This window comes from Brachycentrus maculatus, unplaced genomic scaffold, assembly GCF_059751285.1.
Source record: "Brachycentrus maculatus isolate JH-2025_06_01 unplaced genomic scaffold, ASM5975128v1 h1tg000285l, whole genome shotgun sequence".
Taxonomy (NCBI): Eukaryota; Metazoa; Arthropoda; class Insecta; order Trichoptera; family Brachycentridae; genus Brachycentrus; species Brachycentrus maculatus.
In genome coordinates this window covers 7,501-1,050,000 of record NW_028281036.1, presented here as the reverse complement: position 1 = coordinate 1,050,000, position 1,042,500 = coordinate 7,501, and the positions used below count along the sequence as shown (strand labels likewise).

General features: G+C 33.5%; 29 protein-coding genes, 3 non-coding genes and 1 pseudogene across 52 annotated transcripts in view; 20 read left to right on the top strand and 13 right to left on the bottom strand.

The window, feature by feature from the left end:
- Window positions 1-30,564: 30,564 nt before the first annotated feature.
- On the bottom strand, window positions 30,565-141,114 carry Lim1 (LIM homeobox 1). Of its 3 annotated transcripts, none has more exons than XM_088267169.1 (7): window positions 140,582-141,114; window positions 120,963-121,161; window positions 119,432-119,646; window positions 77,051-77,214; window positions 75,668-75,886; window positions 35,136-35,421; window positions 30,565-32,651 (listed from the first exon to the last, which is right to left on the bottom strand). In XM_088267169.1, exons 2-7 carry the CDS (start codon window positions 121,127-121,129, stop codon window positions 32,410-32,412), a joined length of 1,293 nt encoding a protein of 430 aa, XP_088123295.1. In that variant the 5' UTR covers window positions 121,130-121,161; window positions 140,582-141,114; the 3' UTR covers window positions 30,565-32,409. The 3 variants fall into 3 exon arrangements, with proteins under 3 accessions (XP_088123295.1, XP_088123296.1, XP_088123297.1); XM_088267170.1 differs by having other exon boundaries at window positions 77,051-77,211; XM_088267171.1 differs by having other exon boundaries at window positions 30,565-32,636; window positions 140,582-140,714.
- A 21,573-nt stretch (window positions 141,115-162,687) lies between these two features.
- On the bottom strand, window positions 162,688-200,617 carry Kdm2 (Lysine demethylase 2). The gene is made up of 19 exons (XM_088267165.1): window positions 200,462-200,617; window positions 192,591-192,820; window positions 191,077-191,188; window positions 190,139-190,303; window positions 187,135-187,270; window positions 185,336-185,463; window positions 183,266-183,415; window positions 182,106-182,324; window positions 180,956-181,115; window positions 179,947-180,106; window positions 178,720-178,843; window positions 174,434-174,682; window positions 173,273-173,387; window positions 171,550-171,737; window positions 170,790-170,960; window positions 169,697-169,833; window positions 167,652-167,915; window positions 166,562-166,744; window positions 162,688-164,048 (listed from the first exon to the last, which is right to left on the bottom strand). Exons 1-19 carry the CDS (start codon window positions 200,507-200,509, stop codon window positions 163,928-163,930), a joined length of 3,060 nt encoding a protein of 1,019 aa, XP_088123291.1. The 5' UTR covers window positions 200,510-200,617; the 3' UTR covers window positions 162,688-163,927.
- Window positions 200,618-200,821: 204 nt separating this feature from the next.
- On the top strand, window positions 200,822-270,936 carry LOC148305121 (calcium release-activated calcium channel protein 1-like). 8 transcript variants are annotated; one of them, XM_088267215.1, is made up of 7 exons: window positions 247,342-247,434; window positions 249,666-249,860; window positions 251,710-252,060; window positions 254,309-254,510; window positions 258,454-258,708; window positions 259,977-260,078; window positions 268,796-270,936. In XM_088267215.1, exons 2-7 carry the CDS (start codon window positions 249,774-249,776, stop codon window positions 268,948-268,950), a joined length of 1,152 nt encoding a protein of 383 aa, XP_088123341.1. In that variant the 5' UTR covers window positions 247,342-247,434; window positions 249,666-249,773; the 3' UTR covers window positions 268,951-270,936. The 8 variants fall into 8 exon arrangements, with proteins under 8 accessions (XP_088123344.1, XP_088123341.1, XP_088123336.1 ...); XM_088267210.1 differs by having other exon boundaries at window positions 247,342-247,450; XM_088267214.1 differs by having other exon boundaries at window positions 247,342-247,752.
- On the bottom strand, window positions 210,908-272,927 carry LOC148305120 (uncharacterized). Of its 6 annotated transcripts, none has more exons than XM_088267224.1 (3): window positions 272,777-272,917; window positions 223,680-223,777; window positions 210,908-213,020 (listed from the first exon to the last, which is right to left on the bottom strand). In XM_088267224.1, the coding sequence occupies exon 3, from the start codon at window positions 213,006-213,008 to the stop codon at window positions 211,887-211,889; it is 1,122 nt and encodes a 373-aa protein (XP_088123350.1). In that variant the 5' UTR covers window positions 213,009-213,020; window positions 223,680-223,777; window positions 272,777-272,917; the 3' UTR covers window positions 210,908-211,886. The 6 variants fall into 6 exon arrangements, 5 of the variants coding, with proteins under 5 accessions (XP_088123350.1, XP_088123345.1, XP_088123349.1 ...); XM_088267219.1 differs by having other exon boundaries at window positions 223,731-223,777; window positions 272,777-272,905; XM_088267223.1 differs by lacking the exon at window positions 223,680-223,777 and having other exon boundaries at window positions 272,777-272,927.
- Window positions 272,928-273,007: 80 nt separating this feature from the next.
- LOC148305119 (NADH dehydrogenase [ubiquinone] 1 alpha subcomplex subunit 7-like) lies at window positions 273,008-277,060 on the top strand. The gene is made up of 4 exons (XM_088267209.1): window positions 273,008-273,172; window positions 273,268-273,356; window positions 275,420-275,524; window positions 276,877-277,060. Exons 1-4 carry the CDS (start codon window positions 273,107-273,109, stop codon window positions 276,947-276,949), a joined length of 333 nt encoding a protein of 110 aa, XP_088123335.1. The 5' UTR covers window positions 273,008-273,106; the 3' UTR covers window positions 276,950-277,060.
- Window positions 277,061-279,738: 2,678 nt separating this feature from the next.
- LOC148305118 (cytosolic 10-formyltetrahydrofolate dehydrogenase) lies at window positions 279,739-310,110 on the bottom strand. Its single transcript, XM_088267208.1, has 15 exons — window positions 309,970-310,110; window positions 309,704-309,845; window positions 306,628-306,725; window positions 297,354-297,490; window positions 296,640-296,791; window positions 295,053-295,171; window positions 294,426-294,704; window positions 292,688-293,292; window positions 290,869-291,196; window positions 289,198-289,360; window positions 288,818-288,936; window positions 288,275-288,472; window positions 284,281-284,453; window positions 281,513-281,712; window positions 279,739-280,233 (listed from the first exon to the last, which is right to left on the bottom strand). The coding sequence occupies exons 1-15, from the start codon at window positions 310,039-310,041 to the stop codon at window positions 280,178-280,180; spliced, it is 2,841 nt and encodes a 946-aa protein (XP_088123334.1). The 5' UTR covers window positions 310,042-310,110; the 3' UTR covers window positions 279,739-280,177.
- A 7,712-nt stretch (window positions 310,111-317,822) lies between these two features.
- LOC148305117 (vanin-like protein 1) lies at window positions 317,823-337,359 on the bottom strand. The gene is made up of 10 exons (XM_088267164.1): window positions 337,202-337,359; window positions 331,803-331,931; window positions 328,098-328,217; window positions 327,055-327,224; window positions 325,306-325,520; window positions 323,537-323,623; window positions 322,830-323,158; window positions 322,533-322,666; window positions 321,448-321,616; window positions 317,823-318,121 (listed from the first exon to the last, which is right to left on the bottom strand). Exons 1-10 carry the CDS (start codon window positions 337,265-337,267, stop codon window positions 317,903-317,905), a joined length of 1,638 nt encoding a protein of 545 aa, XP_088123290.1. The 5' UTR covers window positions 337,268-337,359; the 3' UTR covers window positions 317,823-317,902.
- Window positions 337,360-352,197: 14,838 nt separating this feature from the next.
- On the bottom strand, window positions 352,198-899,700 carry Flo2 (flotillin-2). 2 transcript variants are annotated; one of them, XM_088267202.1, is made up of 8 exons: window positions 899,499-899,700; window positions 445,790-445,884; window positions 444,964-445,165; window positions 361,158-361,390; window positions 358,870-358,989; window positions 357,739-357,953; window positions 356,610-356,793; window positions 352,198-353,577 (listed from the first exon to the last, which is right to left on the bottom strand). In XM_088267202.1, the coding sequence occupies exons 1-8, from the start codon at window positions 899,545-899,547 to the stop codon at window positions 353,353-353,355; spliced, it is 1,323 nt and encodes a 440-aa protein (XP_088123328.1). In that variant the 5' UTR covers window positions 899,548-899,700; the 3' UTR covers window positions 352,198-353,352. The 2 variants fall into 2 exon arrangements, with proteins under 2 accessions (XP_088123328.1, XP_088123330.1); XM_088267204.1 differs by lacking the exon at window positions 899,499-899,700 and adding an exon at window positions 513,232-513,306.
- LOC148305116 (glucose dehydrogenase [FAD, quinone]-like) lies at window positions 448,056-460,830 on the top strand. Of its 2 annotated transcripts, none has more exons than XM_088267200.1 (4): window positions 448,056-448,856; window positions 457,949-458,538; window positions 458,851-459,021; window positions 459,116-460,830. In XM_088267200.1, the coding sequence occupies exons 2-4, from the start codon at window positions 458,331-458,333 to the stop codon at window positions 460,627-460,629; spliced, it is 1,893 nt and encodes a 630-aa protein (XP_088123326.1). In that variant the 5' UTR covers window positions 448,056-448,856; window positions 457,949-458,330; the 3' UTR covers window positions 460,630-460,830. The 2 variants fall into 2 exon arrangements, with proteins under 2 accessions (XP_088123326.1, XP_088123327.1); XM_088267201.1 differs by lacking the exon at window positions 448,056-448,856 and adding an exon at window positions 456,847-457,173.
- Window positions 461,919-475,944, top strand: LOC148305115 (glucose dehydrogenase [FAD, quinone]-like). The gene is made up of 5 exons (XM_088267183.1): window positions 461,919-463,379; window positions 464,259-464,357; window positions 464,460-464,600; window positions 464,684-464,823; window positions 475,836-475,944. Exons 1-5 carry the CDS (start codon window positions 462,177-462,179, stop codon window positions 475,942-475,944), a joined length of 1,692 nt encoding a protein of 563 aa, XP_088123309.1. The 5' UTR covers window positions 461,919-462,176.
- On the top strand, window positions 475,162-480,884 carry LOC148305114 (glucose dehydrogenase [FAD, quinone]-like). 2 transcript variants are annotated; one of them, XM_088267178.1, is made up of 4 exons: window positions 475,162-475,446; window positions 476,367-476,517; window positions 477,395-477,528; window positions 479,228-480,884. In XM_088267178.1, the coding sequence occupies exons 2-4, from the start codon at window positions 476,367-476,369 to the stop codon at window positions 480,830-480,832; spliced, it is 1,890 nt and encodes a 629-aa protein (XP_088123304.1). In that variant the 5' UTR covers window positions 475,162-475,446; the 3' UTR covers window positions 480,833-480,884. The 2 variants fall into 2 exon arrangements, with proteins under 2 accessions (XP_088123304.1, XP_088123303.1); XM_088267177.1 differs by having other exon boundaries at window positions 475,198-475,446; window positions 477,365-477,528; window positions 479,228-480,882.
- On the top strand, window positions 483,450-486,484 carry LOC148305113 (glucose dehydrogenase [FAD, quinone]-like). The gene is made up of 3 exons (XM_088267182.1): window positions 483,450-483,606; window positions 484,342-484,475; window positions 484,886-486,484. The coding sequence occupies exons 1-3, from the start codon at window positions 483,450-483,452 to the stop codon at window positions 486,482-486,484; spliced, it is 1,890 nt and encodes a 629-aa protein (XP_088123308.1).
- On the top strand, window positions 488,911-497,270 carry LOC148305112 (glucose dehydrogenase [FAD, quinone]). Its single transcript, XM_088267199.1, has 4 exons — window positions 488,911-488,984; window positions 489,921-490,091; window positions 492,588-492,721; window positions 494,266-497,270. Exons 2-4 carry the CDS (start codon window positions 489,935-489,937, stop codon window positions 495,865-495,867), a joined length of 1,893 nt encoding a protein of 630 aa, XP_088123325.1. The 5' UTR covers window positions 488,911-488,984; window positions 489,921-489,934; the 3' UTR covers window positions 495,868-497,270.
- Window positions 498,164-498,380, top strand: LOC148305111 (small nucleolar RNA U3). The gene has a single exon (XR_015838242.1). It is a non-coding gene; the product is annotated as a small nucleolar RNA U3 (small nucleolar RNA).
- LOC148305110 (glucose dehydrogenase [FAD, quinone]) lies at window positions 558,250-568,311 on the top strand. Its single transcript, XM_088267198.1, has 3 exons — window positions 558,250-558,809; window positions 566,046-566,293; window positions 566,830-568,311. Exons 1-3 carry the CDS (start codon window positions 558,463-558,465, stop codon window positions 568,224-568,226), a joined length of 1,992 nt encoding a protein of 663 aa, XP_088123324.1. The 5' UTR covers window positions 558,250-558,462; the 3' UTR covers window positions 568,227-568,311.
- LOC148305109 (uncharacterized) lies at window positions 636,876-681,709 on the top strand. The gene is made up of 3 exons (XM_088267190.1): window positions 636,876-637,520; window positions 679,638-679,968; window positions 681,398-681,709. Exons 2-3 carry the CDS (start codon window positions 679,676-679,678, stop codon window positions 681,666-681,668), a joined length of 564 nt encoding a protein of 187 aa, XP_088123316.1. The 5' UTR covers window positions 636,876-637,520; window positions 679,638-679,675; the 3' UTR covers window positions 681,669-681,709.
- LOC148305108 (glucose dehydrogenase [FAD, quinone]-like) lies at window positions 681,694-685,223 on the top strand. The gene is made up of 2 exons (XM_088267189.1): window positions 681,694-682,248; window positions 682,944-685,223. Exons 1-2 carry the CDS (start codon window positions 682,099-682,101, stop codon window positions 684,642-684,644), a joined length of 1,851 nt encoding a protein of 616 aa, XP_088123315.1. The 5' UTR covers window positions 681,694-682,098; the 3' UTR covers window positions 684,645-685,223.
- Window positions 748,762-751,629, top strand: LOC148305107 (glucose dehydrogenase [FAD, quinone]). Its single transcript, XM_088267155.1, has 2 exons — window positions 748,762-749,093; window positions 749,675-751,629. Exons 1-2 carry the CDS (start codon window positions 748,841-748,843, stop codon window positions 751,294-751,296), a joined length of 1,875 nt encoding a protein of 624 aa, XP_088123281.1. The 5' UTR covers window positions 748,762-748,840; the 3' UTR covers window positions 751,297-751,629.
- On the top strand, window positions 787,521-817,692 carry LOC148305106 (glucose dehydrogenase [FAD, quinone] pseudogene; annotated as a pseudogene). 2 transcript variants are annotated; one of them, XR_015838238.1, is made up of 3 exons: window positions 787,521-787,646; window positions 789,490-789,844; window positions 815,429-817,692. The product of XR_015838238.1 is annotated as a glucose dehydrogenase [FAD, quinone] pseudogene, transcript variant X1 (transcript). The 2 variants fall into 2 exon arrangements; XR_015838239.1 differs by having other exon boundaries at window positions 787,541-787,646; window positions 789,605-789,844.
- Window positions 830,537-838,165, top strand: LOC148305105 (glucose dehydrogenase [FAD, quinone]-like). Its single transcript, XM_088267207.1, has 5 exons — window positions 830,537-831,470; window positions 835,039-835,266; window positions 836,486-836,618; window positions 836,690-836,812; window positions 836,893-838,165. Exons 1-5 carry the CDS (start codon window positions 831,221-831,223, stop codon window positions 838,136-838,138), a joined length of 1,980 nt encoding a protein of 659 aa, XP_088123333.1. The 5' UTR covers window positions 830,537-831,220; the 3' UTR covers window positions 838,139-838,165.
- On the top strand, window positions 841,007-850,799 carry LOC148305104 (glucose dehydrogenase [FAD, quinone]-like). Its single transcript, XM_088267181.1, has 5 exons — window positions 841,007-841,058; window positions 847,562-847,789; window positions 848,706-848,838; window positions 848,909-849,031; window positions 849,113-850,799. The coding sequence occupies exons 1-5, from the start codon at window positions 841,007-841,009 to the stop codon at window positions 850,356-850,358; spliced, it is 1,782 nt and encodes a 593-aa protein (XP_088123307.1). The 3' UTR covers window positions 850,359-850,799.
- LOC148305103 (glucose dehydrogenase [FAD, quinone]-like) lies at window positions 851,406-859,590 on the top strand. Its single transcript, XM_088267179.1, has 5 exons — window positions 851,406-851,997; window positions 855,844-856,071; window positions 857,310-857,442; window positions 857,527-857,649; window positions 857,735-859,590. Exons 1-5 carry the CDS (start codon window positions 851,655-851,657, stop codon window positions 858,978-858,980), a joined length of 2,073 nt encoding a protein of 690 aa, XP_088123305.1. The 5' UTR covers window positions 851,406-851,654; the 3' UTR covers window positions 858,981-859,590.
- LOC148305102 (glucose dehydrogenase [FAD, quinone]-like) lies at window positions 865,425-869,958 on the top strand. The gene is made up of 5 exons (XM_088267139.1): window positions 865,425-865,596; window positions 867,498-867,716; window positions 868,295-868,427; window positions 868,920-869,164; window positions 869,666-869,958. The coding sequence occupies exons 1-5, from the start codon at window positions 865,425-865,427 to the stop codon at window positions 869,956-869,958; spliced, it is 1,062 nt and encodes a 353-aa protein (XP_088123265.1).
- Window positions 878,700-886,994, top strand: LOC148305101 (glucose dehydrogenase [FAD, quinone]-like). Of its 2 annotated transcripts, XM_088267187.1 has the most exons (6): window positions 878,700-878,837; window positions 879,382-879,687; window positions 882,413-882,631; window positions 883,837-883,969; window positions 885,298-885,417; window positions 885,488-886,994. In XM_088267187.1, exons 2-6 carry the CDS (start codon window positions 879,453-879,455, stop codon window positions 886,713-886,715), a joined length of 1,935 nt encoding a protein of 644 aa, XP_088123313.1. In that variant the 5' UTR covers window positions 878,700-878,837; window positions 879,382-879,452; the 3' UTR covers window positions 886,716-886,994. The 2 variants fall into 2 exon arrangements, with proteins under 2 accessions (XP_088123313.1, XP_088123314.1); XM_088267188.1 differs by lacking the exon at window positions 878,700-878,837 and having other exon boundaries at window positions 879,333-879,687.
- A 1,148-nt stretch (window positions 899,701-900,848) lies between the features above and the next one.
- Window positions 900,849-907,155, top strand: Pp4-19C (protein phosphatase 19C). Its single transcript, XM_088267197.1, has 7 exons — window positions 900,849-900,991; window positions 901,132-901,374; window positions 902,569-902,721; window positions 903,345-903,463; window positions 904,788-904,969; window positions 905,807-905,996; window positions 906,533-907,155. Exons 2-7 carry the CDS (start codon window positions 901,225-901,227, stop codon window positions 906,660-906,662), a joined length of 924 nt encoding a protein of 307 aa, XP_088123323.1. The 5' UTR covers window positions 900,849-900,991; window positions 901,132-901,224; the 3' UTR covers window positions 906,663-907,155.
- An 830-nt stretch (window positions 907,156-907,985) lies between these two features.
- Sirt4 (NAD-dependent protein deacylase sirtuin-4) lies at window positions 907,986-912,891 on the bottom strand. Its single transcript, XM_088267196.1, has 4 exons — window positions 912,595-912,891; window positions 911,348-911,538; window positions 909,371-909,601; window positions 907,986-908,749 (listed from the first exon to the last, which is right to left on the bottom strand). Exons 1-4 carry the CDS (start codon window positions 912,797-912,799, stop codon window positions 908,429-908,431), a joined length of 948 nt encoding a protein of 315 aa, XP_088123322.1. The 5' UTR covers window positions 912,800-912,891; the 3' UTR covers window positions 907,986-908,428.
- Window positions 912,892-914,087: 1,196 nt separating this feature from the next.
- Window positions 914,088-933,628, bottom strand: LOC148305097 (apyrase). The gene is made up of 11 exons (XM_088267156.1): window positions 933,378-933,628; window positions 926,340-926,559; window positions 924,596-924,793; window positions 923,218-923,348; window positions 922,001-922,151; window positions 919,919-920,045; window positions 919,641-919,798; window positions 918,845-918,935; window positions 917,592-917,750; window positions 916,272-916,438; window positions 914,088-914,339 (listed from the first exon to the last, which is right to left on the bottom strand). The coding sequence occupies exons 1-11, from the start codon at window positions 933,500-933,502 to the stop codon at window positions 914,214-914,216; spliced, it is 1,653 nt and encodes a 550-aa protein (XP_088123282.1). The 5' UTR covers window positions 933,503-933,628; the 3' UTR covers window positions 914,088-914,213.
- A 3,320-nt stretch (window positions 933,629-936,948) lies between these two features.
- Window positions 936,949-958,806, top strand: LOC148305095 (uncharacterized). Its single transcript, XM_088267163.1, has 11 exons — window positions 936,949-937,320; window positions 941,906-942,281; window positions 947,452-947,655; window positions 948,793-949,000; window positions 949,084-949,170; window positions 950,138-950,284; window positions 951,505-951,653; window positions 952,375-952,564; window positions 953,305-953,388; window positions 955,023-955,169; window positions 955,582-958,806. The coding sequence occupies exons 1-11, from the start codon at window positions 937,180-937,182 to the stop codon at window positions 955,742-955,744; spliced, it is 1,896 nt and encodes a 631-aa protein (XP_088123289.1). The 5' UTR covers window positions 936,949-937,179; the 3' UTR covers window positions 955,745-958,806.
- TRNAD-AUC (transfer RNA aspartic acid (anticodon AUC)) lies at window positions 951,965-952,041 on the bottom strand. The gene has a single exon. It is a non-coding gene; the product is annotated as a tRNA-Asp (tRNA).
- A 3,767-nt stretch (window positions 958,807-962,573) lies between the features above and the next one.
- On the bottom strand, window positions 962,574-969,313 carry LOC148305094 (uncharacterized). The gene is made up of 5 exons (XM_088267191.1): window positions 968,955-969,313; window positions 967,159-967,431; window positions 966,003-966,359; window positions 964,231-964,449; window positions 962,574-963,360 (listed from the first exon to the last, which is right to left on the bottom strand). Exons 1-5 carry the CDS (start codon window positions 969,072-969,074, stop codon window positions 962,647-962,649), a joined length of 1,683 nt encoding a protein of 560 aa, XP_088123317.1. The 5' UTR covers window positions 969,075-969,313; the 3' UTR covers window positions 962,574-962,646.
- Window positions 969,314-969,745: 432 nt separating this feature from the next.
- On the bottom strand, window positions 969,746-973,440 carry LOC148305092 (uncharacterized). The gene is made up of 4 exons (XM_088267175.1): window positions 973,364-973,440; window positions 972,858-973,030; window positions 971,286-971,378; window positions 969,746-969,924 (listed from the first exon to the last, which is right to left on the bottom strand). Exons 2-4 carry the CDS (start codon window positions 973,027-973,029, stop codon window positions 969,854-969,856), a joined length of 336 nt encoding a protein of 111 aa, XP_088123301.1. The 5' UTR covers window position 973,030; window positions 973,364-973,440; the 3' UTR covers window positions 969,746-969,853.
- On the bottom strand, window positions 969,989-970,061 carry LOC148305093 (small nucleolar RNA Me28S-Am982). The gene has a single exon (XR_015838243.1). It is a non-coding gene; the product is annotated as a small nucleolar RNA Me28S-Am982 (small nucleolar RNA).
- Window positions 973,441-979,669: 6,229 nt separating the features above from the next.
- LOC148305091 (serine/threonine-protein phosphatase alpha-2 isoform) overlaps window positions 979,670-1,042,500 on the bottom strand; it is a 67,786-nt gene continuing 4,955 nt past the window's right edge. Inside the window, exons 4-7 of the mRNA XM_088267231.1 lie at window positions 998,282-998,370; window positions 982,431-982,627; window positions 981,409-981,701; window positions 979,670-980,449 (exon numbers count right to left, since the gene is read on the bottom strand). Coding sequence (XP_088123357.1) covers window positions 980,446-980,449; window positions 981,409-981,701; window positions 982,431-982,627; window positions 998,282-998,370 — 583 coding nt within the window. The 3' untranslated portion in view covers window positions 979,670-980,445. The remainder of the gene's footprint in view (window positions 980,450-981,408; window positions 981,702-982,430; window positions 982,628-998,281; window positions 998,371-1,042,500) is intronic.

The following is a 1,042,500-nucleotide window of genomic DNA, read 5'->3' as shown; positions in this document are numbered from 1 at the left end:
CAGTGCCCTATGCACCATTGGGGTGCGGATAAGGGTTTTATTTATTATATTAATGTTACAAAACGTTTGAAAATACATAATGTTATATGAATGTTGTTTATATTATGTTGAAACTTTGACAGTACGTCAGTAACATTTTTTATTTGAATTTTTTTATAAATTTACGATGGCAGAAATATTTGACAAAATTCAGAAGTTATAATGCTTATTAGTTTCTTTAAAAAAAGAGATTTATTAAATTCTGTGAATATATTGTCAATGTTGGTTCTAGTATGTACACATATGAAATTAAGATAAATGTTACAAAAAATGTTATACATAAACATAAAATAAATATTACAAATAGACAAATAAATAAGTTTTGGTATCACTCAACCTCTTTTAATATTTAAAATATATTTTTATTTTTTAACAAAACGAATTTGAACGTATTGAAGTATTTGTGATAAAAAAAACTTCTTTTAACCCGTATCCCCACCCATTGGTGCATAGGGCACTGCATCGTATGGAAAAAGTGTTATTTTGATCGTTAAATACACAAAGTAAAGGCGATCAGCCTTCCGCTTCACGTACCAGACCAGGGTCATATTAAATAAATATTTTACGGGAAAAACACCAATATTTATTTTTGACCCTCTTGGGAATCAAACCCGGGACCTACTACTTCACTATGGAGGCAAACATAATGCGGACGCGATAACACAAACATTGACATTTTTTAAATTATTTATTTATTAGTTTAATTAGTTATTTACTTATTTCATCGTCCCTGAGAGTCACATAGTAGTATCTGACTCTTGTTCGCACCTAATGGTGCATAGGGCACTGCGTCAAATTCGTCTAACGTCAATTTGATAGTGAATTATATAAATACAGTGTGATCCAGTATTAACATTCATGGAAATATTGAAAAAATCGATAAAAAAAATACTTATATTTATATAGTCCCCCTTGGTAATCGAACCTAGAACCTTCATCATGGTGGTCGAATGTTCAATAAACTACATATTATTAAATTCTTCTCATCTTTGTCAAAATCAAAAAAATCTTAATCTTGAATCTTGAATTCCAATGATTTGAAGAAAATCAAAATATTTACAACATTTTTAATGTGTCCAAATATTTGTTCACAAATCTGGATTATCTCCAATTATAGGAATATTTTTTATATTATTTTTTGACATCTCGTCAAAGATGAAGAAGAATATGGAAGTCTAGGCATTTACATGATAAAAATTATAGTTATTTGTGTGTTTCTCATGTGTGTGATTATAATCCAGGATTCGGACCTCACATACCAATAAAAGAGTTTATGCTCAATAAAAAGCTTATTTTCATCTCACCAATAGATGTCGCTAGTGAAGTTCTAGTGGTTCAAGAAAAATGTTTCAAAAATTGGTTCATATATATATATATATAGAACTTCCAAGAATTTGAGTAGTTTGGTTGTCAATAATGGGTGGAATTGGTGAATGTTACACGTGTGTAAAGTGTCACTTCTTCTTCCATATTCCATACTCTTCCATAATCTTCTTCATCTTTGATGAGATGTCAAAAAATAATAATCTTAATATTGTTGAAATGTTTTCTGATGTAAACGTTTTTTGATAATCCGACCCCAACACGTAAGACTGTATAATTTATGACTGAGTAAGGTATTTTAGGTGTAGAACGCTATCGTATTGTTTCCATCCTTTTTTAAGCAGACATTTGAGGTTATATTTATTGGAGGTCTGAATTTACGACTACCGATAAAATTTTGCACTTTTTTTTTCGTAGATATTGTTTGTGATGCCTTACATAATGACAAAATATTGTCATGTTTGGTCAGTACTTCTATAAGCAGTTGAATCGTGGACCCTTAGGGTGAAGACTGACCGGAGCATTTCGTCATGATGTAACACGTTACGATGCGAGCATTCAGGCAGTCAGTACAGCGAGCCGAGCGCTCCATCTATAGTTTCCGATGCTCGCTGATGCTCGCCGCGAGCGATGTTACGACGTTATGTTACGACCAAATGCTCCGATCAGTCTCCCCTTTTAAGATCAGCACTTTGAACAGGTTAGAGGCATTAAAATATGGTTACATCGTAGAATGCTACTCATTCCATTGAATGATATCGCTCACTCCTTTCAACAACGTCATATATCTAAAAACTTGTATTTTCAGGAAATCGTTTTTAAAATTTAAAAATATAATAAAATGTATTAAAAATAAATATCAAGCCATTTATTGAACTGTTTACTGTGCAACAGATATTTTTAGGTAAAACCTGAAGGTTTTTTCTCCATTTGAAAAATATTAAGTTTATTAAAAAAAATATTTAAACAATACCTTTTCTTCAAAATGCAAAAACAACACTGTCTGCCCTGTAGCGGGTAAATATTAAGTTAAAATTATGCCGCTTTTGCTGGGATATAGTTCATTTTCTGGGCATTCCGAAAACAAGCACAACTAAAAATTGACGATTTTTGATATACGAAAATCGTACTCACTTAAAAAACCTTTGAAAATTAAAACTACAATAAAACTAGTTTATTTATTTGAATCATAAATATAAATAAAAGTTAAGGATTTCTTTAACATCTCAACATAGATGAAGAAGAATATGGAAGTCTGGGCGTTTGCGGAGCTTACAACCGTCATACTTACGCATATTCACCAATTCTACCCATGATTGACAACCACACTACTCAAATTCTTGAACTCCCATATATATGATCCAATTTCGAAATGTTGTTCTTGAATTTCACTAGAGAGATCTATTGACGAGATGAAAAGAAGCTATTTTTTTTATATTGATCAAACTAGAAACATTGTTTACATTTTGAATGTGTCCAAATACTAGTTCACAAAATCTGGATTATCTCCAATGATTATTTTCATATTATTTTTTGACATCTCATCAAAGATGAAGAAGAATATGAAATAAATAAATAAAGAAATAAATAAACGCATAAAAATTAATATTGTGACAATTGTTTCGCCTAGTTATGGCATTTTCAAACTAATGCAAACATTTGTGTGTTTTTGTAAATAAAATACAACTTAGTACTCAAAAAAAAAAATAGAAACATAGTGTTTGAATTCACTAGAATTTCACTAGAGACATCTATGGTGGGATGAGAGAACAGTTGTAACACTTATTATTATATGGGAGTCAGGTTAGCAATTGACTCGCGGACACGTTATGGGAGTATCTCTCGTTCGTCACACTTCGCCCGAGAGCCGAGATTAACCGAAGTCATTTATTACCGAATAGCTCCGGGGCGAACTCGTCATGACGTTGCGTTGTTGTCGATGAAAAAAATCTAACAAGACGCCGTATGAACGTGCCCGAACCAAGTATGTAAATCAAGCTATGGAATAAATGAATTCTGCATTTGGGAAACGATGCAAGTCACATATGTTTACAAAATGAGTTAAGTACGCAGAATTTTATTTTCTCGTCCAAATTGCCTGTGCCACTCAATGTTGTTAACTTAACAGCTTGACGTGTCTTATGTCTGGTTAGGGACCTACCCGAATCACCATAGTGTTGTGGTGACTCGGGTAAGTCCCCAAACAAACAACTGACCTTTCAAGCTTTCATGTTGGCAACAGTGAGAACAGTGACCAAGCAGAGGCTTTAAAAGCTCTTACACACTTGCAATCGCTCTCTTATCGAGTGTTTTTGCCTGAAATTTTCACTCATGAATAACATGAAATTATAGTAACTTTAAACATAAAAAGTAAATCCACTCACGAGTAGGCACGGGCTATGAAACTCAAAAAGTTGAAGCCTAAGTAGGGTCATGATAAACGGTGTTGCATAAGCCGTAGCTAGATTTCAGAGTCACTTGGACGTAAGGTAAAAAAAAACAATCGCTCTCTTTTCACCTGCCCACTCGACCAACTGCATCTAGAGCCAAGGCCTTCGCTTTAGATCCGTTAATATTTTCCATATTATTTTTTGACATTTCGACAATGGCGAAGAAGAATAAAGTCTGGGCATTAACAGGGCTTACGACCGTCAGGCTGGTTTAAGTGATCACTTTACACACCTGTAATATTCACCAATTCTTCCCATTATTGGCAATAACGCTACTCAAAGTTCTATCCAATTTCGAAATATTGTACTTGAATCACTAGAATTTCACTAGAAACATCTATGGGTGAGATGAAAGAAGCTTTGTACTTAGCAGAAACTCTTTTATTTGTATGTGAGGTCCGAATCCTAGATTATAAATAATAAAATAACTCCTAATTGGAGATAATCCAGATTTGTGAACAAGTACTTGGAAAAACTCAAAATACTGTGAATATGTATATTTTATTAATATGGATAGATACATTAGTGCTTTTTTTAAAGTCAGTGTTTTAAGATTGCCTGAGCTACAGGCAGTTAACCCACTGCTGCCCGGCTGTCATTTATCATAGAAAGTCATTTTTCACAGTCGGGCGTTCCGCAAGGGAGCTGTCTTGGCGGGCGGAGTTCGAAAGAGTTTTTTCTTCCTTTTTTTCATTTTAATTCTTCCCATTTTCCCTTCAGAAGAATGGGTTCATTGTTTTTTCTGATCGAACAATATCGATGGTCACTTTGGAGTCGAGCGTGGGATCGCAGGGGTATTATACACGGCATATTATCCACTGCACCACGGAGTCTGGCATTAGCGCCATGAAAATATTAAAATACCAAAAAAAAATAGTTTTGTACTGACATTTCTTGGTGGAACTGCTTTTCATAGAATAAAATAACAACTATATAGTTTTATATAGGTAAGATAAGCATTATCGATAAAATTAAGAAAGGTGTGTTGAGATGGTTTGGACATGTAGAACGAATGAGTGAGGAAAGAACGGTAAAACAAATTTATGAGGCGAATTTAATTGGGAAAAGAAGCAGAGGAAGACCGAGAAAAACATGGCACGATCAGGTATGCCAAATACTTCGACCAAATAGTCGGAATAATCGACGGGTATGTATGAGGAGATGCATGAACGCGGAAGAGGCGAAGAATGTTTGCAAGGACAGAGTGGTGTGGCGTTCTATTCTCTCTGCCTACCCCTGCGGGGAAGCGGGGTGATGGTTAGTTAGTTAGTTACCAGATGGTTAGTTAGTTACATTTGACCAGCTACCGGGTTTCGTCGTAACCGACATCATCAGATTGATGTCGGTTTTTTTTAAACAGCCTGATGATGTTTCGTTTCACAAGTAATTAAATCAAAAATTAAATTTCATTAATTCAAACCCTTATCCGCATCCCAAAGGTGATCAGCCGTCCGCTTCAGGTACCATTCCAGGGTAATATTGAATAAATATTATAGTGAAAAAATCACTTATATTTATTTGACCCCCCCTGGGAATCGAACCCGGGACCTCCAGAACGGTAGCCGAGCGTGCTGACCATTACATTACAGAGGCGGACAAAAATATTAAATTTACTTTGAAGTTATAGTATTTTTCCATTATTCTATACCTAAAAAAATATTTCTATTTTATATTGAATTTTAAACTTACTAACTCACCATCACGTCGCTTCCCGCACGGGTAGGAAGAGAGAATAGAACGCCACACCAATCTGTCATTGCTAACAATATTTACCTCATCTACATTCATGCAACTCCTCATACATACCCGCCGATTATTCCAATTCCTGACCTGACCACTACTAGTATTTGAAATACTCGATCATGCCAGTTTTCCTCGGTCTTCCTCTGCTCCTATTTCCAGTTCCATTACCTCATAAATTTGTTTTACTGTTCTTTTTTTTACTCATTCATTCCACATACCCAGACCATCTCAACACACCTTTTTTTACATTTTTTTAAACAAAAATGTTAATAATATTAGTATATAACCACTCACCGAGATTTCTATGTCTACCGGTTTCGAGACCTACCCGTCTCTTCGTCAGGACAATCACTACCACAGCATGCAAACTATACCACCATTCACCACCATAGCACCATTTACACATTCAAAACTACGCAAAATGTCTTACACATGCGATTTTTGGTCGACCCGAAGACCAACATGCACCCAAGGGTTCAGCACTGACATGCGCTACGAGCCGAGGTTAAACATGCCTAGTGCATGTTTAACCTCGGCTCGTAACGCATGTGACAGTGATTGTCCTGACGAAGAGACGGGTACGTCTCGAAACTGGTAGACATAAAAATCTTGGTGAGTGGTTATATACTAATATTATTAACATTTTTGTAAAAAAAAAGAAATAATTAAAAATGACTAACCACAAAGTAAATGCTTTACATATTAATAACACTGAGGATACACCTTTTTTTACTATCGATCATGCATATCTCGGACTTGCATTCATATATTTTATTATTAAGTTTTCCTCGGTCTTCTTCTGATGCAATTGCCATCTAAAAAAATCAAAGCTAATCGCGTTGACCACTGTATTATAATACAAACGCGAACGTGGTATCAACCCTTAAATTCTCGGTTAAGAAATTCCTTCCTGTGAATTCATCCCCCAGTCACGATAGTATCGAACTTCCCTCACTCTTGACAGGATAATAGCGCCCCTGCAAGGTGGTCTAGTGGTACGCGTGATTGTTTGCCGACTCGCGTGTCGCCGGCTCGAGTCCTGACGTGTTGACATTCGCGTGCAGGGCTTTCTTAGGGGCTGTTCGGTGGCTATACCACGATGATACAATAGAAATGAAATAAAAAATAAATGTATGGGGTGAAGAAACTAACCGGTTGAGGCGACATATTATTCTATACCAATCTGTTTAAAAAAAATTATTGTATAAAAAACAAAAATTCAGTTTATGAAAATGAACTTGATATCTTAACATAGATGAAGAGAAATAAGGAAGGCTGGGTATTTACGGGACTTACGACCGTCATAGGCTGTTTAAGTGATCACTCTACACATGTATACCATTCACAAATTCTACCCATGATTACACACTACACACTACTCAAATTCTTGGAAGTTTTATATATGTGATCCAATTTCGAAATATTGTTCTTGAATCACTAAAATTTCATTAGAGACATCTATTGGTGAGATGAAAAGAAGCTTTTTATTGAGCAGAAACTGTTTTATTTGTATGTGAGGTCCGAATCCTGGATTATAATCACAAACATGAGAAACACTAGAAAATATATTTTTATTATTTTAGCTTATAATTTTACCAGTTAATTTATTTACAACATTTTGAGTGTGTCTAAATACTTGTCATAAATCTGGATTATCTCCAACTATAGGAGTTATTTTTCGTATTATTTTTTGACATCTCATCAAAGATGAAGAATCTTTTTATTGAAGGAACTCTTATATTAGTATGTGAGGTCCGAATCCTGGATTATAATCACACACATGAGAAACGCCAGAAAATATCATTTTGGTTGGTCATTTACCCTGTAAGACATTTAACTACTAAAAAAGTATTTTATTTATTGTTTCGGCATTAACTTTGTGGTAAGACATGTTACAATGATTAATGAAAACACTTTGTTTAAAAACATCATAGCGGTCTTGTTATTATTTTTCGGAATTTGCAAATCATATTATAGATACTAATCACTCATTTCACTCTCATAAATTAAAATTATTACACCTTGTTCCATATAAAGGCCAAATTATGAATTATCTTGAAAATTTAGAAATACAAAAAAACCTGAATTCTAATAATAATTTATTAAATAATATATTGTTTCAAAATTCCTCGCCATTGCTCTCCATTTTTCCTTTGTTTTCAAACTCCGTTCCTTGACTAACCCCTTCCCCTTACTTTCCCCTCTCCTTATTTATAGAACAATTTTATATTTTATATTTTAGTTATTATACAGACCTGAATGATGGAAGTTTAACTTCTGAAACATGTAGTCTATAATAAAACTCTAGTGGTAAAAAACAAAGTGTTTTCTTTAATCATTACTAAAAAAGTAATTAAAAAAAATTGTAATATTTACTTGAATTGTTGCATAGATAAATGAGTTTATAGTTAGTTGCAGGTAGATGTACAGATAGGAAGACAAGACTTGCTTGGTCGGAATGTTACATGAGTTGGGAGGAGCTGTTTTTGATTTATTAATTATTTATTTACCAATTTATTACAATTCTAGCATCTGGCAACTGGAAACGCAGTCTCCATCTTTGATTAATTACAACCTGCCGTTTTTGTATTAATTTTCTTGCTTTTTACTCATAATTTAAACTGGTATAATTTAAATTTTACCTGGTAAACACCACTATTGCTTAAAATCTAATGTGACACATATTTCGATGCATTCTGCATCAATTCAAGTTGTACAAAATAGAGCTATTAGAAATATAAATCACTCATGTAAAAGACATTTATTTGAGCACCAACATATTCCCTTTTGATATTTTACCAACATATCGCTCACTCCTTTCAAGAACGTCATAAATAAAAAATCGACAATTTTCAGTTGTGCATGTTTTCGGAAAGCCCAGAAAATGTACAATATCCCAGCAAAAGCGGCAAAATTTTAACTTAATATTTACCCGCTACAGGGCAGAAATGGTTGTTTTTGTATTTTGAAGAAAATGTATTGTTTGATTATTTTATTAAATGTACTAAATATTTTTCAAATGGAGAAAAAACCTTCAAGTTTTACCTTAAAAGATCTGTTACACAGTAAAAAGATCAATAAGTGGCTTGATATTCATTTTTAATACATTTCATTTTATTTTCAAACTTAAAAACGATCTGGAACGACCTGGAAAATCAAGTTTTTTGATTTATGACGTTCTTGAAAGGAGTGTGCGATATGAGGTTACAAATACAATGCTTCAAATATGTTTAAAACGACTCACAGTAACACCAAATCGATTTTTCATGTTTTTTTTAAAATCTCAATATATATAAAGAAGAATATGCAAGTCTGCGTATTTACGGGGCTTACGACCGTCATAGGCTTGTTTAAGTGATCACTTACACACGTGTAACATGCACCAATTCTACCCACGATTGACATCCACAGTACTCAAATCCTTGGAAATTCTATATATACGAGTATGATGCAATTTCGAAACATTGTATTTAGATCACTAGAATTTCACTAGATACATCTATTGGTGATATGAAAGAAGCTTTTTATTGAGCAGAATATTTCATAATATTATTTATTTATTTATTTTATTTTATTTATTCGGGAATTGTACAGCTTACATATAAAAAAATATATAGTAAACGATAGTTACATTAACAATTATAAACATTACATTACATTAACAAAACATAGTTACGTTTAAAAAAATCCAATTAAACAATTCCACATTTATGTTATAAAACTATTAAAAAACATTCAGAGATTAAACAAAAAAACAAAAAAGGGTATTTTATAAAATAATAGATTTAGCAGCAAGGAGAAGGAAAGGAGAGGAATTAATAAGGGTGGTTAAAGGATTTTTTTTTTAGGTAAGAAGTTTAAAAATACATTTATACATATACGTACATACATTTACATACGCATACATACACACATACATACATATATGTATATATCCTTACATATACACATATACATACATATACATGTACATTATATATATATATACAGAAAAAATTGTCATGCACCGTTCACCCCCCCCCCCCATAACATAACTAGGTTATTTATTGGTAAAGAGTAAACCGAGTATGAGAACTTTCTACTAACCTCTTTTTTATTATAGCTATGCTATTTTTAAAATATTGTAGTCAATCGGTTGCATGTATTTTTTTACGTAATATCCTTATGATTACGTAAAAAAATAAAAAAAAGCTACTGTAGACATCTTACAGGGTGGTTTATAAGGGTGCATTATTTTGTTAGTTTAAACACGCGACGTTAATTAGACATCCCTTATCATGTCTGTCAAAATAGTACAATCGTGTTTAAGTCAAAAACTTTATAAAATAAAAGAAATGCAGAATAATATCTCTGCTGACGTTTTTTTTTAATTTTTCTTTTATTTAAATATTTTTTTTACAAAATACATTTTAAAATATACAAAATAGTTGATAATAGTTTCTACCTCTCTTATAAAGTTTATAGATACTTGTGTTTAGAAAGGGATTTCGTTTTACAATTATAATTTTTTTATAAACAAATTAAATTAAAAATAAATAAAAATATTTCTCGGTTGGGGTAAATTTATCTGTTTTTTTTTAAAATTTAGTTTTAATTGTTTGAGAATTTTTTATAGATTTATATTTTCAGGAAGTTTATTAAAAGCTTTTTTTCTCACGTACGTATAATGATTTAACGCTGCTGTTAAATATTTTAAGGTCTCAACATAGATGAAGAATAATATGCATGTTTGCGCATTTACAGGGCTTACTACTTATCATAAGCTGGTTAACATTCCAAATTCTATACATGATATTGAAAACCGCATTACTCAAATTTCGGATATTGAATTTAGCACACCAGCCTATATTTGCAAACATTTCTCGCCTCTTTCACATTCATACGTCTCCTCGTACATACCCGCCGATAATTATGATTCCTGACCCGGCCGCTTTTAAGTACTTGATATACCTGGTGGTGCCCAGTTTTTTTCGGACTTCCGCTGCTTCTTTACGTTTTTCTCATATTTTGACACATAGTTCAAACTACGTTTGACTCATATTTTTTTAACCTTTCTTTCCTCACTCATACATTCCACATGTCCAAACGTTCAAAATGACTAAAAGTTTTTTTTTAAACTTATCATAGACCTCATTAAACGTATGTGAGATTCTTCCCTAATTATTATGCATGAAAATATGATTATCAAATGAGTGAATGTGGAAGAGGCGAAGATACTCGTACACTAAAAACATTCCTGTTATTTTTTTAACATCTCCACATATATGAAGAAGAATATGGAAGTCTGGGCATTTACGGGGCTTACGACCGTCATAGTTTATCTATATTGAGATGTTAACAGAATATATGAAAAATAAATCCTATAATTAGACATGATCCAGATTTGTGAACAAGTATTTGGACATGGTAATGTAATGGTCAGCGTGTTTAGCTACCGTGCTGGAGGTCCCGGGTTCGATTCCCAGGGGGGGTGAAAATAAATATTAGTGATTTTACATTGTAATATTTTTTTAATATTACTCTGGACTGGTTCCTGATGCGCAAGAGTGATCACCTTGCCTTCATGTAAGTAATGATCAAGATAACACTGCGTCAATTCGATGCAGTGCCCTATGCACCATTGGGTGTGGATAAGGGTTATAAGTAAGTAAGTATTTGGACACACTCAAAATGTTGAAAAAACATTCCCTATCAGAGATAACTAGATTTAATATATATATTATTAGATTAAAACCAATATTTTTAGCTTTTCCACTTTTTTATTTGACCAGTGACCGGGTTTCGTCGTTACCGACATCATCAGACTGGTGTCTGACTGGTGTCTGACTTACCGACATCATCAGACTGGTGTCATCAGACTGATGTCGGTAACGACGAAACCCGGTCGCTGGTCAAATAAAAATAAAGTAGAAAAGCTAAAAGTATTGGTTTTAATCTAATAGTATATTAAAAATGCAATTAAATCACGAAGTGTCAGTGGATAATATAAATCTATAACAAGATTTTTTTAATCATTATTTTTGACATCTCAACATAGATGAAGAAGAATATGGAATTCTGGGCATTCACGGGGATTACGACCGTCATATGAGAACAATTATTTGGACACACTCAAAATGTTGTAAAATAATATTATTTTTAGTTCAGATGTCCGCCTCCGTAGTGTAATGGTCAGCACGCTCGGCTACCGTTCTGGAGGTCCCGGGTTCGATTCCCAAGCGGGGTAAAAATAAATATAAGTAATTTTTCACTGTAATATTTATTCAATATTACCATGGACTGGTACCTGAAGTGGAGGGCTGATCACCTTTCCTTCATGTGTAAAACGATCATGATAACACTGCGTTTATAAGACACAGTGCCCTATGCACCATTGGGGTGCGGATAAGGGTTTTATTATTATATTAGTTCAGATGTCAAAAGTAGATAAGTATCTACAACATTTTGAGTGTGTCCAAATACTTGTTCATAAAATCTGGATTATCTCCAATTACAGGAGTTATTTTCATATTATTTTTTGACATCTCATCAAAGATGAAGAAGAATATGGAAGTCTGGGCATTGACGGTCGTCAGCCCCGTAAATGCCCAGACTTCCATATTATTCTTCATCTTTGAAGAGATGTCAAAAAATAATAGATAAGTATCATTAATATCGTCTAAATGAAATAATAGATAAGTATCATTAATATCGTCTAAATGAAATAATAGATAAGTATCATTAATATCGTCTAAATGAAATAATAGATAAGTATCATTAATATCGTCTAAATGAAATGATGGATAAGTATCATTAATATCGTCTAAATGAAATAATAGATAAGTATCATTAATATCGTCTAAATGAAATAATAGATAAGTATCATTAATATCGTCTAAATGAAATGATGGATAAGTATCATTAATATCGTCTAAATGAAATAATAGATAAGTATCATTAATATCGTCTAAATGAAATAATAGATAAGTATCATTAATATCGTCTAAATGAAATAATAGATAAGTATCATTAATATCGTCTAAATGAAATAATAGATAAGTATCATTAATATCGTCTAAATGAAATGATGGATAAGTATCATTAATATCGTCTAAATGAAATAATAGATAAGTATCATTAATATCGTCTAAATGAAATAATAGATAAGTATCATTAATATCGTCTAAATGAAATAATAGATAAGTATCATTAATATCGTCTAAATGAAATAATAGATAAGTATCATTAATATCGTCTAAATGAAATGATGGATAAGTATCATTAATATCGTCTAAATGAAATAATAGATAAGTATCATTAATATCGTCTAAATGAAATAATAGATAAGTATCATTAATATCGTCTAAATGAAATAATAGATAAGTATCATTAATATCGTCTAAATGAAATAATAGATAAGTATCATTAATATCGTCTAAATGAAATAATAGATAAGTATCATTAATATCGTCTAAATGAAATAATAGATAAGTATCATTAATATCGTCTAAATGAAATAATAGATAAGTATCATTAATATCGTCTAAATGAAATAATAGATAAGTATCATTAATATCGTCTAAATGAAATAATAGATAAGTATCATTAATATCGTCTAAATGAAATAATAGATAAGTATCATTAATATCGTCTAAATGAAATGATCCCAAAATGTGTTACAATTCCCACCCTTTGTGTGATGACCACGAAACCTCCATTTAACGACCCCCCATTTTCTTTAATTTAATTTGGGGTGTTGTGCCGTGCTTCGCGTCCACCAAACAGGAATCACTCAACAGGGGATGAATGATCATAGATAAACGTGATGACCCATTATGTCCATTTGTTATCTACACAATGTACGAGACATTCCTCGGACAGTGAATTCTTAATGAGAAAAAAAACCTTTTTTACTTTGAAATTCATTTTAAATTGACATATCGCTCACTCCTTTCAAGATCAAGAACGTCATGAATCGAAAATCGTCAATTTTCAGTTGTGCATGTTTTCAAAATGCCCAGAAAATGTACTATATCCCAGAAATAGAGGCATATTTTTAACTTAATATTTACCCGCTACAGTGTAGAAAATGTTGTTTTTACATTTTGAAGAAAGGGTATTGTTTAATTCTTTTTTTAAATATACTAAATATTTTTAAAATGGGGAAAAAACATTCAGGTTTTACCTAAAAAGATCTGTTGCACAGTAAAAAATTCAATAAGTGGCTTGATATTTATTTTTAATACATTGTATTATATTTTTAAACTTTAAAAACGTTCTCCTGAAAAATCAAGTTTTTATTTTATTTATGACGTTCTTGAAAGGAGTGAGCGATATTTTTACAACGCTTTCTCTATGCGATATACAAAGATGGTCTTGTAAACGCAAATATTTATATATTTTTAATTACCTAACGTCCAAGTGACTCCGAAATTTAGCTACGGCTTATGCAACACCACTTATCATGACATACTGATAATTTAGATATTTGGTTTGTCGGATTATTTTGATACGATTATTTTGCGTATAAATATCAAACAATTCGACAAAACTACTGACAATATAAAAATCATTCAACTTCCAAAATTTGAGAAGTGATTGATTGATTTGTCAATGGTGAATGTTACACGTATATAAAGTAATTACTTAAACTAGCCAATGATAAGTCATAAACTATGTAAATGCCCAGACTTCCATACTCTCCTTCATCTTAGTTGAAATGTTAAAATTTAATATTATTATTATTTAATTATTTTGTCCGGGTCCGTAGTGTAATCATAGTCAGCACGCTCTGCTACCGTTCTGGAGGTACCGGGATCGATTCCTAGGGGGGGTCAAAAAAATAAAAGTGATTTTTTCACTCGATTATTTATTCAATACTACCCTGGACTGGTACCTGAAGCGGAGGGCTGATCACATTTTCTACATGTGTTAACTATCAAGATAACACTGATTTTGTATGATGCAGTGCCCTATGCACCATTTTGGTGTGGATAAGGGTTAGAGAGAGAGATTATTTAATTTTTTTATTTATTTAGAAATTCAACAGAACATTAACATAAATATGTATACAATAATGAGTAACAAATAAAACAGGTAATTGTAACATTCCAATTACAAAGTTTCACAAACGTTAAATGAGTTTTTTTTTTTGTAAAGCCTCAATGCGGTCCTGTGGGCGTTTAGACAAGGGTCCTGTCGATAGGTAGGAGTGGCTAGAACACCTGCAGTCTCCCAAGATCTGTCAACATGACACGACACGTGGGATATGACACGTGCGAATTACTGCGCAGAGCCATACTACTCCATGTCCCATGTTACATGACCCCAAATCGTTCACACGTCTTGTCAACTGCAAATTCATATGTACTTTCCGTATATCGCTCACTCTCAAAAACGTCATATTTCAAAAATCGACAATTTTTAGTTGTGCATGTTTTTGGAATGCCCAGAAAATGTGCTTTTTAACCATATCCGCACACAATGGTGCATCGGGCACTGGATCGTATTGACGCGATATTATCTTGTTCGAAACTTACATGAACGCAGAGTAAAAATAAATAAATAATATTAGGTGCAAAAATGTTGAAATTTAATTTGAAAATTTCACTGAGAGAATTAATTTGTAAACATTATTTCATCCTTAAGAATGTTGTAATTTTAATTATTCTGAATGAATAGATTGAAATTAGGTACCTACTTTCGTTTCTACTCTTTCTTTCTACTCCATATATGAAACGTCACCGCTCTTATCACTTATAGTGTGTATAGCCATTGACACCCTCCCAACTATGAGTACAACCTTTAACCTTCATCCTAGACACCTTGACACCCATGGTGTAAAGTGATTGATAGAGAAAACTCAGCCATATCGATATATGTAGATAGACATACATAGATGTTTTAAAAGTCCTGGTAAAACCCTAATTTATGGAAGCAATGCATGGAGTTGACAAATCGCTCACTCCTTTCAACAACGTCATAAATCAAAAATCGTAAATTTTTTAGTTGTGCATGTTTTCGGAATGCCCAAAAAATGTACTATTTCCCAGCAAAAGCGGCATATTTTAAACTTAATATTTACCCGCTACAGGGCAGAAAGTGTTGTAATTGCATTTTGAAGAAAAGGTATTGTTTAATATTTTTATTAAATACACTAAATATTTTTTCAAATGGAGAACAAACATTCAGGTTTTATCTTAAAGGTATGTTGCATAGTAAAAAGTTCAATAAGTGGCTTGATATTTATTTTTAATACATTTTATTATATTCTTAAACTTTAAAAACAATCTCCCGCAAATCAAGTTTTTTTTATTTATATATGACGTTGTTGAAAGGAGTGAGCGATATGTACGAGTGTAAAATTTTCAAAACATGGTGTAATGTGGATGTTTGATAATGAATAGTAACACAATTATATTAATGTATGTATTATTAGATTAAAACCAATATTTTTAGCTTTTCCACTTTTTTATTTGACCAGCGACCGGGTTTCGTCGTTACCGACATCATCAGACTGGTGGGAGGCTATACATATTGTTATGTTATATATAAAACAAGGCAGGAGTTGATAACCATGATGATGATGATGATGTCGGTAACGACGAAACCCGGTCGCTGGTCAAATAAAAAAGTGGAAAAGCTAAAAATATTGGTTTTAATCTAATGATATATTAAAAATGCAATTCCATCACGAAGTGTCAGTGGATGATATGAATCTACAATTATATTATTTATTGATTTGGCATTAACTTTGTGGAATTGGAATTAATTATTCTGTTACAAATAAAGGTCAAGCCATGAATAATTTAGAAAATTAAGAAATACATAATAATTTAAATTCAGAAAAAACAATAATTAATAATATACTGTTTCAAAATACGTCACCATTATTATCAATGTTTCGTTTTACAAAAAATGTTGTTCCTTAACCCCCCTCCCTGCATTTATTAACCTATATATACACCTAAATATATTTTTATTCGTTAGTTTTAATTTGTACCAGAAGATGAAAACAACTGTCGTTTTCGAAGCTAGTCGTAAATAAAAATAAAACTCGATAAAGTGGTTTATTCAAGTGTTTAATTTTAATAAAATAATTGTAACACAAGTGAAAGTTTTTTGATATATGACGTTGTTGAAAGGAGTGAGCGAAATGAGGGATGACAATATACTGAGTGCAGTCGAAATACGTTGTCTCCGACGAATTTAGTAGTAGGATTTGAGATCATTGAGTAAATACAAATTTCAAGAATAAGTGGATGCTTAGTAATGCGCAGAGTGGTGAACGTTAAACATGTGTATAAAGTGATCGCTTGAGCCAGCCAAATACCAAATTGTTAGCCCTAGGATGCTCAGTCTTCCATACACAGGTTTCATATCAAGTTGAGGCACTTTAAAAAATATAATCTGAGCCCGCCATCCACCCGCAGCAGTTATAGAGTCCTGAGGGACTCTCTGTCAGCCGCACATAGAGGAAAATCTTCAAAATATTTCTGAAGAAATAAATAATGGTCTATTCAATTAATGAGGGGGGAGGAGGATGTACGGACAGAGGCCGACACTTCGTCCCCACCCCTCGGGATCCCCTCATTACCTCTTATACTTATAACAAAATAAAACAATAAGAAAAAAACAAAAAATAACAACGTTTGCAAAAAAAATACAATTTAAGACGAACGCAAACAATACTTTAAGACTAAAGTAATAGAGAACTAGTAACTAATATAAAAAAAAACACTGTTATTTAAATAAAGAAGGACTTCCTGGGTGAACAAAGGCAGAGGATCCAAATACCACCCCCGTAAGGGGAGGACAAAAAACAAAAGAACTTTTAAAAAGTTAAATAAATATATTTTCATCTCATTATATCGTTCTTTCGTGGTAGAGGAAATAAAAACACATTTAACGACGTTTTGCGATCTCGCCAAATAAATAAGAGGGTGTGAGATTGAATTCCGTTTTATTTAGTTTTTATGTGAATACAAAACACCATCAACGGAATCGAGGCTGTCCATCTATCATGTTATTTCTTTTCTCTGCGGTGTAATGACCTATTTTACTATCGGACGTCAGTTTAGTGGGAAAATGCTCCCAGGAGGGCAGAACGTGTGACGAGGTCACAATAAATCATTCATGGAGGAGAAAGATTATTTTTGTACGTAGAAAAATAGTTGATTACTTAAAAATGGTTGTTACTTTTAAATATATTCTTTTTCCAAACCTAATCCATGCCCAATGGTGCATAGGGCACTGAATCGCATCGTGTTATCTTGGTCGTTAATTATTTGTGAGAGTGGAAAATCAATTTTGACCTTCGGGTAGAAAATAGGGAAGTATGTATCTCCTTTATATTCTGCCCTCCTGGTAACTATAAAATCTTAGATTTCAGTTCTAACTCAATTTCTTACGAAAATGAATATATTTATTGAATTTTTATACCATCTCAACATAGATGAAGAAGAATATAGACGTCTGAGTATACACAGGGCTTACGACCTGTCGTAAGCTGGTTAGGTGATCTCTTTACACACGTGCAACTTTCATCATTCTACTCATGATTGATACTCATGTTCATTCTTTCATATTCTTCTTCAACTACGTTAAATGTCATAAAATGGAAAAATAACTCTCAAATGGAGATAACTTGTAAAAAAAATATTTCTGATTATAGCTTGAATTAAATATTTATCATTAAAATATAACATGATTTTAAAAATAAATAAGTAATAAAATAAACCTCAAACTTTGATTTTCAGCCACATTTATTTTTGGAACTTTCTTCCAACCGGTTTCGACAAGAATATTGCCATCTTCAGGAATGGATACGTACTTTATATGTATGTAATCACACTTTCAGGGATGGTCATATCTCCCTGAAGATGACAAGGTGCTTGTCGAAACCGCTTGGAGAAAAGTACCAAAAATAAAGCTTTAAAAAAAAGTTTGAGATTTACGTATTTTTTTAAGTTTTAATTTGTAGAACTCCATAATTATATGTTAAATGTTAAAATCAATCACAGTTTTTTTTGTCTAGTAAATTGTATTTTATTGTTCAGAATACTAAAAATTATATTTGTGACAAATATTTTATAACGAATTTTATTGACATTCGTTTGAAAATGCCATAATAAGGCGAAACAATCGTAATAAATATAATTTTTATATGTTTTGAACAATAAAATCAGTGTTTCATTTTAACAATTATAATAAAACCCTTATCCGCACCCCAATGGTGCATAGGGCACTGCTTCATATAAACGCAGTGTTATCTTGATCGTTTACACATGAAGGAAAGGTGATCAGCCCTCCGCTTCAGGTACCAGTCCAGGGTAATATTGAATAAATATTATAGTGAAAAAAAACACTTATATTTATTTGACCCCCCCCCGGGAATCGAACCCGGGACCTCCAGAATGGTAGCCGAGCGTGCTGACCATTACACTACGGAGGCGGACATTTTAACATTTAATATTTAAAAATGTTCAATCAATGTGATAATAAAATCATAGTATGGAAGTCAATCTTTGCTAGATTGGTGAATTTCACAAATTGGATAATGTGGTCAATCAAATCAGCCATTTATATTCACTAGCTATGTAAGTAGTCTAACTTTCATATACCCATCTCGATGATTTCTTCATACGAGTATACTATATGTTGAAGATATCAATAAAATAATAAATTTACTGCATTCTTTTGGGAAAATCGAATAGTTTTTTAGTATTATTTTCATACCGCAAATGTCAGCATATTTCCACAGCCCCTTGTAGAGAGTACACAATGAAACTCCCACCCCAACTGCGCTCCCCAACGAATTAGAAATACTACAATTAAGGCCGGAATCATCAATTTCCATAATTTATTAGTTTTATTGGCCGCAATTGTCGGCGGAAAAAAATTGGTGAACGAGTAGGACACAATGGAAGGCCAATTTTACACTTGCTACAGTGTATTGAATCGCTGAATCCATTCATCGCGAAGGGTGTTTTTAACAGACTTGAAATAAGGGTTGCCATGCTAAAAAGGATTTAGCTTGTTTTGAATTCTCGGAGCGTGAATAATTTTTAATATTTGCTGTATAAACATAACAACCCTTTGTAGATATCTTTTTTTTTTAAACCCTTATCCGCACCCCAATGGTGCATAGGGCACTGTGTCATATTAACGCAGTGTTATCTTGATCGTTTACACATGAAGGAAAGGTGATCAGCCCTCCGCTTCAGGTACCAGTCCAGGGTAGTATTGAATAAATATTACAGTGAAAAATCACTTATATTTATTTTACCCCCCTTGGGAATCGAACCCGGGACCTCTAGAACGGTAGCCGAGCGTGCTGACCATTACACTACGGAGGCGGACTAGATATCTTTGGTAGTTTTAATTTGATATATAACACTGTTCAGATTTCATGAGTTTTTTCTAACAATATTTTGAGTGTGTCTATATACGTACTGATTATTTTTAATAAAATTAAACACTTGTTATAAACCACTTTATGAGATTTTTATTTTATTATACATAACTAGTTTAGTCCGCCTCCGTAGTGTAATGGTCAGCACGCTCGGCTACCGTTCTGGAGGTCCTGGGTTCGATTCCCAGGGGGGGTAAAATAAATATAAGTGATTTTTTCACTATAATATTTATTATTTTTTGACATTTCATCAAAGATGAAGAAGAATATGGAAGTCTGGGCATTTACGGGGCTTACGACCGTCATAGGCTGGTTTAAGTGATCACTTTACACACGTGTAACATTCACCAATTCTACCCATTATTGACAACCACACTACTCAAATTCTTGGAAGTTCTATATATATGAACCAATTTAGAAACTTTGTTCTTGAATCACTTGAATCTTCTTCATCTTTGATGAAATGTCAAAAAATAATATGAAAATAACTCCTGTAATTGGAGATAATCCAGATTTTGTGAACAAGTATTTGGACACACTCAAAATGTTGTAAATAATATTTATTTAATATTACCCTGGACTGGTTGGTACCTGAAGCGGAGGGCTGATCACCTTTCCCTCATGTGTAAGCGATCAAGATAACACTGCATTTATATGAAGCAGTGCCCTATGCACCATTTGGTGCGGATAAGGGTTTTTATTATTTATTTTATTAACTAGTTTAAAAAACAACAGATTTTTTTCACCTACAGGTGAAAAGTAAAGATACAAGGTTTATCTAAAGGTAAGTACAGGTGAAGTTATTATAAGTGCTTAGTTTAAAAAAAATCGACATGCCATTTCACAAAGTGAATGCCGAATAAATAAATAATATGTCCAAATAATTGTTCACAAATCTGGATTTTATCCATTTAGGAGTAATTTTTACATCATAGATGAAGAAGAATATGGAAGTATGGGTATTTAAAGGGCGTAGTCAATCATGATTTTAATGGTGAATGTTGAACGTGTGTAAAGTGATCACTTAACTAGCTTACGCCAGGTCGTAAGCCCTGTGTATACCAAGACGTCTATATTCTTCTTTATCTATGTTGAGATGTAAAAATGATGAAATAAACATTTTCATATTCAAAAGACCTTGAGTTGGAACTGAAATCTAAGACTTTATAGTTACCAGGAGGGCAAAATATAAAGGAGATACATACTTACCTATTTTCTACCCGAAGGTCAAAATTGATTTTCCACTCTTACAAATAATTAACGACCGAGATAACACGATGCGATTCAGTACCCTATGCACCATAGGGGATGGATTAGGTTTGGAAAAAGAATATATTTGAAACACAAAATAAACTGAAATATACCCCTACATTCAACCCTTAACACTTTCGACACTTTTGTCGGATGTAAGTGGTTCTTCAACTTATAAGTTGATAAAATATCAAACTTCATCATTCATTTACAAACGGAAGTATCCCCTTTTTGTGGTTGACTGTGCTAGGATTGTGAAACGCAAGTCATTTTTAATTTAAATTTTACTTGGTAAATACCACTATGTATTTCTTAAAATCCATTGGGAGATGTATTTCGATGCATTGCACATCAATCAAACACCGTATTTGTAGATTAGCATAAATTTTATATTGTTCTTATTGGGACGTTCAAGGATGAAGAGAAGGAGGAAGCTGTTTCTTAATTTTAAAAGTAGGAAAAGGAGAGACTTTAGTTACTCATGCAAGGCTGAGATAAGCATTATCCATAGAATAAGGACAGGAGTTGTTGAGATAGTTTGGACATGTCGCTTACAACTTTCAACAACGTCAAATATCAAAAATCATAATTTTTCAGTAGTGCATGTTTTCGGATTGCCCAGAAAATGTACTATATCCCAGCAAAAGCGGCATATTTTTAACGTAATATTTACCCGCCACAGGGCAGGAAGTGTTGTTTTTGCATTTTGAAGAAAAGGTATTGTTTAATTTTTTTTAAATATCCTAAATATTTTTCAAATGAAGAAAAAACATTCAGGTTGTATCTAAAAAGATCTGTTGCGCAATAAAAAGTAAATAAATGGCTTGATATTTATTTTTAATACATTTTATTATATTTTTAAACTTTAAAAACGATCTCCCGAAAACTCAAGTTTTTTGATATGTGACGTTGTTGACAGGAGTGAGCGATGTGGAACGAATGGATAAGGAAAGAACGGTTAAACAAATGAGGTTAATGTATTTGGAAATAGGGCTTTCCTAATGTTCCTTTAATTTGTTCATTATTACGTGACCTATTAATATTAAACCCACAGAATCTTACTCTTACTGTACTAAGATAGGCGCCGTGGCACATTTGGGTAGACGCTTGAATGCAAAAACTGGCGTCGCGGGCTCGATTCCCACCAATTTTTAAAGTAAATCGAAGAAAGATTTGTTTTCAATTGGTCTGGGTATTTGTGATGTATTTTCACATATACCTTCCCTGTCGTTACTATCCTACCTGCAGACAAGACTCGAACAGAGACTTTAAATAAGCTAAAATTTAAAAAAAATAAAAACATTTAACATATTATGTTTAATGCGAAATGTGAGCTTACTGAACTGAGCACAAGCAATCAAAATTTGGAGCAATTGTGTTATTTTCATAAAACTAGACATAATAAATAAATAAAAAAAAATTAAAAAATAAAAAAAATATATAAAACTAGACATGATTCCGGTCAATATATATCGGGCACACATGACATGACGAGTTTAAATTACCATTTATAACACCCGCAAACGTGTTGAAAATTGGCTGTGTAACGAATAATGGAAACAAAGAGTCGCTTTTGTCACCTATGGCGGACACAATGGCGTTTCGAGGGTGCGCGACCCTCTTCAGGCCCCACTTTCCGCTCTGCAGAATACCATATTTATGATCTCAGTCAGAATATAATACAGGAAGGCCACCTGTCACTAACGCCACACAATACTACATGTTTTCCTATTAGTGTCGTGACATTGATTATGTGCTACTATTAGCATTCATAGTCCACCTCCGTAGTGTAATGGTTGTGGTCCTCTGGTTAGTGTAGCGGACTCTCAAGTCGGAGTTTCTCGGTTCGAACCCTTCTACCGCAATTTGATACATATTTCTAATAATGAGCTGCTTTGACTCACAGAAATAGTATGAAATTGAAATATTTGTAAATAAACAATGGTTAACATGCGCAGCTACCGTACTGGTCCCAGATTCGATTCCTAGACGGAGTTCAAATAAATATGTGAATTTTCACCATAATATTTATTTAATATTCCCCTGGGCTGGTCCCTGAAGAGCAGGGGCGATCACCTTTCCTTTGTGTGTTTACGATCAAGATAACACTGCTTTTATATGACGCAGTGCCCTATGCACCATTGGGGTGCGGATAAGGGTTTGATGATGATGATGGTAATATAACATTCTCCTTATCATTCATCGTTCACTTTGTGTAATACCATGTATTACACAAAGTGGTATTACACAAAGTAACCATGAATGATAAAGACAGTGTTATTATTATATTACTTTGGATAACTTTATATAATTACCCACCATTAAAAAAAGAAAGGAGATGTCATTTAGTAATGCGAGGAATTAAATAATGAAATAAAACAGCAATATAATATATGGAAATATGTTTTTTTAATACTTCATATCAATTCATGTACAGTATGTAATAATGAATGCTATATCGATCTAACAGATACTTAATTTTTACCAATCACAATTCTGACATATGATACCCAGGATGATTAAATAATTACAATACACTGTGAAGCTATATTTTTTTCCAATGAAACTCGGCAAGGGACATCGTAGAGTGTTATTTTCATAGATATTAGTTTCACCATAAAATCTTTACATAATAATGATGAAATTAGAATTTTAATCACCATTAACCCTAGATAACCCAACTATATTTGTACATACAATGCCATTTGTGGATCGTACAATATTGACATATCGTAGTCGAACAGGAGAAAGTGACCAACTGACAAAACGTAAAATTTACAACCTTTTTGAGTGTGTCCAAATACTTGTTCATTTTTTTTCTTTTTCATGTGTGTGATTATAATCCAGGATTCGGACCTCACATACTAATTTAAGAGTTTCTGCTTAATAAAAAGCTTCTTTACATCTCACCAATAGATGTCTCTAGTGAAGTTCTAGTGATTCAAGAACAAGGTTTCTAAATTGGTTCATATATATATAGAATTTCCAAGAATTTGAGTAGTGTGGTTGTCAATAATGGGTAGAAAATTGGTGAATGTTACACGTGTGTAAAGTGATCACTTAAACCAGACTATGACGGCCGTCAGCCCCGTAAATGCCCAGACTTCCATATTCTTCTTCATCTTTGACGAGATGTCAAAAAATAATATGAAAACGTAAGATGTTCAGGAGGGCCATTCAAATCACTTTTGCTTGGCAATAAAATAAACATCGATGCAGTTAGTCATTTTTAACAGGTCAATATATTATACTTCCAAGTTTAAAATCCTTTGGGATTTTTCAGGGCAATATTAAGCTAGTAAGATATTAAATAGTAAATGATTACGTTTTTGTCAAAAATGCACTTGGTCACTTTCTCCCGTATGACTGCGATATATGTAATAGCTGTGCGGAATAGGGATACATTTTTTAATGTCTCTTGATTCCTAATAAATCAGACTTAAGTGCCATGTAACCGGTTCCTATTTTTAATAAATACTTTCGATTAAGTTTCACGTTTTAATTGCGTAGTCCGCCAGACGAATGTTTAGTTATTAAGGGTTAATGTGCGAAATAATAAATTGAATTTCCATCAAATGTTCACCTTTTCCAAGTAAGTAGGTACTGCAAATATTAATTTCAAATATTTTTTTATTGCATATTATAGCCGTATCTAAGTGAGGCGATGCATCTATTGTTTATATACGAAAGAAGATGTATGTCTGAGCATTCCAGGGCTTACGACCTGGCATTTGGCTGGCTAAAATTATTACTTTATACACTAGTATGTAACGTTCGCCATTCTGCCTATTATATAACATCCATATTGCAATTTTTTTTAAAGATGTTTATTTGCACTGTTGTTTGATTTCTTTCGTAAGTTAGTTAGTATTTTGGCTACCAGTGCTGCAGTGGGAATTCGTGAAGTTATGAGAATTGGTGAGATTGATTCAGAATTAGTTCACATATGTTTTTTAGGAATGAGAGTCTGAAATATATACATATACCTACAAATATTTGTATTTTTGTACGAAAGAAGATGGAGTCTGAGTTTGAGCATTCCAGATTTTAGTTCTTTGTACGACACAGTACATAATTATTAGTATAATCATGAATATATTAAGATCTTATGGTAAAAGAAATATGTATGAAAATTCTACACGAAGAAATTTCTACCACCTCAGTCCGTCTGCGACCCGGGTAAGATATATTATAGTACAATGGGAAATTACGATTTTTACATGATTTTTAGAAAAATCTATTTGGTACATACATATGTATACAACGGATATTAAAATAAATATATAAAGCGCTGCGTCCAAAAAAATCGTATAATGTACTTATATATTTCAATATTCTGATCGTATAAACATAAGATCAATGTTAAAACATTTGTTTACAGTTGACCTGATGATGGAACGATTATTCTGAAACCGGTAGTCATGAAGCAATATTTTTAAGTGGTGATTTACACAAAATGAAAAACAAAACATTTTGAGGATTTTGGAGGACCAGTAGTAATCCAACAAAAAACAGAATTATAGAATTTCAGAATTTTTGAAAACCACTTTTTTAAACAAGTGACCATTAACACAATGTGAAAAAATACTCAATCACTGTTTAGTAAAGAATAAAACACTTGTATAAGACCACTTTTGAGTTCATTAATGTAAACACGACTAGTTTCGAGAACTAGAGATACTTTCACCAACATACTGTACCACCAACATCAAAATAACGTTACATAATGTGACTAATTAAAATCAGTTTTTTTTTCATTTAATTTTTTTTTTTAATATTTTTTGTAAGTTTAGTTATATGGAAGCAGCGCTTTTTTAATTATTGCAAAAAAGTATTATTTTAGTATTAATGTAAATGTATATACCATATATATATATATATATATATATATATATATATATATATATATATATATATATATATATATATATATATATATATATATATATATATATATATATATATATATATATATATATGTATATGTATATGTATATGTATATGTATATATATATATATATATATATATATATATATATATATATATATATATATATATATATATATATATATATATATATGTTTTTATATATATATATATATATATATATATATATATATATATATATATATATGTTTTTATATATATATATATACATATATATATATATTAAATTATGTGAATAATTTTTTACTATTATTATTTTTAGTTATAAAGAGATTTTGATAAAAATGAATAGCGGATACGAGTTATGATGATAAATTTCTTAAAATCATGTATAAATATATAAAACATTAATTTATGTTAGAATTTTTCAAATATCCCGACGAAAGCTATGTACTTAGATGTAATATTTTTACTTATACGATGAATCAATTGAAAAGATACTTACCATTTATTTTTGTTATCATTTAAATATATTTCTTTTATAATTTATCTCTAATAGGACACATTTCAATGTTAATTTGTTAAGATTTCGCATAGTTTAAATATATTTTACAATTATTTATTTATAAATAACACCTTAAAACTAAACAATGATTTGAAGGAAGAAAGAAAAAAAAGATATTTAAAAAAACGTGATAAATTATAATGATACTACGTACAATACAGGTTTTTTATTTATTTAATAAAAATTCAAGTTTACTCGAATACCCACTACGACCCTGGATAACAGAGGCGAATTTATTCTATTAGAATTGTTATCTTTTAAAATATGTTTTTTAAAAAAAAGGAGACATTTTAGTTTTCAATTCATATATTGTTTACAATAACGAAAAATAGTTTTTATAGCGATTATTTTAAAAACATTTACACATTAATGATAAAAACAGGAAGTAAAGTAGACGCCTATAATTAAAAGTATTATTTACATTTTTTATGCTACAACATATAATTCTAGATTATTCACAAATACACTATTGATAAAAAAATAATACAATGTAAAGAAATTAGTTTTTCAAAACGTAAAAAAAATTGCACCAATAAAATTGATAATAAAAATCAAAGTCCAAAATATTAACAAAAAGTCGATTGAATTACGATGAGCACTAAAAAAATCACTGATTTTCACGAAAAAAGTCACGAAATCACGTCATAAAATAAATGTCCAAGCATTAAGCGCATACACAAAATGATTTTCACGGCAAAAAATCGTAAATAATGCAAAAAAATCTCAAAATAATGTTTGTTAACACAAAAAAAAACAAAATGTCACTTTTTCATTAAATATGGCGGCAAGCACTTAATTAAAGTAGTGTTTTTAAATTTCGAACATCGTTCATTTTTTTAAACTTTTTTTTCAATACGAATGAAAAACAAAAGAAATCAAAATCTATACATGAATCACAATATCTAACATACATAAATAATTTATATCTTTTTTACACTTTCTTAACCATAGATTGTTTTGAGATTATATAACACATAACACACATAACACCATTTTAAAAATTTATAAATATATATATATATATATATATATATATATATATATATATATATATATATATATATATATATATATATATATATATATATATATATATATATATATATATATATATATATATATATATATATATATATATATATATATATATATATTCACGATAAATACATATTTTACTTCTTATATCACATGCCTCTGTTTGGAATTTAATATCATAATCTGAGTTAGAACATTTTTTTAAAAATTCGCATTTTTTTGCATTTTCACTTCGATAAGTAACCAGCGTTCATGTAACAATTAATTTTTAGTTAAAATGTGATTTTTCCACTGTTGTATTTTCCAAACAAAATAATACCAAAATAAATTAACAAAATATGTGAAATAGCGGTATTACGCAAGTAATTTTTTAATAGTATTACGTTATTTTGGCATGTTTTATGATATAAGTAAAAACCACATGAAATAGTGGTATTTGCCAATTAAAAATTAAGTTAAATGAAGTCATTTTGGTATTTTTGACGTGATAAATAAAAACCACTAGAAAAAGTAATATTTACCAAACAAAATTTAAATAAAAACGAATATTACAATAAAGCGACTGCCAAATCAATGAATGAAATTGTAAGGATAGAGACCATTTATATTAAATTAAGAAAAATAAACAAAATTTTCCGAACATCAATTAAAAATATCGTTTTGCGAAGATTTTTTTTTGTTTCTGAATTTATCAACAGTCGAATCATTCACCAATCACTCAATGGCTTACCCTTTATGTTATAAACGGGACACACGTGACGTCACATGTTTATAAAGTCATTTTTAAAATGAATATTGGGTAGCACCGTGCTTTCTCTTTGTAGACTGCCTTCAGGCAAGAGACTGTCGTAGATAAACTAAAGGATTTTTTTCACCTGAAGCTAGGTACTGCGTAAAATATGATATATTGTCATTCATAAAACTCTACCAACGTGAGAAAGTATTAAAATTTTATGATTAGCCACAAAGTATTTAATGTCGGCATAGTACCAAGAGGAACATTCCCAGGTAGCAATTTTATATTCACGTGATTTTTATCATGTTAGAAAAAATTGGCATCATTCAGTATTTGAAAAACTAGATTTTTTTTTTATATTACCTAACGTCCAAGTGACTCTGAAATCTAGCTATGGCTTATGCAACACCGCTTATCATGACCCTACTCAGGCTTCAACTTTTTATGTTTCATAGCCTATTCCCACTCGTGAGTGGATTTACTCTTTATGTTTAAAGTTACTATAATTTCATGTAATTCATGAGTGAAAATTCTAGGCAAAAACAATTTTTAAATATTTTATTGTAACTTAATTATAATGTCTACCGGTTTCGAAGCTAATCGCTTCTTGATCAAGACTGACTGTCACAGATACACTGACTGTCAGTCTTGATAAAGAAGCTGTTAGCTTTGAAACCGGTAGACATTATAATTAAGTTATAATAAATTGTTTATAGTGATTTTAAAACAAAGTTACAATTCAATTATAAAATGTAGAATCACAAAGTTAGTGCTTCAAATATAAATTATAGATTTTCTTAGCTCAGATTTAAAGTAGAGGAGTTTCATTAATATCGTCTAAATGAAATGATCTCGAAATGTGTTACGATTCCCACCATTTGTTGAAAAACATGTTTCATTAGTTTTACTTCAAATTTGGCATGATTTAGTGTTTTAAATATGTAACTGAAAGTGGTGAAGTTTTTTTTAATTTTAATTTTTACTTGGTTAATGTCACTATTTCTTAAAATCTAATTTGACACGTGTTTTGATGTATACCGCATGATTTTCAAATACTGTATGTGCAGCTAGGTCTAAATTTTAGAGTTTGTATCTTTGGGACGTTAAAGAATGATTTTTTCTCATGTTAGATATTTTGTATTGATATCGCAACATAGATGTTCTTCTTTTTCTTTATATACGTGTGGCATTCACCATTCTACCGATAAATGACAACCACACTTCTCAAATTTTTAGGCTATATTTATTCTTAAGTTGAAAAGATATTCCATATGCTACTTCTTCGATAACATCTATGATTGAAATTCTGGTAGCTTTTTTTATTTTATTCTACCCAAGCATGGATCTTTCCATGGATCGGTGTGCGCACTTGAGCTTTTCCGCATATCTCTTTGTCAGAGCCATAGTATATTATTAGAATTAAAAAATATATTTTGAATTTCATTATATTAAATGATTGTAATAATTCGGTCAGGTACTGTTCACAGTACAGATAATTTACTAGTACATACGTACTTAGATTGCAAAAAGTCGTTAAATATTATAACTTGTACTCATTATATACGATTTTAATTTATAACTTATCGCAAAACAGCCTGTCGCTTGAAGAACGGTATGCTCAAGATGTACTATCTACAAAATATTCAGCGAATTTTTTTTTATTATATTGTATACATGTTTCAACAGAAACAGTCATTTTTATGAAAAAGGAATGGGAAATCAGGGTTTATTGTTTAATTTTTATATTATTTTATTTAAGTATTATAAACTAACTGTACATGACCATGTGTTTCTGTGGCTTAGTCTGGTTAAATGGAAAATAAATATGGTTTTAAAAAAATATATTTTTTCACTAAATATTCTAAAAAAATGTGCACGGACAACACGGCTGTCCAATTTTAAAACACAGTAAGGTACATTTTTTTGTAGTACGTTTTTTTTGCATTTTTGGACTAAGTAGAATCTACTTAGTCCAAAAATGCAAAAAAAAACATACTACAAAAAATTGTCCCTTACTGTGTTTTGAGTTTGGACAGCAAAACACGTGTGGCCATATGTTTTCCGTATTTTCTTTAATATAAGTTGATTATTATTGTTGTTTTTTTTGTTTCTCTCTCTATCTTTTATTCATTGTTTGTGCAATGTATTTTGTTTGTTAGAGCTAAAATCACTAGAAAACGTGGAAGCTAGTAAAATCAAATTTAAAAAAAAAATAGCGCTTACTGAATTGCATGTTTGCGAACACCCCCTTAATGTTTATGTTTGAGATTTCCTTATTCAATTGATAAATATTTCTGTGACAGACATCTAAGATAAAATATATCATTTTTCGTCGAGAAATTTCTTCAAGTTTATAATTTGTCGACGTTTTCACCGCAGTAATTGCATTATTTAATATTGAAATGAAAACTTTCTTCGTTACGCGAGCAGTTTACGTTTCACTAGTCATCACCAAAATTACATTCTAATTTTTGACATATTTTTTAGTCTATTCATTGAAGACGAGCAATCGTTATAAAAAATCACAAATATTTGTCACAGGTACCTTACCACGGGCCTACTTGAACTATGATGTGTTACTTCAGCCCAGTACAAAAAAGAAATGTCAGAAGGTACAAAATTTAAGTAAAATTTCATCAATTGATTTGGCAGTCATTTTGTGGTAATATCTATTCTGATCATGTCAAAAGTCTTCATAACCGGGAAACAAGTATATGTAACCAGTTTTATATGAATTTAAGGCGAGCTAGGAGTGTATGTCAGTATGCATGACAGACGAGTGTGGCGTTCTATCGTGTCTGTCTACCCCTCAAGAAAAACTTAGCGATGGTGTTAGTAATAACTTTTTTGTAATACAAAAATTAGAAAAACCTTTTATTTTCAGTTTCTATTCATTTTTAATTTAAGTTTTACTAACAACATTTTGAGTGTGTCTAAATACTAATAATATAAGAGTTTCTGCTTAGTAAAAAAGCTTCTTTACATCTCACCAATAGATGTCTCTAGTGAAGTTCTAGTGATTCAAGAACAAGGTTTCTAAATTGGTGCATATATATAGAACTTCCAAGAATTTGAGATTGTCAAAAAATAATAAGTTTTACTTTGTAAATACCACTATTTTTTAAAGTCAGTCTTCAATTTTTCATTCGGCTATTAAAAAAGTACGAATCATGTATTAAAATGTTCAAACGTCAGATTTGTAAGAAATAGTTTTATCGAATTAACGATGGTGAATTTACGTTTTTTTAAAACAGAGGCACGTTTATTAAAACAACACATTTAGTTAAACTCCGTAAGAATATATATTCAATCATCTTGAAATCTACCAATGATCTTGTCAAAATATCTTGTTTTCGTTTTTAAGTATCTTTTTCCATACTTAATTAATACAGACATCAAATCGAATCATGACCTCCGTATTGGGCCATCTGTAAAACAGACCAAATTTATTTAAAGCTTTGATTATTTTGCTTTTTAGAGACTGTGAAGAATGTTAAAAGTATTGCTGTTTGATATCCTACATTTCTTTATGGTATTGTATTTTAGCTGCTTTCATATTCGTCATATCTCTTCCTCACAATCCCATGTTGAGATGTTAGAAAGTGTATTCTATTTTGACCACTTTTATCTTCTTCATATTCCTATGTTGAGATGTCAAAAATGTATTGTATTTTGGCTGATTTCATTTTTTTCATATCTCTTCTTCATATTCCTATGTTGAGATGTCAAAAATGGATAATATTTTGACTGCTTTCATCTTCTTCACAATCCTATGTTGAGATGTCAAAAAAATTATTGTATTTTGGATGTTTGCATCAAGGCAGATTCGATCTGATCAAGGTCTGTCGTAATAGGTCATAGCGTTGCATTCAGTGATCCAAGCACAGCTGTTCTTGCATGAGGTGTAGCGCGGGGGGCCCTCCGAGGCTCCGCCCGCAGCCGGGGGCGGCATCATCACTCGACGCAGTCCCGCGGCTCGGCCTTCAGCTACCAGACCAGCCCCTCGTTCCCGTGCATGCCCGGGGGGCCCTCCGGGAAGCCGCCCTGCTGCTGCTGCTGCGGCAGGAAGTCGGGGGAGGGCCCGCCGCGGCCGAGGGGGCCGCCCAGCAGGTGGTGGTGGTCGGGCTGCGGGCCCTGCCCGAGGAACCCGCCCTCCAGGGGGCCCGGCTCGAAGGGGCCCATCGGACCCATGCCTCCGCCGTGGCCGTCCATTCCTGGAACAAACAAAACTGTCCAAGAACGTGGTACAATTCGGGAATTAGTTTCAATCAGTTCTAACACGTTATCAGTGGCTTTTTCTTTATTTATCCCGATAAAAACGAATTAATAGTATTGATGAACTCAATTTAATAAGTCGGGTTGTGGTCCCGTGGTTAGTGTCGTGAACTCTGAGTTAAGAGTTTCTGGGTTCAAGTCCACTCTACCACAACTTAATATCTATATTTAATTACTAGTCGCTTAGACCTATAAAAATAGTATGAAATTGAAATATTTGCGTATACAATGAGAACACATATATATTTTTTTCAATTTTAAAAAGAAAAGTGAATTTGTGTATCATTAAAAAATAAAAGTAATCCTGAGCTTTTTAGCTCTCATCTTAAAATTGTCAACATGTACATAGAACGTAGGGAACCTGATCACATTATGAACCAGGCAATCGTCATGAATGTGAGAATCATTGAAAAAGATCTCGAGGAAGACGCCAAAGAATTCATGGATATTGCAGAAAAAAAAACATGATTCGTTTTAAAAAAAAACACTTCAAAAGAAGAAAAAAGTACATTTGAGAGTACAAAAGAAACACCCATATTTTTTTTTGTGGCAGGCACTCAATGGGAATTGAACTGACAACATTTTGAGTGTGTCCAAATACTTGTTCACAAAATCTGGATTTTCTCCAATTACAGAAGTTATTTTTTATATTATTTTCTTTTCATCTCACCGACCTCTGTCTCTAGTGAAGTTCTAGTGATTCAAGAATAATGTTTAAAAATTAGTTCATATATATAGAACTTCCAAGAATTTGAGTAGAGTGGTTGTCAATAATGGGTAGAATTGGTGAATATTACACGTGTATAAAGTGATCACTTAAGCCAGCCTATGACAGTCGTCAGCCCCGTAAATGTTCAGACTTCCATATTCTTCTTCATCTTTGATGAGATGTCAAAAAATAATATGGAATTGAACTGAACTGAGAATGAAGATGCAGAAGAAATATTTGCATTTGAGAAAATATCAAGTGGGTACAAGAGAATCAACCCACATTTCTCGTTGCAGCATCAGTGCTCAGACATATTCATGATCTGTCAGGCCATCAATGTCGAGATAAGAAATGTGAATGACGCAGTGCAAAAGGCCACACTGAAGGGAGACGGGCGGAAAGGAATGGAACCAACATCTGTTGCAAAATGCCAACATGCGGATTTAGCACACAGAATGAAATTTCACGATTTATTTACAGAATCAAGAAATTATATAAATACAGTGTCTTTTTCAGCTCTGCATGTTATTTTGCATATGATAATATAATATTTTTTTAAATAAACGAAAAATAATTCATTATGTAGTCAAAACCACTGAAGCGTGTTAGAACAGATAGATAATTTGGATTTTTTTTTAATACTAAAAAGAGGCGTTTCAATTAGATAATTGAATGAGGTTAAAGTTAGATTGTACATTTTTATCTCAACATAGATGAAGAAAAATATAGAAGTCTGGGTATTTACAGGGATCAGGAGCCATCATAGGCTGGTTTACGTTTTGTTTCATGAATTGGAGTATTGGTGAATGTTACATGTGTATAAAGTTATCACTCAAACCAGTCTATGATAGGTTCTTTAGGCTCGTAAATATCAGACTTCCGTATTCTTTGTCATCTCTGTTGAGATGTTAAAGTGGAGAAACCCAATTAATAAGAATTTGGACACAACTAAAATGTTGTGAGATTGAAATTACTATCCATTTGAAGAGGTCATCTCCAAATTAATTATTAGGATAACAGGAGTGCAGTAGGTCTATATTTTTTTAATTTCATCTCTTTATGTCTCAGTCCATGCAAGTTCCCACTTGTGTAAGTCAAGTCTAGTCAAATTTCCAAATCAGCAAATCTCAGTTACAAGAGTTTCTGTCTCTATAATTTATATGAAACTCAGTTTATAAAAAGTCTTCATCTTTATAAGTTTCCACTTCAACAAGTATCAGTCTAAACAAGTTTCCATATCTGCAAGTCTTAGTCTTCAAAGTTCCTGTCTCAGAAGTTTATACGAGTCTCAGTCTAAACAGAGTGTTCGTCTTTATTAGTTTTCACCTTAACAAGTCTCAGTCTATTCAAGTTTTCACATAAGTTTCTGTCTCTACAGACTATACGAGTCTCATTCCATATAGAGTGTTCGTCTTTATTAGTTCTCACCCCAACAAGTCTCAGTCTATTCAAGTTTCTACGTAAGTTTCTGTCTCTGCAGACTATACGAGTCTCAGTCTATATTAAGTCTTCGTCTTTATAAGTTCTCACCCAACAAGTCTCAGTCTATTCAAGTTTCCATATCTGCAAGTCTCAGTCTTACTTAAGTTTCCGTCTCTGCAGTCTCTACGAGTCTCTGTCTGTGCAAATTTCTATCTCTACAAATGTCTTTACAGTCTGTATCCATCAACCCAAATCTTGTCTTTCTGATTTTTTCTTCAGTCGGTTTTAGATAATTTACTTCAATTACCTTGTTGGCCAAAGGGCATAGGTCCAGGTCCATGGTGGGGGAAGAATGGTCCGTCATGAGCGTGGAAAGGTGGTCCTCCATAGCCGAACTCAAACTTCCCATCAGCAGTGGCGAAGTACGGGAATCCTGCTGCTGCAGCGGCGGCTGCCGCTTCGTCCAGGCCTCCTGGAGACAGGTTCATGGGGAAACCTCGCATCTTGCGAGAAGAACCGAAGAATGGACCTCGCCCCATTGAAGTGAGCTGCTTCAGCCGACGCTCTTTGGAGCGCTTGTTCTGGAACCAGACCTGGTGACAAAGAAAAGAAAGAAATTGAATTACATTTGTAATCAATAATTTCATAAGTTAGTCTTCTTCTTCTTCTCTTCTTCTCTTCTTCATCTTGTTGTAGGCCTTGTGGCCTGTTTTTAAGAGATTCCCAGCTATCGACCCATCTCTTTGGTGGTCTGCCCCTCTACCATGGGGTTGGCCGTATAGTGCGATGTGGGGGAGTCTGCATGGTTCCATTCTCCGCACATGCGCATACCATTGTCTCCTTCGTTGCCTTCCCCACCTAACGACATCATCGATCTCGCATATTTCCCTGATCCTGGCATTTCTTATTCTCTCTCGAAGACTCTTGCCTGATATGCTTCTTAGAGTCTTCATTTCTTGTGGCAACGGTGTCCGCTCTACTTTCGATTCCATACGTCATGATGGGTCGGACACAAGTTTAGTAATTTGTCATAACTTAGGTCATAGTAAAGGATACAATGGCAAGAATACAATAGATATTATAAGTAGAACTAGAATAAAAGTGTCAATACAAAAAATAATTAACACTTGACTATCAGAAAACAACAACAAAAAAATTTAAATAAAATAAATTAAAATTAAATTAAAAACTTAAAAAAGATGAAAAAGATAAAAAAGATGAAAAAATAAAAATGAAAAAGTTAGCAAGCATGTACTACATGAGTGATACGTCTACCAGAAAAAGGAGCTTAAATCTGTCTCTTCAATAAACAATCGAAGTGACGATAAGCTTAAAATAAATAAGGGGTAAGGATACAGCTTTATACGCGAGAAGGTATAAAAAATCGTGAAGTACTAATAATTTCACCAGATGGTCAAATTATAAGCCGCACTGAAAATTGTATTTTTAGGCGTTTTCCGATATGTAAAAAAATCCTTTTAGAATCTTGAAAACCTCCAAATAAAAAGGTCTCTGCTAAAGAAATGCTAAATAAATTAAATAAATCGGGGGTTTGCAAATTAACTTGCCATGATTGCAATGCATTTTATATTGGAAAAACATCGCGTTCATTTAACATTAGAATTAAGGAACACATGAGATGTCTTAATAATAACAATTTTTCGGAATTCGCGGACCACATCTTATCTAATAATCATTCGTTCAATTTTGAAGATGGGATAAAAATTTTGCATTGTAATAACAGAACTAGCCAAATTAATAATTTAGAGGTGTTAGAAAAAAAAAGCGGTTGAACAAAAATTAAATATAATTAATAACCAAATAAACGGTAGTCAAAGTCCCATTTTTAATATTTTTCCCATAAAATCAGACCCAACCTAAACAGAGTTATCCCCTTCCTTGCTCTTACCCCTCCTTAAAACACCATTACCCCCACCCCTACCCTTTTGAAACCCAACAACTTGTACACTGTTTCTTTTTATATATATGTTTAGTCATAAATTAAACCCTGAAGAGGGCAACAGGTTGTTGCCGAAACTAGTTGGTTAATAAAAATGTGAGTGGATCAGAACACAAAGTATTTTTATTTCTCGAAATAATATAAAAAGAAATGCTTTCCCAATTGATGAAATGTATGATAGGTGTGTTGAGGTGGTTTACACATGTGAATTTTAATATTTAAAAATATTCCATTTATATTAGCACTAATGGATAACTGTTTTATTTTCGGTTCCCTTATATGGGATACTATTCTTAAATTTATTTATTTTCAGCTTAAGTGTCAAAATATGTCAAAATGTCAAACATATTAGGAGTTTGCGAACTGATTTGCATGATAAGCCTTAAATAATTGAATCCCAAAACCAAATTAAGTAACAACATCTTATAAGGAAGTCGTTTCATAATTCGATAGCCCATGTCTATACAGCAGAAAACGACTCAGAATATAAAACAAATAAAGAAAACAACAGAAATGGCAAGGAAAAATGAATATCCAAAACTTTAATGGCTATCATAAAAGATAATTTGTTTCACTCGGGCCAAACCTTCCGGAGACTAATTATAAACGAGAAATGTTTGAAATTTAAAATCTGACATAGACGAGCGCCTTAGAAATTGAAACAAATGGTCCAAATTAATCTAGAGATTGCGTGGAGGCGAGCGACGTCGACCAAACAAGACGAAATCACCTCTTCTCCCGGAATTCTACCTGATGTTTGACGAGACAAAGCGTCGAGCCGAGATGAGTAATTAGTGGGATCCACGTCACGGATCCGACGAATCGCGAAATCAAAGATCCGACATCTCATCGTGCATTTTGCGCAAGAAGTGTCATAACAGGTGAAATGGATAACCTAAGAGATGCCGATAGATAAGAAGACTTGCAGGAGCACCAGCCAAAGGTGCATAATGTGTGCAAGGAAAGTAATTGGTTGATGCACGTTAACAAATCAAAAGTCATGGTTTTTGAAAGAGATAAATGTTGTAGATCTGGATGTAAAATGAAGTAAATGGGGACATTTTAGAACAGGTAGATGATTTTGTATAATTGAGATGTATGTTTTCTACGGATAGAAAGATTAATAACATATAGAAAGGAGAGAATGCTAGGAACAGAGCAGAAATGTCATGACAATCCACGTCAAAGGTTCGACGCACACATTGTCCATTTTGCGCAAGAAGTGTCATAACAGGTGAAATGGATAACCTAAGAGATGCTGATAGTAGAAAATACCTGCAAGAGCTGGTGCCAAAGGTGTAAAATGTGTGCAAGGAAAATGATTAGCTGATGAATACTTTTTTAACGTTATTTTTAGCGTATTTACTTTTTTTCTTTGCTCAATCTGTACCGCTATTTATCAGACTTTTTGCGAGGCTGATGTCTCAATTATTTCTAAGTTTTTTGGTCATCTACTCTTGACAGTAATGACATCAAATTTGCAACTTTATCAAGCTTTTTTTACCATAAAATAATTACGCTATAAAATATTTTTTTACGTGTTCAGACCTTCTTTTTTACATGTAATCTCACGATTCACCTTGCCTTATTATAAGTAGACATCAAATTAACATCGTGTCGATTGGGTGCAGTGCCCTATACACCATTAAATGTGGATATGAGAGAATGTTTTGCCTTTGTGCTTAAAACGGCAGTATCACATATACTTTAATAACTCAAATTAAATCAAATTAATATCTCAACATAGATGAAGAGGAATACAAAAGTAGGGATAATTACAAGGCTTACGACTTGTCATGGGCTAGCTTGGTTTAAGGTGATCATTTTACCCATGATTGACAACCACACCACTCAATTTTCGGAGGTTATATTTATGCTTTATTTGATACCCTTTTTCACATCCTTGGCACCGTTTATGGTTGAGTTTAGCTTTTTTTTTTAAATTAACATGGATTTTTTAAAAATTTATATGAGATTCTTCTCGTATTATTTTATCTACTAAAAGACTCTTAAAAAGCATAATTTTTAACGGTTATTATTCTTATATTTTCACCTCATTTAAATTTTTGACAGACAAATTTACGAGTACCATATATGACATTTTATGTTGGATTCAATTTACAATATTTTGAGTTTATTCACAGATTCTTGGTTTGCCTACACTTAGGAGTTATAATATATATAATATATAATATACCATATAAATAACTAAATGGAGATAAACCCTGAGAATCTGAACGAAGGAACACACTCAAAAGATCATAAATTGAATCAAATTTAAAATGTCATATGTACATATTTAATGGCTGAAAAAAATTTAAAAAAATTGTTCCAAAGCACTCGTAAACGAATGGAGGCTTGAAAAAAGTTTGTAAAAGGCTAAGTAAGACAAATAAAATATATAAAAAAAATTGATAAAAAAAAACGAAATATGAAAATACCAAATAAATTATTCAATTTCAGCAGCTAGTAATAAAATTTTAAAAAAATATTTAAATGCATGGTAAGACTCGTTAGATAATTGATCGCACAATCTTTTAAACCTTTGAAAAAGATCTTCTTAACTTTTAGTTAGTTTAAAAGATCTTTGAAGAGTTGAAAGCGAAAGGCATCATGTGTAATGCACCATATTGCAAACGACCCAGTTGAAAACTTGTGTCAAGACGCCATTAATAACAAAACGATGAATAATAATACAAAAATCATCTCCTAGACCTTATACCTTCCTGGAAGCTTTGTCTCCCCCGAATACACCTTTGTTCTCCCGGCTTGTGGGTACGGGAGGCCGCGTATTTTTTTAGCCCGCAATTTTCGCAGTTAGCTTCAGATTACTATGAGCGATTCGATATGGTCTGCCGGCGCGATCTGAAGACATGTAAAACATCCTTCACAGACGGCGACCAGGGTAGTTCAACCAAAGATCTCTTTTATTTTAAAATACGACAAGAAGTGACAAATTCTTTATTTTAGTGCTTTCACACAAACATCGTGGCTAGATTTTTTTTTAGATGGGAATTGCATTTATTATTTTCCTCTCTTATTATGCACAAGGTTTATACATCATTAAGTGGATTTTTGTTTCGTCTAGGTAATTAAATATGTTTTATTTGAATCTTTGTTGGGAACAAGAGGGATAATCTAGTGATCGTGGTTAAATTAACGCAGAGAACATCAAAGTCTAAACACACCTCCACCGACAAGACACATAAGGTGGCTTGGTGGGTCTCTGCAAAAAAAAAGTTCTAAACATGTATAAATTTGATTTAAATAAATGTATATAAATAAAAAAAAATAAAAAAATAAAACAGTTTAAGCATGCGGTATGCCAATATTGAAAGTAAATTATTTTAAATACAAATTCACAGTTAAATCGCGGTAGAATTTTGTTTCACATTTTCTATAAATTTCGCACTTAGTTAATTAAAAAAATGCTTTCCAAGAGAAGGTCTGTCAGGAAGCCTAGATGCTTCTGTATCAGATTTGGGAATGCGGTGGGACAGCTTTCAATAAGAGGTGATAAATTATCCGTATTTTTTTTCTCTGATAACAATCTGTGAAATGATTGGTTTGCATCTTTCATGGTCAGTCTCCATCCATCTCTGTAACTTAGCGTACCCGTTACAGTACATATAGGTGATAATTTGGTCTATGCAGTTCATCCGCTGTAGTTTGTGGCTTCGCACATTCCCTTATATTAGACCACTTACTTACTTCAAGCCTTCTTCTTGTATCTAGTATTGAACAAAGTTCTCCCCCTTGGACTTCCACAGTTCTCTCTTCCAGTGCAGGCCCGACTATTAACTGAGTTTCATTACACACGACTAGTTTCGCAAACTACTGATGTTTTCATCGACAGTTAATAACAAAAACTGGCAAAGTTAATGCCAAATCGATAAATAATATAATAAGTTGGTCGACCCCAGAGTTAGCGTGATTGACTTGTGGGTTGAGAAGGCCTGCGTTCGGTGAACAGGTAGGGACAGCGGTGCCCGCGGAGCGGTGGCGGCCAGACAGACGCACGGACATGGAACCCCACTGCGTCGGCTCTGAGGTGTGTTCGCACTCCACTCCACAACTGGATGGCTCGTTATTCACTACTCAGTCATTCAAACAGCGCAAGGCTGCAACCGCTTCAAAAAGTGGACGGTTGTAAGACTGCAACCGCTTCAAAATGTGGACGGTTGTAATGCTGCAACCGCTTCAAAATGTGACGGTTGTAATGCTGCAACCGCTTCAAAATGTGAACGGTTGTAAGGCTGCAACCGCTTCAAAAAGTGTAATGCTGCAACCGGTTCAAAATGTGGACGGTTGTAAGGCTGCAACCGCTTCAAAATATGGACGGTTGTAAGGCTGCAACCGCTTTAAAGAGTATATGATCAATATCACACGCTGTTTTTCAGTATCATGACATGTGCAATGCACTACTTGTTCTCTTCACGTGTCATATAAGGTTATCCAAACTACCACATGAGAGTAATTGTCCTTTTCTTGGACAGCTGTTAACACTGTCTCTGTCTTTTGCTCACACCTCATGGACCCTCTATTCGGTGTAATAGGTCGTACTTCTCTCATATATGCACATGCCCCAGATAGGACACCTTTTGGACCTTGATATCAGTCACCAACTGTATTTCTACTCTTGAACTTTGGAGCACATTTGCATTGCTGACCATATCACACAATTAAATTTACCAATATCTGTGATTGAGATTTGACATGAAGTATGTTTTGTATAATGAAAGGTTCTAGAAATTTTAATTGCCAAACTCTTTTGCATACCTCCGCGTATGCGCAAATGAATCACCGTGCATAGTTTAGTTTGCACACAGTTCCGTAGGCGTCTCCTAGTATGTAAAATAAATCGAAAAGAAACTTACATACGTTTCATGAAGGTCTCTGCTAATTAATAAAAAAAAAGCTAAATTCAACCATAGATGGCATTGTAGAAGTAGCAAACGCAATATTTTTTCAATCGAAGCATAAATATAACTTTCGAAAATTGAGCAGTATGGATGTCTATCATGGGTAGAATGGTGAATGATATACGTGTATAAAGTAATCACTAAAACCAGCTTACGATAGATTGTAAGCCCTGTAAATAAATGCTTAGACTTTCATATTATTCTTTATCGATGTTTAGATTTTTTTAAACATATAATTCATGCAAACAAACTATACAAATTTATACACTTCCTCTAAAAAAAATATTTCAGATTTCAGGATAAAATAAAGTACATATCGCTCACTCCTTTCAAGAACGTCATAAATCAAAAAACTTGTTTTTTCAGGAGAACGTTTTTAAAGTTCAAAAATATAATACAATGAATTAAAATTAATTTCAAGCCACTTACTGAACTTTTTACTGTGCAACAGATATTTTTAGGTAAAACCTGAAGGTTTTTTCTCCATTTGAAAAATATTTAGAATATTTAAAAAAATAATTAAACAATACCTTTTCTTCAAAGTGCATAAATAACACTTTCTGCCCTGTAGTGGGTAAATATTATGTTAAAAATATGCCTCTTTTGCTGGGATATAGTACATTTTCTGGGCATTCCGAAAACATGCACAACTGAAAATTGACGATTTTTGATTTATGACGTTCTTGAAAGGAGTGAGCGATATTTATAAATTCTTCATTAAATACACATTTTGGTAAGCAAAATGACAAAACGTAAAAACTTTTATTTTCGATGTACCTACGTATGTGCGCAAAGATATGATAATTTGAATTTTTGTTAGTCTATTTTCTAGCCTCTAGGATTTCGGGGTCTAATGCCCGCTGTCGATGCAAAGACCCTCAAATACGTTGACTTGTTATTTACTGCTTTTACAAGCGCGGCACAAAGACCCAAAAACAATGATAAATCGTACTGCGCACAGTGGGTCATCTCGTATAGAATAAAAAAAACCGACGATGAGAATTAATAATTTGACGGTTCATAACTATAACAGGGCAAGGAAAAAACTTTGTATTTTTTACGAAGACGCATATATGTATGTGGATGTACGTATGCATGTATTTATTTGCATATCTTTAAAATCACTTCATTTTAAGTATGCAATTTTTCCTTTTTATGGTTTTTATTTATTGAAATAATGTACACGCTATATGAACCACACTATGCGGCTTCCATACTACAGAAGTCCCATTTTTTTTTTAACAAACAAAACAATTTTTTGTCGATAACATAGGATCTTGAAATTGAACAATTTGTAAGCGTTGTTGCGGTGTAAGTCTTTCCATGATGAAATGTCAAACAATATTGCACAAAAATACCATGACACAACACGACTCAACAAAAATACCATGACAGTTCAACACGACTCAACAAAAATACCATGATAGTCAACGAAAGTCTATTTAAAAATTATTTGGTAATAAACAAAAATCGTTGTTTATAAATTATCCAAAATTATCATTATCATAGCTAATAATAGATTCTTAGCACTGTAAATGGCTAGACTTTTATGTTATCCTAGTATAAAAAGATAATTCGTCTCTATTTGTACATTATTTTGGAATAACTATATTAAATCAAGGTTTACAATAAAAAGTTGATGGATTAAGTTTTATTCACATTTTCTTTGTGATTTCAACCTAATTTTTAACTGTGAAGTTTTGTCTCAAATGACCCATATTTCTCCAGCATCACACTCGAACACATTAATGTTCTTTCTTCTTCTTAGTTCTCCACAGATTCTTTACAGGTGCTCGCTGCATAAAAACCATTCGGATTTATTAGACTTACACCCATTGTACCCTGAGTCCGCCATAAAAGGAAACCTTCATGCGTTCAGTCCGTTTTCAAAAAAATGGTCTAATGTTGATCAATTGCATAAGGCGGACTGACGGTGTACATATATCATATTTTGGGACAAGGAATTCATAAATCAAAAGTTTCTGACTTAGCCCACTCGAGATACGATACTATTCCTGACTTTATTGAGAATATCATAAAAGGTTTTATTTATGGCAAATTTTGGCACTCTTTAAATATTGCAGTAATTTTTTAAAAACGAATAATACACCGTTTGACATCTCATGACAAAGAATATGAAAGTCTAAGTACTTACAGGGTTTGTGACCTATTATAGGCTGGTTTAGTGATCACTTTACACATGTAAAATTCGTGTTATGAATATTATTCTACCCGAAACTAAGAGAGGGATTTAAAATGGCCCTAAAACAATAACCGTTCAAGCAATCTGATTCAAATCTTTAAAGTAATACTTAGAAATACTTCAGCATTTTTCGTTTTAAAATATTCAAAACGTGTGATCTTCATTTTATTGTTTTCATCAATATTCTAGCGATCTACGATCCAATTCATCGATGCCTGATCCAATGTTCGAACGGTCCACGTTGTCGTGTGTTATTTATGTTTGCCCGAGACATTTTATTTTATTCACTCTAACTACTGCGCGCCACAGCTGTATTTTTTTAAATCATTCGCGCAGTCGATCTTTGAACATGATAGTGACTACACGTCGTTTGTCGTAAATATCTCCGTAAGCTCCATATTATTATTACATACGATATTTCTATGAATAGGCCTGGGATCTTTCAAATACTTTCACATACTTCGTGAGATGAAGGTTAAGTAAGGAGTTGATATTTGACCCTGATTTCAAAAATCGCTACTATGTTCTTTGATTTTTACTGCTTTAAAAACAGCAGTAAAGTTTTGTCAATTTTATGACAACCTTTGTCGGATACCGTCTCCGTTCGAAAAAACCCTTCGTCGAGCTGCAAACCACCGCAGCAAAAGTTGCGAACCAACGATATCTCATTGAACTAGTCACTAAGTTGATACAGAGACATTTTGGAGAGGTGGATTAAAGTCACGGAACAGATTTGAGCTAAGAGGATCAGGTAGATTCGATTTCTTGAAACGACCACAGAAAGAACCGCATCGAATTTCAAAAGGAGGGGTTCATAAAGTTTGTGTTGAGAAAGAATGAAAAAAAAACAGAAGTCAAGAACTAAAAAGAAAAGATGTAAGAAATGGATGATCATGAGTAGAAAAACTATTTACAACATTTTGAGTGTGTCCAAATACTTGTTCACAAAATCTGGATTATCTCCGATTACAGGAGTTCCATATTTTCTTATTATTTTTTGACATCTCATCAAAGATGAAGAAGTATATGAACGAATTTTTGAAACATTATTCTTGAATCACTAGAACTTCACTAGAGACATCTATCTATTGGTGAGATGAAAAGAAGCTTTTTATTAAGCAGCAACTCTTTTATTATTTTATTCTATGACGGTCGTCAGCCCCGTAAATGCCCAGACTTCCATATTCTTCTTCGTCTTTGATGACATGTCAAAAAATAATATGAAAAACTATTTAGTTTGACTAACCACACATGGATTCAACATATGATTTTGATTTGATTTCAATAGGAGTACAAAAAGTAGAAAATGAAAAAAGCTACGAATATCAACGAGTAAGAGATGTGTATTTTATGTATGTGATAAATGAATTAATACATACGTTTTATAACCACAATATAAGAGATAGGACATGATGCCCTGATAAAAGGACAATGAAGTGAATTATGTAGTTTCTTTGTATGAAGTATGATAATGTTATGTTTTGTAAAATATTGCAACAGAATGACACTTTTTTTGGTTTTAAGTAAACCCGCTTTCCACATGGTGGGCAGAATGGATAGAATGCCACGCTATCTTTTCAAATATTTTTGACTTCATCCAAATTTATGCATTTTCTTTCACATACCCTTACATTATTCCGAAATACTTTGCAGTTTTGCATTGTAGTATCATTTAATTTTACTGGATCAGAGTTTGAGTAAAAATATAGAAAAATTATAAAATATATAGAAAACTTGGTATGAATGAACAATGTTAAAAATATCAGTAAAATGAATAAATAAAAAAGTTATTTAAAAAGAAAAAAAAATTGTTTTTTTTATCTTTTTTACCCTCTATAAAAGGTATGAACAATTCGAGAGAGACAGTTTTTTTTAATACTCTACATAAGTATGAATCGTTTTAGATAGATTCAAAGAACGAAATACGTACAAAATCCCGAATATTTTTGGACGATAGGTCCATATAGGCTTTTATGCGAATTAATGTAAGCCCTCAGAAACTAAAAGACAGCAAAATATTGATTTCTTAACATAAAGAATATTCGAGAAATATATTTTGAACATTTAAATAAATCTCTTTGGACCCCTGTACATCTTCATATCACTGTCTTTTGATCTAACCATCTTCCACCTTTTTTTTATTTATTTTCTTAGCGTGAGATCACACCTTTCGAAATTCGTGTTCTTTAAATGCATCTGGTGATTTTATTGGTGTTGACGTCACACTCGTGTCACCGCAACTGGTCATTATTGGTCAATTTATTGGTACGAAATACAACTTTACTGTCGGCACTCGTGATTCGATCGAACATCCGGTGGCACAGTGCTCGGACGTACTATACCCATATTTTTATTATTTTTATTATGAGGTCAAGGGATTTGCATCCCTTATGTCACTGCAACCATATTAGATATATTGTGACCTCCCTCTGTATCATAGCTTACTCTCAAGATCTACGTGTGTCATGTAGATCACAATCTGTCTCGGTGGTAGGGGTTTCTATACCCATGGCACTAAGTTGACTTTTTTCACGTGAATTTATAAATGATAATTTAAGTTAAAAAACTAGAAAAACCTTAGTTAAAACTCTAGTCTGGAGTATACTGTTGTTTGGAAGCGAAACGTGGACTATCGGGCAGGCAGAACGGGGGCGGTTGGAGACGTTTGAGATGTGGTGCTACAGGCGCATGTTAGGGATTCATTGGTCGGAACATGTCGGGAACAATGAGTTACTAAGCAGGGCTGGGGAGTCTAGATGCTTACCTACTAGATAAAGTAATACAACAGTAAAAGATTATTTGGGGTTTTACAATTTATGTATTACAGAAGAGTTATTACTATTATAATCACGTCGTTTCTCTGGAGGGCTAGGCAGATACGATAGAACGCCATACTCATCTGTCCTGACATACACTCCTCTTAAATTAGCATATCTCATTTCATTAATTGATTCGACAGTCACTTTGTGGTAAAATGTATCCATTTTTAATTCATGTTTTATTGTCTATGTTCCCACTAATAAGAAATTAAAATAAAATTAAAATTAAAATTAAATAATTAAATAAAATAAGAAACAGCTCCTACCCCCTCTTCAACCTTCAACGTCCCAAGGACCCAACTCTAAAATTTAGAATTAGCTTCTCATACGGTGTTTGAAAATGATGCGGAATGCATCGAAACACGTGTCACAGTAGATTTTAAGAAATAGTGGTATTTACTAAGTAAAACATCAATTAAAAAATAATATATCTAGTTATATATATAAAGACTTTGGACACGACCAGAGAAGTCTTTCTTTGTCACCCTGTTTTGTATTTCGATTATGCAATACTTATATACTCAATTCCTCTATGAAGTTTGGTGTTGTCCATGGACTGTGAAAAAATCACTGTGGATTTTGTTGGATATATAATACAATATTTCATCTAAAGAGACGATGTATTATCCCTTATTTAGGCTAATGTAAAAATGAAGTAGCCATAGTCATATTCTTTTCTTCTTCTTCTCTAGCCCTCTTTCCTCCACTGCATATAGGTCTCTTCTGTATCCTTCATTTTTGTCGGTCAATAACTGCTTGCAGTCATTTTTTACCCCTCACAGCGGCTATGTCATCGAAACATCTTTTTTGAGATCTTTCAACGCTTTTTTATTCTTCCAAGGCCTTTATCTTAAAAAATTAGGGGTCCATCTTGTGAGGTCTTGGCTTGCAATATATCCTGCCCATTGCCACTTCAGTCTTGCTACGCGACCTATGATATCCGCCATTTTGGTTCTACTTCCAATTTCTTCATTCCTTATTTTATCTTTTTTTATCATATTCTCACGCTTTCAAAATGCAAATGTATCTAAGAGGTGCCAAAAACTACATAAAAACATCTTTCAATCCACAATTTTCATAATCTGTTTCTAATAAACTTCTTTTTCCGCTATTTCACCATTTTTCACCACAGAGGTATCGATAAAAAAACCGTATAAAATTGTAAAAGGCCATAAATTCATCTAAGTGTCATGATGTCGACATTAAAACAAAAATAATATCCTCCTCGGTCGAAAGAGAGTTCAAAGCGGCCGAATTATAGACAGCGCCTAATAAATTGATATTATTGTTATGCGCGTGTTTTTTCTTCGTTTTGTTACAGCTCAGCTTTTATTTGTAAATTAACGCGTTTGGGGCTACGCACGATGGGGACAGGGCTGCGGCCCTTTTGGTCTGGGGCCCACCGCTGTTTTATGTTATAATAATGGTGGGATATCCAGAGACGATTTGAATAAGCAATCGTTGAAAATGGATGGCACTACGTAAAAAAGAAAAAAAGCAGAATTGCTGACGGGAATGGATGTAAAACACGACTGGTTTCGAGAACTGTGGAATTAGCGAGTGTTTTTACGTAGAATTTTCACTCATAAATAACATGAAATTATTGTAACTTTTAACATAAAGAGTAAAGCCACTCACGAGTAAGAAAAGGCTATAAGCCTTATGAAGTTAAGTTACAACATGGCCCTACTTAGAAAGTAGGGCCATGTTGGATAAGCCGTTGCTAGATCTCAGAGACAGAGTAATTAAAAAAAATGAAAACTGCACCTCATCAACAGGTGAAAAGATAAACTGTTATAACTAAATCAAATAAAATTATATGTATTATCAAACACTGGATCGTTTACTATATTATGATATTTCAACATTATACTTGTCAGAAGTTGAGATGAAATATCTATCGTATCGCCACTATTAGTCATACTTCCAAATCTATGAAATAAGAACTAGCATATCAAAGGAATCCAACAGCATTGCACATATAAGATGGAAGTCTGAGCTAATCATTACAATACGGAGGCGAACTAACGAGACAATGTCGATGAATACTTCAAAGCGTCATAGTTCATTATGGTAATTGCAAATGTTTAAATGATAGAAGTTTCACCAAAAATTTAGGCACCTTCAATAAATTGACAAAGATTATTGCAATAATTAGTCACTTTCCACACGTTCTCCATTTGCCTGTTCGTGTTGCACACTTTGGGGGATGCCTAAACGGGGGTTCCGCAGGGCACTGAAGGGCGCCCCGTAGAGCCACGGGGTGCCCAACTGCCCAAGCGCCCCTATTCACCACTCACCCACTGTGCAAAGCAAAAAACTACCCTACTTTACAAACTGTTATTGCAGCAAGAAACACATTTCGGGGAGAAGCAGACGTTTGTATTGTTTTGGGATGATTCGCAGAGGAAATAAACGGTGGATAAAAAGGATATTTTTTTGGATATCCCTTGTTTCATTACTTCATTTTGAAGTTGACCCCTTAAATACTGACATTTCATACAACTAATTAACTAATTAACTAACAAACCATCTCACCGCTTCTCCGCAAAGGTAGTCAGAGAGAATAGGAAGCCACACCACTCTTGTCTTTGCGAACATTCTTTGCCTCTTCCATATTCATGCATCTTCTCATACACATCAAGTATTTGAAATACTTTACCGTGCCAAGTTTCGATCTTACTTTGCTTCCATTTAATTTATTTGCCTCATATATTTGTTTAACGTTTTTTCCTTATTCATTCGTTCCACATGTCCAAACCATCTCAACACCCCTTCCGTAATTTTATTGATAATGCTTCTCTTCTTTCTGCATTCTTTATTTCATTATTTTCACCATTCGAACATCTATCATACATCGTTTTGATACACGTTCGTCTGAGAGATTGCATTCAGTCTAATCGCCAATTTTGAAAAAAACCTAAAACCCCTGTTATTGATATGATTCTAGTGGAATTGAATTTGTGACCATCAGCATTGTAGCCAAATGCGGTAACCACTATGCTATAGAAGCAGATAACTAAAGTCACCTTTAGTACGTATATATATATATATATATATATATATATATATATATATATATATATATATATATATATATATATATATATATATATATATATATATATATATATATATATATATATATATATATATATATATATATATATATATATATATATATATTTTAAAGATATTAAGAGAATGGAAGGTGGCGAATGGTAGCTACCAGAAAAACATCCCATTTTGATGGTCCAAAATTTCGGTCAACATGGATTTCACGACGCATAAAAGCGCCATTAAAAGAACGGCATTGATGGAAAAGCTCGCGGCACCAGGAAAGCAGAAAGATAAAGTAAAATCCATCTCAATTTCTCCGCAACCACAGTCGAAAACGCCATTATCCACGTTTGAGCAAGACAGCCAACACCCGGCCGGCTCAAAGAGCGCCGCGCTGGTAGTGTGGACTGTTTATTGCCAGCGGATGGCGGATGAGTCGCGCCGACCACAGACAACATTGCGCGGTGTTCGCGCCCATGCAGAGATAAATTCTGCGGTTTCAGGGCGATACCCGCGAACTGGGAATCGGCTGGGAATTGTACAGCCGGCCTTACCGCCAGCCTGAGGCAATTTGAACTCTAGCTGCAGCGAGACGTTGCTGGACAAGCTCTTAGATCCTGATCTCTCCCTTGAGACTCAAATCAGCAAAGCAACACGGCTGTCCAAACTCAAAACACAGTAAGGGACTTTTTTTGTAGTACGTTTTTTTTGCGTTTTTGGGCTAAGTATATTCGACTTAGTCCAAAAATCCAAAAAAAACCTACTACAAAAAAATGTCCCTTACTGTGTTTAAGTTTGGACAGCCGAACAGGTGCACGCTTTTATCAGCTAAGGCAGAATTAAAAGCATTCACAGGAATCTTTTTTCACCTTTTTTATTTATATTTATTACTTGCCTTACCTTGTCTATCATGTACAAGGATTTATAGCACATTTAGTTTATATGTCTTAAAAATTATAGTGCATGTGTATAGTTCTTGATCAATTAATAAAGTTGATCCCTAAACACAATACAAAAGATACAACAATACAATAGACACAATGGATTCAATATCTTCTTTCAATCAAGATTTGTCACATAGCTCATTTATTTGTCTTATCCGTCTTGTCATGTTTTCTAAATAAGATATCGCTAAATCCAAAATGTCCTCTTCCCTCATCAATTTTTGTCAACTGAATACCTTCTTTTGCACATTCTGTTTCCAATCCAATCTTTCTTATTAAAGTTTACCTTGCTTATAAATTTTATAGATCGTTAAGTGGATTTTTGTTTCTTCTTGAGATAATGTAATGCTCGACACGCTCGGCTACCGTTCTTGAAGTTCCAGGTTCAATTCCCAGGGGGGATCAAATAAATACATGTAATTTTTCCCTCTTTTATTTTTTCAATATCACCCTGGACTGGTTCCTAGAGCGGAGGGCTGATCACCTTTCCTTCATTTGATAACGATCAAGATAACACTGCGTTTATGTGATGCAGTGCTTTCTGCACTACTGGGGTACGGATAAGGGTTTGAGAGAAGATTTTGAGTGTCAATATAAAAAAAAAACCTGGAGCGGAGGGCTGATCACCTTTCGTTCATTTGCTAACGATCAAGATAACACTGCGTTTATGTGAAGCAGTGCTTTCTGCACTATTGGGGTACGGATAAGGGTTTGAGAGAAGATTTTGAGTGTCAATATAAAAAAAAGCTTGACATAAATAAACAAATTTGGAAGCAATAAAAATGCTAAATCGTATAACATGATATAGAGAAGTCATCGTATGTGACCCATTCATATGATTGGTCATCATCACAAGGCGTGAAGGTGTTAATAGCAGGTCTCAGCAATGATTATTGCAGGCGCCATAAAGTATGGTCTCAACATAATAAAGGTGACACGATATTACAGCGAATTAAGGAGACTTTTATAACGACAATTATTGGACAAAATACCGGAAAAACCATTGATAAATGTTTCTTGTATGAGAAAATAAACCATCAAAATACTCGTAGATCAAATACCATAGACTTAAATGTACTTAAATTTCTTTTCTTTATGGCTTTTCATCCTTCTAGAGCAGTGGTTCGTAGCTGGTGCTCCGCGAGCTGGTTGCAAGTGCTTCGCGAAATGATGAAAACCAAAATTTCATGTTGGATCACTTACTGTGCGATTTGAGTTGCAAATATAATGACTAGATGGTAGCACCCTTGCAAAGTGAAGTTGTGTGCGCTCACATCACAACAGCGGTCAAGATATATTTGATTCTATATCATCATACTTAGAACAATTGAAATTTATGGAAGTAACAATTTGTACAGGCGGTGATGGTAGGTCCATTAAAAGGATTTGTGAACCTTGGCTTAGCAATTTGGATGAAGAAATGAGAGTAGCTATATCAAATATCGATGAAATTTGTAAAAGCCGACACGATTTTCAAACGAATGTTAGCATTCGTTTGAAAATGCCATAACTAGATGAAACAATTGTCACAATATTAATTTTTTATGTGTTTTTGTTAATAAAATACAACTTAGTAGACTCAAAAAATCTGTGTTTGATTTAAAAATTAATACTTGAATTAAAATGGAGTTAATAAATAATAAAAATAAATAAATAAATAAAAAAAATGGTATTATAGTGTTAAATTTTCAAAAAAAATATGTTTCTGAAATAAGAAAATAAAACCAGCAAACGATAATACACGGAGTTAGAGCCGTTTAGTGTCCGTGGAAAAGGTAATCCTACGATTAATATTATAATATAGCCATCAATAAAGAGCGAACGCATCTTTGTTGTCAGTGTCCACAATAAGAAAGGACAAATAACGACCGCCCGCCCCATAAAAATACCGTAAACTATACTCAAAAACCATGTTAATAAATATTTACATACACGCATAAAATAGCTCTTCATGCCAACGTATGCTGTGATTTCTGAAACTTTCACGACTCTCGAGTTGAGAAAGTATAATGTACATTATGGTTTCTAGTTGAATACCAATTTAATTTAACTGAAGGGAAGCAAGATGAAAGCGGATTACTTTTATCACAAATTTATTAAGTTCTATAAAATTACAATTATGAAATATTTAGCAATAATCGCGTGATTCTAATATGAGAACAGTTGAAATACGTGTCGATCGGAGGACGGACGGTGACGAAGTGTGACGGGCTAGTTTCCGCTCGTTGCGGGCTCCGTAGGGTGTTCGGTTATTCACTCGAGTTGCCATAATAGATGTGTGGGTTGCCACAACATATAAATATATATATATATAATAATAAATCCCTCACCGCACCCCAATGGTGCATAGGGCACTGCTTCATATAAACGCAATGTTATCTCGATCGTTTACACATGAAGGAAAGGTGATCAGCCCTCCGCTTCAGGTACCAGTCCAGTGTAATATTGAATAAATATTAGAGCGAAAAAATCACTTATATTTATTAAACCCCCCTGGAAATCGAACCCGGGACCTCCAGAACGGTAGCCGAGCATGCTGACCATTACACTACGGAGGCGGACATATACTTGTGTATATATTTTTTTTAATGAACCAACCTTAATAGGGAGCTCGCAATCAGTATGCGATCGGCAGCGCTAGAAGACGGTTTTGTCTCCGCTCACATTATTTTTTTTGAATATATATTTTATTAGACTTTTTTTTAAGAATAAACAAGAATAAACATGTTGAGTGTGTCCAAATACTTGATCACAAAATCTGGATTATCTCCGATTACAGGAGTTATTTTCGTATTATTTTTTGACATATCATCAAAGATGAAAAAGAATATGGAAGTCTGGGCATTTACGGGGCTGGCTGACGACCGTCATAGAATTTGAATTTGAATTCCAAGAATTAGAGTAGTGTGGTTTTGAATATTGGGTAGAATTGGTGATGTTACACGTGTGTAAAGTGATCACTTAAACTAGCCTATGACGGTCGTCAGCCCCGTAAATGCCCAGACTTTCATATTCTTCTTCATCTTTGATGAGATGTCAAAAAATAATAATACACATTGAATATTTGTATGGTTTTATCATTCTTATTTAATTCCTAACCTTTCAATAAATGTTTTCTTTTCAAAACCACATATTCGGAAGAAAAACGTATTATTTCAATTGAAAAAACGTTGTTGTAAAAAAAAAGTTATCGACTGCGAAGCTGGCATCGCAGGTTCGATTTCTGACAATTGCTTAATGAATTCGAAATGTATTTATTTTCAATAGATTTATATTATCCACTGACACTTCGTGATGGAATTGCATTTTTAATTTATTATTAGATTAAAACCAATATTTTTAGCTTTTCCACTTTTTTATTTGACCAGCGACCGGGTTTCGTCGTTACCGACATCATCAGACTGGTCATCCAGTCTGATGATGTCGGTAACGACGAAACCCGGTCGCTGGTCAAATAAAAAAGTGGAAAAGCTAAAAATATTGGTTTTAATCTAATAATAAATTATTTATTTTCAATTGGTCTGGGTGTTTGTGATGTATTTTTCACATTTACCTTCCTTATCCTTACTTTCCTACCTGCAGACAAGCCTCTAAAATAGAAGCATTGCGGGTTACTCCCATTATTTTTTTAAGTTTTTTTTTCCGATAAGACAATAATAAAAAAATTAAATAAAACATACAGAAAAGTCACGTGAGTGCGACACCGAAACAGATTTTATTTTGTCGCCCGCCTACCTGAGAGTGGCGACAAAGGACGCCGACTTGTCGGACATAAGTCGGCAATAATCGGCGACAATAATTATTGTTTATTGTCACTTAGAAGGTCGAGGCAGGATCGAGATGATGGGAGATGAAAAGGTGCAGCGTTTTGAGTATGTTTCATCAAAAAAGCTGACTGGATATATCACTTATTGAATTTATTTAAAAAAAATCGTATTGGCGTACCTAAGGCCCAGTATTCGTTAAGTTGCAACTAATTTTTCTCTAAATCCAGGTAACATTTTCCGTATATTATTTTGAGAAATAGAAAGATTTTGTTTTTTAATCCACTCACATTTTTATTAACAACCAACTAGTTTCGGCAACAGCCTGTTGCCCTCTTCAGGGTTTAATTCAATTTAATTTAATTCAATTAAACCCTGAAGAGGGCAACAGGTTGTTGCCGAAACTAGTTGGTTATTACAATGATTAAAGAAAACACTTCATTTTTTACCACTTGAGTTTTATTATGGACTTCATGTTTCAGAAGTTAAACTTCCATCATTCAGGTCTGTATAATAAGTTATTATACAGACCTGAATGATGGAAGTTTAACTTCTGAAACATGTAGTCTATAATAAAACTCGAGTGGTAAAAAACGAAGTGTTTTCTTTAATCATTGTAACCTGTCTTACCACAAAGTTAATGCCGAAACAATAAATAAAATAGTTGGTTGTTAGTAAAAATGTGAGTGGATCAAAAATCAAAGTCTTTTTATTTCTCAAAATAATATATCACTATGATCCACAAAGTTAATGCTTTCAATATTCAAAACATAACATTTTCCGTGACTGTTTTTTTTTAAAACACCGTTTTTGCATTGAAAAAATATTTTTTTCTTCGAAATAATCATATGGTTTTGAAAAGAAAACTGTTATTAAAAGGTGAGGAGTTTAAAAATATATACACGCTCTAAATGAGGAAGCTTATTTCTAGCAAAGTACGCACACACATGCTTCTAATTAACAGTTGCTAAATAAAAGCACGCTTTTATGCTAATAATGAGCGTGTGTATCTATACCCTACAGCTTTGCCTCACAGCACGGCTGTCCAAACTTAAAACACAGTAAGGGACATTTTTTTATAGTACGTTTATTTTGCATTTTTGGGCTAAGTAGAATCTACTTAGTGCACATATCGCTCACTCCTTTCAAGAACGTCATAAATCAAAAATCGTCAATTTTCAGTTGTGCATGTTTTCGGAATGCCAAGAAAATTTACTATATCCCAGAAAAAGCGGCATTTTTAAAACTTAATATTTACCCGTTACAGGGCAGAAAGTGTTGTTTTTGCATTTTGTCTGAAAAGGTATTGTTTAATTATTTTTTTAAATATACAAAATATTTTTCAAATGGAGAAAAAACCTACAGGTTTTACCTAAAAATACCTGTTGCAAAGTAAAAAGTTCGATAAGTGGCTTGATATTTATTTTTAATACATTGTATTATATTTTTAAACTTTAAAAGCGGTCTCCTGAAAAATCAAGTTTTTTAATGTATGACGTTCTTGAAAGGAGTGCGCGATATGAAAAAACAACGTACTACGAAAAAATGTCCCTTACTGTGTTTTGAATTTGGACAGCCGAGAAATCTATGTGTCGGGTTGTGGTCCTGTGGTTGGCGACGCGGACTCTTAAGTCAGAGTTTCTCGGTTCGAACCCACTCTAAAACAATTGGACACCTATTTCTAATAACGAGCCGCTTAGGCTCACAGAAATAGTATGAAATTGAAATAATCGTGTAAACAATAAAAACACAAATATTTTTCTTTTAATATCTTTAAATAATTCGTGAATAAACATGGCAAAAGTCACACAGGACTAATCGAAACAGGATTAAACAAGGTACCCCGGTATTTGCCATAGTAAAACGTCTTACACACTTATGTCAGTCGGGGGTCTTTATTCAAGTTGAATAACGAATCTCCTTTCGAAAAATCGTCGACGAGAAATCCCGGGCAAATCGCGAAGGCCGCCGTTTCTCGGGATTTCTTCGCCCGGCAACATTACGGACCGCTCCGTTCGTCCAATTGGCGCATTCAACGATATTAACGCGGCCATACCGTTGTCACACTGATCGTATATCGCAACCTAATGACTTCATTCTTGCAAAGGTTTTTTCCAGCGTATTTTTTGCATGCGATAAAACCGTACAAATTTGTAGTAAATTATAGGCATACTTGGCGGTGGGAACGAATTTATATTTGCATAAATAAAAATGCAAAATGAAAGTATTTACATCGAAATGCGATCTCTCAGACGAATGTGCGGCAAAACGATGTATAATATGCTTATTTCCTATTGTTTTTTCCCCCATTTGTTTATTTTAAACACCCTTCTTACCTTTTTTATATGCGTTTCTTTTATACCTGTTTATTGTTTTATATTTTGCCGTATATTCCTTTTTTTTAAATTTTTTATCTTTTTTGCAATCTTCTTTCATTTGTATTTCAGTCTTAACCTTAATCCCATGTCCCAAAATGAGAAATAAAAACTACTCATCGGGAATATTATATATCTAGTAATCGTACAGGAGAAAGTGACCAACTAACAAAACGTAAAATGTTCAGGAGGGCCATTTAAGTCACTTTTCCTTGGCAAGAAAATAAACATCATTGCAGTTAGTCATTTTTAACAAGTCAACATATTATTCTTTCAAGTTTAAAATCACTTTGGGACTTTTTCAGGGCAATATTAAGCTAGTAAGATATCAAATAGTCAATGATCACGTTTTTGTAAAAAAATGCACTTGGTCACTTTCTCCTGTATGACTGCGATATATGACTTATGTGTGTAAAAAGCTTTGAAATAAAAAAATAGATGTTTGATTGGTCAATCTTGTGATCATACCTGAGACGAGCATGCTCTTTTACTGTATATATTATGTACAAATAAGCATGCTTATCTGTAGCAAAGTACGTATACACATGCTACTAACTAGCAATTGCTCAATAACAGCATGCTTTTTTGCTAATAACGAGAACGAGAAGAATGAACGTAGACTGAACAAATTTGAAATACGATTTCTCCGACGCATGTGCGGCAAAACGATGTGTGATAGATGATCGAATGAAGAAATGAGGAAAGAATGCAAAAAGTACGCAACGGAATCCTGGTACAAGACCGGATGTATGGATGCAATGCTTGGAGTTGACAAATCGCTCACTCCTTTCAAGGACGTCATAAATCAAAAATCGACAATTTTCAGTCGTGCATGTTTTCGGAATACCCAGAAAATGTACTATATCCCAGCAAAAGCCAAATATTTTTAACTTACTATTTACCCGCTACAGGGCAGAAAGTGTTATTTTTGCATTTTGAAGAAAAGGCATTGTTAAATTATTTTTTTTAAATATACTAAATATTTTTCAAATGAAGAAAAACCTTCAGATTTTACCTAAAAAGATCTGTTGCACAGTAAAAAAGTTCAATAAGTGGCTTGATATTTATTTTTAATACATTGTATTATATTTTTAAACATTAAAAACGTTCTCCTGAAAAATCAAGTTTTTTGATTTATGACGTTCTTGAAAGGAGTGAGCGAAATGAAGGATGAAAGGAAACTGAGTGCAGTCGCAATGCGATTTCTCCGATGAATGTGCGGCAAAACAATGAATGAAGAAGAAGAAGAATTGGTACAATGTAGTCCTCCCTGTATGGTATATTCAAGCATTTTTTTAATGTATAAAATTATTGGAACGACACGTTTTAATGGCATTAACGGTACCTATAATATTTATAAATTATAATAAAAATTTATATGAAATTGCTCGATAAAACTATTTGCAAACTTTACTGTATTGTTTATGTACGATTGTCACGATTTTGATAATGGTAGCGCGAAATTATATGTGGTTATAGAAAAAAATAACTATTTTATACGTGTAATGTGTACCAAGTATTTCGAATTTAATAGTATAATACTATAATATGAATAAAAATAAATTTAAATAAATTAAAATAAATTTTAGTGATTTTTCATTGTAATATTTATTTAATATGACCCTGGACTGGTACCTGAAGCGGAAGGCTGATCACCTTTTCTTCATGTATTTAACGATCCAGATAACACTGCTTCTATACGATGCAGTGCCCTATGCACCATTGGGTGCGGATAAGGGTTAGAATAATATGAATACCAAGTATTTATATAATATACGTTCTTTCCTCGCTCATGCGTTCCACATGTCCAAACCATCTCAACACACCTTCCTTAATTTTATCTATAATTACTTATTTATTTTTTTACAAAAATGTTAATAATATTAGTATATAACCACTCACCGAGATTTTACGTCTACCGGTTTCGAGATGTACCCGTCTCTTCGTCAGGACAATCACTAACACAGCATGCAAACAATACTACCCTTCACCATTATAGCACCATTTACACACTCAAAACTACACAAAATGTCTAACACATGCGATTTTTGGTATGTAAATGGTGCTATGGTGGTGAAGGGTAGTATTGTTTGCATGCTGTGTTAGTGATTGTCCTGACGAAGAGACGGGTACGTCTCGAAACCGGTAGACGTAAAAATCTCGGTGAGTGGTTATATACTAATTTTATTAACATTTTTGTAAAAAACTAAATAAGGAAAAAATGACTAACCACAAAGTAAATGCTTTAAATATTAATAATACTGAGAATATTTATCTATAATGCTTATCTCAGCCTTATGTATATTTTTTTTCGAAGAAATTTCACGCTGAATAAAAATCAATGGCAGTTGACCTGAAAAAAACTTACCTAATAAATGTAGTTGATATATAAGTGTGTACAATGTACCAACAATGAAGCAATCGTATAGAGCTATAGAGTGAAGAAATTGTTATTTTTTTCAATAGGCGCCTATGTTACAAATATTCATTTAAGGCTACCTACGTGAGAATGTGAGACATTGGTAGGTAGGCAGGTAGCAGTGGCGGTACTTCCCTAGAAGCCCAAAAGCCCGGCTTGCCTAACAACTTCAAATAAAAATGACTAAATCTAGACCAAATGATTAAAAATACATAATCAATGTATGACTATTTTTAAATTATCGCGCACTTATATGATTATTAAACACTATGCATGCCATTATATGGTGATGATATATGAGGAAGATATTTTGTTAAAGTGAACATTTTTTTATTGAAAAGTGAGGGCTATACCTGTCCGCCTCCGTAGTGTAATGGTCAGTACGCTCGGCTACCGTTCTGGAGGTCCCGGGTTCGATTCCCAAAGGGGGTAAAATAAATATAAGTGATTTTTTCACTGTAATATTTATTCAATATTACCATGGACTGGTACCTGAAGCGGAGGGCTGATCACCTTTCCTTCATGTGTAAACGATCAAGATAACACTGCGTTTATATGACACAGTACCCTATGCACCATTGGGGTGCGGATAAGGGTTTTATATACCTTACAAAAGTTACATGTATGCATATTTTTATAATGATTACATTTCATTGTTTATATTTATAATACTTTCTGGGTGCTTACTATACTGGGAATGATATGAGGTGAAGAAATTATAGGTACATCATGTATTCAAGAATGTGAAAAATAATGGGCTTGCCTTACTGGTAAACCCTAGGCACGCCACTGGCAGGTAGGTACCTACGTTGTAACAATTTCGTAAAAAAATCTCAAATGTTACAAATTTAATATAAAAGAACCACGTTAGATGTTGGAATGGTGATAATAAGGAAAAAATACAATTTAGAAATTGTATTTTTTTAATGTAATTGGAAACAGGAGCAGAGGAAGACCGATAAAAACTTGGCACGATCAAGTATGCCAAATACTTGAAAGTGGTCAGGTTAGGAGTCGAAACAGTCGGCGGGTATGTATGAGGAGATGCATGAGCGTGGAAGAGGCGAATAATGTTTGCAAGGACAGAGTGGTGTGGCGTTCTATTCTCTCTGCCTAACACTGCGGGGAAACGGCGTGATGGTTAGTTAGTTTAAATGGAATTTATAGGTGTCTCAAGTTGGTATGAAACTTCTATCGTCACTTTTTATATGGAAGAAGATGGAAGTCTGAACATCCAAGTGATGTAATTTTATGAATGGGAATATAGCCTTAAGGCCCTACTCGCAATGACAAAATTCAGTTAGCTTCCGGTGATGCATAGAACCTGACGTCTGGTCATTTTTTTTTAGAATACGGCAATGGTCAGCACGCTCGGCTACCGTACTGGAGGTGCCGGGTTCGATTTCCAGGGGGGGGTCAAATAAATAAAAGTGATTTTTCACTGTAATATTTATTCATGGATAAATAAATTATCATAACCCTGAACTGGTACCTGAAGCGGAGGGCTGATCACCTTTCCTTCATGTTTAAACGATCAAGATAACACTGCGTTTATATGATGTAGTACCCTATGCACCATTGGGGAGCGGAGAAGGGTTTTATTATTATTACTATCGGATTTTTTGTTTGTCTTTTAGAATATGTAGTGAAAAAAATATTTTATAAAATATTTCTTTTACCTCCTTATCTCTCAATGTCTTTTTTTTAATTCCACATATTTATTTTGACAAAAAAAATATTTTTTTCAATACAAAAACAGTTAAAAAAAACAATTACATATGTACGTCAAATTTTACCTACGTTTAAAGAAAATCAGTTTTGCTATTTATCGAATACTAGGCCTTAAGAGCTATGTATCCTCTTGTCTAAGGAACACAGAATTCTATGAAGTGTATGAACAAGTAGTTGATATGTCAATATAAATAATTTCTTCTTCTTTTTTAATGGCTTTTCAACTATCTTAGGTGTTATAGCCAGTGTCGAGTTATTTATATATAATTTGTGAACGAATTTATGGACATGCTCATAATATCGTTCATTTGTTTAATAAAAATCATTAGGGTTGTCACTTTAGTACTAAGAAAGGCAGTAAGTGGAAATGGATCATTCTCATGATGTGTTATTATTGGCTATTAAAATAATTTGAAAAATCACAAGACTATCGGTACCATTCTTATTGAAATCTGTTGAGAAGTAAGTGAGATATGAAGGTTTAAACTTTAGATATTTTAATAAAACGAAAAACGGACACCGCGTCATCAAATTTTACGTCATCGGATGTCTTATGGGGCGTATCCCTTTATGTATCTGCTTTATAGAGCTGTAATAGTAATAGTATGGATTCGTTTCTGTGACGTCATTCGTTACCAACTTACGAAAACAACGTTTTTACGAAGGCGAATTTTGCAATAGAAAATTATTAATGAAAATATTGATTATATCGGCTGTTATAAACACAAAATCAGTCTAACATAATCCTTTATAGATTGTGTATGTTAAATGTTAAATTAGATATTCCTTCCGAGTAATAATACCCTATTGCCGTATTGCGGTAACCACAAAAAGAAAACTTAGGGTATGTGCTTGCTAAATGACCACTGGTCCAATTTAGGGTACCGGCCATAGATTACGATACGGGAATATAAAACATAAATCCCTCTCTATATCCGTAACTTCAACATCAAGTCGTGCGTACCATTTTACAGTCTTGTAATGAAATAGCCGTTTCGCGCGATTGTCTTCTTGTCGTCTCCGATTCTCCATTGTTTTTTTTACACTTTTTTTCTGCGCACGCGCCGATTCAGAAGAGTCAATCGAAAAAAAAAACATATAAAAATGACAACGAGAGAAAGAAGGGGCTCGTACAGGATTTTTTATTTAGTTACTTTATTTTAATGATTCAAAATTCAATCAAAAACCCTTATCTTTCTAAAAAGAGTCTAAAATTTAAAAAAAAAAAAATTTTGCGTACTGAAATATATATGATTTAAATTAAGTTTTAGTTAAATAAAGTTTTTTTTTATATTTTGAATGTTGAAAGCATTAACTTTGTGGATCATATTGATGTATTATTTTGAGAAATAAAAAGACTTTGTTTTTTTATCCACTATTTTTTTTTAAAACCAACTAGTTTCGGCACCAACCTGTTGCCCTCTTCAAGGTTTATTTTATGACTCTCATAAAATAAACCCTGAAGAGGGCAACAGGTTGTTGCCGAAACTAGTTGGTTCTTAATAAAAATGTGAGTGGATCAAAAAACAAAGTCTTTTTATTTCTCAAAATAATATATGTTTTATTTGTTCTTCATTTTGATATTTATTATTGGTACCTGAAGCGGAAGGCTGCTCACCTTTTCTTCCTGTTTTAGAGATCAAGATAACACTGCGTTTATATGATGCAGTGCCCTATGCACCATCGAGCGCGAATTATGGTTTTATTCATTCAATAGTTTGTATAAGCTGACTGAAGAAATTGAAAAAAATGAGAAATAAATTAGTTTTAAATCAAAAAGTATAATATTTTTTTTTTAATTGAACACAACATAACGACATTCGAAACATCTCAAATACATATCACAATTTAAACTTGTCATTTTTTTTAAATTGGACGGAATTAATTTATAGTTTAATAATAAGTCTATCATATTTCATAATTAAGATATATTATTTAATTAACTTGACACTGGCAAAAGCAATATGTTTTATATGCAGCGCCATTATATGTTTAAAAAAAACTATGTAATTTACAAGGGTTCCTTTTAAAAATTCAATTAATCTCAATGAGAAATACCAACATCTTCCTTGAATATCTGAATTCAGCATCTGCTGGCATTTTCAGAGCGTTCTTCTCGAATAAGAAAAAATAAAATAGCGAGCCCGTGACAAATGGCGGCCACCGAAGCGGGAGCCGCGTCATTTGCGTGTAACGGTCAAGTTGGCGCTGATTGGCGTCACGGCCGGGAATGCCTTGCCTCGCGTAGGTACCTACCTACCTAGGCTAGGTACCTACCCGGATTATCCAAATTATTATTTTATTAAAATTAAACTTGGACTTGTCTTTGCGCTGTTCCTTGTCTGTCTGCTGCGCTGGTCGGGGCTGTGGAGTCGTCTGTGTACCGGCCAACGTCGGGTCGGAATCGGATCTAGCTGGCTAACTGCACTGAAGGAGTATACACATTGAAAGCTCCTTACCATATTCTCTGATCAGATACAGAAGCATCTAAACTTGCTGATAGACCTCTCTTCTTCTTCTTCTTCTTCTTGGTAGGCCTTGTGACCTGTTTTCAAGAGGGATTAGCCTCCTACGATGTCGATTCCCAGCTATCGATCCATCTCTTTGGTGGTCTGCCCGGGAGTCGTATACCTTGGGGTTAGCCGTACAGTGCCATAGATAGACCTCTCTTGCAAAACGATTTTGATTTATGAACCGAATTGAGAAAATGGTTTAAAAAATGTGAAATAAAACAACATCTAATGATATGTCTATATAACAAAGAAATTAATACTTGGAACAGGGTTTGCAAGGTTTTCTTCCTTGCAAACCCTATTTTATATATTAAATTTATTGTTCTATTTTATAATTAAATTTATTTATAATTGAATTTATCCGTTTTATAATTAAATTTATTTAAAGTTTAAGCTACTCTCTCAAAGACGTTTGAGAACGGGTTGGCTTGTGATTACGTCACCACGATTAGTCTGTTTTGCCTCTATTTAAAATACATATTAATATAATTTATATTTGAAGTACTAACTTTGTGATTTTTCATTTTATAATTAAAATGTAACTTTGATTTAAAATCACTATGAATATTTTACCATAACTTAATTATAATGTCTACCGGTTTCGAAGCTAACCGCATCTTTATCAAGACTGATTAATACTAAAACACTATCTACTTAACAAAATTCAAAATATTTTGACGGTTAGGCAAAGGAGCTTGGGTAGATCTCAAGTGGCTTTATTTTTATGTGTAAATAAAGATCTTTTTTAATTAGATAGTGTTTTAGTATTAATCAGTCTTGATGAAGAAGCTTGTCCGCCTCCGTAGTGTAATGGTCAGCACGCTAGGCTACCGTTCTGGAGGTCCCGGGATCGATTCCCAGGGGGGGTAAAATAAATATAAGTGATTTATTCACTGTAATATTTATTCAAAACTACCATGGACTGGTACCTGAAGCGGAGGCTTGATGACCTTTTCTTCATGTGTAAACGATCAAGATAACACTGCGTTTATAAGACACAGTGCCCTTTGCATCGTTGGGGTGCGGATAAGGGTTTAATTATTATTTTTAAAAATAAAATATTTATAGTGATTTTAAAACAAAGTTACATTTTAGTATTTTAATCACGTGTATCTCCCTTATATCATTCTCGAACTAACGGAAAATAGTACCGATTGACTTGCGATTGAAAGACAATAATGATATTCATATAAAATAATATAAATAATAATAAAATCCAAATATCGTGACTACAATGGCAGAAACCTGTCGTGACAATGTGCAATTATATGTACGAGTTTATTTTTAATTCCACAAAAACGTCGGAATGCGTTATCAAGATATCAAAGGTTGCCATCACACATTTTTAAAAATGTAATTTACTCGACAATGAGGTACAACACTATTAAACCCTCTTACTGCTATTTGGGTATTTTAAAAATAATATAACACACGCAACTCATTATTTCATTGAACAATTAGCCCCAGTTTTTAAAATAACCCCGACGAATCATTGCATCTTGCCATCGTGTAAATTTGACCAACATAGAGCTAATTATCTGATGCATTGGACTTTGATCTACTGAATAATAAAGGAGAGAAAATATTTAACCATTCCGGAAGTACAAAAATTGATGTCCGACTTTCTCAGGGGAGTGGTTTCTTTTTACACGAAAAAAAAATATTTTCATTGCAAATTTCTGCAGTTCAGGATTGATCACCTTGCCTTAATTTATATGCTGATCAAATTACCGCGTTTATCACATCCGGTGCCCTATGCACCAATCTGATGCATGTAGGGCTGAAATAATAAAATAATAACGATTTAAGCAGCCACGAAAAGGTTTTACAACAAAATTATAAAAATAATTTCAAATTAGAAACCTTGCGAAGTAATTATCAAATTCCCGTGTTGATCAGATCCGGTGCTCTATGCACCATTATGATGCGGGTAGGGCTCAAATAATATAATAATGACATTCAAGCTGCGACGAAAGGGTTGAACAACGGATTATAAAAATAATCGCAAAGTAGGTAGGTACCTCGCGAAATATGTATATGGCCGCATAAAAACTTATTCGACGCACTGTCCGCCGTCCGAAAAGAGCGGCAAATTTGACACTTGAGATTGCTTCCCGCGGCAGAGCTGTCAAACGAAGCGCGCCGTTCCGCCGAAACATAATTTCCAATCTTTTCACCCTCGCATACCTGCAGTCACATTCGAGTCCTCGAGCGTGATGTCTTCATTTGTCCGTCGCAAGTTTGTGACATTGAAATTTCCCGCCATATTGTGAGCGCGGCGTAAATCAATGCGAGGAATGCGAGAAATATCCAGAAACGCAAGCCGAAATGGGTTTTGAGATCCAAGATGGCTACGCCCGGCAGATTCCGGTTTAACATAACTTGTCACTTGAAAACAATTCGAGATATTGCGATATTTATGACATTTCTCTTCATCCTTCCGACAGGGTTTATTTATTTTATTTTATTTATTTTTATTTGGGGATATTTTACAGGATAGTTTCATCAATAAAGTCATTCGCACAAATAAGTCAATAATAATAAAAAATAAAAAATGGGTAATTTATATAGTATTGGAGATTCTGGGGATCGATCCCCAGAGGGGGGGGGGGTTAAATAAAAAAATTCGATGTATAATATCTTTTTTTTACCCTTTGCCCATCATTATCGTCAATCTATGTCCAAATTTCTAAGTATATAATAATATCATAGTAAATCTTCGAGTCCGCCTCCGTAGTGTAATTAATAGTCAGCACGCTCGGCTACTGTACTGGATGTCCCGGGCTCGATTCTCAGGGGATGGTCAAATAAATATGTGACTTTTTCACTCCAAAATTAATTAAATGTTACCCTGGACTTGTACCTGAAGCGGAAAGCTGATCACCTTTCATTCATGTATTAACGATCGAGAAAACACTGCGTTTATATGATGCAGTGCCTTATGCACCATCGGGTCCGGATAAGAATTTTTAGAATAAATTATATAGCGCCATTTTCGGAAAATACTATCTAAAGGGCGTTTACATAAAATAGGTAGGTACTTGTACTAGTCCAGTTGGAAAATTTCTCATTTGTAAATTTGTGAAAATACTTGAAGAGGGATGGAAGGGAGAAAAAGGGGAAAAGGGAAAGATCAAAGATCAAGTCAAAGACAAATTGTATGAAACTAGGGACACGCCACGATATAAATGTCGAGCATTTACACATAGTATCAGTCAAAGCCATAAAAATGCTATTTTGATATAGACATTTTCTTCTGTGAACGTTTTTTTTAAAAAAGATGTTTAAAAACGCCATGCTTCGATGCCCTTACGTCAGTCAAATACGCAAGTAGGTACCTACTGAGGATTATTTTTTTTAAATATCCGCAGCACCAACTGGCAACCCTAAAATGACATTTGTAAATTACGAGAATGGAAGTTAAATTTGTTAGGAACACAGATGCCGCCCTAACACCTAATCGAACAAATATTTTGAATTTCAAACGACAAATATTTTACAAAAGTCAATTAGGGAGACATGCAACAAAAATTCGTAGTTTAAAACCAGACTCAGAATGATATTGGAGTAGGTACTGAGTACCTACTTAAAATTACTTAATATGTCACAAAATGTATCGATAATCATTTGTACAGGAGTATTTATTTATTTCTTTAAATTTATTGCACAAAATGTATGTACATTGGCGGGCTCAATGCTAAGAAGCAATATCTTACAAACAATTAAAAACAGACTAGTGAAACTGGTCAAAAAATTTTATCTTATACAACCGTTTATGATTAAAGGACAGATATAGCTTGTAAATAAATTAATATCAAAGAAGAAGAAAAAAAACAAAATTTACCATATAATGTATTGCAATACGAAAAAAACTAATTATTGTTATTTTTTTAATGTTTTTCGCAAATACTTATACGTTTTATAAAACTTTATAAAATAAAATCAGAACTTTGTTTACAACATTTTGAGCGTGTCCAAATACTTGTTCACAAAACCTGGATTATCTCCAATTACAGGAGTTATTTTCATACTATTTTTTGACATCCCATCAAAGATGAAGAAGAATACGGAAGTCAGGGCATTTACGGGGTTATTTGATCACTTAAACCAGCCTATGACGGTCGTCGGTGCCGTAAATGCCCAGACTTCCATATTCGTCTTCATCTTTGATGAGATATCACAAAATAATTTGAACTTTGTTTTTAACCACTTTTTATTGGTACTTTTCTTAAACTGGTTTTGACAAGAACCTTGTCATCTTCAGGGGAAAATATGTACAATGTACAATTAAAAATAACTATATTGCACATTAAATGAACTCTTAATTATGAAAATAAAGAAGGCAAGGGAAGTAGGATCAGATAAAAACAGATAAAGGAATCTTACGTATGATATTATAGTAGGTAGGAACGTCAAAAAATTCATAACATTTGGAGGATCGAATTACAAAATCGTTCTTCGCATAGGTACATCAGATTGTGTAGAAAAAATGACGGATATCCTTCAAAATTTTAGATAGTAATTGGAAATTCCTGTCAACACGTGTAAATACGTAGGTAGGTACTTCATCTCCGGCCAAATGTCCCGTGACGCCACTGCGCATTGTGGCGATGGGCCGCACTAACCGCTAATATTCGTTTTCTGATTTAAGTGTGGGGACCCATTTATATTCTGGGAGCTAATTTATTTAATTCCCGTTCAGACAGCGACAACCTAAATACGGGGGGCTAGTTAATTAGATTAGTGCAGTGGCGGGCCGAAAAAAGAAAGGCATCAAGTGACGTTTCTATTCATTTGAAAATAATTTTAAAATATTACATAAAAGCACATGATACATGGACGTAACTGTACAGAGTGACCGGTCATTTATTTTTATTTTTTTAGAAATATTGCTTTGTTTATATATGTAAGTTCACTTGCTCGTATCGTCGTTACTTTTAAATTATATATATAAATACTCTTTATGCCCACCTGTGCATGTATGTATATTTATTATTAGCAAATGTGTTATTAAAAAAATCTCTTTTTTTATAAAAAAATGTTTTTAGATAACAAACATGACTTACACAGAAAAAATGTTTTTTAAACAGTTTTTATCGCAATGGCAGCGCCATCTATTGAACGTAATAGCAACTCACGCGATACTAAACATTATTAATGGCAGACAGTGTGCGTCTTAACAGCTGCAGTAATTTAGCACTTTCAATGTTTTCGATTGCATTGTTGTTTCCAATTTTTTTTATTGGTTTACAACAATTTTGAAATGAAACATCAATACGTCAGAATGTTATATTAGAAATGCGTACTTATTTCATTATATTTCTTTTCCATTTAACCAGACTGAGACACTGCAATGCGTGGCCGGGCACAGATAGTAAAAAATATAAATTAAATAATCTTTTTTTTTAAACCCCGCCACTGACGCGGTTCCAAATTTGACTTCCGCGCAACCATAGATACGAGCATCATACGCGACGAACGGCTACATTCACAACGAGTTTGACAGCAAATATGTCTGTTGAAATATTTGTCAACACTCTGGCCGCGAGAAGATTAATGTCCCTCGAGTCGGTACGCGACAAACGACGGATGGATCCAATTTCCCATAGACACGAATACCACAGACAATATTTAATAACATTGTCACGCATGGCAGGGAGCATTTTTTTCGAGAGATATTTTAATATTTATGTCGGCGATTGAACGCTTTTTTATCGCTACTGTGTAGGCGAAAGTCCATTTAAATTACAAAGAAATTAGAATTTTACATGACTATATCTATGATTTATTTTTAAAATGTTAGCATTACCGATAAAAATATACAATAGTTTATTTTCTTATTTAATATTCGTCATCCACATATTTTAAATTAACAATAATGTACCCGCATTGGGTTTTCCCATGCCGAGTGCACTTTTTACAATACCTGCTTATTTTTACAAGACTATTTTATTAGTAATTTATCTTTCATGAGTCATTACATGTATGTATGATATGGTTAAATGATGCGATCTATTTCAAATCTACCCGCCTCTGTTATTCAATTCAGAATAACACTTTTATACATAGTTTTACATACAATTGTGTATTAACACACTGATATACTATGTGTTATGCATGATATCATTCACACTATGACAAACAAACCTAAAATTTGTATCCTGAACAGGGGCACAGTACATGTAAGAGATATCAGACCAATTAACGCACAAGCATGTACCAATACACCGATTAACTATGTGTATGCATGGTATCATTCACACTATGCCAAACGAATCTACAATTTGTATGCAGTATACTTAATCTTACCAGGAGCACAGTACCTGTAGAAGATGTTAGACCAATTAACACACAATTATGTACCAATAAACTGATAGGACTTTGTGTTATACTTGATATTATTCACACCATCCCAAACAAATCTACAATTTGTACCTAGTATACTTCATCTCATGATCAAGAGTACAGCACCTATAAGAGATATCGGACCAATAATAACAGAATCATGTTCCAATACATTAACAGAATGCAAGGCAACTATAACAATAGAAGGCAAAAACGTGTTACCTAAAACATCCCTGTACATAATCAACAGCTCATTATACCGCAAAATGCATACGATCTTCTCCAATTCTGAATCTAGTATACTTAATCTCCTGACTAGGAGTACAGTAGATGTAAGAGATATCATACCATTTAACACTCAAGTATGCAGGTACTAATACACTGAAATGACCATGTGTTTTGCAGGTATCATTCACGCTATACCAAACGAATTTACTTTGCTCAGGACCACAGTACCTTTAGAAGATGTTAAACCAATAAACACACAATGATGTACCAATACAATGATAAAAAAATGCGTTTATACATTGTGTCATTAACACTTTGCCAAACAAATCTGCAACTTGTACCTAGTTTACTTTATTTCCTGATCAGGATTACAGTAGCTGTAAGAGATATCAGACTTATCAAAATACAAGTATGTTCCAACACAATGATAAAATATGTGTTATGCATGATACCAGGAGCACAGTGCCTGTAAGAGGTGTCAGATTGATTAACACACAATTCCGTACCCATCAACTGATAGGACTTTGTGTTACACTTCATATTATTCACACTTCACACCATCCCAAACAAAACTACAATTTGTACCTGGTACACTTCATCTCCTGATCAGATCACAGTAGCTGTAAGAGATAACACACCAACAATCACAAAATCATGTTCTAATACACTGACAAAATGCATGGCAACCATAACAATACAAGGTAAATACATGCTACCTAAAACATCCCTGTACTTACAATTTGTACCTGGTACATTTCATCTCCTGATCAGATCACAGTAGCTGTAAGAGATAACACACCAACAATCACAAAATCATGTTCCAATACACTGACAAAATGCATGGCAACCATAACAATACAAGGTAAATACATGCTACCTAAAACATCCCTGTACTTAATCAACAGCTAATTACACCGTAAAATGCATACGATCTTCTACCGTATCTGAATCGGCTCACGCAATAGCGCCGGGCGAAATTCTTAAAATATTCCCTTCCCGCTGGTTTCGGTAACGAGAAATGCCACGAAACGAAAACACACGTACGTAATTAGACGAATGCGCCACGGTTTGGTGGATACCACGCTCGCCTCGGAGACGGTCCTCAATCATGCGCCCTCGACTTCCGACGTATCTGCTAATTTGTTTCTGCTCGCGAGGGAAATCCGTCATGTTTATGGGGCGTGGCGATCACCATGTGAACAGCAACTTGCCATGTTAGCGACTGCAGGTGGGAATGGTTAAACCAAAGAAGAAGAAGAAGAAGAAGGAGGAAAAGTAGCATAAGAAGAAGAAGAAGATGAATAACGTAAAAAATGGAACACAACAATATACGATCTTATAGACGACAAAGTATGTATATGGTATACATGTGTAGATATGTAATACATAAAATATTTAATTTCACATTGCTTGTACATGTAAACCAATGAAAATACTAAAAATCTATGAAACAACAATACAATCGAAAACAGCTTTCAAAAAGCGCGCTGTCTATCATGAAAAATGTTAAGTATTGCGTGTGATGGCGCTGCTATTGAAATAAAAATCTTATATTAAAAAAATATGTTTTTACCTGTCGCAGGTAAAAAAAAACACCTATGAGAAGTATTTAAAAACAAGCGCGTATTCGAAAGCAGCATTGTGTCAAAAACTTCAAAAAAAGCAATTGGGGAATCACTTTCCGATTTAAGATTTTGAACTAATGAACATTTACATTAGAATTTATGTAGATCTGCATATCAATATGTTTTTACACAATACAGTCCACAGTGTTTTAAGTCTGTCAGTGTTTGAAGAATGAGTAACCCGAATTCGCATTGAAATACTCGCAAATCAGCAGGAAGTTGGGATGCATTTTTTATGCATCCAACGTCCCGTTGCATTGGATTTTTTGCATGCCGCAATCATCAAATGGCAGCAGACGCCGCGTCATGGGCAATCTACCAGCAGAGCCATAAATCAGGCTGGATTTTACAAATTATCCCCTATAAGGAACGGGGCCCAGAGTTGATCCCTGTGGCACTCCTTTGAACATTACAAGAAATGTACAGAATTCGAGCGATGGTCATAACCCGTGACCGCATTCTCATTGGACTGATATCAGCATTGTTAAAAACCAGAAGCACGTAGTAATGGAAGTCAATCAAATGAATGAAGAATGAAAATCATTGTAAGGTTTTAAACCAAAGGTTTTCAATTTTTCGGTATGGAACCCCCTGATAAAATATTTCGTTGATTCAAAAATCAAAATTGCCAGAATTTCATCTTATAGACAGTGAAATAGAATACGAATATGTATGCTATTCACTTCCCAGTCGTCCATGCTATTTTTTAATACCTTTAGTATCTTCACAAAAGCCAAATGATTTAAACTATGTACTTCCGCCTCCGTAGTGTAATGGTCAGCACGCTCTGCTACCGTTCTGTAGGTCCCGGGTTCGTTTCCCAAGGGGGGTGAAATAAATCAAAGTGATTTTTTCACTGTTATATTTATTCAATATTACCCTGGACTGGTACCTGAAGCGGAGGGCTGATCACCTTTCCTTCATGCGTAAACGATCAAGATAACACTGCGTTTATATGACGCAGTGCCCTATGCACCATTGGGGTGCGGAAAAGGGTTTTATTATTATTATTAACCAAAATTTATCGGGAGCACAACAATCGTTTCAAAATATATATTTTTTTAAATATCGTATTACTTATCCGTTTATTTAGCCGCCTCTATAGTGAAGTAATTAGCGCTTTAACCTACTGTGCTGGAAGTCCTGTGTTCGATTTCCAAAGGGGTCAAAATAAATATAAGTGATTTTTTACTCTAATATTTGATTAATATTATCTAGACTGGTGCCTGAAGCGTAGGGCTGATCGCCTTTCTCTCGTATATTTAACGATCAAGATAAGACTGCTTATTTACGTTGCAGTGCCCTGTACACCATTGGAAGCATATTATAAAAGAATAAGAAAATAATTACGCATTTTCTTTTTTGGATTGATGAAAAAAATAGATAATATTGCATTTTCATTTCTTGAGGTGTATTTTTAGAACATCCAGTATAAATAAATCGTTAGTATTCATTGAACCTACCCTGATTTTTATATTCTTTCTTTCCCTACATCCACACCTAATGGTGCATAGGGCACTGCATGGTATTGACTCAGTGTTATGTTTATCGTTACTTATATAAAGATAAGGTAACCAATCTTGCGCTTAAGGGTTCAGTGTAATATTAGCAATAAATTAATCGAGTGAAAATCATGATTTTTATCATGACCTCCGGGAAATCGAGCCCGGGATCTTCAGCAACGTAACTAAATGCGCTATAGAGAAAAACCCTTATTTTGAAAGTTGGTATAAAATACAAATACGAGCACAAAGTGAGGTAGGTAGATGAAGTTTTCCACTGTTCACTGCTTGTTTAGTTACGATTGGATAAATGGAGGCCAATTTCACGACGAAATCGAGAATTTGTACGCCATTTGTGTTATTAATCCACCGTTAATGTTGCGTTCCGACTTTTTTGGCAGATGCTGGAAATAAATATGTCGAACTCACGTGGTCTTTGACGTCTCTCCGCGCATGCGCGACAAATCGCCGAACTTCCAATGCACACAGAAGGCGGCGAATCGAAGAAATTCGTCAGACATTCGACACCGTGTAAAAAAATCGGCTGTGTCAATGCCGCCTGTAATCCGGTGGGATTAGGAGCTCTAGCGGGTTTTCTGACACCACGTTTGGCTGAAAGGGTAACCCTGATTTCGGATCAGATGCAGCCATCAAATTATGATTTATCGCGGTCAACATAAAAATACTTATTCTGAGAAACTAGTGGTTTGGTGACAACCCGACAATGAACTACTAACTAACTAACAATCAGGTAGACAGAAAGAATACAACGCCACACCACTCTTGTCTTTGCAAACAATTTTCGCCTCTTCCATATCTCCTAATTCTACGTCCAAGTAATTGAAATAATTGATCATATCAAGATTTCCTCGGTCTTTCCCAGTTTCAATTTCAAACTACATACGCCTAATATATTTGTTTTACTTTTCTTTCTTAACTCATTCGATTCACATGTCCAAAACATCTCAACACACCTTTCTATATTTTATTGATAATGCCTATCTCAGTCTATTATTTTTTTCTTATTTCACCATTTGAACATCCATCATACATCGCTCTGCCGCACATTCGTCTGAGGGATCGCATTTCGATTGCATTCAGTCCTCTTTCATCCTTCTCCGTGCTTCACTTCCATACATTAGAGTTGGAACTTGGATTCCGCTGTGTGGATTCCCAGACTTCCATATTCTTCTTCATCTATGTATGTTGGAATATCAAAAATGACGTTTTGTTTGCGTTTACATAAGCTTGTTTTCACTAGGTGTGATCGTAGTAATTATTGACACATTGATGCCCGTGCTAATGAGTACGTTCACGTATATTTTAAATCATACATAGCGAAACCCCTTTCCCGAGAGACTTAATTAGTTGTGCTTGTGTAAATTGCACGCTAAGTTACCTCTAGAACAACACGCTTGTCAATATTTACGAGATAGTAATAAAAGTGTTGTTAATGTAAATATCTAATTATGGGGGAATCCAATTATATGGCGGAATTCGTTGGGAACGTGTTGTAATATGGTTCTGTCACCTTGCTAGATTTATTATATTAAGCTGCCCATACACGCACATCGCGTTATGTGTTTACGTCCGCAAAAATATGAATCATGACTAAAAACTATCGAAAAGCGAACTGGAAAACAATCATCACGACGTGCGAATACATCTGTTTCGCACCGGATATTTTTTCATGTATACGACGTACTAATCGTCGTGCTATCTTCTTTGTACAAGTACCTGACGGGCATCTATCTCTTTTTTATGCAGTGTTTTACGTACTTGGAAATAGGAGCAAAGGAAGACAGAGGATAACTAATTGATTTAATTTCAGTTTTACTTGATAAATATATATTAAAACGTGTTATTTACCAAGTAAAACTTAAATTAAAAATGGAAAGATATTACCATAAAGTCACGCCGAATCAATTTATGATATTAAATAATTTCTTAAATTGATTCGGCAGTCACTTTGTGGTAAATCTAATTTAAATTTTACTCGGTTAATTTAACTATTTAAAGTAGTATTTACCAAGTAAAACTGAAAAAAAAAAATGGATACGTATTGAATACGTAAAGGTGATCAGGAGTTAGAATAATCGGTGGGTATGTATGAGGAGATGCATGAATATGAAAGAAGCGAAGATTGTTTGCAAATATAGATTGGTGTAGCGTTTCCTCCCTTCCTACCATGGTTAATTAGTTAGTCAGTTTTTACGTTGTTCATCCCTCTAGCAGACGAATTAAGAAAAAAAGACTACGAAAATTGATCGAAATTAGTTGGTCCTAAAGAAAGGTCGATTAATGTTTTTAAGCTTTTGCGTCAGTTCGTTTAGTTTCGCACAGACTATTTATTATATACAGACGTTTGACTTCTCCTAAAACCCGTGGCCAAGATATGACGTAACAAGATTCAAGTACAAGATTCCTACCTGTATGACTCTCATTGGCAGTCCCGTTTCTTTCGCCAGCTGTTCCCTTATGTGTCTCGTTGGCTTAGGGGTCTGTGAGAACGCCGTCTTGAGGATCTCGAGCTGTTTCGCCTTGATGGTGGTACGAGGCCCCCGTCTCTTGGACCCCCCGTTTCCATCGTCCGGCGACTTGTTCTCGGCTTGGGAGTCTCGCGTCTCTGGATCGCCGTCTAGCGAGCCCTGAAATCATATAACGAAATAAAACATACATATTTATTTACAACATTTTGAGTGTGTCCAAATACTTGTTCACAAAATCTGGATTATCTCCAATTACAGGAGTTATTTTCATATTATCTTTTGACATCTCATCAAAGATGAAGAAGAATATGGAAGTCTGGGCATTTACGGGGCTTACGACCGTCATAGGCTGGTTTGAGTGATCACTTTACACACGTGTAACATTCACCAATTCTACCCATTATTGACAACCACACTACTCAAATTCTTGGAAGTTCTATATATATATGGAACTTCCAAGAATTTGAGTAGTGTGGTTGTCAATAATGGGTAGAATTGGTGAATGTTACACGTGTGTAAAGTGATCACTCAAACCAGCCTATGACGGTCGTAAGCCCCGTAAATGCCCAGACTTCCATATTCTTCTTCATCTTTGATGAGATGTCAAAAAATAATACATATTTATTTATTTAAATTTCATGGTTTGATGGACAGTTAGGATTCTAATAATAGAAAGTAATGTCTCAGACGTTATTAGAGAAGGTACATTTTTTACAAGAAGAGGTAATTCATTCCATAGTCTGGCCGCTTGGACAGATAAGGAATTACTGAAGAATGATGTGTTATACCATGATTTGAGAGGAATATAAAGTTTTCTCTAGCCATACATCATACCATGATCAAGAAGACGAATATTTGATGGGATGACGTAAATAACACAGCTTACAGACATGACATGGAAAAGGAAATATAAAAGGAACAGTAAATATGAAGGAAGAAAAAAACACCCGTTGTCGTAATAACCGATCCAAATGTGTTCCAAAGAACAAGAGCAGGGAGGCAGTTGCTGACTGATATCAAGGTCCGGAAGGTGTCCTATCTGCGGCATGTGCTAGTGCTGGGGGGCCTAGAAACTGAGAGTATCTAGAAGGATGAGTACTTAAAAAAATACAATGCTTCAACTTGATAACCTCCAGAATTATTGGAGTTATTTTTTACTGTTGGCAAGTATCAAAACTCTGAAACGCTGTAACTTGAGCATCAGAAATACTTTAAAATTTCTGATCCCCGAAGTTGAATGTAACGATTTTCGCGTGTTTACATTTCTTGAAACATTATTGGTTCATGAGATTATTGAATCTCATTTTTGGTTCTTCAACTAACCTGATCTTCCGAGTCATCTTGCCCCGTTTTGGAGTCGCTGTTGAGGGAGAGGTCTGCAGCGTGATGGGGCAGAGCTCCGGGACTGTGCCCCGCTCCTGGGCCCTTGGGGGCCCCACTGTCGTCATCGTCTTCGTCCTCGTCATCGGTGCCCAGAACTGAATCTGCTGAGAAAATTGAAAAAAATGTTTAAAATTAGTATTTTATATGAAAGGTAAATTTGTATGACAACAAACCAAACCTTGGTAAGCGTACCTATATGGATTCGAATAAATAAATAAAATACATGTGGCTATAAAAGCTAATATTTTTTTAATTAACTAACTATCCACGCCACTTCACCGCAGGGGTAGGCAGAGGGAATAGAACGCCCCATCTGTCTTTGCAAACAATCTTCGTCCCTTCCACATTCTAATACATACACGCCGATTACTCCTGACCTGACCCCTTTATTTCAAATATTTGAAATACTTAATCATGCCAAGTTTTCCTCGGTATTCCCCTGCTTCTATTGCCAACCACATTCACCTAATTAATTTGGTTTATTTTCCTTTCTTCACTCACTCGATTCACATGCCCAAACCATCACAACACACTTTTCTTAATTTTATCGATAATGCTTATCTCAGCCTTGCATTCTTTCCTTATTTCATTATGTGAACATCTATCATATATCGTTGCGGCACATTCATTTAAGAGAACGCATTTCGACTGGATTCAGTCGTACTCCGTGCTTCACTTCCATACAACTATTTTTGAATTATCGTTATAAAAATGGTTTAAAAAAATCGAGATGTGCATTCAAGTGTGTTTTCCGAACCGAAAAGGGCATACAATTTTGATACCCAGCTTCTGAAAAAAAAGTTTGTTACAACGTACCCCGCCGCGGGCAGAACCAATCAGCGACGCGCACGAACCGCGGCCTATCTGCGCACGCACCGGAGACGTCACCTGTCACTACTCCATTGTCTATGGCTGACGCTTCGAATTCGAATATTCAAACATCGAACATTTCTTAAAAAAACAAAAGATGGCGGTGACGAAACCATCATATAGGCTCGCTTTGTAATGATGTGTGCACCTCACCGTCTACAATTGTACCTTGGTAGGTACTCATTGAAATTATAATATTAAAAAACAGAAAATATTTTACTACTTGGAGATCAATGACGTATAAGACTAGTGATCACTGCGATCTGCATGAATCTATTGTGACGATATTTTAATTATATATAGAAAATACATAAGTTACAATTATTTCAATTATTTCTAAATTAATAAATATGACAATCAAGATATAAAATTACAAATTCAAAAAATGTGCATGGTCGAATCATTAGTTCTGTATTCACAATTGAAAGTTTTTCAATATAAATTCACAGTAAAATCGGGATACAATTTTGTTTTGCAACTTAAAAACAAAACAAAAAAGCTTTGCAAAAGAAGGTCTGTCAAAAGCCTAGATGCTTCTGTATTAGATTTGGAAATGCGATGGGACAGCTCTCAATATATATATGTAGTATACCAATACACTAGAGAGAAGACACCCGTGATTCTAGAAATGTCCATTTCTAACGCTAGAATCATGGGTTTTTTTTTCGAATATGAAAATATTGACAATTTAGATACCTACCATTTTTGGCCTGAAGAGTTTAATTTTTTTGCGTTGTGGCTCTTTGGCATTGAACCAGCAATGTGTCAGGCTATGTAATTGAAAAATGTAACAGTTGGTTAGTTGCATCACATACTCTTATTGAACGTCAAGACGATCAGATGGATGTTTACGAACGCTTTCCTCTTTGCATATTATTTCAAGACCATCGTGGGAGCACACCACATTGCAATCGATATTTCTAGGTTTGAACAACTACTTTATGTTTTACATTATACGCCAATCGGGGCGCACAGCGCGAATGTCAAAAACACTGCCGCATTGTGCATTGTGTCGAATAATTCCTACAAAACGAAGCAATTACCCGGCCCTACGAGTGTTTCTACAACGCTCGATGGTAGCTTGGTAGGTGCGTGCCTAGTATCTACCCATAGTGCGGTTCCTATCCGATTTTTCACAATCGACATTTTATAGAAAAGTTTTCTACGTGATTTAACAACAATATTTTTATGGGCAAAACGATTTTCTTATTATTATTCTTAATATTTTATTTATTGTTTCGGCATTAACTTTGTGGTAAGACATGTTACATTTTTCCTTTGTTTTCAAACTCCGTTCCTTGACTAACCCCTTTCCCTTACTTTCCCCTCTCCTTATTTATAGAACAATTTTATATTTTATATTTTAGTTATTATACAGACCTGAATGATGGAAGTTTAACTTCTGAAACATGTAGTCTATAATAAAACTCAAGTGGTAAAAAACGAAGTGTTTTCTTTAATCATTATTCTTAATATTATTAATATTTAAAGCATTTACTTTGAGGTTAGTCATTTTTACTTTTTTTTTACAAACCTAACCCAACCACCCACCGAGATTTTTATGTTTACCGGTTTCGGTTATATACTAATATTACTGACATTTTTGTAAAAAAAAACTTCTTATTATTGTTTGATATTTAAAAAAAATACAAAATAGAATATGAAAAACCATAGATAATACAACATTTACAAAACTGACAAGTCTACTTAGGTACTGATATCAATCTACGTAAGTACAGGTTTTAATCTATCTCAACGTTGGTGAAGAAGAGCATGTTACAGGGCTTATGACCTGTCATAAGCTAGTTTAAGTGACAACTTAATTCACATTCCCCATTCTACCCATGATTTACAACCATACTACTCAAATTTTGTAACCTGCATACAACCAAAAATATTTTTTTTGTATTTGTCTATTTCTATCTCTCAACATTTTATTTTTGTATAAATATCAGACCGTATTTTTTTATTATTCTGATGATGGAATGATTATTCCGAAACCGGTAGTCATGAATTAGTCTTTATTAAAGTGGTATTATACAAAGTAAAATATGAATGATAAGGAGAGTGTTATTTATGTATTTTTCAATTAAGATAACATTGAATGTACATATACAAGAGTTATATTTGGATGTGACATATCGCTCACTCCTTTCAAGAACGTCATAAATCAAAAATCGTCAATTTTCAGTTGTGCATGTTTTCGGAATGCCCAGAAAATGTACTATATCCCAGCAAAAGAATCATATTTTTAACTTAATATTTACCCGCTACAGGGCAGAAAGTGTTGTTTTTGCATTTTGAAGAAAAGGTATTGTTTAATTATTTTTTTTAAATGTACTTAATATTTTTCAAATGGAGAAAAAACCTTCAGGTTTTACCTAAAAATATCTGTTGCACAGTAAAAAGTTCGATAAGTGGCTTGATATTTATTTGTAATACATTGTATTATATTTTTTTACTTTAAAAACGTTCTACTGAAAAATCAAGTTTTTCGATTTACGACGTTCTTGAAAGGAGTGAGCGATATACCCACATCATTTAAACACGTAATATTATGTAAATTGAAAATAACATCCCTTAAAAATTCCGCTGAAATTATGCAATCCGTTCCAATGAATAAATTATTACATGAATAAATGATTACACAAGTCGATTTCGGAAAATGTCCAAAAACAAATTGACGTGCATGTCAGAAAATAAATAAACGATTTTCTTACACCCTCGCAGTAGGAAAAGGAATGCTCGCCGGGGTGTAAAATGGAAAATAAAAACCCATTACAATTTGCTCGAAGAACCCGATCTGTTGTACGAACACCCTCTCTCTTCCTCCCTTCCATAATAGTTTAATCCCGCCGGCAAACACTCGTCGAGTGTATTTGACAAACACTTCAAAACCAGAAGCCTTTCCTGTGTAGAGATGTAGGTACTAGGCGTGTAGGGGGTATATGCATCCCGGCCGATACGAATGAATGAGTAATCTAAATTAAAATAAATTATATGTTGACATCTCAATATGGATAAAAAGTATTTGAAAGTCTGGGTATTTACAGGGCTGTCATAGGCTGGTTATGTGATCATTTTACACACGCGTTACATTCACCATTCTACCCATAATTGAAAACCACACTGCTTATTTTTTTGGAACTCCTACATATATCGTAAATCACAAGAGCCATCTATATTGAGATTGAGAAAGCTTTCATTTAGCAGAGACTCTTTTAAATTTATCTTTATATTCTTCTTTACCTATGTTGAGATGTCATAATGTAAAAATAACTCCTTTGTAGAGAAACCCTAAGTGTAAACAAGGATTTAGAAACACTCAAAATGTTGTGTAATTCATTTTATTCTTGATAAAAAATGCTACAGTAAGCTGGATGGAATGAGTGAAAAAGAGGTTTGAAGAGTGATAGATTGTCAAAAATTAGAATCAATAAGAAACAGAAGAATGAAAGTAATGTGACATACACAGTAGCAGGATGATCATAATAGAGGTTGAGATAGAAGAAGAAAAAGGAAGGAGGAAGAGAAAGACCAAGATCTATGTAGAGAAGTAGAGATATGTCAGATGTCACGTTGTATAATGGTCTGAAAACTGTCGGTGAAAGATGCTAGATAATCAAGAGCCTAGCTTAATTTAATGTATTTAGTAAGTATTAATTTAAAATTAGATGTCACGTTGTATAAAGGTCTGAAAACTGTCGGTGAAAGATGCTAGATGTGAAAGATGCTAGATAATCAAGAGCCTAGCTTAATTTAATGTATTTAGTAAGTTTTAATTCAAAATCCCTGAATTTGATAGTTTTAATCTACGTAAAAGTCATACTTTTCATTACAAAAATATAAAATCAGTATTGATAAAGTAGCGGATAGCTTCGAAACCGGCAGAAATTATAATTAAGTTATAATAAAACAATTATAGTTATTTTTAAAAAAAGTTTCATTTTAATTATAAAATGGAAATTCACAAAGTTAGAGCTTCAAATATAAATTATATATTATTTCGTTATGGTTCCTTGCTGATATTTTGTAGAATTCAGGTAAATCTATCGAAATATGCAAATATCTATAATCCTTAGTTACCCCTTCCGCGTTTAGTGTACTGGTAACCAGTGGGACGCAGCATTGGACAATTTGAACGTCTAGCAATGCGTAATATCGATCATTGTAGGTACCTACGCGCTTTACTAAATGTCCTCCCATCCCTAGCGGCGAAAAAGCTCGCTATCCTTCCTGTTATTCCACTCTGAGGGAGTTTCTTTGTTGTTGAATGTCCACAAATGAGAGCAGTTATTCATTGAGGGTAATATTTATATTTGCGATTGTGTTCAAGGAATGAATAACAATCGATTAATAATTGATCGATTTAGAGATGGGCAGAAGATTTTAGCATTGAGGGTAGGTACCTACCACCAACTTTGATACATTTTACCGAATATTTGAGGTTAATTTACAATAACAATTTATTATGGCATTTTATTAGTAAATAATTTGAAACTTTAATCGCAAATCAACGCTTAAAGGATAACAAACAATTATTCAACGTGATTTAGACATTCGATATTTGTACAAAAGCGTATGGAAGAATACCATACATTTGTAAAAACAATTAAATTGCTCAATGCAAAATTGGTACGTTATATTTAGACGTATCAAATACCAATTTTTTTTCATTTTATGTATACATATACTATATTTTAGTCGTCAATATTTAAAAAAAAATAACTATACGCACCTCATTAAATTTTGTAAAATATAGAAGTCTAGAAAATGAAACATACCATCGCAGTAGGTAGGAAAGAGTATTGACGTGAATTTAATAACAAAAAATATATTATGTTATTTATTTTGTTTCATTTCAATAAATTTACTTAATCTGTTTAATTTTGAAAATACAAAAAATATATCATGAATATTTTTCACATCAATACAATTTAAACAAATATTTTCTCAAATTGGGTTCCTGAATATTCTCAGTAGATTTATTACAACTGTTATTAACAAAATATTGGATTAATTTATTTAAAATGGTTATCGTAAAAAAAATATTTGCAAAACAATCAAGATTGTTTTTAAATAAGCAGTGCGTACGTTATATTGTATAATAAATACATACAAGGCGTAATAAATAATTGAATGATAACTATACCTTACTTACTTGAGATTATTAAATGGATATTTTGTAATGAGTTATGATTCGCAAAACTGATAATAATAGTTGATAAGAAATACAAAATCATTGTTATCATTTTTTATAAAAAAAGATACATGGTACAACTTTTGGATGGCGGATCGAAAACATGTGTGCAAGACAGTAGAAACACTGTTACAAGTTACCAGAAAAGGCAGTAGAAAGTATAAAATAACAACAGGAAACAGTAGAAGAGTTGAGGAACATACATACGTTCTTCAAGTAGCAGTGGATGATTCAAAATAAAGATGAGGATTGATAAGATGGTTGCAACTGTCACTGTAACAAGTCGCTGTACAGTATAGTATTACAAATACTGTTACAAGTGACTAGAAAAGGCAGTAGAAAGTATAAAATAACAACAGAAAATACTAGAAAAGTTCAGGGACATAATATGTATATCATAGGATATAGGATATGTTGTCCTTCAAGTGGCAGTGGATGATTTTAAGATCATGAAGAAGAATATTGATAAGACTGTTGTGACTATGAAGAAAATCAACCATTGATACTTCATTTAATACTTGGATTCATGACCATTAAGATAATGGAATGCGGAAAACATCTAAAACTGGCATCATTGGATAATTTCAAGAGCTAAATGCATCTCGTGCAAAAGACGTTTGTTCCACTAGTTAGTATTCGATACTTTCTAGGATTGCGAAAGCGCAGCTATAAAATTCAAGAAGTTTATATTCCAATAAGCATAAATCCTTTATGGTCGCGTTCCTGGTCGGAGTTTGGCCATTTTATGGGCGAATTAAACACTACGGCCACCGGTGGATGGTAATATCGAGAATTTTAAACGTTGCCTCTAGCATCAAGATACTGTTTTAACGCGCGTTTCCATGCACTTTTAGATATTGAATAACAAGCTACTTCGTTCAAAAATGAAGCTAGACGACCACTATAATCATTTTACTTGCGTTCTATTGTTCTATTGCGTCTACAGTTTTGTACTTCATCTATGAGAAAGTATAATAGATTCGTGGTTTTGAATTATGTGAATTAGTTTATTTGAAATTACTGTACGTATAATTTATCTGCCGTTTTTGAAGCAGTGTAATTTTTCAAGGCTTAACATAAATACTGTAAGGCTCTAATATTTTGAAATAAATGAGTACACTATGATTTAGAGTAAAGAATTAGTGTATGTATTATTATTTAGAATATGAGCAGAAATTAATTAAATCCATTAAAAATATGTATTGGTTTATATGATTTCAAACCAAATCCAACGAATTTTGTCTGTTATAATGAGATTTTATTACTTTGTTTAGACATAAATCCAATACAAGAGGTGTCACGAACTCTGAAGTCAGAGTTTCTCGGTTCGAACTGACTCTACCACAATTTGATACCTTTTTCTAATAATGAGCCGCTTAGGCTCACAGAAAAAGTATGAAATGGAAATATTTGTGTAAATAATAAAAACACAAATATTTCTCTTCGAAAAAAATAGTAAAAAAAGAAAAGCATAAGATATATTTCTCCCACAGTATCGGAAATTAAGTGATAAAAAAATATTATGTACGTAGGTACGAGAGAATGTGTAGAACAAAGGTAGTTAAAAATGACTGGGCCTGATCAAATCAGTTAAAACCTTAAATCTGGTTGCATCAAAAATATTTATAATCGGAGGGCATTTATGACTAGATGTATGGATGTATAGGAAGCAAAGAGTGCATGTGAGGACAGACGAGTGTGGCGTTCCATCCTCTCTACAGTAATACTACTACTTGTAGCATAATATTTAATCGATACGTTAAAAATATTCGAATTTCCTCTTCATCTACCTGTTTCCATGAATACGAAATATTATCATAAAATTTTAATGAAGTGTTTGATAGATATACATAAATGAAGCGAATAATGGCATACACCGCGGTTTTAATCTTTTGCCATCAATGTAAATTAAATAACATATTATGGAGAGTATATTTTAAAGTAAAATTGTATGTATTCTTGTTTTTAACAAGTTTTTTTAGAATAATTATAAATAAAATCTCAACATACATAGACGTAGAAGAGTATGCAAGTCTGGGTATTTGCAGGGCTTGCAACTCGTCACTTTATACACATGTAACATTCACCATTCTACCCATGATTGAAAACTCAATACTCAAACTCGTATATGTATCATATAATTCACACGTCGCGTCATGTGTGAGTTCGCGGCAGCATCTAATGTTGATTTGAGTAACCATTTTATTTAGAAGAGACTCCTATTTTTAAATGTATGCAAGATCTTTCCCGATTATTTTTACATAGGTACTAAGAGACGCCTGATTTTTTTATGAAACTTATATTTTGACCACTTATATTATTGAACCGAACCCACGACGCCAGTTTCGTAGTCGAGCGTCTACCCAACTACGCCACGGCGCCTGTCCTAATTATGTAAAGTAAAGAATATAAATTGTATACAGTTGTATTTTTTCAAATGATTGATCGTTAGAAGCGCCACCGCCTGCCCCATCCCTATAACTGTCAACGATCAAGAAATAGGCGTGGGCAATTCGAATCGCATTATTTGAATAAGTTTGTACTACAACTACAAAGATAAAATTAATTTTCCTTGGCACGACGATAAGTCACATCCGAAGTTTACAAAATGCTTGATTAATGACCTTTTTTCTAAGTGGGCGACAATATTGATCGATTTTTTCGAAAAACCAATACGAATAATTAATTTTCCCCGCTAACTGTCTTGTTTGGTTAGTACGTCAGACCACGCTGTTTAAAATATTCGTGACATCGTATCAAATGGACAGATGATTGACGGATATATAATCGAAAAGTCCCCAATATTCGTGATCACAATTTTTACATGTAAATACTATCAACATGACAGTGGCGAGCAAAATCTTTGGTAATCGGGCCAAATTTAGCGTGATTAGCAATTTTTACATCTTTTTCAGCAAAAGTTAAATCCGAATCAAAAAGCCAAGTTTGGCAAACTGGCAACATTGTTTCTACAGACTGTCAATTTGACAATTGGCAGTTGATTTGAAGTCAGTACGTTTTGCCATTTCACCATAAACAGACCGAATGACCATTATGCGTGCCGTAGGTTCGTTGAATGAGTCGAAAAACATATTCAGCTTGATCTTCTTTTTCAACGCAAAATTTTGTTTACCGATAAGGCACATTTTTGGTTAGTCAATAAGCAGAATTGCCGAATTTGGATTAGAGAAAACACAGAAGCCTTTGTCGAGACGTCCTTACATCCATTAAAACTCACAGTTTGGGGTGCTTTATGGGCAGGTGAAATGATTGGCCCATATTCATTTAAAGACGATGCCGGCCACAATGTTACGATCAATAGAGAGTGCTACAGAACTATGATTGTCTTCTTCGTACCTTCGTTGAATGGCATTGATGAGACAGAGCTGTGGTTTCAACAAGATGGTGCAACATGCCACACGTCGGGTGTCACCATCAATTCGTTTTGAGAAATTTGATATCAAATTTATATGTATATTAATTCGTTTTCCAAAAGTTGCCGATCCCCGCTCTGTCCCACTCGCGTGGGCGAACGCTTAAAACATTTTGACAAACCGCGATTATTATTTTAACAAATACGTTTTTAATATTTTTCGTGACGATGTTTTATTTTTCGACAGCGTTTAATTGAAACGTTAATTGAGATATCTACATGCAAACAAAATTTCTGATTAAGTTATTAATTTTAACTGTTTTGTGGGATATATAATTAAATGCGAGATAAAAAAAAACTTAGATACGTTTTTTTTACACAGAATTATAAGCGATAAAAATAAATTAATATTTTGTTTTGAAAGTTAAAGAATGGGGTATTATCACTAATAAATTATATCACATTACTTAAAAATATTGAGGCAAAATGATATATGACACAGATGTTCGAATGGTGACACAAGGAAAGTATGCAAGGCTGAGATAAGCAATGTCGATAAAATTAAGAAAGGTATGTTGAGATGGTTTGGACCTGTGGAACGAATGAGCAAGGAAAGAACGGTAAAAAATATGAGGCGAATGTAAAAAAAACACCGTGAACAACTACTTGCGAAACCTCTATTTTAAATACTTATTTGCAGTCAAGATAATAAGGTTTGGGTGAAGATTTGATTTGGCGAATGTATGTGGTAATAGAAGCAGAAGAAGACAAAAGAAAACTTGACGTGATCAACTATTTAAAATTTTTTTAAATAGTCAGGAGTCAGAATTATCGCCGAGAGAATATGAGGAGATGCATGAATTTGGAAGAGGAACTTTTTTTTACATTATTAAAATATAATGTAAAAATAACTCCTGATAGGGTTCCTATTATCACTCAGGAGGAATATCTAATTTAACATACTCAACCTACAAAGGATTGTGTAAGACTCATTGTGTGTTTATAACAGCCGATATAATCAATATTTTCATTCGTCATTTTCTTATGCAAAAATACGCCCTCGTAAAAACGTTGTTTTCGTAAGTTGGTAACGCATGACGTCACAGAAACGAATCCACACACTACTTTTACACCTCTATAAAGCATATACATAAAGGGATACGCCCCATAACACACACGATGACGTAAAATTTGATGACGGATAGCGGTGTCCGTTTTTCGTTTAATCAAAATATCTAATGTTTAAACCTTCATATCTCCCTTACTTTTCTACAGATTTCAATTAGAATGTTACCGATAGTCTTGTGATTTTTCATATTAATTTATTAGCTTATAAACCAACATCAGGAGAAAAACCCGTTGGAGATAATCCAGATTTGTGAACAAGTATTTGGACACTCAAAATGTTATTAGTTTTCGTTGTGATCTAGTCACATTTGGTACTACAATACAATAAGTCAACAATAGACACTATCTCGACTAATCTCGCCGGGCAATCTATGGTATTCCAATTCGTGGTAGGTACCTACCGACTACCAACCTACCGGCAGTGACAAAAGGTGGTTATTTAATTTTTTATCCAAACGAATATCGTTCCAAAGAAACACGTGAGTGTCGAAATGCCCGCATCTCCGCGCTCCCATTGGCCCAAAAGCGACGAATCATCGCCAGCTCTTGCCTACGTATCAAATATAAACCGCCACCGGGTACCACACACAAAAAGCAATAATGGACTCTAAAATAAGGTACCTAGGTACCTACCTTCCTACGTATTTTATTCATATGTAATTATATACTCGTAGGTACATAATGTACAAAAGGATTTTTTTATATATACAGGTAGGTAGTAAAAATCATTTAATATTACTCTGAATTTCATTGTGAGAAATTCGTTTGTCATGGGTAGGTACCTACCTATATTTAATTTTATTTAATGATTAGTTTTAACTTCTATCCCCGGTAATTTTCTCTAAATTCTATTTGAAATTCCATTTTTTTTTAAATATGGGTAGGTACTGAAAAATCATGGAATAAAATTTTTAAATTTCATTCGTTCGTCATTCGTAGGTAGATACCTATATTTCATTTTATTTTATAATTATTTATTTCTGTCTTCGTGTTTAACATCTAACCCCGGTCATTTTCTTAAAATTCTATTAAAATTCCATTTATTAATTTTTAAATATGTATAGGTAGGTAGGTGGAAAACATAACAATACTTTGAATTTCATATTATTTTTTGACATCTCATCAAAGATGAAGAAGAATATTAAGTGATCACTTTACACACGTGTAACATTCACCAATTCTACCCACTATTGACAACCACACTACTCAAATTCTCGGAAGTTCTATATATATATATATGAACCAATTTAGAAACCTTGTTCTTGAATCACTAGAACTTCACTAGAGACATCTATTGGTGAAATGTAAAGAAGCTTTTTATAAAGCAGAAACTCTTATATAAGTATGTGAGGTCCGAATCCTGGATTATAATCACTCACACTTATACTACTTTGAATTTCATTGCAATAAACTCAATCATCATGTCACAAAATATTACACAAAAAAAATATTTAAATGCAAATCTGTTATTTTTACTGTATTCTATCGAAATCTTTATTAAAGTTTCGAAAAAACGCGACCAGTCCTGTGTTAAACCAATATGAAATCACTAAATCGCACCAAAACGTAACAATTTTACAAGCTAAAATTCCAGATTACCTAAAATCATTTATAATGGAAATGTTACCTTTTGGCGAGGACCTCCACAATTATACAAATTTATAATTGTTATTTTGCAGGTCTAGACTGCAAAAGTGACTCTTGTAATTATTTTATTATACTACCTACTTATTTACACAAATACTTGTTAAAAAATCTGGATTATCTCCAATTGTCTCCAATTATCTCCAATTATCTCCAATGTCCGCCTCCGTAGTGTAATGGTCAGCACGCTCGGCTACCGTTCTGGAGGTCCCGGGTTCGATTCCCAAGGGGGGTAAAAATAAACATAAGTGATTTTTTCACTATAATATTTATTCAATATTACCATGGACTGGTACCTGAAGCGGAGGGTTGATCACCTTTCCTTCATAAGTAAAACGATCATAATAACACTGCGTTTATAAGACACAGTGCCCTATGCACCATTGGGGTGCGGATATGGGTTTTATTATTATTTTATTATTATTATCTCCAATTATAGTAGTTTATTTTTTCACACAATTTTTTGACATCTCATCAAAGAATATGGAAGTTTGGGCATTTACGGGGCTGACGACCTTCATATTCTGGTTTAAGTGATCACTTTACACACGTGTAACATTCACCAATTCCACCCATCATTGACAACCACACCACTCAAATTCTTGGAAGTTCTATATATACGAACCGATTTTGAAAAATTGCTCTTGAATCACTAGAACTTCACTAGCGACATCACATTTTCATCTCATCAATACATCTTTGATGAGATGTCAATAAATAGTACCTACTTATTTGATTGTGGCCATGTGAAGTTGAACAAACGCATAATTTCACGTTGACCCGACCGAATATTAAATTTGAACCCTAACATCTGTGCGAAATGGCGTAACTACTGACCACTGCACAACAGAGGCGGAAAAACAGCTACTACCATATAATTAAGATTGGAAGCAGTTTAAGTTGTAATTCCAACCAACCAAAAAAGGTTTTTAATGATAGACTGGTTGGAAACCTACCATATAATTATATCCTACAGTTAATATTCCCACATAGATATGTATATACTTATGTGTATATGTATGTATGTGAATATGCAGATACCTGTATATAGGAACGAATACCGGCTTCAATTTCGCTTCTCTTCTTCTATAATAATAATTATTATATACATGTGTACCTACAAAGCAGAGAAGCCCACATCTTAGCTAAGCTGCAGGACCGAACTGAGGAATATGTCCGAAAATGAGAAAAGAAATTACTCATCGGGAATATTATATCCCTCACTCCTTTCAAGAACGTTATAAATCAAAAAACTTGATTTTTCAGGAGAACGTTTTCAAAGTTTAAAAATATGACACAATGTATTAAAAATTAATATCAAGCCACTTATTGAACTTTTTACTGTACAACAGATCTTTTTAGGTAAAACCTGAAGGTTTTTTCTCCATTTGAAAAATATTTAGTATATTTAAAAAAAAATTAAATAATACCTTTTCTTCAAAATGCGAAAACAACACTTTCTGCCCTGTAGCGGGTAAATATTATGTTAAAAATATGCCGCTTTTGCTGGGATATAGTACATTTTCTGGGCATTCCGAAAACATGCACAACTGAAAATTGACGATTTTTGATTTATGACGTTCTTGAAAGGAGTGAGCGATATGTATAAATGACTTTTGTATGTAATATGTTTTGAAAAAATAAAAAAAATCTTTCAAAATTGATTAATATATATGGAACTTCCAAGAATTTGAGTAGTGTAGTTGTCAATAATGGGTAGAGTTGGTGAGTGTTACACGTGTGTAAAGTGATCATTTAAACCAGCCTATGACGGTTGTAAGCCCCGTAAATGCCCAGGCTTCCATATTCTTCTTCATCTTTGATGAGATGTCAAAAAATAATGTGAAAATAACTCCTGTAATTCGAGATAATCCAGATTTTGTGAACAAGTATTTGGACACACTCTAAATGTTTTTAATACAATTACATGAAATTTTTTTTTATACATTGCTTTAAGGGATTCGTTTTTAAAAGACTTTTTAAATGTTTGAATTACTGTTTTAATTAATTAATTTGTAATTGTAAGGCACCCTTGAGGTGATTTCTGACAAAAACAGCGCTTTATAAATTATCCAATAAGTATTTTATTTATTGTTTCGGCATTAACTTTGTGGTAAGACATGTTACAATGATTAAAGAAAACACTTGTTTTATACCACTTGAGTTTTCTTAGAGACTACTAGTTTCGGAAGCTAAACTTCCATCATTCAGGTCTAAACAATAACTCAAGTGGTATAAAACAAGTGTTTTCTTTAATCATCCAATAAGTAAATAAATGGAATCTAAGCCCTGAGCACTGCGACTCGATACACAAACCATCACAAGAAAGAAGACGAAGAAAATGACAGTGGCAAATTTCATAAAAAAACTTAAAAATACGGCTCTGTTTCAGCAGACATCGGTACTTGCAAGACCACAGTAAAAATATTTAAAAAGAAAAGAAAAAAAACATCAACAACAAGACACAGCGATCTTTCATCGGCCGGGCCAGTTGGAAGGCCGCCGCAGAGGCGTCGCTCGGTCCCGCAAACTGTCGAGTCATGAACATCAGCGTGATGGACTATATATATAAATATATATACATATATACATACTATGTAGACCGGCACAACATCCCGACAATAGATCCTGTTGCTACTCCATTTTTTTCTTCTTCTATTTTCACCGTTTTTTGTTGTTGTTCATGTTCCCGCTCAAATGAGCCCGACGGACGTACTTTTAATATGTGTAGGTAGGTAGGTAGGTACCTACCTAAACGTAAGCGAACGTCTATAACAAAATATCTACCGTTCCATGTTTAAATATGTATTAACCTGCAAGAATTTTAAATGTGTAGATAGGTACCTACCTAAGCGTAAGCGAATGTCTATAACAATATAATAAAATATTTCCCGTTCCATTTTTAAATATTAACTTACAAGAATTTCGAATCTGTAGGTAGGTACCTACCTAAGTGTAAGTGAATGCTTGTAACAAAATATCTCTTGTTCCATTTTCAAATATTCACCTACAATAATTGTTCATACTTGTAGGTAGGTACCTACCTAAGCGTAAGCGAGTGTCTATAACAAACATCTCCCGTTCCATTTTTAAATATAAATCTTCAAGAATTTTTAATGTGTAGGTAGGTACCTACCTAAACGCAAGCTAATGTCTATAACAAAATACCTCCCGTTCTATTTATTTTTTGATATTTACATACAATAAATTCTATTGTACCCAAGTAAGAAGGTACCACCTAATCGCTATGCATATTTACGATATAATTAAAAATAAAAATCCGCATTTTATTTTTTAAACATGAAACTACTAGAATTTTCCTTAACTTATTTTGCACCTTACCTTATTCTAAGTCACAGGTTGCCAAACTTTTTTAATTTGGCGCCCCCTATCAAAATTTCTCGCCAAATAGGGAAAATAAAATCGCCTGAATGCCCCATCATAGAAAGAGGGAAGGAATGAAAATATATAAATCTTACTTTTTAGCACATATCTGTCTCTTTGAGCTTCTTATGCCCTGTAAAAGTCTTTTAGAACGCCCACAAGGGGGGCGTTATAAACATGCACTTAGAAATACTGTTCTAAGTGCATGTTTATCACAAATTAACTATTATTTTTAACATCTCATCAAAGATGAAGAATGTGGAAGTCTGGGCATTTACGGGGCTGACGACCGTCATAGGCTGGTTTAAGTGATCACTTTACACACGTGTAACATTCACCGGTTCTACCCATTATTGACAACCACACTCACTACTCAAATTCTTGGAAGCTCTATATATATGAACCAATTTCGAAACATTGTTCTTTGAATCACTAGAACGTCACTAGAGACATTTATTTACTCTTTAGTGATTATATCTGTCTCTTTGAGCTTCTTATGCCCTTTAAAAGTCTTCTAGAATGCCCACAAGGGGGGCGTGATAAACATGCACTTAGAAATACTGTTCTAAGTGCATGTTTATCACACATTAACTTATATTCCAAGTTTTTTGTTTGTTAATTAAAAACCTACAATAACTTGAGGTGCATGTAGTACACAGAATATCGTATGATCTACTTTAAAGATTGCATGGTGTAGGCCGACCATGTAATATTACTTTTTTAATGTAATAGCTATACACACTAAACACGTCTACGAAAATCTGCATTACCCGTAATTATGATAAAACACTCGCTGTTTTGTTTAACATATTATTATGATTAGCTGGATTTTTGTTATATTAATTAATTAATTATACATGTAGACCCTTTTTAATTATCCTGTAGTATACGACAAGTAGGTACCTAGTACCTACATAGGTAGGCGTAACACAAGACTGATTTAAATTTAATTATTTAAACATACGCTAATAATAATAAATGGTAATTATATAACATGTTTTAATATTTCCAAAAAAAATGGTAACCATAGTTTATATTTCAGTAGTATTTTTTTATAAGGCTATATAAATTAGAACAGGCGCCGTGGCTTGGTTGGGTAGACGCTAGTCTTCAAAACTGGGGTCGCGGGTTCGATTACAACCTGTTGAAAAATAAATTCAGGAAAGGAGTTTTTTTTTAAATACTTATAAATATTTTTTCTATATAAGTACATATTATATATTCTATAAAACGAAAAATTTTCCAGTAAACATTCATTAAAAAAAAATAATAATAATAATAAAACCCTTATCCGCACCCCAATGGTGCATAAGGCACTGCGTCATATAAACGCAGTGTTATCTTGATCGTTTACACATGAAGGAAAGGTGATCAGCCCTCCGCTTCAGGCACCAGTCCAGGGTAATATTGAATAAATATGACAGTGAAAAAATCACTTATATTTATTTTACCCCCCTTGGGAATCGAACCCGGGACCTCCAGAACGGTAGCCGAGCGTGCTGACCATTACACTACGAAGGCGGACAAAAAAATTGGACGTGGAAAAACGTGTTACTTCTCCGAAGGTTGGCCGCTGATTAAATTCTGTGTTTCGTTTTATCCCCTTATGATGACTTCATTTAACGCTGGACTTAGTAGAAAGTATCCGTAGCGCTAAGCGGAGTCGTACTGTTGTGCAGGCAGATAGCTAGGCCTACATACTACGTGTCTATACACCAAAATGTTCCATTTTCATACGGGGTCGTAGCGTTGTGCAAGCAGATAGCTAGGTACCTACGCGACTACACTAATAATAATAATAATAAAATTGGATAACTTATATAGCGCCATTTTCGTAAAAAAATACCTCAAGGGCGCTTCACGGTGAATGAATTGGGGAAAATATTATGGTGGAAATGATTTAGAAAACAAATGTGTTTTTAGTCTTTTTCTAAAGATCATCTCACTCTCACTATTTCTAACCATTGGTGGAAGAGCATTCCACGCCGTCGGTCCTGCAACAGCAAAGGCACGCTCGCCAAATTTAGTGCGTTGCTTGCGAGCTGGTAAGATAACTTTGCCCATTGCAGATGTTGTAGCCGATCGAAGCGTGAGACGTCTATCAACCAATTCATCTGGAATACACAGCTCCTTAAGATACTCTGGAGCCATATTGTGTATTGATTTATACATGAGTAGGCAGAGTTTATACTCAACCCTTTCTGGAAAGCGTAACCAGTGGAGTTTGTGAAGTAGTGGGGTGATGTGACTGAATTTAGAAATTCCAAAAATTAGTCTCGCTGCTGCGTTTAACACTGATTGCAGTCGAGTCATTTTATTGTTTGGTAGACCCGTGTATATACCGTTACACTACATCTTATTTATTGTAACTGCAGACAGTTGGTAGAATTCCATATTGAATTGTTGGATAATATATCCAAAATTAAACAAGGTTTATTGGATTGAATTCTACATTTATTTACGTATATGTTTACCTGACGTTTTGTCTTATAAAGACATTATCAATTATGGCTTGATAATGTCTTCCTAAGACGAAACGCGTCATGTATTAACATTAACACAAATAAATATATGTAGAATTCAATCCAATAAACCTTGTTTTATTTTGGATATATTACCCAACAACACACTACATCTTCCCATGTTCAAACGGGATCGTAGCATTGTGCAGGCAAGTACATACGTAGGTACCTACACATCTACACTACATCGTCCCATTTCCACACGATCCGAAGACGAAGCGCCGCTCAAATTATGCCGAATCCTAAACAATTGAAGGTCGAATCACGATAGTCCAACCGCCGCGCCGAGGCCTGTAGACAATGCGGTGATGAAAAAACCAAGTGGACTTTGTGTCGTGTCACGCTGGTCTGGCCGCCTATCAGTTTGGATATCCCATGAGATGCGTTGATCATTAAATCAAGACTATGATGGCGTTGTTTTGCGGCCGACTTGTGACGCCTTCGGAGCATGGGAGGTACTAGTTAAGGATGATTCGACGTTTCGAGGGACCAACAGTGGTCGGCACAGCCTCAAAGTGTGGGACGCGCAAACTCCAGATATTCTACACCAGAAATGCGAATGAGGGACAAACGCCATCTTTTGAGAGGATGCAAAATGATTTTAAAGTGCCAGCTCTCTAATCCGAATGTAAATCATATTATTTTTTTGACATCTCAACATAGATGAAGAAGAATATGGAAGTCTGGGCATTTACAGGGTTTACGACCGCCATAGGCTGATTTACAGTTACAACTTTCACCAATTCTACCCATGATTGACAACCACACTACTCAAATTCTGGGAACTTCGGTGTATAATGTTCAAATTTGAAACATAGTGCTTGGATCACTTACAGTTTACTAGTATTATTATTCATGTATGTTGAGATGTCAAAAAATGATATAAAAAATAACCCCTATAATTGGAGATAATTCAGTTTTCTGAACAAGTATCTGGACATACTCAAAATGTAGAACATTTATAGTTCTCAAAACTAGTCTTGTTTACATTAAACAAACTAAAAAAAACTATTATTTTTTGACATCTCATCAAAGATGAAGAAGGATATGGAAGTCTGGGCATTTACGGGGCTGACGACCGTCAAACCAGCCTATGACGGTCGTCAGCCCCGTAAATGCCCAGACCTCCATATTCTTCTTCATCTTTGATGAGATGTCAAAAAATGATATGAAAATAACTCCTGTAATTGGAGATAATCCAGATTTTGTGAACAAGTATTTGGACACACTCAAAATGTTGTAAAAAAAACTAGTTAAGTATATACTAATGTTTTGTTTTGTTTTATTTTTATATTTATATATAGATGAGTTATAAAACTACTTTTTTTCCAGATCCAACGCCATGAGATTTTGAGAATCTGCGTGGACCTTACATGTAAGCAAATGATCTGTATATTTGTACATTGTAAAGATAGGTTAGGTTAGGTCGGTTAGATATAAGATTTTGGTAAGGTTAGGTAGGTAGGTACCTGCAAACCTTCTCTACGGGGAGCTCAGTCGGTGTGGAAAATTCACCTGTAGCCTTAGATAACATGATAACTTCAAATTTACCGAAAGGGAAACTAATTAATATTTTTTAACCGAAAAGAAGTAATATTGACGATCATTTCGCTCACTCCTTTCAAGAACGTCAAAAATAAAAAAACTTGATTTTTCAGTAGAATGTTTTTAAAGTTTAAAAATATAATACAATGTAATAAAAATAAATATGAAGCCACTTATTGAACTTTTTACTGTACAACAGATCTTTTTAGGTAAAACCTGAATGTTTTTTCTCCATTTGAAAAATATTTAGTATATTTAAAAAAATTATAAAACAGTACCTTTTCTTCTGCCCTGTAGCGGGTAAATATTAAGTTAATGCCTCTTGCTGGGATGTAGTACATTTTCTAGGCATTCCAAAAACATGCACAACTGAAAATTGACGATTTTTAATTTATGACGTTCTTCAAAGGAGTGAGCGATTTGATAAAAATTTTAAATGCCAAAATGGTATTACATCAATTGATTTTAAATTTTGATACCATGTTTCATTTAAATATGTCTTTATATAATTTCTGTAAAGAAAAATGTCAGTATTCGTTAAATCTCCTTAAGCGAATCGCCGATTGCTTTGAAATTTTGACACAACATCAAATTAGAATATACGCAAGTCTTTATGTATCTGAGCAAATAAAAATGTCAATATTCATTTGTTCAAATCTTAAATCTTCTGAAGTTATTAAACTATTGCCTTGAAATTTTGTCACAACGTTGTATTCAAATACGAGCGTGTTTTATATAATCTTGATATTTGTGTTTTTGAATGTGATAGGTAAAAACAGACTTTTTATAAACATACTTTTAGACCGCAATGGCAGCACCATCTGTTGAACGTTACAATAACACACGCATTACTTAACATTGATTTCGTCAGACAGTTTGCTTCTCGATACTCATAACTCCTATCAATTACATTTTTTCAATATTTTAAATAGTTATTTTACATATTTGAAAAAAATAATTATTGCCTCAAAAAACACAATTGTTTGCTAAATTATTTCCATTATCTCATTTTCCTGAATTCAATCACAGTGAAGCGCCCTTGAGGTATTTTTTTTTATGAAAATGTCGCTATTTAAACCATCCAAATTTATTTAATTTTTAATTTTAATTTGGTATTATAACTAAATAAAAGAAAAAAGGGATTTTTATTTTCTTTCTTTTCCATATAACCAGACCGAGCCACAGAAACGCATAGCCGAGTACGGCCAGTTTATAATACATATATAAATATATATAAAACCCTTATCCGCACCCCAATGGTGCATAGGGCACTGCGTAATACAAACGCAGTGTTATCTTGATCGTTTACACATGAAGGAAAGGTGATCAGCCCTCCGCTTCAGGTATCAGTCCAGGGTAATATTGAATAAATAGTACAGTGAAAAAATCACTTATATTTTTATTTTACCCCCCCCCCCTCGGGAATCGAACCCGGGACCTCCAGAACGGCAGCCGAGCGTGCTGACCATTACACTACGGAGGCGAACAACAATAAAATACATACAAACGTTAAAATGTAGACGTAAAATATTTGATAAAAATGTGTTTTCAAATATGCTATATTCGGAAACCTCGAATGTTATTGATGCGGTCATAAAAATAAAAATCGTCGTAAACAGTAATTTGGTATTATGTACACAGGAAAATATATCAAAATAATTTAAACAGGAATACATTTTTTACGCATGGGCCCATGACCCCTTGAACCGAGAGCCATTACTTAACCTGAAGTGTTGCCAACCGAAAATTATTAACGTCTAAACTCTAAACTGTAAAATAGAAGTCGAGATGAATGGATTTCTAGAACGGGTGATCTTACCTCGAATTTGAAATAGAACTATTCACAAGTTTTTAAATAGAAGACTTCACTGGAGAAATCTATTGGTAAGATGTAAAGAAGCTTTTTATCAAGCAGAAACTCTTATATTAGCATGTGAGGTCCAAATCCTGGATTTCAATCACACACATGAGAAACGCCAGAAAATACCATTTTCATTTTTATTATTAAGCTTATAATTTGACCAGATAATTTATTTACAACATTTTGAGTGTGTCCAAATACTTATGCACAAAATCTGGATTATCTCGAATTACAGGGGTTATTTACATATTATTTTTTTGACGATTGGAGATAATCCAGATTTTGTGAACAAGTATTTGGCAACACTCAAAATGTTGTAAATAAATTATCTGGTCAAATTATAAGCTTAACAATAAAAATGAAAATGGTATTTTCTGGCGTTTCTCATGTGTGAGATTATAATCCAGGATTCGGACCTCATATACTAATATAAGAGTTTCTGCTTGATAAAAAGCTTTTTTACATCTCACCAATAGATGTCTCTAGTGAAGTTCTAGTGATTCAAGAACAAGGTTTCTAAATTGGTTCATATATATAGAACTTCCAAGAATTTGAGTAGTGTGGTTGTCAATAATGGGTAGAATTGGTGAATGTTACACGTGTGTAAAGTGATCACTTAAACCAGCCTATGACGGTCGTCAGCCCCGTAAATGCCCAGACTTCCATATTCTTCTTCATCTTTGATGAGATGTCAAAAAAAAAATTATCATATTATAAATATCAAAGTGTTTTTTAGTTTTTTTTATGGACGATGGAATTAAAAAAAAATAATAAAGGCCTTTTTACTTACCGTAGAACGGGGCTACTTGACCTTCGATGTGTTACTTGAGCCCAGTACAAAAAAGAGATTTAAATCTGTATTTGGTCTACAATAATGAACCTATCGTGACAATAAGTGTCATCTGTCAGGGAAACAATGAATCATGTCGTTACGTTCATTATTGTAGACCAAATACAGATCTAATTTTTTTTTCGTACTGGGCTCAAGTAACACACAAAAGTTCAAGTAGCCCCGTTCTACGGTACTCAATTCGTTTTAAAGATTCGATTTTTTAAAGCTTGATAGAATATGTATATCAATATTTTAATGAAAAACATTAAAAGAAACGTTTAAAAAACACGCTAAAGATTATTACTTCGATGATTAATTACTTACTTACAAAACCCTCATGCGCAGCCTATGGTGCATAGGGCACTGCATCATATAAACGCAGTATTATCTTGATCTTTAACACATGAAGGAAAAGTGATCAGCCCTCTGCTTCAGATACCAGTCCAGGGTGATATTAAATAAATATTAGGGTGAAAAAATCACTTATATTTATTTGACCCCCACTCCTGGGAATCGAACCCTGGACCTCCAGAACGGTAGCCGAGCGTGCTGAACATTACGCTGCGAAGTCAGAGGTTATATGTACACACATTTTAATTTTAGGAATAGAAGTATACTTATATAAAACATAAAAATTACAGTAATATGTTCATTAAAGTATCAGTGTTGATAAATATAAAATAATAACATAAACACGTCAAACAGACCTGTAAATCTTTAGATTTCCACATACCCATCTCAATAACTTCTTCGTCGGTGTTAAGATATCAAAAATGAATTGTATCAATTATTTAAAGCCGTGGATGATATTGAAATAACAAGTTTCATCGTATTTATTGTAACTGCAGACAATTGGTAGAATTCCATTTAAAAGAATTGGGTAATATAACCTAAATTCAACAAGGTTAAATTGGATTAAATTCTACTTTTTTTAAATGTAAGTAGAATTTAATCCAATAACCTTGTTAGTTCTGGATAAATTACCCAAAAGTTACATATTTATTTATTGATTTGGCGTTTAATTTGTTGAACTCCATTTTAATTTATGTATTAATTTTAAATCAAACACAGATTTTTTGAGTCTACTAAGTTGTATTTTATTAACAAAAACACATAAAAAATTATACTGTGACAATTGTTTCGCCTTGTTAGGGCATTATCAAACGAATGTGAAGATCAAATGGACTACGGTCCTTATGTAGCTATACAATTCTAAGTGACAGTTTTAACACGTGCAGCAATAATTTATGGGAGACAACAGTAGCTAATGGGGGATGTAGGTATGTACCTACATCCCCCATTGAAATCTGTGTTTGATTTAAAATTAATACATAAATCAAAAGTTACATCATATCTGTACATTTTACAGCAAGCAAACAAGCGGATTCTTCGGTACTAAGTTACGGTAATCCGTGCAATTGCATAGTTAGCTACGTTCGAAGGTGACACTTTTTGTCCACATCCGGAACAGATGTTTTGACAAAAAGCCAGGGATAAAAACGCCGTAAAAGGGGCAAAAAACCAGGAAACAAAGCGACATGACGCCAATCAGGCATGTAAAGCGATTCGTTCTCGCATTGCATCCTAATTTAAATTACATCATGTTTATTATACACTGTAATGTGTTACGTATTAAAAAAATACCATGTATTTAAAATTGTTCATCAATTTATTAAGGCTGAGATCATATATCGTCGTCGTACAGGAGAAAGTGACCAACTGACAAAACGTAAAATGTTCAGGAGGGCCATTCAAATCACTTTTGCTTGGCAAGAAAATAAACATCAATGCAGTTAGTCATTTTTAACAAGTCAATATGTTATACTTCCAAGTTTCAAATCCTTTGGGATTTTTTCAGGGCAATATAAAGCTAGTAAGATATCAAATAGTCAATGATCACGTTTTTTTTAAAGCACTTGGTCACTTTCTCCTGTATGACTACGATATTTGTCTTGCCCGGAAGGTGTCCTATCTGGGGCATGTGCTAAGAAAAGAGAAATACGAGCTATTGCACCTAATCATAAAAGGCAGAATATGATAGAAGGACGGCGAGGTGTGGGCAGAAGACAGATCTCCTGGCTCCGGAATATATGAGATTGGACGGGGATCAGGACCGTCGAGGTGCTGTTTAGAGCTGCCCAAGACAAGGACAATTACTCTCAAGAGATAGTCGACATCAGAAGGATCTGACTCGAAGGGTGATTAAACATTGGCTGATAATTTTGTTTTACCGCTCTCTACTGGTTTCGTTGGAATAGCCTATTATTGAAAGCTGTCCCACAGCATGCCCAAATCTGATATAGAAGCATCTAGGCTTCCTGACAGATCTGCTCTTGCTAAGCAATTTTTTTTAACTAAGTTAGCGAAATTTATTGAAAATATAAAACAATATAAAAATATAAATAAAGGTATAGCCTATCTCGGTTACAGTTTCTGGTAGGTATATAGTGTAACAAGACTTGGTAGCCGAGTTGAGGATATCGCAACCTTTGTAGCTTTTGGCGCGGGTGACAGCACGGTCCAGTGGCTGTCGGTCGAGTCCCGTCTCGCTTGGGAAACCGCGACCCGGCTGATAAACGCTCTCCGTGACTTCGAAAAAACTCACTCGAGTGCTACTCAGCTTTTCTGTGGTCGTTCACGCGAAAAGGGCTCTTGTCTACAAAAACGATTAAGGACCAATTTCGAAAATATTGAAAAACAGTGACATAATGCATCCCTGTTTAACCACGCATCTACGATTATCAACTTTTTTAACTATAGTTTAACAAAATAAAACGACTCTTTTTTTAAATTAAAATTTAACTTGGTTTAAAATCTTTATGCATTCTAATGGTTAGCGTGTTTAGCTATCGTGCTGGAGGTCCCGGGTTTAATTCTCATGCGGGAGGGGTTGAATATAAATGTCAATGTTGTTACACTCTAATGTTTATTTTATATAACCTTGAACTGTTCCCTAAAATGCAGGAGTGATCACCTCGCCTTCGTGTAAGTGACGATCATGATAACTCTGCGTCAATACGATGCAGTGCCCTATGCACCATTGGGTGCGGATAAGGGTTAGAAGAACATATATAAAGATTTGCATAAAACCACACAGCATTTGCGTTCAAAGGTCGGACACCTGTGTGATAATAACCCGGCGATTGACACATTCTGAATGGACCATTATTTCTCATCCTCCATTGATATTTACATCCCAAACGCACGGCATCTACATCCATCAATGCGCAATTAACACACATTTGAGCCGGATAACAAATGACCCGCGGTTCCAGCCGCGAGTCGAGCCCAAACACCTCCACCGCCACTACATCGTGTTACCACGGGACCACCAGGGGTCCCGTCTCCCAATCCCGCCAACCTTTTATTGCCTATTATTATTCGTATCGAAACAAAATACTCCCCGCCCGAGGAGACTTGTGGGAACCGAAAAGAAAAAAGTTGGACAAGGAGTCATGCGGCGTAGTTTTGCTGCGCTGCCTTAGAACAAATTCATTCCCGATGCTGATTTACCACTGTTGGGAACAGCGCTTCCCAAACGGTTCGATTGCAAGTACCACTTACAAAAAATTGCTTTAAGAATAACATTTTGAGTGTGACCAAATACTTGTTCACAAATCTGGATTGTCTAAGGAGTTATTTTATATTATTAAAAAAATCCTATAATTGGAGATGATCCAGATTTGTGAACAAGTACTTGGACATATAATTTTTTTTTAATAAGTTATCTTTTCAAATTAAGAGCTAATAAATAATAATATAATAAAATGAAAAGGACATTTTCTGGCTCTCTCTGTCTCTCATGTATGAGATTATAATTCAGGATTTGGATTTATATATATATATATATATATATATATGTATAAATGTATATATATATATATATATGTATATATATATGTATATATATGTACATATATATATATATATATATATATATATATATATATATATATATATATATATATATATATATATATATATATATGTGTATATATATATGTATATATATATGTATATATATATATATATATATATATATATATATATATATATATGTATATATATATGTATATATATATGTATATATATATATATATATATATGTATATATATATATAAATATATATATATATATATATATATATATATATATATATATATATATATATATATATATATATATATATATATATATTTATGTATATATAAACCCTGATGATTACGAGGTTCTAGTTGAAACCGGTAGGTTAAATTGTATTAATAAAAAAAAGTGGTTATAAAAAAGTTATTTCATTTTATAAAGTGTTATTATTAAGCATTTTTCTTTAATTTATTTCGTAATCAACTAAAATAAAAAGTGTTGTTTTTACGCTATTATCCAAATATTTATCATCTCTCGTAAACTTGTCACCACGCGACTGAGTGGATCTCTAGTACCAAAATGAGAAACTCGATGGCCGGTCAAAAAAGATAAAAGTTAACACGTCCATTTTACAAGCGCGCTTCGCAGGGACCGGTATGGCCTGTTGGTTCGCCGGGATGACTTATGGACGTAGCGGTCGCGGGTTCGGTCCGTACGACGGGGGTCTAGCAAATGATGAATACATTAAAGAATAAAATATCGGTGTGAGTGTGGATGGTGAAAAATGAGCGGAGATCGGTGGGTTAACGAGACTACCCGATGCGAGTGCATTGTCTATGGAGAGCGAGTTGTTGGTCCCTTGTTCTTTGTGTTGTGTCTGGTCTATGACCCTACAGAAGGATCTAGAATTCTAAACTATACGTTAAGGCTTCGTTAAATCGCAACTATATTTTATCTAAATCCAGGTAACATTTTACATAAATGATTTTTATTTTATTTTATTTTATTTGTTCGGGAATTGTACAGCTTCACATTTGAAAAAGTATATAATAAAAAATTGAAAAAATAATTATAAACATTACATTATATATATATATATATATATATATATATATATATATATATATATATATATATATATATATATATATATATATATATATATATATATATATATATATATATATATATATAAAACCCTTATCCGCACCCCAATGGTGCATAGGGCACTGTGTCATATAAACGCAGTGTTATTTCGATCGTTGATACATGAAGGAAAGGTGATCAGCCCTCCGCTTCAGGTACCAGTCCATGGTAATTTTGAATAAATATTACAGTGAAAAAATCACTTATATTTATTTTACCCCCCTTGGGAATCGGACCTCCAGAACGGTAGCCGAGCGTGCTGACCATTACACTACGGAGGCGGACAAACATTTCATTACATGAACAAAAATAGTTTACAAATACAGTTTATAAATACATTAATAAAAAAAATAAAGCCAATTAAACAATTCCACAATTATGTTATAATAACTATTAAAACATTAAGAGATAAAAAAAAAGAGTGTGTGTGTGTGTGTGTGTGAGGAAGAGAGTAAAGGGGTAAGGGTATGGTATTAAAACATTGTTTTTAAATTGAAAAAAATAAATTTTCTTCAAAATAATTATATGGTTTTGAAAAGAAAAGAGTTATTAAAAAGTTAAGAATTTAAATTTTTATTAAATTTTCTCAATGGAAACATAGCCAATAGAGAGGAGGCGATAGTTATTGTCACATTTTTACTTTTGGTTTTATTATTATTTATATTTTTATGAATTTCTATTGTTTCAAAATATTGCTGTTCATGACTTTTCGTATTGATAATTATTAGGATTTCGACGTTAGTAAATAAATATAAACAAAAAGTAGCTACCTACCCCGTCTTCATTCTTCAACGTCCCAAGGATACAACTTTAAAATTTAGACGTAGTTTCACATACAGTGGTTGAAAATGATGCGGAATGCATCGAAACATATGTCAAAACAGATTTTAAGAAATATTGGTATTAACCAAGTAAAAAAAAAATGTAATTTGTTTAATTTGGACTCGATACTAGGTGAGGTTAGAATTATAATCATGATTATGTACATTATAGTACTGGGATTCAAATAGTAGTGCATCGCTACAATTAATTAACAATTAAGATAACACTGCATTGTCTTTATACCGCATCACATACACCATTAGGTGCAGATAAGAAAAAAGAGATAAAAACAGAAGATAATACTCTAAAAACTTAAATAATTAATATACAAGTAAACTCCAATTAATCATATTTTATCGAAATGTCCGTCAAGTCAAGAATGATAGGTGAACTTTGTTTTTACTCTGCCACATTTTTTCTGACGTGTGCCTCGGATGATTAAGTACATATCAAAGCGCCATATGAGCACAGCATTCAGTATTACGATGATTTATTGTCTAGTAGATGGACAGTAGAAAATTTTTGGTGATTGAGGCTCGGATACTTGATACAAAAAACCATGTTTTCGGGGGCATTGAATGGATCAACAATTTGCAAATCTAACGGCACTCGATGTAGTTAAGCTTGTTTCAATTGCACAAAAGGTTTTGTTCGCCAATTGATAAACCAGAATAACGCATCTTCTTCTTTATTGATTGATTAATGTATTCTTGTTCTTCTGTTCGTATCATGTCAGATCCTCCTGACGTCGACAATTTATTGCGAGTAATTGTCCTTGTCTTGGGCAGATCTAAACAGAGCTTCGACGGTCCTGATTCCCGTCCAATCTCATATACTCCGGAGCCAGGACTTCTGTCGACCTTCTATTTTTCGTTTTATCTGTATTTATTATTAGTTATTTAATATCTCTTATGTCTTTCCTTCTTCATCCATTACTACATTCATCAGTTGGAAGCCATAAGAGTAGACCTGTAATATCTTTTATCTGGTCATGCAATTTGATGGGGATATTCATTATTTCATTCAAACTTGTTGTACAGTATATTCACAGACTAATTGATCTGAAACAGTATTTTCTGACCATCTACAAATAGACCAGTATGAAAGGTTCTGACTCCCGTTCAATCTTGTTTATTCTGGAGCCAGAAGATCCAACTTCTGCCCACACCTCGTCAACCTTCTATTTATCTTTTTATGATTAGGTGCAATAACTGTTACTTCTCACCTCTAACCACATGCATGCATATCAGCTAGAACACCTTCCGAACATTGATATCAGTCAGCAACTGTCTCCCTGCTCTTGCTTTTTAAGTCTTACCACTCTGTAGGCCAGACATTCTGGCCCGTATGATTCTAGCAGGCAGCTCCGTAGGCCACAATGTCTGCCCCGGCGCAGGTATAACTTTTATCACTGATTTCTCTATCACCCTAGTATATTATACCAAAAAATAGTTCAGATAAATACAGTAATCTTAATTAACTGGTCATACGAATTGCCAGACAGAGTGTCTCAAAATTAGGGAACCAAAATATTTATTTTAATGGTAGAAAAATGTCGCATTTTTCGATCAGAGTAGCTGATCAGTTAAGAGTAAAAATGGTCAGAGTGGAAAGGGTTAAAGCACATTTGAGTTGCTTACTATATCGGTCCATGGATTGCGTAGCATTCTACGATGTACCAAAAATTCACAAGACTCTTCGGCTTCTTTATTTATCCTTTCCATGTTATTGGTAACCGTCTTCTAATTCCCTTTTTAATAAAGAAATAACTCCTTCAAACCCATGCAGTGCTCTACACACCACTGGCTTGTAAACGAGAGACAAATATGACTTATTGCGGTTTTTTTTCTGTTTCGATTCAAATTCTTGCACGTGTGTTGGTAGCAGTGCGCGGTCACACGAGAGCTCTGCAGGGGTGCCAACTAATTGGCGGGCTATGTTGTATCGGGTATATTAATAGCAGTACCTACCCGCTTACATATAAAGTGTGTAGCGGCCCATCCACCGAGGTCGTGACGCGCGCGCACGCTATCTCTCGACACATGGCGATACCATGAGGTCCATGGGAAACTACAATCCTCGTCGGAGGAGGTAGGCAAACAAAATAAAGAGAAAAGTTTAATTATTAATATACCGGAAGCGACGACTCTCAGGTGCCGATAGATCTCATGATAAAAGTACCTATGCACATTATAACATAACTACATATTCTTATTCTTCTAACCAATAATGCTAAATTGTTCAATAGCATCTAATGGTGCAAACAGCGGTGGACTGTAGGGAGCCCCATTGATATAATTATTTTTTGTTTTGAATATTGAAAGCATTAACTTTGTGGATCATATTGATATATTATTTCGAGAAATAAAAATACGTTGTGTTCTGATCCACTCACATTTTTATTAACCAACTAGTTTCGGCAACAACCTGTTGCCCTCTTCAGGGTTATAATAAATGTAACCCTGAAGAGGGCAACAGGTTGTTGCCGAAACTAGTTGGTCAATAAAAATGTGAGTGGATCAGAACACAAAGTATTTTTATTTCTCGAAATAATATATAATTATTAATAAAGTTAAGATATAATAAGTTAGAATCAATTTTATTGAATTATATTATAAGTCAAGAAAGCCTATCCACCATATTTTAAAGGAAAAGTATTTATTTTAATAATATACACCTAAGAAATGAAACTTTATAACTTACAAAAAATTATTTTACGACTTGAAGAAAGAGTGTATTTAGATTTTCTTAGCGTGCATGTGTTAGAATAGCAACATAGTGTAAAGTATTGTGAGTACATAATATTTTCAAAAGTATTTTTTTAGGAGTTGGCAAAAGAAGGATGAAAGCAGACTGAATGCAGTCAAAATGTGATCCCTTAGACGAATGTGTGGTAAAACGATGTATGATAGATGTTCGAATGACGAAATAAGGAAAGAATGCAAGGCTGAGATTAAGCATTGTCGATAAAAATTAAGAAAGGTGTGTTGAGATGGTTTGGACATGTGGAACGTACGAGTGATGAAATAACGGTTAAACAAATTTGTGAGGCGAATGTAGTTGGAAATAGAAGCAGAGGAAGATCGAAGAAAACTTGGCACCATGTCAAATACTTGGAAGCGGCCGGGTCAGGAGTCGTAATAATCGTCGGGTATGCATGAGGAGATGCGCGAATGTGGAGAGGCGAAGAATGTTTGCAAAGACAGAGTGGTGTGGTATTCTATCCTCTCTGCTCACCCTGGCGGATAAGTGGCGTGAAGTTTAATTAGTTTAATGTTCAAAAAGAACAAAGGAATGTTATATATATAATCGATTACGTGCTTATTTGTAAGGATTAATGGAGAGATCCCTCGAGTTACTTCATAGAATAATTTAAAGAATTTCCATTATTTTTTGTGTTAAATTTCGTCGATATCGGAAGATGTAATCACAGAAAGAAATATTAAAGTTTTCGGCTCATTAGGCGGAATACGTCCGTTAGTTGTGACGATCATAGATAAACCACAAAAACGTTACATTTGAATAAAAAGGTAAGGTAAGGTAAGGTTAGGTTAGTGGTCGGAAAACTTTTTAGACAAAGAGCAAACTATGCACATTACAACAATTGAAAAAAAAATATGTGAGAATTAAATATTGTAAAAAAATGTAGGGACAACTCGACTGTCCAAACTTAAAAAATCTGGAGAATCTACTTCCGAAAATGTAAAAAAAACGTACTACAAAAAAATGTCCCTTACCGTGTTTTGAGTTTGGACAGCCGAACTAGCGTGTTTTTGAAAAAACCAACAGTTTTTGTCCGATTTTTATGTTCATATTTTATGAAAAATTCTCAAATAATTGTGTCGGGTTGTGGTCCCGTGGTTAGTGTCGCGGACTCTTGAGTCAGCGTTTCTCGGTTCGAACCCACTCCACCACAATTTGATAGCTATTTCTAATAATGAGCTGCTATGGCTCACAAAAATAGCATGAAATTAAAGTATTTTTGTAAAGAATAAAAAGACAAATACTTCTGTTTTATTTTTTTTTTTAATACATATTTAAATGTTTTTAGTTAACGTTTTTGGTAAAATGTGAGTTTTTCTTATCGTCGTACGTTTTACGATAGTCCTGTATTGAGGTACATCGAAACAAGTGCTGAAAAATTTTGCAAAAATTTTCGTGTGTCCAAATATTTGTTAACAAACCTGGATCACCTCCAATTAGGAGTTATTTTTTAATTTTTTTTTACATCTCAACATAGATAAAGTAGAATATGGAAGCCTGGATATTTACAGGGCATACGACCGTCATAGGCTTGGTTAAGTGATCACTTTACTCACGTGTAACATTCACCAATTCTACCCATGATTGACAATAAAACCACTCAATGTATTGAAACTAGAATGTAGTAGGTATATCTAGAAGTTTCAAAAATTTCAGAAGTGTCAATCATGGGTAGAATTGGTAAATATTACACGTGTGTAAAGTGATCACTCAACCATGCCTATGACGGTCGTATGCCCTGTAAATGCCTAGACATCTATATTCTTCTTCATCTACGTAGAGATGTCAAAAAATAATGTCAACTGAAAAATATGAAATACTGAATATTTGATATAATTTATATTTGAAGCACTAACTTTGTGATTTTCCATTTTATACTAAAAATGTAACTTTGTTTTTAAAATATTTCATTATAAATAAATAGTGATTTTAAAGTGATTTTAAAACAAAGTTACATTTTGAGTATATGAATATTTGATGTTTCAGTAATCGATTCAGCAGTCACTGTGGTAAAATATATCCATTTACCTAGTAAATACCACTATTTCTATAAATACCACTTAAAATAGTGGTATATATTGAGTAAAACTTAAATTAAAAATACTGAATAGTTGTTGTAAATAATTTCTCGTTTTGAAATGCCGTCGAAAAATCCCATTATGAGTATGATTTCGATAAAACCACCAGTTTTGGGGAGGATGGCTGCCGGCGAATGGATTGCTACACCCCTGGCCTCTGCGGGGTGGGTAGTCGAGTTATGGGGATGAAGGGGGACTGAGGAAAGGGTGCGGGGGGAGGAGAGCGAAATTAGTTTTTATCAGCGATTCCTCCATTCCACGGGAATTCGCTCAGGGGTGTACCGGGATCATAGAAACACACAGATATATACAAACCTACATACATTTTATACTTGGAGGTAAATATTTATTTTAATTTGCGCAAAAGCCTAATAGATGGCGCTCGAGGCGGGCCAGAGTATAGAGTCTAGGGTGTTGTTAGCGTTCGGCATCTTAATTTCTCTCCAAGGAGAAAAATTATAAAGAAAATGTATAGTATACGAGCGTCTCGGGTAGGTAGGTACTTTCGATGTATTTTTTTTTTTGTATTTTGAGCGAAATGTAATGAAATGAAAGTTATTTTAATAGAAATTCTGATCTGCGTAGGTACTTTCTTTTTTTTCTTATTAATTTACACATGTGGTGTATAGGGCATCGCGTCGAATCGACGCGGTGTTGTGATTATATGATGGAAGAATGATTCAAGACAGTTTTGAGGTCAAGAATAATGGACATAGGAGTGGAATATTGAAAGATTGAAAGAATGCAGACGATGTTTGTGAAGGAGCTTAGGTTGAAGGAAATTACTAATATGCGGGAAAGGAAATGGAGCATATATAATATGTATAATCGGTATCTAATGTAAGAGAGAGAAAGAAAAATAGCGGAAATGGCTAGAGCACTTGGGATGCATTTTTTAGCGTGTTTTTTTTTACATATTTCACGCAAATAATACACCAACTTACCATCAAGCCGATTTCCGCAGGGGTAGACAGAGAGAATAGAACGCCACACCAATCCGTCTTGCAAAAAATCTTCGCGTCTTTAAAATTCATGCATCTCCTCATACATAACCGCCGATTATTCCGGCTCCTGACCTAACCATTTCCAAACATTTGAAATACTCAATCATGCGAAGTTTTTCTCAGACTTCATCTGCTTCAATTTACAACTCATTCGCCTTAAACATTCGTTTTACTGTTCATTCTTCACTCATTCGATTCACACGTCCAAACCATCTAAACACGCTTTCTTAATTATATCGATAATGTTTATCTCAGCCTTGCATTCCTTCCTTATCATTCAAACATCTAACATACATCGTTTTGACTCACATTTGTCTGAGAGATTGCAATTAGACTACATTCAATATACATATTTTTCACCATCTTCTTTTAACTCCATGCTTGACTTCTATACGTAGGTACATTGCAAAAGAAATTCATGAATATACTTGAAAAATGTTTGGTCTTGAATATATTGTGTGGGTTAGTAATTATACAAAGAAATTTGAGACAATTTCTGGATCGCTGTGTTCCTGAACGGGATATTTCTCGTATTACTTATGGAAAAGCAAAACGATTCGAAAACGTCGTAAATCTGCATCGCCATTACCTGTCACAGAATCGACTGCGCATGCGCTGGCCGCCATGTTCCCACTCCGGTGTTGCCGCGCGAGAAATAATAATATTATATTCATTCTCGTCTTTCCCGGGTAGGTACCTACCGCGGATTTCGCCGTATAAAGTGTACGAATTTGCATCCGCGATTGATTTACGGCCATGTTTACGATTGTGAAAAAATCAAAGCACACTCAAAATGGTCCACGCTTTGCGGATCGGCGAACCCGAGAGCCTAAAAAGGTGCACTGAAGGAGTTTATGGCGTTTCGTGACACTAAATGTACCCGAAAAGGCACGTTTGGTTTTATATGGTATGTAATCGATTTCCAACAGTCCCAGTCTAAATTATACCGTACTAGCTTATGCTACTATTTTCTATGCTGATCTTATCGAGAATCAAACAGGGATTTTTAAATTTCAATCTAATCTTATAAAACACCCGAAATTTATCCAAATTGTATCAAAATCTATCTTCCGGCTTTCAAGGTTAAATCGCTTATTATTTTTATTAATCCAGTTTCATACATGGACGCTAATTCTACTCTCGTCGGTAACTCCGCATTCAAGCTTATATTATATTATACGCGCGGGTGAATATGTAGCATTTTCATACTCTATTAAAAAAATCCGTAAACAATGGAATTAACTAACTTTTTTTAGATGTACATACACTCCCTCGACAAAATTTAAGAATAAAAAACAAAAAGTATGCACGCGAGCTATTTTTTAGAGATCCTACGACCTGCATGTCGTAGTCGTACAGGGAAAAGTGACCAACTAACGAAACGAAATGTTCAGGAGGGCCATTTAAGTCACTTTTGCTTGGCAAGAAAATAAACATCAATGCAGTAAGTCATTTTTTACAAGTCAATATATTAAGCTTCCAGGTTTAAAATCGCTTTGGGATTGTTTCAGGGCAATATTAAGCTAGTAAGATATCAAATTGTCAATGATCACGTTTTTGTAAACAAATGCACTTGGTCACTTTTTACTGTATGACTACGATATGTGTATTAAAATATAATTAATCACTTGCATAGACCACTTTTGGGTTTATACAAAGTGCCGCAAAATTGATCACCCTATCGGAAGATGTTATAATTTTTGTAAATGGCGACGTACGTCAATCATATTTGACATTTCGCTCACTCCTTTCAAGAACGTCATAAATCAAAAATTGTCAAATTTCAGTTGTGCATGTTTTCAGAATGCCCAGAAAATGTTCTATATCCCAGCAAAAGAAGCATATTTTTAACTTAATATTTACCCGCTACAGGGTAGAAAGTGTTATTTTTGCATTTTAAAGAAAAGGTATTGTTTACTTATTTTTTTAAATATACTAAATATTTTTCAAGTGGAGAAAAAAAACTTCAGGTTTTACCTAACAAGATCTGTTGCACAGTAAAAAGTTCAATAAGTGGCTTGATATTTATTTTTAATATATTGTATTATATTTTTAAACTTTAAAAACGTTCTCCTGAAAAATCTAGTTTTTTATTTATGACGTTCTTGAAAGGAGTGAGCGATTTGTGAACTAGATAGCTGTAGTTTACAAACCAATTGACATAACGGACACAAATGTGTACAAACACTGGCGGCAGCCACTTGACAGTTGTGATCTTTTTCACTTAAATTAGAAATAAATTGTAAAGGTCCAAATGAAGATTTCCATCACACTAAATCTTTTTTTAAATTTATAATAAATATATATAAAACCCTTATACGCACCCCAATGGTGCATAGGGCACTGCGTCATATAAACGCAGTCTTTTCTTGATCGTTTACGCATGAAGGAAAGGTGATCAGCCCTCCGCTTCAGGTACCAGTCCAGGGTAATATTGAATAAATACAACAGTGTAAAAATCACTTATATTTATTTTACCCCCCTTGGGTATCGAACCCGGGACCTACAGAACGGTAGCAGAGCGTGCTGACCATTACACTACGGAGGCGGACAATTTTTTTTATTTTTTTTATTTAGTAAAAAAAATATTTAAAATCAAAATTAGGTGATTAATTTTACGCCACCCTAAATCTGGTTGTATACCGCTGCTGTCTAGTTCGCAAATGTGAAATATTAACGACGTACTACGCCATTTTCAAAAATTATAACATCTTCTGATAGAGGTTCATTTTGTGTCACCCTTTACATGTTGCGAATGTAGTTGGAAATAGGAGCAGAGCAGACACTCAAAATATTGCGTTTAAATAAGTTTCACTCCAACAATGAGTAAAAAATAACGTCAAGTTTACGATAGTCATAATAAATTGGCCGGGATTGTATGACGCAAGGCATCGCGCGAATCCGGTGGCGCTGGTTTCTTTTCTCATGTAAAAATATTCAAAACAAAATTATTATCATTATGGACACGAATGATAATGATGATAAAACAACTCGAGTCTTCGTAATTGCTTGCGGTTTAAAGCATCTATCATTAGAGCGGGTAGAATATACCATACAGTGGAACCTCTCATAACGAGTTATTCGCATAGCGAGCAAAAAAAACCGTGAAAAAGTTTTTTCCTTTTCGAAAAGGTTCTTGTCGAAACCGGTATGTTGACAGACAAACCCTTATCCGCACCTCAGTGGTGCATAGGGCACTGCATATAAACGCAGTGTTATCTTGATCGTTAACACATGAAGGAAAGGTGATCAGCCCTCCGCTTCAGGTACCAGTCCAGGGTGATATTGAATAAATATTAGAGTGAAAAAATCACTTATATTTATTTTACTCCCCTTGGGTATCGAACCCGGGACCTACAGAACGGTAGCAGAGCGTGCTGACCATTACGCTATGGAGGCGAACAAGAAGTTGAACAAGAATGTTGAAGTGTACTAATAATAAAAAGGAGTTTAAAACAAAGTTGTTTAATTTTATAAAGTTTATAAAATGTGCCATAAAGTATATGCGAAAAAACATTCAAGAAATTAATAAGTAATTTTATTTGTATAAACGTAAAAAAAACATTTAAAAAAGCTTTTTCCTTCGGCCTAGAACTCATCATCGTATTTTACATTGATTTGTATGGGAAAAAATGTTTCGCTTAGCGAGTAAGATGTTGGAACGAATTAAACTCGTTATGAGAGGTTCTACTGTACTACAGAAATGCGGCGTTTCTGCATCCGAGAGAAAAGCAATTACCTACAACTGCAGTCGTTCGCAGACTTGCGAAACTCTGAACTAGTGTGTCAAATCGGCGTTAGGGGCCGGGCGGACTTGCGGTTTCGGAGAGAACGGAAACCGCAACGCGATTTTTCGAGACGCCCGAGGCGCAGAAAGGACGTTGCGAATTTTCTAATAGTGGTCCAATCTAAAGACACGTTGCGTGATGGATTATTTAGTATAAAGTAAAACAAAAAATACTATTTTTGACATTGGATTATTATAATATTAATATTATTGGTGTCTCAAGTGAAAATTAAACATTTAAGCTAGCCAAAATTTCACATCAAATCTATCAAATAACATCTAATATACGAAAGGAATCTAATAGCAGTGCATTTATGTACATATCAACGAGTGCATACTTAAAGAATGAATGCCATAAATTTACATATTAATTAATAATGTCGAGAACTCGCGTGTGAAAGAAAATGTCAATTAAAGGATATGTATACAAATTCCGAAATTTTAGTTGTGTAATTGTCAATCATGGGTAGAATAATGAATGTTATACGTGTGTAAAGTGATCACATTATAGTTCGTAAGCCCTGTAAATACCTAGACTTCTATATTCTTCCTTATCTTATTTGAGATGTGAATAATAATACAAAAGTAATAATATTTATACAACTTTGAAATCGGGAAAGAAGATCTATAGTTAATGTAGAATTGAAATTGTTTGCTTTGTATGTAGTCTATATTTTTATTTGGACTTTTGATTAATTAACCTTGTATTTCTATAAATAAATAGTAGTAATGAAAAACGGCGTGCTTTTATTGAAATTCACGAATACAGTATTTCAATCGGAATTAATTGGGTCTTCAGCCTAGTAGAGATCCGGTCGTTGTTTGCTTTGTATGTGGGTTACATATCTGTTTATTTTTTTGATAATGTTTGTTTAATTCCGCCCCATAAAGTTCAGGGCACGCTTTCTTGGCGGGTTCATCCCCGAGCGCAGTTTGTGCTTCCCTCGCCGCCTCGCGGCCAGCACAGCCGCGGGCCGAGAGCCCTCCCCTGCGGTACCCCTCTCTCAGTATAAACAGTCGTCATAAACGGATCCGGAGTGCCCGTGTTATGATAGCGGGGCACGCACCGGAGGGAAAACACATAGGGGATGCATCGATTGTTGGAGACTGTTATACCGATATGTTTGCAGAACAAACACTAGAGCTTGTTGGCACAATAGCGGTATAAGTACAGGCACGAATTGGATGAGGAAACATCGGAAACCAAGAATTATTCTCAAGTATGAAAAGATGTACAATGATTTTAAATAAAAAAAAACATTTGTAAATTATAACAGCATTACATTATTTTTTGACATCTAGACATAGATGCCGCCTTCGTAGTGTAATGGTCAGCACGCTGGGCTACCGTACTAGAGATCCCGGGTTCGATTCCCAGGGGGGGGTCAAATAAATATAAGTGATTTTTTCACTCTTATATTTATTCAATATTACCTTGGACTCGTACCGGAAGCGGAGGGCTGATCACCTTTCCTTCATATGTTAACGATCAAGATAACACTGCGTTTATATGATGCAGTGCCTTATGCACCGTTGGGGTGTGGATAAAGGTTTTAATGAATGAATGAAACATAGATGAAGAAGAATATGGAAGTCTGGGAATTTGCGGGTCTTACGACCATCATAGCCTGGTTTAAGTGATCACTTTACACACATAACTATGACAGCATCAATTGATTCGGCAGTCACATTTTGGTAATATCTATCCATTTATAATTTAAGTTTGACTCGAGAAATACCACTTTTTCTTAAATATTTGTTTTTTCATTGTTGCTAACTACCATTGTTTATTAAAATAGATTTGAAGAAGTAATGGTATTTACTAAGTACAACTTACATGTACAAATTACAAATAAATTATAACATGCTAGCTGTATGCGGCTGCGCGTTTCTATAGCTTAGTCTGATATTATTCTTCACTTTTATCGAGATATCAATATAAATAACTCCAAAGAGGAGACAAACCCAGAATAAGGATACTCAAAATATTGTCAATTAACTTGAAAATTTTAATTGATTGCGTAGACGTTTCAAAAACTTTAGAGAGGTTTAGATGAAACTATTTAAACATGAAATAAAAATGCTTTCGTTATACCTATTTCGAGTTTATTATTGTAAACACGACTAGTTTCGAGAACATCAATAGTTTTCGAAAGTACTCGTGATCATTCGTGATCGTGATAATAGGTGAAACCTATTTAAAAAAATAAAAGATGCAAATAAGATAGGAAATATACGTATTAGTTTTAAAATATGATATAATTATTATTGTTCCGACCAATGCGGTACTGCCAAAAATAAATTAATGCAACAGAATCGAATTGAGGGTCTTTCCCAAGGAACTCGGAAACAAGATCAAGCCTACTGTGAAATGTGGTTTGGTACTCACACCATAAATATAACTCAAAATGGACGCCAGGTGTCAGTGCGTGAACTGAGAAACCGCTTTGTAACAGAGCAATGTTTATTTTATATCTACTACAAACCTTCGAGGTGGTTCGCTGATCGCCGTCAAAGGGCCCAAAGGGCGGGACGCAGAAAGAAAGGAATCAAATTTCAAATGTAAACAACCAATGAATGACAAGAAGGTTTGCCTCGGAAAAAGTCGAAGACGGAGATGACAAAAGAAAGAGCGTAGATAAACAGATTTTGGACACAGAATCTGATAGAAAGAAACCTATAACAATTTTGTATTCAAATCTTTACCAATGGACGAATAAACACCATACGCAATGTTATTTTTGGGGTTTAAATATAACAGTGTCTATCTATTTTTAAACTAATAAATTTAGAAAAGAGAGATTAATACGTAAAAAAGGGTAAATGCGTGCGGTGATCATTTCGACAAAGGATGCTGACAAAAAATAAGTCTTAAATGTATTATTTTGAACATAACTGATGGCACAGTTCCATCAGATACACCTTTCTATATAAAATATTGTGTCTACTTTCCTGGCCAAATAATAAAAATTGATGGACATTGTTGCACAAACAAAAACAATTTAAATATAAAACCACTTGTATAGGACCACTTTTGAATTTATTAATGTAAACCCACTAGTTTCGAGAACATCAAAAGTTCTCGAAACTAATCGTGTTTACATTAATAATCTCAAAAGTGGTTACAAGTGTTTTTATTTTATGTATATGATTCATCGTGTTATTCCTTCAACCCAAAGCCAAATCAGTAAATAATATAAGGCTAAAGAATTGTGTTTTGAATATTGAAAGCATTTACTTTGTGGATCATATTGATATATTATTTTGAGAAATAAAAAGACTTTGTTTTTTGATCCATTCACATCCATATGTGAGTGGATCAAAAAACAAAGTCTTTTTATTTCTCAAAATAATATACTAAAGAATTGTCCCCGTGATAATAAAATTAGTATGAATTTTGATTTAATACCAGGAAACTTGTGTTTTTAATATATGGTAATCTTATTTTATATGTTGTATTCTAGTCGTAATCGTAAAGGTTGGATTATGTGCGTATTTCTTGGTGATTGAGCAATTAAAACATTGCAACACTGTTATTTTCCGTTGTCATAATTATGTCAATTTTATCATCAATTTGCTATAAACAGTGGCCGTTAAAAAGCGTAATTAAACTGTTTTTGTATAAATGAATAATCATCAAACAATCTATCATTGAACCGACGTGATTCTCGTAGTTTGTATTGACGCCGTAGCGTGATTGGGCAGACGTTCGACTGCGAAACTAGCGTCGCGGTTTCATCCCAAGTGAATTTAATAAATATTTATTTTGAATTGGCCTGGGTAATATTTTGTCAAGGCCGTATGAAATTGGCTCGTCCTCGAAGTTTTCACTATTTTTTTTTCAAAACATATTATATACATATAATATTCCCGATGAGTAATATCTATTTCTCATTTTGGGATTTGGGATTAAGGTTAACAAGACTGGAACACAAATAATAAAGTAACAAAAAAGATTTTTTTTAAATAACCAAAAATCATACATGGCAAAATAAAGAAAAAAACATTAAACAGGTATCGATGCGTATCTTCCGATTAGTAAACATTATAATTTCGTCGTCACTATCACTACTTTGAATATAACAAACATGTGATGTTTTATAATCGCTTTAACCCTATAATGAAAACAATTAGTTTCTATTTTTTCCTAAAAAATAGTTAAATTTGTTTTTTTTGTGAATATTACTGACGGCTTGGAACTTTAGAAACACACACGTTGTTTACATAACCTCCAAAATATACTGGCGTCATCTTCAAAATACAGCGCTTTTGTTTAAAGTATACCAGAGTCAATAAATATTCTCAGCGCTATTAACTATTCAAAGATGGAAAAATCAATAATTTTTACAATCACAGTTATTACAACTGATAAATTGGACGCAAATATACGTTTTCTAACACAATTTTTCATCAAAAACCCGAAGGATGTTCCGATAAAAACTATCAATAACTAAGAAACATCGACGAAACGATTCCGACAAAAAATCAAAGACTCACCGTGATGGAGAGCCGGCGCTTTTCCTTCGAGGAAATCCTTTTTGCATATGAACTTGTTGTCTGCCAGCACGTAGAGCTCCTCTCCGGTGCTGAGCTGTTTGCGGCAGACGAGGCAGGTGAAGCAGTTGAGGTGGAAGACGATCTCTCTGGCTTTGCGGACCAGCTCCGATGGAGATATTCCATCTCCGCAGCCGCCGCATTTCGTGCCATATCGCCTGATAATGAAAAATTAATTTTATTATTTATTGGTTATAAAACATCGTGGAATAAAATAATTATTTAAATATAAAAATAAAATACTTGTATATATGGTATATCGCTCACTTCTTTCAAGAACGTCAGTAATCAAAAATCGTCAATTTTCAGTTGTGCATGTTTTCGGAATGCCCAGAAAATGTACTATATCCCAGCAAAAGAGGCATATTTTTAACCGCTACAGGGCAGAAGGTGTTGTTTTTGCATTTTGAAGAAAAGGTATTGTTTTTTTTTTTTAAATATACCAAATATTTTTCAAGTGGAGAAAAAACCTTCAGGTTTTACCTAAAAAGATCTGTTGCACAGTAAAAAGTTAAATAAGTGGCTTGATATTTTTTTTTGATACATTGCATTATATTTTTAAACTTTAAAAACTATCTCCTGAAAAATCGAGTTTTTTGATTTATGACGTTCTTGAAAGGAGTGAGCGATATGTGCTATTATTTCATAAACCATTCACCTCGTAAATTTGTTTTACAAGTTTTAAAACAAGTTTTTATCATAAATGACATTGTTGAAAAAGCTGGACGATATTTTAGACCAATTTTGAGTTTATTAATGTAAACATGACTAGTTCGAGAACTACAGATATATTCATCAGCGGGTGATAATACAAACTTTGATACGGTTTTTATGTTCACCCGTTGAAGAAAACTCGTGACTCGTCTATAGTTCTTGAAACTAACCTTGTTTACATTGAACTCAAAAGAAGTTTTATACAAAGGTTTTATAAAAATGTTTTGTTTTATTAAAAAAAAATCAGTAATAAAAATTACATAGTATATTTACACCAACAAATTGATCAACCGCTCAAAATATGCTGTATCTGACCTTTGCGTCCATCCTTCATAGAAGTAGTATAGTAGTAGCATATTGTAGGTGTCTCGAATTGAGACGAAGCATCTATCGTTTTTTAAACGAAAGAAGACCTGGTATTTATATATCTGGCAATTATGTACCCTTGTACTGGATTTGTACTCTTGAACATCTCTACCGAAGACTAAGTATCGGCCAAATAGTTACCTGAAGAAGTGCCAGAAAAAGAGCTTGGCATGACGGACTTGAATGTTCACTCTATATACTTGTACCAAATTCTACCGGAGACCAAGTGTAGCCAGCTAGTAACCTGAAGAAGTCGTTTCAGCAGAATAGCTTGTCTGACTTAGGTGATCACTTTATATACGCTCCAGCACCTTGGGCAGGAACTTGTCGAGGATGGGCTTGTCGCGTGTATACTTGCACCAGGTTTGAAGATGGAGTGTGGCCAGCTAGTTACCTGAAGAAGTCGTTCCGGCAGAAGAGCTTGGCCTCCCTGGAGAAGCACTTGTCGGTGAGCGGCTCGCGGCAGTCCACGCAGCGCACGCAGCCCGCGTGCCACGCGCGCTCCAGCACCTTGAGCAGGAACTTGTCGAGGATGGGCTTGTCGCAGCCCGCGCACGCCATCACCGTGCCGCCCGCCACCGCCTCGCCTCGCCCTGAAAAACATTTTTTTTATTCAACCACATGGGGCAGAAACTTAGACCCTAAGAGATGCCGAACGTCAAAAACTAGATGCTTTTGAGATGTAGTTCTGAGGGAAGATGTAGGCAATCCTGTGGACAGCAAAGAGAACAAACCTTTAGGAAACATCTGAGACATTACTATCTATTATAAGTCTCCTAACTGTCCATCAAACCTCCTTCCTTAGTTTTTCCCTCTACCTCATTCCCTAAACTCCCTTTTTCCTTTGCCTTCCTTATTATCATCAATTTGTAATTTGTGTATGTGTTTTTTTAAATATTCAAGTACTTTCTCGAATTCTTAAGTGTTGCATTTTGTTATTTTAAAATTATTTTGTAATCTCAGAAATCAACCTTTTTTCATAATATATTGAATCTAATATATCGTAGTCATACAGGAAAAGTGACCAAGTGCATTTTTTTTTACAAAAACATGATCATTGACTATTTGATGTCTTACTAGCTTAATATTGCCCTAAAAATCCCATACGATTTTAAACTTGGATGTATAATATATTGACTTGTTAAAAATGATTAACTGCATTGATATTTATTTTCATGCCAAGCAAAAGTGACTTAAATGGTCCTCCTGAACATTTAACGTTATGTTAGTTGGCCACTTTCTCCTGTATGACTACGATATGTTTAATATACCGGTACTTGAAGCGTGTTCAACGATCAAGATATAACTGCTTACATACGTTGAAGTGCCCTGTACACCACTGGGTACTGATAAAGGTTAAAAGAAAAGGAATTTCAACATGCAGGATATCGTAATTTTCAAAGCGAGGCTTAAGTTATCCCTAAATACCTTGGAGATTAGGCTTAACATTAGCTTCTTTCCGACTGCAGTTATAATCTCCTGGTAGGGTTGTTTCATTCTCTTTGTGAATTGTGAGAAAAACAAAACCCACCCTAAGCACATCAAACCGACGCTCTTCTGTTCCTCACACCTATTTAAATTTGTCATAATAAAGTACCTAGAAGGAAGGACGAAGAGAAGATAGAAGGCCAGGTATTTAAAAAATGTAAGGTAAAATGATCTACCTGTATTTAAGCGATCGAAAAAGTCAAAAAAGCGTATTTTATGGTAAAAACAATATAATGTGTCAAATTTGGAAGTCATGATCTCAAGTGCTCGCTTACATATTAATTCAATTATTTTTCCAATAAAGGAAGAATGCATCCATTTTTTAAAAGAATATGTAGTAAAGGATCTTCTTCAAACCCTTATCCGCACCCCAATGGTGCATAGGGCACTGCATCATATAAACGCATTGTTATCTTGATCGTTAAGACATGAAGGAAAGGTGATCAGCCCTCCGCTTCAGGTATGAACCAGTCCAGGGTAATATTGAATAAATATTAGAGTGAAAAAATCACTTATATTTATTTATACAGAACGGTAGCTGAGCGTGCTGACCATTACACTACGGAGGCAGACAAAATCAAGACATTTTAAGAGATATAAACTAAAAATCATCATTTTTAAGACATAAAAACTAAAGATTGTATAAATCCTTGTATATAATAGGCAGTTACATTTTTTTTTTAAATAACCGAAACTAATACGACAAAATTTAAAAACAATAAACAGGTAAAATATATAGGCATAAGAAACATATTTTAATGAAATAAATGAGAAAAACATAAGGTAAGATGCATATTTAAAATAAACAAATGAGAAAATATAAAAAATGAGAAAATAATAAATGAATAAAGGATTTTTCAATTTTGTTTAAACAAGCCAATTTTATACAAAACGGCAATTTTCTGTTAATATATAGACGATATACAACTATGTGTATGTATATAATATACATATATTTATATATATATATATATATATATATATATATATATATATATATATATTCATTCCTTTCAAGAACGTCATAAATAAAAAATCGTCAATTTACAGTTGTGCATGTTTTCGGAATGCCCTGAAAATGTACTATATCCCAGCAAAAGAGGCATATTTTTAACTTAATATTTACCCGCTACAGGGCCGAAAATGATGTTTTTGCATTTTGAAGAAAAGGCATTGTTTAACTATTTTTTTAAATATACTAAATATTTTTCAAATGGAGAAAAAACCTTCAGGTTTTACCTAAAAAAATCTGTTGCACAGTAAAAAGTTCAATTAGTAGCTTGATATTTATTTTTAATACATTGTGTTATATTTTTAAACTTTAAAAACGTTCTTGAAAGGAGTGAGCGATATGTGAACAAGTATTTAGACAAACTCAAAATGATGTGAGTGAATTTTAAAACGTTTTGAAACGGAATAAAAATGGACTTCTATACATTTCCTACCTAAACAATTATGACGGACATGATCTTGTGTTTTTTTTTAATCCTTGGGTTAGGTTAGGTAGGTTACAAATGGATTTAGTGACGGTAAGTTCCACTTCCTTAAATTACAGGGATAAGCGTGACCAGACTCCAGGTATAAGAGAACGAAAAAAAGGATATTATGTTTTTTTCTGTTTCAAAATAGGTTTAGTAGAATGATACTCGTATTTCTATTTTCACCTCATATATACATCTACGTATAACTAACTAACTAACCATCATGCCGCTTCCCCGCAGGGGTAAGCAGATAGGATAGAACGCCACTCCAATTTGTCCTTGCAAACAATCTTCGCCTCTTACACATTCATGCATCTCTTCATACGTGCCCACTAATCATTCCGACTCCTGACCTGACCACATTCAAGTATTTGAAATACTTGATCTTGCCAAATATTCTTCGACTTCCTCTCCTTTTATTACCAACTACATTCATCTCACAAATTTGTTTTCCATTCTTTCTTCACTCATTCGATTCGCTAATTATTTATATTTTATTAATTTCAAAGTCCAGTAATTCAACATATTTCCAGTATAAAAATAGAAATATTTTTTGCATCTCAACATAGATGAAGAAGAACATGGAAGACTGGGTATTTCAGGGCTTATGACCTATCATACGCAGGTTTATATTATTCTTCATCTATGTTGAAATGTCGAAAATATAAAAATAACTATAAATAATAAAAAATATAAAATAAAGTGGAAAAAATGCGGATTTGTGAACAAGTATTTGGACACACTCAAAATGTTTTGAAAAATATCAAGTTTAACGCTGCTCATTTTAGACTAATCAACATAGATGAAGAAGAATATAAATGTTTGGGTTAGATTTATATTATCCACTGACACTTCGTGATGGAATTGCATTTTTAATATATTATTAGATTAAAACCAATATTTTTAGCTTTTCCACTTTATTTTAATTAGACCAGCGACCGGGTTTCGTCGTTACCGTCATCATCAGACTGGTGGGAGGCTATACAAATAGTTATGTTATATATAAAACAAGGCAGGAGTTGATAACCATGATTTGATATACTTAATTTTATTGAGAAATTAATTTAATTTGAGTGAATTTAAGTATTGTATGATATAAAAAGTGATGTCTGATGATGTCGGTAACGACGAAACCCGGTCGCTGGTCAAATTAAAATAAAGTGGAAAAGCTAAAAATATTGGTTTTAATCTAATAATATATGTTTGGGTTAGGTTAGGTCATAATCTGTACAAGGCTTATAATCTGTAATTGGCTTATTTATATTTTTCTACGTCTATGTTGAGATGTCGAAAATGTAAATATTACTGTTAAATGATAAGAATCCAGATTTGTGAACAAGTATTTGGACACACTCAAAATGTTGTAAAAATATAAAGTTTTACGCGGAGCGCATGAAAATAAGTAGGTATCTATTGTAGATAAATATTTTGCTTCGGGCAAAACGCAACGTATCCAAGTACGATTCAACTCGCTTATACGTATAAAATCAATAAGATATTTTTAGATTGATAACATTATAAGTTGATTACATGCTTAGTGTAACATTTTAACACTGAAAGTAAATATCGCTCACTCCTTTCAAGAACGTCATAAATCAAAAATCGACAATTTTAAGTTGTGCATATTTTCAGAATGCTCATAAAATGTACTACAGTATCTACTCAATGAATTAGGGCCACCCATTATTTTTTTGAATACTCTGAAATCTTTTGGATTATTACATTTATTTTACATAAATACTTTAAGTTTTTTATTGACATCTAATATCATGTATATTACCTTCAATAATATGTAAAATATACCTGGATTATTTAAGCGTTTACAAAATTTTAAACCCTTTTTCTGAGAAAGGTCCCTAATTAGCACAGGTAGACAGATAGTTGAAAGTTCAAAAAAAAGCCCTATCTCATTTATTAGTGAAGTTTCTTGAGTTCTGATTGTTGTTTTGTTCAGAGAGGTTATATAGTTATCGTGTCTTGTGAAAAAAACTTAATATTTAATTTTAGTTCATAAAGTATAATTTTTTTTTGTAAACACAAGTGTTTTTTTTGAAAAGGACAAAATGGGAAAAAGTAAAGACATTTCTGAGGAAAAAAAGTCTAGTGTTATAGTGCTACTGAAATTAGGAATACTATCTAATAGAGAAATTTCAAAAAAAGAAAACGTTTCTCGTCAAACAGTGGACAAAATTTCAAAATCAATAAAAAATCAGTCACCCGCCACCAGCAATCAGCGAAAGAACTGTCGTAAGATTAGAAAAACAACACCGAGGACTGATCAAAAAATCGTTCAAAGTGCCTTAGAAAACCGAAGTGCATCAGCAAAAACATTAAAAATAAAATTGGAAGAAGAGGGTATAAATATATCGGTATCAACACTGAGGCGACGTATTTACGAAGTAAATCTGAAATGCAGGCGCCCTGTAAAAGTACCAAAATTGACACCACGAATGAAAGCGGATCGATTAAAATGGGCCAGGCTACATCGAAATTACTCGGTAGATGATTGGAAAAAGGTATTTATTTAAATTGAATTTTCAACATATCATTTTAGTCAATAAACTTATATATTTGAATTAAACTTAAATTTTCATTATTTTTCAGGTCATCTTTAGTGATGAGTGCCGGTTAGAAGCCGTGACAGAGAGCCGTCGATTCGTCAGGAGAACACCAATGGAACGTTACAATGAGGCCTGTGTGGTTAAAGTTATCAAACACCCCCCTGCAACAATGATATGGTCATGTATTATTAACAATTTACCTGGGCCGTTGTTTTTCGTGGAAGGAACAATGAACCAAAATTCCTATAAGCAGGTCCTCGAACGAATTTTATTGCCCTTCTACCATACACTCGACCCAACAGAAGGTCCATACACCTTCATGCAGGATGGGGCACCTTGCCACCGGGCTAAATCAATAATAAAAATTTTGTCTAACAAAAATCTGCCTTTGCTCCCCTGGCCTGGAAATTCTCCGGACCTTAATCCTATAGAAAACGTATGGAGCATGTTAAAAAATAAGGTATACTCATTCCCAAATCTGACAGTAGACTGTCTAAAAAAAAAAATTCAAAAAATTAGGTCAGAAGACGAAGAAATAAAAAACACGATAAAACAGTGCATTTTAAGTATGCCAAAAAGAATTGAGGCAGTTATTTCTGCCAAAGGTGGAAATAATAAATACTAACTATATTTATATGAAAATATATGCATAATTTAAGCGTAATAAAGTGTTCTTGTGTAAATAAAATTCAATGTTGTTTTATTCAAGGTTTTCTCTGAGTTATTCCTGTTTGAATTGAGAAATTGCGCGAAATTCTGCGTGGCCCTAATTCATTGAGTAGATACTGTATATCCCAGCAAAAGAGGCATATTTTTAACTTAATATTTACTCGCTACAAAGTGTTGTTTTTGCATTTTGAAGAAAAGGTATTTTTTAATTATTTTTTTTTTAATATGCTAAATATTTTTCAAATGCAGGAAAACCTTCAGGTTTTACATAAAATGATCTGTTGCACAGTAAAAAGTTCAATAAGCGGCTTGATATTTATTTTTAATACTTTGTATTATATTTTAAAACTTTAAAAACGTTCTCCTGAAAAATCAAGTTTTTTTATTTATGACGTTCTTGAAAGGAGTGAGCGATGTGTACTTTGATTAAAATGTATTGAAGTCTGTAAATGTAATTACTGTATTGGAATACAGGTGTTTGTGTATGAAATAGGTAGGGTAAGAAATGTAGGGTAATAGGTTTTAATTCGGTGTTCGGCCTCAATTTTTACGACCTTATACTGAGAGCATATTCACTTGCTACTTTTGCCATCATTTTATTCTATTTTATTTTATTTTATTTGTCCGGGAATTGTACAGCTTTACATTTAAAAAGTATATTATAAAAAATAGTTACATTAATAAAAATAAAGTCAATTAAACAATTTCACATTTATGTGATAATAACTATTAAAATATTAGAGATAAAAATAAATTAAAAAAAAGAGTAGGGGTGTGTGTGTGAGGAAGGGAGTAAAAGGGTAGGGGTGTGGTATAAAAAATAGATATGCAGGAAGGAAAAGGAAAGGAGAGGAATTAATGAGAGTGGTTAAAAGATTTTTTTATTATTTTTCTACGTAAAAAGATCATCATCAAATATATGCTATTCTTCTTCGTGGGTTAAAATGTGTGTGATGATTTTTTCTTCATTTTCATATTTTCGAACCCAGAAACTCTGATTCAAGAGTCCGCGCACTAGCCACGGGACTACAACCCGACAGTTTTAAACATAAATAATTCAAAAGTAAAATGCGTTTGATAATTTAGAAATACTTCGTGTTTATAAATTATCATTATTAGGAAAAATAAAGTAATGGGTAAATGATCAAGAGTTAATTCTATGAAAATTGTAAAATAGTTTATATTCTTAAATTTATCTCTCTTTTTTGTGTATATATTAGGTTAAAATGGATAAAAACAATAAAAAATGTATGTAAAAAGAACTCCACCGACAAGACACACAAGGTGGCTTGGTGGGTCTCTGCAAAAAATATTTTTTAATATGTTTAAAATTGTTCTTTAAATAAATTTACCATATACCATTTATGTAAATAATTTTTTTTTAAATAAAAAATCGTACGTTTATCAGTCGCCGTATTTCTGGCTTAGTTACCCCAAAAGTCCTGGTGACCAAAGTGTTAATTTTAAAATAAAAAGTCATAATTTAATTCGGTCACCCATCTCTATAAAAAAAAAGAAACTAAATATCATTTTTATTGACGCCTCGTAGAACCAAAAGTTACAGTTCTCCAAAAAACGTTATAAATCTTTGAAAATAGCCTGTTATTTTCGTGAAATGTGTGTATGAATAATACACACTGATAATAATATTCTCAGGCAATCGGCGCTGTTCTTGATAAATCAACGTTAGCTTTTTTTTTATATTTCTGTTTTAAACCCGTTTTGTTTTTCAAGTCGATATTCCCAGGACGTCTTGTTGTACACCTAATAAAATTAGCATATTATCGATTGTATAATATTAAAATATATTTCAAGACTAATACTGGTTTATGAATTGGCATTCGGGCGTTGGAAAGAAATTTTGCCATCATTTACATGACGTCACATCTCGGTTGTCCAAATTTAAAACACAGTAAGGGACATTTTTTTGTAGTAGGTTTTTTTGCATTTATGGACTAAGTAGACTCTACAAAAATGTCCCTTACTGTGTTTGAAATTTGGACAGCCGATCTCTATATATATGAAAAAAATAACTAACCATCCGGCTGCTTTCCCACAGGGGTAGGCAGAGAGAATTTAACGCCACAGCACTCTGTCTTTGGAAACATTTTTGCCTCTTCGACATTCATACATCTCTTCGTACATACCCGCTGATTATTCCGACTCCCTGACCTGACCACTTTCAAGTGTTTGACATATTATACTTGACCACGCCAAGTTTTCCTCGGTCTTCGTCTGCTTCTATTTCCAAATAAATTAGACTCGTTCTTTCCTCACTCATTCGTTCCACACGTCCAAACCATCTAATTCTCCTAATAAGGTATTCTAAAACTACCATATTTTCATATTGAAAAACAATTTAACAAATTTAGAAATTTCAGTTATGCGGGTGTCTGTCATCAGTAGAATGGTGAATGTTACACACAGCGTATGTGATCATTTAAACTAGACAATGACAGGTCGTAAGCCCTGTAAATACCCAAACTTCCATATTTTCATCTTAATACAAACAAATGATACGCAGCACAAACGAGATGCAGATATACATTATTCTAACTCTTATCCGCACCCAATGGTGCATAGGGCACTGCATCGTATTGACGCAGTGTTATCTTGTTCGTTAGTTATATGAAGGCAAGATGATCACACCTGCGGTTCACGGACCAGTCCAGGGTAATATAAGATAAATATTTGAGTGTAAAATCACAAATATTTATTTTAACCCCCCTTCCTCTGGGAGTCGAACCCGGGACCTCCAGTACGGTAGCTAAACATACGAACTATTAGTTAAGGTAGTATTTTACGAGAATAACGCTTTATAAATTATCCAAAAATAATTATTTTATTATTTATTACACCACGGAGGCAAACAAACTTTAGCAAATTTATAATGTGGCTTTTTATTTTCTTTCTTTTCACTTTACCGGACTGTACCGTCCGCCTCCGTAGTGTAATGGTCAGCACGCTCGGCTACCGTTCTGGACGTCCCGGGTTCGATTCCCAAGGGGGGTAAAATAAATATAAGTGATTTTTTCACTGTCATATTAATTCAATATTACCCTGGACAGGTACCTGAAGCGGAGGGCTGATCACCTTTCCTTCATGTGTAAATGATCAAGATAACACTGCGTTTATATGATGCAGTGCCCTATGCACCATTGGGGTGCGGATAAGGGTTTTATTATTATTATTACCGGACTGAGCCGCAACAAAGCTTGACCGGGGACAATTAGTCTATTAATTAAAAAATCCAAAATGCGTTTTGTAAAACGACTTTTGAAAGGAAAGGTGTCGAATCTAAATTAGTAAGCTATCAAACGTTTTATCTTTTTTACACGTACACATATTAAAGGTGGTTATTTTTATTATTATTTAATTCTTTGAGGGTATAAAATTTAAATATTTACTGTTTTGTGGACAAGTACTTATTAATTTAAACGCCAGCAAGTTCAGTCGCTATAAGTAGAGCTTCCAGAAGTAGGGTGTAACAGAAATCGTAGTATTCTCAATATTATTAATTTTTATAAAATAAAACAACTTTGTTTTAACCACTTTTTATTGGTACACTTTATCCAACCGGTTTCGATAAAAACCTTGTTATCATCAGGGTTTATGTACTAAATTCTAAAACATTTAGGTGTTTTTCAAATCATTTTTTTAAATCGTATTTTCGTATGTAGCGTACTTTCTGCTCCGTAGCGGGTAAATATTAAGTTTAAAATATGCCGCTTTTGCTGGGATATAGCACATTTTCTGGGCATTCCGAAAACACGCACAACTGAAAATTGACGATTTTTGAAATATGACGTTGTTGAAAGTAGTGAGCGATATACGTGTCGATACTTATAGTTGCCTTTAAAACAAAGTGATATAAAATTATCACAACAAATGTGTTAAAGAATTAAAAATATTAACAATATTTTGAATGTACCCAAATACTTGTTCACAAACCTGGGTGTCTCCACTTAGGCGTTATTTTAGATTTTTAATAAAAATGTAAAATCCTTACTTTCTTGATCATTATTTTCTATTCTCAACGTTATAATATTTAAATCAATTATTTTGTGATTAGTCATTTTTACTTATTATTTTTTTTACAAAAATGTTGATAATATTAGTATATAGCCGCTCACCGTCTCTTCGTCAGGACAATCACTACCACAGCATGCAAACAATACTGCCCTTCACTAGCATAGCACTATTTACACGTATACGAATACATTTTATTTTTGTGTAGTTTTAAGTGCGTAAATAGTGCTATGGTAGTGAAGGGTTGTATTGTTTGCATGCTGTGGTAGTGATTTCCACTTTAAAATTTATGCTTCTCTGCATTGTATGTATGTCCCAACTATAATTAACATCACACACACACACACACACACACACACACATTCATTCATTTGCTAGATCTACACTAAATATTTTGTACTAATCTTTATGTTTCTGTGGTTAACTTTAATTGGCTTGTTTAATGTATTTCTTTTAATTGTTTTGTTTTACATATGTTGCTGTTGTTAACCCAAAAAATATAAATATATAGCTAATAAAATTTTTAAAAACTCAAAAAAATAAAAAAGATGAAAAAGTAAAAAGTTAGCATGTACTAAATCGCTCACTCCTTTCAAGAAAGTCATAAATCAAAAATCGATAATTTTCAGTTATGCATGTTTTCGGAATGCCCTAAAAATGTATTATATCCCAGCAAAAGAGGCATATTTTTAACTTAATATTTACCCGCTACAGGGCAGAAAGTGTTGTTTTTGCATTTTGAAGAAAGGGTATTGTTTAATTAATTTTTTTAACTATATTAAATATTTTTCAAATGGAGAAAGAACCTTCAGGTTTTACCTAAAAACATCTGTTGCACAGTAAAAAGTTCAGTAAGTGGCTTGATATGTATTTTCAATACATTGTATTATATTTTTAAACTAAAAAAGTCTTCCTGAAAAATCAAGTTTTTTGATTTATGACGTTCTTGAAAGGAGTGATACGTCTACAAGAAAAAGGAGCTTAAATCTGTCTCTTCAATAAACAATCCAAGCAAAATTTTAAAACAAAACAAACTTAGGTGGGTATTAATGTGAGTCAATTCTAAAAATTTAAAATAAAATCTGAAAATACAGTTAATTCCAAAATCATAATAAAATCTGGATTCGAGGGGCTACATGTTCATGGTCACCCAGTTCCAGCATTCATTCCCACATCATTTGGTAGAATTAGGGTACCTACCCAAGAGATGAATATGTAATTATTTGTACCGCGACTAGATTCTAATTCAAGCATTTAGAATTAATTTTAAATCCAGGAAGCTATAAAATTTACAAAATTAAATTTCACAAATTATGTTCATTATATCGTATAATTATATAAAGGGTCTCTGGGTTTAAACGGTTGAAATTTCCTTTGGTATCATTTAAAACCTAGACATGTTATAAAACAACTTTGTTTTTGACCATTTCAATTCAACCCTCATCAGCACCCGATGGTGCATAGGGCACTGCATCATATAAACGCAGTGTTATCTTGATCGTTTACACATGAAGGAAAGGTGATCAGCCCTCCGAAGGGCGCTTGTCCACTACCCGGAATCACACGGAGTTTTGCCGTCCGGCACGTCAGTTAGCGTTTTAAAACGATGATTGGCTTGGATTGGCTCGTACTTTTGTCCATATTTCTTCAGATCGGTGCTCTTGATCGGTGCGTGAACACGTTGCGCGTAAATTCGGTCACGCTAAACTGTCGTAGTCGTTTTCATTTTTCAAAACCGGACTACCGGACGGTGAAATCCCGTGTAGTGGACAAACGCCCGAAAGATTATCACTTTTCAGGTAAAATATAGGGTCAAAATATCGGAAGTGTATAATAATAATAATAATAAAAACCCTTATCCGTACCCCAATGGTGCATAGGGCACTACGTCATATAAACGCAGTGATATCTTGATCGTTTACTTATGAAGGAAAGGTGATCAGCCTTCCGCTTCAGGTACCAGTCCAGGGTAATATTGAATAAATATTACAGTGAAAAAATCACTCATATTTATTTTACCCCCCCCCTGGGAATCGAACCCGGGACCTCCAAAACGGTAGCCGAGCGTGCTGACCATTGCACTACGGAGGCGGACAGGCGGAAGTGTATAGGGTCAAAATATCCCAACTGGTTGACATATAAGTCGACAACTTTTTTTTCGGAAATCGAGGTATAATGTCTTTTGTATCTACCCTTTGCCCATCATTATTGTCAAACTTCGACGAAACGTCGAAGTATATAATAATATCACAGTGAATCATTGAGTCCGCTTCCGTAGTGTAATCGGCTGTCCAAATTTAAAACACAGTAAGGGACATATTTTTTATAGCAGGTTTTTTTTTGCATTTAGTCCAAAAATGCAAAAAAACCTACTACAAAAAAATGTCGCTTAGTGTGTTTTAAATTTGGACAGCCGTAATGGTCAGAATACTTCAAAGATGTATGTATGCAATGTTATGTGATTCCTTTTGAATGTTAGTTGTTATTTTGATCAATTTTTGGCTTAGTTTAGTCTCCGTCTCAAATTAATGCATCTGTGATATGTATATTGATATATTATCCGTATGTCCGCCTCCGTAGTGTAATGGTCAGCACGCTCTGGAGGTCCCGGGTTCGATTCCCAAGGGGGGTAAAAAAAATATAAGTGATTTTTTCACTGTCATATTTATTCAATATTACCCTGGACTGGTACCCGAAGCGGAGGGCTGATCACCTTTCCTTCATGTGTAAACGATCAAGATAACACTGCGTTTATATGACGCAGTGCCCTATGCACCATTGGGGTGCGGATAAGGGTTTTATTATTTTTATTATATCCGTATGTTGAATAATCCGGTGTCTGATATCAATAAATTGTTAGTATTTTTTTTTATTCATTTAATATATTTACATTTTTATTTATAGCATAATACATTTGAATCATTTATACGTATGGAGAACTTTTATATTTCGATTCGCTGTGCCTCTCCATAAAAGAGACTGTGCTCTTGTGCTTGGAGAGGGACTTACACTCGTGGTTTAATTTTATATAATAAAAGATATAATGGTTTTTTTGTATATTTTTTCAAGATTTAAATGTATGGAACTTTAATTTTTTTCTTAAGTATTTTTATATCATCTATTTTTTTATTTCTTTAGGGAGTTTATTGAAATGTTTGATTGCCAAATATTTGAAGTTTTGCTGAAATTGCTTGGTGTTGCATTTTGGAGTAGAAAAATCGTTTGAGAATCTTGTATGTTATAAAATGGAAAATCACAAAGTCAGTGCTCAAAAATTTATTATAAAACGGTTTTTACTGAAATTTTCTAAAAATATCAGTTAGGGTAGCTTGAACACAGTCGATAAAGACTCTTCAAGGTCGAAAAGGTGGTGTTTTCATTTTGGATAAAATATATTCTTGCTATGTTTAAAAATGATATTCACTTTAATCCTTATTAATATTGGTTTTTACCACTGAAGGAATTAAAATTATTCCCGTTTGATTCCATATCATAAGTGGGCCTACACACGCACTCATAAATCATACAAAACACACATGGCTTTATCGTGTGATCCACATAAGATCGAGCGGAAACGCATTAATATCGCCATAAAATGCAATTAATAAAGGCGAGATCGAGAATGCGATGTTTTCCATCGCCTAAACGCAATATTATCATCCTTTGAGGCCATTGCAAAAAAATATATATTCAAAGAATCTAAATAGATATTATAATGTACTAAAGTCATAGAAGATCGTCAGTAATAAGTCGCTAGTATACTAGTATACTAGTCAATTAGTCCGTTATATCGAGGTTTTACTATAGTAAAACCTCGATATAACGGACTAATTGAGGGAAAGGGGTGTCTGTTAAAGCCGAAAGTCCATTATATTAGCAAGTGTTTTTGCCCAGAATTTTCACTCATGAATTAAATGAAATTATAGTAACTTTAAACATAAACAGTAATTCCGCTCACAAGTAGGCATAGGCTTTGAAACTTATAAAGTTGAAGCCTGAGTAGGGACATGATAAACGTTGTTGCATAAGCCGTAGCTAGATTTCAGAGTCACTTGGACGTTAGGTAATTAAAAAAAAATCCATTACATTAAAATAGGTTTAACTACTACTACTACCATCACGCCGCTTACGCAGACTTTTGAAACCGCCAGATTTTAGGTTCTGATCGTGCTAAGTGTTTTTCTGCCGTCCTCGTTCAGTTTTTCCGCTCACATTGGCCACATATGTTTTCTTAGTCATCGTCTCGGTATCCATTCGCTCCACATGTCCATACCACCTTAAAGAACTCTTCGAAATATTTTCAATCATTCCTTGTTCAGCTTTTTTTTTGAATTACCTAACGTCCAAGTGACTCTGAAATCTAGCTACGGCTTATGCAACACCGTTTATCATGTCCCTACTCAGGCTTCAACTTTATAAGTTTCAAAGCCTATGCCTACTTGTGAGCGGAATTACTGTTTATGTTTTAAGTTACTATAATTTCATTTAATTCATGAGTGAAAATTCTAGGCAAAAACACTCGCTTCAGCCTAACATTCCTTACTTATTTATATCTTTTTTTTAATTCTGTCATTCGATGATTTTCCATACATTTTAAATACATTTTATTATTTTTAAAATATGAAAACCGTATTTAGCTATAAATAGACAAAACAAAACACAAACAAAATTCTATTATTTTCTTCGTACGACGCGCTTGCTTTCAGTAATCCTCCTTTGAAAAAATAATCTATTTTGTTCGCACTTTTGAAGTTTTAGACACATAATTTGTGATTATCATGGCCTCTAAAAATTGTTTACACGCGGCGACACTTGAATTTAAGCACGTGTAATAATATTAACAGGACCTATTGTTTTTTTTAAGGATTTCTACGTTATTGTTGTTTTAAGAAATAGTGATATTTTTGGAATTTAAATTAAAAATTAATAGATATTACTGCAAAGTGACTGCCGAATCAATGAATTAAAATATAAATCTATTTTTAATTGATGTTTTACTTAGTATAAACCACTATTTCATAAAAGCCATTGCGATATGTCGATCACTCCTTTCAAGAACGTCATAAATCAAAAAACTTGATTTTTCAGGAGAACGTTTTTAAAATTTAAAAATATAATACAAAGCATTAAAAATAAATATCAAGCCACTTATTGAACTTTTTACTGTGCAACAGATCTTTTTAGGTAAAACCTTAATGTGTTTTCTACATTTGAAAAATATTTAGTATATTTAAAAAAATTATGAAACAATACGTTTTCTTCAAAATGGAAAAACAACACTTTATGCCTTGTAGCGGGTAAATATTAAGTTAAAAATATGCCTCTTTTGCTGGGATGTATTACATTTTCTGGGCATTCCGAAAACATGCACAACTGAAAATTGACGATTTTTGATTTATGACGTTCTTGAAAGGAGTGAGCGATGTGTTTCGATTCATTCCACATCATTTTCAAATACCGTAAGCATCAAAACACGTGTCGTAATACATTTTTAAAAATAGTGGCATTTAGGTAGGTACTAAGTAAAATTTAAAATAAAAATAGTTAGATATTAACAATTAATGAAAATAAATAAAATAAATATACCTATACCTACCTAAAAAATGTTATTTCTTACTAATATCTCTCTATCATTTTTTTTAAATATAATATTAACATATTTTTAAATTACCGCTTTCAAGCGCGTAATTTATAATAAATTGAAATTAACGGTAATAACCGCAAATATAAAAAAAAACACTTGTATTTTTTTGCAAACGCTGATACGATAGTCAGAGAGCGGTGATACTTACATATTTATAATACTTAATAAAAATAAATTATCCAAATTATTATTATTATTACTTATATATTTTAAGCATTCTCGTGAACTGACCAAATATTTAAACAAAAAGTACCTAAATATTTTTTGAATTACTATGGCACGCTTTGCTGTGGTTCGGTCTGGTCAAATAGAAAAGAAAAAAAAATTAAATCACACATTTCTTGTGTGTATTTTTACAATGCTTGTGAAGCAGTAGAAATAAAAATAAAAAATTTGAAACAACAATACAATCGAAAACATAGAATATTTTAAGTGACAGTAGCTGTCAAGAAGCCCGCTGTCTGCCACGTGTAATTTTTAATATGTCGTTTATTGCTATTACGTTCAACAGATGGCGCTGCCATTGCGGTAAAAAAGCTCTTAAAAACATGTTTTTACCTATCACGGGTACATAAAAACACGCGTAGATATTTGAATGCGACGTTCGGTTTAAATTTCAAATAAATCGGTGAATGGCATTAGAAAATTTAAGATTTTGAACAAACGAACATTTGTATTTTTTTATATATTTTAGATAAAATCATTGAACTAGAATATTATAAAAACATAATAACTTATTATTCAATTCATGACTTACGGAACATACAATACCACACATGTAGGTATCTCAAAATGGTATTTATTTGACCAGTGTTTCTAATGACTTTAGTAGCTAGCGTCTTTGAATAGCGTATGAGGTCACGGGTTCGAAATAAATATACCTACATAGGTTCAGAGGAATTAGAATAAACATTTTTGACGCAAGTATTTATAATATTATTACACTTTCGCTGGTACCTAAGGCGCAAAACTGATCACCTTACATTCATGACATTCATGATCAGGTTAATAATGCATATTTTCGGTGCAGTGCTCTAAACACCATCGGATAGGACGAAGGTCAGACGAAATGGGTCAAATTTAAAACTGTTTTCCCAATTGAAATTGAATTAAGATTCTAGGTATCTCAACATATCGCTCACTCCTTTCAACAACACGTCATATATCAAAAAACTAGATTTTTCAGGAGATCGTTTTTAAAGTTTAAAAATATTATTAAATGTATTAAAAATAAATATCAAACCACTTATTGAACTTTTTACTGTGCAACAGATCTTTTTAGGTAAAACCTGAATGTTTTTTCCCCATTTTAAAATATTTAGTATATTTAAAAAAATAATTCAACAATACCTTTTCTTCAAAATACAAAAACAACACTTTCTGCCCTGTAGCGGGTAAATATTAAGTTACAAATATGCCGCTTTTGCTGGGATATAGAACATTTTCTGGGAATTCCGAAAACATACAAAATAAAGGGGTGAATGATCAAGAGCGTATTTTATGAAAATTGTAAAACGGTTGTATTTATTTATTGATTTGGCGTTTAATTTGTAGAACTCCATTTCAATTTATGTATTAATTTTAAATCAATTCATAAATTAAATTTGTTATTGTTAATAAAATACCACTTAGTAGACTCAAAAAATCTGTGTTTGATTTAAAATCAATATATAAACGTTTATATTCTTAATTTTTCTCTCTTTTTTGTGTGTATATCAGGTTAAAATGGTTAAAAATAATAATAAATGTATGCAAAAAGAACCCCACCGACAAGACACACAAGGTGGCTTGGTGGGTATCTGCAATTTTTTTAAATGTTTTTAAAACTGTAATTTAACTAAATGTATACAATTTGTGTTAATTTTTATTTTATTTAAAAAAATAAACAGAGGACGACCGAGGAAAACTTGGCACAATCAGGTATGTCAAATACTTGAAAGCGGCCGGGTCAAGAGTCGTAATAATCGTCGGGTATGTATGAGGAGATGCATGAATGTAGAAGAGGCAAAGAATGTTTGCAAAGACAGAGTGGTGTGGCGTTCGATTCTCTCTGCCTACCCCTGCGGGGAAGCGGTGTGATGGTTAGCTAGTTAGTTAGTTTTAAAATAAACAACTGAATTAAGTTTAAAATATGCCGCTTTTGTTAGATATAGCACATTTTCAGGGCATTCCAAAAACATGCACACCTGAAAATTGACGATTTTTTATATATGACGTTTTCGAAAGGAGTGAGCTATATGTACCTTTATATGGCAAGCAAAAGAGACAGGCTCTTGTGCTTGGAGAGGGAGTTATCATCTTGTTCAGTATTTTTTATTCTCATTATTATAATTGTCAAAAAACATGTGTTTGATAATATTTTAGATGTTTTTTTTCTCATGAAAATTTATAAATTAGGTACGCAGTACTCTGTATTCACTTTTATTATTTTATTAATTTCACGTATTACAAAATTATTAGCTACAATATTCACTGTTTTCCCAGCATTCACTTTCCTTTCAATGACTTTATCAATCTTTACATCCTTAGAAGACACACTTCCCAAATATACGAAATTATATGTATCTGTAATGGCCCTGTTTGCTCATTTTACATGTAATATTTTACACTCAGATCTACATATATCTCTTGCAAAAACGATGACATTGGATTTGTCAACATTCATTAGCAAATCACTTTCCTTGGACACATTTTGGTCTTCTCTACTATCGGCAAGACGCACAGCATCATCAGCATACAAAAGGCAGTAGACAGTCAAATTGATCACATTAATGCCAATATTTAAACCTTTCAATTATTTCTTGCAACTAACCAATAAAGTACAGTATAGTTTACTTTAATATTAGATTAAAACCAATATTTTTAGCTTTTCCACTTTTTTATTTGACCAGCGACCGGGTTTCGTCGTTACCGACATCATCAGACTGGTAAGAGGCTATACAAATTGTTATGTTATATATAAAAGAAGGCAGGAGTTGATAACCATGATTTGATATAATTTTATTGAGAAATTAATTTAATTTGAGTGAATTTAAGTATTGTATGATATTAAATATATATATATATATATATATATATATATATATATATATATATATATATATATATATATATATATATATATATATATATATATATATATATATATATATATATATATTTTCAACAGTCATATAGTCAATATAGTCAACATTTATTAGCAAATCACTTTCCTTGCACACATTATACACTCTTGAGACCAGCTCCTGCAAGTCTTCTCTACTATCAGCAAGAATTCAGCATACAAAAGGCAAGATAACAACAGATAGTCGAATCGATCACATTTGACGCACATTCGCATGAGACATCGCAATTCGTCTGCATTCGGCATACTTTCAACCTTCTGTTACCAACTCCATGCTTCACTTCCATATCAGGACCTAGTCATGCACTGCCAGTTTGGCTTTCGCTGTTTTTTAGATGAGAGTTGCGTTTATTATTTACCTTGCTAATTATGCACAAGGTTTATAGATCATTAAGTGGATTTTTGTTTCGGAGGGCTGATCATCTTTCCTTCATATGTTAACGATCAGGATGGCACTGCGTTTATATGATGCAGTGCCCTATGCACCATTGGGGTGCGGATAATGGTATGAATGAATGAAAATTAATGTATTATGTACAAGATTTATAGATCATTAAGTGGATTTTTCTCTTCCAGCTAAGAGCATATTTGATTTTAATCTGTGTTGGAAACAGGTAGGGTAAACTAGTGTGGGCCAATCATGAACTTCTTAGCATTTGCTCATTGCTGGTAGAAAACTACTTGAAACTCCTCAGGAGAAGCCGGACTGTTGATTGTCGTTAGCAGACCTTCCGTTCCACTAGAAGAGGGTTCGGCATTTTGTGTCCTAGCTTGGTATATGGCACCAATGTCCTTCACTAATTTTATCATGTATGATACCATCTCTCGTGACAGTTCCTTATGAACTATCACGGATCCGATGTCGGATAGGTCCTCATTTCACTCATTGTTGGAATAAAACTTATTTAAACTTAATATTTTAAGTGTGTCCAAATTTTTGTCCTTCGCTGTTAGGCTACCATCAACTTATGATTAATTGTTAATGAATCAACTATGTAAATAATTTGTTTTTCTAACCGATATGATAAGGGTGAAACGGGGCATGGGCCCCTAACGCCAGGAAGCCCGCCACGGCGCTCTGTAAAATAATTCTGGCGCTTTCGTCGAAACTTTGGGTCAAAAAATGTATCACTCGTTGCCAGGAATACTTGTTGCACTTGTCACCGTATCACATCTCAGCCGCGGGATGACAGGCCATCCAATTGCAAACCATATCACTCAAAGAATACTAAAAAAAACACAATAATACGTCAAAATACGCGGTTCTTGTTCACTAGCACAGCACTAAATCCGACTGCGTGTTCGCAAATGCAATTCTAAATTGTGTTTATTCCGCGAACGTCACAACAAGTGACAGTTGACAGACGTCAAAATTCGAATATGGAACGAAATTCAAAATTCACTCGTTTTCTCGATTATCTATGGTTATTCCAACACGCGATTGGCTATTTCTCTTTGATGCGATGTTATTTTACGATTTTTTTTAAATTTTATTCTTCACGGACCCGAACCGACACGACGACCGCCGCTGACTCGAGCGAGACTGAACTGAGGTCGGGCGGTATATCCGCACTGCTCACTCTCACGGGGGCGGATACGAGAGGAGGTAGGGGCATTTTATCACCACATGCACTTCGGCAATAGGGCGACAGAGGCAAACACAATAAACCCGAACGAGAGAGACAGAAGATGCAATATTCAAGGAGTGTAAAAGAGATAGACCATGATTGTATTATTTTTTTGAATGATAGGAGAGCGTTCGATGGGCGGGATTATGGGGCGCTGTTCGCATGCGCGCCGGTCACGTGGGTCTTTCTCAACCAATCGGCGACGAAGGGACGTTCTGAAAAAACATTTGAGCATCTTCATATTTTCGAAACGTTCACCAGTGTTTGTGTTTTTTTATCTATCTCTGCTTCGCGCTGTTTTTCTTGTTGTTTATTTTCTTTTTCTTTTTTTCTTGTCTTTTACTTATAGCTGCCGCTTTCGGAGCGGGCCATGGGTGCTGATGGGCCATTGTTTCGTCATGTTTTTTTACTTGTTGGTAAATAGAAGTTTGGTTAGAATCGTCAGTTGTTCACCGCTTCTCGGAACGGTCGCTCGCATTGTTTTATTAGCTATAAAGATGACTGGAAGAAATCAATAAATTGTACGGATGCTAAACATCCACACGGGAACATACCGCTCACTCCTTTCAACAACACGTCATATTTCAAAAAACTTGATTTTTCAGGATATCGTTTTTAAACTTTAAAAATATAATAAAATGTATTAAAAATAAATATCAAGCCACTTGTTGAACTTTTTACTGTGCAACAGATCTTTTTAGGTAAAACCTGAATGTTTTTCCTCCATTTGAAAAATGTTTATTATATTTAAAAAATAATAAAACAAAACCTTTTTTTTAATGCAAAACAACACTTTCTGCCCTGTAGCGGGTAAATATTAAGTTAATAATATGCCGCTTTTGCTGGGATATAGCACATTTTCTGGGCATTCCGAAAACATGCACAACTGAAATGATTTAGATAAGTACATATATTGACAACATTTTGAGTTTGTCCAAATGCTTGTTCACAAACCTGGGTATCTCCACTTAAGTAAAAAATAATAATAAAAATGTAAAATCCTTACTTTCTTAAACAGATCTAAAATAGAAATGAAAGTAGACTGAATGTATCGAAATACGGTCTCTTAAAAGAATGTGCCACAAAACGATGCATGAATGTAGAAGAGGCGAATAATGTTTGCAAAGACAGAGTGATATGGCGTTCTATTCTCTGTGCCTACCCCTGCGGGGAAGCGGCGTGATGGTTAATTAGTTACTTAGTTAGTTATTTAAATTCACATGTACCTACATGACAGCAAAGCCATAATGAAGGTACGTAGGTACACACCTTCATATCTATACTTATAATTTTTTTTAAACAAAAGGAAATAAAATAATATTTTACAGAAAACACACAAAAAATAATAATCCGTATCGAAAAAAAATAAAAAGAGGAATTGCCTAAATTTAAATCCTAAATAATCTGGGTTCCGATCTCAAATGCAAATAAAAGTGTCTCTGCTAAATATAAGCTTTCTGGATTCAATCATAGATGGCAGCATAGATGAACTCACTCATGGAACGTCTTGAAATTAACCATATATGTGTGACCCTAAAATTTTAGTAGCGTGGTTGTCAATCATGGGTAGAATGGTGAATTTTATACGTGTGTAAAGTGATCACTTAAACCAGCCTATGACGGTCGTCGGCCCCGTAAATGCCCAGACTTCCAAATTCTTTTTCATCTTTGATGAGATGTCAAAAAATTATATGAAAAATATAATTGAAAAATATAATCCTATAATTGGCGAAAATCCAGATTTGTGAACAAGTATTTGGACACACTCAAAATATTATAAATAAATTATCTGGTCAAATTATAAGCCAAAATAAATTTAAAAAAAAGCGTTTCTCATGTATGGTACATATGTGAATATAATCCAGGATTCGGACCTCATATACTAATAAAAAGAGTTTCTGCTCAATAAAAAGCTTTTTTTCATCTCACCAATAGATGTCTCTAGATGATTTATTTTAAGATGTCAAAAAAGGCTATATTCTTGATCATTGGTGTACCCGCGCGAATGATATAAGTTAGTTAGTTCAGTATCTCCAGTAAATAATGATCAAGATTCTAGAAGTACTGCCTTTCCAGTTGCATTGGGTGTGCAGGTGGCACATCGGTAGGTACTTACCCATAGGTGTGTGTAGGTACCTTCTCGAGCAGTCGGGTAGGTACTCGCAGCACTCCCCATCCCTAACGCATTCGACCCGTTTTCGCGCCACTTCACCGAAAGTCAATCTGGAATAATGACTCGAGAATAGCGCGCTGCTGGGGGAGAATGAACGGAATGCGCTAGACATTTTTAGACTTAATAATAAAATCGAAGGTAGGTACCTACCCATCTAGGTACCTACTTTCCCACATAAGTAGGTACTTACACACCTATCTATGAAAAATTCGAAATGGGTCGCAATTCAGTTAGTCAAATTGTTGAGTCGGGGTGCTTATTGATATTTGTATCAATATCTATAAGATTTATAAAGTTGGAGCCATGATAAGCAGTGTTGCATAGGCCGCTGCTAGATACACCTGGTATAACCAATAACATGTCGGGTTGTGGTCCCGTGGTTAGTGTCGCGGTCTCCTAAGGCAGAGTTTCTCGGTTCGAACCCACTCTATCACAATTCGATACCTATTTCTAACAATGAGCCGCTTAGGCTCACAGTAACAGTATAAAATTGAAATATTTGTGTAAATAAAAATAACACAAAAATTTCCTTTTTTTAAGTAAATAAATAATATAATACAATAGATAAATCCTTCTGTGCGATCCCCCTGTCAGATCATGTCAGATCCCCTTGACTTCGACTATCACTTGAGAGTAATTGTCCTTGTCTTGGGCAAATCTAAACAGCGCCTCGACGGTCCTGATCCCCACCCAATCTCTTATATTCTGGAGCCAGGAGATCTGTCTTCTGCCCACACCTCGTCGACTCTCTATTTTGCCTATTATGATTAGGTGCAATAGTTTGTACTTCTCTCCTCTCAGCACATGCCCCAGATAAAACATCTTCCGGACCCTGATATCAGTCAGCAACTGTCTCCCTGCTCTTGCTCTTTGGAACACATTTGCGTTGTTGACCATATCGGCCCATGGGATGCATAGCATTCTACGATGTGGTCACATTTCGAATGCCTCTTAATGGTTCATAATGCTGATATTGAAGGTGTGATCCAAGGGCTGATCCGTGTTATATATAAACCATAGATCTAGCTATATCTTGATATCTTCAAGTCTCTTCTCTTCTCTTAGCACATGCTCCAGATAGCACTCACACCTTCCGGACCTTGATACCAGTCAGCAACTGTCTCTTGCTCTTTATATATATATAAATAATAGATAAATTACGTTCTCCAATTCTTAGCTACCGGTTTGACAGTGGATAGTGATGTTTGGGGTCCAGTTTTTTAAAACAAACTTCTCAGCCAATTAAAATAGGTCTCCTTGATATGCAGTGTCTGGGATTGGAGTCTCGCCGCGGGCATTTGGATATCGAGCGTTGGGGATCTAGCATCTAGGCAGGTCGTTGTTTAGGTCCAGGTTGACGTTATATATGGCCTGATTTACATGACGCCGCGGGCCAGCCTTGATTGGGACTGTTCAGGGCAACTGGTACTAGCATCGTGCCAACTATGGTGAAAATACAAATTATTTTTTGACATCTCAACATTATCCATTTATGAAAAGCTTTTTTTTTATTTTTATTTGAAACATTATTCTTGAATCACTAGAGTTTCACTAGAGACATCTTTTTTTTTAAAATGAATATGATATTTTCTGGCGTTTCTCATGTGTGTGATTATAATCCAGAATTCGGACCTCACATACTAATAAAAGAGTTTCTGCTTAGTAAAAAGCTTGTCTTCATCTCACCAACAGATGTCTCTAGTGAAGTTCTAGTCATTCAAGAATAATGTTTCAAAATTGGTTAATATATATAGAACTTCCAAGAATTTGAGTAGTGTGGTTGTCAATCATGGGTAGAATTGGTGAATGTTACACGTCACTTAAACCAGCCTATGACGGTCGTCAGCCCCGTAAATGCCCAGATTTCCATATTCTTCTTAATCTTTGATGAGATGTCAAAAAAAACAAACAAAAAAATAGCTCTTTTATATTTAGTTATTTTAATGACTTTATGGAATACGGAAGCAGGTTGTACAATTTTATTGTATGGTAATCCAAGTTATTTTGACCAAAAGATGCATGTGTTAGGGTTTGTTTGATGTGTTTTTGTGTTTTTAGTTCTATATGATTTTTTAAATTTCCCATTAAAGATGAAGAAGAATTGGAAAGTCTGGGTATTTACGGGGCTCATAGGCTGGTTTAAGTGATCACTTTACACGCATTTAATATTCAACTAATGAAAGAATATTGAAATTTGGTATTTACAGGTCTTCACGACCTGTTATAGGCTGGTTACGTGATCACTCAATTTTATTAATATGTAAAATTAATATGTTAAATTTTTAATCGTGTTTTCAGGCGTTTCCCAGTGAGTGAAAAAAATCATACTTCCACATTAATGGTTCTGTGCTAAATCACAGTTTTCTCAATCCATCAAAGATTGCCTTTGTAAACTCATATGACTGTTATGAGATTAATGTTGTATGAAGGGAGTTCCAACATTTAATAATAATAATAATAATAAAACCCTTATCCGCACCCCTATGGTGCATAGGGCACTGCGTCATATAAACGCAGTGTTATCTTGATCGTTTACACATGAAGGAAAGGTGATCAGCCCTCCGCTTTAAGTACCAGTCCAGGGTAATATTGAATAAATATTACAGTGAAAAAATCACTCATATTTATTCATACCCCCCCTGGGAATCGAACCCGGGTCCTCCAGAACGGTAGCCGAGCGTGCTGACCATTACACTACGGAGGCGGACAATGTATGAAGGGAGTTCTAACATTTAAATAGTATAATTGTCAATCATAGGTAGAATATTTTTTTAATCATTATTATTTCTTTAATTACCTTATATTACACTAATATAAACTATTATTTACACTTAATTTAAGTACATCATTTATATATTTACATCTTCCTACAGTACACAAAACACTTATTTCAAATTCTTTCAGACTCTTTTCATTCTTCATACATTCAGGCATCTCCTCATACATTTTCAAACCCTCATACATTAAACAATTTTGTGACTCGTTTTTTTTTCAACAATGGCAGTCTTATTTTATCCTTATTTCTAGTAATATGTTCATGAAAAAAAAATTTAACACTATTTTATCCTTAAAATATTTGGGTAATATATCGTTTTAAAATTTATATATAATATAAAGATCAGCATATTTAATGAGGAATGGTGAATGTTGCACGTGTGTGAAGTGACCACTTAACCAACTTATGACATGAATACCCAGACTCGGTCATTAATGAATTATCTGTGCACGCCACTGTATATATGACGTTCCATGCATTCACAACAGCCATATATGATAGAATTTAGAAATGAATTACAATATTGGCCCGATGGGGCGATATTAGGCGCCCACACGATCAACGGTGGATGTTTTATTGTTTTACGGAAGCCTAATTGAAGTGAAAAAAACATAATAATCTTCATTAAATTCTCTATGGTCGTGTACTTTCCTCTTTGCCTGCAGGGATTAGCAACCTACGTGTCGATGGCAGCCCAATTTGTTTATTACCATTCAAACCTTTCCTTTACGGTGCTAAAAAAAACCTATAAATTAAACAATACATTTTTTTCAAAATGCGAAAATAACACTTTCTGCCCTGTAGCGGGTAAATATTAAGTTAAAAATATGCCGATTGTGCTGGGATATAGTACATTTTCTGTGCATTCTGAAAACATGCACAACTGAAAATTGACGATTATATGACGCTGTTGAAAGGAGTGAGCGATATATGTAAATAAAAGTAAAATTCAATCCAAGAACCGCGTTTAATTTTGAATTTGTTACCCAAGAATTCAAAACGGAATTCTACCAACTGTCTGCAGTTACAATAAATAAGCCGCTAATCAAATTGGATGTTTGACCTTTCCGTTACGGTGCTTAAAACTTCGGTATTTGATACACCATTATTATTACCAATATTCCTAAATGTTGCTTTTATTGACCACAGTTGAAGTTGAAATGTAGCAATTTTGCAATGTTAGCTCTGGTAAGAATCTAAAAAAGGGAAAAAATACATCGCAAGTAGCTGTCATAGCTAACGTAGCAGCACGACTACCCTGAACGACGACTTGTGCGCAACAAAAATGAGATCGTTGGAAACAGTAAGAAGCCGCGTGCGCGTGTACGTAAGTGCGGCACACACGCATACACTGAGAAACGTTTGTGTATTGGTGATTTTAACCTTGATATTTTCACAAATTATTTATTTCCGTCGCTACAAATGAATATCTTTATATTATAACACTTTTGTGTAATACATAATTATATTACGGAGGATTACAAAAATTCTGAGCCCGTATCTATTATATTTTATATTGATATTTTCATTTTTAAAGTTGAGTTGTAGTAAATACATATCACCGGCAGGGTAAGGTTAACGCACATATCGTAATACCCACGTGATGTCATCAAATACCTTTTAATTGAGTTTGAAAACAAACGCGACAGAGGTCATTATGTCGCGAGAGAAGGCGTCAACCCTTGACAGCGCACGAGCCCATATATAGCGTCACAAATCTGCCTTCTGCTTCAATCAATTATAAAACGGAGACTTTCATCTTTTTTTCGTATAAAAATGATATGTAGATGGTCATTTCAAGTTGAGACACCTTATAAGGTGTATAAGGTGCATATTATAATAAATCACTCACTCCTTTCAAGAATGTCATAAATCAAAAAACTTGATTTTTCAGGAGAACTTTTTTAAAGTTTAAAAATATAACATAATGTATTAAAAATAAAAATCAAGCCACTTATTGAACTTTTTATTGTGCAACAGATTCTTTTTGAGTAGAGCCTGAAGGTTTTTTCTCCACTTGAAAAATATTTAATATACAATATTTAAAAAAAAAAATTAAACAATACGTTTTCCTCAAAATACAAAAACAGCATTTTCTGCCCTGTAGCGGGTAAATATTAAGTTAAAAATATGCCCCTTTTGCTGGGATAAAGTACATTTTCTGGACATTCCGAAAACATGCACAACTCGAGTGAGCGATATGTGTCTGATAGAATATGTAATATAGAATATTATAAAACATACCTATTTATAGGTAAATTTGATAATTTGGCGTTTTTAAACGTGTAGGTGACCAGTTCATTGTAATATGAACTGGTCGGAACTTACGGAATCAAAGAATACATTATAATAATATTTTCATTATTTGATTCCTTCATTTTGAGGTGGAATTTGTATCCATTTTTAATTTGAATTCCACTTAATTATCAAATAGTACTATTTCTTAAAAGCTATTGCGACACGAGTTTCGATGGCATACCGCATCATTTTCAAGCACCAGTGTTTGTAAATTTTATATTTGTTTAAACTTCGAATCAAATGTTTCTGACGACACTGATTAAATGTTGCAATTCACCCCAGACGTGTTGCATTTTGCCCCCAAAATGGGGCAAATTGCAACAATTCTCCATCTGTTTGTACTTTATTCCTTAATGTTTACTTATTATTTGTGTATTGAAAAATGTCTTTTATCTTTAGAAATAAAAATTACATTTATTTAAATGTTGAAAGTGTTGCATATAGCCCCGTCTTCCCCTACTACTCATGAGTATGATTCAAAGTAGTATTGAAAATCTTGTCCGAAAACTTGAGTATCTACACATCGCGCGCACAGACTATGACAGCGCGCCGCGCAGGCTTGCCAACTTGACGACTAACGCACTTGCTAGTGTTGAGAATAAAAAATGCGGGCAGGTGTTTAAACTAGCGGTATATGTAGTAAGTACTATTTTTATTTTTTTTGTTGTTATAAAATACAATATAACGTCCAATTCGTATTCATTCGTATAAATATGATAGACGCTTCATCTCAAGTTGAGTCACATATAAAACACATATCGCTCACTCCTTTCAACAACGTCATATATCAAAAATCGTCAATTTTCAGGTGTGCATGTTTTCGGAATGCCCAGAAAATGTACTATATCCCAGCAAAAGCGGCATATTTTAAACTTAATATTTACCCGCTACAGGGCAGAACGTGTTGTGTTTGCATTATGAAGAAAAGGTATTGATCAATTATTTTTTTTAATTTATAAAATATTTTTCAAATGGAGAAAAAACATTCAGGTTTTACCTAAAAAAGATCTGTTGCACAGTAAAAAGTTCAATAATTGGCTTGACATTTATTTTTGATACATTTTATTATATTTTTAAACTTTAAAAACGATCTCCTGAAAAATCAAGTTGTTTGATATATGACGTTGTTGAAAGGAGTGCGATTATAAAAGTTTCATTGTAATAACAGTTTAATACTTTTGTGTAAATAATTCCAGTATTATTTTTAAACAAATATTTCGACACACTCTAAATATTAATAACTTAAATTAAATTTATGACCTACATTCACACTTTGGTGAGTTGGTAATTAAAATTCCCCTTTTTCGATATGTTTTATGCGGAGCGGTGTCTAGATTCGCCACAGACATCTTTATTCGTAAATCTCCCCCCGAAAAATTCGACCCGAATGTAGATTTACTAGTCCGTGTAGCGTCAAGGCTGGTGGAATGTTGACGCAGTATTGGCTTTCACAACGCTCCCCGGTATTCAGTATTAATCTGAGCGCATATTGGATGCCAGTGACAGCCCTAATCAATATAATATTGCGCCTAATGTTTCAGAAATAATTAGATACATAATTTTGGCACCCCTGTTTCTCGCTACGCGTGAAGAGGCAAGGAGATAAAATGCGCATTTTACGCATTTCATGAAATTACAAAGATCATTTTTCCGTTCCTACGCACAAGAATTTGTTAATAACTTTTAATTATGCGAGTCATTGTCACAAGCTACATTGTCATTCGCAATAAACAAAAAAGTACGGTACATACAATATATAGGGTAGAGTAAGGCTACATGGTTCAGATGTCATTTAAAAAAAATGACACTTATGACTGCCAAACAACTGATGCTAAAACTATTTTTACATATGCATTTAAGAATTACTCTCACATAACACAAGAAAGCACCTCCCAGCAAACACAAATCGCAATTAATACACTTTATGGTTTATTGTAACTGCAGACTTGTGAATTGTTGGGTGATATATCCAAAACTAATCACGGTAATTGGATTAAATTCTACTTTTATTTACATGTATATATATATATATATATATATATATATATATATATATATATATATATATATATATATATATATATATATATATATATATATATATATATATGTAAATAAAAGTAGAATTTAATCCAATTACCGTGATTAGTTTTGGATATATCACCCAACAATTCAATATGGAATTCTACCAACTGTCTGCAGTTACAATAAACCATAAAGTGTATTGATTGCGATTTGTGTTTGCTGGGAGGTGCTTTCTTGTGTTATGTGTATATGTATATATATATTCAATGTTTGATAATGTCTTCATAAGACAAATTTTATTAAAAACCTACCAAAATGATTAACGAAAAAATGACCACTATTTCTGTGAAATTTCAAAGACTTGGTGAGTGTTTATTTTTTATGAACTTAATGTAACTACTTTTTTTATCATTATCTACGATTTCCAACAGAACGAAGGAGGTTTTGAAATTTTTAAGTCTAATAAGAATTTTTCGGTGTCTACATAGTACATCTACTAAAACATAGATGGCTAGTATGTAGTATTTCAATAATTTATCAAATAATGAAACCAATCAACCAATTATATTTTCTACTTGTACATAGATGACAGTAGTCTAATTTAGTGAGTATTTGAACCACTTTAATCAGCAATTAGTCTCTTGATTCAAAGATGGCAGTATTTCACCAATTTTACAAGTTTACTCTGATGGCTTGTTACAACAGTTTTTGAAAACTTTAGTAAATGAACAGAAGTTTTTTTTTAAACTTTATAAAATTATCTACCAGTGTGGTCTCAGATTTATAATTTTAACTAAAGACAAAATCGCCTTTGAGGTAGTATTTTACGAAAATATCGCTGTATAAATTATCCAAGGGTTTAATTTTGAAGTAATCATGCCATTTACTTCAAAATTAAACATTTGACATGTCAACAAATGAACATATCGCTCACTCCTTTCAAGAATGTCATAAATCAAAAAACTTGATTTTTCAGGAGAATGTTTTTGAAGTTTAAAAATATAACACAATATATTAAAAATAAATATCAAGCCACTTATTGAACTTTTTACTGTGCAACGGATCTTTTTAGGTAAAACCTGAGGGTTTTTTCTCCATTTGAAAAATATTAAGTATATTTAAAAAAATAATTAAACAATACCTTTTCTTCAAAATTCAAAAACAACATTTTCTGTCCTGTAGCGGGTAAATATTAAGTTAAAAATATGCCTCTTTTGCTGGGATATAGTAAATTTTCTGGGCATTCTGAAAACATGCACAACTGAAAATTGTCGATTTTTGATTTATGACGTTCTTGAAAGGAGTGAGCGATATGTGAAATTGAAATGTGCAACAGATATTTTAGGTAAAACCTCAAGGTTTTTTCTCCATTTGAAAAATATTTAGTAAAAATATTTAAAATATTTAGTAAATATTTAAAAAAATAATTAAACAATACATTTTCTTCAAAATGCAAAAAGAACACTTTCTGCCCTGTAGCGGGTAAATATTAAGTTAAAAATATGCCTCTTGCTGGGATATAGTACATTTTCTGGGCATTCCGAAAACATGCACAACTTAAAATTGTCGATTTTTGATATATAACGTTCTTGAAAGGAGTGAGCAATATGTTCTGGTTCTCTGCGTCCTAAGTGCCCATACCATCTCAATTGCCTTTCCTCTACCTTACTATAGATGTCAGTTACACCCAGGCTTCCACGAATGCGTGAACTCTTTATTCTGTCTGTGCAATGGAAAAAATTCAGCCCGGTGTCAGATTGACACTGCACAACTAATTTACATTAGTTAACCGTGTTTCAGTTGTAACATTACACCATGCGTGATGCGCAATCATGACATCTTTTATTTATTGTTTCAAATACTTTTCATGAGAACTATTATTCTCTTATTATAACTTATACTTCTTCATCTTTTTACAGATCCTGGGGATCTGTCTGCGCCGCCATCCGTTCCTCTTGAAATATCGACTGCCAGCTATCTCTCCACCTCTTCGGGGGTCTGCCGGGGAGTCTACGTCCTTCGGAGGTTCCTTGGAGGGCGATACGTGGAAATCTACTGACATTAAAAGCCAGGTATTTACCAAGTAAAACTTAAATTAAAAATGAATAGATATTGTTACAAAGTGACTGCTGAATCAATTTGTGAAATTCTGAGATTCTGTTAACGTGCTCGTTCCGCTATCGCCTCCATTGTAGGCCCCATGTTACGATATCATCCGCCATAGACGCGCTCCATGTATCCATGTTTCTTACGCGGTCTCCCAATGTGTTTCCGGCTATTATTAAAAGATGAAAAATTGCCCATTTCACCTTTGAAATACAACAAAAGCTATGTAATATGTAATTACTCTAAACCAAATGTGTTCGTGGATATCTCTCTCTCTCAAATGCAAGCGCTTAGGTTACTAGTGTGATATAACAGTGCAAGTGAGATGGATATCTTTTATTGTACCGCAATTACTGAGATCAACATACCTTAATTTCATTGTGAAACTGTTTGAAATCGTAGTTTCCTTTGGAATTATTTCCACAGATGTCAATAGCATGAAGAATAAGCTATGATTTAAGCTAAAAATCATTACGTTGTCGATGTTAATAATAATAAAACCCTTATCTGCACCCCAATGGTGCATAGGGCATTGCGTCTTATAAACGCAGTGTTATCTTGATTGTTTACGCATTAAGGAAAAGTGATCAGCCCTCTGCTTCAGGTACCAGTCCAGGGTAATATTGAATAAATATTAGTGAAAAAATCACTTATATTCATTTTACTCCCCTTGGGAATCGAACCCGGGACCTCCAGAATGGTAGCCGAGCGTGCTGACCATTACACTACGGAGGGGGACGTTGTCGATGTTAGGACGGGAGAAATATAAGGTTGATTAGTACCTACCCAAGACGTCAGACTGCGCGCAAACAGGAATGAGAAAATAGTAATTTGAAATAAAAGGAAATTTTCACTTCTAAATATTTATTCATCACCTATTTACATTGACTTACAAATGATAAATTTAGAACATAAACATACAAACTTCTATAAATAGTTTTTCTATTACAAAGGGTGATTTTAAGACATTGTATATTTTAAATTAATTTCCCATTAGGTTATAATAATAGAAGGATACAAATATGTACCACTAGCCTAGATATATCCAAAGTTACGTTAAGTTAAATTATTCTAATTTTAAAGCTAATTTTGGATACCACTATATATATATATATTGTATATATGGGTGGGATGGTATTTAAATATGCAAGGAAAAATACTGAAAAAAAAGGGCACACATAATCTCTTGAGTATAAACTTTAAAAACATTATCAACAAATTATAAATAACTATTATTTTTAAGGAAGTACAATGTAGGGGTGCGTTAATAAAAACTGTCATTAATTTTAAAGAAAAAAATATCATACCTTAGCATTGTAGAAGAAATGAGTAGTCAGTCTACTTGCAAACAAGTTCACATTGAAAAATTAAGTTTTTTAACCAATGGCGGCAATCGGTAGAATATTAAATCTTCTACCGATTTGAGAGATTTTAGAAAGTGAACTGTCGATCGGCATATCAAGTATTGCAAACAAGAGTATTGATTTTTCTATTCTATTTTATTCCTAACTAAACGAGTTTTGGCAGATAATGTTAAATATCGCTCACTCTTTTCAACAACGTCATGTATCAAAAAACTTGATTTTTCAGGAGATTGTTCTTAAAGTCGAAAAATGTAATAAAATGTATTAAAAATAAATATCAAGCCACTTATTGAACTTTTTACTGTGCAACAGATCTTTTTAGGTAAAACTTGAATATTTTTTCTCCATTTGAAAAATATTAAGTATATTTAAAAAAAAAATAATTAAACAATACCATTTCTCCAAAATGCAAAACAACACTTTCTGCCCTGTAGCGGGTAAATATTAAGTTAAAATATGCTGCTTTTGCTGGGATATAGTACATTTTCTGGGCATTCCGAAAACATACACAACGGAAAATTGACGATTTTTGATATATGACGTTGTTGAAAAGAGTGAGCAATATGTCCATATTATGTTAATATTTTTAATTTTCTACCGATTGGCTCCATTGGCTAAACAACTTAATTTTTAAACATACCGTGGTTTGCGAGTGGACTACTCAAATTTGAGCTCCAAATTCAATCTTTTGCAAATCAAATTTGATATTTTGAATATTTAATTTAAGCTAAACTGGCAGTGCACAATAGAGTTCTGATTCCAACTCTAATATATAGAAGTGAAGCATGGAGTTGGCAAAAGAATGAAAGTAGACTGAATGCAGTCGCATTACTTTCTCAGACGAATTTGCGTTTAAACACTGTATGAAAGATGTTCGAATGGTGATATAAGGGAAGAATGCAAGGCTGAGATAAGCATTATCGATAAAATTAAGAAAGGCGTGTCGAGATGGTTTGGGCATGTGGATCGAACGAGTGAAGGAAGAACAGTAAAACAAATTTACGAAGCGAATGTGATCGATAATAAAAGCAGAGGAAGACCGAGGAAAACTTGACACGATCAAGTATTTCAAAAACTTTAGCATGGTCAGGTCCAGGAGTCATAATAATCGGCGGGTATGTATGAGGAGATCCATAAATGCAGAAGAGGTGAATATTGTTTGCAAAGACAGATTGGTGTGGCATTCTATTGTTCCTGCCTACCACTGTGTTGAAGTGGCGCAAAGCTAGTTATTTGTTTTAGCTTTTTAAAAATATAATGCAATCTTCAATTTTAGAAATTTCAATTTGATTATTATTTCTGATTTACAAAAGGTTGAATTTGGATTTCCTAGCTTTATAATAAAAGATTTGTATCAATTGCGAGTATTCAAGTTGCAATCTTAAAAATTTGGCATTCTTGGATGCCAACTAGACAAGGTGGTGACGTCTATAGACGCCATTTTCTATTAAGCCATGTTTTTATCACAAAAAAATAATAATAATAATAAAAGGTAATAAAATCAGTACAAAGAGTGTGCGTGTCAGAATTTTGAAATCCTTTCTTTTCTTCAATCTTGTTTGATAATACAACTTTGATTATTTTTTTTAAAACTTATTTTACGTTACATACAAGATTGTTCAGAAAACCCTGATAATGGTTTTTAAATTTAAAAAAAAAATGCAAATTAACACGATATAAATTTACTGAAAAAAAGCGTACATAGAAAAAATCTATAATATTTCTCACATAATCTTACGAAATTTATCAGCATTTTGCGAAAAATAATAGTAGAAAAATAATAAAACCCTTATCCGCACCCCAATGGTGCATAGGGCACTGCGTCATATAAACGCAGTGTTATCTTGATCGTTTACACACGAAGGAAAGGTGATCAGCTCTCCGCTTCAGGTACCAGTCCAGGGTAATATTGAATAAATATGACAGTGAAAAAATCACTTATATTTATTTTACCCCCCTTGGGAATCGAACCCGGGACCTCCAGAACGGTAGCCAAGCTTGCTGACCATTACACTACGGAGGCAGACAAAATACAATGATTTAATTTATTTAAAAAAAAAAACAAAATTTCAGCATTTATACAATTTTAAATTACTTAAATAGATAACTATTTTGGCCAGCTATGAAACAAATGCCCTCAGAGTATTTTAAATGATTTTTGGAATGTGTACTAAACGTAGCATCATCTTTTCTATATACCACTTTTCAAGGGATGAGTTTTTTTCTCTCACCCTCTCGCAATTAGTTAAACGCCAATATTTATCACAGTCTTGTTTAATAAATATATTTATTTAAAACTATATCTTTTCACTAGACTAATATATTTAGAAAACAAGCTATCACAAGCGGTATTCTTAAATTACAAAATGTACACGAAGGCAAAGTGCTTTTTTTAATTGACCACCAAAAGCATATTCGTACGAAATACACTTAATAGATACCATTTTCTGAAAGACACGTCCTTTGCGCTTATATTATCTTACGTAAGGGGAATACTTTGGTTTCGGGGCACTCGGCGTATTGACCGTCAAAATGACAATTATTCCAAAACAATATATCGCCCATTCGGTTCAACGATGACGTAATTACACTTTTTTTTTAAAACCAAGTCAAATATTTCAAAATGTGCGGAAAGACTATATCGACGTGCCCTACGTAAAGTGCTCTAACTACATTTTTGTCAATTTTGAGATATTTGTGTATGTTATCAACTAGAGATGGTAGATTGATAAAGACATAGAAAGGAGAGTGAATGCTGGGAACAAAGTGAATGGTGCACTGAAATCAGTTATAGCAAATAAAAACCTATCAGCGAAAGCTAAACTGGCAGTGCACAATGGAGTCCTGGTTCCGACCCTAATGTATGTGAAACATGGAGTGGCACATGGAGTTGGCAAAAGAAGGATGAAAGTAGACTGAATGCATTCGAAATGCGATCTCTCAGAAGAATGAGCGACAAAACGATATATGATAAATTGCAAAGCTGAGACAAGCATTATCGATAAAATTAAGAAAAGTGTGTTGAGATGGTTTGAACATGTGGAACGAATGAGTGAGGAAAGAACGGTAAAACAAGTTTATGGGGCGAATGTAATTGGAAAGAGGAGCAGAGGAAGACCGAGAAAAACTTGGCACGATCAGGTATGCCAAATACTTGAAAGCGGTCAGGTTAGGAGTCTAAACAATCGGCGGGTGTATATGAGGAGATGCATGAACGTGGAAGAGGCGAGGAATGTTTGCAAAGACAGAGTGGTGTGGCGTTCTATTCTTTCTGCCTACCCCTGCGGAGAAGCGGCGTGATGGTTAGTTACTTAGTTATCAACTGACCGTTATCTACAAATATAAACAGACAAAAAAATATATAAAATAAATTACGCCTAGTTTTCAGGCGTATAAGACGCTATCTACATCGAATTTTCAAAATGAACTGTACTCCTAAAACGCTTACGACTTAATTTTGACAAAGCACAAAGTTTTAAAACGATTTAACACATTATTTTATCGTGTTTTTAATGTATAATACTAGTTTAGAATTTCAGATAAAACCGTTAATTAATAAAAAATAAAAATACGTTGAAAAAATCTTCTAAACTCTCTCCTGTAAAGTAACAGATTTGCAGATAGAGTACTTTACAAAGGCGCCGTCGATATGTATTTCAATTGGGAGAAACATGGACAGAATTCATTTTGTGATGAAATGCTGCGAGATGGCGCATGTCATTGTGGAATTGAGTAAAATACACCATTTCTGTTCCTATAACGTCCGAATGGCATCTATTGTAATATTTCTAAAAGTGTAATTACGCCTAAATCAAGAACAAAAAAAATAATTGTTATTTTTCTTGTAAGACTGCATTAAAAACGTTAGTTTATCCATAGTACCACCCTACCAACCGTCAATACCCTTTGCGGCACCCCTAACTTGTTTATAGAGATCATTGCATGCGTCTCCCAAATACCTATTACTGCGTTTTGGTGAAAATTTGATCTTTAACGACCGGAAATAGACTAGCGGTTTACATCAAATATACCCATCATCAATATAGAGGGATCTATATAGCCACATGTCAATTTCAAACATTTATGGTTTCAAACCAAAAAAAGACTTTAATAAAACCTTTTAAATAATGCAAATGACAAAGATTTTGACCATTGCTATCGTACTATCAAAGTGTTTGTCCACTCATTGCGATATAATTGATGTTTTCATATTCTTCTGAATATTTGTTCCCAAAGGTGTAAATTTTCCATATACAGTAACGAAACTCAAACGTTTTGGGTAAAAAGCTAGTCCATACATCGCTCACTCCTTTCAAGAACGTCATAAATCAAAAATTGTAAATTTTCAGTTGTGCATGTTTTTGGAATGCCCAGAAAATGTACTATATCCCAGCAAAAGCGGCATATTTTTAACTTAATATTTACCCACTACAGGGCAGAAAGTGTTATTTTTACATTTTGAAGAAAAAGTATTGTTTTTTTTTTTTTTTTAAATATACTAAACATTTTTCAAATGGAGAAAAAACCTTCAGGTTTCACCTAAAAAGATCTGTTGCACAGTAAAAAGTTCAATAAGTGGCTTGATATTTATTTTTAATATATTGCATTTTATTTTTAAACTTTAAAAACGTTCTCCTGAAAAATCAAATTTTTTGATTTATGACGTTCTTGAAAGGAGTGAGCGACATGTCGCGTCGTATTCATTCATTCGAACCCTTATCCGCACCCCGATGGTGCATAGGGCACTGCATCATATAAACGCAGTGTTATCTTGACCGCTAACACACGGAGGAAAGGTGATCAGCCCTTCTCTTCAGGTACCAGTCCAGGGTAATATTGAATATATATTGGAGTGAAAAAATCACCCCCCCTCAGGGAATCGTGTCGTATTACTTGTATACAAATAAGACCGAAGATAAACATAGTTCAACGACGCGCCTATATACCTATTGTTATTTTGACAGTCAATACGCAGTGCTGTAATACCACACTCGATAATGTAGGTATTTTAAAAAAAAGAAAAAAAAATACAACTTAATCTTAGTTGAAAAATTAAAAAATATATAATTATATACAACAAGACGAAGCATTAACGTGAGAAAGGATTTTTTAAAATCTCAAACGCAAAAATTAAAATATGACTTTACGATATGTAGATAGGTATTAAGGACTATAAAAATGATTAAAATCATAGTTGGGTTGTGGTCCCGTGGTTAGGGTCAGAGTTTCCCGGTTCGAACCCACTCTACCACAATTTGATACCTGTTTCTAATAATGAGCCGCTTAGGCTCACAGAAATAGTATGAAATTGGAGTATTTTTGTAAATAATAAAAAACACAAATATTTAACCATCATATTTTTTTAAAATTAAATAAAAAATATAGTATATCTATATATTTTTAAAAGGCACTTATCAATTGGTGTAAATTTTTAATTAAAAAATTAATGAAAAAAACAAGTATAAATTATACTGTCTCTTGATATTTAATTTACTTGGGTAAAACTCAGGCTGAGCAAAAATCGTTTTGTATACGGAAGATCTGGGGAAAAAATATATAATCCAGAGTGATCAAGGTCACTCGTAATGATCACTGTTAAGTATACATTTTTTCCAGGTGATCACTCAAATAAAACATTAATCACCCGTAACTGGCCTGGCTATTTACATTTTTTTTTATATAATAAAATAACAACTAGGTAATTTTTTCCACATAAATTTTATTTGACCAGCAACTGGGTTTCGTCGTAACCGACATCATCAGACTGGTGATGTCTGATGATGTCGGTTACGACGAAACCCGGTTGCTGGTCAAATAAAATTCATGTGGAAAAAATTACATAGTTAATATATTATTAGATTAAAACCAATATTTTTAGCTTTTCCACTTTATTCAATATTTGATGATTTGATGATTTGAATGATTTTCCATTTTATGCAATAATAATAATAATAATAAATTTGGATAACTTATATAGCGCCATTTTCGTAAAAAAATTCCTCAAGGGCGCTTCACGGTGAATGAATTGGGGAAAATATTATGGTAGAAATGATTTAGCAAACAAATGTGTTTTTAGTCTTTTTCTAAAGATCACCTCACTCTCACTATTTCTAACCATTGGTGGAAGAGCATTCCACGCCGTCGGTCCTGCAACAGCAAAGGCACGCTCGCCAAATTTAGTGCGTTGGTTGCGAGCTGGTAAGATAACTTTGCCCATTGCAGATGTTGTAGCCGATCGAAGCGTGAGACGTCTATCAACCAATTCATCTGGAATACACAGCTCCTTAAGATACTCTGGAGCCATATTGTAATAAAGTGGAAAAGCTAAAAATATTGGTTTCAATCTAATAATATATTAAAAATGCAATTCCATCACGAAGTGTCAGTGGATAATATAAATCTATTAATTACATAGTTGTTATTTTATTATATAAAATGCAGTTCCACCAAGAAATGTCAGTACAAACTTTTTTTTTGTTTTAGAGAATATGTATCGTATGTACTTATCTACTTATTTTATAATATCGATTATAATACAAACGAAAAGTTCAACAAATTCGAAATCGAATCGTTATAATTGAAAAAAATATTTAAAAAAATCGAGAAAAATTCTATGATGACTCTCAAGAGATTAGATATGATAGCATTTAAAAATAATAATAGAATACAAATAAAAAAAAAAAATTTAATTTTGGCACTTGGATCGTTTCTCACGTCAATGTTTCGTGATGTTGCAATGAGGAAATGAGGTACATTGCGGATTCATCTCGTTTAAATGCTTGTTTTCCTACAGATATATATATGTATACTGCGATAGTATTCAATAAAGGTCACACCAAACGCTTAAAATCAAATATGACACATTCACATGTTAAATAAATTCACGCACAGTTAACCTTACGAATATTTTAACTCAAATTTAAGGCCCTACTTGAAAATGAAACCTCAGGAGTGTGTACACTTATATACAAAATGTGCCTAACTCCATCACCAATAAATAGCTCTACAATCTATAATTAAAATGTAACTTTCTTATAAAATCACTATAAATATTTTACTATAACTTAATTATAATGTCTACCGAAGAGGCGGTTAGCTTCGAAACCCGTAGACATTATAATTAAGTTATAATAAAATATTTACAGTGATTTTGAAACAAACTTTTATTTTAATTATAAAATGGAAAATCACAAAGTTAGTGCTTCAAACATAAATTATATGCTACAAAATTATTTAGAACTTTTTAAAAATTGGATATAAATAAATACGTTAAAAATGATAAAATTGATATTATTTTTAATTCAAGTTTTACTTATTAAATATCACTATTTCTTAAAATCTATTATGGCACGTGTTTCGATGCACACTGCACCATTTTAAAAATTATGAGAAATGCATTGAAACACAACAGATTTTAAGAAAAAGCGGTGTTTACCAAGTAAAACCAGTATCATATCAAACCCTTACCCGCACCCCAATGGTGCATAGGGCACTGCATCATATAAATGCTATAAATGATATAAATCTTGATCGTTAACACATGAAGGAAAGGTGATCAGCCTTCCGCTTCAGGTACCAGTCCAGGGTAATATTGAATAAATATTTAAGTGAAAAAAATCACCTATAATTATTTGATTATATCCCCTGGGAATCGAACCCCGGGCCTCCAGAACGGTAGCCGAGCGTGCTGACCATTACGCTACGGAGACGGATAGGAAGTAAAACCAAGTAAATTAAAAATGGATTATACGAAGCACAAAGCAAAATAATTCAAATGACATGTTATTGACTGAAAATATTAAATTATTTTTGATGGAGTTGGCGAGTTTTTAAAATACACACATATACTAAACGCGTTTGATATTGGATCAATAAGTAAAAATATTATATATATTTTATTGCACACATATACACAGGATATTGACCCTTTTTTAACAAAATGATCCTTATTTGACTGTAGTCAACCATTACCCGGGTCTGGTATCAGTAAAATCAGTAAAAGTAGGGCCTTATTTATAGTACTTTTGATTAAAAATTTCAAAATAAGTGGCGGCGAAAAATTTGCCAAAAATCATATCGCCCAATTATTTACTTGAATAAATGCGACAAAAATTATACCTAATAATAATGATAAATATATATATATCTAGAATATAAAGCGGTTTAGTATAATACTATTTTTCAATCTGCGCAATACACACCTCACATTCATAAATAAAAATATTTGTCAAAATAATGTCTGTTGAAAGTGCTTCATTAGTTTCATATTGAATAATTGAATTAACTGAAAAATTAATGTAAGAATTTTTTTTTTCTATCCCATGTAATAATAATAAAACCCTTATCCGCACCCCAATGGTGCATAGGGCACTGCGTCATATAAACGCAGTGTTATCTTGATCGTTTACACATGAAGGAAAGGTGATCAGCCCTCCGCTTTAGGTACCAGTCCAGGGTAGTATTGAATAAATATGACAGTGAAAAAATCACTTATTATATTTATTTTACCCCCCTTGGGAATCGAACCCGGGACCTCCAGAACGGTAGCCGAGCGTGCTGACCATTACACTACGGAGGCGGACAAAACCTATCTATCTATCCCATGTGTTTTGGTAATTTTTCCCCGCACAATCCTTCCGCGTACCGATTGAATTGTTGAATTTTCAACTCACAAGTTGAATGTAGCAATCAATTTGTTTACTACATTCAACTCGTGAGTCAGTAATTCAAATAAATACAATGATTTATTTGAATTTTTGTTGAGATATTTAAATTGCTGTTCGTAAGGATCGGTGCGCGGAAGATTGGAGCGTCCTCTTACCTCCTCACAGATGATATAAACTACATTGACTTTTCCCATAAATTATTCTTATTCAATCTTTTCAATTCACAAACTATACAGTAGACTAAAAATTAAATTGAGAACAAAAATTATTTAAAAAAAAGCGATATACAGTATGATGCATTTTATGTACATCTCTGATAGAAACCTACACACTTCACAGTTATATTCATAGATTTGTGAGTAATAGAAACATCACCAAGGGTCGGGGAGTTATAGAGAGGGGCAATACTGAAGCGTTGAGAATGAGAGAGAAAAAAATATGCGCCGGAAAGAGAGTTCACACGGTCACAAGGAAAAGAATACTAAAGGGTACAAAGTGTGTTGTGTCTAGTAGACAATCAAAGGAACATCACAAGGAAAAGGATAGGATACTAAAGGGTACAAGGTGTGTTGTAGTATCTAGTAGACACATTGCACCGGAAAGAGAGTTCACACGGTCACAAGGAAAAGATTACTAAAAGACACAAGGTGTGTTGTATCTAGTAGACAATCAAAGGAACATCACAAGGAAGAGAATACTAAAGGGTAGAAGGTGTATTGTGTCTAGTAGACACATTGCACCAGAGAGAGAGTTCACACGGTCACAAGGAAAGGAATACCAAACAAAGGGCACAAAATGTGTTGTGTCTAGTAGACACATTGCTCCGGAAAGAGTTCACACAATCATAGAGAAGAAGAGAAGAGAAAACCCCTTATACGCACCCAATGGTGCATAGGGCACTGCGTCATATAAACGCAAAAATCTTGATCGTTTACACACAAAGGAAAGGTGATCAGCTCTCCGCTTCAGGTACCAGCCCGGGGTAATATTGAATAAATATTAGAGATAAAAAAATCACTTGTATTTATTTGACCCCCCCTGGGAATCGAACCCGGGACCTCCAGAACGGTAGCCGAGCGTGCTGACCATTACACTACGGAGGCGGACAAATCATAAGGGAAGGGATAATACTAAAGGGCACACGACTATGATTAACATCCCGCGCAATTCTCTTTATCACACAAGTAAATAAAAAATATAAAATTAATCTGCTTTACATTAATTACATTACAACCTATAGTATTGTACGCGGGTTTCACGTACTGATGAAGCCCAAGAGGCTCGTGGTAACGTAGTCTTCGTCTCGTCGGGTCTGCAGACGCGGTGCTCATTTTGTTTTTCTCCGGTCGACGAGTTTCACGTCCTTGACGTGCAGGTTGTGCTTGGACTTGGCCGCGAACTTGATCACGGCCTGCGTGGACACGAGCGGCACGTGCCTGAGATCCAACCTGTAATGAACATTGGAGCGATGCGTAATTTTAAATGCGCTTTTAACCTTTTCCACTCTGACCATTTTTTCTCATAACTGATCAGCTACTCTGATCAAAAAAATGCGACGTTTTTCTACCATTAAAATAAATATCTTGGTTCCCTAATTTTGGGACACTCTGTCTGGCAATTCGTATGACCATGTGAAGTATTTTTTGGTATAATATACTTGGGTGATAGAGAAATCAGTGATTAAAGTTATAGCTGCGCCGGGCCAGACATTGTGGCCCACGGAGCTGCCTACTAGAATCATACGGGCCAGAATGTCTGGCCTACAGAGTGGTAAGAGTTAATGAGTGATGCAGTATAGGAAAAATAACCCATAATTTGATTACAGTAGGAGTCTACTACTTTGAATATATTTTTTCAAATAAAACTTTTTTATAGAAATACAACGTCCAATTTGATTTGTAAGGCATTCAATTTGAATTGTTTAACATCCAATTGGATATGAGACGTCTAACTAATTTGGTTGGTAAAACATTTAATTTGATTTGTAAGGTGTCATTTCATTTGTAAGGTGTCATTTGAATTGTAAGGGTCATTTGATTTGTAAGGTGTCATTTGATTTGTAAGGTGTCATTTCATTTGTAAGGTGTCATTTGATTTGTAAGGTGACATTTCATTTGTAAGGTGTCATTTGAATTGTAAGGGTCATTTGATTTGTAAGGTGTCATTTGATTTGTAAGGTATCATTTGATTTGTAAGGTGCCATTTGATTTGTAAGGTGTCATTTGGTGTGTACAGTGTCCTTGATATGTAAAACGTCTCATTTGATTTGTTAACCTTCCCCTCCCGGTGATATGTATTTACTACAACTTAAAAGTGAGAATATCAATATAAAATATTGCAGATACGGGCTCAGAATTTTTGTATTCTTCTGCAATACAATTAAGTGTTACATAAAAGTATTATAATATAAAGCTATTAATTTACAGCGACGGAAATAAATAAATTGTAAGGGGATAGAACCACCAATACACAAACGTTTCTCAGTGTATGCGTGTGTTGCATTTACGTACACGCGCACGCGGCTTCATACTGTTTCCAACGATCTCATTTTAGTTGCGCACAAGTAGTCGTTCAGGGTGGTCGTGCTGCTACGCTAGCTATGGCAGCTACTTGTGATGTATTTTTTTTCTATTTTTTAGATTCTTACCAGAGCTAACATTACAAAATTGATACCTCAACTATGGTCAATTTCATTTTTCCCATTTTTAAATCACATTTTCATATATGGTGTACAAAATATATATCACCGGTGCACGCGGAAGTCTTAAGCACCGTAACAGAAAGGTCAGACATCCAATTTGATTGCCGGCTTATTTATTGTAACTGCAGACAGTTGGTAGAATTCCATTTTGAATTGTTGGGTGATATATCCAAAATTAAACGCGGTTCTTGGATTGAATTCTACTTTATTTACATTTATCGCTCACTCCTTTCAACAACGTCATATATCAAAAATCGTCAATATTTAGTTGTGCATGTTTTCGGAATGCCCAGAAAATGTACTATATCCCAGCACAAGCGGCATATTTTTAACTTAATATTTACCCACTACAGTGCAGGAAGTGCTGTTTTTGCATTTTGAAGAAAAGGTATTGTTTAATATTTTTTTTAAATAAATTAAATATTTTTCAAATGGAGAAAAAACATTCAGGTTTACCTAAAAAGATCTATTGCACAGTAAAAAGTTATAAGTGGCTTGATATTTATTTTTAATACATTTCATCATATCTTTAAACTTTAAAAACCATCTCCTGAAAAAACAAGTTTTTTTATATTTGACGGTGTTGAAAGGAGCGAGCGATATATGATAATATGTGACGCGTTTCCTCTTATTAAGACATCATCAAACTCTGACCAAAGTCAGTGTTTGATAATGTCTTAATAAGAGAAAACGCATCACATATTATCATATATCGTAGTCATACAGGAGAAAGTGACCAAGTGCATTTCATACAAAAACGTGATCATTGACTATTTGATATCTTACTTACATGCTTACTTATAACCCTTTATCCGCACCCAATGATGCATAGGGCACTGCATTAAATTGACACAGTGTTATCTTGATCATTACTTACATGAAGGCAAGGTGATCACTCTTGCGCTTATTTTGTTTGATATCTTACTAGCTTAATATTTAGCCCTGAAAAAAATCCCAAACGATTTTAAACTTGGAAGTATAATATATTGACTTGTTAAAAATGACTAACTGCATTGATATTTATTTTCTTGCCAAGCAAAAGTGACTTAAATGGCCCTCCTGAACATTTTACATTTTGTTAGTGAGTCACTTTCTCCTGTACGATTACGATATATGTAAATAAAAGTAGCATTCAATCCAAGAACCGTGTTCAATTTTGGATGGATATAATACCCAACAATTGATTAGTGGCGTCCAACTTGGAGTGAATAACCGGGGTATATTTGGGGGTAATTAATGTTTGGGGTGTGCGGGTCTCACCGGACGATCTTCTCGCAGGCGGCGAGGTGGTCCAGCGCGGCCTCGGTGAGCAGGCGGCAGCCCGCGAGGCTGAGGCGCTCCAGGTCGCGGGCGGCGCCCAGCTGCGCGATGCCCGCGTCTGTCACGCGCGCGCACGACGACAGGTCCAGCTCCACCAGCGCCGGCAGCGCCTGCGTCACGTACCTGACACAACAAGCACTCACACTCACATTCACGTCGTATTTCAGGGAAATAACAGTTTATTTTGACTCTTCTCATGAGACTTCTTGTTCTTCTTCTTTTTCTAGATCCTAAGGATCTGTTTGTGCCTGCGCTTGTAGCTCTTGGGATGTTGACTACCAGCTGTCTTAGTCTATGCAGAATGACACGGCATGCAGTTACCTCATGGAGACGTTGGCGACGTCGGTGCCGGCCAGCTTGAGCAGCGTGAGGTGGCGCCGTACATTGTCTATGCAGAATGACGCGGCATGCAGTTACCTCATGGAGACGTTGGTGCCGTCCAGCTTGAGCAGCGCGAGGTGGCGCCGTACTGCAGTGAGGTAATGCAGCTAGTTACCTCATGGAGACGTCGGTGACGTCGGTGCCGGCCAGCTTGAGCAGCGTGAGGTGGCGCCGTACATTGTCTATGCTGAATGACGCGGCATGCAGTTACCTCATGGAGACGTTGGTGCCGTCCAGCTTGAGCAGCGCGAGGTGGCGCCGTACTGCAGTGAGGTAATGCAGCTAGTTACCTCATGGAGACGTCGGTGACGTCCGTGCCGGCCAGCTTGAGCAGCGTGAGGTGGCGCCGTACTGCAGTGAGGTAATTAATGCAGCTAGTTACCTCATGGAGACGTCGGTGACGTCGGTGCCGGCCAGCTTGAGCAGCGTGAGGTGGCGCCGTACATTGTCTATGCAGAATGACGCGGCATGCAGTTACCTCATGGAGACGTTGGTGCCGTCCAGCTGGAGCAGCGCGAGGTGGCGCCGTACTGCAGTGAGGTAATGCAGCTAGTTACCTCATGGAGACGTCGGTGACGTCCGTGCCGGCCAGCTTGAGCAGCGTGAGGTGGCGCCGTACTGCAGTGAGGTAATTAATGCAGCTAGTTACCTCATGGAGACGTCGGTGACGTCGGTGCCGGCCAGCTTGAGCAGCGTGAGATGGCGCAGGCGCGACTGCGCGGAGGAGAGGCCCGGGCGGGAGTCCTGCGGGGGCGCCAGCAGCTCGCGCAGGCCGGCGTCGCCCAGCGCGGGGCAGAAGGACAGGTCCAGCGCGCGCAGCGGCGGGCACAGGCACGTGCGCAGCCCCACGGCCGCCGCGCCCGGGCTGCCCGCCAGCGACAGCGAGCGCAGCGCCGGCAGCCGGCTGATCAGCCTGGGGAGGAGGGTCGTCCGTCATAAAGTCGTCACGAGTACAAAAGGGAGATGTCTCAAGTAAGGTGACCTCTTTAATATTCTCAATATTATTAATATTTAAAGCTTTTTACTTATTTATTTTTTTACATTATCCGCCTCTGTAGTGTGATGGTCAGCACGCTCGGCTACCGTTCTGGAGGTCCCGGGTTCGATTCCCAGAGGGGTCAAATAAATACAAGTGATTTTTTTCACTATAATATTTATTCAATATTACCCCGGACTGGTTGGTACCTGAAGTGGCGGGCAGATCACCTTCCTTCGTGTGTAAACGATCAAGATAAAACACTGCGTTTATATGCCGCAGTGCCCTATGCACCATTGGGTGCGGATAAGGGTTTTATTTATTTTTTTTACATAAATGTTAATAATATAAGTATATTATATACTCACCGAGATTTTTATATCTACCGGTTTCGAGACATACCCGTCTCTTCGTCAGGACAATCACTACTACAGCATGCAAACTATACTACCCTTCACTACCATAGCACTACTTACACACTTAAAACTACACAAAATGTAACTACACATGGGATTTTGAGTCGATCCAAAGACCAACATGCACTATGATAGTGAAGGGTAGTTTGTATGCTGTGGTAGTGATTGTCCTGACGAAGAGACAGGTACGTCTCGAAACCGGTAGACATAAAAATCTCGGTGAGTGGTTTTATACAAATATTATTAACATTTTTGTAAAAAAATAAATAAGTAACCTCTTTAAGATGGGGACTGACCGAAGTCATTTGGTCGTAACGTAGCACATTACGATGCGAGCATTCCTAAAGTCATTACAGCGTTCTGAGTGCTTGCTCCATCCGAAGTCAGATGCTCGCCGCAAATGTTATGTTACGACGACGAAATGTGGAAGTCAGTCCCCACCTTTACACATGTTGACTTAAATACGAGCCCGTGGTTGTATACAAGCAACATTTTCTATAAATAAACGTCTTTGCTCTGTTTCATGTCTGCTGTGCTGGTCGGTGTTGTGGAGGCGTCTGTGTACTGGCCAACGTCGGGCCAAAATCGGATCTAGCTGACTAACTGAACTGACTAACTACTAATCCCTTTCACTGCCTACACCGGGGTACTTCTAGAAAATTTGGTGGTGGATTTACAATCTTGAGTTTATTTTGATTGGCAGCGACAGGAATATTGAAAGCTTTTAAATGTAAATTCACAGTAAAATCGGGATATGATTTTGTTTCACATTTTCAAAAAATTTCGCAACTTAGTTCAACAGAAAAAAAAATGCTTTGCAAGAGAAGGTCTGTCAGGAAGCCTAGATGCTTCTATATCAGATCTGAAAATGGATGGGGTGAGACAGCTTTCTCTTGTAAACCAATTTTCTGTTTTTGTTTTGAGAGCAAAGTTGTGAAAAATAGAAAATGTGACAAAATTGTATCCCGATTTTACTGTGAATTTACATTTAAAAGCTTTCAATATCCCTGTCACTGCTAATCTAAATAAATACAAGTTTGTAAAACCACCACCAAATTTTATAGAAATGTCCCAGTATTTTCAATAAAAGGGTTAAAAAAAAAAGTAAAAGTTAGTTAGTTCAGTTTGTCAGCTAGATCCGATTCCGACCCGACGTTGGCCGGTAAACAGACGCCTCCGCAACTCTGACTGGCACAGCAGACAGACACGGAACGGTGCAAAGACAAAAAGGAGCAACCCCAACTCACGACCTAAACAAACATCATCATTTAGAAATAACAAAGAAGAAGAAGCAAGTGTTACCATGTGAGCTGTCTCCGAGACAGGTTGCTCCACTCGAGGTCCAGCGACTGGGGCTGCCGGCGGGCGATGCCGGCCAGGTGGGCGGCCGTCAGGCGGCACTGCACGAAGCACATGTTGCGCCACAGCACCGGCTCCACCTGCAACATTCCTCAGATGTGAGGGATCTATCTTTTATGCACTGAAAAATGCCTCATTATTAAATGCAGTAAATAAAACCTTGGACTATGTGATCTTGCCTTCATATAATAAACAATCGTATTAGCATCGCTCCATGCGCCATTGTGCGTGGATAAGGGCCAGTGAGTAGTGCGGCTGTCCAAACTCAAAACACAGTAAGGGACATTTTTTTGTAGTACTTTTTTTTTGCATTTTTGGACTAAGTAGAATCTACTTAGTCCAAAAATGCAAAAAAAAACGTACTACAAAAAAATATCCCTTACTATGTTTTGAGTTTGGACAGCCGAGTAGCAATATTTCACTCAAACAATGCTTAAACTATTTTTTTTTAATTGTTATATTTTTACGTAAAAATGTCAATCACTGATGCGGCACTGCTTATCCCAAAAGAATTTAGCAGTACAGAAATGGTTTTTTTTTTATTTGATTTAATTTAATTTTATATACAACTTAATACAATTTCTATACATTTCTACTTGATACAATCGTAAGATGGAGACTGACCGGAGCATTTTGTCGTAACATAACGTTGTAACATCGCTCGCGGCGAGCATCAGCGAGCATCCGAAACTATGGATGGAGTGCTCGGCTCGCTGTACTGACTGCCTGAATGCTCACATCGTAACGTGTAACGTTACGACAAAATGCTCCGGTCAGTCTCCACCTTTATAATTTTAATTGCGCTGAGCCCCTCCAAAAAAAGAGACTGAGCTCTTGTGCTTGGAGAGGGAAGATCCTTTTGGGATAAGCAGAATCGCATCAGCGAGTGACGTTTTTATGAAAAAATATTAAAATATCAAAAAAAAAAGTTTGGCTTTGTTTAAGTAAAAAAATATTACTACTCCTGACCCTTATCCACGCACAGTGGTGCATAGGGCAAAGCGTCAAAAAAATGTGAAATGTGCAAATTACTCACGGTGTACTGGGCCCAGGTCTTGCAGACCAGGGCGCAGGTGGCCAGCTCCGAGGGGGACAGGAAGCGGAACACGGAGATGACGCAGGTGCGCTCCAGGCAGAGGGCCCCCGACCCGCCCGTGGCCAGGGGGGGCTGCGCCGGCCGCACGGGGTACATCGGCTTCTTGAGGACCTGCCCGACGTTGCAAATATGTCAAACAATCAATTATTTGTGAAAATAAACTTTTTAATTTTTGTGTAATACGAGTATATCCAAAATTAAACAGGTTATTGGATTGAATTCTACTTTTATTTTCATACTATATATATATGATAATATGTGACGTGTTTCATCTTATTAAGACATTATCAAACACTCCAACGTGTTTCGTCTTATTAAGACATTACACACCACAAAAAAAGTGTTTGATAATGTCTTAATAAGCCGAAACGCGTCACATATTATCATATATATGTAAATAAAAGTAGAATTCAATCCAATAACCTTGTTTAACCCTGTGAACACGCAAAAAATAAAGGTTGATTTGACAAATGCAAATTTTCCATAAACTAGTCTATAAAATTCCTTTTTTGTGTTGCCATGTACTATCGTTGATTTACGCGTCCTAAGGGTTAATTTTGGACCGAAAAATTTCAAATGGAATTCTACCAACTGTCTGCAGTTACAATAGATATGACTGGAATTGACTCCTTTCTAGGTTTACAATGACTGGATTTGACTCCTTTCTAGGTTCACGACAACCGGGAAAGTCTGCCGTTACCTTTGTGGAGTTGGAGCAGAGCTGCTGCGCGAGCTGCGTCCTGTGCGCCAGCTTCCTGGGCGGGTCCCCGTCGCCGCCGGCCCCTGGCGGGGTCAGCAGGTCCCCCTCCTCGCTGCGGCGCCGCTTGGGCTCCGTCGGGGAGGCCCCGTTCTCCGTCTTGATCCCCTCCTCGGGCTCCTGCTTTATGTCTGCAAGTTGGGACATTGTTAAATCAACCAATGGAAACTGCGCAGATGCGGCTGATGTAACGTTTTGACTGATATAACTTTAATGACTGATGTAACTTTTATGACTGATGTAACTTTTATGACTGATGTAACGTTTTTACTGCTGTAACTTTTATTATGACTGATGTAACATTTTTACTGATGTAACTTTCATGAGTGATGTAACGTTTTTACTGATGTCACTTTTATCACAGATGTAACGTTTTGACAAATAAATGAAAGTGATTTTTTTACACTCTAATATTTATTTAATATTACCCTGGTTCCTGAAGCGCAGGAGTGATCACCTTGCCTTCATGTAAGTAACGATCAAGATAGCACTGCGTCAATACAACGCAGTGCCCTATGCACCATTGGGTGCAGATGAGGGTTAGAAGGAAGAAGAACGTCCGGAAGAACACCCAGACCAATTGAAAATAAATCTTTCTTGAATTTATTTAACACTTGGCGGGAATCGAACCCGCAACGTCAGTTTCCGAGACGAGTGAAACCCAACTACGCCACGGCACCTGTGACGTTGCCTGATGTAACTTTCTGACTGATGTAATGTTTTGACTGATGTATGTAATGGTCTGACTGACGTAATGGTCTGACTGACGTTATGGTCTGACTGACGTAATGGTCTGACTGACGTAATGGTCTAAATCATGTAATGGTCTAAATGACGTTATGGTCTAAATGACGTAATGGTCTGACTGACGTAATGATCTGACTGACGTAATGGTCTAAATCATGTAATGGTCTAAATGACGTTATGGTCTAAATGACGTTATGGTCTAAATGACGTAATGGTCTGACTGACGTAATGATCTGACTGACGTAATGGTCTGATTGACGTTATGGTCTGGCTGATGTAATGTTCTGACTGACGTAATGGTCTGAATGACGTAATGGACTGATTGACGTAATGGTCTGACTGACGTAATGGTCTGACTGACGTAATGGTCTGACTGACGTAATGGTCTGACTGACGTAATGTTCTGACTGACGTAATGGTCTGATTGACGTAATGGTCTGACTGATGTAAAGGTCTGACTGATGTAAGGGTCTGAATGATGTAATGGTCTGACTGACGTAATGGTCTGACTGACGCAATGGTATGATTGACGCAATGGTATGATTGACGTAATGGTCTGACCGATGTAATAGTCTGATTGATGTAGTGGTCTGACTGATGTAATGGTCCGACCGATGTAATGGTTCGACTGATGTAGTGGTTCGACTGATGTAATGGTTCGACTGATGTAATGGTTTGACTGATGTAAAGTTTTGACTGATGTAATGGTCTGACTGATGTAATGGTCTGACTGATGTAACGGTTTGACTGATGTAATGGTCTGACTGATGTAATGGTCTGACTGACGTTAAGGTTTGACTGACGTAATGGTTTGACCGATATAATAACGGTTGACTGATGTAATGGTTTGACTGACGTAATGGTTTGACTGACGTAAAGGTTTGACTGATGTAATGGTTTGACTGATGTAATGACTCACCTCTCAGGGATACGTCGGTGCTGTGGGTCCTCTGCGGCTGTATGGAGCTGGCGTCCGATGACACGGACATCCGGCGGAGGTCTGAGGATTTCTGGCGTGCTCGAAAGTGCCGTGGCTAAACAACGGAAAAGAAAAATGAAAACAATTTAGTAAAAACTATTTCAAACATTTAAACGGAATGATAAATAATTCTGGAATCATTTTGTCCTGCATTCTGGTACATAGTATGTTTGAGTGGAAATGCCAAGAAATGATACACTATTTGCGTAATCCCTTTACCAGTTGTCATAAGTTTTGGGGATAGGTTTATCTACAAACAAAAAACATCAATTCGTTTAAAGAATTTACATTTTTTTATACCACTTTTGTCTGGTAATATTTCGTGCAGATGCAAAATAATGGCATCCCACTTCGGCTGTCCAAATTCAAAACACAGTAAGGGACATTTTTTTTGTAGTATGCTTTTTTTACATTTTTGGACTAAGTAGATTCTAGATAGTCCAAAAATGCAACAAAAAAAAACGCACTACAAAAAAAATGTCCCTTACTCTGGTTTAAGTTTGGACAGCCGACTTGCCCCATCGTTTTTTTGTGCAAAAAAAAATTAGCCCCTGGAAAAAAAACAATCTACGGATAGTTATTAAAAAAATTAAGAAAGATTCTATGCAGTGGTTTGTCATGTGGAGCGGATGAATGAGAGAGAATGATTAACCTTTCCAGGAGTACAATAATTGATGCCTGACTTTCTCTGGGGAGTTGATGCTTTTTACATGATTTCTTTTTCACGAAATATATTTATTATAAAGATAGAAATAATTTACTGTAGAACGGGGCTACTTGAACTTTGATGTGTTGAACTTGAGCCCAGTACAAAAAAAAATTTAATCTGTATTTGGTCTACAATAATGGACGTATCGTGACAATAAGTGTCATTTGTCAGGGAAACAATGAATCATGTCGTTACGTTCATTATTGTAGACCAAATAGAGATCTAAATATTTTTTGTACTGGGCTCAAGTAACACATTAAAGTTCAAGAAGCCCCGTTCTACGGTGCAGAATAACCCCTAATGGGAGATAATCCAAATTTGTGAACAAGTTTTTGGACCTAGAGTATGTATAATTGTGCAGAGAAAGCACACTATAATGTGGTGTGGTGTACCTTGTAGTCGTGATTGAGGCCGAGGTTGGTGCACTGCGGGCACTCCCAGGAGTTGGGCAGGTCCTCGCTGGGCGCGCTGCCGCCGGGCCCCGTGCAGGCGGGGTGCGCGATGCTGTAGCACACGGCGCACTCCATGAGCGCCGAGGGGCCCGCGCGGCCCCCGTTGCCCTTGGCCTGCGGAGCCACCGGCGCCTGCAGCCACCCGTCCAGGTGGCACACCGCGCACGACGCCGTCACCGGCAGCATCGGCTACCAAACAACGACAGCCATCGTCAATTGGGACTTTTGCAAAGTGAGCGATAAAACAGTCCCCGTCAAGATAATAATTATCTTCAAATCCTTATCCGCACCCCAATCGTTCATAGGGCACTGCATCATATAAACGCAGTATTATCTTGATCGGTAACAAATGAAGGAAAGGTAGCTCTATCTGTTCAGTCGATTGATGCTTAAGGACAAGAAGGGTATTTTTACGTGTCATTTCAAAGTCAGAAAAGAAGGAATTATTTAAATGTTTTTACATTAATATTATGTATATACCAATCTCTTTGTTAAGGTCTAAACTATATGTACATAATTATCAAATCCCGTCGCCAGCGGTCCGCAGGCTTAAAAAACACCCGTCCCAAATGTGTTTATTGTTAACACATGAAGGAAAGGTGATCAGCCCTCCGCTTCAGGTACCAGTCCAGGGTAATATTGATTGATTGGACATTGAGCTTTGAGCTCCTCACGCCTACACAGTGCATGTGTGCAAGAGTGAGATGCGAATATAGTGTCGCGGTTCCCGCATACTCTTCACGCACTGTTTACATATCGCTCACTCCTTTCAAGAACGTCATAAATCAAAAATCGTCAATTTTGAGTTGTGCATGTTTTCGTAATGCCCAGAAAATGTACTTTATCCCAGCAAAAGAGGCATATTTTCAACTTAATATTTACCCGCTACAGGGCAGAAAGTGTTGTTTTTGCATTTTGAAGAAAAATATTATTAAAAAAAAATTTTTAAATATACTAAATATTTTTTGAATGTACAAAAAACCTTCAGGTTTTACCTTAAAAGATCTGTTGCATATGAAAAAGTTTAATAAGTGGCTTGATATTTATTTTTAACATATTGTATTATATTTTTAAATTTAAAAAACGTTCTCCTGAAAAATCAAGTTTTTTGATTTATGACGTTCTTGAAAGGAGTGAGCGATATATAATACCTCGGATGTACCCGATAAATTGTGATTATTATTTTTTTTTTTTAAATCAATGCATAAATATGATATGGAGGAATACCTAAAATCTAAGCCTTGTATTTACTATATTTGTACTATTACAAGTTATTAGAAGCAATGTGTACTAGGTACACAAAACCGGGAAGGGAAGGTTAACGTAGATATTGGTACATAATATTCATATCTTCTTCTTTTTCTTCTTCTAACCCTTATCCGCACCCCAATGGTGCATAGGGCACTGCATCGTATAGAAGCAGTGTTATCTCGCTCGTTAAATACACGAAGGAAAGGTGATCAGCCTTCCGCTTCAGCTACCAGTCCAGGGTAATATTAACCGTTTTAGTGCTAAGCAATTTTGGCAAAAATAAATGAAAATTGCTATACACATATTGATTAATTTAGAGGAAAAAATAATGGTGTCAAATAAAACACTCTAACTTAGACAAATATCAATCAATTTTATTAATTATTTTTGCATTATAAAGATAAAATGTTTATTGTTTATTAATGTTTATTAAACATAAAGTGATATCAATATTATTGTATTTTATTTCATTTAGAAAATAAAAAAAAATAAAAAAAATAGCTCAACAATTATGTTTTGCCGCACAAATAGCGTGTAGGCCTTTCCTACAGCGTACGCAAATAAGGCGGGATCGCTTTATCCCACTCCCTCTGTTGCTACACACCTCGCACTGGCGTAAGTTACGTCCCGGTAATTTTTCCAGCGCAAATTTTTTCTTTGATGAAGATGGTTGTGTTGACACGCTATTTTTATGATTCATCCACTCCTTTTCGAGATCCTCAATAATTTTCGATGTGAATTGGAGCCGGGTCATTTTTTTTCGGTAGTGTTGGAAACATACAAAATATAAGAGTTGAGTACCATTCTTCCAAAAATGTTGAATACTACTTTTTTCCAATATTTTAGGGTTCTTCGCTCGTCCAAATACACGTACAACATTTTGTCAGATTCGTCCACACCTCCCATGTATTTGTTGTAGTCATCAATCATGCTTGGTTTCACTTTTTCGTTTTCAAATTTCCCTTTCTTTTTCTTGATCGTCACACTATTAGTATCTGCATTGGATGAAATCAATATGACTGGCTTTGGTTTGGACTTTTTGTCTCTGAATGAACACATCAAAACATTTTCATGTGCTAGGTTTTTGGCTTCTCCTACGATTGCTTTCTTAGCTTCTGGAGGAATCTCTTTTCTGTTACGTCTTATTGTTCCAGTTATATATGTATTTTGTTCCAAAAGGGCTTTGGCTAATCGTAAGCTTGTGTAAAAATTATCTGTAAACAAATTATAACCTTTGTTCAGGTAATTTCCAATTGAAAGCAATTTTTGCACTACCGTAAATCCAAGACCATATTTTTCTACCGAATCTCTGTCATCTGTATTTTTAGCTCCTTTGTAGCAGAAAAAACCCAAGCAATATTTGGAAACCGAGTCGCACAGCATCCAAAATTTGATTCCCCATTTATGGTGTTTTTTGTTTGGAATATATTGTTTTATCGAAGAATGGCAGTGAGTACCAACTAACGACTCGTCGATGGATAGTTGTTGATTTGGTACATAATGCTGATGAAATACGGTATTTGCATGTTTGACAAGCACATCAAACCTGCCACATGGGTCATAATTCGGATGGCCTGGTTCAAATAATAATCTGTTATCAACCAAGTGAAAAAACTTCAAAATCAGTTGGAACCTATCCCTTGAAAACATTGTCCCAAACCATGGTATGTGTCGGGAATTTTTTATCCAATAACTACTAATTGTTGGCCTTCTCGCTATTCCCATTTCAAGTATGACAGCAAGAAAGGCTTTCATTTCGTATATTGTTGTCGGCGTCCACTTTTTTGCTCGAGAATTATCCGATACAGTGTGCGAGGCCAAAAACTGTGCAGCATATCGATTTGTTTCCCTTACGATGGTTTCGAGCAGTGATATGGTAAAGAATATGTTGAAATAGGTTATGGGTGTGCCATCGGGAGGAGGCGCCCGCCTAGGTCCAGGAGTCTCGAAAAAATCATTTGTTGATTTAGAAAACACTTTTGTCGGAGGAATTTTGGCAAAAGTTGGTGTTTCTTCTGTTTCTGTAGATGAAGAGGAGGTAGAAGACTCACTTTCAATCCTCAATCTTTTTCTTCGATGCGTTATAATACTGCTATCATCACTATTTGTATCTGTCGTTTCACTCCCCGTAGAATCACTAGGAATCGAATCAACGTTCGAAATAATAGCACGTGACATGGTTATTTTTTTAAAATAATACAAAAAAACGATAAAAGTTATTTTTAAATGTATAAGAATGCACTCTCATCACAAATTACGCGCGAGGTTAGCGTACGTGCACTCCCGCGGAGCACCGAAAACACACTGAAACTCGCAGCGCTTTTGCGCTGCGCCGCAATTTTCAATACAAACGATCGCAGCGCTTTTGCGCCGCGTAGCATTCTAACGGTTAAACAAATACTAGACTTAAAAATCACTTAATATTTATTTTGATCCCATTGGGAATCGAACCCGGGACCTCCAACATGGTGGCCAAGCGCACTAACCACTACACTATGGAGGCGGACAGATTATTTACAATGCAATATTAACGTGGTAATATTTTTCTTTGTAAATTGGGTGTAAATAATATGTAAAGTGGGTGTATAATAATAAAATAAACAATGTGTTGCTTTGTAATTAAAGTTTATAATTAAAGTTTATTCTTAATTTATCTTTATAATATTTTTTCTATCTATCTATCTGATTCTGACAGTTCAGAATATTATATTTTTTCTATCGGAATTCTTTTGTTTTATTCTGTGCGACGCATGCGACATCTGGTGGTAGAACTGTTTTATGTAGGTACTATTTGTAAGTACTTAATAAAATGTATAGGTAGGTACCTAGGTATTTTATTACATATGTACTTAATGTTTTTTGGTTTTGTTCAGCTATGTATTTTTTTTTTATATTATAAATACATTTATTTACATCTAAAACTTGTGATCTTCTTAGAATTTTAACTTATCAATATTCATATAAAAACATCATACCTGCAGGCACTGTCGCATGTTGCAAGTCTGCTTGGCCCGCCCGGGCCCGCCGAACTTGACCATGTCCTGGCAGAAGACGCACTCCCCGCAGTCGGTGCGCTGGCAGGCTTCACACTTCTTGCACCTGTCGCAAATATTCACACAATATTAACCTTTTCGGCACTGAGTATTTTCTTCTTATACGTATGGTATAATTGCTGAAACTAGCTAAGTTTTGAAAATAGGTGCCCGAGTTGAATACTGGGTATAAAGTGGTATGACTTGGTCAGGAATGACAATGTGAAGAAGAACTCAACAGCCCCTCATAGTGGAAGTCCTGAAGAGGAGAAGGTGGACATGGTTGGGACATGTCCTTAGAATGCCACCTGAGAGCATCAACCCCTCATGTCTCTTGATGTGACTAAAATCTAGCTAGGGCCTATCAGCTGTCCAAACTCAAAACACAGTAAGGGACATTTTTTTGTGGTAGGTTTTTTTTGCATTTCTGGAGTAGATTCTACTTAGTCCAAAAATGCAAAAAAAAATGTCCCTTACTGTGTTTTGAGTTTGGACAGCCGCTATGCAACACCGCTTATCATATCTCTACTTGGCTAGTTTTATAGCCTACTTTTCCGCCTGCGTAGTGTAATGGTCAGCACGCCCGGCTAACGTTCTGGAGGTCCCGGGTTCAATTCCCAGGAGGAAGGGGGCTAAATAAATATAAGTGATTTTTTCACTATAATACTTATTCAATATTACCCTGGGCTGGTACCTGAAGCAGAGGGCTGATCACCTTTCATTCATGTGTTAGCGATCAAGATAACACTGCGTTTATATTGTGCAGTGCCTTATGCACCATCAGGTGCAGACAAGGGTTTGAAGTTTGAAGAAGAATACAATATGTTCCATTTGCAACAGCGAAAGGGGTATTTCATACGCAAAATTAAAATTATAAGCAAACATATCGCTCACTCCTTTCAAGAATGTCATAAATCAAAATACTTGATTTTTCAGGAGAACGTTTTTAAAGTTTAAAAATATAATATAATGTATTAAAAAAATGCAAAAAATGCAAAAACAACACTTTCTGCCCTGTAGCGGGTAAATATTAAGTTTAAAATATGTCTCTTTTGCTGGGATATAGAACATTTTCTGGGCATTCCGAAAACATGCACAACTGAAAATTGACGATTTTTTTATTTATGACGTTCTTGAAAGGAGTGAGCGATATCAGACACGGGTCATTACCTAGTCCTTCTGCGTCTCGGGGGCCCTGTTTTCTCCACCCTCTCGGTGGCCAGGTTGGGCGGCGTGTTGTGCTTCTTGTAGGACCCCCGCGGGCCCCGGGAGCCACCGGAGCCCTTGCCCAGAGAGGCGCGTTTGCGCTCGTTCAGCACGTCTTCGGGGCCTGGAAATTATAAACGATTACTCATTGACACCCACCCGATGCAGTGATGATGAGACACCTCAAGATGGCCATCACCTGTTGATGCTGTGCCCCTTTTCCAGCTTTCAAAAACAGAAACTTCTTTTGGACTTTCTATTATTATTATTTGGAGATGTGGATTAAATGATAAATGAGGTTAAAATACATCATATTTTTTTTAAGTTAGAAGAAATTAAAATCCATTTAATGATCTATAAACCTTGTACATAATACTCAAGGTAAATAGTAAATACAATTACCGTCTTAGAAAAGAAAAATTAAAAAACCCACCCAGTGCGTGGTCTGGCTGACAGATGGTTTAGGGAGGAATACTAATTTGCCAGGGAGGAATGCTAATTTGCCAGGAAGGATTACTAATTTGACAGGAAGGAATACTAATTTGCCAGGCAGGAATACTAATTTGCCAGGGAGGAATACAAAATTGCCAGGGAGGAATACTAATTTGCCAGGAAGGAATACAAAATTGCTAGGGAGAAATACTAATTTGCCAGGAAGGAATACTAATTTGCCAGGAAGGAATACAAAATTGCTAGGGAGAAATACTAATTTGCCAGGAAGGAATACTAATTTGCCAGGAAGGAATACAAAATTGCTAGGGAGAAATACTAATTTGCCAGGAAGGAATACTAATTTGCCAGGAAGGAATACAAAATTGCTAGGGAGAAATACTAATTTGCCAGGAAGGAATACTAATTTGCCAGGAAGGAATACAAAATTGCTAGGGAGAAATACTAATTTACCAGGGTGGAATACAAATTTGCTAGGGAGGAATACCTCGGAAGGTTGTCTTAAGTTACTGATAGTCCTTACTCTGCAGCACGGCGTGGCCGGTGATGGCGAGCTCGCGCGAGTCGTGACGGTGCTTCTCCACGAGGGTCCGCACGTCCCGGATGAGGGCGATGGGGTCCCCCAACAGCTCCGGGACGCTCTTCCTGTTGGCGGGCAGCTGGTGGAGGTACATCACGATGGCCTGGAAGAAGAAATTTAACTAATTTATTAAAATTAAACACTTGAATATACCACTTTAATGAGTTTTATTTGTACATACGACTAGTTTCGAAAACGATAGATGTTTTCAAAACTAATTAACATTCAATTAATATTTTTCACATCATAAAAGTATAGAAAGGGAAGATGTATATGAATACATTGTAGCACACAGGCATGATGAAAGAAAAATTTTTTTTTAAGAGGAATAACAAATAATTATTAGCACATAAATTAATATAAAACATCACAAATATTTATCTACTTTAAAGACCTTTATTGGAAAGGATTTCGTACAATGCTGTCAATTTAGAAAAGAGCTTTTATTTATACTTTTTTTTACAATTTTTTAATTCAAAAATATATAACATTTTTCAAATTTATTTCAAATGCTTTTATCAAATTAGACATTTCGCTCACTCCTTTCAAGAACGTCATAAATCAAAAAAATTGATTTTTCAGGAGAAAGTTTTTAAAGTTTAAAAATATAATATAATGTATTAAAAATAAATATCAAGCCTCTTATTAAACTTTTTATTGTGCTACAGATCTTTATAAGTAAAACCTGATGGTTTTTTCTCCATTTTAAAAATATTTAGTATTTTTAAAAAAATAATTAAACAATACCTTTTCTTCAAAATGCAAAAACAACACTTTCTGCCCTGTAGCGGGTAAGTATTAAGTTAAAAATATGCCTCTTTTGCTGGGATATAGTACATTTTCTGGGCATTCCGAAAACATGCACAACTGAAAATTGTCAATTTTTTATTTATCACGTTCTTGAAAGGAGTGAGCGATTTGACTCTTTTTGAAAATAACCATTTGCTTTGAAACCGGTTGGCAAGTGATTTTACAGCATTTTTCAAAGCGATTTTAAACCAAAGCTATTTATAAAATATAAACTATACTCTTTACATTACTACGGGCACTATGACGCGTAATTTTTGCCGAACGGCAGAAACAATCCCCCCACCTTGAGGCCGTGCAGCTCCTGCTGCGTGAGGTGCACGTGCGCCGGCTTGGCGTCGCCCTCGGCGGGCGCGGGCGGCGGGGGCGCCGGGGGCCCCTCTCCGTCGGGCCCCTCCCCGCCCGCCGGCAGCAGGTGGCTGCGCCCCAGCAGGATGCTCACGTAGCGCTCCAGCACGTACCACAGCATCTCCGTGAAGAACGGGTAGCGGAACTTCTGCGGGACCTGGAGAGGGAGAGGAATGAGTTGGGGCTGATCGTCCTGTCATGAGGGACTAGAGAAAAGAAGGATTGGCACTTGTTTCTAATATCGAGTTTAAATCTAAGAACCATCTTGTAACTGAACACTTACTAAACTGATCAGTTGCAAACCCTTTCTTATATTTGTGTCGCCTACTTTCAAAATCTGCCAGATCCATGAAGCCGATTTTCCAAAAAATGCATAGTTCTCCGGGTGACATTTATGTTTAACCGGATCCACGCAGCTCAAATAACCGTATGTGTTTTCACAAAACATGCCCCATACGCGGCTGACATAAGCGTATGTGTTTTTACTATGCTCCAAGTTTCGAACCTCAGTTCAACTTGGAGGGATTTTTTCATGGTGTGGAACTTTGGATAAAATAATATGTCAAATCCTTGGCCTTAAGACATCTGTTGAAATATCTGACTAATAATTTGTAACATTAATAATAAAAATAATAAAACCCTTATCCGCACCCCAATGATGCATAGGGCACTGCTTCATATTAACACAGTGTTATCTTGATCGTTTACACACGAAGGAAAGGTAATCAGCCCTCCGCTTCAGGTACCAGTCCAAGGTAATATTGAATAAATATTACAGTGAAAAAATCACTTATATTTATTTGACCCCCCTGGGAATCGAACCCGGGACCTACAGAACGGTAGCCGAGCGTGCTGACCATTATACTACAGAGGCGGACAACATTACAAGGATAAATAAAACATTACAAAACATTGTAACATTACAAGGATAAATAAAAGAACAGATCCCTGATTTTTCTTGAGGTCGATAATTAGTCCGCACCATATTCATGCCCTATATCTGTCTCACTCTCGACGCTACGCATCTAATTTCATATAAGTACGACGCGCAGGGTCTTTCCCTAAACCCTGATGAAACAAACTGGTGCATGCACTTACCTTGGTGCTGTCTTCAACTTGCGCAATCTTCAGTTGCTTCTCGATGCCAAACTGATGCAGGAAGTTGCCCCCGAAGACCAGAGAATCACTCGGAGTGTACACGGCGTGAATCCAACCGGTCGGGATGAAGAATGTGTTGGCGGCATACAGCTGAAATTCACCAAACAATATTTAAAATACAGATTGTTAACTATTTTTTTTATTTTTTGTTTTTTAAAGAATAACTCTAACAAAATGCGATCCCTCTGGCAAATATGCGGCAAAACGATGTACGATAGATGTTCGAATGGTAAAAGAAGGAGAAAATTGGTATTTTTTTATGATTTTATGTTATAAGACTATTTGTTATAAGACTTTTTGTTTCTCTATTAGTGTATTCATTAGTGTATTTTTAATTTTTTTTTAGATACTGTGTATATGTATTATTTTAAAGGCTTCAGCCATTCAATAAATAAATAAATAAATAAAATGCAAGGCTGAGATAAGGATTATCGATGAAATTAAGAGAGGTGTGTTGAGATGGTTTGGACATGTGGAACAAATGAGTGAGGAAAGAACGGTATAAAAAATTATGAGGCGAATGTAGCTGGAAACAGCAGTAGAGGAAGACCAAGGAAAACTTGGCATGATCAAGTATGTCAAATGTTTGGGCGGATCAAGTCAGCAATCGGAATGACCAATGGGTATATATGAGGAAATGCATGAATGCGGAAAAGGTAAAGAATGTTTGCAAAGACAGTGAGTGGTGTGGTGTTCTATTCTTGCAGTGTGAAAATTAGCATAGTTAATTAAAACGTAAATCATTTTTAATATTTTACTTGGTAAATATCACTATATCATATTTTTACCATAGTGGTATTTATCAAGTAAAATTTTAATGTCCGCCTCTGTAGTGTAATGGTCAGCACGCTCAGCTACCGTTCTGGAGGTCCCGGGTTCGATTCCCATGGGGGGTAAAATAAATATAAGTGATTTTTTCACTCTAATATTTATTTAGTATTACTCTGGACTGGTACCTGAAGCGGAGGGCTGATCACCTTTCCTTCGTGTGTTAACAATCAAGATTACATTGTTTTTATATAATGCAGTGCCCTATGCACCATTGGGTGCGAACAAGGGTTTGAATTGAATTGAATTGAAAAAAAAAGTCAACAAAAAAATTGATAGATGGGGCAAGTGAACAAAGCTGCAGCCATCTCAGGATGCCTGAAAAATGCTATATGGAAAAACCCTGAGATGAAGATCAGCAGCAAAATCAAGATCTACAAAACTGTGTCCGACCCATCATGACGTATGGAATTGAAAGTAGAGCAGACACCGCTGCCACAAAAAATGCGCTTAGAGTGTCGGAAATGAAGACTCTGAGAAGCATAACAGGCAAGAGTCTTCGAGGTAGAATAAGAAACGCTAGGATCAGGGAAATATCCGAGATCCAAGATGTCGTCAGGTAGGGAAGGCAATGAAGGAGAGAATGGTATGCGCATGTGAGGAGAATGGAACCATCCAGACTCCCCCACATGGCACTATACGGCCAACCCCATGGTAGACGACTCCCGGGCAGACCACCAAAGAGATGGGCCGATAGCTGGGAATCGACGCCGCAGGAGGCTAATCCCTCTTAAAAACAGGCCACAAGGCCTATAATAATAAGAAGAAGAAGAAGATTGATATTGTGGCAACCCACACATCGACTATGGCAACTCAAATCGAGTGAAATAGCGAGCAACCTACACGAAGCCCGCAACGAACGGAAGCGAGCCCGTTACACTTCGTCGCCGCTCCTCCTCAGATCGACACGTATTTCAACTGTTCTCATATTAGAATCACGCGATTATTCTTAAGTATTTTCTTGATTGTAATTCGATAGAACTGAATAAATTTGTGTTAAAAGTAATCCGCTTTCATCTTGCTTCCCTTCTGATAAATTAAAGTGGTATTCAACTAGAAACCACAATATTACCACAAACTGACAGCCGAATCAATTGATAAAAATATACAACTCATTGGCGTTTAGGCAGCTCCGCTTTATTAGTTCAAGGCGGAAGTATTTAATTGCATCACAATACTTACGTTGACCCGAATACACTTCTCGACAGTGTCGCCGAAGAACACGTCGGATTGCTTTCCGGACAGCACCCACTTCTCATACAGCTGCAGGTTGCGTTCGGTGGGCGGAATTAACCAAAACACCTTGGCACCTAAAAAGTCAGGAGAGAATTTTATTTAGACATTAATCAACTGCTTAACCCTTTGACTCAAACAAAACACTTTACAAGTTATCAATGTTGTGATGAAATTTAATGATGATTTTATTTAAAAAGGGCCAGGTTGTTTTTTTCTTCTGATAATGAAATAATTACAAGGCATTATGGCAACAATATTTTTTCAGTTTTAATGATTTTTTAACCCTTTCCGGTCCCCCAAAATTAAAAAATAAATCTAGGTAGACAGTTACATTCCAATTGGAAAAATCTGTTATCCTTTTCTCCACATACTGTTGATGAGATACGAGTGACAAAAATGTAAGCTTGGAATTTAAATAAATAATACTCATGATGAAAAAAATGTCGAATAACATCCGACATGGGACCTAAGAGGAAAAAATCGATGTCGGATGAGATTCGACATTGGACCAGTAAGGGTTAAAAATGTTTTTATTGAATGTTTAAATAAAGAGAATTTTAAAACCAATCTTATAAACGCAAAAGTTTTTTTCATCTAATATTTCTAGCCCATAACTCCATTATTATCTACTACTACTGTCGTTACTAGGGAAAAATCAATTTGATTTATTTCTTCACCGGGGCGCCCATATCACGTACGGGCAAATCTGCAAAGGGCTACCTTTTTGTGCCCTTACCAGTCACGGGCAAATCCGCAAAGGCCCATTTTTTGCCCATATGTGGTACGGGCAAAAGGTTAAGACCGGGTATTTCCGTATTTAGCGTTAGACTGCATGCCGCACACAGTCAGCATTACATTTGGCATAAGACCAGGGGCTCTATATTTATTGCGACCCCCCTGGGAGTCGAACCCAGGACCTCCAGCGCGGCAACCAAACACAATAACCACTACACTACGGACAAATCTGTCACGAGCACTATCTGCCCAATAAATTGAAATAGCTACATATTGTATGCACCTCAACCTGTATTTGGTTTGTTGGAATATATCGCTTCTTAACAATAACATTTATTCTGTACCAGAAGTTAAACAGCAGCAGTTAGTCTGCCTCCGTAGAGTAATGTTCAGCACGCTCAGCTACCATTCTGGAGGTCCCGGGTTCGATTCCCAGGGGGAGGGGGTCAAATAAATATGAGTGATTTTTCACTATAATATTTATTCAATATTACCCTGGACTGGCACCTGAAGCGGAGCGGATGATCACCTTTCCTTCATGTGTCAACCATCAAGATAACACTGCGTTTATATTATATGATGCAATGCCCTATAGTGCCGTAACGTAGTACGGTGTTTGTTAGTTAAACAGCAGCAGTTAGTCTGCCTCTGTAGTGTAATGTTCAGCACGCTCAGCTACCATTCTGGAGGTCTCGGGTTCGATTCCCAGGGGGAGGGGGTCAAATAAATATGAGTGATTTTTTCACTATAATATTTATTCAATATTACCCTGGACTGGCACCTGAAGCGGAGCGGATGATCACCTTTCCTTCATGTGTCAACCATCAAGATAACACTGCGTTTATATTATATGATGCAATGCCCTATAGTGCCGTAACGTAGTACGGTGTTTGAAAATGATGCGGAATGCATCGAGAAACACGTGTCACAATAGATTATATGATGCAGTGCCCTATGCACCATTGGGGTGCGAATAAGGGTTTGAAGGGAGACGAAGAAGTTAAACATACCTTTGAGAATGTGGTACCACACGGAGGTGCCACCAAAGTCCACGTGGAAGTCTGTGTAGCACCCTTTGACGGACATGAGACAGTACTTCTGCACTTTGGGGTACATCATCTCTTCAATCAAGTTTGTGGACTCCACCTACAACAAAATTGGATCGGTGAAAATATAAATATATTGTGGCTATTTCGATTCATTCCATCATTCAGCGACGTGAACTGTTTGTTGCATTGAATTTCATAATATTTCAGAATATTGTGAATTAAAGAAAAAAAATGGTGAAAATATAATTTTAATAAATGTTAAAAATGATATTTTCAGGCGTCGCCTAGTATATAAAATGATTCAGAAAGAATCTTACTTGAATTTCAGAAGGTTTCAGTTTAAAAAAAAAAAACTAATTTCAAGCATAGATGTTACCAAATAAAAAGTAGAAGAAGATGTTTTCAATTGAAACATAAAAATATGAGTTTCGAAATTTGAGTAGTGTGGTTGTCCGATCATGGGCAGAAAATTACACCTTTATAAAGTGATCACATAAATTAGCCTATGACAGATCGTAAGCCTTAAGGGCAGAGCGTAAGGGTTTTCTACATCAGGCATGTCAAACTAGCGGCCCGCGGGCCTGAGAATATTTTTTTTTTGCGGTCCGCGGATACCCTCGGTTATATTTTTAATTTATTTTAATTCTTAATTCATTTCAATTTTTCATTTATTCAAATCATTTTTTGTACGGGAACATATCGACGGCCCCTACGTAAAGTACTCTATCTGCAAATCTGTTACTTTACAGGAGAGAGCTCAGAAGATTTAGTCAACATTTTTTTTTTTTATTAATTAGCGGTTTTATCTGAAATTCTAAACTAGTATTGTACGTTAAAAAAACACGACAAAATAATGTATTAAATCTTTTTAAAACTTTATGCTTTATCAAAATTAAGTAGTTAGTGTTTTAGGAGTTCAGTTCATTTCGAAAATTCGATTTAGATAGCGTCTTATATGCCTGAAAACGAGGCGTAATTTATATTATATTTATAACTTTGTTTATTTATATTTGTAGATAATGGTCAGTTGATAACATACACCAAATATCTCAAAATTGACAAAAATGTAGTTAGAGCACTTTACGTAGGGCACGTCGATTTAATATTCTTTTACAAAATCATTAAGTTGGATCTACTGTACCTTATTTGATAATAAATTATTCACTTAAAATAGATCGATAAAATTAAGAAAGGTGTGTTGAGATGGTTTGGACATGTGGAGCGTATGAGTGAAGAAAGAACGGTTAAAAAAAATTTATGGGGCGAATGTAGTCGGAAAAAGAAGCAGAGGACGACCGAGGAAAACTTGGCACAATCAGGTATGTCAAATACTTGAAAGCGGCCGGGTCAGGAGTCGTAATAATCGTCGGGTATGTATGAGGAGATGCATGAATGTAGAAGAGGCAAAGAATTTTTGCAAAGACAGAGTGGTGTGGCGTTTGATTCTCTCTGCCTACCCCTGCGGGGAAGCGGCGTGATGGTTAGTTAGTTAGTTAGTTAGTTCTTAAAATAGATAAAAATGAAAATGAGATTTTAGAGTTTTTTGATGTGGCCCGCCGGCGTACCCAAAATACCTTATGGGACCCTTGGTGCCTTTTGAATCTGACACCTCTGTTCTACATCTGCGTTGAGATATTGATAAAAATCTTGAAAATTAGTTTTTTTTTTAAGAAAAGAAGTTATAGGGCGTTTGTCCACTACACTGGATTGCAGTCCGGTTTTGAAAAATGAAAACGACGACAGTTTAGCGTAATTGAATTTACGCGCAACGTGTACACGCACCGATCAAGAGCACCGATCCGAAGAAAGATGGACAAAGGCACAAGCCAATCCAAGCCAATCATCGTTTTAAAACGCTAACTGACGTGCCGGATGGTAAAATTCCGTGTAATTCTGGGTAGTGGACAAGCACCCATACACAGCAAATTATCTTTGCATTGGGTAAGGTATTTGTTTTCTAGAATAAAAATTATGAATAGAACAATTATGTACGCCCTACCAAAAGTATGCAAATAGAAAGAACGCTTATAAGCGTCTTCCACTTTCTGCCAATAGTATGTAAAAGACACCTTTTAGCGTTTCCCGCAAACAATGAGTTAAATTGTAATGGTAACTAACTAACTAGCTAACCATCACGCCGCTTCCCCGTAGAGGTAGGCAGAGAGAATCGAACGCCACACCACTCCGTCTTTGCAAACATTCTTCACCTTTTCTACATTCATGCATCTCTTCATACATACTCGACGATTATTGATTATATGACTCCTGACCCGGCCGCTTTCAAGTATTTGACATACCTGATTGTGCCAAGTTTTCCTCAGTTTTCCTCGGTCTTCCTCTGCTTCTTTTTCCAACTACATTCGCTTCATAAATTTGTTTAACCGTTCTTTCCTCACTTATACGTTCCACGTGTCCAAACCATCTCGTAACGGTATATTCTTACACTGTAACGGTATCTTACACCAAAATTAGTTTCTATATTTTTGTTTTACACATTGTAACGGTATCTTACACTAAAATTAGTTTCTATATTTTTGTTTTACATATTGTAACGGTATCTTACACAAAAATTAGTTTCTATATTTTTGTTTTACACATTGTAACGGTATCTTACACTAAAATTAGTTTCTATATTTTTGTTTTACATATTTTAACGGTATCTTACACTAAAATTAGTTTCTATATTTTTGTTTTACATATTGTAACGGTATCTTACACTAAAATTAGTTTCTATATTTTTGTTTTACACATTGTAACGGTATCTTACACTAAAATTAGTTTCTATATTTTTGTTTCACATACTGTAACGGTATCTTACACTAAAATTAGTTTCTATATTTTTGTTTTACACATTGTAACGGTATCTTACTTTAAAATTAGTGTCTATATTTTTGTTTTTCACATTGTAACAGTATCTTACACTAAAATTAGTTTGTATATTTTGGTTTTGAAATATGTCGCATACCTGTTGCTCTTTGAGGTGCCTCGGCCATACAGAGTCCACCCAGTCTACCTGGCGCACGATCGTTGGGGACTGGATGTAGTTGTCCAGCCTGGTGTGGGAGAACTCCAGGGATATGACGTTCAGCAGGCGCTCCTTGTTGGGGTCATCGTAGTAGCGCTGCCATTCCTGGAAACCAGACGGAAATCACAATTACATTTTTTCATCATTTCATTTATTTGTTATTTTTTCAACCCTTTTCCAGTCCATAATTTTTTTTTTTAAATTCCATCAGGTCCACAATAGATTTACGGCATTACAGGGTAAAACAATACATCCAAGTTATTTTTTAATAAAACTATTTTGATAAAAATAATATTTTGAATGCATAAAATCTTGTCTCTTATTATTACATTTTATAGACATCTAATGTATGATATCGGTGAAAACAGTCGCCGATGCAAAGGCCAGGCTTTCTCTCGTAAGTGACACAAATGTATCAGGTTTCTTTCCTACCTCCAGGAATTTTTCGTTGAGCGTAACATTTTTCCATACAACGTGGGCTATTGTGGATGGAATCGTCATCACTGCTGCTCACATGCACACGGGTCGAGTGTAACTGATGCCGGTAGCCGGACATCCGAGTGACGGGTACCGAGCCAGCCCCCGAAACAAACCTTTTGTATCATTCTCAGGTAGAAAGTTACACATTCTAGTGTTTATAAAAATCATTGAATCCTCGTCCCAGTATACCGCACACTGGGACGAAGACGCACGCCATATTATATGATATTGAATTAGATAGTGGTAGAGATTGTTTACCTTTATAATCATCTCTACGTCATTTTGTGTGTTGTAGTGGACTAAATGCTGAAGTTAGTAAATTGATTGACAAAATTAGAGAAATTAACGCTGAAATTAGTGAAAGGAACTGATATCACATAGTGTTGAAGATCGTTTACCTTCATAGTCATCTCTACATTCTTCTGTGTGTTGACATCCATGACGTCGAGAATGCGGCGAGACCCCACGCACATCCTCACATCGTTGATGGTGAAATTGTGAGTCGGGACTCTGAAACAAATTCATCATATAATATAAAAATTGGTACATATAATATATCATATAATATAAAAATGCAAAGAAGGAATATCTTCCGACCAGCCTTAAACAGCCTAGTGAGAATGATAGAGGCGTGTACCGTAATTTACTGTTTTGATTGGTGGATAGACGTTGCCTATAAAGTATAAAATAAGGTAAAGAACTTATTTTATTTTATTTTATTTATTTATGGTTCAGAAACAATGAAAAACATTTTACAATAAATGAAATACAGTGCAAAACAAATTGTTTGAATGTTTTTCATCAATTAGATGAGAACACAACAAGCTTACAGAAACAATGAAGGTGCAGGTTAAACACATATATACAGAATAGAAATTTGGATGTATAAAAAAAGGGTAATAACAATTAAAAGTAATGAAATAAGAAAAACTCAAAAAAAAAATTAGAAGTAAAAATTAAAAGTGAAATTAAACTATGCTACATAAGGTACAAAATTTAAGACTCCACCAGATTGGTGAAATCAATTTGAAATTGATTTCACCAATCTGGTAATAGACCTCTTGTATTTCTCCGTGCCATCATTAAATCTGTCGATGGTGACATTATCAGTATTTTCTAAATTATTATACAACCTTAGCATCCTAGAAATGGAGTTAAAGTGTGCCATATTATTGTTATATACTGGGAGAGAAAATGTGTTGTGCCTCCTTAACCACCGAGAGGGAACATTCATTGCTATCTTCTCGACACAAAATGTATCTTTTGACTTAAACTGTATTTAGAGACTTAATGTATCTTTATAATATAATCCATGGTAACATTGATTCAGCATTTTGTGTCAAGAAGACAGCAATGAATGTTCTCTCTCGGCGATTAAGGAGGCACAACACATTTTCTGTCCCAGTATATAACAATAATATAGCATACTTTAACTCCATTTCTAGGATGCTAAGGTTGTATAAAAATACTGATAATGTCACCATCGACATATTTAATGATGGAACGGAGAAATACGAGAAGTCTATTACCAGATTGGTGAAATCAATTTCAAATTGATTTCACCAATCTGGTGGAGGTCTTGAATTTTGTACCTTATGTACCATAGTTAAATTTCACTTTTAATTTTTACTTCTAATTTTTATTTTTATTTTTCTTATTTCATTACTTTTAATTGTTATTACCTTTTTTTTTACAACCAAATTTCTATTCTGTATATATGTGTTTAACCTGCACCTTAATTGTTTCTGTAAGCTTGTTGTGTTCTCATCTAATTGATGAAAAACATTCAAACAATTTGTATTGCACTGTATTTCATTTATTGTTATATGTTTTTCATAGTTTGTGAACCATAAATAAATAAAATTAAATTTGAAAAAATCTTTTTTTTTTTTTTTAAATAAAGAGGGCTCACCTGATGCCGAGCCCGACCTTCTCCCGAAAGATGAGGGGCGTGCTGAAGCCGTGGCGCTGCAGGTACTCCACGGTGAGGTCGGCGCCATGCATCTCGCGCACGGCGCCCGGGTGCTCGAAGCGTGAGCTCTCCAGCTTGTCGGCCAGCGAGAAGCCGCGCCCGCCCTCGGCAGCCTCGTCGTCGCCCAGCGCCCACTCGTCCGAGTACAGCGTGCGCTGCTTCCGCTCGCGCTAGGGGGCACAACACAACACCGTTACAATAGGCAGGGAAGACAAGGAGGACAAAACATGCGGGGGACAAAAGATTGCTGAAATTTTAAACATTCGGGCAAATGAAATGGGTTTACCTGACCGTACGATGTGTGTATAAATAGATAAAAATTAAGAAAAAGATTGTAAAATTTTTTTTAAAAAAACCCCACCGACAAAGCACATAAGATAGCTTGGCGGGTCTCCACAAAAAAAAAATATTTAAAAAAAATTATAAAAATGTCCGTATTTATTTTTTTATTAGCATATAAATATCTAATGACAAAAATATTACCAATGATACCTACCAATGAAATATGTTGCGAAATTAGGTATTATATACACATCTACCTATTGTGATACCTAGCGATGAAATATTTCGCGAAATTAGGTATTTTATATGTACACATCTACCTATTATATACACATCTACCTACCTATTGTAATATTTCGCGGAATTGGGTATTTTATATACATCTACCTATTACAATACCTACCGATGAAATATCTCGCGAAAATAGGTCATATTATACACACCTACTGATGAAATATATCGCGAAAATAGGTAATATTATACACACCTACCGATGAAATATCTCGCGAAAATAAGTCATATTATACACACCTAGCGATGAAATATCTTGCGAAAATAGGTAATATTATACACACCTACCGATGAAATATCTCGCGAAAATAGGTTATATTGTGCTCACCTACCGATGAAATATCTTGCGAAAATAGGTAATATTATACACACCTAGCGATGAAATATATCGCTAAAATAGGTAATATTATACACACCTACCGATGAAATATCTTGCGAAAATATGTAATATTATACACACCTACCGATGAAATATCTTGCGAAAATAGGTAATATTATACACACCTACCGATGAAATATCTCGCGAAAATAGGTTATATTGTGCTCACCTACCGATGAAATATCTTGCGAAAATAGGTAATATTATACACACCTAGCGATGAAATATATCGCTAAAATAGGTAATATTATACACACCTACCGATGAAATATCTTGCGAAAATATGTAATATTATACACACCTACCGATGAAATATCTCCCGAAAATAGGTAATATTATACACATCTACTGATGAAATATATCGCGAAAATAGGTAATATTATACACACCTAGCGATGAAATATCTTGCGAAAATATGTAATATTATACACACCTACCGATGAAATATCTCCCGAAAATAGGTAATATTATACACATCTACTGATGAAATATATCGCTAAAATAGGTAATATTATACACACCTACCGATGAAATATCTTGCGAAAATAGGTAATATTATACAAACCTACCGATGAAATATCTCGCGAAAATAGGTCATATTATACACACACCTACTGATGAAATATATCGCGAAAATAGGTAATATTATACACACCTACCGATGAAATATCTCGCGAAAATAGGTCATATATTGCACACCTACCAATAAATTTAATAATAAATCGCGGATTATGATACCGAATATTTCACGAAAGTAAAATGATATTTTCAACATGTGCCGATTATAATAATTATCGGCGGTTTACACGGTACCTTTCGAAGAATCCTTTAATGGCTACCGATAAGGGCCAGTAATCTAAATATAAACCGTCGATAATACTTTAGTAACAATGTTTGTTTTCATATTTAATCTCCGCGCTACTTACTCACTCGTGAGCCAAAAGGTGGGCACAGATAATTCAATCCAGCGTTGATATATTTATTACAGTAGTCCAGATGCAATGAAGAATATAACTAACCAACCATCACACCGCTTCCCGCAGGGGTAGGCAGAGAGAAGGCAGCAGTCACCGTTTGGTAATATCTCAATTTTTAATTTAATTTTTACTTGGTAAATAACACTATGGTATAAATATGAAATGGTGGTATTTACCAAAAATGAGTTATATTTTAACCATCATGCCGCTTCAGGCAGAAAGAATAGAACGCCACACCACTCTGTCTTTGCAAACATTTTTCGCCTCTTTCACATACACGCCGATTATTTCGGCTCCTGACCTGACTGGTTTCAAGGATTTGACATACCTGATAATGCCAAGTTTTTCTCGGTCTTCCTCTGCTCCTTTTCTAACTACGTTCGCTTCATAAATTTGTTTTATCGTTCTTTCCTCACTCATTCGTTTCACATGTAGAATATGTGTGTCCGAAATTACATTCAAGTCAAAGTTATCAATTTAAAAAAAAAACGTGGCTATGTCGAAAAAAAACAAAATGATTTTCGAGTACCACATGTGTTTCCACGAATATTTTTGTAAATAACGCACATATTACTAAAGTTTTTGAAAAAATCTTATTTTAGTAAAAAAGAAATAATAAAAGTAATCTTATCTTGCCAATGTATTAATGTGGCGAAAAAAGACAAAAACCGTTGAAACAAAACAATTTATTATGTATAAAATTTAGAGCCAATAGAGTATTTTAATATTTATTTTTACAAATCGCTCACTCCTTTCAAACTCGTCATATATAAAAAATCGTAAAATTTCGGTTGTGCAATGTTTTCGGTATGCCCAGAAAATGTACTATATCCCAGCAAAAGCGACAAATTTTTAACTTAACATTTACCCGCTACAGGAGAATGTGCTGTTTTTACATTATGAAGAAAAGGTATTGTTTAATTATTTTTTTTTAAATATACTTAATATTTTTCAAATTGAGAAAAAACCTTCAGGTTTTACATAAAAAGATCTGTTGCACAGTTAAAAGTTCAATAAGTGGCTTGATATTTATTTTTAATAAATTTTATTATATTCTTAAACATTAAAAACGATCTCCTGAAAAATCAAGGTTTTTTCTATATATGACGTTGTTGAAAGGAGTCAGCAATATGTGGCACCTTAACATAGATGAAGAATATGGGAGTATAGAGGGCTTACGACCTGTCATATATGCTGATTCGAGCGATCACTTCATACACGTGTAACATTCACCATTCTACCCAAGATTGACAATCACACTACTCAAAAAAATTTATACAAAGAGACCCTTTTATGCATTATTTCACAATTTACATAAAAATTACATCTTGTTTTGAAAGACTATTGTACAGTAAAACTTCGATATAACGGGCTAATAGATTTTTGTCACAATGTTGGTTTACTGGCTAATAAATTAATATGAAAAATCACAAGACTATCGATAAAAATTTCATTGAAATCTGTAGAGAACTGAGGGTGATATTAAGGTTTAAACTTTAGATATTTGAATAAAACGAAAAACGTGCGTTCCCATACGTTATCAAATTTCCGTCATCCAACGTTTTATTGTCTACGGTTTATAGAGGTGTAATAGTAGTAGTGTGGGGGGGTGGACCATAGACATCAACAAATAGAGTCGTCAATAATTTAGCAATGTTACCAATATTAAATAAGTCATCGTTTCTGTGACGTCATTCATTACCAACTTACGAAAACAACGTATTTACGAAGGCGAATTTTTCAAAAGAAAATGATGAATGAAAATATTGATTATATCGGCTGTTATAAACACAAAACGAGTCTAATACAATCCTTTACAGGCTGAGTATGTTAAATTAGATATTCCTCCTGTCTGACAATGATCCATTGGGGGGAGGGGGTGATTACATAAAAATTGGTTAAAAATAACTTTTTTTAAACTTTTTTTACTATGATCACTGTATTTAGATATAAATAAATAATGCAAGCACAAACAAATTTCGATATATTGTTTTTGGACACTCGTCGTGAAGTGACGTTGCTGTTTGCTATCGACGTGCTTTTTTTTCGGTAATCCTCGAAATTTCAGAGAACTGATTATAAAAATAAAATACAAAAAAGCAAACTTCAAAAGTGCAAACAAAACTTGATTCCTTTTTAAAAGCAAGATTACCGAAAGTAAGCGCGTCGATGTAAAAAATCAAGATTTTTCAAAAAAAAAAGTTTTTTAACGAAATGGCAGCGCCATCTGTTGAACGTAATTGCAACACGCGCAAAACTAAACGTTGCTCATGGCGGACAATGTGTTGATATATTGGCAGCTGTTAAAATACTGTATACTCGGAAACGTGTGCTATGTCTTTTTTTCTTTTCCGTTTAAAGATACTGAGCCACAGCATCGTGCGGCTGGTTACAGCTAGTCAATTATATAAATATCTGACATTACGGTGTTTCTCAAGTTTTTCGTAAAAAAAAATACAGCAATTTCATTAATTTATTCGGCAGTCACTGTGTAGTAAAATCTATCCATTTTTAATTAAAGTTTTACTTGGTAAATACCGGTATTTATTAGAATTAAATTAATTTTTCTTAATTTTTTTTTATTTAAAAAATACAGTATTTCAATAAACGCATGCCATGTCTTTGTGGGATCTTTATTTGAATAAATATATTTTTTAATTGAACTAACTAACTAATCATCACGCCGCTTCCCCGCAGGGATAGGCAGAGAGAATAGAGCGCCACACCACTCTGTCCTTGCAAACATTCTTCGCCTCTTCCACGTTCATGCATCTCCTCATACATACCCGCCGATTGTTACGACTCCTAACCTGACCACTTTCAAGTATTTGGCATACCTGATCGTGCCATGGTTTTCTCGGTCTTCCTCTGCTTCTTTTCCCACTAACATTCGCCTCATAAATTTGTTTTACCGTTTCCTCACTCATTCGTTCTACATGTCCAAACCATCTCAACACACCTTTCTTATTTGTTATTTTTTTATTGTACTTGTTATTATAACATATTGTGAAATGCAAAAAATAAAATAATAAATCAGAAAAAATTAAAAAATTAAAACATAAAAAAATATTACTTTCAGATTAGTAAAAAAAATTAAATATTTTTTTATGGAAACGACTTAACAATGGCATCGATATTTTATGTTAAGAACAGCCAGAGAAAGGCTGGTATTGACTTTGAACATTCATACATGTATATATATTTATTTTTAAACACGGATTTTAAATTTAAAGTAAACGAATTGATTTGGGATAAAAAAGCGGGTAGTTTTTTTTTTAATTACCTAACGTCCAAGTGACTCTGAAATCTAGCTACGGCTTTTGCAACACCGCTTATCATGACCCTACTCAGGCTTCAACTTTTTAAGTTTCATAGCCTATGCCTACTCGTGAGTGGATTTACTATTTATGTTTAAAGTTACTATAATTTCATGTAATTCATGAGTGAAAATTTGCAATCGCCCGAATATATACCTACGCAGCCGGCAAAATGGTACACAATGAAAATATTTACGTGTAGTAGGTGTAAATATACCTTGCCTCTCGGACGGCGCTCCTATATCAAACCCAAGGCGGCGGCGTTATTTCGCCAACGCCGCATCGGCCGTTATCAGTAAACCTGCGAACGACCGTGCGAGCGGCGATTTAAATTCCGTTTTTATCAAGTTAAAATCATTTGCGAATTGTAAAAACGATTGACTGTCAACATGGCGAATACTTTTAAATGTAACCTCGTTATGTCATTCGTGTTAGAGATGGTTTGTTAGCCTACAAATGTTGATATCGACATTAAATATTTTTTACTGAACAATGCTCTCCCATTAAATATTTTATGCGTAAGTACCTTTCAAAACGAGCATAATTCGATCCAGAATCTTACTCGTTAAGCGAACATGTTTTGTTTTGACTGACGCGGAAGCTCCGGCTCACAAGTGAATGTCGTGAAAAAAGGACTTGCCCTTTCTCTGTAACTCGTTATGCGAAATATCACTCGTTAAGGGAGCAACTTTTGCAGATTTTTTTTGCTCGTTATGAGAGTTATATGTTTTGTAAACGTTATTAATTATACCTTACTATTTTTATTATATTTCAGCCTTCTTCTTGTGTCCAGTACTGAACAAAGGCCCCTCTTTTGGACTTCCACATTTCTCTGTTGGACGCGACTATTTTCCAGTGCAGGCCCGCCTAATCCTAATGTCATCGGACGATCTTGTCCAGGGCCTACCCACGCTTTTGCGTCCTGTTCTAGGCCTCCAGTCAAGCCCCTTTTCGTCCGTCTATCTTCAGACATACGTGCCACATGACCTGCCCAATTTCACATTAGTTCCGCAGAACTGTGATAAAATAACTTGATAATATTCTATATCATTATGATTTTTATTATTTCTAGTTTTGTTATTTTCGACATTGTTTTATCGGTAAAAGTAAAATATCTTTCGAATTGATACTGCTGTAAAGGATAAATCGTTTACAAGTTTACAACGTTGTATTAATTTTGATTTTTAAAGTTTTGTTATTTTTCTCTAACATAACGGATGCCGGATATAATAAATCCAAATATACACGATATCAACCGAATAACATTTGCAAAAACGATTTTATGACTAAATATACCAAAAATATTTTGCAAGGTAACCGAGGAAAACCCGCCCTTTAAAATATTTAAATTGATGTTATTAAGTTGCAAGTAATTATTTATTTAAATACATTGAAGTGAATAATTGACTAGCGATTGTTTTGTTTTGGAAAGTTATGTTCAAAGTTTCTGATTTTATATAGACACCAATAACACAATGGTAATCCTTTTTTTTAATACGTATGCAGAAACGACGAATTGATTTCGAGTATTTTTTTTTGTATTTCAATTCTTATATCGCTAACTCCTTTCAAGAACGTCATAAATAAAAATAAAAACTTGATTTTTCAGGAGAACGTTTTTAAAGTTTAAAAATATATTACAATGTATTAAAAATAAATATCAAGCCACTTACTGAACTTTTTACTGTGCAACAGATCTTTTTAGGTAAAACTTGAAGGGTTTTTCTCCATTTGAAAAATATTTAGTACATTAAAAAAAAATTATTAAACAATATCTTTTCTTCAAAATGCAAAAACAACACTTTCTGCCCTGTAGCGGGTAAATATTAAGTAAAAAAAAAATATGCCGCTTTTGCTGAGATATAGTACATTTTCTGGGCATTCCGAAAACATGCACAACTGAAAATTGACGAATTTTGGTTTATGACGTTCTTGAAAGGAGTGAGCGATTTATCAAATACTTCATTTATAAGCAAAATATTTTTTTCTAATCAAAAATATGTTGTTTTCCTAAATGCTTAAAACTTCCGACATTTCAAAATATGGTTCACTGAAATGTCGCATTACAATTTTTATCTAGGAGGCACTGGCTTCGGTACTTGTCGCTCGCGGATCAAAACATACGTGTGCAAATTGCACCGAGATCAATAAAAACTTTTCTGCAGCATTACATCCTGAGAGATTAGCTCGCGACCGATGGGAGTCGCTTTTTCGGGTCAGGACCCCGACTCGCAAAATGAAGGGATTGAGATAATCCAAATCGCACACATATGGCAGCTTATTGCAATTTGACGTTTCTTGGCATGCGCTAATCTGTAGGGGCGGCCGCATTTGAAAAGAAAATTAAAAAAAACTCGCACAAAGAAATGCCGCGATGACCGTGCAGACAGGACGAAGAGAAGAGAAAATATCCCACAAAACAAAGAATTCACGATGATAATTACAATGAAAAACTGCAATCTTGCGCACAACAAAACGTTCGGCCGCCAATGTTTACGTGATCCCGAATAAAGCCACCATGGCGTCACTCCTATTTCACTATAAAAGTGTATAAATAACACTTACCAGCTGTCTCGTCAGGTGTCTCTTCGTCGGAGGCAAGCTGTCCGACATTTTGCAGCCTTTGAGATCGCCTTCCGCACGAATTTGCACCGATTTACGTAAATAATTCACTGACCATAAAACGACGTGAAACGCCACCCACCATTTGCAATTCACAATGCTAGTACCAACTTGACGGCACCGCCGTTTTTCGAGAGAAGCTACTTTTTTTAATGAAAATTCGATGCGCCATGTTGGAGACTTTGGAGCAATACCGCGTTCCGATTGGATAATGCGTTGCGCATGCGCAGATTGTAGCGCGCAAAATTTGATATAACGACTTTGTTTATCCGGTTACTCCATGATTAATTAATTTGAGTTTTTAGTTCCAATCTTGAATCATAACAGCGCGCAGCGTTAGTAATATAAAAATAGTGAGGTCCGTCTATACAATTTAATAGTGTACCTTGTACGTTGTACGTTATTATTAAAATATCTGTTCGATAAAATGCGTAACATTTATGATTTTTACATGAAACATTTTAAGAAATAAATACTTTATAAGTGCTTTTGTTATATTTACATTTAAAAGAATTAGTGCTCTCGCGTTTAAATATTGCTAGTAAAAATAAAATATTGTGAAATATGTGTTGTGAAACAATTTTAAAGTTCAATAAACTACAAGGCACTTAAAGATTTATGAAAATAAATTGAGGTATGATATTGCATTTATTTTTATGTATTAATATATTAATTTAATTCATTCACTTAGAGAAAATTATTTGCAGAAGTTTATTGTGATTTAAAAATATAAATTAAATGGTGGTATGACAGTATCGACTTGTCCTTTGATAAATACATTTTTTATGTAAATAAAAAATATGTAATAAAAAAATAAGGTACCTACGTACATTACAAACAAAATGGGCACTTAGTCAAAATAATATATACATAAAAAGAGAAATATAATCTCATTTTAACTAACTAACTAACCAACTAAGCATCACGCTACTTCCCGCAGAGGTAGGCAGAGAGAATATTACGCCACACCACTCTGTCTTTGCAAACATTCTTCGCCTCTTCTCATACTTACCCGCCGATTATTTCGATTCATTTGTCTTCTTTCTTACTTTCAATTTTTTTTGTATAAATGTCAGACCGTAACTATTTCATTTTAATCTACATTTGACCTGATGATTATTCCGAATTTCCGGTAGTCACGAAAAAGTAGTCACGTTTTTTTAAAAGTGGTATTACATAAAGTGAACGATGAATGATAAGGAGAGTGTTATGTGTTATATTACCAAACCACAAAGTTAACAATGCTTTTTATGTACAAAATAATGTTTTCTTTGTTTTAATTTTACAACAATTATTATTATTTCATTAATAGTGCTTACATAATTTTTTTACAAGTAATTCGCCTTTTATCACAATACAAATAAAATTTTAAATGTAGTAAATGAGTGTCGGGTTGTGGTCCCGTGGTTAGTGTCGCGGACTCATAAGTCAGAGTTTCTCGGTTCGAAACCACTCTACCACAATTTGATACCTATTTCTAATAATATTCTGTGAGCAGCTTAGGCTCACAGAAATAGTATAAAATTGAAATATTTGTGTAAATAATAAAACACAAATATTTCTCTCTTTAAAAAAATGTCCTATTTGTGTCTGAAAAATAAATTTAGTGGTCTGTGGGGTTCTCTAGTTTAATGACGGTCATCATAAGGTATGTGAGTATGCATAAGAGTGGCTACTTCTACTTAAGTACCTACAGTCCATCTTTGTTTTTGTTTGGATGTATTTTAACATTTAAAGATATGACGTCATGCGTTAATGGGAAAACCATATAAAAACATTTTAACACTTCACTCATTCCACGTTTCTATTGTAAATACAACCATGTATTGTAATGGGGACTTTTTAAAGCAAAGGTTTATCTATTCTGTTTTCAGAATTTATTTTAAAACGAGAAAAATTTACTTCATTGTATTTCGTATTTTATTCTATTGTATTTTGAGAGCATACTGGAAACTTTACTTTATTTTGAAAAATACAGCATTTTCAGAAAATATTACTTTATTATTATTATGAGAAAAACACATGTTTTACTGCATTTTGAGAGCACACTGCATACTTTACTTCATTTTGAGAACATATTACTTTGTGGTTACTTTGAGAAAAACACACGTTTTACTGCATTTTGAGAGCATACTGCATACTTAACTTTATTTTGAGAATATGCATATTACTTTATTATAATTTTGAGTTAAATATACATAAGTATTTAACTTTATTTTGAGAGCATACTACGTATCGTATTGAATATTGAAGGCAGTTTTCTTCAATATTATGACTAAATTTACACTTACCATAAATATGACAATTTTATAATAAATTAAACACAATATAATAAAATAACGACTTAATAGTTTTTTTCTACATAACTGGTGATTTATTAATAGATTTGGCGTTTAATTTGTAGAACTTCATTTTAATTTATAAATTAAATATTAAAACCAAACACTGATTTTTTTTTGAGTCTACTAAATTGTATTTTATTGTAAAAACAACACAATAACAATAACCATATCCGCTCCCTAGGTGGAGCATATGGAGTCCACAAACTGTCTCCAGGCTTTTCTGTCGGCTGCCAGCTCCCTTGCATCCTCCCAAGTCAGATCCGCGTCCCGAAGTTCTGACGAGAACTGCCGACGAATTGTCAGCAGTGGTCATAAAAATAAATTTTGTGATATTGTTTCGCCTTGTCGTGGCATTTTCAAATGTCAAAAACATTAGTTTGAAAATGCCATAACAAGGCGAAACAATTGTCACAAAAATTAAGTTAGATAAAAGTATTTTTTTAACCATAATTTATAAGACTTAAAAAATCAATATTTGATTTTAATTAACATTTAATATATAAAATAACTGGTGATGTCCGGTCTGATGACGTCGGTTACGAGGAAACCCAATCACTGGTCAAATAAAATTTATGTGGATAAAACTATATAAGTAGTTCTTAATTTATCACTATCTTCGCAGAATGCAGTTAGTCTCTATATGTATGGTATAGATACGTTCTACATTAGGTACGAATCCTATCCGGAAAAAAATGATATGCTTGTATAACGCATAATGATATCAGGCTACTAATAGCCAATAGCCTTGATATTGAACTGTTTGTACATACGGTTATAATTTTTCAATGCATTATTCTCTTTTGAGAGAGCAAAACTTGTTCAAAAGCGCCGCCTTGCTTCGCTTAATTTTGATTGATAACCCTAGTATTACTTGACTGATTAAAAACAAAGTTATAGTATTTTATTTTGTATTTTAAAAGCATTGTTAACATTGTGGTATGGTAATATAATACTCTCCTTATCATTGATCGTTCATGGTGAATGATAAGGAGAGTGTTATAATAATTTGACGATTTTAATTCGGAAAAATACGGACATTCGTAGCTAATCCCCTTAATTAATTATAATTGAAGTAAAAATATAATAATTTAGATTTATTTGCTGAAATATTTAAAAAAAAACAAACAAACTTCTGGCAACGCTTAAGGAACAAGCATAGGTCCACTCTTGTTGGAAGCCCAAAAGCTACTGCTGCTAAGCCAGAGATCATTGAGCTTTGTGCTCCTCGCCCTTGCACAGTGCAAGTATGCAAAAGTGAGATGCGAATATAGTGTCGCGGTTCCTGTACACTCTTCACGCGCTGTTTATACGCGAATTTGTTTCCGATATTCACAAAATACCTCCCATGTGCCCGATTAATTCTGATTATTTTTAATATTATCTTTAAAATCAATGCTATTTTTTAAATCTTAATATATATTATGGTTATTAGAAGCAATGTGTACTAGGTACACAACACCGGGAAGGGAGGGTTAGCGTAATAAATTCACTTCAGGGCGCTTTAAAATATTACAGTAATTTCAAAAACGTTTCAGTCAAGTCTACTAAGCAGAATTGCCTTTTCAAATATGCCGCTCTACGGTTTTGCTTTGCTAAACCATTTTGGACAGCCCTGGTAATACCAACCCAATCGGCTGCAGGGCATTGAGGTATCACTGCTGCCGGGTAATATTTTCGCGGTCAGATGAGGTGAGGTCAATTGGACCCATTCGATACCTGCTAATCGTATGTACATACCTAATGTCGATGGTGACATTATCTTCTCTACCTATTAAATACCTTGACAGCGAAAACAGTAGTCGCCAACTGATTATATTAATGTATAATTTATTTTTTTAAAGTACCCAACTATATAACCGCTTCCCCGCAGGGGTATTCAATTATTTCCATTTTATTCAATTTTATTAAACAAAAAAATTAATATATACATAACAAACAATATTTTAAAAAAACTGACTAACTAACTAAGAGTGAATAGAACGCCACACCACTCTGTCCTTGCAAACATTCTTCGCCTCTTCCACGTTCATGCATCTCCTCATACATACACGCCGATTGTTTCAACTCCTAACCACCACTTAATGACCACTTTCAAGTATTTGGCATACTTGATCGTGCCAAGTTTTTCTCGGTCTTCCTCTGCAAAACAAACAATATTCAAGCCGTATATATTAAAAGTAAGCAAGAAGACTTATAGGTGTAAAAGAATCCCGCTTCGGAAATATTTTTCAGACACATGGAACAGATCAATATCCGATGAGATATTGTTCAACATAGCGGTAGCTCTTCCTACAGGCATAACCATCGGCAGGTTGGTCCTGTGTATAGGAATGTGAAACAATCTATGCCGACGCTGTCTCAGGTAACTATCGGGAACATACAGACCAATGCTCCGGATAATTTCAGGATTATCGATCATACTGCTCAACAATCGATAAAAATGCGTAATCAAATACACAAAGACAGCAGAGAGAATAGAATTAAAACAAACCATACTTGCAAACAATCTTTGCACTGTTCCCACGGGTGCATAGGGCACTGCATCGTATTGACACGGTGTTATCTTGATCGTTATTTACATGAAGACAAGGTAATCACTCCTGCACTTCAGGGACGAGTCCAGGGTAATGCTAAATAAATATTAGAGTGTAAAATCACCAATATTTATTTTCATCCTCCCTCCCTGGGAATCGAACCCGGGCCTCCAGCACGGTAGCTAAAGGCGCTAACCATTACACAACGGAGGCGGACAGATAATAAATATTACATAATATATTAATTGAATTCTTTTCTATCTTATTACAAAACATATATCATAAATATACAAGCACTAATAAGTAACTAAAACCAGTATTTCTATTGCATGAATATTTTTAATTTTAATTTTCAAACTGTCATAAGCTCTTTTTAATGTCTTCTAATTTCTTTTCATACACGTAGCCTCAACTTCACACAAAATATTTGATAATGATATATAGAAGAAGTAGATTTAGTGGTTATAAGAAATAGTGGGATAAATATAATTGGTAACTTCACAAAGTTAAATTTACTTATCAAAAAAATGAAGAGTAATGAATTAGATTTGTAAATAAGTTAAATTTGATCTGAAAATAATTTAAAACGCTATAAGTATTTAAACTAAAACGTGATAACCACTTCACTACGTAGGCGGACAAAAATAGATGTAACCTGTACATTACTGTTTTTTTTCTGGTTTATGGACTAATTACCAAGATATTTAATAACCGGTTATCAGTGCTCGAACATCGTACCATTAATCGGTTATTCGTGCCACTTATTATTAATTATTAATAACGTATTTTTTCGTTCTCTCAGTCAAAATGTTATTGACCTCTGATCAGGTCTCATGTTCCGCCCATATGTGGTCAGAATCTTGTAGTGAAAAGCCATATCTAGGTAGTTTGAAGGCAAAGACAAAAAAAACCGTTATTAATATACATACATATGTATATATATATATATATATATATATATATATATATATATATATATATATATATATATATATATATATATATATATATATATATATATATATATATATATATATATATATATATATATATAATCCAAAAGTGCTCGCGTTCAGATGTGGTGCGAGTAGAAAAGTCTGGAGTGCCGGCCATCGGCAATTCGCTAGAGAATATAATGATTTTAATTGGATAATTCGTTGCTGATTAGGCAAACTAAAGGACGTTAAAATGAATAAAACAATAATTCAATCACGCGGACATATTTCAGGAAATTACAGGTGATTAGCCATCCAACGACAATTTATTAAAAAACAAGACAAGTATTTAAAAAAACATCTGAGTAGAGGTGTGACTGTTGCTAATTGGTAACTGGTACTATTTTTTATTTTTTTATTTTATTTATTTATTGTAAAACCAATAGATTTTTTTTTTATTTTTTTTTACAAAATACATATTTAAATAATACAAAATAGTTGGTAAATATACAATAAATTTCAAATATAACGTTTCTACCTCTCTAATAAAGTAGATTCTTGTGTTAAGAGAGGGAGTTCGTTTTAATTTATTTTTAAATAAACAAAGTAAATTAAAAATTAAAAAAATATTCCTTGGTTTGGAGTCTAGGTAGAGATGAGTCTTATATGTTTTTATTTTGGTTTTAAATGTTTGATAATTTTTTTTATAGATTTTAAGTTTTACAGAAGTTTATCAAAAAAAATTACCTGCATACGTATAATGGTTTAACGCTGCTGTTGTTTTACATATCGCTCACTCCTTTCAAGAACGTCATAAATCAAAAAACTTTATTTTTCAGGAGCACGTTTTTAAAGTTTAAAAAATATAATACAATGTACTAAAAATAAATATCAAGCAACTCACTAAACTTTTTACTGTGCAACAGATCTTTTTAAGTAAACTTTTTTCTCCAAAGTTTTTTCTCAATTTGAAAAATATTTTACTTTATTTAAAAAAATAATTAAACAATACCTTTTCATCAAAATGCAAAAACAACACTTTCTGCCCAGTAGCGGGTAAATATTAAGTTAAAATTATGCCGCTTTTGCTGGGATATAGTACATTTTCTTGGCATTCCGAAAATATGCAAAACTGAAAATTTACGATTTTTGATTTATGACGTTCTTGAAAGGAGTGAGCGGTATGTGCAATATTAAATTTTTAAAATATTTAAATAAAATAACATAATATACTAAAATTTAAAAAATAACATTTCAATTACAGGTTTTCTCTTAAGTAATCTAAAAATAAAAATAAACTGTTGTGTACATAAAAGTATAACTATGTATATAATTAACTTACATACATTACATGTTTTTTTTATCAAATAATAGCTCTTGTCGGTTCATTGATTACGATTATTCATTACACGCCGTGGCATAGTTGGGTAGACGCTCAACTGCAAAATTGGCGTCGCGGGTTCGATTCTCGCCACTTAAACTCGGGTAAACGTGGGTACTTGATACATCAAAGTCTTTTTAAAATGTACATTGCTTCCAAGATTTATTTTATAGTTCAACATAGATGCAGACGAATGTGGATTTTTAGTTTTGCTGAAAATCCATATTTTAGCATGGCGTAGTTGGGTAGATGTTCGACAGCAAAATTGACGTCTCGGGTTCCATTCCCAAGTTCAAATAAATTCAAGAAAGATTTATTTTCAATTGGTCTGGGTGTTTGTGATGTTTTTTTCACATTTACCTTCCCTATCCTTACGTAGAGGCTTTGCAAGTTATTCTTTTAAAAAAAAACTTTGTTCGGTTAAAATTTCTTTCCAGCTAATGTTTATGATACAACATTTTGAGTGTGTCCAAATACTTGTTCACAAATCTGGATTATCTGTTATCAGGAGTTACTTTTACATTACTCTTTTTACTTTCAACATCCCACCATAGATGTCTCTAGTGAACAATATATAGTTTGATCAACATATCTAGAAATTTCAAGAATTTGAGTAGTGTGGTTGTCAATCATGGGTAGAATTGGTGAATGTTATACGTGAGTAAAGTGATCACTTAATGATTACGCCTATAACGGTCGTTAGTAGATTTCATTATTCATTTTAGTGATCGAATGCAAAAACCGAATTATGTAACGACTTATTTTAAAGAAGTCATTATTTAATTCGGTTTCTTTAGTTCGATTGCTAATGCCTACTTCTGAGTAATACAGTAAGCGTGTTGTTTACTCATCAGTCAAAACCAACAAAGACGTCTGAGCACAAAAAACCTGATATCTTATATATGAGCGATGTCTGCTGTACCGTTTAGCTACTTGAAGTGAGTGAAATGGCATAAATTATATTTATATCATTATTATATTTTTTTGACATCTCATCAAAGATGAAGAAGAATATGGAAGTCTGGGCATTTACGGGGCTGACGACCGTCATAGGCTGGTTTAAGTGATCACTTTACACAGGTGTAATATTCACCAATTCTACCCATTATTGACAACCACACTACTCAAATTCTTGGAAGTTCTATATATATATATGAACCAATTTAGAAACCTTGTTCTTGAATCACTAGAACTTCATTAGAGACATCTATTGGTGAGATGTAAAATGTGATGGTCGTCAGCCCCATAAAAGCCCAGACTTCCATATTCTTCTTCATCTTTGATGAGATGTCAAAAAATAATATGAAAATAACTCCTGTAATTGGAGATAATCCAGATTTTGTGAACAAGTATTTGGACACACTCAAAATGTTGAAAATAAATTATATTTTATTGTTATGGTATCGTATTTAGCGGTTCACAACGGCGTGCTAGTACCGACACTAATGCATGGAAGCGAAACATGGAACTGGCAAAGGAAGGATGAAAGCAGAGTGAACGCTGTTGAAATGCGCTCCCTCAGACGAATCTGTGGAAAAACCATTGAATGACAGAATTAAAAACGAAGATATAAGAAAGCAATGTAAGGCTGAACGAGGAATAATTGAAAAGATTAGGAGTTCTTTGCGGTGGTATGGACATGTGGAGCGAATGGATAACGAGAGAATGACTAAGAAAATATATGTGGCGAATGTGAGAGGGAAAACAGAACGACGACGACCGAAAAAGACTTGGTACGATCAGATCAATCAGAACCTAAAATTTAACGGTGTCAAAAGTCTGCGTAATCGGAGGGCATGTATGACTAGATGTATGGATGTGAAGGAGGCAAGGAGTGTATGTCAGGACAGAAGAGTGTGGCGTTCCATCCTCTCTGCCTACCCCTGCGGGGAAACGGCGTGATGGGAGTAGTAGTAGTAGTAGTAGTAGTAGTATCGTATTTAATATAATAAAATAACAACTATGTAATTTTTTCCACATTAATTTTATTTGACCAGCACCCGGGTTTCGTTGTAACCGACATCATCAGACCAGTCTGATGATGTCGGTTACGACGAAACCCGGTTGCTGGTCATTATATAAAATGGAGTTCCACCAAGAAATGTCAGTACAAAACTTAAATCGGCTGTCCAAACTCAAAACACAGTAAGGGACTTTTTTTGTAGTAGTTATTTTTGCATTTTTGGACTAAGTAGATTCTACTTAGTCCAAAAATGCAAAAAATACGTACTACAAAAAATTTCCCTTACTGTGTTTTAAGTTTGGACAGCCGAAATGATACCGTATTATTTTTATGTATTAATTGTAAAATCAAACACAGATTTTTTGAGTCTACTAAGTTGTACAATATTTTATTGTTAAAAACAAAAATTAATATTGTGACAATTGTTTCGCCTAGTTATAGCATTTTCAAACGAATGACATTCGTTTGAAAATGCCAAATAAAATACGTATGTTTTTACCCAGTACGATACAACACACATCGCTCACTTCTTTCAACAACGTCAAATATCAAAAATCGTCAATTTTCAGTTGTGCATGTTTTCAGAATGTCCAGAAAATGTACTATATCACAGCAAAAGCGGCATATTTTTAACATAACATTTACCCGCTACAGGGCAGAAAGTGTTGTTATTGCACTTTAAAAAAAAAACTATTGTTTATTTTTTTTTTTTATACTAAATATTTTTCAAATGGAGACAAAACATTCAGGTTTTACCTAAAAAGATCTGTTGCACAGTAAAGTTCAAATAAAGCACAAAGTTCAATAAGTGGCTTTATATTTATTTACTTATAACTTTAAACACGATCTCCTGAAAAATTCTGTTTTTTATATATCGCTCACTCCTTTCAAGAACGTCATAAATCAAAAATCGTCAATTTTACCTAAAAAGATCTCGGCTGTCCAAATTTAAAACACAGTAAGGGACATTTTTTTTTGTAGTACGTTTTTTTTAGTACAAAAAAAACGTACTGCAAAAAAATGTCGCTTACTGTGTTTTAAATTTGGACAGCCGATCTGTTGCACAGTAAAAAGTTCAATAAGTGGCTTGATAATTATATTTTTAAACTTTAAAAACGTTCTCCTGATAAATCAAGTTTTTTTTTATTTATGACGTTCTTGAAAGGAGTGAGCGACATGTTTTATTGACTTGTTTGAAAGGTACAATCATTGTTAATTGTAAATAATTAAAAAATGACATGGAAAAACAAGATTTATTAAGGATGAATGCAATATAACAATATACAATACAATACAATACAATAATGAATCAATAAAGAGTTGCATATATCGTACACCACAAACAACATGGCCACACAATAGACGGTATATTAAATGTTTGATTTAAATGCATAACTAATAAACTGTTTGGAGACTTAATTTATAATGTAATAAAAATAAATGCTAGGAAGAAAAGATGGTTCGTACACATCAGTGGTTGTCAACATACGGCCCGAGATATTTTCATCCTTCTTCTTCTTCTTCAAACCCTTATTCGCACACCAACTCTTCGTCTACATTTAGATGTCAATATAAATAGTTCCTTAGTGGAGAAACCCAGATTAAAAAAAAAATATTGTGATACTAAAGTACTATATTCTTCTTTTAACCCTTATTCGCACCCAAAAGGTGCATAGGACACTGCATCATATAAGGCATTGTTATCTTGATCGTTCATACATGAAGGAAAGGTGAACAGCCCTCCGCTTCAGGTACCAGTTCAGGATAATATTGAATAAATATTAGAGTGAAAAAAACGCTTATATTTATTTGACCCTCCCCTGGGAATCGAACCAGGGAACTCCAGAACGGCAGTCGAGCGTGCTGATCAGCACGATTTTCATCCACCCCTCTGAAAATTCCCGATTTCTTCACATGACAGATGGTGGTATAAGGAAAGAAATCATGGCTAAGATAAGCACTATCGATAAAATTAAGAAATGTGTGTCGATATGGTTCGGGCATGCAAATCGAATGAGTGAAGAAAAATAGTAAAAAAAGAAGAAAAAAAATTTGAAGAAAATTTACGAATGTAGTTGGTTGAATGTTAATAGAAGCAGAGAAAGACGGAGAAAGACTTGGCATGATCAAGTATTTCAAATACTTGGGCGTGCTCAGGTCAGGAGTCGGAAGACAGATTGGTTTGGCGTTCTATTCTCTCTGTTAGATTTTATTTATCTTAGAGTAATGGCGTAGTATTTGGAGACAGGGTCACAGATAATGCCTTCACAGTCCGATATACCCCATTCTTTCTGGTGATCAGTCTGTGTCATCAGCCAATCCACGTAGAGTTTCAAATATCTATCCGTTGGATCAACATCAGTATGTCCCAAGCAAAACAGTCTGTAAGCATCTTCGCCGTACTTTCCGATACCAAATAAATCGCTCGCTCTCCTCCACTTGGCTGACACAAATTGGTATGACATCTTCCAAATCATTGCAGCTCGCTTCCTCATACCCAAAGTCTCGAAGTAAACCTCTAGAAGCGAAGGGTTTGTGTCGATCACTGCGTATGGATCCGGGAAATCCTTGAAAAACTTCTTCATCAGCGGTTTCGCGGCTAGCCCAGTCGTTTTGGTGAGGAATATCGTCGCGATGAGCATCACCCAAGGATTGTTCTTGAACTGTTCTTCCATGATCCTGTGAGGGGAGTCTGGCATCGCACGAGGCGACATGTTGAAGAAATTATCTACTAGTATTTCGCATTGAGAACAATCCATTTGAGAAAGACGAAATTCTCTATCGCCGTCTTCTTCGGCTGATAATTCAGAGTCCTCTAATTTAATTCTATGGGAATCATCATAGTCTCGTTCAGCTTTCGATGTCTTGTTTTCTTGTTCATCATCAGAAACTTCTACAGGGTTTTTGAATGCATCATTTGATTTGAAGACACCATCAAAATATTTACTAACACACTGTATTTTGATATCAGTATTTTTTTCTTTATTTTCAGTCGGAACGCTAAAATCCTCTCCTGAATTTCGTTCACAACAGTTATTACATAGCACTTTCGTATTATCTTTAAAGCTTTCTAAGGCAGTTTCACACTTGACAATTGTGTTAACTCTTAGCACACGTTGACAACAGTTGTTAGCGGTTATGTAAACGTCTCCTTCGTTTATCGTTACGTAATTTTCGACACGATTCGCCAACGTTTCCGCCGATTTGGGCCCGGCATTGGCTGGCACATTTTCGCGGCTCGCTCGAAGGTCAAGTTCGGAAGCTTCGGTCGACTGGAAGAATGGGCTGCATATCTCGCCGTCGGATTCAGCCATCGGTGCATTACGTCGACGCATTCACGTGCATATCTGCAACAAAGGACACGTATCACAACTGTGCTACCGTAATGCGGGTAATTTACTTTTTAAAAGCATGTTTTGACATTTTCACGAGACGTATCATTTGCGATTTATCTCTACGTCACATGGGACAATTATTCATCTGATTTATATTCACGATAAAAAATGATAATATCGGTTCTACTTCATTAGAATGAGATCGTCTAATTTATGAAATATCAAACTCAGTAGGTTACAAAAATATGTACATATATTAATAAATTAAAAATAATATTTGTACGTAAATAAATGCAAAACATCATCAAGAAAGATTTCATTTCATTAATTGATTCGGCAGTCAGTTTGTGGTAAAATCTATCCATTTTAAATTAATGTTTTACTTAGTAAATACCACTATTTCTTTAAATCTACTGTGACACGTGTTTCGATGCATTCCGAATCATTTTCTAACTCATACGGTGTTTGAAGGTGTCACAGTGGATTTTAAGAAATAGTTGTATTTACTAAGTAAAACATTAACTAAAAACATATATATATATATATATATATATATATATATATATATATATATATATATATATATATATATATATATATATATATATATATATATATATATATATATATATATATATATATATATATATATATATATATATATATATATATATATATATATATATATATATATATATATATATATATATATATATATATATATATATATATATATATATATATATATATATATATATATATATATATATATATATATATATATATATATATATATATATATATATATCTTTACCTAGAATATGTAAGCTACATGAATTATAACCGTTGCTAATATTACATAAAAATATAAAACAACAAAGTTATCGCTAATCTCTAAAGTGTTTGTAAAACGATAAAAAAAAAAACAAAATGTTTACAAATAATGGATAATAAAAGAGAAAAAATACTTGGATAATAAAAGAGAAAAAAATCAGTGAAATGTTTAACCGTATCGCGGAACCATGTAATATAATCGACGGTTATTACCTACGAGTATTTCATGCCAATCACCAACATACTCGTACAACAACATAAAATTAGTTTTCTTGGAAATATCACAGCACATAAATTACCCGAATAGGCGTACAAAACCTGGCACCGATGCAAAAAACATGGGGTAACTGCTCCATTGTTTGACAGTCACCCAATTATGGACATTTAAAAAAGTACGTCATTAAAAAAATATATATTCCCAGTATTATTCAGATATTGTTAGTAAGTAAAAAGTTATTATGTAACGCAAGTAAACGTTGCAACATTTTGAGTGTGTCCAAATATTAATGGTATTATAATGGTATTTTCTGGCGTTTCTCATGTGTGTGATTATAATCCAGGATTCGGACCTCACATACTAATAAAAGAGTTTCTGCTTAGTAAAAAGCTTCTTTACTCACCAATAGATGTCTCTGGTGAAGTTCTAGTGATTCAAGAACAAGGTTTCTAAATTGGTTAATATATATAGCACTTCCAAGAATTTGAGTAGTGTGGTTGTCAATAATGGGTAGAATTGGTGAATGTTACACGTGTGTAAAATGATCACTTCAACCAGCCTATGACGGTCGTCAGCCCCGTAAATGCCCAGACTTCCATTTTCTCCTTCATCTTTGATGAGATGTCAAAAAATAATTTTAAAATAATTCCTGTAATTGGAGATAATCCAGATTTTGTGAACAAGTATTTGGATACACTCAAAATGTTGTATTTAAAGAAACATTTCGCTCACTCCTTTCAAGAACGTCATAAATAAATAAAAAACTAGATTTTTCAGGAGAATGTTTTTAAAGTTTAAAAATATAATACAATGTGTTAAAAATAAATATCAAGCCACTTATTGAACTTTTTACTGTGCAACAGATCTTTTTAAAGGTTTTTTCTCCATTTAAAAAATATTTAGTATAGTTAAAAAAAATAGTTGAACAATACGTTTTCTTCAAATTGCGAAAACAACATTTTCTGCCCTGTAGCAGGTAAATCTTAAGTTAAAAATATGCCTCTTTTGCTGGGGATATAGTACATTTTCTGGGCATTCCGAAAACATGCACGACTGAAAATTGACGATTTTTGATTTATGACGTTCTTGAAAGGAGTGAGCGATTATTGATGTCTATTTCGTTAAGCATTTCATTGCACATACCACGCGGGGCCATATTACACGTGCTCAAAACATATAATTTCACCCGTACATGACCAGCAGTAACCAACACGTCTCATTATTGTGCTTCAATTAAATAAAACCGGATAATTACTTGAAATTAAAAGTTAATTATTGAAAATCTTCCGTAAATATGTGTATGACAATGGTGTGCCATCAATTATGTTAGGTACCTAACTAATAAGGTCTCTTTATCTCTTTTACAATAGGTATTGACCGTTTGGTTTTGTTAAATTATAGTCTTCAAAATTAGTACACATAGTAGACCTTAGAATGGATAATTCTCACGATGTCCCCCTCCGTAGTGTAATGGTCAGCACGCTCGGCTACCGTTCTGGAGGTCCCGGGTTCGATATTTCCGTGTCACAGGTAAAAAAACACGGCAAATTTATATTTGTCTTGTTTTTATAAACACGCGCGTATTCGAGTGCCCTATGCACCATTGAGTGCAAATGAGTGCAAGAGAAAGAGAAGAAGAAAGACTTTGAACAAACGAACGTTTACATTTTTATTTATATAAAAGATAGACACATAATTTCTACATAATTGACAATAAAAATTTCTTACGTTTGAGAATATTCTATTTTGGAACAGAACCCCAACTCTTTACATAAGTAGGTACCTACACGAACCATTTTAGCAGTTATTATTATTATTATTTTTACAAGATAGGAACTATTAAAATCATAATAGATAATGCCTAATAACTATACACAAACGTTATCAAAGCCGCGTGATGATGTAATTCATGTACCCACATCCAAAATATCTAATAAGCCTTGTGCGACCTTCACTAAGTGACAAAATTTCCTATTATCATTTAGTTTGCACTTCCGGTAACATTATATCAGATATGTTTGATAATAGAAATCGTGTCTGATTAAAAAATCAATAATTACATAAAAATATCCATATGGACGAACCCTGATATGAACATCGGCAGCAAAATTAAAATACATATATAAAACTTGTGTGCGACCCATCGTTACATATCGCTCACTCCTTTGACAACGTCATGTATCAAAAAACTTATTTTCTCAGGAGATCATTTTTAAAGTTTAAAAATATAATAAAATGTATTAAAAATAAATATCAAGCCACATATTGAACTTTTTACTGTGCAACAGATCTTTTTAGGAAATACCTGAATGTTTTTTTTCTCCATTTGAAAAATATTTAAAAATATTTAGTATAAGTATTTAAAAAAATAATTGAACAATACCTTTTCTTCAAAATGCAAAAACAACACTTTCTGCCCTGTAGCGGGTAAATATTTATAAATTGATTCGGCAGTCACTTTGTGGTAAAATCTATCCATTTTTAATTAATGTTTTACTTAGTAAATACCACTATTTCTTGAAATCTACTGTGACACGTGTTTCGATGCATTCCGCATCATTTTCAAACACCGTATGTGAAGCTAATTCTAAATTTTAGAGTTGGGTCCTTGGGACGTTGAAGGTTGAAGAGGGGGTAGGAGCTGTTTCTTATTTTTATTTATTAATTTAATTTTAATTTTTTTTATTTCTTATCAGAAGGAACATAGACAAAAGGGGGGAGGCTTTAGTCATTGTCATATTGTTAATGTCACAGTAGATTTTAAGAAATAGTGGTATTTACTTAGTAAAACATTAATTAAAAATGGTAAATATTTAGTTAAAAATATGCCGCTGTTGCTGGGATATAGTACATTTTCTGGGCATTCCGAAAACATATACAACTGAAAATCGAAGATTTTTGATATATGACGTTGTTGGAAGGAGAGAGCGATATGTAAAACGTGTGTGTTACCCATCAACACATATGGGATCGAATATGTCATGATACGAAGTTTTTTCGATATGTGACGTTGTTGAAAGGAGTGAGAGATATTGTAATTTTGCTGTCGATATTCATATCAGGGTTTTTCCGCATAGAATTTTCAAGCATCCTGAGATGACTGCAGCCTTGTTTACTTGTAAGAAGTGTTAGTTAATAAATAAAAGAAAAAAAAAACGATAATCCAATTTAAACTTACATAACTGTAAACTTAAATATACCTACGTACCCTGCAGCTTTGGCATTGGTGTTGATTTAATTGTATTTAAAAAAAAAGGTTGAAAATTCCTTCGTAAGAATTCAACTTTTGCATCGATCAACTTTGAAAATTCCTAGTATATGACGTACATTCGTCGTGCAAAAAATATAATTGATTATCATTAATAGTTACCGCTTATAGAGTCTTTTTTTAGAGGTTTGGTTTTTAATCTGGCAACATTATTTCTACAGACTGTCAATTTGACAGTTGACATCGGATTTGTAGTCAGTACGTTTTGCCATTTCACCATGAATAGACTGAATGAACATTCTGCGCTTCGTAGTTTCGGTGAATGAGTCGAAAACAATATTCAGCTTAATCCTCTTTTTCAAAGCAAAAATTTGTTCACGGATGAGGCAGATTTTTTATTGAATGGCTATTTCAGTAAGCAGAATTGCCGAATTCGGAGTGTCGAAAACCCGAAAGCCTTTGTCGAGACGCCTTAACATACATTAAAAGTCACTGTTTGGTGTGCTTTATGGGCAGGTGGAATCATTGGCCCATATTTTTTTAAAGACCAGAAGGCCAGAAGGCCGGCATCGTCTTTAAAAAAATATGGGCCAATGATTCTGTAGCGCTCTTCTTTGACCGTAACATTCTTGTTACGGTCAAAGAAGAGCGCTACAGAAACATGATTACTGACTTCTTCGTACCTCAGTTGAATGGCACTGATGTCACAGAGCTGTGGTTTCAATACAATTCAATTCAATTTATTCAATAATTAGTATATACATTACAAACTAACATTTAAGGCGTATGCATTAAAAAAAAAATAAAAAGTAAGGAAGAAGACTCTTGTTAAATTTGTAGAAGAATCCCGCTACGCAAAACTCCTTCGGACACATGGAACAGATCAATATCCAATGTGATATTGTTCAACATAGCGGTAGCTCTTCCTACAGGCATAACCATCGGCAAGTTGGTCCTGTGTATAGGAATGCGAAACAATCTATGCCGACGCTGTCTTAGGTAACTATCGGGAACATACAGACACATGCTCCGGATGATTTCAGGATTATCGATAATACCGCGCAACAATCGGTTTCAACAAGATGGCGCAACATGCCATACGGCAGGCGCCACCATCAATTTATTACGGGAAATTTGGATTTGTATACCTCTAAAAAAACATCTTTTATGTTTTGTTTTGGGTCAGACTGCGGGCCGGGCACACTTTTTATAGTTTCGTGGTTCTGCGTATACACTAAAGGGTTTTTTTTCTTTCAGTATTGGCAGTGCATTGTATATTTTTATCCATGAGAACCTGTTCCTACGGGGAGCAACGGCATTCTAATGCGCCGACTACAAAAGTGGTTTACGATTATTTTATTAATTATTAAAAATAGTAAAAAAATGCATTCATCTCATTGAAGTCTTGAAATAATTTAATAAAAATTTGCATCACCTTAAAAAAAATACGGTTTCATAAAAGTATAAATAGCAGTTATCACCATTAAAACATATCGCTCACTCCTTTCAAGAACGTCATAAATCAAAAAACTTGATTTTTCAGGATAACGTTTTTAAAGTTTAAAAATATGATACAATGTATTGAAAATAAATATCATGCCACTATTGAACTTTTTACTGTGTGACAGATATTTTTAGGTAAAACCTGAAGGTTTTTTCTACATTTGAAAAATATTAAGTATATTTAAAATATAATTAAGATAATACCTTTTCTTCAAAATGCAAAAAAACACTTTCTGCCCTGTAGCGGGTAAATATTAAGTTAAAAATATGCCTCTTTTGCTGGGCATTCTGAAAACATGCACAATTGAAAATTGTCGATTTTTGATTTATGACGTTTTTGAAAGGAGTAAGCGATATATCCCCTTTTTATCTCATTCGATAATTGCAGTGCACAGATAAGCGATTGAAAATCTAGATTCTCTGCTTAGAAAACTGAAGCCTAAACCACGTGACCCGAGATGAGAGCACATCTGTTTATTTCTTTTTTATTTGGGAATTCCCGAACCCATAACACAAATATCAAACGACTTTTTTTGACCATTAATATTGAGTGCGGCTATGAATATTATAGTAAACGTTGACAACTATGGTAAGAGATCCTATTATCGGCGTATTTTAGGAAAAATAATGGTTTTACAAATTCAAAATATATATTTTATTAAAATTAAACACTTGAATAATCCACTTTATCGAGTTTTATTTTTATTTACGACTAGTTTCGAAAACGACAGTTGTTTTCATTTTCTGGTACAAATTAAAACAATTAGTTTTAATTTGTACCAGAAGATGAAAACAATCGTCGTTTTCGAAACTAGTCGTAAATAAAAATAAAACTCGATAAAGTGGATTATTCAAGTGTTTAATTTTAATAAAAATAATCATGTCATTCCACAAAGTTAATGCCGAATCAATAAATAATACAAAATATGTAAGTGTTTATATAAATATATATAAATTATATATATATATATATATATATATATATATATATATATATATATATATATATATATATATATAAATATATATATATATATATATATATATATATATATATATATATATATATATATATATATATATATATATATATATATATATGTATATTTATATACATGTGTATATATATATATATATATATATATACACCATATACGTGATTACAAATTACAATAATGTGCCATCACTGAGTTTTCCCTTACCGAGGTCACATTTTACTTAAACTGTAAAAATATATTTTTTATGACCCATAATCAAATACGATATGGCCGAACGATGCAATGTATTTTTGAGTCACCCACTTCCACTATCCATTATGTATACGTATTAAATTAATAGTTTTTTTTTCGAAGAGAAATATTTGTGTTTTTATTATTTACAAAAATACTTCAATTTTATAGTATTTCTGTGAACCCAAGCGGCTCATTATTAGAAATACGTATCAAATTGTGGTGAAGTGGGTTCGAACCCAGAAACTCTGACTCACGAGTCGGCGACACTAAACACGGGACCACAACTCGACACCTTTTCATCTACTATCTATTTGATCATTAAATACACGAAGGAAAGTTGATTAACCCTGCGTTTCAGGTACCAGTACAGTGCAATATTGAATAAAAATAATAGTGAAAAATTACATATAATTTTTTTTCATGAATGGTTTTCGCAGATGTTTTAAAAATTACAAATTAACATATAAAAAAACAATTACAAAAGATGATAATAAGGAGGGCAAAGGAAAAAGGGAGTTCAAGGAAGAAGGTAGAGGGAAAAACTAAGGGAGGAGGTTTTTAGAAACTTTGTAGCACATTTTACAAACTTTGTAAAATAAAACAACTTTGTTTTTAACAACTTTTTATTGGTACTTTTTTCTCCTACCGGTTTCGACAAGAACCTTGTCATCATCAGGGTTTTACATGTACTGTTAAACACTGATGATGACAAGGTTCTTGTCGAAACCGGTTGGAGAAAAAATGTACCAATAAAAAAGTGGTTAAAAGCAAAGCAGTTTTATATTATAAAGTTTACTTATATTTATTTTGACAGCCAAACGCACTGACCATTACACTACGGAGGCGGACAGTAAAGCATAAATCATAATATTTATGGCAATATAAACATAATTCGATAGCAGGTTCTTTTTTTAATAGATTTAACCAGAACCAGTTTGTTCATCTTTGAGAGAGCTCTCATAAGAGGTGTGATCAAATATTTGCATAGAAAAAAATAAACAAAAAAACTAATATTTTGCATTTTAATGCAATGAAACTTTTAAACTTATATCGCCCACTCCTTTCAAGAACGTCATAAATCAAAATACTTGATTTTTCAGGAGAACGTTTTTAAAGTTCAAAAATATAATACAATGTATTAAAAATAAATATCAAGCCACTTATTGAACTTTTTACTGTGCAACAGATCTTTTTAGGTAAAACCTGAAGGTTTTTTCTCCATTTGAAAAATATTTAGTATATTTAAAAAAATAATTAAACAATACCTTTTCTTCAAAATGCAAAAACAACACTTTCTGCCCTGTAGCGGATAAACATTAAGTTAAAAATATGCCGCTTTTGCTGGGATAAAGTTCATTTTCTGGGCATTCTGAAAACATGTACAACTGAAAATTGATGATTTTTGATTTATGACGTTCTTGAAAGGAGTGAGCGATATGTTCTCTGTTTCGATTCATAGTGTTGTACCACGATTTTATTTATTGGTTTTGCGTTTAATTGAAGATCATATCATACTCGTATCTTAAATATTAAAATATTAAAACACTGATTTGAGCGTACTACTGAATATATTCTTCAAACCCTTATCCGCACCCCAATGGTGTATAAGGCACTGCATCATCATAAACGCAGTGTTATCTTGATCGTTAATACACGAATTATTATTTGAATTTTAATTTTATTTTTTGTGTATATATTATGTTTTTCTTCAAATCCTTATCCGCAACCGATGGTGTATAGGGCACTGCATCATAAAAACGCAGAGTTATCTTGATCGTCAATACACGAAAGAAAGGCGATCAACCCTCCGCTCTAGGTACCAGTCCAGGGTAATATTGAATAAATATTAGAGTGAAAAAATCACTTATATTTATTTGACCCCCCTGAGAATCGAACCCAGGACTTCCAGTACGGCAGCCGAGCGTGCTGACCATTACACTACGGAGGCGGGCAAGAATAATAAATAATAAAGTATTTTAAAACAAAAGAAAACTAAACCAACAAAAACAATATTTCTAAAATTTTTAATAATAATTTTGATAATTTAAATAGCGCCATTTTCGTAAAATACTACCTCAAGGGCGCTTATAAAATGCTTATAAAGACTTCAAGTCCCCTATGTGGAAACTATTTTATAAATTCTTCTTCTTCTTCCTTTTAATAGATCCTTGGATGTGTTTTTCCGTTATCCGTCTCTTATTATTAAAAGATAAGTGTATGTACGATACTTATACATATTAATTACTATTTTTCTCTGATATTTATTCAATACTACCCTGGACAGGTACCTAAAGCGGAGGGCTGATCACCTTTCTTTCATGTGTTAACGATCAAGATAACACTGCGTTTATATGATGCAGTGCCGTATGCACCATCGGGGTGCGGATAAGGGTTTGAAGAATATATGGAACTTAGTACATTCAAATCAGTGTTTTGATTTTAATATTTAAAATACTAGTATAATATGAACTTCTACAAATTAAACGAGAAAAACTAACTAACTAACTAACTAACCATCACGCCGCTTCCCCGCAGGGGTAGGCAGAGAGAATAGAGCGCCACACCACTCTGTCCTTGAAAACATTCTTCGCCTCTTCCTCGTTCATGCATCTCCTCATACATACCCGCTGGCTAAAACCAATGACTAAAATCGTGGTACAGCACTATGAATCGAAGCAGAGAACTTCTCCTCTGCCCATCACATCCATATGAAGGCGAATCGACCGTTTCCAGATTGCGATCGAATCGACCGATTCCAGATTGCGATCGAATCGACTACGCGCAAACATTTGAAGGTTAATAAAAACTAAGTCACATACTTATATGTGATTTCCGATGTGTTCTTGCTAGCGGTCTATGAACCGTGTGTTAGTGCGGAGGCCTTCCTCGAGGTAATGACGGCTTTAAAACCAAAAATAATATATCATTATTCATTATTATTCACAGCGCCATGTTTAGTTTATTGTTCTCTAAAATTACATATCGCTCACTGCTTTCAAGAACGTTATAAATCAAAAATCGTCAATTTTCAGCTGTGCATGTTTTCGGAATGCCCAGGAAATGTACTATATCCCAGCAAAAGCGGCATATTTAAAACTTAATATTTATCCGCTACAGGGCAGAAAGTGTTGTTTTTGCATTTATAAGAAAAGGTATTGTTTAATTATTTTTTTAACTATACTAAATATTTTTTAAACGGAGAAAAAACCTTCAGGTTTTACCGAAAAATATCTGCTGCACAGTAAAAAGTTCAATAAGTGGCTTGATATTTATTGTTAATACATTGTATTATATTTTTAAACCTTAAAAACGTCCTCTTGAAAAATCGAGTTTTTTTTAATTTATGACGTTCTTGAAAGGAGTGAGCGATATTTCTACTTAACCCTTTTACGGCCGAGTGTATGATTTTTTTTGATAATGATGAACCCGCTAAAAAGACGTCTTAAAAATATCTCCCATATAATATACAGGGACCTGTGTATTTTATATATATTTTTAAGAAATTATATGAAACGAAGATAGAAAAAAGGAATGTAAGGCTGGACAAGGGATAATAACTAACTAACTAACCATCACCGCTTCCCGCAGGGGTAGGCAGAGAGAATCGAACGCCACACCACTCTATCTCTGCAAACATTCTTCGCCTCTTCTACATTCGTGCATCTCCTCATACATACCCGACGATTATTGCGACTCCTGACCCGGCCGCTTTCAAGTATTTGACGTACCTGATTATGCCAGGTTTTCCCAGAAGCAGAGGAAGACCGAGGAAAACCTGGAAAACAAGGGATAATTGAAAAGATTAAAAGAGTTCTTTAAGGTGGTATGGACATGTGGAGTGAACGGATAACGAGAGAATGACTAAGAAAATATAAGTGGCGGGAGAACAGAACGAGGACGGCCGAAAGAGACTTGGCACGATCGGATCAATCAGAACCTAAAATCTGGTGGTGTCAAAAGTCTGCGTAATCTGAGGACATGTATGACTAGATGTATGGATGTGAAGGAAGCGAGGAGTGTATGTCGGGACAGAAGAGTGTGGCGTTTCATCCTATCTGCCTACCCCAGTGCATGTTCCCATCATTCACTCTCCATTATATATATATATGTATTAAAAATATTAATAATGAAAAAGTTTTAAAACACTTTATCGTTATTTACATACCTAGACTGTCATGAAGTGGTTTGTGTATTGTGTACATTATAAGTGTCGCCTACTTTCAAAATCCGCCAGATCCATGTAAGTAGATTTTTACAAAAAAATAAAAATTCTCCGGGTAACATTTATGTTTAAAAGATTTGTCTATGTTTAGATAAAATATAATGAAATAGAGAAGTTTCCTATTTGTAAAGAAAGTTATTCAGTATTTAAAAAAAACACAAGACACAAACCGATAATGACATCATCTTAATTTTTGACCTACCCGCTCTCTGATTGGCCGATATGGGTCAGAAGGCAAGTTCCATAAATATAGCGGAATTTGAAATACAACGCTGTTTTTAAGTATTTTTAGCAGGGTTTTCAAGTACATAATGATTTTAAACAATAAAACCCCCAATCGGCATTCCGATACAGTATTTATTATAAAATCTAAAATCTAATAAAATTGGATCTGGTGGACTTTGAAAGTAGGCGACACATATGTAATTCTATTCAAAATAACGCAATTAATCTGGGGATATGTTTATTCAAGTTTATTTTTCGTTTTTAAATCATTAAAGTAATAATTATTACTGCTGTGTTTTAAACAAATTAAAGTAGGTATTTCAATTTTGTTCACTATTGCATTAACGCCTTTAGTAGTACATATATATAATACGCGAATCATTTCACTGTAAAAATTAGTATAATTAAAATTTTCCTTATCATTCATCATTCACACTGTGTAATACCACTCAAAAACACTACTTCGTGACTACCGGTTTCGGATTAACCATTCCATCATCAGGTCAACCGAAAACGTAGAAGTATCCATGAACATAGCGGAATTTGAAATAAAACGCTGTTTTTAAATATTTTTTAGCAGGGTTTTCAAGTACGATCAGGTATGCCAAATACTTGAAAGTGGTCAGGTTAGGAGTCGTAATAATCGGGGGGTATGTATGAGGAGATGCATGAACGTGGAAGAGGCGAAGAATGTTTGCAAGGACAGAGTGGTGTGGCGCTCTATTCTCTCTGCCTACCCCTGCGGGGAAGCGGCGTGATGGTTAGTTAGTTAGTTAGTTAGTTTTCAAGTATATAATTATTTTAAACAATAAAACCCACAATTGGCATTCCGATAGATACATATTTGAAAATCTTATGAAATTGGATCTGGCGGATTTTGAAAGTAGGCGACACATATCGCTCACTCCTTTCAAGAACGTCATAAATATCGTCAATTTTCAGTTGTGCATGTTTTTGGAATGCCCAGAAAATGTACTATATCCCAGCAAAGGAGGCATATTTTTAACTTTGTATTTATCCGCTACAGGGCAGAAAGTGTTGTTTTTGCATTTTGAAGAAAAGGTATTGTTTAATATTTTTTTTAAATATACTAAATATTTTTCAAATGGAGAAAAAACCTTCAGGTTTTATCTAAAAAGATCTGTTGCACAGTAAAAAGTTCAATAAGTGGCTTGATATTTATTTTTAATACATTGTATTATATTTTTAAACATTAAAAACTTTCTCCTGAAAAATCAAGTTTTTTGATTTATGACGTTCTTGAAAGGAGTGAGCGATATATAAGTGAACATACTCGTAAAATCTTTTCAGTTCAGTTGCATGTGGGATTTTGAGCGGCGGGCTGTGTGGAAATAATTATTAAACAAACGCAATTATTTATCAAATTGTCGCTAAGACCGTTTAATCGTTGTGCGTCTTCGTCAAGAGTTATGTAATTTTGAAAAACTAGGCCAAGAAAATGATAAGTGTCTGTGTCAACTGAAAACTGAAAAATAAATACAAGTGATGCGCGCAATTTGAAGGACATACAATAAAATATTAAACTATTGATAAATAATTGTATTATCATATGATTTTTTTTAAATAATCTGGTATTAGTGCTATTGTGACGATGTCAAAGATGTAAGCTATTTTTTTTCTTCCTTTATTTATTTATTTATTTTATTTATTCGATAATTGTACAGCTTACATATAAAAAAAGATAAAATAAACAATAGTTACATTTACAATAATAAATATTACATTACATTAACAAAAAATAGTTACGTTAAAAAAAAGCCAATTAAACGATTCCACATTTATGTTATAAAACTATTAAAAACATTCAGAGATTTAAAAAAAGGGTATGGTATAAAATAATAGATTTAGCAGGAAGGAGAAGGAAAGGAGAGGAATTAATGAGGGTGGTTAAAGGATTTTTTGTCCGCCTCCGTAGTGTAATGGTCAGCACGCTCGGCTACCATTCTGGAGGTCCCGGGTTCGATTCCCAAGGGGGGTAAAATAAATATAAGTAATTTTTTCACTGTCATATTTATTTAATACTACCCTGGACCCATTTATTCAATATTACCTGAAGCGGAGGGCTGATCACCTTTCCTTCATGTGTAAACGATCAAGATAACACTGCGTTTATATGACGCAGTGCCCTATGCACCATTGGGGTGCGGTAAGGGATTTAAAAAAATATATATATATATGTATATATATATATATATATATATATATATATATATATATATATATATATATATATATATATATATATATATATATACACACACATACATATACATATACATTACATATACAGAAAAAAAATTGTCATGCACCGTTCACCCATGACAAAACTAGGTTATTGGTTATTAACGGCTGTAGCAAATTTTGTACATGATATTTTACTAATGTGCAAAGGCAAATAGCCGCAAGTTAAAACAGTAATTATTTTCTATTTTTTTTGCGTTGTGACCTTTAACCTGTCCGGGAATGAGTTTCTGCGGACAAAACTGGGAAGAGAGTTGTTTTGCTTTTTTTCTAACTTTTTATAATTTTATATCATAGTCGATGCTAGATATTTTCTTGAATAAAAAAATGTTTACAATAAAAAATATATTTTTATTCAAGAAAATATTGTTTAAATACAACCACAGATGGCAGTACAAGTGCCATTTTAGATATAAAAGTCACCGGGCTTTAATTGCAAGCGCGGCCGTACATGTACGGCAATAAGAATTGAGGAAAGTTTGGTATAGCCGTACATGTAAGGTCATACTCCCGGACTGGTCAAATATTCAACCAGCGATATGTCGCTCAATCCTTTCAACAATGTTATATATAAAAAATCGTCAATTTTCAGTTGTGCATGTTTTCTGAATGCCCAGAAAATGTACTTCATCCCAGCAAAAGCGGCATATTTTTAACTCAATATTTACCCCCTACAGGACAAAAAGTGTTGTTTTTGCATTTTGAAGAAAATGTATTGTTTAATTATTTTTTTAAATTGACTAAATATTTTTCAAATGGAGAAAAAACATTCAGATTTTACCTAAAAATATCCGTTGCACAGTAAAAAGTTTAATAAGTGGCTTGATATTTATTTTTCTTACATTACATTATATTTTCAAACTTTAAAAACGATCTCCTGAAAAATCAAGTTTTTTTTATATATGACGTTGTTGAAAGGAGTGAGCGATGTATTTAATTCGTGCGCAGAAACGACGACCGGCTTCTAGCGATGCAGCACGCTTACTGAATCGGTTGTACTCGCAAACAACCGAATACTCCCTCTTAAGTATTATTTTGAATCGATTTTGAGCAGCCTCGCCTCGTCAACGTCAGACCTAAAGATAAATCGATGGATATATGTATTTTGGCGTTGTATCAATTTGATAAAGGGTACATAGCCCGATTGACGAGACATATCCAAGATTAAACTGAGACAAGTTAGTGTCTTTAATATATTTAGATGGCATTGCCCTTCGGACAGAAAATAAACATTGCCAGTAACACACCTGTTCTAATCAAGCACCGCCAAAATATGTCGTATATGGATAATTGTAACACTTAATAGCCGATACGGTAACTCATAATAACTTTTATAGATAATCGTGACACTTAATAGCCGATACGTTAACACATAATATCGTTTATAGATAATTGTAACACTTAATAGCCGATATGGTTACTCATAATATCGTTTATAGGTAATTGTAACACTTAATAGCCGATACGGTAACACATCGCTCACTCCTTTCAAGAACGTCATAAATCAAAAATCGTAAATTTTCAGTTGTGCATGGTTTTCGGAATGATATGTACTATATCCCAGCAAAAGTGGCATATTTTTAACACAATATTTACTCGCTACAGAACAGAAGGTGTTGTTTTTGCATTTTGAAGAAAAGGTATGTTTTAATTATTTTTTAAATATACTAAATATTTTTCAAATGGAGAAAAAACCTTCAGGTTTTACCTAAAAAGATCCGTTGCGCAGTAAAAAGTTCAATAAGTGGCTTGATATTTATTTTTAATACATTGTATTATATTTTAAACTTTAAAAACGTTCTCCTGAAAAATCAAGTTTTTTGATTTATGACGTTCTTGAAAGGAGTAGGCGACATAATATCGTTTATAGATAATTGTAACACTTAATAAACGATACTGTGATAAATATCATCGCACATATATGGATAATTGTAACACTTAATAACCGATACTGGGACAAATAATATCGTATATAGATAATTGTAACACTTAATAACCGATACTGGGATAAGTAATATCTTTATAAAATTAAACAACTTTGTTTTAACCGCTTTTTTATTGTTTTTGTTTTTGGTAAGGGAATGTAATTATTATGAGTATTTTAATGTTTTAGAATTTAACAAACCCTGGTGATGACAAGGTTCTTGTTGAAACCGGTAGGTTAAAGTGTACTAATAATGAAAAAAGTGGTTAAAACAAAGTTGTTTAATTTTATCAAGTTTATAAAATGGGCCAGAAAGTGTTTGCGAAAAATATTCAAGAAATAAGTAATATCGTTTAAATAAACGATAGTATCGTTTAAATAAACGCACAGTGAACGCTGCTGAAATGCGCTCCCTCAGACGAATGTGTGGAAAATCATTGTATGACAGAATTAAAAACGATGATATAAGAAAGGAATGTAAGGCTGAGCGAGGAATAATTGAAAAGATTAGGAAGAGCTCTTTGCGGTGGTATGGACATGTGGCGAATGTGAGAGGGAAAACAGAACGTGGACGACCGATAAAGACTTGGCACGATCAGATCAATCAGAACCTAAAATCTGGCGGTGTCAAAAGTCTGCGTAATCGGAAGGCATGTATGACTAGATGTATGGATGTGAAGGAGGCGAGGAGTGTATGTCAGGACAGAAGAGTGTGGCGTTCCATCCTCTCTGCCTACCCCTGCGGGGAAACGGCGTGATGGTAGTTGTAGTAGTAGTAGTTTAAATAAACGATGATGTAATAATTAATAATAATATCGTATATGGATAATTGTAACACGTAATAAACGATACGATATAAAATAATACCGTTTATGGATAATTGTAACGCTTAATAACCCATACAGTATCAAAAAATATCGTATAATAGGAATTGCAAACAATGTCGTAATAAATAATATAGTATATTCATAATTGTAACATTTTAACAAATAATACCGTATATGGATAATTATTAAACACTATGAATTTAACAAATAATACCGTATATGGATAATTATTAAACACTATGAATTTAACAAATAATACCGTATATGGATAATTATTAAACACTATGAATTTAACAAATAATACCGTATATGGATAATTATTAAACACTATGAATTTAACAAATAATACCGTATATGGATAATTATTAAACACTATGAATTTAACAAATAATACCGTATATGGATAATTATTAAACACTATGAATTTAACAAATAATACCGTATATGGATAATTATTAAACACTATGAATTTAACAAATAATACCGTATATGGATAATTATTAAACACTATGAATTTAACAAATAATACCGTATATGGATAATTATTAAACACTATGAATTTAACAAATAATACCGTATATGGATAATTATTAAACACTATGAATTTAACAAATAATACCGTATATGGATAATTATTAAACACTATGAATTTAACAAATAATACCGTATATGGATAATTATTAAACACTATGAATTTAACAAATAATACCGTATATGGATAATTATTAAACACTATGAATTTAACAAATAATACCGTATATGGATAATTATTAAACACTATGAATTTAACAAATAATACCGTATATGGATAATTATTAAACACTATGAATTTAACAAATAATACCGTATATGGATAATTATTAAACACTATGAATTTAACAAATAATACCGTATATGGATAATTATTAAACACTATGAATTTAACAAATAATACCGTATATGGATAATTATTAAACACTATGAATTTAACAAATAATACCGTATATGGATAATTATTAAACACTATGAATTTAACAAATAATACCGTATATGGATAATTATTAAACACTATGAATTTAACAAATAATACCGTATATGGATAATTATTAAACACTATGAATTTAACAAATAATACCGTATATGGATAATTATTAAACACTATGAATTTAACAAATAATACCGTATATGGATAATTATTAAACACTATGAATTTAACAAATAATACCGTATATGGATAATTATTAAACACTATGAATTTAACAAATAATACCGTATATGGATAATTATTAAACACTATGAATTTAACAAATAATACCGTATATGGATAATTATTAAACACTATGAATTTAACAAATAATACCGTATATGGATAATTATTAAACACTATGAATTTAACAAATAATACCGTATATGGATAATTATTAAACACTATGAATTTAACAAATAATACCGTATATGGATAATTATTAAACACTATGAATTTAACAAATAATACCGTATATGGATAATTATTAAACACTATGAATTTAACAAATAATACCGTATATGGATAATTATTAAACACTATGAATTTAACAAATAATACCGTATATGGATAATTATTAAACACTATGAATTTAACAAATAATACCGTATATGGATAATTATTAAACACTATGAATTTAACAAATAATACCGTATATGGATAATTATTAAACACTATGAATTTAACAAATAATTTCATCAATGATAAGTGTAATAATAATAACCATATCCGCTCCCTAGGTGGAGCATATGGAGTCCACAAACTGTCTCCAGGCTTTTCTGTCGGCTGCCAGCTCCCTTGCATCCTCCCAAGTCAGATCCGCGTCGCGAAGTTCTGACGAGAACTGCCGACGAATTAATTGCCGACGTCTCTACCGGAGTCAGACAAGGCTGCGTCCTTGCACCGTTTCTCTTCATCATCCTCATGATAAGTGTAGCATGTAAAAATGTTAAAAATAAAGAGTGAAGAAATCTGAAGGAGCTCAAGTTACAAAGTCAGCATTAGCGATGAAGTAAACATCGCATTTATCCGATGTGGTGCCCTATGCAGCAACTGTGTTCAGATAAGGTTTTAAAAAGAGGAATAAAAACGTAATAAACAATATCGTTAATAGATAATAATTGTAATTAATTGATAAAAATAATTTTTGATTAATGTTTTACTTAGTAAATACCACTATTTGGTAGATAGTGGTATTTACTAAATATTTGGTAAAAAGTGGTAAGTAAAACATTAATTAAAAATGGATAGATTTTACCACAAAGTGACTGCCGAATCAATTAATGATAAAAATAATAATGAGTGAAGAAAGAACAATAAACAAATTTATGAGGTGAATGTAGCTGGAAAAACATGACAAAAAGCAGAGGAATACCGAGGAAAACATGACACGATCCGGTGTTTCAAATACTTGAAAGTAGTGAGGTCAGGAGTCGGAATAATCAGCGGATAAGTATGAGGAGATGCATGAATGTGGAAGAGGCGAAGATTGTTTGCAAAGATAGAGTGGTGTGGCGTTCTATTCTCTCTGCTAACCCCTGTGGAAAGCGGCGTGATGTTTTTTCAAAAGAATATGACACGCTCAATATTATCAATATTTAAAGCATTTACTTTGCAAAACTACATAAAATGTTTAACACATTGTAAATGGTGCTATGGTGGTGAAGGGTGGTATTGTTTGCATGCTGTAGTAGTGATTGTCCTGACGAAGAGACGGGTACGTCTCGAAACCTGTAGACATAAAAATCTCGGTGAGTGGTTATATACTAATATTATTAACACTTTTGTTAAAAAAAATCATAAGTGAATATGACATCAATCAGAATGACTTCGAACGAAAAGCATGGTGTAATAACTGTATGAAATTACTTGTAATTTTAAGTTGTTTGTCCGTCTTACTGTGTCGTTTCAATTTATGAAGTTGGTATTGAAACAAAACCACGTACCACAGATTACGGAGTCAATTGTCTTCTATAGAATTCTGAAGAATTGAATAGGTATCCATGCTGGAAACCATTATTATTCTAATATATATCGCTCACTCCTTTCAAGAACGTCATAAATCAAAAATCGTCATTTTTTAGTTGTGCATGTTTTCGGAATGCCCAGAAAATGTAGTATATCCCAGCAAAAGAGGCATATTTTTAACTTAATATTTACCCACTACAGGGCAGAAAGTGTTGTTTTTGCATTTTGAAGAAAATGTATTGTTTAATTATTTTTTTAAATATACTAAATATTTTTCAAATGGGGAAAAAAACCTTCAGATTGTACCTAAAAAGATTTGTTGCACAGTAAAAAGTTACATAAGTGGCTTGATATTTATTTTTAATGCATTGTGTTATATTTTTAAACTCTAAAAACGTTCTCCTGAAATATCACGTTTTTTTTATTTATGACGTTTTTGAAAGGAATGAGCGATATGTATACTTATTGCACGCGGTGTCCAAAAATCATGCAATCGTAAATGAAACACTTATATATATATATATATATATATATATATATATATATATATATATATATATATATATATATATATATATATATATATATATATATATATATATATATATATATATATATATATATATATATATATATATATATATATATATATATATATATATATATATATATATATATATATATATATATATATATATATATATATATATATATATATATATATATATATATATATATATATATATATATATATATATATATATGTATATATATATATATATACATATATATATATATATATATATATATATATATATATATATATATATATATATATATATATATATATATATATATAATAGTGAAACTTGTATCACACAACATACCACACGTTACATCACACCGTATTTTTTTAGTGATTTTTTTTTAAAATTCTGTTCACGAAACTCATCAGGTGATTTTCTGTGCATATGGTAATGTATATTGCGTTTTCGCAAGTAAAAAATACCGGACTGTAAACAAAACTTAGTATCGAATTTGCTAATTTATTCGATAAACTTATTAGCTTAGCCTATCGGCAATGATATTTACAGAAATGGGGCCTGACGATTCCATACAGAAGTTAATGATTTAACTACGAAGTGAAGATGGCTTAGACTTTGCTTCAAGACTTTTATTTTTTCAACCAATTGACATGTGACTAATGAGTAACTGTTTTTTTTTCAAAGAAAATGTGACAAGACAAATATAATATAAATGAGCTATGTGACTAATCTTGATTGATATTATATAAGATATTAAATCCATTGCATCTATTGTATTGTTGTATCTGTTATATTGTTTTTAGGGATTAATTTTATTCATTTATTATTAACTGAAAAATTTATACACCTCTCAGATCATGTTCTATCACTTAGTTCTTCCCAAGAAAGAACAGTTTCCATTCCTCTCCAATAAAAGTAGAATTCAATCCTATAACCGTGTTCAATTTTGGATATATTACTTAACAATTCGATATGGAATTCTACCAACTATCTGCAGTTACAATAAATAGCGTAACAATATATTACGAAGAAAAAAAGACACTCATAGCCATCGCACGAATATTACATTCACATGTCGCTCAAATTCAGGGACATCAAACACTGGTTTTGATGTCCCTGAATATATATAATTACGATGGAGTTAATTAAATTCCGTGTGTGGCGTCCATAGTAATAATGATAATACATGTACAATAATAATTGTTCAGTGAGGGGCACTCTTTATGGTCAAGGTTTGTCAATAATTGAATAAAGTATGTTTAAACTTGTCATAGTATGTAATTAACCCTTATCACTCAAGAAAAAAATCATATAGGTCTCCAGCAACTCGAGGATTTTTTAGCAAAAATATGAGAAAAAAACTTAGATATTCTTAGAAAATCAGTTTTTTTGGAAAGGTAGCAAATATGTATGCGTATCTATCTTTACAAATATAAGCATACATACATATTTGCTGGACAGCTAGACGCACCAATGAGTCCATTCGCCAGGAACTACGCTTGGATGGCTTGACTCTGGCCAATATCTGTACCCGACGGATTCTCCAGTTCTTTGGACACGTTGCGCGTGGCAACGAGGATAGCCTGGAACGACTCGTTGTGATCGGTAGCCTGGAGGGAAAGAGAGGGAGAGGAAGATCCCCACACGATGGACCGATCAAATTAAGGCAGCAGCAGGCACCTCAGTGGTTGGAGCGCTACGTGCAGCGCAGTCAAGGGATAACTGGAGAGGTGTCGTTCCTTCTGCAAGGGTCACAACCCTCAGCAATGAGGAATAAGACGGAGAAGAACAAATATATGAAGGAAAAAGTAAACATGAAACCTGTCCATGCACCCTTGGATTTTGTAAACAATAAAATGTATGACTATTGTTCATGGCGCCCCTGGGGCGCCTAACGAGTGGCATTAATATTTTATGTGGCGCTGTAGCGGCACCTCTCGAGTGATAAGGGTTAATCTTTTTCTGCATTATTTTGACGGTAAGCCAATCTATATTAAACTTTATGTATTAATTTTAAATCAAACACACATTTTTGAGTCTACTAAGTTGTAGTTTATTAACAAAAACACATAAAAAAATTATATTGTGACAATTGTTTCGCCTTGTTAGGGCATTATCAAACGAATGTATATTATGTATGTATATTATAATAATAATAATAAAACCCTTATCCGCACCCCAATGGTGCATAGGGCACTGCGTCATATAAACGCAGTGTTATCTTGATCGTTTACACATGAAGGAAAGGTGATCAGCCCTCCGCTTAAAGGAACCAGTCCAGGGTAATATTGAATAAATATGACAGTGAAAAAATCACTAATATTTATTTTAGACCCCTTGGGAATCGAACCCAGGACCTCCGGAACGGTAGCCGAGCGTGCTGACCATTACACTACGGAGGCGGACATGTATATTATACTGCTAGAAATGCCCGTCTCAAGTACATACGTTTTTTTTTTAATTTTATATGGGAATTGCAATTATTATTTACCTTGCTTATAAATGTACAAGGTTTATAGATCATTAAGGAGGATTTGTTTTTCTTCTAACAAAAAAATTATTTATTTAAGTTGTGGTTTTGGAGAACAGATGGGGGCTGGACATGTGGCGGCACTGGAGCACAGTGCTGCGTTTGCCAGCGAGCTAATGTTCATCTACATCTCTCCAAATTTATTATTATTATATGTATATAACGTGGTAATAATTTTCTTTGGTAAATTGTGTGTAAATAATATGTAAAGTGGGTGTATAATAATAAAATGAACAATGTGTTGCTTTGTAATTAAAGTTTATAATTTAAGTTTATTCTTAATTTATCTTTATAATATTTTTCTGTCTATCTATCTGATTCTGACAGTTCAGAATATTTTATTTTTTCTATCTGATGTCTTTTGTTTTATTCAGTGCGACGCATGCGACATCTGGTGGTAGTTCTGTTTTATGTAGGTACTATATGTATGTACTTAATATATGTATGTATAGGTATGTAGGTACCTAGGTATTTTATTACATATATATTTTTTTTCTTTCACATTCTTATTTGTTTATTATTTTTAATTTCATTGTATAAAAAAATGTTGTAAAACATATATGGCTGACTAAGTATTGCACCCACCACTTAGTCAAGCTGGAATAAAGAGTTATTATTGTTATTATATTAGTCGAAATGCGATCTCTCAGAAGAATGTGCGACAAAACGATGTATGATAGATGTGCGAATAGTGAAATAAGGAAGGAATGCAAAGCTGAGATAAGCATTATCGATAAAATTAAGAAAGGTGTGTCGAGATGGTTTGAACACGTAGAACGAATGAGTGAGGAAAGAACGGTAAAACAAATTTATGAGGCGAATGTTAATGGGAAAAGAAGCAGAGGAAGACCGAGAAAAACATGGCACGATCAGGTTTGCCAAATACTTGAAAGTGATCAGGTTAGGAGTCGTAACAATCGGCGGGTATGTATGAGGAGATGCATGAACGTGGAAGAGGCGAAGAATGTTTGCAAGGACAGAGTGGTGTGGCGCTATATTCTCTTTGCCTACCCCTGCGGGGAAGCGGCGTGATGGTTAGTTAGTTAGTTATTATTATTATTATTATTATTATTATTAAATCTGTGATGGGACCACGAGGGATAATCTAGTGTAGGCCCCAATCAGGAACTTCTCAACATTTGCTCATTGCTGGGAGGAAACCGCGTAAAACTCCACAGGAGAAGCCGGACTGCTGACTGTCGTCAACAGGCCTTCCTGAGATTTAAAAAAATAGGATTTTTAGCGAAAACATATTTTTATCATTTTTTTAACTGCACTTATATATTTTTCATACATCGCTCACTCCTTTCAAGAACGTCATAAATCAAAAAACTTGATTTTTCAGTAGAACGTTTTTAAAGTTTAAAAATATAATACAATGTATTAAAAATAAATATCAATCCACTTATTGAACTTTTTACTGTGCAACAGATCTTTTTAGGTAAAACCTGAAGGTTTTTTCTCCATTTAAAAAATAACTAGTATATTTGAAAAAATAATTAAACAATACCTTTTCTTCAAAATGCAAAAACAACACTTTCTGCCCTGTAGCGGGTATATATTAAGTTAAAAATATGCCTCTTTTGCTGGGATATAGTACGTTTTCTGGGCATTCCGAAAACATGCACAACTGAAAATTGTCGATTTTTGATTTATGACGTTCTTGAGAGGAGTGAGCGACATGTTTTTTTAAAATCATGTATTTATTTCAAATAAAAAAATATTTTTTCAATACAAAAACGGTGTTTTAAGCCTAAAATGCATTTAAATTAAATGTTACCTGGGTTCAAAGATAATTAATTTTCGGGCTATTGATTTTCCTGCCTTGAGCATGTGAATTTCAAAGCGAGAGGGTGATTTTAGTATTGCTGCAATTTCCAAAGCACACGTTGCATTCCATGTATGCATACCAGAGATTATAATTGAATAATGGACAATGTCATTACACAGGAACACGACATTATGCGACAAAGATAACGACCATCCGTAAATAATGATCGCAGCACTTATTAACTATTTGCAAGTAGGAAACTAAACACACGTAAACACGTACATACTTGAGGCCCAGTATTCGTTAAGTCGCAACTGAATATTCTCTAAATCCCAGTAAAATTATACGTAATTGTTTTTCTTTTCTTAAAACACAGTTTTAAGTTTATTATAATATGTCATCACTAGCTAGCGGTTCACAACGGCGTGCTAGTACCGACACTAATGTATGGAAGCGAAACATGGAACTGGCAAAGGAAGGATGAAAGCAGAGTGAACGCTGTTGAAATGCGCTCCCTCAGACGAATGTGTGGAAAATCATTGTATGACAGAATTTAAAACGACGATATAAGAAAGGAATGTAAGGCTGAACGAGAAATAATTGAAAAGATTAGGAAGAGTTCTTTGCGGTGGTATGGACATGTGGAGCGAATGAATAACGGGAGAATGACTAATAAAATATATGTGGCGAATGTGAGAGGGAAAACAGAACGTGGACGACCGTTGGCACGATCAGATCAATCAGAAACTAAAATCTGGCGGTGTCAAAAGTCTGCGTAATCGGAGGGCATGTATGACTAGATGTATGGATGTGAAGGAGGCGAGGAGTGTATGTCAGGACAGAAGAGTGTGGCGTTCCATCCTCCCTGCCTACCTGTAAATACCCAGACTTCTATATTCTTCATATTATTTTTTGACATCTCAACATATGTATGTAGATAAAGAAGAATATGGAAGTCTGAGCATTTACGAGGCTTATACTCAAATTCTTGGAAGTTCTATATATATATATATAATCCAATTTCGAAATATTGTACAAGAATCACTAGAATTTTCACTAGAGACATCCATTGGTGAAATGGAGAAGCTTTTTCATTGAGCAGAAACTCAATAAAAAAGCTTCTATTTGTATGTGATATTTTATTAAAATGTGAGGTCCGAATCCTGGAGTATAATTACATACATGAGAAACGCCAGAAAATGTCCTTTTCATTTTATTATTTTAGCTTATAATTTGACCAGATAATCTTTTAACAACATTTTGAGTGTATTACACAGTATACCATATTCTTCTTCATCTATGTTGAGATTTCAAAAAATACACACACGCATACCCAGATGTACACATATATATATATATATATATATATATATATATATATATATATATATATATATATATATATATATATATATATATATATATATATATATGTATATGTAATAAAATACCTAGGTACCTACCTATACATTTTATTAAGTACTTACAAATAGTAGGTACCTACATAAAACAGTTCTACCACCAGATGTCGCATGCGTCGCACAGAATAAAACAAAAGACATCCGATAGAAAAAATATAATATTCTGAACTGTCAGAATCAGATAGATAGATAGAAACATATTATAAAGATAAATTAAGAATAAACTTCAATTATAAACTTTGATTACAAAGCAACACATTGTTTATTTTATTATTATACACCCACTTTACATATTATTTACACCCAATTTATAAAGAAAAATATTACCACGTTATTATTTATATATATATATATATATATATATATATATATATATATATATATATATATATATATATATATATATATATATATACATCCAAATACATATAAACCATTTGGACAACGTAATAAAATAATAATCTTGAGGAAAACGTAATAAAATACGTAAATAACATGATATTAAAATTTAAAAAAAAAACACTCATACGAGCGAAAATTTGTATTAAAGTTAAATTATACACAAAAAAACATAGAATCTACTACTGTCATTGAGTGTGGGACTCGCCGGAATAGTGATCACTAATCACGTACTCTGAACGATTTCGGAAGTTCGAGTGACGTCACGAGTAACGTCGTGCACTGACCCATGACAACACACGAATGGTACGAACCAAAAGCGGCTAACTCCGGTTTTGACGTAGGCCATGAAAACATGGAATGGATCATTTGCAGACGGGAGGAATATCTAATTTAACATACTCAACCTATAAAGGATTGTATAAGATTCGTTTTGTATTTATAAGAGCCGATATAATCAATATTTTCATTCATAATTTTCTTTTGGATAATTCGCCTTCGTAAAAACATTGTTTTCGTAACTTGGTAATGAATGACGTCACAGAAACGATGGACTTATTTCAATATTGGTGACATTGCAAAATTATTGAAGGCTCTATTTGTTGATGTCTATGGTCCACCCTCCCACCCCCCCTCCCGTTCAAATTATAGCACAAATGGTAGTGTAATGCTAAAAAAAAACTATACTACTACTATTATAGCTCTTTAAAGCAGATACATTATAGGATACTCCTCATAACATACCCGATGACGTATAGCGGTGTCAGTTTTTCGTTTTATTATAATATCTAAAGTTTAAAGTTTAAAGTTTAAACCTCAATAGTCTTGTGTTTTTTCATATTCATTTTTATAAATTTATGCTAATGCTAATGATAACATATCATAAAATTGATTATGCTTCGAAACCTGTTTTTTACGAGTTTTAATTTTATGGTACTGAAAGAGTTCAACGTCAGCAAATTTTGTCTAGCCTCCCACCAGTCTTATGATGTCGGTAACGACGAAACCCAATCACTGGTCAAATAAAATATGGAAAAGACTACATAGTTGTTATTTTATTATAAAAATGCAGTTCTACCAAGAAATGTTATAACAAAACTTTAAAAAGATGATCTACAACATTTTGAGTGTGTCCAAATACTTGTTCACAAATCTGGATTTTCTCCAGTCATAGGAGTTATCTACATATTATTTTTTGACATCTCATCAAAGATGAAGAAGAATATGGAAGTCTGGGCATTTGGGTAGAATTGGTGAATGTATCACTTAAACCAACCTATGACGGTCGTCCGCCTCCGTAGTGTAGTGGTCAGCACGCTCGGCTACCATTCTGGAGGTCCCGAGTTCGATTCCCAGGGGGGGTCAAATAAATATAAGTTATTTTTTCACTGTAATATTTATTCAATATTACCCTGGACTGGTACATAAAGCGGAGGGCTGATCACCATTCCTTCATGTGTAAACGATCAAGATAACACTGCGTTTATATGAAGCAGTGCCCTATGCACCATTGGGGTGTGGAAAAGGGTTTATTATGACGGTCGTCAGCCCCGTAAATGGCCAGAATTCCAAGTTCTTCTACATCTTTGATGAGATGTTACAAAATAATATTAAAAAGATGAATCATAAAAGAAAAATCAGTATAAAGTTCAATTTTCGTTGATAATGGAGCTGGCCATGTTTGATTCGAACCGACTCGCATATTTGTGGTTATTAGGGTAAAAAATAAGGATCATTTAAATATATTTAGGAGTTATTTCACATTTTCGGAAACGGCAATTTCGTTATGGGCCATCGATAATGACATTTCATTTCCCATAGGCAAACATTTTTAACAATGGATAGAGATTTTTTTTTGCCATATGACGCAGATTTTTATCTCTTACCCTTGGATTGAAATCGTCAAATGATGTGACGCAAATAATTTAATTTAGCACATTAATAATCGAACCACATGTCGCTCACTCCTTTCAAGAACGTCATAAATCAAAAAACTTGATTTTTCAGTAGAACGTTTTTAAAGTTTAAAAATATAATACAATGTATTAAAAATAAATATCAATCCACTTATTGAACTTTTTACTGTGCAACAGATCTTTTTAGGTAAAACCTGAAGGTATTTTCTCCATTTGAAAAATATTTTGTATATTCAAAAAAAATAATAAAATAATACCTTTTCTTCAAAATGTAAAAAAACACTTTCTGCCCTGTAGCGGGTAAATATTAAGTTAAAAATATGCCTCTTTTGCTGGGATATAGTACATTTTCTGGGCATTCCGAAAAAATGCTCAACTGAAAATTGACGATTTTTTATTTATGACGTTCTTGAAAGGAGTGAGCGATGTGTAAAATAAAATTAAGTAGGGTAAATACCTCGGTTAATGTCACATGGATTCGTTCACTAAATATTGATTTACAACTAAATCACTCGTTTTATCAGTGTTATTTATTTTTTGTGTATTTTTTTTGACATCTTAACAAAGATGAAGAAGTACATAGAATTCTGGGTATTTACAGGGCTTGTGACGTGTCATAGGCTTGTTACGTAATCACTTTACACACGTGCACTGTTTACCATTCAACGCATGATTGACAACCACACCATTCAAAATTTTGGAACTCCTACATATATGATCAACTAGACATATGACTGTCGTAAACTAATATATACTGTGTCATGAGATTCTTCTTCATCTATGTTGAGATGTAAAAAAATGGTTAAAATTTCTCCTAAGTGAAAGAACCTAGATTCGTAAACAAATATTTGGACACATTCAAAATGTATATATTCATATATCGTAGTCGTACAAGAGAAAGTGACCAACTAATAAAACGTAAAATGTCCAGGAGGGCCATTTAAGTCTTTTGCTTGGCAAGAAAATAAACATCAATGTAGTTAGTCATTTTTAATAAGTCACTATATTATACTTTCAAGTTTAAAATCGCCTTGGGATTTTTTCAGGGCAATATTAAGCTAGTAAGATATCAAATAGTCAATAATCACGTTTATGTTAAAAAAACGCACTTGGTCACTTTCTCCTGTACGACTACGATATGTTTTCTAGGGATGGGAAGATTCGATAGTGATATAGAAAAGAGAGTGAATGCTGGGAACATGATTAATGGTGCACTAAAATCAGTTATAGCAAATAAAAACCTAGCAGCGGAAGCTAAACTGGCAGTGCACAACGAAGCCCTGGTACTGCCAATCGCAATGTATGGAAGTGAAACATAGATTTGGCCAAAGAAGAAAGAAAGTAGATGGAATGCAATCGAAATGCGATCTCTCAGACGAATGTGCGGTGAAACGATGCATGATAGATGTTCAAATAGTGATATAAGGAAAGAAAGCATTATCGATAAAATTACGAAAAGTGTGTTGAGATGGTTGGGAATGTGAATTGAATGAGTGAAGAAAGAACAGTTAAACAAATTTATGAGGTGAATGTTGTTGGAAATAGAAGCAGAGATATTAAACAAATTAATGACGCGAATGTAGCTGGAAATAAGGCAGAGGAAGATCGAGAAAAACTTGGCATGATCAAGTACTCGTATTTCAAATACATACTTGAAAGTGGTCAGGTTAGGAGTCGGAATAATCGACGGGTATGCAAAAACAATTAATTAATTAAGTATTTCGGCTCAACACGGTGTTTATATAAGGACTCGAAGCACAAATTATTTAAATGAATTTAAAAAAAAAAAACAAAAAAATAACGAGAGTTTTCAAAAAAGTAATAAGAAAAAAATAATGATAGTAAGAGTGTCACAGATGAAGACTCTAAGGAGCATATCTGGCAAAAGTCTACGAGATAGATTAAGGAACACCAGGATGAGAGAAATATGCGAGATCCAAGACGTCGTTAGGTGGGGAAGACAACGAAGAAGACAATGGTATGCGAAAGTGAGGAGTATGGAAACTTCCATAGTGTACGCATGTGCGGAGAATGCAACCATCCAGACTCCCCCACATAACACGGCAAGGCCAACCAAAAGGTAGACGACATCCAGGCAGAACACCAAAGAGATGGATTGACAGCTGCGAATCAACATCGCAGGAAGCTAATCCTTCTTTAAAAAGGCCACAAGGCCACCAAAGACACCAAGCAGAAGATGAAGAAGAATAATGATAACCTAATTCTCAGAATCTCTATTTCAAATAGAATATTCCGATTGACGTCACATTATTTATGACGGTCTGCCGAGAAATGAAGTGACTTTATTTGGATAATATACATTTTTAAACATACGAGACGAATAACAACAAAAACAAAGAAGGCTTACATCTGTTCTGCCGAGAATTATTATGTTTTGAATAATACAAATCCGAGAATACACAATGCGATCCGCTCGGGAAAAATTGAGACAAATTGGCGAGACAATTGCCTCGTATTAATTATCCCATTTTGTCATCAAGTACACGATGCTGCAAAACGTGCGACATATCTTCTTATTCTCTTCTTCTTCTTCTTCTTTTTGTAGATCATAGGGATCATTTTGTGCCTCCGCATGTCGCTCTTGGGATGTTGACTCCCAGCTGTCTTTCCATCTTTTCGGAGGTCTGCCTGGGGGTCTGCATCCTTCAGGGTTACCTTGAAGGGCGATACGTGGAAGTCTGTCTTCTGACTTTCTGTTTATATGTTCATCCCAGTATCGCCTTCGTTGTCGACCCCATCTCACGATATCCTCCGTCTTACATATGTTCCGGATGTTGGTATACTCTACTTATTGAAGAAAAAAAATGGTAAAGAATTATTGATTCCTAATGAACGTTTTTTGGGGATGTACATACTGATCATTATTATCTGTGACCTTTTATAATTTTTCTGGTAGTTTCTTAGTTCCATCGGTGTAGAAATTCTGTGGTTTATTGTCGAAATTATTGGCTTGGCCATGTACTCCGCATGCCTCCTGAGAGCCTTTATCAAGCTTGCCTCTTTTACAAGGCATCAGGTTCGCGCCGCCCAGGACGACCACTGCTGACAATTCGTCGGCAGTTCTCGTCAGAACTTCGGGACGCGGATCTGACTTGGGAGGATGCAAGGGAGCTGGCAGCCGACAGAAAAGCCTGGAGACAGTTTGTGGACTCCATATGCTCCACCTAGGGAGCGGATATGGTTGATATATATTGTCAAAAAACTTGGCCAGGTGATTTTCAGCGGCGCTTTGGTCGGCCAATTTTTTACCATCGAGTTTGCAAAGATCGAAACAAATTGAAAAAAACTGCGGATACTTTTCATATGACCTATTATAGGGTCATTCAATAAGAGATTCCGAACTTTAAAAGTTGATGCCATATTGTTGATGCTACATCTGTCAAATTGACCGTCATTTTAACAGTCTGTTATGGCAAATTACCATGGATGGATATAATGTTCAACAACACGCGCAAATGATAAAATTGTTCTATCAAAATAAGTTTTCTGTTTGGGCAACGTGCCGCGCGCTTCGCCAATTTTAGTTTGGTGATGGAGATTGGATATAGTCAATAATGGGCCTTTCAAATTAATAAAAAAATTCAATGGTATCTCACTCACACTTTGTTTGCGCTTGAAAGACCCTATATATATTTATATATACACTAAATAACTAACTAACTGACCATCACGCCGCTTCCCTGCAGGGGTAGGCAGAGAGAATAGAGCGCCACACCACTCTGTCCTTGCAAAGATTCTTCGCCTCTTCCACGTTCATGCATCTCCTCATACATACCCGCCGATTGTTACGACTCCCTAACCTGACCACTTTCAAGTATTTGGCATACCTGATCGTGCCATGTTTTTATCGGTCTTCCTCTGCTTCTTTTCCCACTAACATTCGCCTCATAAATTTGTTTTACCGTTCTTTCCTCACTCATTCGTTCTACATGTCCAGACCATCTCAACACACCTTTCTTAATTTTATCGATAATGCTTATCTCAGCTTTGCATTTCTTCCTTATTTCACTATTGGCACATCTATCATACATCGTTTTGTCGCACATTCTTCTGAGAGATCGCATTTCGACTGCATTCAGTCTACTTTCATCCTTCGTTTGCCAACTTCATGTTTCACTTCCATACATTAGAGTTGAAACCAGGACTCCGTTGTGCACTGCCAGTTTAGCTTCCGCTGATAGGTTTTTATTTGCTGATTTCAGTGCACCATTCACTTTGTTCCCAGCATTCATGTCTTTATCTATATACATACAATATATCTTTATATATATGCAATATATATATATATATATATATATATATATATATATATATATATATATATATATATATATGTATATATATATATATATATATATATATATATATATATATATATATATATATATATATATATATATATATATATATATATATATATGTATGTATGTATATATATATATATATATATATATATATATATATATATATATATATATATATATATATATATATATATATATATATATATATATATATTTATATATATGTATATCGCTTACTCCTTTCAAGAATGTCATAAATCAAAAAACTTGATTTATCAGGAGAACGTTTAAAGTTTAAAAATATAATACAATGTATTAAAAATAAATATGCAGCCACTTTTTGAACTTTTTACTGTGCAACAGATCTTTTTAAGTAAAACCTGAAGGTTTTTTCTCCATTTGAAAAGTATTTAGTATGTTTAAAAAAATAATTAAAAAATATATTTTCTTCAAAATGCAAAAACAACACTTTTTGCCCTGTAGCGGGTTGATATCAAGTTTAAAATATGCCTCTTTAGCTGGGATATAGTACATTTTCTGGGCATTCCGAAAACATGCACAACTGAAAATTGACGATTTTTTATTTATGACGTTCTTGAAAGGAGTGAGCGATATATTACCCACGATTTGTGTAACACCTTGCACACAAAGCGCGGCATTTCGTACGTTTGCGTACACGAGGTGTAAAATTGTAACGCGACAGCGGAGTCGATGTGCCAGGCCCGTCTGGGTCAATTCTGCCATTACTTTTTGGGGTCTGGGATTCCCAGAAACGAGTCCGTCTCAAATGCATCGTTAAGAATTTCAATTTAAAATGTAATCGTTTCAAAGTCCCGAAGGGGTGTGAGATTGAGGCATTATTAATAAGTAATACTAATGAAACTGTTAGTATGAACGGTGTGTATTAGGATCGTTCTTGGTAGTATTATCAGTTCTGCGATCCTGTTCAAAGTTTGACCTTGTAACGAAAAATCCATACAAAAATAAATTGATTTTTCGGTTGTTTACGAGTTGATCCAATTCAGTAAGCGACCGGGCGTGCAAGGAGCCGCACATGTGGACTGCGTGCAATTAAAAAAATATATTTATAATAGAATTTGTCTTTTTTTAGAATGTATATTGAAAAAATATATATAATTTTTTGCTAACTCCTTACCTTTCAATAACTCTTTTATTTAAAAAATATTTATTTCGAAGAAAAACTTATATTTTTCAATGCAAAAACGGCGTTTTAAGCAAAAAAGTCAATGACGTCAAATGTTACCCCGCGGGGTAAACAGGGCCCCAGTTTAAAGAAAATTCACTAGGGATTTATCGTATATTGTGGGCCTTAAGGCGGCATACTCAATAGCCCGTAACATAATTTTCTTTAAACCCAGGTAACATTTAACGTAATTTTATTTATTGCTAAAAACACCGTTTTCGTATTAAAAAAATTAGTTTTTATTCTAAATAAATATATGGTTTGAAAAGAAGTAAGGAGTTTAGAAAAATGATATATTTTTTTCAATATTATATTATTGAGTATGTGTATTCTAAAAAAAACTCATTCCAAAAAAAAATTTAAATATGCGAGTTAACACGTGTGGCTCCTCACTAGGATGTGTTGTTGAAAACGCAGTTGCATATATTTGGTAAAAATCAACTTATTTCTTTATTTATACTTATTTTTATTTTATTTATTTATTTTCATAGATAGGTACATGCATTTTTTAAACTATATGTATTACGGCTCTTGAGGCGTGGCCTGTGCCGAAATACTTACATGTCAATACAATTTTTTATATCTATTTTTTTTTATTATTATTAGATTATATACATTACATACAACCATCGAATTTCTTTATTTATATAATTTTTATTATCCATTTGATAATTTATCGGAAATTTAACAGAACACCCATTTTATTCGAGATATTTATTTCCAAATCCGGCCCTATGGCGAATAATCTGACAATCGCAAGAACATCTGCGAGAAGCAATACATGCTGAAAACTGTCCAGTGTCGGTTTGTCACCTGTGTATAGCTGGTGTCATCCTGCGTTCCGTAACTAAATCGCTCCAAAAGTTTTCAGTGAAAAGTGCATTTCGCGAGTACTGTACATACATCGTAATATTGCTTCAATACTTGTGAATTTTTCGAAGTTTAAGACTATAGTGTTAGATCCTTATATTCAATTAAAAAAAACAGATTTACTTATTTATTCAATGGATAATTTAAATAGCGCCGTTTTCGTGAAAAATCGGCTGAAGGGCGCTTTATAATTTACGGTTATTTCAGCATTTAAAACTGCATGGCTGAATAATTAGGGGCTAGAAAATTTAAAACAATTTAATACACTTAGGACGGGAAAGGTATTTCTACCCGTTCGATTGATTGACGCTCGTCTCCTTGAGATATCCGTTATATATGTATGTATGTACCTATATTCTTAGTTACAAACCCTCTAAGTTAAACCTTGTATGTATTTGTTTGTGTACATATATTTCGACACACATACACTAAACTCCCCTTTTATACGATTTCAAAATAGGCAAAATAAGTCTAACATTTATTAAACATATATATAAATATATATAATAATTAAAGAAAACACTTCGTTTTTTACCACTTGAGTTTAATTATAGACTACATGTTTCAGAAGCTAAACTTCCATCATTCAGGTCTGTATAATAACTAAAATATAAAATATAAAATTGTTCTATAAATAAGGATAGGGGGAAAGTAAGGGGAAGGGGTTAGTCAAGGAACGGAGTTTGAAAACAAAGGAAAAATTGAAAGCAATGGCGAAGAATTTTGAAACAATATATTATTTAATAAATTATTATTAGAATTCAGGTTTTTTTGTATTTCTAAATTTTCAAGATAATTCATAATTTGGCCTTTATATGGAACAAGGTGTAATAATTTTAATTTATGGGAGTGAAATGAGTGATTAGTATCTATTATATGATTTGCAAATTCCGAAAAATAATTACTAACAAGACCGCTTTGATGTTCTTTGATTCTAATCTTTAAATTTCTCGCAGTTTGGCCAATATATTACACCTTGTTCCATATAAAGGCCAAATTATGAATTATCTTGAAAATTTAGAAATACAAAAAAACCTGAAATCTAATAATAATTTATTAAATAATATATTGTTTCAAAATTCTTCGCCATTGCTTTCAATTTTTCCTTTGTTTTCAAACTCCGTTCCTTGACTAACCCCTTCCCCTTACTTTCCCCCTATCCTTATTTATAGAACAATTTTATATTTTATATTTTAGTTATTATACAGACCTGAATGATGGAAGTTTAGCTTCTGAAACATGTAGTCTATAATTAAACTCAAGTGGTAAAAAACGAAGTGTTTTCTTTAATTATTGTAACATGTCTTACCACAAAGTTAATGCCGAAACAATAAATTAAATATATATATATATATATATATATATATATATATATATATATATATATATATATATATATATATATATATATATATATATATATATATATATATATATATATATATATATATATATATATATATATATATATATATATATATATATATATATATATATATATATATATATATATATATATATATATATATATATATATACATATATATATATATATATATATATATATATATATATATATATATATATATATACATATATACATATATACATATATACATCCAATCCTAATCCGCACCCAATGGTGCACAGGGCACTGCATCGTATTGACGCAGTGTTATCTTTATCATTACTTACATGAAAGCATGGTGATCACTCCTGCGATTCAGGCACCAGTCCAGGGTAATATTTAATAAATATTAGTAAGTAAAATCACAAATATTTACCATCACCACCCTGGGAATCGAACCAGGGACCTCAAGCACGGTAGCTTAACACGCTAACCATTACACCATGGTGGCGGATAAATATGTATATGTATATGTATATATATATATATATATATATATATATGTATATGTATATATATATATATATATATATATATATATATACATATATATATATATATATATATATATATATATATATATATATATATATATATATATTTATATATATATATATATATATTTATATATATATATATATATATATATATATATATATATATATATATATATATATACATATATATATATATATATATATATATATATATATATATATATATATATATATATATATATATATATATATATATATATATATATATATATCGTGCAAATGGGGAGACGAGTGTATTATTCGTGAAAATTGTCTCCAAAGTAATAAATATTAATTACTTATGCAGAATATGGTAAACAGCTGAGCGTGTGGATAGTATAGCGTACACGACGAGCCAAAAATGTGCCATTTGTGTTGAATTATAATATTATACGAGTATTAGAAGCAGATTATAATGAAAAACAATGACGAATTCGAAACTCTGGACTTTAGAAATGGTTTCGGATACATGTGCCACATAGATTTGAATCACAATACGAAGGTAATTTACTTATTTTAATTATTATATTATATTATAATAATATGTGCAAATAACACACAAGTGTATTTTAAAAAAATAAGAACACATCCGTTTAAAAATTAACCTTCAATTCATCGTTATGATTCATAATTTTCAAGCGAAAATTTTTATTTAAAAAAATAAAGATTTTTTTACATATATTTTTTTACAACATTTTGAGTGTGTTATTTTTTGACATCTCATTAAAGATGAAGAAGAATATGGATGTTATAAGCTAAAATAATAAAAACGAAAACGATATTTTCTGGCGTTTCGCATGTATGTGATTATAATTCAGGATTCGGACCTCACATACTAATATAAGAGTTTCTGCTCAATAAAAAGCTTCTTTTCATCTCACGTATAGATGTCTCTAGTGAAGTTCTAGTGATTCAAGAACAATGTTTCGAAATTGGTTCATATATATAGAACTTCCAAGAATTTGAGTAGTGTGGTTGTCAATAATGGGTAGAATCGATGAATGTTGCACGTGTGAAAAGTGATCACTTAAACCAGCCTATGACAGTCATCAGCCCCGTAAATGCCCAGACTATCATGCATTGTTTTGCCGCACATTCGTCTGAGAGATTGCATTTCTACTGTATAATCAGTCTACTCTCATCTTTTTTTTGCCAGCTCTATGTTTCACTTGCATTCAATTTATTATTCGTTTAAAAAACTCTTTCTTTTCAAAACCATATATTTATTACGATGTTAACCTTATTTTTTCAATACATTAACAGTGTTTTAAGCAAAATGTTTAAACGTCAAAACGCTCACTCCTTTTAACAACGTCATATATCAAAAATCGTCAAATTTCAGTTGTGCGTGTTTTCGAAATGCCCAGAAAATGTACTATATCCCAGCAAAAGCGGCATATTTTAAACGTAATATTTACCCGCTACAGGGCAGAAAGTGTTGTTTTTGCATTTTGAAGAAAAGGTATTGTTTAATTATTTTTTAAATATACTAAATATTTTTTAAATGGAGAAAAAACATTCAGATTTTACCTAAAAAGATCCGTTCCACAGTAAAAAGTTCAATAAGTGGCTTGATATTTATTTTGGATACGTTTTATTATATTTTTAACTTAAAAACGATCTCCTGAAAAATCTTTTTTTTTTAATACATATATATGATGTTGTTGAAAGGAGTGAGCGAAATGTTACCTGGATTTTGAGAAAATTCAATAACACACATTCTTGAAATAATTAGGTATATACGTTAGAATTTATCGCTTTGCCGGTGCATACGAGTACGTGTATGCAAATGCGCTCACATTGCGCGCATGCCGAAGATTAAGGCAATTATCTGCGATACACGAGGAATTACTAAATTGTCTACAATTACTTCAATCGAGGAAACTAGAGGCCATTTCCATGAAAATTTTCAAGAACATCACTAATTAGCCTACCCAAGCCTAAGAGGAGATTTTTTTCCTTTACTACTTCTTTGATGGCTTTTCACCCTTCTAGAGTGTTCTAGTCTGTTTCGGGCTATTTTTTATTTGAGTGGGGTAAGTTTTATTAGTGATGTTAGTTTAGATTTAAAATAGGTAGGTACATAAAAACAAATTCATACACAACATTTTGAGTGTGTCCAAATACTTTAAAAAAAAACTTTTATTTATTTGACATCCAGTACGGTAGCCGGGCATGCTGACCATTACACTACGGAGGCGGACATTTACATTTACCCAACATATGTATTTTATTTATTTCACTCTAACTACTGCGCGCCACAACTGCCAGTTTCGCCAGGCCGAGACAGTATGCCAGGGTCGACATATCGAATTTCAGCACTTAAAAGTTTGTTTTTTGTCAATTCGCAGATGTTAGAGAGCGGGGTTGCCCCGGAGGCCGAGCCCCCCGGGCCGCCGGAGGCCGCGCGGCCGGCGCGCGTGTCGCAGGGCACGCAGGCGGGCCCGCCGGCGCGCCGCCCGCGCCCGCTGCTGCACCGCTCCTCGGAGCTGCTGCTGGCGCGCGCCCCGCCGCGCCCCTTCTACACGGGCCGCGGCGGCCAGCCGTGGGCGGAGCCGCCGCCGCACACGGGCTACCTGACCTCGGCGGCGCGCGCGCGCCGGCGGCCCTACGTCGGCTTCCCGGACAGCCCCACCAGCAGCCTGGACTGCCTCATGCTCAAGGACACCGTGAGCACGGAGACTGTGTACCCCGGCTCGAAGGTCAGTCGATGCTGGACAAGTTTTCTAATTTCTATTTTATTTTACGCTTTTTACTGTGCAATAGATCCTTTTAGGCAAAACCAGAATGTTTTTTCTCCATTTGAAAAATATTTAGTCAATTAAAAAAAATAATTAAACAATACCTTTTCTTCAAAATGCAAAAACAACAGTTTCTGCCCTGTAGCGGGTAAATATTAAGTGAAAAATATGCCTCTTTTGCTGGGATATAGTACATTTTCTGGGCATTCCGAAAACATGCACAACTGAAAATTGACGATTTTTGATTTATGACGTTCTGGAAAGGAGTGAGCGACATCCCCAGGAGAAACTATAAAAACCTTAAAATGTTGATGGTCATGGGAGGGGTCGAAGGTAGTAGATAAATAATGTCAAATGCAAGTTAACTTAACGAAGCGTTTTCATAATATCATTCCAAGTAGGTACTATGTTTTCAAAAATCGCAAAAATATTAATGAAAATATGGTTTATGAGCCTTTTTTTCTGTATATGTAATGAATATGTATATGTATGTATATGTATATATATATATATATATATATATATATATATATATATATATATATATATATATATATATATATATATATACATATATATGTGTGTGTATGTATGCGTATGTATATGTTTGTATGTATATTTATAAATATATTTTTAAACTTCTTACCGAGAAAAAAAAATCCTTTAACCACCCTTATTAATTCCTCTCCTTTCCTTCTCCTTCCTGCTAAATATATTTTTTTATACAATACCCTTTTTTTGTTTTTTGTTTAATCTCTGAATGATTTTTAATAGTTTTATAACATAAATGTGGAATTGTTTAATTGGCTTTTTTTTAACGTAACTATTTTTTATTAATGTAATGTAATGTTTATTATTGGTAATGTAACTATTGTTTTATATCTTTTTCTATATGTAAGCTGTACAGTTTCCGAGTAATAAAATTAAAATAAACTAAAGTGTATACTGATTTAAATAAAAAATGAAATATAATATACGATATAAGCATGTAACTGATAAATGAAGGACAACACATTGTTGTAGGTTTTGGGTAAGTATATGACAATTTTGTTTTCGGTGCGTAATCGCGAATAACAAACTATTTAGGGAAATCGTTATAACATTTGTTATTATATAAATTGAGGATGTGATCAACAGTTTAAAGCATCAATTTATTCGGCAGAATTACGATTAGGATCATTTTAATACAACAAACATTTTAATCGTGAAGCCGAACATTTAGAGCAGCGATTCCTAAAGCAGGCGATATTGTCCCCTGCTAAGTGAAAGCTTTCTAAATCCAATCATAGATGGCTGTTGTGAAATCAATCATGGAACGTCTTGAGATTAATCATACATGTATGACTTCCAAAATTTAAGTAATGTGGTTGTCAATCATGGGTTAGTTACAAATGTGGAATTTTGTAATTGAAACAGTGCAAGTACAGTAAGCACCCTATGACGTTGAGATAAGTAGGTACCGCGTTATTAAAACAATACCTTTTCTTCTGCCTTGTAGTGGGTGAATATTATGTTAAAAATTTGTCGCTTTTGCTGGGATATAGTACATTTTCTGAGCATTCCGAAAACACGCACAACTGAAAATCGACGAATTTTGATATATGACGTTGTTGAAAGGAGTGAGCGATATGTATTTTATTATTTGAAGCTAGCATTATCACAATCCAAATATTTAAAAAAAATCACAAATATTTTGTTTCGATATACACGAAAACCTTTGGAACGAATTAATCGCGTAAGTAGGGGACTACTGAACTTGTTTTAATACTCGTATGTGTGCATAACTTGATGCAGCTGTTCTGTTAAATTCCCAAAAAAAACGTATGCTTCGAAGGAAGGTATTGTACATTGTATTTCTTTCACTTTTTGTCCGCCTCCGTAGTGTAATGGTCAGCACGCTCGGCTACCGTTCTGGAGGTACCGGATTCGATTCCCAGGGGGGTCAAATAAGTATAAGTGATTTTTTCACTTTAATATTTATTTAATATTAATCTGGACGCGTTGGTACCTGAAGCGGAGGGCTGATCACCTTTCCTTCGTGTGCTAACGATCAAGATAACACTGTGTTTATATAATGAAGTGCCCTATGCACCATTGGGGTGCGGATAAGGGTTTGAATGAATTTTAATTTCTTTCACTCTAACTACTGCGCGCCACAACTGTGCGGAAGAGAGACAGCATTCTTTAATACTGATTATTCCTCCACCAGATGAACGGAGAGGACCGCCGTCTCGGCACGCCGTCGGGGGCGTCGTCTCGCTCGTGCCACTGCAGCTGTCGGTGCGGGGGCGCGGGCAGCGGGGAGCCCGAGCCCCCGGGGCCCCAGTCGGCCGAGGGGCTGTCCTGGCGCCGCCTGCACATGTCCAGGGCCAAGCTCAAGGCGACGGCCACCACGAGCGAACTCCTATCAGGTAATACTCATCGAAACGCGAGACATAAGAGACCTATCTTTATTACTGACTTTTCAGGTAATAGTCATCGAAATATTCCATAAAAATACCTATCTATATTATTATCATTCTTCTTCACTTCTCCACTGCTGGATGTAGACCTCTGCTAACGACTTCATAACCCTTCTATTTTGGGAATAAACAAAGTCAATAATTTCAACTTTTATACTATCACTAAATCAGCCATGACAGGTCGTAAGCTCTGTAAATTCCCCAGACTTCCATAAAGTATAGATGAAGAAGAATAAGTAAGACCTGTAAAAACCTGGACTTCCATATAGTCTAGATGAAGAAGAATATTGACTTACATATATGTAGTATGGATGAAGAAGAATATGGTATGAGTCTGGGTATTCACAGGGCTTATGACCTGTCATAGGCTGGTTAAGTGATCACTACCCATTGACAACCACACTACTCAACTCCTAAATAAATTTATCAATCTCATGACGCAGTACATATCACTAACTCCTTTCAACAACGTCATATATCAAAAATCGTAATTTTTCAGTTGTGCATGTTTTCGGAATGCCCAGAAAATGTACCATATCCCAGAAAAAGAGGCATATTTTTAACTTAATATTTACCCACTTTAGGGCAGAAAGTGTTGTTTTTGCATTTTGAAGAAAAGGTATTGTTTAATTATTTTTTTAAATATCCTAAATATTTTTCAAATGGAGAAAATACATTCAGGTTATACCTAAAAAGATCTGTTGCACAGTAAAAAGTTTAATAAGTGGCTTGATATTTATTTTTAATACATTGTATTATATTTTTAAACTTTAAAAACGATGTTTTCAATATTGAAAGCATTTGCTTTGTGGATCATATTGATATATTATTTTGAGAAATAAAAAGACTTTGTTTTTTTATCCACTCAGATTTTTATTAACAACCAACTAGTTTCGACAACAACCTGTTGCCCTCAGGCATAAATTAAACCCTGAAGAGGGCAACAGGTTGTTGCCGAAACCAGTTAGTTGTTAATAAAAATGTGAGTGGATCAAAAAACAAAGTCTTTTTATTTCTCAAAATAATATTTAATAACGATCTCCTAAGAAATCAAGTTTTTTTTATATATGACGTTGTTGAAAGGAGTGAGCGATTTGAGTTCACAACAGTCATCATGCTGAAATAAGTTTTAATTGTTTCTTGCTTCACATGCATCTAAAATACTTTCCGGACTTACATATTCGTCTTCATCTATGTTGAGATGTCAAAAATGTATTATTGTCTCTAGACAAGTCGCTCACTCCTTTCAAGAACGTCATAAATCAAAAAACTTGATTTTTCAGGAGAACGTTTTTAAAGTTGTAAAATATAATACAATCTATCAAAAATAAATATCAAGCCACTTATTGAACTTTTTACTGTGTATCTGATCTTTTTAGGTAAAACCTGAAGGTTTTTTCTCCATTTGAAAAACATTTAGTTTTTGTAAATAAAAAATTAAACAATGCATTTTCTTCAAAATGCAAAAACAACTTTTTCTGCCCTGTAGCAGGTAAATATTAAGTTAAAAATATGCCGGTTTTGCTGCGATATATTACATTTTCTAGGTATTCTGAAAACATGCGCAACTGAAAATTTACGATTTTTGATTTATGACGTTCTTGAAAGGAGTGAGCGAAGTGCTCTCCAACTGTTCCTATGTTACGAGTACCATTCTCCAGCTTTCTCTGAGAGTTCATTGTCATACAGGTGTTCTGGAAGTCACTGATTTTATTGGCAAAGCCAGCGATATTGACTTCTTGGAAGATCTGCTTAAATTTAGAAGGGGCCCGAGGAAGCTAATACCGAATAATCACTTCAACGATTTTAAAAATGCTCGTTACATGTAAATTGTACTTAAATTCCAGCAAATCATTCAAATTGTTTGAATTGTCTCAAGCTGACGAAAATTAAACAAAAATATTAACAAAAATAGCCACTTAAAATTGCATTCCATAATAAGACACACCTGACCAAATATTACAAATTATAAAACATAATATATGTACAGCGTTTGGAGCTAATAAGTGTTCAAAGGTAACAGAATTATTGGCAAATTCGTGAATTTAATTTTTAACTCTTACCACTCTGTAGGCCAGACATTCTGGCCCGTATGATTCTAGTAGGCAGCTCCGTGGGCCACAATGTCTGGCCCGGCGCAGGTATAACTTTAATAACTGATTTCTATAACACCCAAGTATATTCTACCACAAAATATTTCAGATAAATACAGTTAATCTTAATTAACATGGTCAGAATTGCCAGACAACCAAAAATTAGGGAACCAAAATATTTAATTTAATGGTAGAAAAACGTCGCATTTTTTTGATCAGAGTAGCTGATCAGTTATGAGAAAAAATGGCCAGAGTAGAAAGGGTTAACCTATAAAATGCATGTAAGATTCTTGCTGAATTATTTTTCATACTAGGAGATGCAACATTTCCAATTTTTATAAAAAAAAATACTTGACTAGTTATTTTATTCCTGATATTTTAAGTATGAAAGTAAAAAAACAATATGAATCTTCATTCTAAAACGGAACCCAAAATAGCCACAAGCACTAAACCCGGACTCCAATCAAATCTGATTCCACCTTGTCCCTATCAAAGCGGAGCAGCCATCGATGGACACTATTCTTAAAGACATGAGGACTCGTGAAATTTTTAATGGTTTAAATATTATTTTTTAACATCTCATCAAAGATGAAGAAGAATATGGAAGTCTGGGCATTTATGGGGCTGACGACCGTCATAGGCTGGTTTAAGTGATCACTTTACACACGTGTAACATTCACCAATTCTACCCATTATTGACAACCACACTACTCAAATTCTTGGAAGTTCTATATACATATATATAAACCAATTTTGAAACATTGCTCTTGAATCACTAGAACTTCACTAGAGACATCTATTGGTGAGATGAAAAGAAGCTTTTTATTGAGCAGAAACTCTTTTATAAGTATGTGAGGTCCGAATCCTGTATTATAATCACACACATGAGAAACGCCAGAAAATATCATTTTCATTTTTATTATTTAAGCTTATAATTTGGCCAAATAAAAATAAAATAGATTTGAAAATAAATCCTGTAATTGGAGATAATCCAGATTTTGTGAACAAGTATTTGGACACACTCAAAATGTTGTAAGTTAAATATTTTTGGGCCAGGAATATAAAGTTTTTCTCCGCAAAACTCGTATTGTGGATGGGCTAACATAGTTGATATTTAAAGCTGTATGCGTTTGAATATTTTGTTGGCTTCTGACCTTATCCATTCCATTCCAAAAGTGCATCAATGCTTCTTTAATGAACAGTTATCGCACGTCTATGACCATGTAACTTCAAAATAGTTCATAAGACGAGTGTATCGGCGTATAATTATTTGAAAATTGAAGATTTGAAAGTTTTTGAACTTTAAATATTGGGTCTAATGCGGATTTAGTACCTCCGCCCCAGCTAACAATTTGCTCACTCCTTTCAAGAACGTCATAAATCAAAAAACTAGATTTTTCAGTAGAACGTTTTTAAAGTTTAAAAATATAATAAAATGTATTAAAAATAAATATCAAGCCACCTATTGAACTTTTTACTGTGCAACAAATCTTTTTAGGTAAAACCAGAATGTTTTTTCTCCATTTGAAAAATATTTAGTATATTTAAAAAAATAATTAAACAATACCTTTTCTTCAAAATGCAAAAACAACACTTTCTGCCCTGTGGCGGGTAAATATTAAGTTTAAAATATGCCTCTTTTCCTGGGATATAGTACATTTTCTGGGCGTTCCGAAAACATGCACAACTGAAAATTGACGATTTTTGATTTATGACGTTCTTGAAAGGAGTGAGCGAATTGTTTATCCAACAGGTTGAGTAGTGTAAGCTATTTCAACTTTATTTTGTTGTTGTTTTAGGTTTCGCCATGATAGCGATGGTGGAGCTGCAGATCAACGAGCCCACGAACGTGCCCGAGTGGCTGTTTGTGATGTTCGCCGTGTGCACAACCGTGCTGGTGGCTGTGCACATATTCGCGCTGATGATCTCCACGTACCTGCTGCCCACCATCGACGCGGTCAGCAAGATGAGCGCAGGCGACGTGCTGAGGGAGTCGCCGCACGAGAGGATGAGGGGCTTCATAGAGCTGGCGTGGGCGTTCAGCACAGTGCTAGGTGAGTGGGGAAGGTGTGGGACTGGTGCACGACGCGGTAAGCAAGATGACGTGCCGAGTGAGTCGCCGCTTAGGGGGTGAGGTGCTTCATAGAGCTGGCGTGGGCGTTCAGCACCGTGCTGGGTGAGTGGGGAGGGTGTGGGACTGGTGTACGACGCGGCAATGAGTGGTAAGAGAGTGATTGACAACCACATTACTTGTATCTTTGTACTAAATTTGAGTAGTTTTCAACTATGGTTCAATGTAACACAGTGTATAAAGTAAGCACTTCACAACATTGGTTAAATTCATGTATTAATTTTGAATCAAACACAGATTTTTTGAGTCTACTAAGTTGTATTTTATCAACAAAAACACATAAAAAATTAATATTGTGACAATTGTTTCGCCTTGTTAGGGAATAATCAAATGAATGTGAAGATCAAATGGACTACGGTCCATATGGTATACATTGGTTAAACATGGGTTGGCTTATAAAAATAAAATTAAATAAATTTATTAAATTGTGTATTCATACATCTCAAATGCGGATGAAAAAATCGTTTAAAAAAAGAAGTGCGTTATGTTCCACTGTAGGTATGTGTGACAACATTTTTTAAAATTATTATTTATTCAGGAATTGTACAGGTTTACATTTGGTAAAAGTATATAATAAAAAATAGTTACATTAATAATTTTGTCCGCCTCCATAGTGTAATGGTCAGCACGCTCGGCTACCGTTCTGGAGGTCCCGGGTTCGATTCCCAAGGGGGGTAAAAATAAATATAAGTAATTTTTCCACTGTAATATTAATTCAATATTACCATGGACTGGTACCTGAAGCGGAGGGCTGATCACCTTTCCTTCATGTGTAAAACGATCATGATAACACTGCGTTTATAAGACACAGTGCCCTATGCACCATTGGGGTGCGGATAAGGGTTTTATTATTATTATTATTATTACATTAATAAAAAAAAAGCCAATTACACAATTCCACAATTATGAATAAAAAAATCTTCTATACTTATTCTTCATCTATAATAATTAAGGAAAACACTTCGTTTTTTACCACTTGAGTTTTATTATAGACTACATGTTTCAGAAGTTAAACTTCCATCATTCAGGTCTGTATAATAACATGTTCTTCATCTATGTTGAGATATTAATAAATAAACATAACCATGCATAAAACCTTCCAAAGAAAAAAATGATCTTCCAAAAATAAACTGAAAAATCCTCTATGACATTGATGGGCAAAAATACTAATTCTGACAATTTACATTTCAGGTCTGTTTCTGTTCTTGATCGAGATTGCCATCTTGTGTTGGGTGAAGTTCTGGGACTATTCCTTTGTGGCAGCAACAGCGGCTACTGTCATTGTCATACCAGGTAAATAGTTCCATCATCAAGCTTATATGAAAGGGGTCATTTTGTAATATCTATCCATTTTATATGACTTCAACTAACTTTAAAAAAAAAGTCATTCTTAATTAACTATTTTACTTAAATAGTTAATTAATAGTAAAAAATGGCATTTGTGTCCGCCTCCGTGGTGTAATGGTCAGCGTGTTTAGCTACCGTGCAGGAGGTCCCGGGTTCGATTCCCAGGGGGGGTGAAAGTAAATATTAGTGATTTTACACTGTGATATTTATTTAATATTACCCTGGACTGGTTCCTGAAGCGCAAGAGTGATCACCTGGCCTTCATGTAAGTAATGATCAAGAAAACACTGCGTCAATTCGATGCAGTGCCCTATGCACCATTGGGTGCGGATAAGGGTTATAAGTAAAAATAATGGTATTTACCAAGTTGAATGGTTATTGAAATAGTGGTTTTTTACCAAGTTAATTACTTATTTAAATCGTGATATTTATAAAATTAAATAGTTACTAAATAGTTTTATTTATCAAGTTATTTATGTAAATAGTGGATTCATTTAGCTTGATAGTCATTGAAATAGTAATATTTACCAAGTAAAAGAGATATTTAAATAGCGGTATTTATCAAGTTAAATAGTTACTTAAATAGTGGTATCAACCAAGTAAAAAAGTTATTTGAATAGTGGTATTTACTACTACCGACAATGGTCGGTAGAAGTAAATACCACTATTCAAATACTGATACGGATAACGATCCCCACCCAATGGTGCAATGGCCACAGCATCAAATTGATGTAATATTAACATGATCGCGTTTTATTAAATGAAGGTGGGGTGATCAGTCCTGCGCTTCGGGTACCAGTAGAGGATAATATTAATATTAAAGTGAAAAACACTTAGGGAGACATGAATATTTTTTTGTAAAAAATAACTTTTAAAAAGGGTGAAAGTCCCTGATATGAATTTGAAAGCCTTTTCAAATAAGCTAAATAAGTATATATACATAAATTTTATAAAACATGAGTACATTTTTTTTTTAAGCATGTTATTTGAATGTGCAATGAACCGTTTATTTTTATTCTAATCAAATATTTGGCAAAACTGAATAAATCTTTAAACGACCCGTCTTACACATTGTTCAATCAGAATTAGCATAATTGATTTACAGTAAAATATTGATATATCCATCATTTAAATTTATTTATTTTTTAAACTTCTACTATTACCACCGGGTTCACTGCAGGGGTGGGCAGAGAGGATGGAACACCACACTCTTCTGTATTGAAATACACTTCTAGCTTCCTTCACATTCATACATAGCCTCTTATAACGTAGACTTTTGACATATCGCTCACTCCTTTCAACAACGTCATATATCAAAAAACTTGATTTTTCAGGAGATCGTTTTTAAAGTTTAAGAATATAATAAAATATTTTGAAAATAAATATGAAGCTACTTATTGAACTTTTTACTGTGCAACCGATATTTTTAGGTAAAACCTGAAGGTTTTTTCTCCATTTGAAAAATATTTTGTATATTTAAAAAAGAATTAAACAATACCTTTTCTTCAAAATGCAAAAACAACACTTTCTGCCCTGTAGCGGGTAAATATTAAGTTAAAAATATGCCGCTTTTGCTGGGATATACATTTTCTGGGCATTCCGAAAACGTGCACAACTGAAAATTGACAATTTTTTATATATGACATTGTTGAAAGGAGTGAGCGACATGTCAATAAATACTTAATTAAATAATTCATTTAAACATTTTGAGATCACAACATAGACGTAGAAGAATATGGAAGTCTGGGCATTTACAGGGCTTACAATCTGTCATAGGTGTGATGTACACACACGGGTAACATAAATCTCAATATATCAATATATCATAAATCTCATGATTGTGTGAGATTTCATTGGAGCTATCTATGGTTGGTTTGAGAAAGCATTCATTCAACAGAGAATTTTTTATTTACATACCAACCGTAGATGCTGCCGTGAACTCAAATATGAAGCGACATGAGATTTTTGATATTTTTATGTATGAATTCCAAAAAATTGAGTAGTATGATCGTTATCATAGGTAGAATGGTGAATGTTACACAGTGTGTAAAGTGATCACTTACACTACTTATGACAGGTTGTAAGCCCTGTATCCCTGTACTCAGACTTCCATATCCTTCTTTATATATGTTGAAATGTATGGTTGGATTAGGAGAGCTTTTTTTTTTTAAAAAGAGAAATATTTGTGTTTTTATTATTTACACTAATATTTCAATTTCATACTATTTCTGTGAACCTAAGCGGCTCATTATTAGAAATAGGTATCAAATTGTGGTAGAGTGACTAAACTCTGACTTGAGAATCCGCGACACTAACCACGGGACCACAACCCGACACTTTTACTTAGCAGAGACCCTTATATTAAGATGTATGCAAGATCCTAAACAGATTATTTCACATACTGGGATCATTCTTCTTTTGCCAACTCCATGCTTTACTTTCATACGTTATATTAGGTGCAAAATAAACACAAGAAAGATTTATTTTCAACGATGTATGATAGATGTTCGAATAGTGAAATAAGAAAGGAATGCAAAGCTGAGACAAGCATTATCGATAAAATTAAGAAAGGTGTGTTGAGATGGTTTGGACATGTAGAACGAATGAGTGAGGAAAGAACGGTAAAAACAAATTTATGAGGCGAATGTAATTGGAAAAAGGAGCAGAGGAAGACTGAGAAAAACTTGGCACGATCAGGTGTGCCAAATACTTGAAAGCGGTCAGGTTAGGAGTCGTAACAATCGGCGGGTGTGTATGAGGAGATGCATGAACGTGAAAGAGGCGAGGAATGTTTGCAAAGACAGAGTGGTGTGGCGTTCTATTCTCTCTGCCTACCCCTGCGGGAAGCGGCATGATGGTTAGTTAGTTAGTTAGTTTTATTTTCAATTGGTCGGGGTGTTGGTGATGTATTTTTCACATTCACCTTCCCTATCCTTACTATCCTACCTGCAAACAAGCCTCTAGTAGAGGCTTTGCGGGTTATTCCTTTAAAAATATAGTAATAATAAATAATAATAAAACCCTTATCCGCACCCCAATGGTGCATAGGGCACTGCTTCATATAAACGCAGTGTTATCTTGATCGTTTATACATGAAGGAAAGGTGATCAGCCCTCCGCTTCAGGTACCAGTCCAGGGTAATATTGAATAAATATTACAGTGAAAAAATCACTTGTATTTATTTGACCCCCCTGGGAATCGAACCCGGGACCTCCGGAACGGTAGCCGAGCGTGCTGACCATTACACTACGGAGGCAGACACTTAAAAATATACATATTTAAAAAGGTAAACTTGCTAGAGTAAAAGATTGGTGAATAAAAAACATCATGGGTGATCTGAAAATATGAAAATGACTATCTGAAAATCACGCAAGAAAATAAGTCATAAACTTTCCCATGAGTGATCGCTACTCGGAATATTGAATGAGTGTGTTGGACCAATTGGTCCATATTTACAATTCCAAATTGGAGCCGTCTGTGCAATATTGACTCAGGTGGTGAACAACGCTGGAAATGCTGGGATAAACTTATTCAAGTCATTCATAGACAAGAATACAATGCTAATTATCCAGTTTGTAGAATTTCAAATGATTAAGGCCCAATGTATGATAAATTGCAACTTAATTTTCTTTAAGCCCGGGTAAAATTTAATACAATTATTTTTTTGTTGCTAAAATACCGTTTTTGTATTGAAAAAATAATTTTTTCTTCTTTTCAAATATTACCTTTTAAAATAAAGTTGCGTTTTATCGTATAGGGGGTATGGGGATATGGGGTTTTAAGGCCAAATTCGTATTAATAAAACTCAGTTGGTTTCTGGCAAGGCATAGAACCAGTCGTCGGGTCACGCTTAATTTTGTTTTAGAATACATATTAGATTTATTTTTTTAGAATATATATTGAAATAATTTTTTTATATTTTTTTTAACATCTTACCTTTCAATAACTCTTTTCTTTTCAAAACCATATATTTGTTTCGAAGAAAAACAAATTTTTTCAATGCAAAAACTGTGTTTTAAGAAGAAAAAAAAACAATTTCGTAAAATATTACCTGGATTTAGGGAAAATTAAGTTGCGACTTAACGAATAAGGCGGAATATTTGATTGCCCGTAACATTATTTTTTTTAAACCCAGGTAACATTTGACATATTTTTTGTGCTTAAAACACCGTTTTGCATTGAAAAAAAATCTAAATAAATATAATCGGATTTGAAAAGAAAAGAGTTATTCTTCAATAAGTAAGGAGTTAAAAAAAAAATAATAACTATTTTTTTCAATATATATATATATATATATCGCTCACTCCTTTCAAGAACGTCATAAATCAAAAATCGTCAATTTTCAGTTGTGCATGTTTTCGGAATGCCCAGAAAATTTACTATATCCCAGCAAAAGAGGCATATTTTTTACTTAATATTTACCCGCTACAGGTCAGAGAGTGTTGTTTTGCATTTTGAAGAAAATGTATTGTTTAAGTATATTTTTTTAAATAAACTGAATAATTTTCAAATGGAGAAAAAACAGTTAGGTTTTACCTAAAAAGATCTGTTGCTCAGTAAAAAGTTCAATAAGTGGCTTGATATTTATTTTTAATACATTGTATTATATTTTTTAACTTTTAAAACGTTCTCCTGAAAAATCAAGTTTTTTGATTTATGACGTTCTTGAAAGGAGTGAGCGATATGTTCTTAAAAAAAATTCCAATAAATGTTTTCTGTTTTATGTGTTTACTGTTTTTTTACTTATTACTTAGCACTTATTTTTACTTTATTGCTCCTCTCAACTTGTACATCTTATAACTGTTTGTTTTTTTCTTTTTTTATTATTATTTTTTACTCAGGCTCTAAATTAAGTCTGCTTATTAATCTTCTAAACTTTTGCTATATTTTATTCTTGCTGTTTACTTTTAACTCATTTAACATTTGTCTTCTTCTCTTCTTCTCCGTCTTAATCCTCATTGCTGAGGGCTGTGACCCTTGCAGAAGCAATGACTCTTCTCCAGTTATCCCTTGACAGCGCTGCACGTAGCGCTCCAACCACTGAGGCGCCTGCTGCTGCCTTAATTTGATCGGTCCATCGTGTGGGGGATCTTCCTCTCCCTCTCTTTCCCTTCAGGCTACCGATCACAACTAGTCGTTCCAGGCTATCCTCGTTGCCACGCGCAACGTGTCCAAAGAACTGGAGAATCCGTCGGGTACAGATATTGGCCAGAGTCAAGCCATCCAGGCGTAGTTCCTGGCGAATGGCGAATTAACATTTGTGTAATTTTGTAATTGGAATGTTACAATTACCTATTTTATTTGTTATTTATTATTGTAAATGTATTTATGTTAATGTTCTGTTAAATTTATAAATAAATATATATTCTTTTAAAAAAATGTGTGTGGAGAAACATGTGGCTCCTCGCGTATGTTTGCGAGTACCCCCTTAATTTGTGTATACTCTTGGCTGAAATTTACCACAGTCAGACAATTCCTAGACAAGTTTCTAGAATAGCTACGGTATGCCGTGTGAAGGTCGTGAATTAGTATAATAAAAGACAGTGTGTAATATTTCTTCAATAATTCATGTGACTTCACATGTTTAAATGGTTTTACATCACAATACTGATTGATAGAGACAAAATGAATGACTTATATTCTCATTCATTGATTCGGCAGTCACTTTGTGGTAATATCTATCCATTTTTGATTTAGTAAATACCACTACTTCTCAAAATCTATTGTGACACGTACTTCGATGCATTCTTAAGAATTTGCATTCTTGAAAATGATGCGGAATGCATCGAAACATATCGGCTGTCCAAATTTAAAACACAGTAAGGGACATTTTTTTGTAGTACGTTTTTTTTGCATTTTCGGACTAAGTAGAGTCTACTTAGTCCATAAATGCAAAAAAACGTACTATAAAAAAATCTCCCTTACTGTGTTTTAAATTTGGACAGCCGATATGTGTCACATTAGATTTTAAGAAATAGGGGTAACTACCAAGTAAAACTTAATAAAAAATATCTAATATTCTATATTGACACCTCAATCTATATGAAGAAGAATATGGAAGTCTGGAGTCCAAATATGGAAGCTTACAACCTGTTATAGGCCGGTTTAAGTAATCACTTTTATATATGTGTAACATTGACCATTCTACCCATGATTGACAAACCCACTACTCAAATTTTATTACTCATATATATTGTATTATTGACACGTTGTCAGCACCATCTTTAGTTGAGTTGAGTAAGCTGTTTTTTGTAGCAGAGACCCTTATTTTAAATACCCTATGCACCATTAGATGCGGATATGAGTTAGAAAAAGAAGATAATTAAATGCTGAGAAACTGCAGTTTTTGTATTGAAATTCCTGTAATACAACAATAATATCCAAGTAATATTTAGCAGTCACCCAATGATAGGATATTTTACAACATTTTGAGTGTGTCCAAATACCTGTTCACAAAATCTGGATTATCTCCAATTACAGGAGTTATTTTCATATTATTTTTTGACATCTCATCAAAGCTGAAGAAGAATATGGAAGTCTGGGCATTTACGGGGCTTACGACCGTCATAGGCTGGTTTAAGTGATCACTTTACACACGTGTAACATTCACCAATTCTACCCATTATTGACAACCAGCCGTAAATGCCCAGACTTCCATATTCTTCTTCAGCTTTGATGAGATGTCAAAAAATAATATGAAAATAACTCCTGTAATTGGAGATAATCCAGATTTTGTGAACAAGTATTTGGACACACTCAAAATGTTGTAAATAAATTATCTGGTCAAATTATAAGCTTAATAATAAAAATGAAAATGGTATTTTCAGGCGTTTCTCATGTGTGTGATTATAATCCAGGATTCGGATCTCACATACTAATATAAGAGTTTCTGCTTAGTAAAAAGCTTCTTTACATCTCACCAATAGATGTCTCTAGTGAAGTTCTAGTGATTCAAGAACAAAGTTTCTAAATTGGTTCATATATATAGAACTTCCAAGAATTTGAGTAGTGTGGTTGTCAATAATGGGTAGAATTGGTGAATGTTACACGTGTGTAAAGTGATCACTTAAACCAGCCTATGACGGTCGTAAGCCCCGTAAATGCCCAGACTTCCATATTCTTCTTCAGCTTTGATGAGATGTCAAAAAATAATATAGGATATTTTGACCAGTCTTATTTTTATTTTTTGACATCTCATCAAAGATGAAGAAGAATATGGAAGTACGGGCATTTACGGGGCTGACGACCGTCATAGGCTGGTTTACACACGTGTAACATTCACCAATTCTACCCATTATTGACAACCACACTACTCAAATTCTTGGAAGTTCTATATATATGAACCAATTTAGAAACCTTGTTCTTGAATCACTAGAACTTCACTAGAGACGTCTATTGGTGAGATGTAAAGAAGCTTTTTACTAAGCACAAACTCTTATATTAGTATGTGAGGTCCGAATCCTAGATTATAATCACACGCATGAGAAACAAAATAATATGAAAATAACTCCTGTAATTGGAGATAATCCAGATTTTGTGAACAAGTATTTGGACACGCTCAAAATGTTGTAGTCTTATTTTTATTTACAAACAAAATAATGGTAACAATGAATGAAAATTTCATAATTTAAATGTTTAGCTTTATCATTTTAGAAATTATGCCCGCAATTCTAGAATTAGGTTCAGAAAGCAGGGTGGATACTTGGGTGGGGAGTTGGATTCCTGCCCGTGTTAATAGTTTTAATAGTTTGTATTGTACATAATTTATCATTTGATATATTGTTGACTATAAGAGATAAGGCGTAGGACGCAGCAAATCTTGGTCACAACTGTCGTCAAGAAAAGGCGATTCAGTTGGCTTGGCCATGTACTCCGCATGCCTCCTGAGAGCCGCCATCAAGCTTGCCTCTTTTACAAGGCATCAGGTTCGCGCCGCCCGGGACGACCACTGCTGACTATTCATCGGCAGTTCTCGTCAGAACTTCGGGACGCGGATCTGACTTGGGAGGATGCAAGGGAGCTGGCAGCCGACAGAAAAGCCTGGAGACAGTTTGTGGACTCCATATGCTCCATCTAGGGAGCGGATATGGTTTAATAATGATATATTGTGGGTATACTGGCAAAACACATGAACTCTTAAATCCCTGTTTGAGTAATCCCCGTTCTTTAAAGGTTTTAGCCTGAAGAAAATACCCGATATGAAACGTAAAGTTGAATTTACTTTAAAAACCACATAAATATGACATTTCAAACTACTTAGTGTATTCTGGCAGCTTATAGAATGTTGAAAACTTTATAATATGCACCATTTAATAAATTTACATAGTAAATACCACTATTTCTTAAAATCTACTGTGACACGTTTTTCTATGCATTCCACATCATTTAAAATGAAGCGGAATGCATCGAAACACGTGTCATAGTAGATTTTAAGAAAAAGTGGTATTTACTTTGTAAAACTTTAATTAAAAATGGATAGAATTTACCACAAAGTAACTTTAATTAAAAATGGATAGAATAATAATAAATAAAACTTTAATTAAATAAATAAATTAAATAAATTAAATAAATTAATTAAATAAATAAAACTTTAATTAAAAATGGATAGAATTTACCACAAAGTGACTGCCGAATCAATTAATAAAAATATTATATTTTTTCAGTTCTCATTGTGTTTGTGGCATTCGCTGTCCACTTCTACCACTCCCTGGTGGTCCACAAGTGCGACTCCTCAACCGAAGACATGGAGAAGTTGGAAGACATGAAGAGGAACCTCGACTCGGCTACCAGCACTACAAACGGACACTCCCCAGTCTGACCAAAGCCCAGCCTCACCAGTTACCTCAGGCAGATTCGCTTCTCAAATCCATTCCTCCTCAATGTCATGATGGACATTTGACAAGTCATGTTGGATATTTGATAAGTCATGTTGGATATTTGACAAATCATGCTGGGTATTTAACAAGTCATGCTGGATATTCGACAAATCATGCTCAACATTTTGCAAGTCACGCTGGATATTTGATAAGTCAAGCTTTTTTTTGCAAAGCCATGCATCAGATGTTAACAGGTTAACTAGTCAGGTTGGATATTTGACAAGTCATACTGGATATTTGACAAGCCATGCTAGAAATATTGCAAGTTACACTGGATATTTGACAAGTGCTGGTTTTGCAAAGCCATGCATAATGCTTGATACTAGATATTGACAAGTCATGTTGAATGCTCCAAAAGTCATGCTGGATATTTGAACAGCCATGGTGAGCATTTCATAAGCTGTGCTCGATATCAACAAGCTATCACTAAGGACATTTACCAAGGCATGTTGGACATTTGTCAAGCCATACTGGATGATTGACAAGTCACGCTGAGCATTTGATATATTGTGTTAGACATTGAGTGTTCTATATTAAGATGACTTGATGGTTTAATTTATACCCTAATTATTCATCAGTCAGTTATTTGTCTGCTAAAATACAAAATATATAATGACGGCTTGTAAAAAGCATTTCATGGCTCGTGGTTAAATGCTAGTCGAAGTCATGAATAAAAATCTATTAAGTAGATAATACATACGTAAATAAATAAAAATTCAGTACAAAAAAAAAATTGTGATGAATTTGAGCATTAATAAATTTAAATAATATGCCCAATTAATATTTAAGAAAAATATATTTTTTTAATGCAATATTTTATAAACAATACTGCAATATTGTGAGTGAGATTTTTTTTCGTTAAATAAATTTTTTAATGATTGATTATTCGATAGCTATAAAGTTAACAGAAAGATTCCCAGCATAGGTTTAAGTAGGTAATTAAATATATATTATTATTTATTTTTCCATGCTGATTGATTGAATTAGTTGTCTGTTAAAACGTTGATTGCTCTGGCAATTTTCAGATTTTCGGTCTAAAAAGCCAATTTCATTTAATCTTATTCACAGGAGGAACAAACACATGAGAATAGAAAGTAAAATGAAAATATACAAAACATGTGTTCGACCAATAGCCACTTACGGGATTGAGACAAGAGCAGATACTTCCAGAACAAAATCTCGACTTCGAACCTCCGAGATGGAGACTTTCCGATCCATAACCGGAAACACATTGCGAGACCGAGTAAGAAATACCGACATCCGGAGCATGTGTAAGACGGAAGATATCAAGAGGTGGGGACGACAACGAAGGCGATACTGGAATGAACATATAAACAGAATGTCAGAAGACAGACTTCCACGTATCGCCCTTCAAGGTAACCCTGAAGGACGCAGACCCCCAGGCAGACCTCCGAAAAGATGGAAAGACAGCTGGGAGTCAACATCCCAAGAGCGACATGCGGAGGCACGAACAGATCCCTAGGATCTACAAAAAGAAGAAGAAGAAGATATTCAATAAAAATATTATTTTACTTCTTGATTTTGAATAATTGTTTTACAATTACATTTTCTGTTCATGTAAGCCAGCATTGATTTTCGGTTCTCTTCCCATGCGCCATCTATCCATATTAGCACTGATATACTAGGAATTGTATCGTAGCTGCGCGAATATGGCGAGTGAACACAGTACGAGCTAACTCGTGGTCAGCATCCTAGCAAAGTACCCAATCTATGAGTTATTTCATCGTTGGCAGTCAACGTGTTAACAATTTAAAAGTCTGTTTGAAATATTGTACATGATTCACTAGAATTTTCACTAGAGACACCTATTGGCGAGATGAAGAAGCTTTTTTATTGAGCAGAAACTCAAGAGGAAACGCAAAAGGATATTTTCTGGCGTTTCTCATGTATGTGATTATAATCCAGGATTCGGACCTCACATACAAATAAGAATTTGTATGTGAGGTCCGAATCCTGGATTATAATCACATACATGAGAAACGCCAGAAAATATCCTTTTCATTTTATTATTTTAGCTTATAATTTGACCAGATAATTTATTTATAACATTTTGTTGTAAATAACAAAATTATTCAGATATTTCAAAATTTGAATGTTTAAAAAAATATATATCTTTCGGTTGTTTGGAAGATTTGCTATATAGCAATCAGCTCAATGTACATACAAGAACTTAATAAATATTACCCTGTTTATTTTGTATTTTTTGAGAGAACTGTTGTGAACATCTGTGATCAAATAAATTATATATATTAATAGTATTATTGTTGTTTTAATAAATATGAATTGTTATAAATAAATAATTAATATAAATATATTAAATTCACTAGTATTAAAATATATTTGATAAATAAAAAGAGGCATGTTTCTAGAAGAAAAAGGAACCCTTCTGGAATACAAGATTATATATTCAAAAATTTAAATTAGTTTGGAACTTCCAAAATAAATGTTGCCAGTTAAATAAAATAAAAATATGTAAGCACCTGATTCAAGTTTTTTTAAAGTACCTTACTATTTTTGCAAATTAATGGTCTCTATTACCCAATAAAAAATAATAAAATAAACCAGTGAACACATAGTACCGTGGAGTAATTCACACTTTATGGAGTACTTAATTCTTTTTGAAAAATGTTGTAATAAATAATGTTAAAATATTATATTTATAGCCTATGATAAATTTTTTAAATCATCTAAAACTACTGAAATTTGATAAATATATCACAATAAACTCAAATCATGTTAAAATGAAGGTAAGCTGTGTAAAATATTTTCAATATAGTTAACATTGTTTTTAATTTTTTACAAAAGCAGCCTTTATTAATATTAAAACTAGTCGATTTTTATTACTATCCATTAATAAAAATTATGTTTTATTTTAATAAATAAAAATTATGGACAAAACATTTTTTTTTCATTTTGATTAAAGATAAAATCACAAAAGGACCAAAGGAAGACCAAGAAAAACTTACTTGATCAGGTATGTCAAATACATGAAAGCAGTCAGGTTAGGAGTCGAAATAATGAGTATGAGGAGATGCATGAATGCGGAAGAGGCGAAGTATGTTTGCAAAGACAGAGTGGTGTGGCGTTCTATTCTCTCCGCCTACCCCTTCGGAGAAGCGACGTGATGGTTAGTTAGTTTTGTAAAATCACAAGGTTTTTGTAAAATTTACATGGATATTTTTCATTTGTGATAATAATGCAATCTTATAAAAATAATAATCATAAAATCCTTATCCGCAACACAATGGTGCATAGGGGACTGCGTTATAAATGCAGTGTTATCTTGATCGTTTTTACACATGAAGGAAAGGTGCTTCCCTCCGCTTCAGGTAACACAATCTTCGTATTAGTATATGTATATATATTTTTTCCTTTCAAACAATCGACAGACAACCTAAATTCAGGATCCATAGCTCAGTCGTTTCCACATTTTTTGGATTTCAGTTTTACAAATCATGTAGTGTTATTGCTTTCTTCTTTTAAAATGCGTTTTGAATAATTCTATATTAGTGGATATATTTTGACAAATTTTTCACATAGAAATACTGAATCACGCGAATCTTTATTTTTAAGCAAATTGGGCCCTTGTGAGGCTAGGAACAACAAAAATTAAAAAACAAATGAGAAAATGCCGACAATAGGTGCAAATGCAGAATAATCGCCGATTTTTGTGATGGTACTTGATCAATGTAGTAAATTAATTAAGAAATAATTATATTAAAAGATTTTTAATACAAAATTACATACCTTTATTTTCCATCCGAGAAAACTATTTATTTAAACCATTTATCTCAACACAAAATAACATAAACAGAAACATCAGAGTTGAATGAAATATAAACAAAAACACCGCAAATTCAAAACACCGGAAATTTGACACTTGACAATGACATTAGGAAACTAGTCCTGCCAGTAAAGAAAACAAATCTACGTAGGTACCTACATGCAATATTTTCTTCACTCTTCAGCTGATTGTCTGTATTTAATTTAATTGGCAACACTAACAGGACGTTTTTGACTTTTGTAAAGTGTTTTGGGTTTCAGAAAAGACTTGAAAATAAATTTCTCGTGTTAACGATGCCAAAAGTACAGCCGAGGGATATTAATCCTATTTTGCAGGCGATGAGAAATTTCCTTCTCGGGGTAAGCAAACGACCAATACTTGTATACGCTTCTGTAATTACGTAATTTTAGGTTATTATTTTTTGACGTTTCTGACAATCGATGCCTTTTTTCAGAGAAAACACACTAGGGCATTAAGATTTGAGCAGGATATTGCACCAAGAACACAACCACCTCCCGATTTACCCGACGGTCCATGTCACAAGTAAATATTTTGCATTAAATTTGCTACTTATAAGGATATTTTGTTGGATATTGGATATATCCAACAAAATTTCAAGCTGTCTTTATTACTGGATTAGATATAAGGCTGATTTTTGATATTTTTTTTTTTCTAAATACAGCGGGGTTCATATGCCATCCTGTAGGACATATAAGAGTTCCGTAAAAAAGTGTTACTATCAAAATTACAATGATATTGAACAAAATATTGATGCCTTTCAAGTCAGACATAGACCCTGTCATTCAGCGTTTGGCATAGTGTGAGTGCTACTATGCATTATACACATATTCTTCTTCTAAGCCTTATCCGCACCCCATTGGTGCATAGGGCACTGCATCATATAAACGCAGTGTTATCTTGATCGTTAACACATGAAGAAAAGGTCATCAGCTCTCCGCTTCAGGTACAAGTCCAATGTAATTGAATGAATATTAGAGTGAAAAAATTACTTATATTTATTTGATCCCTCCCCTGGGAATCGAACCCGGGACGTCCAGAACGGTAACCGTGCTGACCATCGCACTACAGAGGCGGACAAATACACTTACACATATAGTATCAATGTATTAGTGTTTTCAAATGCTTTATTTGGTTGGTACTGTTGATGGGCTGTAACAACCATAGCAGTGCACCAACATACTGGTGATACTTTCAAGAAACATCCAGAATATTGCTGTCTATTATTAGAGCATCCTTTTTTTATCTGCTGATCGAGTAAAGACACCATCCTCCGAATCTGCGTAACCATTGGTAGATTAAAATTCTAAGAAGAATACATAATAAGCTTTTGATATAAATAAATGTATTATTTTAAGTTCCTTTTTCATTTAGAACATGATCGCTAGCTTTTTACTTTTTTACTTTGTCATCTTTTTTATGTTTAAGTTTTAATTAAAAAAAATAAAATAAAAAATTGCTCACTGAGAGTCAAGTATTTTTATTTTTATTTTTTTTTGTATTTAATTTAAGTTTTTTGTATTTTGTATTAACTAATTATACTTAGAAACCTATACCCTGTACTATGACTATTTATTTTGTATACCCACACACAGGCCATGCCTTCGTGGGATCTTTTTTTGTATTTATTTTTATTTTTTATAAATATTTTTAGTTTTTGAATTTATTTCATGCAAAAGAATTTTAAATAAAGAAAATAAAAATATTAAAAAGTCTATTGCATTGTACTCGTGAGTAATCTGTGATCGATATTTGCTTTTTACTCTTTTATTTCTGTAAGTCATCAGTATATTTTCGGCTTTGCAACTTTTTTTTCGGCATCACTTATTGAATGTGCATAATTTGAAAGTTTTCAATCTTTCAAAGAGTGTGCATGCTTCCAAAAATAAAGGTAGAGACAGCGGCTCCTCTTCATCAATATCGACCTCTTCTGCTGTATCTGTCAACCTTGCTCCATACAAGCTTTCAATAGTTTCTATCCTACACTTTGGAATATTGTCGTTGAATGTAAAAAAATAGACAAAATGTATCAAATATATATATATATATATATATATATATATATATATATATATATATATATATATATATATATATATATATATATAATATATATATATATATATATATATGTATAAAACCCTTATCCGTACCCCAATGGTGCATAGGGCACTGCTTTACATAAACGCAGTGTTATTTTGATCGTCTACACATGAAGGAAAGGTGATCAGCCCCCCGCTTCAGGACCAGTCCAGGGTAATATTGAATAAATATTACAGTGAAAAAAATCACTTATATTTATTTGACCCCCTGGGAATCGAACCCGGGACCTCCAGAACGGTAGCCGAGCGTGCTGACCATTACACTACGGAGGCGAACAAGATGTATCAAATGTATCAAATATGCAACGTAATTCAACGCAGTAAAATGGTGATAGAGAAACGATCAATGTGATCTATTTTTGTATGAAATAAATTCGGGGTTGATGAAATAAACTACACATCTGGGAAAATGATTATTAGAGGAATGATAGATAGAGATTTCACTGTTTATTTAAGTATATAATAAAAATATCTCTTTCTTTGTAGGCTGTCGGATAATTACTACTATGCGCGTGACGCCAGGAGAGAAGTAACTCCGCCTATGAATGTCCTGGGACCTGCACTCCTTCAGAGCGCTGATGCTAAATCTGGGTAACTTATTCTTATTTTATCTTATTATTATTGCGATCTTTTAAATTTTAATTATGTAACATACAGCACTGTCAATAAAGGGTCACCTGATTCTGTAATTTATTTTATTTACCAACATTTTCAAGAAAAGAATTCGGTTGGATTTGCTAAGTGTCTTCTGATAATTAAGATTTTTAATGAACTTAAAACAATGATGATATTCTTTTTATTATACAAATTATACAAAGCAGGCAAATCGCCGACTAAGGTCAATTTGTCACTGTTCGCCAGTTTGTATTTGAATTGATTTTTTTTACATTAAAACAGAATGTCAATAACTTTATTCATAAAAATTACATAAATAAGTATATTTAGGTTAAATAAGCATGTCTAGCTATACAAACAGAAAAATTATGCTTTTACATTTTTATTTTGTGGGTAATAATATTTTTGTAATTTTAAAAATGTGTCAAAATTTAATAGTGTTGTATGAACAAATTATGTCATCTTTATTAGTGGTGCAATGGGTTAAACACTAACTTTTCATAATTAAAATATAAAATTGTTTTAAAACAAAGTTACATTTTAATTATAAAATGGAAAATCACAAAGTTAGTGCTTCAAATATAAATTAAATACTAATATTTCAAATCAAATTAGAAAAAATAATTTCATTAATTGATTCGGCAGTCAGTTTGTGGTAAAATCTATCCATTTTTAATTAATGTTTTACTTAGTAAATACCACTATTTCTTAAAATCTACTGTGACACGTGTTTCGATGCATTCCGCATCATTTTCAAACACCGTATGGTATGATACGGTGTTTGAAAATGATGCGGAATGCATCGAAACACGTGTCACAGTAGATTTTAAGAAATAGTGGTATTTACTAAGTAAAACATTAATTAAAAATAGAAAAAATAAGGCATAAAAAAGGCTAGCTTACGAGGCGAATGGTAATAAAAACAGAGCAAGACCAAGAAAAACTTGGCATTATAAAATATCTCAAATAGCATTGTCAGCTCAGAGTCGGAATGATCGGCAGGTATGTATGGAAAGATGCATGAATATGGGAAGATGCGAAGATTGTTTGCAAAGGCAGGTTGACATTGCAAATTGCTAGTCATTACTCTTTATATTATCCATTACTCATTACATTATCGAGAAATGATCGACAGTAGAAATTTTGGAGTAAAAGTAAATGTGAACTATGAATAAACAAAATCTCATATGATTTTATGTCAAATTTTAATAATTGGTTTTAACAGTTACACTATTCATACACGGTGTGTACATTATAATAATATTTTAATTTTAAAAATAAATAATCGACTGCAAAGTACTGCCAATAAAAATGTTTTATTTTTTCAGAGAGACAACTCAAATCAGCGCTAAACACCCGACGCCTGGAAATGTCTATAAATGGGATGAACATCACTATTGAAGAAGAAAATGGCTGTTCAACCCTAGCCTAATACTAGTAGACTTTAAACTATAATTTTTTGTTTAACTACGCAAAGCATAGGAAATGTAAATAAATTTATTCAATTCAAAATATTATTTATTTTAGTTTGTTAAGTATCACAAAATAAATTATGGTTAAATACCAATTCAAATGATAAAAGAATTGATATGTATATATTATGTAACAATCTTCTTCTTCTGAGCATGTTAGACAATATGGCTCCAGAGTATCTTAAGGAGCTGTGTATTCTAGATGAATTGGTTGATAGACGTCTCACGCTTCGATCGGCTACAACATCTGCAATGGGCAAAGTGATCTTACCAGCTCGCAACCAACGCACTAAATTTGGCGAGCGTGCCTTTGCTGTTGCAGGGCGGCGGCGTGGAATGCTCTTCCACCAATGGTTAGAAATAGTGAGAGTGAGATGATCTTTAGAAAAAGACTAAAAACGCATTTGTTTGCTAAATCATTTCCACCCTAATATTTTCCCCAATTCATTCACAGTGAAGCGCCCTTGAGGTATTTTTTTACGAAAATGGCGCTATATAAGTTATCCAAATTTATTATTATTATTATTATTTATAATAACCTGACAGAGGTCCCCCTGGCGTCGACTATCACTTGAGAGTAATTGTCCTTGTCTTGGGCAGCTCTAAACAGCGCCTCGACGGTCCTAATCCTCGTCCAATCTCGTATATTCCGGAGACAGGAGATCTGTCTTCTGCCCACACCTCGTTGACCCTCTACTTTGCATTGTGTGTTTGTACTGATATATAATAAATATGCAAACACAAAATGCGGGGACATTACTGTAAATTTTAAATCGTAATTTTGTGTATGACGGAACATGTTTGATGGGATACATATGACATGCGAAGGATATCCCTGCTTTGTAGTAAAGAAAATGGAATGTATAGGAGTACTAGAGGAGAAATGCCCTATGCACCATCGATGATAAAGCTAACACTGCATCAGTAGAACGCAGTGCCTTATTACAATTAGACTGGATGGCGGATTTGGGTATTAAAAAGTTTTATACAATAGAATCGCGATATAACGAAACGCGATATAGCAAAAAATGACGTACATATTGGTTTGTTAACCTTTTAACCGCGTTAGTATTTCGCCGTTTTTTTAAATGATTACTTTTATCATGTATTTAGTTAAGAAACGATTTATTTCCCTAAACAAAAACGTTCAATGGGATTCTATAATACACGTGTGTCACTTTATTCTTGAAATATATCGTAGTACAAACAAATAAGATCGTAACATAAATAAATCAAAGCACGCATCGTGTGTCACTCTTACCCACTGGCGATACGTAGCGTCGAGAGTGAGACAGATATCGGACATGATTATGGTGCGGACTAATTACCGACCTCAAGAAAAATCAGGGATCTGTTTTTTTATTTATCCTTGTGATGTTACAAATTATTAGTCAGATATTTCAACAGATGTCATAAGGCCAAGGATTGACGTATTATTTTATCCAAAGTTCCACACTGTGAAAAAATCCCTCCAAGCTGAACTGAGGTTCGAAACTTGGAACAAAGTAAAAACACATACGGTTATGTCAGCCGCGTATGGGGCATGTTTTGTTAAAACACATACGGTTATGCGAGCCGCGTGGATCCGGTTAAAATAATAACATACGTAAAATAAGAAAATCAATACATATTTACATAGTAAAAACTCAGCAAAATAAAAGTTATTTATATTTTTTTTAATAAATTTGTTGGTGTATAAAAATATAATTTTATTTTTTAACAAGCAATAACAGCACAGAAAAGCAGGTAAGTAAAACGTAAAACAAAATATACATCGGGATAAAAATATTACATATTGTGTGTATTATATTTTGGTATTAGAAGAATCATGTACAATTTTTAAACAAAAATACATGAAAAATTGTCAGTTTTTTTTTAATCAACTTATTTGATAAATTTTTTAACTAGTTTCGTAATTACATAAAATTTTATTTGCACGCAATAATAAGATATATAAAAATGTACTTTTTGAATTATCAGAATGATGTTTTTTCAAATATACATACATACAGAAAATGGTAGGTACAATTTTTCAAAATTGCATTTATATATATATATATATATATATATATATATATATATATATATATATATATATATATAATAATGGGGTGCTATGAATCGGTAACGTATCCAATTTTTTTACAGTGTATATAAAAAAATATTATTCCTAAAAACTTTTAAGATTATTTCACTGGATTTCACTCTTTTAAAAAGAGCTAAATAAAATATTATTTTTAAAAAAATGAGTGGTATATAAAAATAATCAACAATGTCACAGGATTAAATTGGTAATCATAATTATCATACATATTTTTTTTTCAAAGAGAAATACTTGTGCATATTAGACAAGTATTACATATTTACACAAATATTTCAATTTTATACTATTTTTATAGCCCTAAATGGCCCGTTATTAAAAATAGATACCAAGTTGTGGTAGAGTGGGTCGAAGCCAAAGACTCTGACCCAAAAGTCCGCGACACTAACCATGGGACCACAACTCGACTTTTTAGATGAATAATAAATATACAATATATATATTAATGTCAACATTATGGTAAAATTTATTACATAGTACGGAGATTTGTAATTACAGTCAAACCTGGATATAAGAGACCAGGATTTTTTTCTGCCATAAAGGTCTTTTTTATGTCCATGTTTTTTTTACAGAGGGGTAAAATGATGGAATCTTAGCCAGCTCTTTTTTTAAAGAGGTTTTTCTTTTGTCGAGGTGTCTTATATCCAAGTTTGACTAAACATTAATGGTATAAATTAGATATATATGTATATCTGTCAATAAATTATAAAAATATGTGTATATATATATTTGCTGAGATTTGTACACTCTTTTAGAGTCGGTTTTGAACCGCATTTGTTGTTTTCAGAGGTAGATTATTTACGGTAACTTTATTTCGTCATCGACATCTCATTTTTGAATTTTAACGGAAATCAGAAATTGAACCGGTGAGTTTAAAATTTATAATTTTATTACACTGCACGATCGATTGTTTAACAAACAGTTGTCAGTTTTTTTCAAATATTTTTAAAATGCATGGCATTTTATTGATTCTTCGTGATGCATCTAATTACTTTTACCCAAGAGATATTGTTTTGGTGACAGTTTGAAAGATACTGTATTTATTTTTTACGTTCTTCAGTACTCCATTGTGACACATTTCGTTTTGAGATATTCGTTCAAAGCCTCTTGACCTAAAAAAAATAAAATTGTTTAATATTTTACGGAACATCTTGAGAAATAAAGCTAAACTACCCCCCAACAGCACCAGTTAAATCTGACTTGACCATCTACCAACGCGATCAGTAAAAAAAACTAAGAGAGGAATTGGCAGAAAGAATGGGAAATGGGGAGGCAGATATAGCTACAAAATGTTTAAGTAACTGCCCTCAAATAGTCAAAATTGAAAAAAAATCTGATAATTCCTAAATTCACTGAATTGACTGTCTTCTATACATTTTTTCCTCATCTTTTCTTTGTATGTTTAAAAACCATGTACATCAACATTAGATATACACGTATCAGCTTAGCAGCTGATAGTGTAATTATGATAATAATTATAAGGATTATTGGTTCATTACAAAGTCATACAATAGATCAGTGGTCATTGATATATGGCCTCTCGCTTAAGTCTGCGCTCGGCTGCGTGCTAGAAAGGACATGGAATCTATGACTCTATGACTCTGAGTTACTATGATTTCCACACAAATATAAGCTGAGGTCTTTTGGTACCCCGCTTCGGATCAGGTGTAATTTTTGGATGATACTGATCATTCCGGAAAAGGTCACTTTGACCTACAATTTCTCTCTTTTTGCATTCATCTCATAACTCCCTCAGCCCAGGATATTTTGAACACCTTCTACTTTAATTTCAATTGACACATTAGTTCTTGGCACCATGTATGGTTAGGTTGAGTAAGTTTTAGCAACGTCTCTGCTAATTAAAAAATAAGAAATGGCGCCGAGAACTACACATATCGCTCACTCCTTTCAAGAATGTCATAAATCAAAAATCGTCAATGATCAGTTGTGCATGTTTTCAGAATGCCCAGAAAATGTACTATATCCCAGAAAAGGCGACATATTTTTAACTTAATATTTACCCGCTAAAGGGCAGAAAGTGTTGTTTTTGCATTTTAAAGAAAAGATATTGTTTAATTATTTCTTTAAATATACTAAATATGTTTCAAATGGAGAAAAAACCTGTTTTACCTAAAAAGATCTGTTGCACAGTGAAAAGTTCAATAAGTGGCTTGATATTTATTTTTAATAGATTGTATTATACTTTTAAACTTTAAAAACGTTCTCCTGAAAAATCAAGTTTTATTGATTTATGACGTTCTTGAAAGGAGTGAGCGATATAAATTTACTAATTTTAATAGATTACTATTAGATAGATTATAGCAACTGCAGACAAAGTGAAAATTGCTAATTTTTAGCTTGGAGCGGCATAGTGAGAAGAAGAAGGATTACCTAAGTCCTTTCCAAAGCCAGATTGCTTGAAGCCGCCGAAGGGGGCGGCCACGTCAGTCTTGTTGTAGGTGTTGATGAACACTGTCCCCGCGTCGATCTTCTCTGCAAAGTTCATGGCCTTGGATATGTCCTTGGTGAACACGCCGCTGGCCAGACCGAACTCGGTGTTGTTGGCTCTCTTCACCACACCGTCAAGATCGCTGAAATGGAGACGATTCAATATTTTCATTAATAGATTCAGCTGTCCGCCTCCGTAGTGTAATGGTCAGCACGCTCGGCTACCGTTCTGGAGGTCCCGGGTTCGATTCCCAGGGGGGGTCAAATAAATATAAGTGAGTTTTCACTCTAATATTTATTCAATATTACCCTGAAGCGGAAGGCTGATCACCTTTCCTTCGTGTGTTAACGATCAAGATAACACTGTGTTTATAATGCAGTGCCCTACGCACCATTGGGATGCGGAAAAGGGTTTGAATGAATTAATGATTCAGCAGTCACTTTGTATATATCTATCAATATCTATCCATTTGCACAACATTTTGAGTGTGTCCAAATACTTGTTCACAGAATCTGGATTATCTCCAATTACAGGAGTTATTTTCATATTATTTTTTGACATCTCATCAAACCTATGACGGTCGTCAGCCCTGTAAATGCCCAGACTTCCATATTCTTCTTCATCTTTGATGAGATGTCAAAAAATAATTTGAAAATAACTCCTGTAATTGGAGATAATCCAGATTTTGTAAACAAGTATTTGGACACACTCAAAATGTTGTAAATAAATTATCTGGTCAAAATAAAAATGGTATTTTCTGGCGTTTCTCATGTGTGTGATTATAATCTAGGATTCGGACCTCACATACTAATGAAAGAGTTTCTGCTTAACAGCTTCTTTACATCTCACCAATAGATGTCTCTAGTGAAGTTCTAGTGATTCAAGAACAAGGTTTCTAAATTGGTTCATATATATAGAACTTCCAAGAATTTGAGTAGTGTGGTTGTCAATAATGGGTACAATTGGTGAATGTTACACGTGTGTAAAGTGATCACTTAAACCAGCCTATGACGGTCGTCAGCCCTGCAAATGCCCAGACTTCCATATTCTTCTTCATCTTTGATGAGATGTCAAAAAATAATATTTCCATTTTCAATATTAGGTTTTACTTGGCAAATATCATTATTTTTTCAGATTTTAAGTAAAACTTGAATTTAAAATAAAAAAACAATTCAATAAACTAAATATAATACCGTATTTCAAGGACTATAAGACATTTTTATCTTTAAAAAATTGGCTCAAAAGTTCAGGTGGGTCTTATACTCAAAATCAATATAAAAATGTCCAATGTTTGATTTAAAATTCCCACCAGTCTTAAAAATGGCCATGTATTAGATGCTGTGAGAAATCTGGCAAAATTGGTAATGAGAAATCGATGACAGATGATAGATAGATGAAAAATCTAGTGATGAGAATCTTACAAAAAATGTAGTCCACCACGCAACACCACATGTGTATTTGTAGTACTCAAAACACACTACAATTCGGCTGTCCAAACTTAAAACACAGTAAGGGACATTTTTTATGGTACATTTTTTTATCATTTTTGGACTGAGTAGCATCTACTTAGTCCAAAAATGCAAAAAAAACCTACTACAAAAAAATGTCCCTCACTGTGTTTTGAGTTTGGACAGCCGAATTGTGTAATGATAGCCCCAAAATTCTGTGGTAACAACATTTTGGTATAAAAAATATTTTTTTTAAATACATTTATATAGATATATTTATTTATTTATTTTTATTTATTTATTTTATTTATTTATTTATTTAATTTCATAATACATAGATACATTCAATATACATATTCATTTCATATACACATTTATTATACGTATTACGGCTCTTTAGGCATGGCCTGTGTTGAGCCGAATACTAACATGGTAATACAAGTTTATATATATTTTTTTAAAATTTTTAATATACATATATTTTTTTTAATGATATATATATATAGAGTACATATCGCTCACTCCTTTCAAGAACGTCATATATCAAAAATCGTCAATTTTCAGCTGTGCATGTTTTCGGAATGCCCAGAAAATTTTCTATATCTCAGCAAAAGCGGCATATTTTTAACTTAATATTTACCTGCTACAGGGCAGAAAGTGTTGTTTTTGCATTTTGAAGAAAAAGTATAATTTAATTATTGTTTTAAATAAACTAAATATTTTTCAAATGGAGAAAAAACATTCAGGTTTTACCTAAAAAGATCTGTTGCACAGTAAAAAGTTCAGTGGCTTGATATTTATTTTTAATACATACATTGTATTATATTTTTAAACTTTAAAAACGTTCTCCTGAAAAATCAAGTTTTTTTATTTATGACGTTCTTGAAAGGAGTGAGCGATATATCACTTAAGTCAGCCAAATGCCAGGTCATAAGTCCTGGGATGCTCAGACTACCATCTTCTTTCGTATATAATCGTTGAGACACATATGATGTTATATCGTAGTCGTACAGGAGAAAGTGACCAACTACCAAAACGTAAAATGTTCAGGAGAGCCATTTAAGTCACTTTTGCTTGGCAAGAAAATAAACATCCATGCAGTTAGTAATTTTTACCAAGTCAATATATTATACTAACAAATTTAAAATCCATTGGGATGTTTTCAGGGCAATATTAAGCTAGTAAGATATCAAATAGTCAAAAATGCACTTGGTCACTTTCTCCTGTATGACCACGATATGTTTGGTATTCTTCGGACTTACTTGTCGTCGAATTTGGAGATGATCATGATAGGTCCAAAGGACTCCTCCTTGGCGATGTACATGTGGTCCTCCACTCCTGAGAAGATGGCCGGCTCCAGGAAGTAACCCGGACGCTCCAGCCTCTTGCCTCCCATCTCCAACTTGGCTCCCTCCTTCACTCCAATTTCGCAGAACTGAAAAAAACACAAGTATTGAAAAAAAATTTATTTAATATTGTTAAAATAATTTTTTTTCATAACTTTATTCATTTTCTACACATTTTTACTTTTGATATTTTTGAAATTACGTTTTTTGACGCTGTTCACTCCAATAAGGAGACTAAGCTCTTTTTTTTTATGGTTCACAAACAAAAAAAAGAAAAACATTTTACAATAAATGAAATACAGTGCAATACAAATTGTTTGAATGTTTTTCATCAATTAGATGAGAACACAACAAGCTTATAGAAACAATAAAGGTGCAGTCTTGTGAGGGATTTACACTTATTATTTATTGTTTACGTTTGTGAGTGATAGGATTGATTTTTTATTGTGTTTTTTTTTCCTCAACATATTATAAGGCATTTAATTTATTTTTTGGCATTTTAATGCCTTCAATATTTTTATATATCTGTAGGAAGGTTATTGAAGTATTTGGTTCCTAAATATTTAAAATTCTTTTGGAATTGTTTGGTAAGTATTTTTTTGGTATCTCCAAGATTAACTTTTCTTTAGATTCAAGTCTTTTTCGCCCTTAACCTTTTAAACGCGTTAACTTTGTTCCTAAGAGACGCTCGTATGGCTGTATTTCGCCGTTTTTTAAATGATTACTTTTATCATGTACTTAGTTATGAAACGATTTATTTTCCTAAACAAAAACGTTCAATGGGACTCATTGTGCCTTTTTGGTACTCTATAATACACGTGTGTCACATTATTCTTGAAATATATCGTAATATAAACAAATTAGATCGTAACATAAATAAATCAAAGTGTGTCATCTTACCCACTGGCGATGCGTAGCGTCGAGAGTGAGAAAGATATAGGGCATGATTATGGCACGGACTAATTACCGACCGCAAGAAAAATCAGGGATCTGTTGTTTTATTTATCCTTGTGATGTTACAAATTATTAGTCAGATATTTCAACAGATGTCATAAGGCCGAGGATTGACATATTATTTTATCCAAAGTTCCACACCATGAAAAAATCCCTCCATGTTGAACTGAGGTTCGAAACTTGGAGCAAAGTGAAAACACAAACGCTTATGTCAGCCGCGTATGGGGCATGTCTTGTTAAAACACATACGGTTATGCAAGCCGCGTGGATCCGGTTAAATAGTTGAAGAATTGCTATTCTTTTGAAAATAGTTTCCACTTTTGGGATTCATTACTTAAACAATATTTTTTCAAAAGAATATATGGACCCGTGAAAGAGGGGAACAGTGGTGCATCCGGCACAACAAGAAACTGCATGATATATACCAGGTCCCTAGCATCTCAGTCCATATGAAACTTCTCAGGTTGAGATGGGCTGGACATGTACAGACAATGCTAAACACATGCGTCCCTATGTCTACACAATGCCCTGATCTAAATACTTCTACTATAACACCGTTTCTCTGCAGGGGAAGACAGAGAGGCTGAAACGCCACACTCGTCTATCCTGACATACAATCCTAGCTTCCTTCACAACCATACATGCCCTCCGATTACGTAGACTTTTGACACCACCAGATTTTAGGTTCTGACCGATCTGATTGTGCTGTTTTTCTGTTCACATTTGCCACATATACTTTCTTAGTCATTCGCTTGTTATCCATTTGCTCCACATGTCCATACCACCTTAAAGAACTTTTATTAATCTTTTCAATCCTCCCTATCCCTAGTTCAGCCTTAACACATCTTTCTAATATCTTAATTTTTAATTCTGTCATACAATAATTTTCCACAGAATCATTGCATTTAATTGATACAATCCTGTGTGTATTCATAAAATAATTGTGCTTCATTATATGTATTATCAAATTAAAGTAAACAAAAACAATTATCACGAGATTTTTTTCCTTAATTACAGTTGGACGCTTGTGATAAGATTCATTGGAATGAATTTAAGAATAACAATTCTAAAGAAAAATAAATTTGTTATGTAACGTGTCATAAGTTTCCCAATACATATAACAAAAACAATACTAGATAATGTAAAACATCCAGTTCAAACTGGACACAGTTAGTAATATTATGATATTGACCAAGAATTTCTACATGAATGTAATAAACCTTTAGCTACCAGGACTTTTGGGGTTACTATGGTACGATAGAAAATCCCACACACTCAAGTGGCAATGGGCAGGACATATCTGTCGAAGAGACGATGGTCGATGGGGAAGAAAAGTATAGGAATGGCGCCCAAGAACTGGCAAACAAAGCATCGACCGACCCCCTACAAGATGGACTGACGATATAAGAAGAATAGCGGGAGTGACCTGGATGCGGAAGGCGGAGAATCGAAGAGGATGGAGACTCATGCGGAAGGCCTACGTTCAACAGTGGATGGACACAGGCTGATGATGATGATGATAATAGAAAATCCACGATTTAAACATAAATAATTCAAAAGTAAAATGTGTTTGATAATTTATAAACACTCTGTGCCATTGTTGAAACTAATCAGTTTTTAAATTTGATCTTCAGCGTGAAATAAATATCTCTCGGGGTTTGGGTAACTAAATGTATGCTACGTTATAAAAATATTGACTAATAAATAAATGCTGTTCGCTTAATGTTCACCTCCTTTTAACATCAGACTAGACAAATCCGGTATTTCTCATTAGAGTACCGAAAGCTGATATATCGAATTTTGGTAGTCAAAGGGTTAATTAACCTTTAGATGCTCACGGACTGCGTGCAATAAGGGTAGCGCCCTGTCCAAGCATTTTTGTGAAATATTCGCGCGACTTGCTACCTACGTGTAGCTTTTATAAAAATTATTATATCTCTAAATTTGGTAAAAAGAAAAGCATAATTAAAATATTTTTTTTTTTTATAATTTATCATTATAAAGCAGCTTTGTTTTATTACGGTCCGTCTAATAAAACGCAATTCACCTCCCAAGAGTCTTGTAATGCAGGTATAAACACTAATATTACGCACCATGACTAGAATACTTATCAGAAAATAAACTGTTATTTTTTGACATCTCATCAAAGATGAAGAAGAATATGGAAGTCTGGGCATTTACGGGGCTTACGACCGTCATAGGCTGGTTTAAGTAATCACTTTACACACGTGTAACATTCACCAATTCTACCCATTATTGACAACCACACTACTCAAATTCTTGGAAGTTCTATATATATGAACCAATTTAGAAACCTTGTTCATGAATCACTAGAACTTCACTAGAGACATCTATTGGTGAGATGTAAAGAAGCTTTTTATTAAGCAGAAACTCTTATATTAGTATGTGAGATCCGAATCCTGGATTATAATCACACACATGAGAAACGCCAGAAAATACCATTTTCATTTTTATTATTAAGCTTATAATTTGACCAGATAATTTATTTACAACATTTTGAGTGTGTCCAAATACTTGTTCACAAAATCTGGATTATCTCCAATTACAGGAGTTATTTTCATATTATTTTTTGACATCTCATCAAAGATGAAGAAGAATATAAATGCCCAGACTTCCATATTCTTCTTCATCTTTGATGAGATGTCAAAAAATAATATGAAAATAACTCCTGTAATTGGAGATAATCCAGATTTTGTGAACAAGTATTTGGACACACTCAAAATGTTGTAAAAATAAACTGATCGATCGATATCTCAAAGACATTATTTACGTAAGCTAATATTCATATTATGAATACTATTGTCATTAATCAGTGTAATCCAATAGCGAAATGCATCACAATCACCGGTCATATATGGGACCATTGGGCATTGAACGACGCAAATCCGCGGTCCCGTAAAGGACCACTGGGCGGCTAAAGGTTAAACATACTGACCTCAAGTAGTTTCACCAAGTGCGCCTTGTGATTCTGAGGTCCGTGGGCCGTACTTCTGTTGAGAGGGTCTCCGATCACCATCTTCTTGGTCTCCTCCTTGACCCTTCGGATGAACTCATCGTGAATGGAGGACGCTACGAATAACCGACCGGCGGCGATGCAATTCTCTCCTTTGTTGAAAAAGACGGAAGCCATACCCTGGAGAAACACCGTAATAAAGTAGATACAACATATGTATTTGGTTAATTCAATGAAATATATTATGATTCTACATATTTTATTTATTTATTGTAATCAATGATTTAATTTGTCAAATGTTTTTTTTTTAAAAGACCACTTATTGATCGCAATGGCAGCCCTATTTTTTTTAACGTAACAACAACACATGCAATACATTTCTCATGGCATCAGCGTGCTTCTTGACAGCTGCTGTCACTTAAATATTTTCAAAGAATTTACATTTTACCACACTGAGCCACAGCAACACGTGCCCGGATAAAGCTAGTAAATAATCAAAGATATTAAAATCAAAATTTGACTTACAATTCTGACAGCCTTGTCTAAGTCACAGTCCCCAAATATAACCAGAGGAGATTTTCCACCCAACTCCAGGGACACCTTCTTCATGTTGGATTCTGCGCACGTCTTCATTATCACTTGACCTGATACAAAACCATTTATGGTTTAATTTATGGGTTTGACATAAATGAAACAGTATGAAAAAAATCATTTCCGAAATCCTATAAGGAATCAAACCAAATTATTTTTAAATGTATGTAATATACTTTACTACCCTTATCCGCACCCAATGGTGCATAGGGCACTGCATCGAATTGATGTAGTGTTATCTTGATCATTACTTACATGAAGGCAAGGTGATCAAAAATGTTATTTATCTGAAATTTGAAATACAAACAGCTCACCGATCTCTGTGCTGCCTGTGAATCCTAGTTTCCTGACCAACGGATGTTCCGCCATGGCCTGTCCGCACACCGACCCGCTGCCCGGGAGGATGTTGATCACTCCGGGAGGGAAACCGGCCTTTATCGTCAACTCCGCAAACTTTAGGGCCGTCAGGGGCGACACCTTTGACAAAAATAATTATCATTTAGAGCCTCTTATATCCATATTCACAATATCCTTTTAAAATTTGACCTTCTAACATAAAAGTACATAAATAAAGAGAAAATGCCGAACCTGACCTACTCAAAATCATAATTTCTCTTATATTACTATTGCTCTGTATGTCATGTCATTAAAATTTATGTAAATGCGACCCATTTGTTACTTTTAGTTATTGGTGCAAAAAACTAATATTTGTTACAAATATTCAATTCCAGACCAATATTAGATTTTTTTAAAAATTCACGTTTTACATCTAAATGAATATGAATATCGAGGCATTCATTTATATGATTTAAATTATATTTTTGGCGGGATGACCATCCTAATACAGTTATTGGGACCCAAGTCAAGTGCCATTTGCTTTTACAAATAATTATTTTTTTATAGCAAATGGTATGATGTTATATATTCTTGAAGCAAGGTATAGATAGCTTGACTTCTCCGAAAATGGTTTTACTATTGAAGATGTCAAACACATGCGATACCTATGCTAAAGACCGAGGAGAAGACAGATTTGGTTGTTTGGAAAGAGTGCCTGCTTTAGTTCTGATGACAACCAATCTCCGATACAAGACGGCATCCAGGAAACTAAAAGGAAATAAAACTGGCATTTTTAATTTAAGTTTTACTTAGTAAATACCACTATTTCTTAAAATCCATTGTAAACAGAATGTCAGATGACAGACTTCCGTATTCACGTATTGCCCTTCAAGGAATGAAGGACGCAGACCCTCAGGCAGACCTCCAAAAAGGTGGAAAGACAGCTGGGAGTCAACATCCCAAGAGCTACAAGCGGAGGCACAAACAGATCCTTGGGATCTAGAAAAAGAAGAATCTCGGATCCCAGTGGGATGATGCGTGACTGTGGATGGCGTCTTGGTAGAGCAGGTGGAAAAGTTTAAATACCTGGGTGTGGACCTGTGTGGTCAAACGGATCTGCGATGCCAAGTGATGGGGCAAGTGAACAAAGCTGCAGCCATCTCAGGATGCCTGAAAAATGCTATATGGAAAAACCCCGAGATGAAGATCGGCAACAAAATCAAGATCTACAAAACTTGTGTCCGACCCATCATGACGTATGGAATCCAAAGTAGAGCAGACACTGCTACCACAAAAAACCCGCTTAGAGTGTCAGACATGAAGACTCTAAGAAGCATAACAGGCAAGAGTCTTCGAGATAGAATCAGAAATGCCAAGATCAGGGAAATATGCGAGATCGAAGATGTCGTTAGGTGGGGAAGACAACGAAGGAGACAATGGTATGCGCATGTGAGGAGAATGGAACCATCCAAACTCTCCCACATCGCACTGTATAGCCAACCCCATGGTAGACGACTCCCGGGCAGACCACCAAAGAGATGGGTCGATAGCTGGGAATCGACGTCGCAGGAGGCTAATCGCTCTTAAAAACAGGCCGCAAGGCCTATAATAAGAAGAAAAAAAAGAAGGCAAAATTAAAACCAACATACCTGCGCCGGTTTCATGACTACAGTATTTCCCGCCGCGAGGCAAGCGGCCATCTTCCAGCTGAGCATCATGAGCGGGTAGTTCCAGGGCGTGATGATGGCGCAGACGCCTATCGGCTCCTTCCTCGTGAAGGTCAGGTTCCTGTTGGGGCGCGCGTGATTCACCGGGATAGTGGACCCGTGCACCTTGTCGGCCCAGCCCGCAAAGTAGCGCCACGTGTCCACGGACATGCCCACGTGCGTCTTGAGAGCCAGCGTGTACACCGCGCCGGAGTCTATGGACTCAATTGTGGCCAGTTCTTCCTTGTGCTGATCCATCAGGTCGGCCAATCTGGAGGGAAGAATGGCACCATTGGATATTAGATCAGTCAATTAGTTAGTGCCATTAGGTACAAGGTATACAAGATGTAGTAGCTTAGGCCAGTGTTCCGCAAACATTTTCTATTCAAGGTATACCTACCAAATTAAGAAATTCAGAGGGGTATATTTACTATACGTATTATGGTAACATATTTAACATATCGCTCACTCCTTTCAAGAACGTCATAAATCAAAAATCGTCAATTTTCAGCTGTGCATGTTTTCGGAATGCCCAGAAAATGTACTATATCACAGCAAAAGAGGCATATTTTTAACTTCATATTTACCCGCTACAGGGCAGAAAGTGTTCTTTTTGCATTTTGAAGAAAAGGTATTATTTAATTTTTATTAAAATAAACTAGTTATTTTTCAAATGGAGAAAAAACCTTCAGGTTTAACCTAAAAAGATCTGATGCACAGTAAAAAGTTCAATAAGTGGCTTTATATTTATTTTTAAAAAATTGTATTATATTTTTAAACTTTGAAAACGTTCTACTGAAAAATCAAGTTTTTTTATTCATGACGTTCTTGAAAGGAGTGAGCGACATATCACTTAAGTATGTTTTATTATTATTATTGTATGTAATCCTGAAATTATCCGGAGCATTGGTCTGTATGTTCCCGATAGTTACCTAAGACAGCGTTGACATAGATTGTTTCACATTTCTATACACAGGACCAACCTGCCGATGGTTATGCCTGTAGGAAGAGCTACCGCTATGTTGAACAATATCACATTGGATATTGATCTGTTCCATGTGTCCGAAGGAGTTTTCCGAAGCGGGATTCTTCTACACCTTGAATATTGTTTGTTATGTATTTATTATTTTTTTATTGTTGAATAAATTGAATAAATTGAAATTGAAATTGAAATTATGTTTAATGCAAAATGTGAGCCTACTTAACAGAGCAAAGACAAAAAAAAATTGGAGGAATTGTGTTATTTTCACAAAAGTAAACTAATTTCCGCGGCACACCAACTAATCACCTCGGTACACCAGCGTGCCGCTGCATACACTTTGCGGAACAATGACTTAGGTCACAAAATTGGTAGCCGTGATATTTTTTATATTCTTAGTATGATTTTTTCCATAAAATTTTCCTGTCTCAATCAAAACAGACTATCTATTGTAAGTTATTTCTATAGTAATCTTCTTCTTCTTCAAACCCTTATCCGCACCCGATGGTGCATAGGGCACTGCATCATATAAATGCAGTGTTATCTTGATCGTTAACACATGAAGGAAAGGTAATACATAATAAATAATAGGTAATGAAGATACTATTGAATAAATATTAGAGTGAAAAATCACTAATATATTTATTTGACCCCCTCCTGGTTATTAAACCTGGGACCTCCAGTACGGTAGCGGTAGCTGACCATTACGCTACGGAGGCAGACTAGTATAAATCTAATATATATTAAATATCTCAAAAGAAAAGAAGATAAAAAGAGGATTACTTGTAAATTATTTGTCCCCTCTCCCTGGCGCTGATCTTTGACCACTCGCCTTCTTCAAACGCCTTCTTGGCCGCTTTCACCGCGCGGTCGACATCGTTAATCGACGCCGACTGCACTTTGCAGATCTCTGTTTCATCGGTCGGGTTGACAATGAGTAAGGTCTTGCCATTGTCGGAGTTCACAAACTCCCCATCAATCAAGAGCTGCGTGGGGAATTTGACCTTCATTTTGTTGACAAACATCTCGCAGCCGTCGTAGGAGATTTCCTTTTTGCTGTCTCCGCCCCTGGACTTGAGTGTGGCGGCGACTATGAATTCCTCGAACGACGTGTTCATGAACACATCTTCGTTTTGAAGTTCAAAGTTGAAAGCGTCTTTGATCTCTTCGATTAACCTCACGACGTCCATCGATCCGCCCCCGGAAGCGAAGAAGTCGGTGTCATCTTCGATATCTATTCTCAGAATGGAGTTCCAAATGGTTCTGATGCTCTCTTTCATCTCTAACTCTTCGCTCGTGAGCTCCAAGCTTGATTTGGACCCCTGACCCTTGAAATAATTATTCGCGGCGACCATTTTTCCATTGACTTTCATTCTTTGAATGTTGATCTGAAATAAATTTGATTTTTTAGTAATTGCGACTAGAGGCATTCGAAATGTGGCTACATCGTAGAATGTTACACATTCCATGGACCGATATGGTTCAATAAAAATGTGCACCAAAGAGCAAGAGCAGGGAGACAGTTGCTGACTGATATCAAGGTCCGGAAGGTGTCCTAACTGGGGCATGTGCTGAGAGGAGAGAAGTACGATCTATTGCACCTAATCATAAAAGGCAAAATAGAGGGTGGAAGAGGTGTGGGCAGAAGACAAATCTCCTGGCTCCGGAATATACGAGATTGGACGGGGATCGGGACCGTCGGGGCGTTGTTGTGTTGTTGTGACAAGGACAATTACTCTCAGGTGATAGTCAACATCGGGGAAGGCCTGACATGACACGAACAGAAGAAGAAGTTATCGCAGTGTTGGATTAACAGTTAGCCAAAACAAAGATAAATAATAATACTCTTAAACATTGATCTCTTGTGACTTTGTGGTCAAATGTCCTTGTTTGTAATACCAGACTATTATGTCCCTAAAAGAATATCACTGGACACCCAGGCGGAAGGAGAAAAGTAGGAAGACCCAGACGGAGGTGGGAAGACCAAGTGAGAAAGGATATGGTGCAGCTTCTTCAGGTGGCAAGCTGGAAGTTGGCCGCTGAGTAGAGGAGGGGTTAGAGGCGAATGTTGCCGAAAGCCAAGGCTCAAGATGGACCCCAAGAATTTTACGATAGAGACCTTGGGAGAACAAAGGAGGTGTCAGAAGACCCCAAAAGAGATGGTCCGACAACACAGTCGCCGTGGGAGGTAAAAACTGTCTGAAAGCAGCGACTGTTCAGAAGAAATGGAAAGAAAAGGAAGAGGCATATATCCAGCAGTGGAGGTCAGGGGGCACATGAAGAAGAAGAAGATAAGTCCAGAGTCCTCGATTGACACAGTATCAACAAATAATCAGTATAATCAAATTAGTGACCAGTCTTGCGCTCCAGATTCTGGAATATAAGAGTGGAATATATTTGACATTTGATATATTTTGACAAGGACGAAATAAGTGAATGAGCTCAACAATGGAGGAAGAATAATAAGTTGGAATATCTGGTGGACTTGAGGTTGGATCCCCTATTTGCTTGTGCAACTTACGGAGACTCCATCGTTGGCGGTGATCAGTAATCCAGCATCATGCACGATGGCGGGTTTCTTCAGCCCGACCAGTTGAAGAGGCTCTCCTTCGGGTAACTCCTTGTTCCACACGCTGGACCCGTACAGTCTGACTTCCACCAGCTTCTGATCTCCCGACTGCGAGGATTCAAGGTCGGCGCCGTTGCTCATCTCCGGGCGAATGAAGGAACAGGCTCCCGGGGCGGAGTCCATCCCGCGGATGAAGTTGTGAAGGTCTTGACCACTCTTGGACCAGTCGATCTAAAACAAAATAAATTTTGAACAAAATGAGCAATCACCTACAAGAAAAGTTTGTATTTTTTCAATTTATTCTACTTGTGGGGTGTAAAAGCAAGTTATTTGTCCACGAGATGCATGAATGCGGAAGAGGCAAAGATTGTTTACCAAGACAGATTGGAGTGGTGTTTTATTTTTTCTGCCTACCTCTGCGGAAAGTTGCGTGGCGATTAGTTAGTTTGTTATATTTTAATATTTAATAATATACATAGTTAATATAGTTGCGCGGAGCCACTCTAAAAAAGAGACAGTTCTTGTGTTTCGAGAGGGACTTTTTTCTTTTTTTTTTTAGAAAAAAAAAGTTTAACAAACCATATGCGTCTCGGGTTTGAAGAGTGCCGGATCATATGAAGCGCCTTCTGTAGGTTGCACTATACGAGGCGCAGTTCCATTGGCTATCATGTTGACAGACTGGGATAGTGCTTTGATACCTAGAAACAAAATAACATTCATAAAATATCCAATGAATCACATACAGTATCTAGTTTACTAATTTTGTCATTCAGTTCACTAACTTCATTATCTAGTTCACTTACTTCAACATCTATTTTACTAACTTCAACATGTAGTTTACTAACTTCAACATGCAGTTTACTAACTTCAACATGTAGTTTACTAATTTCAACATGTAGTTCACTAACTTCAACGTTTATTTTACTAATAGATTTATATTATCCACTGACACTTCGTGATGGAATTGCATTTTTAATATATTATTAGATTAAAAACCAATATTTTTAGCTTTTCCACTTTATTTGTCAATAAAATAAAGTGTAAATAAAGTGGAAAAGCTAAAAATATTGGTTTTAATCTAATAATATATTTATTTTACTAACTTCAAAATCTAGTTGACTAACTTCAACATCTAGTTCACTAACTTCAATAACTCATTTAATTACTTCAGCATCTAGTTACTAACTCGGTATCTAGTTGACTAACTCAGTGTCTAGTTGACTAATTTTAACATCTACTTTACCAACTCGGTATCTAATTGAATAACTTTAGCTTCTAGTTTAACTAACTCAGTATCTAGTTGACTAACTTTTTCAATTCAATTCAATTCAATTTATTCAATAAAAAAATAATATATACATAACAAACAATATTCAAGGCGTATATATTAAAAGTAAAAGTAAGCAAGAAGACTTAAAGGTGTAGAAGAATCCCGCTTCGGAAAACTCCTTCGGACACATGGAACAGATCAATATCCAATGTGATATTGTTCAACATAGCGGTAGCTCTTCCTACAGGCATAACCATCGGCAGGTTGGTCCTGTGTATAGAAATGTGAAACAATCTATGTCGACGCTGTCTTAGGTAACTATCGGGAACATACAGACCAATGCTCCGGATAATTTCAGGATTACCGATCATGCCGCGCAACAATCGATAAAAATGCGTAATTAAATACACATTCCTTCTAGTCTCTAAACTATTGTAGCCAAGCATACCCTGGAGAAACTGGGTCGGGTAGAGCCAAGGATAATATCCGTACTCTCTCATGTGGAGATACCTCAAAAACTTCTTTTGGACTTTCTCTACCATAAGAGAGTACTTAAGCTCGTGTGGCCCCCAGATCATCGAGCCACTCTCGAGTCTACTTCGCACCAAGGAGTTATAAAGAGTTCTCAGCACGCGGGTATTTTCGAAAACCCTGGCAGTACCCAGAACAAATCCTAGCATTTTCAATGCATTACCACTGACTGCCTCTATGTGATCGTGAAATGAAACTTCAGCATCTAGTTAACTAATGTCAGCAATTAGTCCACATCACATGAGAAAAAGTACTGCATTCTGATGTATATCAAACTGGTAGATATTGCCATCAGTAAGATTACTAGATTATGAATAAAATCAGAGTTTAGGATTTTCAAAAAAAATCTAAGTAAATGAAAGTACCTTCAGGATATAAGAATCTGTTGTAGAGGGTGTCCACAGTTTCATCCGGTGTGATGGAACAAGACTTTTGTAGAAGGATTGGTCCCGTATCTAGTCCATCGTCGGCCCAAAAGATCGACAACCCGCCGACTGTATCGCCCTCAATAAGCGTCCTTCAAAAATAAATGTATAAATATAAATTTTAAACAACCTTTTAAGAATTGTAAATAATAAAGTTTTTGGGACTCTAAGGAGCACATCTGGCAAGAGTCTACAAAATAGAATAAGGAACACCAATATAAGAGAAATATGCGTGATCCAAGACATCGTTAGGTGGGGAAGACAACGAAGTAGACAATGGTATGTGGCGCATAATATATAATGGTGTATGTGAGGAGGATGGAACCATCCAGACTCCCACACATTGCGCTGCGCGGCCAACCCTAAGGTAGATGACTCCCGGGCAGACCACCAAAGATATAGATTAACATCAACACTGGGAATCAACACTGCAGGAGGCTAATCCATCTTAAAAACAGGCCACAAGGCCTACACCAAGCAGAAGAGAGTTAATTTGATCAAATTGTTCACAAAAGATTATACAGGGGGTCCTAATATATACCTGTATGAGAATGGGATGATACGATTCAGTGCCCTATGCACCATTGGCTGCAGATAAGGTTTAGAAGAGGAAGAAAAAGAATTTCAAAGAGGACGAAAGTGACTTTGTCCTACCATGAGATGGATGAAGCCCCCCTGTGCCTTGGGAGTAGTGAAGGATGGTAGATGATGCTCTGGTAGATTGGGAGGTTGATGACTTCCATGGGGATAAACTGGCTGCAAAATGGTAGCACGTTGAGCTCTGCCCCAACCTAGAATGACAGTTATTTTTTATTTTTTAAATTTTAATTTCACTTCGTAAATATCACTGTTTCTAAAAATCTATTGTGACACATGTTTCTATGCTTTCCGTATCATTTTCAAATATACGGATATAATATTTCATATATAATAATATTTAATAGCCAACAATCTCACATGTAACAACATAATGCAGAAATCCTAAAAATTATCAACACATTTCGGACAGGTATTTTTACAGACTGTTTTTGACGGACGGGATTTGATAATTATGTACACATAGTTAAGACATTAACAAAGAGAATGGTGCCTATATAATATTCATATAAAAACATTGGACATCTTTTGTGCCTATGGAATGAGGCCGGCGCAGAAGGTAAGAATACCCTTCCTGTCTATAAGCATCAATCGACCAAACGGGTAGAAATAACTTTGCCGTCCGAAGTGTGTTAGTTAGAAAAGTCATTAGCAATATGAAAATGACTGAAGCTTCTCCCCTATTGTCTATGTTCCCACTTATAAAAAGAGCTTCTACTCTCTCTACACCCTTCAACGTCCCAAGGACGTTCATGATCATTCATAATTATCTGATTATTCACATTGCAATTAATTTTAATTTATGTTTTTATGTCTGTTTATACTTATGCACAAACACTATCTCCTGGCTAATTTCAAACCACTGTATAGGCTTCAAACTTTGACCAGTATTACTGTCGGTTTTTTTATGGTTGCAAGATATTGCTTCTTGGCAATAAGCCTGCAGATGTGCATATTTTCTGTACAAGAAATATTGAAAAGTTTTTATTTATTATATTTTTCATATAAGTTAATTATCAAATATTATAATAATTATAAATATAAAAACTAACTAACTAACCATCACGCCGCTTCCCCGCAGGGGTAGGCAGAGAGAATCGAACGCCACACCACTCTGTCTTTGCAAACATTCTTTGCCTCTTCTACATTCATGCATCTCCTCATACATACCCGACGATTATTACGACTCCTGACCCGGCCGCTTTCAAGTATTTGACATACCTGATTGTGCCAAGTTTTCCTCGGTCGTCCTCTGCTTCTTTTTCCAACTACATTCGCTCCATAAATTTGTTTAACCGTTCTTTCTTCACTCATACGCTCCACATGTCCAAACCATCTCAACACACCTTTCTTAATTTTATCGATAATGCTTATCTCAGCCTTACATTCTTTCCTTATTTCATCATTCGAACATCTATCAAACATCGTTTTGCCACACATTCGTCTGAGGGATCGCATTTCGACTGCATTCAGTCTGCTTTCATCCTTCTTTTGCCAACTCCATGCTTCGCTTCCATACATAAGTTAATAGTTAATATAGTTAATATACATTATAATAGTTAATATAGTTAATATACAAATAATAGTTAATAGTTAATAGTTAATAGTTAATAGTTAATATACAAATATTATAATAGTTAATTATCAAATATTATAATAAAGATGGCCGCAAAGCATAGCAACAAATAATTACATTGAATGATAATTTTTAAATAAATAGGTGTCATAATAAAGAGATATTATAAACAAATCTAAATTTTCCGTAGATAAAAAGTGACACATCACAATTGAGAGCTAAAAATACAATTTAAAAAACAGAGTAATAAAATTAAAAAGATAATGTCAACCTTGTTGACCTGAGCTTTCATAATCATACTATCACGCCAGTGACGAAACAACATCTCAAAATTACCAAATACTTTTGAATACATTGATAATAACACTTATCTTGTTTTGTACATATATAGGGTGAATTATTATGACCTTTTTTTAAATAAAAAATATGCATTTTAAATGTGGTGAGAATCGTTAAAACATGGTGTATTGAGAGAGTTCGAAACAAGGATATTTTAAGATGGAATAAAGTGAGAATGGAGATAAGATGAGAAAAGATAGTGAGAGAGATGTTATAGATACTATAAAGAAAATAAATCTAGTTGATTTGCTTTTAATTTAATTTTAGTTGGCCATTGAACTTTAGCCATTCAATAAGTGAGAGAAATACGAAAGAATACATATTTTACAAGATAAAGTAGAATGTAAAAGCTAAATTATAAATAAACTACTGTTCCTTATTCGCACCCAATGGTGCATAGGGTACTACATCAGATTGATATATTGTTGAGTTGAACGATAATTATATGAAGGTGATCGGTCCTGCGCTTCAAGTACCAGTAGAAGGTAAGGTTAAATAAATATTAGAGAGAAAAATCTCCATGAAATTTTTATGTCCTTGGGAATTGAATCTGGAACCTTCAGCATGGTAGCCAAAGCGATAATCACTTAACACACTAAGAACTGGAAAGGTGTTTCTTACAGTTTGTTCGATTGATGCTTAAGGATGGGAAGGGTATTTTTACCTTCTGCGACGGCCTCATTTCAAAGTCAGAAAAGAAGGAATCATTTTATGTTTTTATATGAATATTATGTACCAATATCTTTGTTAAGGTCTTAACTATATGTACACAATTCGCTCACTCCTTTCAAGAACGTCATAAATCAAAAAACTTGATTTTTCAGGAGAACGTTTTTAAAGTTTAAAAATATAATATAATGTATGAAAAATAAATATCAAGCCACTTATTAAACTTTTTACTGTGAAACAGGTATTTTTAGGTAAAACCTGAAGGTTCTTTCTCCATTTGAAAAATATTTAATATATTTAAAAAAATTAATAAACAATACCTTTTCTTCAAAATGCAAAAACAACACTTTCTGCCCTATAGCGGGTAAATATTAATTAAAAAATATGCCTCTTTTGCTGGGATAAAGTACATTTTCTGGGCATTCCGAAAACGTGCATAACTGAAAATTGAGGATTTTTGATTTATGAAGTTCTTGAAAGGAGTGAGCGAATTATAAAACCCCGTCGCCAGCGGTCCTCAGGCGTAAAAAACACCCATAATAATAATCAAATAAGTGGCTTTGAACACGGGACAGTTACAATGTCTCCATAGTGGAGTGGTTAGCGCATTTAAATACCACATGGTGAAAATACTACTACATATATGATATCCAAGAAAAGGTCAGCATAATTATCATTAATTTTTTTACTTAGTAAATACCACTATTTCTTACAATCTACTGTGACACGTGTTTCGATGCATTCCGAATCATTTTCAAACACCGTATGATGCGGAATGCATCGAAACACCAAATGATGCGGAATGCATCGAAACACGTGTCACAGCAGATTTTAAGAAATAGTGGTATTTACTAAGTAAAACATTAATTAAAAATGGATAAATATTACCACATATTAATTTTTTATGAATCGTAAAATTAATCATAACTAACTAACTTACGAACCATTACGCCGCTTCTCCGCAGGGGTAGGCAGAGAGAATAGAGCGCCACACCACTCTGTCTTTGCAAACATTCTTCGCCTCTTCCACGTTCATGTATCTCCTCATACATACCCGCCGATTGTTACGACTAACCTGACCACTTTCAAGTATTTGGCATACCTGATCGTGCCATGTTTTTCTCGGTCTTCCTCTGCTTCTTTTCCCACTAACATTCGCCGCATAAATTTGTTTTACCGTTCTTTCCTCACTCATTCGTTCTACATGTCCAAACCATCTCAACACACCTTTCTTAATTTTATCGATAATGCTTATCTCAGCTTTGCATTCCTTCCTTATTTCACTATTCGCACATCTATCATACATCGTTTTGTCGCACATTCTTCTGAGAGATCGCATTTCGACTGCATTCAGTCTACTTTCATCCTTCGTTTGCCAACTCCATGTTTCACTTTCATACATTAGAGTTGGAACCAGGACTCCTTTGTGCACTGCTAGTTTAGCTTCCGCTGATAGGTTTTTATTTGCTATTACTGATTTCAGTGCACCATTCACTTTGTTCCCAGCACTCAAAATTAATCATACTTCTGTGTAATTCACAATCAAGAAAGCACCGATCATTCTAATGCAGCTCCCCATTTTACATCACTGGTGCAGATAAAAGAAGAAAAAAAAACAAAATTATAATTATTACATACTATCAAATAACCTTCATTAAAATATCGTATATTTTTAACCTTTTTAATATCCATTTGAACTTTTAATCTCGTCAATTCATTATTTTTCATTTCAAAACAATATTATCTGTTTTATTTTGATTTATTGATTACTTAGGAAAAACATTTACGTAATTTTTTCATTTAACATATAAACATTTTCTAAAACTGACAATGCATAAGGAAATAATACACTAATGTAATGTATGCCATTATGCCCATTATTGAACATCCATATTGCATTAATTTTTGGAACTTTTATATATCGCTCACTCCTTTCAAGAACGTCATAAATAAAAAATCGTCAATTTTCAGTTGTGCATGTTTTCAGAATGCCCTGAAAATGTACTATATCCCAGCAAAAGTGGCATATTTTTAACTTAATATTTACCCGCTACAGGGCAGAAAGTGTTGTTTTTGCATTTTGAAGAAAAGGTATTGTTTTATTATTTTTTTAAATAAACTAAATATTTTACAAGTGGAGAAAAAACCTTCTGGTTTTACCTAAAAAGATCTGTTGCACAGTAAATAGTTCAGTAAGTGGCTTGATATTTATTTTTAATTCATTGTATTATATTTTTAAACTTTAAAAACGTTCTCCTGAAAAATCGAGTTTTTTGATTTCTGACGTTCTTGAAAGGAGTGAGCGATATGCAATGCTCTTGGATCCCTTTCACAATTGGCAATTCAATAGATCTAGAAGCATGGCTGATATTGGCGCCATCAATTAAAAAAATTATATAATCCGTAGGATAAATAATCCTGTATAACCCTTATCTGCACTCAATGGTGCATAGAGCACTGCATTGTATAGAAGCTGTGTCATCTTGTTTGTTAAATACATGAAGGTAAGGTGATCAGCCCTCCGGTTCAGGTCCCAGTCCAGGGTAATATTAAATAATATTTGAGTGAAAAATTATTCACATTTGTTTTGACCCCTCTGGGAATCGAACCCGGGGCCTCCAACACAGTAGTCAAACGTGTTGACCACTACCCTACAGAGGCGGACAAAAAAAGTCATAAATAAATATTAATTTAAAAAAAATCTGTACAGAATTTGTGGAAATTTCCATTGTATACATCAAGGGTGGCCAACCCGCGGCCCGCGGGCCGTATGCGGCCTGCGACGCCCTTACGTGCGGCCTGCGGCCATGTATGAAGAATATATTTTTATATCAGAGATATATTTGTGATACACGGTTTGATGCATCAACAAAATTTATGCCCTCAAGTATTCTATGAGCCAAGTCATGCATGTTGTTATAAAAACAGTGAACAATATCCATTTGCACGAGCTTCAGCATCGCCAATTTAACGCAATCTCAAAAAATCTCGAAAACCAGTCTAAGTGTGCAACTTCAACTGTTGAAATAGATTTAGAAAAATTAAGTAAGCGAAGAGAAACTCAAATCTCAAACTGAGTTGTCATTTATAAATTGGTTTTTATTAAAACAAAAATGTTATTAATTTATTATTAGATTAAAACCAATATTTTTAGCTTTTCCACTTTTTTATTTGACCAGCGACCGGGTTTCGTCGTTACCGACATCATCAGACTGGTGAGAGGCTATACAAATTGTTATGTTATATATAAAAGAAGGCAGGAGTTGATAACCATGATTTGATATAATTTTTTAAAAATTATATCAAATCATGGTTATCAACTCCTGCCTTCTTTTATATATAACATAACAATTTGTATAGCCTCTCACCAGTCTGATGATGTCGGTAACGACGAAACCCGGTCGCTGGTCAAATAAAAAAGTGGAAAAGCTAAAAATATTGGTTTTAATCTAATAATAAATTAAAAATGCAATTCCATCACGAAGTGTCAGTGGATAATATAAATCTATTAAAAATATTATTATTGTTTGATTCATATGTCCTAATTAATAATATTGATTGTTAAAATTTTCTTAATGTTTATTACTAAACCAGTTTGTCCGCCTCCGTAGTGTAATGGTCTGCACGCTCGGCTACCGTTCTGGAGGTCCCGGGTTGGATTCCCAAGGGGGGTAAAATAAATAGAAGTGATTTTTTCACTGTCATATTTATTCAATATTATCCTGGACTGGTACCTGAAGCGGTGGGCTGATCACCTTTCCTTCATGTGTAAACGATCAAGATAACACTGCGTTTATATGACGCATTGCCCTATTTTTAAATACCACTATTTCTTAAAATCTACTGTGACACGTGTTTCGATGCATTCCGAATCATTTTCAAACACCGTATGATGCGGAATGCATCGAAACACCAAATGATGCGGAATGCATCGAAACACGTGTCACAGCAGATTTGAAGAAATAGTGGTATTTACTAAGTAAAACATTAATTAAAAATGGATAGATTTTACCACATATTAATTTTTTTATGAATCGTAAAATGAATCATACTTCTGTGTAATTCACAATGCACCTATGCACCATTGGGGTGCGGATAAGGGTTTTATTATTATTATTATTATTAAAATTTTCTTAATGTTTATTACTATACCAATACATTTTTTGTTGGTTCATTGTATGTTTTCCACTCTCTTCTGGTCGTAGTAATGTTTTCTTTCTTCATAATTGCCATGATTTTACTTTCTGATTACCTCCGCATTCAAATTATTATTATTTTTTATTTTTATTTATTTCTTAAGTTAGCTTATATTAAAACTAATATAAACTATTATGTATATACATTTACATCATCTTTATATATTTACATTTCCTTACAGTAACTTAGACATTTATTTTTAAATTCTTTCAGACACTTTTCATTCTTCATACATTCAGGCATCTCATCATACATTTTTAAACCCTTATACATCAAGCAATTTTGCGACTCAGCTCTTTTCAATAATGGTAGTCTTATTTTATCCTTTTGTCTAGTAGCATATTCGTGACAATTTTTGTTTAAGACAACTTTATCCTTAAAATATTTTGGCAACTTATCGTGAAAAAATTTATGTACAAATATCAACATATTAAATTTAAGTCTTCTTCTTACAGATAACCATTTTAGTTCATCTCTCATTCCTTTTACATTGCTATATTTATTCTTCCCAAGAACTATTCTCATCGCCCTATTTTGTGCAATTTCTAGTTTATTTAGATTTCCTTCGTTTGCTAAAAATAACACTGTTGAGCAGTAATCTATGTGTGGAAGAATGATTGTTTTGTAAATTAGTTCTGCAGTATCTTTATTTAATTTATTCCTTAATCTACTAAGGAAAAATATTTTTTTTGATATTTTTTTATTAACGTGTTCAAAATTTGCATTTAATGTCAATTTTGAATCTAGTATTATGCCCAAATATTTCATTTCATCAACATTATATATAATATGTACTTATAAAAAATTAATAAGTATGATATTATATTCTTTACTATAAAAAAATTCTAATGTCAGTATGTAGCCCTTGGGGAAATTTTATGTCATCGATGCGGCCCGGGATGCTATTTGGGTTGGCCAGGCCTGCTCTAAATGATTGGTCAACGTTTTCAGCTGTCTTTCATCTGTCGTTTCAAATGCCTTGGCAACAAAATTACATCACAAGATAAATTTTCACTGTCATGTGTAAATTGTAAATCTAAATAATATTCTAAAACACCTGCTTTAGTGAAATATTTTTGAATACAGCACTGACGCAAACAACTTTATTCGAAAATGTGCAGTACTTGTTAGAGGTATGTTGATATAATAAAGTCAGGATTTTTCAACATCTAAATTTCGACTATTTAACATGATAATTACTAAGTTAAAGCGATGTGTCGGCAATGTTGCCAGCAGTGAAAATAAGAAAATGATAAATATTTCAAAGTGCAATGGATCATTCTCATGATGTGTTATTATTGGCTAGTAAAATAATATGAAAAATCACAAGACTATCGGTAACATTCTTAATGAAATCTATAGAGAAGTAAGGGAGATATGAAGGTTTAAACTTTAGATATTTGAATAAAACGAAAAACGGACACCGCTATATGTCATAAAATTTTACATCATCGGGTGTGTTATGGGGCGTATCCCTTTATTTATCTGCATTATAGAGATGTAATAGTAGTAGTGTGGATTCGCTTCTGTGACGTCATTCGTTACCAACTTACGAAAACAACATTTTTACCAATGCGAATTTCGCCAAAGAAAATGATGAATGAAAATATTGATTATATCGGCTGTTTTAAACACAAAACGAGTCTTACACAATCCTATAAAGGTTGAGTATGTTAAATTAGATATTCCTCCCGAGTGATAATACCCTAATGTCCATTATGAAGATCAAATAATTCAAATAAAAGTGAACTGCGGGGTTCTTTGCGAAAACTGACTATTTCCATATAACATGTTTTCAGAAGACTATAATTACTGAAAAATTTATCAAAATAAAACAATACATCAAATATGGAATGAAAATAAATCTTTAAAGTTGTAATTATAAATAAACAATGAACCTTGTCTGCGCTGAATGCAGGGGCGTGCATTCCATATAGCAGAAATCAGTGCCTTTCCTAACTTACCTACGTGACATATAAAAAGGCAACCAGTACCTACACTACCTTACTAAGTAGTAGTACCTAAATTATCTTACTACTTACCTGGACTGCCTACACTAATTCATTTAATTTGAGGTAGTAAGGTAAGCTAGGTACTACTTAGTTAGGGTAGGTACTGGTTGTTTTTTTTTTCACATATTTAGAACATTTTTTTTGCAGAGATCCACCAAGCCACCTTGTGTGTCTTGTCGGTGGAGTTCTTTTTAAATACATTTTTTATTGTTTTTAACGATTTTAACCTAATATACACACAAAAAAAAGAGAGAAAAATTAAGAATATAAACATTTTACAATTTTCATAAAATTAACACTTAATCAATTTTACCCATTCCTTTATTTTGCCTTTGTTCCTTATTTTATTTTGACCTCTAACATCCGTCGGCAACAAATTAAAAATGTTTTTAAATGTCACGCGGGTAAGTTAGGATAGGCACTGCTTTTCTGCCTATGTGGAATATATACACCCCTATATATTATGTACTATTGGCGTCTGACAAATTCTCAATTTGGAAAAGAACCCAACAGCAGAAAGTTGGAATTTAAAACTCACAGATTTGTAGTCCGCTACTATTTCTGGTATGGCGACTCCCTTCGATCGCCATGCTTTCACTTTGAACACGGGCGTTTCATTCACTCTTGCAATTGTGGCTAAAAAAATAATTATACATACTTTTAAAATTATCGGTACTTACAATGTATATCCATTGCTGTTAATGGCTAAAAGAGAAAGGTAAATCACATTTGACTGCAGAAACGTATGATTAGAAAGGAATGCATTCGCAAAAGTGAATAATAATGAGTTTTAAGTTAACATTATTTTGAGTGTGTCCAAATACTTGTTCACAAATCTGGATTATCTCCAATCGTAGGAGTATTTTTCATATTATTTTTTGACATCTCATCAAAGATAAAGAAGAATATGGAAGTCTGGGCATTTACGAGGTTGACAACCGTCATAGGCTAGTTTAAGTGATCACCAATAGATGTCTCTAGTGAAGTTGTAGTGATTCAAGAACAATGAATGTTTAAAAAAATTGGTTCATATATATATATATATATATATATATATATATGTAGAACTTCCAAGAATTTGAGTAGTGTGGTTGTCAATAATGGGTAGAATTGGTGAATTTTACGCATGTGTAAAGTGAAAGTCTTCATCTTTGATGAGATGTCAAAAAATATTTTTTTAAAGTTTATTTTACTTCATTTTATTTTTTGACATCTCAACAAAGATAATGAAGAATATGGAAGTCTGGGCATTTACGGGGCTTATGACCGTCATATAGGCTGGTTTAAGTGATCACTTTACACACGTTTAACATTTACCAATTCTACTCATGATTGACAACCACACTACTCAAATTCTTGGAAGTTCTATATATCGCTCACTCCTTTCAACAACGTGAAATATCAAAAAACTTGACTTTTCAGGAGATCGTTTTTAAAGTTTAAAAATATAATGAAATGTATTAAAAATAAATATGAAGCCACTTATTGAACTTTTTACTGTGCAAATCTTTTTAGGTAAAACCTGAATGTTTTTTCAATTGTGCAATTAAAAAAATAATTAAACAATACCTTTTCTTCAAAATGAAAAAACAACACTTTCTGCCCTGTATCGGGAAAATATTAAGTTTAAAATATGCCACTTTTCCTGGGATATAGTACATTTTTTGGGCATTCCCAAAACATGCACAACTGAAAATTGTTGATTTTTTATATATGACGTTATTGAAAGGAGTGAGCGATATATTGTATAATCCAATTTCGAAACTGTACTTGAATCACTAGAATTTTCACTACAGACTATTGGTGAGATGAAGAAGCTTTTTCATTGAGCAGAAACTCTTTTATTTGTATGTGAAGTCCGAATCCTGAATTATAATCACATACATGAGAAAACGCCAGAAAATATCCTTTCCATTTTATTATTTTAGCTTATAATTTGACCAGATAATTTATTTACAACATTTTGAGTGTGTACAAATACTTGTTTGCAAATCTGGATAATTTTTAATTACAGATTTTTTTTCATATTATTTTTTGACATCTCAACATAGATGAAGAAGAATATGGAAGTTTGGGCATTTATGGGGCTTACTTAGCCTAGTTGTTGATTAAAAACTACAAATATTCATTTTTTAAATAAAATTCAATCATTCTTTGTCAACATTTCTTTGGTTTTATAAGGTTTTTTTTCTAAGTATACCTTTTTTTAGTAACAAATAATTTCTAAATAAACAGGATGTAGTAATCATTCATCTGTCTAGCACAATAATCATGTCGCTCACTCCTTTCAAGAACGTCATAAATCAAAAAACTTGATTTTTCAGGAGAACGTTTTTAAAGTTCAAACATAAAATACAATGTATTAAAAATAAATATCGAGCCACTTATTTAACTTTTTACTGTGTAATAGATCTTTTTAAGTAAAACCTGAATATTTTTTTTCCATTTGAAAAATATTTAGTATATTTAAAAAAATAATTAAACAATACCTTTTCTTCAAAATGCAAAATTAACACAAAAATAACGCCCTGTAGCGGGTAAATGTTAAGTTTAAAATATGCCGCTTTTGCTGGGATGTAGTACATTTTCTGGGCATTACGAAAACATGCACAACTCAAAATTGACGATTTTTGATTTATGACGTTCTTGAAAGGAGTGAGCGATGTGTCCATACCTTTTTAATCAAAACAAACTAGCGGCACAAATATCCATTTTTATTTCAATTATTTATCCATTTCCATAGCTAAATTAGTGAAATATCAATTTGAACTCTATTTTTTTATATAATAAAAATTAAATAAAAATAGTTCAAAATACATATTAAGCCATTAAAATAGTATTTTTTTTAAACCTTAGATTTATGGCAAATATTAAATACCCTTTTCAATAATGGTCAGCATGCTCGGCTGCCATACTGAAGGTACGGGTTCGATTACCAGAGGGGAGGGGGTGAAAAAAATATTAGTGATTTTACACACTTTATATTACCCTGGACTGTTCCCTGAAGCGCAGGAGTGGTCACCTTGCCTTCATGTAAGTGACGATCAAGATAACACTACGTCAATGCGATGCAGTGCCCTATGGACCGTTGGGTGCGGATAATGGTTAGAATGAAATGAATTTCAATAAAAAATAAATCTTCTTTGACCTTTATCTGCACTCAGGTGGTGCATAGGGCACTGCATCACGTCAATACGCGGTGTTAACTTGAAAATTAATTATATTAAAGCAAAGTTTGGGAATTTGGGAGTGAAATATATTTTTTGGGATGCAGATGACGAAAATGAAGAAGCACAGGATGAATAACATTATTGCTATATGTACACACGGGGTTGCATACCTGTAATCGTACTAGCTTGCGTAATATGTACTTATTTAAATTAGTGAATCTAAATAATTTGATTTATTTCCAGAAATATTTTTTGAAAAGTACCTACGTTAAAAAAAACCGGTAGGTACTAGATTAAAAAAAAAAACAACTACAAAACATTTAAAAGCTACGAAAAAAGAATAAATAATATATACGCAGACCCACGTACCAAATAATGATGCTTATTTTTTTTATTAAATAATTTTATATAATTTTAATAAATACTACATAAATATTAACTCACCTAGTGGATCTTCTCTATTTCCTTTGTCCAAAACTGTAAAAACACCGACAATTTTATGCCCATCTTTTTGCAATAATTTGAAAACTTCCGCCGCAAATGTGCTCTGACCAATCAGCGCGATCCTCAGCGAGCGTTTTGGCGCCTAAAATGACAACTGTCAGTGAAACAAGGACTGCATAATAATAATAAACGTGAATTAAAACGACATCGTAAGGGACTTTTGAACGTCCACGCGATAGAGTTAAATGTAAATCTAGTGATTTCACCTCTTCGGAGATAGATATCGGCGGCATTTTCAAAAGATATGTCCCGATTTGTCTGAAGATGTTTTTTGACATGCACGCATGTAAATCGGTTCCGAGTTATAGACGCGAGTCGACCGTCGCCGGGGAGAGGTTATTTACAAATGATTGACCGAATACGGAATCGCTGGATATTTTTTACAGTTCAACTAGTGTTGTTAGGCAATAATTTGTTTGTACTGATTGTACATTATACAGGTTTTATCAAAAGCTAACACACTCGCGCCGGGCGGTGTTGCCCAGTTTGTGTACACAAATTCCATTATCTATCAGCTGTGGAGGAAACCGGGCGAATCTGGCAACGCAATCCCTATTTTAATTTTAAGTTACATAATAACCAGGGATTTTCTTTAATGTAACGCGGTGGAACGGCGTTCCGGATTTTTTCACGGATATTTTTTTATTTATTTTTATTTTCAAAATTAATTAGACGAAAAAATGTTTGCAATTACATTATTACAATCTGTATTTATATAATTCATCAAAATGTTTAAATATGGTATTGTAATGAATATTCAAATGATCTTTGGACATATATTTTTTTAGTAAAAAGCTTCACATGTTTAATTTATTATATTTTATGTTTTTACTTATGCACAAACACTATTTATTTAAAACAGATGTGTAAGCTACACTACCTACACATTCACTATTTGGTTTTTGTGTGGTTGGAAGGCATTGCTTCTTAGCAATAAGCCCGTCCAATGTAATGTATATTCTGTACAAGAATTTCAATAAATAATTAGGACACCGCTTATTTGAATGGGTCTATTGCGGTATTTTATTTTATTTGGGAATTTAACAAAACAGTACCATCAAGTTATACACATATCGTAGTCATACAGGAGAAAGTGCATTTTTTACAAAAATGTGATCATTGACTATTCGATATCTTACTAGCATTAATATTGCCCTGAAAAAAATCCCAAAAGATTTTAAACTTGGAAGTATTATATATTGACTTGTTGAAAATGACTAACTGCATTGATGTTTATTTTCTTGCCAAGCAAAAGTGACTTAAATGGCTATCCTGAACATTTTACGTTTTGTTAGTTGGTCACTTTCTCCTGTACGACTACGATATACAAGTATTACAAAGCAATTACTGTTCCAATCACAAAATTCCACATTTGTAAAAATACCTGGAAGAGCGACGGGAGGGAGGAAAAGTGGAAAGGTGAATGATCAAAGCTCAAGCCAAAGACAAATTGTAAGAAACGAGGGACACACCAGGATATCAATGTTGACTGATATAGTTGAATGATCTCACCGCTATTATACAAAGATAAGTATTGGGTTGTAATCCCGTTCTTAGTGTCACAGATTCTAAGTCAGAATTTCTGGGTTCAATCCCAATCTACCAAAACTTGATATCTATTTTTAACAACGGGTCACTCAGGCCTAGAAAAATAGTATGAAATAAAAATAAGAAGATAAATACAGCAGGACCTCTACAATCCGAACGCTGAAAATTTACCCCCTGTTCGGACTAGTGGAGCGTTCGGATTACAGTACAAAGAATCTGTGGGGTATTTTTATCAAATAAAACAATTATGTATTTTGAAATTTTAAATGTATTTTTTTTAAAGAAATCAAATATTTAGGTGTTCGAGATTTATTTAATGACAAATAAAAGCTTTGTCTTGCAATTTACGTAAAAGCATCATCTCTGGCACAGGAATATCCACTTGGTCAGCCCATTATAGGCATGTATTTAAGGCAGACACTGTGCTTGAATGGTGAATACTTGCTACAGCTTCCGTGTCAAACATTTCTTCACTTTTTCTTGTGTAACTTGCCTTATTATCTCCCTCCCGTTGCTCTTCCTTGTCATAGTTTAAGAAGTGCGGTATGGATGAGTGCTGTAATTCCCTTTTTTGTTAAAAATTTTTTTTTAAGTTACAAGTTTTAAAGATATTTCTAAATATTTATATAAGACTATAATATATTTGATTGGTGGTCCATATCATTCACATTACTCTTTTACCAGATCAAGAAGCTAACAGCTGCCCAAGAAACTAGTTTTTACCAGAAACTGGAGTAATAATTATACGCCATTTATTCAGCTTGATGTAAAACAGTTAACTTTCTTTTCAGTATGCACATGCTACCAACAATTTTGCCTCATTTTAACCACTGAATGCTTTTCTGACGCTCCTCAAACATTTCCAGCTGAATAAATACTTAAATTTTTTATTTATTCTGACTAAGGCAAAAATAAATAAAGAAGGTGTTTGTAAGACTTTTATTTTATTTTTTTATTTACATTAATACTATACATTTATTTTAAGAAATATTTTAAACATATTAAAAATATTTTTTTGCAGAGACCCACCAAGCCACCTTGTGCGTCTTGTTGGCGGAGTTCTTTTTACATACATTTTTTATTGTTTTTATTTATTTTAACCTAATATACACACAAAAAAGAGAGAGATAATTAAGAATATGTACTATTTTACAATTTTCATAGAATTAATTCTTGATCATTTACCCATTCCTTTATTTTGCCTTTGTTCCATATTTTATTTTAACCCCTAACCTCCGTCGGCAACAAATTAAAAATGTTTGGAACGATATATTGCAGTGTTCGACTCCCATACTTACTGTTAATTCTTGGGACTATCAAACCTTCATTACAATCAATCAGAACCTAAAATCTTGTGGTGTCAAAAGTCTGCATAATCGGAGGGCATCTATGACTAGATGTATGGATGTGAAGGAAGCGAAGAATGTATGTCAAGACAGAAGAGTGTGGCATTCCATGCTCTCTACCTACCTCTGCGACGAAACAGGTTAATGGAAACAGTATTCGACTCCCATACTTACTGTTAATTCTTGGGACTATCAAACCTTCATTACAATCAATCAGAACCTAAAATCTTGTGGTGTCAAAAGTCTGCATAATCGGAGGGCATGTATGACTAGATGTATGGATGTGAAGGAAGCGAAGAATGTATGTCAAGACAGAAGAGTGTGGCATTCCATGCTCTCTACCTAACTCTGCGACGAAACGGCGTGATGGTAGTAGTAGTAGATAAATTAATATTTCTTACAGGTATAGATTGAACAGCCCAAGAATTACGCTGGCATGCCTATAAAATAATATGAATTCATTAATATTGACAGAGTACCAATAAAGATTTGATTGAATGTTTCACCTTGCAAACTGGTTCAAACCGGATCAGTAAAACATTGAAACTAGTTTCACGTCCTGTTATTTGTTGTTTATGTTTTGTCATTATCTTGGGTAATTGAAAACCAGTTTGTAACTAACATTTTGCTTTTTATAGAAGCATAAATGTATCATCCATTTTCTTGGAGTATAGGAAATTGGGCAAATCAAGACCTAGACTTGAATCATCTTGGAATATTGTTGGAAAGCAAAATGTTAGGACAATGTTTCAAAATGATATTAGGCTAGTATCATTTTTAAGCATTGGTGGAGAATAAAATGTTATACAATGTTTCAAAGTGATATTCTAATATCATTTTGAAACATTGTTGTAAAACATAATGCTCTGTGCCGTTTTTTAAGATTTTTTTGTTTGTATTATCATCTTTTTTAACCCTAATATGCACCCAATTATGCATAGGGCACTGTTTGTATTGTCGCAATGTTATTTTGATTGTTAATTGCATCAAGGCTACCTTGCTTGATCAGCTCTTCTTGTACCAGTCCAGGATGAGATATTAAATAAGTACTAGAATGAAAAATCAGCTATATTTATTTTAACCTCCATAGGAATCGAACCAAACGTGCCTACCACTACACTACAGAGGCAGACGCCTTCATTTTATCATTTCTTCATTCATTTTTGACATAACACAATTCATTAAAACACATGACCGTGACATATCTGCTGTTAACCTTTCCCTCTTGGTGATATGTATTTACTACAGCTCAAGACCCTTCCCTTACGATGCTTAAACTTCCGCCCGCTCCGGTGATATGTATTTTGTGCATCATATGAAAATGTGATTAAAAAACGGGAAAAATGTGAATGTTCCTAAATGTTGCTTTTATTGACCATAGTTGAAATGTATTAATTTTGTAATGTTAGCTCTGATAAGTACCTAAAAAATAAAAATAAAATACATCGTAAGTATCTGCCACAGCTAGTGTACCGATACAACCATCCTGAATGATGTCTTGTCTAAAATGAGATTAACCGAAACATTATGAAGCCGCATGCGCATGTACGTAAAGTGTGGCCCGCACGCATACTCTGAGAAACGTCTGTGTATTGGTGATTCTATCCCCGATTTATTGTACAATTTATTTATTTCCGTCGCTGCAAATGAATAACTTTATATTATAATGCTTTTATGTAACATGTTATCACGGAGGAATACAAAAAATTCTGATATTTTTCTCTATGTATTATATTTTATACTGATATTCTCATTTTTAATGTCCAATATATTAAGATAATAAAAATGATTTCATAAATATATTGGCTAGGAATCAAAATAGGGCAAATAAATCAAATTAATATATAAATATGTATGGGCTATATATAATATATTTATGGGCTTTGTTAGCTTACCATTTTTGCTGAGTTATTACTGGATATTATTATATTTTGTTTTTATTAAAATTTTATTATTTGATTATTCATTTATAAGATAAACCAAGGTCAGGTGAATGTTAAATGGTAAGCATATTGAAAATAATAAAAAATAGCCGCCATATCAGTAAGTGTTCACCAAAGTCAAGGTTTATTAAAATATTATTTAAAATTTATGTTACATAACAACGCGGTATACCCTCAATTTATTAAGATGGAATAAAGAAGTAATATTTCCTAAATATTTTAAAGTAAAATAGTGGAATTCTTGAATCCAACTGTTTAATGTTTTCATTAAACAAAGACAAAGAACATTGATCAGACAATTTTCATTTATATTTAAATAATAATGGTAGTGGACCGATATAGTATTTTTTTAAAAAAATAAGGGATGACTAGCAGAGCCTCTACTTTTAGAGGCCTGTCTGCAGGTAGCATAGTAGGAAAAGGGAAGATAGATGTGAAAAATACATCACAAACACCTAGACCAATTGAAAAATAATCTTTTTAAAATTTATTTTGCAATTGGCGGGTATCGAATGTGCCTCTTTTGAAAAAATACAGTCTTATTGTGTATTTATTTGAGAACATTCTTCTTCTAACCCTTAACTTCACCCAATGGTGCATAGGGCACTGCGTCATACAAACGCAGTGGTATCTCGATCGTTAAATACACGAAGGAGAGGTGAACAGCCTGTGCTTCAGGTACCAGTCCAGGGTACTGTTTAATAAATATTAGACTGACAAATCACTAATATTTATTTTGGGACTCTCTTGGGAATCAAACTTCAGCATGGTAGCCTAGTGCGCTAATCACTTCACTATGGAGGTGGACAAAGATCATTCATCAGACAATTTTCATTTATATTTAAATAATAATGGTAGTGGACCGATATGGTATTTAAAAAAAAAATAAGGGATGACTAGCAAAGCCTTCTACTTTTAGAGGCTTGTCTGCAGGTAGCATAGTAGGGAAAGAGAAAAGAGATGTGAAAAATACATCACAAACACTCAGACCAATTGAAAATAAATCTTTCTTGAATTTATTTTGCAATTGGCGGGTATCGAATGTGCGTCTCCAGTTTCGTAGTCGAGCGTCTACCCAACGCCATGGCGCCTGTCAAATTAGAGAAAGACTTATTTGTCTGACACAACAAAAAAAATATATTAGTTTGTAATGTCCGCCTCCGTAGTGTAATGGTCAGCACGCTCGGCTACCGTTCTGGAGGTCCCGGGTTCGATTCCCAAGGGGGGTAAAATAAGTATAAGTGATTTTTTCACTGTAATATTTATTCCAAATTACCATGGACTGGTACCTGAAGAGGAGGGCTGATCACCTTTCCTTCATGTATCAACGATCAAGATAACACTGCATTTATATGACACAGTGCCCTATGCACCATTGGGGTGCTGATAAGGGTTTATTATTATTATTATTATTTATTTATCACCTTTTGGTAAACCATCACACTAAAATAAACAAAATGGATACTCCCGTCCTTAAAAACTGTTATATTACTAAACATAATATTTATAGAGTCTGCTACAAGGTAAAACATTTTGATGTTTGTGGATTGCAACGTATGCACCAACAGAAAATAAAGGGAGAAAAATGTAATTATAAAATATTGTTATTAATAACAACACATTATTTTGTTATGAAATTTATTGAAAAAAATAATAAATAGTAGTTAAAAATAGTATTTAAAACCGCAACATTTATTCATCAAAATTGTATTTCATATACCATATATTTATTTTAACTGTCCCAAGCAACAGAAGTAAGTAACTCAAAGTTATCAATTCCTTGAAACAATTTTGTTTTAGACTGACATATTGCATATTTTTGGTAAGTTGGTACCAATGCCATTGAAATTAGTGCAGAAAAGGTGCCACTCCTGTCAGTTCCTGCTTTGGACATTCCCTTAAGTATTGAAATTTAATGATAAATTCTTGATATAAGCTTTATCAGGAACCAATGGTGCGTAGGGCATTGCTAAAGTATTTTCTTGTTTGTTAATTACACGAAAGCAAGACCGAAGAAAGCAGGTTGATGAGTCCGAAGCTCTAGGTATTAAATAAATAATAGATTATATTAAATAAATATTACAGTAAAAAATCACATATGGATATATTTATTTTTACTACCCTAGGAATTTAACCCACAACCTCTAAAATTGTAGACCAACGCGCTAACTTCTACACTATGGAGGTGGACTACCGACGTACTACCTTGTTACTTGGGTCAGTCAATATGTAATTTAAACTAAATACAACAAATATGTAACATGACAGTCAAATTATCTTGTGAATACAATTTGTTACATGAATGCAGGATTATCCTAAGTCTCATACTCAATTTAGTTTTTATTCATGTATTGTGTTATTTATGCTACTGATTTTGCTGTGCAGAAAGTTTTTAACTATAATAAATAGCTTGAAAATGATGCGGAGTGCACCGAAACACGTGTCACCATGGATTTTAAGAAAAAGTGGTATTTACGAAGTGAAACTTAAATTAAAAATGGATACATATTACCACAAAGTGACTGCCGAATCAGCTAATGAAATAATTATTAATCATTCTTGAAAAAGAAGCAGTTAGTTTCGTAACCAGTAGACATTATAATTAAGTTATAATTAAATATTTATAGTGATTTTAAAACAAAGTTATATTTATTTATTTATATAAATACATATCTATGATTACAAATTAAAATATTTAAATGAAAATACTTGTACATGAAATAAAGAATTTACTTTCAAAAGTTTAATTGGCTTCTCTGTAAAATTTCCTCATATGCAGTTAGGATAGTTCTCCGTTCAGGTAACAAATTCCATTTTTTTATTTATTTATAGATTTGGCATTTTATATGTAGAACTCCATTTCGATTAATATATTAAATATTAAAATCAAACACTGAGTCTACTAAATTGTAATATTCTCAATATTATTAATATTTAAAGCATTTACTTTGTGGTTAGTCATTTTTACAAAAATGTTAATAATAATAGTATATAACCACTCACCGAAAGAAGTGGTTATATACTATTATTATGAACATTTTTGTAAAAAAAAAGTACTAAATTGTATTTTATTATTAAAATATAATACAGTAGTTTGAAAATGCCATAACAAGGCTTGTCACAAATTTTATTTTCATGTGTTTTTTATGAATAAAATACAATTTATTAGACTATAAAAACCAGTGTTTGATTTTAATATTTAAAATATAAAATAAAAACAAATTTGATCTGTAAATTACTTTCATTCCACAGTTAAAATATACAATATAATATTTGAATTTTTATTTTTATTTTTCAATGGACTATTTCTGGAAAAGGTAGGTTAAAATAATGCACATTGCTGGCAGTGTCAGGAACCAAGGTCGGTGGAGCGAGGTGGCTACTCCCGTGACTGGCTGTCCATCCTTCTCAAACACTCTTCCCATGAAGCCGAAGGTCAGAAGATCGGAATAGTGTCCGGTGTTTAGTTTCATTGTATAGCTCATCTTCCTGTCATCCCCTTCGATCTCATCCATCTGTACCTGAAAATTAGGGACATTGAAATTAGGAAGTTCTCTTTTACGGTCAAAACTGTAGTTCAGACATTTACGAATTGATGTCCCTCTTTAAACTATGGGTAACACAAAGAGCAATGGAGAGAAAGATGCTAAAAATATCCCTTGGGTTATTGACAACCACACTACTCAAATTCTTGGCTAAAAAGTTCTAAATATATATGAACTACTTTAGAACAAGGTTTCTAAATTGGTTCATATATATATAGAACTTCCAAGAATTTGAGTAGTGTAACCACAACCGTCAATAATGGGTAAAATTGGTGAATGTTACACGTGTGTAAAGTGATCACTTAAACTAGCCTATGACGGTCGTCAGCCCCGTAAATGCCCAGACTTTTCTTTGCCATATTTTTCATCATCTTTGATGAGATGTCAAAAAATAATATATCCCTTAGGGTTCGAAAAACGAATATTTGGATAATGGAAAAGACCAAGGTATCAAATGTGGCTCAAACAATCATGGAACTAGACAGGTCATGTAGTACGTATGTCTGAAGATAGATGGATGAAAAAGTGCTTGACTGTAGGCCTATAACAGGACGCAGAAGCGTGGGTAGGCCCCAGACAAGATGGTCCGATGACATTAAGAAAGTGGCAGGCCTGCACTGGAAGAGAGTCGCATCCAACAGAGAACTGTGGAAGTCCAAGAAGGCTGAAGTAAGTTAGTAGTTCCTCTTTTAGGAAATCATGGCTATAGACATCAGCTGAACAAATAAAATACATTGATTGATTAGGCAGTCACTTTTTAATAATAGGTATCCATTTTTAATTTAAATTTCACTTGGTAAATACTACCATTTCTTTAATTCTATTGTGAAATGTATTTCTTTTAATTCTGCATTATTTTCAAATACCGTATGTGAACTAAGTCTAAATTTTTAGGGTTGTGTCTTTGGGACGTTCAAGGATGAAGAGGGGGAGAAGCTGTTTCTTATTTTTATTTATTTTTTATCAGCGGGAACATGAACAATAGGGGGGGGGGGTTTAAGTCAATTATGAGTTTATTTGAGGAACTATCCGACATTGGATTTGTGATAGTTCATAAGGAACTGTCACGAGAGATGGTATCATACATGCAGTGGCGGACCTACCCTAGAACCCAGAAGCCCGGCATGCCTAACAACTCCAACAATGATTAAAAATACATAATTAATGTATGCCTATTTTTAAATTATCGCGCGCTTTTTCGTACTACCCGAGATAGCCGAGCGTAAACATTCGGCTTTCGCCCTGTCTGTTGCAGGTGCAGGCGATACATGATTAGCCATCTCGCTCGCTCTCATTGGCTTCAATTTGGGCTTCTGCTTCCAGCAAAACGCATAGTTGATTTGGTTTAAAAACATAACTTTAAACCGTACAATGTAGGTACCTATATGGCATTTTGTATCGAGTTTGGAAGCCAGCTTCGGTAGCGTGAACATAGCCACAAGAAATTAGCTACAATTCGCAATATTTGTAACGAACGTATTTCATTATTGTTATCTGTTTACTTATCTGTCAGATGCTTATCAACTAGTTTTATGCCTTTGTAGAGTTCATAAATATAAAATATAATTGATAATCCATAATTAAATACGGTAATTGTAGGAATTATTAAGATTTGAATAAGTTTTCGCATTTTTTTCGTTCTTCGCTACGTTTTTCGTAAGCACATTTTGTTTGAACGTCATAATGAATTCGGATACGGCCGATGTCGTTTGTGCTGTTCTATTTATTTATTTGTTTTATTTATAAAAGTGGTTGAAGGAATTAATTTATAATGGAAAGGTAAGCGCATTGAATTTTATTAAAAAAAAGAAATGATTACATCTCAAGGTCTCAAAGACCTTCTCCTGATTTAAAAATATCACAACTGTTAAATTACAAAAAAGGAAGTTTAATCAGTCGATATACAAAACTCGTTGGATTAGAAACGTATTGAAATATATTATTAGATTAAAACCAATATTTTTAGCTTTTCCACTTTACTTTTATTTGACCAGCGACCGGGTTACCGACATTTTATTACCGTTACCGACATCATTAGACTGGTACTGTCGATGTCGATGTACTGATGATGTCGGTAACGACGAAACCCGGTCGCTGGTCAAATAAAAATAAAGTGGAAAAGCTAAAAATATTGGTTTTAATCTAATAATATATTAAAATGCAATTCCATCACGAAGTGCCAGTGGATAATAAAAATCTATTACAAACGTATTTTACTGCACTCAACATTTTCTTTATTTCAATGTGATGGCTATTGCGTACAAAAATTACATCTTTGCATTTTTTACACTCATTACAATACATTGTTTATCTTTATATTGTTTTTTTAAATAAAGTTTTGTCCTGACATTTCTTGGTTGAACTGCATTTTATAGAATAAAATAACAACTATGAAATTTTTTCCACTTGAATTTTATTTGACCAGCAACCGGGTTTCGTCATAACTGACACCACCAGTCCGATGATGTCGGTTACGACGAAACCCGGTTGCTGGTCAAATAAAATTCACGTGGAAAAAATTACATAGTCGCTATTTTATTCTGGCTACGCTTGGATGGCTTGACTCTGGCCAATATCTGTACCCGACGGATTCTCCAGTTCTTTAGACACGTTGTGCGTGGCAACGAGGATAGCCTGGAACGACTAGTTGTGATCGGTAGCCTGGAGGGAAAGAGAGGGTGAGGAAGATCCCCACACGATGGACCGATCAAATGAAGGCAGCAGCAGGCACTTCAATGGTTGATGCGCTACGTGCAGCGCAGTCAAGGGATAACTGGAGAAGAGTCATTGCTTCTGCAAGGGTCACAACCCTCAGCAATGAGGAATAAGATGGAGAAGAAGATTTTATTATGAAAAATAATGGGCTTGCCTTACTGGTAAGCCCTGGGCACGCCACTGCATACATGATAAAAATAGTGGAAGGACATTGGTACCATAAACCAAGCTAGGACACAAAATGCCGAACCCTCTTCTAGCAGAACGGAAGCTCTGCTGACGACAATCAACAGTCCGGCTTCTCCTGAGAAGTTTTACGTGGTTTCCTCCCAGCAATGAGCAAATGCCGAAAAGTTGGACCTGGACCAATGCCCATACTAGTTTATCCCTCTTTTTACCAACACAGATTAAAATACGATGTTTTTTAACTAGAAGTAACAAAAATCCACTTAATGATCTATAAACCTTGTATATAATAAGCAAGGTAAATAATAAATGCACCTCTCATCTAAAAAAAAATTCTAACCTAACCTTACCTCACCTAACCTAATCTAACCACGGAGGCTGATGTATCGTCATATATTTACCTGGTAGCTATTGATGTTAATGGGCATGATACTGGTGTCCAATGTCACAGGATGGTAGACAATATTATCAGCTTTCAAAGATTTGTTGAATACGGGTTTTGGAACGAGAGCCGTTATTTCTATATCAGTTATTTCACTTGTCGGGTTTACTGTAGAATGATCTGGGAATCTGAAATGATAAGAAAAATACAATATTTTGAGTGTGTCCAAATCTTTATACCCAAAAAGAGTGATTTTATAGTCGAATAAACCAAAGCTTTATGGAAAAACAAATGCTAAGATGCACTGCCCCATCTGGCAGCGAGGGTGATTCTTCTCTTGGTGATTCAGAGAATGCCAATGTGTCAGGGCCAGCTTGCGGGATTCTAGGAGCGAGCAAAGCAAAGAAGAGGAAACAAATTTTTCTAAGAAAAGGGTCCGAAATCGGCATGGCTTAGGTGACGTCCATGATAGAAGGACCTAAAACCTGAGGGTGAGGAGAGCTGATCCCAAACAGTCTACAAAGATAAGTTGGGATAGAGCCAGGAAGAATAAGAAAGAGTGATTTTATTGATATCTCAATGCGGATTCTAAAGTAATTAAGATCGGAATATGGAGGTCTGGATGTTTATATTAGATATGAGAGATTATAATTATTATTTTAATCTGAATTAAGTAAAAATTTATTTTAAAGAAATCATTTTTCAATCCAGTTTTTGGATTCAATCACAATAAACACAGTGAGTAATAATAACCAAATGAAAACCAAAAGTAAATAATAAAAATTACAAAATAGAATAAGTTTTTTGGATGCATCTTCATCACCAGAAAAAAATAACAACAGCCTTCAAAAATTAATGATCATGGATGGTAGGGGAAAATAGTAGAAAAAGAGGAAGATCCTCTACAGGAATGACTAACCAAATCAAACCCGATGCAGATTCATCAATGGTCGGAGCGATGTAGACGGCGATCTGTTGCGAGAGGTGGAAGACAACAATACAGTGTTTTGAAGACAAGGAGAGAGGATGGTCAGAACCCTTAGCGGTCGTGTGCTTTTTGGTAAAATTGGGACCATCTTGTTAGATAATGATTGGAGTATGTACCTCTTTGCACAGGAAATAATAGAATTGCTGGTACAAGCCACAATGGCGCAGTTAGCAACGCCTCCAGTCTTGTATGTATAGGACCTCACTCCATCAAAGACAACAGCTCGGTACAAGTACTGGTCATCTCCTCCCTAAAATTAACAAGCTCATTACAAGATTGATACTTTAATAATGATGATACTGATAATAATTTCATATAATAATGTGTTTTTCAGTTTTTGCATATTTTTTAAATGTTTTTCTTCAAAATCTTGTTCAGATTTCCGGGGTTTCACTATAAATATGAAAACTCACTTCTTGCAATTTTGGTATATCCAATTTCATCTTGACTTGAAATCGGCACACTAGATCTCCGTAAGTGATGTTGAAGTCCTGTTCTTCCTGGATTTGAAGCATCCGCGTCTCGTACACCGTGAGATTGTCCTGTTTCAAGTAGAGCTTGTCCATCACCGAAACCGGGTTGTTGAGCTTGAGGTGTTCCCGCACGCTGTTGGAACGCTGCGTCACCGCTAGGAATGTGTCGGAGGGGTCCTTGGGGAGGCTGGAGACCAGCAGCTTGTTCTCAGCCTCGCCGTTCATGATGGCAGTCAGCATTCCTCGCTTGCCGGAGTAGATTCCAGTACCTAATCATACAAATCTAAGTGTAAAAATGCCAAACATATTAAATAATTACTTCATATATATAACATCCAAGAATTGATGCAAATTGCATGGTATATTAAATGTTTGATTTAAATGCATAATTGATAAACCGTTCGGTGACTTAATTTATAATGTAATAAAAATAAATGTCAGGAAGAAAAGATGGTTCGTACACATCAGTGGTCGTCAACATACGGCCCGCAAGATTTTCATCCTTCTTCTTCTTCTTCAAACACTTATTCGCACCCCAACTCATTGTCTACATTAAGATGTCAATATAAATAATTCCTTAGTGGAGAAACCCAGATTTTTGTTTTCCCCACTGAGGAATTATTTATATTGTTTGTATCCAGGATTACCTGTACTTCCTACGAGAGGATTGTTAGCTCCAGCAGCCAGGAGGTTGACGTTGTGAGTTCTGGCCCAGCTCTCTTGAATCTGAACAGCTATAAAAAAAATATAACACTTTAATGATAATATATGTTTTTAACCGGATCCACGCGGCTCGCATAACCGTATGTGTTTTAACAAAACATTCCCTGTACGCGGCTGACATAACCGTTTGTGTTTTTACTTTACTCCAAGTTTCGAACCTCAGTTCAACTTGGAGGGATTTTTTCATGGTGTGGAACTTTGGATAAAATAATACGTCAATCCTTGGCCTTATGACATCTGTTGAAATATCTGACTAATAATTTGTAACATCACAAGGATAAATAAAAGAACAGATCCCTGATTTTTCTTGCGGTCGGTAATTAGTCCGCGCCATAATCATGCCCTATATCTGTCTCACTCTCGACGCTACGCATCGCCAGTGGGTAAGAGTGACACACGATGCGTGCTTTGATTTATTTATCTTACGATCTTATTTGTTTATATTACGATATATTTCAAGAATAATGTGACACGAGTGTATTATAGAATACCAAAAAGGCACAATGAATCCCATTGAACGTTTTTGTTTACGAAAATAAATCGTTTATTAATTAAATACATGATAAAAGTAATCATTTAAAAAACGGCAAAATACCGCCGCGCACGGGCGTCTCTCAGAAACAAAGTGAATGCGGTTAAAAGGTTAAAAAAAAGACTCTTGAAATCTTTTTCCATCCTACTACCCCATCTATTATGGAGCCTTTATAGGAGGAAAGAATAGTTGAGGGTAAGGCCAAGTGTTCAATAGGTAATGAGCTATGTAGGTACTTGGGGAAAGGAAGAATCTATGTACATTGCATTTGTCAATAATAACACTAGCCAACAATGATTTTGATGACTGATTTGGACTAAGTTAATCCTTCTTATTCAAAGTCTATATGGTGACAAGCTTGTATCACGTCAAGTTTTGATGTTACAGTCATATTATTGTTTGTATGGCCCCATACGTTGAAACCATTATAGTGGTTGGTATCTAGACATGTTTTAGACTAAGGTATAAGGGATTTGAAAAAAGTATTGATAATCATGGAGTGGAAATATATTAACTTATCAATATTGAATACGACAGCATTATATGTTTATATATAATAATAATAATAATAAAACCCTTATCCGCACCCCAATGGTGCATAGGGCACTGCATTATATAAACACAGTGTTATCTTGATCGTTTACACATGAAGGAAAGGTGATCAGCCCTCCGCTTCAGGTACCAGTCCAGTGTAATATTGAATAAATATGACAGTGAAAAAATCACTTATATTTATTTGACCCCTCTGGGAATCGAACCCGGGACCTCCAGAACGGTAGCCGAGCGTGCTGACCATTACACTGCGGAGGCGGAGAAACCATTATAGTGGTTGGTATCTAGAGATGTTTTAGTCTAAGGTCTAAGGGATTTTTAAAAAGTATTGATAATCATGGAGTGGAAATATATTGACTTATTAATATTGAATACGACAGCATTATATGTTTATATATATTTATACAAAATAATAAGATAAGCTTTAGTCAATATCAGAATTAAAAATAACATAACTAAAAAATCTGACGTGCTACATTTTTAATTCAGCTATGCAAAGTGCAAAAAGATCAGGTATTTTCATGCCAGTTACAAAATAAAAGTTGTAAATTGTTGGCCAGTGTAGTTATAAAAAAAATAAACAACATGGACTATGGAATATCCACTTACCAGTCAAAAATGGCATCTCCGAAAACCACATGGTGGGGAATATGATGTTGGAAACATTTTCATTGGCAATAATATCCACGGACGGGTTTTGGAACATCAGATCAAAGCAGATGAAGTGACCAAACTTGACACCAAAATCCGTCTCGAATACTCCGTAGGTCTTGTCGAGAGATCCTGTAAATCCGGGCTCACCAAACAGGTTTATTTTGCGATATCTGGAAAGGATGTTGAATTAACACGTTGACTGCCATGGGAATTTTCAAAATTCTGGTCTTAAAAGTCAATTTAATTTAATCATATATTATTAAAAACTTTAATTGAAAACTATCAATTAAAGAACTCTTCAGAACTCAAAGGTTAATTTATTATTTATTGATTTGGCGTTTAATTTGTAGAACTCCATTTTAATTTATGTATTAATTTTAAATCAAACACAGATTTATTGAGTCTACTAAGTTGTATTTTATTAACAAAAACACATAAAAAATTATATTGTGACAATTGTTTCGCCTTGTTAGGGCATTATCAAACGAATGTGAAGATCAAATGGACTACGGTCCTTATGTAGCTATACAATTCTAAGTGACAGTTTTAACACGTGCAGCAATAAAAAGCTGTTGTCTCCCATAAATTGTTGCTGCACGTGTTAAAACTGTCACTTAGAATTGTATAGCTACATAAGGACCGTAGTCCATTTGATCTTCACATTCGTTTGATAATGCCCTAACAAGGCGAAACAATTGTCACAATATAATTTTTTATGTGTTTTTGTTAATAAAATACAACTTAGTAGACGCAATAAATCTGTGTTTGATTTCAAATTAATAAGGTAAATTTATTAATATCAAAAGACATCAAATACACAAATAACACTGTAACCAAAGCATTTCAAGACATAATTATAATTTCTTTTCATTTATTTTTAAAAATTCTGGTCATGTAAGCCAGCATTGATTATTTTGTTCTCTTCCCATGCGCCATCTATCCATATTAGCACTGGAATACAAGGAATTTTATCATAGCTGCAGGAATATGGTAAGTAAACACAGTACGAGATAACTCGTAGTTGGCGTCCTAGCAAAGAACGCAATCTATGAGTTATCTCGTAGTTGGCAGTCAACGTGTTATGTAATTTTTTTGATGTTGGATTAATGTTTGATTTTTTTTTATTCACTAGCTGTGCTTGGCCACGCATTGTTGTGCCTCAGTCTCATTAAATAGAAAAAAAAGAGAAAGCACATTTGTAAAATGTTTAATTTCACAAAGCATGGCTACACAATATTTTAGCAACTGTCATGAGCCATGTTTAGTATTATGCATTTTGCTATACCGTTCAACAGATGACGCTGCCATTATGGTAAAAAAAAACTGATTTTCAAAAAAAGACCTTCACCTTTGACTGTCAAAACAATCGGTGAATAACTTTATTCGGGATTTAAGGTTTGAGCAAATGAACATTCACATTTTTTATTTAAATAATATAAAAATATATACATATTCAAATGCAATTACATTTGATTATGTTTTATTTTACGCAGTTTTCTTATGCCACTGTCTCTCGGCTTAAAACGAGGTTTACCTGTAATATTTTTTTACAAAACAATTATTTATACATATTTAAATTGCCACCTTGGAAAGCAATCACTGGACCTCCGGCATGGTAGCCAACCCGCTGCCACTACACTCTCTAGGCAGATAAAAGTTAATTCAATTTTGAGTACAGAAATATTTAAAAATATAAATAGTTACTTGGATATGATGTCCCCGTTTCGGTCAAAGACTACGTTGGTATTGAACAAGTAGAATCCTTTTGTTGGACACCCTGCATCGGTTGTTGCGTTGCAATAGAACTTTTCAGCAACGTTGACGACTACATATATCTTTTCAAACCTAGCCGCGCATGACAGATCACTCAGAATCTGGAAAATTATATCAAATTAATGGTGTTACTATTGAATAAAAAAAGGTTAACAATTTTAATATCTGTTATGGCAAGCAAAAGCCTAACACCATAAGCTAAACTAGCAACGCACGACCTCCGTTGTACACTTTTAGTTTAATGTATGGAAGAGAAGCATGGAGTTGTTAGAAAAAAGGACGAATGTAGTCAAAATGCTGTCTTTCAGGTGAAAGTATGGCAAAGTGATGTATGATAGATATTCAAATTAAGATAGGTATTGGTGATAAAATTAAGAAAAGTGTATGTGGTTTGGACTTATCGCTCACTCGTTTCAAGAACGTCATAAATCAAAAAACTTGATTTTTTAGGAAAATGTTTTTTAAGTTTAAAAATAAAACACAGTGTATTAAAAATAAATATTAAGCCACATATTGAACTTTTTACTGTGCAACAGATATTTTTAGGTAAAACCTGAAGGTTTTTTCTCCATTTGAAAAATATTTAGTATATTTTTAAAAAATAATTAAACAATACCTTTTCTTCAAAATGCAAAAACAACATTTTGTGCCCTGTAGCGGCTAAATATTAAGTTAAAAATATGCCTCTTTTGCTAGGATATAGTACATTTTCTAGGCATTCTGAAAACATGCATAACTGAAAATTGACGATTTTTGATTTATGACGTTCTTGAAAGGAGTGAGCGATATGGAAGAAATGAGTAATGAAAGAACGGTAAAATAAATGCATAAGGCTTATGTAAATTATGTAAATTATAAATAAAACACTTGTTTTTTTACCACTTGAGTATTATACTTACACTGTTACGACTAGTAATGTAATATGTTTTAAAATAGATAAATAAAAAATTGGTATAAAGGATAAGATATTTTACCTTGGAGTAGTTATCTGATTTGACACAAGGATTAGCTCTTTCATCTTGGTGTGGAATTTCAATCTCAGTCCCTTCATTTCGATTGAGTGTTGATTCCGGAAATACGATAATGTCTGCTTTCTGAAAACATAATAAACTCGTAAAAAAATATATATTTTGAGTATGTATTTTCCTCTTTAGTTTATATTTTAGTCAAGCATATATTTCTAGAATGAATTTGATTAATCTGTAATGTGTTGAAATAAGATATGGAACATATAAAGATAGATGTATATTAGGATAATTTATTTATTTATTTTTCAAAACATATTACATACATAAGTCATATATCACTCACTCCTTTCAAGAACGTCATAAATAAAAAAAACTTGATTTTTCAGGAGAATGTTTTTAAAGTTCAAACATAAAATACAATGTGTTAAAAATAAATATCAAGCCACTTATTTAACTTTTTACTGTGCAATAGATCTATTTAGGTAAAACCTGAATATTTTTTGTCCATTTGAAAAACATTTAGTATATTTAAAAAAATAATTAAACAATACCTTTTCTTCAAAATGCAAAAATAACACTTTATGCCCTGTAGCGGGTAAATATTAAGTTCAAAATATGCCGCTTTTGCTGGGATATAGTAAATTTTCTGGGCATTACGAAAACATGCACAACTCAAAATTGACAATTTTTGATTTATGACGTTCTTGAAAGGAGTGAGCGATATGTAATATTCCCGATGAGCAATTTCTATTTCTCATTTTGGGACATGAATATAGGTTAACAAGACTGGAACACAAATAATAAAGTAACAAAAAAGATTTTTTTTAAATAACCGAAACTAATACTAATACATGGCAAAATATAAAAACGATAAACAGGTATAATAAATAGGCATAAGAAACATATTTAAAAGAAATAAATGAGAAAAACATAAGGTAAGAAGCATATTTAAAATAAGCAAATGAGAAAATATAAAAAAAAGAGAAAATTTAACAAATGATAAAATATAAAAAACGTAAGGTAAAATAAAATAAGAAAATGTGACTAAACACTACATGTATATTTTTCCATAAAGTACTTTTTCAGATAATTTATTTTAGATCCCCGAACGGGTTCTATTTTATATATGTCAGGTAGCTGGTTAATTTGATAAACACTTTGATATTTATAGTCAATTGATATTATTAATTCTACAGAAATTTACTCAAAAGCTCCACATGACAACTGACATGTCGCTGGTTAAATCCCAAAGGGCCACAACGCAAAAAAATCTTTATTCCAAAAACGGTATCTAAATCGTCAACATTTTCATATTCGAAAGACACCCATGATTGTAGCGTTAGAAATGTCCATTTTTCCGGGTGTCTTTTTCGAATTTGAAAATGTTGACGACTTAGATACCATTTTTGGAATAAAAAGTATAATTTTTTTGTGTTGTGGCCCTTTGGCATTTAAGGAGGGATGTGTCATTAATACAGGGTTGTGAGCTTTATCATATTATGTGACAGCTGTTTCACCCAGAGCGCTTTTATCAAAACTGCGGTGAACAAAACCCAATAGACATACATACTTGAGAACAAGTTAAACTGAAAATAAGTCTAGATTCTGATATTACAATTCTTCTTTTAACCCTTATGTGTAGGACATTTCATGGCATTGATCATCTTAGTCATTATTATGTGAAGGCTGGACTGTCAATGAGTGAGGCATATAATATTTAAGGTGAGGTATTTAAGGCCAGAGCAACAGCGGCAGCGGAGGTAGTAACCCTACTAGGAGGTTCTAGCTCTGACAGGAGACTCCCTGCTATAACAGTCCTATCTCCAAAACGTCCCAAACCTATCGAAAGAAGGAAAATCAGGCTGACTTTTCTTAATAACACATGGTTGGCCAACCTTTTCAGCAGCTGGGCCAAATTTTAGAAATGATATTTCCTACCGGGCCGTAAAACAAAATTTCTTCAATTATTCAAAGCAAACATGAAATATATTTTTTAAAGACTATATAAAAAATGACAACCAAACAAATTTATTAAATTAGAGGCAATTATCAAAAAGATTTATTAAATAAGGAACAAGCTTATTTTTGAGAAATCAGTTTTCTTTTTTGGACACAGAATTTTAACGACACTCTCCAAACATTCCTTAACCATTTCACAATCTGAGTAATGGTTCGGTTTTTTGGCTAGTTTCATGGCTATTGCGTAATTAGCTTTTACGAAGTATTTTGACTATTGAATCACACTAGTCAGTCGGTTATAGCAGCATCAATGTGTGTTTAAAAGTCTGTCGCAAAATATTGTGATATTATTTTTTGACATCTCATCAAAGATGAAGAAGAATATGGAAGTCTGGGCATTTACGGGGCTGACGACCGTCATCGGCTGGTTTAAGTGATCACTTTACACACGTGTAACATTCACCAATTCTACCCATTATAGACAACCACACTACTCAAATTCTTGGAAGTTCTTTATATATGAACCAATTTAGAAACCTTGTTCTTGAATCACTAGAACTTCACTAGAGACATCTATTGGTGAGATGTAAAGAAGCTTTTTACTAAGCAGAAACTCTTATATTAGTATGTGAGGTCCAAATCCTGGATTATAATCACACACATGAGAAACGCCAGAAAATACCATTTTCATTTTTATTATTTAAGCTTATAATTTGACCAGATAATTTATTTACAACATTTTGAGTGTGTCCAAATACTTGTTCACAAAATCTGGATTATCTCTAATTACAGGAGTTATTTTCATATTATTTTTTGACATCTCATCAAATCTCATGGATCTCACATACTAATATAAGAGTTTCTGCTTAATAAAAAGCTTCTTTACATCTCACCAATAGATGTCTCTAGTGAAGTTCTAGTGATTCAAGAACAAGGTTTCTAAATTGGTTCATATATAAAGAACTTCCAAGAATTTGAGTAGTGTGGTTGTCAATAATAGGTAGAATTGGTGAATGTTACACGTGTGTAAAGTGATCACTTAAACCAGCCGATGACGGTCGTCAGCCCCGTAAATGCCCAGACTTCCATATTCTTCTTCATCTTTGATGAGATGTCAAAAAATAATATGAAAATAACTCCTGTAATTGGAGATAATCCAGATTTTGTGAACAAGTATTTGGACACACTCAAAATGTTGTAAATATTGTGATTGTTTGTTAAAACGAACATACCAAAGAAGGAATTGTCATGATAATGAGATACTTCTAAATATGGACATGATACGAACTACGCACGATGGAATGTTCTTTTGGTGGTTTTATGTACACTTAAAAAAAAGTGTGATATGCTCTGCAGGCCACAAGAAGACACCCGTGGGCCGCGGGTTGGACACCCTTGTACTAACACATAATGGGTACCTGCATATTATATATTTATGTATTAATTTTAAATCAAACACAGATTTTTTGAGTCTACTAAGTTGTATTTTATTAACAAAAACACATAAAAAATTATATTGTGACAATTGTTTCGCCTTGTTAGGGCATTATCAAACGAATGTCATAACAAACATTTGTTTGATAATGCCCTAACAAGGCGAAACAATTGTCACAACATAATTTTTCATGTGTTTTTGTTAATAAAATACAACTTAGTAGACTCTAAAAATCTGTGTTTGATTTAAAATTAATACATAAATTAAAATGGAGTTCTACAAATTAAACGCCAAATCAATAAATGTTATATATTTACCTGTTCCTTGGCATCTTTGATAAACTGACCATATGCTTCTAGAGAATTTTGTGTAGCATCGTAGGAATTATTTGATGTAGGATGAAATTCAACTACGGCCGCAATGTATGTCTTCGAGTCATCTTTGACCTAAAAAAATGAAAGATTAGATTAACTCCTGTGGATAAAACTCGATTTGTTGACAAAGATTTGGACACTCAAAATATTGTCCTTAGACTCTAAAAACTGTCAATTTCTATTTTCTAATTTGTTCCAGGATGATAAAAATAATGGAAAGGTTAATTTGATTTATTAACAAAAATATTTTCATATCGCGTTTTAGATAAAAGAGAGGTCTCCACAGGGGTTAACTTTGTGGCATTTCTATAATAAATAAATAAATATATCAACAATTAAATTTCTTGAATTTTCAGGGTCATAATGCTGATAGCATTTTTCTATGTGAAAAACTTTTATTTTATTATTTAATATAGTTACATATTTTTACAATTTAATACAATTTCTATACATTTGTACTTCATACAATCTTATAATTTTAGTTGCGCTGAGCTTCTCCAAAAAAGAGACTAAACTCTTGTGCTTGGAGAGGGACTTTTTTTATAGTATCATGTAATACTTTTTTTATATAATAGGGGAAAATATTTTTTGGGATGTACGAGGGAGTTATCTTGTTTAGTTTTCTATTGAATAGTCTGTATATGTATGTTTACATTTCGCTATGTGAAAAAAAAACCTGGTCTTTTTCTACAAATACATTAATAATTCTATTGCGAATGTGTTTGCATTTCGTACGGGGCGACTGGAGGCGTTTGAGATGTGGTGCTACAGGCGCATGTTGGGGATTCATTGAGTGAGTGACAAATGGTTATCTTTCGGCGCTATACTTTTGAAAGGTAGTCAGAAAAGAAGTGATTTGTCACTCACGCCCTTTTGGCTAGCGACAGTCGATATGTACGTTAAAAATGCAAATTACAATAAAGTTCACCCGTGTGCCAAAGTACAATACATGACGCCTTAGAGATGAGAAGTACTACAATAAAAATGTAGCATTCACAAAACGTATGTAGGTATGAATGCGGCGCTACAACAGTACCCTACAACTGTAGTGTTTGCACGATGTACATACTAACATATCGCTCACTCCTTTCAAGAACGTCATAAATCAAAAATCGTCAATTTTCAGTTGTGGATGTTTTCGGAATGCCCAGAAAATGTACTATATCCCAGCAAAAGATGCATATTTTTAACTTAATATTTACCCGCTACAGGGCAGAAAATGTTGTTTTTGCATTTTGAAGAAAATGTACTGTTTAATTATTCTTATAAATAAATTAAATATTTTTCAAATGTAGAAAAAACCTTTAGGTTTTACCTAAAAAGATCTGTTGCATAGTAAAAAGTTCAATAAGTGGCTTGATATTTATTTTTAAAACATTGTGTTTTATTTTAAAACTTTAAAATCGTTCTCCTGAAAAATCAAGTATTTTGATTTATGACGTTCTTGAAAGGAGTGAGCGATATGTACTAAAACGTTGAATTGTAAATTGTAGTTTGAAAATAGAAATAAGAAGTAATTTTTAAATAGTTAGTCACGAATAAATGGATTTACACAAAGTGAACGCTGAATGAAAATAGAAATATTCATAGCGAAACAAATCCTCACAAATGGCGATGGGTTAAGGCTCAGTATTCGTTAAGTGGCTACATAATTTTCTCTAAATCTAAGTAACCTTTTACGTAATTGATTTTTTTATTAAAACACCGTTTTTGAATTGCAAAATAAGTTTTTCTTCGAAATAATCATATGATTTTAAAGAAAAATGAGTTATTGAATGGTTTGAAGTTAAAAAAATATATATACAAATATTTTTCTATTTACTTATATTCTAAAAAAATTAAAAAGTATCCAATATTCATTCCTTCAAAAAATCGGGCGTGAAAAGAAGTGTCACCTCTACGGCGGTCGGCCAGTGAGTGAATTCTCTATTACGTTGTATCCTCTTAATATTACTAATAAAACTAACCCCACTAACAGGAATACTAACACTTATAAGTCAAATGTAAAAAGTGTAAATAAAGAATAACTCGACACTGGCTATAACACCCAAGAAGGGTGAAAAGCCATAAAAAAGAAGAAGAAGTATCCTCTTAATATTTAATTTTAAATAATAAATTAATTTGATGGTTTATTCATTCTAAGTTGCAATGCAGGGATACCAACATTACATTCCTGTCATCTGCCTTATTTTATGAAGTATTGTGGTATTACATTCGAACATAATATCACCTTTTTACGGAATTGTGGAATATCGATAAATTAACATGGAATAATGTGAAAAATATCGTGTTTTGTTTTACCAGACATTGTGCGATTACATTCGTATCACCATAATGTATTACGATATATTGTGCAATTAAATCCGTACCACCATGCAGTGTGAAATATTGTGTATTGCATTTGTATTTACTATCGTGCAGTGTGAAATATTGTGTAATTATATTCGAAACACCACAATGTTGCATGGAATACTTGGTAAGTACATTTATGTCACCAAAATATTACATGAATATTTATTACGTATTGGATTCATATCACTATAAAGATTTATGAGGTATTACGTAGTTACATTCCTATCACCATATTGTTGAATTGTATAGAAAATTGTTTGCATTAGTTATTACACTTGCATTAAGCAAGTGTAAAGATGAAAAAAAAACAATTTGTCAACTAAAATCTTTAAAATGAATGACATTTTCTTAGGGGCCTAGCTTTTTTAGCCACCGAACTAGTGTTCGGTTGTCGATTACATCTTTGCCAACGAACACAAAACACCGAATACAAAACCTGGGCAATGATTTCGCGGACCGATCGATATCTGGAATATGTCACTTCCTAACTACAAAGCAATAATAATTACAATATTTCAGGCTAATGTTTCCTTGATTTATATGTTCATCCTTGTTTAGATTTTAGTACTTTTCGAACCAATAATATACTTAAAAACAGAAAACATTATTTTATCATAAAGTATACATGTAATATATTATGTACGAATTGGCTACGGCTGTTGATAAAACAAGAAGAAGAAAAAAACGCTACAATTATAATGAACCCTCGTAGCAGTGCAATTTTCCACGCCATCAAACGCTACAATCGTAGTATTCGATCGTACAAAAAACGTGTGTAGCGTATCTTGTAAATTGTAGAGCTACATTGTAGCACCACTACTCATTGTGTACTCATCACTATTACGCATCGCATATATCGCTCATTTGGTGCAACAATGACGTAATTATCCTAGGCGCAATGTAAGTATGTACATAGATATAAGAATAAACAAGTAAATTCATTACCTGAGTAAAATCAAAAATTAAAATCATACACCTAAGTAACTTCACTGCTAACTTAGAATCAATGAAATGTATAAACTCATGCCTCTAGCGATATAGCGAGTGTTTTTGCCTAGAATTTTCACTCATGAATTACATGAAATTATAGTAACTTTAAACATAAAGAGTAAATCCACTCACAAGTAGGCATAGGCTATGGAACTTATAAAGTTGAAGCCTGAGTAGGGACATGATAAACGGTGTTGCATAAGCCGTAGCTAGATTTCAGAGTCACTTGGACGTTAGGTAGGTAATTAAAAAAAATGACGTAATTACACTTTTTCTTAAAAACAAGTTTAATTTCGTTCAACAACGTCATTTATCAAAAAACTCGTTTTTCAGGAGATTGTTTTTTAAGTTTAAAAATATAACACAATGTATTAAAAATAAAGATCAACCCACTTATTGAAGTTTTTTCTGTGCAACAGATCTTTTTGGGTAAAACCTGAAGGTTTTTTCTCCATTTGAAAAATATTTAATGTGTCTAAAAAAATAATTAAACAATACCTTTTCTTCAAAATGCAAAAACAGCACTTTCTGCCCTGTAGCGGGTAAATATTAAGTTAAAAATATGCCGCTTTTGCTGGGATATAGTACATTTTCTGGGCATACCGAAAACATGCACAACTGAAAATTGATTTTTAATATATGACGTTGTTGAAAGGAGTGAGCGATATTTCAAAATGTGCGGAAAGACTATACACTGGGAGAAACATCGACCGAATTGATTTTGTAGTGAAATGCTGCGAGATGGCGCGAGTGTCATTGTAAAATAGAGTAAAACGGCGCCATTTCTGTTGCTACAAGTCTGAATGGCATCTCCTGTAATATTTCTAAAAGCGTAATTACGCCATTGTTGCACCGAATGAGCGATAAATGTATGAGCGTCGTCATGTAGCGATTATTGGCGTTTATTTCGACTTTCGATTCAATCTTCAAGCGAATCATTTTTTTTTTTTAATTTTGCAATATCCAGAAATATTCTTGAATCGGTTCAAAGCTTTATAGTTTTCCTATTATCCTGGTTTATTAAAATAATTAATGACGAGCTGAAATCAGTTGTAGCAAACAAAAGCCTAAGAGCAGAAGCTAATCGTTCAGTCCACCACAGAGTCCTGGTACCGACCTTATTGTTTGAAAGTTAATCACGGCGTTGGCAATAGAAGGATGAAAGTAGACTGAATGCAGTCGAAATGCGACCACTCAAGACGAGTGTGCGGCAAAACGGTGTATGACAGATATTCAAATAGTAAAATAAGGAAAAAAATGCAAGGCTGAGGATAATGAGCATTATCGATCAAATTGAGAGTGATGTGTTGAGATGGTTTGGACGTGTGGAACGAACGAATGAGGAAAGAACTGTAAAACAAATATATGAGACGAACGTAGATAGAAATAGAAGCAGACCGAGATAAAATTGGCATCATCAAATATTTCAAATATGTACTTGAAAGTGGACTGGTCAGAAGTCGTAATAATCGACGGGTTATGTATGAGGATATGCATGAATGTGGAAGAGGCGAATCATGTTTGCAAAGACAGAGAGCTGTGGCGTTCTATCCTCTCTGCCTACCCCTGTAGGGAAGCGGCGTGATAGTTGGATTTACAAAGAAAGAGTGTTACGATAATTTGCCTGGGAAATCATAGTTATTTGTTATTTAGGATCAACATAAAACTGTATAGATCCTATGTAAGATTTTATAAAAGAAAAAAGAATAATAACTGCTTGTAAATATAAATAAATTGTTTAAAAAAAACATCGTCAGAAGTAAGCAGTAGTAAGTAGGTAATAATTACTAAAAATAACGCGACAATAATTTTTCCTTATGTTTTACTACTGACAGAAAAAACGAAAGACAAATTAAATATGAAATCCCAATTTGACGACAAACTCCGACTTTTGACAATAACGCGACCGCAGGTGGAATGCTAAAGAAAAAGCGCGGACAACCGGTCGAATGATGTCCAGGTTTATTTATTTAACTGTCAAAATGGCTAATTCCACTCACCTGTCTGTGATTCGCTTCCCCTGAGATGACAAATAACAAGCAAGCAAGAAATATTTTTATATTCATCGTTTAATTATTGAAATAAAACATTTATATTATAAATTGTCGCGATATTTCGAGTGACACCCGACCTGCGCGGCGACCTAACACATAATGACAACACTCACAAAGACCAACTAATTTGTATAAACGCTTATTCATATATTATTTCTTGATAACAATACATTTCGCTAAGTAGGTACACATTTTATTCGACATAAAATGATTGCAACTAAATATTACGTAGGTATCTAATAAATTTAATTATTTTTCAATCTTCTCAAGGTACAGATCGTGGCTGTCTCATCTAACCCTTATACGCACCCAATGGTGCATAGGGCACTGCATCGTATTAACCCTTTGAACGCGTTAAGCAAAAAATAAAAGTATTCTATAAAAATCCTTTTATTACCTATATTTGATTACTGTAGTCCATGGCTTTTATAAGCCATAGACTATAGTCGATTTAAGCGTCCAGAGGAGAAAACAATTTGTGCGATTTTAGTCGATTTACGTGTCCAAAGGGTTAACGCGGTGTTATCTTGATCGTTACTTACATGAAGGCAAGGTGATCACTCCTGTGCTTCAGTGACCAGTCCAGGGTAATATTAAATAAATATTAGAGTGTAAAATCACCAATATTTATTTTCACCCCTCCCTGCCTGGGAATCGAACCCGAGACCTCCAACACGGTAGCTAAACACGCTAAACTACGGAGGCGGACAAAAAATTGTGGGTGTACTGGCAAAAAACCGTTTACTTAATAATATGCAGTTTGACATAATGATGCAGTATTATAAAATTTTCAACGGTCTATAAACTGGCAAAATACACTAAGTAGTTTGAAATGTCATATTTATGTGGTTTTAAAAGTAAATTCAACTTTGAGTTTTATTCAATTCAATCAATTCAAACCCTTATCCGCACCCCAATGGTCCATAGGGCACTGCATTATATAAAAACAGTGTTATCTTGATCGTTAACACACAAAGGAAAGGTGACCCTCCGCTTCAGTGACCAGTCCAGGGTAATATTGAATAAATATTACAGTGAAAAAATCACATATATTTGTTTGACTCCCCCTGGGAATTGAACGTAACGAATAAAAAATTAAATTAAATAAAGAAGTGAGGAAACAGCATGTTTAGTTTTTGCCGCAGACAATACTATTAGTTTTTCTCTGCACGAATCCGTTAACAAAGTGTTGATAAATTGATATATACATTATCATTTTGATAAAAACCATTATTATAATCAATATATCATAAATGGATTTGTATCATTATCACACGATTGTCACATCATTCCAAACAATGTCTAGCCTGAGATGATATGATAACGCGGAATGACAAATGAGAAATGCTTTTATTTGAAAGCCACCGATGTCAAGTGACAGCTATTGTGACAGATGGTTATTCTGTGAATCTAATAATCTAATCCAATTTCCAATCTGATCATGTTCAATTTGCACTTTGATTGATGAGTCAATATTGCACAGTGCTTTGCAAATATGTCAGAATAGGTAATTAACCATGTCATCATGACCACTGTCAGATTTAGAGTAGTTGCGGCTCTAAGCTATAATATAAATGTGGGCTATTAGTGTTTTTAAGCAAAATCAAAATAATTTCACTAATTGATTCCGCAGTAACTTTGTATAAATCTATCCATTTTTAATTTATACTTCGTAATTTTAAGTTATACTTATTAAATTACCAGTATTTCTTAAAATCTATTAAGTCTAAATTTTAGATTTTTGTCCTTGGGACATTGAAGGTTGAAGACACAATTGATATAATTTTTTTTTTACAAAAATATTAATAATATTAGTATATAACCACTCCATATATTATATAATAATATATCCATATGTTAATAATATTAGTATATAACCAGAGTGGTTATATGGTATACTAATATTATTAACATTTTTGTAAAAAAATAAATAAGTAAAAATGACTAACCACAAAGTAAATGCTTTAAATATTAATAATATTGAGAATACACAATTGATATTAAATTGAAATAAAAAATATATAAAACTTGTGTGCGACCCATCACGACATATCGCTCACTCCTTTCAAGAACGTCATAAATAAAAAAACTTGATTTTTCAGGAGAACGTTTTTAATGTTTAGAAATATAACACAATGTATTAAAAATAAATATCAAGCCACTTATTGAACTTTTTACTGTACAATACATATTTTTAGGTAAAACCTGAAGGTTTTTTCTCCATTTGAAAAATATTTAGTATATTTTAAAAAATAATTAAACAATACCTTTTCTTCAAAATGCAAAAACAACATTTTCTGCCCTGTAGCGGGTTAATATTGAGTTAAAAATATGCCTCTTTTGCTGGGATGTAGTTCATTTTCTGGGCATTCCGAAAACATGCACAACTGAAAATTGTCAATTTTTGATTTGTGACATTCTTGAAAGCGATATGGGATCGAATGCAGAGTGAACACTACAAAAATCACGCTAAGAGTGTCAGTAATGATGTCTATAAAGCGTATATTTGGCAAGAGAAATATGCGAGATCCAAGACATCGGTAGGTGGGAAAGATAACGAAGAAGAGAAGTTTATGCGCCAGGAATGGAGAATGGAACCTTCCAAACTCACCCCACATCACACTGCATATCCAACCCCAAGATAGAAAACTCCCGAACAGACCACCAAAGAGATGGATTGACAGCTGGGGACCAACATCCCAGGAGGCCAATCCCTCTTAAAAACAGACCACAAGGCCTAGACCAAGAAGAAGAAAAAGAAAAAGATAAAAATGTAATGAATATCCAAATACAAATCATCTAAAATGTATAAATATTAGTACATTTACAAACATACATAATTATACAAAAGTAACAAAATGAAATCTGAACTTTTATTGCTTTCAAAATTGAGAAATCCTCAATTACGTCTTTTAAGGACTGTCTCATTTTGTCAGCTTCAATACACAGCTAAGTCTATAAGCTTCTATTGCCTTAATGTGAATCCACATTCATTTTTTACTCTCTTAAGCTGGCCGGCCTGGGCAATTTGTTATCAAACTTCTTTTTTAAAAGTACTTTTTACATAATTTCAAAATTACACGGTGCCCCAAAAAAAGAGGACATTCATTCAACAATGCGTAAAAAAAGTTAAGAATTTCCTACACCCCTTACAATAAGCAATAATGAATTTAATTTTTAGATTTTTTAATTGATTTTTTTTACAAGGAAACCTTATCCAACATAATTTGTCTATTTATTTTAGTATTATTTTTTAATCGTATTGTGTAGAACGTATCTTCCGTGTAAATAAGGAGTTCAGTGTAATTATTGTCACGTGATAATATTATCAAATAAAAACAATGCTAGAATCTAAAATCACATTTGTACATCGAATTTTTAGATTTATCTATTATGACTGATTTATCTATTATACTGGTATGCAGACATGCATATTTTATGTATAAATATCAGACTGCAATCAAAATATATGTTTTTCAAAATATAATAAATAATTTATTTTTATTAACTATTCTTGGCAATGATTAAGACAATCCAATAAATTCATTCATTATCTTGTTATTTATACATACATTATTGCAAGGTCAGATTAATATTTAACCTCTACCAATCTGTCGACAGACATCTAACCCCAAAGGTTTCCATTGATAGGCAGTAATTTTTTTTCCAAGAGATGAGTAAATATATGACAACACTTTCCTTTTAATTCATCGTTCACTTTGTGTAATATCAATTTTAAAAATACTACTTCATGAACGAAACCAATGTTTCGGATTAATCATTACATCATAAAGTCAAATGTGGTTCGTTTGACCTGATTGTGGAATGACTATTCTGAAATTGGTAGTCATGAAGTAGTGTTTTTTTAATAGTATGTCATTATTCCTTGGTTTTCTATGCCTCTCAACTCATTACATGAACATTTCGATCGGTATTGCGTGAATGACTGGAGTAATGTCAACTTCCAATGCCTCGATTGAAGCTAGCTTATCCGCAAAGATTTTAAACCTTACGTATCTCCAAAGAAAAATGTCTAAAGGTGTGATGTCACACAATCTAGGCGGCCAATTCACTGGTCCAGAACGTGAAATTAGCTTCTCACTGAATCAATCTCTCAATAGGGCCATTGTTTCACACGCTGTGTGGCAAGTAGAGCCAAATGTCGTTGAGATATCGGGCTTCAATTTTAAGCAGAAAATAGTCTGTTATCATAGCGTGATAGCGGGCACCATTTACAGTAACGTTGTTGCCTTTTTGGAATAAAACGGACCGATGATTCCACCATAAACAACGCCAAAATGTCGTTTTATTATGGATAAAATGTGAGTTTGTGAGTCTCTCCAGGCTGTTCATCCTAAATGTGGTATTGATGTCAGATCATTGACAGAATAGTGAATGTTACACTGTCTATAAAGTGACCAGGCAGCAACAACAATAAAACAAACATTAATTTATAACTCCAAATTTATTAGTATTAGATGGCTACAATAAAAAAATACAATAAAGGGTTTAATTTTGAACATATTTTATGACCAACTGTGAATAGTAGTTATATAAATTTATACCAACTTTTCTCAAACTTCTAATTTACTTAGCAAATACACCAAAAATAATTTTTCACAAATATTTAAGTACATAATTATTATATAGAGTATGCTTAACAATAATGGGTACGGAGGATTTTAGTTTAATATAATACAAACTGAACACATTGAAATTGTTCCATTTTGATATAAGCTATTCGTAAATTTTGCTACATTTATGACTTTTATATAAATAAAGAATATGCAAAAAGGGAATCAGTGCAAACCGTAGCATTTCAACCAAAGAAGCTACAAATATGCTACAAAAATAATTATGTAGCTGTGAAAATCTACACCTATATTGTCCTGTTATCCATCATTAGACATGAACTATTCATTATTTTGGAGTATTATCCATCTCTTTGTATATAAGTATAAGTATATTAATTTACTATATAGAGACACACAAATGCCTGCAATAGAAAAAATCCACAATCTCCCACATATGTGCATACAAACTTTAGTTTTTTGCATGCAATCTTGAAGCTAAAACTTCATACGAAAACAAGCTTACATATATTATTTGTATATGTCAAACATTCAAATAACATTAAATGCGTATAAAGCGCCTATAATTAGTTATAAATTTTATCACCAGGGGTATAAAAATTAGGTGAATATTCTGAAGCATTTCAATGATACATATGATGTTTGTTATTTAATAATTATGATTTAAATATATTTTTAAATAATACAGTTAACTGTCAGTTAAAGAATTATATGTTTAATTCGCTGCCAATTCTTATTATATATTTTTTATTTTTATATAAAGTTAGATTCTCAATGTAATTTATTAATCTTGATACATACTACCAATACTAGAAATTATTTTGAGCCCATGTTTACAGAATTTTTTCAATTGTTTGGTCTGGATTTGTCAAAAATGCAATGCTTTGAAATGACACAATTATATATAATTCATAATATCTACTCTTATCAGCTGAAAGGAAAAGTACAAAAACATTCAGAAGCCTTATTTGGAACGCTAGGTAGTTATTCTAGTATAATATCTTTGGTAGTCATGCAAAATAAGGTATTGCCATAACTTCATCCCATCAAATTATTACAAAATAGTGAGGCAATATGACTACTTAACAACTTATCCTCTGAAAAGAAGTCATTTGTCACTCACCCTCTTTTGACTAGCAAAGATCTATATTGAAAATAATACTTAGAGTTTCGAGACGGACTCCCAAGGAGGAACAATTCAAAAAATTACAACTTATGACAGTCAAAGGGCGTTGCATGGAATTTTACCGTCCGGCACGTAAGCTAGCGTATAAAACAGATGATTGGCTTGGATTGACTTGTGCTTTTGTCCATCTTTTTTTGGATCGGTGCTCTTGATCGGTGAACCGTAGTCATTTTTATTATTCAAAACCAGATTGCCGGACAGTAAAATTCCCTGTAGTGCACAAGCGGCTAAACAGCCACATGCTAAAACAATCCTTCTAACATTTAAGAATTACTCTCACATAACACAAGAAAGCACCTCGAAGCAAAACACACAAATCAAATTAACACACTTTATGGCAACGTACATAGAAGTACAAAATCCAAAACACACAACACATCAAACAAAATCTAACACATACTAAAACCTTATGACCTCATAAGAACTTTGATTAGTATGCAATAGTTGTACAACCTGCTTTCATTATCCATAAAGTCATTAAAAATATAAACTAAATATAAAAGAGCTAAATGGATAATGGAAGTGTGTAGATCTGGTCGCATCTTTCGGCCGTGCCTATTTGATTGCATGTCATAAACAATTTTCTTACATAAAATCTTATAAATTAATGTTGCAAATTGTGCCCTCGGCACGAGAAAAATCAGTGAGTTGACATTATTGTTATTTGTAATTAATCATTAAAATAAAAATAAATGAAATAAAATAAATAAAAGTCCGTACATATTCAGTAATAACGATTATTACAAACCATACGAGGAAAACTTGGCATGATCAAGAATTTCAAATACTTAAAATTGGTATGGTCAGAAATCGGAATAATCGGCGTGTATGTATTATGACCCTGCGGAAAGCGGTGTGTTGGTTAGTTAGTTAGTTAGTTAGTTAATTAGTTTCAAACTATGTTATAATTTGGAAACTAAATAATACAGAAATTTTAATGTATGCATTTCAATACGTATTCATATTTTTAAGTCAACCAAAGCTGCATGTGTTTGAAAATAGGAATCAAATGGTGGTTGAGTGTGGATATAATGACTACTGTGGGACCTTGACTGACTCATAAAAAATATCCCATTTGTTTTGAATTTGAATGGTAGGGACTGACCGGAGCCATTTCGTCGTAAAGTAACATGTAAAGTAACGATGCGAGCATTCATATAGTAAGTACAGCGAGCCTAGCGCTCCATCCATAGTTTCGGATGTTCGTTGATGCTCGCCGCGAGCAATGTTACGACGTTACGTTACGACAAAATGCTCAGGTCACTTCTTACCTTATGGTATTTATGTAGTCCTTTTATAAGGACTAAATAAATTATGACTTGCCTGAACGAGATCAATACAAAGACTCATGACACCCATCTAGGATTTAAATCCTTGACTTAAATTGTTCTTTTTTAATTATTAGGAGCTATTTTTTAATTCATATGTAAATATTGTTTCAGGATATAGTGGTTGACTGTCATGAGTTGTAATTGATTAATTATTTCCACTGGGGAAACATGTCTCGGAACTGTAAGTAATATTTTCATGGTTGGTTTTTTATTAATACTATTTGATAGTGAGTCGTTCGTACCACCCCAAACAATATTGTGTCGGGTTGTGGTACCGTGGTTAGTGTCGCGGACTCTTAAGTCAGAGTTTCTCGGTTCGAACCCACTCTACCACAATTTAATACCTATTTCCAATGAGCCGCTTAGGCTCACAGAAATAGTATGAAATTGAAATTTTTGTGTGAATAATAAAAACACAAATATTTCTCTTCATTAAAAAAATATATATATCCCATACTGTGCAATAAACTGATATAAAGCATGGTAGAGTTTAATTAATCCTTTTATATTTAATAGGATGTTCCAGTGATGGGATTCAGTCGGTCCCTTAGTTGTCACACAATATTTCGATTGAGATCATGTATCGGAGCATTCCCAGTCGAAGTAATCTCATCACTGGATTTTACACATTGTTTTAAGACGGAAGTAAGTTTTTGAGTTTTGTTGTGCATTCAGTTTAGTATCCGTTGTAAATTCTATTTTCAGTTTTTATTTATTTATTGGTACATATGTATGGAAGTGAAACATGGAATTGGCAAAAGAAGACTGAATGCAGTCGAAATGCGATCTGTCAGAAGAAGGAGCGACAAAACGATGTATGAAAGATGTTTGAATAGTGAAATAAGGAAGGAATGCAAAGCTGAGACAAGCATTATCGATAAAATTAAGAAAGGTGTGTTGAGATGGTTTGGACATGTAGAACGAATGAGTGAGGAAAGAACGGTAAAACAAATTTATGAAGTGAATGTAATTAGAAAAAGGAGCAGAGGAAGATCGAGAAAAACTTGGCACGATCGGGTATGCCAAATACTTGGTGGTCAGGTTTAGAAGTCGAAACAATCGGCGAGTATGTATGAGGAGATGCATGAACGTGGAAGAAGTGAATAATGTTTGCAAAGACAGAGTGGTGTGGCGTTCTATTTTCTCTGCCTACCCCTGCGGAGAAGCGGCGTTAGTTAGTTATTTGTGTACCCATGTTTAGTGTTGACACCATTTGTGAATTCTTGACATTATTACTATGAATTTTTTGTTTCAACAATTTAAAACAAGCATTCATGCTTCAGGAAAAAAATAAACAAATTTAATGAAATTATCCCATATTTTTCTCTTTAAATATTCCAAAATATTTAATTGCCAAAAAAGTTTCATATCGACGGCCCCTACGTAAAGTACTCAAATCTGCAAATACATACACCAAATATCTCAAAATTGACAAAAATGGAGTTAGAGCACTTTGCGTAAGGCATGCAGATATGATTAAATATTTTGTGATTGTCAAAAACCGCTGTGCAGGTAAAATAAAGAACAGAAAAATATAAATAAAATATACCACTGATTAAATTGTAAAAATGTACAAGCAAAGGCGTCATTTTTTTTTCAAATAATAAAACCAAAAATATAGGAAAAACATATTTTATTGAGTCACATGATTATATAATGTTTTAAAAAAGAAAGACAGAAAAAAATACATAAAAACTTAAAATAATACACTAATATGGCCAATTATTACAAAAATAATTCATATTTAATAAAAGAAAACATGGATAAAGTTGGTATAATTTCGAAAGGCTGGTATTTGAAGGATAACATTTTTATTTGATTTTATTTTTCCAGAGATCTAAATGAGTCGTCTGCCTTCGTACTACAATGGTCAGCGCGTTTGACTACCATGCTGGAGGTCCCGGGTTCGATTCGCAGGAGGTTCTAAATAAATACAGGTGATTACCCTAATATTTTTTTATATTACCCTGGACTACCACTTGAAATGCAGGGCTAATCAGTTGCTATTTAATGATCAAGATAACACTGCTTCCATATGATGCAGTGGCCTATGTTCTGTTAGGTATCCTATGTCTATACATCCTCTTCTATAAGAGGAGTCAAAACAAATAATGAATGTAGTTAGAATAGAAACAGATTGTGTAATTCGACCACATCATCCACAATTGTAAAAGTGACAAAAAAATCAAATAAGTATGATAAATCATTTTAAAAGATTTTATAGGTGAATGGATGAAAATCAATTAAATAATTTCCGGCCGAACAAAATATACAAACCATTATTAAAGCCTAGTATTCGTTAAATGGAATCTTAATTTTCTTTAAACCCAGGATAAATTTGACGCAACTGTTTTTTTTTTAAACACTGTTTTTGTATTGAAAAAACTAGTTTTCCTTTGAATTAAGAATGTAGTTTTGAAAAGAAAACAGTTATTGAAAGGTCAGGAGAGTCATAAAAAACAAAATTAAATTTTTTTTTCCATACATATTCTAAAAAACAAAAATTCCAACATGTATTCTAAAAGAAATTGGGGGTTCTATGCAACTATATACCGGACGCCAACTGAATTTATCAATGGGAGTTTGGCCTTACAAATTATACCAACTTTAAAATGGAAAAGAGACATAATTATTACAATAAGAAATAGAAAAAAGCCAAGGCGTACTTTCGAAAATGTTCTTAAACATATATGTAGTATTAAAAGGTACAATAATGTAAAGACAGACAGACAAAAATGAAGATATTAAGATTACAAGACGAAGAAATATAGAATAAAACACACGGAATAATACACATCAAAACGGTACTTGCTTATTAGTAATATACCTCAAATCTTATTAAAAGTGGGAATCATACAACACGTGGCTGCTTTGGTAACTAAAATAGTCAATATACAATATAGAATATTATTTTATACATCACCAAATGGGGCTACGTTTGTCTATGCGATCATTCAGACTCCTTCCAGTTTCGACTTTGTAATGAAAAAAGATCCTTTATTAATTACGGCTTGTAAAACATTGCGGTTTTAACCTTCGTTTGGTACATAGCCATCTTTGGCTCTAAAGTTTCTTTGATTTTCACTGCCATTGATATTCCAACTCCATTCTTCTAGGATATTATGCCATTGTGTGTCAAAAATCTTATTTTATTAAGATTTTTGATATCTTATATTGTTACAAGTAAGCTAGTATATTCTTGTCCGCCTCCTTAGTGTAGTGGTTAGCGCTCTAGGTTACCATGCTGGAGGTCTCGGGTCCGACTCCCAAAAGTTTCAAAATAAATATTAGTGATTTTTCAGTCTAATATTTACTTATTATGACCCTGGACTGGTACCTGAAGCGGAAGGCTGATCACCTTTCCTTCGTGTATGTAACGATTGAGATAACACTGCTTCTATACGATGCAGTGTCCTATGCATCATTGGGTGCGGATAAGGGTTATAAGAAGAAAACATTGTTACATCTTAGAAAGTTTCAATGCCAATGCATAATAACCCCGAAAAATGTCATGAGAATCTTCAATGTTGTTCGATGTGATCGCCCCATAAATAATGCAAATTGTTCATTAGCAGCAATACAAATACAATTATGTTGCCTTTACCACGAAAAAGTTGAATATTACAATATAAAAAAATGTATCAAGTTATTATTTCTCAAAAACTCTCACATTAATAAAAGGCTAAATATACCTTAGTTGATACAATATTCCCAGTATAACATAATTTTGACCATCCAAATTCTATCATAGATATTGCTACATATTTTAGACATACCCATAATATCTACTCTGATTACGAGTCATTTAAGGTCACAAAAAAATAAAGAAGTAGATACCTATATTAATCATAGGACAACTGTTAAGAATATAATGGAATATCAAACTTTTTACGCATCATGTCTTTTGGACAATGTGCGACCAAACGAAGGTTAAGGGTATTTAAAAAGATCTAATCCGATTGCTAGTTGCACATTTTATAAAAAGCTTCCTGATCGATATTAAAAAATATAGATTTAAAAAAGATTATATAGACCTTAAGTGAGATTATGGACAGCCGACGGCCGTAATTATTAAATCGTTATTTTATAAATTTAGTATTTCTTATACAACTCTAGTGAACACGACAAATGCAGGTATAATCATTATGGTACCACAGTCAAGCTAATATAAATGGATCTATCAAAAAGGTGAAATGTTGCTTCTTGTATTTACAAAGATCGGTAAAGAAAGTCAATTAGGGGGACACACACGCTAGATTGTGAAACTGAAGAAAGGTGATTCTGAAAGGCCTCAATGGGGTAATCTATACAGTGACAAAATAACCCTTTTTACATTACACACTCGATCGCTTGATCAAATATATATTTCCTATAATCTCCATCGTCTCAAAAATATCATATTACTTCTAATTATAAATAAATTAAAACTCATCGCAAATTACAAGTATTTGTGAACTGTTATAAAAATGGTGGCTGTTGGTAGATCAACTGACGACAACATGCTTTGTAAGAGTCATTTCAATATAATTTTTACCATGAAACACATCACACCAAAACAGAGCTCTGAAATTATGAAATTTTATTCCTTAAATAAGTCTTCAGTCGTGTTAACGCAACGTGCATATGGATAACTATTGTGATGGGAATGTGCTCACACGGAAAAAGACAACACACACGTCTAAAAATCCAACATGTATCATCACTTTGTCAGAAAGGCAAAGAATTTTGACTGCTAAAACCTTTTAAGAGGTTATTTTACTCATAAATCCATATTGATTCATCAGGGTTTGATGCTTATATAATGAAAAACGGGAGTTTTCATTCCCTTCCATTCATAGCTTCCAATTCCCTTTATCAAACTTCGGAAAATTAGGAATCCCACAGTTATATTACATTGTCACTCAAAAGTACACATAATAAATTAATTCCTTCGATATCCAAGGACAAATTAATATTAGATAAGAATTTAATTAATTATCGTAAAGAGTGATGAGTTTTAACTTATTTAATTTCTAACTTCACTCGAAAAGAAAAATTAAAAGAAAGAAATCGTAAACACAAGATTTCTATCATCGAAATGGATTTATGAATATGATCTATATCAGTTACATATCGCTCACTCCTTTCAAGAACGTCATAAATCAAAAATCGTCAATTTTCAGCTGTGCATGTTTTCGGAATGCCCAGAAAATGTACTGTATCCCAGCAAAAGAGGCATATTTTTAACTTATTATTTACCCGCTACAGGGTAGAAAATGTTGTTTTTGCATTTTGAAGAAAAGGTATTGTTCAATTATTTTTTTAAAATATATTAAATATTTTTCAAATGGAGAAAAAACCTTCAGGTTTTACCTAAAGGATCTGTTGCACAGTAAAAAGTTCAATAAGTGGCTTGATATTTATTTTTAATACATTGTGTTATATTTTTAAACTTTAAAAACGTTCTCCTGAAAAATTAAGTTTTTTGATTTATGACGTTCTTGAAAGGAGTGAGCGATATATGATTTCCATGACAAAATCACAAAGAAATATTGAGTATTTAATAATGGAGATACAAAATGATGCATAAAATATAATATGAAATACAAAATGGCTAACATGTTTCATAAAACCCAGTAGAACATACAAAAATAGGGGTTGGATAATATATAAACACAGTATAAATGCGTTGAAAAATGATATTGTCACCATATGACCAAAAACAAATGATTGAATAATGAATATTTTTATAACATACTAGCTGTACCCGGCCACGCGTTGCTGTGGATAAATGGAAAAGAGAAAATACAATGAAAAATTTAAATATTTAATAAAACTAAATTGAAGCAATAAAAACTTCTATGAAACATCAATGCAATCGGTAAAGTGTCAGCAGCTGTCAAGATGTACGCTGCCCACCATGAGCAATGTTTGTTATTGCGTGTGTTGTTTAACAACAACGTTCAACAGATGGCGCTGCCAAAGAAAGCATATTTTACCTGGCTATCGGTGCTGAACATACCGGGTTTGATTCCCAATACGGTTACAATAAATAAGAGATTTTTTTTCTGTGATATTTATTTAATATCACCTGGTTCTTGAAGCCGTCATTGGTTCTTGAAAATATAATTTTGAATAATGTAATATTTTTTAAACTTGTACAGTTACAACTATTTTAATTCAGAATAAAGAAAACTTAAACATTACCGTTTTACATAATAATTTTCGGATTAAATAACAGATTAATGTCCGCCTCCGTGGTGTAATGGTTAGCGTGTACAGCTACCGTGCTGGAGGTCCCGGGTTCGATTCCCAGGGGGGGGTGAAAATAAATATTAGTGTAAATCATTACTTACATGAAGGCAAGGTGATCACTCTTGCGCTTCAGGAACCAGTCCAGGGTAATATTAAATAAATATGACAGTGTTAAATACACTGTCGTATTTATTTAATACTACCCTGGACTGGTTCCTGAAGCGCAAGAGTGATCACCTTGCCTTCATGTAAGTAATGATCAAGATAACACTGCGTCAAGTCGATGCAGTGCCCTATGCACCATTGGGTGCGGATAAGGGTTATAAGTGAAGTAAGTAAGTAAATTACGAGAAATCAGAGCAGAAAATATAAATTTTAAGACTAAGTACTTTCCCAATTAAAGATATTATCGTAAGGGATGCAGTTTGTATGGTAAGAGTTGAAGAGATCATTGAATCCATCCCAGTAAAATTTGACAAGTTTTTGGAAGCACAGTGACAATATCAGAATTCAAAAACGATGGACAACTACAATGTTTAATGTCCACACAGATAAAAATACAGCAAATTTTAAAGATAAAATTCTAACAATAATTCCGGCATAGTAATTAGAAAAATAGCAAACGTTTTATAATCAGCAGAGTAGAAACGCAAACAGTTTCGGAACGTAACACGAAGATAAACAGTTTTTGTTCAGGGATCCAAAACATCTTTGGTCCGAGGCGTAAAAGCACGGCACATAGCAAACTTAAGTGTTGAGCTGAGCACAATAATTAATGGATGAAGATGATAGAAATCTTTGGAGAACTGTCGAACGTCGATCAAATCAAAGTTAAAAATTACCATTGGTAAAGGCACTAGTAAACAGTTGGCTGCAAAATGAGTTGCTTGATCGTTTAAAACGTTTAAAGTACCGTAGAGGGGGGCTACTTGAACTTTGATATGTTACTTGTGCCCAGTACAAAAAAAATACACTAGAAAATTTGGTGATGGACTTACAGTCTTGTACTTATTTAGATTGGCAGTGACAGGTATATTGAAAGCTTTTAAATGTTAATCCACAGTCAAATCGGGATACAATTTTATATTACAATGATTAATGAAAACACTTCGTTTTTTACCACTTGAGTTTTATTATAGACTACATGTTTCAGAAGTTAAACTTCCATCATTCAGGTCTGTATAATAACTCAATAATAATATAATGTTATTATACAGACCTGAATGATGGAAGTTTAACTTCTGAAACATGTAGTCTATAATAAAACTCAAGTGGTAAAAAACGAAGTGTTTTCTTTAATCATTGAACATGTCTTACCACAAAGTTAATGCCGAAACAATAAATAAAATACAATTTTATATTGTTTCACATTTTCAATAAATTTCGCAACTTAGTTAAAAAAAAATTGCTTAGCAAGATCAGATCTGTCAGGAAGCCTAGATGCTTCTGTATCAGATCTGGGCATGCGGTGGGACAGCTTTCAATTACAAAAAAATATTTAGATCGTGGTATCGATCAAAGTATCGTGACAATAAGTGTCACCTGTCAGGGAAACAATGAATCATGTCGATACGTTCATTATTGTAGACCAAATACAGATTTATTTGTATTTTTTACTGGGCTCAAGTAACACATCAAAGTTCAAGTAGCCCCGTTCTACGGTATCAAAAAAACATATTTAAATTATACATAATTTACACAATTTGACCAATTTTCTTTGGTTATTCGTCAAAAAAAGGTTAAATGCATCAATTTGTGCGTATTTTTTGCCTAAAATTAAATGACAATTGATTGATAAATAATTTACATCATAAGATTTGATTTTAAAATTATATACAGAGTAAAAGTCGAACGTCTTACATTTTGTTTTATGACGAGTATTTTCTGATTTGGAGTAAGTGGAAAAATGAACTGATTCACTGAAATTCAGTTATTAACCTTAGATTACGGGATATTCGTAAAATTTACGATAGACGTCCAATCTGTGGGGAGCACTGAGGCAACATATACAAAGAATGAAGTGAGAACTACCATGTATCTTTGTTTTTACTGATATTTTAGCAAAAAACGTTAACTCGAAAATATGCAATTTTGACTTCAAGATGCATATTATGTATAAAGTTTTCAACGTTCTATAGAACTGGTAAAATACACTAAATAGTTTAAAATGTCATATTAATGTGGTTTTAAAAGTACATACATAAATTCAGCTTGAAGTTTAATAGCGACTATTTTATTCCGCCTACTATTATACTATTTATGTCCGCCTCCGTGGTGTAATGGTCAGCGTGTTTAGCTACCGTGCTGCAGGTCCCGAGATCGATTCCCAGGGGGGGGTGAAAATAAATATTAGTGATTTTGCACTGTAATATTTATTTGATATAACCCTGGACTGGTTCCTGAAGTGCAAGAGTGATCGCTTGCCTTCATGTAAATAATGATCAAGATAACACTGCGTCAATTCGATGCAGTGCCCTATGCACCATTGGTTGCGGATAAGGGTTATAAGTAAGTAAAAGTAATTTTATTCAGACTAAAAACTTATAATAACAGGGATTTTAGAGTTAACGTTTTTTGCCAGTATACCCACGGTATAAAGTTCTCAACAAAACATGTTGCGCTTATTTTTATCAAAAGATGAAAAGCCATCAAAGAAAGATTAGATTTTTCAATCTATCAAACGACCCATTTTGCCTTTGACCATTACCAAGTGATTTCTAACCCTCGCTGACCGACTGTTGGTGAGCCGAGGTCCTAGGTGGCTCCGACGGAGGCGGCGGGCTGGTGGCTGGGCGTGACCTTGGCCCCCGGGATCTTGGACAGGATCTTGGTGATGTCCACGCCGGTGAGGGCGCTGATGGCGGGCGGCAGCTGCCCGACCAGCTTGGTGATCTCGCCGGTGGCGCCGCTGGTCTGGTCGGAGCCGATCAACACTATCTCGTCAACCTTGGCGAGAGGGGCCGACACTTCGGCAGCAATCTGGAAGTGAGAAGACATGAATACGTCAACGAATGGAAAAGATTTTTTAATTTATTAAAATTAAACACTTAAATATACCACTTTAACGAGTTTTTTTTTTTTTTTAAATTAATGTTTTACTTAGTAAATACCACTATTTCTTAAAATCTACTGCGACACATGTTTCGATGCATTCCGCATCATTTTCAAACACCGTATGTGAAGCTAATTCTAAATTTTATAGTTGGGTCCTTGGGACGTTGAAGGTTGAAGAGTGGGTAGTAGCTGTTTCCTATTTTATTTATTAATTTTATTTTTATTCTTTATTTTATTTCTTATCAGAGGGAACATAGACAAAAGGGGGGAGGCTTTAGTCATTGTCATATTGTTAATTATGGGTTTATTGTTATTTATATTCTTATGAATTTCTATTGTTTCAAAATGCTGCAGTACTAAGTATAACATTAATTAAAAATGGATAGATTTTACCACAAAGTGACTGCCGATTCAATTAATGAAAAGGGTTTTATTTTATTTACGACTAGTTTCGAAAACGACAGATGTATTCATCTTCTGGTACAAATTAAAACTAACGAACAAAAATATATTTAGGTGTATATATTGGTTAGTAAATATAGGTAGGGGGGTTAAGGAACAAGATTTTTTGTAAAAGGAAACATTGATAATAATGGTGACGTATTTTGAAACAATATATTATTAATTCATGTTTTATCTGAATTTAAATTTTTATGTATTTCTAAATTTTCTAAATTATTCATGACTTGACCTTTATTTGTAACAGAGTGTATGACAGTCGAATGAGTGGTTAGTTTCGATGATATGATTTGCAAATTCCGAAAAATAATTACTGGTTAGTCCACGGCGATGTTCTCTTATTCTAATTCTTAGACTTCTCGCAGTTTGGCCAGTATATTTTTATCGCAGTCACGGCAAGAAATTTCATAAATACCGCTTCTATCTTCTAATATGTTTACTTTTGATTTTGAGTTTCCAAGAATTTGACCCAAGTTGTTACTCGTACAATACGCAGGTTGGATATGAGATATTTTTAATATTATTTTTTGACATCTCATCAAAGATAAAACTCCTCGGGAGAAACCGGACTGTGTACTATTGTCAACAGGCCATCCGTTCCACTGGAAGAGGGTTCGGCATTTTGTGTCCCAGCTTGGTTAATGGTACCAATGTCTGTGTTACACTTTTATCATGTATGATACACCAAACGAGGAACTAACTGACTTGGGAGAATGCAAAAGAGCTGGCAGTCGATAGAAGAGCCTAGACACAGTTTGTGGAATCGGATATGGATGAATTGTTCGTTGATAAATATCCAACCTGTTTTTTCTTTCTTAAACTCATACTAGTCGCATTATTTATGACATCTCATCAAAGATGAAGAAGAATATGGAAGTCTGGGCATTTACGGGGCCGATGACCGTCATAGGCTGGTTTAAGTGATCACTTTACACACGTGTAACATTAACCAATTCTACCCATTGTTGACAATCACACTACTCAAATTCTTGGAAGTTCTATATATATGAACCAATTTTGAAACATTGTTCTTGAATCACTAGAACTTCACTAGAGACATCTATTGGTGAGACAAAAGAAGCTTTTGAATTAGCAGAAACTTTTTTTTTTTGATGAGATGTCAAAAAATAATATGAAAATAACTCCTGTAATTGGAGATAATCCAGATTTTGTGAACAGGTATTTGGACACACTCAAAATGTTGTAAGTTTTTTTTTTATATTAATTGATTTCATAAAATTATTTGAGCAATTTTTACAATAGCAACACTAAAAAAAAACAAAGTAGAGTAGGCAGGACATATTGCAAGACAGGACCCCACAAGATGGACTTCAAAAACTTTGTGTTGGAGACCTTGGGAGAGCAAAAGAGGTGTCGGAAGACCTCAAAAGAGATGGTCTGACGATATTGTCGCTGTGGGGGGTAGAAACTGGCTGCAAGCAGCAACCAACTGGAGGAAATGGGAAGAAAGGGTAGAGGCCTATATAAGTCCAACAGTGGAGGCCAGAGGGCTCATAAAGAAGAAGAAGAAGAACACTAAATTATTGCCAATATTGGTATTTGGGTTGGTTGACTATATTGTGCGATAAGTCTGTGTTGGGACTACTGATTTGTGGTAATATCTATCCATTTCTAATTTAAGCTTTACTTGGTAAATACCACAATTTCTTAAAATCTATTGTGACACGTGTTTCGATGCATTCCGCATCATTTTCAAACAACGTCTATTAACAATATTAATATTTTCTTTTGCCTGTATAATTTATTCCTAGAAAACGGGTAAAAGGCAAGAACAATGTTAACAAAATATTTTTAAAAATCTCAAAAGAACAAATATTATGCGCTAATGCAAATATTAACAATATGTACAGTGCCAAGTTAATTTCTTTTGAAATACAACCGTTATTCAGGCATGAACATGCTGTATTTATTGACTTGGCGTTTAATTTGTAGAACTCCATTTTAATTTATGTATTAATTTTAAATCAAACAGAGATTTTTTGAGTCTACTAAGTTGTATTTTATTAACAAAAAACACATAAAAAATTATACTGTGACAATTGTTTCGCCTTGTTAGGGCATTATCAAACGAATGTGAAGATCAAATGGACTACGGTCCTTATGTAGCTATACAATTCTATGTGACAGTTTTAACACGTGCAGCGATAATTTATGGGAGATATCTCCCATAAATTAGTAGTCCATTTGATCTTCACATAATAAAATACAACTAAGTAGACTCAAAAAATCTGTGTTTGATTTAAAATTAATACATAAATGAACATGCTGCCTGTTTCTTGGGCACAAAGTGGATGGCACATACGGACACACTAGGCGTGTTCTCAGCACGGTATGTATCTTCGTAACTATATTTTTTCAAATGTGACAAAAGAGCATAGAAATACAATATCAGCAGCATCAAATAGTTACAAATAAAACATCCTTGTAACTATAGGGATTGTCTTAAAGAAGGGGTTGGCAAGAAGCGAGCGGATTACCTTTGGTAGTGCTTCCACCACCATGGACAAGATGGCCGCATCTCCGTACTGCTTGAACACGGAGGCCTTCATCACCATCCTCTTGGCTTCGGCGTTGCCCACCGCGGCGATAGCGTCGGCTTCCGCAATACCCATGAGCTTGATCTTCTCGGCGTCAGCCTTGGCAGCTTCGATCGTCTGGGTTCTGTAAGCAATTTGATTATTAATCTTCATTCATATGTAATATATTTAAGTTTTGTACTGACATTTCTTGGTGGAACTGCATTTTATAGAATAAAATAACAACTATGTAATTTTTTCCACAATAATTTTATTTGACCAGCAAACGGGGTTTCGTCGTAACCGACATCGTCAGACTGGTCTGATTTGCTATTGGTTATTTTATTCTACATATTACATATATTGTAATGACGTCTTTCATTTTTTGACGGGTTTCTCCATAGTTATGTTAAAAATTTATGAAAAAATCAGAATTTAGGTTATTCGCAGCTTCACAAATTTGTTCTCAAATATGTCTATTGGGTTTTTCCAACAGAGAACAAATTATTGTTAGTTTTTAGTTTAAATCCTTAGATAGTAACTAATATACTATAAAATCAATTGCAAGATAGGACCCCATAAGATGGACCCCAAAATTTTTGAAATGGAGACCTTGGGAGAATAAAAGAGGCGTCGGAAGACCTCAAAAAAGATGCTCTGACAACATAGCTGCTGTGAGGGGGTAGAAACTGGATGCACACAGCAACAGACCAAAAAAATGGAAGGACAGGCCTATATCCAGCAGTGGAGGACAGAAGGCTTCTTTGAGAAAAAAAAGTATGTAAGGAATGTCTATAATCATGCTATTATGAGGAAATTATTTTAATTAATTTCCTATCCTTTCCTTCTCCTTCCTGCAAAATCTATTTTTTATTCCATACCCTTACCCTTTTACTCCCTTCCTGTAAAGCTGTACAATTCCCGAATAAATAAATAAATAAATTTGAAGCACTGTGAGCAGTTGAAAGACTTCCAAGTTTCCGGGGCAGGTGTGGGGAATGAGGAAGAAAAGGATATGGATGAGATCTATATCCAGCAGTGGAGGGCAGAAGGCCAAAGAGAAGAGGAAGAATTGTGATTGTGTACTGACTTCTTGCCGTCGGCGAGGCAGTGCATCTTGTAGGCCTCGGCCTCGGCGGGCAGGCGGACCATGGCGGTGAGCTCGGCGGCCTTGCGCTGCACCTCCTGCTGCTCCACCTCGATGCGCTTGCGCCGCTCCACCACCTCGATCTGGATCTCCTCGTTCCTGATGCGCTGCCGCACCTTGGCCGCCTGCAGCTCGTACGCCAGCTGGGCCTCCGCTTTCTGGATACAGAACAACGTGTCTTATTATTTATTTATTTGAACTTCATGTACAGCAAAGAAATAAGAACTTCATGTACAGCGGGCTTAAAAGCATAATATCTTCCAACCAACCAAAAAGAGACAAGTGATATTCAAAACATTTGTTACCATATATATAGCTGTTTGCAATCAGAGGGTAGATAGTACTTGAACATTAAAAAAAACATAAATATGATAATAAGGAGAGCAAAGGAAAAGGGGAGATTAGGGAAGGAGGTAGAGGGAAAAACTAAGGGAGGAGGTTTGATGGACAGTTAGGATAAATAGCAATGTCTCAGACGATTCGTAAAAATTATTAGAGAAGGTGCATTTTTTTACAAGGTGAGGTAATTTCCATAGTCTGGCCGCTTGGACAGAGAAGGAATTACTGAAGAATGATGTGTTATGCCGTGAAATGGAAGGTGTTCTTTCTTGGAAAGAACGAAGTGATAGACCATGATCTGAAAGGTATATAAAATTTTCAGCAAGATATTTAGGTGCATGTGAGTTGTGAAGAATAATATAAAGTAGCGTGAGAGATTGAAGATTTATGCGCTGGTTGAAGTGAAGCCATTTTAGTTCCTTGCGAGAAGGTTATGGTCATATTTTTTTAATTGAAAATTAAACGGATGCTTTGATTTTGTAGACGATCTAGACGATTTATAAGATCGATGTTCGCACCAATATAGCAAACATTAGCATAGCATATGGAAGAAGGAATAATAGATTGGGACAATTTTATTTTCGCTGTGGTCGGGAGAAAGTTGTGAAGTCTTTGTGATTTGCTCAACCCAGGATAAATGTTGATTAACAATGATCCCAAGGTTATATCTTATTAATACAAACAAACAAAGTTAATAATGTTTTTAATACACAAAATAGTGTTGAGGGAACCTACCGCAGTGTTGACTTCTTGGTCGAAGTGCGCTTTCTGCAGCTTGAACATTCTGGAATTATCTTCGATCTTCGTGTCGGTCGAGTACTTTACGTCCATGGCTGACTTCTCACACTCTGCTTCCTATAAACACACCAAACATGTCATCATTAGTAAAACGATATTATGTTTATTTTACGCGCTTACACTACATCATGGAGGCGGACAGTTTTATACAAAACTCATTCTAGAAAAATCGATCAATTTCCACTGTCTAAAAAATTACATGAAAAATCACAAGACTATCAGTACCTGTAGAGAAGTAAGGGAGATAATTAGGTTTGAACTTTAGATGTTTTAATAAAACCAAAAACACAAGACACCCCTATACGTCATCTACGTCATCTACGTCATCGGGTGTGTTATGCGGCGTATCCCAAAATGTCTCTGCTTTATAGAGCTATAATAGTAATAGTGTGGATTGTTTGTTTACTACTACACTACCATTTCTGTTATAAAATGAACGGGGGTAGGGTGGACCATAGACATCAACAAATAGAGCCGCCAATAACTAAGCAATGTCACCAATATTAAAATAAGTACATCGTTTCTGTGACGTCATTCATTACCAACTTACGAAAACAACGTTTTTACGAAGGCGAATTTCGCAAAAGAAATGAGAAAGTCTATAAATATTGTACGTTATTATGTATATATTTGAGGGCATATTGACCCGTCGAAAGACTAGAAGTTTCCGGCGCAGGTGTTGGGAACGAGCTACAATAAAAGTTCCGGATTATGAAATCCCGCGTGCACTATTGCGGAAATGAAATATAGGCACAAGAGGAACTCTGGGAAACTTTGATAATCTAGTCCTGGCGGTACCCAAAGGGTTAAATCGACTGAGGAAATTTAAAAAAACTTTATAGTAATGAACAAAAATTAAAATCCTAAAATATGAAAAATTGAAAAAGTGGCACTCAAAAAACTGATCTAAGGCGTAGATGTTCGGAAAATTCATAAAAGTGAAAATATCTGGAAAGCACTTTTACTGGGGTCATATTTTAATTTTTTGGTGAGTCATAAGCTGGCCTAACACCCCTTAAAAGGAATACGTCGGATTATGGGACACCCTGTATATACATATATATATTTGGGATGATGAGATATGTCGAATACAGTAAATCCTCGATATAACGGGCAAAAAATCTGGTCAAATGTAAAAAAAAATAAACGTCCTGTTGATATTGTATTATACATCCTTAAATTCAAGTGTCACCGCATGGAAACAATTTTTAGCGGCCGTGATAATCACGTCATACGTCTAGCATTAGAATTTGAGGCATAATGCCGTCCTGCTAGTAGACTGCACCTAGCCGGGGCAACAATAACACTGCAAAAAAATTAAGTTATCGAAGGTACTCGACGATCAAATAACATTTGTTGACTATTCCTCAGATAACGAAGTTTAACTATATTATACGCATTTTCCTCATTTTAGAGAGTTAATTATGAAAATAAAATAAAGCGAATTTAAAATGTTCAAACAAAATTAATTCCTTTTTCTAGGACCACATTTCTGAAGGTGCCAGAAGTGTGGTCCTAGCAAAGGCGTCTTCGCAAGAATGTACCAGCTTGTTGCGAAGTGTGGTCCTAGCGTAGGCGTCTTCGCAAGAATGGACCACCTTGTTGCGAAGTGTGACTTATATATCGCTCACTCCTTTCAAAAACGTCATAAATCAAAAAACTTGATTTTTCGGGGGATCGTTTTTAAAGTTGAAAAATATAAAACAATGTATTAAAAATTAATATCAAGCCACTTATTGAACTTTTTACTGTGCAATAGATCTTTTTAGGTAAAACCTGAATGTTTTTTCTCCATTTGAAAAATATTTAGTGTATTTAAAATAATAATTAAACAATACCTTTTCTTTAAAATGCAAAAATAACACTTTCTGCCCTGTAGCGGGTAAATATTAAGTTAAAATATACCGCTTTTGCTGGGATATAGTACACTTTCTGGGCATTCCGAAAACATACACAACTGAAAATTGTCGATTTTTGATATATGACGTTCTTGAAAGAAGTGAGCGATATGTAATATGTTTAAATAAATAAATAACATGGGAATTATGCCAGAAGTCTGGTCCTAGCGAAGGCGCCTTCGCAAGAATGGACCAGCTTGTTGCGAAGTGTGGTCCTAGCGAAGGTGCCCTCGCAAGAATGTACCAGCTTGTTGCGAAGTGTGGTCCTAGCGAAGGCGCCCTCGCAAGAATGGACTAGCTTGTTGAGAATGTCGGAGAGCCACTCACCCTGATGCCGGCGTCCCTGTTGGCCTCGGCGACGCCCGCGTCCGCGTCCCGCTTGACGACCGCCGTCTGGGCCTTGCCCAGCGAGGCGAGGTACTGCACCTCATCGTAGACGTCCTTTATGGTGAAAGACAGGATCTCGATGCCCATTCGGCCCACATCCGGGGCAGCCACCTCGCGGACAAGCGCCGCGAATTGATCTCTGTCTTTGTACACCTCTTCTACTGTAAGAGTTCCTGCGGACAAAACAAAACACACTCTTAATTCTTGTTCTTGGTAGAACTTCAATGTTAGTTAATACACTCAGAGATGCCCCAAGACGGTTGGTTGGTTAATAAAAGAAAATTATTGTTATTGGTAGAAATTGATTGTTATTGGTAGAAATTCATTGTTAGTTAATAGTCTGACATCCGCCAAGAACGGTTGGTCAATAATAGATGTTCGTTGTTCTTGGTAGAACTACAATGTTAGTTAATACAGTCTGGCATGCACCAAGAAGGTTTGGTAAACAATAGAAATTCGTTGTTATTGGTAGAACTTCATTGTTACTTAATATAGTCTGAGATGCCCCAAGACGGTTGGTTGGTTAATAAAAGAAAATTATTGTTATTGGTAGAAATTCATTGTTATTGGTAGAACTTCGTTGTTAGTTAATACATTCTGGCATGCACCAAGAACGTTTGGTAAACAATAGAAATTCGTTGTTCTTGGTAGAACTTCATTTTTAGTTAATACAGTCTGATATGCACCAAGAACGGTTGGTCAATAATATAAATCGTTGTTCTTGGCAGAACTTCATTTTTAATTAATACAGTCTGATATGCACCAAGAACGGTTGGTCAATAATATAAATCGTTGTTCTTGATAGAAATTCATTGTTAGTTAATACATTCTGGCATGCACCAAGAAGGTTTGGTAAACAATAGAAATTCGTTGTTATTGGTAGAAATTCATTGTTAGTTAATACAGTCAGATATACGCCAAGAACGGTTGGTCAATAATAGAAATTTGTTGTTTTTGGTAGAACTTCATTGATAGTTAATACATTCTGATATGCACCAAGAAAGGTTGGTCAATAATATAAATTCGTTGTTCTTGGTAGAACTTCATTGTTAGTTAATACAGTCTGAGATGCGCCAAGACGGTTGGTTGGTTAATAATAGAAATTCGTTGTTCTTGGTAGAACTTCATTGTTACTTAATATAGTCTGAGATGCCCCAAGACGGTTGGTTGGTTAATAAAAGAAAATTATTGTTATTGGTAGAAATTCATTGTTATTGGTAGAACTTCGTTGTTAGTTAATACATTCTGGCATGCACCAAGAACGTTTGGTAAACAATAGAAATTCGTTGTTCTTGGTAGAACTTCATTTTTAGTTAATACAGTCTGATATGCACCAAGAACGGTTGGTCAATAATATAAATCGTTGTTCTTGGCAGAACTTCATTTTTAGTTAATACAGTCTGATATGCACCAAGAACGGTTGGTCAATAATATAAATCGTTGTTCTTGATAGAAATTCATTGTTAGTTAATACATTCTGGCATGCACCAAGAAGGTTTGGTAAACAATAGAAATTCGTTGTTATTGGTAGAAATTCACTGTTAGTTAATACAGTCAGATATACGCCAAGAACGGTTGGTCAATAATAGATGTTCGTTGTTCTTGGTAGAACTTCATTGTTAGTTAATACATTCTGATATGCACCAAGAACGGTTGGTCAATAATAGAAATTCGTTGTTCTTGGTAGAACCTCAATGTTAGTTAATAGTCTGAAAACACCAAGAACGGTTGATCAATAATAGATGTTCGTTGTTTTTGGTAGAACTTCATTGTTAGTTAATACATTCTGTGACATGCACCAAGAACGGTTGATCAATAATAGATGTTCGTTTTTCTTGGTAAAACGTCAACATTATTTAATACAGTTTGAGAATGTTATTAATATAAATGATTTGTTTTTGGTAGAACTTTATGTTTTGTCACTGTTTCTATTACTAACCATAAATATATTATACTATTATTTCTTCAATCATTCAATTCATATGCCCAAACCATCTCCAACACGCCTTTTATAATTTTATTGATAATGCTCTAAAAATAATGTAATTCTCTTTGATAGATTTAGCAGTGAAAATGCAAAGCATTTTTGCTAGATGGAAAACGAGTATACATAACTTGACAGAACAGAAGTCAAATTGTCACCAAAAATACCACGGAAATAAACCTAAGACCTAGTTTAAGAAATAACTGCGACAAAAAGGTACTTATCATAATAGAGCTGCTTTTGGATTGCATGCCAGAATCCATTTATTTAAAATAATAACTACTGTTTCGCGAAAACTTATTTCGACTGTAATGATATACGCGTTTTCAAATTAAATATAATGGCATGAATTCCAGTGGCCGCCAAACCGCGGCTCGAGTGTGGCTCAGCCACAAATGTGGGCGACCCTGCGCTGATATGGAAATATTTCATGTATTTACTAAGCTTCCACACACTATTAAAGGTATCTCAACTTGATAAGAAAAATCTATCATTGATATGAAAAAAAATTAAGTGTGTAAATAGTGCTATGGTAGTGACGGGTAGTATTGTTTGCATGCTGTGGTAGTGATTGTCCTGACGAAGAGACTGGTACGTCTCGAAACCGGTAGACATAAAAATCTCGGTGAGTGGTTATATAAACTAATATTACTAACATTTTTCTAAAAAAATATAAAAGTAAAAATCTATCGTTCCTTTATATATGAAAGAAGATGGAAGTCTGAGCATCCCAATTCTTACGGTCTGGTATTTGGCTGGCTTAAGTGATCACTTTGCTAAAGTGATCGCTAAAGCCAAATGCCAGGTCGTAAGCCCTGGGAAGCTCAGACTGAACGGCCCATTACGACCTATGGGATCGAATGCAGAGCGGACACCGCAGTAACAAAAAACGCGCTGAGTGTCAGAAATGAAGACTCTAAGGAACACATCTAGCAAGAGTCTACGAGATAGAAAAATCACACCAGGATAAGAGAAATATGTGAGATCGAAGATGTCGTTAGGTGGGGAAGGCGACTAAGAAGACAATGGTAAGAGCGTGTGAGGAGTATGGAACCATCCAGACTCCCCCACATTGCATTGCACGGCCAAATTGCAATGTAGGTGACTTCCGGACAGACCACCAAAGAGATGGATTGACAGCTGGGAATCGACGCAGAAAGCTAATCTCTCTTAAAAACAGGCTACAAGGCCTACACCAAAAGTATATTTGTTAAATTTTTTATTTAAAGTTAATAAATAGCGTACCTACCTTCATAGATTTGTTTAGGAAATTTAGCTTAACAAAAACCTCTATTGTTGGACTGTGGATATTTCGCTCACTCCTTTCAAGAACGTCTCAAATAAAAAATTGTCAATTTTCAGTTGTGCATGTTTTCGGAGTGCCCAGAAAATGTACTATATCCCAGCAAAAGAGGCATATTTTTATCTTAATATTTACCCGCTACAGGGCAGAAAGTGTTGTTTTTGCATTTTGAAGAAAAGGTATTGTTTGATTTTTTTTAAATATACTAAACAATTTTCAAATGGAGAAAAAAACTTAAGGTTTTACCTTAAAAGATCTGTTGCACAGTAAAATTTCAATAAGTGGCTTGATATTTATTTTTAATACATCGTATTATATTTTTAAACTTTAAAAACGTTCTCCTGAAAAATCAAGTTTTTTGATTTACGACGTTCTTGAAAGGAGTGAGCGATTTGTCTCTGTTGACTAATGAGTTTGCGACCAAACTAATATGACATACAAGCAAGGATTTGTAGAAATCGTACTTATTTAAATACATAAATGAATGATTTACGTCAGAAAAGGAACTATAGACTTGGCAAAAATATATTTTTGAAAGTACATACATGTATATATTGTAAGTACATGTATAATAATTATGTACATAATTTAAAGACAATCTTTTTAAAATGGCAGGTAATAATTCACGCATAGTTAGATCCAGAACAGGAAAAACTGTGTCTTAAAATATATATTTAAATAAAATCAGAAAAATACTTTTGATGAGAGAAATATTTACGTAACAAAAGTGTATTGTAACGTATATTTTTTCGTAAATATACATGTATTATTTTTTGACATCTCATCAAAGATGAAGAAGAATATGGAAGTCTGGGCATTTACGGGGCTGACGACCGTCATCGGCTGGTTTAAGTGATCACTTTACACAGTATTTGGACACACTCAAAATGTTGTAAATATACATGTAGATATAATTTATCTGTATTTTGGCTCTTTAGGCATTGAATACGACAGCATTATATGTTTATATATAATAATAATAATAATAAAACCCTTATCCGCACCCCAATGGTGCATAGGGCACTGCATTATATAAACACAGTGTTATCTTGATCGTTTACACGTGAAGGAAAGGTGATCAGCCCTCCGCTTCAGGTACCAGTCCAGGGTAATAATATTGAATAAATATTACAGTGAACAATTGAACAAACATAATTTAAATTATAATATCGTTTTATTTTTTATTTTTAATGTTACCGAGTTGTAGTGTTTTTTTTTTTAAGTTACTACTAAGTTAAAAGTTTTTTGCGTGTGAAATCCCATGCCGGATGTTTTACCTACATACAAAAAACAAGTGGCATAAAAAATACAAAACGCATGTTGGCTCTAGAATCTAAAAAAAAGCAGGTAAAAGATGGACCAATATGGGCGGACGCCAAATTCATACGCACACCATTTTAGGGGATTTGAAACTCACCTTAATATGTATTTACAAAATTTTACTAATGTATTTCTCAAAAATGAAGCGTTTCGAAATATGTATGTTCTAAAAGCCACACAATATATTCTTTAAAAAAATGACACCACAACATATCGCTCACTCCTTTCAAGAACGTCATAAATAAAAATACTTGATTTTTCAGGAGAACGTTTTTAAAGTTTAAAAATATAACACAATGTATTAAAAATAATTATCAAGCCACTTATTGAACTTTTTACCGTGTAACAGATCTTTTTAGGAAAACCTGAAGGTTTTTTCTCCGTTTGAAAAATATTTAGTACATTTAAAAAAATAATTAAACAACGCCTTTTCTTAAAAATGCAAAAACAACATTTTCTGCCCTATATTGGGTAAATGTTATGTTAAAAATATGCCTCTTTTGCTGGGATATAGTACATTTTCTGGGCATTCCGAAAACATATACAACTGAAAATTGACGATTTTTTATTTATGACGTTCTTGAAAGGAGTGAGCGATATATGAAAAAGAATATGGAATATTAATATTATTTACAACATATTGAGTCTGACCAAATACTTGTCCACAAATCTGGCTCCAATTAGGAGTTATTTTAAAATAATAAAAAATTGACATCTCAACATAGATGAAGAAGAATATGGAAGTATGGGCATTTACGGAACACGCGTGTAACATTCACCATTCTTAGCACAGAAGCAGTGTTATCTTGATCGGTAAACACATGAAAGAAAGATGATCAGCCCTGCGCTTCAGGTACCGGACCCGGGTAATATTAGTAGTGGTAATATCAGATTGAAAAATCACTTATATTTATTTTGACCAAAATTAAATATTTACAGCTGAATAACTGCTTCATTTCTGTTGAGATAACAATAAAATCTTGATAAAAACACGCTGTGCTAATCAATCTAGTACTTATGTACAAAGATTTGAACACAATTAATATATATCTTTTTACAAGATTCAGATTGTATATCTCAAAAAGTGTTTAACAAGTGATAAGAAAAAAATGAGAATCGAATGAGTAAAGAAAGGATAGTTAAATACGAATGTGGTTGGTAATAGAAGCAGAGGAAGATCGAGGAAAACGAGACCCACCACTGCGGGGAAACGGCGTGATGTTAGTAGTAGTAGTAGTAGTAAAATAATTTTTAAGGGACAGTAAATTTATTTACAACATTTTGAGCGTGTCCAAATACTTGTTCACAAAATCTGGATTATCTCAGATTACAGGAGTTATTTTCATATTATTATTTTTTTTTTTTTGTGTGATTATAATCCAGGATTCGGATATATAAGAGTTTCCGCTTAATAAAAAGCTTCTTTACATCTCACCAATAGATGTCTCTAGTGAAGTTCTAGTGATTCAAGAACAAGGTTTCTAAATTGGTTCATATATATAGAACTTCCAAGAATTTGAGTAGTGTGGTTGTCAATAATGGGTAGAATTGGTGAATGTTACACGTGTGTAAAGTGATCACTTAAACCAGCCTATGACGGTCGTCAGCCCCGTAAATGCCCAGACTTCCATATTCTTCTTCATCTTTGATGAGATGTCAAAAAATAATATGACAGTAAATTTAAAAAGATAATATCTTAAAATGACAATAATTTTAAAGTGACATTTATTTAAATGGTACGTACAACAATTTCAAAATTACAAAAATTTCAAGTGACAATAATGAAAGCAGGTATTTATTATTATTCATATAAAACAATGGAACAGTAAAAAAATCAAATAAAATATCATATGAAAAAAAGGAATTAAAATTAAAACTGTTACCTTTTTACGTGAAAATAAGTCAATCCAAGAACCAAGACGATTGGAAACGTGTACATAGCTAAGAGTGGCATAACTGACATAACGATTACCACTTATTAACCGAAACACTTTTTAACCATAACACTTTTTAACCGAAACTGTTTGGAAAAACCGCAATGAAACTGCGTAAAACATGAAAATAAACAGTTGGATCTTGTAAGAACACCAACTAAAAGAATATCCAAAACAAATATGTCGTAAAAATCACTTTTAAACCGAAACTGTTTGAAAAAACTGTAATAAAACTGCGTAAAACATGAAAATAAACACTTAAATCTTGTAACAATACCGACTAAAAGAATAGTCGGTAGTATAAATCACTTTTTAACTAAACCGAAACTGTTAAAAAAAAAAAAACAGTTATAAAATACGATAAAAATAAAACACTTATTTTTGTAATGAAATTAATTTAAATAATATAACCGCTTTTTAAGCGAAACGGTTCGTAAAATCCATAAAAAAAAAACTAGAAAAAAACTGAGCACTTTGTTTTTAACAGCAACTAATTTAAATGATATACGAATGAACTTTTTATGGTAAAAAAAAATTAAAAATACTTCAAAGTATTATTAATTTTAACAATTTTTCGATGTTCCGTTTAGGTAGGTAGTTTGCAGATGCCTTTAGGGTACGTCCGCTCGTGACAACTTCTGTCAGATAAGTGATTTGTCGCGATGTGTGTTTCCCTTTATAAGCTGTTTGCTTTTGTTATCGTACGCATTGCAGTTCCTGGTAACACGAAGAGGTAAATAATGCCTAATACTTGTGGCAAGGTCGCTGTCACTGAGCTATAACAAACACAGTTCCTATACAATACAATGGAATTGTTTAACTGACGAACCATCCACTACGCCGCTTCTCCGCTGGGCTAGGCAGAGAAAACAGAACGCCACAACAATCCGTATTTGCGAACATTCTTCGCTTCTTCCACATTCGTGCACCGCCGATCATTTCGACTCCTGTCCCGAACGCTTTCAAGTATTTGGCATACCTGATCGTGCCAAGTTTTCCTCGGTCTTCTTCTCCTCCTTTTTCAACTTCATTCGGTTCATATTTTTTTCCGTTCTTTCCACACTCATTCGTTCCACATGTCCAAACCATCTCAACACATCTTTCTTAATTTTATCGACAATGCTTATCTCAACTTTGCATTATTATTTTTTTATTTCACGTGATCATGAAACCAGCCTACGACGGTCGTAAGCCCCGTAGACTCCCATATTCTTATAATTTATATTTGAAGCACTAACTTTGTCATTTTCCATTTTATAATACAAATTTATTTTTATTTTATTTTTATTATAATTTATTAATTAGCATCATTATTTTTTGTCCGTCACCGTAGTGTAATGGTCAGCGCGCTTGCCCACCATTCTGGAGGTCCCGGGTTCGATTCCCAGAGGGGGGTCTAATAAATATGTGATTTTTTCACTCTAATATTTATTTAATATTACCCTGGACCGGTACCTGAAGCGGAGGGCTGATCACCTTTACCTCGTGTGTTAACGATCAAGACAACACTGCGTTTATATGATGCAGTGCCCTATGCACAATTGGGGTGTGGATAAGGGATCGAATATTCATTCGAAAATAACAAAGTTCATTGTTATTTTCCATTTTATAATGAAAATGTAACATTGATTTAAATCACTATAAATATTATTTATTATTTAAATACTAAATATATTATTATTTTGAGAAATAAAAAGACTTTGTGTTTTGATCCACTCACATTTTTACTAACCAACTAGTTTCGGCAACAACCTGTTGCCCTCTTCAGGGTTTAATTTACATTTATCAAAACACAAAGTCTTTTTATTTCTCAAAATAATACATCAATATGATCCACAAAGTTAATGCTTTCAATATTCAAAACATTAAATATATTATTATAATTATCCCATATTCTTCTTCATCTATGATGGGATGTCAAAAATAATATGAAATTGTTCAATTCTTAATGTTTTTAATATATTTTTAAAATGACTTTACACCCATTTTGGTTTCGGATACCGTCGATAAGAGGTTGGAATATTCTAGAGCAGCCATACTCAACCAACGGCCCGCGGGCCGCATGCAGCCTGCCAAGCGTTTTTGTGCGGCCCCCAACACATTTATTATCAGGAACATGATTTACGAAATCTGGCATTCTCTAAATATAGAATCGTATATCTTGAGATTTATTTTGACTTTGACGTACAGACATGGGAACCCGAAGAGGATGGTCGTTGTCGTGTCAACATCAGATCTGGTATAAGAGTGTAGCTACTGCACACGCTAGATTTATTCCCAAAAAACAAACATTTGACAGACAAATATGCGCGCTATTATTATTCTGTTTTGGTCATATTTTTATAAATCTCAAATGGTTTTCCAAAAAAACGGGGGTGGTGGGTTTCATGATATTTTTTGTCATACCAGTATAGTGTTGCGGCCTGCGTAGCTTTATAAATATATGTATGCGGCCCGAAGAAAAAAAGGTTGAGTATCATTGTTCTAGAGACTAACAATTATAAACAAGGGTCGAGAAGATTTATGGGTTTGTTCTGTGAAAAATTCGCAAAGGAAGTATACAGAAATGGCTCGGTCAGGTAAACAATACATCCGAATTGTAATTGTCGTCCAAAGTCCAAGGAACAATAGATGGGCTTACAGGCGTACGTGAGGAGAAACACGAAATAAAGGGATGTTCGAAATAGCCCTAGAATACCTAATTAGCCCTTTTTTGACATCTCAACATAGATGAAGAAGAATATGGATATAAGAACATTCATGATTGCTACTGCATACACGAATGTATGACTGACTAACCGGTATATTCAGAATTTCAACCAGGCAACCATGGATATACTGAGAATAGTGAATTTTCTAATGAAAACATTCGCTTGTGTCTAGAAACTATAAAAATGCCCTTAAATATTTTCTGATATCTCAACATAGATGAGGAAGAATGGAAGATATGGAAGTCTGGGCATTTACGGGGCTTACGACCGTCGTAGACTGGTTAAGTGATCACTTTAAACACGTCTAACAATCACTAACAATCTACCCATGATTGACAACCACACTACTCAAATTCTTGGAAGTTCTATATACATATATGATCCAATTTTGAAACACTGTACAAGAATCACTAGAATTTTCACTAGTAACATCGATTGGTGAGATGAAAAAGCTTTTTTTGTATGTCAGTGTATGTTTGTATTGAGCAGAAACTCTTTTATTTGTATATCAAAAAAGAATATGAAACTCCTGTAATTGGAGGTGATCCAGATTTGTGAATAAGTATCACACACACTCAAAATCTTGTAATTAAATCAACTGGTCAATTTATAAGCTAAAATAATAAAATGAAAATGATATTTTCTGGCGTTTCTCATGTATGTTATTATAATCTAGGATTCGGACCCCACATATAAAAGAAAGAGTTTCTGCTCAATAAAAAGCTTCCTTCATCTCACTATAGATGTCTCTAGTGAAATTCTAGTGAATTCAAACATTACGTTTCGGATTTGAACAATATAAACAGAAGTTCCAAGAAATTGAGTAGTGTGGATGTCAATCATGGGTAGAATCAGTGAATGTTACACGTGTGTAAAGTGATCACTTAAACCAGCCTATGATCGTTGTAAGCTCCGTAAATACCTAGACTTCCATATTCTTCTTCATCTTCGTTGAGATGTCAAAAAAATAATATGATAAATAACTCCTATTATAATTGTAGAAAATCCAGATTTGTGAACGAGTATTTGGACACACTCAAAATTTTGTCAATAGCCCTTAAACGGATAACACACACACACACACATACACATACACACACACACATCCAAAGTGATCGAATTCAAAAACAGATTTAAGGAACGACATCGTTTTTATTTAAATAGTCCATCTCTACCATATTTATCTATTTATTTTTTGATTTGGCGTTTAATTTGTAGAACTCCATTTTAATTTATGTATTGATTTTTAAATCAAACACAGATTTTTTGAGACTACTAAGTTGTATTTTATTAACAAAAACTCATCAAAAATAAATTTTGTGACAATTGTTTCGCCTAATTATGGCATTCGTTTGAAAATGCCATAACTAGGCGACACAATTCGGCTGTCCAAACTTAAAACACAGTAAAAGACATTTATTTGTAATACGTTTTTTTTTGTAGTAAGTAGATTCTACTTAGTCCAAAAATGCAAAAAAAAACGTACCACAAAAAAATGTCCCTTACTGTGTTTTGAGTTTGGACAGCCGAATTGTCACAATATTAATTTTTTATGTGTTTTTGTTAATAAAATACAACTTAGTATACCCAAAATATCTGTGTTTGATTTAAAAATACACATAAATCTATCATATTTAATTATATTTTAATATCGAAGTAAAGATAAATTAATTAATTTCTCATTCCATATCATTAGTTACTCATTGATAAGCGAACCAATCAAAGACTAAATATTGTAATATTGATTGATTTGTGAGGTATAACAATGTTATCGAAAATAAATATTACTGATAAGCAATATTTGCGATATTAATAATTTTGATTACACAAGGTTCATCTTGACTGAAGTCTATTGTCGTCAGACGTCAATTTATTTTTCATATCATTTTTTGATATCTCATCAAAGATGAAGAAGAATATGGAGGCATGGGCATTTACGGGGCTGACGACCGTCATAGGCTGGTTTAAGTGATCACTTTACACACGTGTAACATTCACCAATTATACCCATTATTGACAACCACACTACTCAAATTCTCGGAAGTTCTATATATATATGAACCAATTTAGAAACCTTGTTCTTGAATAACTAGAACTTCACGAGGGACGTGTATTGGTGAGATGTAAAGAAGCTTTTTATTAAACAGAAACTCTTATATTAGAATGTGAGGTCCGAATCCTGGAGTATAAAAACACATATCGCTCACTCCTTTCAAGAACGTCATGAATCAAAAATCATCAATTTTCACTTGTGCATGTTTTCGGAATGCCCAGAAAATGTACTAAATCCCAGCAAATGAGGCATATTTTTAACTTAATATTTACCCGCTACAGGTCACAAAATGTTGTTTTTGCATTTTGGAGAAAATGTATTGTTTAATTACTTTTTTTTTCATAAACTGAATATTTTCAAATGGAGAAAAAACCGTCAGGTCTTACTTAAAAAGATCTGTTGCAAAATAAAAATTTCAGTAAGTGGCTTGATAATTATTTTAATACATTGTATTATATATTTTAACTTTAAAAACGTTCTACTGAAAAATCAAGTTTTTTGATTTATGACGTTCTTGAAAGGAGTGAGCGATATGAGAAACGCCAGAAAATATCATTTTCACTTTTATTATTTTAGCTTATAATTTGATCAGTTAATTTATTTACAACATTTTGAGTGTGTCCAAATACTTAAAAAAATAATATGAAAAAAAACTCCTATAATTGGAGATAATCCATATATAAGTCAATTTATTTAATAAATTAATTGATGAATATTGGACACACCTAAAATATTACTATCTATCCTTGGAACCCATCTGAAATCAGTTAAAGCAAATAAAAACCTATCAGCGAAAGCTAAACTGGCAGTACCCAACGCAGTCCTGAATCCAACCCTGAAGCGATGCATGGTGTTGGCAAAAGAAGGACGAAAGTAGACTTAATGCAGTCGAAATGCGATCCCTCAGTTGAATGTGCGGCAAAACGATGTATGACAGATGTTCGAATGGTGAAATAATGCAAGGCTGAGATAAGTATTATCGATAAAATTAAAAAAGGTGTTTTGAGATGGTTTTGACATGTGGAAAAAATGAGTGAGGAAAGACCGATAAAACAAATTTATGAGGCGAGTGTACTTAAAAAAAGAAGCAGAGTAAGACCGAGGAAAACTCGGCATCAGATAATCGAAATAATCGGCAGGTATCGATGAGGAGATGGAGAAAAGTGCAAGATACAAAAAATGTTTGCAAAGACAGAGTAATGTTAGGTTTTATTTTTTCTGCCTACCCCAGCGGAGATGCGGCGTATTGAATAGTTAGTTAGTTAGTTAAACCATTCCATTATATTGTATTTGAATTGCGTTTGTTATAGCTCAATGTACGTATCGCTCACTCTTTTCAAGAACGTCATAAATAAAAAAACTTGATTTTTCAGGAGAACGTTTTTTAAGTTTAAAAATATAATACAATTCATTAAAAATAAATATCAAGCAACTTACTGAACTTTTTGCTGTACAACAGATCTTTTTAAGTAAAACCTGAAGGTTTCTTCTCCATTTGAAAAATATTTAGTTTATTTAAAAAAATAATTTAAAAATTCCTTTTCTTTAAAATGCAAAAACAACACTTTCTGCCCTGTAGCGGGTAAATATTAAGTTAAAATTATGCCGCTTTTGCTGGGATATAGTACATTTTCTGGGCATTCCGAAAATATGCACAACTGAAAATTGTCGATTTTTGATTTATGACGTTCTTGAAAGGAGTGAGCGGTATGAGGAGATGCATGAATCTGGAAGAGGCGAGAATGTTTGCAAAGACAGAGTGGCATGGCGTTCTATTATATCTGCACACTTCTGCGGAGAAGAGACGTGATGCTTAGTCAGTAAGTTAGCTATTTTAACGGGTAACCGAGAAACAGTATCCATAACTATTTATATTAAAATGACCTTCCAATCCCACGTGTTGTGAACTTATTACTGTACACTAAATGAGGAGTCCACTTGCGAACCACGCTATGTTAAAAAAAATAGCCGCTCCAATCGGTAGAAAATTAAAATTGTCGACGTCTATATTTAACATAATTTGCTAAAACTCGTTAAGTTAGGATAAATAAAATGGAATAGAAAATATAATTTATATTTGAAGCACTAACTTTGTGAGGCTCTATCCGCCTCCGTAGGGTAATGGTCAGCACGCTCGGCTACCGTTCTGGAGGTCCCGGGTTCGATTCCCAGGGGGGGGTAAAATAAAAATAAGTGATTTTTTCACTGTAATATTTATTCAATATTACCCTGGACTGGTACCAAAAGCGGAGGGCTGATCACCTTTCCTTCATGTGTAAACGATAAAAAAACACTGCGTTTATATGCAGTGCCCTATGCACCATTGGGGTGCGGATAAGGGTTTTATTATTAACTTTGTGATTTTCCATTTTATGATTAAAATGCAACTTTGTTTTAAAATCACTATTAATATTTTATTAAAACTTAATTATAATGTCTACCGGTTTCGAAGCTAACCGCTTCTTTATCAAGAGTGATTAATACTAAGCTTCGAAACCGGTAGACATTATAATTAAGTTATAATAAAATATTTTTAGTGATTTTAAAGCAAAGTTACATTTTAATTATATTATGGAATAGAAAAATTAGTACTCTTGCAAAACTCGCTATGCCGATGGACAGTTCACTTTAAATCTCTCAAAAAAGCTGAAATCGGTAGAATATTTTTTATTTTAATTTTAATTATTGATTTGGCGTTTAATTTGTAGAACTCCATTTTAATTTATGTATTGATTGTTAAATCAAAATAGTTTGAGTTTACTGAGTTATATTTTATTGTTAAAAAACACATAAAAAATAATATTGTGACAATTGCTTCGCCTAGTTATGCCATTTTCAAACAATTGTCATAATTTTAATTTTTGTGTTTTTTTTTTTAATTAAATACAATTTTTAATAAATGTTTTATTTAGTAAATTCCAGTATTTCTTAAAATCTACTGTGACATGTCGCTCACTCCTTTCAAGAACGTCATAAATAAAAAATCGTCAATTTTCAGGTGTGTATGTTTTCGGTATGCCCAGAAAATGAACTATATCCCAGCAAAAGAGGCATATGTTTAACTTAATATTTATCCGCTACAGGGCAGAAAATGTTGTTTTTGCATTTTGAAGAAAAGGTATTGTTGAATTATTTTTTTAGACATATTAAATATTTTTCAAATGGAGAAAAAACCTTCAGGTTTTACCAAAAAAGATCTGTTGCACAGAAAAAACTTCAATAAGTGGCTTGATCTTTATTTTTAATACATTGTGTTATATTTTTAAACTTTAAAAACGTTCTCCTGAAAAATCAAGTTTTTTGATTTATGACGTTCTTGAAAGGAGTGAGCGATGTGTTTCAATGCGTTCCGCATCATTTTCATACGGTGTTTGAGAATCAATTAATGAAATAATAAAAACAACTTAGAAGACTCCAAAAATCTTTGTTTGATTAAACAATTAACCTTAGATAAGTAAACTTTATTTGTAGATACAATGCCATTTGTGGTACAAAGCTGTGCGGATAAGTGATTTATTGTTAAATGTCTCTTACATTCATTCCTAATAAACCGAACTTAAGTGCTTTGTAACCGGTTCCTATTTTTAATAAATAGTTTTGATTAAGTCCGCCAGATGAATATTTAGTTATTAAGGGTTAATACGTTAAAAAAATATTTAAAAATATTTTGTACCGGTTGCCGCCATTGGCAAAAAACTTTTTTTTTTTAACATAACGTGGTTTGCAAGTGGACTGCTCAAATAAGGTAATTGCACTAATTCTAAGCGATCCATTTCAACAATTGGTTTAAATTTTACGCCCATCCAAACGCTGTGATGACGATTGAAGTTTTCAATAGTTTACAAAACAAAGCGATTGTCAAGCTAATCACTACTAATTACCGATAATCTATGACTGCATTTAAAATGCGATAAAACAAAACGTGTTTTCATAGAGGCAACTAAATGCGTGTATGGAAAATACCAACATACGTATCGTAGTCATACAGGAGAAAGTGACCAACTGCAGTTTTTACTTTGACATTTAACTTAGTTTTTACTTTTTAGTACGCTCGGCTACCGTTCTGGAGGTCCCGGGTTCGATTCCCAGGGGAGTCAAATAAATTTCAATGTAATATTTACTCCATTTACACTCTAATATTTATTCCATATTACCCTGGACTGATACCTAAAGTGGAGGGCTGATCACCTTTCCTTCACGTGTTAACGATCAAGATAACACTGCGTTTGTATGATGCAGTGCCCTATGCACCATTGGGGTGCGGACAAGGGTTTGAATGAATTTATTTTTTTTACATTTGATCAGATTCTTTGTTCGTTATATCCGAAGTCCGTTAAATAGAGGTCCGTTATATCGATGTTTTACTGTACTTCACCTTCACAGTGAGTCACATTGGTGGACGTGCCGAATACCATAGCGAAATGAAGAAACTCAAAAGCATTAGGTTTTCAGTTGTGGAGCATTTTTGGAAAGTTTCTAAAGGTAATCACACTTAAATAGTAATTTGTCACCGTGTCGACATGTCACAGCCTGGAGGGTTGACATATTGCTCACTCCTTTCAACAACGTCGTATATCAAAAATCGAAAATTTTCAGTTGTGCATGTTTTCGGAATGCCCAGAAAATGTACTATATCCCAGCAAAAGCGGCATATTTTTAACTCAATATTTACCCGCTACAGGGCCAGAAAGTGTTGTTCTTGCATTTTGAAGAAAGGGTATTGTTTATTTTTTTTAAAAATAAAACTAAATATTTTTCAAATGGAGAAAACACCTTCAGGTTTTACCTAAAAAGATCTGTTGCACAGTAAAAAGTTCAATAAGTGGCTTGATATTTATTTTTAATACATTTCATTATATTCTTAAACTTTAAAAACGATCGCCTGAAAAATCAAGTTTTTTGATATATGACGTTGTTGAAAGGAGTGAGCGATATTACCAATTCTTCCGTCCATTTGTGACTCATTTTGGACGAATTTATGAATAATTAGTCATTTTGTTTATCGAGAGCCATTGCAACAGGGTATTTTCATCAAAAAAATTTTGAGTGTGTCCAAATAATTTTCTGTGTCCATTTTCTGGCGTTTCTCTTGTATGTAATTATAATCCAGATTTCGCCAGACCTCGCTTACAAATAAAAGAGTTTCTGCTCAGTAAAAAAAAGCTTCTTCATCTCACCAATAGATGTCAATAATGAAAATTCTAGTGATTCTTGTACAATGTTTCGAAATTAGATCATATATATATATATAGAACTTCCAAGAATTTGAGTATAGTGGTTGTCAATCATGGGTATAATTGGTGAATGTTCCACGTGTTACGCGTGATCACAGCACCCTCGGCTACTGTACTGGAGGTCCCGGGTTCGACTCCCAGGGGGGGTCAAATAAATGTATTTATTCAATATTACCAGAAGCAGACGGCTGATCACCTTTAATTCATGTGCTAACGATCAAGATATCACTGCGTTTATATGACGCAGTGCCCTATGTACCATCAAGTGCGGATAAGGGCTTAAAAAGTTTAAACAGGGTCGTCCTCTGTAGTTTGTACCTGCCTTCCGTAGTCGTAAGAATCAGGTCTGGGTGTCTTATATTATGGCCCATCCATTTGACTGTGTGCCCTGTGCACCATCGGGTGCGGATGAGGGTTTGAAGAAGAAGAATAACATAGTTTTATACTATAACATCGTCAAATATACTTTACGCGGTACATAAAAGTCACACAGTCAATAAGAAAGGATTATATTTTTCGTATCTCATATCCACATTTCCATCCGTTTTTTTTTTAATTTTCCCAGAGGCAAGTGTAGCCATCAAAAACTAATATCGCAGAAGGTACTTTGTCACTGCCAAACATTGTATGATATGACTTTTTTTACGTCGAGCGAATCGCTTGGATTTATATCAGTGTGCTCATATGAACCACGTATGTAATATTCAAATAATCCGTGTACATATAACAATTTTTAACTTAGTTTTGTAGGCAGGAATAATTTTTAAAGTCCCAGCGGTTATACCAAAAGTCGTTTTATACAAACACACGCCACAAATATAAAATTATTATATTTTTATTATAAAAGATAATATAAAAATAAAACCCTTATCCGCACCCTAATGGTGCATAGGGCACTGCGTCATATAAACGCAGTGTTATCTTGATCGTTTAACACATGAAGGAAAGGTGATCAGCCCTCCGCTTCAGGTACCAGTCCAGGGTAATATTGAATAAATATGACAGTGAAAAAATCACTTTTATTTATTTTACCCCCCTTGGGAATCGAACCCGGGACCTCCAGAACGGTAGCCGAGCGTGCTGACCATTACACTACGGAGGCGGACAAGTTTTGTATAGCAGCAATAATTTTTAAAGTCCCAGCGGGTATACCAAAAGTCGTTTTATACAAACACACGCCACAAATATAAAATTATTATATTTTTATTATAAAAGATAATATAAAAATAAAACCCTTATCCGCACCCCAATGGTGCATAGGGCACTGTGTCATATAAATGCAGTGTTACCTTGATCGTTTACACATGAAGGAAAGGTGATTAGCCCTCCGCTCCGCTATTGAATAAATATGACAGTGAAAAAATCACTTATATTTATTTTACCCCCCTTGGGAATCGAACCCGGGACCTCCGGAACGGTAGCCGAGCGTGCTGACCATTACACTACGGAGGCGGACAAAAAGATATAAGTACCGAAATAAAGAGTCGAAATAATCGGCGGGTATTTATGACGAGATGCGTGAATGTGAAGAGGCGAGGAATGTTTGCTAAGATACAGTGGTACGTATGGAGTTCTATTATCCCTGCCTACCCCTTCAGAGAAGCGACTTGATGGTTATATTTATTACCATATTTTACTATCGACACATTAACAGTTTATATTTTATTATCGACACATTAAAGAGTTGGGTCGATAGCTGAGAATCGACATCGCAGGAGGCTAAGCCCTCTTAAAAACAGGCAACAAGGCCTACAACAAGATGAAGAAGAAGAAGACATTAACAGTTTAAAGAATTTTTAAAAGATTTTTTGCTCATTATAACCGTGAATAAATGTATGGAGAAAATCATAAACTAAAATAAAGAATAACTCATCGTTATATCTGAGATCTCGCTATATCCGCGCTCGTTATAACCGAGTTCGACTTTGAAAGGTCCCACGTGTGATAAGATAAATAGAAAATAAACAGGATATTGTTTGACATACAGAATGTTTGACAGTTTTCCAATAGCGTTGACACGAAATGTGGTATTATTCCGTTATTCGCAGTAATTTTGAAGGGCAAAAAGATAAGTAGAATCGGCCATTTGTGTGGAGAGAATATAACCACAGAATATTTATGTTAGGGGATCGAGGATGGACAATATATTCCCTCTTTTAAATCAGTATGGCGCGTTTAACTCTGTACGTATATAAGTATGCCCAGAATATGTTTTTAATTTTAAATTACTTAACCATTTTGTCCGCCTCCGTAGTGTAATGGTCAGCACGCTCGGCTACCGTTCTGGAGGTCCCGGGTTCGATTCCCAAGGGGGGTAAAATAAATATAAGTGATTTTTTCACTGTAATATTTATTCAATATTACCATGGACTGGTACCTGAAGCGGAGGGCTGATCACCTTTCCTTCATGTGTTAACGATCAAGATAACACTGCGTTTATGTGACACAGTGCCCTATGCACCATTGGGGTGCGGATAAGGGTTTTATTATTATTTATTATTATTATTAACCATAGAATACTCAACTATCGTAAAAATTACGACGGTAAACTAACGACTCCTGGAAAAAAAGATATTCGCGTCGTTCCTGCGCCCCTTGCTTCACAGTACCTTCCTAATGTACCTTTTTTTTCATTCTGACGTGATCACTTAAACCCAAAGAATGTAACTATTACTTATAAATTAATTCAAGTTTTTAATCATCTTATTTATTCCATTTCTATGCCATATTTACATTTGTATTTACATTTGAGTTCAAAACAGCCATCTATGTTGGAATCGAGAAAGCTTTTTAGTAAGCAAAGACACTTGGCTTTCTGGAAACCCGCCTGAAAACATGATTTTGAATTGTTTATGTAGCTTATAATAACATATTATTTATATTTTATTTAACAAATTATTTTTTGATATTTTGACGAAGAATATGGAGGTCTGGGCATTTACGGGGCTGACGACCGTCTTAGGCTGGTTTAAGGGGTCACTTTACACACGTGTAACATTCACCAATTCTACCCATTTTTGACAACCACACTACTAAAATTTTTGGTAAGTTCTTTTATACACATATGAACCTATTTATTCTTCATCTTTGATGAGATGTCAAAAAATAATATGAATATAATTCCTGTAATTGGAGATAATCCAGCTTTTGTGAACACGTATTTGGACACACAAAAAAGTTGTATATAATTTTAACGGTTATTTTATTTACACCATTTTGAGTGTGTCCAAATCCTTGTTCACAAATCGTGATTTTCTCCACTAAGAGATATTTTTACATTATGACATCTCAATACAGATGAAGAGAATATGGATCCATATTCATCTTCGTCTACGTTAAGATTTTAAAACGTAAAATTAACATAACTGTTTATTACTTATAGTTAGCATAATGTAGCAGTAGTTGTGATAAGTTTTTGGAAACAAAACCTATTAATTATATTAAATATTACAGCTTAGATTGCCATTATGAGAAACTTAGTTTTCGGGTTGTTATCCCGTGTAAATAATGTCCGTTCTGCCCCAGAAAGGGCGACCAACGATCACGCCAGCTGACGAGATATACCATATAATAATACTGTGAATTTTAGACATGTGCCATCGAATTAAAAAATCGATTTTAATTTTTATTATTTTTATTTTCAAAGCCTCTTCTTTCTCGCAAAACCTCTACGTTTAGAGGCCTGTCTGCATGTAGGATAGTAATGACAGGGAAGGTAAATGTGAAAAATACATCGCAAACACCCAGATCGTTTGAAAATAAATCTTTCTTGAATTCATAAGTGGAAATCGAACCTGCAACGCCAGTTTTGCAATCGACCGTCTACCCAACTACGCCATGGCGCCAATCAAATGACGATCTAAAAAAAAACTTTTACTACTGACTCCTATAAGCATCCAATGAAACATAGGGCACTGCATTAAATTCACGTTGAGATGGACATGTGGAACGAATGAGCGAGGAAAGAGTGGTGAAACCAACTTATAAGGCGAAAAGGAACAGAGGCAGACCGAGGAAAACTCGGCATGATCAGTTATGTCAAATACTTGAAAGCGGCCGGGTCAGGAGTCAAAACAATTGTCAGGTATGTAACAAGGCGAAATAATTGTCACAAATTTAATTTTTGTGTTTTTTATAATAAAATACAATTCATTGTTTGATTTTAATACTTAATATATACTTATTTTACAGTGGAGTTCTGCAAATTAAACGCCAAATCTATAAACAACGGTTACCATCCCTATCGGGTAACCGAAAAAGTAACCGTCACCGATTAGTCCCATCTCTAGCTGTATTTCCGAGGTACAAATCCGTTTAAAGTGAGAATAATAGCGGGACAGCTGTCTCAATATTGGATTTAGATAATAAACACACTATATTATATCGCACATGTGCGAGATACTGTAAAACTAGCTAGTTATTTGATATATTATTTCTTCTACCCCCTCTTCATCCTTCAACATCCCAAGGACACAGCTTGTATAGATCATATACCGGTTAAATGAAATTAAAATCATTAATTCATCTCCCCACCCAAGCACCCACCCATCTTTCTGAAACTAATTCTAGAATTGCGGGCACAATTTCTAAAATGATAAAACTAAACGCATTTAAACTATAAATTTTGCATTAATTGTTATTATTATTTTCTATTATTTTTTTGTTTGTAAAAAAAAAATACTTGACACTGGCAGAAACATCCTTTCACTGGGTGACTGCCAAACAAATAAATAAAAATAAAATAAATCATAAGTTGGTCCCCCCACAGCGAGTGTTTTTGCCTAGAATTTTCACTCATGAATTACATGAAATTATAGTAACTTTAAACATAAAGAGTAAATCCACTCACGAGTAGGCAAAGGCTATAAAACTTTAAAAGCTTACGCCTGAGTAGGGTCATGATAAGCGGTGTTTCATAAGCCGTAGCTAAATTTCAGAGTCACTTGGACGTAAGATAAAAAAATGGTCCCCCCACCTAAATAGAGTCAGCTTACCATTATTATTACATACATGTTAATTTCTCACTGTACTAAACTGTATTTTTTTTGCTAACATAAATTTATTTTATTTTTTATGTTGTTATATTTGTAAGTTTAAAAATAAATTTTTTAATAATGTAAATGAACCTCTCGTCACGGATTCTGCCTAGTGAAAACACAGAAACACGTGTCACAATAGATATAAAGAAATATTAGTATTTACCAAGTAAAACGCACTCAAAATGTTATAAATACACATACGGTTTTGAAAATTATGCGGCATGCATCGAAACACGTCTCACAATAGATTTTAAGAAATAGTGCTATTTACGAAAAAAAACTTAAATTAAAATTATATGGATTTCACCATAAAGTGACTGCAGAATCAATTCATGAAAGAAATAAATAAAATAACTGGTCAAATTATAAGCTACATAAAAAAAATTAAGTATTTCAATTTAATCTAAGATTCGGACCTTGCATACAAGTAGAAAGAGTCTGTTTAATAAAAATCTTTCCCTATTTCAACATAGATAACGGTTATGAACTCACATGTACTACGTCACGAGTTTGATCAATATATCTTTCTTCAAACCCTTATCGCACCCGATGGTGCATAGGGTAATGCATCATATCAACGCAAGTATTTTCTTGATCGTTAACACACGAAGACAAGGTGATCAGTCTTGCGCTTCAAGAACCAGTCTAGAGTTAATATTTAAAAAATATTACAGTGCTAAATCATTCATATTTATTTTCATCCCCCCCCTGGGAATCGAACCCGGGACCCCAGCACGGTAGCCTAACACGCTAACCATTGCACCACGGAGGCAGACTTGTTTTCTATTTAAACTTAGTCAAGTATAAAAAACAGACGACATTTTTATTGCTATTTAAAAATAAACGACGAACTTAATAAAAATAAATAACTTGTGATACATATAATAAATAATTAATAATAAAAACATAAAATAAAAAACATAATTATAATAAAAATTAAAAAATTAAATTAAAATATCGTAAAAAATATATATATGGATATATTATATAAAGCGCGTAAACTAAATACGTCACAATATTTTTATATATGATACATACTCATTATTATTTCACTGAATTATAAAAATGCGATATGAAAAATAAAATCGTAAAGAAAAACGTCTTAGATTTGCGTACATCGTGAGTCGCGAAATATCGAGTGTACCACGGTCTAGCGCCGGTATGAGCTGTGGCAGACATGCACCCGGCGAGCGATAGGGCACGACTGAGCGCCGCGAGCCGATACGGTGCGAACTGTCAAAGCGGTCGGCGGATGCGCGAACGCCACAGCTCAAAAAATCAATTATCGCATATTGGATTATTCACGGTAGTCATTTTCAAAAAGGGGGCACTAATTCGTCGCGAAGGGCGAACGTAGACTTCAGCTCGGATCAATGAGTTAATTTGATGATGTGCTGTGACGTATGTTACGTGTATCATATCGCTCACTCCTTTCAACAACGTCATATACCAAAAATTGACAATTTTCAGTTGTGCATGTTTTCGGAATGCCCAGAAAATGTACTATATCCCAGAAAAGGCGACATATTTTTAACTTAATATTTACCCGCTACAGGGCAGAAAGTGTTGTTTTTACATTTTGAAGAAAATTATTTAACAATATATTCAACAAAAATTATTTTAAAAAAAATAAGTATCCTAAATATTTTTCAAATGGAGAAAAAACATTCAGGTTTTACCTAAAAAAATCTGTTGTACAGTAAAAAGTTCAATAAGTGGCTTGATATTTATTTTTAATACATTTCATTATATTTTTAAACATTAAAAACGATCTCCTGAAAAACAAAGTTTTTTTAAAGGAGTGAGCAATATGTAAGAGAGGGTTAGACAAAGGAATACAGTAAACCCCCCTATAACATTGAGATAGGTACCGCGTTATCGGAGGGAACGTTATAAGGGGGTCAATGTTTTAAGTTATATTTTTACATTTTCACCAGCGGAAATGAAATGACTGAAATGAGTCAATATTTAATTTTAATTCTTCTTCTTCAAACCCTCATCCGCACCCGATAGCCCGAGGCCCGGCGTATAGGGCACTGCATCATATAAACGCAGTGTTATCTTGATTGTTTCACACGAAGGAAAGGTGATTAGCCCTCCGCTTCAGGCACCAGTCCAGGGTAATATTGAATGAATATTATAGTGAAAAATCACATTTATTTATTTGACCCCCTGGGAATCGAACCCAGGACCTCCAGTACCCGACCGAGCGGCTGACCATTACACTACGGAGGCAGACAATTAAAATACAACATTTTGAGTGTGTCAAAATACTTGTTCACAAAATCTGGATTATCTCCAATTACAGGAGTTTTTTTATATTATTTCTTGACATCTCATCAAAGATGAAGAAGAATATGGAAGTCTGAGCATTTACGGGGCTGACGTTGTCAATAATGGGTAGAATTGGTGAATGTTACACGTGTGTAAAGTGATCACTTAAACCAGCCTATGACGGTCGTCAGCCCTGTAAATGCCCAGACTTCCAAATTCTTCTTCATCTTTGATGAGATGTCAAAAAATAATATGAATTTAAAAACAATTTAAAACATCTACCCTCCATAACGTTCTCTCCGATAACGCGGTAGGTACTTATCTCAACGTTGTAAAGGGGTTTACTGTATTCGCACTTACATTGTGCGACACAGAAATTTATTGTTTGATTTGGAGCATCTCGACAACTCGTATCGTGCCGCGAACGCCATTTAAAATGTTTAATAATACGCTTCCAGCGTTTAATATCGCCGTTTCTTATTGATATTCAATATAAAATCTGGGTTACAGAACACATAAAAGTAATGGTTTTCGCGTCGTTCCTCCAATGTCCGACAGCAAAAAGGAAAGCGAAACCCTTCTCATTTAATTTTCGTGGTGTAATGGTTACCTTGTTTAGCTACTAACTGTGCTGGAGGTCCCGGTTCGATTCCCACGGAGGGGGGGGGGGGGTAAATTAAATAAAGGTGATTTTTCACTCAAATATTTATTCAATTTTACCCTGGACGGGTACCTGAAGCGGAGGGCTGATCACCTTTCTTTCATGTGTTAACGATCAAGATAACACTGCGTTTATATGATGCAGTGCCCTATGCACCATTGGGTGCTGATAACAGTTAGAAGAAGTAGTATAAAACGTTGCTCCTCTTCATATACGTATCCCTTGTTTTTTTAAAGATTTTTTAAAAATAATTTTAAGTCTAATGAGTCAATTTCATTTTTATAATGCATTGTATTGTTTATGCTACTAATTTTGCTTTTAAGTATTTGAAGTACTTGATCGTGACAAGATTTCCTCGGTATTCCTAAGCTTCTATTGCCAGCAACATAAGCCTCATTTTTTTATTCTTCACACATTAAATTCACACGCCAGAATCATTTCAACACACTTTTCTTAATTCCAACAAAGGGTTGAAATCGCAATAATTTTTAAATGATAAGTCGATATTCCATAGACAAAAATAAACTTCTTGTAAAAAAAAACATTTTTTACGCTATGCAGAATTCTCTATGCCTCTTTGGCGTATAAACGCCGGGTAGGTACTGAGGCTGGAATAACCAATTAAAATACAGGACAATAGATGGCGTTATGTGACACAGTCGCGCTAATTGGGAGAATGGAAATGACTTTTTTTAAATCCTTCAAAAGCTACGGAGGCCGGCCGCTGTAGGGGTAGAACAAAGCGATGGAGAAGTTACGGCAAATGAGAAGGTGAGATAAGAAATATAGCCGAATAAAGATTTTAAAAAAAAAGAAAAAAAAAATATCGTCGGATATTAAATATTTTACAAATAGAATTAACAAGGCAAATAGTTTAATAAAATTACAGTAGGTATACAGATTGTTCATTTCAAATTGAACGTTTCACAAATCAAATTGTACGTTTTATAAAACAAATTGGACGTTTATCTTACCAAATTGGACGCCTTGAAATCCAAATTATACATTTCACAAAAGTAAATTGGATGTTAACAAATCAAATGGGACGTTTTACGAACCAAATGTGACGTTTTACGACCCGAATATGACAGTTTAAAATCAAATTGGACTCTTTACTAACCAAATTGGAGAATTTACAAATCAAATTGGACGTTTTACGACCCGAATTTAATGTTTTACTACTCAAATTGGACGATTAACACATCAAATTGGTCGTTCTACGACCCGAATTTGACGTTTTACTACCCAAATTGGACGATTTACACATCAAATTGGACTTTTTACGACTCGAATTTGACGTTTACTACCCAAATTGGACGTTTTACAAATACAAAATTTATTTTACGAGTAAATGTATTTTTTAAATATTTTTTTAAAAGTACATACATATATTTTTTAACATTTAGTAACTCGTTTTGATGGTTCACCTGGAATGTAGATACCCCATTTGTGCTTAGAACAGCAGTGTACTAAGTGCTCTCAAATCTCCCGAGGCATTGAATTACAGCCTCCGCTAAGGACCTTTCTTGGCGGGTGAAATATTATTTAATTTATCAAACTGGGGGAAGAAAAAAATATCACAGCTCGCCTTATTTTTCAGCCATTACGCTTGTGTATTGTGAGTCTACCTGAGCAAGGTCTAATTTTAAACGCACTATTTTATTTTCATATAAATATAGGTACCCAGCCGCGCGTTTCTGTGGCTCAATCTGGTAAAATTGAAAAGAAATAAAAGAGACAGCATACATTTTTATTATATTTCATTTCACAATGCCTTGTGAAGCGATGTAAATATTTTTGTAAATCTATGAAAAAAACAATGCAATCGAAAACATTGGTTACAGCAGCTGTCAAGAGGCATCCTGCCAGCCACAAGCGTAGTTTAGTTTTGCGCATGTTGCTGTTGCGTTTAACAGATGGCGCTGCCATCGCAATCAATAAAGCTTTAAAACAAACCTGTTTTTATATGTCACGGCTGTAAAAACACGCGCATACTCGAATGCAACGTTTTGCCAATTTATTAAAGCAATCGAAAATATCATACAATTAAATAAATAAATAATGTGTGCTTTTAAAAAGAAATAAATAATAAAAAAGTGTATTATATTTATTTATTTTTTGACATCTCATCAAAGATGAAGAAGAATATGGAAGTCTTGGCATTTACGGGGCTGACGACCGTCATAGGCTGGTTTAAAAAATTATATGAAAATAACTCCTGTAATTGGAGATAATCCAGATTTTGTGAACAAGTATTTGGACACACTGAAAATGTTGTACATAAAAGTGGTTTAAAAAATATATATCTTATCACAAACATGAAAAATAATATTTCTCATAAAGATATTGCCCCATACTTCAACCCTTTCAGGCCCTTGACCTCGTTCTGGGATGTTTCCACGAGAGAGAGTTTAAGAAAATTGTCTATTCCCTTAGAGAAGGAGGGTAGGTATTATATGTAGGTACAGGAGCGGGGAAGAAGTGATTCTCGGGTCGGCCACTGGAGGGTGAAGATAGGAATACGTGAGGAAAAAGTTGATGGAAGAAAAACATTTTTGTTAGAGGAAAAATTTCATAAAAACGGCATATTACGGCCCGCGCTCGTCCGATATCAAACCAACGAGAATTGATGTCGCAAAAAATTAACTCACGAAAATGACGAATTAATGGTTATATAAGTACATATTTCTTAAGGCCTTACTCGCAATAATACAATTAATTTTTAATTATGATTTTACTTAGTAAATACCACTATTTCATAAAATTGTTACACAAGTTTCGATGCATGCCGCATCATTTGCAAACAACAAAATGAATAGGTTTTACCACAAAGTGACTGCCGAATCAATTTATGAAATTAATATCGTTCAGTTAGCGTTCGGTAGCGCTGAGAACCGGACGTTAGTTTACGCCCATTTGTTTTTTTAGAATAAAATGTATATTTTTAAATATATACAATTTTTAGGTATTTTAGATTTTTTCGTTTTTTAGAATATATGTATATACTTATATTGATTTTTTTTATCCTCTTACTGTTCAAATAACACTTTTCTTTTGAAAATCATATATATATTTCAGAGAAACGCTGATTTTTTCAATACAAAAACGGTATTTTAGAAAAAAAAATTACGTCAAATTACCTGGGTTTTAAGAAAATTGAGTTGCGATTAATCGAATACTGAGCCTTAATAAAATTTCATTACAATATATCTTTTTTGTGTTTCTTCAAACCCCATTTGCAAAATGGTGCATAGAGCACTTCATCATGTCGATGTTATCTTGATCATCTTGTAGTTTTTACCAAGTAAAACTAAAATTATAAATGGATAGATATTACCACAAACTGACTGCCGAATCAATTGATGATGGTAAATGTTACGCGCGTATAAAATGATCACTTAGACCAGCCTATGACAGGCCGTAAGCCCTGTAAATACTCAGACTTCTATAGACTTCGTCATGTATTTTGAGATATCAATATTTCTCTCTCCAAGCACAAGAGCTTAGTCTCCGTATTGGAAAGAACATCGTAACTAATTTTAAAATTGTCAAAAAGCAGAAATGTATAGCAAATGAATTAAATTTAATTTTTCTTGTAACCATATTAAATAAATAAATAAATTTTAAATAAAAAAATATTATTTTGCATTATTAGTTTTTATAACTATATGGTACATAGCCGGATATAAGAAGTGTCTAAGCCCATTGTATGGTACTCGTATACAGGGTACAGAACGGAACAGCTGACTGCAGCGCAGCACTTCCGTAAAGCCATATCCGCACACGTCGACCTCGTTAAGATGTATCCAATACGGAGCTCGGCGAATCATTGATTTTCTGCCATATATCATTTCTATATCACGTTATAAATAGCGTCTAATAGCATTAAAAATGTATTTATAGCAAGCCAATGTAATGTTGCAAAGTGTCCGCCTCCGTAGTGTCATGGTCAGCATGCTCGGCTACCGTTCTGGAGATCCCAGGTTCGATTCCCAGGGGGGGGTCAAATAAATATGAGATAAATATGATTTTTTCACAATATTTATTAAATATTACCCTTGGACTGATTGGTACCTAAAGCTGAGTGCTGATCACCTTTCTTTCATATGGTAACGATCAAGATAACACTGCGTTTATACTAAGCAGTGCCCTATGCACCATTGGGGAGTAGATAAGGATTTAAATAAGAAAAAATAAATGTAATGAGATTATTATTACGACCAAGTTGTACTAAAATTTGGATTCTTTTACAAATCTATGCACACGTAATTCAGTAATTCATTAAAAGTAGAAGCATCATCGATAATGTTTAAAACGACCCACAGCAACACCAAGTCGATTTTCAACAGAGAAATTCATCATTATAATACACGAGGACAGAATAAAATACACGTGGAGCCGATAAACACAACTAAGTTTGGGGTAAGGTGCTTGGAATATATTGCCTATACCCAAATTAACCAGCTTCCTGACACATACAAAATAGAACCCAGTCAGGGATCCAAAATGAATGAACTAAACAAAATACTTTATGGAAAGATATTTGTGTTAGTTATCAGTTATATTTTCTCTGTTTTTCCTTTAAACATGCTTCTTACCTTATGTTTTTATATGCATATTTACTTTACCTTTTATTGCTTTATATTTTACATTTTGCCCTGTGTTTTTTTTTTTCAGTCTTGTTAACCTTATGGCCAAGTATTCGTTAAATCGCAACTTTGTTTTTGCCTTTAAAAAATAAGTTTTTATTCGAAATACTTATTTGGGGTTAAAAAGAAAAGAGTAATTAAAAAGAAAGGAGTTTAAAAAAATATATTTTTTTATATATATATTCTTAAAAACCAAAAAAAGTATCCAATATAAATTCGTTAAAATAATCGAGCGTAGGGACACGTCGAGCCCCGAGCGCGGCTTTGTACATTCTGATTTGAACGCTTGAGATCTGGCCTTAATCCCATGTTCCAAAATAAGCGATGGAAATTACTCATCGGGAATATTATACATGTGACTTATAAGTTTAAAATAAAATAAATAATTAAAATTTAGAAAGGAGTGTTATAACATTGAAAGCGGTATAGCCACAGCGGTCGATGGATGTGGTATTGTTACAAATTTATGTCTTGCTGAACGAATCAATTCATCCATAAAGAGGTGGGTCTGTCGCCAATTTCCGTACAATATTCCTATGGGAATTGTAAAGAAATTACTTTTATGTAATACCATCTCAATTAGGTAACTCAAACGTAACAGTTACCGATCTCTAGTTAAAAATGATATTCTTGGTTACCGAGAATAATGCAGATACATTTTATAGTATACCATATTTTGTACAGAATAAATACAAGAAATAGAAAGGAGAGTGAATGCTGGGAACAAAGTGAATGGTGCACTGAAATCAGTTATAGCAAATAAAAACCTATCAGCGGAAGCTAAACTGGCAGTGCACAAAGGAGTCCTGGTTCCAACTCTAATGTATGGAAGAGAAACATGGAGTTGGCAAAAGAAGGATGAAAGTAGACTGAATGCAGTCGAAATGCGATCTCTCAGAAGAATGTGCGACAAAACGATGTATGATAGATGTGCGAATAGTGAAATAAGGAAGGAATGCAAAGCTGAGATAAGCATTATCGATCAAATTAAGAATGGTGTGTTGAGATGGTTTGGACATGTAGAACGAATGAGTGAGGAAAGAACGGTAAAACAAATTTATGAGGCGAATGTTAGTGGGAAAAGAAGCAGAGGAAAACCGAGAAAAACATGGCACGATCAGGTATGCCAAATACTTGAAAGTGGTCATGTTAGGAGTCGTAACAATCGGCGGGTATGTATGAGGAGATGCATGAACGTGGAAGAGGCGAAGAATATTTGCAAGGACAGAGTGGTGTGGCGCTCTATTCTCTCTGCCTACCCCTGCGGGGAAGCGGCGTGATGGTTAGTTAGTTAGTTAGTTAGTTAGTTTTTAAATACAGTATTCCTCATCAACAAAGCCAAAATGAGAAAATTTAGAATAACGTTTTGCGCGGTTGAAGCTGCCAGAAGCAAATGTCAACCGCGAATAATTATTACACCTGTCGTAAACTTCGCAATTGTGAACGTTAATTATAAACAACAATTAATTTCCTAATGAGCATCTCATATTATTTCCGCATAATGGCTGACTAGAGATAGCAAGACAGCTAAGTGACAAAAAAAACTTACTTGGTAAATACCAATATTTCTTAAAATCTATGGTGACACGATCATTTTCGGTGTTTGAAAATGTGTGCGGAATGCATCGAAAAATGCAATAATAATTATAAATTTTTAATTAATGTTTTACTAAGTAAATACCACTATTTCTTAAAATCTACTGTGACACGTGTTTCGATGCATTATGCATCATTTTCAAATACCGTATAAGAAATAGTGGTATTTACTAAAACATTAATTAAAAATGGATAGATTTTACCAAGTACAAATTTACAAAGTAATTGCCGAATCAATTAATGAAATAATTATATATTTATTTCTAAGAAAAACTAATTTTTTCAATGCACGAAAAAAGAAGTTTATCGTGGAAATAAATATATGGTTTTGAAAAGAGTTATTGAAAAGTAAGGTGTTTGAAAATGATGCTGAATGCATCGAAATACGTGTCACAATGGATTTTATGAAATAGTTGTATTTACTAAGTAAAACTTAAATTTAAAATAAATAGATTTTACCACAAGGTGACTGCCGAATTAATTAATAAAATGTAATGAGTTTAAAAAGTGATAAAAATATATTTTCAATGCATATATTTTTAAAGTCAAATTCCAATATATGTACATATGTATATTCTTTAAAAAAATGAGATGTGTAGCATCTAGCGTTGCCGATAGCGTTCTGATTTGAACGTTTGAGATCTCAGCCTTAAAAATTGAATTTTCTTACAAATGTAAAAACATCTGTCATTTTCGAAACTAGTCGCATATTAATAAAACTCATTAAAGTGGTATATTCAAGTGTTTAATTTTAATAAAATAAAAATAAATAATTTCATAAGGTATTTTCTTTTACGGAAGCTTCTGCAAAATTAATTAAAATTCTAAAAAGATATTTTACGTAACACTGTATTGCATGTTGGGGTATATTAAATATTGTAAACACGTAAGGACAGTAAAACCTCGATATAACGGACCTCTATTTAACGATCTTCGAATATAACGGATAAATCCGGTAAATAAATATTATACATATTTCCGTTAATTTAGAGAGTTGATTATAAAAAAAGCAAACATTAAAAGTACAAACAAAACGTGATTCCTTTTTCAAAGCAAGATTACCGAAAGCAAACGCGTCGATATCAAACAGCAACGTCACTTCACGACGTGTGTCCGAAGACAAAAAATATAATTTTCCTTGTGTTTCGTATTGTTTATTTACATCTTATAATGCAATATTACATATATAAGTTTTTTTTATTTATTTTAAGCCTTTTTTATATAACGGAGTTTCGGCTTCAACAGAATCCCCCTCCCCCCAACAGGGTATTATCACTCGGGAAGAATATCTAATTCAACATACTAAACCTATAAAGGATTGTGTAAGACTTGTTTTGTGTTTATAACAGCCGATATAATCAATATTTTCATTTATCATTTTTTTTGCAAAATTCACCTTCGTAAAAACGTTGTTTTCGTATGTTGGTAACGAATAACGTCACATAAACGAATCCACACTACTACTATTACAGCTCTTTAAAGCAGAAACAAAGGGATACGCCCCATACACACCCGATGATGAAAGTTTTGATGACGTATAGCGGTGTCCATTTTTCGTTTCATTAAAATATATTTTTCAAGTTTAATCCTTCATATCTCCATTACTTCTCTACATATTTTAATAAGAATGCTACCGACAGTCTTATGATTTTTTATATTAATTTATTTATTATTATTTTTAACCCTTATCCGCACCCCAATGGTGCATAGGGCACTGTGTCATATAAACGCAGTGTTATCTTGATCGTTTACACATGAAGGAAAGGTGATCAGCCCTCCGCTAATTATTAGCCAATAATATCACATTTTGAGAATGATCCATTAATCCGTTATATCGAGGTTTTACTGTACGTAGATAAGTTAGTGCTTGCCACCTCAGTTTCTAGCAAATACGATGTGGAGAATCATTAATCACAAGTTTGCAGTTGACACCATTGAAGATGATTTATTTACGAAGTCACCCCAAGTATTTTTCATTTAATAGGTAGAATGGGCACCAAAAGTAAGGACACACGAAAATAAAATCTAACATACAATCTCGCAGGGGTAGGCGGAGGAAATAGAACGCCAGCCTACTCTATCTTTGCAAATATTCTTCGCCTCTTCGACATTCGTGCATCTCCTTATGTGTGTCATACTCGCAGATCAATCCGACTCCTGACCTGACTGACTGTCAAGTATTTGAAATACTTAATCATGAGTTTTCCTAGGTCTTTCTCTGCTTCTATCCTGACCTGACTGAAAACTTTCAAGTATTAGAAATACTTAATCATGAGTTTTCCTAGGTCTTTCTCTGCTTCTATTCTAACTACATTAGCCTCCCATATATTTGATATAAAATAACTCCTAAGTGGACAAACCCAGATTTGGACAGACAATCAAAATATTTAATTTAGTTTTTTTTTTAAATAACTAACTAATGGGAGGTATTAAATCGATATTTGTTTTTCACAAAAATTCAGTTGTAGTTATTATTGTTGTAATTCATTCCTTTTGGAAATATTTACATCATTAGTAGAAGTATGACAAAGATTATTTATTAAATTTAAATAAAAAATGCGGTAAACTTACGATTTCACCACTGCCAACGTAGCGCCAAGAGTTAATCCAAGATTCAGTGCTGCCATCCACACGAACGTCATTGTAGATAATCCAAGATTTCAACGAAAATATCCAAGGTATCAAAAATATATATGTTTGATAAAAAACGCACTATACAATCACTGCAGGTATAAATTCTAACCCTTAAACACCGACGACTCTAGAAGGTTCGAAACCCTTCGAGAAGACACTAACACATTCCTTAAAAGGACCAACAGAAAGGGTTTCAACTTGATTAAGGGTTAAATATGTTCAGGTACTTTTTTTATATTTGAAAAAAAGTAGGAACCTAAGGTGATTTAACAATAAACAGTTTGAGAATCTTTGGATGATTTCAAATAAATTCTAGAACGATCTGTCAAAATTCAAATAAGTTCTAGAACGATCTGTCAAAATTCAAATAAGTTCTAGAATTGCGATCTGTCAAAATTCAAATATTCGAAATGAAAGTTCCGCGACGTTTCGACTCGATTGATTCGTTGGCATCCGTTCTTTAGCCGTTCAGTTCGACACTGGTATCGCGGCGAGCCGGCTTCGCCGTTTTATCTGGCCTCCCACTTGCTTGTATGAAAGTCCAAGGCTTCGGGCGCAGCTAAACTGTATAATGTATATAAAAAAGCAACCTATGTATGCTTGCTGTCAGCCGGGGAAGCCGCGTGACGTAGTGACTACGTCAGAGGCATTAACATCGCAACGTGGTGTGGAGAGATAAGTGGCTGGTTATCTGGTTTTAGCGGAATGTGGCAAAACGTCTGCTGTTTTAAATAAACATTGAAGAGAAGTAAATGAAGAAGGAAAAAAATATCTCTTTACTGGAGATATTCCAGATTTGCGAACAAGTATTTGGACACACTAAAAACGTTGTAAACAAAATAACTTATTTTTATTCAAACCCTCATCTGCACGGCATAGGTCACTGCATCATATAAACCCAGTGTTATCTTGATCGTTAATACATGAAGGAAAGGTGATCAACCCTCCGCTTCAGTTGCCAACTAGTCCAGGGTAATATTGAATAAATATTAGAGGGAAAAAATCACATATATTTATTTGACCCTCCCTGTGAATCGAATCCGGGACCTCCAGTACGGTAGCCGAGCATGTTGACCATTACACTATGGAAGTGGAGATAATCCAGATTTGTAGCAAGTATTTAGACACTCAAAATGTTGTTATTAAAATAACTGGTCAAATTATAAGCTATTGTACATGAAAAAAAGAAAATCATGTTTTCAGGCGGGTCTGAGTATGTGAATATAATCCAGGATTCGGACCTTGCATACGAATAAAAAGAGTCTCTGCTTAATCAAAGTTTTTTTTGTGTTTGTTGAAGGAATAAAACCGCAAAGCCTCTACTTTTAGAGGTTTGTCTGCAAGTAGGACAGTAAGGATAGGTAAGGTAAATGTGAAAAATACATCACAAACACCCAGACCAATTGAACATAAATCTTTCGTGAATTCATTTTGCAATTGGCGGGAATCGAACCGCGGTTTCGCAGTCAAGCGTCGACCCAACTACGCCACGGCGCCTGTCATTCCTCATTCCAAATAGACGGTTGTTGATTTTAACCTTAGATTACTAAACTATCCTACGAGCAGTGGCGTGCCTAGAGTTTACCAGTAAGGCAAACGAATTATTTTTCACATTCGCGAATATATGATGTACCTATAATTTCTTCACCTCATATCATTCCCAGTATAGTAAGCACCCAGAAAGTATTATAAATATAAACAATGTATTGTAATCATTGTAAAAATAAGTACGTATTATTATGTGTATGTATTACATGTAACTTTTGTAAGGTATATGTAACTTTGAATAAAGAAAATGTTCACTATAATAAAATATCTTCCCCAAATATCAACCATCACCAATAAGTACCATCGCCATATAATGGCATGCATAGTGTTTAATAATCATATAAGCGAGCGATAATTTAAAAACAGTCATACATTAATCATGTATTTTTAATCGTTTGGTCTAGATTTAGTCATTTTTATTTGGAGTTGTTTGGCAAGCCGGGCTTTTGGGCTTCTAGAGAAGTACCGCCACTGCCTACGAGTGACGTTGTTACTCTAAAATCGTAAAAAAATACGATACAGAAATAAAACGGGAATAAATAAGATTAAAAAAATATTATTATTTCAGAAGTAATAAATAGTAACATTATGTGGGTTTAAGAGATCGCGTTATAATGAAAAAATAATACAGGTACATTAGGAAGGGCATATGAAGCAGGGGGCGCTGAACGACGCGTACATTATTTTTCAGGAATCGTCATATTGCCGTCGTAATTATTACGATAGCTTAGTATTCTAGGGTTAAGTGCGTCAGACAGACTGCGATTGTTGTTGAATAGATTAACTAATGTGCGAGATAACAAGATAAGAATAATGGTAGTAAGTAATTATGTAATTAAGATCCGAATTATTTAAAATGGTACATTTTTGCAAATATTTATACAGCTGAAGAGCCATTGCGTATACAAAAAGCGTAGAACAAAGATCAAGATCATACATCATTGTGAATTGTATGTAATTAGCAATTAGTAAAATTTACGAACCCAAAGGAATTTCATTTTCACAGTCATACTAAGAAATATTAAATTATTGTAAGGATTAAGGCCCAGCATTTGTTATGTCGCAACTTATTATTTCTCTAAATCCAGGTAACATTTTACGTAATATTTTTTTTTCTTAAAACGCCGTTTTCGCATTGAAAAAATAAGTTTTTCTTCGGAATATTTATATTGTTTTGAAAAGAAGAGTGATTAAAAGTTAAGGAATTAAAAGAATATATATATTAAATAATTTTTTTTATAAATATTCCTAAAAAATATATCCAAAACACATTCTTAAAAAAAATCGGGCGTCAAGAGACATGCAACTCTCCGATGGAACGAATATGACTTAACGAATTCTAGGCCTTAAGAGAAAAAGGAAATTTTATTTTTGTAAAAAAAAAATAGCACTGGATTCAGCAAAATTGTGTCCTAATATTTTATCACATTTTTGGATTTCACTCCACACATAAAATGTAAATTTTTTAAAAAACTTCACTTCATTTTTCTGTTTTTTACGTTACATTTAAAATATGTATTTTTTCAGGGGGGCCTAGTGCAATTTTGTTTGTGAAAGAGGGGCCATGGCTCAAAAAGTTTGGAAACCTATGCTTTAAACGAGCATTTGAGGCGTATAAATATTATATGTTCAACTCCAGGGGTCAATATATTCGCAAATCTGATAATTTCAATGTAGAGTATTTAAAATACGTATCAAACCCTTCATAGACAGAAAATACCAAAAATTCCATCATTTTTCCAATTCGTTTCCAAAAGTGAGACGTCAAAACCATTTGATAACTACGATTAGTTCGATCCCAATGTTAGCGGTTTCGAGTTGAGTTATCTTAATTATACGTTGACTGGATCTAGACCAGCGTTTCCCAAACTTATTTGCACCATGCCCCACTTCGACGAATCAAAAATATCCACACCCCCCTACCAATTTTTAATTACATTAAAAATTCTATCAAAAAGTGAAATATTTCAAATAAAAAATGTACACATGCATCAAATACTATTTTTACTAAATTTTCATAAATAAATAAAACGTATATTAAGTTATGACTAGACTGAATGCAGTCGAAATGCGATCTCTCAGAAGAATGTGCGACAAAACGATGTATGATAGATGTGCGAATAGTGAAATAAGGAAGGAATGCAAAGCTGAGATAAGCATTATCGATAAAATTAAGAAAGGTGTGTTGAGATGGTTTGGACATGTAGAACGAATGAGTGAGGAAAGAACGGTAAAACAAATTTATGAGGCGAATGTTAGTGGGAAAAGAAGCAGAGGAAGACCGATAAAAACATGGCACGATTAGGTATGCCAAATACTTGAAAGTGGTCAGGTTAGGAGTCGTAACAATCGGTGGGTATGTATGAGGAGATGCATGAACGTGGAAGAGGCGAAGAATGTTTGCAAGGACAGAGTGGTGTGGCGCTCTATTCTCTCTGCCTACCCCTGCGGGGAAGCGGCGTGATGGTTAGTTAGTTAGTTAGTTAGTTAGTTAGTTATATTATGTTACATTACAAATTAAAAGAAAATTAGTGCGATCCTTGGACGTGGCTTAAGAAACTGAAATGCGAATAATCTTCTGAATACTAACGAACTTTTTTCATACTATTCATTTTTGCATGGAGTTAGGAACTACAATTAAAATAGGTTTATAAACTTTACAAAATGTAAACGAACCAACAAGTCAATCACACACATGCGAAGTTTGCGACAATAATCTCAACATTTTTATGTTGGGCTAGTATTTCCATCTATCATTAAAAATAATAAGGAAAAGTGAAAATAAAACTTACATAAATGTGCTGCCATCATATACATATATACTCCAAAAGTAAGAGTTGAATTTTCTTGTTGGGTAATATATCCAAAATTAAACATGGTTATTGGATTGAATTCTACTTTTATTTACTTATCTAATATATTACTAACGCGTCACATGATGACATGTAACGCGTTTCGTCTTATTAAGACATTATCAAACACTTAATAAGACGAAACGCGTCACATATTATCATAAACATGTAAATAAAAGTAGAATTCAATCCAATAACCGTGTTTAATTTTGGATATATTACCCAACAATTCAACACGGAATTCTACCAACTGTCTGCAGTTACAATAAATTGAATTTTCTTTTCGAAAATATATTTTTCGACAGAATTGTAACAAATATGAACGATTTGAGCATTACCTCCCAAGACACTTAAATTACCCCCGGTGGGGCGTGCGCCCCATGTTGGCAACCGCTGATCTAGACCAACAATAGCAATCAGTATCGAGTAGTTTGTTGATATTAATCAATCAGCGAGTGTCTCTGACGTCAAGAGCTGCTGCTGATACAGGCTGAACCCAGATGTGTGACGAACGGCAAAGCAAAATACACACTTGGTTCATGAGATTTTAAACACACTACACGCGATTAGCGTCAATAATTAAACTCATGTTTGAACTACAACAACTTAGATGCTGGGCACACATAGGCTAGCCGTTATGTACCGTCAATAATACTTGTAATTAATAATAAAAAATGTATATGCTCTGGCAAGAGTCTATGAGATAGAATAAGGAACTCCAGGATATGAGAAATATGCGAGATCGAAGATGTCGTTAGGTGGGGAAGACAACAAAGAAGACAATGGTATGCGCATGTGAGGATAATGGAAACATCCAGACTCTCCCACGTTGCACTGCACGGCCAACGTCAAGGTAGGCGACTCCCGGACAGACCACCAAAGAGATGGATTGACAGTTGGGCATCGATATCGCAGGAGGCGAATCCCTCTTAAAAACAGGCCACAAGACCTACACCAAGAAGGTGTATATAGAGATGGGACTTATGGGTAACGGTTATGGTAATCGTTAATTTTTCCCGGTTTGTGTTTCATTCCAGCAATTTTTTTATGTCAAATAGTCAGGTATACAGAGATTGGTGTGATCAATATTGAATATTCGAAAACTTACACAGGAGATCAATGCAATTTTTGATTAGGGCAAGGATGAACAGTTATTTTTAAATATAGGTAAGTGCATAATGATGTGACACAATAAATCGCTATAATCGACATCGAACCGAATTTAAAAATAAAAACTATTATAACAATGAAGTAGCGACTTATTTTAAAGAATTCGTTATTTAATGCTGTTTGGAAATTCGATCGCCCATGTCAAAAGTGAGGAAATATACATGTTTAAAAACTCTAAATGTTTAAAGACAACTAGCCGTAACTCAAGTTGCGGCTGTTTGGCTTAACACGGCTCAAAGCATTCTTATAACTGGCCTCTATCATATACTATCACAGATTTTGCTCTATCTCTTTCCTTTACCGAGATATTCATTATCCAAATAGCCGCAAAATTTTATTTATTTACATTTTCATGTGTTGGCAAAAAAACATAATTTTAAGTTAGCTATAAACTCGATTATCTCAAAACTACTGTTTTTAACTTGCGGCTGTTTACCTTTGCACATTAGTACCTACTAGCTTCTATTTAGAATCGCCACTGATTTATTATCCAATAGACAAATCGCATCGATAAATATAAGGAAAAGTGGTTAAAGAATCCACATTTTCGCGGTAAAAGCATCCGCCATTTTGGGTGAGGTACAGAAGTAAATTACTGCGATAAATTAATTGAGTAAATTTCGTAAAAGCCAATCTATAACGTGATGAAAGGGAAATTCTAGCCAGATGCCGAATAATTAATTAAGTGTTCCGCTACACTTGAATAAGACCAAACAATGCGAAGTATTTACATTAAAAAAGTGTATTTTTCTTGTTAAAGAAATAAACATTGATCGAAAAAGATCATTTGACTTTTTACAGATTGCTTGCTGGTCGAAATGCCGAAAAAATCATTGAACTTGGTTGTAATAACGCGTGTCATTTTCAATTTACAGTGGAAATAATTATTACTGCAATATTGACTATCTTTGTTAATATATTTTTTTAAATTGTTAAAAGTGTCCGCTTTGGTTGTGTTGAGCTACCGTTCTGGAGGTCCCAGGTCCGATTCCCAGGGGGGAGGGGTAAAAATAAATATTTGCTTTTTATATATCGCTCACTCCTTTCAAGAACGTCATAAATCAAAAATCGTCAATTTTCAGTTGTACGTGTTTTCAGAATGCCCAGAAAATGTACTATATCCCAGCAAAAGAGGCATTTTTTAAACTTTACATATATTTACCCGCTACAGGGCAGAAAGTGTTGTTTTTGCATTTCGAAGAAAATGTATTGTTTAATTATTTTTTTAAATATACTAAATATTTTTCACCTGGAGAAGAAAACCTTCAGGTTTTACCTTAAAAGATCTGTTGCACAGTAAAAAGTTCAATAAGAGGCTTGATATTTATTTTAAATATATTGTGTTATATTTTTAAACTTTAAAAACGTTCTCCTGAAAAATCAAGTTTTTTGATTTATGACGTTCTTGAAAGGAGTGAGCGATATGTGATTTTTCACTCTAATATTTATTTAATATTACCCTGGACAAACATGCCCTGGGCCCTGAAGTGCAGGAGTGATCAACTTGCCTTCATGTACGTAACGATTAAGATAACACTGCATCAATACGATGCAGTGCTCTAAGCACTATGTTTAAAAATGAACAATATTTTTCATAGCGATTAGCTTTTGAGGTAGTATATTACGAAAATAGCCCTTTATAAATTACCCAAAATTATTATTAATAAAATTTAATTTAAAAAAATGCTTAGTCGCATTGGCTGTTACATCTCATCACGTAGATCATATTAAAATTCCTCACGAGGGTTGACAACAGCTGCACGTGACCAAAAATGGTAAACAACGTTTAATAGATTTCTGCTTTAGGCTCAAAATAAACGCAATAAATCGTCAAGAACCTCATTTTCTTTTAAATTTTGCATCATATTTTACAACATGGAAAGCTTCTTGCCGAGGAAAATTAACAAAATACGTTTTAAAGAGATTTTGGGACAGGAATGTGTAATATATATTTTTCTTCTGCGTCGTCGTCCTTATTGCTGAGCTTGAATCAACTTGTGGCAGCCTTGATTTGTTCAGTGCATGTAGTGGGGGATCATTCTCTTCTTCTTCTTATACCTTCGACCCCTCCCACGTCACTACTTTTCAAGGATTTTACCGTTTTTCTGGGGATGTGTACGAAAAAATAATGAACTCGTCTTTGTCATCTCGCTCACTCCTTTAAATTAAATAGTCCTTTAATTTAAATTAAAGTAAATTTTCAGTTGTGCATGTTTTCGGAATGCCTAGAAAATATACTTTATCCCAACAAAAGAGGCATATTTTAAATTTAATATTGACCTACTACACGGCAGAAAGTGTTGTTTTTACATTTTTAAGAGAAGGTACTGTTTAATTATTTTTTTAAACATACTAATTATTTTTCAAATGGAGAAAAAACCTTCAGGTTTTACCTAAAAAGATCAAAAAAAGCACAGTAAAAAGTTCAAAAAGTGGCTTGATATTTATTTTTAATACATTGTACTATATTTTTAAACTTTATTTATGACGTCGTTGAAAGGAGTGAGCGACCTGTATTTAGCTCTTTTAAAATGGTAACGATAGTCTTTCTCGTGATCCAGGGAATTCGGAGCATATTATTTGGAGAAATTAAATGACATTGTTTTTCTATCCACTCACATTTTTATTAAAAACCAACTAGTTTCGGCAACAACCTGTTGCCCTCTTCAGGGTTTGTTTTATGCCTGAGTATTATGTTTTATGATGAAATGTGAATGGAATGAAAAAAAAAGTAATTTTATTTATCCAAATAATATACTACAAAGATCCACAAAGTTAATGCTTTCAATTTCAACCCGTTATCCGCATCCCAATGGTGCATAGGGCACTGCATTATATAAACACAGTGTTATCTTGATCATTAACACACGAAGGAAAGGTGATAAACCCTCCGCTTCAGGTACCAGTCCAGGGTAATATGGAATAAATATTAAAGTGAAAAAATCACTTATATTTATTTGACCCTCCTGGGAATCGAACCCGGGACCTCCAAAACGGTAGCTGAGCGTACTGACCATTACACTACGGAGGCGGACAAAATTAAATGAGAAATTCATGTCTATGTGTTTATAAGTGGTATTTTATGAAGAGATGGATTGATAGCTGGGAATCGACATCGCAGGAGCTAGTCCCTCTTAAAAACAGGCCACAAGGTCTACATCAAGCGGAAGAAGAAAAGAGATTTTATGATTGACGCAGTTCGGCTGTCCAAACTCAAAACACAGTAAGGGACAATTTTTTTGTAGTATGTTTTTTTTGCATTTTAGTCCAAAAATGCAAAAAAACGTACTACAAAAAAATGTCCCTTACTGTGTTTTAAAATTAGACAGCCGAGTTGATGAACTAATGAAAAACATCCTTGCGGTTTTTATGAACTTAGTTTAGTGCAGTTTTACGGGCCAATAACAATAAGGTAATAAATAAGTCTAAAAGGTGAACGTAACGCAATATTTAATTAATTTGACCTTTTTGTACTAAGGACACTGACAAAGTACAATGAAACTTAAAAGGACTATTGAAGGTTTGAAAAGATAATGTTTACTGATCAATTCAAGCAATAGTTTGATTTATTTTTTGACTTTGCTATGCTGAGCGTCGTAGTCTCTTGGCATGCTTGAAACTTGGATGATTGTTGTAGTGTAAGTCTTTCTATAATGAAATGTCAAACAGTACTGAACAAAATTGCCATAACAGTTCAACACGATTCAAGCGTGATCTGTCAATGAAAGTCTATTGAAAAAGGGCCATAGTGATTCACACGTTACAAAAAATAAATAAAATGAGTATTTCCATAAGTACTCTATAATTAATCATATTAACTTGTTTGATATTTTGAACCGCCTTTGCATCAATAGTCGTGAGTCTTGCAAACGGTTAAGTCATTTCGCTCACTCCTTTCAAGAACGTCATAAATCAAAAAACTTGATTTTTCAGGAGAACGTTTTTAATGTTTAAAAAGTATAAAACAATGTATTAAAAATAAATATCAAGCCACTTATTGAACTTTTTACTGTGCAACAGATTTTTTTAGGTAAAGCCTGAAGGTTTTTTCTCCATTTGAAAAATATTTAGTTTATTAAAAAAAATATTAAACAAAACCTTTTCTTCAAAATGCAAAAACAACACTTTCTGCCCTATAGCGGGTAAATATTAAGTTAAAAATATGCCTCTTTTGCTAGGATATAGTACATTTTCTTGGGCATTCCGAAAACACGCACAACTGAAAATTGACGATTTTTGATTTATGACGTTCTTGAAAGGAGTGAGCGAATTATGAGTGTTTCCATAAGTACCGACTCTATATTTGTCTGCCTCCGTGGTGTAATAGTTAGCGTGTTTAGCAACCGTGCTGGAGGTCCCGGTTTCCATTCCCAGGGGGGGGAGGGGGTTGAAAATAAAATAAATACTAGTAATTTTACACTCTAATATTTATTTGATATTACCCTGGACTGGTTCCTGAACCGCAGGAGTGATCACCTTGACTCCATGTAAGGAACGATCAAGATAACACTTCATCAATACGATGCAGTGCCCTATGCACCATTGGGTGCGGATAAGGGTTAGAATGAGAGAATGAACTTTATATTTGATTAAAACAACTGGTTAAATGTTTTGAACCGCCTTTGTTCCAATAGTCCTGAGCATTGCAAATGGTAAAAGACTTTTAAACTCGATTCTAAAAAAAAACATTCGTCTCTGTTGAGATATTTATATTATCTCGATGACTTTCCCTGGAGCAGTGATATATTTTATTTATCTAAAAAGGTTTGGATTTCAAAGTCAAAAAAACTGATAAGCAAGAGAAAAACTGAATAGATAATATCAACAGAATGGTTGAAAAGTCGTCTTAATATCGTCATAGATTTTCTCGGTCGTTTAATTACATAGGAAATTCCACAAAGCGCGGCTTTGAAATTATTATTATTCGTTGGGATGAATAAACGAAGCCCCAAAGTTTTGTTTTGAAATCAAATGAAAAGAGTCAGCCATTGAATAAAATACTGAATCAAACGAGAATCTAACGCCTCAGCGATTTTGAAATAATCAACCGTGAATGAATTAAGTGCAAAGTTACTCGGAAGTTATTCAGCTGGAATGTAATTATATTATCATTAACCGAATTGAGATGTGCGAACAAAATCTAAATATGAGTTAAAACTAAAGATTTGGATGGGCCAAGTGCATTTAGACGCAAATCACGGTCATAACTGTCGACAGGAAAATGAGATTCTGTTGGCTAGGCCATGTGCTCCGCATGCCTCCCGAGAGCCGCCATCAAGCTTGCCTCTTTTACAAGGGATCAGGTTCCCAGGGCCCAGGACGTCCACTGCTGACAATTCGTCAGCAGTTTTCCTTTGAACTTCGGGATTTGATGGACCTGATTTTTTCAGGTGGGAGTTACATTTATTAGTGGATTTTTTTATTCTAGCTAAAAATATATTTATTATGATCTGTGTTGGGAACAGGAGGGATAATCTAGTGTGGGCCAATCAGAAACATCTAAGCATTAGCTCACTGCTGGGAGAAAACCACGTAAAACTCTTCAGGAGAAACCGGACTGTTGACTGTCGTCAAAAGGCCTTCCGTCCCACAGGAAGAGGGGTCGGCAATTTGTGTCCCAGCTTGGTTAATGGTACCAATGTCTGTTACACTTTTATCATGTCGCTCACTCCTTTCAACGTCATATTTAAAAAAAAGATTTTTCAGGAGATATATAAAATATAAAATAAATATATAAAATATAATGAAATGTATTAAAATAAATATCAAGCCACTTATTGAACTTTTTACTGTGCAACAGATATTTTTCAGTAAAACTTGAAGGTTTTTTCTCCATTTCAAAAATATTAAATATATTTTAAAAAATTATTAAACAATACATTTCTTCAAAATGCAAAAACAACACTTTCTGCCCTGTAGCGGGTAAATATTAAGTTAAAAATATGCCACTTTTGCTGGGATATAGCACATTTTCAGGGCGTTCTGAAAACATGCAAAACTGAAAATTGTCGATTTTTGATATATGACGTTGTTAAAAGGAGTGAGCGATGTATGATACCAAACGCGAACCTGACTTAGGAGAATGCAAAAGAGGTGGCTGCCGATAGAAGAGGCTGGAGGCAGATTGTAGACTCTATTAGCTGTATATTGCCCACATAGGAATCGGCTATGGATGAATTGTTTGTAGATAAATATCCAACCTGTTTTTTTTTTCTTAAACTCATACTAATTGCACTGCATCTCCTCCCCTCCCCTTAACCATCCTGCAGCAGTTACAAAATGTATTAACCCCTTTGTAAAACATCCAACCCTATCCACTTAGCAAAACATCCAAATAAAATTACTTTTTAAGCCGATGAAGGAGCAGAGGGTCATTCTGACCCGGTATTCTATGAGCCATTAGATTCATGTCGCTTACAGGTTGCCTGCCAGCGACTGACGCTTTTGCAGGCAAAAAAAATATTCCACACGCTTTATTTTAGGTATTGAATTGTATTAAATTGAAGATTTTAGAGGTGATAAAAATAATTGGAAAAAATACGTCAAGTCACTCTTAAAACGGCAATTCTTACTGATGATAAATATACAAAAAATAATTAGCAAACCGCGAACCTCAAGGTCTAATATACGATAGACCGCAAGTCAATTTTATTTAAACCCAGGTAACATTTAACGTAATTAATTTTTTTGCTTAAAACACCGTTTGTATTGTTTTTGTATTGAAAAAATACGTTTTTATTCGAAATAAATGTATGGTTTTGAAAAAAAAATAATTATTGAAAGGTTAGTATTTAAAAAACTTTTTTTTTTCAATATGTATTCTAAAAAAAGTCAAATTCCAATAAACATATATACATATATATATATTTTTTAATGTGCGCTGAGACACGTCTGGTCTATTGCGCAGCTGTCGCTTTCTGAATTGGATTTTTACGAGTACAGCCTTAAGGCAAATTGTCAATAGATCAGTGAATGGTATCTGACATAATATACTCCTAGCTTCCTCTACATACATACACCCATCTAGGCATGCCCTTCGGTTAAGTAGACTTTTGACATCATCAGATTTGAGGTTCTGATTAGTTTCTTCCTTGAACCCTTTCTCGACCGTCCTCATTTTGTTCTCCTATTCACATTTGCCAAATTTACTTTCTTATTCATTCTAGATATCTCCCCAAAAAACCTTTACTAATCTTTTCAATCATCCCTTACACAGCCTTACATTTCATTCTAATATCTTAATATATTTTTAAAATCTTCTAAAAAGTGAATAAAAATCATTTTAACGTATTTCAAAAGCTCGGCTTTCGAACAAAGGACGAAAGAGAAGGATTTGATATAAAATGAATGGGTACAAAAGTATCTCGAGAATCCTTTCATTGTTGGAATGAAAAATGGTTTGTTCGGCCGTGTTAATAAATCTTAACGTGAATATTTCAGGAAAGATTTAAGACCTCCTAACAGGAATAAACCGTGTAGCTTTCAATCCATGAAAAAAGCCTTTCCCTCAGTGTGAAGCAACATAAGAGATTGAATATGATTTATTCAATGAATTGGAACCCATCTTGATACAGTAACGGCTGAATTTCATGGTTCATGTCGTAAAATTATATCGCAACGTATCTACGGATCTAATGTCTATAGATTTATATAATTAGGTCATGAATGTTGCATGTATTCACTTGATCCCAGAATATCAGATGACGTAGGGTTGGTGGTTCTTGAAATACCAGTAGATATAAATCGATTGTCAAATCATAGTAAGAATAAACTGTATTTAAAAAAAACTTTATAAAATAAATTCAAGAAATGTATTTTTAAATGTTATATGCAGTGAAAAATTTGACAAAATTTATTTATATCACCAAAAAATAGGTATGTAATTATAAAAATATAAGAAAACCATATTTTTTTCTACATGTAGTTACTAAGTGATATTCTTTTAAATAATTTTATTGCAATGATCGAACGACAATGCAATGTCTGCCAATACTTTTCATCTAGGTGTCACTACATATGAAAGTTGAACCAATAACATTTATAATATAATCAGCAATGGTACGATAAATTTATTCCAAAACATATGTGATTATTAATGGTTTACAGCCGATAACACATGGAATCAAAAATGGTACGTTTATTAATTGCAATAACACATCTAACCATCAACAATATGCTAAACTTATTCCAATCAACATATCTAATCAACAATGGTACGTTAAATTTATTCCAACAATACATATATGTTATCAATAATGTTACGTTAAATTTATACCAGTAACATAAGTTATCAATAATGGTACGTTTGTTTATTTCAATAACATATGTAATCAATAATGGTACGTTTATTACAATAAAATATGTAATCAATAATGGTACGTTTGTTTATTTCAATAACATATGTAATCAATAATGGTACGTTTGTTTATTTCAATAACATATGTTATCAATAATGGTACGTTTATTTCAATAAAATATGTAATCAATAATGGTACGCTTGTTTATTTCAATAACATATGTAATCAATAATGGTACGTTTGTTTATTTCAATAATATATGTAATCAATAATGGTACGTTTGTTTATTTTAATAACATATGTAATCAACAATGGTATATTAAATTTATATGTACATTAAAATAAACTCAAGTGGTAAAAAACGAGTGTTGTTCTTTTACAATTTGCGCATGTCTTACCTCAAAGTGAATGCCGAAACAATAAATAAAATATATACAAATTACATATGCTATCTCGATAACGATACGATTATATTTTCCAATAACATATTTAGCCAACAATTGTACGTCACAGATAAAGAAATAACTTAATATACAATTACTTTGGAAAAAGAAATATCAAGGAAAATGTTTTCATTTGTATTTGCCAGAGTGATAAGGGGACAGCCGCACGCGATGTGTCCTTTTAGTGACGATAAAGGAAATCCTCTTTACGAGACAAGGGAATAGAATTCGGGATTATCCAAGGACCAGTAAATAAAAACCCTTGATGTCCCAACAATACACTCCTTTTTACTGCGGAGTTGTTAAGAACAGACGAAATAACAGGTTTGTGAAGAAGGAATGAGGGATGGACAGAGTTTATCGTGGAGAATTTTCTGGAAGCTCGGTCAGAACTCGAGATGGGCTCTTCAACATGTCATAATTGTTTTCTCCTGGCCGTACTTATGACGTCAATATAACATCGATCAATTATTACTTTTACTTTTGACTCACAAGAGAGAACGCCTTATATTCAGGGCTGTGAAATTCAAAATACGAGTATTTTATACAAGTTTTTTTACTTCGAATGGGTCGTTTTACAAATCAAACTGAAATGAAAAATCAAACCCTCATCCGCACCCAATGGTGCATAGGGCACTGCATCATACAAACGCAGTGTTATCTGGATCGTAAACACATTAAGTAAAGGCGATCAGCCCTCCGCTTCAGGTACCAGTCCAGGGTAATTTTGAATAAATATAAGATTGAAAAAATCACTTATATTTATTTACTCCATCCTCCTCCAGTGCGGTACCTCCAGTACGGTAGCCGAGCGTGCTGACCATTGCACTACGGAGGCGAACCAAACTGGACGTTTTACAAACCCAATTGGACGTTATATTGTATTTTATACAAAAGTGGGATTTGAATTTTTTTAATAAGAGTTTAACTATCAAACTCGTAAGATACTCAGTTGAAATCAACTATACTAAAAAAAATATCTGTACATTTTTAACATCTCAACATAAATTAAGAAGAATTTGGAAGTCTGGGTATTTACAGGGTTTATGACCTGTCATAAGCCGGGAGAATAATAGAGGCGTCGGAAGAGGTAAAAAAAAGATAGACAAAAAAACATGATATTCACAACACTTTTGGATGTGACCAAATCCTTGTTCACAAATATGGGTTTTTCCACTTAGGAGCAACATAGCGACTGCTAAATAAAAATCTTTACAAATCAACCATAGTTAGTACCGCAAACTCACACATAAAGTGACGTGAGAATAATATGATAAATGTATGAGTCCCAAAAATTCGAGTAGTGGGCTTGTCAATGTTGGGTAGAATGGTTAATGTTGCACGTGTATAAAGTGATCACTTGAATAGCATATGACAGGCCATTACCATAATGATGTCAATAATTTAAAAAAAAATATTTTTCTATCATAAATTAAAATTTTTAGATATTTTTCCCTACGATAAAAATCGTTTGCGGTCAACTAAACTTTTAAACCCACTGGTTTCAATAGCTTCCTAAAAACACCAAAGTTTCAGCAAAATGCCCAAGTCTTTAAAATATTTTTGACTCGGAAGAACTTTCGACTCAAAGAGTTTTAAAAGCAAGTCCTAGTATAGAAACCTTTTTATTTCCTTAAGGAAATGCCTTTCGATATGTGAGCGTAAAAGACCAATAAAAAACATACTTGATACCCTAAAAGTTTTTAAATATATTTTTAAAAGATGCGTTACAAAGGTTATATTGAAAGTTGAAAAATCCTTGATCTAAAATATGAAAATATTACAAAAAACGTACAAACGAATATGAACAAATAATCATATAAATGCCACATTATTGTGGATCTAAAATATGAAAATATTACAAAAAACGTACAAACGAATATGAACAAATAATCATATAAATGCCACTTTATTGTGGAAGAGGCGAATATGAACAAATAATCATATAAATGCCACATTATTGTGGAAGAGGCGAAGATTTAAGCACTTTATTTATTTATTTAAACAAATTACACACATAAGTCACACATATAATATTCCCACACTCACACAGACATCTTTCAAGTATTTTTTCATTTCATTCATTTTGGATCCCGGAAGATTGTTTGTATATGAGATGAAATAAGAGAACTGTACATAAAAGAAATATTAAAAATGCACGCGAAAATTGCCATAGCAGAAAATCCAAATAAAAACAAAAAATACGGCATACGAGTACGTGCAATAAAAACTGATTAACTTTTTTATATGCAATTTTTTTTATATATTACCTCAATGCATTCACAGTAACAAAAAATATTATTTATATCAGAGAGAGAGTTTTTACAGAGAGTAAAATGATTGCGTAATACTCACACACCTGTTACAAACTCCACCATGCAACGAAAAGTCAATACAAAAAAAGCTTAGTTCGAACATCACCCCCACCCCACCCGCATCTAGTTGAAATCTAATTAATTAATTTTCTTTAAAAAAGTAACGGCGCTCAGGACCCATATGGCAAAAAAAGCAAATGCAAACGCAACCCCAATCGTTATGCATAACGAAATTAGAAAAAAAACATTATTTAAGTGCCTATCTACTAATACATCTCTAAGAAAATTGTACATGGTCCATTTACATATTCATATCATTTTTTGACATCTCATCAAAGATGAAGAAGAATATGGAAGTCTGGGCATTTACGGGGCTGATAAACGTCATAGGCTGGTTTAAGTGATCACTTTACACACGTGTAACATTCACCAATTCTACCCATTATTGACAACCACACTACTCAAATTCTTGGAAGTTAATGTTCATATATATATGACTTCCAACTATATTATAATATAGTTGGAAGTCATATATATATATGAACTAAATATAAACCAAATTTGAAACATTATTCTTGAATCACTAGAACTTCACTAGAGACATCTATTGGTGAGATGAACAAGCTTTTTATTAAGCAGAACATCTTTTATTAGTATGTGAGGTCCGAATCCTGGATTATAATAACACACATGAGAAACGCCAGAAAATATAATTTTCATTTTTATTATTTAAGCTTGTAATTTGACCAGAAAACTTATTAACAACATTTTGAGTGTGTCCAAATATTTCGACACACTCAAAATGTTGTATTTACATACTGTCACAAATCTGTCAAAAAGTCACATATACACACACATACACATGTATTTACGAGAATATGCATAGTGTAGTGGTTAGTACTTTTGACTACCATATTGAAGTTCCCTGGTTCGATTCCAAGTGTTTTTTCAATCTCAGTATTTATTTAATATTACCCTGGGCTGGTATCTGAAAAGCAGGACTCATCACCCATAAGGATGATGATGAGTTACTAAAACCGCATGTGATCAATATTTTATGTAGCTGTAAGTTTGTGAATAGAGCTCGGTAGTGACGTGAAGTATTGTTTGCGTGATAATTGATTCGAACACTGCAATATATCGTTCCAAACATTTTTTATTTGTTGCCTACGGAGGTTAGAGGTCAAAATAAAATATGGAACAAAGGCATAATAAAGGAATGGGTAAATGATCAAGAATTAATTCTATGAAAATTGTAAAATACTTTCCATTTTAAATTTTTTCTCTCTTTTTGTGTGTATATTATGTTAAAATGGATAAAAACAATATAAAATGTATGTAAAAAGAACTCCACCTATAAGACACACAAGGTAGCTTGGTAAGTCTCTGCAAAAAATATTTTTAATATGTTTAAAATTGTTCTTTAAATAAATGTATACTATTTATGTAAATAAAAAAATATCCATAAAAAAAATGCTGTGCAGTGATTGTCCTGACGAAGAGACGGGTACGTCTCGAAACCGGTAGACAAAAATCTCGGTGATATACCAACATTACTAACATTTTTGTAAAAAAAAAGTATGAAATAATTAAATAAATATAATATTTGTCGTTAGACGGTATGTCTGCTGGAATCTTTAGTTTTTCGTACGTTAAATTTTACGTTAAAATTAATCTTTGAACGAAATTGGAGAACTCTAATCGTGATGCAAGAACGAAGGTTCTTGAATATTCATTACCAGGCCACGGCTGCACACAGCTCCTACTTACTGTTCTACTTGTAGGGTGGTATTTGTGTCAATGTAACAATATTCGTGCCATACTGAAGTGCAATCGAGGTAGGTAGCGACTTAGAAGATATCGTCCCAGTCCAAGTAAAAGATGGCAAGTAATAAAAACAAAATCTTTTTCACATTTGTCGTCTTATCCGTGACTCGCGTCGAAGCTAACCCACAATGCACTAGGTGATATGTACATTACAAAGATTTTTTTTATTATTATTTGAAATAGAGACTTGAATTTTGTAGCTTATGTAGCTTAAGTCAATTTCACTTCAAATGTTTTTATTTTTTTATTTCATTACTTTTAAATGTTATTACTCTTTTTTTAAAACCAAATTTCAATTCTTTATATATGTATTAACCTGCACCTTTATTTGTTTCTGTAAGTTTGTTGTGTTCTCATCTAATTGATGAAAAACATTCAAACCGTTTGTATTGCACTGTATTTCATTTCGTGTAATGTGTTTTTCATTGTTTGTGAAAAATAATTAAATAAATATTTATTAGTTGCCTTAGAAAATTTCTCCTTGCCTATTATGTACAAGGATTTATAGCATATTTAGTTTGTCTTAAAAATGATAGTTGGATTAGTTAATAATAAATTAATAAGGTCGATTCCAAAAACATATACATACATGTCATATTTTCTACATTAGACACCACTTTATGATCTATAAACCTCGTACATATGTTAATAAGCAAGGTAAATAATAAATGAAACTCTCATCTAAAAAAATGAGGACAAAGCGGCGGCACAGACAGAACCCCAGGATCTATAGGAAGATGAACTAGAGAAATGTGTGCCATTTTTTTCATTTAACCAAACAGCTAGGGAGAGGAAGATTCCCACACGATGGACCGATCGAGTTAAGGCAGCAGCAGGCATCTCGGTGATTGGAGTGCTACGTGCAGCGCAGTCAAGGGAAAACTGGAGAAGAGTCATTGCTTCCACAAGGGTCACCACCCTCAGTAATGAGGACTAAGACGGAGAAGAAGAAGACAGCTACAGCAACACGTAGCTGGGTATAGCTAGTCTTCGATAAACTTTGACAAAATAATACGGTTTTCAAAATTTAATCAATTCTGTTCAAAAATAATTTATGCCAATTCACAAAAAAATCGGGATACAACTTTATGTTGTTTCACATTTTCAATAAATTTCGCAAATTAGTTCAACAAAAAAAAATGCTTTGCAAGAGCAGATCTGTCAGGAAGCCTATATGCTTCTGTATCAGATCTGGGCATGCGGTGGGACAGCTTTCAATATGCCAATAGAACATTTTCTACTGGATTATATCATTATATCAGCAATAGACCTTTTAAGATTCCTATAACACCTTAATAGGCCAATTTTGAACGGCCACTTTCTTCCGTTTGATAAGCCAATCTGATCATCGAAAGTGGCCATGAATAATTCCGGCGTAAAGTCACATTAAACGACACGTTGATTTACGAAATGGGCCCTTAATGGATAAACACGTTTCATTACTTTTCAATCACTCGCTGGTTTAGAGCTAGGGCACGATATTGGGCTGTATACCTAGTTATACGACCAAAATCTGATGCGAGCATCGAATGTTAGGGATCTGGGCGTTAGATTTGTGAGCACCCTGACATTTCACGATCATATAGAGGCAGTCAGTAGTAATGCATTGAAAATGCTAGGATTTGTTCTGCGTACTGCCAGGGTTTTCGAAAATACCCGCGTGCTGAGAACTCTTTATAACTCCTTGGTGCGAAGTAGACTCGAGAGTGGCTCGATGATCTGGGGGCCACACGAGCTTAAGTACTCTCTTATGGTAGAGAAAGTCCAAAATAAGTTTTTGAGGTATCTCTACATGAGAGAGTACGGCTATTATCCTTGGCTCTACCCGACCCAGTTTCTCCAGGGTATGCTTGGCTACAATAGTTTAGAGACTAGAAGGAATGTGTATTTGATTACGCATTTTTATCGATTGTTGCGCGGTATGATCGATAATCCTGAAATTATCCAGAGCATTGGTCTGTATGTTCCCAATAGTTACCTAAGACAGCGTCGGCATAGATTGTTTCACATTCCTATACACAGGACCAACCTGCCGATGGTTATGCCTGTAGGAAGAGCTACCGCTATGTTGAACAATATCACATTGGATATTGATCTGTTCCATGTGTCCGAAGGAGTTTTCCGAAGCGAGATTCTTCTACACATTTAACAAAAGTCTTCTTGTGTAATTTTTAATTTGTTTTTTTAATGTATACGCCTTAAATGTTTGTTTGTAATGTATATATTAATTATTGAATAAATTGAATTGAATTGAGTTATTAGGAATCAAATTGGCTCGTCAAACAAGACGAACGATGTGGGATTACCATTGAATTCAATTATAGATATTTTCGTCACGGAGGTATTGAAGAATAACAACCAAAGAAAAAAAGAAAATAATTGAACTACGAAATTACAAAACGTGCTTGTGATTTTTTTAAACATAAATATAATACATATGCTGAATCTGAAAACTTATATAGTATTTTTTTGTTAATTTCATCAATAATATGTAAAATAAAATAACAACTGTGTAGTTGTGTCGGGTTGTGGTCCCGTGGTTAGTGTCAATTTCATACATATTTCTAATAATGAGCCGCTTAGGCTCACAGAAATAGTATGAAATTGAAATATTTGTGTAAATAATAAAAACACAAATATTTCTCATTATCTTTTTTTCCATATTAATTTTATTTTACCAGCAACCGGGTTTCGTCGTAACCGAAATCGTCAGACTGGTTATGTCGGTTACGATGAAACCCGGTGGCTGGTCAAATAAAATGCACGAGGAAAAAACTAGTCATTATTTTATTCTATAAAATGCAGTTTTACCAAGAAAATTTTCAGCGCAAAACCTAAATCTAATCAATAATATATTAATAAGTCGGTTAAAATAAAACAATGTTAGAAGAAAAGCGAACATATTTACGTTTTCATTAATCGATTCGGCAGTCACTTTATGATAATATCCATCCATTTTTTATTTAAGTTTTACTTGGTAAATACCACTATTTCTTAAAATCTATTGTGACACGTGTTTCGATGCTTTTTTTTATTATTTAAAAAAAAAATGCAAAACACTACATTAACCTCATAAATTTATATTTCTGTTTATTTTTCACTCATTCGTTCCCCATGTCCATACCATCTCAACACACCTTGTTTAATTTTATCGAAAATGCTAATCTCAGGCTTCCATTCTTTCCTTATTTCACCATTTCATCATACATCGTTTTTCCGCAAATTCGTCTCAGAGATCGCATTTCAACTGCATTTAGTCTATTCTTATATTTCTTTTGCCAACACCATGCACAACTTCCATATATTAGAGTTGATACCAGGAATCCGTTGTGTACTCCTATTTTTTTTTCAATTGTAAAAGAGAAATACTTGTGTTTTTATGATTTACACAAATATTTCAATTTCATACTATTTCTGTGAGCCTGAGTGGCTCATTATTAGAAATAAGTATCAAATTGTGGTAGAGTGGATTCGAACCGAGAAACTCTTACTTAAAAGTCCGCGACACTAACCACGGGACCACAACCCGACACTATACTTTCAATAGATGTTAAGAAATAGTGGTATTTACCAAGTAAAACTTAAATAAAAATGGATAGATATTACAACAAAAAGATCGAGTCAATTAATGAAACAATAGAAAATATATTGATGTTCTATTTAAAATCATTTGATAACTATTATTCACAATCGTTGTCATTAAAAATTCATCTGTACTTTTAAAACATGTTTAGGCCTGTATTTTTGTTGTATTACGACACGTGTTTTGATGCATACCGCACCATTTTCAAATACCGTCAATTTATTTTATTATTTTTTCTTTTGCCTGAATAATCGATTCCCAGAAAACGGCAAGAACAAATTGCAAAACCGAAAGAGGAAAAACCCAGGTAATTGTAGGAACAGATAATGACTTAAGAATAAGCGCTGCGAAAACGGGTTAATCCAATCACGTGGAAAGTTAAGTATACTTAGATTTGTAAATAACATACTCGTATACAGTATTTACATACTTGAGATGTATAAAAAGTAAAGTCGTATAAAAGTGGACTAGTGCAGGGGTTCCCAATCTTTTTCAGCCCGCGACGCAATTACAAGTATAGTATTTAGTCACGACGCCCTACTTTAGTAAGCTATTTGCGTATATATAAATATATATATATATTTGACATTTGAAAGGTGTTTTATTATAATTTAAAGATTGAAAGACCCTGTATATATTACCATGATATAAGACCCTGTGGAAATAGATACCTACAAGAATAGTAGTTGGCGAGGTAGGCACAGAAATTAAAATATCCACAATATGAAATTGAGTTTTATTATATTTATAAGAATTGAGAATTGAAACAGAGAACAGCAAAATAGAGAATATTTGTGGTTTCGGATAACGTTAGAAAATTGATTCACGGCGCCCCTCATTACTTTTTACGGCGCACCAGGGCGCCGCGGCGCACACTTTGGGAAACCCTGGACTTGTGGAAGATTCCTTGAAGATGTGTGACGCAAGAAACTTGTTTTTTTTTTGAGGATACATCATATTGGAATAAAAACATTCCGAGTGTGTTCAAATAGTTGTTCACAAATCTGGGCTTCTCCAGTTAGGAGTTATTTTTATATGAACAAGAATTGCCATATAAAAAATAAATAAATAAAAAATATGCCAAATAAAAGCTTTTCCAATCCAACCGAAGATGACTAGCGAACTCACACGGATAGCGTAATGAGGTTAATGATATATGTAGGAGTTTAAAAAAATTAAATACTGTCGTTGTCAATCATGGGTAGAATAGTGAAAGTATCACGAGTGTAAAGTGATCACTTAACCAGCCTTTCAGACTTCCATGTTATTCTATATTTTTGTTGAAAAGTAAAAAAAAAGGAATAATAAGATATATTAGATAGATCCAATAGATCTGCTGTGTAATGGAGTCGTGTTGCCAACCCCTTATGTATGGAAGTGAGGCATGGTGTTGGCAAAAGAAGGATTAAAGTAGACTGAATGCAGTCGAAATGCGATCTCTCAGACGAATGTGTTTATGCGCCAACATTTATTTCCTAAAAATAATAATAGATCTAGCCAAAGAATTAATAATTTATTAGAAATCCCTTTTTGTAAATCCAGGCTTGCGCAAAGACACTCATTTTTCATAGCTCCAAAACTGTTCAACTTATTCCACAAAGACTATTTGTTAGATGTTAATTCCCTAAGTTTGTGTAAATTAAAAAAATTGCTTAGATTATTTATAAAAGAGACAGATTTAAGCTCCTTTTTCTTGTAGCACATGCTCGCTAGCTTTTTTACTTTTTACTTTTTCATCTCTTTTTTATGAATTTTATGTTTTTATGTTATTAAGTTTTTTATTTTATTTAAAAAAAAACTATTTTCTGAGTCAAGTATTTTTTGTATTTTATATTAACACTATTATTCTAGTTCTACCTCTAAAACCGATACACCCTTTACTATGACTAAATTATATTGTATACCCACACACAGGCCATGCCTTTGTGGGATCGTTTTTTGTATTTATTTTTATATTTGATTAATATTTTTTGTATTTGAATTTATGTTATGTAATGCAAAAGAATTTAAAATAAAGAAAAAAAATGTGTGGCAAAATGATGCGAGATAGACGTTCGTACGGTGAAATAAGGAAACAATGCGAGGATGAGTTAAGCATTATCGATAAAGCGTAAAAGAGGCGAAAAATGTTTACAAAGACAGTGTGGTGTAGCGTTCTATTCTCTCTGCCTACCCCTGCGTGGAAGCGGCATGATGGTCAGTTAGTTAGTTAACATAATAAATAAAATAAAACAACCCGAAAAGTAATAACACCTTCATGTTACATCCTAAACTAAGCAATTAACATTGACGATATCGCGGAATGTAGGAAAAAAACTTCGAAAAAAGCAACAACCAATAATTTTCAATACAAAAATGCAGTAACGGGGAAAAAATAACCTTCATTAACGCGGAAAAATCGCCAAATAATCGAGCAACGGAAATATTACAAATTTACAGCAAATTAATTCGAATCACATAAAACAATCATTTTTAGACGTTTGTTCAATATGTATCACGCTAGAAATATCTTAGTATAAACTACCATACCGTAGTAAATGAAGCAGAGGAAGACCGAGAAAACTTGGCAATGATCAAGTTTTTCAAATACTCGAAAGTGGTCAGGACAAGAGTCGGAATAATCGGCGAGTATGTATGTGCATGAAGATTGAGTGTGCAATGAGGAGATGCATGAATGTGGAAGAGGCGAAGATTGTTAAATGAGACAGATTGCTGTGGCTTTCTATTCTATAGTGGGATAATGAAATATTGATGAATGTTACACGTGTGTAAAGTAACCACTTAAAACAGCCTATGACGGTCGTAAACCCTGTAAATACCCAGACTTCCATATTCTTCTTCATCTATGGTAAGATATCAAAAATAATGTTGAAAAATAACTCCTCATTGGAGATAATCCAGATTTGTGGACAAGTATTTGGACACACTGAAAATTTTGTGGATATTTTTGTGTAAAAAATTGGTAATTGATTCGGTTTACCGATTGCTGTTTAAATGTGTCTCGGTTATCCACTACTGATGGATGTTCCGACAAACTTAGACTAGCCTCCATTCCTGACTACCTTAGTAAGCTCAAAGCTGGTGCAAGCGAGGAATGGAATAAAATATTCTCTATAACATCCACTGGATCCTATTATAAGTCAATCCAACCCGTGATACCCAAATCCCCTTGGTTCCGCAAAATCAAGATTCCCAAGCTGAATGTGTCCCTTCTGTGCAGGCTGAGGATCGGACACACAGTACTTGCATCCCACCTCAAAAAGATTAACATTCTAACTTGTTCGTTGTGCGCGTGTGGAGAGGAGGATGAGACTGCTGACCACATATTTTTCAACTGCCCCTTACTACCTAACCTCGAGTTCATTCAGGACATTCGGTCGGAGGGTTTATCCTTCCCGCTGAATGTCCAACACCTATTGTCAATCAACTCCAAAAATGTTAACGGTGCGATCATTAAACATATAAAAAAAGTATGGCAAAAGCGTGTGACCCCAAAAAAAAAAAATATATATATATTGTTTAAGTAAAATCACTAGTATGGCAGGTATCACCCAAAATTGGGTGCTTTGCCAATAAATTAAAAAAAAAAAACTTAGACTAGAAGAATTGGAGAAAGTCCAGATTTGTGAACAAGTATTTGGACACACTCAAAATGTTGTATATACACATGCTACTGATTAATCATGCTAATAAGCATGCTTAGGCCCAGTATTCGTTAAGTCGCAACTTAATTTGCTCTAAATCCAAGTAAAATCCAAGTTAAACACAATTGATGTTTTTCTTAAATCATCCCTTTTTTGCATTGAACTAATAAATTTATCATAGAAATAATTCTATGGTTTTCAAAAGCAAAGAGTTATTGAAAAGTAAGGAGTTATTTTTTTTCTATGTACTTATATTCTAAAAAAAACACAACAAAAAAATCCAATATGCATTTTTTTTTCAAATCGGACTTGGACAGGCATGTGACCTCTCCGGTGGTCTCGGGTAGAATGAATTCTGTGTGTGCGAATATCCTAAGTTTTAACGTTATACGATAATACGGATAATTTTTTCCGAATACTTCATATCGCCCACTCAAAAACGTTTTTAAAGTTTAAAAATATAATACAATGTATAAAAAATAAAAATCAAGCCACTTATTAAACTTTTTAATATGCAACAATTTTTAGGTAAAACCTGAAGGTCTTTTCTACATTCGAAAAATATTTAGTATATTTAAAAAAATAATTAAATAATACCTTTTCATCAAAATGCAAAAACAACACTTTCTGCCCTGTATCGGGTAAATATTAAGTTAAAAATATGCCTCTTTTGCTGGGATATACTACATTTTCTGGGCAATCCGAAAACATAAACAACTGAAAATTGACGATTTTTTTTTATTTATGACGTTCTTGAACAGAGTGAGTGATATGTTTTATACACACAGATATTTTATTATGACAGCTGGACAGAAGGCGCGACTGAAGCGAGGCTCCCGATTGGCCAATACATTCACTGACGTCATCGAAGCACGTGGTTAAACGATTGCGGAATGTCGAGCACCAACTTCTGAATGACCTATGGCCGCATTTATCATTTAGTCTAATTAATTTAATTTAATTAAATATTTTTTATTCTTCATCTTCTTTCTGGTTCATACCAAATTATCGTCTTTGTAGACTGTTGGTGTCAGCTCTCCTCGTCCTCAGGTTGTAGGTCCTTCTAGCATATATGTACTATGTCACCTAGGTCATGCCTTCGAATCATGATGTATTATTTATTAATAATTAATATATTCATTTTGTCCGCCTCCGTAGTGTAATGGTCAGCACGCTCGGCTACCGTTCTGGAGGTCCCGGGTTCGATTCCCAAGGGGGTTAAATAAATATAAGTGATTTTTTAACTTTAATATTTATTCAATATTACCATGGACTGGTACCTGAAGCGGAGGGCTGATCACCTTTCCTTCATAAGTAAACGTTCAAGATAACACTTCGTTAATATGACACGGTGCCCTATGCACCATTGGGGTGCGGATAAGGGTTTTATTTATTATTTATTAATATATTCATTTATTTTTTTACGTTATGAATAATGAGAATAAACGAGCATGCTCGTCTTAAGGGGATATTCGCAAATATAGAATTCATTCACCGGCCGACCGCTGTAGAGGTAACACGTTTGAACACGCCTAAAAGAATGTATATTGAATATTTTTGAGAATATATAGATAGAAATAAAAATTTAACTTTTAACTTCTTAACGACTCTTTTCTATTCAATGCAAAAAGGGTGTTTCAAGAAAAAAATCAGTAACGTAAAATGTTACCTAGATTTGGAAAAAAAATAGTTGGACTTAACGAATACTAGGCCTTAAGCATGATTATTCGGTAGCATGTGCATATACAACATTTTGAGTGTGTCCAAATACTTGTTCACAAATGTGGATTATCTCCAATAAGAAGTTATTTATTTAATTTCTTTTGACATCTCAACACAGCTGAAGAAGAATATGGAAGTCTGGGCATTTACAGGGCTCAAACCAGTCTATGACGGTCATAAGCCATGTGAATGCCAAGACTTCGCGTCTCTGTGGTGTAATGGTTAGCGTGTGCTGGACATCCCATGATCCCACGGGAGGGTAAAATAAATATTGAAATAACTATCCATATTCTTCTACATCATGTTGATATGTCAAAAAATAAAGTAGCGTTTGTATTTGTACTGTCATTTGTACTGTGTATGTGTAAGTGCGCAAACGATCTGTCAGAATGTACAGCTTGTTAGCATAATTATTGCTGTAATTTGCCAATGCTATGCATAAGGCAGTTGAACGAAATTACTGTGATTATCTATTGCAAGCATAATAATGATACATCGATATTCTTTACGGTCTGTGGAAACATATCGCTCACTCCTTTCAAGAACGTCATAAATAAAAAATAGTCAATTTTCAGCTGTGCATGTCTTCAGAATGCCCAGAAAATGTAATATATCCCAGCAAAAGAGGCATATTTTCAACTTAATATCTACCCGCTACAGGGCAGAAAGTGTTGTTTCTGTATTTTGAAGAGAATGTATTTTTTAATTCTTTTTTAAATAAACTAGTTATTTTTCGAATGGAGAAAAAACATTCAGGTTTTACCTAAAAGGATATGTTGCACAGTAAAAAGTTCAATAAGTGGTTTGATATTTATTTTTAATAAATTGTATATTTTTCAACATAAAAAACGTTCTCCTGAAAAATAAAGTTTTTTGATTTTTGACGTTCTTGAAAGGAGTGAGCGATATGTAGCCTCATAGTGAAAGTTGATCACCTCGATTCGAAAATTGAGTGCAAAAAAAATACGTATGACGAGATGCATGGTTGTGGAAGAAGCGAAGATTGTTTGCAAAGACAGACTGGTGTGGCATTTTATTCTCTCTGCCTACCCCAGACAAGCGGCGTAATGGTTAGTTCTTCTTCATTCCTCTTCTTCAAACCCATTCCAAACCACTTGGTGTATTTTGCCTGTTTATAGAACGTTCAAAACTTTATAATACTGCATCATTAAAACAAAATTGCATATTATCGAATTAACGTTTTTTGCCAGTACACCCACGATATGATTGAACTTGATATTTAATAATATTACGGGAAATTTCAATTTCATAAATTTCCATTATCCATTCAATCAATCACCCGCAAATATTTGCGTAAAATATCGTTTAATTCGAAGCCTGACGAAAACCTCAATTTCGGATTATTGAAAAAAGATTACCAAACTAAATATTGGAACGGAATGGAAAAACGAATCATTGACGCGAAGGAAAATAATAAAATGGATTACGTTTAATATGAGAAAAAAAAGTTGTATGCCAAAGATTAATTACGGTTTCTTGTTAGGGGAAAATCAATTATATTAACCGACATTACAAAGCATTTGTGAAAGTTTGGTTGGTAATAAATCTCACTGTGATGTGAGTCGTGTGGATAAGAAGATACATTTTACTGATATTCACACATGATAAAGAATTAAGTCCAATACTGATATTAATTTAATGATTGTTTATTGTAAATACAGTACATCCTCGATATAACGACTAATTGAGGGAAGGTTGTGTTCGTTAAACCCGAAAGCCTCTTGTATAAAAATAGGTTTAAAATATTATTTTTTGACATTTCATCAAAGATGAAGAAGAATATGGAAGTCAGGGATTTTACCCAAACGGTCAAGTGATCACTTTACACACGTATAACATTCAGAGATTTAAAACATAATTTTTTGACATCTCATCAAAGATGAAGAAGAATATGGAAGTCAGGGATTTTACCCAAACGGTCAAGTGATCACTTTACACACGTATAACATTCACCAATTCTACCCATTACTGACAACCACACTACACAAATTCTTGGAAGTTCTATATATATGAACCAATTTCGAAACATTGTTCTTGAATCACTAGAATTTCACTAGAGATATCTTTTAGTGCGATGAAAAGAAGCTTTTTACTGAGCAGAAACTCTTATATTAGTATGCGAGGTCCGAATCCTGGATTATAATGACATACATAAGAAACGCCGTAAAACATCATTTTCATTTTTTATTATTTCTGCTTATAATTTGACCAGTTAATTTATTTTCAACATTTTGAGTGTGTCTAAATACTTGTTCACAGATCTGGATTATCTCTAATTATAGGAGTTATTTTTCATATAAAAAATAACTCCTATAATTGGAGATAATCCAGATTTGTGTACAAGTATTTGGACACACTCAAAATGTTGTAAATAAAACTTAAATTAAAAATGGATAGATTTTACCACAAAGTGACTGCCGAATCAATTGATGAAATAAAATATGTTAAATATACAAATTAAAATAAATGAAAATTGCAGCATAATAAATTCAGAGTCGAGGTGAAAACCTTCCTTATTTATTACCTACGTTCTACGTTGCATGGAGTTGTACGCGAGCCAAGTTTTCTTGTATTTATTCAAGTTACGTTATACTTCCACGTAGTTTGTTCCACAATGTGCAATCCGACGTTATGCATAACAAGGTCAACGTGCAACTATGCCCATCAGTTGACTCGCTTTGAAAAACACAGTTTTCTGCCAATTTACTGTGAAATTTGCCAAATTATGACAGTGAAGATTGTATGCGAACACAAAATATATTAGTAAAACATAAATTATAATAAAATTATATTATAATATTATCATGGGTTTTGTCAGACCATAACAATTTCATTTTACATAATTTATATTTGAAGCACTAACTTTGTGATTTTCCATTTTATAATTAAAATGTAACTTTGTTTTAAAATCACTATAAGTATTTTATTATAACTTAATTACAATATCTACCGGTTTCGAAGCTAACTGCTTCTTTATTAAGTATAAATATCTTGATATATAAGCGGGTAGCTTCGAAACCGGTAGACATTATAATTAAGTATTTATAGTGATTTAAAAACATTGTTACATTTTAATTATAATTTCATTTTAATGACCTGATAATGGAATAATTACTCCGAAACCGGTAGTCACGAATTAGTGTTTTTTTTCAAGTTGCATTACACAAAGTGAACGATGAATGATAAGTAGAGTGTTATATTACCATACCACAATGTTAAAAATGATTTTAATATAAGAAAATACTTAAAAAAATATTTGTTCATATTTTTAAATAAGCTAATATAATTTCTTGTGTTCATCCCTACAATCAATCCCTACAAATCTTGTTTTATTCCGAATTTTCCTTCATGGTTTTATATAAGTTTTATTAGGGACATTAGTGATTTCGTTCAAAGTATGTATGTTATGGCATCGTACGGCTGTAATATCGAATAGAAAAAAAAACATTGAATAGTGACTGAATTGCTTCACATATTAGCAATAAATCACTGTATATGATTTTTATCACACTGATAATTACATAACCTTAATCAAAACATGTACACATAAGAATTATACTACTGCTACAGTGTATTTAAAAAACTTACAAGTCCAAAAAATAGATTTTGCAATAGAGAGAAAAATGTAACTACCGAAAAATAAAATTCGTTTGCTTTGTAGGTCAATTTATTTATGAAACTTTGAACGTTTTATTGTATTTTATAAAAAAAATACACATATTCATAACACTCTCATTATCATTCATCGTTCACTTTGTGTAATACCACTTTAATAAACACCAATTCGTGACTACCGGTTTCGGAATAATACAAAAAAGATCTTACAAGGGCATGGCCTGTATGTGGGTATAAATTTTATTTTAGGTTATAATAAAGGGCACTGGAAAGAATACAATAGATATCAGAAATATAAATAGGTTAAAAGTGCTAATATAAACTACTTTGGCCGCCTCTGTAGTGCAATGGTCACCACGCTCGACTACCACTCTGCAGGTCCCGGGTTCGATTCCCAAGGGGTGGTTAAATTTATAAAAGTGATTTTATCACTCTAATTTTTATTCAATACCCTGGACTGGTACCTGAAGCGGAGGGCTGATCACCTTTCTTTCACGTGTGAACGATCAAGATAACACTGCGTTTTTAAGGTGCAGTGCCCTATGCACCATTGGGATGCGGAGAAGAGTTTGAAGAATATAAACAACAAAAATTAGATTTTTTTTCTTGAATGTTTTCCGCAGATACTTTGTGGCACATTTATAAACTTTATAAAATTAATTAACTGTGTTTTCACCACTTTTTTTTTATTAATACAATTAAACCTACCGGTTTCGACAAAAACTTAAAATAAAGTTTAGTAAAAATACCTTTCAGGATTTTTATGGAGTGTGTGGAAGTTTTTGGTGAGAGTATTTTAATGTTTTTAATGTTTTTGATTTAAAATAAACCCTGATGATGACAAGGTATTGTCAAAACCGGTAGGTTAAATTGTATTAAGAAAAAAGTGGTGAAAAAAAAGTTAATTAATTTTATAAAGTTTATTAGATATTTTATTTTGATTTTATGTTAAAATGTTACTTGCTACGTTTTCAAAGTACAGGGTCCAATCAAACATAGATACATAAATCATAGTTAAACTTTATAATTCTTGATACGTTCCGTATGACATCTGAATGCAAGGTTTTGTTCCTTCGGTCATAATAGGTACATCGAACTACGACTAGTCCCTTTCGCAACCTGAAATCCTCAACGAGGGTCAAATATCAAATGAGTTTTTGAGTTCTTGTGAACCCTACTTTCAATTTACTTTGATTTGGGTTCAGGGCTAAAATTACAGAAAAAAATAACACGTTGACTAAGTACTGAAAATACCCTAAAATATTTTTGAAAAATCATAAATATTATAAGAATAAAAGTGGTTTAAAACAATGTTTAGGTTTTATTTCAAAGATAGTCCCTTATAATTTATATGAAAGACTAGCGACCAAATAATGGAAGATCGTATGGATTTGTGGAAAGGTTTGGAAAAATTACAAAATGTATATATCGCTCACTCCTCACGATTTTTGATATATGACGTTGTTGACCACGTCATATATCAATAATCGTCAATTTTCAGTTGAAATATCACGAAAATACAGACTTTAAAAATTGAGAAAATAACAACCATAAATGTGTATAAGAGAGGCTCGATGAAGTTCTCATTCGCATGAATGGACCGCGCATATCGCTCACTTCTTTCAACAACGTCATATTTCAAAAATCGTTAATTTTTAAGTGTGCGTGTTTTCGGAATGCCCAGAAAATTTACTATATCCCAGCAAAAGCAGCATATTTTTACTTGATATTTACCCGCTACAGGGCAGAAAGTGTTGTTCTTGCATTTTGAAGAAAAGGTGTTTTGATTATTTTTTTTAATAAACTAAATATTTTTCAAATGAGAAAAAACATTCAGGTTTTACCCAAAAGATCTGTTGCACAGTAAAAAGTTCAATAAGTGGCTTGATATTTATTTTTGATACATTTTATTATATTTTTAAACTTTAAAAACGATCTCCTGAAAAATCAAGTTTTTTGATATTTGACGTTGTTGAAAGGAGTTACCGATATGTGATGAAATTTAAATTAAGACATTTGTTTTTTTACCACTCGAGTCATATTTATTTTTATTTATGTTTAAATAAAAATAAATATCCCTCAAGTGGTAAGAAACGAGTGTTTTCATTTAAATGTCATCATGTCTTACCACAAAGCGAATGCCGAAACAATAAATAAAATGTATGTAAACTAGAAAAGACTTTTGACTTATACAACTCACTCTAAGTGTATGTTATCTGCATATAAATGGCATGTTTGTCTGATAACTGTTTTGTATTTTTTTTTGTTATTTGTATATACAGTTTTGTGAACTATGAGATAAGAATTCAAATTCAAATTTATCTTCTTCATTCGAACAATCGATTCTTAAATGACAATAATAAAATTTTAAAAAATGAGATTTATTCTATTGCAAGTATGCTCACATTTTAAATACTATATAAAATAAAATTACCTTTGTTAAAGGTTGGATTTGTTACTATTAACACTGCTATTATTTTAAGCAGTGTGAAAGAGCGCCACACCGCTCTGTCTTTGCATGATCGCCACATTTTATCGACAATGCTTAGTTTGCCTCCATAGTGTTATAAGTCAGCACGCTCGGCTACCTCACTGGAGGTCCTGAGTTCGATTCCCAGGGGCTCAAATAAATATAAGTATTTTTTTCACTCTAATATTTATTCAATATCACCCTGGACTGGTACCAGAAGCGGAGACTTGATCGCCTTTCCTTCATGTGTCAAAAAGATAACACTGCGTTTATACGATGCAGTGCCCTATGCACCATCGGTTGCGGATGAGTGTTTGAATGAATTAATATTTTATATATATATATATATATATATATATATATATATATATATATATATATATATATATATATATATATATATATATATATATATATATATATATATATATATATATATATATATATATACATATATATATATATATATATATATATATATATATATATATATATATATATATATATATATATATATAAAATATATATATATATATATATATATATATATATATATATATATATATATATATATTGTATATTGTGATGTCTCTAATAGTTTTTATTTCTTTAGAGAAACAATGTTCATTTGCCGCATAATAAATTAAACACTCACTTGCTTTTGTTTCAGGAATAATTTCGGTGGATATAATGTTTCCGTGTCTTATTATTTCGGGTTATAATGCCTTGTAATTTATTTGGCTCCACCTGTCTCGTTACTCGGCACGATACCCCCAGGACCGTGAAAATTTCTGGGTCAAAACGTACTTTGGAAGCAATTTGCCCGTTCTTGAAAAATACTTACTAAGTACTTATATATATATATATATATATATATATATATATATATATATATATATATATATATATATATATATGTGTATATATATATATATATATATATATATATATATATATATATATATATATATATATATATATATATATATATATATATATATATATATATATATATATATATATATATATATATATATAATAAAATACCTAGGTACCTATACATTTTATTAAGTTCTTACATATAGTACCTACATAAAACAGATCTACCACCAGATGTCGCATGCGTCGCGCTGAATAAAACAAAAGACATCAGATAGAAAAAATATAATATTCTGAACTGTCAGAATCAGATAGATACATAGAAAAATATTATTAAGATAAATTAAGAATAAACTTTAATTAATAACTTTAATTACAAAGCAACACATTGTTTATTTTATTATTATACACCCACTTTACATATTATTTACACCCAATTTACGAAGGAAAAAATTACCACGTTATATATATATATATATATATATATATATATATATATATATATATATATATATATATATATATATATATATATATATATATATAACATTATATATATCCGACCGAAAAAGACTTGGCACGATCAGATCAATCAGAACCTAAAATTTGGTGGTGTAAAAAGTCTGCGTAATCGGAGGGCATGAATGCCTGGATGTGAAGGACTCGAGCAGTGTATATCAGGACAGAAGAGCGTGGCATTTCATCCACTCTGCCTACCCCTGCGGGGAAACGGCGTGATGGTAGTAGTAGTTAATAATCCACTTTCGAAAGAATTCTGCCATCACCCATATTAAACCTGACCTAGTTGGAAACTCATATCAGTGTTGGAACATTTATACGATAAACATTAAGCATATGTTATGATAACAAGTCGTAAATGTAACGAATGGAACTTTATATGCACGTGATTGGGTTGGATGCATCGTGTTGAACTTGACATTGAAACGCAGTACCTATCTATGCGACGAATCATTTCCATGACGTCACAAATTAATGCGTCTCAGTAATCTGCCATTATCTGCAAGACGTTAAGGATGTACAGGGTGTTCAGTATTTGTACAAACTCTTCTTCCTTCTTCAAACCCTCATTGACACCCTATGGTGTAAAGGGCACTGCATCATGTAAACGCAGCGTTATCTCGAAAGAAAGGTGATAAGCCTTCCGCTTCAGCTACCAGTCCAGTGTAATATTGAATAAATATTAGAGTGATAAAATCACATTTTTATTTTATCCCTGCCCTGGGAATCGAACCCGGGACCTCCATAACGGTAACCGAGCGTACTGACCATTGCACTACGGAGGCTGACAGAGAATAATAATATAATAAAGTCAGCTTATCATGTTATTATTGTTGCATACTTGGCAATTTCTCACTGTCCTAAACTGAGCTTATTATTTTAACATAATATTTTTTTATGTTGATATATTTGTAATTTCAAAATGAAATTTATTATTATGTAAATGAACGTCTCACCACGCCACCCCCCTTGGGAATCGAACCCTTACAAAGTATCAAATATTATTCTAGGGAAATATTAAATAAATATTTGAGTGTAAAATCACTTATTTTTACTTCCTCTCTGAGATTCATACCCGGGAACTCCAGCATGGTAGCATAACATATAACCATTACACCACGGAGGCGGATGAAAAAATCAACATTCAGTATACACAAAAAAGGGTATTTTTGCGGTATTTTTCGTTTTCAGTTTACTGTTGATACCCAATATTTAGATTTATATAAGTAATCATTGGAAAGTCATCAAATATTTGAAAACACCAAAAAAAGTATAAAAACCTTATCTTATTTTAAACAACATAGGGTTGAAACATTGAACAATTTTTTTTAAAACTTTTTTGTAAATACCATAAATTCTTGTAATATATTGTGACACGTATTTGTATGCATTCCACATTATTTTAAAACACTGTATGTTAACCTAAGTTTAACTTTTTACTAATGAACAATTCGCTCACTCCTTTCAACAACGTCATATTGAATAAATTGTCAATTTTCAGTTGTGCATGTTTTCGGAATGCCCATAAAATGTACTATATCCCAACAAAAACGGCATATTTTTAGCTTAATATTTACCCGCTACAGGGCAGAAAGTGTTGTTTTTGCATTTTGAAAAAAAGGTATTGTTTAAATTTTTTTTTAATATTTAAAAAAATTTTCAAATGGAGAAAAAACCTTCAAGTTTTACCTAAAAAGATCTGTTGCACAGTGAAAAGTTCAATGAGTGGCTTGATATTTATTTTTAATACATTTCATTGTATTCTTAAACTTTGAAAACGATCTCCTGAAAAATCAGGTTTTTTTATATACTTATGATGTTGTTGAAAGGAGTGAGCGAATTGTAAAATTTCGTGCATTTTTTAGTTATTTTTACAGATATTAATCGACCGAAACACGTTTTTCTTCTGATTCATCTTTTAAAAAAAAGAGTAGTTCAGTTTTTCAATTCGATCGCAATTCAGGTTTTCAACACCTTGTATTTTGTTTCTGTGGAGAAAAGACGTCTTGTGGAAAAGTACGGGATGATTGACTATGCATATTATTTAATAACTTGTAAAGACATAGTATATAATATTACTAGAAACAAAATAATGGAATCAATAATATCGACCACACGTGCTAGTTCAAGAATCATAGCTTGATAAACGTCATATAATATTCAGATGCGTCATCAGTCATCAAATATAATTAACTAACGTCATATATGTAACTAGGGAGATATATTACAAGTAAAATAATAATTCCTAGTGAGATACCTAGCAACAATACTTACATGCTGCCATCTACCGGTTTTTTTTTTCAAAACATATTACATACATAAGTCATATATATAATATTCCCGATGAATAATTTCTATTTCTCATTTTGGGACATGGGATTAAGGTTAACAAGACTGGAATACAAATAATAAAGTAACAAAAAGATTTTTAAAAAGTGACCAAAACGAATAAGTACATGGCAAAATATAAAAACAATTAACAGGTATAATAAATAGGCATAAGAAGCATATTTAAAAGAAATAAATGAGAAAAACATAAGGTAAGAAGCATATTTAAAATAAACAAATGAGAAAATATAAAAAGTTAAAAAATGTAACAAACGAGAAAATATAAAAAACAAAATAAGAAAATATGACTAATCACTACATATATATCTTTCCATTAGGTATTTTTTCGGATCATTTATTTTGGATCCCCGAATGGGTTTTATTTTATATAAATATTTCAGGCAGCTGGTTAATTTGAGTATTTTACCCACCTATGCATAACCAACACCATACATCGTTTTGCGAGAGACTGTGAGACATCAGACTTCAACTGAACGCCATCAATTGGAATTGAAACAATTGGAACACCTATACATAACCAACACCATACATTACATTGGGAGAGACTATGAATTAAAGCCTTCAACTGGAATTGGAACGCCGTCAATTGGAATTGAAACAGTTGGAACACCTATACATAACCAACACCATAGATAGCTTTGGGAGAGACTATGAATCAGACTTCAACTGAACGCCGTCAATTGGAATTGAAACAATTGGAACACCTATACATAACCAACACCATACATGGTTTTGCGAGATACTATAGCTTTAAAAAACTACATAATAGCAAGTAGGTAGGTATGCGAGATTGGGTCGTTGACTCTAACCTGTCTGTGGCAAGGTCAACACAGTCATAAAATTCAAAAGTAGTAAAAAAATATAACACAGAGCTCGGTTAGCGAAAAACAAATTTAGTGCTAATTTAATAACAGTTCTTTCAAATTTCAACAGAAGACGCATTGTACTCGCATGTCGTCCGATCCTTGTCACATGGAGCGTACAGAAAGTCATAACTAAAACATTGTATGGTTGTCAATCATGGGTAGATAACACGTCATTTACGGCAGGGGTAGGCAGAGAGAATAGAAAGCCACACATAATATTTACCCGCTACAGGGCAGAAAGTGTTGTTTTTGCATTTTGAAGAAAAGGTATTGTTTAATTATTATTTTTTAATAAACTAAATAATTTTCAAATAGAGAAAAAATATCCAGGTTTAACCTAAATAGATCTGTTGCACAATTAGTTCAATAAGTGGCTTGATATTTATTTTTAATATATTTTATTATATCTTCAAACTTTAAAAACGATTTCCTGAAAAATCTAGTTTTTTTTATATTTGACGTTGTTGAAAGAAGTGAGCGATGTGTAACAATGCACTCTACATAGTCATGAAACAACGTAAATAATTTATAACGGTGTTTGATAACGATGTTTAATGCATCGAAACACGTGTCACAATAAATTATGATTAATAGTGATATTTACCTAGTAAAACTTCAACTTAAAAATGAATAGATATTACTACAAACTGACTGGCAAATTAATAGATGAAATTTATATTAATAATGTCTCTGCGGTAAAATCTTTACATTTTTATTTTAAGTTTGTTTAAATTATTGAATTATTTTATATTTAAGTCTGGACAACACAGCTCGAGAGATAGCTAGTAAAGTAGTTCATAAGAAGAAATGTATACTAAATAAAACATTTCCAAAAACTTATTGATCAATAGATATAGTGGTATTTAATAAATTAAATATGTAATTTATGATACTAAAAAAACTTCTAAAATATTTTTTGTTACCTGGGTTATACGAATTATAGATAAAATCCAGGTAACACAAAGAACAATAGAAAGATGGATGCTAAACATATCACTTAGGGACCAAAAAACGAATGTTTGGTTAAAGGAAAAGACCAAGCTAACAGAAGTGGCTCAAAGAATCGTGGAACAACAGTGAACTGGGTAGGTCATGTAACACATATGTCTGATGATAGATGGACGAAGCAGGTGCTTGAATGAAGGCATAGAACAGGACGTAGAAGCGTGGGTAGGCCCCAGACAAGATGGTCCGATGACATTAGGAATTAGCGGGCCTGTACTGAAAGAGAGTCGCGTCCAACAGAGAACTGTGGAAGTCCAAGAGGGAGGCCTTTGTTCAATATTGGATACAAGAAGAAGGCTGAAGTAAGTATTTTAAGGGGCAGATCATGTGCACATATGTCTGATGATAGATGGATGAAAACAGACAACTGTGGAAGTCCAAGAGGGAGGCCTTTGTTCAATACTGGATACAAGAAGAAGGCTGAAGTAAGTATTTTAAGGGGCAGATCATGTGCACATATATCTGATGATAGATGGATGAAAACAGACAACCGCGGAAGTCCAAGAGGGAGGTCTTTGTTCAATATTGGATACAAGAAGAAGGCTGAAGTAAGTATTTTAAGGGGCAGATCATGTGCACATATGTCTGATGATAGATGGATGAAAACAGACGACTGCGGAAGTCCAAGAGGGAGGCCTTTGTTCAATATTGGATACAAGAAGAAGGCTGAAGTAAGTATTTTAAGGGGCAGATCATGTGCAAATATGGCTGATGATAGATGGATGAAAACAGACAACTGTGGAAGTCCAAGAGGGAGGCCTTTGTTCAATACTGGATACAAGAAGAAGGTCAAGGTAAGTAAGTTACTTGGATCGAATTAGAATATTCCTATTATTTAATTTTCAAGTAACATTCAAACGTTTAGTTTATTTAGTTGAATTTTCAACTTTTTGCATTATTTTAGTTGACACTTATCTTTTTTTACTTAGTAAGTGGTCATGTAAAATAACTACCTTATGTGACATGTCATGATAGACATAAAAGGAAGAACCTCGGAAATAACAGGAGTCAGGACCCGAGGTGATCAGTAATCAGTGATCAGTGATCAATCACGATCACGCAGCACGACTTGTCAATGCCAAGCCATTGTGATCTGCCGTTTAGGATCCATTAGGTCATAAACCTTTCATATAGGTTAATAATAAATGCACAGTCAAAAACTAATAAACACTTTCATTTTTCCAACTAATAAGCTATCTAACCATCAAACCGCTTCTCCGCAGGGATAGGCAGAGATATTAAAACGCCACATCATTCTGTGTTTGCAAACAATCTTCGCCAATTTCAAATTAATGCGTTTCCTCATACATACCCGCCGATTATTATGACTTCTGACCTGTCCACTTTCAAGTATTTTAAATACTTGATCATGCAAAAAAAATCCAAGTTTCCTCGGTCTTCGTCTGCTCCTATTTTCAATTACATTCGCCTCATATATTTGTTTTACCGTTCTTTCCTCATACATGAGTTTCCTCATACATACCCGCCGATTATTCCGACTCCTCACCTGACCACATTCAAGTATTTGAAATACTTGATCATGCCAAGTTTTCCCCGGTCTTCTTCTGCTTCTATTACCAACTACATTCGCTTTATAAATTTGTTTTTACTGTTCTTTCCTCGTTCATCGGTTTTACATGGTCAAACCATATTTCACACACCTTTCTTAATTTTATCGATAATACTTATCACAGCCTTGCGTTCTTTCCTTATATCACTATTCGAACTTCTATAATACATCGTTTTGCCGCACATTCATCTGAGATGGAATTCCGACTTCCATTTAACATCTAGAGCGTGGAACTGATTAAACACCTTATCTTTGTACAATTGAATTGTACTAAACTTTAGCCTGTAAGTATTTCAGCTCAACACAGGCTATGCCTAAAGAGCCAATATACAGATAAATTATATGTACACGTACACTCGAGAAATAAATAAAATAAAAACTAAAAATAATGCATGCTCGCGTTGATGCAATGCGATGCCTTGTGCACCATCTAGGTTTGGATAAGGATCAATGAAGAAAATTAACAACATTTTGAGTGTCTCCAATTTGGACACACTCAAAATGTTGAAATAAATTAACTGGTCAAATTATAAGCTTAAATAATAAAAATCATATTTTCAGGCGTTTTTCATGGATGTGATTTTTATCCAGGATTCGGACCTCACATACTAATATAAGAGTTTCTGCTCAATAAAGGGCTTCTTTTCATCTCACCAATAGATGTCTCTAGTTAAGTTCTACCTATTCAAGAACAATGTTTCGAAATTGTTTCATATATATAGAACTTCCAAGAATTTGAGTAGTGTGGTTGTCAGTAATGGGTAGAATTGGTGAATGTTTTACATGTGTAAAGTGATCACTTAAACCAGCCTGTGACGGTCGTCAGCCCCGTAAATGTCCAGACTTCCATATTCTTCTTCATCTTTGACGAGATGTCAATTTTTTTTTAACAATAATTTATTTTCGAAATTTCTGTGGTTGCGACTTTTTGTCGATTCGCTATCAGGAGTGTGAAGGGATTTATTACTGTGATTGTAACTGCATAAGGCTATATCGAAACGTGCTAAATGCAGTTATTAGCAACACTCGAAGGTGAACTAGCCTTGTGGGTAAGAATTACAACAAAAAAACGTTAAAAAATACTGTCACGGAACATTTACGTCGAACAACAAAGGTTTTAAAATAACGTTATTATCTCGAAATATTCCTTAATTGCTTCTAATCATCTCCAGTTATATCTGGTTAAAAGGTAAAAACGCATTAGGGTTGCCGTGCCATTGATGGACACTGTCCCAATTATGGGCATCAAAATCAACTGCATGTTTCACTTCCATACATTAGGGTCGGAACCAGGACTACGTTTATTTGTTGATGTTAACTAACTAACTAACTAACTAACTAACCATCACGCCGCTTCCCAGCAGGGGTAGGCAGAGAGAATAGAGCGCCACACCACTCTGTCCATGCAAACATTCTTCGCCTCTTCCACGTTCATGCATCTCCTCATACATACCCGCCGATTGTTACGACTCCTAACCTGACCACTTTCAAGTATTTGGCATACCTGATCGTACCATGTTTTTCTCGGTCTTCCTCTGCTTCTTTTCCCACTAACATTCGCCTCATAAATTTGTTTTACGTTCTTTCGTCACTCATTCGTTCCACATGTCCAAACCATCTCAACACACCTTTCTTAATTTTATCGATAATGCTTATCTCAGCTTTGCATTCCTTCCTTATTTCACTATTTGCACATCTCTCATACATCGTTTTGTCGCACATTCTTCTGAGAGATCGCATTTCGTTTTGAGAGATCGCGTTTCGTTTGATGTTAACTAAGATTAGAAAAGGATTATGTATATCGTTCCTATATTTATTATTAAATTAATATCTGCTTCCTCATAGTTCCATTTGTATCCTGTAACGGCAGGGTCAATCAGTTCAACAATGGACCACCTACCGTACATTTTGGGAGCTCGCTACACTCCTGTTGTCATGGTCACGGACTTGCGCCGATTCCGACCTTTAGTAATGAATCACGACATGTCAAACACTCGCGAAGGATCAATGCACTGATAAGAAACGGTGTGACAAGGTCCCCATACAATGTACTACACTCTACCGGTCTACTGGTGGCCGAGTTCAAATACCCGAAACAAGGTCAGAGATATACTAAATACATACTAAACGAATTCAGGTAATGAATGAATAATGATGATATTTGCTCCCAATTGTGTCCAAACTCAACGGACAAATGAGAGGCCGCTGCCAATAACTAGGCAGTGACAGTAACTACATCGCTCACTCCTTTCAAGAACGTCATAAATAAAAAAACTTGATTTTTCAGGAGAACGTTTTTAAAGTTTAAAAATAAAATACAATTTATTAAAAATTAATATCAAGCCACTTATTGAACTTTTTACTGTGCAAAAGATCTTTTTAGGTAAAACCTGAAGGTTTTTTCTCCATTTGAAAAATATTTAGTTTATTTCAATAAATAATTCAACAATACCTTTTCTTCAAAATGCAAAAACAACACTTTCTGCCCTGTAACGGGTAAATATTAAGTTAAAAATATGTCTCTTTTGCTAGGATATAGTACATTTTCTGGGCATTCCGAAAAAATGCACAACTGACAATTGACGATTTTTGATTTATGACGTTCTTGAAAGGAGTGAGCGACATAACAAATTGTGGATTCTACATTATTTTAAACATTGTAACATGGCCATTGTAACAAAATAAAGGAATGGGTAAATAATCAAGAGTTAATTCTATGAAAATTAAAAAAAGAAAATTAAGAAAATTATGAAGGTTAAAATGGTTAAAAACAATAAAAATGTATTAAAAAAGAACTCCACCGACAAAACACATAAGGTGACTTGGCGGGTCTCTGCAAAAAAAAATGTTTTACAATTGTTCTTTTAAATATGTTTTTTTATTTGCAATTTAGTTTGTAAATAAAAATAATAAATTAGGCAGAGACAATAACTGACTTATTCATGACAATTCCAAAGGTTCCGGATTTGTTATTATTATTATTAAAAAAAAACTGTACGTACGAGTATAACTATGTGTGTAATACGAAAACTAAAACACCACACTTGCGATTGTAATAAATTGAACGACGGAGTTCTAAAGGAAAGTAAATAAAACAACAAAAAATGGACATTGATAAATTTGAATGTCACTGGAAAATACTTAATCTTATACAAAAATTAACGCCTGGAATTTAAAACGAATTTTAAAAAAATGAACACATCCTGCTACTATGTATGTTATGTAGGGCGTTCCAAAAGTTTTCGCGAAAATGGTTTGGGTAGAAATAACATACATTCTTCTTCTTCAAACCCTTATCCGCACCCCAATGGTGCATAGGGCACTGCATCATATGAACGCAGTGTTATCTTGATCGTTAACACATGAAGGAAAGGTGATTAGCCCTCCGCTTCAGGTACCAGTCCAGGGTGATATTGAATAAATATTAGAGTGAAAAAATCACTTACAATAAATTTAATTTATTGTAAGTGATTTATTAATTTGACCCCCCTGGGAATCGAACCCGTGACATAACATACATAGTTATATGTGTATATATATATATATATATATATATATATATATATATATATATATATATATATATATATATATATATATATATATATATATATATATATATATATATATATATATAAATATATACTTATTCCACTGGAATAATACATTTAAAAGTTACAAAAACCCTTTTTTTATTTTTTCATGCAAAATATATTCTTCCACAATTACAATTTTTTCGACCGTCATGATTTTAATTAATTGATCGTTTCACCGCTTCTATTTCTTGTGAAAATGTTTTGTTAAGGACGAATATTACGATGTGAACGTTAATTTTTAGAATTTTAAAATATAACAGAAATCCAGACCTTGAAATTTGAGAATAACATTCATAAAAGTGTCTCCGTGGTGTAGTGGTTAGCGTGTGCTGGACATCCCGAGTTCAATTCCCAAGGGGGGTTAAAATAAATATTGAAATATATATCCATATTCTTCTTCATCTATGTTGAGATGTCAAAAAATAATATGAAAAATAACTCCTATAGTTGGAGATAATCCAGATTTGTGAACAAGTATTTGGACACACTTAAAATGTTGTAAATAAAAATTGATGAATTTACACTAATATTTATTCAATATTACCCTGGACTGGTCTCAGAAGAGCAGGAGTGGTCACCTTGCCATCATGTAAGTAACGATCAAGATAACACTGCGTTAATACGATGTAGTGCCCAATGCACCATTGGATGCGGATAAGGGTTAGAAAGAAGATAATAGTAAGATAAGCGTTACAGAGAGATGGTTTTTTTTATCATTATAGCTTATATAAAAGGGAGACGTAAAATTGCGAAAAAAGCGAGTGTCTTTGCCTAGAATTTTCACTCATGAATTACATGAAATTATAGTAACTTTAAACATAAAGAGTAAATCCACTCACGAGTAGGCATAGGCTATGAAACTTATAAAGTTGAAGCCTGAGTAGGGACATGATAAACGGTGTTGCATAAGCCGTAGCTAGATTTCAGAGTCACTTGGACGTTAGGTAAATCAAAAAAAAAAAGTTACAAAAAATCAGATGAAAACTTTTTTTTTGTTTGTAACTACAATAGACCGGAAATTTAAAGTAACGATCAAGATAACACTGCGTACATACGATGTAGTGCCCTATGCACCATTGGATGCGGATAAAGGTTAGAATAAGAAGATAATAGTATCACTGAAACGGTGAGAAACGAGAGATGGATTTTTTTAAATCATTATAGCTTATATAAAAGGGAGACGTAAATTGTTTAAAATTCGGATTATTACGTTTTTTTGTTGTTTCTAACCACAATAGACTGGAAACTTTTTATACTTACTATAATATATAGGAACTACGCTCAATCCTCTATTGTTCCGTTTTTTCGTTATCTCCTGAAACTTCCATTATTTTAAGATAAAATCCCGGGTATAGCAGATAGCTATACATTGTTTAGTCAGCTAATGCAGTCGCTCGGTTCACAGCTGAAGTTGTATGTCAACAAGCCAACTGATCAGATGGGATATAATGCAGCATAATTTAGTTTGCAGTGTTTGTAAGGCTGTCGAATGGCGAGGCATTGAACGTTTTTTGGCATATTTTAAAATACAGTTATGGTGAAGATGGCAACCTACTAAATTTTAATGATTTGTTTTAGTAGCAAAAGTGCTTTCATATTATACATAATACAGTACAGTAAAACTCCGATATAACGGACCTCTATTCAATGCATGTATCAAGGGTCATTTATATATGTATATATATATATATATATATATATATATATGTATATATATGTCCGCCTCCGTAGAGTAATGTTCAGCACGCTCGGCTACCGTTTTGGAGGTCCCGGGTTCGATTCCCAAAGGGGGTAAAATAAATATTAGTGATTTTTTCACTGTCATATTTATTCAATATTACCCTGGACTGGTACCTGAAGCGGAGGGCTGATCACCTTTCCTTCATGTGTAAACGATCAAGATAACACTGCGTTTATATGCCGCAGTGCCCTATGCACCATTGGGGTGCGGATAAGGGTTTTATTATTATTATATATATATATATATATATATATATATATATATATATATATATATATATATATATATATATATATATATATATATATATATATATATATATAATAACCATATCCGCTCCCTAGGTGGAGCATATGGAGTCCACAAACTGTCTCCAGGCTTTTCTGTCGGCTGCCAGCTCCCTTGCATCCTCCCAAGTCAGATCCGCGTCGCGAAGTTCTGACGAGAACTGCCGACGAATTGTCAGCAATGGTCGTCCTGGGCGGCGCGAACCTGATGCCTTGTAAAAGAGACAAGCTTGATTAAGGCTCTCAGGAGGCATGCGGAGTACATGGCCAAGCCAACTGAATCGCCTTTTTTTGACGACAGTTGTGACCAAGATTTGCTATATATATAAATATATAGAAAATAATAATAAATGATAAATGATATATAAAATAATAAATGATATATGCTCGCTGCGTTTGCCAGCGAGCTAATGTTCATCTACATCTCTCCAAATTTATTTATTTATTTTTTCTTTTTTTCTTTCATATTCTTATTTGTTTATTATTTTTAATTTCATTATATAAAAAAATGTTGTAAAACATATATGGCTGGCTAAGTATAGCACCCACCACTTAGTCAAGCTGGAATAAAGAGTTATTATTATTATTATATTATAAAAAAAAAAAAAAAAACAATGAAAAAAGAGAACGAAAAATAAGTACAAGTGAAAAAATAAAATTTAAAAAAAATATTACAAAATAGGGAAGCTAATAATCACCTTAAAATTCATAGCAAGAGATCCAAATAGTGCTGTATAAATTTATGAAATTAAAGATATTACAACGGTTTACAATAAGTTCAATTTAATTCAGTAAATCTTGTTAGTATCTGAAAATCGTACTACTTAAAAAAAACATCGATTTGTAGGTGTTTGGGTTGTAGGCTGAAACATGTTTTTTTCCAAGTTTCTAAAATAAACATATTAATTTTAAGTTGCGTTATCGACAGCGTTCAAATTTAAATCGGAAGTAGATTTCCTCGTGACCGGATATTGGGAGCGATTGAGAATTGATTGGTCAGAAAACGAATTTTTATAGTGGACTATATATTCAATAAAATTATATTGGAGCATAAATATTCTAAAACTGTCATAAATATAAACTTAATAATTTTTTTTTCATTTAATATATTTACATTTTTATTTATAACATAATACATTTGAATCATTTATACGTATGGAGAACTTATATATTTCGATTCGCTGTGCCTCTCCATAAAAGAGACTGTGCTCTTGTGCTTGGAGAGGGACTTACACTCGTGGTTTAATGATATATAATAAAAGATATAATAGTTTTTTTTTGTATATTTTTCAAGATTTAAATCTATAGAGCTTTAATTTTTTTCTTTAGTATTTTTATATCATCTATTTTTTTTATTTCTTTAGGGAGTTTATTGAAATGTTTGATTGCCAAATATTTGAAGTTTTGCTGAAATTACTTGGTGTTGCATTTTGGAGTAGAAAAATCGTTTGAGAATCTCGATGATAATTTTTTTGTTAAATTTAAATAGTTGTCACCCCTTAGTATTTGAAAAATTGCGTTTTTTTTATAAATGGATTCTATATTTGGGACTTGAAATTTTTTAAATAATAATTTTGTTGGATATATGTTTTTATTTTCAAAATAACTTTAAACTAATTGACTATTATACGCACAGTATTTATTGGTTGAGTTTATTTTGCGAGGTTATTAATAAAATAATATATCAATAAGCCAGAAGAAAAACACTCTAAATACATTTTGCTTACCTATGTTTTTAAATATATTTTTATTATTTTTTCTAAACTTATTAATCTTTCTCATTTTTCTATTAACGTGTTTAAAATTATTAGTGTTGGATTCAAACCATGGTGCATATTTTATTAATATAAACAAATATTAAGCAATTAACACAAGCTAGTACAGGTATGCAACTCCGAGTGTCCAAAGTCATTAGTGCTATTCAGCCTGTCTTGCCTTCCTTCCAACATTCCTCCTCCATAACGTTACCAAATATTTTTTCTTCTTCATTTAAAAAGACAGATATTTGTGTTCTTATTATATACACATATTTTAATTTCATACTATTTTTGTAAGCCGTTATGAAAAAATAGGCATCAAGGTGTGATAAAGCAAGTTTGAACCCAGAAAATCTATCTCAGAGTCCACGGCATTAACCACGGGACCATAATCCGACTTTCTGTAACATCCTTCAACGTTGAGCTCCTTCACTTAAGTCATCTGTGTCCCATCAATATAATTCCACTCCGATATCCAAGGACCTAAAGTGTACGACTGATCACCATCCGATACGACGCCCTATGCACCATCTGGGTGCGGATTAGGTCAAAGAAAAGAAGAAAAAAAACGCATCTAATACTGAATATTTCTTAAACATGAGCTTGTCCGCGACACTAACGCCATCTATCGATATAAAAGTTAATATTTACATTAGGCGATGCTTACATGACGATACTACAAAACGAGGAACGCAAACGATAGTTGTTAAATTTTTCCAAAGATGTCGCTTATTAATAATTCGTTAATAAAATGAAAAAATAAAAAAGGTCGTGTAAATTATAATTGACGTTAAAATAAGTCTCCCATAAATATTACGATTCATATTGACTGAGTTTTAAACAGAAATGGTGCCAAGAACTCGATTCCATTAAAAAAATTATGTATTCTGTTTTTTTTATTTTTTATTTAAATATAAAATGTATATGTCACATTAACTATAGAGACTTCCACACTTCATTAAGTTTGGAATAAAGATAAAATAATAATAATATTATTCTCAATATAATTAATATTTAAGCATTTACTTTGTGGTTAGTCATTTTTACTTATTTATTTTTTTACAAAAATGTTATTAAAATTAGTATATAACCACTCACCGAGATTTTTATGTCTACCGGTTTCGAGACGTACCCGTCTATTCGTCAGGACAATCACTAACACAGCAAAGTGATTGTCCTGACGAAGAGACGGGTACGTCTCGAAACCGGTAGACATAAAAATCTCGGTGAGTGGTTACTTATATACTAATTTTATTGACATTTTAGTAAATAAATAAATAAGTAATAATAATAGTTTGGACATATAATGCAAGGTTCGAAGTACTGCGTCGTCCAGGAAAAAGAAGAAGGTAGTCAGTTTAGAAGTGGATAGAAGAAGAATGTCATGATTTAGCGGTTGTTCCAAGATGTCAGGGAAAGGACCGGTGTAAGACCATGAAGGATAACAGACACATCAGTATAAGAGCAAGAGGAACATGCCCAGTATCGTTCTGAGGTGGGAAGAGAGTCGAGGAGTGGGAGGAAAAAGGATGTCATGATTGGGAAACAACAGACCTGGAAGGTGTAAGGGTGTAGAGACTGCTCCATAACATCAGGAAAGAGAATCAATGTAAGACCATGAGGTATAGCTAGCAAGGGAGTATAGAAGCAAGATGAACGTACCCATTATCGCCCTGAGGTAGGAAGAGAGACGAGGAATTGGAAGAAGGATGTGATGGCTGGGGAACAACGGACCTGGAAGGTGTAAGGGTTTAGCGACTGCTCTATGACGTTAGGGAAAAGGACGAGTGTAAGTAAGGTCATGAGGGATAACAGGTACAGTAGTATAAGAGGAAGAGGGACTTAGGGCATAGATTGTTTCACATTCCTATACACAGGACCAACCTGCCGATGGTTATGCCTGTAGGAAGAGCTACCGCTATGTTGAACAATATCACATTGGATATTGATCTGTTCCATGTGTCCGAAGGAGTTTTCCGAAGCAGGATTTTTTTACACATTTAACAAGAGTCTTTTTGCTTACTTTTTAATTTTTTTAATGTATACTTTTTTAATGTATGCCTTAAATGTTAGTTTGTAATGTATATATTAATTATTGAATGAATTGAATTGAATTGAATTACCCAGTATCGCCCTGAAGTTGGAAGGGAGTCAAGCAGTGGGAAGAAGGATGTTATGACTAAGAAACAATGGCTAGCGGCTGCTCCATGACGTCAGAGAAAAAAACAGTATAAGGCCACGAGGGATAACAGGCAGTATAAAAGCAAGAAGAACTTACCCAGTATCGCCCTGAGGTGTCCCTCGAGGGTCTGCAGCACCGTCATCTTGATCTCCTTGACAGTCTTGCCGAGGAACTGCTCGGAAGCAGTCCCCAACAACTCGTCCGCTTTCATTATCTTGCACTGCGCCACGCCCGTCACCGTCAGCGGGACTCCCTGCGCGGTTTCCACACTCTCGCACATCGGGTTCAGCGTCATCACCTGGATAAAAAATAGCATGGTAATATGTTGATTGGTTTGACCTATCAGCCTTCTTCTTCTATGCGTGTCATGTCAGGTCCTCCCGTGGATGGTGAGGATCTTACATACCTACATCGGATCCGTGTTAGTTTGTAAGGAACTCTGACGAGAAATGATATCCAAATATGATAAAAATACTGAAGAACATTGGTACCATAAACCAAGCTAGAACACAAAATGCCGAACCCTCTTCTAGTGGAACGGAAAGCCTTTTGAATACAGTCAACAGTGCGGCTTCTCCTGAGGAGTTTTACGTGGTTTTCTCCTAGCAATGAGTAAATGCTGAGAAGTTCCTGATTAGTCCACACTAGTTTTTACTTCCTGTTCCCAACAAACATTAAAATAAATCATGTTTTTAGCTAGAAGAAACAAAAATTTACTAATTGATCTTTAAACCTTGTACATAATAAGCAAGGTAAATAAAAATGCAACTTCTATCTAAAAAATAGGCCCCCCGACGTCACTTGAGGGTGATTGTATTTGAGTTGACAGCTGGGAATCGACATCACAGGAGGAAAATCAAGGCCACAAGGCCAGCTTACTACAAAGAAAAAAAGATGATTTCAAAGTAAAGTCAACACAAACCTCAAGTGATAGTCTCTGAACATCGGTGACGAGCCACCAAGCCCACGCCCATCCTCCAACAATGGTCTCCTTCTTTGTGGACCCGCAGCATCCACCTGAAAAAATATTCCGTTGAATATTGACAAACAATACATTAAAAAAAAATCTGTGTCACAGTAACCTCTCTTTGCCCATAGCACACGGCACCTAATATTATTCTTCTTGGCTCCATCGCAACTTATCGTCTTTGTAGGTTGTTGGGGTCAGCTCTCCTCGTCCTCGGGTTGTAGGTCCTTCTATCATGGACAACGTCACCTAGGCCATGCTTTCAAATCATAATTTCTTTCTTCAGCCTCCTTGCCATTTAAAAATTTGAACAAACGAACAGAGAAAGACCGAGGAAAACTTAGCATGATCAAGTATTTCAAATACTCGAAAGTGGTCGGGTCGGGAGTCGGAACAATCGGCGGGTGTGTATGAGGAGAAGCATAAATATGGAAAAGGTGAATATTATTAACAAAGACAAATTGATGTGGCGTTTGATTCTCTCTGCCTACCCCTGCGGGGAAGCGGCGTGATGCTTAGTTAGTTTCTAGTTTAAAAATTTAGATTTTTATTTATAATAGATAGATTTTAAAGTTTTAGAAACTGTAATACAAAAGAGAACCGATCCCAAAGTAATTAAGGCAGCTAACCAATTGGTTAAAGTGCTTCGGATACCGTTTGATTGGGTATAATGTTCCCCATAAACCGGTTTTCGTTTCCGTTACGAATAACGCCAGGGCTACATTTGTGTGCATACAAAGTGTCAGAAAAAATACAAAAAAGGAATACCTAGAGGAAAAAAATAATGAGAGAACGTTCAAACTCAGCTCTCAAAAGAGCGGTACAGTTAAGAGGTTTATTTATTGATATATTTAATAATTCTTCATACATGGCACCTTAAAGCGATAACCAATATAATATAGAGGCGGACAGTACCAAAACTTTGAATGTCACTTAGTAAATACGACTGATTATTTAAATCTACTGTGACATGTGTGTGTCTCGATGCATTCTACATCATTATCAAACACCCATGTTTAAAAATGATGCGGAATACATAGAAATACGTGTCACAATACATTTTGAGAAATAGTGGTATTTACCAAGTGAAATTAAAATAGAAAATGTATAGATATTACCAAAAAGTGATTGCCAAATCAATTAAACAAGAAAAATGCATACTATATCTGCAAACTTTCGATTAAATTAAAAATTAGCTACATTGATGACATTTTGCAGCAGTTTTTCGAGATTTGGCATCCGAAGCGAATTTCTCGTTATTAGAGATCTGCTTCAATGCAGTAGGATGAAAAGAAATCTATTGACTGGTTATATATTAGCCTGAAGACAAGAAATGCTAACATAACAACTACAAGATAATAATAGAACAATCCATTCACGATACAATACGGCTGTCCAAACTTAAAACACAGTAAGGGACATATTTTTTGCAGTACGTTTTTTTTTTGCATTTTTGGACTAAGTAGATTCTACTTAGGCCAAAAATGCAAAAAAACTGCAAAAAATGTCCCTCACTGTGTTTTAAGTTTGGACAGCCGTATTGTTATTACGGGATTTAAATTAATTCCGCTGAGAGGTCTCATTAAATAAAACAAAAACCTAATTGTGAAAAATATATCTTTGAAAAAAAATGTTGGGATTCGGTTTATCTCTAAGCTTTATTATCAAAGCTTCATCCTAACTTATCGTCTTTGTACACTGTTGGGAGTCAGCTTTCCTCGTTCTCGGGTTGTAGGTCCTTCTGTCATAGGTAAAGGCACCTAGAACATGACTTCATGTTTTCTTTCTGCAGCATACATGAATTCTTTGGTCTTCCTCTAGATGTCTTTCGAAGAAGATCCATGGCGATAACCTGATAGTCTTCCTCTGCTTTTATTGCCAATTACATTCGCCTAATAAATTTGTTTTAATATTCTTTCTCGAAATTGCACACCATACCCGATGATTCATCAGGTTGACGCTAAGCCGAATTTCTTCATTACCAACGGTGAGGTAACCTTTTCGGAAGCTGCGCTCTCGGAAGTGGCGAAGACGGGCGATCGTCATCGAAAGTGAATGACGAGATGCTCGAAACGCGGCGAGTTTCTGTCAGGGGGAGAGTGCGAAGGCTGAGGATATGCCGAGAAAGGGGACGAGCCGTCACGGCGCGGAGTGAAAACGGTTCTTACGACGGTCAAGGCCCAAGATGTGGGTCAACTAGCAACCAGTGGAGCCGCGAAGCGCGAGACTGACACACGAGAGCGAACACCCGAGCCGGTTTACTGCTACCTGTCAAAACTATAAAGCAAACAAAAAACCAAGCTCATTCGACGTTCCGACCGCCAAATCGATGGTTTTAGATACCAAAAATTTAAAAAAAGTTCTCTTTTGTACGTGGCTACCAAAACAATAAAACAAAACAAAAAAACCAAGCTTAATTCGACGTCAAATCAATTTTAGATGCCGGAAATCTAAACGAAGTTATCGGTTTACCCTTAGCTATCGAAACCATAAAACAAAAAATAAAAAACCAAGCATCATTCGACTTTTTGTCCGTCGAATCGATGATTTTGGATACCGGAAATCTAAACAAAGTTTAAAAAACACAAAACATCCCTTGTGGTCGTGATGGCAAAGTGAAAGAAAATAATGTTAAAATAAATTAAATTAGTGTTAAATATGCTAAAAAAACGAATTGTGCATCTGATTTGAATGAAAACAATACTAATTTGATGATACCATAAAACAAACAAAAAAACAAACTTTATTCGACGTTTTTGTCCGTCAAATTGATAATTTTAGTCGCCGGGATCATATCAACGTTTTTAACATCAATTTTCATAAAACACCCTTTGTGGTCGTGACGGCATAGTGAAACAAAATAACAATAAAATATATAAAATCAGTGTTAAATATGCTAAAAAAAGGAACTGTGCATCTAATTTAAATAAAAACAATGTAAAAAAAAAACATAAACAATTTAATGATACAGTTCATTCGAGGATTTTAGTGAAATTTCAAATTTAAGGATACTTGAAAAATTGTAAGTATAGATGTTTGAATATCTCAAGTGTTATATCTGAGGTATCGCATTTTAATGGAATGCAGTCGAAATGCGATCCCTCAGATGAACGTGCGGCAAATCGATGTATAATAAAATAGATGTTCGAATGGTGAAATAAGGAATGACTGCGAGGCTGAGATAAGCATTATCGATAAAATCAATCATGGGTAGTATTTTAATGGGTTTTTTAATCAGCCTATGATATGTACAAGCCCTGTGAATGCCCAGATTTCTAAACTCTTCTTCATCTATGTTGAGACGATAATGATGTATTTTCGGCTGTAAAATTATGTGGCATGATTCAAATATCACTTTTATTATTTTGGTAGACGCTAATACAATCCACATATACTGGTAACATTCCTCTTTCACTGTTATTGGTAATTGAATATATTACTTTCAATATCATCTCCCTATTGTCTCGACGCTGGAGAAATTTCTAGAATGGCCATTCGGATAGGTATGGCGAAGATATTTGAATAAATTATTGGATAGGCATTCTCGGGAGAGAGTGTTGATACAATTCAATTGCAGATAAAACGCGTTATAATTACAGATTTGGTGAAATGGTTTGTCCACATCCGTTGCGCAGTGGTCACTACTTTGGGCTTACAAGCCAACGCTAATAGTCTCAATAGACTCAGGTTCGATTCCCAAAGGGTATAACCCTAATATTATGCAATATACTATTTATTTATTTTTATTTTAAAAATGAGGCGATTCAGTTGGCTTGGCCATGTACTCCGCATGCCTCCCGAGAGTCCTAATCAAGCTTGCCTCTTTTACAAGGCATCAGGTTCGGGCAGCCCAAGACGACCACCACTGACAATTCGTCGGCAGTTCTCGTCAGAACTTCGGGACGCGGAACGCTCCATATGCTCCATATAGGGTAGCATATGGTTGAAATAAAAATATTTGGATATTTAACAGAACAGTTACATAAAATTAATTTACATTAACGAGGAACACAAAACAGGTATTTGTACCATTCCAGTTACAAAAGTGCACATTTGTAATTTAACATAAATATCTGGAAGAGGAACGGTAGGGAGGAAAAGGGGAAAAGGGAAAGATCAAAGCTCTAGTCAAAGAAAAATTATTTGAAAATAGGGACACACCACGATATGAATATCGACTTACTATTATATGTAAGCGATATCAGTGCTGACGATATCGAGTAGAACATCCCCATATTACAAATTTCCCATATTCGTCGTTGACTATTTTTGATGAACGATAAATATAAGACTTTGTTTAGAGTAGATTATTATGATTATTATGCAATAAAGTTGTACAAACTGCTTCCATTATCTATAAAATATATATTTTAAAAATAAATACAAAAAAATAATATGAAAATAAATCCTGTAATTGGAGATAATCCAGATTTTGTGAACAAGTATTTGGACACACTCAAAATGTTGTAAATAAATTATCTGGTCAAATTATAAGCTTAATAATAAAAATGAAAATGGTATTTTCTGGCGTTTCTCATGTGTGTGAATATAATCCAGGATTCGGATCTCACATACTAATATAAGAGTTTCTGCTTAGTAAAAAAGCTTCTTTACATCTCACCAATAGATGTCTCTAGTGAAGTTCTAGTGATTCAAGAACAAAGAGGTTTCTAAATTGGTTCATGTATATAGAACTTCCAAGAATTTGAGTAGTGTGGTTGTCAATAAATGAGTAGAATTGGTGAATGTTACACGTGTGTAAAGTGATCACTTAAACCAGCCTATGACGGTCGTCAGCCCCGTAAATGCCCAGACTTCCATATTCTTCTTCATCTTTGATGAGATGTCAAAAAATAATATGAAAATACATAAGAAGTTTTCTAAATATATAAGAGCTAATCAAAATGACAAATTAATAATATTTTATACTGCTTCGGCCGGGATTTGAACTAGGAGCTTCGAGGAACCCGGGATCTCCATCACGGTAGCCAAACGTGTTAACTACTAAATTGCGGAGTAAGATTTGGCGCTAAATACATTTAAAAAACAAGAACGCAACAATAACAAAGAATACCGTAAAGCACAACGATAAAGAAAAACAGTAAATGCGAATCTATCAATATAAATATAGGTAATCGTCGTTTTACGCCGGAATTCCGTTAAGAGAGACACTGGCGTAAAATGATATAATGAACATATATAATGGACGATATGAGATATCCAAATTTTAAGAAAAATCTAATATGTTTATTTATTACATAGCCCATATGTTAAATAAATTGTAAATTTATTTAACAAATAAAGTTTAAATTTGTTTAAAAAATAAATAGTCTCCTAATGTAATTAATTTTTTTTTAAAATAAATACTTTTTACCAGTTTGTCGGTACGGAATAGCATTCTCACACCTTTTTGAAGAAAAATACATCCCTTTTTTAAAAGAATAACCCGCAAATTTTCTTCGCTTTGATGTTTCTTCCTTTCTTGCAAAATCACAGAGTAGAGCTGTTAAGACCCAACATTTGTTGAGTCGCATTCATTCAACCGAAGAAGTCATATATCTCTTCACGACCGATTTTTTTTTTTAAATGTATAAGTATTGTTTTTTTTTTGTTTTTTGGAATACTTATATATGGAAAAAAATTATTTCCTTACTTATCAATAACTCTTTTATTTTCAAAACCACATAATTATTTCGAAGAAAAACTTATTTTTTCAATGCAAAAAACGGTATTTTAAGAAAAAAATAAATGACGTAAAATGTTACAAGGATTTAGAGAAAATTAAGTTGCGACCTAACGAATACTGAGTCTTAAACTTTCTATAGAAGAAAGATACGAGTTAGATCGGCCGTTTTAAGGGTTTTTCCGACATTTTTTTCTCATCCTCTTCTTCTTTGGAAAGATGTTTCGGTTACAAAACTTGGTGTCGATGGAACCAGGGAATTCCACGGCCGCAACCAACCGGCGTTATTGTGAAACGGCGTAAATCGAACCAGCGCAATACGACGATCACCCGTATGGATATAGCACTCAATAATTTATTCACAGTTGTATAATATTTTGTATTCATTGTCATATGGTACCATATTGCGCTCCAAACTACGACCGTAACAGGCACAACCAACGGTAAATATTATGGAATACATTTATCGAAATAAAATTCCGAATAAATTTCGAAAATTTTCGACATCGATATTCGCAATCAATTTCGACAATATGCGTATCGCGTGCCATCTTCAATACGGCCTTCGATGCACACAAAGTGTAACAAATGAGTATTCCGTACCATCTTCAATTGATACCGTTTCGATTTATTCGTGAAAAAAAAACTGATTTCACCCTTGCATTTCGTATTATTATTATTATTGTTGACTCCCAGCAAAAGCGGCATGTTTTTAACTTAATATTTACCTACTACAGGGCAGAAAGTGTTGTTTTTGCATTTTGAAAAAAAAATGTTGTTTAATTATTGTTTTAAAAATACTAAATATTTTTCCAACGAAGAAAAAATAATAAAGTTTTACCTAAAAATATTTGTTGCACAGAAAAAAGTTCAATAAGTGGCTTGATATTTATTTTGAATACATTTTATTATATTTTTAAACTTTAAAAACGATCTCCTGAAAAATCAATTTTTCGATATATGACGTTGTTGAAAGGAGTAAGCGATTTGTAACACGGGTATACCATCTTCGATAGGGCTTGATTATTATTTGTAACAGCCGATGGACCAGATCGCGGCCTGCGTGGAATGTGAGTCATGTGTGACACTTTTCCTACCAGATGCGAGTGTATGTAAGACGATACGACAGTCACGTAGGCATGGTGATAGGAGAGAATTTCTAAAAACGAATAAAAAAAACCATCACCTTGAATACACTATAAAAACTATGGTTATCGCTAGGTACCAAAAAACATCAATTCACGTATGAAACGCAACTTGCTTTCTTTTTAAAATACTCAACAATCTGATTGATAGTCCCGAGTTACACTCATCAATTTCAAAATACCGACCCGGCACACACGACAACATATTATTTTTCAGTGTAGCCATTCAAAAACTAACTACCATATCACTCACTCCTTTCAACAACGTCATAAACATAAAAAAATGATTTTACAGGAGATCGTTTTTAAAGTTTAAGAATAAAATGAAATGTATTCAAAATAAATATCAAGCTACTTATCGAGCTTTTTACCGTGCAACAGATCATTTGAGGTAAAACCTGAATGTTTTTTCTCCATTTGAAAAATATATAGTACTTATATTAAAAAAAATTAACAACACCTTTTCTTCAAAATGCAAAAACAACACTTTCTGCCTTGTAGCAGATAAATATTAAGTTTAAAATATGCCACCTTTGCTGGCATATAGTACATTTTCTGGACATTCCGAAAACACGCACAACTGAAAATTGACGATTTTTCATATATGACGTTGTTGAAAAGAGTGAGCTATATGTTCTCTCCTATTCCGAGAATTCTAAGATATGGCAATGAATACGGGCCATTGGTTGATATTTTCAGTACATCAATAAACATCTTTAAGTCAAAATTTATACAGCACTTTTTGGATCTCTTGGTATGAATTTTATTTCGATTATTAGCTTCCCTAATTAGTACCATGTTTTGAATTTGTTTTATTATTTATCTTTTCGTTTTTCATTAAAGTTATTTTTATTTTACTTAATTTATTAATATTTTTTATGTAATCTATCTTAGTTTCTAATTTCTATGTAATTTTTTGTAAAAGGCATACTGCCGTAAAAAATACATAAATAAATTAGATTATAAACGCGTTGGTATTTTCGACATCTCAACAAAAATGGATTCTGGGTATTACATGGGTGACGGTCTCTCAAAGTAATACTCATCATTATTGAAAACAAACAAAAAAATTGAAAACAACAGATCATTTGAGGTAAAACCTGAATGTTTTTTTCCCATTTGAAAAATATATAGTATACTTAAAAAAAAAACTAAACAATACCTTTTCTTCAAAATGCAAAAGCAACACTTTCTGCCCTATAGCGGGTAAATATTAAGTTAAAAATATGCCACCTTTGCTGGGATTTAGTACATTTTCTGGGCATTCCGAAAACATACACAACTGAAAATTGACAATTTTTGATTTATGACGTTCTTCAAAGGAGTGAGCGAAATGTTAAATGAGTTAAAAGTAAACAGCAAGAATAAAATATATTAAAAGTTAAGAAGATTAATAGGCAGACTTAATTTAGAGCTAAAGTAAAAATAATAATAAAATAAAAAAACAAACAGTTATAAGATGTACAAGTTGAGAAGAGCAATAAAGTAAAAATAAATGCTATAAGGCAACAGCAAAAAAACAGTAAACACATAAAACAGAAAACATACGCAACAGATACGTAGCTATTCATATATTCATACGTAGCATCAATATACAAATAAGATGAGTAAAGTAAAATACACGATGAAAAAATGATAAATAAATTGAGATGTTAAAATGTAGATACAACTAGTTTTGTATGATATGTACCTGAAAAACAAGTGTAACCCATTTCGTAACATGACAATATAATATGAGCTAAGTGCACCGAAGCAGGTAGAAGAGTCACGCTTTAAGAATTGTCATAACAAACAAAATTGAATTAAGACTTACTGCTCCAGTGATTACCATATACTCCTCTTATTAGAATAACGAGGAACTATCTTTTATACTAAGATACATAGTTATGGTTTATAAGCAAGTATCTACTTGTGAATCTGATGAGACGTCATCACAAGATGTCCCTCATTTAGTGTGGGTATGTCCAATTTTTTTAAAAGAAAGATTAAAATTGGAAACAGAATGTGCAAAAGAAGGTATGCAATCGACGAAAATCGATGAGGCAATACGACATAAAGATCTATCAGATTTAGTAGTCAAACGAAGCCGATTCTGTAGTTAAAACACCGTTTTCGCATTGAACAAAATAAGTTTGTTTTTCGAAATAATTATATAAATTTGAAAAGAAAAGAGTTATTGAAAGGTTAATTACCTAATTAGTATTTTTTAAACCAAGTTTTGCATTTATTTTATTATTTATCTTTTCGTTTTTCATTATAGTTATTTTTATTTTACTTAATTTATTATTATTTTCTATGTAATCTATCTTAATTTCTAATTTCTATGTTATTTTTTGTAAAAGGCAGTAATGCAGTAAATAAATAAATAATCAATTAAATAATTTTGTCCGCCTCCGTAGTGTAATGGTCAGCACGCTCGGCTGCCGTTCTGGAGGTCCCGGGTTCGATTCCCAAGGGGGGGTAAAATAAATATAAGTGATTTTTTCACTGTAATATTTATTCAATATTAACATGGACTGGTACCTGAAGCGGAGGGCTGACCACCTTTCCTTCATGTGTAAACGATCAAGATAACACTGCGTTTATATGACACAGTGCCCTATGCACCATTGGGGTGCGGATAAGGGTTTTATTTATTTTATTATTGAAAGGTAAAGAGTTAAAAAAATAGATTAGAAAAAAATAGAAAAATCGATGAGGCAATAAGACAAAGATTTATCAGATTTAGTGGTCAAACGAAGCCGATTCTGTAGAAGAAAAATTGAGAAACCCGAAAGTAATCAAGCCAAGTTCACAATCCGAATTATTTTAAAATACCGAAGAGGATGTGTGTCAATCGGAATGATAATTAGCGACGCGGTTGGAGTTCGGGTGAAAAGGACAAATGACATTACAAAACTGTAGTAGCGCGTGATAACCGCCACGGCGAGCGTACAACAGTAGAAAGTGTGCGGCAAACTACGGACCCTGCATAACAATGATCTATGTACGCCGGCACAGAAGGTTGTTGCTGCTTCTGTCTAAGGTGCATTTTCAGTGACGGCGCATGAAAAGCAAAATCAAAAAGTGTAGTAGGGTATTATAGAGACCTACTCTAGGCAACTAAAATTTTATAATTTCTGTTTTACTTAGTATATACCACTATTTTTTAAAATCTATCGTAACACGTGTTTTGATGCATTCTGCATCATTTTCAAACACCGTGTGTGAAGCTTATTCTAAATTTTTGAATTGTGTCCTTAGGACGTCGAAGGTTAAAGAGGGGTACTAAGTAAAACATAAATAAAAAATGGATACATTTTGCCACAAAGTGACTGCCGAATCTATTGATGAAACTAAAATTAATAAGTGATAAACACGAAGATTTGCAATATGGTCTGGAAAGGTGGAGAAAGATTTTGGAGGACAATAGACTAAGAATGAGCAGAAACAAGACCGAGTATATATACCTACCATTCGAGACTACAAATGCTACCATCCTCCCAATACAGTTAAATGCAGAAACAATACCGAACTGCGACTCCTTTAAATATCTAGGGCCTACAATACATAAGGATGGAGGGTGTGCAGATGTATTGCATATAATTAGTATGGGATGGGTGAAGTTCCAATCCGTGACGGGAGTCGTTTGTGATCCAAAAGTACTAGCCAAGCTTGAGGGAAAAATCTACCAAACAATTGTCAGACCCGCACTCCTCTATGACTCCGAATGCTGGACGATGTATAACACCTGCTCTAGGCAACTAGAGACTGCTGAAATGCGAATGCTTAGATGGTCAGCTGGATTGTTTCTAAGAGACAAAATAAAGAGATCACGCATTCGTGGAAGCCTGGGTGTAACAGATATCAAAAGTAAGGAAGAGGGAAGACAATTGGGATGGTATGGCCATATTTAACGCAGAGAGCCTGAACATATTGTGAACCAAGCGATCGCCATGGATCTTCTTCGAAAGACATCTAGAGGAAGACTGAAAAATTCTGCTAACTGTGATTTAGTGCTTTGATGGGAGGTGCTTTTTCATGTTATATTAACTATCATCAATTAAATAAAAGCTCGGTTCTTAACTGGTGTATAATTTAGTCCGCCGCCACTGGGTAAGGCCGCGGAGGGATTGCGTCGCTCATTAACGAAATACTAAGGTATATCGAAGTCAAAAACTTACTACACCCCAAATCATAGGACCAGAGTGAATAGTTTAGTCTTGAAACTGGTCAGAACTGGGCGGTGATCGGATATTAGATTACAAGGTACCTAAGACTGACGTCAAACTTACGATATCTTTTTTGTGGTTTTAAAAGTGAAAATACAAACTCGAAACTAGTCGTGTTTACATTAATAAACTTAAAAAGTGGTCCAATACAAGCGTTAGTGTGTATTTAAAGTACTTTATAATGATAATAATTTTTGATAATTTATACAGCGTCATTTTCGTAAAAGGGCCTACAAAAGTTATAGTACCTAAAACGTGCGGCAAAACGTTGAGTGATAGACGTTCGAATGGAGGTATAAGGTAAGATTGCAAGCCTGAGATAAGCATTATTGATAAAATTAAGAAAAGTGTGTTGAGATTGTTTGGGCATGTGAAGCGAATAAGGGAAGAAAGAACATTAAAATAAATTTACGAGGTGAATGTGGTCGGTAGTAGAAACAGAGGAAGACCAAGGAAAACTTGGCATGATCAAGTATTTCAAATACTTAAAAATGATAAAAGTAGGAGTCGGAATAATCGGCGGGCATGCATGACGAGATGCATTAATGCGAAAGCGGCTAAGATTATTTGCAGATTGGTGTGGCGTTCTATTCTCTCCGCCTACCCCTGTGGGAAAGTGGGGTGATGGTTAGTTACTTTAATCAAAATTGGTCGTATACAAGCGATTTATATTTAGGTATATTTAAAGTACTTTATAGTACGTAATTTTGTTTTTATAAATGTTAGATCATTGTTATGATCTATTGTTATGATACAGACATTTATTTTTCTCAATAAATTTTAAATCCATTATGAACTTGTGACATGTGTTTCGATGCATTCCGCATCATTATCAAACACGTAATATACGGTGTTTGGAAATGACGCGTAATGCATCGAAACACATGTCACAATACACTTTAAGAAATAGTGGTTTTAACCAAGTAAAAATAAATAAAAAATGGATTGATATTACCACAAAGTGACTGCCGAATCAATTAATCAAATTTTATATCAATAAGCCCGTCAATGTTTGGTATATACATAGTGCAGAAGAAGCTTAAAAATCAAATAAGTATTTTTCATATTTTTGCAGATATTGGCCGGATAAAGAACGAAAATCGACCGGAAGAAAACGATAACTGACCGGAAGAAAAAAGAAAACTGAATCGCACTCGTGAACGGTGAAAATGATACGATATAATTAGGTTGACACTAAGAAAAACGAATATTGAAAAACAGAAACAAAAATCTGTCTCTATGCTACTAATAATAAAGAAAATCGAGAGAGATAAAACAATGCGTAAAATGAGATCTTTAAAAACAGAAATAAGAGATTTTTAAGATACGCAGAAAAATTGTGAATAAGATAAATTTAAGAAATCATCAAATAAAAAATCTAACAGTCCAAGAAGAGATCAAAGCTAAAAGAACAATTGTAATTCAAGAGCTCAGAAGAGTTTTGGAAGAGCCGAAACATGAGTGAGTTGATTGGTGCAGCGACTGCGCTGGGAGGTGCTGCTGTGACGGCCACTTCCCAGGTGGCTTGGTTTATCCCTATGCTGGTTGGAGCCATCGCGTTCTTCCAGTACGAGATGATGGACCCAGAGTCGAGAGCCAGTGATACGGAAGCTGAAGAGCTGTTGCCGGAGTACGATTTTATCATCGTTGGAGCTGGATCAGCTGGTAAGAAACCGTCTTTTTTTTATTCACCAAATGAGGAGATGCATAAATTCGGTAGAGACGTAGATCGTTTGTAAAGACAGAGTGGTGTGGCGTTCTATACTCTCTGCCCACCCCTGCAAGGAAGCGGCGTGATGGTTAGTTAGCTATGAATTAGCTATGAATTTCCTTATTAAACTCTCTTCATTCAAAATCGAATAAATTTTATAAATCCTATAAGTTAATTTTTCAATTTCATAAGTTTTTTTTCCAATTTTGTTTTTTTGTGTGATGAATAAATTTTTAATTAGCATACGATGTAACATTTATTTTCAGGAGCTGTCCTGGCAAATCGTCTCTCGGAGATTGAGGGATGGAAAGTTCTACTATTGGAAGCTGGTGGAGACGAAACGGAGATTAGTGATGTACCACTTCTGGCTGCCTACCTCCAGCTCAGTCAACTTGATTGGAAATACAAAACTGAACCTCAAGGAACGGCATGTTTAGGTATGCGGAGTACAATTATACATAAGGTATATGAAAAAAATCTTTAAAGCATTGAAAAAAATGTGTTTAAAAAAACCTATGTTCGTTGTTTCAGCTATGGAGGGAGGGCGCTGCAACTGGCCTAGAGGCAAGGTACTGGGGGGATCATCGGTGCTTAACTACATGCTGTACTTGAGAGGCAATCACAAGGACTACGACATGTGGGAAGAGTTCGGTAATCCAGGATGGGGCTCCAAAGAAGCGTTGTATTATTTCAAGAAGTCCGAAGATAATCAAAATCCCTATCTCTCGGAAACTCCGTACCATTCAGAAGACGGGCTGTTGACAGTTGGAGAAGCACCTTACCACACCCCTCTGGCTGCTGCTTTTGTTCAAGCGGGAGTGGAAATGGGTTACGAAAACAGGGATATCAACGGAGAGAAACAAACCGGATTCATGATTGCTCAAGGAACAATCAGAAGAGGAAGTCGCTGCTCAACCGCCAAAGCCTTCATCAGACCAGCGAGGTTAAGAAAAAATCTACATATATCTATGAATGCTATCGTAACGAAGATAATGATCGATCCAGTAAGCAAAACAGCTTTTGGCGTAGAGTTTGTCAAAGACAAAATGATTCACAGAATACGAGCGGTGAAAGAAGTAATCGTATCCGGTGGTTCAGTCAACTCTCCGCAGCTTTTGATGCTATCTGGAATAGGACCGAAAGCCGAGTTAGCCAAATTCAGAATACCTCTCATCCAAGACCTCCAAGTCGGAGAAAATCTCCAAGACCACATTGCTCTAGGAGGATTGAGTTTCATGATAAACCAGCCAGTGTCAATAGTCGAATCCCGTCTGCACACCGTTTCGAATCTGATGCAGTATGCCGTCTTCGGAGAAGGTCCTCTCACTATCATGGGAGGAGTGGAAGGCTTAGCTTTTGTGAACACTAAATTTGCTAACGTATCGGACGACTTCCCCGATATAGAATTCCATTTCATATCTGGGTCGACAAGTTCGGACGGAGGGAACCAGTTGAAGAAAGCTCACGGTTTAACAGACAATTTCTACAATTCGGTATTCGCACCGATCAATAATCTCGATACTTGGAGTATACTTCCCATGTTGCTGAGGCCTTACAGCAAGGGGTCCATAAAGCTGCGAAGCAGCAGTCCGTTCGACTACCCGTACATTTATCCGAATTATTTCAAAGATAATAGAGATTTGGAAACGTTAAGAGAAGGGGCAAAGATAGCGGTGGCGCTGTCGAGAACGAAGGCTTTACAGAGATTCGGATCTCAGATGTCACAAATCAAATTCCCCGCGTGTTCACATCTTTCATTGTATACTGATGAATACTTTGAATGCATGATAAGGCAATACTCCGCCACAGTCTACCATCCTGTCGGTACTTGCAAGATGGGACCTTATTGGGACAAAGAGGCGGTTGTTGACTCCCAGTTGAGGGTGTATGGAGTCCGAGGACTAAGAGTGGTGGACGCGAGTATCATGCCAAAACTTGTGAGTGGAAACACCAACGCACCTGTTATAATGATCGCGGAAAAGGCGAGTGATATGATCAAAGAATACTGGCTGAGACAAAGCAGAATGTACAGATATCGTAGTTGAATCTCAACAAACATTCATCGAAATGACATAAAGTGAAAAAAATCCATTGTAGTGGATTTTTGGTAATTCAGTGTTCCTGAAAAAAATTATAATACCATTGATATTAAATTAATATTCTTCAATAGTTTAAAAAAACTCTTACAGATGACTCATTTTGTGACATATTATACTTAGTTTATTTGCTAATTATGTAAATGTATAGTATAAAGAAATAGGGAATATTATTATAAGTTCTACCAAGAAAAATAGTGACTAATTTTATGTTAAGTTTGAATAGTAGAAATAAAAAATATTAAACCAATAATCAATCTCTTTATCTCTCTAACAATCTCAATACCGAAATTTTTCATCTGCTCCTTATTTTTATTGTGACATTCCACGCTAAAGGTTGGCAACCATCATGGCAAGTTTCTCGATATGTATATAAAGAAAAATGTAAAAACCAGGATAACAATAATAACACATATCGCACACTCCTTTCTGCAAGGTCATATATAAAAAAACTTGATTTTTAAGGAAATCGTTTTTAAAGTTGAAGAATATATTGAAATGTATTAAAAATAAATATCAAGCCACTTATTTAACTTTTTACTGTGCTACAGATCTTTTTAGGTAAAACCAGAAGGTTTTTTCTCCATTTGAAAAATATTTAGTATATTTAAAAAATAATTAAACAATACCTTTTCTTCAAAATGCAAAAACAACACGTTCTGCCCTGTAGCGGGTAAATATTAAGTTAAAAATGTGCCGCTTTTGCTGGGATGTAGTACATTTTCTGGGCATTCCGAAAACATGCACAACTGAAAATTGACGATTTTTGATAAATGACGTTGTTGAAAGGAGCGAGCGATATGCATACAAATGAATATCAGAATATTTGGGTATGATATTGTAATTAATTCCGGGAAAGAATGCACAATTTCACCGTAAATATATTTTTAATATGTCGGTGAAAGCAAAAATTGCAGCAACGCTAAAATCAATGATGTAAAAATGCTAAAATTGCAATAACGGTACTATTTTACACTCAACCATTTACGCAGAATATGAATGAAATAGCTGATTATTTCAAATAAAACAAAAATTAAAGTATTGAATAGGTTGGACGCAGCAGTTTGGTTTTATATTTCTAACATGACAGTACGTTACACGATTTTTATTGGATCAGTCTTAAAAAATGTTTGAGTGATAAATAGGGAGTGTGGAGTGTTGTGAAATAAAAGCTAAATTTAACATTCAAGATGGTGGAATTAGTCAATTTACCAACGTATCTGTCGACGGCTAGAATTCTGTTTTCATTGCTTCCAGGATTCGGGTTTCTCTTAAGTGTACAAAGATCTATACTAGAACATAGACAAGATATAGTGGACATCGATCATAGGGTGAAGAGTGTGGACTATTTGCAACCAGCGTATGACTTCATAATAATAGGAGGAGGCAGTGCCGGAGCGGTTATAGCCAATAGACTATCGGAAAATCCAAAATGGAGTGTTTTACTTTTAGAAGCGGGCAAAGACGAACATATCCTTTCAGATCCCCCGTTCCTGATGCCGGCGCTCTTCTTGTCAGAGATGGACTGGGGATTTAAAACGGAACCCAGTGACAAATATTGCGTAGGAATGACCGACAACTCGTGCAACTGGCCAAGAGGAAAAAGCTTAGGCGGATCAAGTTCTATTAACGCCATGTTGTATGTGAGAGGAAACAAACGTGACTACGATCATTGGGAAAAAATGGGAAACCAAAGATGGTCTTACGACGACGTTCTACCTTACTTCAAAAAATCAGAGGATATGAGGGTCGAAGAGTACCAAGACGATTATCACGGAACTGGAGGATATTTGACCATCGAAAAGTACCGTTACAAACAACCGATTTACAAATATTTTATGAACGCTGTCAAAGAGATAGGTTACGATTGGGTCGATTTCAACGGACGGAAACAGACGGGTTTCATGAACCCAGTAGCGACAGTTCGAGATGGTTTACGTTGCAGCACAGCGAAGGCTTTTCTAAGACCGGCAGCTCGTCGACCAAATCTGCATATAAGTCTTAACTCCCACGTCGAGAAAATACTCATAGAAAAATACACGAGAAAAGCGTTCGGGGTGAAATTCAAACAGGGATCTGACTCAAAAAAAGTATTTACCAAAAAAGAGATTATTCTATCTGCAGGAAGCGTCCAGAGTCCACAGATATTAATGCTATCCGGCATTGGCGATTATGAATACCTAAAAAACATGGACATCAAACCGATCGTCCACCTTCCAGGAGTTGGACAAAACTTACAAGATCACGTGGCATTGGGTGGAAGACCATATTTATACGAAACCCACGACGGAGATGACCTCGGTTTGAAATACAAGGAGGTAATTTCACAAGAAACCATCAAAGACTTCACTCACAAGCACGATGGAGTTTTGTACAATTTACCAGAATGCGAGGTGCTGGGTTTCGTCAACACCAAATACGCGAATGGTTCCGATGATTGGCCCGATGTGCAGATATATTTGGGAGCATTAGGCGATAATACGGACGGGGGTGCGTTCAGCAAAAGAACCATGGGTATAAGCGACGAAGAATATCAAGCGGTTTACGAAGACATAATATACAAACCGGCGTATTCAGCGATTCCATTATTGCTCCGTCCCAAAAGCCGAGGGTATATCAAATTGAAAAACAATGACCCCTTTACTAAACCGCTAATATACCCTAATTACTTCTCGCATCCTGATGATATCAAAGTTTTGGTAAGCAAACTAATATTCTTCTTCTTCTTCTTGTAGATCCTAGGGATCTTTGTGCCTCCGTACGTCGCTCTTGGACTGTTGACTTCCAGCTGTCTTTCCATCTTTTCGGAGGTCTGCCTGGGGGTCTGCGTCCTTCAGGGTTACCTTGAAGGGCGATACGTGGAAGTCTGTCTTCTGACATTCGGTTTATATGTTCATTCCAGTATCGCCTTCGTTGTCGTCCCCACCTCACGATATCCTCCGTCTTACACATGCTCCGGATGTCAGTATTTCTTACTCGGTCTCGCAATGTGTTTCCGGTTATGGATCGGAGAGTCTTCATCTCGGAAGTTCGAAGTCGAGATTTATAACTAATCACACGCTTTATAAATTTTTAACATACTATAGAATACAAACTTGTAATATCATTAACCTTACTCTAATTTTAATGAATTCAAAATAGAAAATAGCATATTTTGTATATTAAAAGCATTTATAACTTTTTGGTATGGTTATATAACACTTTTTTAGTGACCCGATGATGGAATGATTATTCCAAAACCGGTAGTCATGAACAAATGTTTATAAAAGTGGTATTACACAAAGTGAACGATGAATGATAAGGAGAGAGTTGGAAAGTAGCATAATTATTATCCTTATATTTTATAAATCATTGTGAATAAATATGAAAATTAAATGAATATTAAAAATCACTAATATTTATTTTGACCCTCCTGGGAATCGAACCCGGAACCTCCAGCACTGTAGCCTAACGGGCTAACCACTACACTATGGAAGCGGACAATACAATTTTAGACAGTATTCTTACTAAAATTTGATCGATAAACGAAACAAAAACCAGAATACAAAAACATAATATTGAAATACCATTATTTTCAGATCGAGGGTGCAAGAATCACCCACGCCATCAGTAAAACACCAACGATGCAAAAAATCAAGGCGAATGTACTCAAGAAAGCTTACATCGGTTGTCGAGATGTAGCAATTAGTAGGATGTCGAAATCAGATCAACGTGAGCCTGTGTACAAGAAAAAAACGAAAACCCACGAGGAGGAAAAGTATGATGAGAATTTCGAAGAGTATGATGAAGACATATTCTTGAGTGATGAATTCTTAGAATGCCAAGCGCGACACCATACCCTGACTATCTACCATCCGGTTGGCACTTGCAAAATGGGAACAGAACATGACCCTATGGCTGTAGTCGATAACAGACTTAAGGTATTTTTGTACTCTTTCAATTGAACCCTTTCCGATACCAATTTTTGCATTGACGAAACTATAATTTTGATATATTCTTACAGGTATACGGAGTGCAAGGACTACGAGTGGTGGATGGCAGCATCATGCCTACTATAGTCAGCGGTAACACCAATGCCCCCATAATCATGATAGCAGAGAAAGCATCCGACATGATTAAGGAAGATTGGCAGACAGGTTTGCGGTTAGTGAATTCCCTACTTTCAAGAAATCGAATGTCATTACTAAAGGCCACCTCTGAGTTGTCGGGTAATCCTGACAAATTCTCATTTTTAAGGAATAATTTTTATCCCACCTCGTCGATCCTACAAACACAAACAAAGTTCGAACCAAATTTAGACGGATTGGGTTATATTTTTCCCAAACCAGATAAAAAAGAGATCAATTTAAATGTCAATATATCGAAGCAAGACTATTTATTGGGATTAAAAAACAAATACCATGAAACGACTTTGAAATTAAATAGTCAAACGAGTAATCCTGAAAAAGAAAAATCCGTTTATGCAATAGCCGATGACCAACATGAACCAGTCAATATTTTTGATGATTACAATCCAAAGGATGATGTTAATCGCCATAAAGAATCGTTACAAAACGAGCTAGAGCTCAACGAATTTAAAGAAAAATTGGGTAGCGCAAAAGGTAACAATGATTTTGTATTACGAGGTGAAGTCCTAGATCAAATTGATTTGGTTATGGAACACTTCCCTCAAATAAGGATAGATTCAAACTGGAAAGAGAATATGAACTGTAAATACGAAAGGAGTTTGTATAATTATGCAGATAAGAAAAGCAGCGAAATGAACATTTACACTTGCTATGGACCTTCAGAGGGATACCACAAAAGCGAGATTAATCACGTAGGGTGGATACCACAACAATACGAAGAAATCTACGATGACAATGGCAATAAAAATGAAAGGGAATTCAACGTGTATTACGTTCATCCAGTTTATAAAAGTAAAGGAAACGCGACAAGAAGACGTACGAATTACAGCGAAAACGAATATGCTAAGCGACTTCATAGTGTGAACAAACACAAACAAACACGTCAACGCGAAATGGGTTTTAACTTCCCGAATTATAATCAATACCCTGGAATCAGAAGTTTAGACTACTCGTACAACAATATTGATAATACACTAACTCCACAAAATATGGACAATCTCAACAACTATCAATCGGAAAGGGTTTACGTAAACACTCCTGACGAGTATGTTTTCTTTAATGACTTTCCAATAGTCAACTCAAGAACCAGCAACGAACTCATATTGTACACAGAAAGTCCAATAAATCTGGATGAAACAGACCAAAAAGAGACATACGAAAATGTCAAAAATACAGACAACCCTTTAGACCCGATTAACTACACCACACAAACGAAAATTGATTTCGACGAAATAGAAAAATACTTGATTATTCATCAAAATTTAGAAGAAGAAAAGAAGCAAAAACTCATGAACAAGTACACGAAATGGGAGATTGACAGATACTCACCATTTAACATTGACAAAATGGATTCAAAACTGTCCAAACCATTCTATTACCAAGAAAATAATCCATATACAAGAGATATGCAACTGAGAAGTTTTAATGCATTCCGGATGAGAGGAGAAAATGGTAACATTCCGTGGAATCAAGTCGCAGCTTTCGACGATAGCAGACAAGATACATTGATCATTGATGAACATCCGATCATGGTTCCATCATATCATTATCATGATACATCATACAACAAATATTTTAATAGAGGAGATTTTGATAAACGTAACAAATATACAATGAATTAAAAATATTACAATGAAATAAACTATTAATACAATATAATAAAATAAATTAAAATTGTTGAGTACAAAGTACCGGAAAAGTTGTGTTACTTCTTCTTCTTCTATCCTTCATCCACACCAAATGGAGAAGGGGCACTGAATCATATTTGACCAGTGTTATTATTTTATTTTTTTAAAGAAAAATATTTGTGTTTTTATAATTTATACAAATATTTCAATTTCTGTGAGCCTAAGCGGTTCATTATTATAAATAGGTATTAAATTGTGGTAGAGTGGGTTCGAACCGAGAAACTCTGACTTAAAGAGTCCGCGACACTAACCACGGGACCACAACCCGACACGATGATGATAATTTTTATCGTTGAATACACGAAGGAAAGGTGATCAGCCCTGAACATCAGCTATCAAGGTAATATAAAATAAATATTGGAGTGAAAAATCACTTATTTTGACCCCTTGTGACCTCCAGTACGGTGACCAAACGCGCTAACCACTATACTACGGAGGCGGACAAAATGGTGATGTTTTACACATAGACCATAGACACATAGATATTTACCTTTTACTTAAAAATAAATGTCTGCATCCAAGTGGTGCACAGGGCACCGCATTGGAACGATACGACGCGTCGTAAACGTCGCGACGTTTACCCGATCGTTGATTATATAAAGGCAAGGTGGTCAGTTGTTTTATGACAGAATTAAAAATGAAGATATTAGGAAGGAATTTAAGGCTGAACTAGGGATAATTGAAAAGTGTGAGAAAAATTCTTTAAGGTGATGACGATGCATGAATGTGGAATAGACAAAGCTTTTTTGCGAAGACATATTGGTGTGGCGTTCTTTTATATCTGCTTACCCTACGGAGAAGCGGCGTGATGGTTAGTTAGTTTTTTTTATAAACGTAATGAATTCAAAATACTCATTTATTAAATTAAATTTCGTTACAAAGTAGCCTGTTTTAATTGCGCACAGACGGTAATAAATCATGAAGCCAAGAAAATAAAACCCCATAGGTACAGTACGTGTTTAATTGTAGGCGCTTATAAATGTCGTTGGCTCTGAGATAGGTAAAGGTCACCAGAAACATTTGTCAACGCTTCAAGAGAATCTGGAAAAAAGGAGATTAAAAAAATCATATGCTCTCAACATATTATCTTACATAATGTGTTATTAAAAAAATTATTTCTCTACCTTATCATTGCGGTGGTTGTATTGCAGTTTTTGCAGTCTGTAGTGTATTTTTCTAATAATTTAAAATAAATGTATGTTTTTTTATTGATCTCCTAAAAAATAACCATAAACTGGCAAAAGTATGGTATGGTGTTTGCCAAAACTTTGCAGCAGATGTACACTCAGCTGAAAAGGGTCACACAGCAATTGATTTTTGACGTATCTAAATAAGTGGTCTTACTATAAAGCTTCAAAATAAGTGAAAAACTTACCAAAATATGTTCAACTTTGTACAGTTTGGTCTCGAGATATTATCAAAGTTGTATAATAGAAAGTCAGAAAAATCCTGTATGAGAACAGAAATGTATGTCTAGGAGACACGTGTAAACATAAAAAGATAACTAAAATCAGACTCACCCAAGTAAGGACATTCACAAACTTTTGCTATTAAAATCATCCGACACCAAATATTAAAATGCCTTATATACTTGTAAAACCAAAAATAATAAATAATAATAAAACCCTTATCAGCACCCCAATGGTGCATAGGGCACTGCGTCATATAAACGCAGTGTTATCTTGATCGTTTACACATGAAGGAAAGGTGATCAGCCCTCCGCTTCAGGTACCAGTCCAGGTTAATATTGAATAAATATGACAGTGAAAAAATCATTTATATTTATTTTACCCCCCTTGGGAATCGAACCCGGGACCGCCAGAACGGTAGCCGAGCGTGCTGACCATTACACTACGGAGGCGGACAAAAACCCAATTAAAAAACCAAATATAGGCGGTAGATATAAAAAAAACGGGGAAAGCCCCGTAAATGCCCAGACTTCCATATTCTTCCACATCTTTGATGAGATGTCAAAAAATAATATGAAAATAACTCCTATAATTGGAGATAATCCAGATTTGTAAAGAAGTATTTGGACACACTCAAAATGTTGTAAATCTAACTGATATTCCGAGATACGCACCATCCCAAAAAGCGAGGACAACACAAAATTTATGTAAAAAAAAAACAATTTCAAAGCAATTACCAGTGCGTCTAAGAGACTTGCAAACCCCGATTTTAATCTCTGGACTTGAAATGCTAGTAAAAGTTGGAGAAGGCGTATTCTAAAATGGAAGCCCAACAAATATCGTAGCGTTCTTTGAGGTTGGATTTCGTTGAAGAGGTAGACGCATTCTTCTATAGATGATTTACCGTGGATTGTTCAATGAGTTCTTGTAAATTTCAATTAGCTGTGTCGCTAATGTAGGGTTAGCAGTAAGGCAAGTATTGAATTGTGTTCGATCTTCTTCAAAAGCAGTTTATTTACAGCCATCTATAGGTGTTCATATCTGTTTGTGGGTATTGTAGCGCCATCTTATAGCCACATCAAACAAATCACAGTAATTTTCACGTTTATTCATATGCTTCTTCAAACCCTTATCTGTACCCCAATGGTGCATAGGGCACTCCATCATACAAACGCAGTGTTATCTTGGTCGTTAAGACATAAAGGAAAGATGATCAGCCCTCAGTTTCAGATACCAGTCCAGGGTAATATTAAATAAATATTAGAGTGAAAAAATCACTTTTATTTATTTAACCCCCCCCCCTCCTGGGAATCTCACCCAGGACCCCCAGAACAGCCGAGCGTGCTAACCATTACACTACGGAGGCGGACTCAGATGCTTGTATAGGATAAATTGTTGTTCACAGCACGGCTGTCCAAACTTAAAACACAGTAGGAGACATTTTTTGTAGTAAGGTTTTATTGCATTTTTGGACTAAGTAGAATCTACTTAGTCCAAAAATGCAAAAAAAAACGTACTACTGTACTAAAAATGTCCCTTACTGTGTTTTAAGTTTGGACAGCCGAGCAGTTCTTGCTGGCTTTTTGCATCGTATTGCAAAGTCAACAACAGGAAAGATGTAATTAGTCCGTGGGACCATATCCACTTCAAGACGTCTATTACGGCACGGTATAAATAATACGTGGATGAGGTAACACAATTTTCACATATTTATGATGGGGTGCATATGATCTCATCTAATAACAGCAGTGTGTGTGGCGGGGCGCTGGCGCTGAATTCACTCACTCGATTATTGGCCCGTGTAGAAGCTACAGTAGACAGATGAAAACGGGAAAACCATTCCATTACCAGAGTTCTAAATTGGCAATTGAATAAACTTACTCAGGAATCCAATGGTAAAAGAGGAAAAGTCGACGATATGAAGATGTTAGTTACCTCCTATAAAGAAAAACTGTCATTTAATTTTGATGATATAAGTAATAATAAATAAAACCCTTATCCGCACCCAATGGTGCATAGGGCACTGCGTCATATAAACGCAGTGTTATGTTGATCGTTTGCACATGAAGGAGAGGTGATCAGCCCTCCGCTTCAGGTACCAGTCCAGGGTAATATTGAATAAATATTACAAAAAAATCACCTGTATTTATTTTACCCCCCTTGGGAATCGAACCCGGGACCTCCGGAACGGTAGCCGAGCGTGCTGACCATTACACAACGGAGGCGGACTGATATAAGTAAGTAAGTAAGATATAAGTAAGTAAGTATTTATATACATTTTTTTAAAGAGAAATATTTTTGTTTTTATTATTTACACAAATAATTCAACTTCATACTATTTATGTAAAATTGTTAAATACCGGAAAAGTTGTGTTACTTCTTCTTCTTCTATCCTTCATCCGCACCAAATGGAGAATGGGGCACTGAATCATATTTGACCAGTGTTATTATTATTTTTTTTTAAAGAGAAATATATGTGTTTTTATAATTTACACAAATATTTCAATTTCATACTATTTCTGTGAGCCTAAACGGCTCATTATTAGAAATAGGTATCAAATTGGTGTAAAGTGGGTTCGAATCGATAAACTCTGACTTAAGAGTTCGCGACACTAACCACGGGACCACAACCCGACACATTACGACATATTATTATTTATTATAAAGCTGTTTCAAGAGGATCAATTTTATTGTGTATTATTGATATGATACGGAATACTACAGGGTTTTCATAGCAAATTGGACTTTTAAAAACCAATTAAAACGCCTTACAAATCAAATCGGACGTCATATAGTATTTTATAAAAGTTAAAATGTTTAAATATCAATAGTCCAATTTGGTTTATCCAACTTATGACCGACCACTTTCAAGTATTTGAAATACTTAATCATGTCAAGTTTTTCTCGGTCTTCCTCTGTTTCTATTACCAACCACATTCGCCTCATAAATTTGTTTTACTATTCTTTCGAGAGAATGCATATCTCAGCCATACATTTTTTCCTTTTATATTTTTTTATATTAAGTTATATGATGTTACTATTAATATACTATTAATATACTATATTATTGATAATATACTATTAAGTTATGTCCGCCTCCGTAGTGTAATGGTCAGCACGCTCGGCTACCGTTCTGGAGGACCCGGGTTCGATTCCCAGGGGGGGTAAGAATAAATATGAGTGATTTTTTCATTATAATATTTATTCAATATTACCCTGGACTGGTACTTGAAGCGGAGGGCTGATCACCTTTCCTTCATGTGTAAACGATCAAGATAACACTGCGTTTATATGACGCAGTGCCCTATGCACCACTGGGGTGCGGATAAGGGTTTTATTATTTATTATTATTAAGTTATATTAAGTAAAAAATATGAAAATGTAGAAATCCCTCATTAATCACGAAAAACAGTGTTCTTATTATTTATATTACATTTTCCGATTGCAACAATCTGTGTCGCTAAAATAACGCCTAAAGCAAATATACAGCGACGTTTCGCTGTAAATTTAATGCATTTCTGTAAACACGTTCCCAAATTCGGAGAAAATATCAAATAAGGCTATGCACACATTCCACTGCGAGAGCGATGACATCTGCACAAAAAATGTCACCCAGAATATACTATTTTGAATAATGTCTACCTTGCGAATAAAAAAATATTGTGTCGAGTACGTTTAAATATTTCGCTCACTCCTTTCAAGAACGTCATAAATCAAAAATCGACAATTTTCAGTTGTGTATGTTTTCGGAATGCTCAGAAAATATACTATATCCCAGCAAAAGCGGCATATTTTTAACTTGATATTTACCCGCTACAGGGCAGAAAGTGTTGTTTTTCCATTTTGAAGAAACGGTATGGAGCGTATGAGTGAAGAAAGAACGGTTAAACAAATTTATGAGGCGAATGTAGTTGGAAAAAGAAGCAGAGGACGACCGAGGAAAACTTGGCACAATCAGGTATGTCAAATACTTGAAAGCGGCCGGGTCAGGAGTCGTAATAATCGTCGGGTATGTATGAGGAGATGCATGAATGTAGAAGAGGCAAAGAATGTTTGCAAGGACAGAGTGGTGTGGCGTTCGATTCTCTCTGCCTACCCCTGCGGAGAAGCGGCGTGATGGTTAGTTAGTTAGTTAAGAAACGGTATTGATAAATTATTTTTTTGAATATACTAAACATTTTTCAAATGGAGAAAAAACCTTCAGGTTTTACCTAAAAAGATCCGTTGCACAGTAAAAAGTTCAATAAGTGGCTTGATATTTATTTTTAATACATTGTATTATATTTTTAAACTTTAAAAACGTTCTCCTGAAAAATCAAGTTTTTTTTATTTATGACGTTCTTGAAAGGAGTGAGCGATTTGTACATCATATTAATGAGGGTTTCAGGTCTATTTTTCCCAGTTTTTTTTCAGCGAATGATGAAAGGAATTGGAGCGTGGTTTGTTCCTTGTCACATGTGAATATTAAAAATTACAACATTTTGAGTGTGTCCAAATACTTGTTCACAAAATCTGGATTATCTCCATTTACAGGAGTTATTTTCATATAGTTTTTTGACGTCTCATCAAAGATGAAGAAGTCTGGGCATTTACGGGGCTGACGACCGTCATTAAATTATAAAAACGAAAATGATATTTTCTGGCTTTTCTCATGTGTGTGATTATAATCCAGGATTCGAACCTCACATACTAATAAAAGAATTTCTGCTCAATAAAAAGTTTCTTTTCATCTCACCAATAGATGTCTCTAGTGAAGTTCTAGTGATTCAAGAATAATGTTTCGAAATTGGTTCATATATAAAGAACTTCCAAGAATTTGAGCAGTGTGGTTGTCAATAATGGGTAGAATTGGTGAATGTTACACGTGTGTAAAGTGACCACTTAAACTAGCCTATGACGGTCGTCAGCCCCGTAAATGCCCAGACTTCCATATTCTTCTTCATCTTTGATGAGATGTCAAAAAACAATCTACCCATTTACACTACGGGGCCTATCATAAGAAGGAATAATAAAACAATTGCTTTATTTGGCAGTCACGTTTGTGCGATATCTAACCACTTTTCAACTAAACGTTTACTTATTAAAAATCATCAATTATTATTCATATTGACACGTATTTCGATGCACTCAATATCGTAAAGATAATGATTTCGAGTCATCGAAACGCGTGTCACAATAATTATATTTTGCGGTATTTACCTAAGAACGTTTAATTAGTACAAAAATACTAATATTTTTGCTACATCCAGTATAATCTTCATGCTGCCTAACTAGATTTACATACTACGGGTTACATGAATATGTATGTATAATATGCATATAAGCTTATGTTTCTCATGTTTCTTCGGTATTCTATGTAACATATCGCTCACTCCTTTCAAGAACGTCATAAATCAAAAATCGTCAATTTTCAGTTGTGCATGTTTTCAGAATGCCCAGAAAATGTACTATATCTCAGCAAAAGCGGCATATTTTTAACTTAATATTTACCCACTACAGGGCAGAAAGTGTTGTTTTTGCATTTTGAAGAAAAGTTATTGTTTACTTATTTTTTTAAATAAACTTAATATTTTTCAAATGGAGAAAAAAACTTCAGGTTTTACCTAAAAAGATCTGTTGCACAGTAAAAAGTTCAATAAGTGGCTTGATATTTATTTTTAATACATTGTATTAAATTTTTAAACTTTAAAAACGTTCTCCTGAAAAATCAAGTTTTTTGATTTATGACGTTCTTGAAAGGAGTGAGCGATATATGAGATTTAACACAAGATGAATTATAGTAGAGACAATAGAAGAAAGAGCTTCGTAGGTACATGTAGATAAGTGTTGAGTTAGAAGATGCATACTGGATCACTTTTTAAACAATGCACCTAGCAAAGATTCCCAAACTAAAGTTATGTGATAAGCAAATTAAATATTATATAATTTATATTTGAAGCACTAACTTTGTGATTTTCCATTTTATAATTAAAATGTAAATCTGTTTTAAAATCACTATCAATATTTTATTATAACTTACTTATAATGTCTACCGGTTTCGAAGCTAACCGCTTCTTTATCAAGACTGATTAATAGTATTATTTCGAAGCTAACTGCTTTTTTATCATTCTTGATAAAAAAGCGCTTAGCTTCGAAACCGGTAGACATTATAATAAACTTTTTAATAAAATATTTAATGTGTTTTTAAAATAAAGTTACATTTTAATTATAAATTAAATATTATTGCAGGTCCAAAAAAAGAATTAAATAATCACACGTATAAAAGGTGTATATAAATAAATTTAAGGTGGTATGGACATTTTTATTTAAGTTTTACTTAGTAAATACCACTATTCTTACGATGTTTGAAAATGACACGGAATGCATAGAAACACGTGTTACAATAGATTTTAAGAAATAGTGATATTTACTAAGTAAAACTAGAATTAAAAATGAATATTTGAGCTGAGTATCCTATTTGGGACACGAGCTCAAGAAAAGTTAAAGGTACTGCAACTGATCATCAAAGGTAAGATGGAGGGTCGAAGAGGTGTCGGAAGAAGGTGGATTTCTTGGCTCCATAATATACTCGAGTGGACAGGAGTGCGGAGCGTCGAGGACCTGTTTCGGACTGCCCAAAATAGGGACACTTTTTCACAAGTGATAGTCAACGTCGCGTCGAGGAAACCCGACACGACAAGTAAAGACGAAGATTTGTGTCACACGTAATTTTGTAGCAATAGTTGCAGGTTAAACATGAATGTGTTGCGTTCACATATCGCTCACTCCTTTCAATAACGTCATAAATCGAAAATCGTTAATTTTCAGTTGTGCATGTTTTCGGAATGCCCTGAAAATGTACTATATCCAGCAAAAGCGGTATATTTTAAACATAATATTTACCTGCTACAGGGCAGAAAGTGTTGTTTTTGCATTTTGAAGAAAAGGTCTTGTTTAATTATTTTTTTAAATATACTAAATATTTTTCAAATGGAGAAAAAACCTTCAGGTTTTACCTAAAACGATCTGTTGCACAGTAAAAAAGTTCAATAAGCGGCTTGATATTTATTTTGAATACATTTTATTATAGTTTTAAACATTAAAAACGTTCTTCTGAAAAATCAAGTTTTTTTTTTTATTTATGACGTTTTTGAAAGGAGTGAGCGATATAGGAATCAAGCGATGGCATAAAGAAGGTAGATTCACGGGCGTCGAAACTTGCGGAACCATTAGAATGTCGAGCAAAGATGTCGCCTTGTAGGTAAACACAAAATACGTACATAATATATACATGAGACGGTAGCAAAATTACGCAGATAACCTTTGCAATTCAATCCAATTGGCTGATTCGTCGAAAACACGAGTCGATTAGTATCGGAGAGCAGATATTAGTAACATTTACATTAAAAAAACATCGTATTATTCACGACTATTCATTGTACATACACCTGAATCGAAAATAGCTCAAGAAATGTGTTTTGGCGTGTTTAATTGGTGAATTGTGACAAAAAATATTGAGATAATATATATTTTAGTGGTGAAATGGTATAAGTGACAATTTAAGTGAGTGCTTTTTGACAATATTCGTAATTTATCTATTTCATCGTACATATCATTACATTTTAAATTTTAAATAATGTGTCCTTACTGGGTTTTCCCGTGCCTAGAGCACATTTTAAAATTATTCTTAAATAAGTATTTTTTCATTATTTTAAATAATAAAATCAAACACTGATTTTAGTTTTAAAATTTTTTAGATTTTAGTAATTAAAATGTAACTTAATCGACTTACATGGATCTGGCGCATTATGAAAGTATGCGACACAATTAGCATTCGTCAAAAAGACAAGTTTTGCCAATTTTGGTCAGATGGTTTCTCCATAAACCAAACAAACGCCAAGATGCACTACCCTGTCTGGCAGGGAGGTCGATTTTTTCTCTTGGTGATCCAGAAACTGGCAATGTGTCAGGGCCAGCTTCCGGGATTTTAGGGGCAAGCAATGTGAAGCAGAGGGAACAAATTCGTTCAAGGAAAGGGCCAAAAAAGAGGAAGGAACTTGAACATTTTGTGAACCAGGCGATCGCCATGGAAGAGGAAGACCAACAAAATTGATAAAAAGATAACACAATTCGACATAAATGTAAATTCACAGTAAAATTTGGATACAATTTTATATTGTTTCACATTTTAAATAAATTTATTCAAAACTTAGTTTTAAAAAAATTGCTTAGCAAGAGCAGATCTGTCAGGAAGCCTAGATGCTTCTGTATCAGATCTGGGCATGCGGTGGGACAGCTTTCAAAGGTGACGTTGTCCATGATAGAAGAACCTATAACCTGAGGACGAGGAGAGCTGACCCCGACAGTCTACGGCGATAAGTTGGGATAGAGCCAGGAAGAAGATGGTTTCTGGATAACATGGTCCAATTGCCTCGCAGATGGAGTGCTTGAACGTGACATAACATTGTCCATTTATCTTGCAGATGGAGTGTTTGAACGTGACTGGAAGCGTGTCTCCGGGGGCCTTCGGGCAGTTGCTGAATGGAGTCCTGGGGACTCTCATGGCCGCCAGCTGCCTGCTAGTGGACCCCACACAGTGGCCCCCCGACAGGGCGGAGTACCTCATCAACAACGGTACTTACCATTTCCGTTATCAATTCAAAAATTGCATTCTTCATTGATTAATACGACTTTTTTACTTTTCACTTTTGTAATCATATCAATTAATTTTTTTATTTAAATTTTAACTAACGTATTAAAATATCCGCCTCCGTAGTGTAATGCTCAGCACGCTCGGCTACCGTTCTGAGGTCGCGGGTTCATTTCCCAGGGGGGACGGGTTAAATAAATATAAGTGATTTTTTTCACTATAATATTTATTCAATATTACCCTGGACTGGTACCTAAAGCGGGGGGCTAATCACCTTTCCTTCATGTATCAACGATCAAGATAACACTGCGTCCATAATGATGCAGTGCCCTCTGCACCATTGGGGTGCGGATAAGGGTTTGACGAAGAAGATTAAAATATGGGTTATTTAATTTTTTTATAAAATATTTAAAATAGAGCTAAGAAAATTATGCAGTACACTCTTGATAAACCACTTATTCCGAATTTGTGTAAAATCCAAAATGCTAAAATCAATCTACGTACATAAATAAAAATGTAGTTGTTCGTTGTGTGTTCGTAGCTGAAATTTGGACAAAACGTTTCAGGCGTTTTTACCTGTGACAAGTAAAATGTCATGTGACACAGGTTCAAATTTTAACGGGAATAACGTGTCAACATGAATAAATATCATAATTAAGAAACATGATGGGATTACATATTAACACCATCTACAGTAGAAACAACAAACTAAAAATAGCAGAAATTAAAAAAAAGGTGTGAAACCTTGCTAAATTCATTGCAAAAATTAGTTACATTATTATTTCATAGATGTCTCGGTACGGAGGAGGTAATAATATTGTATTTCTGCAGGTGGTTTATTTTCCTCCTTGTATCACGCAGATGTCCCGGAATACGACTTCATAGTGGTTGGAGCTGGATCTGCTGGTTCTGCAGTTGCCAGCAGACTATCTGAAGTTCCACATTGGAAGGTGTTGTTGCTGGAGGCTGGTGGAGATCCTCCGGCAGAGAGCCAGGTTGGTATTTTTTGTCACTGTTTTTTAATTATTTATTTCTTTAGTTAGCTTAGGGTAGAGACTGACCGGAGCATTTCGTCGTAACGTAACACGTTACGATGCAAGCATTCAGGCAGTCAGTACACCGAGCCGAGCGCTCCATCCATAGTTTCGGAAGCTCGCTGATGCTCTTCGCGAGCGACGTTGCGACGTTATGTTACGATGAAATGCTCCGGTCAGTCTCCACCTTTGTATTACAAATAATATAAACCATTTTTTACACTTAATTTACATCATACTTATATATATTTACATCTTTTTACAGTAAACAAAACATTTTTTCAGACTCTTTTCATTCTTCCAACATTCAGGCATCTCACCATACATTTTCAACCCCTTAAAATGAAGACTGACTGGAGCGTTTCGTCGTAACGTAACACGTTACGATGCGAGCATTCAGGCAGTCAGTACACCGAGCCGAGCGATCCATCCATAGTTTCGGATGCTCGGTGATGCTCGCCGCGAGCGATGTTACGACGAAATGCTCCGGTCAGTCTCCACCTTTATATGACATATAATACAAACCATTTTTACACTTAATTTACATCATATATATATTTACATCTTCTTACAGTAAACAAAACATTTTTTTCAGACTCTTTTCATTCTTCCTACATTCAGGCATCTCATCATATATTTTCAACCCCTTATACATTAAACAATTTTTCGACTGTTTTTTTTTTCAAAAATGGCAGTCTTATTTTATCCTTAATTCTAGTACTACGTTCATGAAAATTTTTGTTGAAAACTATTTTATCCATATAATATTTGGGTAATTTATCGTTAAAAAAATTATATATATAAAACTGCTAATGAAAATCACCTGCTTCTGCATCTTAGACCTCATTCATCCTCGAAACATAGTAGCCAAACGCACTACAGAGGCGGATGGCTACTATGTTACACTACAGAGGCGGACAAAATAGCAGTATGCTACACATAGATTAATTATTTATCTATTATAAACTCGATCGTTGATTATATAAAGGCAAGGTGACCAGTCGTTGTATGACAGAATTAAAAAACAAGATATTAGAAAGGAATGAAAGCTGAACTAGGGATAGTTGAAAAAATTCAGAAAAGATCTTTAAGGTATGGACGTGTGGACTGAATGGATAACGAAAGGATGGACTGAAAGTATATTTGCCGAATGTGAGCCGGAGAACAGAATGAGGATACCAGAAAAAGAAGACTGAAAAAGATCAAAACCAAAAATCTGGTGGTTTCAAAAGTCTGCGTAATCGGAAGGCATGTATGGCGTTCCTCTCATCCTCTCTGCCTACCCCTTCCATGACCTTTACTTTACATACAAAAAACACTCCAAATTAGCTGTTTGGATATCAAATTGACTCTTCTGGATCACCTTACCTTCATGTAATGATCAATCAAGAACTCGTCGATGTGATGCAGTGCCTTATGCACCATTCCGTGTGATAAGTTAGAAGTATCAACTATGAAGGCATACATAAAAACACTCCAAATTAGCTATTTGGACAGCAAAAAGTCTTTTGAATTGCCTTAACAAATGCAAAGGACGCCATTTTTCACCGTCATTAGTGAAAAGTCTAAAATTAATGAAAATGTATTTGATTACTAGATATATTTGAAATAATGTTTCATATAGCTCGGCTGAATTAAAGGTTTGCTGATATTTTTCAAGGTGCCGGCATTATACCTCTCCAACCTGATGACGGAAATCGACTGGCAGTATGAGGCAGAACCTGATCCGAATTATTGCCAGGGAAGAAAAAATAAACGCTGCATTTGGTCGAAAGGAAAAGTACTCGGAGGAAGCAGCGCCATCAACGGTTTGATACACATACGAGGAAACAGGAAAGACTACGATGATTGGGAAAGGTATGGAAACACGGGATGGGGTTACGACAACGTCTTAGAATACTTCAAAAAGAGCGAAAACTTTGAAGACAATGGAAAATCGAAGAATATCAATGTTCCCTCTGATAAATTCCACAGCACTGGAGGATATTTAAACATTGCCAAATTCAATGACACATTTTACTGGGGCAAAAAGATCCTAAAAGCGCAACAAGAACTGGGACACCCCACAGTCCTAGACATAAATGCCGACATCCATTTAGGCTTCACAAATGTCCATGGTACCATCAAGGAAGGGGTAAGAGTATCCTCTGCGAAAGCTTTCTTAGGACCAGCAAAAGATAGAACTAACCTGCATGTAGTCAAAAATGCACACGTTACAAAAATAATAATTGACGAAAATACTAAAAAGACTCAAGGAGTCAAATTGACTCTAAAAAATGGAAAAGAAATCACAGTCAAATCGACAAAAGAAGTCGTGCTGTCAGCCGGATCCGTGAGCACTCCGCAACTTTTGATGCTATCTGGCATCGGGCCAAAGGTGCACTTAGAAGAAATGGGTATTAAACTCATCGTCGATTCACCGGTTGGAGAAAATTTACAAGATCACGTCATGTCTTCCGTATTTTACACCGCAAACAGAAACGTCACGAAGAAAAAAGAAAATAAATACGATATGAAAACAGCACTCATTCAGTACTTGACCAAAAAACGGGGCCCCCTTGCATCCATTACCGAAGAAACTACCGGATTCATAAATACAAAACGTGACGGATCACCATATCCGGATATTCAGTACCATTTCAACATGGTGCATTTGAACAACGATCATCTCGGTCCAATATCGGAAAAAATTGGTCTCGACCCAGAATATGTTCAATCGCTAAAAGACATGAACTTAAACGCGGACTTGATCAATATATTTGTCATCGTTCTAAAGCCAAAATCTAAAGGAAAGATACTATTGAAAAGCCAGGATCCTTCAGACAAGCCGATCATCCACGCCAATTACTTCAATCAAGAAGCTGACATTGACACCATGTTGAGAGGTATAAATGAAGCGATGAAGCTAGAAAAAACCAACGTCTTCATAAAGGAAGGAGCGAAACTGCGCAGGCTCCCGTCCAAAGAATGCGACCAATTTTTATTCAGAAGTCAAAAATACTGGAGGTGCAGTATGAAATACACATCCACGACGATATTTCATCCTGTGGGAACAGCCAAAATGGGTCGCCCGGATGACCCGACAGCTGTGGTCTGCCCTAGGCTAAAAGTCCTCGGGGTAGAAGGCCTAAGAGTGGTTGATGCAAGCATAATGCCAGATATAGTAAGCGGGAACACAAACGCAGCTTGCATTATGATAGGTGAAAGGGCTGCAGATATGATAAAAGAAGACTGGAAGAGCTCTGATATACACTCCGAACTTTAAATATTTTAATAATTGTACCTAAATATACGAAATAAATAGTATTTAAAATATCTTTTTTCTTGCTCCATCCTAATTTATTGCCTTTGCAGACTGTTAGGGTCAGCTCTCCTCGTCCTCAGGTTTTAGGACCATCTATCATATACAACGTCACCTAGCCCATGCCTCCGAATCACGTTATCTTTCTATAGCATCCATGAATTTTTCGGTCTTCCTCTAGATGTCTTTCGAGGAAGATCCATGGCGATCGCCTGGTATATAAAAACAGCAACGGCAGCACCTCATAACTCTTTGAACGTAACAGCAATACACGCAATACTTAACAGTGCTCAAGGCGGACGACGTGCTTCTTGACAGCTGAATTTAGAATTTCACTAGAACGTCACTTAGAATTTTAATTGTTTTGAATTGCGTTGTCATTCCGTAAATTTTGAAAATTAGCATTGCTTCACAAGAATTGTGAAATGACAGACATGTTCGTATTAGAAAAGTGGGATTTCTATTTGATTTATTTTCCATTTAACCAGACCAAGCCACAGATAACGTGTGGCTGGTTACAGATAGTAATATATAAAATTTATAAATAAGTAAACATAGAACTACTCAACGCAGTGAGCCATCGTAAAATGACGTAGCTCCTAATAATAATAAATAAATACTACTGATGAACATCAATTCTGGAAGGTCATGGGGCAAAGATAACTGAAACTTTGGTTAAAAATATAATTGAAAAAGTCTAAAAAATTATATCATCTTTAATGAACAAAAGACGAGTGATTTTTTTTTGACATCTCAACATAGATGAAGAAGAATATAGAAGTCTGGGCATTTACAGGGCTTACAACCAATCATGGGATGGTCGAATGATCACTTTACACACCTGTAACATTCACCAATTCTACCCATGATTGACAACCGCACCACTCAAAGTTTTGGAACTTCTAGATATATTGATCAATTTTGTGACCTAGTTTCGGTGGGTATGTATGAGGAGAGAAATGAACATGGAAGAGGCGAAGAATATTTGCAAAGACAGAATGGTGTGGCGTTCTATTCTCTCTGCCTACCCCTGCGAGGAAGCGGTGTGATGGTTAGTTGGTTAGTTAGTGACCTAGTACATGTGAGTTCACAACAGCCATCTATGTCGGAATGAGGAAAGCCTTTATTAAGCAGAGACTCTTTTTATTTGTATGCAAGGTCCGAATCCTGGATTATATTAACATACTTGAGATCCGCCTGAAAACAGTATTTTAAATTTTTTATATAGCTTATAATTTGACCAGTTATTTTATTTACAAAAAATATTGAATTGGTCTAATGTGTAATAAAATACTTTTTCTTCTTTCGGAGACTTTTTCTCTTTTTCCTTTCAACTGTCGGTTGAATTCGGAGAAGGAGAAGCGTTTCACATTTTCGTCTGATCCAGGGCAATTCACTGTACTTTCAAAATCTTCCAATTCTTTCGATTTAATTCTGCACTATGTTTCTCTGACGCCTTATCTGGGAAATGCAGTAGGTATGCATCCAATACTATAAATTATAAATAATACGGGTTGCTGTATTTTCAATGTCGTTTACTATACAGAGTGATTCTAAAAATTTAAAACAAATGAATAATTTTGAAAAAATCTTCATTTTTCAAATAGCTTCATCGTGAATACTCAAAATGAGTACCGTAGAACGAGGCTACTTGAACTTTGATGTGTTACTTGAGCCCAGTACAATTTTTTTTATTTAGATCTGTATTTGGTCTACAATAATGAACGTATCGATGATTCATTATTTTCCTGACAGGTGGCACTTATACGTCAATTATTGTAGACCAAATACAGATTTAAAAAAAATTGTACTAGGCTCAAGTAACACATCGAAGTTCAAGTAGCCCCGTTCTACGGTAATCTATCTTTTCGTATTTGAAGGTAAATAACGAAAGAAAAATTCGAGATTCTGGAAGAACCTACCAAGGTCAGTTGATAGAAAGCGTAGAAGAGGATAAAGCTTACTAACTAACCATCACACTGCTTTGCAGGGTTAGGCAGAGAGAAAGAACGCCACACCGATCTGCTTCGCAAACAATCTTCGCTTCTTCCATATTCATGCATCTCCTCATACATACCTGCCTATTATGCCGACTCCTGACTTGACCATGCCCATATTCAAGTATTTGAAATACTAATTATTACACATCCAATTTTATTATTCAACTATGTAACGGGTGACGATTCAATCACATTTTTGCCGAGAACTACGCAATCATCCCTAAAAAAAGAGCATCTTGTATATGCATATAAAATAAAATACCACGGTTAGAATGCATAAAATTATTCTCACAGCCTTAAACTGCCCTTCAAAAAAAGATTTTTTAACAATAAATAATAAACAATAAATTATGATATTATATAAAGCAACTCAAAACTGTGTCGTCAGCACTTTTTGACGTATCTCAGCTAACGTAAAAAAAAACTAATAAAATTTTATTTTATTAAGTAAAAGTATGGTGTTCCACAGGGCAGCCATCTAAACCCTGATCAAATTTTGTCCAGATAGTTTTGCGTTTTTGCTGATGAATGCTTCAGTGAGAGACAATTATTTATTGTCAATGTTTTGGTAAAAAGACGAGATGGATCATCTGATGCAAAGTATATGTCCATCGTCTGCTGAAGGCCAGGTACAGACGATGGTACAGTTCTTCCTTCAGGCTATACTGAGCTCGTACTGCAATTTGAGTGACCCGTTGAAATGGCCGGAAGACAAGGCATCTGAACTTCTATCGCAAGGTATTTTTTTATTATTATTAATAATTAATTTATATATATATATATATATATATATATATATATATATATATATATATATATATATATATATATATATATATATATATATATATATATATATATATATATATATATATTTTAAAAAATTGGTATACAAAACCTGTCTACCAAAAAACTAACTAACTAACTAACCATCAGGCCGCTTTCCTCGAACGGTAGGCAGAGAGAATAGAACATCTTTGCCATACATCTTCTCATACATCCACGCCGATTATTCCGACTCCTGACTCCTGACCCGACCACTTTTAAGTATTTAAAATATGTACTTGATCATGCAAAGTTATCTGTCAACCAGAGAAAGAGAATAAATATCTTTTGTCATATTTTGACGAAACCAATCATATTCTTATTATATTTTCATCATTATAAGCGAAGAGTTGTATTTGACACTTCCACATTTGTTATTCGCTAATTCTTCAATATTTCGACTCCTCAAAGATCCTCACTAGGATAAGCTCCTGATAGTTGGAAAAGTGAAGTAGAAAATAAGCAGCGAAAAATGCCAAAATATGATCAAATAAGGCAGCCGAACGCTGATCTAAGGAACTCTTACTTTCTTCCACTATCAATAGGATGGAGAGAAATGACAAACCCGATCCTCAATCGTGAGTGATATGACTAAGAAAAAGATAAATAACGATGTTTTCAAATTAATAAATATTATATTGATTACAGATTTCCCTGAATACGACTTTATTATAGTAGGGGCTGGATCTGCGGGGTCTGTGGTAGCAAGAAGATTAGCAGAAGTAGAAGATTGGAAAATACTCTTATTGGAGGCTGGAGGGGACCCTCCAGCAGAATCTGAGGTAATTATCCAAATAACTTTATCAATAAAAACAAACAGTAGATTGAATGAATTAACACCCATATTCATAGTGACCAAAAGTAGACAGGATCAGTGGACATATATAATAACGAATTTTTTTAAATGGTAAGAAAATATATGTGACGAATGAGAGCAGGAGAACATAACGAGGACGATCGAAAAAGTCTTGGCACGATCAGATCAATCAGAACCAAAATCTGGTGGTGTCAAAAATCAGCGTAATCGGAGGGCATGTATGACTAGATATATGGATGTGAAGGAAGCGAGGAGTATATGTTAGGACAGAAGAGTGTAGCGTTCCATCCTCTCTACCTACCGCAGGGGTAGGCAGAGAGGATGTTTGAGTTTTGACCCCCTTTCAATTGGTAAATTTTGATTGAATTCTTACAGGTTCCAGCGTTAGTTTATTTCGTTCAAAATACGAAATCGGATTGGAGTTATCGCACTGAAAAGAATCCACGGTACTGCCAAGCCATGGTGGACCAACGGTGCAACTGGCCGAGAGGCAAAACGCTAGGAGGGTCAAGTGCCCTAAATGCGATGCTGTACGTGCGAGGGAACAAAGCAGATTACGACGAATGGGCAAATCTGGGCAACCCAGGCTGGGACTATAAGTCAGTTCTCAAGTACTTCAAAAAGGCAGAAAATGCAACGTACACATTCAAAGGCGATGAAGTCGATATTGAAGAACAATATGGAAAACAGGGACCGCAAAATATAGAACCATTCAAATCGGCCATTCCATGGAGAGATGTAATAAAATCGGCGTGGCAAGACATTGGGGAAAAAGTATTTGAAGATGTAAATGTCAACAGCGATCCAGGAATCAGCGATAATTTAGGAACAATAAGGGGAGGAGAAAGATGCAGTACCGCAAAAAGTTATTTAGGTAATGATAGAAATATGTCGAATCTTCATGTTGTAAAAAATGCTCACGTATTGAAACTATCCATGAATGATTCAGATAATTTCATTCAAGGAATAATAGTTTCAATCGATGGTAAAGAGAAATACATCCAATCAAAAAAAGAAGTTATTTTATCTGCTGGGACTGTTAATACACCACAAATTTTAATGCTATCAGGAATAGGTCCCAAAAACCATTTGAACGATTTAGGAATTGAAACGAAGGTTAATTTGAACGTAGGTATGAATTTAAAGGATCATATTATAGTACCTGTGATTTTTGGTATAAACACTGAAAGCCAACATGGATCAAGAGATGAAAAATTGAAATCAGTCAACCAATACATTTCGGATTACATGTTAAACCGGTCTGGACCATTATCGACAATCGGGCTTACGGATTTGATCGGATTTATAGAAACCAATCATTTAAAATCAGGATTACCTGATATACAAATGCACCATTTATATCAAGTATCAAACGATTCGCTCGGCTTACCAGCATATTTAGATAATAATCGATTTGGTGAAGACTATAATCGTTTTGTTCGAAAATTAAATGCCAAAAAAGACACAATCACATTTTTAGTGACACTTCTGAAACCAAAATCATCGGGAAGGATTGAAATGAACAGCACAAATCCATTCAGTCCACCATTGATATACCCAGAGTATTTCGAAGACGATGAAGATATTCAAACACTATTGAAAGGAATAGATTTCTTAGCAAAACTTGAAGAATCTGATGCATTCAAGGGTCACGCAATCAGAGTAGAGAGAGTTCCACTATGTGAAGGAGATGATTTTAAAACAGAAGCATATTGGAGGTGCTTGATAAAAAATATTGGCACTACAATATATCACCCTGTCGGAACAACTAAGATGGGATCGAAGTTAGATATTGAAGCAGTTGTAAGTCATGAATTGAAAGTACACAGTACTAAAGGTCTAAGAGTTGTAGACGCCAGTATTATGCCAGATATAGTAAGAGGTAATACAAATGCTCCGACTATCATGATTGGTGAAAAGGGAGCAGATATGATAAAAGAAGAATGGTTAGAAAAAAGCAACCAATTTCGATGATGGATTCAAAACTGGATCGAAATATATGCGTAGATAGATGCCAAGTAGTCATGAAACTAATTTCAAAATGTGAGATCATTAATAATTGTATTATTTATTGATTCGGCATTAACTTTGTCGAATGACATGTTGATTATTTAAAAAATTAAATAAAACCACTATTTTGTTTTTATTTTGTCCGCCTGCGTAGTGTAATGGTCCGCACGCTCAGCTACCTTGCTGTGGAGGTCCCGGGTTCGATTCCCAGGGGGGGGGGTCAAATAAATCAAAGTGATTTTTCACTATAAAATTTATTCAATATTGCCCTGGACTGGTGCCTGAAGCGGAGGGCTAATCACCTTTCCTTAATGTGCGAACGATCAATATAACACTGCGTTTATATTATGCAGTGCCCAATGTACCATTGGGTGAGGATAAGGGTTTAAATAAAAATATAAAAATACCACATATTGAGTTTTATTTTATAACACACGACTAGTTTAAAAAACTACTGCTGTTTTCATCAACAAGTGATTACAAAAACTAACGAGTTTTTTTTATTCAGGTATATATAGAAGTGGGTCCATCTCTATTAATAGAACCATAAAAAATATTATTCAGGGATATAACAAGGTACATAAACTATTATATAAGATTCGTCAGTAAACAAACTTCTTATCTAATCTTAACAATTCAAGTAATAACATAATATATGGCACCATAATGAGTTAGGTGTAATTTTTCCTTGTAGCGGTGTTCTTAATATTGTTAAGCCTCAAAAGGCCTGTACTAGAGTTGGACTTCACGTTTTTAACCGTCCCACGCATACGAACGTACATGATACGCGCTATATTATCGCATGAAGCAACAAGCCGTATCCCGTTCGTTCAGATACAAAAAAACATACCCGCAACCGCAAAAATGTTTGTGATACGTCAAATTGTTCCTACTCGCCAGAGGCGTGCATTCTATATAGGCAGAAAAGCAGTGCCTACCCTCGATTACTCGCGTTCCATATAGAAACACGACCAGTGCCTATTATGAGCCTCAACCCTACTGCCTGCACTGATTAAAATTTCTGTGCACGTCACTGCTACTTGCCGTAACTAACTAACAAACCATCACGCCGCTTCCCGCAGGGGTAGGCAGAGAGAATAGAACGCCACACCACTCTGTCTTTGCAAACATTCTTCGCCTCTCCCACGTTCGTGCATCTCCTCATACATACCCGGCGATTGTTTCGACTCCTAACCTGACCGCTTTCAAGTATTTGGTATACCTGATCGTGCCGAGTTTTTCTCGGTCTCCTCTTTTTAAACTACTTGCCGTATGCATACGAATACGTCATACGGCGCATTTAGTATTTCGAGGTCAATATCGCCGGCTATCTCATTTGCAGAATATGTCGAGATTATGTTGATTGATATATTATTACATTCAATACAAAACATATATGTAAAAATATTCAATAGAATATTATTAGATTTATATTTTTGTACTGACATTTCTTGTTGGAACTGCATTTTGCAAATAAAATAACAACTAAATAGTTTTTTCCACATAAATTTTATTGGACCAGCGACCGGGTTAAGTCGTTACCTACGTCATCAGACTGGTCCCGTCTGATGATGTCATTTACGACGAAACCCGGTCGCTGGTCCAATAAAATTTATGTGGAAAAAACTATTTAACTAAATACTAAATCTCACCCATAGATATCTCTGGTGAAGTTCTAGTGATTCAAGAACAAGGATTCTAAATTGATTCATATAAGTATATAGAACTTCCAAGAATTTGAGCAGTGTGGTTGTCAATAATGGGTAGAATTGGTGAATGTTACACGTGTGTTAAGTGATCACTTAAACCAGCCTATGACGGTCGTCAGCCCCGTAAATGCCCAGACTTCCATATTCTTCTTCATCTTTGATGAGATGTCAAAAATAATATGAAAAATACTAAAATAACTATTTTATACTAAAATAACTATTTTATACTAAAATAACTATTTTATACTAAAATAACTATTTTATTCCACAAAATATTATGACATCTTACGTTGAGAGTCATAAATGGGTCCTTTTACCTTTTTTTTCAATACATATGTATTTTTATAATTTTTTTAACTCCCTACTCTATAGGATTTTTTTTATTTTCAGAACCATATATTTATTACGAAGAAAAACTTATTTTTTCAATACAAAAACGACATATTAGGCAAAAATTCAATAACGTCAAATGTTACCTGGGTTTAAAGAAAATTAAGTAGAGGGCTAACGATTATCCCGGCTTATTGTCGAGACGCAAGAATGTGGCGACCCGTTCATTCAGCTGATTCAAGACTCGTTTTAAAAAACGACTCGTTTGCGAAGGACTCGTCTCCCACCGAGCGCTTGACTCATCACTTCATCAGCCTTCGTTTCAGGTTTCAGAACAAGTCAGTCAAGTTCAGTCGAGCCGGTGTATTTACCGCGTCTGGTCGGGTCACGCGAGACGAAAATACTCGAGTATTTTAAGCATATAAGTATGTAAACAAACAAATTACCAGTATTTTTTAAGAAGACTTTTATATTATCAAAAAAACAAATTCAATTTTACATTCAGATAACTTTTTTGCCATTAAAGAGCTGTGAAGTGCGTTGTGAATCAATTGTGCGGTCCTTGAAAACTGCATGGCAAATTTTTTTAATTTTTTTTTTCAATGCACTATTAGACCGTGTTACGCAGAAACCACCCAACCAACAAATTGACCGTGCAATTCTTTAAAATATGCTGGTCGGAATTTTTCGAAGAGCAATTCTTGCCAGTCTTTTTTTGCATTCTATTGCCCGCCTCCGTAGTGTAATGGTCAGCACCGTTCTGGAGGTCCCGGGTTCGATTCCCAGGGGGGGGGTCGAACAAATATAAGTGGTTTTTTCACTCTTATATTTATTCAATATTACGCTGGACTGGTACTTGAAGCGGAGGGCTGATCACCTTTCCTTCGTGTTAACGATCAAGATAATACTGTGTTTGTATAATATAAGTGAAAAACAAACACAAAACACTCTCCTTATAATCCATTGTTTACATTGTGTAATACCACTTTTATAAACATTTATTCGTGACAACCGGTTTCGGAAAATCATCGTCAGGTCATTCAAATAAAATTAAAATGAGTGGTATTACACAAAGTAAACAATGGGTGATAAGGAGAGTGTTTAGTTACCATACCACAAAGTTATCAATGCTTTTAATATACAAAATAAAATATAAGTTAATTTTTCGATATAACCCTGGCCTGATACCTGAAGCGGAGGGCTGATCACCTTTCCTTCATGTGTTAACGATCAAGATAACACTGCGTTTATATGATGCAGTGCCCTATGCACCATCGGGTGCGGATAACGGTTAGAAGAATAAGAAGTCATGTAACTGATGCAAGATCGTAAGTCTTTATTTTTTTTTGTGATTTCGACAGCGAGGTAGGACACCATGGATTCGCTCATACAGGGAACGTGTCCTCTAGCGGCGGGTGGACAGACGCAGGCGGTGTTCTCAGGAATCCTCCAACTGATCCTGGCTTCATACTGCGGGTTAGGAGACTCGTCCAAGTGGCCAGAAGACAAGGCTTCCACACTATTGTCAACAGGTGACCAACGCACTTCTAATTCTTCGCAGAGTGTCATATCAAACTCTAGACAATGCAGCATATATATCGCTCACTCCTTTCGACAACGTCATATATAAAAAAAAATATTTTTTAGGAGATTATTTTTGAAGTTTAAAAATATAATAAAAAGTTTTAAAAATAAATATCAAGCCACTTATAGAACTTTTTACTGTGCAACAGATCTTTTTAGGTAAAACCTGAATGGTTATTCTCCATTTGATAAATATTTAGTATATTTAAAAAAATTATCAAACAATACATTTTCTTCAAAATGCAAAAACAACACTTTCTGCCTTGTAGCGGGTAAATATCAAGTTAAAAATATGCCGCTTTTGCTGGGATATAGTACATTTTCTGGGCATTCCGAAAACATACACCACAGAAAATTTTCGATTTTTGGTATTTGACGTTGTTGAAAGGAGTGAGCGATATGTATAGATGGTATTTTGAGGGGGGGTTGGGTTTCAATGTTTTCTTTACTACGTTAGCTTAAGAAATGAAAAGGTTCCCCACTCCTGATCTGTAGCGATATTTATCAATCTTTTTCTCCCAATAGACGCGCTATCTGCCTTATGTTGAATTTTTCTACCGTCGTCAACTTCAAATGTGTTTTTGACTGCTGACACACGGTCGATGAATCAAACCAAAACGAACCAAACAAAACAAAATCACACAATTAGATGAGTCAAACAATTGTGTGCAATGATTTTGGTCCAAGTCTGGACAGTTGTTATTCACCACACGATGCGTTGTCGCTGATACGAAAACTTAGGAACATATCGCAATTCAAAGCAAATATACATCATATCGCTCACTTCTTTCAAGAACGTCATAAATAAAAAATCGTCAATTTTCCGTTGTGCATGTTTTCATAATGTCCAGAAAATGTACTATATCCTAGCAAAAGAGGCATATTTTTAACTTAATATTTACCCGCTACAGGGCTGAAAGTGTTGTTTTTGCATTTTGAAGAAAATGTATTGTATATACTTATATATATATATTTTTAATAAACTTAATATTTTTCAAATGGAGAAAAAACCTTCAGGTTTTACCTAAAAAGATCTGTTGCACAGTAAAAAGTTTAGTAAGTGTCTTGATATTTATTTTTAATACATTGTGTTATATTTTTAAACTTTAAAAACGTTCTCCTGAATAATCAAGTTTTTTGATTCATGACGTTCTTGAAAGGAGTGAGCGATATGTTAAGCATTTTCGATGATGAAGTACATTTCATGTTTTTATTATATTTAATTTTTATATAATTATTAGTTGCCTTAGAAAATTGTCTTTGTCTATAATGCAAAAGGATTTATATCATATTTAGTTTACGTCTTAAAAATTATAGCAAATGTGTATAGTTCATAATAAAGTTGATCGAATCCTAAAAACAATATAAAAGATCCATCAATAGATACGATGGATTCAAAATCTCAAAACAATCAACATTTGTCACATAGCTCATTTATTTGTCTTACTCGTCTTGTCATAGGCAGACAGTCTTGTCGGGTAGGCAGACAGAATATAACGCCACACCACTCTGCCTTTGCAAACATTCTTCGCCTCTTCCACGTTCATGCATCTCCTCATACATACCCGCCGATTGTTACGACTACTAACCTGACCACTTTAAAGTATTTGGCATACCTGATCGTGCCATGTTTTTCTCGGTCTTCCTCTGCTCCTTTTTCCACTTACATTCGCCTCATAAATTTGTTTTAGCGTTCTTTCCTCGCTCATTCGTTCTACATGTCCAAACCATCTCAACACGCCTTTCTTAATTTTATCGATAAAGGTTATCTCGGCTTTGCATTCCTTCCTTATTTCACTATTCGCACATCTATCATACATCGTTTTATGGCACATTATTCTGAAAAATCGCAGTTCGACTGCATTCAGTCTACTTTCATCCTTCTTTTGCCTAAGACCAAATAAGACACGACTAAATCCGATAGTTCTTTATGTCATATTGCCTCATCAATTTTTGTCAACTGAATAACTTCTTTTGCACATTCTATTTCCAATTTTAATATTTATTTTTGGAAAATTGGACATATCCACCCACACTAAATGAGGAACATCTAGTGATAACGCCTTATCACATTCAAAAGTAGAAATTTGTATAATTTCAAAACGGAAGAGGTATTCTCGAAATGCTCCATGACCCGTAAAAAAATTATTGTTAGGAGTAACAAGAAATTTACAGAACGCCTAAATATTGATGATAATACTACAACGACTACCATTACGCTCATCTGCAGGGGTAGACAGAGAGGATAGATTGCCACACTCCTCTGTCTTGACATACACTCCTAGCTCACTTCACAGATATTTTAATTAACAGTGTAAATTAGCACAAATGGTATTTAATTGTTTTTTAAAGAAAAACATGATGGAACCTTAATAAGCCATAGCGCACAGATTTTTTTTTATATATATATTTTTTTAAAGTCATGGATTCAAATTTCATTTCAGATATTCCAGAATACGACTTCATAGTAGTGGGGGCAGGTTCCGCAGGATCAGTTGTGGCTAGAAGACTTGCAGAAGTGGAAGATTGGAAAATCCTTCTGGTAGAAGCCGGAGGAGACCCGACGGCAGACACAGAGGTGACAAAAATCATATAATTATCTAATGAATAAGATCTAAATGTAGATGGCAGACTTTCCTCCGTCTGTTTGAGACGAGTCCTTCAGTTTTCGGACACATCGCCAGAAGGAACGAAGACAGCCTTGACAATTTGATGGTCATGGGAGGGGTCGAAGGTGGCAGAAGAAGAGGAAGATCTCCATTAGATGGACTGACCAAATCAAGGCTGCTATAAGAACATCAATGGTTGGACCGATGCGGATGAAGGTGTGTTTAGAGAGATGTGTAGATGGCAGACTTTCCTACGTCTGATTGAGACGAGTCCTTCAGTTTTCGGACACATCGCCAGAAGGAACGAAGACAGCCTTGACAATTTGATGGTCATGGGAGGGGTCGAAGGTGGCAGAAGAAGAGGAAGATCTCCATTAGATGGGCTGACCAAATCAAGGCTGCTATAAGAACATCAGTGGTTGGACCGATGCGGATGACGGTGTGTTTAGAGAGGTGGACAACTACACAGAAGGTTTTAAGGGCAAAATGATAGGATGGTCACGACCCTCAGCAATGAGGACGATGGCGTAGAAGAAGAAGAATCTATTAAAATTTCTTGGCAGAACAATATTTTGATTACAGAAAAACAAAAACCAGTTTTTTTCAACATTGATAAATTTTTTTTCGTCTAGCGCAGCGAACGAATATCGTCGTAACTATCACATGAAATCTGACCAGACCAATGAGAAGATCTAGGTTATTTCGAAACCAGGTTTTGCCACCACCAGCATATGTATCTGACCAGAACAGTCGCAGGTTTAAGGTTATTTCGAAACCAGGTTTTATTATAACCAACATATGCATCTGACTAGAGCAGTCAGAGGATCTCGGTTATTTCGAAACTCGGTCGCTAGTAAAAAATGAGAGTGGTATTAGCAACAGCGAAAAAACGATAGATAGTTTTTATAGGAAATACCTACTGAGCATTATATGATATTTTTCACATGATACGTAAACAAGTCCATTGGACCACAACCCGAATTTTATCTCTTATTCATAGTGTTAGATTATCATATTTATGAAAAAACGTGTTTTTATATGCCAACTTAAAAGTTGTTCAAACGACCAAAGTCTAAAGATCATCAAAAACTTTTCTTTCATGCTAATATTTACCAACGAAATAATTCAATTGCTGGATATTTGAAATAGCGTACAAAATATTTGGATTTATACAATACACACACCTTCATTTGAGTTTACCTTAACTAAGAAAAAACAATGCCTTCGAAAATATTGAACATGGTTAGTGATAGCAGTTATCAATAGTATCGCATGAGTTATTTTAACGTTTAACAGATGGCACTGCCATTAAGGCAAAAATGTGTTGAAAACACGTTTATAACTATAACAGGTAGTATATAAAAAAATCATGCGCGTATTCGAATGCAACGTTGTGTCTAAATTTAAAAGTAATTAGCGAATAACTTTAGGAGATATTAGATTTAGAACAAAACTATGTGTTGAATCATTATTGTTAACAGTGAATTGAGTTTTATGTATTTGATTTTTGCAGGTGCCAGCTTTTTTATTCGCCAATCAGAAAACCAGCTGGGACTGGAACTACAGGACCCAGAAGAACGATCGCTACTGTCAAGGGATGGTCGACCAAGAGTGTACCTGGCCCAGGGGGAAGGTTTTAGGAGGATCCAGCTCAATCAACGCTATGATTTACGTAAGAGGAAACAAGGAAGACTTTAACGCTTGGGAAAAATTGGGAAACCCTGGATGGGATTACGATTCAGTCGCTAAATATTTCAAAAAAGCAGAAAATTTGAACCATAAGTTTACCGGAACAGACGAAGATATAAACGAGCACTACGGAAAAGGCGGACCGCTAAACATCGAGCCATTCAACTGTCTCATTCCCTGGAGAGACGTCATCAAAACAGCTTGGAAAGAAATAGGAGAAAATGTAGTATCTGACATCAACATAAAAAGTCAATGCGGAATCACAGATATCTTAGGAACAGTAAAAAATGGCCAAAGATGCAGCACAGCCAAAGGTTATCTAACGGAATTCAAAGACAGATCAAATTTACATGTAGTAAAAAATACACACGTCCTAAAACTGAAGATAGATGAAAACACCAAATCTGTCGGTGGAATAATAGTAAAAATTAAAGACAGAGAAGTAGAAATAAAAGCAAAAAAAGAAGTAATTTTATCAGCGGGAAGTGTCAACACGCCACAGATATTGATGTTATCAGGAATTGGGCCCAAAGAACAAACCAGCAAATTTGGAATAAAACAAATAGTGGATTTGCCAGTAGGAAAGAACCTCCAAGATCATATACTGTTTCCTATGGTATTCACAGTAGACGAAGCCCACAGTAACGCGCTGCCACCAGAAGCCGCATTGCAGATCATATCGGATTACTTGCAAAAACGTTCCGGACTTCTTTCTAGCATAGGAATTACGGATATGCTCGGCTTTATCGACTCGACGGGTGGCGGAAGCAGCATCCCAGATGTGCAATTGCATCACATTTACCATCCAATAAATGACGCAATCATTTTACCATACTACATGAACGGTTTCGGATTCGGATCAGAATTTGTCAACTTTATGCTGGACATAAACAAAAAACAAGAATCGTTCTCAATAGCTCCGACTCTTCTGCGACCAAAATCTTTAGGAAGAATAGAACTCAATAGCAAGAACCCCCTGGATGCTCCGCTGATTTACCCAGAGTACTTCAAAGACGACGAAGACATCAAAACCTTTCTACGCGCTAAAGATTTCGTTCTCAGACTTGCAGACACTGAAGTGTTCAAAAAGTTTGGCCTGAAACTGGAACCTATTCCGTTGAAAAATTGTTCATCCTTGACATTCAAGTCGGAAGAATACTGGAGGTGTTTGCTGAGGCATTTGGCTGTTACAGTTTACCATCCTGTTGGGACGGCCAGAATGGGACCGAGGGAAGACAAAAACGCAGTTGTAGACTCCAGATTAAAGGTCCACGGAGTAAAGGGACTTAGAGTCATAGACGCGAGTATTATGCCAGACGTAACAAGAGGAAATACGAATGCTCCTACAATCATGATAGGAGAAAAAGGAGCAGATATGATCAAAGAAGACTGGGCTGACAGTCAATGGACTCATAATGAACTTTAAACCTAAATTACTAAACTATCCTACAAGTAACGCTGTTACTAAACTTCTTATTTTTCTTCTCATGCCACTCCTACCGGATATAGGCGATCATCTCCTTAAACTCCACACAATCCTGGGCCAGATGACGGTTGCTGCATCCGGTATTCCAAACCCAAGCTCCGTCTGCCATCTACCCTTCATTTTACTAAATGCTGTAGAAGGGTTTATTTTTCTACACGGACTATTTGGCTTTTCGTCTTTTGACGATGGTTAGCAGTTCTTTATCTTTACACATTATTTTAAGGACCATTTTATTGGGCACTCGATCAGTCCATGAGCTCCGCAGCATTCTACTGTATAGCCAAATTTTAAATGCCTCTACATAATATGTACTAAAAATTCGTAAAAATAATGCGACATAGAAATGAAACGGGAATAAATACGAAAATCAAAAACTAAATTACTTTAAAAGTAAAAGTACCATCCTTTGGGTGAAACAGATCACTTAATAATGTAAAAAACTAAAGGTACATTATTCTTCTCCGTCTTATTCCTCATTACTGAGGGTTGTGACCCTCGTGGAAGCAATGACTATTCTCCAGTTATCCCTTGACTGCGCTACACGTAGCGCTCCAACCACTGAGGTGCCTGCTGCTGCCTTAACTTGATCGGTCTATCGTGTGTGGATCTTACTCTCCCTCCCTTCTCCTCCAGGCTACCGATCACCAGTTGTTCCAGGCTATCCCTCATTGCCACGCGCAACGTGTCCAAAGATCTGAAGAATCCGTCGTGTACAGACATTGGCCAGAGTCAAACCATCCAAGTCTAATTCCTGGCGGATGGACTCGTTGGTGCGTCTAGCTGTCCATGGAATTCGGAGCATATATACATTAGGAAAGTACTTAGAAGCGCGGGTCGTGGGAATGACGCAAACATTGTTGTTTTTCCTCGAATCGTCAATTTGCCGTCGTAATTTTTACGACAGTTTAGTATTCTAGGGTTAAAGTGCTAATTTGTTAAGGTAGACATAGAATGAATTATGCATTGAATGATTGTGAGTTAGTTTAACAAGGCAGGATGTACACGAACAGATAACTTACATGTGTGTGTGTGTGATATGTGATAATGATTTAAATAGTGAAGCGGTAGAGGAAGAGAGAAAGTTTGTAGGTAGAATTGCAGCTATGAAAGTGAAGTAATGATAATTGAATCCAATTTATTTGAACAATTTCAATCAGTTTTCCAACCATGCAACATACTATATACATACAAATACAAACCAATTCAAATACCACTGTATAACGAATCATTATGAAAAAGGAAGTATAGTATACTATTGCTTAGTAGATATGTGATTGTATTATTATTTGTACTTCTATTGAAAATAAAATGACTTTTGTTAAAAATTCTGGTTTTATTGAAGTCAGATAAAAATACAAATTGAATTTTTGTCAAAAATATGAGAGAACTCATTTTAAAGAAATACTTGATTTTTTTCTTGAATATTTTTTGCAGATATTTTGTGGCACATTTTATAAACTTTATAAAATAAAACAATTTTGTTTTAACCACTTTTTATTGGTACACTTTATCCAACCGGTTTCGACAAGAACCATGACATCATCAGGGTTTATGTACTAAATTCTAAAACATTTAAATACTCATAGTTAATTACCCTTACAATTTTTTTTTAATATGTAAATCCTTTTAATTTTTTTAATTGTTGGGAAACGAACCTCCACGCCAGGTTCGCAGTCAAGTTCATATACAAATAAATTAAATATAATATATAATCGGAAATCATGAAAGTGGTGTCAGGTCAGGAGTCGGAGGTGGGATGTATGAGGAGATCTATACTATAATATTAAAATGGAAGAGGCGAATATTGTTTTCAAAAACAGTGTGGTGTGGCGTTCTATTCTCTCTACCTACCCCTGCGGAGAAACAGCGTGATTATTGGTTACTATATAAGTATAATCGGAAATACATAAAAATAACAAACTTAGTATATTTAGTATCAAACTAAAAGGAACCTGAATTTATAAGCATTTCCTTGCATTTAACTAACTATATTCTATTTACGGCTTATGCAACACAGCTATCATGGCTTTATAAAGTGTAACAGCACTAGCGCTTTGACTATAAGTCCTGTACCTAGAAATAATCATTTAAATCACTATATAGATGTGGTAGTTCAATGTAATATACTAAATTTAGTTCCAAATATCGCCGCTAGATAGTAGTACATGCGTTCGCAACACGCTCACGAATGGGCGGCTAGCGCCTAATATATAGTCAAGTTTGATCAGATATCGTTAGGACTGTACTTCACAGGATCATTTCTGTAGTACTTCCTCCCTCGTAACGTGTACACTCTACCAGAGTGACATACCGCGATGAGGAGACGTGGCGCGGTTCCCTGAGCGTGAGGCAGGTCTCTGGTCGGCTCTATGAGCTGACCATTGGCCATCGATGATCGTTCGCCGGACGACCTCGTGTCGGACGGTTAGGGGGATCGTCGCTTTCTGAGCGGCCTTTTATTATAAAATCAATATGCTTATCACAACCGCTATCGACTGTAGAATGCCGGTAGTCCGTACCACGTCGGAGAGTCGAAACATGTTTTAGAACAAATGACCTACTTCGGTGACGTATTGTCACAACCGTCTACCGTTTCAATTGATATTTAAACTTTGATCACCGACATACGTTGTAGCGGGTTTACGCAGAGTTTAGAGAGCGAGTGTTTTTGCCTAGAATTTTCACTCATGAATTACATGAAATTATAGTAACTTTAAACATAAAGAGTAAAGCCACTCACAAGTAGGCATAGGCTATGAAACTTATAAAGTTGAAGCCTGAGTAGGGACATGATAACGGTGTTGCATAAGCCGTAGTTATATTTCAGAGTCACTTGGACGTTAGGTAATTCAAAAAAAAAACAGAGTTTAGAGACGAGCGGAGGGGATACTAACAGTGAAAGAAGGTACGACCCACGAAGAAGAGAATTTATCCAGTATATTGTAGATAGTGGAAAGTCGGAAAAACGTCATTCATTAACCTACTCGTATGCGATACTGTGTCACAGTCTGATTAAACGAAAAGAAAGAATAGAGAAAGCACGATGGATGTATGTGTGTGTAGGTTTTTCTCGTCGTGAGAACACTTCTCAGATGCTTTTGAAGCAAATTAAAATCCATAAAGCAAAAATGCAATAAAACAAGTGACAGCAACTGTCAAGAAGCACGTTTTCCGCCATGAGCAATGTTTAAAATTATATGTGTTGCTATTACGTCCAACTGATGACGCTAGCATTGCGGTAAAAAAAACACTGTTTTTCCTGTCATCTGTTACATCTTTATTTACACAGATGATACGCGTGTACTGAAATGTAACATTGTGTTCAGTGAATAACTCAAGAAGTTTAGAGGTCTGGTCAGGAGTCAGAATAATCGGCGAGTATGTGTGAGGAGTCGCACGAATGTGGAAGAGGCGAAGATTGTTGACAATGACAGATTGGTGTGGCGTTCTATTCTCTCTGTCTACCGCTGCGTTCTCATGGTGGTTAGTTAGTTTAGAGATTTAAAACAAAACGAACCATTACATTTTTACAACATTTTGAGTGTGTCAAAATATGTACTTGTTCACAAATCTGGATATTCTCCAATTAGGAGTTATTTTTTATGTTATTAAAAAATAACTCAAAACACGTAAAACCAGCTCGGCTGTCCAAATTTAAAACACAGTAAGGGACACTTTTTTGTAGTAGTTTTTTTTTGCATTTATGGACTAAGTAGACTCTACTTAGTCCAAAAATGCAAAAAAACCTACTACAAAAAAAATGTCCCTTACTGTGTTTTAAATTTGGACAGCCGAGCTTATGATGGCGGTAAGCCCATTAAATGCCCAGACTCCCATATTCTTCTTTATCTATATTGAGATATAAAATATATATATATATTTACATAGAATTACTGAACAAAGCGTCGTGATTTAAAAAAAATAATCAGTAAATAGCGACCTCTCGTAAAATGATTAAACACTATGGTAAACTTACCACTCACAAAAGTGTAGTAATTCTATCTTTACAACACAGATGGCGCTAGGACACATTCTAATATAACGACTTTCAAATTATGAAAATATTAAATGAACACAAAGTATGCTTAAATCACGATTTCAAGAAAAAAATTGTGCTTATCAGTATTTTTTTTTTATTTCTATCATTAGAGAAATTATTTGGATTCTTATTATTCACATAAATAATTCGACGTTAACTTTCCTTTCGTAGGCTTAATCGACCCTAACTAACTAACTAACCATCACGCCGCTTCTCCGCAGGGGTAGGCAGAGAGAATCGAACGCCAAACCACTCGGTCTTTGCAAACATTCTTTGCCTCTTCTACATTCATGCATCTCCTCATTCATACCCGACGATTATTACGACTCCCAATCGACCCAATAGAGCGATTTTAGTAATAAAAAGAACTAATTGTTTTTATTTAAAAAGGGGTAATTTTTTTAAACCCTGCTATTTAACTGTTTATATCTCTTCACTTTTTTTTTAAATTTTACTACTAATTATAAATGGTGAAATAAGGAAGGAGTGCAAAGCTGAGATAAGCATTATCGATAAAATTAAGAAAGGTGTGTTGAGATGGTTTGGACATGTAGAACGAATGAGTGAGGAAAGAACGGTTAAACAAGTTTATGAGGCGAATGTAAGTGGAAAAAAGAGCAGAGGAAGACCGAGAAAAACATGGCACGATCAGGTATGCCAAATACTTGAAAGTGGTCAGGTTAGGAGTCGTAACAATCGGCGGGTATGAGGAGATGCATGAACGTGGAAGAGGCGAAGAATGTTTGCAAAGACAGAGTGGTGTGGCGTTCTATTCTCTTTGCCTACCCCTGCGGGGAAGCGGTGTGGTGGTTAGTTAGTTAGTTGGTTTAATTATAAATAATTAAATACCTATAATCTCCTATAGTAAATTGTGTTAACTTATGGGATGGTATATATCTCATATATACCATCCCATAAGGGTCAAATGTTATTTGTCGACTGATTAAAAACGTTAATATGTATTTATTACCTACTGATATTTTAAAGGAACGAATTGTCATTTGAGGGGCGCACATTGTAATTTGAGAAGGGATAATTATTATTTGAAAGGGGTTTATATTATTGACAACGGGCTAATTATGATCTAAATGGAAGTACTTATTAATTTTTTTACAAAAATGTTAATAAAATTAGTATATAACCACTCACCGAGATTTTTACGTCTACCGGTTACCATGTTAGACATTTTGTGTAGTTTTGAGTGTGTAAATGGTGCTATGGTGGTGAAGGGTAGTATTGTTTGCATGCTGTGTTAGTGATTGTCCTGACGAAGAGACGGTTACGTCTCGAAACCGGTAGACGTAAAAATCTCGGTGAGTGGTTATATACTAATTTTATTAACATTTTTGTAAAAAAATAAATAAGTAAAAATGACTAACCACAAAGTAAATGCTTTAAATATTAATTATATTGAGAATATTAAATGGAAGTAGTTGTTTCAACGTATTTAGCATCGTTCAAAAAGAAAAAAGGCTGTAAAATTACCTAAATATTTTATACATCGTCACCCAACCGCAAAAGCGAAAACAATGAAATAAAAATAAAAGAATATTTAAAACGTTACTAAATGATTTCGGTTGGTTATTCGTAAATAACTAAACGTATTATAGCTACCGATATCGATTCGCACATCATTATCATTTGCCGGTATTTGAGTATTACTATTATCTGAAGTTGAAGTAACCAGTTGATCACGTGACACCGTGACGCCACACTGATTAGTCCTTTTTGGCGTCATTTGAAATATCAACTGTTTATTCCATCATATCATAATGTATGAAAAATTAAGAGTCTAAAAGTATTTAAAACGAAAAGTTTAGTAACAGGTCAGAAGATGTAAATAGATAAGAATAGTAATGGCTTTTTCAACGGATTGACCTAATAAAGACATTCGTTCATTCATTCATCCGTATGCGGTCCCTATATGGAGCATATGGACTCCACAAACTATCACCGGGCTGTTCTGTCGGCTGCTAGCTCCCTTGCATCTTCCCAAGGTAGGTCCGCGTCGCAGACATCATAAATTTATGTAGTGTGGTTGTCAATCATGGGCAGAGTGGTGAACATTATAGGTTTTTAAAGTGCTTACTTAAACCAGCTTATAACAGCTCGTCGGCCCCGTATACACAAAGCATTAATTTTATAGCAATAAAAACAAACCATTACATGTTTTGTTACCTTACAATGCACAGTGTAAGGCTTTCACGTCCTTCACACGTGTTTCCATGCACAATTATTAAAAATTTATATATTTGAATTTAAAAAAAATAAAGAATATTTATTGAAAAAATATTTTTATAAATTCTTAAAACCTTTCAAAACCGTATATTTGTTTCAAAGAAAAACTTTTTTCAATACAAAAACGGTAAAAAAAAATAATAAAAACCCTTATCCGCACCCCAATGGTGCATAGGGCACTGTGTCTTATAAACGCAGTGTTATCATGATCGTTTTACTTATGAAGGAAAGGTGATCAGCCCTCCGCTTCAGGTACCAGTCCATGATAATATCGAATAAATATTACAGTGAAAAAATCACTTTTATTTATTTTTACCCCCCTTGGGAATCGAACCCGGGACCTCCAGAACGGTAGCCGAGCGTGCTGACCATTACACTACGGAGGCGGACATAAAATAAAAAATAAGTTTCCATTTTTCGAATGGGCCCTAATAAATTACGTTTAATGTAAAAACATTCTATAGTTAGTGGTTTGGCCGGTACTTATCGGTAGTACGTTTTGAATTTCGAACGACGCCCGACTGCCCGAATACAAGACAAAAGAAAACAAAAAGTAAAAAACAGTTGCAATTTGACTCTTCACGCGGGCGCTCTATATATTGAATTGTTGTGAATACCTCGCTGTATTTTGTGACCCCATCACCACCATCAAGAGAGAATCGCCCTGATCCCAGCGCTGGATCAAGACCATCTATAAGAATAAAAGGTTAGTTCTTTATTCATACGTGCTATTTGATATTTATCGAACTCGCCTTCCCTTGGTACTTGAAAGTTCGAGCATAAATCATCGAACTAACTCGGGAGAGTATCACGACTCCAAATCGATCTAAATATTTCTATCTTGTAGAATCGTCGTCTTATTGTTAATAATATAAGACTGGTCCTTCGAATAATTATTTTTTTTGAGTTTCATTTCGCACTGTGGCGAAACCATTTTTGGTCCTATCGAACCGGATTTACATATTTACGATTACTAGCGTACCTATTTACGATTGCGAGCGTTTCGGATTTGGTGTCAATACTAAATTCGATATTTAAATTCCTTGTGAATTTGTTTCCCTTTGATAATATTGCTACTGCAATAAGCATTACGTAAACATGAATGATGAAATACAACTTAAATTGGCGATAGCAAAAAAAGATTATATTTTGGCGGAAATCGAAGAGCTGCATAAGCAAGCTCAACATGTTTATCAAAGTCAAAAAGAAACGCGAATTACACAAGAATTTAGAGTACAGGCATCGGAAATTGACAATCTTTTTTCCGAATTTAAAAACTTATGTGATAATGAAAACGTGTTGCAAATGAAGTTAAATCCAGATTTTCAACCGAACTTTGAGAGCTTGACAGTTTTCAAAAGGAAGTTTTATTTTGTTAAAGACACACTTACACGGATGACAAAAAATTCTGAACTCGAGTCGTCCAATACAACACCGCAACCTAATATTTGTAAATTGCCACCGATACAATTACCATCATTCGACGGTAACCCAGAAAATTGGTCGAGGTTTTATGAATCATTTAAACAGAATATCCACAATAATAACAAATTGCATGATTCCCAGAGAGTTCAATATCTTGTAGGAAATTTAGAAGGAAGAGCCTTAACTGTGTTTGCGGGAATAATACCAAACGAAACTAATTATAGAATAATTTGGCAATCTTTAATTAAAAAATATCAAGATAAAAGAGCTTTAGCGACGATGTACTTAAATAAAATCATCAATATGAAATTAGTTTCCAATCATCCGGGTCAGTTAAATGATTTCATGGAGCAATTTCATTCATCTATGGTTGCGTTAAAAGGGTTAGATATCGTAGAATTAGCTGATTTCATATTCTTGCACCTGGGACTTAAAAAGATAGACTGTCAATTAGTTCAAAATTTCGAAATGTCAGTAAGAGACAAGGAGATTCCTTTATGCTCAGATTTTGTAGAATTCATACGTCATCATGTTAAAGTACTCGAAAGAGTCGATACATCGTTAAACGCAAGCGAAAAAAGAGTACATTTCGAAAAGGTTCAGAATAGAAAGGGCACTACTCCACGCTCATTTGTTGTTAATAATAACAAAAAATCCTCTTGCCAATTTTGCTCGTCTGTAGAACACAACCATATCAGCTGGTGCCCAGAATTTATCAAACTGGATTCTAGGGAACGATACGGTTTCATTAAAGAGAACAACGCTTGTTTCAATTGTTTAAGTTTTAAACATATTTCATCCAAATGTGAATCTTCTTTTAGGTGTAAAAAATGTAATTTAAAACACCACTCTCTTTTGCATTTTTACGAAAACCCTACAAATATACTTTCAAATCAACCTTCGACTTCGGGTACTAATCTTAACAATACAAAGACCTTTTGTAGTATGAATATGTCTACGGACATAAAGAATGTGCAAAACTCGCACACAGTTTTATTAGGTACCGCTATTGTAGACATTATCTGTAAAAATGGCACCACTAGACCCGCCCGCCTTCTCGTGGATATGGGTTCTCAAAATCATTTTATCTCTAAACAGAGTTGTAAAAAATTAGGGCTACATTACTACAACAATCAAACTAACTATAATGTTAGTGGAATAGGAAATACTTCGCAACCAATCCACGGTGTAACAAATTTAATTTTAAAATCGCGGTATGATCCTAGTTATAATTTAAGTATTCAACCACTAGTTTTAAATAAGATAACCGATAACCTTCCAGTTTCCGAGATTAATACCTCATCTCTCAACTATTTAAAAGACTTGTCCTTAGCCGACAGAGACTTCCACATTTCAAGACCAGTAGACATATTACTGGGTGCTGAAGTCTTTACTGAAATTCTGCGAGATAAAAGAATACGTGGACCGCCAGGAAACCCAGACGCTATAGAGACCGCATTTGGGTTTATAATTGTAGGTTCGGCCAATTCTTTGATAAGTTACGATAAGGACGATACTCGTCCTCCTATTCATAATTTTTTGACTACTTCTAAGGAATCAATTGAGACACTAGTATCCAGATTTTGGACATTAGAAGAAGCACCTTCGAGTGAAAAACCAAGTTTTTCATCTGAGGAAAAACAGTGTGAAGAACTTTATAAATCAAACATACATCGGGATAGCACTGGGCGCTACGTCACAGCACTACCCTTTAATAGAGATCCATCTTGTTTAGGAGATTCACTTACAACTGCGACACTTCGCTATCAGAAGTTAGAACGCAAAATTAATCAAAATGACACTCTGCGTCGTGACTATGATAAGGTCATGGAAGAATATCTCGAAAATAAATTTATTTCTCCCATACCACTTAGTAATTCTAACGAGCCATTTTATGTCATACCTCATCACGGAGTTCAACGAGCGGACAAACTCACTACAAAACTTAGAGTTGTCCTAAATGCCAGTCAGGTGACTACGTCGGGTCTTTCTCTGAATGATTGTTTACATCCAGGTCCTAATTTACAAGCAGAATTACCCGCCGTTATTCTAAAATTCAGATTATTTCCAATTGCACTCAGCGCGGATATCAAGCAAATGTTTCTAAATTTAATTGTACGTCCTGAAGATCGTCGTTTTCTCAATATCCTGTATAAATTTAAAACTGATGACGTAATAAAGATGTACCAGTTTAATCGCGTGTGCTTCGGTTTGAGATGTAGTCCTTACTTAGCTATGCGTACCGTAAAGCAGCTAGCTAAAGATGAACATGATAAATATCCATACGCTGCCAAAATCGCGTCCGAAGATTTTTATATGGACGATTTAGGCACGTCCACTCGCACAACGGAAGAAGGTGTTAAGTTGGCGCTAAATCTAATTGAACTTTTCAAATTAGGGGGTTTTGAATTAGTTAAATTTGTAAGCAACTCGGCGGAAGTAATGAATGCTATTCCGGAAAGTAATCGTTTAACTAGTAAAGTTAAATTTGACAATGAAGAGGATAACCTTAAGATTCTCGGATTAGATTGGTGTCCTAAGGAAGATGTTTTAACAGTTTCTGTAAAATGTAGCCCAATACCTAAATGTACCAAACGCACAATGTTGTCAACGGTGGCAAAGTTGTGGGACATCAATGGCTATTGTTCTCCAGTAATCTTATATGCGAAATTATTAATCAAAGCTTTATGGATTCGTAAGTTAGGGTGGGATGAATTGCCACCTGAGGAAATAAAAACTACCTGGCAAAAGTTCTTAAAAGAATTGCCTCTGCTAAAAGGATTTAAATTACCTCGATTTTTAGGCTTTGAATCGGAATTATGTACTTTAAACATATTAGGGTTTGCAGACGCCAGCGAACGCGCGTACGGCGCCTGTGTTTATACGTGCATAGAAGTTCCAAATAATCCCAATAAAATAAGTCTTATTCTAGCCAAGAGTCGTGTAGCTCCACTCAAAATTGTGTCTTTAGCTCGATTAGAACTTTGCGCAGTCTTATTATTAGCAAAGCTTATTAAATTCGTCATCGATACAATTTCCTCAAGGTGTACAGTAAAAAATATATATGCCTTTAGTGACTCGACAGTCGCTCTACACTGGACTCACTCATCACCACATCGTTTTGACACATTCGTCGCAAATAGGATCACCAAGATTCAAGAACTTCTTGATCCCAAATATTTTTACCATATCAATGGTAAGCAAAATCCAAGCGACTGTATATCTCGCGGGTTGACACCCGCGCAATTAATTGACCACCCTCTGTGGTTAAACGGTCCACCGTGGGCTAGGGAAGATTGCTCTACGTGGCCTATAAATAAATTTTCCTTTGAAGAATCCGAAGATAAAAAATTGGAATACAAACGTTCTAAAGTTTTTCTAACAACGAATACATTCGTTAATAATTGTTTGGAGTTTTACGAATTGTCTAAAAGAGTCTCGTGTTGGGACAGGCTTCTTCGTATAATTGTATATTGTTTACGTTTTTTAAAACGGTTACCTCGTTCGGTGACAGTTACAGTCTCAGATTTGATAGAAGCTGAGAAGGTGGTTATTAGAGCGGTCCAAAGCATGCATTTTTCAGACGAAATAAGCCAATTAAAGGGGTCTCAGGTCATATCAAAACAGTTGAAACGTCTGAGTCCCTTTATAGACGAAGAAGGTATTTTACGCATTGAAGGAAGATTATCCAAAGCAGATCTTCCTTTTGAAACCAAACACCCAGCGCTTCTTCCAAAACGAGACCATGTGGTCGATTTAATAATAGATCGGTACCACAAATTTCACTTACATACGGGATCGGGACTCCTTATGTCTATCCTGCGCCAAAGATTTTGGATTCTTTCTGCCAGAAGCGTCATTAGAGGGCGAGTAAATAAATGCAATGCCTGCTTCCGCATGTCTCCGTCACATCCAACTCCGAAAATGGCTGATCTTCCATCATATCGGATACAGGAGGCAAAAGCTTTTGTCCACACAGGTGTTGATTACGCGGGTCCTCTAAACATTACTCTCACTAGAAAGCGCGGACAACGTTCTCAAAAGGCTTATCTGTGTCTTTTTATTTGCTTAACAACTAAGGCCGTACATATTGAACTTGCTTCGGACTTATCCTCCGATACTTTCTTAGCCGCGTTCAAACGTTTTTTGTCGCGAAGAGGACCTGTATCATGTTTGTACTCAGATAATGGTACAAATTTTATTGGAGCTAAGGCACAGTTAGAAGATATTTATAAGTTAACCGTATCGCAGGAATACCACAATATTTTAAGCAAAGAAATGCTTAAAATATTGTGGCGTCGTATAGAATGGAAATTAATTCCACCTCATAGTCCACATTTTGGTGGAATCTGGGAGTCAAATATTAAGAGTTTCAAATCACACTTATATAGAGTAATAGGAAGTCAATTACTGACTTATGAAGAACTCCTTACGGTATTAGTACAGATAGAGGCTCTCCTCAATTCTAGACCCCTTTGTGTGTTATCGGGCGAACCTCATCCGGAAGTCCTTAATCCCGCCCACTTTCTCATGTCTACACCTTTGCAATCTCTTCCGGCCTTGGAAACAAACAGTTATAGTCTAGGTTTTCGTAAACGGTTATTAGACAGTTTAGTCCAAGAATATTGGAAAAAGTGGAGGTTGGAATACTTGCATACATTGCAAGTGCGCCAAAAGTGGTGTACACCCGATCACCTGGTAACTGTGGGTACTTTAGTTCTAATTATACAAGACGACATCCCTCCTTTACGTTGGCCTCTAGGAAGAATAGAAGAATTATACCCTGGCACCGATGGTATTGCCAGAGTGGCTTTGGTCAGAACCCAAACCACCAGCTTCAAAAGGCCAGTTGTTAAACTGTGTCCAATTCCAAATCAATAGTAGTTTGTTTATCTATTGTTTTTGCATTTTTTTATCTCAGTTTTTCTTTTGTTTGTTTGTTTTTGCATTAAGTTTCCAATTGTATTGAATTGGACGTTTCCGAACAAGTGAAAGTGTTGAGAGAATTACCTCAAACCTCTTATGGTTCAAATTGAAATGAATTATTTAATTATCCCTTTATTTAAGTATTTTTCCATATTATTTCTCTCTCTTCAACATTCGTGTTTGATCGTTTTGGAGTTCGTGGTTCTTTCGGTTTGCGTCGACGGTTTCGGAAGCTCTAGGAACTTCCAAGGCGGGGGGCATGGTTTGGCCGGTACTTATCGGTAGTACGTTTTGAATTTCGAACGACGCCCGACTGCCCGAATACAAGACAAAAGAAAACAAAAAGTAAAAAACAGTTGCAATTTGACTCTTCACGCGGGCGCTCTATATATTGAATTGTTGTGAATACCTCGCTGTATTTTGTGACCCCATCACCACCATCAAGAGAGAATCGCCCTGATCCCAGCGCTGGATCAAGACCATCTATAAGAATAAAAGGTTAGTTCTTTATTCATACGTGCTATTTGATATTTATCGAACTCGCCTTCCCTTGGTACTTGAAAGTTCGAGCATAAATCATCGAACTAACTCGGGAGAGTATCACGACTCCAAATCGATCTAAATATTTCTATCTTGTAGAATCGTCGTCTTATTGTTAATAATATAAGACTGGTCCTTCGAATAATTATTTTTTTTGAGTTTCATTTCGCACTGTGGCGAAACCAGTTAGATTAATTTTACCATAAGATTAAATTAATTATCGGTAATCGATTATATCGTGTAATTCAATGGATATACCTTGCTTCATATAACCCTCTATTGTTTTTTTATTGTAATTCGACGATAGGCGAGGGTTAATATCGATATTAATGGTCAAGGATGATTGTCCTTCGGTAAGGAGTGCCATTTTGTCATCGCTTATCAGCACAATTCAAAATTAAATTGCGAGCTATCGATTATCCCGCCTTAAGGACCCATCAGATTTCTCTACGTTATATTTCGGAGTGAAGGGTCCTTTACGTTATACCAGCATTGCGTCCACAGTCCACAGCTATACAAGGCATTGCACAACGGTGCGTGTACCATCGCGGTTGGTAAAAATTAATTCATTTCGCGATTAAAAAACGATTTCTAAAATGTTTCGCAACACTTTATACGAGCGGTCAGCTGTGAATGCTTAATTTATGGCTTTTAAGGTAATATATTCATGGTCGCTTACCAAACTACCTTAAAATACCAGACCTACGACAGCTACTTAAAATACCAGGTCTTCTCCAAAAACCATCTTGGACATCTCTACATAATCTGTTCATATTTAGGCAGAAGAGCAGTGCCTACACTCGATTACTCGCTTTCCACATATAAACGCGACCAGTGCCTACTATGCCTTATTGATATTTTGCCTACCTTATCTTACTACCCAACTCTACTCCTTACCCTGATTAAAAAGTCTGTGCACGCCACTGCTTGGACATACACTCGGGAGATGACTCTGCGAACTGATTAATTCATACAATTGCGATCAAGTTAACACCGTTTAGATCTGATGCCGCGTGGTATGCAACATTGGGTGTTCAAGACAAGTTTTTGTTTTTGTTTTTAATTCGAAGGTGTTGTCTTGTTGTAATTCTCATTTGATTTCTAATAAATTTAAAAAAAACAGAGATTACAAAATTCGTTGCGAAAATTGTGATGTAATTTTTATGGAAAATAATATTACAATAGACTGAACTTTCAAGAGAAGTGTCAAGGTCCTTGTGTACAAAAAGCCGTTTTAATACAAAAAAATTCAAATAATATATGAACAATTATTTAAAACAAAACAATCTTTGAATGTGGGAAGAGCAAGTTCCGATCGAGTGGTGGCAGCGGACAGCAGCATAAGAGGTAACAGACCCCCAGGAAGACCACCTAAACGATGGAGAGACACCTGGTCTTCCACCTCCCAGGAGCGGACCGGAGAATGACAAGACATAATCCTAAATAAAGAAGTAGAAGAAGGATATCATTAACAATATTTAATTAAACAATCTATGAATATCTTGAACAATTATTTTTATTAAAAACAGCTGTACCCGTCCACGCATTGCTGTGACTTAGTGGAGGCACTGGGCAATTGTTGAAAAGGAGATAGTGGAAATGATTTAGGACAAATAAAATGTGTTTTTATTTTTTATCTAATGATCATCTTACTCAAACTGTGTCTAACTACTGGTGGAAGAGCATTCCACGCCATCGGCCCCGCAACGGCAAAGGCACGGTCGCCAAATTTATTGGGCTGGTAAGATCACTTTACCCATGGCAGTTGTAGCCAACCGGATCGTGAGACGTCGATCGAATTGGACCATGGAGTGCCTAAGCAAGAGAAGAGCGTTCATAAATCTTCAGTGAACTATGCCCGACTGGACGGTTGACACTTTCTCCATATCATGTTTGGGCTTGTCAAGCCCCAAGAACCGGATTTATGGAGAACTATGCTGAATGGTGTTGTGAATCACCTGACATTACGACACACTGGATATAATACCCCCAGAGTGTCGTGTTATCAAATTCCTAACGTGTATTGTACACGATTACAAATTTATGGTCTATCAGCTACAATATTTCAAGTATGTCCATATTTTCGTTCACAAATTCTGGATTTGCTCCACTTAGCAGTTATTCAAAGCAAATCCATTTTTCAAAATACCGTAGAACGGGCTACTTGAACTTTGATGTGTTACTTGAGCCCAGTACAAAAAAAAATAGATCTGTATTTGGTCTACAATAATGAATGTATCGACAAGATTCATTGTTTCCATGATAGGTGACACTTATTGTCACTTACTGTCACGATACGTTCATTATTGTAGATCAAATACAGATTTAAATCATTGTTTTGTACTGGGTTCAAGTAACACATTAAAGTTCAAGTAGCCTCGTTCTACGGTATTGAAAATGATTCACGAAGAATCTTACATACATTTTGAGAAGGTTTTTGTTAATGAAAGTTACTTATTTTAACCGTATATGTCTTGGACGAATTAGCATACATTAGATATTTTCGATTGAAACAAAAATATTATATAACTTCTGAAATTTTAGTAGTGCTGCTGTCAATCATAGGTAGAAAGGTTACACAGCGTATAAAGTGATTATTTAACCAACCTATAACAGATCGTAAAAGCCCTGTAATGCCCAGACATCAATATTCTTCTTCATCTACGTTGCGATATCAATAAAAATCTTGTTACATCAGATAGTTCATCCAATGGTCTAATAAGAGAATTAAGTGTATTCATATTATTTCTGGGTGAAAACTTGAAGTCAAATAAAGAAAAATTGTGTCTTTGAGATGTGATGCTGGGAGGTGTGTACTTCGAATACCATATCGACAACCAGACGAACCAATCCATACATACTTAAAGAGTAGAGCATGACCGACAGACCTTGTATCATATATCATGGAGGCACTGTATAGTACTTGAATGTACAAGAATCCAAGGACAGAATGCTTGTTGAGGTCATAAGCATGAAGAAACCTAGAAAGGAGAAAGCCAGGCTGTTCCTTAGCAAAAGCTCCAGGAACCGCAGGCTACCAGGAAAAATCGATGAATGTGGCAAACATCGATGTTGGTCACGACAAAGAGAGGGTGATTTACTAGATATTCCTTTCAGATATTGAATGGAATTAAATCAATTCTCTTTAAAGATACTAAAACCACCAAAGTTTCAGTTTCTCTAAATGAGGAATAGTGAAATAAGGAAGGAATGCAAAGCTGAGACAAGCATTATCGATAAAATTAAGAAAGGTGTGTTGAGATGGTTGGACATGTAGAACGAATGAGTGAAGAAAGAACAGTGAAACAAATTTATGAGGCGAATGCAATTGGAAAAAGGAGGAGAGGAAGACCGAGAAAAACTTGGCACAATCAAGTATGCCAAATACTTGAGAGTGGTCAGGTTAGGAGTCGAAACAATCGGCGGGTATGTATGAGGAAATGCATGAGCGCGGAAGAGGCGAAGAATGTTTGAAAGGACAGAGTGGTGGGGCGTTCTATTCTCTCTGCCTACCCCTGCGGAGAAGCGGCGTGATGGTTAGTTAGTTTTGCTTTCTTTGCTACCTAAAATCCTTAAAAACGTATAAAGAATTATCCCAAGAGGTGGCATAATACAAAGTTAGTGCAGTGAAAGCGATTGGTGAAATAAACCAAAGATTTTAAACTATGTTCACCTCCATAGTGTAGCAGTTAGTGCGCTAGGCTACCATGCTGGAGGTCCCGGGTGCGATTCCCAAGAGGGTCAAAATAAATCATAGTGATTTTTCAGTATAATATTTATTTAATATGACCCTGAACTGCTACCTGAAGCGGAAGACCTTTCCTTCGTGTATTTAATGATCCAGATAACACTGCTTCTAAACGATGCAGTGCCCCATGCACCTTTGGGTACGGATAAGGGTTAGAAGGGATTTTAAAAACCAGAAAACTCTTAGATAGAAAATCTGTCTGTTGATATCTATCTAAACTTATGTTAAAAAGAAAAAAGACCCGGTAATCAAAGCTGAAAAACAGAAGTAAGGAAAAATATAACAGAATACACAAAAGAGAGGATAAAAAACGTAAATTTTCCAAAAAGTAGACAAAACATAAAATGCATAATAACGGGAGCAAAGGAATACAATAGTACATAAATACCTTAATTGTCACACGACTCTTGCTATGAACTATCAAGCAGGAAAGAAGTATTTGAATTTCATACACCAAAAGCACCATACCTGGAACAAACAAAAAAATAACGTTATCCACAAATTAAAAAGTAAAAAAAATACCTTCTCATAAATTCAAGCGGATGATATGGATAAAATCGATAGATACAAAAAACATAGTTTTTGGACTATGGTTATCAAACGCCAACGGCAATGAAATATAGTCCTGAGGATCGAACCTGGAACCTCATGCAAAATGATATAAACAAAAAATAAATAAACCATTGTGGAAGACCACTTTTGAGTTTATTAATGTAATCACGACTGGTTTCGAGAACTATAGATGCTTCCATCAACATATGAAAATACCAACATCTTTGTTTGTATTAAAGTTTGTATATATTTTCACTTGATAATGTTCTCATTTGAAGTCTCGAAACTAGCTGTGTTTACATTTATAAACTCAAAAAGTAGATTTAAACCAGTGTTTTATTTTTATGTTATAATCATAGGACGCAGAGAACCTGATCATATTGTAAACCAGGCAATCGCCATGGATCTTCCTCGAAAGACATCTAGAGGAAGACCAAAGAACTCTTCGATGCTGCAGAAAGAAAATATGATTCTAAGGCATGGCCTAAATGACGTTGCCCAAGATGGAAGAACATAAAAGCCTGAGGATGAGGAGAGCTGACCCCATCAGTCTACGAAGATGATAAGCTGGGATGGAGCGAGGAAGGATAAGAAGAATCATTGTTTTATTCCATAAAGTTAAAAAATAATACTCGTGCCAATAGTTGATAAAACTAAACTTAACTAACTAACTAACTAACCATCACGCCGCTTCCCGCAGGGGTAGGCAGAGAGAATAGAGCGCCACACCACTCTGTCCTTGCAAACATTCTGCGCCTCTTCCACGTTCATGCATCTCCTCATACATACCCGCCGATTGTTACGACTCCTAACCTGACCACTTTCAAGTATTTGGCATACCTGATCGTGCCATGTTTTTCTCGGTCTTCCTCTGCTTCTTTCCCCACTAACATTCGCCTCATAAATTTGTTTTACCGTTCTTTCGTCACTCATTCGTTCCACATGTCCAAACCATCTCAACACACCTTTCTTAATTTTATCGATAATGCTTATCTCAGCTTTGCATTCCTTCCTTATTTCACTATTCGCACATCTATCATACATCGTTTTATCGCACATTCTTCTGAGAGATCGCATTTCGAATGCATTCAGTCTACTTTCATCCTTCTTTTGCCAACTCCATGTTTCAACATTTTAATAAATATGATGTCATAGAAATACCATATGTACACGGGATTATATTACGTTCCGATAGTTGACACCTTGTGGTAACTTTCTAGAAAATCCATTAACATTTATGGAATTTTCTCACCTTCCCAACAATCAATCATGGCGGTTTAACCAGAATCAATATTTGTTCCCTAATGACGATAAGTACAATTCTTCTTAACGTTGCACAGACGGAAAATACTATATATAATCGCAAATATTTGCATAATTTGAGACGATAAAAGTACGATGTGTCATTTTGGTTCAAATAAGGATACATATTAATGTACCTTGGTGAAATCCCAGTGTCAAATTAGTGGTGCAGAGGAAAACGTTTTATGAGCAAAAAATCTTCATGACCTGTACTAATATTTTAAAAAATACCAATAGAGATTTCAATAGGATATTTGCAATCGAAAGATTACTTGGATGTGAAATATTCAATATCAGAAGCATTTCGCTCATATACGCTGTGGATGCTCCACATCCCTTGAAATTGTTGTGTACACAACATATATCTATTTCAACATTTCTCATGTGTGTGATTATAATCCAGGATTCGTGCCTCACATACTAATAAAAAAGTTTCTGCTGAATAAAAAGCTTATTTTCATCTCACCAATAGATGTCTCTAGTGAAGTTCTGGTGATTCAAGAACAATGTTTCAAAATTGGTTCGTATATATAGAAATTCCAAGAATTTGAGAAGTGTGGTTGTCGATAATGGGTAGAATTAGTGAACGTTACACGTGTGTAAAGTGATCACTTAAACCAGCCTATGACGGTCATCAGCCCCGTAAATACCCAGATTTCCATATTCTACTTCATCTTTGATGAGATGTCAAAAGATAAAATATCTATTTTTACTATCCACCCTGCAAAGTTGAATTATATTTTAAGAATTATATATGGACCATGATCGTTTTAACGCAAGAAGGCCATACTATCAGTCCCTTACCCTAAACTAATTCACATATATAATACAGAAATCCCAGATATTAGCCATCCCTATAGACAAAAAATAGTATCTAAATCTTTCGTCTGTGTAAAAACAATATTGTAGAAAAAAACCTTGCTTTTAGCAGAATTTGATACAATGTTTCTGGATTTTCCCCACAGTATAAATTATTTCATTTCATGTCATTCAAACCCTTATCCGCACCCCAATGGTGCATAGGGCACTGCATCATATAAACGCAGTGTTATCTCGATCGTTAACACGTGAAGGAAAGGTGATCAGCCCTCCGCTTCCGGTACCAGTCCAAGGTAATATTGAATAAATATAATGTGAAAAAATCACTTATATTTATTTGACCCCCCCCCTGGGAATCGAACCCGGGACCTCCTGTACATTAAAATAAATAAATTAAAATTATCATTTAAAAATAAAACAAATGTGTACTGAACAAATAACACTTCTACCATAACTCTTTAAAAAATTGAAAAAATTAGTTTTCCTTATAGACAAAAGTAATGAAGATTTTCCATGACGTTAGACTATTTATTAAATATATTTTGTATATTAAAAGCATTGATAAATTAGTAATATGGTAATAAAACACTGTTTTATTATGTCATTTATTAATCAAAATTTAAGATTTTTGTGGAAAAAATCCGGGTAAATCGAAGCTGTAATAATTATACGACTGTGAGATTTTCATTCAAATGGCCGCCATAAAAATGTAGTTATCGAACAAAGTTTTATTACACGCGTCTAAAAATGACACAATATTTCACTAAAAGTGATAAGTCATAAAACGCAAAGAAAGTTATCTTTAATATTTTTTATATATTTTTTATTAGCAGTACTAGGACACGCGTTGCTGTGGCTAAGTCTGATTGAATAAAGAAAAAAAACAGAAAGCAAACATTTTTAATATATTTAATTCCTTTTTATTTATTGACTTGGCGTTTAATTTGTAGAACTCCATTTTAATTTATGTATTTATTTTAAATCAAACACAGATTTTTTGAGTCTACTAAGTTGTATTTTATTAACAAAAAACACATGAAAAATTATATTGTGACAATTGTTTCGCCTTGTTAGGGCATTATCAAACGAATGTCATTCAACTTAGTAGACTCAAAAAATCTGTGTTTGATTTAAAATAAATACATATATTTAATTCCATTGAAGCAACGAAAATATTTTTAAAAAACATTAAAAATAATGCAAACGATTTTTTTTTGCATGCAAGTGGGGCAATGTTAAGCATTGTGTGAGTTGCTATTATGATCAGCCAATGGCGCTGCCATCGCTTTTTACCATACATATAATCTGTTTTAAACATTTATATAAGTAGATAGATAAGACACACGCGTATTTGAATTTATGTTGCTGATACGTTCAACAGATCACGCTGCCATCGAGGTAAAAAACTGATTAAAAAATCTTCTGTTATATTTTTATTTTTATAAATAAAACACGCAGCATTGTGTCAAAATTTGCAAAATGCAATTCGAACAAAATTACAAATATTTATATTTAAATATGAAATTACAAATATCAACACCAAGCAAATCGAACAAAATTACAAATATTTATATTTAAACATGAAATTACAAATATCAACACCAAGCAAATCGAACAAAATTACAAATATTTATATTTAAATATGAAATTACAAATATCAACACCAAGCAAATCGAACAAAATTACAAATATTTGTGAATCAAATGTCTATTATACATTATTGAGGAGAAATATATAAAACAATACAAAGAAAAAATACCGTATTATATTATATGATTTGAATATTGAAAGCATTAACTTTGTAGATCATATTAATATATTATTTTGAGAAATAAAAAGACTTTGTTTTTTGATCCACTCACATAGATGTGAGTGGATCAAAAAACAAAGTATTTGTACTTCTCAAAATAATATACCGTATTAAATCCTTAATTAAGTATAAGACAATCAATAAGCATTGATTGTAAGTCCCTCTCCAAGCATAACAGCTTGATCTCTTTTTTGGAGAGGCACAGCGTCACTACTATATGATGTTTTATAAGTAAACATGTCCTAGTTAATTAATTAAATTTTACTTTTGTGTAACAACCTTAAAAGTATTTGAAATAATAAAATAAAACGAAAGAGAAATAATATGAATACTGACTTGATAAAGATGGAGTGACAAGTCCCTCTCCAAGCACAACAGGATAAAAACTATATTTTACAAGTAGGAATGTCAAGCCTATAAATTGAAATGTAATATTTTTGTAACAATACTAAACACATAAAAAAACAAGGGCTCGGCAAGAAAGAGAAATAATACGAATACTGACTTGATAAACATAGATAAGTCCCTCTAAGCACAAGAGCATAACAACTATGTAGGTACTATAAAATATTTTATGAGTAGAAATGTCAAGAAAATAAATTGAAATATAATATTTTTGTAACAATATTAAACCGATCAACAACAAAAAAACAAGGGCTCGGCAAGAAAGAGAAACAATTTCACTACCTACTTGATATTGGCGACAAAGAAACGTCTGCATCTTTCCATGCACGTTTCCAATTTGTCAATCCGCTTTCACGATGCGATCGAATATCATAATATCGCGGTAATGGGCTCTTTTATCGATGCAGTTAGCAATCGATACGATGCAGTTGCTGGCGGTAACGTGCATTCCTCCGCTGTTGAGAAAGAGCCGGCCCGTTCGGTGTAGCCGTGTGGTATCGATATGAAACCTGACCAGTTTCGATCGAGAAGTCCTCGGTGGAGCACCGCGGCGCGAAGGAAAGCCACCTTAGAAAAATATTTGCCGCGCTTTTCGATGACAGCCCGCGCAAAGCAGCCGAGTTCATTTTCCGAGTTCGAATTTTGAAAAATTCCATCGAGTGAATAAACAAATATGAAAATAAAGTACCTACCCTACTATGATAAACGGGGTACGATGTATTAAATAATCGAAACAATTGTTTTTTATTTAATAAAAATAAATTAAATATATTATTGTGACTTATATAAAATAATTCAGTGATTTTTGTGAATTAAATCTTTTTTTTTTATTTCATGAGATATGTGAAGTTACTGAAGCTGCGGACTTCTCGCATAGAAAGTGAAAACGGTATTGTGTCATAATTATGTGGTATTGGCGAACGATTCGAGATAAGGAACTGGATAAATAATAAGGTATGTGTTATTTTTAAATGAAAATGCATACATTTTTTATGTCACTAGCGCCGGAAATATAAGGGTATTTAAATGGGCTGATTGAAATAGGGTGACCGTCTGTCCAATACTCAAAAATTTATAACAGTTAAAACATTTTTATTGTGAATCGACCAGGATTTCTAAAGTTGTAATGACTCAAAATAATAAAATGAAAATGTTTCGAGGATTAATTAATTAATACAATTCACCAATAACAGTTGCCACTTCTTAATATGTCATCAAACACACAATTATAAATAACCATTATGTGCCCTCACTTAGATTTCTGTTTAAAATACTATTATGTTTATGGCAATCAAATACGACATGGCCGAATGATGCGACCTATTTCAGATCTACCCATCTCTATTATCCATTTTTGAATAGCACTTTTAAACTTAGTTTCGTATTTAATACACGTAAATTATAAAAATTCAAATGATATGGAAGTTCAATCAAAGAAATTCATAACATAATTGAATAATTAATTATATGCAAATGTCTAAAAAAATGCGTTAAAATATTTACACTTAGCCCAAAACAAAGAATTTATGCCTACTGAATATTAAAACCGTAAATGGAATAGAAATTAAGAGAAAATTAATGTGGCGAAAAGGGCCCAAATAATGTGCGTTAAATTATATTCAAGATAAGAATAACTTTAATCGTGACTATGATCTAAATTAGGGTGACCGGCGCCCAAACTTTCATTTTTCGTGGGCCACATTTTTTTAGTTATTTTTTGCCGCACAAACGATTGCTGATAATGAAAAATATGCAGAATTTATAGCTAACATTGTCTTATATATAAACTTTCCTCTTCAAACCCTTATCCTCACCCAATGATGCATAGGGCACTGCATCATATAAACGCAGTATTATCTTGATAGTTAACACATGAAGGAAAGGCGATCAGTCCTCCGCTTCAGGTACCAACCAGTCTAGGGTGATACTGAATAAATATTAGAGTAAAAATTCACTTATATTTGAATCACAAATATATCTACACAAGACTATCTAGGTAGGTAGCGGCTTTGTAAATTCAGCCCTGATCTGTGGTCCAGTGGTTACGGCGACTGGTGAGAGGATTGCATTTACACTTGCGTTCTAAGTTCGAGGTCCGGCGTCCGGCCTATCCGCTGCCGCTTCGCTGCGCACCGAGCGTAAAAAGTGAATGCCAAACCGTTTATTTGTATTGTCGCTCAAAACAAAATAAAGCCGATATGATAAAATGCGCCTCAGAGGCATAAGATCACATGTAAAAAAACACACATTAAATAATTTACCATAAGTCACATACGTTTATAATTTTCCCGATGAGTAATTTCCATTACTCATTTTGGGACATGGGATTGAGGTTAAAAAGACTGAAAAACAGATAAGAAAATAACAAACGAGAAAACACAGGGCAAAATGCAAAATATAAAGCAATAAAAGGTACAGTAAATCTTCTTCAATCCCTTATTCGCACCCCAATGGTGCATAGGGCACTGCATCATATAAACGCATTGTTATCTTGATCGTTAACACAGGAAGGAAAGGTGATCAGCCCTCCGCTTCAGGTACCAGTCCTGGGTAATATTGAATAAATATTAGAGCGAAAAAATGCATTATATGTATTTATTTCACTCCTTCCTGTGAATTGAACCCGGGACCTACAGAACGGTAGCTAAGTGTGCTGAACATTACACTACGGAGGCGGATAATAAATAATATTAATATTGATGTAAATAATCCAATGCAAGGTGTAACATGTTTTAGAACGGAATCAAAACGTTATGCACTGCGTTATCACTTTTTTAGACTTAGAACAGTTCGTCACTGCAGTAGTAGCAGCATTTGGTTCTTGACGATACAGGTGACTTGGAACACTTTCATTTTCACGCAGTTAAGCGTGGCCTAATAATGACCACTGCTCAGTTAAGTGGCCGCTTAGATTTAAGTCACGGTCAGGGAAAACGTCATTTCTTGTGGGTTGGTTCATTTCCAGGCGATGCGAAAAAAAACATCGTTGTATACAAATAAATGGGGTATTTTGTCTTTATAACGATATATAACTATAGAACGCAAATAAAAAATACGAAGGGTAAAAATCAATAACATCGGGTTGGCATCAGTGCATCTCTTGTATGTAAGGTTGTTTTTCTGTCGTCTGCTTCTACACTATCTTCAATTGCAACGTGGAACTGTATTACTGTGGTACACCACTGTATTACTGTGGTACACCATAATACAGTGGTGAACCACAGTAATACGGAAACAGTATTACTGTGGTAAAACCACTGTATCAGGTACACCTGATCATGCCTTTTGTTCTTCTATCGTCTTAAACTTCTATATCCATCTACACTTGTAACGTAAAACTATTTTACCGTGCTGTACCTGACGTATTACCTGGCATATTGCAAGACAGGACCCCACAAGATGGACTCTGCAAGCAGCACAAGAGATGCTGGCTGCAAGCAGCAACCGACCGAAGGAAATGGAAAGATACGGAAGTGGCCTATATCCAGCAGTGGAGGACAGAGGGCTCATGATGAAGAAGGACAAGAAGTACCTGATGATGCCTTGTGTTATTCTGTCGTCTTCAGTTTCCACATCCAAATACAATTGCAACGTGAAACTGTGTCACAGTGGTGAACCTAATCATGTCTTGTCTTTTCCTGTAGTATTCAACTTCTACATCCATCTTCAATTCTTGTTTCGTTGCAACGTGAAACTGTGTTGCAGTGGTGAACCTGATCATGCCTTATGATCTTCTGTCGTCTTCAGCTTCTACATCCATCTAAATAGTTTTTTTAGATGGCAATAACATTTATTATTTACCTCGCTTATTATGTACAAGGTTTATGGATCATTGAGTGGATTTTTGTTTCTTCTAACTAATTCAATATGTTTTTATTTGCATCTGTGTTAGGAAAAACAGTTGCACTAATCGTTGATCATTCAATGCTGCGTATTATCTCACCTAAAACTAGTTTCAAGATTAGCGGGGCCAGAATGACCGGGTCGGATTTTACCCAAATTCCTGGCAGTGATTCATCACTGATACTGTTCAATGTCACTGGTGCTTTTTTACGATTACCCTTGAACGCTTTTTGCACCCATAGTTCAGAAACAAACCAGTCCATGTCGTATTCGAGTAAATCTAGCTGTATTACAAACGAGTCGGACGTGCCATTTCTTCTATTGCAAAACAAGCCTCGCGTCGCTTACCACTTTCTCCTTGCTGGTATCATGATGTTTGATATTATTTATTTATTTATTTTTCTTCGATAAAAACCTTTAAGTAAAGGTAGGCAAGCCTCTAAGCTTTAGATAGCATGTACATTATATAATTTACAATAAAAACTATTAGATATTTTAATATTTTTTAAATTGATTTAATATAGTGAAATTTTTTATACAATTTCATTTATTTATTGTTTCGGCATTAACTTTGTGGTAAGACATGTTACAATGATTAAAGAAAACACTCGTTTTTTACCACTTGAGTTTTATTATTGACTACATGTTTCAGAAGTTAAACTTCCATCATTCAGGTCTATATAATAACTGATAACAGTTATTATACAGACCTGAATGATGGAAGTTTAACTTCTGAAACATGTAGTCAATAATAAAACTCAAGTGGTAAAAAACGAGTGTTTTCTTTAATCATTGTAATACAATTTCTATGAATTTCTACTTAATACATTATAATTTTTTTGTTGCGCTGAGCCTCTCCAAAAACGAGACTAGCTCTTGCGCTTGGAGAGGAACTTTTTCATATTTTTTGTTATTGTTGATAGTGACATGGATATATCATCCGTAGGGAGATGAATCCAGTATCTGATACAGGATAAATAAATAAAATATCGAAATCAAGGTACATACGAGTATTTATGAAATTCTTAACTGACGATGCAAGAAAATTACCTCTCATTGAATTTATGCACGAGTAATCACCACAGTTAAGTTCAAATCAGTTCTGCACGTATTGAATTTCCGTTAGTTGACGTTAGTGTGTTGGTTTGATTTTTACTTACTAGCTTTAAAGAATGCAATTTTTAATCGATTTCAAGTCTTAGTACATATTATTAGTGCGTACTCTAATAAAAGTACAAACTTTATTTTAGTACCTGCAAAATTGGTTCTCATTTTCATTAAATATGAAAAAGTATAAATTTCAAATAATTAAATAAAAATAATGATTAAATAAAAGGATCTAAGTAGTTTCTTCTCTTGATTTATAACTCATATAGTATATACGTACTTGTTGTTAATTTTTTAATTTGAATTTTTGTTTAAAAACAATTAGTTGTTTATGTATTAATTTTAAATCAAACACAGATTTTTTTATTTCGTTCGATAATGCCCTAACAAGGGGAAACAATTGTCACAATATAATTTTTTATGTGTTTTTGTTAATAAAATACAACTAAGTAGACTCAAAAAATCTGTATTTGATTTAAAAATAATACATTAATTAAAATGGAGTTCTACAAATTAAACGCCCAATCAATAAATAAACAAATATTTGTTTTTTTATATAAGCACTTTTAATCTATTTATTTTTTTTGATATCTATTGTATTCTTTCCAATATCCTTTATTATAAAATAAAAATAAATTAATTGTAAACCCCACACACAGGCCATGCTTTTTTGTATGAATAAAATATAATATTTTTGTACTTGTAATTATATTATATTGTGAAATGCAAAAAAAAGTGAAACTCTTTTGCCAACTCCATTCTTCACTTCCATACATAAGCTTTGGAACCAGGACTACATTGTACATAATATTAATATCACAATTAATACCATATAAGTTGATGTTTTTTTATTTTTATTTTTTATTTAACATATTAACATTTTTATTTATAACATAATACATTTGAAACATTATACATATGGAAAACTTTTATATTTCGATTCACTGTGCCTCTCCATTAAAGAGACTGAGCTCTTGTGCTTGTAGAGGGACTTACACTCGTGATTTAATGTAATATAATAAATGGTATAATAGTCTTTTTTTGTATATTTTTTCAAGATTTATATGTAATGAGGTTTAATTTTTTTCTTAAGTATTTTTATATCATCTATTTTTTTAAATTTCTATGTTATTATAATTTGTATTATTTATTGATTCGGCATTAACTTTGTGGAATGACGTGATTATTTTTATTTTTATAACACTTGAATAATCCACTTAATTGAGTTTAATTTTTATTTACGACTAGTTTCGAAAACAATTGTCGTTTTCGAAACTAGTCGTAAATAAAAATAAAACTCAATTAAGTGGATTATTCAAGTGTCATAAAAATAAAATTTTTAATATGTAATTTAATGTCATTACAAAACCCGACAAAATGTCGAAAGTATATCACCGCAAACACACGGATGAAGAGAGAACTCATTAGACTTAAATATTGCACGAAACATGATAATAATAATAATGTGTTTTGGCGAAATGTAACAAGTGGAACAAGACATCTCAAGTGAAGCAATGGCCCACGTTTTGTTCCATAAGAACAGGCTCAATGGGTAGACTATAAGCCATGTAATAAAATTTGAATAAAAAATCCGGCTGTTACAGGATTAGTTGATTTTTCGTTCCGGTGATTCCGTGATGTTTTCTCTTTCATAATTTCTGTCTGTTGTCTCGTGAATGGCTGGTATTAATAATATTGTACAACGTCGCAAGCACGCACAATGGGCAATTTGACATCCTGAAGGATGATGAGTACTTAGACGGTACAAAGGTTTTAATTGATGTGCGGAAGGTGTGATGATGTAAGGGAAACAGTGACAAAGAGTCACGCATACAACATTTGATGTACGATAAATCTATTGCAAAATCTGAGCGAGTATTGAGCAGTGTTTTTTTTTAAATATGTATTTTTTAATATGAAATATTACTGATTTTAATATGATAAAACTATAAAATTACTGATTGACAGTAATATTATATTTTTTTTTAAATATGTATACTTTCTTATATATAATAATAATAATAATAAAACCCTTATCCGCAACCCAATGGTGCATAGGGCACTGCGTCATATAAACGCAGTGTTATCTTGATCGTTTACACATGAAGGAAAGGTGATCAGCCCTCCGCTTCAGGTACCAGTCCAGGGTAATATTGAATAAATATTACAGTGAAAAAATCACTAATATTTATTTGACCCCCCTGGGAATCGAGCCCGGGACCTCCAGAACGGTAGCTGAGCGTGCTGACCATTACACTACGGAGGCGGACATTCTTATATATTTTCATTAATTAATTCGGCAGTCACTTTGTTGCAATATCTATCCATTTCTTATTTAAATACTTGGTAAATACAACTTTTTGTTAAGATCTATTATGGCTCATTTTTTAATGTATTTCACATCATAAGGTGGTTGAAAATGATGCGGAATGCATCGAAACACATATCACAATGAAATAATGGTATTTACCTAGTAAAATAAAAATAAAAATGGATAGATATACCACAAAGGGATTGCCGAATAACCTAATGTAATATTTTACACGTTACATTATTCTTCTTTTCCTGGCCCTATTCGTATACAAATGGTGCATAGGGTTCTGCATCGAATCGACGAGATGTTGACACAATCGGGATAACAGGAAGGTATGGTGATCGGTCCTGCGTTTTCCTATTCATAGAAGGGAAATAAGTTTGATGGGAAGTCTAGTCTCTAAGTCTGAACAGCTGTCGTATGTCTAGGACCATGTAGCTTCTAAATATTATATTCACATATCGCTCACTCATTTCAACAATGTCATATTTATAAAAAATAAAAAAAGATTTTCAGGAGATCGTTTTTAAAGTTTAAAAATATAATTAAATGTATTAAAAATAAATATCAAGCCACTTATTGAACTTTTTAATGTGCAACATATCTTTTTAGGTAAAACCTGAAGGTTTTTTCTAGATTTAAAAATATGAAGTTTATTTAAAAAAATAATTAAACAATACATTTTCTTCAAATGCAAAAACAACACTTTATGCCCTGTATCGGGTAATTATTAAGTAAAAAATATGCCGCTTTGGCCGGAATATAGTACATTTACTGGGCATTCCGAAAACATGCACAAATGAAAATTTACGATTTTGGATATTTGACGTTGTTGAAAGGAGTGAGCGATATTAGTATCATATTAGTTCTCATGTTTGTTTACGATATGCAACTTTAACTAAATAAATCCCACGGAGTCGACATACCAAATAATTGAAATTAGATCCACAATGCCATCGTCAATGACCTTCTATGATCGAAAGCAAAGAGCTCAGTGGAGTTACACGGGACTGGTTTAACGTTGCGGTTTTAGAATAATCACCTTGTTTCCGAATATTACCTAACTGAAACAATTTCGTTACGAAATTTCAGTAAAAACACGTTTATTCAAGTGCCCATTTAAAAGCCAAAAATTGGTTTAAGTATGTAACTGTGGTAGAAATTGAAGATTGGAGGCGAGTGTTTTTGCCTAGAATTTTCACTCATGAATTACATGAAATTATAGTAACTTTAAACATAAAGTTTAAACATTAGTTCGCCTCCGTAGTGTAATGGTCAGCACGCTTGGCTACCGTTCTGGAGGTCCCGGGTTCGATTCCCAGGGGGGGTCAAATAAATATAAGTGATTTTTACACTGTAATACTTATTCAATATAACCCTGGACTGGTACCTGAAGCGGAGGGCTGATCACCTTTCCTTCATGTGTAAACGATTGAGATAACACTGCGTTTATATGAAGCAGTGCCCTATGCACCATTGGGGTGCTGATAAGGGTTTTATTATATTATTATTATTAAACATAAAGAGTAAATCCACTCACGCGTCGGCAAAGGCTATGAAACTTATAAAGTTGAAGCCTGAGTAGGGACATGATAAGCGGTTTTGCATTAGCCGTAGCTAGATTTCAGAGTCACTTGGACGTTAGGTAATTTAAAAAAAATGAAGATTGCAGGTTACCAAATTAATTGAAAAATATTATTATTTATATTTGAAGCACTAACTTTGTGATTTTCCATTTTATAATTCGAAACTGATAGACATTATAAATAAGTTGTAATAAAATATTTATAGTGATTTTAAAACAAAGTTACATTTTAATTATGAAAAATATTACTTCAATATATAATTCCAAACATTTTTAATTTGTTGCCGACGGAGGTGAGAGGTCAAAATAAAATATGGAACAAAGGCAAATAAAGGAATGGGTAAATAATCAAGAGTTAATACTGTGAAAATTGTAAAATAGTTTTTTTTTCAGTGAATCTCGATCCCTAAAGCATATACTAAATATAATAGGTCAATGAATGATATACTCCTACCGTCATACCGTTTCTTATAGGCGTAGGCAGAGAACGTGTAACGCTACACTACACCGTCCTACCATACACTATTAGCTTCATATTCTCAATATTATTAATATTTAAAGCATTTACGTTATGGTTAGTCATTTTTACTTTTTTTTTACAAAAATGTTAATAATATTAGTATATAACCACTCACCGAGATTTTTATGCCTACCGGTTTCGAGACGTACCCGTCTCTTCGTCAGGACAATCACTATTACAGCATGCAAACAATACCACCCTTCACCACCATAGCACCATTTACACACTTAAAACTACACAAAATGTTTAACACATGCGATTTTTGGTCGACCTGAAGACTAACATGCACTACAGTTTTCACCACAGACATGCGTTACGAGCCGAGGTTAAACATGCACTACTATTAGCTTCCTTTACATCCGTACATCTAGTCATACATGTCCTCTAGTTATATAGACTTTAAACAAGACCTGATTTCAGATTCTGATAGACTCGGTGTTCCCTAGATCTTTTTAAGTCTTTCTAGGCCGTCCTTGTACTGTTCTCCCATTCACACCCGCCATATATACAATCTTATTTATTCTTTCGTCATCCATTCGCTCCAAATGTATAAACCACCTAAAATAACGTTTTCTAATATTTTTAATTATTCCCAACTGAGCCTTAACTCCTTTTTTAATATCTTCATTTTTAATTCTGTCATACGTCGATTTTCAGCACATTCGTCTAACAGATCGCATTTCAACGTCGTCTATCCTGCTTCCAACCTTTATTTATCAATTCTATTTTTGCCTCAATATATCAGTATTGTCACTTGTACTCCGTTGTATTTTCTATTTTAATTTTTAAAAGGAATAACATACAGAACCTCTATTAGAGGCTCGTCTGCAGGTTGGATAGTAAGGATAGGGAAGGTAAATATGAAAAATACATCACAAATACCCAGACCAAGTGAAAATAAATCTTTCTTGAATTTATTTTGCACTTGGCGGGAATCGAACCCGCGACGCCAGTTTCGCAGTAGAGCGTTTACCTAACTACGCCACGGAGCCAACACAATTTTTTTACACATTCGTTTAAGCGATCGCATTCCAACTATGTTTATTTTAACCTCATCATCATATTGCCAATTCCATGTTTCCAATGTATTATATTTACAAGTAAAACTTTGTAATTTAAAGATTAAATTTATAAATTTATTTTTAAACGGGAGGAGGGGCAGTCAAAGAGTTAGAAGAATAGACGCGTGTTACGAATATGGACAAAACCCACAGCCAACACAACACAATACCAATGTATTCCTCTCTATGCAAATGCTCATTTGTATGAATAGGAATATAAAACAAAGTGGCTGTGAATACTAATGAGTCGATGTCAAAAAGCGCTTCAACGGTGCTTTTTTAAATGTCATCGAGTCGGCGATGCATCAGAAAGCGCGCACTCCGGAGATCGGAGTCAATACAATGTTGCGGTTTTGAAATAACACATTTGAAGCAGTCGAAATCCTATAAGGAAGGGGGGAAGCTTTTATGGCCGTTCTGACCTGTTGAAATTTCTTTGAAGAATTCTACTGTTTCATTTGAATGAGAAACAAAAATATGTATGACAGGTGCCGTGACGCAGTTGGGTAGAAGCTCGAATGCGAAACTGGTTCGATTCCCGCCAATTGCATTTTTTAAAATTTGATTTATTTTCAATTGGTATGGGTGTTTGTGATGTGTTTTTCACATTCTCCTTAGGGAAGGATTCCTTCATGAAGACGAGCCTCTAAAAGTAGAGGCTTTGCGTGTTATTCCTTAAAAAATAGACAAAAAGACACACCTGTCAACAATATCTCTGTCTACAAAATTTTGAGTGTGTCAAAATACTTGTTCACAAAATCTGGATTATCTCCAATTACAGGAGTTATTTTCATATCATTTTTTGACATCTCATCAAAGATGAAGAAGAATTTGAAAGTCTGGGCATTTACCTACGGGGCGGACGACTATCATACGGGGCTGGTTAAAGTGATCACTTTACACGCGTGTAACATTCACCGATTCTACCCATTATTGACAACCACACTACTCAAATTCTTGGAAGTTCTATATATATGAACCAATTTTGAAACGTTGTTCTTGAATCACTAGAACTTCATTAGAGACATCTATTGGTGAGATGTAAAGAAGCTTTTTACTAAGCAGAAACTCTTATATTAGTATGTGAGGTCCAAATCCTGGATTACAATCACACAATCTGGTCGTCAGCCCCGTAAATGCCCAGACTTCCATATTCTTCTTCATCTTTGATGAGATGTCAAAAAAAAATCTCTGTCCTTGCAAATTCCCACAGATCACTTTTGTTTTCTGTGTCTTCATTGGACCCTATTGGAAAAAGTAGTGCAGTTTTATGCAGTATCAGTTAAAATTCAATGGCATGAATGATACACTAACTCCGTGTGAAATACACTCTATTTAGTCACATGTAGAACACAAGACCGGTAGTGAGTCATTGGGCCAATACTAACATCGAACAACGACCATGGAAAAATGTTGCAAGTGAACAAACAGTGTAGAGGAAAGTCACCCAAGTTGCTTCCTTCCATATTACCAAAGCGAGCGGTGGGCAAACACTGAACGCGCGAGCCGCGACCCGTACGTAATAGGAATTGGATACGCAGCTACACGCACGTAGACAATTGGACGTAACTAGCTTTAAAAAAATCACCGTAACATAACTGGATGGAGCATTGGTGTGTAGAAAGAGGGGAAAAGTAAAGCAATCGATACCAAAACCAAACAATTTATTGTCGTCGTAATTACTATCAAAAGTAATGTTTATTTTATGCGACAGCGCCCGAATTTATCACGCAATACAGGTTAATGAAATATGGAAGGAGACCTATTTGAAACAACTGTGTATGCACGTACCTACTGCGTATACCCACCCACGTAACCCGCTTCAAAACCGAAACAGACTAAAGCTCTGAATTATTTTTCAAAGTAAAAAAAAAACACCTTGCGTTTTTAATAATCTAGTGTGGGCCAATCGGGAACTTCTCAGCATTTGCTCATTGCTGAAAACCACGTAAAACTCTACAGGAGAAGCCGAACTGTTGACTGTCGTCAACAACCCTTCCGTTGCACTAGAAGAGGGCTCATCATTTTATGTTATAGATTGGTTTATGGTTCCAATATCCTTCATACTTTGATCATGTATGATGACATCTCTCGTGACAGTTCTTTATGAACTAACACGGATCCGATGTCGGATAAGTCCTTACCCAGGACCCTGCAACGCGCCTCCATCTGTTGTCTTCGAAAGCTGCTCTAAGTTCTCCGTGAGTTCTTTCTTCTTCTTTTTCTTCGTTTAAATGGCTTTTCACCCTTCTTCTTGTTCTAGCCAGTGTCGAGTTATTCGTGAGTTCTTTCTCGATCTTTCTCAATTATTTTTACATCATGATTGTTTAAACCAATAATTTGAAATACTTATTACGTTATTGTCTGGTTATGGACATATCTCTGAGAATTTTAAGAAAAATCATATTATTTTTGACATCTCATCAAAGATGAAAAGAGTATGGAAGCCTGAACATTTACGGGGCTGACGACCGTCATAGGCTGGTTTAAGTGATCACTTTACACACGTGTAACATTCATCAATTCTACCCATATTCTTGGAAGTTCTATATATATATGAACCAATTTAGAAACCGTGTTCTTGAATGACTAGAACTTCACTAGAGACATCTATTGGTGAGATGTAAAGAAGCTTTTTATTGAACAGAAACTCTTTTATAAGTATGTGAGGTCCGAATCCTGGATTATAATCACACACATGAGAAACGCCAGAACTATCATTTTCATTTTTATTATTTAAGCTTATAATTTGACCAAATAATTTATTCACAACATTTTGAGTGTGTCCAAATACTTAATTAAATAAATACCTATATTATAATATTTCGATATTTGGAATCGAAAGTAGAGCAGACACCGCTGCCACAAAAAACGCGCTTAGAGTGTCAGAAATGAAGACTCTGAGAAGCATAACAGGCAAGAGTCTTCGAGATAGATTGAGAAATGCCAAGATCAGGGAAATATGGGAAATCGAAGATGTCGTTAGGTGGGGAAGGCAACGAAGAAGGCAATGGTATGCGTATGTGAGGAGAATGGAACCATCCAGACTCCCCCACATCGCACTGTACGGCCAACCCCATGGTAGGCGACTCCTGGGCAGACCACCAAAGAGATGGGCCGATAGCTGGGAATCGACGTCGCAGGAGGCTAATCCCTCTTAAAAACAGGCCGCAAGGCCTATAATAATAAGAAGAAGAAGAATTATAATATTTAATTAAATACTTAGTGTAATTGGAGATACTCCAGATTTTGTGAACAAGTATTTGGATACACTCAAAATGTTGTTAGGAATAATCGTTTAACAAACAGCAATCAACCGTCATCAATGGCTACCAAGAACAATTAACAACTAACGCAAAAGAACGTATTGAATTTCGGTATCGCATGATTTTTCGCATAAAACAATAATGGAAGGTGTCAAATGCAACTGGTTCTTTGAAGAAAACGAAGGTAAAACAATTCCCAATAAAATCAATGCAATGGGAAAAAATCAAAACACAAGACGATCAAGATACGAGTAATACAAAAAATTAATAAAATATTACACGATTTTCAAACGTAATTCGTGAATTACTGGATCACAGCCTTAGAACAGAATCTTACATTCTATTTGAAGGTCACAACTTAATAATTTATTTTTTAATATTTATAATTATATTCGACCGATTAAGCCATTTAATGTCATGAAAACTAAATATTTCTTTTATTTATTGTTTCGGCATTAACTTTGTGGTAAGACATGTTACAATGATTAAAGAAAACACTTGTTTTTTACCACTTGAGTTTTATTATAGACTACATGTTTCAGAAGTTAAACTTCCATCATTCAGGTCTGTATAGTAACTAAAATATAAAATATAAAATTGTTCTAAAAACAAGACTTGACTAACCCCCTCCCCCTAACTTTCCCCTCTCCTTATTTATAGAACAATTTTATATTTTATATTTTAGTTATTATACAGACCTGAATGATGAAAGTTTAACTTCTGAAACATGTAGTCTATAATAAAACTCAAGTGGTAAAAAACAAGTGTTTTCTTTAATCATTAAATATTTCTTTTTAAAATAAAAACAACTTTGTTTTAACCACTTTTTTATTGGTACACTTTATCCAACCTGTATCGACAAGAACCTTGTCATCACCAGGGTTTATGTACTAAATTCTAAAACATTAAAATACTCATAGTAAATTACCCTTCCCTAACCAAAACATTATTTTCATTAATTAATAAGAAATAAAGTTCTAACCTTTTCTTTTCAAAACCATGTACTTATTTCGAATGAAAACTTGTTTTTTCACTACAAAAACGGTGTTTAAAGCAAAAAATTCAATTACGTCAAATGTTACCTTGGTTCAAAGAAAACTAGGTTGCAATCTATCGTATATTGGCCTGTGAATAGTGGGTAACTAACCAACAATTATAAAAGTACATATCTTTATTTCTACCGAAAAGTGCCAGATTATATCGCGTGTTATAATATAAACATTCTAATTGACCCTCAGACAAAAAAAGAGATTAAAATTCTTAATATTATTAATATTTAAAGCATTTACTTTGTGGCTATGGTAGTAAGGGTAATATTGTTTGCATGCTGTGGTAGTGATTGTCCTGACGAAGATACGGGTACGGTCTCGAAACCGGTAGACACAAAAATCACGGTGAGTGGTTATATACTCATATTACTAACATTTTTATTTAAAAAAATCTAAAATAGTGATTAAATGGTCCTTGAATCTCATCTTCCACTTTCAATATTGCTACACAATAAAACTGATGACCCCATTAAAAAAACAAGAAAAATACATTGTATTTTAAGATAAAAAATAAGCTTATCTCAAAAATAAATCCAGCAGTGAAGATATCGTGCGACAGAGATGAGAAACTAAAAGAGTGATCATGTCAGCCACCCACACAAAAAGGTGATATTATTAGTAATGATAAACCCATTGGCCGTAACGTGCATGGTATCCCGAATAGTGATGGGATTGATCGGATGAATTTATTAATCGAATGTTTCGTAATCGAGTAATCATAATTAAAATAATTATCATTAAGATGGATCGAATAAAAAGGGTCTTAAGTTAGATCAACGATCGATTAATAGCAAAAAAAATCAAAAGGATTATTGTTATTTAAAAAATAATTTTGAATAATTTGTTAGTACATATTAATAAACCAGCTTATATACTCAAGTGCATGTTTAATCTCGGCTCGTAACGCATGTCTGTGGTGAAAACTGTAGTGCATGTTAGTCTTCGGGTCGACCAAAAATCGCATATGTTAAACATTTTGTGTAGTTTTAAGTGTGTAAATGGTGCTATGGTGGTGACGGGTGGTATTGTTTGCATGCTGTGGTAGTGATTGTCCTGACGAAGAGACGGGTACGTCTCGAAACCGGTAGACATAAAAATCTCGGTGAGTGGTTATATACTAATATTATTAAAAAATTTGTAACAAAAAATAAGGAAAAATGACTAACCACAAAGTAAATGCTTGAAATATTAATAATATTAAGAAGATTATTTTCATTCGATTCATCACATCGCTATTGTCAAATGAGGCTTAAAGCTTTATCAAGCCTGTGTTTTTCCAAATATTTTATCTCGAGGCTAGGCGCATTCAGATTCTGGATAACGCAAGTTAAAAGTTCCATAAATCTTGTTAGAAACGGTATCAAGTTGTGGTTTAAATACCTGGTAGGCATTAATCTGAGTCCAAATAGAGCGCCATTGCATTAGATCACAGTTTTGATTTAAATAATCTTACCCCGGGGTCTAGGAAATGGAAATAAACGGATGAGAGAATTAATTTATTAGATTAGAATACATTTTACATACCTACATATCAATTACTACCATCTATGTTGAAAGACATCACACCCAAGATCGCACGTACGCATGGTCTCATTTTGTCGTGAAATATCGTTGAGGGGATATTCGCAAACACAGAATTCATTTTGCAGTGAAACTGCAGTACAGTACTAAACTGGCAGTGCACAACGGAGTGCTGGTTCCAACCCTGATGTATGGAAGTGAAACATGGAGTTGGCAAAAGAAGGATGAAAGTAGACTGAATGCAGTCGAAACGCGATCTCTCAGAGGAATATGCGACAAAACGATGTATGATAGATGTTCGAATAATGAAATAAGGAAGGAATGCAAAGTTAAGATTAGCATTATCTACAGTATCTACTCAATGAATTAGGGCCACGCAGAATTTCGCGCAATTTCTCAATTCAAACAGGAATAACTCAGAGAAAACCTTGAATAAAACAACATTGAATTTTATTTACACATGAACACTTTATTACGCTTAAATTATGCATATATTTTCATATAAATATAGTTGGTATTTAGTATTTCCACCTTTGGCAGAAATAACTGCCTCAATTCTTTTTGGCATACTTAAAATGCACTGTTTTATCATGTTTTTTATTTCTTCGTCTTCTGACCAAATTTTTTGAATATTTTTTTTTAGACAGTCTACTGTCGGATTTGGAAATGAGTATACCTTATTTTTTAACATGATCCATACGTTTTCTATAGGATTAAGGTCCGGAGAATTTCCAGGCCAGGGGAGCAAAGGCAGATTTTTGTTAGACAAAAATTTTATTATTGATTTAGCCCGGTGGCAAGGTGCCCCATCCTGCATGAAGGTGTATGGACCTTCTGTTGGGTCGAGTGTGGTAGAAGGGCAATAAAATTCGTTCGAGGACCTGCTTATAGGAATTTTGGTTCATTGTTCCTTCCACGAAAAACAACGGCCCAGGTAAATTGTTAATAATACATGACCAAATCATTGTTGCAGGGGGGTGTTTGATAACTTTTACCACACAGGCCTCATTGTAACGTTCCATTGGTGTTCTCCTGATGAATCGACGGCTCTCTGTCACGGCTTCTAACCGGCACTCATCACTAAAGATGACCTGAAAAATAATGAAAATTTAAGTTTAATTCAAATATATAAGTTTATTTACTAAAATGATATGTTGAAAATTCAGTTTAAATAAATACCTTTTTCCAATCATCTACCGAGTAATTTCGATGTAGCCTGGCCCATTTTAATCGATCTGCTTTCATTCGTGGTGTCAATTTTGGTACTTTTACAGGGCGCCTGCATTTCAGATTTACTTCGTAAAAACGTCGCCTCAGTGTTGATACCGATATATTTATACCCTCTTCTTCCAATTTTATTTTTAATGTTTTTGCTGATGCACTACGGTTTTCTAAGGCACTTTGAACGATTTTTCGATCAGTCCTCGGTGTTGTTTTTCTAATCCTACGACAGTTCTTTCGCCGATTGCTGGTGGCGGGTGACTGATTTTTTATTGATTTTGAAATTCTGTCCACTGTTTGACGAGAAACGTTTTCTTTTTTTGAAATTTCTCTATTAGATAGTATTCCTAATTTCAGTAGCACTATAACACTAGACTTTTTTTCCTCAGAAATGTCTTTACTTTTTCCCATTTCGTCCTTTTCAAAAAAAACACTTGTGTTTACAAAAAAAAAAATATACTCTATGAACTAAAATTATAAATTAAGTTTTTTTCACAAGACACGATACCTATATAACCTCTCTGAACAAAACAACAACCAGAACTCAAGAAACTTCACTAATAAATGAGATAGGACTATTTTTTGAACTTTCAACTATCTGTCTACCTGTGCTAATTAGGGACCTTTCTCAGAAAAAGGGTTTGAAATTTTGTAAAGGGTTAAATAATCCAGGTATATTTTACATATTATTGAAGGTAATATACATGATATTAGATGTCAATAGAAAACTTAAAGTATTTATGTAAAATAAATATAATAATCCAAAAGATTTCAGAGTATTCAAAAAAATAATGGGTGGCCCTAATTCATTGAGTAGATACTGTATAAAATTAGGAAAGGTGTGTTGAGATGGTTTGGACATGTCGCTCACTCCTTTCAATAACATCATATTATATATCAAAAATCGTTAATTTTCAGTTGTTCTTTTTTTGGAATGCCCAGAAAATATGCTATATCCCAGCAAAAGCCAAATATTATTAGCTTAATATTTACCCGCTACAGGGCAGAAAGTGTTGTTTTGCATTTTGAAGAAAAGGTATTGATTAATATTTTTTTTTAAATATACTACATATTTTTCAAATGGAGAAAAAACCTTCAGGTTTTACCTAAAAATATCTGTTGCACAGTAAAAAGTTCAATAAGTGGCTTGATAATTATTTTTAATACATTTCACTATATTCTTCTTTAAAAACAATCTCCTGAAAAATCGAGTTTTTTTTATATATGACGTTGTTGAAAGGAGTGAGCGATGTGGAACGAATGAGTGAGAAAAGAACGGTAAAACAAATTTATGAGGCGAATGTAGTTGGAAAAAGGAGCAGAGAAAGACAAACGGTAAAAAAGCTGTAGGACGCGTGTGAACAAGTCTGTGAAAAAATTGGCGCATGGTATGCCACCATCGGGTTACAGCATGGGTCAAAGTTCGATAAAACACAATGAATCACAATGAGTAAAGTTTTTGATAAGCACTATAATAAGAATTATAAATCGACGTCATACAGGATGAATGGGCTAATTGATCCGACAGCGAATCGTTCATAGTTTGAGATATTCCGACGTTAGTTTCGTCAAGAGCGTGACGTAAATCAAATTTGACAGGCTGTTATTAAGTGGTAGAGTAATACAATCAGCTTAAAATTGTTCAACAAAATGCACGGCTTATGGTTATAAAAGTTACCGCAGCATTAAGGGGTTTTAATCATACAACATAAAAAATTCAAAACCCAGCTAATTTATACAAGAATAATCTCGGATGTATTGGTGGTCTTTGTAAAAGCTAATATTGATGGAAGGCTCACATGAAGACGGGGTCTCTTACATAATTACTCTTCATGGGTTACAATCTTTGTATCAATCATTGTTCACTTCATGTAATACCACTTTAAAAGTAAACAATGAATGATAAGGATAGTGTTATATCACCACACCGCAAAGTTAGCAAAGATTTTAATATGCAAAATATACAATCTTTGTGATGATTGGTTTGTTTCTTTCGTTGGTCAGTCTCCACCTTTCTCCTCAACTCGGCGTACCCGCTACAACGCATGTTGGAGATGAAAAGTGGCTGCCGAATCAATTAATGAAATTAATAAATAATCCCACAGACTATATGGTGTAAACTAAGATGAAAAAAGACAAGAAGACCATAAAGAAGAAACTGAAAGGAATGGTGATAAAGTAATCATATAAGTAGAATTGCTCAGACGTGGAACAACATACTCCTGGAAAAGTGACTGCCGAATAAATTAATGAAATTAACAAAAATCCCACAGACTATATGGAGTAAACTAAGATGAAAAATGACAAGAAGACCATGAAGAAGAAACTGCAAAGAACAAATTAAAGAGCACAGACACGTAGAATTCATAAGACGTGGAACAGCGATACTCCTGGACCGTTTGAGGCATGATTCAACTGCCGGTATACGAGGACGGCTCGTTGCTTCTACATGCGAGTACACGTCTTGTACAGAAAGTGAAAGCATATTTGCCCGCTAAGTGCATTCACGTCACACCACTCGCTTCCTAGAATCAATAATCACGTCTGACATTGTTCACCCACACGATTAATATTGCGTCACCTTCGATAAGAGCTCATTGAGACGACATGGAACTACTCGCACTTTTAAGATAAAACACCTAACTAAAACTAACTAACCATCACGCCGCTTCCCCGCAGGGGTAGGCAGAGAGAATAGAGCGCCACACCACTCTGTCCTTGCAAACATTCTTCGCCTCTTCCACGTTCATGCATCTCCTCATACATACCCGCCGATTGTTACGACTCCTAACCTGACCACTTTCAAGTATTTGGCATACCTGATCGTGCCATGTTTTTCTCGGCCTTCCTCTGCTTCTTTTCCCGCTAACATTCGCCTCATAAATTTGTTTTACCGTTCTTTCCTCACTCATTCGTTCTACATGTCCAAACCATCTCAACACACCTTTCTTAATTTTATCGATAATGCTTATCTCAGCTTTGCATTCCTTCCTTATTTCACTATTCGCACATCTATCATACATCGTTTTGTTACACATTCTTCTGAGAGATCGCATTTCGACTGCATTCAGTCTACTTTCATCCTTCTTTTGCCAACTCCATGTTTCACTTCCATCCATTAGAGTTGGAACCAGGACTCCGTTGTGCACTGCCAGTTTAGCTTCCGCTGATAGATAAAACACCTTTTACCATCAAAAGTACTGTAAATTTAACAGAAGATGTCAAGAGAAAATGTCAAGAGAATGCCAACATCCACTACCTCGATGCTATGCTGGTCGTATTAAATTGGCAAGAAAGCTTTTATGAAATGTGGAAATGCTTCGTATTCAAATTTTGAAACATACGACTTCGTTTAATTTTCTCATAATTAATAAAAAGGTTTTTTTTTGTATGTTTTTTATTACTTTTTACGATACATGTTTTATTTTTTGATGAACGTCTCACTAGGCAGAACCCGTGACGTGGCGTTCATTTACATTATAAAAAATAAATAAATTGCAGTTTACTTTAGTGGGAAATTGCAAAGTATGCAACAATAATAATATGATTTGCTGACTTTATTTATGTACCAACTTATTTAGGTACTAACTATTAGGGTACCAACTTTAAGTAGCTGTTGTATCTCATATCAAGAAGCCACTTTGTATTTATTTCAAATATTATTTAATGTATATGTAGTTATATTTATTTCCAGCGATACATTTTTTTTTAGATTTAAAGGAATAACACGCAAAGCGTCTATTTTAGAGGCTTGTCTGCAGGTTGGATAGTAAGGATAGGGAAGGTAAATATGAAAAATACATCAAAAATACCCAGACCAAGTGAAAATAAATCTTTTTTGAATTCATTTTGAGATTGGCGGGAATCGAACCCGCGACTCCAGTTTCGCAGTCGAGCGTCTACCCAACTACGCCACAGCGCCTGCATAATTCATATTATATATGTTATAACCCAACTGGCAGTGCCCAAGAAGCTGATGAATGAAAATATTGATGAATATATAGAAAGGAGAGTGAATGGTGCTCTGAATTCAGTTACAGCAAATAAAAGCCAATATACGGAAGTGAAGCACGGAATTGTTAAAAGAAAGGATGAAAGTAGACTGAATACATAGAATGAAATGCATTTCCTAAGATGAAAATGCATCAAAACTATGTGAGATAGATGTTTTAATGGTGACATAAAGAAATAATGCAAGACTGAGACTGACTAATGATACTGTCGATAAAACTAAGAAAGGTATGTTGAGATGGTTTGGCACGGGAATCCAACGAGTGAAAAAAAAAGTAAAATAGAAGCGAATGTGGCTGGTAATAGAAGCAGAGTTAGACCGAAGAATTGGAAATTGGACTTCATGAATCCCCAGTATGCAGATTTTGTATGGAGGATAACGAAACGCCAATCCACATTCTCTATCATTGTGACGCACTCGTCACATCCGTGGAGGACCTCTACTGGACTCCGAGAAGGTGAAGCTCCTACCACCAAGACAGGTCGTGAGTTACATGACTCATGTAGGTCTTGGCAGTGAGCTGTAATACAGAGGGAGGTCACAATAGACCTAATATGGGCGAGGTGACATAAGGGATGCAAGATTCCATGACCTCAAAAAAAAGACCAAATAAATATCGGAATGAACAAGTATTTCAAATGCTATTAAGTGGTCAGGTTAGCAATCGGAGTAATCGGCGGGTATGTATGAGGAGATGCATGAATGTGGAAGAAGCGAAGATTGTTTGCCGAGACAGATTGGTGTGACGTTCTATTCTTTCAGCTTACTCCTGCGGGGAAGCGACGTGATGGTTAGTTTTTTGCCATAACTAACTAACCACCACACCCCTTTCCCGTGGAAGTAGCCGGAGAGAATAGAACGCCATACTCAGTCTTAACAAACATCATTCGTCACTTTCAGATTCGGAGGCTATATAATCTGCTTTGTAGTGATCTACTTCCCCAAGCTCACAAACCTGACGTAAAAGGTGTCGGGTTGTGGTCCCGTGGTTAGTGTCGCGGACTCTTAAGTCAGAGTTTGTCGGATCGAACCCACTCTACCACAATTTGATAACTATTTCTAGTAATGAACCGTTTAGGCTCACAGAAATAATATGAAATTGAAATATTTGTAAAAATAATAAAAATACAAATGTTTCTCTTTTATAATTGAAAAAAAAAATAGGAGTACACAACGGATTCCTGGTATCAACTCCAATATTTGGAAGTTGTGCATGGTGTGGGCAAAAGAAAGATAAGAATATACCAAATACAGTTGAGATGCGATCTCTCAGACGAATTTGCGGAAAAACGATGAATGATAGATGTTCGAATGGTAAAATAAGGTAAGAATGGAAGTAATAAGAGTATGAAATTGAAATATTTGTGTAAATAATAAAAACACAAATATTTCTCTTTAAAAAAAAAGCCACGTCAAAAATTCAAGTCAAAAAGTCTCTTCTTCTTTTAATATATTTAGGCTTGGGAATCGACATCGCAGGAGGCTAGTCCCTCTTAAAAACAGGCCACAAGGCCGAAACCAAGAAGAAGAAGAAGACGAGGTCTTGCGGCCTGTTTTAAATAAAAGATCGATGAAGATATTAAAATACACGTCAAAAAGTGCGTAATGTAATAAAACGGAAATGTACCAACGTCGACAATGCTTACGTTATGCGTTAATAACGATAATTAATCAGATAATTAAATCATAAAAATCATTCGAGTTACATGGCATCAGCGTTATATGAACGCATAGGGGAAAGTGAACTACATACGAGTACGAATATGCATTGATGATACTATTTACATTGTATAACAATGTAGTATTTTTTGCTGTTGTTCAAATTACGTATTCTTACATACATAATACATGTGATGATTCAAATGTAATTCGCATAATTACTACGATCAACATTTCCGCAATCCAACGTTAAGTATGTAAAAAAAAACATTTATTTCCAAAGTAATTTTTCTTAAGCATATCAAGCCTGCTTCTGATATCGAAAGGTACCATAAGTAAAAATAACAACCAAAAATTATTTATTGATTTGGCGTTTAATTTGTAGAGCTCCATTTTAATTTATGTATTAATTCTTATTAATTTATGTATTAATTCTTGAGTCTACTAAGTTGTATTTTATTAACAAAAACACATGAAAAATTATATTGTGACAATTGTTTCGCCTTGTTAGGGCATTATCAAACGAATGTGTTGATTTTAAATCAAACACAGATTTTTTTGAGTCTACTAAGTTGTATTTTATTAACAAAAACACATAAACACATTCGTTTGATAATGCCCTAACAAGGCGAAACAATTGTCACAATATAATTTTTTATGTGTTTTTGTTAATAAAATACAACTTAGTAGACTCAAAAAAATCTGTGTTTGATTTAAAATTAATACATAAACCAAAAATTAATTAAAAAAAAAATCATATTTTCTTCAAATTTTTGTCCGCACCCGATGGTGCATAGGGCACTGCATCATTAAAACGCAGTGTTATCTTGATCGGTAACACATGAAGGAAAGGTGATCAGCCCTCCGCTTCAGGTACCAGTCCAGGGTAAAATTGAATAAATACATATTAGAGTGAAAAATCACTTATATTTATTCGACCCAATCTTCGCGTCTTCCACATTCATTCATCTCGATTATTTCGACCCCTGACCCGGTCACATTCAAGTACTTGACATACCCGATCGTGCCAAGTTTTTCTCGGTCTTCCTTCCGCTTTTTTTCCCCACTACATTCGCCTCAAAAATTTGTTTTACCGTTCTATCCTCACTCGTATGATCCACGTGCCCAAACCATCTCAACACACATTCCTCAATTGTATCGATAATGCTTATCTCAGCCTTTCCTTACATTATTTCTTTATTTATACCATTGGAACATCTATCATACATCGTTTTGCCGCACATACGTCTGAGGTATCGCATTTCGACTGCATTACAAAGATATATTAGATACATATATTTATACTTGCGAATTGTACAAAAAGCACATGTGATAATTGACACGAATCGACATTTGCCACTTGGATAAGAACAACACATTCGTCAAATTACGAAATGTTTCTTTTACTAAATCGAATGGCGTAAAACGACATTTGAATAAAAATTTGCATGTAGCAATATATAAAAATGTGGTTAACATGCTAAGGTGAAATTCGGAGGTGTTAAGTACCTAAATCTATGCATTGTTGTGGTCTTGCAAGATAATTATTCCTAAGATTAGTGGTTAGAACGTCTATGCTGGAGGTCCCTGGTTCAATTAAATACCCAGGGTCGAAAAAAAACGTTTCTTCCACTTGGTATGTGAAGCGTAGGACTTGCTTCCGTATAATAAACCATCAAGTAAATATTGCATCAATTTGTCGCAGTGCCCTATGCATCATGTGGTGCGAATTAGGGTCAGTAGTGCGTAGCAGTATTTAAACAGATCAGGTAATCGCAATAAGCTATTTAAAAGTGATGGGCAAAACAGGGCTATGAGAATCATTAGAAAAATTCAATATATATATATATATATATATATATATATATATATATATATATATATATATATATATATATATATATATATATATATATATATATATATATATATATATATATATATATATACGTATTGTATGCGTGTATGTACAATAAACGATGAGTGTAAGTCCCTTTCTAAGCACAAGAGCTTGGAGAGGAAAAATAATATAAATTTTTAGCAATAAATACAAAAAAGCATTCAAACGTGGGTCGTTGGAGTCATTGGGGAACCGAATTTTGATAACTAGTTCAGTTACAGTGATTTAGTGACCGGATCCACACAACAAGTCAATCTCGTTCGTTTATTGATTCACAGATTCATGAATCGAGTAATAAAATATGACCCGAGGAGCTAAAGCTTTATTCTTTGCCGTAAATACGATCAGCAACAAAAATTATACAATCGGAAAAAAATCTGAGCAAGCACATAAAATTCTAGGACTACCATTATTGAAATAATTTAGTGAAAAATATACAGTGAAGAATAAATAGAAAATTCTTCTTTGACCATAATTAATACGCAGACAGTGCATAGGGCACTGCTTCTGATCAGCAAAGTTTTAACTTACGAATTCATTTGGTGGAATACAGATAAGGAAGATAGAGGTGTTTAGGGAGAAAGATATGATTCGGATAAAATTATCAAAAAGATAAAGTAAACAAGGACAATATAGGTAACTAGTATTCGAAACTAGTAGTCTTTAATAAAACTCTAGTAGTATAAAAGCAAGTTTTAATTTTTTTATTTATGTACATTTATTTGAATCGCAATTTACACATATTTAGAGGTTTTTTTTGTAGAGACCCCCACCAAGCCACCTTGTGTGTCTTGTCGGTTGAGTTCTTTTTTAATACATTTTTATTGTTTTTAACGATTTTAACCTAATACAGACACAAAAAAGAGAAAAAAATTAAGAATATAAACATTTTACCATTTTCATAAAATTAACTCTTGATCATTTACCCATTCCTTTATTTTGCCTTTGTTCCATATTTTATTTTGACCTCTAACATCCGTCGGCAACAAATTAAAAATGTTCTTTAAAAGTGTTTCCTTAATCATTGTAACATGTCTTACTGCAAAGTTAATGCCGAAATAATAAATAAAAATGACAATATAGGTGGTAAGATTTTGAAATAATAATACTTGAAAGCGGCCGGGTCAGGAGTCGTAATAATCGTCGGGTATGTATGAGGAGATGCATGAATGTAGAAGAGGCAAAGAATGTTTGCAAAGACAGAGTGGTGTGGCGTTCGATTCTCTCTGCCTACCCCTGCGGGGAAGCGGCGTGATGGTTAGTTAGTTAGTTTTTTAGATTTTGAAATTATTGGACAGAAATGGTGATGTATTGCACAAAGTAGGCTCATGCATAAATTTGATATAAACCTTGACAAAGTAGGGCAAAGAAAGGAACGAAGTAAGAGATGAACATGTGGGAAGGCCATATTAATGAGTAATCTCAGTCATTGAACTAGCATGTACGAAAATAATGCTAATGATTTATATGTAGGTACATGGATGCATGTTGTAATTTATAAAAATCAGTGGTTACGAAAGTCCGACGCTAATGATGATTAATCTTTTAATGTCCCTTTGGAGCTGGTAATTGCTGATTAATGCCCCCTTGGAGTTATCAATTTTTGATCAATATCATCCCTTAGGTTAGTAATCGTTGATTAGGGCCCCCCTTCGAGCTTTCAATTGTTAATCAATATCATTCCTTAAGTTAACATTATTGATCAATGCCCCCTTCAAGCCACGAATAGCTGATCAATGCCCCTATGAAGTTGATAATTGTTGATCAATATCGTACCTAAAGTTAACAATTAGTGATCAATGCCCCCTTTCAAGCCATGAATAGCTGATCAATGCCCCTATGTAGTTGATAATTGTTGTTCAATATCGTACCCAAAGTTAACAATTAGTGATCAATGCCCCCTTCAAGCCACGAATAGCTGATCAATGCCCCTATGAAGTTGATAATTGTTGTTTAATATCGTACCTAAAGTTGACAATTAGTGATCGATGCCCCCTTCAAGCCATGAATAGGTGATTAATGCCTCTATGAAGTTGATAATTGTTGTTCAATATCGTACCTAAAGTTAACAATTAGTGATCAATGCCCCCTTCAAGCCATGAATAGCTGATCAATGCCCCTATGAAGTTGATAATTGTTGTTCAATATCGTACCTAAAGTTAACAATTAGTGATCAATGCCCCCTTCAAGCCATGAATAGCTGATCTATGCCCCTATGAAGTTGATAATTGTTGTTTAATATCGTACCTAAAGTTAACAATTATTGATGAATGACCCTTGGAGCTATGAATTGCTGATCAATATCATCCAGAAGGTTGAAAATTGCTGATCAACACCCTCTTGGAGCCATCAATATCTGACCAATGCCCCCCCTTCCCCAGAAAAGTTAGAAAATGTTTTTTTTTAAATGTTTTTTGTATAATTTATATTATTTTATCCGCCTCTGTAGTGTAATGGTCAGCACGCTCAGCTACCGTTCCGGAGGTCCCGGGTTCGATTCCCAGGGGGGATCAAATAAATAAAAGTGATTTTTCACTGTAATATTTATTCAATATTACCCTGGACTGGTACCTGAAGCGCAGGGCTGATCACCTTCCCTTCATGTGTACGCGATCACGATAACACTGCGCTTATTTGAAGCAGTGCCCTATGCACCATTGGAGTGCGTATAAGGGTTTTATTATTATTATATTATTTTGATAAATGTCCCCTTGAAACGATCAATTGCTGTTCAATATCCCTCCTAAAGATAACAATTGTTGATCAATATCATCCCGAGGGTTAGTAATGGGTGATCAATACCCCTTTCAAGCTGTCAATGACTGATCAGTGCTTCCCCCCCATAAAATAAGCAAATGTTGATAAATTCCCCCTTGAAGATAGCTAATGATAGCATTTGCTAACCAATATCCCCCCTAAAGTTGCAATTGTTGATCAATGCCCCCTTTGAAGTAGACAATGATCACCTTTTGCTAGCAATAACTTATTAATGCTTTCTTCGTTGATCAATGCCCCCTTCTTACCTTTTGTCATATAACAGGTAATGGGAAAAACCAAAAATGGTAGTACAATTCTCTCCTAAAGTATTTTTGTTAATTTCGAAACAAATGAGAAGAGATTCTGATTCTTTCAAATTAGCAATCAAATGATTTGCCCATCAGACGTTGTTAATACATTTGTTTCTCGAATTCATTAGCACACTTGTTTTTCGACACGTTATAATAGAAAATTCATGCAAATTCGTCACATGCCTAATTGAATTAAGATATAGTAAGTAGTGACATATTGTAACATAATGTATGACATTTGTTTAGTTTCGCATGAAATTTGTTGTTGTGTAAACAAAGAAGAACTGCTTATGCAACACTTCCATGGGTCCAGTTTTCTCCACGATAAGTGCGTATTATCATTTTCATACGATGAATTAACACTTTCCAAACCTACCAAATTGTTATTGTTGTCAAATGAATACGTTTTTTTATTTCGCAATACAATACACTAAAATACTGTTTTTTGGAATGTCTAAATTCAGTCACATCACCCCACTACTTCACAAACTCCACTGGTTACGCTTTCCCGAAAGGGTTGAGTATAAACTCTGACTACTCATGTATAAATCAATACACAATATGGCTCCAGAGTATTTAAAAGAGCTGTGTATTCCGGATGAATTGGTTGATAGACGTCTCGCGCTTCGATCGGCTACAACATCTGCAATGGACAAAGTGATCTCACCAGCTCGCAACCAACGCACTAAATTTGGTGAGCGTGCCTTTGCTGTTGCGGGACCGACGGCGTGGAATGCTCTTCCACCAATGGTTAGAAATAGTGAGAGTGAGATGACTTTAGAAAAAGACTAAAAACACATTTGTTTGCTGAATCATTTCCACCATAATATTTTCCCCAATTTATTCACGGTGAAGTGCCCTTGAGGTATTATTTTACGAAAATGGCGCTATATAAGTTATCCAAATTTATTATTGTTATTAATAAAAAAATCTAATAAATTCAATATAGTTCCAGCTACACACCTATTCTAACAAAAAAATATATTTATATAACTTTGCTATTTTCATTTTTTTTTTATTAAAATGTAACTTTGTTTTAAAATCACTATAAATATTTTATTATAACTTAATTATAATGTCGACCGGTTTCGAAGCTATCCGCTTCTTTGCGATAATACCGCTTCGTTATCAAGATTGATTAATACAGTAGTATTAATCATTAGTCTTGATAAAGAAGCGGTTAGCTTCGAAACCGGTAGACATTATAATTAAGTTACAATAAAATATTTATAGTGATTTTGAAACAAAGTTACATTTTAATCATAAACTTGAAATTTTAAACAAATCCTAATACATGATTTTTTTCTGAAAACACCGTTTTTGTCTTTAAAAAAAATAAGTTTTTCTTCGAAATAATTCGAGTTATTGAAATGTAAGGATTAAAAAGAAAGATAATATTATTTTAATACATATATGCTTTTTTTATTGTGCGCAGATAACACGTATGGCTTATCGCGCGGCCGGTCGCGTTCTACATTTGTTCGTTTGAGATCTCAGCCTTAAAGCGTAATGTGTATGCTATTTCTGTCTATTTCTGCGAGCATAAAAACGGATATTGGCTGTTATTAGTGTAAACAGTTCGCATTCTTTCAACTTTCTATAACACTAGAGGATGTTTGCAATGAGACAAGCGAAGAACAAAGGTGAAATGCAATAATTGTCGTCTCATGTGTTGACATTACGACATTCTTCAGGAAATCGACACTTGAATGTAAATAACGATCCATGCTTTGATTACAAAGGAAAATGATATCAAAAGAGAATATCGTACTACTGTATTCAATATTTCTACAGATTACAATTGCTATATTTCCTTGCATTTAATTACCACATAACGGCTTTTATTTACTCGTGTCGTTTATAATTTAATACTTTTCACAATTATATAATAGGCGCTTGTCCACTACCCGGAATTTTACCGTCCGGCAGTCCGGTTTTGAAAAATGAAAGCGACTACGACAGTTTAGCGTGATCGAGTTAACGCGCAACGTGTTCACGCACCGGTCAAGAGCTCTGATCCGAAAAAAGATGGACAAAAGCACAAGCCAGTCCAAGCCAATAGTCGTTTTAAAACGCTAATTGACGTGCCGGACGGTGAGATTCCGTGTAGTGAACAAACGCCCTTAGTGTAATGGTCAGCACGCTCGGCCACCGTTGTGGAGGTCCCGCGTTCGATTCCCAGGGGGACTAAATAAATACAAGTGATTTTTTTCACTCTAATATTTATTCAATATAACCCTGGTACCTGAAGCGCAGGGTTTATCGCCATTCCTTTATGTGTTAACGATCAAGATAACACTGCGTTTATATGATGCAGTGCTCTATGCACCATTGGGGTGTGGATAAGGGTTTGAAGAAGATGTAATAGTATGGATGTATTTAATATTACCAGGGACCAGTCCCTTGAAGTGCAAGAGTGATCACCTTGCCTTAATGTAAGTAACGATCAAGACACTGCGTCAATGATGCAGCGCCCTATGCACCATTGGGAGGGTAAGGGTAAAAAGATGAATATTGATGTCAATTGAATGTGTTTGATAATGGAAGCAGAGGAAGACCGAGGAAAACTTGGCATGATCAAGTATTTCAATTACTTGAAAGTGGTCAGATCAGAAGTCGGAATATTCGATGTGAATGTATGAAAAGATGTATGTATGTGGAAGAAGCGAAGATTGTTTGCAATGACTGATTAGCGTGGCGTTCTATCCTCTCTTCCTGCCCCGCGGGGAAGCAGCGTGATGGTTAGTTAGTTAGATATTTTTTGTTAGGTATTATGACCTGTCGTACGTTGGTTAAGTGATCACTTTACACACGTGCAACATCACCGATTTTACCCATCATTGACAACTAAACTACTAAAAAATTTTGAACTCTTAGATATATTAATCAAACTCGTGACACTACCTCCAAACATAAAACACATTAAGGGACTTTTTTGTAGTATGTTTTTTTTGCATTTTTGGATTAGATTCTACTTTGTCCAAAAATGCAAAAAAAAACATACTGCAAAAAAATGTCCCTTACTGTCTTTTGATTTTGGACAGCCGACCTACATGTGAGTTCAGTTATGTTGGAATAGGGAAAGCTTTTATTAAGCAGAGACTCTTTTTATTTGTATTAAATTCACATACCTGAGACCCGTTTGAAAACATGATTATTTTTTTAACCTTATAATTTGACCAGTTATTTTATTAACAACATTTTGAGTATGTCAAGATACTTCACAAATAGCTCCTAAACGAAAATAGTCTAAATTTGTGAACAAGTATTCGGACATACTCAAAATGTTGTATATTTTTATCACGTTTATATTGGTGATGTGATTAAATTTATCAAAACGTTTATTCATATGTAATAAAACCATCAAATGCCCATATCATGAATTTTATGGTAATTTCCTTAATAAAAGATCATAAAACCGAATCGTGTGCGATGTGTTAACATGATATTCGTAAAATCGCTTTCAATCAATTTTTATTTGGTGTTTTTTCACTCCATTACTTTATTTTTAGAGCCTGTGCGTTCATGACATTGGCAATGCGAGGCAACCTAACATGCGTAGGAAGATTAAAATCAAAGGTGCGTCACTTCATCATTAGAAGTTATGATGTTACATCAAATAATTGTTTGCAGTACAAATCACAAGTGCATGTCTTCATCAGCTAAGGCATGGGTGCACGCGGAAATTCACCACAGAAGCTCTAAAGCTTAGCAAAAAACAAATAAGGATCCTAACCAGGACCTTGACAGGACACTGCAGACTGAGGAAACACATGACGAAAATTGGACTTCATGACTCCCCCCCAGTGTGCAGATTTTGTATGGAGGATAACGAAACGCCAATCCACATTCTCTATAATTGTGACGCACTCGTCACATCCTTGGAGGACCTCTACTGGACTCCGAAAAGGTGAAGCTCCTACCACCAGGACAGGTCGTGAGCTACATGACTCACGTAGGAGGGAGACCTAATATGGTCGCGGTGACATAAGGGATGCAAGATCCCTTGACCTGAAAAAAAGGCATGGGTCGGCAAAGTGCGGTTGTTTGACCATTTAAGTACGGCTCCGGCACAAATATCCGCGAAAAAGCTCTTCGACTACGTATTCAAGCGAACAATCCTTTTTAAGCAAGAACCTCATTAAAACTCCTCTTGTTTTCACATATCGACATCTTATCGATGTTACAGTGTTCATGATCGAGTCTTTGATGAGATTCAAATGATTCAGGTTCAAACGTAGATATTAAAAGTGAACATACTCGTAAATCACGCGATTCGGGTCCGTCGCTAACTCAGTTCATATTGTCTAGATCAGTTACACGAATCCGAACAAAGGTAACAATAACACGGGTAACAAAAGTAACAAAAAACACATTATTACTCAGAACTGTCAAAACAACTACTTGTCAACATTGTTCATTGAACATTCGCAGTGTCAACAATGTAAATCTTTCTCACGTTGAACGAATGAAAGACGAAACAATGAAGCATGAAGATTCCAAAGACGAGACATGAATAGTAATTTTATTGCGATTGCAAATAAAAAACGGCACCGTAGAACGGGGCTACTTGAACTTTGGTGTGTTACTTGAGCCCAGTACAAAAATATATTTAGATCTGTATTTAATAATAAAATAATAATAAAACCCTTATCCGCACCCCAATGGTGCATAGGGCACTGTGTCATATAAACGCAGTGTTATCTTGATCGTTTACACATGAAGGAAAGGTGATCAGCCCTCCGCTTCAGGTACCAGTCCATGGTAATATTGAATAAATATTACAGTGAAAAAATCACTTATATTTATTTTACTCCCCTTGGGAATCGAGCCCGAGACCTCCAGAACGGTAGCCGAGCGTGCTGACCATTACACTACGGAGGCGGACATACATACAATAATGAACGTATCGACATGATTCATTGTTTCCCTAACAGGTGATACTTATTGACACGATACGTTAATTATTGTAGACCAAATACAGATTTAAATGTCATTTTTGTACTGGGCTCAAGTAACACATCAATATTCAAGTAGCCCCGCCCCGTTCAACGGTATTGACTCTTTTCCTTAGTAAATTCACATCACCAGGATAAGAGAAATATGCGAGATCTAAGATGACGTTAGGTGAGGAAGGTAACGAAGAAGACAATGGTATGCGCATGTGAGGAGAATGGAACCATCCATACTCCCCCACATTGCACTGCACGACTAACGACGAAATCATGGTATTCAACCCCTACCTTGTTGTGTATGTAACATAACATTTTGTTTTATCTCTCACCAGTCTGATGATGCCGATAATAACGAAATCCGGTCACTGGTCAAATAAGATATGTGGCGAAACTATATAAATGTTAATTTAGTTTACAATTTTTATCTTTTTTAAAATTGATTCGGTAATCACTTTGTGGTATAATCTATCCATTTTTAATTTAAGTTTTACTTTTTAAATACCAGTATTCACCAAGTAAAACAATATTTGTCATCTAGTATTGAAAGTTACAAACATATATGTGTCGCCTACTTTCAAAATACGCCAGATCCAGATTTTAAAATAAATACTCTATCGGAATGCCAATTGTGGTTTTTATTCTTCAAAATATTTACATACTTGAAAACCCTGCTAAAAATACTTAAAAAAACATCGTTGTATTTCAAATTCCGCTATATTCATGGAACTTGCCTTCTGACCCATATCGGCCAATCAGAGAGCGGGGATAGGTCAAAAATTAAGATGACTTCATTATCGGTTTGTGTCTCGTGTTTTTTTTTAAATACTGAAAAAAAATCTTTAAAAAATTGGGAAATTCTCTATTTCATATTATTTTATCTAAAGATAGACATATCTTTTAAACATAAATGTTGCTCGGAGAATTTTGCATTTTTTTGTAAAATCGACTTACATGGATCTGGCGGATTTCGAAAGTAGGCGACACATATCTAATTACGCTTAGGCAAGTCATTAGAAGAAATCATGTAAATTTTTAAGTTAAATGTCGAAAAATTCTTTCTCGTGACTTCACTATTGTCAAACGCAATTATTACGTTTAAAAATTCATAATTTCACTTGAAATCATTGCCTATGTTGTACCGTCTACCACACACGTTATTAAATATTGACTTATACTTAAGTATATTGCTAATCTAAACAACTTAATTAATGTACATGAGTTGTGAGATTTTGTTTGGTTAAATCGGCGGTTCTCAAACAGTTTTGGCGGCGGAACCCTTATAAAATACTTCATATTTTAAGGAGCCTTAAAATGAGCAAAACCTAGTTTTATGCTCATTATTTCAATAAAATCATTTGATAATCATACAAAAATACGTCTATTCTACACTTTTACAACAGTCGCTCACTCCTTTCAAGAACGTCATAAATAAAAAAAAACTTGATTTTTCAGGATAACGTTTTTAAAGTTTAAAAATATAGTACAATCTATTAAAAATAAATATCAAGCCACTTATGGAACTTTTTACTGTGCAATAGATATTTTTAGGTAAAACCTGAAGGTTTTTTCTCCATTTGAAAAATATTAAGTGTTTAAAAAAAATAATTAAACAATACCTTTTCTTCAAAATACAAAAACAATACTTTCTGCCCTGTAGCGGGTAAGTATTGTATAATGTTAAAAATATGCAGCTTTTGCTCGGATATAGTACATTTTCTGGGCATTCCGAAAACATGCACAACTGAAAATTGACGATTTTTGATTTATGACGTTCTTGAAAGGAATGAGCGCAGTGTACAAAATAAAACGCAATAATAATGATAGGCGCCCTGGCGTAGTCGGGTAGACGCTCGACTGCGAAACTGGCGTTGCGGGTTCAATTACCGCCAATTGCAAAATGAATTGAAGATATATTTATGTTCATGTGGTCTGGGTGTTTGTAATGTTTTTTTCACATCTACCTTCCCTTTCCTTACTAACCTTCCTGCAAACAAGCCTCTAAAGAAGGGGCAAAGAAGAGGCTATTCGGGTTAACTAAAAAAACTACTAACCATCACGCCGTTTCCCCGCAGGGGTAGGCAGAAAGAATAGAATGCCACACCAATCTGCCTTTGCACACAATCTTCGCCATTTTCAGATTCATACATACACATACATACACGCCGATTATTCCGACTCCTGACCTGACCACATTCAAATATTTGAAATACTTGATCATGCCAAGTTTTCTTTGGTATTTCTCTGCTTCTATTACCGAACACATTCACCTCATAAATTTGTTAAGCTATCCTTTCTACACACGTAAAAAAATACAATAACACAAAATAACACTTCATTAATAATATTGCTTTCATTAAATGGGATGTATGACGATGTATTTTGTATATTAAAAGCATTGTTGACTTTGTGGTATGGCAAAACATTTTGTATAAATGTCAGACAGTAAAAAAATCATTTAAATCTTCGTGTGACCTGATGATGGAATGATTTTTCGGAAACCGGTAGACACGAAGTAGCGTTTTTTTTTTAAATTGGTATCATTACACAAAGTGAACGATGAATGATAAAGAGAGTGTTATGAAGATGTTAAATTTTTTATTATTTATTATTACGGCGGCGCCATCGGCCACAGGCCTTGCGAGCCTAAGGGCTCGCGGACCACAGTTTGAAAAACACCGAGTTAGACTGATTGATTTTTGGCGCAGCTTAACTTTCCAATGATTACTTGCACGACAAGAACACGTATTTTTCTTCTATTGACAATACTCAGTTAACGAAGTCGAATAAATAAAACACACAATGCGTAACGAAATACTAATCCCGCCATATGGAAGTGATTAAAATTGGTAGAAAATGTCAAAAAAAGGTTTCACTTTCTTATGTCGAAATTCTACTATCTATCTTCAATGAGCTTAATCTCCATTTTAACTGTTTAGAAACGCTGTTGCTTAGGATTTTCAATTCTCGTATCATCTAATATAATAATAATAAAACCCTTATCCGCACCCCAATGGTGCATAGGGCACTGTGTCATATTAACGCAGTGTTATCTTAATCGTTTACACATGAAGGAAAGGTGATCAGCCCTCTGCTTCAGGTACCAGTCCAGGGTGATATTGAATAAATATTACAGTGAAAAAATCACTTATATTTATTTTACCCCCCTTGGGAATCGAACCCGTATTATCTATCTACATAGATAAAAATGTAAATTATAGTGTTAAATCTCAGTTATTGACTGATTGCTTTGAAATTTCGACGCAACAGTGCATTCCAATAAGGTAAACGTAGCATTGGACGTATATCCTGGCTTAAAAAATCAAGGCCCAATATTATTTTCGAGTGTTTTTGCCTAGAATTTTCACTCATGAATTAAATGAAATTATAGTAACTTTAAACATAAAGAGTAAATCCACTCACGAGTACGCATAGGCTATGAAACTTAAAAAGTTGAAGCCTGAGTTGGGTCATAATAAGCGGTGTTGCATGAGCCGAAGCTAGATTTTAGAGTCACTTGGATCAGGGCTTATTTTAAATAAAAAAACATTAAAATACTCTCACCAAAAATCACACACTCCATAAAATCCTAAATGTTATTTTTATTAAAAATAATAAAAAGTTTTTGGTGAGAGTATTTTAATGTTTTTGATTCAAAATAAACCCTGATGATGAAAAGGTATTGTCGAAACCGGTAGGTTGAATTGTATTAGTAAAAAAAGTGGTGAAAACAAAGTTAATTAATTTTATAAAGATAGTATAGTATTTTATTTTTCATCACAGGTCATACGTCACGGCGACAAAGGTTGAATAGCATTTCGCGGAGCAGTGAACGAGCATGTCAGTATTACTGAACTAATTGCATCGGCGTGCAAGTGCAGCGCAGCGCCAACTCTGATGCAACAGAAGGACAGATTGTGAGGGCAGGATTGCGCAAGACTATGAGACTCGTGAGAGATCGGGTGCTGAGGCTGCATTCCATCTGCAGTGCCTTCTTCAGCTCCTCGCGCTTCGGCATGCTGGGCAGCATCGTCAAGGAAGTCGTCAGAATTTAGAGGTATGTATATTTTGGATATTAAAAGCATCGATAACTTTGTGGTATGGTAATAAAACACTCTCCTTATGATCCGTTGTTCACTTTGTGTAATACCACTTTTATAAACACTTATTCGTGACAACCGGTTTCGGAATATCATTCGATCATCAGGTCATTAAAATAAAATTATTACAATTTGACATTTCGTTCACTCCTTTCAACAACGTCATATTTCAAAAAACTTGATTTTTCAGGAGATCGTTTTTAATGTTTATAAATATAATGAAATGTATTAAAAATAAATATCAAGCCACTTATTGAACTTTTTACTGTGCAACAGATATTTTTAGTTAAAACCTGAATGTTTTTTCTCCATTTGAAAAATAAATAGTATTTTTAAAAAAATAATCAAACAATACTATTTCTTCAAAACGCAAAAACAATACTTTCTACCCTGAAGCATGTAAATATAAAGTTAAAAATATGCCGCCTTTGCTGGGATATAATACATTTTCTGGGCATTCTGAAAACATGCACAGCTGAAAATTGACGTTTTTTGATATATGACGTTGTTGAAAGGCGTGAGCGATTTGTATAAAAATACAAATTTTGAAAGAGAAAAAGAAGACAAATGAATCAAAATGGGAATATTTTTTAAAGTGGACTCGAAGTTAAATTTAGTTGGTTATTTACTATGCGTAAGTCGTTACTGATTGCTTTACTTATTCTAATTTATATGTTTCAAATCTGCGAAGCTTCAAATGACAACATTATCTGGAAATGAACATGTATCATGATCTACATACAGTCAAAAGAAGTCAGGTGATAAACGATTACATATCGCTCACTCCTTTCAAGAACGTCATAAATCAAAAATCGTCAATTTTCAGTTATGCATGTTTTCGTAATACCCAGAAAATGTACTATATCCTTGCAAAAGAGGCATATTTTAAACTTAATATTTACCCGCTACAGGGCAAAATGTGTTGTTTTTGCATTTTGAAGAAATGGTATTGTTTAATGATTTTTTTAAGTATACTAAATATTTTTCAAATGTAAAAACCTTCAGGTTTTATCTAAAAAGATCTGTTGCACAGTAAAAAGTTCAATAAGTGGCTTGATATTTATTTTTAATACATTGTATTATATTTTTAAACTTTAAAAACGTTCTCCTGAAAAATCAGGTTTTTTGATTTATGACGTTCTTGAAAGGAGTGAGCGATATTGCTTCATTCGTTTACGAAATATAATACGAATTTTCAATTTTGCTAAGAAATATTTCAATTACTGCAAAAAGTAACACATCTTTTGTGTACATTTTATTACATTAATTTCTAGCGACCAACCTTCACGCTTTCAATAGTTAATGATGCATTTCAAAAAAATGCAACAATTTTATTATTATTACAACAAAAGAAGGCTAAATGCATTCATAAAAAGTGATCAGTGAAAAAAAGGTGATCAGCGAGTGAAGAAATCGATTAGTGTGTAAAGATATAAAAACATATATAAATATAATATAGCTCACTCCTTTCAACAACGTCATATATCAAAAACCGTCAATTTTCAGTTGTGCATATTTTTGGAATGCCCAGAAAATGTACTATATCCCAGGAAAAGCGGCATATTTTTAACTTTACAGTTACTCGCTACATGGCAGAAAGTGTTGTTTTTGCATTTTGAAGAAAATGTATTGTTTATTTTTTATATCCAAGATAGTTTTCAAATGGAGAAAAACATTCAGGTTTTACCTAAAAAGATCTGTTGCACAGTGAAAAGTTCAATAAGTGGCATGATATTTATTTTTAATACATTTTATTATATTCTTAAACTTAAAAAGGATCTCCTGAAAAATTTTTTTTTTTTATATATGTACTTATGACGTTGTTGAAAAGAGTAAGCGATATATATGCATAGTAGCAGATGGAACAGATTTAACGTAAATGAATATATTTTTTCGGGACAATTTTAAATATACAGTACACTCACTAAATTTTTTATAACTTATAAATATATTTGAAACGTGGACTATCGGGCAGGTAGAAAGGGGTCGGCTGGAGGTGTTTGAGATGTGGTACTACAGGCGCATGTTTAAGGATTCATTGGTCGAAACATGCTGGGGAGTTTAGATGCTTACTAAATAAAGTACAGCAACAGCAAGCCAAATGGATGGCTATGAAAAAGACACCCAGGTCTGCTTCTTACGATTGCGGAGGGCATGTGCGAAGGCACAAACTACAGAGGACGACTCATCTTAACCTACATGGACCAAATTATCTCCGACATGTGTTGTAGAGGGTAAGCCGAGTTGAAGATGCGAGCGTAATCGTCCTTGTTTTGGGCAGCTCTATACAACACCTCGACGGTCCTAAACCCCGTCCAATCTCGTATATTCCGGAGCCATCTGTCTTCTACCCACACCTCGTCGACCCTCTATTAAGTGCAATAGGTCGTACTTCTGTCCTCTTAGCACATGGCCCAGTTAGGACACCTTCCGGGCCTTGATATCAGTCAGCAATATCTCCCTGCTCTTGCTCTTTGGAGCACATTTGCGTTGCTGACCATCGACCATGACCATGTCCAAGAAATACATAGCATTCTACTTCATTCACCGAATGCTTTAATTGGTTTGTAGTGCTGATATATATCCTGATAGTTTTTTCCATGTTGATTATATGTTGTTGTTGAAAATACTATTTAAGTAAGGCATTTTAATAAAACTCAAGGTGATGATACTCGTATATAAAGTTTCAAATTTATTTGAATTATGTAATAAAATACAGGAGCTTCATAAATTACAAACTCATTAGTTACGAACTAATAATAAATACGTTTGGTCGGTTCGATAATATTTTTTTATGTCCATCACTCACTCAGATAAAAAAAGCCTTTGTTATTTTTATTATTTCGCTGAATGCAGCCACATCTTAATGAAAGTTTCGTGGTATTTTATTATAAAGAATGGTGTCATGAAATGGCGAAAAGCAGATTTATATGAAATACATATTTAATTTTAAAAACATATTATGATCTAACAAAAAATCCGTAATAATGTGCAATTCAACAAATTTGTTTACGAAAAACTATGCAAGATTAATGTTACAAAACTTCTTTGTTTCGTAATTGCATTATTTATCCATCATTCATGTAAAAATTGCGTAACCTTTTTTTTTCTTAAAAATATATGCGTTGTATAGTTATTACAAGTGATTCATTACCACCAATATTAACACTTTAAAAACTATAATAATTTAACTTGTCTTTCAGATACACATGGATGTAAGAATATCCAGCAACAGCAGAGCGAATAATCCAAAAGTGTAAAATGAATTTTGACTTTGAAAATAAAATTAAAATAATAAAATCGTATATTTGAAGATTAAAAAATCTTGGGGATTAGTATATTGTAAGACTTTAAACAAAGATACAGCCCGTTGATGATTAACAAAAAAAGTTTAATAGTGAAAAGTGAAATGAAAAATTTTCAAGATTGATTTCAAAAAGGTGCAATTTACTGTTTGATCATTGAAAATAGTGTGAGATAACGTTTTATATTGGTTAAAACAAATTTCGACAATTTAGAAGAATAATTTGGGATTTTTAAGGAAAAAATTGCAATGGGGGTCGTTGTACCAGCATTGGCTGGGGCCATCAAGGCAGCTTCTGGAATAGTCGGTCTCAGCAAGCTTGCAGTTATCCCAGTCCTGCTTGCGGCGCTTGCATACTACAACTACGACATGTTCGATCCGGAGAATAGGCCCTTCAACCAGAGGAACCTTCGAGAAGACTACGATTTCATCGTGATTGGAGCAGGATCTGCGGGAGCCATCTTGGCCAATCGGCTGACGGAGGTGGAGGGCTATAAAGTTCTCCTATTAGAAGCCGGAGGACACGAACCGGAAATAGCAGATGTGCCTATTCTTTCGCTGTATCTGCACAAGAGCAAGGTGGATTGGAAATATAGGTAAGTAATATCAGATTGCAGGGGTTTTTTGTTGTTGGGAGTTGCATTCATTATTTACCTTGCTTAGTATGGTACATATATCCAAGGGCCGTAGATCAATTAGTGGACTTTTGTTGATTCTGGGTTGCAACATGTTTTATTTTAATCTATTTTGGGAACAGGAAGAATAAATTAGTGTGGGCCAATCAGAAACTTCTCAGCATTTGTTTATCGCTGTGAAAAAAACACGTAAAACTCCTCAGGAGAAGCCAGACTATTAACTTTTGTCAACAGGCCTTCCGTTCCACTAGAAGGGGGTTCAGCATTTTGTGTCCTACCTTGTGTACTGCAGCTGTCTAGTTCACAAATTTCAAATATGTTTGACGTACAACGCCACTTGCAATAATTATAGCATCTCTCGATTGTGTGATTAATTTTGCTCAATACTGTATATAATTTTTTTTAAACTCTTTACCTTTTAATAACTCTTTTATTTTCAATACCACATATTTCTTTCGAAGAAAAACTTACTTTTTCAATACAAAAACGGCATTTTAAGCAAAAAATTCAACTTTATCAAATTTTACCCGGGTTTAAAGAAAATTAAATTGCGATTTATCGTCTATTGGGCCTAAACGCGTTATCTTTTCACTGTGATTCCAGCCCACGTAGCAGTAAATGTGAAATAGCTTATAATCGATACTAGGCACATGCCCGATAAATGGGTACTTAGATTATTTACATAATCTCGAATCGACGATTAATTCGTTAATTCGATTTAGAAACCGGAGGATTGAATCATCAGCTAATTAAATTTATGAGCATCTAATAAGGAAATCCTTTATGACACGCGAACAAATGAAGTAATAACTTTTTATTGGTTTATTAGTAAAGTTTTTTTTAACAATATTTCTTGGTGAAGTTCTTACATATATCGCTCACTCCTTTCAAGAACATCATAAATCAAAAAACTTGATTTTTCAGGAAACCGTTTTTAAAGTTTAAAAATATAACACAATGTATTAAAAAACAATATCAAGCCACTAATTGAACTTTTTACTGTGCAACAGATATTTTAAGAAAAACCTGAAGGTTTTTTCTCCATTTGAAAAATATATAGATTATTTTTAAAAAAATTAAACAATACCTTTTTTTCAAAATGCAAAAACAACATTTTCTGCCCTGGAGCGGGTAAATATTAAGTTAAAAATATTCCTGTTTTGCTGGGATATAGTGCATTTTCTGGGCATTCCGAAAACATGCACAACTGAAAATTGACGATTTTTGATTTATGACGTTCTTGAAAGGAGTGAGCGATATGTCACACGTTATTTCATGTGTGAGTTCTCGTAAGCAGTCAATAATTGATTTGAGTAAGCGTTTTAGATGGTAGAGACCCTTATTAAAATGTAAGGTCTTTCCCGAATTATTAGTGTTTTTACCAAGAATTTTCACTCATGAATTACATGAAATTAAAGTAAATTTAAAGCGTAAACCCACTCACAAGTAGGAATAGCCTAAGTATGGCCATAATAAGCGGTGTTGCATAAGCCGTAGCTAGATTTCAAAGACACTTGGACTATGGGTAATTAATACAAAATTCCCAAATTATTTTAGGTACTGAACACGATTTGAATTAATTTATAATATATAATTTACCAGTTAATTTATTTACAATATTTTGAGTGTGTCCGAATCCTTGTTCATAAATCTAGGTTCCTGCATTTATTAGTTATTTTTACGTTTAGACGTCTCAACATAGATGAAGAAGAATATACCCAGACTTCTATATTCTTTTTTAATATATAAAGCATTGTTAACTTTATGGAATGGAAATATAACACTCTCCTTATCGTTTATCGTTCACATTGTTTAATACACCTTTAAAAGCACTACATACTTCATGACTAGCGGTTTCGGAATAATCATTTCATCATCAGGTCAAATGTAGTCTACATTTGACCTAATGATGGAACGATTATTCCGAAACTGTTAGCCATGAAAAAGTGTTTTTTTAAAGGTATTACACAAAGTGAACGACGACTGATAAGGAGAGAGTTCCACATTCTTCTTCATCTCTTTTAAGACGTTGAAATGCAAAGAGTACTCTATCAATTATTGCATAAGTCACTTGAATTCACGTAATATACATATGTTGTATTTCATAATCAGAATTGTATAACAGGCATTAAAAATATACGAATGTATTACATACAAGAATATATGTACTTATCTTTACCACACGCTAACTATGTAAATGTAATATGCGGTTAAAAGCAATTAAATAATTAAGTGCGTGCAGAAAATTGAATTCTTAGACTGATCTGGAAATGCCATAAAAATATAAATTGTGAATGCTGACATAATAATACATAGTATATCCATATGTCCGCTTCCGTAGTGTAGTGGTTAGCGCGGTTACCACACTGGAGGTCCCGGGTTCAATTAGTTAAAAAAAAAAAAATAATAATAATAATAAAAAATAATAATATATATATATATATATATATATATATATATATATATATATATATATATATATATATATATATATATATATATATATATATATATATATATATATATATATATATATATATATATATATATATATATATATATATATATATATATATATATATATATATATATATATATATATATATAAACGTAAATTAGATCCAAAAACTTTACTTTAAAACACCCTTTTCGTACTGAAAAAATATTTTTTTCTGTGAAATAAATAAATGGATTTAATAAGAAAAGAGCTATTGAAAAGTAAGTAGTAAAAAAATTCATGAAAATATTTTTTCAATATAAGTATATATACTTATTTAGAAAAATAAAAACAATATGCATTTTTAAAAAAGCGGTCCTGAAATGACGTATAGCTCTGATCACAGCCGGACGCTTAATGAATTCTACTATGGCGAGTAAGGCCTTATAACACCGTTATTTTGTGACAATTAGTTTTTCTTCGAAATAAATATATGGTTTTGAAAAGAAAGAGTTACTGAAAGGTAAGCAATTAAAAACATAAAAAATATCTGATCGCCAAATTCCAATAAATATATTTTTTTAAATGTACACAGATAACACGTGCGGCTTCTCGCGCAGCCGGTCGCGTACTGACTTTGCATCTTTGAAAGTACACCCTTAACAACGCCGGATGAAAGCGTTCAGCTACCGCCCAGGGTACCAAACCAAATAGAAATTTCGTTCTCTATGTTGAGACAATATTATTTGTATGACGACCCAGCTGGGACCTCACGCAGAGTGCTACGATAGATAAAATATTTAAAATTACACAATATACAGGGTGTGCGTTAGTTGAGTAACGTTGCGACAAATTCAATTACCATAAAAAAACAAATACATATAAATTAACATTTTGACATCTCAACATGGACAACTATGGAGGTCTGGGTATTCACAGGGCTTACGAACTGTCAAAGGCTGATTTAAGTGATCATTTTATACACGTTTGGAAATCGAAACGTCTACACTAATTTGGAAACTATTTTTGAGAAGTGTGGTTGACAATCTTGATTAGAATAATGAATGTCGCACGTGTGAAAAGTTATCACTTGACCAACCTATGACAGGCCATAAGCCCTGTAATAACCCATATTTCCATATTCTTCTTCATCTATGTTGAGATGCCAAACATATGTCTAACTTACTAACCACAGAGGCAGAGAGAATGGAACGCTACACCACTCTGTGTTTGAAAACTTTCTTCGCCTTTTCCACATTCATGAATCTCCTCATACATACTCGCCGATTATTTCGACTCATGACCTGGCCAATTTCAAGTATTTGACATACCTGATCATGCCAAAAAGTTTTTCTCGGTCCTCCACTGCTCCTTTTCCCAACTACATTCGCTTCATAAATTTGATTCACCGTTCTTTCCTTACTCATTCGTTCTACATGCCCAAACCATCTCAACACACCTTTCATAATTTCATAGATAATGCTTATCTCGGCCTTTCATTATTTCCTCATTTCACCGTTCGAATATCTGTCACACATCGTTTTGGCGCACATTCGTCTAAGAGATCACATTTCAACTGCATTCAGTCTACTTTCATCCTTCTTTTGCAAACTCCATGCTTCACTTCCATACTTTAGAGTTGGAACCAAGTAAAGAAAATATGGCAAATTAAGTATTGCACCCACAACTTCATCAACTAGAATATTTTTTAAAATTTATTGTAACTGCAGACAGTTGGTAGAATTCCATTTCAAATTTTTGGGTAATATATCAAAAATTAAACAAGGTTATTGGATAAAATTCTACTTTTATTTACATATATATGATAATATAATATAAATGTGACGCGTTTCGTCTTATTAAGACATTATCAAACACTGACTAAAATATTTACAAAATGTCCTTACATGCTGACAATAACAATTAGTAAAAATATACTAACTTATATTTGTAGGCGTCTGGCTACGCCGTCAGGTTGGCACCGCCGAAGAGTACGAACATGACGAGTTCGCAACGGAGATTCGCCTGCATCGCTTGATTCTAACGGACGTGTTTATCTAGCTTCACATTTTTACTTCTATATTTCATTATTTCATTAGATTAAATATTAATAGTTAATATCAATAGTAATTGTAGTGTACGAGCTTATATAAATAAAAAATCTGTAAGTAAGAATTCTTTAAATATCCTTTTCTGACTTCCCCTTTTAATAACGCACACACGCACAAAATGACCAAATTGGTGACCCCGGACGTTCCCGGTTGACTAAATATTCTAACGATAACAATTAGTATACTTAAAAGGATATTTTGTTAATATTTTTAGTGAGTGTTTGATAATGTCTTAATAAGACGAAACGTGCCTAATTATCATATATATATGTAAATAAAAGTTGAATTCAATCCAATAACCGCGTTTAATTTTGGATATATTACCCATTACATTTTATTTATTTAACATAAATGCGTTTTCTTTTTAAACATCCTGTACAATAACCACACAGCGTACATGTACAAATAGTAATAAAGACACAATGGAGGATTAAATTTGATAGAGATTACGCTGGACCATTAATCTAATAGTAAAGAAAAGTGCCGAAGATTGTTATCGCTCAGCCGATATCCGGCATATTACGTACCCAAGTGCCCTATGGCCGAGAGAGGCGCTGTCGGGAATCGAACCCGATGCCCGACAGTGTGCGAGAGCGCCAAAGGGCGAGTGGTATAAATCAAAAATATTCAATTTAGTTGCGTGTCTAGACTATCGAGGCCAGTTTTTAAAAACGGCTGTGGGTAAGATAATGGTTACATCATTTTAAGTGTGCCTAGATTTATATTCTTACATATAATCAAAATGTTACTTTTTTTTAAAATACAACATTTTGAGTGTGTCCAAATACTTGTTCACAAAATCTGGATTATCTCCAATTACAGGAGTTATTTTCATATATTTTTTTTTGACATCTCATCAAATATGAAGAAGAATATGGTCTGGGCATTTACGTGTGTAAAGTGATCACTTAAACCGGCCTATGACGGTCGTCAGCCCCGTAGATGCCCAGACTTCCATATTCTTCTTCATCTTTGATGAGGTGTCAAAAAAATAATTGTTTTAAAATCACAATAAATATTTTATTATAACTTAATTATAATCTCTACCGGTTTCAAAGCGAACAGCTTCTTAATCAAGACCGATTAATACTAAAACACTATCTAGTTAACAAAATTCAAAATATTTTGACGGTTAGGCAAAGGAGCTTGGGTAGATCTCCAGTGACTTTATTTTTTTTTCGTATTGAGTAGCAGTCACAGTCAAAACGGATCAGGGATGTTGAGTGATAGGAAACATATTCAATAACGGACTTTTAGAACAATCGTTCACTTGTGAATTTATTAGTTGTAACTTTAATGAATTATTATTTAATTTCTAATATTTCTAATATTTCTAAGTAATCTAATGTAAGTCCTTTGTTGCGTGTGTGTAATATATATGATTATTCACTCATTTGATAAAAATAATGGTCTAAATATATTACACACATGCAACAAAGGACTAATTTTAAGATTTTAAAAGTGGAAATGTCTAGAAAAATGAATTGAAATTATTTAAAAAAAAAGTTTTTGTAACTATATCAAATTAAATTTTGAAAAAACAATTAAATGTAATTTTTTTAATAAATTTTACCTTCTAAAATAATGCGTCAAAATATATGCAACCAAAAAATTTAACTCAGTTTGAAAAACGAATCCAGCCATGTACTTTCGAATTAAAAATGGATATAATTCAGAGTTAAACGGAGATCGAAGTCTCTTACATAAGCAGATAATCATATTTTAATCCGATAAAATAATGGCTTACATATCTGATCATACAGGTGTATATTCCAGTCCAATACAGAGCCTATCGTCAAAAGAGTCGCTTCCATTTATCCCGTAGAATATTCCCTTATTATAAAAGATAGGCATTTTGATAAAAATGCATTCATTATTTGATACGAAAATCGAAAAGACTGATGTGGAATTCGAGTTGCATAATTTTATGAGAAATTTTGAAAAATAGCCTTTAGTCACGAATGTACAAACGAAGCATTGTACAAAATATCATATTGGTAAATCGAATATCATTATGATGCATTTTCCCTTAACCCTTGGTCGTTATTTGTAATTAATCCATAGATACTGTTGGAAAAAAAAATGTTATTAAATATGACAAACTATTTTACTTTACACTATGTCGATGTTATCATAATTAACCTTCTTCTTCTTCTTGATGTAGGCCTTGTGGCCTGTTTTAAGAGGGATTAGCCTCCTGCGATGTCGATTCCCAGCTGTTAATCCATCTCTTTTGTGGTCTGCCTGAGAGTCAGTGTGGCACAGTGCAGTGCAATGTGGAGGAGTCTGGATAGTTCCATTCTCCTCACATGCACATACCATTTTCTTCTTCGTTGTCTTCCCCACCTTATGACATCCTCGATCTCGCATATTTCTCTTATTCTGGTGTTCCTTATTCTATCTCGTAGAATCTTGCCAGATATGCTCCTTAGAGTCTTTAATTATGACACTCTTAGCGCGTTTTTTGGTACTCGATCCCATATGTCACGATGGCTCGAACACAAGTTTGATATATTTTAATTTGGCTGCTGATCTTCATGTCAGGGGTTTTCCCACATAGAATTTACAGGCATCTGAAATGACTGCAGCCTTGTTAAGAATTTCAGTTTGAAAAATGTTAGTAAACCAATTGGGCGTTGCATTTTCCAGGACGCAGCCGCAGTCGTCGGCCTGCCAGGCCATGGAGGACAAGCGCTGCTGCTGGACGCGCGGCAAGGTGCTCGGCGGGTCGAGCGTGCTCAACACCATGCTGTACGTGCGAGGCAACCACCGGGACTTCCGGCAGTGGGAGGCGGCCGGCAACCCGGGCTGGGGTGAAGAGGACGCGCTCTACTACTTCAAGAAGTCCGAGGACCAGCGGAATCCCTACCTGGCCAAGAGCAAATACCACTCCACCGGTGAGTGTTCCAGACACTATTCATTTCTCGATCCCTTAGAGATATGTTTAGCATCCTTTTCTCCAGTGCTCTTTGTATTGCGTATGATGAGTCAATAATAAGTAGAAATATTATTTTTTGATATCTCATCAAAGATGAAGAAGAATATGGAAGTCTGGGCATTTACGGGGCTGACGACCGTCATAGGCTGGTTTTTTTTTTCGTTAAAATTTTTGTGAACAAGTATTTGGATACACTCAAAATGTGTTAAAATATCATTTTAAACCATTGAGAAATTGACCATCTTTGTTACGCTTCCGCATAAGAAATTAAAGAAAAATAAAATAAATATTTTAGTTTATTGCTTATAATTACATTCTACAGACTAATTATGTAAATTTTTCGAAGAGAAAATAACGAAAATGTATTGATTACACCTGATCAATATTTGTTTCCTTCAAAGTATTTCAATTTTATGTAAATTTGATGCCATAATATTTAATGGCATGTAAATGTTCAAATAAAAATAAATAATAACAATTATGTGATACTTCCAGGTGGATATCTGACCATACAAGATTCTCCATACAACACACCTCTTGGAGCTGCCTTTCTTCAAGCTGGAGAAGAGATGGGATACGATATCGTTGATATAAACGGAGCACAGCAGACTGGGTATGCGTTCTTCCAATATACGATGAGAAGAGGATCAAGATGCTCAACCTCCAAAGCGTTTCTTCGCCCCATTCGCAACAGGCAACACCTCCACGTGGCCATATTCTGCCACGTCACTAAAGTACTCATAGACAAGGTCACCAAGAGAGCTTACGGAGTGGAATTCATCAGAGATGGAGTAAAGCAAGTAGTGTACGCGAAGAGAGAAGTTATTCTGTCAGCCGGGGCTATTAACAGTCCACAATTACTAATGCTTTCAGGAGTAGGACCCAAAAACCATCTGAAAGATATGGGAATAGATGTCATACACGACTCGCCGGGAGTCGGACAGAATTTGCAAGACCACATAGCCGTCGGCGGCCTCGCGTTCTTGGTCGACTATCCCGTCAGCACACTTCTCAGTAGATTGGTCAACATCAATTCGGCTATAAGATACGCCGTGCTCGAAAATGGACCACTGACCTCGAGCGTCGGTCTAGAGGCGGTAGCTTTTATCTCGACAAAATACGCTAACAAGTCCGACGATTGGCCTGATATAGAGTTCATGTTGACGTCTTCCTCCACAAACTCAGACGGAGGGACTCAAGTGAAAAATGCTCATGGATTAACGGACGAATTTTATAATGAAGTGTTCAGAGAGATTGATTTCAAGGATACATTCGGGGTTTTCCCTATGATGCTGCGTCCTAAGAGCAGAGGATTTATCAAACTGCAATCCAAGAATCCTCTTAGATATCCGTTGCTTTATCATAACTATCTTACGCATCCTGATGACGTTGGTGTTTTGAGAGAAGGCGTGAAAGCTGCTCTCGCTATAGGAGAAACGGCAGCCATGAAAAGATTCGGGGCGAGGTTTCACAGCAAACAACTGCCTAATTGTAAACATCTACCTCACTTCACGGACGAGTACTGGGATTGCGTCGTCCGGCAGTACACTATGACCATCTACCACATGTCCGGGACCTGCAAGATGGGTCCATCCTCAGACCCCATGGCTGTAGTTGATCCCCAGCTAAGAGTCAACGGAATCCAAGGTTTGAGAGTAATCGACGCGAGCATAATGCCAACTATAACCAGCGGGAACATCAACGCACCCGTGATGATGATAGCGGAGAAAGGGTCAGATATGGTCAAGGAACTCTGGAAGAAGAGCGCCAGGAAACGGAGAAGACGCAGTCTCAACCAAACTTGTAGTACTGATTGTGAATACCGCGAGCCATACGTTAGTGCGAAAAAGATTTACGCTAAATTCTTGAAACACGAAAACGATGAAAGATGATGTAAACTCTTCTAATTAGTTGATCAAAGACTTTTTAAAATTAAAACGTAATATCAGGAAATCGCATAGCAAAGGCGGACATTAAAAAAAAAACCCTAAAATAACACTTATTCTTATTCATGAAGAGTCGCGATTAGGTAAAACCAATAAGGTGTCCAGTGAATTAAGTGGATAAAATATTAATATTATTTATTATGTTGGACACAGGATTATACACCCTACGGATGAAATGTCAATTTTAAAGGTGTCTAGATATGAAACATGTATCACTCTTCCCATTTTTATGAAAGAAGATGGAAGTCTGAGCATCCCAGGGTACACGATCTGGCACTTGGCTGGCTTAAGCGATCACTTTTTACACTGTTTACATGAACGTTTTAAAAAACGTTCATCATTCTGCCCCAAATTGAACATCCATATTGCATTAATTAATAATTATTAAACCTGTATATGCTGGTGTACATTTCGTAGTCATACAACAGAAAGAAAGTGACCAAGTGTATTTTTTACAAAAACGTGATCATAGACTATTTGATATCTTACTAGCTTAATTAGCTGGCCTGAAAAAATCCCAAAGTGATTTTAAACTTGGAAGTATAATATATTGAATTGTTAAACATGACTAACTGCATTGATGCTTATATTCTTGCCAAGCAAAAGTAACTTAAATGGCCCTCCTGAACATTTTACGTTTTGTTAGTTGGTCACTTTCTCCTGTACGACTACGATATTGTTTCTTCAAGCGATCATTTTAGGGAACCGATCATATATTTATATTACTCATCTGTTCATATCTCTAACTCACCAAACAAGACCAATATCGAAATTTGCCAACTTAACATCGATAAGTCTTTTTTGACGGGTTGCGTAAATATTTCTTTTGCGGTACCCAGATTGAACCCAATTAAACGCCGCAATTACTTTATTGTGAGAATTTGGCTAATAGAAGGCCACGCATACCTGACATTTACACATTTGTAAATAATTGACCTAATATTGATAATTCTTATGATGTTTTTTAGATATGTAAGTAGTTTATACTGACCTAGTCTCGAGAGTCAAGGTGAGTTACTCTGGCGGGCTAAATCTTAGAATAATACATAGTATATTTTAATTTAAAATACCGTTTGAAATAGACGAAGAATAATGATGTAAACAATTTTATAACCCGACTGTACAGTAAAACCTCCTATAAGGCTGAGATAGGTACCACGTTATCGGAGGGAACGTTATAGGGAGTTAATGTTTTTATTATTCTCAATATTATTCATATTTAAAGCATTTACTTTGTGGTTAGTCATTTTAACTTATTTTTTTTTTTACGAAAATGTTAATCATATCAGTATATAACCACTCACCGAGATTTTTATGCCTACCGGTTTGGAGACATACCCGTCTCTTCGTCAGGACAATCACTACCACGCTGTGGTAGTGATTGTCCTGACTTTGAAGAGACGAGTACGTCTCGAAACCGGCAGAAATAATTATCTCGGTGAGTGGTTATAATGTTTTTTAATTATATTTCAATTTTAAATTACTTAATACAGTAATTTCCGCTAGTTAAAATGTAAAATACAATTTAAAACATTGACCCCTTGTAAAATTCCCTAAGATAAAGAGGTACCTATGTCAACTTTGTAGAGGGGTGTTCTTATTTATTCGCATAGCAATTTAAGAAGGAGTCATGTAGGATCGACCAAAAGATCGACTACATAGAAATAAGTCAAACAGATACCACATTCTGTGAAAGGAACTTATAGTAAAATACTTCCATTATCCACAAAGTCAATAACTAACGAAATTATGAATGTAAAGAGCTATATTTTTTCTCTCTTATTCTACATTTATTATGATACTTTCTGATGGGTCACAAGTATAAATTAAGAAGTGCGCTATGTGCATGTGATTGGAGTTGATTTTAAAACAATTATTCCGACTCCTGACTTGACCATTTTCAATTATTTGAAATATTTTATCATACCAAGATTTCCTCAGCCTTTCTCTGCTCCTATTTTCAACTACATTCACAACGGAAATTTATTTTACCGTTCTTTCCTCGCTCATTTGTTCCACGTGTCCAAATCGATCTTATCTCAGCTTTGCTGAAAATGTCACACATGGTAGTATTATCATACAATATCCTTCTCTTAAGTTACAATGAGGCTACTACATATTACATATAAAATGGGTATTTAATTAGACTAGATTTAAATAATAAATAAAATAGTTTTAGAAAAAAAAAATATGTGTTAATAAACGAAACCTGTTCGGCTTTTCCGTCACTTTTTTGTTCCTTACAATTGGCAACCAGTGCAGGTACAAGTTCTAGCAAGTTTTTTGCCTAGAATTTTCACTCATGAATTACATGAAATTATAGAAACTTTAAACATAAAGAGTAAACCCATTCGCAACCAGGAATAGGCTGATAAAGTTGACGCCTAAGTAGGACCGTGATAAGCGGTGTTGCATAAGCCGTAGCTAGATTTCAGGGTCACTTGGAAAAATACAAGTAATAGTATTTGCCAAAAAAATCAAGCATTCGTGTTGACAGTAGACTGTGTATGTATAATTAATAATTTTGTTATAAATTTGGATTTAACTGTTTTACAGCTGAGATTTTTTTCACATGTTATATAAAAATTGCGGAATAATTGAGTAGTGATTTTAAAAAATAAAAATCAATGATATGTATATCTTGATACCAAGTCCTCGAGAATGTAATCCGGTAGGTATTATTGTGCACCATAAAAATATATACTAAATTTACAAAAATAACCGCTAATACAACAATGAATGACGAGTTCTTTTTTTGAGATGCTATCTCTCAGATAGTAAATGTTTCTACCCACAGATGTAGGGCATATCGCTCACTCCTTTCAACGACGTCATATATCAAAAATCGTCAATTTTCAGTTGTGTATGTTTTTGGAATGCACAGAAAATGTATTATATCCCAGTAAAAACGGCATATTTTAAACTTAATATTTACCCGCTACAGGGCAGAAATTTTTTGAATAAACTATTTTTTTTTCAAATGGAGAAAAAAACCTTAAGGGTTTTACCTAAAAAGATCTGTTGCACAGTAAAAAGTTCAATAAGTGGCTTGATTTTTATTTTTAATACATCTTATTATATTTTTTAACTTAAAAAACAAGTTATTTGATATATGACGTTGTTGAAAGGAGTGAGCGATATAGTAACACGTGTTTTTGCAGAGTTTCGTGTATTGACATATTAAAGTATTTAATAAGACCCAATAACTTAAAAATTATCCTAAAAATACCTGATGGGTTACTTATTAGTGTAAAACTTCGTTATAAATTATAAGGTCATAAACACATTAATTTAAAACGTTTTATTCCAGTATTGTATAGTTAAAGAGTTACCTACATCAAAGAAAATTTGTTGCTCAAAATATGTGTAAATAGTTTAATTTTAATTATGATTATAAGACTTGTGTTTTTGTATACTTTTTTCTTTATCAATAAAAAATAATAAATTATAAATAAATATTTTTATTATTAATATTTGTCATTATTAATATTTGTATACGGTGTTTGAAAATGATGCGGAATGCATCGAAACACGTGTCACAGTAGATTTTAAGAAATAGTGGTATTTACTAAGTAAAACATTAATTAAAAATGGATAGATTTTACCACAAAGTGACTGCCGAATCAATTAATGAAATTAATATTTTAATGTACCAAGTACCTCTCCTACATAAAATAAACTCAAGTGGTAAAAAAACAAGTGTTTTTTTTTAATAATTTCATAATGTCTTACCACAAAGTAAATGCCGAAAAAATGAATAAAATAGTGAACAGGAGTGTTTCCGAATATCTCCTTAAAGGCTTAACTCTTTCCGGTCCTATGTCGAATGTCATTCAACATCGACTTTATTCCGGTGAGTCCTATGTCGAATGTCATTCAACATCGACTTTATTCCGGTGAGTCCTATGTCGAATGTCATTCAACATAGACTTTATTTCGGTGAGTCCTATGTCGAATGTCATTCAACATAGACTTTATTCCGGTGAGTCCTATGTCGAATGTCATTCGACATCGACTTTATTCCGGTGAGTCCTATGTCGAATGTCATTCGACATTTTTTTTCTTCATCAGTTTAGTGTTAAAATACAAGCAAACATATTTTTTTCATCTAGAGATGTCTATAAAATATAATAACAAGAGATAAGATTGTATAAATTCAGAATTTTTTTTTTTAAACACAAGTGTAGTTTAGTTTTTAAAAAACTGGGATATATTGTTTTACCCTGTAATGCTGTCAATATATTGTGGATCTGGTGGAATTTTTAAATTATTTTTATGGACCGGAAAGGGTTAAAGAATAATCAGCAGTTTCGGGTAAACAGTTGATAAGATGTACGTTGTTGGACGATCAAAAATTACACTCACCAAAAGGAGAAAGACTACACTTTTAAACTCAGTGCTTCAAAACGAAGAAGGAAATACTTTGAAATCGAGAAAACTCCGAGTATCCGAAGTTATGTGAAGTATGTAACATATTATACGAGGCAGGTGTTACGGCGCACAGAGTTCTTAAACACCTGGCTTTGGACAGAAAACACATTCGACATCACTAAAGCCACAAAAAAAGAGAAATGCGATGTTAGTTTTTTTCATTAATTGATTCGGCAATCACTTTGTGATTAAATCTACCCATTTTTAATAAAAAAAAATAATATATAATATATTAATATATCCCTTACAGCACCCCAATGGTGCATAGGGCACTGCTTCGTATAAACGCAGTGTTATCTCGATCGATTACACACGAAGGAAAGGTGATCAGGCCTCCACTTCAGGTACCAGTCCAGTGTAATATTGAATAAATATTAGAGTGAAAAAATCACTTATATTTATTAAACCCCCCTGGGAATCGAACCCGGGACCTCTAGAACGGTAGGCGAGCATGCTGACCATTACAGTACGGAGGCGGACTTAGTAAATAAATAAAATACTAAGTAAATACCACTATTTCTTAAAATTAATTGTGACACTTGTTTTGATGTATTCATCTTCAACATACGGTATTTGAAAATAATGCGGAATGCATCGAAACGCGTGTTACAGTAGATTTTTAAAAAATAGTGGTGTTTACTTATTAAAAAATAGTTTTAAAAAAAAACTATATGTGGTCTTTGGTGTTAAATTCCAAACCCATTAGTGAAAAGTCACTAATAATGAGAATAAAAAGATAGTAAAAGGGCAATACCGAATTATGCAAACTAACCTTAGCCGAATTACGTAATACGTTGACCGGTTTTAAACAACTGTTGCTCCCATCATTATGTAGGGCAAACAGCTTTTTCTATAAGGAACTGTTAAGAGGTGAGTCTACGGCAAGTATGAGAAACTAATCACTTCACTAAATTGTCAATATACAAAGGCTTAAAAATTCTAGCTATCAAAAATTCAATTAACGAGTCGAGAAAGAGCAGCAAAACATATTTATGTGGTGAACGTAGTGGAAATAGAATCAGAGCAAGACCGAGAAAAACTTGGCGTGATCGAGTATTTCAAATATTTGAAATTGGTCAAGTCCTGAAGTCAAAATAGTCGGTGGGTATGTAGACGCATGAATGCGGAAGAAGTGAAGTTTGTTTGCAAAGACAGATAGAGTGGCGTTCTATTTTCTCTGCTAACCCCTGCGAGAAAGCGGCGTGATGGTAGTTAGTTTAGGTGTAAGTTTTTATTTTTATTTTTTTTATTTAACCGTAGTACTTGATAGAGAAGTCAAAGAAGGTAGGAACTGTATTTTTTTTAAATGATTTTTTTGAAAGTGCTTGCTCGACTTTGGAGTTATTCGTATCAAGTCTTTTTAAGACCTAAATATTTCACTGCTGCACCCCGTCACGAAATACTTGGTCGTGCCAACTTTTCCTTGGTTTTTCTCTGCTTTTATAATCAGGGTTAAATATTTTGGTTATATCTAGATACATGCATTTTATTTTTTTTAAATAAATATAAGTATATCACGGATAATGCGTAATTTATTATACTGGTAACTTAAATAAACTAAACAAAAAAATAAAGTGCGATATTATCAGATTGCTTTTTACGAGGATTTCTTTTAGGACAGCAGTCTCTGGCCTCTTAACTTGCATACGTCATTTTGCAATAACGTTTGTTGGTACCAATGTACAAAACATCGGTTATCGGTACCTGTTGAATGGTCATCCGACCGGTTTTTACATCAATCTTTACACAATATACCATAAATTAATTATTTGCAAATAACACAAGTTTACACATGCCTAAAAACAACAGTACAATAATTATAAGTCCCGATATTACAATAATTGAATTTCATCCTCGATTTTCAATAGGAATATAGAAAATAGGAACGAGGAAGATGGATATCTGAGCATTCCATTCCTGCGACCTGGCATTTGGCCGGGTTAAGTAATCGCTTCATACAATTGTGTCGCGTTTGCCATTATTAAACACCTACAATATATATATGTATCATGATATGTTTTCTGTACGGTGAAAAATTCAGCGTCTGAAAAAATAATTTAAAAAAATTCAAGCTTAATATAGAAGAAAAATGATTACAAATCATGATGCAGAGAATAAAAATTAACACAAATTGAAAATAGTCTATTTAGATGGTGGCTAACTCAACAGGATCAGAGTCCCTCAAATTTGTATTTACACTACCAACGACTCCGCTAACGATTATGAAAGAAATCTGCCGTCTTTAGTTGATCCTATTTCAAAATACGTATCGACTGGGCTAAAAAGTCAGTAATAAATATAAAAAGATCAGTTTTCACATATTGAAAAAACTATCTTTAATTGTAGATTGAAAAACCACTTATTAAACTGATGACTGAACCTATATATCTGCCTCGTAAATTTTAAAGAAGAGTAAAGAGTAAGTAAGCTAAGAGTGTCACAAATGAAAACTCCGAGGAACATATCTGGCAAGAGTCTACGATATAGAATAAGGAACACAAGGATAAGAGAAATATGCGAGATCGAAGATGTCGTTAGGCGGGGAAGACAATAGTATGCGCATGTGAGGAGAATGGAAATATCTAGACTCCCTCACATCGCACTGCACTGCCAAGCCTAAATTACACGACTTCCGGGAATACCACTCAAGAGATGGATTGACAGCTGGGAACCAACATCGCAGGAGGCTAATCCCTCGTAAAAACAGGCCACAAGGCCTACAACATTGTTCAAAATGCTAGGTTCCTAAAGAAATTTCCATTGCAAGTGTGGTCCTAAAAGGAAGCCTAGGACTTCTGTAACGGATTCTGAATTATAGTAAGAAGCTCGCAATGTCAATAATTGTACATACATACTATGAATTTACATAGGCTTACCGATGATATAAAATATGAGTATTTTATTTTTTTCAAGAAAAAGCGACACCTGTGAATTCCGTACCAAACTAACCAGTTCAATATACGGTAAGACATCATTCTCTACCAAGTCAAACTTCGGTTACCTTCAAGAATCGGTTTCCAATTTAGTCGAGAGATGGCATAAACTTTGTGCAGTGTGTGGTACCTATCACATTTAAAATGATCGTTAAAAAGTCGATTTATTGATTCGATTACCTCAAAATTAATCAATTTGTTAACAACATTATGCGCGAATCATTGAGTTGCTTTATAGCCGAATCATAATGATTTTACAAAATTAATTATAGATTTTATGATGGCGTTTATGATTATTTATATACACATAGTAAATCGATTTAATATTGACGGTCTAAAACGAAATCGATTTAAATAACTGTTATTTTAATAAATTTACACCAAATTAATGAAACACGCTATCGCGTGTTACACAAAAACACACATCAATTAAACGAATAAGTTTGTACTAATATTTGTCAGGCACCGTGGCGTAGTTGGATAAATGCTCGACTGCTAAACTGGCGTCGCTGGTTCGACTCCCGCCAAGTGCAAAATAAATTCACGAAAGATTTGTTTTCAATTGTTCGGGGTGTTTGTGATGTATTTTTCACATTTACCTTCCCTATCTTTACCATCATATTTGCAGACGAGCCTCTAAAACTGGCTTTTCGGGTTATTCTTAAAAAATATATATATTAAAAATTTCAAAATCGATGTTTTTTTTATTTTTAAAGATTTTTTTAAGACGTTTGTGCCATTTAAGGCGGGATAATCGATATCCCGTAACATAATTTTCTTTAAACCCAGGTAACATTTAAGGTAATTGAATTTTTTGCTTAACACCGTATTAGTGTTGAAAAAATTATCTTTTCTTCGTAATAAATATATGGTTTTGAAAAGAAAAGAGTTATTGAAAGATAAAGAGATTTCAAAAAACGTAGTAAAATAATATTTTTGTATACATATTTTACAAAACAATTTTTTTAGTAAAACGGCGCCATTTCTGAAGCTACAACGTCTGAATATTTCCTGTAATATTTCTGAAAGTGTAATTACGCCATTGTTGCACCAAATGAGCAATATTGGTAAAATAATGATTTCACAAAATTAATTGTGTCGGGTTGTGGTCCCGTGGTTCGTGTCGCGGACTCTTAAGTCAGAGTTTCTCGGCTAGAACCCACTCTACCACAATTTGATACCTATTTCTAATAATGAGCCGCTCAGGCTCACATGAATAGTATGCAATTGAAATATTTATGTAAATAATAAAAACACAAATATATCTCTTTTTTTTTTTAAAAAGTCACGCTAAAAATTTAAGTCAAAAAGTCTTTTCTTCTTTTAATATATTTAGGCTTGGGAATCGACATCGCAGGAGGCTTATCCCTCTTAAAAACAGGCCACAAGGCCTACACCAAGAAGAAGAAGAAGAAGAAGAGGTATTGCGGCCTGTTTTTAATAAAAGATTGATAACAATATTAAAATACACGTCTAAAAGTGCGTTTTTATTTAAAAAAATAATAAGAAACCAATGCAAAAATAATAACAAACCAATTTTTAATAAAGCCGCTATCTTACAAACTTTTAAAGAAAAAACAATTGAAGTGCAAAATTCAAGTAACTCTAGATATTCTAATAATTAAATTTTGCACAGATGTAAAACAACAGCAGCGTTAAACCATTATACGTACATAGGTAAAAAAAACTTTAATAAACTTCCGGAAAACTTAAAATCTATAAAAAATTATCAAACTTTTAAAACTAAAATTAAAAAATATTTAAGACTCACCCCTTCCTAGACTCCATACCAAAGAATGTTTATTTTTAATTTTTAATTTACCTTGTTAATTTTTTATTTTTAATTTTAATTTACTTTGTTTTAATTTACTTAGTTTATAAAAAAAATAAAAATAAATGTGAAACGAACTCCCTCTCTAAACACAAGTATCTACTTTATTAGAGAGGTAGAAACGTTATATATAAGATGTTCTGTATATTTACCTATTTTGTATTTCAAAAATGTATTTTTGTAAAAAATCTTTTAAAAAAATGCAGAAATTTGAGATTTGAGATAATAATTTATCAAATGCAGTTGTTCCTTTCGATTCAACTTTCACTGCCTAGCAATTTACAACAATATTACACCTTTCTTGTTTATTTAGCGCTATTGTGAAACACGTTACCATACATTCCCCATAGCGCATAAAACAAGCGCCGTATTATGGAAGGTTGCGCAGTTACGAGTGCAACAAACCAAGAAGATTACAATCGCTTTTATTTAGACAGCACGCTTGACGAAATGCGCCGAATATGCTCTCTTAGTAATTTTACATCAAAATCAGAAAACATATCGCTCACTCCTTTCAAGAACGTCATAATTCAACTTGATTTTTCAGGAGAACGTTTTAAAGTTGAAAAATATAACACAATGTATTAAAAATAAATATCAAGCCACTTATTGAACTTTTTACTGTGCAACAAATCTTTTTAGGTAAAACCTGAAGGTTTTTTCTCCATTTGAAAAATATTTAGTATATTTAAAAAAATAATAAAACAATACCTTTTCTTCAAAATGCAAAAACAATACTGTCTGCCCTGTAGGGGGTAAATATTAAGTTAAAAATATGCCGCTTTTACTGGGATATAGTAAATTTTCTGGGCATTCCGAAAACATGCACAATGCATTGATTTATGACGTTCTTGAAAGGAGTGAGCAATATGTTTGTTTGGGGTATTGTCAGACCACAACGCCCCAAAGAAAGTTTATACCTACTTATTACATACACACATATTACATTTTGTCCGCCTCCGTAGTGTAATGGTCAGCATGCTCGGCTACCGTTCCGGAGGTCCCGGGTTCGATTCCCTCTAATATTCATTCAATATTACACTAGACTGGTACCTGAAGTGGAGGGCTGATCACCTTTCCTTCATATGTAAACGATCGAGATAACACTGCGTTTATATGAAGCAGTGCCCTATGCACCATTGGGGTGCGGTAAGGGTTTTATTTATTATTATTATTATTATTACATACAAGTTATAAAACATGTAACATTGACTCACAAAATAACTTTGTTATACAATGATTCATATCCAATTAGTTTTTTTTTGACATCTCATCAAAGATGAAGAAGAATATGGAGGTCTGGGCATTTATGGGGCTGACGACCCTCATAGGCTGGTTTAAGTGATCACTTTTCATCTCTAATACTAATATAAGAGTTTCTGTTTAGTAAAAAGCTTCTTTTCATCTCACCAATAAATGTCTCTAGTGAAGTTCTAGTGATTCAGAACAATGTTTCTAAAGTGGTTCATATATATAGAACATCCAAGAATTTGAGTTGTGTGGTTGTCAATAATGGGTAGAATTGGTGAATGTTAAACGTGTGTAAAGTGATCACTTAAACCAGCCTATGAAGGTCGTCAGCCCCGTAAATGCCCAGACTTCCATATTCATCTTCATCTTTGATGACATGTAAAAAAAAATAATAATATCAAAAGATTTATTTATTGATTTGGCATTTAATTTATAGAACTCCATTTTAATTTATGTATTAATTTTTAAAACTAACCCAGATTTTTTGAGTCTATTAAATTGTATTTTATTAAAAAAACACATAAAAATTAATATTGTGACAAATGTTTCGCCTAGTTATGGCATTTTCAAACGAATGTGTGCATAAGGACCGTCAGTCCATTTAATCTTCACATTCGTTTGAAAATCCCATAACCAGGCGAACCAATTGTTACAATATTAATTTTTATGTGTTTTTTTTAAATAAAATACAACTTAGTAGACTCAAAAAATCTGTGTTTGATATAAAAATTAATACAGATACCAAAGAAAGTTTATACCTTTTACATCCAAGATATTAAAACATGTAACTTAGACTTACAAAATAATTTTGATATATTATACAATGATTCACATCCTGTTATATGTTATGTAATTAATATATCAACCAGTTTTTCAGCAATAAGATTCATAGTATGACACTTTTGAAGAAGCCTTATGGAAAAAACTGTGAACTTCGAAAGAATTCTTAAAAAAAATAATACTGCAAGCGTTTCAATCAATTATAATAAAAATAAAAATAAAATTGAAAAAACATACCGCATTCGAGTTAACAGGACACCAGAGACCAATTTTTAGTTTGAAGTATTACCTGTAACAAATATATTTTTTTAAATTAGTTGCCGAGTTTTAAAAATCTAATAAATTGATACATGAGTTACAAAATCAACATATGATGACAATTTAGAACTCGAATTTAATATATTTTTTTAAATCATCTCATTCCAAATTAGTTTGGATCATGCAAGGCTGGATTGTAGTTAATGGGGATGTGTGCATAATTTAGTATTTAAACGTATGGGTCGTCCAAAACAGGAATCATAATCAAACTTAAAATATGTCGAGAATTATTTAAAAAACTTTTAAAAACACTCTGTCGATGCAGAATTCAAGCCTGATGCTTCGAGACAAGTACAGGTATAAGTATCAAGACTTAGGTCAGGCGACAAGGTTTAGTCATCAGAATAAATTGAGTAACAGACACTCCTAAAACTGTATATCGATTCAAATTTCAAGACTAGACACTTTGAGACAAGTGTAGGTTTGTGTATCAAGACCTAGGTCAGGCAAGGTTTAAGCAATAGACACCTTCCCTTAAAAAACTAAGTAAGTCGATTAAAAACTCAATACAAGACACTAAGATAAGTACAGGTTTGAGTATCAATGCCTAGGTCAGGTAAGGTTTAAGAAACAGATACCCATCCTTAAAAAAAACACTGAATATCGATTCAAAACTCCATACTAGACACTTCGAAACAAATACAAGTTTAAGTATCGAGAACTAGGTCAGGCAAGGTTTAAGCAACAGACACCCACCCTTAAAAAAGCACTATATCTAAAACTCAAGAATGGACACCAAGTCAAGTAAAGGTGTAAGTATCAAGACCTAGGTCAAGAAAGGTTCAAGTCGTCGAGATATTGCCAACGGAAACGGAAATTATGAAACAACTTTACTTGGAAAGTAAATAAATAATAATATATTTTTGAAGTACATAGTCGTTTGCAGGGGACACGTAGCCCAGAGCATATTACTATTCAAATCATATTCTGCGCAGTACTTCGGACTTTCTCTAACTAGAATATTCTACATATCTATGTATAACAGTGGACCAACATCAGTGACACATGATTTAAAAAACGTATTTTTTACACATAAAAAAACTAACATACTAACTAAACATCACGCCTCCTCTCCGCAGAGGTAGGCAGATAGAATAAAACGCCAAACCATAGTCTCTGCGTACCTACAATCTTGGCTTCTTCCAAGTGCATGCATCTCCTCATACATGCCCGCCGATTATTCTAACCTCTGATCTGACAACGCCAAAGTATTTGAGATACTGATTCGTGACAAGTTTTTCTCGGTCCTCTTTTGTTTCTATTTCCAACTACATTTAGCTTGTAAATTTGATTTATTGGTCTTCCTTCACTCATTAGATTCACATGGCCAAACCATCTCAATGCACCTTTTATAATACATTCAAAATGCCTAAAAATTTTAATTATTTTTCGTGTTAAATTTCAAATCATAATCAAAATAACAACCATAACAAAATTTTATATGTGTTTGTAAAAAAATTATAAAATTAAGAAAGGTGTGTTGAGATGGTTTAAGCATATGAATCAAATGAACGAAGAAAGAATAGAAGAACAAATTAATGAGGCGAATGTGGTCGGTAATAGAAGCACAGAAACACCCTGGAAAACTTGGCATGATCAAGTATTTCAACAGTCGGGTATGTATGTGGGTTCCTCGAGCGCCCGACGCGGCTGCTGAGGAACCACGCTCCATCATTTATTTAATTTTCTCCGGACATTTACATCTCAAGTCTGCAATTTTTTGCTCATCTATAAATATTGTGATTGGTGTTAACTTGAAATGGTTAAAAGTTATAATTTTACAAAGGTTAGCTGTTAACTGATGAAAGTGCATCAAGAATATCATTGCGTCGTTCAATATAGCAATGCGGTCCTAAACGGTGTAGTGTATTTCTAAGAATCTGTGCCGAATGAACACATGTGGCCATCGGGCGTTAAAAAGTGCTTTGTGTTAGTCCCTTAAGGGTACGTTACGACCATAGTGTATTCATCCGAAACCCCTACCTTCTCGGGAATAAATGACTGCAATAAAAATGTGCAGAGACAATAACGATCCTAGAACGTGTGCTTAAACGGTTAAATTTGATGAAATCGAACTACGAAAACCTCAGAGACAAAACAATCATGTCGGATAACGGAAAGGCGTCAAAAGAGGATAAAAGCGAAGTCCCGTTTGAACTGTGTTGAACCCGACTGTGCTAGTCTGGAAGTTGGAAGTTGGCCATCCACAATGACGAGGAGCTCAACAAGCTGCCCTCCAGCGTGACGACCATCGCTCAAGAAGGCGTCCTGCCCAACACCTTGGCCATTTTCCAGCCCATAGGATCAAGAGGAAGGCGTTTTAATTTGTCATCTTTTCCCCGCTCCAGACTCGACGGCCCGAGACCGATTGACGACGTTTTAATCCATTTATTTTTTTGTATATCATTATCATCATCATCCTATTATTATTATTATTATCTATGTCTTTATAAGCGCCCTTGAGGTATTATTTTACGAAAATGGCGCTATACAAATTATCCAAATTATTATTATTATTATTACTCGTATGAGGAGATGCATGCATGTGTAAGAGGCGAGGATTGTTTGCATAGACAGATTGGTGTGGCATTCTATTCTCTCCGCCTAACCCAGCGGAGAAGCGACGTGATGGTTAGTTAGTTATTTTATTTTGTATTTCTATTAAAAAATCAACAAATAGTGAGTATTTATAAAAATATAACACAGTAAAAATGAGTTATTTTCATATTATTAAAAGGTTTCCAATCCCTGAAACTAAGGTACCTACTGAATTGATTCGAGAAGTGCATTTCTATTAAGCAATCTTAATAGAAATATCTAGTAGAGTTAACTTGTACTCTAAGCTTTTATTAAAATACACTTATTGAACATTCACACATATCGCTCACTCCTTTCAACGTCATATATCAAAAAACTTGATTTTTCAGAAGATCGTTTTTAATATAACATTTAAAAATATAATTAAGTCTATTAAAAATAAATATCAAGCTACTTATTGAACTTATTATTGTGCAACAGATCTTTTTTATGTAAAACTTTAAATGTTTTTTCTCCATTAGAAACATATTTAGTAAGTATATGTAAAAAAAATAATTAAACAATACCCTTTCTTCAAAATGCAAAAATAACACTTTCTGCCCTGTAGCAGGTAAATATTAAGTTGAAAATATGCCGCTTTTGCTGGGATAAAGTACATTTTCTGGGCATTCCGAAAACATGCAGAACTGAAAATTGACGATTTTTGATATATGACGTAGTTGAAAGGAGTGAGCAATATGTGAGAATACGTATTTATATCCACTTTTTAGAGATTTTCTGCTGTTTGCACTAATGATCTTGTCAATCTTGCATTTAACACTATCACTAAAGAGACATCGAACATTTCGCTCACTCCTTTCAAGAACGTCATAAATCAAAAATCGTCAATTTTGAGTTGTGCATGTTTTCGTAATGCCCAGAAAATGTACTATATTCCAGCAAAACAGGCATAATTTTAACTTAATGTTTACCCGCTACAAGGCAGAAAGTGTTGATTTGCATTTTGAAGAAAAGGCATTGTTTAATTATTTTTTTCAAAAAACTAAATATTTTTCAAATGGAGAAAAAAACTTCTGATTTTACCTAAAAAGACCTGTTGCACAGTAAAAAGTTCAGTAAGTGGCTTGATATTTATTTTTAATACATTGTATTATATTCTTAAACTTTAAAAACGTTCTCCTGAAAAATCAAGTATTTTGATTTATGACGTTCTTGAAAGGATTGAGCGATATGACGTTCTTGAAAGGAGTGAGCAATATGTGAGAATACGTATTTATATCCACTATTTAGAGATTTTCTGCTGTTTGCACTAATGATCTTGTCAATCTTGCATTTAACACTATCACAAAAGAGACATCGAACATATCGCTCACTCCTTTCAAGAACGTCATAAATCAAAAAACTTGATTTTTCAGGAGAACGTTTTTAAAGTTCAATAATATAACACAATGTTTTAAAAATAAATATCAAGCCACTTACTGAACTTTTTATTGTACAACAGATCTTTTTAGGTAAAACCTGAAGGTTTTTTTCTCTATTTGAAAAATATTAAGTATATTTAAAAATATAATTAAACAATACCTTTTCTTCAAAATGCAAAAACAACACTTTCTGCCCTGTAGCGGGTAAATATTAAGTTTAAAATATGTCACTGTTGCTGGGATATAGTACATTTTCTGGGCATTCCGAAAACATGCACAACTGAAAATTGACGATTTTTGATTTATGACGTTCTTGAAAGGAGTGAGCGATATGTTTATATCTAAAATTGGGTTTAAAAAAATACTGCATTTTTATTAAGACCCAATATACGATAAATCACAATGTTATTTTCTTCAAACCCAGGTAACATTTGACGCAATTGAACTTTTTGAAAAAATAGACACCTAAAAGTAAACAATATGACTTTATGATTAATACGATCGCATTACATACTAACTAATTCGATACGATCAGTCAATATTAATTATTATTTCTCTGCACGTAACGTTCAGTCAGCAAATACAAAAAAATGTGTTATTAGTTTTTATAATTTAATGGTCTTGTTATTCAATGAAGAGAACGCATAATTGAAAATGCAACAATGCACCTAACTTTGTATGATTGCAGTCAATAAACATCGGTGACCATTACTTAGTACAATTGCGTTTATTATTAATTAAGAGACATTTTACGATAAATTGCAACATAATAATACATAATATAAATCCCTTACCGCACCCCAATGGTGCATAGGGCACTGCTTCATATAAACGCAGTGTTATCTCGATCGATTACACATGAAGGAAAGGTGATCAGCCCTCCACTTCAGGTACCAGTCCAGTGTAATATTGAATAAATATTAGAGTGAAAAAATCACTTATATTTATTAAACCCCCCTGGGAATCGAGCCCGGGACCTCCAGAACGGTAGCCGAGCATTCTGACCATTACACTACGGAGGCGGACATAATTGCAACATAATTGTCTTTAAACTCAGGTAACATTTGACGTGATTGAATTTTTATTCAGAACGCCATTTTTGTATTGAAAAAAGAAATTTTTCTTCGAAATGTTTATATATGGTTTCGAAAATAAAAGAGTTATTGAAAGGTTAGTAGTAAAAAATGAAATAAAATCAAAATACAATTATTTTTAAAAAATATCTACAGCATTTTTAATGTGTCCAAATACTTGTACACAAATCTGGATTATCTCCAATTATAGGAGTTATTTTTCAGCGCTAGGGACTACACGTGTCTAGCGCACATTTTTTTAAAATTATAAGTATATGTTTGTTGGAATTAGATATTTTCATATTATTTTTGACATCTCATCAAAGATGTAGAAAAATATGGAAGTCTGGATGTTTACGGGGCTGACGACCGTCATAGCTTCTTTTCATCTCACCAATAGATGTCTCTAGTGAAGTTCTAGTGATTCAAGAACAATGTTTCGAAATTGGTTCATATATATAGAACTTCCGAGAAGTTGAGTAGTGTGATTGTCGATAATGGGTAGAATTAGTGAATGTTACACGTGTGTAAAGTGACCACTTAAACCACCATATGACAACATATATCAAAAAACTTGATTTTTTAGGAGATCGTTTTTGAAGTTAAAAAATATAGTAAAATGTATTAAAAATAAATATCAAGCCACTTATTGAACTTTTTACTGTGCAGCAGATCTTTTTAGGTAAAACCTGAATGTTTTTTCTTCATTTAAAGAATATTTTGTGTATTTAGAAAAATAATTAAACAATACATTTTCTTAAAAATGCAAAAACAACACTTTCTGCCCTGTAGCGAGTAACTGAAAATTGGCGATTTTTTATATATGACGTTGTTGAAAGGAGCGAGCGAAATAGTAAAAATAGTAAAAATTAAGTAAATACTTGTGTATGGTAAATGTATGGTGTTACATTAGTATGAAAGAATATTTATAAAAAAAAAATTAAAATCACACGACAAAACATGTCGTGATTATGTAAGTTATTTTACTTACTTAGTCGTTTAATTACTGTAATTATCGTCCCATAAACATTTATAGCTGAATCTATAAATATGGATTTTAACCGCTCTTTAATTTAATAAAACAAAAAAATACATTTACACACGTGATACGAGTATGTGTAGTTGTTGTATAAACTCAGCCGTGGGGCATCATTATTAAAGTTATATATGTTAAATTTAAATCGCCATCTGAGCAGGGTTGCCAAAACATATAAATTATGTACAAATGTGAAAGGTCAGCAATGTAAGAGTTCTCCAAAGAGCTTGAGCGAACAGGGAACTAATATCGAGTATTAAATATTTTCATTCAAACCCTTATCCGCACCCGATGGTGCATAGGGCACTATATCATATAATCGCAGTGATCGTTGACACATGAAGGAAAGGCGATCAGCCCTCGGCTTTAGGTACCAACTAGTCTAGGCTAATATTGAATAAATACTAAAAAATAAATTAAATGAATTTCATATATGTTAAGGTAAGAAAGAAAAAAAAAGAAAAAAAAATATTTCAATAAAAATAAACTGTATTTCCAACGAACGTAACTAAAGGGTGTAAGTCCCTCTTCAAGCATAAGAGCTGTCTTTTTATTGGAGAGAACTGCGTTTTTAATTTTAAGATAGTACGTAGAAATGTTTAGAAAATTCATTTAAATTAAAAAAAAAACTTTTGTAACCATATTAAATATTAAAAAAAATACAGATATAAATATCAAATATAATAATAATTTGGATGATTTAAATAAGGCCATTTTCATAAAATAATATCTCAGGGGCGCTTTTGATCTCCTTCTCTAGTCTCAACCCTGTGGATTGGTCTGCAGCAACAAATAACATCTCCTTCGCCATTTCGGTCTATGATAATAATTTCACATTCCTATACACAGGACCAACCTGCTGATGGTTATGCCTGTAGGAAGAGCCACCGCTATGTTGAACAATATCTCATGGATATTGTTGGATGTTCCATGTGTCTGAAGGAGTTTTCCGAAGCGGGATTCTTCTACACCTTTAGCAATAGTTCTTGCATATTTTCGATTTTTGTATGTATTTTAATGTACACGCTTTAAATTTTTTAGTTCGTAATGTGAATGTTAATTGAAAATAAATAAATTGAAATTGAATTGAATTAAAATAACGTCGAAGAGCTGTTTCGAACTGCCTAAAGTAGGGACGCATATCACGAGCGATAAACCAACATCGAGGAAACTTGACACGAAACGTAAAGAAGAAGTTTAAAAAATGTTGGGATATAATTATATAAGTATGTATATAATTTGTTATTGGTAAAAAAAAATTTATGCGTTAAGGTAGAGACTGACCGGAGCATTTCGTCGTAACGTAACACGTTACGATGCGATCATTCAGGCAGTCAGTACAGCGAGCCGAGTGCTCTATCCATAGTTTCGGATGCTCGGTGATGCTCGCCGCGAGCGATGTTACGACGTTACGTTAAGACGAAATGCTCCGGTCAGTCTCCACCTTAAGAAAAGATTACTGTGCAAAAGAAAAGATTAAATGCCTATAAATTTAAATGTGACAACCCTAGTTTGAAAATGAGCACTTTCAATGGAACTTGTCAAACGATATAATGTACTATTATATATACTGACCGTGAAAGTGAAAGGTTTGAAAAAAATTGTACACATATTTGAGTAGATAACAAGTCATCATGATTATTTGGCGCCAGGGTGACCATCATAAAAGAGGTATGGTTATTTTTTTTATATTTATTTCTAGGTAAAATTTATGAAATTTTTAGGCAGGTAAAGTTAATATAAAATGATAATATAATAAAGAAATGCAAGGCTGAAATAAGCGCTTTTGATAAAATTGAGAGGTTTTTACTTGGTTTGGACATGTGGGACGAATGAGTGAAGAAAGAATAGTAAATTAAATTTATGATGCTAATGCAGTTGGAAATAGGACCAGAGAAAGACCAAGGAAAACATGGCGTGATCAAGTATTTCAAATACATATTTTTCCGACTCCTGACATGACTAACCACTTTCAAGTATTCGAAAATCTTCATCATGCCATCTTTTCCTCGGTCTTCCTCTACCAACAACATTCGCTTCGTACATTTTTTCACTATCATTTCTTCACTCATTCGATTCAAACGCCTAAATCATCTCAACACACCTTTTTTAATTTTATCGGTAATGCTGATCTCAGCCTAGCATTCTTTCTTCATTCGTACATTAATTTTATTATTCTAGTTCTACTTATAAAATCTATATACCCTTATACCCTTTACTATGACTTAATTATATTGTATACCCACACACAGGCCATGCCTTTGTGGGACCTTTTTTTGTATTAATTTTTATATTTTACTAATATTTTTTTTGTATTTGAATTTATGTAATGTAATGCAAAAGAATTTAAAATAAAGAAAAAAAATCATTCATACATAGTTTTGTGGCACATTCATTCGTCTGAGAGATCGGATTTCAACTGCATTCAGTCTACATTCATCCTTATTTTACCAAAACCATGCTTCACTTTCAAACATTAGGGTTAAAACCAGGACTCCATTGTGCACCGCCAGTTTAGTGAATTAGGATTCTTTTTCAAAATGAAAATTTCATGTAAAGCTGACGAGTGGTGACCGTACAGTAATTTCACTATACACAAAGTTGATACATAATTAGGTATAATTGGCCAAGTTATAAGTTAGGGCAAGAGAAAGGGTTTGACGGGCAAAGGTATAGTATTTAAAGGTATATTTCTGATGGTTAATAATGGTGCTTCTCACACTGTAATCATGAGATAAATTGAATTGGGGAAATTAAGATTACGAAGGGAACCAGTTTACGAGTACTTGGTTATCAATTATAGGTCTAGATCTCCCAAACCTAGTGAAATTGAATGTAATTTCAGTAATTGATTCGGCAATCACTTTGTGGTAATATTAATCCATTTTTAATTTAAGTTTTACTCGGTGAATACCACTATTTCTTAAAATCTATTATGATACCGTAGAACGGGGCTACTTGAACTTTGATGTGTAATTTATGTATTAATTTTAAATCAAACACAGATTTTTGGAGTCTACTAAGTTGTATTTTATTAACAAAAACACATAAAAAATTATATTGTGACAATTGTTTCGCCTTGTTAGGGCATTATCAAACGAATGTGAAGATCAAATGGACTACGGTCCTTATGTAGCTATACAATTCTAAGTGACTGTTTTAACACGTGCAGCAATAATTTATGGGAGACAACAGTAGTCAATGGGGATGTAGGTATGTACCCTTATATTTATTTTCTGGGAAAGGAAGAATTTATTGACATGGCCATATTTTAGAGAATTAATATTTTAAAGCTTAATACAATTGTTGGTAATATTATTTTTTAGAATTTATATATTTGATGTGTAACTTGAGCCCAGTCGAAAAAAAATATTGAGTTCATGGTATCGTTCGAAGTATCGTGACAATAAGTGTTACCTGTCGGGGAAACAATGAATCATGTCGATACGTTCATTATTGTAGACCAAATACAGATTTTTTTTTCGTTTGAAAATGCCATAACTAGGCGAAACAATTGTCGCGATATAAATTTTTTATGTGTTTTTGTTAATGAAATACATCTTAGTAGACTCAAAAAATCTGTGTTTATCATAAATATATAAAGCTGTGTTATAAAAAGAATAAGCATACCCTGCCTACCTCAGAACAGGTATCTCCAAATACCTAGTGAGGATAGACAGTGTCCAATAAAAAAAATATATATGTATATTTATAAATATGTATAACTTAAGTACAAAATTATATTAAATAATAAACGCTGTTCTGCAGCACTGAACCTGAACCTGAACCTGATTTAAAAATTAATACATAAATTTTAACGGAATTCTACAAATTAAACGCCAAAATCAATAAATAGTTATCTAAGATCTCTATTTTCTCCAAATCTTTCATTTTTTTAGCCTTTCCTATGGTTTTCGGGCGAGATTTCATGTAAACCTATTGCATTTTCTACTTTTGTAATTGTTATCATTATAGGCATATTATCGAAGCACACGTACATATTCATTTTTTAGTGATCATAACTCCATCGCGACTTCTTATGTAAATATGAGTGTACTCCATTTAATGTGATAGTAACGGTACTAAGTTGAACGAACCAATTATCATTAATTTCGGAAACGAACTAAACGAGGAATTCACCAAAACGGCGAAAGGAAAGTTGGGCGGACGCGCGATCCATCCACGAAACGATAAATTGATACGAGTTATTAGTCATTAAATAAATATGTAATGTGTAATATAAGTACAAAGTAATAATCCGGGGGGATAATTAAATTGGAGTCGTTATCGTAATTCTCCGCCTATAAACGCGATTGAAAGTAATAAGAAACTGTGTAATCACAGCAAAGTGTGGCCGTCTGATGGCCGATAAACGTAAACACAATCGTTATATTTAACGCGCCTTGTTATGTGTTTTGTATTTCTTAGTTGGTTACAATGTTACTGCTGGAACTGGATGCGTACGCAGCTAGTACACTGATCTTGTAATAGGGTATTGTAAAAAAAAACTATATCCCAGCAAAAGCGGCAAACTTAATATTTACCCGCTACAGGGCAGAAAGTGTTGTTTTTGCATTTTGAAGAAAAGGTATTCTTTAATTATTTTTTTAAATGTACTAGTAATTAGCGGTCTTGTTAGTAATTATTTTTCGGAATTTGCAAATCATATAATAGATACTAATCATTCATTTCACTCTCATAAATTAAAATTATTACACCTTGTTCCATATAAAGGCCAAATTATGAATTATCTTGAAAATTTAGAAATACAAAAAAACCTGAATTCTAATAATAATTTATTAAATAATATATTGTTCAAAAATTCTTCGCCATTGCTTTCAATTTTTCCTTTGTTTTCAAACTCCGTTCCTTGACTAACCCCTTCCCCTTACTTTCCCCTCTCCTTATTTATAGAAAAATTTTATATTTTATATTTTAGTTACTATACAGACCTGAATGATGGAAGTTTAACTTCTGAAACATGTAGTCTATAATAAAACTCAAGTGGTAAAAAACGAAGTGTTTTCTTTAATTATTGTAATATTTTTCAAATGGAGAAAAAACATTCAGGTTTTACCTAAAAAGATGTGTTGCAAAGTAAAAAGTTCAATAAGTGGCTTGATATTTATTTTCAAAACATTTCATTATATTTTTAAACTTAAAAAACGATCTTTTGAAAAATCAAGTTTTTTGGTATATGACGTTGTTGAAAGGAGTGAGCGATATGGGAATCTTATTTTACGAATGGCCCTTGTAGATACATGTACCTTTATGCTTTAGCTTGATGACGAGAGTCGGGTCTAAACAGTACAAAACACAGATTTCAGTACTTAAACTGGATCTTACCTTACCACTCTCCCTTTCTCACAGATCAGTTCATAGACCTTGGAACGGTATGGGAACGAAGGAGCATAACTTAGAGAACCGGTAGTCGAATCAAGATGAAGATGAAAATTTACGACATTTACAACATATATATTAATTATTATTTTAGACATCTCATCAAAGATGAAGAAGAATATGGAAGTCTGGGAATTTACGGGGTTGACGACCGTCATAGGCTGGTTTAAGTGATAATTTTACACACGTGTAACATTCACCAATTCTACTCATTATTGACAACCACACTACTCAAATTCTTGGAAGTTCTATATATATGAACGATTTTGAAACATTGTTCTTGAATCACTAGAACTTCACTAGAGACATCTATTGGTGAGATGAAAAGCTTTTTATTGAGCAGAAACTCTTTTATTAGTATGTGAGGTCCGAATCCTGGATTATATACATGAGAAACGCCAGAAAATATATTTTTCTTTTTAATTATTTAAGCTTATAATTTGACCAGATAATTTATTTACAACATTTTAAGTGTGTCCAAATACTTGTTCACAAAATCTGGATTATCTCCAATTACAGGAGTTATTTTCATATTTAAATATGAAAATAATTTCTGTAATTGGAGATAATCCAGATTTTGTGAACAAGTATTTGGACACACTCAAAATGTTGTAAATATATATATATATATATATATATATATATATATATATATATATATATATATATATATATATATATATATATATATATATATATATATATATATATATATATATATATATATATATATATATATATATATATATATATATATATATATATATATATATATATATATATATATATATATATATATATATATATATATATATATATATATATATATATATGTAATAAAATAACTAGGTACCTACCTATACATTTTATTAAGTACTTACAAAAAGTACCTACATAAAACAGTTCTACCACCAGATGCCGCATGCGCGTCGCTCAGAATAAAACAAAAGACTTCCGATAATATTATTAACTGTCAGAATCAGATAGATAGATAGATAGATAGATAGATATAAAAATAATTATAAAGATAAATTAAGAATAAACTTTAATTACAAAGCAACACATTGTTTATTTTATTATTATACACCCACTTTACATATTATTTATACTTAATTTTCAAAAGGAAAATATTACCACGTTATAAAACGACAATTTTGTTAATTGGAAATGGATTATGAAACATTAGATGTATTAAAACAATTACTACAATATGTTCGGAGTGAGAGAGAAAAATTAGAAGATGATCAAAGAAAACGATTAGAAGATAATCAAAGAAGACGTGGAAATTTAAGAACTAGTGATAAAATTAAAAATAAAAATCATGTGAAAAAAATTTCTACAAAATATAAAATTAAATATACTCCAGAAAAGAAGAATTTCGAAGCAGATTGTGTGGGCAGGAATCCAGTATTAGAATCGAAGGAAAATGCAAATGAACAATTAAAAGTTGTAAATTTGGTTAAATTAGAAGATATTTTAAAAGATAAGAATAAAAATGAAGACATACAAATAACACAGAAACAGTGCTTGAAAAATGAAAATAAAAATAAAGTAGGAAAAACTTCTACGAAAGATAAAATAAAATATACTCCAGGAAAGAAGAATTTAGAAGTAGATTGTCTAAGCAGGAATCCAGTATTAAAATCGAATGAAAATGCAGATGAACAATTAAAAGTTGTAAATTTGGTTAAATTAGAAGATAATTTAAAAGATCAGAATAAAAATAAAGACATACAAATAACACAGAAACAGTGCTTGAAAAATGAAAATAAAAATAAAGTAGAAAAAACTTCTACGAAAGATAAAATAAAATATTCTCCAGGAAAGAAGCATTTAGAAGTAGATTGTCTAAGCAGGAATCCAGTATTAAACTCGAATGAAAATGCAGATGAACAATTAAAAGTTGTAAATTTGGTTAAATTAGAAGATACTTTAAGAGATCAGAATAAAAATGAAGGAATTCAAAAGAAAAAAACAAATGGATTGAAAAAAAATTGTGTCTACTTTAAAAGGGTCAAGAAGAAGAAAAAAAATACAAAAAAAAGAAAGAAAAAAAGAACGGAAAAAAGAAAAAAAAGAAAGAAAGAAAAAAAAAAAACTTTATCATATCACTAAACTTATACCAGTCCCTTCACTACAAGAAGATGATCCGGAAGACGAGTGAAAATTTTACTATGAATTTTCATCCCCAAGGGGGGAGATGTAATAAAATAACTAGGTACCTACCTATACATTTTATTAAGTACTTACAAAAAGTACCTACATAAAACAGTTCTACCACCAGATGCCGCATGCGTCGCTCAGAATAAAACAAAAGACTTCCGATAATATTATTAACTGTCAGAATCAGATAGATAGATAGATAGATAGATAGATATAAAAATAATTATAAAGATAAATTAAGAATAAACTTTAATTACAAAGCAACACATTGTTTATTTTATTATTATACACCCACTTTACATATTATTTACACTTAATTTTCAAAAGGAAAATATTACCACGTTATATATATATGTATATATATATTTATGTATATATATATATATATATATATATATATATATATATATATATATATATATATATATATATATATATATATATATATATATATATATATATATATATATATATATATATATATATATATATATATATATATATATATATATATATATATATATATATATATATATATATATATATATATATATATATATATATATATATATATATATATATATATATATATATATATATATATATATATATATATATTTATGTATGTATATATATATATATATATATATATATATATATATATATATATATATATATATATATATATATATATATAAATATTTATATATATATATATATTAACTACTCATATAACAACAAAAAATCAAATGATAAAATGTATTTTTTAATACGTATTTTATTTCCGCCTTCTGTGTGGCCTAAGCTACCTAGTTGCGTAGGTAGACCCAATAATTTTTGGCTTCATCTGGTATAAAAATCTATATAATTAGAAATGTAAAAAAAAAAACAAATTGACCACCTGCCTGGCAAATATAAAATTGAACACAGTCAGGGATTCAAAATGAATGAACTGAAAAAATATTTAATGGAAATATATTTATATTAGTGATTAGTTTTTTTTCTGTTTTTTTCTCTTCCTTTAAACATGGTTCTTACCATATGTTTTTTCAAATGCATATTAACTGTGGCTTTTATTGCTTTATATTTTACATTTTGCCATGTGTTTTCTTGTTTGCTACTTTCTTATATGTTTTTCAATCTTGTTTACCTTAAACCCATGTCCTAAAATGAGTAACGGAAATTACTCATCAGGAAAATTATACACCTTTCTTAATGCTTAATGCTCTCAACTTTACATTCCTTCCTTATTTCACCATTCGAACATCTGTCATACATCGTAAATTATCATTATCATCACAATAAAAATATTTTCCATCGTAATATATAAAATTAACAAAATGAAAAAAAAAGTATTTATCAACCTAATAATAAAAATAAAATAAAAAAATAATAAAAAATGCTACTCCCATTAAAAAACATAAAGTCGATTTATTTTAATGAGACTTGTTCTTCATAAGACCAGAAGCACTAAAAATAAATAGTATAGTGAAACTCACACGTAGCTAAGCTGACGGATTGACAAATGCCTGAGGCCAGCCAGTATGTTACCACTCTATACGATCCAGAATTATAGTAATTATTGTTATTCGCAAAAATTGGTTTTGCCATAAGCTTAAATAATAACTTTATTCTATAACAAACGCACAAAAAACTTTGCTAATAAAAAGTAGGGTGGAATCTCGCCATTCGTTCTCTTCACCATTCGTAAAACTCTAAATTCGTTTTATTAAACGATTTAATATTGCTAATAATAAAAAGGTACACCAACGGAAAAACAGTTATCACAAATGGCAATCTTTGTCCTTGTCAAATAAGCGCTTTCTCCTTATTTTCTATCTCCCAAGCAAAATATTTAAAACACTCGCCTTATCATTCTTTGTTCACTTTATGTAATACCACTTTTAAGTGGTATCACATACACAAAGTGAATAATGAATGATAACGAGAGTGTTATTTTACCATACCACAAAGTTAATAATGCATATAGAATACAAAATATCGATTACCAAATTTTAAATTACTTTTATCGAGTCGAGAACGTGTTTCTGACAATAATATTTTTTTGGTTGTGAATCTTGATTACAAATAGTCAATTTCGAAGTCCCAAGATCTTATAAGCTTTTATTAGCTGTGATATCAAGGTCCGGAAGGTGTCCTATCTGGGGCATGTGCTGAGAGGAGAGTACCTACTAGCTATTGCACCTAATAGAGGGTCGTCGAGGCGCTGTTTAGAGCTGCCCAAGACAAGGACAATAACCCTCAAGTGATAACAGAGGAAAAAGACACCATGTATAAAGTGTCACAAGCTATGTGAGTGCCCGAACTTTTATTATTATTTTTTAATTATTTTATTTATTGAATTTGCAAATCATATAATCACTCATTTCACTCTCATAAATTAAAATTATTACACTTTGTTCCATATAAAGGCCAAATTATGAATTATCTTGAAAATTTAGAAATACAAAAAAACCTGAATTCTAATAATAATTTATTAAATAATATATTGTTTCAGAATTCTTCGCCATTGTTTTCCATTTTTCCTTTGTTTTCAAACTCCGTCCCTTGACTAACCCCTTCCCCTTACTTTCCCCTCTCCTTATTTATAGAACAATTTTATATTTTATATTTTAGTTATTATACAGACCTGAATGATGGAAATTTAACTTCTGAAACATGTAGTCTATAATAAAACTCAAGTGGTAAAAAACGAAGTGTTTTCTTTAATCATTTTAATTATTTATTTGGCAGTCACCCAGTGAAAGGATGTTTCTGCCAGTGTCTTTTTATTTAAAAACAAAATAATAACAGAAACCAGTAATAGCAATTAAAACAAAATTTCACAGTTTAAATGCGTTATCATTTTAGAAATTATGCCCGCAATTCTAGAATTAGGTTCAGAAAACATTTATTCTTCTTGTGAATGTTCTTCATCATCTATGTTTATTGAAATATCGATGAAAAATATTTAAATCATTTCAGAATTTATTTTTGCATTTTTAATTAATGTTTTACTTAGTAAATACCACAATTTTTTTAACTCTACTGTGTTACAGAGTTTGAAAATTATGCGAAATGCATCGAAATACGTGTCACAGTAGATTTTAAGAAACAGTGGTATTAACTAAGTAAAACATTAATTTAAAATGGATAGATTTTACCACAAAGTGCCTGCCGAATCAATTACTGAAATTTATTTATGATAGGATTATTTTAATTAAGGATTATGAAAATAAAGATTTTTTCGTTCAACTGCAATCAGCGATGTAACTCCACACATCCCTTTCACTTTCCTGTGTCGATGTGATAAATATCATAACATCCGAGACGTTTCCGTTGGGGAAAGCGGAAGGATGTTTTACTGACTTGTAAAATTACATATATTACGAAGTTTCAATGAACTCTTTCAAAGGTATCCTCTCTTACAGTCTCATTTAGACTTAGTACCTTCTTAGAATTAGTAATGTGAAGGTACGATAAGTTAGATAAAATCAAGCGGGTCCAAGTTAAGGTATGATCTCTTAAAGTCTCTTTAAGAGTTTAGACGGTGCTCGTTACATATATTATTTTTACTACTCGAAATCAGGAAATATTTTGCGCAGAAGTCAATTCAATAGTTGCAAATAAAAAACTTTCTTAAAATAAAAAGCTTCTTTTCATCTCACCAACAGATGTCTGTAGTGAAGTTCTAGTGATTCAAGAACAATGTTTCAAAATTGGTTCATATTTATATAGAACTTCCAAGAATTTGAGTAGTGTGGTTGTCAATAATGGGTAGAATTGGTGAATGTTACACGTGTGTAAAGTGATCACTTAAACCAGCCTATGACGGTCGTCAGCCCCGTAAATGCCCAGACTTCTATATTCTTCTCCATCTTTGATGAGATGTCAAAAAATAATATAAAGAACTTTCAATTAGTCAGTGCAGTCGAAATGCGATATCTCAGACGAACGTGCGGCAAAATGATGTATGTAAGAGTTTCGAATTGTAATATAACGAAAGAATGAATGGCAGAGATGAACTTTCAACGATGAAATTAAGAAAAGTGTGTTGAGATAGTTTAGGCATGTGAAACGAATGAGTAAAGAAAGGATAATCAAACTAATTTACGAGGCCAATGTGGTTGGTAATACAAGCAGAGGAAGACCGGGGAAAACAGGACATGATCAAGTATTTCAAATACTTGCGAGCGGTCAGGTCAGGAGTCGGAATTATCGGCGGATATGTACGAAAAGGTGTATGAATGTGGAAAAGGTGTAGATTAATCGCAAATACAGATTGGTAACTAACTAACTAACCTCCACTCACTAACTATAATTGGTAACTAACTAACTGTCTCAGCAAATATTTTCCTGCCGTTTTCAAGCGTTTGACATACCTGATAGAGTCACATTTTCCTCGGTCTTCCTCTGCTTCTATTACCAACCACAATCGGTCCTCCTCTGTTTATTTTTTAGTATCCTACATCCACCTCATAAATTTGTTTTACCGTTCTTTCCTCGCGTATACGTTCCACATATCCAAACCATCCCAACACACATTTAAAAAAAATTATCGTTTTGTATAGCATTTTATTTTCTCCGTCTACCCCTGCGGGAAGCGGCGTGGTGGGTAGTTAGCTAGTTATTTAGTTTGATTGTCATATCGTAGTCGTACAGGAGAAAGTGACCAACTACCAAAACGTAAAATTTTCAGGAAGGCCATTGAAGTCAGTTTTGCTTGGCAAGAAAATAACCACCAATGCAGTTAGTAATTTTTAACAAGTCAATTTATAATACTTCCAAGTTTAAAATCCTTTGGGATTTTTTCAGGGCAATATTAAGCTAGTAAGATATCAAATAGTCAATGATCACGTTTTTGTAAAACAATGCACTTGGTCACATTCTCCTGTATGACTACGATATAAGTGATGGTATAGTTGACACAGCTCGGCTGGCCAAATTCAAAACACAGGGACATTTATTTGTAATACTTTTTTTTGCATTTTTGGACTAAGTAGATTCTACTGAGTCCAAAAATGCAAAAAAAAGCGTACTACAAAAAAATGTCCCTTACTGTCTTTTGAGTTTGGACAGCCGAGCTAGACGTGATAGCCGACAGTTTAAACAGAGTAGACAAAGAAGGTGAAAGCTCCATAACCTCGGCCAATACTGTTTACGGCGAGTTACAAGTTCAAGCTCAGCTGTCCACTCCCCACCACCCACTACTTGCCTCCCGCCGCGTGACTCCCACTTGAATCTTCCGACATCACACACACGTTGTGAATTAACGGTAAACTGGGGTGACCATTATTACTGTCTAAATTATTAATATTTGTGTTTTTTTATCAAACATATTTTTTTATATTATTTTTGACATCTCATCAAAGATGAAGAAGAATATGGAAGTCTAAGCATTTACGGGGCTGACGACCGTCAAAGACTGGTTTAGGTGATCACTTTACACAGTGTAACATTCACCAATTCTACCCATTATTGACAACCACACTACTCAAATTCTTGGAAGTTCTATATATACGAACCAATTTCGAAACATTGTTCTTGAATCACTAGAATTTCAGTAGAGACATTTATTGGTGAGATGAAAAGAAGCTTTTTATTAAGCAGAAACTCTTTTATTAGTATGTGAGATCCGAATCTTGGATTATAATCACATACATCGCTCACTCCTTTCAAGAACGTTATATATCAAAAATCGTTAATTTTGAGTTGTGCATGTTTTCGGAATGCCCAAAAAATGTACTGTATCCCAGCAAAAGCGGCATATTTTTAACTTAATATTTACCCGCTACAGGGCAGAAAGTGTTGTTTTTGCATTTTGAAGAAAAGGTATTGTTTAATTATTTTTTTAAATAAACTAAATATTTTTCAAATGGAGAAAAAACCTTCAGGTTTTACCTAAAAATATCTGTTGCACAGTAAAAAGATCAATAAGTGGCTTGATATTTATTTTTAATAAATTGTTCTATATTTTTAAACTTTAAAAACGTTCTCATGAAAAATCAAGTTTTTTGATTTATGACGTTCTTGAAAGGAGTGAGCGACATGAGAAACACCAGAAAATATCATTTTCATTCTTATTATTTTAGCTTATAATTTGACCAGATAATTTATTTACAGAATGGTGAATGCTTCTCGTGTGTAAAGTGATCTGTAAATACCCAGCTTCCATATTCTTCTTCATCTATGTTGAGATGTCAAAAAAAAGTTAAAATAACTCCGATATGGAGTTAAACCCAGATTTGTAACTAAGTATGTGGACACACTCAGAATGTTGTGAGATACGTTTACATTATTAATTAGGTTATTTTGTACGTTATAAAGTTCCTAATAATATTCATATGGCATACAATCCTATTGTTTGCCATATGAATATTATTTGTGTATTTTTTAAAAGTATTGGTTAGTTCGAAAAGAGAGAACGCATGGTCACCCAGGCAAACGCCTCTCCTGAATAAAGCGCATATCCAATATAATAAAACTAACATACTGGCGAGACTAACACTTTCCTTGTACCGGCGACAAGCGCGCACGTGGTTTCCAAACGGACGGTTAGTGACACTTTTAAACGATAATTAATAATAAATAAAAATAAAGAATTAATAAAAATTAAATAGATAATAATAAGTTAACCCGGAAATTCGGCCCGCTTCAACCGCGTAAAATCAATATGAAATAAAAATTGAAAAATTAAAATAATATGCGAATAATCGGATTCATTGACCTTCGAGTGTGATATTAAAATTAGTGAAAAAATGGATATTTATTTATTGATTCGGCATTAACTTTGTGGAATGACGTTGATTATTTTAAAAAATCACAAAAAAATAAAATACTTGTATAATACTACTTAATGAGTTTAAGTGGTATTAAACAAATTATTATAGTATTGCTATTCACTTGTAGATGAGAGCATCTATAGTTTTCGAAACTCGGCGTTATTAATGAAATTAAACTCATTTAGTGGTCAACTCATCAAGTGGTACTATACAAGTGTTTAATTTTATAAAAATAAGAAAAAATTATTTATTTATTAAATGTTCAAATCAAACACTGATTTTTTGAGTCTACTAAATTGTATTTTTCTGTCAAAAAACCATAATAATAAAATTTGTGACAGTTGTTTCGCCTTGTTATGGCATTTTCAAACGAATGTCTCGATTCCCAGGGGTGTCGAAATAAATATGGATGATTTTCACTCTCATATTTCGTAGTCATACAGGAGAAAGTGACCAAGTGCATTTTTTACAAAATCGTGATCATTGACTATTTGATATCTGACTAGCTTAATATTGCCCTGAAAAAATCCCAAAGGATTTTAAACTTGGAAGTATCATATATTGTCTAGTTGAAAATGACTAACTGCATTGGTGTTTATTTTCTTGCCAAGCAAATGTGACTTAAATGGCCCTCCTGAACATTTTACGTTTTGGTAGTTGGTCACTTTCTCCTGTACGACTACGATTTATTTAATATCATCCCAGACTCGTACAAGTTGTGCAGGGCTGATCACCTTCAGCCTTCATGCTATTAACGATCAAGATAACACTGTGTCGCTACGATGCAGTGCCTTATGCACCATTGGGTGCGGGTAAGGGTTTAAAAAAAACAGTAATCGTTTTTTGTTGAAAATACTTTCCATAGGTAATCCCGTGTAAAATTTGCTTTTCCCAACGTTTCGACTAGCATAGGAGTCGAAACATCGGAAAACGCAAAGTTAACAGAGGATTATCTCATCGAAAACCATACGATTGGTTTGGATGTGTTAGATTCCTTCTTGAGATTTTCAAACATCGTTTATTGGTGATAAGATCTTACCTTAATAATCCCTTGCTCTTCCAAACGCTTTAACCAGCATACTCTTCAGGAATCGAAACGTCTTAAAACGTAAAGTTACCACGAGATTACCTAAAAACCATCTCATCAATAACCAAACTAACGAATTGCTTTATATGTTCGCAGAACATATCTACGTGTTTGATTCTCTCTAAGAAAGCATAATATTATGGTATATTCTCGATAAAACCATAGACGTGTTGTGTTAACTCATCGCCAAGGAAGCTTGACAGCTGCTATTGAGTTGTGTTAAGAAAGTGATATAAAAAATACCGGATATAATAAATATCATTGTCAAGCGCCATGACTTTCTATTAAAAATCAATTTCTCGTAGTCTTAGATATTGAAAGAAATGACATTATCGAAGCGTGATACGATATGTGTGTTTGAAAATATTTTCATTATGTAGATAAAATAATAAATAAATAAATAGCAAATAACACTAGTCGACACGAATTTTGGGTCTGACTTATGTGTAATTTGGTTTTATCGTTTGAAGGAGAAAAAAATCTGATCAAAGTTTGCTTTTGTAGAAACTAAAGTAATTTTTACAATTTAAAAAAAAATACTGATTTTAATAATTAATTTTTTTAACCTGTTCGAAAGTGAGTTTCTGAGGGCAAAACTGTATCTGCGGAGTGAGTTTTTTTGCTATTTTTTTTTCATTTAATATCATAGTGGATTCTATAAGCAATATATTTTCTTGAATATTTTTTTTTATTTACACCAGTAATGTCTGCCTCCGTAGTGTAATGGTCAGCACGCTTGGCTACCGTTCTGGAGGTCCAGGGTTCGATTCCCAAGGGAGGTAAAATAAATAAAAGTGATTTTTTTCACTGTCATATTTATTCAATATTACCCTGGACTGGTACCTGAAGCGGAGGGCTGATCACCTTTCCTTCATGTGTAAACGATCAAGATAACACTGGGTTTATATGACGCAGTGCCCTATGCACCATTGGGGTGCGGATAAGGGTTTAATTATTATTATTATTATTACACCAGTAAACATAATTTATCAAAACATTGATAATTTGGATATAAATCATGTTTTGATATAAATCATGTCGTAAATCATGTTTGTATCGGCCGTACATGTACGATCATACTCCATTGAAGAAAATTTGGTATGGTCGTATATGTACGGCCATACCGTATAAATTTCGATTAATACGACGTGTCGGTGAGTTGTGATGGGTATGCGAATCGAATGAATGAAGAAAGGATGGTAAAACAAATTTATGAGGCAAATGTTGGTTATAATATCAGAAGAAAGCCGAGGAAAACTTGGTATGAAGATGAATGTAACACACTAACTATAAGAAAATGAATAAAAGACCGCACACGCAGTAGCCGTATTAAAATCACTTTCAAATTTTCTTGATGAATACGCAATTATTTGAAATAATATGTACGTAATAATAAAAATATGCAACAAATTAAAATTACGTACATATTAGCCGTTCATCTTTATAAATTTGCGTAAATTTCGTAACGAAAGCAACACGTTCATAGTAATAATATTACGCAGAAATTGATGTGCTGAAAAGCATAGTAACTGAGATGATATTTTGGTTAAGAACATTATCGATAAAATTAAGAAGAGTGTGTTGAGATGGTTTGGACATGTGAAACGTACGAGTGAGGAAGGAACGGTTATAAAAATTATGAGGCAAATATTGTTGAAAAAAAGAAGAAGAGGAAGACCGAGGAAAACTTGGCACAATTAGGTATGTCAAAAACTTGAAAGCGGCGTCGAAATAATCGGTGGGTATGTAATGTATTAGGAGATGCGTGAATGTGGAAGAGGCGAAAAATGTTTGCAAAGACAGGGTGGTATGGCGTTCTATTATCTATGCCTACCCCTGCGGGGAAGCGGCGTGATGGTTAGTTAGTTACTTAGTTATTTATCTTGAAAACATATTTTTATCATTTTTTAATGTCCCTACCTTTTATGACTCTGTTTTATATTATTTTCAAAACTTTATATTTATTTCAAAGAAAAACTTATTTTTTCAATACAAAAACGGTGTTTAAAGCAAAAAATTCCAATCACATTAAATGTTACCTGAGTTTAAAGAAAATTAAATTGCGATTTATCGTATATTGGGCCTTCCCATTAAGAGGACTTAATAAATAATTAAGTACTTTCGAGCGTGCTTCGAAGCAACACTGCACAAATAAAGTAACCTATGTTTTCTAGAAAATTAACGCAATAATTCCCGGTAAATTATAGCTCTACAAGAAACGGACCGCTGAATTGAGATATTTGTTCCGGTGCGGCGCGCTCGCAACGCAAATATAGTGAATTAGAGTTTTTATTGGCCGGTTAATCGTTGATATAGTATCGGTTATTAGATGTTATTGCTTGTTCTTAGTGGACGCACGCGATACTAAAGCTAAAGATCGCTATATGGACTATTGGTGGAACGAAGCGAAAGGAGTCTATACACGACACTGCACTAAAAAAGCAGTAATTCGGTTTTAGTAATGTAGGCATCGATTCCACACAGTAAAGACTGTAACTACATATTCTAGATCAAGGGTGGCCAATCCGCGGCCCGCGGGCCGCATGCGGCCCGCTGGGTGTCTTCTTGTGGCCCGCGGAGCATTTTTTCTTTAAGTGTACATAAAACCACCAAAAGAACATTCCATCGTGCGTAGTTCGTATCACATCCCATATCGCTAATTCCTTTCAAGAACGTCATAAATCAAAAAACTTGATTTTTCAGGAGAACGTTTTCAAAGTTAAAAAATATAATACATTGTATAAAAAATAAATATAAAACCACTTATTGAACTTTTTCTGTACAACAGATCTTTTTAGGTAAAACCTGAAGGCTTTTTTCTCCATTTGAAAAATGGAGAAAAAAGCCTTCAGGAAAAAAACAATACCTTTTCTTCAAAATGCAAAAACAACACTTTTTGCCCTGTTGCGGGTAAATATTAAGTTAAAATATGCCTCTTTTGCTGGGATATAGATCATTTTCTGGGCATTCCGAAGACATGCAAAATTGAAAATTGACGATTTTTGATTTATGACGTTGTTGAAAGGAGTGAGCGATATATGGAAGTATCTCACTATCGTGACAATTTCTTCTTTGGTATATTCGTGTTAACAAACAATCACAACATTTTGCGATCTACTTTTAAATACACATTGATAAGAATACAAGCTGCTATAGCTGAGTGCTAGAGCGACCCAAAGTCAAAATGCTATGTAAAAGTTTGTTATACAGTAGCCATTATACTAGTCAAATGAAGCATATTAAATCTCAAATGAGAACAAGAATCACTGATGAGCGTTTGGAAAACAGTTTGGGTGTAGCAACAACATCAATCGTTAACGTATCAACATTGATGCACTTAGTTCTGACAAACAAAATCAGATGTCTCACATATTAAAAAAAATATATTTTTATTATTTGTATTGCCTAACCATTATATTATTATTATGGTTGATTCACATTTTTGTTATATCTTCTTAAAAAAACAATATATGTTATATATTATTAGATTAAAACCAATATTTTTAGCTTTCCCACTTTTTTTTATTTGACCAGCGACCGGGTTTCGTCGTTACCGACATCATCAGACCAGTCTGATGATGTCGGTAACGACGAAACCCGGTCGCTGGTCAAATAAAAAAAGTGGAAAAGCTAAAAATATTGGTTTTAATCTAATAATATATTAAATATGCAATTCCATCACGAAGTGTCAGTGGATAATATAAATCTATATATGTAATGTTTGCTTTGAATATCAAAAGAAATTTTGTTTTACGGCCCTGATTTTTAAAATCTGGCCCGACTGCTGAAAATGTTGGCCACGCATGTTCTAGATCTTTGTTCCGCCGTGTGTGTGCCGCGGCACTCTGGTGTACCGTGGTTATTAGTTGGTGTGCCGCTGAAAAAAGTTTTGTGAAAATAGCACAATTGCTCCAAAATTTTATTGCCTGCGCTCTTCTTGTGGTCCATAGTGATTTTTTTTATTTATTTAGAAATTTAACAGAACATTGACATAAATACATGTGAAATAATGAATAACAAATAAAACAGGTTATTGTAATATTCCAATTACAAAATTTTACAAATTAAATGAGTTTAAAGTAAACAGCAAGAATAAAATAAAGCAAAAGCTTAGAAGATTAATAGGCAGACTTAATTTAGAGCTTAAGTAAAAATTATAATAAACATAACATAAACAGTTATAAGATATACAGGTTGAGAAGAGCAATTAAGTAAAAATAAGTTCTGTTAGGCAACAGCAAAAAAAACAGTAAACACATAAAACAAAACATACGCAACAGATACGTAGCTATTCATATATTGATATGTAGTATCAACATATTGATACGTAGATCAATACATAAATATCTCCTATGTGAACAAACCCAGCGCTGTAAACAGAAATTAGGACACACTTAAAGTATTGTCGTATTTCTCATCTTATCAGGGATATGTAACTTTTATTTATTCATTTTTTATTATTTTTATTTATGGTTCACAAACAATGAAAAACCTATCACAAGAAATGAAATACAGTGCAATACAAATTGTTTGAATGCTTTTCATCAATTAGTTTTTCATCAACAAACTTACAGAAACAAATAAGGGTGCAGGTTAAATACATATGTATATAAAGAATAGAAATTTGGTTGTAATTAAAAGAGTAATAACAATTAAAAGAAATGAAAAAATAAAAATAAAAATTAAAAGTGAAATTAAACGATGCTACATGACATTATGATACATGATACTATGATATTATGCAAAGTAAACGATGAATAACAGGGAGAGTTTTCAACTAAAACACTTAATCACTAAGACACACACTTATTGATGAGTGTCTGACGCTATTCAGAATGCATCAATGCATGCTGTCATAAACAGCCAACGGAAGGAAATAATAATAAATTATATTGACAAGAGATTGATGCATACTAAGTCAATATCACTTAACCTATCACCCACATTTGACCAAGCAAACAAGCACCCATAAATAATCGTCACCATCGCCTTACATGATTTATATCTTCAACAACATAAACACCGGACGAAGACAAATAACATCCAACATAACAAGCTTACAGTAAAACGAAAAAGCAATCATTATAATAATTTTAAATAATATGTTCCTAATTTTCGTAAAATACTACTTCAGGGGCACTCTTCACTGTGATTATAGTAGGGAAAAGAAAATTTGTGCAAATGATTTGACGAAAAAAAGCGTTATGAGTTTTTTTTCAAGATCATCTCACTCTTACTGTTTCTAACTGCTAGCTTTTGTTTAGTTTTTCGCTAGCTGATTCTAGCATCTGAGGTTACACTGCCTACACCGGGGTACTTCTAGAAAATTTGGTGGTGGATTTACAAAATGGTATTTATTTAGATAGGCAGTGGCAGGGATATTGAAAGCTTTTAAATGTAAATTCATAGTGAAATCGGGATAAAATTTTATTTTGTTTCACATTTTCAATAAATTTGACTTGATTAAAAAAAAATTGCTCAGCAAGAGTAGGTCAGGAAGCCTTGATGATTCTGTATTAGATCTAGGAATACGGTGGGCCAGTTTCCAATGATTCTAGGATCTAGCTAGCTGCTAGCTTCTAGTTTTAGATAAGTAAATCTAGTTTAAAAAAAAAACTGATTCCAGCTTCTAGATACCTTCTAGCTTCCAATTTTTAGCTAGGTAATTCTAGCTTCTAGCTAGCTGTTAGCTTCTAGTTCTTAGCTAGCTGTTAGCTTCTCTAGCAAGGCCGATTTTTCTATTAAAAATAATAATTTCAATAAAAATTACAGGTGTCCGCGAGTGATTTAATGAAAGAATAAATAACAAAACTAAAAATTACTTAAAATATCATCAAAGCACAAATTAATGACTTGAAGTTTTAAAGAACGCTGATTGTGATTTATATAAACAGTTAAGACTTAAGTGCGTCGAAGCAATTTTGGGATCATCAAAATTTTGCTTGTGACAATATGGACTGTTCGTGATTCGTGGAAGTGGTTTGAAAAGAGGAGTTAACGGAAGGAACCAACTTTTTTAAGGTAAGTGACATGTGTGCAATAAATAATTTGATTTAGGTGTGTTCAAGCAATTTTAGGATCATCAAAATTTGCTTGAGACGATAAGGAATGAAGGAACACAAGGACTTAACTTTTTAGGTAAGTTACATATTTAAGCATGACATTTTATTTATTGTTTTGGCATTAACTTTGTCCTAAGACATGTTACAATGATTAAAGAAAACACTTCGTTTTTTACCACTATACAGACCAGTTATTATACAGACCTGAATGATGGAAGTTTAACTTCTGAAACATGTAGTCTATAATAAAACTCAAGTGGTAAAAAACGAAGTGTTTTCTTTAATCATTTTAAGCATGACGTTCAAGAATATAAATTTTTAACCAATATTTGAAACACTAAACTTTATATTTTTCATATTATTTTTTGACATCTCATCAAAGATGAAGAAAAATATGGAAGTCTGGGTATTTACGGGGCTTACGACCGTCATAGGCTGGTTTAAGTGATCACTTTACACACATGTAACATTCACCAATTCTACCCAATTAAATAACTCCTGTAATTGGAGATAATCCAGATTTTGTGAACAAGTATTTGGACACACTCAAAATGTTGTTTATATTTTTCCATTCAAAAGCATAAATAAATTTCGATTGAAATCAGCATAAAGGTATATGTTTTTGTATTTATTTATTTATTCTAATATCCACGGAATAATATGAAGAACACGGAAGCCTGGGCATTTGCAGCGCTTAGGATCTGTCATTGAAAGGTGACGGTAATGATCACTTATATACACTGTGTAAAGATCACCATTCAACCCTTGAATGACATCTACATTACTAAAATTTTGGAAGTCATTATGCTTCGATCGAAAAGATTTTTTCAAATTAAAATTCATTTTACTTCGTCTGCGGAATCTGTGGTTTAGATAAGTTTTTTATTAGCAGAAACCCCCATGAAATGTATGTAAGATTCGTTCCCGAATTATTTTACATACTAGGAGACGCCTGGAAATATCTAAATAAATTTATTGTTTCATTAATTGATTCGGCAGTCACTTTGAGGTAATATTTATCCATTTATAACATGAGTTTTACTTGGTAAATACCACTTTTTCTAAAAATCTATTGTGCCACGTGTTCCGTTGCATTTCGCATCATTTTAAAACACAAACGGTGTTTGAAAATGATACGCAATGCATTGAACACTTGTCAAAATAGATTTTTAGAAAAAGTGGTATTTACCAAGTAAAACTTGTGGCCAAAATAAGTCTAATTTATTTGCTGCTTTATTTTAGATACCGTGTCACCAATTTTAAATTTCCGGTTTTTCAATTTTTTAAATATATCCCTCACTCCTCTCAACAACGTCATAAATCAAAAATAGTCGATTTTCAGTTGTGCATGTTTTCGGAATGCCCAGAAAATGTACTATATAGCAGAAACGGCATATTTTTAACTTAATATTTACCCGCTATAGGGCGGAAAGTGTTGTTTTTGGATTTTGAAAAAAGGTATTGTTTAATATTTTCCAAATGGAGAAAAAAACATTCTGGTTTTACCTAAAAAGATATGTTGCACAGCAAAAAGTGGCTTGATATTTATTTTTAATACATTTTTTTTAATCTTAAACTTTAAAAACGATCTCCTCAGAAATATTTTATTTTATTTTATTATATGTGACTTTGTTGATATATGCTTGTAACATTATATTATCAAAATTAAGGTGAAATCACACGATTACCCATTCTTGTTTCCACGATATAACTCACAAACAAATTAATTACAGTATGTATCTCCGAGTTGCGTTTCTATACTTTGTATGATTCGTTGAATTGTGGCTTCACTCTGGTAATTGTGTTTTCCACTCGGAGGCATTAATCTTCGGCATTGACAGTTAGAAATCCAGGGACTGGTCGGTTTAACCAAAACAAGAAAATTTTTATATCATTACTGCATAATTTCACATGCGAATTATCGCGATTACAACACTGTGATGTTTGCTGTGCGCGAAATTCCAACATATGACCAGTATGATATGAGCAGATGTACGAAGATTATCCGGTATATACGAATTACGAACATTACATACTGAATGGATTCAATAAAACGTATGTCGTGAAAATGTACTTAAATATTACGTATGTATTCAAAAGATTTACTAGTACTTTTTTCATATTTTTAATCGTCATATTACTTTTTGTAGACGTCAATATGAACATTGAATATTCTTTAAAAAATAATTTAAGAACTGGTTTAAAATAAACAACATCATTTTTCACAACATTTGAGTGTGCCCAAATACTTGTTCACAAAATCTGGATTATCTCCAATTACAGGAGTTGTTTTCATATTATTTTTTGATCATTTAAACCAGCCTATGACGGTCGTCAGCCCCGTAAATGCCCAGACTTCCATATTCTTCTTCATCTTTGATGAGATGCCAAAAAATAATATAACTTAATTTTTAATTAACACTTCAATATATCGTTCCAAACATTTTTGATTAGTCGCCGTCAGGGGTTAGAGGTCAAAATAAAATATGGGACAAAGGCAAAATAAAGGAATGGGTAAATGATCAAGAATTAATTATATGAAAATTGTAAAAAAGTATATATTTTTAAAATTCTCTCTTTTTGTGGATAAAAACAATAAAAAATGTATAAAAAGAACTCCACCGACAAGACAAGGTAACTTGGTGGGTCTCTGAAAAAAATATTTTAAATATGTTTATAATTGTTCTTTTAAATTAATGAATACAATTTATGTAAAAAAAAAATTACTTGGTAAATACTACTATTTCTTAAAACCTATTGTGACACGTGTTTCGATGCATTCATAACAATAGATTTGAAGAAAAAGTGGTATTTAGCAAGTTGAATGTTAATTAGAAACACATAAATAATAAGGAAATTGTACACTGATATTTAAAACCAATGTTTAATAGAACAAACTATTGAACAATTGAAATAATAATATGCGAAGAATATTAATAAGAAAAAAACCAAGCATACATGTTTCGGTAATCGGTGAAACGTGGTCTGTTGTTACAGGGCGGTTTGTAATCATAATTAACGGTAATTTTTGGAAATTCTCGTAATTTCTGGCAACATACACTTAGCCCACATGTACATATGTAAATAATTTTGTAGGAAATGAGGAAAAGCAACCGATTAATGGGGGTAAATTGCATAAAATTGGTGCGGTAAGAACGAAGAAAGGTAGTCATCAGAGGCGATTATTGAAATTTCAGTTTCGCAAGAAACCCGGTATTAAAATGAAATAATGGGAAATGCAACGAGAGGAAGTAATGTCAGAGCCAAAATGTATAAACAGGAAATAAATAAACTGTTATTACTGCTTTTGTGACATGAAAAATGTCAAAAAAACAATTCAGCATTTATTTTTTTTTTTATTTTATTTTATTTATTTGGGATTTTTACAGCCACTACAAAACAATAAACAACAACAATTAACAAATTTACAGCCAATTAAAAAAATCCACTGATAATACTATTCTTATGAAAGTTATGTTGGTTGGGGTGAGTGTGTGTGTGTGTTTGTTTTAATTATTTTTGTTATAATTACTGTTGAAACAATTACTCTTACAACTCTGTAGGCCAGACATTCTGGCCCGTATGATTCTAGTAGGCAGCTCCGTGGGCCACAATGTCTGGCCCGACGCAGGTATAACTTTAATCAATGATTTCTCTATCACCCAAGTAGATTCTACCAACAAATATTTCAGATAAATACAGTTAATCTTTTTTAACATGGTCATACGAATTGCCAGACAGAGCGGCCCAAAATTAGGGAACCAAAATATTTATTTCAATGGTAGAAAAACGTCGCATTTTTTTGATCAGAGTAGCTGATCAGTTATGAGAAAAAATGGTCAGTGTGGAAAGGGTTTAGAGATAAAAAATGAAAAAAATGAGAATTGTGGGATCGCAAGAAACCCGGTATTAAAATGAAATAATGGGAAATGCAATGAGAGGAAGTAAAGACAGAGCCAAAATGTATAAACAGGAAATAAAAGAAACTGTAATTACTGCTTTTGTGACATGAAAAGTGGGTAAAATCTGTAAGTAGCTGATTTCAGTTCTCAGTAAATAAAAGAGTGTAGATCACATAACACACGATGATGTGAAACAATACACTTATTTTTATTTTTTACAAAAATGTTAAAAATATTAGTATATAGCCACTCACTGAGATTTTTATGTCTACCGGTTTCGAGACGTACCCGTCTCTTCGTCAGGACAATCACTACCACAGCATGCAAACAATACCATGCACTATCAACCTCGGCTCGTAACGCATGTTTGTGCTGAAACCTTTAGTGCATGTTGGTCTTCGAGTCGACCAAAAATCGCATGTGTTAAACATTTTGTGTATTTTTAAGTGTGTAAATGGTGCTATGGTGGTGAAGGGTGGTTTTGTTTGCATGCTGTGGTAGTGATTGTCCTGAGGAAGAGACGGGTACGTCTCGAAACCGGTAGACATAAAAATCTCGTTGAGTGGTTATATACTAATATTGCTAACATTTTAGAAAAAAAATAGTTAAAATGACTAACTACATAGTAAATGCTTTAAATAATAATAATATTGAGAATAAAACAATTCAATTTATCAATATTTGTAGCTGATAGATGTTCCAATGGTGAAATTAAGAAAAAAATGCAGGGCTTAGATAAGCATTGGCGAGAAAATTAAGAAAGTTGTATTAAGATGGTTTGTACATGTGGAACGAATGAGTGAGGAAAGAATGGTATAACAAATATATGAGGCGACTGTACTTGGAAATAGGAGCAGAGGAAGACTGATGGAAACTTGGCATGATCAAGTATTCCAAATATTTGAAAGTGGCCAGGTTAATCAACGGGTATGTATGAGGAGATAGATGCATGTATGTGGAAGAGGTGAAGAATGTTTGCAGAGACAGATTGGTGTGGCGTTCTATTTTCTCTGCCTACCCCTACGGGGAACCGGCATGATGGTTAGTGAGCTAGATTAATTAAAATTATTTTTTCCGAACCAAGATCATGAGAACATCATATCGCTCACTCCTTTCAACAACGTCATAAATCAAAAAACTTGATTTTTCAGGAGATCGTTTTTAAAGTATAAAAATATAATACAATGTATTAAAAATAAATATCAAGCCACTTATTGAACTTTTACTGTGTAACAGATCTTTTTACGTAAAACCTAAATGTTTTATCTCCATTTGAAAAATATTTAGTATTTTTAAAAAATTATTAAACTATACCTTTTCTTCAAAATGCAAAAACAACACTTTCTGCCCTGTAGCGGGTAAACATTAAGTTAAAAACATGACGCTTTTGCTGGGATATAGTACATTTTCTGGGCATTCCGAAAACATGCACAATTGAAAATTGTCAATTTATATATGACGTTGTTGAAAGGAGTGAGCGATATGCTTGGATGTTAACGAGACACGTTCTGATTTGTGATTTGATCAAGAACATATGCTATTAATTATATGGCAAATCATTATATTTTTTGATGATTTCACTACCCACGATTCAATAAAATTGCTTGTTAGCAATAAACCATTGGGCTTTTAATGTCTTAATTTATACAGCGGTAATTTTGACCATAGCTGATACTTAACGCGTCGTAAACTGACATCAAGATGTAATTTTACTCCACCAAAAGCTAGAAAAAAGATCATCCACTCAAATCAAATCTTGTTCAATTAATCAGCAATTTCGGCCGTGCCAAAAATAAGATAAGAGTCATAAACGATCATCGACAGTAATAAAATTAATTGCAAGACAAGCTTTTAGAAGTCAGGCGAATAAATTTCACCGAACATGTGTGCCGTTCAAAGGTTGAAATACGTCATTTTCAAGTGTCGAAAAACAATTATATCATACACAAAAGAGACCATAAACAATGTATGTATTTTTGTACCATGTTTTAAAATTGACATACGGCTAGCGGCGAGATTTGTGCGTCAGATCAGGTGAGACTGACGTGTCAACAAAATTAAGAGAAACGGAAACGTTCGCAATTGGTGGACTGAAAAAGAAATTTGCGGAAGTTTTGCGCGAAATCGCTTCCTAAAAACTTGATGATATTTGATTTTTTTACGAAAAAATGCAAAGGAAAAATAATAATGGACAGTGACAGTCAATTGTCTTAGATTGGTGATGCAGCAAAAAAAACTGTTGCGTTTATCTAGCTTAAAGATCTCTCTTCAAGATCATTGTAGTATCTATTTATTTATTTATGTATTTGTTCGGGAATAGTACAGCTTTGCATAAAAAAGAAAAAAAACAGTTTCATTAACAATAATAAAACATTACACTATACTAACAAAAATAGTAACATTAACAGAAATTAAGCCAATTAAACATAAAAAATTAAGAGATAAAAAAAGAAAAAAGGAAAAGAGTGGGATTCTGTGTGTGTGTCTCTTTCTGTGTGTGTGTTTGTGTGTGTGTGTGTGTGTGTGTGTGTGCGAGTGTGCGTGTGTGCGTGTGTGCGTGTGTGTGCGTGTGTGTGCGTGTGTGTGCGTGTGTGTGTGTGTGCGCGTGTGTGAGGGTAGGATTAAAAGGGTAAGGGTATGGTATAAAATGGAATATGCACGAAAGAAAGGGAAAGAAGAGAGGTATCCATCAAAAGAGCAGATCGGCTGTCCAAATTTAAAACACAGTAAAGGATATATTTTTTGTAGTAGTTTTTTTTTCATTTATGGACTAAGTAGACTCTATTTAGTCCAGAAATGCAAAAAAAAAACTACTACAAAAAAATGTCCCTTACTGTGTTTTAAATTTGGACAGCCGAGATGATTATCTAGAATCTGAACAGCTATGAACATCGTAATCAAGAGAAGATTGATTACATTCTAGAGACACAACTGAAGAGAGCATGATTATCGAAAGCTAACCAAATTAGAGATAGAAGAGAGAGAGAAGATAAAGCAAAACAATAGAATCTTAATGAAACGATTTGGAGCTATCGGAAGCCATCCGTGTAGCGATGAAACGAACGGTAGATAAAAAGGCAACATAACGTGATTAGTAAGAAAAGGAAGAAAAAAGAAAAAGTCCAGGAGGAAAAAATGGTAAAAGAAGAAGAATGTTATTGATACGATATATTGAGAACCGGACGACGATTGGGAAGCAGCAGCTGTTCCATGACGTCAGGAAGAGGAACACGTTTAAAATGATGATGGGAGTAACGATTGTGTCGGGTTGTAGTCCCGTGGTTAGTTTCGCGGACTCTTAAATCAGAGTTTCTCGGTTCGAACTCACTCTACCACAATTTGATACCTATTTCTAATAATGAGCCGTTTAGGCCCACAGAAATAGTATGAAATTGAAATATTTGTGTAAATAATAAAAAAAACACAAATTTAAAATTAATATGTCACTTAACGAAGATTATAAATTCTAAAAGGAAAAGATAACACAAGAAATGGAATAAAAGCACAGACTATGATCCCTTAAAAAATATATGTCAAAAAAAAGTTGTAAATGCAAGAATTTTTTTAACCCTTACAAGGAAAATAATGCTGAGAAAATAGAGGTGTCAAGACGCTCGCTCGAAGTCACTTATGGAATGCCACATCACTGTGTCTTTGAAAACAATCTTCACCTCTTCCACATTCACGAATCTCCTCGTACATACCCGCCTATTATTCTGTCTCCTGACCTAACAACGGCCAAGTTTTTTAAATACCATGCCAGGTTTTCCTTGTTCTTCCTTTGCTCCAATTTCCAACTACATTCACTTCATAAAATTGTTTTACCGTTCTTTCCTCACCTATTCGTTCCACATGACCAAACCATCTAAAACACCTATCTTAATTTGATGAAGAATGCTTATTTTAGCCTGGCATTCTTTCCTTATTTCACCATTCGAACATCTATTTTACATCTTTTTGCTGCATATTTATAACTGCATTCAATCTACTTTTATCCTTTTGCCAATTCTACGCTTCATTTCCATATATTAGAGTTGGCACCAGGTTTGAGGCTTTTATTTGCTTCAACTGTCCACTTTCGTAGTGTAGTGGTCAGCACGTTTGGCTATCGCGCTGTAGGTCCCGGGTTCGATTCCCAGGGGGGTCAAAATAAATATGGGTGATCTTCACTCTCACATCACCCTGGACTGATACAAAAAGCGCAGGACTGATCATCTTGCCTTCATGCAATTAACGGTCAAGATAACACTGCGTTGCCACGATGCAGTGCTAATAAGGGATGATAAGGGTTAAAAGAAATAAAATAATACTGATTTTAGTGCACCATTCACTCTGAATGAGTGAGGAAAGAACGGTAAAACAAATTTATGAGGCGAATGTAACTGGAAACAGAGGAAGACCGAGAAAAACTTGGCACGATCAGGTATGCCAAATACTTCAAAGCGGTCGGTTAAGGAGTCGAAACAATCGGCGGGTATGTATAAGGAGATGCATGAACGTGGAAGAGGCGATTATGTTTGCAAAGACAGAGTGGTGTGGTGTTCTATTTTTTCTGCCTACCCCTGCGGTGAAGCGGCGTGACGGTTAGATAGTTAGTTAAAACCATCATTCGGCATTTGTTGAATAGAACAGTTGGCTAGCTACATTTTGTGGTTATCTTTGGTTATGTTTTATAGAAACCGCTGTAATTTATGCGTAACAATTACGCAAGTGTACTCTTTGATTACCGTCATACGCAGAGCACTGTGACAGCTAACATCAGTCGTATATAAAAGAAAGTGCATTATGACAAAGCACATAATTAATTCGGAGATGGGTAATCTACGATGCAAGATTTTTAGTTTTTTAATTGGAAAGAGTTAAGAGAGTAAAATTGGCGATAACATCGCCCGAACACACCAAAGAACAAAATTTCAGTGTGACTTACAGCGCTCTAATAAAAAATAACACAAAATACAGACGATGGATTTTTTAACCATTACTATTGTCTCTTAGAGACAAAATTAAGAGTTCACGCATTCGTAAAAGCCTGAGTTTAATGCCTAAAAGGCATCAAAATTAAAGTAGAGGAAACGGAATCAAGATGGTATGGGCACATAGGACGGAGAGAACCTGATCATATTGTGAACCGGGCAATCGCCATGGATCTTTCTCGAAATACATCTAGAGGAAAATCAATTAATTCAAGGATGCTACAGAAAGATAACATGGTTCAAAGGATTATTCTAAGAAACATAAGACACCGAATTATTAACCCTTATTATTGTCCCTTAGAGACAAAATAAAGAGTTCACGCATTCGTAAAAGCCTGGGTGTAAAAGGCATCAAAATTAAAGCAGGGGAAACGCAGTTGAGATGGTATGGGCACATGGGATGCAAAGAATCTGATTATATTGTAAACCTGGCAATCGCCATGGATCTTCCTCGAAATACATCTAGAGGAAGATCAATTAATTCAACGATGCTACAGAAAGATAACATGATTCAAAGGATTATTCTAAGAAACATAAGACACTGGATTATTAACCCTTATTATTGTCCTTTAGAGACAAAATAAAGAGTTGACGCATTCGTGGGAGCCTGGGTGTAGCACGCATCAAAAGTAAAGTAGGGGAAACGCAATTGAGATGGTATGGGCACATGGGACGCAAAGAACCTGATCATATTGTGTACCAGGCAATCGCCATGGATCTTCCTCGAAAGACATCTAGAGGTAGATCAAAAAAATCAAGGATGCTACAGAAAGATAACATGATTCAAAGGATTATTCTAAGAAACATAAGACACTGGATTATTAACCCTTATTAATGTCCTTTAGAGACAAAATAAAGAGTTTACGCATTGGTGTAAGCCTGGGTGTAACAGGCATCAAAAGTAAAGTAGAGGAAACGCAATTGAGATGGTATGGGCACATAGGACACAGAGAATCTGAACATATTGTAAACCAAGCAATCGTCATAGATCTTCCTCGAAAGATATCCAGAGGAAGACCAAAAAAATCATGGATGCTGCAGAAAGATTACATGAATCGAAGAATGATTTGGAAGAACATGAGACACTGGATTATTATCCCTTATTATATTGCTTATTTGATTATTTTTACATTTTGACATTTCAACAAAGCTGAAGAAGGATATGGAAGTCAGGGTATTTACAGGGCTTATGACGTTGCTATAGGCTGGTTAAGTGATCACTTCACACAAGTGTAACATACACCAATTCTACCCATGATTGACAACCACACTATTCAATATTTGGAACTCCTAGATTTATCAAAAAATTGAATAGTGTAGTTGTCAATCATGAGTATAATTGGTGAATATTACACGTGTGTAAAGTAATCACTTAACCAAACCTTTGACGGTCGTGAGCCCTGTAAAAACCCAGACTATTATCCGTATTCTTATTAATCTATGTTGAGATGTCAAAAATGTAAAGAAAATAACTTGTAAGCGGAGATAATCCAGATTTGTGAACAAGTATTTGGAGACACTCAAAATGTTACATTTAACTTAGTACACATCGCCATACGTTCTGTAACGTGTTACATCTTATTATGCTCAAGTTTACATAGTCGCATTCTGAATATAACATGATCTCATATGGGTCACTCCTTTTAACAACGTCATTTATCAAAAAACGCCAATTTCCCAGTTGTACAATGAATGTACAAAGAAAATGTACTATATCCTAGCAAAAGCGGCATGTTTTCAACTTAATATTTACCCGCTACAGGGCAGAAAGTGTTGTTTTTAAAAACAACACTTTCTGCCTTCAGCTTTCTGTTTTCAAAGGTATTGTTTTTTTTGAAATAAACTTAATATTTTTCAAATGGAGAAAAAACATTAAGGTTTTACCTAAAAAGATCTGTTGCACAGTTAAAAGTTCACTTAGTGGTTTGATATATTTTTTTATGATTATATTTTTGAACTTTAAAAACGATCTCCCGAAAAATCAAGTTTTTTTTATTTATGACGTTGTTGAAAGGAGTGAGCAATATGTCCACATCGCCGTGTTTTCCCTTAGGTTACATTCTGTAACGTGTTACATCTTATTACACTCAAGTTTACATATTTACATTCTGAATGTAACATGATCTCATGGGTAAAGCAATGCCACAGAGCAGAACACCGTAACGCAAAGCTAAACGCTTCGGTAACTGGTGTTTCAAATTATTGCGTAAACATTTCGTATGCTTTCTGATTTTAAACACATTTTAATCAAAGTTTTTAGACCATCTCTTGATAGAGCCATGATGCTCCAAGTCCACTTACTCCCTGTTACTACTAATGGTACTGGAACACTGATGATGAGGAAGACGGAAACGCGCAAATGAAGACAATTATTTATTTATCGAAAATTATCTTCTTCTTTTTGATGGCTTTTCACCCATCTTGGGTGTGTTAGCCAGTGTCGAGTAATTTTTTATTTACACTTTTTACATTTGACTTATAAGTGTTAGTATTCCTGTTAGTGGGGTTGGTTTTATTAGTAACGTTAGTTTGTTTAGTGAGTTATTTTAGTAAGTTATCATACACCTTTACAAATTTATACAATTAATTCTAAGGTATTTACATTTAATTATTTTATAAACAAGTTTGTTAGGGGAGATCGAAAATTATAAAAGATATAAGGGCGAGAAGAACAAAGCGACGCCAATAGACAAAGAGCGAGCGCGACGTATATACATACGTTTGAATTTTAATCTTATCTGAGCACATAAATTTTGGTCCTCCACCCTTTATATACGATTTTAAAGGAGTTTCATGTGGTGAGGACAATATTATAAGCAAATAAAGTGGATGAACTGGGTCTCTTTGTTCTTCAATTTTTATACACAAATTCTTATAAAAAAATACACAAATTTAGAAGGAACACTTTCTAAAGAAAAGTGGCACAAACAATGTATATTTTTTTGAATATACGGCGTTCATATAGATATAAGAATTGGTGAATATTACTCGTATGTAAAGTGATCACTAAAACCAGCCTACGACGGTCGTAAATCCCATAAATGCCCAGACTTCTATATTCTTCTTCATCTTTGATGAGATGTCAAAAGTGTTTATCATAAAATTAATATGTTATTGTATATTGTACTTGATGTGCAAGACTATTTCGTCACTGCTTTCATAACAAGTCAACATTGCATTGAACTGATGCTATGCCCTATGCACTTTTGGGTGCGGAAGGATTAGAAGAAGACAAAGAAAAATAATTTATATAATTTATATTGAAAGCACTAACTTTGTTTCATAATTAAAATGTAACTTTGTTTTAAAATCACTACAAATATTTTATTATAACTTAATTATAATGTCTACCGGTTTCGAAGCTAACCGCTTCATTATCAAGCTGATTTTAAAATTTGATAAACAGAAAATGTTTTAGTTTTAATCAGTCATGATAAAGAAGGGGTTAGGTTACAATAAAATATTTATAGTGATTTTAAAACAAAGTTACATTATAATTATTAAAAAATAATTGTTTTGGAAGTCGATGAAATTCAACTTGTGGAAATATCTATACATTTAAAATTAAACTGATCCTTGGTTTAAACAGCTATTTATTTTTAAAAAATTGGCGCTTGTTTCGATGCATTCAATATTAAGATTGATAATGATACTGAATGTATCGAAACACGTGTCATAAATTTTATTAAAAAGTAGCATTTACCATGTAAAAGTTACATTAAAAATAATTATTCCATATTATACTTGTTTCATTTAAATAATATTTAAAACAGCAGACTTTGTTTATTTACTAACGTTCCAGCCTGGAATTCACCTATAAGTGAATTGCTATATATATTTTTATATGAATTTTTTGGGTTTTTATTTTTTTTTTCAGACAAATTTACAAATAAAAGTAAGTACTGGTAAAAACCATTGTATTCTGCATTCAAACATACATTTACCGTCAGCAATCTATGGAATAATGGAGACGGTGAGATTTTGTAATTCATTTCATACCTGAAACAAAAGAGAAAAACAATAAATTAATTTGGGAAATCATACATGAACTTGAACATAAAGGCACATTGGGTATGTTGATGTTGTGTTGGCAGTCAGTCATCAAAAGATCAATCACCCAGGAAAACAATGACTCTCATTTTGACTTAAAATCTAGCTGACTAATTACAGTAAAACCTCGATATAACGGACCTCTATTCAGCGAACTTTGGATATAAATATATACAAAATATCGATATATTATTTCATGTGTTTTCTGTGACAGCGTCACGTAAACTTTGTTTGAAGTAAAATTTCGTGGGCAAAATAGAAAAAATAATCTGAAGTGTGGTTTAAGTATTTAAATACAATCACAAATGGCAGTACAAGTATCATTTTATAAATGAAGGAATGGGGAAAATGATTAAGAGTTAATTCTATGAAAATTGAAAAAACGTGTTTTTGTGTAAATAAGGTTAAAATAGATGAAAAAAATTTAAAACGTATGTAAAAAGAGCTCCATCGACAAGACACATAAGGTGGTCTCTGAAAAAAAATGTTTTTTTTAAATAATTTTTTAAAATGAAAAAAAAAACTAACTTACTAACTAACCATCAAGCCGCTTCTCCGCAGGGGTAGGCAGAGAGAATAGAACGCCACACCACTCTGTCTTTGCAAACATTCTTCGCCTCTTCCACGTTCATGCATCTCCTCATACATACCCGCCGATTGTTACGACTCCTAACCTGACCACTTTCAATACAGTAATGTATTTATATGTATGTATTTAGATAACAAATAAATATTATAAAAAAAAATTAAAATGTCACGGGGCTTTAGTTATAAGTCCGGCCGTTTATGTACGCCCATACTCCTTTGAGGACCATGTACGGCCACACTCCCGGACAAGTTAATAGGGTCTAAATTCGTTTAGTAGTTAAATTGTTTAGTAAAGTCCGCCTCGATAGTGTGGTGGTTAGCGCGCTAGGTTACCATGCTGTGAAGGTCCCGGACTCGATTCCCAAGAGGGGCAAAATAAATATTAGTAATTTCAGCGTAATGATCATTTAATATGACCCTGGACTGGTACTTGAAGCGGAAGGCTGATCACCTTTCCTTCGTGTATTAAACGATTGAGATAACAATGCTTCTACACGATGCAGTGCCCTATGGATCACTGGGTGCAGATAAGGGTTAGAAGAAAAAAATGTTTGTTGGTCTGCCTAGGAGTCGTCTACCATGGGGTTGGCGGTACAGTGCGATGTGGCGGAGTCTGGATGGTTCCATTCTCCTCACATGCGCATACCATTGTCTCCTTCGTTGCCTTCCCCACCTAACGACATCTTCGATCTCGCATATTTCTCTGATCCTGGCGTTTCTTATTCTATCTCAAAGACTCTTGCCTGACACGCTTCTTAGAGTCTTCATTTCTGACACTCAAAATGTTTAGTAAATGTCTTAATTTTATATATAAATGAGTTATATAGATATTATTTTTTGACATCTCATCAAAGATGAAAAAGAATATGGAAGTCTGGGCATTTACGGGGCTGACGACCGTCATCGGCTGGTTTAAGTGGCCACTTTACACACGTGTAACATTCACCATTATTGACAACCACACTACTCAAATTCTTGGAAGTTCTATATATATGAACCAATTTAGAAACCTTGTTCTTGAATCACTAGAACTTCACTAGAGACATCTATTGGTGAGATTTAAAGAAGCTTTTTTACTAACCAGAAACTCTTATATTAGTATGTGAGGTCCAAATCCTGGATTATAATCACACACATGAGAAACGCTAGAAAATACCATTTTCATTTTTACTATTTTTTAAGCTTATAATTTGACCCGATAATTTATTTACAACATTTTGAGTGTGTCCAAATACTTGTTCACAAAATCTGATATAAGAGTTTCTGCTTAGTAAAAAAGCTTCTTTACATCTCACCAATAGATGTCTCTAGTGAAGTTCTAGTGATTCAAGAACAAGGTTTCTAAATTGGTTCATATATATAGAACTTCCAAGAATTTGAGTAGTGTGGTTGTCAATAATGGGTAGAATAGGTGAATGTTACACGTGTGTAAAGTGGCCACTTAAACCAGCCGATGACGGTCGTCAGCCCCGTAAATGCCCAGACTTCTATATTCTTTTTCATCTTTGATGAGATGTCAAAAAATAATATGAAAATAACTCCTGTAATTGGAGATAATCCAGATTTGTTAACAAGTATTTGGACACACTCAAAATGTTGAGATATATAGAAATGTCGTGTGGTGTAGCGGTGTCACTATGTCTGATGTGGGGGTCAATGTCCTTTATTATTGTATTAAATTATTATTATACCCATTTGAAGCACTGCCTTTAGAAGTACGTGGTTTTATAATCTAATAGCGCTACCTATGTGTAGTTCTGCACTTTCCACAATATTGGAGACCAGCGCATTTATAGAATCAATGCAAAACAGAACTGGAATATCATGTTTGTCAACTTATTAGAAATGGAGACTGCCTAATGCCGAATGCAAACCTTCACTTTCTTTAAGTTGCTACGTTTTATGGAAAACCATGGAATCAATAGCTGTATCTCGACATTAAAGGGAAATCGATTACAAAGAAGGGCATGATCGAAGAATCAAACTAATTATTTTTAACATCAAAATATAGATGATGAAGAAGAATATGGAAGTCTGGGCATTTACGGGGCTTATGACCGTCACAGACTGCTGCTATAAGTGATCACTTTACACAGTGTAACATTCACCAATTCTACCCATTATTGACAACCACACTACTCAAATTCTTAGAAGTTCTATATTTATGAACCAATTTCGAAACATTGTTCTTGAATCACTAGAACTTCACTAGAGACATTTATTGGTGAGATGAAAAGAAGCTTTTTATTAAGCAGAAACTCTTTCTTTTGTATGTGAGGTTCGAATCATGGATTATAATCACATGAACTGTATGAGGGACGCTAAAAAATATCCGTTTTATTTTGTTTTTTATTTTATTTTAACATTTGGACATTTTTTATTATTATTTTAGAATTTTTTTATGTTTCTGATATCAATTTGTCGAATATATCTTCTTCTTCCTGGTTCCATCTTCTTTGTAGGCTGTAGGAGTTAGCTCTCCTCATCCTCAGGCTGTAGGTCCTTCTATCATACACTACGTCATCTAGGACATGCCTTCAAATCATGTTATCTTTCTGTGGCATCCATTTTTTTAAGGTCTTTCTCTAGATGTCTTTCGAGGAAGATCCATGGCAATTGCCTGGTTTACAATATGTTCAGGTTCTCTACGTTCTATGTACCCATATCATCTCATCATGGGGATCAGTGCACAAGTGCACCAATTTAGTTGCGTATTGCGTTTTTCTAGTTTTAAATACATTTGACAATTCGACATCAAAATCTAAGCTGCAAGAAAATATAAACCGAGAATGAATTAGTACCATCCCAATCAGCAAACGAAAAATTAACAGTTATCCATCTTTACTACCGAGGCAGGTATATCTCTATAAAAAAAAGAATCAGAAATAAAGTAGATTATTAACAGATTAAATTTGTATTTTAATGGATTTATAATTAGATCCACATCGTGCACAAATTGCCTCTTTGTCTTAAAATTAGCAGAATCTAATTCGATCTAAAAGTGAAACTAATTCCTTTAAGCGAATGTCAGACAACACATCTGTACTCCGCAGGCAAATATATCTCTAGAAATCTAACCGAAAACATTATCAGAAAAAAACATTATTTAAAAAGAGATTAAAATTATATTTTTAATGGATAAATGCTTGCAAATTAGATCCAAATTGTGCGCAAATGGCCCCATGGTCTAACAATTAGCGGAATCTAAAATAAGTAGAATCTAATTCCATTCAGGGATCCAAAATAAATGATCTGAAAAAGTACTTTACGGAAAGATATACATGTAGGGTTTAGTAATATTTTCTAATTTTGTTTTTACCTTAGGTTTTTTATATTTTCTCATTTGTTTATGCTTCTTACCTTATGTTTTTCTCGTTTATTTCTTTTAAATATGCTTGCTATGCCTATTTATTATACCTGTTTATTGTTTTTATATTTTGCAATGAATTAGTTTCGGTTATTTAAAAAAAAATCTTTTTTGTTCCTTTATTATTCGTGTTCTAGTCTTGTTAACCTTTATCCCATGTCCCAAAATGAGAAATAGAAATTACACATCGGGAATATTATATTTGACTTATGTACGCAATATGTTTTGAAAAATAAATAAATAAATATATAAATTAAATGGGAAACTGTTGGACAGCTTATCTGTACTCTGAAGGCAGATATATCTCTAGAAATACCGAAAACATTATCACAAAAATAGACTTTATAAAAAAAGATTAAACCATTATTTTGAATGGATAAATGCTTTCAAATTAGATCCAAATTGTGCGCAAATCGCCTCTTTGTCTCATAGTTAGCAGAGTTGAACATCAGCAGTTCACAATCTAAAAGTGAAACTGATTCCTTTGAGCGGGTGTCGGACGCTGACTGATGAAGTCAGTACAGACGTGAGAAAATTATCCGGGTGATTTCTGTAATTGTTCTCCAGCATCCGTTGTAATTTGCAGTCTAGCGATGAACCAAATGAGATTTTAAACGCTGTAGAGGTGCAACCCGAAGAGCAAAATCATTTTGCATCGTATCTGGTTAAAACATACCGTTATCTCAATGATTTATTATTAAACTTTTATTATTTCTATCGTATCCTTCCCAAACAAACACATTCTAGAGAATAAAGAGATTTCGACTTTCTTGAATGTTTTTCGCAGATATTTTGTGGCACATTTTATAAACTTTATGAGATAAAACTACATGGGTAGAATTGGTGAATGTTGTACGTGTGTTGAGTGATCGCTTAATCAGCCTATGATACGTCACAATATCTACCTGTTAATACCCAGACTATATGCTTCTTTATCCATATTGCGAAGTCAAAAAATTTTATCTTTCTTTTTTCACTGTTGCAAAAAAATATATTGTATTTTTATATTATTTTTTGACATCTCATCAAAGATGAAGAAGAATATGGAAGTCTGGGCATTTACGGGGCTTACGACCGTCATAGGCTGGTTTAAGTGATCACTTTACACACGTGTAACATTCACCAATTCTACCCATTATTGACAACCACACTACTCAAATTCTTGGAAATTATTGTATTTTCAAATTATTGTATTTTTCATTGAAAAAACTCATTTACAAAAAATAACTAACTTGTAACCATATAAACTTATGGATTGCACCTACTTATTCTGCGTAAGCATAAGTAATGACATAGTACGTGTAAGATAGATTATTACTGATGATATTGCAAGAAATTAGCATGAGGTTAAATATCGATAAATCAATATTTTACGAGTAAAACATATTATTATGTAGCTAAAGATACATACAGTATCTACTCAATGAATTAGGGCCACGCAGAATTTCGCGCATTTTCTCAATTCAAACAGGAAAAACTCAGAGAAAACCTTGAATAAAACAACATTGAATTTTATTTACACATGAACACTTTATTACGCTTAAATTATGCATATATTTTCATATAAATATAGATAGTATTTAGTATTTCCACCTTTGGCAGAAATAACTGCCTCAATTCTTTTTGGCATACTTAAAATGCACTGTTTTATCATTTTTTTATTTCTTCGTCTTCTGACCAAATTTTTTGAATATTTTTTTTAGACAGTCTACTGTCGGATTTGGAAATGAGTATACCTTATTTTTTAACATGCTCCATACGTTTTCTATAGGATTAAGGTCCGGAGAATTTCCAGGCCAGGGGAGCAAAGGCAGATTTTTGTTAGACAAAAATTTTATTATTGATTTAGCCCGGTGGCAAGGTGCCCCATCCTGCATGAAGGTGTATGGACCTTCTGTTGGGTCGAGTGTATGGTAGAAGGGCAATAAAATTCGTTCGAGGACCTGATTATAGGAATTTTGGTTCATTGTTCCTTCCACGAAAAACAACGGCCCAGGTAAATTGTTAATAATACATGACCATATCATTGTTGCAGGGGGGTGTTTGATAACTTTTACCACACAGGCCTCATTGTAACGTTCCATTGGTGTTCTCCTGACGAATCGACGGCTCTCTGTCACGGCTTCTAACCGGCACTCATCACTAAAGATGACCTGAAAAATAATGAAAATTTAAGTTTAATTCAAATATATAAGTTTATTTACTAAAATGATATGTTGAAAATTCAATTTAAATAAATACCTTTTTCCAATCATCTACCGAGTAATTTCGATGTAGCCTGGCCCATTTTAATCGATCCGCTTTCATTCGTGGTGTCAATTTTGGTACTTTTACAGGGCGCCTGCATTTCAGATTTATTTCGTAAAGACGTCGCCTCAGTGTTGATACCGATATATTTATACCCTCTTCTTCCAATTTTATTTTTAACGTTTTTGCTGATGCACTACGGTTTTCTAAGGCACTTTGAACGATTTTTCGATCAGTCCTCGGTGTTGTTTTTCTAATCCTACGACAGTTCTTTCGCCGATTGCTGGTGGCGGGTGACTGATTTTTTATTGATTTTGAAATTCTGTCCACTGTTTGACGAGAAACGTTTTCTTTTTTTGAAATTTCTCTATTAGATAGTATTCCTAATTTCAGTAGCACTATAACACTAGACTTTTTTTCCTCAGAAATGTCTTTACTTTTTCCCATTTTGCCCTTTTCAAAAAAAACACTTGTGCTTACAAAAAATTTTTATACTTTATGAACTAAAATTAAAAATTAAGTTTTTTTCACAAGACACGATAACTATATAACCTCTCTGAACAAAACAACAACCAGAACTCAAGAAACTTCACTAATAAATGAGATAGGACTATTTTTTGAACTTTCAACTATCTGTCTACCTGTGCTAATTAGGGACCTTTCTCAGAAAAAGGGTTTGAAATTTTGTAAAGGCTTAAATAATCCAGGTATATTTTACATATTATTGAAGGTAATATACATGATATTAGATGTCAATAGAAAACTTAAAGTATTTATGTAAAATAAATATAATAATCCAAAAGATTTCAGAGTATTCAAAAAAATAATGGGTGGCCCTAATTCATTGAGTAGATACTGTATTAATATGTCTCCGCAGATCTCAAAAGAAATAAAAGCTGAACGAAAAAAAAAAAATTTTTTAATGTTTTTTTTTTCAGATACTTTCTTGTACATTTTATAAAACTTAAAAATTGCAACTAAAGCTACGTTTTTAACCACTTTTATTTTACAACATTTTGAGTATGTCCATATACTTGTTAACGAAATCTGAATTGTCTCCAATTACAGGAGTTATTTTCATATTATTTCTTGACATTTGATCAAAGATGAAGAAGAATATGGAAGTCTTGGCAAAAAATGAAGCCCCGTAAATGCCCCGACTTCCGTATTCTTCTTCATCTTTGATTAGATGTCAAAAAATAACTTTTATTTTAAGTACCTTTCTCTAACCGGTTTTGACATGCACCTTTTCATCTTCAGGGATGGGTATGCACTAAACATAAAACAATGAAATATTCATAGTTGGTGAGTTGGTAAAAAAACGTAATCTTTTTACTCAACCAGCTCGTTACACAATTTAGAGATTTCATAATTAAAAAATATTAAAAAGTAATTTAAACACTATTGAATTCAAGTACAATAGAATTTAAGGCAAAACCCTATTTTTAATATTTTCCCTATTACTAGAAATTATAAAAAAAACTCAACGTCTTCAACTCCTCTCACTTCAAACCTCGTTTTAATCACACAATCCTTTATCCCGTCTACTAACCCTACTATGAATTTCACAGTGATAAGTTAGATACATATCCATCCCTGAAGATGAAAAGGTGCTTGTCGAAACTTGCTGGAGAAAAGTACCAAAAATAAAAGTGGTTAAAAACAAGTTTTATTTTTATTTTATAATGTTTCAGGAAAAGAATAATTGATATATTTATAGTTAAGTATCGATAAACTCAAATACATTGTGACCTCAGGCGACGATAATGACTAAGTATTATTTTTTTAAGTATCATCAACAATTACTTTATAATTCAGCTAGAATACAAATACATAATATGAATAACGGACAACTCGTCATATGAATGCAGAACCAACCTACATATCGCTCACTCCTTTCAAGAACGTCATAAATAAAAAAATCGACAATTTTCAGTTAGTCGTGTATTCAGAATGCCCAGAAAATGTACCATATCCCAGCAAAAAAGGCATATTTTAACTTAATATTTACCCGCTACAGGGCAGATATGTTATTTTTGCATTTTGAAGAAAATGTATTATTTAATTAATTTATTTAAATATTTTTCAAATGGAGAAAAAACCTTCAGGTTTTAGCTAAAATGATCTGTTGCACAGTAAAAAGTTCAATAAGTGGCTTGATATTTATTTTTAATACATTGTATTATATTTTTAAACTTTAAAAACGATTTCCTGAAAAACCAAGTTTTTTGATGACGTTCTTGAAAGGAGTGAGCGATATGTCGCATTCAAGTTAATTTCAATATAAAAATAAAACACTTGTATAATACCACTTTTTGACTTTATTAACGTAAACACGACCAGTTTCGAGAACCACAGATGTCCTCAGTAACAGGTGAGAGCAACCGCTTTTAAGGTTCTCTACATACGCCGATCGAGGTTGCTTTTTACGTCCACTTGTAGCGCCACCTTTCGAAGGTGAGGGAAAATATTAGCAGAGATTCAAACCAACACACTTTTGTTTTTAAAATAATCCGCTAGAGGACACTGCGTCGTAACTTTTATAATTTAATCATAGATGGTGTGACGGGATAAAGGAACGATTGCCGATAACTAATATTTTTAAAATAATCGAATGATTAATGATGAAATAATCGAGTGACCGAATTACGTTTACCTCATTTAAATTAATTTTGAGTAATGAAAAAATAAATCAATTATTAAAGTCAGGACAGACTTTTCTAACGTACTACTACAGAGGTGGACAAAACAAAAAGTGCTTGTTCGAGTAAAATCCGTATTCAAAGTACTCATGATTCGAAGTAGTATTGGAAATCTTGTCTGAAAACTTCGTGAAAACACATCGCGCGCACAGACTACGACAGCGCGCCGCGCGCACAGACTACGAGTTGCCAACTTGACGCTAACGCACTTACTTGCTAGTCTTACGAATAGAAGATGTGTGAACAGATATTCACACTGACGGTACGCGAAATACTAATATTAATATATTTGTAAAAATTATACTTTTTTATACAATACACTATAACGTCCAATATGTTTTATAAAGCGTCCTATTTGATTGGTTAAACGTTTAATTTGAAGTAAAAAAACCTATATATTGTACTTTTAATGAACACACAATTAGGGCAAATAAATATATCGAAATTTACTCCATTGTGTCAGTGTTCCATTACTGGACCAGTAATGGAAAGGCTACCATAACACGTTGAATGCCAGTGTCGGCCACCGGTGGCCGACACAAGGCATTTCAATGAATCAATCTCATGATGTGTTATTATTGGCGTATAAATTAATATGAAAAATCACAAGACTATCGGTAACATTATCATTGAAATCTGTAGAAAAGAAAGGGAGATATTATGGTTTAAACTTTACACATTTGAATAAAACGAAAAACTGACACCGCTATACGTCATCAAATTTTACGTCATCGGGTGTGTTATGCGGCGTATCCCTTTATGTATCTGCTTTAAAAAGTTGCAATAGTAGTAGTGTGGATTCGTTTCTGTGACGTCATGCGTTACCAACATAAGAAAACAACGTTTTCACGGGGGTGAATTTTGCAAAATAAAGTGATGAATGAAAATATTGATTATATCGGCTGTTATAAACACAAAACGAGCCTTACACAATCCTTTATGGGTTGAGTATGTTATTTATTTATTTCAAAACATATTACATACATAAGTCATATATACATATAATATTTCCGATGAGTAATTTCTATTTCTCATTTTGCTTGGGACATGGGATTATGGTTAACAAGACTGGAACACAAATAATAAAGTAACAAAAAGACTTTAAAAAAATAAGTAACCAATACTAATACATGGCAAAATGTAAAAACAATAAACCGGTATAATTAGATATTCGAATATATTATTGTTAAATTAGATATTCCTCCCGAGTGATAATACCCTATTGCGTCTCGTTGGCCACTAGTGGCTGACACTGGCAGTCAATGTGTTAATCGCAAATTTACCTTGTTTAATAGGTCGCGAATTTATTATACCAGTATGCACGGTATGTGTACACAGTATAGGCGTTGTATTATGCTAAAAACTGCATGTATTTCGCAAGAATCCACTGATTCACCTTGGCCAAATCTATGTAATTAATACAGGGTGGCGCAGAATAATCACCCTATCGGAAGATGTAATAATTTTGGCAAATGGCGTAGTACTTCGATTAAATTTGATATTTGTGTTTTATTCGTTGTTTCGGCATTCACTTTGTGGTAAGACATGATAAAATTTTAAATGAAAAACACTTTTTTTTTACCACTTGAATTTATTTTATGACGACCGTCTTCAGGTCTAAATGTAAACAGTTTATATTTAGACCTGATGATGAAAGTATAGCTTCCGAAACTAGTCGTCATAATAAAATATTTTGTTTATTAAAAGCATTGATAACTTTGTGGTATGGTAATAAAACACTCTCCTTACCATCCATTGTTTACTTTGTGTAATACCACTTTTTTAAACACTTATTTGTGACTACCGGTGTAAAAAGTGTTTAAAAAAGTGTTATTACACAAAGTTAACAATGGATGGTAAGGAGAGCGCGTCATAAAATAAACTGAAGTGATAATTGTTTTTCATTTAAAATTGGTTATTTGTGAACAAGACCTAGCTGCAAACAAATTTAAGTGGCGCAAAATGTATCATTCAATTTTGTTTTTGAATAACTTTTTTATCAAATGCAAAAAATGACTTTGAATTAAGTATGTAAATATTTATTTCGATCTTTGCATTTTTTTGTTGTTGTTTTAAGTGGAAAAGATGAAATCCGACAAGTGGCTTCCGCCAGTGTTGAATAACATCTGTGCCCGTTTTATCAATACATTTTTTAGTCTGCAATTGTCTTGTTCGCGAATGTAAAATATGATTGACGTATAACGCCATTTGCACAAATGATAATATCTTCTGATAATTATTTTTTAACATCTCATCAAAGATGAAGAAGAATATGGAAGTCTGGGCATTTACGGGGCTGACGACCGTCATAGGCTGGTTTAAGTGATCACTTTACACACGTGTAACATTCACCAATTCTACCCATTATTGACAACCACACTATTCAAATTCTTGGAAGTTCTATATATATATGAACCAATTCAGAAACCTTGTTCTTGAATCACTAGAACTTCACTAGAGACATCTATTGGTGAGATGTAAAGAAGCTTTTTACTAAGCAGAAACTCTTGTATTAGTATGTGAGGTCCGATTCCTGAATTATAATCATACACATGAGAAACGCCAGAAAACACCATTTTCATTTTTATTATTAAGCTTATAAGTTGACCAGATAATTTATTTACAACATTTTGAGTATGTCCAAATACTTGTTCACAAAATCTGGATTACCTCCAATTATAGGAGTTATTTTCATATTATTTTTTAAATGCCCAGACTTCCATATTCTTCTTCATCTTTGATGAGATGTTAAAAAATAATATGAAAATAACTCCTATAATTGGAGGTAGTGAACAAGTATTTGGACACACTCAAAATGTTGTATCTTCTGATTAGTTGATTAATTTTGTGCCACTCTGTATAACACTGTTTAATATTTAATCTCCTTTTTTTATGATTTTAAGAACTTTATTTGTTTGACCATGGGGTATCGACTTATCGTTCAAAACGATGGCGATTTTGACACACTTTCCCTTCTCACAATCGACCTGAAATTCCACCGTAACAAAAAACGTAGTTAGAGCTAGATTTTTATTTTTTATTTATTTCAAAACATATTACATACATACGTGTAAATCCTTTATATAATATTCCATTTCTCATTTTGGGATATGGGATTAAGGTAAACAGGTTTGGTTTGGACATGTGGAACGTATGAGTGGGGAAAGAACGGTTAAACAAATTAAGGTGGCGAATGTAGTTGGAAAAAGAAGCAGAGGAAGACCTGGCACAATCAGGTATGTCAAATACTTGAAAGCGGCCGGGTCAGGAGTCGTAATAATCGTCGGGTATGTATGAGGAGATGCATGAATGTGGAAGAGGCGAAGAATGTTTGCAAACACAGAGTGGTGTGGCGTTCGATTCTCTCTGCCTACCCCTGCGGGGAAGCGGCGTGATGGTTAGTTAGTTAGTTAGTTAGACTGAACCACAAATAAGAAAGATAAAAAATTGAACAAAACTAACTCAAGGCAAAATATAAAATATTATGTAATAAACGGGTCTAGTAAATAGGATATTTAAAAAAATCATAAGGTAAGAAGCGTACTTAAAAGAAACAAATGACAAAATATAACGAATCACTTACACAAATATCTTTCTATAAAGTATTTTTTCAGTTCATTCATTTTGGATCCCTAACTGGGTCCTAATTTATACATCGACATGTGACAGCTGATTAATTTGATTCTTAAACGTGATCATTTTTGCGCTTCGGGTACCGATCTAGGGTGATATTAATAAATAACCAAATGAAAAATTACAAAATAAGACAGGTATGTTGAGATGGTTTGGATATATGAATCAATAAAACAATTTTAAGAAGCGAATGTGGTTGGTAATGGAGGACCGAGGAAAAATTGACACCATCAAGTATTTCAAATACTTGAAAGTTGCCAGGTCAGGAGTCGGGATAATCGACTGGTATGTATGAGGAGATGCGTAAATGTGGAAGAGGCAAGATTGTTTGCAAAGACGGATTGTGGTGGCGTTCTATTCTCTCTGCCTACCCCTGCGGGGAAGCGGTGTGATTGTTACATGGTTAAATTTTTAGTTTAGTGAAAAATCACACGTGCTAACCATCATAATACAAAAAAAAAATTTATCGTAATTTTGCATTTTAAATTATGTGCTTTAACTTTAAATACAATAATAAATTTTATTTATTAAATGTTAAAATCAAACAATGATTTTATGTCTACAAAATTGTATTTTATTTAAAAAAAAAACTCAAAAATAAAATTTGTGACTGTTGTTTGCCTTGTTATAGCATTTTCAAACTAATGTGAAAAACAAAAATAAAACACTTCTATGAGATATATACTTTTGATTTTTTAATGTACATAAACACGACCAGTTTCGAAAACCGTATATGTGACAACGTATAAAGTTTTCGAAACATGTCGTGTTTAAATTTCAAAAATCTAAATAAACTAGTGGTTTTTAAGTTTTTACGTTAAGAAATTAAAAAGTGGTCTAAATACAATTTAAATCGTCTTGTTATTCCGCAAAGTAAACGCCAAATCAATAAATAACATCTCAAATTACATGAATTATTTATTACAATTTAATTTATTATTAGATTAAAACCAATATTTTTAGCTTTTCCACTTTTTTATTTGACCAGCGACCGGGTTTCGTCGTTACCGACATCATCAGACTGGTGAGAGGCTATACAAATTGTTATGTTATATATAAAAGAAGGCATATAGGCATAAGGCTATACAAATTGTTATGTTATATATAAAATCGTGCTTTCAATACAAAAAAAAACCTTTATAAAAAATATTTTAAATATCATACAATACTTAAATTCACTCAAATTAAATTAATTTCTCATAAAATTATATCAAATCATGGTTATCAACTCCTGCCTTCTTTTATATATAACATAACAATTTGTATAGCCTCTCACCAGTCTGATGATGTCGGTAACGACGAAACCCGGTCGCTGGTCAAATAAAAAAGTGGAAAAGCTAAAAATATTGGTTTTAATCTAATAATAAATTAAAAATGCAATTCCATCACGAAGTGTCAGTGGATAATATAAATCTATTACAATTTAATTTATTTAAATATTTAAGAAATGCTGGGAACAAAGTGAATGGTGCATTGAAATCAGTAATAGCAAATAAAAACCTATCGGCGGAACCTAATTATGTACCAACTTTGTGTATAGTGAAATTGCTGTACGGTCACCACTCGTCAGCTTTACATGAAATTTTCATTTTGATAAAGAATCCTAATTCACTAAACTGGCAGTGCACAACGGAGTCCAGGTTCCAACTCTAATGTATGGAAGTGAAACATGGAGTTGGCAGAAGAAGGATGAAAGTAGACTGAATGCAGTCGAAATGCGATCTCTCAGAAGAATGTGCGACAAAACGATGTATGATAGATGTGCGAATAGTGAAATAAGAAAGGAATGCAAAGCTGAGATAAGCGTTATCGATAAAATCAAGAAAGGTGTGTTGAGATGGTTTGGACATGTGAAACGAATGAGTGAGGAAAGAACGGTAAAACAAATTTATGAGGCGAATGTTAGTGGGAAAAGAAGCAGAGGAAGACCGAGAAAAGCATGGCACGATCAGGTATGCCAAATACTTGAAAGTGGTCAGGTTAGGAGTCGTAACAATCGGCGGATATGTACGAGATGCATGAACGTGGAAGAGGCGAAGAATGTTTGCAAGGACAGAGTGGTGTGGCGCTCTATTCTCTCTGCCTACCCCTGCGGGGAAGCGGCGTGATGGTTAGTTAGTTAGTTAGTTAGAAATGTTTTATTTTATTATATACCTCTTGAAATATCTAGGTGAAATCGTGATGATATGGAAATTATACTACAAAATAATTTGCTTAATAACAACATAATAAGATAATATGATTGGAGTTACAGTAAATAAAATTACTGTATATCAAAAATACTGTATTTAAATCACATTACCGTATTCAGAATCTTCCACCATTAAAATATGTATAAGAAAGCTTAAAATCATAAATATTAATACAAATATGTCTGAAAAGTGCTAAGAGCTTGAAAGAGAATGAAAGAGAAAGGAGATTTATCAGCACGTGTTACTCTTTCACGGCCAGGGGTAACAAAATATAATAATAATAAACCCTTATCCGCACCCCAATGGTGCATAGGGCACTGCGTCATAAACGCAGTGTTATCTTGATGGTTTACACATGAAGGAAAGGTGATCAGCCCTCCGCTTCAGGTACCAGTCCAGGGTAATATTGAATAAATATGACAGGGAAAAAATCACTTATATTTATTTTACCCCCCTTGGGAATCGAACCCGGGACCTCCAGAACGGTAGCCGAGCGTGCTGACCATTACACTACGGAGGCGGACAAAATATAGGCCTTTAAAAATTATATTTACATTTTTTTAAAACTATTGAAAAATATCCGTAGATATAACTGTAGAAGGTTGCATGTGAAATAAGGCGTCAATTGATAGATGAATACAACTTTCGAAATTTGAGTAGTGTGGTTTTCAATCACTGGTAGAATGGCGAATGTTGTTACACGTGTTAAAATGATCACTTAAACCAGACATGTCGGTCGTAAGCCCTGTAAATACCCAGAATTCCATATTATTCTTTAACTATGTAGAAATATAAATATGTAACTCATTATAAGGTAAACAAACCTAGATTTGCGAATAAAGATTTTGACTCGTCCAAAACAAATCTATTGAAAATTCTTTAATTTTCTTTTATATAACAAAAAAAAACTTTTTATTTTCGTCGTAATTCATAAGTAAGTAATTAATTCAGAACCTAAAAGCTGGTGGTGTCAAAAGTCTGCGTAATCGGAGGGTATGTATGACTAGATGTATGGATGTGAAGGAGGCGAGGAGTGTATGTCAGGAAGAAAAGTGCGGCGTTCCATCCTTTGTGCCTACCCCTGCGGGGAAGCGGCGTGATGTTTAGGTAGTATTTCAAAGATTAAAAAATATATTAGTACCATAGAACGGGGCTACTTGAACTTTGATGTTTTACTTGAGCCCAGTACAAAAAAAATTGTATTTGGTCTACAATATTTAACGATCCGACATGATTCATTGTTTCCCTGACAGGTGACACTTATTGTCACGATACTTCGATCGATACTACGATCTAAATATTTTTTTGTACTGGGCTCAAGTAACACATCAAAGTTCAAGTAGCCCCGTTCTACGGTACGTCAAAAATTTAATTGATACAAAACAAAAACGCGAAAAAATTGTTTTAATGGTGGACAGGAAAAATCTGCAATAAAATACAAACAAAAGGTTTTTTAAACTATTTGACATTTGCAGATTTTTTTTAATCCAATTTTCAAAACCCGACCGGAAATCCACCTCCCCTGATTAACAACTACGTGATATTGCATCCCACTCGCGCACCTGCTCGCTTGGGAGCTTTTACTTTAAAATTTAAACGTCTCGTATACACGAATACAATCCAGTAACGAGTACAACGCCACCGCATCAAAAGGGCAGTAGCCAACTACGAACAAAAAAAAATAAAACGATTTTTTTTTACAAATGGGTACAATTTGCCCGATGGACTTAAGTTCTAGTTTTGATCGAATAGCGCCGTCTCGCTCGCTCCGTCGCAAACGGAAGAAAATGGTTCGTATCCCGCGAAAACGAAAGTCATCAGAAGTGGATGGCGATAGTAGCGCGCGAACCGTCGGCAAAAGCACTATTATCATATCATATTTTTAATTTCCAACTCCCGCGTAATCACAAAACAAGCGCGCGTCGATATTCAGACGGAGCCGACGATTCGGAACGCGATTATTTGAATTGCGGCGGTAGGAGTTCGGCGATTTTAAAGCGATCACTTTTTATTAGCGGCAACACCGACTCATCTGACGGACGTCGGCGTTCGAAATACGAAAACACGCGAACATTGAAAATAAACATCATACCTTGATTGGAATCGTTCGATTTTCAAAATAAACGTCATACCTTGATTGGAAACGTTCGATTTTCAAATTAAACGTCATACTTTGATTGGAATTTTTCGAATTTAAAAATAAACGTCATACCTTGATTTGAAACGTTCGATTTTCAAAATAAACCGTTATATTCGCGGGTTCGATAAGTGAATTGAAATTCTTGATACGAATTATAATTACTATTGTGTAGACTTGTGTTGGATTACTTCGTGAAGAGAGTGTGATTCGCGAGGAATTGGAATCGCGCGGGAGCTCCGCTGTTTCCGGATTACATCCGGAAAACTGTGATTGTTTCTTTTTCCGAGTTTCGCGCCAACGCCAATTATTACAATGGAATTAATGTGGATACGCAGCAAAGGTAAAATAATAATATTTTCATATTTAAGCCATATAACGCATTAAATATTAATTTATATAATATATATACATGGCGGATATTAGAATATGCATGTGTGTGTGGAAGAAACGAAGACTATTGCAAAAACAGTGATGTCGCTGTCTATTCTCTCTGCTTACCCCTGCAGAGAAGCGGCGTGATAGTGATTTTGTTAGTTTTATTATCCTGTAAACATACATATACATGTTCGCGATAGCTCGCCTAAGTTGATGCGGATACAGGTATGCAACCCCGAGTGACCTAACATTTGCTACTATTTTCCTTTTCATTTCATATATTACATACTGATCCTTCTCCATTTCCTTTCCCATGTAAAAGTTATATTCTTTACTATGAGTTCCTTGAATTACGAATTTGAATCACCAGTCTGATTATGTCGGCAATGACGAAACCCGATCATTGGACAAATACAATTAAAGTAGAAAAAACTATACAGTCGTTTCATAATGTACTATTTTTTCCCACATTTAGACAGCACGTAACATTGTACAGTTAAAAATAGTTTTAAAATAATTAATAAAAATGTCGATAATTACGGCGAGTTCCTTTTTGAAATTCAGATAAATATTTTTTATATTTGGCGTTTAATTTGTAGAACTCCATTTTAATTTATACATGAAATGTTAAAATCAATCGCATTAAATTGTATTTTATTGTTTACAACACATAAAAATAAAATTTGAGACAATTGTTTCGCCTTGTTATGGTAGTTTGAAAATGCCATAACAAGGCGGAACGATTGTCACAAATTATATTTTTAAGTGTTTTTAACAATTAAATACAAACTAGTAAATTATAAAAACCTGTGTTTGATTTTAACATCAAATGTATAATTTAATTTAAGTATATGATTAAGATTTTATGTAGGATTCAGAGACTCTTGGTCTTCAAAGGGTTAAAAGATAAGAGATTCAATGGTATTTTATATAGCGGACTTTCCATCGCCCATAAAAATGTACGGTATGCTCGTAAAACAAAAACATCGCTATTAAACGTAAAATCAATCAGATAACTTACTAACTAACTAACTAACCATCACGCCGCTTCCCCGCAGGGGTAGGCAGAGAGAATAGAACGCCACACCACACTTTCTTTGCAAACATTCTTCGCCTCTTCCACGTTCATGCATCTCCTCATACATACTCGTCGATTGTTTCGACCAATCAGATAAAGTGAGTTTATTATGTGCTAGCTCTATCAGACCGCGCGTTGCTGTTGCTTAGTCCGCTTAAGGGTGTCTCTTAAATATACAGTCAGTAAGCGACCGGCTGCGCGAGAAGTCACACGTATTGTCCATGAACATTTTTTAAATAAATGTTGGAATTAGGCGAATAAATATTTTCCATCCTTTTTTTAAACTCCTTATCTTTCAATAACTGTTTCTTTGCAAAACCATACATTTATTTAGAATAAAAACTTTTTTAAAATACAATAACGGTGTTTCAAGAATAAGAAAAATGCAACTACGTAATATTTTGAATATTAATAAAAAAATCCATGAGTACAAAAACAATATTCTTTTAACCCTTATCCACACCCAATGGTGCATAGGGCATTGCATTGTAATGACGCAGTGTTATCTTGATCGTTACTTACATGTAGACGAGGTGATCAATCCTGCGCCTCAGGGACCAGTCCAGGGTAATATTAAACAAATATTAGAGTATAAAATCACTAAAATTTATTTTCACTCCCCCCCCCCTGGGAATCGAACTCGGGGCCTCCATCACGGTAGTTAAACACGCTAATCATTACACCACTAAGAAAAAATACTGGTTACTGTTTTGTACACAGCAACGATATCAAAAATCGTCAATTTTTAGTTGTGCATATTTTCGGAATATCCAGAAAATGTACTATATCCCAGCAAAAACGGCATATTTTAACTTAATATTTACCTGCTACAGGGCAGAAAGTGTTGTTTTTGCATTTTGAAGAAAATGTTTTATTCAATTATTTTTTTAAATATACTAAATATTTTTCAAATGGGGAAAAAACATTCAGATTTTATCTAAAAAGATCTGTTGCACAGCAAAAAGTTCAATAAGTGGCTTGATATTTATTTTTAATACATTGTATTATATTTTTAAACTTTAAAAACGATCTCCTGAAAAACCAAGTTTTTTGATTTATGACGTTCTTGAAAGGAGTGATCGATATGGTATATTGGAAAACAAAGTCGTAATGTAAACACCAAGTAATTAACAACATCTTCATACAATACAGCATCCAGAGAAGGCGGATGAAATCATAAAACCGACATGTCACACGCTCTTTCCATTGTTTTTCAAACACTAGATTTTGATTGACACCCGTTTAAGAAAAATGCAAGTCAAGCTAAGATCATCATCAGAGAATTCTCTGCGCGTAAAAATACGTTATGATCGATTTTCAGATCGCTTCATTTCGCGTGTGAAAAAATATAATTAAAAAAAGAAAAATGTCTATTATTTAGGTGAGGGTAATTACTGAACCCATTGTAAGGCGTTGGAAAAAGTGGATCGCCTAAAATCCGAGTTAATTGAAAACATAAACTCAATTGTGAAAAACAAACAATGCTATGAAAGTTAGAAGAAAACGGAAAACGTTGTTTATAAAGATGAACAGTCAATTTTGATGGTTTGTTAAGATTTGAGTTAAATTTTCAGAAACAGCCACGAATTTAAACGTACAGACATTGTCGTTATGAAGTTGACTGTGAAATTCGTAAAATAACAAACATGAAACACACACAATGGTAATCTCTTGTCCCTCGAACATTTGTACTCGAAGAGTCATTCGCTTTCATTACTAATTGAACATACAAATTGTTTAGCTTCTAAAAACCTATGCACGCAATTTATGCATTTTCTCGTGAATCCTTTGAACTAAATTATTGTACGTATAAAATATATTTACTTCCCTGATTTTCATATCTTTAGACTTTCGTTCCATACATCCAAAATTACATCCATACGAAAATTTCGTTCCATTTCTGAATGAGCTTTGAAAAGACATCCCCAAAGTAAAAGCTAGCGAAGCTTTTTTACGAAAAATATAATATACTTTTTTAGCACGACTGAACAGTTATTAAGGTCCAAAGTACGATAAATCGCAAGGAATTTTACTTTTAAACCACAATTATAACGTAATTGAATTTTTCCTTAAAATACAGTTGAAAAAATCAGTATTTTTCGAAATAAATAAATGGTTTGAAAAAAAGAGTTATTGAAAGGTAATGAAAAAAAAAAACGATAAAAATATATTTTTTTAATGTGCGCGGTAACACGTCGTAATACCCCCTTAAGTTAGTCAGTTCTTTTACATCAGGCTTAAGCTATTTTAAAAAATATACTTATATAAAACTAGACGATGTGCGTCGTTTTTAAGGAATAATAGTTTATGATTGAAACAGCGTTGAAACTGTATCACAAAAAAGGCAGATGCGCCATAAACATAAAAATATAAAGTTCTTTTTTTTATCTCAGCAAATGATAAAAAAAAAGTAACATTACGAAAGTAATGAAAAGTAAAATACGATAATATTATGTAGAGAAGGGAAAGGAAAAATAGAAGAACTGGACGCACGTACAATTTCAAAATAAGTCCGTTCAACTTTAGTACAAATGATCAATTCCGTCACGAGAATTGTAATTTGAGAAGAATTGTAATCTCTGAAGCGTCCACCTGTTCAAAGCTTCAGTTTATACTAGCATATTAAATCTGCAAGTATGCCTGCAGGCGGAACATATACTCACCCATACTCGTATATAACGTATTTTGGCCTAGATTTGGTCGCGTACCCTTGAAACACGCCAAACCATTTCAGAGTGACCGTTTTTTGGAGATTAAGGAATGCTGGGACGTTCTAATTTGCATACATACTTTCTACATTATGTGTGATTGGGTATAGCCTAAGGGCAAGTTGATCACTCATTTACAGTTTGCCGGGCATTCCTCATAGGCTTTTATTGTCACCGTGTATATTGGTGGGTTTAAAAAAATACGTAAAAACATAACATGAAGTGAAAAAATGAACTAGACCAATTATAACGCAATGCACACGTCTTTGTTTAAAAAAAAGTCTGTTTCTAAATTATTTAGCTTTTTATTAAAACTTAATGTACAGAAAATAAATATTTTATTTATTGTATCGGCATTTGCTTTGTGGTAAGACTTATCTTCCAGCCAACCAAAAACAGACTAGTGATATTATTCAAAACGTTTGATTCCATATATAGCTGTTTGCAATCAGAGGGTACTTGAACATTTGAAAAGAAAACTTAAATTGCAAATCGATGATAATAAGGAAGGAAAAGGAAAAAAGGAGTTTAGGTAAGGAGGTAGAGGGAAAAACTAAGGGATGAGGTTTGATGGACGGTTGGGATTCTAATGATAGATAGTAATGTCTCAGACGTTTCTTAAAAGTTATTAGAGAGCGTGCATTTTTTACAAGGAGAGGTAATTCATTCCATCGTCTGGCCGTCATAATTATGGTGTCATAGAGGTAATAAAATGGCGTATAAAGTGTCAAAAAAGGTCAGGAGACTAACAGATTTTGAGCTGAACGATAGCTGTAACGAATTGATTACCCGGAACTGTTAATATGTTGTTATTCTGATTCACGCAACTAAGAAATTAACCAGGATCAGCACTATGAACCGTCTAGAAGGATTTGAAATGTGACTACATCGTAGAAGCTACACATTTCATGGACCGATATGGCAAGAGTTGGAAGACTGCTGACTGCTATCAAAGTCTGGAAGGTGTATATCAAAGGAGAGAAGTACGAGCTATTGCACCTAATCATTAAAGGCGAAAAAGAAGATCGACGAGATGTGGGCAGAAGACAGATCTCCTGGCTCCGAAATATATGAGATAAAATGGGAATCAGACCCGTCGAGGCGCTATTTAGAGCTGCCCAAGACAAGGACAATTACTCTCAACTGATAGTATGTATACGTCGAAGAGACCTGGCATGATACACGCAGAAGAAAAAAGATGGTTACTTGTCTATTTTTTATTGGTTGGGCGATATTTTTTCCTAGCATTATCGTCAATTTTCATTGCAAGATATCAAGTTAACAAAATGGATGTAATGGACGATGTGCAGAACATGACGATGTGAATACAGGATTTATGTGTCAAATTTTAAGGAATCTCGAAATAGCTTGACTCGAGAACAATTTGAGGTGCCCAAGGTCGTAGATGGTTGGTTATTCTTACGTAAAGTGTCATCACACAGCACACAATACATAATGTCAACTTAGCAACGTCCAAGGTTACGACCGTTGTGACAGATCCGATTGTCGGATGTCACCAACGACCGGCATTCCGCCGACAATGTCAATTTGCTCTGACTTGTCAAAAAGTTATATCAACACACGATCTGTGCCCAATCCGAGGCGAGAGACGACACGTGACGCACCTTTTGGGGTCAATTTGTTTTCTTAGCCGAAACCTACATCGAACATATATTTACGGGCTAGGATGTTTTCTTGGTGTAATAACTAAACAAACACGAAATTACAATAAACATACATGTAATATGTTATAAGCAATTTTAATGTAAGGGATATTCGAAACGAGATGGAGGCGCACGGATTTTAATAATAATAATAATAAATGTAAAGATCTATGAATGATTGTACATACTTTATAAAAAAAATTATAACCACTTTTTTAAAATAGAATTTAACCCACCTGTTTCGACAAGAACCTTTTCACCATCAGGGTTTATTCTAATTTTAAATTTAACATTTAGGATTTTTACAGAGTGTGTGTAATTTTTTTGGTGACAGTATTTTTATGTTTTTTAATGTTTTTGAATTAGGATAAACCCTGATGATAAAGTGGTTAGAACAAAGTTATTTAATTTTATAAAATAATAATAAAACCCTTATCCGCACCCCAATGGTGCATAAGGTACTGCTTCATATTAACGGAGTATTATCTTGATCGTTTTACACATGAAGGAAAGGTGATCAGCCCTCCGCTTCAGGTACCAGTCCAGGGTAGTATTGAATAAATATTACAGTGAAAAAATCACTTATATTTATTTGCCCCTCCTGGGAATCGAATCCGGGACCTCCAGAACGGTAGCCGACCGTGCTGACCATTACACTACGGAGGCGGACATACTGACTAATTTTATAAAGTTTATAAAATGTGCCACAAAGTATCTGCGGAAAACATTCAAGAAAATATTGTACATACCTTTGGATCTTCATTTACTTTTCCAAATAAATCAAAACAAAAAGTCAGTCTGAAATCGCTCACTCCGTTCAAGAACGTCATAAATCAAAAATCCTCAATTTTCAGTTGTGCATGTTTTTGGAATGCCCAGAAAATGTACTATATCCCAGCAAAAGAGGCATATTTTAAACTTAATATTTACCAAATTATTTCGAGAAATAAAAATACTTTGTATTCTGATCCACTCACATTTTTATTTTTCCAACTAGTTTCGGCAACAACCTGTTGCCCTCTTCAGGGTTACATTTATAACAGGGTTACAGTTATAAATGTAACCCTGAAGAGGGCAACAGGTTGTTGCCGAAACTAGTTGGAAAAATAAAAATGTGAGTGGATCAGAATACAAAGTATTTTTATTTCTCGAAATAATTTATGAAGATGATCCACAAAGTTAATGCTTTCAATATTCAAAACTTAATATTTACCCGCTATAGAGCAGAAAGTGTTGTTTTTGCATTTTGAAGAAAATTGTTTAATATTTTTTATTGTTTAATAATTTTTTTAACATATTAAATATTTTTCAAATGTAGAATAAACCTTCAGGTTTTACCTAAAATCTGTTGCACCGTAAAAAGTTCAATAAGTGGCTTCATATTTATTTTTAATGCATTGTATAATATTTTTAAACTTTAAAAGCGTTCTCCTGAAAAATCAAGTTTTTCAATTTATGACGTTCTTGAAAGGAGTGAGCGAAATGTCAAAAGATATGCTTATTTCAAATACCTTCATCTATTTGCTCACCATTCGTTTTCTAGTCCATTTGAAGCCGATGATCTACATTTTAATTTATGTGCATTTCAATGTGACATTCCAAATAATTTCCAGCTTATTATCTGTGTTGCAGATTTGTAACACACCAGTTTGTTTCATCTCAATTACTCAAAATACCTCCGCGTCCAACGGCTCGCGTTCGTGAGACCGGAGTGCATTTAATTTACATGCATTTTTCGCTAATGAATACGTAAATATCATATCATTGTGCTTAAAAAACTGTGCAGACAAAAGAAATGTTGCTCGCTTTGCAAAACGTGGGCAACGAATTAGTACCGCTTGTTACTTTAACAATAGATCCAGTGTTGTACTTGTGTCATTAAAATGGTACCTCTGAGAAGAATATAGACCAAGAATGTGTTTATTTTTTCATCTTAATGGGTTTCTTAAGTATAGACTACCGTTTCATCAGCGTTGTTTAATTCTATGTGTCGTATATTTGCGTGGGACAGTCTAATAGCGGGTGATGTATGTAGGTGTGGTTGAATCTTGTACCATGGGAGAGATTGTCTTGAAAACAAAACAAAGAAAAAGTGATTGTCACTGAACTACTTGTGGTATATTTGGGAACACCTTACAGGGCCGGAAGGATCAAGTCACATTGGCAGATGTGAGAGTCATCTGTTATGATCGGTAATAAAGTAGGTTGGATCTGTCATGCATATCGCTCACTCCTTTCAACAACGTCATATATCCAAAATCGTCAATTTTTAGTTGTGCATGTTTTCGGAATGCCCAGAAAATGTACTATATCCCAGCAAAAGCGGCATTTTTTAAACCTAATATTTACCCGCTACAGGGCAGAAAGTGTTGTTTTTGCAATTTGAAGAAAAGGTATTTTTTAATTATTTTTTTATATAAACTAAATAATTTTCAAATGGAGAAAAAATATTCAGGTTTTACCTAAAAAGATGTATGGCACAGTAAAAAAATTCAAAAAGTGGCTTGATATTTATTTTAAATTCATTTCATTATATTCTTAAACTTTAAAAACTGTCTACTAAAAAATCAAGTTTTTTGATATATGACGTTGTTGAAACAAGTGAGCGATATGTGCGATGTGTTCCTTGTACTTGAATAAAAAACAAAACTTGATGTCTTCTCATCTTACAAATATAGTATAATGTACTTGTTTGTCATTATGACTTATAATCTTCATCGCTTGCTTTGATCATTAATGATTCCTAAGTACTATTTTTATCATTCTGTGCGTGTCATGTCAGGTTCCCATGATGTCAACTGTAGCTTGTGAGTAATTGTCCTTGTCTTGGGCAAATGGGCAGCTCTGAACAGCGCCTCGACGGTCCTGTTGTTCCCCGTCCAATCTCGTATATTCCGGAGCCAGGAGATCTGTCCTCTGCTCACACCTCGTCGACACTCCATTTTGCCTTTTATGATGAGGTGCAATAGCTCGTATTTCTCTCTTCTAAACACATGCCCAGATAGGACATCTTCCAAACCTTGATACCAGTCAGAAACTGTCTACCTGCTTTTGCTCTTTGGAGCACATTTCGCTCACTCCTTTCTAGAACAACGTCATAAATCAAAAAACTTGATTTTTCAGGAGAACGTTTTTAAAGTTTAAAAATATAATACAATGTATTAAAAATAAATATCAAGCCACTTATTGAACTTTTTACTGTGTAACAGACCTTTTTAGGTATAACCTGAAGGTTTTTTCTCCATTTGCTGTACATTTTCTGGGCATTCCGAAAACATGCACAACTGAAAATTGACGATTTTTGATACTGAAAGGAGTGAGCGATTTGCGTTACTGATCATATCGGTCCATGGAATGAGTAGCATTCTAAGATGTAGCCACATTTCGTCTCTTATCTCTTCAAAGTGCTGATCTTGAGGGTCCACGATTCAACTCCGTACAAAAGTACTGACCGAACATAACAAGTAACCATTCTTTGCCAAAGTTTCAGATTAAGGCTATTGTTACCGAATAGATCTCTCTCTCTAAGTAACTATCATGTAACGAATCAAGAAAACATCACGAAAACCTTTCAGACAAAGTTGTCACTCGTATTGTCGCTAGAGCCGGAAGGAAAAACAGCGGTATATGCATACATGTCACATATGAATACGAGTCCATTATGACCATTTACGTTACCTAATAACATAATGCGCTTAGTTAGTACACAAGGCAGTCTTACGTGCGGACCAGATGCGATTTTTCCTTTCCGTGCGCAAACCACATATCTCCCACAAGCTGGCAGAACTGGTAATCAACGTGCCATTATGGTGTTACGAAACCAGGTTCAATGGTTTACAGAAGAGCGAAAACGACCGTTTTCTTAATGGAGATTACCAGCAACAACTACAAAACATTAACAACAACAAAAAACAGTTCCACACATTCATTAAAATTAATTTACTTTATTAGGCACGGATGAGAACAGATCTCATTTAATGTTTGCCACTTTATGTTGACACACATTCACTGCTTCCTCCGTATTCATTTCGATGTTTTGACATGCCCACCAGAGGCGCGCATTCTAAATAGGCAGAAAAGCAGTGCTTACCCTGGATTGCTCGCGTTCTATATAGAAACACGACCAGTGCCTACAATGACATATCCTTACACAACTCTACTGCCTACCATGATTAAAAACTGTGCACGCCACTGATGCCCACATATTACAAATTCCAGTCTCACAATTATTTTACTATATTTTTTTATAATTTTGAATGGTGCAAAGAACATTGCATTCGATAATGCAGTGTTTACATAATTCTTCAAACATTATCCGCACTCCAATTGGCACTGCATCATATAAACGCGTGTTATTTTTATCGTTAACACATAAAAGAAAGGTGATCAGCCCCCCACTTCAGGAAGTAATCCAGGATATTAATAAATAAATATTAAAGTAAAAAATCACTTAAATTAATTTGACACCCCCTGGGAATTGAACCCGTGAACGGTAGCCGAGCGTGCTGACCTTTACCTACGGAGGTGGACAATATAATACAAGACGGTAAAGTGTTTAGCCTGGCATCCGTAAAATACTAGTGACTTTTTTATCATCCATAGGAAATCGAATTGAAGAGACCACACTGCACTGCAAAGGAATATAATACTATAACTTAAATAGCCATAGTAATTTATGAAGTAAAATAGTTCTGAATAGAGGTGGGCATAAAGTATATATTGCTTCGTATAATACATTTCATAAATAAGGAATATTAATAAAACACCAACAAAACTTAATAGATTTAGAAATGCGATCTACAACATTTTGAGTGTGTCCAAATACTTGTTCACAAATCTGGATTATCTCCAATTATAGGAGTATTTTTCATATTATTTTTTGACATCTCATCAAAGATGAAGAAGCATATGGAAGTCTGGGCATTTACGGGGCTAAATACCGTCATAGGCTGGTTTGAGTGATCACTTTACACACGTGTAACATTCACCAATTCTACCCATTATCGACAACCACACTACTCAAATTCTTGGATGTTCTATATATATATGAACCAATTTTGAAACATTGTTCTTGAATCACTAGAACTTCACTAGAGACGTCTATTGGTGAGATGAAAAGAAGCTTTTTATTATTAGTAATCATTAATAATAATAATAACCATATCCGCTCCCTAGGTGGAGCATATGGAGTCCACAAACTGTCTCCAGGCTTTTCTGTCAGCTGCCAGCTCCCTTGCATCCTCCCAAGTCAGATCCGCGTCGCGAAGTTCTGACGAGAACTGCCGACGAATTGTCAGCAATGGTCGTCCTGGGCGGCGCGAACCTGATGCCTTGTAAAAGAGGCAAGCTTGATTAAGGCTCTCAGGAGGCATGCGGAGTACGTGGCCAAGCCAACTGAATCGCCTTTTTTTGACGACAGTTGTGACCAAGATTTGCTGCGTCCTACGCCTTATCTCTTCATTCCTCACAAAGTCAAACCGCCGCACGCCTAAGATTCTCCGCAAACACCTGTTCTCAAAGCTTAGTACACGGCTGCTTTGGGCCCTTGTAAGGTGCCATGTTTCACAGCCGTATAAGAGAACAGGAGCAATGCAGGCATTGTATAGGCGGCATTTGGTTTTCACCGAGTATAAATCCGATCTCCAGACAGCCTTCATACTGTTGAATGCGGACCCAGCGAGTCCTAATCGCACTCCCAGTTCCTTTTGAAGGCTGCCATTTTCAGTCGCGTACACTCCCAAGTACTTGAAACTCTCGACCCTTTCGATGCGCTGGTTACTCAACGTCAAGGGTTGTTGGGCATCTAGGCATGAGCTGTTGCACAACACATGGGTTTTTGCAACATTTATTGTAAGCCCCATGTGCGTAGAGTACCTATTTACCCTGTCGACGATCAATTGAAGACCCTCGACGGAGTCATCAATTAAAACAGCATCATCTGCGTACTCTAGGTCGCAGAGTTTCCGGGAGGGGGAGATGGATATACCTCGGTCAGATGGTAATGACTTTCGAAGAATGAAATCCATGAGGATGATGAAGAGAAACGGTGCAAGGACGCAGCCTTGTCTGACTCCGGTAGAGACCCCAAACCAATCCGTGACAACATCGTCAACTCTCATTCGGCATTCACTATTGAGGTGAAGGGACTTAATTAGCTCCACTAATTTCGCAGGCACCCCATAAGCTTCCAGTACTTTCCAGAGTGTGGGCCTGTGCGGACTATCAAACGCTTTCTCATAGTCTACAAAACACATCGCCAGAGAACTGTTAAATTCCTGGCTCTGCTGTAGAATGTGGCGAATATTATGGATTTGATCCGCACAGGACCTGCCAGGCAGAAACCCTGCCTGGTTTTCTCTGAGCACCTGCATAATGGGGGCTCGGATTCTCTGCAAGATTACGTGGGCAAGCACCTTCCCAGGTACGCTGAGTAGCGTAATGCCGCGGTAGTTGTCACAGTTGAGTGGATCACCCTTCTTATGTAACACGGTAATCTCCCCATTTACCCAGTCTCTAGGGCATCGCTCTTCTTCCCACACACTGGACATTAATTGGTGTAAAGGGCCAATAATGCCAGTAACGCTGCATTTCAAGAATTCCGGGTGGATACCATCAACACCAGGGGCAGTCCCATTTTTTAGTAATCATTACAATATTATAATAATCTTGAATCTTTTATATGTCCTTTTTAGTAAAACACAATATTTATTTATTTATTTTATTCTATTCGTTTGGGATTTTTTTTTTACTAGAGACTTCACTAGAGACATCTATTGGTGAGATGAAAAAACGAGATTCAGACTTCCATATTCTTCTTCATCTTTGTTAAGATGTCAAAAATAACAGAAATGCGATGTTAAAATAAAACGTATCCATACACACATAATGTGTATGGAAATCAACAAAATCAATATTTCTCAACAAAACTGATCTCACATTTTCAAAATTGTGAAAATATTCTAAGCAACCTGCGCTTTCATAACTCTACGGTAATAATTGTTTGTAAACATGTCTAATATAATATTTAGCAAACGTACTATACCATATTTTACCACGCATTTGCACACGACTTTGTATACGGAAACAGCATTATGTCTGCGAATTATAATAGCACATATCAATCACATTACATAACACGCGAGACTGTGAATCAAGAGGTGAAAGATGTCTGTATGTGCGACCTACGATTTCATAATGCCTATCCAATAGATTCCCATACAAATTTAGGTCGTCTAGCCAAATGTCAGAATCAGATAGTAAAAACTAATCACAAAGTTTAATATAAAAAAAAAATAACTAACCATCACGCTGCTTCTCCGCAGGGGTAGGCAGAGAGAATAGAGCGCCACACCACTCTGTCCTTGCATACATTCTTCGCCTCTTCCACGTTCATGCATCTCCTCATACATACCCGCCGATTGTTACGACTCCTAACCTGACCACTTTCAAGTATAATATCTAATAATATATAAGTTTAATATCTAATAATATAATAGTGAAAATAAAATGTAACTTTGTTTTAAAATCGCTATAAATATTTAATTACAACTTAATAATGTCTACCGGTTTCGTCGAAGCTAACTGCTTCTTTATCAAGACTGATTAATACTAAAACACTATCTACTTAACAAAATTCAAAATATTTTGACGGTAGCTTGGATAGATCTCAAGTGGATTTATTTTTTGTGTTGGTTGTTGCATTTAATTATAAAATGGAAAATCACAAGGTTAGTGCTTCAAATATAAATTATATATAATAGTTGAATCATAAAAATAGCTTCATTAATTATACTTGAATGAAATTTTGATATTTTTTTATAATTAAACACTTGCATAACCAGTTAATGAGTTTTATTTTATAACACACGACTAGTTTCGACAGAATATATATACAGTATCTACTCAATGAATTAGGGCCACCCATTATTTTTTTGAATACTCTGAAATCTTTTGGATTATTATATTTATTTTACATAAATACTTTAAGTTTTCTATTGACATCTAATATCATGTATATTACCTTCAATAATATGTAAAATATACCTGGATTATTTAAGCCTTTACAAAATTTCAAACCCTTTTTCTGAGAAAGGTCCCCAATTAGCACAGGTAGACAGATAGTTGAAAGTTAAAATAATAGTCCTATCTTATTTATTAGTGAAGTTTCTTGAGTTCTGGTTGTTGTTTTGTTCAGAGAGGTTATATAGTTATCGTGTCTTGTGAAAAAAACTTAATTTTTAATTTTAGTTCATAAAGTATAAAATTTTTTTGTAAACACAAGTGTTTTTTTTTGAAAAGGACAAAATGGGAAAAAGTAAAGACATTTCTGAGGAAAAAAAGTCTAGTGTTATAGTGCTACTGAAATTAGGAATACTATCTAATAGAGAAATTTCAAAAAAAGAAAACGTTTCTCGTCAAACAGTGGACATAATTTCAAAATCAATAAAAAATCAGTCACCCGCCACCAGCAATCGGCGAAAGAACTGTCGTAGGATTAGAAAAACAACACCGAGGACTGATTGAAAAATCGTTCAAAGTGCCTTAGAAAATCGTAGTGCATCAGCAAAAACATTAAAAATAAAATTGGAAGAAGAGGGTATAAATATATCGGTATCAACACTGAGGCGACGTCTTTACGAAGTAAATCTGAAATGCAGGCGCCCTGTAAAAGTACCAAAATTGACACCACGAATGAAAGCGGATCGATTAAAATGGGCCAGGCTACATCGAAATTACTCGGTTGATGATTGGAAAAAGGTATTTATTTAAATTGAATTTTCAACATATCATTTTAGTAAATAAACTTATATATTTGAATTAAACTTAAATTTTCATTATTTTTCAGGTCATCTTTAGTGATGAGTGCCGGTTAGAAGCCGTGACAGAGAGCCGTCAATTCGTCAGGAGAACATCAATGGAACGTTACAATGAGGCCTGTGTGGTAAAAGTTATCAAACAACCCCCGGCAACAATGATATGGTCATGTATTATTAACAATTTACCTGGACCGTTGTTTTTCGTGGAAGGAACAATGAACCAAAATTCCTATAAGCAGGTCCTCGAACGAATTTTATTGCCCTTCTACCATACACTCGACCCAATAGAAGGTCCATACACCTTCATGCAGGATGGGGCACCTTGCCACCGGGCTAAATCAATAATAAAATTTTTGTCTAACAAAAATCTGCCTTTGCTCCCCTGGCCTGGAAATTCTCCGGACCTTAATCCTATAGAAAACGTATGGAGCATGTTAAAAAATAAGGTATACTCATTTCCAAATCCGACAGTAGACTGTCTAAAAAAAATGTTCAAAAAATTTGGTCAGAAGACGAAGAAATAAAAAACATGATAAAACAGTGCATTTTAAGTATGCCAAAAAGAATTGAGGCAGTTATTTCTGCCAAAGGTGGAAATACTAAATACTAACTATATTTATATGAAAATATATGCATAATTTAAGCGTAATAAAGTGTTCATGTGTAAATAAAATTCAATGTTGTTTTATTCAAGGTTTTCTCTGAGTTATTCCTGTTTGAATTGAGAAATTGCGCGAAATTCTGCGTGGCCCTAATTCATTGAGTAGATACTGTATATATATATATATATATATATATATATATATATATATATATATATATATATATATATATATATATATATATATATATATATATATAAGTTGATGGGGTAATAAATAGAGGAGACGGGGGGGGGGGGGTTAAGGAACGGGATTTTTTGGAAAAGGAAACATAGATAATAATGGTGACGTATTTTGAAACAGCATATCATTAACTAACGTTTTATCAAAATTATTTTTTTTTATGTATTTCTAAATTTTCTAAATTGTTCATGACTTGGCCTTTACTTATGACTTTATTTGCTTCATTAATTAACTCAGCAGTCACTCTGTGATAAAATCTATACATTATTTATTGAAGTTTTACTTGGTAAATACCACTATTTCTTCGAAATCTATTGTGACACGCGTTTCGATGCATCCTGCATCATTTTCAAATACCAAGCTTACCTTTTCTCGCTTTGAGCAGTAGAATGCTCAGTCGGATAATACGTTAATTCACGTTTTAGGTCCAAGTTAAATCACTTCTTATATAACAGTGTATAGCTTATGGTAAATTTTATTCCTTGGCGCGGAACAGTTGTTAGATTTTACTTTTCCAGTGAAAATAAGTCTTCGTGGGCAGTAAGAGGCAAAAGTGATAGTAATATTGTGAAGTGTTTTGTGATGCAATGGCTGGAATTTCCTATTCGTGTTTTTGATAAGCTAATTTCCATTGTGCACTAAATTTTGTTTCATTTGAATTATGTTTCTCATTTGAATAATCCTAAAATAACCTTTTAATTAGAGCAAAGAGAAATTTTAAGGTGACGAAACCTTACATTTACAACATTTTGAGTGTGTCGTTTACAACATTTACAACGTTTACAACATTTTAAGTGTGTCCAAATACTTGTTCGCAAAATCTGGATTAACTACAGGAGTTATTTTCATATTGTTTCAGACTTCACTAATATAATATAAGAGTTTCTGCGGAATAAAAAAGCTTCTTTACATCTCACCAATAGATGTTTCTAGTGAAGTTCTAGTGACTCAAAAACAAGGTTTCTAAATTGGTTCATATATCGCCCACTCCTTTCAAGAACGTCATAATACAAAAACCGTCAATTTTCAGTTGTGCATATTTTCAGAATACCCAGAAAATGTACTATATCATAATGTACTATGGCATATTTTTAACTTAATATTTACCCGCTACAGGGCAGAAAATGTTGTTTTTGCATTTTGAAGAAAAGGTATTGTTTAATTATTTTTAAAAATAAACTAAATATTTTTTATATGGAGAAAAAACCTTCAGGTTTTACCTAAAAAGTTTTGTTGTACAGTAAAAAGTTCAATAAGTGGCTTGATATTTATTTTTAATACATTGTGTTATACTTTTTAACTTTATAAACGTTGAAATCCTGAAAAATCAAGCATTTTGATTTATGACGTTCTTGAAAGGAGTGAGCGATATATAGAACTTCCAAGAATTTGAGAAGTGTGGTTGTCAATAATGCGTAGAATTGGTGAATGTTACACGTGTGAAAAGTGATCACATAAACCAGCCTATGACGGTCGGCAGCCCCGTAAATGCCCAGACTTCCATATTCTTCTTCATCTTTGATGAGATGTCAAAAATAATACGTCGAAACGTGTTTGCATACATATTTAAATAAAAAAATAATAAAAAAACCGATATGCAGATGAGTTGAAGAATGGCATTTTCCATCTCGACGTATCGTGCCGGTTGCCAAATGAAATTATTCATCTGACCCACCTCTAGTAGCTATGGATGGCGTTACGAAACGCTCATTGTGAAGACGCGCGCTGTGGTGACTGTGGTGGGTGAAATCGAAAGTGGATTTCTGCTCGGATCTTCGTGAGAGTGCTACCATGTTGGGCGAATTCGGTTCCGCAAGACGAAGACCATAAAAATATGACCAATCTTCATTACTTCACTTGGGTGGATGTAGCATTGAATACAATATAATACAAGAAATAACACAACACAACAACATGCACCTTCTCTAATAACTTTTAAGAAACGTCCGAGACATTACTTTTTATCATTAGAATCCCAACTGTCCATCAAACCTCCTCCCTTAGTTTTTCCCTCTACCTCCTTCCTTAAACTCTCTTTTTCCTTTGCCCTCCTTATTATCATATTTTGTAATTTATGTTTTTTATATGTTTAATTTGTAATTTATGTTTTTTTTTAATGTTCAAGTACTATCTACCCTCTGATTGCAAACAACTATGGTATCAAACATTTTGATCAATATCACTAGTCTGTTTTTAGTTGATTGGAAGACATTGCTTTTTAGCAATAAACCCGCCAATGATTTTATTTTTATTTTCTGTACATGAAGTTTCAATAAATAAACAAGAAAGACAGTGAATAAGTTACGTCGAATGTGCGGCAAAACGTTTGATAGATGTTAGAATGGTGATATAAGGAAAGAATACAAGGCTGAGATAAGCATTACCTACAAAATGATAAGAAAGGTGTGTTGAGATAGTTTAGGCATGTGAATGGAATGAGTGAAGAAAGATAAGTAAAACAAATTTATGAGGCGAATGTGGTTGGTGATAGAAGCAGAGGAAAACTTGGCATGACCAAGTATTGTTTCAAATACTGGTGGTCAGGTCAGGAGTCGGGATAATCGGCGGGTATGTATGAGGATATGCATGAATGTGGAAGATATTTGCAAAGACAGATTGGTGTGACGTTCTATTCTCTCTGCCTATTCCTGTGTCACGAAGCCTAGATGCTTCTGCATCAGAAGCAGGAATGCGGCGCGATGGTTAGCGAGTTATATAAATTATGGTGTGTTTATAATACTATTACTTAAAATAAAATAATACGGTGTTTGAAAGTGATTCGGAATGCATCGAAACACATCGGCTGTCCAAAATGAAAACACAGTAAGGGACATTTTTTTTAGTAGGTTTTTTTTTTGCATTTTTGGACTAAGTAGATAAGAAGTAAGTCCAAAAATGCAAAAAAAATGTACTACAAAAAAATTCCCTTACTGTGTTTTGAGTTTAGACAGCCGACGTGTCACAATAGATTTAAGAAATAGTGGTAGTTACTAATTAAGACTTAAATAAAAAATAGAAAAAAATATCAAAGAAATTATACTGTTCAAACAATACAGAGCTCGCATCATTTGAGAAGGCGAAGACGACCAATTTACAGCGAGCCAAAAAAAATCTCAATTTTTCGATCAGTATGTTTGCGCGTACGTGTCACATAGGGAGAAATTCGTTACGTAAAGGTTATACGGACAGGTTTTTTTTTTCGGCAATGGCGACTAATCGGCATAGTCCGTTTTCTAATTCAATGTCTCCAACTTACAAAACCACCTAACGCCGCGTTTCACCGCGAATTAATTCACAACGCACTGGCCGGCCCATTCACGACGGCTCGGGGCGATTCGTCATTTCGGCCGCCTCAGCCGCCTCGGACACGGAGGAGTGGAGAAATTGCGCTGGCCGACTGCTTTCACCGCCTGCATATTTCGATCGCTCTCCTATGATACAACACGCCGGTAATCGGCTCGCATTACGTGCCGGGCCGGGCGTCTCCTGTGTGCCCTTGTTTCGCGACGATCCAACAATGACCCGCCGATTGCGGACAGCCTTCAACCTGACGGCGCTTGTGTCGCAACTCGGCCTTAAATCGCGAGAGAGTGATTTGTCACATATTTTAAACTAAAACAGCGAATGGTGATAGTAAACCATTCTTATCGTTTCAAAGTGTTCGTCCGATGGTATTCTTCAAATTGCCTTGATAACGGTTAGGTTAGGTTAGTTAAGGTTAGATTAGTTTGTAGTTCAAAGCGTTTTTCGGATGATATTTTTCAAATTGCTTTAATGAAGAAAAGGTTATGTTATTTTTTCATTACTTGACTCGGCAGTCACTTTGTGTTGAAATCTATCCATTTTTAATCAATGTTTTACTCAGCAAATACCACTTTTATTTATTGGTTTGGCGTTTAATTTATAGAACTCCATTTTAATATATGTATTAATTTTAAATCAAACACAGATTTTTGAGTCTACTAAGTAGTATTTATTAACAAAAACACATAAAAAAATAATGTTGTGACAATTTTTTCGCCTTGTTAGGGCATTATCAAATGAATGGCATTCGTTTGATAATGCCCTAACAAGGCGAAACAATTGTCACAACATTAATTTTTGATGTGTTTTTTTTAAATAAAATACAACCTGGTAGACTCAAATAATCTGTGATTGATTTAAAATTAATACGCAAAATACCACTATTAGGATTTAAATAGTGGTATTTAATAAGTAAAACACTAATTAAAAATACTTTGAAGTTCGAAGCGTTTTTAGGTGATATTTTTCAAATAGCCTCGATGAAAGTAAGGTAAGGTTAGGTTAGTTTGAAGTTCGAAGCGTTCATCTGATGATATTCTTCAAATTGCCTGCATGAAGGTTAGGTTAGGCTATTTTTTTTATTAATTGACTTGGCAGTCACTTTGTGGTAAAATCTATCCATTTTATATTAAAGATTTACTCAGCAAATACCACTATTAGTATTTAAATAGTGGTATTTACTAAGTGAAACTTTAATTTTAAAAAAGTCTGAAGTTCGAAGCGTTTTCAGGTGATATTTTTCAAATAGCCTCGATGAAGATCGGCTGTCCAAACTCAAAACATAGTAAGGGCACATTTTTTTGTAGTATGTTTTTTTTTGCATTTTTGGACTAAGTAGATAAGAAGTAAGTCCAAAAATGCAAAAAAAATGTTCTATAAAAAAATGTCCCTAACTGTGTTTTAAGTTTGGACAGCCGAGGTTAGGTAAGGTTAAGTTAGTTTGAAGTTCGTAGCGTTTATCTGATGATATGTTTTAAATTGCCTCGTTTAAGGTTGGGTTAAATTAGTTTTTTTTTGTAGATGGGAGTTGCATTTATTTGTTACCTTGCTTATTATGTAAAAGGTTTAAAGATCAAGTAGAGGATTTTTTTTGCTTCTAGCTAAAATCATGTTTTATTTTAATCTGTATTGAGAACTGGAGGGATAATCTGTTGTGGGCCAAGTAGGAACTTCTCAGCATTTGCTCATTGCTGGGAGGAAACCACGTAAAACTCCTCAGGAGAAGCCGGACTATTGTCCATCGTCAACGGACCTTCCGTTCCAGTAGAAGAGGGTTCGGCATTTTGTGTCCTAGCTTGGTTTATGGTACCAATGCCCTTCACTATTTTTATAGTGTTATCGATCTATTGATCCTGTTATATAAAAAAATGTGTGAGCATCTTAGGGTTTACGACCTGGCATTAGGCTGGCTTGAGAGATCACTTTACTTATTGCGTGACGTTTACCATTCTGTACATTAATAAAACTAGCAAAACAACCATCGAGCCACTTCCCCGCAGGGTTAGATAGAGAGAATAGAACCCCACACCACTCTTTGCAAACATTCTTCGCCTATTCCACGTTCATGCATCTCCTCATACATACCCGCCGATTGTTTCGACTTCTAGCCTGACCGTTTTCAAATATTTGAAATACCTGATCGTGCCAAGCTTTTCTCGGTCTTTCTCTGCTCCTTTTTCCAACATTCGCCTCATAAATTTGTTTTACCGTTCTTTCCTCACCCATTCGTTCTACATGTCCGAAACATCTCAACATACCTTTCTTAATGTTATCGATAGTGGTTATCTCAGCTCAGCATTCTGCATATTATTAAACATCCCTATTGCATAGACAGATGTTTCATATCATGCTAAGACACTTATAATAATACACGATCATCCGTAGGGAGAACAATCCAGTGTCTGATAAAATAAACAATACTAATATTACCATTCATTTAGTTGCTAGTTTAACAAAACAAGTTGAGAGAGTAAAATTTTTGAAAATTCCAGAGAAAGTTCAGAGAATCTTACCGATGAAAACGAATGTTGGCATTAAGAAAATGATGAGAATACATTGAACAAACACATAAAACAGAAAGCCCTGTATGTGCGCGGAGAGTTTATGGAACAAATTATTACCCATCGAAGTAGTCGTGTTAAAACAATATGTCTGTAAGTGCTATTAGTAAAGAAAGCGAAGATGAATAGTTCACGAAGTATATGAACAATATAGAAACTGAATCGAATGGCAGACACCAGGAACCTTTTGAAGGTTCGGTTTAAATATAATAAATAATTATCTACAACATTTTGAGTGTGTCCAAATACTTGTTCACAAATCTGGATTATCTCCAATTATAGGAGTATTTGCATTTTTTTTTATATCTCATCAAAGATGAAGAAGAATCTATGACGGTCGTCAAGCCCGTAAATGTCCAGATTTCCATATTCGTCTTCATCTTTGATGAGATTTCAATTTTGTTTTTATATCTGTACTAATACTTCTACTACCATCACGCCGTTTCGCTGCAGGTGCAGGCAGAGAGGATGGAATACCACACTCTTCTGTCCTGACATACACTCCTAGCTTCCTTTACATCCATACATCTATCTAGTCATACTCGCCCTCCGATTGCGTAGACTTTTGACACCACCAGATTTTAGGGTCTGATTCATCTAGTCGTGTCAAGTATTTTTCAGCTGTCTTCGCCCTATTCTACCTTTCACATGTGCCAAATATACTTTCTTAGCCATTATTTTGCTATCCATTCACTCCTCATATCCTAGGATGTTCAGGATTCTATCTTCTTTCATTTATAAAGATCGATAAATGTCTTCTATCAAGTTGTCTTCTATAAAATTGATACATACATCATCCGTAGGGTGAATAATATAATATCTAGTATCTTATATAATAAATAACGATAATATGGTAACCTCTCAAGAAGTGAGATATTCATGAAAAGGTGCAGAGTGCGTTTTTTATACGTTTTACACCCTGCAGAGTGCGTTTTTTACGTTTTTAAAAAAAAATCAAGCATTTGAGATTTTTATGTTCGAGTATAAGACGCACCTGAATTTTGGAGACGATTTTTTTATAAAAATTGTGCATTTTTTAGTCTGTAAAATACGGTATTATTTTTAGTGTATTGTCTCCAATTCAGCGATCTATATATAAGCTAATTGATAAAAGTGGTGACGGGTACGCGAAACTCTGTTCTCAATTGATTAGCAAACACAAACGCCAATGCAATCATAAATCCTTGTGCAACAAACGTGCAAACAAGAATGTACAACGTAAACGGAAGACGCGAAAATCAGCAGAACGCACGTAGATCACTTTCACCGCCAGAACGACTTGACGATGTTCCGATCACAGTCAGGTGTTGTGACAAGAACGACGGCCGGTTGAAGATCGAGCAGGAAGTCGCGACTCGGCGAATGCGGTTGCGTTCCACTACGAACACGGACGGCATGAACAAAACAACACGATTGAAAAACACCGTGCAATGAAGAATACTCAATAAGGCAGGAAATCATATTAAAAGCATACCGTTTGAAGATACGTAATGATATGTCGATGATGAAGAAAATGGGCGGTGAATCAGGAAAGTGTGTGAAGAGAAATGTCTTAGTTACACTCATGATGAAAAAAAAATAGAAATTTTAGCAAAAAATCACAAATCGGCATTAATTTGGAAAGATGTGACGTTATCGAGATCATACATGCATTATGATTTTTGAACAGTGAAGATTTCAAAATTAACTAGGAAATCAGGAATAGGTTTAATAAAAAAAAACAAGAAAAACAGCACACTCATGAAAAAGAATATAAATTTTAGCAACAAAATCACATATTGGTATTCTAATGTGCAAAGGCAACTAGCTGTAACTCAAGTTGCGGCTGTTTAGCGTTACACTGCTCAAAGCATTCTTATAACTGGCCTCTATCATATACAATCACAGATTTTGCTCTATCTCTTTCCTTTACCGAGATATTCTTTATCCAAGTAGGCGCAAAATTATATTAATTTGATACATCTATTGGCGACGAGCGTCTTTTTAAGTTTACTATAAACGCGTTTATCTCAAAACTACTGTTTTTAACTTGCAGCTATTTGCCTTTCCACATTAGTATTAATTTGGAAAGATATAACGTTATCGAGATCATACATGATTTTTGAACAATGAAGATTGCAAAATTAACCAGGATATCAGGAATGGGTTTAATAATAAAAAAAAAACAAGAAAAACAGCACAATTAAAACATACTGCGCAACGAAGAATATTAAATTTAGCAGGAAATCATATAAAAAGCATACCGTTCGAAGATACGTGATAATTTGTCGATGATGAAGAAAATGAGCAGTGAATCAGTAAAGCGTGTGAAGAGAAATGTCTTAGTCGTCTCAAAGATGAAAAAGAATACGAATATGATCAAAATATCAGATTGGTATGAACTTGGAAAGATATAACGTTGTTGAGATCATATCGCTCACTAACAACGTCATTCAATACATTAAAAAAAAATTTCAGGAGATCGTTTTTAAAGTTTAAAAATACAATGAAACGCATTAAAAATAAATATCAAGCAACTTTTTGAACTTTTTACTGTGCAACAGATCTTTTTAGGTAAAACCATAATTTTTTTATCCATTTGAAAAATATTTAGTATATTTAAAAATTAATTAAACAATACCTTTTCTTCAAAATGCAAAAACAATACTTTCTGCCCTGTAGCGGGTAAATATTAAGTTAAAAATATGCCACGTTTGCTGGAATATAGTATGTTTTCTGGGCATTCCGAAAACATGTACAGCTGAAAATTGACGATTTTTGAAATATGACGTTGTTGAAAGGAGTGAGCGATATGTTAGATGCGTTATGGTTTTTTAACAGTGAAGATTGCAAAATAAACCAGGAAATCAGGAATGGGTTTAATAATAAAAAAAAAACAAGAAAAACAACACAATTAAAACGTATTATGCAATGAAGAATGCTAAATTAAGCAGGAAATCATATAAAAACAACACTATTCGAAGATACGTAATCATTTTTCGATGATGAAGTAAATGGGCAGTGAATCAGAGAAGCGTGTGAAGACGAAAATATCTTGGTTATACTCGACAATGAAAAATAATACGAATGAGAGTAGTTCCGACAACAACTCTCTATATGCGCCAATTTTATTGTTGAAATCAGTTGATCGATTCAGTAAAAACATAGAATAGAAAACGGTCTTTCATATTATTAAAAAAAAAGTGGAGAAATATTTTAGAAAAAGAAGCGAATAAGAAAGTGATGGAAAATATAGTAAAAAGTGGAATCAATCTATGGCAGTTTTTGTAATGGCATAAATCTATTTATGAAACAAGTTTATACTTATTTATTGAATACTACGAAAAAGTACTATATTTTTAATAGCCTTTTTTAGAAAACTTATTACGAAAACTAAAACGAATATAAACTAGACATAAACTCGTAAAACTAATAGAAATAGAATCACGAATCAGAGAAAAACTTGTCAAATTCAGGTATCTCAAATACATACTTAAAAGTGGTCAGGTCAGGAGTCGAAATAATCGGCGTGTGTGTATTAGGAGATGCATAAATATGGAAGAGGGGAAGTTTGTCTGCAAATACAGATTGGTGCGGCGTTCTATTCTCTCTGCCAAACCCCGTAGAGCAGCAGTGTGATGGTTAGTTAGTAAGCAGTAAGTGAGTATTGTAAGTCCATATGGGTCTAAGAGACAGGGGATCGGGTTGGGTTTTTTAATCCAATGCCCCATGCAACCGTTAAGCGTGCAACACTTAGATATGGTGCCCTATGCACCATTGAGTACAAATGAGGGCCTAAAGAAAAAGACAGATTGGTGCGTTCTTTTCTCTTTGCCTACCTACTTACAAAAAAAACTAACTAACTTACCATTACGCCACTTCCCCGCAGGGGTAGGCAGAGGTAATAGAGCGCCACACCACTCTGTCCTTGCAAACATTCTTCGCCTCTTCCACGTTCATGCATCTCCTCATACATACACGCCGATTGTTACGACTCCTAACCTGACCACTTTCAAGTATTTGGCATACCTGATCGTGCCATGTTTTTCTCGGTCTTCCTCTGCTTCTTTTCCCAATAACATTCGCCTCATAAATTTGTTTTACCGTTCTTTCCTCACTCATTCGTTCTACATGTCCAAACCATCTCAACATGTATGATAGATGTGCGAATAGTGAAATAAGGAAGGAATGCAAAGCTAAGATAAGCATTATCGATAAAATTAAGAAAGGTGTGTTGAGATGGTTTGGACATGTAGAACCTACTTTTTTATGAAGAATAATCTTTATTTACCTTTAATTCCATTCATAGCGCAATTGTTGGACTATTCGTCGGCTTGCATCACCCCGACACATCTGGTTGCATAACGGTGTTTGTGTGGATGTGCAATTGTGCAGCCAATAACACAGGCTGCACAAACAGCGACCGCAGCACAAAATTGGTGACATTAGACCTTTCGTTATGCAACTGACTACACAATACCCACTGTTCGGCTAATGGGTTTGTAGTCGGAGTGAATCGAAAAGCAATTTGCATAATTAAAAGAAAATATATTAAACTCAACGATGGTGTTATCCAATATGTTGTGTTTCATTTCAAAACGATTTCTCAATGTCTTTGAGTTGCTTGGGTCAATGTGGTGTTTTCACGACCATTTGAAACAGGAAGGCAAGGTGATCAGCCAACAGTGATGGCGAACCTATGACTCGCGGATCAGAAACTGACTGACCAACGCATATTTTTTGTACTAACTGTTCCACCAAGAATTGTTCCATGTTCTCTCCGATTCTGAGGCTTCACATGTTAGCCGATGCTTTTGAAAGTATAGATTTGTTTAATATATTGTTATCCACCTTGAAGTCTATACTTTCTCAGCATTTCTTCTCCATGATATAATGGATAAATTTAAACGTTGTGTTTCACTCTCTCTCGCTGCTCGCTGATAGTATGTGAGGGAGACGTGTATTTACCAGTGTTTACTATTTGTTGTTATATTATTATTTTATATTTAAGACTTTTTGTTTCTATATTAAATATTATACTATGTTAGCCGTTCAATAAATAAATAAATAAAGAAATGTTAGTACAAAACTTGAATCCAAAAATGAAGATTAAAAACCTTCCCTTTTCTAAATAGCCTACCTGCAGACAAGCCTCTAAAATAGAGGCTTTGCGGGTTATTCCTTTTTAAAAAGTTTTTGGTCATACTAACTTACTTCAGCCTTCTTCTTGGTCCAGTATTACCTAACTCTTTTCCAGTGCAGGCCTGCCACTTTTCTAATGTCATAGGACCATCTTGTCTTTGGCCTACCCACGCTTCTGCGTCCTGTTCTAGGTCTCCAGTCAAGCACCTTTTTCGTCCATCTATCTTCAGACATTCGTGCCACATGACCTGCCCAGGTACACTTAAGTTCCGCGATTCGTTTAAACTGGAAGTCATACCAACTCTTAACTAAAACTGTCAAGAATTGACTTAATTATTTAGTAGTTGTTGATAATTTACTATTCAACTGTTCGAGCGTCAAATCAGGAACCGTATTTGTAACATACGTGTATGTTAATGTATGATCAACATATTAACAATGACTGCTACAAATTTCTCCGTTTTTTATTATTAAATTACGCGTATAGCATCGTATCATGTAACTTCAGTACATATGAATAACAAAACGATTGCTTTAATAAATATACATATGTATTTCTTGAATGTTTTTCGCAGATACTTTGTGGCACATTTTATGAACTTTATAAAATTAAACAACATTGTTTTAACCACCTTTTTATTATTAGCGGCTTCATACTGTTTTTTGGGTGATTCCATTTGTTGTTATTTGGAGTTACGCAATGCACAATAACATTTAGGATATAGTTTTTGGTAAGAGAATGTAATTATTTATGAGTATTTTAATGTTTTTAATGTTTTAGAATTTAAAAAACCCTGATGATGACAAGGTTCTAGTCGAAACCGGTAGGTTAAAGTGTACTAATAATAAAAAGTGGTTAGAACAAAGTTGTTTAATTTTATAAAATACATATGTATAGCTGTTTCTATTAACTGTTGAAATGCGAATGCTTAGACGGTCAGCTAGAGTGTGCCTTATAGACAAAATAAAGATTAAAACCAATATTTTTAGCTTTTCCACTTTTTTATTTGACCAGCGACCGGGTTTCGTCGTTACCGACATCATCAGACTGGTAACGACGAAACCCGGTCGCTGGTCAAATAAAAAAGTGGAAAAGCTAAAAATATTGGTTTTAATCTGATAATAAATTAAAAATGCAATTCCATCACGAAGTATCAGTGGATAATATAAATCTATTACAAAATAAAGAGTTCAGGCATTCGTGGAAGCCTGGATGTAACTGACTTCAATAGTAAGGTAGAAGAAAGGAAATTGAGATGGTATGGGCACATAGGACTTAGAGAACCTGAACATATTGTAGACCAGGTGATCGCCATGGATCTTCCTCGAAAGACATCTAGAGGAAGACCAAAAAAATCATGGATGTTACAGAAATAAAACATGATTCGAAGGGATACCCTCGGTGACTTTGTATACACATGATAGAAGGACCTACAACCTGAAAGTCGAGGAGAGCTGACCCTAACAGTTTACAAAGACGATAAGTTGCGATGGAGCAAGGAAGAAAAAGAAGAAGCGCGCGGAAAACGTCCGACTTCTAGGGCGGCCGTTTACGTTTTGAATTCGCGCGTTTGTGATCTCAGCCTTAACGCATCGCAATTGTCTAGGAAATACGTTTATTAATCGCTACATAGAGGACCAAATAATTGGATTTAAATCACAGCAAGCGGTTTGGTCGAGTTGTTACGAACTAATTGTTACGGCGACCTTAATGAGTGGTACTTTCACAGCATCCAATTCAATTTTTAGATCTGAACACGAGCGGTAATCGATACTGAGAAAAACTGGACACTCAACATTGAAAGCCCTTCCAACCGCATTCCCGTATCTGATACAGAAGCAACAAGGCTTCCTGACAGACCTCTCTTGCAAAGCAATATTATCTTATGAACTAAGTTGCGAACATTATTAGAAAATGTGAAACAACTTTGCATCCTGATTTTACTGTGAATTTACATTTAATGCCAAGCCAAGCCAATCGCAACTTTATTTTCTCTCCAGGTATTATTTTGCGTAAATATTTTTTTCTTAAAGAATCGTTTTTGCATTGAAAAAATAAGTTTTTCCTCCTAATAATTATACGGTTTTGAAAAGAAAAGAGTAATTAAAAATTAAGGAATTAAAAAAAATGTATAAAAATATTTTTTCTATATAAATAAGTATAAAAGTAAACGTGTGTAAAGTGATCACTTAATCGGCCTACGACAGCTTATAAACCCTGTAAATATATAGACTACCTTCTTCTTCGTCTATGTTGAGATGTCAAAAATGTGAAAATAGCTCCTAAGCGAAAAAACCCAGATTTGTGAACACGTATTTGGACACCCTCGGACATGTTGTCAAATAAATTTTATGTGGAAAAAAATATAATTTTACAAGTTTTTTTTTCATCAAAGTAGATGATTATATTTACGATGAGTAAATGACTTTTTAAATGGTGAAGGCATTTTAATTAATAGCAAGATTTATTATCAAACCATGGATCGTTTTGACGCTAACATCTTGAATAAATGGTTGACAGCTGTGCATATCAGCATCAGAAGATCGAAGATTCAGAAGCGATAACAATACGAAGTGCATGCGACAAACCATATAGAAAATAATTCTTGAACAGGTGAAAACGTAGTACCTACTTGGAACGTTTAACACTTGGTTATTTTACCAATTAGCGCTTTCACTCATTAACGAGCATCTTCAGCTTAAAGGGTCTGTTATAATTTATAACTTTAAATGAAATCCCACGAACTAGTAAATAACATATAAAGAATAAAATAACAATTATGTAGTTTTTTCCACATTTATTTTATTTGACCAGCAACCGGGTTTTGTCGTAACTGACAACATCACACTGAATAAGGATAGACAAAGTTCTATGATACATGCACATGAAGAAAACCATGATTTTTTTATATGATATACATGATATTCTTTTCGGACAAAATGAATTAAAATTGAATGAGTTAAAATATTGTATCATAATAATAATTACACTATTTTTTAGGTATAATTAGATATTATTTTATTTTAGAAATGTATTTTGTACGCAAATTCACTTACAAATTTTGATATTAGTCTTAAACAATACGATGAACTTAAGATCGAGACTGTAAAAAGGTGTTTATTTACATTTTACTTGGTAAAAACCACTTTTTCTTAAAATCTATTGTAACATGTGTTTCGATGCATTCAACATCATTATCAAACACCATATTGAGGTAATGATAATATAATGTACAGTATCTACTCAATGAATTAGGGCCACCCATTATTTTTTTGAATACTCTGAAATCTTTTGGATTATTATATTTATTTTACATAAATACTTTAAGTTTTCTATTGACATCTAATATCATGTATATTACCTTCAATAATATGTAAAATATACCTGGATTATTTAAGCCTTTACAAAATTTCAAACCCTTTTTCTGAGAAAGGTCCCTAATTAGCACAGGTAGACAGATAGTTGAAAGTTCAAAAAATAGTCCTATCTCATTTATTAGTGAAGTTTCTTGAGTTCTGGTTGTTGTTTTGTTCAGAGAGGTTATATAGTTATCGTGTCTTGTGAAAAAAACTTAATTTTTAATTTTAGTTCATAAAGTATAATTTTTTTTTGTAAACACAAGTGTTTTTTTTGAAAAGGACAAAATGAAACAAAGTAAAAACATTTCTGAGGAAAAAAAGTCTAGTGTTATAGTGCTACTGAAATTAGGAATACTATTTAATAGAGAAATTTCAAAAAAAGAAAACGTTTCTCGTCAAACAGTGGACAGAATTTCAAAATCAATAAAAAATCAGTCACCCGCCACCAGCAATCGGCGAAAAAACTGTCGTAGGATTAGAAAAACAACACCGAGGACTAATCGAAAAATCATTCAAAGTGCCTTAGACAACCGTAGTGCATCAGCAAAAACATTAAAAATAAAATTGGAAGAAGAGGGTATAAATATATCGGTATCAACACTGAGGCGAAGTCTTTACGAAGTAAATCTGAAATGCAGGCGCCCTGTAAAAGTACCAAAATTGACACCACGAATGAAAGCGGATCGATTAAAATGGGCCAGGCTACATCGAAATTACTCGGTAGATGATTGGAAAAAGGTATTTATTTAAATTGAATTTTCAACATATCATTTTAGTAAATAAACTTATATATTTGAATTAAACTTAAATTTTCATTATTTTTCAGGTCATCTTTAGTGATTAGTGCCGGTTAGAAGCCGTGACAGAGAGCCGTCGATTCGTCAGGAGAACATCAATTGAACGTTACAATGAGGCCTGTGTGGTAAAAGTTATCAAACACCCCCCTGCAACAATGATATGGTCATGTATTATTAACAATTTACCTGGGCCGTTGTTTTTTGTGGAAGGAACAATGAACCAAAATTCCTATAAGCAGGTCCTCAAACGAATTTTATTGCCCTTCTACCATACACTCGACCCAACAGAAGGTCCATACACCTTCATGCAGGATGGGGCACCTTGCCACCGGGCTAAATCAATAATAAAATTTTTGTCTAACAAAAATCTGCCTTTGCTCCCCTGGCCTGGAAATTCTCCGGACCTTAATCCTATAAAAAACGTATAGAGCATGTTAAAAAATAAGGTATACTCATTTCCAAATCCGACAGCAGACTGTCTAAAAAAAAATATTTTAAAAATTTGGTCAGAAGACGAAGAAATAAAAAACATGATAAAACAGTGTATTTTAAGTATGCCAAAAAGAATTGAGGCAGTTATTTCTGCCAAAGGTGGAAATACTAAATACTAACTATATTTAAATGAAAATATATGCATAATTTAAGCGTAATAAAGTGTTCATGTGTAAATAAAATTCAATGTTGTTTTATTCAAGGTTTTCTCTGAGTTATTCCTGTTTGAATTGAGAAATTGCGCGAAATTCTGCGTGGCCCTAATTCATTGAGTAGATACTGTATATAAATATGTGTCACAATAGATTTTAATAAATAGTGGTATTTAGCAAGTAGCATTATCGATGAATTTAAGAAGGTGTGTTGAGATGGTTTGGACATGTGAAACGTATGAGTGAGGAAAGAACGGTTTAACAAATTTATGAGGCGAATGTAGTTGGAAAAAGAAACAGAGGAAGACCGAGGAAAACTTGGCACAATCAAGTATGTCTAATACTTGAAAGCGGCCAGGTCAGGAGTCGTAATAATCGTCGGGTATGTATGGGGAGATGTATGAATGTGGAAGAGACGAAGAATGTTTGCCAAGACAGAGTGGCGTAGCGTTCGATTATCTCTGCCTACCCCTGCGGGGAAGCGCCGTGATGGTTAGTTAGTTAGTTAGTTATTTAGCAAGTAAAATTAAAATACATAATGCATAGGTATTCCACAAAGTGACTACCGAATCAATTAATAAATTTCGGAAAATCGATAATTGTTTTTCTTAAGTTTTTAGGAAGAAGAGGTTATTTTATTTAGCTTGTAAGAGTTAAATTAATGTTAAAATAATAAAAATAAAAACACTTGTACTAGACTACTTCTGAGTGTATTAATGTAAACACGACTAGTTTTGAGAACTACAGATAATATCAATCAGCAGGTGAAAATAAAAACTCACCGGGTTATGAGGACATATTTAGTTCTTGAAAATAGTCGTGTTAATAAACTAAAAAAAGTGGTATTTTACAAAGTTTTTTATCTTAATCATCACTTTATTTCACAGTTAATGCCAAGTCAATAAATAAGCTGAATTTGCTAATAATTTGTTTGTCGTAGATAAATTTAGCGTAATTTTAAAATATTTTTGTTGAAAATTATTTTTATATGAAACAAGTCGTGTTTATTTTACTATCCAAGAGAAATAATATTAAAAATAAATGAATTCTTCATACGGACAGTTTATGCGTTTTTTGTTATATTTTTCAACGAACGTAAACTGTATTTTCGAGATGTTTGACGGTTGAAAATGCGATTTAAAATTACTCAGACACGTACCATAACACTTTTTAATTGCTGAAAAATTATGTCTTCAGTGTTTTTCCATGTTACCGTCTTTGTGTATATTTGCCCATCAGATTTTGAGTACACAATGTAAAAAATGTAAACAAAATAAAATATTTGAAATATCTAATGCAAACAGCAAGAAATATGGCTGACACGGTTTACATTCCCGAGACGAGTAAGAAAAGAAAATGTGTCCCTAAAACTACATATAAAGCGCAAAAATGTTCTCGAATGAACTAAAAACACTTCAACATTTTGAGTGTGTCCAAATACTTGGACACACTCAAAATGTTGAAGTGTTTTTAGTGGAAATCATCTTGATTTGTGAACAAGTGTTTGGACACCTAAAATGTTGTAGATAAATAAGCAACTCATTAAAAATAAAAGAGTTCCCGATGGTGATCAATTTCGTCTTCTTCTTCTAATCCGTACCCAATGGTGCATAGGGCACTTCATCGTAATGACACAGTGAATCGTTACTTACACGAAGGCAAGGTGATCACTCCAGCGCTTCTGGGACCAATCCAGGGTTATATAATATCAAGTAAATATCATAGTGTAAAATAACAAAGATTTTTATTCACCCCCACTGGGAATCGAACCAGGGATGCTAGCTAAATACGCTAACCATTACACCTCAGAGGCGGACAAAACAACAATTTAAGACGTCACAAATCTAAAATTCTAACACCGGCGGGCAAACGCAGTAACTCGAAACCGACCATTAGGAAACTGGTTTCAAAATACTGATTTTAATCCTCTTATAATTTTCAATGTGAATGCATCACTAATCCATCATATACAAGATAGAGGCGTTGTTACACAATTTTAAACGGAGATTATTCATATTTGGTCTCTGGGATGCATTCCCGTATCGATTAAAACATTCATCATATTGCTGCGTTCCGTAGGCTTGTCTACCCTGTAATTACGATCATTTTTCTCACCTCGTAAAAAACGTGTAGGACTAATTCAATCACTTCTGTAAAATTGTATTTGCATTAGGTATATCGTAGTCGTAGGTACAGGAGAAAGTGACCGACTAACAAAACGTAAAATTTAAGTCACTTTTGCTTGGCAAAAAAATAAACATCAATGCAGTAAGTCATTTTTAACCAGTCAATATATTATACTTCCATGTTTAAAATCCTTTTGGATTTTTTTCAGGGTAATATCAAGCTAGTAAGATATCAAATAGTCAATGATCACGTTTTTGTGAAAAATACACTGGGTCATTTTCTCCTTTATGACTACGATATATGCAGTGATGGTATTGAAATTTTTCTAGAACCGGTTCGCCTTTTAGGTACCTACTACCCCCCGCCCCCTATAAAAAAGTATTTGTTTTTATGTATTAAATGTTTCTATCTCCTTCTGGCCCTGTAGGAGACCGGCAAGTAATAGAAAGAAAAACATTGTTTACTGTTACATTTTTCGAAGCGTATACCTTTCAAGATATTTTTGTTCCAAGTGCAATAACTTAACTGAATTTTCCACAATTTTTTTTTATCATTCCATTTTTTTTCTCTTCGTGAGGTTGAAATATTTTTACAACGTGGTGGACCGACGACAAGTAATCCGAGCGTGCTCCGATACATGATCTCATTCGGAATATTATGTGACAACAAAGGGTTAAGGACCGGTTCGGTGAACTCTAGATTTTTTAGCCTCCGGTTCTAGCGAACCGGCTGTATCCCACCACTGTATTTATGGATATAAAGGGTGGCTAATCGAAATTTCACCCATGAATTACATTAAATTATGGAAACTTTAAACATATAGATAAAATCCACTCACGAGTTGGTATAGGCTATAAAACCTTTTGGTTGAAGCCTAAGTAGGTCCATGATAAGCGGTGTTCATAAGCCGTAGTGAGATTTCAAAGTCACTTGGACTCAGGTAAAATTCCCTAGCGAGAAATTCTAGGGAAAGCTTGATCTTTTCGAGCTTTTAGTAGCATTTAAAACAATTGAGGAAGATTTTTTTAAAGGTCTCAGAAAAACACAACCTTAATTGGGTTTGATAAAATAAATTAAATGATGTTTTCAAGCGTCTCCTATTATGTAAAACGATTCGGGAAGAATCTTTCATAAAGGTCTCTGCTAATAAAAAAAAACTAAACTCAACCGGTGTAGGGTTGTGGTCCCAAGGTTAGTGTCGCAGACTCTTGAGTAGAGTTTCTCGGTTCGAATCAACTCTACCACAATATGATACCTATTTAACGAGCCGCTTAGGCTCGTGGAAATAGTATGAAATTGAAGTATATATTATATTGAGAAATAAAAATACTTTCTTTTTTGATCCACTCACATTTTTACTAACGACCAACTAGTTTCGGCAACAACCTGTTGCCCTCTTCAGGGTTTAATTTATAACTGAAGAAAACCCTGAAGAGGGCAACAGGTTGTTGCCGAAACTAGTTGGTTGTTATTAAAAATGTGAGTGGATCAAAAAGCAAAGTATTTTTATTTCTCAAAATAATATATCAAGATGATCCACAAAGTTAATGCTTTCAATATTGAAAACATGGAATTGAAGTATTTTTGTAAATAATAAAAACACAAATATTTCACTAAAAAACCACAGACCTGACCTGACCACGCCCAGGTATTAAAATATCTAAAATATTTAAAACATCGTAGTGATGGCCCTTTAAAGGAATTTCAGTCATTACAGCGCACGCGCGTGACTTAGAGACAAAAAAGATGGCGCGAATCGATTCAAGAAAAAAAATCCCCGCGCATTCTCTCTGGTCGTAATGGCGCCAGAGGAGGTGAAAGTTCCCGCGTGAAGGGCAAGGGCGGTCCATTCGGACTTGTTCTTTTATTGTACACGATCACGAGCAAGGCCACACTTAATGCGCACCCGAATTTACGAAATTAATGGTATAGATAATCACTTTTTTCTTTCCCTGCAAGATAATGACCGACTCTGAAATTGTGGCGTAGAACCCTAAGACCGATCCATATATCGCTCACTCCTTTTAAGAAAATCATATATAAAAAATCGTCAATTTTCAGTTGCGCATGTTTTCGGAATGCCCAGAAAATGTACTATATCTCAGCAAAAGAGGCATATTTTTAACTTAATATTTACCAGCTACAGGGCAGAAAGTGTTGTTTTTGCATCTTGAAGGAAAGGTATCGTTTAATTATTTTTTTAAATAAACTAAATATTTTTCAAATGGAGAAAAAACCTTCTGGATTTTCCTAAAAAGATCTGTTGCACAGTAATATGTTCAATAAGTGGCTTGATATTTATTTTTAATAAATTGTATTATATTTTTAATCTTTATAAACGATCTCCTGAAAAATCAAGTTTTTTAATTTATGACGTTCTTGAAAGGAGTGAGCGATATGTATTAATATTACAACTCATTCAAAAACACATTACAGTCCAATATTTAATTGGACTATAATGTGTTCCTTGACTATCCCAAGTATAACGAAGGGTTTATTTTTACAATATTTTGAATGTCTAAATACTCGTTCACAAATATAGATTATCTCCAATTGGAAGTTATTTTTTACATACTTTTTTGACATCTCAACATGTAAATCCCCAGACTTCTACTACTATATACTACTATCTGTTAAAATCTATTGTTACACGTGTTTCAATGCATTCCGCATCATTTTCTAACACCGTCGAATAGTGGTAATCACCAAGTAAAACTAAAAATAAAAATGGATAGATTTTACCAAATACATAATTCAATAAATGAAATTATTTATAATCTCTCTTAATCAATCGAATAAAAAATGATGTCCGATTTAAAAAATATCGGTAATAGGGTTCGTGACCATGTATTACTACATGTGGATCTCGGACGCTGCGGTCGAAAAACGTGGATCTTGGATCATCAGAGATATTTCTAATCAAGAATAAGGTCTGTCGAAATTATTTCGGCATTCGGTAATGAGCGATTGCAGCAATTTCTTCGGGCAGTAAAATCATAAAATAAAACGCATTGTTATACAATAACACTTATATTTATTATTTTATGCGAATACCACACAGGAATAATGCGTAACTAAGTTGAAAATTGTAACAGTCGAATGCAACCAGAAATAAAAATAATAATATTTTTTTAAGTGAAGTGTCCGCCTCCATAGTATAGTGTTTAGGCGCTAGGCTACCATGCTACAGGTCTCAGATTCGATTCTCGAGAGTATCGAAATAAACAAAAGTGATTATTCAGTCGAATATTTAGTTAATATCATCATGGACTGGTACCTGTAGCGGAAGGCTGATAACCAATCCTTAGTGTATTTAACGATCAAGATAACATTGCTTCTATACGATGCAGTGGTGTGGGCAGAAGACAGATCTCCTGGCTCCAGAATATAAGAGATTGGACGGGGATCAGGACCGTCGAGGCGCTGTTTACAGCTGCCCGAGACAAGGACAATTACTCTCAAGTGATAGTCGACATCAGGGGGACCTGACATGGCACACACAAGAGGAATATCAGTATTATCAATTGAAACACCAACCAATGACAGTATTTTTATAATCATCTAGGTGTAAATACCTCAGGTGTTGCGTTTTTATGACTGCTGTATCGTTGTGTATCTCAAAAGAAGAAAAAAAGTCAAGAAACCACACTTTTTTTGTGCACGTCACTCTTTTTATGGCCTTCAACAGATTCTCTCTTTGCCTCGGAGGCGCTTTTATTCCTAATGCATTATTTAATAGTCTCTTAAAAATTTTAATGTTTTTTCTTTGTTTATAGTTAAAAGTTATTCAAATGTCGCTGCAACGGCTAGAGGGCTTGGTGATAAGTATTTATTTCGACATACTTAAACGTATCACTATGTTAATTCGGCAGTAAACTAGCAGTAACCGAAGTTATATATCTGAAATTTCCGATAAATTAACGGATTTATATTTCGGATGCTGTAAATTATGTGGTTTTATGTAAAGATTTTAACTCTGTGACAAGATCTTCTATAAAGTATATTATATTACTTTTCTCTTATGTTATGTGAAATTATCTTTTTTCACTACCAAAGAATTTTGAAGTGACATAATTTCAAATAAAAATATATTTTATTATTAGATTAAAACCAATATTTTTAGCTTTTCCACTTTTTTATTTGACCAGCGACCGGGTTTCGTCGTTACCGACATCATCAGACTGGTTGCTGGTCAAATAAAAAAGTGGAAAAGCTAAAAATATTGGTTTTAATCTAATAATAAATTAAAAATGCAATTCCATCACGAAGTGTCAGTGGATAATATAAATCTATTAAAAATATATTTATTTATATTTTTTTAAATTATATCTGATAAACCCTGAACAAACATCAAAATTACACAAGCAAATATAACATATGTAATGGAGCACGTAAACATACCAGCTGTCAAAATTGTTAGAATTTTAACAGCTGTTGCATAATGCTTAAAAGGCCGTAATGTCAGTATTAGAGTGTGGAAGGCATTACTTCACGTACGGCCCGATTAAGAATAAATAGTAAAAATGTAACGGAAATGATACCCAGTGTTCCTTTTATTCGACTTTAAAGTACTTAAAAAGTAATTTCTTGAATGTTTTCCGCAGATACTTTATGGCACATTTTATAAACTTTATATAATGAAACTAAATATTAATATTTTTTCTGAATTTGCTGAACATATATTAAATAACAATCATTCTTTTAATTGAAAAAAATGGCTTTGAAATACTACATTCTAATAAAAAAGTAAACTCATTGCATAAGTTAGAGATTTTGGAAATTAAAAAAGCCATAAAACAAAATTTAAATATTATTGATAATCAATTACATTGAAGTAACAGTCCTATTTTTGATATTTTTCCAATTTCTGTTCCTAAAATTTCTGCCCAGTAGGTTTTGTGTGTGTTCTCCTCTTTACGTAAGCGTGCGCAGCTTCATATTGTTTTTTTTTGGGTGATTCCATTAGTTGTTATTTGAGGTTGCTATGCAATGAATAATAAAAATAACATTTAGGATTTTTACGGTGTGTGGAAGTTTTTTGGTGAGAGTATTATAATGTTTTTAATGTTTTTGAATTAATATAAACCCTTGTGATGACAACGTTCTTGTTGAAACCGGTAGGTTAAATCGTATTAATAAAAAAGTGGTTATAACAAAGTTATTTCATTTTATAAAGTTTACTTAAAAAGTAATGTTGAATTACTGATAAGAAGAGCTGAGGCGCTATTTAGAGCGGCCTGTGATGAAGTGATAGCGGCGTCAGGCGGACCCGACATGGCACATGAAGAAGATCCATCTGCCGGGTTGTGGTCTCGTGGTTAGTATCACGGGCTCTTGAGTCAGAGTTTCTCGGTTCGAACCCACATTAGCTCAATTTGATACCTATTTCTAATAATGAGCCGCTTCGGTTCACAGACGTAGAAGGAAATTGAAGCTTTTGTTTGTAAATAATAAATATAAAAATATTTCTGTTTTTATATATATAAGTACATGTATTTTTTAAATAAAAGTAATCATTTTACAACCGTCCAAAAAAACAATAATTTATAGAAAAGATAAAAAAAAACATAACTTTACAAATTAAACCTCGTCGGCGACATCTATGTTAGAAATAACGTGTAAAGATATTGAGGGGGTACTCGCAAATACAGAACTCAGGATGCGACCGGTTGCGCGAGGATCCGAACGTGTCTTATTGCATTTTTTTTTGACATTTTATTGGAATAAGATTTTTTTTAGAATATATATTGGAGAATTATTTTTATATTTTTTTTACTCCTTACCTATCAATAACTCTTTTCATTTCAAAACCATACAATTATTGCGAAAAAAAAGTTTTTTTTCAATAAAATAACGAGGTTTTAAGAAAAAAATCAATTATTATATATTTTTTTTGACATCTCATCAAAGACGAAGAAGAAGTCTGGGTATTTACGGGGCTGACGACCGTCATAGGCTGGTTTAAGTGATCACTTTACACCGTGTTACATTCACTAATTCTACCCATTATTAACAACCGCACCACTCAAATTCTTGGAAGTTTCCAAACGCCCAGACTTCCATATTCATCTTCATCTTTGATGAGATGTCAAAAAATAATATGAAAATAACTCCTGTAATTGGAGATAATCCAGATTTTGTGAACAAGTATTTGGACACACTCAAAATGTTGTAAAAAAGAACAATTACTTAAAATGTTACCTGCGTTTAGAGAAAATTAAGTTGCGATTTATCGAATACTAAGCCTTAATTGTGAATTACCTGAAAACCAAGTCGTGAATTACATTACGATATCTAAACGGTTATTTCTGCCTTGTCTATTTATAATTTTTATTCGGTCTTCATTATGTTTGATAAGTGGGAAGGCACTTCTTCACAGTACAGTTTAATGATACATTTCACATCTGGCTCTAACCAGTTGTCTCTTTTTAATATTAGAAAATATTAATTCTATAATTTAGATGCATCTTTCTACTCAATTATGCTAATCACTACCAATAATCAATTGATCTACTGCATACGGTTTCATAATATCGACGGCCCCTACGTAAAGTACTCTATCTGCAAATCTGTTACTTTACAGGAGAGAGCTTAGAAGTTTTTTTCAACGTATTCTTTTTTATTAATTAACGGTTTTATCTGAAATTCTAAACTAGTATTATTCATTCAAAAATACGACAAAATAGTGTATTAAATCGTTTTAAAAACTTTGTGCTTTGTCAAAATTAAGTATTAAGCGTTTAAGGAGTTCAGTTCATTTCGAAAATTCGATGTAGATAGCGTCTTGTACGCCTGAAAACTAGGCGTAATTTATTTTATATTTTTTTTGTTTGTTTATATTTGTGGATAACGGTCAGTTGATAACATACACCAATATCTCAAAATTGACAAAAATGTAGTTAGAACACTTTACGTAGGGCACGTCGATATGATACTTTTAACGAGCATTCCTATAAGTGTAGAGAATGCCAAGAGACTGTATTGTCGGCTACTAACGAAATAATAAAAATGAAGAAGAATAACATGCAAACTAATAAACTAAAAAAAACTAAAAAAATACAGTAGAAATGTGGTCAGATCAGGAGTCAGAATAATTGGCTGGTATGTATGGGGAGATGCGTGAATATGGACGAGGAGAAGACTGTTTGCAAAGACATATTGGTGTGGCATTCAAATCTCTCTGCTCACCCCTGCGGGGAAGCGGCGCGATGGTTAGCTAGTTAGTTTAAATTTCTATCAGTTTTATTCTATATTTAAATAAAACATAATTTGAGCATAGTAAGTAGTAAGCGGGTGCGCCGAATTGAAGAGACGGGCGGAGGATGGAGACGAAGAACAATTTGAGCATCTTATCAGATAACTTGAAAATGTAATATTACTCGGTGAAATCGTTGCCCAGACGTATTCAATCAATATTTGTACAAAAAATCGGACACATTTTTTTTATGATTATCTGTAAAACAGTATTTAGATATTTTAAACAAGAATTTTTTTTTTAAAACAATAATAACAAATATAGAATATTAAAAATTTAAACAATAACCTAAAATATAATATGAAAAAAAAACATGTAAGTCAAGAAATACAATACTTGCCCACAAATTTCATCAAACGACATGCTAAGAAATCAAGACATAAACTGTCATAGTCGTTAAAAATAAAACGAATACCAATTAGCTTTCTCCGTCGAATTGAATTCCCATAGATCAGCCAGAAAGCCAAACCGCAAATGAAGAAATTAAACTAGAGAAAAGGGCTTGTACCAACATCGTTTTGGTTAAAGTCGAACGTAACAAGATGTCAGCATCCCGATTCAAACCACAAATTATTTAATGAACGTATATAAATGAGAACCGTTAATTGCCAGAACTAAAGATATGAAGGCATCGTTAAATTGCACATCAAAGGGTTTTAAAATCGGCTTTCTCTTACAAAGCCACGTTTCAACATAATGGATTTTGTATGTTGCTGACAAGAGCTTCAACAGTATTTGATATACATACTATATACTGATATAATTCATTCATGCGCCGAGCGCATTCTGAATTAAATGGTTGAGATTTAGGTCTTAATTAATTTTGATGTATTTCTAAATTGTTGACTTGCCCGTTGTAAGTGATTGATGTAATAATTTGAGTCTTCTTCCTGGCTACATCCCAACTTATCGTCTTCTCATCCTCAAGTTGTAGGTCTTTCTGTCATGGACAACGTCACTTAGGCCATGTCTCCGAACCATGTTCTTTATTGGCAGCATCCATGATTTTTTTGGTCTTCTTCTGGATATCTTTCGAGGAAGATCGATTGCTATTACCTGGTTTACGACATGCTCAGGGTTTCTGAGTCCTATATGTCCATACCATATCAATTGTCTTTCCTCTACCTTCCTATTTATGTATGTTACGATCAGGCTTCCACGAATTTGTTTAGTGAACTCTTTATTTTGTCTCTAAGGGTCACTCCCGATGACCATCTAAGCTTTCAGCAGTTTCTCGTTGCCTAGAGTAGTTGTTATACATCGTCCAGCATTCCTAGTCATATAGAAGTGCGGGTCTGACAGTTGATTGGTAGACTTTTACCTTTAATTTGGATGGTATTTTTGGACCGCAAAGAACTCTCGTCAGGAATCGGAATTTCATCCACCCCACTTTTATTCTGTGCAATACATCTGCTGCGCACCCTCTATCGCTATGTATAATTGATACTAGGTATTAAAAGGAGTCGCAATTTGGTATTGCTTCTCCTTTCAACTGTATTGGGAGGATGTCAGCGTTTGTATTTTGTAATAATTTGAGTGTATGCGTCAAATGAGTGGTTAGTTTCCATTATGTGATTCGAGAATTCTGTTAAATATTTATTAGCAAGACCACGGTTATGTTCTTTGATTCTTATTTTTACATTTCTCGCAGTTTAGGATATATTTCTGTTGCAGTCTCCACAAAAAATTTCATATCCACTGCTTCTATCTAATATATGTATTTACATACTTTTGTATAACTTGATGTAACTGTTCTGCAAATTTTCCAAATAAAATTTAAAAAAATATATTTTCCTTCTACAGACTAGAGGGGAGCTCTCCAGCCCCGCGCGCCGCCTGAGATGGGACAGGAGCACTCCGCACCGTGCGACCTGCGCTCCGCCCCCGGGCCCCCCGGCGGCCGCCCCCGCAGCGACTGCAGCGGCGCCTGCTGCCCCCCCGGCGGCCGCCCCCGCAGTGACTGCAGCGGCCCCCGCAGCACCTACAGCAGCGACTACAGCCGGCGGCCCGAGCCCAGCTCGCGGCGAGCCAAGGGCTCGCTGTCCAGCGGGTGTTCCGGCTCCTCCATATCGAGGACGGACTCCGACGCGTCGTCCAACGGGAAGCTGTCCATATACACCAACGTGCATTACAGGTAATTCTATCTAATGATCAACGATGCATGATAGATGTTCGAGTGGTGATATAAGGAAAGAATGCAAGACTGAGGTAAGCATTACCAATAAAATTAAGAAAGGTGTGTTAAGATGGTTTGGGCATGAATCGAATGAGTGGGAAGAGAAAAATAAAACTTATTTATGAGGCGAATGTGGTAGGTAATAAGGGAGACCGAGAAAATGGCTAGAATTGCTGGGAAGGAGGTAGCTAAGACCGAGGAGAACTTAGCATGATCGCAAAACTTGGTATTTCAAAAACTTGAATGTGGTCGGAAGTCGGAATAATCGGCCGGCATGTATGAGGAGATGCATCAATCTGGAAGAGGGGAAGATTGTTTACAAAGACAGATTAGTGTGGTGTTTTATTCTCCTAGCCTACTCCTACGGTGAAGCGGCGTGATGGTTCGTTAGTTTATAAAAATAACGGAAGCAAGCTTCGGACACGAAGTTTTACTATCTTAATAAAATGCAGTTTCATCAAGAAATATCTTTAAATAATTTAAATTGACTACCAAGATGTCCCAAAATACGAGTATAACGGAATTTAATGTGTAAAATACGATATATTCGGATAAGAAGCGGACTGTAAATACATGCGTTGACCTATAAAATTTGCATCTGATCGACGCAAGTATATATATATCATATTTTTTCATTAATTAATTCGGCAGCCACTGTGGTAATATCTATCTATTTTCGATGTGGTATTTACCAAGTAAAACTTGAAAATAGCACATCGATATAGTGTGTCTGATATGCGAATTTCGGGCAAATTTCCATACATAGAAACAAATTTTCTTTATTTTTATTATTATTAATTATTATACGTATATTATTATACGGATTATTATACGTACATGGACTAAGAATCCTTGAAATTACGCGTACCTATTTATGATTTCAACATCTTTTCAAGAGAAACACCACTGGAAATTGGTGACAATACGAAACGAATAAAAAAACTAAATTGATTTAAAATCTGCTGTTTGTATATTGCGTCGAAATTCATATGAAGCAAGTATCTGAAATACTATTTATTTTTAAACTGATGAAATGTAGAAAACTCATTGACTAATTTTAGACTAATTTTTTTAGGCAATTCGATTTATCACTCGAGGGTTATCAAATTCAAACCATTAAAAAAGACGTTTTTCCTCGAAGCATCCGAGATTGGAGATTATGTATTCGTATTGATTTTAAGGCGCTCTTTGGAAAGGCATGATATAACACAATGATTACACATAAATCGAGCCGCAAAACAGCTCGAACGGCATTTGCAATATATTGGTCAACCGACACGGTCGTGCGATATGCCTGAATATTTGTTCAGGTATACAAAAACTGGTTTATAACGACACTCCTCGGATAATTCAACCGGCCATTTCTAACTCAAATTTCATTTTGCAGAGACGTCAACAACAACGACATCTACAAGCCGCTGAAGATCGGTAAGAACAAGATACACAGGCTAAAAATACTCGACGCGGACAAGGACACCGCGATATACCTGGAAAAGCATCTGTCTATCAAGTCGTACGTGAACAAAGAAGACGTAAAGAGGATCAAGGAAGGACCCCAATTGCCAGAACCTGCGCCCAAGAAGTCTGGCATCAGAAACTACACACCAAAAATACTCAGCGAAAAGAAACTACAAAAAGATCTAGAACACTGGATATGATAAAGAGAACAAAAGACAAACGATCGATATATTTAAAAAAAGTGATAAAAAATGTTACCATTATTAAAATAAGTAAATAGTGTTGTAATAATGATCAGTACAAGGATGGAGAAAATATCATGACTAGGAATAGTGATGTGAAAACGACTGGTAATACACGCAGAGCATCGTTAATTTAACCGTAATCCGATGAGAAAGTGTATAAAAATTCAGTTACATAAGTTTACATAAATCTTTATGGTTCTTGAAGACCGTTCGCATAGAGTGCTCTTTGCATAACTTTGATTTTCGACTTTCTTCCGTGGTGCGTGATAACAAACTTATATTTCAGTGGCGTCATAAGTGATTCAACAGAGTCGGGAAAGTTAGAAGAAAGTGTGTGTGACTTTGGCGAGGATAATAATCGATCGGATATCGAAAGTGAGCCAAGATGTCTATTCTCGGGTCCCTGGTGACCTTCGGAGGTCTGGCACCCTCGCCGGTGACCATGATCAGTTTGCTTCCCCTATTGGCTGTCGGGATCACCTTCTTCCGCTACCAGACAGCTGATCCTGAGTCGCATCCCTTAAATGTAGTCAATGTAAGTAAGAATGATTTAAAACGTATTCAATATTAAGCAACATCATGACCTATTTTATATAAATCACTTTCATTTCATTTTATTTTATTTGTTCGGGAATTGTACAGCTTTACATTAAAAAAAATATCTAATAAAAAAAAATAGTTACATTAACAATAATAAACATTACATTACATTAACAAACGAAATATTATGCAAAAATGTACAATTTTGTACAATTTAGTTTTATTTTAAAAATCTATATACGAACTTCATAAGCGTAGTATGGAAAACGCACATAAATGATTTTGATAACCAGTTTCTCATTTATAAATAAAAATATAATCAAATAGAGAATAACGGTAAAAATAAGGCATTATGTTAATTTTTCACCTGAGTGAAATTTAATTTAAACATCAAAGAATGTTCTTGTAGGCTCTCAAATTTTACATCATTTTCACAAAATATTAGAAAACAAATATGGGTGCTATTTCTCCGAATATTTCTTTCTGTCGATATTGGTGTATTTTTTTTTACAAAATACTTGTATGAAAAAACACAAAAAAATTTAAATAACAAAAAAATAAATTTTATGATATATAAGAAAAACCTGGCACTTAAATAATATTTTGTGATAACTGAAACACTGATGTTTTATTTTTGTTTTTGTTATTATGAAAAGGCATAATTAAATAGCAGACACCTTTCTTTTACAGATGTTGCCGAGATACGACTTTATCGTCGTCGGAGGAGGCTCTGCTGGGGCTGTCGTGGCGTCCAGACTGTCGGAAGTCCAGAACTGGACTGTCCTACTCCTAGAAGCCGGAGGCCACGAGAACGAAGTCAGCGACATACCAGCGCTCGCAGGCTACATGCAGCTATCCGAAATGGACTGGAAGTACCAGACAGTGCCACCAGCGGACCGCGCATACTGCCAGGCCATGGTCGGTGATCGCTGCAACTGGCCACGAGGCAAAGTCCTCGGCGGATCCAGTGTCCTCAACGCCATGATCTACGTCAGAGGCAACAGAAACGACTACGACCTTTGGGAGTCCCTCGGCAACCCCGGCTGGTCTTTTGATAACGTCTTAAAATATTTCATGAAATCAGAAGACAACAGAAACCCATACTTGGTCAAAACACCGTATCATTCCAAAGGAGGATACCTAACTGTACAAGAATCGCCGTGGAGAAGCCCTCTTTCAATCGCTTTCCTTAAAGCTGGCAAAGAATTAGGATACGATAATAGAGATATAAACGGAGCAGAGCAAACTGGATTCATGCTATCGCAAACGACTATGAGAAGAGGCAGTAGGTGCAGTACGTCTAAAGCGTTTTTAAGACCCGTGAGATTAAGGAGAAATCTTCACGTGGCCATCAATTCTCAAGTCACGAGACTACTCATAGACAAAAATAAAAAAGTTTACGGAGTTCAGTTTATAAGGAACAACAAGAAGTACGTAGTAAGGGCAACAAAAGAGGTGATTTTGTCAGCTGGATCGATCAACTCTCCGCAAATATTGATGCTGAGCGGGATAGGTCCGGCGAGTCACTTATCCGAACACGGAATCCCTGTTATATCCGATGTCAAAGTAGGCCATAATTTGCAAGACCACGTAGGTCTTGGAGGATTGACGTTTTTAGTGGACCAACCGGTTACGTTCACAAAAGATAGATTCCAAAAACCAGAAGTTCTCCTCGACTACATAATCAACGAGAGAGGTCCGATGACATCACCGGGAGTAGAGGGTCTCGCTTTTGTGAATACTAAATACGCTCCTAAATCCGGTCTGTGGCCCGACATTCAATTCCACTTCGGTCCAAGTTCAATCAACTCGGACGGCGGAGATCAGATAAGGAAAGTGGTGAATTTGAGAGACAGAGTTTACAACACAGTGTACAAACCGTTGCTAAAATCAGAGACGTGGACAATTCTGCCCTTGCTTTTAAGGCCCAGGAGCACAGGATGGGTGAGGTTGAAAAGCAGGAATCCGTTGCACTACCCGGTGATAGAACCCAATTACTTCGCTTATAAAGAAGATATCCAGGTCCTGACTGAAGGCATTAAAATTGCCATGGCGGTCTCGAACACGAGCGCCTTTCAGGAATTCGGGTCTCGTCCACTGACGATACCTTTACCAGGATGCAAGCATCTACTGCTGTTCAGCGACGAGTACTGGGAATGCAGCATGAGACAGTTCACCTTCACGATTTACCACCCCTGCGGGACTTGCAAGATGGGGCCAACTGACGACCCTGATGCTGTGGTGGATGCAAGACTTAGAGTCTACGGAGTCAGCAATTTGAGGGTGGTGGATGCGAGCATCATGCCGACGATAATAAGCGGGAACCCTAACGCACCAGTTATAATGATAGGAGAAAAAGGGAGTGATATGATTAAAGAAGATTGGTTATGATAACAAGTCACTTGTAAAAAAATATACATTATTTAATTTAAATCAGTGATTCTCAACAATTTAGGGCGCGATTACCCAAAAAAGACTATTCCATAATATAGTAACGAAAAAACATAACATAATTATTGAAAAAATTATTTTGTTATAAAATCACTTTAGTGAGAATAATCACAACTAAATCGAAAATCTTTTTATTGTGCCATGGCGATTCTTATCTGATTTGCTGAAATATCAAAGATAACATTAAACAGTACCCATATCATCCTCTCGGGTTAGAAAACCATTACATGTGTTATCTTCTTACATATTTTTTTTTCAATTTTCAACAATGAGTCGTCACACATCGGTCTAACATTTAAAAAAAACATAAATACAAATTTTAAATGTTATAAACAAAGTAAAAAAATCTTAGTCTCGTAGTGAACAAAATGAATAGAAGGGAAATTGACAAATTCGATAAGAAATATCCATGGTTAATAAAATTACAAAGTATAAAATTCAAAGTCTCTATAAACTGGACAGTTTATTATGGGTTCTTACAATGTGTTTCAAATAACTTTTTAACAGCAAAAATATACACATACATAATATAATTCATATATATATATATATATATATATATATATATATATATATATATATATATATATATATATATATATATATATATATATATATATATATATATATATATATATATATATATATATATATATATATATATATATATATATATATATATATATTTATATTTTTGCTGTTAAAAAGTTATTTATAATTTCAAATAACTTTTTAACAGCAAAAATATACACATACATAATATAATTTCATATACTTATATATATATATATATATATATATATATATATATATATATATATATATATATATATATATATATATATATATATATATATATATATATATATATATATACACCCCTGGACAAAAAAATTTACGAGTCCTCAAAAAAACTAAAATTGACACATAATGAATTATTCTTGATATTTAATTAGTTTTTTTTTGTATTGTTTAACATATATGATGACTACTCGTTACTTCAAGGTTAAAATGAAAGATCTTACTCATGAATTGTACTTTGAAATTGCCATTATATACCAGGTATCAGATTATCCGAACCTTAGAGACCCATAACGGTTCATTTATGGTCGAGTGTTTGTGATGGAGTAATAAAAGACATGTAATTTTTTAATTCATATTTAAGAAGAAGGTTCTAATCGCTTTATTTTAAATTAAGGTATTTTACATTTAAACATATTTATAACATTTAAAAATATTTAATACTTAGTGAATTCACCTTTATTTTTTATAACATGTAAAATTCTATTATTTAACGAAGCGTAAAGCGAATCTTAAATTTCTGATGTTATTTATTCTTCCTAAACTTGAATCAAGTTTTTTTTAATTCCTCAATGTTTTTTTATTTTTTTTTCTCAACTTTTTTTTTCATAATCGCCCATAAATTTTCTATTGGGTTCAAATCAGGACTATTCCCGGGCCACGTCAACGATTTTAAGCCAATTTTATCCTTGTATTCAATGATCTGTAAGAAAAACAATAAATTATTTATCAAGTGGTCTATAAAGTGCATTAAAAAATAAATATTTGTACTCACAGTGCGGGCTCTATAGCACGGCGCCAAATCGTCCTGAAAAATCGGGTCCGCGGTATACTGCGTAATGTCCTCGATTGTTGGAATAAGATGGTTTTTTAACACTTTTTTGTACTGGATGGCATTCATCGTACCCTGTATAAAATTTAGAGGTCCCAAACCGTACGCTGTCATGCACCCCCAAATCATGACGTAGGGTGAATGTTTAACGGTTCGAGTGACGCACGACGGATGGTATCTTTCCCCAAGTTTTCGTCGAACTATCTTTCTGCCGTCTGGACCAAAAAGGTTGAATTTTGATTCATCGGAGAAAATAACATTTTGCCAATCCTCCAAGATCCAATTCTGGTGCTCCTTCGCCCAATCCAGTCTAGCCTTCTGCATTTTGTTCGTCAGTAATGGTTTCTTTGCGGGACTTCGTGCTTGGAAACCATGCTCCAACAGCCGCCTGGACACTGTTTTTACTGAAAATGTTGATTAGCTAGTAGACTGCACCTCTGCGTGTATTTTAAGTGCCATTAAAAATCGATCGCGCATAACAATTTTTTTTATTAAGCGATCATCTCGGGCAGATGTCGCGCGCCCCCATCCGCTTCCTTTTTTCCGTTCTATGGATCCAGATTCTTGGAATTTTTTAAATAAAAACCTCACTGCACCTTCTGAATACCCAACTCGACGAGATATTTTACAATAAGATATGTTTTGTTGCGACAGTGTGATTATTTTGGATTTTATCGCAATCGACATTTGCTTTGCACTTTCCATGATTGTTGTGTTATGTTCCCTCAAACGCGGGTAAAACAAAATTGTTGAGACATTTTAAAATGTAAATATTGTAGAAAGGTGACATAAAGTGTCTTTAATTTATTGAACAAAAGAAAGAGGTATCGATAAAGGATTTCTTAGAAAAAGAGTTCAGTAAAGTCAAGGCGTGCGGTAGCAAGTAAACTCGTAATTTTTTTTGTCCTGCGGTGTATATATATATATATATATATATATATTTATATTTTTGCTGTTAAAAAGTTATTCATAATTTCAGATAACTTTTTAATAGCAAAAATATAAACATGCATAATATAATCTACAAATATTTAATGATAAATCAAAAAAATCGATTGAGAAGCACTGATTTAAGTTAATAAAATAAGGGAAAATAATTATTTAGGAACTAGTCAACCGTTTTACATATTAAATTGACAAATATTTTTTTTTTAATTAGCATGTTAGAAAATTATATGAGGTAGAAAATAATAATAATAAAATAATAAAAATTCCGTGGAATACGATTGAACGTAATAAATCATATCATTCCTCGATGAATATATTTTACTATTTGTAAATAAGGTATTTTTTTAATGTGACTGCATATAAATAAATGTACGAGATATATTATTAGATTAAAACCAATATTTTTTTTCAACCAGTCGGATGATGTCGGTAACGACGAAACCCGGTCGCTGGTCAAATAAAAATAAAGTGGAAAAGCTAAAAATATTGGTTTTAATCTAATAATATATTAAAATGCAATTCCATCACGAAGTGTCAGTGGATAATATAAATCTATTTTAAATGTACGAGAAATAAAGTTTTTTTTAAACATACGCTTTCTGCACGATAATTTTTTTAAATAAATTTTGTTTTAAGGGGCATCGCTACGTAGTATTTTCATGGATCTGTGATTTTAAACAATCAATTAAGTATATATATTTTTAAAATCTGATACTATCCGATTTATTTAGGTGTACAAAAATTAGATTACCGCAAATTAAACACCATTAACATCATACAGTACATAAAATATCAAAAACTTTAAAGAAATGAATAATACATAGAATTAAATAACAATTAAGTATTTTTTTCCACATTAATTTTATTTGAACAGCAACCGAGTTTCGTCGTAACCGACATCGTCAGACTGGTTTGATGATGATGTTATTTTATTATATAAAATGCAGTTCCACCCAAGAAATTTCAGTATAAAACATGAAAGTAAAATAAGAAATGAATAATATATTTTTACTGTAGAGGTTTCTGTCTAAATATGAATTTGTACATTTTTTGGAAATAAAAAATTGAAGAAAAAAATACATAGCATCGCCCCTTAAAGAAAAGACTGAACAACAGTGTGTTTCGTGAATAAAAATTGTATACGGACAATTTAAATATCAATTTATAACTGTTACGGAAAAAAATAAAACATTTAAAAAAAATCATTTATCTGCCTGTTCTAAAACTTGAACCTGGGTCTCTCTGATCCCGTTGTATTGTGAACTAATTTTCCTCGTTCCTTGTACGCAATCGATGGTACAAATGACATAATCCAGTGTTGTCTTGATCGTAAATTTCAAGAAGGCAAAGTAATATTACGCTTCATGTAATCATTACATATAACACTTTATTGACGTCGACCTCCCCAGAAATCGAACTTGGGACCTGACATACGCAAGCCAATGTGTTAATCACTGCACTGAAAGATCCCAGGAAGGAAAACGAAAAAAAAAATTTTTACAGAAATAAATGTAAAAAATCAATAAAACTCTTATTTTTCTAATGACTTCATAAAACATTTATTTTATGTTTATTTTTCAATAAAAATACTGTATATTTAACAATTTTGGATTTGTATATATAATACATTAATTTTATTTTATTTTATACTGAGTAAATAGTAATAAAAAATTGATATGTTATTTTGTTTGTTAACGTTGTAAATTTATTAATATTTTAAGGTTGTAATATTATGTTATCGTTGTAAATAAAATATATTATCAAAAAATAGTTTTATTTTATTAAAAAACAATGCACTAATAGAGTATCAGATCAACGTACGACATGTCATTCATTCGTATTTAAGGGGGAATTCGCAAACACACAATACAGAAAGCGATTGCTGCGCGAAAAGCCAGACGTGTCTCCACGCGCTTTTTTAAAAAATAATATATGGTTTTTATATTGGAATATGATTTAAAAAAATATATGTTTAGAAAATTAATTTTATCACGTTTGTCTAACTGCTTATCTTTCATAACTCTTTTCTTTTCAAAACCATATACTTACTTATATTTGAAAAAAAAAAAAAATTTTCAATACAAAAACGGCAATTTAAGCGAAAATTCCTATTTTGTTAAATGTAACCTGGCTTTAAAGAAAATTAAGTTGCGAATTATCGATTATCCACCTTAATATAAAATACATTAATTTTTTATTATTTTAAATAATATAAACGAGTAAATTGAGTCATCTTGCGAAAACCGAACGAACTAACGAAAAGAGTAAAAGATTTTTCGACATTCGAAGTTTTCTCTGAAGCATTATCAGTTGGCCAAGACGCGAACCTCAAAATACGGCCTTCTTTGAAATCTACAGAAAATGTATCGCGGATATCATAGAGGGCCAGCACGCTTAAATTCAACCTAATCTTGAAGGAAAAACTTCTTCCTTATCTAATTTTTTGCTTTTTAATTTTCTAAAATAAAATTACATTCGCCTCATAAATTTGTTTTACCTTTCTTTCTTTCTTTCCTCATTCATTCGTTCTACATCTCCAAACCATCAATGTAATTGGAAAAAGGAGCAGAAAAAGGCCGAAAAAAACATGGCACGATCAGGTATACCAAATACTTGAAAGTGGTCAGGTAAGGACTCGTAATAATCGGCGGGTATGTGTGAGGAGATGCATGAACGTGGAAGAGGCGAAGAATGTTTGCAAAGACAGAGTGGTGTGGCGTTCTATTCTCTCTGCCTACCCCTGCGGGGAAGCGGCGTGATGGTTAGTTAGTTAGTTAAAATAAAATTACAGTTGTCAAAAAAAAATAAAAAACTACACTGCACGACACATATTTTATTGTGTCGTCCCTGCAAAGCACACATATCACCAATAACAGATTATACGAAAACACACATAGAACCACAAGATTAAAAACATCTCAGACAAAATCAAACACATACCCCAATTAGTCAAAGGATCTTTGGACATTACGCAAAAAATTGTATAACATTCTTCTATTATCCAAAAAATCATTAAATAACCAAACATTGTATATAAGTGATATTTAAAAAAAAAGAGAAACTTGTGTTTTTATTATTTTCATAAAAACATTAATTTCATTATATTTCTGTGAGCCTAAGCGGATCATTATTAAAAATAGGTATCAAATTGTGGTAGAGTGGGTTCTAAACGAGAAACTCTGACTCAAGAGTCCGCGACACTAACCACGGGACCACAACCAGACACAATTTATAATTGGATAACGGATATGGACAGATTTGAACCAGTTCGTATCATTCAGCCATATCGTACATAAATATATGACTTATGATAAATAAAATATTTATCAAATAACTTTATAAAAAAAGTATTGTAAAATGTGCCCAGGAGAAAACCTAGTAAGGACACATTATGTAAATATGCATATGATGAAAATAAAATAAATAAATAATAGTTTGATAAACATAACACTTCTTATTCTTCTACAGTGGCACTGCGACAAATAATTCAGCTCTATATGGATAATAAATTATTTATTTCGATGCGTACAATTTTTTTTATTTATTTATTTTATTTTATTTTATTTATTCAGGAATCGTACAGCTTACATATAAAAAAAATATAATAAACAATAGTTACATTAACAATAATAAACATTACATTACATTAACAAAAAATAGTTACGTTAAAAAAAAAACAATTAAACAATTCCACATTTATGTTATAAAACTATTTAAAAACATTCAGAGATTTAAAAAAGGGAATGATATAAAATAATAGATTTAGCAGGAAGGAGTAGGAAAGGAGAGGTATAAAAAAAAATAATTTGGAAAAAATCATGGTATATATTTTTTACTTTATGTATAACTATTTTTTTATATTACCTAATATCAAAGTGGCGCTAAAATCTAGCTACTGAGAAGGACTTGTTTCAGTTTCTTCTTCAAACCCTCATCCGCACCTGGTGGTGCATAGGGCACTGCATTACATAAAAGCAGTGTTATAGTTAACACATGAAGGAAAGGCGATCTGCCCTCCGCCTCAGGTACCAGCCCAGGGTTATATGGAATAAATATTAGTGTGAAAAAATCACTTATATTTATTTGACTCCCCCCTTCTGGGAATCGAACCTGGAACCTCCAGTACGGTGGCCGAGCCTGCTGACTATTACACTACGGAGGCGAACATAAAACAGTGAGCTCAATATCCAGGGTGCATGTACATAAGTCGATCATTTACAGAAAAGAGAAGGGTTGGGCGTTGGGTCTTAATTCGAAGTCAGATATGTAGGCAGATACAATGCCAATACATTGTTGAATATCGTGCAGTCAAAGTACCTCTCGTAGGATAAGCCAAACGGAAACGGCTTTCACCAATCTTCATCCTCACGACAATGCTACCGCCGAGTCGGAAGTGGCGGAAATAAGTGAAACGATGGGCAGAGGCGGTAACGGAAGTGAACACCAGCGCCACCAATGACACAGCAATGCAGCGTACTTGATGATATTACAAATCGAGACGCAAATCGGTAATCAAAATAGGTACTCAATAGTACATTACTAGTACCTACACATAAAATAGGAGTGGAGAAAGAACAGTAAAGCAAATTCACGAGGCAAATGAAGTCGGTATTAGATGGAAAAGAAGACCGAAGAAAACTTGACATGATGAAGTATTTCAAATACTTGAAAGTGGTCAAGTCAGGGGTTAATAATAATCGACGGGTATAGTAAGATACATAGATATGCGCCCTTGAGGTAGTATTTCACGAAAATGGCGCTGTATAAATTATCCAAATTTATCATTATTATTTTGAATCATTTTTTACTGCTCGCCTTTCAATAACTCTCTTCTTTTCAAAACCATATATTTTTTTTTGAATTTTTTTTTTTCAATACAATATTCAACGATGCTTAAAGCATAAATGTAGTATTTTACGAAAATGGCGCTATATAAATTATCCAAATTTCTCATTATTATTTTTAATCATTTTTATCTGCTCGCCTTTCAATAACTCTCTTCTTTTCAAAACCATATATTTATTTAGATAAAAAAACTTATTTTTTCAATACAATGTTTAACGATGCTCAAAGCAAAAAAGTAGTATTTTACGAAAATGGCGCTATATAAATTATCCAAATTTCTCATTATTATTTTTAATCATTTTTTACTGCTCGCCTTTCAATAACTCTCTTCTTTTCAAAACCATATATTTTTTTAGAAAAAAAAACTTTTTTATCAATACAATGTTCAACGATGCTTAAAGCAAAAAAGTAGTATTTTACGAAAATGGGGCCATATAAATTAACCAAATTTATCATTATTATTTTTAATAATTTTTTACTGCTCGCCTTTCAAAACCTCTTCTTTTCAAAACCATATATTTATTAAGAAAAAAAAAATTTTTCAATACAATGTTTAACGATGTTTAAAGAAACAAAGAATTAATTGCGTTAAATGTTACCTGGGTGCAAGGAAAATTTTCCAGGCTATCGATTATCCCGCCTTAAAGAGATGTGGACTCTCAAGCATATTATCATCTGCAGGGTTGTAGCCCTGTTAAGTATGCTGTCCAGTGGCTGACCACGCGATAGCGGAGGAGACAGTTGTCGAGGTGAGCTTGCAAGAGTTATGAAGTCTGATTGCGAAGAAGACTAAGTGGAGACGTGATGGTGGCAGCAGTTGTCGAAGTTACGAAGTTAGTAAATACACAGCAGCGGCAATGACAATGCAACATTGCAGCTGTTACCGTAGATAATTACAAGCCTTTACACTTTGAAGAAAATGTTTATAGATTCGTTGTAGTTATGGTAGTTTCTCCGTTCGAATTGTACAGCAGTAAGTCTCAAAGTCAGTAATGATGGATACGGAAATGCAAACGGGTAAAGTGGAGTTCAGACAAAATACTTTAGTAAGCAATGAAAAGATCAACACAGATGAATAAGAATATGGGAGTCTGGGCGTTTACGAACTTACGACCGTCATAGGCTGATCTAAGTGATCTCTGTTTAAGTTTAAGTGTTTGCGATGACAGATTAGTGTGACGTTCAATCCTCTCTGCCAATCCCTTCGGGGAAGCGGCGTGATGGTAAGTTAGTTAGATATTTTTGACATCTCAACATAGATGAGGAAAATTACGGAAGTCACAGGGCATTCACAGGGCTCACACACGTGTCACGTTCACCAATTCTACCCATGATCGACAACAACACTTATCAAATTCTTGAAACTTCTAGATATATTGATCGAATTCGAACAGTGTGCGAGACTTCACTAGAGCATCTATGGTGGGATGAGGAAAGCTTTTTATTAAGCAGAAACTCTTTCATTTATATGTGATATCCGAATCCTGGATTATATTCACATACTTGTAGAAAACATCATTATTTTTTATTTAAGCTAATAATTTGAACAGTCAATTTATTTACAACATTTTGAGTGTGTCCAAATACTTTTTCACAAATCAGGATTATCTCCAATTAGAGGTTATTTTTACATTATTTTTTGACACCTTTCTTCATCATCCATGTTGAAAAGTCAAAAAAGTATGTAAAGAAATGCTCCTAAGTGGAGATAATCCAGATTTGTGAACAAGTATTTGGACATGCTCAAAATGTTGTAAATCAATAAATAGTACTACTGGTCTGTTTATGGGTGTTTGGAAGATACTGTTTCATAGCAATAAACCTGCTAAAATACATATGTATTTATTTTTTTCTTCCTTGCGCCATCCCAAATTATCGTCTTTGTAAACTATTAGGATCAGCTCTCCTCGTCCTCGGGTTGTAGACCCTTCTATCATATACAACGTCACCTAGGCGATGCCTTCGAATGATGTAATCTTTCTGTAGCATCCACGAATTATTTAGTCTTCTCTAGATGCCTTTCGAGGATGATCCATGGCAATCGCCTGGTTCAGAATATGTTCAGGTTCTCTACGTCCTATGTGCCCATACCATATCAATTGCCTTTTTTACCTTACTATTGATGTCTGTTGGGTACAGAAGCTTCCGCGAATGCTTGAACTCTGTATTTTTCGAGATCGTGAATTTTGAATTGTGAATTTGTATCTAAGGGATCGCATGAATCCGTTATATATTACATGAGTCATAAATAACGGCTAGATATCGTCCGAATATTACAAAGCAGTGAGAATACTGAACTACTATTATTATTTCGTAACGAGACGAGAATGCAAAATGGATAATGAAACGAGAAGGCGCCGGAGAAAGGAAAGAGCCGCTGTAATAACAGGCCCAATAGGTAGACGCAATTTTAATAATAACAGTGTTTCATAATAAGCGATACACCCCAAAAACATTGAAAAAGTTTCTTTCTGCGTATTTTTTATGGAAATTAATTATATATATATATATATATATATATATATATATATATATATATATATATATATATATATATATATATATATATATATATATATATATATATATATATATATATATATATATATATATACATATATATATATATATATGTATATATATATATATATATATATATATATATATATATATATGTATATATATATATATATATATATATATATATATATATATATATATATATATATATATATATATATATATATATATATATATATATATAAATATATTTCTATATATACATGCGGGGAAACAGCGTGATGGTTAGTTCAAGGATTTCTTGTTAAAAATGTAATGAAATGTATTGAAAATAAATATCAAGCCACTTATTGAACTTTTTACTGTGCAACAGATCTTTTTAGGTAAAACCTGAAGGTTTTTTCTCCATTTGAAAAATATTAAGTTTCTTTAAAAAAAATAATTAAACAATACGTTTTCTTCAAAATGCAAAAACAACACTTTCTGCCCTGTAGCGGGTGAATATAGCGTGTTTTATTAGTTAAAAATATGCCGCATTTGCTGGGAAATAGTAAATTTTCTGGGCATTACAAAATGGACAATGCGAAACATGACATGGCAAACATGCACAACTGAAATTGACGATTTTTGATATATGTCGTTCTTGAAAGGAGTGAGCGACATGGCTCCTGATGTGACCACTTTCAAGTATTTAACATACGGTGGCGTACGTATATATTAAAAAAAAACTGTTTAATTGTTCAAAGAAGGGAAACAGAGTAGGGTTCGATAAGCAGTTGATGGGAGTGAGGATCTAAGGAAGGGAACACATAATGAAAGATAGTAATTTCATTAAAGATAGTCATTCTATTCTCTGCCTACGGGGTGTACCTGCAATGACGCGATGGTTAGTTAGTTTTTACTAAGTAGTCATTGGAGATGGTACATTTTTCACGGGAAGAGATAACTCGCTATATTTTTTTAATTTTGATTTATTTATTTATTTGTATACATTTATTTACATCACAATTTATACATATTTTAGAACAGTTTTTTTACAGAGACCCACCAAGCCATCTTGTGTGTCTTGTCGGTGGAGTTCTTTTTTAACATTTTTTACCTAATATAGACACAAAAAAGAGAGAAAAGTTAAGAATATAAACATTTTACAATTTTCATAAAATTAATTCTTGATCATTTACCCATTCCTTTATTTTGACTTTGTTCAACATTTTATTTTGACCTCTAACATCCGTCGGCAACAAATTAAAAATGTTCGGAACGATATATGGCAGTGTTCGACTCCCATATTTACTGTTAATTCTTGGGACTATCAAACTATATGAAACACACACATACCTAGCAAAAGTTAGAGAACCAATGGCCGAGATGGGGTAAGATAGTCATGTGAGAGAAGAAAGTTCCAAAACTGTGACAACGGTACAGTTCGTAAAAGTGCGAACAATACATGATTAATGATTTTAAATAGTTTAAATGCTAAAAACTAGCATTGTTAGAAATACATAAATCGTTTTCGTTTGTTAAAATAATCACCGATTACCATAAAAGATGAGCGTTGAATAATAACTGACAGCAGGTAGAAATATACCTACTGTAGGTATTACGGCATCAAACGTTTAATTATTATCTTTTTATATAATATACTTACATATATGTTAATATGTTACTAGAACAATGCAAGATACAGGGTGTCACAAAGATAATAGTCCACAACCACTCGTTTTTTTAAATATTTTTAATCTATGTATTAATATCGTGTAGAAAGTTATTGAGAAAGAAAAAAATAATTTCTTTGATTAAAGTTTTGTAAACAGAATGTCAGATGACAGACTTCCACGTATCGCCCTTCAGAGAATCCTTGAAGGACGCAGACCCCCAGGCAGACCTCCAAAAAGGTGGAAAGACAGCTGGGAGTCAACATCCCAAGAGCTACAAGCGGAGGCACAAACAGATCCTTAGTATCTAGAAAAAGTAAGAAGAAGAAGATTGAAGTTTATTCTTATTATTACCCTTTTCAAAACCATGTGTATGGTGCATAGAACACAGAATGCAGACGCATCGACTCAGAGTGACACTGATCGTTTAGTACATGAATAAAGTATGATCACCTTTTTTTATTACTTTATTTTTCGATTTATGAGTTCTGGAATGTTGACTTTAAAAATATTTGTTTGCCTGCGTACCTAGTGAAGAGGTGAGCGCGTTTAACAACGACGGTGAAGGTCCCGGTTTCAGTTTTCGGAGGGTCAACAGAAATAGAAGGGATTTTGCACTTTTGACATTTAGCGACTATTATTTTTTGACATCTCAACATAGATGAAGAAGAATATGGAAGTCTGGGCATTTACGGGGCTTACGACCGTCATAGGCTAGTTTAAGTGATCACTTTAAACATGTGTAACATTTATGCGACTAATTACCCCTCCGTCACGTTACTTACTTATTTATTTATTTATTTATTTATTGAATGACTAAAGCCTTTAACATAATAAGTATATACAGTATGTAATATAAAAATTCACTTATTAATACACTTATAGAGAAACAAAAAGTCTTATAACTTAAAATAATAACAAAATAATAAATTTTAAGCACTGGTAAATACACGTCTCCTTCACACACTATCTGCGAGCAGCGATCAAGATAAAAGTGCGTCGAAGCGATGCAGTGCTCTATGCACTAACGGATTCGTTGATGTCTTTTGATATCCTATCTCTCTTTCTATCTCTCTCGTAAATTTGACTTCTATCACGTGTACGGTCTTCAACAGGCATTTTAATTTTTAGTTCATGGTTTTATAGACACCGTGTACATTACAAAATAACCACAACAGTGAGCACATGTCAGAAAATAGAATATATCATGTCTATACGATGACTACAATGTGAAAAAGTGAAATTCACTTTTTCTCGACTCAAACAAAATATATCTTTGTTTTTTAAACGCGTACAGTGCAATGACGTAAATATATTTGAATATCGACACTACATTACATGAAGTTTTAAAACAAGGAAAACAACAATATCCACTTTTGAAGAACAACTTCTTGAAGACATTAATATATTTTTTTTAAATCTCTAAAATGCACACCAAGTCCTACCAAAATTCATTTTTAAATCGAGCCTGCGATATGTGCAATGTAATGCTTAATGAAGATGACATCAATAATGTTTCTTTTAATACGTTTAAGAGAAATATTGTTTATGTCTATTTGACTAGTTTATAAAGAAAATTTCTATTTTTCGATAAAAACATTTAATGTCAGTTTATTATATAGTTATATTTTGTATACACGACAGTTTACTTTTATTTTTAGATTACTTTAAGTGAAAACCTCTAATTGGAATGTTTTTTTTTAAATTTTATCATATTACGTTATTTTTGTTAAATATTGTGTTGGTTTTCCATTAAATAAATAAATAAATAAATGAGATTGTGATGGAATTGATTACGGTAAACTCCTCTAATAAGTCGTTCGCCAATAGCTAAATTATTACATCTATATTGACATCTCAAAATATATGAAGAAGAATATGGAAGTCTGAGTATTAACAGCGTTCGCACACCTGTCATAGGCAAGTTAAGTGATCACTTTACACACTTGTAACATTCACTATTCTCATGAATGACAACCACACTACTGAAATTTCGTAAGTTGTATATATTCTTTCGAATGTGGTTGATAACAGGAGCAGAGTAAGACCGATTAAAACTTAGCATGAGTCGAGTATTCAATACAGCGAATTAAATATTCTTCTTCTTCAAACCCTTATCTGCACCCCAGTGGTGCATAGGGCACTGCATATAAACCCAGTGGGGCATAGGGCACTGCATTTAAACGCAGTGTTATCTTGATCGTTAACACATGAAGGAAAGGTGATCAGCCCTCTGCTTCGGGTACCAGTCCAGGGTGATATTGAATAAATATGACAGTGAAAAAATCACTTATATTTATTTTACCCCCTTGGGAATCGAACTCGGGACGTCCAGAACGGTAGCCGAGCGTGCTGACCATTACACTACGGAGGCGGATACATTATATAATATTTTTATAACATTAGCGAAATTTTATTTTATTGGAGACGGAGGTTAAGGGGGATTAGTTTGTATGTCACTTTTCGATTGTAAGACTGTAATCCATTGTCCATTATTTTTTATTATTTTTACAGGAATGGTACCTTAACAATGATGAAAGTTGATACTAGGCTAGACGTACAAAATTACTGTTCGATACAAAGAACTTGAACGGGCGGGTAAGAAAGAAACCCGATTTAAAAATAATACTAAAACATTCATACATCCATTTGTATTTTTTTTGGACATGAGACATGTGGACACAAAGAACAGTAAAACAAATAAGGCAAGGTGTCTTGAGATGGCATAGGAATGTGAATCGAATGAGTGAAGAAATAATAGTAAAACAAACTATGAGGCAACTGAAGTTGGAAACAGGAGCAGATAAAGACTTGGCATGATCAAGTATTTCAAATGCTTGAATGTGGTCTAGTCAGGAGTCGGAATAAACAGCGGGTATGTAAGAGGTGAAAGAAAGCGAAGTTTGTTTGCCACGAAAGAGTGGTGTGGCGTTCTATTCTCCTGCCTAAACCTACAAAGACGCATCAAAATAGCTCTAGTTAAGTAATCAAAATGAGTCTTGTATAAACCTCATGAGAATGTTTGAAGGCATATTTACATACTACTACTACTACTACCATCACGCCGCTTCCCAGCAGGGGTAGGCAGAAGGGATGGAACGCCACAGTCTTCTGTACTGATCATTCATCATCACTCATCGCCTCCTTCACATCCATACATCTAGTCATACATGCCCTCCGATTACGCAGACTTTTGACATCACCAGATTTTAGGTTCTGATTGATCTGATCGTGTCTTTTTCGGTCGTCCCCGTCATATAACATATATATTTTTATATATAAATATATATATATATATATATATATATATATATATATATATATATATATATATATATATATATTTATGTATATATATATATATATATATATATATATATATATATATATATATATATATATTTATGTATATATATATATATATATATATATATATATATATATATATATATATATATATATATATATATATATATATATATATATATATATATATATATTATATATATATATATATATATATATATATATATATATATATATATATATATATATATATATATATATATATATATATATATATATATATATATATATATATAAACTTAAATAAAACAGGTGTTTGGATTGTAGTCTTCTGGATTGTCATCTTCCTAACGAATTATTTCTTGTTTTTTTTTGTACTACAAAAAAAAAACTATTGACTGCGTTTTGTGAAATTTATCTTCGGTTACTTGTATGTTTAATACCTGTTTATTTAAAATAAAATCCTCAACGCAATGGAAGAGTCATTGCTTCGGCAAGGGTCACAACCCTCAGTAATGAGGAGTAAGACGGAGAAGAGAACAATGGAAAATAACCACAATAAACGTCTCAAAAGACGGCGTTACAAGTTTATTTCGCAAAAAGTGAGATTCATCATTCCTCCCGAGAGGTATCTTGCAGTTACTGTGACTAATCAAGGCATAAACACGTATTAAGATCTAAAAGTCTAATTATACCTCTACAACCAGTTTAAGCATTATTCATTTGCAAGAGAGCGAGAAAAGTAAATAAAAATTATATATATAATATATATATAGAACAAGTGAAAGTGAGATAGATATTTATCAAAACAAAACTAGTCGTCTAGAGTACGGATCATCGCTTGAATTTTGCATTACGTCATACGGCAAGCTTTTAATAAAAACAATACGTAATAAAAATGTTATTAAATTGACGGAAGTGCATCACGAGGTCAAAGATTAACGAGGAAACGCTATAAAAAATAAAAGAAAGCAGTTATATTTTATTATCTTCGAGGAAGAATTCAAGCTCCAGTTTTCAGTTAAAAAAATACTTTAAGTACATAATAGCATGCTTTAGCACAAAAGCATGCTATTATGGAACAATTGCTAGTTAGTAGCATGTGTGTACGCAGTGACGTTTATTTCATATAGGCACATAAACAGTGCCTACCTTAATGCAATGGAAAAAAATACGTAAGATTGTGATAATAATAAAAAAAAATTAAATATTAAAAAAATACAAGTTTTCTCAGTTAGTTCTCCGCGACAAAATACGCATTATAATAATTAAAATATATAACTTTGTTTTAAAATCAATATAAATATTTTATTATAATTATATTTAACCGGTAGACATTATCATTAAGTTATAATAAAATATTTATAGTGATTTTAAAACAAAATTATATTTTTTATTATATAATGGAAAATCACAAAGTTATTGCTTCAAATATAAATTACAAAACACGTTTTGTTAGAGTTATTACAGATAAGTTTAAAAATAAATAATAAAACGCTGTTTTTCCTACTGCGTATCCTGAGTAAAAATTCTGTGCACTCCACTGCGGGTACGTACTTTGCTAAAATAAGCGTGCTTATTTCGAGCATGCTCAAAAACCGTCTGATTGTTCGTCTGAACAGCTTTGCTTATTAGCATGCTATTATCGATGTATATAATATATGTTTGAAATTATCATGAAATTTACATCTCACCAATAGATGTCTCTAGTGAAGTTTTAGTGATTCATGAACAAGGTTTCTAAATTGGTTCATATATATAGAACTTCCAAGAATTTGAGTAGTGCGGTTGTCAATAATGGGTAGAATTGGTGAATGTTACACGTGTGTAAAGTGATCACTCAAACCAGCCTATGACGGTCGTAAGCCCCGTAAATGCCCAGACTTCCATATTCTTCTTCATCTTTGATGAGATGTCAAAAAATAAATTTACTCTGTGCGTGGACTTCAAATATTTTAAAACTCAAACGGATTTATTCCAACAACGTTTTTCATTTTTTGTGTAGGTAATTCAAATAACAAAAAGGGAAAAGCAATTGTCCATCAACACAATATAAAAATATGGCTTGTCAGAACAAAAGAGAGATTATTGTAATAGGCACTACAGTCTATATTCTGATCACGATTTTTTTTATTACATCTTCACGTAGGTACGTTTAGACTTTACTTTGCACTTAAGAGAGATGCGCTCAGCTAAAGTTAAGTGTAAATAATATTGTAAATAAAACACTAGTTTTATTAAATGAAGAAACTTACCACTCCCTCGTCTTGAGCACATCATATAGTATTTCTTTCAATAAATATTTTGAAGGAGGCATACCTGAAAACAAAGGAAATAGCATTAGTTATTGGGAAAACAATATAAATTATCATGTACTTTAGTTAATTTATAATGTACTTCAGTTAACTTTTCATGTACTTGAGTTAATTTGTCATGTACTTCAGTTAATTCGGAATATACTTAAGTTAAATTGTCATAAACTTGTTCATTTGTAACGAACTTCAGTTAATTTGTCGTGTATTTCAGTTAATTCGTCATATGCTTAAGTTTATTTATCATGGACTTCAATTCATATATTAAGAAATTCAGTTTATATATAATGAACTTCAGTTCATTTATAATTAACTTCAGTTCATTTATAAATGAACATCAGTTTGTCATGTATATCAGTTTTTCTTAATTTATTTTTTAATTTGTATACATTAATTTATATCACAATTTTTACATATTTAGTACATTTTTGCAGAGACCCACCAAGCCACCTTGTGTGTCTTGTCGGTGGAGTTTTATCATGTACTTCAGTTAATTCGGAACATACTAAAGTTAATTTATCATGAACTTCAGTTCATTTACAATGAATTTAAGTTAATTTGACATGTACTTGAGTTACTTTCCAGAACAATTGTCCTGGCTTGCTAGAATGCACGTGATAAGATTGAGATTGGAGGAAACTTGTGACTGTTCCAGATAGTACAAGACAGGGAAAGGTGAATCTATAATTATCCGTAACATCTGAGGGATAGGATAGGTGTGAATGACTATGAAAATTAAGTTTAAAAAATATATATAACTAACATAGAATATTATAAAAGGAAGACTGCTATTATTTTAAAAGTAAGATATAAATTGGATTTCAATTTTACCCTCGCAACCATAGTGCAAAAAAAACAAGAAATTTTTTGTTAGGAAGATGCCATGACTACAATCCAAACATATCGCTCATTCCTTTCAACAACGTCATTTATCAAAAATCGTCAATTTTCAGTTGTGCATGTTTTCGGAATGCCCAGGAAATGTACTATATCTTTGTATTTTTAACTTAATATTTACACGCTACAAGGCAGAAAGCGTTGTTTTTGCATTTTGAGGAAAAGGTGTTGTTTATTTTTTTTTTAAATATACATACTAAATATTTTTCAAATGGAGAAAAAACATTCAGGTTTTACTTTAAAAGATCTGTTGCACAGTAAAAAGTTCAATAAGTGGATTGATATTTATTTTTAATACATTTCATTATATTTTTTAACTTTGAAAACGATTTTCTGAAAAGTTTTTTTGATTTATGACGTTCTTGAAAGGAGTGTTTTATTTTAGTTCGAAAACGGTTTTAATTAATATAATATATGTACCATATACGAAGAATTTATTGAGATCGGTATATAGAAGTCTGACAATCGTGACAGCTTAAATATAAATAAAAATGTTGATAAATACCCAATCCAATCTGTAGATAAAATCCAGTACTTGTTTCCAAAGATTCAAACAAAACTCGAATACAGCTTATTTTATATTTTTTGCAGGCTAAAAAAATGAAATTTTCTAAATAATCGAGTTCAATAATCAGTAGAACAGTTCTTAAACAAATGTATGTAGAAATTTCGAATTTCTACAACCAATTGAATTCTTATAGAGAACTCTATTAAGATTTTTATTTTTACACTTACACACGAACTGCCAATAAGATCTCTATTAGTACAAACAGATTTCACACTGGCAAATGTAATATGATAGCGAAAATTTTTAATAAAATATTGATTATTAATAATCAATATTTTATGGAAAAAATTTTAAAGGAATTTTCTGGCATCGTAAGGGAAGGGTGGGTAATTAACTATAACCTAACTGTAAGTATTTCAATGTATTAGAATTAGTACACAAACCCTGACGATGACAAGGTTCTTGTCGAAACCGGTTGGAAAAAGTGTACCGATAAAAAGTGGTTAAAAACAAAGTTGTTTTTATTTTATAAAGTTTATTAAGTGTGCCACAAAGTATCTGCGAAAAACGTTCAAGAAATTATTTTTTTTACACTTACAGTATGTTTACATTAGCGGGCTTATTGCTATAAAACAATATCTCCCAAACAACCAAAAAAGACTAATAATATTGGTAAAGGTTTGTAACCTTGATAAGTGTTTGAAGAGAGACCCTGAGCAAGTATTTGGATACATTTGAAATGTTATAAATAAAAAAACTGTTCAAATAATAACATGTTTTCATGCGTTTCCAGTATGTCAAATTAATCCGGTATTCGGATCTTGCATACAAATAAAAGGGTCCCTGCTAAACAATGCTTTACTAAATCCAGCAAAGATGGCTGTTGCGAACTCATATATACTGTGTCATGAGATTGATCAATATTGCGCGTACGTTAAGTGATCATAAGCCCTGTAAATACCTAAATTTCTAAATTATTTTCCATCTATGTTGAGATGTCAAAAAAAGTACCACTTTTGAAGCTGTATCATCTAAATACTCTGCCATATTTGCTAAACTATGCTATCGAGTAAGAATTTCCTTAACCATCGTAAAAACACAAGAATCCTTTCTTGAATGTTTTTTGCAGATACTTTGTGGCACATTTTATAAACTTTATAAAATAAAACAACTTTGTTTTAACCAATTATTTATTATAAGTACACTTTAACCTACCGGTTTCGACAAGAACCTTGTCATCATCAGGGTTTATTAAATTCTAAAACATTAAAAACATTCAAATACTCATAATTAATTATATTCCCTACCAAAACTTTAACAAAAACAAAAACTCGGAGTGTGTGGAAGTTTTTGGTAAGAGAATGTAATTATTTATGAGTATTTTAATGTTTTTAATGTTTTCGAATTTAATAAACCCTGATGATGACAAAGTTTTTGTCGAAACCGGTAGGTTAAAGTGTGCTAATAATAAATTTGTGGTTAAAACAAAGTTGTTTAATTTTATAAAGTACACAAGAATCCATTAAGTAATATTGATGATACGTGTTAAACGAACCGCAATCATTGTGTTTGTAATTTGCGTTATGTAGTACTCTGTACATGGATGTACTATATATACATACGTGTGACAGAAGGTATATATATAGCTGAGAATGAGAGACGTCGTAAATGTCACGTAGGGTACTAGAGACATAACCAAGCGTAAATATGACGTAATTTTTTTTATCCCACGTAAAAGTGAGATTTAAACGATTTTGCGTAAAGATAATTCTTCTTTTTACAATCTATTATCCATACAAGATGATGCATAGGGCACTGCATCAAATAATTTAGCTTTATCTAGATAATGAATTATATATATCAATATGTACATAAAAATCCTCGAATATATTTTTTACTTATAATGAATATCGTTTAAATTATCTGATATCAAAGTGGCTCTGAAACTAGGTACTGAGAAGGACTTATTGATTGATTGATTTTCTTCTTCAAACCCTCATCCGCACCCATTGGTGTAAAGGGCACTGCATCATATAAACGAAGTATTACTTGATCGTCAACACATGAAGGAAAGGTGATCAGCCCTCCACTTCAGGTACCAACCAGTCCAGGGTAATATTGAATTAATATTTTAGTAAAAAAAACACTTCTTATATTTATTTGACACCCTAGAAATTGTGTCGGGTTGTAATCCCGTGGTTAGTGTCGTTGACTCTCGAGTCCCACTCTACCAAAATTTAATGCCGGTTTCCAATAATGAGCCACTTAGGGTCACGGAAATAGTAAGTAAATAAAAAAAACGCAAATATTTCCCTTTTCAATTAAAAAAAAAACCCGGGACCTCCAGGACGGTAGTCGTGCGTACTGACCATTACACTACTTTGTTAAATTACGTAAAATATATTCTTATAAAAATAAACAGTACTAACATAAAGCGTAAAATATATTTTTTATTTTTATATATATTTTTTAAACATTTTTGTAAAAAAATATATTTAAAGTAAAAATGACTAACCACAAAGTATATGCTTTAAATATTAACAATATTGAGAATAGTAAAAGACATATGTATTTAAAAATATATATTAAGTGCAGAAAAAACATAAAGGACTACAAGAGATCATAATGTGTAAGGAGAAAAAACGGCAATTTCACCCCCCCATAGACCGGCGAAAGCATAAATACCGGAGGCGTCCCGGCGCCTCTTCAGTTTTCCGCCGCCCGCCGTCCGCGCTGCACCGGTCCGACGTCGCTAGCTCGTAAGTTCGAATGCGTGAATAAGTTCGAATAAATTCGAGTTTCGTCTGGTTAGAAGATATTGCTTCATAACAAGCTCTCTTACTATTGGTCTTAAATAAATATTGGAAAAGAAGAGCTTCGTTCAGAATTTAAATGTGCCGTGTAATATTAACCTATGAAAGTGATAACGTTCGTTTCGAGAAAGCTGCAACCGAATACAGTCGCCTTTAAACCCAAATATATGTACATATATATATACATATATATATATATATATATATATATATATATATATATATATATATATATATATATATATATATACATATATATATATATATATATATATATATATATATATATATATATATATATATATATATATATATATATGTATATATATATATATTTCATATATTTACATATATTTATATTTATATAAATAAATATATATATATATATATAAATATATATATAAATATATATATATATATATATATATATATATATATATATATATATATATATATATATATATATATATATATATATATATATATATATATATATATATATATATATATATATATATATATATATATATATATATATATATATATATATATATATATTTATGTATATTAATATATTCAGTGCACCATTCACTCTCTTTTTCTATATCTTTACTAATCTTTTCATCCCTAGTAAACATACTTTTTTATTTATTTCCAATCCAGATTTTTTAAGGATTATTACTAAAACGGTAATATACTCGTAAATAAAAAGTACACGATAGTTTCAATTATATAATTTGGTTACATCAATACTGGATTCAAATCTCAAATATGCGATTTTTTGTTGCGATTTTTTGTCGCGATTTTTTATTGTACATCTCACAATGAACGATCGTAAAGACTAATTAACCTCGAAGATTCAGGTTCGTTTGTGGTTGTGGAAGTGCCCTACGCACCACTGAGTGAAACATAGTTTTTTTTGCACTCAGTGGTGCATAGGGCACTCGCATTGTATTAATACGATGTTAACTTAATCGTGTTTTACACGAAGGTAAAGTGATCAGTCCTGCGCAAGTTATGGTATTGGATAAAGTGAGAAGAAGAATACTCGTATGTTTGATAGGATACAGATGAAGCAAGATTAAGGCTATAAAGAAATGCAAACAGAAAGAGGATAATCTTTACAATGTTTAATTTGAATTATAAATAAACGTATATGCGAATATGACTGGAAGTAGAGGCTGACGAAGACCGAAGTATATGTGACATGAAGTGAAACAATCGGTGTGCGTGTTTGAAGAAATGAATTTATGCAAAACAAGGTAAACAAGTCTGCGAAGTCAGGGGTGTTTGACGATCTGTCCTCAGCCTACCCCTACGGGGAAGCGTCCTGTTAGGTTTTTTTTAGTTATTAATAAATAAATACATCAAATAAATACATGTGATTTTTACACTTAAATATTTATTCAATATTACCCTGGACTGGTATCTGAAGCGGAGGGCTGATCACCTTTCCTTCGTGTGTTAACGATCAAGATAACACTGTGTTTATATAATGCAGTGCCCTATGCACCATTGGGGTGCGGATAAGGGCTTGAACGGAATGAATATAATGTAATTTATATACGCTAGGACACAAAATGCCAAACCCTCTTCTAGTGGAACGGAAGGTCTGCTGACGACAGTTAACAGTCCGGCTTCTCCTGAGGAGTGCAACGTGGTTTCCTCACAGCAATGAGCAAATGCTGACAAGTTCCTGATTGGCCCACAATATATTAAGATAAAACATATTTTTTAAAGTTATAAACAACGTAAAAACCATATAACGATCTATAAACCTTACACATAAAAAGCAAGGTAAATAATAAATGCAAGTGCCATTTAAAAAAACCGTTTGAGAGATGATTCTTCAATAGATCGAATTGTGATTGATAATATATCTAGCACGTGGACTAAGGTGTTAATGATCCCGGATTCTAACAGATTCGTTTTATATATATTAACCCTTAAAGCTACGACTTTGCGAAACATTCACAGATTTTTTTATACATTATAATAAGTACATTAATAAAAACATAATTTTGTATTCATAAAAACGAAACAAAAAATAACCAAAGCTTATACATTAACAATAAAAGGGTTACTTCATACATATTTTTGTCCTTTGAACCGCGAAGCATGCTCGCTGCTTTATTAAAATTTATTTCATAGATACATACTTTTTTTTGCTGTATTACGGCTCTTTAGGCATGACCTGTGTTGAGCCGAAATACGTAGTATTAAATGTTAATACATTTTTTTTATTATTATTATTATTTTTAATTCTTAGATTATATTCATTACATACTATAGATACAATAACAATTTACAGTATAAAGGTTTTACAATAAAATACACCTGGACTTTAATTAATTCACTTTCTACCTTGTCCCTTCCAACGAGAAGCAACCATCGACGGACACTATTCTTAAAGACATGCTTTGATAGAGAAGACTGGAGACATATAGAACGAGAGACATTATCGTTATCATATCATTATCCCCGTCTTTATAAGCGCCCTTGAGGTAGTATTTTACAAAATTAGCGTTACATATTTTCTTCCTGGTTCCATACCAACTTATCATCTTTGCAGACTGTCGAGGTCAGCTCTCCTTGTCGTCAGGCTGTAGACCCTTCTTTCATATACAACTTCACTTCACCCATGTCTTACGAATCATGTTATCTTTCTGTAGCATCCATGATTTTTTTAAACAATCATACTGTATACATATTTTTTCTTTCCTTTTACATCTCTTATATGAGAAAATAATTGTAATCATATTTCATTTGTAATCATATTGAACATGCAAGTATTTCGGCTCGATACAGGCTATGGCTTATGGGCCAAAATACACATTACATAATACGTAACTTACTATATAAATAAAAATAATTTAAACTGTCGTTAAAGGAAGAAAGTAAAATGCTGAGTATTTGTTTAACGAGAAATTTGAGACTGATTTGAATAACAAAGATATATTAAACAATATGTTCTAGAGAATATAGAAGAAAAATTTTACAACAAAAAAAGGTAGCAAGGCATGATTTTTTTTTTGTATAATTTTTAATTAAACGCGGTATAGGGTTAACTTATACGATTACGATATCTTATAAGTTAATTCTAGCTATGACATAAGGAAAAAATGTATAAAAATATAAAAAACGTGTTTTCAGTATACCGACAGTATAGTATAAGATAATTTCTGATTTCGAGTGAAAGTAAAAACATATTTTATCACCTCTCCGTACGAAAGTGTACATGCAAAATTTACAGTTAAACCTCGTTTGACGACCGGGTTTCTTACGAGTCTAGAGGAAATTTTTATTATTTGATAAACGATACAGACAGATATTATTCTCTTTAACGATGAAAATATACAGAGATTTATTGGTTTTCTATAAGGGTGTAGGCATATGGTAACTGGGGTCATTTTCAACGAACGCTTCTCATTCATTACCACACACCTATAATTGACATATTCCGCCTCCGTAGTGGTCAGCACACTCGGCTACCGTACTGGAGGTCTCGGGTTCGATTTCCAGGGGAGAGAGAGGGGATCAAATAAATATAAGTGATTTATTCACTATAATATTTAGTATTCAATACTACCCTGGACTGGTACCTGAAGCGGATGGCTGATCACCTTTACTTTATATGTTAACGATCAAGATAAGCGTTTATATGGTGCAGTGCCCTATACACCATCGATTGCGGATGCGGTTTGAAGATGAAGTAGAATTATTGACATATATAAGATATAAGTATCTTCGCTACTATATAAATTCATTAACTAATAAACTCCTGGTTTCAACCCTAATGTAAGGCAGTAAAGCACGTAGAAGCGTTCTCTCAGACAAACGTGCGGCAAAACGTTGCATGATAGATGTTCTAATGGTGATATAAGGAAATAATGCAAGGCTGAGAAAAGCATTATCGATAACATTAAGAAAGGTGTCTTGAGATGGTTTGGGCATGCGTACCGAATGAGCGAAGAAAAGATATTAAAACAAATTTATGAGGCAAATGTATTTGGTAATAGAGGCATAGGAAGACCGAGGAAAACTTGACAAGATCAAGTATTCAAATACTTAGTGATCAGGGCAGGATTTGGAGTAATCGTCGTGTATGTATAATATGAGAAGACGCATGAATATGGAAGAGGCAAGGATTGTTAGCAAAGACAGATTGGTGTGGCGTTTTTTTTCTCTCTGCCTATCCCTGCGGGGAGCAGTGTCATGGTAAGTTAGGTACTTTTTTAGTTATTGATCAATTAATGACTAAAAACTGAATAATTAAATAAATTAAATTTAATACTTAAAAATAACAGCAGGCGTTTAAATATCACCACGCGACGACAAATCACCAGTATAAATATCGTAAAGTACTCGGTGGCACCTCGCTAAAGGAGACAATCAATCACACGCGGCTGTAAGTGCGTTGTCATACTGGTGGTTTTTTGTTTGTTACAAAGTGCCCCTCGCAAGAACCGTGTTTCACCGTTGCGTAACGAACGATTTGACCGCTTTCCTGCGACCTGTTGTGAGCGTGTAACGGTCACCGTTGTGATGTTTGTATTACGTCAGAGATAACGCAACTGTGGCTCGCGAAAACCGTGTATTAAAGTTTAAAAAAAAATAATAAAAATAAAAAAAACTATAATTTTTGAGCTTTTGAGAACGAACTTATCGGCGTTTTTTAATAGAGGGAAAATACGACATCATTATTATTATATTCGTCAGTGTAAAGGTTAGCACATTTTGTGACCATTGTCGAGGTTCCGGGTTTAAATCCTGGGGTTCAAAATAAATATATGAGACGTTATTTTACTCTTTTTTTTAAAAAAAGAGAAATAATCGTATTTTTACTAATTACAGAAATACTTCAATTTTATACTATTTCAGTGAGCCTAAGCGGCTCATTATTAGAAATAGGTATCAAATTGTGGAAGAGTGGGTTCGAACCAAGAAACTCTGACTCCGCGACACTAACTACGGGATCACAACCTACACAATCATCATTTGTTTCTCCGTTCTTATATACGAAGCGTAACATTGATCATCTTGCCTTTATATAATTCACATTACGCTATAACTTCAACAATTCCTATGCACAATTAGGTAAAGATAAGGGTGAACAAGAAATTCTTAATTTGTCCGCCTCCGTAGTGTAATGGTCAGCGCGCTCGGCTGCCGTTCTGGAGGTCCCGAGTTCGATTGCCAGAAGGGAGTCTAATAAATATAAATGATTTTTTCACAATGTATGAATTTGTATCAATGAAAAAAAATACAATCAGAGTAGAATTGCCTAAAATTGTAAATTCTAAAATCCAATAGATCGACCTTAGTAAGCTATGTAGCTGACTAAACATCCTTCAACATTGGCTCTGCAAGTAGAAAGAACGAAAATTTTAGAGTTTACATTATTTAAAAATAAAATAAAAACTCTCAGAGCACTAAACCAAAAAAAATGACAGGAAAAATTAATTAAAGACAAAAAAAATTAGGCCAACTTAAAATATACTAAGGACACACAGTTTGGGAAACATGATTGCGTTTATCATTACGAATTTTTTTAGATTCGAAGGTAATCTTCTTTGAGACGAGCTATTTTAATTAGTTGAATAAATTTTAACGTTAAACAAATTTGAGCGATTGCAGTATACCTTGTATTCAACAAACGAAAGTTAATTTTGCATAATAGATACCTATTTTGAATCCAACAATGCCGCAGTTATAAAACTAATCCAAAAAAATTAAGGCTGTCAAAAGTAGGACGGACATTAATGATATATTATTTCATTAATTGATTCGGCAGTCACTTTGTGATGAAATGTATCCATTTTTAATGTAAGTTTTACTTAGTAAATACCACTATTTCTTAAAATCTACTGTGACACGTGTTTCGATGCATTTCGCATCATTTTCACGATGCATACGGTGTTTGAAAATGATGCGAAATGCATCGAGACACGTGTCACAACAGATTTGAATTAATATTGGTATTTACTAATCAAAACTTACATTAACAAAACTTAAATTGTATATATTCTTAACGACCTCAATACATATAGATTTTGAGCGTAGGGTATTTTCACATTCTGTACTACTCTCATTGAAATTAATAAAGAAAATAGAATTTTTTTAAATTTTGTTTGTGTCGTTTGTTTTTTTAAATGAACAAAATAAAACAAAAATATGCATATTTTACAGCAGGTATTGTCCGCATTCGTAGTGGAATGGTCAGAACGCTCGGCTACCGTACGGTTATGGGTTCGATTCCCAGGTGGGGTGAAATTAAATTTTATTGATTTTACACTCTAATTTTTATTTAATAATACCTTGGACTGGTCCCTGAAGCGCAGGAGTGAACACCTTGCCTTCATGTAAGTAACGTTTAATATAGCACTGCATCAATAAAATGCAGTGCCTTATGCACCACTGGGTGCGGATAAGGGTTAGAAGAAGATACATTCTATACTTCTCAAAATGAAATTTGTAAAAAAAGGGGACCAATGTTTATTTTTTGTATTTTCTTTAGTTTTATTTTTGAAATTGAGAAAATAAAACAAAAATATGCATATTATTTTTTAACATCTCATCAAAGATGAAGAAGAATATGGAAGTCTGGGCATTTACGGGGCTGACGACCGTCATAGGCTGACCAATAGATGTCTCTAGTGAAGTTCTAGTGATTCAAGAACAAGGTTGAAATTGGTTCATATATATAGAACTTCCAAGAATTTGAGTAGTGTGGTTGTCAATGATAGGTAGAATTGGTGAATGTTACACGTGTGTAAAGTGATCACTTAAACCAGCCTATGACGGTCGTCAGTCCCGTAAATGCCCAGACTTCCATATTCTTCTTCATCTTTGATGAGATGTTAAAAAATAATATGAAAACAACTCCTGTAATTGGAGACAATCCAGATTTTGTGAACAAGTATTTGGACACACTCAAAATGTTGTAAAAATATGCATATTTCGCAGTAGGTATTGTGTTTAGTTTTACCTATGAAATGTTTCCCATGCAACTTTCTTTTCTCTTTAGACACATCGCGTTACATAAACCCTGAGTATTTTTGTGACAACAAAGCGACAATAACATTACACCAAATAACAAGAAAATAACAGTCATAAAGAGATTTTTTTAAACAAAACTGTCATCGATCATCCATTTTTTTTTTACATTTTTTACATTCAACCATGAAAAAAAAAGTCAAATAATAACTATGTAATCATAATACAGTATTTTTTTATAAGAATTTTGGTAAATTTGAGTATATGAAGTTAATGTTACTACTACTACCATTAGGCTATTTCTCCGCAGAGGTAGACAGAGAGGATGGAACGCCACCCTCTTCTGTCCTAACACACACTCCTCGTTTCCTTTACCTCCATACATCTAGTCATCCATGCCCTTCGATTAAGCAGACTTTTGACAACACCAGATTTTAGATTGACGTATCATACGGTGTTTGACTATGATGCGGAATGCATCGAAACACGTGTCACAATAGATTTTATGAAATAGTGGTATTTACTAAGTAAAACTAAAATTTCAAATATTTTTTTTATAATGTTACACGTGTATAAAATGATCACTTAAACAAGCCTATAACCGGTCGTAAGCCATGTAATTTCCCAGACTTCCATATACTTCGTCATCTATGTTGAAAAGTCAAAAGATAAAAAAAGGATTATTTTGAAAACAACAAGCCTACAAATTTTATTTAAAAATACACACATTATTAAATTCAAACCCTTATATATAATATAAACTCTAAAGGGTCGTAAAAATATGTATAATTATTTTAATTATAATATTTCACTACAAAATAAAAAATAATAAAAGAATGTTATAATATAAATAATATTTAAAAAAAAAAACAGTTATATAACCATTTAATATATTGAGACTCATTTCCCTAGTGTGCTTTTAATGTACGAGTAGATACCCCATCGGTGCTTAGTAAGGCTATTCAGTTACGTAACATAAAAACGAAATGCGATAATTTAATATTAAACGGAAAAAAATGTTAAACTTTTCGCCGATTTTACAACTTTCCAAATCGATGAGGAAATAAACCCGATGATTTTTATCTATTTGAAATTCAATTAATTTTGTATTACACAACTATTACAGGAAAAAAACGCAACCGTGAATATTACGTAGAAAATTTTGGACTGCGAATAATATTGGCCGTTGGACAGTGCGAACAAAAAACGTGGATATTGGACATAAAAAGTGAATACGGTGTCAAACGATTGGAGACAGTGGGTATAAAGAAGCCGTGATTTTCAAGAATTGAAAAATGCATCAAATCGGGTACGTATATGAATTTTTTAAATTTTTTTTTTGTGAGAATTTCGGAAAAGCGACTTAATAATTAAAACTTACGTCATGATAGACATTATATTCTACATACATACGGTAAAAATACACATTTTAGACATTTTTCAAAGTAGAACGTATAATATATTTTCTTGTAAGTTTCCAATATAAAACGTAAAACATAAAAATATAAGGTTGTTAGTAAGACATACATATTTATTATTATTATTTTTTTAATTAAACACTTGAATATACCACTTTAATGAGTTTTATTTATATATACTACTAGTTTCGAAAACTTACAGATGTTTTCATCTTCTGATACAAATTAATGTTTTGATTTGTTCCGGAAGATGAAAACATTTGTAAGTTTTCGAAACTAGTCGTATATATAAATAAAACTTATTAAAGTGGTATGTTCAAGTGTTTTTTTTTTTTTTTTAAATCAACATGTCATTCCACAAAGATGTCGTATCAATAAATAAGATAAGACATATTTATGTAACAAAAAAAAAATCAAATATGTTAGAAGAAAATCGAAATTTTATTTTAAGTGATATTTAAAACACAAACGCTTAAGAATTAACATTGGTAGTAAGACATATTTTTATAACAAAAAAATCATCAAATATATTACAAGAAATTCAAACTGAATATTAAGTGATATTTAAAATAAAAACGCTAATACAATAATTGTTGTTGCAACATCCGCTTCGGTTGTACTAAACACAACGTAACCATTTCACGTGCCAACGAAAGCGGTGCATATTTTGCAACGTGAAACAATCATTCAGTGTCTGGTTCAGGGTTCTGAGTCTGGTTTCCCAACGCGTTATTGTTGCCATGGTTGCCAAGGTGACAGTCAGGGACGAAAACCACCGACGGTTGCTGAAATGTCCAAAAAACAACGGACGGTAACCGATTGGTAATCGGCCAAGTTTGGGCAAATTTACAATAGCTATTTCTCTTCACTGTATTGAAGCAAAGTAACCGAAGTTTTTTATATTTTATTTTATAGAAGTTTTTTTAATACCACTATATATTTTTATTTATTTATTTCAAAACATAAATCATATATACATATAATAACAATAAATATCATACATAAATCGTATATACATATAATATTCCCGATGAGTAATTTCTATTTCTCATTTTGGGACATGGGATTAAGGTTAACAAGACTGGAACACAAATAATAAAGTAACAAAAAAGATTTTTTAAATAACCAAAACTAATACTTATACATGGCAAAATATAAAAACAATAAATAGGTATAATAAATAGGCACAAGAAGCATATTTAAAAGAAATAAATGATAAAACACAAGGTAAGAAGCATATTTAAAATAAACAAATGAGAAAAAAAACATAAGGTAAAAACAAAATAGGAAAATATGACTAATCACATACTTATATATATTTATTTACCACTATTTCGATGCATTCAACATCAGATTTAAACGCGCATCATTTAACAAGCTCTGAGAAAATTTACAGCAGCCATATTACTTGAATCAATTACAGCTAATTTACAATGTTTCAGTTCTTAAAGATTTTTTATTTTTTATTTTTATTTTACTTGGTAAATACCACTTTTTTCAAATCCATTGTGACACATGTGTCGATGCATTCTGCATCATTTTGAAATGCGGAATGCATCGAGACACGTGCCATAATATATTTAAATAAATTGTGGTATTTACCAAGTAATACTTAAATGAAAAATGAATAGATATTACCACAAAGTGACTGCCGAATAAATTAATTAAATATTTTTATTGTCAAATTAGGTACAGATTAAAGATAAGTGCGGTTTTAAATAATAAAAAAAATAACTAACGAAGCATGCAGTAACAATTTTTTGGGTCTAAAAAAAAATAATAAGTTTTAAAAGTAAATTACTCAGTGATTTACGAATCGCTGATACTTAAAACAATTATGTAATATTATTTCTTATGTCATTGAGTGATTTGGCATTATTTTTGTGAAATAACGCGATGATTTAAATAAAAATAATATAACACTTACATAATACCACTTGTGAGTTTATTTATGTTAACAAGACTAAATTCGAGGTCTCCTGATGATCTTTTCAACAGGCGAAAATAAAAATTGTGATGAATCATCAACCGGTTAAATACAAGTTTGTATTCAATTTTCACATGTTAAATAATAATAATAAATTTGGATAACTTATATAGCGCCATTTTCGTCAAATATTACCTCAAGGGCGCTTCGATGTTGATGAGAACATTTGCAGTTCTCAAATCTAGTGTTGAAATTGATACACCTTAAAGTGGTCTGAAACGAGTGTTTTATTTTTATTTTACGTCATTTATATTCCTTTTAACTAAGTGTGGCGACTGCTGGATTAACATTGCATTCTTGATAATACGCAGGGCTTTTTTTCCATATAACGTGGTGGAACGGCGTTCCAGCAACTTTTTTCGCGGATATAATTTTCAAATTTTAAAAAATAATAAGAGGAAACAACGTTTGTGCTTACGTTATTACAATCTTTATTTATAAAGTTCGTCAACAAGATAAAATAAGGTATTGAACATTTAAATGATTAATTCCTTCTCTGTCCAAGCGGCCAGACTATGGAATGAATTGTAAAAATTGCACCTTCTCTAATAACTTTTAAGAAACGTCTGAGACATTACTTTTTATCATTAGAATCATAACTGTGCATCAAACTTCCTCTCTTAGTTTTTCCTCTACCTCCTTCCCTAAACTACCTTTTTCCTTTGCCTTCCTTATTATCATCAATTTATAGTTTATATATTTTTTAATGTTCAAGTACTTTCTACCCTCTGATTGCAAACAGCTATAAATGGTATCAAACGTTTTGATCAATATCACTAGTCTGTTTTTGGTTGCTCCGAAGATATTGCCTTTTAGCAATAAGCTCGCCAATGTACTTTTTTATTTTCAGTACACAAAGTTTAAATATTTGAATATATTTTTTTTAAGTAAAAAGCTTGACATGGAGTGAGTTCCGGAACCTTTTATGTTTAAAAAAAGTCCCGATAATATTATCCACTTTTTCTGATCCCACACCTTCAGGAGTGCCTCTAGTATTTGGTGTCTAAACCTAGATCAAGATTGCCAAGAACAATTGAAGAGGATACCCAGTAAATTGCTAAATTGCAAAAATAAAGATCTAAGCTAGTATGACCATGATAAAAGAAAGAGTGACTAATTTTCGGCGAGACTCGGCTATATTTGAAGCAAATTTCCCGTGAAATTTGCATTCGAGCCCAACACCGTGGTATTATCTGCCATTTCATGCGACAAATAGCTTCTTCGATGTAAGCCCTAACTTTCTATTTCCGAGAGATGCAAGGATGATAAGACAACATAACTCCGTTGTTTGATTTATTTTTACTTTTATTTACTTATTTATTTATCTAAACATATTACATTCTTTCAAAATTTAAAGCTAAATTGTTCGAAATCTTATAAACCTAAAAAAGTAATTCTATTCCCTATCCTTTCCTTTTCTTCTTTTCCTATCACTGCCATCTCCTTTTCTCTTTATCCCATCCTTGTCTCATGTCTCTTCCTTTATATATACCTCTCTTATGTATAGTTGTGAAGAACTATAATTGGTACTAATGATTTTATTTTTGTATTCTGTATGTATCATATATTGTAACTGTTGTTCTTCCTTCCAATAAAATAAAATAAAATAAAATAAAAAATAAAAAATAAAAAATAAGTCACATATATAATTTTCGCGATGAATAATTTTCATTACTCATTTTGGGACATGGGATTAAGGTTAACAAGGCTAAAACTAGATAAGAAAGTAACAAATAAGAAACACGGGGCAAAATGTAAAATATAAAGCAATAAAAGGTACAGAAATAGGCATATATAAATAAAAACATAGGGTAAGAAGCATGGTCAAGGAAAAAAATTGACTTGGTTATAACCAATATTTATTTTTATTTATTGTGAAGCGTATTTCGGTGGGTATAAAGATGATGAATGAACCAAAACACGTGTCACGATGGATTTTAAAAAATAGTCGTATTAACCGAGTAAAACTTGAGTAAAAATGGATAGGTATTAATAACCACAAAGTGACGGAAGGAATACTAGTCTAGTTGTGTATATCAGCGAAAGCCGTGTGCTAGTAGTCTTCACACCAATATTTTAAGTAATAAAAAAAAATCATCCTATACATAATTACAAAGATGTGCCCTCACTGAGTTTTCCATGCCGAGGGCACGTTTTACAATAACATATAAAAAAAAAACTAACCAAGTAACTAACCATCACGCCGCTTCCCCGCAGGGGTAGGCAGAGAGAATAGAGCTCCACACCACTCTGTCCTTGCAAACATTCTTCGCCTCTTCCACGTTCATGCATCTCCTCATACATACCCGCCGATTGTTACGACTCCTAACCTGACCACTTTCAAGTATTTGGCATACCTGATCGTGCCATGTTTTTCTCGGTCTTCCTCTGCTTCTTTTCCCACTAACATTCGCCTCATAAATTTGTTTTACCGTTCTTTCCTCACTCATTCGTTCTACATGTTCAAACCATCTCAACACACCTTTCTTAATTTTATCGATAATGCTTATTTCAGCTTTGCATTCCTTCCTTATTTCACTATTCGCACATCTATCATACGTCGTTTTGTCGCACATTCAAAAATAAAAATAAAAATTCACCATGTAAAAATACAATACTAAATGAAAAAATACAATACTACGTGAAAATAATTGTTTATACAACGAAATACGCCATGGCTGAAAGATATTTGATCTTTTTCAGATATATCCATTTCCAGTATCCATTTCTGAATAGCTTTTTCATATTTAGTATATTTTTTTAATGATTTTATGAATAATGGAAGCAAGTTCTACAATTTTATTAAATAATGATCAAAGTTTTTTTTTACTAAAAGAGACATGTAAGTAATAGATTTTGTTTGATGTATTTCAGTGTATTGGATTTTTTAGTGCTATAATTTATTTTTTAAATATTTTTCTTCGCCATCCTAATGGTTGACGATTGTGATCATCTTGGATACCTTAATCTCGTTGGGTCATCGATCTATTCCACTCGCTTTTGTGTGCTGTTGCCCAAAATGCAGAGATCAAACAGCATGTAGTATTTTAATCTGGTCATTCACCTTATGAGCGCCGGATTTTTTTTTCTGCCAAGAACTATACCGATGAAGCTTACCTTTTACTTACAACATTTTGAGTGTGTCCAAATACTTGTTCACAAAATCTGGATTATCTCCAATTACAGGAGTTATTTTCTTATTATTTTTTGACATCTCAATAAAAAGCTTCTTTTCATCTCACCAATAGATGTCTCTAGTGAAGTTCTAGTGTTTCAAGAATAATGTTTCAAAGTTGGTTCATATACAGTATAAAGTACTTACAAGAATTTGAGTACTGTGGTTGTCAATAATGGGTAGAATTAGTGAATGTTACACGTGTGTAAAGTGATCACTTAATGACCGTCATAGGCTGGTCTATGACGGTCGTCAGCTCCGTAAATGCCCAGACTTCTATATTCTTCTTCATTTTTGATGAGATGTCAAAAAATAATATTACCTTTTACTATTTCATTTTCTTCTAACTGCGTTCAAAACGTTGCAGGAGACGTTTCAGCCAGATGATAAAGAGTCTCCCAGGCATCTACTCATGATTCAAAGTAGTATTAAAAATCTTGTCTGAAAACTTGAACACATCGCGCGCACAGACTATGACAGTGCGCAGCAGAGGTTGCCAACTTGACGAATAACGCACTTGCTAGTCTTAACAATAAAACGTTTGGGCAGGTATTCACACTGACAGTGTATATGTGTTATGTAGGACTAATATGAATATATTTTAAAAAATTCTTGTTTTCCTACAAAATACAATAAAACGTACAATTTGTTTTAAAAACGTCCAATTTAATTTGTTAAACGTCCAATTTGATTTGTAAGACATCCAATTTGGTTTGTGAAACGTCCAATCTGAAGTGAAAAACCTGTATTTTATTTCTTTTTGTGGTTGTAATGAGTGTGGTAAACTAAAAATATAACAAAATATCGAACAAGCAATGTCTCGAGGAATTGGAGTCACCAGTTTTCCAACAGTCCGGCTTGGCCCTGTTCGGTTCACACTGCAGACAATAAACTCCCAGGAGAAAGTGTGTAGGAATTGTATCGGCGGTGGTTGATTGCAAATGTCATGGTTTATGCAATGGTTTATAGCTGCATTGCACTTCGCACCGTGGCTCGAATCCTTAGCTCTATAGCGCGAGCCGATTCTGTAGTGCATCGTGCGCCTTGTTCGCAGTGTTGCCAGGTGTTCGGTATTCTACCGAAGAGTTCGGTATTTTAGCACCGTGTTCGGTGCTAAAATACCGATGACAAAAATACCAAAGTATGGGTGGCTCGGTATTTTTTTTCCGACAATTTTTTCTCCCTAATATACGATGCTTTTGTTAACCAAGTATATCATGATGTACAACGTCATATAACAGTTCGATGGGCAACTTTGTTTCCAGCTGTGGAAAGACTGTTGCTTGATTGAAATGCTATCAAAAGATATTTTCGTGAAGAGGGTGAGAATGAATGCATGATTATTTGGTCATTCGTTGCTAATGAAAGCAGTGGTTTGCAGAGTGCAGGACAGCCGTAATAAATTAAGTGTGGACATGGTGAAGGCAAAATTATGTATGCGATGTTATTTCAGTCTGACATATCGCTCACTCCTTTCAAGAACGTCATGAATGAAAAATCGTCAATTTTCAGTTGTGCATGTTTTAGGAATGCCCAGAAAATGTACTATATCCCAGCAAAAGAGGCATATTTTTATCTTAATATTTACCCGCTACATGGCAGAAAGTGTTGTTTTTGCATTTTGAAGAAAGGGTATTGTTTAATTATTTTTTTAAATATACTAAATATTTTTCAAATAGAGAAAAAACCTTCAGGTTTTACCTAAAAAGATCTGTTGCAGAGTTGATAGTTCAGTAAGTGGCTTGATATTTATTTTTAATACATTGTATTATATTTATAAACTTTAAAAATGTTGTCCTGAAAAATCAAGTTTTGTGATTTATGACGTTCTTGAAAGGAGTGAGTGATATAACGAAATGCATGGGGCAGTTAAAGCAAATAAGACTTTGCTGGAAGCATGCGTTACTGAGAAAAAACATAATTTTTTATAAGTTAGGTTAGCTAGTTACTTTTGTGCAATGGTAGGTACTTTGTATTTTAAGTCAATAATATAAATAAACGTTTTTTTGTTGCTTACCTGGATTTGTTTTATTTATTTGGAAAAGACCTGGCAACCCTGCTAGTTGGCGATATGGAAATAACCGTAATTAATTTAATACTAATTGACGCATGAACACCAACCAGTCTACGAGTCGAGCATGCACTTTTGCAGCATTTAATTACGGAATAAGAACATAACGCTAAAAGGACAGACATGGTATTAACAAGTGTTAAGATTTAAAGATCAATGAATGTTATGATCTTACATTTATATATATATATATATATATATATATATATATATATATATATATATATATATATATATATATATATATATATATATATATATATATATATATATATATATATATATATATATATATATATATATATATATATATATATAAAAATATATAAATATATATATATATATATATATATATATATATATATATATATATATATATATATATATATATATATATATATATATATATATATATATATATATATATATATATATATATATATATATATATATATAAATATATATATATATATATATATATATATATATATAATATATATATATATATATATATATATATATATACACATATATATATATATATATATATATATATATATATATATATATATATATATATATATATATATATATATATATATATATATATATATACCTTGGTATGGAGTCTAGGTAGGGGTGAGTCTAATATGTTGGGTGTGTCCAAATTCTTTTAACATGACATAATTTTCTTATTCCACATTCTTCTTCATCTATGTTGAGATACCAAACAGGTCAAACACTATTTGTATACTTCAGAATGTGGCTACATTTTATGCAAATCGACCCTAACAATGTACAAAACAAACCTAACAATGTACATCTTACAAATTAACAATTACACTAAAAACACATGTAAAGTTTTCGGCGCAGCGCTTCATAAACAACAAAGTGGTTTCGTAAAAACATGTGCCCTCGAGCATTACATAATCATTCACGAAACAAATCAATTAGCATACAAACACTTATGTAAGTATAACAACTTTTTCCAATTAAGTCAGTTCCGATACGAGAGACGAGCGTCGGCAGGTGAGAAAAGGCAATAAGCAATAGAAAAGAGGCAATGTTGGTTGATCCGCTTTAGTGAGAAACGCTTGTACGGATGCATCACCGAGTGATGCGTCTAGATTGATATTTAATTTTTTTTTATATAAAGAGGAATATTTGTGTTTTTATTATTCACACGTGTTATGTCCGCCTCCGTAGTGTAATGATCAGCACGCACGGTTACCGTTCTGAGGGTCAAATAAATTTAAGTGATTTTTTCACTGTAATATATGTAGTATTTATTCAATATTACCTGGACTGGTACCTGAAGCGGAGGGCTGATCACCTTTCTTCATGTCTTTACGATCAATACAACACTGCGTTTATATGATGCAGTGCCCTATGCACCATTGGGTGCGGATAAGGGTTTGAATGAATTATTCACGCAAATATTTCAATTTCATACGATGTCTGTTACCCTTAGCGGCTCGTTATTAGAAATAGGTATCAAATTGTGGTAGAGTGGGTTCGAACCGAGTTCGAACTCTGACTTGAGCGTCCGCGACATTAACCACAGGACCACAGCCCGAGACAATGAAACTATACATAACTAGGCGAAACAATTGTCACAATATCAATTTTGTATGTATTTTTGTCCGCCTCCGTGGTGTAATGGTCAGCGTGTTTAGCTACCGTGCTGGAGGTCCCGGGTACGATTCCCAGGGGGGTGAAAATAAATATTAGTGATTTTGCACTGTAATATTTATTTAATATTACCCTGGACTGGTTCCTGAAGCGCAAGAGTGATCACCTTGCCTTCATGTAAGTAATGATCAAGATAACACTGCGTCAATTTGATGCAGTGCCCTATGCACCATTGGGTGCGGATAAGGGTTATAATGTATTTTTGTTAATAGAATACAACTTAGTAGACTCAAATAATCTGTGTTTGATTTAAAAAATATAATACATTAACTATAAATAATGGTTTAAATACATCTCACTAAGATGCATGAAATTTAAATAAGATGCTTTAAAAAATAAGACCTCCCATCGTGTGGGATAACACATCGTGGAATGCATATGTAATTATTTTTTTAATTGCATTCATTTTTATGTTTCGTATATCGCCCATAAGGTGTCACAATGCATAGATTATTTCTCAATATTAAACAAATGTAACTAACTAACCATCACGCCGCTTCCCCGCAGGGTTAGGCAGAGAGAATCGAACGCCACACCACTCTGTCTTTGCAAACATTCTTTGCCTCTTCTACATTCATGCATCTCCTCATACATACCCGACGATTGTTACGACTCCTGACACGGCCGCTTTCAAGTATTTGACATACCTGATTGTGCCAAGTTTTTCTCGGTCGTCCTCTGCTTTTTTTTCCAACTACATTCGCCCCATAAATTTGTTTAACCGTTCTTTCTTCACTCATACGCTCCACATGTCCAAACCATCTCAACACACCTTTCTTAATTTTATTGATAATGCTTATCTCGGCCTTACATTCTTTCCTTATTTCATCATTCGAACATCTATCAAACATCGTTTTGCCACACATTCGTCTGAGGGATCGCATTTCGACTGCATTCAGTCTGCTTTCATCCTTCTTTTGCCAACTCCATGCTTCGCTTCCATACATAAGGGTTGGAACCAGAACTCCATTGTGTACTGCCAGTTTAGCTTCCGCTGATTGATTTTCATTTGCTAAAACTGATTTTAGTGCACCATTCACTGCAGGCATTTATATCTGAATTACATTCACATGTAATTTAGATGTAAATGCCTGCAGCTAATGCGACTTTAATAAGACCTAAGAATTATGCACCGTGAGTCGTGAGTTGCGAGTTAAATCCCGTGAGATATATTAGAAATCCAATAATTTATTTTTAAAACGGGACTCGACCATATTTCAGACAAACTGACGTTTGAATTGCATCGAAACACCGCTTATAACATGTAATATATACTATGATGAACGTTTTATGACGTAATAACGCCATTTTTCACATGACTGAGCTGTGATTTTCTTGACAGATATGATCAGTTTGCTTGAAAATTACCATAAAATTCAATAATGCACCTACATAATTTATTAATTTTTTGGACAGTTTATATAGCGCTATTTTCGTGAGGAATCACCTAGTATCACATAGAAACTTTAATTACAACATTTTGAGTGTGTCCAAATACTTGTTCACAAAATTTGGATTATCTCCAATGAAAGGAGTTATTTTCATATTATTTTTTTAACATCTCATCAAAGATGAAGAAGAATATGGAAGTCTGGGCATTTACGGGGCCGACGACCGTCATAGGCTGGTTTAAGTGATCACTTTACACACGTGTAACATTCACCAATTCTACACATTATTGACAACCACACTACTCAAATTCTAGGAAGTTCTATATATATGAACCAATTTAGAAACTTTGTTCTTGAATCACTAGAACTTCACTAGAGACATCTATTGGTGAGATGTAAAGAAGCTTGTGTTAAGTGATCACTTAAACCAGCCTATGACGGTCGTCAGCCCCGTAAATGCCCAGACTTCCATATTCTTCTTCATCTTTGATGAGATGTCAAAAAATAATAGTAACTTTAACATTTAACTTTAACATATACCAAATACTAATTTTTACATTTTGACATCTCAATAACGATGAAGAATATGGAAGTCTAGGGTATTTTTTTAGGGTTTATGATCTTTTGACTTTGTGACCCAGACTTCATATGTCATTAGCCCATACTTTAATTTTTTTCTTCAAATCTTTTCCGCAGATACTTTGTGGCACATTTTATAAAGTTTATAAAATTAAATGACTTTGTTATAACCACTTTTTTATTAATACAATTTAACCTACCGGTTTCGACAAGAAGTTTATTTTAATTAAAAAAAATTAAATACTCTATTTTCTATGCTAAGATTAATGTGAACCGCACTGTAAGAAATCGATGACAAACTGATAAAAATGCACTTTATCGGGGCTTTTAATTTTATGGTTTATTATTTTATTTTTTATCTGTTACTAATACAAAAAAAGTCGATTATATTCGATTCGCTGGAGAAAATATTTAAAAAGTGGATATTTCACAGTAATATTGCAGTTATGGTAATATCTTCGACGGAATATTGAGTGGTGAAATTAATGTTGATATAACAAAATATCGCAATCGCCATATTGATGTCAAAACTAATGTAAATAGAGTCTACACCGAAATTCAAACATCGTAAAGCAGAAATAAAATGTTGCAACCAAAGGAGAAATTTTACATTAAAGTTCTCGAATGTAAAATTCATGTCTACACTAGTAAATAATCTAAAGGTTATAATATACTCTATCATACATAATATTTAAACCTTATTTACATTATTTTTTGACATCTCAACGTAGATGAAGAAGAATATGTATGTCTGAGCATCACAGGGCTTACGACCTGGCATTTGGCTGGCTAAAACGATCACTTTTGACATCTCATCTGTAGGGTAAATAATCCAGTGTCCCATATAATAAATAAATAAACTTTTTTTAAATAACAAAAAAATATTACTTCTCTCTTGTACATATATCGCTCACTCCTCTCAACAACGTCACATTGTTGTTAATTTTCAGTTGTTTAATTGTTTAATTTCATGTTTTCGAAATGCCCAGAACAATACAATTTGTTTTAAAAACGTCCAATTTAATTTGTTAAACGTCCAATTTGATTTGTAAGACATCCAATTTGGTTTGTGAAACGTCCAATCTGAAGTGAAAAACCTGTATTTTATTTCTTTTTGTGGTTGTAATGAGTGTGGTAAACTAAAAATATAACAAAATATCGAACAAGCAATGTCTCGAGGAATTGGAGTCACCAGTTTTCCAACAGTCCGGCTTGGCCCTGTTCGGTTCACACTGCAGACAATAAACTCCCAGGAGAAAGTGTGTAGGAATTGTATCGGCGGTGGTTGATTGCAAATGTCATGGTTTATGCAATGGTTTATAGCTGCATTGCACTTCGCACCGTGGCTCGAATCCTTAGCTCTATAGCGCGAGCCGATTCTGTAGTGCATCGTGCGCCTTGTTCGCAGTGTTGCCAGGTGTTCGGTATTCTACCGAAGAGTTCGGTATTTTAGCACCGTGTTCGGTGCTAAAATACCGATGACAAAAATACCAAAGTATGGGTGGCTCGGTATTTTTTTTCCGACAATTTTTTCTCCCTAATATACGATGCTTTTGTTAACCAAGTATATCATGATGTACAACGTCATATAACAGTTCGATGGGCAACTTTGTTTCCAGCTGTGGAAAGACTGTTGCTTGATTGAAATGCTATCAAAAGATATTTTCGTGAAGAGGGTGAGAATGAATGCATGATTATTTGGTCATTCGTTGCTAATGAAAGCAGTGGTTTGCAGAGTGCAGGACAGCCGTAATAAATTAAGTGTGGACATGGTGAAGGCAAAATTATGTATGCGATGTTATTTCAGTCTGACATATCGCTCACTCCTTTCAAGAACGTCATGAATGAAAAATCGTCAATTTTCAGTTGTGCATGTTTTAGGAATGCCCAGAAAATGTACTATATCCCAGCAAAAGCTGCATATTTTAAACTTAATATTTACCCGCAACAGGGCAGAAAGTGTTGTTTTTGCATTTAGAAGAAAAGGTGTTGTTTAATTATTTTTTTAAATTCACTAAATATTTTTCAAATGTAGAACAAACATTCAGGTTTTACCTAAAAAGATCTGTTGCACAGTAAAAAGTTCAATAAGTAGCTTGATATTGATTTTTAATACATTTCATTATATTTTTAAACTTTAAAAGCATCTTCTGAAAAAATAAAGTTTTTTGATTTATGACGTTGTTGGAAAGGAGTGAGCGATATAAGAGCACGTTTGTTTTACCTTATATATTTGGAGCCAAAGTATGGAAGAGAAGAACGGCTGAACTGCACTGCTTAACCTTTTTTTTAAATTTTCTATACAATGTCTTTAAAAATATGACACTGTAGTAAGTATGTAACAATCTCTCTTTTGAAAATTTACCTTGCAGAATTAGGCTGGGTACGAATAATGAAGGAAAAAAACATAATAAATAATTAATTACAGTGTTCCGCAAAGTGTGTGCCGCGGCACACTGGTGTACCGTGGTGATTAGTTGGTGAGCCGCGGAAAAAAGTCTAGTTTTATGAAGATAACACCTACAACTTACAAATTTTGATTGCCTCTGCTCAGTTAAGCAGGCTCTTAATTTTCATAATAAATCAATATTAAATTTTATTATTAACATAAATTGTATACATTTATATAAATCACAATTTTAACATATCGCTCACTCCTTTCAAGAACGTCATAAATCAAAAAACTTGATTTTTCAGGAGAACGTTATTAAAGTTTAAAAATATAACACAATGTATTTAAAATAAATATCAAGCCACTTATTGACCTTTTTACTGTGCAACACAAGTTTTTAGTTAAAACCTGAAGGTTTTTTCTCCATTTGAAAAATATTTAATATATTTAAAAAAATAATTAAACAATACCTTTTCTTCAAAATGCTAACAAAACATTTTTTGCCCTGTAGCGGGTAAATATTAAGTTAAAAATATGACTCTTTTGCTGGGATATAGTATATTTTCTGGACATTCTGAAAACATGCACAACTGAAAATTGTCGATTTTTGATTTATGACGTTCTTGAAAGGAGTGAGCGATATTTTAAACAATTTTTGCAGAGACCCACCAAGCCACCTTGTGTGTCTTGTCGGTGGAGTTCTTTTTGAAAACATTTTTTTTTGTTTTTAACGATTTTAACCTAATATACACACAAAAAAGAGAGAGAAATTAAGAATATAAACATTTTACCATTTTCACAAAATTAACTCTTGATCATTCACCCATTCCTTTATTTTGCCTTTGTTCCATATTTTATTTTGACCTCTAACATCTGTCGGCAACAAATAAAAAATAAGCGTTTATTTTTTTCTGAACAGAAAAAGTTTGCGGAACACTGATTTAATATGTAATAATAAAACCCTTATCCGCACCCGAATGGTGCATAGGGCACTGTGTCATATAAACGCAGTGTTATCTTCATCGTTTTTACACATGAAGGAAAGGTGATCAGCCCTCCGCTTCAGGTACCAGTCCATGGTAATATTGAATAAATATTACAGTGAAAAAATCACTTATATTTATTTTACCCCCCTTGGGAATCGAACCCGGGACCTCCAGAACGGTAGCCGAGCGTGCTGACCATTGCACTACGGAGGCGGACAATATATTGAAAAACATATTGGATTTAATATATTGAAAACCAATTCCTCACAACGGTAAAGCCAGTTTTCAAACACCATTCTAAAAATCTAAGGACATAAACAAATTTCGTCGCAGCAGTGATAATCTCTTTTGGCACTGGTTTGTCAATAGTCTTCGAATACGCGGAAGCGCTACGAAGAATGCTCGCGCGTGCAAGTTGCGCAAATTAAAGAAAGCGGTGTCTGCCACAGATGCAGCCTTCTCAATCCACACTTGCGTTATTGAATCTTAAATTCTGTTCGCCACTTCATTTCGTCGCCGTACAAGCCAACAGTCGCCTGAGGCGCGGCATTTCCCACATTCGAGCATTTCAGGCATCAAAATAATTTACTATTACGGGGTCGGATATCGGCATTAACTCGTAATTAGGATGCAATTGGCTTATTCTACAGGTCGCTATGACAGTACAAGGACAAGTGTGTGCAGTCTCCTTTGTGGCAATCTCATAACGGTTGAGTCTAATAACATAAACATAGCGGGCGCTTGGGGTCATAGTTCAAGTTGAGAAAAAATAAAAAATAAAAAATAAAAATATATATTTATATATATATATATATATATATATATATATATATATATATATATATATATATATATATACATATATATATATATATATATATATATATATATATATATATATATATATATGTATATATATATATATATATATATATATATATATATATTTATATATAATATATATATATACATATATACATATGTATGTATGTATGTATATATGTGTGTGTATATTTAATTTATATATTGATTTTTTCAATCAAACACCGATTTTTTGAGTCTACTAAATTGTATTTTATTGTTAAAAAAAAACAAACTATTTTTTTGACAAACGTTTCGCCTTGTGGGACCTTTTATAAATTCAATAAAACACAAAATAGTCATTTCACGAAACCAGTTGAAGAATAAAAAACCTAAAAATAAAGTAGTTAAAAACAAAAATTTCGTTTTATTATTTTCATAAACGTCAATTTACTCTAAAAAACACAATGTCTTGAGGTGTTTTTCAAGACACTTGTCTCTTTTTTGGTTACTTTTTATTTTTATTTTTGCTTTGTTACAATTTTTGAGGTATACGATAAATCGCAACATAAGTTTCTTTAAACCCAGGTTATATTTAACATAACTGAATTTTTTGCTTAAAACATAGTATTTGTATTGAAAAAACAACGTTTTTCTTCGAAATAAATATATATAATTTTGAAAAAAATGATTTATTGAAAGGTGAAGCGTTAAAAAAAATATTAAAATATTTGTTCAAAAAAATCTAATTTTAAATACATATATATGTTTTTTAATGTGCGAGGAGACAAGTCTGGCGCCAAACGTAGCCGGTCACGTACTGAATTTGTACGTTTGAGATCTCAGCCTTAACGACATACCTCGTTTTACGACATAAGACGTTATAACGTATTCTTTGGCGCATGTGACAGAAAAAAATCACCTCAATCAAAAAGAATACCGAACCACAAAATCTATAAAAAATCGTTTAGGAAAACCATGATCGATTAAAGATGTTGTAATTAGCTTCCGCGCAGTTTGAATAGATGCTCAATAACGTTCAATATCCACAAGAGGAAATAACCAATCACGCATAAATAAACATCACGGCGGAACACGTAACATCGATAAAAATTACGCGATAAAAACGTGGAGGCGTTATTAAGGCTAATGATATTCTCAAAATAAATAAAAAACGAATTCCTAACGTGACGCAACGTAGAAATGGACACTGGCGGTACCTAGTTACGTGTGGATTGAATTATTATACTTACAGTTAGAAAGCGGGTTTAACTGCCGGCCGGCAGTCAGGTGTGTGGAGTGCATATGATGCAAACCTTCGGTTGTGGCTGTGATGTGGTCGGACAAAGGAGGCTCGCGCGACGAAGGCGAAAGTGTGACGCCGAAGAAGGCCGAACGAGAACGAAAACGCAGCGTCGTTACGTCATTGGAAACGTGTTGTTCAGAGAAACGCGGCCTCGAGAACCATCGAACTGCGAGCGTCATTAAATAGAAAATTTACTGTATACAGCGAAACCCGGATGTAGCATTTTCCCGCCGATTGCGTGTAATTATTTCTGTCCCGATAAATTTACTTTTTTTAAGCACTTTACGTCGAAAATATCCTGTCGTACGATTTTTGACTGGATCTGTTACGCTTGTTTTTTTTGTTGACATTATTCGCGGTCAACGTTTGAGTGCAGTTTTAATGTTTAATGTTTGTTTTATTCGTTAAGGCATTTAAATTTTTTCTGAAAAATGAAATTTATATGCATATTTTTAATACTCCTAATTTATAAGTTCTCTCCATTTAGGTTAAAAAAAACTCATCTTTGTACAGAATTTTCACAAAAAACAAATCAATTTTTCGTTGTTGCAAATAACCCCCATTTACATTTTTCCTCCATTTAGATTTTTTAATGCAAAAAAAACCTCATCAACATCATTTTTATCATGTAATTAGATCAAATAGATAATGAGTATGAATAAATATTATAAGAGGAAAAAGTGACATTACATAAACAGAAAAAAAGGTCAATGACCGCGTTGCAAAACGACGGAAGCATATTAAGAGAAGACGAGGAATTTGCTGTATACACGTTATTGCATAAGTGAGAAACGAATAACGAAACAAGAAATGCCATTAAATGCAAGAATTCACCGTATCTCAAAGGTCAAATCGCGAGATATTATGTAACGAAATACCGCTTTTATCGACCATAAAAAGGGCACACGGATTGCGCCATTCCCAGTGGGAAATTATCACGTAATTCTAGTCGTGACCTTGGCTAACATTTAATCATTCAATAAGCGGGTTTGAATGGAGTAAGGTAGCGTTTAATGAACACTTGACCGCACTGGTTACCTGTTCACTGGCAGACCATGGCAGGGTCAAGTGTGATAGCTTGTTGCTGCAATTTAGCACCAAGTTCGAGTGTTTCGTAATTTTGTAACGTAACCACTTCACGGCGAAGGCTGTCATAACGGTTTAATACAAGTAATCGCATTACACAGGCGTAACATTACGTTTTATTCATTTTGTATAGTTCTACAATTGTATTTTTTTTTAGATGGAAGATTTGTGTTTATGTTTTAATTTACAAAAATAGATAAAGACAAAATCAGTCCTTTATTTTCAATAAATAAAATATCGAAGTTCTACATTTTAATACATACTTATTGACTATTTGTTTTTTAAACAAGTTTTTTTTTTCTGGGAGTGAAAAGTTTTTAATTTTTGTGATTATCAGTTACTGGTTTAATCCATGTTTATTGATTTTTCATGTTTTGATATATGTATTTCTATTCAAAATAACGCAATTAATCTGGAGACATGTTTATTCACGTTTATTTTTCGTTTTTATAACATTAAAGTAATAATTACTATGCTGTGTTTTCAACAAATTGAAGTATGTATTTCAATTTTTTTTACTATCCATTAACGTTTTTAGTAATATATATCATACGCGAATCATTTCATAGTTAAAATGAGTGTAATAAAAACTTTCCTTATCATTCATCATTCACTTTGTGTAATACCACTCAAAAACACTACTTCCGGTGACTACCGGTTTCGGAAAAATCATTTCATCATCAGGTCAACTGAAGACGTAGATGTAAACTGTAGAAGATGGAATGGTTATTCCGAAAGCTGAAATCATTAAGTATTGTTTTTAAATGGTATTACACAAACTGAACGAAGAATGATAAGGAAAGTGTTATATTATCATACCACAAAGTTAGCAATCCTTTGAATAAACAAAATATAATTTGATTGACTTAAGAGACTTAATATATTTTTTTGCCCTCGTATAATAGTTATTGAAATGACAGTCACCGTGGCGTAGTTGGGTAGATGCTCGATTGCAAAACTAGCGTCGCGGATTCGATTCAAAATAAATTCAAGAAATATTTATTTTCAATTGGTCTGGGTGTTTGTGATGTGTTTTTCACATCTACCTTCCCTATCCTTACTATCCTAACTGCAGAAAAGCCTTTAAAAGTAGAGACTTTGCGGGTTAATCAATAAAAATAAAAAAATAAAAAAAAATTAATAATTACGGATCGGCAATCCAATGGTCGCGAAGCCCTGTGCGCGTGCGAGAGTGCGATCAGGTATACCAGTAACGACCTACAGACGTTATGCAACTCGAGCACGGGCAGGCGGAGGCGCAAGGCGCAAGGGGTATTATGTATTCTCGTATCGGCGATTACGTCACGATCAGGCGGGATCGGTCTTATTCGCCGAACGATCGACGACGACGCGCGAAAGTTCGGCAGACTATCGCGGATCTTTCGTAAGCTTGTTGACAATATAATAAACTAACTAACTAACTAACTAACCATCACGCCGCTTCCCCGCAGGGATAGGCAGAGAGAATAGAGCGGCACACCACTCTGTCCTTGCAAACATTCTTCGCCTCTTTCACGTTCATGCATCTCCTCATACATACCCGCCGATTGTTACGACTCCTAACCTGACCACTTTCAAGTATTTGGCATACCTGATCGTGCCATGTTTTTCTCGGTCTTCCTCTGCTTCTTTTCCCGCTAACATTCGCCTCATAAATTTGTTTTACCGTTCTTTCCTCACTCATTCGCTCCACATATCCAAACCATCTCAACACACCTTTCTTAATTTTATCGATAATGCTAAACTAATAATAATAAACTTGTTGGGTAATATATCCAAAATAAAAAAAAGGTTTGTTGGATTGAATTCTACATTTATTTATGTATATGTTAATACGTGACGCATTTCGTCTTCTCAGGACATTATCAAACACTCTAAACTCAAACACTCACGAGTTTGATAATGTCCTGAGAAGACGAAACGCGTAACGTATTAACATATACATAAATAAATATAGAATTCAATCCAACATACCTTGTTTTATTTTGGATATATTACCCAACAATTCAATATGGAATTCTACCAACTGTCTGCAGTTACAATAAATAATATAATAGACGCCTAAAAGAATATCTTACTTATTCAATTTTAATTTTACTAGGTAAATACTACAATTACTTAAAATCTATTGCGATACGTTTAAAATACATTTCGCAATAAAAATGATGCAGAGTGCATCGAAACATGTTTATTGTTTGAAAATGATACAGGATGCGTTGAAACAAGTGTCACAAGAGATTTTAAGTAAAAGTGGTATTTACTAAGGTAAATTAAAATTAAAAATTGATAGATATTACCACAAGGTGACTGCCGAATCAGTTAATGAAAATCTATAGTATTTACTATTCATAGAGAAATTTTATTAACTATGTAACCATCACACCGCTTCCCCGCAGGGGTCGGCAGAGAGAATAGAACGCCTCACCACTTTTTTTTCTTTCAAACATTCATCGCCTCTTCCACATTCATACATCTTCTCCTCAAACATACCCGCCGATTATTTCGACTCCTGACCTAATCACTTTCAAATATTTGAAATACTTAATCATGCAATGTTTTCCTCGGTCTTTCTCTGCTCTTGTTTCCAACTACATTCGCCTCATAAATTTGTTTTACCGTTCTTTCTTCACTCATTCGTTCCACATGTCTAAATCATCTTAGCACATTAGTTAGTATTCTCATCTAAACATGTTAGAATCAGTAATAAATTCAATAAATCATGTCTTTAATGATGCTTTTAAAATAAATGGCAGCATTAGTATATGCAAATCATAATAATAAAAAGAATTAATGAGTACATAAATAAACGTTACTAAATATTATGATTGTATACTGATAATGTCATATTAATTATCTTAACTTATGGAAAGTATTACATGACTGCAAAAATACTTATGATCTCATAAAAATAGTATTAAAATCTATATTACGAAGACACCGCTCACTTCCGGAAACGGGTCGGTATGCGGTGATTGCATAACTGTGGTTGTTTTTATCATATTTTTCCATCGTTCATCTAATCGAGGGCATCTACGTCAATCACTGGAGATAAGAACGTACGCCCGCCCAGGTGATGCGGGGATACGTTTGTATTCTCAAAGTTCTTCCTTCCTCCATCCCAACTCATCGTCTTTATAGGCTGTTGGGATCAGCTCTCGTCGTCCTCCGGTTGTAGGTCCATCTGTCTTGGACAACGTCACCTACCCAATGCCTTCGAATCATGTTATCTTTCTTTAGCATCTATGATTTGTTTGGTTTTCGTCCAGATGTCTTTCGAGGAACATCCATGGTTTACAATATGTTCAGGTTCTCTACGTCCTATGTGCCCATACCATCTCAATTGCCTTTCCTCTACCTTACTATTGATATCAGTTACATCTACGCTTCCACAAATGCGTGAGCTCTTTATTTTATCTCTACGGGACACTCCAGCTGATTATCTAAGCTTTCGCATATGCTGTTCTCAAAGGCGACTTTTACGAATTTTAGGAAATACATCGTGCTACTCAATAGTTTGTAGAAAAGACATCTAACATATATGTAGCATTACTTTTGGGCTCTTTTCACAGTTGAAGTGTATTTACCGGCATCAGATCTACAGTGTTGACCCAATCTTATTATTTTTTGACATCTCATCAAAGATCAAGAAGAATACGGAAGTCTGGGCATTTTCATCTCACCAATAGACGTCTCTAGTGAAGTTCTAGTGATTCAAGAACAATGTTTCAAAATTGGTTCATTGGTTGAGTAATGTGGTTGTCAATAATGGGTAGAATTGGTGAATGTTACACGTGTGTAAAGTGATCACTTAAACCAGCCTATGACGGTCGTCAGCCCCGTAAATGCCCAGACTTCCATATTCTTCTTCATCTTTGATGAGATATCAAAAAATAATAAGAAAAAAACTCCTGTAATTGGAGATAACCCAGATTTTGTGAACAAATATTTGGACACACTCAAAATGTTGCGACTCAATCTTACACTATACGAATGCATCCTTTCCGTCATTTCTGCGCTCCGTGTGAATTAATTGAAGAATTCCTTATTTTACACATATTATTTAATATTTATCCGTTATTTATTAGCTATTTATCTCGTATTTCAATATATTTTACTGTTTTATTTTTATTAAACTAATTACCAAGCCGCTTCCCCGCAGGGGTGGGTAGAGAGAACGGAAACGCCACACCACTCTGTCCTTACAAACAATCTCCTACTCTTCCAAAAGTCGTTATTTTATTCGGTTTATTAATACGATCGCCCATGTCTAATACATAGCAACTGTAACTATGTTGTGTGAACATGACTGATTGGTCTTGCAACAAACGGAATTACCTCACTTGGTGATTCATAACAGTACTTTCGTTCGCCTGTGGATGCTGTCGACACGTACTAGCTTCCATACTATATCATTATGTCCACTAACATACTTAATAGTTTCATATAACCGACTACGTAGCGCAGTAGATAGCGAACTGACAAGGAGCCTAAGATCATATTAATCTATCAATATTCCAAACCTTTCGCATTCGTGAAATGCTGGACGATGTATAAGAACTACTCTAGGCAACTAGAAACTGATGAAATGTAAATACTTACATGGTCAGCTGGAGTGTCCCTTAGAGACAAAATAAAGATGTTTTGAATATTGAAAGCATTAACTTTGTGGATATTATTTTGAGAAATAAAAAGACTTTGTGTTTTGATCCACTCATATCATGTGAGTGGATGTGAGTGGATCAAAACACAGAGTCTTTTTATTTATCAAAATAAAGAGTTCACGCAATTGTAGAAGCCTGGGCGTAACATACATCAAAAGTTAGGTAATTGAGATGGTATGGGTACATAGGACGCAGAGAACCTGAACATAATGTGATCCAGGGAATCGCCATCCTCGAAAAACATCTAGAGCCTTGCATTTCTTCCTCATTTCACCATTCTAACAGCTATATCGGTTTGCCAAACATTTTGTGTTCTTCTTCGTCTTATGCGTTGTTGGTCCTGCCAACGTTGGCGATCACTATGGCAAAGGCTTCGCGGTCCTGCGCCGTCCAGAACAACTCATCTACTTCTCTCATCCCGGTCCAGTGGCGAATGTTACGAGGCCATGATGTTCGCATTCTGCTAGCTCCTCACAGTCCTTCTATTTTCCCAACATTAAATTAGCAGAGTGTTATATTTTTCTGCACGAAATACGTGACCCAGATACGAAATCTTCCGAATTTTGATATTGGACAAGAGTTCTCTGTGTGATCCAGCTCTGCTGAGTACTTCTTCATTCGTGACCCTATCCACCCAGGGAATTTATTTGTATTTTTTATTTTTATTTATTTATTGGAAAACCAACAGAATATTTCGACGAAAATAACATAATATGATAAAATACAAAAAATAACAATTTTAATCATAGGTTTCCACCTGAGTAATCTAAAAATTAAACAATTCAAATAAACTGTCATAAAATTATAACTATATAGAATATTCCTTTATCAACTGGTCAAATAAACATCAACAATATTTATTTTAAACGTATTAAAAGAAACATTATTGATGTCTATTTCATTAAGCATTTCATTGCACATATCGCAGGCTCGATTTCAAAATATATTTTGGTAGGACTTGGTGTGCATTTTAGGGATTTTAAAATATGTATTATTACGAATTACAATAGTTATAATAATTTTAAATAAGTACTATACGAATTATACTGCGATGAAGCCACATTCAACACTTCAAACCGTTTCATTGTTTTATGTATTAATTTTAAATCAAACACAGATTTTTTGAGTCTACTTAGTTGTATTTTATTAACAAAAACACATTTAAAAAAATATATTGTGACAATTGTGTAACTTAGAATTGTATAGCTACATAAGGACCGTAGTCCATTTGATCTTCACATTCGTTTGATAATGCCCTAATAAGGCGAAATAATTGTCACAGTATAAGTTTTTTATGTGTTTTTGTTAATAAAATACAACTTAGCAGACTCAAAAAATCTGTGTTTGATTTAAAATTAATACATAAATTAAAATGGATTCTACAAATTAAACGCCAAATCAATAAAACAAATATTAAAAAAAACGATTCATTGTATTCACCTCTAGGGTCCAGGTCTCACAGCCATATATGTAGCATTCGGTCTACATTCACATTTTTTGGCCATCTCTATGCTTGATTTCCATAAGTATGTTGTTTTTTTATTAATCTTATGAAGAGAGTGAACTGTTTCTTTTTTTTAAATTAAATAAAAAAACAAAGTATGTATAATAGTATTAGTCACACTTATACATTTATGCAAAGTATGGATATCTTAAAATATTATATTACATAATCTGTACTTTCTAACATATTGTATGCAAAATACGAACTGAACTACCAACGCAATTATATCGGTCATACTTCGCTTGTAATAATGTAAACAGTATATCTACATTCATATAAACAAGGCTACAATCATGTAAGAAAAGTAATTTAAATGCAAATCCCTCTCATTTTAATTTAGCCTTATTTTTATTCAAAACAAGCTATTACTTCATAAGCAAATGTGAAAATCAAAAAGAATATATCGCTCATTCCTTTCAACAACGTCATTTATCAAAAAAACTAGATTTTTCAGGAGATCGTTTTTAAAGTTTAAGAATATAATAAAATGTATTAAAATAAATATCAAGCCACTTATTGAACTTTTTCTATACAACAGATCTTTTTAGGTAAAACATGAAGGTTATTTCTCCATTTGAAAAATATTTAGTATATTTAAAAAATAATTAAACAATACTTTTTTTTCAAAATTCAAAAACAACACTTTCTGCCCTGTAGCGGGTAAATATTAAGTTAAAAATATGCCACTCTTGCTGGGACATAGTACATTTTCTGGGCATTCTGAAAACATGCATAACTCAAAAAGAACATATCGCTCATTCCTTTCAACAACGTCATATATAAAAAAACTAGATTTTTCAGGAGATCGTTTTAAAAGTTTAAGAATATAATAAAATGTATTAAAAATAAATATCAAGCCACTTATTGAACTTTTTCTATACAACAGATCTTTTCAGGTAAAACCTGAGGGTTTTTTTCTCCATTGGAAAAATATTTAGTATATTTAAAAAAATAATTAAACAATATTTTTTTTCAAAATGCAATAACAACACATTTTGCCCTGTACATGACTGCAAAAATACTTATGATCTCATAAAAATAGTATTAAAATCTATATTACGAAGACACCGCTCACTTCCGGAAACGGGTCGGTATGCGGTGATTGCATAACTGTGGTTGTTTTTATCATATTTTTCCATCGTTCATCTAATCGAGGGCATCTACGTCAATCACTGGAGATAAGAACGTACGCCCGCCCAGGTGATGCGGGGATACGTTTGTATTCTCAAAGTTCTTCCTTCCTCCATCCCAACTCATCGTCTTTATAGGCTGTTGGGATCAGCTCTCGTCGTCCTCCGGTTGTAGGTCCATCTGTCTTGGACAACGTCACCTACCCAATGCCTTCGAATCATGTTATCTTTCTTTAGCATCTATGATTTGTTTGGTTTTCGTCCAGATGTCTTTCGAGGAACATCCATGGTTTACAATATGTTCAGGTTCTCTACGTCCTATGTGCCCATACCATCTCAATTGCCTTTCCTCTACCTTACTATTGATATCAGTTACATCTACGCTTCCACAAATGCGTGAGCTCTTTATTTTATCTCTACGGGACACTCCAGCTGATTATCTAAGCTTTCGCATATGCTGTTCTCAAAGGCGACTTTTACGAATTTTAGGAAATACATCGTGCTACTCAATAGTTTGTAGAAAAGACATCTAACATATATGTAGCATTACTTTTGGGCTCTTTTCACAGTTGAAGTGTATTTACCGGCATCAGATCTACAGTGTTGACCCAATCTTATTATTTTTTGACATCTCATCAAAGATCAAGAAGAATACGGAAGTCTGGGCATTTTCATCTCACCAATAGACGTCTCTAGTGAAGTTCTAGTGATTCAAGAACAATGTTTCAAAATTGGTTCATTGGTTGAGTAATGTGGTTGTCAATAATGGGTAGAATTGGTGAATGTTACACGTGTGTAAAGTGATCACTTAAACCAGCCTATGACGGTCGTCAGCCCCGTAAATGCCCAGACTTCCATATTCTTCTTCATCTTTGATGAGATATCAAAAAATAATAAGAAAAAAACTCCTGTAATTGGAGATAACCCAGATTTTGTGAACAAATATTTGGACACACTCAAAATGTTGCGACTCAATCTTACACTATACGAATGCATCCTTTCCGTCATTTCTGCGCTCCGTGTGAATTAATTGAAGAATTCCTTATTTTACACATATTATTTAATATTTATCCGTTATTTATTAGCTATTTATCTCGTATTTCAATATATTTTACTGTTTTATTTTTATTAAACTAATTACCAAGCCGCTTCCCCGCAGGGGTGGGTAGAGAGAACGGAAACGCCACACCACTCTGTCCTTACAAACAATCTCCTACTCTTCCAAAAGTCGTTATTTTATTCGGTTTATTAATACGATCGCCCATGTCTAATACATAGCAACTGTAACTATGTTGTGTGAACATGACTGATTGGTCTTGCAACAAACGGAATTACCTCACTTGGTGATTCATAACAGTACTTTCGTTCGCCTGTGGATGCTGTCGACACGTACTAGCTTCCATACTATATCATTATGTCCACTAACATACTTAATAGTTTCATATAACCGACTACGTAGCGCAGTAGATAGCGAACTGACAAGGAGCCTAAGATCATATTAATCTATCAATATTCCAAACCTTTCGCATTCGTGAAATGCTGGACGATGTATAAGAACTACTCTAGGCAACTAGAAACTGATGAAATGTGAATACTTACATGGTCAGCTGGAGTGTCCCTTAGAGACAAAATAAAGATGTTTTGAATATTGAAAGCATTAACTTTGTGGATATTATTTTGAGAAATAAAAAGACTTTGTGTTTTGATCCACTCATATCATGTGAGTGGATGTGAGTGGATCAAAACACAGAGTCTTTTTATTTATCAAAATAAAGAGTTCACGCAATTGTAGAAGCCTGGGCGTAACATACATCAAAAGTTAGGTAATTGAGATGGTATGGGTACATAGGACGCAGAGAACCTGAACATAATGTGATCCAGGGAATCGCCATCCTCGAAAAACATCTAGAGCCTTGCATTTCTTCCTCATTTCACCATTCTAACAGCTATATCGGTTTGCCAAACATTTTGTGTTCTTCTTCGTCTTATGCGTTGTTGGTCCTGCCAACGTTGGCGATCACTATGGCAAAGGCTTCGCGGTCCTGCGCCGTCCAGAACAACTCATCTACTTCTCTCATCCCGGTCCAGTGGCGAATGTTACGAGGCCATGATGTTCGCATTCTGCTAGCTCCTCACAGTCCTTCTATTTTCCCAACATTAAATTAGCAGAGTGTTATATTTTTCTGCACGAAATACGTGACCCAGATACGAAATCTTCCGAATTTTGATATTGGACAAGAGTTCTCTGTGTGATCCAGCTCTGCTGAGTACTTCTTCATTCGTGACCCTATCCACCCAGGGAATTTATTTGTATTTTTTATTTTTATTTATTTATTGGAAAACCAACAGAATATTTCGACGAAAATAACATAATATGATAAAATACAAAAAATAACAATTTTAATCATAGGTTTCCACCTGAGTAATCTAAAAATTAAACAATTCAAATAAACTGTCATAAAATTATAACTATATAGAATATTCCTTTATCAACTGGTCAAATAAACATCAACAATATTTATTTTAAACGTATTAAAAGAAACATTATTGATGTCTATTTCATTAAGCATTTCATTGCACATATCGCAGGCTCGATTTCAAAATATATTTTGGTAGGACTTGGTGTGCATTTTAGGGATTTTAAAATATGTATTATTACGAATTACAATAGTTATAATAATTTTAAATAAGTACTATACGAATTATACTGCGATGAAGCCACATTCAACACTTCAAACCGTTTCATTGTTTTATGTATTAATTTTAAATCAAACACAGATTTTTTGAGTCTACTTAGTTGTATTTTATTAACAAAAACACATTTAAAAAAATATATTGTGACAATTGTGTAACTTAGAATTGTATAGCTACATAAGGACCGTAGTCCATTTGATCTTCACATTCGTTTGATAATGCCCTAATAAGGCGAAATAATTGTCACAGTATAAGTTTTTTATGTGTTTTTGTTAATAAAATACAACTTAGCAGACTCAAAAAATCTGTGTTTGATTTAAAATTAATACATAAATTAAAATGGATTCTACAAATTAAACGCCAAATCAATAAAACAAATATTAAAAAAAACGATTCATTGTATTCACCTCTAGGGTCCAGGTCTCACAGCCATATATGTAGCATTCGGTCTACATTCACATTTTTTGGCCATCTCTATGCTTGATTTCCATAAGTATGTTGTTTTTTTATTAATCTTATGAAGAGAGTGAACTGTTTCTTTTTTTTAAATTAAATAAAAAAACAAAGTATGTATAATAGTATTAGTCACACTTATACATTTATGCAAAGTATGGATATCTTAAAATATTATATTACATAATCTGTACTTTCTAACATATTGTATGCAAAATACGAACTGAACTACCAACGCAATTATATCGGTCATACTTCGCTTGTAATAATGTAAACAGTATATCTACATTCATATAAACAAGGCTACAATCATGTAAGAAAAGTAATTTAAATGCAAATCCCTCTCATTTTAATTTAGCCTTATTTTTATTCAAAACAAGCTATTACTTCATAAGCAAATGTGAAAATCAAAAAGAATATATCGCTCATTCCTTTCAACAACGTCATTTATCAAAAAAACTAGATTTTTCAGGAGATCGTTTTTAAAGTTTAAGAATATAATAAAATGTATTAAAATAAATATCAAGCCACTTATTGAACTTTTTCTATACAACAGATCTTTTTAGGTAAAACATGAAGGTTATTTCTCCATTTGAAAAATATTTAGTATATTTAAAAAATAATTAAACAATACTTTTTTTTCAAAATTCAAAAACAACACTTTCTGCCCTGTAGCGGGTAAATATTAAGTTAAAAATATGCCACTCTTGCTGGGACATAGTACATTTTCTGGGCATTCTGAAAACATGCATAACTCAAAAAGAACATATCGCTCATTCCTTTCAACAACGTCATATATAAAAAAACTAGATTTTTCAGGAGATCGTTTTAAAAGTTTAAGAATATAATAAAATGTATTAAAAATAAATATCAAGCCACTTATTGAACTTTTTCTATACAACAGATCTTTTCAGGTAAAACCTGAGGGTTTTTTTCTCCATTGGAAAAATATTTAGTATATTTAAAAAAATAATTAAACAATATTTTTTTTCAAAATGCAATAACAACACATTTTGCCCTGTAGCGGGTAAATATTAAGTTAAAAATATGCCGCTTTTGCTGGGATATAGTACATTTTCTGGGCATTCCGAAAACATGCACAACTGAACATTTACAATTTTTGATATATGATGTTGTTGAAAGGAGTGAGCGATATGAATTCAGTTCAGTGGCGAAAATTGGGTGTTAAATACAATACAGTGGCTCAGTCTGGTTAAATCGAAAAGAAAGAAAAGAGAAAGTACTGTTTTTAAATTAACATATAACACATAATTTCACAATGATTTTGGGTAAACAATGAGTCTAAATTTGACCTGATGGTATTCCGAAACTGATAGTCATGAAGCTGTGTTTTTAAAGTGGTATTACACAAAAGGAACGATAAATGATAAGGATAGCGTTGTATTTTCATACTACCAGATGCGTGCATTCCATATAGGCAGAAAAATAGTGCCTATTCTAACTTATCCGCGTGGCAAATAAAAACGCAACCAGTACCTACCCTACCTTGCTAAGTAGTGCCTAGCTTACCTTACTACCTACCTCTACTGCCTAACGTAATTAATTGTCTGTGCACGCCACTGCACACTACAAAGTTAACAATGCTCTCAACATATAAAAAAATATGTATCTTCTTCTTCTTCCTGGCTACATCCCATTGTCTTTGTAGACTGCTGGGGTCAGCTCTCCTCGTCCTCAGGTTGTAGGTCCTTCTATCCTGAGCAACGTCACCCAGGCCATGCCCTGGAATTATGTTATCTTTCTGCATCACCCATGAATTCCTTGGTCTGGTCTTCCTCTAGGTAACTTTCGAGGAAGATCCATTTTTATTGCTTGATAAACTACATGTTCGGGTTCTCTGCGTCCTATATGCACATACCATCTCAATTGTGTTTCCTCTATGCGAGTGTTTTTGCCTATAATTTTCACTCATGAATTACATGAAATTATAGTAACTTTAAACATAAAGAGTAAATCCACTCACAAGTAGGCATAGGCTATGAAACTTATAAAGTTGAAGCCTGAGTAGGGACATGATAAACGGTGTTGCATAAGCCGTAGCTAGATTTCAGAGTAACGTGGACGTTAGGTAATTAAAAAAAAGTCTTTCCTCTACCTTACAAAAAAAGCTATAAAGGTTTTCTCATTTTTATCAATACTCATTTTCGTTGTTCTTGACGTCTCTTCACCTTGTTACTTGTTTATTAGACGAGATGGACCTATATGCAGGAGGCAAGGAATGCATGCCAAGAGAGAGTTCTACGGCGGTGCATCAGTGGTTTTCCCTTCGGGGAAATGACAAGATGATCATTTAGAGTCATTTGTGGTCAATCTACTTGCTCGTATGGGATGAGGTAACATTATCTTGACCCAATAACATAATGGTCATTACGTAACTACTCTAAAAACGGTCAGTCTAACCACAGGGCATAAAAATGTAGCATTTGAAGAAGGCAAAAAAAGCATTCATGTTTTACAATGTAATACAGAGTAACGATTCTTCAAATGCAGGAAAGTACTTCAATTAGATTAAAACTTTTTACTCGAAAATTACAACATTTTGAGTGTGTCCAAACACTTGTTCACAAAATCTGGATTATCTCCAATTACAGGAGTTATCTTCATATTATTCTTTGACATCTCATCAAAGATGAAGAAGAATATGGAAGTCTGGGCATTTACGGGGCTGACGACCATGCGTTTCTCATGTGTGTGATTATAATCCAGGATTCGGATCTCACATACTAATATAAGAGTTTCTGCTTAGTAAAAAGCTTCTTTACATCTCACCAATAGATGTCTCTAGTGAAGTTTTAGTGATTCATGAACAAGGTTTCTAAATTGGTTCATATATATAGAACTTCCAAGAATTTGAGTGGTGTGGTTGTCAAAAATGGGTAGAATTGGTGAATGTTACACGTGTGTAAAGTGATCACTTAAACCAGCCTATGACGGTCGTCAGCCCGTAAATGCCCAGACTTTCATATTCTTCTTCATCTTTGATGAGATGTCAAAGAATAATGCTCGAAAATTGTTCATATTTGATGTTTATAGTGTTTCACAGATCGCTCACTCCTTTCAAGAACGTCATAAATCAAAAAACTTGATTTTTCAGGAGAACGTTTTTAAAGTTTAAAAATATAATACAATGTATTGAAAATAAATATCAAGCCACTTATTGAACCTTTTACTGTGCAACATATCTTTTTAGGTAAAACCTGAATGTTTACTCTCTATTTGAAAAATATTTAGAATATTTAAAAAAATAATTAAACAATACCTTTTCTTCAAAATGCAAAAACAACACTTTCTGCAACAATAATAAAAGCAACAATAAAAGTAATAATTTTGGATAAATTATACAGCGCTATTTTCGTAAAATACTACCCCAAAAATACTTTGGCAAACAAATGCGTTTTGATTTGTTTTTGCAAATGTTTTTTTAACACATTTTATAAACGATATCAATAAACAAAGTTCATATTTTCAGTGATTATTTAAAAAAAACACAGGTTGCTAATAAAAATTAGCAAAATTAAAGTTCTATTGTAATTAAACTAAGACTAATGTTTTCAACATTTTGAGTGTGTCCAAATACTTGTTCACAAAATCTGGATTATCTCCAATTACAGGAGTTATTTTCATATTATTTTTTGACATCTCATCAAAGATGAAGAAGAATATATTATATTATATATTATATAATATTCTTCTTCATCTTTGATGAGATGTCAAAAAATAATAAGGCTAATGTTATTAAAAAAAACAACTTACTAACCAGAAAATTAAGGCGCTGGTGAATATTGAACATTCATGGTTTTTGAATGAAATGAATGTTGATTTGGATGTAAAATAGTAGTAAATGGGGAAATTTTAAAACACGTAGATTTCGTGTATTTGAGAAGTATGTTTACTAGGGATGGAAATATATAGAAAATATGCTAATGATATAGAAAAAGAGAGTGAATGGTGCACTGAATATTTATACATAAATATATTGATAATAATAAAACCCTCATCCGCACCCCAATGGTGCATAGGGCACTGCTTCATATGTCCGTCTCCGTAGTGTAATGGTCAGCACGCTCGGCTAACGTTCTGGAGGTCCCGGGTTCGATTCCCAGGGGGGGTCAAATAAACATAAGTGATTTTTTCACTGTATTATTTATTCGATATTACCCTGGACTGGTACCTGAAGCGGAGGGCTGATCACCTTTCCTTCGTGTGTAAACGATCAAGATAACACTGTGTTCATATGTTCATATATATATATATATATATATATATATATATATATATATATATATATATATATATATATATATATATAATATATATATATATATATATATTCAGGGTGTCCTATAATTCAACCTATTCCTTTTAAGGGGTGTTAGGCCAGCTTATGACTCACCAAAAAATGAAAATATGAGCTCAGTAAAAATGCTTCAGGTTTTCGGGATATTTCCACTTTTATGAATTTCCGGAACATCTACGCCTTAAATCAAGTTTTTGAATGCCACTTTTTCAATTTTTCATATTTTAGGATTCTAATTTATATCCCTAGAGGTAGTTACTACGCTTGATACATAAGATAAGCATGACATGAAACATGTCTAATCGTAAGTGGAAATGATTTTAATTACAGGCGTTAAGGAAGCTGAATCGCCTGTTAATAGCAATAATTAGCTATTTTGCTCGTAAATCGAAAGTGGATCGAAGCGCGTTTGTAGCTGGGAGCAAAAATAGCTGTGACATTTCGGACGCGACAGCGTAACGTAATTATTATCGAAGTTAACATAAAGTTAACACAACGGATGTCAAGCTTAATGAAGCCGAGAGCGCGTATGTTGATTTCTTGGCATTAAACGCTTGATCGAGCGGAAGTGTCAATGTAGAAGCAAGCATTAAACCTCATCATGGTACAGGAACTAATTACCAACAAAATATTGTCATCGTTTCACCGATTGTAACAGTGCTTACTCGGTCAAAATCTGTTTTGAATTGTAAGTTATTAAGATCCAATGTTTATTCATTTATTTACACATCATGTACAGAAAATAAATCGCTCACTCTTTTCAAGAACGTCATAATTCAAAAATCGTGAATTTTGAGTTGTGCATGTTTTCGGAATGCCCAGAAAATGTACTATATACCAGCAAAAGCGGCATATTTTAAACTTAATATTTACCCACTACAGGGCAGAAAATGTTGTTTTTGCATTTTGATGAAAAGGTATTGTTTAATTATTTTTTTGAATATATTAAATATTTTTCAAATGGAGAAAAAACCTTCAGGTTTTACCTAAAAAGATCTGTTGCACAGTAAAAAGTTCAATAAGTGGCTTGATGTTTATTTTTAATACATTGTGATTTCTTTTTAAACTTTAAAAACGTTCTACTGAAAAATCTAGTTTTTTGATTTATGACGTTCTTGAAAGGAGTGAGCGAAATAAGTACATTGGCGGGCTTGTTGCTAAAAAGCTATATCTTCCAACCAACCAAGAACAGACTAGTGATATTGGTCAAAACGTTTATATAGAGCATAAGCATATATAGATATAAAAAAACAAGGGATAATGCATAATTTCTTGTTTTATTTTTTCATCCTTGTTTAGATAAGTAATTTTCGAATCAACAATATAATTAAAAAGAGAAAACATATTATTGGTTCGAAACCCCTGAAATATTGTTTACATATTCAACGTATTCATTCAGTTGTATATAGCAAATATGTAGGTACTACTGAAATTACAACAATAACAAATAAAAATGATTAGTTTAATTATTTAAATAAATACATATACAAAAAAATATATATGTATTTAAGTGTTCGCGGTGGAGAATCGATCGGAGAACTGTTCATTCAACAAAATATCAATTAAAGAACTGTGGAAGAAGAAGAAAGATTATGCTTGATCTAAAGTAATATAATTTTTATTTCATTACAGTTGTGACGGATCATCAGACTGAGAGTGGACCAGCGCCATTCCGGACCCTGGGAATCCTGATGTAGGATGGTGTGTCGCAGTGGATATTCCAACTGGCAGCGAAACAAGAAAACCATAGGAACTAGCGGAGGAACAAGGCCACCGGATATCCTTTCTATGTCCCTGATTAAAAATGATCATCAGGGATAATCAGCGTCACAGAAGATGAAACAGAACCAACCAATATTGATACAAAAGCAAGAAAGATAGAAAACCAGAAAGCGGTGGAAACTTAGAAGAGAAAATAAAATAAGAAGATTGATCTATCAAAAGCCAAGATAGATAAGCAGGCCAAAAGAAAATCAACGTTTAACCACAGAAACTAATCTAATCGTCTCAGAATCAGATTGCAATCAAACATAGTTGGTCAGTTGAAGACTACACAAATATGGCTGTTGGAATTCTGTTCGCATCAACAGCCTTGAAGACTGTCGGCGTAGCCAGTCTATGGATTGTTCCACTACTGCTGACAGCTTTGACTTACAAAAATTACGACAGTCATGATCCGGAAGGCAGGATCAAGGATAGGCAGCCGATGGCAGAATACGACTTCATCGTGGTCGGAGGCGGTTCTGCAGGAGCAGTCGTGGCCAATAGATTGAGTGAAGTACCTTCCTGGAACGTCTTGCTATTAGAAGCTGGTAAGGAAACGTTTATCTTTTGAATTTTAAGAAACATTATAATATAATAATACATATTCTCTATGAGAACTACATGCCCTGTGTTGAGTTGGGACGAAGAGGATATAAAAAATGTAGGAAAATATATATGAAACGAAAATATTATAACAAGGTTTAAAAATATGGATACAATAAAAATATATCATATAAAGAAGAACAAATGGTAGTTATAATGATAATAATTGATGAATTTCAAAAATTTTAAATTATGATGTGCATTGTAAAAAAAAACTTACAATCATAGATGGTGTTCTTGACGAAAATTAAAAGAAAATCACTTGTAACAGTGAGAATTTAATATTCTTAGTCTTAGTTTAAGTAATAGAATAACAAATTTTTTAACCCTTTTAACGTGTCCAACTTTCCACAATACATGAATGCCAACCAATCTATCTATCTAATTCTTTATTTTTCTACTTTTGGTGTTCAAATAACAAAAATTTTAATTCTATCATAATTTTTTCTTTTTGGATCAGAAAATTTAACGGCAATTACTTCATAAACAAAACAATGGTTTAACTATTGGACTTTCTTGATTTCAGGACCGGACGAGAACGAGATCTCAGACGTCCCTTCTCTCGCCACCTACTTGCAGCAGACGAAGTTGGATTTCCAATACAAAACGGAGCCAACGGGACAGGCGTGCTTGGGCATGAAGAAAGGAAGATGCAATTGGCCGAGAGGCAAAGTCCTCGGCGGATCGAGTGTATTGAATTACATGATATACGTTCGAGGCAACAAGGAAGACTTCCAGCTCTGGGAATCCCTAGGCAACCCTGGCTGGGGCTACAAGGATGCCCTACGCTACTTCATCAAATCAGAGGACAACAGAAATCCTTACTTAACGAATTCAATGTATCACGGCAAAGGTGGTTATCTGACTGTTCAAGAAGCTCCTTGGAGGACACCACTCTCGGCAGCTTTTGTTCAAGCAGGCAAAGAAATAGGTTATGAAAACAGAGACATAAACGGTGAAAAACAGACTGGTTTCATGCTGGCGCAAGGAACTATCAGACGAGGAACTAGATGCAGTACAGCAAAGGCATTCTTAAGACCAGTTAGGGGAAGACGAAATTTACACATGAGTCTCAACACATACGTCCATAAAGTACTGATACATCCGATGACAATGAGAGCTTACGGCGTAGAGTTTATGAAGAACGGAGTGAAAAGTGTCGCTTATGCAAGAAGAGAAGTGATCCTGTCGGCTGGGTCGATAAATACGCCGCAGCTCATGATGCTTTCGGGAATCGGTCCCAAAAAACACTTGATGGACATCGGTATTCCGGTATTAAAAGACTTGCAGGTAGGAGAAAATCTGCAAGACCACGTGGCCATGGGTGGTTTGACGTTCTTGGTGGATCAACCGGTATCTATAATCCAGGATAGGTTGCAAGCCTTTCCAGTCACTACTCAATATGTGTTGCGAGGAAGGGGGCCAATGACGACGTTAGGCGGATTGGAAGCGGTGGCCTTTGTCAATACGAAGTACGCCAATAAGTCCGGCCTTTGGCCAGACGTACAATTCCACATGGCGCCGGCAGCGTACAGTTCGGACGCGGGAGCAAAAGTGAGAAAAGTGTTGGGACTAACTGACAAATTGTACAACGAATACTGGAAACCGATAACTAACCAAGATGCTTGGACGATAATACCTCTTCTTCTGCGCCCGAGAACAAGAGGGTACGTACGATTAAGGTCATCTAGTCCATATCATAGGCCAGTGATTAATCCTAGATATTTCGAAGATCCCTTCGACGTCGCGACGCTAGTCGATGGGGCGAAGATCGCAATAAAGGTAAATGAGGCATCACCATTCAGACAGTTTGGATCGAGACTTTACAATAAACCTTTGCCAAACTGCAAAAAATTCAAGTTCTTGTCTGACGCGTATTTAGAATGCCACATGAGAACCATTTCCATGACAATATACCATCCAGTAGGGACAGCTAAGATGGGTCCAGACTGGGATCCAGAGGCAGTGGTGGATCCTAGACTAAGAGTGTACGGAGTCCAAGGATTAAGAGTGATTGATGCCAGTATCATGCCGACTATAGTCAGTGGCAATACGAACGCTGCAGTTATTATGATAGGTGAAAAAGGTGCAGACTTGGTGAAGGAAGATTGGTTGGAGAATAAATCATACGGAACCAAAAGTTCGTAGCGCTAGAAGAAAGCGTAGTGAAACAATTGTGCATAGATTTTTAAATAGAAAAATTATGACTTCGAACGCTCGAGTATTTCTACGTGTGCTCAAACTGAGAGAATATCTCTAACAATCCAATGACAATAGTGTAATCTAATAAAAAGTCAATGTTAAAAATTATTAGATTAAGAATGTTTAAATATATACTTAGTTAGTTTATAATTTCTCCTTGTGCCTATGAAGATAATTGTTTAATAACGATGTGAACTATGGGGATTCAGAACACAAATCATAGAAACCAAAGAGTTCTATTTACTTGATTTTTTTCTACTGTATTCACAATTTTAGTATTGTATTTATATATAAAAAAAATATTTAAATAAATCTAATAGATTTTTTTTCAAGCTTATCGAACTCAATCGGCGTAGGGTAAACAGAAGTGTTGTTGCAAGCATTCCAGTTATTGGTACTATGCCCCATATTAAAATTTTGATATAAACGATGTCAAAAAACTAGCATGTAAAAAAAGGTTCAATTAAAGCATAAATACTCATATATCTTCCAAAATTTCAGTAGTATGGTTGTCAATCATGGCTAGAATGGAGAATCACTATCAAAGCCTATGGTAATTCCAAGCCCTCTAAATACCCAGACTTCTCTATTCTTGCTCATATGTGTTGGGATATCAACAAAAAATCTATTTCAGAACTTCCGATACCTTTTATTGACGCCCGACGTCACAATCCCATCTTGAAGTCACTAGAAATAATTATTGTAGTTTATAATTATAATATAAGTTTGTATAATAGAAGAATTAATTATGTATAATACAGAAGACTACATTGTGATTCTTAAAACGCTTTCGCCTTAATTACCACAAGTTGCACAATAGACTAAAACGCCATTATTTGTCTATTATGTAAGATAAGATTATTGTTACCTACCTGTCAATTTAAATACTGGTTTAAAATGAAATTGATTGATATGGAAAAATATTTAGATTATGTAAATTGAATCAAATTAACGAAAATGGGTGTTCGAGTAAAACGTTTCGAAATTTTTGATCATATCTTTATTATAATGGAAGGAAAGTTAAATATTGGACTTGGAATATTGAAATGTTCATAAAGAACTGTCGTCATATATCATTTTTTATCGATCATAATAAAAACGAAAAATTCATTAAAAATCGTTTTGTACCATATCGCTCACTCCTTTCAAGAACGTCATTAATAAAAAAACTTGATTTTTCAGGAGAACGTTTTTAATGTTTAAAAATATAACACAATGTATTAAAAATAAATATCAAGCCACTTATTGAACTTTTTTTGTGCAACAGATCTTTTTAGGTAAAACCTGAAGGTTTTTTCTCCATTTGAAAAATATTTAGTATATTAAAAAAAAAAAAAAAAACAAAACCTTTTCCTCAAAATGCAAAAACAACACTTTTTGCCATGTAGCGGGTAAATATTTAGTTTAAAATATGCCTCTTTTGCTGGGATATAGTACATTTTCTGGGCATTCCGAAAACATGCACAACTGAAAATTGTCGTTTTTTGATTTATGACGTTCTTGAAAGGAGTGAGCGATATGTGGTTTTAAAGCATTAAAACATGTATCCTGGGGATCTTTTCTGTTTACCTGTATTTTTAACATTCAAGTTGATATTATTGTATTGATAAAAAGTTGACAAAATAAAAATTTCACGCAATTGTGGAAGCCTGTGTGTGACATATGTAAATCAATAGTAAGGTAGAGGAAAGGTAATAGAGATGGTATGGGCACACAGAACGCAGAGAATCTGATCATGTTGTGAACCAGGCAATATCCATGGATCTTCCTCAAAAGAGGAAGACCATAAAATTCATGGATGCTGCAGAAAGATAACTTGATTCGAACGTGACATTGTCTATGACAGAAGGACTTACAACCTGAGGACGAGGAGAGCTGACCACAACAGTCTACAAAGACCATTATTTGGGAAGGAGCCAGGAAGAAAAATAGTAGATATTACTGTATCAAGATTGAGATGAATTCACCTAGCTCATTTATTGTATAATAAACTAACGTTATCTAAGATCTCCATATCTTTCTATCTTTTTTCAGTATTTCCTGTACCATTCTGATACTATTTTATGTAAAACTATCACATTTTCTACTTTTATAATCAACATTGCATTTTTTTCCTTCTAAAACTTTTGTATTCTATTATTTACATTTGCGTTATATTTCCTGCGTTCATCTTCTTCTACAGCTTTACTGTCACTTCTCAGAGGCCTTAATTTTTACATGTTACCGATGAAATTAAATATTTTATATATTTTAATTTCTGTATTGAATACTCTAATTGATTTTACCCAATGCAATTTCTAACAAAATAGTTTCCGTAAAATTTTATTAGTACAATACAGTTCTTCTTTTCATTCTTATTTGATAACCCTTTACAACTTTTATCTCCTTCATCATTATAATACCTTTTCACTCCATTAAATCCAATCAGATTATCCATATATTACGATATCTTTGAATCTTTATCTTAATAGATGAAAAACCGGATCCTAGAATCCTATTGTTTTGTAGACGTATCTTTAACAATTATTACAGAGTACCCTTGTATTATAAATTATGTAAATATTGTTAATATTAATAAAATAAAAAGTTATGTTTTATAATCGTCCATTGTTTTACTCACCCACTTTAAAACAATGTATTTTTATGTCGTAAATTGAAAATGTCATAAGAATCGAACAATACCGTATATTGTAAAAAGGTTCAAAACACAAAAATTCACACATTCCGAGCTGATCGATAGTTGTGTACTTATGTATTTATCGATTTCTTGCGAAAAACAAGAGTTACAAGGAAAATTTTACGTGGGTGTTTTAAAAAATACTTACATACTGTATATCTGGGAATTTTCATTTAAAAAATAAGGAAAACTAAATTTTGTGAAAAAACTGTTGTAGATTTTCATAAAAATATCCATAACTAAAAAATCTGACGTGCCACATTTTTTTTTGTTTTCGTGTTTGAATTCAGCTATGCAAAGTGTATAAAGGTCAGGTATTTTCATGCAAGTTACAAAATAAAAGTCGCAAATTGTTGGCCAGTCTTGTTAAATACCAATTTCAATTCAAAATAATGTATTTTGGAGAGGTCTGAGAACAAAATGAAAAGCTAATAATACTGATATAAACATAGTTATACAAAATACACACTAGAAATGAAAATACAAAAAAATGTCGAGAAGCAATTATCACCGCATTTGTATGGGTTTCAAGATAAAATAAGAGCTATTTTCGATGAAATAAGAGCTTTTTTTAGGATACAGGTATTCAAAGGAAATATCTTTCGACAACCAAAAGGGATTAAAATGCATTATTCATAACTCATTATGCATAATTCATATAATTGATCGAATTTGCTTAGTAAATGTATCAGTACGATGCAGTGCCCTACGCACCAATTAACATGAATAAGAAAGAAAGAAAAAACATATTTTATACTTTAAAGCTATTTGCAATGCTTATTTGATACCTTAAAATGTAAAAAAAATATTGTTAAATTATGTTAACGACATCTTTTGAACACTTTTACAACTGCTGATATAAAATATTAATAAATATGTATTTAGGTAAGCGTCTTGGCTAAATGAAAAACCTTACCTTAATTTTCTAGCAGAACAGCGTTTTGAGAATTTAACCGACAAACAGATAGAGGTCTCACCTGTAAAAAAGAAAAAGACAATAGTATGAGAAATCGTACAAACAATTACGTATAGGGTGTTTTTTTAGAGGTATACAAATTCAAAATGAAAAAAAAACACATTAAAATAATATTAATGTCTATGATATTGACCTTAAAAAAACAATTGTTTCTAACCACTTTCTTATTGGTACATTTTTTCTCCAACCGCTTTCTACAAGAACCTTGTCATCATCAGGGTTTGACATGTGCATGTACATGTTAAACCCTGATGATGACAGGGTACTTGTCGAAACCGGTTGAAGGAAAATTACCAGTAAAAAAGTGGTTAAAAACAAAGTTGTTTTATTTTTTAAATTTAATATTATGTGCCACAAAGTATTTGCGAAAAACATTCAAGAAAAAAAAGAAAATGAAAAAATATTTGAAATTTACTTTATTTAATAAGTAATTTTATGTCATTATTGTTTAAATATGATTTTGGGCAAAATGTATAATGGTAATTCAGTCTATTCATGGTGAAATGGAAAAGCGTACTGACTACAAATCGACTGTCAACTGTCAAATTGACAGTCAGTAGAAACAATGTTGCCACTTTTTTCCTGTTATGAAATTACAAATAAAAAGTATTTTTTTTAAGCAAGAAATACACGTGTGGTGGACTACAATATTTATTGCACGATTCCCATCACTAAAATGGTGCCAGATAGGTTTCCCGCGGCATTGAATATAGGGCCACTTTTAAGACTGGCAGGAATTTGAAATCAAACACTGGATATTTTTATAGTTATTTTGAATATAGGTCTGCCCTGAATTTTTGAGAGAGTTTTTCGAAAAATATGGCATATTATAGTCCGTTAATACGGTATTCAAATCAATTCAATTCAATTTATTTATTTCAATTAATATATACATTACAAACTATTAAAACTTTAAATCGTATACATTAAAATAAAATATATGCAAGACCTATTGCTAAAGGTGTAGAAGAATCCCGCTTCGGAAAACTCATTCAGACACATAGAACAGATCAATATCCAATGAGATATTGTTCAAAATAGCGGTAGCTCTTCCTACAGGCATAACCATCGGCAGGTTGGTCCTGTGTATAGGAATGTTAAACAATCTATGTCGAGGCTGTCTTAGGTAACTATCGGGAACATACAGACCAATGTTCCGGATAATTTCAGGATTATCGATCATACCGCGCACCAATTGACGTATCGCTCACTCCTTTCAAGAACGTCATAAATAAAAAAAATGATTTTTCAGGAGATCGTTTTTAAAGTACATAAATATAATACAATGTATTAAAAATAAATATCAAGCCACTTACTGAACTTTTTACTGTGCAACAGATCTTTTTAGGTAAAGCCTGAAGGGTTTTTCTCCATTTGAAAAATATTATGTTGATTAAAAAAAATTTAAACAATACCTTTTCTTCAAAATGCAAAAACAACACTTTCTGCCCTGTAGCGGGTAAATATTAAGTTAAAAATATGCCTCTTTTGTTGGGATATAGTACATTTTCTGGGCATTCCGAAAACATGCACAACTGAAAATTGTCGATTTTTGATTACTGACGTTCTTGATAGGAGTGAGCGGTATGTCCACTTCGGACGAAATTGGCAAAACATCCCTTTTAAATTCACCTTTCAATGGTTATTCTCCAATTTTGGAGTAAGTGATACTTATTACGTAACTCTCAGGTGGCGATTTGAAGACAACCTTCGAAATTAATCGTCCGTACGTTATGATCATGACCTCCGAATCATTTATCCAATGTACGTGTCGGAGACAGAATAATTTTTATTGCAATTACGAAACGATACAAAAATATATCATTATTATCATGTACCATGAGTTTTATGATGCTGCATATGTGACATCGATTAAAATGCCGAACTGTGGACGCGCATTGGCACCCTTGACACCCAATAAAAAATAAAACATAATTAAATTCATATTTTTAAAAAAAAGTCATTTTCAACATGATTAATGATTGCACGCAACGAATTACAATACAGTATTTTTTAAAGTGAATTTCGTTTCCATATAATGTTGTATATGGTTTAAGGTACAAAATTCGGTAAAATGAATTATTGGCACGAAATTATTGCATTTACAATAAACTTAAAAGTATAATTCTTCCATGTATATTTATTGTGATTTTTTTCATAGCATTAGTGCCTCAAGATAAATATTTAAAAAAATATATTTGTAATAAAAACACATAGAAATCAACTAAGGCTACATCCGATATGGTCAGCAACGCAAATGTGCTCCAAAGAGCAAGAGCAGGGAGACAATTGCTGACGGATATTAAAGTCTGAAGGTGTCCTATCTGGGCATGTGCTAACAGGAGAGAAGTACAAGCTATTAGGCATTTTAGATTGTCGACAAGGTGTGGACAGAAGGCAGATCTCCTGGCTCCGGATTATTAGAGATTGGGCGGGGATCAGGATCGTCGAGGCGTCGTTTAGAGCTGCCTAAAAGAAGGATAATTCCTCTCAGGTGATAGCAACAGGCACCTCGGTGGTTGGAGCGCTACGTGCAGCACAGTCAAGGGATAACTGGAGAAGAGTCATTGCCTCCACAAGGGTCACAAACCACAGAAATAAGGAGTGAGATGGAGAATAAATAAATGAATATATATATATATATATATATATATATATATATATATATATATATATATATATATATATATATATATATATATATATATATATATTTATATATATACATATATACATATATATATATATATATATATATATATATATATATATATATATATATATATATATATATATATATTATATATATATATTTATAATATTTTTTGTGAAAATTTGCATTATTTTGCTATTAGTACAAATTTGCTTGGTTTTTTAAGTAAGTATTAAAAAAATCGTTGATAAATAGTGTTAAGATGTGCGGTCGTTTGACTTCAAGTGAAACGTAGAATCAGAATGTAGGATCCACCAGGCCATGACAGTCACCAAGATAAGGTGATTCAGGTAGCTAGGCAATACCTACCTCAAGAAAGCCGACAGATTTCCTTCTTTAACAAGGGATGAGGTTCTAGCTACCAGTTCGCACCAAAACTCACCAAACATCCAAAGCAGTTGGGCAAAAAACGTAACTTCCTTAACAGTCGCTTTAATTTTCATTAAATATTCAAGTAAAACAAAACCCGATAAAAATATAAACATATCATGTCACGATAAATCGTGTTTTGTATCCGCGAGGAAAAAACCGAATGAGTAGTTAACATTTAAAAAATTCAGCAAAAAAACTAGCGTAATATTAACCAGTTCATAGTATAATCAGTGATATCAGCCATACTTTTAACCGTGCATACCTGCCGCATTCGGTAAAAGGTACATCTATCAAGGAGTCCATTTAACATAGATACGAATATAATTCGAGTCCATATCGCATAAATTATTAAATAATCTACTTTGGCGGTCTAGTCCAGTGCAGCAATTTTTTTGGCTACAAGAGTTTTTACCACCATTTTTTTAGTTTAAAATACCCAATAAATTTGACTCTTTCCACCACTATCCGCATCCAATGGTATTATTTTTTTATCGGAAAAAAAGCAACAGAATATTAATAATAGTATTTTTTTTTGGCTCCAAGAGTTTTTACCACCATTTTTTTTAGTTTAAAATACCTTATAAATTCGAATCTTTTCATCACTATCCGCATCCAATGGTATTAATTTATTTATCGGAAAAACCAACAGACTATTAACATAAATAAAAAAATATAAAAAAAATAAATTCTAATTACAAGTTTTTAATAAAAGTAATCTATAAAAAACTGTCATATTCTTAAGAGTATTTATATAATACTTTTATTTATTAATTAAATAATCAAATAGTCAAACAGACATCAAAAATATTTCTCTTAAACGTTTCAAAAGAAATATTTTTGATACAAATATGTCTTTGCAAACAAATCTTTGACTTTTACACATTCATCTCTTCATACATACCCGCCGATTATTCCGACTTGTAAGGGCGTTTGTCCACTACACGGGATTTCACCGTCCGGCAGTCCGGTTTTGAAAAATGAAAACGAATACGACAGTTTAGCGCGATCGAATTTACGCGCAACGTGTTCACGCACCGATCAAGAGCATTGATCCGATGAAATATGGGCAAAAGCCTATCCAAGCCAATCATTGTTTTAAAACGCTAACTGACGTGCCGGACGGTAAAATTCCGTGTAATTCCGGGTAGTGGACAAGCGCCCTAACCATGATCATGCCAAGTTTTCCTCGGTCTAACATAAGTTTATCAAAGCGTCTAAGTCTAATTTCAATCAGTATAAATATTCGGCTTATGAATATTAATTTATATCGTGTACATAAATAATTTTTAATTGATACGATATTAGTTGTTTTCATTAAGATAAATAAGATTTATTCGGCGTTAAGTGCAAAAACAATGTTGTTTTTAAAATATATAAAGTTCTAGTGGATTTATCACCGCGGTGAATTAATTGAAATTTTAATAAATTCAATATAATCTTGATATACTAGCGAAAATCCGGTACGCAACAGTCTCTTTGTTTGGACTACTATTGCTAAAAACTAATTATATATATATATATATATATATATGTATATATATATATATATATATATATATAAACCAGGGTTTTTTAAACAAAAAAAGGTCCCGGAACACACTTCATGTCAAGCTTTTTACTGAAAAAATCTTTTAAATATTAATCACAAAACCATATTTGATCGTTTTGATGAGTTTTTAAAAACACTTAACGTATAATATTAGAACTTAATGAATTTTATTTCAATGAATTTAAAAAAAAATCAACTGTCATTCCAAAAACTTCATGACGAATCAATAAATAATATAATGTAAAGACCACACCCAGACTTCCATATTCTTCTTCATCTATGTTGAGATGTCAAAAAAATATAAATATAGACTGTAATCACGTAAGCACAAACATTGTTTCGTCGATGTTATTGGTCTAATACAAATATTTACTTTAATAATCAACATGTCATTCCACAAAGCTACTGCCAAACCACTCAATAAAAGTATGTGACCTTTTTTTAAATCTTTGATACCTTAAAGTGCATGCGAAAATTTTCGCCAGCTACAGAGGGCCAGTCGCAATAAGCAAACCACACTTTGAAAAGGCAATATAAAATCTCAATACATCAGATGCATTTGTTCGTACATGCATGTAATAGTCTTAGCCTAGGGCTGCAATAACAATGCATAACTATCAACAACTAAAAAAATTGGCCTACATTATTTTATTTAAACTAGACGGCCCTGGATAAACACCAAAACATTGTTAAAAAACCGTGGTTAAAATTATCAAAAATGGCCCATAAAAATATTGAATAATAATATGTATTCCGCCTTTTTAAGGTCGTTCGCTTTTCAGGTTTGTGAAAATTTCCGCATTCCCAGCGTGCGTTACTAAAAATGTTATACATTAAATGGGTACCTTTAATTTATTAGAATGTTTGTCGTTTTGTGTAAGCAACAACAAAAAATCCGTACGCAACCTCTATACGTAAAAAAAATACCAGAAATTGTCACAATTAATGAATATACCATAATGAAAAAAAAAACCCCTATAACTATATCGGATTTGTCGCGAAAACCATTTTAGATTTTAACCAGTATTCTTCAAACCCTTACTTTCATCCTTGTTTTGCAAACTCCATGCATGAGGGTTGTAACCAATACTCTCAGGAAGAAGATAAGCAACGTTGTTACAAACATCCCTAGGTACATTTGCCCCATTCTACTCTACAAATTTTGGAACTAAAAAAAAAGGACTTTGATTTTTTTTTACTAACTAACTAACTAACCATCACGCCGCTTCCCCGCAGGGGTAGGCAGAGAGAATCGAACGCCACACCACTCTGTCTTTGCAAACATTCTTTGCCTCTTCTACATTCATGCATCTCCTCATACATACCCGACGATTATTACGACTCCTGACCCGGCCGCTTTCAAGTATTTGACATACCTGATTGTGCCAAGTTTTCCTCGGTCGTCCTCTGCTTCTTTTTCCAACTACATTCGCTCCATAAATTTGTTTAACCGTTCTTTCTTCACTCATACGCTCCACATGTCCAAACCATCTCAACACACCTTTCTTAATTTTATCGATAATGCTTATCTCAGCCTTACATTTTTTCCTTATTTCATCATTCGAACATCTATCAAACATCGTTTTGCCACACATTCGTCTGAGGGATCGCATTTCGCATTTTTTTTACACTAATTAAAAATATCTCAGAAATTAACATCTTACTTCTTCTAACCCCTATCCGCATCCGATTGTGCATAGGGCACTGAATCATATAAACGCAGTGTCATCTTGATCGTTAACACATGAAGGAAAGGTGATCAGCCCTCCGCTTCAGGTACCAGTGCAGGGTAATATTGTATGAATATTAGATTGAAAATAATAGTCAAGTATGTATGAGGCCGCTCCGTCCACCTCCGTAGTGTAATGGTCAGCACGCTCGGCTACCGTTCTGGAGGTCCCGGGTTCGATTCCCAAGGGGGATGAAATAAATATATGTGATTTTTTCACTGTACTCTTAAATTGATTATTACTGGACTCTTAAGTTCAATGATTCGTTATTTTTATATCCCATTCATTTGAGGGTCCAAAGGATATGCCCATAACTTATAACGAAATGCGAAAAAAGAAAGCGAATCCTTGTAAGGATTTTATAAACGTAATTTAGCGTTGATTTATGATTATTGTTGTAAGAACATATGGAACGTGTACGTAAAAATATGTCCAATTGAAAACAAGGTGTAAAAAATGTTTTAAAAAGGATTTAACCCTCTTAGCAGGTACCGTAGAACGGGGATACTTGAACTTTGATGTGTTACTTGAGCCCAGTACAAAAATTTTTAGATCTGTATTTGGTCTACAATAATGAACGTATCGACATGGTTTATTGTTTCCCTGATAGGTGACACTTATTGTCACGATACGTTCATTACTGTAGACTAAATACAGTTTTATTTTTACTAAGCTCAAGTAACACATCAAAGTTCAATTAGCCCCGTTCTACGGTATACTTATAATTTTTATTTTAATATGTAAATGTACGGTAGATTGAGAAAACAGGATATTACTACTTGCTGATGAGAATTACATTTGACTAAATTCACTAAATTGTCCGCCTCCGTAGCGTAATGGTCTGCACGCTCGGCTACCGTACTGGAGGTCCCGGGTTCGATTCCCAGGGGGGGTCAAATAAATATAAGTGATTTTTTCACTCTTATATTTATTCAATATTACCTTGGACTGGTACCGGAGGCGGAGGGCTGATCACCTTTCCTTCAAGTGTTAACGATCGAGATAACACTGCGTTTATATGATGCAGTGCCCTATGCACCATTGGGGTGCGGATAAGGGTTTGAATGAAAAATGAAATTCAGAGGTTCGTATCGACATGATTCATTGTTTCTCTGACAGGTGACACTTATTGTCACAATACTTCGATCGATACCACGATCTACGGTATTTCAAATGTGAATAAATTCTGTATTTCAAGATTTTGTTTTAAAAAAAGTTAATTGTTTGTTCCTTCTCAGACGGACACATTGTAAATTGTTATAATTTTTTTTTTAGAATAAACAAATTGTTATATGTTTTTTTTTTATAACTCGAAAATATTAAATTTTGACTTGATGATGCATATTATTAAGTTTTCGATGTTCTATAAACTGGAAAAATTCACTAAGTAGTTTGAAATGTCATTTTTAGTGTTTTTTAAAAGTTAATTCAACTTATAGCGGGTATTTTATGCAGGCTAAAAGCAATATTTAAAGAACAGTAATTATTCAAACGGGGATTTTAAATTTAACGTTTTTTGGCACGTTTACCCACGATATGTTATATTATAATATTTTAACTCTTAAATGAAACTAATAAACAAAAAACAAGTTTTTTTTTGTTTTTTTTTGGTATTTCAATTGATTTGCTAATAAATAACGAAAACCCTATTTTACTCATTATAACCTTGTACTAAAACGCAGAAAACCGGAAAAGATTACGTCAGATACATACATACTTTATATCATTAATTCAACATCTAGAGTATTTTATTCGATAGAAGCAACTATATTTGAGTTATTATTATTATTTATTCCATCAGGCACTAGATTATGAACCCTACAGATCATAAATCAATATATATATATATATATATATATATATATATATATATATATATATATATATATATATATATATATATATATATATATATGTATATATATATATTGTCTCAATTTGTCATGTATTTCCCGATAAAAATTGGATATATTTTAATCGGCAAATATCGAAGCTTTTGTGCAAAATGCTTGTCTTAAAACTGGAATTATAGATGAAGTAGGAAAATATAAGAAATTATATCGCAAAACTTAAAACTATTGAAAATGACTCTAAAGATTCGTAACTATTGTTTCTCGTAGTTGTGTCAAAAATTCAGATGGCAGCACTTGTGTATGAAAATCGTTAAACGTTCCTTTCAAATAGAACATTTATACAACATATACAGTTTAAGAAATATGAATGTGCAATCATGAGCAGAATGTCAAATTCCCTACACTGTGATCACCTTAACCAGTCGTTAGACAGCCTTTAAATAGATCTACATCAACTCCGAATATTCACAGGTTTCATTCGTAAAAACGTCAAAACAATTTAACGAAGCATATTGATTGAGTTGTAAAAACACGTTTCAATGTATTATTATAGACATTTTAACATTATATGTGCAGTGGTTAAAGTTTAATTTATTTCATCCGTTTATTCGGTTTTTCTGGTGATTATCTTTCTTGTTACTTTTTTTTAAAAACATTTAATTTTATTACACAACGTTTCGATTCCGTGTATCGAATTTGGAAGGGCGTTACTTTATAACTAATCACATACTACGGAGGACTATAATTTAAACGAAAGATAGGAACAACATTCTTTGATTTTTTTCTTCTTGTTTTCGTCTTACAAAGATCACTTACCGAAATTCAAGGTTATTTGAATCAAACAAGAATATTTCCCCTTTATCTGCAATAGCCAAAAGCACAAATATTTTTTTTCAAATGAAAGAAAGATAATTTCATTAATTGATTCGGCAGTCAATTTGTGGTAAAATCTATTAATTTTTTATCAATTCTTAGTAAATGTAAATAAATCACTTCCAGAAAATTCAAAATAAGAATCAGGGAACATGAATTATTTATTGATTTGACGTTTAATTTGTAGAATTCCATTTTAATTCATGTATTAATTTTAAATCAAATACAGATTTTTTGAGTCTACTAAGTTGTATTTTATTAACAAAAACACATAAAAAATTATATTGTGACAATTGTTTCGCCTTGTTAGGGCATTATCAAACGAATGTCCGACATGAACGACATTCGTTTGATAATGCTCTAACAAGGCAAAACAATTGTCACAATATAATTTTTTATGTGTTTTTGTTAATAAAATACAACTAAGTAGACTCAAAAAATCTGTGTTTGAATTAAAATTAATACATAAACATGAATTATGTTTGAGAAATAATAATTTTTCGGAATTCGCTAACCATTTGCTAGATAATGATCACAATTTCAACCAGAATAACGTAGAAATCCTTAAAATAATTAATACGAAAAGCCATAAAATGCAAAATTTTGAAACAATACAAATTCATAAAAATATATATATCAATAAACCCATAATTAACAATATGACAATGACTAGCCTCCCCCCTTTTGTCTATGTTCCCACAGATAAGAAACAAAAATAAAAATTATAATTAAATAAACAAATAAAAATATGAAACAGCTCCAACCCCCTCTTGAACCTTCAACGTCCCAAGGACCCGACTCTAAAATTTAGAATTAGCTTCACATACGGTGTTTGAAAATGATGCGGAATGCATCAATGAGGAGGAGATCAACAAGCTGCCCTCCAGCGTGACGACCATCGCTCAGGAATGCGTTCTTCTCAACACCTTGGCCATTCTCCAGCCCATGGGATCAAGAGGAAGGCGTTTTTATTTGTCGTCTTATCTTCTCCCCGCTCCAGACTCGAAGGCCCGAGATCGATTGACGACGTTTTAATCCATTTTTTTATATCATTATCATCATCATCTTATTTTTATTATTATTATCCATGTCTTTATAAGCGCCCTTGAGGTAGTATTTTCCGAAAATGGCGCTATACAAATTATCCAAATTATTATTATTAATATTATCAAAACACATGTCACAGTAGATTTGAAGAAATAGTGGTATTTACTACTAAGTTATTTATTAAAAATTATCATATTATTATTAGTTTACTTATTAAAAAAATATTATTACTTATTTATTTTTTTTTACAAAAATGTTAATAAAATTAGTATATAACCACTCACCGAGATTTTTACGTCTACCGGTTTCGGTTAAAAATCTCGGTGAGTGGTTATATACTAATTTTATTAACATTTTTGTAAAAAAAAATAAATAAGTAAAAATGACTAACCACAAAGTAAATGCTTTAAATATTAATAATATTGAAAATATTATTAGTTTATTTATCAAAAATTAAAAGAAAGATACATAAAAATGTATGATTTTTTATGCAATTTTAGAAGAAAAATGTATTAAAATACAGTTTTCGAAGTTCTAAACAGAAAGAAAAAAGAGAACGGGAATTACTATTGAGTTTTTCCATGTAACGTTAGCATGAAGTACGAATCATTCGGAATTTTTCGTGAAAAAGCACAGAACGATAATTGCTCGGAGTTCTTCATGAAAAAAGCACATTCGGGAGATCTTCGTGTATAGTAAGTATGATACGGGAATAACTCGAAGTGTTTCATGAAAAGTAAACACGAAGCGGAAACGATATGGAGTTTGTGAGTTCATGAAAAGTATGCATGCAACGAGAAAAACACTGAGTTTTTCATGGACAAAGTACAAAGTAGGAATTTATCGGAGTTTTTTCAAATACGATTACGAGCATAAAACGGTAATCACTCGGAATTTTTCATAAAATGCAAGCATTGAACGAGAATTACTTTGATTTTTTTTTACTTTTGAGTGTTTTCAAGAGTAACAAGCATGAATCGGGCATTTTGTACGAAAAGTTGGTATTTAACGAGAATTTTTCGCAAAACTGTCATAAAAATTAAGCAAGAAACGAGAATTACTTTGATTTTTTCATGAAAATAAAGGACGAAACGGGGTTTGCTCACAAAATTTAAAAAATAAGTAAAGCTTTTAATAAAAATTAAGCATTGGACAAGTTATTATATTAAAGAACTTCTATTATAAAAGTACATGAATGAACGAAAGGCAAATTACTGGAAATTTTGATGAACATGAATACGACCAACGCATGTACAAAACACACATCGCTCACTCCTTTCAAGAACGTCATAAATCAAAAATCGTCAATTTTCAGTTGTGCATGTTTTCGGAATGCCCAGAAAATGTACTATATCCCAGCAAAAGAGGCATATTTTTAACTTAATATTTACCCGCTACAGGGTAGAAAGCGTTGTTTTTGCAATTTGAAGAAAATGTATTGTTTTATTATTTTGTTGAATATATTGAACATTTTTCAAATGGAGAAAAAACCTTCAGGTTTTACCTAAAACGATCTGTTGCACAGTAAAATGTTCAATAAGTGGCTTGATGTTTATTTTTAATACATTGTGTTATATTTTTAAACATTAAAAACGTTCTCCTGAAAAATCACGTTTTTTGATTTATGACGTTCTTGAAAGGAGTGAGCGACATATTAACACCTCTTTGTAAAAATTACATAAGACGCATTACGGGTGTAAAAGAAATCTAATTTTCAGCAATGTCAATGCCTCAAATATCAATTCATTCTTCATCCTTCTGCTAATGAAATAATTTTCTTTGAATTCATTCGCGTGCGTTTAATTAATTTTAAGTATTTTTGAAACACGGTTTTTTAATCATTTGTATTGTACTTGTTAAAAGCCACTTCTCAGAATTGTCGCCATCTGAAAATAAAATACTCGTAAAATATACTGCGGAAAATATAGTCGTAAAATATACTACCCTGATGTAGTGAAATGAATCGACAATTTAAAGTCGTGCATATTTTCGGAATGCTCAGAAAATGTACTATATCCCAGCAAAAGCGGCATATTTTTAACTTAATATTTACCAGCTACAGGGCAGAAAATGTTGTTTTTGCATTTTGAAGAAAAGGTATTGTTTACTTATTTTTTAAAATATACTAAATATTTTTTAAATGGAGAAAAAACCTTCAGGTTTTACCTAAAAAGATTTATTGCACAGTAAAAAGTTCAATAAGTGGCTTGATATTTATTTTTAATACATGGTGTTATATTTTTAAACTTGAAAAACGTTCTCCTGAAAAATCAAGTTTTTTGATTTATGACGTTCTTGAAAGGAGTGAGCGATATGTACATACTAGTTTTTTGAAGTTTAAGTAATGTGGTATTCATTCATGGGTATAATGTTGAATATTACACAGAATATATGGTGATTAATAAAACAAGCTAATGGCAGATTGCACACCCTGTAAATACCCGAATTTCCAAATTGAATAATAAATTAAATAATGCAAGCCTGAGATGAGCATTATCAATAAAATTGAGAAGAGGTGTCTTGAGATGGTTTGGACATGTGAACGAATGAGTGAAGAAATAACAATAAACAAATTTATGTGATGAATTCAGGGTACAAGACCGAGATTAGCATTATCGATAAGATAAAGAAAGGTGTGTTGAGATGGTTTGGGCATGAGTGAAGAAAGGATAATTGAAAAAAATTATACGAATGTGGTTGGTAATGAAAGCAGAGGAAGACCGAAGAAAACTTGGCATGATCAAGTATTTCAAATACTTGAAAACGGTTAGGTCAGGAGAATAATCGGTGGGTAGGCATGATATGTATTATTAATTAATAATTTAAACGGCGCCATTTTAGTAAAATACTACCTCAAGGGCGCTTCGTGATACGAATGTACGAATGTGGAAGAGGCGAAGATTGTTTGCAGAGACAGATTGGTGTGGCGTCGATTCTCTCTTTTTGATGAGCAAGCACAATCAATTACTTTTTTAAATTAATGTTTTACTAAGTAAATATCACTATTTATTTAAAGTAAATAGTGGTATTTACTCGGTAAAACATTAATTAAAAATGGATAGATTTTACCACAAAGTTACAGCCGAATCAATTAATGAAACAGTTATTTACCATAAAAAATCCTCTACGAAAATTTGTACGTAATTTGAAAATTAAATCTTTTTTAAACATTTTAATCTTCTAGATTAAAAAAAGTAGAATTATTTTAATACATCAATTATTTCAACAGTTTCCTTTTTTTACTGGTAACCGATTTAATAAACTTGTTTGCACTAAAATACAATTTTATCGTTAACTATTATTGTTATTATAGCATATTATCGTCAAGAAAAAAACAGTCACACGTTTTTCAAACTGATCTCAAATGATTAAATCTGACATTTCATGGTCGAAGTCATAATAAGTACTTATGATAAGATATTTCCTGATTGATTTATGACATTCGCTAAGGATTTGAATGACAGAAAGGATTTGACCCTCCCATTTGACAAGCTAAAGCAAAAACAAACGAACATGTTTTTTTTTTCTTGCGTTGCTTGCATTCGCTGCACGCAATCGTTATGATAATTATAATAATAAAACCCTCATCCGCACCCCGATGGTGCATAGGGCACTGCTTCATATAAACGCAGTGTTATTTCGATCGTTTACACATGAAGGAAAGGTGATCAGCCCTCCGCTTCAGGTACCAGTCCAGGGTAATATTGAATAAATATTACAGTGAAAAAATCAGTTATATTTATTTGACCCCCCCCCCCTGGGAATCGAACCCGGGACCTCCAGAACGGTAGCCGAGCGTGCTGATCATTACACTACGCAGGCGGACAATCGTTATGATAGGGAAGGTAAAAGTGAAAAATACATAATTTTATCAATTTCAAAATACAGTGAAACGTATATCTATCGTTCCTCGAATAATTGTTTGCCCGGATGTGTCGTTTATTTCTTCTACCCCGAATTAATTTCATACAAAGATAGATCGAGTCGATAGTTTCTCTATAATAATCGTTTTTCTATAATCAATTTACCGCATTCATCGTGTGAATCACGCTGCATATATATATATATATATATATATATATATATATATATATATATATATATATATATATATATATATATATATATATATATATATATATATATGTATATATATATATATATATATATATATATATATATATATATATATATATATATATATATATATATATATATATATATATATATATATATAAATATATAAAATTACAGTGCTAATATAAACTACAAATATTTGATTTTAACAGAAAACAAAAAATTACTATGTGTATGAGTTAAACGTTTAAAAGAAGAAGGTAGGTACTTAGATCTGTTATTTTTAAATAAATAATTTCAGCAAAATTTTAAATCGAAACAAACTAAGGTAAGTAATGTCTAGCATATAGTCTTTGTGGAATGAATTAAAACGTTTTGGAACTATGAAAAATGAGTGTCTTTGCGTGAGTCTGGATTTGCAAAAAGGGATTTGTAGTCAATTATTCATTCTTTGGGTAGATCTATTAATATTACGAAAGCTCCCTTTAAAAAATAGATTGATATAGGTTTCACTATAATATGAAGACAAAAAATCTCAACTTTCTTTGATTCTTAGATCCACTAGGAACGAAAGGATTAAGGATGTGAGCTAAAAATAAATACAGAATGGAAGTAAAAAGGAATCTCGATGGTGTGTCGGGGCAACGTATTATTCAACGTTTTTGCGAGTGTCCGATTCAAGGGCGCTTTACGGGATACATCGAACCCTGGATTATTCTCGAAACCAGTTCACGGGGGACCTTCGCGGAGGGCTTCAGGGAAAGGAAAAAAGGCCCTTTGCGACTGTAATACGTACTCGAAATGCGAGGGACGTTCAACGATCCTTTGGTATTTCACATGTAGTGACAGTCACTCTCGACCACAATGGAGTCAGGGAAGCCCGAACTTGAACACATTTCACTGCAAAACTGGCATCATAAATACCATCTTCTTTTTAATGGGTTTTCACCCTCTCAGAGTGTTCTAGCCAGTGTCGAGTTATTCATAAATACCATCGATATTGACAAATACGAGACTGATTTTCTTTTTTCATTTTAATTATAATCAGTACTTGCTAGCGGCACATTAACCTTGATTTTTATGAATACTACGCGTTTTTTTTAAACTAAATACCTACTTAGAATCATACATGAAAACATTTTATTGCTAAGTAAGCTTGCATTTGAGATTATTAACCATTTAACAGTTAATTTTTTTCGAAAAATTTCGTTATGCAGGAAATTGTCACCCACAAGTCGAAATAACACTGTCCGATTACCGCTTGGGTTATTCAATGGAAACAAATGGGTTAATATTTGACTCTAGCAAAGCAGGACTAAGGAGTTGGATAACGATTTACCCGAGCAGGTCTCGGGCTCGTCAAATGCAATACAAACACCTTGCCCGAGTCATGCTCGGGCTAGGTTAATGAACAATTCACCTTTACTAGGGTGAAAAACAGATTTTATATGCGTGAAAATTGAAAATCCCCTCCTTATCATTCATCGTTCACTTTGTGTAATACCACTTTAAAAAACACTACTTCGTGACTACCGGTTTTATAATAATCATTCCTGAGAGTGTTATGTTATACCACAAAGTTAACAACGCTTTTAATATACAAAATATCTTCAAAACACTCTGTGCACAATGGTTCTTCGTTACATCATTTGCAAACATAACGAGTTTTCCTCCCACAGCCGCTATGGTGGCAAGTAATTCACTGTAAACAAATTCTAAGAAAAGTACTTTTTTTCACAATTTGGCGGGATTTATAACATTATTTTTTTAAGACCTCATATCGGTCACTCCTTTCCAGAACGTCATTAATAAAAAATCGTCAATATTCAGCTGTGCGTGTTTTCGGAAATCCCAGAAAATGTACTATATCCCAGCAAAAGCGGCATATTTTAAACTTAATATTTACCCGCTACAGGGCAGATAGTGTTGTTTTTGCATTTTGAAGAAAAGGTATTGTTTAACTATTTTTTTTTAACAAACTAAATATTTTTCAAATGGAGATCAGGTTTTACCTAAAAAGATCTGTTACACAGTAAAAAGTTCAATAAGTGGCTTGATATTTATTTTTAATACTTTGTATTATATTTTTAAACATTAAAAACGTTCTCCTGAAAAATATTTTTTATTTATTTATGACGTTCTTGAAAGGAGTGAGCGATATGAGGATTTAATGTAGTAGAGGGTTAAGTATTAAAAGGACTAATAAACAACATTTGAGGATTCTATGTACTTACTAATGTGGATTTAACATTCTGTGACATGGGTGTTACGTGATTAGTATGCATAACCGGTAGACGCCGAAGACGTCGATTTTATCTGATTAAAATGTCCTTCAGCCTTAGCAGTCTGATTGCATAATCACTTTATATTCCGATTGTTTCCCTCCTCGCCTATCATTTACATGGTATTACATAACGCGTGCTCCACACCCGTTTTGAGAGCAGACATCAGGAATGGAATACTCTCAGTTTGATATTGGCCGTATCATTCTTGAGATTTTTACTGATATTTCAAGAGACGAAGATGTCTTTTGAGATGAGAAAGTGGCAAATCTGGGTATAGACAGGGTTTGCGACCTGATTTAAGACATCAATTTAAACACAAAATTAAGAAAGATGTGATGAGATGTTTTGGGCATGTGAATCGAATGAATGAAGAAAGAACAGTAAAACCAATTTATGAGGCAAATGTGGTTGGTAATAGGACCAAAAAACAAGCACACATCGCTCAGTCCTTTCAACAACGTCATTAATAAAAAACTTGATTTTTCAGGAGATCGTTTTTAAAGTTTAAAAATATAATACAATTTATTAAAAATAAATCAGAAAATGTCGAACAGCGTTGGAACAGTCTCAAAGAGAAAATTGTCAAGACTGCAATGAAATATCAGGAGCCGAGAAATGAAAAGAGGAAATCTTGGATATCAGGCCCCACATGGGATATGATATCAAAGCGAAAAGCGATGAGAGTAAAAGGAACCTCATCTGCAGAAGCGAAACAAGAATACTCTAGGCTCAATAAAGATATACAAAGACATTGCCGACGAGACAAAAATAAACAAATTTCGGATATCTGTGCTGAGATAGAAGATAAAGCGAATACCGTCACTACAAAGGATCTTTTCCAAAAGGTTAAACTCTTAACCCGTGCCTTCAAACCTCAGACATGGGCAATAGAGGACCAAAATGGAAGCGTTCTGACGGACATTGGCAGCGTCTTGGAGAGATGGCGAGGTTACTGCTCCGGACTATATGCCGAGACCTCAACAGCAGGAAGTCCTTCCTTTGAGAATCAAACCATGGAACCCGACATTTTGGAAGAAGAGATTCGAAATGCACTGAAAAAACTAAAATGCAACAAGTCCCCCGGCAATGACTGCATACAGGCCGAGCTTCTAAAAGAACTAGGGGATAAGGGCATAAAAACAGTGCTGGATCTCTGCAACCTCATATGGAGAACGGGAACATGGCCTCAGGAATGGGCTGAATCTGTTTTCATTCCTCTTCACAAAAAAGGCTCATCCAAAAAGTGTGAAAACTATAGGACAATAGCACTTATCTCTCACACCAGCAAGATAATGCTATATGTTCTAAAAGCACGATTACACAGTTACATTGGATGGCAAATACCAAAGGAACAAGCTGGTTTTGTGAAAGGAAGAGGAACAAGAGAGCAGATCCTCAACATCCGCCAAGTGATCGAAAAAAGCCGAGAGTTCCTGACGCCAACAGTTTTATGCTTTATCGATTACAAAAAAGCTTTCGACTGCGTGAAGTGGGAACATCTGTGGAAAGTACTCATGGAGATGGGAGTCCCATCCCATTTGATAAAACTCATCCATGGACTTTATGCCCAAAGTAAGGCAATCGTAAGAATCAATGGCATAAACACTGCAAGCTTCCCCACTGAGAAAGGTGTAAGACAGGGATGCATACTCTCCCCTGACCTGTTTAACATCTATGGGGAATACATCATGCGCAGGGCTCTCTACGAATGGAATGGAGGAGTGTCCATTGGTGGCGTAAAGCTGTCCAATATACGATATGCGGACGACACAACACTTCTGGCCAAAGACCCAAAAGAGATGGTAGATCTCCTTAAACGAGTAGAGATTGAGAGCAAGGCACTGGGACTAGAGATTAACCAAAGCAAGACCAAGATCATGATCATAGATCGATCTAAGAAGTTTGGTGATCTCGGGAACTCACTGGAAGGTTTAGAGATAATAAACGAGTTCCAGTTCCTTGGATCTCAAATCAGCAATGAAGGAACTTGTGAAGGAGAGATTAGACGTCGTATCGCCATCGCCAAAAGTGCCATGTCTAAGCTAGACAAAATTTGGAAAGACCGGGGTGTGTGTAACAACACCAAGATGAAGCTTGTCAGGAGCTTGGTCCACTCCATTTTTCTCTATGCTGCTGAAACATGGACTATAAAAGCAGCAGAAAGGAGAAAAATTGATGCCTTCGAAATGTGGTGTTGGAGGCGCATGCTCCGAATTCCATGGACAGCTAGACGCACCAATGAGTCCATTCGCCAGGAACTACGCTTGGATGGCTTGTCTCTGGCCAATATCTGTACCCGACGGATTCTCCAGTTCTTTGGACACGTTGCGCGTGGCAACGAGGATAGCCTGGAACGCCTAGTTGTGATCGGTAGCCTGGAGGGAAAGAGAGGAAGAGGAAGATCCCCCACACGATGGACCGATCAAATTAAGGCAGCAGCAGGCACCTCAGTGGTTGGAGCGCTACGTGCAGCGCAGTCAAGGGATAACTGGAGAAGAGTCATTGCTTCTGCAAGGGTCACAACCCTCAGCAATGAGGATTAAGACGGAGAAGAAGAAGAAAAATAAATATCAAGTCACTTATTGAACTTTTTACTGCGCAATAGATCTTTTTAGGTAAAACCTAAATGTTTTTTCTCCATTTAAAATATATTAAGTTTATTTTAAAAAAAAATTAAAGAATACCTCTTCTTCAAAATGCAAAAACAACACTTTCTGCCCTGTAGCGGGTAAATATTAAGTTTAAAATATGCCGCTTTTGCTGGGATATAGTACATTTTCTGGGCATTCCGAAAACATGCACAACTGAAAATGGACGAATTTTGATACATGACGTTCTTGAAAGGAGTGAGCGACATGACAAAGGTATCCTTTTTTCAAAACGTCGAACTATTTTTTTCTTGTCCGATGGTAATTTTTAACGTTCAAACCAATTTCGGTGGAAAATAATCTTTTAGTTGTTTGATGGTTATTTTCACAGTTCCAACCAATTTCGAGGAATTATCTTCTTATTGTTCTATGGTTATTTTCACCGTTCCAACCAATTTCGAGGTACGTATTATCTTCTTATTGTTCAATGGTAATTTCCACCATTCCAACCCTCTAAGAATTATCTTCTTTTTATTCAATGGATATTTTCACAGTTCCAACCAATTTCGAGGAATTATCTTCTTATTGTTCTACGGTTATTTTCACCGTTCCAACCAATTTCGAGGTACGTATTATCTTCTTATTGTTCAATGGTAATTTCCACCATTCCAACCCTCTAAGAATTATCTTCTTTTTATTCAATGGATATTTTCACAGTTCCAACCAATTTCGAGGAATTATCTTCTTATTGTTCTATGGTTATTTTCACCGTTCCAACCAATTTCGAGGTACGTATTATCTTCTTATTGTTCAATGGTAATTTCCACCATTCCAACCCTCTAAGAATTATCTTCTTTTTATTCAATGGATATTTTCACAGTTCCAACCAATTTCGAGGAATTATCTTCTTATTGTTCTACGGTTATTTTCACCGTTCCAACCAATTTCGAGGTACGTATTATCTTCTTATTGTTCAATGGTAATTTCCACCATTCCAACCCTCTAAGAATTATCTTCTTTTTATTCAATGGATATTTTCACAGTTCCAACCAATTTCGAGGAATTATCTTCTTATTGTTCTACGGTTATTTTCACCGTTCCAACCAATTTCGAGGTACGTATTATCTTCTTATTGTTCAATGGTAATTTCCACCATTCCAACCCTCTAAGAATTATCTTCTTTTTATTCAATGGATATTTTCACAGTTCCAACCAATTTCGAGGAATTATCTTCTTATTGTTCTACGGTTATTTTCACCGTTCCAACCAATTTCGAGGTACATATTATCTTCTTATTGTTCAATGGTAATTTCCACCGATCGAACCATCTAAGACTTATATTTTTATTATTCAATGGATATTTTCACAGTTCCAACCAATTCCAAGGAATTGTCTTCATATTGTTCTATGGTTATTTTCACCATTCCAACAAATTTCGAGGAATTATCTTGTTGTTTGGTGGTAATTTTCACCGTTCCAACCAAATACAAGAATTATCATCTTTTTCTTCAATGGTTATTTTCACCATTCCAACAATTTTGAAGAATTATCTTTTATTATTCAATGGTTATTTTCAGCATTCCAGCCGATTAGAGGAATTATTTTCCAGTTAATAGATATTTACACCGTTCCAACCAATTTCGAGTCACGAATGGTTCTACACGCGGACGACTCGAAGTTAAATTTCAGATTATTGGCCAAGCGATCCTTGGGCGTCCGGTTCGGAGGGATGGAGAAGGCCGCTGACCGAAATCGGATCAATATCGCAATTAGGGCAATATTACCCAACTGGTAGCTGATACAGATTATATTGGCATTTTTTTTCGAAAAATTGGCACATCGCGCTCTACCAAAAAAGTAATTTGATGGGATTTGGAGGTTACGAATTTAAAAAAGTTTCATGTTCCGTATAAACTTAGTAAACTACTTAAACTACTTGTCACTCAAACCAGCCTATGACGGTCGTCAGCCCCGTAAATGCCCAGACTTCCATATTATTCTTCATCTTTGATGAGATGTCAAAAATAATATGAATTATTCCTAAGTCCAAGTTTTCGAAATCGTACGGTATAAGAAACTCGACTGTGCGGTTCGTGATAATAAGGGTTAACGAATCCATTCACGCATAACTCGCGTGAGGTTAGTCGCGTTCTACATAACTGGTTACGTATTTTGATCCCTAAATTGCCTTCGCGGGTTCGGTCACGTCTAGATGCTGAACTCTAAAAAGCCGGTTGCGACTGTCATCAAGAGGATGAGGAAAAATTGGATTTAACTATTGAGTAAAATATTTTACATAATTCATATTTTTATTAGTTAATAAAAATATTTTTTCAACACTTGCGTCAAAGACTGCAAGAATCTCACATATGCTGAAACAAAATGAATTGGCAGAGTTACCTAAATATCTTTATATTATTTTTATTTTTATTATACATTTAGAATAGTATGTATTGTCCGCCTCCGTAGTGACCCTCGGCTACCGTTCTGGAGGTCCCGGGTTCGATCCCCAGGGGGGGTCAAATAAATATAAGTGATTTTTTTCACTCTAATATTTATTCAGTACTACCCTGGACTGGTACCTGAAGCGGAGGGCTGATCACCTTCCCTTCGTGTGTTAACGATCAAGATATCACTGCGTTTATATAATGCAGTGCCCTATGCACCATTGTGGTGCGGATAAGGGTTTGATGGATAGGCAACGTAGATGTAAGTAGTACATAAATACGTCACAAACACCCAGACCAATTGAAAATATAACATGATATTTATTTGACTTTATTTACTGTATTATTTTTATATTATTTTTTGACATCTCATCAAAGATGAAGAAGAATATGGAAGTCTGGGCATTTACGGGGCTGACGACCGTCATAGGCTGGTTTAAGTGATCACTTTACACACGTGTAAGATTCACCAATTCTACCCATTATTGACAACCACACTACTCAAGTTCTTGGAAGTTCTATATATATGAGCCAATTTAGAAACCTTGTTCTTGAATCACTAGAACTTCACTAGAGACATCTATTGGTGAGATGTAAAGAAGCTTTTTACTAAGCAGAAACTCTTATATTAGTATGTGAGATCCGAATCCTGGATTATAATCACACACATGAGAAACGCCAGAAAATACCATTTTCATTTTTATTATTAAGCTTATAATTTGACCAGATAATTTATTTACAACATTTTGAGTGTGTCCAAATACTTGTTCACAAAATCTGGATTATCTCCAATTACAGGAGTTATTTTCATTGAAAATAACTCCTGTAATTGGAGATAATCCAGATTTTGTGAACAAGTATTTGGACACACTCAAAATGTTGTATTATTTTTCTTAGCATGTGTAAGACAGGATATCGTGAGGTGGGGACGACAATGAAGGCGATACCGGAATGTGCATATGAACAGAATGTCAGAAGACAGACTTCCACGTATCGCCCTTCAAGGAATCCCTGAAGGACGCAGACCCCCAGGCAGACCTCCAAAAAGGTGGAAAGACAGCTGGGAGTCAACATCCCAAGAGCGACAAGCAGAAACACGAACAGATCCTAAGGATCTACAAAAAGAAGAAGAAGAAGAAGATTTTTCATTAATATTTCACTAAATAAAGAAGTTAAAAAATAGTTTAGTTTGTGGTTTACTAATTTTCATAAAGTCAATAAAATGAAAAACAAATTATCAATTTAAAAAAATATAAAATCTAACATTACATTAAAGGTCAATTATTACAGACAAAGTATTGAAACCTTAAATAATAATAATAAAACCCTCATCCGCACCCCAGTGGTGCATAGGGCACTGCTTCATATGAACACAGTGTTATCTTGATCGTTTACACACGAAGGAAAGGTGATCAGCCCTCCGCTTCAGGCACCAGTCCAGGGTAATATTGAATAAATATTACAGTGAAAAAAATCACTTATATTTATTATTTATTAGACCCCCCCCTGGGAATCGAACCCGGGACCTCCAGTACGGCAGCCGAGCGTGCTGACCATCACACTACGGAGGCGGACATCAATCCTCGTCAATAAAATGAACCACAAATTATCAAATAAAAAAAATTATAAAAAAATATAAAAATTTATGACCTGTGCATTTGATGTCAAATATTCAAAAATTAATACGTTTTTTCTACAAATTTTCGCATACTTTCCTTATACTTAAGAAACAATGCATATCCCGTACGTATATGGGTAGTGAAATGTTGGAGTTACCAGAGGATATCTGAAATTAAACCAAGCAAGGTCAGTCAACTCGAGTGTCAATTTAATATGAAAATGTATAATAAAAACGAGTTTATTTTATTGACTTGCAGTTCATTTATCGCAGAAAATTTATTTCCGATGCACTCTGAAATAAATTTGATAATAAATATTTAAAAAAAAAAAACGGAGGTCTCAAAAGTCTTTTCTTGTTGAGATGGTGTTGACTAACGCAGAATTATCTACCAAAAAATATTAATAAATAATTTAGGAATATCTGGAATAACAAGAGAAAAAATGGGCGAATTCGATTTGCATGCTATATATTATTGCATATTAGCGTGATTGTCACACGTTCTCAATCTTTTTTAGTCAGGCAACCCATTTTCTTTTTTCTTTTTTTTTCTTTTTGCGTTTTTATTATTTACAAAAAATCTTCATATAATATTTCATATTATAACTGTGAGCTTAAGCGTCTTATTATTAAAAAAGTAGGTATCAAATTGTGGCAGAGTGGGTTCGAATCCAGAAACTCTGACTCAAGAGTGAGACGCATATTGACATATCGTTCACTCCTTTCAAGAACGTTATAAATCAAAAATCGACAATTTTCAGTTGAGCATATTTTCGGAATGCCCAGAAAATGTACTATATCCCAGAAAAAGAGGCATATTTTTAACTTAATATTTACCCGCTACAGGGCAGAAAGTGTTGTTTTTGCATTTTGAAGAAAATGTATTGTTTAATTATTTTTTGAAATAAACTAAATATTTTTCAAATGGAGAAAAAATCTTCAGGTTTTATCTTAAAATATCTGTTGCATAGTAAAAAGTTCAATAAGTGGCTAGATATTTATTTTCAAAACATTGTATTATATTTTTAAAATTTAAAAACGTTCTCCTAAAAAATCAAGTTTTTTGATTTATGACGTTCTTGAAAGGAGTGAGCGATATATCAGAATCAAAATAAAGTTTTTCTTAACGATTTTCTACTGTATTTTGCTTGAAAATATCCATTTCAATTGTCCAGCATTGGTCTACAAGCATATTTGGATTCCATTTTCCTTAATAACCTTTCTCCACAGTTAGAATATTTTGATGAAATCGCGACGTACTTATGTGCGGCAAAACAATGTATGATAGATGTTCGAATGGTGAAATAGGGAAAGAATACAAAGCTGAGATAAGCAATATCGATAAAATTAAATTATCGATAAAATTAAAACGTTAAATTAAGACGTGCTGAGATGGTTTGGACATGTGGAACGAATGAGTGAGGAAAGAAGAGTATAAGAAAATTATGAGGAGAATGTAGTAAGAATTAGGAGCAGAAGATATACATATAAGTATTTCAAATACTTGGCTGTGGTCAGGTAAAGCGGCGGATATGTATCAGGAAATATATCACTCACTCCTTTTAAGAACGTCATAAATAAAAAAAACTTGATTTTTCAGGAGAACGTTTAAAAATATAATACAATGCATAAAAGATAAATATCAAGCATCTTATTGAACTTTTTACTATGCAACAGATCCTTTTAGGTAAAACCTGAAGGTTTTTTTCTAAATTTTAAAAATATTTAGTATATTTAAAAAAATAATTAAACACCACCTTTTCTTCAAAATGCAAAAAACAACACTTTCTGCCCTGTAGCGAGTAAATATTAAGTTTAAAATATGCCACTTTTGCTGGGATATGCTGCATTTTCTGGGCGTTCCGAAAACATGCACAACTGAAAATTGACGATTTTTGATTTATGACGTTCTTGAAAGGAGTGAGCGATATGTTACAATAGACCTAATATGGTCGCAGTGACATTAGGGATTAAAAAATGAGGAGATGCATGAAGACGCGAAGAACATTTGCAAAGACAGTGCTGTGACGTTCTTTTCTCTCTGCCTACCCCTACGAGATGCGGCGTGATGTTTAGTTTATCAAATTTGGCGGGCATGCCTTTGCTGATGGCAAGGAATGCTCTTCCGGTTAAAACAGTGAGAGTGAGATGATCTTTAGAAGAAAAAAACTAAAAACGCATTTGTTTGCTAAATCATTATCACAATCTCCTTTTCACCAACTAAATCACAGTGAAGCGACCTTGAGGTGGCATTATACGAAAACGACTTTATATAAATTATACAAAATAAGTATTGATATTTTTAGTAGGTTAGTTAGTTAGTTTTATATAAATGATACCGTTCTGTGGACCATATATGACTCAATCATTTCCTAGTTCATTGTAAGAGCATGTAATGCAAACTGCTTAGATTAAAAACGGGTTATTATCGGCCCATATAGAAAACCATAGAATCCAGTATATTTAAAACAGTTTTTGTGTGTCCAAATACTATATCATTTATTTATTTATTTATTTTATTTTATTTTTATTTATTTAAACTTCATGTACAGAAAATAAAAAGTATATTGGCGGGCTTATTGCTAAAAAGCAATATCTTCCAACCGACCAAAGACGGACTAGTGATATTGATCATAACGTTTGATACCATATATAGCCGTTTGCAATCAGTGGGCAGATAGTACTTGAACATTTAAAAAAACATAAATTACAAATTGACATTTAAAAAGAAACATAAATTAACAAAAGACGATAATAAGGAGGGCAAAGGAAGAAGGGAGTTAAGGGATTTATTGATTCCTTATCCGCACCCAATGGTGCATAGGGCACTGCGTAGTATTGACGCAGTGTTATGTTGATCATTTCTTACATGTAGGCAAGGTGATCACTCCTGCTCATCATAGACCAGTCCAGGGTATAATAAATTAATATTAAAATGTAAATTCACTAATATTTTTTTTCACCCGGAACCTCCAGCATGGTAGTTCAACTCGCGTACCACACCGTGTCCACAGATGGACAGTCATAAGGATAGTTTTTTTGTAAATTAAAATATATGTATTAGTAATACGACAGTTGTAAACATCTACGAAATTCCTTTAAGATATGGTACATTATTTGAGAACTGTGATCTTTTAACTGTAATTTGTAATATAATATAAGGTAAGTGTCTATAATACTGACTTAGTTTTTGTCTTAAGCCGGTCCATATTTTTAAAATATTTATTTAATATTAAAACGGCTTGATAATTTTTTTAATTTATTTTTATTTTTTAATGGGATAGTTTTATCCATACAAAGTTAAAAAAATAATAGTCAAAAGTCAAGTGCATATATTAAAATCCACGCAATAAACAGTTAAAGGCTTTGTATTCAATACTGACCTATTCGAAATGGATTATTTCATAATACTGACCGCTGTTGCCCCTATTACTGACTATGAGTGAAAAAGACAACTAAATTCATATTTTAATATATTTTACCATATGTAAACTGGAGTAAGATATAAGTATTTGTAATGGAAATAAATGTGAAAGTAAGTACTTATGTGACAATTTATTATTTATTCAAAAAAAACATATTGGTTAAACAAAATGTATTGTTAATGTATTGTTTTAAGCTCACTATAAATAAGTAATTCTGGAATGGAATAATTTCCTCTAGCATTTAGTCACACCGGTTCTGGAATTGTTTTTATGATTCCTTCTGAAGTATACTATATAGTATCCTGTTTTTCTGGCACTTCCAGTTCAGGCATACCATGACCCTGATCAAAGCGGAACCATCCTTTTTGGGATTTATTACAATTCCTAAAAAATTCCCCTTCCTACTTTACAATACAGGACTCATTTTATTTTAGTTTTTACGAGGAAGATTTTTTGAAGACCCTTGGTGATTTTCAGTTTTTTTTTCTTCTTTTCTGCCACTTTATCTTCTGGCACACAGAGACTGCTTAATCTTTCCTGTCCAGAGTAAAAAAAAACAATCCGCGGGTTCCGAAGGGGGTACTGGCAATACCCCAAGTAAAATGCTAAAAATACAGGTTTTTCACAAATTCGACTAATGTCAAAATGTTTATCATGCTATTGTTATTCTATTTTTTCCATTTAAATTTGAATTTTCTGCAATAAACAATAATTTTCAAAAAAACATAGTTGTGAAGAAGTTCTCTGCGGAAATGACATTCAATTCCGCCCAATGTTTAAGCATCACTGGACACTAGGCGCTTCGGCCGGAAACGATGCAAGCGAGAGGGGGTGAGGAGAGAAAGAGAGAGAGAGAAGCATACTACTCGGTACATACTAGCGGGTTTCTAATTTGTCGTATATTATGGTGAAAAAAAAAACAAAGAATGGTAAAAAAATCAGAAAAAGCGAGAAACAATACAAAAATGACATTACGTTGTATGAACAGTTTGGACTTGGGTTTGGGAATATCTGTCCATCTGTAGCCTGATTTGGAAGTGAACAAATTTTCTTCATTTCTACTGTTGTCTACCATATGTACGGGCTTGACGCTGTTAGAGTCAGATTCATCAAGTTCTTGGATTATATAGTTATCTGAGTCGGCGTCGGAAGCATAATCTTTATTTTCTAACCCTAAATGGAATTCATCATCACTTATATACATACATCAGTGTCCGTATAGCTCAGAAGTTGCTCAATCATATCATCTGTCAATTATTTTCCACTCATTGTTAGGGTAAAGTAAATATTAAAATTATGACAATTTAATTAGTGTAAAAAGGTAGATATTTATAAAATAAATATGAAAATGCAATTGCACCAAGAAATTTCAGTAGATAATTTAAATTAATAATAATTCTTATTAGAAACGAAAAAAAACACTCTGTATTTGCCAAATAACGCTTGCGTAACGAGAACACGATTCACACGCGTGCAAATTTGGGAATCTACCGCCGATGGTTAAACTGCGATACAGCGCTAGTAAAGAAATTGATATCCCCTTCGGAACGGGACAGTTAAACGCTGTTAGAACATTTAAGATCGTGGGATTTGGAGGTTTACAAGGAGTAACCTCATTTGGGTGTGCAACATTAGAGCATGATGGTAGTGTGCCTGATATGTATATACATATATATATATATATATATATATATATATATATATATATATATATATATATATATATATATATATATATATATATATATATATATATATATATATATATATATATATATATATATATATATATATATTTATATTTATATTCTACTAACCCTTATCCGCACCCGATGGTGCACTGCATCTGCACTGATGTTGTATTGACGCAGTGTTATCTCGATGGTTACTTACATGAAGGCAAGGTGATCACTCATGCGAGTATAGTGGAATCAGTTTATGTTTGATAATAAACAAAGTTTTTTTTGTTGATATTATGTTAAAAAAGAAAAAATAAATTGTATATTAACATAAGAAAAATCACAAAAAGATGGCTCAGAACGAAACTCCTTTTCTGAAATAGTATGTGTTTATAATACTGATCTAGATTCGTTTCTATTACTGACCGCTGAAACTATTTATTATAATTATAAAACCAAGCAAAAATATATAGGTCAGAATTAGGCCCCCATAATCCAAAAACTGTATGCTATCCAAAGCACGCAAGAAATTTACGTATTTAAGAATTTTCACAAATTTATGTAAACTTTAAAAATGCTCTCGTCTTACTCATTACTGACCTATAGGTCAGTAAAGGAAACTAATGAAATTTCGTGTGAATGTAATACTGACAACTTTTATTTTATAAATGTATTGTATTAATCATATGGTTATTTCACAAATACTTTGTTTTTTGTAAATTCAATACACTAAACTAACTAACACATATAAAATATTAGTAAATATCAATCATATAAAAATAATACACCTTTAAAATAAAACTTGAAAGATTAGGCTTGTCTGTTAAAGATTTTCCGTGTGCGCGCGCTACTTGCCAGATGTCCAAACTTTAACTGATATTTCAAACATGAAAAATCAAAATATTGACTATAAAACATTGTCATCACATAACACAAGCATGGCTGCAGTGTTGGTAATATTAAAAATTAGTAATAATTGAACCAGTGTCTTATTATCTGTTGTTTCTTTGAAATAGGTCAGCAATAGGGGCTAGGTCAGTTTTATAGACACTTACCTTATACGTGAACGTTCCGAAATACCCTTTTTTGCACATGTATATATAAAAACAACAAAGATAACATACATAATTATTTTATTGAAAAAACAACTCATGATCATCGCGACAACCCTAAGTGACTGCAACAATAATACAATTATCTAAATATAATTATTTAAAAGCAATCTCAATTACATCGTAATTTTATTGTAATCAGCCGTTACTTAAAAAATATGTTAAGATTACTCGTAATAAAATTCTGGGAACATAATATCAATGTCAACTCAGCAAGAAAAAAAATCAAACTTGTATTATGTAACCAAGAGAAGCGGATTTTCGAAATGCTCGGCATTCTGTCGTATTCCGAATATTTGACTGTCAAAATAATTATTTTTCTGTTGTTAAATTAATAATAAATTATATTATTTATTGATTCGGCATTAATTTTGTGGAATGACATGATTATTTTAATTAAATTAAACACTTGAATAATCCACTGAATTGAGTTTTATTTTTATTTACGACTAGTTTCGAAAACGACAATTGTTTTCATCTTCTGGTACAAATTAAAACTAAATTACTGTTTTTATTTGTACCAGAAGATGAAAACAATTGTCGTTTTCGAAACTAGTCGTAAATAAAAATAAAACTCAATTCAGTAGATTATTCAAGTGTTTAATTTAATTAAAAGAATAAATTGTTGAGATTGGAATACAGAAATATCGACATTTAAATGGCTTACGAACTGCCAGAGGCTGGTTTCCAATTGCACACTTAAAAAATGTTATATCAATGAAAATAATCACTTTTTGTGTATTTTTATTTACAATTGTTATTTATTTATTAAATTTTCTTTACAGAATAAATGTATATTCCTCTCCATTCCTTCTCCTTCCTGCAAAATCTATTTTTTATACCACACCTTTACCCTTTTACTCCCTTCCTCACACAAACACACTTCCACTCTTTTATTATTTATTTTTTATCTCTTAATGTTAATAGTTATTAAAACATAAATGTGAAATTGTTGAATTCGCTTTATTTTCATTAATGTAACTATTTTTGTTAAGGCAATGTAATGTGTGTTATTGTTATTGTAACCATTTTTGTCATCTGCTTTTTTAAATGTATGCTGTACAATTCCCGAACAAATAAAATAAAATATTGGCGTGGCTTATTGCTAAGAAGCAATATCTCACCAATACAAGTCAAGATTTGTACCTTATTCTGGAATATATAATACATGGATGCTTCAGAAAGATGACATGATTCAAAGTCATGGCCTAGGTGACGTTGTCCATGAGAGAAGGATAGAAGGAGGAAGGCTGACCCCAACAGTCTTCAAAGACGATTAGTTGGGATGGAGCCAGGAAGAAGAAGAAGATAGTCTTACGTTACACACATCCTAAACACACACGATACGTTAATGAAAACTGACTGATTAAGGATGCGTTTGCTGTTGTTTTTTGTTGCAAAACTATACAAATCAAAAAAGTGGTTTTGTTTGAAAATTAGTGGGCAGACGGTGCTTCTACATATGTAGTGTGTACGTGAAAATGTTTTTTTTTATTAATTTTAATAGGTGTAGTTGAAATATTGAGTGAATATTTTTTTTGTAAAGTTATAAATTATGATTCCCAAAGTCAATAATTCAATATTTATAATTATATAGTCTTATGTTGTGAAAATGTCAAACACCCGGCACTTAAACAAAAACTGACACATTTATAACAGTATTGAGGATGCGTTTTTTGGTCGTTTTTTGATATGCAAAATAAAATCGTTAAAACACGTTTTTGGAATACACCCCCAAAAGATGAGTAATTTAATATTTGAGTAAAATTGATTGAAGACATCGCGGAATAGGAAAACCTAATTAAGACTAATTGTATAAAATAAATTTTACAATTATTATTTATTATAGAGAAAAGAGGGGTACAATCACGATTTCTGACGTTCAAGTATTGGAAAAACTGCAAGTCAGTTCACAGTTAAACTCCGTTTTTTTTAAAAATATTTTCAAGTTCCCTTAGAAAATACTCCTTGCTTTTTATGTACAAGGATTTAAAGCATATTTAGTTTATATGTCTTAAAAATGATAGTAGATGCGTATAGTTCATAATAAACTAATAAGGTTGATAAATTAACTCCGTTGTGAATCGTTCCTGTAACACCGAGTATGAAAAATTCATTTTTGATTAATGTTTTACTTAGTAAATACCACTATTTCTTAAAATCTACTGTGACACGTGTTTCGATGCATTTCGCATCATTTTCTGACACCGTATCAAACATTGGATTTTAAGAAATAGTGGTACTTACTAAGTTAAACATTAATTAAAAATGGATAGATTTTACCACAAAGTGACTGCAGAATCGATTAATGAAATTATTGAAGCCAGTACGGTTAAAAAAAGCGAACAGTAGATTTTAAGAAATAGTGGTATTTACTAAGTAAAACATTAATTTAAAAAAATCGATTTTACTACAAAGTGATAATCAATTAATGAAAGAAAAATTCAGTTAAGACTGTTGTTATATTTCAAAATGAAATTTACGGAAAAAAATAAGCGATATTTTTTTTTATAAATTAAACACTTATTAAGTTTTATTTCATCACACACGACTAGTTTCGAAAACTGCAGATGTTTTTATCAACACCTGATTACAATGTTTTATAAATCAACTATGGATGAAAATATCTATCATCGAGGAAAATGATGTTTTCGTTTATAAACATAGAATTCGTATTCTTATAATAATTTTCCATTTCTGAGTTTGTTGAAAACGTGAAGGTTGTCCTAAATCAATTAATCAACAAATATTTAAATGACAGCAAAAAATATTGACGGTTAAAACCTATTGTAATTTGAATATAATAAAGGTTTTTCCATGTGCCGTCATAATGGTTGCCAAAAGATTCAATTAAATTTATAAAGAAAAGCAAGATATTGTATTTTATTGCAAAAAAGAAACTGGATACAATAAAATAGCCAAATAATGATTTTTTAATAAAATAATTTCAAATACATTTGATTTTGTATTTTTAAAGTGTCGGATACAAAATATAAAAAAATACAATTGAAAAACAATATTTAATTTCTGTTTGGGATTTTTCTTGTGACGTCATCAACTACCCGCCGAGCGCGTATCTGGGCGCAATGTCACGGAGTCAATGTCACGGACGTGAAAAACTATTTAAGCCTCGGCGGGGTTGGAATCGCGCGCATTGTTCGGTAATCCTCGCGCCGCGAATGTCGAGCAAGTGCGCCGACACGAGCTTTCGTGCAAAAGCTCTACTTGCGCAAGTGCCACGCACCGGTGAAGACGGCTCCGCTAAGTGATTCAAAGTTAGGACCAATTTTCACACTCTTTAAGTGATTCAAATTTAGGACCAGTATTGTCACTTTTGAAAAATTGGAATGTTTAAGTGCTGTGAATTTTGAATTAGACCAATAGGAATCGTGATTTGAATTTAGGACCAATTTTGCTACTTTAAATAATTGCAATTTATAAATAATTTTGAATGTGGAACAATTTTATCTCATCAAATTTACTGATTTTTCCAAGCGATTTAAATTTGAAACGAGCTTTTCACAATTTAAACCTGTTTTTGAAAATAGAATCGATATTTACCAAGTAAAACAAATTGAAGTTCGCAGAATCCGAAATTTAAATTAAGAACAAATATTGGTACTTATCTTGAAATCTTTGAAATAGTTCGAATATAGGACCAATTTTCACACAATATATTTTTTTTAATTTTTCAAGTTAATAACTGTTCACATATATATAAAACTAACAAATAATAATAAATATATATAAAAAAGGATTATTAATATAGCGCCATTTTCGTGAAATAGTGAGTCAAGAGCGCTTCCCTGTGATTTATTAGGGTAAAGCATACAGTGGAAATAATTTAGTAAACGATCATATCAGTCTCACTGTTTCTAACTGATGGAAGAGCATTCCATGCCATCAGTTCCGCAACAGCAAAGACATTATTGCCAAATTTGATAAACTAACTATCGCGCCGCTTCTCCGCACGGTTATGCAGAGAGAATAGAACGCCACACCAATCTGTCTTTACAAACAATTTTCGCCTCTTCCACTCTCGTGTATCTCTTGACACAAAATTATTATTCATTACTTGTATTATTTAATATTATTATTATAATAATAATAAAACCCTTATCCGCACCCTAATGGTGCATAGGGCACTGCTTCATATAAACGCAGTGTTATCTCGATCGATTACACATGAAGGAAAGGTGATCAGCCCTCCGCTTCAGGTACCAGTCCAGGGTAATATTAAATAAATATTACAGTGAAAAAATCACTTATATTTATTTTACCCCCCCTGGGAATCGAACCCAAGATCTCCAGAACGGTAGCCGAGCGTGCTGACCATTACACTACGGAGGCGGATATTATTATTATTAAAACTTAAATTAAATTCAAAATAATTACAAGTAAACAAGTATATTTGACGGTAGTTTGCAAGTTATCCACAGTAAATATAGAAAATAAACTTATTTATGGCAACACAAAGGAATGAAGTCTCACAAACTCTTGTCAGTTAATTATTATTAGATATTCACATCAAAATATAAATTGTGTGACTTTTATTATTATTTAATTTATTTCGCAGATAAATCTTAAAATGACTCGTTAGGTTTACAAATATACAGCCTTTGATCATAAAAATAAAATTTTAACGTTGATAAGATGAAGCACCCATGAATGCGATGAATTTCAAAGACATATTTAAATATTTAAATCAGGACCAATTTTGATTTGGGATATGCAAAATGCAACACCAAGCAATCTCAGCAAAACTTCAAATATTTGGCAAACATTTCAATAAACTCCCTAAAGAAATAACAAAAAATAGATGATATAAAATTAATTCAAGAAAAAAAAAATTAAGAAAAAAATTAAAGCTCTATACATTTAAGTCTTTCTTCTAAAAAATATACAAAAAAAAACTATTTTATCTTTTATTATATAACATTAAACCACGAGTGTAAGTCCCTCTCCAAGCACAAGAGCACAGTCTCTTTTATGGAGAGGCACAGCGAATCGAAATATAAAAGTTCTCCATATGTATAAATGATTCAAACGTATTATGATATAAATAAAAATGTAAATATATTAAATGAATAAAATAAAAATATTCAATTCTGATTTAAGATATTTAAATCTGGACCAATTTTGTGACGTATTGAAAGACAGTAATCAAAAGAGCATTACAGTCACATTTTAATGACGAGTGAACACAAATAAGAACATCAATATACAATTGCAGATGCCTTTGAGGTGACAATAGTTTGAACGGGGCAATTATTGAAATTGCACATTTGAACCGCAGTTCAAACAATGACATGTGACACAATAAATAATTTATACGCAATATCGTTTAAAAGTCTGCGAGTGAATTGTTGACTTTGTTGTTTTCGTGATCCTGAAGACATTGCTGGATTATATTTTTAAAAGTGCCTCATTGCTCCGAGTTAAAATAAGGGTCATACGATTCCAGAAGAAAAAGGTAAGTGGGTATGTGTAATAAACATATGTGGAGGTCCTGAACAAAACGTTACATTTCCATTGTAAATGATTTTAAGTGTTCACGAATGCTAGCTTGTAAAATCGTTTTGGTGCGATGAATGTAAAAGAAGCGAAGAATGTTTGCAAATACAAAATGGTGTGGCGTTCTATTCTCTCTGCCTACCCCTGCGTGGAAGCGGTGTGATGGTTTGCCAGTTAGTAATTGAATAGGTTACGTTTTCAAAACATACATTCGTTTAAAAACCGCCTCTAAATAACTTAAAAACGTAGTTTAAATTTCAAAAAATTTCAAAGAACATGTTTTAATGAAATGGTCGATAGTTGTACTAGTAGGTATCACTTAAATTTGAATCACTAATTTTGTGGTTCTCAGTTTTAAAACTTACAAAATAATTTTGTTGAAAATCACTGAAAAACATATATTTTTACAACTTAATTTAAAAGTCGACCGGATTCGATGCCAAATTTTTCTTCCTCAAGCATTATAAATAATAATTTATATATTAAATGTTAAAATCAAACACTGTTTTTCAGAGTTTACTAAATTGTATTTTGCGGTTAAAAATACATAAAAGTAAAATTTGTGACAATTATTTTGCCTTGTAACGCCATTTTCAAAGTAATGGGTTTTACATTACCTTACTTTGGACATTAGTTTGAAAATGCCATAAAAACACGAAACAATTGTGACCAAATTTATTTTTATGTGTTAAAATACAACAATAAAATACAATTTAGTAAACTCTAAAAATCGGTGATTGATTTTAACATTTAATACGAATTGAAATGGAGTCCTACAAATTTAACGTCAAATCTTTAAACAAAAATAATTTGTATTATTATTTTTTTTTGCTTGAAAAGTGGTCTACATTATATCAAAGATATATAGTGAATTTGTCCTATTTTGAACGAAGGTCTTGTTTATCATGTCTATCGAAATATTCTATTTTGAAATTATTAAGTTGAAACCATTTTTTTTATCATTTTATTACAAGCGTTGTTAATAGATTTACTTAAGGCGGAATAATCGATATCCTGCAAATGAATTTGCTTAAACCCAGTTAACATTTAACGTATTATTTTTTTGTTGTTGCTTAAAACAGCATTTTCGTGATATTTTTTTCGAAACAATTATATGGTTTAGAAAAGAAAAGAGTTATTGGAAGGTAATGAGTGTAAAAAAAGATAAAAAAAATATTTGTTCAATACGTATTCTTAAAAATTTACAAAAATATTTTTAAATACATTTTCTTTAAAAAAAAATCAAATTAATTGGAATATAGATATAAACTACTAATCCCTTATCCGTTAATTGTCTGCCTCCGTAGTGTAATGGTCAGCACGCTCGGCTACCGTTCTGTAGGTCCCGGGTTCGATTCCCAGGGGGGTTCAAATAAATATAAGTGATTTTCCACTGTAATATTTATTCAATATTACCCTGGACTGGTGCCTGAAGCGGAGGGCTGATCACCTTTCCTTCATATGTAAAAACGATCAAGATAACACTGCGTTATATGACGCAGTGCCCTATGCACCATTTGGGTGCGGATAAGGGTTTTATTATTATTATTATTAATGCCTTATCCGCACCCAATGGTGCATAGGGTACTGCATCGTATGGACGCAGTGTAATCATGATCGTTACTTACATTAATGCAAGGTGATCACTCCTGCGCTTAAGCGACCAGTCTAGGGTAATATTAAATACATATTTGGGAATCAAATCCGGCACCTCTAGGACGGTAACTTAACACGCTACCTATTACAATAAAATTGTACGCAGAATACACGTGTGGCTTCTCGCATTGCTGATCGCGTAGGTACTGAAATGTATATTTGAGACTTCACCCTTAAACAAAGCGTATCTTGAGTGGGGAGATGTTACGAAATCTAACAGGTTCAACAAAATATGAATAAATTACAGAAAAATGTACGATATTATGCAAAATATTCCATATGAATGGGAGAATTAAAAATATTACAAATAATAATAAACTGACATCTTTTATATGAGATATTATTTATGTGTGTTATTAAGGCACCGGTCGACCAAAAGTTATCAACTTTCGAAGAATTACCTTAACTGCATAATCAATATAATCACATTCAATTGGGCCATATTATGCAGAAACCATGTAACCCACAAATAGACAAGATGAGATAATTATATTTAAATATTTTCACAACTAAAAAAACAACACTTTGTTGAGTGGAAGAAGCTAGTTTTGATATTATCATAAAGAACCATTGTTTACTGTGTATCATATTTAAAAATATGTATAATTTTGTCAATAAGGCCACAGTTCGGTATTTCATTGGTTCGATGTACATTTAAAAAAAAATACAATGAACACATCCAACCATGTTGGACGGTTTCATGAAACTAGTTTTTTTTCTTTCTTCTAGTTTAAAATCAAACACATATTTTCAGCAATATTTTCATGTACATATTTAAATCATTTTAACATGGTCCAATTAATGCATAAAAACATAGAGAACAGCTTTTTCATATATATATATATATATATATATATATATATATATATATATATATATATATATATATATATATATATATATATATATATATATATATATATATATATATATATATTTATTATTATTATTATTTTTTTATTTATTTGTACGTATTTTTAGTAGAGTCAATCGGGGCAACTTTAAACCTTAGGTAACATTGAACAAAATCAAAGATTTTTATTACCCTTATAAGTGAGGTGTATTAGATATTTTCACCCTCATATAGTGTAGTGATTAGATAGTAGCTGTAGGTCTGGGTTCTTTACACAGGGGGGTCAAAATATATTTTTTTAATTCACTCCAATATTTAATTGACTGGACCCTGGACTGGTACCTGAAGCCCATACATGCATTTCATAAAAAGGTCTCGGCTATTAATAAAAAAAATTGCTGCCGATTATTCCTGACCTGACCGAGTGAAATAACTACACTTTGAAATACTGGATCATGCCACGTTTTCCTCGGTCTTCCTCTGCTTTTATTACCAACCACATTCGCCTCATAAATTTGTTTTACGGTTTTTCTTCACATTATATATTGAACTTACTGGGAATCGAATCCAGCATGGCACCTGTGCGTACTAACCACTATACACTATGGATTACAAAACTTTCATATGTAGCTCACTCCTTTCAACAACGTCATATATAAAAAAAAAACTTGATTTTTCAGGAGATCGTTTTTAAAGTTTTAAAAATATAATGAAATGTATTAAAAATAAATATCAAGCCACTTATTGAACTTTTTACTGTGCAACAGATCTTTTTAGGTAAAACCTAAATATTTTTTCTCCATTTTGAAAATATTTTTTACATTAAAAAAATAGATTTATATTATCCACTGACACTTCGTGATGGAATTGCATTTTTAATTTATTATTAGATTAAAACCAACATTTTTAGCTTTTCCACTTTTTTATTTGACCAGCGACCGGGTTTCGTCGTTACCGACATCATCAGACTGGTCTTTTTGGACACCAGTCTGATGATGTCGGTAACGACGAAACCCGGTCGCTGGTCAAATAAAAAAGTGGAAAAGCTAAAAATATTGGTTTTAATCTAATAATAAATTAAAAAAATAATTGCCTTTTCTTCAAAATGCAAAAACAACACTTTCTGCCCTGTACCGGGTAAATATAAAGTTAAAAATATGCCGCTTTTGCTGGAATATGGTACATTTTCTGGGCATTCCGAAAACACGCACAACTGAAAATTGACGATTTTTGATATATGACGTTGTTGAAAGGAGTGAGCACTGGGGGGACAAAGTATTTGATATTCCGTATCCGGTCCACGAGTGTGACCAGTCATAAAAATACGCCTTGGCACACCGTTCTCGCCAGTGTTGCTACACAAATCCTACGTGCCGATAAGCGATGAGTGACAAATGACACTCCTCGCCGAAGGACGATCGTCATTAACCATTAATATCGATATTAACCCTCACCTATAGTAGAATTACAATATAAAAACAATAGAGGGTTACACGAAGCAAGGCTAATCCATTAAATTACACGATATAATCGATTACCGATAATTCATTCAATCTTGTGGTAAAATTAATCTAATTATGGTAAGGCTCATTACTTTTAAACTTATATTATTTATTGATTCGGCATTAACTTTGTGGAATGACATGATTATTTTAAATTAAATTAAACACTTGAATAATCATATTATTATTTTTTTTTTTTTGACATCTCATCAAAGATGAAGAAGAATATGGAAGTCTGGGCATTTACGGGGCTTACGACCGTCATAGGCTGGTTTAAGTGATCACTTTACACACGTGTAACATTCACCAATTCTACCCATTATTGACAACCACACTACTCAAATTCTTGGAAGTTCTATATATATATATATGAACCAATTTAGAAACCTTGTTCATGAATTCCTTGTTCCCCGTAAATGCCCAGACTTCCATATTCTTCTTCATCTTTGATGAGATGTCAAAAAATAATATGAAAATAACTCCTGTAATTGGAGATTATCCAGATTTTGTGAACAAGTATTTGGACACACTCAAAATGTTGTACTTGAATAATCCACTGAATCGAGTTTTATTTTTATTTACGACAAGTTTCGAAAACGACAATTGTTTTCATCTTCTGGTACAAATAAAAACTTAAGTTTTAATTTGAACCAGAAGATGAAAACAACTGTCGTTTTCGAAACTAGTCGTAAATAAAAATAAAACTCAATTCAGTGGATTAATCAGGTGTTCAATTTAATTTAAAATACTTTTAAACTTGATCGTACTTTGGCTTATCAGTAATGCTTTTGTCTATGATCGAAAGACAAAACCGTAAATTTGCATGTAATATTAATAATAAATTTGGATAACTTATATAGCGCCATTTTCGTAAAATAATACCTCAAGGGCATTATATTGTGTCAATTTGAGATGAAACATCTATCATTTTATATGAAAAATTTACTTTATTTAAATTAAACACTTGAATATACCACTTTAATGAGTTTTATTTTATTTACGACTAGTTTCGCAATTCCGCCTCCGTAGTGTAATGGTCAGCACGCTCGGCTGACGTTCTGGAGGTCCCGGGTTCGATTCCCAAGGGGGGTAAAATAAACATAAGTGATTTTTTCAATGTAATATTTATTCAATATTACCATGGACTGGTACCTGAAGCGGAGGGCTGATCACCTTTCCTTCATGTGTAAACGATCAATATAACACTGCGTTAATATGGCACAGTGCCCTATGCACCATTAGGGTGCGGATAAGGGTTTTATTATTATTATCATATAGTTTCGAAAACGACAGATGTTTTCATCTTTTGGTACAAATTAAAACCAACGAACAAAAAATATATTTAGGTGTATATATAGAATAATAAATATAGGGAGGGGGGTTAAGGAACAAGATTTTTTGTAAAGGAAACATTGATAATAATGGTGTAAAATTTACATCTTTTTTCGTATATAAGAAAAAAATGTTAGGACACTAATATTTTTTTTTCATATATGGTAAATGCCCAGAGGGCTTTTACAAGTATAATTCAAGTACCAAAAAAACAGAAAAGCATAATACTAGTACATTCAAAAACATAAGATTCCAATAAAGACTATAATATAGGCTTAAGTGAGTTTTAAATTACCTTATTTGTACATAAATTTGATAAAAGAGCTAAGCAAGACTTATACTAAAGTGAAAACTAGTGTAAAAATAAGAAATAATTAGAGGAAATGCTATTTAAATAAACAAAACCATTAATGATTTGAATAAAAACAATGAATCTTTAGTAATTTATTGATTTGGCGTTTAATTTATAGAACTTCATTTTAATTAATGTATTAATTTTCAAATCAAACTCCAAGTTGTATTTTATTTAAAAAAAAACACATATATAAAAATTAATATTGTGACAATTGTTTCGCCTAGTTTTGACATTTTCAAACGAATGACATTCGTTTGAAAATGCCATAACTAGGCGACACAACTGTCACAATATTAATTTTTATGTGTGTTTTTTTTTTATAAAATACAATATAGTAGACTCAAAAATTCTGCCTTTGATTTAAAAATTAATTCATTACAATATAAAAATTAATACATTATATATATCGCTCACTCCTTTCAAAACGTCATAAATAAAAAAAGGTCGATTTTTCAGGAGAACGTTTTTAAAGTTTAAAAATATGATACAATGTATTAAAAATAAATATCAAGCCACTTACTGAACTTTTTACCGTGCAACAGATCTTTTTAAGTAAAACCTGAAGGTTTTTTCTCCATTTGAAAAATATTAAGTTTATTTTAAAAAATAATTAAACAATACCTTTTCTTCAAAATGCAAAACAACACTTTCTGTCATGTGGCGGGTAAATATTAAGTAAAAAATATGCCGCTTCTGCTGGGATATAGTAAATTTTCTGGGCATTCCGAAAACATGCCCAACTGAAAATTGTCGAATTTTGATTTATGACGTTCTTGAAAGGAGTGAGCGATATATCACTCAATTTTGCTGTTAGAAAAATATTGGATAATACCATTATATGGGAACATAAGGAATTGGACAAAAGTTTCACTATGAATTTTACCAAGTTTATTAACAATTCTTAATTTATGGTAATTGGAGGACTATAGGGATATGAAAAAGATCAGTACACTTCATATTTTATTCCTTGATATATAACGAGTAGGGTGTTAATTACAGTCTCTGATTACACTGAAGTATAAGGTGTTCACAAACAAACAATATATGCTTCGACTCAGTTGAGACCCTATATTATAAACCTTGATAAGTATATTATACTCGTGGCACCAGTGGTGTGAATAATCCAGTGTCTGATTACAACCACACTACCCAAAATTTTGGAGCTCCTAGATATAAGATCAATCTCATGACACAGTACATATAAGTTCATAACAGCCATCTATGTCGGATGGAGAAAGCTATTTAGCAGATACCCTTTTATGTTTTTACGTGTAAAAAGTGATCACTTGAAGAAAAAATTGTATAAATAGATTAGGCGTTTACTTTGTAGAACTCCATTTAAATTTATGTATCAAATTATAAATCAAACACTGATTTTTTGAGTCTTCTAAGTGTTTTATTGTTTAAAAAAAAGACTTTTGATAATGCTATAACTAGGCGAAACATTTCGCTCACTCCTTTCAACAACTTCATACAGTATATAGAAAAACTTGATTTTTCAGGAGAGTGTTTTTAAAGTTTAAAAATATAATAAAATGTATTTAAAATAAATATCAAGGCACTTGTTGAACTTTTTACTGTGCAACAGATCTTTTTAGGTAAAACCTGAAGAGTTTTTCTCCATTTGAAAAATATTTAGTATATTTAAAAAAATAATTAAACAATACCTTTTCTTCAAAATGCAAAAACAACACTTTCTGCCCATTAGCGGATAAGCATTAAGTTAAAAATAGCCGCTTTTGCTGGGATATAGTACATTTTTTGGGCATTCCGAAAACATGCACAACTGAAGATTGACGATTTTTGATATATCGCTCACTCCTTTCAAGAACGTCATAAATCAAAAATCGTCCATTTTCAGTTGTGCATGTTTTCGGAATGCCCAGAAAACGTACTATATCCCAGCAAAAGAGGCATATTTTTAACTTAATATTTACCTGCTACAGGGCAGAAAGTGTTGTTTTTGTATTTCGAAGAAAAGGTATTGTTTAATTATTTTTTTGAAATATACTTAATATTTTTCAAAGGGAGAAAAAACCTTCAGGTTTCACCTAAAAAGATATGTTGCACAGTAAAAAGTTCAATAAGTGGTTTGATATTTATTTTTAATACATTGTATTATATTTTTAAACTTTAAAAACGTTCTCCTGAAAAATCAAGTATTTTGATTTATGACGTTCTTGAAAGGAGTGAGCGATATGACGTTGTTGAAAGGAGTGAGCGATTTGTCACAATATATTTTTTTTTATGTAACTTAGTAGACTCAAAAAATCAGTGTTTGATTAAAAATTTGATACATAAAAAATGTAACAATAACTCACAAGTATTTGGACAAACTCAAAATGTTGTATTTCACAATCTTTTCGAATTGCGCGGTTATTTTCTGATTTCCGGGATAAGATTACCGTACACTGCGTATAATTTAAGAAAGGTACTCTTTTAAACACCATAAACATTGACCATCGTATTTCAATGGCGACACAATCGCTTGATTAGCACAATAAAGCTATTAATACATCCTCAATATTCTGCAAGACATGTTGTTCGCGACGCGTTCTGAATTTCTATGTCCGATTACGTCCTCAGATTTATTTTAATCCGGGTGTTGTGATGATATGTTGCAATCGGACAATGTCAACAATAACAAAACAGACGCGCCGAAATTTTTAAAAGGAATGATTCATAAAAACGCACGCAATCCGATTTTTACTTTTGCAGTGCCAGACGGACAATTTATTTTTTTTAAATTACCTAACGTCCAAGTGACTCTGAAATCTAGCTACGGCTTATCAACACCGCTTATCATGACTACTTAGACTTCAACTTTTTAAGTTTTATAGCCTATGCCTACTCGTGAGTGGATTTACTCTTTATGTTAAAAGTTACTATAATTTCATGTAATTCATGAGTGAAAATTCTAGGCAAAAACACTGGCGCAATAAAATCAACCTCCTTCTACAGGTTTGTATACTACTACTACTACCATCACGCCGTTTCTCCGCAGGGGTAGGCAGAAATGATGTAACGCCACACTCTTCTGTCCTGACATACACTCCTCGCCTCCTTCACATCCATAATCTAGTCATACATGCCCTCTGAATACGCAGAATTTAGACACCACCAGATTTTAGGTTCTGATTGATCTGATCGTGCCTTTTGAAGTCTTTTTCGGCCGTCCTCGTCCGGTTTTCACGCTCATACGTTATATACAGGTTTATAAATTTATATATTTATAAATATATATATATATATATATATATATATATATATATATATATATATATATATATATATATATATATATATATATATATGTGTGTGTATACATACACACACACACACACAGGTACAAACTCTCTTTTTATTTAAATACTAATTCGCTTTAGTCAAATGATAACTATCTTCAACCTTATTTTATGTGACAAAAATTTCAAGAGGATCAGAAAATGGACATGTTTAGAGCCATTTAGACTCAACTCTGTCTATAAAAACCTGGCCCAAATTATTTGTAGGGAAAACGAACAAAATATTAATTTGAAAAACCAAATCAATATTGTCTTGGGAAATTTTTAACTGAAGAATTTTTGGTAATGGGTAAAATGTGCGATTTTTCACGTAATATGTGTACGTAATACGTGCGTTTTTGCTAACGTTAATTGAATTTTCCAACAACTTTGTTTCAATTCTATGAATTTGATCGGGAAAAAACAGATTGATGTAATAAGAGACGGTACATCATATATGGGAATCGTTTTACTATTTCTATAATTATCATGTTCATCACAAAAGGAAATAACTCATTTTGAGTGAATACATATTTTCGTTTACAAATTGAGGATTTAGCTGCATTTAGAAGTTATTCATATAAATAAAGACTTCATTTGTGGAAGCCTGGGAGTAACAGACATTTATAGGAAAGTAGAGGAAAGGCAACTGAGATGGTATGGGCATACAGGACGCAGAGAACCCGAACATGTAGCAACCAGGCACTAGAAATGGATCTTCCTCGAAATTTATCTAGAGGAAGACCAAGGAATTCATGAGTGATGAAAGATAACATGATTCGAAGGCATGGCCTAGGTGACGTTGTCCAGGACAGAAGGACCTATAACCTGAGGACGAGGAGAGCTGACCCCAGCAGTCTACAAGGACAATAACCTGGGATATAGCCAGGAAGAAGTAGGAGTTATTCATATCCAGATTTTTCATTCATATCACAACATATGTTATAATTAAAGATCATGATGATTCATTTTATACATTTTACGTAGAATAGACGTTATTAGTTGAGCGTGTCGGTATTGACCTTATCATGTTAGGTTAGTTACAACATTTTGGCTGTGTCCAAATAATGATTCACAAATCTGGATTATCTCCAATTATTATTTTTTGACATCTCATCAAAGATGAAGAAGAATATGGAAGTCTGGGCATTTACGGGGCTGACGACCGTCATAGGCTGGTTTAAGCGATCACTTTACACACGTGTAACATTCACCAATTCTACTCATTATTAACGACCACACTACTCAAATTCTTGGAAGTTCTATATGTATGAACCAAATTAGAAACCTTGTTCTTGAATCAATAGAACTTCACTAGAGACATCTGTTGGTGAGATGTAAAGAAGCTTTTTACTAAGCAGAAACTCTTATATTAGTATGTGAGGTCCGAATCCTGGATTATAATCACACACATGAGAAACGCCAGAAAATATCATTTTCATTTTTATTATTCTTATAATTTGACCAGATAATTTATTTACAACATTTTGAGTGTGTCCAAATACTTGTTCACAAAATCTGGATTATCTCCAATTACAGGAGTTATTTTCATATTATTTTTGTATTCTTCTTCATCTTTGATGAGATGTCAAAATGTTGTCACTGTTAAGAGTTATTTTGTATGTGATTATAATCCAGGATTCGGACATCACATACCAATAACAGAGTTTCTGCTCAATAAAAAGCTTATTTTCATCTCACCAATAGATGTCTGTAGTGAAGTTCTAAGATATGAATAAAAGATCTTGATAATTAAAACCTGATCAGGTTACAAATATATGACCTCAGGTTAAGTTAGGTTGTCTATAATTATTCATGGTAATAACTCATCTTTTAATATATTTAAAATTAACATTATCCAATCCTTCAATATTTTATTTGTGAAATTGAACATCAAAAATTAAATTATAAATATGCAAGGCAAGGTGGGCTTCTTCACTTACGTCATCAGTATACCTGCTGATATAAATCACTCTTCTCAAATCTAGAGCACAGGGCTGATAACCTCGCTTTTATATTATTGATGATCCGGTTTCGGCGCTATTATGGATTCTAGGGGTATATACCCCGATTATGGTCACTTTTAGCAGGTGTACTTAATCAATATAATTTTTTTCTATTCATTTCATCATTTTATATTTTTTTCATATAAGTATAGGATTATTTTAAAGGTATACAAATTAATATTTCCCGCAATAAATTGATGGTGGCACCCGCCGTGTGGCATGTTGCGCCATCTTGTTGAAACCACAGCTCTGTCGCATCAATGGCATTCAGCTGAGGTACGAAGACAGTAGTCATGGTTTTGTAACATTCTGACCGGTATCGTCTGCAAAAATATGAGCCAATGATTCCACCTGCCCATAAAGCACACCAAACAGTGACTTTTAATGGATGTAAGGGCGTCTCCACAAAGGTTTCTGGGTTATCTTCACTCTTAATTCGGAAATTCTGCTTATTGACATAGCCATTTAACCAAAAATGTGCCTCATCAGTGAACAAAATATTGCGTTGAAAAAGAGGATCAAGCTGAATATTGTTTTCGGTTCATTCACCGAACCTACGACCCGCATAATAGTCATTCAATCTATTTATGGTGAAATAACAAAACGTACCGACTACAAATCACCCGTCAACTGTCAAATTTTGTATTTCTGTCAAATCAAATAAAATCAACTGTATTTCTACAGACTTTCAATTTGACATAAGGTGTAAATCAGCACTGTGTGTGTGCACAGAATGTGTGGAAAATCATTGTATGACAGAATTAAAAACTAAGATATAAGAAAGGAATATAAGGCTGAACTAGGAATAATTGAAAAGATTAGGAAGAGTTCTTTGCGGTGGTATGGACATGTGGAGCGAATGGATAGCGAGAGAATGACTAAGAAAATATATGTGGCAAATGTGAGAGGGAAAACAGAACGAATATGACCGAAAAAGACTTCAAATCAGAACCTAACATCTGTCGGTATCAAAAGTCTGCGTAATCGGAGGGTATATATGACTAGATGCATGGATGTGAAGGAGGCGAGGAGTGTATGTCAGGACAGAAGAGTGTGGCGTCCCATCCTCTCTGCCTACCCCTGCGGGGAAACGGCGTGATGGTAGTAGTAGTAGTAGTAGTAGTAGTAGTGTAAATCAGCACTGTCAATAACTGGGAGGAGTGTCGACAGCTGGTCTATTTAGCCCATGTTGATATAATCCATTCCACGTGAAAACCATTGGAATACAATGCATGTTTCTCCTCGCAAAATGGGCATAATTTTATACATATGTATACCTTATAACAATTCTCAATGCTAAAATCATCATTCCAGATCTACACATGTTTAATTAATTTCTGTTGTTCAACATATAAATTTGCATTTAAAGAAGTAATTATTCTTATCTCACATCGAAACTCAGATATTTAGTGATTATAGATTATAAAAAAGAGAAATCTATGCATGCTAAAAATGTATTGAGTTGAATCACGCGATGAGAATAAATAGGGTAGGCTTACACTATTGGACACTGGTCCAATTATGGACACTGAAAAATAATTATGGACAGTTAAACGAACTCTTGTTTTTTAAAAACGCTATGAATATAAAGGAATAATCTTTTACTGGATCTATAAATATCCGGCGAATTTGGAATTCATCATTGGATTATTTTAAGACACTGCATTTATTTTTGTAGCTTTATACTTACTTATATTTCATATATTATACACGTTTTTGTCTTCAAATTGGACGTTTTAAAAATCAAATTGTACGCCTCACAAATTGAATTATTAAATTAGACGTTTAAAAAAACGAAATGGACGTTTTATGAATCGAATTGGACGTTATATTAAGTTAAATTTAGTACTACATATACCGTCAATGTGATACCTGCTAACATCTTCTATTCTTAAGCCTAGCAAGTGCGTTAGTCGTCGAGTTGGCAAGCCTGTACGGCTTGCTGTCATAGTATGAGCGCACGATGGGTAATCAAGCTTTAAACTAAATTGTTAATACTGTAAATTGTTATGGTATCTATTGAATGTAATGTATATAATCTTATAATAAAATAAAAACAAATAATAATAAATAAAAAAATTAAAAATTTCGGCTCAACACAGGCCATGCCTAAAGAGCCGTAATACATATAGTAAAAAAATGTATGTATCTATGAAATAAATAGGCAAATAAAAAATTCAAAAAGTAAAAAACTACTTCGAAACATAAGTACTACTACCAAAAAAAAATTTAAAATAACTTTGAAGTGGACAAAACCCAGGATTATGAACAAGTATTATATTTTGAGGGAAAGAGAGGGAGAAGAAGATCCCCACACGATGGACCGATCAAGTTAAGGCAGCAGCAGGCACCTCGGTGGTTGGAGCGCTACGTGTAGCGCAGTCAAGGGATAACAGGAGAAGGGTCGTTGCTTCCACAAGGGTCAACAACCCTCAGTAATGAGGAGTAAGACGGAGAAGAAGTAAAAGAATAATATTACGAATAATTTTTGTGAAATTGGGCATTATTTTGATAAAAGTACAAATTTTCTTGGTTTTAAAGGAAAGAATAAAAAAAAACGTTGATAAATGGTGTTAAGATGTGCGGTCGTTTAACTTCATGTGAAAGGAAAAATCAGAATGTAGGACCCAGCAGGCCATAACAGTCGCCAATATAAGGTGATTCTGGTAGCTAGGCAATGCCTGCCTAAAGAGAGCCGACAAGGTTCCCTCTCTTACAAGGGATGAGGTTCTAGCTACCCAGTTCACACCAAAATTCACAAAATACCCAAAGGAGTTGGACAAGGGTCACACACAACCTTCAGTAATGAGGAGTAAGAAGAAGAAGAAGAAAAAAATTATATTTGGACACACAAAATGTTGAGAATAATCATTTAACCGCTTAACTCTTCCCACTCTGTAGGCCAGACATTCTGGCCCGTATGATTCTAGTAGGCAGCTCCGTGGGCCACAATGTCTGGCCCGGCGCAGGTATAACTTAAATCACTGATTTCTCTATCACCCAAGTATATTTTCTACCCAAAAATATTTCAACTAAATACAGTTAATCTTAATTAACATGGGAATACGAATTGACAGAGTGTCCCAAAATTAGGGAACCAAAATATTTATTGTAATGGTTGAAAAACGTCACATTTTTTTGATCAGAGTAGCTGATGAGTTATGAGAAAAAATGGTAAGAATTGAAAGGGTTAAAATTGGGTAGTCTACCCTACATCATCAATTCTATGAAACAATCAATGATCATTTATGGTCTTGAATGGGCGAAATTGCATAAGGGAGAGCGTTCTTATGATAAACTTGATCACTTGTTGATAATTAGGTTTGAGCAATAAAGCCAATATTACCCCTCGTAAACGCGTCCTCCCATTACTGGAGTGTGTCCACACGTTCGGAGAAATGATCGGCTTGCACGCTGTGACGTATGACATTGAAAAACAAGTCTGTTCATACACATGCAAGGTGTGGCGGACAACCTTTGGAAAGCAAAATATAACCAATAAATAAATAAATAAATATCACAGAAATTGAGAATTATTAGTTGTATTTTTATATAAACACGCTTAGAGTCTGGAAAAAAACTACTGTTCTTCTTCTTCTTCATCTTGATGTAGGCCTTGTGGCATGTTTTTAAGAGGGATTAGCCTCCTGTGATGTCGATTCCCAGCTACCGACCCATCTCATTGTTGTCCTGCCCGGGAGTCGTCTACCATGGGGTTGGCCGTACAGTGCGATGTGGGGGGAGTCTGGATGGTTCTATTCTCCTCACTTGCGCATACATTGTCCCCTTCGTTGCCTTCCCCACCTAACGACATCTTCGATCTCGTATAGTCCCTGATCCTGGCGTTTCTTATTTTATCTCGAAGACTCTTGCCTGATATGCTTCTTAGAGCCTTCATTTGTGACACTCTAAGCGCGTTTTTAGAAGAAAAAAAAGTATATTTTTGATCTGTTTCATGGTTGGCGATCTCTGCCGATAGCGAAAGTAAACTCGCCGAAAATGCGTCGTCAGGTTTACCCGCAAGGGCATATTACACATATTACATAACATATTCACGGATCGCGGAGCGAAACATGGCACACCTATGAAAAATAACGTATTACCGTGTGCATTATCGGTAGCATGCACGGTAATGCAACCAAGGTACAACCTGACCTTATTTCCATAATTACTAGGTAAATAATTCTTCATATTAAGGCGGGATAATCGATAGCCCGCAACTTAATTTTCTTTAACGTGATATTTTTTTTATTAAAACATCGTTTTTGTATTGAAAAAATTAGTTTTTCTTCGAAATAAATATATGATTTTGAAAATAAAAGAGTTAGAGAAAAAAAATATTAACATATTTTTCAATACGTATTCTAAAAAAAATATAATGTATACTGAACGAAATATTATTTCAATTTTTTCAAAAAATTTCCACAAGTCTTTTCTATTCTTATAACTCAATAAACCTTTGAATTGAGTAAGTTTCATTGTTTTTAGCAGACCTCCATGAAACGTCCTGTATATGATTAAACGCCCAGGAGGGCGTTTGAATATCCTGACATCCATATTCTTCAAATATTCATCTTACAAATATTCTTCAAATAAAGAATATATGGTACTACAAGTGGTCAAAATCCAAATTTGTGAACAAAGATCTGGACACTTAAAATATTGTGAATTCGACTGACTCTATTTTTTTATACGAGTATTATGCTTATCCAGATTGAAGATGAGGATTATTACTGTGATGAATCATATGTAATATGGAGAACTGTGTTTGTGATTTTTTTGTCTGCAGAGTAAATTTTTAAATAAGGGAACAATTTACATGATGAGTGCAAAAAAGGGGTCTATATTACGTACTGTAGAAAACCATATACGTCATAACGATCAGAACCACTAATAGCCTAGGTTAAAAACCTTATAATGATCAGCAACTTGATGATTGACATTTTATAATGACCCTAATATCGTCTTTATCTTCTGGTCGTTGGGCATCAGATCAACATTGAGATTCAAACGTGAAAACAATCAGTCAAGCGTCGAAACGTTGTTAGATAAGATTTATAAGATACCTGTAATGGTGACGTCGTGCAAAGTGCATTATTGGAATGCATCGGCACGCCACTGCACAAAGTTACTTTAGGCACGCTACGGGTACGAGATGATTAAACCTTAAAAAAGTGCAACACGATTTTTTTGCATAATAAATGGACAGTGGATTTCCCAAATGAAGATTCGTTTATTTTTAAAGGGATTGACTGGCGGAACCTCGTTACTTCTTCATTTTCTTCCTGGCTCCATTTCAATTTATCGTCTTTGTAGGCTGTTGGGATCAGCTCTCCTCGTCTTCAGGTTGAAGTTTCTTCTGTCGTAGACAACTCATTTTGACCTGTATATTTTTTGATATTTCCATGATCATTGATATCATACGAAAGTTACCATTTTTAATATGTACCTACTAATTTTTATCTTCCTGACTCCATCCCAACTTATCGTCTTCGTAGACTCTTGGAGTCAGCTCTCCTCGTTCTCAGGTTGTAGGTCCTTCTATCGTAGACAACGTCACCTGGGCCATGTCTTCGAATCGTGTTTTCTTTCTGCAGCATCCATGAACTATTTGATCGTCTTCTAGATGTCTTTCGAGGAAGATAATGATTGCCTGATTCACAATATCATCAGGTTCTCTGCATCCTATGTGTCCATATTATCCCAATTGGTAATTCAATTGGGTAACACTGATATTGTATATTCAACGGATTTTAGTATTTGCAGTAAACTGTGATAATTTTCAAAATCACAAATTCTAGGAACATTCATATGGTTGATAAGCTAATCAGCTTAGAAACCATGTAATCAAACAATACCTTTGGCATAACTTCAGGATTTAGGACACTCCTTCCTGCACGCATCTAGGAAAACCACAAAAATGTAACCATCACACTTCTCTTGAAATTCTCAAAAATTGGAACAAGTTCAACAAATACGGTTTTGTAATTAGACCACGTAGGTACCTTGAATGTGAAAGTATTAGGCCGAATTTCAAAATGATTCGGAGAATCGGACGCGGAAAAAAAACCCAACGCAAAGTTTGTATGATAAATTGAATCACTAATACTGATTGTATAAACCCTTGTGACGCTATGATTATTATCCGTATAAGATGAAAAAACGGACGGCAGAGCTTTTGAAGGGGTTAAAAACCGGACAGTCCGGTCTTTAACAGACACCTTATTATCATCATCACCGGACCATTAGGATTATTCCCTGAAGGGATCAATACCGATCATGTCTCACGATGAGCCCCAAATACAATACCTTCATCGCTCGATTGAAATCAGTTGTTGATGAGTATTCCCAACTCTATCTAGTACCTATTCGATAATTAATGATTTCAATTCATCAAATGACCTATTTGAACCGGATTATATCGTTTATATCCAAAACAATGACTAATTAATTGGAGATGCAATGATCTAACGATTATTTGCGTATCACAATCAATCAAATATATTTTATAGTGTTTTATTGAAGAATGCACAATAAAACAGAACGTGATGCCTTTTAATCATAGATAACAAATAATTAATTTGTGATCATAAATACAAAAGATAATATATATATATATATATATATATATATATATATATATATATATATATATATATATATATATATATATAAAACCCTTATCCGCACCCAAATGGTGCATAAGGCACTGTCATATAAACGCAGTGTTATCTTGATCGTTTTATACATGAAGGAAAGGTGATCAGCCCTTCGCTTCCGGTACCAGTCCATGGTAATTTTGAATAAATATTACAGTGAAAAAATCATATATATTTATTTCATCCCCCTTGGGAATCGAACCCGGGACCTCCAGAACGGTAGCCGAGCGTGCTGACCATTACACTACGGAGGCGGACAAACGTTACTCTTACAAGTTCACTCTTATTAATAATGTTATTAATTGATTTGGCAGTCACTTTTTGGTCATTTCTATCCATCTATCAAGTTTAATTGGTAAATACCTTTTTTTAATCTATTGTATACGGTGTTTGAAAACGATGCGGAATGCATCGAAACACGGGTCACAATAGATTTTAAAAAATGGTGGTATTTACCAAGTAAATCTTACTTATTAATAAAAAGAAATAATAATAAAATCCTTATCTTTTGAATGTCTCATATATTCTATCCGGTTTCCAGTAATGCGTAGGTCCAGGACATCAATCGACTTAACGTATGTTAATATCGTCCCATTTAAATTTAACGTTACCTACAAATATTATTTATTGATTTCGCATTAACTTCATGTAATAAAATGACGATTTAAATATTAATATCAAACATTTGCGTAAGACCACTTTTGAATTTATTTATTTACATATTTAATAACGGACATTCAGAAAAATTGTTTACTGGTTTATTTATTAGTTGTAAATTATTATTAATTGCTTTTTAAATGATTAAGGAAACGCTTGTTTTCATACCACTTGAGTTTATTAATGACTATTAGTTTCGGAACTAAACTTCCATCGTCATACAAAAAAAAACTAAATTCTAATAATAATTTATTAAACAATACATTGTTTCAAAATTATTCACCTTTGCTTTCCATTTTTCCTTTGTTTTCAAACTTCGCCCCTTGACTAACCCACTCCCCCAAAATTACCCCTCTCCTTATTAATGGAACAGTTTTTTATTCTATATTAATTATTATTCAGACCTGACGATGGAAGTTTAGCTTGCGAAACTAGTAGTCATTAATAAACTCAAGTGGTATAAAAACAAGTGATTCCTTAATCATTTCAACATGTCTTACCACAAAGTTATGCAGAAACAATAAATAAAATAACTGCTTTTAAATTTCTAATATTTCTAAGTAATCTAATTTAAGACCTTTGTTGCATGTGTGTAGTTTATTTATTAATAATATATTTATGTTTCCAATCACTGAAAATCCCTGAACCCTTTTGACTGTGACTGCTAATCAACACAAAAAACAAAGCCACTTGAGATCTACCGAAGCTATTTTGCTTAGCGGCCAAAATATTTTGAATTTTGTTTTAGAAGTACAATAGACAGTGTTTTAGTATTAACCAGTCTTGAAAAAGAAGTGGTTAGCTTCGAAACCGGTAGACATTATACTTAAGTTATAATTAAATATGTATAGTGATTTTAAAACAAACTTTATAAAATTAAACAACTTTGTTTTAACTACTTTTTTATTATTAGTACACTTTAACCTACCGGTTTCGACAAGAACCTTGTCATCATCGGGGTTTATTAAATTTTAAAACATTAAAATACCCTTCCATATTCTCTTTCATCTATGTTAAGATATAAAAAAAATGTAATTAACATTACTTTGTTGCTATATCTTGCGTTGCTTTCGAATCCTGTTTACCATAAGAAATATTTACATACTACCCGAAATAATTGGCACCTGTTTCATCGCAATTTCGCATTTTTATGTAATAATTTCATCAATGTCGCTCGGGCCCAATGCCGATGGAAAGTTTATCATCGCACGCATCGAAACACATGTAGACTCATTTTACTACAACATTTTTACACAAAAACAAACGTATGGTATGCAGATTTGGGGTAAGAATAATAAACAAACACAAAATAAATATTTTTTTGACATCTCAACATAGATGAAGAAGAATATGGGTATTTACGGGGCTTACGACCGTCATAATTGGAGATAATCCAGATTTGTCAACAAGTATTTCGACACGCCCAAAATGATGTTAATAAATTATCTGGTCAAATCACAAGAAAAAATAATAAAATGAAAGGTATATTTTCTGACATTTCTCATGTATGTGATTAAAATCCAGGATTCAGACCTCACATACCAATAAAAAAAGTTTTTGCTCAATAAAAAGCTTCTTCATCTCACCAATAGATGTCTCTAGTGAAAATTCTAGTGATTGAAACACTGTACGTGTTTCAAAATTTAAATCATTTATATAGAACTTCCAAGAACTTGAGTAGTGTGGTTGTCAATCATGGGTAGAATTGGTGAATGTTACACGTGTGTAAAGTGATCACTTAAACCAGCCTATGACGATCGTAAGCCCCGATAATGCCCAGGCTTCCATAGACTTCATCTATGTTGAGATGTCAAAAAATAATATGAAAAATAACTCTAATATTGGATGTCATCCAGATTTGTGAACAAGTATTTGGACACACTCAAAATGCTTTAAATTTTTTTGTAAATTAAACTATATTAGGCTTCCATATTCTTCTTCTTCTATGTTGAGATGTCGAAAAATAATACGAAATAAAGACTACACGCATTCGCGACGGGAGTCCTTTGTAACCCAAAAATGCCAGCCAAGCTTAAGGGAAAAGTCTACCAAACAATTGTCAGACCCGCACTCCTCTATGGCTCCGAATGCTGGACGATGTACAACACCTACTCTAGGCAACTAGAAAGTGATGAAAACTGCGAATGCTTAGATGGTCAGCTGGAGTGTCCCTTAGAGACAAAATAAAGAGTGCACGCATTCGTGGAAACATGGGTGTAACAGGCATCAAGAGTAAGGTACAGTAAAGACAATTGAGATGGTATGGGCACATAGGACGTAAAGAACCTGAACATATTGCAAAATCAGGCAATTGTCATGGATCTTCCTCGAAAGACATCTAGAGGAAGAACAAAGAATTCATGGATGCTACAAAAAGATAACATGACTGACAAAATAAAGTGGTCAAGCATTCGCGGAAGCCTGGTTGTAACAGACAGATAAGTCAGGTAGAGAAAAGGCCATTGAGATGCATTTACGACTGCATTCAGTGTACTTTTATCCTACTTTTGCCAACCTCCATACATTAGGGTTGGAACCAGTACTCCATTGTGTACCGCCAGTTTAGCTTTCACTGTTACAGTTTTATTTCCTAATATTGCTTTTTTTTCAATTATTTGTGAAAAAGGAAGACAAGGTACGTTGTTACAAATACCCCTTGTTACATTCGACCCCAATCTACCCAAGAATATTTTGGAAAATAAAGACTTGATTTACATAATAAAGTACAGTAAACCCCCCTATAACGTTGAAATATCTACTGCGTTTTCGGAGGGCACGTTATATGGGGTAAATGTTTTTAGATTATATTTTAATTTAATAATGACTCATTTTAGTCATGTCCACTGGTTTAAATGTAATAATACAATTTAAAACATTAACCCCCTTACAAAGTTGCCTCCGATAACGGGGATCTCATCTCAAAGTTATAGGAGTTAACTGTAATTAAAAGAGATCTCAAATTGATACCATAAACGCGAATGTAATGTTTAACCCTTTCAATCCGATTTTTATATTATTTTAATAATTCATGCAATATTAATAGCAGAAAATATTTATTGCTAATGTAGTTTGACGGGAAAAACATATATTTAAATAAATGATCAAATTATTTACAACATTTTGATGTTTACCAATAGATGTCTCTAGTGAAGTTCTAGTGATTCAAGAACAAGGTTTCTAAATTGGTTCATATATACAGAACTTCCAAGAATTTGAGTAGTGTGGTTGTCAATAATGGGTAGAATTGGTGAATGTTACACGTGTGTAAAGTGATCACTTAAACCAGCCTATGACGGTCGTCAGCCCCGTAAATGCCCAGACTTCCATATTCTTTTTCATCTTTGATGAGATGTCAAAAAATAATATCAAATTATTTATTGATTATTGCAAAATAATAATAGGGACATATTGTCCCAAGAGTATTGGAGAGTGGGTCGTATGTGTCCTAATAGTATTTTATACTAAAATAGTAGTAATTATAGTAAAATAGTGGAGCATATAAATACATGTTGCACTAAAAAGAAAAAAAAAGACAGGTTTGGACTTATTTACGAGCCTATGACCGTACAGTACTAAAATCCTAGATCCCAATGCATTTGCAAGCATTTAAATTATTTTAGTAATTATTAGAAATTCTCTGGGACAATATTTCCCTACAGTTTTGAAAGGGTTAACACATAATGAGTTATTTCCATCATTAAATCACAATTTAATTTAATTTAATGGTTAAAAAAGAATGTTTATCATGGTCCAAATATGTTCCCATAATTTATTAAAAAACTATTTCTGGTGTTTAAGGTCGAAATATTAGTTCTAAAAAAATAGAGTAATAAGGAAATTGATAAATAGCTACGCAATACACCCGTTTTATTCATAATGCCGAATTGCTACGTTTGTTTATATAACCGGAATTCAGTCAAGTTCAATGACATAATAAAAATAGTTTATTTGTGTACTAAGTACATGTTACGTTTGAATATGAAATGACACATCGCAAACTCCTTTCAACAACGTCATAAATAAAAAATAAATATTTTCAGGAGAACGTTTTTAAAGTTTTTAAAGAATGTAATACAATGTATTAAAAATAAATATCAAGCCACTTATTGAACTTTTTACTGTGCAACAGATATTTTCAGGTAAAACCTGAATGTTTTTTTTCCATTTGAAAAATATTTAGTATATTTAAAAAAATAATTAAACAATACCTTTTCTTCAAAATGCAAAAACAGCACTTTCTGTTTCTGTATCGGGTAAATATTAAGTAAAAAACACATCGCTTTTGCTGGGATGTAGTACATTTTCTGGGCATTCCGAAAACATACACAACTGAAAATTGACGATTTTTGATTTATGACGTTGTTGAAAGGAGTGAGCGACATGTGGTTCTATTCCACAAAATATATTAAATTTACTATATTAATAATAGTGCATTCATTTTAATATATTTATATATATTATTAAATATATATTAAAATGTAAAAAAATATATTTAAAAAAAAAAATTAAAATGCATACTACATTAATTATTTGTCATAATTTTAAATTATGAAAACAACATTTTTAATAAATACAAAAGGTATCTGGAATCAATCGCGCAAGTGCAAAAATGTAATAATAATACATCTGCCTATGACGGTCGCGATAACTGCCCAAACTTCCATATTCTTCTTTATCTATGTCGAGACGTCCAAAAGTAATGTAAAATAAATCTCTCCTAATTGGAGATAATCCAGATTCGTGAACATGTATTTGGATACACCCAAGAATGTGGTAAATGAGTTGAAAAAAGAAAAAAAAAAACATAAATGCAAGGGCTATGGATATATTTGCTAAGAAATCACACAAAATTATCTGTCATCTATGACTTTGTCATCCATCATTATCGCTGAGTTGATATTTTTTTTATTTTAAAAATACATCATTGTCCTATGGAAAACTCACGTTTTAATCGTTCCTAATCCGAAAACAAATTCACCAGCTTCATACGCATTGCTTTAAATATGTACATACATAGTTTACGTGTTGAATGATAACGCATGTCGGACACCATTCATCAAATAGATTCGACACGGACTTGACGACGTCGGACGATGTTTGGAATAAAACAATCAAATGGTATGGTCCAATACACCTAAAGATTGACAACGTCGTTCGTTGTTTAAGCGTGATTCAAAAATCGAATCCAGTGATCCAATAAAATTGACGCGATTTAAGGGAAATTCAAAAAAGGAACGTTATATTTAACGCGCGGGGTTGAAAACAGCATTATACGTTTTACAAAACATTCAAAATTCGTAAAGTTTAGTTAATATGTACTAACAACGTCATTTGATGTTTTACCGAAGTTGTACGATTTGTGTGGAATATTTGTGATTTCAACGGTTAAAATGTGATTTGTGAGTATGTGCTGAATTTGTTTGCATTTTTTTTTATCAATATGGGGTTCTTAGTGTTTTTATAGATATATAATATTTAAATATATTAGACAAAAATATCGAAATCCTTTAGTACACAACCATGATACACGATTTACACACAACGAAGATTTGATAGTCCCAAGAATTAGCAGTAAATATGGGAGTCGAACACTGCAATATATCGTTACGAACATTTTTAATTTGTTGCCGACGGGTGTTAGAGGTCAAAATAAAATATGGAACAAAGGCAAAATAAAGGAATGGGTAAATGATCAAGAGTTAATTTTATGAAAATTGTAAAATGTTTATATTCTTGATTTTTTTCTCTTTTTTTGTGTCTATATTAGGTTAAAATCGTTAAAAACAATAAAAAAATGTATTATAAAAGAACTCCACCGACAAAACACACAAGGTGGCACGGTGGGTCTCTGTAAAAAAAAAGTTCTTGATATGTATAAATTGCGATTTAAATAAATGTATACAAAATAAAAAAAATATTTAAAAAATATAAAATATTAATAAATACAATTTTTTTTGAAAATGTGGTTTATAAAGCTTTAACAAAAATTTACAAGGTCTTTTTTACTAAAGACACTATAAAAGATTTTAAAAAATATAAACGAAAATTTAAAATATGTTTTTAATTTTTTTATTAAATATTTGTGTATGTACTTATTAAATACACACACATTTAAATTTATTACTATTTAGATAAGCCTTGGGGACTTGTGATTGTAAATAGGAATCAAGCTGAGGCAGAAAGGATCAAACCTAGAAAAATAGAGTAAGCGACACTGACCCAACTCGTGATATTATTAATATCTTTATTTTTAATATTTTTATGTGGCAATTTAATAGGTCTGCACCATCAAGTTGCATATACGAATATTACAAAACAAGTACTTGTGCTGTTTCAATTACAAAATTCCACATTTGTACAAATATATGGAAGAGGGACGGGAGGGAGGAAAAGGGTAAGGGAAAAGATCAAAGCTCAAGACGATATCAGTTTCGCCTTACAATGTTAAACACAAATAACGAATGTGGGCTTTTAAAACGTTTCGAAATTATTTTTATTCCCTTACCTCATTTGATTGAAAAATGTGGCCTCGAAAGAAATTTGCAATTCATACCTGAAACAAAAACAAAAAAAAGTGATATTATTTTTTATAAATACATACATAAGTATAGGTACAAAAACTATTCAATCGTGATTATATTTAAGAAAAGCAATCATAGGAGGTTAAAGGAACAAAAGAATAAAGGTCAAATCTATAATATAATAAATCTAGAAGATTTTCTAATTTAATTTACTAAATTATCTATTTTAAATGTAAAATACTTTTTAGAAATTTTGCCTATTTTTCAGTTTGAATGCATTATTTTTTATTAGATTTAAATGGTAAATATAATAAAATAAATGGTACCGTAGAACGGGGCTACTTGAACTTTGATGTGTTACTTGAGCCCAGTACAAAAAAAATATTTACATCTGTATTTGGTCTACAATAATTAACGTATCGACATGATTCATTGTTTTCCTGAGAGGTGACACTTATTGTCACGATACGTTCATTATTGTAGACCAAATACAGTTTTTTTTTACTAAGCTCAAGTAACACATCAAAGTTCAATTAGCCCCGTTCTACGGTATACCTACTTATAGTTTTTATTTTGTTATGTAAATAAAAAGTAGATTGAGAAAACAGGATATTACTACTTGCTGATGAGAATTACATTTAACTAAATTCAGAGTTTTACAAAAAAAATATTTGAAGAAAAAACAGTTCAATAAAATTAATCATTTTCTTTGTTTCAGATCCATAATCAATCATGGCCAGACGTGGATCTTCAAAGTGTCCAGCACTCATCATCACGGCAATATGTTCAGTCCTGATATCTCCTACATCGACCCAGATCATCGGGCCGTTGCTGAGATTCCTGGGAGATGGGCAGAGGCAGATGGACGTCGAACCGCCTGATAAAGCAGAGTTCCTGAAGGAGTACGATTTCATCATAGTAGGAGCGGGCACTGCGGGATGCGCATTAGCCAATAGACTAACAGAAGTCCCAGAATGGAAAGTCCTCCTGATAGAAGCAGGAACTCATGAGAACTTCGTAATGGACATACCCATGCTGGCTAACTATCTCCAGTTCACCCAAGCCAACTGGAAATACAAGACAGTCCCCTCTGACAGAGCTTGCCTCGGATTCGAAAAGCAACAATGCAACTGGCCGAGAGGAAAGGTAATGGGGGGATCCAGCGTCCTCAACTACATGATATACACAAGAGGAAACAGGAGAGATTTCGACAGATGGGAGGAACTAGGCAATCCCGGATGGAGCTGGAAAAACGTCCTTCCTTACTTTAAGAAGATAGAAAATTTCAAAATACCGGAATACGCGGACCCCGAATACCATAGCACAGGGGGAAATATAGACGTCGGATATGCACCATACAGAACGAAAATAGCTGCGGCGTGGGTGAGGTCAGCGCAAGAAGCGGGACATAGACTCAGCGACCACAATGGTAAAACACAAACTGGAGTATCGTACCTCCAGCTGTCCCTAAGTAACGGGACAAGGCACAGCTCCAACAGGGCATACCTGCTACCCGTTAGTAATAGGCCAAACCTCCACGTAGCTAAAGATAGCATGGTAACAAAACTAGTTGTCAATAAGAAAAACGTTATCACAGGGGTGAGGTTTATAAGAAGAGGCAGAAAATATAAAATCTCAGCGAGTAAAGAAGTAATAGTATCTGCCGGGTCAGTCAATTCCCCGCAGCTCCTGATGCTGTCAGGGATCGGACCGAGGGATCACTTGACCGAAATGAACATCCCAGTAGTGAGTGACTTGAAGGTAGGATACAATCTGATGGATCACATCGCTGCCGGTGGATTGACATTCACAGTTGACAAACAAAACGTCTCGCTACAAACTTCATTTTTGATCAGTAACCCGAAATATATATTCGACTGGATGAGCACTCGATCGGGTCCGCTATCTATCCCGGGTGGATGCGAGGCAGTCACATTTATAGATTTGAATAATCCACAAAAGAAAGACGGTTGGGCGAGCATGGAACTGTTGTTCATAGCGGGTTCGGTCAACAGCGATCCACTGTTAAGGAGAAACTTCGGCTTTAGAGACGATATGTTCGATAATGTGTACGGGAAACTAGGCAACACGCAATCATTCATGGTATTCCCCATGTTGATGAGACCAAGATCGAGGGGAAGGATAAAGCTGAAGAGCAACAATCCTTTTGCGTACCCATTGATCATGCCAAATTATTTCGCTTATGAAGAAGATGTGAAAAATATGGTGGCTGGAATGAAGGCTGCTATAAAGATTGCGGAACAGCCGTCACTGAGGAGGATCGGAGCGAAGCTTTACGACACCCCTATACCTAGCTGCGCTAAGTACGGCTTCGGCAGCGATGCGTACTGGGCATGCCACGCCATGCACTTTACGTTCACCATATACCACCCAGCTGGGACATGCAAGATGGGGCCTTCGAACGACCCCGACGCGGTGGTAGACTCCAGGCTGAAGGTGTACGGAGTAAAAGGTCTGAGGGTGGTTGATGCCAGCATCATGCCCGAGATCACTTCGGGTCATACGAACGCCCCAGTATACATGATAGCAGAGAAGGCTGCCGACCTGATCAAGGAAGATTGGGGAGTGAACGTGCCACGGTTCTCTTAGCGACAAACAACTAAAGACAATGCTCAATAATGTGATAAACATCTCCTAATTAGTAAAATAAGTCCTATTTTGTGAACTCCAACACATACTTTAATAACCATCAATAGGTTGTTAAGAAAAGTCACTAGTAAATATCGTATACTTAATCACTAATCAAGTATTTCATTGTGACCTCGATAAATACAAGCAATAAAATGTGCTCACTTATGTAATAATTTTTCGGTGAAACGTATTTAAATTAAGCGAAGAAAATATCGATCATTTCCTGTCAACTTAGTAGTAAAACCGCTAGAAATACACATATATTTTCGCACTTTATGAAATCGCACACTTTGGCATTAGCGATTCATTGGCTGTTCTTCCCCAAGTCATTCATATCGCTCACTCCTTTCAAGAACGTCATAAATCAAAAAACTTGATTTTTCAGGAGAACATTTTTAAAGTTTAACAATATAATACAATGTATTAAAAATAAATATCAAGCCACTTATTGAACTCTTTACTGTGCAACAGACCTTTTTAGGTAAAACCTGAAGGTTTTTTCTCCATATGAAAAATATTAAGTAAATTTTAAAAAAATAACCAAACAATACCTTTACTTCAAAATGCAAAAACAACACTTTCTGCCCTGTAGCGGGTAAATATTAAGTTAAAAATATGCCGCTTTTGCTGGGATATAGTACATTTTCTGGGCATTCCGAAAGCATGCACAATTAAAAATTGACGATTTTTGATTTATGACGTTCTTGAAAGGAGTGAGCGATATATTTATTTGAGCCAAATTAACAAAATTATCCTTATCTTTTTATTTTTATTTTATGTATTAATTTGTCCGCCTCTGTAGTGTAATGGTCAGCACGCTCGGCTACCGTTCTGGAGGTTCCGGGTTCGATTCCCAAGGGGGGTAAAATAAATATTAGTGATTTTTTCACTGTAATATTTATTCAAAATTACCATGGACTGGTACCTGAAGCGGAAGGCTGATCACCTTTCCTTCATATGTAAACGATCAAGATAACACTGCGTTTATATGACAGTGCCCTATGCACCATTTGGGTGCGGATAAGGGTTTTAAAAAAAATGTTTATTCAATATTACTCTGGACTGGTACCTGAAGCGGAGGGCTGATCACCTTTCCTTCATATGTAAACGATCAAGATAACACTGCGTTTATATAACGCAGTGCCGTATTCACCATTGGGGTGTGGGTAAGGGTTAAACAACAACAACAATTAATTTTTAATGAAACACAGATTTTTTGAGTCTACTAAGTTGTAATTTATTAACAAAAACACATAAAAAATTAATATAGTGACAATTGTTTAAAAAAATCTGTGTTTGATTTAAAATTAATACATAAATTAAAATAGAGTTCTACAAATTAAACGCCAAATCAATAAATACCTTTATCTTGTCTACGAATATTTGCCAGGAAAGGGTCGATATGTTTCAAGGATACAATTAATTTACGATAAGATAAATAAAAACATAGTAAACATATAATTTTAAGTGTAATCAACGCATACCTAAGTAAATCTAAGTAAAAACAGAATAATTACACAAAGTGATTTTTATATTATTTTTTGACATCTCATCAAAGATGAAGAAGAATTTGGAAGTCTGGGCATTTACGGGGCTGACGACCGTCATCGGCTGGTTTAAGTGATCACTTTACACACGTGTAACATTCACCAATTCTACCCATTATTGACAACCACACTACTCAAATTCTTGGATGTTCTGTATATATGAACCAATTTAGAAACCTTGTTCTTGAATCACTAGAACTTCACTAAAGACATCTATTGGTGAGATGTAAAGAAGCTTTTTTACTAAGCAGAAACTCTTTTATTAGTATGTGAGGTCCGAATCCTGGATTATAATCACACACATGAGAAACGCCAGAAAATACCATTTTCATTTTTATTATTTAAGCTTATAATTTGACCAGACAATTTATTTACAACATTTTGAGTGTGTCTAAATACTTGTTCACAAAATCTGGATTATCTCCAATTACAGGAGTTATTTTCATATTATTTTTGACATCTCATCAAAGATGAAGAAGAATATGATTTTGTGAACAAGTATTTGGACACACTCAAAATGTTGTAAATAAATTATCTAGTCAAATTATAAGCTTAATAATAAAAATGAAAATGGTATTTTCTGGCGTTTCTCATGTGTGTGATTATAATCCAGGATTCGGATCTCACATACTAATATAAGAGTTTCTGCTTAATAAAAAGCTTCTTTACATCTCACCAATAGATGTCTCTAGTGAAGTTCTAGTGATTCATGAACAAGGTTTCTAAATTGGTTCATATATATAGAACTTCCAAGAATTTGAGTAGTGTGGTTGTCAATAATGGGTAGAATTGGTGAATGTTACACGTGTGTAAAGTGATCACTTAAACCAGCCTATGACGGTCGTAAGCCCCGTAAATGCCCAGACTTCCATATTCTTCTTCATCTTTGATGAGATGTCAAAAAATAAAGTGATTTTTGTTAGAAAAGAAGTTCAATGATTAATTTATCTTACAGTATATTTGAAAATCATAGAGTTTAAACATTGTTGTATTTTTTGATAAAGAATGCCAATAAATTTGCATTTTGCGATTTATTTAACATGAGATTTGTGTAATAACTGTATTTTTACTTTGTAGCAGTATAGTACTATCACCAAAAGCTTTCCTTTCATCTTGTTATTTTTTCATCTTTTATAATATAACTGAATTGATGTAGTGTTATAATGAATTGATAAGTCTCATATTTTAATACATAATAAAAAGGCTAGCACTGGTCAAAGGTATTAAAAATATAAGAGGTATTTTTTGGGTAAATTCTATGAAAATTAAAATCAACGCCAGTCACTACGATAATTTTAAAATGCATTATTTAAAAACAGACAATTCTATAATCTTTATGGTTGACATTGTTTGTCTAAAACCAGATTTTGGGGACTCCAACCTTGTTGCATACCCCGCCATCTTGAATTTTGTCTATATTACCGTAATTTAATTTCATCTCCGTATTTAAGGTAAAACTTAGGGCGTTTGTGCACGACACGGAATTTTACCGTCCAGCACTCCAGCATGATAAAACGGATGATTGGCTTGATTGGCTTGTGCTTTTGTCCATCTTTTTTCGGATAGGAGCTCTTGATCGGTGTATCGAGGGTAAATTCGATCACACTAAACTGTTGTAGTCGCTTTAATTAAAAAAAAAAACGGACTGCCGGACGGTAAAATTCCATGTAGTTGAAGCCTGTGTGTAACAGACATATAAATACATATACTTAACAGACAATAGTAAGGTAGAGGAAAGGCAATTGCGATGGTATGAGCACATAGGACGCAGAGAACCTGAACATATTTTAAACCAGGCGATCGCCTTGGATCTTCCTCGAAAGACATCTAGAGGAAGACCAAAGAATTCATGGATGCTACAGAAAGATAACGTGATTTGAAGGCATGGCTTAGGTGACGTTGTATACATAGAAGGACCTACAACCTGAGAAGGAGGAGAGCTGACCACAACAGTGTAAAAAGACGATAAGTTGGGATGGCACTAAAACTAGTTTTTCCTAGTAGAAAAGGTACATTAAATTAAAACTATGTACGTAGATATCGCATGTGTGTACTTATACTATGTTTAATATAGGTACTAAGGATGTAGGAATTATAATGGGAAAAAAGCAATATGGATTAATGTTGGAGAAGCGCTGGTTTTTTGTTGTTTTTTTTCAGACTGTTAACTTTGTAAAATCAATTATTATTAATAAACTGCATACAAACAATACAAAGTGTTTTATTTTTATTATAATTTATTCGTCCTTAAGTCATTTGCATCAAAATATGGCAAATCTGATCATGCAGACTGTCATCGACTTACAAGTGGCGTGCAAGATTCACTTATTCAACAGTGTATATAATTAAAATCATTCAATGCATAACTAAAGAAAATGCATTCAAATTTAATAAAATTTAATGCAAGCCTGTGTGTAACAGACATCAGTAGTAAGGTTGAGGAAAGGCAATTGAGATGGTATGGGCACATAGGGCATAGAGAACTCGATCATATCGCTCACTCCTTTCAAGAACGTCATAAATCAAAAAAACTTGATTTTTCAGGAGAACGTTATTAAAGTTTAAAAATATAACACAATGTATTTAAAATAAGTATCAAGCCACTTATTGACCTTTTTACTGTGCAACACATTTTTTTTAGTTAAAACCTGAAGGTTTTTTCTCCATTTGAAAAATATTTAATATATTTTAAAAAATAATTAAACAATACCTTTTCTTCAAAATGCTAACAAAACATTTTTTGCCCTGTAGCGGGTAAATATTAAGTTAAAAATATGACTCTTTTGCTGGGATATAGTATATTTTCTGGACATTCTGAAAACATGCACAACTGAAAATTGTCGATTTTTGATTTATGACGTTCTTGAAAGGAGTGAGCGATATTGTAAACCAGGCGATCGGCATGGATCTTCCTCGATAGACATCTAGAGGAAGACCGAAGAATTCATGGATGCTACAGAAAGATAACATGACGCTCATTTGGTGCAACAATGACGTAATTACATTTTTTAAACAAGTTAAATATTTCAAATTGAGCGGAAAGACTAGTTACATTGGGAGAAACACGGCTGTCCAAACTCAAAACACAGTAAGGGACATTTTTTTTGTAGTATGTTTTTTTTGCATTTTTGGACTAAGTAGATTCTACTTAGTCCAAAAATGCAAAAAATACGTACTACAAAAAAAAAAGTCCCTTACTGTGTTTTAAAATTGGACAGCCGATAACAACGGCTGAATTGATTTTGGGGTGAAATGCTGCGAGATGGCGCAAGTATCATTGTAAAATTGAGTAAAATGGCGCCATTTCTGTAGCAACAACGTCTGAATAGCATCTCTTGTAATATTTCCAAAGGTGTAATTACGCCATTGTTGCACCAAATGAGCGATGATTCGAAGGCATGACCTAGGTGACGTTGTATATTATAGAAGTACCTACAAGACCTGAGGTAACTGAGGACCAGAAGAGCTGATCCTAAAAGTCTACAAAGATGATGAGTTGGAATGGAGCCAGGAAGATAGAGAATGCAGATTCAAGGAGGATTGCAAATATCATTTGAATAGACATTTTACCATAAACACATTAGTGACTGTAATTTCCTGTTGTTGGTGCGTTTTGTGACAATCCTAACACAATTGGATGCGTGTCAGTAGTATTTAATAAGCCAATAGTTTTATCCACAGATTATGCTCGATTTGCAAGAGTTTCTAACAGTTACTAATACGTCAAAGTCTTATATAAATCTTGATCTGGAAAAAGGAACATAGTAACATATTTACATATCACTCCTTTCAACAATGTCATATATCAAAAAACTTGATTTTTCAGGAGATCGTTTTTAAAGTTTAAAAATATAGTCAAATTGTTAAAAATAAATATCAAGCCATTTATTGAACATTAAACTGTGCAACAGATCTTTTTAGGTAAAACCTGAATGTTTTTTCCATTTGAAAAATATTTAGTTTATTTGAAAAAATAATTAAACAATACCTTTTCTTCAAAATGCAAAAACAACACTTCCTGCCCTGTAGAGGGTAAATATTAAGTTAAACATATACCGCTTTTGCTGGGATATACCATAGTACATTTTCTGGGCATTCCGAAAACATGCACAGCTGAAAATTTACGATTTTTGATATATGACGTTGTTGAAAGGAGTGAGCGATATCTTAGATGACTTAGGAGTGACGGAAGGCGGCGCCGAATTCAGACAGTTTGACGATCGCAGAGGCTGTCATTTTGCAGGCCCACCTCTAACGAATATACTTATAAAACAAACTAAAAATCACGCCGCTTCCCCATAGGGGTAGACAGTCAATTTGTTCATTCTAGCTCAAAGCTTTCAGTTCTCTAACGCAATTACCCATGTACGACATTACACGTCCCTGTTTGACACCTTTAGAGATGTTAAAATAGGAAGTATGAAAATGAACCGCTTACCCTTACGTTAGATGTAGGTCTGTACCATGAGCGTCTCTGAAGAAGATTATAGAAGTCTGGATTACAGGGCTTACGACCCGTCATAGGACAGGGCCGAGAACCCACATGTGAAAGATCGTATCAATTGAACGAAATACACTAGTTGCGATTTTTTTTTTACAAAAAAAGAGAAATATTAGTTTTTTATTATTTTCAAAAATATTTCAACTTCATACTATTTCTGTGAGCCTAAGCGGCTCATTATTAGAAATAGGTAACAAATTGCGGTAGAGGGGTTCGAACTGAGAAACTCTGACTTAAGAGTCCGCGGTACTAACCACGGGACCACAACCCGACACATTTGAGGAGCGTGGCTATCAAACATGGGTAGAATGGTGAATGTTAAACATTTATAAAGTGATCACTTGAACCAGCCTAAGCCCTCTTAATACCCTGACACTCCATGTTCTTTTTCATCTATATTGAGATAATTATGATCAGAGCACTCATACACAAAAAATGGCAATGATATATTTAAAAAACATTGTATAAAATTTTCGATTCAGATTACAAAAATAAAATTCACCATTAAAGAAAACGTGTTAGTAGTGCCATCTTTTGATATTACAGCGAAACACGAATCACCACAGATAGCAAAGGCGAATTGAAAAGTATTGAAGTTTTCATCAAAGATGGCGCTAACTACAAATACATAAATATAGACGGATAAATTGAGAGATGTTTTTCATAATTTTCACTACTCAAGTTCCCGATAAAATTAATTTGCAATTGTGATTCTAACAGGAAGTATAAAGCTTTATCGAATCCGGAAATGCGGCCGAAAGATTTCGATATGAAAACGGTAAAAGCAGGAATTGCTAGTACGGCTGTCCAAACTTAAAACACAGTAAGGGACATTTTTTTGTAATACTTTTTTTTTTGCATTTTGGACTAAGTAGAATCTACTTAGTCGAAAAATGCAAAAAAACGTACTACAAAAAAAATGTCCCTTACTATGTTTTGAGTTTTAACAGCCGAGTATTGGTAAAGTTTAGATGTCTCTTAAGGCTCAGTATTCGATAAATCGCAAACATAATTTTCTGAATACATATTCCAAAAAACAAAAATCCAAGATATATTTTTAAAAAATGGGCGTGACTTGACGTCTGGCTCTCTGCGTTGCCGGATGCTAACTGAATTCTACTATTGTGAGTACGGCCCTAACGGTTAAGAGTGCCGCGAATCGAAGTATTGACTCGGTATACTTTGCCGGTCCGCTTTCGTAGAGTAATGGTCAGTACGCTCGGCTACCGTTCTGGAGGTCCCGGGTTCGATTCCCAGGGGGGGATCAAATAAACATAAGTGATTTTTTTAAACTAATATTTATTCAATATTGCCCTGGACTGGTGCCTCAAGCAGAGGGCTGATCGCCTTTCCTTCGTGTGTTAACGATCAAGCTAACACTGTTTTTATATAATGCAGTGCCCTATGCACCATTGGGGTGAGGATAAGGGTTTGAATTGAATTGAATCGAATACTTTGCCAAAAGCGCGGCCCGTCGATATACCGACGATGTAGCTAGTGTATTTTGGCCGTCGAGATTTTTTTCTAAAAACACCGTTATTACATTGAAAAAATAAGTTTTTCTTCAAAACAGATATACGGTTTAAAAAGAAAAGAATTATTAAGAGGCAAGGAATGAATTTAAAAAAATCTAAAACAAAGTCGAATTCGCGCGCGAAGGTACGGCCGACCTCTTGCGTGGTCGTCCGCGTACTGAAATTTAATTTCGAGAATTCCCCCTGAAGTTCGGATTCGTCAACAATATTTGAAAATTAACAAGAACATTTACAAAAAAAATAAACAGTGTTGATACACATTCATGCCGGTTTTATAAATCTGTATACTGCAGCTGTCAAGTTTACAGTTGTCAAATATGATTGACGTACGACGCCATTTACAAAAATTATAACATCTACAGATAAGGTGATTAATTTTGTGGCACCCTGAAAAAAAAACTTGTCCCTCCTCCTAATCCATAAGGGTAACGGATAACCGCATCCAATGGTGCATAGGGCACTGCATCATATAAACGCAGTGTTATCTTGATCGTTCACACATGAAGGAAAGGTGATCAGCCCTCCGCTTCAGGTACCAGTCCAGGGTGATATTGAAAAAGCTTGTAACTATATTAAATAAATATAAAAAATAATATATAAAAAAAAATTGAATTTTCATCACGTGTTTCAGAATAGGTCCCATGTGTGGATCGCTAATGCGTCCAATGAACTCCCCAGTATGTCATCCCGAAATTCGCACGTGTGAAGGAGTGTAGCTAATTCGATTGAATATTTTTAAACAACAGGTTTTTTGGCCGAGAAAAAAGGTCATGACCATTTGAGGAATAAATTGTTGGCATAAATTTATCGAACGGGCCAATTTCCATACTGTGTTATAAAATTATTTTTTATGGCATAATTCATGGCAAGGATGGCCAAAATTTTGACCTGGAGTGGTAGTATTCTCAAAGCCTACCAATAATTTATTGAACATATATTTAAAAAAAATATCATTAAAGTGTACACGGAACGTCCATTTTTACAGGATAGATATAGTACCTACCTACCATATGTTCAATGCGATAAAAAAGTATGCTGAAATAAAATAAAAAATATAGTGGATAGGTTTCCCTTTTAGAAAAATCAAATCAAGATATCAAAAAATAAAATCCAGATTTACGTATTGTATGAAATTGTAAATGAAAATACTTGTTTTTTACCACTTAGTTAGTAAATTAGGTACCCAAGTGGTATAAAACAAGTATTTTCATTAACAATTTAATCATGTCACAAATTAAATGCCGAAACAATGAATAAAATACTTATTGCAATTTTTTTTTGAAAAAAATCAAAGGTTATAAAAATTACAATTACAAATGATGAAACATTGTTCTTGAATCACTCGAGATATCTTTTCATCTCACCAATAGATGTCACTAGTGAATTTCTAGTGATTCAAGAACAATGTTTCAATATTGGTTCATATATATAGATCTTCCAAGAATTTGAGTAGTCCAGTTGTCAATAATGGGTAGAATTGGCGAATGTCACACGTATGTAAAGTGATCACGTAAACCAGCCTATGACGGTCTTCAGCCCCGTAAATGCCCAGTCTTCCATAATCTTCTTCATTTTTGATGAGATGTAAAAAAATAATATGAAACAAATAACTCGTATAATTGGAGATAATCCAGATTTGTGAACAAGTATTTGGACTCACTCAAAATGTAGTAAATAAATTTACATATTATGCACTCACGCTTTAAAAGGCGTGATGCATGTGTGTTAGCGGATACATTAACAAATCAAGGCTTTTAAAAAATTGGTCAAGTGTATGGATATGTTTTAAATTCAAACGCAATTATATTTGAAATATTACAATGGGTATTATATGAACAATGAACATCGTCACGTTCTTTGAAAAACACCTTAACTCCAACGTGGAAGATTTACCTTTAATAAATCGTAGTAATACAGGAGAAAGTGAACAAGTCTATTTTTTACAAAATTGTGATCATTGACATGAAAAACCCATCAGCGGAAGCTAAACTGGCAGTGCACAACGGAGTCCTGGTTCCAACAAGTGAAACATGGAGTTGGCAAACGAAGGGTGAAAGTAGACTGAATGCAGTCGAAATGCGATCTCTCGGAAGAATGTGCGACAAAACGATGTATGATAGATGTGCGAATAGTGAAATAAGGAAGGAATGCAAGGCTGAGATAAGCATTATCGATAAAATTAAGAAAGGTGTGTTGAGATGGTTTGGACATGTGGAGCGTATGAGTGAAGAAAGAACGGTTAAACAAATTTATGAGGCGAATGTAGTTGGAAAAAGAAGCAAAGGACGACCGAGGAAAACTTGGCACAATCAGGTATGTCAAATACTTGAAAGCGGCCGGGTCAGGAGTCGTAATAATCGTCGGGTATGTATTAGGAGATGCATGAATGTAGAAGAGGCAAAGAATGTTTGCAAAGACAGAGTGGTGTGGCGTTCGATTCTTTCTGCCTACCCCTGCGGGGAAGCGGCGTGATGGTTAGTTAGTTAGTTAGTTAGTTTTATCGTAGTCATAACAGAGAAAGTGACCAAGTGCATTTTTTTTAGTAAAATGTGATCATTGACTATTTGATATCTTACTAGCTTAATATTGCCCTGAAAAAAATCCCAAAGGATTTTAAACTTGGACGTATAATATATTGACTAAATATATTGACGTAAAAATGACTATTCGGGTTCGATTCCCAGGGGGGTCAAATAAAATATGAGTGATTTTTTCACTCTTACATTTATTCCATATTACCCTGGACTGGTACCTGAAGCGGAAGGCTTGATCTTCATGTAAGTAATGATCAAGATAACACTGCGTCAATTTGATGCAGTGCCCCATAGGGTGCGGATAAGGGTTATACAGTATCTACTCAATGAATTAGGGCCACCCATTATTTTTTTGAATACTCTGAAATCTTTTGGATTATTATATTTATTTTACATAAATACTTTAAGTTTTCTATTGACATCTAATATCATGTATATTACCTTCAATAATATGTAAAATATACCTGGATTATTTAAGCCTTTATAAAATTTCAAACCCTTTTTCTGAGAAAGGTCCCTAATTAGCACAGGTAGACAGATAGTTGAAAGTTCAAAAAATAGTCCTATCTTATTTATTAGTGAAGTTTCTTGAGTTCTGGTTGTTGTTTTGTTCAGAGAAGTTATATAGTTATCGTGTCTTGTGAAAAAAACTTAATTTTTAATTTTAGTTCATAAAGTATAATTTTTTTTTGTAAACACAAGTGTTTTTTTTGAAAAGGACAAAATGGGAAAAAGTAAAGATATTTCCGAGGAAAAAAAGTCTAGTGTTATAGTGCTACTGAAATTAAGAATACTATCTATTAGAGAAATTTCAAAAAAAGAAAACGTTTCTCGTCAAACAGTGGACTAAATTTCAAAATCAATAAAAAATCAGTCACCCGCCACCAGCAATCGGCGAAAGAACTGTCGTAGGATTAGAAAAACAACACCGAGGACTGATCGAAAAATCGTTCAAAGTGCCTTAGAAAACCGTAGTGCATCAGCAAAAACATTAAAAATAAAATTGGAAGAAGAGGGTATAAATATATCGGTATCAACACTGAGGCGACGTCTTTACGAAGTAAATCTGAAATGCAGGCGCCCTGTAAAAGTACCAAAATTGACACCACGAATGAAAGCGGATCGATTAAAATGGGCCAGGCTACATCGAAATAACTCGGTAGATGATTGGAAAAAGGTATTTATTTAAATTGAATTTTCAACATATCATTTTAGTAAATAAACTTATATATTTGAATTAAACTTAAATTTTCATTATTTTTCAGGTCATCTTTAGTGATGAGTACCGGTTAGAAGCCGTGACAGAGAGCCGTCGATTCGTCAGGAGAACACCAATGGAACGTTACGATGAGGCCTGTGTGGTAAAAGTTATCAAACACCCCCCTGCAACAATGATATGGTCATGTATTATTAACAATTTACCTGGGCCGTTGTTTTTCGTGGAAGGAATAATGAACCAAAATTCCTATAAGCAGGTCCTCGAACGAATTTTATTGCCCTTCTACCATACACTCGACCCAACAGAAGGTCCATACACCTTCATGCAGGATGGGGCACCTTGCCACCGGGCTAAATCAATAATAAAATTTTTGTCTAACAAAAATCTGCCTTTGCTCCCCTGGCCTGGAAATTCTCCGGACCTTAATCCTATAGAAAACGTATGGAGCATGTTAAAAAATAAGGTATACTCATTTCCAAATCCGACAGTAGACTGTCAAAAAAAAAATATTAAAAAAATTTGGTCAGAAGACGAAGAAATAAAAAACATGATAAAACAGTGCATTTTAAGTATGCCAAAAAGAATTGAGGCAGTTATTTCTGCCAAAGGTGGAAATACTAAATACTAACTATATTTATATGAAAATATATGCATAATTTAAGCGTAATAAAGTGTTCATGTGTAAATAAAATTCAATGTTGTTTTATTCAAGGTTTTCTCTGAGTTATTCCTGTTTGAATTGAGAAATTGCGCGAAATTCTGCGTGGCCCTAATTCATTGAGTAGATACTGTATATATATATATATATATATATATATATATATATATATATATATATATATATATATATATATATATATATATATATATATATATATATATATATATATATTTATATATATATATATATATATATATATATATATATATATATATATATATATATATATATATATATATATATATATATATATATATATATATATATATATATATATATATATATATATATATATATATATATATATATATATATATATATATATATATATAAATATTATTGTATTTTATTGTTAAAAAACAAATCAAAATTTATATTGTGACAATTGTTTTGCCTAATTATGGCGTTTTCAAACGAATGTAAAGATTAAAATGAAAATGCCAGAACTAGGCAAAACAATTGTCATAATATTAATTTTTATGTGTTTTTAACAATGAAATACAACTCAGTAGACTAAAAAAATGTGTTTGATTTAACAATTAATACATAAATTAAAATGGAGTTCTACGAATTAAATGCCAAATGAATAAATAAATATATTTACAACATTTTGAGTGTGTCCAAATACTTGTTCACAAAATCTGGATTATCTTCAATTACAGGATTTATTTTCATATTATTTTTTGACATCTCACTATTTGAGTAGTGTGGATGTCAATAATGGGTAGAATTGGCGAATGTCACACGTGTGTAAAGTGATCTTAATCCAGCCAATGACAGTCGTCAGCCCCGTAAATGCCCAGACTTCCATATTGTTCTTCATCTTTGATGAGATGTCAAAAAATAAAATAAATCTATTTCTATATTACGGGCTTTCGGCTTAAACGGACACCCCTCCCCCCAATCAGTATGTATATTATATCGATGTTTTACTGTACTGCACATAGCGATATAATTTTTTTGTAATTCGTATGATATGAAAATTTTAATAGCTACCGTGTCAGAAACCTGGCGTTATTTACATTAATTAGAATTGCTCGCGTGTTACTTGATAGTACTAATAATTACTTCCGATCTGTTTAGACATATATTAAAATGAATTAGAGTCGAGATGCTTACTTGCAGTGCGGGCGTTGCGTTGCAAGTGTGCGTCTTGTTGGACGCAATTTAGAAAGTATAAACATAAATCCATTGAAATAATTGAGAAATAATCAAATATTGTAAAGAGGTTCAATAAGGAAGGAAGAAGAAGAAGCAAATACGTTGAGAGAATACTGATATGGAATGGTGTCATTTGAAGAAAAGAAGAAGCAAATTCGTTAAGACAAATTGAAATGAAATTGTGTCCTTTAAAGAACAAAAGAAGCAATTACGTTAAGACGAATTGGTGTAAAATCATGTCCTTTGAAGAACAGAAGAAGCAAATACGTTAAGATAGACTGATATGGAATCGTGTATTTTGAATAAAAGAAGACGCAAATGCGTTAAGACAAACTGATATGAAATCGTGTCCTTTGAAGAAAAGAAGAAGCAAATGCGTTATAAGACATACTAATACGAAACCGTGTCCTTTGAAGAAAATAAGAAGCAAAAACGTTAAGATAAACTGATAGGAAGTTACAACTTATGAAAAAAAGAAGAAGCAAATGCGTTAAGATAAACTGATATGAAATCGTGACCTTCGAAGGAGTTGTGCCAACGAAGATAAGTCGAAATAAAAAGCTCCTATTTTAACATCGTTTAGATGTTCTGAATTCACAATGGCGAACGCAACACTTGTGGTTTTCGTAACATTTCAATTATGTTTCTGAACAATGTTTTGGCTGATGTCGAAGCTTTGGAAAACAGTAATATTTCTGTATTGGCAAGTGGTCACCCTGTGGAAACTGCAGATGATGCAGGGCAGCCAACCAACAGGCGGAAACGGCTGCCTTTTTCGCACGTGTCTTCGCAGATCTTTAACATGATGAAGATGAGTCCAGCGCCGAATTATTATCCCATTGGGAGCGATGAATTCGGACCGTTGAGAGATAAATACGCTCTTCCACCGGGTGAGTAAAAAGACATGCTTGTTTAGGGGGCACTCGCAAATATAGAATTCAGAACGCGACCGGCTGAATATCTTTGAGTAATTAATTAATTTATATATATATATATATATATTATATATATATATATATATATATATATATATATATATATACATATATATATATATATATATATATATATATATATATATATATATATATATATATATATATATATATATATATATATATATATATATATATATATATATATATATATATATATATATATATATATATATATATATATATATATATATATATATATATATATATATATATATATATATATATATATATATATATATTGTCTGCCTCCATAGTGTAATGGTCAGCACGCTCGGCTACCGTTCTGGAGGTCCCGGGTTCGATTCCCAGGGGGGTCGAATAAATATAAGTGATTTTTTCACTGTAATATTTATTGAATATTACCCTGGACTGGTACCTAAAGCGGAGGGCTGATCACCTTTCCTTCGTGTGTAAACGATCAAGATAACACTGTGTTCACATGAAACAGTGCCCTATGCACCATTGGGGTGCGGATAAGGGTTTTTATTATTATATATATATATATATATATATATATATATATATATATATATATATATATATATATATATATATATATATATATATCTATATATAATATTATATATATATATATATATATATATATATATATATATATATACATATAAGGGTGTTAGTTGAAGTTTGCCGGTTTTACTCACAGATGTCGCTGGAGATATGTATACATTTCTATGATTTGGCATCTTTGTCATATTTTTCTATGGACTTTAACCTTCAAAAATACACAAGTTACATTCTGCCAAAATAATAGTGTCACAGGTGTTTACCTTAGTGAATATGTCGAGTTTCGTTTCAAGTAAATCGCATTTGCGGCATTCGTTGCTTTTCTTATTTCATCATAAGAAAAAAGCAGTCGAAGCTCATCGGTTGCTGGTAGAAACTTATGGTAAACATGCTCCAGTGATTAGAACATGTCGCTCACTCCTTTCAAGAACGTCATAAATCAAAAAACTTGATTTTTCAGGAGAACGTTTTTAAAGTTTAAAAATATAATACAATGTATCAAAAATACATATCAAGCCACTTACTGATCTTTTTACTGTGCAACAGATCTTTTTAGGTTAAACCTGAAGATTTTTCCACTATTTGAAAAATGTTAAGTATATTTAAAAAGATAATTAAACAATACCTTTTATTTAAAATGCAAAAACAACACTTTCTGCCCTGTAGCGGGTAAATATTAAGTTAAAAAATTGCCTCTTTTGCTGAGATATAGTACATTTTCTATGCATTCCAAAAACATGCACAACTGAAAATTGTCGATTTTTGATTTATGACGTTCTTGAAAGGAGTGAGCGATGTGAGACATGGTTTCGTCAATTTAAAAGTGGAGATTTCGATTTAACAGACAATGAGCATCCTGGTGCAACGAAAAAGTTCGAAGACGAGGAATTGCAGGCGTTATTGGATGAAGACACGACCCAATCCCAACAACAATTGGCCCAAACACTTAATGTGACCCGAAGAGCAATTTGCCAACGTTTAAAAGCCATGGGAAAGATCCAAAAGTATGGAAAATGGGTACCACACCAAATGAACGAGAGACAAATCGAAAATTGTCGCCACCAACGCACCGCCTCATACAGCTAAAGTGGATCAACACTCTCAAAGGATTGAATTGGGAAATATTATCGTACCCGCCGTACTCTCCAGACCTTGTCCCGTCCGACTATCACCTTTTTGCATCGATGGGACACTCACTCGCAAAGCAGCGCTTCGCCAATTTTGAAAAAGTCGAAAAATGGCTCGACGAATGGTTTGCCTCGAAAGATAATTTTTTTTTTGGAATGGTATCCATGATTTGCCTCAAAGATTGGCAAAATGTATAGAATCCGATGGTCAATACTTTAAATAAAAATAAAAAGAGATTCCCTTGAGAATTAAGCGTTTTCTTTATTGAAAAAACCGGCAAACTTCAACTAACACCCCTGGTACATAATGTTTTTTTTCTTCATATTTTTAGCACATTACCTGCCAATACCCATTTTCTTTTAAAAAACATACATTTATTTCGAAGAAACACTTATTTTCTCAATAGAAAAACGCTATTTTATATACATATATATATATATATATATATATATATATATATATATATATATATATATATATATATATATATATATATATATATATATATATATATATATATATATATATATATATATATATACATAAATATATATTTATATATAATTTTTTTTCTTCTTTGGTGTGGTCCAGGTCCTTCTGACGTCGACAATCACTTGGGAGTAATTGTCCTTGCCTTGGGCAGGTCTAAACAGCGCCTCGACGATCCTGAGCTAATGAACCTCAATGGTCTCGTATGAGAACGGGTATGTAACCCCTGCTGAAGGTCCCGGGTTCGATTCCCAGGAGGAAGTGAAAATAAATACTAGTGATTTTACACTATTGTGTAAAATACCTGTATTGTGCCCGATGCACCATATGGTGCGGATAAGGGTTTATATATACACACACACACACACACATATATATATATATATATATATATATATATATATATATATATATATATATATATATATATATATATACATATGTATTTTTGCTTGCATTAGAGAGATAAGTCATTTCGGTAAAAGTCATTAATAACAATTTAGTCGCCTCCTACTAATTACACATACGTCTATATTACTAACAGATAAAAAGTGATTATTTTACCATTTCAGTGATGATTACTTAAAATAATAGTCATTCCATATTTAGTATATCAGATCACCTGAGAAGAACAATATTGAAATGGCATTATTTGTTTAATAACAATATAAAATAATTAAAATAAAAAAAAATCAAGAAACTACTTTAATTAGTTGAAACGTGAAGTCTCAACTCAATGCCCTCGGCACGGGAAAACTCAGTGAGGGCACATTATTATAATATGTAATTATGTGTTAATAGGAGTTTTATAATTTTCAATTATATGAGTTATTTTTCATATTATTAATATGAAAAATAACGCCTACATATTGAAAGCTGACCCACCGCATGCCCAGATCTGATACAGAAGCATCTAGGCTTCCTGACGAATCTGCTCTTGCTAAGCAATTATTATTTTTTTAACTAAGTTGCGAAATTTCTTGAAAATGTGAAACAATATAAAATTGTATCCCGATTTTACTGTGAATTTACATTTAAAAGCTTTCAGTATACCTGTCACTGCCAATCTAAATAAATACAAGATTGTAAGTCCATCACTAAATTTTCTAGAAGTACCCCAGTGTAGGCAGTGAAAGGGATTAGTGTTTAGTTCAATTAGTCAGCTTGATCCGATTCCGACTCGACGTTGGTCGGTACACAGACGCCCACAACCCCGACCAGCACAGCAGAATAACGCCTACAATTGGAGATAATCCAGATTTGTGAACAAGTATTGGACACACTAAAAATGTTGTGTCTAATGCTAATTTGATTGCAGGTGTGTACGCGGCAAACGAAGAGTACGACTTCGTGATAGTAGGAGCCGGAGCAGCCGGATGCGCTGTGGCCAACCGGCTCTCCGAGGGCGGCAGGTGGACCGTGCTGCTGCTGGAGGCGGGTGGACCAGAGTCCCTGCTGACACACGTGCCGATCCTAGCCGCCTACTTCCAGGCCACGGACTACAACTGGGGCTACAAGATGGAGAAGCAGCCAGGAGTATGCATGGGTCAGTAAGCAGAACAGATGTTGCATTTTTAATTGAGGTTTTTTGTTTGAAGAATGGAGAACTTCAACAAGAAGAGGTCGGCTGTCCTAACATAAAATACAGTAAGGGACATTTTTTTGTAGCACGTTTTTTTGCATTTTTTATGCATCTACTTAGTTCAAAAATGTAAAAAAAACGTACTACAGAAAAAATGTTCCTTACTGTGTTTTGAGTTTGGAAAGCCGAGGTGATGATATCCAGAATACCACATTACAGCGGGATGGCCCAAAATCGCTTTGAAGGCTGTGCATACTATAATTTAAGGACTATAAAACGTTATGGACATCAAACCGCTACGGACTATAAGACGCTGCGGACTATATGACGTTAAGGACTTTAAGACGCTACGGACTATAAAACGCAATGGACTATACGACGCTGCAGATTATAAGACGCTACATACTATAAGAAGCAACGGACTGTATGACGCCGGGGGCTTTAAAATGCTACGGACTTTATGACGCTGGGGACGTTAAGATGTTACAGACTATAAGAAGCAACGGACCATATGACGCTGGAGACTTTAAGATGCTACGGACTATAAAACGCAATGGACTATAAGACGCTGCGGACCATAAGACGTTACAGACTATAAGAAGCAACGAAGTATATGACGCTGGGGACTTTAAAATGCTACGGACTATAAAACGCAATGGACTATAAGACGCTGCGGACTATAAGACGTTACAGACTATAAGAAGCAACCAAGTATATGACGCTGGGTATTTTAAGATGCTACGGACTATAAGACGCAACGGACTATATACTGGATAAAATAACGAATCGGGTAATCAAAAAAGTAACAGTTATCCATTAGCCCTTGAGGTAGTATTTTACGAAAATGGCGGTAGATAAAGTATCCAAATTCATTATTATTATTATTATGAGGAATAGTGAAGTACACAGACCCCGATATTATTGCAAAAGCATCGAGGATCAAACTAATAATTGAAATTTAATTGCATGAATATTATAACGATCTTGCGCAGTAGTATCTGATTTCGTGAATAACAAATTCCACAATTAACGAAAAGCATAAGATTTCGAAATAAGATATTTAAGCAACCTTCGACGAGAGAGGGTATGATAGCGGCAAATGTCGCGATACTCAAACAGTAGCTAGATTCAACAACAAAAATATTGTTTAATATTATCTTACATTTTTCATGTGGAATACCAGGAATGGACAACCAGCTATGCAACTGGCCTAGAGGAAAAGCAATTGGTGGAACATCCGTGATAAATTACATGATATACACTAGAGGAAACAGATTAGACTGGGATAGAATTGCGGGAGCGGGAAACCCTGGATGGTAAGAAAAAATATAGAAAACATTTATATTTTATTATGGACCATTTATTTATGATTTCCTCAATCGTTTAGGTCGTATGAAGAAGTTCTACCATATTATTTGAAATCGGAAAGAGCCAGAAATTTAGATGGATTGGAAGACACGAGCAATCACAACAGACATGGGTTGATGGCAGTCGAATTCCCGCGATTTAGGTTTGTAGAAATATGCTCAAAAAATTATACAGATTATGTTTTTTTTTCAATCATTTGAATGTTGTTCTTTTTCCTTTCAGGTCTAAATTAGTCGATGCATTTCTGCAGGGTGCCGTCGATCTAGGGTACGAGGTAGGCGACTACAATAATGGAGAAACCTGGAGTTTCTCTAGAATCCAGAGCCAAATGAAAAACGGTCGGAGACACACCGCTGCGCAAGCTTTTCTAGACCCCATCAAACGTCGGTCCAATTTACATATTCTACCATACAGCAGAGTCACCAAAATAAAAATTAATAAAACAACCAAGACGGCTACATCGGTTCACTATGTAAGGAACAGATTAAGGTACAAAGTAAAGGCGAGAAAAGAGATAATCATATCGGCGGGAGCTCTGGCTTCTCCGCAGCTTTTGATGCTATCAGGAATCGGACCGAAACGTGAACTTGAAGAACTAGGTATTCCAGTCATACAAGACTTACAAGTGGGAAAGAACATGTACGACCACGTCAGTTTTGTAGGATTAGTATTCACCATAAATTGCACTAGATGCTCGATCACAGAATCTGGCGTACTAAACATACCAAATACGATCAACTGGATCAAATTCGGCCAAGGACCGTATTCTCTTCCCGGCGTTGTAGAAGGCGTCGGATACATAAAAACTAAAATTTCTAACGACGTTGAAAATTACCCTGATATGGAATTGTTATTTGCACCGGGTTCTATAACGTTAGACGCTTCTGGGGCTGTACATAAAGGAATGAATATTGACGAAGATTTCTACCAGCACGTCTATGGTGAAATCACAGAAAAACAAACTTGGAGTATTATTCCGATGATTTTACATCCAAAATCAAAAGGGTATTTAAATCTGAGGGATAAAAATCCCTTCCACTGGCCTAAATTTTACTATGATTACTTCTCAGATGTAAGAGATCTACAAACATTCGTCGAAGCGATCAAATTCGTTCTTAAGCTTTCAAAGACAGAGGGATTCGAAAAATTTGGTACCAAACTACACAAGAAACACTTTCCGACTTGCGTACATTATGAGTATGGTACAGATGAATACTGGGCTTGCGCTGTGAGGACTTTATCAGTCACCCTTCATCACCAAATAGGAACCTGCAAAATGGGTCCACGATCAGATCCTGAAGCTGTGGTGGATAGCAAATTGAGGGTGCATGGAATCAAAAGACTGAGAGTAGCAGATACAAGTATAATACCGAAGCCTATTACAGCCCACGTGAATGCGCCAGCAGTGATGATTGGGGAAAAAATAGCAGACATCCTGAAGGAAAGATGGCAACAATCTGAATACTAAATTACGATTTGATAAAACATTCCCCAGAAATCCCCATTAAATTTTCTATATTGCATACATATCTAAGTGCGTTCTCTAAAGTCCTCTTATTATATACTCGCTGAAGGGGGCAACGGCAGTTAAAAAGAAATTAAGAGACGTCACAAAGAGTTACACCAACCTCTAAGATGGTTAAGGGTCTCAAAAACGACCAAAACTGATGATATTCTGGCCAATTTCAGTCTCACTGACGTTTTTCTTAAAACTAACCTTCTTCTATCAACATTTTTTGAGCTACAGAATGCAGAGTTTATGAGAACACTTAGAGAAATGTAGATTACCCCTTGATCCTCAACAGTATCTCTGCGATCTCCATTGTAATAATGAATATATTTTTCATGTATCAAATAATGTTTTTATTTTTTAAGTACGCTTTTAATAAAGTTTCTTTAATATCAAATTTCGGTAGTACACTTATTTTAAAAGTTTTAATATCTTAGAGCCTATTCGATTAATAATAAAGTTTTCTGGGTGAACGCACCAGCTATGCCCATTTGCCCTACTTTTTAAACGATAGTATTAATTTTTCTTAATTATTCAATGATACGAATACTATTTTAACGATTTTCCAATGATTTTATTTTCCGTCAAAAATGTCCAGGCAGTTTGACCCCTTTTATTAAAATATATTTGAAGATAGCTAATTTTATTATGATTCCAAAAAACTTACATGCTTATTATTTACTGTACTAAACACAATCATGCAAGATGAAGGTCTGTACCATGAGCCTCTTTGAAGAAGAATATAGAAGTCTGGATATTTACAGGGCTTACGACCTGTCATAAGACAGGGCCGAAACCCACATTAAAGATCGTGTCAATTAAACGATATATACAAGTTCAGAAATTTGAGAGTGTGGGTGTCCAACATGGGTAGAATGGTGAATGTTACACATATATAAAGTGATCACTTGAACCAGCCTAGCCCCTGCAAATACCGACACACTACATATTATATTTCATCTATGTTGAGATTATTTGTTCATTTTTCGAAGTAAGTGAATAGTGATCACTTAAACCAACCTATGACGGTCGTCAGCCCCGTAAATGTCCGGACATCCATATTCTTCTTCATCTTAGATGAGATGTCAAAATAATATGAAAATAACTCCTGTAATTGGAGATAATCCAGATTTTGTAAACAGGTATTTGGACACACTCAAAATGTTGTAGTTTTAATTATATTTTGTCTATTAAAAACATTGTTAACTTTGTGGTATGGTAATATAATACTCTCCTTATTCATCTTTCACTTTGCGTAATACCACAAAAATGGTATAACACAAAGTGAACGGTAAACGACAGTTTTAAGGAATATTGTATACAGTTCACGATAAAAATTACAAATCGCTCACTCCTTTCAAGAACGTCATAAATCAAAAAACTTGATTCTTCAGGAGAACGTTTTTAAAGTTTAAAAATATAATACAATGTATTAAAAATAAATATCAAGCCACTTTTTGAACTTTTTACTGTGCAACAGATCTTTTAAGGTAAAACCTGAAGGTTTTTTCTCCATTTGAAAAATATTAAGGATATTTAAAAAAATAATTAAACAATACCTTTTCTTCAAAATGTAAAAACAACACTTTCTGCCCTGTAGTAGGTAAATATTAAGTTTAAAATATGCCGCTTTTGCAGGGATAAAGTACATTTTCTGGGAATTCCGAAAATATTCACAACTGAAAATTGACGATTTTTTTATTTATGACGTTCTTGAAAGGAGTGAGCGAAATGTACAATTTAATATTAGAGAAACGTGTTAGTAGTGCCATCTCTTGATATTACAGCGAAACACGAATCACCACAGATAGCAAAGGCGAATAGAAGAGTATTGACGTTTTCATCAAAGATGGCGCTAATAAATACATCAATATCGACGTATAAGCCAAGAGACATTTTTCCTTATTTTTACTGCTCAGTTCCGGATTATATTTATTTGCAAGTGTGATTCTAACAGGAAGTATAAAGCTGTATCGAATCCGGAAACGCAGCGGAAAGATTTCGATACGAAAAGGGGAAAAGCAGGAATTGCTAGTTTCTTAAGGTCCAGTATTCGATAAATCGCAACCTAATTTATTTAAATCCAGGTTACATTTGACGCAATTCATTTTTTTTTAAAATACCGTTTTTGTATTAAGAAAAAAAAATAGAAAAAAATATAGTTTTGAAAAGAGTTATTGAAAGATAAGGAGTTAAAAAAAAACATAATAATATTTTTTTAATACATATTCAAACAAACAAAAATCCGTGATATATGTATTTTTTTAAAATGGGCGTGACTTGACGTATGGCTCTATATCTTGCCGGACGCTAACTGAATTCTATTATTGCGAGTACGGCCTTGACGGTTAACCGTTAGAGTGCCGAGAATCGATGTATCGACTCGGTATACTTTGCCAAAAGCGCGGTCAGTCGATATACCGTCGATGTAGCTAGTGTATTTTGGCCGTCGATCTGGTAGCTGATTTTTTCTTAAAACACTGTTTTTGAATTGAAAACATAAGTTTTTATTCAAAACAAATATACGGTTTGGAAAGAAAAGAATTATTAAGAAGTAAGGAATTAAAAAAAAATGTAAAACAATGTCAAATTCGCGCGCGAAGGTACGGCCGACCTCTTGCATGGTCGTCCGCGTTCTGTAATTTAATTTTGAGAATTCCCCCTAAAGTTCAGATTCGTCAATAATATTTAAAAATTAACAAATTTAACTAATTTTTAGTGTAAAATGGAAATTTTACATTTTTTGTAAAAACTAATTGTTTTGCCATTCAATGTTGGATTCGTCCAATAGTGATGTAGAAAGCGATCGTCAAACATCGGACTAAAATGTTTGTTATCGGTTATATCGCTACTAAAAGTAGTGATATAACCGATAACGGTAAAATCGGAATGTTTACCAATTGGAGGGTGCCAATTTCAAAAGACCTTGACACATTTTGGAGAATGAAAATTTTCTATTTTTTTTCAAGATAAGACGGATAAAACAAGCGAAAATAACATTAAAAAAGAAATCAAAAAAAAATAATGAAATGCCTGTTTTATAAATCTGTTTGTATACTGCAGCTGTCTGGTTTACAATTGTCAAATATGATTGACGTAAGACGCCATTTACAATAATTATAACCCTGGAAAAAATCTTGTAACTATATTAAATAAATATAAAAAATATATACATATGTAAAAATTCGCATTTTCATCACGTGTTTCATAATAGGTCCCATGTGTGGATCGCTAATGCGTCCAATGAACTCCCCAGTATGTCATCCCAAAATTCGCACGTGTGAAGGAGTGTAAGTAATTCGATTGAATATTTTTAAACAGGTTTTTTGGCCGAGAAAAAAGGTCATGACCATTTGAGGAATAAATTGTTGGCATAAATTTATCGAACGGGCCAATTTCCATACTGAGTTACAAAATTATTTTTTAATAACATAATTTATGGCAAGGATGGCCAAAATTTTGACCTGGAGTGGTAGTATTCTCAAAGCCTACCAATAAATTATTATATATATATTTTTTAAAAACATCATTAAAGTGAACACGGAACGTCCATTTTTACAGGATAGATATAGTACCATATGTTCAATGCGATAAAAAAAGTATACTGAAATTAAAAAAAATATATAGTGAAAAAATTTCCCTTTTAGAAAAATCAAATCAAGATATCAAATAAAAAAATTCAGAATTACGTATTGTATGAAATTGTAAATGAAAATACTTGTTTTTTACCACTTGAGTTAATAAATTAGGTACCCAAGTGGTATAAAACAAGTATTTTCATTTACAATTTAATCATGTCACAAAGTGAATGTCGAAACAATGAATAAAATACTTATGTATAGCATATAGTTTTTTTGAAAAATACATTAAAAATCAAAGGTAATAAAAATTACAATTACTAATGTTGAAACATTGTTCCTGAATCACTCGAGATATCTTTTCATCTCACCAATAGATGTCTCTAGTGAAGTTCTAGTGATTCAAGAACAATATTTCAAAATTGGTTCATATATATTTATATAGAATTTCCAAGAATTTGAGTAGTGTGGCTGTCAATAATGGGTAGAATTGGTGAATGTTACACGTGTGTAAAGTGATCACTTAAACCAGCCTATGACGGTCGTCAGCCCCGTAAATGCCCAGACTTCCATATTCTTCTTCATCTTTGATGAGATGTCAAAAATTATATGAAAATAAATCTATTTTTATATTATGGACTTTCGGCTTAAACGGACACCTCCTTCCCCCATTCAGTATGTACGAGTATATTATATCGTGGTTTTAATGTACTGAAATACATGGCGATACAAATATTTTAAAAAAATCGTATGACATAAAAATTTAAGTACAGTGTCAAAAACCTCACGTTATTTACATTAATTAGTATTGCTCGCGTGTAACTTGATTGTACTAATAATTACTTCAGATCTGTTTAGACATACTTATATTAAAATGAATTACAGTCGAAATGCTTACTTGGAGTGCGGGCGTTGCGTTGCAAGTGTGTGTGTCAAACGCAATTTAGAAAGTATAAATATAAATTCATTAAAATAATTGAGAAACAATCAAAATTGTAAAGAGGTTCAATAAAGTACGAAGAAGAAGAAGCAAATTCGTTAAGACAAATTGAAATAACATTGTGTCCTTTAAAGAAAAGAAGAAGCAAATACGTGAAGACAAACGGATACAAAATAATGAGCTTTGAAGAAAAAAAGAAGCAAATACGTTGAGACAAATTGGTGTAAAATCATGACCTTTGAAGAACAGAAGAAGCAAATACGTTAAAATAAATTGAAATGAAATTGTGTCCTTTAAAGAAAAGAAGAAGCAAACACGTGAAGACAAACGGATACGAAATAGTGAGCTTTGAAGAAAAAAAGAAGCAAATACGTTAAGACAAATTGGTGTAAAATCATGTCCTTTGAAGAGCAGAAGAAGCAAATACGTTAAGATAAACTGATATGGAATCGTGTCATTTGAAGAAAAGAAGAAGCAAATGCGTAAAGATAAAGTGATAGGAAGTTATATCTTATGAAGAAAAGAAGAAGCAAATGCGTTAAGACAAACTGATATAAAATCGTGACCTTCGAAGGAGTTGTGCCAACGAAGATAAGTCGACATAATAAGCTTCTATTTTTACATCGTCTAGATGTTCTGAATTCACAATGGCGAACGCAACATTTGTGATTTTAGTGACATTTTCAATTATGTTTCTGAACAATGTTTTTGCTAATGTCGAAGATTTGGAAGACAGCGATCTTTCTATATTGGCAAGTGGCCATCCTGTTGAAACTACTGATGATGCAGGGCAGCCAATAAACAGGCAGAAACGGCTGCTTTTTTCGCACGTGTCTTCGCACATCTTCAACATGATGAAGATGAGTCCAGCGCCGAATTATTATCCCATTGGGAGTGATGTATTCGGACCGCTGAGAGATAAATACGCTCTTCCACCGGGTGAGTATAAAGACATGCTTGTTTAGGGGGGTACTCGCAAAAATAGAATTCAGAACGCGATCGGCTACACAAGGAGCTACACGTACCACATCCATTTAAAAAAAATCACTCGTAAACTGGAGGCTTGATAACACATAGATATTTTTTTATCATATTGAATTTAAACTCCTTACCGTTCAATTACTCTTTTCTTTTCAAACCCATATATTTATTTAAAAAAAAAACTAAATTTCTCACTACAAAAACGGTGTTTTATATATATATATATAAATATAAAACACCGATATATATATATATATATATATATATAATATATATATATATATATATGTAATAAAATAACTAGGTACCTACCTATGCATTTTATTAAGTACTTACAAAAAGTACCTACATAAAACAGTTCTACCACCAGATGCCGCATGCGTCGCTCAGGAGAAAACAAAAGACTTACGATAATATTATTAACTGTCAGAATCAGATAGATAGATAGATAGATAGATATAAAATTATTATAAAGATAAATTAAGAATAAACTTTATTTACAAAGCAACACATTGTTTATTTTATTATTATACACCCACTTTACATATTATTTACACGCAATTTACAAAAGAAAAATATTACCACGTTATAAAACGACAATTTTGTTAATCAAAAATGAAGAAACAAAATAAAAAAAAAAATGAATACTGCTCCTCAAACATTAGAAAACTTACTAGAAAAATTAATACAAAATGCTCAGGTAAGCAAACATCAAAATTTAAAAGATATTTCAGAGAAGTTCATCATTGAAAAATTTACAAGCAAAAATCCTAATGCAAACCAGTGGATGGATATTTTTGAAAAAGAATGTACACGTTTTGAGGTGACAACGGATGAGAAAAAAATTGAAATATTAAGATTGTTTATGGATAAAAGTTGTGAAGATTGGTACAGTTCGATGATGATAAAGTTTTCCATGAACTCAGAATGGATAGTATGGAAAAACAACTTTTGTAAAACATTTACAAACAAGGGATGGAACCATGTAATGTTTGCATTATCTTTTAAATATAATGACGGATCCTTGTTAGACTATGCCATAAGGAAGGAAAAACTTTTGTTGGAGATGAGAAGAACGATCGACATGGGTACCTTAGTAGATCTTATTGTGGCTGGTTTACCAGAATTTATAATTAATAAGATTGATAGAGAAAAATTAGAAGATTCAGTCGATTTATTCAATGAAGTAAAAAAACACGAAAACATTGGAAATAAAAAAAGGTTTTCGGATCAAAGAAGATATGGAAATCTAGGAACTAGTGGTAAAATTAAAGATAAAAGTCCATGTAAGATTTGTGAAAAATTAAATAAGGGAACTCGATATCACCCTGAAGTAACGTGCTGGTTTAGAACAAAGGAGGATGATAAGTTTAATAATAAAAATACTATCAGACATGTAAACAATTCAGTTATAGAAGCTAAGTTAAATGAAACCGATCAAAAAAACGAATAGTAACACCATTAATAACTGTCAAACTATTACTAAATGATCAAATTGAAATATTTGGAATTTACGATTCAGGTTCAAATGTTTCTCTAATAAATTCTAAGTTATTAAAACTAAAAGGAAAAGGAAACAATATGAATGAAGCAGATTTAGTAACAATTAATGGTGTTAAAAAGACAAACGGTTTGACGACTTTGAAAATAAAAATATTTGAATTGGAAAAAAACGTTGATGTATATATTATTGATGAAGAAAATTTCAAATATGATTTTTTGATAGGATTAGATATGATAAAAAAATTTAAACTAATCCAAAATGAAGACTTAAAAATAACACAGAGACAATGCTTGAAAAATGAAAATAAAAAGAAAGTAGAAAAAATTTCTACAAAATATAAAATAAAAAATACTGAATTTAAAAATACAGAAAATAACAACAGCGAGGAATGCAAAATAAATTATAATGAACATGTAAAAGAAGAAGATTTTGAAATAAAAATAAATCATTTAAATCAATTTCAAAAATCTAAAATAAATGAACTGATTTGCAAATATAAATCCGTTTTTGCAAAAGACAAATATGATATCGGCACTGTTAGTAGATTGTCTAAGCAGGAATCCAGTATTAAAATCGAATGAAAATGCAGATGAACAATTAAAAGTTGTAAATTTGGTTAAATTAGAAGATAATTTAAAAGATGAGAATAAAAATAAAGACATACTAATAACACAGAAACAGTGCTTGAAAAATAAAAATAAAGTAGAAAAAACTTCTACGAAAGATAAAATAAAATATTCTCCAGGAAAGAAGAATTTAGAAGTAGATTGTCTAAGCAGGAATCCAGTATTAAATTCGAATGAAAATGCAGATGAACAATTAAAAGTTGTAAATTTGGTTATATTAGAAGATACTTTAAGAGATCTGAATAAAAATGAAGGAATTCAAAAGAAAAAAACAAATGGATTGAAAAAAACTGTGTCTACTTTAAAAGGGTCAAGAAAAAAAAATACAAAAAAAAGAAAGAAAAAAGAACGGAAAAAAAGAAAGAAAGAAAAAAAAACAAGAAAGAAAAAAAAAAGAAAAAAAAGAAGGAAAAAAAAGAAAGAAAGAAAAAAAAACAAGAAAGAAAAAAAAAAGAACAAAAAAGAAGGAGAAAAAAGAAAGAAAGAAAAAAAAAAAAACTTTATCATATCACTAAACTTATACAAGAAGATGATCCGGAGGACGAGTGAAAATTTTACTATGAATTTTCATCCCCAAGGGGGGAGATGTAATAAAATAACTAGGTACCTACCTATGCATTTTATTAAGTACTTACAAAAAGTACCTACATAAAACAGTTCTACCACCAGATGCCGCATGCGTCGCTCAGGAGAAAACAAAAGACTTACGATAATATTATTAACTGTCAGAATCAGATAGATAGATAGATAGATAGATATAAAATTATTATAAAGATAAATTAAGAATAAACTTTATTTACAAAGCAACACATTGTTTATTTTATTATTATACACCCACTTTACATATTATTTACACGCAATTTACAAAAGAAAAATATTACCACGTTATATATATATATATATATATATATATATATATATATATATATATATATATATATATATATATATATATATATATATATATATATATATATATATTTATATATATATATATATATATATATATATATATATATATATATAATATATATATATTTGTGTGTAATTGGAATATAAGCATATTTTAATTGCCTCTTCAAAGGGTGAATGTATTTTTGCTTGCATTAGCGATAAGTAATTTCGGTAAGTGTCATTAAAGACAATTTAGTCGCATCCTACTAATTACACATACGTCTATTTTACTAACAGATAAAAAGTGATTATTTTACAATTTCACTTGTGATTACTTAAAATAATACTTATTCCATATTAAGTATATCAGGACATCTCAGAAGAACAATATTGAAATGGCATTATTTGTTTAGTAATAATATACAATTTATTGAATTAAACAACTTTGTTTTAACCACTTTTTTATTATTAGTACACTTTAACCTACCGGTTTCAAAAAACGGTAGGTCAAAGTGTACTAATAATAAAAAAGTGGTTAAAACAAAGTTGTTTAATTTTATATAGTTCATAAAAATGCCACTAAGTATCTGCGAAAAGCATTCCAGAAATAATATAAAATAATAAAAATAAATAAAAAATAAACTATTTTATTAAGTTGAAACGTGAAAATACAGTGAGGGCACATTATTATACAATAATATGTAATTATGTGTTTATGAGTTTTATAATTTCCAATTTTATGAGTTATTTTTCATGTTATTAATGTAAAAATAACGCCTACAATAGGAGATAATCCAGATTTGTGAACAAGTATTGGACACACTCAAAATGTTGTTTCTAATACTAATTTGATTGCAGGTGTGTACGCGGCAAACGACGAGTACGACTTCGTGATAGTAGGAGCCGGAGCGGCCGGATGCGCTGTGGCCAACCGGCTCTCCGAGGGCGGCAGGTGGACCGTGCTGCTGCTGGAGGCGGGGGGACCAGAGTCCCTGCTGACGCACGTGCCACTCCTGGCCGCCTACTTCCAGTCCACGGACTACAACTGGGGCTACAAGATGGAGAAGCAGCCAGGAGTATGCATGGGTCAGTAAGTAACACTGATGTTGCATTTTTAATTGAGGTTTTTTGTTTGAAGAATGAAGAATTTCAACAAGAAGAGGTGATGCTATCCAGAATACTACATTACCGCAGGATGGCACAGAATCGCTTTGAAGGCTGTGTATACTATAATTTAAGGACTGTAAACGTTATGGACTTTAAAACGCTACGGACTATAAGACGCTGCGGACTATAAGACGCTACAGACTATAAAAAGCAACGGACAATATGACGCCGGGGACTTTAAAATGCTACGGACTTTATGACGCTGGGGACGTTAAGATATTACAGACTATAAGAAGCAACGGACTATATGACGCCAGGGATTTTAATATGCTACGGACTATAAAACGCAATGGACTATAAGACGCTGCGGACTATAAGACGTTACAGACTATGAGAAGCAACGAAATATATGACGCTGGGGACTTTAAGATGTTACGGACTATAAGACACAATGGACTATATATAGACTGGATAAAATAACGAATCGGGTAATCGAAAAAGTAACAGTTGTCCATTAGCCCTTGAGGTAGTATTTAACGAACATGGCGGTAGATAAATAATCCAAATTTATTATTATTATTATGAGGAAAAGTGAAGTACACAGACCCAGATTTAATTGCAAAAGCATCGAGGATCAAACTAATAATTGAAATTTAATTGCATGAATATTATAACGATCTTGCGCAATAGTATCTTATTTCATGGATAATAAATTCCACGAGCATCCAATTAATGAAAAGTATAAGATTTCGAAATGAGATATTTTAGCAATCACTCTTTCGACTAGAGAGGGTATGATAGCGGCAAATGTCGGGATACCCAAACAGTAGCTAGATTCAACAACAACAAAAAATATTGTTTAATATTATCTTACTTTTTTCATGTGGAATACCAGGAATGGACAACCAACAATGCAACTGGCCTAGAGGAAAAGCAATTGGTGGAACATCCGTGATAAATTACATGATATACACTAGAGGAAACAGATTAGACTGGGATAGAATTGCGGGAGCGGGCAACCCTGGATGGTAAAAAAAATATAGAAAACATTTATATTTTATTATGGACCATTTATTTATGATTTCCTTAATCGTTTAGGTCGTATGAAGAAGTTCTACCATATTATTTGAAATCGGAAAGAGCCAGAAATTTAGATGGATTGGAAGACACGAGCAATCACAATAGACGTGGGTTGATGGCAGTCGAATTCCCGCGATTTAGGTTTGTAGAAATATGCTCAAAAAATTATACAGATTATGTTTTTTTTTTCAATCATTTGAATGTTGTTCATTTTCCTTCCAGGTCTAAATTAGTAGATGCATTTCTGCAGGGTGCCGTCGATCTAGGGTACGAGGTAGGCGACTACAATAATGGAGAAACCTGGAGTTTCTCTAGAATCCAGAGCCAAATGAAAAACGGTCGGAGACACACCGCTGCGCAAGCTTTTCTAGACCCCATCAAACGTCGGTCCAATTTACATATTCTACCATACAGCAGAGTCACCAAAATAAAAATTAATAAAACAACCAAGACGGCTACATCAGTTCACTATGTAAGGAACAGATTAAGGTACAAAGTAAAGGCGAGAAAAGAGATAATCATATCGGCGGGAGCTCTGGCTTCTCCGCAGCTTTTGATGCTATCAGGAATCGGACCGAAACATGAACTTGAAGAACTGGGTATTCCAGTCATACAAGACTTACAAGTTGGAAAGAACATGTTCGACCACGTCAGTTTTGTAGGACTAGTATTCACCACAAATTGCACTAGATGCTCGATCACAGAATCTGGCGTACTAAACATACCAAATACGATCAACTGGATCAAATTCGGCCAAGGACCGTATTCCCTTCCCGGTGTTGTAGAAGGAGTGGGATACATAAAAACCAAAATTTCTGACGACGTTGAAAATTACCCTGATATGGAATTGTTATTTCTACCGGCTTCTATAGCGTCAGACGCTTCTGGGGCTGTACATAAAGGAATGAATATTGACGAAGATTTCTACCAGCATGTCTATGGTGGAATCACAGAAAAACAAACTTGGAGCATCGTTCCGATGATTTTACATCCAAAATCAAAGGGGTATTTAAAACTGAGGGATAAAAATCCCTTCCACTGGCCTAAATTTTACTATGATTACTTCTCAGATGTAAGAGATTTACAAACATTCGTCGAAGCGATCAAATTCGTTCTTAAGCTTTCAAAGACAGAGGGATTCGAAAAATTTGGTACCAAACTACACAAGAAACACTTTCCGAGTTGCGTACATCATGAGTATGGTACAGATGAATACTGGGCTTGCGCTGTGAGGACTTTATCAGTCACCCTTCATCACCAAATAGGAACCTGCAAAATGGGTCCACGATCAGATCCTGAAGCTGTCGTGGATAGCGAATTGAGGGTGCATGGAATCAAAAGACTGAGAGTAGCAGATACGAGTATAATACCGAGGCCTATTACAGCCCACGTGAATGCGCCAGCAGTGATGATTGGGGAAAAAATATCAGACATCCTTAAGGAAAGATGGCAACAATCTGAATACTAAAATATGATTTGCTAAAACATTCCCCAGAAAGCCCAATTAAATTTTCGATGTTACATAGCTATTTAAATGCGTTCTCTAAAGTCCTCTAATTATATACTCGCTAAATAGGGAAATGGTAATTTAAAATAAATTAACAAACACGTAACAAACAGTTACACCAACCACTAAGATAGTAAAGGGTCTCAAAAACGATCAAAACTGATGATATTCTGGCTAATGTTCTTCTCACTGACGTTTCTCTTACAACTAACCTTCTTCTATCAACATTTTTAGAGCTACAGAATGCGGAGTTTATGAGAACGCTTAGAGAAATGTAGATTACCCCTTGAACCTCAACAGTATCTCTGCGATCTCCATTGTATTAATGAATATATTTTTCATGTATCAAATAATGTTTTTATTTTTTAAGTACGCTTTTAATAAAGTTTCTTTAATATCAAATTTCGGTAATACACTTATTTTAAAAGTTTTAATATCTTAGAGCCTATTCGATTCCTAATAAAGTTTTCTGGGTGCACCAGCTATGCCCATTTCCCTTACTTTTTAAACGACAGTATTAATTTTTCTTAATTATTCAATCATACGAATAGTATCTAAACGATTTTCGAATAATTTTATTTTTTGTCAAAAATGTCCAGTCAGTTTGAACCCTTTTATTAAATTATATTTGAAGATAGCAAATTTTATTATGATTCCAAAGAAACTTACATGCTAATTATTTACTGTACTAAACACAATCATGCCATACATCAATATATGGATGGTCACAAATATGATGCAAATTTCTTGGTATTTACATAGCATAGCCATAATAAATCTATAGAGCCATTAAAAATAATTGGGCGCTATAGTGTAGTAATTTTTGTCATAGTAAAACATTAGTTTAACAGTTAGTTATTTTGAATATATAAATAATATATTTCAGTGCCTGGAAACCTGTTATATTTATAGCTTGCTTACAGAAAAAAGTAACCGTTACTCTCCAAAGGAAAGATTGTCTCATTTTTTAGGGCATATATTAAAATAATGCAAAACGTTCAACAGTTATTTGAAGTGCGAACGTTGCGATACAAACATCTTTGCAAATTTGAAAATAAGGCTTTGGCATTTTTTTAAAAAGGTTTAGTTTCTATGCGAGTGCAGCATGATTCAAGTTCAGATAAACAGGTTCGGTCAAGTACAGAAAGAAGAGACAAGTACGTAATAAGACGAAGCAATTTGAAAGCAAGTGTCCTTCGGGAGAGTTGTGCAAGCGAAGGAAACTGAACCCGATATTTTGATATTCTTACATCACGAATGAAACGATTAAAAAAAATTGTAAGACCTAAAATGGCTTGCATGAAATTTTTGATTATATATTTAATTTTGGTTTGTGAAACAGTTTTGGGTGACCTTGAAGACGTTCAGGATAGCGATGATCCTTCGTTAGATAGTGATGCTTTCGTTGAGACTATGGATGACATGGATGACACTGCAGATGGTACAGCGCAGTCTAATAATAATAGGCAGCAACGGTTCCTCTTCTCGCACGTGTCTTTTCAGATCTTCAACGCTATGAGGATGAGTCCGGCTGTGAATTATCAACCTGCAGGTGGTGATTTGTTCGACGCTTTGAGGGATAACTACGATCTTCCACCAGGTTGGTCTAATCTTCAAATTTTTCTTTGGCTTGATTTTATCCATCCTTAAATTAAGGTCACTTTCAAGATGATTGTACTGTTGGTATTTAATACCTCAAATTCTCATTGATTTCGTATTTTTCTTTAATTTATTATCCACTTTGGTTGTTTGATCAATCGATGTGGAATGCGAAGACGAATACGAAAATTATATCACATCGAAAGAATGACGAAAAAAAATCATAGATTATTTGTTCATTATCTATCCGCTACACAGCAAAGCCAACGTAGCAAGAAATTAGGCGTTCATGTCGTTTTTTTTTAAATAGGAAGATGATGGTGACCGAAATGCACAAAAATAAGGTTTCTGAAACGCACAAATACAGTAAAATATCGATATAACGGACCTCTATTTAACGAACTTCGGATATAACGGACAAAAATCCGGTCAATTAATATTATATACATTTTCGCAATTTTAGAGTCGATTATAAAAAAAAAACAGCAAACCTCAAAAGCACCAACAAAACTTGATTACCATTTGAATAATGGAAATCGCTCATCGGGAATATTATTTATGTGCCTTATATGTGTAATATGTCAAAGCAGGATTACCGAAAGCAAACGTGTTGATATCAAAAAGCAACGTCACTTCACGACGAGTGTCCGATGGCAATAAATATATAATTTTATTTGTGTTTTGTACTGATTATTTTTATCTAAATAAGGTATCGATATAAAAAAATGTTTTTGATTTTCTTTTAATCTGTTTTTATTTAACGGACTTTATGGCTTTAACGGATACCTCCCCCCCTCTCCCAATCAGTTAATTATATCGAGGATTTACTGTAAGTGCACGCTGCAAACAATGTGTTAAGGGGCGTCTCTAAACAATATCCGTTCTAGTTATTTATTTTGGGATGTTTACAACTGAAGAAAAAAACAAATAAATTTCATTACAAATCTTGATGAAGCGTTGGCGTTGCCTTTAATTATGCTATTATATTGTATTGCAGGGACTGGTGATATGTTGATTTGTTTATGTAAATGAATATCAAGTTTAAATACATTTAAAAAATGTAAACCTGATATGCTCAGTACTACTTACTGCACTTGATACGATGTAATGCCGTACAGCTCCTAAAGCGCAGTAAGAGCACATGCGCAGTATTTATCAACGAAACGCAAAGGCCTCAACAAATAAGGACAGAAGTCCTATAGTTATGAATTAATTTTAAATCAAACACAGATTTTTTGAGTCTACTAAGTTGTATTTTATTAACAAAAACACATAAAAATTTATACTGTGACAATTGTTTTGCCTTGTTAGGGCATTATCAAACGAATGTGAAGATCAAATGGACTACGGTCCTTATGTAGCTATACAATTCTAAGTGACAGTTTTAACATGTGCAGCAATAATTTATGGGAGACAATAGTAGCTAATGGGGGGTGTAGGTATGTACCCTTATATTTATTTTCTGGGAAAGGAAGAATTTATTGACATGACCATATTTCAGAGAATTAATATTTTAAAGCTTAATACAATTGTTGGTAATATTATTTTTAAGAATCTATATATGTAGATGTAATTATTAGTTTATCAATAACGCATCATGCAAGGTCCTATAGTTACGTGATTTCGACATTCTTTTCGTACTAAAAGATTTTTTATCAAGTCATTGTTTACATAAACTATTGCGTTTATAGGATATTTAGAGAGAGAAAGAGAGAAAAGGCACTGCCATATATGCCTTGCACTCTTTCCCTCCAAGTTTACTGTCCGCAGGATGTGATTAACGACTTAGTCACAATTTAGATTTCCTTTTTATTAATTGATTCAGCAGTCACTTTGCGGTAAATCTATCCGTTTTTAATTAAACCTTACCGGGAGTACAAAAATTGATATCCGACATTCTCTGGGGTGTGGGTTCCTTTTACATGAAAAAAAATATTTTTTACATTAAATCGATGTATTATGAAGATAGAAATTATGTTTTTTTTTTTTTAAATAAAACACCAATTGCAATATTATTCAACTATGACAAAATTACACACAAATATCCACAGATGTCATTGCTATAAAGTTACATCATACTAACTGACAGACGGACTTCGATGTTCATTAACGTCGATACTCCTTCAAGGAAAATTTGCACTGACGTTCATTTACGTCCGTACTCCCGGACAGGTTTAGTTTAACTTAGTTCATACCTTTATTTCTTAAAATCTATTGTGACACTGCATTCCGCATCATTTTCAAGCACGTTGTTTGAGAATGATGCGGAGTACATAGAAACACGTGTCACAATAAATTTCAAGAAATTAGTGGTATTTACTAAGTAAAACTTAAATATAAAATATATGCATGTAGATACATTATATTATTTTTTGAAATCTCATCAAAGATGAAGAAGAATATGGAAGTCTGGGCATTTACGGGGCTTACGACCGTCATAGGCTGGTTTAAGTGATCACTTTACACACGTGTAACATTCACCAATTCTACCCATTATTGACAACCACACTACTCAAATTCTTGGAAGTTCTATATATATGAACCAATTTTGTGTAAAGTGATCACTTAAACCAGCCTATGACGGTCGTAAGCCCCGTAAATGCCCAGACTTCCATATTCTTCTTCATCTTTGATGAGATTTCAAAAAATAATATGAAAATAACTCCTGTAATTGGAGATAATCCAGATTTTGTGAACAAGTATTTGGACACACTCAAAATGTTGTAGATACATTATGTTTTCATATACTTATATAGGTACTAACAATTGATACCTGATCGCAAAGTCCTTTGCGTTTCACTCACAAATGAGGTCTTACTGCGCTTTAGGTTCTGTAAGGCAGTAATGACCTCTCGCATGAGGGTATTACACTCACCCTTTCAGATAACCTGATTCTTAAGAGGTAAAAATAAGATAGAGTAATAAAAGTAATAATGTTTTTATGCTAATAATATAAAGTGGTAATAGCGAAACTTTTGAAAAAACAAAAAGAGTAAATAATCAAAATATAAATGTTCGTTAATTTAAAATCTCCTTAAGATAGCCTCGAAATTTCGACACAACATATAGCAGGAAATTTTTTTTTTCGAAAAACAGTTTTTTAACCACAATGGCTGCGCCATCTGTTGAACTTTACAAAAATAAGTTGAATACTTATCATTGATAATGACGGACGGCGTAGTTTGTGACAGCTGCTAAAATCTTGATACCCACAAGCACTGTGAAATTAAACTATTGGAGATGCGTGCTTTCCCTTTTCTTTCTTTTCATTTGACCAGATTGAGCCACATCAACGCGTGTTTGGGTACAGCTACAATAGTTACAAAATCAAGGAAAACTTGACATGATCAATAATGTCAAATACTTGAAAGTAGTCAGGTTAGGAGTTAGTGTGCATGAGGAGATGCATTAATGTAGGAGGCGAAGAATGTTTGCAAGAACAAAGTGGTGTGGCGTTCTGTTCACTCTGGCTACCTCTGCGAAGTGGTTGTTAGTTTGTTGCGAATAAAATTCAATGACGATATAACGTGAATGTATATTTTACTAATAATTACAATTTATTTGCGCTATTTTTTTATGAATATCAAAACCACAAAAGACAGACTTCCACGTATCGCCCTCCAAGGCAACCCTGAAGGACGCAGACCCCCAGGCAGACCTCCGAAAAGATGGAAAAACAGCTGGGAGTCGACATCCCAAGAGCGACATGCGGAGGCACAAACAGATCCCTAGGATCTACAAAAAGAAGAAGAAGAAGAAGAAAACCACACGAAAGATTTTGTAGGACGTCTAAAAAAAGACCCTTGAGATGATTTTTTAAAGAATTTACAAAATAATTTGATTGCAGGTGTGTACGCGGCAAACGACGAGTACGACTTCGTGGTAGTAGGAGCCGGAGCAGCCGGATGCGCTCTGGCCAACAGGCTCTCCGAGGGCGGCCGGTGGACCGTGCTGCTGCTGGAAGCGGGTGGACCAGAGTCCCTGCTGACGCACGTGCCGCTCCTGGCCGCCTACTTCCAGTCCACGGACTACAACTGGGGCTACAAGATGGAGAAGCAGCCCGGCGTCTGCATGGGTTAGTAAAACCTTCGACATTCTTGTCGAAGTCCTTGCTTGGATCTAGGGGTTATCCAAGAGCGATTTTCTCCGAAGTTTTAGAGGTGATCCTATCAAGGATACTAGAGAATTCTCACTCCAGGCCACGGACTACAACTGGGGCAAAGATGGAGAAGCAGCCCGGCGTCTGCATGGGTTAGTAAGAGCTTCGACACTCTTGTCGAAGTTCTTTCGGGGAGTGATCCTATCAAGAATTTTTTTCTTGGAAGTTCTAGGGGTGATCCTATCAAGAATGATTTTCTTCGAAGTTCTAGGGGTTATCCTATCAAGTATGATTTTTTTTCAAAGTTCTAGGGGTGATCATGTAAATAATGATTTCCTTCGAAGTTCTAGGGGTGATCATATACAGAAAGATTTTCTTCGAAGTTCTAGGGGTTATCCTATCAATAATGATTTTCTTCGAAGTTCTAGGGGTGATCATATAAAGAATGATTTTCTTCGAAGTTCTAGGGGTGATCCTATCAAGAATGATTTTCTTCGAAGTTCTAGGGATTATCCTATCAAGTATGATCTTCTTCGAAGTTCTAGGGATTATCCTTTCAAGTATGATCTTCTTCGAAGTTCTAGGGGTGATCCTATCAAGAATGGTTTTCTTCGAAGTTCTAGGGGTGATCATTTCAAGTATGATCTTCTTCTTCTTCTCGGAAGGGTGATCCTATCAAGTATACTGTAGAATTCTCACTCTAGGAAGTTGGCGCAGGATCTCTCTTTTGATGAAGAGAAACTATCCACCTTGCTTCCTACAGCCAAACAGATAACCATCCTTCATCACAATAGATGAAGATGATTTGTATTATATGAATAACTAACAATTGACAATTTCACATACATTTTATTGACCCATGAAATCACTTTTGTTTTAAAGATGATAAATATTTTCATGGGCCTAAACGGCCTTTTATCGCAAATTGGAATCAAGATGTTGTGGAGTAGGCTTGAGCCTAGAAACTCAAAACATGACTCTGCGAAACTAACCACAGGACCATTACCTTACATTTTCAAGATATTTTTTTAAATACACAAAATTGTCATAAGTATATCTCTGTGCCATTTCGAAGAAATCTTCTTTATCTTATTTGATGGCTTTCACTAGATTATCCTAAAATCTTACAAAACTTAATCCTAAAAAAGCTTACAAAACTTTGTATTTCTAGGCGACAAAATATTAATTACGGTGGTTATTTTTTTAATGTTAAGGAATGAAGGACCAACAGTGTAGTTGGCCCAGAGGAAAGGCAGTCGGAGGAAGTTCAGTTATCAATTACATGATATATACGAGAGGAAATAGACTGGACTGGGATAGAATTGCTGCTGCGGGGAATCCAGGGTGGTAAGAGTATAGAAACTGGACTATGAGTTATTGTCGATACATTGCTTTAGTTTTATATTGTCTTTAAAATCGTTTGAATTTCAGGACTTACGAAGAAGTACTGCCGTATTACTTAAAATCAGAAAGAGCCAAAAATTTGGATGGGTTGGAATATACGAAAAATCATAACAGAAATGGGCTAATGGGTGTCGAATTCCCACCATACAGGTTCGTAAAAATATATACATTTTTGACTAATAAACCGTAACATATTTAATTCGTATCTGATGTCGACATTGTTGGCTTATTTCAGGTCAAAACTAATCGATGAGTTTCTACAAGGCGCAGTAGACTTAGGTCACAAGGTAGGCGAGTACAATGATGGAGAAACCAACAGCTTCTCGAGAATCCAAAGTCAAACCCAAAACGGTTGGAGACACAGCGCGGCGAGGGCCTTCCTGAACCCTATCAAATACCGATCCAATCTACACATTTTGCCATACAGTAGAGTCACTAAAATACACATCAACAAAACGACCAAGACAGCAACATCGGTACAGTATGTGAGAAACAGAATAAGACATAAAGTGAGGGCGAGAAAAGAGATAATCATATCGGCAGGAGCTTTGGCTTCTCCACAGCTGCTGATGCTGTCAGGCATCGGCCCGAAACAAGAACTCGAAGAGTTGGGTATCCCTGTTAAAGAAGATTTACAGGTAGGAAAAAACATGTACGACCACGTCAGTTTTTTGGGACTCATATTTACGACCAACTGTTCGGGATGCTCCATTACTGAGAGTACAGTATTAAACGCACCCAACGCTATCGACTGGTTAAAATTTGGCCAAGGACCATTTACTCTCCCGGGCGTTGTCGAAGGAATAGGATACATCAAGACGAATATTTCTGAAGAAGTTGGAAATTATCCTGATATGGAGTTGCTATTTATACCGAGCGGTATAACAGCGGACGAATCGGGCGCTGTGCACAAAGGGGTAAACATGGATGAAGATTTCTACAAGCACGTCTACGGGGAAATTACGGAAAAACCAACTTGGTCCATAGTGCCAATGATTCTACATCCGAAATCAAAAGGATATTTGAAACTGAAGGATAAAAATCCCTTCCACTGGCCCAAATTTCATTACGACTACTTCTCAGACAAGCGAGATTTGGATACCATTGTTGAGGCAATTAAATTCGTCATCAAACTATCTGAGACGAAAGGTTTTCAGAAATATGATACTAAATTATACGCTAAACACTTCCCGACATGCACGCAACACGAGTTTGGTACAGACGAGTACTGGGCTTGCGCTGTGAGGACTATATCAGCCACTCTTCATCACCAAATAGGGACCTGCAAAATGGGACCACGATCAGATCCTGAAGCCGTGGTGGATAACGAATTGAGAGTGCATGGAATCGAAAAACTTAGAGTGGCAGATACGAGCATAATACCAAAACCTATTTCGGCTCATACAAACGCACCAGCGGTAATGATTGGAGAAAAACTGGCAGATATGTTGAAGAAAAGATGGCGGAAATCACAGCACTAAATTCAGTTGAGAGTATATTCTCTAAAATGACTCTCTAAGCGTCACCACGATCTGTTCTTCGATGTTAATTTTATAACTACAAAGTTGCATACGTAATATTATCATATAAGTATACAATACATTAGGACTTGTGAGCGTGAATTTTGTAGACTTTTTAACGGTTCGAAGCATTACTGCAGAGTACAAATTAAAAATAAAATATGATTTATTTAAGAAAATCATCAGTTACAAAGATTCCAAATATCAAAATGTTGAAAAATGTTAATCTTCTATTTAAGAACCTAAAATCTGGTGATGTCAAAAGTCTGCGTAATCGGAAGGCATGTATGACTCGATGTATGGATGTGAAGGAGGCAAGGAGTGTATATCAGGACAGAAGAGTGTGGCATTCCATCCTTTCTGCCTACCCCTGCGGAGAAATGGCGTGATGGTACTAGTAGTATTAGTTCTATTTAAGGGAAAGTATTCGGTTGTTTGAGAGTACATCCAAATTAGAAAGCGCCCGGTAGAAGAAGAAGCCCCCGGTAGAAGCCGGCCGTGTGGACTGCGTGCATTAAAAAAATATATATTTGTAATAATTTGTCTTTTTTTTATAATATACATTGAAAAATATTTATTTTTTTTAACTCCTTTCTTTTCTATTACTCTTCTTTTTTAAAAACCACATATTTATTTCGAAGAAAAACTAATTTTTTCAATAGAAAACGGATGAACAGAACTCAAACTGTGGTGAATGAAAATAACTCATAAGTTGGAAAATAACTCATAAGTCAAATCATAAGTTGGATAAAATTAATAAGCATGCTTTTAAGCGTTTCCCAGTATGTCCAGTATGTAAAAGAAATCTGGGGTCGGGATCTCTTGCATACATACATCCAAGAAGGGTCACTGAGAAAACACAGATTTGTGAACAAGTATTTGGACACACTCAAAACGTTATGAATCTGTTCTTTGATGAGATATGTACAGGCTTGTGCATTACATATTTAATTGCTTGATAAATGATAAATTATATGTATATACTCGTATATATATATATATATATATATATATATATATATATATATATATATATATATATATATATATATATATATATATATATATATATATATATATATATATATAAATATATATATATTTACACAAAAAATCCGTAATTTCAGGGACCTGTTTCTCAGAAATCAGGTAATGAACCTTCCAAACCTGTTTTTCAATTCGTACTTTTGGCGATACTACGAAATACAGGAAATTAAATAAAATTATGTACATAATATGCACATATCTCACGGACTAAGTACTCACATGTACCAAAAGTCGTGTCATACACAAGCTATTCACGAAGATCTCCAATGTAAGTATGTGCGATGTTAATTTAATTAACTAAACAAAAAGTTCACGCGTGCACGCATTCGTTGAAGCCTGGGTGTAACAGGCATCGATACTAAGGTAGAGGAAAGGCAATTGAGATGGTATGGGCACATAGGACGCAGAGAACCTGATGATATTGTAAACCATGGATCTTCCTCGAAAGACATCTGGAGGTGAGCAATAAAATCATGGATGCTGCAGAAAGATAACATGATTCGAAGACATGGCCTAGGTGACGTACATATATGATAGAAGGACCTACAACCTGAGGACGAGGAAAACGTATGTGTGTGTGCGTGTGTATGGATTACTAAATGTGAAATACCAGTAAGTCCTTTAATTTATGATGAGGAAGAAAAGTCTCAAAAATAGGAAAATAATGAATTATTGAATGTTTTATTTTAATTCAAATTAAAAGGTTCAGAGGTATACATGCATATAGTCTCGGTTTTCATTTATTCAGTTTCGATATCTGTAATTATTTTTAAAAAAATACTTGTAACAAATATTATAATTTATTTCATTGGCTACACATATCGCTCACTCCTTTCAAGAACATCATAAATCAAAAATCGTCAATTTTCAATTGAGCATGTTTTCGGAATGTCTAGAAAATGTACTAAATCCCAGAAAAATAGGCATATTTTTAACTTAATATTTATCCGTTACAGGGCAGAAAGTGTTGTTTTTGCATTTTGAAGAAAAGGTATTTTATAATTATTTTTTTAAATATACTAAATATTTTTCAAATGGAGAAAAAACCTCCAGGTTTTAGCGAAAAAGATCTGTTGCACAATAAAAACTTCAATGCGTGGCCTGATATTTAATTTTAATACATTGTATTGTATTTTCAAACTTTAAAAACGTTCTCCTGAAAAATCAAGTTTTTTGATTTGTGACGTTCTTGAAAAGAGTGAGCGATATCTACTTATAAAATATTTTATACTTTTTATTGTAACTGCAGATAGTTGGTAGAATTCCATTTTGAATTGTTGGGTAATATATCCAACATTAAACACGGTTATTGGATTGAGTTCTACTTTTATTTACATATATATGATAATACGTGACGCGTTTCGTCTTATTAAGACATTATCAAACACTCTAGTGAATTCACAACATTTTGAGTGTGTCCAAATACTTGTTCACAAAATCTGGATTATCTCCAATAACAGGAGTTATTTTCACATTATTTTTTGACATCTCATCAAAGATGAAGAAGAATATGGAAATCTGGGCATTTTATTCATGACGGTCGTCAGCCCCGTAAATTCCATATTCTTCGTCAACTCTAGTGAATGTTTGATAATGTCTTAATTGACAAAATTGAGCCTACCAGAGGCTAACATTATAAAATTGTTACATTTCACCATCAAATTTGGTCAATATAAGCAACATGTAGGTATATTTACATTTTTCCGGTTTTTAAATCACATTTTCATATTGTGTACAAAATACATATCACCGGTTCACGCGGAAGTTTTTAGCACCGCAAGGGAAGGTTAATAAAAAAGTCATTTTAATCATCCTCCCTATACAAGGTGTTTAGGCTTTAGGCTTTCGTTAAAATGGCAGTGCACAGCGGAGTCCTGGTTCCAACTCTAATGTATGGAAGTGAAACATGGAGTTGGCAAAAGAAGGATGAAAGTAGACTGAATGCAGTCGAAATGCGATCTCTCAGAAGAATGTGTAACAAAACGATGTATGATAGATGTGCGAATAGTGAAATAAGGAAGGAATGCAAAGCTGAGATAAGCATTATCGATAAAATTAAGAAAGGTGTGTTGAGATGGTTTGGACATGTAGAACGAATGAGTGAGGAAAGAACGGTAAAACAAATTTATGAGGCGAATGTAAGCGGGAAAAGAAGCAGAGGAAGACCGAGAAAAACATGGCACGATCAGGTATGCCAAATACTTGAAAGTGGTCAGGTTAGGAGTCGTAACAATCGGCGGGTATGTATGAGGAGATGCATGAACGTGGAAGAGGCGAAGAATGTTTGCAAGGACAGAGTGGTGTGGCGCTATATTCTCTCTGCCTACCCCTGCGGGGAAGCGGCGTGATGGTTAGTTAGTTAGTTAGCTTTCGTTAAAATTCGCAGTGTCCAAATTAAAGATGGGTATTTATTAAAAATTAAGCACTTGTGTTAGACCACTAATTGAGTTTCATTTCACACGACCAGTTTAACCTTTTCCACTCTGACCATTTTTTCTCATAACTGATCAGCTACTCTGATCAAAAAAATGTGACGTTTTTCTACCATTAAAATAAATATTTTGGCTCCCTAAGTTTGGGACACTCTGTCTGGCAATTAGTATGACCATTCGTTTTTATGACTGAACTTGAAAGTGTAACTTTCATTGTTTTCCATGGCGGATTAACTATAAAATATTTATTATAAACACATAAAATGCAATTTCTGTTATTTTAACTACCAACAGTAATATCACAAAATTTTTAAACATAATAGCTCCACAAAACGAAAAAATATGGTCACAAAAAGTGGTAGTGAGTATCCTTGGAGAACCGTCATAAATGAAGGATAGCGACTGTCTGTCCCAAAAAATATTAGCGTATGACAAATATTCTATCACCCAAAATGATAATCTATTTTTCCTAGATTATATCTAAGTAATGGAAAGTTTTATTGAAGAAATGTTGGTTAATTCAATATGTTGCGACGATTAACCGCATTTATCTCAAATATTTTTTGGTAGAATATACTTGGGTGATAGAGAAATCAATGATTAAACTTATACCTGCGCCGGGCCAGACATTGTGGCCCACGGAGCTGCCTACTAGAATCATACGGGCCAGAATGTCTGGCCTGCAGAGTGGTAAGAGTTAAAAAAAAACTACAGATGTTTTCATCGACAGATAATTACAAAAACCAACGAGCAAAATATCATTCAAGTATTGGTTTTGAACAAAATCAGGGATGCACTGTACAGTGGCGTGCCGAGGGTTTAGCAGTAAGGCAAGCCCATTGTTTTTCACATTCGTGAATACATGATGTATCTATAATTTCTTCAGTGCATATCATTCCCAGTATAGTAAGCACCCAGAAAGTATTATAAATATAAACAATGTATTGTAATCAATGTAAAAATATGCTAACATGTAACTTTTGTAAAGTATAGCCATCACCTTGAAATAAAGAAAATGTTAACTATAATAAAATATCTTCCTCAGATATTAACCATAACCAATAAGTACCATCACCATATAATGGCATGCATAGTGTTAAATAATCATGCAAGCGCGCGATAATTTAAAATTAGTCATACATTAACTATGTATTTTTAATCATTTGGTCTAGATTTAGTCATTTTTATTTGGAGTTGTTAGGCAAGCCGGGCTTTTGGGCTTCTAGGGAAGTACCGACACTGCGACTGTATTCCCCTGGACTTTTCAATTATACAGGAATTTATCAAGGTCAAAGTCTCGGGTAAATGATTTGCGATAATGTAACTTGATGCTTAAATAAAGTGGGAGAAAAATACTGGTTTGGGAAGGATATCTGGTACTTATGATAGGGTGATATTGACTACAGGAAAATTGTAAAACTCAGTCTAGTTTCTGATCTTCCCTTAGCATAACAACTTGATATACTTAGTAGTGAAAATAATATCTTGTAGTTAGAAGTGAAGTGAAATTTAAACTATCATATCTCAGAAATCCTCGGATCGATTCAAACAGTTTAAGTTAACTTTAATTTTAACTGCTTTCGTAGTGTAATGGTCAGCACGCTCGGCTACCGTTCTGGACGTCCCGGGTTCGATTCCCAGGGGGCGGTCAAATAAATATAAGTGATTTTTTCACTCTAATATTAATTCAATGTACGCCTCCGTAGTGTAATGGTCAGCACGCTCGGCTACCGTTCTGGAGGTCCCGGGTTCGATTCCCAGGGAGGGTCAAATAAATATAAGTGATTTCTTCACTGTAATATTTATTCAATATTACCCTGGACTGGTACCTGAAACGGAGGGCTGATCACCTTTCCTTCGTGTGTTAACGATCAAGATAACACTGTGTTTATATAATGCAGTGCCCTATGCACCATCGGGGTTGCGGATAAGGGTCTGAATTGAAATAATTTTTACCATAATTTTAATTTTTCAAATAAAACCCAGCAAGAATCAGCAAAAAAGCAAGCAAAATAACTGGCAGTACACAATGTAGTCCTGGATTCTACGCTAATGTATGGAAGTGAAGCATGGATTTGGCAAAAGAAGGATGAAAATACACTGAAGATAATGGAACTGCAATCAGACGAATGTAAGGTAAAACTTTAGATGTTCGAATGGCGATATAAGGAAAGAAAACAAGGCTGAGATGAGCATTATCGATACAATATAGGAAGGTGTGTTGAGATGGTTTGGCCATGTGGAATGAATCGAATGAGCGAAGAAAAGATAACAAAATAAATTTATGAGGCGAATATGGTCCGTAATAGAAGCAGAGGAAGACCGAGGAGAACTTAGCATGATCAAGAATTTCAAATACTCGAAAGTGGCTGGTCATGAGTCGAAACATATGAGGAGATAGATGCATGAATGAGGAAAAGGCGAAGAATGTTTACAAAGGTAAATGGCGTGGCGTTCTATTCTTTCTGCTTATTCCTTTAGGGAAGCGGCGTAAGTTAATTCTACTTTATGAATTTGAAGAAATAAAATGTAGTACAGTGCCAGCTTGCTAATCCGAACGCTCCGTAATACGAACGATTCCCTAATCCGAACGATACCATAATCCGAACGATACCATAATCCGAACGATACCATAATCCAAACGATTCGCGAATCCGAACGATACCTATTCCGAACAATTCCCTAATCCGAACTATTCCCTTATCCGAACGATTCCCTAATCCAAATAACCCATTGCATTATTAACGTTCAGATAAGCGAGGTGGCGCCGTACAGAATTAGGCTTATATTACAGTTTACAGTTCACATAACGAATGTAAAGATGGGTGTGATCAATCTATTGATATTGACAATTTACTCAATACTCTTATATCAACTGGTCCAAGTATTTTGTTCAAGTGCTAGCGAGTTCAGGTCTGGTTTAGGCATGGAGTTTCCGGGTTTAGATGTACCGGAAAACGGAAGAACCGGAAGGAGCCTGTTCAGCATCCGGAGCAACTTCATGCTGGAGGTTCTGAGGCAAAGTCCAGTCGCAAATTGGCTTCCGAGCAGCCAAGGAGAAAGTTTAAACTTCATCAGGGATCGATATCCAACACCTGGTATTGTGAATCTAATATAAATTTATATTATTTTTTGACATCTCATCAAAGATGAAGAAGAATATGGAAGTCTGGGCATTTACGGGGCTTACGACCGTCATAGGCTGGTTTGAGTGATCACTTTACACACGTGTAACATTCACCAATTCTACCCATTATTGACAACCACACTACTCAAATTCTTGGAAGTTCTATATATATGAACCAATTTAGAAACCTTGTTCATGAATCACTAAAACTTCACTAGAGACATCTATTGGTGAGATGTAAAGAAATGCCCAGACTTCCATATTCTTCTTCATCTTTGATGAGATGTCAAAAAATAATATGAAAATAACTCCTGTAATTGGAGATAATCCAGATTTTGTGAACAAGTATTTGGAGACACTCAAAATGTTGTAAATATAAATTTACATTAATAAAAATCCCTAAAGGTGGAGACTGACCGGAGCATTTCGTCGTAACGTAACGTCGTAACATCGCTCGCGGCGAGCATCAGCGAGCATCCGAAACTATGGATGGAGCGCTCGGTCCGCTGTACTGACTGCCTGAACGTGTTACGTTACGACGAAATGGCTCCGGTCAGTCACCGCCCTAACACGCTTTGAAATTTAGGCAATCACGAATTAAAGGTAAGATCGTCGCGAACACATTTTGATTATTATTATTTGATTCACAATATTTTTTTAATGTCTCCAAATCCTTGTTCACAAATCTGAGTTTCTCCCTTCAGGAGTTATTTTTACATTTTGACATCCCAACATAGATGAAGAAGAATATGCATCCATAATCTTTTTCATCTTTGTTGAGATGTTAAAATGTAAAAATAACTCATAAGTGGAAAATGCCGAATTTGTGAACAAGGATTTGGACATACCCAAAAATGTTTTGAATAATAAACTGAATTAATTTTCCTGTTTCAAATCCAAAGAACCAGGCAAAATATTTACAGGATTATCCTTAATTGGTTTATACCAGTGTTTCCCAATCAGTGGTACGCGTACCTCCAGGGATACTCGAAGTGGCATCCAGGGGTACGCGTGGCAATCTTCAGTTAGTCAGCTACAATAGATTTGATTCCAACCCGACGTTGGCAGGTACACAGACGCCTCCACAACCTCGACCAGCACAGCATACAGACACAGAACAGTGCAAAGACATTTTCAGAAAATGCTCTATCAACGCGTTTTCCACTTAACCATTTTCCATCTATACTCTATTGAGGATCCCTTTCAAAAATTAAGATATTTTTATAAGTTATCATTTAAAATGTAAATTCACAGTAAAATCGGGATAGAATTTTGTTTTTTTTATTTTTTATAAAACAAACAAAAAATTGCTTTGCAAGAGAAGGTCTGTCAGGAAGCCTAGATGCTTTTGTTATCAGATCTGGGAATGCTGTGGGACAACTTTTAATGATAGCAATACGTATACTTGTGTGTTTGAAAAAAATATTTAATTTTTATTTATTATTCCCACAGTAAGGGATGCGAGTTTGAGGTCTTTCTGTACGTGGTACCCAGTAAAAACTATTTGGGAACCACTGGTTTATACTATAAACCCCAAACATTAGGTCTAGAGGTGACGGTAAAATAAGACGATGAAGAAAATCCAGTAAAAATATAAATAGTAACATATTTATATTTATATGCCGATTTTTAATTCTGTCCATTAAAAACTATAAACCAAGAACACAATACTTCAAGCTGATGTATAATTCCTTGTCTAATATGTTCATCCTTGTTTAATATACTTAAAAGAAATTATTATTTTATACAACAATTAAGTATTACATGTATCATATTTATTATGCACAAATTGACTACGCCCGTAAAAAAAAAAACAAAAAAACAAAAAAAAATTAAATTGCTTAATATTTGATGCCGTATGACCTGTTGTAGAACTTTTGAAGGAGTACGACTTTGTCATCGTCGGAGCTGGACCAGCCGGCTGCGTGTTGGCTAACAGACTGACTGAGAATGGAAGATGGTCTGTTCTGCTGTTGGAAGCAGGAGACACAGAGTCTACCGTGAATGCTATACCCATGATGGTCGCAGTACTAGAAGAGACAGCATATGCCTGGAAGTACCCACTTGAAAGAGATGACAGGACATGCATTGGTAATCACACGAGATAATAATAAAAAGGGGTTAATCTTCATTTGAGGCCTAGTTGCAAAGTAAATAGGTCTATAAATCCATTTATCAATGTAGAGAGCAGAATTTAATGAACAGATAAAAATAGTGAAGGACTTTGGTACCATAAACCAAGCTAGGACAAAATGCCGAACCCTCTTCTAGTGGAACGGAAGGTCTGTTGACGACAGTCGACAGTCCGGCTTCTGTTGAGGAGTTTTATGTGATTTTCTCCCAGCAATCAGCAAATGCTGAGAATTCCCTGATAGGTCTACACTAGTTTAACCTTCCCATTCCCAACTTAGATTAAAATAAAACGTTTTTACTTAGAAGAAACAGAAATCCACTAATTGATCTATAAACCTTGCACATATAAAAACAAGGTAAATAATAAATTCAACTCACATCTCAAAAAAATCATGAACATAATAAGAAAAGCGAGTGCTTTAGATAGAATCAAATCAGATTCTCGTGATGGTATTGAGCGATTTTTTATCTTGAATTATTTGGAAATGACACATTTTTTAGCAACTGGTGAAAAACAATTACTATCATTATTTCAGCTATGAATAACAATACGTGCTACTTTGCTGCTGGGAAGGGTGTTGGAGGTGGCACCCTCGTTAACTACATGATATATTCCAGAGGAACCAAAAGGGACTATGACAAGATTGCTGAAGCTGGTAATACAGGATGGTAAAAATCGAAAGAGATAAAAAAAATCGTAGCTTTTGATTGAATACAAACTTAATTTCTTTGAATCAACATATTTCTAGAAACGAAATTATTTTCAGGTCTTATGACGAAGTCTTGCCATATTTCATCAAATCCGAAAACTCTAATCTCGAAGGTCTTGAAAATTCACCTTTCCATGGCAAAGGAGGCCCATTGAATGTGGAATATCTCAAAGAACGGTAACTCCATCAACACTATTACGTCATAAGAAAAATAAGCTTATTGAATAAAATAAGAATAAAGTTACAAAAACTTTTTTTTTAGATCTAAGTATGCCGATGCGTTCTTGGAAGCTGCAGCAGAATTGAAACAAAAAATTCAAGATCTCAACAACGGAGAACCAGGTTTCAGCTACATTCAAACTAATACGCGAAAGGGAAGGCGTCAAAGCGCAGCTAAAACCTTTCTATATCCAGTGAGGCATAGAAAAAACTTACACATATTACCCAAAAGCAGATGCGTCAAACTGCACATCGACAAGAATACAAAAATTGCACGCAAGGTGGAGTACATACGTGACCGAAAAGTTTTTAAAGTCAGAGCTAGAAAAGAGATCATTCTCTCTGCGGGTGCATTAATTTCACCGAAACTATTGATGCTCTCAGGAGTAGGTCCAAAAGACCATTTAAAAGAGTTAAAAATACCCCTTATTCAAGATTTAAAAGTGGGACAAACATTATACGAACACGTTGCGTTCGGTGGCCTTATATTTCTAATTGACGAACCGGATATAAACGTTCTTAGTGAAGTAAAAAAATACGGATCATCGATATTCCAATGGCTCGACAATGGGTCAGGACCTCTTTCAATGATAGCAGGAGTCGAGGCGATGGGTTTCATTAATACTAATATTTCTACAGAACACGAAAATTCCAGCGATGTAGAATTAATGTTGCTTACGAACCCGTTCACAAACGAAGTAGCAAGCATAGTTTTACGACTCAAAAACGATTTCTACGAAGAATATTTTGCCCCTATACGGAATAAACGAACAATAGTTATCGCTCCTATACTGATGACTCCAAAATCTAAAGGGTACATCAAATTGAAGGATAAAAACCCGTTTCATTATCCAAAATTTTACGGGAACATGTTAAAGGATGACAGAGATGTTGAGACATTGATAGCGGGGATAAGGTTCGCTATTAAAATGAGCGAAACAAGAGCATTCAAAAAATTGGGTGTGAAACTCCATACAGGGCACTATCCGACATGCCAGGATTTCGTTTTCAATTCTGACGAGTACTGGAGATGTGGATTGCGAGGCATCGCCTTCAATTTTCGTCACCAAGTAGGCACGTGCAAGATGGGACCTGATACAGACCCTGATGCTGTAGTGGATCCAGAATTGAAAGTCAGAGGGATTAAAAGACTGAGAGTTGTGGACGGAGGTGTTCTTCCGTTCGGAATAGCAGGACATACAGCGGCTCCCATTTACATGATAGCCGAAAAAGCTGCTGACCTAATCAAGAAAACGTGGAAGGACTATTGATGAGCAGAATCAAGAAAAAAACACCACTTTCATCTTTCACCAATCTATATCCGCTCCGTATGTAGAGCATACGGAGTCTACGAACTGTATTTTGTTTATTAAAATCATTATTAACTTTGTGGTATGGTAATATAACACTCTCCTTATCATTTACAACATTTTGAGTGTGTCCAAATACTTGTTCACAAAATCTGGATTGTCTCCAATTACAGGAGTTATTTTCATATTATTTTTTGGCATCTCATCAAAGATGATGGTCGTCAGCCCCGTAAATGCCCAGACTTCCAGATTCTTCTTCATCTTTGATGAGATGTCAAAAAATAATATGAAAATAACTCCTTATCATTCATGGTTCACTTTGTGTAATACCACTTTAGTAAACACTAATTCGTGACTACCGGTTTCGGAATATTCATTCCATCATTAGGTCATTAGAATAAAAATTTTACGGTCTGACATTTCTAAATAACCAATTTAATTTAACTTCAAGTCTACTTTTAAAAATATTCACATTGTGATTCGTTTGTCTTTCTTTCTTTTAAATTTTATTTTTGTACAAATGTCAGACCGTAATAATTTTATTTTAATGACCTGATGATTAAATGATTATTCCGAAACCAGTAGTCACGAATTAGTGATTATTAAAGTGGTATTACACAAAGTGAACGATGAATGATAAGGAGAGTGTTATTCTACGAACTGTCTCGAGGTTTTCCTGTCAGTTGCTAGTCGCCGACTCCTTTGAATCCAGAGGCGAGCATTCTATATAGGCAGAAAAGCAGTGCGTACCCTGGATTACTCTCGTTCCATATAGAAACACGACCAGTGCCTACTTTGCCTTATCCTTACCCAACCCTACTGCGTACCCTGAATAAAAACTCTCAGCACGCCAACTCCTTTGCATTCAGTCAGAGAACTGCCAACGAATCGTCAGCATCAGGACGTCCTGGGCCTTGCAAAAGACACAAGCTTGATGGTGGCTCTCGGGAAGGACGCCAAATAAATGGTACTTAGTAAAGTACCTACTAAATCTGCTTTTATTGACGACAGTTAATTTTTTTCGGAACGACAGTTACATCAAACGTTGATTGATGTTATTTTTTTTTATAAATTTTGTCATTGTTTTAAATTTAGACTAATTTTACTATACATCGGCGAAGTGATTTAGACAGATGAAAAAAATTTCTAGCGTAGGTCTAAAAAAATGTAAATTTAGTAAATAATAAAATTTAGATTAAATTTATTATCAAATCTTACAAACTACTGTGAAAGGCTTGAGTCTTCTTTAAAGAAGCTTTGATATTTTTTATTATATTTAGTACCGAAGAGCGCGATCGCGCTCCTAGATAGTTCTATTGAAAATAAATGGCACTAAAATGGTTAACCATATAGGCCGTTCTTGCAATAGGCAAATAATAGTCATAAATAAATATACTATGAAGATGAAGTATTCAATTTAATAAAATACCTTTATTTACAACATTTTGAGTGTGTCCAAATACTTGTTCACAAAATCTGGATTATCTCCAATTACAGGAGTTATTTTCATATTATTTTTTGACATCTCATCAAAGATGAAGAAGAATATGGAAGTCTTCAAGAATTTGAGTACAGTGGTTGTCAATAATGGGTAGAATTGGTGAATGTTACACGTGTGTAAAGTGATCACTTAAACCAGCCTATGACGGTCGTCAGCCCCGTAAATGCCCAGACTTCCATTTTCTTCTTCATCTTTGATGAGATGTCAAAAAATAATATGAAAATAAATCTATTTTTATATTACGGACTTTCGGCTTAAACGGACTCCTCCTTCCCCCATTCAGTAGGTAAGAGTATATTATATCGTGGTTTTACTTTACTGAAATACATGGCGATACAAATATTTAAAAAAATCGTATGATATAAAAATTTAAGTACAGTGTGAGAAACCTCACGTTATTTTCATTTATTAGTATTGCTCGCGTGTAACTTGATTGTACTAATAATTACTTCAGATCTGTTTAGACATACTTATGTATATTAAAATGTAATATGTAATATGTAATACAAAAAATAATATGAAAATAGCTTTATTTATGAAATTTGTTAATTCTATCATTTTTACAAAACAAAAAATGAATAGGACAATATTAATAAATTAGACATCTACAATTTTATTTAATGTACTAAATAATTTTAAAAAAAAACGCTATTTTAATAAAAAAAATATAAACTAACTAACTAACTAACCATCACGTCGCTTCCCCGCAGGGGTAGGCAGAGAGAATCGAACGCCACACCACTCTGTCCTTGCAAACATTATTTGCCTCTTCTACATTCATGCATCTCCTCATACATACCCGACGATTATTACGACTCCTGACCCGGCCGCTTTCAAGTATTTGACATACCTGATTGTGCCAAGTTTTCCTCGGTCGTCCTCTGCTTCTTTTTCCAACTACATTCGCCTCATAAATTTGTTTAACCGTTCTTTCTTCACTCATACGCTCCACATGTCCAAACCATCTCAACACACCTTTCTTAATTTTATCGATAATGCTTATCTCAGCCTTACATTCTTTCCTTATTTCATCATTCGAACATCTATCAAACATCGTTTTGCCACACATTCGTCTGAGGGATCGCATTTCGACTTTTGAAATATAATTTCAAGAAATTTCCCAAAAATCATTATTTTATACAATAACGACATCTATTGACGATGAGCTGAACACGTTTCTTCAGAACGAACTACGTACACAAATGTTATACGAGGAAATTTCAGAATATAATTGCCATCATACTAGCCTTTCCAGGACTACAATAATTGATGTCTGACTTTCTCTGAAGAGTGGGTTTTTTTACATTAAATATGAATTTTTTTAAAAAATAAAATCATTATATTATGAATATAGAAATTATGTAAAAATAATTTAAATCTTCTTCTTCATCTTCTTCAAACCCTTATCAGCACCCCAGTGGTGCATAGGGCACTTCATATAAACGCAGTGTTATCTTGATCGTTAACACATGAAGGAAAGGTGATCAGCCCTCCGCTTCAGGTACCTACCAGTCCAGGGTGATATTGAATAAATATTAGAGTGAAAAAAATCACTTATAATTTATCTGAACCCCCCTGGGAATCGAACCCGGGACCTCCAGAATGGTAGCCGAACGTGCTGACCATTACACTATGGAGGCGGATTATTTATATTAAGATATTTAAAAAAAAAACGAAGATATTTAAATTATTTTTACATAATTTCTATCTTCATAGTATAATGATTTTATTAAAAAAAGAGAAAAGATATAAGAAAGGAATGTAAGGCTGAACGAGGAATAATTGAAAAGATTAGAAAGAGCTCTTTGCGGTGGTGTGGACATGTGGAGCGAATGGATAGCGAGAGAATGACTAAGAAAATATATGTGGCGAATGTGAGAGAGAAAACAGAACGTGGACGACCGAAAAAGACGACACGATCAGATCAATCAGAACCTGAAATCTGGCGGTGTCAAAAGTCTGCGTAATCGGAGGCATGTATGACTGGATGTATGGATGTGAAGGAGGCGAGGAGTGTATGTCAGGACAGAACAGTGTGGCGTTCCATCCTCTCTGCCTACCCCTGCGGGGAAACGGCGTGATGATAGGATTAAATACAAATATCCACAGATATTATTACTATACAAATTACATCATACCAAATGACAGATGATAGACATCGACGTTCATTAACGTCGATACTCTTTTAAGAAAAATTCGCACCGACGTTCATTTACGTCCATACTCCCGGAAAGGCTAGGATAATGATCATACAATAAACTCCTTTTAAATAACTCGTTACTAGCTAGAACACTCTAGAAGGGTGAAAAGCCATAAAAAAAGCTGAAGAATAACTCCCTTTTAACACGTTTTCGAAATAATACGGTGCAAAAAATATATATATATATTCATTTACAATGATTAAAGAAAACACTTGTTTTTTACCACTTGAGTTTGATTAAAGACTACATGTTTCAGAAGTTAAACTTCCATCATTCAGGTCTGTATAATAACTAAAATATAAAATATAAAATAAGGCCAAATTATGAATTATCTTGAAAATTTAGAAATCCAAAAAAAACTAAATTCTAATAATAATTTATTAAATAATATATTGTTTCAAAATTCTTCACCTTTGCTTTCCATGTTTCCTTTGTTTTCAAACTCCGCCCCTTGACTAACCCCCTCCCCCTAACTTTCCCCTCACCTTATTTATAAAACAATTTTATATTATTATACAGACCTGAATGATGGAAGTTTAACTTCTGAAACATGTAGTCTTTAATAAAACTGAAGTGGTAAAAAACAAGTGTTTTCTTTAATCATTGTAACATGTCTTACCACAAAGTTAATGCCGAAACAATAAATAAATTATATATTCATTTAACTACGCGAGATAGTTATTTGGAATTTATGTAGAGAATTCGCTTACAGTACCTACCGAATAAAAATTTGTATGAACCATAAATAAATATAAGGAAAATAAATTCAATAAATGTTCGCATTAAATTAAGGAAGTACATACAAGCACAAGGTAAGGTTCTTAGGTAAGACCTATTACGTGACTTATAAATTATTATTTTTATATTAACGTATAACAGACGAATGTGTGGAAAAATCATTGTACGACAGAATTAAAAACGAAGATTTTAGAAAGGAATGCAAGGTCGAACTAGGGATAATTGAAAAGATGAAGAAGAGTTCTTTAAAGCGTTTTTTTTTTAATATCTATTAGTTGCCTTAGAGAATTCTCGTTACCTATTACGTACAAGTATTTATTTATTTCATATTTAGTTTATATGTCATAAAAATGATAATGGATGTGTATTGTTTATAATAAATTGATTTAGTTATATATATATATATATATATATATATATATATATATATATATATATATATATATATATATATATATATATATATATATATATATATATATATATATATATATATATATATATATATATATATATATATATATATATATATATATATATATATAACTAAATCAATTTATTATAAACAATACACATCCATTATCATTTTTATGACATATAAACTAAATATGAAATAAATAAATACTTGTACGTAATAGGTAACGAGAATTCTCTAAGGCAACTAATAGATATTAAAAAAAAAACGCTTTAAAGAACTCTTCTTCATCTTTTCAATTATCCCTAGTTCGACCTTGCATTCCTTTCTAAAATCTTCGTTTTTAATTCTGTCGTACAATGATTTTTCCACACATTCGTCTGTTATACGTTAATATAAAAATAATAATTTATAAGTCACGTAATAGGTCTTACCTAAGAACCTTACCTTGTGCTTGTATGTACTTCCTTAATTTAATGCGAACATTTATTGAATTTATTTTCCTTATATTTATTTATGGTTCATACAAATTTTTATTCGGTAGGTACTGTAAGCGAATTCTCTACATAAATTCCAAATAACTATCTCGCGTAGTTAAATGAATATATAATTTATTTATTGTTTCGGCATTAACTTTGTGGTAAGACATGTTACAATGATTAAAGAAAACACTTGTTTTTTACCACTTCAGTTTTATTAAAGACTACATGTTTCAGAAGTTAAACTTCCATCATTCAGGTCTGTATAATAATATAAAATTGTTTTATAAATAAGGTGAGGGGAAAGTTAGGGGGAGGGGGTTAGTCAAGGGGCGGAGTTTGAAAACAAAGGAAACATGGAAAGCAAAGGTGAAGAATTTTGAAACAATATATTATTTAATAAATTATTATTAGAATTTAGTTTTTTTTGGATTTCTAAATTTTCAAGATAATTCATAATTTGGCCTTATTTTATATTTTATATTTTAGTTATTATACAGACCTGAATGATGGAAGTTTAACTTCTGAAACATGTAGTCTTTAATCAAACTCAAGTGGTAAAAAACAAGTGTTTTCTTTAATCATTGTAAATGAATATATATATATATTTTTTGCACCGTATTATTTCGAAAACGTGTTAAAAGGGAGTTATTCTTCAGCTTTTTTTATGGCTTTTCACCCTTCTAGAGTGTTCTAGCTAGTAACGAGTTATTTAAAAGGAGTTTATTGTATGATCATTATCCTAGCCTTTCCGGGAGTATGGACGTAAATGAACGTCGGTGCGAATTTTTCTTAAAAGAGTATCGACGTTAATGAACGTCGATGTCTATCATCTGTCATTTGGTATGATGTAATTTGTATAGTAATAATATCTGTGGATATTTGTATTTAATCCTATCATCACGCCGTTTCCCCGCAGGGGTAGGCAGAGAGGATGGAACGCCACACTGTTCTGTCCTGACATACACTCCTCGCCTCCTTCACATCCATACATCCAGTCATACATGCCTCCGATTACGCAGACTTTTGACACCGCCAGATTTCAGGTTCTGATTGATCTGATCGTGTCGTCTTTTTCGGTCGTCCACGTTCTGTTTTCTCTCTCACATTCGCCACATATATTTTCTTAGTCATTCTCTCGCTATCCATTCGCTCCACATGTCCACACCACCGCAAAGAGCTCTTTCTAATCTTTTCAATTATTCCTCGTTCAGCCTTACATTCCTTTCTTATATCTTTTCTCTTTTTTTAATAAAATCATTATACTATGAAGATAGAAATTATGTAAAAATAATTTAAATATCTTCGTTTTTTTTTTAAATATCTTAATATAAATAATCCGCCTCCATAGTGTAATGGTCAGCACGTTCGGCTACCATTCTGGAGGTCCCGGGTTCGATTCCCAGGGGGGTTCAGATAAATTATAAGTGATTTTTTTCACTCTAATATTTATTCAATATCACCCTGGACTGGTAGGTACCTGAAGCGGAGGGCTGATCACCTTTCCTTCATGTGTTAACGATCAAGATAACACTGCGTTTATATGAAGTGCCCTATGCACCACTGGGGTGCTGATAAGGGTTTGAAGAAGATGAAGAAGAAGATTTAAATTATTTTTACATAATTTCTATATTCATAATATAATGATTTTATTTTTAAAAAAAATTCATATTTAATGTAAAAAAACCCACTCTTCAGAGAAAGTCAGACATCAATTATTGTAGTCCTGGAAAGGCTAGTATGGTGGCAATTATATTCTGAAATTTCCTCGTATAACATTTGTGTACGTAGTTCGTTCTGAAGAAACGTGTTCAGCTCATCGTCAATAGATGTCGTTATTGTATAAAATAATGATTTTTGGGAAATTTCTTGAAATTATATTTCAAAAGTCGAAATGCGATCCCTCAGACGAATGTGTGGCAAAACGATGTTTGATAGATGTTCGAATGATGAAATAAGGAAAGAATGTAAGGCTGAGATAAGCATTATCGATAAAATTAAGAAAGGTGTGTTGAGATGGTTTGGACATGTGGAGCGTATGAGTGAAGAAAGAACGGTTAAACAAATTTATGAGGCGAATGTAGTTGGAAAAAGAAGCAGAGGACGACCGAGGAAAACTTGGCACAATCAGGTATGTCAAATACTTGAAAGCGGCCGGGTCAGGAGTCGTAATAATCGTCGGGTATGTATGAGGAGATGCATGAATGTAGAAGAGGCAAATAATGTTTGCAAGGACAGAGTGGTGTGGCGTTCGATTCTCTCTGCCTACCCCTGCGGGGAAGCGACGTGATGGTTAGTTAGTTAGTTAGTTTATATTTTTTTTATTAAAATAGCGTTTTTTTTTTAAATTATTTAGTACATTAAATAAAATTGTAGATGTCTAATTTATTAATATTGTCCTATTCATTTTTTGTTTTGTAAAAATGATAGAATTAACAAATTTCATAAATAAAGCTATTTTCATATTATTTTTTGTATTACATATTACATATTACATTTTAATATACATAAGTATGTCTAAACAGATCTGAAGTAATTATTAGTACAATCAAGTTACACGCGAGCAATACTAATAAATGAAAATAACGTGAGGTTTCTCACACTGTACTTAAATTTTTATATCATACGATTTTTTTAAATATTTGTATCGCCATGTATTTCAGTAAAGTAAAACCACGATATAATATACTCTTACCTACTGAATGGGGGAAGGAGGAGTCCGTTTAAGCCGAAAGTCCGTAATATAAAAATAGATTTATTTTCATATTATTTTTTGACATCTCATCAAAGATGAAGAAGAAAATGGAAGTCTGGGCATTTACGGGGCTGACGACCGTCATAGGCTGGTTTAAGTGATCACTTTACACACGTGTAACATTCACCAATTCTACCCATTATTGACAACCACTGTACTCAAATTCTTGAAGACTTCCATATTCTTCTTCATCTTTGATGAGATGTCAAAAAATAATATGAAAATAACTCCTGTAATTGGAGATAATCCAGATTTTGTGAACAAGTATTTGGACACACTCAAAATGTTGTAAATAAAGGTATTTTATTAAATTGAATACTTCATCTTCATAGTATATGTTATAGAAGTTTAACTTCTGAAACATGTAGTCTTTAATAAAACTGAAGTGGTAAAAAACAAGTGTTTTCTTTAATCATTGTAACATGTCTTACCACAAAGTTAATGCCGAAACAATAAATAAATTATATATTCATTTAACTACGCGAGATAGTTATTTGGAATTTATGTAGAGAATTCGCTTACAGTACCTACCGAATAAAAATTTGTATGAACCATAAATAAATATAAGGAAAATAAATTCAATAAATGTTCGCATTAAATTAAGGAAGTACATACAAGCACAAGGTAAGGTTCTTAGGTAAGACCTATTACGTGACTTATAAATTATTATTTTTATATTAACGTATAACAGACGAATGTGTGGAAAAATCATTGTACGACAGAATTAAAAACGAAGATTTTAGAAAGGAATGCAAGGTCGAACTAGGGATAATTGAAAAGATGAAGAAGAGTTCTTTAAAGCGTTTTTTTTTTAATATCTATTAGTTGCCTTAGAGAATTCTCGTTACCTATTACGTACAAGTATTTATTTATTTCATATTTAGTTTATATGTCATAAAAATGATAATGGATGTGTATTGTTTATAATAAATTGATTTAGTTATATATATATATATATATATATATATATATTATTTGTTTATACATTTTTTTTACTTCTTCTGTATTAGGAACGTTTACCTTTTCCTACTGATTTATTTCAGCATTAAAAATTAACTGGCAATAAAATTAATTCATTGAAGATGAGTAGACTATCTGATTTTTCAACATGTCGCGCTTATGTTTTTATAAATTAAATTAAATTAAATTAAGCGATATGAGCACCTATAATGCGAGACAGCAAGAGCCAATTCGGACTGCGATTTCGATTATGTTTACGCAAAAGTCGCCACCTGGACATTTCGTTATTAGTCAAGGACATCAATACAAGTCATTGTGTCTTCATTTTGTTTTAGAATTTAAACTGACCGATGGTGAATGACAAGTTACAATTTTATAACATATCGTGAAAACGTTGTGGTGAACGATGTCCGAAATTAAGACAAGATCAGTGGTACTATTTGTGATACTTTTAATTGCTCGTATAACATCGCAGTCAACATCTGGACATGGAAGACAAAATGATGTCAAGAGGAATGGGAGAAATATACCAAAAAACCTGGTGTATGACTTCCTAAAGCAAAATCCACAAGTGTCTGATGTGTTATCAGTGTTCTTCAATGGATTATTGGACATCACCGAGGAACAGTATCCAACTCCAGGTAAAAGGCTTTTTGTTTTGAATATTGTAAGCATTCATAATATATTATTAGATTAAAACCAATATTTTTAGCTTTTCCACTTTATTTTTATTTGACCAGCGACCGGGTTTCGTCGTCACCGATATCATCAGACTGGTCAAATAAAAATAAAGTGGAAAAGCTAAAAATATTGGTTTTAATCTAATAATATATTAAAAATGCAATTCCATCACGAAGTGTCAGTGGATAATATAAATCTATTGAAAGCATTCACTTTGTGGATCATATTGATATATTATTTTGAGAAATAAAAAGACTTTGTTTTTTGATCCACTCACATTTTTACTAACCAACTAGTTTCGGCAGTTGTTGTCAGTAGTTGAGTTATAAATTAAACCCTGAAGAGGGCAACAGGTTGTTGCCGAAACTAGTTGGTTAATAAAAATGTGAGTGGATCAAAAAACATGGTCTTTTTATTTCTCAAAATAATATAAAAGGCTTTCTTATCTTCAATGACGTATTCTTTTATTTTCTTGTCTTTAGTAATGGGGACAGTTGAATGTCAGCGAGCATGAGTGAGGTCTACTGTAAAATACACCCACCCAATAAAGGAGTTCATTTAGTCCAGTGGTTTACGCCAGTTTACACACGTGTAATATTCACCATCTTACCCATGATTGACAACCACACTACTCAAAATTTTGGAACTCGTACTTATGTAAATATTATTTTTTGACTTCTCATCAAAGATGAAGAAGAATATGGAAATCTGGGCATTTCCGGGCCTGACAATCATCATAGGCTGGTTTGAGTGATAACTTTACACACGTGTAACATTCACCAATTCTACTCATTATTGACAACCACACTACTCAAATTCTTGGAAATTCTATATAAATATGAACCAATTTTGAAACATTGTTCTTGAATCACTAGAACTTCACTAGAGACATCTATTGGTGAGATGAAAAAAAGCTTTATATTTAGCAGAAACTCTTTTATTAGTATGTGAGGTCCGAATCCTGGATTATTATCAAATTATAATCATTCATCTTCGATGAGATGTCAAAAAATAATATGAAAATAACTCCTGTAATTGGAGATAATCCACATTTTGTGAACAAGTCTTTGGACACTCAAAATGTTGTCGTACATTCATCAAAAATCTGACGAAGCCTTATGTTTCATCGACGGGAGCCATCTATGGCTAGTTTGAGAAAGCTTTTATTTAGCAGAGACTCTTTGATTTAGATATAGTGTGGTTTACCTTGCATTATTAGATTCCATTTCTAGTAAAAAGCAGAGTCTGCGCATGGAAGGTCACAACACTCTTTCATTTTATTATATCGTCGTTCGGCATGCAACTCCGCGTATGTGACAAAAAACAAAATTTTAAGGAGAGCGATGAAGTTATTATTTACATTCATTCAAACCCTTATCCGCACCCCAATGGTGCATAGGGCACTGCATCATACAAACGCAGTGTTATCTTGATCGTTATCACATGAAAGAACAGTGGTCAGCCCTCCGCTTCAGGTACCAGTCCAGGGTAGTATGGAATAAATATTATTTTTTGACATCTCATCAAAGATGAAGAAGAATATGGAAGTCTGGGCATTTACGGGGCTGACGACCGTCATAGGCTGGTTTAAGTGATCACTTTACACACGTGTAACATTCACCAATTCTACCCATTATTGACAACCACACTACTCAAATTCTTGTAATTTGAGATAATCCAGATTTTGTGAACAAGTATTTGGACACACTCAAAATGTTGGAATAAATATTAGAGTGAAAAAAACACTTATATTTACTTGACCCCCCTGGGAATCGAACCCGGGACCCCCAGAACGGTAGCCGAGCGTGCTGACCATTACACTACGGAGGCGGAAAAAAATATTTACATACCGATCAAAAAAATCGTTTGCTCTTTCGGCTATTTTGGTGGACTTGATTTTTTTTTTCATCTGCAGATGTTGTTGGTTCTACATTTTGACGATCGTCATCGTTATTTCTAGTTGTCCAATATCGGAATGTACACTATGACACATTCGCGGCGTTGCAGTGCAGACGACATACGCGGTGTTACATCTTGCCCTTAAACATGACGATTCATACCAAATTCGGTTATTCTGAGTATACACAGTCGCGGAGAAAAGGATAACGAATCGAATGGCATTAAAAAGTCACTTTGGAAAAAAATGTCGAATTCTCGGTATTGCATGCCGAACGACGATATGGTACTTCACCATACCAACACATTTCATTAAAAGTTGTTATCCCACCGCATTCCCGGATCTGATACAGATCCTCTCTTGCGGCTTGATGACAGACCCTCTCTTGCGAAGCAATTTTTGTTTTGTTTTATGAACGAAGTTGCGAAAATTATAGAAAATATGAAACAACATTGTATCCCGATTTACTGTAAATTTACATTTAAAAGCTTTCTTTATCCCTGTCACTGCCAATCTAAATAAATACAAGTTTGTAAAACCACCACCAAATTTTTTAGAAATGCCCCAGCGTTACTTTCACGAGTGACGGTATTTTTTTTCTTGACACAAACCTAACAAACGATGGATACAAAAAAACAACCCTATCTCACAACCTAGGATAAAGTCCTAACCACGATGCAGAAAGACTACACGATGCAGCACCTTACACAAAGACAACACCCTTTTCAAACATAGTCCATCTAAAAAAGTTTGATTCATCTTATCTAGTTGCCGATGGTATCTTTTAGAACTGCTCGACGAATACGATTTTGTCATTGTCGGCGGTGGTCCAGCAGGATGCGTGCTCGCCAATCGGCTTACAGAGAACGAGAAGTGGACAGTACTGCTTCTGGAAGCGGGAGATACAGGGAACGCCCTGAGCGCCATACCCTTTATGGGGGCGATAATGGAAACCACGTCCTTGAGTTGGAAATATCACCTCGAGAAAGATGACAGAACTTGCTTGGGTAAGAACAAATTGATCAGCATATTGCGCGTGTGGACAAGATATAGGGGATGCAAACCATACGTTCTTTCAGTGTCCGCTGACAACAGACAAGGAGAACTTTCTAAATAGCTTAACACGGGCAGGAATCCAACTCCCCACTCAAGTATCCACCCTTCTTTCTGAACCTAATTCTATAAATGCGGGCATAATTTCTAAAATGATAAAGCCAAACGCATTTAAACTATAAATTTTGCATTAATTGTTATTATCACATTCTAGTATTTTTTGTTGGTAAATAAAAATAATACTTGACACTGGCAGAAACATCCTTTCACTGGGTGACTGCCAAATAAAAAATAAAAAAAGAACAAATTAAGCAATATTGAAGGTTGTGGATCCAAACACCGTGTCATTTTAAAGACAAACGGAATTCAATGAAAAATACTAAATAACTAACTAACTAACCATTACGCCGCTTCCTGCAGGGGTATACAGAGAGCATAGAATGCCACATCGATCTGTATTAGCACACAAATTCGACTCTTCCAAATTCGGGCCATAAAAGCAGAAAAGCAGTGCCTATCATAACTTACCCGCGTGACATATAAAAACGCAACCAGTACCTACTCTACCTTACCAAGACTACTTAGTAAGGTTAGTTAGGTACTAACCTAGCTAATCTTACTACCTACCTCTGCTGCCAACTCTAATTAATTATCTGTGCACGCCACTGTCCACATTCATACTCCTCATACATACACGCCGATTATTCTGACTCCTATAACCTGACCAATTTCAAATATACGAAAAACTTGATCATTCCAAGATTTCCTCGCTCTTCCTCTACTCTTATTACCAACCACATTCGCCTCGAAAATTTGTTTAACTATCCTTTCTTCTCTCATTCGATTCACATACCTAAGCCATCTCAACACGCCTTTCTTAATTTTATCGATAATGCTCATCTCAGCCTCGCATTATGGTATGCCAAATACTTGAAAGTGGTCAGGTTAGGAGTCGTAACAATCGGCGGGTATGTATGAGGAGATGCATGAACGTGGAAGAGGCGAAGAATGTTTGCAAAGACAGAGTGGTGTGGCGTTCTATTCTCTCTGCCTACCCCTGTGGGGAAGCGGCGTGATGGTTAGTTATTCAGTTAGTTTTAGCCTCGCATTCTTAAGGAATCTTGTTATATAATATTCTCTGATTCGTACAATTTTGCAGGTATGGAAAACAATACTTGCTATTATGGTGCTGGGAGAGGCTTGGGAGGTGGAACTTTAATTAATTTCATGATGTACTCTAGAGGAACGAGAAGAGACTACGACAGGCTGGCACTGGATGGAAATACTGGCTGGTGAGATATTTTTTACTGCAACCCTCTATAAGCAGCGATCAGCTCTAAATTTATAAGTAAAATATTATAATTTGATATCTCATCAAAGATGAAGAAGCATATGGAAGTCTGGGCATTTACGGGCTGACGACCGTCACAGGCTGGTTTGAGTGATCACTTTACACACGTGTAACAATCACCAATTCTACCCATTATTGACAACCACACTATTCAAATTCTTGGAAGTTCTATATATATATGAACCAATTTTGAAACATTATTCTTGAATCACTAGAACTTCACTATAGACATCTATTGGTGAGATGGAAATAAGCTTTTTATTGAGCAGAAACTCTTTTATTAGTATGTGAGGTCCGAATCCTGGATAATAATCACACATGAGAAACGCCAGAAAATATCATTTTTATTTTGATCATTTATGCTTATAATTTGACCAGATAATTTATTTACAACATTTTGAGTGTGTCCAAATACTTGTTCACAAAATCTGGATTATCTCCAATTACAGTTATTTTCACTTCCAATTACAGGAGTGTTTGAAAATAACTCTTATAATTGGAGATCTAGATTTTGTGAACAAGTATTTGGACACACTCAAAATGTTATTATAAGTAACATTTTGGCATGTCAACATAGATGAAGAAGAATATGGAAGTCTGGATATTAACAGGGCATACGGTTAAAGGCTAGTTAAGTCATGATGGTGAATGTTGCACGTGTGATAGGTCATAAGCCCTATAAATACCCAGACCTCCATATTTTCTTCATCTATGTTGAGATATATAGTGAAATAAGGAAGGAATGCAAAGCTAAGATAAGCATTATCGATAAAATTAAGAAAGGTGTGTTGAGATGGTTTGGACATGTAGAACGAATGAGTGAGGAAAGAACGATAAAACAAATTTATGAGGCGAATGTTATTGGAAAAAGGAGCAGAGAAAGACCGAGAAAAATATGGCACGATCAGGTATGCCAAATACTTGAAGGTGGTCAGGTTAGGAGTCGTAATAATCGGCGGGTATGTATGAGGAGATGCTTGAACGTGGAAGAGGCGAAGAATGTTTGCAAAAATAGAGTGGTGTGGCGTTCTATTTTCTCTGCCTACCCCTGCGGGGAAGTGGCGTGATGATTAGTTAGTTAGTTTTTGTTGAGATATCAAAATGTAAAAATAACTCCAGAGAAAATCCAGATTTATGAAGAATTATTTGGACACGTTGCATTTTTCAACCAAAACAGAAATAAAATATTCGACTCTAAAGAAGAGGTCAGCAAATAATATTTCAGCTACCGACAACAATAATTCGGCTAACGTAACGATTTTTTTAAAGGTCCTACGATGATGTATTGCCATACTTTATGAAATCTGAAGCAAATAGCATAGAAGAGCTCAAAGATTCTCCACTTCATGGAAAGGATGGTCCTTTAAGTGTCGAACATATCAAAGAAAGGTATTTTTTATTGTTCTAAAACGTAATATAAAAACACGAAAAGAAACATATGATTCTCTTTTACTTGTAGATCGAAATACGCGCACGCGTTCCTAAAAGGAGCAGCTGAATTGAAACAGAATGTAGATGATTATAACAATGGATATCCAGGATTTGGTTACGTTCAAGTCAACGTTCGCCGAGGACAGCGTCATAGTGCAGCCAAAGCTTTTCTCTATCCAGTGAGACATAGAAAAAACTTACACATATTACTACAAAGCAAAGGTACTAGGGTAAAGATTGACAACGTGACCAAGGAGGTTGAATATTTAGAGTACGTACGTAATAGGAAAGTACAAAACGTCAAAGCAAGAAAAGAGATCATTCTCTCTGCCGGGGCTCTAGCTTCTCCAAAACTCCTTATGCTATCTGGAATAGGTCCCAAGGAGGACCTACAGGAACTAAAAATCCCAGTAATCCACGATTCAAAGGTAGGACAAACTTTGTACAATCACGTCGCTTTTGGTGGACTCACATTCATAGTAGACGGACCTGACGTAAACACAAACGAAGAAATCAAAAATATAGTATCATCGTTCCTGCCGTGGATACACAACGGAAGCGGAATTTGGTCCACGATAAGCGAAATAGAGGCACTAGGCTTCATCAATACGAATAACTCTTTAAGTACGAAAAATTACAGTAATATCGAACTAATATTGGCTACCAATGTATTTACGAAAGAAACTGTAAAAAATTTGGTTCAAATCCGTCAAGGTGTTCATTTTGATCATTACGGACCGATCATTAATAAAAGAACGATTACAATTTTTGTCGTGCTTCTCGACCCACACTCGAGAGGACACATTGAATTAAGAGACAACAATCCTTTCCACTTCCCCAAGTTTGTTGGCAACATGTTACAAGACGAGAGAGATCTCGATAACTTGATAGCAGGAATAAGGTTTGTTTTGGAACTGGGTGAAACGGAGTCCTTCAAAATGGCAGGGATCAAGCTGTACAAAGAGCCTTTTCCACCCTGTAAGCGGTACGACTTCGACACAGACGATTACTGGAAGTGTTTTCTTAGACATCTTGCGTTCAACTTTAGACACGAGGCAGGAACATGCAAGATGGGACCAGACACGGATCCGGAAGCCGTGGTAGATCCGGAACTAAGAGTTAGGGGAATCAAAAGACTACGAGTGGTAGATGGAGGAATTTTGCCGCACACTGTCACAGGACACACTACAGCTCCTATCTACATGGTTGCAGAAAAGGCAGCGGATTTTATTAAAATGGCTTGGAAAGATGCCTGAAGACAATTTTTACCCTTTGGAGTTTTGAACTTATTTAGATTTATATAAAGATCAAACCATTTTTATACGCATGTATTGCCATCAAAATCAATTATTTCTTAAGCAATTGATACTCGAACATTTTATCTTTATTAAACATCTGTATATTTAAAAAATATATAAAACGTTTAAGTTAAAGAAAAAAGGATCATATTGAGTTTGTCAGGAATATCTCTTAAGTTCTGATAGCGTTGTTTGTCTGAACGACTATGATCAAATAAATATAATTTTTGGACAGTTTCTGCAGTACATTAATTTTTCTTCTGTTCCCTAGGAATATTTATAATATGACATTATAGGTTAACGAAAGAAGCTAAGAAATTAACATCATTATTTCATTGTAAAGATGTTAATTTAGCTTCTTTCGTGCTGATACAAGTATCAAAGACAGCATGAAAAATCAAAGATCTTCTCGAGAAAGAGGTCATAGGTCTGATCATGCCTATTTACGTCACTATTGTAGATAAAAGATAGTATGAAAAAAGCAAACATCTTCTCGAGAAAGAGGCCAGAGGTCTGATCATGCCTATTTACGTCATTCTTGTAGATAAAAGATAGCATAAAAAAATCAAAGATCTTCTCGAGAAAGAGGCCATAGGTCTGATCATGCCTATTTACGTCATTCTTGTAGATAAAAGATAGCATGAAAAAATCAAAGATCTTCTCGAGAAAGAGTCCATAGGTCTGATCATGCCTATTTACGTCATTATTGTAGATAAAGGATAGCATGAAAAAATCAAAGATCTCGAGAAAGAGGCCATGGATCTGATCATGCCTATTTACGTCATTATTGTAGATAAAATATAGCATGAAAAATTCAAATATGTTCTCGAGAAAGAGGTTTGATCATGCCTAATTACGTCTTTCTTGTTGATACGTATCAAGATAGCATGACAAAATCAAAGCATCTTCTCGAGAAAGAGGCCAGAGATCTGATCATGACTATTACATTACAGAAGAGAAATTCGTAAACCGATATGTACCTCACATTTTTCAGAGCATGAACGAGTAAACCAAAGGGCAATGGGAAATTATTGTACCCTGCTCCAATATCCCCTTTGGCGAGTGTCCAAGATTTGTTCAGTAAAGTCTGTCGAGGTCAAAGTGTGACTAGACTGTAATCAGAATAAATAGATTAGGCTAGACCAGTGGTTCTTAACCGGTGCTCAGCGGAGCACTGGTGCTCCGCGAGCTTTTTGCAAGTACTCCGAGAAATTATGAAAGAGAGAGAGAAAACCCTTATCTGCACCCCAATGGTGCATAGGGCACTGCGTCATATAAACTCAGTGTTATCTTGATCGTTTACACATGAAGGAAAGGTGATCAGCCCTCCGCTTCAGGTACCAGACCAGGGTAATATTGAATAAATATCAGCCTCAGTAGTGTAATTATGAAAACCAAAATTTAATGTTGACTCGTTTACTTTGCAATTCTAGTTGCAAATATAATGGCTAGATGGCAGCACCCTTGCAAAGCGAAGTTGTGTGCAATCACCTCACAACAGCATTCAGAGATATCTTTGAACAATTTAAACAATTGAAAATATCATGGGAGATATGTTTAGAAATTTGTACAGACGGTGCTCCATCAATGGTAAGTTCATTGAAAGGATTGTTGACCCTTGATTTGTGATCCTTGTCAATTTGGATGTAGAAATGAGAGAAGCTTTATCAAATATTAGACCTAATATCGCTGAAATTATATATATATATATATATATATATATATATATATATATATATATATATATATATATATATATATATATATATATATATATATATATATATATATATATATATATATATATATATATATATATATATATATATATATATATATATATATATATATATATATATATATATATATATATATATATATATATATATATATATATATATAATCTACAAATTAACTATAAAATTATGAAGCAACGAGACCGATAAAACGACGTCTCATTTGTATCGATCATCAGCATCTACGTCTTTATAGGCGCTCTTATGGTTGTATTTTACGAAAATGGCACTATCTCAAAATCGTAAATTATTATTAACGATGTACATATCGCTCACTCTTTTCAACAACGTCATATATCAAAAATAGTCAATTTTCAGTTGTGCATGTTTTCGGAATGCCCAGAAAATGTACTATATCCCAGCAAAAGTGGCATATTTTTAGCTTAATATTTACCCGCTACAGGGCAGAAAGTGTTGTTTTTGCATTTTGTAGAAAAGGTATTGTTTAATTATTTTTTTAAATCAACTAAATATTTTACAAATGGAGAAAAAACCTTCAGATTTTATCTAAAAAGATCTGTTACACAGTAAAAAAGTTCAATAAGCAGCTTGACATTTAATTTTAACACATTTCATAATATTTTTTAACTTTAAAAACGATCTCCTGAAAAATCAAGTTTTTTGATTTATGACGTTGTTGAAAGGAGTGAGCGATATGTATTACGTATATTTTAAAATTAAAAACAGCTACGTATGTGTTGGTGAAATATATTAAAAATAACAATATTAAAAAAAAAACTTTTTCAACAGTTCTAGTGCTGAAGAGCGCGATCGCGTTGCCAGATAGTTCTATTAAAAATATAAGGCACTAAAATAACAAAAATTTATGTTAGAAAATACATTTTCGATAGAACTATCTATGAGCGCGACAGCGCTCTTTGGCACTAAAGCGGTTTAATATCTGTTTAACCCTAGATTACTAAACATTCGTAAAATTTACGACAGGCATCTAATTTGCGAGGAGCACCGAAGCAACACATGCAAATAATGTGGTGACAACTACAATGTATCTTTATTTTTTTTACCGATATTTTATGTTCATATTTTATATAAAGTTCTCAAAAAACATGTTGCACCTATCTCCTTAAATATTTTTAGCTAACATTTTTGGCGAAATATGAGTTTTTCTCATCGTCGTACTTTTTACGATACTCCTGTACATTGAAACAAGTCTCGTGGTATAGGGTTAAATGATATTTCTGTTATTTTTATTAATTGATTCGGCAGTCAGTTTGTGGTAAAATCTATCCATTTTAAATTTAATTTTACTTAGTTAATACTACTATTTCTTAAAATCTATTGGTGACACGTGTTTCGATGCATTCCGCATCATTTTCAAACATCGTATACGGTGTTTGAAATGATGAGGAATGCAACGAAACATGTGCCACAATAGATTTAAGAAATAGTGGTAATTACTAAGTGTAACTTGAATTAAAAATGGATATTTCTGTTATTTACAGCTTACGTGGTCTATATCACAACTAATGCATTTCGCTTCGTTATCCGAGAATCGTCGTACATTTTACGATAGTCCCGTATAAAGGTGCTTAGAAACAAGTCAAGTAATCTTGGGTTAAATAATATTTTTGTATAGAAAATAGTCAAACGGACAAACACACTAAATATGATGTGTATATTATTTTGGCATGAACCACAGTGTGTGAAAAGAATCTACGATCGAAATGGATTCTACAATAATAATTATAAAATAGTGATTTTCCGTCAAAAGAGTTTTTCGGTATGCGGAAATTGGACAAAGTAAACTGAGGACGTTTAAAAATAAACTCAATTTACAAGCCTAAAACATACGTAATTTGACAGCTGGAATTAGGTCTCATTTAGTTTCAGTGACGCACGCCATTAGGGAAATTACTCACACGTGTGTCGTTATATGCCGATAACGTGTGATGATGTGTGCTCGCTTTTTATTTAATTAAATTCATAACTGAATGGTACACAGTGAAGAGGAGCTCATATGACGCTTGGTGGCACATTTTATAAACTTTATAAAATAAAACTGAAACCTTGTTTTTAATGTAATGTATTTTTGGTACTTTTTTTCAACCGGTTTTGACAAGCATGCCATCTTCAGGGATAGATATGGAGCATAAATCTATCTCTTAAGATGATAAGGTGCTTGTAGACAAGTTTGAGTTTTTTATAAAGAGAACACACATTTTTTTTCTCTACCACGTGTTTATTAAGTTTGTATTTTTGGTGTAATGTTCAATCGATTATAGATTATACAATAAATATATTTTTTAAACATAATATTTTCACAAAATAGCGGACCAGTTTTACAAAATAAAGTTTTAATATTTCTGATACATATTTTATGGAGAGTTAAAATTTTATAAGATGGATATTCTCATTATAGCGGCGAAAGACAGACTAAATATAAAAAAAATGGATAAGACCAATTTTGAGTTTATTAACGTACATACTAGTTTTAAGAACTACAGATGTTCTCATACAACATTTGAAAATGCACATCAACTATTCAATTCTCATCTGTTGATGAGTACATCTATAATTCTCGAAACTGGTGTGTACGTCAATAAACTCAAAAGTGGTGTTAAACAATCTTCACACAATTCTTGAAACTGGCCGTGTTTACATCAATAAATATTTTATTATTACATTGTTTAATAATAAAATATTATCAATAAATATAATTATTATTCCACACAGTTAATGTCAAATCAATAAATAAAGAAAAAAATATTCTTAACAAATTAACGATCATTGGTAGTTTATCTACTCAACGCCATGTGAACTAGACACGGGCGATTGGTTTTATTATCATATAGTAGACTTACTTTCAAGTGCATTATTTGATAAGTAATACTATTACTACAAGTATCCTTATCTAATACAAATAAGGAGACTATTTTGAAGTGTAGCACTTGCAACCCTATTAAATGGCACCAGACTTTACGCCTAGTCGATTTAATTACGTTTCGGACGGGTCATAGTTCGAGAAATTAAAAATACATGACATGTGAAATATATATACATATCCACACATATATATATATATATATATATATATATATATATATATATATATATATATATATATATATATATATATATATATATATATATATATATATATATATATATATATATATATATATATATATATATATATATATATATATATATATATATATATATATGTATATACATATATATACTTGAAAGCGGCAGGCCAGGAGTCGAAATAATCGGAGTGTATGTATGAATAAGATGTATCAATATAGGAGAGGCGAAGAATGTTTGCAAAGACAGAGTGGTATGGCATTCTATTCTCTATGCCTACCCCTGCGGCGAATGGCTATTAAAATAATAACTATATATCAGTTATGTAATAATTATTACGATACACTCAATTCAAATTAATTTTTCAGAAAAATATATATATGAAATAATGGTTTTCAACCCCTGCCTTATTGAGTATGTAACATAGAATTTTGTCTAGCCTCTCACCACTCTGATAATGTCAGTAACAACGAAACCCGGTCACTAGTCAAATAAAACATATGTACTTATTTATTTTTTTACAAAAATGTTAATAAAATTAGTATATAACCACTCACCGAGATTTTTACGTCTACCGGTTTCGAGACGTACCCGTCTCTTTGTCAGGACAATCACTAACACAGCATGCAAACAATACTACCCTTCACCACCATAGCACCATTTACACACTCAAAACTACACAAATTGTCTAACACATGCGATTTTTGGTCGACCCGAAGACCAACATGCACTATAGTTTTCAATACAGACATGCGTTACGAGCCGAGGTTAAACGTATATTTTTACGAGGTTAAACGAACCTCGGCTCGTAACGCATGTCTGTATTGAAAACTATAGTGCATGTTGGTCTTCGGGTCGACCAAAAATCGCATGTGTTAGACAATTTGTGTAGTTTTGAGTGTGTAAATGGTGCTATGGTGGTGAAGGGTAGTATTGTTTGCATGCTGTGTTAGTGATTGTCCTGACGAAGAGACGGGTACGTCTCGAAACCGGTAGACGTAAAAATCTCGGTGAGTGGTTATATACTAATTTTATTAACATTTTTGTAAAAAAATAAATAAGTAAAAATGACTAACCACAAAGTAAATGCTTTAAATATTAATAATATTGAGAATAAAACATATGTGGAAAAAACTAAATAGTACACTCTACTCATCATCCATTGTTTACTGTGTGTAATACCACTTTTTTAAACACTTATTGTGACTACCGGTTTCGGAAAATTATTCCATCATCAGATCATTAAAATAAAATTATTACGGTCTGACATTTGTATAAGAATAAAAATTTTGAAAGAGTGAAAGACGACAAATGAATCACAATGGGAATATTTTCAAAAGTGGACTCGAAGTTAAATTTAGTTGGTTACAACATTTTGAGTGTGTCCAAATACTTGTTCACTTGTTTCTCATGTGTGTGATTATAATCCAGGATTCGGACATCACATACTAATATAAGAGTTTCTGCTTAATAAAAAGCTTCTTTAAATCTCACCAATAGTTGTCTCTAGTGAAGTTCTAGTGATTCAAGAACAAGGTTTCTAAATTGGTTCATGTATAAAGAACTTCCAAGAATTTGAGTAGTGTGGTTGTCAATAATGGGTACAATTGGTGAATGTTACACGTGTGTAAAGTGATCACTTAAACCAGCCGATGACGGTCGTCAGCCCCGTAAATGCCTAGACATCCATATTCTTCTTCATCTTTGATGAGATGTCAAAAAATAATTTAGTTGGTTATTTATTATTATTGATTGCTTTATTTATTTCAAATTTTTCTAGATTATCTAAACAAAACCTAAACCAGTAGTCACGAATAAGTGTTTAAAAAAGTGGTATTATACAAAGTAAACAATGGATGATGAGGAGAGTGTTTTATTACCATACCTCAAAGTTATCGATGCTTTTAATATACAAAAAATAAACTATAAGTATACTAGCTGTCATTTTATTATACAAAGTTTATCAACATATTTATCGAAGGAAAAATGTAATTTGCGTATAATCGATCAGTGATAGCGACAATCCAATGGAGTGAATTATTTACTGATAACGAGATTGTATTATTCGATAGGCAAACATTGACGTATTGTGTAAATGTGTCACATTATTTGGGAGTTTTCTCGAGATTAATGAAAAACAGGCGACAGCGCGGCCATCTTGAAACTATATTTCATATGGAGTACATATTTATTTTCACTGGCAGGGGATTTCTGATTTAACACACCCTTCATAAGAGTTTTTTTTATGGTTATGTTTGCTTTTCACATATCGCCCACTCCTTTCAAGAACGTCATAAATCAAAAATCGTCAATTTTCAGTTGTGCGTGTTTTCGGAATGCCCAGAAAATGTACTATATCCCAGCAAAAGAGGCATATTTTTAACTTAATATTTACACGCTACAGGGCAAAAAGTATTGTTTTTGCATTTTGTAGAAAAGGTATTTTTTAATTATTTTTGAAATAAACTAAATATTTTTCAAATGGAGAAAAAATCTTCATGTTTTACCTAAAAAGATCTGTTGCACAGTAAAAAGTTCAATAAGTGGCTTAATATTTATTTTTAATACATTGCATTATATTTTAAATCTTTAAAAACGTTCTCCCGAGAAATCAAGTTTTTTGATTTATGACGTTCTTGAAAGGAGTGAGCGATATGTTTTATCTGTTTTTAATAATTAAGTACAATTAAGTAGATTCTAAAAAAAATATATATATATATATATATATATATATATATATATATATATATATATATATATATATATATATATATATATATATATATATATATATATATATATATATATATATATATATATATATATATATATATATATATATATATATATATATATATATATATATATTTATATATATATATATATATACATATATTTATATATATATATATATATATATATATATATATATATATACATATATATATATATATATATATATATATATATATATATATATATATATATATATATATATATATATATATATATATATATATATATATATATATATATATATATATATATATATATATATATATATATATATATATATATATATATATATATATATATATATATATATATATATATATATATATATATATATATATATATATATATATATATATATATATATATATATATATATATATATATATATATATATATATATATATATATATATATATATATATATATATATATATATATATATATATATATATATATATATATATATATATATATATATATATATATATATATATATATATATATATATATATATATATATATATATATATATATATATATATATATATATATATATATATATATATATATATATATATATATATATATATATATATATATATATATATATATATATATATATATATATATATATATATATATATATATATATATATATATATATATATATATATATATATATATAAATCCAGGGCTTTTTTCCATGTAACGCGGTGGAACGGTTCCGGCACCTTTATTCACGGATATTTTTTTTTTTTTAATTTTAAAATCAATGAGACGAAATATTGTTTTCACTTACGTAATCAAAATCAATATTTATATAATAAAAATAATAATAAAACCCTTATCCGCACCGGTGCATAGGGCACTGCGTCATATAAACGCAGTGTTATCTTGATCGTTTACACATGAAGGAAAGGTGATCAGCTCTCCGCTTCAGGTACCAGTCCAGGGTAATCTTGAATAAATATGACAGTGAAAAAATCACTTATATTTATTTTACCCCCCTTGGGAATCGAACCCGGGACCTCCAGAACGGTGGCCGAGCGTGCTGACCATTACACTACGGAGGCGGACTTCGCATATTTATATAATTCATCAAAATGATAAAATATGGTATCGTAATGAATATTTCAATTATATTTGCACAAATTTTTTTTTTTGTGAAAAGCTTGACATGAAGTCAGTCCGGGACCTTTTGTGTTTTTAAAAAGCATGAAAAATCTAACGTATTTCTTATATAGAAACGTTATATCAATTTATGTTTATAAATGATTTCCAAAATTGTTGGTTACAGTGTTATTTTACGAAAAATTAATGGAAAGTTATGTTTTTTTAATGTACATAGGTTAATATGTTTTTCCTTTTTACGATCGATATGACTTCAGGCACATCAACCAAAATCAACAGGTTGTTCAGAATGTCTATTTAAAAAAAAAAGGATTTCTCAAGAAAATGTGCATATTCATCGTAATCAGCGCGTTATCATAATCTTAAAAAAAAAACTTGATAAAAAGCAATTACATATTCACATGTTCAGAGTATTGATAACATTGAGAAATCAATGTTTAGATGGCGGTGTCATAAAATATTTAATGAAGTCAATCGGGTTGAAGAATTTCAATCGATTAATGTATGTACCTACTATAAACGTGAATAATGGATGCCACGCGATTTACATATATTATCGAGTATCGTTTCGCAACAAATAAAATTCCATGACTAAAATAGAAGGTTGCACGATGGCGTGGTAAAATGTGAAAGAATTAACTGTCAAAAATAATATGCAGGTAATACAAAATACATCGACTTTCAGTCATAAAACGCCTTGAATTAAACGTACGATTTTTGTTTATTTTGCTTTCATTGACTTTAAAAATAAATATATTAATTCAATATTAAATCTTCTTTATGTTATTATTATAGAATGATGAACACGACTTTGAGGTAGTGTTTTACAAAAATGGCACTAAAGAAATCATCTTAAATTATTATTATTATTAACGATGTACGGATTTCGGAAAAAAGAGCAGAGGAAGACCGAGAAAAACATGGCACGATCAGGCATGCCAAATACTTGAAAGTGGTCAGGTTAGGAGTCGTAACAATCGGCGGGTATGCATGAGGAGATGCATGAACGTGGAAGAGGCGAAGAATGTTTGCAAGGACAGAGTGGTGTGGCGCTCTATTCTCTCTGCCTACCCCTGCGGGGAAGCGGCGTGATGGTTAGTTAGTTAGTTAGTTAGGATTTCTTTATTATTGTAAAATTAAAAACAACTACTTATATGTGAGTGAAATATATGAATGATAAAATAAAATAAATATTTTAACCTTTTTAGTGCTAAAGAGCGCAATCGCGCTTCTAGATCTAGTTCTATCAAAAATGTGTGGCACTAAAAGAGCATAACTATTTATTGTTTCAGACATGATTAAATTATAAATAAAACACTTGTTTTATCCACCATTTGAGTATATTTATATTTAAACCCGTAGATGGAAGCCTATGTAGCTTCCGAAACTAGTCGTGGCAACATAATACTCAAATGGTTAAAAAAAACAGTGTTTAAATAAAAAATTAAAAGGTTAAATATGTTTTATTCTCCTAATCTTTATCCGCACAAAATGGTGAATAGGGCACGCCATCGTATTGACTCAGCGTTACATTGATAGTTACTTATATGAAGGCAAGTTGATTGCTCCTGCGCTTCAGGGACAAGTCCAGGGTAATATCAAATAAATATTAGAGTGTAAAATCAAAAATATTTATTTTCTCCACCTCCTGGGAATCGAACCCGGGACCTCCAGCACGGCAGCTAAATACGATCACCATCACACCACGGAGGCGGACAAACATTTTTAAAGGGTATTTTTAAAGATATTGTATTGGACGCAATATTAGATAATTTTAAGATAATCTAAAATGAAAAATGCTGAATCCGTAAAATCCCCTTAAATGGGCAGTTTAGCCAGACTATTTTAAGGAATTTACCATAACAGACTAGAAGTGGTTAGTCACTCTATGGTTACCCTGTCAAATATCTTAACGGCCGAAATTCTGGAGCTAACGTTTGTTAAAATAGAAATAGATTGTTTATGTATACGCGGAAAGCCGGTTAAAGCAGCTATCTATATATCCACACATTGGTATTTGACTCGATTTTAAACCGCAAATAAAATGAAATAATCTAATTGACTGTTATGATCATTTTACCATGTAATAATAATGTATACTTATATATTTTTTAAATGGTCTTTAATTTTCAGACAGGGATTTTTATTTCAATAACAGTTTTTCGCTGTTTTTTAAGGCTCTACATGATGACAAAACATCCGACGTTGAAAACATACAGTGCCTAACACTTATAGGCACCTAATGGTGCATAGGGCATTGCATCGGACCAACGCAATTTCACTTCATTGTTAATCATGAATAGACAAGACTGGGAATAATTTTAAATAATAAATCAGGCGATCGCCATGGATCTTCGCCATGCATCTAGAGGAAAACCAAAAATTCATGGATGCTACAGAAAGATAACATGATTCGAAGGCATGGCATAGGTGACGTTGTATTTGATAGAAGGACCAACAACCTGAGGACGAGGAGAGCTGACCCCAACAGTCTATAAAGACGATAAGTTGGGATGGAGCAAGGAAGAAGAAGAGTGATATAAATTTGATAAGATTCAGTTGCCGTTACTAAATGAATGAGAAATACATTACAAGCAGTTGTTTAATAAATTTGAATAAAAAATTTAAAAAACATTTTTTTGTTGTTGTTTGTAACGAATAAATTTAAGTAAAAACCATTTTAAAAGGCAGAAAAAATTACAAAACGGATTTAAATATTACCTGCAATAAAAACAAAATAAAATAAAATCAAATTAAATTGTAAATGAGAACTCTTGTTTCCACTTGAGTTATATTTATTTTAACGACTAGTTTTGGAAGCTACAGATGCTTCCATATTCGGGTCTGAATATAAACTAAAGCATAAATTATTATCTGTACTGTAAGTGAGGAGGGGAGGGGTAAGTTAGGGGAGGGTAAGTTAGTTAGATAATCATTTATGCTTTAGTTTATATTCAGACCCGAAGATGGAAGCATCTCTAGCTTCCGAAACTAGTCGTTAAAATAAATACAGCACAAGTGGTGAAAAACAAGTGTTCTCCTTTACAATTTCATCATGTCTTACCACAAAGTGAATGCCGAAACATTAAAAAAAATATAATTAAAATATAACTTTGTTTTAAAATCACTTTAAATATTTAATTATAACTTAATTATAATGTCTACCGGTTTTCTTTATCAAGACTGATTAATTATAATATGGAAAATCACAAAATTAGTGCTTCAAATATAAATTTAAAAAAAATTAATCGGTTGTAATTTCTGAACCACACTGTATATTTTGACAGTTCGCCCGGCTTCCACTTGAACAGCAAGTTCAAACAAACAATATTATAAATAGATTTTTATTTCATTACTATAGCCGACTATAGCGTAATATGTACACTAGTCAGCAAAAAATCCTTGACTTGATGCTGCGATAAGAGAATATATAACTATCCACTCCTATTATGATTCAATGCGTTACTTAGTAATCACATAGCATAATATTCGTATGTGATATACATTGAGAATTTTCTTTATTAAAATGCATTTTACCTAAACGATTATTGTTACAATGCCCGGAAATTTGTAAAAAAATCGTAAGAAAACTAAGCACAAGTACTATTATTTCACAATATTTTCGATTGAAAAATCGTAACAAAAATAATGCTTTATTATATATTAAACTGGCAGACGTACAGACAGTAAAATACTACATATTTGATAAATACAATACAAAATTAACAGTATTGTAGTATTAACATTTAGAATTGGACGCTCCTTAAAAAAATAAAACCAATATGCATAAATTAGGATCATGTTATGTTTTTATCAGCGAGTAGTAAAGCAAAATAATATTAATAAAAACACGCATTTTCTCGTGGAGTTCAATGCGATAAATATATGGTATAATTTCTTTATTTTAATTACATTTTTCTGTCAATATTTGCAGAAAATACGCGAACGATATATTAAAATTCAGTGTTACCTGACACAATCAACGCCTCATTTGGTCCGACAGTATGTATGTTGCCCATTGCTGAAATCACACACTAATATCACTTCACTGAATTGCACTAAAACACTAAATCACACTAATTTTCGAACTAAGAACACATAAACAATATTTAAATCAACGGGACAAACTGACAGTTCTCACAATGTTTAGAATCCGGCCATACTGAAATATAGGATATACATAATATAGGTCGCAAGCTAAGATTTAACATTCGCATAAATCATAATTGAAGTTCTCCATGGGATTAGAATTAAGAGAAAGATGGCGCGCTACAAAATATATTCCATCACCTTTGAGTGTTTTGGATCTGTATTCTTTTTGTCTCATTTTGTTGTGTAGAGTATTCGCTAGAGAAACAAAGATAGAAATATGTATTGTAACTAGGGGAAATCATTATGCTAAGCTTGGGGTGCCTGTTATGAAAAATGCTTCTAAATTTCGCAGCGCGCGCAATCACTACCGGCATCCGATCAGCAACCAACAAAAGCGATAATTTGCTGTAATATTTGTATTACCTAATTAATTATTATAAATCATCGGATGCGTGAATCAAAAATATTCACAGAAATATTTTTATTTTTCAAAAGTGACTTTAAAAAACAAATTAGGTATTTTACTTTTCCAGTGCCTCCTAAATATTATATTATTATACTATCGGAAAAATGGAATTTAATTCCCTGCTTACCAAATGAAATAATAATGGAAAAGCATACTACTTTATTAAAAAAGGAAGGATTAATCAATGACCATTTAAAAATAATTTAATACATTTTAATATTTTTATCACTTTTTCTTGTTTCTGAGTTATAGCATAAACTTTAATTTGTTTATTTAATTTATATTAGGCATTTATATCAACTCAAATCTAAATAAATAAATAATAAATTGCATAAGATTTTTCGACGGCTAAAATTGGTTTTTATTGCCTATTAACTAAATATTGACCTTATATATCTTTAAAACAAATTTTGTTGTTTTGATACCATGAAATTTAATCAAAACCCCTGATTTAAAAAAATATAGGCCACGATAAACCCTGTCCTTTTTCTGACGCGCGTTGAAAACTTATAGGTTTATCCATATCGGCAAATATGACGGTGCAGTGTTTAACTACGATTTTTTTTTATATATAAGGCAGTGCATGAGTAATAAATTTATATCGTGAAAAACTACTGCAAATGGCGACATCTATACTGCGTTATTAGGTACATAGATTTTCTTTCTCAAGCGTTGATGGATATCATCAGTTGAGTAAAAGAGATGCAATATATGGTGTTGCCCGCAATTATAGTATTTACGCTACGCGCATGCTGATTTTTCATAGCGCAATGGCGGACGAAAGTTGTTTGGTTGTGTAGATGTTTGGAGGTTAATTTTAAGCAAACGTAAATAACATGATGCTTTATGCGTAAAAAATATATTTAAACGACAATTCGTATTTAGTTCCTAACGTGTAAAGTATTGTAAGTATCGCATTTCATATATAATTTACAATATTTTGTGAACATTGTCTACCTTGAATATTTTTATTTCGTAAGACGTTTTACGACGATGATTCACCCGGAGGATACATGAAATTAACTCTGCATGTTTGTATTTTCAGTTAAATTAATGCTATCGAAATCGTGTTTGCGGCGAAATCAATCGTTTAAGCGGCTAGTTATCCTTAATTTTTAAGTTAACATTACTGTACACAATGTCTGACACAAGCGATTTGGACCGCCAAATCGAGCAGCTGAAAAGGTGCGAGATTATTATGGAGGCTGAGGTGAAAGCACTTTGTGCTAAGGCTAGAGAGATATTAGTGGAAGAAAGTAATGTGCAACGGGTCGATTCTCCAGTAACGGTAAGTATTCTATTACATTTTTTATATGCCGAAGGATTTTCGTACAAAACGAGGTTGTCAAGTCATCGGCGTTTATTCTGTATACAAACAGGCATTTTCAATGTCAAATCGTAAAATAACTTGTTTAGTAATTTAATGAAATATGTTTAACCTTCAAGATTACTTTTATTGCTAATTGAAAAGGGATTTTACCCAATTATTACCCAAAACTAGACATTTACAGTTTAAGTATCTTCTGCAAATGTAAGCATGACCAAATACGTTAAATACTTTAATGTTAACAGGTCAGAAGAGGCGAAGAATGTTTGCAAATATGTAATGGTGTAGCATTCTATACACTCCGCCTACCCCTGTGGAACTTTATTAAATTAGTTATTTTATATATGTACAAAATGTTTAAATGAATTTAATTTAATTTCTTTAAATTTACCCTGGACTAGTATATTAGTAAACTTCTTATAAATCTGCAAATAAATATTTGAAGTATATTTTTTTGACATCTTAAAATAGATGAAGAAGAATATGGAAGTCTGGGCATTTGCAGGGCTTATGACCGTCATAGGCTTGGTTAAATTATCACTTTACAGACGTGGTGTAACATTCACCAATTCTACTCATGATTGAAAACCTCACTACTCAAATTTGTGTAATATATATTTTATTTGATAAATACTGATATTTCTTATAGTCTTGATATTACTGATAGTCTCCCGTGACACGTGTTTCGATACATTTCACATTTTCGTCATGTTTTTGTAAACGGTGCGAAATGCAGTGAAAAATGTGTCACAATAGATTTTAAGAAATAACGGTATTAACAAAGACAAATTCAAATAATAAATAATGATTTATGTATTAAATGTTAAATCAAACACTGATATTTTGAGTGTACAGTTGTATTTTATTGTTAAAAAAAATGCATAAAAATCAATTTTGTGACAATTGTTTAGCCTAATTATGGCATTTTCAAACAGATGTTTGCATTTTCAAACAAATTAGTTTTAAAATTCCATAACTAGGCGAAACAATTGTAATAATTTAATTGATTTTTATGTGGTTTTTTTTAGCGATAAAATACAACTTGGTTGACTCAAAAATCAGTATAGGATTTAACATTTAATACATAATTTAAAATGGAGTTCTACAAATTAAACAACAAATCTATAAATAATAAATAATGATAACAATTTTTAGGTGTGCGGCGATATTCACGGACAATTTTATGACTTGAAAGAACTGTTCAAAGTAGGAGGAGACGTTCCGGAGACAAGTTACCTGTTTATGGGGGACTTCGTTGACCGGGGATTCTATTCCGTTGAAACATTCTTATTGCTCTTAGCTTTGAAGGTATACTATCCCGTTTTATTAATCATGATCACTTCATAAAATAATTGACGAACTTTTGCTGTTTTTTAAAGCAAGTACAGTGAAACCTCTATCTATCGTTCCTCGAATAATCGTTTTCCCTGATGTGTCGTTTATTTCTTCAACCCCGAATTCATTTCATACAAAAATAGATCGCATCGATCGTTTCTATCCAACATTTTACCGCATTCATCGTTTGAATTACGCTACATATTTGATATAATTTGTATATTTTTTTTTACATTTTCTCAATTTTGTTATATTCGTCGACAATATTTCATACTGTGGGATACAGACTATCAAAAGCTTGCGTGATGGATACAGCAGAAGAGGTCTGAAGATCTTTGGGTTCTGTTCAACTTTCTATTTTTTTTAAATTAATACATTTATTTACATCTAAAACTTGTATTCTTAAAATTTCAACCTACCAATGGTTATGCAATTGGGAGGACGGTATCTTTACTCGATTGTATCCTTGTGTATTGACTTCTTTATCCCGCACTCATTGTTTTCCCGCATTCATAGTTTATTTCACTAGGTCCCTTTAAAAACGATACATAGAGGTTTCACTGTACCTTGATAACAGAATGACATTGGTGTTGCAGGTACGTTATCCGGACCGTATCACACTAATTAGAGGTAATCACGAATCCCGCCAAATTACGCAGGTTTATGGTTTCTACGACGAGTGCCTCCGGAAATATGGGTCTATCACCGTATGGAGGTAAATAAACCTATTTCTTGTAATCTATATGTTTTGGGAAATACTATGTAAAATATCTTTTTGAATCCGTTTTTCTTTAAGGAATTTATCATTACAATCTTACAAGTCTGGTGTATGGGTTTACCGTTTAAGCTACCGTTTAATCTACCGGTTTAAGGTTATCTGAAAAATATCTACAATAGATAGTTTTTGACTTACTTATTTTTTAATAATAATAAAAAACCCTTATCCGCACCCCAATGGTGCATAGGGCACTGTCTCTTATAAACGCAGTGTTATCATGATCGTTTTACACATGAAGGAAAGGTGATCAGCCCTCCGCTTCAGGTACCAGTCCATGGTAATATTGAATAAATATTACAGTGAAAAAAATTACTTATATTTATTTTTACCCCCCTTGGGAATCGAACCCGGGACCTCCAGAACGGTAGCCGAGCGTGCTGACCATTACACTACGGAGGCGGACAAAACCTACCTACTTATTTTTTACAAATGGTTTTTCAAAAGACTAAACATCAAAGATCTAATTCATCTGAACAAAAAGCAACGATTTAAAAATATTGTGATTCAGTGTCAAACATTCCACATATATATTTAACAAATAAAGAGAGGAAAATCATTGTGACAACATGAATTTAGAATTTTATTCGGAAAAAAAAAAAATTTCAGTACCAGAATTCTAACTTCAATCCTCTGATGTCTGATTTAGTGTTTTAATCTACGTGGTCGTTCATCAAAATCATAAAAATAAGGAATATTCTCAATGTCGATTTGACAATTTCATGCACAAAGCATAGAAACCAACCCTTTTCTTTTTTATGCCCAGGAGGGTTAATATTTTGTACAGTAATGTAACAAAAACCCATGATAAACATATCACATTTAATGCCAACATCTACAATTGATTTTCAAAAGCTTATCGACACCTTCTGTCGTAAGACATCATAAGTACTTCTAACCCTTATCCGCACCCAATGGTGCAAAGACCACTGCATCATATAAACGCAGTGTTATCTTGATCAATATATGAAGGAAAGCTGATCAGCCCTCCGCTTCAGGTACCAGTCCAGTGTAATATTACATAAATATTAGAGTCACTAAAATCATTTATTTATTTGTCCCCCCCCCCACTGGGAATCGAACCCGGGACCTCCATCACGGTGGCTAAACACGCTAACCATTATACTACGGAGGCGGACAGGTACTATTGTCATAAGTACTATTGTTAAAAAAAAATGTCAATATTGTATTAGACTCATGTGTCCCGGATAATCCGCTTCCGGATGTACTTTTATTTATTTATTTATTATTGTTGTTATTGTAGGTATTGCACAGAACTGTTCGACTACCTTTCCCTCTCGGCCATCATTGACGGGAAGATATTCTGCGTGCACGGGGGCCTGAGTCCCTCCATACAGACCCTGGACCAGATCAGGACCATCGACAGGAAGCAGGAGGTTCCTCACGACGGACCCATGTGCGACCTGTTGTGGAGTGACCCAGAAGGTATTTTTTGTCATACATTGAAATACCGCCAGCTAACACTTTGTTGTCGGACGGTTCTTTCCCAATTATACTCAGCTCATGACGGATGGCGTGCTTCTTGACAACTGCTGGCATTCAGCATTTTAGTCGTTTGCCTACATCATCTGCAAGCACTTGAGATAGTCTGCCGCCTGACCCTCAGTATACTAATTGCAAGTAACTGCAAACCCAATATGTACCGATCTGTACAATATGTTTTGACATCTCTCACACTCTACCAAAAATAACCAAATAGAACGCTTGAAGTGTCTGCTGCTTTCTACCAACATTATGTAAAAGATGCTTTTGATTGTTTCCCGCAAACGATGTGTCAATTCGCACACAGATATCAAAAAATATTATACAGATCAGAATTGGGTTTGCATTTAATTGTGATTGGTAATATACTGAGGGTTGAGTAGCAGCCTGACTGAGTATAATAAGGGTCAGAGTTAATGTCAGCGTCGGGTTGTGGTCCCGTGGTTAGTGTCGCGGACTCTTGAGTCAGAGTTTCTCGATTCGAACCCACTCTACCACAATTTGATACCTATATCTAATAATGAGCCGCCTAGGCTCACAGAAATAGTTTGAAATTGAAGTATTTTATTTTTCAACAGTAAAAACGCAAATATTTTATTTTATTTTTAAAAACAAATGTAAAAACCCTCTGACAACAATATGTTTACAAGAGATGCCCAGCGCATTGATCAAGAGGTTTGACCTTCTATTCCACTCGAGGAGTAGAGTGTCGCCGTGTCCTCGATTCCTCTCACTCCCCTTTCTGTTGGCAAGCCTGTGATGTTGTGGTCATGTTTCCAGACACCCTGGGGTGGGGAGTGTCGCCGCGCGGGGCGGGCTACCTGTTTGGCTCGGACGTGGTGACGCAGTTCAACGCGGCCAACGACATCAACATGATCTGCCGCGCCCACCAGCTGGTCATGGAGGGCTACAAGTGGCACTTCGACGAGACCGTCCTCACCGTGTGGTCCGCCCCCAACTACTGCTACAGGTACAAGAACACTTGACCCTTCAACCCACTCCAAGATTCATGAAATTGACAATGTTGCATCCGTTTGAATATTTTGCTTTAAGAATGTTCTTTTTTCAAAGTGGAGCTAGTATTTTAAATGTAGTGAAGCGTATGATTGATCATCATCTGTCAATCAGCGTAACACTGCATCAGTACGATTCAGTGCCCTATGCACCATTTGGTGCAGATGAGGGTTAGAAAAAAGAAGGAATTGAAGCATATTTTGATATAATTTAGCCTCCGGAGTCGCCTCATGGATATCCCGATGGTCACCGCCGAAACCTTTGACCCGGAAGTCCTGCATCATGTGTCTTATGGTCTGCTCAGCTTCACACTCACAATCAGGGTTGTTCCTTTCTCCCCCCCTCCAGAACAAGTATTTGCAGCAATCCGGACCTCTAGTACCTTAGCTAAACACGTCGACCATTACACCACGGAGAAGGATTCGCTGTTTTTACTTACATTTAAATACACATGGCAATTTTACTGACCCTTTATATGTCATTTTGTCTCAGGTGCGGGAACGTAGCGGCCATCTTGGAGCTGAACGAGTACTTACAGAAAGATTTCACCATTTTCGAGGCGGCGCCGCAAGAGTCCAGAGGCATCCCTTCCAAAAAACCACAGGCCGACTACTTTTTATAATATTCTGCTGAGCATTCTTGAAACACGTCTGAACCAATAATTGATAGTGTTCTCCCACTTTGAGGATTTCCATTACCGTCATGTCTTCATGTCTATTTGTAATATTTCTTAATGTATATGTAAGGTTAGTTAATTTTCGTTTAGGCAATCTTTTTCTATCAACGATCGAATGATTAATTGTGACTGTAACACCCTCTTTGTTAACGCATCTTTGTTCTTTGTTTATTTTAGCACCCCTAATTCTCTTAGCAATGTAGGTGCTAAAATAAAGTTAAATTCAATAGCGTTTTTTATGAAACTTATCATTTTATATACCCTTATACAAGAACTGGCGTTTATTTTATTTGTGACTGCATTTGGGGTGTTATGAATAGGTATTTTTTCACCACGATAAAATGAGTAAATTTTATTATTTGACAACACCACAATTTGGTCTTACCCGAGGAGATTTATTCTGATGAGTGCTTTAAAATAATAAACACATTCTCAGATATATGTTCTTTTTATTTTCACCTGTGACCAGTGCATCGATATTTTTTTATTTTTAAAATACCATCACTTAACTCACTTCGGACAGAAAAGGTATTTCTACATGTTTGGTAAATTGATGCTGAAGGACAGGAAGGGTATTTTATTATGTATTTTATGTTTTATTATTTATGTATTTTATACCTCCTGCGCCGGGCTCATTTCAAAGGCAGGAAAGAAGGAAACATCCAATGTTCTTATATGAATATTATATATCAATCTCTTTATTAAGGTCTTGATTACATTTCATTAATTGATTCGGCAGTCACTTTGTGGTAAAATCTATCCATTTTTAATTAATGTATTGCTTAATAAATACCACTTTTTCTTAAAATCTACTGTGACACGTGGTATTTACTAAGTAATACATTAATTAAAAATCTTAATTACATGTTTGTAATAATCAAATCCTGTCGCTAGTGGCCGCAGGCGTAAAAAATACCCGTCTGAAATGTGTTAATAAGGAAAATATTTCAAAGACAACTGTGGATGAGAATACCATCTACATATGTACCTACAAGTATGTTTGCACTACTGAAAGTAGGGTTGAAATGAAATACATATATGAGTATATCATAAGAACATGAATATTTATATTTTATTAAAAAATTTAATTAAATTTAATGGTAGGGGACTGACCGGAGCCATTTCATCGTAATGTTAACACGTTACGATATGAGCATTCATATAGTCAGTACTTCTTGCCGCTCTTTCCGAATGCTCCATCCGAAGTCGGATGCAATTTTTCCCAAAGATTCCCACGGATGTGGGAAATTCCCCAAACTGCAGGGAATCTTTTTTTTCTTCATCTGGAGTAAGCTGTAATTTATTAAAACCACAGAACCGAGAATCACGTCTTCGTCGTACGACATTTTAACGAATGCAAAGTTCATACAGATTTTCAGTTATTGATTCTATGCAAATTTAATACAGATTTCTAGACTGTAATTCAGATTTTTTGGTTTGGCATATGGCAACACTGAGCACAAGGTCACAAGCGAGCAGTTGTGTTCTAAACGAGCACTGATCGCGGTCAGTCAACAATGTCATAACGTAACGTAACATGCTCGCCGCAAGCGATGTTACGACGTTACGTTACGATGAAATGCTCCGGTCAGTCTCCACCATAAAATTAAATGAATTCACTAGTTAGATTGGTTAAATTACCCGTCTATCCGATCACATTTACAACAATAAAATGACATTCAAAATTAACTAATCTAAATAAAAAATTACTATCATAACCCCTTGCAAACTCTTGGTAGAATATCCCCGCATTTAGTTGCCACTTTAAAACTGGCCTCTTTATCTGCTCTTGTGGGTCCGATGTTGACGATAGCCACCGGCTTCCCTTCCTCCTTGGCCTGGAGGACTATCCGGTAACCTGAGAAGGTGGAGAGACTGGATCCCAGGACCAGTAAAGCATCAGCTCCCGTCACGGCTAGCTGGACTTGCGCTACACGCTGCCTCGGAACGTTGTCGCCGAAGAAAATGATGTCTGGTTTGAGGTCGCTGCCACACTTTTGGCACGGAGGGACTTTGAAACTGCTAATTTGATCCTGAAAAGAAGAATAGCATGATAAACCTGGCATTAGCTTTTTCACAATTCCTAGTCTAAGGATAGTGATAATATATTTATTTATTTATTTATGGAACGGCTAATGCCTTTAACCTATCCGGGTGTGAGTTTTTCCGGACAAAACTGTATCTGAGGAGTGAATTTGTTTTTGTTTTTTTTTTTACTTTTACAATTTTATATTATAGTCTATGCTATAAGCAACATATTTTCTTGAATAAACAAAGATATTTACACCAGTAAACATGCTTTATATCAAAATTATCGAAATATCGATAAATCATGTTTTGATATAAATCGTGTCATAAATCATATTTTGTATCGGCCGTACATGTACGTCCATACTCCTTTGAGAAAAGTTTGGTATGGCCGTACATGTACGGCCATACTCCCGGACAGGTTAACATAATACATGGATAAATAAACATTGTGTTTCACTCTCTCTCATTTTTACAATTAGATATTTACATATAGATAGTTACGCAATGCAATAAATGTTTTCAGGCAAGAGTGAAAACATAAAATTAGTGATCAGTCTATGCCTTATGTGTGAAGTATTATTTATTTGGTTGAATTGTTTACTTTTTTATTATTTCATATTCACCTCAGTAATTTCAACATCTCCATCAGGCCTTATCATCGTTGTTGTCACTCTTTCCATTTCCGGATTCAATTCGTTCAGGATAATTTGAAAATCATGTCTAGGGATAATGTTGTCACAACCCAAACACATCACCCTGTAAGAGGTCCCATGAAGTTCAATCACATTTACTGAACCCGCCTTCCAATGGAGGTGATCCACATTTTGGGTTATAATTGAAGATACTTTTCCCACCTGTCGAGATAAAAATATAATCAATATGTAATTATCAAATAACAATGACATTCACATATTGCTCACTCCTTTCAACAACGTCATATATCAAAAATTGACATTTTTCAGTTATGCATGTTTTTGGAATGCCCAGAAAATGTACTATATCCCCGCAAAAGCGGCATATTTTTAACTTAATATTTACCCGCTACAGGGCAGAAAGTGGTGTTTTTGCATTGTGAAGAAAAGGTATTGTTTTACTATTTATTTTTAAATATACTAAATATTTTTCAAATGGAGAAAAAACATTCAGGGTTTACCAAAAAAAAAACTGGTTCACAGTAAAAAGTTCAATAAGTGGCTTGATATTTATTTTTAATACTTTGTATTATATTTTTAAACTTTAAAAACATTCTCCTGAAAAATCAAGTTTTTTGATATATGACGTTGTTGAAAGGAGTGAGTAAATTTATAGGGCCCACCCCCCGCCACAGGGCAGAAAGTGTTGTTTTTGCATTTTGAAGAAAAGGTATTGTTTAATGAATTTTTTAAATCAACTAAATATTTTTTAAATGTAGAAAAAACCTTCAGGTTTTACGTATAAAGATCTGTTGCACAATAAAAAGATAAATGTGTGGCTTAGTATTTATTTCTAATACATTTTATTATATTCTTAAACTTTAAAAACGATCTCCTAAAAAATCAAGTTTTTTTATACATGACGTTGTTGAAGGAGTGAGCGATATAGCACTGAAACGTTGCCAATCAGCCAATAAGTGATGGAATATATTGTGCATGGTTCCACACAATGTATGCGTAAGACTATGTCACCAATGCGGAGTGTGAAGCAGAATTGAGTCACAGATGTCATGTTCACATTCTCTCAGCTAAAGTGGACCTAAACTATAATGTCCCAAAAGTTTTCAACCCGTAGACCACTTGTCATCATTTGTTTCACGATTGAGAATTTTTTTTATTTATTAATTATTGCGCTTTTTGAGATACATAGAAGATAGAACTGCCATTAGGTGTTCAGATGAGGTACACAACGTCTCATCTGGAGTGATTCATGTGTAACGGGAGGATTATTCCCACTGAACTCTATGTAGTTCCCAATTGGAGAGTTTTGGCAGAAACAATAGTATTTTATTTGAGGTTAGTTGCTCAGTTTTGCCAACCGAAAATCAGAAGATATATTAAATGCACTAGAAAGAGAAAAAAATACTTGCACCATTCTACGTTCTTCATTTGGGTTCTGTTTTTTTTTTCAAATTAGCATGCTCCAGTTAGGTACAATAAACTTCCCCATAACGTACACTTGTTGAAGATTTTCCCCTATAACGTTAGCGGCAGTTTTTTCTTATAACGGTGGTTCCCCTTATAAGTGTATTACGAAGAGGTTTAATGTTTTGTTCAATTGTCAATACACCTTTCACAACTCACCAGTCTCCGGAAATTGTCATATCTTTTATATTTATGCATATATCGGTAGTGTAATGGCAAAGGGGTATATCTGTCAAATTTTTCATTTTCTATGTTTGTTCCACAAAATGTTCAAAATAGCGTATTCCATAATCTGGCAAAATTATATAGCTGTACTTGCAATACTTATTAAGTTTTATTAAGATATGTACATATAAAAATACATAAAACAAATGGTTTATTTAATTTCACAAGTTTGTTTTTGCTCTCCTGTAAAATTTGGTCTGAGACAGATATACCCCCATTGCCTTTACACTACCGATATATTGAATAATTATAACTTACTTTTTCTAAATGGGCCAATGAATGGTGAACCACATTCGGCTGGAACTGTGAGAATCTCGGCCACCCGACAAAGTTCCTGGCCCAGTACCTCTTTCTGATACTGGCAGACTTGAGGAACTCATTGTACTGTACTGGCTTGTGGTTGCTGCGCGCGTACAGACCCACATCTTCCGATCTGTAGTCCGGAATACCTGGAAACTTAACATATCACTTCATGATAAGGAACCCACAAGTATGGATGTCTGCATGAACTTTCGTTAAAGGAATATGAAAGTACATGAATGTCAAGTACCATTTATTAGCGGAGCTGATGCGCATAGCGTAGTTAAACTTTAACTCATATCCCATCAGGAACTATTGAATGTAAAATCAATGAAAAAATGAATACTATTTATTAAAAATTAAGAAATACATGATTTTTTTATTTTTAGTACATATTTGTACATCATTAACCCTTTCCAATGTGGAATCTCATTCGACATTAATTATTTCCTCGTAGGTCCCATGTCGAATGTCATTCAACATTTTTTCTTTATTAGTACTATTAAGTTAAAATGCAAGATTATATTTTTTCACTCCTATCTATTACAACAGAATGTGGAGCAGAGGATAAATAGGAATGTCTAACTATCTACCTGAATTTTTTATATTTTTTTGGGGACTGGAAAGAGTTAATACCACAATGATTTATTAAAATTTGTACATGAAAAGGTGTAAACATTACAAGGGACCCACAAATCAAACTAGAGTCATGTATAGCAAAAGGAAACAATACATAAGTATTTATTGATTTAGCATTTAATTTGTAGAACCCCATATTTTACATATTTACATTTTAAATATTAAAATCAAACACTGATTTGAGTGTACTATGTTGTATATTATAATGCCCTAACAAGGAGAAACAATTATCACTTTTTTTTAATGGTCAACTTAGTAGGCTGAAAACAGTGTTTGATTTTAATATTTAAAATACAAAACTAGTTAATATGACCTACATATAAGCTGTTTCTTAAATCTTTTATAAGTAGAGAAATATATTGCAAATGGGACACACATGTGATATCATATTGAACTTCCACAGTGACAATTCTGTACTAAAAATATTCGTCGTATTGGCGTACAATATTTTGCAAGAATGTGGAGGGCGATATACTAAAGTAAACCAATTTTTCTGTGATGTCACAACTACAAAAAAATTACTACAAATATTAAGCACGATATTTGAATGGCTGGAAAATTCTCACCTGATTCTGTTGATATTCCTGCTCCAGTTATAACTGCAATTTTTGGGTTTTCTAATAGAAAATTCCGTAATGTCTCACAATCTGCCTCGTCAACGGGGTTATATTTTGGCACAAATGATAACGAATTACATAACCTTCCCTTTAACTTGAGATAGAAATGTATTTCTGCACCGAGTAGAGACCAAGAACATTTATTAAAAAACATATTTCCGTTTTTGCGAGTGGTTCAATAATTATTGCGCGCACACCATAAACCCTATCAACTTTATTTTGACGTCCGTTTGACGTCTTAGCAGTAAAAGACAACAGAAAATGACAGTTGTTTTTTCATAGAAACCACATTACACTTCTACAAACTTATTTGTAGACCGAATTTTGTCGGAACTTATGGAATGTCTCGGTTATTTTTTTGTTTTGGATGGTCATAATCAGTTTTACACATGCAAAAATGCGAAATGGATTTTTTTATGTATGCTTACCCCTGATATGTATATCAAAATTTAGTATATTTTTTACAATTGTGAGTAGGTACCTACTTTCATCATAATTTTGTATTGGCTTATTTATAGAGGAGGTATAATTATTAAACAAAAAAAACGATACCCTTTTTAATCTACCCCTCTATTTTCTTCTTTTTTTTATAGTCTGGGGGTCTATATCCTTTAGCGTTTCCTTGAAGGGCGATAGGTGTAGGTCTGTCTTCTAACATTCTGTTTACACGTTCATTCCAGTATTGCCTTCATTGTCGTCCCCACCTCACAATATCTTCCGTATTACACATGCTTCGGATATCAGTGTTTCTTACACGGTCTCGCAACGTGTTTTCGGTTATAGATCCCTCTATCAGTCCCCATAAACAGTATATTAGCTTAACATTTTCAAACTTACAGAATGATTAATCCACAGTTGAAATTTATTTGGTTAAGAATAATGATTTTTTTTGTTAAATTTGAAAATGCTACTTTTCTTACAGGTAGTTATTTTGGGTATCAATGGGTTTTAATGAGTTCATTTTTGTCGAATCTTAATTATTACGTATCCCTTAATTAAACCCTAATTTTATTTAATGTTATCCTGGACTGGGATCGGAAGCATGTAATAAATTACCTAGCCTTTATGTAATTAAAACCATGATAAAATAATCAACATTGTATAATGGAATGTTTGCAATAATTAAATCATTCTATTTAATTGTATAATAATTGTATGCAGTGTTCTTTAAGGTGGGACTGACTGGAGCATATTGTCGTAATGTAACGTCGTAACGTAGCTCGCGGCGAGCGCTCCGACTATGGATGGAGCTTTCGGATTGCTGTACTGACTATATAAATGCTCGCATCGTAACGTGTTACGTTATGATGAAATGGCTCCAGTCAATCCCAACCATTACACCATTGGGTACAGTGAGAGATGAAAATTTTTCCATAGTACTATTAACAATTTTTTGTTGTTGTTGATAGTACTATAGTATCTTAAGTCAAATAAAACACAGCTTTAAAAAAATATATTATCACTTTATTTTTAAAATGCTATAAATATTATATTTAATTTGCTAATTACAGAGCAATTGTTAAACTTTAACCGTCTAATTTGAGTTCTAAAACGTAAAGTTGTAGATATCACGTTAGTACAGTAATTCTTCCTTCAATCGGAGTAATAATTGGAGTTTCTTTAGCTATATACCTCTCCAAGATGTCCACATCAACGGCCCAGACCTTCAAGTTTTGACGATTTTTAGGTAGCATCTACAAAAATAACCAAAATATTGAAATAGCACAGGATATAAAAAAAAGTGTGGACGATACCTTCAAGCAAGGGAAGACCAGAGTTTATATCGTGGGTATACTGGCAAAAAACGTTTACTCTAAAATCCCTGTTTGGATTATCCATGTTATTTTAAGCTTTTAGCCTTAATGAAATACCCGCTATCAAACTTAATGTTGAATTTACTTTTAAAACCTCATGTATATGACATTTCCAACTACTTATTGTATTTTTACTGTATTTTTTTATTGCTTTTTTACTGTATTTTTCCAGTTTACAGAACGTTAAAAACTTTGTAATATATACCATAAAGTCAAACTTGCATATTTTCGAGTTAACATTTCTTGCCAGTACACACACTATATTTATACATTGGCAGATGTGTAAATTGGAGACACCTCCTGACATAGTAATTTCACCTGTCCACCTTTGTAATGTAGTAGTACGCCACTGTGTTGGAGGTCCCAGGTTCAATTCCCAGGGGGTTGAAATAAATTTTAGATTTATATTATCCACTGACACTTCGTGATGGAATTGCATTTTTAATATATATTAAAAATGCAATTCTGACTGATGATGATAAAAATGACTGGTCTGATGATGTCGGTAACGACGAAACCCGGTCGCTGGTCAAATAAAAATAAAGTGGAAAAGCTAAAAATATTGGTTTTAATCTAATAATATATTATAAATTTTAGTGACTTTTGACTCCAATATTTATTTCATATCACCCTGGGCTGGTACTTCAATTGAGTCCAGATAACCCTAGACCACAGGACTTGTTTCAATGTACCTTATTACGGAACAATCGTAAAATGTATGACAATTACTTGTATTTTCCAAAAAAGGTTTACTAAAAACATTTGAACATGTTTTTTAAGAACTTAATATAAAATATGGACATAAAATATCAGTAAAAACTTAAGATACATGTTAGTTGTCACTAAATTCTTTACATGTACATACATACTAGACAAAAATATCGAAATCCTTTAGTCCACAACCATGATACACGATTTACACACAACGAAGGTTTGATAGTCCCAAGAATTAACAATAAATATGGTAGTCGAACACTGCAATATATCGTTCCGAACATTTTTAATTTGTTGCCGACGGATGTTAGAGGTCAAAATAAAATATGGAACAAAGGCAAAATAAAGGAATGGGTAAATGATCAAGAGTTAATTTCATGAAAATTGTAAAATGTTTATATTCTTAATTTTTCTCTCTTTTTTGTGTGTGTATATTAGGTTAAAGTCATTAAAAACAATACAAATGTATTAAAAAAGAACTCCACCGACAAGACACACAAGGTGGCTGGGTGGGTCCCTGCAAATAAAAAAGTTATAAATATGTATAAATTGTGATTGAAATAAATGTATACAAATAAAAAATAAATAAATAAATAAAAAATAAAAAAAATTCTTGCGTAGGTGCTTCCCACAGATTGGACATGCATTGTAAATTTTACAAATCCCTCACTCCTTTCAAGAACATCATAAATCAAAAAACTTGATTTTTTAGGAGAAAGTTTTTAAAGTTTAAAAATATAATACAATGTATTAAAAATAAATATCAAGCCACTTATTGAAGTTTCTACTGTGCAACAGATCTTTTTAGGTAAAACCTGAAAGTTTTTTCTCCATTTGAAAAATAAATATTTAGTTTATGTATTTAAAAAAATGATTAAACAATACCTTTTCTTCAAAATGCAAAAACAACACTTTCTGCCCTGTAGCGGGTAAATATTAAGTTAAAAATATGCCTCTTTTGCTGGGATATAGTACATTTTCAGGGCATACCGAAAACATGCACAACTGAAAATTGTCAATTTTTGATTTATGACGTTCTTGAAAGGAGTGAGCGAAATGTCCCGTAATCTAGGGTTGAGGGTTTGTAAAAAAAATTACCTGAAAACCATCCCCTCCATCTCCCAGGAAGTTGAGAGTAGCAAGTCGGTACATGGTCTCGGGGTTTAGATCTGAATAAGACGGTACATTACACTTCGCGCATCTTATTTTGGTAGATACGACTCTCTCACCAATTGGGTTTGTCACGTTGAAAACCACTTGAAGGCCTGGAAAAGAAAAGTCGAATAAACACTAATCCTTGTTAATTTGCAAAACTGGTTTTGTATGAACGTTGACAGTGACACCAGTAGACTGCCATCTATCAGACAGTCTTCGCACCTATTGTTAACTGGTGTAAGTATTAGTACTACATAGTAGATACAGTGAAACCTCTATCTATTGTTTATAAAGGGACCTATAGAAATGAACTATGAATGCGGGATTAAGAAGTCACTACACAAGGAGGTACAATCGAGTAAACATACCGTCCTCCCAATCTGCATAACCATTGGCAGTTTAAAATTATATGTTTTAGATGTAAATAAATATATTTAATAAAAAAAATACATAGCTGAACAGAACCGAAAAAATATTTAAATTCATTGTACTGTAAATAATCTGTGATCGATATTTGTTTTTTCACTGTTTTATTTCCGTATGTCAACAGTATATTTTCGGCTTTGCACATGATATTTTTTCGGCATCAGTTATTGAATGTTCGTAGTAGAAGGTTTTCAATCTTTCAAAAAGTGAGCATGCTCCTGAAAATGGAGGTACAGGCAGCGGCTCCTTTTCATCAATATCGGCCTCTTCTGTTGTCTCCGTCAACCATGCGTCACACAAGCTTTCGATAGTTTATATTCCACACGTTGGAATATTGTAATCGAATGTAACAAAATTGAGAAAAATGTACAAAAATAAAATATATCAAATATGCAGCATAATTCCAACGATGAATGCGGTAAATGGTGATTATGTGACGATCAATCCAATCTATTTTTGTATGAAATGAATTCGGGTAGAAGAAATAAACGACACATCCGGGAAAACAATTATTCGAGGAACAATAGATATTGGTTTCACTGTATTTGCAAATACGTACTTAATCAATTTATTATGACAGTTGTCAGCATATTCCATCATTCACATGTTTAGTTTTTTTTACACATTTCAGTTTTGTTATCTTCTTTGAACCCTATTCACAGATTGATTGACTGAGTGTTAACTTGATTGTCTGTTACATTAAGTCAAGGTGATTAGATGGGCTTCAGAGTGCTGGACATCAGAGACATTTTTAGAGCGCTGGAGTATAAATCCAATGAAGGATAAGAAGTGTCTAATGATTTGTATTATAATAAATACTAAGGCATGAGGCAGTACCTGACACTTGAACCATGAATTGCCCCATGAACATATCTTTGCTGAGGGAGTCTCCGGCGGCATGTTCCAACGCTTCCAGAATATATTTTCCCTTGATGTTGAATGTCTGGAGAGTGTTTGCAAATGGCTGGGCGATCACTACATCTTCATAAGTAATGGCTAAAAACAGAATGAAAGAAAAAATATAATTTTCCCATGGCAAATTCATATTACCAACAAAGAATTATCAATTCAGGGAATTTTAAATATGTTTATACTTATATTATTTATTGATCTTTGTGGAATGACATGTTGATTTTTTTTAAAAATCAAACACTTCAATATACCACTTAATGAGTTTAATTTATAATATATACGACTAGTTTCTTCTGGTAAAAATTAAAATTAACAAACAAAAAATATATTTAGGGGTATACATAGGTTAATAAATATAGGGAAGGGGGGTAATATCTTCCCTATATTTACTAACGTATATAAACCCCTAAATATATTTTTTGTTCGTTAGTTTTAATTTTTACCAGAAGATGAAAACATCTGTAAGTTTTTGAAACTAGTCATATATATAAATAAAACTCATCAAGCGGTTTATTCAAGTGTTTAATTTTAAAAAAAAATGTTTATACTTAGTTCAAAAATGCTGAATTTGATCCACTTACGAGATATTTACATCAAAATTTGTTTTATTTGATATCTTGATGCTTAGATCCTTATTTATACAAACTAACTACCTAACTAAGTGTCGGGTTGTGGTCCCGTGGTTAGTGTCCCAGACCCTTAAGTCAGAGTTTCTCGGTTCGAACCCACTCTACCACAATTTGATACCTATTTCTAATAATGAGCCGCTTAGGCTCACAGAAACAGTACGAAATTGAAATATTTGTGTAAATAATAAAAACACAAATATTTTTCTTTAAAAAAAAAATGCAATCTCAATTTTCAATTTTCTCTCTCTAACCCTTAACTGCACCCCAACGGTGCATAGGGCACTGCATCATATAAAAGCAGTGTTATCTTGATTGTAAACACATGAAGGAAAGGTTATCAGCCCTCCGCTTCAGGTACCAGTCCAGGGTATATTGAATAAATATTAAAGTGAAAAAATCACTAATATTTATTTGACCCCCCTGGGAATCGAACCACCGTAATGTCCACCTCCGTAGTGTACTGGTCAGCACGCTCCGCTACCGTTCTGGAGGTCCCGGGTTCGATTCTCAATTTTATCTATCTATATTGAAAAGGAAAATTCTACTCACTCCCTGGTTCAATGCTAGTCCTGATCCCTCCCTGGTTGATGATACAGACTGATGCATAAGTCCAGAATCCTGGCTCCGCCTCTTCGACTAGCTGAAACCGTCGCAATTATTTATTTATTAAGTTTCTTGTACAAAATATTTGTAAATGTACATTGGCTATAAAAAAATTGCTATTTACAAAATAAAAAAAATATGTTTTTCTAACAAAAAAATTACAAAAAAATATGTTTAAAAATGATGCGGACTGAATCAAAAGTCACAATAAATTTTAAGAAATAGTGATATTTACTAATTAAAAATAAGTTAGAAGTTGTTTAGTTTAAAAAACAAAACAGAAGCAATAAAATTATGTAAAAAAAACTTATGTTTGTATCAAACGGGTGTTTGGTACAAACAATATAATGTCTTAATAAGACGAAACGCGTCACGTATTAACATGTACATAAATAAATGTAGAATTTAATCCAATAAACCTTGTTTAATTTTGGATATATTACCCAACAATTCAATGTAGAATTCTACCAACTGTCTTCAGTTACAATAAACAAAAAAACTTAAGCTAATATAAAAAAATAAAACAAGTGTTACTATAATAATTCAAAAATAAAAATAAACAGAAAACATTTGCTGATTTATTGACTAGCAACTGGCGAGCCCAGTTTAGTTGTTTGTCTTATATAGCGCAAATAAGTGGAAACTCGGGTTGGCGCCATACGACAGATGCGTCATCCGCAAACACTGCACGTTCAAAAGCATAAACTACAAATTTAACGGGAAAGTTATCTTTTTAACTCACGTAATCAATGAATGCGTCGGCCAGGAAATTTCCTATATTACATTCTCCGTAATAGCAGCTTCCTTTATCCAATCGCACCTTGGAGAATCCCAACTCTCTCTGTCCCATTGCGTCCACCATGGCTTTAAATGGCTCCATCGCCCTGAGTATTCCTTCATCTAAAATCGTAATGATAATGGTCAATGCTAAGCTTCAGGTGCCAGTACAGGGTGACATAATTTTTTTTTTGCATTTCATAATAAATAAAAATTCAAATTTAAAAAAAAATATGTACAAACCTTCCTTAATGGAGGCATCAAGATAAATAGGTTTTCCAGTCCAGCTTATAATATTTCCGTTAGAATCAAACTTCACTTTTAAATCTCCAAGATATTTGGTGTAGGCTGATGCTTGTACTACTAACACCTAAAAAATATAAACAATCATACTAATACGTATTGTAGTAATGAAATGCAGCTTTAGTTATACATATCAACCTCTGGGTGCAACACATAAACGCAACATCTCGGTTATTCCAATTAGAACTAATTTAATAGTGATTCAATAATAATAATTTAATAATCATAATAATGATTCAATTAAAAATAAATCTTGGCGAAAAATTTTATATACGGGTTCAATAACTAAAAATATTTCAAAAATCTTACCCTCCCATATACAACCTGCATATTATACAAATAATAATTTACATAAAATCCTCGATAACTCAAAATCTAAAATTGATTTATTACAAAAAAGTGGTGTTTATGAAATTTCGTGTGGAGATTGTGATAGAAAATATATTGGCCAAACTGCGAGAAATTTGAAGATTAGAATTAAAGAACATCATAGCGGTCTTGTTAGTAATTATTTTTCGGAATTTGCAAATCATATAATAGATACTAATCACTCATTTCACTCTCATAAATTAAAATTATTACACCTTGTTCCATATAAAGGCCAAATTATGAATTATCTTGAAAATTTAGAAATACAAAAAAACCTGAATTCTAATAATAATTTATTAAATAATATATTGTTTCAAAACTCTTCGCCATTGCTTTCAATTTTTCCTTTGTTTTCAAACTCCATTCCTTGACTAACCCCTTCCCCTTACTTTCCCCTCTCCTTATTTATAGAAAAATTTTATATTTTATATTTTAGTTATTATACAGACCTGAATGATGGAAGTTTTACTTCTGAAACATGTAGTCTTTAATAAAAACTCAAGTGGTAAAAAACAAAGTGTTTTCATTAATTATTATTAGAACTAATTTAAGTTAATTGGGTCAACATAAATAAAATAGAAACACCCAAACTCAATTGGATTACATCAACCTAGGCTTAACCGGCTCAAACAAGGGGATTGAAATCTCCCATATCGCTCACTCCTTTCAAGAATGTCATAAATCAAAAATCGTCAATTTTCAGTTGTGCATGTTTTCGGAATGCCCAGAAAATGTACTATATCCCAGCAAAAGAGGCATATTTTTAATTCAATATTTACCCGCTACAGGGCAGAAAGTGTTGTTTTTGCATTTTGAAGAAAAGGTATTATTTAATTATTTTTTTAAAAATACTAAATATTTTTCAAATGGAGAAAAAACCTTCAGGTTTTACTGAAAAAGATGTGTTGCAAAGTAAAAAGTTCAATAAGTGGCTTGATACTTATTTTTAATACATTGTATTATATTTTTAAACTTTAAAAACGTTCTCCTGAAAAATCAAGTATTTTGATTTATGACGTTCTTGAAAGGAGTAAGCGATATATGAATTTTAATTTGATAATTTTAGTATTATAACAGCTACTTACTCATATTTTTTTTTATTATTTTTTTGTAATCTTAAAAATAATAATAAGGAAATTTTTCTCTATTTCATTTTTATAATTTGAAATCGTCAGATATTTCTAAATATTGCTTTTAGTAAAAAGTACAGTCAGTCCGTGCCGCAAAATCTATATACTAATATATCAGGATGTTAATTTTCTATCTGCTAACGACATGTCATTTCTTTCACTCTGATAAATGTGTCATCACCACAAGGAGAGAGCCAGACAATTACACTCCTCCGCTTTAGTTTGATCCGAATTTCAGCGTCTCGCTTAGTCAGCTCTCGGCTGCGCATTGGAAAAGACGTCTAGTCTATGACTCAGCTGGCGGCGAGTTGGTAATTGCTGCGAATTGCATACTAAGATTTCCATACAAATATAAACTGGGGTCTTTTGGTACTCTGCTTTAGATCAAGTGTAATTTTTGGATGACCAGTACGGGAAAGGTTAAGTATATTAATCTCTAAATTGTCCTTTTGGTGGCGTACCAATTTGTTTGGAGAGACCAGCGTTCAAGCTGTGGTAATGTATTATAAAGACAGGTACTCACATTGTTACCCGAAGTCTGGACTACTTTGATTGGGTAGTCACCGAGGGCAGTTTCATTACTCGGCGGTCTTTCTCCCGCAGGGTATAACAGAGTGTGCGTATGACCCCCAACTATTATGTCTATGTTTTTACCTGCACCGGCAGCTATTTCCCTGAAAAAAAAATATGTTCATAGAAATATGATAGACAACAGTGGTATATATAAATTGAACTGCAACTTTGGAAGTTCATATATTAGTATGACTTACAGAAATATCAAAACAAGAATCAGGGAATATAAATTATGTTATTATTAAGAAATAATAATTTTTCAGAGTTTGCTTACCATTCAATAGATAAATATCATACATATAAGAACAATAATATAGATATCTTCAAAAATTATTAATACATTTCAAACGGGTTTTCTTTATGCCTGCAACTGCTGGCGACGGAATTTGATAATTATGTACGCATAGTAAAAGACCTTAACAAAGAGATTGGTATATAATATTAATATAAAAACATTAAATATGTAATTCCTTCATTTCCGACATTGAAATGAGGCCGGTGCAGAAGGTAAAAATACCCTTCCCGTCCTTAAGCATCAATCGACCAAACAGGTAGAAATACCTTTCCCGTCCATAGTGTGTTAACAATGTGACAATGATTAAGCCTATTGTCCATGTTTCCATTAAAAAAAAGAAGTAGCTACTACCGTCTCTTTGTCCATCAATATCTCAAAGACACAGGTCTAAAATTTGGCTTCACATACGGTGTTTGAAAATAATATGGAATGCATTCAGACACGTGTCACAATAGTAATAGTGGTATTGACCAAGTGAAATTTAAATTAAAAATAAATCAAATTATGAAAATACTTGTTTTATCTTGCAGATTTTTTTAAATTTTTCATGCCCTGTTGGATTTCAAGAAAGCTAGCATTACTGATGTCAAAGGGACTCATACACATTAGCAGTTTTCTGCACTTGATAATAGAGCGAACGATTGTGGGTACAAACCCCAGAGGACGCCCACGCCGTGCATATCTTTGCGACTTGTACGAGGACACGGGCTGTTCAGCGTATGAGGAGGTGAAGAGAGTTTCGCAAAATAGACCGGAGTGGCGAAGGAGGTGTCATTTGTTGCTGCAGACCAATCCATAGGTTTCAGACAAAAGGAGAAGATCTAACGTACACAAGCTTGCGCATGTGAGTTAAACATCAAATATGTTCATACCTGTCAACATCCACGCCGCAGTGGGAGAGAACAATGATGATGTTTACGCCTTGTGCTGCCAGCTCATTAGATATTCTGTTCACAGCTTCGATTTCATCGGTAAACTTCAGTTTTTCTGTACTAGCAATAAGCTGAAAAAAAATGCATATCTCTTACATTCATGAATAACTAGTGGAGCGTTTGGATTACAGTACCTAAAGAGAATTTGCAGAGTATTAATATGAACTCAAACTAATATTTATTATGAAATTTGAAATGTATTTATTAAACTTTTTTAAAGGAATCAAATATTTTACTTGGTTGAGATTTATTTGATAACAAGTAAAAAGCTTTGTCTCGCAATTTACGAAAAAGCATCATCTCTAGCATGGGAATATCCACTTGGTCAGCCCATTATAGGCATGTTTTTTAGGGCAGACACTGTGCTTCGACATTCGACATAGTGGTAGCAGGGATTTACGTTTTTATGAAGCGCGGGAGAGATGAGTGGGCGTTCGGATTACAGAGGTGTTTGGTCCTGCTGTATTTATTAAGTTTTACTTTTATATTTTTTACAAAAATGTTAGTAATATTAGTATTTAACCACTCACCGAGATTTTTATGTCTACTGGTTTCGAGACATACCCGTCTCTTCGTAAGGACAATCACTACAACAGCAAGCAAACCATACTACACATCACCACCATAGCACCAGTGGTGTAGTCCTAAATAAAAAAGCACCGGCACCCCTAAGGTGAAGTGGGAGGCAAGTGGGGGGGGGGAGTTAGGAGGTAACTTTTGATCGTCTCCTATACTTCAACATCATTCAAATTATCTAAAATTATTTCTAATGTCTAGACTCTTGCCAGTTATCGGCAATGAATACGCAATGTCCAATTGTTTGAAGATACTAAAATAGATATTTTTTTGGAACATATTATTTGTTCATGACCAAAACCAGACCGCCGCTCCGCTCAGATTAAAAAGGGCCAGAGCACCGCTCCGATGCGCTCCGGCATAGCACTATTCAAGGAGTACATACCCACCATTATATGTACTCCTAGGCCTAATAATAGCAATTATTGTTAGCATATAAGGACATTTTGTAAATATTTTTAGTCAGTGTTTGATAATGTCCTAAGAAGACGAAACGCGTCATGTATTAACATATACATAAATTAATGTAGAATTCAATCCAGCAAACCTTGCTTTATTTTAGATATACTACCCAACAATTTAAATTGGGTATTGTCAAATCTTGGTAAGTGGTTATATACTAACATTTTTGGAAAAAAAATATAAAAGTAATATGACTAGCCACAAAGTATATGCTTTAAATATTAATAATAATGAGAATATTATCAAGTTTTGTTTAGAAGATTGATAATATGCCACATACGTTTGTCGTCTTGAGAATGACGCCGATGATTCCAATCTTCCTCCCATTCCTTTCGATGACGACGCTGTCCTGGTATAAGTTCTGGATGGTGGGTTCCAGGGAGTCGTCAATGTTGCTGACCAGCATGGGAGCCTCCAGGCTCTGGAGATACGGCACTACTCCGGCGATGCCATGGTCAAACTCGTGGTTTCCAAGAGTCTGACACAAACAAAAAAATAATTATTCGACTTTTACTAAATCTACATTATAAATATTATGACAATGTATAATAACATACTATACTTAGGGCAACATTTTGAGTGTGTCCAAATACAGTACTTCCAAATCCAAATATATGAACATTTGGATTATCTCCAATTAGGAGTTATTTTTTTAGATTATTTTTTGACATCTCAACATACATGAAGAGAAATATGGAAGTCTGGGCATTTACAGGGCTTATGACCGTCGTAGACTGGTGAAGTGATCACTTTACAATGTGTAACATTCAGCAATTCTACCCGCGATTTTCAACCACACTATTCAAATTCTTGAAACATCTAAAAATATTGATCAGTGGGTATGTAAGAGCAGATATGCGAATGTGGAAGAGGCAAAAAATGTTCGCAAATATAGAGTGGTCTGGCGTTCTATTCTCTCTCTTTATTCCTGCGGCAAAGCGACATGATGATTTATTTAATTTTATTTCATCATACACAAATTACAAATTTCAATCATGTGTTCTCACTTGAGTTTTCCCACACTGAGGGATATTTAATTATTTAATATTTAATTGTGAAATTATATGAAAGAAAATTGATTACAATGCGTAATCAAATACGACATGGCCGAATGATATGATCTATTTTAGATTTACCTACTTCCATTATCCATTTATGAATAGCGCTTTTATATTTAGTTTCTATTTTAATAGCTTTATGGAAAATGGAAGCAGGTTGTACAACTTTACAGAATAATAATCAAAGCTGTTTTGACCAAAAGAGGTGTGTTAGGTCTTGTTTGGTGTGTTTCTGTGTTTTGCATCTTGTAGTTCTATGTGGAGTCCGCCTTCTTAGTGTTATGTCAGCACGCTCAGCTATCGTCATGGATATCCCGGGTTCGATTCCCAAGGGGGGGTGAAAATAAATATAATTGATTTTACACTCCAATATTTATTTAATATTACCCTGGACTGGTCCCTGAAGCGCAGGAGTTTTCACCTTCCCTTCATGTAAGTAACGATCAAGATAACTCCGTGTCAATACGATGCATTTCCCTATGCACCATTGGGTGCGGATAAGGGTTAGAATGAAATGAAGAGAGTTCTATGTATGTTACGATTAGTTTATTTTTTGACATCTCAACATAGATGAAGAAGAATATGGAATGCTGAGTATTTACGGGGCTTACGACCATCATAGATTGGTTTAAGTGATCACTTTACACACGTGTAACATTCACCAATTCTGACTATGATTGACAACCACACTTTTCAAATTCTCGGAAGTTTAGAATAAAAAAGTTTAGAATTTTTAAATTTAGAAACATTGTACAAAAATCACTAGAATTTTCACGAGAGACATCTATTGGTGAGATGAAATTCTTCTTCATCTATGTTGAGATGTAAAAAAAATAATATGAAAAATAACTCCTATAATTGGAGATATTCCATATTTGTGAACAAGTATTTGGATACACTCAAAATGTTGTTACGATTAGTTAGTTAGTTTTAGCTACATAAATTATTTAGTCTGTGGTTACTTACGTGGGCATCAAGAGGCAACATGTTCATGAAGTACTGCGTGGCATTCCACCTGAGGAGGTTGTACCACAGCGTGCCCTGGAAGGAGTCTCCGGCATTGAGGATCACGGAGTCAGGTCTCGCGGCCTTCAGGTCGTGTATGGCGGTGTACAGTCTCGCCAGGCCGCCGATGCACGGCTGATCCTCCCTGCATTTTGTGGAACTGGTGCTCGTCTGCTCGAATCTGGAAAACGAAAGTAACACAGCCATTCAATTTTGAAATTAATTAAGAAAAATTAAGGTACCGTAAAGTGGGTATACTTTGCACCATGGGTGATACTTTGCACCACCTTCTGTAAAGAAATTGTGGAGCTGGTCATTTCTGATACATGTCATTTTTCATTCTACTTTCTATTGTTTCTGATAGATGGTACTTCAATCTACTTTTTAGTTTAAAGAAGTAACAGTCGGTCGCTATTGCTTCAATTCGTATTTCCTGTCCGAACGTAAAGAAAGTTTTCTGTCTGAAAATTGTGTCCGAAAAAATCCAATGTAATCAGTATACTGAAACAAGTTACAACAAGTGAGTGGTCTCTAAATCGTAGGTAGGTGGGCCCTGCTTTTCTCAAATGTTGTATTTTTTGGTTACGTTGTCAAGTTTATGTAAAAATAATATTTTTTAAGAACTTACTTGTATTGACCACATTTGGGGTAACATTGCACCTGGTGCAAAGTATCCACAAAGGGCCATAGTTAATTAATTTGATCAAAAGTCTCAAAACGGCTAATACAACTTGACATTTTTGCTAAATATCTATAGGTTTTGTGTACTTACTTAATTCCTGATGGTATATTTTTTTCAAAAATGTCAAGAACACACAAACAGCGGCCTTATGCCAGACGATACTGCGATTTTACACCAAAGAGAGTGGAGCAGTGTTTGGAGGCTATTCGAAATGGTACAATCAGTCAAAGAAAGGCTGAAAAAATTTTCAAAATCCCTAGAAGGACGATTAACTATAAACTCAAAGGTCAGCACACAAAACCTGTGGGAAAACCTCCGATATGTGACAAGGGCGAAGAGCAATCCTTCGTAAACTGCATAGTAGACATGAGTGAGTACGGTTTCCCAGTGAGTGTTTTTAACATTCGCTGCATTCTAATAGCCTATTTGGATAGATTTGGCAGAAGAGTACGAATATTAAAGAACATCGTACCAGGCTCTGAACGGATAACATCATTTTTGCAAAAACAAAACCTTGACTGTTGCTAAAACTAGTCAGTTGCTTAATCGGTTGCCATTAAAAGCGTATGACGATGACGTGCGCCAGAGTTTTCAACAGTTTTTGGAAGAAAACAGATTCAACCCAAAGAATTCAGTCTTAAAACGCAGGAAAACGATACCGATAGAACCAGGTAAGAGCATTGCTCATGATCCAAATGTCGAAATGAACGTTGACGAGACACAAATGCTACCTGAACCAACTACATCAATGATCCCACCTTCCGCATCGAAACTTCCAGCATATCTACCATTAACTGATAATAGTTCACACGGAAGCTTTGAGGAAGAGGGGGAAGAACAAAAATGATGACTGAAACCAGTTATCGTATTTGTTCTTCAGTGTCATTAGGACCAGTAAAAAAGAAGGTGGGAGAATATGTCGTATTTCATTATGAAGGAGAAAAATTTCCAGGACAGATTTTGGAAATAAAGAAAAACAGAGCTGTTAAATCCATGCAGGAGAGTCTCAAATCGTAGAAGTGGCCGATGAAGGATGACTTTCTTCAATATTCTTGGAAGGATGTAGTGGGTTCCATAAAATAACCGAAAATGCAATCCAAAAGAGGTTTCTTTACCGTCCCGGAACTTGACCATATTTAGACCTAATTTAATTTTAATTCCTATTATCTATGTAGTACGATATGTTTTAATATCCACCTTTTATTTTATATAATTTTATACCTTCAGTATTGGAAAAAAAAAAACATTTTTGTTAGATTTTTTAATATTTTTAAAAAAAAAATTCTATCAAGTGTCTTATTTTTCCATAATTATACAATATTATAATCTGCATTTAGCGAACTGTGAGCCAAAACCCTTCATGAGGTGCAATGAAACTTGTAGGATAGCCTTTACTTTGCATCAATTTGGATTCTAGTACGAAAAGTGTAGAGAAAATATCATGGTGCAAAGTTGTACTTTACCCTGGGATACTTTGCACCAAAATATAAATATAAAAAAAAAATACAGGCAAAATAGATAAAAATTTAAAAACGTATCAGACATGTTACAGGTATATGTGTTATTACATTGCAATAGTTAAAACCTCAGAAAAAGTAAAAAACCTGATCTGAATAGACAATTTTTTGAAAAAATGCAGTATTTTGGTGCAATGTATACCCACTTAACGGTAATTTTTCACATTTACTATTGAAATTGATAATATTTTTCCAGGAAACAAATAATATCACAAATTTAAGCGAATTTTAGAATAAGAAAACTAACTTAATAATATCGTAAATTCTAATTGATTTTTTTAAATGGATTTTTATAATAAGGAAATAAATGCAAAAGTTTCATGAATTCTGTTGGTTTTCTAACAAAAATTTGAAGTTAGCATGGGTTAATTAAAAAATATATATAAATGGATGCAATTATCGAATAAAAAAGAATAAAATGCATTCTCGTGACTGACATTCAATTGATGAGAAACCTTTTTCAATGTTATTTTTTATATAGTAAGATAGTGCGTTTATTAGTCATTTGGTACCTGTCATTTGAGTAGTAAAAATTGTTCAAAAAACTTTTTAGTTTTTTTCAAAGTTAGGCGGTTAAGAAAACTGATTGTCCTGTAATGTATTTTCGGATAAATAATTATTTTACTTTTCTGACAGTTCCGATTTTAAATAGAGCGGGAAAATAGAAAACATCGTACCACAGACTATAACCCAAAACAATATATTTTTTCAGTGCCACCTAGAAAATTTCCAATGGAAATTTGAAGAATAGGTTCCTAGTTTGGTTGACAAATGTGTGCACGTTTGCTGTTCAATTGGATACCCTGCTTTCATTTATAACGGTGATTATGGTTTTAAAATAAAATTATTAATTTTGAGATAGCAAGCGTCTAACGACGGGTAATTTCAAAATATAATCTTATGAATACAGATGTAGATCGTTTGTGCACTACACGGAATTTTATCGTTTGGCGCTTCAGTTATTGTGATAAAACGATGATTGGCTTGGATTGACTTTAATACTCCCAAGACATATGTACATATAATCTAAGAAAATATGCATTTTTTGTTAAAAGTGTTCCTTAAGACCCTCAAAGTACCTAAACCTCTAAAGTCTTCACCCCTGATGTGACGCAAACCTCCTCTTCGCCTTTGAATTTGGCCCTCTTTGACCCCTTGGTTTTCTTTCTTTTCACAAATAAAACCTGTTAAAGCGAGGAGAAAACTATTAATGGCAACAACAAAAAACCATCAAATTGTCTGTATTTTTTTAAAACATTTTTACAGTAGGTACTTTAGATTTTGAAATATGACTACCTAAGTCAGTTATACAAAATATTATGTACGTACTCGTACATCCTTAGGAGAAGCAAGAAAAACACGTCACAACCAAAGCACTATATTTATTTATCAAACATATATGACCGCTTTATACTGTGTTTCTAAATGAAATACGGAAAAATCATTTGAAATTACATATTCATTGATATTGTCACGAATTTGTAATAATTGTATTGTAGGATGGTGAAGACAAATATCTCGCGTGGACAAGGTTATACGCAATTTATCTTAAACGACAATGCATTATCTACTTGTCTAAATCATTGCTGGTTTGATATGGTGTGACCAGCGATTCTCAAACTGTAAGGCCCGCTACAGACGAGACGAGACGAAGCAGTATTAGTACCGTACATATTTGTATTACTCGTAGTACAGTAGTATTTTTCTTTATCTTGGCTCATCTCACATAAGGTCAGATTAGTAAGATTCTTTGTTATTATTTTTTTAAAGATAAATATTTGTGCTCTTATTATAAACATAAATACATATTAGTTTCATAGTATTTTTGTACGTCCGTTATTTAAAGTAGATATCAAGTTGTGTTTGAGTGGGTTATACATACATACACGGCTTTTTTAAAACAACAAAAAAAGTCTCGGAACTCAGTTCATGTCAAGCTAAAATTATATTCAAATATCATTTAAATATTCATTCTTCTTCTAACCCTTATCCGCACTCCAATGGTGCATAGGGCACTGCATTGTATAGAAGCAGTGTTATCTTGATCGAAGGAAAGGTGATCAGCCTTCCGCTTCAGGTACCAGTTCAGGGTCATATTTAATAAATATTTGACTGAAAAATCAGAAATATTTATTTTGACCCTCTTGGGAATCGAATCCGGGACCCGCATGGTAGCCTAGCGCGCTAACCACTACACAATGGAGGCGGACAAAACATTCATTACAAATCAATATTTGATCATTTTGACGAATTATACAATATATAATAAATATAGATTATAATTACGTAAGCGCAAACATTGTTTCGTCTAATAAATTTAGAAAAAAAATTCCATGAAAAAAGGTGCTGGAACGCCGCCGCTCCGCCGCGTTACATGAAAAAAAGCTCTACATGCTTATATACCTGTACATAAATATGATGTATGAATTCCTTAATGAAAAATCTTGAGAAGCACTGACGTATAACTATGAGTAACTATGCTCAATTCATTGTTAAGACCCTCTTATCTTACTTAATCTTTTAACTAACTTATTATTATTTTGTTTGCATATCTTTATTTTACATCTTTTACAATTTCAAGTGCCTTTTTATTCATGTTTTTCTCGTGAATGTCGAATGGTATTCACAAAGTCCACTTGAAAATGCTGTGTTAAGTGAAATATAATTCAGTATAAATAATATCAACACCAACATTATCAATATTAAGAATAATATTGATTATTTTGTTAATTATGTTTGATTAAAACCAGAATCAACAAAAGCACTGAGCAATGATGATATGAGCATGTTTCAGTGTTATTAGTTGCATGTTCTTATAATAAATAATTAAACTGCTTTGTAAATAAATCGCTGAATTTCAGCCATTGAGAAAGCCCTCGTTCACAATTTCGGAAAACTGGAGTTCAGTAAAGAAACATGAATTATATGATTTGTTCGGGATATGAAATATTAATATATAAAAATCATAATAACAAATTAATAAGTTCACACTTTCTTCTACACCTTGTCCGCACCCAATGGTGCATAGAGCACTGCATCGTATCAAAGAAGTGCTATCTTGATGGCTCCAACTGGTTGATGTTAAAAATCGCTTATATTTAATTTGACTACCATGGCCAAGTGCGCTAACTACTACAGTGTAGTGACTGCCATTCGGAGGCGACCAAACTTTCAACTCCAAGTTTGAGTTGAATTTAGACGGTTGAAAGTTCTTGTTTGAAATTTTTTTTATTTATTATTTTATATAAAAATTATTATTTATCATTTCATCAGAACGTACTACGATTTAAAATTTGCCATGCTTTAATTATAGATTATAGATAATTTTTATATCTATAATTTAAACAAATAACCGATAAGTATTGCAAAACAAAAAAAAAACCTATACTTTTTTAGGAGCACCGTTTTCAAATATAATAGTTGCACTCCAATGCCAATGTCTGTACACGACGGATTCTTCAGTTCTTTGGGCAAGTTGCGCGTGACAATGAGGATAGCCTGGAAACACTGGTTGTGATCGGTAGCCTGGAGGGTAAGAGTGGGAGAGGAAGATCCCCACACGATGGACCCATCAAGTTAAGGCAGCAGCAGGCACCTCGGTGGTTGGAGCGCTACGTGCAGCGCAGTCAAGGGATAACTGGAGAAGGGTCATTGCTTCCACAAGGGTCACAACCCTCAGTAATGAGGAATAAGACGGAAAGAAGAAGATGCACTCCAAATTTATACATATTCAGATTCTGATTTTTTAAAATTAATTTATTTGTTTCGATATACGATCAACTTCCGATTCTTTCCTGAAATGGTATTTCTATACCTGTCTGTTGAAAACATTCAAATTATTTAGTTATTAGCTTAAATTTATTTAGTTTTTAAAGACGCAATGCTATTTATGTTTTGTATTTATGTATGTAATAGTATTTTATCAGTTTATCGAAATTATTGTGGATAATCTAAAATTTAAGATAATTCATGTATTGTTTAATGAAATTTTATCACATTGTTATTAAATTTGTATCTTATATGATTGTAAGTAATAAGAAGTTTATCATTTGGAAGAAAAACAATATTATGACCCGTTATCTGTGTAAATAAAATGATTATTCATCAGATTTTTTTTTTCAGTGTGAAATCACTATCACTATCAACGATTGCCAGATTTCAGAGGAATTCATTTTTATGATTAATATACGAATTTATGTACGATTTATATATTATTAGAGGCATTCGAAATGAGGCTACATCGTAGAAAGCATACCATGGAATGATATGGTCAGCAACGCAAATGTGCTCCAAAGAGCAATACAGTTGCAGACTGATATCGAATCGAATTACGAAAAAAAATATTTTGTACAATTTATTTTTAAGCCATTTTTATACTAATATTATTAACATTTTTGTTAAAAAATTAACAAGTAAAAAAATAAAAAAAATGGTCAACGTTATAATTTTAAAGCTAAAAATATATTCACTTAAGTATATAATATTAGTACAAAAATATGTTTAAACACAAAATATTACAGTATAAACTACAAAATGATTAAGGAAACATTTGTTTTTATAGCACTTGAGTTTATTAATAACTATTAGTTTCGACAGCTAAACTTCCATCGTCAGGTCTGAATAATAGCTCTGATAAATGACGATGAAAGTTTAGCTTCCGAAACTAGTAGTCATTAATAAAAACAATTGTTTCTCAAAAGTAAAAATGACTAACCACAATGGAAATGCTTTAAATATTAATAATATTGAGAATAGAATATTTTTTAAATTATTATTTAATAAATATTACTACCCACTAACCTTGCATGAAAATCATTGAAGTGAATCAGAGACAGTTCAAATGGGTCATCGGCTCTAATTGTAGCACCTTCAATGCAACTGAAACTGGAGAAACTGAGGTACACCAAAAAGGCCACTAAAATCATTACGATTGGTGGTGATCAACGATCGTGATAGATAAATCAAATAATAAATCGGGCGGTGTTTATATCCGATCACCTAACTGGTCACCTGATCGTAGGACGATTCCGAACGACGACGGATAATGGACTGAGTACCCAAGATATCACAGCAGGCATGGGGTGTATTGAGATTTAAATTTGTTAAACGACTTATCACAATATCAGGGCTGTGAAAAACCGATAAAATTTAATAAATAATATTAAGAGTAATTATTTTTTATCACTAATTAAATGGGAATAATAAAAATACCCTTTTATACTAGTGAGCGATAATCAAATATGATAAAACAATAAAGAGTTACTGATTGAGATGGTTTTTATTTTACATTTTGTGAAATATTCTGATAATTTTTTTAATGGATATGTATTATTATTTAATTATACTTATTTATGCGTACACACACACACACACACACACAAACCTTTATATATATGTATATATATATATATATATATATATATATATATATATATATATATATATATATATATATTTATATATATTTATATATATATATATATATATATATATATATATATATATATATATATATATATATATATATATATATATATATATATATATATATATATATATATATATATATATATGATAGAATAGATTAAAAATCATAAATTACAATGAAAGCTTATTTTAAATGTGGTTAGGAATTTTTGTCTTCGACCATATTTTTTAATGTCGTATTTTCATTACTTTAAAAGCATTGCCAAATAAAAGTACTTGTAGTTATATGTACTTACCATAAAACAATGTATTGTCTTGAAAGCACTAAATATTTTTTTTTTTTGAATTAACGATTTTCCTATTGACATTTTTTAATTTTGGTAAAGCCTATGTTAATTTTTTTTTACATTTCAACATAGATGAAGAAGATTTTGGAAGTCTGGGCATGTACGGGGCTTACGACCGTCATAGGCTGGTTTAAGTGATCACTCTACACAATTGTAACATTCACCAATTCTACCCATGATTGGTTCTATATATATTATCCAATTTCGACACATTGTGCTTGAATCACTAGAATTTCGCTAGAGGCATCTATTGGTGACTTTGTGTCATCATCTATTGAATAAAATAACGTTGTTTTTATTGAGAAGAAACTCTTTCATTTGTATGTGAGGTCCGAATCCTGGATTATGAATTTGGAGACGTTCAAAATGATTTTAAATACAATTTCACTGGTAAATACATAAGTATATTTACTTTGAACAGAAGTTGGAGTTTCCGTCTATGATTATCTCCTAAAACTACTACTTCATCGTTATTCCTATCTAATTTAGAATTCTTCTTCTTCTTTCCATTTTCGCTCCCTAGGTGGAGCATATGGCCAACACGAGACGTCTCCAAGTCACTCTGTCACGCGCCATCTCCTTGGCTTCCTCCCAGGTCAGTCCGGCATCTCGAAGTTCCGCTGAGTATAGTCGGTGAATGGTCGTCAGCGGCCTTCCGGGGCGCCGGAATCCTCGGGGTTGGAGGAAGAGACATGAGGGGTTAATGCTCTCAGGTGGCATTCTAAGGACATGTCCACCTTCTTCTCTTAAGGACTTCCAGTATGAGGGGCTGCTGGGTTCTTCTCCTCACATCGTCATTCCTGATGATGTCATACCACTTTACACCCAGTATTCGCCTCAGTCACCTATTTTCAAAACTTGCTAGTTATAGAATTAGAAACGTATACTGTTGAAAATACTCTCAAGAAAAAAAGTTATTTCTTCAATCGTGTTATTTTAAAACCGTGCAAAAAAATCAAGTATACTTCTTTTTAACTTCATGTGTAGAATCAAACATCCCGAAGCCCTGAAGAAAAGATGGACATGGTTGGGACATGTCCTTAGAATGCAACCTGAGAGTATTAAGCCCCTCATGTCTCTTCTGCCAACCCCTAGGATTTATCTCGTGTTAGCCATACCCACCACCTAGGGAGCAAACATGAAAAAAGAAGAAGAAGACTTATTTTTACGCGTAATCGTGTAATTGAATAAAATTTATTCAGGTTTGACACCACATAGTTCTTATCGTTGCATTATATCATACTTAGAAATATGTACACTTATTAAATAAAATACTTTGAACTTTTTGAAGAGCTCTTATGCAAATATTCAATAAAGTAAGTTAAAGGATGTAAATATAATGAATATGTAGTGTTTTTTTTTTAATAAACATACTTCGGTTCACATATGCATTAACCATACTCACCCTCAAAAAAACGACTTGGTAACAGATCGATTCAATATAAATTATTGAATTAGATGAGCATTGCTGTTTGTTTAATATACATACAAGTGAGTATCTACTACATGTTTTCCATACAAATAAATAGTTGTCCCCTTTTCTCCCTTCGTTTTTGTTTAATGAATTGTTGCCGTGTTATAAAGAAAAAAACCTATTATCTTTTAATCATTATTGATTATCAAAATATTGTAATAACAAGGTTACGGATAAATTATTCATAGAGTTAGGTACTCACTATTAAAGTTCCTGCATTTCGTTTCTAGCAACGAAATGCTTAGGATCTTAGTTAAATATTTAAAAAGAATATAAAAATTATAAGAATTAAGACATATTGTGTTTTGGTTATTGCCATTTTAAATTTATTTTGCGAGAAGTTAAGAATATAATTTAAAAACAGTATTCATGATTTATATCGTTAAAATTATAATTTTGTGTAAGTGTAAAATGTAAAATGATAGGATTAAACAGTTTTACGTCTCTTATCCTATTACTAATACAATATTATATCAATTATATTTAAGCATATTTGTTCATTTCTTAAGCAGATTGTATCGGAACATCGATTATGACTTTTGACAGATGGTATTTTAAAAAAAGCGCAGGTTGAAAAAAAAATAAAGCATATAAAATTATTTTGTTTTAGTGGTGTGAGTCGACTGACAAAATTCACATAAGAAAATAATGAGTTATACTATAAATACGTTGTGAGTTTTTAATATATTACGTTTTCGATTTCAAATAAGAAATTAAACACTATTTTACAAGAATTCCTTTACAAGAAATAACAAATCACAGTTGTGTAAAAAACACAGTATAATCATTAATATTCTTTTGTGAATGCGTCTGTTTGTCTTGCCTCATCATAACGTCTCCTCTTAGGCATAAAGAGACGGGGTTTAATTTTGACTTTTGGCTTTAAAAAGTAAGTGGCTTTTGGCTAAACGTACTTATTTATTTTCTGTGCATGAAGTTTAAGTAAATAAATAAAACTGTTTTTTTGTATTTTTACTAATTGTGATCTAGGAACAATAATCCCTACAATTTGTTTATTTTTTTCTCATATCAATTTGAGTAGGTGTCCTTACGTTGAGTAGCCACAAAATTAAATAGTTCATAGAATATTACTTTTGTTAGATAAAATATCTATGGATCTTATGACAGTTGCGTTTGACGTAGCTGTCGTTTGTCGTTTTCTTAAATTTCTGAAAATAATAATGCATATAAATATTTAATGTTTGTTGTTTTTAAATTTATGATCAAGTTATATTCAACCATGGAAAAATCATGATCATTTCTTTACTGGCTTAGGCATGACTAATTTGCAATTCTAAACTGTTGTTTATTTATATCGGATGCTGAAGATCAGTGAAGCTGGTACTTACTACACATGTCTAGAGAAAAGATGGAGCGGTCCTGTAGGTGTTGTTTGAGTTCGGATGCTACTGAGAATATATTCAACAAAAATGAGGAAATGGAAGGCGTTAACCCCAGTTATTCTGACATGATCACAGCTTGTTCTTCATTTGAGGTTTGTTTTAGTAATAACATCGTACTTACAGTTTTAGATACTATACTCTGAAACGTAGCATTTCGTGTTTTGAAATTTTAATTTTCCTCAGTTTATTTAAGGATCTTTGCACAAAAAACTATTTGTTTTAAAATGTTTGTTTGTTAAAGTCATTGGTAGAATGGCATATGTTACACAATTTGAGAAGTAATCACTTAAACCAGTCAGTAATAAGTCCTAAGCTCTGCAAATGCCTTTTTATTTTAAATTTTAGACTCTTGATTCTAAGTAGGACAGTAAGGATAAGAAAGGTAATCATGAAATATATGTCTAATACCTAAAACAATTAAAAAATAAATATATCTTGAATTAATTTTCCAATTGGCAGGAATTGAACCCATTATGTCAGTTTCCCACTCAAGCTCTACCCAATTACGCTACGCCTGTCCAGGTTTTGTGCAAATAATTTGAACACAATTCAAATATTGTTAGTATGTAACATATCTTCTTCCTTGCTCCATCCCAATTTATCTTCTTTGTAAACTGTTCCGCTCTCCTTGTAGGTCCTTCTATCATATACAACGTCACCTAGGTCACGCCTTCGAATCATTTCATCTTTTTATACCATCCATGAATTTTTTAGTCTTCCTCTAGATGTCTTTCGAGGAAGATCCATGGCGATTGCCTGGTTTACAATATTGCTCACTCCTTTCAACAATGTCAAATATCAAAAAACTTGATTTTTCAGGAGATTGTTTTTAAAGTTTAAAAATATAATAAAATGTATTAAAAATAAATATCAAGCCACTTATTGAACTTTTTACTGTGCAACAGATCTTTTAAGGTAAAACTTGAATGTTTTTTCTCCATTTGAAAAATATTTAGTATATTTAAAAAAAATAATCAAGCTATACCTTTTCTTCAAAATGCAAAAACAACACTTTGTGCCCTGTAGCGGGTAAATATTAAATAAAAAATATGCTGCTTTTGCTGGGATATAGTACATTTTTTGGGCATTCTGAAAACATGTACAACTGAAAATTAACAATTTTTTATTTATGACGTTCTTGAAAGGAGTGAGCGATATGTCTAATACCTAGACCAATTAAAAAATAAATATTTCTTGAATTAATTTTGCAATCGGCAGGAATTGAACCCATTATGTCAGTTTCCCAGTCAAGCTCTACCTAATTACGCTACGCCTGTCCAAGTTTTGTGCAAATAATTTGAACACACTTCAAATATTGTTAACCTTTTAAACGCGTTAACTTTGTTCGTGAGAGTCGCCCGTACGCGGCGGTATTTTGTCGTTTTTAAAATGATTACTTTTATGATGTATTTAGATAAGAAACGATTTATTTTACTAAACAAAAACGTTCAATGGGATTTATTGTACCTTTTTGGTACTCTATAATACACTTGAGTCGCATCATTCTTGAAATATATCGTAATATAAACAAATAAGGTCGGAATATAAATAAATAAAAGCACGCATCGTGTGTCACACTTACCCGCTGGCGGTGACGCGTGTGTGTGTGCCGTCTGTAAGCATGTATGTGTGTATTAGGCCCGTACAGACACGTTACAGAGTCGCACTCCGTCGCACCCACTTCAAGGGTGATTAATGGTTTACACTTAATATTTTGTTTATAATATAGACGAAGATTCTTTAAATAAACAGATATAACTCTAGCCGAATAATTACCCTAAGGGATTTAAATTTATTATAAGTTCTCAAAATTGTTTTTTTTCGTGATATATTTTAAAGCACGGTTCGAAACATAGCGGCACATTGCACTCAGAACACATAAATTTGGTCACCTTACGTTTTTTATCTTTAAATTTTGTATGGGCACATACACGACACATTCGACGTGGATTTTTACACTTAGCAGTTTTCGGAATGTACACTTTTTGGTGTTTTAAAAACTCTTTTGGAATCAACCTCGAGGATTTATCAGCTGATGTAGATGGATGATTAAACTTTTTTAAAATTACACTTTCTTTGTATTTCCCAATCAACTGTTTGATTACAGCCAACTGAAATTCAGAGAGGCTTATCTTTTTTTCCATTATAAACATATACAGAATATGTGCATTAAGTAAATATAAGTCTATAAAATGAAAAAAAACTTTTTTATACCACTTCGTCGATTTTCTCATGCAGCTTAATCTACTTAACATCATATCGGTCTTATCAACAAGTCCCATACTTTGATTGTAGTCGATCACACAATTAGGCTTTTTTATGGGTTCACCTGTTGACCTGTTGATTCTCCCTGTGCAGCTTTGTGATTCATCGTGAAGAGTGGTCAGTATGTGAACGTCTCTGCGGTCACACCACTTGAGAGCCAATAAGGAACCACTGCTGAATGATTGTATTTCGCCTTTTTTTAATTTATTAAATTTTGGCAGCCCTTTTCTGTTTTTGCGGACCGTCCCGCAACTATTCGTTTTTCTTTCGAAAAGATGTCTAAATAGTCCAGGACTCGAGTACCAGTTATCGCAAAACAAACTGTGTCCTTTACCTAAGTAATCTTTCAACAAGGTGGTCACCACTGAACCAGACATTCCTAGTCCATTTTCAAGCGTTATTTCAGTTTCTTTTCCTGTATATATGATGAAATCTAAAATGTATCCTGTACGTACATCACATAGCATAAATGTTTTTATCCCAAACCTGTGCCGTTTAGCTGGAATATACTGTTTAAAACTAAGCCTTCCTTTGAAAACAATAATACTTTCATCTATGCACAAGTTTTGGAATGGCATGAAAGTGTTTTTAAAAATATTCCGAGTGTAATCCACCATCATTTTTATTTTAAATAGTCTATCCGAACTCCTAACGCGATTATCACAAAAATGAAGCATTTGCAGCAAAAGTTGGAATCGGTCACGGGATATTGTTTGTCCGAAAATGAGACTCAATAAATAAGGATCGGTTGACCAATGCTCTTCAGTTGTTAGGTGGCTGTTTCTCGTCATAAGCATGACAACTGCTATAAATATATACAATTCAGAGCTGAAAGTGTCGACCCAATTTGGGATTCTCGATTTTGCGGTAAAGTTCTTAGACCCTATTTCATGCGAGTAAAAATTATTCATTTCGGTAGCAATTTTGTCCATGATACTTTTATTTAAGAAGTGCTCGAAAAAATTTAATTCGCACGAATCTTTTGATAACGATAGTTCAGGGTTTATTCCAGAAAAACTATCGAAATCATGTTTGACTGGTATATGCAGACCAGACACCCACGGCGGTATGATATTGCTCGAGGAAAATTCACCGCTGATTTGGACACTTTCAATACTGTCGTCTGCATCCGAATCAATTATTTCACTGAAGTTGGAAATATTATCATCGTCACTTTCACTTAATCCGAAATCAGATCCTAGTTCACTCACTATATCGACTATTTCATCTTCACGCAGAGGATGGGCCATTATAATATTATTTTATTACAATTATTTTAAATAAAGAAAAATAAATCGTCACTCGATGAATCATATACTCGTTTATAAGATTGGTCAAACTTTGCAGTGGAACTTATTTTATAGTACAGAATGCACAATACACAATTTAAAATAAACAAACGCACAAGAAAATCGTTAAACTTATTTATACACACAAAAAAAATGGAATGAATAGCGAGAGTAGGTTATACGTAAATCGCGTAAGGATCTGTGACAGTCCGACCCTGCGCATCGTACTTATATGAAATTAGATGCGTAGCGTCGAGAGTGAGACTCAAGAAAAATCAGGGATCTGTTCTTTTATTTATCCTTGTGATGTTACAAATTATTAGTCAGATATTTCAACAGATGTCATAAGGCCAAGGATTGACGTATTATTTTATCCAAAGTTCCACACCATGAAAAAATCCCTCCAAGTTGAACTGAGGTTCGAAACTTGGAGCAAAGTAAGAACACATACGGTTATGTCAGCCGCGTACAGGGAATGTTTCGTAAAAACACATACGCTTATGCGAGCCGCGTGGATAGAGTTAATATGTAACATATCTTCTTCATTGCTCGATCCCAATCTATCGTCTTTGTCAACTGTTGGGGTCAGCTCTCCTCGTCCTCAGGTTGTAGGTCCTTCTATCATATACAACATCACCTAGGTCATGCCCTCGAATCGTGTGATCTTTCTATACCATCCATGAATTTTTTGGTCTTCCTATAGGTGTCTTTCGAGGAAGATCCATGGCGATCGCCTGGTTTACAATATGATCGAGTTCTCTATGCCCTATGTGCCCATACCATCTCAAATGCCTTTCCTCTACCTTACTGTTGATGTCAGTTACACCCAGATTAGTATGTCTTCCAACCCTTATCTACACCCCAATGGTGCATAGGGCACTGCATCATATAAACCCAATGTTATCTAGATCGTTCAACACATGAAGGAGAGGTGATCAGCCCTCTGCTTCAGGTACCATTTATTGAATAAATATTAGTGTGAAAAAATCACTTGTATTTATTTGACCCCCCCCCCCTGGAAATCGAACCCGGGACCTCCAGAATGGTAGCCGAGAGCGCTGACCATTACACTACGGAGGTAGACAAGATTACTATGTAACATATGGTTATTTTTATTTTTCAGGCGACACCTAATGACGGTCTCCCAAACAAAATATGTAACAAATGTGTTGAGGATTTGAAATCGGCATATGTTTTCCGCGTAAAATGCGATAAAACATACAAGTCTCTGCAATTGTGTAAATCACAAATCGTTGTTAACATAGAGTACAGTGAAATTCCCAAACATTTTATGAATGTGGATAATGTCACCAAGTTGAGTAGTGCATCCGTTGTTCCGGATGACGATTACAAGGACGAGAAAGGTATTATTAAGGAAGAATATGAGGAATTATCGAATCAGATGGAAGAATTTGATTGCGATCTCGGAGATGATGATTTTTCCGGAGAGAATCTGGATGTTAATGAATCAATCAAAGAAGATATCAAAGATGAACCCGGTATGTAAATTCTAGTAATACTAATACTCGCTGTGTAATACTTAAAGTAGTATAATTTATAATTGAAGCACTAACTTTGTGATTTTACATTTTATAATTAAAATATAACTTTGTTTCAAAATCAATATAATTTTTTTATTATAACTTAATTATTATGTCTACCGGTTAGCTTCGAAACCGGTAGACATTGTAAATTAGTTATAATAAAATATTTATAGTGATTTTAAAACAAAGTTATATTTTAATTATACTTATAGTACGGCTGTCCAAATTTAAAACACAGTAAGGGACATTTTTTTTGTAGTAGGTTTTTTTTGCATTTTTGGACTAAGTAGAGTCTACTTAGTCCATAAATGCAAAAAAAACCTGCCACAAAAAAATGTCCCTTACTGTGTTTTAAATTTGGACAGCCGAGTAGTCTTGAAGTATTTGTGAATCTATTTATTGCATACTTGTAAATCTTTACCTGCATATGTCTTTTTTATCTTTATATTGTAGATATACTGGAAAAAAGTTAACTCTAATTGAAAATTAATCTAATTAGTTAAATCCCTGATATTTAAAGCTTTTAGCCTGAATAAAATACCAGCTATTAAACTTAAAGTTGAATTTCCTTTTAAAACCACATAAATATGACATTTCAAACCACTTAGTGTATTTTGCCAGTTTATACAATGTGGAAAACTTTATTATTTGCATCATTAAGTCAAAATTGCATATTTTCGAGTTAACGTTTTTTGCCAGTACACCCACGATATGATAGACACTATTTTAATTGGTTTAGATGTATGATTTTTTTAAAATTGTTTATAAATAAAAAACAGATCTAAATAGCTTCTTCTTTTAATTTATAACTCATATATTATGTACAACATTTTGAGTGTTTTGACATCATTTTTGTATTGACATCATTATGATTTTTGGCTTAAAACCTAGCTAATTCTTTGTACTATCGACATCTGTGAATATCTAATTTTATTTTATTATAATTTTTTTAACCCTTATCTGCACCCAACAGTACATAGGGTACTGCATCGTAGCGATACAGTGTTGTCGTGATCGTTAATTGCGTGAAGGCAAGGTGATCAGTCTTGCTCTTGTACTAGTCCAGGGTGATATTAAATAAGTATGAGAGTCAAAATCACCCATATTTATTTTGCCCCCCCCTGGGAATCGAACCCGGGACTTCCAGCACAGTAACCAACTGCGCTGACCACTACACTACGGAGGTGGATATATCTGCATTTTATAGAGTTCCATTATAAAATTGGGCTATGTTGATCTCGGCTGCCATTGTCATAAAATATATCTGCATCTCTCTCTCTCATTGCGTATCACAACAGTACCTTGAGCGTTTGTGCTTGATAGTGAGTGAAACGCACTGTTGAATTGCTTCTTTTATAGTAATTAAAGATTGAGATTCGTTTCATCTCCTTCAAAGATTGAGTGTATTATTTACTATCGAAATGGTTTGCATCTTACTTATATATCTGTTTGTAACCAAAAAAACATATCACTCACTCCATTCAACATCGTCATAAATCAAGAAACTTGATTTTTCAGGAGATCGTTTTTAAAGTTTAAAAATATAATAAAATGTATTAAAAATAAATATCAAGCCACTTATGGAACTTTTTACTGTGCAACAGATCTTTTTAAATAAAACCTGAATGTTTTTTCTCCATTATAAAAATATTTAGCATATATATTTAAAAACATAACAAAACAATACCTTTTCTTCAAAATGCAAAAACAACACTTTCTGCCCTGTAGCGGGTAAATATTAAGTTAAAAATATGCTGGGACGTAGTACATTTTCTGGGCATTCCGGAAACATGCACAATTGAAAATTGACAATTTTTGATAAATGACGTTGTTGAAAGGTGTGACCGATACATAGTTTTCATGAAAATCTGTGTCAGAATTTGTAATTGTGCTGCACTGTGTAAATGTCAGTTTTAATATTTGCACGATTTAATAAGAATAGATATTTGATTGTGGTGTCTTTTTCCTTAATGTTTATGTATATAGTACCGACATACTATGATGATCTGATTCTCTAAAAAATACAAAGCTTCAACGTGGAGAAACACGCCACAAAAAAAGATGAAATCTTGTTGCAGATTTGGAGACATAAAAAAAAGGAATATTCAGATGATTTCAACGATTCACAATGCCAAATTAGTAAATAGTGGTAAAGTAGACAGAACCACCCAACTTGCCATTCAGAAACCACATTGGATATTGGACTATAACAATTTTAAGAGTGGCGTTGATCTAGCAGACCAATATCTTGCATACAATCCCATCTTTAGAAAAACTTTGAAGTGGCCTAAAAAAAAAGATATTTTTTATCTTCTACACTGTGCTATATTTAATTCAATTCGTGTTTTTCAAAAACTTAATCCAACATCAAAAATGATATTTAATGGCTTTATGTTAAACATAGCATTGGCTCAGTGGGAGGAAGTTCAGAATTCAGATTCGGCAAATGAACCGACCGCAACGACAACCCAACCGACCGCAACGACTTCCCAACTGACAACAACGACATCCCAACCGACTGCAACAAAACGAGCCCGCAGATTTGATCCGCCAGGAAGGCTAATGGGAGGTTTAAGAGATCATGAACCTATAAAAATTATAAGCAATGATAAACACGTCAGAAGAAAGTGTCGTGTTTGCTACTCCCACAAGATTCGCAGAGATACATATTATATGTGTAAAAGCTGCGAAGCACCGCTTCATCTGTACACTTGTTTTCAAGCGTATCATACTAAAAAAAGTTATTGATCTTGTGTGATAACTATATTAGTATATTGACTGTGTTTTTGAGAAAAATATTTTAGTTTTTAAAAGTTTCGCTAATAACAATGAACATAACTGTGACATGTTTTTAACAAATTATGAATAAACATTAGAATTGATAAGTGGCTGCATTTAAACAAAAAAATACCGGATACAAATCGGAGAAATGTTAAATTGTAAGTGGAATTTGAATTTTTCATATATTGTATTATAGTACTTGTACTAGAAATTTAATAAATATTTATTTTTATAATTTTGTTTTTATGCGACACATATATTGCTATTAAATAATAATACAAGTCAAAATATCTGAGCATATTTTTATGAAAACCACTGATTTTCGCATTTTCAAAATAAAGAATAGCGAAGTATTATAAAAAAATATTCTCAAATAAATACTTTGATTCACCAATATTTAAAGTACCGTAGAATGGGGCTACTTGAACTTTGATGTGTTACTTGAGCCCAGTACAAAAAAAATATTTAGATTGTGGTATCGATCGTATATAAGTATCGTGACAATAAGTGTCACCTGTCAGGAAAACAATGAATCATGTCGATACGTTCATTATTGTAGACCAAATACAGATTTTTTTTTTTCTGGACTCAAGTAACACATCAAAGTTCAAGTAGCCCCGTTTTACGGTAGTTTGAAAGTTCCCCAAGAACATTTAAAAACATGCAACCCACTGATTGTAAACCATAAAAAAATCAAATATTACTTTCTGAAAGCTCAATAAAATATATTTGTAAAAAAATCAAAGAGTTATTCCTTTTAGTTTTAATAAATATGAATAAAAACTCGAAACACAGATTGAGAACCACCGAAAAACATTATTTGAAAATAATTTAATTATAAAGATCAATTCCCTTCAAAATTCATAAAAGTTAATTTTAAAAAATTACTGGACTTATGTTAACATTTTTTAAAATTTACAAAGCAAATAATACGGAACACAGATTGAGAACCTCCAAAATAGATTATTTGTAAATACTGTTTGTTTTAAAATTCCTATCAGTTTAAAATTTATGGCTAATTTTCAAAAACAATGCATTTTTTGCAAATATGCAATACTGCCTGGTCACAGTAGTAATTTTAACACAATTTGTACCTGTCGTGAAAGTATTACCTATTAACACATTTCGGACAAGTGTTACGCCTGTGGACTGCTTGCGACGGGATTTGATAATTGTGTACATGTAGACCTAAACAAAGAGATTGGTACATAATACATATTCATAAAAGAAACATGAAATAATTCCTTCTTTTCTGACTTTGAAATGAGGCCGGTGCAGAAGGTAAAAATACCCTTCCCGTCGTTAAGCATCAATCGACCGAATGGGTAGAAATACCTTTCCCTTCCTAAGTGTGTTAATTACTTTTTTTGAGTATTTTTAATCAAATTTTTACTTCATAATGTCTTTGTAAACAAAATATGGCTGGCTAAATGTTGAACCCTTCTCTTAATCAAGCCTGAATAAAAAAGATAATTATTATGTAGATCAAGGGTGGCCAACCCGCGGCCCGCCGGGTGTCCACTTGCGGCCCGCGGAGCATTTCACATATTTTTTCTTTAAGTGTACATAAAACCACCAAAATAACATTTCACCATGCGTTGTTCGTATCACATATCACTCACTCCTTTCAAGAACGTCATAAATCAAAAATTGACAATTTTCAGTTGTGCATGTTTTCGGAATGCCCAGAAAATGTACTATATCCCAGCAAAAGCGGCATATTTTTAACTTAATATTTACCTGCTACAGGGCAGAAAGTGTTGTTTTTGCATTTTGAAGAAAAGGTATTGTTTAATTATTTTTATCAAAAAACTAAATATTTTTCAAAAGGAGAAAAAAACTTCAGATTTTACCTAAAAAGATCTGTTGCACAGTAAAAAGTTCAGTAAGTGGCTTGATATTTATTTTTAATACATTGTATTATATTCTTCAACTTTAAAAACGTTCTCCTGAAAAATCAAGTATTTTGATTTATGACGTTCTTGAAAAGAGTGAGCGATATATAGAAGTATTTCACTATCGTGACAATTTCAAGACCCATATAATGGCGTCAAGTAATAAAGACGTTGGACCAAAGAAGAGAAGAGTAACAGAAGAACTGATAAATTTTCTAATTATTTTTTGTATTACTTAATTCTAATTTAATAAATTTGATGATTCTCATTTTCGTTGTATCTTCAAAAAAATATTAATAAATAAATATATATATGGATGTATGTTTGCTTTGAATAAAAGAAGATATGTTCAACGGCCCGGTGTAAAATGTCACTTCTAAAATCTGGCCCGGCTGCTGAAAAGGTTGGTCACCTATGATGTAGATAATTAACTCAATGGTTATTTTCAGTTTTGGACACAGCACACCCAGTTATAAAAATTCACCGAGACGGAAGAATAAAAAAGATCAAGATAAAAAAAGATGTCAAATTAAAGATTAAAACATGTTCTTTGTGTGAGATGACTTTCAAACGGAAAGTGGAGCTAAAGAGACACACGAAGGCACTACACCCTGAAGCTTTGGACAAATACTTCTGCAAGATTTGCCAAAAATGTGAGCAAAGCTAAAATTCATTTCTTTTGTATTTATCTAAGGTTTTTTAACGTTTCATCATTCTGAGTCGCCCAGTCTGAATCAGAATGGCTGCGTTGTTGTGATTATTGTTAGCCAGTCAGCTTGAATGTTTCTGTTCATGACTTTTTCTTCTTCTTATTAGAGGCCTTGCGGCCTGTTTTTAAGAGGGATTAGCCTCCTGCGACGTTGATTCCCAGTTATCGACCCATCTCTTTGGTGGTCTGCCCTGAAGTCGTCTACCATGGGGTTGGCCGTACAGTGTGATGTGGGGGGAGTCTGGATGGTTCCATTCTCCTCACATGCGCATTACATACCATTGTCTCCTTCGTTGCCTTCCCCACCTAACGACATCTTCGATCTCGCATATTTCCCTGATCCTGGCATTTCTGATTCTATCTCGAAGACTCTTGCCTGTTCTGTTCATGACGTGATTAATAAATAACTCATCATAACCCTTATACAATGAATATATACCTAAAATTTATATCTTAACCCTTTGAATCCTGAAGCGCTCATTGTACAAGTACCCTAACCTTGAGCTTCTGAGTAATTTTTGACCAAAAAACTATATATGACTAAAAATGAAATTTCTATCCAAAATTAATCAAAATTATTCTGAGTTCATGTTCAAACAAGTTCTCCTCCCTCTCACACTCGCGATGACGTTGCAATAAGTCAAAAGTATCGTCTCGGTTTTTTCTTTGCAAGCCGGTATTCCAGGCCGTAGGGTAATGAGGATAGATGTTGAGACCGGTATTCCGGCCATTAGGGTATATGCGTTACTAAATAAAGCCGGTTTACCGGCCTCTAGAGTTCAAAGAGTTAAACAGGTTTATGAAAAACCAACTCTACATATGATATCTCAATAGCCTAGTTAGCGGTAAGTGCCATGGCGTAGTCGGGCAGACGCTCGACTGATATTTAGGTTACGGGTTTGATTCCCGCCAATTGCAAAATTAAATAAAAAATATTCATTTTCAATTGGTCTGGGTGTTTGCAATGTATTTTTTATGACTGCCCTTCAGAAAAACTCTAAAATGGGGGCTTTGCTGGTTATTTAAAAACAAATGTTTTTCTATCCTGAGATATTAATAAAATGTTGAAATGTAATTTCAGTTTATGCAGATGAAACGAGACATCGATATTTTCACAAATCAGGTTTCCGTGATAAAACTAAGAAACTGAAATGTCCCATATGCCCTCAGAGCTTTTCCGCTATCAGCATTCTGAATAATCACATGAATATACACTCGGATGATAGGAAATACTCATGCGACGAGTGCGGTGCTACATTCAAGCAACAAGCCGCTTTGTACAAACACAGGTAAAATATCAACTCATTGTAAGACGGTATCGCAATAAAAATGTATTTTGTCACTGTTTTATAAAAAAATATATTTATTTCAGCAAAAGTCAACATATGGAAAGCAAATATTATTGTGAATTTTGTTCAAAAACTTTTAAACTGAAGTACAATCTAACCGTTCATTTAAGGTAAGTTTAATTTTTTATTTATTTAGATGTTTATTTTTCGTCAAATAAAACAAGAAATTTTCAAACAACTGCACAATATTTTGAATTTATTGCTTACATCGGTAGGTTACGAGGTAAACAATTTAAAATCTATAACTTTAAATGTTCACGAGAGGGAAATCAGTAATGTTTAGAATATTTTGCCGTTACTTTTTACATAGTAAACAAAAAATATTGATCATAATAATATCAGTTTTCTTTCTAAAAACTGTTAAAAAAAATACATTTCAACACATTTTAGTTTTGCATTTAAAATTGTTTTATTAAAATCATTAGTAATATAACCAATATGGCTCTTGTCTACAGTAATTTTCTCTATTATGTATTTTATTATTTATCCCATTCGGGGATCCAAAATAAATGATCTGAAAAAATACTTTATGGAAATATATATATATGTACATATGTAGTGATTAGTCATATTTTCTTATTTTGTGTTTACCTTATATTTTCTCATTTTTTATATTTTTTCATTTGTTTATTTTAAATATGCTTCTTATGCCTATTTATTTTACCTGTTTATTGTTTTTATACTTTGCCATGTATTCGTTTTTGTTATTAAAAAAAAATCTTTTTTGTAACTTTATTATTTGTGATCCAGTCTTGTTAACCTTAATCCCATGTTCCAAAATGAGAAATAGAAATTACTCATCGGGAATATTATATGTATATATTATGACTTATGTATGTAATATGTTTTGAAAAAATAAAAAAATAAATAAATATTGATAAGAATGAGATTTTCTAAGATTTCTTGTTGGAACTACATTATACATATTATTAATGAAGAAAGTACCGCAGTTGACATCACCAGCCTGATAATGCTGGCTATTTGCAAAGCCCAATTGCTAATCAAATAAAAATGGTATTGTACTAACTACATTTTGACGGGTGAAACAAGTTATGAAAAATTAAACCCATTTTTCAGAACCCACACAAATGAAAAACCGTTTCCTTGTCCAGTATGCCACGAGGCATTTTCTACTGGACACACTAGAAATATGCATCTGGAAAAGCACACTGACTTGGAGGACTTGGATAAGGACTCGCTATCCGCATATTTAGAGCTGAAATTGTAAGTTTTAAATGAAACTGCCTTATTGCAATGCTTTAATGTTTGTGCATTGTCAGCAAAAATGTTTGAACATTAATAGTAAATGGAAAAATATTGAGTATGATACTATATATGATACTAATATATCCCTAAAGAAATTTAAAAAACAGAAGATATAAAAATTCTTAAGAAAAAAATTAATGCCCATTACATATAAATCTAGAAAAAATGTATAAAAAAAGACTATTATACCATTAATTATATAAAACATCAAACCATGAGTGTAAGTCCCTCTCCAAGCACAAGAGCTCAGTCTCTTTTTTGGAGAGGCACAGCGAATCTAAAACTAAAAGTTTGCCATATGTATAAATGCTTAGAAAATGTATTACATATATCGTAACTATATTAAATAAATAAAAAAAAAGATACTCAATAAGTGCAGTTTTAAATTCAATTTAAATACATTGTTGTCGGGCAGTTTTTTTTTTATCAACCCTGACCCTAATTAGTATATCAATTAAGGTCATATACTAATCACAAGTAACCCCAAACTCCGATCTGTACAATGTTTTTTGGCAATCGCGCTGTTCCTAAAGTAAGCAAATAGAACATTATTAGCGTCTCCCGCTCTCACCAATAGTATGTAAATGACGCTTTTAAGCGTTTCCCGCAAACAATGTGTTGATATTCTTTTTTGTCCATATATTGAGGATATTCTAAAGACTTCATGTGTGCAGTCTGCGCCGCCAGTCACTCAGAAAATAACAACCAAAACTTTCACAATATAAGAACACACTTTACAAACTAAAAACAACTTTTTCTTGGCACAATTTACAATAATAAAACTTATAATGCATGGACGGTAACTTATATACTGTGAAATTATTTTAAATTTCAAGAGATAAATATTTAAACACACGAAAAAACTAATAACCCCGTATTAGAGACACAGGTTGACTGTCATGTGAAGCTTTTCGGTAAATCTTTGTAAAATCGATAATATGAATAAACACACTTTAATATTGTGTTAATTCATTATCATAATAGATATCTCTGTATATTCCATGTTTTAGATTATTCAAAATTGTGCTAGAATGTGTAAAGAAACAAACATAAACATCAGAAAATTTTCTTGCTGATTTTTTATAGCCTGAGCACAGCAACAGAGATCGCATTAACTCGCTTAAGGCACCTGATCAGTCAAACGATAAATTTTAATTCAATATTTTTGTCAATTTTAGGGCGTCTACTGCAGGAAAGAGAAAGAAATCTCATAACAGTCTAATGTGTCCCCACTGTGGCAAGCTTTTCAAGAGAAAATCTGATTTGACCGACCACGTCAACAAACATCTCGGAATCAAAGAATACTTCTGCGATATTTGTCAAAAATGTATGTAAAACAAGCCTGTTTTAATCCATTGCAACACAAAGCCAGCGAATCGCCGGCTAAGGTCAATTTTTCACTGACTGACAAAGCGGGTAATTCACCGGTTTGTCTATAAAGTGATTTTTTTACATTAAAACTTCTTCTTCTCCTTCAAACCCTTATCCGCACCCCAATGGTGCATAGGGCACTGCATATAAACGCAGTGTTATCTTGATTGTTAACACTAAAGGAAAGGTGATCAGCCCCCCGCTTCAGGTACCAGTCCAGGGTGATATTGAATAAATATTAGAGTGAAAAAATCACCTATATTTATTTGACCCCCCCCCCTGGGAATCGAACCCGGGACCTCCAGAATGATAGTCTAGCGTGTTGACCATTACACTATGGAGGCGGAGGCGGCATTAAAACTAAATGACAATAACTTTCACAACTCTGAACCGAATACACTCTTCCAAAATTACCTGGGGACGAGCCATAATGATCTAGCTTATGAACAACAACAAAAGTTATGCTGTTATTTTTTTACCATTTTTATTTTGTATGTAATTTACTCTTATTGTTATTGTAATAAAAAAATATGTCGAAATTAAATAGTGTATTGTAAGAACAAATTATGTCATCTTTTTAGTGGTGCAATGGGTTAAATTAATTTTTGTGCACATTTTACTATAATTTTTTTAGGGTCTTGCACGATACTATTTTATAGTATTATCTATTATTTTAGACTGCACTTCAGAGCGGAAGCATAAAGAGGTCCATAACCAAAACAGAAAGAGACGCTGTGAAATCTGTCACAAGATTTTTGCGAGCCAACAGTCGCTTAAGACTCATATCAGTATACACGACAGTGCCAGACCTTTTGTTTGCGAGTGTGGAGCTTCGTTCAAGCAAAATGCCGCCTTATATCGTCACAAGTAAGCGGACAATTTTATAAATTTAAATTAGGCAAGACTCAAGTGGCAACGGGCGGGACATGCACGTTGCAAGACAGGACGCCACAAGATGGACCCCAAAAATGTTGAAATGGAGACCATAGGAGATTGAAAGAGACGTCAAAAGTCCTCAATAAAATAGTCCGAGGACAAAGCCGCTATAGGGGGTAGAAACTACTCATCGGTATTTGATTACAATCGAATGTGTATTTGATTACGCATTTTTTTCGATTGTTGCGCGGTATGATCGATAATCCTGAAATTATCCGGAGCATTGGTCTGTATGTTCCCGATAGTTACCTAAGACAGCGTCGGCATAGATTGTTTCACATTCCTATACACAGGACCAACCTGCCGATGGTTATGCCTGTAGGAAGAGCTACCGCTATGTTGAACAATATCACGTTGGATATTGATCTATTGATTGAAGGAGTTTTCCGAAGCGGGATTCTTCTACACATTTAACAAGAGTCTTCTTGCTTACTTTTTAATCTGTTTTTTTCATGTAAACGCCTTAAATGTTAGTTTGTAATGTATATATTAATTATTGAATAAATTGAATTGAATTGAAAAACTGGCTGCAAACAGCAACAAACTGAAGGGAATGGAAGAATACGGAAGAGGTTTTTAGCCTTCGGTCTTCCATTGCCTACAGCAGTGGAGGACAGAAGAAGAAATTTAAGATAATTCAATCAAAATTAAGTGATATTTTTTCTTTCCAGAGCTCTTCATGAAGAGAAATCCTTTATTTGCCAATATTGCTCCAAATTATTTTCAACCAAATATAAGTTGGATATCCACATGAGGTAATTATTACAAATACATTTCTTAATTTAAAAAATATTCTTTCTTCAATATGTATACAAACAGTCCTCCATTTTTGTACATAATCAATTCATAAAATGTTAAAGATACATATAAAAACTAACTAACTAACTAACCATCACGCCGCTTCACCGCAGGGGTAGGCAGAGAGAATAGAGCGCCACACCACTCTGTCCTTGCAAACATTCTTCGCCTCTTCCACGTTCATGCATCTCCTCATACGTACCCGCCGATTGTTACGACTCCTAACCTGACCACTTTCAAGTATTTGGCATACCTGATCGTGCCATGTTTTTCTCGGTCTTCCTCTGCTTCTTTTCCCACTAACATTCGCCTCATAAATTTGTTTTACCGTTCTTTCCTCACTCATTCGTTCTACATGTCCAAACCATCTCAACACACCTTTCTTAATTTTATCGATAATGCTTATCTCAGCTTTGCATTCCTTCCTTATTTCACTATTCGAACATCTATCATACATCGTTCTTCTGAGAGATCGCATTTCGACTGCATTCAGTCTACTTTCATCCTTCTTTTGCCAACTCCATGTTTCACTTCTATACATTAGAGTTGGAACCAGGACTCCGTTGTGCACTACCAGTTTAGCTTCCGCTGATAGGTTTTTATTTGCTATAACTGATTTCAGTGCTCCATTCACTTTGTTCCCAGCATTCACTCTCCTTTCTACGTCTTTATCAATCTTTCCATCCCTAGAAAACATACTACCCAAATACACGAAATCATCTACCTGTTCCAAAATCTCTCCGTTTACCAATATTTCACATTCAGATCAGAAAGATACATATTTTATTTACAATTATTGATTGATTACTGATGTTTTTATTACAGAGATAATCAAATTGCACTTTTCTCTTTTGTTATATTACATGTTACGTATATTTTCTGTTGTCCTCATATCGCGCACTCCTTTCAAGAACGTCATAAATCAAAAAACTTGATTTTTCAGGAGAGCGTTTTTAAAGTTTAAAAAGAAATCACAATGTATTAAAAATAAACATCAAGCCACTTATTGAACTTTTTACTGTGCAACAGATCTTTTTAGGTAAAACCTGAAGGTTTTTTCTCCATTTGAAAAATATTTAGTACATTTAAAAAAATAATTAAACAATACCTTTTCATCAAAATGCAAAAACAACATTTTCTGCCCTGTAGCGGGTAAATATTAAGTTAAAAATATGCCACTTTTGCTGGTATATAGTACATTTTCTGGGCATTCCGAAAACACGCACAACTCAAAATTCACGATTTTTGATTTATGACGTTCTTGAAAGGAGTGAGCGATATATGAAATACACATGAAACTCTCATATTTCCATGACGGTCAAAGATTTATCAATATGTACGAGAGCTTCATTCTAATCTTTTAATTACTAACAATGTTTTTGGGATGTATAAAATATCAAAATATCCTAAAGTAGAGAACTCGCTGTATTCACTTCCTCTATTTGATCATTTCAATACCTTATTAGCTATTGTACTTACCTATACAGTTAGCTGTACCTTCTGTGGTAAATTTGGTCTAAATCTAACATTTTTTAATAAAAAATGAATTAAGTTTTATCCAAACATATCAAAAAACCAAATTAATTTTTAGGATACACACGAAGGAACGTCCGTACGAATGTGACATGTGTCCGAGGAAGTTTTACACTGGCAACTTGCTAAAAACGCACAAACTTAGACATAGTGACTACAAGGGATTGCTGTGTGATTTGTGCGACAAGACTTTCAAAACCAAAAGGTATTATTGATTGATTTGGCGTTTAATTTGTAGAACTCCATTTTAATTTATGTATGTATTAATCAAACACAGATCTTTTGAGTCTACTTAGTCGTATTTTATTAACAAAAACACATAAAAAATTAATATTGTGACAATTGTTTCGCCTAGTTATGGAATTTTCTAATCCGCCCGCAGATAGTGTAGATAGTAAAAAAGTGGTGAAAACAAAGTTACTTAATTTAATGAAGATTATTCCATTAATCAATATTTTACAACTGGATTACTTAAGTGAAATAGATCTACTGATACATGTCTTCTATTTAAAAGATCCAGTTCAGGTAAGATCCGGTCAAATGACCGGATCTTACCTGAACTATAACCACAACACTGTAAAGGTGGAATTATGTCAATTAACATGTTTTTTTTGCAGTGACCTCAGGCAGCATTTAAAAGTTCACGAAAAAATCAGAAAATATCCATGCAAGATTTGCAACAAGAACTTCTTCAGATCCGACCATCGCAATCGCCACGAAACAACTGTCCATTCCATGGAGACCATTAAACCTGACAATGACGACTCCTTACTTAACTGATAATCACATGTGCATCAAGATATATATCGCTCACTCCTTTCAAAAACGTCATATTTCAAAAATCATCAATTTTCAGTTGTGCACGTTTTCGGAATGCCCAGAAAATGTACTATATCCCAGCAAAAACGGGATATTTTTAACTTAATATTTACCCGCTACAGGGCAGAATGTGATGTTTTTTGCATTTTGATGAAAAGGTATTGTTTAATTATTTTTTTAAAATATACTATATATTTTTCAAATGGAGAAAAAACATTCAGGTTTTACCTAAAAATATCTGTTGCACAGTAAAAAGTTCAATAAGTGGCTTGATATTTATTTTTAATACATTGTATTATATTTTTAAACATTAAAAATGTTCTCCTGAAAAATCAAGTTTTTTGATTTATGACGTTCTTGAAAGGAGTGAGCGACATCTCAACAGAAACGAAGCATCTTTTCATATTAAGAGAATATGGAAGTCTGTACATTCACAAGGCTTACAACCTGGCACTGGCTGGCTCAAGTGATCACTTATACATCGTGTAAATGTCCACCATTCTGCCCATTATTGAACATCCATATTGCATCCTAACATCCAAGTGACTCTTTCTAGCTACGGATTATGCAACAGTTTGTCATGTCCATACTTGGGCTTCAACTTTGTAAGTTTGTGTCAGGTTGTGGTCCCATGGTCAGTGTCGCGGACTCTTAAGTCAGAGTTTCTCGGTTCGAACCCACACTATCACAATTTGATACCTATTTCTAATAATGAGCCGCTTAGTATGAAATTGAAATATTTGCGTAAATAATAAAAACACAAATATTTATCTTTTTTAAAATAAAAAAATAAGTTTTATAGTCTAAATGTGAAGTGGGTTCTCTCTTTATATTCAATGTTTCTGTAATTTTATGTAACTTTTTAGTGAAAAATTCTAGGCAAAACACTCGCTATCTTGTTATAGTTTATACAGTTTTATGATTCTACGTTAGCAATGAATTTACTTAAATGATTTTTTCTTCAAATGGTGCATAGAAAACTGCATCGCATCGACGCAGTGTTACATTGATAATTATAACTTGAAGGCTAAATGATCAATCCCGCGCTTCAGGGACAAGTCCAGAGTGATATTAAATAAATATTAATGTGAAAATCACTCATATTGTATTGACTCCTCATAGGAATCGAACCTGGGATCTCCAGTGTGGTAGCATGGGGCAGAGGCGTATGTATGGCACTGAAAGCATATTAGTGTTTATTGCATAATTGTGATTAAAAATAAAGGTTTAATTCAAATTCCACAATGAAAACTACTTCTAGAATACAATGAATTTTTCATTATTCTAACCCCCATCTACACCCAAAGGTGCATAGGGCACTGAAAGTACATTATCATTACTTAAGGGCATGGTGAGCAATCCGGCACAGATACACGATGGTATTAAATTAATATCACACTAAAATCATTTATAGGATATTTAATTTTTGCTTTGATTCCCCTGGGAATCCAATCCGGGACCTCAAGCTTGAAAGAAAAATGCTTTAACCACTAACGCACTTTGGAGGCGGACACTATTTTTATTAATAAATACCTATTTTAGAATAAGCAGATAAAAAAATCTTTGTTATCCTAAGGTGTTTTTGTACATAAAATATATATTTTCTCTATGTGCTGTTATATTTATATAAAAAAGTAGTATTATATGTATTAAGCAAAATCAATTTAGACAAAAGTTTAATGTATAATACTGTTGGATTTAGAATATTTTTTACGGTTGTAGGTTATTATTGATTATAATAATTTAAATATGTTATGCTGATATTATTATGATTATGATAATTTAAATATGTTGGCAAAAGGCAATATGCTAATTTATACAATGAAATCTCTATTCATCAAAATTTCGCTAAATAAACACTGTCAATATGTTAAAAAAGTATAACCTGTCCGGGAGTATGGATGTAAATGAACGTCAGTGCTAATTTTCCTCAAAGGAGTATGGATGTTAACCTTTTAACTGTGTTAACTTTGTTCCTAAGAGACGCCCGTGCGCGGCGGTATTTCGCCGTTTTTTAAATGATTACTTTTATCATGTATTTAGTTATGAAACGATTTATTTTCTTAAACAAAAACGTTCAATGGGATTCATTGTGCCTTTTTAGTACTCTATAATACTTGTGTGTCACATTATTCTTGAAATATATCGTAATATAAACAAATTAGTTCGTAACATAAATAAATCAAAGCACACATCGTGTGTCACTCTTACCCACTGGCGATGCGTAGCGTCGAGAGTGAGACAGATATAGGGCATGATTTGGCGCGGACTAATTACCGACCCGCAAGAAAAATCAGGGATCTGTTCTTTTATTTATCCTTGTGATGTTACAAATTATTAGTCAGATATTTCAACAGATGTCATGAGGCCAAGGATTGACGTATTATTTTATCCAAAGTTCCACACCATGAAAAAATCCCTCCAAGTTGAACTGAGGTTCGAAACTTGGAGCAAAGTGAAAACACAAACGCTTATGTCAGCCGCGTATGGGACATGTTTTGTTAAAACACATACGGTTATGCGAGCCGCGTGGATCCGGTTAATGAACGTCAAAGTTGAATGAGTATGGACGTTAATGAACGTCAGTTAGTATGATGTAACTTGTATAGCAATGACATCTGTGGATATTTGTGTGTAATTTTGTCATAATTGAAAAATCTTCTTCTTCTTCTAACCCTTATCCACACCCCATTGATGCATAGGGCACTGCATTGTATAGAAGCAGTGTTATCTCGATCATTAAATACACGAAGGAAAGGTGATCAGCCTTCCGCTTCAGGTACCAGTCCAGGGTCATATTAATACATATTAGACTGAAAAATCACTAATATTTATTTTGACCCTCTTGGGAATCAAACCCGGGACCTCCAGCATAGAAGCCTAGTGTGCTAACCACTACACTATGGATGCGGACAAAATTGAAATTGAAAAATACATATTTCAAATAGGTGTTTTTTTTTTATTAAATTATTTTAACATAATTTCTATCTTCATAATACATCGATTTAATGAAAAAAAAAAAATTATGAAAAAAGAACCCTTTCCCCAGAGAAAGTCGGACATCAATTTTTGCACTCCCGAAAAGGTTAATTCTGAATCAAGGTCTGAACAAAAATGTGCTGAAATGACTGAATGAAGTATTATAAGGAAAAAAATAGTAAAAATCCAATTCACATTTTTTTATAAATAATGGAAAAAAAAAAAGTTTTCTCATTTGAATTTATAGTTAACTATGGTTTATTTATGTTTTACATCTATCATACGTATTATATGCGTAACATATTATTTTGTCTATTTATTTATTTCGCATTTAAGCTAAAAATGTATTATTTTTATTCTCATGGAAACTTTATTCTATATTGATCTATTCCTTGGGGATAGACCGACGAATTGGACATGTGGAACAAATGGATGATGAGAGAATGATGGGAGTACTACGGATGGTGTGTCGGATCAATATGGTGATCAATCTTCAGGTTCAAGGTGATCAGTCTTATGCTCCAGATTATTATTATATATATATATATATATATATATATATATGTATATATATATATATATATATATATATATATATATATATATATATATATATATATATTTACTTATTTAAAAAAAAGGAAAAACCCGCAAAGCGTCTATTTTAGGTGCTTGTCTGCAGGTAGGATAGTAAGGATAGGGAAGGTAAATATGGAAAATACATCACAAACACTCGGACCAATTGAAAATAAATCTTTCTTGAATTCATTTTGCAATTGGCGGGAATAGAGCCCGCGACGCCAATTTCACAGTCGAGCATCTACCCAACTACGCTACGGCGCCTGTCCTTCGAATAGCTTCGGTGCTTGGGGCCCTCGAGGCTGTATACCCGTATTCTTACTGATACGCACATATGTCTTTAGGTGTGTAAATATTTTTTTTAGTTAATTTGCATTTTACTTAACACTTTGACTGTTGATAGGATTTTTGTCAAATGTTTTTTGATTTTGTTTTATTTCAATACAATAGTTGTTTATATTGATATCTCAACATGGATGAAGAAGAATATGAAAGTCTGTGTATTGTCAGAGCTTATAGGCTGGTTTAGGTGAACACTTTATAAACATATGACATTCATTATTCTACCCATGATTGATTGAACCACACTATTCAAATTTTGAAAGTTGTATTAATGCTTCAATTGACACCTTTCCTCACACGCTATCGGCACCATCTATGATCGAGTTCAAGAGTTATAATTTAATACAATAGTATGGTTTATTTAAAAAAATAATAATTTGCGAAAACCCTGATGTTTTAAATTGTGAATGTTTATATTTTTGCAATATTTTTCATTTAGCATATATTTTTTTTTTATATGACTCGATTTTGAATTGACAATTTTTTTCATATTTTATCTTTCTCATAATTTTTTCTATTTCAAAGTGGTGTATGTATTAATAAATACTGTATAAAATATCACATTTCAATGTTTGATCTTTTAATGTTTTTTTAGTATGCAAAAAGTTTATGGATAGTATTATTAAAATAATTGGAAAATCACGCTGTTTTATTTAAAATTAGAAAATATAATTCTAATGCAGTGGTCACAACTTACAGCCCGCAGGCCATATCGGCACGGCAAAGATTTTTACCTCTCCCTCCAAAAATTCCCAATTTTTGCATATAAATAGCTCATATAGAATATTGTTGTTGCGGGTTTTTTTTTCAACAACCCTGACCCTAATTATCCTCAGACAGTCTGCCGCCCAACCCTCAGTATACTAATGACATTCATTTTCATTCAAACCCTTATCCGCACCCCAATGGTGCATAGGGCACTGCATCATACAAACGCAGTGTTATCTTGATCGTTAACACATGCAGGAAAGGTGATCAGCCCTCCGCTTCAGGCACCAGTCCAGGATAATATGGAATAAATATTAGGGTGAAAAAATCACTTATATTTATTTGACCCCCCTGGGAATCGAATCCGGGCCTCCAGAACGGTAGCCGAGCGTGCTGACCATTACATTACGGAGGCGGACAATATTTCAACATCTGTCAATACCTCCGAAATGGCCGAACGCACTCGTAAACAAACTAGTCGCGCTTGTAATATTTCATCAAATGGATGAGATAATATAAATAAATTCCACCGAATCTAGTCAAACAAAACCCATCGAGATTATGGAAAACGTGTTCCTTGAAGGAAAAGAAGAGCTTATCTGGATGGGAATGTGAGAAATATTTGGTGGCTCTCCACATGCCAGAATACTTTAAAGCAAGGGTGGCCAACCTGCGGCCCGCGGAGCAAATCACACATTTTTTCCTTTAGTGTACACAAAACCACCAAAAGAACATTACATCTACATAATAATAATAATAATAGTAGTGTGTTGTATAAACAAATTATATCATCCTTATTAGTGGTGCAATTCAGTTTAACAATTTATTTTAACATTTTAATTTAATTTTTTAATTTATTTATACTAATCACATGTAACCGCAAACCCTATTCCCATCTGTATAATGTTTTTTGACATATCTTATGATCTACCAAAAGTAAGCAAATAGAACCTACCTAGTATGTAAAAGATGCTTTCAAGCGTTTCCCGCAAACAATGTGTTAATTTTGTTGTTTTGGCTGTGAATTAACGGCGGCATCATGTTCTATGCTGTATGCAGAAAAATACACAGGGCAATGGCGTTGCATCTATAGCCCCAAACTCAAACGTTGGAAGTTTGTTACGTAGTAATGAAAGATCATTATTTGTATGGATTTGTCATCTACCTGCTTACTACTATATATATATATATATATATATATATATATATATATATATATATATATATATATATATATATATATATATATATATATATATATATATATATATATATATATATATATATATATATATATATATATATATATATATATATATATATATGGATTTGTCATCTACCTGCTTACTACTATATATATATATATATATATATATATATATATATATATATATATATATATATATATATATATATATATATATATATATATATATATATATATATATATATATATATATATATATATATATATATATATATATATATATATATATATATATATATATATATATATATATATATATATATATATATATATATATATATATATATATATATATATATATATATATATATATATATATATATATATATATATATATATATATATATATATATATATATATATATATATATATATATATATATATATATATATATATATATATATATATATATATATATATATATATATATATATATATATATATATATATATATATATATATATATATATATATATATATATATATATATATATATATATATATATATATATATATATATATATATATATATATATATATATATATATATATATATATATATATATATATATATATATATATATATATATATATATATATATATATATATATATATATATATATATATATATATATATATATATATATATATATATATATATATATATATATATATATATATATATATATATATATATATATATATATATATATATATATATATATATATATATATATATATATATATATATATATATATATATATATATATATATATATATATATATATATATATATATATATATATATATATATATATATATATATATATATATATATATATATATATATATATATATATATATAATAGATTTTATAAATAATGTTCAGTGATTATAAAAAAAAACAATAAATTTCTATTTGGATTCGTACAATTTAATATCTGTTTCCAATAAATCAGTACAAATATCTTTACAAAAAGACAATTCATCTCGCATTTTGAAATTTAGCCAAAGCATCGGCGAAAGTTTTCTTGGAGTTGACAATCATTTCATCGATGGACTCAAAATCGGCGGCTCTCTCATCTTCCAACATGGTCAGTTGGGTCTCCAAGAACTTCACCTGCTCCTGAGATATCTCCAGCTTGTTTTTCAGCATTTCGATTTCGTATCGTCTACAGTTATCGGGGCAAACGTTTCCCTGATTTTTGCCAGTTTTAACGGTATATTGAACTGATGTTTTGACAGAGGAACCGATTGATGAAACCGAACGAGTTTTTTGACCGGTTACTTTCAATTCTTTTATTTCTAATTCATTGTAAATTTTACTATTCATTTTGTTACCTTTTATCTTTAAATACCTCTTTTCTAAATCCATATATTTTCTCCTCTCCTCATCTAATCTTTTATTAGTTTTATCCAAAACATTCGCCAAGACTTTTATTTCATTATCAGCCGCTATTTGTAGCGGTGTAAAATAAACTTTTTGTAAAGAACTCTCGATAACTTTTGTCAGCTGATTATTTAAATACTCAATTTTTTTGTTTCGTTCTTCAAGTTTTTCGTTCAAAGCATTCACCCTGTATTTTTCATTCTTGAGATCTTCAACAATTAAGTCATGGGATGATTGAATATTTTCGTTGGCGGTTTTTATGTCTTTCAAAAGGTCTTGGTATTGTCTTTCAACAGTTTTTTGTTGTAACTGAAATCATTAAAATATAATATACAAAATATTAATTTTTAAATGATCGAGTAACGTTTGTCATTAAAAATGATTATGTACATATTTAGATTACAGTCATCCCTTGTCATCAAGTGTTCTCATACATGTTTAGGGGTTATTATCATTGGGATAAAATGAAGTATCATGGATTGTTTTTATAGCAAATAAATTGATTTATAAAATCACAAATTTTCTTATTTAAATGTGCAGAAAAATAGGATCCTTTAGAATTAAACTTTCTTCATTTAAATGGTGGGAAAACACTGCAGAGGAGTGACATAATTATGCATTGAAGGAGTTTGAAAGAAATCATTTGTCACAATTCCACTGATCCGAAACATCACAATTTTTTGTAACAATATTAAATTTGTGGTTTTTCTAGAGATGGATTTTAAGTATCATAAGTTAGATAGGTAGTCATTTACATTTACAAATTGCCAAGACTTCATTCCATCAAATTATTAATATAACAAAATGACTACATACTAACAAAGTTTATAATAGGTACTCCTGACAAATCACAAGTATTCTGTTGTGAAACTTAGCCTTAAGGCTAAAGGCTCATTTGAATGAGTGATGTAATGATTTTGCCCGGGCAGTGTTCCCACTGCCCTTTTCTTCCGAAAAGGGAACTCAAAATTCCTGCCCTCACGATTATGAAATTTAATGGCAACTTACGGCCAGCAAATTTTTTAATGAATATGATGGAATGAAACTATTAATTTTTCATATTTTTAAAAATTTGTATTGTATTTTAGAAATCGAAAAGTTTCCTAAAGGGAATTTATGTGGAGTATATTTAATCAACCATAAAAATGTCTTTTGGTAGTAAAATGTCTTTTCACTCACAATTAATTCTTCTTTGATTTTATCATCATGTAAACTTTTGTCGGTAAGGTTTTGTATGGTGTGCCTGAGGGCCACACTTTCGCTGGTGAGTGTTTTGACGCGAGCAGTAGTGCCTTCCAACTTTTTCTTAATTTCAGCATATTCGCTTTGTAAGGCTTCAAAATCCTTGGCAGTTTGGTCATTTTGGTTTCTTCTCTTTGCTTCTATATCTCTGATAACCTAAATCAATGCATTTAAAGAAAAAACTTATTATTTTACATCAACTAATTAACTGAAAACAGTCAACAGACTCCTGACTCCTGACTTGTCCGTTTGCAAGAACCTGGTGTACCTTATCATCCCAGACCGTCACTATTCAGGTAACAATAAACTAGTAACCTTTAAGGTAACCTTTTTTTCACCACTAGTACGCACCAAAGCTTTTAATTGTTCTGTTTAATTTATCTCAAATTATAAACCATTTGGTCATTCTACATATGACCAAAATTGCATGTGATAAACATTTTGTGTAATTGTAAGTGTGTGAATAGTGCTTTGGTGGTGACGTGTAGTATTGTTTGCATGCTGTTGTAGTGATTGTCCTGACGAAGAGACCGGTACGTCTCGAAACCGGTAGAAATTCTCTGTGAGTGATTATATACTAATATTACTAACATTTTTATAAAAAGCGCAAATATCTTGGCTAAAGGAATAACTTGCTCGGCCTCTCTATATTGAAATTTTAGCTACGGGTAAGGAATACACCCATACCTCGCTATACGGCCGCTCTTTATACGGCATTTCGCTATAACGGCCCTCTTTAATTAACGCAAATTTTCGATTTACGGCCTAAAATGTTTCGCTATAATGGCAATTTTTTTTTCGATAAATCTACATATTATTAATCTTGCGCAAGCGCAATCTCGATGCACACTATTTTCTTTTAGAATAATGATGACGATAATGATCTGCAGGTTACCATTTCTTCATCGTTTTCAGATTAAAGCCATTTAAAAAAAAATATGTTTGTATACATTCACATATTTTACCATGAAGTTGTTTCATTTCTGTTTATAGATTATTGTTGGTTTTTGGAGTCTGTTATTATTTTATGTACAAATGTATGCACTTGTAATGTATGTATTTTTTATTAAAATGAAATAAAAAGAAAATCTATTTCAATGATAAACCATGTTACATATTTAACAAATTTAGAACAGATCTCATTGAATTGGTATGAATTTGTAATAGAATAATTGATTCCTTATACAGCTTTTCGCTTTGCGGCCAAGTTTTGTGGAACGTATCTAGGCCGTTATGCGAGGTATGAGTGTATATGAAAAATAAAAGCCTAGGATCTCTTAAAAAATCTATTTTTTAATTATTTTATGGAGTTGGTGGGATTGAACGCACATCAGCAATTTTACAGAAAAATAGCTACCTAACTCACCATGTTATACGTTTTATTTTATCATTTTTTGATACGAGCTACAGTCAGCAGAGGATCAGTATTTTTTTTATTGTGAATGATGACTTATAACTGGGCTTTTCCGGTAGAATTTTTTTGTAAATTTTGCCAAGAATCATTTTAAATCTTCAAAACAGTGTAAAATACAAATTTAAGTAATTAATCTCTGGATTACAAAGAAACTTGTAAAGATATACCAAACTTCTCCCTTATATCTGTAATTATGACTTGTATTATGTTTCAAAATTATTGTCTTTTAATTAGCATGTGCAATGTATTGCCGGAAAAGGATTAAATTTATTGAATAAAAGTCTTATTGACAAACCTGGATAGTATTTTCTTTTTTCACTTCAGTTAGAATATTCTTATTTTTACCATACAACTTTTCTTCTAACTCTGAGATCTTATTCTTCAAAATGATAATTTCCTGCGCTCTTCCTTTGAAACCAATGGGCTCTGCGGCCAACTTTTGGACGCTAATAAAACTGGGACCGATCTCATTTTGCAAGCATTTATTAGCCAGCAACATTTCATTCTTCAAATCGATTTTCTTATTCCGAATTTCGATAAGTTTTTTGGTCGTGTTGGTTAATTTTTCTCTCAAGTCTTTTAACTCATCTTGACTCGGTATGACTTTTTCTTCTTTATTTTCGAGTATTTTAGGTTCTGGTTTATCCAATACCTTATTTTAAAAATAAATAATTTAATAAAATACATTGAAAATTGTGCATATGCCGATCTCCGCAGCATGCTATCTAGCAGCCTCTAAAATTTGTTTTTGAAAACTTGCAGCAAGAAATATTAGTGAAAAAAAAGTTGTATGTGAAATAAGTCATGAAATAGATTTTTCAATTGAAATTGGACACTATACAAATCAAATTGGACATTATATTGTATTTTATTTTGAAAAATATGTATATTCATATTCATTCATTCATTCAAACCCTTATCCGCACCCCGATGGTGCATAGGGCACTGCATCATAAAGATGCAGTGTTATCTTGATCGTTAACACAAAGAAAAGGTGATCAGCCCTCTGCTTCAGGTACCAGTCCAGGGTAATATTAAAATTTATTCAATATTTATATTAGAGTGAAAAAATCACTTATATTTATTTGATTCTGGTAATTGAACCCGGGACCTCTAGTACAGTAGCCGAGCGTGCTGACCATTACACTACAGAGGCGGACACGTAATATATATATACAAAGCAGTAGAACCATAATTATTTCTGCTTAATTTCCTTATTCTTCTTCTTCAAGTGCCCTGTCGGGTCCCCCTAACATTGGCGATCATCTGGGCGAACCTATCCCTGTCCTGCGCCGCTCGGAACAGCTCCTCAACACTTCGGGTGCCGGTTCACTCCCTCACGTTTCGCAGCAAGGACATTTGTCTCCTTCCGGGCCCTCGGAGTCCCTCAATTTTTCCCTCCAATATCAGTTGGAGAAGGTTAAAATGAAGATAAATTTCATTAACAATACCTTATTTTCGGCTTCGACCAACCTTCTTTCAAGTGCCGCATACTTAGTTTTAAATGATTCCAGTTCAGCCACAGAGTGTCGGTTTTGTTTACACAATTCAGTGACTTTAGCGCTGATGACTCCGGCGGACTTAGCAGAAACACAGGGTCCACCAACGCTAATAATGTTTTTAATATTTTCCTGCAGAGAACTGACGGTTTTCGTTAGCTCTTCAATTCGATCATCTCTCTGCTTGATGAAGTTACGGAGATCGTCATTTTCAGACGTAAGGGACTGCCAAATAGAAAAGGTATTTTAATTAAAGGTTAATAATTGTAACCTGATTTCCTGATAATTATGTTCTCAATAGAAGTACAGTTAAAACCACGGGTGGCCCGCGGTCATGTATGCCGAATATATTTTTAAACCAGTGATATATACGATATGTATGTGATACACTGTTTGATATATCAACAAAATTTATGTGCTCAAGTATTTTCTAAGAGCCAAGTCATGCATGTTGTTCTAAAAACTATATCCGTTCGCGCGCTCTTCAGCATCACCAATTTAAGGCAATCTCAAAAATTTTGTAAACCAGTTAAGGTGTGCAACTTTAACTATTGAAATAGATTTAGAAAATTTAAGTAAGCGAAAAGAAAGTCAAATCTAGCATTGAGCGGCCATTGATAAATTGGTTTTATTTAAAATAAAATTGATAATATTTTTTATTTATGTGTCAAAATTGATCATTTTGATCATTAAAATTTTTCAAAATGTTTACTTCTAAACAAATACATTTTTCGTTAGTTTGATGTGTGTTTTTTTCTCACATCTGGTCGTAGTAATGTTTTATTTTCTCAATTACCCTGATTAAACTTGCTAATTATCTCTGCATTTAAATTATTTATAATACTTACAAAAAAATCTATAAGTTTGAAATTCGTTGTTATAAAAAAAATTAATGGTTTTGTTTATAAAGTCTGTATGCGGACCTTGGGAAAATTTTAGTTCGTTGATGCGGTCCGGGGTACAATTTGGGTTGGCCAGGCCTGGTTTAAACCTTCATTTACTCACACAAGATACATATTACTCTTTTGCAGCCGTTGCTTAAATGCAGTGATAGGGATTTGAGATGTCATGAAAAGGTATGATGATTGTAGATTTTTTATGTAATTTTATCCCTAATGTTAAGATGTAACAATTGTTTTTTTTTTTATGGATTTTCAATTAATTTAGTGTGTAAACTTCTGTTAGAAATAAACCAATATTGTTAACACATTTTGGACGGGTCTTTTTTTACGCCTGCGGACCGCTGGCGACAGGATTTGATAATTGTGTACATATAGTTTAGACCTTAACAGAGATTGGTACATAATATTCATATAAAAACATTTAATAATTCCTTCTTTTCTGACATTGAAATGAGGCCAGCGCTTCTGCGCTGGCCTCATTTCCTAAGAATTCCTATTTCGAAGGGTAAAAATTCCCTTCACGTCCTTAAGCATCAATGACCGTACGGGTAGAAATACCTTTCCCATCTTAAGTGTTGATTATTTTTAAATGAAACCCTGTAAATGGAATTTCATTTTATTCTTTTTTGGTAATTATTCAGTTGGTTTTCCAATAAATAAGTATTTTTTTTTTAGCTAACAGCAGGTGTGCAAAGTATTGCTAACAAAAACTTCAGGCATACAACCAAATTTGGATTTTTACATGTTACATCCAACACAAAGGTGCCAACACTACAATTGTAGGTAGGCTATTATAGAAAATTTTCGTTCTTTATATTTCTCATTGCCGAGGTTAACATAACCTACCTTTATTTGACCCAACAGATGTTTATTAAGTTCCTCTGGATACATATCCTCGGAGGAGATCTTGATTTTTCCATCTCCCTTGTTGACTTTTGCATTATCAGCTTTACTCCTAGCTGACATCTCCAGGAACTAAGCATTACAAACCGTTGCCATTGTCAGAAAGGTGACAATATTTCTTTGTTGTTTTGAAATCATATTTGGAACACTAAATTATCAAAAAAATAAAAAGTACCTTCTCCAAAAAAAAAAAATGCAGGTACATTTTTTTTTGCATACAAGCATTTAAGTAAAGATTTTTGCAAACTTTTTATCCGATAAAAAAGAAATAAGTCTCCTCAACAACCACAGAAAGATAACATAAACTTGTGTGTATATTATGTAATTATAATTTACAGATGTTCTGCCACATATGACCAATAAATACATTATAATGAAATAGATAGCACATTTTTCGAGGTTAGGAATGGTTAAAAGCTGTTTGTCTCCGTAGTGTAATGATCAGCACGCTCGGCTACCATACTGGAGGTCCCGGGTTCAATCCCCAGTAAGGGAGTCAAATAAACATGTAAGTGATTTTTTCACTCTAATATTTATTCAACAGTCCAGGGGGACTGGTACCTGAAGCGGAGGGCTGATTATCTTTCCTTCATATGCAAACGATCAAGATAACACTGCATTTATATGATACATTTTTAATTTCCAATCTAACAAATTGTTTTGATATAAACAAGGAAAGCATCTGATTCATACAGTAGAATATCGGGTGAGGGGAATTGAATAAAACCATCATATTTGCTTGTAAAATTATACAAGGTTTATTTCATAGAAATAATTTGTACAAAATGCCGTGTTTGCGAATGTCAAGGTGTTGTGATGATGCATGGTGCCAGATAATCCTCTTAATCGAAGAGACCGAAGCCCATATCATCGTCAGACTCAGATTCAGCCTTCTCCTCGGCCTTCTTGTCCTCTGCAAACCAAACAAATCAACATTAGTATCGTGCATATCATGTATCCTAGGTTGTTGGATGATACAAGGAGTTCAGTATAGAATAAACATCAAGATTTCTCAGTCGAAAGATGGTATAAGGTAAATCATCATGGTTATATTTTTGTTCAATCATAATTGTTGGCAATGAGTTCTTGCAGACTAAATTAAACTGTTTATCATTGCAATATTATAAGAATACCCAAATATGGGGTAATATTGACCATCAAGAATGCTGAGAGTCGATAAATCGATTCTGGATACTTTGACAAAAGCTTGGTCATCGATATACTATCGATGACGCCAGTATAAATTAAGTTCCGACTTGTTAAAAACATTTACAAATAAACAAATTTAACTAATTTTTTTAGAGAAAAATGGAAATACATTTTTCGTAACAACCTATTGTTTTCGCCCTTACAATGTTCACATAATTTTAAATGGACAATTTTAGCATTCATTATTTTTATTTTTTATTTAAATTGTTAAAATAAAGGTATCTTATTAAAATATTGTGATGTCAACATTAACACGTTGACTGCCAACTACGAGATAACTCGTGATTCATTGCAAGAACACAGACTAGGAGTTATCTCGTACTGTGCATTTACTTGCCATATTTATGCAGCTATGATGAAATTCCTATCCATTTTTAATTCATGTTTTACTTAGTAAATACCACTATTTCTTAAAATTTACTGTGACATGTGTTTCGATGCATTCCGCATCATTTTCAAACGCCGTAAGTGAAGCCAATTCTAAATTAGCTTCACATAAACACGTGTCACAGTAGATTTTAAGAAAAAGTTGTATTTACTGAGTAAAACATTAATTAAAAATGGATAGATTTTACCACAAAGTGACTGCCAAATCAATTATTGAAAATAAAATTCCTAATTATCAGTGCTAATATGGATAGATGACGCATGGGAAGAGAGCAAAAAAATCAATGCTGGCATATATGAACAGAAAATATAGTTTATTATTATAGAACAAAAAAAAAGATTAAAAATCAAAAAGTAAAAGCATATTTTTATTGAATAAGATTAAATGAAATTGGCTTCTTAGGACCAGAATTCTGAAAATTGCCTCGGCAGTCAACATGTTATAGAAAATCATAAAAAAAAAATTATACGAATGAATCCATGAATGTAAATATAATCTTTTTTTAAAATTACATATAAACTTGCCCCCTTATCGCACCGAATGGGGCATATGATATTGCATTGTATCGAAGTAGCATTACACAACGGCTACATGGAATTTTTTAATCTTACGTAGCAAGAGTGATCTTTGACCTTGCACGTTGCTTATCTCGATAAGAGTGCACGGATGATATTTACCTTTCTTCTCTGCCGCAGCAGCAGCCACCGGAGCGGCCGCGCTGACAGCCACCGCTCCTCCACCGGATGGCATGGAGGACAACTTCTCGCGTCCTGGAAGAGACAACAAAGTCAGTATCGGCGTCAGGCTGACAACAGTATACACGGTGACCAATTCGCTTCAGATGGGTAACTCTCAGCACTGCCAGTCAGCCGAAAGATGGTATGATAAATGAATCATCATAAAATAGTTTGAAAATTTAATTCCAACATTTGGTGTTGTTAACACATTGATGGGTATCTTTTACGCCTGCGAACCACTGGCGACAAGATTTGATAATTATATACATATAGTTAAGACCAACAAAGAGATCAGTATATTATATATTGGTATATTGATATATATATTATTGCAAATATTAATTAATAATCCCTTACCGCACCCCAATGGTGCATAGGGCACTGCTTCATATAAACGCAGTGTTATCTCGATCGATTACACATGAAGGAAAGGTGATCAGCCCTCCACTTCAGGTACCAGTCCAGTGTAATATTGAATAAATATTAGAGTCCGCCTCCGTAGTGTAATGGTCAGCATGCTCGCCTACCGTTCTGGAGGTCCCGGGTTCGATTCCCAGGGGGGTTTAATAAATATAAGTGATTTTTTTCACTCTAATATTTATTCAATATTACACTGGACTGGTGTATTGCAAATATAGTAAATATATATTAGAAGATATAGATATATCAAGAGAAGCTTTTTTGTGACGGGAGAATATTTCAATGAATAAATGACTGGATAACTACATTATTATTATTATCTTGCCTATATAACTTTCTAAATGACTGGGTGACTACATACTCTATATAACTTTAAAAATGTCACAGATAACACATTTTAGACGGGTATTTTTTTATGATTGCGGACCACTGGTGACGGGATTTGATGATAATGTACATATAGTTAATATCCTAACAAAGAGATTGGTATATAATGTTCATATAAAAACATTAGATAATTCCTTCTTTTCTGCTTTCGAAATGAGGCCATCGCAGAAGGTAAAAATACCCTTCCCGTCCTTAAGCATCTCAATCGACCCAACGGGTAGAAATATATTTCCCGTAAGTGTGTTACCCTAGTAAGCTTGTCAAATTGGCGATAAACACTGAAAAGCTATATTTTTTTCTTGGTGAATTACCATGTTTAATAATCAAACATTCAAAATAAAAATCTTGAAAAATCCTTTATAAAAAAGGGTAAAATCAGTTATTATTCATGTTCTTAGAATCTACTTCTATCTCTAGCTATTTAATTATAAGGGGCCAATACTACATTCTACTAAGTCAAAATTGGCCTAGTGTTAAAACAGACATTGAGATAATGAAACATCGTCAATATAATCCATCGAACCAGAATACTTTCTAAGTTTAAAGCTCAGTAGCCCGGGATCCTCACAAATTCGCAAAAGTTTTCCCTATTCAAAAACGGATCAACCAAACTTTTAGGTTATGTACGTGATACGTATGTAGAGATTAATGTTTTGAGGGTATAAATATTAATGTTTATAAGAGAGGGACAATTTGAATACACACCCTTGACAATGAGTTCTTCTACATCCTTGCCAGCAAGCTCGGCAATGACTTTCTTCAGCTTCTCGGCATCAGCCTCGATACCGACGGAGCTGAGGATCTTCTCAATGTCTCCAGACGCGGGAGCCGCCTTCCCTCCCAACACGGCGAGTAAATAAGCGGCCACGTAACGCATTCTGTAAAAAGTAACAACTCGTCATGACAAACTTCTGCAACCCGCGCCATTTGTGTTTCACAACAAATACCGCGACAGTCGCATATTTTAACTTTTCCACTGCGGAAAATGACTAATACTCCCAATTCTTCACAACACCAAACGAAAAATAAACACTGCATTTAACGAATATTCGCGCATCAAATTACCACATTGCTAGGAGAATCCGACAACATCTAGACAAGATAATGTTGTATCGAGGTAACTAGACAACATAACTTCACATCAACCATATTTTACTTTAATTTAACAACTATTTTTGTTTTATACAACGCTTTTCTATTAAAATACTTACTTTTAAGTCGTAGATGACACGAAACGTGTGAGATGCCGGTGCAAAAATGTTCACGTCTCCGACAACTGACGGAAAAGAAATTGCTTAGATTTTTTGACAAAGAAGCGGACTTATTTCCTGTTTGTATTGCCATATAAAAAAATGTTTTTTAAGTTTCTACTCAAAGTAGTTCGAGGTAGGATAGTTTTAGCATTTGGCATAATAAAAAATAAAAAATAATACTTGTCTCGGTTTGATAAATAAATCATGGTGACAACACTTCATCGATATTTATTTACAGATTACGAAGATTTTTGTGTTTTTTTTTCTATTCCATAAAATTTAAAAAAATTACAACATTCGAAATGACATTGCCTGTGTGCTGCAGAAAAATAATCAGCATCCAATTACTGAAGGTTGACCACCACATTGGGAAAACTTAAATGGTTCGGCAAAGAGGACTGCAGCATCTTGAACCCCAGTCCACTCTTTTATGTTGAGCCAGGACTTCCTCTTTCAGTCATCATTATTTCCAGGAGTTGATGCAGGTCTCATGATGTGTCCTAGGACAGTGTTCCGCGGCACACTAGTGTACCGTGGTGATTAGTTGGTGTACCGCGGAAAAAGTCTAATTTTGTGAAGATAACACACTTAGAAATATGTAGCTGAAAGCTATACGATCAAGGCACTTTGTTGTGGGCATAGCGTGCGAATTAGGAATTTTAACTACAATATTAGTCTAGTATTCAATAAATAAAAAAAAGAGAACGCCTCAGGGCCATCATCGAAGAGGTGAGAGTAGCCATATCAACAATTGCTCCAAATTTTTATCACCTGTGCTCAGTTAAGTAGGCTCACAATTCACATTAAACATCATATGTTATATCGCTCACTCCTTTCAAGAACGTCATAAATAAAAAATAGTAAATTTTTAGTTTTGCGTGTTTTTGGAATGCCCAGAAAATGTACTATATCTATGCTCAGTTAAGTAGGCTCACAATTCACATTAAACATCATATGTTATATCGCTCACTCCTTTCAAGAGCGTCATAAATAAAAAATAGTAAATTTTTAGTTTTGCGTGTTTTCGGAATGCCCAGAAAATGTACTATATCCCAGCAAAAACGGCATATTTTTAACTTAATATTTACCCGCTATAGGGTAGAGAGTGTTGTTTTTGCATTTTAAAGAAAAGGTATTGTTTACTTATTTTTTTAAATATACTAAATATTTTTCAAATGGAGAAAAAACTTTCAGGTTTTACCTAAAAAGATCTGTTGCACAGTAAAAAGTTCAATAAATGGCTTGATATTTATTTTTAATACATTGTATTATATTTTAAAACTTTAAAAACGTTCTCCTGAAAAATCAAGTTTTTTGATTTACGACGTTCTTGAAAGGAGTGAGCGATATATGTTTTCAGATTCTATGAATTTTAATAACAAAGCAATTTTAAATAGTCTTTGTTTTTTTCTCTGGTGTACCACCAAAAATTCTTGATTCGGCAGGAGTACTTTGAACAGAAAAAGTTTGCGGAACACTGTCCTAGGAACTTAAATTTCCTGGCCTTAAGGCCATACTCGCAATAATAAAATTCAGAGACGGGTACGTCTCGAAACCGGTAGACATAAAAATCTCGGTGAGCGGTTATATTACTAACATATTTGTAAAAAAAATAAGTAAAGATGACTAACCACAAAGTAAATGCTTTAAATATTAATAATATTGAGAATATAATAAAATTCCGTTAGCTACCGGCAATGCATAGAGTGGGATGTCAGGTCACGCCCAATTTTATTTTAGAAAACATATTTTGTTTTTTTTTGTTTTTTAGGATATGTATTTTATTTTATTTTTTAATTCCTTACCTTTCAATAACTCTTTTCTTTTCAAAACCACATATCTATTTCGAAGAAAAACTCTGTCCAAGATATGTGCTACATGTTGCGACAGTCATATTTCCATGGCATTTATTCTCGTTTGTCATCTCCCTCGAGGATCTAGGCTTTTCATATTTGGGCAATTATAGGCCGAATATATCGTAGTCATACAGGAGAAAGTGATAAAGTGCATTTTTTACAAAAACGTTATCATTGACTATTTTGATATCTTACTAGCTTAATAATAAATCCCAATGAATTTTAAGCTTGGGAGTATAATATATTGACTAGTTAAAAATGATTAACTTCATTGATGTTTATTTTGTTGCCAAGCAAAAGTGACCTAAACGGCCCTCCTGAACATTTTACGTTTTGTTGGTTATGTAGTCACTTTCTCCTGTACGACTACGATATGCTTTTAGGATTTGTACATATTGACATCATTTTGTTAAATTAGGGATGTTTATAGGGAAAAATGAATTAAACATTTAGTATTGTTGAATATTCCTTTTTAATACAAAAAGAACATACAACATATAAGTCTTTACTGAATAGTAAATATAGATTATATTCTTACCAAACAATAACTCGATAATAAATACAAATTGTTTTGTTTTGATGAATCAATTGCGACTTTCCCTATTTATTGGCAACACAGAACACAAACGCTCCATCAAGCCAAAACCTCATTTTCACTCAACTTTTATACTTATTACACTTCAATCATTCAGATTCAAAATGCCGCTTTATATGCACAGTTACTATTATAAATAAATGTCACCACTTGACACCATCCTAATTACTTTGCGGGTTTTACATGATTGGCAGATATATGTATTTAAACGCCGAGCATCAATCATTTCTTATTTTGCTTGACTCGCACTGCGTTTTTATTTTATAATTATTAAAAAAATTCAAAGCAATGCGTTACTTTGCTTGTAATTAAATAGAAAAGTAAGAATTGTATAATGGTAAAAGTGTTTTCTTTTAGTATATTAATTGTGGGGTTGCCGTAACAAAAAAAAACAATAATTTAAGTTCAATTTATGAAACATTTTATAACATAGGCATCATTATTATTAGTCATTAAAATTACGATAAAAAATTCAGTAAGACTTATTCCGTTGAAATAACGAAGTCGATTGATAAAAATTGATATTTTCAATTGTTACAAAACAATTTTTGTTAAATTAATATTGGCAACCTCAAAAAAGCGGATATTTAAAATAATTGTATGCAATTTTATATTTAGATTTCTCTGAGAAAAGGCATTATCAAAAAATGCATATTTTGATTATTCCATTATCTTCTTTGTTTCTTCTGCCCCTGAACGGCGCATAGAGCACTGTATATAATAAAAGTGTTATCTAGATCTTAAATAACAAGATGGAAAGCTGATAATTTTTAGGGTGGTGACTGACCGGAGCCACTTCGTCGTACCGTAACACGTTGCGATGCGGGCATTCGTATAGTCAGTACAGCGAGTCGAGTGCTCCATGCAGTTTGGGATGCTCGCTGATGCTCGCCGCGAGCGATGTTATGACGAAATTCTCGGGTCAGTCACCCTTAGGCTTCACACAAACACGATCAATTAGAATATTTGATAATCCCACTATTCAGAGAAATGGAGCGTTGATGAAACGCGCAGTATGCATTTTGTTCCAAGCTAGTTATTAGGCCCGATTCTAAGCAAGAAAAATCATTATATTAGTTTATTAAATGATTTTGCATCTTTCGAGATATCAATCTGAAAGAAAATTTGAGGGAAATGGTGACTTATTTGACAATATGTGATTTTGTACAATGACACACGTATATTATAATGATACCGGATGAATTGAAATCCCAAATATAGGTCTTAATCTAAGGCGATATAAATTACACAATTTTCCACATTTTGTCTTCGAGTGAATATGAAATTAAACAAAAAAATTGCGAGTGACTGGCTACGAATATCGTTCTAAGGCTCGAATAAAACACTACTTTATTATAATATTACACTTCCGAAACAAAAGTACCATTTTATTTTACCATTTGAACGAAATTAGTACGTAGCAGGAATTGCAGTTTTCTTTACTTCATGGAAGATGAAAATAATCTATGCCTTTTCAATAAAATTCAATAAACAAATAAAAAAATTAAAAAACTCCGAATATGCATGTGTTTTTTTTTTTGGATTAATTGATTTAATTCCGAGTACATATATGAATATGATAACCAAACAAATATTATTATACGCAATTTGTTACGAGTGATACTTTAGTTCTCTGAGAGGAACAAAACCTTCTTATAGAACCTCCCAACAGGGTGTTCAATTATGAGTAGAAGGGCGAATGTTATATGATTTATAAAGCCAACAATTATTCCTTCCGATGACAAGTCGTAAGCCCTGTAAACACCCAGGCATAGTATTGCAATGAATAGATAACAAGTTAAAAACGTAGTGCAGATAACATGACTTAAACTTGATAAAACGGATCGAAAACCTGTTTCAAAATGCCAAAGTCCTTAGAAATAAAAGTACATAAATCCAGTCAAAAAGACCATATAGTCATCCAGTCGTTTTTAGAGTTATTTTAACACACTTCGGACGGGAAAGGTATATCTACCCATTCGGTTGATTGATGCCTATGGACGGGAAGGGTATTTTTAGCTTCCGCGTCGGCTACATTTCAAAGGCAGAAAAGAAGGAATTATCTGATGTTTTTATATGAATATTATATACCAATCTCTTTGTTAAGGTCTTAACTATATGTACATAATTATCAAATCCTGTCGCCAGCGGTCCGCAGGCATAAAAAAAAAATTAACTGTGACATTTTCAAAGTTATATAGACTATGTAGTTATCCAGTCATTTATTCATTGAAATAGACTCCCTTCAACAACAAAAAAGCTTCTCTTGACAAATCTATAGTATCTTCTAATAAATATTTGCATGGTTTCATAATGACATGTTAAATAAGCTTGAATTAAGGGACATTTTCCATCTTGCATAGACTATAAAATTGACTGCTTAGCGTACGCCATGGAGTGTTTTTTCATCGGTGGTTCTTCAATTTGTTTGCTGCATGAACCGTCACGATTGTTGCGATTCAACTGCAAAGCATTTTACGACTAATGGAAACGGAAAAAAAAGATACATACACCCATTCGCACATCATTAAGTCAACAAAAATAACGCAACATATTTTCAACTCTTCACCGGTACAATTGTGGATACCGGTAGTTCCAGACACTCTCTTTACCTAATCTTAACTAACGTCCCCTCAGGCCCGACGCAAAATAAATTGGACATGATATTTGGCTTCATATGACAGAAGAAGAAAACATTATATTTGCAGACGATGAGTCCAAAACTGTCTATAATTTTTTCAGTACCAACAAAAAAAACAATTATGTTCAAACAAAAAATTCATGTTAATGTATTAATTTTTAAATCAAACACAGATTTTTTGAGTGTACTAAGTTTTATTTTATTAACAAAAACACATAAAAAATTAATATTGTTACATTTGTTTCGGCTAGTTATGGCATTTTCAAACGAATGTTTGACATTCATTTGAAAATGCCAAAACTAGTCGAAACAACTGTCACAATATAAATTTTTTATGTGTTTTTGTTGATAAAATACAACTTAGTAGACTCAAAAAATCTGTGTTTGATTAAAAAATTAATACATAAATTAAAATGGAGTTTTACAAATCAAAAAAGAAAAAATTAATGTATCGCATAATCAATGAATAAATTTTTAATGCACGTCGAATAACATCAAATTATGGTAATAATTTTAATTACGTCCACCTCCGCAATGCATATAGTGGTAAGCGCATTTGGCTACTGTGTCGGAGGTCCTGAGTTCAAAATAGAGTGGGCTCAAAAAACATATCAGCGATTTTTTACTACAAAATTTGTTAAATATCATCCTGGGAGACTTGAATTGCAGGACTGATTGCCTTCCGTTAGTGTAATCGACGATCAAGAAAACCTTGTCGATACAATGCAGTGCCCTATGCACCATTGGATGCAGATAAAGTTAAAAAAATAATTATGGAAGAAGTTAAAGTCTGAAGAATGTTTCCCATGCCTGAAGTTTGCACTCATTGGAAATTCCACATGTTTGCACACAACATCAATGAAAATAGTACATAAACTGTGCATTAAAATACTACATTTTAGTTGACAATTATTTGCTGTAGTTAAAAATGGCAAACAGTATTTGTTTTGTTACTAAACTGTATGATTGGATAGAAAATAAATATGAAAAGTAATCACTTAGATATTTGAACTGTCACACAATGGATACTTGAAAACAATGCATTCTTATTTCGTACATACACATACGTTAAATCACTGTGAATTATCTTAATGCAATTCGCAAGCGAGCGGTTTTATGATGCTGAAAAGATGGACAAACTAATGTAATTTAAATATTTAAAAAAAATTATCTTTTCTTGACAAAAATGTATTTCCTTCACACGAATAAGCCGACAGACTTGCCTCACAAATTTAATAAATCACATCAAATATTAATTGTCCAGCATTTAGAATGGCCTACGAAAAATATACAAAGAAAAAAAAATTACTCTATATTTTCTAAATTATTTTACATTTTAAAAGATGTCGCAAAATGCATCTATGACACACGTATCTATGTATTTTTTTTACACATAATTTTGGACAGACTATAATTAGGGTAAAATTTTACAATATCAGTTAGTCCGAGATATATCAAACGTTATTCAAAACGTGATTAAAAAAATGAAGAGTAAAAAAATTTCATAGTTTTTACGATATTTAATTCTTACGAAATAAATAAGTTTTTCATTTTTTTCTTAAATGATTACCTTCATTATTATTTAAAACTAGTGGAATAATATTGACATTTTTTAACTAAAAAATTGATATTAAAAAAAACATATCGGGAAGGAATCTTAAAAATAAAAATAAAATATCTAAATAAAGACATTGATTCCATATTTTTGGACAGTGCTGTTTGAAATGCGGATCGATCGATTTAGATATCCCGCATTGGGGTCGGGTCGATCCCGTTTAGAAAAATGAAAAGGTACGCGTTGCGTTGTTCACTGCTGGAACTTGTTTGATATAAGCGACAAGAGGTTTGCGAGCCCAAATTTGCGTAATTTGTACATTGTCGGCCATCTTGCTGCTGTGCGGGCTGGAGGGGGGGAGGGTTCGAGGGAGGGGACGGCTCCGTAGGGCCCTCAACTGCAAAAAAAGAGAAAAACAACATAAGATACAATGACAAGTATTTCATACTAAATGTGAAACACTGATTTTTTAGTCTACCTAGTTGTATTTTATTGGTAAAAAAACACATAAATATCAGTTTTGTGTGACATTCGTTTGAAAATGCCATTACTAGGCGATACAATCGTCACAAAATTGATTTTTATGTGTTTTTTTTAAACAATATAATACGACCTAGTAGACTAAAAAAATCAGTGTTTGATTTAACATTTAATATATAAATTAAAATGTAGTTCTACAAATTAAACGCCAAATCAATAAACAAGTAATCTAGGATCTTTGCAGTCTTTCATGAAGTTTAATTGTTATATGAGCACATGGGAAATTAGTGTGTAAAGTATATAAAGTGATCAATTAAGCCAGCCAAATGTCAGTTCGTAAGCCCTGGGATGCTCAGACATCCAAGGATGTTTCATATTAATTATTATTCTTCTTCTTCTAACCCTTATCTGCATAAATTACCCAATTATGCATATAACACTGCATCGTAATGACGCAGTGTTATCTTGATCGTTACTTCGGATCGTAAGTATGTCTTCATAGATCATGTTTTACTTAGTAAATACCCCTATTTCTTAAAATCTACCGTGACACGTGTTTCATTTTCACATACGGTGTTTGAAAATGATGCGGAATACATAGAAACACGTGTCACAGTAGATTTTAAGAAATAGTAATATTTACAAAGTAATATATTAATTAAAAATTATCTGTTTATTAAATTATTTTCTTGTCTACCGTCCATACACAGGCATGTATGTATGTATACGTATGTGTGTATGTTTGTGTATGTGTGTGTCTGTGTTTGTATGTAATAACTTATGTATGTAATATTTGATGTAAATAAATGAGTAAAAAGTAAGATCACAAATGTGTCGGCATGTCTGACACGGATGCTGAGGGATTGCGTCGCTCACATTTTCTTGGTCTTGTTGGTGACGCCGCGCGGGGGGGTGACGGGCCGGTTGGCGCTGGTCTGCACGTAGGCCAGGTGGCGCTTGTCGGCCGGCTTGAGGATCTGGAAGGAGCACATGAGCGTGTCGTCCACGGACATCATGGCGCCCGCGTTGTCGAACTCGCCGCAGTAGTTGGGCGCCGAGAACAGCGTCACCAGCTGCCGCTTGGCGAAGAACTCGTAGCCATCCTCCACCACCTGGTGCGCCCGGCATATCAGGTCAAAGTCGTGCTTGTTCAGGAACTTGGCCACAATCTGCAAACAAACGCAAGTTTTTACCGTCCACATTTTAATATGATTCAATTAATGTAGATCAAACAATTTACTTTATATTTTCTTTGAATTTCAATTTATTATTATTATTATAATTGACTCTGCCCAATGTCTGTACCCGACGGATTCTCCAGTTCTTTGGACACCTTGCGCCTGGCAACGAGGATAGCCTTGAACGACTAGTTGTGATCGGTAGCCTGGAGGGAAAGAGAGGGAAAGGAAGATCCCCACACGGTGGACCGATCAAATTAAGGCAGCAGGAGGCACCTCAGCGGTGGAGCGCTACGTGCAGCGCAGTCAAGGGATAACTGGAGAAGAGTCATTGCTTCTGCAAGGGTCACAACCCTCAGCAATGAGAAATAAGACGGAGAAGAATAATTATTTTTGTATTTTTTTCCCTATATGTAAGATTCTGGAATGAATTATGCTCAATATCTGAGGTTCCAGTGTAGTAGATATACTGCAGAATTAATTGATTTAAAAAAAAAATTAAACAAATGCCCCTAGAATATTTTTTGTATCCCTCAGTGATAATGACAATGAAAATAGCAAATCGAGAAGAATTATTTCTGTAAATAATATAACCAATGAAGTGGTTGAATCTTTATTTATCTTTAAGATTCTGTAAGGAATTATTCTCGTTATGAGATGTTCCACTGTATTTTGTTAGTCGGAGCCGAAATCACCGGTGAACGAGTGCAGCAATGGTACCTCGATGCCGAAGGTGAAGCTGACGCCGCGGTCATTCTCGCCCCAGCCGGTGGTGTCCTTGTCGGGGTCGGACCAGAGCAGGTCGCACAGCAGCCCCTGGTCCGGCACGTCCGTGGGCCGCATGATGCGCCGGATCTGCTCCATGGACTGCAGGTCGGGGCTCAGCCCGCCGTGGCAGCAGAAGATCTTCTCGTCAACTGGGGAGACAATACACACACACATTGTAATAAACAATCAACTTTATGGATGATTAGATGTGCCCTACGTGCTCTGACTACATTTTTGTCAATTTTGAGATATTTGGTGTTTGTTATCAACTGACCGTTATGTACAAATATAAACCATATTGTCCCCACCACATGCAACTCCTTTAAAATCGTATATAAGGGGTGGAGGACCAATATTGGTGAGCTCAGATTAGATTAATATTCAAACGTATATACGTCACGCTCGTTCTTTTTCTATTGGTGTCGCTTTGTTCTTCTCGCCTTAATAAGTGTTATAATTTTCGATATATTGGTATGTCGCTTTGTCCTTATGACTTTGTAATTTTTTATAAATAAATAATTGACTATCATTTGCGCGTTTCCGTCTTCCTCATCACAAGTGTTCCAGTACCGTTAGACGAAACAATCATCCTTTCTTCACTCATTCAATTCACATGCCAAAAACCATCTCAACAAACCTTTCTTAATTTTATATATAATGCTTATATCCTAAGTGTGAACAAGTCCTACATTTTTGAGGACTTGTTCACACTTAGGACTTGTTCACAAGGTTGAGAAGTTATGTTGCATCTCTCTCGGCCAACGCACACAATAAACTACGCGGTTAGCTTAATCAAGAGTGGTGGGTAATTGGTGGAGATATTGCCCGGACGCAACTAGATATAACTGCCACGGCGAGTAATGTCTGCCTCGGAGTGTGCAAGCCGTCCAACAAATTGATATCTTCCAAAGTACTTCGTAATTGAATTGATAATTCTTGAACTTGATATGTTCCAAATGAACACAACATATAAAAAAAAACACTATTGACAAAACACATTTTGATATTAACATAATTTTAAATTAGATTTTTTACAACATTTTGAGTGTGTCCAAATACTTGTTCACAAAATCTGGATTATCTCCAATTACAGGAGTTATATTCATATTATTTTTTGACATCTCATCAAAGATGAAGAAGAATATGGAAGTCTGGGCATTTACGGGGCTGACGACCGTCATAGGCTGGTTTAAGTGATCACTTTACACACGTGTAACATTCACCAATTCAATTAAGTAAAATTGCATATTTTTGAGTTAACGTTTTTTACCAGTACACCCACGGTATACAGAACCCCCCCCCCTATAACGTTGAGATAGGTACCGCAGTATAGAAAGGGTCAATGTTTTGAATCGATTTTTTTACATTTTAACCAGCGTAAATGACCGAAATGAGTCATTATTAAATTAAAATACAATTTTAAAACGTTTACCCCCTATAACGTTCCCTCCGATAACGCAGTACTCAACTCAACGTTATAGGAGGGTTTACTGTAATAGTAGTAGGTACGCAAGCGGGTGCGAAATAGGGGTGAAATGGCCCGCCATAATAACAGAATTTTCACAATGTACCGTAAAATGATATCAAAATTTTATACCGAGACTGCGTTGGAAAAAAATTCATAGACGCGAAGCCTTTTTTCGCGTAAGTACCCAATTTTATTAACAGGGCGGGAAAAATTCTTGAAAATTTTTCACAACGAATTATTGCCAATCGACTTGGCTCAATGGCGCCGAACAAGACTGGAATATTGAGATAATTTTTTACTCGACGGAAAGTGGTGTACGCTTTTTAAGTAGCGATAGAAGATAATTACGAAAAAAATGCGATCGTAATTTTTATTCAAATATCGATATTAATTTTAAGGAAGAGCTTTCTCTAACCAACCAAAGATGGCTACAGTGAGCTTAAATATAAAGCGTCATGAGATTTATGATATATGTAATATTATTATATTTATTTTGACCCTCCGAATAGAACCCGAGACCTGCAGCATGGTAGCCAAATGCGCTAACCAATACACTACGGAGACAGACAATTATTACTATTTTTATATCACATATACAAACGTTGAAAACGTATTTCTTTGCTAAATCATCTCCACATTCTCATTTCCCCCAATTTCATCACAGAGAAGCACTTTTGTGGTAGTATTTTACGAAAATGGCGCTATATAAATTATCGTTGTTATTAAATTATTTAATGTTTTTATATAAATAGTATGTACCAAATGCATTGTTAAGGTCTAAACTATATGTAAAAAATTATCAAATCCCGTCGCCAGCGGTCCGCAGGCGTAGAAAAACACCCGTCCGAAATGTGTTAACTGCGTAAAGATATTACATATTAGATTTTTTTATATTTTCTCATTTGTTTATTTTAAATATGCTTTATATATCTAGGTTTCATACCAACCAATCCGTTTATGGTTTTTATATTTTGCCATGTATTAGTTTTGGTTATTTTTAAAAAATATCTTTTTTGTAACTTTATTATTTGTATTCAAGCCTTGTTATTGTCAACCTTAATGCCATGTTCAAAAATGAGAAATAGAAATCACTGGTATATTATAAGTCTAAATAAATAAATAAATAATAAACCATGGTAATTCTGTATGATTATATAGCTATACAATTTTGAAAATTATTTTTAGGTCCACAAAGTTTTTACTAAACTCAAGAATGCGTTGATTACACTGAAAGTTACTATACAATTCACCTCATAAAAGTATAATGGCGGCAACCGTTACGGGGTTGATAAAATGTGCGGTGAATTTTCTCGAGAGACGCGATATGCGAAAGCGCGCAACGTACTCAATATTGCGCGCGGTACAAGAGCAGCACATCTCTCTCGGATGCTGGTTGTGATTTATCTCGGCGCTTCCCTTCCCGGGGTCGCCGAACTCGGGGCGGAAGGGCGGGCGGGGGGGAGGGGAGGAAGAAAGGAGGTCCACTGAAAAACTTGTCCATCGAAACACATAAGCGAGAGCGTGTCAATAGAGGGATCCCTGCCAGCGAACGTTTGAAGAAAGTTTCACGATGAAATTGTAAAAGAAAACACTTGTATAAACTTACCCCTCTCCTTATTTATAGAACAGATAATTATATATTATGTTTTAGTTTATATTTAGACCTGAAGATGGGAGCATAGTTTCCGAAACTAGTCGTCATAATAACTAAACACAAATGGTAAAAAAAAATGTTTTTCTTTTACAAAAACATTTTGAGAGTCCAAATTTTTGTTCATTTTTATTTTTAAGGAATAACCCGCAAAGTTTCTACTTTTAGAGGCTTGTCTGCGGGTAGGATAGGGAAGGTAGATGTGAAAAATACATCACAAACACCCAGACCAAATGAAAATGAATCTTTCTTGAATTTATTTCGCAATCGGTGGGAATCGAACCAGCTACGCAGATGAGCGTCTACCCGACTACGCAACGGCGACTGTAAATTCTGAATTTGCTCCACTTAGGAGCTGATTAAGACGAGATTTTTACTATTGATATCTCAGACATAAATGAAGTAGAATTTGATAAAAAAAACTCAAAATATTGTGAGTATAAAAATAATAAAAAAAAACTGAAAAATAAGTTTAATAAAAAGTGAAAATGACATTTTCAAGCGTCTCTCCTAGTATGCAAAATAATTCGTGAAGAATTTTACACACATTTTATGAAGGATTCAGCTGGCAAAAACTTACCAATTTTAACAATAGACGTCGCCGAACAAGTAGCATACAAAAGATCTTTTCAATTGAAGCATAATAGGCTGGTTTAAGTTATCACTATAAACACTTGTAACATTCACCATTCTACCCATGATTGACTACTCACTCGATCATTGATTACTGACATTTCGAAAGTTATATTTATGCGATTGACACTATCTCGTGCATGACACTTCTTCGACACCAAATTTGATATGCTTATAAAGTAGTTTTGTCCGCCTCCGTAGTGTAATCGTCAGCCAGCTCGCCTACCGTACCGGAGGTCTCAGGTTCGATTCCCAGGGCGAGGGGGTCAAATAAATACAAATGATTTTTTCACTGTAATATTTTTTCAATATTACCCTGGACTGGTACCTGAAGCGATGGGCTGATCACCTTTCCTTCATGTGTTAACGATCAAGATAACACTGCATGTATATGATGCAGTGCCCTATGCACAATTGAGGTGCGGATAAGGGTTTGAAGTGAAGTATATAGTAATATCATAAGTATATGATACGAATTCAGTAAGCAGTGTCAATCAAAGCATAAATATATCTTACGAATTTTTAATAATGTGTTGTAGTCAATCGTGGTTGGAATGGTGAACGTCAAACGCGTATAAAGTGACCACTTAAAACCAGCCATTGACAGGTCGTAAGCCCCGTAAATACCCAGAATTCCATACTCTTTTGCATTGAATTGAGTAAGTGGTGTCAATTGAAGCATAAATATAGCTACCAAAATTTTAGCAGTGTGGTAGTCAATCACGGTTAGAAGGATGGTGAATGTTACACGCGTGTAGAGTGACAGGTCGTAAGCCGTGTATTAAGCCCATGCCCAGACACCCATACTCTTCTTCATGTAATTTTGAGATATCAATATGAAAATCTCGATAAAAAGTAAGCGTTTTCGGAACAGTCTATTTATTTAAGCAAAATACGAGCGTATTTTTTGTCGGGAATAGCACTTGGCGTGTTTCTTTGTTGTCAAAGTAGCAGAAAGCCGTAAATATACGTCACTAAATCAACAGCTCAACATTTCCTATTCGCAAATGAGATATTCTGGTTTAAACGATTTCTGCAAGGCAGGCAACATAGTACGCATATCGCTCACTCTGGTCTCAGGTTCTATTCGGGATGTCAAAATAAATATAATGATATTACATACCATATATCGCTCACTCCTTTCAAGAACGTCATAAATCAAAAAAATTGATTTTTCAGGAGAAAGTTTATAAAGTTTAAAAATAAAACTCAATGTATTAAAAATAAATATCAAGCCATTTATTGAACTTTTTACTGTGCAACAGATCTTTTTAGGTTAAACCTGAAGATTTTTTCTCCATTTGAAAAAGATTTTGTATACTTAAAAAAATAATTAAACAATACCTTTTCATCAAAATGCAAAAACACTGTAGCGGGTAAATATTAAGTTAAAAATATGCCTCTTTTGCTGAGATATAGTACATTTTCTGGGCATGCCGAAATCATGCACAACTGAAAATTGACGATTTTTGATTTATGACGTTCTTGAAAGGTGTGAGCGATATGTTCACGCATGTTTAATTTTGCCAAAAACTCTTTTCTTGCGAATGACATATTTTACAAGAGAAGATTTTTTTAAAGGTAAGAAATAAAAACAGGCTACCGTAAATCCTATTTCATTAACGGTACTGCTTTGAAAAATCACTTTACATGTTTTTTTTATATGAGGTAAAGGGTTCTTGGATCCCTTATGTTACTGCGACCATATTAGGTCTATTGTGACCTCCCTCTGTCTCATAGCTCACTGTCAAGGCCTACATGAGTCATGTAACTCGCGACCTGTCTTGATGGTAGGAGCAGTATGTACAAGGTTTCTAATATTATTTACAACATTAAAAAAAGTAAAAATCATGATTTTTTAGTAAATAATAGTAAGTTGATGCGTTGAAACGCGTTCTCTCAGACGAATGTGTTGAAAATCGTCGTACGACAGAATTAGAACAGTAACGAGGAAAATACACGAAAGAGAAGATAGTTCAAATGTAATAAAAATTAATGGATTTATTCAATTTGAATATGAGATTATCCAATAAACATAATCTTAGAATTACACTAAATCATCTGGCCTTTAAAACGTCCAAAAAGTAGGTCAAAATAGCCCTAAAATCAAATTCGACTCGGAAAATCGGAAACACATCAAATATCCAAACAATCGCAGAATCCGATCCGGTTTCGTCACAAAAAGCGGTATCGTCTCAAGCGAACTGGTATTCTCCGGGAAACGTATCTCGGGATATTTATTTTTGCCGAATTATTTCTCAGAAAGAAACTTCAAGTGGTGGTTTTGAATTGGAGATGTTTTTATTTGTATTCCCGACTGATCGATCGGTGCGTAATAAAGTTTTATTATTGATTGAGTCACGGTTGTGTTCTGAATCACGCTTAACGTTGTACTCGCAAATATACGACGGTACGCGACCGGCTGCGTGAGGAGCCAAACGTGTATCTGCACACTTTAAAAAAAAATACATATTGTTCAAATGTATTTTAATATTTTATATAAAGTTCTCAAAAAACGTGTTGCTCTTATTTTAAAATGTTTTTAGTAATCGTTTTAAAATGTGAGTTTTTCTTACAGTCTTACATTTTACGATAATCCCGTATTAAGGTACATTGGAAAAAGTACCGTGGTCTAGGGTTTACTAGACTTAATTCAAGTAGCAGCCTAGGGTGATTTTGAATAAATATTAGAGTGAAAAGCCACTGATATTTATATTAACCCTCTGGTAATCGAACCCGGGACCTCCAGCACATTAGCCAACGGAGCTAACTACTGTATTACTAAGGTGGACAGGCGAGATTACATGATAAAAACTATATCGGAAGACCTCCCCTTGACACATTCGTATTTTATATAATGTTCTCAAAAAAATGTTTCACTTATGTTTAAACGTTTAAAGTACAGTAATTCCCATATAACGTTGAGATAGATACCGCGTTATCGGAGGGAACGTTATAGGGGATTAATGTTTTAAATTGTATTTTTACATTTTAACCAGCGGAAACGACTGTAATGAGTCATCATTAAAATAAAATACAATATTCACACATTTACCCCCTATAACATCCCCTCCGACAACGCGGTACACATCTTAACGTTATATGGGGGTTTACTGTAAACGTTTTTGGTAAAACGTGTTTTCTTATCGTCGTATATTTTACGATAGTCCCGTGGTCTTGGGTTAAAACAGAGTAAAAATGAATTTCTCCGCAATATGGCAAGTCATGACCCGACATGTTGACAGTTAATATAAATTCTTATAAAGTAAGTCTAAGCGGTTAGTGCTTGAAAACGAGTCGTTACAGCGTGGGGGACGAACTTAGTCTTGAACCAAGTTTCTGTAAACCCAACTCATTCGCGTTACAGTTCGCATAGCGTTTCTCGTTTTTATTGGTACTCGACCACATTATCAAGGACATAAATACATATTAAATTGGCGCACTATGCGCCGTTTATGCATTCAGGAGATGTCTCCATCGGTACAAGACAAATTCCGTTATCTCGACTTGTACAGTTGGAGTCGATATGACCTGAGCGCCGGCACTGGATTGATTATTTATTTATATAATTTATATTTGAAGCACTAACTTTAGAAATATTATAAATTAAAAATGCAATTAATAATAATTTACAATTAATAAATACACAAGTAAATGATTTTGCTAAAAGTCCGTTATTAAATATGTTTCCAATCACTCATCATCCCTGATCCGTTTTCACTGTGACTGCCAATCAACACAAAAAAATAAAGCCACTTGAGATCTACCAAAGCTTCTTTCCCTAACCGTCAAAATATTTTTAATATTGTTTAGTAGATAGTGTTTTAGTATTAATCAGTCTTGATAAAGAAGCTGTTAGCTTCGAAACCGGTACATTATAATTAAGTTATAATAAAATATTTATAGTGATTTTAAAACAAAGTTACATTTTAATTATAAGATTGTTTATTCTTAGTATTTTCATAACGATCTGCTCATAATGGTGCACAAGGCACTGAATCTAACCAACATATATCTTGGTTTTCACTCCTCAAAATTATCTTTCGCTGCACTGTTTTTGAACCCCCCTATCTTTGGGTTATTTTTCAAAAAGTAGGTAAAAAAGAACCGCGGGTTTTTTCCATAACATTTCTCAATAACAATACTTATTTACAATGTACCAAACATTTTTTTCCTTTAAACAATATAACCTTTTATATCCTTTGCAAACCAGAGGCTCTCAACATAAGATGTCACCGGATATTGTAAGAATATTCTAATGAATTTTTTTACAAATATATTTCGTATTGAATGAAATAATATCAATTAATCTCCACATATTCTACATATTCGACAAACCGGACAATAATACTAGTTAGACTAATTGGTCGGTTGGAAGATGGAAGCTATTGTTTCATAACCAAAATTTAGTTTCTTCATTTCTCAGCACGCTCGGCTACCGCACTGGACGTACCGGGTTCGATTTCCTTTCCAAGGAGGGGTGCGGGGGGGGTCAAATAAACATAAGTGATTTTTTCACTCTAAAATTTACTCAATATTACCCTGGACTGGTACCTGGTGTGGAGGACTGATCACCTTTCTTTCGTGTGTTAACAATCAAGATAACACTGCGTTTATATGAAGCAGTGCCCTATCCACCATCGGGTACGGATGAGGGTTTGAAGAAGATGAATATTTAATAAAAAAAATGAGAAAAAATATACATTGGAGTGTGTATTTGTATTTTACCATAATTTTGCATTACGATATGTAATCGTATAATATATTTTACAAACGGCCATAGTCCAGAATTTTATCCCGATAGTATTATATTTACTGACTGGTCATAATGCGTTGATTCATTCCTTCCGGAAATCAATTTTATTCTATTAACGGTTTGCTTATTGAAGATATTTTATATTGAAATGAAAAATGAATCACTGACGCGCGTATTCACAGTTGCCTTAAAAAAATTACTTTGCTATGAAAGGTCCATATAAAAAAAATATTGCATTAATTAACCTTATTTGGAATACTCGCTATTGTAAATGAAAACATTTGTTTTTTACCACTTGAGTTGTATTTATTTTAACGACTAGTTTCGGAAGCATCGGTAGCTTCGTCGTTAAAATAAATATAACTCAAGTGGTAAAAAGCATATATTTTCATTTACAATTTCAGTTAATATTCAGACACGAAGATGGAAGCATCTGTAGCTTCCGAAACTAGTCGTTAAAATAAATATAGCTTAAGTGGTAAAAAACAAGTGTTTTCATTTACAATTTTAGTTTACATTGAGACCTGAAGATGGAAGCATCTGTAGCTTCCGAAACTAGTCGTTAAAATAAATATAACTTAAGTGGACAAAACAAGTGTCTTCATTTACAATTTCATCACGTCTTACCACAAAGTGAATGCCAAAACAAGAAATATAATATTCACTATCATTTTATTATCTTAATACATCGGACATTGAAAGCCATCACACAGAATGATAGAAATCAGCCGAATATGGAATGGCTGGATGTGGAAGCGTCTGCGGAGGGCCGTTATGAGAATTGGCCTAAATGTATATTTGTGTCGATATTCAGATTCTCCACAAACACATTCCTAGGGGAATCGAAGTGTTAGGCAAAGTTTGGCTTGTACTGTGTATAAATAGAAACACATTTCAACACTCTCCAGATCGATATCGATCCGTATACCCCGACACGGTGGTTCAAGACTCATGACTCTCTGATAATGTAATAAATAATTAAATGAAACGTATCCCATACCAAGAAAACAAAAGAAAACTATATACAATTTTTATTGTATATTAAAAGCATTGATAACTTTGTGGTATGGTAATAAAACACTCTCCTTATCATACATTGCTCACTTTGTGTAATACCACTTTTATAAACAATTACGGTGGAACCTCTCATAACGAGTAATTCGCATAAAATCTGAAAAATTTGCTCCTTTGACGAGCAATGTTTCGCATAACGAGTAACAGAGGAAGGGCAAGCCCCTTTTTCATGACATTCCCTTGTGAACCGGGACTTTAGCGGCTTGAGAAGGAATTACAGAAGTAACTCCTATTTTTAATATAAGCAGAAGCATGGAAAAACTTTGGCCAGAGAGTGTTGTCGAATGTGATTTTGAAACGGTAACTGTGGAGTGTAAAGTCAACGAGATTGTGTCATTAGCCAATATCATGACACTCGAGGTGGATAACAACGATATTGAAGAGCTTGTGAATGAGTACAGCCAAGAGCTGGCCACCGAAGAGCTTATGGGGTTGCATCGTGTTTCACAGCAATACAATATAGAGAAGAGTTTAAAGCATGGGAAACTGTTCCATCGTACGTTAAGAAGCATCACCCTAATAAGGAGGTGTTTATTCCTGCAACAAATTTATTTAATGATAATGCTGTGACAAATTTTCGACAAATTTTGAAGCGTCGGCCAAAAGTTTTCTAGTTAAAAGGGATAAATTATTTGTCATAAATTCATATCTTAATTATATTCCCAAGTAAAAACATAGTGCAAAAACACTACTTAACAATTTATAAGTGTTTTTATGTGAATAAACGTTAAAAAAAATCGGGTTTTCTTTCGGCCTGCAACGCATTATCGTATTTTCCATTGATTTCTATGGGAAATAATGTTTCGCTTAACGAGTATTTCGCATAACGAGTAAGATGCTGGAACGAATCAAACTCGTTATGAGAGGTTCCACTGTATTCGTTACTACCGGATTCAGGTCATGAAAATAAAATTATTACGATTTGACATTTATAATTCAAAATATTATGATCCACAACATTTCTGGGTGTATCGAAATCCTTGTTCACAGATCTGGGTTTCTCAACTTAGGAGTTAATTTAAAATTTTACAATTCAACATAGATGAAGAAGAATATGGAAGTTAGGGTATTCACAGTGCTTATAATCCATCATAGGCTGTTAAATAAAAAGGTCACTGCTAAATAAAAGCTTCCTTAAATCAACCATAGATGGTTACCGTAAACATAAAGCGTCATGAGATTTATCATATCTGTATGAGATCCAAAAATTTGAGTAGTGTGGTGGTTGTCAATCATAGATAGAATGGTGACTGTTACACGTGTGTAAAGTGATCACTTAACCAGCCTATGACGGTCACAAGCCCTGTAAATACCCAGACTTCCATATACGTCTTATATTGTGATGACAAAATGTGAAAATAACTAAATATTAAATACTTATTTATTGATTTGGCGTTTAATTTGTAGAACTCCATTTTAATTTATGTATTAATTATAAATCAAACACAGATTTTTTGAGTCTACAAGTTGTATTTTATTAACAAAAACACATAAAAATTATATTGTGACAATTGTTTCGCCTTCGTTTGATAATGCCCTAACAAGGCGAAACAATTGTCACAATATATTTTTTATGTGTTTTTGTTAATAAAATACAACTTAGTAGACTCAAAAAATCTGTGTTTGATTTATAATTAATACATATATTAAATACTTGTTCACAAATCTGAATTATTTCCAATCATATGAGTTATTTTATAATATTTTTTTACCTCATCATCATCATCAACATAGATGAACAAGAATATGGAAGTCTGGGCATTTACGGGGCTAATGTTATATTTAATGTTGCGCGTGTGTAAAGTGATCACTTAAACCAACCTATGACGGTCGTAAGCCTCGTAAATGTCCAGACTTCCATATTCTTCATCTACGAGTTTGTTGAGATGTCAAAAATAATAAGTATTTGGATATACTCAATATGTTGTAAATTTAAATTCGGATTAAATTTTTATATTTATTGCAACATATGTTACTTTCGAAGCTAGACGGTCATTCTTTTCTCGACACGGTCGCAAACGAATACGCCTGGAGGCGTTTTTTTTCTTCGTGTTTACTCAGCTCCAGAAACTCACGACTTTGTGACGTCATGAAACGTTGGTGGCGAGCCAATTCGTATTATTAAGGATAATATTAGACCCGGAAATTTTAGGAATCGATCGTTCCGGCCGTGCATTAGCGAGATCAGGTCCAATCCCATTGATGTTGTTAAAAAAATATTTAAACAAAATAAAATGGGTACATATTTTTGCAGCGTCGTGTGAGAACCAGGGTTTTTTCCCAAGAACGGCACTCCGGCACCTTTTTTCACGAGGATATATATTTTTTAAATTTTCAAAATCTATTAGACGAAACAATGTATGCGCTTACGTAATTGCAATCTATATTTATATAATTCATTCATTCAAACCCTTATCCGCATCCCAATGATGCATAGGGCACTGCATAATATAAACGCAGTGTAATCGCAGTGTATCTTGATCGTAAACACATGAAGGAAAGGTGATCAGCCCTCCGCTTCAGGTATCAGTCCAGGGTAATATTAAGTATTATAATATTAAGTAATATTATAAGAGGCGGACAATTATATAATTTTATTTATATAATTATTCAAAATAATAAAATATGGCATATTAATGATATTTGAATACATTTTTTTAAATAAAAAGCTTAATATGAAGTGTGTTCCAGGACATTTTTTGTTTAAAAAAAAAGAACTAATGCGTTTCACAGATCATTCCAAAATTTCATTATAAAATTTTAAAAACACATCACAATCAGAAGCGTGTATTCTAAATAGACAGAAAAGCAGTGCCTACCCTGGATTACTCGCGTTTTATATAGAAACAGGACCAGTGCCTTCTATGCCTTAAGGTGGAGACTGACCTCCACATTTCGTCGTAACGTAACACGTTACGATGCGAACACAGAAATTTGATGACGTATGCGAACGCGTGTTTTTTGTTTTATTCAAATATCTAAAGTTTAAACCTTAATATCTCCCTTACTTCTCTACAGATTTCAATAAGAATGTTATCGATAGTCTTGTGACATTTCCAACCAACATCGTGACAAAAATCTATTGTGAATACGTACCCTTATTATGGAAACGTTTGATCTATAGAATCAATTCCGAGATATGAATATCTTTACGCCCACCCATTGCTATAAATGGAATTCACCCTTTTGAAAGTGTACTTGCCCCATAAAATCCGGCGAGATGAATCCGGTAATTGCTCATTTAAAAATAAGTGGATTGAACAATAACTTTCATCGTTAGGCTATTTTTACCTTACGGGCTTGGCTACCTTACGGAAGTTTACGGTTTAATCACGCGATGTACATCACATTGAATAAAGAAAATAAACGAGGAGCTGAAGGTGTGTTGCCATGTAGGAAACGAAATGGAGGAGAAAAAGTAGGTAGGTACTATACTAATGTGCAAAGGCAAATTAACCGCAAGTTAAAAACAGTAGTTTTGAGATAAACGAGTTTGAAAAAGATGCTTTTTGCCAAAACATGTATCAAATACTATTTTGCGGCTATTTGGATAATGAATATCTCAGTAAAGGAAAGAGATAGAGCATAATCTGCGATTGTATGTGATAGAGGCCAGTTATAAGAATGCTTTGAGCCGTGTTAAGCCAAACAGCCGCAACTTGAGTTACGGCTTGTTGCCTTTACACATTAGTATACGAGTAGCAAAAGCTAGGGTGATATGAAAAATATCGAAGATGTAAAGTTTATGGACAATGTTGCCATGTCGTAAATGGAGGAGAAATGCAAGGTACTATAGTAGAAGGCTAGGACAATCGGCGTCGCATACCCGTACTCGTACTAATTTGTGTAAGTTGTACATTGCCCATATCGCTCACTCCTTTCAAGAACGTCATAAATCAAAAAAACTTGATTTTTCAGGAGAGCGTTTTCAAAGTTTAAAAATACAATACAATATAACAAAAATAAATATCAAACCGCTTATTGAACTTTTTACTGTGCAACAGATCTTTTTAGGTAAAACCTGAAGGTTCTTTCTCCATTTGAAAAATATTTAGTACATTAAAAAAAATAATTAAACAATACCCTTTCTTCAAAATGCCAAAATAACACTTTCTGCCCTGTAGCGGGTAAATATTAAGTCAAAAATATGCCGCTTTTGCTGGGATATAGTACATTTTCTGGGCATTCCGAAAACATGCACAACTGAAAATTGACGATTTTTGTATGTATGTACGAGTCTTTTGAAAGTCCCAATTTATTGTTCGAAGTTAATGGCGAAGAAGATGTCGTCACTTGTTGCTGCAGACCAATCCACAGGATTGGGACAAAAGAAAAAGAAGAATCTAAAACAAAGCCATATCTAGATTCTATTTTTATATCGAGCATTTTAAACTGTTGACAAAATAACGAGTAACGACCGCACGCGGCAGTCTAGTGCTGACGTCATCGGCTCGAGTACCCCCCCCCCCTCCCACTGGCCTCCTCACCTAGGGCACGTGGACAAGGTACCAAAAGGGTTTAAGTTTTGGACGCAGGTACGCGCTTGTATAGGGGAAGGAAAGGAATCATCTGGAATGTCAAGGAAAATGCCAACCTGGCAACACTGGCGATGGGCATCGAAATGCGTCATGTGAATCGAAACGGGGGGAAAGATGAAAACGAATAAATTTCCGTACGGTCTTTCTGTTTCAAAATTGATTCATTTCAACTCTTATCCACACCCGATGGTGCATAGGGCACTGCAACATATAAACGCGGTGTTATCTTGATCATTAACACATGAAAAAAAGGTGATCAGCCCTCCGCTTCAGGTACCAGTCCGGGGTGATATTGAATAGATATTAGAGTGAAAATCACTTATATTTATTTTAACCCCCCATCCCTTGTGAACCGGACCCGGGACCTCCAGTACGATAGCCGAGCGTGCTTACCATTACACTACGGAGGCGGACCAAAATACGCAAGTAATTGTAAAAAAAGTAAAATATAGAATTATACGCAGTCATGTCGCTCACTCCTTTCAAGAACGTCATAAATCAAAAATCGACAATTTTCAGTTGTGCATGTATTCGGAACGCCCAGAAAATGTACTATATCCCAGTAAAAGAGGCATATTTTTAACTTAATATTTGCCCGCTATAGGGCAGAAAATGTTGTTTTTGCATTTTGAAGAAAAGGTATTGTTTATTTCTTTTTTTAATAGAAGTACTCAATATTTTTGAAATGGAGAAAAAACCTTCAGGTTTTACCTAAAAAGATCTGTTGCACAATAAAAAGTTCAATAAGTGGCTTGATATTTATTTTTTAAACATTATGTAATATTTTAAAACATTAAAAACGTTCTGCTGAAAAATCAAGTTTTTTGATTTATGACGTTCTTGAAAGGAGTGAGCGATGTAAGGAAGTGCTCTGGGAGGAAAAGATGCATCAGCGTAATTTTGAATCTGTTTACGAGACTATTTCGAGAAAAGTATTATTCTAACGATCCGTCGAAGCGAGAATTCTGTTTGAAAAACCCATTTTTTGACGAGAACTTGCAAAATGCAAATATTTTTGTACAGAGTGTATTTATTGACCCATTACTTTATAATTATAATATTAAATATAAAAATAAAACATAAGAAATTAACTAATATATCGTAGTCATACAGGAGAAAGTGACCAAGTGCATTTCTTACAAAAACGTGATTATTGACTATTTGATATCTTACTAGCTTAATATTGCCCTTAAAAAATTCCAAAATATATTAAACTTGGTAGTATAATATATTTACTTGTTAAAAAAGACTAACTGCATTGATGTTTATTTTCTAGCCAAGCAAAAGTGGCTTAAATGGCCCTCCTGAACATTTTAAGTTTTGTTAGTTGGTCGCTTTCTCCTGTATGACTACGATATAAAAGAAAAGAAAAATACAATTACACCATTAATCAAATAAAACAATAAACTTTGAGTGTAAGTCCCTCTCCAAGCAAAAGAGCGCAGTCTCTTTTATGGAGAGGCACAAGAGAGAATGCAAAGCCACAAAAATCTGTCTTTGCCAGCAATCTTCGCCTCTTCAGCATTCACGCATCTCCTCATACATACCCGCCGATTATTCCAACTCCTGACCTGACCACTTTCAAACACTGAAATACTTGATCATGCCAAGTTTTTCTCGGTCTCCTGACCTGACCACGCCCAAACATTGTCAAAAAAAAACATTGCCAAAACATTGACTTACCAATTGCGGCGACCGGTAAACAGTTGAAGCAGTCGGTGAATGTTTTCCACAATTTGATGTTATACCGCCGCTTGCACTCGTCATAGAAGCTGAAACAAAAAGATAAGTGATATTGGTGGAAGTGATATTGATGAAAGTGATATTGGCGAAAGTGATGTTGGTGGTAATGATATTGGTGGTAGTGATATTGGTGGTAGTGATATTGGTGGTAATGATATTGGTGGAAGTAATATTGGAGGACGCTCTTATTGGAAAACGATCATAATGTTGTGTACTGCTAGATCGAGGCTAATCCAGTTTATCCGTACGGGAAGGCCAATATTCCCAGGGGACTCTTTACCACCTAGGCTCAAATTCATAAAGAAGTACCCGAGAATAAGAAACGAGCGCAAGAGCACTGTGAATACGGACGGTTATTTCATTTTAAAAGTAAAAGGATGCTTTTACGAATTTTATGCTAATGTACGGGAGATAATAATCCAATTCGATTAAGCGTGATGTTTTAGGTGAAGGAAAAAGCGTACATGCTACAAGAAGTAGGTTTAAGTTATTTCAGGGTTGTAAGGCGGAGTATCCTTGGGACCGATATCATTAAGGACCCTAGAGCGGTGGTCCGCAACCTTTTCTCACCTACGACACACCAAAATCCTTCCTAGTATTCCGCGGCACACCAAAAGCTAAAGTATATAGACTATTGAAAAATTATTTAATTGTAGTAATTATTATCCGCCTCCGTAGTGTAATGGTCAGCACGCTCAGTTCCCTATCTGGAGGTCCTGGGGTCGATTTCCAGGGGGGGTGGTCAAATAAATATAAATATTTTTTTTCAGTCTAATATTTATTCAATACTACCCTGGCCTGGTACCCGAAGCGGAGGGCTAATCACCTTTCCTTCATGTGTTAACCATACTGCGTTTATATGATGCAGTGCCCTATGCACCAATGGGGTGCGGATAAGGGTTGAGAGAGAGAGAGAATTATTATATCCTACATTTTGAAAAACAGACAAAATTATGAAAAATAATTTGTCATCGTGTATTAAATAATAAAATATCATAATGAAAAAAAATGTAAAATGTCATATACATTGAATTTGATCGCGGCACACCTGTATCCGGCTCACGGCACACCAGTGTGCCACGGCACACCGGTTGCGGAGCACTGCCCTAGAGGGCTCAGACGACTTGGGGATAAGTGCCAAAAAACTTAAGATTTAACTTTACATTCATGTACGTGATTGTTTTTAGGCAAAACGTCGTAAACTCAAATTGGTTAAAGGATCCTTGGATCGCTCCAAAGTGAAGGTTTTTCTCTCTCTACAGATTTCATATTCATTTATCATATTTCAGAGTCGGGCGTATATTTACATATTTTCAAGGGATTTACTAAAAAAAATATTTTCGTCGAACAAGTGGTACGAATGATTTTTCTATTTAAAATAACTTTACTGATATATTTTATATTTTAACACGTAATAGCCGCAATCCCACATCTCAAGGCCCAGTATTCGTTAAGTCGCAACTTAATTTTCTCTAAACATTTTACGTCATCGATTTTTTCTTAAGCCACCGTTTTTGCATTGAAAAATAAGTTTTTAATCGAAGTAATTATACGGTTTTGAAAACAAAAGAGTTACTGAAAGGATAGGAGCTAAAAGAATTATCAAAAATATTTTTTCTGTATATATTCTTAAAAAAATCTAATATACATTATTTAAAAAAAATCAGGCGTGAAGAGACGTGTGACCTCTCCGGTGTAAGCAATCTCCGAGAAAGGTCTTAAGCGACTGGTATTTGAGTACCTAGAACACATGAGGCATGACCTGCGTTATTGAGTTATTGAAAGGTTAGAGAATTAAAAAAAATCTAATTAAATTCTAAAAAATCATCCAATATACATTCCTTAGAAAAATCGGGCGTGGAAAGACGTATTACCTCTACGGCGGTCGGCCGATTAATGAATTCTGTGTTGCGTTGTATCCCCTTAACCCTCACTTCCAGCTATCATCTCTCGTTAATTGTAGCTCAGTTCACATGAATACTTTCTAAGGTCATATGTCAATGCGTGATTGTCTAACTTCGCTCTGAACATATTTTCCCACATTTTCGCATCTCAACAAAGATGAAGAAGAATATAAAAATTATGAGTATTTACAGGGTTTATGGTACGTCACAAGCTGGTTAAGTGATCACTTTACACGCGTGTTCTCAATTCACCACTCTACCCATGATTGACAACTTCACATTTTTTTGGATATCCTAGATATAATGATCAATCTCGTGACATGGTCCAGATAAGTTCACAAAAATAGACAACTCAACATAGATGAAAAAGAATACGGAAGTCTGGGTATTTACGGGGTTTATGCCCTGTCATAGCCTGGTTAAGTGATCACTTTACACGCGTGCTACATTCACCAATTTTACTCGTGATTGACAATCCTACCAATATTTGTGTTTAGCGAGTGTTTTTGCCTAGAATTTTCACTCATGAATTACATGAAATTATAGTAACTTTAAACAAAAAGAGTAAATCCACTCACGAGTAGGCATAGGCTATGAAACTTATAATGTTGAAGCCCGAGTAGGGACACGATAAGCGGTGTTGCATAAGCCGTAGCTAGATTTTAAAGTCACTTGGACGTTAGGTAATCAAAAAAAAACAAGATTTGAGAAGGATTTGGACACACCGTCGGACGAAACTTTGTGAATATTTTTCTCAGCCTTGAAACCACCGAGATGGGTACATATTCAATATGCATCACTTGAGCTTCGGGAAGGTCGTGATAAAATCCGGCTCAATAAAAAGAAAAGAAATGTCAAGAAAGCTATGTAGGGTAAATAAGGAAAGGTTGAAACAAATGTCCGAGAGAAGTGATATATCGCTCACTCCTTTCAAGAACGTCATAAATCAAAAAACTTGATTTTTCAGGAGATGGTTTTTAAAGTTAAATTTTTAAAGTTAAAATATAAAATATTAAAAATAAATATCAAGCCACATATTGAACTTTTTACTGTACAACAGATCTTTTTAGCTTAAACCCGAAGGTTTTTTCTCCATTTGAAAATTAACTAGTTTATTAAAAAAAATTTAAACAATACCTTTTCTTCAAAATGCAAAAACAACACTTTCTGCCCTGTAGCGGGTAAATATTAAGTTAAAAATATGCCGCTTTTGCTGGGATAAATTAGTACAATTTCTCGACAATCCGAAAACATGCACAACTGAAAATTGACGGTTTTTGATATATGGCGATCTTGAAAGGAGTGAGCGATATATGTAGAAATATACGCATGCGTGGCGCGGAATTGACGATTTCCACGTCCATATTTCACTAATGCAGCACATTTTGTTGCTATAGCGTTTTTCTACCGCAGGGCACTTAACGCCACAACAGAACGTAACATAAAAAACAATTTCATTCAAGTCCCACCCAACATACGATAAATCACAACTTAATTTTCTCTAAACCCTGGCAACATTTGACGTGATTTTTTTCTCTTAAAGCACCGTTTTTATAGTGTCAAAATTAGTTTTTCTTCGAAATAAATATATGGTTTTGAAAAGAAAAGAGTTATTGAAAGGCAAAGAGTTACAAAATTTATTTAAAAAAAATTCAATGTATCGTGGGTGTACTGACAAATAACGTTAACTCGAAAATACGCAATTTTGACTTAATGATGCATATCATAACATTTACAACGTTTTATAAACTAGAAAACTATACTTAGTTATTTGAAATGTCATATATATATATATATATATATATATATATATATATATATATATATATATATATATATATATATATATATATATATATATATATATATATATATATATATATATATATATATATATATATATATATATATATATAGTTAAATTCATCTTTATGTTTAATAGCGGGTATTTTATTCAGGCTAAAAGATTTAAATAACAGGGATTATTTAGATGGGGATTTTAGAGTTAACGTTTTTTGCCAGTATACCCACGATATATTCTAAAAGTCAAATTCCAAATATTTATTCCAAAAAAAAAATTGCGTGCGAAAGCAAGACCGACCACTAGAGCGACCGTTCGCGTTCTGAATTCAAACGACTGAGATCTCAGCCTTAAAGGGTAAAGCATATTAGTAGCATGTGTATCTATACCTTAATTTTTAAATGACTAAACAATATATCGCGATGTAAGTGCATCTAAGATTGCCCTCCGAGGTCGAATCGCTCGGTAATTCGATTCAAATTTGAGTGTGAACAAAAATAGTGTAATTGAATGGACCAGAGACTTGTCCACGAGCGCTTAAGAGAAAAGGCGCGACCTCTAAGGTCACGAACGTGAGAAGTGCTCACAGCGAAAATTCCTTTCCTTTCGCGCACTTAATTAAGAAAAGAGTCTTCTTTTACATTGCAGAGAAAAGTTCTTTTCTTTTTATCTCGGCGAATACGTAACTATCAAAATTTATATCCGGTCATTAAATAAATTGGAATCAGAATATTTATTGTTTTTTTTCGTGCTTTCTCTTATTTACGAGTTAAGCTCATAGGGAATTAATGCGGTGTTATCTTGGTTGTTTAAACACGGAAGGGCTGTGGTGAGTTGTCTGTTTCGGTGTTTACGCAGGATAATACCGAACCTGAAACCTAGGGAATGGTAACCAAACGTGTGAAAAAACAAACTGTTTGGATTACGGATTTATAAACACACACACATAAGAAATACATCATTAGGTCAGATGTAGATTACATTTGACCTGATGATGGAATGGTTGTTTCGAAGCCGATAGTCATGAGGTGGCGTTACACAGTGAGCGATGAATGATAAGAATAGTGTTAAACTCGATCAATTTAAATTCATTTTGTCAAAAAAAAATAAATATGTAAATTCATGGTTCTCCGCCTTGTGGAGTATATAACATTTTGTCTAGGCTCACACCGGTCTGATGATGTCGGTAACGACGACAATAATAAAATAAGATATATGTGTAAAAAAAAAAACTATATAGTTTTTATTTTAGGCTCACACCGGTCTAATGATGTCGGTAACGATGACACTAGTAAAAAAGATATAAGTATGTGTAAAAAAAAAACATTTAGTTTTATTACATACATAAGAAATGGATTAAAAAATACTCTAGGAGTGGAAAAATTAGTCATATCTATTTTTACATACTTAGAAAGATATTTTACGTCAATATTCCGTTTACGAGTATGTGGGTGGTGTGTTGTCAATTGTCACCCCACCAAGACACCCTTGATTAATTAAAAAGTTTGTACAGTTTTAGGCAAATTACCTTTTTAAGGTGTGGTCGGCGGTCGTGCAATTGGAAACCGTTTACTTTGCGCGCGGGCGTTACATTTGAATACAGCATTAACCCTTCAGTTACCAAAATGCGATATATCGGCTTTTGGTACTCTAGCGAGAAATACCGGTAGCGTTTGGATCTGACGTCATGATTTATAAAAGTATAAGATACATTTTGGACAGTATGTAAGTGATTACATACTGTCCAAAAACTTCCGGGCTGTGCAAAAAATTCCAAATCATAGTTTTTTTCTTCAATAAGTTATCTGTATTTAGAATTAAATGATCATTTGTATTTTATAATAACAAAAAGTAAATTAAGTTGTATTAGTACAAAAATTTAAGTTACAAATATACTTGAAAAGAAACACGAAAAAAAAAGTACATTAAAAAAAATTATTTCCGCGAAAATTAAGTTGTTTATAGCTGTGATGTTATTAAAAAAAATACGTATATTGCAAACTTTTTATCAAAATATTTTTTTACACGCACCCCTACACTATTTCTTTCAACGCCGGAAATCGGCAATTGTGTCGGCGAGTCTTTGATTATCAGTGTTATGCGAGCGGGGTAAAAAGGAGATTGACAATCAGCGAGCAGCGTTTACTTGTTAGTCATTTAGTTACTGATTTTTTATAACGTTGCATACATTTAGTTGAATAAAATCCCGAGAGATATTTTCGACACGCCAAAGATAAAACAATGGCACATAGTGTTTATAAATTATAAACACATTTTACTTGTGAATTATTTACGTTTAAATCTCAGATTTTCTGGAAAGGTAACCCCAAAAGCCCTGGCAACCAAAGGGTTAATAATACAGCCTGGTCTAAAAATAACGCGATGAATATTCCAACAGGAACGTTAATTTCTTATATCCCTGTCTGTTCAGAGCGCGTGCCGCTAAAAGTATCCTAAAATTATACGGAAACACATCTACTAGATTAGCGAAATGAGGATTATACGGGTTGTATTCGAGCTCTGCCGGTATTAAAATTTATATCATTTTAAGCATCAAACATTTGCGATGCTAAAATGAAACAAGTTATTCTGCTCGAATTAGTTTTTAAGAACCGTCTGTGAAAGCATTTCATCCCCGTAGAGATATCGGTAGACAGTGGTAGAAATAAGGATTAAACTTGCTTTGAATTTCTTGGCGGAACAGATTTTTTTCGAGGTGTCGTCGTTCGATGACGGTGATGATTTTTAAAGTTGATACGAACAGAAATTTAAGGCCTAATATACGTTAAATGGCAAAGTAATTTTCACTAAATCCAGGTAACATTTGACGTAATTATTTTTTTATTTCTTAAAACACCGTTTTTGTATTGAAAAAAATTGTTATTATTTCGAAATAAATATATAGTTTCGAAAAGAAAAGAGCTTTTAAAAGGTAAAGAGTTTTTTTCATTTTTTTTTCATATTTTTCAAATAAATAAAACTTTTAAGTTTTACTAGGTAAATACCATTATTTCAAGTAATAAACAAAGTGGTATTTATGAAGTAAACCATAAATTAAAAACATTTATTTATTCATTTATATAAATGCATAAACGGATAAGGGTGATACACCCCGTATCCCACGCATATTTTTTGAAAAATCTCCAGTTAAATAAATAAACTAACTAACTAACTAACTAACTAACTAACCATCACGCCGCTTCCCCGCAGGGGTAGGCAGAGAGAATCGAACGCCACACCACTCTGTCTTTGCAAACATTCTTAGCCTCTTCTACATTCATGCATCTCCTCATACATACCCGACGATTATTACGACTATTATTATTATTATTATTATTTAGTTAAATAAATATTTGAGAACATTTACGAAAATATCCTTTCAAGGGTTGAGCGATAAAATGTCTAGCGTCGGTATTTTCAGTTTCGGATGCACCAAGTTCCACTGGCGGCGATGCATCGCCAAACTTTTAACGGGTGCATTTGCACTTGTGCAGCGGAGCGTCAAACGGAGAGGGTGCAGTTCTATGCATGGTATTATAAAGATAGTGCATCGCGGCGCTATGTGCTACTTAGATAGCGTGGGAGAGGAACACCGGATACGGGAATCCACCTATGGCACATTTGCTCGGACAGAAAAACGTTACGACCTTTGTTATATGGGGTTCACACGGGGACAATGGATGGGACGATATTTTGGGAACTCGACAAGTTAAAACAAGATTTTGTGTAATTTTATTGGATATTCGAAAAAAGACCCTATGAAATCTTACTATGCAAAGAACTAATTTTCAATTTCGACCTGAATGGACTTAGTACCTAGTGCCTACATATCACACCAGGGACGGGAAAGGTATTTCTACCCGTTTGGTGGATTGATGCTTGAGGACGGGAAGTTGAGTTAGAAATTCAAAGTCAGGAATTTCTTCAGTTAAAATTTCGGTTTGGTATTGCAGTGACGTTTAAAACATTATTTGAAGCATTATATTTACACATTTTTTGACATCTCAACTTACATGAAGAAGAATATGGAAGTCTGGGCATTTACAGGGCTTACGACCATCAGAGAAAATAAAATAAAATAAAATAACTACTACGCGGAGATAATCCAGATTTGTGAACAAGTAATTGGACACACTCAAAATGTTGTGTATTATTTTCGTGTTGTTGAGAAGTAGAAATCACTCATCGGGAATATTGTGAAATATAAATTTAAAATATAAAATATAAAATTGTGAAAGAAAAACACTTGTTTTTTACCACTTGAGTTTATTTTATTATAACGACTAGTGTCGGAAGCTACAATGCCATCATCAGGTCTAAATATAAACTATAGCATAAATTTTATTAAATTAAATAACTTCGTTTTAACCACTTTTTAAAGTTATTTACTAAATTATTTAATTTTATTAAGGTTATAAAATGTGCCACAAAGTATCTGCGGAAAACATTCAAGAAATAAAGCATAAATAATTGTTTGTTCTATAAATAAGGAAAGTGGTAAAATATAAGAGCTTTTTTCTATTACAATTTTATAATAAGGGAATATTATACGTATAACTTATGTATGTAATATGTTTTTAACATATATTTACCTTCATTATCCAGTTCTCCTCTATTCCGCGTGCGGATACGGAAGTAATCCGTAGACGTATATCACAAAATGAGCATGTATTACGAAATAGGCATGCACATGCACCCGGAGAATCACGGAAGGAGCGATGCACGCGTCGAAAAGGAAATTGCATAATGTCTGGTGTTACGACAAAGTTACGGGGAATTCCTGCGAAAGATGAAAGGAACGATTTCCAAAATAGATTTAGCGCGGATTCGCTTTGGTGGAGATAATGGCCTTTGCTTCTAGACACGTGCGCGACGGTGAGCGATGAAAAATGGAGAAGTAAAATACTTGTCTATGCTTTCGAGGAATGTGCGGAAATACTCGGCTGTCCAAATTTAAAACACAGTAAGGGACATTTTTTTGTAGTACGTTTTTATTGCATTTTTGGACTAAGTAGAATCTACTTAGTCCAAAAATGCAAAAAAAACGTACTACAAAAAATGTCCCTTACTGTGTTTTGAGTTTGGACAGCCGTACTGTAGGCATGCTTATTTAAATGTTCGCTTAGAATATAGTACTATAATTACAACAATTATTGTTTAGTATTATTCTTATAATACAATATTCTATACTATCAGTAATTCAATAAACAAAGGCTAAGTAGCATTTTCCTAAAATTAAATAGAAATATATGAAATTAGTGGTAACGTACATAAGGTATAATATTTTCATTATCACTATTATTGACGTGTAGTGTAGTATTATAATTATGTTATTCTTGTCTACTAACATAAGAGTAACTTTCAATATTTTAAACAATACCTCATCTACCTACTTGAAAAAACATTAAAAAAATTATACCTTTTTTATTGATTTCAGCATTTTTTTATATAAATTAAAACATAACTATTTTAATACATTATTAAAGAAGTAATCGTTCTTATTACTTCGTATTTTTTTATGTTTCTTATTATTTAAAATTATACTAACTATTTTAGCTGTTCGACTATTTTTGATTGAGTGACATTTATATTCACTGCGAATTAACTGCTTTATTTATCTTTATGCCAAACCTGGAGATGGAGTGTGCAAGTTCTAGAGTTTAAACGATATATACATCATATAGAATACAATGAAAAAAGGAACAAAGCACAAAATGATTAAAAGAAATAACAATACTAAAAGTAAAAACTTAATGTTTATAGCCGCTCAAGACGACAGGGGTTAGAAGAAGAAGAAAAACTTAAAAATATAGCAGTATACAACATTTTGAGTGTGTCCGAATACTTGTTCACAAAAATTTCCATCTCACCAATAGATGTCTCTAGTGAACAAGTGATTGAATAACAATGTTTCAAAATTGGTTCATATATATAGAACTTCCAAGAATTTGAGTAGTATGGTTGTCAATAATGGGTAGAATTGGTGAATGCTACACGTAAGTAAAGTGATCACTTAAACCAGCCTATGACGGTCGTCAGCCCCGTAAATGCCCAGACATCCATATTCTTCTTCATCTTTGATGAGTGTCAAAAAATAATGTGAAGCAATTTAAAGCAGTAAAAATATGGAAATTGGTTACAGGTTACTAAGCGTATGTCCGCCTCCGTAGTGTAATGGTCAGCACGCTCGGCTACCGTTCTGGAGGTCCCGGGTTCGATTCTCAAGGGGGGTAAAATAAATATAAGTGATTTTTTCACTGCCATATTTATTCAATATTACCCTGGACTGGTACCTGAAGCGGAGGGCTGATCACCTTTCCTTCATGTGTAAACGATCAAGATAACACTGCGTTTATATGACACAGTGCCCTATGCACCATTGGGGTGCGGATAAGGGTTTTATTATTATTATTATTAATCGTATTTTGTTGAGATTTTTGTTAATAATGCGATTAAGAATCTTCATTACGGAAGCGGCGAGATAATGAATCATCTCCGTTTAGTGAAAACCCAAAATGACCGAGTCGCGTACGAGAATTATCCGTTGAAAAATAGACCAGTGCGAATTAATGTGCCGTAGAAATTAACGAGAAATGAGAATTTTACTAATTCACCGTCCGAATCTTGGCACCGGTTACTACAAAGTATTGCAATCTACGTCATATCGACAACTCGGGAATTAAACACTCATTACTTACTAAACAACTAACCGTCACGCCGCTTCCCCGAAGGGGAAGGCAGTGAGAATAGAGCGCCACATCACTGTTTTGGCAACAATCATCGCTCCTTCCACATTCATGCATTTCCTCGTACATACACACCGATCATTCTGGCCAGACCGCTTTCAAATAATTGAAATACTTGATCATGCCAATTTTTCCTCAATCTTCCTTTGCTCCTACGTCCAACTAGCTTAGCCTGATGATTTTTTAAACATTTTTTCCTCACACACTCCATTCTTCGATGATGCTTATCTCAGCGTTGCGTTTTTCCTGATTTTACCATTCAAACATCAATCATACTTCATAAAACATTTCAATAATAAACAATAAAATATTTAATTATTATTACAATAAAAAGTTTATTTTAACTTACATTATTAATTATTAAGGAAAGGTAAATGCAGTGTTTGTAATTCGGTCTTCTTCTGCTCTTATTTCCAACTACATTCGACTCGTCACATTGTTTTACTGTTCTTTCCTCAGTCAGTCACACGTTACCAAGGATAAATAAATAATAACATAAAAGCACATAATTAACGTGTAAAACAATACGGTGAAGTTGTTCCTTAAAGCCTTCTGGGCTACATTCCAAAAAAGAGAGAAAAGTTCTGTTTTTTTCATTCGTAACTTCATAACTTTTGTGCACAAAATTCTTCCTAAAAATAAGTCTTTAAATCAAAGAGCTTCGCGGAGTAGGAAAAAGAGAAGGCAGAAGCCGTAGGTGTATTTTGGTTTTATTACCTTTGTAGATTTTTACAGATGATTATCTGAAAAAAACTCGCTTTGAACAAGGTGCTGGAAAATCAAGAGCCTAGCTCTTATATTAAATACATATATATATATATATATATATATATATATATATATATATATATATATATATATATATATATATATATATATATATATTTTTTTTTTTTTTTTTTTATTTTTTTTTTAAATCATCACATCAACTCATCGTATTACTGTATTTGTTTCAGTAATGTACAAAGTAAATATGTACAGGGAAAAAAATATCGGAAAAGGTACCTAAGGTTTATTTATTGATTTGCCATTTTTTTATAATATACATATAAATATTGGAATTTGTTTTTTTTTACACATTGAGATTATATTTGTATAATTTTTTAAACACTACCTATCAATAAAAACAAAAATAAAACCATATCTTTTTTTTTAAAGAAAAACATAATTTTTATTTTTTCGAAATACAAAAATTATGTTTTAAGCAAAAAATAATGACGTTAAAAGTTACTTGAGTTTGAAGAAAATTAAGTTGCGGGCTATTGATTATCCCGCCTAACCTTTGTTGAATTAGGTGATGTTTTATATATAAAAATATAATACTTGTATAAATACCACTTTTCAGTTTATTCATGTAAAAACGATGTAACATGTTCTCGAAACTACTCGTTTTACATTGATCAAAACTGGTATTTTACAAGTGATTTATTTTTATACTTAAAGTGCGTGCTTTCAACAGCAAAAATGTGTTAAATGTGTTATAAAAAATAGTTTCATTCGTTATTCTTTCCCAATCGAGTCGGCTAAAACATAGTGTTCACAAGGACCAATAAAAATCTTTTGCGTGCCAAAAATTGTATGCATGTTTTCTTTATTTTATTATTATTATCATTCTTCCTATGCGTTGTGACCGTGTCACAATAAAAATTAATCGACTTGATTTCATTCATAAAATTAATAATTTATTAATCAACGGAGAGTGGGTGTGACAAATAAATTGAAATACCGATGAGCATTGTTTAAAAGTCGCGCGTGTTCAACACTTTTCAGTATCATTGCCAAAAACACACGTGTCACAATATAAATGTATGAGTTTAGTATTATCAAATAAAGAAAATGCAATGTACCACTACAAAAAGATTTTATTTGTATCCGTGATTCGTAAATAAAATCGGGATTGAATAAATGGAAGCATATTTATATATTTTTTAATAAAATATATTGAAAATATAGGTGAAAAGATCACTTATATTTTTTCACTCTAGTATTTATTCGATATGACCCTGGGACTGGGACCTAAACGGAGGGCTGATCACCTTTCCTTCATGTGTTAACGATCAAGATAACACTGCGTTTATATGATGCAGTGCCCTATGCACCATCGGGTGCGGATAAAAGTTTAATAAAAATAATAATATATATTTTCAAAAATCTGACCTCATTTTCAAGATATGAAAGGAAAACGGAAAATATTTATCAATTGTCATTATTATTGTGATTTTAACATATACGGAATTCTGGGCATTTACAGGGCTTACGACTTGTCACAGTCTGGTTAAAGTTATTGCTTTAAACAAGTGTAACATTGACCATTCTACACCCATGATTGACAACAACACTACTCAAATTTCTGAAGTTATAATAGGAGACGCCTTATTAAATTTTATTAATATTTTTTTATTAAAGCTTATATTTGATCAATTTTTTAGAAAAATATTTTTAGTGCGTAATACATACACATATAAATTGTTTATATTTATTTAAACTAGTAACAACAATTTTTTTGATATAATTTAATTAATTTTCTAGACATTTCTACTTTACAATCTTAAAATTATATTACGCTGTTCCCTCTAATAAAGAGAGAAACCTCTTGTGTTTGTAGAGGGACTTACACTTATTAATTATTGTTTATGTTTTGGGTAATATAATTTTTTATTATTCTTTGATTATCATGCATATAATTCATTAAAAATATTTTTTTAGCATTTAACGTCTACTAAAATATTTTTTAATCATCGACATCCCTATTTTTACGCATAGATATTGGTAATCTGGCAACATAATTCGTGTCGATCACCTGTCCCAGAATGAGTGTTGCCAGGCGAGCATTATCGGCTCGTCCGTCAATAATTTAGATTAGGGGGCACGCGGCCAAAAAGTGCGCGTCGCAATATGGACCCGTAAATCGTCCAACGTACAGTCCATCCCACCTTGTGACGCGGTGCGCCGCCCACATTGCCAAAGAGTATTTTTAATATTTGTAATATTCATTCGCACTCGCGCGCGCGAAAGTTCTTGCCCAGTTTTAAATGCAGATATACGGCGAAAATGATATGCGAAAATTGATGCGGTAAGGGATTTATGTGCGCCACTGTGAGATGCTCTATTTTTGAGATTACGAATTTAACGCCAATGTTGATGGTGGTGTATTAATGTATACAATATTTATTTGAAGATACAATATAATTCGTAAAGTATTCGTCAGATATTTTTCATATTTAAAATAAATACTCAATACATGTATACAATACATACTTCTATATAAAAAATATCGTTAATCGTAACACATTTTTAAAATTTTAATTACAATAATATTGGTAGATGCGAGGAAAACAATCGTAAATCCAAAACGTAACATTTTCAGGAGACGATTTTTATTTTTTAGCTACTAGTTATTCCACCTCGACGTACAATATAACGACACGTACAAATTTTGTGTGTTTACTCTCCATTTCCTTTTCCTTATAGCGGTGTAACTTTCGCTTTATGGTAAGCTTCTTCAATCGCGTCATCTTGTACACCCAAATATATTTTACTCAAATTGTCCAAGAGTTGTGATGAATTACTGATTAAGTTATCACCGCATCGATCCGATGCGATGCCTTATGCATAAACTGACCGTTTATTTTTGTTCTCAAAACGGGATATCTACCAATTTTTACGTAATAGTATGTATATTCAAGAAAACACATATTTTTTCATTATTTTTATGTATTAATAAAAAGAAAAGGATTGTTGAAAAAGAAAATAAGAGGAATATTTACCGGGAAAGGCTAGACATCTAAAAATCGGGACCTATGGTCACTTTACCATGCACCATTTGGTTGCGGATAGGAGGTCATTAAATCAAACAAAGTTGAAAGGATGGAAATATGAAATTATTGAACAAAGTAATATTTTGTTTAAATATTCTTAAATGGAAATGAAAAATCATTATTTTCCCCCTAACATTAGACGATTTGAATTTACAGGACTTTTTTTACATTAGCCAGATTTTTGTCTGTTGTATCCGAAGTTCGTTAAATAGAGGTTCATTATATCGAGGTTTTGTACTTTACTTGCTTCGTACCTACAAATATCGCTCACACCTTTCAACAACGTCACATATATTAAAAAAAACTTGATTTTTCAGGAGATCGTTTTTAAAGTTTAATAATAATTAAAATGAAATGTTTAAAAAAATAAAATATCAAGCCACTTATTGAACTTTTTACTGTGCAACCGATCTTTTTATGTAAAAGCTGAATGTTTTTTCTCTATTTGAAAAATATTTAGTACATTCAAATAAATAATTAAAAATACCCTTTCTTCATAAATGCAAAAACAACACTTTCTGCCCTGTAGCGGGTAAATATTAAGTTAAAAATATGCCGCTTTTGATGGGATACAGTAAATTTTCTGGGCATTCCGAAAACACGCACAACTGAAAATTGACGATTTTTTATATATGACGTTGTTGTAAGGAGTGAGCGATATCAGAAATGATGTGAAAATATGTAATAAGTTGGTCAACAATGAATGCCCCGAAGGGCGACTATAGTAGGCCCAGAGGGCCATCTTATCTAGCAGACTAGTCACAGAGGCAACTCATAACAAACGTTAAGTATCGAAAAAAAAACTAGGAAAACTTCGAACACGCTCATTTTGTGTTCTCAAAAGGATAAAAGCCGGCGAGAAATAGTTTCGTGTCGGTGAATGGCAGCTGAATGGAAGTGGTCTTGTAATTTGACCTAGAGCCTTTAGCGTGCGCTATTCACACGACACAGAAACGACACGTCCCTGTGTCAGTGTGTAAAAGTGTAAAGGTGTCCTTTCACACGATTCAACTGGGTAAAAGCGGTCGGTCAGGGAAAAGCTATAAATATGGGAAAAGGAGTATAGCGTACAAGTCGCTCACTCCTTTCAAGAACGTCATAAATCAAAAAAACTTGATTTTTCAGGAGAACGTTTTTAAAGTTTAAAAATATAATACAATGTATTTAAAATAAATATCAAGCCACTTATTGAACTTTTCACCGTGCAACAGGTCTTTTTGGTTAAAACCTGAAGGTTTTTTCTACATTTGAAAAATATTTAGTATGTTTAAAAAAATAATTAAACAATACCATTTCTTCAAAATGCAAAAAGAACACTTTCTGCCCTGTATCGGGTAAATATTAAGTTAAAAATATGCCTCTTTTGCTGGGATATAGTACATTTTGTGGGCATTCCGAAAACATGAACAACTCAAAATTGACGATTTTTTATTTATGACGTTCTTGAAAGGAGTGAGCGAAGTGTAGTAGCGTGGGTGGATGTAGTCAGGTACGCGAGAATAAGGCAACGTCGACCAAATCGAATTTTACATTAAAAAAATATATAATTTTGCAATATTTATCTCGGAGTAGTTTCGTTAAGAATATTAAGGCAGGTGGATTCGTGCTCATAATAGAGATAAACATCTCTGAAAAAAAAGGAGGCGAGGAGTGCATGTCAGGACAGAAGAGTGTGGCGTTCCATCCTTTCTGCCTACCCCTGAGGAGAAACGGCGTGATGATAGTAGTAGTAGTAGTAGTGATATTTTAACATAAATTTACTAACTGTTTTTTGCTTATTGACCATTCATTATTTGATGAAGATATGTAATTTTAGAAATCAATATAACATGGCAGCCATCAGTCATGACAGATATCAGCTTTATCGGATGACTATCGAATGATAAGACGTGGAAGCGTTTGTAATAATTCGTTATATTAAAAATCATTGATCGTGCGTGCTTTGCGAATTGGCCTTATATAATATAATACGTTAACAGATAAGTGTACATCGGGTATGTCAAATACTTGAAAGCGGTCAGGTTAGGAGTCGAAATAATCGGCGGGTATGTATGAGATATGGATGCATGAACGTGGAAGAAGCGAAGGATGTTCGCAAAGACAGGGTGGTGTGGGTATCTATTCTCTCTGCCTACCCCTGCGAGAAAGCGGCGTAATAGTTAGTTTTAAGTGTTCATTTTGAACGGTAGGGCGAGGACAAGTGAATATAATAAAATTGATGTAGAGGTTAGAAGTTTGGATCCATTTCAGGTATCAGCCCGTCGTCAGCTGTAATTTTGTTCAATAAAAACTGATTTTTCATCACTTTCAAAATAATAAATAAATAATACCAAGGTGTTGGACATAGTGATTACGATGTCAAACACTTGGGTCACTGCTTAAAATCTAGTTCATGGATTCGGGAACTGGAACGCAAACGTTTCACAGCGGGTAATTAAAAACATGTCATTTTCTCGTAATTCAATTTGCTAGAAGTGTTGTTTTAGTAAAAAAAAAACTAGCTAAACTAAAAGTGCAGTTTTCAAGATTTGAAAAATGTGAAAAAATATAAGAGGTCTGTTCAAAACCTATCGCGAATTTTATGTTTTTTCAAAAATGATTTATTTATTCATGAACATCTATTTTGTTCCCTTCAAAGTAATCCCCATCATATATTATACACATCGCCCACTCCTTTCAAGAACGTCATAAATCAAAATACTTGATTTTTCAGGAGAACGATTTTAAAGTTTAAAAATAAAACACAATGTATTAAAAATAAATATCAAGCCACTTTTTGAACTTTTTACTGTGCAACAGATCTTTTTAGGTAAAACCTGAAGGTTTTTTCTACATTTGAAAAATATTTAATTTATTTATAAAAATAATTAAACAATACATTTTCTTCAAAATGCAAAAACAACATTTTCTGCCCTGTAGCAGGTAAATATTAAGTTAAAAATATGCCTATTTTGCTGGGATATAGTACATTTTCTGGGCATTCCGAAAACATGCACAACTGAAAATTGACGATTTTTGATTTATGACGTTCTTGAAAGGAGTGAGCGACATGTGCCAACGTATTTTCCAATCCTCGAAGCACTAAAGTTGCGACTTAACGAATACTGGGCCTTAAAAGCGACGAATACTTATCGGTCGCAAGATTGAAAATAAACATACGTTCGGATAAAGAGTGCCGGCAGTTTACTAGCGAAAACGCCGGATTTTAAACGGATGAGTGTAAGATACATAGAGCGCTTGTGCACTACACGGAATTTTACCGTCGGCGGTCCGGTTTTTTTTTAAATAAAGGCCACTACGACAGTTTAGCGTGATTGAATTTACGCTCACCGTGATCACGCACCGATCCGAAGAAAGACGGCCAAAAGCACAAGCCGATACAAGGCAATCATCCGTTTTATCATGCTAACCGGACTGCCGGACGGTAAAATTCCGTGAAGTGCACGAGCGCCCATACAGGTAGTGAAAATCCGATATTTTTTGCGCAGATTCTTCATCAAAAGGCCAAACTTTCAACCGCGTTACTGAATTTCGCTCATACCGGAGAATGCTCATTAGTACAAAGCGCAAACTCGCTTCGATGATAAGAGCTTGGTAAAGTAACACGTACCTACTCGGGTAATAAATCATCCGAGTTTGATACAAGTATGATTAAGCGTTGGAAGTAGATGTAACGTTTGCGGTTGGAACCACTCGACAGGAAGGATGGCGGTTTTCCTTTCGACAATGTAAACACGTAAGCTAATAAATCGGTGATTTTCAAGAGAGGACAAAACAGATTTTTTTTATTTATTTAGAAATTTAACAGAACATTAACATAAATACATTTACAATAATCAATAACAAATAAAAAGGTTATTGTAATATTCCAATTAAAAAAAATCACAAATGATAAATGAGTTAAAAGTAAACAGCAAGAATAAAATATAGCAAAAGTTAAGAAGATTAATAAGCAGACTTAATTTAGAGCTAAACTAAAAATAATAAAAAAATAAACAAACAGTTATAATATGTACAAGTTAAGAAGAGCAGTAAAGTAAAAATAAGTGCAATAAGGCAACAGCAAAAAAAAACAGTAAACACATAGAACAGAAAACATACGCAACAGATACGTAGCCATTCATATATTGATACGTAGTATCAATGTATGAATTATATATAAAATAAGAAGATCCATTCGTCTATTACTTATTTTTAAAAACGTCATATTATATGAAAAAATAATAATTACAAACTACACCGGAGACCGAATAAAAATTGGCCTGATAAATTAAAAATCCCCCGTAAAGGAGTGGAGGCTTAAATGAATTTTTTTCAAACACTTAGGAGTGAGGTTATACTATAAGTCGGAATAATCCGCGGGTATGTATGAGGAGATACACGAATGTGGAAGGGGCGAAGAATGAACGCAAAGAAAAGATTGGTGAGCCTTTTATTCGTGAGAATTAGAAGATAATACAGAGATGCCTAACCCTGCGGTAAAGCGGCTTGGTGGTAAGATGTTTTGATGATTACAAACTAAGATGTCCTCTTAAAAGTGTGATATAATATGATAAAAAGAGGTGTTTTAACTGAGAAATTGTCAAGTTTTGATACTTTGTAAATTATACAAGAAAAAAAAATGAGAAATTGTCCAGTTATCATAGTAAGATGTAGATTTTAATAAAATTATTGTGTGCGGATAAGAGTCAAAAGAAAGAGAAGAAGAATAACAAAAGTAAAAATACAAACATGGACAGGATTGAAAAAGAGTGACGTTTACAGGGATGCGTATATTGACCGTTTTCGTCATGTTGAAAAATGATCGTTCAACGCAGAGCAGACCCATTATTCTGATTCAGCAGACCGCATAACCGCACCGAATTTCGGAATTGTTTTCATAAAAGTACCTACTCCACGCGCTGTGACGTAATCGTCTGGCCAGCGAGCAGCTAGTATGCGTAATTGTGTAAAAAAAAGAAGCCATATTATTCAAGGTTGAAATTGAATCACAAAAAATGGTCAGAGTGAAAACAAACGCACTGGAGGTACAAGGTTCGATAAAACATATCATATAATAACTACATTATCAAGATATTTTTATGTATTTTTTTGGCATCTCAACATAGATGACGAAGAATATGGAAGGCTGAGGACCGTCATAGGTTGGTTTAAGTGATCACTTTAGACACGTGTAACATTCACCAATTCTACCCATTGTTGACAACCACACTACTCAAATTCTTGGAAGTTCTATATATATATATATATATATATATATATATATATATATATATATATATATATATATATATATATATATATATATATATATATATATATATATATATATATATATATATATATATATATATATATATATATTTATATATATATATATATATATATATATATATATATATATATATATATATATATATATATATATATATATATATATATATATATATATATATATATATATATATATATATATATATATATATATATATATATATATATATATATATATATATATATGAATTAATTTCGAATCGTTGTTCTTGAATCACTAGAACTTCACTTGAGACATTTATTGGTGAGATGAAAAGAAGCTTTATTACTGAGCAGAAACTAATAGCAGAGATAATCCAGATTTGTGCACAAGTATTTGGACGCACTCAAAATGTTGAAACAGAAAAAATAAGTTTTTCTTCGAAATAAATATATGGTTTTGAAAAGAAAAGAGTTATTGAAAATAAGGATTTGATATATTTTTTTGCCAAATTCCAATATATATTCTTAAAAAAATGTGCGCGGACAACACGTACCGACTTTGTATATTTGAGAGTACACCCTTAAAGAGAAACAGTAGGTATTGTAATTACTATAGGAGAAGAAAAACAGAATAGCAGTATTATTAGGCAGTATTGATGTAATAAATCATTTGGGTTGAAATCTGAGTAAGCACTAAAAAAATATCAATTGACAAATATCGTATTTGACACAACAATGTCATTTAAAAAAAATGATTCATACGTGATGACAATTAGATTTCTACTCAGACAGATGCATTTCATCATCAGGCCAGAAAATAATAAAAAAAATTGTTCATAAACATACAAATAATTTCATATGATAACAGAAGAGATATTTTTTAATCGTAAAAAGATAAGCAAATCGACATTCCATATTGGTCGGATGTTTTCAATATAGTGACTCATTTCATTTAAATGTATTATTTATTTGTAAAAAAAATATTTGTTATATTGGAATATATATGTGAAACAAATAATAAAAGAAAGAAATAAAATGCGAGAGAATTGTCTAAAAATTTACTCAATTATTGTAGTGACGATGTAATTAACATATTTAAAAAATATATTATACGACATTTTTTAAGCAGTATCGATAAAATTAATAAAGGCGTGTTGAGATGGTTTGGACATGTGAATCGAATGAATAAAGAAAGGGTAGTAAAATAAATTTATAAGGCGAATATGAGTGGTGATAGAAGCAGAGGAAGACTGAGGAAAACAATGGCATGATCAAGTATTCCAAATTATCAGGTCAGGAGTCGAAATAACAGGCGTATATGTGTGAATGTGGAAGATGCGACGATTGTGTGCAAGGACAGATTGGTGTGGCGTTCTATTCTCTCTGCCTACCCCTGCGGGGAAGCGGAGTGATGGTTTGTTTTTCTGTTCATATTATACAATATCAGGATGGGTAAAAAAGACAGAATACCAATTCTGTTGAGTATTGAAACATCAATTACGCGATTAATTAATTTCGACAGAATATTCATGAACACAAATGTTGTACCGATTACGACATTGAACAGGAATAAGAATTTGAGTTTAATTCATTATTATAACAAGCGATCCCAATCGAAACAGCTGAAGTGATAATTTAATATATATTGTGTGTGGGTGACTCGAGGCGTTAGCGTCTAATTATGATTGAGTTTATTCATTCGTTATGTATTTTTATAAATCACTTTCACAAGTGTCGAAATTTTAATTACAAGACAAAAAAATAATACAATTTAAATTCAATTATTTGCTCTAAAGATATTGTATGCTGTCATTGTTTAAAAGTAAGTCTGAGGATAATGTAGTTGTTATCTATGATTAAAGATAATGTATTTGATATATATATTTTAAAAAAAAAAATCTTTATTTAGTTTTGGAAAATACAATATAATATGTAATTTCAGAGATAAAATCTTTATAAAAAAGACAACGTGTCTTTATTTTATTGATTGAGGTTTTAGCCGCGATCTGCAACGAGTCGAAGATGGCAATTTCCAAAGGATCCGTTTTAAGAGATTTATCATACCTGATGTCGCATGAACCATAAGGAAAAAACTGAATCACTCTGAATCACAAGGAAAAAACTTACAAAATAATAAAAGTTATAAAAAAAAAACAGAATTAAATGTCATCAAAGTCTAGTTTTTATGATAAAATATAGGGATAGGTCTCCAAATAAAATATCTCAAAATTAATTATGAAATTGCCTTTTACACAATTTGGCTAACACACAACTGTACAATCTTTTAACAATTTAAGATTCCACCGATCCCACAAAAAAATGACAGCTGTTTTACAATGTATCGCGTATGTAAAAACTTGACTTTACTTTAATTAAGGAAAAACGTTATGGCCATACAATTATTCCCAATACCCAAAATCACCCTTAATCTTGCCAAAAATGTAATTATCCCCAACACCTACTATATAGTCACCTTGGTCTTGCCAAAAATGTGATTATACCTTACACCAAAAATCTAAGGAGTTTAATCTTGCAAAAAATGTAATTATCCGTAGCACTGAAAATCTAGTCTCCTCAATATTGCCAAAAATGTTATTTTGTATATCTTAACACCCCAAATCTAGTCACCACAATCTCGCCAAAAATGTAAATATTCCTTATATCCAAAATCTAAGCAATTTAATCTCGAAAAAAACATAATTATCTCAACACCCTAATCTTGCAAAAAATGTAATAATCCCTAACACCCAAATTAAAGTCACCTTAAATGTCGCCAAAAATGCAATTATCCCCAAAACACAAGTCATTGCCTCGTCGCTCGGCGCATTCGATCATCAGTTTGGTCGCGTGCGCGAAAGATATTTCAGAGCGTTCGCAAACTTGATTTCGATCATCGTCCGATCACGTTGCAGCGCGGGCGCGCTTTGGCGTGTGCACTTTCTCCAGCATCCGATCATCCGGTCCCGACACCGCGAGTTGAACGACCCCTCCGCGCCTCGAAACCGGTGACCATTGTTACCTAGGAGATTCGCTAATTACTCAGCCAAAGTAATTAGCCACCCGCCGAAAGAGAAATTGTTTCCGCTGTCCCGCTGTGATAATGCTTCCAAGTGTAAACATAGTTAGCTAATTGGGCCCTCGCTGGCCGACAGAAGAAAAGGTATTGCCATGGATTTTCCTAGAACGACATCTAGAGTAGTGGTTCCCAGGGTGGTCCTTACGGACCCCCAAGAGTCCCCGGGATATTTTAGGATACTCCCTGAACAACGTCAGGGAGTCCGCGCAAGGTTTAATATAAAAAAAAAATGTGTGTTTTTTTTTTATTAATATGGAAGTTATAAAAAACAACAATGAATACATTATTCGGTAATTTTAAAACGAATTTTGTGAACGGTAATAATTCCATCTTCCTCATTTTTTATATTATTTTCAATCTGGAGTCAGACATCGAATGGGCAGAAATTGAAAATAGGCCTTTCGAAATATGTTTCAAGGACTATTTTACAATTTCGGCCCAAGAGGACATTTATTGGCATTAAAACATGTTTGAATTTCCATACTAAACTATTAACCGATGACGACTAAACGATTAATATTAGAGTTTCTGCTCAATATAAAGCTTCTTTTCATCTCACCAATAGATGTCTCTAGTGAAGTTCTAATGATTCAAGAACAACGTTTCGAAATTGGTTCATATATATATATAGAACTTCCAAGAATTTGAATAGTGTGGTTGTCAATAATGGGTGGAGTTGGTGAACGTTACACGTGTGTAAAGTGATCACTTAAACCAGCCTATGACGGTCGTCAGCCCCGTAAATGCCCAGACTTCCATATTCTTCATCATCTTTGATGAGATGTCAAAAAATAATATGATTAACCGATGATTTGCAATTCGGCTGTCCAAATTTAAAACACAGTAAGGGACATTTTTTTGTAGTAGGTTTTTTTTGCATTTATGGACTAAGTTTATAGACTCTACTTAGTCCAAAAATGCAAAAAAAAACCTACTAGAAAAAAATGTCCCTTATTGTGTTTTAGGTACTGTGGTAGTAGGTTTTTTATTTGCATTTATGGACTAAGTAGACTCTACTTAGTCCAAAAATGCAAAAAAAAACCTACTACAAAAAAATGTCCCTTACTGTGTTTTAAATTTGGACAGCCGAATTGTCCTACAAGAAATGTCGAGAAATAAACTTCCGTTGTTCCACACGTTACAATATACTCGTAAGCCGACATCAAACAACGGTACTTAGCGTACTATACTCATCACCAGCGGCCAGTGGCCCACATATGGCCACATTTCGACTTGCTGAAAAACAACGAAAGTTGTAATTTGTCTGATTATTTCATGTAATGACCTAATGACTGCCCACAAGGCAAATTGACCACTTTGCCAGTTATATAGAGAAGACGAGGCGATGCTATGCGTCCAAAATTAAATTTATACTACATAATATATATTAATATTGCAATTACTAAAAACATAAATATTTTTTTACCCTTCTTGAAGAGTAGTTATTTTTTGGGCTTTTTAAAAATTTATTTAAAAAATAAATGTTTTCACTTTTGTATTTCCGTTTTCACATATAATATCATATGAAATATAAATGATATAAAAAAATCAATTAATCTAAAATATTGATTACTGCACAGTAGCACTTTTCTTATACAATCCCAATAACTAATTACCTAACTATTACGCCGCTTCCGAGCAGAGGTAGGCAGAGAAAAAAGAAAATAGAACGCCACACTAATCTGTCTTTGCACACAATCTTCGTCTCTTCAAAATTTGTATATCTTCTCATACATACACGCCGATTATTCCGGCTCCTGACTTGACCACTTTCAAGTATTTGAAATAATTGATCATGTCAAGATTTCCTCGGCCTTCCTCTGCTTCTATTACCAACCACATTTGCCTCATAAATTTGTTTCAATGTGGGACAGTTAAACACGTTCACATGTCCAAATCATCTTACCACACCTTCCTTAATTTTATGAAAAATGCTAACTCAGCCTTGCATTCATTCATTATATAGGGTCCGCCATCTAAAGTTTTTTTTTTCAACTAGTGCTTATTTCGTGAATGGTAACACTTAGCTCATGTCTGATTTGACAGATAATTAGTTTTATCCTTCCGCTGAGCGAATATGGTTGTGTATACGCTTGAACAACGCTGGGAAATATTGCGACATTACTTTGAAAATCATGGTAATGTTGCAGAATGTGTGCGAAAATTGCGTACGGTTTTTGGAAGAAGAGAAGCACCGTCAGCTCCGTATGTTCGTTATCTTGTGAAAAAAGTGAAAGAAACTGGCATCCTCATCGATAAACCAAAGCGTGAAAAGCCAAAAACAGTGCGTACACCCGAGAATATCGATGTTGTGGCAGAAAGTGTGCGTGAAGCGCCATCAACATCAATTCACCGTCGTTCTCAATAATTGAACATTTCGGAGACATCATTGAGACGAATTTTGCATAAAGACCTTGGTATGACGCCATACAAAGTCCAATTGGTTCAGGAGTTGAAGCCAACTGACCATCCAATGCGTTTTCGCTTCGCTGAGTGGGCCTGCGATCGACTTACAGAAGATGCCGATTTTGCCAAAAAAATCATCTTTTCGGATGAAGCTCATTTTGATCTTGGCGGGTATGTAAACAAGCAAAATTGTCGTATTTGGGGCACAGAAAACCCGCACGCATACATTGAAAAGCCGGTACACCCAAAACGAGTCACTGTTTGGTGCGGATTTTGGTCCAGAGGCATAATTGGGCCATTTTTCTTTGAAAATGAGCAAGGAGTGGCCGTTACAGTCAATGGCGATCGTTATCGGGCCATGTTGAACGGATTTTTGTTCACAAAAATTGAAGAGGAGGATATTGGCAACATTTGGTTTCAACAGGACGGCGCTACGTGCCACACAGCCGAAGCTACACTCGATGTTTTGCGCCCTGTTTTTGAAAAAAAAAAGTTATTTGGCGGACCCTTTATTACAATTCGAACATTATACAACGTTTTGCCGCACATTCGCTGAGAGAATGCATTTCGACTGCACCCAGTCATCCTTCTTTGGCTACTCTTTTACATCCTTCTTTCGCTTTACTCCATGCTTCACTTCCATACATCATCAATAATATAATCCCACATATTTGGAAAATCAATAAAATTACCATTATTATTGAGTTATTGAAAAGTGGGTACAAATTGACGGTTGGTTATTAGAAAAATACGCCGCAGGGCCTAAACTTTCTCTGCGATAACGCTATGATAAAGAGTTATCTACTATTAATAGTTAAATGAAATAAATTTTATTCGATCAAAATCCACATATCGTTGGCACAATTTATCAGCGTTACTGGCCAAGGTTAGGTAATTACCTATTACTATGGGAGTAATTTTTAGAAAGTTTCCCCGAATTCACCTAGATCAATCATACCCTGTCAACAACAGAGACAAAACTGAACAAACTTTCCTCTACCAAAAGTGGATATCGCCATAGCAACAAGAAATTAGCGAGACATGCAGAAAATTACTTTATTAGACGCGATGGAAATTATTATCAAAAAAATATTTATTGCAGTTTGAAAGACTTGCTCGAATTCATAAAACCGATTAAAATTTAATATAGTAACGAAAATTCCTTGAAAAATGGATCCTTCCCTTGTTTTCTTCTCTCATCAATTAAAAATATTATTTTCCTTGGAAATTACTGGCGAAACGAACGCATGTAATTGAAAACAATACAAACGCAACCGAATTCGTTTTTATTAAAAAAAAATTCAACGACATAAGTCTTGAAATCAATTCCCAGGGGGATGAAAATAAATAGTAGTTTTTTTTTAGATTGCTTGCTTATTATGTTCAAGGTTTATAGATCATTACGTGGATTTTTGTTTCTTCTAGCTAATTCAATATGTTTTTATTTGAATCTGTGTTGGGCACAGGAGGGATAACCTAGTATAGTAGTCATTAATAAAAAGTAGTGGTTTTACAATCTAATTTAAGATTATCCTGGGCTAGTCCATGAAGCGCAGGAGTGATCACATTGCCTTCATGTAAGTAACGATCAAGACAACACTGCATCAATACGATGCAGGGCCCTATGCACCATCGGGTGCGGAAAAAGGTTAGAAAAAAAAAGTTTGATAAACTTTATTGTTTCTAAGGATTCATTTATGAAAACTCCAAATTGGCAGTTGGCTTTAGTTAGCCACTTGAATTTTCAATTCCTGACGAATATTGTATTATTTTTGAAAACTCGAAATACGAGCGATACCGAAATAAAAACACCGAAAATGTATAGGATATTGACAGGTCAGAAATGAAACGTTTGTTGGATGTTTTTCGTTACGTTAAAAATGAATATTTAATCAGTTTCGAAGAACAGACCCACCAGATAATGTTTAATCATCATTTGAAAGAAAGTGTTGGCCATACACAGCTCGAGCGAAACAATTCAGTCGACGCGTTTAATCGAATATTAAAATACGAGGTAATAAAATGTGTTATTTGAAAAACACATGCGCGTAACGCAAGAAGATTACGCTCCAGTATATTTGCACGCGAAATTGTATAGATACAATTAGTAATAATAAAAAAACGGAAATATCTACTGAAAACCGGTTACAATTTAAGAACGCTAATAAAATACAGTGTTGCATAGCGAGGAGCGTGTATCAATATTTGCCATCCTTTTAAGAAATGTTATATCTCTTTTGTTACTAAACTGAGATGGATTTTTTTTATTCATACTGTTTAATATTTTTTTTTTCAAAACATGTTGAATAAATGTACATCATTTTAAAATCAATGTATAAGTCATTCCCATTGGAAAATTGACATACTTTTACGGTTTTAAATATTGAAATATATGACAATTATCAAATTTACAATCTGTAGAGCGACATTTTCCTAAAATGAAGTACAGAAATGATTTTGCGAAAAAATGCGATTTTTTTTTAGAATAAAAATTGTAATTACTTTTTATTTAATTTTTTTTTTGTTATATCCCTTTTAATAACTATTTTCTTTTCAAAACCATACATGTATTTTGAAGCTATTTTTTTACTCGAAACTTATTTTTTCAATACAAAAACGGCGTTTTAAGAAAAACCATGTACATTTTTTTTTAAAATTGTCTATTTGGCAGTCACCCAGTGAAAGGATGTTTCTGCCAGTGTCATATATTATTTTTATTTACAAGCATAAAAATAATAGAAAATAATAATAAAAAATAATATTATTTATTGATTCGGCATTAACTTTGTGGAATGACATGATTATTTTATTAAAAATTAAACACTTGAATAATCCACTTAATTGAGTTTTATTGTATTTACGACTAGTTTCGAAAACGACAGTTGTTTTCATATTGTGGTACAAATTAAAACTTAATCTGTACTAGAAGATGAAAACAATTGTCGTTTTCGAAACTAGTCGTAAATAAAATAAAACTCAATTCAGAGGATTATTCAAGTGTTTAATTTTTAATAAAATAAAAATTAATGCACAATTCATAGTTTAAATGCATTTAGCTTTATCATTTTAGAAATTATGCCCGCAATTCTAGAATTAGGTTCAGAAAGAAGGGTGGGTACTTGGGTGGGGAGTTGGATTCCTGCCCGTGTTAAGCTATTTAGAAAGTTCTCCTTCTCTGTTGTCAGCGGACACTGAAAGAACGTGTGGTTTGCATCCCCTATATCTTGTCCACATTCGCAATATGGTGATGCAACGCACTTCATCTTATAAAGATGCACAGGCAGTGAGCAGTGCCCAGACACATTAAATGTTACATGGGTTTAAAAAAAATAAAGTTATAAGCTATTGATAACTAGTCCTTAATTCGCATATGAATAAGTTTTAAAAGATTATACAAACTCTTGATTGAGAAGATCAAACGGCTAAAATTCATTAAGGACGTTCGTACGCGATTTTGGCTTCGAGTCGTCCTTAAAAATTAATGAAATCGATCGAGCAAAAGACGAAGTATATTAGAGTAAAATGCAAATCTAGAGAAATAGTAAATGATAATATCTCAAAGCATTATTAAATTAGAGCACTGAACGGTTTGTATTTTGCATGAATAACGGAAATCATAAACTAAAAAATCATGCGTTCTAAATACACAGGGCCTGAGCTGAGAAATTGTACATGAACTAAATATGGAATCAAACACAATGAAGCATTGTTGAAATATTCACGATATTTTAAACATTATTTATTGCCTTAAGATTTGAGCATTATTAGGCGATGTTAAATATCGTATCGAACATCAACGAGACACATAGTGCCATTACAATATATTGCCTATGCCAAAATTAACCAGCTTCCTGACATATACATATCGCTCACTCCTTTCAAGAACGTCATAAATAAAAAATCGACAATTTTTAGTTGTGCATGTTTTTGGAATACCCAGAAAATGCACTATATCCCAGCAAAAAAGGCATATTTTTAACTCAATATTTACCCGCTACAGGGCAGAAAGTGTTGTTTTTGCACTTTAAAGAAAACGTATTGTTTAATATTTTTTTTTAAATATTTCTTACTAAATATTTATAAATGGAGAAAAACATTCAGGTTTTACGTAAAAAGATCAGTTGCACAGTAAAAAGTTCAATAAGTGGCTTGATATTTATTTTTAATACATTTTATTATATTTTTAAACTTTAAAAACGATCTGAAAAATCAAGTTTATTGATATATGACGTTCTTGAAAGGAGTGAGCGATATGTAAAATAGAACCCATTTAAAGATCTAAAATGAATGAACTGAAAAAAAAACATTTTATGGAAAGATATTTGATTTTAATTAATGTTTTACTTCGTAAATACCACTATTTAAAATAGTGGTATTTACTAAGTAAAACATTAATTAAAAATGGATAGATTTTACCACAAAGTGACTGCCGAATCAATTAAGGAAAGATATTTGTGTAAGTGATAAGTTATATTTTCTCTTTTTTCCTTTAAACATGATTTCCTTATGTTTTTAATATGCCTATTTACTATACCTTTTATTGCTTTATATTATACATTTTGCCCAGTGATTTCTTGTTTGTAACTGTTTTTCAGTCAGGTTAACCTTAATCCCATGTCCCAAAATTAATTGAAATTATTCATCGGGAATGTGTGACTTATGTATGTAATAAATTAAATTATTAATCGGTAACATGTTGGCAGTTTTGCAACGCAAGGTGGGTGAGTTCCGAAATCGGCGGAGCAATCCATACGCAGATAAGGGCCTTGTGAATTAACAAAAATATTCAATTTATCAAAGTAAAAACATTGGGAAAGTGTTCGGTTCTTACATGGATTGTCAACGAGGTCGAAATAGAAGACAGGTACAGAGGTTACCAAGAAATTGGGCTTGTATTCGTGAATTTATCGAGAAAAGCACTCTCTATAATTTATGCTGAGAAATAAAAAGCAATTAGCATTTCGAGAGAATAAGAAGAATATAATTATACGCATTTTTTATTATTATTAATGTTGCACATTCTTCTTCTTCTTCATCTAGACCTTGTGGCCTGTTTTTAAGAGGGATTAGCCTCCTGCGATGTCGATTCCCAGCTATCGACCCATCGCTTTGGTGGTCTACCCGAGAATCGTCTACCATGGGGTTGGCCGTACAGTGCGATGTGGTGGAGTCTGGATGGTTCCATTCTCCTCACATGCGCATACCATTGTCTCCTTCGTTGCCTTCCCCACCTAACGACATCTTTGATCTCGCATATTTCCCTGATCCTGGCGTTTCTTGTTCTATCTCGAAGACATATTTTATATTATTTTTTTATCTCATCAAATATGCAGTAGAATATGGAATACGGAAGTATTTGGATACACTCAAAATGTTGCATATTTTAATATGATTTTTATTGCATTTGCAAAAATTCTCTTGCTTGTAGATCTATAACGCAATTTAATATCAAACATAATAATGCAGTACTTTGTTTTCTTTTATGGATAATTTTTTGCATGGCTATCCGAGTGCTTAAATTGTCTTTTTTAAACATTGACATATTTGCGGTTTGTTCTATTATAAACCAACTCACTAACTAACCATCACGTTGCTTCCCCGTTGTTAGGAAGAGAGAATAGAACGCCACACGAATCTGTCTTTGCAAGAAATCTTCGCCTCTTCCACATTCGTTTCTTCTCCTCATACACACCCGCCGATTATTCCGACTCCTGATCCGACAACTTTCAAGTATGTATTCAAAATACTTAAATATGCCAAGAATTCCTCGGTCTTCCTTTGCTCTCATTATCAGCCACATTCACCTCATAAATTTGTTTTACTATTCTTTCTTCACTCATTTGATTCACATGCCCAAACTATCTTAACACACCTTACTTCATTTTATTGATAATGCTCATCTCAGCCTTGCATTATTTCCTTATATCACCAACCGAACATATTTTCATACATCGTTTTGCTGCATATTTGTCTGATAGAACGTATTTCGACTGCATTCAGTCTCCTTTCATCCTTCTTTTGCCAACTCCATATTTCACTTCCATACATTAGGGTTAACGACGGCGATACTGGAATGATCATGTAAATAGAATGTCAGATGACAGACTTCCACATATCGCCCTTCAAGGAACCCCTAAAGGACGCAGACCCCCAGGCAGACCTCCAAAAAGGTGGAACAGCCGGGAGTCAACATCCCAAGAGCTACAAGCGGAGCAACAAACAGATCCTTAGGATCAAGAAAAACAAGAAGAAGAAGAAGAGCAGACATTAGGGTACCAATACATAAGTTATTTTATTTATTAACACGTTGTCGGCTGGACACGGCATTTGCCGTTTTTCGCGGACTGTCGGTCAACTGCGGGACACGGCAAATGCCGTTTTTGTCGACTGTCGGTTATCGGCGGGAAACGGCAATATACGGGTTTGTTATCAGCAAGAAATATAACGCCTTGTAGGGTAATCTGCTACCTGGGTGCTAGGCGACAGTGTGTTGACGTTATTTGAGATGCCTTGTCCGGATTAACTGGTGTGTCGCTTGTAAAGGCATCGCCAGAAATCCAGAGTTTTTATGCGATATTAATCTCCAGTTTAGTTTGAGTCATTTCACGTATTGGACTATTTTTCATACCGCTCGCACTGTTTTGTTTACTGTTTGGTATTTTATTATTTGAATATATTGTAGCATTGTATAGGGAATGATACCTCGGAGGGGAAGACTATTTTTTAGAGTTTACAATGCTTCTAAAATTGTGAAATACGGAATACTTAATTAAAAATTATGATTATATTTTATTTTTGATGATCAAATGTCATATATGATTTCTTTGAAAATTTCAATCGAAAATATTATTTGGTTTGGAAATTGTGTCAATTTTAAGAAAGCGATATATTTTTGCACTAATCGCGAAAAACGTCCGCTATAGGCTAGAGTCTATTGTTCGAAGCCGACTAGAATGTGTTAACAGATTATTGGTAAAAGTTAAAGTCAAGCAACGTCACCGAAATATTAATAAAGCCAAGCTAAATTGGGCCCTAATCGATCAAATAAAATGTATCGGGCGATTATTAATTTAGCGTGTCAAGACCCCATTAGAGATGTGTATCTCTCTGCCCGGCCAGTGACAGTAATGTATCCAAGGCTGGTCGTGACATTGGCGTATCGATCCGACCCCCGATTGCACACTGGGCTGCTAATAAGGGACGCCTTCAGTGCTGGTAATCGCTCGACGGGATAATGGGCCTTTGTCAGACGGGAGGAATATCTAATTGAACATACTTATTTTTTCATTAATTGATTCGGCAGTCACTTTGTAGTAAAATCTATCCATTTTTAATTAATGTTTAACTTAGAAAATTACATAAATAATTAAAACTAAGAAACAGCTCCTACCCCCTCTTCAACCTTCAACGTCCCAAGGACCCAACTCTAAAATTTAGAATTAGCTTCACATACGGTGTTTGAAAATGATGCGGAATGCATCGAAACACGTGTCACAGTAGATTTTAAGAAAAAGTGGTATTTACTAAGTAAAACATAAATTAAAAATGAACATACTCAACCTATAAAGGATTGTACAAGACTCGTTTTGTGTTTATAACAGCCGATATAATCAATATTTTCATTCATCATTTTCTTTTGGAAAATTCGCCTTAAAAAAAACGTTATTTTCGTAAGTTGGCAATGAATGACGTCACAGAACGATGGAGTTATTTTAATGTTGGTGTCATTGCTAAATTATTGGCGGCTCTATTTGTTGATGTCTATGGTCAACCCCTATGGTCCATCCCCTCATATTTGTGTAACACAAATGGTAGTGTAATGGTAAACAAACAATCCATACTACTACTATTACAGCTCTAAAAACCATAGACAATAAACCATATGACGTCATAAAACGTTGACGTGTGACGGAAATTTGATGACGTATGCGAACGCACGTTTTTCGTTTTATAAAAATATCGTTTAATAATACAAAGTTTAAACCTTCATATATCCCTTATTTCTCTACATATTTCAATGAGAATGCTACCAATAGTGTAGTTATTTTTCATATTAATTTATTAGCCAATAATCACAATTCGTGATATTTATCCATTAAACGTGGACAATAGTCGGCTGTCCGAACTTAAAACACAGTAAGGGACATTTTTCTTGTAGTACGTTTTTATTGCATTTTTGGACTAAGTAGAGCATCTACTTAGTCCAAAAATGCAAAAAAACGTTCTACAAAAAAAATGTCCCTTACTGTGTTTTGAGTTTGGACAGCCGTAGTGTCGTTACGCGTAAACAGCGGCGGCAGCGGATTATCGACCATCTGAGACGTAAATAACGATTTATGAGGACATCACTATCGAAGTCGGGTTCAGGCGGGATAATTAATAGCCCGCAACTTGATTTCCTATGAACCCAGGTAACATTCAACGTAATGATTTTTTTTGCTTAAAACACCGTTTTTGTCTTGAAAAAAGAGTTATTGTCGTTATTGAAAGGAAAGGAGTTTTAAAAAATTACAAAAAATATATTCATAATAAATTAATAAGCCAAATTCCGATAGATACTTAGTACAAGACCAATATAAACCTTAATATATGTACCTACTATTTTCTACGGTTGTGTAAAATAATAGACAGTGAACATGAAAATAACAACAAAAACAAAAAAATAAAGTAAAAAACAATAAAAAATGAGATTGAAAAACATTGGACATTCGTTGTTTTTGTTCTGAAATCTTCGATCGATTTTTCATTTGCTGATATTTTGTGAAAAATTTCGTGTTTTTACCAACTGGTTTCGACAAGCATCCTGCCATATTCAGGGATATATCGCCCACTCCTTTCAAGAACGTCATAAATCAAAAAACTTGATTTTTCAGGAGAGCGTTTTTAAAGTTTAAAAAAATACGATGTATTAAAAATAACTATCAAGCCACTTATTGAACTTTTTACTGTGTAAAAGATCTTTTTAGGTAAAATCTGAAAGTTTTTTCTACATTTGAAAAATATTTAGTATATTTAAAAAAATTATTAATCAAAACCTTTTCTTCAAAATGCAAAAACAACACTTTCTGCCCTGTATCGTGTAAATATTAAGTTAAAAATACGCCTCTCTTGCTGAGATATAGTACATTTTCTGTGCATTCTGAAAACATGCACAACTGAAAATTGACGATTTTTGATTTATGACGTTCTTGAAAGGAGTGAGCGATATATGTACTGACCGTCAAAAGCTGTAGGAAAAAAATACGAAATTAAAAGTGGTTCAAAACCGCGTTTTAGTTTTATTTTACAATGCTGTGTAATGTACCAAATAGTTATTTCGGGTTGACTATTTGATACATTACACAGCAAACTTAGATTAGAAAATACAGGAGAGATTGTTTTACACACGTAAAGTGGTTTAATTAAAATGGTTCGATTAATGAACGTAGGTTTGTTGGGAGATACTTTCTAATAAAATAAAAAATTACATAACGAGTTCGCTAAATGGATGTCGTACGTAATGCCATTTCCTAATAGACAATGTTGCTAATGGTTCGGAACCCACGCGACCCCGACGTAATCGTAGACTTCGAGAAGCACAAATTTAACAAAAATAAATAAAATCGGTTTTAACTAATAAACGAAAAATGGTTAGTGATAAAATTAATGAACAAAAACGAAATAAATTATATTTCAATTGATATTATAAAGAGAGAAAAATTGTTTTTATATAAATGCTGGATTTGCTCAAATTTTATTTACTACATATATCGCTCACTCCTTTCAACAACGTCATATATTTAAAAAATCGACAATTTTCACTTGTGCATGTTTTCGGAATGCCCAAAAAATGTACTATATCCCAACAAAAGCGGCATATTTTTACCTTAATATTTACCCGCTATGGGGCAGAAAGTGTTATTTTTGTATTTTGAAGAAAATGTATTGTTTAATTATTTTTTTTGAATATACTAAATATTTTTCAAATGGAGAAAAAACCTTCAGGTTTTACCTAAAAACATCTGTTGCACAGTAAAAAGTTCAAAAAGTGCCTTGATATTTACTTTTAAAACATTGTATTATATTTTTAAACTTTAAAACAGTTCTCCTGAAAAATCAAGTTTTTTGATTTATGACGCTCTTGAAAGGAGTGAGCGATATGGTATACCCAACAAGAGGATAAATTAGCGAGATGTAGAGTTGTGAAGCTTGTGATTAATCAGCCGCGGTAATTTTTAAGTATTTAAAATGCTCTAATAGTCTAATTTACATAATATTTTAATTTTCACGAGCGCCGAAAGAGGCGCTAGACTGTGCGCGCACGGCAGTTGCTCGGCTTCAGATCATCTGATGAAAAGATATCGTGTAATTACGGTAACGGAATTCCGTTCCGTAATCGGTACTTAGTAGCGAGAAGCCATTCGGGTTCGCGATTTGTTTTCACTGTCAAGAGTGAAATTGTGAAACCTGCCTAGTGCTTCGCTACCGTCACGACCGCGTCCACTCGTCTGGCGTCTAGTCTCTAGGGCGGGCCGATATCGCTCACTCCTTTCAAGAACGTCATAAATCAAGAAACTTGATTTTCCAGGAGAACGTTTTTAATGTTTAAAAATATAATACAATGTATTAAAAATAAATATCAAGCCACTTATTGAACTTCTTACTGTGCAACAGATCTTTTTAGGTAAAACCAGAAGGTTTTTTCTCCATTTAAAAAATATTCAGTATATTTAAATAAATAATTAAACAATACCTTTTCTTCAAAATACAAAAACAACACTTTCTGCCCTGTAGCTGTTAAATATTATGATAAAAATATGCCTCTTTTGCTGGGATATAGTACATTTTCTGGGCATTCCGAAAACACGCACAACTAAAAAATTGACGATTTTTGATTTATGACGTTCTTGAAAGGAGTGAGCGATATGTGAAACGCCCAATATCGTACTATCCACCATCATTAGTCCAATGGATCTTTGTGAGACGGGAGGAATATCTAATTTAACATACTCAACCTATAAAGGATTGTATTAGACTCGTTTCATGTTTATAACAGCCGATATAATTAATATTTTCATTCATCATTTTCTTTTGAAAAATTCGCCTTCGAAAAAACGTTATTTTCGTAAGTTGGCAATGAATGACGTCACAGAAACGATGGAGTTATTTTAATGTTGGTGTCATTGTTAAATTATTGGCGGCTCTATTTGTTGATGTCTATGGTAAAAAATGAAGACAATAAATACTAAAAAATTAATTTAATGAATTATATACACGTTATACAAGAAAAAACATAATATAAAAAATAATAAGTATAAATAAATTATATCACCCACAAACCAAAAAACAATAAGTACTTCTCCAAGCAGAAGAGCTTAGTCTCTTTATTGGATAGAACAGAGTAGTAATGTCTATAAAATGAATGAAATAAATAAAATATATGTAAAAATGAATAATACATTGAAATATATTAAAAAAATAACTGTCACAATTTTTTTTACTGAATTTCTTGAACGCACATCTGTCCAAAATAATATATTTAAGTGTCTTTAGTAAAAAAATTCTCAAGAAACCAACATCTGCTTATATTTCTAATAGCAAACAAAAATGAACGTAAATTTTTGTTTTTAATCTACACAGAAATAGCCATACAGATTGTCACTGCTCCAATTTATAATTAATAAAATATATTATATAATAATAATCATATGCATACTTTTGGCAACACGCTCCGTGTAGGATGATTCCTGAAAGATACGATTTATATAAATATGTATCTTCATATCTCATACGACTATCAAGTTCAGTGATGTTTATTTATTTAAGAGAAAAAATGATAAAGTAGACAGACATCAGCTGAAATGCGTTCTCTCAGACTAACGTGCGGCAAACTAAAACAAGACTCACGTGTTTGATCGTCTGACTAAGTGTTAATTTGGGCATTTAATATATTTAGAATAGAAGTGTTAAAATTGTTGAATACGATTATCATCATTGTTGCATACCTTTGTTATCTAGGTAAGAAAAAAAAATACATTATCACTTGAAGATAAAACTAAGTATCACAGATAATGAAATACGATTGATTTATTAGCAAAAATAACGAAAAAGAATCGTTAAGTCTTATTTCATAAGGCAAAACAGCTGTCACAAAATTAATTAATTCAGTAGGATCTCTCAGACAAATCTGCGGCGAAACGATGTGTGATATATCGCACACTCCTTTCAAGAACGTAATAAATAAAATAAAAACTTGATTTTTCACGAGAACGTTTTTAAAGTTTAAAAATATAATACAATGTATTAAAAATAAATATCCAGCCCCTTATTGAACCTTTTACTGTGAAACAGATCATTTTAGGTAAAACATGAAGGTTTTTTCTCCATTTGAAAAATATTAAGTATATTTATAAAAAAATAATTAAATAATACCATTTCTTCAAAATGCAAAAACAACACTTTCTGCCCTGTAGCGGGTAAATAAAAAGTAAAAAATATGCCTCTTTTGCTGGGATATAGTACATTTTTTGGGCATTCCGAAAACATGCACAATTGAAAATTGACGATTTTTGATTTATGACGTTCTTGAAAGGAGCGAGCGATATGTTCAAACGGTGAAATCAGGAAAAAGCACAAAGATGAGATGAGCGTCATCGATAGAATTAAGAATAGTGTTGAGATAGTTTGATGAACGAATGGGTGAAACAATAAAAGTAAAACAAATTTACGAGGCGAATGCAGTTGGACGTAGAAGCAGAGGAAGACCGGGAAAACTTGGCATGATCAAGTATTTCAATTTTTTGAAAGCGGTCTGGCCAGAATGATCGGTGGGTATGTACGAGGAAATGCATGAATGTGAAAGGAGCGATGAGTGTTGCCAAGACAGATTGACGTGCGTTGTATTCTCTCTGCTTACCCCTACAGAAACGACGTGATGATTAGCTAATTAGTACATAACGAGTGTTTAACTCCCGAGTTGTCGATATGACGTAGATTGCAATACTTTGTAGTATCCGGTGCCAAGATTCGGCCGGTAAATTACTCAAATTCTCAGTTAATTCCTACGGCACATTATTTCATATTGGTTACAATGATAAAGGAAAACACTTCGTTTTTTACCACTTGAGTTTTATTATTGAGTTTTATTATTGGTAAAAAACGAAGTGTTTTCCTTAATCATTGTAACATGTCATACCACAAAGTTAATGCCGAAACAATAAATAAAATTTCATATTGGTTAGTAAGTTTTTTTTCTGTAGCAGTCAACTTAGAATTCGTTGCACCGTAGACCACCGGAGAGGTCACATATCTGTTCACGCCCGATTTTTTAAAAAGAAGTATTGGATTTTTTTGTGTTTTAGAAATAATATTTATATAAAAAATATACTCCTATCCTTTCAATAACTCTTTTCTTTTCAAAACCATATACATAATTATATATTTCCAAGAAAAAATACCTTTTCAATGTAAAAACGATGTTTTTAAGAAGAAAAAAAAACGTAAAATGTTACCTGGATTTAGAGAAAATTGAATTGCGATTTAAAGAATACTGGACCTCAATTCGCAATCGTTTGTTTTTTTCTCTATAGTACTCAAGTTTTTTTCTTCAAATTTAACGAGTGTAGGTGTAGTGTGAGTGTGTGCTTCCACATTAGGTTTTTACCACTAGCCGTCGTTAAATTCCGCACACGACACAATGACATGCAAGAGTGCATTTTATTTGGCAAGGTGTCAAGGTTGGTATCCATCATCAGTTACTGCCATTAAAAATAATAATTTACAGGTATAAATAAACCGCGCGTGTAACTGATAAATACATATGTTGCATTTACCGAACGTTAAAATAAAAACAACCGTTAGTTTGTTAAAAACCTCAAACAGCCTTAAGCTATTCGACGATTGCTTTAAATATGTCGGGTTGTGGTCCCGTGGTAAGTGTCGCGGACTCTTAAGTCAGAGTTTCTCGGTTCGAACCCACTCTACCACAATTTGATGCCTATTTCCAATAATTAGCCGCTCAGGCTCACAGAAATAGTATAACATTGAAATATTTGTGCAAATAACAAAAACACAAATATATTCTCATATTATTTTTTGACATTTCATCAAAGATGAAGAAGAATATGGAAATCTGACGACCGTCATAGGCTGGTTTTTACATCTCACCAATAGATGTCTCTAGTGAAGTTCTAGTGATTCAAGAACAAAGTTTCTAAATTGGTTCATATATATAGAACTTCGAAGAATTTGAGTAGTGTGGTTGTCAATAATGGGTAGAATTGGTGAATGTTACACGTGTGTAAAGTGATCACTCAAACCAGCCTATGACGGTCGTAAGCCCCGTAAATGCCCAGATTTCCATATTCTTCTTCATCTTTGATGAAATGTCAAAAAATAATATGAAAATAACTCCTGTAATTGGAGATAATCCAGATTTTGTGAACAAGTATTTGGACACACTCAAAATGTTGTAAATATATTCTCTTTAAAAAAAAACTTTTGACGCAAAGTTGCATAAAACAATCGAGTGTTTTCCTTCCAAAACAGCTTTTTCGATCGCAATGGCAGGGCCATCTGTTCAAAGTAACAGTTACTCAAGCAATATTATTCACAGCTCTTATAACTATTATACAATTTCCGATAGTACAATAATTTCGGATAATTTATATTGCACCATTTTCGTAAAATGGTACCTATTATTGTCAGTCGAAATTTTAGATGCTGTTAAAATCATATAAAAGCAGTTAAAATTTTAAATAAAAACGTCAATCCATTGATTATTCTTTATCTGCCCGTTTTTTTTTATTCCTGGCATATATTACATTAGGTTGAAAAAAAGATGACGAAAAATGCCAAATGACATCGATGACATTGGAAGGCTGCGTTTGTCGACAGGCAAGTGTTCCGTTTCACTTGACAATAACAAGAATTTTACATTCTAAACGCGTCATGACAATATTTATTGACACAGGTTAATTAATCAGCATGTATTTTGTACAATATTTATGCAATTTTCAACATGCCACTGTTTTAATGTCCAATATTCGATAAATCCCAATTTAATTTTATTCAAACCCAGGTAACATTTGGCGTAATTGTTTTTTTTTCATCTTAAAACACCGATTTTGTATTGAAAAAATAATTTTTTCTTCGAAATAAATATGGTTTTGATTCAAAATTGTATGTATAGCTTAGAAATCAGTTTTTTTGTATTCATTAAATATATATAAAACCATACTTTTTACTTTTTCATCTTTTATGTTTTTTTATGTTTCTAAGTTTTTAATTTTATTTTTAAATCTTTTTGTTTTCTGATAGTCGAGTATTTTGTATTTTTTGTATTTTATATTAACACTAATATTCTACTTAAAATACCTATTCTATTCTTACCAGTATCCTTTACTATGACTTAAATTATATTGTATACCCCACACACAGGCCATGCCTTTGTGGGATATTTTTTTGTATTTATATTTTACTCATATTTTTTTTGTATTTGAATTTATGTCATGTTTGTATAATGCAAAAAAAAAGAAAAAAAAAAATACCTCAAAATTCACTTTATTACTTTCCCTTCTAAAAAAAATCTGTTTTACAACGTTCTGATTCAGGACCCCTTGAGATCGATACGAATGTCCCATTGTATGGTCAATGTCACGGCGCGTCACGGTGTCACACCCTTCACGCATGAATGCATCACGTGCCAATGCGATGAAACCTGCATGCCATTACGAGCGTTGCATTGGACTCTCGGATGGACCAATTAGCGACATCCTGCCGGAGGAGCAAGTCTCGCGACACGACCGGTCGGACATTTGGGCTGAATAATAATATCGTTGCGATAAATATCTCTCAACTGACCCCTCGCGTCACTTTCCAAAAACATCCCCGTTTTATGGTAGTTTATCGGCTGCGACAGAAATTTTATATTGCAGCATAATAAACTAACAAAGACAATCCGATCTAGATGAAGTTTTACTCACAGAAACTAGTAGGAAAGGATGCAAAGCTGAGATGAGCATTATCGAGAAGATTAAGGTATGGGCATGTGGATCGCATGAGTGAAGAAAGAACAGATGAGGCGAATGCGGTAGGTAAAAAAAAGCATAGGAAGACCAAGAAAAACTTGGCATGATCGAGTATTTCAAATACTTGAATTTTATAGTATGTATGAAGAGATGCATGAATGTGGAACAGGCTAAGATTGTTTGCAAGGACAGATTGGTGTGGCGTTCAATTCTCTCTGCCTACCCCTGCTGTGAAGCGGCGAGAAGGTCAGTTGGTTTTTAGTCAAAGCTAGTGCGAGTACGGATATGCAACCTTTGCTGCTCTTCTCCTTTTCCCTCCCATCGAACGTATTCCGATCGTATATTATATAAATCCCAATTAACACTGCAGATGCAGTGCTCTATACACCGCTGGGGCGCGGATACGGCCCAGAACACGAGTGTGGTACGAACGAGGTCTACCTAACGTGTCAAGGTTTGATATATGGTAGAGACCGCATCATGACCCTTTTACAGTCATTCATGTTTATTGTTCGTATGGTTAGTTCAAGAATGTAACATGTATAAAACACACAAGGACGACATGACACATTATTTAGTTTTTTTGTGTATAATATGTTAAAAAGAGCTTCGTCGACAAGTCACAAAGTGATTTGGTGGGTCACCGCAATTTTTTTTTATTCATTATGTAAATGAATTTATGAATGCATGTATGTTTGAATGTAGTGAATGTACGTTTACATATTTTTAACAAGATTGAAATTCAACAAAAAAAAGATTTTTATAAAATATCGATATATTATATGTGTCGCCTACTTTCAAAATCCGCCAGATCCATGTAAGTCGATTTTACAAAAAATGCAAAATTCTCCGGCAACATTTATGTTCAAAAGAATCATTAGATCCAATATTATGCAATAGAAAATTTTCCTATTATTATTATTAAAAAAAATCAGTATTTAAAAAAAAAACACGAGACCCAAATCGATAATGACATCATCTTAATTTTTGACTTATCCCTGCTCTCTGATTGGCTGATATGGGTCAGAAGGCCAGTTCCATGAATATAGCGGAATTTGAAATATAACGCTGTTTTTAAGTATTTTTTAGCAGGGTTTTCAAGTATATAAATATTTTAAACAATAAAACCCACAATTGGCATTCCGATAACTTATTCATTTTTAAATCTTATAAAATTGGATCTGGCGGATTTTGAAAGTAGGCTACACATATCGCTCACTCCTTTCAAGAACGTCATAAATCAAAAATCGTCAATTTTCAGTTGAGCATGTTTTCGGAATGCCCAAAAAATGTACTGTATCCCAGCAAACGCGGCATATTTTTAACTTAATATTTACCCGCTACAGGGCAGAAAGTGTTGGTTCTGCATTTTGAAGAAAAGGTATTGTTTAATTATTTTTTTAAATATACTAAATATTTTTCAAATGGAGAAAAAACCTTCAGGTTTTACCTAAAAAGATCTGTTGCACAATAAGAAGTTCAATAAGTGGCTTGATATTTATTTTTAATACATTGTATTATATTTTTTTAACTTTAAAAACGTTCTCCTGAAAAATCAAGTTTTTTGATTTATGACGTTCTTGAAAGGAGTGTGCGATATGTTCCATGTCCGACGACATAGCCGCTCTGGGAGGGTAAAAACTGTCCGCAAGCAGCAACCGACCGGAAGAAACGAAAGAAGGGGAAGAGACCTACATCCAGCAGTGGAGGTCAGAGGGCTCATGAAGATAAAGAAGAAGAAAGAGTATGAGAGATAAGGGGTCAAGAGAGATGCTTTCTTTTTCTACTAGTAACACACAACTACGTCACGAAAGTGGCCGGTTGTCATACAACCGGTCAGGCAGGACGCGGTAAGCAACAATTTAATAATATTATCATTATATGTGACTCTATTGAGAAAACGTTGCGGTCGGTCATAATTCATGCGATAACAAAACAGGAAGACGATGCTTACACCGGCTAATCGTCTGTGTTTTTTGTCGCTTCAATTTTAAAACGAAATGAAAGAAAAATCAAAGGTCAAAGAAATTGATTACGGACTAAAACAAAACATGTGCACATAATTCGGTTGTCCAAACTCAAAACACAGTAAGGGACATTTTTTTGTAATACCATTTTATGCATTTTTGGAATAAGTAGATTCTAGTTAGTCCAAAAATGCAAAAAACAAACGTACTTCAAAAAAATGTTCCTTCCTGTGTTTTAAGTTTGGACAGCCGACTTACTTATGGAATGTAAGTGTTCATAGTTATTTTTATTGACGAGATTTGTTTCACATTCACATGTGCATAAGCGTAATACTCGTAATAATACACATCGCTCACTCCTTTCAAGAACGTCATAAATAAAAAATTGTGAATTTTGAATTGGGCATGTTTTCGGAATGCCCAGAAAATGTATTATATCCCAGCAAAAGAGGCATATTTTAAACTTAATATTTACCCGCTACAGGGCAGAAAATGTTGTTTTTGCATTTTGATGAAAAGGTATTGTTAATTATTTTTTTTAAATATAATAAATATTTTTCAAATGGAGAAAAAACCTTCAGGTTTTACCTAAAAAGATCTGTTGCATAGTAAAAAGTTCAGTAAATGGCTTCATATTTATTTTTAATACATTGTATTATATTTTTCAACTTTAAAAACGTTCTCCTGAAAAATCAAGTTTTTTGATTTATGACGATCTTGAAAGGAGTGAGCGACATATCAACCAAAGTCCCTTCAGTACGTTGCTCACATTCAGTTAAACATTTTGCCTCCTCATGTCATAAAGGTAATCCCTGATAAATATCGATCATCTAAATTCAATTAAAATAAAACTTGAAGGATTTTTGATAGTAGGCCTTAAATATTATAGTGTTGTGTTTCATTGTCACTCCTTATGATATTTACACCTCTTATTTGTATAGCATCTTGGTGTGGCGTCCTATTCTCTCTACTTACTCCTTCAGGAAAGCGGCGTGACAGTTAGTTAGTTATATATCTAACTAAATCGTTACGAAGCTTCTCCGCCGAGGTAGGCAGAGAGAACAAAACGCCACACAAATATGGCTTTGCAATTTTTATCTTTGTTTGCGAAAAAACTTTGAATATATATTTTTTCCATTTTCATATTTTTTTGTATATAAGGGTCTGTACACGTGTTT

Excerpts from the sequence above, each read along its gene's own strand:
- Lim1 (XM_088267169.1), bottom strand. The coding sequence starts at position 121,129 with ATGGCGTGCGCGGGCTGCGACAAGCCCATCCTCGACAAGTTCCTGCTC. Across the intron at positions 119,647-120,962 it reads TGCCGGAACGACTTCTTCAG|GCGATATGGCACGAAATGCG; the intron begins GTAACTAGCTGG and ends TTTCATTATCAG. Across the intron at positions 35,422-75,667 it reads TGCCAATGAGAGTCATACAG|GTCTGGTTCCAGAACAAGCG; the intron begins GTAGGAATCTTG and ends CTTTGTCACCAG.
- Kdm2 (XM_088267165.1), bottom strand. The coding sequence starts at position 200,509 with ATGTCGGACAGCTTGCCTCCGACGAAGAGACACCTGACGAGACAGCTG. Across the intron at positions 187,271-190,138 it reads GGCACCTCAAAGAGCAACAG|GTGGAGTCCACAAACTTGAT; the intron begins GTATGCGACATA and ends ATTTTGTTGTAG. Across the intron at positions 173,388-174,433 it reads GCCTCAATCACGACTACAAG|CCACGGCACTTTCGAGCACG; the intron begins GTACACCACACC and ends TCCGTTGTTTAG.
- LOC148305120 (XM_088267223.1), bottom strand. The coding sequence starts at position 213,008 with ATGCGTCGACGTAATGCACCGATGGCTGAATCCGACGGCGAGATATGC.
- LOC148305121 (XM_088267215.1), top strand. The coding sequence starts at position 249,774 with ATGAAAAACAATGACGAATTCGAAACTCTGGACTTTAGAAATGGTTTC. Across the intron at positions 252,061-254,308 it reads CTGTGTACCCCGGCTCGAAG|ATGAACGGAGAGGACCGCCG; the intron begins GTCAGTCGATGC and ends TTCCTCCACCAG. Across the intron at positions 254,511-258,453 it reads CACGAGCGAACTCCTATCAG|GTTTCGCCATGATAGCGATG; the intron begins GTAATACTCATC and ends TTGTTGTTTTAG.
- LOC148305119 (XM_088267209.1), top strand. The coding sequence starts at position 273,107 with ATGCCAAAAGTACAGCCGAGGGATATTAATCCTATTTTGCAGGCGATG. Across the intron at positions 273,173-273,267 it reads TGAGAAATTTCCTTCTCGGG|AGAAAACACACTAGGGCATT; the intron begins GTAAGCAAACGA and ends GCCTTTTTTCAG. Across the intron at positions 273,357-275,419 it reads CCCGACGGTCCATGTCACAA|GCTGTCGGATAATTACTACT; the intron begins GTAAATATTTTG and ends CTTTCTTTGTAG.
- LOC148305118 (XM_088267208.1), bottom strand. The coding sequence starts at position 310,041 with ATGTCAAAAAACATCTTCAGACAAATCGGGACATATCTTTTGAAAATG. Across the intron at positions 296,792-297,353 it reads GGGGCTTCATCCATCTCATG|GACGCTTATTGAGGGCGATA; the intron begins GTAGGACAAAGT and ends TTATTTTTGAAG. Across the intron at positions 288,473-288,817 it reads TAGACAAGGCTGTCAGAATT|GGTATGGCTTCCGTCTTTTT; the intron begins GTAAGTCAAATT and ends GTGTTTCTCCAG.
- LOC148305117 (XM_088267164.1), bottom strand. The coding sequence starts at position 337,267 with ATGAATATAAAAATATTTCTTGCTTGCTTGTTATTTGTCATCTCAGGG. Across the intron at positions 322,667-322,829 it reads ATATACCAAAATTGCAAGAA|GGAGGAGATGACCAGTACTT; the intron begins GTGAGTTTTCAT and ends TGTTAATTTTAG. Across the intron at positions 321,617-322,532 it reads ATTATTTCCTGTGCAAAGAG|ATTCCCAGATCATTCTACAG; the intron begins GTACATACTCCA and ends TTATCATTTCAG.
- LOC148305116 (XM_088267200.1), top strand. The coding sequence starts at position 458,331 with ATGAGTGAGTTGATTGGTGCAGCGACTGCGCTGGGAGGTGCTGCTGTG. Across the intron at positions 458,539-458,850 it reads CGTTGGAGCTGGATCAGCTG|GAGCTGTCCTGGCAAATCGT; the intron begins GTAAGAAACCGT and ends ATTTATTTTCAG. Across the intron at positions 459,022-459,115 it reads TCAAGGAACGGCATGTTTAG|CTATGGAGGGAGGGCGCTGC; the intron begins GTATGCGGAGTA and ends TCGTTGTTTCAG.
- LOC148305115 (XM_088267183.1), top strand. The coding sequence starts at position 462,177 with ATGCCGGCGCTCTTCTTGTCAGAGATGGACTGGGGATTTAAAACGGAA. Across the intron at positions 463,380-464,258 it reads CTGATGATATCAAAGTTTTG|ATCGAGGGTGCAAGAATCAC; the intron begins GTAAGCAAACTA and ends CATTATTTTCAG. Across the intron at positions 464,824-475,835 it reads GATTGGCAGACAGGTTTGCG|AAACTGGCAATGTGTCAGGG; the intron begins GTTAGTGAATTC and ends TTGGTGATCCAG.
- LOC148305114 (XM_088267177.1), top strand. The coding sequence starts at position 476,367 with ATGGAGTGTTTGAACGTGACTGGAAGCGTGTCTCCGGGGGCCTTCGGG. Across the intron at positions 476,518-477,364 it reads GGAGTACCTCATCAACAACG|GTGGTTTATTTTCCTCCTTG; the intron begins GTACTTACCATT and ends GTATTTCTGCAG. Across the intron at positions 477,529-479,227 it reads ATCCTCCGGCAGAGAGCCAG|GTGCCGGCATTATACCTCTC; the intron begins GTTGGTATTTTT and ends ATATTTTTCAAG.
- LOC148305113 (XM_088267182.1), top strand. The coding sequence starts at position 483,450 with ATGGATCATCTGATGCAAAGTATATGTCCATCGTCTGCTGAAGGCCAG. Across the intron at positions 483,607-484,341 it reads ATCTGAACTTCTATCGCAAG|ATTTCCCTGAATACGACTTT; the intron begins GTATTTTTTTAT and ends TATTGATTACAG. Across the intron at positions 484,476-484,885 it reads ACCCTCCAGCAGAATCTGAG|GTTCCAGCGTTAGTTTATTT; the intron begins GTAATTATCCAA and ends GAATTCTTACAG.
- LOC148305112 (XM_088267199.1), top strand. The coding sequence starts at position 489,935 with ATGGATTCGCTCATACAGGGAACGTGTCCTCTAGCGGCGGGTGGACAG. Across the intron at positions 490,092-492,587 it reads TTCCACACTATTGTCAACAG|ATATTCCAGAATACGACTTC; the intron begins GTGACCAACGCA and ends ATTTCATTTCAG. Across the intron at positions 492,722-494,265 it reads ACCCGACGGCAGACACAGAG|GTGCCAGCTTTTTTATTCGC; the intron begins GTGACAAAAATC and ends TGATTTTTGCAG.
- LOC148305110 (XM_088267198.1), top strand. The coding sequence starts at position 558,463 with ATGGGGGTCGTTGTACCAGCATTGGCTGGGGCCATCAAGGCAGCTTCT. Across the intron at positions 558,810-566,045 it reads AAGGTGGATTGGAAATATAG|GACGCAGCCGCAGTCGTCGG; the intron begins GTAAGTAATATC and ends TGCATTTTCCAG. Across the intron at positions 566,294-566,829 it reads GAGCAAATACCACTCCACCG|GTGGATATCTGACCATACAA; the intron begins GTGAGTGTTCCA and ends TGATACTTCCAG.
- LOC148305109 (XM_088267190.1), top strand. The coding sequence starts at position 679,676 with ATGGGACAGGAGCACTCCGCACCGTGCGACCTGCGCTCCGCCCCCGGG. Across the intron at positions 679,969-681,397 it reads TACACCAACGTGCATTACAG|AGACGTCAACAACAACGACA; the intron begins GTAATTCTATCT and ends TTCATTTTGCAG.
- LOC148305108 (XM_088267189.1), top strand. The coding sequence starts at position 682,099 with ATGTCTATTCTCGGGTCCCTGGTGACCTTCGGAGGTCTGGCACCCTCG. Across the intron at positions 682,249-682,943 it reads ATCCCTTAAATGTAGTCAAT|ATGTTGCCGAGATACGACTT; the intron begins GTAAGTAAGAAT and ends TTTCTTTTACAG.
- LOC148305107 (XM_088267155.1), top strand. The coding sequence starts at position 748,841 with ATGGCTGTTGGAATTCTGTTCGCATCAACAGCCTTGAAGACTGTCGGC. Across the intron at positions 749,094-749,674 it reads CGTCTTGCTATTAGAAGCTG|GACCGGACGAGAACGAGATC; the intron begins GTAAGGAAACGT and ends TCTTGATTTCAG.
- LOC148305105 (XM_088267207.1), top strand. The coding sequence starts at position 831,221 with ATGTTTCTGAACAATGTTTTGGCTGATGTCGAAGCTTTGGAAAACAGT. Across the intron at positions 835,267-836,485 it reads GCAGCCAGGAGTATGCATGG|GAATGGACAACCAGCTATGC; the intron begins GTCAGTAAGCAG and ends GTGGAATACCAG. Across the intron at positions 836,619-836,689 it reads GGAGCGGGAAACCCTGGATG|GTCGTATGAAGAAGTTCTAC; the intron begins GTAAGAAAAAAT and ends TCAATCGTTTAG.
- LOC148305104 (XM_088267181.1), top strand. The coding sequence starts at position 841,007 with ATGTTTGTTATCGGTTATATCGCTACTAAAAGTAGTGATATAACCGAT. Across the intron at positions 841,059-847,561 it reads TAGTGATATAACCGATAACG|GTGTGTACGCGGCAAACGAC; the intron begins GTAAAATCGGAA and ends ATTTGATTGCAG. Across the intron at positions 849,032-849,112 it reads GTCGAATTCCCGCGATTTAG|GTCTAAATTAGTAGATGCAT; the intron begins GTTTGTAGAAAT and ends TTTTCCTTCCAG.
- LOC148305103 (XM_088267179.1), top strand. The coding sequence starts at position 851,655 with ATGAAACGATTAAAAAAAATTGTAAGACCTAAAATGGCTTGCATGAAA. Across the intron at positions 851,998-855,843 it reads TAACTACGATCTTCCACCAG|GTGTGTACGCGGCAAACGAC; the intron begins GTTGGTCTAATC and ends ATTTGATTGCAG. Across the intron at positions 857,443-857,526 it reads GCTGCGGGGAATCCAGGGTG|GACTTACGAAGAAGTACTGC; the intron begins GTAAGAGTATAG and ends TTTGAATTTCAG.
- LOC148305102 (XM_088267139.1), top strand. The coding sequence starts at position 865,425 with ATGGAGTTTCCGGGTTTAGATGTACCGGAAAACGGAAGAACCGGAAGG. Across the intron at positions 867,717-868,294 it reads AGATGACAGGACATGCATTG|CTATGAATAACAATACGTGC; the intron begins GTAATCACACGA and ends TCATTATTTCAG. Across the intron at positions 868,428-868,919 it reads GAAGCTGGTAATACAGGATG|CAGATGCGTCAAACTGCACA; the intron begins GTAAAAATCGAA and ends ATTACCCAAAAG.
- LOC148305101 (XM_088267187.1), top strand. The coding sequence starts at position 879,453 with ATGTCCGAAATTAAGACAAGATCAGTGGTACTATTTGTGATACTTTTA. Across the intron at positions 879,688-882,412 it reads GGAACAGTATCCAACTCCAG|AACTGCTCGACGAATACGAT; the intron begins GTAAAAGGCTTT and ends GGTATCTTTTAG. Across the intron at positions 882,632-883,836 it reads AGATGACAGAACTTGCTTGG|GTATGGAAAACAATACTTGC; the intron begins GTAAGAACAAAT and ends ACAATTTTGCAG.
- Flo2 (XM_088267202.1), bottom strand. The coding sequence starts at position 899,547 with ATGGGCAACATACATACTGTCGGACCAAATGAGGCGTTGATTGTGTCA. Across the intron at positions 357,954-358,869 it reads ACCAAGAAGTCAACACTGCG|AAAGCGGAGGCCCAGCTGGC; the intron begins GTAGGTTCCCTC and ends TTCTGTATCCAG. Across the intron at positions 353,578-356,609 it reads TGGTGGAAGCACTACCAAAG|ATTGCTGCCGAAGTGTCGGC; the intron begins GTAATCCGCTCG and ends TCTCACTTCCAG.
- Pp4-19C (XM_088267197.1), top strand. The coding sequence starts at position 901,225 with ATGTCTGACACAAGCGATTTGGACCGCCAAATCGAGCAGCTGAAAAGG. Across the intron at positions 901,375-902,568 it reads GGGTCGATTCTCCAGTAACG|GTGTGCGGCGATATTCACGG; the intron begins GTAAGTATTCTA and ends AACAATTTTTAG. Across the intron at positions 904,970-905,806 it reads GTTGTGGAGTGACCCAGAAG|ACACCCTGGGGTGGGGAGTG; the intron begins GTATTTTTTGTC and ends TCATGTTTCCAG.
- Sirt4 (XM_088267196.1), bottom strand. The coding sequence starts at position 912,799 with ATGTTTTTTAATAAATGTTCTTGGTCTCTACTCGGTGCAGAAATACAT. Across the intron at positions 911,539-912,594 it reads AGGAATATCAACAGAATCAG|GTATTCCGGACTACAGATCG; the intron begins GTGAGAATTTTC and ends TTAAGTTTCCAG. Across the intron at positions 908,750-909,370 it reads GAGATGTTGAAATTACTGAG|GATCAAATTAGCAGTTTCAA; the intron begins GTGAATATGAAA and ends TCTTCTTTTCAG.
- LOC148305097 (XM_088267156.1), bottom strand. The coding sequence starts at position 933,502 with ATGATTTTAGTGGCCTTTTTGGTGTACCTCAGTTTCTCCAGTTTCAGT. Across the intron at positions 924,794-926,339 it reads TGTTGCCTCTTGATGCCCAC|ACTCTTGGAAACCACGAGTT; the intron begins GTAAGTAACCAC and ends TGTTTGTGTCAG. Across the intron at positions 919,799-919,918 it reads TGATGCCTCCATTAAGGAAG|ATGAAGGAATACTCAGGGCG; the intron begins GTTTGTACATAT and ends TTACGATTTTAG.
- LOC148305095 (XM_088267163.1), top strand. The coding sequence starts at position 937,180 with ATGTCTAGAGAAAAGATGGAGCGGTCCTGTAGGTGTTGTTTGAGTTCG. Across the intron at positions 942,282-947,451 it reads AGATATCAAAGATGAACCCG|TTTTGGACACAGCACACCCA; the intron begins GTATGTAAATTC and ends GGTTATTTTCAG. Across the intron at positions 951,654-952,374 it reads CTGCGATATTTGTCAAAAAT|ACTGCACTTCAGAGCGGAAG; the intron begins GTATGTAAAACA and ends CTATTATTTTAG.
- LOC148305094 (XM_088267191.1), bottom strand. The coding sequence starts at position 969,074 with ATGTCAGCTAGGAGTAAAGCTGATAATGCAAAAGTCAACAAGGGAGAT. Across the intron at positions 966,360-967,158 it reads TGGTCGAAGCCGAAAATAAG|GTATTGGATAAACCAGAACC; the intron begins GTATTGTTAATG and ends TTTTAAAATAAG. Across the intron at positions 964,450-966,002 it reads AAAAAGAAAATACTATCCAG|GTTATCAGAGATATAGAAGC; the intron begins GTTTGTCAATAA and ends GCATTGATTTAG.
- LOC148305092 (XM_088267175.1), bottom strand. The coding sequence starts at position 973,029 with ATGCGTTACGTGGCCGCTTATTTACTCGCCGTGTTGGGAGGGAAGGCG. Across the intron at positions 971,379-972,857 it reads AGAAGAACTCATTGTCAAGG|GACGCGAGAAGTTGTCCTCC; the intron begins GTGTGTATTCAA and ends TGTCTCTTCCAG. Across the intron at positions 969,925-971,285 it reads TGCTGCGGCAGAGAAGAAAG|AGGACAAGAAGGCCGAGGAG; the intron begins GTAAATATCATC and ends TTTGGTTTGCAG.